This window comes from Mus musculus, chromosome 15 (assembly GCF_000001635.26).
Source record: "Mus musculus strain C57BL/6J chromosome 15, GRCm38.p6 C57BL/6J".
Taxonomy (NCBI): domain Eukaryota; kingdom Metazoa; phylum Chordata; class Mammalia; order Rodentia; family Muridae; genus Mus; species Mus musculus.
Window position 1 is genome coordinate 85613407 of NC_000081.6, and position 1139044 is coordinate 86752450.

The following is a 1139044-nucleotide window of genomic DNA, read 5'->3' on the forward strand; positions in this document are numbered from 1 at the left end:
CCCAGGGCCCCTGAAACCCTTGGCTGTCTCTGCACCCAGCCTAGCTAGTGAGGGGGCGGGACAGGGGCAGCTGGTACAGGGCCAGTACAGCAGGAGGTCTGAAGAGACTGAGAAAGCAACTGGGCAGAGAGCGGGGCTGGGCAAGACAGGTGGCCTGTGCTGTTTCCATGGCTCCCGGGCTCTGCCTGCCCAGCTCAGCCTGGGAAAAACAAGCTGGGCACAGAGCAAACAGTGCCTGTGGCCACTAGGACAAAGGCAGGGCTGTTTAGGTGCTTGCGGCAGCCAAAGGGCCTCCTTGGCGGAACATCGGTTTAGACTAGGCCAGTCAGGGTTGAGCTGCCACACCCTGCAGTGTCCGGGCTCTTAACCTCTGGGGTGCAAGCTGGTACTGTGGCTGGAGGCTGGAGGAGGGGGGAAGGAAGAGGGTCAGCAGCACCCTAGATATGTACTCTGGCATCATGGTCTCTCATCTGGGTTTTCAGGGCACTAAGAACAGCAGGATGCCCGTCTAAGTCCCTGGGCAAGCAGCCCCACAGCAACCCAAGAGTCCCTCCACCACCCCCAGGGGCGTCGCAGAGAGTGTGGGAAATGCACTTTTTGCTGCCACTGGGACAGATGCAGCTTTGGCCACAAGCCAACTGAGCTGGAAGTGCCAGCCAGAGTGCTAGAGAACAGGCCTGACCCTGAGCTGGAAGGAAGCACCCTTCGCCAAGACAGCACTCCCAACATCCTGTAGTACTGTACCCCGGCTGCCCTCAGATAGACATTCTGCACTGGCTAGAGCGCCATTCTTCTGACGGCTTGAATCCCCTCCCACAAGAGAGCCCAGCTTGTATGTGGACACCTGTGCTTCGGGGGCCAGCTTGTAGGAAGACGGGGACAAGTAGGGACTCATTCACAGAAGGGTCTCAGCAGCAGGCTGGTTTATGAGTAACTAAGGCCTTCCTGGGATACAGAGAGGCTGACCCTATGTCATCTCATTTCAGCAGGGAACATGTAGCCAAATGACACTCAGGCCAGTTGAGTGTGGAAGATATACAAAGGGTTAGGGACTGGACTGGGCCCTTTTAAAAAGGGGTCTATATTTGAGGAGCAAGGGGGCATCAGACAGCAGCCCTCGGAGTTCACAGGCCCCACAGAAGACCCTTTCTGCCCCTGGCTTGTGCCCCCACAGGCTCCAAGATTCAAGAACTTCTGGCACCTTCCTCACTCGAGGCTAGACTACCTTCTAGCAGGATCGCTGCAGCTGCCACTGGTGCTCTTATAACCCCAGTCCTAGTGTGACCGAGAAAGCCAATGCTTAATGATTTGCTGCGTGGAGATATGGCCTGCGATTGGAACCGGGGCCAGGAGCAGAAGGATGGATGCTGGGGTGGACACTGTAGAACGAACCTTCCATGATGACCCAGAGTTGTCTTCAGCCTGCCAGAGTGAACCCTAGTCACATCAGTCACTGGGCAGGTCTGATACAGGGACCATGGCCTGGTGCCTAGGCCAGCTTCTGCAGCCAGAGGCCCACCCGGCAGTGTCCAGTCAGGACAAGGGTTGGGAGGCTCACGGTCTTCTGCTGGGACTCTTCTTTCTGCCCAGGTCAGTCTAGGGTTTCCCCAGGTTGGGACTCACCTTTCCACCTGCCCAGTTGCTTTGGCCGCTAGATTTGTCACCTTGATTTCGCTGTTCCGGGGCAGAGGACAGGCGGGGTGCAGGGAATGCGTGCTCATTCCAGCGCACGTGGAATAAGCGTGCTGACGTAGGAATGAGTGAGTGGGTGACAACGGTGACAGTGGAGAGGGCATGGCGAAGGAACTCAGCATAGGCCTTTCTATAGCCTGTCCACAAGGGATTAACCCTGCACTCTGAGGCCCTGGGACCAGTTAATGCCTTCGAGTTCTAGCAGTCCCAACAAAAGGAACCCCGGGCGGACCCGGGCAGGTAGCACCCTGCCGGACTCTGCCTGTCTCTAGGAGGGCGCGCCTGAGTCAGCCCTCGCATGCTGCTGCCCCCGCTGAGACCAGCAGCCCCTGCGCCCGCTGATCCGTGTTGGAACTTGTGTGGGGAACTCAGGTGTCCTTCCAGCCGCCTTCCCACGGCTGCCACGGCCCATCAGATTGTCACGCAGATGAGTCACTAGGGGTGGGGGTGGGGTGGGGGCTGTCCCTTGGCCTGGGGCAAGTCGCTGCAGTGGCCTGCCGGCTTCTCTGTGGCGTCTCCTGCTATTGCCACAAGCTTCCTAGGACCTGAGCCCACGCCCTCCGCTGCGCGTTCCCACCTGTTCTCAGGACCTACCTATTCTTTTCTCTCCTCCTTCCTTCCCCACATCCGCCCTCCCCTCCGGCTGTCCGCAGCCCAAGTCTCCGCAGTAAGGGGCGCACGCCTAATGCCCCGCCCCAATCCAGACCTAGCCACTTCCCCATCCTGCCACCACCAAACAGCCCAAGACCCCGTCTAAACTGGCCAGCCTAACAAGCATTTCAGACCCTTTGGGATTGTTGCTGTACTCCACATGTTGGCTCCGGTCAAGGACAGCGGTGAGCTCCAACCTGATGAAGCCAGCTTCCCGTTTTTTCTGTCCGTGTGCCCCTGCTTCTGTACTCAACCCCAGACTTCAAGAACCATGTCGTCTTTGGAGAGAATTGTAATGTTTAGCTCTGTACAGTCGGAGCCTCAAGTCTCCTGTAATGTGGGGAGAGGACACGGAGAGTCACAGGAGGAAGGCCTGAGCTGCTAGAACCCTGGTATTGTGAATTACCAAGAGCACCATGCTGGCTCCATCTGACCCGGGCCCACCCAGCCTCCAGCATCCTGAGGTTGCAGCAACACATCTGGAACTGAGAGTATGTCGTCGTTGTCGTCCCCCCCCACCCCCCGCCCCGCAACGCTACCCCAGAGTCCCACTCCCTGTCACTAGGGCTTCTTGGAGTTGAGCTGAGTGACAGATTACTCTGAACTAAGGATTACTTGGTGACCGTTGGGGTTTGACTCACTATGTGGCACTTGGAAACTGAATTACGGGCATAAAGGAAGGCGTAGATAATAGCACCCAGGTACACCACTTCTAGATACTCAACATCTATACCACCATACCCATCCCCCCACCACACTACACCCACCCACCACACCCATTTCCCCACCATACCATATCACACCCATCACACTCATCCCCCACCACCCCCATCCCCCACCACCACACCACACCCACCTACCCATCCATTCCCCACCCACCCACCTCACCCATTCCCCCCACCCCATCTACCCCACCCATTTCCTCCCACCCACCCCCCATCCAAACCCCCACCCCCACCAATGCTATATCTGCTAACACCAAGACCTGAACACCCATCATGCTCTCCTGGCCACTGGCAATATCCCATGCAGCCTCCTCCAGTCCCCAAACCCCAGAAGATCCTTCTTAAGACCAAGGCAGCTGGGGGAGGGGAATAATCCTCCCCCTGACCAGCCCCTTAGGAGCAGAGACCAGAATCTGAGCCAGTAGGGACCTGCTGAGGCTGACTGGTCCGTCCTACTGTTGATTTCACCTTCTCTCCTCATCAGGCAGGCCACTTCTTTTATTTAAAGACTGGGGTTTGTGCTTAATTTTGTTGTTGTTTTGTTTTTTGTCCTTTTCTTTTTGCAACGTCTATACTACATACTATGAATGTAAATTCTTACAGACCCAGAGTCTTGGAGGACAAATCGTGATTCTCATGCAAAAAGAAAATAAATCCACCTACGGTTAGATTTAATTTGTTAATCAAGGGAGCCAACAGGAAGCTGGAACCAGTTCATGGGGCATTGGAAGGATAGTGTATAGGTGAGTTTGATGTGCACACAGAACCTGTTACTTTTTTCTAGGAAGAGAAGGTTTGCTGCCATCTAGGATGATGGTTTCTGCCACAGAATAGCATTCTGTCTCTATAGAAAACACTCACTTGCTGCTCCAGCCAAGGCGGCTGCCTCAGTCAGCCCTCCGTCCACAGTTCTGCTTCCCGCAAAGCTGAGAAGATGCTTGGCAGATGGGGTAGAGTAAAAGACACATCCATGGGGCTGGAACATTCTCAGCAGGGTCTACTGGACAGTCGTCCCTCAATGCCCCCAACAGGACAGCCAGCAAGGCTATTTCCAAGTCTGTCACATCTTTCCCTCTGGGCTTTTACATTTTTGTCTTTTATTATGAAGAGGTTTTCCTGTCAATCTCTATCCAAGCTTAATTTCTATGCTTTGAAATTAGACTTTAGCTGGGCAGTGGTGGTGCATGCCTTTAATCCCAGCACTTGGGAGGCAGAGGCAGGCAGATTTCTGTGTTTGAGGCTAGTCTGGTCTACAGAGTGAGTTCCAGGACAGCCAGGGCTACACAGAGAAACCCTGTCTCGAAAAACCAAAACAAAACCAAAAAAACTCACAAAACAAACAAACAAACAAAAAAACAGAAAGAAAGAGAGAGAAAGAAGGAAAGAAAGAGAAAGAAATTAGACTTTATCATAATTATATTGGAAGTTTGAGTTTTGTCTCATCAAATTCTCCCCCTCCTCCATGTCCTCTGAGAACATCTAACTGGCCAGCAAAGGCATTCTTGCATACTCAGTCACATAGTTTTCCCCCCAAGAGACAATCTTCTGACTCTTATAGAGCCCCCCACCCCAGGGAAAAGTGACCCTACATATACATTCCTTGCTAGTTCTTCTAGAGACCTGAATGAGCTTCATTACTTAGTCAGGTATTTCTCCATCCCAACCTTTGGCAGGTATTTTCTTATAGATTTCCCTAGTATATTTATGGTTTTCAGTCACAACTTTGCCTCTTCTTGGTTCTCTATTCTGATTATAGAACCACCTTTTCCAGTGACAGCCCAATCATTTTTTTTAAACATTGCTTTAAAATTCACTTTACTACTTGGTAGTAGATCCTTTGTGGCTTTCTTTTGTGGTCTAGTGGTCATCTTATGAGGCTGGAAGACCAGTCACAAACAAGATGGATACCAGCACTGCTTCTGTGGAAGTTACATTGTGTCCAGACTTAGTTGACTCATCTCTTCAGATGTCAGTGGACAGTGAGTGTCAGACTAGATCTTGGCTGCCAAAGGGTGGGAAGTTAGCACTGACCTGAGAAACTGTGTCCTTATGTGAAGGGACTGTACTGGTTAACTTCTATTGCAGTGATAAAAATCCCACGAACAAGATAACTTATAAAAGATGGCATTTAAATGCATGTACAATTCTAAAGGGTTAGACTCATGCAGGAGCAGCTAAGAGCTCATATCTCAAAACCACAGGCAGGGAGCAGAGAGCACACTAGGAATGCCATGATTCTTTTTGAAACCTCAAATCCCCCTCCCCCCCAGGACATACTTCCAACTAGGCCACACCTCCTAATCCTTCCTGAACAATTCCATCAACTGAGAATCAGGTATTCAAACATAGGAGCCTGTGGGGTTCATTCACATTCAAACCTCTACAAGAACCAAGAGGGGTACTTAGGCCCAGGGATTGCTATTAGCTTGCTCCTCTCTCCATCCCAATGGATGTGAGGTCCCAAGTCTAGCAGGGAGATTCACTATCAGGAGGTAGATTACACTACTCCACTCATCTGAGGCCTCAGCTACAGCTGTGAAGAGGTGTCTCATGTGCTCAATTCCAGGAGATATGTCAAGAGATGAGCTCTTTGGATTTAGACAACCTTACGTGTCAGGAGGAAAGGTCACACTCTGAGGTGACAGGCATGTCAGAGTCCACATCATCTCTCTCTCTCTCTCTTTTTTTTTTTTTTTTTTTTTTGAGACAGGGTTTCTCTGTATAGCTCTGGCTGTCCTGGAACTCACTTTGTAGACCAAGCTGGCCTCGAACTCAGAAATCTGCCTGCCTCTGCCTCCCAAGTGCTGGATTTAAAGGCGTGCACCACCACGCCCGGCCCACACCATCTCTTGATCATTCTGGCCTCCTTGTGCCTGTGTAGCATGAGGCAGAAAAACAAGTCAAGACACAGGGTGCTGATCCTGATACACAGTAAGACCCGGGCTCGTGGGCAGGGAAGAGTCAGTCTTGGAACCAGGAACTCACATCACTACCTCCTGGTGTTGTTCTCAAGATGGAGACAAGCATGACCATGGCCAGTAAAAGTAAATTTGATAGAGACCTCAGAATTTGTGAGACAGAGGACTGGAGCCCCACAGCCCAGTCACTAGATGTGATCACCGTGTGATAAAGGGACAGGGCCCTGAAGTCCAGCCTTCAGATGGGATCCTCCTGGGACAAAGGGACAGATTCCCCCCCCCCAGCTACTCCCCCAAACCAGCTGAGCTGCTCATCTGGAATATGTGTGGAAAAGGGAGTGTTGAGCGTCCATACTGGCCTCTGGTCTGGTGTCGTCATGGTAACTGTAGCTGCTGGTCACCACTTCTAAGGTATGGTACAATACCTTCCCAAAAGCACAAGCAGATGAGATTGATGAAGGAAGTGACCTGTGGAGGACAGATCCTGTTTACCTGGGCCTTTTTAACCCTAACTTGGCTATAGCCTCCAAGCCAGTCTCACAGTGACAGGCTAGCTGAGGACCTGTGCCACTAGACTGTCCCTGTAGTAGCCATCTCTGGTATCCCCTCCTGGAATGAATCTGCATAATACTTAGACTCACCTAGCCTGGGAGTGTAGGGATGTCAACATGTGTATATATGTGTTCATGTGTGTGTATGTGTATACGTATACATGCTATCATGTGTGTGTGAATATGTATATATGTTTGTACATGTGTTTGTATGTATACATGTGTTCATGTGTATGTGTGTGTATACATGTGTTCATGTGTGTGAATATGTATGTATATCTGTGCATGTGTGTGTGTATATGCATGCAGAGGCTGGGTGTCAGCATCAGGTGTATTTTTCAATCTTTCTCCATCTATGTTTTTGAGACATAGGTTTTGTACTGAACCTGTAGCTTACAAACTAGTACAAACTAGGCTAAATTAACTAGATAGCAAATCACCAGTATCCTCCTGTGCCTGTCTCTTCTGGGCTAGGATTACAGGCATTAACTACCACACCTCATTGTTGTTAATTTGTTTTGTATGTGAAAACACACACATACACACACACATATACAATGTGTGTGTGTGTGTATGTGTGTGTGTGTGTAGATATCTACAGAGGTCAGAAGAAGTTGTTAGATCCCCCTGAAGCTGGAAATAACGTCAGCTGCTGAACAGACATAGGTGTTGGGAAGAGCCTTGGGCCCCCTGAGAGAGCTTCTAATCTCTAAGCTATCTATCCACCCCAACCCCCAGCTTTTTACTCGGGTTCTGGAGAGATTTGAACTCGGGCCCTCAGGTTTGTGTGGCAGACAGTTTGCTGACTGACCCATCTTTCCAGCCTGTCAATGTGCTTCCTGCTGGGTATTTGATCAGAAAGATGAGAAAAGTAACCAATAAAACAAGCAATTCTCCTGCCTCAGGAACTAACATAGTTAAGCATCTTGCCTTGGCTTCCCCTGGAATCTCATTCCCAACCCAAAGCCCAGGGCCCAGTCTCTGTCTCAAGCTCTGCTTTCAAAGAAAGAGGTGTAAGGCAGGTGCCATCCTAGAACGAAAGGGCAGGGAATGTGACCTGGTGAATTTAGATAGCTGTCATTGTGTGAAGGAATTGTCTTGTCTGTGGCTGTGCTGCTCAGTTGCATAGCCATTAGCCAGCCACACAGGAGGACTTCAGTGTGATTTACATTAAGGTGAAACGAGGGGGAGGGGAGGGGATGGAGCAACAGGAAAGCACTTGTCACATAAACCCGAGATTGATCCCTGGGACCCAGCAAAAAGCTGGGTGTCATGGCATGAGTCTGTAATCCCAGCACTCCTGTGGTAAGATGGGAGGGAGACACAGGAGCGTGAACTGAAAGCCCAGGAATCCATAGCTGGGAGTATCACAGAGCAGCGGAAAAAACAAGGAGACCTTGTCTCTGTCAACTCTCTAGAGTTGTCTTCTGACTTCTGCATGTGCACTCTGGCCTGTGGGTACACACATACACCATTACCATTCTCACCCACCCCTCACAGACACACACACACACACACACACACATACACACATTAACTTAATTAAAAATGAAGTGGCATAAGATATGCAATTAATGTCCTTGGTCGCCCATCTTTTGGGGCTCAGTAGTCATATGAACTAACTATGGCTATGTTGGGGGCAGCATAAAGATAAAGACAGTTTGGGTCATCACAGAACATTCTGACAAGTTACTCTGGACACTTTGGACTGGTCCCCCGATGCTTCCTGCTAGATTGCAAGTACTAGCATCACTATCTGTCCAGTTTGACTCTCTCTCCCCAACAACCAGGACAGCTGCCAGATAGAAAGTACAGTTAATGGGAAGAAGGAAGGGAAGGGGGAGGCAGGCATCTGGCTGAGGGTCAGGTGGCTGAAGCATTTTCGAAGCACTTACTGCACGCCTGGTACCATCTCAGACCCTTACCTTGTGCTGCCTACTGAGTCCTCACTATCCTATGGTGGTTATCTGGGTCTGCAAAGAAGCAAACGGGAGCTGGGCAGGTGAGGCAGCTTGCCTAGGGCTAAGCACAGCCCACTACTTCCCAACAAGGGGAGATTGCTGTGGGCACAGCTGTGTGTCCATGTTTTCCTGGGTAGGAAAGGTTCCAGGGCTTTCCTGCTGCCGCCCCTGGGGCAGCTGAGCAGGATACACAACCCGATGGTATGGCAACTAAGGGAGAAGTCATGCTAACTCCCTCTACAGGCTCCACCCTTGATGTCAACACCACTGCAGCCACATCACCACAGTCCAAAGCATCCTGTGAACTGACCCAGGTGACATAACACAGCTCCGTTGCATTGGATGAGATCTGCAGGCTGTCTCCCCCCACCCCCCCGCCCCCAACTCGCCCCAGGTGTTCTCAAGGAGCCAGGATGGAAAGACTGACTCTCCCAGAGCAGAAGTGTGGGATGGCTTTTCCATTGCTAATTTCTAAGGAATCCGGTGAAGTAGTGGAAAGACCTAGAAGGCGGGAGACTCGCTTCTCGTGCTGGGCTGTCCTGGCTTCAGACCAATCCATGGTTGCCATTTCTGTGTGCTAGGAATTGGGCGTTGCAATGCGGAGGGTCCATCCAGTTCTGCCTTGTGAAAAGTCAAGGGTCGTGAGACTAAGGGGCACCGGAGCAGCTGCGGTGACAGCCCGGTCTCAGCCTTTTAGTGCTGGCTTATAGCGAAGGTCTTCCGGGCTTGCAAAATTCGCTTCTATTAAGATGACAAAGGACTTGAGAATTTGGGACAGGCTACCCATGTCTCCAGCCACACGCACGGGGTTCCCCCCAGGGCTGTGCCTACTGCGAGTACTCAGCCTGGCACTTGAATTAGGTAAGCACCTAGCAATGCCCTATATAACATGTCCCCCATAGCAGCATATCACAAGGACAGAGTCATGATCACAAACTGCCATGTAGCTCACTGGCCTCCACCTTCGGCTTTGGGAGTCGGAATCACATTGCCCGTCTCCCAAGAAGCCTGCTGTTCCTCAAAGCTGAGAATCTTCGTTCGTTTTTTTTTTTTTTTTCAAAACAAGGTATCTCTGTGTAGCCCTGGCTATCCTGGAACTCACTCTGTAGACCAGGCTGACCTTGAACTCAGAGATCTGTCTGCCTCTGCCTCCTGAGTGCTGGGATCAGAAGGGTGAGCCCCTACCTTCTGTTGAAAAAGCCAAGAATCTTGAGATCGAATGTATGTCTCTGAGGGAAGTGAGCCACTCACCCGTTCTTTTCCTTTCCTATTGTCTATCCTGAACTTGCCCTTTCCCTCAGCCTTTACGGACTCTTGTTTGCACGGCTGGGCATGGAAGCCAAGGCCTTGCCAGAGCCTCTTGCTGCCTCCCCACGGGCTCCACCCATGATGTCAGCACTACCAAAGCCCTAAGGATCTCGTGAGACACTCCAGGTCACATAACTCAGTGTATCTATGCAAGCTCTTCGGGCATTCAACTGTTCAGTGTCTGTGTTTAATGTTAGGGAGTGAAGATTTAATTTTGGGGTTAGGGCTAGGGTTAGGACTGGGTTTAGAATTAGACTACATTTAATTTGTTCTAGGGTTAAGACTAGGGTTAGAGCCAGTGCCTGGATCAGGGGCAGAGCTTTGTTTTATGCTAGGTTTATGGTTATGGGTAGGGTTAGGGCTTGGCTTATGTGATGGTTATAGTTAGTACTAAGGTTAGTGCTATGATTGGGGGTTGGACAAGGGTTATTATGGCTAGGATTGTAGTATGGCTAGTTGTAGGTTTAAGGTAAGGCTAGAGCTAGGGTTAGGATTAGCATTAGGTCTAAACTTAAACATAGGGCTTCATAGGGGTTGGGGTTATGATTATGGTGAGAGCTAGGGTTCGTCTTAGGACTGGCATTAGCGATAGAGCCTGATGCAGCATTAGGGTATGAGGTACAGTTGGTGTCAGAAATTGGTTTTTGTAATTAGTTTTCATCCTAGTTTCAGTGCTTGAGCTAGATGTAGGATTGGGTAGGGCTATAGATTTGGCTAGAATCTGATTAGGGGCATTGTAGGGTTAGGGTTAGGGCTAAGCTTAGGCTTGGGGTTGTACAGTTAGGGTTGGGGTTGTATAGTACTTTCCTGAATATCTTCTTTTCCCAAGTGCTCCTTCCTCTGGAATGCTCTGTGTGCTCCCTTGCAGTTTTCTCCTCTCAGACTGAATGCTGGCCACTCTCTCATATCTTGGTAGAAGCTACTCAGCCTTTCGGGAGACTTCTGGGACCTTCCATTGCTGACAATGCTCTCCCACTGCACCATACCTCCTTACTTCTCAAAGCCATCCTCTTCCCAAAGTCTGAACGCTCCAAGGGCCAGCAAGGTCCATGCATGGCTTAAGGGGTTTTCATAATTGCTGCTCCCAAGGCTACCTCAGGAGATCATCTACAGGAAGCCAATGACATGTGTAACCCTGTCCTGTGCCCTTATATATAGAGAGATCCTTCATTGCCATTTGTCTCTAAGGAAGCTAGTAGGGCCTTGTGTGGAGGAACACACCTTTAATCCCAGCACTCGTGTGGCAGAAGCAGGCAGACCTCTGTGAGCTTAAGGCTGGTCTGGTCTGTGTCTGGTCTACACAGAGATTCTCAGGAGAGCCAGAGCCAGATAGTGAGACCCCATGTGGCAGTTTGAATGAGAATAGTCCCCAGAGGCTCATATGAATCCTTGGTCCCTAGTTGGTAGAATTGTTTGGGAAGGATTTGGAGGTGTGGCCTTGTTGGAGGTGCGTCACTGGGGGGGGGGTGCTTTTTAGGGTTCTCAGACTTTCTATACAATCCCTCACTCAATACACGGGGAAACAGGCGACTGCTCCTATCCTGGCCCCTGGTCATGGGAGAGCAGAGCTCCAGCATATACTCCCATGCGCGGGTAAAGGCACATCAAGACTAGGCAGCCTGGTAGCCCCAGGGAACCTGCCCTCACTCTGCACCTCTGCAATTCGGGAGACAGGGTTCACAGACCCTTGCCAGACAAGGACACCAAGACTCGGACAGACAAGGGTCACTAGTCAGTTGCAGGATGAGCTGGGCTGAGGCTGGGTTTCAAACCAATGGAACATGCTGGAATCTCTTAGCCAGGAGTGTGCCCATGAACGAGAGGGCAGGCTACCTTTAATTAGTCATGTGACCACAATAGCCGGTCTGGAAAGGTGCTGTAGCGCTTCTAGGAGATCCTGCTACAACCTCCTGGGCTGTGCCCTGCAACTCCTGGTGAGGTCTTTGTCTGTTTCCTGTACAGCCACTTAAAGGACTGGGAAGCCTGTTAACAAGTGGCTACTTCTGTGATGGGGACCTCCCCCAGCAGCCCAACAAAACTGTAACCTGGGGCCTCAAAATTAAGATAGTGAATGTTAAGAGGGGACACCCTAGAGAGAAAACATAGGCATAACCCTACCAAGACCTCTCTGTGTGAGGTGGGTAGCAGTCTTTATTTTTCACATTAATAAGTGTGCGCGCATGCAAATGTTCATGGTGTGAATGCATGGAGGTCCGAGAACATCTTCCAGGAGTCCACCCTGTGGATCCCGGAGCTTGAACTCAAGTTCCCAGGTTTAGTGGCATTTGCCATAACCAGCTCAGCTCTGGTCCGGGGTTTTTATCTTCTCTTATCATTGGAGGATTTGAAATATCATTCTTATTAAAGGAAAGTGGGCAGGTGTGGGACCTGGTCTTAAACCTGTTGGATCTGCTCGCGATCAGAGCGCGAGGCTGAGCCTCCTACTGGACGGAGAGTGGGCTAAAGTCTGGACCGGGAGCCCACGCAGCTCGCCACGCACACGCAGGCACTGCGCAAGTCCGCATCGGCATTCCTCGCGGCTCTGCCTGCGCTGTTCCCAGCCCGAAGCACCGCACGGGGACAGCGGCGCATTGTTCCCCGGGACACACCGGGAGGCACAGCGCCCTCGGGGCTTGGCGCGGCCCCGCCGCGATTTGCATGCGCTCCAGTCACAAAGGTTCAAGGTCAGGAGCGCGGGGCGGCCAAGCCCCGCCTGGCCCAGGCGCTATTCTTCGCCCCGGCGGCGGGAACCCCTTGCCCGGCCGCCCCAGCGCGTGAATGGCCGAGAGCCGCCGCCGTCTGAGGCGCTTTGTGTCTCGGCTCGGCCAGCTGGGCCCGCGCGGGACGTGCCAGCTCGGCCGGCGGCGCCCCTGCGCCAGCGCCCCTCGCCCATGCTAATCAGCCTGGCAGCGCGTCTGGGCGGGCGGCCCGCCGTCGGGAGCCCCTTGCGTCCCCTGCCAGGCCCCCTCCCCCAGGGTCCCCCTGCTGCCAGGAGCCCCCCGCACCCCTAGCTGCCAGATGCCCTCCACCGCACTCCTCCTCCACGCCTTGTGCCAGGAGACCTCTGGGCTGCCAGGAGTGCCCCGGCCCCGTGGGAAAGGCAGGCTCATGGTGGGGGGAGCGGCTGGCCAGGGAGCAGAGGGGGCCTGGGACAAATCTTAGCCTCAGTTTCCCTTAAACCTCAGTTTGCCCTCCGATCTTCAGATGCACTTCTAGATCGAACCTGCCTCCTAGCCTGGAGGCCCAGGGACAGGAACTCTAAAATCTAGGCTTGTTGTAGGTGGGGTTGTGTTGCTGTCCTACTGTGCTGAGCAAGTGTTTAGGGTGAGAGAAGGCCCCAAATTGATTTTGGTCACCACCGTCATCATACCTCCTGCCCCAGCTTTGGTCCCAGAGTGTTTTAACTATCCTCGCTGTCCTGGAATCCTCCCCATTTCCTTTCTGGGGCAGGAACTTGTGACCCACGGGACTCAGCAGAACTCAGGACAGAAATACTGATTGTAGAATTGGATGGGTGAATGCCGGCGCCGGTGGTGCTGGGTGGTAGCAGATGGGGACAGGTCATGACATTAGGTATTTACGAGTGTTTGTGTGTGTGTGCACACGTATATGTGTGTGTGCACGCACAATTCTGGGTTCTCTCTCTCTCTTTTTTTTTTTTGTGGTTTTTCAAGACAGTTTCTCTGTATAGCCCTGGCTGTCCTGGAACTCACTCTGTAGACCAGGCTGGCCTCGAACTCAGAAATCTGCCTGCCTCTGCCTCCCAAGTGCTGGGATTAAAGTCATGCGACACCACGCCCCGCTAACTCTGGGTTCTCTTTTGCCTGGAGAAAGGTGCCCACCTCAGCCTCTGGAGGTACCAGGAAGTAGAAGGTCTGTGTGGCTGTGTGGGTGGTACCCACCGATGTCAGTGATCCCAGGTTTCTGCAGCACCTGTCCCTGTGCATCCAGGTGAAACCACAGGTTTGGAGGGGAGGGCAGAGGCAGCCAACACCCTGTGAGCACCATACTTTGGGATGATGTCCATGGGCTTGCTGCTACAGCCAGGCTCTGAAAGAAGGGCCAAGGTGGGCTGGTGAGGAAGGGCATCATGGAGAGGCCACCCAGCCCCAGATCTTTGGTGTCAGAGAGTCTGGCTGGGAGTCAGATCCGTAATCTAGTTCTTTCCTTGCACTGCTTGTCCCATGTGACTTCAGAATGGGGTCCCCCCTTCCTGGAGCCTTGTCCATGAAGTGTACATTTTGGAGCCTGGACATTGTGCTCAATCCATTTTTTAAAATGTCCCTTACCTCATTCCTGGTCCCTGCAGATGGAGTTCCCTCGTATTGGCTCCTTTTCTGTTGCTGTGATAAAACACCATTGACCCACAGCAACTTATAGAAGCAAGAATTGATTTTGGCTTAAGGTTCTAGAAGGTAAGAATCTATCATGGTGATGAAGCATAGCACAGGGGCAGGGGCAGGAAGCAGAGAGGGGGGGAGGGGAGGAGGACAAGGATGGGGGAGGGGAAGGAAGAGGGAGGGAGGGAGAGAGAGAGAGAGAGAGAGAGAGAGAGAGAGAGAGAGAGATATCAGTGACATGGATCCCTTCAGCTAGGCTAAACTTCCCAAACTCCTCCAAACAGCACCATCAACAGGGACCAAGTGTTCAAATGCCCGAGGCTGTGGAGGAGGGGGCTTTTCTTATTCTGACCACCACTGCTCTTTAAATGGTCTCCCTCATCCCCATCCACCCTTTGCCAAGGGCTATGATGCTATGTCTTTGAAGGCAGCAACGCCTGTCCTATCCTCCCTTTTCTTAGCCTAGGCTTTGCAGCCACACTAAGGAATTTGGCTCTAAACTCAAGAACAGCAGGGAGCCACCAGAGACTCTGGACACGAATCCGTGAGTCCACCGTGTGTTTGAGGCAAGTGTCCATCAGAAGGTGAGTCCTTAGGTGGTCTACTCCTACCTAGGGTACTGGCTTTCCAGATCCCCAGGAGAGCAAGTGACTCTTCCAATGTCCCCTGGGTCCGCTGTGTCCGCCAACATGGCCATGCTCAGAGGGTGACCCAGGTGGGAACATGACTAAACATTGTGACTGGACAGGGCAGCAGAGGACACTGGCTTATAAGAAGGAAGGTCTATGTGAGAATGAGAGTGTCAGAGTCTCAATTCATGTGACCTGGCTGTCTGTACCAGATGTTGAAAGATGTGTGTGTATGTGTCTGTGTGTATGTGTGTCTGTGTATGTGTGTGTCTGTCTGTCTGTGTGTGTCTGTCTGTCTGTGTGTATCCCCACATGATCATCATGAGCCTGAAGCTCTCCTGTCCTAAGCTGGTGACCTCTTGCCTGTTGGAAGCAACTAGTCTCAAGGAAGCACAGAAAGTAAAAGTAACAGGCGAGGCGATTTCTTTTTGTGTAAAGGATGTGCCACCACCCAAGCCAGGCTAGCTCTGCCTCGGAGGGCTGCAGTGAGAGCCCAGTCGGTCAAGCGCTTGCCCCGTAAACACAAGGACATGAGTTCTATCTCCAGAACCCACACATGAAGCCATGTGTTAGCTGAGCATGGTGGCACACACTCTTCGTCCTCTCAGCTTTCAGACAGAGGCAGGTGGATGTGAGTCGGAGAACAGCTTGGTGTGTATCGCAAGTTCCAGGCCAGCAGGGGACACATAATGAGTGAGACCCCTGTCTTAAATAAACAAAAACACTGGATGTGGTAGTGTCTGCCTGTAATCTTACTGCTGGGAATTGAAGACTAAGCAAATCCCTGGGGGACTGTTGGCCTAGCCTACTTGGTGAGTTCTGGGTCAGTGAGAGACCCCACCACAAAAAAAAAAAAAAGAACGGATGTTGCCTGAGGAATGACAGCTGACCTACATGGGCTAATGCCTACCATGGCATCTCGAATTTCAAGCTGTTTCCAAATGACTATGAATTTTAAATTGAGAGGTCAGAACTAATACAGGAGCTGTGTTGCTTTCGATGTCTATACTCAGCCACTTGCTTATCAAGTGTCTTATCAAGTCACCCTCTTTACCAGTCACAGGCTGGTCCTGGACCACAGCTGGACACCTAGGCAGTAGGCTTTGTGCTGGACACTGGGGACACTGAGGCCATTCCTTGTTCTCAGGAAACTCACAGCCTGGTGGGACTCGATGCAGAGATAGGCTGTGGCGGAGGCAGGAAGAACCATCAGTGTCAGTGTGGCTTCTCGTGGCTGAGGGATGCACCCCCATTTTCCTGGGGAGCTTCTTAGAGGACATGGTGGCTGAAGGAACAGCTAGCAAGAACGGCCTGCGTTGCTATTGTTATCCTCAGGAGGAGCTGGGAATCTCATCCCTGAGAGAGAAGAGCATCCTCCAAAGCCAGGGGTTCTGAAGAGCATCCTCCAAAGCCAGGGGTTCTGAAGAGCATCCTCCAAAGCCAGGGGTTCTGAAGAGCATCCTCCAAAGCCAGGGGTTCTTTCTCTCTAGCGGAGTTTCTGCACTGGGTGCGTTACTGCTGGGAGATAGGAAATAGCGGTGCTGAGGAGGCCAGAGAGAGAAGCAGAGATCAGCTTGCTTCAAGTCCCAAACCAGAGGATTTGGAGACAGACAAGGGCCACAAGTTTTTTTTGGGGGGTGGGGTGGGGTGGGTGAGGGATGGGGGGAGCTTTAGTTGCTGCTCAGAGGAAGCTTTACATGAGAGGGACCGGGGCTCCAGCAAGGCCCACGCTTTGTTCTTAGGGATACCCAGGGCTTTGTTCATGGTCAGGTTGGACAGATGGCACAAGTCAGTCTCATAGGACTCGTTGGTGATGTGATATGTGGCAGTTGTGATGAAGAAAGCTGCCTTCTGGCCACACCCACTCTTTTAGAAGTCTTGCCTACTAGCCAAGATATAGCCAAGATTTGCCTCTGCCACCCTCCAAGTGAGAGTAGGAACTCGGTGGACCTGGGAGGGTAGGGGAGCATTGCACAATTCAGACCTGAGAGCCAGCCCATTACCTGACTGACAGCAATCGGGACAAGCAGTGACAGGCTCAGCAGCCTTGGGAGCAGCAAGGAGTGGAACCAAGCTCTTTGAAGCTCAGAGCCCCAATTCTCCTTGGCCACCTGTCTTCAGGGCCTGCTCAGCAAAGGTAAGCTGGCAGGGGTCCACAGTGGGCCACAGCCGCAGGCAGGGCCATTCTCCAACAATGCTGTTTCTGCTCTCAAAGCTCTCTTCACGGTGAGGTGCTTCACACACATGATCAGCTGGCATGGAAACCCAGCACTGAGGAGGCAGAGGAAGGGGGAACGCCACATGCTTGAGGCTAGACTGGTCCATACAGAGGTTCCAGGTCAACCAAGGCGATAGAGCAAAATCCTGTCTTAAAAACAAAATGAACCAGAGAGACCGCTCAGTGGTTAAGAACATTGGCTGCTTTTCCAGAGGACCCAGGTTCGATTCCTAGTACCCAGAAGGCAGCTCACAACCATACGTAACTCCAGTTATAGGAGATCTAATTCCTTCTTCTGACCTCCATGGGCACCAGGCATACACGTGGTGCATGGACATACATGCAAGCAAAACATCCATACACATAAAAAGAAAACGTGTAAAAATCAAAACAAAATCTTCTGTCACATGTTGTGCAACTGAAACAATTTTTGCCCTTCCTGGGTACTAGGATGATGATACATTCAAGAGCTTTGAAAGTTCTGACTCTCACTGTGTGAGGTGATGCACACCTTTAATCTCAGCACTCTGGAGGCAGAGGCGGACAGATCTATAGAGTCTATGAGGTCAGCCTGGTCTATAGAGTGAGTTCCAGGACAGCCAAGGCTACGCAGAGAAACCCTGTCTCAAAAACCAAAATAATCTTCGGAGAGATGGCTCAGCGGTTCAGAGCACTGACTGTTCTTCCAGAGGACCCAGGGTCCATTCCCAGCACCCACATGGCAGCTCACAACTGTTTATAACTCTAAGGTCTGACACCCACACAGACACATATGCAGGCAAAATATAAATGCACATAAAATTAAAAAAAAATTAAAACAGAACAAGAAAGGGCTTGTTTTCTGTGAAGTTTCAGCCTCTCTTAGGGGCACTTAAGGAACATGAGAGACACACAAGGATGCTCACTACAGTCTGTGTGTCAATCACCCATATGGCCAACAGTGAAGAATCAAGTACAGGAGGTACATACGAGACATCCGAACAGTGGATGGCATAAAATGTGCTGCAGAAACACTGAAACATGAGACTTTTTTAAAAAATTGCCTGTTAGTAAAGGCAAAGATAATACAACATGGTGTATAGTCACAGTGGCTATATGGGCACAGTGCCACGAACAGAGGCGGCCTTGACAATGGCGGCCTCTCCAACTTGTAGCTCTGTTTGTTATTTTATCAGAATTGTCAGCAATAAATGTATTGGTGTTTAGAGAAGAAAATGTCTCTCTCTCTCTCTCTCTCTCTCTCTCTCTCTCTCTCTGTGTGTGTGTGTGTGTGTGTGTGTGTGTGTGTGTTGGTGGTGGTTCAAACAGAAAAGATCAAGTTCAGATAAAGATCACCAGTGATTTGCTGCTTTTCCAAACCAGGCTTGCTTTCCTGCTTGGAGATTAGTACAGAGAAGCCTGAATGACGCCATCCGCAGCCACCTGGAGGGGCACCTCAATGGGCCTGAGATTTATGAACTGGGATTAGCATCTGAGAAAAAGACCCTATCCCTCCCCCATGGTTTAGCATGTAATCTAGTACTATGAAGGCAGAAAGAGGAGGATTCCTTGGGCTTGCTGGTCAGCCAGTCTGATCCAAAAGTTGAGCTCCAGTTCAATGAGAGACTCTGTCTCAAAAAATAAGGTGGGAAAAAATAATAAGGCAGAGAATAATTGAAGAAATCACTCGAAGTCTGACTCTGTCCTCCATGTATACATAAACACATACACACACTCCAAAAAGTCTTCCCACCCCAAAAATGCCTTTAGGGGGTGTTAACATAGTTGTAAGGGTATTATTGAGGAGGCTGGCTAAAGGGCTCAGGAGGTAAAGGTGCTTGCCCCACACGTTCGCCAGCTTGAATTTGATCCCTGGAACCCACATAAAAAGTCTGATTTACGTCAGGCATGTATCTAATTTCAGCACTTCGGCGAGATGGGAGTCAGAAACGGGAGAATCAGCTGCAAGCACAAGGGTCAGCTTGCCTGTACTGCGCAGCAGAAATGAGCTGCCCTCCCTCAAGGAGGTGGAAGGAGACACTCCTAAAAATCGTCCTCAGACTTCCTCATGAATATTAATAAGCTTTTTTTTTTTTTTTTTAATGTACTGTTTCCACAGCATTAGGCATCCACTCCTTGCTATGCAGCCATCAGCATCCATTTCCACACCTTCTCATCCTAAACTGAAACTCATCTGGTCACTAAGAACTTTACACTTCCTCTGGCCTCAGAGCCTAGAAACGCCATTCTCCTGTCTATGGGCTCGCCTGAGGATCTGTTGAATGGGCCTCATGATTGGATACTTTGTGTCTAGCTTTCTTCACCTAGCCCTGTTTTCAGGGTTCAATTCTGTTGTAGCTGATTGGAGAACTTGATTCCTTTCTAAGCCTGCTGATGCCCCTTTGTTTGTGTTTATGCTATCAGCTTCACCCACTGACCCATCCATGACCCTTTGGGAGCTGTTTCTAGAATTTCTACCTTTCCTCTCCTTGGAGCAGGAGTGCACAGCAGACTGACAGCATTCCTGCTTTCAAGTCCTTGGTTACATACTGACAAGAGAAATTGCTGGGCCTTGTGGTAGCTCTGGCTTTTCCATAAAGGTTTCTGTAGCAACTACGTCATTTTGCATTCCTACCAGCAATGTGAAAAGGTTCCAGATTCTCCACATACTTGCCAACACTTTTTCCATTTTTCCATTTTTGTGCTTTTTTTTTTTTTCTGTACTTGCAACCTTAGTGTGAAGTGTTTTGTGAATTTGGTTTTTTTTTTTTCCCCTCTGTTGATTGGCCACAATGAGTATCTTGTTGGCTGTATGGGTCTTAGCTACTTAGTCTTTAAAAACATTTAAGTCCTTTGCCTATAATTAAATTAGGGATTTCATTGTTGAGTTTTAGTTCTTTATGTAATCTGGACACTAGGTATCTATTTTTTGGCTACAAGTGATTTATCACTTGTTGAAACATTGTTACCTTTTAAATGTAGAAAACTCAAAAGAGGGCCGAGCTTGGTGGCTCAAGCCTTTAATCCCAGCACTCCGGAGGCAGAGGCAGGCAGATTTCTGAGTTCGAGGCCAGCCTGGTCTACAAAGTGAGTTCCAGGACAGTCAGGGCTATATAGAGAAACCCTGTCTCGAAAAAACAAACAACAAAAACAAACAAAAAACAATAACAAAAACAAAAGAGAGAAAGAAAGAAAGAAAGGAAAACTCAAAAGAGATGGAAACAAGACGGCCTATGAGAGTTAAATAACAAAGGGGTTTCCCATCTAGGGCTGTGTGGGGCCACAAATAGGGCTATGGTCAGACCCTCACAGCAACACCAGCCACAAAAAGACAAAGGGCAAGGTAGTACTGTATAGTATTGTCCCTATTTCTGTTTCAAATATACATAGAATTATAAAAATAGAAACGTCAAAATGTTAACACTAGTGATCTTAAATAATCAGAGTGTTTATTTGTTTTTGTTGTTGTTTTTTGTGTTGTTGTTGTTGGTGTTTTTGAGATATAGCCCTGACTGTCCTGGAACTTGCTCTGTAGTCCAGGCTGGTCTCAAGAGCAGAGATTCACCTGCCTCTACCTCCCAAGTGCTGGGATTAAAGGAGTGTGCCACTACCTGGCATATTGATCAGGTTTTTAAAAATTCTTGTCAACTTTCTAAATTTTCTCCAGTAACGTATGATTTTTGAGTTGGAAAATTATAAAGTTTTTGTTTGTTTGTTTGTTTGATACTAGAATGGAAGCCAAGGTCTCCTGTCTGCTAGGAAAGGACTCTACCAACTGAGGTACACCCTTAGATCAAGAACTGGGTATTTTTAAGGTATTCTCAAGTGTTACTGCAATTTTGCAAGACTCTTTACATCACGTACACAGCCTCAAAAAAGGAAAAATCTCACGAGGAGCTTGAGGGTTACCCGTTTTCTTCCTCCTTGCCAAGATTTACAAACTCCAAGGGCAGGAAAGCTTTCAGAACAGAAAAGTCTGACTAAAACGAAAATCTGATTCAAGTGAAATGCAGCCCTAAGGTTCACAGTGACAGGCTGAGAGCCCGCCCTGAGTCTGCGCAAACTCATTTAGGCCGCGCGCAGAGGCTCCGCCTCCCGCCTGCCCGCACTAAGGTTGGGCGTGCCCGGCGCCAGGTCCCGCCCACATACCTAGGCCCCGCCCCACACGCAGGCCTCGCCCCGGAGCCGCAGCCTGCTAGGCCGTAAATTTGCATTCAGAGCTGGCCGACCCAGGGCCCGCCCACTCTGTGCTTCACTCCGCCCGCACCGCCCGCGACCCCGGAAGTCGGAGATGGTGGCCCAGTGGCTCCACCTCCAGCTGGGCAAGGCTCCGCCTCTAGACAGGGCCCCGCCTCTCAGCTGCGAACCGCGGCCTCCAAGTATGCCGCACCCTGGACTTCATTTCCGGCGCAGGCTACTTAGAAGTCACGCCCCCAGACTCGAGAGGCCCCGCCCTACGTCTACCGCGAGTCTGCTTCCGGGGTGGAGCGTGAGAGTTGTGTGTTATTTTAAGGGCTGTGGGCGCCGTGGGCGCACTTCTGCCTTTTCTGCTCCCTCTGTACCCCCTCAAGGTGTGAGCGTGGAGCTTTCTAGGTCCCTAGAGGGGGCAGGCCACGGCACCGTCTTGGCGGCGGAGTCCTGGCACCGGGAACCCGAGGCCCCTCCTACTTTAGACTGTAGCCTCCCTCTGTACCAGGAGCGACGTGGCCCTGCCGGGTGCTCAGCCCTATCCAAGAAATGCAGAGCCCAGGCTAGCCCCGCAGTGTGAACGCCCCTTTTGGAGGTCTGCAGGCCCAGAGACGAGAGCGCCTATTTGTTGACAGCCACTTTTCAGGAAGGCCCGCACATGCTTCTGATGTGCTGTCGCAGGGCTCCTAGCCACTGTGGCCAGCACTGTCCCTCCACAGAGAGACAAGTCCTTCCACACCCTGGTTCTGATTCTCTGGTTTAATCTGTTCTGCTCAGCTGGAGCACATAGTTCCTTTCCGTGGTCACCTCTCGTCGCCAGCACTGCCCCGTTCATCATTCTTTATTCCTAGCCAGAAGACTTTAAGCATCCTGGAGGTGCCTGATGTCCCCACCCCAACTTGTTCACCGAGACCATCAAATAAAGGTTCTTTAACCTTTAATAATGGCTCATACAGAGGACCCACTGTGGCTTAAAACATCATGGGGTTGCTTAATCTACTAAATGTCCTGGCTTATCAACTCAGCACACTGGAGCATGTGGTTTCCCCTGGTGATGGCCAGCGTTGAGAAAGGGTGCTTATATCGCATTATCACCAGCATGGAAGAGATCAAACTCAAAATCCCAAGTAGTGTTTCTGCTGATGCCTGTCGCTTCTGCACCATTACAAGATCAACCCCCAAATGAAACATTGTAGATTGTGCATCATTTGTGCGCTGTCTTTCTTTGTACCGGAGTCAGGAGTGGGTTGCAGAAGATGGTCTCTATGATGCCTTTGAAGAACATGGAAAAGTAGGTGATTTCCAAGCATCTGGTTTGTTGGACCAAGCCTGCCAAGCCACTCTCAGGGACAGAATGTGTATGAAAGAGACCACCCAGTGTTCTCATATATAATTTTGAAGAAACCAGCCTTGTGCACTGAGAGTGCCTCTCTCTTCTGCACCTACTGCTCTCCTTGGGATAGCCTAAGGTATCTTATTGGTTCCATAGTGTCTTTCCAGGTCTTATGTGGTGGCTGTTGGCAGCAGTGGGTACCTAGCCCTGGGCTTGAGGTTCTACCTCATTTGTTTGCAATAGTCCAGATTTTCTAGACTGAAATGTGCCTCAGAGAGGCAGCCTTACAGTGCTTTGGTTTTTTGGTTTTTTTTTTTTTTCTTTCTCCATATTAGAAGACAAAGCTTGGGAACTGGATGGGCACCTCTATAAAAAGAAAACACATGGTTTCCAAGAGAATGGCCTCTCTGGTTTTTGTTTTGTTTTGTTTTGTTTTTTTCCCACCAATTGTGGACAGAGGCACACTTCAGCCCAATAATTTCAAGTGAGTCGAGGAATCTCAACTCAGAGACCAGTGCCCCCCTTTTTATGGGAAAAAAAAAGAATAAATGTGTCTTGGGTGTGGTCCAAGGAATAAGGACTCTTGGAGCTGAACAGGACTTAGTAGGAGGGTCTAGACTACTTTTGTGCTCAGAAAATCATTCTGGGTTCCACCTAAGCCAGTATAGGGTGAGTATTTACTCCTCAGGGCATGCTAGCCACAATGCAGAGAGGCCTCGCTGATTCAAAAGAGGCTTTCAGCTCCAAACCTCTAAAGAACTAAGGTTTCCCGGGAGTTCAGACTACTCTGAGGCCTCAGGCAAGCCCTTCATCTCCTTCTTTCCCTCACTCTCTTCCTCCGTCCCTTCCTTCCTTTCTTCCATCCTTTCTTTATTTCTTCCTTTCTTGTTAAAGATTTATATTATTTTAAATTTTGTGTGTGTCTGTGTGTGTGTGTGCATGTGATTATACTCATAAGAGTGCAGGTGTCCAAGGAGGCCAGAGGTGTTGGATTCCCCAAAACCAAGAGTTAGAGACAGTTGTGAGCCATCTGATTTGGGTGCTGAGAAGCAAACTTCGATCCTCTGGAAAAGAACTATGTGCTTTTGACCACTAAACCTTTTTTCACCCCTTAGTTCTTTCTTTTTGTATGTGTGTATATGTTTCTGTGGGCCATGAGTGTGGGTATTCATGCATGTGTGTATGTGGAAGCCAGAGTCTATGTACAGTGTCCTTCTCAATCATTCCTTTTATTTTTGAGTTTTAAATTTTTGTTTACGTGTACAAGTATTTTGCCTGTATTTATGTATGCCTGCCTGCATGCATATTGGTGCACACAGAGGTCAGAAATGGCCATCAGATTCTCTAGAACTGAAGTCACAGACGTTTGTGAGCCATCATATGGGTGCTAAAAACCAAACCTGGGTCCTCTGCAAGAGCAACAAGTGCTGTAAACTACTGAACCATCTCTCCATCCCCCTTCCACTTCGTTCTTTTGAGGCAGAGTCTCTCACTAAGCTAGAACTTAGAGATTTGGCTAGGCTGGCCAGCATGCCCCAGGGAACCTCCTGTCCCTGCCTGCCCAGGGCTGGGATTGCCCATGATGCTCAGCTCCTATATATAGGTTCTAGGGATCACACTTAGGTTCTCATGGTTGCACAGCAAGGACTTTACTGACTGAGGCAGCTCCTCTTTCTTAACTTCTCTGAGCCTCAGGTTTCTCATCTGTTAAATGTGGAAAACCATATTTGTTATTTGGGATTAAATAAGACAAAGAGATAGGATCAAAATACATTGTATACTTGTATGAGTTTTTCAAAGAATAAATATAAAATGTCAATTAAAAAAGATTAAGGGGGAACTGCAACCCTATAGGTGGAACAACAATATGAACTAAGCAGTACCCCGGAGCTCTTGTCTCTAGCTGCATATGTATCAAAAGATGGCCTAGTCGGCCATCACTGCAAAGAGAGGCCCATTGGACTTGCAAACTTTATATGCCCCAGTACAGGGGAACGCCAGGGCCAAAAAGGGGGAGTGGGTGGATAGGGGAGTGGGGGTGGGTGGGTATGGGGGACCTTTGGTATAGCATTGGAAATGTAAATGAGCTAAATACCTAATAAAAAATGGAAAAAAAGGATTAAGGGTCTGGAGAGATGGCTTAGCAGTTAAGGGCACTTGCTGTTCTTCCAGAGGACTTGAGTTCAGTTCCCAGCACCCACTTCCAGCTATTCACCACTGTCTGTAACTCCAGCTCCAGGGGGTCTAACACCTTCTTCTGACTTCTACAGGCATCTGAATGCATGTGCACATACACAGTCATGTGCATATATATATACATAATAAATAATAAAGTAAGTCTTTAAAGATACAGAGAAGCTCTATCAGATAGACATGTGGAAATATGATTAATTCAGGAGCAAAACCAAACTTGGTCCCAATTTTAATGCTAAGTTCTTTTTATGCCCTCCAGGACTTTGTGGAGGAACCAAGGAAGCTCTAGAGCAGAGGTTCTCAACCTGTGAGTCTCAACCCTTTTGGGGGTCATATATCAGAGATTTACATTACAATTCATAGCAGTAGTAAAATTATACTTATGAAGTAGCAATGGAATAATTTTATGGTCAGGGATCACCACAGCATGAGGAACTGTATTAAAGGGTCACAGCATTAGGAAGGCTGAGAATCATTTTTCTGACTCACATGGAATTCTCTAGTGAACACCTCTTTGTCTTCATTTTTGCCTGGACTCTGCTAGCTCCATGGGCTGTGATCAATCTCTTTAGAAGCATCCACCTTGATGACTCATCATCCTTCAGAAGTCCCTGAAAGATGCATCTGTATTCTCATGGGGAGACTGGCTTTGTAGAATCCACTAGACACTTCTGGGCTGAGTCTTCTGAATGGTTTTGCAGTAGCCAAGTCCAGGCTTCCTGCCCTGGGCCAGGCTATGCTGAGACTGTAAAGCCAGCAATCATCCTGGCTCTCAGGAAAGACGGTGTGTCCTAGAAGTCTAAACTGGCCGCCACTGGTGATGGTTAGTGTTAGTGTCTGGATGTGTAGAAAACCATAGAAATGTTTACACACAATCCTAAGCTTGGTGGCGGAATGAAACTGAAGCAGCTCTGTTAACGTGAGGCTGCCTTTGTGTCCTATGCAGTTTGGTTTTCATAGGATCTTGTCCTTGTAGAATAATTTTGGAGCACTTCTGTCTTAGGGTTTCCATTGCTGTAAAGCCACCATGACCAAAGCAGCTCTTATAAGGACAACATCTAATTGGGCCTGGCTTACATGTTCAGAGGTTCAGTCTATTATCATCAAGGTAGGAACATGGCAGCATCCAGGTAGGCATGGTGCAGGAGGAGCTAGGCATTCAACATCTTGTTCCAAGGCAAATAGGAGAAGACTGGCTCCCATGTGGCTAGGAGAAGGGTCTCAAAGCCCACCCTGACAGTGACACCCTTCCTTCAACAAAGCCACACCTACTCCAACAAGGCCACACCTCCTAATAGTACCACTCCCTGGGCCAAACATGTACAAACCACCACATTTTCTAACCAGCATGTCGTGAGAGGAGGCATCTGTCCTGTCGATAGTGGGATTTTTAGATTTTTTTTTTTTTGAAGCTGGGTTTCCTCCCAGCTGGTACTGACCCACTCCAAGGCTTCTGGTTTGCCCATGCATTTTTTTCATTCCTCGGTTTCAAGAAACAATCCAGAGGTCCCTCAGTAGACAAACACAGCTTTCAGTCAGCATGCAATGGAATATTACAGATTAGTGAAAAGGCACAAGCTGTGGCAGATTGACCAACAGAGGTGAGTGTCAAATATGCCAAGCAGGAGTTCACACTCTAGGTTCATTTCTGTTTAGTCAAGCAAAGGTGAAAGCACTGTGCGTGACAGGCTTCAGGCATGTGACCCTGGGGCCTGGGGTCAGCACCTCCCTACAGGAGGCTCCAGGGAACATTAAGTAGGTGGTTACAGATATTTTCTTTCTTGGTGCAGGCAGCATTGACACAACAGTGTACCTGAACTCCTAGGCATACAAATGCTGACTGCATTTGCTTTGTTGTTTATGGAGATAGAGTCTCATGTATCCCATGCTGGCCTCCAACTTGCTATGTAGCTGAGGATACCCCTGACTCTCACTCTTCCAGGTACTGGGATAACATAATCACACCACACAGCATTTTGTGTGGTGCTTGGTGTCAGATCCAGGGCTCTGTGCATGTTTGGCAAGCATTCTACTAACCGAGCCACATCCTAGTCTAATCATACTGATTTTAGAAATTATTTACCTTTTATATGTTCAAATACCATAGAGAATAATATTTTCATGAAATTCCACAACATATTAAACAAGATTTTAAGATAATTTATTCCATGATCTAACTACATGTGCACATGTAGAATATGTGTAACCATATGATTATCATGTAATCTGGTTTCATGTACACACACATGTATGTTTCCATGTACACACGTGTATTGTTTGAAATATCCCAGGGTTTGAACAAAATGTACCCTGTAATTACCTTGTGAGCAATTTCTGTTTTCTTTTTTATGCTTTTCTATATTACCAGATGTTCCTTAATGAACACTTTTATATTCACAAACAAATTAAATAAAATCAAGCATATCTCCTTTCCTGTTTTGCCAACTCCAGCAGATCTGGGAGGTGGAACTGGACTCCGAGATGGGATTCAGAGAACACCCCAACTCCATCAAAGTGAGATGGCTGCAGGGAAAATGGCTTTGGTCTGGAACACCCAACCCTCTGCCCTTGGCTTTGTCCCTACTGAGCCCTGCAGAGCTAACGTGCTCTGTGGGCAAGGGGAGCCCGGAGAGCCCTGTCCCAGGCAGACCTTTCTGATTGCAGGGCTGACCTCCGGCCATGTGCACCTCTCTGGGAACAGCTGCCTTCTGTATTGCCCTGCCCAGCATAGGGTTTGGGTTCAGATCTTGTTGGTCACCCTGACACCTCAAGGGCTAGAGGCAATAGCACTGACAACACAGGTGGGACGAGCCTGTGTCAGTGACTGAGCATAAGCCCATCCACTTGTAACCCTGAAAGCTTAAGGCTATTGTTTGGGGCACCTGAAGCTTTAGATGAGGGGTAACTGGCCCAGAGAATGTTGACCTGCAGTTGGTGAACTTAACCCCTTGTCTGGGCTTCCAGTTCTTATAATTTCAGTTCCCATGAATCTCTGGATCCAGTAGCCGATTAAGGTGGTTCGGGTTTAGGGTCTGGATTCTTGTGGGTCTGTGGCTAGGCTTTGAAGTTGACTGTGAGCGTCTCTCGGAACAGGACTCTGCCTTTATTAAAAGCTGCTGGGGACCAGTGTTCACCACCCACCCTCTCCTGCCTGCTGGTCTCACAAGGCTGCTGGGAGAGACACCGGGTGGCTCTGGTTTCCCTCCCCTCCCTGATTGTTGGAGCAGATTCTGTTAGCAGCCTGTGAGTATAAATAAGAGCCTGAAACTGTTAAAAATAATTTTTTTTAACCAAGTCTCAAATAGGAAAGCTGAGGCACAGAAGGTTAAGGACACAGTGTGATTCGGAGTCTCTAGTCAGCAGCAAATGCCACGGTGTCTAGTCCTGGAGAACAGCCGGCCTTAGAGGCCAGGTTTATGCCTAGTGTGAAGACAGCCCACAGTATGCTCAGCTAGGTGTCCCTGAAGGGTATAGGCTGGTCACTGGTTCTGCTCAGAGTCTCCAATGAGGTCCCATTATGTTTTGCTTTCTCTCTCTTTGTCTCTCTCTGTCTCTGTCTCCCTCTCTCCCTCTCTGTCTCTCCCTCTCCAGCCCTTCCTCCCTCTCTTCCTCTTTCTCTCTCTCTCCCTCCCCATCTCACTCCCCTTATATGGCAAACAACCCTCTCTGAGTTAGTCTCTCATCGGTGTGTGGTGCTGAAGTTAATCCATTACTTATTTATTATGAGTGTGCGTATGTGTGCAGGCCCGTGCCTGTCGCATCATGTGTGCGGAAGGTCAGAGGACAATTTGGAGGAGTCTCTTTTCTCCCCGTACCATGTAGGTTCCAAGGGGATCAAGCTCCGAGCCTCAGGCTTCAAATGGCAGCAAGCACTTTCCCCAGGTCAACTCTCTGGAGGACCCATACTGCTGCTGTCATGTGAGAACAAGGGATGTCTGGGAGTGTTGGCTTGTGCTTATAACCTCATCACGCGGGAGGCCAGGAGTGAAGCTATGCTGCATCTGAGGCCAGGATGATTGACATGGGGAGCTGCAGGATAGCCGGGGCCGTGTAGTGAGACTGTCTGGGCAGCCAGTGTGTGTGTGTATTGGGAGGGGGGGTGCGGGGAGGGGCGACAGAAAGAAGAAGTGAATGTGTAATTCACTGGAAATAATGAAACAGGGCATAGGAGCACGTGTCTATAATCCCAGCGCTCAGGCTGAGTCAGGAGGATCACTCAATCTAGGCTAGCCTGGGTTGCATAGTGAGACCATATGTTAAAAATAAAAAAGATTGGGCTGGCGAGATGGCTCAGCGGGTAAGAGCACTGACTGCTCTTCCGAAGGTCCTGAGTTCAAATCCCAGCAACCACATGGTGGCTCACAACCACCCAAAATGAGATCTGATGCCCTGCCCTCTTCTGGTGCATCTGAAGACAGCTACAGTGTACTTATTTATAACACTAAATAAATCTTTGGGCCGGAGCAAGCAGGGACTGAGCGAACAGAGTTGATCAGAGCAAGCAGGGCTGACTGGAACGAGTGGGGTTGACCAGAGTGAGCAGAGGTCCTAAAAATTTAATTCCCAACAACCATATGAAGGCTCACAACCATCTGTACAACTACAGTGCACTCATACATGAAATAAATCTTAAAAAAATTAAAAAAGAATGCAACTGACCCTGGGTCTCACTGTCAATACATAACCATGAGGGTCAAGGGTGCTGGTTACTTACTGAGTGCCTATTGCTTGCTGATCTACTGCCACCCACACCCCCACTGGCTCCTAAGAATACCTGCAGGCAGAAACTCTCATCTTTCCACCTCCCCAAGGGAACGTGAGTCCCTGAGATAGAGCATCCACAAGGAGAGCAAGGAATGAACCGTGTGGCTTCAGTCCCTATAGTCCCACCAGTGCCACCACAGCCTCTCCCTTGTAAGACACGTATTCTCTGAAAACATAGTAAATTAGCACGGAATTTTTTTTTTCTCATCTACCCAGGATTTGAAATCATTTCTGTAGGCAGAACTCAGTAACAGAAACACCAATGAGATGCACTTGCATTGTGGCATTGTGAACCTACAGCCACAGTCAGGGCTGGGTGCTTAGTTCTCAGAGCCCAGAACAAGATGAAAAGGCAGCTCTGAGCTAAAAAGTGATTCAGGTTCCTGGGCAGGTGATGGCTGACAAGTATAGGTTCCTTTGTGCACGTGGCCCTGTGGAACTGAGTATGCTGCAGCCCTGCGTGGCCAGCCCGGGTAGGTAATTATTTTCCATCTTTGTGGTCTTTCCCCAGCCCCACTCTTTTTCTTCTTTTTCTTTTTCTTTTTCTTTTTCTTTTTCTTTTTCTTTTTCTTTTTCTTTTTCTTTTTCTTTTTCTTTTTCTTTTTCTTTTTCTTTTTCTTTTTCTTCTTCTTCTTCTTTTTCTTTTCCTTTTCCTTTTCCTTTTTCTTTTTCTTTCTTTTTCTTTTTCTTTTTTTGGTCAGGTTCTTATATAACCCAGTCTAGCCTTGGACAGATTATGTAACCAAGAATGACTCCTAACTGTCCTGTTTCTACCTCCCAAATGATGGGATTATAGGTGTGGCCATCACTCCTGTTTGATGCAGTGCTAGGGATCAAACCCAGGGCTTCAAGCACACCAAATAAATACCCTACTAACTGAGCATATTTCCAGCCAACACCACCACCACCACCATCATCATTATTTCGTCCCTCTTATATGTTCCTCCTTTGTTTATTTTTGAAGAAGTTTTTAAAGATTTATTTTAATTTTTTATGTGTATAGGCATTTTGCCTGTAAGTATGTCTGTGTCCCATGTGTGTACAGTGCCCCTTGGAGACCAGAGTCAGGTGTTAGATTCCCTGGAACTGCAGTTGCAGACAGTCATAAGCCCTCATGTATGTGCTGGGAATCAAACTCAGGTCCTCTGAAAGAGCAGCAGCCAGTCAGCAGCAGTGCTCTTGACCACTGAGCCATCTCTCCAGCCTCAAGATTTTTTTTTTTATCTTTTTAAAAGATAATAGCCATGGCTGGGCTGAACCTTGCTGTGTAGTCCAGGCTGGCCTCAAACTCATATATACCTGTTTCTGCCTCCTGAGTGCTGGGATTAAAGGTATGTGACATCATGCTCTATTCTGGAGATTCATTTTTAAGTGTGTGTGTGTTTGCACGTGTGTGTGTGTGTGTGTGTGTGTGTGTGTGTATGTGTGTATATGTGCACTCGAGCACGCTCAGGCACTCAGGCATCTGATGAGCCCAGATGAGGATGTCATATACCCTGGAGCTGGAGTTATAGGCAGTTGTGATCTGCCTGGTGGGAAAACACAGGTCCTCTAGAAGAGCAGTGCCAGTTTTCACCCATTTCTTTCTTCAGCCCACTTTGGTTTTGAGAGTTTCTCACCACGCAGCTCAGAGTGCCTCAAAGTCACAGCTTTTCTACTTTGATTCTGAAACATTAGGTTACAGGTCCTTTGGGACAAACTGAGCATTTTGGATGCATTGAAAAATACACTGTGGGCTCACAGACTCCGCTGTCCCTGTTGTCGCTTGCCACGGCCATGGTCAGTCCCACTTCGGTGCTGATGGTGTGAGCCTTTGCTGACAAAATTCCAAAGGCAACCAAAAAACCATTCATGATCTGAGCACCAGAGAGAAAACTTAGGCCGTAAGAGCTCCCTTTCACGGCGTTATTTCAGGATTCACAGGCCAGGGTGGCGACTTCGCATAATGGCAGCGGATCCATCTGCAGGGAGAGATTTGAGGGTGAGAACTTTGTCCTGAAGCATTTGGGTCCTGACATCTTGTCCGTGGCGAGCACTGAACAATACACAAACAGTGCCCAGTTCCTCATCTGCACTGCAAGGCTCGGGTAGCTAGATGGCAAACATATGGGCTTTGGGAAGCTGAAAGTAGACCTGAACGTCACAGAAGCCATTAGAGCGGTTTAGGAACGGCAAGACCAGCAAGAAGGTCACCATTGCCCACTGTGGGCGACTCTGATTCTTCTGACTTTTGGGCATCTTACCCACCAGGCCATTCCTTCTGTAGCTCAGGAGGGTGTCCCCACCATGTCTACCCCATAGTCTCTGCTCCCACGGGGTCCCATATATTCCTCATTTGCCTCCGAGTCTTAACAGTCCCCTGCAAAGTTAAGTTTATGACTATGGATAAAAACTAAATAAGGGGGAAAAAGGAAATGAAAATATCAAATGGGGTTTCCCGAAAGGATGCCAGCAGAGAAAGCAGGCAGGCTTCCCCCTTAAAACAGAGCATAACTTAGACTGAATTCTCTTGAAATGACCGCCCTGCTTTCATGGAATTTCCCCTGCTCTGCGGTGGAGTCATTGCGGCAACTGTCTCAGGACTTGTGGATACAACTGGTTACTTTGAAAACAGTGGGACACGTCATCCTGCACTCTTAGAACAGGATTTCCAGCTTCGCTGGTAGGCAATAACACCCCCACCCCCCACCTCCACACATGAAGCCCCTGGGAACGCTGGGAACATACTGTAAACCTGTGGAGGCCAAAGTGTCTCTGAGCTCTTAGATAGGTGCCTCGCTTTCTTAACTAGCCCCTGGCTCCACCCACTGTGTCCCTAGTCCCATGCCAGGTAGGTTAGCCAGTATCACCGCAGGCTCCAACGCTAAGCTCTTCTAAGTGACCTGTGTAAACTGACTCTTTCACAAAGAACTGAAATGAAGAGATCCACTTGGCAGAGAGGTGCGGACAGGCCACCACCACTCACTTTTGTGGAAGAAAAGAACGCATCCTTCCTTACCCCACCCTCACCCACGTCCAGATTGGGGTCTGGACCCTTCTTATTTTCCCCTTAGGAAAAAGACAAAACAAAACAAAAAAGGCCTCTCGGGTATCATTTCAAGTTCTAAGGCTTTCTGAGCGGCGCCTGTCCTTGCTGCTGTCGTTCTTTCTCCTGTCTCCCGGCCGGCCAGGCTGCTGTCTTTGTTGCCAAGCTCAGACGTCGCTCCTGAAACCCAGCCCAGCCTCCGCGAAGCCCGGAAACTTCGAGTTCAGCGACTGTGCACGAAGTTGGAGCAGCGAGGCCAGAGAGAGGGGCATTAGTACCCGGAGCTGGCCGAGTTTCGTGACCCGGACTACGGCAGAGCCTACTTCTAGGGACCTCCAGACAGTCCTGGCGGTGGCCATGAACTTGACCCCGTGCTCCTCCTGCCTGCATCGCCCCGGGGCTCCGGTTGACCTGGTAAAGCGCTCCGCCCTCTGCTCTCCCCAAGCTGGGGGTCTGGGGTGGGTTTAGCGGCTGAAGTTGGAGGGGGCAGCCAGGGGCTCGCGTTGGGGCCGCCCTGGGGTGCAATCTGGGTCCTAGCCTGTGCAGCCCAGCCTCGCACAAAGGAAGGTTTCAGAGTTAGGCCGGGATTGCTCCGCTGAGACAGTTTCCTTCCTGCAACCAGGGCTCTTAAAGGGGAGAGAAAAAGATTATGCACTTAGGCTCTCTGCTGGGTGTTTTTGTTGCACATGGCCCCTTTTGGGACATAGTGGGGAGGGGGAGGAGTTAGCCTTCCTAGACTGGTCTGGCCAGAGGCAGTAGAGTCAACCGGGGGCTTCACTGCCAGAGTGGCAGGCATTGTTTCGGATGCCCCCTCCTTCCCCCCCCCGCCCCCCTCCCCCTCCCGGCGAAAAGACCTGAGCTACTTCCCTGTAGCCTGAAAGGTAGAACAGTGGTTACCGTTATGCTACCCGAGGTCAGCCAGGGTGTGAGTGGGCATGGCCAGTGCTAGCAACACAGGCAGCTGTGGTGGACAGAAGGTCTAAGGGGGAGAGACACATAGGGACCCTACAGAGCCTGGTTCAGCCTCTGAGACCACTTGAGGACTCCACTTCTCAGCGCCATCCCCCTTTACCTGAAATAAGTACTTGCCTAAAGAACGACCTGGTATATGTATGTGAGGAGTCTCCATGAGGTTGAACTCTGCTCCCCAATCCACAGACTGTAGCAAGCTCCCAGAGATCTGCCCTGGGCCAGCAAGACTATAACCAGGCACCCCAGCCCCGATGTTGGCCAAGTCCCCAGCTGTCTAGAGGTCAGCCATAACCCACAGATGTCCCTTGGGCATCTGGGACCACAGAAGCTCTAGGGACTTTGGGGGTGGGGGAAACCCAGGTATGAACTAGAGGTGTGGCACCCTTGGTCCCATTAGGCTACCTGTCCTCAATACCCCATACCCTCTAGTAGGTTCTCATACAAGGGTCTGGAAAGAAGAATGCCAGACCTTCATAAAATTGAGGCGGTGGTGGCATGTGTCTTTAACCCCAGCACTCAGATGGCAGAAGCAGGTGGATCTCTGTGAGCTGCAGGAGAACCAGGGCTACACAGAGAAACCCTGTCTTGAAAACCAAATGAAAGAAAGAAGTTATGAGAGAAGGAAAGGCAGAAAGAAAGATTTACAGGATAAGGAGACATCATGTCCCAGCCCAGGTTCTTGAACATTCGTGTGAATATGCTCATGTTAAAAGAGCAGGCTTCCTGGTGCCTTGGCAACTTAGTCAGAGCCTTGAGGAGGAAGCCACCTAGATCTGGGAGGCAGATGTGTGCTCATTCACTATCCTTCGTGGAGAAGTTGAGTTGCCCTCTCAGGCTAGATTTGATGGTGTGAGATGATTCCAAAGTTAGAATCTGCCCCACGCCCCAACAAGATTCCCAGCACTGCAGGGATGGTTCGATGGGTTAGAGCGCTTACTGGCTGGGCATGGTGCCAATATGTCTTTAATCCTAGGGCCCAGGAGGCAGAGGTAGGCGGATCTCTGTGAGTACAAGGCCAGACTTTATAAATAGTAAGTTCTAGAACAGCCAGGGCTCTGTAGGGAGACTCTGTCTCAAAACACCGGAACAAGCAGAAAGAGGACTTGCTGCTCTTCCAGAAGAAGGGTTCCAATGTTTGGTTCTTAGCATCCACTTTCGGTGGCTCATAACAACCTGTAATTCCAGCTCCAGGGGATCTGATGCACCTCTTCTGGCCTACACACACACACACACACACACACACACACACACACACAGACACACACACAGACACACACACACAGACACACACAGACACACACACACACACTTAAAAACATTTCTTTCTTTCTTTTTTTAAAGAAAAGACTCCAGACCTATCTTGGCCCCAGAGCTCTGTTCAGTCAACGCCCATGATGGTCAGATGCCATAAGGGAGACAGGATGCAGGAAGCGGGTCTGAACTTGAACTTTGTTCCTATCCCAGGTGGTAAGAGACATGGTGTTGAATGCCTGGGCATTTGTGTACTGTTACCCTGACAGGGTCATCTCTGGACACACAGAGCCTGCCTCTCTGCATCCCAGGACTACCCCATCTTAGCAGAATAGCATTTGCATGAGCTTCCACATCCTCACTGGTTACAGAGTTCTGACTCATGCTCTCTGGGAGGGTCAAGATGATATTTGCATCTCCTTGCTAAGTTCCCCCAAAAGTACCCACCAATCATTCGGGAATCAGAGCCCCTGATACCGGATTGGTGGTCAAGAGCCCATGCTCCTGCCTCCTCTCTTGGGTCATCTGTCTTTGAGGGGGTCCAGAAAGTTCTCTTTTGGTGGGTTTTTTGCTTCTCCTTTCTCCTTCTACTGAGCCCATCCCTGAGGGGACTGAGAGGCAGGGGAGAAGCTGCCCTGGGTAGTGCCAGCCTCAAGACCAGGTTCTCTACACCTATGTCCCAATCAGAGAATCTCTTTTCTGGATAGTGCACAGGCTGCTGGCCCTATGGGTCTCTTGAATGCCTGCAGAGACAGGCAACTCTCTACTTCCCTGTGGATGCTGTTGCATTGCTATTGAAGGAAACCATCCAAGTCCCCTTCAGCATTACTTGAGGGGGGACAAAGTTAAGGGGCAGATAACAGCTTTATGCTTCACTGGGGAAAGCACTCCTAAGAAGGTCCTGAGAACACAGACTCATTTCCATCTCTATTACTTATTATTTACAAACCTGAGCCTCATTTCCCGTTTTTGCTAACACCCCACTTAGTAACACCCCAGGTCTGTGTTGGTGACCTCCACTAATCTGCTAACAAGGAAGTCTCTTTCCCTGGGGATATTTATCTACTCTAGTTTTCTGCAGTTAGATTCCCAATTTTGGAAAAATCTGGATGAAACATAAGGGGAAAAAAAGGGGGGAGTCGTGGAGTGGCAAAGTGGCAAATCTGGAAGCCTCACGCAGAGAGGGGACATCAAAGTCCAGCTGTGAGGAGGCCTGTGTGCTTTGTCTCAGCCTCTGTATACTGTGACACCGCAGTGGAGCAAGGAAGTGTATTCAAAAGTGGATTAAGAATTTCAAGATGGTGACAATGACAAATTTAACAGAATGTAGGGCCTTTCCAAACTCAGGTGCCTGCTGAATACTGGGCCTGTGTGGTAGCAGATGGTCCCAAGGCACAGACTGGTGGCTTGTACCCATTCTTGCTGAGGCTTGGGGAGAGCATAGGCACTCATTCTGAAGTCTCACCATTCCTCTTCCTAGGTGTGCGTGGGCATGTGCGTGGTGCATGTGTGCATGGGGGGCATGTGCATATATATGTGTGTGTGCTTGCCTCTGTGTGTGTGCATGTATGTGTGTGTGTGCATGTATGTGTGTGTGTGCATGTATGTGTGTGTGTGCATATATATGTGTGTGTGCTTGCCTCTGTGTGTGTGCATGTATGTGTGTGTGTGCATGTATGTGTGTGTGTGCATGTATGTGTGTGTGTGCATGTATGTGTGTGGGCATGTGTATGGTGCATGTGTGCATGGGGGGCATGTGCATATATATGTGTATGTGCTTGCCTCTGTATGTGTGCATGTATGTGTGTGTGAGTGTGTATGTGTGTGTGTGCATTCTATGGTACACTTAGATTATTTTGGATCCTCCCTAAAGAAGAAAAACCATCTATTTATTACCTTTGAATCCACAGATTGCACCTACTGGAAACAACTCACCCATCGTCCACAAGAACTAAACATATCAGTGTCTGTTTCGTACCTCACCTCATGTGTACCCCACTAAGTAACTGATCTCAGCTCTTGGCTAAGGGGAGATCCCTGGGTGCATTTCCCCAGCCAGTCCCCTCATCACTGGGCATGAAGATTCTTCCTAGACTCCTTTGCTGTTACCACAGCACAGAAAGCAAACATGCCCTGTTTCCCAAGGCTGTGAGCCCATTCAAGAGCCCCTGTCAGTCTGCTAAGGGAGCGTTTTTAGTTTTGGAAGCTTCTTGGGGGTATCTGGAGTTTCATCTGGCTCAAGTGCTTCAATCCCTTGACTTTTGTGGGTGACAGACTGATGTCATAGCTCTGGCACCTACAGTGGTCCTTTTATCCATCGTCTTAGGAATCCCATGCTGGCTGCTGCTCTTATGGTAGGAGAACACGGCAATACTCACAGAGCTGACAGAGTCCCCGCCCCTTGCCCCATAACATCAAACTATGGAGGAGATATGAGAGACCACAAATGGAGAAATAGGTGGCCTGGACCACGGGACTCATTGGATAGGGTTGGAATGAACTAGCTTGGTGGCCATTCATAGGCAGTGCTCAGTAGGTAAATGAGCTATGTCTGTGGAGTGGTCACCCTGTCTACCTGGGTCCTTGCATTATTCTTCACCCTCAGGGCCACTGAGGTTGTAGCCAGAACAGCCAATGGGGTTAGAAATCAGGTAGTGGTCTTGCTGGGCTGAAAGTAGGGTGTTGGTTGGCTGTTCTGCAGGGGAAAGCCATTGCATCCCCACTTTGAGGGAGTGGAGGAACGTTTACGGAGTGACTACTAAGTGTCAGGTTCTTCATGACCCCAACCTTATGGGATGGAAGGAGTGGACCCCTCGATGAAGCCCCATGTTTGTTTGTTTTTTTGTTTTTGTTGTTGCTGTTCGTTTTCTCCATCCTCTGATGGCTGCCTGAAACACCTTTGCCCCTACCTCCAATGCTGCTGATTCTCTTTGACTAAAGGGCTTGTGGGTATTCTGGGGCCAACCTTCTAATCTAGGTCCTTAGCTTCATCGTCCCTTCAGTCCCCTTTGTCTTGAAAGGTGACACATACGTAGCTTCAAGAAACTGAGCTCCGAGTATCCCGGGGCCATTATCCTGTCCAGCAAGGGTGGGGTCAGGAGTAAGCTGATGTGTCCTGGAGCACTAAGGGATGTCACTCTCATCTGCTCCCTCTTCTCCCCCTCCTCCCCACCCCTCCTGCTCCTTTTCCTTCTCTTCTTTCAAGCTTTGAGTGCGAACTTACGGTCAGGGAAGTCAGGGACACAGAAACCTGGCCCCAAAGCATACATCCCTCCCTATTCTTGATGCCCTGGCTTCAGAGACATCAGCTTCAAAACTTTCTCAGTACCTTCAAAAGTACCTGGGGGGGGGAAGGGGGGGACACTATGGAGTGTTTTATGTGTATCAGGTCCCACCTCATCTCCCAGGCTCTGTGAGATGAGAAGGAACGGCCCCCTTCAACTTGCAAACAAGGACAACGGGGCTCTCAGAATGCAGCAGCTTGTCCTCAGAGGGGCTTCATCTCCTGCAGAGATGCCCTCCCCCCCACCCCCGCCCCAGGCCTGGAGTTGGCAGAGTAGCAGATCTGGCTGCGACTGTCCCATGATCACGAAGACAGTGTCTCTGCATCCCAGCAGAACCTGTCTGCTCGCTGAAGGCTAGGAAGGACCCAGAGTGACCTCTCATGATGACACCCGAGAAACAGGCTTAGGGAGGAATATTGATTTTTTTCCCCAAAGACACAATCACTGGGGTGCTCTTCTGCCCAGGCTGTCACCTGCCTAGTCAGCCTTTTCCCCTTTCTTTACAGGCACACTGCACATGCGCAGTCTCTGGCTGCTGGCTCTGAGGAGCATTCTATTAGGGGCGGGCTGGTCCATCTTTGAGGGGCGTCTGGTTGCCTCTCTACCTCCTGGACAGGCACCAGCCCACCGTACCCACTTCGTGATTACAAGCAAGGGTGTAGGGGTGGGGCACAAGTTCAAATCTAGTGACCCTATTTTGGGGCAACTGATCATTGTATATCTAGATTTGCCTATCTGCAACTGGACGGACGTAGTAGATAGACCACCCCAGAGCTTCCCACCCCTCCAGGAGGCCCTTGCCCAAGGACAATCTGTACATACTCAAGGGCAATGGGTGTCCATGGCCATAGCAGTCAGGTCAACTTCATAGCAAACTGATTGCTGTTTGGGTCCTCCAAACTTGTTTTTTTTTTGGGGGGGGGCAAGCTTCCTGCTGGAGGTTTCCCTGACCCCACTGTCACTCATCTCAAAAATTAATGCCCATAGACCTCAAGAAGGCCTCTTGGTCAGCCAGAAACTATACTATATTGTCTCAACCCTAAGGGGGCACACATTTTACAGATGTGCAAACTGAGGTTAAGGAAGGCCAGATAACTTACCTCAAGTCAAACAGCTGGCAAGGTCAGGACTGACTTGCAGTGATGGCTGGGCCCAACCCCAGGGCTGTGACCTTTGGGTATATAGTCTTCCCTCTCTCACTTAGCCCACAGCCCTAGACTCCATCCAGAAGGGCCACAGGCCTCCTGTCTCATTGGCAACCAGGCTGCCTGCTCTCACGGCCAGACTCTGGAGCAGCTTCTGGGTTTGGAAGGGACCTGTGTGTGTTTTGGGGGTCGGTGAACGGAGCCCCATTGCAGCGATGTGCACGGAGAAGGCTGTCTCAGCCTGAAGTGTCCCACTGGGTATCTTGGACATAGCAGATTTTGTGTGTGTGTGTGTGTGTGTGTGTGTGAGCTATATTGGAATATCAGAGAAACTTCCTGGGCAGCATCTGGAGTCAGGTGGCCCTGGACACAGGAAGGTGGCCAGTGTGGGCACCAGCAGGGTCCCTTTAAACCATCTGCAGCAGTGCCCCCTCTGGGCCTGGCATGGGAGGAGTTAAGCCGCCGTGGGCACCTTGGCACCGTAGCTCTGACCAGAATGTCCGGCTCCCCACCCCCACAGCTTTTCTTCCTTTTTGCCTTTTTCCTTCTTAATTAATCATACGCTGCTGCCCAATTTAAATATGGAAATACCCAGGCTGAGGCTCTGCAATTATTCATGAAGCCAGGCCTGCTGTCCAGGCTCTTGGGCTGCGGGGAGCATCATGGCTTCGCCTTCTTTCTGTGAAATTATGTGCACAAAGGCAGCTCCTTATCTGGGTGTGTGAACTAAATAAATAAATAAGGGCTTTTGTTTGTTTGCGGGCTCCTGCACATGACTGTTTTGACTAAATCACTCGTGTTGTCTGCGCCTTTATGGGACTCAGGAGACAGGGAGTGGGATGTTGGGGGTGGGGGTGGGGGGTGGCGAGGGCTGGAGGGGGGTTGGCCGCCGGGCACCTGGGGCTCGCTCCCTCCCTTGGCACCAGCTTCACTCCAGCATCCCCCTACACACACTCCGCTGGAAAGTTCGCCCTGCCCGGGCTGGGCTCCCAGGCAGCCTGGCACAGTGCCAGGCTCGCCTCAGAGCGCGGGCAGCAGGGTGGGGCAAGCGGCAGAGGCACGGAGGACGTGGCTGGGCGCCCCGGGCACGAGCAGGACCCGAGGCCAGGGGCCAGGGGCCCAGAAGGTGAGGGCACTCCGGATGGGAGTAGGGTGAGCCATGGGGGTGGGCAGGCAGTGCAACCTGGTTGGGAACAGGCCTCATGGGAGACGCTGGCTGGCGGAAGAACCATGGCAGTACCAGGCCGTCAGCATGCAGCGTGTCTTGCCCTCCCCAAGCCGGAGGTTGCAGCCTGTGTGTGTGGGGGGAGCGTGAATGCGTGTGCATGGGGCCTCTTGAGGAGCAGCAGCCACGGAGTGGAGCCTCCGCTGCAGGGCCAGCCGCCTTAGCCCAGCCCAAGAAGGCCAAGCTAGGCAGGCGGGGCCCAGGGCTGTCAAGGAGAAAAACATCCCAAGGCCTGCAAATTGCTGCTCTCAGCTCCCCCCCCCCTTCTCCTGCTGGGGGTGAAAAAAAAAAAAGCAGTGCTTCCTCTAGAGGCGGATGCAAACGGATGCAGAATTTTAACCATCTCCTGCATCAACCAGGCCTTCCCCAAGCAAAGTTTGCTGGGAACTAGGCAGAGGCACTATGGGAACGGGGTTGTGGGGAACCCACATGCCTTTTCTGTGAGATACTGGGAAGCCAAAGGCTTCTTCAGCATCCCTTCCAGAGCCAGGGTCTGGAGCACCCGCTGAGGGTGTGGATTTGGGGGGCATACTGTCTGGTTCCTGCACAGGCCTGGTGCATCATGGGTGGTGGCAGGGTGCCAGTCATTGGCCCTGTTATTACCAGGCCTGGGCTTTGCTCTTGGGGTTGAAGGTGTTGACCAGCTCCTCTTGGAAATCGGATGGAAAGTCGGAGGTCTCAGTTCCCACTGACTTGGGCCCTCGCTGGGATACTGGGTGTTTCTCCTGGCTGATTTGTGTGTATTAAAAATCCTCTGGAATGCTTGCTGGTGGCTGGTGGGGGCCTCCCCCATTGTCTATCTAGGGAGAAAGGGAATAAGTTCTAGGGAACGGTGGTCAGAGGAAAGTGATACCTGACTGGCAAGCTATAGGGATTACAGCTGCAAGTGTCAGGAGCTCCCAGGGTGGCTTGGGTCCCTCGTTTTTTTTTTTTTTTTTTCATTTCAACTCCTTCTAAAATTAAAAGAAAAAAAATGGATATGAAATAATGAACGTGTAATATTGAGGCCAGCCTGTGTTATGTCCATCTCCGGTGCGTCCATAAAACAGAAAAAAAATTTTTTAATAGTTATGCAGGAAGGGCCCCAGGAGGGCAACAGAGATTGGATAAGAGAGCAAGTCTTGTCTTTCCTGGGTCTGATGGTCTGATGTCTAGTTCTAGGGGGTACTTTGGGGGACCATCTGGAGCCTCTATGAATCTGGCTTCTCCGGTGGTTGGCAGGACAGGTCATGGAGAGGAGCCTGGTGGCCGTGTGTGTGTGTGTTTGTGTGTGTGTGTGTGCATATGTACATGCTCCTGTGCACCCATGTTCCCCAATATTTGAAGGTATAAGTTGCAATCCTCAATACAGGAAAATGCCACATTGAGGCAAGAGGCAGTGTGGCCATGAGTGCCTGGTTCCCCTGAATCCTAAGAGAGGAGTCATTCTGGGCAGGGGGGTGGGGGGGAGTCCTAGTCTGTCTCCCTAAGAGAAAACAGTTGTCAAGTCTTCTTCCTGGATCCCGGGGCCCTCTCCTGGCCCAGCCCTATCCAGTAGAAACAGTGTGAGCCCCAGTCACAGGCCTAACAGTAACTGTACGGTTCCTCACAGCCATGGTTTTAAAAAGGAACGGCAGAAGCAAGAGAAGCCACTTAGCTAATAGAATCCATTTGCTCTAACATAGATCCCAAATAGTAATCTCAACATGCCACACGGAATTACTAATGAGAGACATCTTTTCCCCCTACCAAGTCCTCAATACTCTAAACATATTTTATGCAAGCGTCCAGACTTTGATCTTTCTCAAGGGGTCGGGGGGGGGGGGGGCCCAGAAGGTGGGCAGCTTGCTATAGTGGGGCAAAGCAAGTTGAGCTGGTTTCTCAAAGCTGGAAGCTTTCTTTTGCCCCTCCTTCCCCCCCCCCCCCCCGCTGGGTGTCCCTTCCTGGCTAGGGCAGGGGACTCCTCTATTGGATTGTCAGGCCCCCAGCAACCCTGAAAACGGATAAAAGGGGACTCGGGCTGCAGGTTTCCAGGGCAAAGACGAACTGCTGGAAAGGGCTCTTCCACTGTGCTCCCAGACGCCAGGGGACCACACAAAGGGCTGGCTTCAGGCTCACAATGGTGGGGCGGTTAGTCACTGTGCCAGGGCAGCAGACAGGCAGACAGAGCCCCCTGTGTCTGTGCCTGTCAGGCTGGGCCCTTATAGCTCCTGATCCCCTGCCTGTGTGCCTTTGTCTGCACCCCACCCAGCTCCCCAAGTTAACCCTCTACTACCCAATGCCTACCTGGCAGCCTTTGGTAGTGCACTCTTGCCAAGCTTGGGTTGCCATCAAGTTACCTTGGCCAAGTCACACTCCTTCTAGAAGCTGGGTTCAGACCTGTAAGGTTTCGTTGGCCTCTCTGGGGGAAAACTATTGGCCGGGTCTCTGTCACTGTGACCTCACTGCCCGGATTTTCATGTTAGAGAACCTAGCGTGCCAGGCTCCCAACTTGTAAGATCCCACCCGAATTGGAAAGAAGGTGTCCTCCAAGGATGGGGGAGGAAGGCAGTCAGAGCTGTGAAGGCTGTAGAAGTCACCCTGGAGTGGGTGTATGTTTCAAAGGGAGCGGACTGAGGTGAATATTTTAATCCTGTGTGTAGATAGATGGATAAGATAAAATAAATTAATTATGACCCCGCCCTGTCTGGAGACTCCCTAAAGCGCTCTCGCAGTTAACCCCAGCTTCAGCTAGTTGGCAGTTACAAGTAAAATCTCTCCCAGGCCTTGGTCTCAAAGCCTCAGATGGAATTGGCATTTTGCTGTGATTTGATTATTTGATTGTTAAATTATTGATGGTTGCATAAGGTAATCCTCCCCGAAAGGTAAAAAAGCAACCCCTTCCTGCCTTTTTAATTTAAAAATTGTCTCAGTAGAGATTTTTTTCTTTCATCCTGGCTTTTGTTTGCTAAATTAAAATGGCATGTGTTTTTGTTTTAGAAAGCAGGGATTTTTTTTTTCTATGCCCAGTGTTAAGGAGAGGAAGTAAAATAAATCTTTTGAAAGTGTGCCCATCCATTCATGGCTTAAAAATTCCAAGTCCCAGACTTTGTTCTCCTTTCTCTCATTGAGTTGGAGGAAATAAAAATGTGTACTCATGCAACTCACCTGTTGATTGTTTTTTTTTTTAAGTTATTTGTTTTATAGTCTAATCCCCATTGAGCACCGAGATGTCTAGCAAGGCTGGGTCTGTATGGTCTGTGAGAGGTTGGTGCCTCACAGGTCCTGGGCCTGGCAGGAGTCCGGGCCATCAGCTCATGGGTCAACACATGTCTGTGTGCGGCAGCTCAAACTGCCTTCAGAAAGCCAGGAGTGGTGGGAGACATATGCTCTACACACAGCATTTTGTTCTGATTTATTTTAGGCCATTTAAGATGCTGTTAGCACGAAGAGTGGCGGATCTCACTCACGTTCTGAAAACCATTGGAGTTTCAAGCTCAAGTACTTTTTTTTTCCAATCCAAATTTAGGAATTGCCTTTTAGAGTAGAAAACAGCACAGGGGCACTCCTTTTATCCCACTTTTAAAGGAAGATATTTAAGCCACCCTCATTGGATCTGGAGACCCATCCCTGCAGCTGGAATCTAGAAACAGCCCACTGTAAACAAGTGAGAAACAAGATACACTCTCACAGGGGTCAGGGTCCTGGGATTGGAGTGTCCTTAGACATACACTGAGCCCTGGTCTGTGCACAGATCTTCCTTCTAAGGCTGTCATGTTATCAGAAGGGAGACTACCAACCCAGCTGAGACACTGTCACACTCCACAGAGTCACTAGTCAGACCCACAAGCTGCATCATGCCCTTTGAGTGATAAAGGGACCCGTGTAAGTACCATTACTTTAAGGCGAACCTAGACGGTCTTTGTTCCCTGTAGCTCTGCCCTGGCTCCAGGCGCTACTACTGACACTGTGAAAACAGCAGACAGACAAACCAAACTCTATAGGAAATACAACGACTCTCCGACTCTCCAAGGAAAATGGTCTGGAAGCTGTTAGAGGGGTATAGAAAGGCTCCTTGAAATTTGAAGGTGCTTCACTCCTGGTATAAACAGGAGCCTGCTCGCTTGTAGCTGTTGGGGCTACTGCAGGCCAGTGACACCAGCAGCCAGTGTTGGCGGATCTCTTGGTTTCAGTTTCTATTTGAGAAACAGAAGCTTTCCCTACAGGGTCAAGGGCTGGAGATAAGGGAATAGCTATAAACTAACTTTTTCTTAAAAAGAGGCAATGGGTGATAATCAGTATTTGCATTAAATTCATAAACAGTAGCCATTCACACACTTCATTCTCCATGTGAATTATATCTTTGTGATATAACATAGTCCTGTGATTCTGAACGCATCATGGATACATTGTAAACAATTTAGAGGTTACAGAAATGAATGCAAGGAAAGGTGGTTTGTGGTTTCTACAAAGAGACAAGCTCTCCTCACGTTTTCCTGGGCTTCCTCCCTCTTGACTCTTGCAGTATCTGTTTGCACGATGCCTGTCTGCTCCGTTGTCCCCGTTTCTTTGCCATTTGGTTCCAGAGGCACTTCTTCCTCCCAGGCGAACCCGATCTGTCTCCTCCAAGTGGCCAGCTCTGGCCCTTAGGTATTCAAGGAGAAGGCCTCCGGCTCCCTGATACCAGATTTCTTCCCTGAGGTTTTGTGAGCCCAGATCTGGCAGCCGGACCTTAATCATTCCAGCAGCAGACAGCCACACTGCAAAGCTAAGGATGTACAAAAACTCTGGGTGCATGGGAGTAGAGCGGCCCAGAACCTTGCTATTAAGGTGGAGAAGGGAAACTGAGGCTTTCCTTGGGGTAGGGGTAGAGGCAGGTAGGGAACATGGCGGTCAGCACAGGGACCTGCAGTATGGCGATATGATAAACAGCAGTATTGGTGTTTGGATCCTGGGCAGAGTAAAACAGTTGGGCCAAATAAAGCAGGCCTCTTGTTAGCTGTGAAGTGGCCGTCGGCTCTGTTGAGATAGTTGCCTCTAAGGTGTCCATTTTATGGCCTTGACTTAAATCTACCAAGTGGATTGCCAATGGGGACAAGGGGCTTGCAAGCAGGGAAACACCAGAAAGGTTAATGTAGGGATCCAGTCCCCAGATGCCATATCATAGTTAGGCATGTACCTCAGCTGGCCCTACAAATTAGAAAAAAAAAAAAGTTCCACAGAACCAGGCCTCTAGAAAGGGAGCTAACAAATGTATATACAATGTATACATGGAGTCAGCTAAATTAAAAAGAAATTTCAAAATTGTTAAATTTTGAGTTCCTTGCTGAGAACTAGAGATGTCTTTATGTTTCTCTTTCTTTCCCTATTTTTTCTTTTCTTAAAAAAAACTTTTTAAAAAGATTTATTTATTCTCTTTAATGTGCATAGCTGTGTGCACCGGCACCCCTGGTGCCCTTGGAGGCCAGGAGAAGGCACCAGATTCCCCAGAATTGAAGTTAGGATGCTTCGTGTGAGCCACCAGGTGGGTGGTGGGAATCGAACCTGGGTCTTCTGCAAGAGCGACTCACGCTCTAAATCATGGAACCACCTCTCCGGCCCTTAGAGATTTCTCAGTAGCTCACACTGCACACAGATTTTACAGTCAGGTTCGTGGGTCCCAGCACTAATTATCGGGGGAGGGGGGAGGAGGGGGGAAACAGCAAAAAGATGAAGTTCGCAATAGAAAGGTCAACCCAGTAAATTATCACAGAATGAAGTAGTGGCATAGTGTGTCCCCCTAAAAATGGTGTCGACAAAGAGTTTGTGGTGGCTTGGGGAAGTTCAGTATGTGACCGTTCCCTAGCAGTAAGTACATATGTAAGTTATGTCATTGTGTGCATATGTTCATTACATATGTTCATTAAATACTAGTGGAGAAGGAAATATCCAGAATATTAGGATCTACCTATACCAAGATTTTCTTTTTCTATGTATTTTGTATTTAACCTGCACATATATGCATGTGTGTGTGTGTATAGTTTCTACTTAAATTACCTATATCTTAACATGTTTATATTTTATTCTCGCTGTTTAGACTTTAAGCTTTTCCCTGCATTCCTTAAACACGTGGTATTTTCATAGTCAGGATGATTGTTTTTAAAGGCTTAGGAGTAGAAATACAGACAGATGACATGTTTTCTCTTACTTGTTGGGAATAGATGGCAGGCAGCAGAAATATTCGTTAGGCCAACATATACCCTACGGAGAGTAAATATTATCTGTTCCTCAGTAGAAGATGTTTCCATTGATAGGTTATCAATCAAATACTTCATGGGGTCCCTAGTCAAACACAAGTGCTTACATAACCAGACTGTAAAAATCTCAATTAAGATTGTATGTGGACTTAGGGAGAAGGGATTGGTGTCCCCTAAAGTTTAGCATGAAGAGGAAGGGGCATTCCTCCTTGAGCCCTGTGTGCTTCACGGTTGCTGTTTTGTGTTTAAAGTCAATTTAAAGGGGTAAGGACTTCTGGGTAATGGAGAAGTAAGTGAGTCTTAAATTCATGCTGTCAAATGATAATCTTAGCGGTCTATTCATAGTCATCATCTTTTTTGAAAACGTATCATTTTTAAGGCTAGGTTTACAAAAATTTCTATATCTCAAAAGTTTTCTTTCGCGCACAAACCCCTTTCGATCCCCATCTGGGTCACGCGGCTGGTGTCAAGACTAGGGGCTTGAGTTTGATTTGCTTTTGTTTTTGCCAATAATGTTGCAGAATTGATTTTGTAATATGGAGGAAATCCGCTCATGTGTCTAACTAAAGAGTTTCTTAGCCTTCAGGCAAGGTCTTCCTTTAAAACAAACAAACAAACAAACAAAAAAACAAACAATAAACCCCGAATTCCTGGGTCCTGCTGGATGGAAAAAAAAACAAAACAAACAAAACAAAAACGGAAAAATTCTGTCACACGTTGAGCCAGAGAAGTGTCAGTGTTCCTTTGGCATGAAAGGCTTGGTGAGACTCCCTGGAGTGACCCCTGCACCGCCAGGGACACCAGGGCTGCGGCCGCACGACTCTGAGCCCTCTGGGTGCAGCCCGAGCCTCAGTTTCCCCAAGGGCGCACCGTGAGCGAGCAGCGGCCTGGGAAGGGCCCGTGCCCCTGGGAGGTCCAGGCTGTGGGTCTGCGCGACCGTCAGGGCGCGACCCTCTAATCCGCTTTAGTCAATATAGTGTGTGCTCTGCTCCGCCGAGCAAACACCGGGACAAAGCAGCGGCCGGCAGCCCGCGACTCCTGACCCCGGGGTCGCGCCCTTTGTTCGCCCTCAATAGGGCTGCCCGCCGCCTGGCCCGCGGCTAATTGGGGCGCGTGCAGCCTTCACAGCCCGTGCCTGTGCACGGCTGGTCTGTACCTAGACACAGACGCAGACCCCAATTTGGACACCCATCCTGGGCACAGACAGGCACCCAGCCCCAGACATCTACAAACGGACCCTGGAGCCTGAGCAAAGCGAAGATTAGACCAGGACCCTGGACACTGACTGACCCTGGGTTCAAACGAGGACTCAGCTTCGGACACTTCTGAACACTAATGCGGACCCGGACCTGGATCCTGGGCCCTGTCCAGGGCAAAAATCAGACCTGGATATTGACACAGACCCAGTTGGGACTGCAGAGTCCATCCTCAGCACCCACACAGACACTGGATTCAAACCTAGACCCGGACCAGAGCTACAGACTTGGACCTAGTCTCTGCCTACAACATGCATGCCTGGCTGTGGCACAGTCCCAGCATCCAAGCGGTCCCCAGCCTGACTGTAGGTTGCACACTAAGCTGCCTTCAGTGCTGCACCTTGAACCCTCCTCTTAGGATCTGGTACCTAGGCATCTTAGCTCATGGCTCAAGTCTGGGGCTGCCTGCAGGAGGTGTGCCAGGCCAATCCTCTTCATTCAATGAACTGGTGCTCCTATGTCCTGCTTAAAGGTCCCAAGCAGGCCTGTGGCCAGGTGAGACATTGGTCCTCTTAGTTTGGTACTTGCCCAGGAGTCATTAAGGATCTCAGGTGGTTGGATGCAGATATGAGAGAGTATTATATTAGTCTTTTGCTAGCCCCTTTCTTTACCAATGCTAGGAAGTCTGTTTATATAGTAGGAAAAGACAGAATTCTCTGTCCAGAAAGCTGGACTCCTCACCCTTCTCCACACAACTCTTCTTTCCCCTCCAAATTACATCTCCAGTGGAGGGTAATGCCAGGTGATGCTAGCATCTCACGCCACGCACACAGCAGGCACTGAATTCAGGCCCGATCACTCCGTAGCCTGTCTCCTTTGTTCTTCCACCCATATTGGACAAGGCTATAATTTTTATCCCGAGAAGCTTTTAAGACTTAACTCCTTGTATTTTGAAAATGGGCTTTATCTATTTTTATAAAAGGCACTTTCTTGTAATTAGGTGCAGAAACAAAACAAGCAAAGGACTCTTAGAAGACGATGCTTTTGAAGATGGCGGAGAGTCCTGCAGCCCTTGGCTCTTCTGGGCAAGGTCTTCTGGCCTGATTTCTCAGTTATTTCAAAGTTTTGTTCCCAACTTTAACTATTGCCAGGCTTTGCCAGGAAGACTTTCAAGATGTGGGTTTCCATTCTGAACGTGTTTTTTGCAGGGTAGAAACTGCCTCCGGGAAGGCCAAGCACTCTGGAGTTGCCAGGACATGCCTTAGTATTGTAGGAAAGGCTCTGGGATGGGGTCCTGCCACGACCAGTAGTAGTGGAGGGAGCTGCGTGGCAACTTTGCCCGTGCTCAATGTGCCACAGCTTGGAAAGGGCACCATATGGAAAAATTATCCTCGTTCTTCAGGCCTTCCCCAAGTCTTCACTCCACCAGTGACCATGGCATTAACCTAGCCTTACTCTTTTCTGAGACAGTTAGCAATCCGCCGTTGATGGTTGCCTTGGTGGGATGCTGAGGATCCTGAATGTGAGGACCCCCAGGAAAAAGTGTTCTGTGACCTTACTGCTCAGAGGAGACCTTCAGGTTTCCCACACATTTGCATCAACCGCTCTTCTTTTGACACTGAGACCATGGGACAAGTACTTGCCAGGCCCCAGAGTGACTGTAAGCAGGCATGGCCCTGGGAACCACTCTGGCTCACTGGTTAAGAAGGCTCTAGTTTCTGGGGGAATGAGGCAGAGCCCTGGAGATATGGTCCCTTAGGTCAGTCCACGTGACTTTCTTATGAGGAGGCTCAAAAGCACGATGAGGAGCACGTGTCTGAGATTTTTATACCTCAAGGCTGGTTTTGAAGAGGTGGTCAGGATGAACCTCAGATGACCAAAGCTGGCTTCAGGCTCAGTTTGGGGAGGTTTGCCCAAGCTGAACCAGCTGAAGGCAGCTCTGGCCTGAGGTTTCAAAGGGATTCTGGTTGTTGCTGTTGTTGTTGTTGTTGCTGCTGCTGCTGCTGCTGCTGTTTTTTTTCTTTCTGGAAACTCCTTTTATCTGTGAAATAAGTCTATATTGGAAGAAGTGAATGGTGATGTTTTCCTTTATTTATTTATTTTTTAAGCGCATATGTGTGACCGGGTTAGGGTCCCAGGTCTGTGTAATATCCAGCCCTGTCAGTATTCTCTGCCTGCTGTGCCTCAGTCTTTCAAGAGGTCTGGTCTTTTTTGTTGTTCCTCTTGAGTTGGGAGGGTCAGATGAGAGGAGGTGGGAGCATGCTGTGTAAGTTATAAGTGCTTGCTGTATACACAGGGATCCCTGTCATGCTATGTACGTTGTGAGGGGCTTGCTGTATACACCAGCAACTCGGTCACTTCTACCTTCTGAGATCCCCGCCCCCCCCCCCAGTGAGGGAGTCATTTGTGATTAAAACACCTAGCAGCTCCTATAGTGTCCAGTGCTTATGGGATAGCAATGCCGTTGTTGACTTGAACCATGTCGAACCCCTCTGTGCTGGCTCTAATGAAGGAGGACTGATCATAGATGAAGAATCTCAACCTCTCCCTTTAAAAATGATAACAAGATGGCCCCGATTTGGGAGACTGGAGTCGATGGTCCTCTGGGGTACCAGATAGCCATTTGTCTGTCCACAGCCTTCACAGTTGTGCCCACCCTGGCAAAGGGAATTGTCCTCTGTCTGAGCCTGAGCATAGGCTACACTCTTTGGCTCTACCTTGAAGCTCTCAGAGTGGCTGAGCCAGGAGCTGGGCTCTCATTCACAAAGCACAGCTTTTATTGCAAGGAAAGCTCTGCTGTATCAGGCCTCTGTCTGTGATCTAGGTCGATTTGGGGGGGGGGGAGGTGTTGGCACAGGTGTAATGAGAAATGGTGTAACTCAGGAGAGGCTACAGATAGGGCCTGCCCTGCACCTGGCTGAGGGCTATCCAATAAGGGCTTAAGATCGCCGTTGGGCCACAGAGGAAACCAAAGTGTTATTGCTACACACACACACACACACACACACACACACACACGCACGCGCGCGTGCACACACGCACACGCACACGTGCACATACATATGGACACACATGCACACACAGACACAGACACACGCGTATGTTACCTCTATGAATCTAACACTTCACGTCCTCAGTATTAAAGTTTGAGGCACCAACAGACTGCCTTAAAGTCTCTTTCAACCTGTCTGCCTTGGAGCGGTTGGTTGTATTTATAATTCTTCTCGTCACATCAAAGAACTCTATGTTTCTTGTAGGCTGTTTGCAGGCCGAGTGTTTTGGTTTTTGGCTACAGCCGGCTAGGTTTTCTGAATCTGTGGCTCCAGGTGTGCGCCGACAGGCTTTTTCCCAGCTCGTGACATTTCCTTGTGAGCCTTGGGGTCCTGCTGTAAATTCAGTGTTCAACCCAGGACAAGTTTCCAAGTTTAAAATTTTGAGAGGGAGAAAAGGAGTTGGCCGTATCCATGTCCACCGCCTCCCCTAGAGAGAAAGTCTTCTGGGCAGAGCTCGGCTGGGAGGCAGATCAGGCTGAGAATTTCCAGTACCGAGCTGAAAAACTGGTTAATGGGTTAGGCATTCACAACGGTGAAGTCTTTCAGTGTGAACTCAAATCCTCCCCTCTGCATAACATGGAGAACTAGGGTGTAACAGTGAAATGTCTGCTCGTGTTTCTGGTTATCTCAAAGTACATTTTCAAAATCTGCATTTGTCATTAAAAGATATATATATATACACACACATATATGTGTGTGTTACATATATAATACACTACAATATATTATATATTACATATATAATATATTACACATATATTATACATTATATATAATATATTACATATACATATTACATATATATATGTATTTCCTAAGAGTAATACCTTTTCATGTCCAGTGGCCTTCATGACCACTTTCTTTTGCTTAAGGAAAATAAACTTCATATTCTTTTGAAAGCAGGAATCACTGTAATAGCCAGAAGCAAAATGAAAGCATTGGGTTTTTTTTTTTCTTTTGAATATTTCTTTTGCAGCAGTTAAATATTCCCTTTCCTTGAGTAAATCCCTAGTTAAGTTATTTCCTCTCTGGCATAAAGGGCATCCACGAAGAATTGGACTTTTAAGTCTGAAGTTGACATTAGATATAATTAGGGAAATGAAGCCGTAGAGGAAATTTCACTGTGCAAAATCATATTTGACGTTTTGAAATAATAAGAGTATTTCAATAAATAAGAACACTGGGCAAAAGTGCTAAAAAGCCAAGCACCTTGTAATTAACCCCCTCCCTGAAAATTTCCATGTCCAGTGTGTGCATGATCTACAGTCGGCTAAGTCCTGTCCCAACCCTTAAAAAGAAAGTAATCCGTAAAGTCTCGAGTTTTAGAGCAGTTCCTGCAATCACTTGCAATTTAGCAGTGAGTCACTGAAGTTCTACCTTAGCCTTGTGCCCCCTCTTGCTTTGAAATCTTTACTCTAGCAGGCTCAATCGTGGGACACAGAAGAGCTTCTGGTGTCCTTCTTTCAGCTGTGGGGGAGACAGATTTCCAACAGGCTTTCTTAGCACGTCAGCCATTATTTTAAAATCTGGAGCACACACGTATGTGCTGCACAGTTTCCGAAGTTTAGAACCACACAGCTAAGCTTTGCTTACATGTTTTGCGAAGGGAGTCTGCGATCTTAGGATAACGGCCTTTAAGGACCCCAGTAAAGGGTGAGTAAGTCACCGACGTGCTCCTAGGAAATCGAGGTGGGGGAGGAAAATGCTTTGCGAACTTTTGAATATTTTTTCATTTTTCTTGGAAATTTGTACCTCCTACTGGAATCTGTAAAATTACCAATTCTAATACACCCTAAATTGCTGATAAAATGCTATCAAGCACACAATACGTTCTTTAGAAGGATATTAGCTTCCCAGTTTGTGATGGTACCATTTTAGAAATTGTAGAATTGAGCAACTAAAATTAATTCAGCGCCCTCTTCCCTTTGAAAGGTAATTTTTATTTAAAAAAAATTTTTTTAACTTGTGCCATGCTTTTTTTATTCCACATATAAAGCCAAGAATCAAGACACGGCTTTTTTTTTTCTTTTTAAATCAGGAATAATGTTTTCTTTATCTCCAGTACATACTATTAAAATTTTGTTGTTACTACTTTGGATTGAAAAATATTAATTATAATTCATCATCTGAATCAAGGTGAAATCCTCATTCTCTTATGCATGTTACATGTAAATTATATGTAAAAAATACATATATTTATGACCAAATACATTTATCACAGATTCCCAGTTGTTATGCTCCCCTTCTATTTGAGAGATAATAACCCCTTCAGGATGTTTTTGGGGGTGGTTAGACTCTTTGATGTCAGTACAAGATAACTGAAAAAGAGACCAGGCGAGCTTCTGAAGTGCATTAAAGATGCTACATAGTAGCTCCGAGAGGCTCTCCAAGCACAAATGAGTGCAAGGCTGTAGAGTTAAGTACCCACCAGCAATGGGAGCAGAGAGCCTCGCCTCGGTCAGCTGCAGGCACACTTAAGTGTGGTCTTTATATTAAAAAGAAAGAGGATTGGAAAGAGGGTATAGTGAGGAGATCAGCTGCCTTGGTGGAGACGCTGGTGGCTGTCTACCACTGTCCTGGGGCTGTTTCTGCCCTCAAAAAAGCTTGTGCTACAGCCGGAGTTTCATTACTGTTGGTAACAAACGAAAGCCAAGTTTGACACAAAACGGAGGGAACCAAAGCAAAAGATTCGGAAAATGGCTTCATTATGTCTGGGAGGAAAGGATCCTTTCTATGGCTGCTTGCTTGCTTGCTTGCAGTTGGTCTAACAAGCTCAGGATTTTCTCCCATTGCTTTATCTCTATTCGAGTCAGTGAGCTTCTTTCTCAATTTCCTTCATAATCAATACATATCAATATATATATATATATATATATATATATATACACACACACACACACACATATACACACAGACATGTATATGTATATGTACATAGTTAAGGGACACAGTTTCAGATAGGTTTTATGTATAAATAATCGAGTAAGAAGGTTGCCTTCCCAAGATAGAAGCACAAGTTCGTAGGATACAGACGTAGTAAAATGGACTCCCAAACCTGCACTCTACTTTCAGACAAAGACGGAAGAAAAAAAAAAAAAAAGAAAAAAGAAAGAAAGAAAGAAAGAAAGAAAGAAAGAGAAAGAAAGAAATCCTAAGCCTGGTTTGCCTTTTCACAGAACACTCAAAGCTGGCTTGCAGCTCCTCTGAAGGGCACATTGTCAGCAATGATTGAAGTGGCATCTTACCCAGGAGCGGCTGCAGGCTCGAGCTGCCAGGGTTCCCGGCCAGCTTTCTAAAACACCATTATTCTTGGACATGCAAGTCGAACGAGTGAAAACCTGAATTCTCCCCACCCCCACGATCATCCTGCTTGTTTTAACTAGATTAAGTGCATCTGTTTACTAAGTCTTCATAATGTCCTGGGTACTGAAGATTTAACGCCATTAAACGTGCCTTTGTGGAAAGAGGCAAATCGAAAGTGGATCCCCGAGGCTTTCTGAGGCTGGACTGTGGGCCAGGGGCCGAACAGAGAAAGCCACGGCTCAAGGAAGGACATGGAAGGAAGTTGCTGGCTAAATTCCCATCAGGCAGATCTTGGGAGAAATCAGGAAAAAAAAAAAACTATATAAGGCCAATATTATAAACACCCTGGTCCAGGGACAGGCTTCTTGGGACTCATTTTCAGACATCTTTCCCCAGGCATGGCCGTGGCCCAGGGGGATAGCTAAGGGATTTTTACCACAGACTTGCCTGGCAGAATGCTCATCAATAGTTTAAAATTTCCAGGTGTCAGATCAAAAATTTCCTTTAGATCAATTGAGCACAGTTTGATTTTTTTTCCTTTGACTACTATGATACCAAGTAGACAAAAAAAAAAAAAAAAGCTAGCCAACCAAACTGTATAAAGCCCAATCGAATTACCTGAAGGCCATTATTTTCCCCTAAATTAGGCAGAATTTGATTTCTGAATTTGCAACCAAATTACATACAAACCCTTGCCAAGTACAGGTAGAATTTTAAAATGTATGTGTTCCTGAATATTGCTCTGACTCACCCAATTTCTTGTGTTACCAAATAAAAATTGGGAAGGGGGAGGGGTGGGGGGGGAGAAGACATTAAATTAATTTATTACCATGTGAAAGTAAGGGGGGAGTCAGCTAATAAAAAGGTTAGCACCCCCGCGTGATTACACAATGATTTCAGGTGAAAATTACAAAGCTAATATCCTGGCATTTAGTCGTGGAGCTCAGTAATGATACACTTGTCAAGTCTATTTGTACCAGTGGGGGACAAAACTTGTAAGCGGCATAAAGGAAGATAAATCTCTTTTTATTTGTTGCCTTTAAAAAAATTCAATGTTTTAATCCGTCATTTAATCACAAAACATATATCACATTACCTATAATATTTATGGTGTTTAGGAAGGGTGATTAGAAATTGATTATTATAGTGCAGTGTCTGGATGCAGCTTTTATTTTTTTCCCCTCACGAGCATATCTCAAAGGTATGCAACCGTTTTAGACTTTGCACTTGAGAGCAGTTTTGTGGGAGAATAAGCACCATATATTTGTGTTTAGAATCCCCATTTGGTCATTCCTGAGCTTGCTCATTATTTTGGGAAAACCAGATTTGGCGTTTAGAAGGGCCTGGTGCTTGGAATACCAGTATCTCTGCAGTTAAGCTCAGTCCTAGAGCTTCTGTTCTTCTAGGGCCTCACTAGACCACAAGACTTCTTTAGTGTTTTCTGGCCTCACGGTTGAGGTTACCCCCTCCCCACCCCACCCCCCAGCCCCTACTGTGGCTACAGCAGAAGAGACTTGCTAGGGATCTGTGTGGTATCAGGAGACTGCCTAGCACAGGATCACCCTTTGCCACACTTCCTGATCGAGGCTGGGAACTCTCACAGTAAGGAGAATTGTAAAGGACCATACAGTGCCAGAAAAGATAGGTTTCACCAGCCCTGTGGCGAAGACTCGGCAGAGCCACTCTGGTATAACACTGAAGAGCCCCTGCCCTTCTGCCCCTGAGACTCTAGCCCTAGGACCTGGGTCCACAATACACTCTTCCACAGAAAAGAATGAAGCTCACTAGATGTGACTGTCTTCAGCTACTGGCAGTTGTAGAAAATGAAAGTTGATCAGGGCAGGATGTGTCCTGGATTTTTTCCCCCTCCCCCTAAACTGTATGTTCTGGGGTTGCCTGCACTGAAGTGGTGTGGCTGTTGTACAGGCCAGGGTCATGGTGGTCTACAGTACTTAGACTTTAACAGGTTTCTAGTAGTTAAAGGCCCTGACGGAGCCAGCAAGCCCAGGCTACCTTTATCTAGTATGTTCAGGTTCTCCCTCGTGGCAGTCCAATACAACGTGGAATGAAGTTTCCTGGGAAGCGGGACACACGAGGAACTTTTGAATTTACCAATGGCATAAAAAAATTATATTTTTTATTACAACGAGCAAGTTTCAATTGGTTGACAGAAATGGCGAGATATGACGTCAAAGGACACTGGTTAGAATGCCAAGGCCAGTGGGGAGGAGGAGGGGGGAGACAGGCACAGAGATTGTGGGATGGGCCCTGGAGGCCTTGTTCTCTCTGGCCCTGGTCGTCAACGGGCTATCATACACCTCCAGAACCAGCCAGGTCCAAGTGGCTGTGATCCAGAGCATGTCTGGACAGGAGGAGGGAATCCAAGTCTAGGGACCCTGTGTTCACATGTGTCTCTGAGAGCCTGAGGCCCAGGCTGGCCTGTGTTTGGAAAACGCTTGTGCGCGCCAGTGAAGCGATCTGAAAGACGCTGCGGCCTCCTTGGCATTCTAACCAATAACCAGGTCCTGGAGCCCAGCCGTCCCATTCCCCCTTTTAGGGGCCCGGGGTGGCCTGGAGCCAGCAGTGTCGCTGAAGGGCTGAGAGCAAAGCCATGGCCTTGAACTACCCTCGCAGCTCCCGTGCCCCAGTCCTAATAGCAGGAAGTTGTTTCCAGCGGGAAAGGAGCGAGCCTGGAGGTGGGCACCAGCTCTGGGCAACATGCCTCCGCGAATCCCATGCCTTCCCAGGCACCTTGCACGGCCCCTTTGCATGCTCAGTTCTGTGCATTACTTCCCATACCCATTCGAGAGGTTGTGTGCTCTCCCTGCCGTACCCCGCTGGGCACCGCGCCCCTTGCTCCGTTGGACTGGCTGGGTCGCCCATGCGCGCGCCCTTCCTGCGGGAAGCCACTGCCACTATCGGGCCCACAACGTTGTCTCAGTACGCTATCTAGAGCTCCGTGACCCTGGCGGCTGTCCTCTGCGCGTACCAGGCTGCGGGCGGGCAGAGGGGGATCCTGTAGACCGAGGGTCCCAATCGGCCCCGAGCGTGCACGCGCGTCCCGGTACTGCCCGCAATCATGGCAGCCAGAGCCTTGGAGCGCAGCCGCGGAGCGCGCCCGGGCAGCCGCCTCCGTGCCAAGGCGGCGCGGGTGGCGCGGGCAGCGCGGGCAGGGGACGCGCTCCTGCTCAGCCCTCCCCGCTGCGTTGGCCCCGGGGCTCTACCGGTGGGTCTCCGCGGTGCGGTGCCCAGTGGGGTGGGCGCGCGAAGGCGACGGGCGGGGCCGCGGGGCGGGCGCGCGCAAGCGGGGAGCGCCCGGGGCGGCGTGCCTGCGGGGGCGCGCACGCGGAGCTGCGGGGCCAGGCGCGGGGCCGGGGCGGCGAATCCGCAGCTCCCGCCGCCCTCCCAGCCCAAGCGCGCCCGTCTGGGTGGGGGCCGCCCGGGAGGGGCGGCGCCCGGACGCACGGGCCCGCAGCGGGCACAGCGGCCTCGTTGGTATTCCGGGCGCGTTCGCAACCCTGACCTCCCCGCGGAGCAGGGGTGCCCGGGTGCTCGGGCACGGCCGCCGCCACCGCCCCCGGGCGGTCTCCCCAGGACGCAGGGCGCGCGGGCGCCTCGCTTCCCTCGTCCCCTCCTCCCCGGTCCCCCGTGCCCCCTCCCCCGCCCCGATCCGGCGGCGAAGGGGTGGGCAGGGAAACGCGCTCTCTGGGACAGGTGCCAACTCCGAGACAAAAGACATAAAATAGGCGGCAACGGGGGAAGCGCGGCCAGCGCGCTCGGGCGGGGACCGCGGCGCCGCGGGGGCCGCATCCTCGGTGCGGGCCGGGGAAAGTTTGGGAAGTCGGTGCGGCCGCTCTGCAGCGGCGGGGGACGCGCGGCCCAGGCCGCCCTCCGAGCCGCGCTCGTCCTCTCCGCGCCGCTGCTGAATAATTCATGGCGCGCCCGCCGGCCATTAGCATGCACCGGGCGCGCGGCGCGTCTGTGCCAAGCCACCGCTGCATTCGGAGCCCGGGCAGCGCCAGACGAGTGGCCCGCTCCGTCCCGGTGCCCTCCGGCCGCCCCCGGTGGCTCTCACCGTGGCCACGCTCGCGCCCTGGGCCGCTGGGTCCCGAGCCCGCCCGACGGCCAGGCTCTGAGCGTCCGGGCCCGCTGCGCCCGCCTGGCCGCTCCGGGATGCACGTGAACTTGGAGAAAGTCACGGAGCACGCCGGCCCGGTCCTCCGCGGCAGGGCGTGGGCGCACGCGGGCCCGCACACTCTCGTTGGCGTCCGGGACAAAGGTCTCCAGTGGCGCCAGCCGTGGACGCGTGACTCGATCCTTCGGGCCACTCTTGCGTGGTGGGTCGTTGGATGTAAGACTGCAGAAGCCCGGAGAGCGGTGGGTCCCGGGTTTGGGGCCTCGCCGTAAGCTGGCCAGAGGCCGTCCCACCCTGCGAAGAGTTGCGGGAGCGGCTCCGCACTGCCCTCGGCTGTTTCTGCGCGCCCAGGAGCCCAACGCAAGTCACCCCGGACTCCAGCCAGCGGCCGCGGGCATGCCAGCGCAGCGCTAGCGGCGGCCAAGACGTGGTCTGGCAGGGCGGTGGACGTGTGCGCCGCGGGCATGATCAAGGTTGGAGAGGTAAGAGCCTTTTTCACTTTAGCTCCTTAGCATTTAAATATTTAATGGGCAGATTTCTAAGAGGGGTCCTACTGCAGGGATCTTTCAGAGTCGGGGACACATTCCAGGTAGGTTGCTCTCGAACCCAAAGCCAGGCAGCTTGCAGAGAACACCACACTGTCCTCCATCCGGAACTTGGGATTTGTGAAACACAGTTTCTGATCTCAGGTGTAGGGTCTGCTAGCCTTGTAGAGATTTTATCGAGCGTATAAAATATTATAGCAGACATTTTAAACAATAGAAAAGAGAAAACATCTGTTGGGGGGGGTGTTTGGAAATGTTGTTTGGAAGCCTAAGTCCTTTCTCAACAATTTGACCTGTTTTACTAAACCCTTTTTACTTTAAAAATATTTTTTGATGCTAGATGGACATTTTCAGAGAGCTTGTTTAGGGTGAACCTTCAGCATAGCAGCCGAAATCCAGAGTGCAGTGGAAGACCCTTGGGTGGGAAGTTCTCGTTTATGGGGCGGTTAAATAAAGCAAAGCAAAACCAAATAACAACAAAACCCAGTTCATAACCTCTTTAATAAATGCACCTTCTTATAGGTGGCTCACACAGCACAGCTAGCAGGCTTGAGGGGTTTGTGGGGACCAAAAAAAGGGGCAAAAGAATTTGTCTTTACAATAATTATAGGGGTTTTCAGGTAACACTGAAATTAATTTCTTCAAAGTTGGATTTTCAAAAGCCTAAGTGATCTCTCCAGGCCAGAAATAGCTTCATTTTATTTGAGCACATAGGGTCTGTCTATCTGGGAAATAAAACCGGGTCTCTACATGTGTGTATGTAGCCTGGGTTAAAAAGATACTCCAGCCTTGAGGATTAAGGCTGCTTTCATATGTGTGCGAGAACACTGCTCTTCTTCCCACTTTTTTTAAAAATGTGGTTTGGATAGCCTTGTTGGGGGCATTCACCTCAAATCACACAGAGTGGGGGGCACCTATATCCATTACACCTCAGACCCATGAACTGGCATTTGAGGCCCTGTTTCCGGGAATATGGACGAGGCTGGAGAAGTCCAAGCCTGCTCTTTGCTTACCATTCAGAGCTGCCTGCTCCAGTTATCTAGGATAAGAGCTCCAGAGTAAGGAGGCTTTCTTTTGACAGAGTCAGAACAGCAACCAGAGGCTAACTTTGACCATCTTTTTCATGTGTTTGGTTGGTTTTGGTTATATAGTTAGATATGTATGTATGTACGTATGTATGTATATCTCCAAATATGTGTATATAACTATATAACTATATATATATATGTATATATATATATTTAACCAAATATATGTAGATTGTTAGTCTGCTTTGTACTACTCATGGCCCCTGCTTAGAGATATTATTTATTACTTAATCAGAGGCATTTAGCAAATGCAAGCCCCGGGTGAAACATTTGAAAGCCATCTCAGATGGAGAAGTGCATCGTAGAAGATATGTGCCCACCCAGAGCTGGGGGTCTTTAACAGAAGCTCACACTCCATGGTAGCCTTGCCAGGAAAACGCTGCCAGGGTTTCCCCTTGTTCACAGAAGAGCCACACACGGCACAGGGCCGGGAGGGTGGAGATTGTGCCGTGGTTAGTCGAAGTTCTTCATCGTGCTTAAGACTAAGGCAGAACCCTCCGAACAAGTGAGCATCTCTACTTCTCCCCAGGCCATTGTGTGGAACCCAAAGCAATTAAGAAAGGCCAGAGTGTCAGAGGATGCTGTTCCAGGGCCTTGAACCAAGGCCATGATTTTGCCAAACATCAGGGTCTTATGTACTGCCAGAGCAGACCCTAGTACCTGGGAAATCACAGGATTAAGTGTGTTTGTTTCCAGGGAGGCCATTCAGGACATCTTCCCATGCTCAAATAGCTTGTTTTGGCAACATTTATATTTTTGTATACATATACACAAAAGAGGATGCTCTGGAGAGGAAAACAGATATTTGTCTATTTTCCTCCCTGTTGGATTAAATGTAAGGGACAGGTAAGTGGGCCCCTGGTGAACTGGACTGCTGTGCTGAGCTGCCTGAGGGCATGGACCTCCGTCTTTCTGCTGTTAAATTAGGGCCAAGCCCAGGGTGGCCACACCAGAGCCTCATCATGCCTCACACTATCCTGGGCAAGTGGTCTCCAGGGTCCTGGCAGAGGCTGGCTGGGCTAAGCATGGGCATGTGTGGCAGTGAGGCCCACCAGTATCTTCATCCATGGCATCGTGCTTCAGGCTCTGTAGCAGTGTGGCCTGCACCTCTGGCTGGCGATCTGTCTGTTTCCATCTAGTCTCCAGCAGGGCACATAGCCTCCAATAGCTCAGCAAAGACAAGGTCCTACAGGGAGGCAGGAGGAGAAGGGTGAGGAGGACTGTGCCCATTCAGATGGGCAGGCACCCTGCTGGGTGAGTGCCCCCCCCCGGTCTGTCCAGGGGAACTTCTTATGGGCCTTGAAAGAGGAACATTGCATAGGCAAGGGACAGGCCTTCCAGGCCAGGAAAGAAACATCTTAAAATGGCCATGCCTCATTTGTATTTCTGTGGTTCAATTTTCAGGGGTATATTTGCATGTGTCGAGAGCGAGTGAAGGAATAACTCTGGTTCAGTGCTCAGGAGGCCCCAGTGCCCAAGCTCACACCAGGCAGTAAAGTTGGAGCATTCCAGGTTCTAATTTGTCCTTGTCTCCGGCTCACCATGTGACCCAGGCACATCCTGTTGCCTCCCCAAAACCTGTACCCTGAGTATTCCAAAGAGGAATAAATAATGCCAGTCTCAGAGGACACAGACAACATTATTTTCGTTAAGGCACAATTTCGGTTGCATTGCCTAGAAGCCTCCAGTGGCTGCGGTATATATATAATACTCTGTGCATTGTATTACATATTATATTATATTATATTATATTATATTATATTATATTATATTATATTATAGGTAACGGATTCTACTTCTGGTTTATCCAGAAGGTAGACCAAGAAGTTGATTCCCTAGCTCCTTAGAGTTTGGCTGGCAGGAATTCACAAAGCCAGAACTTTCCATGTCCCAGGAGTTTGGTGTGAATGTAAATATTATATGCATTAGGTATAGGAGATGAGACAGAGGCTCCCTTGGGGACTCAGAGTGTGCTACCCCTTCCCAGGGTAGGATGGGATCTTCCTGGAAAATGACTGCAGGGGACTGGTGCAGATGTGAACTTTGTACCCCGATGGTGGTCCAGAGGAGCCGTGGGAGCTACCATTCATCCTTGCGGTAGATGCAGGTAGGAATTTGGTAAGAGAGTTTTGTCATCCTGATGAGCGAGCGAAGTGCTCTGGCACATTTACCAAATAGCTTGCTTTGGAGACATTTTTCTCCCAGGATGTCGGCAGAAAGATACAGTTTCTCAAGGCAACTCGTCAGAATCTGAAGGAAACTAGCCACACTTTCAGATGTTACTGAGCTGATGAGCAAGAAAAAGCAACAATTGTCTTGAAACAAAGACAAAGAATCTTTTTAGGTGGGGTATTTATTTTGAGGACTGACCAGTGTTCCTTTGGCTGGGTTAGTTGTTTGAGTATTGTTGGGCCCTGGCCTCACCGTCGGGGCCAGAGGTTTACAGGAGGGAAAATGAAAGTCCCCTGAGCTGCGGTTCTTGGGAAATTTCAACCTGCGAGTCTGTCTTTGAGCGCAGTTAAACTTTCACTGATTGATTTTTCTCCTCCTGTGATTTCTTTTCAAAGGCCACTGGGGTGTGTCTGCAGTCCTTGGAAAGGTGGCCAGGTTGTGGACTGTGAGCCACGTGAGATTTCCCTTGGGCCAAGCTTGCTCAGCCATTGGGTTTCAGGATGCAAGTGAACAGAGTAGACTGAATGAGACGATGACTTTCCAGGGGGGTTCATCACCATGTGGACCCATATTTGTGGTTTTCCAATGTCTCCTCCTCCTCTTCCTCCTCCTCCTCCTCCTCACATCCTGTTCTCAGATGAACTTGGGAGTGGCCTGTAGGTTGTGGGAGTCTGACTGGAGTGGAGAAGCCCACATTGGCCCTCCTTTATACTCCCGATTATGGAAAGAATTTTGGAACTCGGGATAAACTAACCCAGTATGTAGAACCATGAAGACTGTCTTCTGAATTAATTGAATGTACTGGATTTAGCCCCTAGGCATCTATACCAAAGAGAGTCTGCCCAGCCTACCCTCCAAAGACTGATCCAGCCCCCTGCTGTGCCTGGTGGCGGGCCACCTTAAAACTCAGGGCATCAGCTGAGACTCAGAGTGGCATTGCTGTGGCCAGGGTTTGTATAGAGATGGCTGGAGAGGGCCAACATGGTGCAATTCTGGGGATCTCCAAGGGGGAGATCCTTAGTCAGAGGACACCTGCTACTTCAGGTGACCCTTAGTCAAAACACTCCTGTCACACCAGTGGAGGAAGACAGACAAGAAACAGATCCTGATCAGGGGACAGCTACTTACCACTCAAAATAATGTCGGTCAGTGATACTATTTGTCTTCGGAGTAAGCTTTTATTTTTAAAATTGCTTTTGCCCCTTTTATTTATTTTAAATGCGGGGAGTTCTTATTGCTCCACTTTCTATATTAGCCCACACCTCCAAAAGGCCAAGCAGAGAGACTTAGGGATGTCCAGCCATCCTCTAAGACTGTGAGTGTAGGTGTGAAAAAGCTGAAATCATGGAAAAGAGTGAAATCGGTGCTCTGGGCAGGAAAACAAAACAACAACAGCAGCAGCAGCAACAACAACCACAACAACCAAACCCCAAAACATGAGTTATATTCACTTGCTAGAGGAAGCAGGCATAAACTACAGTACCGTCTTGCCGTTAGATTTTGGCATTTTCTAGTTAGAGCCTGGAATCTGGAGTCTCTCTTTCCTTATGATGCAGATGTGTGCACAGGTGTCTGGGATTCAGTGTCAGACGGTGGTGGAGAGGAGTTACAAGCCGAGGTGGCCGTCAGGCTTGGGTAAGGTTAAAGGTTAGGACTTGTCACGTGAGGCAGGCAGAGTTAAAAAGGCCAATGATACATTTTTTTTTTTTTTGAGGCTGCGTATACTTTCTCTTTAGATGACAGAGAAATGCTATCCCCCAGTGCTTCAGCTTTCTGATACTGGGCTGGGTTTTTCCGTGAACCGCTCGCTCTTCCTACTGGGATTTTTGGCCAGCAGGGTACTCAGTAGAAATATCTTCAATTTAGAATCTCCTTCTGTATATTAAAAAAAAAGATATTTACGTTTAAGTGAGTCTTTTATAATTACATCTTAAGTGACTATAAATCATACCAGGGCCGCAGCCTCCTCCCCAATCCCTTTGGGCAGTAAGAAAAGCTGTGGCCAATCTGTCCCTGGGCTGTATAGCACCTGGACCTGACAAGGCTGGCTCTGAGCTGAATGGACCCAAGAGCCTATCATAGTCCACGTGTGTCAACTGCTAAGCCTGCCCACTTAGAGAAAAGCCTGTTGGTGGGGATTCTAGTCAGGCTATGGCATGCTGCTGCATCCGATGAGGACCCACTACCCTCTGTGGTACTTCAAGTGTCCCAAAACTTCGGTGGCCTGTCGTAGCTGTAGCGAGGCTGTGGTCTCCTGGATGGTGAGCTGAGCATAGCAGTAGTCACTTCTGACTGTGGTAACACTGTGTGTGTGTGTGTGTGTGTGTGTGTGTGTGTGTGTGTGTGTGTGTGTGTGTGTGTGATGTCTTCTCTTATGGCCCTGTGATAATCCAGGTTCTGCCTCTTCTTCCTTGTCTCAGTAGGACCCCCAACTAACCACTGGTAGGTTTTCAGTAGCTTCTCTGTATTGTAGACTAGCAGAACAGGTCCCATTTCACAAAGCATAGGGACCCTTCTCCTCCCAGGGCCAGGCTCTTGGCAGCCATGCCAAGCCATTGCTGGCATGGATTCCCAGCGTTCTTGGTCGAGCGCATGGCATCGGAATGCTACCTGCTTTGTCTCTGGTGTCAGCTGGCAAGCAGTCACGTGGCCGTATACGTGAGGCCAGAGCTAGAGACCAGAGACTCCTCCCGGCTGTCCCCCCCACCCCCTGCTCACTCTACCCACCCTCTTCTCGGCCTTCAGTGTGACTGTCTGAGCAGGCAGAAAGCAGTATGAAACAAGCAGGCTACCCAGGGCAGATCGTGGTTTGCCTGCCCATCCTTTACCGGAATCGTTACATACAGAGAGGCCCTTAGTGTGCCCCACATGATGATGAGGAGTTAGACTCTTGCATAGTGGTCCCTCCACACCATCCTCTGTGGCAGAGCTGGACCGGTGGTGCCCAGGTATCTGAGGAGAGATGGCACATCCCACTCATGAGCTGTTTCCCATACTCCAGACTCACAGAGTGCTCTCTGATATCACATAAAGGGCACAGAGTGACACGAAGCCGAGCGGCCAGCCAAGCCAACGCAGCACAGGCGGGCAACCCGTAGGAGATAAGTTTCAGCAAAATCGCCCAATCGGGTCCTTCGCTCCTCTGGCTGTTTCAGAGGGCTGGAACGTAGGAATGTGTCCCCAAGGCAGTGACAAGGAATGGCTTTGGTAACATGGAAGGATCTGGGAGGACAGAGGTGATGTAGCTCAGTTCTACCTTGGCACCCATTCTCCGTGTTCTTGGCTGCTCACTCACCCTGAGATGCTCTTGGCTCTCCCAGGCATTGGTACGGAGTACAGTGCTCAGCACCAGGCAGATTGCTTTCTGCATCCCAGTCAGCTACGACAAGTAGGAGATGTATCCCTTTTCGTTACATAGACAAGAGAACAGAGGCTGTGAGCAGTCTTGTGAACACTAGCTAAAGTCAAACCCATAACCGAGACTCCTGGCTGAGACGGATCGGGATGGGTCACCCTGAGCTGGTGGAGTGGGAGCTGCTCTGGTTCTCCCACAGGAGAACAGTGGAGGGCCGGCTACCTCCTGCTACTCTGTAGAACCCAGCTTAGGAACAATGCGGCCTCTATCTGGAGCAGTTTAGGCTGCCCGGACTCCAGGCCCCTCAGAAGGGCTTGGCTAGCCAGGCAGTCGCAACATGGCGCCAGGGCCACCCTGCCCTTCTACAGAGCTGGCTGTTACCCGGGCTGAGGCTGGGCTGGTGCTCCAGGCATCCTCAGGCTAGCTGCTGAGTGGTCAGGCACGGTGGCATCCTCCCTCCCCTCCCCGCCGTCCAGCCCCCACCTTTTTTTTTTTGGTGGTGGGTTTGGGGGCCCGGCCCACCCGCCTCTGCCACGTCTGCCATCCTCCAGGCACCCACGAGCATCTTTCGAAAATTCCCGGTGGGCGGGGCAGAGCTGTAGCGGCCGCCTCTGCCCCCCCCCCTTCCCTGGGAGCCAGTGCCAGATTGAGAGAGAGCAGGAGACAAAAGTAGTATTTTCTTCGTCCTCCTGGGCTGGCAGCAGGGTTTTCCCCCAGCGCCACTTACTCCTGGCAGCCCTAACCCTGGGTGCCAGAGCGGCCAAGGCCCAGGCCAGGACCTACGGACTGATGGACGCCAGAACCCAGGAGGTCCATGGGCCTGTCCGACAGAGGCTGGCACCTGGGCATGGCCTGCTGGCTGGCAGGAGCCCCCTTACCTAGCCTGGGCAAGGGAGACATCATTTTCACTTGCTGGCTTTTGAGAAAGTGACCCTGTCCTCCTGTTCCTGGTAAGTGACCTTCTTGCCTTCTCCTGCTTGGGGATGAGCTGAGGGCCCTGCCATCTTGTGCTCCTCCGTGTGCCTGCTATGTCTCCTTCCCTCTAAGTGGCTTAACCCAAACCCCAAATTCTATTTCAGAGACACCCCCACCCCACCCCCACCCCCAATCCTGACTGAAGCAGGCACTGCCAAAAAAACTGCAGGAAAGGAGCAGAAGCCAAGCCATTTATTTTTAAGATCCAAAGCTAGGGCTTTCGAAATGATAATGAAAACACACGGTTCGGTATTCACCATGGCTGCGTGTTCTGTTAGGAGCTGAATGAGGGCTGGAGCAGGCATCCGTCGGCAAACCACCCTTCCATGCCTTGTGTTGTTTTTTGTTGTTGAAGGGGGTCTTGTTATTACACTGCTTTTTTTTTTTTTAATTTTTTGGCAGTACTGGGAGTAGCAGAGAGGGAAACCCCAGAACCATCATAGGGTCCTCCAGCAAAGGACGCAGGCAGGGCCAGCCACACACAGGAGGGAGGACCTTCATGTTCAGAAACAGAGGCTCTTTTATTCTGTCCCGAATCCCTAATGCCACCGTTCCCACAGTTTAGGGATTTGGTTCTTTCTGCCTTTCGTTTCATTTCATTTTAATTTTAATTTTTAAATTAATTTTTAAATTTTATTTTAAAAAGAAGAAAGCTTTTTCTTGGCTTAACAGTGCAGTGTGGGTAATATCTGGGGTTATTTTACACTCTGCTTTTAAAGCACTTGTTTTTAAGGTTTTTCTTCTTATCATTTATTTATTTTGAGGAGAGGGTCTACTTCACAGTAATGTGCCCAGCCAGTAACTACCTGGCCAGGATGGGCAAGAGGTGCCTGTGGACACCAGCCACCAGGCATACCTTTGGAGAGCACCGAGTGGTCCCCAGGCCTATTTAGCCTCTGTTCCACAGTGGCTCCTCACCTGCAGAGTTGTGCCTGGGCACACAGAGCCTAAACTGTGGCTAATGGAAGCAGAAGCCCCCGAAGATCTTTGTGTAACCCTATGCTGCCCACGAGCTGAGTTAGTGGCTGACTGAGTTTAGTCCCAGGCCCCATCCTTTATTTAAAAAAAAAAAAAAAAAAAAAAAAAAAAAGGTGACATTTGCAGAGCCCAGCTGCCCGCTCACCTCCACCCCTCTGGCAGGCTGACAAAAAGCGTCCTCGACCACAGCCTGGTTCCCTAGGTTGGAGGGTAGCTGGGGTCTTGATTTATGGGAACTGGGAAATCCAACACAGAAAGTTCCACTGTTCGAGAAGAGGAAAATTCCCAAGTACAGACATCTTTGTTTCCTTAGTCCACATGGGCTCTATGTGTCCGGGGGCTTGGCTGCAGCAGCCGCCCGCCCGGAGCAGACTCCAGCAAATATGAAAACGGAGCCCAGCCCAGCTGCTTTTGTTCTTACACTAGGCAGCAGTAGATACCGTAGGGTTTGGGGCTGTGGAGACAGGCATATATAGCTGAGATAATTAAAACATTTTCACGATTATGACAGCCACATTCTGCTGTCGCAAGCTGGGGGGATTCATTCCACCCAAATATTTAGCAAGCATCAGAATAAAACACTAGTGGCAAAATAAAAGTAATGGGGGGGGGAAACCACAGCATGATGTATTTCAAAGGCAAAAGCTTGGCGAAGAGAGAATTAGGCAAGAAAAGGAAGGAGGTTAGCAGCTTGGAGGAATTTGCATTTTAATCACTGCCCACTCTTCACCTGTTGTTGTTGTTTTTTTGTTTGTTTTTTGTTTTTTAATAATTAATGTAGGTGAATAAATCTCCAATTCTAAGTTCTGGGTGGACGTGTGGTGAAATTTCCTAAGTGTTAAAATCACCTTCTTTTCAGACAAGATAAGGAAAGGCAGCAGAAAAGGAATTCATATAAACATCTACATGGTGAAATTAGTACCTCCTACCCTGTATAAATCTACTCACTGCTTTTAGGATATGTCCGTCACACGTTCCTTCTTAGTCCGAGAAGGTTGTAAATGTCCACTTGCCCCCTTAAGTTTTGAATTCCACTAGCATCAGACACCCCCTCCCCACCCCCCCAAATGTAACACGTCATACTGTTTTCTTTTTTAAAATGGGCAAAATCTCAACACTTTCCATGGCACCCAATGTTTTTTGACAGTATTTAAAAAAAAATAGAAAGAAAGTACCACGCAAGGCACTTTCCACATCATTGCCTCTATATAAATTCCACTATAGACAGAAATTATACATTCTTGAGGCACAGATGGGCTGGTCTGTCATTACCACTGCCTGGTACTTGTTGGAACACACGGCATATTTTAATTGTGGAGTCAACAATTTCGAAGAACTGAGGTCAAAACAAACACGATGCATTTGCGTCGAGGAGCAAACTTACCCCACGATCTTCTGGAAGGGCTGGCTGAGGACCGTCACTTTGTTAAATTTTGTTTAAGTTTTAGTCTCCGAATACACATGTAGATGTCATCCCTTGGTGCGTGTAGGCATTTGCATACGATGACATGCACTCGAGGGTCAGACAGGAGTCTATTCTCTCCTTCCACCACGTGGCTCCCGAGAATTGAATTCAGGTTGCTAGGCTTGACACGGCAAGCTCTGTCACCTGCAGGGCCATCTCACCCATCCTGGTCTCCATCTTTCAAGACTCCAAATGTCCTTCCGAGTTGTAATTAATTACCAATTTCTAACCTTGTTTTTCCTGTGTGAGCACCCTAACACTACCCTTAACTACCAACCCAGGGGACATGGAATTATTAATATCTTATTCACTAGAAGGAGGTTGGGCCTCTCGCTCTTCTGGGTCTACATGCACATAATTATTTTGAGACCTGCCTTTGTGGGGAAAAAAATCAAATAATAAATATTTCAAATGGTTGAAAAGTACATTTAAGTCCACACTTGAAAAAAAAATGTAATGGGTCAACAACACAGAGCAGGTATAAGTTTTATTTATATATACACACACACACATAATACATATATACACACATACATATATACATATACATATACATATACATATACATATACATATACATATACATATACATATACATATACATATACATATACATATACATATACATACTAGCGAGATAAGGAAGTGCAGAATTTATTGGGCTGTATCAACACACTGGAGGCCAGAGCTTTTACAGCCCCAATAATTTGCAGACGATGATAGCTGCTTATTTTGGGAATTGTGTGCATGTGATGATGTAATCAACTCTAAGCTGCACTTTCTCCCCCTTACGCATGTGTTCAGCACTGACCTCTGTACCTCTGGAGTCAAACGCTGTGTTCTCTGTCTGTAGAGAGCATTGGAGACTCCTGCTTTGGGAGAGAGGCAGGGAGAGGTATCTAGTCACACACATCCCACTCCCATCTCCGGGAACTCTCCCCCCCTCCCCCCTCCCTCGGCAACCCTCCTGCAACCAATTGTTAATAGAAGTCCTTTTCTGTGGTTTGTTTATTTGAAGGTTCATACCTGTTGGTGGAGATGTTAGAGAGGAGTGGAGATAAAAACTTGATGAAGTCCGACACAGCTGGCTGGGAGTGGTGAGTCTGGGTTTTTAACCTCTTGATACTTTCCCTGTGGGTCTGTCAGTCTGTCAGCCACAGCCTCAGAGACAGGGGAATGTGTGGCACTGTAATTGGAGGCAAAATGAGAGGGTATCTACGGTGTCGCGTCAAGTGTGGACATGGCTCCAGGACTGTTTGGGCCAGGGGCACAGGGGCTTTTCACTTTGGGAAGAGCACGTGCTGGGGGGGATGGGGGCCAGCTTTGTGTTCTGACTGTTGGGTCCATTCCCTTTCTGAGCCTCAGTTTCCTTGTCTGTAGAATGGGAACAGAAAGCAAAGGCCTAAACCCAAACTAGAAAGCTTAGTTAATGGAGTGTACCGACCACTGCTTCCTTGCTGTACTTCGGAGCCACGGAACATTCCCAAAGCAGGGAGCTCCCTTCTCTTCTCCCTCTGGAGAGGTGGGAAATCAGAGAGATTTGGGCAGCTAAGCAGCTAGGTCAAGAGTCAGGCCCCATTGGGCCTTTCTCCAGGTCCCTATGGGCTAGCTAAGGTTTTCACTAGTATGTGCCCCATACATATACAGGTGGAACATGGATGTACCAGGAGGTCTTTGCAGAGGTACGTGCACAAATGTATGTGTGAGTGACCTATACAGACATTTCTGTGTTTCTCACTGGCTAGCATTCCGGCTTGGCCCAGGTGCCAGTAGTAGACGGGCATCTTTTACCAAGGCCGGCAGTGTCTTTTAGATATTATTCTTTCTCTTCTTCAAGTGGACTGTGAAGCCCTTTGTACACACCCTTGCAATGACTACAGTGGACAGCCCATCAGGATCCCTGGGGCCACAGATGAGCCTCCTTCCCTAGACTGGAGGAAGCTGAAGCAGATGAGGGTAGGATACAGTTGGTCCCAGAGCAGAGGTAGTCTTAGGTCCTCACCAGGCCCAGGAAAGGCCCAGGTAAGGCCTGGTCTGTCTTCACCCTACATGGATGGACAGTTCCAGGCGCCGGCCATTTGCAGACCTGGAAGAATGAAAGTGAGCCTCGGGGCCCAGCAGAGGAAATGGCGGCCTAGAGCGGGAATCCGGGAAGGCGGGCCGAGGGCGGGGAGCTGCCCGGAAGTCCTGCTTCTGCTGCTGATCCGGCTGCTAGGGGCCTTCTTATAAGGAGCCACCAAAAGGGCTGGGCCTTTCCGGACAGGTCTGTGTGTGCCTATGTTGCATACATGCTGGACCCAGGGCAGGGCTTGCCTGTCAGAAACACTATACGACTGAAGGGTTGGATGAAGTGGGACAGAAGCGTCATGACAGGACCTCCTGACAGGACTTGGAGCTTTTTAAAGAGAGGGATGCAACATCAGCCTCAGACCCTGGAGGAAGCTCATGTGAGTTCTTCTTTTTTTTTTTTTTTTTAACTGAGAAACTCATGAGTCGTCGGCTTTCTTAACCTTTTTGGTACCAGTAGGAAGACCTTGGAAGCCTGAGTTTTAAAGTGCGGTACTTGTCCACATTAGTCTCAATTTCCCCCTCTCTAGAAGGGAGGACATCAGACACATAAATTAAGTGTCTGTGATGTCATGGGGGCATTTGGCTAGATGTGGGGTTGCCGAATGGCAGCAGTTGTGGGTGGACCATGGAAAAAAGTCGTTAGTGTTGAGCCCTGGGACTCTCTAGGCTTCTGAGCTTGGGTAAGGGATGCAGGCTTGGAGCAGGGGCGCTCAAGAGGTGGCCTGGCCACGCCAGTATGCACTGGAACCTCTGGCCCAGTTTCCTGGGTGCCCAGCCCTGCCCAGGATTCCTGGGGTGGGTGTGCCTATGCTTCTGGCTCAGGCGTGGTTGGAGGGATCCTGGGATCTTGCCTGCTCTCACCCTGCCAAAAGCTCATGGGACAAACCTCACCTGGGCCTGGGCTTTCAAAGTCCCAGTTAGTCACCTATTCCATATGCCAGGTGCTATAACATGGGACCTTCTGATAGACCCTTTCAGAGTCTAACATGGCTGCTGTCAGATGTCCCAGGGGCAGGAAGACACACTCTAATCATCCCGGGCCTTTTCTGTGAATGTAGACTGAATTGCCCAATGCCAGTCCATTGGGATACTTGGCACCTGAGGGCTAGGGTGGGGGGGTCTCAGGCCTGTATCCAGCATACTCGAGCACCCTGGGAAAGCTCTGCCCCTGAGACAGGGTCATTCTTGAACAGATGACCCCCTGGACCATCCAGCTGAGAGGACAATGCCAGGTACCGGAAAGTGAGCACTCCTAAGGCCAAGCATATGACTAGGACCTCAGCTAGGTGTCAGGATAGCAAAGGAATGGCCACTGAGGTCAGTGTCCAGCTGACAAGAGAGGAGATAAGAGCAGGTAAGCAGGCCCGGCTAGAGAGCTCCAAGGCTGAAAGCTTTGGCCCAGGCGTGAGCTCGGACGGAATTGGCTCTTCCCAGAGAGCCCCCGTGCAAGTTAGACACCACAGACAGGTCTTATTCTGTGTGATGGGGAGAAGTGATTTTGCAGAGTACCTACTAAGTGCCAGGCCCAGGCTGGGAATTGTCATGCATTTTAAAAAACAATCTCCACATTCATTTTAATGTCTCCAATTCTGTCTTGTCTTGATGTCTGACCGGAGCCCATGCTGAATGCATTAGACTGCAGAATAAATAGAGCATAGTTCTTGCCCTCGAGAGAGAACCCCCCTGTCTAGTGAGCGCTGGGTGCTAACTTTTCTATATAAGCAGGTCAAGGTACAGAGAGGCTGGAGAGCTTTCCCACAGCCAGAGTCTGGCGTTGGACTCCCGTTTATTTCCTGCCTGTTAGAGGCTGACTTTGGCCGGTTTCTCCTCAGACACCCAACACCAGTAAGGATCTTTCCTTTGGCCTGGAGTTCTGCTGCAATAAAAAGGAGTTGTCCTGAGGGTCTAGGCCATGGAGGTTTGGGGTTGCTGGAGACCTCTCTGACAGAGCTACCATCACCTCTCTGCTGGAGTCTGCAGCTCTGAGTTTTCTGGGGGTCTAGGATACTTCCCTGGCTCAGGGTTTCTATACCTATGTGGTCTGATGTGCTGTGGACCACACTCAGGGTAGCAGCAAGAGATGAGGAGGGAGCCTGGTGTCCCCATTGTTTCCCATAGTCCTGAGGCAGGGAGCTACTTAGAACTGGGAGCCTGGATGCTGTGTCCCAGGTCATGATGGGCTCATAAAAGGCTAGTTCTCCGTGGTAAGTGTGTCAAAGCACAGAGCAAGGGGGACTTCTAAGAGTCCCACCCAGCTGCATTAGTTGGTGTGGCCCACGTTGGGGGCTTGTGTCCCCCAAGCCCACAGAGTCTCTTGCATATCACAATGGTATGGAGCTCCTTTGATTCTTTAGGCCTCCATCACTCAGGTTGTAGGCCCCGTAGCACACCAGGCCAAGTGTGCCTGTGGGAGGAGAGCCATCGGTACCATCGAGAGAACAGTAGAGGACCATGTGGTGGTGATCCCTGTCTCGCTCCCCAACTCCCCCCACTTTACAAGTACCAGCAGGCCTGAGGCACACAGAGCATCCACATGGCTGGCATGACTAATGCAGATATCTTCAGGAAGGCCAGGCTCCCACTGAGATGCCCGTGGGCCTACTCCCTTTGGAGGAGGCTTGGGTCGTGGGTTGAGAGCACCTGAGGAATCCAGGAGACTTCCTGGAGGTGGTGGACCGACAGCCCTGGGCTCTTCCCTAAAGCTGACCACCATAGCTATGGCTGCAGGGCCCTGCGCCCAGTCTTACTCCTGCCACGTCCCAGGGCTCCCTGCCAGGCGCCACCCCCACCCCCCCACCCCCACCAGCCCTGAACAGGCCACATCTGCTGCAGCAGCCACGCCAGAGCTCCACCTCCTATCCTGTCCCCATGGAAACCAAAGTCAGGGGGGGGGAGTTAGCCACTGACTGGTTTCCATTAGAGCAGCCTGCTTTTCTGGAGCCCTGCCCCTGAGCTTCTAGGCCTCCCCAGAGACTTCCTCCTGCATTTGCTGAGCACCACTCAGTCTGTGCCAGGGAGCTCAAGGGTCCCAGCCCTGCCCACACTAGCCAGCTTACATCAGGGAAGTATCAGGTGGGTTCAGGGCCCAGCCAATCACTAGGGATGCTTTGGGCCAGTTATGGTGTTGGGACTGACCGAAAACCACCACCACACAGATTTTGTGTCTTAAAGAAGCTATGTGCCCAAGTCAGTCCTGCCTGGATTCCAGAACTCCCACCCAATCGTAGAACCTATGGGACCTTAGACCCCTTTTTCCAGTCTCTGGGCCTCGGTTTACCCATCCTCAACATGAGAGGGTTAGCAGGTTTCTATGTCCCTTGTAGTAGTATTTAAGTAGGGAGGGTGGGAAAGGAAGAAAGAAGAAAGAAAAAACGGAGCCACAGCAGTGTGAGCTCCTCTGGGCTCCCAGGCTGCGGTTTTGTTTGCTTTCAGAGAAGGGGGTTTTGAAGGAATCTTGGTTGTGGAATGTGTCTGAGACGGTGGTTGGAGAGGCCGCACACAAGCCAGCCAGAGCCCTTAGCATCTGTTTGGCACCCAGTGACCTAGCTATGAATGCAGCGACAGGAAGCTCCAGGCCTGCCAGAGGGCTCTGCAAACGACCAAAGAGGTTTCCAGAGGTCAGAAACCTAGGCCTAGGATGAGATCCTACTTAAAAAAAACAAAAAACAAAAAAAAACAAAACAAAAAAAAACCTCCCGTGTGTTCATCCCTAGGGAGGCCTGGGAAAGGGATACATACATGGTGGCTTTGCAAAGTTCACCTGAGGGCTATATGTGTCTGTGGCAGCTTCAACCTGGCCTTTACGCGGGTGGCATGGTAGTGCACCACCCTCCTCCTTCATGGAATCAGGAAGAGAATATGGATGTATGCGCTGGCACTGACACTGGCACTGGCTCTGGGGGCGGGGAGCACCTTTTGAGCAGCCTCCAAATGGGAAGCCGCTTGCATTGCCTTCAGTGCCTCACTGTTTGCATCTGCAAAATGGGGACAGCGACCCAGACTCGGTGTGAAAGCTAGAGGAAAAGAGGGGCCAGAGCTGGATACATGCAGCAGGTAGGATCTAAGTGGGACCAGCATGGGGACCTCATGAACCAAACAGGCCCCGCATCCCAGTTGCTGCTGCATTCTAGTTGCTGCTGCCCAGGTACTGAGGCACCTGTCTTCACATTTTCTCTGATTCGTTCCTGATTCAAGTGCCGTGGCGGTCTCCTACCCCTAGGTCTCTCAGGCTCACTGCCCATCCCTCTGTCAGGGAAAGTAGGGCATGAAGATTCTGTCTCTGTGACTCCAAGGCTGGGTGTGGTAACATTTTTTAGCTTTCCTTCCCAGCTGGGGAGGAAACTTCGATGAGGACGGATCCTCTTCTGATAGCTACTGTGCAACATGCAAACACACCACCTCGTAGCTGTAGGCCGAGGGAGCTGGGTAGAGCAGAGTGCTGGGCCTGGTCCGGCTTGATTTAGACATCCAGGAGACTGGGAAAGCATAGGAAATGAAGGAAATCTCCCCAGGGAAGGGAGAGACGAGATAGAGGAGCTTAAGTACCCAGATAATTATAAAGCATAGCCTGATGATTTACCGCCAGGCCGACTGGCTCCTCTGACTGCCCCTACCACCTGTCCTCTGCCCCCCCCCCCATATGCCCTAGAGGCCAGCAGTGGGGAAAGCAGAGAAGCAGTGGGCATGGCCCCACGCCCAGCCTTTATGTTGTTTCCTAGAGTTGGGCTCCAAGTAGGCTCTGGGCAGGAGTCACCGTGAAGGGGACCAGGCTTTATTGTGCTGGGCTCAGACATCTGACCCTACCCAGCTCTGTTGTCTAGACCAAAGAAAAGGGGCTATGAGATCAGGCACTTACAGAATATCCCTTAGCCTGTACCCTGTTCGCAGCTGCAGGGACCTTAGTGGACAGAGCCAAAAAGCCTGACCTTCCCACCTAAAAGAGGGTTCTCGTCACAATCTCCGTTGTGAGACATTTATTGTTGTTTGTTTTGAAACAGGGTCTCACAGTGTAGCCTCAGCTAGCCTGGAACTTGCTGTGTAGACCAGGTAGGCCTTGAACTCACAGAGACCCACCTGCTTCTGCTCCTGGAGTCCTGGAATTAAAGGTGTATGCTACCACACCCTGTTAGTGGAACCCCCGACAAGCCTTATGTCTCCACGCTCTTTTATTTTATTAGGATTCCTTGTCACCACCTAGAAGCGCCCCCCTAGCCTTCTGCTCAGCTCCTACACTGTGGGCTTACAACCCTGATGGTCCTTTCACCAGTGTCTACACTGAGAGCTCCTGGCGCAGGATGGCTATAACCACGTATGGCTCCTCACAAGCTGGCTCAGGTGTATTTTAGGGAAACACTCTGAGAGCGAAGGCACTGGAGGGAAGGTCCCCTATGCCTCCGTGTATGGATCTCTCCCATGGACTCGCTCCAGTATCATGAGCACAGAACCACAGGCCTGAGAGTTCCTGAGAGGACAGTCCCACTGCAGCAACCTTGTCTCCCATCTTTGTGTTTGCCATTCACCTTCTGGAGTCTGTGATCGACATATTTAATATGATTTTGTCCAGTGAAGTGGGTGTACTGTCACTTGATCATAGCTATATAACAGGTGTGCCCCTGAACTCATTGTTGACCAGTAGGGAAGAGCTGTACACCCAGGGACCCATTCCTTATCAACCTTGGCCCCCACCTTCTCTGTCTCCCTCACTTTAACTCTGATGTCAGTGGGTCCCTGGAAGGTTCCAGATTCCAGGTTTGAGGCAGCTGTCTTGTAAGCATTCCTTGGCTTCAACCTGGGACCCTGCTTCTGAAGTCTCCCTAGAGACCAGGAGGACTCACGCACAACGTTGCAGGTATCTGTTGTCTAGTGAGAAACTAGGAGCCAACCACCCACTTCCCCAGGCCTGATGCTTCAGCTCTGTGGCCAAACGCAGGCAGTGCCCAACACAGCCCAGCAGGCTTCTGGCACATGGGAACCACTATGGTGTGGGGACAGACGGACACATGCACACATGTGCACACGAAGAGCTGGGTTGTATGCCGGGCCAGACAGAGGGCTATTGGCTTCTGCTTGCTTTTTCCCTCTGGGCCTCAGATTTCTGACTCATGAATGTTGTTCCTTTTGCACTGGAAGGAAAATATTGAAGTGATACAATTAACCATCTGCCCAGAGATAAACTGACCCCGCCTAAATTAACCACTACATGTTTGTCCTCAAAACAGAGGCATTGCCAAAACGTGCGTGAAGTAGCACCGTCCACCAGCAGGCAGCCAGGCTCTTAACAGAAGCAGAGACAATTTGCGGGCACCATAGGGGCTCTATACGAGGACAGGATCCCCCTTGTCTAGATAGCTGATGACCACAGCAGTGGTGTCAGTTTAGGGCAGGACTCACATGTGCTGGGATGTTCTAAGTCCTTTATCTGAAAACAACACCTAAAATGAAGCCAGGACTGACTGTTATGTCGCAGACACTGGCATCTTTTGTGAACCTTACCTAAGCATCCCAGGTAGGTATGCAGATGGCTTTGTATCTGGTGGTGGCTTGATCTGTAGAATCCACTGGACACTAGTGGGAGTGAGCGGTTGCCTGTGGGGCACTCCACCGAAAGATGCTGGCGGGGGGATGGGAAGCACATATCCAATTTGCTTTATAATCTGCCTATATAGTCCATGGGTGTAGCAGGTTTAAATGACCTTCTTAATATACCAAAGTATATTGTATGTACTGGCTCAGAGTAAACAGGTTCCTGAAGGCCATGCAGCCTGGAAGATTCCGTTCGGCTCCTTGGCTTTGGATGGAGCCCAAGCTCTCTCCCAGGGACAGTTGTTCTGCCAGCCTAGATGGATATCATGACCCCTCTGAATCCTGTGTACGCCTAATTGTGGTTGTGAGCCCAGGTAGGAATGAGGTTGAGGTAGGACTGGGCCAGACCACCAGGACCTTCTGCCTGGTGCTTGGTCTGACAGATTCAGCACTAACTTTGATGGCCCATGAACCATTAACAAATGTGGCCCTGCCACACAGAACATAAACGTTAAGGGACAGAGGGACAGCTTTGGGAGGGTCATCAGCCTGAGAGAGAGTAGTGTACCTCTGTGATTTATTCAGAGGTCCTTATTGGCAGATAGTGTAACATTTGGGGAACACCCCTGTCCTTGGCTTTGCAGTTCCACAACTGCCACAGGCAGAGTAGGTGAAAAGACACAGGAGCAATTGAATGACAAGAGGAAGTCTGTGAGCACATGTATGAAGTTGGAGGGAACTGGGCAAATCTAGGGTCCCCCTTGAGCAGCCATAAGAACTTTCCCACTGTGCCCATCCAGGTGCATTTCCGTGTTACTCAGGGTGGAGCCAGGTCCCTTAGAGCTACCCTTGTGCTGTAGGCAGGAGCTCTGTACTGTCAGCGTGGGAACTACATGCCTTCATGGGTCCATAGTAGGCCCGAGGTATCTTGTGTAGCCTCAGCCACTGCTCCTATAAGATGGTGCTCAGCCCCCCCCCCCCGTATCCCACCCCCCCCCGCCCCTGTCAAGTTCTGGTCAACATTTCTATTTCCCATGGCTGATTTTTTTTCATTCTGTATCACTTGTCCCTGTATGTGAAGCCTAGAATTTCTAAGTTTGGACAGAGACCTTGTTTAGAGACGTGAAATTATGCTATTTAATAAAAAAGATGGGTGGGGGTTTCTTCTGCTGGCTCTGTAGGCACCCCAGCACCTTTTTTTGTGAAAGCGCCTCTCTTGGAGCCAAGCAGGTCAGGCTTTACTGGGTTTCAATGCCGCTGAGGGTTCTCTCCTAGGGAGGCAGTTCCATGTTCCCCTGGTGAGGCTAGGTTAGCCAGGCTGCAGTAGCTGTGAGCAGCAGTCAGCTGTTCCAAGATCGTTAAACCGGGGACTCTGTGCACTGTGGGCCCAGAAGTAGAAAGGAGAGATGGAAGAGGTCTAGCTGTCAGGTAAGGAAAGGTGTGGCCACAGGACAGTCTCTTAAGAAATACGATCAGAAACTTGGACTTAGAGCCCCAGGCTCATCCCTCCTGTCCCCTATCTTCTCTGGGAAGCTTTCTAGCCCTGTGTGGATGAAGAACAGCATCCAGGTCCCAGTTTTGCCTGCAGATACTACAGTTTCTGGAGATGGAGAGAGGCAAGCTGTGCCTGGTGGGTCTCAGGGTCCAGCACATTCAAAGGCGGAGCCCTCAGCAAGTCCCTCTGGTCTCAAGGTCTCGAGTTTGAAGAAAAAAAAAATCACTCTCTGGAGATAATGCTATAAGCAGTGACGTGACAGACCTTGTTGCTTTTGGCTTGTCCGTGAGCGAGTAGCCCCTCGTCCTATAGCGACTAGTTCTGGAGAAGGCCCTAATTCTAAGAGGATATCCCGAGTCTTCTTACAACCGGGGTTCATGGACACGTGGATGCCGGCAGCACAGTGGGCGCAAGAGGGCAGGAAAGAAGCAGGTAGTTCTTCCCAGGGCCAAAGCACCCAAGGCAGATAGGGAGGAGGGTGAGAAGTCTGGGAGTCATTCTGGCCAGGGCCGACTCCTGGCTTTGGTTTCCTGCTGTCAGTCTTGGCTTGTCCCCCTTCTTGGCTCTTAATGACTACGGAACTTACTCCTTGGTAGTGACCCAGGGTCCTGTTTGTACTTCATAAACCTCAGTTATCCAGTCCTGTTCCCAGAGTAAGGCAGGTGATGGGATGCTGATGGGTGGCAGGCCCTGCCAGGCCCAGGATGTGTGTATGCTAGTTGAAGGACACTCTTGCCTCAACGTTCTCAGGTCTATAGGGTCAGTGCAGGCATTGTGAGGTGAGGTGGGGGGACCCCCTAGTCTGAGGCAGTACAGGCAGGGGTGATCTATGGTAGCAGAAGGACATTCTGGCCACAGGGAACTATGGGTGCCCTAATGGGGCTGGAGGGAAGGGAGGGTCTTACCAGGCACCAGCAACCAAGCCCTATGATCCCTTCCTTCCTCTTGTCACAGAGGGACTCTAAGACTCTGGGCTGCCTAGGAGCCATGGCAGGGAGTTGGTTTAGGATGTGGGTCCTGGCAGGTCAGAACTGGTTAAAGCCAGGCATGGCATTCAGTGTTCCCAGTCTCTTGTGACTCAAAACTCCAGGTGCCAAGGTCCCGGTAGATAGTATATGGCTCTGGGAGTGACTGAGGAAGGGAAGGCCACACTATCCCCGACCCTTCTCTGCATCCGAGCCACATGACCTGCCAAGTTGACACCTGTGTTTTGATTTCCTTATGTCTTGCAGAACCTGGATGCTCCTAAGGACCCCCCAGGAAAGTAAGCACCTGGCATGTGTATCAGAAGACCCCCTATGGCCTCACACACAGGTAGCTGTCTGCCCCACTTGGGCAGAGAAGGGCTCACTCCATCAGACACAGACCCAGAGACGATTGTGTGCTGGCAAACAGGAGGCCACCCAGAGTTGCTCTTTCAGAGAAGCCAGGGCCAGTCCTGTCCTCAGAGGCTCTACCTGGTGCCAGATCTACCCTACCCTCAGCTCCTAAGGGGCTCAGCCTGGCCTCCAACCAGGGAGAGAGATCCTTGCCCAGGACAGGGCAGGAGATAGGGCCAAGGATTCTGGGTCCCTGCTCCAGCCCCACCTTCTGCCCTGTAGGCTAAGGTGGCCTGAGTCGTCCTCTTGAAGTAGATGGAATCCAGCAGGGACAGATTTGCTCTGAGACAGCCTCTTGCAGCCCAGGCACACAGTAGGTACCCCTAGCACACAGTAGGTACCCCTGCCCTATCCTCCAGCCCCTTGCACTTGCCATTCATCCAGATGGGCTATGTCAGTTTTTAAGCATCAGTATACTCATCCACAAAATGGCCAGGGATACCTGCTGGTGGAGATCAGGGGGCTGTAGAGTGACCCCCTAGAACACTTGTACATTGGGGTGAAGACGCCAGAGAGCTGGTAAACAGTACATGCACTGAGGTGGCACACGGTGCTGTCACCACTTTCTCTAGCCTTCCCCCAGCCAGCTTCAACAGGCTCAGAACCAGCTGTCCATCACTCAGAGTCATCCCATTGGAGTCTACGCACGTTGGTGCTACTAGAGGTGGTAGGTTAAGGCATTGTGTCTGCTTCTGTCCAGTGGGTGGGACTGTGCTGGCTTCTCTCATGCTATGGCTAAGAAGGGCCCTGTATGGAGGAGCCCAGACCTGTGGGGCTCTGCAGCTTCAAGATAGTTTCAAGGAGAATACACAAGAGGCCCTGTCAACTGGGATGACCTAGCCACTTGGAGGCCTGGCCCCTGCCATACATCACTTAGATAAGGTAGTGCATCCATTCTTCCCTTGGCAGGATGCCTCCCAGGCTCAGTTCCAGTCTGGCACATTCAAGGGGTGCAGTTCCAACATTGACAACTAAACCTCAGAGCCCCAAACTTCCCATGGTTCCCCAATCTAAGCTCGTGACTTAAAGACCTCATGGCCCAGTGTCTCCAGGCCATAGATGATGAACTAGTCTCCTGGCCTTGAGCTACTGTGAGTTCCAGGTGGCTCCTAAGATGTGCCTGGGGCCTTTTGAGGGGCTCTCCAGTTGGGATTCACAGGAAACAATAGAAATGCAAGAAAAGGGCTCATAGATGCACCCCAGCACCTAATTAGTGTTGCTTCTTCTCTAGGCACCGGCTTCTTCTTGACAACTTCCCTGGGTGACTCTTAGAACTCAATGGCCACGTCCAGCTCAGGTCAGTGCAACATTTTGGTTGTTTATAGAACTCAGGGCCACCTACCCCAGCCCTCCTGGATACTGCTATGGGTCCATGTAGCCATGCAGGCCTGGAGGTCTGTATATGCTGGGTCTTGGCTAGGTAGTCTCAACTCCTGCCTGTCTCTTTAGGGGACTCTAGGATGGCCAAGCATATCCAGGTGCGCCCAGAAGGCTAAACTGGGCTCTCTCTCTGCCCTAGCCATCAAGAAGGAGATGGGAGAAGATTGAGATGGCCCCGGGACATTTGTATCACATGCAGTGTCACTCAGGGCTCAGTGGCAAAGGTTCTGTTTCTGCCACCATGGAAACCTTGCAGTTATGACAGGGGACCTGTGTACCTGAGATTTTTGTGCTCAGAGGTGGTGGCCAGCCTGGGCACTGTGCTCACACTTGTCCCTGTCCCTTGGAGGCAGACCCCAAGTATAGCTTTGGACCCACCTAGATGAATCCAGGGATTCGATGTGGCCATGGTCGAAGGCAGCCTCACCTGCCAGACTGCAGTCAGGGCCCCATGCTGTCTCGTACGAGTCAGAGCAACTTGCATTCAGTCCTGGGACCCCTCTGCTACCTGTGCATTTGTGTGTATGGGCTGCCACACACACTCCCCTTGTCTTTGTGTCTGCACCTGGGGTCAGGGCTGTTATTGCCTGAGAGTAGGGCAAATGTAGACAGCTAGGGAGGAGGCTCTAGGACTTGGTAGATGGGACAGCACAGGAGAAGAGAGTACAGGCAGAGATTGAAGAGAGGCTGGGCAGAGCATCTGGATATAACCCAAGAGTGTAGTTGTTCCAGGTAGCCCTAGAGACCTAGTAGCTATGGTTCACAGATGCTGGCCTTTCTTGGGTACCTACCCTAAACCACACCTGTATGTGGTACTTCCATCCTCAGCCAGAGGCAGCCAGCCTCCCGTTTATACAATCCCTTCAGTGTCCCATGGATGCAGATGGACCTCTAGAGTCCAGTGATGCACCTTTTACAAGGGCTCAGGCTGGGAATGTTCTCCTGGGTCTCTGAGTCCTGGGGGTTAATGTGTGTTGGAGGCTGAGCTCCCAACATTGGGTGGGAGCAAGGGTGGGAGTCCCTGAGGGGTTCTGGGTCAAGACATATGAGGAAGAGTCTAGAAAAGGGTGACAAAGTAGCCAGTCTGGGTCCATGACACAGCCCCTACTTAGCACCATGCACATAAGGTGAAGCTGCATGTATGCAGTAGGTGCTTACTCAGTGCTAGTGTTAGTTTCAGGGATGCCCCCTCCCCATAAATAAGATCCTTCTTTCCAGGGGCTTCTAGGTAGAGAGAGTCAGTCCCATCTTACCTGTAGCCTGGAGATACTGGGCCACGAGGTCTTTGAGACACCAGCTTAGACTGGGGAGCCTTGGGGCTCTAAGGTTCAGTTGGCAAGGTTGGAATTTCACCCCTTGAATGTGCCAGACTGGATCTGAGCCTGGGAGGTCTGAGTGTAGGCAAGCCCTTGGCCTTACATCCTACCTACACGTCTGTAGCTGGCCACGAAGCCCACCATGATCAATGTTTGCCCAGCAAGTAGCCAGCCACAGGAGTCCAGCCCCGGGCAAGTGTTTTTTTTTTTTTTTAATTTTTATTTATTATTATATGTAAGTACACTGTAGCTGTCTTCAGACACACCAGAAGAGGGAGTCAGATCTTGTTACGGATGGTTGTGAGCCACCATGTGGTTGCTGGGATTTGAACTCTGGACCTTCGGAAGAGCAGTCGGGTACTCTTACCCACTGAGCCATCTCACCAGCTAGATTTCCCGGGCAAGTGATAGCCACATGGCTTTGCTTAGTTTCTGAGGAGGGCTGTTTTCTGAAGGGACCTGCCCATCCCATAGGTTCCCTCATTAGAAAGAGAAATGGAAGCTTGTGGGCAGTGGGCCCGAAGCACACTGGAAGTTATATATGGGGTTTCCAGATTCCCAGGGTCTGGCACACCCACCCTAGAGAGCAGACTAGTGGACTCTCTGGGGTGGGAAAGGACACAGATTCATCTGATAGCCAGATACTCTTATATGTTTTAAGATAAGCTATCTAGCCTCGTCTGATCTTGAACTCTGTATATAGTTGAGGGTGACTTTGAACTCTCAATCTTCCTGCCTACCCAATTTATACAGTGCTGGGCACTGAACACAGGGTTCAGTGCTTGCTAGGCAGGTACCCCACCATCTGACCTATGTAGCTCTAGATTTTCTTATAAGTTTTTGAAAGGTATTTTAGAAATTTATGTGTATCAGTGTTTTACCCTCACACATGTGCGTATGTCACATTCGTGCCTGGTGCCCACAGAGCCTAGGAGAGGGCACTGGATCTCTTGGAACTAGAGTTAGAGATAGTTACGAACCACCATAGGGGTGCCGGGACTGGAACTAGGGTCCTCTGAAGGAATGAAGAGTGTTTTTAACTGCTGAGCCATTGCTCCTGCCCCATGATCTTTGTTTAACCATACAAATATTTTGTATTTAGTCGTTAGAGGAAGGTTCCAGTGGCTCTCCATAGTGTCAGGCTTCCTAGAGCCCTCTGAACAACGTTGTGATCTCTCACAATGCAACGGAGTCTTCCATTCCTTCATCCCTAAAACATGAAAACTCCCATGTTGCTGTGTGGCTGGGAGCGGGGGTGGGAAGCAGAATCAAACTACAGCCTCTCTTCCCACCAGCCCCCCCCCACCCTCACTTAGCCAAGGATCACGTCCGTCCCATGTCACAGGGGCAAAGTGAAGCCTGGAGGGACTTACCAGTGCCTGGCACATTCCAGGGACAGAGTGTTCACATTTGTTGGGTCTTATGGCGAAAGCCTGTGACTTGAAAATTTGAGGTCAGCACTAGGGAGGTAGAGGCAGGCAGATCCCTGTAAAGCCAGTTTGGTCTACAGAGGGAGTTCCAGGAAAGCCAGGGCTACACAGAGAAACCCTGTCTTAAAAAGAAGAGAAGAGAAGAGAAGAGAAGAGAAGAGAAGAGAAGAGAAGAGAAGAGAAGAGAAGAGAAGAGAAGAGAAGAGAAGAGAAGAGAAGAGAAGAGAAGAGAAGAGAAGAGAAGAGAGATAGAAAGAAAATTTGAGGCTAGCCTGAACTATAGTGTGGATTTCAAGGTCAGCCTGGGAAACTGAGTAAGATCTCAAAATAATATTTTTTCGAAGGGCTAGCGATATCATTCAGTGCTAGAGGCCTGGGTTTAATCCACAGTACTCCCTCCCTCTAGAAAACAACAACTGTGTTCACACATTTAAGTCCTTAGGGGAGTGTGTACTCAGCACAGGCTCATGAGTTTACAGTACAGTCAAAAAAAATTCATCCGTTTTTCCTCCCAGCCCCTGTCCTGAGACTAATTATTTATTAAAAAATGCTAGGCCATAAGCTTTGGCTCAGTCCCTGCCTAGCTCGTAACTTATTTAACCCGTTCAAACTATTCTGTGTCTTCCACATGGTTAGTTACCGCTCCCTCTAGGGTTCACTTTGCCCCTGCGACACCCTGATCCTTGGCTACAGGGGAGGGCGTGGAGAGGCCCACTTCCTCATTAGCACCCTGCTCAAATCTCCCTCTGTAGCTCTCCCTGCATCTCCTTTTAGTCTCTCACTATTTCCCAGAATCCTCTCTCTTCCTGCCGGTGTCCCACCCCCTATTTCCTGCCTGAGCTCATTGGCTAGTGTCATTTTTATTGACAGGTGTTACTTATAAGGGATTCTCTCAACACAGTACTGTTGAATGGGGTGGGGACTTGAACCCAGAACCACGTGGCTTCTCACGGAGTAGAGGCCCTTAGGAATTAACAGAGGCCACCACACCGTTTATACTCTAGAGTTATCCGGACAGCTGTAGTTGCACACGTGATAACTGGCGGCACCCACTCTTACCATGTGACCATGTGTTCTCACCATGTGACTGTGGCAGTTCCGTGATAAGGACTCCTCTCAGTTTCCACTCTGTCACAGCCCTGCCCTGGACTCATGTGGACAGTCCCTTTCAGACACCCGAACCTTAGCTGTGTTAGTTGTCATCTCTCCTAGGACCTAGCCTACAACATACAACATAAGATTGTAGTGTCACTGCCCCCCTGGTAGTGTCACTGATCCCCCTGGGCCTCAGACTACCTGCCTGTGAAGTGGGATTGTTCTCCACATAGATGTTTTGCTTAGCATAGATCAATACGAGGCAGCCTGAAGTGGGTCCTATACCCCCAGCTCCGTCCTGTCCCCGGGGGGGGGGGGCAGAGTTTACAACTCTCTCTGCCTCTAGTTTACAACTGGATTCTGAATAAGAGAGAGAATAAGAATGGGAAGGAGCATAAAGGAGGCCAATAACCCCTAGATCCACCTCTCCGTGGGTGGTCACTGAGTTCCTACTGCCCTCTGCCTAGAAAGGCATGGAGAGCAGCCATGGTGAGTGGGCAGTGGGACCGCTGGCTGGCCAGCAGATGAAAAAGGGGCTCTAACTAGATAAATGATGGTGCTTGTTTACAACGTGGCTGAGGCAGGATAGAACGTCTCTAGGGCCATCCTAGCTGGAGCCATCAAGAGTGGGGACCAGGCACAGCCACACACTCGTGAAGTGAGTACTCCTGGGATCCCTGTTGGTGGCCATCTTGGCAACTGATCCCTCAACCTATTGGCCCCAGACAGGACTGCTCTACCTGGACCATCTGTTCTAGGAGCACAGGCTGGCACCTGAGGCCCCTGGCTTGAGGCCTCCCCAGCATGGGCAGATTAGGACATGTCCTGCAGAGAAACTAGGGCAGAGAATTGTAACCCCGAAGCGCACAGGCCTAGGCAGCCTCACATCTGCTACCATTAAGTGTAAGAACTTCAGTGCTCTTTGACAGGCCCACCATGGCCCACCAGGAGCCCCTTGAAGGGAGGTGTGGAAGTTGCTGGAAGCCCTGAGCGTGCTTGGAGCTTCGGCAGGAGGAAGGCTCTGCTGGAAAGAGCCTGTTTGACACACTTTCTCTGACCAGACCATCTCAGGCCTCAGCACAGGGCAGAGCCTTGTTTCCATTTGGGTTCCTCTTCTCTGCCAGACATCCACTGGTCCTACCCTCTGACTCCCATAGGCCTTTGTCTGCCAAGGGCGTCACAAAATGGCCGACATAGCTGACTGGCTGTGTCGGCCATTTTGTAGCTGAATCCAGCCTTGAGGAGAAGGAGACCCCTGCTTCCTGCCTGCCCTGAGTGGCCTGGCCAGAGCCCAGGACCTGCCCCCACAATGTTTGGCTTCGGCCATGGCTGCCCTGGGCTTGGCACAGCCAGCTTTTGGCAAGGCAGCCTGGGAGCCCTGGCCCCTTACCCAGCTCACTTATGCCTTGCTACCCTGCGAGGCTTTATCACCAAGCAGACAGGGAGAGAGAGTGGCCGGACATCACAATCCGGAAAGCCGGCCACTTACACTGTACTTTTAGAGAGGATGTCTTTGGCACGGGCGGGGTCAGCACTGATGGGCCTAGAAATAATGTCTGTATTGTGGCACTGGGTTTCTGAGTGGAGCCGTCAACAAGCACAGATTTGAGTTAGGTCCTCCTGGAGAGGAAAGCCTCGGTCCTCCAAATGCCCCTCATACCCTTGACCTGCCCAAGGACCTTGGGCCTCCCTGGCTGAGCATGGCATAGAATGCCAGGGTTTTACAGTGTCCAGCCAGTCTCCTGGCCGGGGTAGCCTGTGATATCAAGAAGCAGTCCAGGTGCTTGCTAGACGAGGCTGCTTAACTCCCAGACCCACAGGGCCAATGGACCAGACCACCAAGGCTCTGACTACCCCAACACAGTCCCCCACCCCCCACCTCCCTACTCGCTATGTAGTGGCTGCCTGGTTCAGCATCTCGGCTCAGCAGGGATCCACTGTAAGCCCCCTAAGAGCTTCCTGTGCCTGTTCACAAGCTCACAGTCTTCCTCTGCCTTCCCAGAGATCAGAAGCAGCGCGCGTCCCAGAGCGCTACCATAATGATGCCGTCCAGGTCCACAGTACAACCGGCTGCCTTGGTCATTGCCGTAATGACAGTACATTCCAACTTCTCAAGGTAGGACAATCCAGGGCATGCTCTGGGAGGCCAGGAGTGACTGGAAGGCTCTGCTACCCCTGTGTTGGGGGGGGGGTGGAGGGCCCTTAAAAAATGAGGAGATAGCTCCAAGTAAAAATCTTCTTGGGCAGCAGGGGGGGGGGGTTACTCGATGCTATGTAACTGTTCTTCTGCCTGGTCCTGCTATCTCTCCACCAGGGTAGCAAGAAGCCATGTAGAGAGACAAGCTGTCTCATTTAGGAAGTTGGCCCTAAGCTTCTTCCCCTACAGCTTCCAGGCAGAAAACTCTGTCACCCTGAAGTGGTACTTGTTCAGGCCGTGCCCTCCTTCCAGAGACCCAGCAGAACGTTCACAATTTACCGGCCCAGATCAATGCCTTCCCACTGCAGGGCTAGGACAGAGCCTCCTGGGATCCTGGGATATAAGCTTCCTAGAACAGGAAACGGCTCCCAAGGAAGGGCAAGGCCCATGGGGGAGTTGATGAGGGGGGGTGGTTTGTCAGAGAGCAGACAGAGTCCCCATGATGTCACGTCTATAGTCAATTCCCACTCACCCTCCTATGACCCAGATGAGGCTTTGACTGAGAATATCTACAGATGAACACATAGCTTCGTGCTCAGAGCTGGTGACCTGTAGCCTAAATGTCTAGCTCCGAGCTGAGTCCAGGGACCAGGGTCCCTGCACAGTGGCCTTTCCCTACTGTACTCCAGGCCTTCTGTGCTTTGCCCTAGGCATAAGCCAGCAACTTCCTCATGGCTTCTGATCCTGTCCGTATCAGACAGCTATCTCGCTAGCTCTCCAGAGAAGGTCCATGGCCAACTGACTTTGCCTCAGACCCTGTTTCTAGATGGGGAGAGCTAGGCTCAGCTACATGGGCCTCCTCAGCCAGCTGAGACCTTGAATCTTCCTTTTTTTTTTTCTCTCCTGAGTTTTGCTATGGACCCTAGATTGAGGGGTAGGCAAGCCACCAGAGCACTGCAGACCCTGAGCTAAACAGAGCCGAGTGCAGATCGGATCCAGCATGGGACCATCATGAGGTGTGTAAGGCTACAAGAGCCAGGTGGAAGGCATATCAATGCCAGCTCTGGGTGTGACCCTGCGTAACTGGTCCGTGCTTGGAAGAGGGCACCCAAGCCTGTCCAGCACTCTGCCACACACCTGCCAGAGCGTTCCAGTCTGAAGCCAGGGGAGACTCCGCAAAGCCCAGGTCATCTTCACTCAGATGTGATCTTTGTAGTGTCTAGGGGGCTTTTGCATTAACCATTTCTCTAAACCTCGCACAAAGTTACTTGTCTTGATGAATGAGATTCTTGTTCACCCCCTAACATGCCTGTCCTAGCTAGATCCAAGATGGTGCCCACTGGGCATGGCCTGCCCCCTGGCATGTCGACCCATGCCTACCCAGTGAGCGTGCATCTTTTTAACTTTATGGGCCTTGTTCACAAGGAGATCCGCCTTCTGCCCAGCCGGATGCCAACCCCCTCCCGCCGTTCCCAGACTCGCTGTTGGCACGGCCTACTGAGCAGAGACACTGGCCGCTTTATGGGAGAAACCTAATCAGGGAAGCCAAGAGAGGGGGGGTTACTGTGGGGGGGGGTCTGGCTCTTGGTGGCCCCAAGCCAAGCCTGAGGTGACTTCAGGGTGACACTGTCTGTCTGCCTCTCTCCCTCCAGACATCCGCCCAGCCCTGAAAGGGCCACCTGCCTGCCTAGGCCTTTGGCACACCTGTCCTGGCCAGCCTGGCTCCTCCCCCAGGCAGACACTGCAGGACTGGGACAGGACTGAGAGGTGGCGGCTGGCAGATGGCAGGGCGTCTGCTGACTGCTCACTCCCTGCCCGCCCCGCCACTGGCCCTCCTCCAGCCTGTCCCCACTGGGTCCCTGCAGTCTCTTTCAGGACCCCTTCCTTGTTACCCCTTGAGAAAGGAGTCATTTCTGTGGGTCCCAAGCCCCAGGCCCGAGGCCAGGCTGTTTCACAGGTGGGCTTGACACATCGGAACGCTTCCCAAATATGGAACTGGGCCTTTTCCTTCTCCTTCACAAATGGCTCTAGAGATGACCAGAGATCCAGTAAGGGTGACCCTCCCTGAAGTCTTGTGGAACCAGCGTAAGTCCCCCACAGGTAGAGTAGAGCTGCCCTGGAACTGAAGAGACCATGATAGCCATGCCTGCCACCAGAGTGTGGAGAGGCACTGTGAGAGGAATCGGCCTAAGACAGGCACCTGTGGGTCAGCCTCACCAGAGCAGAGCCAGCACCCCCCTGCCCCCCCCCCCCCCCCCGGGGAGCAGGAGCCTTGTGGAAAGAAACAGGAAAAACAGGTCAGCGGTTCCTGGCAGACGGACAGACCAGAGCAAAAGCCAGGAGGTGGGAAGGACCTGGGAGATGGCCAAGGAGGGCAGAGGAGGCTTGCCCAGGGCATTTCGAGGCTTTGTGGGTTGGGGGCAGGGCTGATGGGCGCAGTGGGAAGGATCCGAGAAAGGGTGTCAGCGTGACAGATAGCTCGGCTGTCTTGGGAGCCCATGCGAGGCTGGTAGTCAGGGAGGGGGCTTTCCCACCCTGTGTGTCCTCACCAGACCCTCAGTAGCCAATGGGCTCATCTTCCCATCCTTGAGTCGTGGTTGGGGGAGGGGGGTGTTAACAAGGCCTGCAACAAAGCACTCCGGCTTGACGGACAGAAGTGGGCAGATCCTTGTCTCCATATTCTGTACCCCAGGCTCAGCTCCAGAGCCCTTCAGCTGGCCAGGCTTCTCCCTCACTGTCCCCATGTCCCTGCTTGGCCTTCCTTCTGTCTTACTAATGGCTCTGCCATGATGATTTGGGCCCGAGGGAGGTAGGATAGTGACTTGATTCATGGTGTGAGTCTGTAGTCCAGTGAGCCCTTTCTCTGGGTCTCTGCTCTTTGGGAGAGTTCAAGCCCCATTTGCCCTATGTCCTAGGGAAGTTGCACGCGGGCCACTGGCCACCCACAAAAACACGCTTGCCCACCATGGGTGAAGTTGGAGCATAGTCTCTGACCCACATGCCCAGCACAGGGCTGAGCTTAGAGGCCGTTCCATCCAAGGCTTTGCATGCAAAGTGTCACCAGGCAAAAGGCAGACTGGATGAAAATGCCATTGTGCTATAGGATCTTAAGGAGTGGCCAGGGGAGGCCACCAGGGGCCAGGCTTTCTCCCTTCTGAAGTTGATGATCATTGCTTTTGTTTCTAACCCCCAAGGTGGTCAGGAAGTGGAACCAAGCAGGAAGTTCTGCATGCCTATGGCTTCCCTGTGGTAAGTAGGGCCCCAATGTCCTTCCTCTGGAAAGTAGGGAGACTTGAGAGTAAGGAAGGCTAGGGTCAGAGGCACATCCCTGCCAGTGCTCCAGGACCTGCCCTCAGCTTAGATGTCTTTACCTAGAGGCTTTGTGCTCCCCCCAACCCCTGCCCTCAGTATTGTGCCCCACCCCACCCCCCAGCAATCTACCCCAGATGACACATCTACCCATGATATGATATGGTGACTTTTGACCCCGTATCGGCCTACTTAGACTGGGCATGGCTTAACAGAGGTGCAGTTCCATTCATCACCAGCTCCAAGTGGAAGAGACGTAGCCTCCCAACCTGAGGACAAGGTCACCGAGCCCTGAGAGACCTCTGGGGACCTCAGCATGAGGTCCCTCTCTTTTCTCTGTACCCCGGGCACCATCACTTAATCCCCCCAGTGTGATCCTGCTTCCCCCAGGCCAGGCCACTTGGTATCAATGGAGGATCTGCCAGAAGGTCTTGCCTAGAGAAAGGCCAGATGAGGGAGACAGAGGCACATCTGTTCCCGTGTTGGGCTAAGGCACAGTGCGTGGTGGCCCACTGTCCTTGCTAGAACTAGGGTGCTTGTGTCCTGGTGTTTCTCTACCATAGCTTGGGCTCTGCAAGGCTTCTGTTGCAATGAAGCCCAGATTCAGGGAGGCTCACCAAGTGCAGAAAAGGCGCTTTGGGGCTGACACAGTGGCATACACCGGCCTCCTGCTGCTAAGTAGAGTGGCTGAGAATCCCCAGGGGCCAGCCAAAAGGACCCCACGGAAATGCATGATGGTGCCCAGAGTCAGAGGGGCCAGTCTCGACCTTCCAGCCAGACCTGCCCACGTACTTGTATCCTGACAGCCAAGGGCAGAACCCGAAGTGTTGAGAGACCTGGGGTTGATGTCTGACCTCTTTCCTCCTTCAAAGTGCTTCTGGGGGCGGAGAGGGGGAGGGAGGTGCTGGGCTCAGATGGAGATGACCAATGTGGTCTCTAGCTATTCCACCACATCCGGGCACAGCCTAAGAACCGACGAGATTAACCATGGCCAGTCAAGCCTACAGAGAGGCTAAGCAGTGTGGGACACCCCTCAGCCTTCTCACCTGGGCCACCCATCATAGATAGGATCACCAAAGGGGCCCTTCACCACTCTCTTCCCACGCCTCTTCTGCCTTGCTGCCTCTGCAGGGACCATCCTTGAGGGTATTTGACCTGCCTGTTAGTGAAAGGGTCCAGGCTTGAGGCAGGGGATGGCACCCCAGTGGCTCAGATTTCCTTCTGGGGCTTGGAAGATTAGTGTTTCCTATCATCACAGGCCTGCCCACCACGGGCCAGGCCACACCAGCGCTCTGGGAACCTTGTTCCTAAGCTCCTCTGCCCCATAGACTCCGGATCTGGGGCCACAATGTGGACTTAGACCTAACGGCTTCATTTTGACCCAGGAGTTTTGGACTTGTCCCTTGACCCTTGGCAGAGAGGAAAGGAGGCGTGACAGTAGACGCTAGGGCTCATGCAGAGAGCAAAAGCTGCCTGGCTTCCTAGGTCTGGGCACAGGGCTTCCCTCCACATGCTGGGCAAACCGGTCTGAGGCCTGAAAGAAGCAGGTCTTTTTCCCTTCTGAGAGCAGAGCTACCTGAGACCAGAGACTGAGCCTCAGTTTCTTCAGCGATCTCTGCTGGCCTCTGGAAGTGCTAGTCGTTAGGGACAGACTGGCCATGAGTGTCCAGCCAGGGTCTGCACTTGCGCCCGGCTGGCCACCATGGGGAGTTAGGCTGCCTCCCACAAGGAAAGACTGTTTTGAGCCTCCCCCAGCAAGGTCAGCTCAGGCCACCCTGAGAAGAGGGAGGGACAGAACCAGAGCCCACGAGGGGGGGGCTCTTCCTGCCTAAGGGGAAGAGGGTACATGCCCAAGGCTACTACTTAGCAGGAGTCCTGGTGATTCTACTACGCTAGAGTTGAGTGGACAGAGGCTGGGTCTCAGCCAGGTGGACACTGGAAGCACCCTGGACCTTGGTGGCCTTTAACAAATGACACCCTTCCCCCATTGTGGCCATTCCTGTGCTCAGTGCCCCGTGCTTTCTCTCTCTTCTCCCCGTTTCCCCGTCTCCCCGTCTCCCCTTACTCTCTCTGTGATTTTGTTTAAATGTCCCTGGCCCATTTTGAGAAAATCCCAGTCTATTAATACCCTCAGCACTGAGCGGCCTGTGTCGGGGGTGGGGGGTGGGGCTCACCATGTCCCCAGCTCTCCTTCTTCCTCTAGGAGGGACCTCAAGAAGCCACAACATCCAGCTCTACGCCAAGACTGACTGACGGCCTTTGGGGTGAGGTAGTAGGTTGTATGGTTTTGGGCTCTGCCCCGCTCTGCGGTAACTATACAATCTACTGTCTTTCCTGAAGTGGCCGCAATATCTGCAGTGGATACAACGGCGGCCCTGGCTGGGGAGACTGAGGGAGGGACAGGGGGGTGATAACTACCATGCAAAAAGAGCCTGACAGAGACCTTGGATAGTCCCTTGACCTCTCTGGGCTGTTACTCATCTGTATAAGGGTTGGGGCATAGCGATGAAAACAGACAGCATTTTCAGGGCACCTTCTCTCCCTGGCCCACACTGAAGGGGCCTTCCTGCCCCTGGCCCCATATCAGACCTGTGCTCACAGGTCTCCATGAAAAGAGGGTCTGGACTAGACCTTCAACTATGTTCCAGAGTTGCCCAGGCTTTCCAGCGCAGGGTCAGGCCTCTGACGAGCAAGCGTCTCTTCCGAGAAGAAATTGAAAAGGAGCCATTCTTAGCACACCCATGAGTACAGCCTGCAGATGGACCGTGTAGGCCACTGTCCCCTGTCCCTGGGGCAATGGGTTCAGACACCAGAGGCTTCCTCAATCTGTTTGGTAGGCACAGGCCTTTCTCACTGAACCTCTGTCTCCACTTCCCCCTCCCCCACCCCGCCCTGTGCCCTATGGCTCTAGTGGCCTGTGGCCAGGGTGGGTGGGGAGCGGCTGGGCCTCCTCCAGAACACGGACACCGCAGGGTGAGGTAGTAGGTTGTGTGGTTTCAGGGCAGTGATGTTGCCCCTCCGAAGATAACTATACAACCTACTGCCTTCCCTGAGGCGCCCAGGGACACAGCTACATGGAGGCCCCCGCTCAGCAAGCTAAATGGAGCCACAGATTGGGTGGGGGCTATGACGTGGGACCTGGGTATAAATAAAGGATGTTCTGTCATGAACTTACAACTGGTCTTTGGTCATTTTGGAAATACGGAGACTGGCCGTAGAGGACATGAGATCGCCAACCACACATTGACACGTTTGCATGCATGAAACATTGCCAGCAAGAGCTGCTCTGGGTAGTGAACAGTACCCTCCCCTCATCTTCCATGTGCCCCTTAGTGGCCCAAGCCCTGGACACCCAAGCCCCTCCACATGAGTGGAACAACAGACCCTATGACTCCAAGTCTCAGAGCACAGTACTGGCTTCCAGTGTCCCTCAGCCTGTGGTCCTAACCAGATCTGAGAAATTCCTGGCCTATTGTCCCTTCGTGCCTGCCTCCCTTGGGACAGTATTGGGACGGCTGTGGATGTAGCTTTCTAATCTTGGGCCAAATGGTCATATACCCTTCTTCCAGGGACCCCAAGCCTTCATTCAGGTGGTGGTAGTGGGGTGAGGGTCAGCCCTCAGCTAGTGTTAGCTTAGGAAGGTAAAGTCCTAGTCTTACCTGACCAGACACCAAAGGCCTCCCTCGTGGGTGGATACCTTGACCCTGATGTCCTGGCCTTCTCCCCATAATGAATCCCCCGAGTCCCAGCTCCCGTCCTGAACCCAATCTGCCTCAACTCTGCATATCCACACACCTCCATTGACGCACCTAGGCAGACCAAACACCCCTAGAGCCCCTCTATATCCACCCTCAGCTACCAGACCTCTCAAACTTAGCCAGCCATTTCCAAAGATCTGATACTGTGCTAGCCCCAGGGTTGAGAGTACCCAGAGGGACTCTCTGAGTACTCTCTGAGAGCAACAGGGATGGCTTCCCAAAGTAGGGGCTATCTGAGCTGGGTCTTGATGGCTGTATAGGAGTTGGCAGCTAGAGACACAGGAGTGGACACTCAGACACTCCGTGGCATGCCCCATTGTCTCCTCCCTGCTGTCCTTTGGAACATCGATGGTGGATGATAAATTGTCACCTTTTTACCTCTCTTTATCCTGTAGTCAGTGGTGAAGTCTGTTGACTCTTGCTATGCCTCCAGCCCTAGAGGAGTAGTCCTTCCTCCCCTCCCTTGTGCAGAGCTTTGCCCACTCTTCATCCCTTGCTGAATTAGTTAAGGTTTTACTGCTGTGAGCAGATGCCATGACCAAGGCAACTCCTATAAGGACAACATTTAATTGGGGCTGGCTTACAGGTTCAGAGGCTCAGTCCATTATCATCATGGCAGAAGAATACCATGACATAGGAAGAGCTGAGAGTTCTACATCTTGTTCCGAAGGCAAACAGGAGAAGACTGGCTTCCAGGGAGCTAGAGTGAGGGTCTTAAAACCCATATCCACAATGACATACTTCCCCTAACAAGGCCACACCTCCTAATAGTGCCACTCCCTGGACCAAGCATATACAAACCATCACACAGCCTACCTTCCATACTCTTCTGCACAGCCCAGCCCCCAACCCTTCACCCTCACACAGGCCCACCCTCTGGCTACCACAGCCAGCTGTGTCTGTGCAAGCAGAATGACATGCTGGCCAGTCACACCCACCTCCTGGCTCCTATGCTGCAGTGGGAGATGGCCTCTGCTCTGCAGAGTTCAAGTACTAGGGACACAGGACAGGACACACGGCGACCACCCAGTGGGGTAGCGTGGGAGCATCCGAGAGCTCTGAGGTGCTCTGCAGTCAGGGTAGCTTCCTGGAAGATGACCTCTGACATGTCCTGTGCCCCTCTCTACATTCTGTTGGCTCTTCTCTGACAACTGACTGTCACTAGAGATAGGGGTGCATGTGGGGATCAGGGTGGGTACGACACAGCATTCAGCAGAGTGGAAGTTCTGGGGTGCAGGGGAGTGGTTCAGCCCAGGGAGACCCTGTGCTCACTTCCCCACTTCCACAACCTACAAAGGAAGCAAAACACTTCCACTTAGAGGGTGGAGTCAGGATTCAAGGGCACCCCAGATTGTGCCTCAGGGAAAGTACCCAGGAAGGTCCTGGTCCCTGGCCGGCCTTCTGCTGCCACCTGCTGGCTAATCTAAGAAGTGACTCCTGGGGTTGTTAATCAGGAGCCAAGGAGATGCTGCAGGCTGGAGGTCCTAGGATACAACCCTCCGGGCAGGCTGGGACTGTTATCACGATGTGCATAAGTGTCTTTGAGGACAAGGTAGTTCAAGACCAGCGAGGAGAGCAGGCTGGACCTTGGGTGGCCCCAACACATGGAAACTGGGCTCCACACATCAGCTGGAAACCCAGGCAGCATGCAGAAGCCTCGCTGAGTCTTACAGAAGCAAGACTTGCACATCCTTGCCCCACCCGGGATGATTCTCCAGAGATAGAGGGTCTCCTGGGGGTGACATCCGTAGCAGTGGCAGAGCCAGCAGTAGCTGGCAGGAGGGCGGAGGTGGGGGTCTCAGGAGTCACAGAACTATATCCAGCAGCTTGAAGCTGAGACCCACGAGGATGTCAGTGCCCCTAAACAGCCTTACTTCCTTTAAAAATAAAGAAAATTGAACACAAATATCAGATATGTAATATATAATGAATGCTACATATAGTATGATGATCAGTATTAATACATACTATGTTTCATAGAGTGAACCCAGGCACACGTTCACTGCTTCCTAAGAGGAAGATACCCAATCCTGTGCAGAGTGACCCAGCAGGAGTCCCTGTGAGGTTGTACACATCTGCCTACACCACTCCTGACAGACACATACCAGGGGGGATTTGTGGTGTGTGTGTGTGTGTGTGTGTGTGTGTGTGTGTGTGTGTGTGTGTGTGTGTGCAGAAGGCTGTAGAAAAGCCAAGCTTAGGCCCAGGGGAATATTTCTGGAGGCAGCTCTGGGAAGGCAGCCCTGTTTCAGTCAGGCTCCTGACCCATCCACCGCCTCCACTGGGTGGTGTGCTTCCCAGCAGCGACACCGTGTGGCAGCAGGAGACCATAGCAACCAAACTGATCACACGCCCCGCCCAACCTCTGCTCCACTCAGGTGGTGATGGGGGCGGGAGGGGGGGGCGGGTGGCGGGGCTCTTCTGGCCTCTGCCATCCTTGGGTTCAAGGATAAGTCAGGGAAGGCCTATGTGGAGGCCAAGCTGCAGTTCTCAGTATGCCCCTGAGCCTGCCTTGTCTCACCTGTCTCCACTCTGTTCTTTGTAAGACACAGCTGTGTAAAAGGCTGCTGGGGAGTCCTTCCGCATCCCAGGAGAGAGCAGTGAGCCCAGGTCACAGCTTACCAGCACCCCAATCAGGTAAGTTTTGCCCCTTATGAGGCAGTAGCACACACACCCCTCCAACGGGCACCAGGGAGCCAACCTACGGGGGCTCTTGGCAGGAAATGGACCATCCTAAGACTGAACCAACCGACGTGGGGAGAAGGTGCCTGCGTCTTTGGAGACCTGAAGATGAGGATGGCCAAGGCGAGGGAGGGAGGGAGGTGGCTGAGGGGAGGCCGCAGCTTAGGAGGCAGCTGTGATGGCTGACCCGTGGGTCTTTGCATTTCTGCGCCCATGACCTTCTGCCCGTTGCACACCTGTCCTGTGGCATTTGGTAGGCCTGTGTCTCTGGTGTCACCTGCTGAGACGGGCTGTAGCACTGGAGAAATGCCTGGGGCCAGCTGGGTGAATGCAGCTGATCTCTCTGAGCCCAGTCCTTCTCTGGAACAGAACAAAGTGGAGACAGCAAAAAAAAAAAAAAAAAACCACACTAGTCAGACCCAGGACAACCAGAGAGCTGAGATACACCAGGGAACAGAGCACCGTTGGCTCTCTGACTTGCTCATGGGCCCAAACCTCAGGACAAGGGCAAGGAGGGACTGCCAATCACCCCACCCCCATATACCTTCCCAGATGCCCAAGTTCATTATACACATCCCTGACCGCCTCCTTTTGTCCTGCCCAGCCAGGACCCAGCCAAAACCCCCACTTTGTGTGAGCCTAGGTGGAAAGCCAGGTTGCTCTATTCTGTAGGGGCGGCTCTCTGCGGGATGGAAGCAGAGGCACAGGCTATTGGTGTAAACACAGGAATGGAGGCGACATACCTTTAGGTCTGCTTCCCACAGACAGTACAAGCTCTAGAGGCCACCTTCCTGAGCTGGTTTCCTGGTTATGGAGTCTGAGGAGCAGAGCTGGAGCAACCTTCTCAAGGCTACACACCAGGCTAGGAAGCGTGGGTACGGAAGTCCAGGTCTGTCCACCCACATCTGTCATTGTCTTGCCTGCCCAGCCACTGGGCACAGTGAAGGGGACAGGCATTGAGGGAGGGAACTAAGGAATCTGGTCTGTCCCAGCTGCCCTCTTTAGCAAGAGGAAAGTAGCCAGTGCTCACTAGTCTGGCTTCCCAGGAAAGAAGCAACCGCCCTGGGTTTGAACTGGGACGAGGAAGTGGTCTGCCTTTGAGTTTCAGGCCCTCTAGCATCTGGTCCTAGGCATTGGACAGACCTCTAGCTAAGACCACACTGCCACCAGTATTGGGGGGGAGGCACTGCCCTCTTGCAGTCTCTGGAAACCAAAGTGGTGTGTCTCCTGCCTCCCACCCACCCCTTCTCTCCTCTCTCCTTCTCCGGCTGGGCCTCACTCACCAAGTCTACCCCGAGCATCTCCCTCCTGGCTCTGTCTTCCGTTCATTCCCTGGATCAGCTTGGTATGAGTCCAGGGTCCAGAAGAGCTTCGAGGGAAACACTCTTTTCTTCCCTCTGTGTGTTAGACCCAAATGGCTGGCCTGCAGCTGGGCTATGCTGACAAGGACTGTGGATATGATGGCGTTGAAGGTTCAGGGAGGGGGAGACCGGGGAGTGTTCGAGGCCCTGAAGCATGGGAAGGGCCCTTCCAGGGGGAAGGGCCCTTCCAGGAGGAAGGGGTGAGATTGTGTGGATATGGTGGCGGGAACAGCCACCGAGCCTCCAGGAGGAGGAGAGAAAATGGGACTGGACAGAGGCCAGGCCAATGTCAGGAGGAGCCTTTGTGAAGTCGGGTGGAGTTGACAGGGGCCCTGTCCTGTGGACTGAAAACACTGAGCATAGGGATGCTGAGCAGGGGGTGAGGGTCGACCAAGTACAGGAAATGAACACAACCAATGCTGAGATTAAAGCAACCCTGGGATAGCCCAGTAGCCCTGAAAGCCCAGCCAGTGTCACTGCCCTTAGCGGGTGAGAGGGGCTTGTCTACAGGCCTCTAGGAGGGCTGAGGTAAGCTGTGGTGAGCCCTGACAAGTGCTCTACCCTCCACACCCATGAGCCAGACACAGGAGGCCTGCTAACAGCCCCTCAGGGCCCCAGGCATTTGCACCCCAGGGCCCCACCCTCAACATCCACACTAGGCCCTAGGGTGCGCCAGGTGTAATGACATCAAAATCCCTCCCAGGGCAGGCCTCTCATCCTCTCCCTGCTTGTTTCTGCTAAGGAAAGGAGGCCTGTCTTCCCCCTTGCTTAGCCATCCCTGCGCAGCAGCTGGGCCAATGAGAGAGGCAAGCTGATTCTTCTCAGTAGGAGGTTTCCCCTAGTGGTGGCTCCCAGCAATGGCGGAGTTCCTCAGACTAACAGCCCCCGAGCTCACTCTTCAAATGGTACTGGCAAAGTCCTCTAGCCTAGGATTCCAGATTCCCACCTTGAGCTCCTGCCCTGACTCTTCCTGATAATGGACTCCAACCTGTCAGACAAAACCCAACCTTATCCTGTTATCTATAGTCAGGGCTTTATCACAGCAAGAAACCAAATCAGAAGGGCAAGTAAATTAAAGGGGTTGTGTTATGGGTGAAGTGAGCTCAGAGCCATTGGAGAATGCAGAACAGCTGGGAGCCTGGAACAAGGCAAGGAGGCAGCTGCTGGCTCTTTCTCTTTCTTTCTCTCTCTCTTTCTTTCTTATAATTATTTATTTATTTTATGTATGGGGTACACTGTAGCTGTCCTCAGACACACCAGAAGAGGGCATCCAATCCCATTGCAGATGGTTGTGAGCCACCATGTGGTTGCTGGGAATTGAACGCATGACCTCTGGAAGAGCAGTCAGTGCTCTTAAGTGCTGAGTCATCTCTCCAGCCCCCAGCTGCTGGCTCTTGTAAGGGCTTATGAAACACTCTTGTATTGTGAGGATTCCTAGAGTTTGGGGGAGGGGTGGCAAGACCTGCCATGAACTGGCCCCAGTCGGCCTCCCTCAATCTGCAGAAAAAATTTCGGGGTTCCCATTACAGGCGGGCATGGAGTTGGCGATGAAAAAGGTGACAAACGGACACAGACACAAGGGAGTGCTGTATCTGGATGTATTTTCACAAAGCGAACACCGGGCTTTTAATACAGAAGAAAAACAAGAAGGCTAGGCGAATATATCTGTCAAGGTACACTGGTTCTTAAAACAAAACAAAGAAAATGTATACATAAAAAGATGGCAGAAGCCAGGCAGTGTTTACAACTGAGAATATGAACAACCCTTAATTAAGATCAGCTAAACACAGGAGCCTGGCGAATGTTCTGAGGCAATGCTGGTCTATTGTTAAACCCACCACCAGGGGTCCTTTAGTAAATACCTGATTATGCTATTCCTCTGGGACTAGTGAAAAACCTGCACCAGGGGTATTCTGTTCTACTAACTGTTTTATGTATAGTACTACAACCCACCTATTTCCTAGGCCATTGTGTATTCCTGTGTTTGGGTGTGACTGGGCTGTTGTCCTAAGTAATTACTATGCAGATTAGCCCTGAGCTTTCCTAGCTCTATACAAGTAAATTGTAATGCCTGATTATCTTCACTGTCTCTGCTAGAAGTAAATTTGAGTGTTACTGAATAGGTAACATTCTTACTGAATTCCAAGCTTAGGGTTGGCTTCAAGGACTTTCTAGGACATTGGTGAAGGCCAGGGCGTAAAATTCAACCTGATTTAAGTACTTGTAAAATCATTACTTGGAAGCACCTATAATGCAAGAAAGTACACAGATCCATACACCAGACTAATACACAGGGTTTGAGTATATGGGCTATGGGAATGCCGAGGTTCCAGGAGCCTAAGTTTCCGTGAAACTCTTTGTCTCAGGACTGCTTCCAGGTTTCTAAACCTGTAGTGCACTACTGGAGTGAATGTAGCAAAGACCTTTCTTTCTTCCTTCCTTTCTTCCTTCCTTCCTTTCTTTCTTTCTTCCTTCCTTTCTTCCTTCCTTCCTTCCTTCCTTTCTTTCTTTCTTTCAAAAATATTTATTTATTTACTTGTTTATTTACTTATTTATTATATGTAGACACTGTAGTTGTCTTCAGACACTCCAGAAGAGGGCGTCAGATCTCGTTATGGATAGTTGTGAGCCACCATGTGGTTGCTGAGATTTGAACTCAGGACCTATGGAAGAGCACTCAGTGCTCGTAACTGCTGAGCCATCACACCAGCCCGGGAAGACTTTTCTAAGGTGTACAGCTCTGCTCCCCCCTCCACATGCCCTCTCTTGGAGTCATGCAGTAGTGAGCCACTGGAGGCTCTGACAAGGTCTGTATAGGGGGAAGCTGATTTGGTACCCTCATGCTCCCACAGAGCAGAAGCTATGTCAGGGGCTTTAGTCAGCAGAAGTCTCAAGTGGGCAGAGAGTCTTGAGAGGTTGCAGGCCCTGTCCTCAAACCAAAGTGGACCCCCCCCCGAAGCACAGCAGATAGTGGTCCACCAGTGAGAAGCCGTGGCTGCTCAGGGGAGTTGCAGCCCCCATCCCTTCCCCTGTACATGGCCATCTAGGGAGAGTCTCAGGCTGCCCAGCCCTGGGTGGTGGCCTGTCCTGTGGGGATCCAGCCTTGAGGAGGCTCAGGAGTAGCAGAAGGAAGGGCACCCGGGTGCATGCTCAGAGCCAGGTGCCACTCAGTGCCCTAAGTTAGGCCCCAAGGCAGAACAAGGCAGGGACTCCAGACACAGAGCTGAAGTACTTGCCATTTCCAGATTCAGGCAAGGCCCCTTGATCATCAGTGCTGCCCTGTCTCCCTGTACCTGGGACTTTGGGGGATGTAGAAGTCTGGCTTCCGAGTGTGAGGCCCAGGTGTAGCCCATCTGTCCCTGGTCCTGATTGGCTTTGCTAAGTGTTCTGGGAATAGTGGGTTTTCTCAGCTGTAGTTTGGTCAGAACTGGGAGAAAGACTATGAGAGACAGAGACAGGGGCCTGTGGGCCTTGTAAGGCTGAGCCAGTGGCCTCTTTTATCCCCAAGACACTGTAGCCTGGACACTCAGCCAAGCAGAAGCTGGGGGTGGGGGAGTTACATCGTGAGCCTAGGTGGGGTCGGAGAGCTCCCAGACCTTCTGCAGGCTGTAACAAAAAGGCACAGGCTTGGCTTGCTTTCTATTTATTGCTGTGGTCAAAACCATGATCAAAATCAACTTGGGGAGGGAAGAGTTTCTTTCATCTTATACTTCCAGATAACAGGGAGGCCAGGTCAGAAACCTGGAGGCAGGAGCTGAAGCATAGGTCGTGAAGGATTGCTGCCTACTGGTTTGCTCTCCACGGTTTGCTTAGCCCACGTTTCCAATGTCTAGGAGTGGCATTATTAGTCGTGGGCTGGGACCTCCTACATTAATCGTTAATTTTTAAAAAATGCTCTAAAGAATTGCCTATAGGCCAGTCTGATGGAGGTATTTTCTTAATTGAGGTTCCTTCTTCCCAGATGACTGTGACACGTTGTCAAAAACCTAACCGGCACATACTGGTAACCTTTTTAATTTGCCACTCCAATCTAGGCAGTTTTTGTCCTGTCCACCAGGTGGCGCCCTGCACTCGCTAATAGGCCCATAGTAAAAGGCAGGCAGTTTGGGTGCTGTCCTTAGCCGCCTCCTCTCTGTAGATGGGGAGACCTAATGGTTCCTGTGAGGTCTCCAGGTGTGGCGTCCTCTTCCAACCCACATGAACCCCTGCCTCCACATCACTTCTGCAGGGTCACGGGAGTCAGAACTCCACCCCAGCTCACCACAGTGTTCTGCCTTTCTGAGTTTCCCCATCCATAAACAGACATCCCTACTCTTCCCTAGTTTGAGAGAACTAGCCATTGCCCCAAAGAAAGCCTGTTTAACCTCTCCAACCATCCCTATCTTCTCCCTTACTCTTCCATGTACCAGCCCCTACTGAGAGGGATGTCCCCAGGAGGGCTGTCACGCAAAGTGGAGGGTGCTACCAGGTTTAGGCTGTCTACAGGTCATGTGACTCAAGGTCACACTCAGCAGGAGGTGAAACAGTAAGAGAAAGGTGGGGGGACCCTGCGGACCACTGGTCTCAGCAATGCAGTGGTTCTCAACCTCTGGGTCATGACCCCTTTGGGGGCTGAACGACCCTTTCACGGGACCACTGGAAAAGACAGATCTTTACATTATGATTCATGACAGTAGCAAAGTTACAGGTAAGATAATAAGATAGTCCACGATGATAATTTTATGGTTGGGGGTCACCACAGCATGAAGAACTAACTACTGTATTAAGGGTTGCAGCATTAGGAAGGTTGACACCCACTATGGTGGTGGGTGGGAGGTGGCCCCAGTACAGAGGTAGAGGTTGGCTCTCACCTGCGCTTCCCAGATGAGGATATCAAGACAGAGAAGCCAGTGATCAGGGACAGTGATCTCCGAGAGGGTCACTAGGCCCCAAGGGAGGCTCCAAAGCTCTGGACCGGCAAAGATGTTGTGGTAGGGAAGGGAGGCAATTCAGGGACAGCCTTGTGACACAGATAGGAGGAAATCCTGGCACCTTGTGTAACCTGACTGGCCCATGTCCCACTGAGGGGAACCTGCTGGCCTGTTCGTGCCAAAGCTCAACCTCTCCTATCACTGGTGTGCTCACTCCTGGTGCCAGTGTGACACTCTCCCTCCAGCCTTCCCTGCCACAGGGGACCACAAGTGTATAGTCTCAGCTCACACCAGGCCCTCCTCTGGTCAGCTTTTCCCGGCCTCCACTCTCAGCCTTTGTGAACACGAATCGCCTGGCTGTCTGGGAGCTCTCCGATATTGCATCTGTTTCCACATCCTGATGTTAACTCCCAGCTTAAGGATGAGAATGTTGGGGTGCTGTGGGGTGGCAGGGGATGCATTGTAAAGGAGGCCAGACCTTCCTAAGGTCTACAGCCTGCAAGGCACCCATCAAAAGCACTTGTGGGGTTGGCGAGATGGCTCAGTGGTTAAGAGCGCCGACTGCTCTTCCGAAGGTCCTGAGTTCAAATCTCAGCAACCACATGGTGGCTCACAACCACCCATAATGAGGTCTGCCGCCCTCTTCTGGTGTGTCTGAAGTCAGCTACAGTGTACTTACATATAATAAATAAATAAATATATCTTTAAAAAAAAAGCACTTGTGGCTGTGTATTACATAAACCCTGGCTTTGCCGCCACCTGCCCTGAGTGACTTCTCATCTCCAGGGAGCCTCCCAGACTCCATCTCTCTCCTCCTCTCTGCCCCAGCTCTTCTACCCAGATGCCCACAAGTCCTGCCACTAGGAGGCTTGGGAGTTACTGGGACAGAGGGGAGCCAGTCACAGACAGGAGACCTGTCTGTAACCCGCAGGGTGAGAGTGCAACCATATGCACTGGCCACCACCCCAGAGAGGCCAGAACCTGGCACTGAGTGTCCCTCTCTGTTCCAGAGCTCCCTTTGCCACCTTCTGAGTGGATCCAGTGTGTCATGTGCCATGCAGTCTCAGAGGAGTCCTGTTTGGGCAGTGAGAATCACAAGGACATAGGTGGCAAGAGCCAAGGAGACTCATGCTGTGGAGGAGGTGCCTGCAATAGGGCCTGGTTGGAGCTCCTCTTTAACGCCATCTTCCCTACTCCTATCCCCTAGCACCCACTTAGCATAGAGCTGAGACTCAGCGAGCCCAGGCAAGTGAGGTAAATCTTAGCCTAGGCTCTAAAGGATGAATAGGAGTTCGTGGAGAAGAAGAGAGGCATGTCTTGTGAAGGGGACAGTGGGCACAGAAGTAGCAAAGGTCTGAGGGAGGGCAGAGACACTGTATACCTCACACTCCTGTATAGATGGGTAACAAGGACACACGGGATGGATAGAGGGATTGAGGCTGCTCTGTCCCCTGTCCCGCCAGGCCTTGGCCACATCTCATGCTTCCCTGACTAAGCCTTCCTCAGGGTGCTCTGGCACGATTGATCATCAGCTTCTCTCACCTCCCCACACCCCGCTCTTCCTTCTAACAGACTCCTCCCTCCGCTTGTCCCTCTTCTTGATGGGAGACATTTTGACCACCACCACCCTCGCCCACCCACTGGGATGCGATCCTTTCTCTCTGGCCTCCATCCTTCATCCTTCTCCCTAACAGCCCTGGGCGGCATCTTGAAAACCGGCCTTAGTCAAGCTATCTATCCCCTGTTGGAACCTAGATGTGAATGGGACTGGGCTCAAGACAGGTATCGGTAGCTGGACCCCCAACTGCTTAACCTTCTGGTAATGACCTGCTATTTTTAGGTGGCCATGTGGGACCACTCTGGAGTGTTATTACCCATCCCTACCCCTCTGCTCAGGCAGAGATACTGACCATGGACCTGGGTGGCTGTGTTCCATGGGTACTTCCTCCCCTTGGAGTCCCCACTGGCTTTCCGGGTGGCAAGCTCAAGTTGGTGCGGTGGGACAGGGGATACGAGCAGGTTCTCAGTGGCCAAGTTCCACGTGCTGTTTGCAATCAGGGCTACACACCTGTGGAGATTCAGGGTCATAAACTCCGAGGAGGAACCATCCCCTCCCTTCTGAGGAGGACCAGTGCCAGGCCATTGCAGAAGCTCCACGCCACAAATTTGCATACAGATAACATATCTTCTCAGAGGCCCTGCTCTCAGAGCAGGGTATGTGATATATATGAGCAGCTCTTGAGTTAGGAAGTCCAGTGGGCCTCCTTCTGAGGTGCGGGCTGCTGTGAAGAGCCAATACTGCAGGCACACCAAAGCTCCATAGAGCTTGTCACCTTGGCCCCAAGCCCCCTCCTCTGGAACTGGTGCCAGTTTCCAGTCTTCAGAGCACATCAAGGACTTTGTTACCCTTGGGTCAGCATGACCTGGCATCAGTTAACCCATCCACCCCCACTGATGGGATCCTGTGAATATGGCTGAGGCCAGGGTCCTGCAGTGTACTGGGCCTGGAAGTGACTTAGTAAACATGATACTGTGGATCCTGTTTATATTGACTGTGGATCCTGTCTATACTGTCTGTGGAGCCGATCTGGGGAAACAGGCACAGGGAGTCATGTGCCTGGAGTACGCAGGGGCTGGCTGGGCTCTGCAGGGCCCTTTTTTCCTAGTACCCCTTCATTTACAAGCTGTGGCTAGGCCAAGGGCTCTTGGGAACATTTGTCAGGGTCTTGTGTTGGGGTCAGGAGTGAGGGTTAGAATAGAGCCTTGATATCCTGATGTCAGGGTAGGGTCTACCAGTAGATCTGACTGCAGGGACAGAGAACTATGTTTAATATGGACTCCCAGCTCATGGCCAGCATCTACATTTGCCTGTGTTAGTCCTGATCTGCAGGACTGGCAGCAGGAAACAGACCCCAGGCCCCAGTAGGCAGTACGATTGCGTGTCCTCATGCTGGTTTTTTGGTCATCGGGATACCTATGGAACCCTGTGCAGGGATCCAGTGTTCTATGAAACCTTCTGGCCAGATTCTGCTGAGATGGCCATTAAGCCTATCTATGTGCCCTGCCTTCTAGGCAGTGAGCGCCATGATACCACCCATCTGTTTGCCACATCTGGGAGGGGGCTTCGGCATGTGGAAGCCTTAGGAGTAGAAAGCCATACTGGGCTACACAACATTATCCTGGCCCAGCCATGGATGTAAGCATCCTAGGGCTAGATGCTGGCCCTCAGCCTTGCAGCACTGGCTAACACTTCCCCTTGGTTCTCTGGGGATGCTGGATGTAAGCAATAGCAGGGAGCATGGCGTGATAAGCATGGGTGTCCCGGGAGCCACTAGGGTGGAAGGGCCTCCTCCCTCTGTCTGTGTGACATGGCCCCAAGAGTCCAAAGACCAGTCCAAGGTCATACCATGGCCAGGCAACCAAGGCTGGCAGCCAGGTCTTCAGCTCCTAGGTTGAGCTCTTTCCCCTGTAGCATTCTGGATGGGGATGAACGGGCTCTGCTTTCTTCTCACCCTTGAGTGATCCAGTCCCGTGATACACCAGCCCCTAGGCTGGGGGCATCTGGTGGAATCTGGAATCACCGAGAGACTGGGGCTTCACAGATTTCTGGCAGCTGTCCAAGGTGGCTGTGGGTCAAGGGACAAGTGGCCAGCATGTTTCGAGCCACCTCCTGTCTTTGCTCTTTGTATTGCAGCTGGTCTTACAGGGCAGCTGCGGGGAGCTAGCCAATTGTCCAATTGCTTGGTCATTGGGAAGGCATGATTCTCACTTAGCAATCAGTTCAGGCTCCCTGCCCCATAGGCAGTATGGTCACATGAGTCCAGGTCACATGAGCCCTAATGCCAAAGAGGGTCCCTGGGGCCTCTGTGAGCACCAGCTTGGCTTCTGCCCCTGTACCTTTTCCCATAGTTGGACCCTGCAAGTCTCTTCACCCCAGATCTCTGTTCTCACCCTCTGTTCAGGGTGAAAATCCTAGAGGTTACTTTAAGGCTCAAGGCCAAGACTTTTGCCTAACCAGGACTTCTCTGTCTCCCTGTTTACCTGTTCCCTGTCTACCCCTCTGCTGTCTCTGCTCCATCTTAGCCAGGACACAGGGAGAGTCCAGTCCCTATCCTAACTCATTGGCCTCTGAGTCTCAGATTTTCATCTTCAGAACAGAGATTATTGTACCATGCCTTAGAACCAGCATGGAGATTAAAGGTGTTTGTTCTTACCAGTCCTGAACATAGGGCTGAGTTCTCTCTATTCCAGTTCTCATCTGGTTTGAGCCAGGCATTACCCTCCTGGCATCACTTTTGCTAGACGTGATCCCTGCCTGAGATGTAGGACCACCTGTCTATCAACCTCAGGACTCTGAACCCCTCCCCTACAACCTTTATCTCAACTGTCTAAAACCCAAGACCTCCTGGCCACATCCTTTCAATTCTCTCTCTCCCTTTCTCTTTCTCTCTTCCTCTCACTCTCCCTTTCTCTCTCCTTTCTGTCTCTCTCTGTCTCTGTCTCTGTCTCTCCCTTCCTCCCCCTGCCCCTGCCTCTGGCTTTGTGAATCCTGTGAACATCTACAGAATGGCCCCTGTGGTTAAATCTCCTCCATGGGCCCTTGCCTAGCTTCATACTCTGCCCTGGACCTGAAGTCCTTGGCTCTGTGCCCCATCTTTTCAGCCCCTGGATGGTGCCCCCCTCTGCTGAGGGGCATAGAGTCCTGTGCCCCAGATGTGTCCCTGCTCCACAGTTCTTCTCTGTCCCCATCACTGCCACCTGGAGAGCACTTAAGGGACTTCAGGGTCCATGACTATAAGTATGCCAGATATGGAGTCCTTTTGCCCCTCAGTCCCTCAACCCAGGGGCCAAACCTGGCTCCCGGTTGTCTTGGTGCCAGCCCTTACTGAAGCCAGTCCTCTCTTTTTAAATCAAGAGGTAGAGTCTTCTAGAATCTAAGACCATGGCTGCTGGAGAGATGAAATCTCTCTGCGAGTATGAACAATAATTCTCCTCCCAAACACTGGAACCGGTAGCATAAGCTACATCTGGGGCACAGGACTCTATGTCCCTCAGCAGAGGGGGGCACCATCCAGGGGCTGAAAAGATGGGGCACAGAGCCTTGCTAGGTAGCTACTTCGGAGATCTACATGCAAAGCTCAGTGGCCTGTCCCGTGGGTGCAGCACCCTCTTGCCCCCTCACAGAAGAGGTAACAAGGGCGCTGGAGTGGTTTGGACAGCAGAGGTAAGCACTTCCGGGTGTCAGCCTCAGTGGGATACAGCCGAAGGGAGCTTGTTCTTAAGGATGGAAGGACACAGAAGAAGAGAGGGAGAGTGACAGTAGAGGATTGCAGATGCCAGGAGCACCAGTATGGATCCCAGAGTAGGAGGGCTGGAGATCCTGATGTGGGGAAGGGAGAGGTTAAGATTGCTCCAGGGCCAAGTGTGAACAATGTAGGGCAAACTAGACACCCCAGAGTGCTCTGTATACTGCCTGCCCCACTTTTAGAAGCTATGTCTGAATTCCCAGGCAGCCCCCACAGGTTCAAATCAGGAAAGGAAGAAATAAATTCTTTGTGGCCCTTTCCTGTAAGCTGTTACAATTCTATCTTTGTTCCCTTCATGAAGCAAAGGCTGGAGAAATGGACAGCTTTTCAAATTTCTGTGGAGCCTTAAATAGAAGGTCTAGGGCAGGCTGTGCCCCTACCATTTACTGGGGCACCAGCTGGGAGAGAAGGCAACTACAGGGATCTCTCAGCTGCCTTTTGGGGTGACCTTCAATAGGAAGACATGGCTTGCTGTGGAGCGGGAGAAATTGGCAAATAGGCACCAGGGAAGGCCGCCATCAAAGCTGCTGTCTACATAGTCCAAAGCTGCTGCCCCTGCTGACCTTGGCTTTGTAGAGTTCAAGGTCTTGAGGCCTTCCTGGATATGAGGAGACAGTGGGTCACTGGTCTAAGCTCTGGACAGCTGCCGCTCCCAGCTGACTCCAGTGCTCCCAATGATGAGCGAGCAAATAAAAAGCGTAAGTGTGTGCACATGTTCAAACACAAGCATGCACAGATGTGTCCACTTAGACAGGCGCTCACAGACAAGCCCGGATGTTCACATAAAGGCAGGAATACATGCTCACACATACATGTACACACATACTTTTCTTTTTTATCTGCTCACATGTGTGGTTATTCCCAGCCACCGGTGACCTTGAGGAACACAACCCACTGATTTGATAGGATGTCTGCCATGATAAGATCCAAGCTCCCTCCTCCCTAGCAGGAGGGCCACAGGAATTTGTGTTCTTATCCGTGTGCCCCAAGCCAGAATCCCCTGGAGAAGTGTGGAGTCAGCTGGATGCTCTTCAAAGTTGCTGTTTCCTTTTGTAGTCTCTGTTTTGCTACAATTTGTTACTATGTGTCCTTGGTCCTTGAGAGCAGATACTTTGAGACCGTAAATATTGGATTAAATTTTCACCTACCTATTCTAGCATCCATGGGCATCACAATGTAATAATAATAATAATAATAATAATAATAATAATAATAATAATAATAATAATAATAATAATAGCAATTATTGTTATTGAGGCAGTGTTTCTCTGCATAGCCCTGGCTGTCCTGGAACTAGCTCTGTAGACCAGGGGGGGAGTCAAACTCAAAAGAAATCCATCTGCCTCTGCCTCTGGAGTGCTGGGATTAAAGGAGTGTGCCACCACCGACTGGTTCATTTTATTTGTTTTTAATCATTAATCTCAGATGAAATTCTAATTCCCAAGGAGTTCCTAGTCCAGTGAGAAAGACAGCTAAGACGCAGACACCACAGTACATCAACATTGGGAGGGGAGATCAAGGAGGCCTTCTTGGAGGAGTTAATGCCCGAGATGTGAGCCATTAAAGGAAAAGCAAAAGTGAGCACCCGAGATGCCCTGCAGAAGGAAAAGTGAGCAGGGAGAAGTCCAAAAGTGAGCAACTCAAGTCCAGTGCCTGGAGAGAGGTGAGACAAGGCTGGGTCACAGGACTCTGCTCAGGACTGCAGGCTGCCACAGCACAGGGGTATGGAGAGGGAAGGGGCTATGTGAGAGCCTGACAGCCTATGGCATCAGTCAGGTGGGGCATGAGCAGAAAGGGTCACAGGGTGGAGGGAAACTCTCCATGCTTACCCATCACCTCTGCCTTCCTGAAGCCCCTCTACGGGGCCAGAAATAAAACAAGTCCCAAGGAGGTAAAGCCACAAGCCAAAGTCACCCTAGAGTTAGCTTTCAGCTTTAGAACAAGTGGATTAAAGGAGAGAGAGCCTAGCCCAGGCAGATGGGCCTCCCTCCTGGAGCCTGGAGCTCTTCCAGACTCTGAGAAAACCCCCATGGGGCTCACCCAGTTTAGAGGGTTCTTGGGGACCTTGAAGAGGTCTGTCCTAGCTGGCCAACGTGTTGGGCTTCCTCCCAAAGAAGGCAGGGGTGACCAGGCAAAGAGGTGCAGCTCTGGCCTTCATGTCTCTCAGCCTGGGGACTGAGCATCCCCCATCCCGGACTGAGAAGCCCAGCATGCACGGGAGTCAGGCTTTGAATCTTGCTCTTTGTCAATGTGCCAGAGCAAGCTCCCCTCGCCCTTCTCCCTTCCTGCTCCCAGCAGGATCTGCCGCTGTTCAGATCAAAGCAAGAGCATGGGACAGTGGCCGGGAGGAACTGGGGTGACCAGCCATGCACAGGGTAGGAGCACAAAGAGATTGTCCCTGCCCCAGGATGGGCTTGGGTGGTGACCTTCAGCTGGCCAGGTCTGGCCTTGCTGGATTCACTGAAACAAGTCAATTCCCCAGGGCCGTGGGCTCTGGGCTAATTCTAGGCCTGGGGAAAGCACAGAGCATGAGACACTGAACATAATTCTCTACAAGGTTCTGTCTGGAAGGTCATGTGGTTGCCTCCTTTCCCCCAGTCAGGGCACGCCTCCTTGGCACTCTCCCTCTGGGACCTGTCACAGTCACACCTCCAGATACTACGCAGAATCCCAAACTGGCAGGGGCACTGGCAGGGGCGTTCTTGATCAGCCAGCCTGGCCTCTCGTCTTACAGCTGGGGACAGACTGCCTGGAGGCCAAGGTCACAGAGCCCAGGAGGGAGCATGGGGACTCATGAGCAGGGCCACACTTTCAGCCTCTCTACCTCAACTCCCACTGCTGGGAGCAGGTGGAGGAGCAGCTGCAGAAGGCTCTCCCAGAGCCTTCTTACAGCACCTTGAGTTTTCATCGGTTGCCACTCTGGGCAGTGAAGCTGGAGGGTTAGCTCTGGGATGGTGACAACCTTCAGCACTGTAGTCGAAATCTCTGCCTGGTGATGACCTTCCTGTACGAGGGAAGTCATGGCCCACTGGTACGAGTGCATTTCCATCTCCAGTTGCCTAGTAGCCGGCACATGGAGTCAGTGATGTTCTCAACTTAAATAAGGGCTCCAGAGACTGTGGGATGGCTAGCATGAGGCTTGAATTTGGAACTCTCAACATCCAGACAGAAGTTGGGTGTGGCTGCTTAAGACTGTAACCCCAGGGCTGGTGGGGTGGGGTGTGGGAAAAGAAGGGTCACCATGAATGTATGCACATCTGCATGTATATGTGTGCATACACATTCACACACACCACACCACACACACACACACACACACACACACACACACTAAGATTAAACATCCAGGTGCGTGTGCTGTAACAGCATGCAGCAAGCCAGGTTCCTCATCTACTCCTGCTCTGGGAAGTGAGAAGGTGTACACTGTGAATGAAACAGTCTTCAAAATTCTGTTGAAAGCCAGGAAAAGATGGCAGGATGAAGAGGAACCCAGGTCCCATCGAGGAGAAAGACCCAGAGGATGTCAGAGCCCTCTGCTTTGAGGCATCGGGCGAGGCTGGAGAAAGCCAGGCTTTGGCAGTAGAGTGGAGAGTCCGTGAGCAGACAGAGGTCAGGTTAGGAGGTGCCCCTCCACCAGCAGGCGTCCAATGCCTCACTTTCAGGTAAAAGTGGAGCAAGGAAACCTGGCTCTCAGCTCAACTTCCTCTAGCAACCTAGAAAGAAGACTTCCTTAGCACCCAAAGGAAGAAAAAGGAAAGGAAAAAAATAGACACTCAATCATAAAGTCTGTGGCCTGGAAGGCTTGGCAGCCTGAGTTTTATCTCTGGGTGGCCCAGCGGAGTTCAAGACATAGATTTGGTTTCAAATGACCTGGGGTGGTAGCTGTGCAAGCAAACAGAAATCATTCTTAGAAGGAGCTTCATTCAGTCTCATGGAACCCCAGCAAAGACTGGCTCAAAAGCACAGAGGAGTGCTGGGAAGTACACACCCAAAACTACACCCAAGGTACCTCGAGGAAGAACCACCAGACAGAAGCCAGGCATAGCGGTGTATGCCCATAGCAGTGCATGGGAAGCTGGGACAAGAGTCAGCCAGGCCTGTAGAGCAAGACTCGGTCTCAACCCAAGAGCAGCTGATTGAGCATCGGCTTCCAGACACTTATCAGAGACCATATCTTAACCGTGATAGAGAGATGACCACACTTAGGCCCAGCACATGGTATATCTCAGCTTCTGTGAAGGTTTGGATGAAAATGCCCCCCACCCACCCATAGACTCAGGGAGTGGCATTATTGAAAGTGTGTGCCCTTCCTGGAGGAAGGGTGTCACTGGGCTGTGGGCTTTGAGGTTTCAGATGCTCAAGCCAAGCCCAGTGTCACTCTCTTTTCCTGCTGCCTACAGATCCAGATGTAGGGCTCTCAGCTACCCCTCCAGCTCCATGTCTGCCTGCATGCTGCCATGCTTCACACTGTGTCAATAATGGACCATACTTCTGAACTGTAAGTCAGCCCCAATTGGGGCTGTATATGTTTTCCTGTATAAGAGTTGCCACGATCATGGTGTCTGTTGGTCTACAAAGTGAGTTCCAGGACAGCCAGGGCTATACAGAGAAACCCTGTCTCAAAAAACCAAAAATGAAATAATAAAAATAGAAGTAAAATAAAATAAAATAAAATAAAAAAAACTAAGCTTTTTTCAAAAATCCTGCAGAGGACTGTCTTGTCCAGGGAGTGCTAGGTGGGTAGGCAGCTGCAGGCAGGTGACTAATGTGTAGTATACATTGTAGTTGTCCTCAGACGCACCAGAAGAGGGTGTCAGATCTTGTTATGGATGGTTGTGAGCCACCATGTGGTTGCTGGGATTTGAACTCAGGACCTTCGGAAGAGCAGTCTCTTAGCCGCTGAGCCATCTCTCCAGCCCCTGTCCAGACTTTCTAACACACGCTTGTTATATCATTGTGCTTTTCCTCCGCAGTGTATGGCAGACAGGGAGAAACAGATTTGCTCTTATTAAGTGAAGTACAAGCGAGGAGCTGGAGAGATGGCTCAGCAGGTAAGGCGGCTTGCACCTGACCTTGACCCTTGACGCTTGGAGCCCACGTGTTCCAACTAACACAAGTTTCCCTCTGCTCTTCACATGTGTGCCATGGTGTATAAACCCCACCACACACACACACACACGCACACACACCATAATATTTGAAAATGTAAAATACGCTTTTATAAGTGTAAGCAAGTATAGAGCAATAGGTCAGTCAATGAAGCCCTGTAAGCATGAGGGCTGAGTTCAAGCCCCACAACCCACCCAGGCCAGGCATGGTAATGCACCTTAGAATCCCAGTGCTGGGGAGGTAGAGACAGGGGGATTCCTGGAACTCACTGGCCAGCTGTGCAGCCTGGCCTGCTTGACAAGTTCTAGACTAGAGGGAGACTCTGTCTCAACAGGAAAAAATGGATAATCCCTGACGTACAATACCCAGGGTTGTCCTCTGGCTTGCCCACATATACTTGCAGCCATACCCACAGGGACACACACACACACACTACACGGAAACAGATCTATTCAGGAATCACTTCTATATATAGGGCGAAGCAAAGTCCCCGCTCTGAACAAACTACCTGGTTTTCCATCGTTGTTTTCTTTCTAATTTCGCTTGCACTTTCCCGGACCGGCCTGGGAAGGGCTAATGAGCTTGGAATTCAAACCCCCAAAGGTCATTTAAGTCACTTCTGTAGGCAGCAGCACACTCGTGGATGAATTTTAGCACTTGGACCTGCCTGCCTTCTGTTAATTTCAACCCCTGCCCCGCCCCCCCAGCAACCCTTGACAAGATAGCTGCTTTTCTGTGTCAGTTAGGAGAACCTTCTGTAACTGCTCACACCTCTGTCTTGGGGTTGAGACCACGCTCAGCTCTGTCCAGCTCAGTAGCATAGTTCCAATATTCCTTGAGTGTGCCTTCTCTGCGTACTGACCTCTGCTCCTTCTCCTGGGCCTGGGACAGGTTAGGACAAGCAGATAGGTAAGTCCTGGTGTTTGAGTCTGTGGTTGCCTGGCATCTCTCTTGGCTCCCCATTGCTTGTAAGATTAAGCCCCAGCCCCTTTGCCTACATTCCAAGACTCTCTGTGTCCTAGCAGGATGATTTCTGTAGCCATACCTCTGGTCTGTGAGGCTACAGAGCTGGGTCTTGCTTCCAGGTATGAGAGCATGTGGCCGGCACCCTCCATCAGCAAGAAAAACCGAAAGTCGGTCTTCTGTGGGAGCCTCCTGGGTGCCAAGGCCACACAGCTAGTGAAGGCAAGCTCTTCCCTATCTGATGAGAGAAGGAGCCAGGAAATGACCCAGGAATGAATAGGCTGAGTTTTCCCCAAGGTATCAGGGGTCTATGGTGGCAAGTGCCAGGGACAGTAATTAGGCTAGACAGTGCATGGCCAGCCTAGAACAGCATAGCCCAAGATAATGAGGGAGTATCAACATGTGGTTCAGCAACTGGGTAGAACCCAGAGCCCAGCTTGCTGCCTGTCAGCACTGTGGTTGCTGGGCAGGAAGATGGAAATCACTCTCTGAAAGCAGCAGCTCAGCCCTTGGTGGTCTTCTTAGCACCGCCACGTAGGTTTAGAGTAGTTTTAGAAGTAAAACTTAGCGCTAATACTTGACAGAGACGCCAGTTCATTCTGGCACTTCCTCCCAGGGAATGTGGAGATGGGGGCTCCAGGTCCCAGGCCGTTCTCCAGCCAGGTAACCACTTTTTACTTAGAGCAAATCTGTCTTTCCCATGGTTGGGGAAAGGCTGGCCCCATGTCCCTCACTGCCCCAGGCATTTTCCAGGGACATGGAATGCTTCTCACACCATGAGGAACGAAGTTTCCTTCTCTAGGTCCAGCTGCCCCTCTTAGGATCCTTCCTGAGGCTCGCAAACAGAGGGAAACATGCCTCTCCAATCTGAGCACTGGGAGGGTGCCCAGTGTCTTGTGCCACAGCTCCATGTGTGTGCAAAACTCCTGCGGGCTGTGCCGCCCACACCCTGCTCCTTGGCCTCCTGGAAGATCAGAATCAAGCCCTCGCATAGAATCTTGTATTTCACGGTGCAAGTCTCAACATAAACCAGTGTGTTGACTTGAAAAATAAATATCACAAATAAAGGCGGGGGAGAGGGCTGGGCACGCAAAGGCCAGAACCATGTCAAGAAGTCTTTGCAGCTTACCTAGTGTGGATTAGTAAACCGGCCATTCAGGCCAGAGGTGGCAGGCGGCAGCAGGGGCCTGGGATTTAACCCACTTGGAGACTCATCATGGGGTTGTTAGCTCTCGGTGAGGCCAAGTCAGAGCAAACGCATCCCTTCCTGATAACACCAGCGTGTTAGATAGGGAATTTTCATTAAGAAAGGGTATTTCCAGCCTGGTGGTGAAGGTGCATACCTTTAATCCCATCATTCAGGAGTCAGGGGCAGGTGGATCTTTGAATTTGAGGTTAGTCTGGTCTAGAGAGCAAGTTTCAGGACAACCCTGTGTAGCTCTACACAGAGAAACTCAGCCTCACAAAACCAAACCAAAGCAAAACAAAGGGGGATTTACAACAATAACATTTTATAAAAGATACTCAGAGGGGAAAAGTCATATTTCTTTAAAACAACAATAAAAGCTGAAACTCTTCAATACATCTTTTCCCTCCAGTTTGCTGAGGAGAAAAAGAAAAAGACAAAAGCTTCGTTGAACATGACCCATCCCCTTCTAGGGAACCAGGTGTGGGCATAGTGCAATTCCACATTTTGGTTAAAACCCAAGGCCACCCAGCTGGTCTTATCTTCAAAGGCAGCTCTTCCTGAGCTCTGCAGATGTGCTACAGGGCCAGAAGACCCTTCTGCAGAGTGCTATGGAGCCTGGGGCCTGCAGGCTGCTCTGGACAAGAGAGACTCCTCTGTAAAGAGGAAGAGAGTGGAGGGGAGAGGAGTGGGAGGAGGCATGCAGCTATAGCGTCTGCAGGAGGGAGAGCTATGCTGAATGGTAGCCAGAATAGGGCAACCAGAAGCTGCCAGATTGGGGGGGGGGCAGGGAGGCTGAGCTAACTATGTGGAAGGAGGGCCTGGAATGGAGACCAGCTTCAGCCACGAGATGGAAGCCAAGAAGCTTTCTAGAGGGCAGTGGTGGCGCACGCCTTTAATCCCAGCACTTGGGAGGCAGAGGCAGGTGGATATCTGAGTTCGAGGCCAGCCTGGTCTACAGAGTGAGTTCCAGGACAGCCAGGGCTACACAGAGAAACCCTGTCTCAAAAAACAAGAAGAAGAAGAAGAGGAAGAAGAGGAAGAAGAGGAAGAAGAGGAAGAAGAGGAAGAAGAGGAAGAAGAGGAAGAAGAGGAGGAAGAAGAAGAAGAGGAGGAAGAAGAAGAAGAAGAAGAAGAAGAAGAAGAAGAAGAAGAAGAAGAAGAAGAAGAAGAAGAAGAAGAAGAAGAAGAAGAAGAAGCAGCAGCTTTCTAGAGGAGGGGAGGTACCTCTTGGCACAACTCTCAGGCTAGTGGTCATCACAATATGACCTGTCTTTCAAAGGGGTCATACAAGCACCTTCTTCATTCTCCCACAGGGATCCTGGGAAAGCCACAACAGCCCTGCTATCTAGATGGGAAGACTCCTGTAGGAGTTAAGTCCAATACCAAAGTTACAGAGTGACTAATGATCAGAGCTAGACTCTGCACTGAGGGGACAGAGGTGGTAATATGTACTTTCAAGCCCCAAGGAGATGCTGAAACTCAGTACCAGAACCTAGAGGGATTGGGTTTTTCCTATTCATTCAGACCCAGAATAGTGTTTAATTTACATAGCAGGCACACAATAAGAGATTAGCCATCAACTAGAATAACTGAAATAATACGCTGCAATAAACGTTACTTGAAAATGTGTGAAATATTTCTTTCCATTTAGTGTTTTCAGATTGAACTTGACCACAGGTTCTTGCAAACAGACAAAGCACTTTTCGTTTGTTTGTTCTGAAGCTGGCTGGGTCTCTTTGTCATGTCGAAGGCCATGGCTGCCCTGGAACTTGCTTGTGGACCAGGCTAGCCTCAAACTCACAGAGATCCAACTTCCTTTTCCTACCAAATGTTGGGGTCCAAGGCGTGAGCTACCACATCTGGCATGAACTGGTAACTGACACATCAGGCCTTATCTCTACGATCCTGACCCTTGCTCAAAGCCATGAAGCTCATGGTCCTATCTCTGGTCTAGGACAGAATAAACATCCTTTGGGAATTGAGGATTTCTTTCTTTTTTTTTTTTTTTTTTTTTTTGGTTTTTTGGTTTTTTGAGACAGGGTTTCTCTGTGCAGCTCTGGCTGTCCTGGAACTCACTTTGTAGACCAGGCTGGCCTCGAACTCAGAAATCTGCCTGCCTCTGCCTCCCAAGTGCTGGGATTAAAGGCGTGTGCCACCACGCCCAGCACCTTTGGGAACTGAATCTGTCTTCTTGACTCTACACCTAGACTCTCACCATAGCCAGCAAGTCACTCTGCAAGCCCAAGCTCTGGATTGGATAAAAGGCACCCATGACCCAGTGCCCAGAGGCATAGCCCACTGGGGATGTAGTCACATGGATCCACAAGGAGAGTATCTGTACACTGTGGGAGGAAGGGAGAGAGGGACAAAGAGCAGAGTTACTGTAAGCAGGGTGCTTTGACCTTCCAAGATATACAAAGACAGACATCTGACCCATGGTGAGCAAAGGCAGTCTGTAAACTTAGGTTTGGAGATGGGTTAATTATCAAAAAGGGTAGCATGCCAATGAGGCAGCAGTTTCCTAGCAGAAGGTTCCAGGTCCTGCAGGCCTCCAGTGAGTTTATAGCGTCTCTGCCCAGGTGACAGCCAGTATTTGACATAGTTCTCATCCCAACTGTTGTTCTGATGGCTTCCTGGGCAGGGCCCCACCCACCTCTGCCCACTTTATATCCCTTCCACAGTCTCCTCCCCTGAGCCTGTCTCTTCTTCTCGCCACGGCTTTTGAATAGTCTGATGCCAACCCCAAGAGTCTTAGAGCCAGGACTGTCCAGAGCACCAGGCTCCTATGTCTGCCAGAGCCTGAGGTGTCAAGCCAACAGTTGGCCTCTGTACCAGATCAGTGAAGATCACAGAGTGGATATGAGGTCTGAGAGCATCCTCACTCCCTCCAGGTGGCTTCTGCCCTTGATTTCCTCATCTGTGAAGTGGGGGTAGGTGGAGCTGCCTTCCAGGGCTCCTGTGAGTCTCATGTCTAAGGGTGAACACACTTTGTTTCCTGGATGGTGAGTGCCAGTCCTAGGATGGCATCCAAGGACATACCAGGGTTGATCTTCACTGAAGTCCACCCCGGGCCACCAGCAAGCCGCTTCCTATTTTCCATCAGCAAATACCTACTTCCCCTGCCCTGGTGGACTTCCACCACCTGATTGAAGGCACGCTTCCAGGAGATCAGAGGCCACTATCCTGGCAGATGACACAGGATAGGAGGCTTTGAAGATCAGCAGAGGGCAAGCCAGTGACCCTCAGAGGCCTTGGGTGGTTCCTGGAAAGGTCTTACATAAGTTGCAAGGTAAACATAGACGAGCCTGGACCCCAGACCCATGGGAGAATCTCCAAGCGCTGGTGCAGAGCAGGTAGTAGGGTTTCCATGCTTTCTGCATTGAGCTCTAAGCCACTATGTGCATACTCACTGCAGGAAACTCCCCCCACGTTACACCTTCCTTCCACCTCTGGCTGGATGCATGCAGCAAGGGCTTTATAGATTGGCTTTCTCTCATCAGCCTGCAAACTGGTCAGGAAATGTGGGGGAAGGGATGAGTGTGGCTAACCTGCAGCCCGTGGGCCACTTATACCCCAGGATAGACCAACACATTTGCAGGTGACATCCAGCGTGAACTAAAGCACATGGCCCAAGACTCTTCAGTGGTTACTAATGTGCCAACGAGGGGACACAAGAACATTAACGGTGTCTACTTAGCCCTGCACAGATGGTGTCTCTGTTGTATGTGTATCTAGAACCCCTCAACACCTTAGGAAGCAAAGAGAAAAGATGCAGAGGTGTCCCAGAGTCAGGCATGTACCCTCTGAGATAGCTTCTTGGAGGGGGGGGTTATAGGACAAGTCCTTTCCTCTCAATACAGTCTGTCAAACAAAATTCACTGTCCTTTATGGGTGACAGAGAGCCATTTGAGGAGGAGATGTTCAGGATCTCTAAGAGAGTCTGGGTGGAAGGAAGTCTATGTTCCAAAGTGATTCTTCTGGACAGAGAGTCAAAACAAACAAAACCAAACAAAACCCCCATATTTTCTCATCTTGAAACCTTGGGCGCTCCAAGAATTCCAACTGTCATTTTTTTTTTCTGTGTTCTCTGGGCTCAGCAGTTACTCTGCTGGCCCCTCTCATTCCGAACCATTCTTTCCAGATTATTCCAAATGTCTGGTAGAACTGGGTTAACAGCAGAACACTCTGCAAAAGAAGGCAGCATTCCTGCATGTGGACTCTGATCTTTGGAACTCAGGACCTACAACCAAGCACCCTCTCTTCAGTGGCCACCCCAACCACCTGGTACACTAGGGAGGATGTCCTTTGGAGATGCATCTACGTAAGCAGCCTCCAGCCATTCTTGCTCACTGTTATATACAGGCCAGGGTAGGAAAATGGACTAATGTTGTCTTTGAATATCCCCTGGGCCATTCAGGAAATCATACAGACAGGTCACTGTGCAAGGTCTTTTAATTTTTCCATTTTTTAAAATTGTATGTGGCAGAGTAGCTGGTGTGTGTGTGTGTGTGTGTGTGTGTGCTTGTGTGCATGTGAGTTGGTTCTTTCCTTCCACCGTGTGAGTCCCCAGGTTGGAATCCAGGTCATCAGGCTTGGTAGCAAGCACCTTTACCCATTCAACCATCTCCAGGGTCTCAGTTTTGCAAGCTTCGAAGCATAATACAAATAGTAGCTATTTCCTGGCCACTGCGTGCAAGAAAAGGCGAGCTTGCCAGTAGGCAAGTAGGGAATGTTCTGTGGGTGTCTGGCAGGTGGGGCAGAGTTCACCACAGGTATGAGGCTGATCAGCAAAGGTGGGTTTAAAAGACGTCCCTGAATGTGCCTGTAGGGTCTGGTCTCCAGTTCCCAGGGTAAGGAGATGTGCGCTGAAAGTTTCCTTTCCCTAGTAGGCTCTCCTGGGCGCTCATCGCCACAAATAGCATAGTGGCAGGCCCAGCGTGAGGACAGACAGGAGGGCTGGCATAGCACACATTTCGTTCCCAAAGGAGCGGCGTCCTGGGGCGTTGGCACCTCGGGGGGCATGTGCATTCCGTGACTGAAGATCCAAGGACGACACAAGCAAAGCGGCTGCTCTGGGTCGCAGCCTGCTCCCAGTTGCAGCCTCCCGCCTGCGCTGTCAGTTGGCAGAGCCCCAGTGCCTGAGCTGGACACAGTCAGCCCCTCAACCCCTGAAGCGTATGCAGAGGGGCCACAGCCCGGGGCGGGGCAGAGGCGGAGGGTGGGTCAGAGCGGCCGCGCCTCCCTGCGACCGTCCTCGATGCCCTTCAGCCTCTGCCTTCCCCGCCCGCCACACCCACCCTGGCACCTTGGCCACCTGTTGCCGCGTGCCCCAGCTCGCTCTTCCTTTCTCCCCATTTCTCATCCTGGGACTCTAAAGATCAGATTCCGCCTGTCCGTCCACCTCCCCACGAACTCCCGGGACTCGGGGAACAAGCTGTGCGATCTAGACCAGCTCAACGAGGGCACCCGGAGGAAAGCTCAACCCAGACCCGCAGCCTTGAACTTCAGTCCTGGCCGGTGCGCGGGGCTGGGAGCAGGAGGGAGTGCGCGCCAAGGCGCACCCTTCCCACCGACTGTTCTCCCCCGTCGGGTGACCTTGGGCAGTCCCTTCACCTAACCCGCCTCAGTTTACCAACGGATGCCCGGGCCCCGAGGCACTAAATGGGCATCGAGGAGAGCTGCCCCGGGCCTCTTAGGCCCCGCCCTCCCCCGCAGCAGCCAATCAGACACTGCCGTCCAGGGGGTGTGTCTCGCCCTGAGCCGGGGCCCGGGCCTAGGGGGCGGAGTTTCCGGGGCGGTCACCTCGCCGCGGGACCCCGCAGGGGACGTCCGAGGGGCGGCGCGTGTCGTGGGGGCGCGGCTGGCACGGGCGCGCGTAGGCGGTGCCGGGCCGGGGCCCCGGACGCTACGGTCCCACGACAGGGGTGACGGGGGCGGAGGCAGCCGCTTACGCCCCTCCTGGCGCCTCCTCCTGGGCGCGCTTGGCCCTGCGGACCCGCAGGCGGAGTGCAGCCTCAGGTGCCCAGGGGCTGGAGGGCACGCGCGAGGGCGGGGAGCCAGGCGTCCCCTGTCCCGGGACAGTGAGGTGGGTGGACAGGGAGGGGAGGGGCTCGGTGGCGCATGCGCGCGGACTAGGGGCGCGGGTCTGGAGACCCACAGCCACTGGAGAGGGCACACGCTAGGAAGGGCACACGCGTGCGAGTTTTCAGGGCCCGCGGAACTGTCCGCCACTTCGAGTCCCCTGGAGCGCCGTGCGCCGGCTCCGAACATTGGTGTTCGCAGCTGTTTTGGGGGCTGGAGGGTTCGTGGAGTCCTGGAACTGGAGCGACGCTGGGTCCTCTGGTTGTCCCCTGGAGGGGAGGGCACACGGGCGGGGACATCGGGGCGCTCCCTTCTCACGGCGTGGTGCATTTGGGCGTATCTCACCGGGAGGCGTTTCCTGAGACCCTCGGGGAACTTAGAGGAGAGGTAACTGGAGGCTCCCTGACAGACTGATTCTGGGGTCACAGCCTAGGCTTTGCTGGGGACCTGAGAAACGCTGCCGGTGGGTTTGAGTCAACAGCAGCGGACCCTCTTTGAACACTAGTTTCCTCATTGCTCCTGATCGTAGTGGGGCGATGTTGGCCCCAACAGTAGGGTAGAGACGATGCCAAAGTTACCCTATGTCTCTGCCCTCCAGAGGCCAGTGCCACAGCGGGTCCTGTGTGGGGCCAGCTTTAGTCTCCTCTGTGCAGTGGCTGCGCGGCTGGCCTGATATGGGTAAAGGGAGCCGGGAGTGCCCGTGTGCTAGTCCGGAGGGTGACTCTGCCCCAATATCCACTCCAACTAGCCTGAAATAACTGCACCTCTCCTTTTCCCAAACTTTTTTTTTTTTAATTTAAAGGAGAGAATGTTCAGATACTAAAGAAAATCTACGGTGGTATATAATGTCTTTGGGGGCACTCTGCCACTGGGGTGCTCACGGGCCCCCAACCCCAACCTACTCCCTTCCTCTAAGGAAAGCAGAAAGGCTCCTTGGGGGAGGAGCACGGAACTTTCTTGGGCGACCCTGGGACACTGTAGTGGTTGCAGGCAACAGGGTCACAGTGACTTTCCCAAGGTGGTGGAGAGTTGGGGGAGATCCAGAGAACATATTGTAACCGGTTCCTTCTTTAACGTTCTACAGCCAAGTTGAAGTTCAAGGCCCTGCCTTCCCTGTGAACTGACGTTTGTGGCTGGTCAAGTTCGGGAACAAGACGTTGTCATCACAGGTAAAGAGGATTAATGGACGGCTTCCAGACTGGAATATTGTAAACGCTGTCTTTGGTTGCACTTCAGACTAGCAACAGGGCTTGGATAGTGGTTATTTTGTGGTGGAATAGTAAATGTCTTTTCAGGGCTCAGGAAGCCAGGTAAATGGGTAGTCCATGTTTCAGTTCTGGGAAAGTGCGTTTGCTTCATGGGAACCGCATTTCTTTATGGCAGGCTGCGTCGGCGTAGTTTAAAAAGGTGGTATTGCGTTAGAAATGGTGTTACTTGACTGGCTTATAAACTGGCTCATAAGACCGTCTCTTGGCTGTCTTCATATCAATTCAATGAAGTAGTCGGTTAGTTTCATCATTAGCCAGGCAGGGATGGCCCCCAAGAAGCAGCTAGAAGGGTATGACTTGGTGACCATATGAAAATCCAGAGCCAGTGGGACATGAACTGAGAGTGGAAAGCAAAGTGTCTCCTTTCCAACCTCTTAAACATGCATGGAAACACTCCAGACTCATAGTTTGTCAGGAGGGTAGGAGCCTGCGATGTAACCCATGCTAGCCTGGAACTTGCTATGTAGCAGAGGCTAGCTAGCCTTGAATTCTTTATATTCCCACCTCAGGCTCCCAAGTACTGAAAGCTGAAGTAGTTCTTTTTAACTTATGTTTGTCAAGCCTATAAACAGAGTTTATGTGTGTATATGTGTGTGCATGTATCAATGTGTGTTTGTATGTGTGTATGTGTCTAGGTGTGTATGCTATGTGTATGTGTGTAAAGGGTGGGAAGAGAATGAGAGAAGAGAAAGCATGTTTCTATTTTGTTTTATTAACTATTAAGTTGAGAAAAATATTTCCATGTGAATGTAAAAAACAATGTATTTTTGCTTCAACTGCCTGTCTAATAACTCACTAGGTTTAGATATAGTATTTAGCCAATGCATATATAGACATACGTTAGTATATAACTCATGCTTATTGCATAGCTTCCTGGGGTGGGGGCTACTGAGCCACCCATAAACAAGACAGCCATGGACTTGCTCATGAGACTGAGTTCCATGCTAGAATTATAAGAAACTTGAAGCCAGATGGTGGAGGCACACGCCTTTAATCCCAGCACTCAGGAGGCAGAAGCAGGTGTATCTCTGAATTGGAGGCCAGCCTGGTCTACAGAGTGAGTTAGTTCCCCAATAGCTAGGGCTACACAGAGAAACCCTGTCTGGGGGGGGGGGAGAAGAAAGAAAGCAAGAAAGGAAGGAAGGAAGGAAGGAAGGAAGGAAGGAAGGAAGGAAGGAAGGAAGGAAGGAAGGAAGGAAGGAGAAAAAAGAAAGGAAGAAAGGAAGAAAAGAAGGAAGGAAGGAAGGAAGGAAGGAAGAAAGAAAGAAAGAAAGAAAGAAAGAAAGAAAGAAAGAAAGAAAGAAAGAAAGAAAGGAAGAAAGGAAGAAAGGAAGAAAGGAAGAAAGGAAGAAAGGAAGAAAGGAAGAAAGGAAGAAAGGAAGAAAGGAAGAAAGGAAGAAAGGAAGAAAGGAAGAAAGGAAGAAAGGAAGAAAGGAAGAAAGAAAGAAAGAAAGAAAGAAAGAAAGAAAGAAAGAAAGAAAGAAAGAAAGAAAGTAAGTTAGTTGAAGGCTAGGGCTCTAGTTCAGTTGGAGGAGTGCTTGCCTGGCATGCACAAGGCTATTGGTTTGATCCTCAGCGCCTCATAAACCAGGTGCGCTGGGGCCCATGCTCATAATCCCAGGACTGGGGAGACAGAGGCAGGAAAGACAAAAGCATATGATAAGTTTGAGGCTGTGCCAGGCTACATGGAACCTGGTCTCAAAAACAAATCAATAGCCAGGCACAGTGATACGTTCTTTTAATCCTTATACTCAGGAGACAGAGGCAGGAGGTTCTCTATGAGTTCAAGTCCAGCTTGGTCTACACACAGAGTTTTGGGCTGGCCAGTGTTACACAATGAAACCCTCTCTTAAAAAAATAAAGCAAATAATAATAACAATAAAACAAACAAACAAGAGAAATGTATAACTATCCTAAGGGTGATTAAAAGATGAAGAAACTGAGTGTGAGAATGGATGTCTTAATCCTTTTGTGACTAAGGACCTCTGCCTCCCCTTTTAATGTTAGGATTATTTGTGTCTTTATAATAAATTTTGGAGAAGATTTTACTGAAACATCAGTTGAAATGTGTCTTTGCTTGTCGTCAGTGAATTTTAGCTACAACGAATCTTCCTCCCCCTGTTTGCTCGCACAGGCTCTGTGTGGGTTGATGATGCTCTTGGTGGCAGATGCTTGCTGTCACGTTACAGCTTAAGTTGTGGCCTCTTGAATGTCTGCTTTGGGTAGTAGAAGGGAGAGGGTCTCTGTTTTTATTTCTGATTTTGGCAGCTTGATAGGCACTGTTTTAAAAGATATAGTTTCACTGACATAGTGTTGCACGCCTTTAATCCCAGCACACTGGAGGTGCTGGCAGGTGGATCTTTGTGAGTTCAAGGGGCCTGGTCTACATAGTGAGTTCCAGGCCAACCAGGGCTACATAGAGAGACCCTGTCTCATAAATAACTTAATTAATTAACGAATTAATAAGCTAGAGTTTCTATGAATGGAACAAACATTTGCCACGTCTATGGCATTAGCCTTTTTAATGCACTGAGCAAGCTAGAATGTCTAGGGCCATGTGCTTAGAGAAAATTAGGCTCAGAATTTAAATCTGCAACTTGGTGATAAGAGGGGCTTTGTGAGGTTTTTGGATTGGTTGGGTTGTTGAACATCGAACCTGGGACTTGAAGTTCACAGCATGAGCTGTGCTGAGGTATGTCCCCAGCTGCAGCTGGGTTTTCAGTCGGAGCTTCCTGAGAGAAGTGCTAGGCTAGCAGAGCTTGCTTCCCTCCCACCCTGCCCCCCCAAAACATTTTTGCTTCGTATGTGCCTCAGGCTTCCTGCATGCATGTGGCTCTCCACACTGTTGTATGGATGTACTCATTCTTCAAAGGTGTGTGTGTGTGTGTGTGTGTGTGTGTGTGTGTGTGTGTGTGTGTGTGTGTGCATGTATGCATGCTCGTTTTGCCTCTGTAGCCATCAGTGGCTGAGCATCAAGAGGTGGTGATTGCAGTGTCCAGGAAAAGTGTGAGCACTTTACACAGTGAAGCCCTTGCTCCTGGGCAGAGCCGGCTTGGGATCTGCAGAGGGTGAAGGCACACTGGAAAGTTTACATTGGAGAAGCATCTGGATATAGCAAGAAAGGTGTGATGTCATTCTGTTATGACATTTGGTCCCACGCCCTCACCTCCCACCTCTGCGCTGCTGCCACCTCTCAGCTGCCATCTGCTAGGCCACAGACTTCTGTCCAACTCCTTAAACTTCTGCTTCTCAGCAGAAAGTGCACTTCTTTAGATCACCTTTGAGGGGTTGTGGAGCTGAGAAACAGTGGCTGACAACACTGAACTCATCCAAGTAGCTGTCTGGGCAGCCTGGGCTCTGGGACACCTGTGTCTCACCTACCGCAAGCCAATTTGTTGCTGCCAAGGCTTTTTGTGCTCTCAGGGAGTTTGAGAAAGAGTCTCCCCTCGCTACCCTCCCATAATCTCCCATGAGATTTCAGTTGGAAACACAGGTAAAGAAGAAGGCTCTGTCAGTAAGATCATCACAATTATCACATGTGATCCCTGTTAGCTTAGAATGTGACTGTGACCCCAGGATTTGATGATGACAGACAAGTTTTGCCATGTGTTCTCACTCCAATACATCCCCAGGGTGTCCAATGTATGGCCAGTAGGCCATGTGTTTACCAGAATAGCTATGAGTGTGACCTAGTGCGTATGTAGATGATATAACTGGGCAATGCCATACCATGCTGGGGGAACTTATGTACTGGCCGATTTTGTGTGTTAACTTGACACACACCAGAGTCATCAAGAGAGAAAGGAGCCTTAGTTGAGGCAATGCTTCCTTCAGATCTAGCTGTAATTTTCTCAATTAGTGATCAATGGGGTAGGGCCCAGCCCCTTGTGGGTGGAACCATCCCTGGGCTGGTGGTCCTGGGTTCTATAAGAGAGCAGGCTGAGCAAGCCAGTAAGCAGTGCCCCTCTGTGGCCAGATAAACCCTTTCCTCTCCAACTTGCTTTTTGGTCATGGTGTTTCATGGCAGCAATAGAAACCTATGAAGAGACCTACTAAAAGGCAGCCTCCTGCAGCTTACTGGAGCTCATGTTTAGGTATTGCCTGTCCCTATGGAGACTGCCTGTCCAGGAGAGTCTGCCTCTCTCACTGAGACCCAGCGTGGGGACATGGGGGGTTGGGGTGGCGGGTTTGAATCTGTTCCCTGTTGATCTGCTAGCACTGTAGGGTTTTGTAGGAACTTGTAGAATCTCATTGAATATGTAAAAGGCTGGCAGAATTGAGACCAGCAAGAACTCACTGCCGTGTACCCTCGTGTGTGGGAACACTTATTTGGAAGGGCAGGATCTCAGAGCCAGCAAATACTGCACCCTCATCTCCACTGTGGGGCACATCTCCGCAGTTGGCAGTTCCCCTTGTGTAGTTCCCATGGCAGCCAGGTTAAGGTGTGATGGTTGCAATCAAAACAGTGTGTTTGTAATTAGCACTAGACTTGGGAGCTAGTGTGTATGAAATAGACTTTTTTGAAACTAGGAAACCTGAGGATCTGTTTAAATAAAATTGTGTATATATATATATATATGTGTGTGTGTGTGTGTGTGTGTGTGTGTGTGTGTGTGTGTGTGTGTATGTAAAATTTCAAGACCATGGATTCAAATGCCAAACACGTGCCTGAAAAAGAAATGTGGGTAAAGTTTTGTGAGTTAGAACATGTATTATTGTTGTTGTTATTGTTATTTTAATGTATGAGCACTTTGCCTACATGTATGTTTGTGCATCACATGCATGCCTAGTGCCCATGGAGGCCAGAAGAGGGCATTGGATCTTCCAGAACTAGAGTTACAGATGGTTGTACATTGCTATGTGGATGATGCTGGGAATCGAACCCAGGTCCTCTGGAAGAGCAACCAGTGCTTTAACTACCAAGCCATCTCCAAAATCCTAAAGTATTTGCATTTAATGGGCTATAAGGGTCTTGCATGGGATGTATATTCTTGGGAGAAACTGGAGAAATCAAGTTAGCACCCATCAGACTGCTTTCATTTTGCCGGATGTTAAGAGATTTAGACAGAGCAAGCCTTTCTAAATGGAACTTCTTACTTCACTCTCCCTGCTTGGAGAACACAAGAAAGCCCTTGGAAAAGCATCATTCTGGATGCTGAGAGTCAGGGGTAGAGCGCAGAATAGTTAACTGTCCCAAAGGTCATTGAAACTTGTGAACAACTCAAGATTAGTATAAGGTCAGAGAGGGGGGCCCTCTGGCCTTTGATAGCCATCTGTAACTGAACAAGCCTGTGGTTCTATGAGAACTACTCTGAGGTGACAAGGAACCAGCATCAAGGGAGAGACCTAGTAATGAGAGGCGGATGGGTGGATGCGCCCAATTCTGAAACACACCAAGTCAGTAGCAGACAGCTTTCTGTGAACATTCACAGCGAAGCAAGATGCCTTGTAAAAAACCGAAGATTCATTCATGCAGCAGCAAGCATGTCTCAGTGTCCCGAAAGCTGCCGTTTCCCCATTCCCACCACACTAAATGCAGACAGGTTTTATTGGAAGGGCTCTTACGCTGTGTCTTCTAGGTCGCTTTTCTATGCAGATGTCTAACAGTTTGCCAACACAAGAGCCCTGCTTTCCGATGTCTAGAATCACGAGCTACCCTCATGCAGTCCAGACTCCATGGCATAGTTTGATAACCGAGGCAGGGTCTTACTCTCCGCCCCCTCGCTTTCTATACGATATAAAAAGAGTGATGCTTTAGAGAATCATCCGTCCTGAGAACTTTGAACTTTGGCTGCAGTGGGGTCATGTTTGAGTAGGTGAAAGTTATTGACCATGGGAATCAGCCTGGCAGTGTGTGACAGCGGTGCCCTTGGACTTCACAGTTTAGGGAAGCATTTTTGCTCAAGTATTATCATTGCCTCCTCCACCCCAGTGCCCCATACATACTTTGAAAAATGCTGCAGATGTGGCCAGATGTGCCTGCTGCTTCCCGAGCAGGAGCCTAAAGTCCTTGAAATTTCAGATTGTGGCCTCCATTTTCTCTCCTCCAAAAATTCTGCTTTGTCCAAGGTAGTTTTTGTTTGCTTGCTTTTTTGATTTCGGTTTTTCGAGACAGGGTTTCTCTGTGTAACCCTGGCTGTCCTGGAACTCACTCTGTAGACCGACCAGGCTGGCCTCGAACTCAGAAATCCACCTGCCTCTGCCTCCCAAGTGCTGGGATTAAAGGTGTGCGCCACCACACCCAGCCAAAGTGTTTTCCATTAGGAAAGACATTCTGTTGCTGTTGTTTTGAAGTTAAAAAACAAACAAACAAACAAACAAAAAAAACCAAAAAAACAAGCCTCACCGGCTGGTGGAGTTTTGACAGAGAAATGTCACTTTTAAAAGAGTTCAGGTGAGCAAAGACGTGTAGGTGGATGCATCCCAGGAGGAAAGGGGGCTTGAGAAGGAAGCAGCAGCAAAGAAAGGGCTCTGAGGGTCTAAACCTGCGCCGAGCCAATGCTCTTCGAAAGAGTTGGGAAGGCTCATGTGTGGGTGATCAACGCAGGACGAAGCCACGTATGGTGGCCTACGCCTATAATCCGCACTGGGGAATCTAAGGCAGGTGGATTGCTGTAAGTTCTCCAACAGCTTGGGCTAAACAGCAACAACAAAGGGGGCGTGGGTGGAAAGGTTGGCAGTGTCTGGGGCATTTAGCTGAAGCAGAAAGGATTTTAGATGCATGAGGGCGTTAAGTCAAACGTGGGAAAGCTCAGAAGCAGGATGGGGAGAACAATGAGAGGGTGAACCCAAGGTGGTGGACAAAGGGCACCCACCCTTGCCACTGGACCTGAAACCCAAATGGGACCTAGAAAGGAGGCAGGAGTGTACATCCAGGCTGGTAAGTGGAGGCCGCTGTTGCAGTTCTTAGCCACGAGGATGGCAGTGGTGACAGAGGAAGCCTCCAGTGGATGGCTTCCCGCTGAGAGCAGTAAGGCTCCTTGCAGGGTCCTAGGTTGTATGTAGACAGCAGGCAGGAGACTTTGCAGGATTCAGAAGGAAAAGTGATACGTGGGCGGCTTTCTTTCACTCTACAGACCAAACATTATCAGCTTTTCCCCTGCCCTATTCTCTACTTGGATGAATCTAATAAAGGTAGCTTTTAGTGTCTAGGGCAGAAGTCTAATGGAGGTGAATATTTAACTATGCTCAAGGGCAGCTGATAATCTCAAAAGCAATAGAGGCAGAGACTTGGAGAAACGGGAGCCAAAAGGAAGACTCCAGGCAGGACTTCCTTGAGGAAGAGAGTACAATCCTACAATGAATTGTGACCTCTGGAGAAATGAATGAACTTAGAGGGGGCTTTCCTGATGGGAGAAAGCATTCTCTGGTGGGTATTTTAAAACACTACCTGCCCACATGTGAAAGGAGGTTTGGTAGAGATTCTTCAAGAATGAAGCCTCAGAGAGATAAGAGGGTGGTTGAAAACCCTACCTGGAGAGATGGTGATGTGCTTTGTGGCATAAGATGAATACATCTACACACCAGTTTTTCTGAGAGCATCTTAATTAACACGGCTTTGTGATTTTCAGAATTCTCAGGGCTAGTCCCCTGGACCCAGCCAGTCCCCCCCCCCCACCTCTTGCCAGGCCCTTGAAACTTTCCATCCACCTCAGAACTCCAAATCCAAGCCTCCCATATGACCTTGCCATGACTCTCAAACTCCTCTGTGTGGCTTATCCTGAGTCAGCCTGCACTCTCCCCTCTCCTAGATTCTGGCACACACACACACACACACACACACACACACACACACACACACACACACACACACACACACACCTGTCTCACTTACTGCCCCCAGTGAGGCTGATCTGGGGCCAGGACAAGCTTCAGGGTCTCCCCCATCATTTAGTAGCTTTCACCTGGCCTGTGCCTCAGTTTCTTTGTCCATCAATGGGATGAATACCAGTGCTTTTCATAGACGGTTCTGCCTGGCAGGCTGTAGGAGCTCTGTACCTGCTGGCTTGCCTTAACTCTCTCCCACTACCCATCAGACACTCATGAATTTCAGTGGTGGCCAGAAAGGCATAGTCACGACTACCCAGGATCGACATTTTCTACTCTGGCACCTTAGAGTTCTTTTCCTACCCTTTGCTTCTTCCATAGATGAAGAAGACGTGGATCCTCAGGTCTTTCCTTGCCTTCAGATCTTAGTTGAAGACTTCCTCCCTGAGCCTCCTGACAGAGAGTCAGGTGCCTTCCCCTCAAAGCATGAATGTGCATATACACATGTGTGTGTTTGTGTGAATGCACTCATATGTGCGTGTGTGTGCATATGTACATGTATGCATGCACATATGTGTATGCATGTGTGCCTGTGTGTGTGGTATGTCTGTTCCCATGTAAACTGAAGAAAGTGTCTCTCCCCAAGACCACTATAGCTGCAAGAAGCCATATACTTCTTACCCATACTCCACTTAGCTCAGGAGCAACTGGTGCACTCTATATGTTTGAGATGTCTTCAAGGCTGCATCCAATGTTACTTCCTTCCTGAAGTCTTCAAGATTGAAATTGGGTACAAGTATGTGTGGTGTGTGTGTGTGTGTGTGTGTGTGTGTGTGTGTGTGTGTGTGTGTGTGTAAGTGGAAGCCAGAGGTCAATGCCTGTGTGTAGTATATACTTGTTTCTGTGTGTATGTGTGCGTATGTGTGTGTGCGTATGTGTGTGCATGCACACACATGTGGAAGCCAGAAGTCAGTGCCTAGTATCTTCCATGGTTGCTTGCCACCTTACTTCTTTTCATAAAAAAAGGTTTATTTTGTTTTGAATCTGTGCACATGTGTGTGTGTATGCACATGTGTGTGTGCACGTGTGTGGTGTGTGTGTGTGTGTGTGTGTGTGTGGTGTGTGTGTGTGTGTGTGTATGTGTATGTTAAGTGTGTGTGTGTGTGTGTGTGAGTGATCCACATGTAGGAACACCTAGAGGCCAGAGGAACTGGACTTCCCGGAGCTGGCGTTTTGGGCAGTCGCAAGCTTCCCAGTGTGGGCTCTGGGAAACTGCTGAGCCACCTCTCTAGCCTTTTCTACCTTACATTTTGAGAACGGCTCTCTCGGAATCTAGCGCTTATTGATTTGGCGAGGCTGACTTACCAGGGTGCTTCTACCCCTGCCCCTGCTGGGGTGCAGACATGTGCCTCCTCTGTGCCTAGATGTTATGTGTATCCGGAACTGGGATCCTTGCTCAGGATCAGTCCTCGTGCCTGTGTGGCAGGCACATTCCTGCCGAGCCTTCTCCCCAACCCCGGATACAGGCTTCTTGCCCATGCCATACTCAGAGACGATTTGAATCTCTGCTTCTACTCATTCTCCCTCCCTAGGAGTCCAGCAGTCACTTGTTCCTAGGCTCATTTATTTATTCAACAGCTATTTATTGCAGCCAGTGGGTGCCAGACTCTGCCCTGAGTGTGGAGCAAGCAGTGAGGAGCCCCAGGGATCTCCCTGCCCTTCCACAGCTTCGCTTTTGCAGTCCCTCGTCTGGGCTACCAGGAGGGGCAGGTGGGTAACGAAGCCTGACCTGTGGTGTGGAAGGACCCTGCATAGAGGGTCCAATGGACCTCCGGGGATGCTTGCCCAGGCCTTACCAATGCCTCCAATCTGCAGCGCAGAGCACATTTGTCCTAGAATCTGGAATTTCCCTTAACTAGAACAAGTTGAAGGAAAAGTAGACTCACTAAAACGTCACGGATCCGCAGAACCCACTTTCAGGTTTTTTCATCGAGATCTCAAGGCATTATGAGCTGAGCTAAACTCCTCTTGACCCACATCGGCCGGCGGGATCTAATCTTAGGTGATTATTAACTCTAATCAGGAATCTAATGACCAATATTCAGGAAGCGTTGGCCATTTAATCACCACGCCTGCCTGTCCCCTTCCTGCCTCGGATGAGTCCAGCAGCCTCAGAGCAGTGACCGGCTTCCTCTGGCCAGCGGGTCAGTGGCTTCCTGAGATGGAGCCTGGGAGGGTAAGAACTGGCTGTGGGGTATAGCAGGCTCCACAGCATTCAGCCTGACTGGCCTACATGAAGTAAACTGTTCTTGGACAAATATAAGCGTCTCATCCAGGCCTGTTTGCTAGAAGAATCTAAAGTGGGTGTGAGCCCAGGCTACTCCTTGATTTGCGTGGTGGGTTTGGGGCATGGGGAGGAGATCTGTATTGTATCTGGGGGGTCTTGAGCCCATTAGATCAGATGGCAGTAGGGCTGGTCATGGATGTTTCTGGACAGGGCGTCCTGGTTGCTGGCCCTTGTGCGTGGGAACCCAGGCAGTGAGGTGGATCTGAGGGGTTTAGTGTTTCTTTTACAAACAGGCTGTTAAGATGACTGTATGTCATTTACATAGAGTGGAATTCGTCTATCCTCAGTCTACAGTTGTTCGGGGTTTGAGAAACCTACCAGATCCCTTTCGTCTTGCTAGAAGTCAGCTAAGGTTTGATCCGATCGTAGTGGCCCCTCTGCTGTTTACACCAACCTCTCCACTTCTCTCTCCTACACTGCCGGTCCCTGGCACTCCTCTGCCTTCACCTCAGTCGCATCTTCTGCAGCATCTCAGATTCCAGCGGGCAGGAGTTAGAGTCAGGGCCCACTCTAGGACACCATCTTAGTCTCTGTAGTACTTTTCTTCTGAGGTACCAGAACTAAGGGCCACAAGCTGTGAGCTCCAAGAATAGGGGTTTCTCCTGATTCAGGAGGTAGGGCTACATGCCTATGCCAGTCCTCATTTCTCTAGCATCCATGATGACTGCAGCCCTTCTGCTCCGTAGAGTACCAGGGCGGCCCTGCTGTGTCTTCCTTTCACTTCAGAAAGCATCTATCCTCAGTCTGTGGCCATCTTCCTGCTTTAATGTTATTTAGTGTGTACGTGTGTATACGTGTATGTCTGTGCACAGTCATGCGTGCAAGGGTGCACGTGTGGAGGTCAGAGGGCAATGTTGGGGAAATCTGTTCTGGCCTTCCACTTTGTGGAGATGGGGGTCCCCTTTGTTAGTGCCTGTAAAGTGTATACTCCAAGCTAGCTGGCCTGAGAGCTATCCAGGTTCTCTTGTCTCTACCTCCTTCACCATAGGAGTGCTGGCATTAACAGCAGGCCCCATTTTGTTTATGTGGTTTTGAGGATAGCACTTGGGTCATCAGGTTTGTACAGCTGGCCTGTCCACTGCTGAGCCATCTCCCTGGACCCGTGGTTCCCCTCTTTGATGAAGATGTCGGTCGCTTTGCCTTAGGCCTAACCTCCACCACTGCAAACTTGCTTTAACCTTATGATTGGTGACTCACTTGTCAATACCATCCATCTCTAACGTATAATGAGTTGATATTGAACACTTCTGCGAGGAACACAGACCGAATGATCACACACACACACACACACACACACACACACACACACACACACACACACACACACACACACACCAAGCTCACTGCAGAACCCTCTGCCATGGGAGAGAACAAGATGAAAAGTCTGGGCTCAGTATGCAGATAGCTCTGGAGCTGTCATCCCATGGCCCCCCGTGGCTTCTGCCTGCATGCCCACAGTGTGAGGGCAGCTGACCCTCCCTGGGGAAGGTGTGGAACTTTGAGGTCACTGTTCATCCTCAACTGTGGACCTGGCAGGGGGAGCTAGCGATGGCCAAGGAGAGAGGCTGTGACTGGTTGTTCTGAGGGTCAGAAGCTGATGTGGTTGCAGGTCACAGCAGCCTTGCACAGGACAGGGGTGAGATGTTCAGGGTTGCTATTATGGCTTAGTATGTCACCTGCCCCTTCCCTGCGTGAGGCTGGTGTGAGGAGGAGAGCTAGTATGCTGTCTTCTTAGGGTGTGAGTGAATGGGGAAGGCAGGGGTGAGGAGAAGGGGAAGGGGAAGGGGAAGGGGAAGGTGGGGACTGTTATAGCTTCTGGCCCTTGAAGAGAGAGGAAGGAGAGAGTGTGCTGGTATCCATGATTCCTGGCCGGTTTCAAAGTCACTCTGTGATTGGATCTGAGCCCCTCACCTTGAGATCATGTACAGACAGCAAACATATAGCTTCAGGGTCTCCTCATGGCCCACTGATAAATGCACACGATGCGCTTCATAAAACTGGAAAAGAAAAAGAGGAACTAGCCATAAATATGCAAAACCTATCCATCATCCTTAGCCATCAGGAAAATGTTAATCAGAATTGCACCAAGTTTATGTCTCATCCGGGTCAGTCAGAATGGCTTCAGGAAGAAAACAGACAACGTTAAGTGCTGGCGAGGTTGTGAGGCAAGAGCAAGTCGCACAGTGTTAGTGGAAGGGTAGACTGCGGCCGCCATCCAGGGTACCAGTGTGGCGGTGTCTCCAAAGCTAAAAGTAGAAGTGCGGTGTGGGTGTGTGCATGGGTGCACCTGAAGAACTCTCAGGCAGTGTAGCTCAGAGACACTTGGACAGCAGCCAAAATAAGGACTCAGCCTAACCCTAGAGGCCCTTGGCAGATGAGCGGATAAAGAAATAGGAGGCATTCAGGCAAAGGAGTTTTATTTAGTTACAAAGAGGAGTGGAATCTTGCCATTTGTCAGAAAAATGTATGGACCTAAAAAACATTGTGTAATCCTGGTGGTGGTGGCAGCAGCAGTGCACACCTTTAATCCCAGCATTTGGGAGGCAGAGGCAGGTAGATCTCTATGAGTTCGAGGTTAGCCTGGTCTACATAGCAAGTTCCAGGACAGCCAGGGCTACAAAGGGAAATTCTGTCTCAAAAAAACAAAGCAAAGCAAAGCAAAACAAAACAATAACAACAACAAATGATTGTGCAAGTGAAATGAGACCCGGGAAGGCAGATGATGCAGGCTTTCTCTTATGAAGGGTCTATATTTAAAAACATATATGATATTGGAGTATACATGGGAAAGGATGGGGTTGAAAGACAATGGAGATGGGCAAGAGAAATTAATGGGAGGGCTAGAAAGGCACAAAATATCCCATATTTCCCCTCACAAGAGGAGTCAGGATCTAAGCACATACTTGACATGGATGGGAGGAAGGAACATTTACGGGTGGGAGGCAAGTGCGTGGGGTTGGGGGTAGTGTGGTGAGGAAACTCTTGAAGAATAATCATATATGGGTGAAATATGGCAATGAAGTCCAGTATTCTGTACACTAACTAAAATACAATAATAAACAGTAAAGGAGCAGTCCCCAGGAGATGCATGTGCCACAATAAATGAGACGAGAGGACACCAGTGGTGATGTCTGAGGGGACTTTGGAAGGAGCTGTGGGAGAACAGCCAGCCACTGCTGGAGATGTGCTGAGGTCCTTTTCTCACACACACTGAGAAAGTGACCGTCGTGTGAAGCCGGAGGAAACAGCTTCCAAGGGTTAAAGGGATTCACAATGCTATTCACCACCTCAAAAGAGCAAAGGGTAGGGGCTGAGGAGATGCCCAGTGGTTAAAGTCCTTGACCTGTAAGACTGGAGCACTGGCCCCTGAGCCCACATAAATGCCTGGTGTGAGTGGCAGCCCAGCGGTCATGCTAGCCTCAGAAAGTGGAGAGCAAGCTAGCTAGTGAGACTAGCCATATTGGTGAGCTCTGGGTTCGATTGAGAGACCCTGTCTCAATGAAAAGGCAGAGAAGCAATTGAGGATGATAGCCAACTGTAGTGTCAGGCTTCCACATGCATATGGACCCATGCACATGCATGCATGCACACACATGGACCCACACTCATACAAAAACATGTGCCCACCACATACACATGAAGTTGGGAAAGGGGTGGAGGGGGGATGCAAAGGATAATGTGTGGGTGGCAAATCCAAACTTCAAAGGGAATCTAGACTGATGGCTTATGTGATGCAGAAAAAGATACTCAGCCAGTGAGAGAAGTCGGTCACTTCACACCTCCAGTTACCAGGTTTTTAAGGAAAGAAGAGTGGGGCTGGAGAAGTGGTTACAGACACTGGCCGTTCTTCCACAAGACCCAGGTTCTGTTCTGAATACCCACATGGTGGCTCTCAACCATCTTTAACTCCAGTTCTCGATGACCTGATGCCCTCTTCTGGCCTGTGCACATGGTGCTTATATGGTGGTACAAGCAGGCAAAACACCATACACATCAACACAAATTTAAAAAAAAATTTTTTTTAAAGTCTGAGTGGTATGGTGGCACACACCTTTAAGCACTCAGAGAAGCGTACAGATCTCCAGGTTCAAGGCTAGACTGGTCTACAGAGTAAGTTCTAGGATAGCCAGAGTTACGTAGAGAAATACTGTCTTAGAAAAAAGCAAACAAATAAACAAACAAACAAAAAAGAAGGTTAAAGAGGTAAAAATTATATTTGAATATTAGCAAATTAAATATACTAGTATGCGGAAGTACAGCATGTTTTAGCCACATGGTCAGGGAGTTGGTAAGAATGCAAGTTGACTGATTAAACATTTGGAAAATATTTGAAAAAAAATCAAGGAAAATTTTAGATCAATGAATTTTACAGAGCTAATGGAATGAAGGAGAAAGATCAGTGTAATTCAAAATATGAGCTGGATAAAGACAAAAGCTGTGATACAGGTAAAGCGCCAGACAAAATCCCACAGAGAAAAATGCGGATGGACTCCTCAGTCTGAGAAAGGATCTGGGAAATACCTCCCACCTAACAGCAAAGGCTAAAAAGCTCTTTAAAACTAGCCACAAATTAGTTATGTAGTTGTCTTGAGCATTGTGATATAAACATTAGACAATGCAATAGGACAAGAAAAATGAAACTTATCCGTCCTGGGGAGATGCTGTCAACTTTTGCTTATCAAAAGACACTTCAGAAAAGTAAAACCACAGACTTGGAGTTAAAAAATAAAATTATAAAGCATGTGTGAGAAAAACACTACCCCTGAAAGATACAAAGAGCTCTTCTTATTGCCCAGCGTGAAGACAGCCCAGTTTAGAACAGGGAAAGGACTGGAGAAGCGCAAATTGCCTGTGTTTAAATGGACTGGAGAGAGCAGATGGGCAGTGTCTCATATCCTTAGCCTGTTGGGGAAAGCAAGGGACCCTTTCACCAAGTAGGAAGAGTCCCTGAGTCTCTTGCTGGACCAGAGGCAGGGCAGACTGACCAAATGTGTGTGGGGGGCTGTGCAAGGGATCTCTTTCATATACTGTGGGTATCAGTGAAGAAGTCCCTTCTGACAGCATTGTGGCCAGTAGCATCCATTAGACTGCAACCACACATGTTACAACATGTTTGACCCTGAAATGGTGGTATTCTGTATGATTATGACTTCAGGCTGTAAAGGAAAGGCCAAGAGGATGGAGCCAATAAAAACAGTGGTGGTCTGGTCTGGAGAGAGGGAGGAAGTGCGTTGGTGAGCGCGCGTGGGATACTTTTAGGGCAGTTGACACGGCTCTGTGTTATACCATCATGTGGATGCCAAGCCAACATGGCTGTCAAAAGCCGCAAAATGTATTCAGCCCTACAAAGAGTGATCTCCAATGGTAACTAGGGCCTTCGGCTCTTAATACGGGGATATTGGCTCCTCAGTGAGGTAACAGATTTGTCTCCTCAATGCAACACCTTAGTAACAGGGGGATTGGTCAGAACTGGTGTTATATGGAAAGCATGTTGAAATACATAGTAACAGTGTATTAAAAACTAAAAGCATGTATCGTATACCTAGGAGTAAGTTTGAGACATGCAAGATGCCTGCTAAGAAACCTGATTGATATTGTTGGAAGAAATTAAATATAGTTTGTCTTGGGTAGTTTTTACTGTCAACCTGACACAACCCAAAGTCACTTGGGAAGAGGGAAACTTAATTGAACAATTGCCTTGATCAGGTTGAACTGTGGGCATGTCCGAGAGATTGATTGTCTTGGTTAATGACTGATGTGGGAGGGTCCAGCCCACCGTGGGTGGTACCATCCCTAGGCAGACAGGCTTAGAATATATAAGAAAGCCAGCTGAGCAAGCCAGAGAGTGAGCCAGCAAGCAGCCTTTCTCTGTGGTTTCTGCTTCAATTCCTGCCCTGACTTCCCTTGTGATGGATTGTGTGACTTGGAAGTGGTGAACCTTTTTCTCTCTTAGGGTGCTTTTGGCCTTAATGTTTATCACCGTAACAGAAAAGCAAGCATATCATAAAGTAAATAGATAGATTACCAGCTCTCTAGGAGTTCCCTGTAACTCTGACACCAGATTGGTACTGCTGAGACACCTGGTCTCATGGGCTGAACAACTAGGTTCTTGGCATTTCTATCAGGAGACAGTCTTGATGGCTGCTACTCAGACCATGACTATAAGCCTTTAAGATAGATAGGTAGATGATGATGATGGTGACGATGATGAAGAAGATAGATAGATAGATAGATGATTGCTAGATAGATGATAGATAGATAGATAGATAGATAGATAGATAGATAGATAGGTAGATAGATGATTGCTAGATAGATGATAGATAGATAGATAGATAGATAGATAGATAGATAGATGATTGCTAGATAGATGATAGATAGATAGATAGATAGATAGATAGATAGATAGATAGATGGATAGATAGATAGATAGATGATTGATTGATAGATGATAGGTAAACAGATAGACAGACAGATGGGTGATAGATGATAGATAATAGATAGATAGATATTGCTAGATTGATAGGCAGGTAGATGATAGATGGATAGATAGATAGAAAGAAAGAAAGAAAGAAAGATAGACAGATGATTGATAGATGATAGGTAGACAGATAAACAGACAGATGGGTGATAGATGATAGATAATAGATAGATATTGCTAGATTGATAGGCAGATAGATGATAGATAGATAGATAGATAGATAGATAGATAGATAGATAGATAATAAAGTCATTCTTTCAAATATGCTCTTTTAAAGAACCCTAGTTTAATACAGTACCTATCAAGAATCTTATAGCAGAAAGTATCATCATGCTTGCCTGCCTGCCTGCCTGCCTTCCTTCCTTCCTTCCTTCCTTCCTTCCTTCCTTCCTTCCTTCCTTCCTTCCTTCCTTCATTTAGACAGAGTCTCACTCACTTTGTAGCCCTGACTGGCCTGAACTTGATGTATAGATCAGGCTAGCCTCAAACTCACAGAGATCCACCTGCCTCTGCCCTCTAAGTACTGGGATTAAAGGTGTGTGGCACCACACTCTAGCTTCACACTTTTCTTAAGCAGCAGCTGCTGCTCCTGTTCCTTTAGGTGACAGTCATCCTGTCTCTTTAAGAAAGGCTTTGCCTTGCAGTCTGCCCTGTCCTTTCAACACTGCTGTTATCTGTGGGCAGGCTCCTCCCATAGGCTCACTGCTTAGCATTGTCAGGGAGAGCTCAGTGTTCAGACATTAGCACCAGTATGAAATTCATTTCATAGCTACTGATGTGTGTGTGTGTGTGTGTGAGAGAGAGAGAGAGAGAGAGAGAGAGAGAGAGAGAGAGAGAGAGAGCAGTACAAAGTCCACCTAGTGAGCAGCCACCACTCATGTGGGCAGGTCTTAGGTAGGTCATCAGTCAGGACCTAAGAACCAAGCTACAGGGAGTCAGGGAGTGTCTCTTCCATCTGAGGGTGTCATCAAGAGGATTTTGAAAGGAGAGGTATTTGAGTACTCTCAAATGGGCAAAGGTGAGTGATGTTTCAGGTCAAAGAAATGGGGGTGGAGGGAGCAGGGAGGCTGGAAAGCAAGCGATGGGTTTGGCAAGTTCTGACTGCCTTACCAGACGATTGAGTTTGCAAAGGAAAAATGAAAAAAAAAAGATGCATTCAAATATCCATTGAGTTCTCTGTGTCTGGCATCATTTTGTGCCATAGGGTTTCATCAGTGGGTTACAAACACAAAACCCCATCTCTCATAGAGAGGGAGAGGGATGGTGGGCATGGTGACTGAGGTGGATCTGGTAACGTAAAATGGGGGCAGGTATAGTGGAAAGAGCAAGCTTAGTTTGGGATAGCAGGGTCAGGCCCATTGTGGGGCAGCCATGAATGGCCTGGGGAGAAGGTTGATGCCAGGAGGTTGAGCTCAGGTTTGAACCAGCACAGCAGGCTGGATCAGGGATTATCCTGGCAGAGCAGGCAACCAGCTGGGCTCATGCAAAGAGCAACAAGGCAGTGATTATAGGAATGCCCCGGAGGGGATGAGGTGAGGTCCCAGGAGAAAGGTGGTGGCTGGTCACTATGGTGTCCATCATGAAGCCTGTTTGGAACTCTGTGTAAGTAGCCTGGGGCTTCTGACCAGGGCTAGGGTGTGCTCTGATTAAACTGTAGAGAGACCTCTTCAGAGTCATGTCAGGCTGAGGGCAGAGCTGAAGGTGGCTAAGAGTGATTTGATTACTGAAAACTTGAGCAGGTTGTAGCCCTGACAAGCAAGAGGGCTATGTGGCAAGGCACTGCACCATGTGGGGACAAGGAGACCTTGACTTAGATCTAAGCCCTAGCAAGCTTCCAGGTATGACATGACCTTGGGTGAGAGCAAGCCACGATCTGGTGTCCCAGCTCTGCCAGCACACACGGGTAGTTGAGAGCCATGGTGTCAACAGGAGTAAAATGATCAGGATTCACGTTCAGGACCACGAACACTGCCCCCTGCATGTGAACCTTGCGGTAGGAAGTAGACGGAGCATTATGGCCAGAGTCTGGAGGGGTGGGGATGATGCTACCAAGCAGGAGGGGGATGAGGGGTTGGGTAAAAGCCAGAGGAAGACAGAACAGCCTTTCAAAATAAACACGGAAGGAAAGCAGACGGTTCGAAGGGGACCAGCTCTACTTGTGAGCAGAAATAAAGAGCAAGGTCACATAGGGCCGTGCTGGGGTCAAGGCTTGTGCATGGCTGTCCCTAACCTCAGGTATGCCTGCCCTCTTACTGGTAGAGGGGCTGCATAGAATTCTGCAGAGGCGTCATGACTTCACCGAGTGCTCAACTTGTTCCTGCATTGGGTCAGAAGCACATCTGTCCCCTTCAGGTCTCACTGATGGTGGGTTCTTGTTGGTGTGTGTGTGTGTGTGTGTGTTCATGTGCATGTTATACACATGTGTGTATATGCATGTGTGGGAACACACATGGACATGTGTGCACATGTCTGCAGAGGTGAGAAGTCAGTGTTCCTCCTTCTACTTCTCTTCCACATTAGTTTTTTTTTCTTTAAAGATTTTTTTATTGTATGTAAGCACACTGTAGCTGTCTTCAGACACACCAGAAGAAGGTGTCAGATCTCGTTACAGGTGGTTATGAGCCACCATGTGGTTGCTAGGATTTAAACCCAGGACCTTTGGAAGAGCAGTCAGTGCTCTTAACCACTCTCACCAGCCCCCCATGTTAGTTTTTTGATACCAAGTCTCTCACGGAACCTGGACCTTGTTAATTCCATTAGGCTGGCCCCAAGGATCCTCCCATCTCTGCCTCCCAAATGCTGGGATTGTGAGTGCTTGCCCCACACCCGGTCTTTTATGTTTCTTAACTCTTATTTTTATTAATGAGCTTTAGAGCAGAAAATTCCATTTTCCCCCCAAAATGTATTGCCTTCCGTTCCCTTAGTGTCCATGCCACTTTAAACCATGTTGGTCCTTATTTCCCTTCAACCAGTTATGATAGGAGTTACCTGCCTTATGAGTCTCTATAAGCCTTCTAAGTGTTTAAATCCCTGAAGCAGATTCAAATTGGTGTCATCGGGGGATGCTGTGGCCCTTCATTCTCTTACTTGGAGGTGGACAAAATAATTACGCTCCCAAGTTTCTTTTATTGGTTGTGCTGAATAAGAATGGAAGCTATGTGGCTCTGGGGACCGCTCGTTCCAAACAGGAAAGCCTTGTACACATTTCCAGCTGGCAGAGGGACAAGGCCGAGGGCATGCAAATGGAGAGAGGCCCGGAGCCTATTTAAGAACCCAGCTTGAGAGTGAGACACAAGATACCTTGGGCTAGAAATTCTCAATGTGCAGGACCAGCTGTGCAGACTCTTCCCAGAAGTACTCCCAAGAGGTACTGAAGATGTTTCTATGTTCTGTTTCAAAAGGTGAGAGCTACCAACGGTATCCCTTGAAAGGGTCATCAACACAGTCAGAAAAGGAAAGCCGTGGGCAGGTTTCAGATGCAGGGAGAGACGGCAACAAAATACAGTGTCTAGGGCTGGAGAGATGGCTCAGCGGTTAAGAGCACTGACTGCTCTTGCAAGGGTCCCAAGTTCAAATCCCAGCAACTACGTGGTGGCTCACAACCATCTGCAATGAGATCTGATGCCCTCTTCTGGGGTGTCTGAAGACAGCTACAGTGTACTCATATATAATAATAAATAAATCTTTAAAAAACAATACAGTGTCTAACCCTAAACTGGGCCCTGTACTGGAGAGGGTTAGGTTACCTCAAAAGATCTGAGTGTGAATCATCGATTAAAGATTTGTGTCTCCTTAAATTTACTGAAAGCAGTAAGTGTACACTGGCATGTGGAGAACACCACCATTCATGGCAAGCGTGCAATTTATAGTACTTGGTTGATGGGGCCATGACACATCCTCCAATCATACACACGTGTGTACACACACAAACACACACATGCACACACATACACACCTGTATTTTCATGCCTGCCCATAGAGACATGGCTAAAATGGTAGGTAGTTACACTGGGGAAGAACTTACCATGGACCTGACACCTGCTCCAACCTCTTGGCACACTTCTTCTCATTCTGTGTGATTCCTTGAGAGGCATCTGCACTGGTGGGCTCTTCAATAGATCCCTACTGTTTGCTGTGGATTAGCATTCTGTATTGCACTGTGGGTAGACCACAGTGTGCAAAGCTATTCGCCCACAAAAATATATCTAGGCTGCTTCCAGCTTGGGGTTACTATTTATTGGTAGAGATGCTTTGGACATTATATGCCAGTTTCTGCAACTTTTTAAAAAGATGTATTTATGTTTGGGGTGTGTGTGTGTGTGTGTGTGTATACACGCGTGCACCTCCATGAGTTTATGTGCATTTCATGTGTGCAGTACCTGTGAGGGCCAGTAGAGGGCATCATATACCCTAACCCTAAAACTGGAGTTAGAGGCATTGTGAGAGGCTCAATGTGGCTGCTGGGAGTATGGGTCTGCTGCAAGAACAGTACTGGCTCTTAGCTGCTGAGCCATCTCCCCCAGCCCTCTTTTTTCTTTCTTTTTTTAATTTAAAGATTCATTGATAGGCAATTCACACTGGTTCATAAGATGTCGTTCCACCACCATGGTGTAACTCTTACATAGTGAACAATCGCCATCCATCAGTTGTCTCTGGGCACCCAGCTCCTCCACTGATCTACATCCTAAGTGGCCTCTTCTGGAATCAGACACAGTCTGATCTCTGTGAAAACTTGTCTGCTGCAATGTATACCCATTCCTTTTATTGCCAAAATACCCTCATTGTGTAGACAGGCAGCATTGTATTTACTGCTATTTTTTGGCAGGGTTACATAGTTGAGACTCTGTCTCAAACAACAATAATAATGCGGAATCATAAATTTCCATTCAGCATGGCTTCAACTTTATTCAACAAATACATAAATTCCTTCATTTGAGTTAATCCTAAACTTGTAATTACACTGATTTTTTTTGTTTATTTTCCATTTTTGAAAAAAACATGGCCTCATTTTTGAAAAAAACATGGCCTTCTGTTGGTTCCTTTACATTTCTTTTTATTAAGTATAATTTTATTTATTCCTCCAGAATTTCATACTTATATACAATGCATTTGTATCACACTCACCCCCCCCCATCTCCCCTTGACTTACAGCAACAGCTTCAACCCTAGCACTGCTAGGTAATCATAACTGAGCATCTTTGTCCTTGCTGCTGACCATGGCCCAGAGACTCTCATTAATCTCATCATTAATCTTAGTGTTGGTTTGGTAGATGATCATTCTCGAGGTGGCTTCATCTTCCCTGTTCTGAACTCATTGAGGTTTTGTCATGTTCTGCACAGTGTCTTTTCTTTAGCTATTGTTATGGCGGTATGCATTTCTCAATGTTAAATTGCATACCTGAAATCTATCTCACGTGGCTGTGGCATGTTGATTGTTTCTTATTTTTTTTTTTTAACTGTTTATGTAGTTTTGGATTTGATTTGTTAATAGTTTGCTGAAGAACTCTATGTTGAAACTCATGAGTACAACACATCTGTAGCTTTTCTTCTTTCAACTGGCTTTGCTGGGTTTCTGAGTGGTACTAGCTTCATGAAAATGCATTTCCTTTTTGTTTCAGTTAGAATTAACTGATGATTTAACAAAGCCTAGAATTACCCAGAGGATGGGGCTCAAAACAAAAACAAAGAACCCTGTATCTTCTGGATTTGGCCCTCTTTATCAGGTTGGCCTGTGTCTGTGTCTGAGGGGAACTGTCTTGATGGGTAATTGATGTAGGAGGGCATAGTCCACTAAGGGCAGCACCATGCCCTAGTCAGGTTGACTATACAAAAAAGCTACCTTAGCATGGATCTGTGTACCACAAGCAGTATTTTGTGGTTTCTGCTTCAAGTTTCTGCTTGAGTTCCTGTCTAGACTTCCCTCGGCAATGAACTATGACCTGGAAGTGTAAGCCAAGTAAATCTTTCCTCTCCAAGTTGTTTTGGCCATAGTGCTTTATCATAGCAACAGAAACGAGACAGGAGTACTTCATTTTTTTAAAAGGAGATTATATGATTGTTGTATGGAGTCTGCTTTAGCTATTTTGTAGAATCCTCCAGTAAACACAGCGGAAGCAGGAAATTTCTTTGCTAGGATACTTTTAAGTCCCAAATTCAATTTTGTGGCCATCAAGCTATCAGTGAAATCCTGACCATAACTTTTGGGGAATTTGTCCATTTCTTCTCACCAGTTTTATTTTCCGACACTGGTGGCCTGTATCTTGAATGTATCTGTCTAACTGAGGTTTGTCAACTCCATTGTTTTCCCTGAAGATACAACTTTTTGTTCTATTGATTTTGTTGATTTTTTTAACTTAATTGATTGCTCTTCCTGTTTTTTTTTCTTTCCTTCCTTCACTCGCTTTGCATTTTCTTTGCTATTATTCTGTTGGCTTCCTGAGGAAGAATCTTACATCACTGCTCTGTGCCCTCCCCTCTTCTCTGTCCCCTGTGTGGGTGTTTTAGGGCTAGGAATTTCTCTCAGCTTTATTCCTGCAACTTCTCATGGTTCTGTTGTGATTTCGATATGGCATGTCTTCCTTTACTTCTATATATTCCAAATCTGTTTTTGTGACTTCCACTTGACTCGTGAGTTGTTTTGAAGTGTGTAGCTTAATTTTCAAACATTTAGAAATGTTTATGTTGTGTTTTCCTTGTTCGTTTCTAGTCTGATTCCATTGTTATTAGAAAACACACTCCTTGTGATGTTGATTATTTTAAAAGTATTACAGTTTACTTACTGGCCCAGGGTATGGCACATGACTTGGTGAATTTCCTATAGGCTCTTGGGTAAATGGGAGTATAACCCTTTTGAATAGTGTCTTGGTTCTGTTGAGCTTTTGTAAGAAAGTTATAGTAAGCAGGGGCCAGGGAGAGAATTCAGTGTTAAAGGATGTACTCTATGCGCTGGGGACCAGTGTTTGGATTGGCAGAACCCAAGTGTATGCCAGGTGGATCTTGTGGTCCTCTTGTAATTCCAGACTCTGAGGAAACAGGGAATTCCGAGAATGAAATGGCTAACAAAAGTAGACATATCAGTAAACTCTTTGAGAGAGCCTACCTGGATCAATAAGGCAAAATGGCAACTAAGTCCTTATGTCAGCCTCCAGCCTCCATACACACCCTCACACACATGCACCTGTATACACACATGTATATGTGTATGTATTGGTGTATATATGTGTGTGTGTGTGTTTATGTGTGCATATGTGTGTCTGTATATATATATGTGTGTACATATATCTATGTATGTATATGTGTGTATATATATATAGTTGTGTATACGTATATATATGTGTGTATATAGATATATGTTTATATGTGTGTGTATATGTATGCGTACATGTGTGTGCATGTGTATGTGTGTGTATGTGTGTGTATGGACACATAGAGAAATGGAAAAAGAAAGAAGTTATCATGAGCTGAGTCGTGTATAAACAGTGTGATTATTTCTCACAGACTAAAAGACTGGGAATCCCAGAATCAAGTTTCCTTTGCAGAGAGCCTCCTTGCTTGGTCTTTACCTGGTGGAGGGAGGAAGTGGCTCACTGAGCCCTGTCTAAGTGCTCCCTAACCATCCACCCTCTTGAGCTAAAACCTCCAAAGGACCCATTTCCTTATACTGTGGCCTTGGGGGTCAGATTTTCAGCATGTGAGCTGTTGGAGGGACACAGACCATCGATCTATCGATCTACCACAGGTGGAGTGTTCTGCTCGTTTTGATTAGAACCAGTTGATTAGCTGTATTCCCCAGCTGTATTCCTTAACCAAACAGACTTCCTGTGCTAGTGACTTTTTTGACCCCTGAGAGGAAGATGCTGGACTTGTCCTATTCTTTCAGCTCTGTCAGGTTTTGCTTCGTGTATTTGGAGGCCCTGTTGTTTTGTGCACGTAGAAGATCATAACACGCTCCCGAATCCCTTTGCAGTAGTTAATCCTCTTGGTATCGTGCTTTTAAAAAGAATCACCAGGATAGCCTAGCATGTTCTTCCTTTCCTATTTTATTCATTAACAAGTAATGTATGTTCTGTTGGTGGTGGTGAGATATTTTACAATACTCATTAATCCCAATGTATCTGCATCCGGATAGACAATAATACGTCATCTGATGATTTTATATTTATCATATTTTTCTAACACTCAAATTGAAATCTAACTACAGGCTTACAGATGGGGGGGTTAAGATTTGAATATGCAGAAAGCAATGTCTACCAGATTCTTGGGTATGTACACAAGGGCTTATAGACCAAGATATCACGTATATACCTAAAAACCTATATAAAACCTCATGTCCAGGGGCTGGGGAGATGACTCTGTGATTAAAAGCACTTGCCTCTCTTGCAGTGGACTGGAGTTGGGTTCTCAGCACCCACATGATAACTCACAACAGTATGTAGCTCTGGGTGATACATCAGCCTTTTCTGGACTCCATGGACATAAGGCATCCATGTGGTGTATATATATATACATGGATGGTATATATATATATATATATATATATATGTATATATATATATATATATATATATATATATATGTGTGTGTGTGTGTGTGTGTGTGTGTGTACAAAACACTCATGCACATAAACATTGTTTTAAATTAAACAGAAATCTCAGGTGTTTACCCAAGGACTATACTAGGATCTTTAAGGATCATGGTCAATTCACTTTGAAATTATGTAAACAGCGCTAGAGAATATGAGATGTTTCTGTTCATCAGAAGAGAATATGGATTTTAGAAAACATTGAAGGGGCTGAAGACCTGGCTTAGCAGATATAAGCACACTTGCTGCGAAGTAAAGGAACCTGAGTTCAATTGCGAGCATTCATGCTAGAAGCTGAGTATGTGCGAGCATGCCTGGTACCCCAGACAGGATGGGTAAAGACAGGAGGATCCTGGATGCTGGCCAGCCAGCCTAGCTCAAACAGTGAGCTTCTGGTTCAATGAGAGACTATCAAAAAAAATTAAAGAAGAAATTGATAGAGCAATATACCAGTATCCTGCTCTGGACTCCAAATGTGCACACATGAGTGTGCACACACACACACACACATACATACATAAACACATGCACAATTAAAAAGAACATTTATAAAGTACTGGGAAGTACCAATCCAAGTGGCCTTGTTGAAGCCAACTTATTTTTATATGTGTGAAAATGGCCGGCCCCTTGTCATGAGGGATAACAGCCAGTTGATAACAAAAAGCCCAGACCAAGTGGATTCTGCTTTTGGTGGTGTAGGGAGTCGGGTACAGTGCGGGTGGTTCTGGGAGGATAGAGGCCCTGACTTGAGGATGGCAAGGCTGCCATGCAGTGGAGAGAGTGAGGCAGAACCTCAGTGGTGATGAGCCGAGAGAGGACTGTGTTCACAGCCCTCAGGGAGGGGAGGGGAGACAGTGTTCACAGCCCTCTAGGCAGATGGTAGGAGGAGAAAGATCTCTGGCCCCCAGACATCTGCCAACAAACATTTGGGTGCATGTCTACAAACAGAGCTAGAAGAGAGGCCAGAAAAAGAACCAATCAGAGAGGTTTAGAGGGAAACAATGTCCAGCACTCCCAATGGGCCAGGCGTCTGGCCCTCGTGCAGGTCCAGAAACTGTACCTACAACTCCTACTGCCAACCTGCGAACCCTCATGCTTCAAGGGGAACTGGACAGATTCCTCCTCTGTAGTGGGGAGCAGTGACCTGGCGCAACACATGGCCGTGCTCCTGGCTGGCAAATTTCAAGGACAAGATGCAGAAGGACCAGAATTTGTCCAAGTAATTTAGCTGCATCCCAGAACAAAGAACAAGAAGCTTTCTAGGGACACAAGGCTCTTCCACAGCAAGCAAGAAGAGATCACAAACCAGGCATCTCACTGAAGGTTGCTAGGCACTGGAAGACTCAGGAAGAGAGGCCTCATAATGAGGATAAAAATCAATGCTTTGAAATGTAGCAGGAATGGCCATGGATATTGGATTTAGCAGCCGGGTACATTAAAGTCATTATGATTGAATTTCAAAGGTTCAGAAAGTCAAGTGGAGACATGGATGATATTATAACAAAATTGAACTTCTCTAATGGAGACTGCAAGAGCTGAGATATAAAACACACTGAGTGGGGTTGGTGGCAGGTTAGACAATTGCAGAAGGAAAGCTGGTGAGGTTGAGCATAGTCAAGAGAGCCATTTAAAGTGAAATACACAGGAAAAAGACTTTTTTTTTTCAATGAAAATGCCATCAGTGGTACTGTCTGACTTTAAGCATCTAGTGTGTGCATAGTTGGAGACCCCAGGGAACAAAAGAAAGGCAGCCAGGGTTCTAGTTCCTTTTCCGTTGCTGTGACCAACACTATGACCAAAAGCAGCTTATGGGAGAAAAAGATTTATTTGGATTAAACTTCCATCATTAAGGGAAATCAGGACAGAAATTCAAACAGGAGATTGAAGCAAAAAGGCCATCGAGGGAATGTCACTTTCTGGCTTGCTTTCAGGCTCATGCTTAGCTAGGTTTCTTATACAGCTTAGGACCACCTGCCTAGGGAATGGTATTGCCCACAGTGGGCTGGGCCCTCCTGTATCTCCAGACATGTCCACAAGCCAATCTGATCTGGGGTATTCTAAAAATGAGACTCCCTTCTCAGGCAGCTCTATGATGTCATGTCACTATGACAAACAGGAAAAAAAAGTTTGTTTTTCTTTTTAGGAAATAATATAGTTGATTTAATCTAATAACAAAGCTTTAAAACTCACAAACCAAAGAATGATATCACTGTAAGGAGAAATATCTAAGAACACAATAATAATACATAAGATACACAATATCTAAGTACACAATAAGATGCATAAGACAAATAGATACCAGCAAAGATAAGGTGCATTGAGCAACATTGTCAACCAACCTGATAAGACTGACATATATGTAAAATACCTCACCACCATCAACAGGACACACATTACTTGTCAAGTTGCCTAATTCGCTGATATGTACCATATTTTGAGTCATACCACAACTCTCAATAAATTTAAAGAGATTCAAGTCCTGTGAAGTAAGTTTTCAGGCCACAATGGAACTAAATTAGAAGTCAGTTGCATAAACATCACAGGGAAACCATCAATCATTTGGAAACTAGATGACCAACTCAAGCAGCAAGGAAACACACAGGAAATAATGAAGAGTTTGGACCAGAGGAAAACTCAAAACAATGTTTCAAACTTGTGGAATTGTGCAACAGTGGTGCTTAGGGAGAAATGTGTAGCACTAAACAATTAACATTAGGGGAAAAGAGAAAGAAAAAAACTCTCAAATAAGCAGCCTTAAACTAGGATAGAGGAATCATTGAGTCAGCTGGTAAAGTATTTGCCATGCAAGTGTGAGGATCTGAGTTCAGATCCCAACAGCCACATAAAAAGTTGAGCATGGAAGCATGGCTCTGTGCTCTTAGTGCTTGAGAGACAAGAACAAGCCTGTCTGCCAGTCTCTAGGCCATGTTAGCTATTCAGTCTAGCCAATCAATCAGTGAGCTCTAGATTCGGTGAGAGACCCAGCCTTAAAATACAAGCTGGCTCAAGGACCACTGTGAAGGAGGGGGAGGAGGGATGGAAAGCTTGTAAGACTGGAGGTTGGGGAGGACAGCAGCCAGTGTCTTCCTGACGCGTGCTACAGGACCATTGCACTCATGAACTCACAGCAGCAGTGGTGGAGGCAGTGATCAAGCCAGCTAACTCTCCAGCAAGGACTGGGAAGAGGTCTGTGAGCCCCCAGCCCTTGCTGATGAGCTAAAGACAGCCAGTGGCTTCTAGCAGAGGGGGAGGGGGAGAGATGGGGGAGGGAGGAGGAGGGGAAGAGACAGGGGAAGGGGAGGGGGAGGGAGAGGAAGAGGGAGCTTTCTTTAAGTGCCCCAGTAGGGTGACTCTGCTCCAATGGATGGCCACACACACAGGAGTATATGGACAACACAAATTGGAGTTAACTGGAGTTAATGTACTGGTGAATTAAAAGGGGTTAGAGAGAGAGAGAGAGAGAGAGAGAGAGAGAGAGAGAGAGAGAGAGAGAGAGAGAGAGAGAGAGAGAGAGAGAGAGAGCATGAACTTGCAAGAATAATGACATTGGGGTGGATTTGGAGTTAAGGCGGTGAGTTAAGATGAATAAGATCAAAATACAGCCTATGAAATCCTTAAAGAATTAAAAAGTGTTTGTTAAAAGAAAAAAAGAATGAGGTGGAGAGCAATGGAGGAAGCCGTCTGGCCTGTCCTCTGACCTTCGTGTGCACGCTCTTTTGCATATACACATGCACAAGCATACAGAGTCACAATAAATTTTCTAGGAAACTAGAAAAAGGCAAACAAATTAAATCTAATGTAAAGCAGGGGAAAGGAGAGGGATTGAAGAGGAAAGGGGTTGTCAGAATACCAGATGGAAAGAAAGAGAAAATAAAAAGTCAATACCAGATGGAAAGAAAGAGAAAAAATATCAATGAACAATTTGGCTTATTTATTTATTTATTTATTTATTTATTTATTTATTTATTTATTTATTTATTTAAGGTGGTAAATAAAGCCTGGCTAATTGGGGGAACAAATCCCTAACATTTGTCATGAGAGGAGACATCACTACAAGTTCTACAGACATAAACAGGCAATAAAGGAGCACTAGGAACACATCTACACCAGTAAACAGCACGGGTAGAAAGGACAAATCACTTGCATTCCATGGCCTTTCAAAAACCCATTTCCAGAAGAAATATATCGCCCAAGTAGCCCTGCACCAAATGACTCACTGGAGAATTGGATCAAGTGTCTCGGGAAGAGATAATACAGGTTGCATACAGTCCTAGAAAATCAAAGAGATGAAGACAGATCCCAGAATTCATCCGGAAATAAAAGTAGATGAAGGCATCATGAACAAGTAAAACAAAAGATTGATGTCCCTGGTGAACAAGGAATCCAAAATTCTACTAAAAATTTTAGGATGGAGAATTCAAGAGTCTACTAAAAAGACCATGATAAGTGGTGGAGGTCATCTCAGGGATGCAAAGATGACTTGATAGTTTAAAAAAGAAAAAAAATGAATCTCACTAAATCAACAGGATATGGGATTCCATATAATCAACTCAGCAACCCCTGAAAAAGCATTTGATTTAAAAAAAAAATCCCACTTTTGTTTAGAAGTTTTCAAAAACAAAACAAACCCCTGTTTCTTGGCAACGGTAGAGAAAGGGAAACCTTTCAATACACAGTGCTGTGTGTGTGTGTGTGTGCTTGGTTATGTAAGTACACCTGTCTACGCCTCATACCAGATAACCTAAAGTAACCCGAATTAGATATGAACCTAGATCGTAAATTCCAATGCAAAGTATAAAGCAGTATAGCTTTAGAGGAAATCACGGGAGGAAAACTCAATGACTGTGCATTAGCAAAAAATCTTCATAGATCTGAAAGCAACCACCTTATTCAAAAAAAAAAAAAAAAAAACTAAACAGAAGAGTTCACCAGAACCAAGACTTGCTCTTCAAACGATAGTATTGGGAGAATGGAGACCCAAGTTGTGGCGTGGGAAGAACCCAAAACATGTGCTTGGTAAAGGATTATATCCATTATACAGAAAGAACTCTCAAACTCAAATCACCCAGAGTAAAAAATACCTAAGCTGTAACACTGGCAGAAGATTTGAGGGTTAGAACAGCAAACAGATATATGTGTAGTGGGTGATTTGTGAAAAACCTGTCAGCGTGGCTACCTAGTGAGACCCTGGTTCTCATAACACACACACACACACACACACACACACACACACACACACACACACACACACACAACTACCTATATGTGTGCATTATGTTGCATACATACAGAATACTCACCTGGTACCTAAATCTCATGCTCCCATCCCAGGGCCCTCACAGTCTCACTGTGACATTGAACTCCCATTGAATATCCAGATTCAGAGAGCCAATCACACCAAAGATCAAACCAGGCCTTGCATGCATTGCTGGTGGGAAAGGGAAATGACACAGACACTGGAAAACAAGTCGGTGGTTTCTTTAAAAGCTCAGCAAGGGGCCAGAGAGATGGCTCAGCAGATGGCGCTTGCAGAGGACCTGGGTTCACTTCCTATTGATGCAGCTCATGACTGTCCATAACTCCAGTCCTAGAGGATCCGACACCCTCTTCTGAACTCCACAGATACCAGGCATGCACACATACATGCAGGTATCCATTACTACATAGATAAATATTTTAAAAACGTTAAGCAAATACATATCACCATTTGGTATTCCCAGACCTGCGTTTTTCAGCCAAGAGAAAAGAAGTTCACATGTGTGTATGCTTCCGAATGCTTCTCACTGCCTTGTGTGCTTGCAAGAGGCCCAGCAGTGGTGGCACACACCTTTAATCCCAGCACTCGGGAGGCAGAGGCAGGCAGATTTCTGAGTTGGAAGCCAGCCTGGTCTACAGAATAAGTTCCAGGACAGCTAGGGCTACACAGAGAAACCCTGCCTCAACCCCTGCCCAAAAAACCCAAAAAACAAAAACCCAAAAAAAAAGCACAGGAACTGCTCAGATGTCCATCAGCAGGTGAACGGATAGCCAGACTGTGTTTACCCATATCTCCAGCCACTACAGCTGCTTTTTAAATGAAAGAGGGAAAAATAGTTAGCACATCAATGTGGACTTGAACTGAGGTCTTGGCTGAGGGCTTCTCTGAGACCCAGACTCAAGTGGCTGCAGGTAGGGACAACCTACAATGGCTCCATTTGCTAAATGAGCAGACTAATAGAAGACCATAATCACACAGCATTCAGCAGCATGAGCCTCTCCCCAACAGTCGAGCAACCTCCAAGGTCTTCACCAAAGACACCAACGCAGAATTGATAGCACTCTGCCAGGCGTGGTGGCGCACACCTTTAATCCCAGCACCCAGGAAGCAGGAGCGGGTGGATTTCTGTGAGTTCAAGTCCAGCTTGGACTACATAGCAAGTTCTAGACTAGCCATGGCTACATAGTGAGACCCTGGTTCTCATAACACACACACACACCTATACTACTTGATGGAACATGCACTATTGTGTGTGTGCATTGTGTTATGTACACACACATACTAACACACAGGAGAGAGTGTGTGTGTGTGCCAGAGGTCAACCTGAGGTGTTTACCACTTTACAACTTGCTTCTTTGCGACATACTCTCCCACTGGCCCGGGGGTCACCATCTGGCTAGCGTAACCATGGGATCCGATCATCTCTACCTTCCCAATACTAAAATGGCAAGGACACGCCACCACACAGAGCTCTTTAAGTGATTTCTGGGGATCGAACTCAAGTTTCTTCTGCTTGCAATGCTAATATTTACTAACTGAACCATCTCTCCAGCCTCTGTACTCTTGAGATACACAAACCAGGAAGGAAAAATTAAGCATTGTGTGAGAGCCATGGTTGGGAATGAGGCACAGAGGTCGGCAGCCGGGTTTACTATAGTTCATGGGCTGTGACCCTAGGTATGTTACGGAGACTCTCTGTACTTTAGTGTCCTTATCTGTAAATTGAATGCAATAACAGCATCTATCTCACGGGGCTGGGCAAGGATGGCAGGAGCAGGTAGATATTAGGTACTTAGGACTCAGGGTGTGGCCCACGATAAGCGCTCAGGAGTGTTAGCCATGCCGCCATCACCCACACCACCAATGTAATCGGCCACATCTCTGGTTTACAGCAGTGTTGTGTCTGACAGATACCTAATAGTGACTACTTACTAAATGATGGGAGGAAAGGGCCATGAGACTATAAAAAGATGGAGATGTGGGAACTTAGCGATTCACCGCAAGTTAGATATCTAGAAAAAAGTGCTGTTAAGTCCCACCTGGGGAAACTGTATTCACCAAAGAGAGGTACATCCGAATGTTGCCGAAGAAGGCATTCTAGAACCTTGGGGAGACGGTGCACAGGGTGAACAGGAGTTCTGCCCCACTCTCACCCTGTGGATGGCTTTCTGAACCCATGGTTATCAGCCAGAAGTTATTTCTCATCAGCGATTTGATGGTGTTAACTCCTTTTCTCTTCCTGTAGTTGCTATTGAGAAACTCAGTAAACTTTCCCATACGTGAGCCCTTGCAAGTGATGTCCTTTACCTCTGCTGCCTTCTGGAGAATATCAGTTGGTCCACAGCAACTGGCCTTACTGTGTCTCTGTCCTCACCCTGTCTGGACCCCGTTGGACCCTGGTACCTGTGAATTCAAGGCTTCCTTCTCTGAGGAATTTTCTTGAATTCACGGAGGGTTTCCCTCTGCTCTGGTCCCAGAATCCTCCTGCTCTTGGTGGAATTCACCTACTGTAGGTCCATGCTCAACTTTCCTCACCCCCACCCCCCTCTTTGCCGTAGTTTGTGAGACAGTCTCTCAATGAACCTGTCATTCCTACTGCCCAGCACTGATGTCACAGACATTGTCACCACACCCTGCTCCTTACATGGATTCTTATGGTTCAACCTTGGGTCCTCATGCTTACATTCTGGGTGTCATGGGTGTCACTGCTTCTGCCAGTTACTAAGCCAGGGTCCTTGTCTGTCCTAGGCTCAGCTGCAAATGCCTGATGCAGCCATCTTCACATGCTGTCACCCTCCTTCACGCACCCCCCCCCCAGCTCTTTTAGGTAGCCTCTGGGTGTAGAGGGACAGGCTGACAGTCTCTCGAGGACTTGGGTCCATCCTGCTCTTGTTCTGTGAGTGCAGATCTCACCCTGCTGCTGGGGCAGTCCACATGTGACTCTCAGTATCTAGAGTTGCTGTTCCACAGTCTGTATAATTTGGAAGAGAGAGCTAGCCTAACCCTAACAAGACTCACCCTCTTAAGATGGTGCCGCTCTTGAAGTCCAGCAGCTTCCAGTCTTAGTAAGAGGATGGGAGACCTGGTGGGAAGGGACCAATCAGGAGCATCAGTTGATGGGCATGTGATGGAGGCTGTGTTGAACCTACCAGGCATGCGTAAGACTCCCACGAGCTACAGCTCATTGACAGAGTCTTTGTGACCAGCAGAAAGCCTGCCCAGCTTGGTTTTCTGACTCAGAGTTGAAAGCAAAGTAGTGGTGCTTTTAAAGTTATGTTTAGGGCTATTTGTTACAGTTGTAGCTGATACAACTCTTGGCTTAGCCTGGCTGTCCATCATTGCTTATTTTTCCCAGTAACATCTCGGGTCATTCATGTATGTGTGCTGCTCCCTTCTCAATGAGATGCCCTTTTCCCTTTTCTATTGAGTTTCTGGTCACCTTTTAGGCTTCATTCCTGATCTCTGATCTGCCATAGTTCCCATACAGCACCCTGATCTCCAACTGTTTGCTTACGTGTACCTCTTATGGTAGCTGGGCAGATGACGCTGCTCTCTTGAGTCTTTTTCTGCTTAGTGAGTGAGACCCATGATTCCCACTCCGCCTTGGTACTAGGAAAATTCAAGTCATTTTCACTGAGGACATGACACTAGGGGCCACTTAGTAAATGTTCATCTTTCCCTGGTCCCTCCTTTCTGCCCAAGCCCACTCTTCTTTCCAATGCGCCGGTCCATGGGATCCTTCAAGACCGTATGTAGTCTCTGGTGTTGAGCACAAGCATTAACTTAAGTGGATACTTGTATATGTCTCATAGAATTCATAAAACATGGTCTCTCTTCCTAAAAGCATCAATAGGTTAAGTCGAGAGAGAGAGAGAGAGAGAGAGAGAGAGAGAGAGAGAGAGAGGATGTGTCCTTAGATGACTGTCTTCACGAATCAGATTTTTTGTGCCAGCCGCCTTTTGTGCCAGTTTTACACGTGGCAGGGCCATCGATCTGTGGCTCCTGTCACCTGGCTGCTAAACATCACAACATCATCCCCATGTTTGTACATTCTGTCTGTACAGGATCGAAGCTTCCAAACGACAAATCCAAATGCCTCGTTAGTTGACTTTTGATCCTTGTGACAGACTCCTGAACTCAGCCAGCTCTGATTGCAACAGGCGCAGAATGTGTCCAAGCTTGTAGCTTTTCCTTTCACCATTTTTGACACCATTATTCACAGAGGCAAGATTACATCAAGACTTTAAAGGCACGTTGGGTTTCAAATGGAAGTGATAAGCCCCATCATGTAGTGGGGACTTTGTAGAAAGAAATTTCATGGGACGTGTTCCTTAGAAGAACTGGGGACATTCATCTTATGCTGTCACAGTTGGGCTGTGGAGGCTCAAAGCCACCGTCTTATGCCGCCCTGCCTCTCATGCCAACCATTTCTTGTGATCACAAGGTTTCAAGGTCACGCCTTCAGCGTTGTTGAGCAAGAACCAGGTGATGGGGAAATGATTGGAGCTGTGTTGGACTTGACTTGTTAAAGTACCCCCTCCCACCCCCCTTTTTTAACCATTGCTACGTGCTGACCTTGGCCTTGGGCTTCCCATGTGTTTTGTGGGCATTTTCTACACTGACCATTGGCATGTCGATCACTGTGTGGTTGGTAATGATTAACCTATTTTGTTGGACCCCTGGATCATAGGTAAAGGTACAGGGGAGGCGTCTGGGGCTTTTAGTTTGTTTATTCCGAAATGTTATTTTAGATCCTTTGCCTAGCTGAACTCAAAGATGTGTAAATATGACTTTGTTATGTAAAAAGAAAAAACCTGCCTTTGTAGACTAGAATTAGTGAGTCCGGAGCCGCCTGCTGGCAACTTGCTCCCTCGGTAAGACTTCCTCTTTGGCCTTTCTACCACTCCCTTAAACCTAATCAGACTTCCTCTAGCAGTGGAAGGGTTAAACCGGTTTCTCCAGGTTTATAGTGTTGAGCTCTGGGAGGCAATGAGCTGAGGAGTACTGTCCTGTGGCACAGTAAATGAGGGAAGAAAAAGAGAGGGCACAGTCAGGAAGCCAGAGTCGGTGGCTGTCTGGATGCCTTTGTGACCAATGTTGTCGATCATTTATTCATGGAAGGCACGGAACTGTTTTCTGTAGCTGCTTCAAGTGTCCTGCTCGGCGCTAGTCAATAAGTAGTTCTAGAAGATATCTAGGAAGTGACTTGTCGATCCAAGAACCTCTGTTAATAATACAGAGGTTTGGCGATGGGTCCAAATTAACCCACAGTAACTTTCCTAGTGTTTCTTGTCTGTCTGTCTGTCTGTCTTTCTCTCTTTCTTTCTTTCTTTCCTTCTTTCTTTCTTTCTTTCTTTCTTTCTTTCTTTCTTTCTTTCTTTCTTTCTTTCTTTGTATAGTTCTGGGGGGGGGGGCGCTGATCCAGGCTTCCTCTATGCACTCCAGCAGTAGCCACACCCTAACCCCAGTCTTTTATTCCATCCAAAGGACGAAGCCACTTCATTTTCTCCCCTCTCCTTCATCCCTTCTTCTTCCTCTTCTGCCTTTTCTTTCCTCCCTTCCTTTAAAAGGTCTTTCTATGTGGCCCAGGCTATCCTGGAACTCACAATCCTCCTGCCTCAGCCTTCCAAGTAGTCAGGTTTCCACAAGTGCCACTGATTTGGTTTGGTTTGGTTTGGTTTGGTTTGGTTTGGTTTGGTTTGGTTTGGTTTTGAGACAGGGTCTTACCATGCAACTCTGGCTGTCTTGGAACTTGCTATGTAGCCCAGGCTAGTCTCAAACTCCCAGAGATCTGCCTGCTTTTGCCTTCCAAGAGCTTTGATTAAAGGTGTGTTTCATCACACCTAGCTACCTGACTGGTGTTGTTGAAACTTCTGCACTATCCTGTGGCACACTTGGTCACAGGACATAACCAAACCTCAGCGTTTGTGGATCTAAGGGGAAAGTCAAGAATGCCAAGCCTCCCGCTCCTCTGTCTCTTCATGTTTGCTGTCTGCTGGGTACCAGTTTTCACCCCAATGCCAGGGAATGCACTGGACCTGTCTGGCCACGTCCTTTGCTTTGCATTGAGGGGTTGATACCTGGCATCCCTTGTCTCCACAGCTCTCAATTTATGACTGGGACCTTCTCTGTTCACTATTCTGTTGAAATCTTTATTATTATTATTATTATTATTGTTATTATTATTATTATTATTATTATCCTTCTTACAAACTTTTTTGGACCCTGTAATTATACTCCACTCTGGAAACTGCAGGTCACGTATCCAGTGCAGAATTCCCCTTGACTCCTGTTCTGGGTATTCACTGCCCAGATGTTGTCTTAGGATGCTGGGTGCTGTTTCACTGACTGGGTGATACCCGAGTAGTAGCTGCTCATACAGAGCCACAGTGAGCTCTCACGGAGTCCCACAAACATGAATGCTAGTTCTGTAACAAGAGTCGAAATTGCTTTTGAACACCTGCTCCGTGGTAGAGATTGTTCTGGAAGTATGCTTGCAAAAATCACGCAAATACACCCCTTGCTCTATCAAGACCTACAACCTAACAGGAAAGGCAGACATAAGAAGTTACAATGACCACATGTAGATAAGGGCCTAAGAGATTTAGGACCCAGGGGTGGAGGACCTTAGAGCAGAATGAGCCCCTCTTGGCTTGCTTCATACAGTAGGTGCTCATTGTACGGTTCGCAAGGCATATTAGCTGATTCATCCAATGCCGTAGAGAGTGGCAGCATGCACGCTTCTTCAGCATAAAAGGTTGTCAGTGAACACCCAAATCCCCATGTGCTTTTACCCTTTCCCACCATGAAACTGCATGTCTGTTTCTTTGGCTTCCTATTTACTGAACGCTCTTAAGAGTTTTTAAATGGTCAACTTCTTAATTCCCAAAGGAATATTGCCGTTACTTAATTCAGTTATCCCAAGCCATGTGGGCAATGCTAAGGTAGGGTTTCTTCCTCATTACCCTACCGTTCTGGAATATCTAGGGCATAGGACACAGTCACTGGCTGGCCTGGCCACTCTTCTCCACGAATCAGCAATGGTGGTGAACTGTGGATATTGGACACAGTGGTAAGACTGTCCCGGATGTTTTTGCTCTCAGAGTCTGCGAGGATGCCAGGGCCTGACAGGAAGCTCAGGACCAGTGTGTTGGGGTGTGCTCATGTGACCTCTGTTATCTATCTGGGGGACTCATTCAAAGGGAAAGGCTCTTATCTGCCCTGGTTGGAATCAAGAAGGACCAATGTATTCCTCGGTGTGTGCGGTGCCAGGCCCTGCGTCCAGAGTTCACGCTGAGATTGCTCTCCTTTCGAAGCTGTGTTATCTCATCTCATTTGTGCATGGCAAGAGCGGGGTTTCTCTTGTAACCCAAGTCCTGGTTATTCCTTAAGAGCAACCAGTCAAGTGACATGATTCCCAAACACTGGGGCTCCCTGAAAGTCATGGCAAGGAGGCCAACTCATGGCCTTCGACCAGTGCCCCTGGTCTGTGGGAATAAAGGCTGCTATCGGAGGCAGTGACAAAAAAAGAAAAAAAAAAAAAAAAAAAGGAGAAGGCGCCGCCCCACTCTCCGCACAGTCTGCCCAGCCGTGGCCTTCTCATAGGGATGAACTTCATGGCTGATACCACGATTGGCGCTTTTGAACCTTTTGTTCATGATGAAAATAACTTATGTAATGCTTATCACTCCGCTATCTGGCTTGCCAATTAAAGAGTGAGTCCTTTGTGCATAATGCAGAATTAAGTGTGCATATGGGCTGGGGTAAAAGATCTGTTGGTGGAGTGTGCTGGGTGTGCACGAGGCCACCCTGGGCTCCATCCCCAGCACTCACCACCCTGCCAAGTAATAAAGTAAGCACAGGTTTCTTGCGTACCATAACATAAACACATCATTATCCTACAAAGGTCAGTGATTTTGTAGGGGTGGGTGCAGGCGTGTGCATGCACGTGCCTGTACATGTGTGCCTGTACAGTGTGCCTGTACATGTGTGACAGATGTGCCTTTACACGTGTGCCCCATACACATGCTTGTCTAGGTCAGTGTGAGCTGCCTTCCTCAATTATTTTCGACTTTACTCTTTGAGATAGAGTCTCATGAACTTGGATTCAGCTAGGTTGGCTGACCAGCCTGTCCTGGAAATCCTCCTGCCTCCACCTACTCAGTGCTGGGATTGTAGATGCACACTGCCATGCCTGGCTTTGTGTGTGTGTGTCAGTGATGGGATTTGAACCCATGTCCTGGAACCCTCACAGCAAGCTCTTTCTTTACTCACTGAGCCATCTCCTCAGTCCTGGGATGATTTTGTCTCCCTGTGTGTAGTGATCTCTTACAGTTTCTCCCTGAGGGTCATGAGCACCCATGACAAACTGTCAGGATTCCAAGCTCCAGAGGTGAATTTCACAGAAATAGGTAATTGTACTAACTTTTCATTTCTTTTTATTATTATTATTATTATTATTATTTTATTTGTTTGTTTATTTATTTGTTTGTTTGTTTTTTTCAAGACAGGATTTCTCTGTGTAGCCCTGGCTGTCCTGGAACTCACTCTGTAGACCAGGCTGGCCTTGAACTCAGAAATCTGCCTGCCTCTGCCTCCTGAGTGCTGGGATTAAAGGCATGCACCACTCATTTCTTGAGGAAGCCAAACCATCTCTCTTCCTCTGAGATTAAAAAGTTTGTTGACAAGAGGCAAATGGGAAACGTGGCAATGTCAGTTCACATGTGTTCATTCAGTGCTTTGGGAAATGTTCTTCAGAAGACGCTGGCTCTCTGTGGTCACAGCATGACAGGAGCTGCAGCACTTGGAACCCACAGCTACCCCCTCCTCCTGCCCACCCCCACCACAGCCGCTCCCTCCTCCTGCCCCCTCCCCCTAGTCCAGCTGGGTGGTTGGTGACCCTATCAGGCTTAGGGGAAGGAGGCTGAGTCAGGGCCTACTGAAGGCAGCTGTGAGACAGTTTAGGCAGAGCTGCAGAGGTGAACCTCCCAAGAGGCCTAGTGTGATCAGTTTCCATGGGGCTGAAGGGGCCATGACAAGTGCATGATGGGAAGAGATGAGGTCCAAAGGGCTGAACTGACATGCTAAGGGGATTGGACTTGGGGCTGGAGGGAATAAGAAGTCATTTAAGATTATGTATACTTATTTATATGGAGACTTTTTTGGTTTGAGGGGTTTGTTTCGGTTTTGTTTGGTTTTGGTTTGTGTTGTTGTTTGTTTGTTGTTATTTTGCTTGCAGGTAAATAGAGGTTGATGTTGCCTGGGACTTACCTACTTAGATGTCTTTAAAACTCCACAAAGCATTTGTTGCTATGTCATTTATTTTCTAAAACCATCTACTATACCCTGGCCTTCATGTGTATAGGAAGAGCACTGGCTGCTTATTCCCTCCCCCTTGATGCCTCTCAGTCAGGCCCAGTGGCCTCCCTGCTGATCCTAGAATGTGCTGGCATGCACCGGCACTTGGTGTTCTTTTTGCTGGAACATTCTTCTCCAGGACGGAGCCCACCCTTCTGGGGCTTCCCCGAGTGAGGCATCTGTTCCCCATCTGCTCCTGCTGTATCATCTCACCCCCAGCAGACATCCTGTTCAGTTGGCCCCCACCTGTGTCCCCATTGGAAGGCCTGTTCTAGGGAACGTGGACTTTGCTCTTGTCCATGGCTGGGAAGCTGAGCTCAGTGTACTGGACAGACAGTAAGCAATGAAGGGTTGCCAACTGCACGGCAGCTTGGCACCTTCTGTGTTTTATTGTTTAGAAATTTAAAAATAGATATTAATTTTATTTTGTGTGTTGTATGAACATTTATCCTGGATCTATACGTGTGTACCAAAACAATGTAAATGCCCACAGAGGTCATAAGATCCCCTGGAACTAGAGTTACAGATGTTTGTGAGCTGCCACGTAGGTGTTGGGAATGGAACCAAGGTCCTCTGCAAGAGCAACAAGTACTCCCAACTGCGGAGTCATCCCTCCAGACCCTGTTTGGAGAGTCTAATTACTGTGCTTTCGAGAGTCAAGGGTAGAGAGTCAATGCTGCCACTGCTGAGATTTGAGCTTAGACAGTGATGATTTCAATTCGTAACAGAAAGTGAATGGCTATTTTCCTCCCACAGCTTAGCGCTCTGTGGCCTGCCTGGCCACATCCATCCAACATGGTGGACACAGAGAGCCCCATCTGTCCTCTCTCCCCACTGGAGGCAGATGACCTGGAAAGTCCCTTATCTGAAGAATTCTTACAAGAAATGGGAAACATTCAAGAGATTTCTCAGTCCATCGGTGAGGAGAGCTCTGGAAGCTTTGGTTTTGCAGACTACCAGTACTTAGGAAGCTGTCCGGGCTCCGAGGGCTCTGTCATCACAGGTAAGTGCTGCTTTCTAGGAAGATCTCTCTCTCTCTCTCTCTCTCTCTCTCTCTCTCTCTCTCTCTCTCTCTCTCTCTCTCTCTGATGCCATCATTACAATCAAATTAATGACCACACCCAAAAAAGCCAGCATGGAGCCAGGCGTGGTGGCTCGAGCCTTTAATCCCAGCACTTGGGAGGCAGAGGCAGGTGGATTTTTGAGTTCGAGGCCAGCTTGGTCTACAGAGTGAGTTCCAGGACAGCCAGGGCTACACAGAGAAACCCTGTCTCGGAAAAAAAAAAAAAAGCCAGCGTGGTGCTCCCCTGCAATGCCATCCTTCCTACTCACCACGTAACTTCTGGTATGCTCTCTACCATTGTGGGCTAGTCTGTGTTTCCCAGAACTTCGTCTAAACGGCACAGTTTTTTCTAAACAGGCCTCCTCTCTCTGTGGGATCCCTTTGCGATGCCTCTGCTTCATGACACGCATCTATACTTCAATCTTTGCCGTGTACTGCCTGACATGCTGTTGTTTCTGTCTCTGTGCATCTTGCTGTGAACACTGGAGCTATGGGCAGGTCTGGGCTATTGCATACAGAACTATTACGAAGAGTTACATGCAAGGCTCCATCCAGATATCTGTGTCCTATACAGAGGAGTGGGAGGGCTGGGATAGGAGGGCAGACGTTTGTGTTAGTTCCCAGGAAATGCCAAACCCTTTCCAAGACGCAGTCCCCACCTTCAGTGTGTGAGTCAGCCCCTCCCAGACTCATCTTCAGAAGGTGGAAGCACCCTAACCATCTTGTGGTCATCGGTAAACCGACTTTAGCCATCTTGTGGTCATCGGTAAACCGACCTTAGCCATCTTGTGGTCATCGGTAAACCGACCTTAGCCATCTTGTGGTCATCGGTAAACCGACCTTAGCCATCTTGAGGGGAGTCATGGTGCTTCAAGGGACAGGTGTTTTTGTTTTTGTTTTTTTTTAAGATTTATTTATTTATTTATTTATTTATTTATTTATTTATTTATTATATGTAAGTACACTGTAGCTATCTTCAGACACTCCAGAAGAGGGTGTCAGATCTTGTTACAGATGGTTGTGAACCACCATGTGGTTGCTGGGATTTGAACTCCGGACCTTTGGAAGAGCAGTCGGGTGTTCTTACCCACTGAGCCATCTCACCAGCCCGTTTTTGTTTTTTAGATTCAGGCTTTCTCTGTATAGCCCTGGCTGTCCTGGACTCACTCTGTAGACCAGGCTGGCCTCAAACTCAGAAATCTGCCTACCTCTGCCTCCCAAGTGCTGGGATTAAAGGCGTGCGCCACCACTGCCCAGCCAAGGGGGGCGGGGGGTTTACTGTGCCAAATGGCCTCTGATGCCAGAGGGCACTGAGCATCTTTTTGTGTGATAGTTTGCCCTGTAACTTTTTTGGGTAACTTTTCTGTTCAAATCATTTACCTGCTTTTACTTGGGTTGTGTGTTTTCTTACTACTGATGCTAGAAACTTATATCTGCAATCTGAACAGCAAGGAGTTCGTTAGATAAGTGATCTATAAATACATTCTTCCAGCCTCTACTTTATTTTTCCTGTTAGCCAAGTTACTCAATAAAAAAAATCAGTTCCTCATTGATGGAGTCCAGTTATCAGCGTCTTTCCTGTGGTAGTCTGTGCCTTTTGTGTCATATTTAAGAGTTCTTCACTTGAACTTCTAGAAGTCTTAGGTTTTACGAGGAAGTCCAATATTCCTTGGCTTAAATTTTTTACATACATATCAAAGTTCCTTTCTCTCTTTCTCTTGCATTTTTGGGGTTGTTCAGGCATAACCGACAAGGCCGCTCAGCTGTCCCTGGGTCTCTGGAATGGGGGGACAGTTGTAGGTCTGCGTCTAAGTCTTTGCTCAGCTCCGTCCTTCCCTTTCTTTCACTGAACACCAATCCCATGGTGTTGGCATTTCCTGAAAACTTAGCAAACATCTGTCCCACGTAAGCAGCTCTTCTACCCTCAATGTGTTTACCCAAGAGAAGAATGTAGACAGAGCTCTGTGTGTGTGTGTGTGTGTGTGTGTGTGTGTGTGTGTGTGTGTGTCTGCTCACAGTATGTCTATGAGCAATAGCCCAGTGACACATAGATAAGTTCTTGGGTCATATTCTTTTGGATAGTCTAGGACTTCCCTACTTTTTGTACTTTATATATACTTTAAAATCAGCTGGTCAGTTTAGTGTGTGTGTGTGTGTGTGTGTGTATATGTGTGTATTTTTATGTATATGTGTGTAGGTGTATGTATATATGTGTATGTATGTGTATGCATATATGTGTGTATGTGTATTCATATGTGTGTATGTGTATGTATGTGTGTGTGTGTTTGTATACATATGAGTGCAGTTGCCTGTGGAAGCCAACTACATCCTATTCTCCTGGAGCTGGAATTAGAGATGAGTGTGAGCCATCTGAACCCCGTGCTGGGAACCCAACTTGGATCCTCTGGAAGAGCAGCAAATGCTCTTGCTCACTGAGCCATCTCTCTAGCCCTGGTTGAAATGAATTGGTCAGTTTTTAAAAATAAATTGTTTTTAATTCTATGTGCATTGCTGTTTTGCCTGCATGTGTGTCTGTGTGAGGGTGTGGGATCCCCTGGAACTGGAGTTGCAGACAGCTGTGAGCTGCCTTATAGGTGCTGGAAATTGGGTCCAGGAAAGACCAGCCAGTACTCTTAATGACTGAGCCATCTCTTTAGAAGATGGCTCATCTTCTTTTTTTTTTAAAAAAAAGGCAGCTAAGCTTCTGATTGGAGTTACACATACACACACACACACACACACACACACACACACACGGTCAGTTTGGAGAGAACTGACATCTTCTGGTCTGATTCTTCCAATTGGTCCCTGAAAGAAGGGTTCCTCCCTTACCTGGTCCTCTTCATGTCCTTCAAGCAAGGGTTATTCTGACTCATACCCAGGCTTTTACATTTTACATCAGATTTGTATGGAAGCATTTTATGCTTTTGATATCATAAATGGTATTATTTTGCATTTAAATTTCTGATTATCCAGTGCTATGTATATAAGAGTATAATCATTTTTAATGCTAATTCATAAGCCTAATTAGATCTGGTGAATTCTTTACAGATTCTTTAAGATTTCCATGTGAGGGCTGGAGAGATGGCTCAGCGGTTAAGAGCACTGCCTGCTCTTCAAGAGGTCCTGAGTTCAGTTCCCAGCAACCACATGGTGGCTCACAACCATCTGTAATGGGATCCAATGCCCTCTTCTGATGTGTCTGAAGACAGTGATACAATAAATAAATAAATAAATAAATAAATAAATAAATAAATAAATAAGTCTTTCTAAAAAAGATTTCCATGTGAATAATGATGTCATATGCCACAAAGACAGTTTCCCTTCTTCCATTTCAAGATGGGCCTTTTTAGTTTCCTTTATTACATTGTTATACTGGTCAGAATTTCCAGCACAATGTTAGACAGGAATGGCAATGCCTCCTCTTATTACTGATCCATGGAAAAGCCACACAATCTTTGCCACAGAATGTTCTGGCTACAGTTTCTCATAGACGCCCCTCCAACAGTGTTCTTATAGGGTGCTTAGATACTTACCGGACTGATGGGGTTACCTTCATGTCCCAGTGTGCTATTCTTATTAGGCATCGATGTTAGATATGGGGAAATCTTTATGATGATTAAAAGGGTTTCCTTCTAGTTGGTTATTTAGTTAACTTACTTACACATTACTTTTTTTTTTTTTTTGAAACAAGGTTTCTCTGTGTACAGCTGTCTTTTGAACTTGCTTTGTGGACCAGGCTAGCCTCAAACTCACAGAGGTCCACTTGCTTCTGATTCCCAAGAACTGGGACCAGAGGCATGCACTACCACTGACCGCCTGGCCCCTTTTAGTTTATTAATATGGTGAATCACACATGTCAAAGATTAAGCTAAGATCATATTCCAGTGGAAAATGTTAGTTTGTCCTAACGACTCACCATCTTGGTATAGAGTTTAATTGTCTAAGATTTTATTAAAGGGGGTGTTGGTTTTTGTTTTTAGAATCTCTCTCTGCCTTTGGACTTAGGTTGATTCTTGCCTTGTAAAAGGAGGAAATCCACCCCCCCCCCTTCTCTTTTTTGTTTCCTGAAAGTTTTTCTGTAGACTTGATACTTGAGTTTCCTTGAAACCTTGGGAGATTTCATAGATGAAGAGATCTGAGCCTGGCGTTTTCTTAACTCACAGCTTCTTCCTCCCTCCCTCCCTCCCTCCCTCCCTCCCTCCCTCCCTCCCTCCCTCCCTTCCTCCTTCCCTTCCTTCCTTCCTTCCCTCCTTCCCTCCTCCCCTCCCTCCTCTCTCTCTCTCTCTCTCTCTTTCTTTTTTGATAGGGTCTTACTACGTAGACCAGGCCTTGGCTTATAGAGATCCACCTGCCTCTACCTCCCAAGTGTTGGGGTTAAAGACATAAAGGTTGTGCCACCCCACCCAGCAGGAGTTTTCTTTAGAGGAGGACATTTTAAACTATATATTCAACTTCTTTCCTAGGAAGAGGGAGGACTGTTTATTTTTTACCTCTTTGCAAATGCTGATAATTTGTTTCTGTATTAGGTTCTCTATACAAAAAGACCATATACTGTGTGTGTGTGTATAGTTGTAAAAGGGAGTTTATTAGGTTAAAAAGAACATACACTGTGCATTTTTATTGTAAAGGGGAGTATATTAGGTTGCCTTACACGATTGGAGGCTGGGTGGTACCCAGTGGCTTTCCCCATGCTCATGAGCCAAAAAACCCAATTCCAGATCAGGGACCCCAAAGTCTCAAAACATAGAGGATCAATCAATCTTAGTCCAAGGCTGCAGACCTGGCCACTGCTTGGACAGCACTAGTGTATGTAGCTGGAAGCCTGAAATAACTGTCTGGTTTCCACTGGTGGTGGCGGCGGCCACAATTGTACTTGCTCAGAAAAAGGGGCGCTTGCACACACTGGCCAGCATCTCTCCTTCTTTGCCTTTATCCCATCTGGGCCCCTGGCTCATGAGATGATGCTGCCTGTACTTAGGGCCAGTCTTTCTCCCTTAGTGGTCCTTCCACATGTCAACCCTAATAGACACACCCAGATGTGTTCTTCACTAGTCAACCTCTTAGTCAACTCTCAGCACAAAAGGATTGACAATGAAGACGGCCACAGTATCTTTCAAAGAAGGTGCTAGTTCCATCTAACCTGTTGAACGTATGCGTAGGAAGCTATCCCTAATGCTTCTTTATTGCTACTATAATATTTAGGGAATCTGTAATGCTTCTGTTAGTCCTGCCTTAGCTTCATTTCTGTTGATGTGATAAAACACGCTGACAAAGCCACTGAGGGGAGAATGTATTGTTTAAGTTATGGTTCCAAGTCACAGCCCATCACAGCGGTGATGTCGGCAAGAGAAGCTGAAGGGAGTTGGTCGTATCACATCAATTACAGGAAGGGAGAACAATGGGTGTTAGTGTTCAGCTCATTTTTCTTTGATGGAGAATCTCTCCAATTTTTTTATTTGCCTGAGTGTACGTCTGCATATGGTGTGTGTGTGCAGTGCCTGTACCAGCCAGAAGAGGGCATTGTATCTCTTGTGGCTAGAGTTACAGACAGTTGTGAGCAGCCATGTAAGGTGGTGGGAATTGAACTCCAGTCCTCTGGAAGAGCATCCAGGGCTCTTAACTTGAGCCCTCTCTCCAGCTTCCACTTTCTCTACTCTTACATAATTCAGGATCCCCTGTGTAGGACATGGTGCTGCCCACAGTGGGTGGATCTTCCTACCCTCAGTTAACATGGATTGGTGTTATTCTGTAGGTATACCATGTTTCCTTTCTTATTCATCCATTGTAGGACACCAAGGTCGACTCCGCATCTCAGCTATTGTGAATAGTGATATGTGGAGTGCAGGCATCTCGTCAGCAGATCGATTTCGGTTCCTATGGATATGTTTTCAGAAGGATGGTGGGGTTGTTTCAGTCCATGGTTGTTTCACCTTTTATTATCAGAGAAAGCTCTATACAATTTCCCACAACAGCTGTGCTAATTTTCATTCCCATTGACCCTGTGCAATGGTCTCCTCTGCATCCTTGTGACACCTGCCACTCATAGTGTGTGTGTGTGTGTGTGTGTGTGTGTGTACAGGTGCACACATGTGCCTTTTGATAGTTTCTATTGCTGTGTTTTCCAGTCTGACAACCTTTTCTTCTGTAGTGTTTAATCTCCCTGGTTTGTTTTTTCACACCACGTATTGTAGTTTTTAGCACTAGCACCGTGATCTGTCCATTCTTTTCACCCTCATTTCTATACAACACACCCAGTCTTCTGTCTCCCATCTTGGAGTCTGATCAGAATAACTCTTTAATGCCTTGGCTACAAATTCTATCATCTGTGTCATTTCTGGGTTTCTTTCATTTATTTCTCTTCTCATCAGGAGCCAAAATTTCTGTTCCTGTGCCTTGTAATTTTTGTTTTATTGACTGGCACTTGCTGTGAGCTCTGTGGTGTGGTGGGCTCTGCATTCCACTAGGCATGCCCAGGCTTTACTCAGAGATGCAATTAGGTGACGGCGAAATGTCTGATCCTTTCCGGTCCCGCTTCTTGCTTTGTTAGATGGAACCATCTTACTTTTACTTGAGAGGTGATTTCCTCAGTACTAAAGCAGTAAGTGCCTTGAGTGCTGCCCTTGATGCCCTGCACAGTCAGGAGCATCCATTGGGCAGGGCAGAGACAGGAATGTGCTTGGTCCTGGGAGTACAGTTCCCTGGGACCATCCTGGGGTGGCCTCTATAGTTGCCTTTTTGTTTTGTTGTAGTGTTTTCTTTAATTTGGGGTGTGTGTGTGTGTGTGTGTGTGTGTGTGTGTGTGTGTGTGTGTGTATGAGTGTGTAAGTATGTGTGTGGGGTGTCAGAAGACAACCTTCGTGTGTCTCTTTTCCTGCTTGGGTTTCTGGAATACAGAAAGTCCTTTTTTCCTACCACTGAACCATTTCACCAATCTGTTGGGTTTCTTGATCTTACTCTGTTCAGGTCTTCCTCTGTTGTAGCTCAGGCTGTCCTGGAACTCACTGCGTAGTTCAGGCTAGCCTCCAACAATCACACATCAATCTTGGCTACTTCCAGCTCTTAGCAACTAAGTATGAAGCTCCTAGAGCCAAGGAGATGGTTCTGTGGGTCAAAGAGCTTGCCGTGTAAGCGTGAAAACCTGAGTTCCAAACCCAAAAATGTGTTTGAAAGACAAGGAAGGCAAATGCAGTGGCGTGGGATTGAGATGGCAGTGCCTTGTGCAGAGAAGGCCAGCCAACACAAGGGCCTCCAAGAAGCTCTCACTCTAGCTACTCCGGTGCACAGACCATGAGCAACAGAAAAGAGGCCTGGTCTCAAACAAGGTAGAAGCTGGCAGCCGATGTCCAAGTTGTCTTCTAACCTCCACTTCCATGCCACTGCATGTACACGATAACACTTGTACACAGAACAGTGTGCACACAACAGTGCACACAGACATACACATTATACACACAATTTTATAGAAGAAGAAGAAGAGAGAAGAGAGAAGAGAGAAGAGAGAAGAAGAAGAGAAAAGGAGAAGAAAGGAGAAGGAGAAGGAGAAGGAGAAGAAGGAAGGAGAAGAAGGAGAAGAAGAAGGAGGAGGAGGAGGAGGAGGAGGAGGAGGAGGAGGAGGAGAAGAAGAAGAAGAAGAAGAAGAAGAAGAAGAAGAAGAAGAAGAAGAAGAAGAAGAAGAAGAAGAAGAAGAAGAAGAAGAAGAAGAAGAAGAAGGGAGAAGAAGGGAGAAGAAGGGAGAAGAAGGAGAAGAAGGAGAAGAAGGAGAAGAAGGAGAAGAAGGGAGAAGAGAGGAAGAAGGAGAAGAAGAGGGGAGAAGAAGGGAGAAGAAGGGAGAAGAAGAAGAAGAAGAAGAAGAAGAAGAAGAAGAAGAAGAAGAAGAAGAAGAAGAAGAAGAAGAAGAAGAAGAAGAAGAAGAAGAAGAAAGGAGAAGAAGAAGAAAGGAGAAGGAGGAGAAGAAGAAGAAAAGAAGAAGAAGAATAGAACTTCTGTAACTGCTCATGTTGTTTATTTTTGTTCAGATCTGTTCCTGAATCAGCTGGGGAAGTAAGCAGAGATGCGATTTTTCTCATGACTGTTTGGCTTTAAATGTGGCTGTCTCTTTCTGCATGCACACTGGCCAGGAGTGACAGCAGCCACTCCACAACCCTGCTGGCACTTCCATCGCAAGTTTTGGAGAAGTTTAGTTTAATCGGTACGCAGTGATAGTCTCTGTGGCTTTAACTCAAAGTCTGGTAAGGACAGTGACACTGAGTGTCACTCCATACACGCACTCACCATCTGCCTTCGTGGGTGAAGTATTTATTCAGGTCTATTGATGACTTTTTAAAAAGGGTATGTTTATTCATTATGTATACAATGGTCTGTCTGCATGTACATCTGAAAACCAGAAGAGGGAACCAGATCATACTATAGATGGTTATGCGCTACTATGTGGTTGCTAGGAATTGAACTCAGAATCTCTGGAAAGAGCATCCAGTGTTCTTAACCTCTGAGCCATCTCTCCAGGCCTCTGTTGATGTTTTTTTATCTGTGTTGTTTTCTATTGGTTAATTTTAAGACTTCACCGCATCTTTTAGACACTAGACTTTTATTGGGTGGATTTTTAGATTTATCTTCTCCCAGGCTCTGCCCTTTCTCTTTTTCCCTGTCTTTCCTTTCCTCTCCTTTTTCAATTCTCTTTCTCTGTCTTATTCTCAGCATGTTTTTTTTTCTCCCCTCTCAACACACACTCTTTTGGTTTTCCTTCACTTTTCTCTCCTATTTCTCTACATATTCTCCTGCCTCTTCTGCCTCCATCTCTGCCTCCATCTGTCTCTGTCTCTGACTCGGTCTCTGTCTCACTCTATAGCCCAGGCTGGTCTTAAGCTCACAATCCTCTTACCTTAGCTATTGGATTTTAGGGTTGAAACCATTTGTCAGAACACTTGTGGGTATGACTAGTCTATTGAAACAGTGACAACAAAATTGGAAAGCAGCCAGCTCTGTGTTGAGCCCATGGCACGGGAGGCTGGGGCCCCCGTGGAGGTCCTGTAATATGGCCTCTGAAGAACTGGAGATAGGGTATGAGTCAGGAGACAGGCTAGCACACGTGAGCCTCAAGAATGGTGGCACCATGATAAGTAACCATGGGCAGTGTACAGCCAGGGGCGGGGCTGACTCAAGAGAGGCACCTGCTCACATCACACATCCCCCTCTTACGAAAAGGTATCTTCCCAAAGATCTGATTCTGTCATGGGTGGTAACACCCCAGGTTTCACATACTTTCCTCTTCCATCTGTAGACACCCTCTCTCCAGCTTCCAGCCCTTCCTCAGTCAGCTGCCCCGTGATCCCCGCCAGCACGGACGAGTCCCCCGGCAGTGCCCTGAACATCGAGTGTCGAATATGTGGGGACAAGGCCTCAGGGTACCACTACGGAGTTCACGCATGTGAAGGCTGTAAGGTAAGGAGGCCCTGGGGGGGAGGGGGAGGTGGCCACACAGCTCGACGCCTTTGCTCCTCTACGAGACGGCTGTCAGCACTCCTAGGCCTACAGAAGGAGCAGAGAACTGGCTTCTGTGGCAGGTTGACTCCCCTTCTGACAGTCTAGGGCAGGTTGCTTTGCTGTACTTTGTAGACATCTGAGAGGCGCATATTCTTTAAACCAAAATGAACAAGGAAACAAAAAGAGCAGTCCATTTAAAAATGACTCTTCCCATGGTACGAAGTATAGACTACGCACTTTACCTCAGGACCACCCCAGAAGCCAGCTAGAGCAGAGGTGACCATGTAGAGGAATGTGTTTACCTGTGACCTCAGGACCTCTCCAGAGGCCAGCTAGGGCAGAGGTTACCATGTGTTGAGCAAAGGTGTTCTGTCCCTAGCTCTGAGTCCACGGTACCTAGCTCCTGTAACTGACCTCCAGCCAGTCACTTCTGGCACAGACTGACACCCTCCTAACCCCCTGCACCCTCCTGTTGTAGCTTTCTCCCCAGTGAGAGTCAACTTGACCTCTAGACAGGCATGAGCCCGCCCTCGTGTACAAAAAGTGAATCCCCTTCTGCTGCACGGACATTTTCAAGTTTGTCAGTTCATGGACACCACGTATGGAAAATTGAGAAATGTACATACTCACTTAAAATCCAAAGGCTTCCTTCCTAGTACCTCCTGGAAGTGTCCAGGGTCTGAGGAAATAGTCTAGACTTTCCGGTACCTTCTTGAAGAAGTGTTGCCATCTCTCTTTGGTGGGCCTGGTCTTACAAGCCTAGTGCGTGGTAACAGTGAGCCCAGATCAAAGGTCTGACGCTCCCTGGCATTTAGAGCCCTTGCTTCTCGCTCTTCCTCTCCATCCCATAGGTCCTTCTGACATCCTACCTCACACACCTAGGTGAGGAACCTCCCCCTTCTGGTCCTCCAGCCCCCAAGAAAGCCTTGAGAGCCCACTATCTCAGGCTAGAGGAAGAAGCAAAAGCAAAGAACCCAAAAAGCCAAAATAAACCCCTTCCTGAGTTTTCTATCTGTGTAGCCCTTTGGGATGGGGCCCTCCATCAAGGCCATGTCTAATCATCCTGGCTTTTTTTGAGCTCAAGCTCTGTTCTTCCTGGGTATAGCCTTGACGCTGCTATAAAGCAAGAGTTGTTGTTTCAGAATAGCCATTTTCCTCTCGTTATAACGTTTTCTCTTAGGGACTTGGTGTTGTCTTCCCCGGGCTGGTAGGGTCTTTCTAAGATCGCTCTGAACTCTGCCTTAGCACATCAGTTTCCGTTTTCAATGTAGAGACATACATTTCCTATTTGCCCCAGTTAGACGGGACTTTTCTAGAACTTCAACACATAGTTTCTTAGAGATGGTAGGACTGGGCTGTGGCTCAGCTGGGAGAGAACTTGCCTAGCATGCATGAAGCCCCGGGTTGGCTCCTCAGAACCCCATAAAGCCAGGCATGGTGGTGCTTAGCCAAGTGTGTCCAGCACTCGAGAGGTGGAAGCAGGAAGGTCAAGAGTTCAAGCCCGTCTTTGGCCGCCAGAGCAAGCTCTTTGCCTGGCTGGGCTCCGTGAGGCCCCGTTTCAGAACAAACCAGTCAGTCAATTGAATCCATGAGAAAGCTGCGCGAAGCCCGTCTGGAGGCTTACCCAGAGTCCACGTTCTTTATTTAAATTATGTGTTGACGTCACAGGGCTTCTTTCGGCGAACTATTCGGCTGAAGCTGGTGTACGACAAGTGTGATCGGAGCTGCAAGATTCAGAAGAAGAACCGGAACAAATGCCAGTACTGCCGTTTTCACAAGTGCCTGTCTGTCGGGATGTCACACAATGGTAGGTAAGGCTGCTGGGCAAACTGTGTCAGTCCATGCCTCAGTTTCCCCTCCGTGATCAGTCAGAGCAGCTGTATTGTGATTGGGTGTGTTGTGCTGTGTAACTATCTCCAGCAGCTGGTATATTTAGCAGAGCACTTGAAACTCTTATGGTGAGACATGGCTGTCAACTTGGAGGTCACTGGAGTGGCAAGATGTCACATAACCACTCTCAAATGTGTGTTGGTTCAAATATTGTACCATACTGTGAGTTTCCATTTTTTCAGTCATACTATAATTTAGAACATGGTTCCCAGTGAAGATAATTCATTCATTCATCCATTTAGCTTTTGAGATGGGGACTTCAAAACCTATCTCTATATCTATCATCTACCTATCTATCATCTATCTTTCCTATCATCTATCTACCTGTCTGCCTAACATCAGCCTTTTAATCATCTATCTATATAGATAGCTATCTATCTATGTACTTATTTATCTATTATCTGTCTGTCTGTCTGTCTATGGTTGGTTTGTTTTGTTTTGTTTTATTGTGAGACAGTCTAACTATATAACTGAGGGTGATCTTGAACTCTTGGTATGGAAATCACTATGTAAACCGGGCTGGCCTTGAACTCAAAGAGACCCACTTGCCTCTGCCTCCATGGAGTGCTGGGATCACGGACATAGTGCTACATGCCTATAAGCCCAGCACTCAGCCTGCTGATGCAAGAAGATTTTTGAAATTTCATGGCCAGCCTGGGCTACATTGGAAGACCCTGTCTTTAAAAAAAAAAATTAGTGCTGGGGATGTCCCTCAGCTGGTAGAATGCTAACCTGCAGTGCATGAGGCACTGGGTTCATGAAGCTACGTGGTCCCAGCACCACAGAGACCTAGCCTGTAGCCTGAGCACTGGAGGGGCTGAGGCAAGCTGCTCAGGAGTTCAAGGCTATCCTGTATTCTATAGTTACTTGGAAGTGAGCATGACCCACTATATGAGACCGTCTCAAAAAATACACAGACAGATAGACAGACAGATGATTAGTAGGCAAGTGGTATATAAATAGGTACATAGCTAGCTAGCTATATAGGTAGATGATTACTAGGGAGATGTTAGGCAGACAGATAGATGATAGATAGATGATAGATAGATAGATAGATAGATAGATAGATAGATAGATAGATAGATAGATAGACAGATACATACATACATACATACATACATACATACATACATACATAGACAGAAGAGAGATACATGGATAGATAGATATAGATTGATGGTAATAGGTTGATAGGTAGGTAGGTAGATGGATATGAGATAGCTAGATAGCTATGATATATAGATAGATACACAGATACATAGATAGATACATAGATAGATGCATAGATAGATACATAGATAGATACATAGATGCATAGATAGATAGATACATAGATAGATGCATAGATAGCTGCATAGATAGATACATAGATACATAGATGAAAGAAATGATAACTTACTTTCATTCCCTTCTCCTTGGCCAATGGCCTACCTGAGGACAGTAAGCCATCCCATTGATAAGTTGTGTAGTTGGTTTTCGGTCTCTGTAGTAGAAAGTTTGATGGTCATGAGGAATGGGTTGGTTTAGCTCGCCATTCCTAGTGTGACCTACCACTCTTTCTTTTGCCTCTGCCTTGGTTTTTGAGTGCCTTGACCATTTCTATATCCACCCCCTTGTTCCATCTTCACCCCAACTCCAGCAATTCGCTTTGGAAGAATGCCAAGATCTGAAAAAGCAAAACTGAAAGCAGAAATTCTTACCTGTGAACACGACCTGAAAGATTCGGAAACTGCAGACCTCAAATCTCTGGGCAAGAGAATCCACGAAGCCTACCTGAAGAACTTCAACATGAACAAGGTCAAGGCCCGGGTCATACTCGCGGGAAAGACCAGCAACAACCCGGTAGGTGCTTCTACTGCCCTTGGTACCTTGAAATGTCCCTTGGCGATATGTCAGCGCCAGTCACAGGGAATGGCTGAGAACACTGTCCAGTGCAGGAAATAGAATTTATCTCAAAGTCCAAGGAAGGGCCATGGAAATGCATGGGGCCATTCTGAGGTTCTAAGATGTACTTTCACACCAACTGCTGCCTTCTTGCCTGGGCTCGTCTCAGCTCCTAGCAACCTAGGCATTATAAAGGCTGTGTAATTGATACGACAAAAATAATCTAGTTAATACCTTACCTAGTATCGGGGTGTTTCTTAAGTGCGTTCTAATCCCTATTTAAAGGCTAGAAACCAAACCTGTTGCTTCCCTACTCAGAACATTCTCGTTCTTTCTGGTAATGCCATACCTACCGTCTTTGTTACCTTCTTGCTTTTTCTTCAGTATGATAGCTCAGGTCTTGTGGGGGGGGGGCCCTTTGTTGACAGGAAGCACCTGGTGTATTTCAGCTTGCCCCCATCTCTGCGGCTCCTATAGCACTTGCCTGGCTTGGGACCCACAGTTCCCACAGCTAGATACACCTGTATGTACTCTAGAAGGGTACAAGAAGGGGGTCAAGAGCCATTTTCACAGAGGGAACAGCCCTCCTTGGCACATGAGGACTCTTGCCTGTATCCTGTGTGCCTGGAATGACTGGTTTATTTTGCGCCAATGAATAGCTTGAAGATTTCCTCATTTGGAATTACAAGCTAGAATTTCTAGTCACAGGAAAATGAAGGATTTCACAAGATACGTGCTCTAATGAGCAAGCCCGACCTCTCTTTTACTGGGACTTTTAATTCTTTAGTAAATTCTCCAATGAAGTGAGTTGAGACATTTTAGAAGCTTCCAGCAAACCCCACACCAGGTGGACCCAGAGGCTCTTTACAATTAGAGCAGGGTTTTCACCCTTCCCAGTGCTGCGATCCTTCAATACAGGGTTCCTCAGGTCACGGTGATTTCTCCCCCACCACCATAAAATTATTCCATTGCTACTTTGTAACTGTAATTTTCTACTGTTAGGAATCACAATGCAAATATCTGATACTCAGGGCATCTGATATGCAACCGAAAGGGGTGTCGACCCACGGTTGGAAAGCACTGAGTCAGAGCCTTTCTAGATCACAGGTTAAAGTTCGCATTTCTGTGATGATGACCACAAATGAGGTAGATCAGAATTTCCACTTAAGACCCTTTTATGTCTCCCTCAGACTCTGAGACTTAGAACAGACCTAAGAGTCAGCTTTATTTGTACCTAAACACTCTATTTGGATATTGGTTTGATTCCTGCTGAGTCGCCTCCATTTTCTTCACCACAAGGTCCTTAGGAAGGTCCCACCATCCTCTGTCAGAGCTCAGGGGAATCAGGACTCACATGGAAATGAAAGATAGCATAATATTCCGGGGCTGGGGGCTGCTGTAGGAGAAATACAGACTAGAGGGAGGGGCGAGAGATGTCTCAGAGGGTACAGTGCATCAGGACCTGAGCTTGGATCCTTGCACATACATAAAAATCCAGATGTGGTCACACACATCTGCAATCCCAGCAGTGTGGAAGGTGAGACGAGAGGACCACTGTAGCTTGCTGGACAGTGAACTTAGTCACACACACTTAGTCGCTTCAGGTTCGGCAAGAGAACTTGTCTCAAAAAATAAGATAGAGACAGACTGAGAGAGACAACCTACATTGACCTTTGCACCCTTACGTACCCAGGTACCATTCAAACACGTAGATACATACGTATCACACATCAAACATCACACACCTACACACACACACACAAACACACACACACAAATTAATGGCTTATGGCAACTAACTGCCTGCTTCAGCCACAAATATCTATGCTGGGGCCAGCTTGAGACACAATATCTAGCTGCTTCTGACCACACAGTTGGCCACAATCACTTCCTACTTCCAGTTCTCATGTCATTTCAGAGGCCAGGCCTTCATCTCTTCCAGCCCAGACTGCTGGCCCGCTTCCCAGAACTTGCTGCTCCAGTGTGAGACCCCATCTTTCTTCTTCCAACTGTGCCCAGCCTGGGAAATGTCCAGGTGGCAGAGTGCCTACCACCAGCTTCACTGTCCTTGTATGTCTGTAAGATTCTGGTCTTGTTGCTGCAGTGACATCAAGAGACCATAGACCTTTGATAAGATTTAAAACATTTATTTTGTGCATATGTGCATGCCTCTGTGTGCGTGAATATGTGTGTGTGAGAGAGAGAGAGAGAGAGAGACAGAGACAGAGACAGAGACACAAAGAGAGAATGTCTCACTAGCCTAGTGCTAGTTTTAAACTCATGGAATCCTCCTGCCTCAGCCTTTTGAGGACTAGGATAATGGTTATGTACCTCCATGCCCAACCAGGCATAGAATTTTTAAAGAGTTATTGTATTTTTAGAAGAATTTTTACGTGTACTGGTGTTTTGCCTGCATGTGTGTCTATGTGAGACTATCAGCTCCCCTGGAAGTAAAACTACGAACAGTTTATGAACTGCCATGCAGGTGCTGAGAATTGAACCAGGGTCCTTTGGAAGAGCAGCCAGTACTCTTATCTGTTCAGCCATGTCTTTAGCCCCAAGTTATTGTATTTTTAGTCACGTGCAGGTGTGTGTGTGTGTGTGCACATGTGTGCATGTGTGGTGCCCACAGAGGTCAGAAGAGGGCATCAGAGCTAGAATTATAGACATTGTGAGCTGCCCAGTGTGGTACTGGGAACTGAACTAAGGTTCTCTTAAAAACAGTGCTTGCTCTTAACTGCTGAGCCATCCCTCCAACCCCATAGCTCAGAATTCTTAATTGTCTTTTCAAGAGGGGCCACCTGTCCATTTTGCTTCACCCTGTGAGCTGTGTAGCCAAGGCTGCCCTCATCCTTGAAGCTGCCCTATAGTGGCAACCATCAAGCCCCCTGGAGCTTACTTTACCTCACATCTCCCTTCTGGGAGAGTTCCAATGCATGTTTATCCTGTCAAATACTCTGGGAGGTCACAGCCCCTCTCATTGTGTTGCTCTAAATCTTGGCTATTTGTTTGCTTGCTTTCCACTTTGATTTCTGCAGAGAGTACATTAAAAAAAGACCATGATGAGAATGAGAATAAAGATACTGTCTTAGTTAGGGTTTCCATTGCTGTGAACAGACACCGTGACCATGACACCTCTTATAAAGAAACACATTTAATCAGGGCCACTTACAGTCTCAGGAGATTAGTCCATTATCATCATGGCGGGAAGCATGGCAGTGTACAGGCAGCAGAAGGAGACTGTGTGCCATACTAGGTGTAGCTTGAGTGTAGGAAACCCAAAGCCCACCCCCACAGTGACGCACTTCCTCCAACAAGGCTACACCTCCTAACAGTGCCACTCTCCATGGGCCAAGCATTCAAACACATGAGTCTATAAGGGTTGTACCTAGTCAAACCACCACATATAGCAATCACAGAGAAGCACACACACATCCCCCTAAACTTTTAACTCATTCTGATGGCTCCTAACACCCGGCATCATGTGAACGCTATGGAAATGGTTGTTATACCTGACTTTTGAGGCAATAATGACAAGGAAAGAAAGGTCTCGGGTCAAGGGTCTGCCTCTCTGCTAGAGAAGCGTTCCCAGCACATACCAGGTCCCGAGTTCAGTCTCCAGTATCACAACTAATCCTTAGAGGAAGTGCTCACTCAGTATAGGCACTTACTTTTAATTAATCAAAATTATATTAAATTTAGTGTGTGTGTGTCTGTGTGCGTGCATGCGTGTGCATGAGAGAGGGGCATACACGTGGCATGTGTGTGGAGGTCATAGGGCTTCTCACAGGAGTCCGTCTTCTTGTATTATGTGGGTCCCAGGGATCACACTCAGGTTTTCCAGCTTGGAAACAAACACTTTTACCCACCAAGCCATCTCACCTGCCCTAAAAGAATCCACCAAGATCAATAGACCCGCTGCGCTTCTGTCGCCCCTTTAAGTCAGACTTTTTATGTTTTGTTGTTGTTGTTGTTGTTGTTGTTGTTTTTTCTGAAACATCACTGTTCCCAAATTATCCCCCAAAAGTGGTTATCGGGCCAGTTATTAAGGCCTTTAGAGAAACTCTTGTGTGTGTGTGTGTGTGTGTGTGTGTGTGTGTGTGTGTGTGTGTGTATGTGTGTGTGGCCTACCTTGTTCTGACTTGAAATGTTCAGCTTGGCTCAGAGTTTTACCCACAGAATGTTGTCACTTGCCCATGAGTCACTCTATTGAGTTATTTCATGAGTATGGATACTTTTCCCACACATACATCTTTGTACCACATGTGTGCAGTGCCCTTGGAGGTAGAAGAGGGGTTCAGGTTCCCTGGGAGTAGAGTTGGAGATTGCTATAAGCTACCGTACTGTGAATGCTTGCTTGGTGGAACCAGATCGTGTGGAAGGCAGGTAGTGCACTTGCCCACTGAGCCATCTCTCCAGCCCCACAATGAGCCGTCTTTACTACACCATCATCTTTCATCAACCTAGAATCAGATTTTTTTTGGTTCAGCGCTGTACTCCACATTCAGGCTCTACTTAGACACCTCACAGGAAATCATTTCTTCTCCACGTGTCCTCCTGCCTATGTACCAGGCTGTCTTGACTGTATATCTCTCTGAGGTTGCTGAAGATGCCCTTGATGGCCCAGCATGGGGTGGGGCGTGTCACATACCTCCTAGGTGGCTGGAATGCTTCATCTCTGTGCTTAGATACATCCGGAGTTACTAAAGCAATACCTGACCACCTCATTAGCAATCTGTGCTCACCCAGTATAGACATTGTGTGTGTGTGTGTCCTTGTGGTATACACAGTCACAAAATTCAGATCTCTTAATACGACACTACTGCTTAAAAAAATATGAATTCTGGCCAGGGGTGCTGGTTCTTCTCAGTGTTCCTGACATTTAATCCCTCAGAATGCAGTGACTGCAAACAATATGCCCCAGTTTATATTTTTAAACTATATACATTTGTGGGGTAGAGTTTGGAAATTAGACACAAGTACAAAATGTGTACTGATAAAACCAGAGCCCAGTGTATGACCACCTCCTTAAGCATCTGTCATCTTGCATCCAGAAAATTTGAACTCCCTTTAAACTCCTCATGAAACTCGTAAGGTATCTGGAGTCAGTGGAATTACTCCCTCTCTATCCCCCTCCCTTCTCTCCAGAATCTCCTTCCTGCTCTCTGTTTCTGAGGTCAACATTTTTAGTACCCCCATGAGCAACAATACTCCATGTTTGTGTCCCCCAGTTCCATCCATCTGGCCACAAATACCAGGGCATCTTTTTTTTTAATGGCTAATATTCTCTTAGACATATCCATTCATCCATCAGTGGCCATCCTGGCTGAGTGCGCATTTGTCTCTTGGGAGTGGTGTAGCCATCGCTATGTGAATGCGTCATCTCGCAGCTAATTGTCTTTGGTCACTTTATTTGCTTGTCCCATTGCTGTGACAAAATACCTGGCAAGTGTAAATTAACATTGGGTTCATTTTAGCTTGCAGTTTGAGGGTCAGGTCCCTCATGGTAGGGAAGGCAAGAACATGAGGCAGCTGGTCACATGGTAGCCACAGCCAGGAAGCAGAGATGAACAGTCTGGAGCTCTAGCCTAGGGAATGGTGCCCCCCACACTCAGGGTGGATCTTACTTACGGTTGTCTCATAGGTGATTCTGAATCCCACCATTTGACAATCCGGATTAACCATCACACACACACACACACACACACACACACACACACACACTCAGAGAGAGAGAGAGAGAGAGAGGAGTGACAAAGCTGGCCTGCTCAGTAGACTTTATAAAGTGGCAGACCTGCAGGTGTGGATGCCATGGTACTGCATCGGAAAGGGAGCCCGGCTGGGATCTGGGATCTGGCCCTTGTTCCAGGACAGGCCGCTGACACAAGGCTTGTGTTTTCTGCACTGGAGGGCGGTCTCCTTCTTGCTCTATAGAGCTGAACAAGGCCTGTTTGCTGATTTCTACACGAAGCCAGTCCTGATCATCATATATTTATACACCAGATTTATTCAAAAGTCGGTGCTAAATAATGATCGTTACCTTCAAAGGGTGTGTGCATGTAAATGTAGTACCCCAGGAGGTTAGACAAGAGCACTAAGTCCCCTGGAGCTGGAGTCACACGCAGCTGTGAGCTGCCCATCATAGATACAGGAAACTGAACTCTGGTCCTCTGGATAAGCAGGCAGTACACACTTGTCATCACTGAGCCACCTCCGCAGCCTCTTTGTTTTTTAGTATTGCAATCCCTACCTAAGGTGAGGAAGTAATAATGATTATCTTCTAGATTTTCATTTGTTTTTTTCTATTTTGTATGTGCGGGTGCTCTGGCTGTGTTTATGCCTGTGTACCTCCTCCTTCCTGTGCGGTACTGCACAGGTCAGAAGAAGGCATTTCATTCTCTGGGCCTGGAGCTACAAATGGTTGTGAGCTGGGAATGGAACCAGTGTGTTCTACAAGAGCAGCAAGCGCTCTTCCCCCCTGAGTCATCTCTCCAGCCCTGACAACAATCATCTTACTGACTTACACTGTTAGCTTTCTGCAAAATCTTACGTTGTCTGAGTTTGAAACTGTCCAAGGATGGGACTGCACTGCACGTGTACTTGGAATCATCCTACCACCCAGCTTGGCGATTGGGACACAGTAGCTGCTGCTGGCTCATTGATGTTTAAGGGGGACTGCATAGTTTGTCATAGAATTGTCACTTGACTAACTGGACCACCTTCCCTTGTAGCCTTTTGTCATACATGACATGGAGACCTTGTGTATGGCCGAGAAGACGCTTGTGGCCAAGATGGTGGCCAACGGCGTCGAAGACAAAGAGGCAGAGGTCCGATTCTTCCACTGCTGCCAGTGCATGTCCGTGGAGACCGTCACGGAGCTCACAGAATTTGCCAAGGCTATCCCAGGCTTTGCAAACTTGGACTTGAACGACCAAGTCACCTTGCTAAAGTACGGTGTGTATGAAGCCATCTTCACGATGCTGTCCTCCTTGATGAACAAAGACGGGATGCTGATCGCGTACGGCAATGGCTTTATCACACGCGAGTTCCTTAAGAACCTGAGGAAGCCGTTCTGTGACATCATGGAACCCAAGTTTGACTTCGCTATGAAGTTCAATGCCTTAGAACTGGATGACAGTGACATTTCCCTGTTTGTGGCTGCTATAATTTGCTGTGGAGGTAAGTGGATCTGTCACTCGCAGGTGTTCACCGGCTTCCCCTTCTGTAGGAACTCAGTGGTTGTCAATATGGTGCCAATATGTATGCCGATATAGTGACGTGAGCTCTGGCAGGGTTGGGTGATGTCTTGAGTAACTTCAAATTTCTGTGGAGTGGAACTGAGTGAGAACAGTATAGCTATGATACATTGTAGCTGCATTCTATTACAGTATCCACTAATGTATAGTAGCATATAATATGTATACATTAAACATATACTCCACTGGTAATATACAATTATATCAAATATAAGCATCTGAGATACACATGATATACTGTGATGAGTTGTACTATTATCATCATAATTACTGTAGTAGATAAGAGTCTGGAAAGTAGAGTGCAGGTTTAGGTGCAGTGCTATCCCCGTTAATACTGATGTTAATTCACACTGAAAACTACCCTGCTCTCTGGAAGGAGCTGCAAGTTCTGCTCTGCCAGAAGGAACGATCGCAGGGAAGGCAGAGCCAGACCTCTCTGGGGAAGCTGGCGGCATGGTCCCCGATGTTTGGCTTAGCAGTCCACTTCTTTAAATAGCCATGTCTCTTGTCTAGGAAGGTTATCCACCTACTGTAAGCCCAACTGACCTTGCCTGGCCTTGGCATAGACCTATGGGTGACAGTTCTACCTAACTGCTAGAAGCCACACTGTCCTTCACGGTCACTGGCTGGCTGGTGATTAGTTGGATAGAAGAAGCATTGTCACATTGTCACACTCCCGAAAAGCGTAAAAACCACGCAAATCTGAAGAGTCTGTGTGTGTGTGGGGGGGTCCCCTTTGTGTGATTGGGTGTGGCGGGGAAAGCAGAAAGCCGGTGCAGAGCTACCCATACGCAGCCCCTCATGGCCGTAGTCCTGCACCAACCCCGTGGGTATGGGAGCTGATATGGAGAATAGGAAACTTGTCATGGGAACGTTAAAACTGTGAAGATCCTTCTCCAGTTGGGAAACTTAGTCACGGGACTGGCAAGACAGCTCTATCAGTAAAATGCTTGCTTGTCACACAAGCATGAGAATCTGAGTTCAAACCCAGAACCCGCATTAAAAAAAAAAATCTGGGTGCATGGGCACTCTCTTATAATCCCAGTGCTGAGGAGGTAGAGGTAGACCCTAGGGCTGACTGGAAAACCAGACTAGCCTACCTGTTGAATGAGTTCCAGGCCAGTGAGAGAGAGAGAGAGAGACCCTGCCTCAAACAACAGTGTGGATGGCACCAGAGGAGCATCACCCAAGGTTAACCTCAGGCCTCCACACAAGCCCACCCTCAGATACATACAGACACAAAAACCTTAATTATTATTTTTATTTTACCACTAAAGCAATGAAGATTTGCCCAGGCAGTGGTAGTGCATGCCTTTAATCTCAGCACTCAAGATGCAGAGGCAGGTAGATCTCTGTGAGTTCAAGGCCAGCCTGTTCTACAGAACGAGTTCCAGGACAGCCAGGGCTACACAGGGAAATCCTGTCTTACCTGCCCCTGCAAAACAATGAAGGTTAATATCCACATCAGGGGCTGGGGAGGCGGCTCCGTGGTTAGGAGCATGTGCTGCTCTTGCAGAGGCCCTGACATGGATTCAGTTCCCAGAATCCATGTCAGATAGTTCACATTTGCATATAACTCCAGCTCCAGAGGATGCAATGCCCTCTTCTGGCTTTCTGGGGAGCCACACTCACAGGCATTCCCCCCAACCCACACATATACACATGATTGAAATAAATTAAAAAAATAAAATCCGCCTTTAATCCCAGCACTTGGGAGGCAGAGGCAGGCAGATTTCTGAGTTCGAGGCCAGCCCGGTCTACAAAGTGAGTTCCAGGACAGCCAGGGCTATACAGAGAAACCCTGTCTCGAAAAGCCATAAATAAATAAATAAATAAATAAATAAATAAATAAATAAAATCCATTTTTTAGAAGACAAACTAAATACTACATCATTAGCTGTTTTTAAGCCCCAGTTATGGGTGGATAGATGGATGGATGGGTGGACGGGGACTTGAGACTGTACCAGAAAGGCTACCTAGTGTGAGCAGTGGTACTTCCTGTTATGTCTTCTCTGGACTCCAGGAGCCGCTTGGTATACTGTCCAGCTCTGGTCATCTCTCCGCCTGCTTTCCACCTGGGCATTATCAAAAGGCATCAATAATGTTACCTTAAGACAGAGCCTGGGGTGATGGTGGCACATACCTTTAATCCCAGGACTCAGGAGGCAGAGTCAGGCAGATCTCTATGAGTTCGAGGCCAACTGGGTCTACAAAGCAAGTTTCAGGATAGCCAGGGTTACACCGAGAAACTCTGTCTCAAAAAAAAAAAAAAAAAAAAAGGAAAAAAAAATCTCATTGATTTTGTCATGCCCCTTGCTGCTGATGGGATGCTGAATATGCAACTTTCACACAGGAAGAAGCACTCACTCGGTTTCCTCCAAAGATGTGGTGTGGTTTGGGGATTATCAGGCAAATCCAAAAGTAGGGGCTGCACCGTAAGGGGGTGTGGGGTAGGACTAGGGGCTAGCTAGTCCTGTGAATAGCTAGGAGTGTCAGTCGTGTCTGTACCCATCAGAGGCGGTGACCTCCGGTCCCGGCTGGGCTGCCCTGTGAAGGTCCCTCAGTGCCTCCTCAGCGGGGCCACACCAAGCAGCAGACACTTGGCTCCTCCACTGACTGGGGCCTCTCCGATGGCCGCACTCAGACGTCTTTTTCTTCTTTTGAGCGTAGATCGGCCTGGCCTTCTAAACATAGGCTACATTGAGAAGTTGCAGGAGGGGATTGTGCACGTGCTTAAGCTCCACCTGCAGAGCAACCATCCAGATGACACCTTCCTCTTCCCAAAGCTCCTTCAAAAAATGGTGGACCTTCGGCAGCTGGTCACGGAGCATGCGCAGCTCGTACAGGTCATCAAGAAGACCGAGTCCGACGCAGCGCTGCACCCACTGTTGCAAGAGATCTACAGAGACATGTACTGATCTTTCCTGAGATGGCAGGCCGTTGCCACTGTTCAGGGACCTCCGAGGCCTGCGGCCCCATACAGGAGAGCAGGGATTTGCACAGAGGGCCTCCCTCCTACGCTTGGGGATGAAGAGGGCTGAGCGTAGGTAATGCGGGCTCTCCCCACATCCTTTCTGAATGGGCACTTCTAAGACTACCTGCTACCGAAATGGGGGTGATCGGAGGCTAATAGGATTCAGACAGTGACAGACAACGGCAGTCCCCAGTCTGGTCTTAACCGGCCCAATGTTAATCAATGCACAGCACTCTACGTTGCGTTTATAATTCGCCATTAATTAACGGGTAACCTCAAAGTCTGAGCGGTCTGTTCCCTTCCTGCCACCCTTCTGGCTATGTGCACTCTCTTAAATCCCTGAAAACTAATCTGCACTTTTTAACCTTTGAAAACCTACAAGTCAAGGTGTGGCCCAAGGTTAGCCATTTAAATGTGGCAAAAAAAAAAAAAAATGTTTATTGGGAAGACTTCACTTGAGTTTCCTGGCTCTAAGAAAGAGAGCTGGCTTCTGAGAACATTCGAGAATAGTTTGATAAGCTATCCCATCACTCTCTCTGTGGGCTCACTGTTCTGGAGGGTGTAACTGACTCATGAGGGTGGGGATGGGGGGTGGGGAGCATTTTCAGATTTGTGTAGAAGATTCCCAGAAAGTTACATCTTCAAGAAGCCCTCAGAAGGCCTCCGCTAGTGTCCGATAGACAAAGACAGGATGAGCCCTGAGCAGGTAGTTCTGCACCTCTGTTCATGTCAGACCCTCAGCGTGTGGGCATGGCAGCAATATCAGAGGTAGATTCACAAAAGATTTGTAAATGCTCCTCTAGGCCCCTCCTTTGGCAGCTCCTTTGATATGATACTTTACTGCTTTGTAAAAAACAAAAACAAAAACAAACAAACAAAAAAAAACCTCTCTTGGTGATGAGATGCGCTCTCTCTATCTCTCTGGAGTAGAGAAGGCAAAAGTGACTTCGCTATCCAGGCAGAAGGGAGCTGGTCGCCTTGGAGAACAAGAGACGAGGGTGTGATTTCATCCAGCTTCTGTTTGTACCCAGCAGAAGAGCTCACAACACTTGGTTGGTCTGTGGTTATTGTTGTTGTTGTTGTTATTGTTGTTGTTTCAAAGAATTAGGTGGTAAAGTCCCTTTTCCTCAGTCCCTGGGGAAAGCAGTGCTGGCTACCTTCAAAAGAAACAGTTGCACAAAGGAGTCTCAGACCTCATGGACTCCCGGCACCCACCCTCCAAGGGGGTGGCTACATATTTCAGAGCAGGTTGCACCTTCTACGCTCCCGACCCATCTTTAGAAAACTGGCCATCTTCTGACGTCATCATCATTTGTGATTAAAGAATGATCCAGATGGACACTGCCAAGGAGTCGAGGATGTAGCCCAGTGGATGGAGGGGCTTGGTTCCTGGTGCCGATTTATGGACATGGTGGTAGATGCCTGCAACCCCAGCAGAAGTCAGAGGTCGCCTTCAGATACATAATTAAGTGGGATGCTAGTCTGTGCCGTGTGAGACCCTGTTTAAAAGAGAAAAAGATTGCTGCTGACGAAATGTTCAAGGTCAGCATTATGAAAACACTAATAAGAATAATAATAAGGGAAAATTAGCATTGGGACATACTTTAAGATTTGCACCCTTACTGACCTTCCCCACTCCCTCCTGCTCTTCCTTCTCCCCTCCTCCCTGTCTTCTGTCCTTCCTCAAACCCACTTGCCCCCTTTGTCTTCCCTCCTTGCTGCCAATCAAAGGCTCTGTTGGACAGCAGTTGCTGCAGGCAGTCTGCCAAGGCTCTTAGGAATCAGAGGGCAGAGCAAGTCATCTTCATGTATGATCCTGGTGAGGGTTGAGCTCAGTCAGGAAGGAGCCAGCCTTTGTGTCACATGGCACAGCCAGTCCTCAGTGCTTCCAGAGGGAGAGCTGGTCCTATGTTTGGAAGGTCCCCTAGGAGGACAGGATCCTGTTCTGGTGAATCTTAGACAAATGCCACTCGTAGGTGACCTTGGAAAGGGAGTTTTGAGTCATGGGCTTTCGGGATAGTTGAGCATTCTGTTTGAACTCGCCTAAAACTTATGAAGAGTAGTCCCTTGCTGTGTGCCTTCAGCATGGACCAACTGACTGACAAGTTCCGTGTCAGTCTGCATCTGAGCTGATGCTCAGTCGAGTTCATGCAAGTTTCGTTCTCCTGGAGCCTCGTGGGACTGCCAGTAAGCTATCCCTAGAGAAGCCAGGAGGGACCACAGTGGCCTTGGCTTCAAAGTCAGTGACTCTGTGTACATGTACCTTCCTTTATGGGAAGGATATTCACAATGTGGCCACATGGTGCTAGGACCTTTCAGGTCACCTAGTCAGATTTCTCAAGGCCTTAGTAACCCAAGACATGCCAGGTTAAATACTGTGACACACTTAGGAACTGAGAAAGCTGGCAGCTATGCTCTGCAAGGTGTGTCAGTGGCATCAGCCAACAGCCCAATCAGAGATGCCACCTTGGCTCCTGGAGCTCTAGAGCAGGGTTGCAAAGCCACTTCCCAGCACTGATGGCAAAGTCTTAGTGCCAGACTCCTTGGAGACCGATGGGGACCAGGCAGCCTTGGTGTCCCTCTGCCCTGCCTCCTGTTGTCTTCAAGAGGCTGTGTGACCTAGTGAAGACACATTCGATGTTTAAGGGAGCCTTAAAGATGCACACATGCAAAATTTAGTCATCGACTGGACTAAGGTCTATCATGGCCTCCCTTTTGATCCTGTCTGCGGGGGCTCCTCCAGCCCCTCCCTCCACGGCACCTCTTTCTGCTGGTCCTATAGGCCCTTCCCCAGAAAAGATTGCTTGAAGCAGACCAGAAAAACATGGCCCTTGGGCTCCTATACACTCAGCTTGCATCTGATCCTAAACATGTCTCACCTTGAGCCTTTATCTAACACACTATGTCATGGGTTATGTTAGACACTCAGCAGCCAGATGCATGGAGGATGGGGACTTTTGTTCTGCATCATTGGTTTGAAAATGACTGGCTGAACTCCAGTTTAAAGTTTTCCCGGTGTCCCCTGAGATTAACCAGCCTTTGACCCCAGGGCCTCCTACAGCCAAAAAGCCTGCCACCATCACTGTATCTCTCTTTAACCTGTGTGGCCTTTCAAGAGGAGTTTCCACTAGAAAAATCAGGAACTCCCTACAGCTGCTCACCCAGCATAGAGAGTAGGTCCTGTTCTCCTTCTACAGCCCCGGGGGGCGGGGCGGGGGGGTGAGAACAGGAATCTAAACCCATCTTCAAGTAGATACCACCAGCCTGATGGCCATCTTGGCTTCCTGCTGAGCCACCAGGCACCACTCTGTCCTTGGTCCACATTTATATGGCTGACTCCCAAGACCAGAGTAGGTTAAGAATATTAGAGTAAGAGCCTGACTCAGGCCAGAGATGACCCTTGTCTTTATCTAAAAACACTAAAATCTGCATGGAGAGGTTTTGATTTAAATAAGTGGACCACGTTCCTCACCGAGACTCCTCTGTGGGGGGATGTGTGCTGACATCTCTGGTTTTACTTCAGTGGAGTGTCCTCCTGGCTCATCAGGAAAAGATGTATGGTCCCTAATCAGGACAGAGTGTGAGAGGCTGCTGCTGCCTGGCCTGTCACCAGCCTGGGACCCCTGAGGACATTTTCTCAACGTCAGACCTCAGCCATCTTACTTCTCAGAATCTTAGTCTGAGACATGAGAAATGGAGGCCGTTGCTTTTCTCCCAAAGGGGAACTTTAGTTAGGGGGGGTGGGTGGTTGAATCGTGAGGAACACCTTTCAGAGAATCCTGTGCCAACCAGAAGTGGACCAAACTGCGCCCAGGGTCAGCGTCACGTCTTGACCAAGCAGCTGGCAGCACCTGACACCTTAGTGGCGATCAAGTACTACTGTTGGCAAAAGGCAAGGAGAAGCACCGTTTTGTGTCATAGCAACCAGGCTGTTTCGTTGTCTTTTCATGGGGTCAAATATGAAAACCTTGCAGTTCTATGTAGAGGGAGAAATAACGCTCTTCTCTCACCTCTTTCCCCAACCCAAACTCCACTGCAAACTCATTTATTCGGCAAAGACAAATGCTTCATCCCTGGGTCCCAGGTCCCAGGTGGTGAGGGCAGAGCAGAGGCAGGTGGCCCTCTGGGCTCCCTGGTTGGCACAAGGCACTGGGACATCTTTCCCAGGCCCCTGGGACTCAGCTGTGCTTCAAGTCACACACAGAGCCTGGCCCTGAAGACCAGGGAGTGATTGAGTCTTTCCTGGTAAAATTGTCACTTTGGGAAATTTCACTTAAAAAAAAAAAAAAAAGGCGGGGCCCAGCCAGCTCTTTTGTCAAGCCTGAAACTAAGTGTACCTCACAACAGACGAACGCCACTTGGCACCCTTTCTAGGAAGATGTCAGTATTATCCATGTTAAGTGTCACGATGTTTTCTGCACTGAATGAAAAAGAATGCTCTTCATAGCTATATCTTAATACTGTGATTTTTAAAACAAAAACAAACAAACAAACCACTCTGATACAACTAGTTAACTAGCTTGTGGTCGTGTGTCTAATCACCGATACCTGGAGTTCTCTAATCCAGGGTTCAGTCCAGTGTATGTTCAAAGCCTAGCTCTTGAACCTGCTGGGCACAGCAGAAGCCCAAATAAACAACTGCAGACAGCTGCCCCGGGGTGTGCACCCCTCACCTGTCACTGTCCCTAAGCTGTGTACAATCTCTTCCCAATGTGTGAATCTGTTCCTTCAGTCACTTTTATTTAAAAACAAAAAACAAGTGCCAGCCAGGTTTGACTGAACCATGACAGGAAACCGTCAACTTTACATCAGTGTTTCCGTCAGGGCCACTGTGTAGGCCTCTTAGGCTACTGTTTTAGAGAATTGTTAGCTATGAATTATTACCAAAGAACGGTGGCAATTTGAGCTGTTCTGTTGAGTCTCCATGTCATTTCCAATGTCCTGGCCACATTTCTCCTTGGCGTGTCTTCATAACTCCAAGATCCACAATGTCATTATCACATTGGAGGCCAAGGGGGTGGGGTCTTACAGACACACCTGAGGACAGGCACATTTCCAAAGCAAGGTCTGAGGCCTGCTTCCTGCCACTTGCTCACTACTGTCCTTGGTGCCATCCTCTCAGACCTGGGGATTTGCAGCCCTTCACCCCTGTGATAACAGGCCTAAATAGGAATTATTGAGCCGATACCAGCATCCCCACCCCCACCCCCCAGCTTGTTGTGGATACAGGGCTATCCAGGACATCAGGAATCAGGGTGAACACAGAAGGGCAAATAGAATTTTCTAGTCACATGAGCTGATTGGTTCCAGGCAATTAGAAAATGGCTGTAACTTAATCTTAATTTAAAAAAAAAAAAATCGAGTCTGTTTTCTCCATAGGAGACTGAACTGACTGTACGAGTGATTTATATCCTGAATTTATGGGAACCCGTATGTTTGGAACGTCCTCCTGTAAGCTGATGAATGTAAAGAGTTAATTTCAGGGTACAGTTTTGCCTTAATGGTTTTAAAAAAAAATAAACTATTTTTAAAAATTAGTTGGTTCATTTTGAATGATGTTACGATGTGGCCGGTTTGCACAAGCCCTAAGGACTAGCCCCGAGAGGGGATACATTGAGTGTCCAAGTGTCATTGAAACAGTGACTCAAACCACCAGCTTATCCTTCAGGTTTTTAATGATAAGTATGATACAGAGTCAAGGTTTAAATCATCTCCAAGGAGTTACAGGGATGTGACGTCACCCTTGCTTACCCTCTGGCCCTCGGAGGCTGAATTCCCTAGACAGATAACATTGTGTTGTTTGGAAGTCTGGAGAGAAGCTAGGTGTCTTCCCACGTGTGCATCTACAGGGAGTGTCTACCAGCTGTCAATCAAAGGAGGTCCCTCTCCATCTCTCCTGGCCTCCAGAGGCCAGACCTAGAGCTCCAGCTGGATACACCCCTGATGTCTGTCCTCAGCCCTGGCCAGTTCCTCAGCTTCCGAGGCTGGAGGTATCCACCCAGTTCAAAGAAGACCGGGTCCACAGCTCCCAGCCTGAATCCTGGCTGAGCCCAGCCCAATGCTTCGCAGGAGGGCTGTGCCCCTGCCAGTCAGGGACGGTTGGAGTGCTTCTTGCTGGTGCTCTTTCTCTTCTCTACATCCTGCTGGATTTCCTGAGGGAAAGCACTCATGTTCTCCTGGACACAGGGAAGGCAGACCCTCTTGGAGTAGAACAGGCTGCAGTCCTGTAAGTGAGAAGAGGGCTGGAACTCGGAGGGCCTCAGCAATGCCTCTCCCAGGCAAACCCCCACAGGTGCCGAGGACAGAGGCAGCAACCTGAGCCAGGAAGGTGCACCCAGGGCTGGCAGGGTAGCCATCCCAGCTGAAGTTCTGAGGAGCAGCCCCTTGAGATGACGATAACATCACTAACAATGTATTGTTTAATCCAAGAAAGGGGAAGATGCCTACTATTCTTGGGGCAACCCCTACTACTTCTGCTTGCCAACTACAGCCCAAACCCAAGCAGTGGCACTTGAGGCCCATCAGAGCCCACCACCTTTCCTATTGACCTCAAACGCTCCCTCCATAGTCTTCCCTCCGGCTAGTGGGACCCAAGGTTCCTGCCATCCCGTACATCAGCCAGACAGCAAAAAGAAGTGACAGTTGTTGGGCACCACCTGTGGTGAGCCCCACTTGTGTGCACTGTACCTGCAGCAGGTGCTCGGGCATTCTCAGATCCCTGGGCTAATCTGAGGCCCAACTGCTTAAAGTCTTTTTACTCACTCGGGGCTGAGACCCTCTAGCTGCCCTCACTGGCCCCTTTCCTTTGTGCTTGTGTCCCAAAGGAGGTCATCTAAGAACCCCCACATCTCTCCACCTGGTGATCAGGAAGTTCCCAGATCTGCGGCAGGGGGTTGGGGGGAGGGCAAAACAAAAAACAGGAAGTCCCCAGGTGTACCCACCGGGCCCACACACACCAGCCTGCTGCACACACTGCACCGAGAGCCGAGGACCAGAAACCTGGCCTTGTCTGAGGAGAAGGGGTCTTTCATGATGTAGCTCTCCTCCAGGAGGCTGCAGGGAGAAGGGACATGCAATTGTGAGCCGTGGTAGGGCTGCAACAGCAGCAGGAGTCTCAGCAGATGTGAACTAGTTTCCCCTGCACAGTAAGGTAATGGCAGAAAGGCCGGAGGACTACTGACTGGTGAGAACTGAAAGGTGACCCAGCCTCAGCTCTGCGAGGTTCAGTGTTCAGTGCAAGCCTCTCAGTGAACCCCAGAGCAAGCAGGATCCACTAGGTGGCCTCCTGAGGTCAGCGTGGGACAGTCTTTTCTGTCCCACACACATCAGAATGAGAGCAACTGAAGGGCATAATCCAGGGAGTAAAGGAATTGAGCCTGGTCCCCTGCTGCTGTGTCACGAGGCCCAGACCAGCCGGCTTTCTCACGTGATGCTTCACGAAGGCTGAGCCACAATCCAATAAACAAAGCTTGTAACCATCTCTGCTCCCGACCTACAGGAATCAGACCCTTGAGAAGTTGGTCCTTAGGAACCACTGGGTACCCACCCAGCCCAGAAGTATCACCAGCAGGGACAGCAGAGGACACAGCCCCACATGAAAAAGCCACCAAGTTCCTCCATTGCTATTTGGCCCAGGCCATAAGGCTTCCACCTCATTCATAGAACAAGTCCTTAACTCTCAGCTGCAGCCACAGGGAGGGCAGAGAGTCCTCGAAGAAGAGTTAAAAAGATATCCAGCCTTGCCTGGGGCTTCCTTGGGATATACCTGAGGCATCCAGAACAAGGACAAGGACCCGTCTAAAGTACAACACTCAAACCAGGTGTCACACTCCACATAGCGCCTGCCGAGTAACACTGCACAGAGTCTCCCGCACACTGGCTCAGGACGAATACTCACACAACAGCCTGGGTGTCTGGGGGCTTCTGCCCCACATAGCTGTAAGGAGCTGATAAGGCACAAAGCTGGCACTCAAACGTGCCCAGGGGGCGGGGCTCTGTCTCAGATGCCATCTGCAAGATCAAGAGATAGGGGTGTCACCATCAGAACCGAAGAACCACTGCACTTTTTCTCTCTGACTGCTGTTCATCGCTCACTCACCTAAGCGTGAGCCTACCTAACTGGGAAGCGCAAGCTCGGAGCAGGTAACACCTGGTCAGTGTGGCCTGGGATTGCTAAGTGCACAGGAATGACTGTGCCCAGCCTGGGCTACAGTGACATGAGAGTATGATTTTACATCCCCACAGACTTAAACTAGATTTTATTTGGGAAGAGGGTGGTGCATTCATGAAATTCATGAATCGGTCAGAAGACAATTTGCAGAAATTCTTTCGTTCTACAATGTAGGTCCTGGGGATTAATCTTGGGTCATCAGCTTTAAAATGTCTTTAACCCCTGAGCCATCCTGCTAGCCATACTTTTTAATTATATAAATATATATGATTTATTTATATTATTGTTTAATATATAATTATAATAAATATATTATTGTATTAATAATATTTATTATTATAAATAAGTACATTATAGCTGTCTTCAGACACACCAGAAGAGGGCATCAGATCTCATTATGGATGGCTGTGAACCACCATGTGGTTGCTGGGATTTGAACTCAGGACCTTCAGAAGAGCAGTCAGTGCTCTTACCTGCTGAGCCGTCTCTCCAGCCCTTTAATTATATTTTTATTGACTGATTTTGCATAGGTATGCAATGTGCCACACTACCAACGTGGAGTCAGTTCTCACCTTTCACCGTGTGGGATCTGAGATCAAATTCAGGTCAGGCTTGGCAGCAGTCACCTCTACCTGTCAGACCATCTCACCAGCCCCATTTTGGATAATTTCTATAGACTACCTTCAAGTTCAGTGGCTTCAGTCACATCAGCTGGCAGGCCCCTTGAAGGCATTCTTCCTGTTTTTCCCACTACTATTTATCTGCTGAAATCACCATCCATATATGCATGGTATATACATCTTCTCCACTAGCACATTCAACATCTTAACTGTGCTTGCTTTAAACGCCCCCCATCTGATAGGTCTATCTAACATCTCCACTGTGTGTGGCTCTGTGCCTATTTTGGTCCTTGGCAGCAAAGCTGTTTCTTTGCTCTTCCTTGTGGTCTCAATCTGAGTTATAAACTGGGGTTTGTTGGTAAGGTGGTAAAGGTAAAGGCAGCATTGTGGACACGTATGCTTGGCTTGTGCTGCTTGGTGCTGAATCAACCCAGTAAGTGAAGTGGGTTTGCCTTTCCTGTTCTTCTGCTACACTGGCTACGCATTTACTTGTGCTTAGGTGTACTGGCCTCTCTGATACTATTTAAGGACAGATTCACGTGCCTCCTGCCGCCTCCCTTCACTGGACGCAAGAATCTGCTCTTGCCATAGAGCATACTTTCCTGCCCTACCAAAGTTAGTCTGAAACTTTGGTCCCCTTGAAAGATCCAGGCAGATGAATTTATACAGCAATCACAGCCTTTCCCAGGTCAGTTTACAGGAAAGTTATAAAGACTTCAGTTCTGTCCTTCGTCTTACCCATCAGCACCCAGGGCATGCTGGAAAAAAGCCCACGGTGGGTGTTTCTATTGGCTCACCAGGAGGTTGGGGTGGGGAGGTGTATCCTAGTCCACTTGATAAGGCTGCATTCTTAACTGTTTGATGGCACTTCTATATTCAAGGCCTTGGAGGCCCCGCCTCTCCGTAAATTGCTGGGTCAGTGGTCTGATGGCAACAGCAGCTGTCTGATGAGTTCGAGAAAACGCGATTCTTGGATTTGTATCGAGCTGTATCGGAATTCCTACTAGCCTTTCAAAGTTCCCATCCCCAGCTCCAGCCCCAGCTGCGCGCCCGCCTCTAACCCTTTGCGTCCTACAGAACCGAGCTTTGGAGCCAGAAAGGAGCATATGTGCGCCTTGGAAACTGACAGATGTCCCGACTGACGTCTAAAACGGAAATTCTATTTTGGGTGTGCGCGAACCTAGCTAGTGGTATCTTAATTCGCACGTCACAGGCCCTCGCCGAGGCTGCTGGGCGCGCTGCCCTTGCAGCAGGTGACAGTCAGGAGACAGTCCCAGGATAGTGGGACTCCGCCAGAGCCTCCTCCTCCCGCTCTGAGTCTCCCCAGGTCAACAGGGCTCCGCCTGGCGACCATATACACCACGGTCCGAGCCACCCGCGCACAGCCCTCCCCGTGCTGGGTGTCTAACGCCTCCCCCACCCCCACCCCTCGGCTTCCAGAGGCACCGAGGACAGATCCAGCGAGCCGGAACACAGAGGGGACATTTCCAGCTAGCCACGCGCGTTCCTGCAGCACACTGCCCCGCAAACTCACCACCTCCCCTCCGGGACCCCCAGAGCGCCTGCGTGGCCCGCCCACAGTACTAGTTCCGCCTCACTGCGCCTGCGCGGCTCCGCCCTAGCTCCTCTGAGGCTCCGCCCTCGATCCATGGCATTTGTGCAGCCCAATCTCATCACCCGCTGAAGCTCCGCCACACTACCGGTTTCCCCCGGTTTGCCTCATGGCGCCTAAGCAACTCCACTCTGTCCCAGCCTCCTTAAGCAAGAAAAGCCAAAAGAGCGTCCTTGCCGGGGTAGAGCTTTACTGTCGCTTCCGTTTCCGCTGCTAGCTTATAGTGATTGTGGGTCGCGGCTGGAGAGCTCTCTGGGCTTCAGAAAAAAAAAACATATTCTACCTAAATCTTGCCTGGTGCACCAATGAATGTACTGGGGTTATTTTCTGGGAGAAGGGACTCAGGCAACTGCAACGTTGAAAAGTCTACCCAGTGGGAGTGATGGCCTACGAGCTGTCTCTGGGACTTTGCACGATTTGGAAGTAGTTCCACCTATCTCCTGCAGCAGTTGCTCACGGTTTTGGGAAAGGGGCTTTATGGATATTCTTAACTTAGTTAAGTTTAGTGAGCTTTCTGATTCTTGTACGTCCTGATCTGCCTCCAGGAGGGAATGTTTCCATCTACAAGAAAAGCCTATATAACACTTAACTTCTTCTTGTGACTCTTATTTACCCCTCCTGGCTAATGTTCCCTGAACCTTGGAAGGAGTTACATAGAAATCTAATTCTTTTCTTACATTCTGGCTGGGCATTGGACCACTATGCCATGGGGGTAGGCATTGGTTCACAGTTATTTAACTGGTTTTGAGTCTCCTCAGTAACTACCACAGTTTGTCAAGATGAAATTTCCTCCACACCTGAGGCAGATAGCAGCAGTAATCTATGGGTAAGAAATACAAGTATTTAGAAGGAATGTCTGTTCATTTAACAAAACAATTACAGTACTGTCCCCACTGGAGCCTATGACCACCAGCCACAAGTTTTTGCACAGGTTTATAAGGCCAAACATAGGTTCCCTCCTGTGAAGCCTCAAATCCAACCAGAAAGTGTTGTCAACATCAGTACTGGCTTACCACTATTGCACCAGGAGACATACTTTGCCTGGCACAGTGACATAATAGAATCCATAACTAAGTAGGATCCTTGGCAATAATTCTCCCTCAGCAGCCTGGACTCCCTCAGCAGTTTTAGCCTGACTTCTCCATATCCTGCAATATATAAGTATTTTCATTTAATTTTGGCATGCAGACAACAATAGTGGAAATTGCCTTTCTAGTTTCTGGGACTTAAAGGGTTTTCTTAGCTAGCAACTCATAGGGACATAGCCTGCCTTTAACGGTGTGGGCTTTCTTTTCTTTTCTTCTTTCTTTCTTTCTTTCTTTCTTTCTTTCTTTCTCTCTCTCTTTCTCTCTTTCTTCCTTCCTTTCTCTCTTCCTTTCTTTTAGATTTGTTTGTTTGTTATATGAGTACACTGTCACTTGCTTCACACACATCAGAAGAGGGCATCAGATCCCATTATAGATGATTGTGAGCCACCATGTAGTTGCTGGGAATTCAGCTCAGGAACCCTGGTGCTCTTTAATGTCTGAGCCATCTCTCCAGCCCCCCTGGGGGGAATTTCCTTTCAACAGTCTTACAGCTTCTGGGAATGTTTTTCCACCCACTCAAGATCCACTCCTTACTCCTTAAGATGTTGTCTTAGAGTTCTTCCAGATGCATCTATCTCCAAATCTCCCAGACAGTGGCAAGCACTGTATCAAATAGGGAATAAAACCCTCTTACAGAAGAGGGGCAGAATCTCCGTGTGCCCACTACTGTCTGATCCAAGCAAGTGCCAGATGAGCTTGCGATTTGAGCAGCAAGAGGGATTCTATAACGAAGCCATTAGCAGAGTTCAGCACAACACAAAACAGCTGGACTACTGAGTGCTCAGCTCTCAGTGGGACATCCTTATCATCCCCACCCCCAGTGGGGCTCAAGGAACCTCTCAGCAGAACGGGTGGGGCGTTTATACAGTGCCGTGTTCTGGGAGTGTCATGGCCGTTGGCCTCATGAGTTCACTGCAGCTGTGGTTACTTATACAAACGTACATAAGACCAAGCCGGGTAACATTACAGCATGGATGGGGAGGGACCATTGGAGGAGTTATTGGGGATTGATGGCTATTCGGGAAGGAGGAATCATTTCTTTGGGGGTATGGCCACTGGTAAGTTGGTCATGGGTCCTAAACCCATATACTTCTAGGACAGACTCTGGACGAAGAAGGAGAGGGTGTTGCCAGCATGAACGTGGGAAGAGGAAGTGTTGGGGAAATGCAGGAGGAGTGGGTAGATTCCAGATATATTTTATACTTGTATGCAGTTGTCCAAGAACAAAGTTTAAAATAAAGCTGAGTATGGTGATGCAAGCCTTTAATCCCAGCCATCGGGGGAAGCAGAGGCAGACAAGTCTCCGTGAGTTCAAGACTACCCTGGTCTACATAGCGAGCTCCAAACCAACCAGAGCTACATAGTGAGGTCCTGTTTCAAAAAAAAGAAAGAAAGAAAGGAAGAAAGAGAGAGAGAGAGAGAGAGAGAGAGAGAGAGAGAAAGGAAGGAAGGAAGGAAGGAAGGAAGGAAAGAAAGAAAGAAAGAAAGAAAGAAAGAAAGAAAGAAAGAAAGAAAGAAAGAAAGAAAGAAAGAAAAGTATATAATGTTATTCAGGTGAGTCTTAAAAGCCTATCCAAGAGCCAGGTGGTGGTGGTACATGTCTTTGGTTCTCAGCATTCAGTAGGCAGAGATAGGCAGATCTCTATGAGTTAGAGGCCAGCCTGGTCTACAGAGCAAGTCTGGTCCCACGACATCCAGGAATACACAAAGAGAAATCCTGTCTCAAAACAAACAAATAAAAATAAATCTCTTGTTTGTTTTTTTTTTTAAAAAAAAAAAAAGGTTATTGGAGGAGGCTGATAACCTTCCATGTTGAAGGCAGCCACAAATATGTCTTTGATCCCTGACACAGAAATCACTGCACAGGCCATAGAAGAAATCTCAAATTTAATTCATATAAAACTTAAAAGTGGCGTCAACATCAAGGCACGTGCTTCTGAGTAACAAGGTAACAACTGTCAGCCCTTGTTCTTCTACGCCCTGAGGGAGTTAAAGTGGGACAGGACGCTTCAGGTCCTTGTCCCCTGCTCTCTCGTCTCTGCATTCTCAAACTCTTAAAGCAAGCTCTGGAACTCCCCCACAGGATCCCCTCTAGCCCTGGCCTGCAGGAGGACTTGAAGAGACGCTTCCCAGGCATGGTCTGCAGAGGAGACTTCCAGGGAGGCTGACCAGTCTGTTTCTGTTTAGAGGCTGCTGGGCTGTGGCTTAATCCATGATGGGACCTGGCCAGCTCTTTCCCTTGAAGCTGGGTCTCAAAGTGAGCGGCTGCCACTCTTCCCCACTGCTGCAAGCTCCCACAAAAGGAGCTCTGCCTCTGGACCAGGAGTCGCAGAATCCCATCCAGAGAGAGTCCCACCTTGCCATCCACTTCTCTCCCCTGATTTGCCTCTCTGTTCATGTTCTTGTTCCCAAGAGCAGGGCCCAGCGTGGGGATACTTCAGATGTGGAGGTGAGCTTGACTGAGCCATCAGGCACTCTTTAGTCCCCTTGAGAAACATAAGTCATGTTTGGGACACTCTTTGCTTGTGGCCCTCCTGACCGTCATTAATCAGACAACAAGGTAAATCATTTTCTTCCCGTTGATATTTCTGGCCTTCAGTCCCAGGAACCGGCGAGTATTCTTCTCCGGCTGCCCATAGAGCATGTCGACGAAGAAGTTGGATTGGTCTTTGTCTCTAGATCGGGTGGTGAGAAAGTCAAACCCAGATTTTAGCCTGTTGCACAGATAGGTTACAGCCTCGGCCTCATCAGACGGCTCCTCGTACACAGGCTGCTTCATCTCATCATAGGCAGACAGAATCACTGCCTGAAACAAGTTGATGAAGATACAGATCATCACCAACATGAAAGACGACAGAAACAGGACCCCGAGAACCTTGTTGCCGGAAAATTCTGTGTTCTGAAAGGCTGACACGCAGTAGGAGAAGATGGTTTGGGTGGCGTGAATCATATTGCTGTAATTCCATTCATGCTGACCGAACACCAAGTACCCAAAAGCTACGTACATGAAGGAATATATAGACACCACCAAAGCCGTGTGGCAGATGCCAGGAAGGGCAGCCTGGATGGCCTTCTGAGCCAGGCGCACATTATAGAAGAACCTGGAATATCTGAGTGTCTTCAGTATGGTCAGAAACAACAGGAAAGCCAAGATGATTCTCATGAAGTGGTCAACCCGAGAAACGGCATGGAAGGGAATGAAGGCTTCGGGGTCAGCAAGGTAAAGCTGGACCATTTTGGTGGCCAGGAAGTACTTCCAGAAGAAAAGCACTATCAGGAGAGCGAACATGCACTTGAGAGAGAAGTTGAGCAGGTTGTACACACTCCTTATGTAGGAAGCCCTCTCTTGCCTGATGATGTAGCCCTCGTCCACAACATAGGCACAAAAGAAAATAAGAATGGCGGCGTAGAGGTAGATTTCTGACGAGGTTTTTCTGTTGAAGTCAGCCAGCGAGAAGGAGTACACAGAAAGGCTAGAGTTGACAACCCCTAAGGGAGAGACTTCGAATACAACCGAAATGCTACACATCAGACTGGTGTCTGGATTCAGAGTGGTCAGTTCCACAATCACGGCCCATGTCAACTCATCCAGCCAATTCTTTCCCTCGAGTTCCTTGAGCCTCACTGTAGAATTAAACATCTGCTGTCCTGGAAAGAAGTAGAACACATACCCTCCAGATCCATAGGTGTTTAGTACTCCATAGGAATGATACACCCATCTTTTCCCCGGAGGCTTATAAGTAAACCCATGGCTAGCTTTGTCTGTTGACTGCTTGCCAGCCTTACTCCAGACACTGGAATAGTGTTGTGTGTCTTCTGGGTCAATGCCGTACTGTGGGTGACAATGGATTTCCCCTGCAACGCTGCTCTGTACAAACTTCTTGGCCAACAGACACGTCTTGTTGCTAGGTCTGGCCCTCACTTGCCTCACAAGCGGAAGGCCAAGGATTTTAGAAGAGCTGTCCGGAAGGAATGTTGGGTTTGGGTCATTGTGTAACAAAGGGAGGAACACGCCGTGGAGCCAGGTGTAGATATCTCCCAGCTTCATCACAGTGGCGAGATCCACGGAGAACCGATGGCGAATAAACTGGTTATAGTAGAAGCTGTCGTTGTGGCGCAGTGAGAAAATGAGCAACAGGAGAAGGGTCAGGAATATGAAGTGAGTCACGAGGTAGCTCAGGAACAAGAAGGACCTCCTCCGGATCCTGTTCTCCCGCCTGAGGATCTGGATTTTGTCCTCAGTGATGGGCTGGTACATGCTCAAGCTTCGGACGTAGGCGATGTCCTCATGAAGCTGCTCCATCTCCTCCTGTGTCATCGTCAACCCCTGCAGCCTGATTTCTGAGTAATGGTACTTGCTGGACCACGAGAGGTTCTTACAGTACTTGGGCTTGTAGCTCCTGGTGCCTGACCTCAGGAGAATATTGCATGGTTGTACGAGGAACACAGACTGACAGAAGGAACAGAACGACGCAAAGAGCCACTCTATTGACTTGGCATAGCCGTAAGTCACGCCGTAAAATACAATAAAGAATGACGATATACCGGAAGTGGCAAACACCAAAAACCAGGCTATGTAAACACACCACCTGGGCAGGATAATCTGGGTCTTCTTTTGAACAGACTCAGTAGTATGCGGTTGGGAAGAGAAAGCTTTCGGAGGGACACCTTCACTGGCTTCTTGGTTATTGTTACTGCTGTTCTTATTGGACATTTGGGTGTCTGCTTTCTCATGCTTCTGTGAGGTTTCAAAGGCTTCCTTTTCCTCGGGAGCAGAGGTGGACACGGCAGCTCTCCTGGGGAGAGCCTTCATTTCATATTCATGCCATTTGTGCAATCGCTCTTTCCAGGACAGACCTTCCTCTGACATCAGGGGGTGCTTCTGGGGTGCCACTTTGTCTAGATTCATTTTAAGATTCTTCTGGGAATAGGTGAAGAAAAAAGTTATCAGTAATTGCACGGGGATTGTGATTACGACGCTCTCGATGCCTATCAGCATTGACCTGATAATGTGCATGTGTCTGGACTCAATTTTCTCCTTTTGGTTCAAGTTAAAAAACATGATATTGCAAACAAGAGAGCTTAGCAGCATGGCCAAGCAGCAGGACAGCCTCTGGAGCCTGTTGAATGGTTTGGGGACAATTTCCGTGAAAATGGAGATCCACATGTGGTTCTTCCGAAGCTTATCCCTCACATCAATCATGAAGAAGTCTGTCCTTTTCAGAGGCTCATCCGGGTTGGTGACAGAAAACGTTGCATCCAAAGTGGTGTCCACAGAGAGCCACCTCCGGCACACAAAAAGCCAAATGCGCTTGTTGAAGAGATTTTCTACTTTGATTCGACTTAGGTACCAGCTAGGTGCTTCGCCCGAATTGTCATGCCACACTCGGATGGAATGGATATCCCCCAAGTCATTTTTTGTTGTCAGGAGGAAAGTATTGATACTTCCTCGGTATAGGGTTTTAAAATATGGATGGCTTAAACAGTGAACATCACTGGTACCCTCCGTTCCCATAAGCTGGATAAAAACATTGGCTCTGGTTCCAGACCCCCAGCGACTCCCAGTAAAGATGGTTACTAGATAGCATAGGGTATCAAAAGGATCATTATCAGTCAGTATTACCACATTGTCCCGAAAATACAGATCTATCACATCCCTGTGCAAGGCCCAGAAAGCCAGAATTGCATACAAGATCATAATGAAAAGCACGGCCAGGAAAGTCGCAGGGTTTTGGGTAAGGTTACTAATGATCGCTAGCCTCAGATCCACGGGGTTAGGGACCACAATTACCTTAGCAGTCACAAAGTGGGTGTGCAGATGATGGTAGGTCAGCTTCACAGAAGTCAGCTGCCGCCGGCTCCGCCTTCCATTCCTACAGACACAGTGTACTGTTTTCCACGTGGTCTTCTCACCCAGCACGCAGGTACTTTGTTGCCAATCACTCTGGATCCCATACATGTCCAAACAGTGAACCATAAAGAGAGCAATTCTCACTAGCTTGTTAGTGGGCTTCAGGACAAAACGCGATGCCTGCAGGACCATGGATATGTTATACTTGAATGAAAATCTGCGCTGAGCTATGCTTCGAAGCAGGGATGATGACAGACAAACCACGCGGGCCTCCTTGACTGAACAGGTTGGGTCAAACAGGCCACTCCACTTGACAATGGGAGGGATGTCATTAGGAACAAGGAAAGTGGCCATCAGATTGGTGGGCGTGAGCTGACAGCCTTCATATACCAAGGCCTCAAACAACACTGTCACATTTGTGACAATGTGAATGAGTAGCTCCCCAGTCCACCTGCTGTCTACCTCAAAGCTAATTCCACCCGTTGTCACCTTTGAGAACCCATCGCTTTTAATGCCGGGTCCCACCGTAAGGTTAAAACTCGAAGGGGTCAGATCTTTTCTGACCAGGTACACTTCTGCTATGTCGGGTGTGATCTCTATGACCTTATTGTTATCTGCGACTCCAGTCATCCTGAACCCAACCACATCTACAGAAATGTTTTCCGGGTAAGTCAACCAAGGAAAGGGGTCGTCTGCGAACTCACAAAACATCATAGAAATCGGAGCCTTTGCGGGTAGCCTGGGGACCGTGCTTGCGTTCAGTGTCGCACGGAGGCAGTTTGGACAGAGTGAATCATTTCTGAAGGCCTTAAAAACATTCCAGTTTTCAACTTTCTCCACATACATGTTAAAGTTACTGGTCCTCAGAGCAGTGGTCTTGCTCCCCGGAACCTTGTTAGCCAGTATTGTGTCTGATAGTGATTCGACTACAAACAAAGGATCTTGTAACGTATAGTAGGGATTAATCAGCTTAAGAAGGTTAGACAGACTGGTTAGGATGCCAGTGCCCACAACTTCAACCTGCTGAAGGTGCTTGTGTCTGTGCTGGTATTCTTGTAGGTCTTGGCTTGCTTGCCTAAGCCGGAACGAGGTGGCCTCTAAATCCGCTTGACTCAAGTCAGAGGCTTTCTGGGTTAATTTGGTAATCACCATCACCGACTGACCGATCTCATCCGCTGTGTTCATAGCAAACGTGAGAGACTGTTTGACGAGGTGCTCCAGGAGACGGGCTCTGTCATCTTGAAGTTCCTGCTCCCCTTTTATGTTATTCAAGACAGAAATCACCACATAGGTTAAGTAGCCAGCCTGTAGCCAGTCCTGCTTTTGAAGCAAGGTAGACAACAGTGACGTCGGTTTCATGGTGACGTTGAGCAGCTGTTGTAAAACATCCTTTGAAGAGTCCCTGACAGTAGGTGCCGTCACAGTCGCTTGCAAAGTCACTTGAGAAAATGTCCCTAAGGAGTCATAGACCTGAACATAAAGCCTCACATTGTACTCATCTGTCACCGTACCGACAGGGAGAAAGAAGGCTGGTGTTATCGGCTCTGCCCCTGAATACACCACGGAACCCAGTGTATTCTCTTCTACGGAACTGATCGCGCCAATGCTGTCCAACTCAGATACTATTATTTTATACTTAAGGGGAAGGTTCTCATCCTTAAAATCACTACATTCAACAGCAAATTTAGTAACCATGGAAATCCCACTAGCTGGATTTATCTTGCATTTGCCAACTCGAGGGCCATGGTTAATGACAACGGGATGTCTCAAGGTCGTGGTCATACCACTCCAAGATTTCAGAATCAGGGAAACCCAAACCCTATTTTCCAAAAAATTCCTAAAGGCAAAAGCTTTTATGGACAAATAAGGTCCATTCCTCCTGGTGATTGCTTGCCCTGCCCAGTCAAACATCACTTCATGGCCCGTTAGAGACAAAATGGACCAGCTATACAAATCCTGGCGGCCACAACTTGGGCAGTTCAGAAACAGAGAAAATCTATCTGACACACCTAACGTGGGGCCACAATTTTCAATGCAGGAAATGTGTGCCTTGGGCTGAAGCCCCTGGAGCACGTGTACAGTTTTATCAGAAAATGCAGTTCTGTTTTGCTTCTGTACCACCATTCTGAAGTAATACACACCATTGCCCCTAAGAGTTTTTGGTGGAATGGTTAGTACAGAGCCCACTGCCCAAGGCCAGTTCAGTGAATCCTGCTCTGGGTGGCAGACAGCCTGGTTGATCACTAATACATAGTTGCCACTATAGTATCTTGGATTTGTGGTACAATACCAAAAAAACTGGAGTCCCCATGTGGGGATGTCTGCCTCTGGGTCGTAGGACATGCTTCCATTCAGAATCAGTTCATCGGAGAACTTCACGGTTACTCTGGGGGCTCCAAGAAGAACAGCCTTCAGGGGGCGTTTTCTAACCCAAATGTAGATGATATCCGAGCCTGTCACCGTGGGCCAGGCGAGGTCCCACCTGAAGATGGACAGCGTAAAGTTAAACACATACACCCCGTAAGGCAGGGCATATTTGGGGATGTGGAGGGAGAAACCCTTAGACACTGCCACCTGCGGCAAGAGCACAGGTCGGTTCCAATCAGGGGTGTCGTTCACAGAGGCCACCGAAAAGTACACCCAGCTCTTGCGAATGACCAAGGCATCAGGACAGTACCAACGCACAGTGATATTGAGGGTGGCTTCCTCGTCTCTGCTCAGGATAAGGGGAGCGTTCTGGTCCTTCCTGTTGATCTTCACTGGCTGCATGATACAGGGGGCCGTCTGGCAGGACACGTTAGCCTTGGCGGCTGCGGGGTCCGAAGAGTTGACTTTCAGGAGGACGCGTGCAGCTGCGCCCGAGGGACACCTACGGGGCGGCGTAGGGCTGGCGTGGCGCGGGGCTGCACGCGGGGACAGGCCCCCGGTGTCACCGCCCCGGACGCTGCTCTCCGCGCCCTGCCCCAACCCCGGGGCGCCCCTGAGCACGCCCGGCAGCCCGCGAGGGCCGGTGGGTGGCGGCTGGCTGCCTAGACCCAGGCCCAGGCCCAGGAGCAGCAGCGCGGGGCCCGGCCACATGACTCCCCGCCAGGAGCTGCCGGGCGCAACGGCCGTGACGCTGGGCTGGGCCGCGAGCGAGCGTACCGGGAGGGGATGGGCGCGCAGCTCGCCGCGGGGCAGGGGCAGCGTGCTCCGCCACTCCGGAATAAGGCGGTTCACCCGAGGTGTGGGTTCTCTCGGGGACAGTACACTCTCAGGGACAGTGGGGTTCCCAGGGCTAGTGAGTTTAAGGGACAGTATGTTCCCAGGGGCGGTGGGTCCCAAAGGGCAGTGAGTTCCCAGGAACAGTGGGCTCTCAGGGTCATCAAGGATCTCAGGACCAAGGAGAACCACACACAAGGAGAACGTGGGAAGTCACAGAACAATGGGTTTCCAGAGAAGTGGAGATTCTCAGGACCAAGAAGGACATGCTAAGGACAGCAGCATCTCCAGGAAGGTAGGTGCAAGGTAGGTCACTATACACTAGGCGGCAGAGGGGCTCAAGACTGTTTCCAACCACCTCTTTCTTCCCATACTGATGGATCTACTCCAGGATCAGGCCTTGCTAAATGAGTTTAATCCCGTGCTCTGCCGCCCCACCCCCTTCTTTTCTTCTTTTTAAAACTGGACACACCAAGAAAACTTCTTAGCAGAAATTCCTCTCCCACGGGAAAACCGGTTCCAAAATAATGAAGTCTGGAGGGCCTTGCCAGCCCCCTCAGACCAGTGCAGGGATATCTGACACTTGGTTGTTTGGGGAAAGGGGGCGTGGAGGTGGGGTTGTTGGTTAGGTTTGGGTTGGTTGTTATTGGTTTGGTTTGTTTTTTCCCTTTCCTTCACTTTTAAATGTATTGTTTGCTTATTTGTTTGTTTGTTTGTTTGTTTATTTGTTTGTTTTAGACTGTGTCAACTGGAGATTCTTCAGCTTCAGCCTCTTAGGTGGTAGATCACAAGTGTGTACTACCTAACCTAGCTAAAAAGAACGAACCTAGCTAAAAAGAACTGTGTAGTTTAAAAGGGAGAAGTTACTGAAGATCAAACCTTGGGTCTCCAGGAATGATGGCCATACCCCTGAGCTGCAGCCGAGGCTCTAGTTTCCTAACTTGACATTTTGGCTCAAAGATGGAGCCTTTCGTCCTAGTCCTCCTCCTCCTCCTCCTCCTCCTCCTCCTCTTCCTCCTCTTCTTCCTCCTCTTCTTCCTCCTCTTCTTCCTCCTCTTCCTCTTCTTCTTACTTCTTCCTTCTCCTACTGTGTTTAAAACTATAAAGTCCCTACTATACAGTATTTAAGTACATCCTACACGCTTATTGTATTTTTGGCCATCTTTCCTTTAAAATATTTCTAATTCTCCTAGTATTTTGTTTGTACCCGTATATTCCAAAGGGTGTTGTTAGTTGCAAGCATTTGGAGTTCATGTAGAACTCTTGTGGCGCTGGAGAGATGACCTCTGTTCTTCCAGAGGTCCTGAGTTCAATTCCCAGCAACCACATGGTGGCTCACAACCATCTGTAATGGGATCTGATGCCCTCTTCTGGTGTGTCTGACACACCAGTGTACTCATACATAGAATAAATAAATAAATAAATAAATAAAAAGAAATCTTGTGCTTATTGATCTCTAATTAACAATGCTATGATTAGAGAATAGGTCCAGAATGATTTTTAGTCATTTTTATTTATGACTTGCCTTAATGGCCACCCTGGAGTCCTTCTTGTTATACATTCTGTGTGAACTTAAAAGGAAGATGTGTGTTGTTGTTAGGGTTCATCCTAAGACCTCCTTCAGACCCTCTACCACTGAAATCTATTTCCCAGTCTTTAAAAATAACCTCTTTTAATTTTGAGACAGAGTCTTGCTAAGTTTCTCAGGCTGGTCTTGAACCAGTTGATGTGCCTGCTGAGTAGTTGGCTTGCACTACATTCTAACTTAAATTATAATATCACACCTTAGAGAGCCTGATCAAACGCAGACGGTTGGTAGTGGTACTTCCATCTTCCATGTCCTTCCTGAGGTTTTGACTAGCGTTATAATCTCCAGGTGAAACTTAATCTCCTACCTAGGCAGTGCAAAGTTCTGGTTCAAACTTCCCTTCTGACATTTCTCACTGCGCATTCTTGGGACTCTGTCAGTTGACGAGTATATGTGTCTTTGGGCTGATGTCTTCTTGATAGATTGCCCTTCATGTCACTATGAAATGTGTCTATCTGGTAACAAGCTTTGTCTCGAGTCTGTTTTAGCTAAGCAGCCAACAGAGCCACTTGCGCTTCCTTCCTATGTGAGCATCTCTCGCATTCTTGCTTGCCATGTTTAATAGAGGTTTGTTTTTTGCTGTCACTGTTGGCTTCTAGTTGAAGTTTTTAAACCATCACCATCTATGTGCCAATTTTGATAAGTATTGGTATTGACTATTAAGGGTTTCCCTTTTCTTCTCTGCATGATTTATTTGTGTATGTGGGTAGATACACACCACAGTGCACATACTTTGGAGAGAGGACAACTTGCAGGAGCCAGTTCTCTCTCTCTCCATCATGGGGGTTCAGGCTGTCAGGTTGGCTAATAAGCACCTTTAACCCCTCTCACTGGCTCACTTTTGTGTGCTTCCTTAATTCAGTTAACGCTCTCCGATAACGTTTGGACACCAGCGTTTTCCTACAGCCTTGGTCTCAATTCTCAGGGAGAGCCCACGGCAGTGAGGGTGAGGAACATTACTTAGGCCATCGAACACTGGAACCTTCTGCCTCTGTTTCCCAGATGCTGGGGAAGAGGCCAACGGTGGAGAACAGTGCATTTGGGGGTGGAGGGGCACGTGACCCACTGCCATCAGTCAGGGAATGAAATCGTGAGCTAGATCCTAACTGTGGGCGTTTACCTGACTTACACCGGGGAAAGTTCATCCCCTTCATTTACTAATGTACACCACTGGTGAGAACTTTTTAAAGTTATTCATTTATTTTATGTTTGTGTGTACACTATTGCTGTCTTCAGATGCCAGAAGAGGGCATCGGATCCCATTACAGATGGTTGTGAGCCACCATGTGGATGCTGGGAATTGAACTGGGGACCTCTGGAAGAGCAGTCAGTGCTCTTCACCGCTGAGCCATCATCTCTCCAGCCCAAGGGTGAGAACTTAAATATATGCTCTACTGGAACCTGGTGTGCTTGATTGCCTATAGAAACCATTGTTGGGTTTGGGGTGGAAGCTGAGAAAACTCACTTCAGATACGGAAGCTTAAAAAAATGAAAAGCTTTATTTCTTGAGCTCTCAGGAAAGCAGCCAGTTCGGGTTCTGACTTCATCCCCCGGGGGGAAATTGTACAACATTTTCAAAGGATGGGAACACAAAGTATGGAGGGAGCTGGGGATGGGGGTACGCTGTAGTATTATCCAATTGTATTTTGACACTATGGGTTAAGCAAGAAAGTATCGGTTGGAGACTGGGTTTTAATCCTGGGCAACTTGGCTTCAAGGTTCTTAATTCAATTTCTTCCTAGAATCTCTTCTGGAACTCAGAGTGATAAGGGGACAAAGGATCAGGCCAGCTGCGTGTAGTTAATTAGGGCATACAGGCAATTGCTTACATACGTTTTAATATATATAACACATGCACCTTGGTTTAGATAACAGCAATTTCTAAATTCTTTACCGGTTCACAGACAACTAAGATAATATTGGGAGAAATGGGAGAGGTGTTTGTTCTTAGGCCTGGGAATATGAACTTGTTTGACTCTGCCAGGAAGATGGAGAAGTTGTCCCTGAGATGTCTGGTCTCAGACAACTGTTCACAACAGAAGCTGTTCAGCTGCAGGGACGTCCCCAGCTCCCCGAGAGCCTGGGATCTTGAATTTAGTTTCTCCCTGTGATTAAATGGAGTCTGCAAATGAAACGGTAGCACTTAGAATACGCTCCTTTCACTTGCTCCCAACACCATTTGGCAAAGTCATTGGATTTACAGAAGAAATGTTGGCATTGAATCAAGTCTTTACATTATTTCTTAAAGCGTTTATTCAAAGGATCTAGAGGTTGTTCCCCACTATTCAATGGGCCATTGTTTAAGTATTAAGACTCTAACAGGCTGTCAAGGTGCGGTGGCACCTGACTGTCATCCCAGCACCGGGAAAGTGGCATCAGGATGATTGATCCTGGGCTTTCTTACCACCCAGCCTAGCCTAGTTGGTGAGCTGTAGGTCAAGGGGCAACCCTTCCTCAAACAAGGCAGAAGATGCTCCTGAGGATGCCAGTCAGGGTTGCCCTCTCATTCACATGTGGGCACATACATATGCGTATATATATATATACACACAGCCTTAGAAGAAAACAATCCAAAGTACAGGGCCTAGAGAAACAGCTCAGCAGTGAAGAACACTGGCTGTCCTTACAGAGGACACAGGTTTGATTCCCAGCACCCACATGGTGATTCACAGTCAGTTGTGACTCCAGCTCCAGGGGATCTGATGCCATCTTCTGACCTCTATAGTCTTAACTAAGCACATACATGGCACACATGCATACATGCAAGGCAAAACACTCACACGTGAAATGAAATTTTAAAATATAGTTTTTTTTTTAAAAGAGGGGTTTTTTTTCTTTTTTTTTTCTTTTTTTGGTTTTTTGTTTGTTTGTTTGTTTTTTCGAGACAGGGTTTTTCTGTATAGCCCTGGCTGTCCTGGAACTCACTCTGTAGACCAGGCTGGCCTCGAACTCAGAAATCTGCCTGCCTCTGCCTCCTGAGTGCTGGGATTAAAGGCATGCGCCACCACGCCCGGCAAAAAAAAGAGTTTTTAAATGTTGAATTCAGTTTTCGTGATAACGAAGCCACAAAATGCAAATTCACTAGTGTTATGCCCAGATTTCGAAACTCCAGAGACCACCAGGACACCGTCACTCTGATGCAGTTTACATGAGGGTTTATTTGAGCTCAGGCCTGCAAACCTTCCCTGATGCAGCAGATTAGGTGAGCAACCACAAGGTTTAGGGGAAGGGGTTTTTAAAGAAGAAAAAAACACAGGTCTCTACGTCTTGGCATTATATGATTGAGTAAGAGGTTTATGGACAAGTTGACTTTTTAAAATGATTGACTTGTTTTTGGCTCCATGGCTACAGACAGCTCTGGCCCGGCCACCTGGATCTCCTGAGTGCAAAGCATGTAGGAGAGGGAGGGTTGTCAGGAAACGTTATCTATTGGAGCCTGCAACTCCCAGCAGCTGCAGCTGGCCCGATATGTTTCACCTTGGGACTTGTTTGTTTGTTTAAACTTACATTTCTGGGCCTCTGATTAAGTCTCTCAATTAGCATTATTGACTTGAATAAAACAAGATTTGGAATATTAAAAAAAATAAAGCTGAAGATGCAACATGATTAACTTCAGGCGTGAGGGGAGGCATGAAGAAAATCGAGAGGAAGAGTCTGAGGAATTGACTGAGGGGCCTCTCTGAGGAGGTGCCTGCATGAGATGAGGGAACAGGTTTCACAAACAACTCCAGGACAGCATCCCAAGGGAAAGAAGGAGTAGGACGAAGGTGAGACACTGAGTCTGGAGGAAAGTGATGGGGGGAGGGGCAACAGGGTGAGCCAGAGCTGTAAGGAGAGGTCACGCTAGTGTCCGTCTGAGGGCTCTGAGTGGAGAAGGGGCCTGCTCTCTTGTGCAAAGTGAAGAATTCCGAGACAGCAAGCTCAGAGCAGTAAAGCAGGTATGGGGTTATCAAGACATAGATCTGTGTTCACTCACTGCCGCGGTGGTGCTGGCTGGTCACCACAAAGCCTCTTTTGGTCACATCTGGTAAGATCTGTATCAGGGGGCTCGGCCTTGGGTACACATTGGGAGATTGCTGCTTTGACATCCCAGTTACGGACTGTCCGCTTCCATTGGGTGACCCTGATCTGAATTTGTTTTTTTAGAGATGTCCTGGACTGAATGTCTCTGTCCTCTTGAGGTCTGTATAGTCTCACCCGAATCACTACCAGTGTCATGCTATTTAGAAAGCAGTTAGGGCTAGGAATGTTGCTAACTAATTTTCTAATAAAACAGAAAAGTTACACAGACTGTAGACCCGCAGTCCACAACCTTCCTGATGCTGTAACCGTTTAATACAACTCCTTATGTTGAAATAACATTATTTCACACTACTTCACACCTGTAATTTTGATGCGGTCATGAATCAGAATGTAAGTATCTGATATGTAGGTCCAAAGGGGCTGCCGCCCACATGTTGAGGACAGACTTTTCATGGCCAGGGCTTGAGGAGAGATCTGTGACAGTTCAAGGGTCCCAGCCCCATCACCAACGCCTATAGAAGCCGTCATGACCTGGCATGCCTGTAGTTCCATTGCTGGCGAGGCAAAGACAGGATTTGGGGACAGGGTTGCTGGACCAGCTGAATCTCTGAGCCCTGGGTTCAGTGAGAGACTGTCTCAAAAAATCAAAGTGGAAAGTGGATGAATAAGATGACCAATGTCGACTTTTGACTTCTGCAGGAGTGCACGCTGAACTTGGCAGTTAAGGGAGAACTCAAATGTTGGTAAGAGACAAATTATCTTGAGCCATTTCAAAACCCCTTTGAAGGCTTTGTGTTAGCTATTCATGTGTTTGACTTAGCATTCTTCCAAACCTTTCAAATGAACTCTTACGACATCACTTGCTTCCGTCAATCCCAAAGCTAAGAATGTCTATCAACTGGCATCTGAAACCTACAACAAAATTCCCACCTTGCCATAAACCCACCAACATACTGTTAGCATTTTGTCTAAGCTCTGCCCCACAGTTACCTGGCAACTGCCAGGTGTGCCTGAGTCACTATAAAAGGGGCTGCTTGCCCCCTCTGCTCTCTCTCTTGTTCTTGCCTTCTTGCTCTCCCTCTGTCCTCTCGCCCCTTCCCCCTCTTTCTAACCATTCCCCTCCTCCCTCTCTCTCCACATGCTCATGGCTGCTCTCTCTCTCTCTCTCTCTCTCTCTCTCTCTCTCTCTCTCTCTCTCTCTCTCTCTCTCTCTCTCTCCCCTTTCTCTGTCTCTCCTACTCTCTCAATTCCACTCCCCATGCCCTGAATAAACTCTATACTATACTATCGTTATGTGGTTGGTTCCTCAGAGGGAAGGGATGCCTCAGCCTGGGCCCGTGGAGGCACTCCCTTCCTCCGCACCTGACTACACAACCACCAAAACATATTCCTTTCCTTTTTATCTTTTTGTAAAACCCAACACATGCAGCCCTCACTCATGTCTTAGGTAAATGCCTTGACTTATGACTTTCTTTGTTTTGTAACTCAGTATAGTTTCAGGTAACCACACCCCCAGAAGAACATGTCTTCTGGGACAACCTAAAGTCTGTGTTCTGGGTCATGGTCATGCATATTTGGCTCATGAATAAACTCATTTGCTTTGAAGTGAGAGCTGTGGTTTTGTTTTTTAACCAGTATGGGGCGGGGGGGGAGGGGGGGGGAAGACACGACCCAGACCAAGGTTTGTGGTCTCATGAAAAGATTCTTCTCTCTCACTCTGTGGCCATCTGCAGACCTGGAAGTAGGGTCTCTCCAAGCCCTCCCCCATGCTGTTGTCCTGACCCTGCGCTCTCAGCCTCCAGAATGGGAGACATAAAACTTGGAGCCCTAGATTAGAAGTGCTTGGTACCTTTTTTCCACTAGTAATTGACAGGTAATACATACTAAAACTTGGAATTTGCTCCACACTAACTTCTCCATGCCCCGGCTCTGACGTTTGCTGCCTCCTCAACGTACTTCTGGCCACCAAAGTGGAAACGCACTGTGAGATTGATACCATTGGGCGGGCTGCACATACCTGAACCTGGCTCCTCCCTGAGAACTTTTGGGACTTCCTGAGGGTCCCCCTTCTCACCTGGGGTCCCTCAGTTAACCAGGACTTTCCTAGGGATTCTTCAGCCCTGGGTTTGCAGAGTTTAGGCCAGCCTACCCTCCTGGGCAAGGCTAGAGCAAACATGGACACCAGTTGTACTCTGACCTACTGGGAGTGTCCCTTCCCACTATAGTCCTGCTCCTGCTTCTGCCTCAGAGCTACAGCCACCATCACACAGCCGCTTGTGGGCCCAGAGGTGCAGGCCAGAGGCCCTGAGGAAGTTCCTGCTATTCAATAGGGATGGGGGGGCGGGGTACCGCACTATGGTGGCATCTCCGGGGAGGTCTTAAAGACACCCTCTGCTGCCTTTTCGCAGTCTGTTGTCTGAAGAAGACAAGGGAAACCCAGGCCCTCTCTGGTCTCCTAAAAGGCTTCTTTAACTTGTTTTGTTTTGTGGCGGGTGTGTGTGTGTGTGTGGGGGGGAATGGGAAGGGTGGGTCAGACAAATACATGCAGGTGTGGATCAGAGGACAGCTTGCAGGGGGAATTAACTCAAAAGTCTTGGCAGCAATGCACCCTTCCCACCCAGCCACCTCCTCCGCCCCCCCCCCCCCAGCTTTTTGTCAATGTTGCTTTTTGTTGTTTAATTTTTAGTTACTTTGTTAGTGGGTTCTTAGTTCATTGGTCTCCTCATAATATCTCCTCTGGCTCAGGCTTCTCCTGGCTCAACTGTCACCAACTGTCTTCTCAGTGGGCTAGCCCAATTCACTTTCAAACTGTCTTACTATTTTCTCTTCTCCTCTCTCCGATCCTCTCCCCTCCTCTCCCCTCCCCTCCCCTGCCCTCCCCTCCCCTGCCCTCCCCTCCCCTCTTCTCTTCTCCAGTACAGTCTTCTTTCTTCCTGCATCAACTATCTTCTCTGACCTGTCTCTTCTGTCTCCTGGACCCTACTCCTACCTCTTCCCCAATCCTATTCTCTCTCCTCACCACTCTCTGCTGGCTTTTTATATCCTCTCCCATTCCCAGCAGTCCAAGAGCTAGATGGTCCATGGAGAGCCAAGGGTCATTTAAAGGGCCAGGCACGTAAAATACTGCATACTCTGCCCAGCCCCTTGGCTTCTTCGTGGCGTCTTGGGGCCGCCTGGTTATGCAGGAATGGAACGCTGATGATTTGAGTCCTGGATCACTCCGACTTCTCAGCCTCCAGATTCTTCTCCAAAATGATGGTCTTGGTTGACACCAGAGTGTGGGAAATAAGGGAACAGAGAATTCGACTGATTCGGGTGAAAAATTCAAGGGGACAGGACACAAAAAACTCATTCATCAAGACAGTGTCTTTACTGAAGTACTATTCACATAAAGCTACCCATTTAGAAGGGTAAAGCTACAAGATATTAAGTACAAACTCAATGGGTTTTTTGTTGTTGTTGTTTTGTTTTGTTTTGTTTTCGAGACAGGGTTTCTCTGTATAGCCCTGGCTGTCCTGGAACTCACTCTGTAGACCAGGCTGGACTCAGAAATCCACCTGCCTCTGTCTCCCAAGTGCTAGGATTAAAGGCATGCACCACCATGCCCAGCCAAACTCATTTTACAGTCAAATATCTTGTTACCCCAAAAGACAATCCTACTAGCACTGACTGTTACCACTCATCCTCTCCAACCCTGGCCTCCAGCCGCCTGCCTTCTGTCTCTATGGTTCTGGTATTCTGGATGTTTAACATATACCTGATGATGGTGATGATGGTGGTGGTGGTGATGATGAAGAGGAGGAGGAGGATGTGTGTGTATTCTTTTGTGTCCGATTTCTTTTCTTTTTTTTTTTTTTTCTTTTTTTGAGACAGGGTTTCTCTGTGTAGCTCTGGCTGTCTTGGAACTCACTCTTAGACCAGGCTGGACTCAGAAATCCACCTGCCTCTACCTCCCAGTGCTAGGATTAAAGGCGTGCGCCACCACTGCCCGGCTTGTGTCTGATTTCTTTCACTTAGCGATAGCATTATGAATTTTCCAGCCTCTCCACCCTCACTGCCCAGCTGACTCCCACAAAATGTCTGGAAGCTCCTACAGAGAGGAAGGGGAGAGGGAGACTGTCCCAGGGCAGCAGAGAGTTTTGAGTGAAGCTTGTCAATGGCTTAGCCAAAAATTGAGCAGCGAGTGCCTGAGGCTGGGCAAGTGGAGGAAAGCTTCCTAGAACTTTCCAGTGACAGCCAGGCCTGGTGGGAGGGACAGGTCTGTAATGCTGACAGCTCGAGGCAAGCAGATTGAAAGTTCAAGACCTGCTTCGGCCACAAAGCTGATCTAAGATTGGCCTGAGCAATTAAGTGGGATCCTAATTCAAAACGGGGATGGGGGACGGGGGATGGGGTACAGCTCTTGACTAGATGCACGAGGCTCCAAGATTGGCCCAGAACTCCCATGCCTCCCTCTGGCCCAGTGAAGGAGACTGGGAGAGGCTGGACAGCAAGCACCCATGCCATCAGATGAGCAAGAAAGATCCTGGAATTTAAACCTAAGCTGGGCACCTCTACCCACGTGGGGTTCAGGAGTAGAGGCTGCAGCTGCCAGGCTAGTTTTGAGCACCTCACCTGGGAAATGCGACCGGTTATACCCTCCCATTCTCTTTACCCCCACCCATTCCTCCTCCCCTTCCTCCCACACCCACACCTACACCCACACCTCCCACATCCACCAGGGAACCTGTGGGTCGGAGAGATCTGACCCTGAGATGAGCTGCGCATGTGCGTCCCAAGCCACCAATGAGAGATCCGGATAGCGCGGCCGCCCTCGCTTCGCCCCGCTCCGCCCCCTTCCGCAATCAATAACACCCTCACTTCCCCAGACCCTCTCAGAGACTCCAAAAGCTTTGACCGGTGCTGTCACTCTGCAGACCAAAGCTATAATCATGTCACTGCGAGACTGCCAGGTACGCGCACCGGTTCGGCTGGGTCCTCCTCGGTCCGGGAGTTGACCCAGCGCCGAGCTGTTGAGATCAAACCTATAGGTCACCCGGAGTCAGGCAGGGAACCTGGACCTGAGCTCGCTGTGCATAGGCAGCCCAGGGTGGACTCCAAAGTGGTTCCCAGTCAAGTGCACCGGTGGAAGCTTGTGAACTGGGTTTGAATGCAGGAAACGGTTCATTGAAGCCACCCATTTGGGGGGCCCGGGTTTTGAACCCATTTTTTAGACCAGGAAGATGCTTGCCCCAGCCACCTGATTTCCAAGTCTTGGGGAAGTGCAGCCTTTTGCTTGCCAGGACTTAAGGGCATGTCCCACGCCCAAGGGTGATCCGGGCACTGTGCACCCTGACGGCTGTCAGGTCACCGAGGGCAGGCAGCCTTAGTAATCTGAAGGTTTTGCAACTGCAGGTTGCAATGGGAGAGGAGATGCTAGGCGTTGGCAGGTAGTACACCCCTTACTAGGCCTGTGACAAGCCAGACATCCTTCAAGTTACACATTTGAACTCTGACCTCCTCCACCAGGGGCCAGGCTTCCTACCGTTCCTGGTAATGACCCTCCTATTTGCTGTCTGCCTTCTGGCTGACCCTTGAACTCACCTCATTGGACCCTCTAAGGTATTTTACAGAGTAGTAAAACCAAGAGTTTGGGGGCCTCAGCCGAGGAAAACCTGGTGTCCCTTTCCTGTTGTGTAGGCGTGGAAGAATGCTGGGCTCCCACTCTCAACCACAAGCAATGAAGCCTGCAAGCTGTTCGATGCCACCTTGACTCAGGTATGCAGGCCCAAGAGACTCAGGGCCCCTTCTTGAACGGTTCTGAGGGGGGCTTTTGATTGGTGAATGGTCTGTAAACCCCACTGCAGAGAAGAGCTGACCTCTGCCACAGAGGTCCAACAATATGGGAAGCATCTCTGCCAGTCCCAGCTGCCTTGTCCCTAAGGTTCCCAGTTCAAGGGTGGACAGCAATGGATGCCCCAAGGGGGCCTGGAAATGTTGAGCTGCCACAAAGGCATGAGGTGTTCTGAAGCTTTTACCATGTTAGCTGGACCGGGGCTTCCCAGCCGTTCCCAGTCATTGCTACACTAGTGAAGTATTCTATAGTAAAAAGACTTGGGCACTTACAGGAGAGGGGCCAGGGTCTCAGCCGCTTTCTTACCAGATTGGATAAAGGAGACTCAGAGAACTGAACTGACGAGCCAAACGTTATACATCAGAGGCAGAGCCAAGGTGTGCCTGAGTCTGAAGACACAGATAGAAAGCAGAGGCTGGGGCTAGAGATGGCTCAGTGGTGAAGAGCACTGACTGCTCTTCCAGAGGTCTTGAGTTCAAATCCCAGCAACCACGTGGTGGCTCACAACCATGTGTAATGGGTTCCGATGCCCTCTTCTGGTGTGTCTGAGGACAGCTACAGTGTACTCATATACATAAAATAAAATTTTTTAAAAAAGAAAAGAAAGCAAAGACTAGCCTTTCCAGCCTTCTCGTCTCTAACTGTAGTGAACACCGACCATGCTCTTTCCGTTTGGTTTCTACTGTAGCCCAGCCTGGCCTGGAATCTACAGCGATCCTCCTGACTCAGTCTCTGGGATTATGGGTGTAAGCCACCGTGCCCAGTTTAGGAATTATTTCTGAGAGAAATGAAGCAGAAATTGTGTGAGTGGACTCCGTGGCTCCTCTTAATGCTGAAGGAGGGGGCGTACCACACCTCTTGGGAGGGGCCTGCTTTCCCTCAGTTCTTTACTGTCAGTGAGCATCCCCAGGAAGTGTCATCCAATCACGTGTCTCTAGTCTCTTCCTAGAGGACTCACTAAGTTAGACCCCTTTTGGGTGAGGGTCCAGAAAATGCTCAGTGTTCTAGAAAGAAAAATAACTCAGGTCTGGGACTCCCTCAGTAGTAGAGAGCTGTGTGAGACTGAGTTTGATCCCCAGCACTCCTGATCAATAATTAGTTAATTAATTAATCAATCTGAGTTTGGATACATGCCCTCACTGATACTAAGAGCCGTGAGGGCAGATTGGTTCTGCATTTTTCCTTCCAGTACGTCAAGTGGACCAATGACAAGAGTCTTGGTGGCATCGAGGGCTGCCTGTCAAAGCTCAGGGCAGCGGATCCAACCTTTGGTGAGTAGAGAATCGCCTGTCACGTGCCCTGACTGCAGGGACTCACTTGTCACTTGGCTGGGAGGGCACACTGCAGGCAGTGGCTAGCTTGACACCGCACAGAGTGGGGAATGATGACTGCTACCTTTGCGTTTGGAGCTATGGCTGCCCCTGTGAGGATGCCATTTCCAGGGAAGGCTCAAGGCCTGTGGTTCTCAACCTTCCTAATGCTGCTACCCTTTAAAGCAGTTTTGAGTGTTAACGTTTCCCAATTCTAAAATTATTCCATTGCTACTTCATAACTGTTTAAGTGTGCTACTATTATGAAATCATAATATAAATATCTGTTTTCTGATGGTCTTAGGTGACCCCTGCAAAAGGGTCGTTCGTCCCCCAAAGGGGCTACACCCACAGGTTATAAACTGCTACCCTGGATCTTTTCTCTAGCTATCATCAGTTTGACTTACAACACCACCTCTACTTCTTAGATGAGGAAAACAGAGGCTCAGTGACAATGAGACACATACCTAAGTCTAGCTGGCTCTAAAGCCCAGAATCCTAGAACACAGGAGATGGCTCCTGAAACCTTTGTCAGGGGTCTCAAGACACCTCCAGAACCACTAAAGCTGGATGGAAATGGAGGGCAGAGCCTGGCTTATGGGAGAGCCTTGTGTGTATTGGACTGGGGGAGGTCAGTAGAGTATATTTCAGAACCCCAGATGGGTGGCCCATCCATGTGTTAAGTGAGGTTCCTGGGATTTGAGAAGACTGTGAAAGGGAGACAGATGTTAGGGGTGTTCTTAACACCTGCAGCAACATAGCTCAGCTAAAGCCAGGGTGAGCCACATGCCACCATAGGGACAGGTAGTGGTCAGAGTGGACTCAGGTTGTGAACAGAGGTGCTGAGGGAGCTGGGTTAGGGGTGTCCTAGTATTATGGTTCTTTTTTGCCAGGCCAGTGTCAGTGATTTAGTTTTGCACACTAGGGGGCACTCTATCTTTCTCAAGATGGGGCTGGAAAGCATGGGTAGAGAACCTCGCACCTTCAGGAAGAAATACCCACTTCACCATCATGTGTGAGGGTCGAGGAGAGACAGAATCAGGGTCTGGGCCTCAGGGATTGGTGACTCTGTTCCCTGAACAGCATTAACCGGCCATCCTGGGAGGCCCAGGCTGCTTAGAGCAGTAATACCAGCTGATGAACCAGTTCGCAGTTTCTGCCAAGCTCATGAGGGCAGAGAGAAGAACTTCAGAGCTGGGCGTTCAACAGAAGGCTCTGTTAAAAAAATAGCTCTAGTTACTTGAGAAGTGCTGCTGCAGCCACCACCTGCTGAAGTCCAGGGCTGAGCTCTCAGTTTTGATTAAGGCCTCGTACACAGTGAGGCCCCCATCAGGTCTTGATGGCGAGCCTCGCGGGATGTGGGTCTGGGCTGGGGCTGAGTGACCAGCAGTTTTCCAATCTTCTGTCAGCCATGGGCCTTGCCATCTCTAACGGCCTTGTGCTCGTTGGCACGGGAACCTCCGTGGCGCTGGACAAAGACCTGGCCCTGGCTGTGAAGACCATGGTGGAGCTTTCCCAAACCCAGACTCTGACGCCTCGGGAGCAGCTGCATGTGTCTGCGGTGGAGATGTTTGCCAAGGGGTGAGGGGCCTCCCTGGGCCGGGGGGTGGGGGGGAGACTCCTGTGCAAGGTGAGGCCTTGTAGCTTGTGTGAGCATCTCACCTGCTTGTTGCTCTGCCCCACATTGAATGCTGAATGAAGAAATATTTAGCGAGGCTTCCTGGCTTAGGGTACAGAACAGTGTATTATGGTTCATTAACATGATTATTATTTTAATCACAACACCCAGGAGAGAGAAGAAAACAACCTACCCTTTTGCTTCTTGCCTTAGAGGCCGTATTCATCAGCCTTCTGTTGCTGTAACAAAATACCCGAGACTGTAAATTTATAAAGAAGAAAGGTTAACTTTGGTTTATGGTTTCAGAGACTTCAGTCTATGGGAACTTACCCCATTGCTTGTGAGGCTATGGCAAGGCAATGCTTTGTGGGGAGTAATACTAACCTCTTAGCCTCCTGGGAAGTCAAGAAGGGCCCACGGTCTACCCTTCAAGTGCATGCTCCCAGCGACCTAATTTAATATCACCAGGCCCAAACTCTGAGAGGTTGCTCTACTTCCGAACAGCACAGGCTGGGACGCCCAGCCTTCAATATACAAGTCTTTAGGGTATGCTGTCTTCCCATGCTGTGCACATCAGCTCTCTACCATCCAGATCATTCCTTGCCTCCATTCCCACAATCCTCTAGGGTAGTCCCTCTACCTGCTTGGACAGGCAAGGTGTCCCTTAGAGCAGATAGGTCAGGCTGATTGTAAGGAGTCTGGGGGGAAGGGGGGGCTTAGGCCAAGAAAGTCCCAGTGCTTCTGGTGACTCATTGGGGTTCTCAGGTGCCTCATGGTGTTGAGACAGATTGTCCATGGCAGTTGGTTAAGCCTCCTTTTCTGGGCGGAAGAGATGGCTCAGCTGATAAGGTGCTTGCCACACAGGTTTAAGGATCAGAGTTTGGATGCCCAGCACTTGGGCAAAAACAGGCATGGCGATGTGTACCGTAACCCACAGTCTGTGGAGGAGGAACAGGCAGGTCCTTGGAGCTCGCTGGCCCACCAATCTGGCTGAATTGATAAGATCCGGGTTCAGTGAGAGACTATGTTAATAAGGGGGAGAAGAATTGAAGGAGACACCTGATGTTGACCCCTGGCCTCCTTCCACATGTGTGCACACACTCACACCAGACAAACCTGTTTTTCTCTTTTTTGTAAAGATTTATTTTTTATTTTATATCACGTGTCTGAGTATTTGGCTGATAGGTATGTCTGTGTATCACATGATGCCTGGTGCCCTTGGAGACTTAGAGCGGGCACCAGATCTCCTGGAATTTGAGTTACAGATGGTTCTGAGCTGCAGCGTGCATGCCAGGAATTGAACCTGGGGCCTCTGCAAAAGCAGCAGGTGATGTCAACCACTGAACCATCTCTCTGGTTTCCTTATTTTTCTTCTTAAAGCTGAACGAGAGGGTGAGGATTTTGCACCTTAGGAGGTACAACCTACAATAGAAAATGTGTATACATACACACATACACACACACACACACACACACACACACACACACACACACACACATATATATATATAACATTTTTTTTCTGTGCAGTGCTGGGAACAGACACCAGAGCCCTACGTGTAGCACAAGCGCCAATTACATCCCTAGCTCTTGATGGAATGTCTCTTTTTTGAGTGGGCGGGGTGTGGGGGGTCAAGGTTTCTTTGTGTAATAGTCCTGGTTATCTTGGAACTCTCTTTGTAGACCAGACTGGCCTCGAACTCACAGAGATCCTCCTGCCTCTGCCTCTGGAGTGCTGGGATTAAAGATGTGCATACCCATACCCACACCTCTTTCTTAATTGGAAACCTTTTCTTCTTCACTAATGACTATTCATATACAAAGTAATGGGTGCTATCATTCTTTGTTCTCCTCAGTACCACTCCTGTGGTCTGTCCTCAAGCCCCTCCCACTCTGTAGCCCCTCTGCTTCCTTTCCTTTGCCTTTGTCCTCATGCCACTCATCCTGCCTTCTCTATTCCCTCCCCCCTTCACATTGCATCCCTTTTTAGTTTGGTGATCCACGCGGGTGACACACATGCACAACTTATTTTTTTATACATTTTATGTTTATCATTTTATTTATCTTTGGGGGGGCACTATAGCATGTGTACACATGTCCGCCTTGGTGAGGTATGCATGTGCCCCTGTGCTCAGAAGCCAGAGAAAGATGCCAAGTGTTCCATTGTATCACTCTTCACCTTCATCCCTCGAGACGGCCTCTCACCGAACCCGAGCTCAGCTAGACTGGTGGCCAGCAAGGCCCCGGAAGTCTTCCTTTCTCCCCTGCCCCCTGCACTGGGTTACAGGAGCCTGGCTGTGCCTGAGTTTTACTGCTGCTGGGGATTTCAACTCTGGTTTTGTGCAGCAAGCACTCCTAGCCACTGTGCCTTTCCCGGCCCCAGATATTATCACTTAAAGCAGTTCAGGCAGATGGTGGCGCAGGATGGCTTTCCACTCCCTGGGGATGGGGACCTCACACTCAGTGTGTTCTGCCAGGAACTTCCCCAGAGCCTGTGATCTCTGGGAACAGATCCTCCGGGACCACCCGACAGACATGTTGGCCCTGAAGTTTTCCCACGATGCCTACTTCTACCTGGGCTACCAGGAGCAGATGCGGGATTCCGTGGCTCGAGTTTACCCCTTTTGGACGCCTGACATCCCCCTTAACAGGTACATGTTATTAAGAAACGACATCATTTCCTTCTTCCAGTTTCTCCCCTCTGCCCTAAAAGCAGAGAAACTCTATTGGCCCCAGCCTAAAGCTAACGAGATTCCTGCTGCTAATCTAAAAGGCTTCCTTTCCTTTCTTTGAGCTTCGTCCCATCCTGTGAACAAGGTGGTACCAATTGTGTATCAGTCAGTTAGGATATTTCTTTTTGTTGCAGTGACAAGCATCCCCAAGATTATATTTTTAAGGCTTAATACTCATAGTTCATACCCATTGTTAGCTTTGTTATTTGTAAGATAGTATATAATTCTGCAACCCAGCTTGGCCTCCAATTCCTGGCAATCCCGTGGCTCATCCTCTTGGACGTTGGGATTCCAGGCATGAGTCACGAGGCCCGGCTCTGCCCTGTTCATCTGTGTAGGGCCAAAGGTTCTATGGCCACCTGGTCCTCTCTTCTCCAGATGGTTAGAGAAATGACCTCTGGATATATCATTTGCTACCAGGGAAAGGAGCGCTGTCCAGAGAGTAGTTTAGGTAGCATCTGACAGATTGAGAACCTGTAGGGAGGAAATTCTCACGAAAGTCCACTCGACTTCCTCTTTGTATCCAATGGCAGCTGGAAGGAAGATGGAGTGTCCTTTTCTTTCTAGGACTTTTTCTCTGTGACTGTCACCTAACTGGACAAGACCCACCCACGTTATTGGGAAACTTTGTAAAAGTAACTTTTTAATTTTCCTGTAGTAATTGTTGTTCCAAAGCTTCCTGCCTCTGTCTGCTAACCTAGGCCTAGTTCTGGAAGCTTCTAGCCTCCAGACAATCTTAACCTCGCCTAGAATGCTTTCAGCCTCTGAGACTTAGTGCTGAATAGGCTCACCCTTTCTAGCTCTTTCTGTCTTTCTGAACTCCGGCTGGCTGGTTCAACTCCCTCTCCCCCTCCCCCTCTCCCTCTCCCTCTCCCTCTCCCTCCCCCTCCCCCTCCCCCTCTCCTGTTCTGACTGAATTGCTCTGCTTGGCCTCATTCTCTCTTCAGCCTGTCTCTGTAAAACTCTCCCAGTAAAACTGCCTCCCCTCTCCCCCTGCACTGCTCCCTCCCCCCACTCCCCCTGCACTTCCCCCTTAAGCAGCTTCCCTTTCCTCTCCTCCTGAGAGTTAGGCATATCCTATTCTGTCAAATCTTTCTCTGATTCATCACTGTGTCTGCCACTCAACTAGACATCATTTCAAACATGGGTATTTCCTTCTACAAAACAACTTTTACCTTCATTGTTTGGGATTCAAGGTGCGTACTGTGAGTGTGTCTGTATTCCAGCCCGAGGGATTAAAGGTGTGTACTAAGGACTGCAACTAAAAACAGTTGGTTTTTTTTTTTTTTTTCTCAGTAAATAACACTATCTCAGGTTCACAGTGCGATCAAATATTCTGCAACAAAACTTGTTTGTTTCCAAGTCTACTGATTTAAAAGTTAATCACACCCAATCCAAGTACCTTTGTGGTGACCCTCAGAATGGTGCTGGACCACGCACAGGTCCAGGTACCATGGCTCAGGTGAATTGATGATCAGAGGATTCATGAGCTACAGTACCTGACCTACAGTTAGCCCTTGATAAATAGTTTCTAAAGTCACCTCTAAGCCATTGCCCTCTAGTAAAAGATGCTGTTTGCCCCTGTGCTGGACAGTAGAGGTGATACCCGAGTCTCAGACAGCAGCATCTCTTTCCACTCTGTCCCAAAGGGACATGGGATAGAGCCCCTCTGTCACCTATGACCAACCGCCTTGGGGCTCAGTGACGTGTCACTGATGAGAAATGCAAGTATGTAGTCATTTAGAGTATGTGGGACAGAGTGGGGGGTAAGCTGGACAAACAGGGTCCTGGAATCTGGTTCTGGGGTGCCGCAGGCCTGGGAAGAGCTACCCGTAGCACTAGGCTTCCCAGGAAGGTGCCTCTGGACCAGCGGTTCTCAGCCTGAGGGTCCTGACCCCTTTAGGGGTCAAATGACCATTCTAAGGGGTCCCCCAAGACCATCAGAAAACAGTCATTTGCATTATGATTCACAACAGCAGCAAAATTATAGTTGTGAGGTAGCAACGAAGATAACTTTATGGTAGGGGGTCCTCACAACAGGAGGAACCGTATTAAAGGGCTGTGGCTTAAAGAAGTGTGAGGACCTTCCTCAGGAGCATGTTGTCCCTTGTCTTCAGGAAAGATCAAAAGGGCAGAGCTCAGCTCCTCACTGGGGGTGGGGCTGGGCGTGGGGGAGGGGTAGTGCCATTCTCTCCTGCTGCCTCCTGCTGGTGGCTCGTAGCAGTGCAGATTCATCCAGCTCCCTGAAGGCCTGAGGGGCTTCAGGGTTCCAGCAAGTCCTCTTTCCTTGACACCAGCTCTACACTGGCTTCTTACACAGAGGAAAACAGTGGTCAGATCGCTTCCCACCGCGTCACACCTCTGTCTGCTCTGTGAACCCTGTGTGCCCAAACACAGTCACATATAAGCCCTGGGTGCAGACGCTAGCTGACCCTGCTGGGGGACCCCATTCCACCTGCTCCTGTCTGTGTTCTTGGGTACTGAAGTCTTTCCTGTGTTTTCAGCTACGTGAAAGGCATCTATTCTTTCGGACTGATGGAAACCAACTTCTATGACCAGGCACAAAAGCTTGCCAAAGAGGTGAGTGGGTCCTTCTCAAGGTGTGAAGCACATTTGGGTGTGGCCCCTCATATGTGGATCAAGCAGCCCTGCTTCCCCCGACCTTGGGGTGTCCTCACTCCAAGGGAGGGGCTAGTAGTAGGGCAAGCAGTTGCCTGTCTGGCACCCCTTTAATCCTCCCGAGGTCTCACCATAGTGCTGGCTCTCTGCTTCTGTGAGCCCCACTTGGCTCCAGAGCCACAGGACTAAGCAGGACAGGTACACTCCAAGAGAACCATGCAAATCTTGGATCTTCCTCCATGAGTTGCACCTTTCCACTGGGTCTAGCCATGCCCGAGGCTTGAGGTGGGTGAGGGTTTCACATAAAGGTTTCCTGGGTCAGGGCCTGATCTTGTTATGTTCTTGTGTCCTGAGTAGAGGAGGGCTCCTTATCCTGTCCACAAGCTTGTCTATTAGCTTTCAGTTATCACTCGGGGTGCCTACCAGTGGGAGGGGTGGAGCCAGCATGGAACCTGTTAGATGCTTCAGCCTCGGGCCCTGTGTTCTGTTTTCTGTTGGGATGTGCTGGCTGACCTGGAGCTCTGCAGACTCCCCTGTGGGCCTGGATCCAGGGTCAAGTGACTGACAGGCCTGGATGCAGGGTCAGGTGACTGACAGGTCTGGGTGCAGGGTCATGTGACAGGCCAGGGTGCAGGGTGGCTCAGGCCCTGGAAGTTGATCTCTACTGCTCTTGTCTTTGCAAGAGTAGAAACCAAGGTGCAAGGAGACATTGCCGTGCTTGCATGGAGAGTGACATGCACTCTTGGTCCAGATTCGCAACTGGCACTTTGTGCATGTCTGCTCCTGCCTGCCAAGGATCTCTGCTCACAGTTAGAGACCTTAGTGTCCAGACAAGGGAGCTGCAGCTCAGAGAGAGGCTAGGCAGAGCCCTCCTGTAGTGATAAACTCATGGTGAGATCCTCGCCTAGCCCGCCTGACAAGATAGCTTTCCTTTAAACTGCCTGGACTAGACCTTAGCTTCTCTGCAGCCCTGTTGTGGCTCCCTACCCAGGCATTGCCTCCGTTGACCTGAAGTACCCCCTCCTCGTGGCAGCATCCTTGGGGTGTCTGAAGGTTGCCTGAATCAGACTCAGGCTAGATTTAGGGATCAGGTGAAGGATTTTTATTGTTATTCTTTTGTTTTGCTTTGCTTTGTTGTTGTTGTTGTTTTGTTTTGTTTTGTTTTAGCTCTGAGCCTGCCCTGAGAGCCCAAAGTAGCTCCTTGGCCATCGAAGCTCTATGATCTAGGTAACCAGATGGGGTCATTTATGACTAAGCCAAAGAAAGGCCCTGCTGATGGGAGGAGCCCCCTGGGGCGTCTGGAAGGCATCAGGGCCACTGGAAGAGCTCTGAGCGTTACTGTGTCACTCTGACTCCAAAGAAAGATGGCCAGGGATGTAGTCCTGAGTCTGACAAGACACTAAGTATGGCAGAATAGCCTCCCCACCCACATTGCCCTTTCCTGCCCTCTGCTCCAGTTCTCCCAGTACCCTAGGCCACACTGACCTTAGCCTCAGACCCCCACAGTCAGTTGCTAGATTGAAGGCAAGGCAACAGCAGTGTCCCCCAAGGCGAGGGCGGACAGCAATGACTCCACAATGTGACACCACAGTCACAGCTCAGCCTCAGGTGTGAGGGGCAGGCAGAGAGCTGGAGTCTTCCAGGAAACCTTGCAAGGGCTTCAGGGATGCTGGTCAGCCCTATAGACAGAAAGAACAGGCTGAGTCCCATTTCCTAATTGCCCTATGCGAAGGCAGCATTCTTAGAGGGGGGCTCCTTCAAGGCATACTGGTACCTAGCTTGCTCAGGATGCACCCTTGAAATCCTCCCACGTGGAGTGGATAAGAATGTAAAAGCTGAGGGACAGGAGGAGGACATAGACATAGGACAGGAGGAGGACATCCGCTCAGGACATGTTGCCGAAACCCTTGCGTTAGGTGCCAGGCCAATGTGGAGGCACTTGCAGTTCTAAGGCACCAGGAAAAGCAGGTCTAAGGGACCTGGGATTTGTTGTGGGGCTCTGAGTATAAGCTAGTGATGGGGTTGCCGTGAGCCCCAGCTGGCTGTTTCAGGTCCAGCACTCAGTAGGCGCTCAACAAACATGAACTGACCTGGTGGGTAGAGAGACAAGGGAATGAGAACCAGTTCACGAACTCAGCCTCACTGTGGAGCTCAGGGGTCAAGTCGGTTTTGTCATGAACAGCAGCATGCTAGAACCAGTTGCTTCTAACTCAGGAAGCCACTTGTGTAACCGGCACTGGAGGATAGGTGGGAGGGGCAGCCTCTTGTCATTCACTACCAGAGGATGCAACAGTCTACACTGTTCTCATAGCCGGGAAAGGAAGGCAACCCCAAAGGCCATCAGGGGAAACTGAGGCACAGGGCTCTTGGGTAGCTTTTTGCCAATGACCCAGGAAGCAAATCTTGGCTTGCTCTCTCTCTCTCTCTCTCTCTCTCTCTCTCTCTTTCTCTCAAGATTTATTTATTTATTTTCTATGAGTTTCTGTAGCTGTCTTCAGACAAATCCAGAAGAGGGCATCAGATCTCATTGCAGATAGTTGTAAGCCACCATGTGGTTGCTGGGAATTGAACTCAGGACCTCTGGAAGAGCAGTCATTGCTCTTAACCACTGAGCCATCTCTCCAGCCACAAATCTTGGCTTTCTTAAGCCTCAGTTTTCTTCATCTGTGAGGTTGACAGAGGTGTTCTCCTTAGCAATGTGCCGTGGTGGGCAAACACATCCGAATCCCGAAGAGACACACAGAAAATGGGGCTGGGGTTGGGATTGTAATTATTCTGAGTTAGAGCCCAGTCTCCACCCTTGCTCTTGCTGGGCCCAGGCAACCAGGCTAACTCCTGTTTTCTTTGTCCTTCCATCTCCTGCCCCGTGTAGGCTTTATCTATTGAGCCAACAGATGCATGGTCAGTGCACACTGTGGCCCACGTACATGAAATGAGAGCCGAGATCAAAGACGGGCTGGAGTTCATGCAGCAATCGGAAGGTCACTGGAAGGTATGAATTGAGTCTTGGCAGTGGCCATCTTCTGGACGCTCCAGTCTGACACCTGGAGTTTCCCCCAAGGCTTGCTCGGTGGGCTTTACAGATATGGCTTAGCTCTCTGGGAGCTTAGGGTCAGCTTGAAGGCATCCCTGACAGCCAAGCATCCTCTGGGTACCTCATAGCACCCCGACACCTACCAGTGTTTTATAAGTGATTGTGTAATTGGGATCTGCCCTGAGGTATTTTGCTGTGAAAGGAATATCCATTCACATAAAGGGTGCTGGGGAAATAGGAACCCAGTAAGGGTGGGCCTGCTCAGGGCCCTGGGTTGCATGTGTTCCTGCTGCTGCCGGCAGGCCCTACATAAGGCTCTTCTCAAGGAGTGACCTTAGGGAATACATGGTGCAGTGTGTAGGAAAGAAGCAGGCTGATGGGGGGTGATGGCCCACTGATGTAGGGCTGACATGCGGGGGTTTGGATGGTTCAGGTTCCTAGTGCACAGCCTGACCCTTTCTGTGGCCTGACTATGCAGCTTCACCCTCCCTAGTCCCACCTTTACTCATCCCTGCTCCTAACTGACCAGTGCCCCCTTTGTAGGCCATTTCCTTCTGGCCCACTAGCTGTAGTGCATAGCCTTTCTTCCTCTGTGTGTGCCTGTTTTCTCTGGACTTGCCTCTGGCACATGGCCTGACCACCTGTCCACAGGTCCTTGCCACAGTAGGCTACAAGAGCACCACCAGCAAGGGCAGAAAGTTCTTTCCTGAGCCTGGCACTGAGACTAGTAGATGCTCAGCACTTCAGAGACCAGACAGGATGGGGTGGCCTCCAGCATCCCTCTGAGAGGTTCCCCTGGGCTCAGACTGTGATTGACAGCCAAGGCAATTCCCAGCATCTCTAGGTATGGTTCTAGGGACAGCTGACTAACAGAGAGGATTATGAACATGCAGCCTGTTCTAAAGATGCCCAGAATCCAGGGTCTGGAAAATTCTAGGGGGGCACCAAGAACCTAAAGCCAGAGAAGGTATTTTTTTCCTGGGACCCCCTAGGCAGACACTGAAAGGTAGGGAGCAGTGTCTGGGTGGGGAGTATGACTTGGTCCCGTCCTCCACTTGACCTGGTTTCTCTTGTTCACATTCTTCCCCTAGAATACAAACATTACCCCACCTCCATGTGTGTGATCTCTGAGCGTGCATGCATGTGCATGTGCGTGCACACATGTGTGTATCTGTGTGTTCACACACTTACAGATGCACCTGTGTGTTCACACACATACAGATGAACCTGTGTGTGGAGATAAATGCACATGTATTTGTGTGCATACAGAAGCCACCTTGTCATCTCTCAGGTGCCATCTACCTCGTTTTTTTTTTTTTTTGTTTTTGTTTTTGTTTTTGTTTTTTTTTAACAGGGTCTTTCCCTAGCACCTGGAGCTTGCTTTTTAAGCAAGACTGGCTGGCCAGAAAACCTTAAGAACCCTCCTGTGATTATAGGCATACACCATCAGGTCCAGCTTTTACCTGGGTTCCAGGAGTTAAGCTCAGGTCTTCATGCTTACCCAACAAACATTGGACCAATTGAGCATCTCCCCAGCCCATCTGTACCCAGAGGTAGAGCCTCTGTTTCTACCTCCCTGGTGCTGAGATCACAGGTGTGGTCCTCCATACCCAGCTTATCCAATGTTGGGGATTCAACCCAGGGGTTCATGCATGATACCAGTTCAACTATAGACCCAGCCCACGGGTGCTCATACAGTCTTTAATTCTTTCCACAGGACTCTGATATGCTTGCTTGCCACAATTACTGGCACTGGGCCCTGTACTTGATTGAAAAGGTAGGATGCTTGTGTATTTGGACTGACTCACCCAGCACAGAGGTCCAAAGAATAGGTTGTTCCTAGTCCCCGACTCTGTGCCCATGCAGCACCTTTGAGGATCGGTGCAAAAGATGGTGTCTTTGTTAGGGTTTCTATTGCTGCAATGAACCTCCATGGCCAAAAGCAAGTTGGGGAGGAAAGGGTTTATTTGGCTTACACTTCCACAGTGTAGTCCAGTCATTGAAGGGACGCAAGACAGAAACTCAAACAGGGCAGGAACCTGAAGGCAAGAACTGATGCAGAGGCCATGGAGGGGTGCTGCTTACTAGCTTGCTCCCCATGGTTTGCCCAGCCTGCTTTGTTATAGAACCCAGGGCCACCAGCCTGGGGATGGTCCCCAAAATGGGCTGAGCCCTCCCCTGTCAATCACTCATAAAAGAAAAAAATCTTACAGGTCTGCCTACAGCCAGGTCTTAGGGAGGCATTTTCTCAATTGAGGTTCCCTCCTCTCAGATCAGTATGGATTGTGCCTGGAGCAAGACAGCAATCATAGAGCTTTGCAGGCTGCCCTCCTCAGAGACAGTTTTCACTCTGAGGAAGCAGGACTCATATGGCCTATCAGTGACTCTTCTATTGCTGTGGTAAAACACTGTGGCCAAGGCAACTTGTAGAGAAAAGGGCTTAATTGCCTTATGGTCCCAGAGGCATAAGAGCCTCAATCACAGTGGGGGAGGCATGTCAGCAAGCAGCAGACAGGGCTGCTGGAACTGGATGGCCCAAGCTCACCTCATCCAAGCACAGAGCAGCACTGACTGAGAGTAGGGAGAGGCCTCAAGCTCTCAAAGCCCACCCCTAGTGACACACTTCCTCTAACAAGGCCATACCTCCTAAGCTCACACAAACATTGCCACCTACTCAGGACCAAGTATCCAAACATTTGAGATACACCATAGGTGGTATGGAGTCAAGTGCTTGGGATACTGGGAGGGTCGCAGATTGGACCAGAAATTCTAGGATGAGAAGGGGGCGGGGACAGGTGATGGATACAGGCAGGGTCTTGTTTGTCAGGGTCCTTCTCGCAGAACTGTTCATAGAGAAAGACTAGGAGGCTCCTGGCTTCACCTTCTCCCCTCTCCACACTCGGTTGCCACTGAGCCGTGCCCTTCGCCCTTTGGGGACCTTGGTCAGCTCTTCCTGGTGTACTTCCAAGCATCGCTTTTTGACTTCTCCAGATGTTAACTGCAGTAATTTCACCTTTGCAGGGAGACTATGAGGCCGCACTAACCATCTATGACAGCCACGTAAGTGCATTTGTATTGTTAATGGTTTGTGCCCGCAGTCAGCCCACAGTCTCCCGTAGCCTCTGGGCCTGTTGTGGTTGACCGTGCCAGAGCAAATGGTGGGGGAATGCCCCCAGTTCTCAGAAAAGGCTTCGTGGGGTTGGTTTCTCTCAGGAGCCATGTCCTGGCTCAGTGTACCATGAAGCCTCTGCTGACTGTCACCCATGGTGTTTGGAGACTGATGTGTCTAAGGAACCTCTGACTTTTTCTGTCCTTTCAGATGGATATCCTTTTCTTTTCTTTTCTTTTCTTTTCTTTTCTTTTCTTTTTTCTCTTCTCTTCTCTTCTCTTCTCTTCTCTTCTCTTCTCTTCTCTTCTCTTCTCTTCTCTTCTCTTCTCTTCTTTTCTCTTCTCTTCTACAGGATTTTTCTGCGTAGCCCTGGCTGTCCTGGAACTCACCCCGTAGACCAGGCTGGCCTCGAACTCAGAGATCCACCTGGCTTTGCCTCCCAGGTGCTGGAATTAAAGACATGGGCCACCACCTCCTGACATAGATGGATATTCCTTTTTTTCCCCTTTCACATACAACATATATTCATTTTTCTCATTAATTTATTTAGTCACTTTGCATCCCGGTAGCAGCCCCCCCTCTTGTCCTCCCAATCCCACCTTTACATGTCCCCCCCCATTACCTTCTCCCCTTCTCCTCAGAGAAGAGGCGGCCCCTTGGGTACCACCCCACCCTGAGACATCAAGTCAAAACAGGACTAAGCCCATCCTTTCCCACTGAGGCCTGGCCAGGCAGTCCAGCTAGGGGAAGGGGATCCAATGATAGGCAACAGAGTCAGAGGCAGCCTCCCCCCCAGCTCCAATTGTCAGGGGGAGGGGTGTTCTGAAGGAGGTAATTCACCTGTCCATAGGAAGTTTTATTTTGTTTTCAATTTCTGTTCACTTATTTTTAACTTTAAAATGTCAGAGGCAGGAGTTGGCGAAATGGGTCAGTGGCTAAGAACCCCAGGTGCTCTCCTAAAGCACCCAGGTTCAATTCCCAGCACCAACATGGCAGCTCACAACTGTCTGTAACTCCAGTTCCAGGGGATCTGGCACCCCCACACAGACATGCAGGCAGAGCACCAATGCACATAAAAATAAATAAATCAAGCTGGGCGTGGTGGCGCACGCCTTTAAATCCCAGCACTCGGGAGGCAGAGGCAGGCGGATTTCTGAGTTCGAGGCCAGCCTGGTCTACAAAGTGAGTTCCAGGACAGCCAGGGCTACGCAGAGAAACCCTGTCTCAAAGAAAAAAAAATAAATAAATCTTAAAAAGTCAGAGGCAGGAGGGCTGGTGAGATGGCTCAGCGGTTAAGAGTGCCGAGTGCTCTTCCAAAGGTCCTGAGTTCAAATCCCAGCAACCACATGGTGGCTCACAACCATCCATAACAAAATCTGATGCTCTCTTCTGGAGTGTCTGAAGACAGCTACAGTGTACTTACATATAAATAAATAAATAAATAAATAAATAAATAAATAAATAAATAAATAAATATTTTTTAAAAGGTCAGAGGCAGGGCTGGCGAGATGGCTCAGCAGGTAAGATCGCTGACTGCTCTTCCGAAGGTCCTGAGTTCGAATTCCGGCAACCACATGGTGGCTCACAACCACCCGTAATGAGATATGACACCCTCTTCTGGTGTGTTTGAATATAGCTACAGTGTACTCATGTATAATAATAATGAAATCTTTGGGCCAGAGTGAGTGGGGTCGACCAGAGCAAGTAGGGTTGACTAGAGCGAGCAGAGGTCCTAAATTCAATTCCCAACAACCACATGAAGGCTCACAACTATCTGTACAGCTACAGTGTACTCATATACATAAACTAAATAAATCTTAAAAAAAAAAAAAGTCAGAGGCAGGCATGGTGGCTGCAACCTTTGATCCCAGCACTCAGGAGGTGGAGACAAAGCATAGGATCTCTGTGTATTTACTGCCATCTGGGTCTACATGGTGAGTTCTAGAGGAACCAGAGCTGTATAATGCGACCCTGTCTCCAAAATACCACATTTATTTATTTTGTATGTGTATACCTGACACGTATGTAAAAGTCAGAGGAGCCAGTTCTCTTTCTACTGTGAGTCCTAGGGATTGAAATAGGCTTGGCCTCATAAGCTCACAAGTGCCTTTACTGAGCCATATGTCCAGTAGTGTGTGTGTGCACGCGTGTGTGTGTGTATGCATGTATGTGTTTTAATTTTTTAATGATTTATCTATTTTATGTATGTGTATGAGTGTTTTGGCCTGCATGTATGTACGTTGTTCTATGTATATGCCTGGTGCCTCAGAGGTCAGGAGAAGGAGCTTACAGACGGTTGTGAGCTGCCGTGTGAGTGCTGGGAAGCAAACCCAGATCCGCTGGAAGAGCAGCCAGTGCTCTTAACCACTAAACCATCTCGCCAGACCCCTGCTTGTTTTTATCGCTGTAAAAATCTATGCTATAAAAGTTAAGCTACAGCGGGGCAGTGCTGGTGCACACCTTTAATCCCAGCACTTGGGAGGCAGAGGCAGGTGGATTTCTGAGTTTGAGGCCAGCCTGGTCTACAGAGTGAGTTCTAGGACAGCCAGGGCTACACCAAGAAACCCTATCTCATTAAAAAAAAAAAGTTAACCTACTCACGGTGGCACAGACCTGTAATCCTAGCTAATCAGGATGCTGGCACAAGAGGATTGGACGTTCACAGTGTCTGGACTGTGAAGTGAGTTCAAGGCTGGCCTGGACAACTCAGTGAGTTTTGAAAAGAGGCCCGGGAATATCAGTGTTAGAGCACTTGCTTAGCATGTGTGGGATCCAAGGTCCAACCCCAGTGTTCCATGAGAAAGGAAGACGAAGAAAAGCTGTGGGGCTAGAGAGATGGGCCAGTGGTTAAGAGCACTGACTGCTGTTCCAGAGGACCAAGGTTCAATTTCCAGTACCCATATGGTAGCCTACAACTATCTCTAACTCCAATTCCAGGAGACCGGACGCCCACTTCTAGCCTCTGTAGGCACCAGGCATACACACAGTCAAAATACTCATATGTGTAAAATAACGATGATGGTGATAGTGATGATGGTGGTGGTGGTGGTGATGTACCATGCCAGTATTAGCATATTGACTTTGCTGGGACCCATCCTACTGGCTACCTCCTGAACCTTGCCGTTTCCCCGAACTGAAATTCTTCTCTCAGCCCCTGGGCATTCTTTGAAAGGAAAAGCTCCCCCAGCGAGGTCTTAGTACTAAAATCTTGGCACAAAGTGCTCATAATGTGGGCGTTAGAACACCAGAGAGACACCTTCCAGATCCAGACGAGAGTCCCATGGAGGAGTCCTATCATGACCAGTTTCTTAGAAAGAAACGGAGGTGACCTGCACTGCGTGTTTTGAGGTGTAGGTGTAGACAGGTCTCCTAGTGATAAGTCTAGAAACATGACCAGGCAAGATATGAATCTCCTGGGCCTGCAGTTGACGAGGCCCAGTACTAGCCCTGGGTACACAGTGAAGTGGGCTCATGTGCGTATGCGCATGCGTGCCTGCATGCGCACGTGCGTCTGCACGTACATGCCCCTCATACATTCTGGCACAGTTGCATCATCCCTTAGTTGGAACTATGGTCCTGCGCTTTATCTTTGCCAGAAGGCTGAGAAGTGATACGGGTGGGTGATAGTCCTAACGACTCCGGTGCTGGTATGATGCTTATTGCTTCTGTTTGCGGAGGGCTTTCTCTGCTCAGGCCACAACCACGGCCCAGATGGCAACTCCCTCCGGCTGTTCCCATGGTCCCTGTCATTACTTGGCCCTCTGAGCCTGGCCTCCATGACCCTTGTCTTCCAGATACTCCCCAGCCTGCAGGCCAGTGGTACCATGCTGGACGTGGTGGACAGCTGTTCCATGCTCTACCGTCTTCAGATGGAAGGTAGCTGCTGCGTCCTTTCCCTGTCCCCCACACAACGAGGAAAATTGCTGATCCCGAGGGTGAGGCCATGGGATGAATGAGCCTGGCTGCAGCTCTGCATGCCAGCTTATGCAACAGCCTCCTTGCCGGTCCAAGGCAACTGGCCTACCCTCGACTGCCCTTTATTCTATTCTCTCCTCCTTGGTGCGGTGGCCTTAGACTCTGAACCCTGCCATCCCCACAGCTCGCCCGGCAGACCTTTCAGGGCACTGATGGCACCTGGCCACTGGCTAATGCCTCTTTTCCTAGATCACAGGAGGTGAGAATTGCCCAACTCTGACATTACAGCGGCTTCTCAGCCTATCACCCCAGGCTTCACAGTTGCCCTGATGGGGGCTGGCTTCCTGCCCAGGCTGGAGGTCCAGATGACGCTCCACAGAGAGATGCTGAGAAAGGCCTAGGGGATCCAGAATCCCACTGTGAGGGATGAGGAGGGGCCCTAGGTGGCTGGCAGGCTGGAAAAAGCCTCTCACCTCGTAGGCAAGGATAACTGTTCTCATTTTATTAATGTATTCTGCATATACACCTGAATGCCAGAAGAGGGCATCAGACCCCTTATAATTGGTCATGAGCCACTCATCATGGTTACTGGGAATTGAACTCAAGACCTCTGGAAGAGCAGCCAGGGCTCTTAACCACTAACATTTAAAACATGAGGTGTTGCCGGGCGTGGTGGCGCATGCCTTTGATCCCAGCACTCAGGAGGCAGAGGCAGGAGGATTTCTGAGTTCGAGACCAGCCTGGTCTACAAAGTGAGTTCCAGGACAGCCAGGGCTATACAGAGAAACCCTGTCTCGAAAAACCAAAAAACCAAAAAACCAAAAAACCAAAAAACCAAAAAACCAACAAAACAAAACAAACATGGGATGTTGTTGTTGTTGTTGGGTTTTTTGTTTGTTTGGGTTTTGGGGGTTTTTTGGGGGGTGTCTATCAGGGCGCTAAGAATAGTTTGATAGCTTGTGACCGTTTGTTTTTTGTTTTTTTTTTCAAATCTGCTTTTCACCTCGTGGGTTTGCTGCTTTTTCTAGGTAAACCAGGAGACCATAGGCCTTGGTGGCTCTACCCACCTCCTGGCCTCTGACAAGGCTGGATAAGCTTCTGAAGGATGTGGGTGCAGAAAAACCAAGTATAAGGCACACTACTGCCTCATACCAAGCCCTGGGCTTCTCTTCTTGTCCCCAGGGGTGCCCCTTGGCCAGCGGTGGCAGACTGTTCTACCTGTGACCCAGAAGCACACCCGAGACCACATCCTCCTGTTCAACGATGCTCACTTCCTGATGGCCTCACTGGGTGCACGGGACCTCCAGACCACCCGGGAGCTGCTGACCACCCTGCAGGAGGCCAGCAAGTATGCCAGGCCCTGAGACCAGGAAGTCTGGGCCCAGCCGAGAGGGTGAATGAATGCAAGAGGCTGAGCCAAAGCCTGCTAGGGGCTGCTCTGCCTTCCTGCGGAAACCCGAGGCTGAGATCCTTCTGGTTAGCACAGCTTCGAGGCTATCCCTGCTTCTAGGTGGGTGCCCCCAGGTGCGTGCCCATGCGGGCATGCATCTCATAGGTGTCTGACCTTCGGGAGATCCAGTGGGTACCCTCAGGGCACAGAGCTAAGCCTCAGCTTCTTCATCTGTTGGAAATGGGCACCTTCCAGCCTGACAGGGGTGGTCTGGGAAGGACAGGTTGCTGCAGACACGTTCTCCGTTGCCCATGGTAATGCTGGCTGGTGGTGTTCAGGCTTTGCATGCATTGTCTGCAGTCCTGACCTCTCTGTGAGGGTTGTGCTGTTATGCCACTTTCCAGGTGGGCAAACTGAGGCTGGGGACAGGGAGCCCTCTCTTCTCCCTACATTGGGCAGAGAACCATCAGGCAGCTGTGAAAGGCCCTAACTGTGGGTCCCTCGCCCGGGTGGGACTTTGTGGAGGTGGGGACACTGAGCTTTGGTCTTGGTGGCAGGTCCCCAGGGGAGAACTGCCAGCACCAGTTGGCAAAAGACGTTGGGCTGCCCCTGTGCCAGGCCCTCCTGGAGGCTGAGAACGGAAACCCTGACCGAGTCTTAGAACTCCTCTTGCCAATCCGATACCGAATTGTCCAGATTGGGGGCAGCAACGCCCAGGTGAGCCAGCTGAATAAAGAGAACCAGAGGTTGGAGTGATTGACCTAGCAGCCAGGTGTCTCCTCTCCTGGGTGGTTGGTACTCAGGTCGGTACCTGGGTGGGGTAGAAGTATTCTTGTCAAATGCTACCACTATGGTATGCTGTTGAGGGCGGTGATTGTCTCGGTGGTTCCTTTGGGTTGGGAGCCCATTGCCGATCCGAGTGCCTAACTTGCCTAACTAACGTCCTAGAGAGATGTCTTCAACCAGCTGCTGATTCACGCGGCCATGACCTGCACCTCCAGTGTACACAAGAATGTAGCCCGGTGAGCACTTGGCCCTTCCTCCAGCCAGGCACAGGAGGATCCCCTGCACGTGGTCTCCCTGTGCATACACCTGCCTCGGCATGCACGCTTCTGCTTTTGGGGTTCGGAAAGCAAGAGGCGAGCTGGGGATCTGGTTTTCTTCCACTAGCAGGCTCAACTCGACAAAGGGAGACAGCCAAGCCAATGCGGGGGAGGAGGTTTGACATAGGGTTTCTCTGTGTAGCCCCGGCTGGAACTTGCTCTGTAGACCAGGCTGGCTTCGAATCCAGAGATCCGCCTGCCTCTGCTTCCCAAGTGCCGGGACGGTACCAGCACCCAGCCAGTGCTTTGCTTTGCCCAGCCTCCTGCCTCCCCAGCTCACTTCTCAGTTTAGCCATGATGAACTACACAGCGAGCCAGTGAGCCTGCGCTGAATTACAGAGAGCCAGTGCGCACCTGCTCTTAGGTCTTTGGCATATGCTATGCCCTCTTCCTGGGACAGCTTGTCTCCTTTTCTTGTCTGCTCCATTAGACCTTAGCTTACAGTCTCTTACCTACCTGTGCTGGATGTGGGACGCAGTGCTGAGTAGATGGATAGAGGCCTTGGCTTTGCAGAACCCATGAAAAAACCAGTTCACAAGCAAAATTCTGGCAGTTATATAATTGTGGTCAGGGGAAAGGTGGTGGTGGAGCTGGTGAGGATGTGGAGGACCATAAGGGTTTCCCATAGAGGTGTGAAGGGAAGGCTAAATGCCTGGTTAGGAGAGAAATCGACAACCTAGAAACTGGGGGTGACTGGGTCAACCAATAAAGGATCCCCTGCAGCCCTAACCATTATCCTTCCTTTCCCTGGCTCATCACCCACCCTGCCAAGGAGAGGGCTCCTGGGTCCTCGTCCTGTGAGAAGCACTTTAGGCAGGTGCCCTGGGCGATAGGTCAGACGCCCACAGCAGTGCCAGGGGATGGGCAGGAACATTTGAACTACTTTGAACTCAGAAATGCCACGGGAACATGTCCCTGTTTTTGTTACTCCGCATCTATATGCAAAGAGGCACACATGCGCCGACAGGCAGTGATGGAGCATGCCTTTAATTCCAGCGCTTGGGAGACAGAGGCTGGCCGATTTCTGAGTCTCAGGCTAGCCTGGTCTACAGAGTGAGGTCCAGGACAGCCGGGGCTACACAGAGAAACCCTGTCTCAGAGAGAGGGAGAGGGATAGAGGTTGAGCCTCTGGGGACCTGCTGTGGGTAAAAGGTGGTCACAGTCAGGAGAACGTGGGCTCTGGTCAGAGGAGGGGCCCGAGGGTTGAGCTGGGGAAGATTCTTGGGTGCAGCATGGCGGCCCATGCTGGAGCAGATACTTGGGTCCTAAGCTGCAGACAGGAGGTAGTGCAGGGGTGAGAGGTGGCACAGCTGCCTGGGAAGACACTGCAGGGATGGGGCATCCTTCCAAGTGTTTGCCTCTGTATGCAGCCCATGCCTTTCAGAGGCAAGAACCCGCTGCTGTGGTTTTAGGTGGTTTGAGTGTGGCCCGGGGTTCCATGGCTGCATGTGTGTTCCTAACTTTGGAAGTGTTGAGAAAAAGAGGGTGGAGAGAGGAGAGCTCCTCCTGGGCCCCACCCTCAGAAGATGTTAAAGTTCTCAGGGGGCCCCAGTTAGTGCTCTTCACAGAAGAACCGTTATAGAACAAAGCCACTCTGCTTAGTCTCTCGTGCATGGTCATTTGCTCCCCCCCCCCACCTCCGTTGTTCACACAGCCAGGCAGCCTAATATGAAGCCAGGTAAGGCCTCCATCTTGGACTTCCAGTCTCTGGAACCTAGCTAAATAAAACCTTCAATTTTGCAAAGTGCCCAGCCTCGCACAAATTGTTTTAGCAGCAGAAAGTGAACTGATACAGTCTATATTGGCTGGGGTGTGGTCCCCCGAGTCCTAAGCCCCAGCCCCTTAACAACACTTACTGCCCTCAGAGCCACCATCTGTGTCTCTCTTAATCTCCTTGGTGTGTGACCAAAACAAAGCAAACACAGGTGACATGTGGTTCAGACACAAGACTCATATGGGCTAATCAAGGAGGCCCCAGCATCCAGCCACAGTAGGGGCTTTACCTCCTGATGGGTCCTGGTCTTGCTTTAGTTAAGGCTCCCCACCCCAACTCTTTCATTTGCTTTTCCTGGACCAGTCTCACATGTGGCTTCCTGGTCCCTCTCATAATTAGCCTTAGATGGTGACAGAAGCATGAGCTATGAGGTCTTGAGCCATGGCTTTCCCTAAGACAGACAACGCCACCGTGATAGACCTACACTGGAGTCCTCAGCTCTAGTGTTTATCTCTCATGGAAAATCAGAGTACTGCCCAGATGGCTGGACCCATCTTGCCCCGGCCAGTCATATTCGCACGTCCTTCTAGAAGGTTCTATAACAAAAACTCTGTGTGTTTCCACAGGAGCCTTCTGATGGAGCGTGACGCCTTGAAACCCAACTCACCCCTGACGGAGCGGCTGATCCGAAGGGCGGCCGCTGTCCATCTTATGCAGTAGAAACCGCCAGGTCCTTAGCCTACAGCTCAACACTGACCTCCTGGCGTGAGGTTGACTGCCTGGTTGGGTTAGGGTACGGTTAGGAAACAGCTGGGTTTGTTTATCAGAGGTTAAAGTTCAGTCCTGAGCAGAATTCTCCAAATCAGTAGTTTGGTCAAAGTAGGGAACCCAAGTTAATTTTGAGTGATGTTCAGAATTCCTCTCAGGGCCAACATGCGTTTTTTAAGCCTCCAGAACCAAAGCAGTGGCTATCATTTTCAGGTGCCTTGAACATTGTATTTTCTTGTTCTGAAGTCGGCAGGCAGCGAAGAGATGTGGCCAGGTCAGCTGGGAGGTCTAGAAGTCTATGTGTGTGCACATGCGCACGCACTCGTACACACACACACTGCACTAGTGAATCCTTTCCATTTAGTTTTCCTTATATTCTGCACAGGTCCTGCTGTCCCATTTCCCTGGGGAGGATTCCAGAGAGCTGCCTGGGGTCCCAGTGAGCAGGGGCATTTCCTTTCTGGGGGGAGGGTATCCTGTCTCGTTGGCTTTGGTTGTCAGCCCCAGACAACTGCACCTGCCACCGTCCCCAGAGACGAGGGGAAGAATGCCTTCTGCCTCCCTGGGGGACTTGGTGGTGCCAACTGGAGCTTCTCTTTAGACTTCACTTGGGAGTAAATCTTGAGGGATGTGGCTTCCTTGGCTAGCTCCGATTCTGCTCCTGAGAGTGGGTGTGAGACCCTCAGCTGTCTTAGTCGGGGTTCTATTGCTGTGAAGAGACGCCATGACCAAGGCAACTCTTACAAAGGAAAACCTTTATTTGGGGCTGGCTGACAGTTTCAGAGGTTCCGTCCATTATCATCATGGTGGGAAGCGTGGCGGCATCCAGGCAGGCATGGTGCAGGAGGAGCTGAGAGTTCTGCATCTTGAGCTACAGGCATCCAAAAGGAGACCATCTTCTTGCAGCCAGCAGGAGGGTCCCTTCTGCACTGGGTGGAGCTAGGCCCTCAAAGTCTGCCCCCACAGTGACACTCTTCCTCCAACAAGTACACACCTCCTAATACTTGTCACTCCCTAGGAGGCAGAGGCAGGCGGATTTCTGAGTTCAAGGCCAGCCTGGTCTACAAAGTGAGTTCCAGGACAGTCAGGGCTATACAGAGAAATCCTGTCTCGAAAAAACCAAAAAAAAAAAAAAAAACCAAAAAACAAACAAACAAACAAACAAAAAAAAAAAACAAAAACCAACTTGTCGCTCCCTATGAGCCAAGTGTTGAGTCCATGGGGACCAAACCTATTCAAACCACTACACCAGCTTAGGGCTGCTCTGCTGTGGCAAATAACCAGATAAGTGACATAGCCATCACGAGGTTTAAGCCCATCTCCTGCTTCTGTGACAGGGACATCCCTCCTGGAAGTTGATGCAGTTCCTACTTAAGTAGGGACTGATGGGCAGGTGGGAGTGGGGAGTGGGTTGGAGGTCTCCAAACCAGATCTTTGCTTAGCCTGCTCAGAGTCCCTGCAGTCTGCTGAGGACTGGACAGGTTTTGGGCATTCATTAAAACAATTGGTCCCGTTGACTACCCTCTCCTATGGGAACCTCTGAGCAGCTCCCAAGTGCCAGGTTTGGGTTGCGTCCTAGGGAGATGGGCTTCTCTAATCTTAGCTGGATGAGGCAGCAAGTCAAGAAATTGTGTAATCGCCATAGGATTTGAAGAGGTACTGTCTCCATATCAGGGAGCCTGGGGACAGGTGCCAAGGGGGAACCTCCTCATTAGTCCTCATTATGTATATGATTCCAAATAATACATGATTCAGCCAGAAGCGGAGTCTTGCTCTCTGTCTCTTTCAGAAAGCCTTCCACCCTGCCTGTGGGCTGGTGACAGTGCCTTCTCTTTGCCCCATAGCCCTTGGCACTTGCCCTTGCTATTGAACCACTTTGTGCTGTGATCTCTGGTATTCAATGGCTTCCATTGAATGCCTTGTCTGTAAAAGCTGGTATGTGTAGGCTTTCATGAAAGAAGGCATGCATCTGCCAGGGACAGGCGACTGATCTTAAAGGGAAATGTGTATGCGTCTGGAGAGATGGCTCCATGGCTGAGCACTTGCCGTTCTTCCAGATGACCAGAGATCAGTACCTAGCGCCCACGTAGAGCCTGTAAATCTAGCCTCAAGGGACCTGACACTCTCTTCTGGCCTCTGTAGGCACTTGCATACCTGTACATACGCACACGTCGGCAAAAAAAATAAAATAAAAATATTTTTAAAGCCAAGAGAAAATGTAAATAGCAGTGAGTTACTATGGGTATGCTTTCCTGAACATCTACTATGACCTGATATGATACAAAGAGAAGTGTTGGTGAACTTTACTGCCCAGTGGATAGCCCCAGGGATGCAGGGATTTCATGCACAGGAGCTAAAGGCTTGGACCACAGATGTGACTGCCACCGTGGTCTTGCGCCCCCCCCTCCCGCCCCCGGTGTGAATCAGAAAAGCCTGGCCCTTAAAATTCCAGATACACAGAACCGGTCACCATCCCCAGCCGGTGGGAACCTTGGGTCCGACGAAGCCAGCTTGCCTACTAGTGAGCCAGACCTGGCCGATGTGTAGAGACGACATCCAGACTTGATGGCCTTCTTGATGGCTATCCAGGCCAACCCTGGACTTCCTTGAACCAACAGACCTTGAAGCCAGTTTCCTGCTCATTGCTATCCAAAGGCATCTAACATATTGGCAGCAAAGAAGTGCTAAGACCGGCTCTGTCACTCTTCTGCATTTGAGGGAAAAGGGAGGGCCTGCACACCAGAGTACAGGAGAGAGGCCTTAGGCTGCAGAGAGTACCCGGACGCATGAGAAATACTGGAGATACCAGGACAAGCACCGGAGAGAGTCGGGACAAATTCCTTCCTAGCTGCCTGACCATCTCCTATGCCCCACCATCACCGCCTCGGTCCCTTTTGCTAGCACAGCCACAGGCGGAACGCTTAAATCCTTTCTGTGTCTCCGGAGGAGGAGAGTCATGGGAACTTCCGGTGGGAGTTTCCTGCGCCCAGCGGAGCCAATCCGTGGCTTGGAGTCTTGGGCATTGGTCTTGTACATCAGCACTCTGACTACATTTCCCAGGCTGCACCGAGAGCGTCTCCTGTTTAAACAGGCCAATCGGCGGCCGGCGGAGCCGGGCGCCGCGTTTAAACCGGTGCCGGAGACCCAGCTGGATTTTATGCCTTCCCGGTCAGAGGCGAGGGGTAAGGAGTGGTCGTAGCGCTGGTCCCGGAGAGTGGGGAACCGGGTCCCGAGCCGCAGAGATCCGGGGAGGACGGGCTGCGGTGCCAGCTCTGCAGCTCAGAGCCGGAAATCCGTTACCCCGCCTCGGGGCGCACAGTCTGGGAAACCGGGAGCAAGTTGGGGCTTGCCTCTGACTTGCCTAATTCTCCCGTCCCCTTGCTTCCTGCAGCGAACTCTGTGGAAGGAGGAGACGGCCGCGACGTGCCTTCGGCCAACCAGTGGAGAGAGAGGTGAAGATGGATGCTGGTAGTAAAAAAGAAGGTAAGTCCTTTCTGTTCGTAAGGCTGTTCTGGAGTGTATTCCTTTTCACCCCAAACAAAATAGAGAGGGCTACAACAGATCAAAGAAACGAAGTCTGGATTGATAAGCAAATAAATTTAACTGAAGTTACTTACAAGGACATTAGCAATTCATAGCTCCACCACCAAAGAAGCCCCTACAACATCCCCACCCACTTTTTAAAACCACTTATGTAATCTTAAGAGGGGCCTCCCCCCACTTCCAGAAGGGCTTTAAGTGGGGGTCTTAATCTTGTGAGGGTCTCCTGTGGTTAATCACAGTTGCTGTGCTATCAAAATGGCAACAGCTTTCTCTTGCACTGAGCGCAGAGTCCCTCACTCCACCCATTCCCCTGTGGTTCATTCTTTTCTCCTCCACTGACTTACTTTGTTTGCTTTTCCTTTCTTGCTTGTTTTTTTGAGCCCTCACTTTGTAACCCGGAACTCACTCTGTAGTCCAGGCTGGCCTTGAATTCATCGAGAGCCACCTTCGGAAGCCTTCTGAGTGCTGGCAAATTCTTTGAAAAGCAAGACTTGCTACGTGGTGGCTGCACACGCCTTTAATGCCCCAACTGCAGAGGCAGGCAGATCTCTTGAGTTTTATTTCAAGGCTAGCCTAGCCTGGTCGACAGAGTGAGTTCCAGAACAGTTAGTTCTCTTTGTAAACCTACACAGTGAAACCCTGTCTAAAAGAGGGGAGGAGGAATCTTTACGATGACTTGGTTTGTGTGTGTGTGTGTGTGTGTGTGTGTGTGTATGTGTATGTGTGTGTTTGGGGGTGGTAACCAAGGTGTGCAAGCACCTGAGGGTCCCAGGGCTTGAACTCAGGTCATCAGATGTGGTGGGAAGTAACTTTGCTCCCCTGAGTCTTAGAGGGTTGATGTGGGTTTACAATTATTTTCTCCCTTTTAGGGCTGAGCACTGGGCCTTTGCACCCTATCAGGTTATGTATCCTCTTTGACACCTTAGGAGACTGCTTAACACAGTGATGCCCATTATAAGAAGCACCTCTAATGACCTAGGCTGGCAGCCCAGTCCAGTAATTTATGAGCATAAACATAAAGGTTTAGAATGCAACTTAACCAGGCTGTAACGTGCATCCTTAATGAAGCCTATGACCTTCCTCCACCTTAGGATTTTGTCCTGAATTATGTAGGTTCCCTCCGGTGAAGCAGACCTTTAAGTACTACTGGGAAGTGGCTGGTCTGTGAGAGAGAGCTGAATAAATCCACAGTTGGTTCAACCAAGGCTATGCTAGGAATGTGGATAGGCAGAGCAAAATTTTTGTTGGTGGTTTTGGTTTAGGTTTTGGGGTTTTTTTTGTTTTTGTTTTTTGTTTTGTTTTCTTTTTTGTTTTGTTTTTTTGGAAAGGGACCCGAGGAGCAGTGGTGCTCCACAGATACTCGTTGGTCTCTACTGTGAGTTTGAACCATCTTTGAACTCATCGCTGATAGATGTCTCATAATTGAATTCCAGGCTAGCTAAAGTAGTTGATCTTTAGAAAATAGCCTGTGCCTGAAGGTGACTTAGCCTTCTTGGAAACCCTAGATTCTATCATAGAGGTAAGGTTCTGTGTTTTGATGGTGGATCAGTGCACTCAGAGTGGCTCCTGGAACTTGAGAGTGGAAATGGGAAATAAGAAGGACTTGAGGTGCCCATGACAATTGATTGAATTCAGGCAACAATCTATTACTTTACTGAGAGATTCATAGCAACTGTGAAACCAGTGCTTTCCTGTTTTATGTTACCCTAAAATAACTGAACTTTTTCTCCCCATCCCCACCCCAGACTTTCTTCTTTTGGAAGATGAAAAATTTGACTTCGATCTTTCCTTGTCTTCTTCAAGGTAAACATGCGTTTTCTTCCCTAACCCCTGGTATAGACAGGTTCATCAAAGCCCCTCGCCTAGATGCTGGTGTGATTTCAGCCCTGATAATCTTTTTCTTTAAACGCAGCACAAATGAAGATGATGAAGTCTTTTTTGGGCCTGTTGGACATAAAGAAAGATGCATTGCTGCCAGTTTGGACTTAAACCGCCGGGTTCCTGGGCAGCCTCTTGCCCCGGGCTCTGGTAGCCCTTGCACCTTGAGCCCTCTCACTGGGGAGAAGTTTGTGGAGGTGTACAAAGAAGCCCACTTACTGGCCTTACAGATAGAAAGTCACAGCCGAAGAGAGGTGGCCCAGGCTGCCACGCCCCAAAATCCTGTGAACCAGGGCAAGGAAACGTTTGTGCAGGACTCACAGTTAAAAGTAAGCCTCTTTGAGAAAGAACAGAAGAGAGACAGAAGTCCCATGTCACTTAAAAGAGAGACATTCTGCCTGCCATCCTCGAGGGTGCAACCGCCCATGGGGGAGCCCCAGCTCCTGGCTTCTCCAGGCCTGCTCAGCTCCCCTGTCTCAGCAGGCCCTGCTCAGACCCAGAGCAACCAGGGTCTGCCCTGTTCCTCTCAGCCGTTGCCAAGAGAATCAAGTACCTCCCAGCCTCCAAGTCAGGCTGGGCCTCAAAAGAGGATCACCAGCAAGCTCCAGCCACCTCGGGCTTTGCCTGTGAGAGGAAGAAACCTTCACCTGGCTACAGAGAAGGTAAACCCAGGCATAGTACAGTTGCGATGTACACAGCCTCCTTGCCTCTCTTCAGCCCATGCCCTGCCAGGGAAGCCTCTCGGGAGGGGCAGCGCTCTGAGCACTGGAAAGCCCAGAATAGAACCAGAATCTGGACAGCGAAGGCAGCAGTGATGGGGAGCTGCCCGGCCGGGCCCCTCTGGGGAGCACTGCCCCTCACATTGGGCTCTGGCTGTTCTCTATGGCTGGGACTTTATACTTCTTCTGCCCGGGTATTACATGAATGTCAGGGAAATGGCAGTTGACCAGTTGTGGGAAACTCAGGGCCCTGGAGGCCTAGTTGGGGGTAGGTAGAAAGGCAGATGTCAGAGATAACTTACTTCCAGGTTTGCAGAGGAGGGGGACGGAGGTCTCCCGAGAGGAAACACAGAGTAAAGGCTCGCTAGAGTGTAGGGCCAAGCAGCCCCATAGCAGCCTCATTTGTACTGAGGGTACAGTTAAAGGAATGACGGTGAGGTGGTGGGAAGGTGAAGCCCTGCACGGCCCCTCTCCCCATCTGTGAGCCCTCTCCTGACCACATCTGACACCAAGACACCCTGGGTGGGATTGCTAGCAGCACGTGGATATGGAACAGAATTTGTGTGTGATCCATGCATGGCTGTGGGTCACAGCACATGCAGGATACCAGGCAGGATTGTAGTGTCATCAACCAGCTTAACACGAGGTTTTCACAACCGCAGAATTGCCAACAAATGGAGCCAGCCCAGATGCCCATTAACCGATGAACAGATAGCTAAAACGACACATCCGATAGTGGCATAGGTTTTTTTAGTAAAAGAATGACAGTATCACTGAGTCTGTCCCAGGGGGGAGCTTCGGGTCACAGGAAGCGCTACAAGGGGAGCATTGCTGTTGGCCTCACACTGAAGCGACTGCTTGCACCGCCTTCCTTCTCGACATCCTTGCTGCGTGTGCACGAGGAGAAGGTCCTGATGCCCTTGCATCACTATGTCAGGGCTTTGCTCTGGGCTTGCAGGCCAGAGAGTATAGGCTTGTTTGTTTGTTTTCGAGACAGGGTTCCACTATGTAACTGCCATGGGACTCACTGTGTAGACCAGGCTGGCTTTGTGGAACCTACAGAAGTCTGCCTGCCTTAGCCTCCAGGTGCTGGAATTAGAGGCATGTACCATATGTCTGGACCCCTCGATGGCACTCTTAAGTCAGGGCCTGACAAAGGAGGAGCCTTGGAGATCCTTCTGCAGGCCGCCTGCCCTAGTCTTGACACTGCTTCAGTGAGGAGGTCCAGTCTCATCTCAGTGCTCCTTCTCTCACACTAGTGGATGGGTTGAGAGGGGCAGCATCCAGGATGAGCGGTGCCAGCTCTGGAATTGTCAGACCAGGTAGTCTTCACCTCTCAAATCGACATTTTCAGCTCAAAAAAGAGGTGCCAGCCAGCATTCAGAGGACGAAACTCGTGAATGAAAAGGGATCCCAGAGTGACGTGCTCCAGGACAAACCCAGCACAGCTCCAGATGCTGCCAGTCGAGAAGGCCACCCAGGCAAGCGGTCACTCCCCATTCCTGGCAAGGTGAGTTGGCTGGCACTACAGGGCTGCCACTTGTTCTATAGGAACGTGTTGCCAGTTTAGTATCTTGATTACAATTAGGTCTTCAAGGTTTTGTTTTGTTTTTATTTAATAAATGCATGGACATAAGTTAAACCCTAGGACTCACATTTTAAAAGCCTTGTGTGGTGGGGTACCAGGAATCCCAGCACTGGGGAGGCAGAGGACACTTGGATCCCTGGGGTTAGCTTGTTGGTTAGCCAGCTTAGCCAACTTGGTGAGTGCCAGGCCAGCCAGAGACCCTGTCTTTAAAACTACACAGTAGCTGGCCATGGTGGTGGTGTATGCCTTTAGTCCTAGCACTTGGAGGCAGAGGCAGGTGGGTCTCTACCTGGTCTGCATAGTGGGTTCTAGGCCAACCGGGACTACACAGTGAGACCCTGTATCCAAAGTAAATGTAAGAATGGGAAGTCATCTGCAATTGTCCCCTAATCTTCGTGTGTGTGTGTTAGACTGCGGAGAGGACAGGCCTGGCCATGTGCAGTGAACTGGCCTTGTCACTTGGGCTGTTGTTCCCAGCAGCTGATTCTCACTGATCCCTCCGCCTCTATGGGAACTTGAGGTATTGGGTTTTGTGTTCTGTGTTCAGAGCTCACAGACATAGAGACTGTCACCTTTCTGGTACTCTGAGCTGCCTATTAGAAAGCATGTATTAAAGCTGCTACTGAGCCTATAGGAGCTGATTTGAGGTCTGAGTTGGAAGTCTGCAATCTTAATTGCTGCTAGTTCTCTGCACATTCCTCTAGCAGAGGTTTACACATTACGTTCTAGACGCAGTCGGGCCTCCAGATTGAAGCTATTTAAAAGAGAAGTTGCCTCTGTCCTGAACCTGTATAGCTTCTCCCCATCAGTGTGCCTGAATGAGTGTGATGGCTTGCACAGTGGAGGGTTATTGGGGTCCTGTGTCCACTCCACCACAGGCTTGGGGAGCCAAGACACAGGGAGTTTGACTACACTTACCCCGCTTACCCCACGCTGTCACCGGCCAAGTGTTGGGCTGCAGGGAAGCCTCAGGGACAGCACTCCAGGGGTGGGGAAGCTCCGGGGGTAGGGAAACACAGCCTGAAGCACAGGACAGTCAGAACTGGCTCAGGGGTCCCAGGCCTGCAAGGAGGCTGGCACCGTCTGGCTCTCAGGCTCTTGGGCACCCAGGTACCACTGGGAGTCTCGGAAGAACTGAGAACAGAGTGGGGGCCCTCGGGCTGGATCTAGCCCAGGGCCGAGGGGGGTAAGGGGAGAAGCTATGGCTAGATCCCACGGGAATGAGTCCTAGGCTTGACAGTGGGCGGCTGGCTTGGCTTGGTGGTCATGGCTGGGGACCCAGAGAGGCCCCTCTGTGGGAGATTAGATGGTGACTCTTTAGGCGAAAGCCTTCTCTATTGCTCCCCACAGCGGATCCCAATGAAAAGAGGCAGTCCATAGTTTTAAGACATTTTTTTGTCATGGTGGAAAGTGGATGGGTAAAACGGTACCCCATTGTTGGGGCCGGCCTGCGGCCCTCATGTCCAGGTTCGAGCCTGGAAGGCATCTTGTAACTGGAAGAGAAAGGGAATCTATGTGGGTAGAGAAATAATGGAACCAAGACAAGCTAATCTGCTCAAGGTTCCAATTTTTAATGGCGGACACGCTTTATAAAGGAGAGGGGAAAGCCCATTCCCGCCAAATCATCCTTGGAGCCCAGCTGCAGGTGACCACGTGTAGGATCGGATGTAGACTCCGGAACTGCGGCAGTGGCAGAACAATAGAGTGATCCAGGGAGGCAGGCTCCACCCTAGGTGATCTCCTTAGTGGTAAGCAAAGTCAAGGTCTAGTTCAGCCTGCTTCAGGCTTGTGGGAGGCTACACCCCATGTCTCAGGGTGGGCCTGAGGTTAAAGACCTTTTTCAGGGAGGAGTGTCTGGGAAGAAGAGTTTATTGGCTAAGCCTCCAGGCCTTTAAGGTACCTCATTAAAATGGAGATCTGTCTTGACCATAGGTCCTCTACCTGTGAAGGGGCTTGGGGTGTAGCCCTTAAGTGGCTGATGGCCATAAATCTATGGAGGGCTGTGGGAGTGTCAGAAGCTGGGTGCCCAGGAGCAGTGCAAACCGCCTTCCATCCCTTCAGGGTCACCGGGGTTTCTCACCTTTGCTCAACCAGGAACCAGGCTGCCTTACATGGTCCAACAGCAGTCTTAACGTTACATTAAAGTTAGAATCTCCTAGAGGGTGTTTGCTTGTTTATTTATTCATTTATTTGGTTTTTCCAGACACGGTTTCCTTATGAAGCCTTGGCTGTCCTGGAACTTACTATGTAGACCAGACAGGCCTTGAGCCTAGATCTGTTGCCTCCAGGCCTCCCAAGTGCTCGAATTAGGCATGAACCACCACCACCTGGCATCTAGAGGTAACTGGTCCATGGTGGATCTGTGTAGGTCCCATGCAATTATCACACTATTACATTTGGAGGATCCATGTAGTTTCGTACCCACAGGATCCCACAGAAACTGAGGGATGACTATATTACTTTTTTCTATAAAGATGATAATTGTTACTGAGATTTTTTTTATTGAATATTTTCTTTATTTACATTTCAAATGCTATCCCCTTTCCCCCACTCCCGGAAACACCCAATCATATCCTCCCTCCCACTGCTTCTATGAGAGTATTCCTCCACCCACCCACCCACTCCTGCCTCCCCGCTCTTGATTCCCCTACACTGGGGCATCTATGGAGCCTTCATAGGACTGAGGACCTCTTCTCCCATTGATGCTTGACAAGGCCATCCTCTGCTACATATGCAGCTGGAGCCATGTGTTCTCCTTTGTTTAGTCCCTGGGAGTTCTGGGGGGTCTGGTTGGTTGATATTATTGTTCTAAGTTTTTTTTTTTTTTGAGATTTTTAAATTTTAGTATATGTGCATGAGTTTTGTCTGGATGTTTATATTCCATGTGTGTTTCTGGTACCTGAGGAGGTTAGAAGCAAGTGTCAGATCCCCTGAAACTGAAGTTATAGATGGTTGTGAGCCATTGTGTGTGTGCTAAGAATTGAATCCAGGTTTCCTGCAAGAGTTGCAAGTGCTCTTACCTGCTGAGCCATCTCTCTAATCCCACTAAAGATTATCCTAAAATCCTACTTTAGCAGAAGTAAGTATGTGTGTAGTTAACAAAATCCTGGCTAATTTTTCAACTTTTCTCTCAGTTGGGGCTAAAGAAGACCCTGTTAAAGCCACCTGGCTATACTGGCAATCTCACAAGGAAGTCCTCTACCTCAGGGTCTGCTTCAAGCCTCGAGTCTGGTGTCTACAGGTCTTCAGTAGCAGGCAAAGGTGAGCAGCTCCACTCTCCCTGGGAGCCCTGAGCACCACTTGTTTTGGCTGCACAGAATGCTGTAGAGTTACAGCTCAGGGCTGAGGGCTAGGCAGGACTAGACTCATTGTCCTGCTGCCCTGAATACTTCCCTCCTGTAAGGAGAGGTGATCTCAGCTGGAGGCATACAGACTCATGAACTGACATGAAAATGTGGTTGTTCACACGAGCTATGCATCCGTGAGAACACAGGGCCATTGAGCCCAGCCTGAGTCCTTTGGGGCATGGGCCCTTGGGCTCAACCTGCCTAAACAAGGCTGCCATCTAGTGGTGGAGTGGTATAGGGACCGGAGAATGCATCTGGGGTTTGCCTGTGGATTCTGGTTTTGTCCACTGGCGCATGGTGAGGGCTTTTCACAAGATATGAGAAGTCTGAGCTCTCGAATCAGCCTGGTCTGGAGTCCTGACTGCTACTCGGTGGTTAACAACCATCTGTGCCCTTACCTTTAAGTCAGGTGATCCTGTTGGCCTTGGGGGAAGTTCCTATGAGTCTGGAAGTGCTCAACGACCCTTCTGAGGTCCATGAGTCCATGATCAGGACAATGCATGGCTGCCCTGCCCAGGAGCTGAGATGGGTCTTTCTCCACTGACTTGGGACACTGGCACCATGTGTTGTTTATGGAATAACTGTAGGGTCAGATGAGATTGTGGGGCAGGACCTAGTAGGGCTAACACATGGCATAGACATGGCTACAGCATTAGTCCCTAAAATTTCCCCTTGAGTCTTCACTGTGGACTCACAGAGTAGGTCCATTGCTAGTTGAGCAGACTGTCCACTTTCTTCTGCTCATCAAGGAAGTGAAGAAAGAAGAGCTTAGCCTTGTGAATGCACACACTCCTGCTGAGAGGTAGATGGTACTCAGCTCAGGTTTGGGCATCCTGCTGGTCCCAACAGTCATTGCCTGATGGGTCTGATGTTAGGTAGACAGTCTAAAGTGTGTGTGTGTGTGTGTGTGTGTGTGTGTGTGTGTGTGTGTGTGTGTTTAAACTGTTTGGAAACTGGCTTGAGTAACCAGCCTTGATGATCGACTCTTGCAGCAAAGTCCAGTGAACAACGTTCAAGTATTCCTGCTAGCGGCTCCCAGCGTCGGACGAGTACCAGCAAGTCAGGCAGAATAGGACCCGCCGCGTCACGCCAGGCTTTGCCAGCAGCCCCTGCCAGGGTGTTTGGCAGACAAGCCAATAAGGCTGATGCTGCCCAGACAGTGGCTGAGCAGCCCAAGGTCCCCACCCTGAGTCCTCTCACCCAACAACCCCAGACTCCAGAGCAAAGAGGACCAAGGCTGGACCCCGACACCGAGACACCTCAGTTGAATAAAACTGTCAGCATAAAACGACGGGACTCCTATCTGAGCTGCAAGACAGAGGCCGTGTCTACCACAACAAACCCATTTAAAGTGCCCCAGTTTTCTGTTGGTGAGTAGAGCTACATCGTGGCGGGCTTTAAGGTTTTGGAGAGGTTCCTGGTGTGGCTGGTGCTGTTGGGCTTCTTTAGCTCTGATACTCTGTCCAGGGTGTGTTCTGCCGCCCACTTGTGTGTCCATCCCTCTAGATGAGCCACTGCTCTTGGCCTGCGTCTTTCTCTCTGTTGTCCTCAGTGTGGTCATTATGTCTGCAGCTGTGGCTTTTGTCGCACCTGGGGTTAGAGCGTCCTTGTTCTGTTGATGTTGGTGGTTCCGTTTCTGTGGTTCTGTGTTTTTCACCGCCTGAATTATGTTTTCCTTAAGGGGCTGAACTTGGCAGCCAGTGAATGCAGTCCAGCCTGCTCCACCCTGCAGCCTGCCACAGATGGGTATAGGGTGGGTGCAGTTTAGCCTGTCACAGGCGTGGGGTTCTGCGCAGACACTGCTAGTGTCCTATTGGTTTGCTCCGGCCACTCAGGCTGGGTGGGATGTGCTGTTCCTCGGCCTTGCTCTCCACTAGTTGCTCGCCTTGACCTTGAGGCATTGCCTGACGCTGCGCTGTGCAACTGCCCTTTCAGGAGATGTTGTAGAGTCTTCTAGAGTTCTTCCCTCTGTGTGGCTTTGCTCCAGCTGTCTGGGGAAAAGGATAGATAGTGTTCTAGTTTGCTTTCTGTCACTGTGATAAACACCAAGACCAAGGCACCTTGAGGAGTTTGTTTGGCTTACACTTCCACGTCATAGTTTCATCATTGAGGGAAGTCAGGGCAGGAACTCAAGCAAAGACCATGGAGGAATGCCCAAGGATGGTACCACACGCAGTGGGCTGGGCCCTTTCCTACAGCAGTTAGCAATGGAGAAAATGCCAGTCTGATGGAGGCTTCCCTCACTCACATGTAACAAGGTGACAACTAAGAATACCAGGCACAGATGGGGTGGTTCTTTTGGCTAGAATAGTCACCCCAAGCAACAATGCTGAGCTGAGATCAGAAGCCCACTGAAGAGGCAGCCACTAAAGAACCCAAAGAGAACGCTCAGGTGGAGGAAATGATGCTGGAAAAGTCCAATGGCGGAAATGTGCTTGAGTTCCCAGAGGAACGGGAAGATAGCGGCAAGAATGCAGTTGGAATAGACCCTACTGCAAGCCGCACAACCTGGTTTTATTTTTTTAAAAAAAGGATGTTGATTTCCCTCCCGTGTCAAAGTCTAAATAGAGGACACTATGACCCTGCTGTGTGCATCTGCTGAGGCCAGCAGGACTGCATAGGCTGGAGCCTGTCTTAGAGTTACTATTGCTGAGATGAAGCACCGTGACCAAAAGCAAGTTGGGAAGAAGGGGTATATTTCACTCAGAGTTCCAAATGACAGTTCATCAAAGGCAGTGAGGGCAGGAACTCGAAACAGGAACCTGGAGGCAGGAGCTGATGCAGAGGCCATGGAGGGTGCTGCTCTCCTCGCTCATACCTTAAGCAGCCCAGGGATGGAACCACCCATGGTAGGCTGGGCCCTCCCCCATCAGTCGGTAATTAAGAAAATGTGTGGTCAGCAGTATTGTTTTGGAGCGCATCTGGCCTTCAATCGCTTGCTAAGATGGGCCCCTTTCATGGCTGGGGCCACTTTGCCCGTGGCTTCTAAGACAGCAAGCTAATACATGGAGGTCCGGGCTCCTGAGGCTTTGGAGCCCCAGATTGACTCTCAGGATCATGGGAGGCAAGTTTGTGTTTCACATGGAATCGTGTGGTGGAGGGACAGTGGTATGACAGGCCATCTGGGTTATGCTGGGCTTTGCTTAGTGGCTAGTGAGCCCATGCTGAATTCTGACTGTCAAATAGCAGCTGGGACATCCACCTAAAGATTCTTGTCACCTATAGAATGTGTATGTGATGTGCTTGGAGCTAGGGGTGCCACAGCTCAGGGACATGAAGGCTTTGCTGCTTGCTGGGGCTCTGTCCACGTGATTTCCGTGGACATGGGGTGCAGGGATCAGCCTGCCAGAAGAGGAGACTAGGGAGGAGCCTGCCATGAAACTCAGGCCCAGGCCAGTTAGGGAAAGTAGCTGGCCTAACAGTACAGAGTGCTCTCAGTACCAGACCTGGCCCTGGCCCCAGCTGGGGTCTCAAGAGGATTTCCTGAGTGTCTCATTGGCCTTCTGTCTTTACTTGACTCGGACAGTTGGGAAAGTGGGGATGTTTAGAGGAGAGTGCCTAGATGGTACTGCACATGCCAGGCTTGCCATGTTGTTCTCCCTCTCTTTTGTTTTTGTTTTTGTGTTTTGTTTATTTGTTTTTTGTTTTTTTGAGACAGGGTTTTTCTGTATAGCTCTGGATGTCCTGGAACTCACTCTGTAGACCAGACTGACGTCGAACTTAGAAATCCGCCTGCCTCTGTCTCCCAAGTGCTGGGATCAAAGGTGTGGGCCACCACTGCCTGGCGTTGCTCTCTTCTGATTGGCTCTCCCTGTTCTTAGGCGAGTCACCTGGAGGAGTAACCCCAAAGTTCTCACGGACACATCGGCTGCAGTCCTGGACACCAGCGAGCAGGTAGCCAACAGGAGTTTGCCTCCTTTCTTACCTTTTGAGAGCTACTGATGTGACTGTAGGCTCCATGGAGTGCCACCTGGGCTGCAGGTCAAGCTTCTGAGGTAGAGGCCGTCTGTCACACTCACTGTGTGCTGGGTGAACCCAGGCCAGATCACAGAAACCCCTTCAGTATTGCTTTAGGTGCTGAGCCTAGACCACCCCCAAAGCTCCTGACTCAGTGGGTTGGGGAGGGAGTTGGGACAAGGGAGCAGAGCCCAGCATCAATATATTTCAGAAGTTCCCTGGTCACTGAGGCCATCAGCACGTCTTAGGTTGCATCCTCAGGGTGACCATGGAAGTACACTTCAGGGGCTGGGGGTTTCCAGACTAGACAGCTTCCCGTAAAGCTGTAGCCATGCTGAGGGGCCGTCCTCCCATGCAGTTAACAGAACCAGCTCCAGAGCAAGGTAGCAGCTTCCCTCAGAGATGAGCGCAGATGTGCAACTGTATGCCACATAAGCTCCCCATGGTGCCTTGGTCCTGGTGTTTATCACAGTGACAGAAAGCAAACTAGAAGACTATCTCACCCCCATGTCTCAGCTACCTGGAAAGTGAAATAACTCCTGCCTTCCGGGTCCCATCAGGGGTCCCATTGTGGGCATATTTGTCTTCATTGGCGCTTGTAGCAGAGCCACAGTGTCCACAGTAGAAGGTGCTTGGGCGGTGGGCCTGGGCCTTGATCTGAGAGCACCCAGTGCCTAGATGTGAGTAAGCCGCCCGGTGTTCATCTCGTGCTATTTATAAAGTTTGTTTCCAGACTCTGAAAGACACAGAAGTTGTCCTTGATGGATGGTAAAGTTGGTAGATGACTTCTAAGCCTGCCAGGGCTTAGTGTTAGTCCTGTGACCTAGAGTTGTTTCACTACAGTGTCTTAGTGCTCTGGGGCTACTGTAACAAGCATGCCAATGCCTGGATCTTTCTGTGTAGACGGGCTAACCTCACACTCTGTCTCCTTTCCCTTTCCTTGTTGTTATTGACTTGTGCCACCATGCTGGGCATCTGGGGATTTAAGTGGGTGAGTGGCATCCAGGGTCAGGGCATCTGGGGATTTAAGTGGGTGTGGCATACAGGGTCAGGGCATCTGTACGTGGGAGTGTCTGATGCGGGTCCATTGCTCAGCTCATCACATCTTCACATGGAAAGACAAACACAGTGTCTGGGCTTCTTTCTTAATAATGATGCTCATCATGCTGATTGGTGGGTGCTCTAACTTCTGACCCAATCACCCCTGAAGCCCAGCCTCCTACATCATCATCTTGGGGATTAGGCTTTCAATATATAAATTTGGAGGATACAAACATTTAGTCCATAGCTAGTAACAACCTGACTCAACCTCCGCATTAAGAACAACAACAAAATAACATTTGGGTGAGATGGTGGCTAAGGCACCGAACTGCCAGGGAGCAAGCACCTAGCTCCCCGACTCAGTTCTCACCTTTGATTCTGAGATTTTTTTTTAAAGATTTATTTGTTTATTATATGTAAGTACACTGTAGCTATCTTCAGGCACCCCAGAAGAGGGCATCAGATCTCATTAGGAATGATTGTGAGCCACCATGTGGTTGCTGGGATTCGAACTCAGGACCTTCAGAAGAGCAGTCAATGCTCTTAACTGCTGAGCCATCTCCCAAGCCCTGACTCAGGGATCTTAAGCCTGGGCATGATAGGCCAGTGGGGAAAACCATCATCAATTCACTTCTTAGCCAGAGTCTGATAGGAGCCTAGATGTCTTCTATCACAAGTATCTCTTTAATTCCCTTCTGACCCTCAATGGAGGGTACCTTGAATATAGCCATGTTCAAAGATGTTCTAGATACCTAGGGGACAGGGTGGAGTGGACTAGGATGGAGGCATCATTGCTGAGGAACTTGACACTCATCCAAGGTTACGTGGGGGGGCTGCAAGCGCCTTGAGTCCTGCCCATGCTGGAGCCCTTCTCAAGAACAGAGCCCACCCAGGCCCCCTGGCTGCCCTTTCAACTACAGTGGTCTGTGTTGAAGACCTCCATGTCTTCACCAGGGTGGTCAGCAGCACTCCTGTGAGACGCTCATCAGGGACTACTCCACAAGGCCTGCCCGGCAGTATGAGGACCCCTCTGAGCACAAGACGGATGTCAGTGTTGCCTACACCTGCCAGTCGGCGTCTCTCCAGCCTTCCATTAATGGCACCTCAGTCCATGCCCAGGGCTCTGGTGTCCCCACTGTGTGTGCCTGCCCGGCGACTCTCATCTGAGCCCAGGAGAAGATCTACAGTTAGGTAAAAATAAGCTTGTCTTGAGTGTTCCCCAGACTTCAGGGGTCTCCCTGTGCTTGGAAGGTACAGGCAGCAAATAGGAGAAATAGGAAAAGAAGGTCTGTGGAGCAAAAGGCTCAGAGTGCAAATAGGCAGTGTGTGTGTGTGTGTGTGTGTGTGTGTGTGTGTGTAGGGTGGGGCTGTGTTGTGTCATGTGAATGGTGTGTGTGTGTGTGTGTGTGTGTAGGGTGGGGCTGTGTTGTGTCATGTGAATGGTGTGTGTGTGTGTGTGTGTGTGTGTGTGTGTGTAGGGTGGGGCTGTGTTGTGTCATGTGAATGTTTTGTGTGTGTGTGTGTGTGTGTATAGGGTGGGGCTGTGTTGTGTCATGTGAATGGTGTGTGTGTGTGTGTAGGGTGGGGCTGTGTTGTGTCATGTGAATGGTGTGTGTGTGTGTGTGTGTAGGGTGAGGCTGTGTTGTGTCATGTGAATGGTGTGTGTGTGTGTATGTTTTAAGTATACTACAGAAGGAACTCAGGTTGTTCCGAACCCCATAAGCCATGAGAAGCCGGTATTCTGTTCTATTTTGTGGAAATGGTTCCTGTTCAGTTTCCACAGTTCATTCAGCTTTGAGCCATCAGGTGCTCAGGGGACATGCTAGGTGTCGAGGCTAGAGGGAAGCACGCCGTACTACAGGTGCCTGTTAGTGTAAGCATGCTGTAGTGTGGAAGGCCATGCATGACGGGGGTTCCAACCTGGCCTCCTGAGGGAGCAGTGGGGAGGGAAGGGACACTCAGGCAGGCAGGCACTTGGCTCACCTAGGCCTGGAGGGGCTCGCCACAGTGTGTGTGTGTGCAGAGGTGGAGCCGATGCTGAGTGACTTAGTAACTAAAGAAAAGGGCAGACATGGACACAAGATGAAGCTAGACTGATGAATCAGCGAGGTGAAGGGGGCCTTGGAAATGTTTGGTTCTCTTGCACAGATGGCAGGATCTGACAGATGAGGCTATCCTCATAGCTCGGCCACTTGTGGCCAGCCTCTGCGACAGAAGCTGCTTTCACACCGTCGCTGCTGATCGGGGTGGAAAGAGCGATCGTATACGTTTTCCTCCTTTTTCCCCCAGAGCAGAGCTGACGCAGGAGAGCAGCGGCAGCGGCAGTGGTGGGCAGGCCCAGGGCCTGTCCTCAGATGAGAGCTCTTCCCCTCCATCCTCCGTGCCTCAAGCACTTAACTTTTCTCCAGAGAAGAGTGCCTCCCCTCCTCCCCAAGGCTCCTCCACAGGAGCAGCTCAGGGTGAAGCAGAGCCTCCTGAAGACACGCTGCCCAGTGAGGTGCATGGAGGTGGTTGCAGCCACACGCCATCTGAGGTACATGGAGAGTCACGAGCAGGGACTCACCTTGGGGCTGGGGCCCATGCTTCCAGCAGACTCAGAGGTGCTCAGGACCCTGGGCAAAAATGCTTAGCAAAGGAGTTGGTCAGGGGTTAGAGGTCAGGAGTAGGGACAGGCTGAAGCTCTATACTAGCTGTGGGTAGGGGTACACTGCCCAAAGAGGAACTTACTCCCATTGAGGGCCCACGCCTGCCTTTCCCTTGGGCTCCAGGCCGTGAACCTCGGGTCATGGGCAAAGCCTGGCTTCCCAGGGTGGTTGCTTGGCACCGACTTTCCCTCTCTGCCCTGCTTAGGGTCTTCTCCTGGACCTCAAGCTGGACCAGCTCACCATCACCCCTGAAGCAGGAGGCAGAGACCTGGCCGACTGCCCTCTCATCGACTTCAGCAACACCCCTGAGTCGAACACGGCCTTGGGACCTAGCAGCTGGCCCCTGATTGACCTCATAATGAACACTCCAGACATGGGTAGAAATGATGTGGGGAAGCCTGCAAAGGCTGAGCTGGGCCAGGTGAGCAGCAGCAGGGGATTCGTGCTGACTTCAGCCCAGGGCTCTGGCAGGGCTGGGTGCTGCATGGTGCCCTTGGGCTCACAGGGTCTGTCTCAGACTCATGCTTGGCTTCTCCATGGTCACCCGTTGCCGTCAGGTATCTGGCTGGACCTGGAGGAACTCTTAGGGCAGTCGTATTCCCAACCCTCTCCTGCCTGCCTGCCCTGTCAGGAAGTCAGTGTTGATGGGTTTGAGGTTTCTCTCCTAAGAGTCTTAGGCGTGATTGATGACTGAGTCTCCTTGCCACACTGCTGCTGTTTCCTGTCCTTGGGCCAGGTGGGATTGGCTCAGTCACTGCAGCTTCTTGTGTGGAGGCACAGACAGCTGTGTTCACCCTGATCTCTCCATTCTCTTCCAGCTGATCGACCTGGGCTCCCCACTGATCCAGCTGAGCCCTGAGGCTGACAAAGAGAACGTGGACTCACCGCTTCTCAAGTTCTGAGCAGCGCACAGCCCTCTGCTGTTGATTCTGTTTCCTTCTGATGTGGCCTTAGACCTGGAGAAACAAATTTTAGAAGGAATTGTATTTGACAGGGGGAGCCCTTTATACTGCTCGTGTCTGAGTGGTGGGGTCCCCCTATGAACCTAAGCCTCCCACCTCCGTGGCTGCCCTGATCCCTGCCTTTCATCAGGCTGAAACACAGCTCTCTAGAAATTTTGTTTTGATTCTTTTGTATGTAAAATAGCAAATGACTGTACACTTAAATTTGTTTGAAAATTAAATACTCTAGATTTAAATTAAATTATAAAGTTTATTAAAGCATGCTTGGAGTTTACACTTGACATTTGGACGTGTAGAGCTGTTTTCATTCACTAGACACTGCGGAAGTCTTTCATTATCCAACCTTAGTTTTATATAATGTAGGGGGATAAAATTGGTATAAATATCAGTCTCCAGCCCACCCCAGGTACACCAGCCTGTCATCCGGGCCTGCATAACCTGCATTGCTTATTCTGATACGGTAGGACCACAGCTTTCACAGGCTGCTCTGGGCAGCTAGAGTGCAGAGAGTAAAGGGAATTGGGATATGAGGGAGGGTCTGCTTCAGTCTGAGAGTTGGGCTAAGCCTGCAGCTCTCATCCCTAGGGCACTTCTGGGAGCACAACAGCCAGGTGATGTGGGACATGGGGAAAGTCACTGGGAAGTTAGTACCATGCTTGAAGCCTCATCTGTTAAAGACTAGCTGCCTGGAAGCCACTGACCTATGGATGACTGCAGAAAGCACTGTGTGGACCCCATTCATGTCCGTGCTTCAATCTGAGGCCACCCATTGTCAGCTGAGACTGAGATCTGCACGGGTTTCTCATTCTCTGGTTAATGAGGTGAACCCAAAGCTGCCAGCTGGAGTGGGGTCCTAGACACAGCAGTGGCAAAGTGAGGTAGGGCACAGACCTTATAAAAGGTCTGCCAAGATGCCAAGGACCCTGGAGGGATGGCAGCAGATTCTTCCCCAGTGGGCAGTAAACTCTGGAGTCCTGAACATTAGCGCTGTAAATGGCCCTCACCTTCCCTGACCCACTCACACCTATCACACAGGGGAAAAAGGAAATGTAGAATTGAACTCATTTAAGAAAGCTGGGTTTGCAGTAGGGGCAGGGCTACATTTCCCTTAGGGTACTGTTGGGTAAGGAGTGGCTGCATCCTTCCTTGGTGTGTTTGGTGGGGAGAGGACATTAACCTATGAATAACTAACTAGGCTACCTTGGTGATGTCTGTACTTAGCCCTGGCTCAGCGCACGCCTTGTCCTCATGCGGCCGTACTCTGCTCTGTCTACCGGGGCATCTGGTTTTTGGCAGCATATGCTGCAGTCCCTCTGCTTTCCCCTCTGAAGATGCTCAAAGGTGGCTTTCCCCTACGTTCTTCTTCATAGCTCCTCGGCTGGCTGTTCAGAAGGGTCAGCTTTGGGACACACTGGAGACTTGAGCTGAGGGGCTGGCATGAAGTATACTGATGTAGGCTGATGACCAAAGCCCCACCCTCGGAGATGGCAGAGGCTTGCTTCCCTGTAATTTCTTACCATTGTGGGGGGGCAGTGTTCCTGAAGCCCACATACCATTTGGGTTGGTGCCGCACAGCACTTTCCTGTCCATGGTGTATCACACTGCAGACTTTGGGAGTTATAGGGAAGCAAAAAACACCTTGTGCAGGAAAAAGAAACGCCCCAGTTTTCTCTCTAGTGTAAGAAAATACTGGCCAACAGCAGCGCAGGGAGGAAAGGGTTTATTTATGTGGTTTGCACATCCGAATCACAGACCAACCTGAAGGAAAGTTAGAGACGGAATTTTGACAGGAACTGAAGCAGAGGCCATGGAGGAACACTGCTTACTGGCTTGCTCCGCATGGCTTGATTAGTTTGCCTTCTTTTACAACCCAAGATCACCTGCACTGGTGTGGCTCTCACATCAATCAACAAATCTCACAGACTTGTCTAAGGGCCAATCTAATGGAAGCATTTTCTCAATTGATGTCCCCCCACCCCTAGCTTGTGTCAAGTAGACAAAAATTCTAACATAGGTTTGTCTGGTTTCTGCTACTTTGTGGTTGGCCCTATCATAGGTTCTGGTAGGAAAAGTGAGATTTGCTATACTAAATGCCCATACCCAAGAAGGGAGGTCCTGGTCCTCAAGGCTAGAACACTCCACAGACATGACCCCCTGCCCTTTTGTCTCTCTCTCTCTCTCTCTCTCTCTCTCTCTCTCTCTCTCTCTCTCTCTCTCTTCTCTCTCTCTCTCTCTCTCTCTTTCTGTCCCAGGACTCGTATCTATTTTCTTCCAGCAGCCACTCAACATCTGTCATGTGCGAGGCCCCCCACAATCAATTCAGGAAGAGCCACAGCTCCAGCCTGAGGTCCCCAAAGCATCCACTCGTTAGAGCTGATCCCCGCAGAGTGCTCGTTCGTCCTCCAAGAATGGCCCACGAAACAAACACTCTTAAATCACAGGCACCAGGATGAACAGGTGCGACTCCAAACTCTCCCAGTCTTCCGTGGCCCATCCTTCCCAGCTACTGTCTGGGTCTGGTTAACTACGCTCCCATCCCCTACTCCAACCCGTTGACTGAGCTGCTAGCAAAGCCTTACTGAGCAACGGTCCACTATGCTTTGTCCTCCACTGGCTCTGCACCCGCCAGGCCCGCAAGCATCTAGAATCCAATGAGAACGTGTTGACAGCCCTGTCCCTCCAGCGGGTAAACAGGAGGAGCCAGCGGCCGACACAGCATCTCGACCTTGTGTGTGCCCAGGAACGCCTTTGAGACCTCAAGCCCGAGCGGAGGCTGTTCCTGGTGCAGCTGACCCAGGAGCGCCAGCTGAGCACAGAAGAAAACGTCGCAAGGGCAGCGAGTGGTGGCTAAGAAGCCGGACCCGACCAACTCATCGCTGGCCTATCTGGGACATGCTGCCACCTAGTGCTCCTCGGCCGATCCGCCGCGCGGAACCCAAAAGCCTGCAGAACACTGGGTGAGCGGAGCACGTTTCCCGCCGGGTGAAGAGTGAGGACGCCCCCCCCCCCCGTCCCCCCCGTCCCCCGGAGGCTGGGACTTCCGGCGTAGCTTGGACGCAGCCAGAAAGCTCGCGGTGTAGCCTGATGTCGGCGCTGCGGCACGTCGTGTGCGCCCTGTCTGGCGGTGTGGACAGCGCGGTGGCGGCGCTGCTGTTGCGGCGGAGAGGTGAGGCCAGGGTTCCTCACTGGGGACAGGAGCTTGGGCTCCTCCAGGTCTGAGGCCTGGCCTTTTGCAGACTCCGCGGGCCTCCAGGCGAGGACACCGCCAACTCTAATGACAAAATCACTCCAGTGTTCTCCTTCGTTGGATGACAAACTTCACTCCGAACAGCTACCAGTTCTTCCTGACTTGTAGATGTAGCCTCATGGGTCCTTAGGGTTCGGATCTGATTCCAACGACCGGTGTACATTCCTCCTGCTGTGTGGCCCCACCTTGTGTCAACCTCTCCGCATTCACCTTGGCGGCTTTTAATGGAGTCCCCCTCAGCCGTGGATCATCTTCCCCGGGGCACGCGGGGTGCAGAGGCGCGGGGCCAGGAGCCTGGGCTTGGGCAAGTTAACTAAGCACCCCCCAGTAAAAATGGGATGACCCGTAATATGGGATGACTGGAATGATTAAATGGCACAGTATGTATTGAAAGGGTTAGCTATACAATGTGAGATATATCGGAAAGCAGGAGCGATTCTTTTATAATCACAGCTGTTATGACAGAGTAAAAGAGCCACAGGATACAGGTGTGTACTATGGTGAGAAAGGAAGAGGGAAGCATTTCTCTACAAAGAACTGGCTGCAGTAACACAGGCAGGAGGCAGAGGAGAGAGTGCCGGCCAGAATAGGATATAGTGGGGTTAGTGAAGCTGACGGTATTAAGGAATTTGGGGTAATGTTGAGTAGGCAGTGTGAGTCTTTGAAGGTTTCCAATGAGAACTGTGTAACTAGATGCTTTGGGAAGTGGCAAAGGTTGGCATCATTCTTACAGATTTATCTTTTACTACTAAAGGGAGATCAACTGCTGCCTAGTTTTTATGTCACATTAAAACTATGTGACATGTTAGGGTCCTCTGGTAGGAGGGAACCTCAGCTGAGAAACTGTCATCACCCTGGCCTGTAGGCTAGTCAGTGGGGCCTTCTCTTAATAATTGGTGTAGGAAGCCTCGTTCCATTAGGAGTAATGCTATCTCTGGGCAGGTGGTCCTAGGTTTTATAAGAAAACAGGCTGAGCAGGCCAAAGAAACAAGCCCATAAGCAGTATTCTTTTATAACCTATGATTCAATTCTGCCTTCAGGTTCCTGACCTGAGTTCCTGCCCCAGCTTCCCCTGATGGTAGACTGTGACCTTTAGGGCCAAATAAATCCTTTCCTCTCCAAGATGCTGTTGATCGTGGTGTTTATCATAACAGTGGGAACCTAGCCAAAACAAAGGCTCTCTCCCCTCAGGCTGCTACATCTAACTTTTACCCTTCCTTGGATTTTTTTCATGAAAGAAATTGATGGACGGTATCAGAGGAAAGAAAACCATCCTCTCATTTCGGCATCGAGGGCTCTTAGAGGTGATGTCCCATACTGCAATCCGTAGAAAGTTGACCAGTCCTTGAGTGCCTGGCTCCATGCATGTGGGTCTTGTCCCTCTGTGAGACAATTGACCAGGCAGATGTAGCATGGGAATGGTGGGGTTCTAAAACTCTGCGTAGAGTTTGTTCATGTTACAAGCTTGTGGGGTTTTGGCTCTCCTTATGCCCTGGGCATTGTATTAGCTCTTGGGACACAGGATTGTATTATGCCATCTCTGCATTAGTAAGTTACGTGTAAGACCACCTCAAGAGCTGAGCCCAGCATGGTTAATCTCTACAGTAGAGCACAGTCAGGTGCCTCCAGACACAAAAGAGGGCCTCATCTCATACCAGGCTGTGTGGGACTTTAATGAGTGTGGTTTTTTTTTTTAAGAATTACTTGTTTATTTTATATGAGTACACTGTAGCTGTCTTCAAACACACCAGAAGAGGGCATCGAATCCCATTACAGATGGTTGTGAGCCACCATGTGGTTGCTAGGAATTGAATTCAGGACCTCTGGAAGAGCAGTCAGTGCTCTTAACTGCTGAGCCATCTCTCCAGCCCCCTGAGTGTGGTATTTTATTTGTTAAAGGTTTGTCAGCAAAATCCCTGGAATTTTTTGGAGGAGGGGGCAATAATCAAACACTTGAAGCTTTTAATACAGTTCCCTGTCTTTCCTTACATTCAGCTTATTCGGAGGGAGAAACAGGGTTTTGATGCAAGGTGAACCACAGTGAGTTTTCTGAGACACTGGAGGGCCAGTGCTGACCTATGTGATATTTGGTTGGGTATTTGTCACAGTGGAGAAGAGAGATCATAAAACATGTGGATGATAGAGCCCTACGGAATAGCCAACGCCTTAATTTAAATGTTTGGTGTTGAGAATTGAACCCAGGGCTTCACCCATGCTAAGTATGGGCTTTCCCCTGGAGGTACCCCCTCTGGGTGATAAAATTCCAATTTTTTTTTAATTCCAATAATTTAATTGGCTTTAATTTGATAACTTAGAATGTAAAAGTCTTAATAATTGGATAGCTTTTAAAATGAGTTCCCTTTAAAAATAACTGGACAGTGATTATCTTAAAAATATTTTAAATTCTGTATGTATGGATGTTTTATCCACATGTATGTCTGTGCACCATGTGAATACCCGGTTTTAAGAAGGTATCAGATCTCCTGGAACTGGAGTTACAGGTGGCTGTGACCTGCCATGTGGGTACTGGAAATTGAACCTGGGTCTGCTGGAGAATCAGCGAGTGCTCTTAAACACAGAGCTATCTCTCCAGCCCTGATCTTTTTAAAAACAAAAACAAAACAAAACAAAATAGAATCTTGATATGTAGCTTGGGATTAGCTTCAAACTCAGTATCTTCCTGCCCTAGCCTCCCAAATACTGGAATCATAGGTATGTACTACCACATCTGGCTGGCTGGTAGCTTGTATTTGCATTGGGATCTGAGTTTCTGTTCACCATTCAATCATTCAGCATATATCTGATAGACCCATGCAGTGTGTTACAGATTGTATTGACACATATGTAGAGAAATACATATGGGAGAAAACTTTGTTTTCACTTTGAGGACACAAACAACTTCAGTACACAATGTACTAGAAGGTGGGGGCCTTACCAGTACCAGTGCAATGAGGGCTAAAGGGAAGAAGTGGCCTCAGGTATTACACTAAAATGTAAGCCAGGCCCTAGGCTACATGACAGCCTTGGATTGCCATTCAAAATATACAGAGACATTGGGGGTTGGGACGGTGTGATGGGTCAGAACTGCCTAGAACACAGAAGTCCCTGCTTTTTACCCTAACTTCTCTCTTCAGGTTACCAGGTGACAGGGGTATTTATGAAGAACTGGGACTCGCTGGATGAGCAGGGCGTTTGTGCTGCTGACAAGGACTGTGAAGATGCGTATAAAGTTTGTCAGATCTTAGACATCCCTTTCCACCAGGTGTCCTATGTGAAGGAGTATTGGAATGATGTGTTCAGGTGAGTGCAGGCCATTGCACAGGCAGCGTGTATTGTGCTGTGAAGCTTTCCCAAGGGAGGGTGGTTGGGAACAGTCAGTGCTTCTCCACAGAGGTGGCCAAGACTGTGCTGAAGTTGGGGCGCCGGGGACCTGGCCCGCAGCAGCCTCACACTCTTTCTTGGGATAGTTCCCACCTGCCAGAGGTTTCACTACTGCTTTTCTGAACCATGGCTTGAGGAGTGAAGGCCGAGACCTCCCCAGAGGGTGCTGGGAGATGAGTGTCAGTCAGTCCCCATGCACCATGTGTAAGAGAGTTTGGGATGTTCATCTGTTGGGATGTTCAGTTTGACAAAAGCCAGGGTAATGTGAGGAGAGGGAGTATCAATGAGTCTGTGGGCTGTTCTATTGATTAACAATAGACGTGGGAGGACACAGCCCACCAAAGGGCAGGGGGTCTCGGGCTGTATAAGAAAGCAGGCTGAGCAAGCCAGTAAGCAGCACCCCTCCATGGCCTCTGCATCAGCATCTGCCTCTGGTTCCTGCCCTGCTTGATATCCTGTCCTGACTCCCCATAAAGATAGGCTGTGATCAGGACACATAAGCCAGATAAACCCTTTCCTCCCTAGTTGCTCCTGGCCATGGTCCTTATTACAGCAGTAGAAAACAAGGTAAGAGTTTTGTGAGGCACTGCCCTTGCCGTTTGAAAACAAGAAATAGCCAGTAAAACTTTCATCAAGTCAAACACTAATGTTTATTATATGCAACATCTGGGAGTACACATGGCCCTGTTTTATAGGAACTGGCTGTCTAGTTGGGTGACAGGCTCTTTACCAGAGGTGCTGATGGTAGAGGACATGCCCTGGGTTGAGAAGAGGGAGCATGGTGTGACATGGAGTGTGGTCTGGCAGCCTCAAGGAGGAGGGGCCTGAGCAGCTTTAAGTAGGGCTTGAATACCGGCTGTTCTGTGAGTTGTGAGAGCAGTGGTGAGCGAGGAGGACGCCCCTTCATCCATCTCAGGAAGGTAAAGTTTGCCTGGCCACTTACTCCTGTGGAGAAAGACATTCAGGGCTAGTTTCTGGTGAACCCTGACAATGCTTGGAAGCCCTTGCATGTGTCAGAGACAGCAGGCCATGCTCACTGTGGGCTACTCTTGTCTAAATAGGCCTCAGTCTCAACTTCGACACTTAGAAGACCTTGGACAGTTTATTTGCTTTTTCTAAGTCTCAGTTTTCTTATCTTTAAACTAAGAATAATACCAATACCTGCCGAAAACATTATTGAAATGAATTTGAAGTCATACAAGGTTCTAGAACAGTGCCTGTCTATTTACAAGTGTTTTGGGTATTTTCTGTTGCTGTGACAAAACACTGTGACCAAGCCAACTAATAGAGTTTTTTCCAGGGGAGATAAAAATCCATCATGGGGCTGGAGATCTCAGCAGTTAAGAGCACTGACTGCTCTTCCAGAGGTCCTGAGTTCAAGTCCCAGCAACTACATGGTAGCTCAAAAACATCTGCAATGGGGTCTGATGCCCTTTTCTGGTGTGTCTGAAGAGAGCAATAGTGTACTCATATACATAAAATAAATAAATAAATCTTAGAAAAAAGTCCATCATAGCAGCAGGAACAGCAGCAGAGAGAGTGTACTGGGAACAGCATGTGGCTTATGACACACTTCCTCCAGCAGGGCCACACCTCCCAAGCCTGCATAAATAGACTGTCAATTGGGGACTGTCTTAGGGTTTTACTGCTGTGAACAGACACCATAACAAAGGCAAGTCTTATAAGGACAACATTTAATTAGGGCTGTCTTACAGGTTCAGTCCAGTATCATCAAGGCAGGAGCATGGCAGCATCCAGGCAAGGCATGGTGCAGGAGGAGCTGAGAGTTCTACATTTTCATCTGAAGGCTGCTAGGAGAATACTGGCTTCCAGTCAGGATAAGGGTCTTATACCCGATACCCACAGCGACACACCCACTCCAGCAGGGCCATGCCTTCTAATAGTGCCACTCCCTGGGCCAAGCATATACATGCCCTCAAAGAGACCAAGATTCAAACATCTGAGACTATGGGGGCCGTTCTCATTGAAGCATGTGAGTTCTAAGAAGCTAGTTGACATACTAGGAAAATGGTTTGATAATGAAGCTCTCATGTGGCCTCAAAGTACAGTTTTGGAGTAGTAGAGGTTTGACCTTAAATGAGCATCTTAGCTCACGTGTTTTAAGGTGTGCATCACGTAGACCTGAGGCTTTCCTTTTGTTCCAGTGACTTTTTGAACGAGTATGAGAAAGGAAGGACTCCAAACCCCGACATCAACTGCAATAAGCATATCAAGTTCAGTTGCTTTTATCACTATGCTGTGGACAATCTTGGTAAGGAATTGCCATTTCTTCATTCGCTTGTTAAAATCACACACATTCAGACACAGCCAGAAGCCAGAACCTTGTAGACAGTTTTGTTTTTCAGAATGAAGTACTTACTGAAGAAGAGAGAACTTTCTAGTTCAGCGTAAACATTAAGAGAGGTGCCCTCGCTGGGCAGTGGTGGCGCACGCCTTTAATCCCAGCACTCGGGAGGCAGAGGCAGGCGGATTTCTGAGTTCGAGGCCAGCCTGGTCTACAAAGTGAGTTCCAGGACAGCCAGGGCTACACAGAGGAACCCTGTCTCGGAAAAAAACAAAAACAAAAAAGAGGTGTCCTCACTATGGGCAGGGACATCTGAGAGATGGTTGGTGTGTTTGGCCATTGACCTGAAGGCTAAATGGTGGCAGTAGCCTAAGCAGAGGACCCTCAGGAAGTAGGACTCAGATCCAAGTCAGCAGTGACTCGGGAAGGCTCATCAGAAAAGGCAGGAGTGGAAGCCTGCAGGTTAACTGTGTCAGCTGAACCGTGGGGCGGGTCTGCCAGACAGAAAGTGATAGCACACACTTGCAATCTTAGTAGTGGTGAGGCGGAGGCAGGACTGCTGTGTGTTTGAGGCCAGCCAAGCTTCATAGTAAATTCTAAGCACTCCTGGCCCATAGAGTGAAACCCTGCCCCAGTGAAGGAAAGAGGGAGGGACAGAAGGCAGGCAGGCAGGCAGGCAGGCACCTGGGCAAGCAAGCAGGCCGTCCTAGCCACAGCCAGAAGAGCACAAGATAGAAGTCAGCTGACTACTCACAGGGCAGCAGGTCAAGACCCAAGAGCTTGTGTGTCATTTCACCACACTGTCAAAGAGAATACTGCTTAAACTGAGGGTTGGTGCCATCTAGAGTGTGGCCACAGGAGCCTAGGACACCTAGCCCCCCTCCCTTTTTTAATATTTTATTTATTTATATTTTCAATGACACTTAGCCTCTTAAATGCATTTGTGTTGAGGTTCAGCCAGGTCATGATATGAAGTGTAATCTGTGTCACATGCTACCTGGTTCCCTGCTGCAGCACCTCCCTGTCTCTCTGGGTCCCTATTCTGAGTTTGAAGCCCACACTAGAACCCACCTGAGAGTCAAACATCTGAAACCTAGGCTTCTGAGGAAGTAGGGTTTCTCTTAGAAGAACCCACACTTTTTATAGTGTAGCTGATGATCCTTAAGGAAATGTTCTGTGAGAAGACGCAGTGTTGTGTCCTGAAGGCCCTAGTTGAGTGCTTTGCATCAGTGCTAATTCAAGGCTCCTGGCTTAGCTGAGCAATCCAGGTGCTGAGGTCTGAGTCAACCTCCTGCAGTGGACACCTGGAGTCACAGGACACAGGAGAGATTAAGTATATTGAGTGGTCCTTCCATATGATGAAAGAGTGCACACTTACTAAAAGTTACTGACAGTGAAGACAGAGGGGCAGCGTATCTATGGTTTCACACCAGAATCAAAGGAGTAAGTCTGGGTGTCTGTAAGGAGCCATTTAGGATAGGCTGAGGCTAGCAGGTGGCCTTCTTGGAGGTGGCCCGTGGTTTTCACATGGTCTGCAATGGGTGAGCTCTATGAGGCAAGGACCCAAAGAGACTTCATCTCAGGATTGCTTCTTGCAGCTGCTATGCCTTTCCTGCCATTAGCCTGCCCCACTGAGCAGATTTCCTGCAGATGAACATAGAGATGAATTAGTAGGAATTAATGCTGTTTAGATGAATTAATGACTTTATAGAATTCTTGATCTGCTTCAAATAATCTGAGGAAGAAGGTTTTAAGAGATGGTTCTGGGGGCTGGAGAGATGGCTCAGAGGTTAAGAGCACTAACTGCTCTTCCAGAGGTCCTGAGTTCAATTCTCAGCAACCACATGGTGGCTCACAACCATCTGTAATGTGATCTGATGCCCTCTTCTGGTGTCTCTGAAGAGAGCAATGGTGTACTCAGATACTTAAATAAATAAATCTTAAAGAAAAAAAAAAAAGCTGGGCAGTGGTGGCACATGCATCCCAGCATTTAAAAAAGAGAGAGAGAGAGAGAGAGAGAGAGAGAGAGAGAGAGAGAGAGAGAGAGAGAGAGAGAGAGAGAGAGAGAGAGAGAGATGGTTCTGGGGCTGGAGAGATGGCTCAGCGGTTAAGAGCACCGACTGCTCTTCCAAAGGTCCTGAGTTCAAATCTCAGCAACCACATGGTGGCTTACAACCATCCGTAACAAGATCTGAGTGTCTGAAGACAGTTACAGTGTACTTACATATAATAAATAAATAAATCTTTAAAAAAGAGATGGTTCTAGTTATTTTACTTGAAAGATGTAATAAAATCAAATTAGAATCAAGAGTAGAATGTGTCTGCTCCTCATAATAGTAAAGGCTGTATGATAAGAAATACAATAATTACACTAAGAAGAGATATAGACATGGGACAGGTTTGTGTTCAAGGATGAAGCACGGGTGTGGACGATAAAGGAAGGCCATATGAAACTGTTGCTTGTAACTTACAATGAGCATATAAGGAGAATGAAATACTACTTTGAACTCAATACCAACATCCTTCTATAATTCCCATTTTGTGTAACATTTTACCGATGAAGTAATTTTCTAAAGAACTTTTGTCTACTAGGCCAGGGAAAAGAAAGATGGTGTCGGGCTGGAGAGATGGCTCAGTGGTTAAGAGCACTGGCTGCTCTTTCAGAGGTCTTGAGTTTAAATCCTAGAAACCACATGGTGGCTCACAACCATCTGTAATAGAATTGATGCCCTCTTCTGGTCTGTCTGAAGACAGCTACAGTGTACTCATATACATTAAATAAATAAGTAAACGTTAAAAAAAAAAGGAGGAGGAGGAAGAAGAGATCGAAGAGGATGGTGTGGTGGCTTGGGGAGCTCTGCCCCTTCCATCCATCCAGATGCATATGTCTGTATGTATGTATGTATGTATGTATGTATGTATGTATGTAAATGTGTATTATGTAAGCATGCATAAACACTGTGGAGTTGATTGAGACAGAAGGTTGGGCCTGGCTAGAGTGTGGGTGTCTGAATGTGTATGTGTCTATACAAGTTTGCCTGTATGAAGGATTTTAATTCTTTTCCTTTCCTTCCTCTCTGATTCACAAAGAGTTACCCAGCTTACCTGGAGAGTAAGAAAAAGAGAAAAAGGTGATAATTCCTGGGAAGCCATTGGCTTCTGGCCCCAGTACAACTAACTGAGAATCAAAGAGAGTAAATATTATTAATACTAAGCAACGTTTACAGTGGCAAAACCAAGACTTGCCCCCGCTGACGCTCTGCCCAGCCGGCTGCCTTCCAGAGAGAACCACCGGTGCTCCGGCAGGCTCACCGCAGGTTATCTCTTATCAGTCAGCGCTCTGTAAGCACCATTCCCACCAGGCTGCAGCATCAGGAGTCATCCCATGTCCTCCTGCTGTTGAGTATTTTGGTTTTCAGTTTTTCCTTAGTGTTGTAAAAACATAACTTTTTGTACTTAAATCTTTATGTGCGTAAGACAAGACTGAGTGAAAGGATTGAGTCTGACTTTGGAAAGGCTCTTTTTTTTTTTTAATTTATTTATCTTATGTATACCATTGCTCTCTTCAGACACACCAGAAGATGGTGGTCAGATGGTTGTGAGCCACCATGTGGTTGCTGGGAATTGAACTCAGGACCTCTTGAAGAGCAGTCAGTGCTCTTAACCACTGAGCCATCTCTCCAGCCCCGGGAAAGGCTCTTTAAAGATGTGAGGTTCTATTAGCTCACATTAGGAATTGAAGGCATCCAGCCTGCCTGCCGAGCCATCTCACAGGCCTCTGTGCTCTGTGCTTTGTGCAGGTCTCAGTGAGGCTTGTTCTTTATCTAGGCTGGTATCCTAGTTCACTTTCTATTGTTGTGTTAAAGAGTGTGACCACTCGAAAACAAAATAAAACAAAACAAAAAACAAACAAACAAAAAACCAAAAAAAAAAAGTATGACCAATGGGCTGGAGAGATGGCTCAGCAATTAAGAGCACTGACTGCTCTTCCAGAGGTCCTGAGTTCAAATGGTGGTTCACAACCATCTATAATGAGATCTGATGCCCTCTTCTAAAGACAGCTACAGTGTACTTAGATATATAAATCTTTAAAAAAAGAAGAAAGTATGACCAAAAGCAACTTGGGGAGGGTTATTTGACTCACATGACCCCATCACAGTCCTTATCAGGGGAAGCCAAGGCGGGAACTGATGCAGAGACCACAGCCGAACGTTGCTTACAGACTACTCCCCATGACTTGTTCAGCCTGCTTTCTTATATGACATAGGACTGTCTTCCCCGGGTAGTACTGCCCAAATCTGTCATTTAGCAAGAAAATGTCCCACAAGCTGGGTATGATGGCATATGCCATTAGTCTTAGCATTTGGGAGATGGGGAGTTCAGGACCAGACTGGTCTATATAGTGAGTTTCAGGACAGAGAAAGACCCTGACTCAAAAAAGAGGAAGAGGTGGAGGAAGAGAAAATGCCACACACACTTTCCTAAGGCTAGTCCAGTCTGGTGGAGATTTTTAAAAATTCATTTAATTTTTTTATATATATTTATTTATTTTGGTTTTTCGAGACAGGGTTTTTCTCTGTATAGCCCTGGCTGTCCTGGAACTCACTCTGTAGACCAGGCTGGCCTCGAACTCAGAAATCCACCTGCCTCTGCCTCCCAAGTGCTGGGACTAAAGGCGTGCGCCACCACGCCCGGCTAATTTTATTTTATATACATTGGTGTGAGGGTGTCAGATCCTTTGGAGCTGGAGCTACAGATGGTTGTGAGCTGCCATGTGAGTGCTGGCTGGGAACTGAACCCAGGTCCTTTGGAAGAACTGACAGTGCTCTTAACCACCATTTCTCTAGCCCCCAAGACATTTTTCTGAATTAAGGATTCCTCTTTCCAAGTGACTCCAGTTTGTGTCGAGTTTTCAAGGACTAACTAGTACTCCTGCCAGTGAGCCTCACACTGGATTCTTGTATTTTGAAAACCCTCAGGAGCAGATGCCGTTGCCACTGGCCACTACGCCAGGACCTCACTGGAGGATGAGGAAGTCTTTGAGCAAAAGCACACTAAGAAGCCTGACGGGCTGTTCAGAAATCGATTTGAAGTCAGAAACCGTAAGTTTGAGTGTGTGGTCGAAGCTGTAACCTCTATGAGCAGAGGGTACTTAGAAGGATGGCAGGAGCAGGGCCTGAGCATCCGGCTCATGCCCAGCCCTGGGTCTCTCAATGAGCCAGTTTGTTTAGTTCACATTTGCAAAGGCACAGGCAGAGTGGGGTCGCTTCCCCAAGGGCTTGCGGTTGAGCATTGAGATGTCCTAGTTGGGCGCCAGGGTGAGAGCTGAGGAGGGTGAACCAGAAACTTACTGTCTAGGTTATTACATGTGCAGTCTTTGGGAAAATCTTTGATGGTGATAATGGGAATGGTCTTAAGAGGGTCCCACGCAGAGGGAGAGTCGTTTCCCGGCATGAATAGTGTCATCCGCTCGTGCCGAGGACATGCTCGCCTTTGTTTGCCCCCCACTTATTCTGGTTCTCCTCAGACAGTCAAGCACTGTGTTGACTGACTTGCGTGTGGTAGTTTCACAGTGTCTTGGTTTTCAGTGTGCGTTTTAGGCAAACCAGAGCTGTGTGTCTCTGGTCTGAGCCCTAGGGGATCGTACAAGTGGCTCATGCAAGCGGAGCAGAACAGATCAGCTGGGGGATGGCTGTAGTTGTTGGGGACCTGGCTGTGTAGCCAGCAGTTTTCATGTGAACATGGTGTAGTATGTGGCGGATCAGAAAGAACAACAGGAGTTCAGAAATGATCAATCTCTGGACCAGATGTGGCTCCGTCCTGCTCTTTCCCTCTATGGCACATTTGGTCGTGTTACCATCTTCCTGTTTTAAAGTCATAGGTTCTCAGTGAATTTTAAAGTAACTCAGAAGGTAGATGTGGGATACATACCTATAATGTCAGCACTTGGGAGGCTCAAAAGATAGTCAAAACGATCCAGGACAAAATAACTCAACGCCCCCCCCCCCCCCCCCCAATGCACACAAACACTATTTGAGAGCATTTTGTTTTGAGACAGATTGGATTGTAGCCTTATGTCAGCAAACAGGTGCATTGTTTTTGACAGACAGAGTAACAGGACAAAAACAGGAGGCAGGTCAGTCCACAGCACAGCCTTTCAGCTCTGCGTCATCTTGGGCAGCCCTTAGGTGTCACTGAAACCATGGCGGAGAGGGTATTCTCCATTACAAGGAGATGAAAGCCAGCGGCTGGAAACATGCAGGCAGTATGATGCTTACCGCTGGCTGCTATACAACTTGTGCAGTGGGCTTAAACCATGGAGCTGGGGAAATGGGGTTCAGTCCCTGGAACCCATGTAAGAACGCCAGGCATGGTGGCATCTACGTATAACCCCAATGCTGGAGGCAAAAAGAGACTAAACTGCCTAGTCTAGTTGGTGAGTTTGAGCCAGTGAGAGACCATCTCTAGAAAGAAGATGCCAGAGGAGCAGCAGTTGAGGATGTCATGTGACCTCCACACTCGTGTACTGATATGGACAGACTCTCAAACACGTGTGCACACTCAGAGTTGAGCTGGTGTGTGTGGAGTGTTTCGAATTTCACTAATGGGATGTCTCCTAGTACTATATGTGAGGAAGGGGTCGGGAAGCGGATCTGCCCGTCAGCCCCACCAGCCACAGACATGAGTGGGACTGACTGAATGGGAAATTTACCTGGCCACCTTCTCAGGCTCGAAACTCACCAGGGCCAGTGCCACTCACACTTGTGTATATGCAGTAAGAATTCTTTACAGTTATGTGGAGAGTGCTAGAGACTACAGCAAGGCTGCTAACATGTCGGTCTGGACATGAGCAAAGCAGTTTCCACCGAGGAGGTGCGTTCTACAGAGCTGTCTCCACCGAGGCTGGGCTGAAGGCCAAAGCCTGCTGTGTTTCTTTGCACACTTCACACCTGCAGGTGTTAGGCAAGCACACTGCTGACGCTAGTTCAGCATTGTTCTGGATGAATGGTCTTGTCCCGTCCCAGCCATGACTAGAGTTATGAAGGTCGGTGCTTCTCACTGCAGTCTTCTCATACAGTGTTTACTGTGTGAAAGTCTTACAGTTGAAATTACCAGCGCGGAGAAATTTCTGTATGTAAAATCGACGTTCCTTGTATTGTCCCTAATAAATAAACCAGGGCCAGCATTTCCTGAGCACTAGCCATGCTTTGTTTTTCTCCCATAGTCTTTTCAATGGGTTTTGCTTGTGGCAGACTTGGGGTAACTGCTCACACAGAAGGGCATTAAAGCAGAGTCATTATCTGTGCTCCAGCAATGACTTTTGTTCTTTACTTTTGGCAGCCGTAAAACTTCTCCAAGCAGCTGACAGCTTTAAAGACCAGACCTTCTTTCTCAGCCAGGTTTCCCAGGATGCCCTGAGAAGGACCATCTTTCCCCTGGGGGAACTAACAAAAGATTTTGTAAAGAAAATAGCCGCGGAGAATAGCCTCCATCACGTGCTTCAGAAGAGAGAGGTAGGCGTGAGCAGCTTGCCACTGGTCCGTGAATGTATGCATCCATGTTGTCATGGTACAGGCAGGGCTGGGCTCTGTGGACCCTCTGCCGGGCCAAGCCACAGAGTGCGGCTGCAGGGGGGGAGCACCCGAGGCCTCCCTTCTCCTTCCTGCTCCCTCGTCCCTGCTGTGGTTGACTGCTTTCTCTGTAGACACAGTAGTTGGCTTAGCCAGCAGAGAGCAGCCACGCTAGTTCATCCCATGAGGCAGGAGTCTGCAGCCATCTGTACACAGTGCTGCCTATCCGAGGAGACAGTGACAGTCCGTGCCTGCCTTCTCAGCTCCCTGTGAGAGACCATCACACTCCTGCATCTGGAAGCCATGCTGACCCCTGTGGAGAGAGGGCTGGGAGCCTGTGGGCAGCCCCGGTAGTTAAGGTTTCAGGAGACATTAGCTCAGCTGTAGTCACCACTTACACCAGTCTTCTGGGAAGACGCATGACTGTGCCTTTTATCAGCAAGTCCACATTGTCAAAAAGAACATCGCTTGCCCATTGTACGTCTTCCCTGTTGCTCAGCTGACAGGATTTCTCCATTGGTAGGAACTGAGGGAGTCACTGCAATATATGGGAAGATCCCTGGTCTCTTGGCCTTTGTTATAGAGAGACACACACTGAGGAATAATTACAGAGCTGCTTGCCCAGAATAGTCCTGGGGCGGTCAGCTTCTTGTCTGGACTGTGAAGGGCCTAGCCAGCTACACCAGTCTTCTCCCTGACTCCCTGCTGCCCCGAGTCTGCCTGGCCCTACTTCCTGCATCCACCTTGGTCCCTGGCTCTCCAGCACTGAGCAGTCTAGGTTGCTCTCCTGGTTTGCTCATAGGTTTTCCAACAGTCTAGTTGCAGATGGCGATGCAGTGTGTTTACACGATAGCATCTACTTTGAAGCCAAACTTGGAAAGACAAGACATTCTCTAGGCCCTCAGCTCCTGTATCTGGAGCCTCCTGCAACACAGCCTGCTCTCTCCCCTCCTAGCCCAGCCCAGCTCCCTGTTCCCTGGTTGCCTCCTGGCTTCTGCTCACACCATGTTGACCTTCCTCTCGTTCCAGAGCATGGGCATCTGCTTCATTGGTAAGAGAAACTTGGAGCATTTCCTTCTTCAGGTGAGTGTCGTCTGACATGAGTGGCTGTCTGCTCTGGGCCTGGGTCTCCAGTAGTGATGAAACCTGTCTTCCAGTATTTGCAGCCTCGGCCTGGAAAGTTTGTTTCTATCGAGGATAATACAGTTCTGGGAACACACAAAGGTGAGTCCTGCCAGCTCGGGGAAGCAAAGGCCAAGGCTAACTCCTGTCCGTTCCATGCAGGGCTCCGGAGGCCTTGAGGGCTGGGCTGGGCTGGGCTGGGTACATGCTGCATGAGCAGTCACTCTGACAGGGATTTGCTGTGTGTTGTAATCCCTAGATTCAGAGCTGGAGTGAGACTGTGTCTGTGATACATTACTAAGAGATGCTGTAGCAGACTGTAGGAAGTGCCGCTGGAGAAAGAACATAGCTGACCTCAGAGCCAGGTGACTGAGGAGCACATGGGTGCCGTTCACGTAATCACAGAGCCAGACAACCATGATGCACTGTGCAGAGTGAGGACAGAGGCAGTCAGTCGCAAGTGCTCACACCCTTAAGTGGGAACAGAGGCGACATGCCTCCTGAGACTTGATGTCTAGCCTGAACTGTGGGACTAGCTGGAAGGACAGGGCTTGTGGAGGAAGCAGGGAGAGACCCAGCTGAACTGGGTGTTATATTGACCTTGCTGGAGACAGTGCTGCTCTTCCTAGCATCCAGCGGTTAGGAGGTGGATGAATCCTGCCAGATTGCCTCTGCCAGGGCACACGCATTCCTGTGGAGGTAGAGCTGGGGAGCAGGTGGCCTGCCCGTGCATGAGGTGGGTGTGGCATGGATACAAGGAATGTGCTCAGTAAGCACAAGACCTGTTTGGAGAGCTGTGCCCATGGAGGTCAGAGCCACCAGATGAAAGAGCTAGCATCTGTGTCAGGCTTAGTGTCATCCTAGTCACTGTCACATCCCTCGAGACCTGAAGCCAAGGCAGGCTGTACACAGGTGTATGGTTAGGGCTAAGCCAGCACGCCTCGTAGCAATCCATAACCTCCCCATTTGTGAGAGCTGAGATGCACCCCTGGAATACTATTTCATAGGTTGGTTCCTGTACACTTTGGGCCAGAGAGCTAAGATCAGCGGCTTGAGAGAGCCCTGGTACGTGGTGGAGAAGGATGGCACCAAGGGTGACGTGCTTGTGGTGAGTGAGGTTGGCCTTCGCTATCTAGTGTTCCAATAAAACGGGCAGTCCTGGCATTGCCAAGGGCCTGGAGCAGCAGAGCTGCCCTCCATAGCTTCCTGGGACAGGTGTAAGGTAACAGGTCTTCATATAAAGTGCTCACTAGGCTCCTGTGAGAGCTGACAGTGCACCAGTCATTGTGCCCATTCCTAGAAAACCTTGACTGTTTTGCAGAGGAGGATTGAAACTCAGAGTGGGCAACTTGCTAAGGCGTCTCATGGAAAGGAAGTAATTGTGCCCAGACAGCTCTCCCACACACCCCTCCATGGAAGGGTCCTAGAAGTCCTTGTGAGCTGAAGTAGTAGCCTAGGAGCAGGCTGTGCCCCTCGGCTACATGGGACCCGGAGCCATCTGCTGGGTCCTGGGTTCCAGAGCAGAAATTCTCCAGGAGGGCTTTGGGGATGTTGACAGTAGCAAGAGATTTTGGGTTATAAATTTGGTGGAGACAGAGGAGATGCTGCTGGCATCCTGCCTGTGCATACACAGTAGCCCTAACCCTGACAGAGTCATTGAATCCAGCTCCCAGGAGTGCAAGGGTGAGAACCCTGCTCAGGGCAGGCTGAGCTGCCGGCGAGTAGTCAGACACTGGAGGATCCACAGGCGCACAGGCCACAGGCTTCAGCACAGATATCTTCCCAGAAGAGCAGCATGGGAAGGCCTGAATTAAGTGTCTTTAAGCATAAGCACACAGAGATGCCTGCTGAGAAAAACCAGAAAGGTCACTGGGTCAAGGGCCCAGGTGTCTCAGGGTCTCAGTGCTTCTGGTTCTACCTCTGGGGAGCCTTGGCTGCCCTAGGCAACCAGGGTTCTTTGGTGTAGAGACTACTGGTGAACCAGTCGTGCATGTGATAGATGCCCATGCAGGGCCAGCCTTGCATGTCTGGAAACATGCAGGTAGGTGGGGCCAGCACCCTTCAGCCCCTGCTTTCCTCAGCCAGTTGTTGCTGGTAGAATTTGTGGTCCAAGAGGCTGTTTGTGTTTGATCTACATCTCTAGGAACACAAAAGTCTTCAGAGCATGGTAGGAGGGGTGAGGGGGGTCCTCCAGAGATGAGGGGAATCTCACCTTTGCCCCCTGCTACTTCCTCATGGCTATCCCTTCTCTCTTCTTCCTTTTCTCATCTGAAAACCAGGGTGAACTGAGCCTTAAGCTGATGAATGGATTTCTCTATGTGGCCTGGCACAGGAGTGGGGCTGGCTTATAGTTAGTTGTGGATGTGCTATTAGGATTGTTCTTATTGATGATACCTGCTGAGGGCTGCTCTCCTCAAAGGCGTCTGAATTCTGCTCTGCAGGCTCCCCGGGTGGACCACCCAGCTCTGTACAGGGACCTGCTCAGGACCAACCGAGTACACTGGATTGCGGAGGAGCCACCTGCTGCCTTGGTCAGAGACAAGATGATGGAGTGCCATTTCCGATTCCGCCACCAGATGGCACTAGGTGACTGAGTGGGAGGGAGCCCTTGTTGCTAAGCTCCCTAGGGTCAGATTAAGCTGAACCAGGTAGACTGTACACGTGCAGTATTCCCTTGAGCACATTGGAAAGTCCCCGTCATCAATATTGTAACTTCAGAATTGCTGGGAAATTGGGTCCCAGTATGAGGGGTTGGGTTACAGTATATTCTATACTGAGGTGTCAGCTCTGAGCCGTTTGGGGTCCTATCCTTCAGCAGGCAGGATGCTGGATGTCCCTGCACCCACAGGTTGCTCATTCTCCCAGGGAGGGGTTGTGGTTGGCAGGCCCACGTCCATCTCATGATTCTCCCCATAGTGCCCTGCGTGCTGACTCTCAATCAGGATGGCACTGTGTGGGTAACGGCTGTGAAGGCTGTGAGGGGCCTTGCCCTGGGACAGGTGAGTGGGTCATCGGGAATGTGGGGAGTGAACATTGCTCTCACTGGCCTGGTGGGTTCGGCTTTGCCTGGAGTCAGACACATCAGTGAGTCTCCCCCTCCCTCCAGTTTGCAGTGTTCTACAAGGGTGAGGAGTGCCTCGGCAGTGGGAAAATCCTGCGGCTAGGGCCGTCTGCCTACACACTCCAGAAGGGTAAGAACAGAACTCGAGTGGCTCCCGAGGCCTCCAGTGACAGCCCAGGCCTGCACCCCACATCCTGACAAAGGCCAAGGAGGAGGCATTAGAGCAGAGTCGTCAGTGATGGGTGTTAGTGCTGCCAGAATCAATAGGCGGGCTGGCTGCAGAGGAAGGAGGGTCTACGCTGCTGCTCCAGGAAACCAGAGCGTGTGCTGGCTGTGGGCCCTGATGCAGCTGCTCTTCCACAGCATCCAGGAGGCCAATGGAGAAACCGCATCAAATAAAACTGTCAAAGTCTGACCATGTGTCTGGGGCTTGCCTGAAGCCAGGGTAGACTGCTGCGGCTGTACTCCTTACACAGAGCCTCCGACCGTGTAGCACAGCAGGCATGGGGAGGGCTACAGCCCTCTCTTCCTCTCTGGGGCCTGAGCTCTCCACAAAGGGAAGGCAGAGTTATCTGCACTAGGCCTTGCCTTGTCAGGATTCTGACCTGTGAGTTAACCCTTCCCCTGGCAGTGCCCATGTCTGGTGGAAGCCAGTGTTTTCCTGTCAGCTTGGCACTGGCTTGAAGTGAACGCAGCAGAAGATGACCTTACTGGAGGTGTGCATGAGTTACAGGCCTGGGCTGGCTCTTGTGTGCAGCAAAACCGGGTGGAGACCCTGGGGAAGGGGGCCAAAGGGAAAGAAAGGGGCGCCCACTACTCTGCTCCCATTTTTCCCAAGGGTAGCACCACTGGGCAGATGTGAGACGATACAGAGGGACAAGAGTCTTGAAAACTCACCCTTCTGGACAAGAATCAAGATAAAGGACCTAAGTGGTGAAGGCCGGATGCAGCACCGCCAGGGAGGGGTGACCGGAGCCTAGCCGGGTCGCTTACTTAAGGTTAGCGTTTTAACCAGGCCAGGATCAAAGAACTCACGGTGCCACTGGAGTTTTCAAAGCCAAGAGAAAATACGTTGGACAGAGCCCTAGGGTCGCAGATGCATGCAGCCCGAGTGTAGAACATTTCGATCCACTGTGCCTAGATGAAAGGTTGTGCAGAGGAGAAGGTACAGTGCAGATCCCACACAAAGTGTAAGGCGCTTCCAGATGGAGCAGAGTGTAGATGACAGGGAGGAATGAGTGAGCAGAGACATGGTGAGCACTCAGGGCTCCGTCACCACGGTCAGCCCCACAGGGTCTGCCATCACAGCGCCAAGAGGAAAGGCAGATGCACAAGACAAAACCGAAAGGCAGTGAAGGCGATCTGGCGGTGGCTAATAGTGCCTGCCGGAGCTTGGACATGGCACCCACAGAAGCTGGTGTGTGGCCTGCATGGGCCTGCACCCCAGCTCCTGAAGGAGCAGAGACAGAAGGAGTAGTGGGGCTTGCCAGCTTCCAGTTTACCTGGAAAACAAAACCAAGCAAACAGACAAAAAACCATGAATCCTGGGTTCAGAGAGCGACCCCACCTCAGACAGGCGGAGAGTGTTAGGGTTCCAAGTGCACTGATTGCTTTTTTCTGGTCTCTACCCAAGCACCCATTTTTATTTTTCCGTGTCCCCTTGGCTGGAGAGATGACAGCCCAGTGGTTAAAAGCACCCATGGAAACAGAATAAATCTTTTTAAATTTGCAGATTTGATTTAAAAAAAAAAAAAGGCAGAAGAACTAGAAAATTTGGGCAGGTCCACCCATGTCACAGCAGGCCTAAATATAAATAGAAAGTTATGACAACCCTCCATGGGCCTGCCACCTGCATCCCAGCAGAGGCCTGAGGCTGTCTTCAGCGGTCCCTCCCATGCCACCTTAGAGAGTAGGACAGTGGGGTCAGTAACCACCCAGCACAGCACGGGTACAAATCCAAAAATCTTAATTTATTATAGATGCATCATCTCACCTGTGTTGCCATCCAGTGCTGAACAGTAATAAATACACCTGTTAAAATCTCCAGTGTTGACTCTATAAAGTCTTAGGTCAGAAAAACAGTTTAAAACTGACAGGGTTTGTTTTGCTAATAGTTGTGATCGAATCAAAAACTTCACCTTCTGAGGTGGCGTGGGTTGCGGAGTTGTCACGGTGCTGTACCTCCTGGGGACTGAAGCTCCCCTGTGCTAGGTCACTCTGTATCCTTGCCATCCTTGGGCTACCTGGGCCTCCCGTCAGCCTCTTGGCAGTGCGTGACCCCAGGCCATGTCTTGTAGGCTTTCATCTCACCAGTCAGTCACTAGCAGTCCTGTGCACTTCTGAGAGCACAGCTTGGTGAGAAGTCCTGGCCTTTGACCGCCTCGCTGAGGTTCTCCATTCCGAGCGACTGTGCACCCCATGTACTTTGGGGACCTGATTCAGACAACAGTCCATGCTGAAGTAAACGTGTCTGAGTAACTCCAGGCTCCCATCCCTTGGCCTTGGCTGCACCGTGGCTCTCAGTGGGCTGGTCACAGCAGTCCTTGGTGTGAGATTCCAAAAAGAATGTGGTAACCATTGAAAACGGGCACTCTGGCTTTGTTTCTTTGCACAATTGGTCATTTGAAGCAAAGTGATGTCATTGGTCAGATTTCAGGGGTGGAGCACCCTGCCTGCCTAGAGAGCCCTGGAGTCTGAAAAAGTACAACATTGGCAGGAAGGACCGTGACAGCGTGGAAGACCTCTGGGCTCCCTCAGAATCAGGAACATGAGCACTCTGAGAGCTTATGGGAGCAGGAGCAGAAGTCCTCCCGCTGCGCACTGGGCTGACTGGGAAAGGCTCCAGAGTCGCCTCACTGCATCAGGAGCGGGGGGGGGGGGGGGGGGGGGCGTGGGGGTGGCAGGGTGGTCAGAGTTTCATATCATAGCTATGGCGCCCACTCCTCACAGGTGAGCCCTGACCTGGATCCATGGAGCTGAGGCACACATACGCAGCACATGTGCCGTGTGCTCCAAAGGCCAGCGGAACACCCACACTCCCTGGCCGGAAGCAGCTGCAGAAGCTGTGTCAACTTCACAGCCCATATGCTCCCTACCTGGGCACTGGGACCAGCTGAGTTGACTCATTCCAGATTCAAGTACAACTGTGCAAGCTTCCTTGGGCAATAGAGTGAGATGCCATTTCATGGCTCTCCAGTGGCTGCAGAGTCAAAGCAGTGTAAAGCATACACAGCTCCCATCTTCTCCCAAGTCCAGGGAGAGATTTATATCTATTTACATTTTTAGACAGCAATTTAAAACCCAGGGTGCCGTTGCAGAGGCACCGCTAGGCTGGTGGTGATGGGCTTGTACCACAAGGAGAGGCCTGCGGGGACAGTTGAAGGGCCCGGTACAATGATTCACCAAGTCCAGCTCTGGCTCAATGGCCTCTTGTACAGCATGGTTTGGATTCTGTCTTCAGTCTAAGGACGGAGCTATGCCAGCCTTAATGAAGTCCACGTCTCCCTCTGGAGACATCTGTGGCTTTGGCACTTTGTCAGAGTCTGGGCCCTGAGCTCCTATGAGGGTCAAGGGCTTCCCGTCTGGACGGTCTGCGTAGAGCCAGCTGCTATGGCAGGGACCCTCACACAAGGTGCCTGCTTGTCCCATAGGCAGCAGTCCCAGGCAGGCTTCAAGGTCTGAGGGCTTGACCGGCAGTCTGTGGGGTTGACTGTGCCTCATGGTTTCCTGATGGTTCAAATTGAAGTTTCATTACTGCCTCTGTGTGTGGGAAGAATTGCCAGGCGTGTGGAAGGGTCAGTCAGTGATGGTGGCAACTGCATGAATCCAAAGTCATTCTCGGGGGGCAGAGACTCCCAGTCACCTGTGAGGGGACGCCTGGGGCTCTAGGGACCCTGGGTGTGGAAAGCTGGTGGCTCCCTCCCTCCCAGAGCCCTGGAAGCCAAGGCTACTACTTACTCTGAGTCAGAACCGTTGGCCTGGGCACTCCCTGTGCGTACATTCATGGCCACCCCATTGAGATGCTCACGGCCTGGCTCCCTCCTCGGAGTCTTGATGGTAATGACACAGTCAGTGGCATGGACACCATCGCCAGAGCCAAGGGAGGATGTGCGGGAGGATGTGGGGCTCTGCTCACAATCAGCCAGCTTCTCTCGCAGCCGGGACTTCAGTGGCTGCTCTGGCAATGGCGGCGGGTAGGTGACTTTGTTTTTCAGGATGCCTGGGAGAAGGGGGATAACCACCTAGTCAGTCCGGGCAGACTCGGGCGCAGTGGCTCAGCTGGGGATTGATGGCGTTGAGCGGATGATTGAGCCAGACCTGGTTCTTACCAACTTGCCCAGGGTCCACCCAAGCCCGCCACAGAATCCCCTCCAGTCTGCTGAACGAGGACTCCCGCCCCATCCTATGTGCTGGGCGAGGGTTTGCTCCAGGGACAGACAGCAGGGCTCCCCTGAGGTACCTTTCCGCTGCTCCTGGGGCTGGCTGCTAAGCACGGCCACTGGCTTGGCCAGGACCCCACTTTCCGGGTCAGAGGGCCGGTCGCCACAGTGATTGCCCTGCGCCTGCCGGTGTAACTCCACGCTGACCTTGGTCTCCACCTTCAGGTGGGGCTCAGTGTCCAACTCCTCACTGTCACTCCCAGCCAGGCTCTCGTCGGGCCAGCCAGCTGGGACGTGGTTGGCCAGAGCATCTGCTATGATAAGGATTGACATTCTGTGACTTAACAACCCCACCCCCCTGTAATACCATAGGCCTGGTAGACCCCAAGTGGCCCTGACCTCATCTCTGGCTTGCAGGATTGGCAAGGCCATACTCAAAAGATGGAGACACTGAGGCCACATCTTGATTTTGCGGACCCTGGGATAATGTGTACCCAACACTGCGAGCCATATGTTGACCGCCTTCTGCCTGCTTTGTCCAGCCCTCCACAATGATAGCCTGTGGAAGCCCCCAAATGTCTGCCACTGCCCAGCAGATGGTGTAGGCAAATTCTTGGGCTTCGTGTTCCTGTCTGAGCTGTCCTGTGTGGCTATTACTCTGCTGGGCAGATCCTAGGGAGGCCAGCCAGAGTTGAGGTGTGGCCACAGCCCACTGTTCACAGCCACACTGGCCTTCTGTGTGTCTCCACTGCCTACCTTTTGGGGTGCTATGGGCGGGGCCCCCAGCCGGATTCCATTTGTCTTCAGCCTCTCCGCCATCATCCTCGCTGTCCGATGTGTGTGAAGAGGCGTAGGAACTACTGTGCTCGTCCAGGGACAGCTCACTGTCAGAGTCAGAGTCAGGGCCTGCAGGGGCAGGGTAGGGTTGGGAGGGAGCTCAGGCCCTGACTCCGACTCTGAGCATGGGGTCACCCATGCTTTTCCAGGGTATACACAGTATCTCAGAGGCCAGAGGGTCAAGAAAGAGGTCAAGAATGGGGAGGAGGGTGGAAAAGGACAGGGGCTCTGGTGCCTGCAGTGGGGACCATACCGTGAGCTTTTTTGGAGTTCCTAGGGATGAAGGATGCATCTGGTTCTCCATGGTTACCACGGGCTGGGCCAGAGGACACACTGAGTTTCTGGACCCCTTCATCCCTAAATAGGGTAGAGGTAGGCCCAGCACTGTCTCAGAGTGACAGTGATGAGCTGTCCGTGTCACAGAGCATCTACTACGAAAGGGGAAGTTCCTCTAAGCCCACCCCTTTTGTGCACTATCAACAGCAGTAACTGATAAGCCACCCTCCCCCAGTAGATGGGGGCAGAACAGGCATCTGAAGCAGCAGCATTCAAGGCAGGGGGCCGCATTGTTTACCCCCAAGGAAACAGTGAGTACGGAGGCCTGACCTGGTGGTACTGTCCAGAGAGGCTGTGGACTCGCCCAGGGCGGTGCGGAGCATGTCTGGCCCTTCGCTGTAGGTGTTGTTGCAGTTGAGGGAGCGCTAGTGGGGAAGGGAAAGAGACTGTTGGTGAGCAGAAGCCAGAGGTCTGCATTGTCCCCGCGGCGGCCCCCATGTGAGCACAGGGGAGGGATGGACAGGGCTGCAAACTGGAGCCTTGCGGCAAAGTGAGAACATTTCCTGGCCCGCACTGAGTGGAAACACCTCACTCCCTGTGGAAACTGCTTCTGGTTGTAGCTGCCCTGATCCCCATCTTCCGAAGCCCTTGCAAGCGGGGCTGGGGTTGGACAGAGCCGCTTCCAGGATGCTTCTGCCCCGTGATGCGTGCTAAGATACAAAGCCCATGGAACATAGTGTGTTTGGTCCTCACAGCTCCCAACCCTGCCACCAGCTCCCAGGCCTGGACTGGAGGGGTCCCCAGCACCTCCTACCGTTAGCAGAGTGGCCCGAGTGGTGGCCGAGTCATCCAGCTGCAGCTTCTTCCCTGCCAGCACCGCCCTCAGGTGCTTCCGCACCTCCCTGTGGGCCACGCAGTGGAACAGGAGGACAAAGATGCCCTGGAGGGAGATGGGCTTCAGGTCAGTGTGACTCTCTGGGTCCTGATGCTGCTCCACCAGGCTCCTGGCTGTCCACCGAGGAAAGCCCAGCTCAGAGGAGTCTGGCAGCACTTGGTTTGAAACATAAAGGATGCTCCTATTCCCTGAGAACACCAACGGGCCACCCTGCAGTGGCGGAGCAGGGACCAAGCTTTGTCCTGCCTAAGCCAGTGACAAAATCCTGACAGACTGACAAGTCCTGAGGCAGGGCTGGGGCGGGTGGAGAGCACAGGCTTCCCCTCTCCGTGTGTAAACCCTCTCGGTGTGTAAACCCTCTCCGTGTGTAAACCCTCTCGGTGTGTAAACCCTCTCCGTGTGTAAACCCTCTCCGTGTGTAAACCCTCTCCGTGTGTAAACCCTCTCCGTGTGTAAACCCTCTCCGTGTGTAAGTACTGAGGCTTTCCTGCCCACCACCACCTCACTGCCACTGCCTGGGGACAGAGGTCACAACAGGCGACTCTGTCCTGGCACCTACCTGCAAGCAGCTGAAGGCAGCAAAGAGGTAGTGAAAGCTAAGAGTGTCACTGTTGACCGCCAGCAGTCCCAGCAGCCAGGTGGCAGTGACGAGCAGCAGCAGGAGGAAGGCCGTCCTCAGCATGGAGCTGTGGGGAAGGACCACAAAGATGGATCATCCCCACCTCCAGGTTCATGCAGGTCACCGTCATGTGTGTGTCTGTCTGGCCACCAGCTCACAAACCCATCCCAAGCCTAGCTTCCGCCAGAGACTAGGCAGCCAGGCAGGGGATATGTTGGTAGAAATGTAGTCGTAAGAAGACAAATTCAGCCCGGCGGTGGTGGCGCACGCCTTTAGTCCGAGCATTTGGGAGGCAGAGGCAGGTGGATCTCTGAGTTCGAGGCCAGCCTGGTCTAGAGTGAGTTCCAGGACAGCCAGGGCTACACAGAGAAACACTGTCTCGAAAAAAAACCAAAAGAAGGAGGAGGAGAAGAGAAGGAGGAGGAGGAAGGAGGAGGAGGAGGAGGAGGAGGAGGAGGAAAGAGGAGGAGGAGGAGGAGGAAGGAGGAGGAGGAGGAGGAGGAGGAGGAGGAAGAGGAGGAGGACAAATTCAATTAAAACAAATTAAAAAGAACAATCATGAGCCTCCACCACCACGAGCCACAGCTTGCAATGCCTTATTGTAACTCTGCTGCGCCGGGCCACACTAGCTTCCATGAAATGTGAAAACGCAGAGCTGAGTGGCTAGAGCCAGAGGGAGGCAGACAGAGCCTCAACTACCATGTGACTCGGCCAAGCACCTCCCCCACTCTGCCTCAGTCACCAGGTTGTTAGTCAGAGCAGATGGCAAAGGCACATCCCTGCCACAGGATTGTGGAAGAGCTTGGTGGCCCTGTGACCACCAAGAGTAGGGTCAGAGTGGACTCGGGCACGAAGCTGCAGCCTCTGTACCTGGACTCTACTTCTTCCTCCCTTCTGTACTTCTGGGGGGGGGGCTGGCACCCTCCAGGGTCCCTTGGGGTCACCCTCTTCTCACCTTGTGTCTTGGATACCATGCTAATACTATGAGGTATGATGGGCCCCCTCCCCCATCTACTAAACCTCTGCAAGCTCCTTCCGCGGCTACACCCAGGCCCCAGTACCACCACCATCCTCAGCCCAGCTACCCGACACTAAACATGTATGTGATTCTGAATTCAGGACCCTCTCCTACCCATGTTCCCCTTCTTCCTCCAGCTCCTATGGCACAGACTAGCTCAGGGCCACTGTCAGCCCCTCCCTGCTTGGCAGTCATTCCCACATCTCCCGCATCCATGCCACCTGTAACCCTGGAGGTCCAGTGCTTGCCTTAAACCCCCAGGCTGACTACCTGGTGGGTATGTGGCTAACAGCCCAGCCAGCTGGGGGATGGGCACTGCCATGGGACCCTGCCCAACATGGACTCTCTATCTTTGGGGGGTGGGGGTTCTCAGGGCCCAGCTGAAGGACTTGGGTTGGCTTAGTGATACGTCCCACCCGCTCAGCCCCAACTTACACAACCCCCTTTCTTTCATAATAATGGTGCTTTCTTTGGCAGGAAACCTTTGCAGACAGGACAAAGATGACTGTGTTGATCTAGGAAAGAAGAATAGCAGCTTCAAATAGTGGACTTTTCTGCTGTCTCCAGGATGATTCTCCCCAGCCAAACAAGTGCATCTTTATCCATGTTGAGGGTGGGGGTGGGGGTGGGGGACGAGAGGCCTTGGCCCCAGGTGAATTAAGCCAGGCCATGCTATGGTCAGCCTTAGCCTGCTGCTCTAGGCTGCCTGTACATGGAGCTTTTCCATTGGGCATGAGTCCCGGAACCCCAGGGGTTTAAGGCTAGGTCCCCAGAGCTGCCTGGAAACTCTGCTGGCTGTCACAACAAGGCATGTGTCCTTCTTGCCAACCCAGCCACCTCGAGGAAATGTTGAGCCTGGAGCTCCTGGGCCCCTGTGTCCTGAATGGCATGTCTGAGGACTCTACACTCACGATTATAACCGTTCCGACAGGCCCAGCAAAGCTCCAAATCAGGGTATCCTGAAGGGACAGCCAGCAGAAGTCAGGGTTTCCATAGCCCTGAGGGTCCAAGCCAACAGCCAGTCCTGTGCATATCAGAGAAATAGAAGAACGCAGGTCACAGACCTGAGTGGTCCCCACTTTCCCTGGGAGGAGAGCTGAGGTCAGACAGGCAGGGCTACCCAGAGACCCCAAAAATACCCTCACCAAAGATCCAAGAAGCCCGAGAGCAATCTATCCAGACTCCTTAAACCAAGTAAAGGGCTGGCTACTTCCTGTGACCCGGGAGGCAGCCGCTGCCTGTAGCTAATAACTTCATCTGTCTGAGAAACCTTGGACATAATCTTGATATATTTTTAAGAGAAGTATTTTAAAAAACAAATTAACTTTCAAGAGTAAGACCCAAACTGTCTAGATCTAGATAGCAAAGCCTTCAGGAAGTAATGGCATTCCCCAGTCAGAAGTCAACAGAGGCGCAGGGGAGGCCTCCCACTGATGCCTCAGGATGGCTTCTACAGTAAGGAACAAATAATAATTTTCTAGGTATTTTCACAATGACGCCTGACCTTGAAAGAGATAACACCTCTGTCAAGCAACAAGAGGCAGCTGCCACCCTCCCCCTACTCCCCAGCCTCCATGTCTCTGAGAATAGGAATATCACTCAGGGTTCCTTGGAGTAAGGATGAGTTTCATCAGAACCCTAGGGGCCTTGGGAGACTTTGTCCAGAACCCTGAAATGCCACCAGGGGCATGCCAGAAAGGGAGTTCATGCCAGGAAGGGGGTTCATGCCCTCCTACTGAGAACAGAAGTATGAATCTTCCTCAACAGGAGGCAGATGTTGGTTTTCTATAGTTATTGAAAAGTGTTGGCCAAGCATGATGGCAAATGCCTTCAATCTCAGCACTCAGGAGGTAGAGGCAGACAGATCTCTGAGATCAGAGCCAGCCTGTTCTACAGAGCAAGTTCCATGACAGCCAGGACTACAAAGAGAAACCCTGTCTTCAACCCCCTCCCCAAAAAAGAAGAAGAAGAAGAAGAAGAAGAAGAAGAAGAAGAAGAAGAAGAAGAAGAAGAAGAAGAAGAAGAAGAAGAAGAGGAGGAGGAGGAGGAGGAGGAGGAGGAGGAGGAGGAGGAGGAGGAGGAGGAGGAGGAGGAGGAGGAGGGAGAGGAGGAAGAAGAAGAGGAAGAAGAAAAGGAAGAAGAAGAGGAAGAAGAAAAGGAAGGAGGAGGAGGCAGAAAAGGAAGGAGGAGGAGGAGGGCAAAGCATGCTGGGAAAGTATGCACACAGCAGTCCTCACTAGGATGGCATCCAGTTGGTATATTGATTTAGCACACATACATCATGTCCTTCCATCCACCTGTGCTCTCACTAGTTCACCTGCCTATTGATCTACTCATTTCCCTCCTTCTGTGACGGGAGGAGAACCTCTTCCAACTACACAAAGAACCCTAAGCCCTCTGATCCTGCAGCTCACGCCTGACCAGAGAGACCTATGTCCCCACTGGCCGGGAATAGCCCCACTTCTACACACAGCTAAATGTCAAGGGTTAGGAAAAAGACAGACGGCTCAGAAGAAAGAAGACAGACGGCTCAGGAGAAATCTGCATTTTAACACAGGCCACCCTGGCAAAGCTGCGCTGTGTGTCCTTACCTGTGACAATGGCAGGGATGCCCCAGCCCACCACGTGGTAGAACCGCATGGGCCCAGTGTCGATGTTGCGCACTTCTGTCAGCATGCGGTAGACATGCAAGTTCTCCACAAGGGTCCAGGCGAAGGTGCCCATGGAGACGTAGTGCAGGAGGATGGCGACCACTGTGCAGAGAAACTGGGTGGAGAGGAGCAGGCTTAGCAGGCAGCCCGAGGCCCTGGGACTCTGGAAGGGGCAGGCTGGCAAGCACTCGGTAAAACTGCCACAGGGGATCCAAGCCTGGGGTGGGGGGGTGATCCCTCCTCAGGCAGAGGCCAAATCGTAATAGGACTGAAGAGCGACCAAATCAGGCTGTTCTGCAATGGCAGGGTCTCTAGTGTCCCCAAAGGGCAGCAAAGCTCCTCTCTTCTGTCTAATTCAGCAGAAATGGCTGAGCATGACCTGGGGTCACTACCAAGAGTGCGGGTAATTCAGGAACAGGGGATGGGCAAAGCACTAGTTTTTTTTTGTTGTTGTTGTTTTTGTTTTTGTTTTGTTTTTTTTTTTTTGAGAATATTTTTGTGAGCTTGTTCTAATTTTTAAATATTTGATTTTTAATATTTATTATTATATCTAAGTACAGTGTAGCTGTCTTCAGACACGCCAGAAGGGGGCATCAGATCTCATTACGGATGGTTGTGAGCCACCATTTGGTTGCTGGGATTTGATCGCAAGACTTTCGCAAGAACAGTCAGTGCTCTTACCCGCTGAGCCATCTCCAGCCCCAGTTTGTTTTTGTTTGTTTGTTTTTAATGTATGTGTGTTCTGCTGCATGTATACCTGCAGGCCAGGAAGAGGGCATCAGATCCTCTTATAGAGGGTCATGAGCCACCATGTGGTTGCTGGGAATTGAACTCAGGACCTCTGGAAGAACACAGCCAATACTCTTAACTGTTGAGCCATCTCACCAGGCCCTACTTCAAGTTTTTATTTTAAAAACACTATGGAGTGGCATTTGCTCAGGCCAAAAGCTCCCGGGCTGAGACCTCAGCCTATGTTCCCAGAAATGCTAGCCAGTAGGTGCAGCCGGGGTTCTAGGGAGCACTTCTTCCAGGGGCCTCTCTGTCCAGTAGGAACAATGTCTTGATGTTTTCTGCGGGTCCAAGACCACAGAAGGAGGAGACTCTTCTACCCATCTGCCCTTAGCCAGACAGTGCTATGTGTCAGGCCAAAGGCCATGTGCTACAAATGAGAATGCGGCACGTGGGCTGAAGGACAGCACGCATCTCCTTGAGGAATGAGTCAGCAAGGAAGCCAGCTCTGCCTGCTGGTGTACAGAAGACCCAGCAGTGTCAGGAACAAGGTCATGGGAAAAAGGACAAGGGACAAGGGACACTGAGCTCCCAGAGTTTAGCCTAGGGAGGCATTCATATAAACCCAGCCTGAGATGTTCCACAATGAGACTTGAAGATGTAGCCCAAGGGCAGCTGCTCATGGGCCTTTTGGGAGTCAAGGCCTAGACAGAGCTTCCAGGCTAGCCCGCTGGAAGATAACGGTAGGTTTCCCAGCAGGAAGTTAAGCCAGGCAGGGTAGAAAATGAGAGGGGACAGAGAGGAAGGGGAAAACCTGGCCCTGTTCACACTGGCCACCTGGAAAAACCCAGGCCACACCCACAGCTTACCCACACCATTAACCACAGCTGCAACTGACCCCACCCACAACTAGGCAAAAGTCACCCTGGCCACAAGCACAATCTAACCCCACAGCTGGCCACATCCTCACCAAAGTCCACCCTTGACTGGCACACCCATGCATGGGGCCCACACTGGCAGCTGTAGTCCAATGTTCTGCCCTTGACCATAACCCTGTATCTTCCCAGAGGAAAGCACCGCCCCCCCCCCCACCTCACTCCCACAGATTCACAGACATAGGAGGAGAGCCATAAACTCAACCTCATCCTAGATGTGACTATGTTCAAATACCAGGTCACCGCACTCTGAGGAAAGGCAACAGAGCACAGGCTGGAGGGTACCCTGACAGAACCACCTGATGCCAGGTCAGCCTCCAAGGGTCACATGCTCTCCAGAGATAACACCCGGACAGTGCAAGGGACCTATGTGAGCACGCACACTTGTCACCTACACTGCAAAGCTGAAGACAGAAACAGGGCTACAGCTGGGGCATGCTCTCTGCTGGCATCTCAGAATGCCAGCTGTGAGGGGGCAAGCCTGAGCTGGATCCCCCCCCCCATCCCCATACGCCATTTCCGCAGTGGAAAGTGGGGCTGGCTCAGCTGGAGGAGGAGGAGGAGGAGGGTGGGAAGGCTGGCTGGCTGTTGCTTTAAATGATGAACAAATAAACCTCAAACAAAACAAAAAACCGCCATTTGAAAAAGGGCAGGAAATCAACCATAGGATCTGGCGGGGTTGTGTGGACACGCTTCTACACTAAACATACTCGCTTTTCCAGAACAGAACAAACACACACTAAATCATTTCAGCCTGTCAGGCTTCTGGGAGATAAACGGCCTCACCTGGAGATACGAATGGGAGTTTAGATAAAACTCAGAAAACCTGGGCACCGTGCCAAGCCCCTGCCACCACACACTGTCCTCCTGGGGTGCATTTGCCTGCTCTGTGCCCCCCTGGTGCCTGGAAAGCTCTCATGCCAGCAGGGGCCGAGTCAGAAGTGAGCCTTGGCCTCTCAGTGAGCTGCATGCCGTGCTTAGCAGCAGGGAGTGGCTCGAAGCTGTTGACTACTTTTCTCTATCCAGACCTTGAGAAGGCACACCTACAGGACCCCAAAATGAGTCTCAGCTTGCTGAGCCTTCGAACGGGCCTCCCATGTCCACGCCTGGGAGATGAATCCCATATCCATGCCCGCTCTGGGAGGAATAATATCTGGCCTTGGAGGGTGGCAAGGAGGTTTGGTCCTGGTTCATCGGATCCAACCCTGTGCTACTGTGACCCTACAGGAAAGCCACCAGGTTCATCAAGAGGACTGGGTCTAGGATGGCCCAGGAAGCCATGCCTAGGAGGTAGCAGGGTCTGCTCTTTTTTCCTGAGGGGTCTGATCACCCAGGAAGGTCTCTGAGCTGGCTGGGAAACTCCAGCTCTCGTCTTCTTCCCGCTTCTGTCCCAGAGCCTGACTTGGACCTCAAATCTCCATGCCCGGGTAGCTGTGTCCAGCTGCCACCTACTCGTCCCATTACCAGCAGTTGATTCTACCCTCCTCCACCTCACCCCAGCTCTTAAAAATCACCCCAGCCCTTCCCTGCTCCCTGCCCTAGTCCCTGTTCTGGTCCTCAACTACCAAGCCTGTGTTGGAGCACAGAGCTCTGACTGGTTGTCATAGTGCTTCTGGGCACAATACAACCTATACATAGACGTTGGTGCTTTGTGGAGTGACATGCCCAGTCCCCAGGCTACCAATGGATTATTTCACTACCTGCTCCCGTGTCCTTCCTGGACACTCCCCACTGGGTGGCCACAGGTAGTCTCACACAGCCCACTTCCCTGATCCAGCTTGCCACCAGCCAACAGATAGAGGGGTGGGAGGCATTCCTGAATCATGCATGGTCTTCGGTAGGTTGAACGTACAGTTGCGTTTTGACATCTAAGGCTCAAGATGCAGGGATGGCAAACACGTGGGATAAAAAGGATCACGCCCATCATTGCCCCTTCACACCTCTCTAAACAGTACAGCCAGCCCAGCAACCAGTCACACAGTGGCTGGCTCCCGTTGCTATCAAGCAACCCAGGATCACAGCAACATCTGCAGGAGGAAGTGTCGTGTACAGGCGCTCCCTCGTCTGACCCGTCTTCTGGGTTGGTATCCATGGGGCCGAGACAAGTACATAAATGGCAGAAACCACCACTGGGAAACCTGGTGAGGCGGAAGGATCAGCTGACCTGATTGACAGTGCTGTGTAGCATAGGACACTGCCTTAGACCAGTGGCTGCTGCGCATAGCAATGGTGTCTGGGTCACTACATGCACAAGTGAAGGTCTTCTGACCTTGTGTCTCTCTAGGCTGTCAGTCACTTAAGCCACAAGAGTGAAAAAGCACACACACAGAGTGTCCTGTGCAAGTCCAGGGCAGGTAACACACTTAGAATGGGAGGGTCACAGCCTTCACTTCTGGTGGTTAAAAGTCTACACGGGGCAGGAAGAGAAGGCTCAGCGGTTAAAGGCACCGACTACTCTTCCAGAGGTCCTGAGTTCAATTTCCAGCAACCACATAGTGGCTCACAACCATCTGTAATGGGATTCAATGCCCTCTTCTGCTGTGTATGATGGGAGTGACAATGTTCACACTTACATAAAATAAATATTTTTTAAAAAGTCTACATGCCAGAGGCCTCCTTGGGGTCTACAGGAAGGTGGCACCAAGGGGCCAAGTACCCTCCAACTCTACCTCCTCCACCCGAGTGGCCCGGCCGGTAACTCCATTTGCCAAGATCATCCTTCCGTTCACATCTACCCCTCAGCTCCAGGGGTGAATGGGTGGACACTGTACGTGAGCTTCTGGCGCAGTCACCCTCCCTCTCCAAACCCTCAACAAGTGGGCTGGACTTTACATATTTTGAAATTCATAACGTGAATACATAACTTGTAAATATGGAAAAATGGGGATGGGGCACAGCTGGTTATAGCTGGGGCCACCCGAAGTCACAACCCTATTGTGTCCCATGATTTTGCTGCCATTAGGGATCTTGCCACCATCAGCAGCACCATGGACTCGTGCTGCCTCCTGGACACCAGTGCATTCCAGAGCCTCTGTCACCAGGAGGACAAACACCACAGTCACCACTGAACTGTGAGAGCTGCCCAGTCCAGTCATAGCCCCACTCAGGGTAGCTCAGTCATAGCCAGCTCTTCATTCATTCACAGCCGGATCTAATACTCTCTCCCAGGGACACCCTCACCCTTCCACTTCTGCGCCCCATGTTCAGGTGCCGTGGCCAGTGCGCAGGAGTGCGGTTGCCTTTACACGCAGGCGGCTGAGCTCCCTGAATTATTCACAGAATTATTCACAACCTGTAGGTTGTTTTAGAATTTCCTGTGGAACCCAACATGCCAATCACATCTGATAGAGGGTATTCTTTCGTCCTGTGTCCCTGTTGAGCCCCCCCCCCCATACTGTAGGAACAAAATACCACAGTTAAAGCAGGTTAATGCTGTTAGGAACCACAGCTAAGACTGTTCCCTCCACTACTGTGCTATTGTGAGTGTGTGTGTGTGTGTGTGTGTGTGGTTTCTTGTCCTAGGTTAAGGAGTTCCCTTTTCTAGTTTGTTCAAAGGGGTTTTCTCCTGTCCCCCTTCATTCTAATCATGAATGAGTGTAAAAATTATCAATTGTTTTCTGCATTAAGAAAAAATATTTTCTGTTGGGCAGTGGTGGCACACATCTCTTAATACCAGCACTGGGGAGGCAGAGGCAGGTGGATCTCTGAGTTTGAGACCAATCTGGTCTACAGAGTGAGTTCCAGGACAGCCAGAGCTACACAGAGAAACCCTGACTCAACCCCCCCCCCCAATATATATATATATATATATATATATATATATATATATGTGTGTGTGTGTGTGTGTGTGTGTGTGTGTGTGTCTCAGTTGTTAGACATCCTCAAATGAGAGGCTGTAGGTTCAGTCCCCAACACTGCCAACATCAGGTAGTTCAGGCACACAAGCCTGTAGTCCTAAATACTCCAGAGGTAGAAGCCAGAGGATCCAGATTTCAACCCCACACTGGGGCTCGGCTGATGCAAGGGCTACCAGAGCTACATTAGCCCCTCCTTCCGCCCAGCAAAAGGAAACGTGGGTTCGTCCTCCTATGTGGTGATGAGAAAGACATTTATAGATTTAGATGCTGCTAAGTCACCTTCACAGCTGTCCTAAGAGAAACCCAGAGATACTGATACATTTTTCCTTTCCACTGGGTTTTATTCTTCCCTTTCCAGACCTCCTCAAGGTCCCAGTGTTCTTTTGCTAAAGACCCTCAGCTCACTGGATTTCAACCTTTTTCTTTTCTTTTTCTTTTCTTTTCTTTTCTTTTCTTTTCTTTTCTTTTCTTTTCTCTTCTCTCTCTCTCTCTCTCTCTCTCTCTCTCTCTCTCTCTCTCTCTCTCTTTCTTTCTTTCTTTTTTAAGCTTATATTTAAGTCCATGGGTGTTTTGTCTGCATGCACCTGCACCATGTGTGTGCAGTACCCACCAGGGCCAGAAGAGGGCAGCAGATCCCTGAGACTGGAGGCACAGCCGGTTGTGAGATACCAGTGGGAACAGGAAAGCAGGTACTCTGGAAGATCAGCTCTAAATCCCTGCGTCAGCTTTCCAGCCCCCACTGTCTTGTTTTCTTCTAGCATCAGCAATGTGACTTCAACTCTATACTATGCTGCTACTATACCCTGCAGTTATTATTCCTAATTAAATTTCCGTATTTTGAGTGTGTATGTGTAAGCATGCATGCCCCCAGGAACATGTATGGATATCAAAGGAAGGCTCTTAGGAGTGCGCTTTATCCTTCCACTGTGTAGATCCTGAACTCATCCAGTTGGCAGCAAGTGCCGTCACCCACGGGGCTATCTTGCCTGATCTGCAAGACATCATATTTCCATTAACATTTTTCCTTCATTAAGATCCCTAAACATTTTTCTCGAACTTATGTCGTCTATAGGCATATTTTGAGTTTGTTCCATGAGGTGCATAGAAGAATATCTGGTGTACACTGTCTCTGTGTGCAGACCCCTGTGCTATTACATAGCTGCCCCCTGTTCCTGGAGTAACCATTTATCTACAGAGATTCTTGGATTTCTCTGGGAAGCCACTATGTCACATTGCATGAATTTCAATCTTTGTGCCTCTTACAAATGTCCCTCCTGTGGGTTATCTTTACGTCAGTGACAAGTTCCACCAGTCATCTGTGTCAGAGGCGACCGTGTGTCAGGTAGCTGTCATTAGACAGCCCTTGCAGAGGAACACCTGGGAGCTAGCTGGCCACAGATCCAGCTGTGCAGGCACAGGTAAGGATGGATTCTCATTTGCTTCCCACATCCTTTCTCCACAACACTTGGGCTCTATACACTAACACCTCACGCTCAGGGGGCTCTGCAGTCTGCACATTACTCTACCCTGATGACCTCTAAGGCACAGAGTGCATAACTTCTATGAGCAGCCAGGGACCCTGTGAGGTTCTGCGATGCCTCTTGGGCTCAAGCCGTTCTCCGGGATCCAATGTAACAGCCAACTGGGCTACCCAGCACCCAACAACCCTGCACTTAATCAGATCAACTAGAGCTTCCCTGGGCTGTCAAGAAGGCTCAGCAGGAAAGAGCACTGACTACTCTTCCGAAGGTCCTGAGTTCAAATCCCAGCAACCACATGGTGGCTTACAACCACCCGTAATGAGATCTGATGCCCTCTTCTGGTGCATCTGAAGTCAGCTACAGTGTACTTATTTATAATAATAAATAAATATTTGGGCCACAGCGAGCAGGGCCAACCAAAGCGAGCGGGGTTGACCGGAGCGAATAGAGGTCCTAAATTCAATTCCCAGCAACCACATGAGGTCTCACAACCATCTGTACAGCTACAGTGTACTCATATACATAAAATAAATAAATCTTTAAAAAATTATTTTATAAAAAACAAACAAAAAAATAGAGCTTCCCTGACTTCCACACCTCCTCCTCTTTCCTGCCTTGCTCTCTCAGCAAGTCCCATACACTCCCAAAAGCACTTCCTAGTTCTATGCATTTGTTGCTCCTTCTTGAGCAAAGCCCAGGGTTATTGTGGGTGTGGAGAAAACAGAGTGGGTAGGGAACCTGTACACCACTCTCCGCTAAAGATACTGCAGCCCACAGGACTCTGGGATTTAGCACTTAACTACAGCACCTTGATGGTTAATTCTACTTGTCAACCTGACACAGGCGAGAATCACCTAGGGAGGCAGTCTCAGTGAGGGACTGTCAAGATCTGGTAGAGCTGTGAGCATGTCTGTGTGGGAGGGGTTATCTTGATTGTTAACAGATGGGAGAAAACCAAGCCCACAGTGGGCGGCATCATTCTCTAGGCAGGGGGCCTTGGACTGTACAAATATAGAGAAAGATAGCTGAGGACTAGACATTCATGCATTTAATCTCTCTTTGCTCTCGGATGTGGTGACCAGCAGCAGCCCTAAGTTCCTCACGATGGCCAACTATGACCGGGAATCATGAACCAAATAAACCCTGTCTCCCGTTAGGCTGCTTTTGGTCAAGGTTCTTGCAGCAAGATACAGAACCAGACCAGCACCCATGAAACCACTAATGCCTATGTCAGGAGACTCACTGTGCATGTGGCCTTTGGAGGACCCTATGGGTACCCTTAGAGGGAGGTCCCCACAGAACATAGAGCGTTGGCCTCTTCAGGGATTTCCCAGACACAATGCCCTTAGGAGACGGGATGGACCATTCCACTGCTCCGGGGTGACTGAGAGCACACCCAAGGGATAGCATGGGGTACACTCGGGGTAGCCCAGGGGATAGCATGGGGTACACTCGGGGTAGCCCAGGGGATAGCATGGGGTACACACAGGGTAGCCCAGGGGATAGCATGGGGTACACACGGGGTAGCCCAGGGGATAGCATGGGGTACACTCGGGGTAGCCCAGGGGATAGGATGGGGTACACTCGGGGTAGCCCAGGGGATAGCACGGGGTAGCCCAGGGGATAGCATGGGGTACACTCAGGGTAGCCCAGGGGATAGCATGCCCGAGTGGTAGCACTCAGGGTAGCCCAGGGGATAGCATGCCCAAGTGGCAGCACTCAGGGTAGCCAGGGGATAGCATGCCCAAGTGGCAGCACTCAGGGTAGCCCAGGGGATAGCATGCCCAAGTGGCAGCACTCAGGGTAGCCCAGGGGATAGCATGCCCGAGTGGCAGCACTCAGGGTAGCCCAGGGGATAGCATGCCTGAGTGGCAGCACTCAGGGTAGCCCAGGGGATAGCATGCCTGAGTGGCAGCACTCAGGGTAGCCCAAGGTGGACTGGGGGGAGTGGGCTCACCGGGTTCTCAGTCTGGTTGATGCCGACCATGAAGATGAGCTGGGAGAAGAACAGAGCCGTGATGAGGTTCTTGTGGATGCTGTGCAGGTTGGAGCGCAGTGTCCGAACGAGTGAGAGAAGGACAAAGGCCACCAGGAGGGCCACCAAAGACAAGGACAGGGCGGCATAGGTGATGATCTTCAGGGGCAGAACCTCCCCGTGCTGCAGGTGGGTTGGTTAAAGAGAATAAGGAGCTGGCACCGATGAACATTTGAACAGATACTGTGATGGCTGTTAGATATTGAAGACCGGGAGGGGACCGGGTGACTAGTTAGAGATGGTGAGCAAGCCCTGAGGATGGATGAGTGGTAGCCACAGCTGTATCAACGCAGCCAGCCTGTGTGATATATATTTAGCCAGTGTGGCACATGCATTTAATCCATGCTCAAGAGGCATAGATTTCAGTGAGTTCAAGGCCAATCTGGTCTGCATAATGGGACCCTTCCTCAAAAACATTTTTTAACCCTTCTACATAGGTCCTGCTATCAAGGACGACTGAGACAGATGTTGCAAATCCTGCGCAGAGATCAGCCAAAGGGACTCATTTAATACAAACCCCCGCCCCCACTCAGCCAGTAGTCACAGCAGGCTCCCTACAAGGAGACCTGGATAACTTGTGACACAGCACCTCCATGCTGAGTTAATGCAGGGTAGGGGCTCGTCCATGGCTGCATTATCTTACATGGTCCTCAGACAGAAGCTATGAGGAGAGCAGGTGTGGGGTTGGCATGGATAAGGAATGAAGCTGGCAGGACCTGAGCTCCCTCGGTGGCCTGGCTGAAACCGCAGCTCTGCTAACCTGGAGCCTGAAGAGTCATTTTGGGGTAGCAGAATCCTGCCCGTAGCTGGCATTTCCTTCTTACCCTCAGCTTATAGACTCCTGTGACCAAGGGTGATTAATGTGTCTTCAGACTGAGATTGACCATTCTGAGTCTCTGAGCTTACACTTAGTGTGACCCAGAGTCCTGGGCATTCGGGTACTGGCTATACAGCACCTTCCAGGAGGCAGTGACAGAGAGCTGTGCACTGTGGCTGCTCAGAGCCTACTACTACCCCAGGCATCAGTCACACCACAGCAACTGGCTTACATTCTCAAGCTGCTTGAGGTATCAAAGATATCACCACCCTGGCACTGGCTTCCTCTCCTCACACCTTTGTCCTTGGGGGCAGTGTGTGGCCTGAGAGACCTTCATATTCAAACTGGGTACAGAAGTAGCGCGATCTAGCATGGCTGGGGGACCCTGCCCTGAGAGGAGGTAACATCTAGAAACTTCTGAGCCTGGGGTTAGGTTTTACCATTTGTGTTGGTTGGTTTTTGACAAGTGGATTCAAACCTAGACAGACCTGGGAAGAGAACATCTTAATTCAATAAATGTCCTATAGGAGAGCCCGTGGGAGAGTTTTCTTGATTAATAATTTATGTGTAAGGGCCCAGCCTATGGTGGGTGGTACTACCCCTGGGGGCTGGTGATCCTGGGTTCTGTAAGAAAGCAGTCTGAGCAAGCCTTGGGGAACAAGCCAGGAAGCAGCACCCTCTTCGTGGCTTCTACATAAACTCCTGCCTCCAGGTTCCTGCCCTGCTTGAGTTCCTGTCCTGACTCCCAATAATGATGGACTATGATGTGGAACTATAAGCCAAAATAAACCCTTTCCCCTCTAAGCTCTTTCTGCCTATGGTGTTTCATCACAGCAAAAGCATCCCTGAGATACTAACACTTTTACTAACAGCTTCATAACCTGGGCTCTCTGAAAAGTTTTGTTTACACGTTTGTTTACACAGGGTCTCACTCTGTGGCTCTGGCTGACCTTGAACTTGCAGCAATCCTTCCACTTAGCCTCCCAGGTGCTGGGATTACAGGCCATGTCCAGCTCTAACCTCCCCTTTCAAAAAATTACATTTATGTATGTATGTTTGTGTATGTGTGCATGTGCGAGAATGCATGACACAGCGCATGTGTGGTGGTCAGAGGACAATTCGCAGGAGTTGGCTCTCTCTCCTAGGAGTGGGACTCAAGTCAATAGGCACCTTTACCCACTGAGCCATTTCGCTGGCCTTTAAAGCTCCTTCAAGGTCTTCTCATAGGCCTCTTCAAACAGTTGCTAAAACAGCTTTCAATGGGCACATTTGGTTTGCTCAACATACAAGGAAAATGGGGGCCTTGGGAGGGTGGGTTGGGGGGTCTAGGCTTCCAGTTGCAACAGGGATTGGTTCTCAGGCTTGCCAGGGGGCTGGGGGGGGGCTGGTAAAATGCCCACCTCACGTCTGGAAATGTCCATGAGCACCGCGCAGCTGGCCGAATGGCTGCACTGGCAAGTGACGTGGGTCCGGTTCCTCGACAGAAGTTCACAGCCCTTGGCTGACCACCCTCCAGTCCCACCAGTGCTGTGGAGAAGAGGAAGAAGGGGGTGAGCCTGGTCCCTTCACCACTGAGATAGTCTGGAGGCTGCTTTCACCCGAGTCCCCGGGGTCGCTGAGGCTGTGATGACACCAATGGATCTAGTTGCAAAGGAATGGTTAAGGGCAAAGAACAGCCGCCCACAGGGGGGGCCTGGTCTCACAGCCTTGCTGTCAGCTCCCAGCCCAAACCCTTCACCACCTTCACCATACGGAAATTGAGGGCCATGGTCACTGTCGCCAAGGACACAGCCCCCAAAGCCACTTGGCAGCAGGTTAAAAGCTTTCCTGTTCCTTTCAGAGCTGGTGCAGGCTCTCAGGAGCGCCTCTGAAGTTCAAAGGTTAGGTGCCAGACACAGAAAACTCCCAACAGGGGCAGGCCCTGTGGCCAGAGGCAGCAGCCAAGGCTGAGACAGCTACTTTGTTCACCATCCATTCAAGGAGCCACAATGGCCTCAGCAATAAACATCTCTCCATTGTCAGCTTTCAAGTTCACTGTTGCACAATGCTTTATAGGAGCTGCCTGGAAGCCATGGTCCAATTACTGCTCCCGTTTCAACTGACGGAAAGCCCCAAATAACAAGTTGTGAAGAGGGCCCTGCCCCTCTTCGGCTCTGGGAAAGTCCTGTAATCCCTCTGATCCTCAGTTTACTCATCTGTAAAATGGGGTGTGACGGTTGACACACTTGCCAGGAGGGCTCAGTTCTGGGGATAATGGCAGCACCACAAAGCAGGAGGGCAGATCACTAGAGCCACTGCTAATTGCCATGATTCAAACAAATAGCCAGGGACACACAGCCATGCCTGGCAGCCATGGGGGCCCACATGCCAGATACCAACGCTTCCCTTCACTTTCCCCTTTGTGAGCCCAAGATCTATTATCCCCCAGAGTCAATGAGCTTCCCTTATAAACTGGCGTTTGGAAAGTACAGAGACAAAAGAAGATGAATGAATGCTCTTGCCCAAGCATGTGCCGGACACTCAGCACAGACCCGTGGGGTAGCTCTCCTTTCAATCCTGGGGAACCACGTCGTGGGGACTGTCCTTGTGGTGGGAGCTTACAGACACACACATTTAGGCCCAGCTTTAGGCATGCAGAGAGTGCCTGGGCTCTGACCCCCCGAATCCCAGGCTCCTCACAAAGAAAGGCAGTGACGGTTTTCATCTTAGAGCACATGCCAGACACGTCCTCATTCCACCCATGTCTATGCAAGAGCATCCCAAATGAGACCAAAGAGAGGGCAAGGAAGTGAAGGCCCAGCCCCTCCCAGGACTCCTACAGCTAAAAAGACAAATGGCTACTGGCTTTAGCCACGGACAGGCCACTAGCCTTGGCATCCAGTGCCACACAGACATAGGAAATAGCATCTTTTTAAAAATTAACCACCTCCCTTCCTTGATTGCAGGTTACACACATCATGAATCGGGTCATTTTTGGAGTGTGTCTGATGTCTCCAGGAACAGGCCAAACCAACCCTGCTGCAGAGGGACAGTCGCCTGGGACCAACACTGCTACTTTTCTCTGCGTGGGCTCACCTCTGAGTCCCATTATCCTGCAAGTGGCTTTGCCCGGCAGAGTAATGGGTGCTCGTGTTAACTACCATATGGCAGGTGCTCTATAGGTGAGCAGCCCATCTCGGCTGTGGCCTTCTCAGGAAGCCTTGTGTGTGCCTGGCTGCTTCTGGATATTTTGTGTGCACCTGTGTACTTGCCCTACGTGGTCCTGCATATGTATGTGTGACTCTAAAGTATCTTTGCACATAGATCACATCTATATTAGGTGTGCACACACCTTTGTGTGTGTTTCCATGGTGTATGAGGGTAGGTTTAGGTTTTCCCACGAGGATGTGGAGAATTCCTCAATGTGCACTTGGCTGTGTGTGTGTGTGTGTGTGTGTGTGTGTACGTGCACACACTGACATTCCTAGACGCAAAAGGGAAGAAACCTCCCGTCTTGCTAAGCCTGGAAATGTTCTAAGAGACCACATAACGTAGCCTTCCTTCTGCCAGCTGAGCCTTCTCATCTCGACAAGGCCCTTCCCCACACGCAGAGGGCTCCCACCGAAGAGGTGGCTTATAGGCTTTTGGGGTCCCACTTACTCGAGGGAGTGGTTCCAGAATACACAGACAGGTTTGCTTCGTTCCTCCGTCTCCAACAGGGAGAACTCCACCAGGATAGGCCTCTGCAGAGAGCTGGGGAGTGGGGTTCCCTCACTGTACACCATAGCACTCACCACGGGGGTGTTGATGACAGGCCGGTTAGGCAGTCTGTCAGAGAGGGAAGATCACAGAATAAACACAATCAATTCACGGTCCACGAGAGCCTGAGTCCAGACACTATGAAGACACAGTCAAAGGAGCAACCGAGACACAGGCCACGGACACAGATCACCGAACTGCCCTCAGGGGGGCGGGTCTGGGCTGCAATGCTGGTATTCTCAGTGCAGGGAGATTGCCACCTCCAGGGGAAGAGGGCTTTGGAAACTTTAAGGAGCAAGTGTGTCTCTGCAAGGACGTCAGAGCCACTACACAGCACTGACTCTGGGAACAGTGACGTGGCCACATATGGAATTGATTAAGTGACCAGAGCCTGGAACCCAGTCATCCATCTCTATGCTTTGAAAGACAAGGGTGGGCAACAAGAAAGCACCCAGAGGCTATATATAGTAGCTGAGAGGCATGGCCTATGACAGCCTTCTGTTCAGGAGCAATAGAGACTGCTCAGCACACTGGCTGGGTGGCCCATGGGATTGGGCCAACAGAGCACAGATACCCCTACAGGTTATCATCCATTACAGCCCCTGGGTGTGGCGTGGAGGACAGAATGGAGCCCATGGAGGCATGAGGTGGTGCTAACAAGGGGAACACGTGGGCATAAATGGGAGCGTGAACCAAGACAAAGGGAATGACCGTCCAGGGCACAGCACCATGGCAGACCCAGAACCTCCCATTGGCAGTCACTGCAGGCCAGAGTTATGACATGATGTTACTGTGAGTCATCGGGACTTTGATTTGTGGAGGCCTCATGGTGCTGAGGGAATGGGTCCCCTCAAGGTCCTTGAACCCAGGACTCACCGGAGGCTGCGATGGTCGGGGTCATAGTGTTCAGGCAGCAGCTGACCCAGGGTCCGGTAAATGACAACCAGGGCAACAGCAAACTGGCCAGGCTCATCGGGGTGTCTCCTCCGTCTGCTGGATGAGGTTTCCCTCTCAGCCCTGGGCTCTGGTTGTGCCGTGAGTGGGGTAGTCCTCCGGTTGGTCAGCCTCACCACGGGGCCTTCTGTAATTCCAGAACAGCGTGTAAAGACTCAGAACAGGCGTCTATGCCACCAAACAGCTTCTACACTCTTAAAGTTGGCAGATGGAACTCAACATGGGGCCTCCTCAGAAGCCACACATCAGAAGCCCATAGCCGAGTCAGCTCAAAGGTGTCATGTGACAGACAGGTGGGGGGGGGAATCTTCTTGCCACCCCCACTCACCCCCATCCTTTCTGGAGCCACTCAGAGCACTGCTGGGAGCTGACAGTGGGAGAAGGGCCTTCTGTACACAGGGGCTCTGTGCCTTGTGCTTTCTTACTTCATGCTAAACGGGGACGTGTTTTCAAGTGTATATGAGAGAGACCATGTGTACACCCCACACATAAGTAAATATTTGGGGTGCCCAAGCCTACAGTGTCTTGTCACTCACTGAAGCAGCCATGATCCTGGAGACCCTGGTGTGGGTCTGACTGTCTTGGCTCCTGGACTTGGTGGGGGAGAGGACAGAGAGAGAGATGTGGTCATGTTCCCTGGATCAAGATGTGGTAGGGATGGGACTCCTTCCTGCTTGAGTGAGGCTCCTAATAGCCGGCCTATCAGACCATATGCTGCCTGATGACCAGGGAGCGGGTCCTGTGCTGGCCAACCCTGGTATTTGAGCAGCTTATAGATTTAGTGCAATGAATACAATGCCACCCACAGGGCTATGGGGCACTGGGGAGTGGACAGTACGGGATTCCTCCCATGTAAATGTTCCATGGCAAACAGGGTTTCCCTGAGCCATGTCTCAGAAGCAGATAGGTGACAGTGTTACAGAGACAGAGTTCTCTTCTAGGTAACACTGCTAAGGGACAGACACATGTATACACATGTATACACATGTGAGAATAGTGTAGTTGTGCACAGTGTAGGCAATATACATAGGTGGATGCATGCACAGAATATTCACATACATATAAGCACACACATGGAATATATATACACACAGGACATAAACATACAAGCATATGGAATACACACACACATATATATATATAATTTATACATACACACCTGAAATATAAGCATGTATACATCCACACCAGAATATAAACACATGTATATGCACACCTAGAATATGCATATGTGTGTATACAAACATATATATTAGTATACATACATACTAAATATACAAACATATATGTACACTAATATATGCACATATACTCACATACTGAATACAAATGCACATTAACATATATACAAAAACATTTGAATATATACATATGTGAACACTAATATATGTACACACACAAACTGAATATATACATATATGAACACTAATATATGTACACACAAACTGAATATATATATGTATATATATATATATATATATGCACATATATATTGAATATATATGCAACATGCACCTCAGGAACATATACACCCATGTATACATTGAAAACATGCACACTTGCATGCAGGGAACAATCCTAGCTAATGCTCTTCAGCTCACACACAACCACAATCACTTCCTGGTCAGCTGTGAGCAAGCACGGAACCACATGTATGTGGAAGCTGCAACTGAATGATTTGGAAGATAGGGCCTGGACCAAGGTTGGTCCATCCATGAGACCCTCCCACAGTGTTTAATAAAGACACCTGAACATTGCTCAAGCCTGCTTGGTTCATGGCTCACTCAGGGCACACTTGGGACTCTTTCGAGGGTCACTCCATCCTGAAAGGAACAAGAGACATCTAGATGGCTTCACCTTTTTTCTCTGGTGGCTTGAAGGTGTCAGCTGGGAAGGACACGGAGGACTCCAGCTCCCTTGGGAGCTCTTCCTGAATGTCCTCAAACCTTGGCACCTGGGCACCCGTGAAGTTCAGCTTGTCGAAGATGTCAACTGCAAGAACTGGGGACAACCCCTTTACTCAGCCTCAATGTTAGAGCGTTTCTGAACCCACGGTTTTTTCAACAGCAACCATTGTCTCTGGGATGAAACCTACTGAGGGCCGCACAGGACGACGACATGGGGCAGAGTTTGACAATCTGGCTCTTTATGGTGGCCTGTCTTGCATGGCTCTGATGGGGTGGACTATGTGGGTCAAAGCTGGCCACAACAAGAGGGGTACTGCGCCAACCGGCCCTGTTCCACAGGCCATGTCATTCCCCTGCAGCCTCTCCAGGTAGTGAAACAGCCACAGCTGACTCTATGCAAGCTTGGCTGCACAGGCTTATACACTCAGCAGCATGAGCTTCCATTTTCTGTTTGTTCTCTGCCTCGTAAAAGCACCTAAAAACCCCCGATGTAACACCCAGTCAGGCTGTCCCTTAGCTGGTGCTGGCCATCACTACCCTGACAAAGAGGTAGAGTCACACCTTTATATGCCAGGGGCCTCCTCAAATCATCCTGCCTGTTTAAGACTCTCTGCTAGCAGCCAAGCATAGTGGTGCACACCTTTAACCCCAGCACTTGGGAGAAAGAGGCAGATGGACTCCTGAGTTATTTAGAGGAACCCTGTCTGGAATGGAGATTCCCAGGGACTTGGGGCCTTCTTGCCAGCTTTGTCCAAACAGGCTGGAGACTGCTTTTTACTAACTTGGGGCTTTCTCTACCTTGAAGGAATCAGGACTCCTAAACTCCCAACCCCAGAGCAGTGCGCACTAGTGTTTCAGGTAACATGGGCCATGGGGTCCTGACACCACTGATTGCTTAGGGAACACTTGTACCTACATCCCCACATGTCCCTCCTGCATATACTTTTATACATGGTGAATGGGAGAGGGGACATATTGACCCCAAGCAGGATGCACTGTGGGAAATCCCAAACCTGGGTGTCGAAAAAGGTCAGCTGGACTCTACAAAGACCCTAGGATGACACCTCCACAGAAAAGATGTCAGCAACTATGACATCAGATGGTAGATGCCTTTCGAATTGGGCGACTTCTCCCATTTTATAGACAAGAAGCCTAGGACTAGAGCTGCTGGCTCACTTTTCTACAGACTGCCTGGGCTGAGGCTGTGTCCCACCCACGTCACTGTTGGGGGTCTCGGCATCTGGGCAGCAGGCCAGGTGCCTGGCCCTCCCCCCAGGTCAGTCCATACTCATGTTGGCGGTGACGATGACGAAGGGCCTCAGATAGGTCCTCTTCACATTTCGTGCCACGTTGCTGAAGTATGCCTCGAAATGCCTCAGTAGCTGCGCTGCACCAGCCTCGCTTCGCTGGATCTGTTCCCACGATGCCTCTGTAGCTGGGGCCAGGAGGGCGCTGCCTGTATGGACGACATCCTGGACAGACAGACAGACAGACAGAGAAAGATGGTAATCAGTCTTGTGTTCTTAGACATCCTGGTCCTGAGGTAGAGGAAAATACCTTCTAGACAGCCATGAAGTGACCAGGACTGACCTGGACCAGGAAAGCAGGGCTTAGAGTTATTATCAGGGGCCAGAGACTCTGCCAGGAGGACGCCCTGCTGAGAGCCAGGCCAGGGGGACCTGGAGTGGGGGTTGGGGGTGGGGCTTTGCAGGGGGCATCAGTAGGAGGCTGAAGAGTTCATCACTAGGTTCTGACACTCTCAAACCCTTGGGCAAATGGGACGTAAGGTCCACATGCCTCAGTTTCCTTATCTGTCAAGTGCAAGGCTAAAATACACACCACTCAGAACACTAGGCCTACCGAAAAGTCCTTAACTGTAGCACTGCTGACATGGAGGCCGTGGCCTGCCCTTGCCTGGTCACACAACACTAAGAAAAGAATGGCTCAAACCCGAAGTGAAGGGTCACTCTCCTCTCACCTCATGAAAATTAGCCTCTCGGGTGGCTGCTAGGTCAAAGCCCTGCTGGCGGCTCTCATGCTGTAAGATGCGGGCCAGAAGCTGGTAGGCCGTGCGCACATCATTGCCAAAGAGGGTGCTGTTCCCCTGCGTGGCGTTCCTCAGAGCCTTTGCCAGCCGCAGGGACCGGTTCCCGTCCATTCTTGTCTCGTTGCGGTTCAGTTTCTCGTTCTGGAACAAAGGGGTAAAGGGCAACGTTGGCAAATGGATTTCACTTGTTTTGGGCCCTTGACGCCATTCAGAAATTCTCTACTTTTTAGTATTCTCCATAGTACTTCAAAGACCCCTAAACCCTGCTGGGTGTGGTGGTGCACAACTTTAATCCCAGCATTTGGGAGGCAGAGGCAAGTGGATCTCTGTGAGTTCGAGGCTAGCCTAGTCTACAGAGTGAGTTCTAGGACAGCCATGGCTACACAGAGAAACCCTGTCTTGGAAAAAAAGAAAGGGAGGGAGGGAGGGAGGGAGGGAGGGAGGGAGGGAGGGAGGGAGGGAGGGGAGAAAAAAGATCCCCAAACCCAGAAAGATCCTGAATTGGCAACAGTAACAAGGAAAGGGCAGGTACGAGGAAGTAAGATCTGAGTTTGGTGACAGTGAGACCTCCGTCTGCAGAACCAGACTCAGAGGGGACAGAAGAGCCACTTACTTGAGTCAGGGAAGAGGGCCTGGCCCCTGGCCTCTGAAGTCCTCACGTTGCTCCTTCCCTACCTGCCTCCAGATTCATGGCCTCTGGGGAGCCATACCTTATCCAAATACAGCCCCACCCCCATCACATCTCCTGGAGGCACCTCCCTGAGGCTGGGACCTACCAAGGCCTTGAGGTCCACAAAGGAGCCAGAGGTGCAGTTGAAGAGCTCTGGGGGAAGCCAGCCCTTCTCCCCGCTGCAGTGCCGGACTGCGTTACCTTGGGAACAGAAGCATGCTCAGACTGTGGGTCACTCCTAGTAAGGCCTCAAACCTATGCACGTACTTGGCCAACCCATGTACTGAGCACAGAGGAGGATCCAAATTGGCGGGGGTGGGGGTGGGGGGAGTGCTATGCCAGTCAAGTTCACAGCCCCGGGACACGTGTTCTCATCCTCCCGTGCCATGCCGAAACCACCTCTAAGCTGCCCTGACAGTCAAAGCAGGCCCCCTGGGTTCCCAGCAATACAAACAACCGTATGGGCATGCACGAGTCTGGGAGCCAGTGAGCCAGTGCTGAAGATACCCACACAGGTCTACTGAAGACAGCACAGACTCCACTACCTGCCATTTTACAGAGAATAAATGATATAACAATAGGCGACTTGGTGACTTGTCAAGGCCCTAGGCGGGGAGTGGCAAAGCCCCAGTATCCAGGTGGAAAGAGATGAAGAGTCACGGGCCATTTTCACCTGTTAAGCTCTGCCTCTTGCTACTGAGGGAAAAGCATATCCTTTCTCCAAATACATTCCTTAATGACATTTTAAAATTAAACTGAGCGTGTATGGGTGTTTTGTCGGTCAGCATGTATATCTGCGCATAACCAACACATGTGTGCCTGGTGCACAGAGAGGCCAGAAGAGACCTTCAAATCCCCTGGGACAGGAGTTGCAGGTAGTTGTGAGCTACCGCATGAGTTCCGGGAATTGAACCCTGGTCCTCTAAAAGAGAAGCCAGTACTCTTAAGCATGGAGCTACCTCTTTAGCCTGTGACATTGTTTCAATGATACTTAAATGCTCTGATACCCAGGCCACCTGCCCAGAAAACGTCTGGTTTCCTAATCCCAAGGACAATCCCGGCACAGGACTTACCCACGGATCCTTTGGGGCATGGCACCGCTGCTGGCTGCCCAAATTTCGTCTGTGGCCACCAGATGCCAGCCTCAAATGCTCTGGGACACCCATTGTAGATCACTGAGGACAGAGGAGGAAGTCACTCAGCTCAGCTGCACACACGTCCTACATTCCACCCACAAGAGGCTCCTGACAAGAGTGACCCTCCCAACACCTTCCAGTCACCATGCACATTAGAACAGGCTCTGGCCCAGAGCCTCATGCAGAGCAGCTTTCCAGAAGGGCAAGAGGACTCAGCATAAAGGCTACCAGGACTGTCCAAGCCCCAGAGATGTGCAGGAACCTATGTGCACATGCTTATGCCTACATGTAAAATATGCCATGTCTCTTCTGCAGTGTGACCAGAAAGGGTTCAAGGGACAACCAATAATAGACCTTCACAGCCGAGCGAGGTGACCTCCGCGAAAGGATTATCACAGCGGTTGCACTGACGGCCGATGACACCAGGCTTGCAGGCACACTGCCCAGTGTCCATGTCGCAGGCACGGCTGTGGGAGCCGTGGGGGAAACAGTCACAGGGAAGGCAAGCATCCTGGGCTGGGGGCTTGTAGTAATTCTCCTGCAAAAGTCACAGGTGGGGCGGGTGAAAGTTCCTGCGGTTGAGGGGGGTGGGGCTCCCCACAGCGGCAGCTAAGCACACTTGGCTGTGAGACCAGGTGTCACCCTGCTGTACACACATTGGTGTCTGGGCACCAAGACAGGGTATAGCTTGTGTATATGTGTGCATGGGGGATGCTGGGAATCATATATAAGGCCTGGGCTCTGCCCTGTGAACCATATCCCTTGCCCTCCAGACTTGAAAAGCTTTGTCATCACTGGGTACCAATTTGTTTGCAAAAGGCCAAGACAGCAGCTGACTTGGAAAACCAAGGCTGATGATGTCAGAGATGTAGCGACCTGCATAGAAATGGCTTGGTCTGGTGTTCCTCACTGGATGTGGGGCTGCAGGAAGACCACAGTGGCTTCCAGATCCCATGGTGGGGCAGTCTGAGCCATGTTAGATAAAAAAAGCCCTGTGGTGTTCACAGAACACAAGTGAGAAGCCCCACATTTGTTTATTTGTTCTGGTTTCTCTGTGTATCTCTGGCTGTCCTAAACTTCCTCCGTAGACCAGGTTGGCCTCAAACTCAAGAGATCCGCCCTGCCTCTGCTGACAGAGTGCTGGGATTAAAGCCATGTACCACCGCCTGGCATGATCCAACATCTATATGCATGCATGTGTGTGTGTGTGTGTGTGTGTAAGTGTGTGACTGTATACAGGTAGGAATACACACTGATGTGTGTGCTTAGATAGGGGGTGCATGTGAATACAGGTGGACATGTGTATGAAAGTGTATGATACCCTTACAGGTGCATCTGTCCATGTATGTAGACTCATGTCTGTATGTAGGACTGGGCATGCATGGCCAGCTTGCCAGGCTCAAGCCTGGGGTGGGTGGGGACAGGCTGGTGGCATCTCACCTTGCACTGGCATTGGCCATTGGTCTTGTTGCAGTCGGGATCAAAGCCTTGGCTGACAGCACAGTGACAGGGGCCACACACCGGGTTCCCCCACCAGCCTTTGGGGCACGGAAGGTCGACTCTGATGGGAAAACAAGGTGACAGATGAAGGGCACTTACGAGTTTTGTGCCCTCATCACTACTACTTTCAGGTGCCACAAACCCAGCCAGGCTCTATGTACAAAAATGCTGTTAATCATAATGTCTTTCTCTATGTTTTCATTTAGCTTGAAAACACACGTAAAAAGACCACCGATGGCCTCAGGTTACACAGACAGAAGGGACAGGGAGGAAATGGCATCTGTGTGTATACTTCTCTGTAGGAGAGGAGGCAGGAGAGGTGGGGACAAAGGCCGAGAGGGCCACAAGGCAGAGCCACGGGGGTCTCTTACTTGTTCTCACAGTACTGCCCATAGTGGCCGGGTCCGCACTCGCAGGAGTAGCCTCGAGGAGTGTTGGGGGAGCGCACACAGGCTGCCACGTGCTTGCAGGGGTTCAGGAGACACGCATCCACACACTTTTTTCCAAAGTACCCTGTGGAGACAGGACCAGGATCACCTCCACGTTAATGTTTCTCCTGCATCCCACGCTTCCTGAAGCCGACAGTTCCCGCCACTCAGCAGAAGGGAGTGGGCAGTAGCCTTGCCTCCAGATCACAGGAGACAGACTGGAGAAAACATGGAGGATAACCTGCCCAGGCCAGGGGAGGGCTAGATGGAGGGGTGTGGGTCGTGGTCACTCCAGAGACGTGGGAAGTGGGAGCTATCAGTGTACTCACGACTCTCCCCACATTCTCAGTTCTCCCCAAGCCACCAAAGATGACCAGTGATGGTGTGGCCTGGGGAGCACGGAGACAGTGAGTCTGTTTCTAGTAGAAAGCCGCTCGGCCTTCTGAGGGGAGCAGGGAGGCTGAAAGAAGGTCGACCTCTGTAGCCCAGGCTAGCTTAAAAATTACTATGCAGCCCAAGTTGGCTTCAAACATGCAGCAATTTTCCCCGCCATGGCCTCCCAAGCGCTAGTTAGGCACTATGGGCATTTTATAGGGACACCATGTCTGAAGTGAAGGTCCCTACCTCTGTCACAGATGCAGGAGTAGCTGTCCCATGTGTCACGGCAGTGGCTATGGGGAGGGCAGGGGCTTGAGGCACATGGGTCCTCCACGTCACAGCCGTCCTTCACCCTGACCTTGAGGGCGTCATTCATGTTCAGGGTGGCAATGTTGGTGGACGTCTCTCCCATCCTCACTCCCTGCATGTAAACAGTGGGAGGCAGCCAGACTCAGTCCCAGAGTGGCAGAACTGGAGGGCTGCCCACTCTGCAGAGGGTAAAGGGAGGTTAAGAGAGCCCCAAATTCTCTCCCAGTCAGAGCGGCTCTTATCCCCCACAGCTTGGAGGCTAGAAATATGGACAATGTTGGGTCGTGCAGCATGGCTAGCAGCGAAGGAACGTGTGACTTGTGCCCACCGCAGGGGGCTGTGAGTGGGACTGTGATTAGATGCTCCTTCAGCTGTGCTACACCTGTGCGGACATGACGCTAGATCAGGTAGCTATGGCAGAAGTAAGAGGCTGAAGGCTTGGGATGTGGGGAGGGGTGGTTGGGAGTGGAGTTGGATCCTTGGCATGGGGTGGGGGTGGGGGGTCTGTGAGGGAAGGTGAGTGTGAGCAGTACACATGAGTTAAGAGTCTGGGATGCCTACAAGATGGACCATTACATTGTTAAGGACTAACTGAAAAAGCCATACCGACTATAGTGACGGAGGCCTGAGCCAGCCAGTAAAGATGTCGTTCCAAGCCCACCATACCTGCATACAGCCTCGGAAACCATGGCGGACAGAGACCTTGTCCTCGGTCACACCTCCGATGACAATAGTCCGCATCTTCAACCCAGGAAGCTGATTCCCAATCTGCACTGTGCTCTACATGGAGAGAGGGGGGTGGGGGTGGGGTCTCTGGGCACACCTTCCCAATGGGAAAAACATACTGAAGATCTCAAGCAGACGAACACGCACCACCTCCTTAGAGCCTCCCAAAGGAAGGCTGACCTTCACACTTGGCTGATGGAAGGCAGATTGACTATATGTGGCACAGTAGGCACAGGATCCAGGGGGTCAGTGGGAAAGGCATGGGTACTCATGCACCGTACTCGGCATAGAACCAAGAGCCGTGCTGAGAGAAGGGGCTTGGGTAAGCAGGAGGCAGGCAGGGAGTGAAGACCATGCATTCCCCATGATGGGAATCTGGGTCCCAGCTGGCTCCTAGCCCCGGCAGGGGGCCTCCATACTCAACAGCTATGCACTCTCAGAATGTAGTATAAGCCAGACTGAGACTCTTGAGTCTGCAGTCCCTCCGTATGTGGGCATCTTCGGACACGTGCCATGCTCTCTGGCTGGGAATCGCAGAAACCAGTCTGGTTCAGTGAGCATTCTGAGAGTACCATCTAGAGACAGCTGCCCCATGGGTCAGAGGTGTGTCTGTGTCATCCAGCCCCTCTGGGTCCTGGGTCTTATCCAGCTTTATTCACTATACCCATTTCTGGGAAAAGTGCATTGGTACCTGTGCCTGGGTAGAGGCCCGGGGCTGAGCAATAAGATGCTACCAAAAGCAATTTCACCAAGAGAAAAGCCCTACAAAGGGATCCACAGCACCACGATGAGAGACCCAGGTAGGCAGGGCCCAACTCTAGACTACAGAAGTCTCCCCATCCTCATTCATGGAATGGGAACTCTAAACCCAGTTATGTTGACCAAACCCACAAGGTCCCTGTAGGTCCTGGCACAGTGTCATTGTGCTTCCCCACGGGCTGAGGAAGGGACTATTCCAAAGAGGGTCTAGGCACATGCTCACCTGGTCCATCCCATAGTCCAAGGTCATGACTGCCAGGTATTTGATGTCCTTGCCCTCCTTGGCACTCCTCAGTTCTATGAGCAGGTGATGCCACCCCCCGTCAGTTATCCGGGACTTGGACAGCTGCATGGATGCCACGTCAGAGGGGCCGTAGGAGACCTCAAAGCGGATGTAGCTGTTGAGAATCTGTAGGGCAGAGAGAGCCGCACCGACTGACTGGTGTCATAGCAGGACAGTGCAGTACAGTGCTACAGTTACGGTGACATGGAAAACGGCCTGCAGACAATTACAAAGCCATGCAGACAGACTTAGGACGTGGTAACCAGAGTGAAAAAAAATGGATTTTTAAAATAAAGAGCCAGGCATGATGGTGCACACCTGTAGTCCCAGAACTTGGGGGTAGGGGGCAGGGGCAGCAAGGATGAGCCTGAGTTTTGGGTCAGCTTGTTATAAATAGCAAGTTTTGGGCCAGCCTGGGCTACCACAGTGAGACTACCCCAAAAGAGAAAGGAAAAACAAACCAAAAACAAACCAAAAAAGTAAAAAACAAAACAAAACAAACAAACAAAACAAAGAAAGACAGAGATTTGGCTGGGGACATATCTCGGTGGTAAATTACTTGCCTGGCAGTATAAGGCCCCAGCTTTAGCAACACATACACACACACACACACACACACACACACACACACACACAAAGGGGTTGGGAATTAAATACAATACCAGTTTGTGAAGACCTAATCTTGTTTAACAACATACATGTAAATCTAGAGTATTGCACTTAGCCTATAACAGAATTTTAAATGAATGCAGTTAAGGCCAGGCACCATGGTGCATGCTTTTAGTCCCAGCACTCAGAGACAGAGGCAGATCTTCATAAGTTTGAGGCCAGCCTGGTCTAAACAGTGAATTCCAGGCAAGCCAAGATGAAACAAAACAAAACAAAACAAAACAATCAATCAAACAAACAAAAATCAAACCAAACCAAAATCGAAAACAACAAGAAAAAAAAAAAATAAAGAAGAAAGGAAGGAGAGAAATGAATGCAGCCAGGGCTGATAAGATGGCTCAGGAGGGAAAGGGGCTTGCTGCCAAGCCCAATGACCTGACTTAGAATCCTGGGATGCACAGGATGGAAAGAGAGAACTGACCCCCACAAGCTGTCCTCTGGGTCACACATACACACATATAGTTAAATGAATAGATACATAAATGTAAATTTTTAAATGAGTGCAGCTGGGACAATGCCTAGGTATTTCTTTAACTTGACAGGATATTGGGTGAGTTGGACCATCCTCCTCCTGTGAGGTGGGACATCTGTGTGAAGCTCTAAGTGACACTGCAAGAGTTGCAGGGACAAAGGCCAAGGGGAAGGAACTCTGGTTTCCCCCAGGGCTACCATCTGGTTCTGAAGACTCAAACTTCAGCAATTGCTGAAGAGTGTCCTGCAGGCCCATGGGATAAGGACCACAATCCCAATCCCAGCAAGGCTGGATGGGCCAGCATCTTCAAGCAAGGCTGGATGGGCCAGCATCTTCAAGGCTTTGCGCTGGGACAACAAAAGGCTATGATTCTTGTAGTAAACAAGAATCAGCAGATCTTGGAGGAACAGATGCATGGCTTTGACTCTCTCAAGTCTGTGACTACACCTTTAATCCCAGCTCACAGGAGGCAGAGGCAGGTGGGTCTCTGAGTTTAAGACCAGCCTGGTAGAAAATGTGAGTTCCAGGACAGCTAGGGCTACACTGAGAAGCTGTCTCAAAAAAAAAACAAACAAAACAAAACAAACAAACAAAAAAAAAAACAAAAAGGATGGACAGAAACCCTATAGGAAGAAGCGCTGGTACAACTATATCAGCAGACAGAGCAACTTTAAGGCAAGCACCATCACCAGAAAGGGCACATGATGACCATAGCCAGTTAGCCAGAAAAGAAAGGAAGCTGATTGTCGAAGTTCAGAATCAAATTGCCACCATGGCAAACAGCAAATATGACAATGGCATAGGGTTTTTAGAGGCTTTTGGTTTTTTGGTTTTCTGGTTTGTTTTGGTTTGTTTGTGTGTGTGTGTGTGTGTGTGTGTGTGTGTGTGTGTGTGTGTGTGTGTGTTTGTTTTTGAGACAGGGTCTACACAGCCCAGACTGGCTTCCAACTTCCTAAGTAAGCCCAGGGTGGCCTTGAGTTTCAAATCCTTCAGTTTCTACTTCCTAAAATCTGGGATTACATTCCACCTGATTTATGCAATGTTTAGTGTGTAGCCCAGGGCCTTGTATGCACAAGGCAGGCAATCTACCCACTGAGCTACACCACCAGCCCCTGACACGGTCTGGGCCTGTGTCACCACAATCAGTGCCACGGTCTCAACACATGTGGCTCTCCTTGCTTAACGACAGCAGAGAACACATTCTTTTCAAGTCCACACAGAATATTGACGAAGGCTGGTTGGATCCAGGCTTTAAAGCAAGTCTCGACACATTTCCAAGGGCTTAAACTCAGGGGGCCCAAGTTGTGTGGCCTCTAACCATTAGAAACAATATCAAAGGTTTCAATACAAAGTGTCTCATGCTGGTTAACTCAAGGTACTCCACAGGCCTCAGGAGAAACCCTGACAGAAAGGACTAATGTCAATACCGATGCATCTTGACTTTGGTCTCCGCCACTAGCTGATTTTGGAAGGTAATTTTCACCATTTTACATATTGCTTCCTTTGCCTCACACAAGTTTCCTGGGCTATTCTCTCTCACTGGCCTTGCTGGCAAACCCCTCAAAAAAAAGAGATCAACAAGGAAGTTGAAAATGGCATGTGTCTGCAACAAAAGGAGAGGCTGTGAATAAACCCCAGGACAGGGACAGGAGCAGCCACCCATCGTGTACTTCTACTCGATTCAAGACAGATGTCAACAACAGTATGGTTATTCTGCTCGATGATATAGCTGGATCTGGGCTGCCTGACAGCAATTAGCTAACTTGTCCAGGCTTTGGCCTGACACGGGATGGGGACATTCAAACTGCTGCATCACAGCACTCTCTTGGCAGTCAGGACACCACAAGCTGAACATGTCACACAAACCCTACCCCCACCCCCAATTCCTGTTAGAGCAGCCTCTGCGAACCATAACAAGGTGGCCCCTTGGGTTGCTCATGAGGTCTACAGGACCCCTTAAAGCCCTCCTTGGTGTATCCAGTCTTTAATTCTGTGGCTACCAGAGTTAGTCAGGGCTAACCTTGCTGAACAGAGCCTTTTTCCCTCCAGGTACACTAATGACAGCTTGTAGGCGCCCGTCATCACCTGAATGAAAACGGCCAATTTAATATGTTCCGACAGAGCAACACCCACAGAGAAATAGCATCCCCAGGCAGGGCGGTGCTTCCAAGTTCAGGCCAAAGTGAGCTTCTGGCCAGCCGGGAACCTTGTGAAATTACAGCTAATGAGGAAAGAATTTGCCATGCACACCAACAACCCCCAACCTCTGGGGCTGTGACCTCAGGTAAGTGGGCAGGCACAGGCTAGAGGCTGGCTTCTGTCTGGGCTGATGGCCCCACCCTCCAGCCAATGCAAACAAATCTATCCAAGGGCCCTGTGACCTCTGGCAGCGAGCTGGAAGAAGGGAGGGCTCTGGGCATCCCTGACTCCTCCCACTCTCTGAGCTCTGCTGAGGGGTTCTCTGGCTGACTCAGGATCCATGGGGCCTAGGTTACACGAGCCTCTAGCTTCAATTTGCCTCACGTGAAATGGGAGCTTGGTACAGACACTCCTTAGGGTCCACCTCTCCTCTGACTATCTCCGACTCCACTCCAGCTGCCTGACTGGGATGAAGAACAAGAATCCAGGGCCCAGGAAGTAGAAGAAACAAGCTATGGCTTTATGAGGACATGGGGACAGCAGGGGCCATGGGAATTCCAGGAGCCACTACCCTTAAAGCTTGGGTCAGACCTCATTCCTCGGGAAGGGAAGAGACAGATATCCAGTAGAGGCTGTGCTGAAGGGGAGGAGGGAGAAGGAGACAGAGGATGACCTATGGGGAAGGAAGTCTACGGGCACCAGGGCTTGTTACATGCACTCACATACATACGGACACACAGAGAGATGCATGCACTCATGCATAAACATACATACACATGAGCACACAAACACAAACATACATACACATATGGGCACGCATGCACTCACAGACATATACACAAACGTGCACACAAACATAAATACACGGTCACGAACACATGCAAACACAGACACGTGCATAAAGACATGCCCAGTTATACACACAGATGCACGCGCACACATGCTCAGACACATTCACATACGTAGGCAGACACGAGCACACAGAGAGACATAGGCACACATGCATGTGCTTACATATACAATCTTTGGAAAAGCCTGAAAGAAAGAAAGACATACTTAGTTACTAGTTCCTCCAGATTTGAGCCCAAATCCTTGCTAGGGCATGATTCCTCTAAGTGACCATTGACAGTGACCTCTGGGCCTCCTGACTACTGCGAGTGTTAACTCCAAGGAAAGCCAAAACTGGAGAATTCTGACCCTGCCCAGGAATTATGGGCCATGGTTTATACAAGAAAATCTGTCTGGTCAGTGCCAATGTCAGAGATACAAGGGCAGAGTTGGGGGCTCAGTGGGACCTCCTGGTCAAGTACGGATTCCCAGACAGAGGGCTCATCCGGAACCTCGGAACCTCGGAGCCTTGGATAAGGGCTCTCTCTACTGTACAGACAGTGGAGGGCTGGAAAGTGAGGGTAGCTCAGTGAGACAGCCCTGGGTGATCCCCACAAAGGAGTAGCATCCCTTGCTACCTCTGGCTCCAACGACCTAGCAGAAACCATCTGTCATGTAAGAGATATGCGAACGTGTGAATGCGGTGCATTAAAACCACTTCCAGAAATGTCCGGGTACTCTGACCTAAAGTTCCAAACAAGCCGAATGGTTAGAGGTAAATATAAAGAAAACACACACGTGGCATGAAGTGACGGGGTCCTCAAGATCCCTCGAGGCAGGGACCCGGGGTATGGCAGCATGTAGGTTTAATATGGGGGTGAGAACTTGCACTTTGCACTGATGGAAGCTCACGCCCCAAATCTGCTGCAGCCCTTTGCCTTCGCCCTGAAAGGCTGTGAATCAAGCCAGGAAAAAAAAAACAAAAAAAAACCAAAAAAACAAAAACAAAAACAAAAACCAGCCAAATTCCAGGCAGGCAGACCAGAGCTTCTGTCTAGGGCAAGTTACACAGACCCAGCAGCTCTGAGGTTCTATGCTCCATTCTGTGACTGTAGTGAAGGCAAGTGGGTGCTGGAAAGGAAGTCCACAGGAGCCCATAGTTATGCACGAACTCTGCACTACCCCTATCCTGAACGGCACAATGGCACTGCACCTTGGGTCACCCATATTTCCCTCTGCGTTCTCTCTGCCCACTATAGGGCAAGCGTAGGAGCGGGGAGATGAGTAGCGGATGCCCTTCCCAGGCAGCCTGGGAAACCCCCGCTGTCTGGTTCTCCTTCTAGAGCACTTGTCTGCTCTGCAGGTGCCTGTGTGTTTCGAAGACACACTCACCTGGAGATGGAGCCTGGAAGACGTGCCAGCTGTGGCTTCCATCAGCACACCATCCTCCTTCCGGGTCCGGAACATGAGCCCCAGGTACCAAGGCACAGAGATGGTGATGTCAAGGTCACTCCACAACACGACGCTCTCACCAGTGAAGCGCTGAGGGTGTGGCATAGCTGCAGAAACAGACCAGGGCCTCAGGCACCTCCCAAAATTAGGCAGAGAGCATCTTCTCGGCTGCCAGCCAGGTGAAGCCCTTCTTCACTTTGCCTTTCATTCTAACCCACATGCTAGCTTCAGACTTGTATATGTGTTCAGTACCACCCTAAGAACCCATCAACGGACTCTGTAAATGCCCACCTTGGTTTCTGTACAGCTCACTGGGTGAAGAAGCCCCTGAGTGTTACCAGACACATCCAAAAGTGTGGGAAAGTTTAGGGAGCCCACCCTCTAAATGAGATGACAGTCAACAAGTGGTACTGTGGCACTTGGGACATGGAGCAGGTTCAGCTTTTGGGAGGGTGGGTGGGTGGCACCATTCCCTAGGCAGGGGATCATGGCTTATTTAAGACTGAAGACAGAGTGGGGCTCTAGCATGAATGCATGCATTGCTCTCTGCTCTTAATTATGGTGATTATGTGATGTCACCATTCTGTCCTAAGCTCTGCTACTGTGGCATCTCTGTCACGTTACAAAAGACTTACTGTGATCTGGAATCGTGAGCCAAATAAACCCTTTCTCTCTTTTTCTCATAGTTTCTTTTTTTTTATTTATTATTTATACAGTGTTCTTCTGCCTGCATGTGTGCATGCATGCCAGAAGAAGGCACCAGATCTCATTAGAGATGGTTGTGAGCCACCATGTGGTTGCTGGAAATTGAACTCAGGACCTCTGAAAGAGCAGCCATTGCTCTTAACCTCTGAGCCATTTCTCCAGCCCCTCATCATGGTGTTTTAACATCACTCGGCAACAGGGAAGAAATAAGACACCACTCAAACCCGGCAGCATCTCCGAGTGATGGGCAGGCGGTCGTCTTTCATGCTCATCACTAGGCCCAATCAGCAGCAGCTGTCAGGAAAGACACCCTAGAACTCCACAGGGCTCAGGTGTGTCCACAGCCACCTTGCTCTTCTGACCTTCATGGCTACCTGCCTTTATATCCTATGGAGCTGACCCCAGGTCCTGGACCTCTCTCCCAGCCTCTCCCAGTCTGCTGGGTGTTCCCCCTCCCATCTGGCAGTCTAGGGAAGAATGGACAAAACCTTACCTTGTTCACAGTTCTTTCCACCAAAGCGGAGCGGGCACTCACATAAGTACGTGTTCCACCTGTTCACACAGGTGCCCCCGTTCTGGCATGAGGTCCCATCGCAGAAGTTCCTCTGAGAAGCACAGCCTATGGGGCATAAGGTGTAGCCTGGTTTTGATTGGAAGATCTCAGGCGGTTCTCACCCTTAAGGACCTTCACCATCCCCCATACTGACCCATGCATGAATGCAATCAGCTGGAGACGGCTAGCCGGGAACCTGCTGGCCATGGTGAGAACCCCAGCCTGGAGTGTGTGGCTCTCTACCCATTCCCACGAGGCCCTCACCCACGGGTAGGCACATTTCAAGAACTCTCTGGGAAGTAGAAAGAGCCCTTCTATCCCTGGAGTGACCACAAATGTCCAGTGGGTACCATGCTTGTTCTAAACACCCAGGGGCTGTGCCTACCTGCCCTGGTACCATTGTTGGCAATAAACGCAGCCATGTCCACAATCCGGCCATCGATGGACAGGTTTCGCATGCATCCCACAAACTGACGGCTGTGCACGGGGAAGTCTTCTGGCAGGTTGGGGACACCACCCAGAAGCAGAGGACCGGTCAGATCCAGTGACCTGGGAAGGCAAAGCCATCTTCTGTGATATCAAGCCCTGACATTGATGTAAAGCCACCGAGACTCTACCGCCAGAGTTGTCGATCACAATGTAGGTACAAGCCCAAGGTAGACGATTAGAGATGAGAGCGGGAATCAACCTGAGTCAGGGTCACTGGAGGCACCTCACAGCAGCTCTGACCTGCAATTTCCTTACACTTGCATCATTTCCCAGCAAATGGAGGTTCGGGGGTAACTGAGGACCACTACTGAGTTCTGCTCTGCGGTAGAAGGGAGCATCCCACAATCCCTTGGCTCTCTAGGGAGACAGCGGGATTAGAGCAGAACTCTGCCTCCAGCAGGGAGCAGCTGAGATCCCAGGCAGGGCTCTAGACCCAAGACACAACCCACCAATCAAGTTAAAGCAAGTGAGGATGGGGAAGGATATGACCTCATCAGGTTCATCTGAACATGACCTTCAAAATGGGATCAAGATTCAGGGCTAGGGGCAGTGGTAGAAACCTGTAATCCCAACCCTAAGGATACCGAGGCTGGGGAATTAGAAGTTGGGGAACAGCCTGGTCTATTTAGGGAGACATTGTCTCAAAGCAAAAATCAAAACCTGGGAGCTGGAGAGATGGCTCAGCACTTAAGAGCACTGACTGCTCTTCCAGAGGTCCTGAGTTCAAGTCCCAGCAACCACATGGTGGCTCACAACCATCTGTAATGGGATCTGATGTCCTCTTTTAGTCTGTCTGAAGAGAACTATAATGTGCTCATATACATAAAATAAATAAATCTTTTTTAAAAATCAAAACCCAATGTTTTACAGCCCACCCACAAGCCATCAATTAGGACACAGCAGGAGCAGGTTCTCCACTTTTGAAGTTCATGTTACCAAAAGAAAATAAAGCAAGGTTAGCCCTGTATGTGGGTGATGGAATCTCTTTGTCCTGGATTCAAATGATCCCCGAGTGACCCCCAAACCAGCAAAGAGAGCCCAGTCCCTTCCACCTCATGTAATTCCAGAGTCCAGGGAGCAGCAATCCAGGGAGACAAGGCAAGCATGGCAAGTGGGTAAGACTGATTTCCCTTCTGAAAGGTGCCTACTGCTTAGCCCAGGCTGGCCTCAAGTTCATGATGTAGACCAGGCTATGAAGAATCTCAATACACGTGCCTCAGCTTCCCAAGTGCTAGAATTATGATATGCCCTGCCATACTTGGCTTGATAGGTACTTCTGGGGGACTTATTCTGGAGGATTCTGTGGTCTGAGAGGGAAGATGCCTATCCACAGGGAGAGAGTCTGAAACCAGCCTACAACAGAGGCTACCAAGGTGCTCTGCACTGGCCTGGCAAGGGTGACCTGTGTTTAGAGCAGTCCCTGAGTGGTTATGGATGCCCTGTGTCACCCCCTCCAGGAGTCTCACTTCTTGGAGCCGCTCTGAGTGCCCTGGGCAGCGCAGCTGTAGTTCCCCACGTAACTTCCAAAGTGCACGGCCACCGCTGCGTCACAGTCATCCACAGTCACCACAGCCACCTTCTCTCCAGACGGCCCGTGGGGCAGGCCCAGGTGGCCAATGTTGGGCTGTGGGGGCAGAAAGAATAGAATTGGTCAGCTCTGTCTCTCACCATGCCCTGGGCAGGTGTCCCAGCTCTGCACGCTCCCTGCAGTGGGGGCATATGAATGACGCATGAGGCACCCCAGCTCCCAACCTGCTACATGGGGTACAGGGCATCTCCCCAGAACACAAGGCCTTCACCAAACCACAGAATGAGAAGTTGCCAGAAATAGGGCTACGGCAGCAAAGTTAAGGCAAACCCAAGGTAGAGAGTGTGACGGCCTGAGGCAAGACGACTGGGGCCCACACCCAGGGAAGGACACGCAGGACCCTCCCTAGAAAGCTGGCTTGCAAATACATTTTTATATTTGCTAGGAATAAAAACCCAGGACTACAGACAACCACGCGACCACAGAACTAAATCTTCGTGTCCCGCAGCTGTCCAAGTACAGTCTTTCCAGGCCAAGAGAAGGAACCCCTTTTGACTAAGCCACACAGTTGCTAGTTCTTCCTTATGGTGGCCTTCAGGTACATCCATGACACAGGACCCTCTTTTTTCTCCTCCGCTGGCTTCTGGCCACCACAGCCCTGGGTTCAGTTTGCAGCTTTCTGGCTCCAATACGGAGACCTGTTTCCCAGCCACCAAAGCTGGAGCCTGATCATGCCAAGTACCCACAGAGAGTGCATGCTGCCCTCACCCTTAGATTATCTTCATCCCGAGCTGGAGAGATGGCTCAGTGGTTAAGAGCAACTCACTGCACTTCTGAAAGTCCCCGAGTTCAATTCCCAGCACCCATATGGCAGCTCACATCTGTCTAACGCTGTTTTCTGGCGTACATGCAAATGTATAAATAAACCTAAGCAAATTATTCTCATCCATTTGCTGGCCTGAGGTGGCCTCTTCCATGTTTCCGGCCAGATCCACTCCTCAGGAACCTGTGGCCTTGGTCCTGCTGTTCACATCACGTACCTGCTTGGGCTCCCACCTCCTCAAGCCGTGGCTGCCACCCGGGGACAGCAGTGAAGCCTCCCCCACCCCCACCCCCGGTGTTGGGGAGGCTGCGGCTGCCACCCAGAAATGGCTTCTTTTCCCGTCAGCCCTCATGGTTGCAGGCTTTTGGTGGGCCCTCTTGAGACACCAAGTATCCACCCATCTAACCTCTGAAATCTTTCTAGGAAGAGACAAGGAGCCAACTGCACTGTCCATCCTAGACAAAAGGTATGAAGGTCCTGAGTTTTAGAAATTGGCAAACAGCCAGAGGCTGGCAGGCTGTGCAGAGACGGGCAAATGGATTTCCTTTCTACCTGCATATTGGAGTACCAAAGTCTATGTCCCTAGGTGCTAGGACCATAAACGCAGGGTAGTGTCACTAGATTTTACAACTGGCACACTAGATAGAAGACTCTTCCTCCTCCCTGGAGAGTCTGACTACAGTTCTCCTCAACACCCCCCACCCCCTCAAAAACAAAAACAAAACAAAACAAAAAACCAATAGACCTAGACGGGTATACTGACACACCGACAATCCTAGAACTCAAGAGGCTGAGACTGGAGGATCACTTGAGTTTGGGAGTTCCAGGCAACCTAGCAAGACCACACCTCAAAACAAACAAACAAAAAAAACAACAAACCAAATCCGTGGGCCCAGTGCCGCCTCGAGCTGTAACAGTGCCGGGGCAGCTTGCATTAGCATGTTTCTTATACTGCTGGAAACAGCTATAAATACAGAGACTATAATTAAATCACCCTAATGCCTTTTAACAGGGAATGACGGTGCAGCTCATTCAAAAGTGAAACCTCGGGGTTCTCAGGGGAGCGAGGCACCTGCTTGGTGCAGACGCTGCCCTGGAAGGTAGTTCATGGTATGCTGGAAACAGGAGCCCAACCAATTTCCTGAGGTGTATGACCTGGGGTCCATCTGCTCCGGCCACATACCCTGAAGCAGTATAGTGGGTGTCTTTGCCACGTACTCACAGTCACATGATGTGAGACCCTCCACTCTGCCTCCTCCAACCATCTGTCCTAAACAAGCTCATGACGGTAGTTTCTCTGGGTCTAAGGTAGGATTTAAGATTAAAATACCTGGGCTCACTGCATAGCTTGTTTGCCAGGCAAGCATGAGGACCTGGGTTCAGATCCCCAGGACCCACATATTAGCTCAGTGTGTCTGTATGTATCTATAATTCCAACCCTGGGTGGGGGATGGGAGAGATAGATTCACAGAACTAGCCAGCCAGCCTAGTTGATCACTAGGCTCCAAGTTCAGTGCAAAACAAAAAAAAACAAAAAAAAAACAAAAACAAAAAAAAAAACTAAGGCAGGGGTAGGGGGGCTGGCTGGAGAGATGGCTCAGTGGTTAAGAGCACTGACTGCTCTTCCAGAGGTCCTAAGTTCAATCCCCAGCAACCACATGGTGGCTCACAACCATCCGCAACCATATGACAGTGTACTTATATACATTACATAAATAAACTCTTTAAAAAAAAAAACACCTAAGGTGGGGAGCAACTGAGGAAAATATCGGATGATGACCCCTGACCTCCACAAAATGCAAGTGCACCTGTATATATGTATCTGAGCCCTCTAAATCCTAATGCATGAACACATACATACACAAATACACACACAGATACACTCACATAGATACATAGGCACATACACTTGTGGTGGTTTGAATGAAGCTGGCCCCTATAGGGTCATATGGAGTGGCATTATTAGGAGGTGTGGCCTTGCTGGAGGAAGTGTGTCACTGGAGGTGGGCTTTGAAGCCTAGTATCACTCTCTCTCTTTTTTCTGTCTGCCAATCAGGATGTAGAACTCTCATCTACCTCTCTCCAGTGCCATGTCTGCCTGCAGGCTGCCATGCTTCCCCTACCATGATGATAATGGAGTGAACCTCTGAACTGTAAGCCAGCTCCAATGAAATGTTTGCCTTTATAAGAGTTGCCTTGGTCATAGTGTCTCTTCAAAGCACTAGAAACCCTAAGATAGTCACTTACAGAGATACACACTCAAACACTCTAACATACATACATAACTTACACACACAGTAGACCATCTGTCCTGTTGATGTTAGAAGAAGTTGACTAAGATATAGGAGTCTCCCACAAACCTTTCTTCTGGACCTGAGATGAGCCACGTATATCAGGTCAATCTCTGATTATCTATTTCCTTAGAGAGTCCACCTCTGTTAAGTAGTAGTTAGACGGTTATGGAAAATCATCCGTTTTCTCACTTGGGAGCAGCAGCTTGCTTTGGGGAGATTGGTGAGGTACCCATTAGGGATGCTTAAGTGTTAGGTACCGCACTGAGAAAGGAGGACCATCCCCGGGCTGTACGAACCCTGTATCATCTCCATAGCGTGTAATTTACATTTTTGGGAATGGGTGTGAGGCTTTCAGAGAGTGGATATAAACAGCCTTTATGCGCGGAGGCTTTAATGAAACTAAGCTGCTATTTACCAAATTGTGATTGCTGTACACAACGGTTCATAATCAACAGCTCAGCACCATGGGATTCAAGCGCAGACAGGGAGGAAAGAGAGCACCGGGGTGAAGAACAGGGGGCAGGGAACACCCAAGGTTTCTCTCCAGAACAGCTCCTGCTGATAAGGAGCAACCGCTGCTGACGTGCTGCTGACTGGCTCCATTCTGAGGGGTCAGAGCTGGTCGTAGGGCTCTGGGGTGACTGCTGCTGGTCACCACCTCCAAAACATTTGCCCTGGCCTTGCAGATAACGTGAAGGAGCTTGTAGCCAGAGAACCAAAGAACCAAGCACTCATGGGTCAAACACAATCAGGAGGAGGAGAGAGATGAGGCAGGGGTGGGGAGCACCTGCTGGGACTGGAGACAGAAACCTCAGGGAAGGGTCTGGGTTCCTGGCTGCACACTTTTAACCCCAGCACTTAGGTGGTAGAGGCAGGCATATCTCTGCAAGTTCTAGGTCGGCCTGGTTTACATAAAGAGTTCTAAGATAGCCAGAAATACATAGAGAGCCTCTGTCTCACAAAAAAAGCAAAGGGGATGGGGTGGACAGAAAAATGATACAAGAGATGACCAGGATGTATGCAGGGATGTCATCAGAGCCAGTCATTGGCCACTGTAGGTAGGCTGCACCGTCCCACTCCCAGGGACATGCCCATGGGAACATAGAGACTAAAGGGAGGGGGGCCAGGTTCACATATGCTCACAACAGTACTTACAATTCCCCTGTGACAGCAGGATCAACTGAAATGTTCCATCAATAGAGGGACAGAGATAGACCCTGGCCTATTACTTGCCACGAGGAACTGGGGCACTGCCATACACCACAACCTGACGAGCTCTGAGGCAGGGCACTGAGGAGTTATTTGATGCCATGCAGCTGAGATGCCCAGAACATACACATCCACGAGGCTGACTGCTGGCTGTGGCTGCGGGGGAGATGCTGGGGATGACTGCCGAGAGCAACAGAGTATCCTTGTAACATTGGGAGAACATTCTAGCTTAGACAGCATGTTGCACAGTATGTTTTGAAAGTTGTTTCTTTGGGGCTAAGGGAACTTCACCCAATGCTATCTAGCTATGCACCCTGCTCTCTCAGGATCCCCTCTGGAAGTCCGCCCAATTCAGTCACTTAGACCCTGTGCTGCTGTGGTGGGTGGTAAGACACAGCAAGAAAGATGGCCGTCGTTGGTAAGGGCTTTCTGAGCTGCACGCGTGGTTTGGATCAAGATGGGGAAGCCAGATGGAGATGCTGCAGGTGCATCGATGGAGACTTTGTCTGGGTTCTTTGGTCAAAGAAAGACAGGAGGGTTGTGCTCAGTGGGAGAGCCTCACCTAGCATACAAGAGTGTCTGGGTTCTGCCCCAGCACCGCAACAAAAAGAAATATTCTTTTTACACTTGATCTTAGCCAAAAGGCCAACAAGCAATAGAAATATTCTTTTTTAAAAGGGCATTTGGCTTTTTACTTAGTGGGTAAAAACACCTGCCATCCAGTGAGAACATTGAGTTTGACCCCTGAGCCCTCACAGAGGGAAGACAGAATGAATTCGTCTTCTAACCACACACAGCACGGCACTCACGAGCCCATGTGCACACACAGACACTCACGCAAATAAAAACTGACTTTTTTAAAACAAGCTTTTTAAAGGGAAGGGGAGGCTGGGGATGTGCTTATCCGGCATTCAGAAAGCCCCAGTACAAACCCTAGTACTTCCTAAATCCAGGCGTGGTAATCTGTAATGTCTGCCCTTGGAAAGTCAAGGTCAGCTTTAGTTACATAGTGGGTTTGAACTAGCCTGGGATACATGAGATCCTGTCACAAAAAGAAAAATTTAAATTTAAAATAAAGTGTGTGTGTGTGTGTGTGTGTGTGTGAGAGAGAGAGAGAGAGAGAGGGAGAGGGAGAGGGAGAGGGAGAGGGAGAGGGAGAGGGAGAGGGAGAGGGAGAGGGAGAGGGAGAGGGAGAGGGAGAGGGAGAGGGAGAGGGAGAGGGAGAGGGAGAGGGAGAGGGAGAAAGTCCCAGTGAGAAGCTGATGTCCCAGTGATTAGCTGACACACCGAATGAGGGTGGAGACACCACTGGAGACACTGATAGCATCAGCCACTGGTTTTCCTGGGCCCCAGCTCAGGTGAGGAGGGACAAAGAACAGGACAAAATGGGCAGCTTTCTAACTTGTTTTTGGCATTTTGTTTGTTTGTTTGTTTGTTTGTTTGTTCCAGACAGGGTTTCTCTGTATAGCCCTGGCTGTTTTGGAACTCACTCTGTAGACCAGGCTGGCCTCAAACTCAGAGATCCACCTGCCTCTGTCTCTGCCTCTGCCTCTCGGGTGCTGAGATTAAAAGCGTGTACCACCAACACCCAGCACTTTCTAATATTTTAAAAGTGAACTTTAAAAAGCACGCCACCTATTTACTCCAAAGAAAGGAGCACATGATTAAAGGAGCCAAGTGGCAGGCTCAGAGCTTTCCTGTGTTCTGTGTAGGATGCTGGGCACGGAATGATCAGCCTTTCTCCAAGGCTGTTTGGATCTTTGGGAGCAGATGGCCAGACCAGGAAGATTCCCAAACCTGAGGGATTCTTCAGGCCCACTAGACCTCGTGTGTCATCTCCAGGACAGAGAGCTCTGCAGTGGCCAGGCCACTTGGGCAAAAGTGGTACAAAACACACAGCCCAGAGGTGAGAACCAGACTGCAGAGCAACACATGATGCCTGCATCCGAGTCTGTACCATCATTAGCATCTACACACTCAGCATCTGTGCCCTATGATGTGTGTCTACAACCTCAGTGTCCCACCTTGATTACAAAAGCTGCTCTGAGCTGGACACACACATACACATATATACACATAGGCAGATAGATATACAGAGACACACAGAGACCAAGACACAGATGGAGGCACACATGCACATGCACATGCGCTCCCAAGTGGAAAGGAAATGGCCAGTGGGTGGAGCCACCACAGTAACTCCTCCCCCACTCAAGAAACCAAGGGCTACTGTGCACTTCAAGGTGAGGCCCCCAAAGGCCAGCTCTCCCCATCTGTGCAGATCCGGACTCCTGATGCCAGAGCCGTCCCTTTCATTTTTCCCCAGCGTATTTTCTTCCCGGTGTACGGCCCCTCCCCGATGCCTTCCACTTAGATGCCTAAAGTATCTGCAGAGTGCTTTTGTGCGCACACAAAAGCCTTTGGTCCTCCGGAGTGCTCACATTTCTGCAGTCTTTTAACCCTGCTACAGACAATTCCTCATTGGGAGGCCAGTGGGGGGTTTGGTTTCAGCGTGGGGGCGGGCAGAGTGGGGTGCCTATGAAACCAGATGCAGGTACTGTGAGGCTTAAGATGTGAATGGATTCACACTCGGTGTCAGAAATGAACAACCAACGTTCACAGCGAAGAATTCACAGATGGCCGGAGCCCAGGAATGTTTGCAGGAGGTGGCGTGTGTGCAGTACTGTCATTTCTCCAACAGCAACCCTGTGTCCACCCTGTAGTGCCTGTCACCCGTGGGCTTGCACAGGTACTTCCTGCCCACCTCAGTCAGCCTTCTCTGGCCATTGAGGCCCTGAGCCTGTGCATGGAACTAGCCCTTTGTAACAAGGTTGTATTTGGTGTCTCTTGCATTTCACACTGAAGACAAAGGCAAAAGCCTGGCTGTCCTGACCACAGACATGGGATATGGGGGAAGGGCACACCTGAGAAACAGCTCCTGGTCTCTCCTTTACCCGTGCATATCCCAGAGGTCTGAGACAAGACCCACTGAGCGTAGCCTACACAATGAGGTAGCCTGGGCAAGCAGGAAGTGCTCTGGGCAAGGGGAGAGCACAGGCCAGTGCCTACAGGAGGTGTGTGCTTGCACGCTCACGCCACACCCTGCATCCTCAACTTACCCTCACTGGGGCTCATCTGCTCATGCACACTCACACAGACATTCACTAGCACTCACACATGCACACGCACACACTCGCCAGCAGATCTCACACTTCAGGCAGATGAACAGAATCGTATTCGTTCTTACATAGCCTGGCCTACCCTAGCTAGGGCCTGATGAACCTCTTTCTGCCTCCCACCCCCAAGGCTGGGACACAGCAGAGAGACCTCTCAGCACCTTATTTCTGACCTCACCTTGGTGTGCCTCCCTGATAGAACCTAAGGGCAAGGAGCTCAAACCTTCATGATGAAGGTAGGTGTTGAATAGGTGGGAGGAAGTGTGAGCTTGCTAGGAAAAGCAGAGAGACTGTGGAGGAAAGGGACAGTCACAACGGGAGGCCTTGTGTCAGGCTGAGAGGATGACACATTCGAGAGCCACTGACACATCAGCAGCTGAAAGACACAGGTGGTGTCTCAACCATGTGTCTTCCCCCCCAACCCCTGTCGGAATAGTTCTGTGCCTCAGTTTCCCCATCTCCTCCCAGAACCCAGGAGACCACTGTAGCCGTACACACCCTAGCACCAGGCAAGATGTCTGTGTACGTGGTCCTAGTACTAGGGTGGAGAAGAGGGGAGCTGGGCTTGCTCGAGCAAACTGCATTTCTTTTTTGTTTTGTTTTGTTTTGTTTTGTTTTTGTTTTTGTTTTTGTTTTTCGAGACAGGGTTTCTCTGTGTAGCCCTGGCTGTCCTGGAACTCACTTTGTAGACCAGGCTGGCCTAGAACTCAGAAATCCACCTGCCTGTGCCTCTCGAGTGCTGGGATTAAAGGCGTGCGCCACCATGCCCGGCACACAAACTGCATTTCAAGTTGCGCAGAACACAGGGGTAGACTAGAAGAGGATGAGAGAGATGAAAGGTACTAGGAGGTAGGGGAAGGGAAGCAGCCATTCCACCAGACAGGACACACCCAGGTTAGACTGCCTAGCTCCTGGACGACTTCCCATAACAGAGCAATGGAACACACAAAGGCCCAGGGTGAGCCCGGGAGCTGTGAAATTTCCACTTAGGCAGCTCCCAACCCCAACCGTTTGGCCAGCCTGTGTTTAAGAACAGAAGCCCGGCACCTTATCTCCCGGCTCTGCCACTGTGAGAGGACAAGGCTGTGTCCTTGTACCTGCTGCCTGGCCCATCACTACCACTGCAGCTCTACAGAGGGGCACCCAGCCAATACTCCCACAGGACTCTCTGGCCTCTCCAGGCCCCTTAGTTGGCTTCTATTACACACCAAGCTTGGCTTCAAGGGAACCATTTAACATTCCAAGGGCGGAGATTGGAGGATAGATAACCGGGGTCTCAGACATCACCCTGTGACCCATGGAGAGGTAGTGGAATGTACCTGTGTGGAAGTGTGGCTACTTGATATTTATGGAATACCTTCGTAGGCCAGGCGGGAGCTTGCTGCCTAAGCAGGAAATACAGCCGGAAAGAAACAACTAATTCACACTACAGGCTCGGGCTTGTGGACAATGAGAGCTTTTATGGTAACGGAACCCCTGGGGTGCACTCTCATAGGCTCCTATGAAACATCACACTCCCCCTTTGTTGGCAAGAGGACTTTGTGCAGTAGAATAATAATAATTAAAAAAAAAACATAAAGTAAGGTCACTTTGCTGTACCCTTGGTCAGAACGGTTTAGGTACTTTGCAAAGCTCAGTTAACGTTATGAACCCGTGGCATGTTTATCTTACATAGTCTTCAAATCTGAAGATCTGTTGAAAAAAAAAATAAAAGAAAAAAAGACCCAAAAATGGTTCATTGGCCACTGACCCAGAATGGATCACCCAGATGACACACAGAAGGATCATAGAGCCACCTGAATTTACACCATGTTCACAAACAGCCACCATACACACCATTTACAACACTACCTTGAGACGTCATACCTCAAAGAACCTGAGGTCCCTTGAGTGTGGTGGTGAACACCTTAAACCCCAGCAAAGAGGAGGGAGAGGCAGGCGGATCTCTGTGAGGTCAAGGCCAGCCTGGTCTACATAGTGAGTTTCAGGATAGCCAGAGCTACATAATAAGACCCTGTCTCAAAAACAACAAACAAACAAACAACAACAACAAACAAGGACCTGGAAGTCCTGGGGAAAGACTTGCCCAAGTGTCTGAGCAAGGCCCTTGGGTTTTCTGGACCAGCAAAGACCCTTCCCTATCATGAGGGGCTTGAAGGCAGAGCGCACGACCCACCTCTTCTGGATCTTGGGGTTTCACATGCAGTACAGACAGAGATTTTGAACCATGAGAGCAAGCCAAGTGAGTCATGCCAGCCAGGGCCAGGCAATTCCCGAGAACAAGATCCCTACCCAGAGGTCAGTCCAAGGTCACCTGAGCACAGGTATCCCCCCCCCCCAACCCCAGTCGGGGGTGGGGCTTGGTGCTGAGAAGAGGGGTACCTTTGTGCTAGAGCCCCCTCTTCTCATAAAAGGGACTCTGGATTTTGTACCAGAAACACTCGGCCTGAATAGACAAGAACACACACGGTAATCTTTCCTCGGCAGATTTATGCAGACAAGGAAAACATGGCAACCCATACTGACATTAATCACGTTAGTCTGATTTATTACCATTTGAAAGCAATATTTTGCCAGCCCTTTAGATATTTTTTAATGGGTATGGGTGTTTTGCCTGCGCGTGTGTGTACACCACTCAACGTGCAGTGTCGGGAAGAACAGGATGACGAATACCCAGGAACTGGAGTTACAGATGCTTGTGAGCGGCCACGTGCATGCTGGGAACCAAGCTCATGTCAGCCAGCGCTCTGAACACCCGAGTCATCTATCTCCAACCCCCAATAGTTTGCAGTTCCTGTACAATTTGCGCTCACTCTCTCGCTCCCCCCTCTCTCTGTCTCTCTCTCTCCTTTAACCAAGATCACACCTGTAAAGTATCGTCACTATCTTCTCACAGCTGACACAGTTTCTTGATCACACGTTTACTCCCTAATTATAGGGTATTGGGAAGCAGACCCCGCTATGCACAAGCTGTGAAAAGGAAGACTGATTTTGTCCATGTTTTGGAGGGAAAATGCAAGAAAACCAGACTAAGCCAGGCATGGTAGTGCACGCCTTTAATCTCAGCACTTGGGAGGCAGAGGCAGGCGGATTTCTGAGTTCAAGGCCAGCCTGGTCTACAGAGTGAGTTCCAGGACAGCCAGGACTATACAGAAAAACCCTCGAAAAACCAAAAAAAAAAAAAAAAAGAAAAAGAAAACCAGACTAGATACTGTAACTTGCTACTGAGGTCTTGGATTGGTCGGCTTGACTTACGGGGCTATTAGGGACTTGATGGAAAAAATTTAAAACTGCTATCCACGATGATGATAATGATGCTGATGCTGATATGGAGAAGGAGGAGGAAGAAGAAGAAGGAGGAGGAAGAAGAGGAGGAAGAGGAGGAGGAGGAGGATCACCATTCGGATCATTCCTAGAACAAGAAGGGTCCAAGCACCTAAGAGCCAACCTGATCTGAGAGGAACTTCACAAGCCCTGTCAGCTGCAGGAGGCCAGTATGACAGCCAAGACAGTGATGTCCCTGTGCTAGAGGCAGAAGGCCCAGAAGGGGGCAATCCTTTGAAGATATTTAGTAATGACTCGAGACATTTGAATCTTCACTAGGGCATGGGTCCTGTGACATCTTGTTAGTAATGGCCAGGAACACAGAATGAGCCTCTTCCCTACTAAGGTCATCGTCAACCCCAAATGCCAGATGTGCCAGAGTGAGAAGCCCAACAACTGGCCCCTCTCGCCTCCTAATCCCTTCAAGAAAACTTCCCCTACAGACTCACCCTGACTTCAGACGCCATTTTCTCCCCACATCCTGAGGGTACCCCACAGGAGAGTCCACACTACCCCATGAGTCCGAGATGACCACATAAAGCTCACTTCCCAATGAGCTGGGGGCTGTCTGAGGAACTGAGGTAGGCACAGCCAAATACATGTGGTACCCTTGGTTTCCTGACCAAGGCAGTGAGGAGGGTCCCAACTAAGAGGGTCCTCACGTGGAGAGCGGATGGAGTCCTGAGTGTTGTGTATTATCTGACTTGGGCATGGCCACCTCAAGAACTTCAACGCTCAGTCTCATGGGAGTGGCAAAGCCTTCCCTGGGTGAGCTTCAGAAAAAAGCCTTCCTCTGGGAATGTTAACAGTGTGTATAGAAAGCATCAACCGGGGCTAGTGAGATGGCTCAGTGGGTAAGAGCCGACTGCTCTTCCGAAGGTCCTGAGTTCAAATCCCAGCAACCACTCGGTGGCTCACAATGTAATGAGATCTGACACCCTCTTCTGGTGTGTCTGAAGTCAGCTACAGTGAACTCATGTATAATAATAAATAAATCTTTGGGCCGGAGTGAGCAGGGACTGAGCCAGCGGAGCCAACCATTGACTGCAGTGAGCAAGGCCGACCAGAGTGAGCAGAGGTCCTAAAAATTCAATTCCCAACAACCACATGAAGGCTCACAACCATCTGTACAGCTACAATGTACTCACATACATAAAATAAATTAATTAATAAATCGGATGGCTACAGCCTGAGACTGCTTCCTTATAGACACCTATTGAGATTAGTAAACCTGCTTCCCTGTTTAGCTGTAAACCTTAAATCTGTCTCCATTCAGTGCACGGTGTGCATGTCTTTATTACCAGCACTGGGGGAGGCAGAGTCAGGTGGATCCTACCAGTTTGGGGCCAGCCTGTTCTACATAGTGAGTTCCAGGATAGCCAGGGCTACATAATAGAGAAACTCTGTCTCAAAACACCAATACATACATACATGCACACATGCATGCACACACAACACACACACACACACACACACACACACACACACGTTCCAAGTCACAGCCCACCTGACCTTAGCTTTTCTGACATGTGTGTTAGCTCTAGTCAGGTCGATCCCTTGAGACATCCAAGAGGGTGGGACTTGTGGTGTCCCTGTGTCCCCAGACCCCACTTGGGCTCCTTAAGCAAAGCAAGGTGTAGCCAAAATCCCTCAGGAAGCAAAAGAGGAACTCAAGATTACCACTGTCCAGTAGTCGGTTCCCTCCCCTCTAGACCACGCACGCCTCTTTTGGAAGCAGCCAGATGCCTCTGTGTTGGGGGTGTGGGTAATAATGTTCTCTTAACACCACACACACTCCTGGGTGCTGAAAGGTGACTTAAAAGAAACAAAGCATTGAAACCCGAGTTTCAAGTGCAAAGAAATGAGTTAAAATGCGTTTACTGACATCAGCCATCCTATGCCCTAGGTGGACACGCCTAGCCGTTTATTTTTTTTAAGATTTACTTTATGTATGTGAGTACACTGTTGCTGTCTTCAGACACACCAGAAGAGGGCAAGGGATCCCATTACAGATGGTTGTGAGCCACCATATAATTGCTGGGAATTGAACTCAGGACCTCGGGAAGAGCAGTCAGTGCTCTTAACCGCTGAGCCATCTCTCCAGCCTGCTTAACCTATTTTTACAAAAGCCCGGGGCAAGGGGGTGGGGAAGAGAATCAACAGGGAGGCCACAACCACAAATCTCCACTCAGCCAAACCTCCCTGGTGCTTCCAGAGAAGGGCTGGGTGAAACCCAAGAGGCAGGAACAGTGGCTTTCTCTAACAGGCCCTTGCTGGAGCCACCACCAACTCCAGTGGGCTCCTGTTTCCCTGGAGGCTGACTTAACCAACAGGTGTTCTCACTGAAAATGTCACTAAGTAGGAAGAAAGAGCAAACCGCCTTCACCTGCCCTCACTGGGAAGGTCTGCAGAGGGTTCCCTGAGGCCACAGACACTGTCCTCCTCAGGGCCTGACCACAGTGTGACCTCCAGGATGGACAGTCACACAGCTCCACCATCACCTGCCCTAGGCCAGCAGGCCTCCCTGCTGCCCCACACTGGCCTGCCCGTCGTCCCTCCTTCCCTGGATCATCCTGTTTGTGCGTTTCACCTGTTTCCCCAGGGGACCCGGACGAGAAGCCAACCTGGCAGCTCTGAAGTCCCCCCACAGGCCAGCAGAGCACAAGGTTCCCACAAAGGGCACTGTGGTCTCTGGGCAGAGGCATGTTGGCAGGCTGACCTGGCAATGCCCAGGATCGAATCTAAGCATGGCAAAGATGTGCCTGAAGGAAGCCAGCATTCCTAAAGAGCGGGGCAGATGTGACAGTTGCAGCCAGCAGTCAACTCCACACCCTTACTGCAGAGTCGGAGAGATGCACAAGTCTCCAGGAGCAGTGCGCTCGGGACCGGCACAGCTAGCTGCTGCTGGACCCCACTCAACTTAAGGCCACCATCAGGATGCGGCTTGAGTCCCTTCAAGTGTGGCTTACTCTCCTTCATCACCTTGAACCTCTCCTCAGGCAACCTTCTCAGCCATCTTCGGTAGCCTGAGGTCATTCCACATTTTATTGCCAGAGGACTCGGAACAGAGACGGCCACAAATGAGGATGACAATGACAATTCCCACACAGAGACCCAACAGAGTGACTCGCCCTGAAAGTGTCACTTTCGGAGTCTCTTTCCATCTTTACAGACTGGAGTCAAGTGAGAGTTTTGGTTTCTTTAAAAAAAAAAAAAACAACCCAGGGCTGGAGAGATGGCTCAGCAATTAAGAGCTCCAACTGTTCTTCTAAATCCTAGCAACCATGTGGTGGCTCACAATCGTCTGTAATGAGATCTCATGCCCTTTTCTGGGGTGTCTGAAGACAGCTACAGTGTACTTACATATAATAAATAAATAAATATTTTTTTAAAAAGTCACATCGTGTGAATATGTTTTTCTGTCTAATCCCGGGTGTGGGATAGGGGCTGCTTCAGTTTGTCCACAGCCGTTACCTCTGATGGTCTTGTTCCTGCTCTAAGGGAGTGTGATTTTTGCCAGCTGCAGATAGTTTAATTCTGGGGACGCTGGAGAGGGAATAAATGTCAGAGCCTTGAGAGGAGTGGGGGGAGGGGGCTTTGAAGGAGGAGGCTGCTGCCCTGGTTGCTGTTGTTATGGCTCGACCAGAGGAAGTTGGAGATACTCTGATGTGGAAGATTGGACTTGCCCCTAGGAACTGGACGACCCTAATCAGCAGGAAGTAGCCAATAGAGGTCTACACCGGCTTTCCACTCTAGCCTTCTTTATCTCCTACCTAGTATTGGGGGCTAGAAGAAATTAGGATGAAATGGGGTTGCAAGGGAGGTAGAAGTATAAGAACCCAATAAAATAATAAAATGAATACGCCCACACTGGAGTACTGTGACCTCAGGCTGCTGCCCGGACTCAGGCCTGAAATTGTTCCCAGCCTGACAGGTCTTCCCAGGCCCAAAGCGTGTCTGTCCCTGCAACCTGGATTGGTAGAGGCAGAGGCAGACAGAAACATCAGGGCCGTACTGTAATCTCTGCTAATATCCCCCTGTTGTGTGGCCTACTTAACCCCCACATGGAGGTTAAAGGCCATAAGGGAGACTGGTTGGTTTCTTCCCTAAAATACCCACCCTCTGGCAAGAGAAGGAAACAGCCCAGCAAAGGCCTAATCCTGTGCTCCGGGCTGTGTTTGTTCACTGGGAGGTGGAGGGAGCTGTTGAAAGGACCCAGCCTAGAAAGGGAACCACAGATTCCAGTAACCCACGTTTACCTACTGATCCTCTGGCACGGGGCCCCTCTTTCTTCTGGGCCATTTGAGGTAGCCTTCTGTAATGGGGTGCTCCTCTGAGCTGGCTCACAGGATAGAGAATTCACAGCTGGGCTGAGAGGCCCCACCCAACCACAGGATGCGCTGTTGCTCTGGCCACAGCAAACAGATGCAGAAGCTTCGAATGGGGAAATGGAGGCTGGCTCAACCTCCCACCCACCCCTCCCCTCCCTCAGCAGCAAGCCTGCAGTCTGGATGGGTGTCTCTGACGTAAGCAAGAAAGGAAATACACCCCATGTTTCCCTGATGCCCCAGGGTTCCCGTGGTTCATTCTCACAGGCCTATACATTCTGGAAGCACAAACCACTGGGAGTGTCCACATAAGGTACGGAGGATGTATAGCAGGAAGAACATATAAGAGAAGCCACAGGACCAAGGTAAGTCAGCAAGGTGATAGGGTGAATGTTCCTGGATGTTCTGCCTGGGAGTAGAGGCCAGCAAGTCCAGCATCTGCAGGACTATCTGTCACTCTTTTTTTTGGGGGGGGGGGTGTCGAGACAGGTTTCTCTGTATAGCCCTGACTGTCCTGGAACTCATTATGCAGACCAGGCTGGCCTCGAACTCAGAAATCCACCTGCCTCTGCCTCCCAAGTGCTGGGATTAAAGGCATGCACCAATACTGCCTGGCTACTGAGTGACTTTCTGTAACTCTTTCCACTCAAAAGAGTTATGAGATATCGGGACCCAAGGACGGGTATATTTGGGTCACAAAACCATAGACACTCTGTCCTGAATCAAGTGTGTTCCACTTCGTGGGAGCTCTGTCGTCACCTGACCAGCTGTCCAGAATGCATGGGCAGATCAATCAAAAGCCTGAGCTTCTCAGGTGACCATGCCCCCCTCCGCAGAGACACAGAAAAGCAACCCCAAGCTCAGAGGCTCCCAGTGCTCCCGGTCATGGGAGCTCAGCCCGCACTTGTGTGCTTGGGGTTACAACTATCCTCTAGCCACAACATAGGTAGATGGTTGCAGGGTGCATTTTCTCCAGGGTGAGAATAGGGTGGGAATCGTTGATTTACAGTCATGATGGTCTGTATATGCTTGGCCTAAGAGTGGCACTGTTAGGAGGTGCAGCCTTGTTGGAGTAGGTGTGCCACTGTGGGTGTGGGCTTTAATACCCTCATCCTAGCTGTCTGGAAGTCAGTCTTCTCCTGTTTGCCTTTGGAACAAGATGTAGAACTCTCAGCTCCTCCTGCCCCATGCCTGCCTGGACACTGCCGTGCTTCCCCCCATGATGATAATGGACTGAACCTCTGAACCTGTAAGCCAGCCCCAATTAAGTGTTGCCCTTATAAGAGTTGTCTTGGTCATGGTGTCTGTTCACAGCAGTGAAACCCTAACTAAGACAGCAGTGCAAAGCATGATGGACGGAGGACTGTGGGGGAGATAACCCCCAAAGAAACAGCTGGGAAACAATGGCCGATTAAGACATCACAGAAAGGAGCTTAAAGTCCATCCAGCTGTGAGTTCTGGGAAAGAGAGAACACAGAGGAGGGGCCACAGCTTACTGCTTCTCAAGGGGCTACTGTGAGCCACCCAGGGGAAGTGCAAGCCATGTCCTTCATATTGATAGTAACTGCCCCCAAATCCACAGGGCCATCACTTCATAATCAAATACAAGTCTCTGAGATAGGACAATGTGGACAGCAGAGATTTGCTCTTCTCTCTGGCAACTGTGTCCTGTGCAACACACTGATCCCCACTGGAGATAGGTCTGGGGATTAATCCCAAGTCCTACCCAAGTCCTACCCAAGTCCAAAGCACTCCTGATTCGTTCAGTGTCCCTCAAGCTCGTCAGGGAGCTTTTGGTCCCAGGCCATGGTAACCCTTCCTTCTCACTCCAAAACCATTGAGGCAGCAGAGGCTGCACTGGCCGATGCTTACACGAGACAGCTTACTCACAGCTAGGAACACAAAATGGGGACCAAAGACTGTCCCTGGTATCTATCTGGGGTGGTTGTAGGGACCTTCAGAAATAAAAAGATGCCCACTGCAAATGTAAGGGGTGACCTTAGAGAAAGGAAGACAGCAGTGATTGGCAGCAGTAAAGGAATTGGAGACAAGGACAGTCCCATGCCCTAAGAGTGGGCAGATGACATCGCAGGTACCAAAATGCCTGAAGTGCCACGGACAGGAAATTTAGAAAATACCTTTGCCACCATACAGGTTGCGCAGGAAGGGAGACCTCATTCCTCATCTGCGGGTCTAACATAGATGTGGGTCTTAGAAAGTCCGGGGAGGGTTGTGGCCCTGCTCAGTGAGGGGCAGGAGAGGCCAGCATGGGCTCATGGTGAGACCCAGAGATGGTGGCATGGGAGGGGAGGTGTAAGGGGAAAAAAAAACACAGCCCAGGAAAGCACATGACTTCATGAAACAGAAGTGATCACATGTTTCCTTACAGCCAATAAACTGCAAAACATACCCAAGACGTCTGCCTTCAGAGCTGGGAACAACCCCGAGTCACAGCTCACACAAGATGCGCAATCAGAGCTGGGAATGTACATACGTGTGTGCACATACACACCACACCACACACACACACACACACACCATCACAGCTCAGAGCAGCTCCTGGAATCTTTGCAAATTCTCTGTATCCTTTCTTAGTATATCTGAGTCTCTGTCTGCCCATACAGCTTCACTTCAAGCAATGGCTACGTGCACAGAACCCTTGGCTGATATCACACCCTCTGTTCCCTTCCAACAGTGCTTGCCCTTACATCACAGTACGAACATCATCCTAAGCAGAAAAGCCACTCAGCCATCACGAGGAGGTGAGCAGGCAAGGAGGCAAGCAGGCGTCCTCCTACCTTGTTGTAGTACTGCACCAGCACCGAATGCCACCGCCCATCGCTCACACCTCCAGGAACCTGCGGTGTCACCGTGGTTGTGGTCTCACCTGTGCAGCAAGAGGGAGATCCAGAGACAGGTTAGGGGCCTCCAATCAGGCTTCCAGGCTGCACTGTAGACACACAGCTCAGAGAGACCGGCTATGTGTCTTTTCTTTTGGCATGGCCACCACGGTAAGCCATCCCCCATTCCCACTCTGTGGAGGGCCTTGACCTGAAAGATAGCAAGATTCTAAAACAGGAGAGAGAGGAAAAAAAAAAAGAGGAGTCCTGAGTAGAGAAGGCTAGCCCCTCTCAACCCCCAGGGCCTGATCCCCACATCTGTACCTGCCTGGTCCTCTCATGCTGGTATAAGTCACCACAATAATTTACAGGTACACTGTATTTCATCTTTATTATAATTATTAGGTTTATTTGATTTTTTATGTGTATGGGTGTTTTGCTTCCATGTCTATAAGTGTACCCTATGTATGTCTGATACAGAGGACAGAAGGCGGCATTGGATATCCTGGAACTGGAGTTATGAACAGTTGTGAGCTACCACATGGGTGCTGGGAATCGAACCCAGATCCTCTGCAAGAACAGCAAGTGCTCTTAACTGCTGAGCTATCTGTCTCTCCACTCACATCACTGCACTTCAGTCACCAATTCCCATCTAGGAACCAGGCTCTGGCTGGTATTAGCACTACACTACCCTGACATTGACATCTTCCTGCACTCTGACCTCGAGGGGCCAGGTTCTGAGATGCAGAGTACGGGTCAGAAGATAGAGCAGCCGTGGGGTGGGGTGGGGTGTGTGTGTGTGTGTGTGTGTGTGTGTGTGTGTGTGTGTGTGTGTACAACAATAAACTTAATCTATGAAGAGCCTTGGGAGGTGCTCCGTGGCTGCAGGAGCCTCACCTGCCGAGAACGTGAGCTGCAGCTGCTCCTCCACAATCTCCAGGGCGATGAAGTCATGCTTCTCATTGAAGCGGCCATTGTAGAGCAGCAGGGCGTTCCTGTCCTGGGTGGCAAACCTGTGGGCCAAGTAAGCAGCATGTTACACAGTGAAGGACCCCAGGGCCATGAAGACACACAGGGTGACATGACCAACCAGGGGAGTGAGCGCCATGGTTCAGGAAAATAATCTGCCCAGCACTTTATCACAAGAGATGCTGACGGTCCAGCCAACCTGCTGCTGGCCTACGATGGCAAGGGAAAGACTCGGTGCGGGGTGGGAGAAAGGACTGGGTGGATTGAGGTTTGTGGTTCAAGTCAGAGGATCAGAGTTAAGATCACCACCGCCCCCCTGTCAAAAGCCACGCATGATAACCACTTGTAATCCCAGCACTCAGGAGGCAAAGGCAGGGGATCCTCAGGCTCTGCTAGACTATCTGAAGATGGGAAGTACTGGGTTTAGTGAAATACTTCCGTTTCCAAAAACACAGTGCAGAAGGACTGGAGAAAATACCCAGTATCATACACACATGCACACATGCGTGCACACACGCACACACGGAACATACTTGCACATAGAGAGAACATACACATATGCATGCACATGCACACACAGAGAGAACACACACATGCATGCACATGCATACACACACACACAGAATACACACATGCACAGAGAACACACATGCATGCACATACACACACATACAGAGAGAGAACACACATGCACGTGCATGCACACATGCACACACACACACAGACTACATGTTCACAAGGATGACACATAGCCTGTTTACTAACTATAAGCATTTCTACAGGCAGAACACAGATAGCTTATCTCATGCTACAGATCAGATGAGACCCCCAAGGTGTTCCTTTCGCACTAATGTCTCCACATGAGTGCCAAGTCTCTCAGCCTCTTGTACCTATTGGAACATTTTATCCTGGACTCTGTGTGCCCAGGTTAACCCCTCTTACACAGTGGCCTCCTGGCAGGCACCATCCATTGCTAAAGACAGAGAAACTGAGATGGGGAGCCCTGGGAGGAGGGGAGGGTGGGAACATTTCAAGTAAAATGAGGAAAGACAGAAATAGAAACCAAAGCTTGAGGGGCTGGAGGAGAAGGAGCCGAGAACAAAGGAGGATGAAAGGGCGGCTGGGAGTGGGGCCCACTGGGGAGCCCCAGCACTTGGCAAACAGAAACTAGAAAGAGGAGAAGACCCAACAGAAGCCACCTGAGACAAGGCAACTCAGCCGGCTAGGCCGTCTCTGTGGTTAAGAGGGGCCTCAGCAGCTTCCAAGATGTGTGCCCCAGGAAACTGTGTAACTGGAGGGCCACTGGTCTTCTAAATACTCTGGGGGACTCTTCCGTCTTGTGACTTCGAGTTTTAAGACAGTCATATGTAAAGGCTACCAAAAGTCACCACGATGCCGGTGACTGTGAGCTGCTGGCCATACCAAGGAGGGAGGGAGCCATGACTATACTCCAGGGCTCACATCCCGCACATGCCATGATAAACATTCTCCAGCCCGTGCCATGATACATTCACCAGGGGACGCAAGACTCCTCTGATGTGGATGGTGGTGGCTATTCATGGGAGTCCTCTGTTGTAGATTCCATGTCACAGGAGATCCCACAGAAGGGCCCTTGCTTTGCAGGCTTGTGCCATAAGGGATGGCCTTCTGGATGGAGGGCAGAGTCTTGTCACAAAGGGACAAATACCACAATTACCCGAGCCCATAGTACAGGGTTCAGGATGTTCTGTGCCAATAGGCAAACACTGTTCATTTATCAGCCACGAGGAGGGCAGGGGTGGGAAGGGCAGTAATGAGTGCTGATGGCTAGAGCCACCCCACATCCTCAGACCTCCCTACAATGCACCCAATGGGAGGGACCTTGTTAGCCCACAGTATAGAAGATGAGGAACGAGGAGAAGTCACTTGTTCTTTGGTCATAAGGACACTGCTGGCCGGCTTCATCTTTGGGACAGAATGCAGGAACAGGCTCCTTCTCTGTCCACCCTATGAGGTCTGGACCTTAGCAGGCAACTCTGCAAATGAGGAGGCTGTGGAGTGAGCCACCCAGGGGAGGACAGAGAAGAGCACACTCCTATGTGGAGAGCACGGGCTGCAGAGAGCTACTGCAAACACGCACAAAAGCACCCAGTGGAAGCCTCACTCCACTGAACTAACTTTAACCTAGCAGAGTTCTTCAAAATGGAAGGTTTAGCTTTTCTTTCAACTAAGCAAATGTCACGGGCTCCAAATCACAGGCTTTTGACACCTAGAATCCAGTGAGTCCATTTGATATTTTGAGTGTAACGTGTCTGTATGCATGTGTTCAGGTGCTCACCGATTCAGCCACATTGGCTGGCCGGCACATCTCTGGAATCCTCCTGTCTTTGCCTCCCCAGGTGTGGGATTACATGTGCCACTGCGGCCAGCCTTCTACATGGGAGCCTGGGATTTGAACTCAGGTTCTCATGCTTGCACGAAAGTATTTTATCAAGTAAGCCACCTCCCCAGCCCCAAATGATAGATTGGAAATTTTTTAAAGTAATGTTTAAATTCTGGGGGAGAAGGGCATACAGTCAGTCTCTTACAGACAGATCAGGACCAAGGCTGGGGAATTGGGTGTCTGAGCAGCCAGCCTTGTGACACGCATAGGAGGTCTGATTCCTGGGCCTGCCCCACTGGCTACTGAGATATCAGCAATGTCCATGTGTTGGCTGGTAGGCAGGACCAGAGTAGCCTGGGATTTGGGCTGTCCCCTCTTGGAAGACTTGGCACGGATGCTCTGTTGTCCCTATGTTGAAATAACGTCCCCTGTCATCATCGACACAATGGCCTGACCCTTGAGCAGCTGGTCCAGCAGCCAGCACCAAGCAGGTCTCCTCAACCATCCAGAGCCTAGAAAGTTGAGGTGCGCAGACCCCCACGACATATTCCCAAGGGATGCCCACAAACACGGCTGCACTTACGCCAGGGAGACGGTGAAGTGGAAGCGTTGCCGCAGGCCTCGGAAGGTAACGAAGGACTGGGGTGGGAAGCTCCTGGTGCTCACTTCACAGTAGGGATGCTCATACTCGCCGGGTGGGCACACACAGTGGAAGCCTCCAATGAGCAGGTTCACGCAGGTGCCCCCGTTTTTGCATACTCCACTGGCACAGCGGCCTGAGCGAACGTTCACCTGGCAATGCTCCCCTGGAGGAGAAAGCAGAGGTTGATTGATCACACAAAGGCTGTCCTAATGCCCTAGTTTGCTTTCCCCACTCACTCTGCCATGATAACGTGAGGGGAGGAAATGGTTTATTTCAGCTATCGTCTATCATCGAGGGAAGCCAGGGCAGGAACTCAGGGCAGGAACCCAGAGGCTGAAGCAGAGGCCAGAAGGGAGGGATGGTTACTGGCTCGCTCTCCAGGGCTTGCTCAGTTTGCTTTCTTATATAACCCAGGTTGGCACCACCCAACAATGGGCTGAGCCTCCCTCATTAATCATTCATCAAGACAATGCCCCGCAGACATGGGGGTGACAGTGACAGGCCAGTCTAACAGAGATGGTTCCTCAATTGAAGTTCTCACTTCCCTGGTGACTCTAGTTTGCATACGTTGATAAAAAAACTAATGAGCACAGAGACTAAGGGAGAGCCAGTGGACAGTGGTTGTCCCCTGAGTCACACAGTTGACTTGGATGCCACAGTGACACCTGGACCTGGGGCTTGGGCAGAGCTTGCTGCCAGTTTGCAGATCCACATGTACTGCTCCCTGAAAGCAGAAATGCCTTGCTCTGGAGGTGACCCAAGAATGACGGATTATAGGGGTAAAAGATCCTCTGGGAGTTCTCTTCTGTGTCAAAGACAAGTCCCACTGAGTCCCAAGCTGCTGCTTCGGTAGCCCAGAAAACAAATCTGCTGAGACAGAAGGCAGCTGGGGTCACTAACCTGCTATATACCTTTACAGCTATTCAGGCCCACCCATGGAAAGACTGTTATCAGGCCAGGCTCAGGTCAGGCTGGTGTGTTCTCATCCACCCACCAGTTCTGCAGTAGCTGAGATGGGCTCAGAGAAAAGGACAGAGAGAGGCTGCCAGTGTGCAGAAGCAGGTGAGAAACAGTCACTGATTCATGCTGGCTCATCTCAGGTCCACAGAGTGGATACGTCCATCTCCCAAGCTGCTCCTTGGAGCCCAGGGCCCTGCCGGACACGGCTCTGAGCTTGGCCACCCTGCCGGAACCTTCGAGTTCACGTGCCTGTATTCACACCTGCACACACTCACACCGCCCTATGGGTCACACACTCAAACCCTCAGACCCTCACAAACACGTTCATGTTCACATTTGTAAACACCCCGACCGGCACATACATCCTTACCCCTGTGGCCTCAGACTCGGTCTCAAACGCGCATGCTCACAGCCGTACTCTCCTCAAGCACACTCACCTCACAGAGCATCTCATATGAACCCCCCTCCTCACACACACACTCTCACACTCAAGCACGCAGTCAGTGCTCAAAGCCTTCTATGCAACCCTTGGGAGGGCCCATCATTGAAGTTGCAACTTAGAGCTTTCTCTCTCTTCCTTCAGACACCTTAAATTCTCCCCTTTGGGAGAGAAGTTTTACTGTAGGCCAGGTTAGCCCATGCTCGCTGACGCCCAGCACATTCTGTGACCAAAGCCGCCCAAGAGACACTCTGGCCTTATGCTCCCTAAAGCGTGAAGACCAAGGGCCCTGCCTTCACCCTCCTCACAGCCAGTGCCTGAGAGCAGGGGACTTTGGAGGCTCCAGGCTCCAGGGATTGTCCAAACTTTCCCACCAGAAGAGAAAGCCAGCCTTTGCCCTGTAAGACCCTCCAAACTCCAGTCCTACCTAGCCGTGGGACTGCAGATGTGGAAGCCCAGTCTGCTCCCCCACCCCCAACTTTATCTTTTAAAGACCCTGGAAATGGAAGAGGGCCCACCCTAAGTCCTACATGACTTGCCCTCAAGTGTCTGGCTGTGTCTAAAAGACCCAGGTTTCCCGTGAGACCACATGCTGGGTCCTGTGTAGATAGGATGTGGGGAGCTCTCAATCTGCACAGTGGTTCTGTTTATCCCAGAACTCATGTCTGTCCAGTGTGGACTCTGTAAGAGGAAGGCTCTGAGGCTGGGGCTGGGGCTGGGGCGCGGGGGTGGTCCTCCAGACTTTTCCCTTCCCAGGCAAAAGGCTGTATATCTCGGGGCCCAGTCAATAGCCCACCCAATTCCTGTTTCTCTCTAGGTCCCCCTCCCCCCCCATCTAGACTAAGAGTTCCACCATCTGCCCAGGGAGGTAGGCTTTGAGTCTTGGAGACACCCGCATGCCATTGGCCCTCCCCTCCCTCCTCTATCGTTCTCACATCCCATGCCCCCATCCCACTGCCGGAACCTTCACCTTAAACCCAAGCACCCCCCAAATATGTACCTTATACCAGTTTCATTGACTCACAAAGCCTCTTGCTCTGCCTGTGACACAGTAGACCACTTCCTACAGTGCTGGTCTCTGAACACACTCACCCACTGGCTTAGTATGCCACTACTCCACAAAGATGTCACCCTACCATGCCCCTGGCCCTCAAAAGCACAGACCTAGATCATTCGCCCCACACTCTTGGCTCTAACGTAGTCACATTGCTCCTCTGGTCAGGATCCCAGAACTCTGAGCATCACTAGAGGAGCCTTACAGCTGTCTAGTCACTGATGACGAAACCCATTGATAGCTGACCTGAGGTGCCTCTCCCTCCATTTCTGAAGACCGTCTATGTCCCTTCCCCAAGACTGCCCTTGACTGTGGCTCATGCTGCAGGGAGTTTCACTGCACTCTGAGCAGGTCCAGGACCCAGGATCTCCCCCAGCTCCACCTGCAACACCACTATGTGGGAGCATGCAGTGGGGGTGCAGCCATGGGGTTCAATTTAGGGCCAAGTCCGAGAACACCTGGACCACAGTGGGTGCCTTGCGTGTTAGGGTGCTGGACTAGTGCCCATCATGAGGGGGTGTCTGAGGAGAGCTGGGTATGCTGCAGGTACTGGCGGGTGTCTGTGGGATGATATCATACAGTGCCAGGGCTTCCCACAAAGCCAAGGCAATGATTCACGCTTGAGCTAACCGTGAGGTTACAAAGCAGGCATCATTCTTCCTCTGATCCCAGCAGTGTGGGGAGATTCAGACAAAGAACCAACTGTAGGGTTAAACACACACCACTTTTATATAAGGCACTGTGAGCTGCGGTCACTGTGCTGAAGAAGATAACCCACAGCAGCCCTGGATGGAGCCTCATCTCTGGGTCCTTTGGAAGCCAATGCGGGCTGTTCTGATGTTCCCACGAGAACACTGGTCACAGCAGTCACTCTTGCCAAGGCATCAGGGATGCATCTTGGCTCACTGAGGCCTTTCCTTGCACATTATCTTCCATGTGGCTTCTCTGCATGAGGTTAGTCAGATGCCCTGGGGTGGGGGTGTTCAGTTTACAGTGCATGCATGCTCCAAGCAATGTCAACCTGGGGCTGCCAACTTGACCATGTAGCACGCACACTTGAGACCTTGAGCAGTGACGGCTTCTAATTCTGCAAGTCGTTTTAGCCCATGAGAATACTACAGGTCAAGTCTGTAAGTCCTGCATCCTTAATCCTCTCATCTCATAAAGCAACTGTAAAAGGCATGCTTTGGTCTTTTCTATGCCTCTCGTTCTCTCTCCTCTCTCTCTCTCTCTCTCTCTCTCTCTGTATTTCTCTTGCTCTCTCTCTGTGTGCATATGTTTCTGTGTATATGTGTGTACATGCATGCGTGTGTGTGTGTGTGTGTGTGTGTGTGTGTGTGTGTGTGTGTGCATGTCTGCGTGTCTGTGTGTCTATGTCCCTGAGAAGGCCAGAAGAGGGTGTTAGATGTTAGAGGTTCTGGAGCTAGAGATGCTGACCATTGTGAGCTACTGACCCTGGTGTTAGGAACGGGGACATCTGGAAGAGCAGCAAACACTCTTAACCACGGAGCCATCTCCACCCACCCTTGCTTGTTCGCTTGCTTTTCTATGGGTGCTGGACTCAAACTCACCCAACTCAAATTCACTCGGGCTTGGTTGATGGCAGGTGCCTTTCCCTCTTGAGCCCTCTCTGGCCTATCATTTTTCTTCCTGAAACAGTTACTCTATGGCCCAGAGCTCTTGACCCTTGGCCTTCCACCACAGCTATCAAGAAGTGCCATTTCGATTAAATAAATCTTCTCCAGGCTTACTGCCGTGATTTAAGTTCGTCCTTTTTCTAAGATTTCACGGTTCAGAATTTGGCGTTCCCTGAACATCCAGGTGTTCTGCTTAGAGTCAAACGCCACTTGCTGAGTTGTTCTCCACCCTGGAGCATGTCTCCCCACATCTGCCCTTGCACGCCCATGTCATAGGTAGCCCCTCCACCACACCAAGGTAAGGTTAGCTTGGACAACCTGATCGCTGAGCTCAATATTGCAGAGCATGCCACAAGGCCCATGAGGAACACTGGCCTTAGCCTCGTTAAGGCTGCATACACATAAACCCACTGAAAAAGAATAGAAAGAGTTCTGCAGGAAAGTCCCCCGAGTTGAGGCCAGGCTAGCCCCGAGTCTCATGCATGTCCTATCACTGAATAAGTACCCTACCTAGATGTGTGTGAGTAATGTCCTGTCTGCCCAGAGACTCAAGCTGGTACTGTCAGAGCCACTGACCCTCGGTCTAAACAAAAGCCATAGGACTTAGGCAAATGGGTTGCCTGTTATAGGAAGGAGTCAGCTGGTAGGTGAGAGTAGTCAGGGAGCTTTGACTCCAATGGAAGTGAAAGGACTCAGGTCCAGGGAAGCCACGGAGCAGAGGGTAGTCGTGTTCAGTTTGGGAGAGGAAATGAGGAGCTGCTGGCTCTGAGACCCACTTCAGTGCACACACGCAGGAGTAGGGACTAGAAAAGCAGAAGGCCTAGCCCAGCATCAGAGAAGCACAGTGCCCAGACCCTTGCGAGTTCATAGTGGGCAAGGTGTGCCCCTGGAAGGGAAGGGCAGGCAAAGTTTTGTCAACTTAAGTTTCTAACTAAATAAAAAAGACAAATCCTTTCTCTTTTCATAAAGACTTGAAGGCTTGAAACTAGAAAAACTAGAATTTCCAAAGGCCCCAACCAATGGTAAAGAGCTCAGACCCAACGCATAAAAGACACAAAAGTTTGGAAACTGGCAAATTCGGGCAGAGCTGAGAACCAGCAGGACGGGTGGTGAACACAGCAAGGGAGGGGGTGGGGGACTGGGGGTGGCATTGGGAACTGAGGATAGATCAACCAAAGTCAGGTCATAAACACACAGATCCCTAGAGTGGCCCGCCGGAAGCCTCATCCGAGCTCGGGCCCAGGAAGGAACCTTGCGTCCTAGCACAGAAGCCACTGTGCAACGCCATGCAGAGGCCCCACCACCACAGGAAGGGCTGTGATGGGAGAGTGGCACTCTGGGGCACTGAAAGGCGGGTGCCAGTGAGAAGTCACGGAGCGCTACGCTAAGCAGACCGACCCATCCTTCCAGGTTTCCACCCACCCACTCGTCCCTTTTCCTACCCAATCACCACTCATACTCTTCCATCCGTTGATCTATCCTTCCGTGAATCCACGAGCCCACCATCCACCTTCCTCTATCCACTGGTCTGTCTGTCCCTTCACCCATCTATTCATCTCCCATCCACCTATCCATCATCCCTCCAGATGAACTTCTTTATCCATCCGCCCGCCTATCATTTGCCTGCTTATTCAATGAATTGCCCATCATGGGACACTTTAAGAAACTGGAGCTATAAGAATGAGCAAAACCATGCTACCTGCAGCTGCAAAGTCTCTTAAACAGGCCAAATGTTTGGGAAAACAAAAAAGATGAACTGAGTCTTAAAGCAGATCCAAGGGCGATGAGGAAGCTAGAGGCAGTGAGAGGTGAGGCAGAGAGAGGGTTGCGGCCAGCTGCAGCGCTCAGACAGAGCAGACCCTTTAACCCACATGGATCGTGACATGAGGTTGCCTTTGGACCCGGGATCTCTTTCAAGCCCAAAGATTCTGAACAGACCTGAGGAAGAACCTCCAGCCTCAGGTATACCCACAAGTAAACCCAAGTAGAGAAGTGAGAGACAGCATCCTGCAGGCTGGCTTTGCAGAGGAGACCTCAGAGACCAGCAGACTGACAGGGCTAGCCACTGATGCTTGCTTTCTGGCTGTTCCAGGGGCCACACTGAGGGCTGAAAATGCTGAAAGCACCATGAGAGCAGTCGTATCACAGACCAGTCTGTGCCATCACCAGACAAGCTCTCTTCTAGGCAGGCTTCAGTGTGCTGAAGGCCCAGAGGAGGTGGGAACTTGTGTCAGTTCACACAGCTGCAAGGGTAACCCACGCCGGCATCAGCGGTGTCCGTATGGAGTCCGCAGGGATGGGTCTAGAGTATGTAAATATCTAGGATCGGCACCATAAGAAGGTGTCAGGAGATGATGGCTCAGGCCTCAAAACTTCTATCAAACTGGCAAAGCACCACTGCCCAGGACAGAGGTTTACTATCCAAACACCAGCCAATGGCTTTTGCTTTGCAGATTATATATTTATCCCAGAAGCAGGGAGACCAGTCACTCCTGGCTGGGGAGCCATCTCAAGTACCCAGAGGGTGGGTGAGGGAATAGAACTCCTTTGGCATAGGTCCTAGAATGCTGCTGTCACTCCAGGCCCTGACTCCGCCCCTCCAGGCAACTGTCACTCCAGCCCTTCCTTCCCTCCCTCCCTCCCTCCCTCCCTCCTTCCTCACTCCAGGCAGACTGCCAGGTTCTAGTCTGTCCTCCCTTCCCCCTTGGGAGTTTCCAGCTTTGTTTGACTTTCTCACCTCCTGGGGGACTGAAGAACCACAAGCTCAGGTGGCCCAGCCCCTCCCCGCTGGCCAAACTACCCAGATCTCAACAGAGGACCCAGACACCTGCTGCCCCTCGCCAAGGCTCCTAGGAGAAGGGGCAGCCAGTGGGAGAGGAAGCCCTGAGGCCAGGAGGGGCCACAGTGCTGGGGCTTGTCCAGGGTCTGTCTTTTTCTGATGACTTCATTGTCTTTGAAGCAAATTCTTAGAACTCCAGTCACACCCATTTTTTAAATATATATATATATATATATATATATATATATATATAAAATGCATTCCAGCGGTAAAGAATCAGCTCTCCACCCACCCGCAAGGTTCCCTACCTGGAGAAGCCACCTGCCTGTCTGAGGGTGGGGGCCTGCAGAGCCCGAGGGGGGAGAGGGGGTGTCACCCCGAGCCTCAGTGTTCTGAGCAGCTTCCAAAAGGGTCCTGTACTGCAATGACATTTGGAACACACCCCCTAGAATACAGCCACCTCCATGGCCTTGAAGCCACTGGGCAGAGGAGACCAGAAGATAACGAACCCCCTGTGGTACAGGAAGGGCTGCCAGAGGACACACCCACATCCCGATCCCCAGAGCTGTGTCTCTTTTCAGCCAGTGAGAGGAGCTCAGAGTGAAGACCCAGAGACTGGAAAACTATGGCACAGGGACAGACAGACAGACGGCCAGACGGCCCAAGTGACAGCATGCAGTGTGCTTTTTGTAGATTTAAACGAACTTTTTAACACAGTGGTTCTCAACCTGTGGGTTGCACAACCCCTTCAGGATTGCGTTATCAGACAGATATCCTGCCTATCGGATATTTACGTTATGATTCATAACAGTAGCAAAATTACAGTTATGAAGGAGCAATGAAATAACTTTATGGTTGGGGGGGGGGGTCACCGTGACATGAGGAACTGTATTAAAGGGCTACAGCATTAAGGACCACTGTTTTAACACAATTTCTTTTTTTTCTTTTCTTTTCTTTTTTTTTTTTTTTTTTCCGAGACAGGGTTTTTCTGTGTAGCCCTGGCTGTCCTGGAACTCACTTTGTAGACCAAGTTGGCCTCGAACTCAGAAATCCGCCTGCCTCTGCCTCCCGAGTGCTGGGATTAAAGGCGTGCACCACCACGCCTGGCTTTAACACAATTTCTGATTTGAAAAAAAAATATGCATGTGTGCATGATATATATATATATCAGTTGAAAAGTTCACGAAGTTGGTTCCTTCCTTTACATAGTTCTGGAGATTAAACTCAAACTGCCAGGCCTGTGTAAGTCCCTTTGCCTCCCTGAGCCATCTCACTGGCCCTTTAACACGGTATTTAGCAGTTGGTATGGGGACAGAAGGAAAGGAGAAGGGAGGGAATGGGAGAGAATGAAAGGGATGGACAGACAGAAACAGAGACAGGAGGGAAGGAGGAGGCAAGGAAGGGAGACCTCAAGACTGGGAGGCCTTTATCCTGTGGGGTGGGGTCTGGCTGGAAGTCTGAATCACATAGAGCAGGCACAGCAGCCAACTGGGAACTCTAAGGCCTTCACAGACAGAAAGAACTACCCAGGACATGGACACACACGCACTGAAGTATCAGTCTTCAAAAGTCTGTCCTCAGCCCGAGCAGGGATACTGGAGACTTCCCTCAGCATGGGAGCCCTCTCCACACAGTGGTGTGCTGAGGAAATCCTCCTCTGAATAGGTCTTGTGCTAACTTCTTGCTTGGAATCAATGCCTTCATAGCTCTTGCTCTGGCCCCTATGGTCCCAGGCAAGACAGAGGGGCTTTGTCTGATGCTATGGGGAAGATGGATGGGGCGGAGACTAGCAAACGGTTGCCTTCCCTAAAGTCCTCTGGGGTCACCACTCAGGTCAGAGGCTCAATTTCTCTATGGAAGCTTGAAGGTCAGGGCTCCACAGTGGCATTAAACAGGGGGAACAGCCAAGCCCTGGCCACACGCTGAAGTCACGGGGTCTGGTAGCTCTCTTATGCCCTCAGCAAATTTCTACTGACAACCTAGTGGGTGCCAGAGGTAGCAATCACAAAATTATGGATCCAAAGATTATACCCCACACCCGAGAGCTGGGGCTTTATACACTCTGCAGAATGAGGTTCATGACACAGAGAGAGAGAGAGAGAGAGAGAGAGAGAGAGAGAGATCACCCTGGGTTACTGGGAGAAGAGACAAAGCCATCATAGCATTCTGTAGGAAACGGATGGGGAGGATGGAATGTGGGATGCAAGGATGGAGGTTGCAAAGGGCAACACAGGTAGCTGCTGAGGCTGAGGGGAAAGCAGGCTCTCCACCGAGGCCTCCAAGAGGAGGCAGACTTGCCCAAATCCTTCAGTTTAGAGCCCAAGGCCCTCCCCATCCCCAAGTGAGCCCAGCTGTGATGACCTGCAGCCCTCCAGCCCAGACAGTGTATAAAACAGAGATGCCCACAAGTCAGGTGAGGGAAGCTAGGCCCCATCTCACCCATGGCTGAGACACCCAATACAGGACTGACCAGACAGCCAGTCATGTCCCTACTACTAACTCCGCTTTTCTTACTCACTCTTCTTTGGCCATCTGCAAGCTGACTGATAAGGCTCAGGTTGCTCTTGCTTCTGGCTCAGACCCCTGTGTACAACCATGCTCAGGAAACTGCCTCTTAGCAAGAGCACACCTGCCCCAGGCAGGAACTAGACCCACGCACATATGCGCACACATATGTGAGCACACACACACACACACACACACACACACACACACACACGGGCAAGAAGCAAAAGGAATCATGGGGCAGAGTAAGTTGTTCCCTGAAGTGACGGTCTAGAACTGCCTAAGTCTGGCACCGGTGAGTAGGACTTATTTAGGCATAGGCTCTTGCAGGTATAGGGGAGCTCAGAGGAGGACATGTTGGATTCGGGATGATTACTCCAATGGCTGATGTCTGTGTAAGAGAGAATTTAGACCAGGCCACAGGAAGCATGCACTGTGGAGAGGTATAGGCAGTAGCCATGCAGCATAGGTCAAGTGGCTAACAAGTCCTGAAGAGACAGGAAGCACCCCCCCCACCCCCACTTTGGGCATACCTCGACCATGGCCTTCGGGGCCTTCAGAAACATAAAGGGACATGGCTCAAGCATCTTACCTCACCGGTGGCAGTACAGGCTATGTAGATCCCTTATACAAACCCAGATCCCTCATTCCATACCCACACAGACAAGTATGGCGGCATAAGCCTGAAATCCCAGCACTCGGGAGACTGAGGCAGGAGGATCGTGAGTTCAAAGGTCAACCTCAACTCCCCAGAGGACCTTAGTTCAAAGAAAGAAAAAAAAGCGTGCCTAGGATGAGAAGGTTTTAGATTTCAGCAGGTTCTTTTTAAAGTTCTGGAATCTCCGTATACACATAACGAGCTTGGGAGGGGTATCAAGACTAAACACAAAATTCATTTATGGTTCATGTATACATTTGACATGTAGCCTCAAGGTAACTTTATACAAATTTGTAGACACACCTGCATTCTGACTGTAACCCATCACGTGAGGTCAGATGTGGAATTTTCCACTTTGGCATCATGTTGGTGCACGCCAAGTTTTGGATTTTGGAACATTCCAGATTCCAGATTCGGGGTTAAGGGAACTCAAGCCAGCTAGCTGCTGGTAGCACCAGCCACAAGAGGATGTGGAGATGATGGGAGGGCCCATCCTGGAGGCCTGTCAGCTGTGCTTGACACTTGCCCACAATATACAGTCGCCCCCTTCAGTCCTCGCCCTGGCTTTAGGGGTTAAAGTTCACAGACAGCTGGACCTGCCCACATCTGGATCTCAAAAAACAAGGTCACAGAAGTGCACTAACGCCCAACTTCAGGATAGCACAGGAGAGAAATACTTCACGTTGCAACTCACTAAGTGGAAAGAGCCAGAGTGGCAGGTTAAGTGCGCAGCGACGAGAAGAAAACGTAATGTCTCTCGCAGAGTCTCAAAGTGTTCGCTGCTCTAGCTGAGATTTTAATTATGGGCAATGTAATGATCTTCGCCTTAACTGATAATTATCCCCCACATTAAGGACTAATGTTAGAGGGTTAGGAACCACTCCCAGCGTAGCTGAGTTGTATACCCTGTAGCCTTCAGCTCTCTGGGTGCCCCTCCTTCCTGTGCTCAAGGAGATTTTTCTGCAGGATCAGGACACGGCTCAGAGGCAATGCACCACACAACATGGGGTTTTCTGATGGGGCCACCTGGCACACTGTCCCCAAGGAGACAGGAACAGCATCCCTCTACCTCAAACTAATAGGAGTTGGATAATGTCTATATTTATAACTAGGGCTTTTACTTTAAAATTGCTCCTAAACACACACAGGTGATTGCGTTCTTGCAATCACACTGAGCCTAGATACAACACCCTCAGCTTCAGGAGGGTTCTGCAGTCCGAGGAGGCTCTTAAAGGAAGAAAGTACTTCAGGGGCTGGTACAAAGTTCAAACTGAATACCACTGAGGGTTCCCCAAGCCCTACCTCCTAGGGTGCACCCATCCCTAGGGAGCATTCTCTGTATAGGAGACAGAGGAGCTCATGGCCCTGAGCTGGGGCAGCAGCTTTGTATTCGACAGCTGTGCAAAGCGCCCCTTGCCTTGGATTTACAGAAACACACACTCAGAATGAAGACAAGCAGCAAGGGGGTGGAGGGACTCTAAGAACAGGGATCAAGTTAGGGACACCCAAAGAGAGCTTTAGTTGTGACAGTGACCACCCCTCCCCTCTCAGATCTGGATGCAGCTGAACTACCCGCCCCTCCTGCTGACATCAAAGCTGTCATTCAGGAATGTACCCCAGGCGAGAGATGATAACTAGGTAACTATTCCCAGGTCTCCCTGAAGTGGAGAGAGGGGGAGAGGGAGAGGGAGAGGGGGGGAAGCCACCCTAGAAACGCCCAGAAGCCGGCAGTGCTGGGCCCCGACTCAATTTGGAGCTTGGCCACAGGCCCAAAACCCAAAGGACCTTAGTGACCAGGAAGGGACACTGGAGACAGACAGATGGACAGGAGGAAGCACATTCAGACAGGAAGACTGCAAATAAGGGAGCTAAGAGATGGGGTGAATGAATTCAATTAAGAGGAGCAACACGGGAGTCCATGACCACATACAAAAGTATTTAACAAAAACCAAAAGTGGTATACTCCAAATAGAGAACGAGAAGCAAGACATGGAGGGAAACATGCTTGTATGTGTTTATGGGCTTAAAAAAAATAACTGTTTCGTTTTTTGGGTTTTTTTTTTTTTTTTTTTTTTGGACAGGGTTTCTCTGTGTAGCCTTGGCTGTCCTAAAACTCACTCTGTAGACCAGGCTGGCCTTGAACTCACAGAAATACACCTAGCTTCTGCCTCCGAGTGCTGGGATTAAAGGCATGTGCTGCCGCCACCACCACCACCAGGCTGAGAAATTTTTATTTATTGGGGGCCATGTGTGGAGGTCAGAGAAAAATGGTAAGAGTTGGTTCGTTCCTTCCACTGTGTGGGTAGCAGAGATCCAAATTCTGGTCCTTAGGCTTGGTAGCAAGTGCCTTAGCCCACCAGTCCATCTCACCAGTGTGGCTAAGAAAATAAGAGACTACCCAATACGTATCCAGTGCCCACCTCTGAAGTCTTCTCAGTCCTTTCCATCTATAGGGAGTTGTTAAACCCATCTGTGGTCCCAAAGCAGAGATGTACCGGCAGGGACATGCCACTACCTTCCCTTACAAACACCAGGGATTCCAGGTGTTCATAGGCTGGGCACACTCTAAAACCAGGGTGGATTAGGAAACTCAGGAGAGCTATCCGGACTCCATCTCCCGGTGAATTCAGAGAGCCTTTCCTGAAATGTAACGGATGCCTTCCTGACTCTCCTGTCCTGCAGCACAGGAAGCCGAGGGTTCCTGGCACAGTTGGGCTAATTCCAAGCCCGCCATGAGGAGGCCTAGAGCTTGAGCTCGGCTTACCGAGAAACAAGAAATTAAAGCTGTGTGACGACAGCGCTGCTTTCATCGTGAATAAATGAGCACAATTACCTCCACGGAGAAAAGCGAGCGCTTCAAAGGCAAGAAATGGAGGAGAGGGGAGGAAGAGGATCGGGGAGAAGTAATCGCCCTTAATGAGTTTTATCTCTAGGGAAATAGCATGATGCTTTCAGTACCCGAAGAGAATCAAATTAGCCTCATGCCAGTCACATCTCCCGGAGATGACAGATGTGCCCACTGTCCCTTTATCGTCCTTCCAGAAATGACTGTGCTGATGAAGAGGAAATCTGAGCGCCTCAGAAGTCACTTGGCTGCACCCAATGGGTCCACTGTCATTGCAGGGGAGCCGAGGGTCCACAGATCCCAGTGGCCTCACTTCCCTGCGCCAGCATGGTCACATCATACCCTTAGTATCTCTAAGAGGTCTGCTATGGTAGCCCCAGGGATGAAGCCTGATGCAGAGGCTGTTACATGCCCCGTGCTGCTGCTGAAAGATGGCAAGGGTCCTAAATAACAACTAAAGAGAATACATAAAGTGACCCAGGTCACTTGCCCACGCAGATAGGGTAATGTCTGACTGAACATTGGTCTGGCATACAGCAAGCACTCTGTAAATGCCTGCAGCAGGTTCTCAGCTAGATGGGCATTGTTCACACCCTGAAGACACCAATCCTCCCTGCAACGGTGCCCCTCAGCTTCTCTATCTGAAGCAAGAGAGTCTACAAAGACTTCCACAAAGGGCCATTTGACAGGGAGGGACTGGGGAACCAGCTGGCTCCCCCTGATGCTTCTCTGTCAGGAGGGAACCAACCATGTAGCTAGCCGAGTCTTACAAGACACTGCCAAAGAGATGCCAGCTGAAGCCTCTGGATAGAGGAGGGGTGTTAGGAAGAGAGGTGGGGAGCTGGAGAGATGGTTCAGAGGTTAGGAGCACTGACTGCTCTTCCAGAGGTCCTGAGTTCAATTCCTAGCAACCACTTGGTGGCTCACAGCCATTTGTAATGGGATCTGATGTCCTCTTCTGGTGTGTCTGAAGACAGTAACTGTGTACTTAAATATATAAAATAAATACAACTTTAAAAATAAATTAATTAATTAATTAATTAATTAATTAATTTTAAAAAGGAAGAGAGGTGGGGCCATGGCTACCGGTGTGTCCCGGAGGTAGCGCTTGTTTATTGGGTTTAGACTTGGCTAAATTCAAAGCAGGAAGAAGAGGCAGAGGAGGGGAGTCCCTACACACACACACATTTTGTCAACACTTCCGGTGCACACCGTCAATCAGGGTGTCTCCTAGACCTCTGCCTTCCTGCTCACCACCAGGCACCTGAGAGGCAGGAATCAGGGATCAACACTTGCCAGGCAGCAGGAAGAACTGCCCGCATCCTGTTGGCAGTCAGCCACAGACAGGGAGGGGAACCGTAGAGGGGTGGGCAGCCAAATGTCCTTCTCCCTCCTCCACATTTCCAGACAATAACCAACTTGAGATGCCGACATGCCGGCAGGCCAACCTGGCATCCCATATCTCGCAGTCTGTGAAAGTTCTCCAAGAGACCGCCCCTCCTCTTTGGATGCACAGAGCCATAGATATCCACTCTCTTCTCTCTCTGCTAGCTGCCTCCATCTTTCCTCCTGCTTCCCACACTTCTAATACCTACAGGCCTCAAGATGAACGCAATAAATGTGTACTGTGTGCAGATAAGATTCCTATCCTAGAGGGCAGAGATTCTTCGGATTTCATACTGACATCCTAAAGATAGAAGGATCTCCAAGTCACCTCCACTATAAATCAAGTCCCTAAGTCAGGGAACTTTCCAGAAAGATGATCTGTTCAGCACGGAACCTATTGGGAATTGGTTTTCCAAGTGGGTTGAAACTGTACCTAATAGAGGATCAAAGACCAGATTGAGATCCGGGAGTTCACAATGGTGTTGTATATACTGCTCTCGGCTGCCTCTTCATTTTTTAAAGCGACTGTTGGCTACAGTCAGAGAGGTTGGTCTTGTCTTTAAGACTGGTCGGGACATGCTGGGCTAGGAGTATCTTCGGGGCGGAGGGAGGTGAATTAAGTCTTCGCACCAATAAGGCATGACTAGAACTGACAACTTCTTTCGGGATCCAGGAAGTTGAAGGCTCAGGATTTTTACCCTAGCTGCATAGTTTGGCACTAACCAATTAATCTGAAAATCTGGAATAAAGAGCTTTAACAATCTGCTTGCAAATGGCTGAGACAGGAGGATTGCCACGGTTTTGAAGCCAGGATAGGCTTTGGAGCCAGACCTTATCTAAAAACCACAGAACTCACTTAGATACATCTAAGGTATCCGAGGCATTTGGGTATCAAAAGTACATCTCACCTAAACAGGCCCCTCCTAACGTCCTCTGGAGAGGAAGACACGGATCCCCCAAGAAGGTGAATGAGGACTGGGAGGCTGGCAGCAAGGAAAGTGCCACCTGAAGAGACCTTAATGGAGATGACACACAAGTCCAGGACCTGTCCTCTTACATCATGTCACTGGACACCCATAGGAAACCCTCACACCTCACAAGTACACTGTGAGCCTCTTCTCACCGTGCACAAAGCAGAGGTAAGCCCCCCCCCCCCCCGCACCAGCAGCCCGTCCCACAGGCTCCAGACACTTACCAGTGAAGTCCTCGAAGCACTCACAAGTGTAGCCACCCTCACGGCTCCGGCACCGGCCATTGGCCCCGCACGGATTGGAGTAGCAAAGATCAATTTCAGTCTCGCAGTAGTCCCCGGTGAAACCCGGCGGGCAGCGGCAGCGCAGGCCCGTGATGGGATGGATAGGCCGGAAGAGCACCGTGGTGGAACTAATGAAGGGGGCCGAACTGTCAAACCTAAGCACAGACACGCATTTCATGTAGTTCTCGCAGGGCTCCCTCAGGCAGATGTTGTCATCGAAGGGCAGCACTCGCTGGGCGGAGATGGTGGTGAGCAGTGTCCGGTTCAGGTAGATCTGCTCCTGCAGGTCCTCTGACGGGAAGAACCGGCCACGGGTGCCACCGGGGAGCAGTGCCGAGAAAGTCACGTTCAGGATGTTGGAGCTGACGTCCGTGTCGTTCTGGATGTTGAAGACAAAGATGTCATCCTTGGTGGTGGACAGTACTGTGGCCACCCCTTCTACAAAGAGGGACAGCAGCGGGGACAGGAACTTCTCCTGCGACATGTTCTCCAGGCGGACAGTGATGCTGTTGGTCAGCATGTCATCTGTAATGATGGTCACGCGCAGAGTGCAGAGAGCGGTGACACTGTGGATACCATCTATGGGACACAAGGAGACCTGTTGTCAGTAGGATGCCCGAGACAGTAAAGGCTCCTACAACCCCACCAAGGGCAGCCTTAGCTTAGATGTACTTGGCAAAAGAGAAGCCAGCCTGGGTACCCCCACTCTCACTCCCCACCCTTGACTTCCTATGTACCCCATCTTCCTGCTGACACTTCTGACACACTCTGCATCCCAACCTCAGCTCTCAATGTTCCCTTTTCTTAGAGAGACCTCAGGGGCCCTCAGCCCCATAGCACATAGGGACTTCTCAGCTCACAGATCTCACTCCAGACATAAAAGACCTGGGATCTTCACTGTACAGTGAACCTGACCATCTCACCCTGACCCCAACCTCCCCTCTTCTTACTACAACTCTTCCCATTATCCTCCCACTCAACTCAAACCCCACCATAGCACCTCAACCCTGGTGCCACCAGGGAGCAGCCCCACCCAATGTGCCACGTCGTGGCTTAACGTATCTGAGCCTTATGCACTTGTATCCTTACACAGCCAGCATGCAAGAATGCTGGATAGACACTGTTTTGCAAGGGTAACTAAGAGCTCTCTCATAGTTCGTAAGTGCCAGTGCAATAGGACCAACTATCCCTCCACATCACTGCCCAAGCCTCCCCTCTCCTCAGCCCCCACGATGGACTCTATCCTTTGTGTTGGTCAGCACACAAAGGCCAATGTAACTATGGTCCAAGGGAGCCAAGCTCAATCCCATGCTAGAAGCAGAACTTTGCAGCATCATCTATCTCCATGGTATTGGCATAAAAGGGACAAGATAAAAAAAAGAGACTTGAGCCATGGCTCCAGAAAGTGCCTGAGGCCAGAGAACATGTGGCAGGAGTTGGAGTCCCCGCAAGGAGGCTCTAGGATACTATGCACGAGGCCACGAGGATGGAGCATAAATTTGCAACAAAGGCCCTAAGATGTTAGAAATGCCAGAACCATGGGATGCCCACCGAGGAGAGCTACAGGTGGAGTGGATTATGCGTACACATAACCAAGAGAGGTTATGTGTGCTGAGGATGGCAGAGTCGGAGATGAGGGGCCACCTTAGCCCTGTGGACCCCAGGTGATTACATTATAAGCCCGACAAGCTAACCGTGACTGGGAGATTGAGAATTTTTCCCCACCGGACTTCAGTTCTGCTTTAGTCTGATCGTTTCCCGCTGTGTCTCCATTCTTCCCTTCTGGAATGGATTGCTTACTCTGCGTTGTTACTGTTAGAAGAAGATAACTTGCTTCTTGACTGTCTGGGGAGCTCATGGTTAAGGGATAACCTGCATCTCAAAAGAGATTCTCCACTCCCACTTTGACACGGTATTGTCCAAGACTATGGGGATTTTCGAAGTTGGACTGAATGTATTTTGCATTATGAGATGGCTGCGAGCCTGTGGGGAAAGGAGCAGAAAGTCCTGCTGTAAGGTGGTATGTTTCTGTGTCAGACTGATAGAGGGTAGACTTGTGATAGACACAGGTTTTCTCTGTGTAGTTCTGGCTGCCCTAAACTTGGTCTGTAGAGCAGGCTGGCTTTGAACTCAGAGATCCACCTGCTTCTGCCTCCTGGGTGCTGGGGTAAAAGGCATATGCCACCATCACCCTGCAGAAAAAAATTTTTTCAATTGAAGAAAATATGATGGGGCTAGACAGATGGCTCAGTGTTTGAAAGCACTGGCTGCTCTTGCAAAAGATGTGAATTTACTTCCTAACATGGTGATGCACAACTGTCTATAAAATTCTACATCTCCATCTGGCCTTGTGAGCGCCAGGCACACATGTGGTGCACATATGCACGTGCAGAAAACTTCCACACACATAAATCAAAAATAAAATTTCAACAGATCATGAACATTCTTAATGACACTGAGAGGTGTTCTTTAAGTGGTTAAGATTATAATTTAAGTATAAAGTTAAACTTTTTTGAAAGATTTATTTATTTTATGTATGCGAGTACATGGTCACTGTCTTCAGACACACCAGAAGAGGGCATCAGATGCCATTATAGATGGTTGTGAGCCACCATGTGGTTGCTGGGAATTGAACTCGGGACCTCTGGAAAAGCAGTCAGTGCTCTTAACCGCTGAGCCATCTCTCCAGTCCCCCAAAGTTAAATTTTTTAAAGAGCTTGATTATAACCCAGGGGTATCACTAGGCTGCATATAGGATTTATACATCTCCAGCTCTGCCTGCCCAACCCCTCAATCCACCTCAGGGATTAAATGTACACCGTCAATTTTTGCCTCGAGTACTGCCTTCGTCACTATCCACTGGCTGTCCCCTTGCCACCTGAGTCTCTGCTCACTCACCTCACTGAGGGCCCTCCACTCTGAGAACCCTCTGACTGCACCAGTCCCTCACTGAGGGTGTCCATGCAAAGCAACCTCCCAGGGTCTCCATGTTGAACACCCGTCCTTCCCCACATTCATGCTTTTGTTCCTGCTTAGGGGTGGCCACGGTCCTACTCATTCCAACTGTTTATGCCCAAGAGTCCCTAAGGACCAAGGACTCTCAGGTTGTGTTCCTGTAATTATCGTTTGCACTGGTGACGTCTAGACCAGTCCCCAGTACTCAGAAGTTTCTAGGTAAGCAAGTGTGGATGAAAGGAGGGCAGACAGCAGGAGCCTACTGTCTCCTCCACTCCAGCACTGACAGACGCACAAACACCACCCAGGGACGGCTTTCCATCGAGGCATGTTTTTGTAGCCGATTTGATCTTGTCACAGTGGTTTGACTAGGACAGTGCTTGCTTCCTGATGGCAATTGTTTCAAGACATTCTTTAACCACACGGGGATTTGTTTGTCCTGGCCTAGGATGTTAAAGGTCATATGACTTTAAGTTAAAAGCCTCCTTTCTTATAGTAGATTGATTGGGTTACCCTGACCCACCGTGAAAGGGGACACCAAGTCTCGGCCTTCACAGGGGGCAGCCCAAAGAGGCACACAGCACAGAAGAACATACCAGAACGAGGAGCCACAGCCTAGAGGCAGCTCTCCTCACTCAGAGAGGAAGCAAACCCAACCACAGAAGCAGCTTTGGGTACTGATGTGTCAGAAGCATGGCCACGCCTACTGCCTGCCCTGGGGCTAACTCCTCCCAGTCTGTAAGCCAGAGGTGTGTGTGTGGCTTCAGTGGTCTGGCTTGGGTTTCTGAGCCAACCTATGACTTAGTAAAGCCTTTGGGGGACACAAGTGTAAATGTCTGTCACCAAGGCCACCACTGAAATGAAGGATTGGCCACCCTGAGATGGAATGCCACACGGTGAAAACAGATAGGGTTAGAAACCAGCGAACAGGGCAGATCTAGATAACATGGCTTTAGAAGGGAGCAAGCAACCCCTTTTACACAAGATAAAACAAGAGTCTGTGTGTGTGTGTGTGTGTGTGTGTGTGTGTGTGTGTGTGTCACTGCTCGGGAGTCCAGAGAACTAGACCTGGCCATTCTCTGCAATGTAGATACTGGCTCTGTCTGGGCCACTGACTTTAAATAAATTCTATTCCAGAACAGCTTCAGAATTGCATAAAATGTGTAGAGAGAGACATCCCAAAGACTATGTGCCCACAATCCCCATTAACCACGTCACTAAATTAGTGGGGGACGAGTATCATCATTTAAGGGCCATATCAGCGCCTACTAACCACAGTTCAGTTCACACTACCCTCAGGTTCCCTGTGTTTTGACTCAGTGTCCTTTTCCTATCTAGGTCCCCACTCAGAACCCCAGGTGACATTCAGGCACAGACCCTCTAGGCTGTGGTGCTGCTGTCTCAGGCTCTCTGTGCCCCAGGTCCTGATGGTGTGAGTGATTTTAAAGGCACGGATACAGAGAACTAACTCTCTTCTCCATGCCTTCTGTTTATTTTGCAGCTAGGTTGGGTGTGCAGGGTCAGTATGCTCAACTTAGGAAAGCTCTGGGCTTAGACAGCTCCCCAGACCAGAGCTGAAGGCTTTTCCTCTGTGTGAGGACAGCGCAGGAACCAACCACAGCCGCCACTGGCTTTGTAGTATCCTAAAGCAGCCTGATGCTTCAGCATCCTCAACCGGCCCGATGCAACATCCACCACCTTCTCAGAAGACACCGCACTCCCTCAGACAACAGGAAGGAGGCAGAGCAGGTGTCAGGCAGAGCACCAGGCTGTAGGGTGGCTGCCAGCAGGGCCTCTCAATGCCTGGAAGAACTTTCCACGTCTCCACAGTGAGGGGTAGAGGCTGTTGCCTGATCCTCTGACATGGATGAGGGGCAGTGGTGAGAAAATAGACGGTATACATCCACAACTGCATCCTGATGCCAAGGGTACCTCTTCACAGCCTAAAGCCCTCCCAGTATGGAATGGGGAGCTGGGGTCAGAGCTACAGCTCTGAAACCCAGTGCAGGTGACATCATTGAGGTTGAGAGGCAGAGTAGCCATCACCAGGAGGGATAGAGGTTGCTTCCCTGAAGCGGACATGCAATGAAGAAAAAGTGGCGGGAAAGCCTGGGAAGTAAGAGGGAAGAGGGGGTCCCTGTCCTCAAAGTGCCGTGACACAACTGTGACCAAGTGTCTAACAACGGCACAATCAGCCACTTCATTCTGAGACCAAGCTCCAGAATCCATAAGTGGGGAGAGAGCTGCAATTCCTATGATTCCCTGCGATCCCAGGGAAGACTGGGAGACTGAGGCAGTAGGATTATCATGAGTTTGAAACCAGCATGGGTTCCAAAGGACGACAGCATGGGACCTAGTTTGGGGACACAATTCACTGGACAAGGGCACCCCAGGTCCGGCATAGGTTGGGGAGCATTATTTAGCATGGACCACATGAGAACGTGAAGTCACAGGGGGACAAGACCACAGAGGCAGGAGACGGAAGTCGTCTGCTGGCCTTGTGTGATTTTGAGGGGAGGCAGGCGGAAGGGAGTTAAGCCCAGGAATGAGTCCTTAGCAGTGTGGACAGGTCCATAAAGGTCTCCTCACTGGCCTCTTCAAACAAGGATAGTACAACACTGAGAGCCGGAGTATGCTGAGCTGAGCCACTCCTACAGCCATACTGAAAGGCCCCAGTGATGGTGGGTAGGGTGGATGGGAGAGCGGCAGGAAGATCCCAGTCCTGCCCACTGGAGACTAGGAGTAGGATAGGTTAGTTTCTAACCTATTAGACAACAAAGCCTGGCGGACAATTCAGTGAGACTTGAATAGAAGCCAGTGCCATCTACCCACTCACTATGGGACCTCATCCCCCTCGCTGTCTCTAAACTGTCATGGCTTTGACACTTAGGGAGAGCCACTACTGCCATCAGCAGATCACTGCCAGATGCTGTACCCCTGTCCCCAGCTCCTGTATTCTCCAGGACTCTATAGGCTCAAAGCACTGGGAACTGTGCCTCTCCCTGGAGCCTGGGAGGGCTTCTGAGTTCACAGGGAGGCTAGACAGCAGGTGGTATTTGGCTCCTGCCCTGAGGGCATCTCCAGGTCCTTTTTTTTTTAGCTGTCTCCTCACCCCCTCAAACAAAAGCTGAAAGTCTTGGGACAAGGTGGCAGGAGCTCTCAGGGTGTGGATGAGGCTCAGGTGGTGGGTGGGGCATGGTCAGGCACAGTAATGGTGGCAGCAAGAACATTGCTTCTGCTCCCTTTGTGAGGAGCAACAGTGACCACCCCACCCCCCTCCCCTTCTCCCCAGCCTCGGGATGGAGACCTGGGGCAGCAGGAATGGTTCCACACACTAATGCCGTAACAACCAGGCCACCTGCTCTGACTCCATTCTGGAAAGACCTATGGTCACCTTGCAGTCAACTGGCAGGGTACCACAGGGGTCTGCAGCTGTATCCGTTGCCAGGAGACCAGAGGACAGAGCTGGTAGCCCTTTCCCCCATCCCCAGCTGGGTCCTGTCTTCACTGGTCTCTCCTAATCCCCTCCCCCTATTCACTCACACTTAGGGCCCCTTCTTGTTTGGAACCCATGCTCTATTTTTCCACTGCTGTTCTGTGGAGCTGGAGAAGGGGTCTCTGCATGGAAGGGGGAGGTGTCTCTCTCCTACTGGTCCCCCTGAATCTTTGGACCAAACCCCAGGCAGCCAGAACCCAATCTACCCTGACTAGAGTTTGAGGATGGGAGCGTCTTCACACACACTTTCAAGTGCCAAGATTCTGATACCTGCTCAGGGAAATCTATACCAGCCTTAGAATCCTGGCCCCAGTAAGCATTTACTACTCAGAGTCCCTTAGCTACTGTTTGTTTTGTTTTGTTTTGTTTTGTTTTGTTTTGTTTTGTTTTTTGAGACAGGGTTTCTTTGTGTAGCTCTGGCTGTCCTGGAACTCACTCTGTAGACTAGGCTGGCTTCAACCTCAGAAATCCACCTGCCTCTGTCTCCCAAGTGCTGGGATTAAAGGCCGTGTGCCACCACTGCCCGGCTTAGCTACTCTTTTTAACTTAAAATGTTTTCAGGTTCCACCCCTAACCTAGTCCTAGGCAACCAATGTCACCACTACAGCCACTGCCACCTGTACCACTAAGAGGAGGCAGCCAGGCCTCCAGCACCAAGTGTCCATCAGGCCATCTGCCATCTCCCTGCTGTGAGTGACCTCCCTCTAGCTTATGCCCCCAGCACCTGCCAGGCAGCTGGTCAGCAAACATCTGCTTGCTCAAGAGTCTAGGGCCAGCAGAATGCCCCTCCTTCCTAGCCTTAACGCCTACCTCCAGGATACCCGCTGAGGCAATTTCTCTTATTTGAATGTGAGAATATACACTCAGGCTCACAGGGAATGGCAGCCCAAGGGCTACTCCTACTGCTGGGTTTATAATAGACCCAACCTAGTGTCCATCCATAAGGACAATGACTCATCACGGGACAAAGGCAACTCCTGGACATCCAGGGTGGCCTGATTCCAGTCCTCTGTACAGATATGTCAGGGATAAGAGTCCCTGTAGGCTGCCCCATTCCTTAGAAACCAGGGGTAGCGATGAGCTTATATCTACCCAGAGACGTGACAATCTTAGGCTTGGTGGCACAATCCCCCAAGCACTGGGTGTGGAGTTCAAGAAACTAAACTGCCACCTACCAAGCTACAGTGACTGTACCTTCTGTACCATGAGGGTCCCCTGCTACAACCTGGACCGGAGCCCACAATTCTCCATGGTCTGAGCACATGGCAGGCCACAGACAGCTAACATGGGCCTCACACATTCAACCTCTCTATGGGAACATGCTGGCAGCAAAATACCAAGCAGTTGCCACATTCTTCACCGAGCAATCATCTGAAAATTAGTGCCAGAGAAGACTTTTGGGAAAGTTAAGTGAGGTGCAGACAATCTAGTCCCACACTGGGGACAGCCCAGGCTCAGGAGCTGACAACCTGCCACCCACCCATCCTGACCTCTAGATTGCTCCACAGAGAACCAGATCAGCTGTCCCATGTCTAAGCCTTGGTATATCTAAGGGAGTGTAGCATGATGGCGTCTGGCCTCACTGCGGTGCTGGGAGAAGTCAGGCATAGAAGGCAGACTCCAGCCCATGTCCGTGCATGTAGACATTGTTCCCTGCTGCCACTGTTAGGAACAAGGAAACAGACATGTGAGGAGACTTCCAACCTATCACTCCCAGGAGAATCCCAGCCAGTACCCAGGCTGTTAAGGCTCCCCCAGTAGGCATGCTCTGTGATTCACCAGTAGCAGGTCCCTCCTTCTATAGCAAGCAAGATCTTAGCCAGGTTTGGAATCAGTCAGCGAGGAGCACTGTGGTGAGCACCTGAAACTACACAGCTCCAAATGCACTCATTCAAACAAAGCACCCACTTCTCTCCATGCTCATCTGGTTTCCAAGACACCGTCACCTGGTATCTCCCCCTACCCCTAAACTCTTCCCACTGTAAATGTCAAGGAACTACCCTCTCACAAGAGCCAGAGAAGAAACACCACCCCCAGGGAGTTGGTATAGGAGTACCAAGAAAGACAAGACATCACATAATCTAGAAAAGACAACTTTCCAGTAACACAAGAAATGAAGAAACCGAGGAGGCACGAAATGACATCTTCCTCCGTTCTCAACTTGTGGGTTACACAACCCCTTTAGGGGTCACATATCAGATATCCTATGTGTCAGATATTTACATTACGATTCATAACAGTAGCAAAATTGCAGTTATGAAGGAGCAATGAGGGCTGGCAAGATGGCTCAGCAGGTAAGAGCACTCACTGACTGCTCTTCCAAAGGTCCTGAGTTCAAATCCCAGCAACCACATGGTGGCTCACAACCACCCGTAATGAGATCTGATGCCCTCTTCTGGTGTGTCTGAAGTCAAGTGTACTTATGTATAATAATAAATACATCTTTGGGCCAGAGCGAGCAAGGACTGAGTGAGCGGGGTTGACCAGAGCGAGCAGAAGTCCCAAAATTCAATTCCCAACAGCCACATGAAGGCTCACAACCTTCTGTACAGCTACAGTGTACTCACATACATAAAACAAACAAATAAATCTTTAAGAAAAAGAGAGGCAATGAAAATAACTTTGTGGTTGGGGTCACCACAACATGTAGACCTATATTAAAGGGTCACAGCATTAGGAAGGTTGAGAACCACTGTTGCTGTGGGACCCCGGGGGTCCTCAGGCTTGGCAGTCAAAGCCAGCATAAGTCCACCAGCAAAGAGATCCCAAAGAGACCAAATTCAGAGAGACAGACAGTAGATGGAGGTTGCTGGGCTGGCAGCCTCGGGGGTTCAGTTTTACAGTGACAGCTGCTATGTGACACCCTGAAGACGAGCTCCAGGGGTTGACAGACACTGTGCTGGCCGCATAGCAGTGGCAGTGAACGAAATGTCCTCAAGCCATCCATTCAAAAATGGTTACAGCATGGCTGAAGATATGACTCAGTAGGTAACAATGCTCACTGGGGAGGCTGACAACCAACCCTGGGCAGATCCCTAGGACCTACATGATGGGAGGAGAGACATGACTCCCGTAAGTAGTCCTCTAACTTCCTGTGTGCATGTGTGCACTAATCAATCAATCTCTCTCTCTCTCTCTCTCTCTCTCTCTCTCTCTCTCTCTCTCTCTCTCTCTCTCTTGTACACGCACACTTAAATGGAATGGGGAAATGGTCAACATGGCCGTAAAGTTTATCACTAAAAAGGAGCAAACAACTAGAGGGAGAAGAAGAAAAAAGGGAGGGAAGAAGGAATGCTCTTTCTGGCTTTACATTTAGAACAGGGCTCTACCCCAAGGTAGAAGGCAGCATCTAGCCGAGCATGGTGGCGCATGCCTTCATCCCAGCACTCGGAAGGCAGAGGCAGGCGCAGTCTGGTCTACAAAGTGAGTTCCAGGACAGCTAGGGCTATACAGAGAAACCCTGTCTTGGAAAAAAAAAAAAAAAAGAAGGCAGTATCTAATTCAAATGTGGAACCATCATTTATTCCATTAAAAACTCAGCTCAGGGTTAGGGAGATGGCTTAGTCTATGAACCATGTGCTGTGCAGGCGTGAGGTCTTGAGTTCAGACCCCAGCAATCGGGTAAAAAGCCAGGTGTGGCAATGCACAAGGAAGGTCCCTGGGGCTCAGTGACCAACCAGCCTAGCAGAATTGGGAAATTCTCCGTTCAGTAAGAGACTTTCCTGAAGGATAGCTGAGAAGGACATTTGATGTCATTCTTTGGCTTCCATGTGCACATGAACACACACACACAACACACACACATACCTGCACATACACATGTGTGTGTACATGCATGCATACACACATGCATGCATACATACACGCATGCACACCCCCCTCCACACACACCTGCCCATACACATGTGTGTAGTGTGTAAATGCATGTATACACGCACACACACACACACTAATAGAGACTCATTACGACTATGTTTAATGCCTGAAATCCCTACCCCACAGTAGCCAGTCTGACCCCAGTCACAGGTGCTGTAGGCTAAGATACCAGCAGGAACATTCTTTTGGAGAAAAAGAACATTCATGAATGTGGTAAGGGTCCGTTCCTCAAAAGGCCAAACACAGAATTAACGTAGGACTCCAAGACCCATTCTAGTGTGTGATTTAAAGGAACTGAAAAGACGCAGAAAGGAACTGGATGCCCCAGCATGATGGACAGAAATGGCCATCAGCACGAATGGAAAACCACAGCGGGATCCACCCAGTGAAGCTCCAAGCAGGAAAAGGGGGCCACGTCCCGAATGTCCTACAGTGAAGACGCAGCTCAAACCTTCCTTCTAAACGGAAGGTCACATGAGATACCCAGATGGGCATTGCCGCAGAGGCAAGAGCAAGAGAGGAGAGATGGGGAAGAAAGGACTAAATCCACAGGTCTCTGAGGAAAGAAACACTTTTGGGTCTGGACAGTGGTGGACATTCTAGAGACATCACCTGCTGCTGCAGGACTCATCTTAAACCGGTTTGTTTTACCTTGTGTGAATCTGTACAATTGTTGGGTTTGGGTTTTTTTTTTCTCTTAAGTTTTAAAAAACTTCAGATTCTGGGCTAGAGAGATGGCTCAGCAGTTATGAGCACTGACTACTCTTCCACAGGTCCTGAGTTCAATTCCCAGCAACCACATGGTGGCTCACAACCATCTGTAATGGGATCTGATGCCCTTTTCTGGTGTGTCTAAAGACAGAGACAGTGTACTCACATACATAAAATAAATAAATCTAAAAAAAAGTCTTTCAAAAAACAACTTCAGATTCTTTTAGGTTATTTTTATTTTATGTGTATGGGTGTTTTGCCTGCACGTATATCATGCACATAGTGCCTAAAGAGGCCAGGAAATGGCACTGGAGTTTAGAGATGGCCAGGAGCCACTATGTGGGCGCTGGAAACTGAACCTGGGTCCTCTGCAAGAACAGCTGGGGCTCCTAACCACTGAGCCATCTCTCTATCCTGTTTTGTTTTAGAGGCAGGATCTCATGCAGCCCAACGTGGTCTTGAACTTGCTATGCAGCTAAGAATGACACTGAACTCCAGATTCTCCAGACTCTAGCTCACCAGAACTGGGCTCTAAAGATGTACTTCATGCTCAGCTTCCTATTCAAGTTATACTGTATGTGTGCATGAGTGCAGATGCCCACAGAGGACCTGGACTTACAGGTGGCTTGAGTCCTTCTCTACAAGAGCCATATACAGTCAATCTCCAAGCAACCTCTCCAGTCCCTTCATGTCTATTTTTGAAAAGCTTTTTTTTTTCTGGCCCAGTTCACTCTGGCCCCTCTTGCTCCCGCCCTGCTCACTCCAGCCATATTTATTTCATATATGTGGGTACATTGTCACTGTCTTCAGACATAGCAGAAGACGTCATCAGACACCCATGACAGATGGTTGTGAGACACCATGTGGTTGCTGGGAATTGAACTCGGGACCTCTGGAAAAGCAGTCAGTGCTCTTAACCGCTGAGCCATCTCTCCAGCCCTTTTGAAAAGCTTTTTAAAGGAAGTCACAATTATGATTTTTGAATACAGATTGTTTTAAGTAGGAGCTTACTCAAAACTTCCTTAAGTGACGTCCTTAAGACCCAGATGGAGAAGGAAGTCAGGAGATAAAGAGGCTTATTGTAAGCACCAAGTACCTTCTCTTTGAAGAGCTGGGTAGCCACCTGCTAACCACTGGGTTACCAAACCCACTGGCAGCAGGAATGCCGGGTTACTGCTCAGACAGAGCCAAGGCCACCACGATCTGTTTATGTAGTTCACCAGACATTGTGTAAGAAACTCATAGGCAGGTGCATTCAGTGCCCACAGGGAAGCCACGCCAGGGCTTCGGTTAGAATCCCATGGAGAGTCTGGTGGGAACTTTATATGATCGAGCACCCGTTTATCTCCAGTGCCCGTGAACGACGTATATCCATTCTTCTGAACAAGACCAAAGTCTGAGCCCCCCCCATCTCCCTTTTGGGGGACATCAAATGATGCCTTCAAAGGGCACGGCTGACACCAGGAACCCAGTAACCGCGGACATTACAAAGCGTACCTGGCTTCCACCCAGGAGATAGTACCCACGCCTCTCCTTGGGTTGTCACAACCAAAACCATTTCCATTGTCCAATGTCTGTGGGGGCAGAATTACCCAGCAACCACCCTGCTCTGGGAAACAACACGAGCTATCTAGCTTCCTCTACTTTGGGCTCTCAGAGCACCCAGAGCCCAGGAAGCAGCTAGACTCGGGGTTCCTGGCTTAGTGCCCCAGATACTGCCAGCCCAATCCAAGTAGGGGCCTCAATATCTCCTGGCAGTACTGTCTGGGGTTCCCTCTGCCAGCTGGGCCCCAAAGGTGACACTGGCTGGGCCAGTAGAAGGGGGGTGGGGGAGACCAGCTTCACTCCTCCCTGCTACAGCCAGAAAGCCACCTTTCTACCTCCTCCTAGTAAAATGGGTGAAGCTCCCCCAGGCAAAGATTAACCAACAATGAGGGCTTAAGTAAGCGCCTGGTTCTAAGCCAGATGACGCCATCCGGCATAACAAGGTGCCCTGAGCACTTGCCAGCGGACAGCCATATGTTCTCCAGCCCCAGACATGCCACCAACCCAATGAACAGCAAAGAGGAGAGCTTTTAGACAACAACACCCCACTGCATCCCTCCCCTCCCCTCCCCTCCCCTCCCCTCCCCTCCCCACCTCACCCCTCCCCTCCCTTGTTGGCTACATTCTGTCTCACAGGGAAGCAATGAGCTCTGGCCTAGGGCTTTAGACTTTGGAACATTCCTGGCTTCTAACTAAACCCAGCTCTGCCCCTCTTCCATTGAGGATAGAAAGACAGGCTAAGCTCGGAGGACCTGAGAAATGAGCCCTTGACCCTGGAAGGACACCAGTACAATTAACAACTGTTTAAAAGCCTTTCTCCCCCTCCCAGCTGTCACCCTGCAGTTTTCTAAGAATCTCACAGAAACCCCTTGTGCAGCCTTAGTGGCTCCTGGTTCTACCTCATCAGGTTATGATTTCTACAAAGCACCTCTAGGGCCACCCTACAGTCGCACTTATAAAAAAAATAAAAAAAGGAGGGAGAGGTTTCTTAGCAACCTCTGCACTGTAACTTGAGAGCCATCGAAATGGTACAGATGGCTTAGACAGTTAATTGCAACTCCCGAGGAGGCCATACCCACAAGTGCTTTGGTAAATTGGCTCTCTCCCAGAGAACCTTGCTTCCACACTCTTTCTAAGTACCCTAAGTATCTCTCTTTCTCTTATCTTCCCCTGCTTAAAGTCTGTATTAAGATTTCATTGTTAAACCCCTAACTCTGCTTCTTACCATCTAGTCCAAAATGCTTCTCTTCTCTGCGTCAAAACCACATACCCTGCCTGTCGGTGGCCGTGCACATTTTTAAACCCCAACACTTCAGAGGCAGAGGCAGGAGGATCTCTCTGAGTTCAAGGCCAGCCTGGTCTACAAAGCGAGTTCCAGAACAGCCGAGGCTATGCAAAGAAACCCTTTCTCAAACAAACACCCTCACATATCCTGGTATGGCCTGAGTTCAGATCCCCCCCAAAATTAGGGGAACCCCTCAAGTGGCTGTGGGCAGCCTGCTACCACTGACACAGCCCCCAAAATAGGCCTCAAATCCTTCATCTGAAATCTGTGGAGAATTCTGAAGTCCATAGGTTCATGTGTTGAACTTGGGGAAACGCACCTCTCTAGAACACATTTGTCATGTGCAGTGAGGCCTGTCAGTCTTCTGCTGTCTTTCTCTAACATTTCCTAAAGAGACAGTAATCACCGGTGTCCAGCTGTAGCTGTAATACGTGCAGGAAGCTGTGGGCTTTGCTGCACCAACCGTGTACCTATCTACAAGCAAGAGAGGAACAACAAAGGTGACCGGCACCCACAGCACCAGGTACCACAGCCAGGTAAGTACAAGGAGCAGTTACTTCAACACAGGGCATCCTGGTTCCCAGAACCACCTACAAGGGCACTGCCCACACCCAGAAGATCAAAGGAAGACAAGACAAGACGAAGTTGCCAGGAACCAGCTTCAAAGGTGAGGACGGGGCACCGGGGAACCATCAGCTTGCACACAGCCCATCAGCCTGGCCATTCGGCCCCCATACAACCTGCAGAGGACAGGATCATTCCTTAGAGCTCAGGCCCCATCATGCTGTAGGGACAGATCTCCTGCAGCGTCTACTGGGGATAGGGAGTAGCCAGCTCTTGGCCACTCAGGAACCTTTTAAGTGACTTCCAGAATACTTTTACAGAGCTCTGTTTTGAAATGCAAATACTCCCTGGAGAAGATTTTTAGACCCTAACTCCCACCTTCACAGGTCTGGCTCCATCCCCCCAGGGCCAGAGCCAGCAACCCACAGCACACCTGAAAGCCCTCAGCCTGTTATTCACTGCAGTACCCAAGTCACCAAAGCTGTGGGAGGTACTGGAGAGGGCACTCACAGACACTTCATCAGATGCCTGGGGACCAAGTATCCACAGGGCCTCCTCCATCACTGGGGACATGCAGGTCACCTCCATGACTCCCAGCTTCTTTTAATCTGGTGAAGGAGGGGGCCCACATGGGTTTTTTTCTTCTGGGGAACAGATCAAAGGCTGGCCCTGAGCTGTCTCACAACCTGCTACCACGGGGTTGGTTTTTCTTTTTCTTTTTTTTTTTTTCTAACCCTCTAGTTAAATATTTGTTAACAAAATTCCAGGCCTAAATTTCAAAAGGCTGATTTAACGCATTTGCAGGGTGGTACACAGTAGCTTGAGATTGGTGAGGAACTGCAGATGGTGAGAGGAGTAAGAGGCTGGTGCCCCACCCCCCACCCCCATGAATGGGGCTCTTCAAGCGAACGGGAAAGTGTGAGTTCTAACATACTATATGTCTTTAGGGAGGCATGACCGGCTTTCTATGGCTGAGTATTTTAATGTGGTCTTCCAGGCTTCCTTTCCCTCCACCAGATGGTGGAATTAGTCTCTGGTATTCAAAGGCGGGAACAAAAGCCCTTTCCCACCTCAAACTGGTCCTGCCTCTAGACAAGCTCCATGTCACGGGGAGTTTCTGGGTCCTCTCCCCGGTCTTTGTTGCCACAGGGCTCCTTCCTCATGAAACTAATGAGATGGGCCTATTTTGAGGTCAGCCAGCGCAAAGATCCAAGTGCGGACTTGGACCCCCTTGTGTGGGCTGGCGGCTGGGGTGGGCAGAGTGCCCATACCACTCAGCAGCTTCACCCAGCTCATTAGCAGGAACTGAGGAGCCGAGGGGAGCATAGCAACCAAGGAGCACAGCACAATCTGGCAGCCGGTTTGTCCCCGACCACAGCTCACCCTAACCCTGATGCCTCTGCGCACTGCTACTGCTCCAGAGAGCCTGGGTGGCTCAGAGATAGATGGCCAGCATGGCTCTTCTTACACGTTCACCCACATGGGCTGGTGCACGTGGCACTGCCCTAGGGCCCCTCTGCTCTCCCAGCTATAGGTTGCTCAGGGCTACAGCCCCAACCTTTGAGGTGAGCACATGCAGGATGGAGCAGAAGGGTCATCTGTGGCTTCTGGGTCATCTTCTGGCTTCTGCGGCTTCTGGGAGCCGACTCTGGGCAGCGCTTTGGCTTGTTTTGTTTTGATTGTGACTCTGACATTTAGAAGCTTGAGTGACACTCCATCATCAACTCTGAATTGCTCCCAGGGCTAACACTATCTACAGTGGCGTACCAAAAGGCAGTCTCTCGGTCTCTCTTGTGTCCCTCACCCTTGCTTGCCTGCTTCTGCTCCAGGAGGCCTGAGAGGTCTTCCCTGTTCTACCTGGCTCTGGGAGGTCTCTTCAACTGTATAGTCCCTTGCTGAGCCTCCTGGCCTCAGGACCTCGAGCCTGTACACCCAGACTTGCACCCACTCACACCACATCAGCTTGCAAACCCCTGCAGTGTCACCTCTAGTCTGAGTTTGAACAGATGGAAGAGATTAATACCCAATATCCTCTTACTAAGTGGATAACGGAAGATTTAGCAGAGACAAATTGGATTTCCCTCTTGAGAACTCCCCTAGGGGGGGGTCTTGAAAACTGTGGGTTACCTTAGCTCCATAATTACTGCAGAGCTGACTACAGGTACACTCGTTCACAATTAAAAAATTATCTGGCGTAAAGTCTTGGAAGATTCTAATCTGCAACCTAAACTCAAAGGAACTCTAATTAAAAATGTCATCACTCATTAATTCAACAAATATCTGCAGCACTGTGCGTGCCAGGTGAGGTGTCAGGATGCCAAGGGGAGGCCTTATTGTGGTGCCCTGGTGGTGCCCTGAAGATGGCTTCAGCCTGCCGGAGGCAGACAAGCCACACAGTTATCAGGTAAGAAGTGTCCTGGGTGGCTGGGGTGAGTAATGAGAGAGAGAAGGAACTGTGTGCTAGTGAGAAGTGAGGGAGGCTAGGTGGGCTGATGGGAGGATACCCAGGATGCATGCGGGAGGTACGGGAGATGACTACTCCTGGTTTCCTTTCAGTTGCATGGAAGGGCAGCAGGTGGGTGATGATGGGGACTGGGATCTATGCTGTGACAGAGACTAGTTACAGCATAAACTAGTCTTCTAGACAGAACGGAGAAATACACAGCAAACCTATGCCCTCCCCACTCAGCCTCGCAGGAAAATGGGGACAATCTGGGAATGACAGTCCCACTCAGAGGCCCATGCGTTATTCTGCCTTAGAGTCCCTGGGTACATGGCCCACCCAAGGGCCCCAGGTGCTGGTGAACTAAGTGCCTGAAGAGGTGTATGCAGATACCCATGTGCACACCTGAGCAGGAGACTTTCATGGAAAGTGGTTTGAATCACTCACACCTGAGTCAGGATTCTGCCCTGGCCTGAGAAGTGGGGTGATGTCACGTGGGACTAGCCATGGGTCACAGAAGAAACGAATACCCCCATCCCAGCTCCACACAGCATATACCTTGAAGAAACCATTTTCTTTAGAACATCAGTGAGCTGGATTTCATTAGCAAGCATCACTCAGAGCCAAGGGGCTAGACAGGTAGGTTAGCCAGGGCCACAGCAGCCACGCCTATAGCCAGCATAGCCACGCCCATAGCCCGCATAGCCACGCCCACCGCTGGATGGTCACGCCCACAGCCAGGCAGGCCCAGCCATTGCTGGTTATAAACACTGATGGGACGGGCAGTGACAGCCTCTTTGTTCTCACTTTCAATTTTCAGCATCTCATCTCGGGGCTGTATAAGTACATTTTCATTATTCTGTATCTTAAACCAACATATGGCTGCTGTTCCCAGTTCCTCCAATCTTTACAGCCAAATAACTTGGCTGGTAATTACACTGAGACCATTTCTTCCCACCTAAGTGGCATGAGGGGGCACCATGCCTGCTGACCACAGTGTGTTTACTTATTAACTCAAGCGAGGCTTTCCCACCCTCTGCTCCGGGAGGAGGGAGTCTAACTTAGCACTGCCAAGCTTTTGCTAAGAAGCCGGGGGTGAGGCTGAGCACCCACCCTTGTGTAGGTATCCCTTCCAACTGCTTGGACCCCAGCGAGTACAGGGGCCCATGACTGTCCTCAACTCCATGATGTGACACAGGTGACACTGGGGCAATCTTGACTGTACCAGGAAATCTACTTTTTCTGTGGCCTCCACATTGTAAGAACCGTAAACCTTCAAGGCCAAAAGAGCCGCTCGGCCCCCACTCATTGTGAAAACTTGCCTTGCCCAGAGTCTGAGCCACTCTGCAATGGCACTCACACACAGGACTACAGACAAGTATCCCTGTGCAACACCCTGGCAAGAATTAAGTGAGTCCCAGAGGCTGTGGAGAAATGCTGCTTCCTGGCTGGCTCTCCAAGGCTCTCTCTCTCTCCCAGCTTGTGTTTTATACAGTCCAGGACACCTGCTTAGGGTGGTATGGCCATAGATCATGAATTGTGAAAATGACCACAGAATTACCCACAAGCCAAACTGCTGAGGACGTTTTTCTCCGCTGAGGTTCTCTCTTCCCCCACTGACTCTAGTTTGTTTTGTGTCAAGTAGGCAAAAAGCTAACCAGTACGTGTCTTGACTCACTGGGTCCTGCGCATCATCTAGATCTGACGTGTCAAAGAGTGCAGAGGGATTTCTCAGGGTCACAGGAGGGGTTTGAGTCAGGTGGGGTGTAACAGGGGTCTGGGAGCACCACCTGGGGCCCTCTTGCTCTAAAGAGGTGTGCATAACGTTCCTTGTTACATAAGACAGAGTCACACAGACATACACATACATAAACACACACACAAGACAGTCACCTGGGTGCTCCAGTATACAAGTTGAATAATTACTGTACAAATTATTGCACTTAGGCACAGAATGGGCTTCTGGTATTACTGCTGCTTCAGGGGCAGCCTGCCACCTGCTCTGGGAACTGTGTCCTGACCCTCCTGCCACAGACCTCAATTCCCTATGGTCATAGACCAGCTCCTAGAAGGTCAGGAGGTCATGCAACAACTTGTCCATTGTCATTTGGTTGGTTAATGCCATGCCAGGGCTCTGGGCCCTGTAAACCACTTACCATACCAACTGCCTCTTGCACACAAGAATTTTTATATTCCCCCTCCCCCATAAGTTCATCAGCACTGCAGCCAAGACACACTCCCTCACCAGCACAGTAGTCAGGACACACATTCACTCACCAGCACTGCAGCCAGGACACAATCACTCACTTACCAGCACTGCAGCCAGGGCACAATCTCTCACTCACCAGGACAGTAGTCAGGACACACATTCACTCACCAGCACTGCAGCCAGGGCACAATCACTCACTCACCAGCACTGCAGCCAAGACACACACTCACTCACCAGCACTGCAGCCAAGACACACACTCACTCACCAGCACCGCAGCCAAGACACACACTCACTCACCAGCACTGCAGGAGGCCCAACAGGTACCCTAGGCAGCTTCCCAGACTCAGCGCCAGAGATATTTCAGATTGGCTAAGCCCTTCATGCATGCATCAGTCCTATGCATCATGGGATGCTAAGCTGTGTCCCATGCCTCCACATACCTAGTGCCAATCACACACCCTCCCCACACCCTCCCCATGATGACAGCAAAATGTCTCTAGCCACTGTCAAGTATCTCTTGGCAACAAAATCACCCCCATTTAAAAACCACCACAGAAAAGAAATGGAACCAGCCTAGATGCCCATCAACAGAGGAACAGATAATTTAAGAAGTGGATAATATCCACAACAGAAATTTAGTCAAACCATCAATAAAAAGATATGAAATATTTCAGGAAAATTGTTGGCTCTGGAAATTACATTAAATGATACTTATTGCACATTCTCTTTCATACATGGGTCCTAGCTTCTAAGTTTTGAACTTGTTTATGTGAAACTGAGGGCAGACAGAGGCCATAAAATAGAAAGGAAACTATGAGAGAGGAAAAGAAGTTTTAAGGAGGGGGAGGGGCAGAGACCATTGGACTAGCTAAGGTGTGAAAATGGAGAGTGGATGGCTGGGGGGCAGAAAGGTACACACGATTGAAGCCAGCAGTGGGCAGGGAAGGAGGACCAAGCATCGCACACAGTAGGTCTGAACCAATCAACACACACACACACAGTAGGTATCAACATGCCATAAGGAGACCTGTCACTTTGTATGCTAATTTAAAATAGATTTAAATTTTAAAAACAATACCAAAATACTAAAGATACCTACTCTCCCCCCAAAATATGTATTTTAATTTCTTGTAAGCGGTCAAGAAAGAGAAGAAATGAAAGCTGCTCCTTTTAATATTTACAGGTAAAGAGGCTCTCTGGGTTTCCCCTTCCCTGACAGATGCCCTGCAATGGGTGGTCAACACTGAGTTAAAACACACACGGGACCAGCTGTCAGGACAGATGGACCAGCTGGACACCTTGGAGGTGGAAGGGATGCAGGGGGCAGTGAGGATGTTATGACCAGTGACATACCACCACCCCTCAGCTACCACCAGGCCTCAGGCCCCACCTCCTAGCAGTCCCAGAAGGTGAGGCAGGTCCCCCTGTTCATTTGACTACCAACCCTGTTTCAAAACAAGAGTTACAATCTCATTAGGATAGGAGTCCTTAAGCTTAGCTGCACCTGGGCATTATCTACACAAAGAAACAAGAAGAAAACCGGGCTGCTTACCGGTTCTTTCTCAGGTCTGCCTGCCTTCCCTCCAACCATAGACAAAAAAATAAATAAAATAAAATAAACTGCCCGTTATTTTCCTTAGAAAGCTGGCCCCTTGGTTTCAAACCCATAGCCTGTGCTGTTCTCACCTGAATGCACCTTTATCCAGACTAGAATGAGGTGTCTGGAACTAGAGCAAAGGATTTTAAAGCAGATGAGGACGACACTGGAGGCATTCAACATTTTTTTCTGGGTAGAAAATCTAGTCCAGAGCTGGGGGGCTCGTGGGTGCAGTGTTTGGCTAGCATGCACTGCATGAGGCTGTGGGTTCAACCTCCAGACTGAAAGGGTCAGCCTTATTCACTTCTTGCTGCTCTTATAAAACACGGACTAAAAACAATTTAAAAGAGGCGGGGGGGGGGGGGGGGAGGCATTACCTGGCTTACACGCTGATTTGCACCCACAGTCCATCAACAAAGGAAATCAGGACAGGAAACCCAGCAGGTACTGAAACAGAGACTCCTTACTGGCTCTTGCCCTAAGGCTTGCTCAGCCTGCTTTCTTATAAAGCCCAGGCCCACCTGCCTAGGGGGTGGCACCATCCTTGGTGGGCTGAGCCCTCCCACATCAACTAGCAATTAAGAAAATGCCTCACAGGCAAATTTCATTCCGGCAATTCTTCAGCTGAGGGTCCCCCTTCCCAGGTGACCCGTTTGTGTCAGGTTGTCAAAAGCTGGCCATCAGAGTCTAAACCTAGTGCCTCTCAACCCTCCAAATGCCCCACCCTTTACTACAGTTTCCTCATGCTGCCGTCACCCTCCCCCCAACCATAATGTTACTTTTTTGCTAGTTCATAACTATAGTTTTGCTACTGTTATGAATCGTAAATATTTTTGGACATAGAGGTTTGCCAAAGGGATCACAACCCCTAGGGTGAGAACCACTGGTTTAAACAAAATCTCTTCTACCAGGCAAGGTCATTGACCCTACTCTCCTCCTTCTCTTCCTATGTACACTGTGGGAAGTCCTGGGGATCCCTCATATAAGCAGTCTGCTGGCCACTGGCACCTGTTCAGGGAGAATACGACACAGTGGTCACAGGGAACAGGAGCCATCTTCTCGCGTGAGTACCCAGGTATATGACACACCAAAAGTAACTACCATTAGAGGCTTCACTGTGGGTTCAGGGTCTGGTCTAAGGAAGACCAGTGCTGATGACATCTGTGACGGTACCAAGTTCACAGTCTTCCTCTGAGGGGCTCATCTCTTTTCTAGCACATCTCATGTATCAGGAAGAAAAGGCAGGGGTGGGCACAGCCCTGGCTCCTGAACCTGCCTGTGACATTTCAAGGAGACCACAGGCTCCATCCAGGAGGAGGGCTTAGCACTGGGGACCGCTCTATAGTGCTCTGGTATGGAGTTCTTTCATACTTTCAATAAGAGGGCACCTGGGGATGCTGACGAAAAGATCTAGATCTGCTTCAGCACAACATGTGCCTGAGCAAGCCAATCTACCCTGGGGTCTCCCAGGCAGAAGGATAATTAGTTACTAATCTCAAGGCGGGACACTTCAGCCTGGCAGCCAAGTCATGAGAGTGCTAGGCAGAGCAACCATGCCATGCTCGCTACCATAGCAACCTGAGACAGAGCCTCTCCTGGTGCTTTATGCCCCATGATGAGTGCCAAAAAAAGAGAGGCTCTGGCATCTGCAAGCAGTGACATAGCTCACTGGGACAAATGATATAGCTTCCAGTGTCTGGATCTCAGCAGCCTTAATCCTTGCTTGTTCAAAATGAGCCTTGGTGACTAGCTCAGTTTCCCAGGCCTGTGCTGTGCTGCGGTCCTGACGCTCCCAGCAACCCCTCCCAACTGCATCAGCAGTTGAGGCTGGAGAAAGTACTTAGGCCCCAGCCCAGTTCAATGGCTATGGGCTGTCCTTTTAAGCAATTCAGCAAGCCCAATCTACTGTGTTCCTATCCTCAGCACATGTGTGTGGGAAGACTCTATTCAAAACCAGGTTGGAAATTTCTAGAGGTTAGACCATATTTTTGTGGACGCCATAACCGGCGCTGGTTACATCTGCCACTGACCTGTGTGCAATATGGTTTGTGAGGAAAGGGAAGGAGCAGGCAGGGGGACTTTCAGGATGGCAGTCACCCACAGAGGAGTACACACCTAGGGCCAATGAAGCAGAAAGCACCCTGGCCAGAGCCCATGCTAGAACTTATATTTGTTGGCCGTTGCTAGGAACTGCAGGGTGCTAGTTTGCTTTCTGTTGCGGTGATAAACACTGACCAAAAGCAACTCAGAGAAGAGAGAGCGACTTTGGCTTGTAGAAGACAGTTTATCTTCAAGGGAAACCAAGGGAGTGGGGGCGGTAGGGGGATGCAATCAGAGACCTTGGAGGAGCACTGCTTACTGGCATGCTTCCAGACTCAGGCTCAGCTACCTTTTGTTTGTTTGGTTGGTTTGATTTTCTTCCTCGAGACAGGGTCTCACTATGTAGCCCTGACTATCTTGGAACTCACTATGTAGACCAGGGTGGGAATCAATAGATTCCCTCTTGCTAGTTATATCTAAGTCTGCATCAAGATGATAAAAGGGATCAAGATGTCGACGACAAGGGACCAGTCCCTACAGATGTCAATAACCCTGACTCACTAGAATACTTGTCACTTGCTATAATTTGACAGAAATCTCCCAGTGGAAGGCAACAGCATTCTGGACCCCATGTGATCTCCACAATTATAAAAATACAAGGACACGGAGAAAATAACGGGAGAGCTGGGGACATGGCTCAGTCCGTTAAACTTGCCATGTAATCATGAGAACCTGAGTTCAAATCCCTAAACCCACTTTTTAAAAGCCCGGTGTGCTGCCAAGTGGTGGTAGTCTATGCCTTTTATCCCAGCACTCAGGAGGCAGTGGCAGGCATATCTCTGATTTCGAAGCCAGCCTGGTCTACAGAGTGAGTTCCAGGACAGCTAGGCCTATACAGAGAAACCCTATCTTGAGAACAACCCCCCCCCAAAAAAAAACCCCAGAAGCCAGAGGTGTTTGATCCCCCTGGAGTTGGAGTTACAGGCAGTTGTGAGCCACCTGGCCAGGGACTCTCACCGGCATGCACTACGCAAGCCCAACACACTCCACTCTGAACAAAGGAGTAAGTTCCTTTCCCCTTAACGACCATCCAGTTTGGATTCTCTTCTATCTTACTCAACTTTCCTCTGGAATGAGATTTGGAAGGCTGATCTGGCCTAAACTGGTTTGGGGTGAGGCACAACCAGGCAAACTGTTTCCCCAAAGTGAACTTTTAGAGAGACTCTCTTAATTACCATCTTGTGGCTACACATGACTAGCTGTGCATATATTTAAACTCAGATGCATGGTTGGTAGGGACATGAGCAACTTATTCTGTCAATCAAACAGATAACCACCCAAACTATGTTCCTAGAAACCAAACTCCCCAGAAGAAGATACCCCAGGCAACAACCCAGTAAGTACTAGAAGGCCCTCAACCATGCAGCCTGCTGTGAATCTTGACAGTGGATTTCTGACCTGTACCTCTGCTCTCCCTGTAAAATATCCTCTGTCGAGTCCTTGCATGGCTTCAGGGAGTTGACCTGACCAGGCACGGGAAGGAAGACAGACAACCATACACAGAGAAAATGGCACCGGGTGGACCGGACTCTGATTGAGAGATCTCAGCACCCAAGCAGCTTAGCGTGCTGGTTATAGAGAGTGGAACAAGGAGGAGGGGCAGACAAATGAATGAAGAAGCAGGAATTATGGTATACAATTGGAGGAAGGTTTAGCTAATCTCTGTAGGAAGAGTTTTTGTAGGGCAGCAGTCTTCAGGCCATAACTGTCTAGGCGGGGACAAAGTGATGGTGGATACAAAGTGATAGTGGATACAGAGTGATGGTGGATACAGAGTGATGGTGGATACAAAGGGATAGTGGATACAGAGTGATAGTGGATACAGAGTGATGGTGGATACAGAGTAATGGCGAATATAAAGGGATGGTGGATACAAAGAGATGTTGGATACATTCTATACACCCTGTCAACATCCACCCGTGGACCAGAGCAAGGCTTTACCATCCCTCTGAGCCTCAGACTCTGGGATGGAAGGAAGGCTTTGCCATTTTCCCATGGGTCTGAGGTTATGCAGGCCTTCACTGGCTGGTGCCTTGTGTCAACTCTACACATACTCTCGGGACTTTGCTCACTCAGGGCTTCCTAGAAATCTCAAAACATTGCATTCCACCTGTGCCTTTACTTTATCCTGGAATCAGACCAAAACCTGGAAATGCCCAGCCCACCCTCAACCACTAGTAACACACTGTACCATCTGTGAGGGGTGGGGTGGGGGGAGAATAGTATTCTTCTTTCCAAAATTTACATCTAATTTTTTATTGTCTTACTGCCTTGGCTGAAACTTCCAATCCAACCCCAGTGATCTTGAGATTCGGTTAAAAGTCTGGCAAACGTAAGAGTTAAAGAAATATTGACCAAAGAAATAGCTTAATTTTTCTTGAGGTATCACACATGATCTTACTCATCACTGACAACTAGTATCGATAGTCTCCGGGCAGGAGGGAGCTCTTGGCCTGTGTGACAGCACATGCCTGTGATCCCAGTACTAGGAGGGCTATGGCAGAAGGGTCCTGAGTTATGATGTAGCAACAAAAATAATTGTATGGTTGGGGGCCACCACAACATGAGGAACTGTATTAAAGGGCCACAGCATTGGGAAGGTTGAGAACCGCTGCTTTAAGAAGCCACTGGACTTAGGGCCCACCCTCCTCTGGGATGATCTCCCCTACAGATCCTCAGCTTAAACCCATCTTCAAAGATCTCTTTTCCAAAAAAAAAAAAAAAAAAAAAAGTCTCATTCAAGTTCTGGGCTTGTCTTGGGCTGGGCACTTACTCTTCCAGCCGCTACCCACGTGATTCCTAAATCCAATGCTGTTTTCCCAGAAGTCTCCAGGGGGGGTTCTGAATCCAGTTTTACAAGTGCTTATAGAAAGCAACCACAGGACTGACTAGCCAGAGAACAACAGAGCAGGGCACAGGGAGGCCAGGGAATGCACTCCAGTGCTTCTCAAATCTGCTGGAATGTGAACAGCAGCAGATCATCATGGCTCCATGGAGTGGCAAGAAACACCTCCGTGAGATGTCTTCAGTGCCTGTGGTAAAGTCTGTGATATCTTCAGTCTGTGATAAAGGTGGCATTTTAGGAAGAGATTGGGAGGTGGGGGGGGGGGGGGTAAGGCTTTCCACAGAATTTACAGCACCTGGATTGTCACTCTCCATCCATGCTCTTAAGTTAACTCATAAGGGAAGGAGTCGGCATGGTGCCAAGAGACCTTAAGAACAACAGAGGGACGCTGGAGAGGGTGACAACCTCCAGTTCAGTAGTTAACCCCCAAACCCAAGTGGTCAAAGAAAAGCAAGGTTGGAGTCAGCTAACCTCAGAGGAAACAGGGCTGAAAAGCAGCCCCACCTGAGGCATGCAGAGACACGTGGGGAAGTGCCGTTCACCAACTGACATGCTGGGGAGGTTATATGGATACGCTTAACTAACCGCAAGGAGAATGGCAGTTAGCGAAGCGTTTTCAGAAGACAATTAGGTGATTTGATTCAAATCTAAACACGATGTGCCCACAGAGCACCAAGTGAAAGTCTACACATGCATCCTCAAAAAAAAAAAAAAAAAAAAAGCCGGACGGTGGTGGCGTACTCCTTTAATTCCAGCACTTGGGAGGCAGAGGCAGGCAGATTTCTGAGTTCGAGGCCAGCCTGGTCTACAAAGTGAGTTCCAGGACAGCCGGAGCTATACAGAGAAACCCTGTCTCGAAACAAACAAACAAACAAACAAACAAACAAAACAAAACAACTGTGGCTTAGGTAAGCAGAGGCCTTCCTCCCAAGGAAAGTTACTTTGTTATAATACAAAGAAATACCTGAGGTAGAAAGAACACAGCCTAAACCTCCATTGACTTCCACCCTGAGCCAGGTAGCCGGTGCTGACTGCAGCTATGACATGTCAAGACAGCTCCCATCTCCACCCTCACCCCCATTCCCACCAACTTTGGGTCATTCCCAGCATCCTTTGACTGTAAGACTGCAAGCATCAGGTGCCTTGCTGGCAGCTGGGCTCAGCCAGCTTCCTCTGGATCCTTCAGACATCCAAGGCTTAAAACCTCCCTACTGCCTTTAAAAAAAAAAAATCCTTCCTAAAAACAAACAAACAAACAAACAAGCAAAAAACACTCCCCAAAACCATGGCTCCTCTTCTCTTCCAAACCTACCAGCCTCTGGCATGATTATGGTCAAGCTGTGGCCTCCCTCTGTCTCTAAACACCTATCTCCCCCCAAATCAGAGCCAAAGCACAGTGACCTAACCTCGTAGCCCACACAGTGCCTTCCCAACCCAGTGGTCTCTTAAAAGCTGGGCTCCCAGGCCAGGGACCCAGCAAAGCCTGGTATAGATGCAGTAGATGACCTTTCACAAGGAGCTGCTGACGGCCCCCTGCCCCCAAGCCTCAGATTCCATTAACAACAGTGGCGGTAACCATGGAAACAGGCAGCCCGGTGCTGGCGATAAATGGTTGATGGGTAACCCCAGGGACAATGACAGAGCTTCTGTGCTTATTCAGATGACCGGAGTCCTGAATGGGAGCCAGCACAAAGGCCAGTAGCAAAATGACAGGGGCTTCAGAAACTTCTAAAGGGGGCGTAAATGACACCCATAACTTGTCACAAAGGAACACAGGCCAGTGCTGGCCCACACCTGTGTTTTTTGATCTTCTAGAGAATTTACAACAATGTCTCAGCAGGCCTCTGTCAGAGGCCATTTTTTTGCAAGTGTACTTTGTAACAGCTATCTGGTCTCCCTGTCAGCAGCAGCTCACAATGAAAGTCACCATGTCTCCAATGAAAGTCACCATGTCTCCGCAACCCTGTCTCTCTACAAGTAGAAATCAGCCTGGCAGCCAGCACTGGCCTTTTACCTAAACCGTACCTACTGCACACACAACCTCACATTCTATATATAGATGGACCTGGCCTGTGAGCACCAAACGATGCTGGCCAGCAGGCGCTGGAAATGGGCCAGTTTGTCTACATGACACATAGCTACAGTCACTGTGTTTAAGATCTTCCAATAGTAACACCAAAATATTAGTTTCCATTATGTACATTTATTTATTTATGTATTTATTTAATCCATTTATTTACTTGTTTATTTATCATTTACTTACTTGTTTATTTATCTACTTAGTGTGTGCGTGTGTGCTACTGCATATATGTGGAGGTCAGAAGAGAACTTGCGAGTCAGTTCTCTCCTTCCACCATGTAGATCCCAAGGATCAAACTAAGGATAGTGTCCTTACCTGCTGATAAAATGGCTGGCCTAAAACTGTTTTTTGATTTATTGGTTTGTTTGTTTGTTTAGAAGGGGGGGTCTAATATAGCCCTGACTGGCCTAGAACTCACTATGTAGACTAGGCTAGCTCTGAACTCATAGGAGATCCACCTGCCTCTGCCTCCCAAGTGTTGGGATTAAAGGTGTGCACCACCACTGCCTGGCTGGTTTTTTGTTTGTTTGTTTATTTTTTGTTTTTGTTTTGGTTTTTTTTTTTTTGGTTTTTAATGTATTTTTATTTTACATGGATGGGAGCTTTTGCCTGAATATCTATCAGTGCTACCAGGTAGGTTCTTGGAATAGAGCCTAGGTCTTCTCCAAGAACAGCCACTATTCTTATCTGCTAAGCCATCTCTCAGGCCCCAAGTGTGTTTTTAAATCACATCACTTCTGACATTTGAGCACCTCAGACGAGAATCATGGAGGACTTCTTTCCTACTATCCCATTATCAACCAGAGGGTCCCAGATGAATGACAGACCCTCGTCACAGCTTTATGATCCCCAGCCCCTCTGACTTTTGCTCCACTAACTTTAAGTTACAAACAAGTGTCACCTTTTAAAGAATGCACACTCCCAAAGAGGCAGTATATAGGTTGGACATTCCTCATCCAAACATCCAAAGTCCAGAATGTTCCAAAACCCAAGCATTTGAATGTAGTGCTGGGACTCCCAACGTTTTAGATTTTGAAGCAGTTTGAATTTTTAGAGGCTGAGAGATCAGAGATGTTCAACCAAGTAAGACTTCGCAACTACTCCTGAATCTGGAATATTCTGAAATTAGAAACACTTTAGATAAGTGATCTCAGCTTCATTGGGGATAAGTGGCTACACCTGAGGAGTGGGTCCTCCTGGGGACTTGAGTCCTACTGTACTCTGTTAGCATCTCGAAGTCTATCCCTGGAAGACTCACTTTCTTATCTACCTTCAGTTCTGTCCCATCAGCTCCAGGGCCTCTGTCATTATGGGTAGAGGGTCTCACCATAGCAATACCATACTGAGGGAATGGGATCTAAGAGCTGGCAGGCTATGAGCCTGACTCCCTGGGAACAGCCAGCACTCAGGAATCCAACCTGTCAGGGGTGTCAAGTTACCCTGCTACACTTTCACTGTCTGTGCTACGGCCCAGAGAGCTGGTTGCTTCCTGCTTTCACTTTCTTGGCAGAAGCCATGCAGGATGGGAGGTGCGACTGAGTGCGCTTGTGTTTGTCTTTCATTTTACTTAGACTTGTCGTTTTAATTATGTGCACGGGGAGTTAGATGCAGCAGGTGCCTGTGGATGTGTGGGATCCCCCTGGAGCTGGAGTTCTAGGTGGGTGTGAGCCTGTAGCCTAGGGAACTGGGAAGCAAGCTCAAGGCCTGTAAGAGCTCCAAACAACGGAGCCCTCTCTCCATCCCTGGCTTCTGCTTCCTCAGCAAAGTCAGTGTGGGCAAGAGATGAGCCTAAGTCTCATCTACCTCCATCCCTTATGGGTTTGTCCTCAAGACTACTGCAGGCTACTGAGGCCCAAAGGAAACAATCAAATTAACCCCAGCCCAAGGAACCATGAGAACCCACAAGAAGTCAGTGGCCAGAGGCTGAGCCTGATGCTTAAAATAAGGAAACAGGAGCTAGAGAGATGGCTCAATGGTTAAGAGAACTGGCTGCTTTTCCAGAGGACCCAGGTTCTGATCCCAACACCCACACAGTGGTTCATAACCATCTATAAGGCTGGTTTCAGAGGATCCAACTCCTTCTTTTGACCTCTGTGGGTACCAGGCACACACATTTGTACATGCAGACAAAACACTCATACACATAAGTTGAGCAGTGGTGGCGCACACCTCTAATCCCAGCACTTGGGAGGCAGAGGCAGACAGATTTCTGAGTTCGAGGCCAGCCTGCTCTACAGAGTGAGTTTCAGGACAGCCAGGGCTATACAGAGAAACCCTGTCTCGAAGAAAACAAAAACAAAAACAAACAAAACAAAAACACTTATACACATAAAAATAAGTAAATCTAAAAAAAACAAAAACAAAAAAAAGGTAGCATCCAGTTTAGTCACAAGCATTTCATCCTCGACTGGCCCTAAAGGAGTAGCTCCCTTGTCCCTATTGTAGGAATAGATAAAGGATCAGGGATAAAGAAGACTCTAAGAGAACATGGTCCACAAAATCTACTGGGCAGAGCTCTTAGAGCCTGATGGAGACTGAAGCAGCAATCACGGAGCCTGCATGAGTCCATGCTAGGTCCTCTGTATATATGCAATTGTTGATTAGCTTGGGGTTTTTGTGGGACTCATAAAAGGGAGAGTGGGGGTGTCTGACTCTATTACCTGTTCTGCTGATCTCCTCATCTAGCCTTGATATGAGGGCTGTGCCTAGTCTTGTTGCATCTTGTTATGCCATGTTCTGGTGCTATCTCTGGGAGGCCTGCTCTTTTCTGAAGAAAACAGAGAAGGTGTGGATTTGAGAGGAAAGGGAGGTAGGGAGAGGGACTGGGAGGGGTGGAGGGAAGAGGGGTGTGATTGGAATGTACTGTATGAAAGAATAAATAAAAAGAAAAATTAAAAATTAAAAAAAGATGAACCTTACATTTTTAGCTCTTGAGAAAAGGGAATAAAAAATTTTCCCCTTTGAAGCATTGCATTATTATATTTAGCCATATATGTCATGGTTCCCTAAGACACTTAAAAAGATCACCTTCATAGCCGGGCGTGGTGGCACACGCCTTTAATCCCAGCACTCGGGAGGCAGAGACAGGCGGATTTCTGAGTTCAAGGCCAGCCTGGTCTACAGAGTGAGTTCCAGGACAGCCAGGGCTACACAGAGAAACCCTGTCTCGAAAAAAAACAAAACAAAAAATTACCTTTATGATGTGATCTTATAATAGCAAATGAAAATTTAAATGTGGTTTAAAAAAAAAGAGGAGTTATTTGAGTTATTCAAGTTGCAAACACAGTGAAGTAGAGATGGAAAAGACAAACTTCCCATCTTAGATCTGCACTGCAAAGGTACTACTGTCTACTCACAGGGAAACTCTGTGGTTACAAAAGAGAAAAAAATTTCAATGAGTTACACACAAGGCCTTACAAAGAGAAATGTAAACTAATAAAAGATAAGTATCCGGCTGGAAAGACAGACGGGCAATTCACAGCAGCGTAAAAGGGTAAGAGCCAATAAAAGCTGTTTACTGTCCCGTAAGAGAGACATGCAAATCAGACAGGGAGGATGCTTATCCCAGGGGGCTGAAAAAGACTCTGAAGCTTCTCCCCTCCAGTGATGGAGATCTGGAGGGTTATTTGGAGCATTCTGCCCTCCTCAGGCTCTGAACACACCAACTGAACACACCACCGGAATCTTCCCAAGGCCGCTCAACTGACACGTGCAGTACCTTACCTATCACTTCCCTTCTGGGAATCCGTTATTCAGAAGGCTCTCCAAGGTTACACATGTGCCCACACTACACGAGTGTTCACCTAAACACTATGTGGAAAAGAGCATACAGGAGGAGGAATTGGTTAAGGACGACGGCATCATACCCGTGTGATGGGAAGCAAGAGCTGTGATACATAGCCAGGCTGTGTTAGAGCGCCAAGGCCAAAAGTACACATCACACTTGTTAAAACTGTGTGTGTGTGTGTGTGTGTGTGTGTGTGTGTGTGTGTGTGAGTGCATGCCCTCCCGCCAGCATGCACACCCATGTGTGTGCAGATTAAAGGACAACTTTGCAGGGGTTGGCTTGCTGATTCCACCATGTGAGTCCTGGGATCAGACTTGCATGATCAGACCGGATGATGTTGCGGATTGCGGAAACTGCAGGGATGCCCAGAAAGGCTGTTTTCTGCTGTGTATGTATACCTGTCTGGGTGCCTACCAAGGGCTTTTGTTTTCGAACCAACAAGATCTTTGTGTATTCCTAAACATAAACCACTGTTGTATTTATCCTCACCCTCCCCAAGAAAGCATCACTGACAACTGCTGGGTTCTGGGTGGCTCTGACAGACATCCAATATGGTGCCTCCAAGCACGGTGCTGGCTTGGCCCCTGAACACTGAGACCCCTCCCCTCTCCTCCCTGTCTGTGTTCCCTCCATTTTTCAGAGCTACTCCCTCAATCTCATCCTTGGACCACATTCAGCTTCATCCTTGGACCTTGGACACATAACTGATACCACCTAGTGTCCCACCTACCAAGCCCCCGAGTCTCTCCTTCAGTGCTCCCCGCTAGGACCTCTAGGTATCTGTCCATTTGCTGCAAATACCATCTCTGAAGAAGGACACATCTAGAGCATCCCACATTTAACTTCTGAAACAGTTTCAGGGCTCTGCTCTCCCCGGAGAAGCACAGTAACTGAGACAAGCAGAAATGGATTGCTGAAGGTCTCCAGGGAAGGTTAGCTGTCTGGCAGAGAAGAGGCTGCAGGATCAGCACCAATGTACCTGGAAACATTTTTTCCATTCTCATAAGAACAAAGGTGGAAGAGGCTGTGGCTAGGAGCTCAGAGGGAGCCGCAGAGGACACTGGGAAAGAGCCCCAGCCAAGCTTCCTTCATTGTCAGCTGAAGTTCATGGACACCAGTGGCCACTACACTACCCAGAAGGCCACAGTAACCAGCTCCCTGACTGTAAGCAAAATGTGTCCTCTAGGAAGGGCAGCAGAAGCCCTACCACCAGAGCCATACCCAACCCCTGAGTAGCAGTGGGTTCTGGCTGTTACCAGGGCCTCTCATTGGCTGCTGGGACGTACCCTGGTGTCCTTCCATTCCTCACTTAAAATCACACATGGGACCCACCGGCTGCAAAGAGAGGCCATAAGAGTCACAGCAGTTGTCCTAGGCATTCATGAGGTTTATAAAATGGTAGTCTGGTGTGGGCACGTGCAGGGTCTATGACCAGGTTCCAGCCTGGATGCAGGATGCTCAGTTGTGTGAATTTAGAAATGTCTGTTTGGAAATGAGTTGTCCAATGATTTGTATGGAGCAGCATCCCCACAGAAACACCACCACACCCTTGCAGGTGGTACAGGTCTTTGATATACTGACACGTCGATCTGGAGATGGCAACAGAGATGATCAATAAAAGGTGGAAGAGCTGACTGCTAACTATGTGAGATCTAGTGGTTTTCTTCATCCCAGCCAGAGACTAACATGAATCAAGAAAAGGAAGGGTGCTCTCTACCAGGTCTAGAGTTTCTATAGTTCTGGCTGGAGCAAACTCCTTCAGCAGTTTCCTGCCCTATGTATAAGATACAAATGGCCTCTATCTTATTGCATACCTATTGCCCCGACTCTGGTCAAGCAACAGCATCCCAAAGCCCTGATATAGGGGAAGACCTGGGTAGACAAAGATACCCCACTGTCCTCCCTGGTCAAGTTCCTGATGGGAGCCCAAGCTGACCACGGGGTAGGAATACAGACCTGCAGTGGGGACTCCAATTGACCCTGTATGTCCACAGCGCCCGCAAGGTGGCCCTATCACATCCACATTCCTCTGTGGATGAAGATGTAACAACTTTCAAAGTACACAGCTAAGCAGAGCTGGACCAAGTCAACTTCCCTCTCTGCCCAGGAGCCACAAGTTATAACACAGTCTGGTGGCACCAACTGCTGCAGCAGGCTATTCACTGACCATCTGTTTCAGACCTTCAGTGGTCTCAGGACCCCCTGGAGGTGCCAGGGGCTAGACCAGGCATGAAGGTATAAGAGAGGGCTGTATTTCAGATTGCCAGCTCAGTTCTGTGGTAATCATCTCAACGAGAAGTGGGGAGGAAGTGGGCCTTTGGGAAGATACTTTGAGTTATCCTGGCCAAAGAGCAGGTGCTGACTACTACACAAAGATCAAGGTAGGGACACTGTTCAACATTCTGCATTGCCCAGGACACTTGCCCCAGAGAACAAGCTAGCATCAGTAGTACTGAGGAAGGTACCTACTATAGGATCAGATGAAGGAGTTGGGGTGGGGGGGTGAAGAGATCCACTTGGGGAACTGCCCTCAGGGAGCTAGGAAAAGAGACCTGACTAGAGAGTGCTGTATGGCATGTCTCACAAATCAGACCAGCGACCAGCAGTCAGTAGGTCATTTATTGAACACATCATGATCCGTTTAGTAAGGGACCACGGATGCGCCTCCCTTTAGCCTAATACTCAGGTACACAGGTTGTGAGTGCTCACACCTCCCAGAGTAAAACTACCTTCCCATCTGGAAGCTGGTGCTCTAAAGGCTGAGGCAAAGGCTAGGGAGGAGAGAGAGCCTAAGGTGGGAGGACCTATCCCTTTCCATGAAAGGTAAGGACAGAAGATAAGAAGTATAGAAGGCTGGCTCTGTCCCCCTAGCCTGGGATGAGGACCTACAGGTAGCACCCTAGAGTCTATTACAAACACTAAAGTCTTCTGGTGTGAGGTCATGATTGCTGAAGACCAGGGCTCCAAAAGATTCGAACATTCCAAAACACCCACCAGCCTCATTCCTGAAGGGTAGAACACCCCTTTCTCCCAGGCTGTCCCTCGGAGGTAATTAAACTGAGCTTGATATACAAACAGCCCTTCAGGGCCCCATTGTTTCTGCACAAAGGACCTGGTTCCTCAATGTGAGGGTCCCCCAAGGTGCCTCCCATGGGCTCAGAGAGACCCATCACCATAGCAACCCCAGTCGCTGCCAGGGCCTGGAGGAGGCTGACTGAGTTCCAGAGCCACAGAGGAGTTGCCAACATTATAGATGCCCCTGGTTTACTACTCACCCTAGAACTAGAAGCCAGGAAGGCCTCCTTCATCAATGTGAGCAGGGATGTAGCCTATAAAGTTGGGACAGCTGATGCTTAAAACAGATCAACAGCCACAGAGTCATCTCTGGGCCCCTGGAGCCTGGTGGGGGAACTTTCAGTTTTCTGCTTTCGAGTGCCCAGTGGAGTTTTTGTAACACATGCAAGCTTATCTTTACGAACAGAGCAGACCAGAACTATTTTTATTACAAAGAGCAACTTGCAGGGTCATAATAAATCCCTTTTTAAAAAATGACAAACAGGAAGTGCTGGGCCTCTCCACCTCATGCCTGAGCGGCATCTCCCGTCAGGTTTCCACCTGGGAGTATACAGTTCAGGACAGGACAATGAGCGGTTGGAAAGGCGCAGCTGGAGGCTCCTGAGGGTCACGGGACAAAGCAGTGGCCAATGAACCTGCAGTCCACCCAGCAGCGTGGTACAGAGCATCCAGCTAGCTTCCCAGCAGCCCATAACATCTGCCACGCCCCACTAACTCACCCCCACCCCCACCCCCAGGCTTTTAAATCCCAACTGCAACCATTCGGTTTATCACAGCATCTTAGCTCTCCCAAATAGCACGCTGTGAACGAACCTCTCCTCCTGTACCAATAAAGCTATTGATAAAACTATTGTTATCTTTCTTGTCCCTGGAATTCGGGCTAAACACCTACAGCATGGAGAACCACAGGAAGGCAGGCCACAAGAAGCCCAGGGCAAGTATGAAGACTGACTACACAGCTCCCTCAGGGCTCCTGAAGGGGCCTCAGGCGGAATGCCCTAATGGGGAGAGGTACTGAGAGCAGGTATGGAGGATCAACGGCAGCAGGGGAACCCCCTAGGTATAGTGACTCCAGGATGAGGTGACATGCACAAAACATATGCCATCTCTGAGAGCAATTCTCAGATAATCACTGGTCTCGGCTCACTGTTCAGCCCAGCGCAAACAGGACTGTCCTCTGCCGGGAAACGTTAAGACAGTCACTTGTGACTTTCTCCTTGTATCCTGCTAACTCCAGGAGGGACATCGACTCACCCTCTAGGCCTCGAGCCCCCCCCCCAATGCAGCTCCTCTTCTGGCCTCTATGGGCACTGCACACACGTGGTGCACATACATACATGCAGGCAAACACATATACACATAAAATAAAAAGAAATAAACTTTAAAGGGGGTGGGGGTGGTGCTGAGTGACCTCCTCAAGCACCATCCAAACTGAGGTCTGAGGTCCCCTCCACAGCTGCCTCTCCGAATTATAGCATTCAGGCCAGGCAGCCCGAGAGGAATCTGGAATTCAGTACTGCAACAGGGCCTGGGACTATAAGAGGGAATAACAGCTACTCCTCTGCCTAGGAGACACCCAAGGGGAGAAAAGCATCTGTGATTCTACGTGGAGACTTAAAACCCAGGTTCAAATCCATCCTCACCTAGGGCCCCTGAGGACCCCCAAGGTGTCCGATGAAACAGAAATCACATACAGCAAAGTCGGGGAAGCCAGCACCCCTCAAGCTACGGCTGGAGAATGTGAACAATCTCCAAGAGGCAAGATCAACTTGATACTGCCCATGGGCCGTTGTCTGCCCTGCTGAGGGGCCAGACCCACGGTACACACCACGCGTGGGCATTCAAACTTCATCTGCATAAAGAGTTTCCCAATAAACCGAAGCTCACTGACGCCCACTTGGAATAACAATGACCATGTAAGCTGTGAAGTATTGTTTATAACTCGTAATCTGCTGACTCCTCTCCATGTTTGTTTATAGTCCTCTGGCAGTGCTCCAGGCTGAGAAAATGGCAAGGCTGATGTACTGGCTGGTTTGGGGTGTCAACTAGACACAGGCTGGACTTATCACAGAGAAAGGAGCTTCAGTTGGGGAGACGCCTTCAAGAGATCCAACTGTAAGGCATTTTCTCAATTAGTGATCAAAGGGGAAAGGCCCCTTGTGGGTGGGACCATCTCTGGGCTGGTTGTCTTGGGTTCTATAAGAGAGCAAGCCAGGGGAGGCAAGCCAATAAAGAACATCCCTCCATGGCCTCTGCATCAGCTCCTGCTTTCTGACCTGCTTGAATTCCAGTCCTGCATCCTTTGGTGATCAACAGCAGTATGGAAATGTAAGCCGAATAAACCCTTTCCTCCCCAACTGCTTCTTGGTCATGATGTTTGTGCAGGAATAGAAACCCTGACTAAGACAGCTGAGATCACCCCACAAACGGGACCATAGGTCTCTCTTTACCCAATGGGCCCTGAGCAGCTTGGTTTGGGGAGTGAATGTCTGCAGTGCCCACTCTCAGACCCAAGAGGCATAGGCAGGCATCTGGTGGGAGTCCCCCAAGGGCTCAGGATAAGGACACTGAAGGCTCCTGAGGCCAGGGCTTTTTGACTGCTTTTAGTGAGCCCCCACCTCTATCATAGCCACCTGCCACCAACATATAAGGAGCTAGGTCCAAGGTCCACCCTTTGGGGAGGCCAAGGCTGTGCCTCTCTGGCTGCCAGGCAGCCTGACCTAGCACAGTGGAGGTGGGAGGCAGTGTGATAAGGGACACGGTGTAATGTCACCGCAACAGTATCTGTATGTCATCAGGCAGCGCCTGCCAGAAGACAGAAACAATGGCGTTCCCAGCTCCTTCTCAGGACAGACTGACTCCATGGTCCATCCTCCCTAGGTCAGAGGTCAGCCAAACCTCTGCAAGAGAGTCTGTGCTCAGATCAGCCGCATCCCGGGCCTCAGCTCATACCTCAGCCTTGCAAGAAGAAGCGTTTCTGAATGAACTTCCTGCCTCACCCACCTCACTGAGTCATCCCCTTCCCCCCACACACACACCCCCACAGCATGTTACAGCAAGAAAACCCCGGAGGCTCCCCCTCACCCAGGGAGTGTTGCCTGCGCCCTAGCAATCCTGCCCTCAGACTCGGGGGTGGACACCCTAGACCTACTCCAAGCCTCCTGGCATCTACTCTAAACCCCACATCTGCCCAGGCGGCTGGCTCTGTCCTGAGCCCCACCCTCCCCAACTTCGGTAGCCTTTCAAGATAGCGCCCACTTAGCTGCTGCTCTGGATGATACTAGGAGGGCAGGTCCAAGGACAGGTTCCTGACACACAAGATGGGCAGAGAACTGTTTTATTTTGCCAGTCAATCCTCTGGCCAGACAGTGATACAAACTCCCAGGCCTCTGCCTAGCCACTGTTGGCCTTCACCTGAACCTCAGTAGGGGGCTGGGCAGCTAGGACCACACACTGCTGGTCCCAGAGTTTATTCTGGCAGATATTCCCAAATCATATCGCCGTGGGTGCATCACTGAGATAAGAAACATGTTCATCCCAAGCACAAACTCTATTATGTCTTTAGATAGAACATAAGAAAGCTAGGTCGGTTGTGGTTCCTGGTAACAACAGGTCTGGAAGGGCTAAACCCTGGGCCCAGGATGGTAGCTGAGGGGTGTAGACCATCCAGAGCTGGAAGCCTAGTGGAGAAGACAGTGAGATAGAACTCCATCTACATATAGACCTTGACAACAGTGAGGACTCAGGGCATAGGTGCTGGCCACACCTTGTATATCGTGTTGGGGCCTCCTCCACAAGGTAAACATTATCTAAGTAATTACTAGGCTCACAGCAGCCAGTGTGGGCAGACCAGCCCTTGTAACAGGACTGACTAGAACAGTCAGCCCACTCTAAAGGTCCCCAGCATCAACTATCTTCCATGGCAAAGTCAATGGGTTAAGAAAGCAGGAATGGGGGGAGCGGGGGGTTGGAGAAATGACTCAGTGGTTAAGAGCACTGACTGCTCTTCCAGAGGTCCTGAGTTCAAATCCCAGCCACCGCATGGTAACTCACGACCATCTGTAATGGGATCTGATGCTGTCTTCTGGTGTGTCTGAAGACAGCTACAGTGTACTCATCCTATATATAAAATAAATAAAATCTTAAAAAAAAAAAAAAGTATGTGGCTTGTTGGCAGATATTTTGCTAGCATGCCCAGAGCCCTGGGTTCCATTCACAGCACCGCATAAACCAGGTATGGCGGCACAGGCCTGTAATCCCAGCATTGGAGAGGTGGAGGCAGGAAGGTCAAAAGTTCAAAGTCATCCGCGAGGTTAGCCAGTGAATTTGACACCAGCCTAGGCTACATGAGACCCTGTCTCAAAAGGGGAGAGGGAAGGAAGGGAAAAGAAAGCCAGAATGGAAAACCATCAATATGCCCCGGACTTTGGTCCACTCCTAGGAAGCTTCCTGAAGGGGAAAGACAGAAACCCCCACGGATCCTAGGCACAGTTCAAAACTAGCCCAGAGAGATGCCATTCCACCATGTGAAACGGAACAGAAGAGACTTAGTCACTGAAACCTCACGGTAGACTTGTAGTGAAAAGAGCCAGTCACCAAACGGTTTATACAAAGTAACTAAACACACACACACACACACACACACACACACGCACACACACACACACCCATATGAATACCTACCTAGGAAAAAACTGTTCTGACTCCCTACCTTCGTAATTATCATGCCTGGGTGGTAAGGAGTTCTTCCTTCCTAAGTTACTGTGTTAGCTGCAGAAAAGTTAGTGTGTTGTTACTGGTGCCTGCTGGGCCTGGGCGCTAGGCCTGCCTTGCGCGTCTCTGTAGAGCAGGAGTCTAAAAGTCTGTAAGCTGCCAGGTTGTGGACCTGAAGGTCCCATCTCAATGCTGCTACCCCTTAGGAAAAAGGAAGCCATTTTGCTGTGGCTGCAGCTACAGTGCAGTGACAAAAACAGATTCCTGGGGCCTGTAGGGAGGTAGGTGGGGAGTCCACAGGTCTCTTGCAGGGCAGCTGCCCAGGAGTGAGGAGGCTCCTAAGTAGGCCCTGTAGTGAGGGAGAGGCTCCCTTGTGTGCCTCTGCAGTGGCTTGCGTTCACACCACTGGACCTTGGCTGATTCATCTGGGTGATAAAATTAGTTTTTCAAGATAGGAAAGTATGGGAGACTGGGCAGAGAGGGGTTTCCCTCTGTCCAGCATTCAGCCAGAGACTCTCTGAAAGCACACAGTTCACCTGTCTGGCCTGATCCCAGAACATCCCGAGAGCATAGACAGACATAGTGAGCAGCCAGCACGCATGGCTGCCCAACTCCAGGAAGGTGATGGTCACCAAGAGGCCCAGAAATGACACGTCCTTAGGTGGATGGCTGAGGAAGGTTGGGTGGGTGGAAGAGGTGATACTCAGAAAACACACAGAGGTAACAGGGATATTATGTTGGTCCAGAACTCCACTCTATAACATGGGAAGCATGTATCTCAGAGACAAGTGAGGCCCAGATGACATAGATGCCCTGAGTTCAGGGATCTACTGTAGGAGAACACTGTGCCCACATTGGGCCAGGTCTCCGCAGCAGTGTTCTATTAGAGCCTGGGCATACAACACCTGGCTGTACTGAATGCCACCACATTGTCCACGTTTGACAGCCCTGTGAGCCATGAGCTGAGCCACAGTTAAAAAAAGGGAAGTAGAGCCAGAGAGATGACTCAGCAGTTAAAAGCACTTACTGTTCTTTCAGAGGACCAGGGTTCGGTTCCTAGCACCCATCTGATGGTTCATAACCATTTCTAACTCTAGTTCTAGGAGATCTGATACCCTCTTCTGATCTCCCATGGTACACAGACATACAGACAGGCAAAACATTTATAGTAAAAAAACAATAATAATAATAATTTTTAAAATTACAGGTAAATTGCAATACTTCAGAAATCAAAGATGTAAGGGGCAGGAGAGATGACTCAGGAGTTAAGACTACTTGACTGCTCTTCCAGGGGATCCAGGTTCCACTTCCAGCACCCACCCCAGGCTGTTCACAACCAACTACGATTCTAGATCTGGGGGATCTGATGCCCTCTCCTGGACTCTGTGGGTACTGCATACACACGGTGTACATACAAATGTGTAAGTGTACACACATACACATAAATAAGAATAAGTAAGTCTTGAGAGAGAGGGGGAAGATAATGCAGAGGTTGAGATAGTGACTGCAGTTGGTTCTTTAGTAACTGCTGGAGTCAACATCAATGCCTCCAGACTCTGCTAACCCAAACAACAGACTTCTGGACAAAACCCCACAGCTCCACTCTTACCTCCTGGGTACTCTGGGCATCAGTTACTTTGCCCTCAGCACGCCTACCATAGACTCCAGAGTGGTGCAGCAGCTAGCCAAGGCAGTTCCTACCCAGAGGAACAAAGACACCTCTCCCAGCCCAGGTGCCTCAGTTCCCAGGCTGCAGCAAACAGGAAGAGCTCTGTCTGATACAAGCCTGGCCATGGAAAAGTTTTATATGATTTTCACACTATTCTATGTGTTCAAAAGAGACCAGGCCCATGAGCAGAAAAAAAAAAAAAAAAAAAAAAAAAAACAGGAAGGGAAAAAGAATTCTTGCTACAAACACACAGATCTTCCAGACCAAACCGGGGACCTGGATGGCTATGTCAACCCCCAAAGCTGCCAGCTTCCTGTCTAAGAGGCCACTTTGGCTTGCTGTCCACCACAGTTCCATTCAACACTGGTCATTTGCTGTTTAGCATGAAGGTCGGTTCCAAAAGGCAGAATCAGTCCCCGCCTGCTTTGTCCTGGCTTTTGGTCTTACCTGCCCAAGCACATATGTGTTCATGCAAGGAGCTCATACAGGCACACCATAACGTCACCCACTGGATTTCCTGCCCTGTACACACGCATGCACCCCTGACCCCTGATGACCACATGCCAGAGAGACAGGAAATTTCTCAGAACAATAAACCTTCATATTTTCCACTCTCCCATCTTTGAAGGTTTGAGGGACTTTCGCTTACACAGTAGAATTTTCCATGCCTAGGAGAGAGGGCTGACTTCTGCCATGTCACTTGGCTTCAGGACACAGGGGGGAGGGCACGCTATTGTCCTAAATGCTTCTGCACCATTTCCATGCTCTCTGCCGTGTGACTGGCATCGATCTCGTCCCCTCCCTTAAGGACGCCTGGGAGCACAGTATTCCCTCAGAACTCATCGCACCATCATTTCCTGAATTATTTAGGGAGTGGGAAGTCTGTGGGGATGCTATGAATAGGGAATTCACGCTGTGTGGCACTCATTCTAATTAGGAGAGGTTAAAGGAGCCAGTCCCTGGGCATCAAGCTTACAGGTCCTTCAGCCTATATTTCAAGAAGCCTTTTTGGTCTTCATGTACCAGAAACACTGAGCCAAACTGCTAAAGCTTTTAAATGCCAATCAAAAGCATCCCCAGGGGTTTGGAACTCAGGACTTAGTCTTAAGGTGGGAGGTGGCTGGCAACGGCAAAGGGCTGCCCAGGAGAGTCTTTGACCACTGGGATCCCTTAGGGAAATGCCTATTACAACTTTCATCCCCCTTTAAAATCACATTGCCTTCTTGTTGACTTGGCGCTCGCTACATACCCTGAGCACCACTACCCTGGCCAGCTAACAGTTTGCAAGTGTTTTGTAGCAGTTCTTAAGATTTATTTTTATTATTTGTAATTATACAAATGTGTGTCTGTTGGGGGGGTGGTATTTGCACATGAGTGCAGGTGTCCTTGAAGTCAGAGGCATAGGATCCTCTGGTGCTGAGTCACAGGCACTGTGAAGTCCCCATTAAGGATGCTAGGAATTGAACTGGGCCCCTCTCAAAGAGCAGAAAGTGCTCCTAACCATTGAGCCATCTCTCCAGCCCTTTTAAAGGTTTTCAAGTGAGATAAGTTCTCCACACTGGTAATATATGCATGGCTAAGAAGCCAGTCTCCCAAGTCACAGCCAGTCACTTACAGGACTTCCGTCTGGGTAATTCTTACCCCTAGAGAAAGGCAGGAAGGGACAGGGGGACTTGTCAACTGCTCTAGGAGACCCAGAGGTATCAGCAGGGAGCCAGAGAGAAGAGTACAGCCCAGGTGTCACCTCTCCATCTCCTTCCAACGGGAGCCTCTGAAGCTTCTGCCTTCTGATTCCACACGCGGGGCGTCATAGAGGAACACCCAGAGGGTGACTGGTGCAGCAGTGTCCCTCAGAGGAACTGTGGGGCTGCCACCAGATCACCGCTCTCAGTCACTGCTCTGCGAGAGCACTCTTATCTCCTCGTGCTAACACTACTTACTGGGGGTTGTTTGAATTAGCTGCTGTTAGTTTACCTTAACCAAGCGTCATTTAGATTAGATATGAACCATATCCTCAAACAGTCTTTAAATAAAGACGCAGAACTGGTGGAGGGAAGACTATTGGGAGGGGGGGTAGAGGGGGGAGGGGCTGGTTATAATAGGTCTAGGTAGAAACTATTTGTACAGTTGAGGCAGGAGGATGGCTTGGAGTTTGAGGTTGGTCTGAATTATATAGTCAGTTCTGGACCAGCCTGGACAAAGTAAGGAAAAAAAAGAGATGGAGGGAAGAAAGAGGAGGGAGGTTGGGGGAGGGGGAAGAAAGGTGAATTAGTGGACCTGAGAAGCTGAGAAGGGGGTGGGTCAGTAAGGAAAGGCACTTGCAACCAAATCAGATGGTCTGACCCAAGTTTAGTCCCTGGGACCCACATGGAACCCACATGGTAGAGAGAACTGACTCCCATGAGTTATCCTCTGACTAACCCGCACATGCCACAGCATGCACATCCACCCCCCCAAATAAACACCCCCCACACACACTCCAGAGGTAGACAGCCTGAGAAGGCAGATGCACAGCTCAGCATGAGCTCCTTACATACGCTTCCTCAAACCGCAAAAGGAACGTCACCAGCCTAACCACTACGCTAACCCACACCGAGAAATTCATACCCCTGTGCCTGCAGCCTCCACCACGAAGTCCACAGCTTCCTATGGCTGTTCCTCATGCAAGAGACCCTAGCGCCCCCCCTCCCCGCACACACCCCCTTCTCTACTGTTAGTCCTTCAGCTTGGTCACTCACACCATGGGGCTAACATCTATGCATGCTAACCCAGCCCTGCAGCCTCCCGAACTGTGATCTTTTCAAGATCGCCCCACTTCTACAAAAGAGGTGCACTGACCACATGACCAGGGAGCCTCAGAGAAGGGAGGGAGAATACAGAGGGCAGGGAATGGTCCCATAAGTTGGGGTGGGGGTGGGGGTGGGGGGGCAGGAAAGTGGCACTGTGTCAAGGGCAAGTCCAAACCAATGAAGTGCAGATCAGAGAAGGCAGAGGCAGCCTCACTGGGCATCTGGGCCGAAGACAGCATCACCCAGTACCTGGGCCATACCTCAGAGTGAAAGGCGATGTGTTCTATTCCAGTACCAATAGGATGTCATCCACCACACACAAACAGACACAGATGCAGGACACACACCTCCACACACACACACACACACCCCACATACACACCATGTCAACTTAGTGCAGGGTGAAGCCAGGGACTGAGACACGGAGTCTGACTCCATGCATTTTGGACCACTGACAGCAGACAGCTTTGCAAAGCCACCCCAAGGTTACCCCAAAGCCACCCTCAGCTGAACTACACTCTTTGGTTCAACTAGCACAGTGCACAGAGGTTCCAGAACCAACCAACGCTCCTTCAGAACTGTGCCAACCAAGCAGATCTCCTCTAGCCCTGGGGCCGCTACCCTTGCTCACGGAACATCCTAGCAGTCCAAGGTCTCCACTGGCTGCCAGGGAGGCCTCCCCGTTATAAGTGGACAGACATCCCTGTTATCCTGGCAAGCTGGAAGCAGAAAGAAGGACAGACAGACACAAAGACAGAAGAGTAGAGCGTCCCCACAGACTGCTTGCCAGCCGACCAGAAGAAGGAGATATTCAGTCCCCCTCACCCGGTTTAACCAGTGTGGCACCCACAGTCACTGATGCTATCCTATCTCAAGCAACACCTCTAGCGGCCTTCATCCTCCTGCAGATGGTGCCTGCTGGTCCTGCTCCACTGAGGAAACTGAGAACTGAGATCCAGCCACCTCAGGAAGATAGACCCTGTCTTCAACATGCCACATGACCCAGGGGGCAAACCGAATCCAAAGGCCCAAAGCCGAGGCCATACACCAATCTCTGAGACACCTCTTAAACCCATGTGCTCTGCCCACCTCCCCCTGGCTAGCTGCTTCCTATGCCCAGGTCTGGATACAGTCAATGCTACCAGTTTCCTGCCCCCATCAGCAGCACCCTCCCATCTCCAGAATCCAGGCTGCAGGTAAAGTGGCCTGATGGGATATTGGAGATGCAAGGGATGGGGGTCTAAGAAAGCCAGTCCTGCCACCCTAGGGAGCTGCCCTCACCCAAGTCATCAGCAACCACTAGTCCCCAAGCAAGGATCCACAGGTATCCTTTGGTGGGAACCAGCAACACCCAAGCATCCCAGTAGAGCAACCCCATGGCCCACAGGAAGCCAGGAGAACCCAATGCAGCGACAGAGGAAAGAGGCTGATTCAGCCTGGGAGAGCCATACTTCATCTCCCCTCTGACATTTGCTAGCTAGTGACCTGGGGACACAAGGCTGTCTCCATGTCTGGAAAATAGGGAGTCATCACTCTGAGGAAAAGGCCCCAGGCACTCAGAGCTCACCTGCTCACCCAAAGTCCACTTTCAAGAGCAGCACCCCAGGAAAATGCAGGCACAAAGCCCCCAAAGACAACACACCTGTTGCAACAGCTCTGGAATGTGACATGCAGCATACTGTGTACATTTGACACCTGATCTCAGCTGACCAGTCCAAGGAGTTAGTTCAGAGTCAGCATGACGCCTCTCTCTCATACAGGGATCCTGAGGTACTGGGGCATCTCTCGGAAACCCTCTGTGCCCTGCAAGATGCCCTGGAAGGAGTTAAAATTGTGTTGGAAAGGCTGGCTGAAAAGTGTGTGTGTGTGTGTGCACGCACGCACGCGTGTGCACACATATTCGTGTATGTATATGTGTGTGTCTGTATGTGTGTCTGGGGGGGGCTGGGGGGCTGGGGGACATGCACGTGCACATTTGTGTACAAGGACCCCTGGTCTTTCTCTGAGTCTTCAAGAGATCAGATCCTACTGCAGCTACAGGACAAGGGGCTGATATGGGCTTTCTCACTTTTAGAACCCAAAGGTAAACGGATCACCAAGTTGTCCCCAAGTTCTTACTAGAAACACATCTGTGAACTCAACCACAGTCCTCTGAAGGAAAAAAAAAAAAAAAAGAAACTAGCCCTGTCCTTTCCAGCCAAGTCCCCAGGCATACAAAGAGGGACTGAAGATGTCTTTGGGATGTCCTTGCCTTCGGTCCCCTGGGTGGAGCTACAGATCCTTGACCTCTGAACTCCTTCAGATGCAGGGCTAGCTCATTCCAGAACAATCCACAGAAGCTGGCTGAGCGGCTGGTCTCTCAGACCCTTCCAGTGAAGGCCCCAGCCCTCTACGTCTCCTCAGGTGACCCTTCCAAACACAGGTCGCCATGTTGGGAGGCAGCAGGAAGCCAAGGTCTTTCACTGCGGCCTCTCCCCTACACCACACCAAGAATTTAATTCTGGCCATTTGTGCAAACCTGTATTCAGGTTCCAGGACAAGAAGAAAAAAAACTTAGTAAACTATTTCCCCCTCAAGGCTACAAGCTGAAAGAGTTGTGCCAAACTTATGAGTATTTTCCACACGCTCTGCCTCACAAGATAAGATCAACCTCTGTTTGAATCCCAGGGCTGGCAGGGACAGGGGCCCGTGGCACAGGGCCACACACCACGCCCCAGGCACACACATTGCTGCCAGAGGCCCCCACCTTCCACCAACTACTTCCCCAACAGGTTTCTGATGGCAGGGTGTCTTTTCAATGGTGACAGCGGATTGTGGATGAGTTCAGGTGGCAGCAGGAGCATGGGTCACTATTGAAGAATGTCCTCCATGTCGCTCTCTGGCTGTTGACAGGGCCTCCATGTTACTCCCCTGATTGCCACCTGCCTGCTACTGTATGTGGAGCCGAGGTAGGTATCTAGCTGTATCTTGGTGCCCTGTGGCTGGTGGTTGGACCATGTCCCAGGACCCTCCTCCCCATGCTGTGACCCACAGAGACATAGCACTACTGCCTAGCAGTGATAGTCACCCCAACTACCAATACCCCCGAAGGTGCCAGGACCCACACCAGGTGAACATCTGCATGGCTGCTTGTATATGCTGTTATCTTACCTTGACATTGCGCGCGCGCGTGAGCGCGCACACACACACACACACACACACACACACACACGACAGCTAAGCCTTAACCCTTTCTATACCCTACTCCCAACAACGGTGTCACCTACTCATGGGGGGGGGGGCCCTCGACTCCAGCTCTTATGGAGACACAAGGACCCGTGCTAGGCTCACTTTAGTCATACCACTAAAGTCAGGTCCCTGACCCAATGTGTCATTAGTCACCCCCTCCATTCTTCTCTGTGTGTCCCTGTCTGCTCCAACTAACACAGCCCTTTCCAGCTACCAGCCCACTCAGGCTGTGGTCCCCAAATGAGGCCTGAGCCCTATCCTGATCACACACGTCTTGTGTACCATGCCCCACTGCTGGCTGCCACAGGCTAAGTGCCCTAGGCGCCTTGCCCTTGCTTATCACGGGGATGGGATGCTGACCGTATCGCCTGCATCCTGAAGCAGCATCACAAGAACGGAATGTGCCCCAGCAGGCCTGGGAGAGTTCCTGACATACAGTGCGTCAAATGCAACTGACGCTCTTGTCTGCTGAGATCTCTGATGTCCTAGCCAGGCACATCTCTGCCCTGCCAATCACACTCCACAGGCACATCCTCAAGGGACCAAGACCAGCCTCCTGAGCTCCCTCTATTTCCCTTCACCCTTGCAGCAGCACCAGGTGGGACATGACACAGCCATTGCTCTAAATGCCCTTGACAAAGCTAATGGGCCATAGGGTCAGCCCTCTCCAGATACAAGGAAGCCTGCCACTCCAGGTCCCTCTATCAGGTACCTGCTGACTGGTCCACACTACACAGTCCCTCTCCTCCACTATTCCTCAGGTCCTCCCTGCCCTCCTTGAACTTTATCTCTGTCTCCATCCATCTCTCTCTCTCTATCTCCATCCATTTCCAGAAGGCCTGGGGGCTACACGGACTTCGCGCACAGTAGGTATTTAATAATAAACATTAGCCGGGCTTGATGGTGCACACCTTTAATCCCAGCACTCAGAAGGCAGAAGCAGGCAGATTCCTGAGTTCTAGGTCAGCCTGGTCTACACAATGAGTTGCAGGGTAGTTCCAGTACATAGGCAGTTCCAGGGCTACATAGAAAGACCCAGTGTCAAAGTAAACAAATAATAAATAAATATTAAACGCCAAAGTTAAACACCAGTCATGGTGGCACATGCCTTTTAACCCTAGCACTCAGGAGGCAGAGGCAGGTGGCTCTCTCAGTTGAGGCCAGCCTGGTCTACAAGAGTTCCAGGATAGCCAGGTCTATTGCACAGAGAAGCCCTGACTCGAAAAATCAAGATAGATAGATAGATAGATAGACAGACAGACAGACAGACAGAATTTAAACACTCCAAGATATGAAAGTCCTCAGTTAGTGTCCCAACTCTCCCAGGTGGTTTGTGTCACTGGGTAAGGCCAACTCTGCCAATGGGGTGGTTTAAGCACCTCTGACTCTTTGCTAACTGTTGGGTTTTATGGGAAATATGACATGGCATGTCCAGACCATGCCCGGTACGTCCATCCGCTCACTTCCTTGTTTGAAAAGTCACTGAGATATCCTGTATTTAACTGGGCAAATATGCTGTAAAGCTTATCAGACCTAGACGGAGACGACTCTGCGCCGTGCACTCCCCACTGGGGCAAACAGCTTCGTTATTTGGCTGAGTTCTGGTGCTTTCTGACACGTCTGAGAGACTCGTCAGCCACTCTTTTTGACCCTACAAATGATCGTTTTCCCACATCCGCGAGTCCGTGACACACATTCATAGCAGTGGCAGGAACTGTGTCTTTCCGCCAACTTTGTGTTCTCGAAGGCGAGGCGGAGGCCCTGAACTACAGGCACCTACACGTTCCAGGTGTGTTAAAAAATGTCGAAGCTGGGGGCTCGTGAGAGGGATCAGCAGGGAGAGGTGCTTGCCACCAAGCCTGACAACTGGGGTTCAATTCCCGAGACCCACCTGGTGGAAGGGGAGAACCAATTACCTGGAGTTGTCCTCTGACCTCCACGTGAGCACCGTGGAACACTACATCTGTGCACATTCACACACTAACTAAATGATTAAACAACTAAATAAACAGTGGAATGTCAGCATCACTTAAAAAAAAAAAAGTTTCTCAGGTGGTTATTATTAAAGGCCAACACAAGTAACTTTCCCTGTGTCCATAAGAAAACGTCCCCAGCACAGAATAGAAAACGGCATCCAGACACCCCACAATAGAAAAAGAGCACCAAGAAGATCCAGCATGCAAAAATGGCAGCTCTTTTTGAATTAGCACCTGCAGACTCACATATATTTTTAAAAAACAGTTTTGTCTTTGAGGAGTACAGAACCATCAATAATCTCTTTATAGTGAAAAGGGCCACCCCCCACCCTCAGCTCCCCACCCTCCCCCAGTCCCCCCAGCCCAAGTCCCTCAACCCCACCCCCGGCCAGTACATCCCTCACATCCGCTGGGCCCCAGGTGCACCTCCCCAGTTCATCAGGCTCTTCTCGGGGTTCACAGCTCACAGCCCTTCCAGGAAGGCCTCCCGGAAGACCCAATCTAGCACTTCAGGGCAGTCATAGCTTCAAAGGCTTTAGGGCATGGCTGTTAAATACTGTAAAGCCAATTACGTGGCACTGAAAGCAGTGTTGAGTGAGCCTGAATCAACAGCTTTCCCACACTGTTCCTTCATAAAATTCGAGAGTCGCCTCCGGGAGAACCCAGGCCTGGTCTGGTCTTTTCCCTGGCCTGCTGTTGAGACCTGCAGGCCTGGCGGGTCACAGTGAGTCTCTTCTTTGAAGAATGAAACAGCCAAAGGTCTAAGGGCCGGCAGCATGGCGGCATGCACATCCCAACTGATCGCCCAAACGGCAGTGGAATCAAATCTGTTTAGCAGGTTCATCCCTCAAACCTTTGCCCTTAGGTGGGGTCAGCTTTTATCCTGATCACAGAATCCCCCCACCCCACAGACTATTGCTTCACACCTCTGAGCCTCCGTATCTTCATGCGGAAACCTCTAGTGGCCAGAGGGACAGTAAGAATGTGGGAGTTTAGAAAGTTGCCTGGAGCTAGAGTCAGAGGGAATGATCATCACCCAGCGATGAACCTGGGCACATGAGGCCCCAGGTTCACAGGAGAACACCATTTCAGACAAGAGTCCCTGATGATTACCAAGCAATCGGAGCCCTGATGCACCACAGCTGTGGTTTGACTGTGCAACGACACAAGTACTACAAACCACACCCCTGTGAATTGATCCATGGCAGACACACAAATGCCCCTGTCCCCAGCATGAACTTGCCTCCCCTTAAACACTCTTAAATACTCCCCCAGACCTAAACCCAACCATTTTGCCAGAGTTTCTACTCTACTTTATCCAGAAGACATAGACCGGAAGGAAACAGAACCTTCTAGAAGCAGCCACAACCCTGGTTAATAACTTAGCAGCCTGTTCCAAGGTGGTCTCTCCACTTTCTCCCCAACAGGTCGTGACCAAAGCCATGTTGGGTCACTACACTGCTTTAAAACCAAGCCCTCAAGTCCCACATGATATTAAGAGACCTTTTGGGAGGGCACCTAGTGACTCCCCAGCTCCTCCTGCACAAATAAGACTCTCAGCCAACAGTGCAATGAGACGAGGAAACAGAGCTTCAGTTCTATCAAATCTCATAACCGGCTCACCACATGAAACACAGACTAAGGACTCCACACGCCTGAGCTCTCCTCCCTGGTATATTGGTCAGTGGCCTGTCCCAGCTGATGGAATCCACACCTGTGACTCCCAGGCAGCCAGGGTCCCTCCCAGAGTCACTAGGGCCCTTTCATTGTCCCTTAGCCCCCTGTTCAACCCTCTCTCCTCCGGGTCTCCCAGCACCCAGGCCTTGTTACCCAGCAGGTTTACTGCCAAGCCTGTGATGGCTGAGCGGGCACTTCCTCTCCTTTCTGCCCATCCTCCTGCACCTCCCCACCAGCCCTGAAGCAGGCTGCTGGTTCTCACACTAAGTTGCATAGCCTATGAACAAACTCCCAAATTATAAGCCGGAGTCCAGGGACCAGAGCCAAGATCAAACGGGGGCTGTGCTTTTTCAAAGAGTCACCCAGGGGCAGCACACATGAGTCCATTGTTATTATCTAGAGGAGACAGAAAAGCTAGACCGAGGGAACCCCAGTCATATTACAGGGTGACTCAGGGACCATCCAGCAATTTCCAACGGTCCCACCCGGGAACTAATTGGCACATGGAGCAGGGAGTGACCTTTGATCCTTCCAGACAGCCACGCATGCTGCAGGCTTACTAAAGAACATCATTGGACAAACCAGACAACTTGGATAAGCCCAAGGCCGGGTTTTAACAGCATGATTTGGGAGAAGCATAAAAAACCCTACATTTGAACTTGAAACAGCCCAGGCTTGCTCCCCACAAACCTGCTGAAGAAGGCAATGAGGGGGCCTCCTCCTCCACGGACCTGGGTAGGGAGCACGCCCCCACCATGCAACCAATCACAGCAGCAAATGCCAAGATGGTTGCCCAGGCCCTGCCCAAATGTGTCTAAGCATGCCCAGGCGGCTATTGGCGGGTCCCGGAGGTTCTCTGGGAGTCCCGAGGGAGCAGCTCCTGCCCACAGGCCACTCACCTGACACAGACACCTCCATGAGCGCCTCCAGTGGCCGGTTGTTGTCCAGATCCCGGCTGAGCTGCAACTCTCCTGTGGCGGGATCCAGCAGCAGCAGGCTCAGCTCGTTGCCTTGCAGAAAGGTGTAATTGAGGCTGTCAGATAGGTCAGGGTCGTGGGCTGGGATGCGGCCGATCACACCACTGGGGAAGCTGTTGGATTTATTGGTGACATAGTTGTTGAAAAGGATCTGGAAGTCAGGCAACTCCGGTGGGTTGTCATTCTGGTCCAGGAGACGGATGTGCACGGTGGCCCGGCTTACCAGAGGAGCAGACGTGGCCTGCACCACCAACATATAGTCCCTCCGGACCTCAAAATCCAACTCGACCAGGGCACGGAGGTCACCACTCAGTAGGTCCAGCTGGAAGACCTCGGGCACATTGCCCTCCACGATCTGATACATGATCTGAGCATTCGGACCTTCGTCCGGGTCGTTGGCCCTTATTCTTGCTACCACTGAACCCACAGGGCTGTTCTCTTCCACAAACAGCTCCAGCTCGTCCTTCTCAAACACTGGGGGGTTGTCGTTAATGTCCAACACACTCACCTGAATTCCCACTGACGCACTGAGGGGATTCGGGCTGCCCCGATCCACAGCGAGAGCCCAAAGGTTGTACACGGCCACATTCTCTCTGTCCAGCCGGCGCTGGGTACGGATCACACCAGACGTGGGCTCAATGTAGAAATCTCCATCTCCATCATCCCCACCCTGGAAAGTGTACAGGAGGCGGCCATTAGGGCCTGAGTCACGGTCTGTAGCAGAGACCTGGAGGACACTGGTAGATGGGGGGGCATCCTCGAAAACAGAACCCTGGTAGAAATCTCGCAGGAACCTGGGCGCGTTGTCATTGGCGTCGAGGATAAGGATCTCCAGAGAGGTAGTGTCTGACTTCTGAGGAATGCCATTGTCCTGAGCCGTGATGGCCAGCGTGTAGGCAGCCTGGTCCTCATAGTCCAGTTCCGTCATGGTATAGATGGTGCCAGTGTCCGGGTCAATGCGGAACTGTGGTACGGGATCCTCTAGCACATAGGTGATGCGGGCGTTCTCACCCGTATCCTCATCCGTGGCACTGATGGTAGCGATGGAGGTGCCCACGGGCCGGTCTTCACTCACACTGACCGTGTAGTGGGAACTCTGGAAGACCGGCCTGTGGGTGTTGGCATCTGTAACGTTGATAAAGACCTGCGCGGTGTGTGAACGCGTGCCATCGGACGCGGTCACAGCCAGCACATACTGCCGTTCCTGCTTGTAGTCCAGGGGCAGTGCCAAGGTGATAAGGCCACCGCCGCTCTGGCTGCTGAGTGCGAAGCGGTTGCGGGTGTTCCCACCCGTCAGCTGGTAGGTGATCACACTATTGGCATCACGGTCTCGGGCCCTGAGGGTCAGCACGCTGCTCCCGACAGCCGCATCCTCATTCAGACGCAGCTCATACACAGGCTGCGTGAACATGGGGTCGTTATCATTTACATCCAGCACTGTGATGGACACGCTGGCAGAGGAGCTCATGGCTGGTGAGCCATGGTCCACTGCTTCTACTCCAAAGCTATAGTGTTCCACCTCCTCACGGTCCAGCTCCGCGCACACAGTAATCCAACCGGAGCTGTTGTGGATTTGGAAGGGGAAGTCTGGGGCAGAGGCAGGGTTCTCAGAGTCGACACTGCTGCCCCCCACGATAGTGGAGGCTGTGTCCACTAGACGGTACTGCAGCCTGGCGTTCTCCCCTGCATCTGCGTCCACCGCTTGGATGTGCAGGACTGAGTGGCCGAGGGGCACATTCTCTAGCACGGCAGCCTGAAAGGGGCTGCTCACAAAGATGGGCGCATTGTCGTTCACATCTAACACCTGCACCGAGACCAGTCCTGAGGAATTAATGAGAGGAGGCCGGCCCCCATCCTGGGCTTTGATGCGCAGGGTGTACTCCCGGATGGCCTCGAAGTCCAGCGGGTTGATAACATCCAGGCTCCCACTAAGCGAATGCAGGTAGAACTGACCCTTCAGGTTGCCACTAACGATGCTGTAGTGTATGGCTGCATTCTGCCCCTGGTCCCGGTCAGTGGCCTGGACTCGAAGCACAGCCGTGTTGACGGCTACGTCTTCTGGGACTTGAACCACATAGCGCTTCTCACTGAACTGGGGGTAGTTGTCATTCTCGTCTTCTACCACTATGTGGACGGTGGCTGAGGCACTGAGTGGGCCTGGATTGCGACCCTGGTCATTGGCCTCCACCAGCAGCTGGTACTCAGCCGCCTCCTCACGGTCCACCACAGCCCGTGTGCGCACGACACCTGATCGTGCGTCTATCTCAAAGACACCACCTGCGCCCTCCAGCAGACGATAGCGCATGTTTGCGTTGGAAGGGGCATCCCCGTCGGTGGCACGGATGGTCAGAACCTCATAGCCCACCTCCAGGTTTTCTCGAATTCGCTCTCGATACTCAGACTGCTCAAAGACTGGGCTGTGGTCGTTAGTGTCACTGACAGTTACGGTGAGGTAGGTGGCAGCTGAGCGCCTCGGGGAGCCGTGGTCCACAGCACTAACTTTGAGTACATGAGTGTCCTTGGTCTCCCGGTCCAGGGAGCGGGCTGTGGTCACTGCACCCGTGGCGGCATCGATGAGGAAGTAGCCATTAGAGCGCTCATCGAACAGCGCCTCCATCTGGTAGCTAAGGCGTCCTGCATCGCCTTCGTCTGGGTCGTGCGCGCGCAGTTCGATGACCGCAGTGCCCGCAGGCTCATTCTCAGGCACTGACACCTGGTAGCTGGGCAGCGGGAACTGCGGGCTCGTGCTGCTGCCCGTGCCCCGCCTAGACCGTCGCACCACCCCCGCCCGAGGTTGGGACAGGTTAAGCAACGATGGCGACACCGAGGGCGACTCTGAGGGCGTCCCAGAGGTCGCCTCTATTACCAGCTCTACCCAAACGGCGCCTGCCGCGCGTCCCAGGGCGCACACCAGACGCAGCTCAGCTGAACCTCCTGGCCGCAGGCAAATGGGTCCGCGCCTGCAGCCGGTCCCGGCGACCGGCGGGCAGCTGCAGGCGGGGAAGTTGGTGATGGCCTCAAGCACCGAAGTCAGCGAGGCTGCGCCGCCGCCTGCGGCCGGGAAGCAGAGCGCATCTCCAAGTCCAGGAACTGAGCGGACGGCCGGAGAGCGCAGCTCTGCACCGCGGGCCGAGCGGCGCAACAGCCGGACCCCACAGCGGGCACCATAGGCGCGTGCCCTTAGTACCAAGCTCGGGGCCGTCGGGGCGCCGCGGGCGACCAGCCGGACCTGCAGCGGCAGCAGCCTCCCGGCCAAGCGGGCACAGCCCAGAGTCCCCGCGCCAAGCCCAAGCCTCCGACCGGCTGCTGGCCCCTCGCGGCTCACGTCCAGCAGCTCCCGAGGCGTGCGCGTGGTGTCCAACCTGTAGCTCCAGCCGGGTCCGAGAGCGAAGGCGCGGGCCCCGCCAGGCACCCGCAGCTCCCAAGCGGCTGCTCCCAACTCCAGGGCTGGCAGGGCGGCGGCGGCCAGCAACACCAGCGCGGGCAGCACGCGCGGCGATGACGGCGCCATGGCCCGGAGCCGCAGCCCGAGCCGGGCGCCGGAGCACAATCCATGCACCCGGCGCACCTCCGCATCCACCCGGCGCGGCCGGGGGGCGGCTCCCGCGCGCCCAGCGCCGGGCCCTCGGGGCGGCCCGCGCTCTGCCTCCCCGGGGGCCCTGGCGAGGACACCGGGGGCCGCGCGCCCGGCCTCCCGCTCAGCTTCCACTTCGAGAGCACTTTGCGAAAGTTTGCCAAGTTGGTTTCAAGATGGCTCCTCCGTGCGTCCCGGGAGGGCGCCGCGCATCAACCTGCAGCAGCGCCGGCTCCAGGCGGCTCCAGGTGGCCCCAGCACCGACTCTGCTGGGCGGGCGTGGGAAGCTGGGCGGGCCCGGGGCGGGGCGGGGGCTGCGATCACCACACCGCCCGCAGACCCTGGCGACGGATTGCTGGCTAGGCGGTGTGCTTTGCCAGCGCCCCCGCCACTCTCTCTCTCTCCCCGCCCCCGGCCCCGCCCCGCCCCCTCCCAGTGGCTCATTGTTCAGCCCTGGGAGGGGGAGGATGATGGGGAGGGAGCCAGCCAGGAGGTGCGCGCCCCGATGATCTCCATGGAGACGTGGGGGCGCGGCCCTAGCGGGGCCTGGCCTCCAGCCCCTTCCCTTTCGGTCTTGGCACCCAACATCCGCAGAGGACCGGGCCCTGGGAGCGTGGCGCTCAACTACTGCTCTAGAGTCCCGGGCCGCGGCTGCTAAAGAGTCCCTCGTACAGTTTCCTCTGGGCCGAGTGCTGTTCAATCCTCGCATTGCACCTGATAGTGCAGATCTATGAGTAAGCCACCCCTGGCGTCGAGAGAGTTAGATCTAGAGTTCCAAGATACAGAGGTGCTAGAAAACTTCGGTAGAGTCGTGGCGGTGGCAGGGGACTGGGAGACTGTTAGACTCCAGCCTCGCGGGAGCTCAAATGCTTAACTCCAAGGAGTTCCTTGGATTTTGAAATCTCATGGGCAGTTAACCGGATTCGGGTTCCACTTTGTTTAAAGTGCAACATTTAAATTGGAAAGAAAAATAATGTAGTTTGGAGGTGACAGTGGGAGGGGCCTTGTTCCCCAGAACATGCTGTGGGGCCTGAACATTGGTGGAGGAGACCGTCTGTCACCAAACCCCTAGTTACTGCCCATCAGGGGACAAGCAAACACTGAGGGGGCAGGATCCGTGAGAACCTGGGGAAAACCAGAAGGGGGCTGGAGAATCACTCTCGCCCTGCGTGAAAGGGTGGGGCGTGGCTTCAGAGCCGCAAGACCGAGCCTAGATTCCAAAGGAGCACACCTTAAAGGCGGTGCTTCCGAACTAGGGAGGGGAGAGGCGGACCTTTGCAACATTTTCCCCACCTCCTTGAAAGGGGCCCAAGCCCACTGCAGCCTCAGTCACGCATGGACACACTGGGCAGGCCTCTTGCCTTTGAAAGATTTCTCCTGGGATCAGTTGGAGGAGTGGGACCCTGAAGGCTGCTTGATCACCATCAGAGTTGGGTTTTCTAGGCAGTCAGGGCCCAGCAGGATGACAATAGGACAATAGGACACAGGGTCGCTTTAAAACCTGTGGGGGGGGGGAGTTGGGGGGGAGCTGGAAAGATGGCTCAGTGGTCAAGAGCACCGACTGCTCTTTCAGAGGTTCAATTCCCAGCAACTACATGGTGGTCACAACCATCTGTAATGGGATCCGATGAGTGTGTCTGAAAAGTGTACAGTGTACTTACATAAAATAAATAAATAGATAAATCTTTAAAGAAAAGACAACAAAACAAAAAACAAAAACAGTCAAGGGAGCTTCCTCAGCATTAATAGCATATATGTGTACTAATATACACATGTGTGATATTAATCATATATATACGATCATACATATAGCATAAAGTTTATGTCATAGATGAATCTCTGGGATTTCTCAGTAGCTGAAAATAATCTTTTCTTACTGGGAACAACAGAAGCCATTACACTAACCTAAAGGTAGAGTTGTTTTTGGACCCTCATAGATCTTGAGAGCTCTCTTTAGAACTGTGTGTGAAGAGAGTGGGAAGGAGACAAAAATCTAACCCTTAAATGTGACAGGGCCAGGACCTTACCCCAGGCTACTCTTGGGGGTGCACTTGCAGGAAATTCAAGGTTCTGGAGCCTCAGGAAGAAGAGCCCCTGGGTGTGGGAGGGAGAAAGCTGGAGAAACCACACACACACACACACACACACACACACACACACACACACACACATACGGCGCATGTAGCAATAGGTCTTTAAATAGGGTGGGTTGGGTTTAAATAAACAGAATTCAAAAGCATGGAGTAAGTTGGGTGTGGGTGCTTTCCTGGAACCAGACACCTGCAAGCTTCCAGTTAACATTTCCTGGTCCCAGGGATCAGGCCAGCCCAGGCCAGCCCACAAGGGCAAGTCTGGTTGACAGGCTGTCAACAGAGGCCAATAAGAGTCTTCTGTTCATAGACAGGTCGGGAGCAAGGCCCAGTCCACCAGGTGGGGGCCAAGGGTGCCCCTCTCTGAACCTGGCAGAGCTCATTTCACAGTGCTACGAAGTGCATAAGCTACGGCCTCTTTCCCTGTGCACATCCAGGCCCCCGGGTTTAAAGGAAAGGGATACAAAGACAGGCTGCAGCTTGCGATGGGGTTTCAGGGTGGTCCAGTAGCATCCAAGGGACAGAAATGCGGTGGAGTTCGGTGGTAGAGATAGAGCATCTACCCAGCATGCTCCAGGCCCTGGCTTCTAGCCCTAGCCCTACAAAAAATAATAATTAAAAAAAATGCATTGGGGGAGAGATTTGTAAAGGTGGAACTAGGAGGAGAGAAGGGAGGGGCTGTGATAGGGAAGTAAAATGAATAAAGAAAAATTAATTGGAGGGCTGGAGAGAGGGCTCAGCAGTTAAGAACACTGACTGCTCTTCTGAAAGTCCTGAGTTCAAATCCCAGCAACCACATGGTGGCTCACAATCTGACACCCTCTTCTGGCGTGTCTGAAGACAACTACAGTGTACTTGGAAATAATAATAAATAAATCTTTTTTAAAAAGTAATTGGGGACTGGTGAGATGGCTCAGTGGGTAAGAGCACCCGACTGCTCTTCCGAAGGTCCAGAGTTCAAATCCCAGCAACCACATGGTGGCTCACAACCATCCGTAACGAGATCTGACTCCCTCTTCTGGAGTGTCTGAAGACAGCTACAGTGTACTTACATATAATAAATAAATAAATCTTAAAAAATTTTTTTAAATTAATTGGAAAAAATAATATGCAGGCTTATTGTGAGAACAAATATCATCTATTGGGGCTGGGGAGGTAGGAATATATATATAATTCCATCCTAGAATACATACTTTAGGTTTGTTTGGGGTTTTTTTTGTTTGTTTTTTTAAAGATTTATTTATTTACTATATGTAAGTACACTGTAGCTGTCTTCAGACACTCCAGAAGTGGGTGCCAGATCTCGTTACGGATGGTTGTGAGCCACCATGTGGTTGCTGGGATTTGAACTCTGGACCTTCGGAAGAGCAGTCGGGTGCTCTTACCCACTGAGCCATCTCACCAGCCCTTGTTTGTTTTTGTTTTTTTTTAAGAATTATTTATGGCCAGGAAGTGGTGGAACATGCCTTTAGAACCAGCACTTGGGAGGCAGAGGCAGGCAGATTTCTGAATTCGAGGCCAGCCTGGTTTACAGAGTGAGTTCCAGGGCAGCCAGGGCTATACAGAGAAACTTTGTCTTGAGAAGCCAAAAAAGAAAAAAAGAAAGAAAAAAGAAAAGAAAAAAAGATTTATTTATCTTATGTATATAGTACACTTCAGACACACCAGAAGACAGCATCCGATCTCATTACAGATGGTTGTGACCCACCATGTGGTTGTTGGGAATTGAACTCAGGACCTCTGGAAGGGCAGTCAGTGTGCCCTTAACTGCTAAGCCTTCTCTCCAGTCTGGATACATACTGTATTATGTGTTCATGGCCAAGGAGAGGTGAGGGCTATGGCTTTTAACTTTCATTCCATTTCCTACTGAGTCCGTGCTAGACAGTGGTCCAGTCCACCAGGTGTTTACTGAAGGGAAGACACGCACCTGGGGCTTTGTAGAAGGATGTGGAATGGGGTGGGAGCTAGCCTCATCTGCCACTGCCTGAAGAATGTGCCCTCGCCTGGGCTTTCTAGCTGGCTGCCATCCTGCTCAGAGAAGCAGTTCATGTCATTCTCCTGCTGATCCTTTGAGATTACTACCTGAGGCCATCCTGTTCACTATGATTTAATGTGTGTGGAATGGCTGCCACCATTCCCAGGGGCACAGGGGGCTGAAACTGGTGTTTCTATTTTGCAAACATTCCAAGGTATTTCACATCAACTCTAAAAATAGAAACAATAAAAAAAAATAATAAGCAGGAGCTATGACTTTCTAGAGTTGAGTACGAGTTTAAAGTGCTTTTTGCCGGGGGCTCGAGTTGAGATGTGAATTCTGGACTCCGTTCCTTACCTTGTGCATTCCTGAGTTAGCTTTCGAACAGGCAGCCCCCGCTAAGAAACCGTCCCAGGAGCAATGTGATCTTCTCCCCTGCTTTTAAATTTCACAGAAAGAAAAAAAAAAAAAGACTTCTGAAGAGTAAAACTGAGCCCATCCGCCCACCCGACCCCTGCAACCTTACATTCTGGGGATGGGGGAGGGGAGCTGATTCATGGAAAATCGTGAAATTTGAAACATGAAACAAAAAATGAGCCTTGCATTAACGAGGATGCTAATAGAGGCAAGAGAACAGAACGAAAGGATTTAGATCTTAATCACCCATGTCTTCTAGCCTGGCTTCTCGGGAGATACCAGGACGGGCTTATTTTCCTGCTAGTGAGGCGCCACAACCAGCCCAAACACTGGCAGCACCGTTTCTATCTCTTCCCTGGACCCCTGCATAGGCACCTCCTGGGACTGGATCCCTCGGATGTCCCCTGAGATGCCAGCCCCTGATTCACCTGTGTAACTTTTTAAAAAGTCCAGGCTCTAGAAAAGATCTGGAAGAATCCAAGGTGTAACAGCTGGGCACCTATGCAGAAATGGAGTCTGCACTGACTGGAAATGAGGTAAGTGCAAGACGACTAATATCATGTTCAGAACCTCCTTGTAGTCCCTCTGGGTGGGGAGGGAAGGCTCTTGTTTCTCACCCCTACAGCAACCTCTCTCCCCTGCAGTTTGCCTCCTTAGGTCCCTAGTACACCTTGCACAGGGCCCATCTCCAGGCTGCACTGACCCCTAGTGGCTAAACTATGTCTCTACACCTCAGAACATCCTATTCCATACAAGGACCCACCTACCGAGGTGTGTGCAAAGACAGTAGCCTCTGGGCTCCAGTAACAAGAACAGTAGCCTCTGGGCTCCAGGCTGCAGCACTGAGAGTCACACTCCACATGGTGTGTGCACTTAAAGGGACTCAGTCCTGCACCTCAAGTATTCCGTGAACACGCAGCCGCATACTGCTGGGATCCCTGAGCCCCCAGTTCAACGGTTCTCAGTCCTACTGTAGACAGTGGCAAACTAAGGTTCCGGGTGTACTGTCAGAGCTCATCGCTAGACCCAGGGACAGAAAGTGAAGAGTCAAACCGTATGCTAATGCGCCTGGAAGGGGGTCAGCTGCGACAGCAAAGGGAACCCACAGAGAGAGTCAACTGGAAACCGCAGGAAGAAGACAAGCCATGTGCAATTGGAACAGCATCCACCCTGCCTATGCCACAGAACCAAGCATCCCTGTTCCTGTCACTAGTGTTACTGCCCCCCTGGCCCCCAACAAATGCACACTCTTGAGGTTACATGGAAAAGTAGCGCTACCTTGATTGACAACATCCCTTCCCTACGCACCTCTTGCTTGCACGGAGACAGGTTTGTTTAAGACTTGCTATAGTGTGGTATTGGTGACTGGTGAGGTGACAGTCTCCGGCTACCACTGTGGTTCTAACGGTTTTGCTTTCGGCACAAGAAGTTTTGTAAGTAAGATCTTAACATCCTGAAGAGGGAAGATGGACCCTTGTGTGGCCATGACTTTACCTTTTCTTAAGTTCATGACTGGGTCAGTGAGCGTATTCACCGTCAATTCCACACTTTTGTCACCCAGAGGAAACCTCCAATCAAGCGCAATCTTCCACACCCTAATCCCCCTCCCCCCTCAGACCTGCTGGCCAACCTCCTGTCTGGATCGGTCTCTCAAGACTTGCCTGTGCCTGGCCTCTGTCCCTCAGTGCAGCCTCAGTTCTTAACCCTTCCCTGAAGGCTTAGTCTCAGTGGCGTGGGTGTTTCACAGTCCAATTAGTCAGTTATCAGTGGACTGAGACGCATTGACTCTACTTGTTAAAAATAATTAATTATGATCATTATTAATTAATAAGTGTTGCTAATTATTAATTAATGTTGATTGTTTGGAGTTATCTCCTCCCCCTTTCTTTTTTGCTTCCTTGTTCCTTCCCCCTTTTCTTTCCTTCCCCTTTTCCATTTCTCCTTTCCTTTCCTTTCTTTCTTCCTCCCTCCCTTCCTATTCTTCTTGTCTCTTTTCTTCCTTCCATGCTAGCTTCAAATTCACAGTCCTCCTGCCTCAGGCTTTGAAGTGCTAGGATTACATCACACCTGACTCTTTGAGCATGGGGAGAAAAAAAAAGAACAAGATGCTGTTCTCTGTGCAAAATTGCACATAAAAAACCTTGAATTTATTCTTTATTTTCCCAATTTTTTTTTGCTTTATGGTAATGACTATCATCAATGGCTCACAGGGGACTTTCCTTGGGGACTTTCCTTTGCCCTTGGTGAGCACAGGGAGAGATGTTAAAGCTAACCTGAGATGGCTGGCGGGGTCTGAGGGAAGCCATTGCCTCTGCTTCACTTCTTCCTGCCTGGCATGCCTGGACTTAGGAGCTCACGGAGAACATAAAAATGGTCACATTTGGGCTGGAGTTTGTGGGCATCTCAGCTGCCTTTCTTGTAGAGTAGAAATGGGGAGAGGCATCAGGATCCCTCACTGTCTGGGATGGGGACAGGGCATGCAGCTCGGGAGTGCTGTGCTTGCCCAACATGAGAGAGGCCTTCATGCTAAATCAAAGTGTGTGTGTGTGTGTGTGTGTGTGTGTATACATATACACATTTATATGTGACATATATATGTGTGTGTTTGTAGACAGACAGACAGGCAAACAGACAGACAACCATAGTGCTCTGGCCCCAAAGCTAGAAACCACTCCAGTTGATGCTGCCCCTATGAGTTGCCTTCCTGAGACCCCGATAGACATATCCAGGAGACCAAGGCATGAAGGAGAGGACAGTACTTGTGACAGGTTGTGTCCAGGGATCAGTGACTGGAAAGTCTCCCTGTTCGTGTCTCTGTCACAATGGAATGTCCTCCCCCATCTTCCCGCTGCTATTTTCACGGCTCCTAATGCCCGAGTCCAGCCACCCGACAGAGATGTGTTCAAGACAGAGTGTGGCCTCCTGGCTTTGGACGAGGGTAAGGCACACTTGCCAAGCACAGGGAAGGGCCAACCTCTCTGAGATGCTGGGGCAGAGTATGTGATCAATCCTAACAGGCTGCACGGCTGTCAGTGTGAACAGAATACCTTCAGAAGGAGAGTCCCAGTTTAAAAAAGAACTGGGGTTGGGGTGGACCGTGCATGGCTTCCCAGCAAGAAAATACCAGCCCCAAGGAGGCACCAGTGCTTAGGGGCTCCGTGATGCAGGTCCTCCCAGGAAAAAGAGGCAAGCTAGGGAGCTCCTCTTTCCAATGAAGACTCAACCTCACAGAGTCTGCAGAGCTTGCTGACATTTGGGCAGGGGAGGATCCCTAGGGCCCCACCAGTACTGCTGGCAGAGGCCATGGTCCCATGGGGCACAAACAGTGAGTCAGGCTGAGATGGAATGCCATTGAGCATGCTGAGATCTGCAGCTTGGAAGAGGAGCTCAGACCCTGCCCTGATCAAAAGCGAAGAAGATGGATTAGGGCAGCGCACATAGCCTAGAGCCCCAGCCAGCCTCTGGGGGCCAGGGCGTACATGGTTTCTGTGCTCACGGAGCCAGAACTGCATAGCCAAGATGAAGACCATGGCAAGCTACCACCTGCAGGGTGAGGAAGAGGGGGCACCCAGGAAGATATTGGCAGAATGATTGGTTCTTTCAAATTCTGTTGCAGTTGGTTGATTGGCTTTTTTAAGTGACTGGGGGCCCATTGGCTTCTCCGTCCACAGAATCCCCTCCAAATCCCCTGGTCTCCCAGAACCCGCATGAACATGTTTGCTGGGTCAATGTGGATGTTCAAGAAGAATAGTGTTGGTAGTAATAATAAGTCCTGGCTGGGGTTGGAGAGATGGCTCAGCGGGTAAGAGCACTAACTGCTCTTCTGAAGGTCCTGAGTTCAAATCCCAGCAACCACAGCTGTCCTGATTTGTTTTACAGTCCTGGGGTTGGGCAGTCTGCAATGGGTCTCAGCCAATGCAGAAGTCAGATGTGGGGATTGCCACATGCCTTTATGGACCCTGAAAGAGAACACCTTTTTTTGTCTGCTTGTTTAATTTTTTGAAGCCACTTGCATTCCTTGGCCTCTGCCCCCCACTCCCCCCCCCCCCCCCACACACACACCTTCCTCCATCTTCAAAGCCAGCAGTGGCCGGTTGAATCTTCCTTATATTTTGTCTTTCTGAAGTTGACGTCTGCCTCCCTTCTTTACCTAACAAGACCTTTCTGGACACTGGGTCCAGCTACATACAGCACAGGTTACTCTTCTAACTCACAGCCAGCTGTTGAGCAATCCAAACTTCCTCTGTGTGAGGGACTCTTGGCTCTATTCCAGCTCAGGTTTGGGACACCGAGGCACAACACCACCTAGAGGCGCTGAGGAGAAAGTTGTCTGTACTCCCTAGAGTGAAGAAGGGTTGGAAGCAGGGTGAAGAGGAGCTGGCTACATCTGTCTGTATGGAGGTCTGTCCCTGGGATAGGAGCTCTTACAGACCACCATAGTCTTTGTGAAATAAAACTCAGGCCAGGTCTGGAAGGCAGAAAAGCTATACTCCTGACAGTGAAGCAGAGGCTAGAAGATAGATGGGGCTATGCCCCATTGGAACCTTCTGGAAGCATGCCATTCGAACACGGAGAATCGGGGTAAGCTGGCCAGTTAGCTGTAAGAGGCACTGGGACAAGATGCAGGCAAGAAGTGCTGAGCAGCACAGCCCGCGTGGCTTTCTTTGCTGCCATGGCTCAACCTGGAACGCAGAACCTCCAGGCACCCAAGTGTCGGCGTGGGGAGCGGGAGCATTGCTGAGAAGCTGGGGCAAATGAGCAAGGATAGCATGCACCCGAGATGGAAGAACCGTAGGGGTGCATCTAGAGTGCTCTGGCGAAGAAGAGCCCCAAGGGTGGGTGGCATTGTAACTGGCTGTGTCGGGGCATTTCTTCCAAGGAGCCCCATTTGGTCACAGGCACCCCACTAAAACAGACAAGGAATCTATTGGTTTCCAGGTACTCTCCAATCCAGATGGGATGAATCCACAGCCTTTCCCCTCAGCATGAGTCGTCTACTGTTCCTTCTGCTGTGATTCCAGCTGTCCCTTGTCCTGGGCATCCTCAGGAGTGTCTACAAGGTGACCTGTGAGAGTACATATGCAGGTCAAAGCCTGGAACAGAAATAGCAGCAGGCACAGGGCAGCCGCACTCCATAGGCTACCCACAAGACCTCACATCCCAAGCTCTCTTTAAATACCTGCTCCAGGGCTGGCAAGATGGCTCAGCATGCATACACACATCCATAGACAAACAAATAAATCAACTTTAAAAGTCTGCCCCAAGCAAGGTGAGAACTGCTTCGGCAGCCAAGAACATCTTGACACCACGCCCAGAGTGAGCCTTGACTCTTGACAGCATGATGAGGAGAATCGCCCATACCTCCTACCCCATGTGGGCAAATGTCTACACTGTCAGACAAAAGCCTGTCTTCTGGAGAGACACAACCAGAGAAACCGCTGGAGCCAGAGATCAGCCACAGACAGTCCTTTTGGCAGAGCAGAGTGGTGAGCACTGGGCGACTAGGGAGAAGACATAAGACTGTCAGGTTGTAAGCTTCAAAGCAGGCTCATTTCTTAGGGAGCTAGTGGTCCCCTAACCTGCCTGTCAATAGAGAGAGCCCACTAGGAAATGTGGGCAACTGCTTCTGAATTCTCGGTAAAGATATTTCAAAATGACAATAATCCCCCTCAGGAATGTATAATTATAGGCCAGTTTTCTGCTCTCCAGGTACTGAGGTTAAATTCACACTCTGCTCAGAGACAGGGAAATCCCAACTCAAAAAATTAAAGTGGCCCCATATTAAAAGCACCCCATTATAACCAGCAGAACCCAAATCCTTCCTGAAGGAGAGATCCCAGTGAGGCCTCAGGATTTCTCCCAAGGAAGGCCTGTCTAATGTGAATTCATATACAAGGAAAGCAGCTGGAAAGATGGCGTGGCAGGTAAGGGTGTTTGATGCTCTTACAGAGGACCTGGTTTGGTTTCCAGATCCCAAAAAGCAGCATGTAAACATCTATAACTCCAGTTTTAGGGGATCCAATGTCCTCATCTCTACAGGTACCTACACACATGTGGTGCATATACACACCCAAGCTCAAGCACACATGTACAAGAAAAGAAAAGAAAAGAAAAGAAAAGAAAAGAAAAAAGAAAAGGGAAGGGAAGGGAAGGGAAGGGAAGGGAAGGGAAGGGAAGGAAAGGAAAGGAAAGGAAAGGAAAGGAAAGGAAAGGAAAGGAAAGGAAAGGAAAGGAAAGGAAAGGAAAGGAGCCAAATGTGGTGGCCTAATCCCAGCACCCAGGAGACAGAGCTGGACGGAACTGTGAGTTTGAGGCCAGCTTGATCTACATAGTAAACCCCAGGACAATCAGAGCTGGATATGGTCTCAAAATAGTGAGACCCTGATAGAAAAACAAATAAACAAATATATGGAGAGATACATAAGGAATTTTATTTCAGTTGGAGCCAGTGTGAGCTGCCAAATCTATAATTTCCTTCTTTTTTAAAAATTAACTTTATGGGTATGAGCGTGTTTGCCTGCATGTGTGTCTGCCTATATACTACATGTGTGCCAGGTGCACATGGAGCCCAGAGGAGGATGTTGGATCTCCTGGGACTGGAGTTACAGACAATTGGGAACCCAGGTTCTCTGGAAGGACAGTTGAGTGCTCTTTTATTAAAGAATTTATTTATTTTATGTGCCCTGGTCTTTTGCCTGCATGTATGTCAAAAATTGGAGTGACAGACAGTTGTGAACTACCATATAGGATTGGGAATTGAACCGGTGTCCTCTGGAAGAGTGGCCAGTGCTCTCAACTGCTGGGCCATCTCTTCAGCCCCCAGTGTTCTTAACCACTGAGCCATTAATCCACCATGAAGCATGAGAAAGTGCCAAGACAGGGAGGAGTGCGGGGGTAGGAGGTGGAGGATCTTGGCCAGCTGGGGGTCAGGAAGGCTTCCCAAGGAAGGGATAAGAATGACTGCTCTTGCCCAAAGTCAAGTGAGCTGGAAGTGGGGGTATAGCTGGCAATCCCTTGCAGGTCCCAGCTGTCTTCCAGAGAACTACTGTAGCACATGACTCCAGGCCTAGTCTCTGCCTGGGTAGGTCAGAGACACCCCAGCTCAGCTCTCAGCAGCAATTCATTTCTGGGGGACTCAGGTCACGTGGCAGGAGGTGGAGACCAGAACAGAGTAACTCCAGCTTCAAGACAATCTGATGCTCTCACTCTTCCGGCCTCCATGGGCACACACACACACACACACACACACACACACACACACACACAGAGCAAACACATACACACACACACACACACATACACACACACACACAGAGAGAGAAAGCAAACACATAGAGACACACACAGAGAGCAAACACATAGACACACACAGAGAGAGAGAGAGAGAGAGAGAGAGGGAGAGAGAGAGAGAGGGAGAGAGAAAGCAAACATATAGACACACACACACAGAGCAAACACAAAGACAAACACATAGACACACACACACATACACACATACACAGAGAGAGAGAGAGAGCATACACATAGATACACACACACACACAGAGCAAACACATAGATACACACAGAGCAAACACATAGACACACAGAGAGAGAGAGAGAGAGAGAGAGAGAAAGAGAGAGAGGGAGGGAGAGAGAGCAAACATATAGACACACACACACACCACAGAGGTAAAATTTTTTAAAAATCAGGTAAAAGAATAAAAACAAATCTTTTTAAAATTAGGGCAATTTCACTTTCTATACATGTATATACGTAACAGAGTGCATTTATGGGTGCATTTTTAAGAAGCTTTGTAGTAGGCTTCTATATATATTTTTGAAAGGTCTTTGATGTCATTTACCCCTACCCATAACCCTCCTCTAACCTACCCTCCACCTCCCTACCTGGTATAACACTTCCTGCTCCATTATTCTCATTTAACCATTTATTCTATTCTGTACTCTATTGCCCCTCCCTTACACGTCTCTTGGCACGGCTCCTTAGTAAGCGCCTGGCCTCAGTGGATTCTCTAAATGAAACACACACATACATCTCAGGATTCAAAGCTAACATTCCCAGATGAGAGAAAACATGGTGTTTGTCTTTCTGGGCCTGGGTTACCCCATTCAGAATGACTGCTCCCAACTCCATTAACCCACAAATGGCATGATTTTGTTTTTCTTTGTAGCTGAATAATATTCCGTTGTGTAAATATACCACATGTTCAATATCCATTTATCATGATAGACGTCGAGGCTGTTTCCATTCCCCGGCTATTGTGAGTAGAGCAGCCATGGCTGTGGATGAGCGGGAATCTCTAAGTAGGATGTGGAGTCCTTCCAATAGTTGATTCATGTGGTAGATCCGTTTTGTAGGTTTTGAGGAGGGATCTCCACCCTGATTTCCATGGTGGCTACATTATTCTGCTTACTGGTTAACCATCAGTTAATGAGGGTTCCCTCTTCCCCTGCTGGCATGGTCAGTCCCCTCTCCCCGCATCTATGCTAGTATTCATCATCATGATCTTTAACCTTAGTATTTCTGACCTGGATGAGATGAAACCTTGAAGAAGTTTTATGTGGATTTCCCTGAAGCTAAGGATGATGAACATTTTTTAAAAAGTGTTTCTTAGCAATCCATAACTTATCTTTTGAGAACAGGGGTTTGCTTGTTTTGTTTTTTTGAGACAGGGTTCCTCTCTGTAGGCTGTCCTGGAACTCACTATGTAGACCAGGATGGCCTCAAACTCACAGAGATCCACATGCCTCTGCCTCCTGAGTACTGCGATTAAAGGAATGCACCACCACTTCCCATAAAGAACTCGGTTTAATTCTATGCCCCATTTAAAATGACTTGTTTTCTTTTTTTGAGATTTTGATTTTTTTCTTTTTTTCCCCATTAACGTACTTATTCACTTTCCATTCTGATCACTGCCTGCCCTGATCTTTTCATATATTCTAGATACTCTCTATCAGACATCTAGCTAATAAAAGGTTTTTAGTTTGGTTTTTTTCCAGTCTGTAATCTGCCACTTTACTGGAGTAATGGTGTTCTTTTCTATTCAGAATTCTTTTAGTTTTATGAGGTCCTGTTTGTTAATTGTTGGTCTCAATACCTGAATACTGGGATCATGTTTAGAAAGTCTTTTTTACTGTGCTAGGGAGTTTAAACATATTCTCTACTTTCTCTGATCTCAGAGTTGGTGGTTTGAATATGCTTGGCCCAGGGAGTGGCACTATTAGGAATAGCCTTGTTGAAGGAAGTGCATTACTATGGGGGTGGGCCATCAGACCCTCCTTCTAAGCCCATGGGAGCCAGTCCTCTAGAGGCCTTCAGGTGAAGATGTAGAACTCTCAACTCCTCCTGCATCATGCCTGCTTGGACGATGCTCCCACTTGATAACAATGGACTGAACCTCTGAACCTGTAAGCCAGCCCCAGTGAAATGTCCTTATAAGAGTTGCCTTGGATAGCTGGGCATGGTGGCACACGCCTTTAATCCCAGCACTCGGGAGGCAAAGGCAGGTGGATTTCTGAGTTCAAGGCCAGCCTGGTCTACAAAGTGAATTCCAGGACAGCCAGGGCTATCTATACAGAGAAACCCCGTCTCGAAAAACAACAAAACAAAACAACAACAAAAAAAGAGTTGCCTTGGCCATGGTGTCTGTTCACAACAGTAAAAGCCAAACCAAGACACAGAGATAGAGTATCAGGTCTATGTTTAGTCTGTAGTGATTTGAATATGCTTACTCCAGGGAGTGGTACTATTGGGAGGCGTGGCCTTGTTAGAGGAGGTGTGGCACTGTGGAGGCAGGGCTTTAAGGTAATATATATATATATATATATATATGTATATATATATATATATATATATATATATATATATATATATATATACATACACACACACATATATACACACATATATACATATATATATACACACATATATATACACATACTCAAGCTCTGCCTAGTGTGAGACACAGTAATCTCCCGCTGCCTTGGGATCAACATTAGAACTCTCAGCTCCTTCTCCAGTTCCATGTCTGCCTGGACACTGCTGTGCTTCCTGCCATAATAAGGCCTGAACCTCTGAAACTGTAAAGCAGCCTCAATTAAATGTTGTCATTTATAAGAGTTGCCTTGGTTGTGATGTCTCTTCACAGCAACGGGAACCCCTAACTAAGACAAGGTCCTTGATCCATTTGGAGTTGAGTTTTGCGCAGGGTGCGAGGTAAGGACCCAAGTTTCATTCGTCTCCATGAAGCTGGGCAGTTTGATCAGCACCACGGTTTTTCCTTGGAGAAGAAACAAGCTAGATAGAAGATGGACTACAGCACCAGGAAACGCTGCACTAAGCAAACTGATCGAAGAACTTCATACTTTATTCTAGACTCCCTATAAATAGAACCCCCAATTAGCGTTTGCACTGTCAGCTGGTAACTGCTAGAATAAGGATTTATGCAAAGCCTTCTACACACAGTAGCTTACGACTACTGAAAACAAGTGCAGTCCAGGTAGGAAAGAAAACCAACCTGACTCTAAATTACACAGAGTAGCGACAAACCTCCCCACTGCTTGGGGATGTAAAACATTTCATTTAAAATGTTACCATTATGATAGACAAAGTAGCTCTTATAGTGCACAGGATACATTCTATAGCCTCCAAGCTTACATTTTTATGGTCAGGCTCACCAGGCCCAATTGTTACACATCACAATCAAGTCATAACCAATTTATAGAAAAAAGAGCCTGTGCTTACTTATTCATCAATTCCGGTCCTTAATGCCCCCCTTACAGGTCATATAGAAACGGGCATCACCAGAAGCAAGAAATGCTGCCATCCCTCCTGCACAGCGGTCACTCGTTCCCGCTGAGTCTCAGTGCTCACGCCGCCCATCCAGAGTGACATAAGCACAAGGCAGCCGATTATAAGCAGTTTCTTATAGAAAAGGTCACAAATGAAAGAACTTTACAGGAAAAATTACAAAATGCCATTAAAAACTACCTTGGGGACTGGAGACATGGCTCAGCGATTAAGAGTACTCCTCTTCTGAAGGTCCTGAGTTCAAACCCCAGCAACCGCATGGTGGCTCACAACCATCCGTAAAGAGATCTGACTCCCTCTTCTGGTGTGTCTGAAGACAGCTACAGTGTTCTTAGATATAATAATAAATAAATCTTTCAAAAAAAAAATACCAACCAAACAAACAAACAAATTACCTTGGTCTCCACCCTCCATGTATCTGGCAAGGTGACTGGATGCCTTTGGGCATGCTGGTGACTTCCACTAATGTGATGGCATATGGACACTGCTTCAGGTGACACTTTGTCAGCCTCCCGGAATACACTGGCCATGTTCTACAGTCACAGGCCGGTTCTGAAACCCTAGGTGAGTTCTCTTGGCAACTTCTGAAAAGCATTTTAGGGGCCAGGAACTGTGCCAAGAACCATAGGGAGAGGGGAGACCTGGAGTGATGGCTCAGTGGCTAAAAGCACTTTTTGGTTTTTGTTTTTGTATGTTTGTTGTTTGTTTGCTTTTTAAAACTTTTTATTCTTTGTGAGTTTCACATCGTGTACCCTAGTCCTGATCATCTCCCCATCCCCTTATATCTGCCCTTCCCTTGCAATCTTCCCCCACCACCAAAATAAAAAAACCACACAACCAACCAACAACAACAACAACAAAACAAAGAAAGCATCTCATCGTGGAAGCTGTAGTGTGTTACAGTGTGTCCCACAGTATATCCCTTGGTGCACACATCTTCACTTGCAAATGTTCATTGCAGTGAGTCATTGGTCTGGTTTGAGATCTCTAGTTTCTGTGACACCATCTTTATTGGATCCTCAGCGGGGCTCTTCCCAGTTTTCCTGTGGTACCCTGTGTCAGGGAGATTCTGCAGCAGCGGATCAGCAGGACTTGGCCTGTCACATGTCCCAAATGTTCTCAGATGATACAGATTTTGGGGTGGGCCAACTAGATGCCCTGGATCTGGGCCTGGATGGCAGCTGAGCTGACCAGTATGCTGGCACTTCCTTATCTACCCCACCATGTTGAGTTCTTCAGCACTATGCCAGCTAGGCCAGCCAATGCTGCCATCAGGAGGAGGCAGGGTCAGCTCTCCTGCCCGTGCACCCCCCCCCCCCACTCACACCCACACCTCCAGAGCCAACTCCACTGTGCTATCCAATCAGGACACGGGGCCCAGTCTCCCAAGTGCTATAGCCAGTAGAAGGCAGGCTAGCACTCTCACTAAGAGCACTCGTTGCTCTTGCAGAGGACCTGGGTTCAGTTCCCAATGCCCACATGGTGGCTCACAGCCATGCATATCTCCAGTTTCAAGAGGTCAGATGCCCTCTTCTGACCTGTGTGTGCAATGCACACCCATGGTGCACATACATGCAAGCAAGCAAAACACTCATACACATAAGATAAAAATAAATACATCAACACACACACACACACTTACAAAAGCCTACGCACCCTGGGCCTGGAAAAATAGCACAGCGGTTAAGAGTGTTTGCTGCTCTTGCAGAGGACTCAAGCCCAGCTCCTAGCACCTAAATCACAGTTACTTGGGGCTCTAGCTGCGGGGAATCTGGTGTCTTCTAGCTTTCTCAGGTTCTGCACTTATGTTATGTGCTCATACCCCCACACAGACATACACATAATTTAAAAAATAAAATAAATCTCTGTTTTACTAAACGTTCCCCCCTTTGGTTCTGTCCATCTCAAAACGTGATGCAATGTGTTTATTCATTAGGACTGTTTTAATTTCATTCACTCTAAAATTACTTCCCTTTTTTCTCTCCAATTACCTCCCTGCTCTTCCGATGTACGGTCTTTGTCTAATCGGTCCGTCTGTGTTCTCGCACTGGTGAATCATGCTATCCTCTCATAGTCCCGTCATTTTCGGGCTTCCCCTGGCTCCAGTTCCCACTGCGGGATGGCCTACGTTTTCCGTGCTAGACTTCAGTCAGCCTGCTGCCTCACTATCCACACAGGCTGTTTGCATGGCAATCTGTTATCTCCCAAGATGCAACTGTAACTTCCCTTTCCTGGAACTAGCTACATTTCAGTTCTCAGTAGCCACCTGTGGTTAATGGGCACACCCTTATAGAACAGACTAGCTGTAGAACATGTCTGTAATTCTAGAAAGCTCTGTAGTGTATAGCGTTGGTCTATAGAGTCCTAAAGGTTGCCTTACGAGGACTTTAGATGGGGCCTGGCTATCACATTCTGTCTACAGTTCCTTTTTACATGGGAAGTTTCCTCTGCTCTCAAGGATCACAGGGACCATGAAGGCTGTGCTGGCCATGGCTACCTGTCATGGATATTGTCGTCTTGTGCCGCCCCCACCCCCACCCCGCCCTGTCCCCTCCCCCGAAGCTGTTCTTCATCCTTTCCTTTATAGTTCTTCCACAGATCCTGGAGATTTGTCCTGTCTGCCGACCTCCACCTCCTGCTTCTGGAGACTCCATTCCTTTGCTTCTGTGGTCCCTGTCCTTCTTCAAGTAGACTGTCCTAGAGGACTGGGAAAGGACGGATCCTCAGGAAAGACGCCATGTCTGGGCTCCTCCGTGCCTTGACTGTCCACATGGTCGGATCTTCTTGCACCCTGCTCCCCAAACCACCAAGAACCACAGGCCAAGAAGGCCCCTCCTCATCCGTGTCCAGCCCCGTGAAAGCTGCTCCTAACAGCTGGCTTTCCAGAGGTCCCTGCTGTCCACTGTCCCATCCTCTCCCTGCACACATTCTCTAACAGCCTCTGTGCAAGCTCTCCCTTCGCCCACAGTTCACTGCCCCAGCCACCCTAGTCCCTGTTCTGGTTCACTGCCCATGACCCTTCATTTCCTCTGCCAGCTCACCACCCCCACTATCTCACTGATCCCAGCCCCTCACCCCCCTGCACTAACTAGCTCACTAACCCAGCCCCCCAGTTCCCTGCACTGGCTCACTGCCCACGACCCTTCATTTCCTCCACCAGCTCCTCACTACCCTGTTGGCATATTTTTGAGCTACTTTATTGAGTTCTTATGTCTACCACCCTTCCAGCCCTCATTTCACCCTAACACTAGGTAAGAGAGAAAGAAGGTTAGAGGAGAAAGGGGGTATAGACCACTTTAGACTACTGCTTGCTGACTAGGGGTATTGAGTTTCATGGGGCAAGTCCAACCTGCACTGTCAGAATATCTCCAATCAGCACACCAGCAGAACAATCCAGCAATCCAGCACAGCAAATGCAGCAGCAGGAACCAACAGCAGCCACCGGCTTTCTCAAGAGTCCCCAGAATTCCAAACATAGGCTATCTGCATGTGCCAAAAATCACACCCCTCGATAGAGCATGAGAGAATCATTAGCGGCTGTGGACAATCTGAAGCAGCCACATCCCAACACCTGGGATTAAAACAAAAACATATTCACATAACATAACTGGGTTTTTTAAGAAACCAAAATTCTCACTCTACCACCTCACGGGCTCACTGTCTTCAGCCCCTCACCCCTGCACTTACCCATTGCCCCATCCCCTCACCCCTGCATTTACTCATTGCCCCCTAGCCCCTCACCCCTGCATTTACTCATTGCCCCATCCCCTCACCCCTGAACTTAATCATTGCCCCATCCTCTCACCCCTGCATTTACTCATTGCCCCCAGCCCCACACCCCTGCATTTACTTATTGCCCCATCCCCTCACCCCTGAATTTACTCATTGCCCCATCCCCTCACCCCTGAATTTAATCATTGCCCCATCCTCTCACCCCTGCATTTACTCATTGCCCCATTCCCTCACCCCTGAATTTACTCATTGCCCCATCCCCTCACCCCTGAATTTACTCATTGCCCCATCCCCTCACCCCTGAATTTAATCATTGCCCCATCCTCTCACCCCTGCATTTACTCATTGCCCCATTCCCTCACCTCTGCATTTACTCATTGCCCCAGCCCCTCACCCCTGCATTTACTCATTGCTCTATCCCCTCACCCCTGCATTTACTCATTGCCCCATTCCCTCACCCCTGCATTTACTCATTGCCCCATTCCCTCACGCCTGCATTTACTCATTGCCCCAGCCCCTCACCCCCTGCATTTACTCATTGCTCCAGCCCCTCACCTCCCCTGTACTGTCCTGGTGTCCTCATCTCCCCACCTGCTCATACACTGGCCTACATATGCCCTCAGCTTTCTAAGTCCAGTGTTGACTTGCACCTGTCCCAGAACCTAAAGATCCTGAAGATTGTCACCCCCTCCATGGTCTAACCTCCTCAGATGCCTTCTTAGGTTTTAAAATCAAAGGCTCACACCAGGACAGGCCTCCCCTCCAGTCCTCTGGCCCTAGTGAGCATGTCATAAATGGTTCACATGTGGGTCTTTCATCCCCAGAAGGTCTTCATGGGTCAGATCTGCTGGCCATGGACCTCTGTGAACAGCTGTAGAGGGAGCAAGGGGTAGGGAAAAAGTAAGGAGGCAGCCATCATCCTTCAAAGTAAAGAAACAAAGGCTTTGAGACCTTTCAGGGACTGGCCAAGGTCACCAAGCAGGTGAAACTCAGAGCCCAAACTAGATCAGGGCCAGCAATCTGTCCCAAAGTGGACACAGTCAGAGGTACAAAAAAGAAAGACTCTGCTATGTGGTCCCAAGTTGTGCCTGTGTTTGGCAGGCTGCTGGGTAGGGAGAGGGGTAAGGGGTGGACCCCAATAGGCCATCCATCCATGAGTGCGACTTCTGTCTTCTGTGATGTGATACCACCTGCAGCCACAAGGTGGAGCACCTGCCAGCTCTAAAGCCCTAACTTGTTAAGAGGGATTTGCAGTTTACCATCCCTAGCTCCCTCATCTCCCTCCTGAGCACTGGCTCACTACCCACAGCTCCCATGCCAGGCAGGCAGCTCAGAGCCTGCTTTCTGCCACCCCACAAGACCTGACAAAGCTGTACAGAAGACCCTCTATTGCAGGAGTAGACCCTCCAAGGGTCACAGCCAGAGTTGGAGATGCTGGAGTAGAGCCTTCCACGTGTCAGGTCCTATCACACCCATGTTCCTTCCAAGATGCCTTGTGATGCTGTCATGGGAACAACCTAGAACAGAGTGTACCTAACACATCAGGGTTGGGGTTTCCCCTGAAAAACAGCTGTTACACTGGTGGGGCCTCTGACTTCAGAGTACATTACTTCAGGGCAAGAAAATATGTGAATTGGGTTTCTAGATGACATCTGACCATTTACTGGGCCCCCACTCAGGGAGTGCCTAGAATGGGGAGAGGAACAGGCATTGTGCGCAGACACACATTTATCTGCCTGCCGCCATCAGACTATACAGCCCTCGCTGCTCAGCCTTCTCAACTCCACCTTGCAGACTCTGAGTCCTGATCTCCCACAGGCCGCTGCTGCTGCTTGCCTCTTCAGTGGGAAGAGACTAGGGGCTGAGACCCAGTCCCAGCTGCTGTCTGGTTACAGAGAGCAGCTCGTTCCTGCACCTTACAGTCATGGAAATTAAGGCTCCAGGACAAGATTTCTCAACCTGTGGGTCACAACCCCTTTGGGGAGGGGGTGTCACATATCAGATATCCTGCCTATCAGATATTTGCATTATGATTCATAACACTAGCAAAATTATAGTTATGACATAGCAACAGAATAAGCTTATGGTTTGGGGAGGGGAGGTCACCACAACATGAGGGTTGCAGCATTAGGAAGGTTGAGAACCACTGTTCTCGGGCGTCCAAAGTTTGTGTGAGCCATGTCACATCAAGATCAGTGGAATAAGCCAGGCTTGTCTGATTAACTTCCTGTCCCAGGGAGGTCCTGCCTGTCCCAGGGGAGTCCCGTAATAGTGAGTCCCTCTCCTCTCCTCTCCTCTCCTCTCCTCTCCTCTCCTCTCCTCTCCTCTCCTCTCCTCTCCTCTCCTCTCCTCTCCTCTCCTTTCCCCTCCCCTCCCCTCCCCTCCCCTCCCCTCTCCTCTGACACTCTTCTCTTCTGCTGTGGAAATCAGAAGACAGTGGACACCCAATGTTCCTCAGGTCTCTGACATGAGGCTTTGGGGACCAAGAGGGTCCAGCTGGCCTCAGAGTGTTAACAGGTTCTAGCTACCTTCCTATAGATTCCAGTGAGGCCCAGGGGCTCAGAAGCACCTACTGGTCTGGCTCTGGCCTTTGATAGATATCCCTCTGTATCTAGCTCACTTTGAGCAGAGAAGGTGGGGTCAGTGGATCGCAGTGTGTGCGTGGCCTTTCATATCAGGTGGCTTTTAGGACAGCGGGTGGAAGAGAGATTTCCTTACTGTACAAGGTCAGTTCCTTTTCACCAGGGTGTGGAGTGAGTCTCTGCCTTCTCTGTCTCCACATGGTCATCCCTTTCAGTCTGTGTCCTGATTGTCTTTTGGTAAGAACCAGCCAGATAGCTGGGCAACGGTGACTGACACACGCCTTTGATCCCAACACTTGGGAGGCAGAGGCAGGTGGATCTCCTAGTTCGAGGTCAGTCTGGTCTACAGATTGAGTTCCAGGACAGACAGGGCTACACAGAGGAACCCTGTCTCAAATACTTCCTCCCCACGCAAGAACCACACAAACTAGACTGGAGGTAGCTCATGTGGCCCCATTGGCTTTTCTGGCCTCTGTAAAGACCCTGTCTTCAAATGCAGTCCTGTTCCGAGGTCTGGTATATTAGGACTTCAAATATTCAGATTTGTGAGACACAGTCGGGACCACAATAGCCTTTATCAGTTAATGAGGGGCCATGGTTGTGAGGAGCCTCTGAGTAGGTGGTGGTCATGGTAACCCCAAGTTCTCCTAGGGGTAGTGTCTGTCCAAGTCTGTCTTCTAGAATGTACTTATTGACCAGTTTCATTCTCCACCAGGCAGTGCCTGGGAATGGGTACCCAGTGAATGCTTGTGAGCAGGAGGGGAGGGATTAGAGAAGTCTGGCTCCATTGTGGGGCTCATCCTGGATACTCATGCAAAGAACATTCCTGGGCACCCTCTGGGTTATGCCAGGCTCTGGCTGTTGCGTGTATCTGCTGGTTGTCTTCCTGATGCGGTGATGCTATGGCCTCTGGTGGCTCAGCTTGACCAGAAGCCCCAGCATCTCCCAGGCTCCCTTCCCATCACCATTAACACATGCAGGCTGAACCGGAAACAGCAGAGATGGAGATATGCTACAGGAATAAGGCCAGAGAGGATTCTCCCCTGGGGTCAGGAGCTGAGGGCAGGGCCTGTCTACAGAGGAACAGGAAGCCAGAGAGAGTGACTGGACGTGAGGGGCAGGGCTTCCTGTAACACCTCGCATAGAGCCCTTCTGCAGCTGTGCTGGCTGGCTTCAGGATGTCCTGTGTGATAGTGAGGACCTGCCTGTCATGCCATCCTCATGAGTGCATGTCAGGGACTTACTTTTCTATTGCTTTGATGAGACATTATGACCAAGGTGACTTACAGACAAGTGTCTAATCTGGGACTCCCATGGGTTAGTCCGTTAACTATCACGGCAGGCAACATGGTAGCAGACAGGCAGGCATGGTGCTGGAGCGGTCGCTGGGAGCTTATACCTTGAGACACAGACATGAGGCAGGGAGAAAGTTAACCAGGAATATGGGTTTGTGGAACCTCAAGCACACCAGAAACACACCTCCTCTAGCAAGGCCACACCTTCTAATCCTTCCCAAACAATGTCACCATCTGGGGAACCAAGCATTCAAAATATGAGCCTATGGGGGCCATTTCTCATTCAAACCAACCCACCTTCCATCGAGAGCCTACTCTATAAAGCCAGCTCAGATCATAAAGCCTTTCTGAGGGCAGAGCCCTTCAAAGTAATCACGTGCCACATGGGTGTACTGGGGATTAAGCTTGCAATGCAGGGACTCTGGAGACACACTTTAACTTCAGCAGGGAGGGATCCCTACATGAATGCATCGAACCTCTCCTGGTAGAAGCTGCCCAGCTGAGTTCACAGGAGAAGGGTGGGGAATGACTCCCGAGAACTCTGGCTTCCTGGGAAGCTAGAAACATTTTCTAACTGGGCGACTGGTCAAGGGAGGCTTTGTGGAGCTGAAACTTTGGAGTTAGCTTGGAAGGTTGGGTAGGGCCAGAGTGGAGAGGCTCCCCCCTCCTCCGCGCCCCAGGGAGGATATGGTCTAGGCAATCCTGGAGGCAGGAAAGTAGCACTTGTGCTTGCAGGGGGCGGTGGGGGTGGGGCGACGACCAGAGTCCGGTTTTGCTGTAGGACAGAGAGGAAGCAGGGAAAGCCAGGGGTAGGAGGAACCAGCGAGATTGGTGTGGCATTGGGCTGGGATGCCGCACAAAGGTGACTCAGAGGAGGTTCCTGCCCAAAGTAGCTCTCATCTTGCCAAGACCAAGCCCTGCAGGCAGCTTAGCCTGGCATCTCACACTGCCAGCCAAGAGCCATTGGACAGACCTCATGTTGTGCTACACATGGGCATTGCTTCTCACTCTGCATTCAGAGAGAGAGAGAGCTCACCTACAGGAGCCTCTCTGGATGCCAGCCCCAGACCCTGGGACAAAGGCCTGTCTGGAAGGTAGGCAATGCTGGAGGACAAAAGGGGGCCTGAATCCTGCCCCCACCCACCCCACCCCCCAGAAAGCTTCAGAGTCCTTCAGCATTCCTCAAATCTCCTGGGGTGCTTGAGACATAATAAGGTGGGGGACAGTTCTGGATTGAGAGGGTTGGAGGTGAGGTCGTCAAAGCCCCGCAGTGCAAGCGGGTCATGTGGTCACAGGTCTAATGTGCTGTCTCCACTTGCTGATGCTGAGTTTGCTACAGTCACCCTCGTACCCTACAGTGGACCTCCTAGGTCAGACCCCATACGGTGCTGCAGGTCAGTCCTCCAACCAGGCTAGGGCCTGGGGTTCTGGAGGGTGTGGTCTTTTACCAGGTTCATTAGTTATCTTTCTGGGTCCTTGTCAACCCTGGTTTTTGAAAGGCGAGTCAAAACGGGGGAAGTGACTCCTGGAGGATCTCTTTTCCTTTAAGATAGTACTAGAGCTAAAGTAGGCTTCCTATCGCTACGGTGACATTTAAAGGTATGTGGCATTCCTGGTTAGGTACTGAGTGGGAGAGAAGGGAGGAGTTGCTCACTGCCCTCCAGGTGGAGGTTCCATGTCCTTTTCCCAGTGTGGAGCTGTGCTCTGAGTCCAGCCTGGCGGTGCCAGGACAAGTATTTCTACACCAAGCGCGGGTCTCCATTTGGCAGTAACCGTCAAGCCAGTTCGCCGGGAGAGAGGTGACAGTGGAGTGTATCCTTGTGCTCGGTTGTGCCCGTGGCTGCGACTGGCAGGCGGCCACGCGTGCGCGTGGGCACGCGCGGCGAGGACCCACGTGGGTCACCCAAACAAAGGCGGCGCCGCGTGATCGGGCGCGCGCGCGCGCACACACCGGGCAGGGAGGGCGGGGAGGCGAGGGGGCGGAGCGGGGCGGCGGCTTGCGCAGGCCCGGTCGGGGGGCGCGCAGACTCCGCGCAGCAGGACGTGAGCGCGCGACGCGGCGCCGCCTCCGCGCTCGTGGCCGGCACCCGCGGGGCCGCGTAGTCCCCGCTCCCCGGCGCCGCTGGGCTCCCGGGAGGGCGGCAGGTGCAGCGCGGCCGGGTGGCCGGCCAGGGGGGCGCCGCGGCGGCGGGTGGATGAGAGTTGGCCCCGATCATCCCGCAGGGTAAGCGGCGCGCACGCGGACTCCCACACGGACCTGGGCGACGCTGGCCACGCTCTGTCCTAGCTGCCGGGCCGCGACCCCGTGTGCCCACACTCTCACTCGGTGGCCCACAGCAGCGACCCTCCCTTCGGGGAGCAGCGCGGGCGCGCCCCCGCACACACGCTCCCGGGGCGCGCGTCACGGCCGCCCCTCGCGCGTACCACGGGCGCTGTGCGGGTCAGGGTCCTGGTGGGCGAGAGGCAGACGTCGATGGGACGCAGGGCCCAAACTATGATGTGGGGGAGTCATTAGATGGGTCACCATGCCTAGGCCGCTAGCGGGGGGGTCAGGATGAGGGCACAGCAAATGTCGTCCTACTGACCCACTCTCTTGGTGGTGGGGGAGGACTGAAAAGGAGGAGGGCTGTCCAGGCCGGTGTGGCCCAACAGATGACCCGGGGAAAAGTTGTGGACGCTTGCTCCCTTTCCACACCCTGCTCTCTGTTATATCTTTTCCTTTCATTTGGAATTAGCCTATGGGATTCTGGGGACAGTTGGCACCTGGGCTGGAGCTTAGGCCTATGTGTTTATACAACCGTTAAGGTGGGGTGCTGTGTGGCAGTCCCTAACCTAAGACTTCATCTGTCCAGAGCGGGACCAGCACCTCTGAAGGGTGGAGAGGGACTGACTAGTCTGGATGTTGGTTCCCCTGTGGCCTTCCTACCCGTGGCCAGGGTAAGAAGCAGGCTTCTAGGGCCAGAGGCAGAACCTTGTACTCTTTGGAACTTCCCATTTTCAGAGATAAGAGAGATTCAGTTTGGGGGGACCTTGTTCAGAGTGGGTTCCCTTCCTGCCTTGCCTTGTGTAGATTAGGGACAAAATTAAAGGTGCTGAGTCTTAACGCACTCCCCCCCCCAATCCTCAATTTCGCTGAACCCCAGCCAGGTAGGAGCTTGCTTTAGGGCCAGGTTCAGAAGGAGGGGTCATGGTCCAGGCTCTGTAGGGTTTGAAATAAAGGACAGTTGGAAGTTAGTTTATCTCGGATACCTGTTCTGTGAGATCGGGCAAGGCACTGTCACAAAACCAGCCCTGCCTCAGTTTCCTTATCAGTGGGTGACTAATGACAAGATAAGAGTTAACAAGATGGTGTGGGTTCCACGGCAGCCAGACACACTCTAGGTGAGGAGTCAGGCAAGGCCATCCACCCTGTGCCTCTCAGGTGGCTTAGTGGCCCTGCAGAGATCGGAAGAATCTTCTCTCATTCTGCCCAACCTGTTCCCAGGCCCATTTGGGGATACACAGCCCAGTCCAGTCAGAGTGCTTTATTTAGTATCCCTGACCCGTGCTAGGATGAAGCCACAATATAAAGATGCTCTCTGGGACACCCCAGCTGGGAGTCTCAGTCAACATGCCTGCTCCTCCCTCCTCCCCAAACTGCTTGTGGACTTGGAGCCCCCTGCCTTTGCTGTGGTACTGATTACTGAACTCCCAGGGGTACGGGCTAGGATATCTAGGAGGTTGGATACCCAGGATGGAATTCTTTGTGGACCATCATTTCCCTGCTTTCCTCTGCCATCCTGGCTGATGGTGGTGAACATGGCTGTCCCTGTTGGTTCCGGAGATGTCTGTCTGAGTCCATGCTAGAACTTATGTCCTATAAACTGCCCGAGATAGTCTCAGAGTTGAGGTCTGTTTCCACCCAGCCTGGGCACCTGTTTATCCTGTGCCTCCTCCCCAGGCAGGCAGAGAGGTTTTTGCAGAGGTGTATTCCTTAAGGGAAAACCAGTGGTCTCTCTCTCTCCAAACCTCCTGGTGCCCTCCATTATCGTGGCTCCCCCGGAGTGGCGCCAGCAGACAGCGCAGTCGTCGGTGCCAACAGCCGTGGCCTCCGCTGTCCTCATTCTCTCTGGGCTTCACCTTCACCTTCACCACCTAGAAAGAGGAGAGTCGGACCTGTTTCCTGAATCAACATTTCTGCCTCACAATAGCGAGTGCTCCACACAATGGAAACAGTGTCACCGGAGGCTCTGAGACTTGGCTGTGCTTGTACGGCATAGGAAGTTACAGCTGTTTAGAAATAGCAACTCCAGCCATGCCACATCTGGACAGAATTCATGTCTGGAGAACCAAAGGCTTAGTATTCTGCTGTGGGATCCTTGTTGGCTAATGTGCTTTGTGGTGTCCCTTCCTTCTCTGGGGACACATGGGAGCCCTATCCAGTTCCTCATGCACTGGTAGGGCTTCTCTCTAGAAGCCGGATCTACTGAGCCTTTACAGGGTTGGGGTGCTCATGATGGGGCAAGGACTGTGTTTGGGGGCCGTCCTCTTTGGGGAGCTGGGTAGGTAGGTTCTCCTTCTAAGCAGCCCTGGCCCCTCTGCTCTGGTGTTTGGCTTTCTTGGTATATCATAATGGCAGCACTTTAGTGTGTGTGGCGGTAATTGTCTGTCAGTGGAGATGCAGTGACTGGCTTGTGTGGTTGGGCCACCTTTTCTGAGCTTCTGCATTCTTCCCTGCTAGGTGGACTGCGAGGGTGCGGCTGGCCCTCTGGCAGTGCGGGGCAAGGCGGCAGCCCGCTTGTGTAGGTAGGTGGCTGTTGGGACAGTTGCTGTGGTGTGTCAAGAGTGGAGAAACAGCAATCCTGAATCTAGAGAGATAAGATGGGAGCCTTGCAAAGTGAGTCACAGGTGAATGCCGTGAGGCAGATCCTCTCTCCCCGGCCTCAGGTGGCCATTTCCAGGGAGGCCTCCACCCCAGGGCCGTTTGACCATAAACAGGGTCTCTGGAAGGTTTGGAATGTGAGCTCTGTGAGCTGACTGGGGACTTTTTGGTACCATTCATAGTGGCCTTGGGGCTGCATTCTCCTTGGCTTTTCCCTGGTGGCTTCCAGCTTTTCTTCATTCTAGACAGAACTAGAAAATAGTGGTTAGAGAAGGGGCGAAAGTCCTTAGCCAGGTGTGGGCCAGCATTAGGGAGGAGGCCTAGCCCAGCCCAGGTGGGTGGGCCCAGGGCAGCTGTACCAGGTCAGAGCCTGTGGCTGATGGAGAAATGCCGAATAAAGAAAAAAAAATCCTGCTGTGACTTAGGGGTTTTCCTAATTGTAGAAAACATCGATCTTTTCTCCTGGGGTGTCTGTGTGTGGCCAGTACTGAAGGCCTGGGAGGGGACTTTCAGCTATAAGTCACCACTAATAACATTTGACATCTAAAGGCTATTGTTAAGACTATTTGGTGTTTGAATTATAACCAGGGTTGTGATTATACTTAAGCCTGTGATTAAAGTCCCCTGTGGTTAGACAGGAAGACAGGAAGCGTTAGCCTATCTTAAAAAAAAAAAATCAGTAGTAAGAGAAATCCATGTACGTACTGCACACTGTGCCAAGTGCCAAGTGCCTCCTCTCACCCCACGTACTTTTGCTGTGATCATTGGGTAAAGAAACTGAGGCACAGAGAGGGCCACAGCTGGTTCAAGGGCTTGTTAGTTAGTTCCATAGCAGAGCTAGGATTTGAACTTGTGGCCACAGCAGCTCTAGGGCCCCATGATAACCCTTCTGTAAAGCTGAGTTAAAAGGACCATGTGGTTTTTAAAGGTGTGGCAGTATCTCGCCGAGGACCTGGTGACATTCTGCTGAGATGTTCTCGTTCATGGTTTGTTTTTGTGACTATTGATGGTGGGTTCTGTGGTGGGCTCCCTCCCACGGTAGGGGTACCTCTAATATAGAGAAGTTTGGGGGTTTCTCCAAGATACAAGACTTTGTCCCTTTTTCCTGTTTGTCTCTCTTCCCATGCAGAGGGCCTCTCCACACCCAGTTATCTCCATGTCCCTTGTGTCTGGCAGCCTCTAGTGATCCTCAGTGGCACCAACTGGGCACCGTGCTCTGCCTTCTCTGGGCCATTTGGCAGGTCATACTGCAAAGACCCTTGCTTTAGGGTTCCTCTGTAGTTGAGCCAGGCTGTGCAACCAGGAGGGGCCAGGCTCTCTGACAGCTGCCGCAGGGAGGGAGCGAGCCTAGGAGAGAATTTGTTCTTTTTCAGCCGCTTTGTTGAGGAATAATTCACATGCCACACTACCCACCCCTTACAGAGATAATTTACTGCTTTCGAACCCATTCATAATCTTGTCAACTATCACCATGAGCCTTAGAGAGTGTTTCCAGACCCAGGCAAGGAGCAGGTAGCTGGCACTCCACTGCCTCTTTCCCCAGCTGAGGCCATCACCACAATCTATCTGTGGATTTGCCTCTTCAGGACACGTAGTTCTGCCTGGTGTTCATCCATCCCCTTTCCTGACCCTGCTCCACCCCCCATATCAATGCTCTGTTGTACCGTTAACATTTGAAGCTGGTGTGGTTCACCTGTTACTGTTTGTGCACTAGTACGCATATGTTTAAAAAGTTGTAGATTACATTCACTTGTGTTCGTATGTGTGGGTACGAAGTGCCACAGCATAGGTGTGGATGCCAGACAACAACTTCTGGGAGTCAGTGCTCTCCTTCTACCATGGGGTTCTCTGTCCCTAGGGATGAAACTCCGGTCATCAGGTTAGGTGACAATCTCTGTTTCCATCCATGGTTATCAGCAAAAGTTCTCTGTTTCCTTCATCTTTACCTCATGCCTTTGTTTCTGTCCCAGGGCCCCATCCAGGTCCCATATATGTCTGGTTGTCGTATTTCCTTAGGCTCCTCTTGACTGTGACCCTGTCTCAGACTTTGGTTGCCTCCTTGAGGAATGTGGTGGCCCGTGGGGCGCTGTGTTGGAGCCTGCATATCGCTTGGGAATCTGCTATTTAGATTTAGATGGTTTTGTCATGATCAGTCTGGGGTGATGGATGTGGGAAGGGTGGCCAAGGGAAAGGGGCTCTGTGCTACTCTCCTATAGGCCAAGAACCCAAATCATTTGGAATTTTGTGTGGATAGGGGAATTGCTTCTCTTTCACGTAGCGACTTATTAATCATTGATTTCTACTCGGGTTGATTCATATCTTTATACTTTATTGTGCAATTCCACCTGGCTGCTTTCCTTACTCTCTTCTTTTGCTATTACTACCCTGGGTCCTGTAGATGCCACATCCCTGCAAGATCCTAATCTCTTCCCTGTTTGATCCATAGGACATTCCAGGTTCAAACCTAGGGTCTGCCCATTCTATAGACAGCATCAGAAACCCAGATCTAGCCGGGCGGTGGTGGCGCACGCCTTTAATCCTAGCACTCGGGAGGCAGAGGCAGGCGGATTTCTGAGTTCGAGGCCAGCCTGGTCTACAGAGTGAGTTCCAGGACAGCCAGGGCTACACAGAGAAACCCTGTCTCGAAAAAAACCAAACCAAACCAAACAAAGAAACCCAGATCTAGTGCTGGTTGCTATTGGGGTTTGGTTGCTTCTAGACCCCCCTCAAATGGAGGAAGAGGAAGTGTGTGTGTGAATTCTGACCCCTGTGCACCTGCATCTGTTGATGAGCACCTCCATGCGTAGAGATCTGTGTCTATAACAAGGGAACTGTGTTCACAGATGGCCAGCTCTAGTCTGGTCATCCACGGATGGTTCTGTAGATCAATGCTCTCTCATCTTAGCAGCGTGGAGCTAGGATCTTTCTCCCTTAGCTACTCATGCATTTAATCCTTCAACGTCAGTGCTCACAAAGTGAGACCAGAACTATTATCTTACAGCGCACAGGGAGAGTCTGCCAACCCAGAGCCTTACCAGCCCATGCAGTGGGTATGCACTTTGGGCCTGCGGAGTGTGGAGAGGGGTAACCACCTCCCCAGAGTTGCTTCTGGGACGGGTTCTGTGATGGAGAGAGAAACAAGAGGAAGTTGTGGATGGAGGGACTTCTCTGCTCAACAGCCTGGCTGTGGGATGGACACAGATTGGGACATCCCTTTGAAACTTGAGAGTGGGGCTGACTTTTGAAGAAATCCTCATAGTCTGGGCCTCTTAAAGAAGGCAGGAGAAAGGCTGTGGTTGGCTGGCAGCTTTGGAGTTCAGAGATCTTTGACTTTGATCCTGGCTGGGTCTGTCTGCTCTCTGCCTCTGAACTTACAACTTCAGCAGGGAGGAGTCTTCAAATGGGTGTCGGAGCACAGAAGGTACACCCTTTCTGGGAAGTGCCACACATGTGCTGTCGCCGCCCATGGTGTGTGTGTGGGGGGGGAGGGGATATGGTGGGCACACCTTTGCTGACTTGGGCTTGACTTGGTTCCACTTCTTTATAGTGGGCTTGATGGTAGCCATTGCCCTGTCCCAACTGTTCAGATTATCAGCAGTTGGTGCCTGTGGCAGGGTAAGTGGGTGGTGGCATGCACAACGCTTATTTAGACAGGAATTGTGTAGGCTGGAGGTGTGCTGGGTTCAGGCTGAATGGGTGGGTAGATATCGGTAGACAGATATCCCAGCCCTGATAAGGGCCTGAGAACAGGCCAGAGGGACACTGATATTTCAGAAGAATGTAGCCACCTGAGCAGGCTTAGGAGACACCTGGACAGCACCTCTATTCCATGTTGCTGTCTGCTTGAGCTCAAGGGAGATAGGACACCAGACGATTCATGGGTTCAATGAGGCTGTTTCGTGGTTGGGATTCTATTTTCTGTGTGATGTAGGCTGAGCTCTGTGTACCGTGGGATAGATGCCACCCCAATCCCTGACGGTCTTGGAAGTGAATAGGGGGGATGGGGGTGTGATCTGTACTGTCTACACTCACAGGGAGGGGCATGCATACTGCTGTCTTTACATGATGACTGCTGTTCTCTCTCTCTCTCTCTCTCTCTCTCTATATATATATATATATATATACACACACATACATATATATATATTTTAGAACTTAGAAGCATTTTTCCCCTCCTACAGTTGAATACTGATATGGGGGAGAACTTCTGGTTGTAGTTTAAGAAGCCCTGGCTCAAAGGATCTCAGCTTCATCTGTATACCCAGCCATGTCTCTGTTCATGTTTACCAAGGATCTGTCCTGTGCTTGACGCTAGACAGTGCCTGCCGAGTGTCATCACTGTCCTCTGGGGGCCCCATGGTGGAAGGGATGCTAGAACGCCTGAGAAAGCAGCCCCGGGAAGCATGGCTGTCTCGGCGAAGGTCCGTAGTCCTTCACGGTTACCTAGTTGTCTTACCCTGTGACCCAGGCAGGTTGCTGAGGCCGGTTGCTTGGAGGACTCTTGGGAAGAGCCCCGTGATGTCAGGAAGGCATACCCCGGATAGTCCATGGAGTGAGCAGTGTGGCGTTTAAAACTCTGAAGCTCGGGGGTGGAGAGATGGCTCAGAACAGTAGTCGCCGTTCTAGCAGAGGACCGGGGCTCAGTTCCCAGCACCCACGTGGCGGCTCACAACTCCAGTGGCTTCTTTTGGCCTCTGTGGGTACCAGGCATGCATGGGGTGCACACACATGCTTGCAGGCAAAACAGTCATGCCTGTAAAATAAAAATCAATAAATCTTAAAAAAAAAAAAAAAGAAGAAAAAAGAAAGAAACCAAGTTCTAAAAAAAAAAAAAAAAAAAAAAAAGGACCACATGACATGTGACTGAGGAAGTGTCCTCAGGAGACTGGAATAGGAAGACAGTTCACTGAGGACCGAACCCAGGGCCTTGCGCTTGCTAGGCAAGCGCTCTACCACTGAGCTAAATCCCCAACCCTGTACCTCAGTGTCATGGTAGTCACGTAGCGTATGTTAGGCTCTGGGGTTCAATACTCAGCATAGATTATAAATCAATCAATCAGTCGGTCAATCAACCAATCAACCAATCCATGAAACTTCTGTGTCACAAAACCCATTTTGTCTTCAGAAGAAGCCTGCTACAGCCAGCTAGTGCTGCCCAAGGAATGGCCGAGAAGGCCACAGGTTGGTAGTGGCTTTATGACTTGCTCTGGCCCCGGCACAGATGTCTTAACAGGATGGACTACTTTCTCCCTCAGAGAAGTTTTCAGTCAAGTACAGGACCCTTCTGGGTTCCGAGGAGCCAGCGACTTGGGAGGGGACCCTGAGCTAGAGGAGATGATATATTTTTTTTTTTGTCTCTAGCCACTACTGGGCATCGAGGGAGGCTTATGAGTCACTTCACGAGTCTGAGAACTGGAACCTGAGGCTTGAGTGTGTGTGTGGGCAGGGGTGGAAGGCTGGCTGGAAGCCCAGCTGTCCAGAGTGATACCCCTCAGCATAAGAGGAAGGTCCACAGTCTGTGGGCTACAGAGCCTCAGAATATGCCTCTCTAGGGTCCCACGCTAGCTTCAGGGGCGGGTTTCTGTAGCCTACCCCTTCCCCACCCACTTTACCCATAGGGAATGGTCAGGGGTCTGATAGGAGAAGGTGGGGGTCATGTGTCATTTCCCAAGGCAGTGCCAGAGCCGTGGCTAAGGATGAGGGTAGAGTGTGTGTGTATGGGGGGGTGGGGGGGGGGATGGGACAGGCGTTTCGATGCAGGTCAGAGACTGTGGGGCCTGGAAGAATGCGGAACCGGCATGCTTACTAGATCCTGGATCAAGAAGGAAGGTGACATTTTGTTCAACAGCTTGCCGAAGAGTGCAGGGGTGTGTGAATCACTTCAGAAGGCATTTCCGTCAGAAGGAGGTTTAAATACAGTGCGAATGAGGGGTGGGGGTGGGGGGATGATGGTGTGGAAGGAGAGAGGGAGAGGGAGGAGTGGAAGGGTGGGTAGAGGTAGAGTTCAGAGCAGTGACATCTGTGAGTACCGGTTGTTGGTCTTCAGGGCCACTGCCCAACGGTGGGAGTGGCCCACGTGCGACTTTACCACACTTTTAGTTGTCTTTGTAGAGAGGAAGTGAGGCATGAGTCAGCCTCTCACAACACCAGGGTGGAGGCCCTGGAGCATGGCCTGGATGGCCTCCTACACACACACACACACACACACACACACACACACACACACACACACCCTCCGCCCCGCTGAGAGCCCCACTCTCCTTACTGGATTCCAGGCAAGTGGCAAAGGGACCAGGGGCTGGCCAGGAGGGGCACTGAGGGCAGAGAATGGGCTGATGTGGGAGGTCAGGCCATGTTGGGCTTGATCTGGGCTATCTGAGCACTGTTCTCTGAGCTGAACATTGGGAATTGTGACCCCCAAGAGTGGATGATCCTGACCCTGGGGATTCCCTGGGAGGGACAGGCTTTGTGATCTAGGTGATACTAGTTCTAAACCTATGGAGGATAGCAAACGCCACCAGGTGCCAGGTCGCTCATGTTAGCTGTTAAATATCAGGGCTGGGGAGGCCCGCAGGCCAGCTCCCTGTGAGGAAGGCAAGCATCCCAGCTCCCTGAGACCAGCAATCCTGTGTGGATGAGGGGCAGGCTGGCTGGCTCCCAAGACAGCCATGGGTGGATGCTCTGTTTACATTGATGTGTATAGGGTGGGGCAGGGTGGGCTGCTTATAGGCAGGAAAAGGGGAGCTGGACCCTGGCCAACTACTTTCTAGGCTTTTAAAAGCCCCATCTGGTCTCCTATGACAACATAGCGCTATACTTAAGGATTGTCCAGCTATAGTTGGTCCTGGGGGTTGGGGGTCCTCAAAGCTGCAAGTTGCCTGTCATTCCTTTGGCCTCCTGCCTAGGCCTGCTCCAGGTATGCCAGCCCTTGAACTCTCCGTTCTCCCACCCTGGAGTACCATTCCTCTATCCCTACATCCCTGTCACTGGGCTAGGCCTTGGTGGTCCCACAGGTGTGGGGAAAGCATTGGATTGGATGAGTCTGGGTGGCAACCGTTATCCCTGACTGACTGGTGCCAAAGCCCTCTGCCCTTGATCCTGTCATAATGGTGGGGCCTGGAGCAAGTGGCTGAGCCTCTCTGAGTGTCTCTTGCTTCTCTTCCAGAGTGAGGTTAGTGACTACTGAACGCTTGTAGGTCCTGAGATGTCATGTGCAAAGTGCCCCTATCCAACCAGTGTCAACTGTTGCTGAGTAGTCTGGGTCTGCAGTCTGGGAGTCCGTAGCCATCCAGGGCAGCTGCTGGGTGGAGGAAGATGCCGGCTCCAGAGCTTGGGGGTTGGTGGGGGACACCTTTTCCAGAGCAAGGGACCTTCTTTGAGTGTACTGGTTTCTTTAGCTCCCAAAGCCATGGAACTTCTTTAAAGGGAAAGAGTCCCCGAAGCCATGGGAGCCCTGGATGCTGGAGAGAACTCTGGGTGTTGAAGAGCTTGGATAGCAGCAAACTCTCTGCCCCAGGTGGCCCAAGGGCAGATGGCAGTTGGGGGCTGGGTTGTTTGGGCCCAGGGAGGGATGCTTGAGGCAGAGAGTTAGTAAGCGGGCCAGAGGGTGTGGGGGAGGAGACTGCCATCCCTCCACAGTAGCCCCAGAAGGGGCCATGTGATCTCCACAGTGCAGATGAGGAAGTGGGCATCCCACCGTGCCTTTTGGCGGGGCCCACGCTCTTGACGTCCTGCTACCCACTGTGGTCTATGCATTTCCAAAGGTCAGTGCTGGTCTTCACTCTTATTCTTGTGCATGGGCCTTGAGAGGTAACCCTCTAGTCTTTTGTTGACCTCTCTTCTCAGGCTTCTAGGTGACCCCCTGTACCTCCAATCCCCTTGTGTCTGTCTGAACCTCTTTCCCCTCCCCTCCCCTGGGAGCCTCCTAGCAGACAGTGTCAGACTCTCACTCAATCCTCCTAGGACCCTCCTAACATTTGCCTGCATGTGGCATGGTGTGTTCATTGGTGCGAGGCTCCACCATGTAATGTATTCAGTGCTGCAGGGTGGGTTCAGAAGTCAGGTGCCTTTCTGACTAGATAGCCAGAAAACTGTGAGGCCGGTGGCTCCAAAGCCAGTGTGTGTCTCCACTGCTGACCCGAGTGACTGGGCCAGAGGTTGGTGTAGTCCCAAGGCTGTCAGAGACCTCGCTTTGGAGGAGATGAGCCATTCTGGGATATAGATGCTCAGCCATGAGTTCTAGAAGCCATCTTTGACACGACCTGGAGTTGAAAGTCTTTATTGATTTAAAACCTAGATTCACCAGCACTTCCCAACAGATGTGCACTGTTGTGAGTCGTGTCTCATGGAAAGACCGTATCCATCCCTCACAGTGAGCTAGGCATAGTCAGAGGTGTCAAGTGACATTGATGGGCTATCAGGGCTAGCTCTGAACCTGAGGGCTGGCCAGTCTTGCCATCCCTTCTTTCCATTGCAGTAGGCTCTCCAAAGGCAGGTGCCTCTTCCCCGCTGTCCCCAGCCATTGGCTGAGGGCCTGGGACAGGCATCGAGAACACTGTAATGTCTGAGAAGAGCCCCTGGGTGCCAGTTGCCAGAGTACAAATCCTGTCCCCACGGCCTGGCTCAGTAGGCCACCAGGGCTTGTCTTGGCTGTGCAACAGGTATGGTTCAGTCTCTGCAGGATCCTGTTGCCAGGGGAGGGAGGCCAGCTTCCCCTGTCAACCCCCCTCCCCAGCCACTAGCTTAATTGACAAATAAGTATTGTTCCTTTGAGGTAGGCGAGGGTGTATTTTTTTTTTTTTTTTTGTAATTGAGTATTTAAGGGTAGGGTTGAAAATAGTCCAGGGCGTTGCTGTAGTGATTCAGAACGCTCAGCGGCTGTGTTTGGGGCCTTGCTCATTCATCGTGGGGTTGGCTAACTGCACAGGCCTGGGTGGTAGGGTTGGGGGTGTGGGGGAGAGGAGTCGGGGCGGGGGAGATGTTGCTGGGGGTGGTGGTGGCACAGTTCCCTACACTGGTCAAGGCAGGCCTCCCACCGGTGACAAGGGTGACAAGGGACTTAGGGTCCAGTGGTTTCGATGAAGGGAAGTTAGCTCTGTAATTGGTTTTCCCTTCCAGGATATGCCAGCCTGCTGGAGGGGCTGCGGCTTCCTGCTGGCCGCCTTGCCACTTCTTCCTGACAGGGGAGTTAGTGCTGCTGTTTTGAGTGTGAAGGATTTTTAGCAGCAAATTGAACTCGTTGTGGCCTATTTATCAAGTATCTCAGAATCACGCCGATATTTCGTCCCAAATAACGTATAATTAGAAGATAGAAACTCCGCTCGGCCATTATTTTGGCTCACCAACGTAACCTAAATTAGAGCTATCTCTGCATGCGATTTCAAAAAAAAGGAAAGCTTTTGAATAACAGCATGAAAGGAATTGATTTTTATCTGCTGGGCTCCCAGATGTGGGAGAGTAATGCAGTGGCTTAAGTAACCCAGAAGCCGTCGCCTCTGGTAGATGTGTTGGTGTTTTCTCCTTATCAGTAACAGAAAGGAGATCTAACTCTGTCATGTGATGAGCCCCGACTTCAGGGACCCCAGGTTTCTCACTGGGCTCTCACTGGGGTGTTTTTTTGTCCCCAGACCTTGGGTGACATCTCCCTGCCTGGAATGCTCCCACCTCAGTCAGTCTCCTGTCTCCACAGGGTGCTGAGAGTGAGGTAATAAGGATGTGGCTCTTTTTCTGCTGTCTTTCATTTCCCTCATTCCTGCAGGTCTGTGCTGGTGTGAGAGCAGGTGGCAACCCCCCTCCCTGCCCCCTGAGGAGTGCACATAGGGCAGATGGAGGTGAACCCTGTTGCCTGGAGTGGTGGGGCAGGTCTTTAAGAGATTTGGGCTGGGCATGGTGGCACACGCCTTTAATTCTAGCACTCAGGAGGCAGAAGCAGGTGGATAGATCTGTGAGTTCAAGGCCAGTCTGGTCTACAGAGTGAGTTCTGGAACAGCTAAGGCTGTTGTAGCACAGAGAAACCCTGTCTTGACAAAAACAAAAACAAACAAGAAAAGGAAGGAAGGAAGGAAGGAAGGAAGGAAGGAAGGAAGGAAGGAAGGAAGGAAGGAAAGAAAGAAAGAAAAGTAGATTTGGGCCTGGGGAATGGCCCAGTGGGTAGGGTAAGGTACTTGCCGTACAAGTGTAAGGATGGAGTTTGGACCTCTGCACTCACATAAATTTGAGAGGGACTGGAGCGTACCTGTAATTCCAGTGTGCAGGAGGTGGAGACAGGACCTCAAGCAAGCTGGATGACCAGACTAGCCAAATTGATGAGCTCTGGGATCTGTTGAGAGACCCTACCTGTGCACATACAAGGCAGAGAGACCTCGGAGAAGTCACCTAGAGTCAAACTCTGGCCTCCTTCTGCACCATACCTCCACCATACCTCCCACTGCTTGTCTGGTGTGCTTTTCTCCCACCTGGCTGCATCCACTCTCTGGTCCTTCCTGCTGGAGGAAGGCAAAGGTGTTCCCATCAGATAGGGCTGGCTGCGTTAGGGAAGAGAAGTGTCTTTTAGACCAGGACAGGTGCAGAGGCCTGCAGGTAGAGGAGCCAGACATGTGTAGACATACTTGGAGTGGATAGCTTGGGGCATAAGGGGGTAGGTGAGGGGTCAGAGGGAGGCTTCCAGGTCTCTTAGAGCTCCAAGCAGAGGATAAGATAGTCTCAGGGTCAGGAGAGACCTTGCAGGTAGCTCTAAGCAGGGCAGGTTTCTCAGGAGGCAAAACAGAGTTAGACACAGGTAGTTATCCCTAATGGGACAGGAGGCTGTGGCTCTTCTGATGACAGAATCCCCTGGGAACTTTTTCCCCTTAGGGGAAAGTTGAGACCCCCAAAATGCAAAGGCATAAGGGAGCCAGTCTGCGAGGGAGTAGGCAGGCTCCCAGGCTCCCCACTTTTACCATCTTGTAGATTTCTGCTGATGTGTGTAGACACCAGGGAGTCGGACCTTTCGGTGTGAACCTAGCTCTCAGCTCCGTTTTCCTGTGCCTACGTAGTGCTACAGGTAACAGAGCCATGGAGCTGAGAAGAAAGGGATGTAGCTGTTTATACTCCCCCAGCATCAGGCCCAGAAAGTGTCCCATTCCCTGTGTTGAAGTGACCCAGGTTCACAGGAGAACCTCTCTGTATCTGCAGCCGGAGCAAGCAGTCCAGGCGATTTGAGTGTGTGTGTGTGTGTGTGTGTGTGTGTGTGTGTGTGTGTGTGTGTGTACTAACAGAGCAGATTTTTGACCTAGCTTCTTTCCAAAGCTAACATGGCTTTCCACTCTGGCTTTCTGCTTTGTGATTCTCCCTTTAAAGCCACACGAGACAGGGACACCCCCTGCAACATGCACACCTGCACGGCCCCCTCTTATGGAACACTGTTCTCTGAGTATAACAGCTATTATCTTCAGACAGTAGCAGGGATAACTTGCAAGAAACCCCTGAGGCATGGCCCATTGACTGTTGTCGTTCATATATAGAAGGGAGTACAGAGACCACTGGACCCTAGTCTGAGTTTCCAGCCATTCTTTCCTATGCTCCCCAGCCAACCCTGAGTATGACTTTGCTCTAATTGCATGTGGCCTTGGGGTCTGGGAAGGAGCTACAGGATCTAGAGACTGGAGGGGTAACTGTAGGGGTGGGGTTCCACCTATGCAGCTGTGGAGAAGTCACCATCCATGCTGAGTGGTGTTTGGGGGTCACCCATGCTCTGTGAGTGAGTCCAATAAACACGTTGGTTCATCAAGTTGGACACTGGTGGCATAGTACTTTGCTCTGTCCCTGGGACTATATCTGGGGAGCAGACCTTTGTTTGCGTCTTCCCTAGAAAAGTTCACTCAAACCCCATCTTTATCATCCATGGCTGTCTGTGAACCTGATATTCTGGGCCAGTGGCCCTTAGGGACACTGGGGTCTCAAGGGAAGAGAATTATGGATTCTGAGAGGGGGTGGCTTCTGATTTAGGCAGCTCAACCCTTGAGGGGGATCAGCTAGCCTCTGCCAGCCACAGGGTCAACCCGCTCTTCCTGCCACAGACCCCTGGCTTCTCCCAGAGCCCTTTCCCAGCCGTGAGGGGAATAGCAGGGTCCTCTCAGGAGGCCAAGACAGAACATTTATAGAATCACAAAGCCGTACCACATGGCACGTGGCTAGCCTGTCTGCAAGGTAAAGGGTTGAGAGGCACATGATTCATTAGGGATCCGTGGGTACTGCATTCTGCATTCTGGGTTCTTCAGGTTCCTGGCTTGCAATTGGTCACTATTTCACTACCTCCACCACCCCACTGCTCATCCAGGGGGTGAAGAAACTGGATGTCAGGAGTGGGCACGAGCCGGCTGTGGGGTACACAGGGGGTTTCATTATGTCACCATCCTGATGATAGCCTCTGGTAGCCTGCACATTGTGGAAGATGTTCCCTTCATGGGCACTCATTGTCATGGTCCCAGGCTGGTACCTCAAGGGGAAGTCAGAGACCACTACACTGAAGTTTCTCTCTGTTGTCTCTGATGAGGAGGACTGATGAGGAGGACTGATGAGGAGGAAGGATATGGTAGCTAGGCCCAGCTCCCTGCTACCCTTCTGTGTGGAGGGACTTGAGCTGTGTTTTGGAAGGCCAGGGGATGCGGTTAGCTGAGTTCGGTGGCATCTCTGAGTCAGGCATTAGTTTCTGTAGGTGTGCATGTGGCATGATGACAGTTGTCACCTGGTCCAGCCTGAAGTAGGACCATGGACATAGGACCCTGTGAAGCCTGACGTGGCTTTGTACCTGTGCCCTCTGTGGGTGGAGGCGGGTGCCTCTCTGGCTTCAGGGTATGTGTGCCCAGCCCTGCTTTTGGTCTTCCATTTCAACTAACTGGCAGGCAGGAGTTTTTTAAGCCTCTGGAATTGGGAGGTGAGGGTGTTCTCTTTCATCCCGGGACCTTTCCCTCACGGTACCCCAGCCACCCCTTTGTGAAGTTCCCTTGCTTCACAGTTGACTCAGCTGCTGTCTGTCTGTCTGGTGGAAAAGCAGGAGCCTCCCTTCTCCACATTTCTTGTGAACCTGTTCATCCGGCCCAGCCAGGTCCTCACGCCTGCTTTCTTGAGACCTGCCCACCCCTGGGACTCAGGGCCAGACCTTTGAGCTCTGGGTCGTTGGCCCGGAGGACTGTGAAGTGGCTGTCCTGCGGGAGCTGTCACTGTCGCATGAAGAGGGAAGGCCTCCACCAGGCGCCAGGTGTGGCCTTGGAGCGGTGGTGTGATTGTGGAGGGAGACATGCCAGGAGGCAAGGCCGTGGATCCGCTGGACTTTCATGCCTCAGAGCTTGGATTTTCCCAGCGAGAGATCGGTCTTAGCCCTGAGGCCTGTGGACATGAGACAGTGCGGTGAGTTTGGGTGTTCTTCTGTTTTGAAAATCCTTTCAGCTGATATTCTTATTTTTATTAGGACAAAACAAGTGCACTTTAAAAAAAAAAAAGAAAGAAAAAAGCCAGGCAGTGATGGCACATGCCTTTAATCTCAGCACTTGGGAGGCAGAGGCAGGTGGATTTCTGAGTTCACGGCCAGCCTGGTCTACAGAGTGAGTTCCAGGACAGCCAGGACTACACAGAGAAACCTTGTCTCGAAAAACCAAAAAAAAAAAAAAAAAAGATTTACTTATAGCTACTTACACTGTAGCTGTCTGCAGAGACCCCAGAAGAGGGCATCAGATCTCATTACGGATGATTGTGAGCCACCATGTGGTTGCTGGGATTTGAACTCAGGACCTCTGGAAGAGCAGTCAGTGCTCTTAACCGCTGAGCCATCACTCCAGCCCAATTTCTTTTAAATTTGAAGTTACCGTTTGCAACAACTTTACATGACACAGGGCTCTGGCTGTCGTCACCTTTCAAAGCAGAGAGCGGTCTGTTCCGGTCAGACGCATTTATTGATTTTTCAATTTAGTTTACTAGAGTTGCACCTGTGGTGGCCTTTTTCTGGTGAGACTTGGATGACTTTTGAGATGTTTGGGGTTCTCTTGCTGCCCAAGTGGAGCTGAGGGATGAGTTTGTTGGAGGGAGGGGACAGTGGGGTGTGTGGAGAGAAAGTAAGAGTGTGGAGGCGTTGTTCACGGAGGGAGATGTCCTCTCGAATTGGTTTTGGTCAATGTGTTCTAATTGTAGAAGGTTCGGGACACGATCCAGGTGGTGCCGGCCTGGATCTGGGAGGGGCTTTTTCTCCATTCCTTTGGAGCTCTGCAACAGGATATGACTTAGGTTTTGCCAGCTGTTGGGTCCTGGCTCATGGATGCTCTGGGTGTGGGTTGAGCCGTGTGGGGTCAGCTCTCGGCAAGGACCCATCGTAAAAGCAAGGAAGCCCTCGACTGTAGACTACGGGACCTTACGGTAACAGGGCCTTGGTGCAGCTCTGACCTCCTGGAGAACGGGGACACCTGATCTGGGTACAGGAGCTGAAAGTTAAGTCCACAGCAGTGTGGACTCAGGAGACTCAGGAGCTCCCGAGGCCATGCCCTTGCCAGCCCTGAGGCCTATTTCAGGCTGGGACTGGGGGAGGGGTGCATGGAAAATGCTGGGGACAGACATGGGGAGGTCAGGGTGTGGACTTAGCATCCGCTAAGATGTGATGTCAGGTCTTTGTGGTCCAAGACCTTAAGAGAATCCAGAACATGCAAGCAGGAGACCCTTGGAGAACTGGGCCTGTAGGGGCCCAGGGCAGGTATTTCTCCTGTTAAGCTGTGTGGGGGTGTGGGCCTGGGTACATTGGGAGCTGTTCACTCTGAGATACTGATGCAGAGCTGGCTGGCTGTCGGCTTTCCCTTCTGGATAGTCTCGTTGTTAGAGAGTTAATATCACCTGGAGTAGGATTACCTGAGAACCCAAACTAGCCAGTGAACTTTGATCTTCAAAACAAGACTCTGTGCTTTGGGGAAGATGGAAATGTTCCACCCAACAGTCCCGTGCAGTGAAGCAGCCCCACCCACCTCCGGGTTATACCATCTTGGCTTTGCTGAAGAAAGGCACGGGTGGGCGTCTCATAGGCCTTGCTTGGTAGGGACTCCCCATTGCGAGGCAGGGGGTGTCTTCTTGCCAGCAAGTTAGTGAGCAAGTTAGTGTGTCTGGCCACCAGCGACTTTTCTCTCTGTCTCCTGGACCTGACCTGGGAAGTTTGCTGCTTGTGAAACAAGTGTCACAGGAGTCCTGACAGGAGAGCAGACAGTTTCAGGAGAGTCTGTCCCATGGCCACCCCTCACCTTTGTTCACGTCTGTGTGTGACAGGCATGTGGGAATGGGAGCTGGAGCTGATCTACACAGAAGATGCAAAAGACTTGCATGCTACACTTAGCAAAGGAGAGGCCAAGGGACAAAGAACCAGGGTCAGGGCAGGGTGAGACCTGACATGCCATAATCCACAATTATTTTAAACTGGGAACTCTTTAGTGTCCTCTTTCCTTTGGTTTGGACATGAGTTAACAACTCTGTGGCAGAACAGCAATACCAGTGGCAACCCAGAATGCAGGCGTCTTTTTCCACACAACAGAGCCATTAAACTCTCTCTACCCAAGTATATACATACATTCTGGCCTTTGCCTCAAAAATGTCTATAAATGGGAAGATAACATGTACAGGGGTTTAGACTTCCTTATCCCTCTTGTTCAATAACTCCGAACAAACCCATTGTTCTCTCTACCAATTTCCATTTTCTAATTTTATTGGGATATAGGGAAACTGAGGCAGGGGATTTATGAACCAAAGCGCCCTGTAACAGGCAATGGGTATGTGTGTGTGTGTTGGGGTGGGGTGGGGATCTGTGGATGCGTCCTGTCCCTTAGTCATAAAATATTCTCCTCAAATGGTTTTGGAAATTGACTATTTCATGCCTAGTTACTTAAGGCTGGCCACAACCGGGCCCTCCATCATAGGCCCCCACCGCCAGTAACAGTTCCTGAAATGGCTGGCCCAGATCTCTCGCCTGGGGGTTGCGTCCTGAGCCAGTCTAGCACATTCCTGATGGACAGCATTGGTCTTCAATGAGGGGAGGATGCTGGATGCTGGATGTGGGGCCTTAGAGAGATGCATTACACAGGCAGTAGAGAAGGGCATACAAGGGTGCTCACTGCTGGGGAACAGATGTATTCATGGCTAAGTGAGCCCACACAGGAGTACAGGTGTACAAGCTCGCACAGGTAACCCATACAGGTGTGTAGGTCCACAAAAGCACGCAGCTACCTTAGGACTGCTGTGCGCTGAGGATAAGAGGTTCGAGTGAACCGTGGGAGTCAGGGAGGACTTCCTGGAAGAGAGGCCTTGTGTAGGGAGGCAGGAAAGGGGAGCTGTGCATAGGGCCTGGGACGTGTATGTGTTTGGAGACAGGGCTTGTATGGGGCTGGCTGTCAGTGTAACGTCAGTCTACTGTTGTGTGCAGATGGTGTGACATTGACAATGACCAGAAGAAGTCTGGAGGGGCCCCCTGCCCTACTGGGTCTCCACCGTTGCTCTTCGTGTTGGGGAGGGGCAAAGGCTCACAAGTACTGGCATAAGGTCCACAGGGCCACGAGCCTGTGGTGATGAAGCCTGGAGTCCTGACTAAAGCAGGGCACTGTCCTGTCTTGCTGAGGCTCTCTGTGTTCTGTTGCTTTGTAATGGGGTGGTGGCTTCTACACTGGATCTTAGCCAAAAGGCCAAGAAGTGATGAGGTAGTGACCTCTGTCAGGTAGAGACATGAGGATAAAGTTGGGTCTCTGAGGAACTCTGAGATGTCCCAACTATGTCTCGCCTTCCCAGCAGCCCTTATGCACAGTGACCTCTGGTCAGGGCAGGGAGGAACCCTGCCCCTGACACTCTCCACCCCCTCAGTTTCTACACTGGCATCATCTGGTTTTGCCCAAGCCACCTGCTGGCCTCTAGGCTAACACCCACCTACCTTTTCCTTGCCTCGCCCCTGGGTACCAGCTTCTCCCAGACTCTGCCTGTCAGTGGGTGTTGTGGACAGAGACCACTTGCCGAGCCATCCTGGGCTGTGTCCTTCTTGACAGTACATTTACTGTGACATTTATATAAGGAGCCACCCACCAGCCTCAACTCTGACCTTCGGGTCCTTGCTAGGTTAGTGAGGCGGACTAGAGGTCCCGATGTCCTACTAACTTAGAAATGAATCAAGGCTGTTTCTGACTGTGACCAGAAAGGAGATGGGCACTCTCGCTGGCTCTGTGACATGTGGTGTTCTGGGTCTCCTCTGACCTTCTCTTTAAAGTGAGACTCTCTTGACCCGGCTCCTCTTCCAGATTATGCCTAGATATAGCTCCCTGTAGGACCTGCTTCGGTCCTCCAAGACCTAGTGGCAGGTCAGAGGTCACGGGCAGGCTGTCCACTGGTTGCCTGGTGTCTATCCGGGAGGCCTCCGAGTCTGCCTTCCGCCCCTACCGCCTCCCACTACCGCCTCCCACTCCTTCCTGCTTCGTCCCCACCTCCATCTTGGTTCCCTCACAGCCTTCGGGGGCTGAAGACATTCCAGGCTGTGTTTATGTGGGTTGTGTCGATGGCTGCCTCTCGTACCAGAAGTTAAAGCAAAAAGACTTTAAAGATATTTATTAACTTACTGAATAATGTCCATGACAACCCCACTCCACGTCAGCCAGCACCCACAGCACATGCTCACTTAGAAAAATTACGAGAAGGAGGACGGAGAAGAGGGGCACCTGCATCGCTGTAGCTCTCCACAGGGTCCGCTGTGACGGGACAGCCCAAGGATGGCCAGGTGTGCTTCCGTAGGTGCTTTGAGCAGAGGTTTGTGGACACCTCAGCCCCGACTGCTGATTCCATTCTCTTGTACGTGGATTCAGAGGTCAGCTCGCTGGGTCACTGGGTCTTTTCAATCTTAGAGGGACTGTCTTCCTGCTGTTCTCCATGATCCCCTGTGGTTGTGTCTGTGCACATGCACATGCACACACACACACACACACACACACACACACGAATGCACACACACTGCCACCACCACCAGCAGCACAACTGCCTGGAAACAGGCCCCTCAGTTCCTCCACTCACCCTGCCTCATTCCCGGGCTCACATCCTGGCAGGGGCCCCAGAAGAGGACTAGAGCAGCAAGACCAGATTCCATCTTCTACCATGTGATGGCCGTATCTTTCCTCCCTGATTCCTGTTTCTTCATCTCTTAAGAAAGGAAGGCCTCTGTAGTCAGCGTAGAAAGTTCCAGGGTTTTTTTCTTAGTGTGTGTCACGCCTAGAGACAGAGATGAGGAGCCTGGAACCCAGCTGCTGTCCATGGGCTTCACTGAGGTGTGGCCTGGGAAGTGCCAAGCAGGTCGCTTATCCTCAGGGGAGCATGGCTGGCATCGTTGAAGGCTGGAGGGGCTAATTACCTGTGGCCAGTTCCTGCTACCTCTGCTGCCCCATGCAATTGGGCAGAGCCTCCCAGATGAACCCAGAGCTGCCTGCTGGTTTCCATCTCCACGACCTGTGCTCATTTCCTGAGTCTTGACCACCGCCTTGTCACCTCTCTGAGTCACAGGTCACTTGGCACCCCATACTGTGCTTGAAATGAGATGATTCTTAATAAGATTTCCCTGCCATTTCCTCTCTGTTTTTTTCTGTTGAGAGGACACTGGCCACACTGCCTTCCCTGCATATCCACCAGCTGACTTTTTTTTTTAACCTCAGTGGAGTTGTCGTCCTGGGCTGTCACTGTCTGTCCCTCAGGCTAGGGACACTCTTCTCCCTCCTGAGTCTAGCATTCACAGCTCCAGCAATATCACCCTCTACTTGTCTGGACCTCAGCCCCAAAATCAAGTGTACCTAAAACTCATGTCTACAATCCTGGCACTCTGGAGGCTGCTGCAGGAGAATGGCTGCTAGTTTGGAGCTAACCTGGGTACATAGTGAATTACAAGCCAGCCTTGGCTCCAGCATGAGATCTTGTCTCAAACAAGGATGATTAAAAAAAAAAAAAAAAAAAAAGCAGCATGCCTGGCACATAGTAGGTGCACCCAGAACACCTAGTAGGATCTTTAATGTCCCCAAGCAGTGGCACACTCACACACTTTATCTTTACTGACTGGCTGGAGCCTCCCTTGAAGTCCTCTCAGACTGTAGCACTCCCAGGAACACTTGTCTTCCTACCACTTTGCCTGTGGGCTACCCTGAAGACTGTGCCTTAAGACAGCTCTGATTGCAGCATGCGGCTTTCAGATTACCTGTGTTGTAGGCTTCAGTTGTACCCAGAGGGCTTTGCAACTTGCTTTAAAATTTTTCTCCTGTCCATGGGACTTGAGAGTTTTTTGGTTTGGTTTAGTTTAGTTTTTGTTATTATTGTTTTGAGACAGGGTTTCTTTGTGTAAACCCCGACTGTCCCGCAACTCACTCTGTAGCAGAGGCTGGCCTCGAACTCAGAGATTCACATCCCTCTGCCTCCTGAGCGCTAGGATTAAAGGCGTGAGCCACCGCCCACCTGGCTGAGACTGAGTTTTAAAGCAGTGGCTACAAGTGAGGGGTGCCCAGGGGTTGAGGGCTGCCAGGCTGGCAGGAACCATCTCCCTGGTGAGTACTGGTTTAGATATAAAATATTTGATAGCAGTGCTGTGCTGGCAATGCCGGTCGGAACATATTCAGGGCTTGCCCGATCAGCGTGAGAGTCTCAGGCATGGCCTCTGATATCAGCTGAGCCAAGCTAAGAAAACTGGAAGTGACTGGAAGGAAGGAACCTGGTTTGGTAGCTCATGGGCTCTTCAGCTGGGAAGCTGTTTAAAGCCAGAGTCAGGGTTAATTAGGGACTCCCACCTGGCTTGTCCCTCACCCTCACCCAGTGCTAGCTTTTGTGTTTGGTTGTATATGAAGAGACACGGACAAACGTCTATCCATCCCCGATAGTGCCCGGATAGTAAACCAGAGAAATGATTGCACACAGGTCTAGCGTAGCGTAGCGAACCAGTGAATCTACTGGGGGGGGGGGGTCCTTACAGAAGGCTCAAAGCCATCTACATCACTGAAAAGCCCACCTCAGCCATGGTGATGACTCAGAACAAAAGCTACCGCGCTGGGAGCTCCCTGCGCGGCACAGACAGCTCGGCCAGCTGGAAAAGTCTCCACTCCTCCGAAAGGGTTGCTTTTCTGGGCCTCGCGTGTGAAGCCTTTTGACTTTTGACCTCTGTGAGTAAGTTTGAGTAGCTTCAGGGACCTCCCTCCACCCTGTAGGAGGGAGTGCTTCAGATTCATCACATACCCGGGGAGTTCCATGCTGTGAAGCCACTGGGTCCAGTTTCCCTGTTAGTGGTGCCCTGGGGACATGGAAGAGCCTATGCAGGGGTCTGGGAATGAGACCTGGAGTCTCTGCGCGGTAGCACTTGATCCGGTGTCCTTATGGGCCTCCTTGGTTATAAGGTGCCCGACAGACATGCTTGCCGCCATGAGTAGAAGAGTCAGCTGATCTGTGAGAAGGCACTGGTCGATCCTAGGTAGACTTGCCTCTGATTGAACTCTTAAGTGACTGTCCTGTTTGGGGCTGATGTGGACCTTATGACATCTTCTGTACTGTGTGCTTGGCTGGGAGGACAAGGGACAGCCCTGGCCACTGCCGGGCACTGTGACTGTTCCACAGCTGGCTTTCCTCCCTATGCCTATAGCTGATGATGGTCTTGTAGGTTCTCTTGCCTCTCAGGTGGGATACGAGGGTGAGCGGCAGCGTGTGAGTTCTTACTGGATTCCTCTGTCTCCGTGTGGCCTGTGTTTGTGTGGTTCACACCTGGCCCTGCTCCTTTCTTAACGGGTGTAATGTGTTCCCTGGGCCTCCGAAAGCTGAGCCCTAGTGCTGGTCATGGGGCTGAGGTTCTTGCCGGCCTGTCCAACCATTTAATGGGTCAGTAACTCCCAGGACTCTTGTGGGAGTTCTTTCTCTTCACAGATGCATTGATCTAGGATGGAAGGTATGTATAGCTACCTGTTTCCGCTGGGTTTTGTAAATGCTTGTTGGCACACAACCATGCCTGTTGGCATTGTGTCAGGCAGTTGGACAGGGACTAGATGGCCCCCATCCCACGTGGCCAACGGGCTTCCCGTAGCACCATCTGCGGAGCCCTGTCCCCGCAGCAGGCTGCATGCTTTCAGATCAAGGATGGTGCCACATTGTGCTTTCTGGAATGTGGGCCGGGGCCATGGCAGGGAGACAGGTTGTATCCGGGAACTGCAGAGGGCTTCTCCTTGCCAATGTCCCATGGGTTCCATGCGTCCTGGCTGCTCTGAGGATGGCTGGAGCTGGGGAAAGGGTGCTTTGCCAGTGAGGAGTTCTTGCGTGGGTTTCTCGTTGCTGAGCAGTCACTTATGTAATAGAGGGTTTTGCTCAGTTACCTGCTGGAATACAGGGTTTTCCCTGCAAGCTTCGTTTTCTTAAATGAAGCTGTGTGTGGCTACTCTGTTAGATTCCCCACTCAGTCTCAAAGGCAGAGGGTCCTGCGGGCTAAATTACACTGTGAAGGACGGCTGGGCTCGGAGCTCTGGAGTATGTTGGAATCAATGTGTATTGCTGCTGTCTTACCTCTTACCCTGCCTGCCTTCCCAGGCCTCATTTTCCCCCAACTATCAGTCAGATCAGCAGTAGCAACCCTCAGTGGTGACCGGAACTAAGGGAGACCTGGTATGTGTTGCGGGTAGGATGGGGATGGGTGGTTGCAGAGCTTGTTCCATTTCTCATCGATTAAGAAAGGGGCCAACAAATGAGGTGGTGGCCTGCTGGCTTGAGGATAGAAGTCCTGGAGTGACTCTGCTTGTCAACAACATTCCAACCGTGACTGCTTTGCTGACATTGCCAGTGAGGGTTGTGGTCACCGCAGGTCCGAGGAAGGAGGTTCTCTCTGTTTCAGGAACTGTAGGGGCCTGGGGGAGGTGCTGGGATCTCTAAGTGTGCTGTAGTCATGGTGCATCTGTCTGGGGTTCTGTGGAGTGAGCCTGGACAGAGGCCAGGTCACCTGGAGATGGCCTTCATGTGGGCAGGGATTGAATATATTCGAGGCAGCCAGGACTGGTTGGCTCTAGGAACTCACTTCAGCCTTAAACCTGAAGAGCTACTGAGGGACCCGGTGACAGAGTGCAGAGGGTTTCCTGCAGGAGGGGACAAAGACCTTGGTGGCTTGTGGCTGGCTGGAGAAGCTTTGCTTCCTTAAAATGGCCCCCTGCTCCCTGCCCTCAAACACAGTTATACTTTGAGTGTCAGAATCCCTCTGTCCTGATGCCTGGTCTGTGTCTCCTCCCCTCCCCCCTACCAAGGCTGCTCGGAAGCTCCTGGAGACACTTAGTATAGTCTCAGAACCACCTCTTCTCTCTTCCATCCCCTGCTAGATGGGAGGGCCACCGTAGTGCCCAGTGGCTTTGTGACGGAGATTTACGGGGGGAGCTAAAGATACTTGTGTCTCCTCCTGGAAAGTAGATCTTTGTCTTTGCTACTTACTGTCCCTACTGGTGCTGGGGTCCTTCTGGTGCTGGGTCAGGTCACCCTCTACAGCCATGTAAGTTAGGGACTCACTATATCTTCTAGCAGAAGAACCGAGGGCATGGGGAAGTCGTGTGACTGAAATCACACAGCCAAGGTTGCGGGCTTCAGGCTGTCCCTGCCACCTCACCACATGGCTGGGGCCAATCCAGTAGAAGGTGATCAAACCTAGCTTCTGTTTGCCCACTGCTAGGGGATTTGCAGACGTGGCCCTGTCCCTACATTGGTACTGGAGGCACAGGATGGTAAGATTCATCCCTGATCCTCAAGAAGCAGCATAAGCATAATTCTGTCTTAGCCACTTTTTATTTTCTGTGACAAACGCCATGATCAAAGGAACTCATGAAAGAAAACATTGTATTTGGAGCTCCTGGTTTTAGAGGGTTGGTTCATGAGCATCATGGTGGGGGAACATGGCAGCTGGCAGGCAGGATGGCCTTGAAGCAGGAGCTGAGAGCGTACGTCTTGATCCTAGGTAGTGAGAGCTAACTGTGAATAGTGTGCTTGTGTGTGTGTGTGTTGTTTTGTTTTAGGTGTTTTGTTTTTTTTGAGACAGGGTCTCACTATGTAGCTCTGTCTGTCCTGGAACTCAGTATGTAAACCAGGCTGGCTTCGAACTCACAGAGATCCCAAGTGCTGGGATAAAAGGCATGCACCACCACCTCTACATGTTACGGGCTTTTGAAATCTCAACCCCTGCCCACAGTGACGCATCTCCTACAACACAGCCAGCTTAACATTCAGGGCCCCCAGTTGCCCAGGTTACAGGACCATGGTGTGGACCTAGGGTGCAGGAGGTGGCTCCCAGGTGCCCCTAGAGCTTTGGCAGACCTGGACACTCTCAGGTCTGAGCCAACATCCCAGACCTGGTACTGCAGAGACAGTGGCCAGAGGGGAGCGTACAGACAGGATTTTTGGTAATACCTTAGGCCCTGGGGATGCTTATTGGTCTAGGGAGATGGGTTGGTTGGTAGCTTTGTATGTGTGTGTGTGTGTGTGTGTGTGTGTGTGTGTGTGTGTGTGTGTTAGGGTGCTTGTGTCTGCCACTGCAGGGGCAGTCAGCAAGCTGGAGGTAGGGTTGGGATATGGATTAGAACCTGCGTCTCCTGCTCTTTACCCCATTCATCATGCAAAGCCTCGGAATCCACTGACGCTCCAACCCCTCCCTTCCAGCTGCTGCACGGCTTTTCTTGAAGAGACATAGACGAATAGCTGCTCACACCAGATAGGCCACCAACAACACATCAGAATAACAATTCCACCAAAGTCCAATCTGGTGAACCGATGCGTTTATTGGTCTTACTTGGAGAGTGTGGGGGAGGGGCGCTGCCTGCAAGGGTATGTGGGTGACCTCCAAGGGAACATGTCACCAAAAAGTACCCGTGAGCCAGAAGCTTGAATACAAGCAGAGGCATTTTGTGCTTGGTCTTATCATTGCTTTAATTTTCTGTGTATGAGTGTTTTTACCTGTATAGATATCCATTCACCCTGTCCCTGCAGTGCCTCTAGAAGCCAGAAGAGGGCGTTCGATCCTCCCAGGACTGCAGTTACAGTGTGGGTGTTAGGAATTGAACCCAGCATAGATGGATGGCTGTTTCTCCATGGCTGCATAAAAGGAGTTTTCCTCTCAGTTAAGCATCCTTACTTTGTATACGCGGCCACAGACTACAGGATCACGTGCTGCTTGGGCAGAATCACTTACAGCTAGAGATGTGTGCAGAGAGGGTCACTCAAGTGACCCTCTCCACCTTCTTCTGAGAGGGAAGGTGAGCGAAGGGTCTCTTGCAAGTCCTCCCAGCCACTCTGCTGAAGATGATAATGAAGGCTCCACCCAGGGGATAGAGTTTCACAACATCTTCTGATGTGGCCGCCTGACCATGGGAAGGCTAACCCCCTTCATGTCCTTGAGGCTTAGGGGCCACCTTCCCAAGAAGACGGCTTTGGCCAAGGGCCAGGCAGCTCAGTTTTGCTTGGCAGCTGGGGACCCGTGGGATTGTGAGGCAGGAGCAGGGGTTAACGTCCAGTGGGAAAGAGGATGTGGCTTATCTGGGGATCTGTGGGAGAGCTACCCGATGAGGAGGGCTGAAGACCGAAGCTGTGTTTCAGCTTGTGGGTCGTGGGTTACAGGCTGGTGTGTCTCCTAAGTCCAACTTTGAATTCAAAGGGGAGTTTTCGGCTGAGGGAAGGTGAGCCAGTGCTATCCCTGGGCCCAGGGCTAAGGCTGGCAGCCGCTTTGATTTTTTTTATTTTTTTAAGTCTTGAGCTTAGAAAGGGAAATAAAGCCCTTTGTGGTTCCCAAGTCCGGGGTTTCTCACACACTGACTCCTTTGTGTGTCTGGGAGCCATTCAGCTGGCTTTCCAGCGCTGTGTGCGGTGGCACTCCAGGGCACATTTGCAGAAAGGGGCTGGGAGACTGGCAGCAGGCCACCTGAGCTGGGGGAGCCTGGAGAGCAGAGAGCACCCACTGTCCTGCCCTGCTAGGGCCTGCAGATCCCGGATCCTCAAAACCTGGGTAGCCGGCACCACCCACTCGGAGCCTTTGGTGCCACACCAGCTCTGAGCCTGACAGTCACTGTGTCCTTGAAACGTGCCCCTGACCAGTTGTAGCTGGGAGTGTGTTTAAGCAAGCCTCCTTCCAGACAGAGGTACAGTGATGGTCCAACCGACCTCACGGCTGATGGCATGGTGGATCGCACTCATCTGCGTGTCTGTCCCTGCCTCGAGGGAGTCTATGACTTACTGGGGGGCACTGAGTTCCTGGTGACACCTGCTTATATGGCGCAGTCTTGATCCGGAGAGAGAAACACACTCCCCTCCATGTTAGTTGGTCAAGGCAGCAGAGCCTGGGATAGCCCAGGGAGATGTCTGAGGAGGAGCGCAGCGCCCACGTGAGGACCCAGTGGCACCAAGGGAACCAGCAAAGGAATTGTCCCCTCTCAGGAAGGGCCACCACACAGACCTTGACAGCACAAGGGGGAAAGATGTGAGGTAGCTACAGAGAGTTCTGGTGGGGGTGGGGCAGGGTGCTGGGGGTGTACAGGGCTCCCGTGGATGCAGGCAAAGGACCTGCTGTGGGCATAGCAGCCAGGCTACAGACTGGTGAGTCACTTCTTTCCATGGCCTGGGGACAGTGGTCAGTTGGACACGGGGAGGCCTGGAGAAGTCCGTGGAGGAGATTTTATATATATATATATATACATACATACATATATATATATATATATACACAGCTGCAATCAAGGCTGCAGGCAAGGCTCAAACACAGTGTTGGCTTGGTGGGCGATGCCCCGCTTTCATCATGGAGGCCCAGCCCTGGAGGGTGGGGAGCCCCAGGCGGCCTTGGCCCAGGCATCCTCCTCTATAAATCAGGTTGTATGGAGTTGAACAGTGTCCTCCGAGTTCATGTTCATCTGCAAATAGGGTTTTTGTACCTCTTGTTGACATGTGGTCACCCTGGGGAGGGTTCCAGCCGGCAGGGGATGCTTACATGGGTGTGGCAGATGTAGGTGTCTGGGGCATGTTTGCTGGCAAAGTCAGAAGCTAACTCTGGTAGCTTAGGTTTTGGTCCTTCCCCTCTGAAGCTTGAAGAGTTCACCTTTTTAAGGGTCCTAGGGGAGACCCAAAGGAGAACAGTGGGGCTGGGAGGAGGCCTCCTGGTTCCCCTTACTTGGGGGGAAATCTACATATCCTGGTTTTCCCTTCAGTGCCCGTGTGAACAGCTCAACAGGACCCTGTGTGCGAAGCTGGGCAGGAGGCGGGGAGCCTGAACGCCCGTGGTAGTCGGCCTCCCATGCTCCCATTCAGGTCGGGGCAGGCTTGATGCTGGGCTGCCTTTGTTCCCTCTTCTCATTTGCTTGCTGAAGCTTAATGGGGAAGCTGGCCCTGGTTCCGAGGAGCTGCAGAATCTTAGACAGGGGAAGCCTCTTGAGGGAACCCTCGGAGAGCCAAGAGCTCCACGTAAAAGCATGCTTACTACTCAGCTCAGCCTGTAGGTAGCCTGTGCCCACCCGGGGGCATGTGCTCCGGCATCCGGGTGCCCATTGCCTCGGCATCTTGGCAGTCCCCCCACCTTCCTTGTTCTGCAGCCTCTAGCAGCAGGAACAGGGCTGGCTATTCCTGGAACAAAAGGAACTCAGTATCAGTCAGTATCAGGTTGGGCAGGGCCTCTACCTGCTTTGGCTTTCCTTCCTTCCTTCCTTCCTTCCTTCCTTCCTTCCTTCCTTCCTTCCTTCCTTCTTTCTCTTTCTATTCGTGTGAGCACATGTATGCTCGTGCGTGCACCTGTTCACACGCAGAAGCCAGAGGAGGACATCAGGTGTCTTCCTCTGTCACACTCCACCTTATTCCCTCGAGACAAGGTCTGTCACTAAAACTAGAGTGAGACTGGCAGCCACCCAAGCCCCGCTGCCCCTCCTGTCTCCAGCCTCCCACAGCATCAGGGTGACCGTTGAGCATGTGGCTGAGTGCATCTGTTTACATGGGTGCTAGGGATTTGAACTCGGGCCCTCATGCGTATACAGCAAGCCCCCTCCCTTACCCACTGGGTCCTCTCCCCTACCTCCTGATGGCGGATGGCACTGGAGTTCCCAGAGGCCAGGATGAAGAAGGAAGGGGGCTGGTGTTGAGCAAGGGAAGGTGGTTGCAGTTTTACGAGACAGAGCATCCTAGGAGGGACCACTGGCTCTGTAGACATCAGTGGTCTAGGATGCTGAAAGCACCTGCAGCGTTAGTGTGCGTTGGTTTCCTGCTTGGCATCATGGCCAGTTTTTGGGTGAGCTAGGAAGTGGTCTCCTCACTGCCCCTGCTGACACCTCCCCCCCCCCCACCCCCCAATGCACCATCTCCTGCTCTTGTTTCTTTTATTTATGCAATCTGGGAACTGTGAACCACTCTATCGCATTGGGTGTGGCGTTTTCAATTTCATTGTCTATGCTTTAACTTTTAAACATGTGAGCTTTTATTTATTTATTTATTGGTTTTAATTTTTACATTTGTCTAGTGGTCTCTATTCTTTTCTACTGCTTCTACTTTGTGAATTTATTTTCAGTCTTTTCTTTTTTTAGATTTATTTATTTGATATCATGTCTATTGTGTGTGTTTCGCCGGCACAGATGTATGTGTACAGTATGCATGCCTGATGCCTGCAGAGGTCAGAAGAGGGCACCCGACCCCCGAATCTGGAGTTTGAATGGTGGTGAGCCCCAGTGTGTACCCCGGGAACTGGTCCCCTAGATGAGCCCCTGGTGCCCTTAACTATGCTGAGCCGTCTCTCCAGCCAATACATTCTCAGTGTAGACCATTAATTATCTCTTCTCTGGTGTTTTGCTCTGTATGCTTTTAAGTTTAATGTCCCTTTGGTCCCTCTGAAATTTGTAGTTCCTGCATGTGATAAGTTTCCTAGTGGCTGGCATTGGCTCGCACCCTGAGTGGCTGCTTGCCCCACCCACCACACTGCCAACGGCTTGTCGCTTGTCACTTGTCGTAGGTATGGTTCCATTTCCCTTGGTGTGTGCTTGCACTTTGGCCCTGCTGATAGGCTGCACGCCTCCATTGCTCTGCGGTTTAGAACGAGCAAATTCTCTTTCTTTCCTTCCTTCCCCTTCCCCTACTCCCCCACCCTCTGCTTCTTTTGGTTTGCTTTCCTTTCTTTCCTGACAGGATCTCATGTAGTCCAGGCTAGCCTGGAACTTGCTGTGTAGCAGAGGTTGACTTTGAACTTCTGACCTTCGGCCTCCATCTCCCAAGTGCCAGGATGACAGGCATGTCTCACCACAGTGCTGGGGATTGAACCCAAGGTCCGGTCCGTGCTAGGCAAGCGTTCTAACAACCGATCTAGTCCCTCTTGACCCCCAGAGCAGTTTTGACAGAGGACTTACGGGTTCCATCATTAGTGAGCCTTGCTGAGAGAGGGCCTTCCTGACAAGGAGAGCAGGAAGGAGCCTTGGGGGCAGGCAGGCTTGTCTGTCGCAAGACTATGTCCAGGCTGTGATTTATCTGTCCACCGAGGGCTTCCGTGCTCCTGCACCAAACAGGAAGCTCTTCCCGCCTTGCTGCACAGAGGCCAACTCAGTTCACTCCCCCGATTTTCCTTGTGTGAAAACAATCCTGTGGTTGACTGGGCCTAAGCCCAGGCCTGGGGTCAGGCCCTCAGCATGTGTCATCTTGAATTCCCAGAATACTTTGGCCTGCTTGGGAGATCATTTCTGTTTCGGAGATTGATGTCGCATCTCGGAGAGGCGGTGAGCACAGAGCAGGCTGGAACCCGGGGGCGTATCATTGTGCTTGCTCCCTGAGGCTCTTAAAAGATGTCAGGGCAGCATCTGTGGGAAGGGCAGCCTGTGGATCCTGCTCTGCAGCCTTAGACCTGGAGTTGTAGGATAGGAGCCAGCCCTGCTATGAGGCCAGCTGGACCCAGTGGAAAAACAGCCTCTCCCCCTGCAGGGGGAATCTTGAGGGTTCCCATGGCTCTCCTGGTCCAGTTAGGATAGAAGGGTGGAGAACAAGCTTCCAGGGGGTGCCCATCATTTGGTACTCATTGTCTGTTAATTTACATGAGCTTTGCATGCAGCACACAGTGTGTCGTGGGACGTGGGACGTGGGACAAGGCCTTTGCCCAACTTCTGAGTCTATTTCTGGCAGGACTCGGTTTTAGGAGCCAAGCCTCCAAGGCCAAGCCAGTGTTAGAAGGTGAAGGGGGAAAGTTGGGCAGACAAAAGGATGATGGCGTCAGTCCCTGCCCATTTTTCCACAGGTCCCAGTGGGCCTGCAGGGACTCTGTAGAGGCAGAAGTGATGCTGAGACCCAGCTGTGGTGCTTTTGCGGGCGGTAGGCAGTATTGCAATAAGACTAGCCTTCAGTCCTGACTGAGCATTTTAGAGAGCGGTCAACCTTTTTCTTTCTCAGCTCTAGTTATCCCATACCCTTAAATCTGTTACAATGTGGTGACCCACGCTAGACCATCTGTATGACCGGGATCCATCCTTGGGGCTTCCTTCTGCTTCCTTCCGTAGGACTTTGCACAGAAGGAACCTCAGCAGCTGGCCAGGTCATCCATGGTTGGGTGATGTCTGGTCTGATCAGATCTGGCCATTCATTGTAGAGCTAAGTGCTCACCATCAGCCTCAATATAGGGCTGGGACCAAACATGGCGGCGGCAGCGGCGGGGTTGGGGGCAGCAGACAACGGGCAGCTAGTGATGTGCTTCATTCATCCTCTTACAGGGAGCCTCCCCGTCATGTCCAGGTGAGGCCGAGGAGTGCCGTGCTGAACATGCTCAGGAGGCTGGATAGGATCAGGTTCAGAGGACACAAGAGAGAGGACCTCCTTGATCTAGCCGAGTCCCCAAATGCCTCGGACACCGAGTGCGGAGACGAGATCCCCCTGAAGACGCCACGGCCCTCGCCCCGGGACAGTGAGGAGCTCAGGGACCCTGTGAGTATGCCAGGCCCTGAGTCTTTTACATCGCTCGACATGGGCAGTGGGGGCAGGAGGAGGGGTATTGTACCCAGTTCATGGGTGGCCACGCTGAGTCTGGACATGGGAAGATTCATGCCTGACCAGGCAATTTAGACACGCCCAATTCTCTGTCTCCTGTTGCCTGTCTACAACAACCCACAGAGCCCACTGGGGCAGGCCCTTGGCTAGGTGGGACTTCTGTACAAAGCTTTGCCTAGAAGCTGTATTTTTTTTTTCCTGGGTGTTTGGGAAACTTGTTATATAAATACAGTGTTGTAGCCCGGGTGTCCCTCCCCCTCCCCCTGCCCTCAGGATTGGTGTAGTGACGGGACAGGGCAAGGCTGATATAAAAGCTACTGGCACCCAGCTTGTCTGTCCATACCAGGATGTATGTCACTGACCCAGCCACTGGCTGAGCCCTCATTAATGCACACAGTGGCCAGTGGTAAGGAGCTCTCTGTCTGGGCATCAGATATCACTGGACAACCCTAGCTAGGGCAAGGCTTTGGTGTGAACACACTCAGGGCCCCTGCCTTCCTTCCAGAGCTTGTGTTACCTGGGTGTGTCAGGCTGGGGAGTGCAGAACAGAGCTGGGCCACTGAGTACCTTGCAGTCTTTCCTCTGGACAGGCCTCTCAAGTCTCAGGCTGGCTGCGGTCTGCACATCTGCTCAGTCTCCGTCCCGAGCACCCCAGCATCCTTGAGTGTACTTGATGGCCATTGGTTTTCCTCTCTCAGTCCCCTGAGCCTGGTAATCTTTCCAGATGTGACTGCGATCACTGGCCTTCTCTTAGCTCCTGTATTATTAATGCTTCATAATAGAATGGTGACCATGTACCGCTCCTGGCGAGATTAATAATTCACTCGCACTACCTCCTAAGAGCCTGGCTGTGTGCCCTGTGCTGCCTAGCCAGGTGGGTGGGGCCGCTTGCCTTCCTATCCAGCCTCCCGGTGTGTTTGGCTGGTACTATTCCCAAAGTTCAAAGTCAATGGCTAGTCCATCAGCTATTGGTCTAGGGGTTGGGTCATTCGTTTTCGCTTGGTGTGTCCTGTTTTGCAAGTGACAATACAGAGCAGTACAGACATGACAGAAAAATGGTATCTTGTCGAGTGCTGGGATAGAGGTGTGCAAGCCATGGGTCTGGGTAAGATGAGAACCTTCGAGTTGAGTACCTCAGGGACAAGAATTGTCACACACACTCACACACACACTCACATACCCATAAGCATGCATACACACATATATGCATATACATGCATACATGTACAAACACACAAATATGCACATACACACATACAATCACATGCACATATACATATGTGCACTCACACATGCATGCATACATATACACATATACATGCACATGTCTGTGCTTACATACACACACACACACACACACACACACACACACACACACAGAAGGTATAAGATTCTGGGTTCAGTGACCAAAAGAAAAGAACCTACTTAGAGGCTGAAGCATGGTTGTCTTGGCTGTACCACTGTCTGCCCATCTCTGTGTCTATCTGTGTCTAGCCAGGATTGTGTGGTAGGATTGGACTAGACCAGGGTCCACCTACCTGTGTGCATGTCTGAGGTAACATGAGGCAGAGAGTATGGAGAAGAGGGTGGAATATGGCTGTAAAAGTGACTTTTACTCTCCTGTAGAAATTGTCCTCTCTGAGGCTTACTGCCTCTGTCTGCTAACCTAGGCCTAGTCCTGGAAGCGTCTAGTTTCAGTATAGTCTAATCTAGGCCTAGAATGTTTCCAGCCTCTGAGACTTACTATTGAATAAGCTCACCCTTTCTAGCTCTTGCTGAACTCTGGCTGATTCAACTCAGCTGTCCTGGCTCAAAACTCCTCTCCACACTGACTGATTCAGTATGGCTTCTCTCTTGGCCTCTGGCTGAATTTTTCTGCTTGGCTTCATACTAACTTTGGCAATATGTTCTAATCTTCTGGCTCCTTCTCATTCTCTGGCTTGCTCTGTCTTCACCTCTGTCTAGCTTGTTCTCTCTTTGCAACCTCTGTACAACTGTCCTGGCAAAACTGCACTCTCTCCCTTTGTCTCTTAGCACTGCTCTCTCTTAAGTAGGTTCTCTTTTCTCTCCTCAGAAGAGTTGGGCATATAAACAGGGCAGTGGTGGCTCACACCTTTAATCCCAGCACTTGGGAGGCGGAGACAGCTCAGAGAGTTCAAGGCCAGCCTGGTCTACAGAGTGAGTTCCAGAACAGTCAGGGCTACACAGAGAAACCCTGTCTTGAAAAACAAAACAAAACAAAACAAAACAAAACAAAACAAAACACAAAAGAGTTGGGCATATTCTATTCTGTCAAATCTTTCTCTGATTCGTCACTTTCTCTGTCACTCAATTAGGCATCACTTTGAACACGGGTGTTTCCTTCTTCAAACTAACTTTACCTTCATTGTTTGGGATTCAAGGTGTGTACTAAGGGTGTATCTGTATTCCAGCCAAAGAGATTAAAGGTGTGTGTTAAGGGCTGGACCATACCACAACTAGAGATAGGGTTTTTTTTTTTTCAGTAAATAACACAATCTTGGGGTTCACAGTGGGATCAACTATCCTATAACATATGGGTCTCCAGGGATAGCCACCCCAAGTCATAGCCTCACTTGGCCACTTAGCAGCTTCAGGGTCTAGTTAGAATGCAATTTGAAAGAATTTCCTGTAATACAGACCATAGACATATAGACATATCCATTGTGACCTATTGCTCTGGGATGTCTGGGCAGCCCTGGACCTCCTGCTGGTAGCATAGCTAGGTATTGGGCTGCCAGAAGATTCCTCAGCCCACACCACATGCACAGTTGGGGACTGTCATGGCAGACACGGGCTTGGGTATTGGCTGATGACAGGGATTAGGTAGGGAGTGACATATTATTCTAAGCCAGGTTCTTGTGGCTACTCTGGGTGACCTCGGTCTAGAGCTGGGACACCTGCTGAGCAGAGAGGGCGGTTAAGCTTGTGCCCTTAAAATTTGCATACCCTATCTCGATTGTCTTGATGTCACAGGGAGAAGGCCTGTCCCTGGTGTGTGTTGTAGTGGCCAGGGTGCCCTAGTGGGTGAGTTGATCTCAGGCAGAAGGGAGTTAGCCCAAAAGGTGCATGTACTAGGTCGGCTGGAGATACAGGAGAGGAGACCGCAGGGCGTGGAGCTCTTAGCTGGAGGCAGGACATCTGGATTTAGGGGATTCTAGGAGCACTGAGGGAGGGTCAGTGCTGAAGCTGGATTGTTTTAGGGTGACTAGCTTGGAGAATGTAGAGCAAGAAGGGACATGCCGTGCCTTGGTGCTAGTTGGATGGGCCACCTCTCATGTGTAGGAAACTCCCTGTGAGGCAGGAAGGCCCCGGGGGATGTGTTGGTTTGGGAGGTAGGCTTCACTTCCTGGGCTGCAGCTGAGAGCAGCTGTTGCAGAGGTCTCAGCAAGGGCAGACCTGAGATCTCGGCTCTTGTACCTTCTGGCACTAGAGGTCCTATGGGGAAACTGCACCAGGGGAACCTGGGTGCTGGAAATGATGGGGAATCTCTTCCAGAGGTTCAGCCTTGAAGGGAAAACAGGTCCTAGCTCAGATCACCGTGTAGAGTCCCAGGTGACTGGTTGCAGAAGGACCAGGTGATGCTGTTTGTCCTTAACATACCGCTCGGTACCCACAGTTTAAAAGGGGGGGACATGTTGGTGTTTGTCCTGGTTTGAGCCTTAAGTGAGGTGATACTAGTTGGCCCATTGTTACCATGCAGGTGGGTATCAGCACCCATAAACTAGCGACTCAGAGGCTTCCTCCCAGGCCAGGTCCTTTGCAGAGGCTTTTTTTGTGTTTTGTGTAGACCCCGCTCTGGGGTCTCTCTCCAGGGATTCCAGGTCAGGATGCACAATGGTAAATATTTTCCCACACCTGTACTGTTCCTCCTTGGGGGTGAGGTGGCCTTTTTTGCTTGGTGCAACCTCATGGAGAGATTGGGAACCCAGGCACCAGCATGGAAGCCTCAGTGGTTGGTGGGTTTGATGCCAGGCTAATGGCAGCATCCTCCCAGCTTAATCTCAGCACATGAAAAACAGAGGCAGGTATCTTTGTGAGTTCAAGGACAGCCCCTGTCTTTCTTTCTTTCTATCTATCTATCTATCTATCTATCTATCTATCTATCTATCTATCTATCCTATCTATCTATCTATCTAATCTATTTATCCATGCATCTATCAGCTGTCCATCCATCCATCTATCCATCCATCCTCCTGTATTCATCATGACATGTCAATTGCCTATCCTGTACATTTTCCTGTAAAACAACTGGCACAAGGTGTGGCCTCTGGTGTCTGGCATCTTTCCTTTTTATGACTTAATTATGACCCGTGGTTTGGGCTGAGGGTACAGCTCAGCAGTGGAGAGGTTACCCAGCACGCTCAAGGCCCTGCGTTCTCCCAAGTGTATCTATGTGCCTGATATTCTGGAGTGCCAGGGTATGTCTGATTCCAGCACTCAAGAAGCTAAAAAATGCAAGATTACCACAAGGCCATCTTAGGCTATATAGCAAGTACTGGACTGGATGGACCGTGTTTGTTTATCCACGAACATACCAGCAGACACTAGGTTTGCTTCCACTTTGGGGCTCTTGACAAGCAACAGAACACGGGGAATATAGTTTCTCACAAACAGCTGTTTGCATCTGGAGTCGCTGGGTCACATGGAGGCCCTGTGCGTCCGAGGGAACTGCCGTGTAACACCCCACTTCCCAGGCGATGAGGCCATTCCCCACTCCCATGTGTGGGCTCTGTGGACTGCTGTGGTCTGGGTGGCACAGATGCCCCACTCACCAGTGCTCTGTGATGAGAGCCATTGAGCTGCTTCTCTCAGCAGGCGTTCAGGCTCCCACTGTGGAGTATGTGTCTGCTTTCAGTGACCTCCCCACCGAGGGACACCGGTGGCACCCCCCAGCTTGAAGCATTGCTGGGTCTGTGAGTCACAGGAGAGTGCTGGAGCCTCCAGAGGCTCCCGAGAGCTGCCCTCCTCCAGGCGATGTGCTTCGTCCCCATGGCTGGCCTAGAGGCCCGTGCTCCTGGGCCCCTGCCTAGGGTTCCCGCCAACTCCTGGGTCAGCTAATGCAGGCAAAAATGGCAGCTCAGCTTGCCTGGCTTATATTGTGAGAGAGATGGTGGTCATCTCTGTACTCACTGCGGCTATGTAAATTTACAGTGGTTTCGTTCCAGCCTCAGTCTATGTCTAGACCCCAGGCTCCCAAGTCACAGTTTCTCTTCCTAAGTCTGAGAAAAGATCAGCCAGGGGCTGGTGAGATGGCTCAGTGGGTAAGAGCACCTGACTGCTCTTCCGAAGGTCCTGAGTTCAAATCCCAGCAACCACATGGTGGCTCACAACCATCTGTAACAAGATCTGACTCCCTCTTCTGGAGTGTCTGAAGACAGCTACAGTGTACTTACATATAATAAATAAATAGATCTTTAAAAAAAAAAAAAAAGATCAGCCAGCTGGGGGATTAGGAAACGTGCAGAAGGATTCGGACCAGAACTTCAGCACAGTACCCTGGGGCCTTGTCACCCTTGTTAGAGACCTTGATCACTTGGCCAAGTCTCTTAGGCCTCCCTTCAGGGCTGCTGGAGTGGAAGGTTGGAGGAGTGGGGGACCACTCCAGGGAGCTTTGACCTCTCTGACCTGAAGCAGCTAGAATTGACTTGCTGATTGGAAACCCTGAGCCTGAAAGACTCCGAAAGGAGCCCCTCGCTCAGGCCTCAGGACAATAGCGGACACCCAAGAACTCACGATAGACCGAGCTTGTTGCAAACCACATGAGGCTTTATTCAGGGAAAGCCAGAGCTCTGGGGACGACTCATATCCCACGCAGGGGTAGAGGAGTTGACCTCGAGGGGAAAGAGGTCCCAGTTTTTATAGGCCCTCAGGGGGGAAAGGAGAAGGGGGAGAGTAGGGGATTTCCAGATCTAAACAATGTCTATTCTCAAGAAATAGGTATGGGAGGGGTACAAGGAAAGAGTCTGGTGCAGGTGTAGCAACTCCGGATTGGCCCCTGCTGTGGTTGCTGGGGAGATTTTCCGACTCTTTCCCAGCAACCAATATCACAAACACCTGGCAATGGGCTTCACCAGTGGGCACACACTGGGTCAAGGAATGGTCAAAACATTGGCAGACACACAGGTTCAAGAAGTGGCCAGAGCATTGTGCACCTCTATTTTTCTAAATCAGTGAAGCTAGTTCTGCTAACACTGACATCTATCTTGCCAATTTCAGGGCTTCTGTGTCCTTTTACATCCTGTCAGGATCTTTCAAGCCCAGGTGTTAGGATACCCACCCATTCAGGGATGTGAATGAGTGCATTCAAGTGTAACTGGCCCTCCAGGGATGAACTGGCTCCTTTTATCAGGAGCTAGCTAAGCCCATCAGAATGACCAGCCGTTTTCTCTGGTCCCCCCTGCCTTCCCTGCCAGTCTCCACCACCACACCCTCAGCTTGCCTGTTGTTGTGGCTGCCCCGCTCTCTTCTGGGAAGGTTGGCTTACAGGCTGGGAGGTACTGGTTCCTCTCCAAGTTTCCTTTCTAAACCCTCCCCCCCCCACCCTGTCACTTGGGGTTCACCCTTCCTGGCCTGACAGGCTGAGAAGAGTGGCATTGTTAAATCTGATTGGATTCCCAGGCTGCTTTGAAAACTGGCATCACCTGTAGGCTCTAGGATCCCATGGTCCCATCATGACCCCAGCCCGGGATCTGGAACTTGACTTTGCTGCTAGAGGGACCAGCACACATAAACAGGACATAAGGAATGCCAGGGTGACTGTGCTGTGCCTGGCACTTGATAGGTGGCTATCTTTTGATTTGAAAAAACAAAACAAAACAAAACAAAAACAAAAACAAAAAAACCTTGGGTTCTCCCCCAGTTCCCCTCTTGGAAATGAATTCTTATCTCGAGCACTTTGTCTTAGGACCCCACTCCAAGGCATCCTTTAGTGGTCAAAGCGGATGCTTAGGATAAAGGGACATGGGTTCCCCCTGCCCGATTTGTTCCCAGTAACCACTGATGGTTCCTCACTTTGTTCTTCAGCCCCTATGGTAAGGCTATGTGGGAGGCTCTTTGGAGCCAAGTGACAGCTCCAGCAGACGAAGGTCATTGTCAGCCCAGAGCTGGCTGCTTGGGGCTTACATCCCTCCACTGTCTTCTCCCAGGGTTAGTGTCCTTGCTCCCCATCAGATATCCCTGGGAGATCTAGGCCAAGTCTACTGCCTTCTTAGGATTCCCAGGGTCCCTCTTCCCTCCATCATCCCATGAGGAAATCCTGGGAGGAACTGGATTTAGGGAGGGCAAAACTTGAGCGTGGATTAGAGGAGGAGAGCTAGCAGCACTGACTGCCCTTAGCATGGCTCTGCACTGGGTAGAGCTTGCTTCTTGCTCATGGTGTCTTCTCCGCTATGTAACTGTGACAGTTACCTAACAGCTGGTCATCTCCAGGGCAGGGCCTCGGTTATCCTGAAAGGACCGTACCCACTCCTATGGCCTGGCTCACCTGGGACTCCTGCTGTAGGGTCAGTCCCTTGACAAATGGGGCCTCGGACTCAACATAAGACTCCCGCTGTAAGTCTGCTGGTGCCTGTGAGCAGAGCTAGTGAAATATTTAACACACCTCCTCGTAGGCTAGCCCAGACTGCAGTCAGAGTGTGGGGCATTTCTTGGAGATGAAGCAGGAGCAAGGCTGCAGAGCTCCTGGGCTGCTGGATCCCATTTCAATTCAACATTGATGACCTCGTTCTTAAGATAGGCCTTGCCGGAGTGCGCTGAGGACAGGGGGGCTGGGTGCGACTCAGACACACGGAGAATGAGTAGAACTTGTAGAAGGTGCCTAGACCAGAGGGCCAAGAGAAGAGGAGCTGGAGACAAAGAAATCGGGGTGCACACGCTAGCACCAGCCTGAGATGCCAAGGGAGAATGCAGTATGCTTACCTGTTCAGGGAGTGAAGCAATAGGCGGTCAAGACAGGGCCAAGTTAGGAGTTCCCACTGGTCCAGGAGGTTGTGCGATGCTGGGTGGGGCCGCGTGGTCAGCAGGATGCATAGCTGTATCTAGCGCCCATGGCAGTGGCTGTGGGGCGCGTGACTAGAGCTAGCCCTTGGCCTCCGGGACAGGACAGTAGTGGAATTGGCTCTCTGGAGAACCACCAGGAAGGATCTGGTGTGGCGTGTGCTCATCTTGCCTCCTCATAGACCTTACTTAGAAGTTGTTTTCCCCTTGATCTACTCAGTGTGGGATAGACACCCTTGGGCTCCCAGTAGGAGGCTAACCGCTCTGGTGGGTCACCTCCTGGCCGGACAGTCCCACGGTTTCTTCCATCTGTAGTATGACAGTCCGAGTTGATATCATCGAGAGGCTTAATGCCCGCTAGGCGTGACAATACATGGCTTTCCCAGCATTTGAGAGGTTGAGGCAGGAGGATGATGAACTTGAGGCTGGTCTGGACTGTATCATGAGACTGTCTCAAAAACAAAACAACAGGAACCAAGTTTAACACTTTATTTAGTGTTTTAATCCTCCTTTCCAATGTTAAGTGGGTACGTGTGGTGTGTGTGTGCGTGTTTGCATGTGTAGGTGTGTGCATGCACCTCTGCACATATGCATGCACGTGGAGGCACGAGGTCAATGTCTGGAATCATCCTCCACTCGTCTTCTGCTTTATTCTTGGAGGCAGGATCTCTCGATCAAACCCAGAGCTCAGTGATAGTGAGTCTCCCTAGCCTGCTTGCTCTAGTGAGTCCCTGTCTCTGCTTTCTGAGGCTGGAATTCCAAGCAGAGACTCCCATGCCCACCTGGCATGTGTGAGAGCTCTGGGGAGGTAAATTCTGGTCTTCATACTTGTGTGGCAACCGCCCTGACCACTGAGCAAGCCCTCACACAGGGTCTGATTTCTGTGTTATTTCTTAAAACTTTGTGTCAGGTCTGAGAAGATCCGTACTGTCTAACATCTCGAGGTAGTGGGTAGGCTGATACACAATTGTAGAGCCCATGTTTCCTTGTCTCAGATGTTCAGGGAAATGCTCGTTGGGGGTCCTCTGACTATTATTTTGATCATAATATACCTTCCCTTGTGATCTGTCTTGCAACTGCCACCCCAAGGCCCTCAGGGCTCCTAAAAACCAACTGGAATCAGGCAAGGCTGCTTCTGTGTGGTCCTCTGAGTGTGGTCTTCTGGTTTTCCTTCCAGGCTGGTCCAGGGACCCTCATCATGGCGGCAGGCGTGCAGGACTTCAACAGGACAGAGTTCGATCGACTGAACGAGATCAAGGGCCATCTGGAAATCGCCTTACTGGAAAAGCACTTTCTTCGTGAGTGTGAGGAAGTACTTATGCGGGTGGGGGAGGGGGCAGAGGGCAGGGGCCACAGCTGAGGCAGGGTGAGCCAGAGGTGCTATGGTATTGACATGGGGCAGGTGTGGATGGGGGCAGGCACGTGTGAACATATGCATGCGCGGGGATAGGTGTGAACACAGGCGTGTGCAGGGAAAGGCTTGGACCAAGACATGGACTTGGACTTTGGACTTTGATGCCCCCTTGTGACATTTCCCTCTGAACGTGAGTCTTGTCTCTCTGATGCCAGTTGCTTCACAAAACCCAGCCCTCAGCCTGTGCTTTGCGGATGGGGTGAGGAAGCAGTTGGAGTCTGGGAAAGGAGTGACCTGCTCCATGGAAACTGGGAAGATTGTCATGAGTCAAGCACAGTTAACTCAGAATGTTCAGAGATCCTCAGAGGCATCTGAAACTATCTGTACTGTTACACACAGAGGGACGGTGGGAGGACCCTGGGACCCAGTTGTTTGCTGGCCGTCCCCTCCTGGCTCCTGCTGGCTAGAACTTGACCTTTTGAGTAAGGAGGAAGTGGGTTTTCCGCAGAACAGGAGTTCTTACAGTTTCGACCCAGTCACAGCTCACGTTTGGTCTTTCTCGTAACTCCCACATCTTCCTGGTCTCGCAGAAGAATACACTGAGGCACGGACGACCGAGTCGTCCTACTGGTGTAGCGAGAGTAGTAGTAAGGACTTAAGCGAACCTGGCTAGCTCCAAAGCCCGTGCTTGTGGGCCCCCTACACGTGTTGTCAGAGCTGATGCTCTGCAGGAGCCCAGGCTCCTCGGAAGCAACCATGAGAAGAGAGCTTCAGTCCCACTTGCCCAGAGCTGGTCACTGTGAATCCGTGGAACAAGTCCAGGCCCGGAGCAGGGTGTATTAGGGCTGCCAGAACACCCCCCACTGTGGAGCAATTTGAAGGTGCACAGCATGGCCGTGAAGGCCAGAGCTCATGGGGAGGAGGGGGTGGGGGACTCTGAGGCTGCTAGATCATGAAGGAAAAGGTCTGATGTGCATACTTGACTATTCCGCTGTAGGACACAATGTTGGCATCCTAAGATCATACCCACAAACCTTTTCTCATCGTTGCCCAAGGAGGTACCTCATCCTACTCCTTGGTAACTCTTCTTTTGGGGGAAGTAGGTAGAGCTTTTTGAGACAGGGTTTTCTCTGTGTAGTCCTGGTTGTCTTAGAACTCATTTTGTAGACCAGGCTGGCCTCGAATTTAGAGATCCAATCGCCTCCGCCTCCCGAGTGCTGGGATTAAAGGTGTGCATCACCAGTGCCCTCCTTGGTAACTCTTAAGATTGGTGTGGGCTTCTCCTGGTAGTTTCATTTTTCATTAATTATGGAAGATTTTGAATATACACGGAAACAAAGCAGAAAGCATCAGAGGCTCCTGTCGACTCACGCCTGCCTCTCCGGGAGTTTTCTAGGCCAGACAGGCTTTCTTTGGCTCCTCCCCCTCTGCGTTGGGCGAAGCTCAGCCTGTGCGCTATTGCTTCGTCTGTAAATATTTTAGTAGATAGCTCAATATGTTTTAATGACAAAAGCTGAGAGACCAAGATGGAAACTAGAACAACACACAGCTTTTCCCCCCGATTGCATCAGAGACCGACTGGAGCTGGGATCTCCCTGATAGTTTTCTGACAACTCCGAATCGATACCCAACAAAGTCCGTGGGTGGAAACGGCTGGCGTCTCTCCTCTGTCTTTTGGTGCCTACTTTCTCTATTACTGCCATAATCCTTGGTGGGTAGCTCCCCAAGCCTGGGACTCTCGGCTGGGTTCTAGGGATAGTGTCCCATAGAGTCACCACGTCTGCCACCCCTCCTCCACAGTGATGGATGTGGTTGGTATTTGGGGCAGCCCTTTGATGACATTGCTGTACGTCGCCCGGAGGCATGCTGCCCCTGACATCCCAAAGAGCAGGCATCTCGGCAGAGTTTTCAGACCAGTCGATTTCATTCGTCCGTAGTTCTTTCTCCACTGATTAGCCAACGAGTTTCTGCAAACAAATTCCCCTTTGCTCTCTTTGCCCTGTGGTACATGGGGAAAGGAGGGGATACACAGACTTCTTCCCTATGTGACACAGTTTTAAATATTCCACCTGAGATCAGATAGGGTGCCTGCTCCCTCTGCTGTGTGTTTTAGATCCACCACTAGCTCCAATAACAAGGAGTGATCATGGAGTTATGACCTGTGTGTGTGCTCATATTTCTGCCTCTGGGATGCAAGCGCTCCTTATCCCTTGGCTTCTGGGCCCCGCCCACTAGTAACACCTCCTGTGCCAGTGCTGGAATTAACCATTTTTAAGGCAACCTTGGTTTTTTTTTTTTTTTTTTTGGTGGGAAGTGATCTTTGGAGACCAACTGAGGTTAATAGCATGGTCACCATAGCTGGGAGTCATCATGTCTTGACCATTACAATGACCAGGGCTTGGGCAGTATAAGTTCAGACAGGTGACTCTGTAGGCACAGACAGCCAGGACTCCTGGGTGTCTTTTGGTCGTCACTGGGTCTTTACTGTGCCTGTGTCTTCAATGCACACTGAATTTGGTTCCCAGAGGCAGCAACAGTCTTACTCAATTGTCTTATCTCACAATAATATATGCGAGTCTCAGGACCAGCGGGGCACGGTGGTAAACACCTATGATCCCATCCCGGTGCTGAGGAGGCAGAGGCAGGAGGACTGTAGAATTGGAGGCCAGCCTGGGGTACAGAAGGAAAGAAACGGCTGTCAGAACCAAAACAACACCCTGGTGTGGCAGTGCATACCTTTAATCTCAGCTTGTAGGAGGCAGGAGGCAGAGGCCAGCAAGAGCTGCACAGTGAAAACCTGTCTCCAAGAGAAACAAAAATGCCTGGGCCACCACCAGCCTAAGGACCACTGAGCCCAGTCTGTGTCGGGTCCTGCCACTTCTGTCCCAAGGGCATGACAGGAGCATCAGTTTCTACATTGGAATGCCACCTGCACATTTGGTTCCTGTCTCTGTCTCCTGGCCCTGCTGGTTGAGGAGTGCAGGACTGGCTTCAATTGTGTCTCCCACCCCTGATGTTTACAGAGGTTGCCTTTGCTTGGCGGGAGTTTATTCCAACTTTCTTCTTTCAGACTCGGAAGAAAGTTACAAAACCAGCACTGAGAATGTCTGGGTGCTTCTCATGGAGTCCCTCCTCAAAGCGTAACAATGTTACCACACTCGGTGTCTGTGGGATTTATCCAGCTCCGCCTTCCCCCCATTCTACCATCTAGTTGTCAGTGCGGTTACATAGACATGTGTGCATCCACCCATTTATCTATCTCCCATCCACCTCTCATCCATCTAGCCGTCCACCCACACATCCATCCATCTTCCATCCATCCATTTACACATCCATCCACAGCCTATTTACCCATCAATTCCCCCCCACACACACACATCTATGCATCTCAGCCACTCATCCATCTCTTGCCCACCAGCCCACCCACCCCTCCATCTCTCGTCCACCTACCCATCCATCCATTCATCCATCTGTCCATCTATTTATATGTATTTTTCCTGAGCCGCCTGATGGTCTGTTTCAGACTTGGTGCTTCTGAGTTCCGAATGCGTCCTAAAATCAAGGCTATTCTCTTATCTAGCCGCGGTGTGCAGTGTGCAGCTATCAAGACCAGGAGGTAATGTTGCTATGCCATTATCTGGTATGAGACCTTATTGCGGCCTCACCGTTGTCTCGTCGCCTCACCATTGTCTCGTGTCCTTTTGAGCAAAAGGGAGTTCTGGGCACAAGTTGCCTCTCTAGGCTCCTTTCCTCAGCTTGTTTCCCAAAACAGGTGTTTGTTTGAGGCACATGGCTAGGTTGCTTATAGAGTGGGCTCAGGTTTAGATGTTCTCTGTTGCTTTACAGAGGCTCAGGTCATGTGGCTTTTGCCCTGAATGTCATGTCACAGACGTGATGGTGTGTCCTCAGCGCCGGTCACAAGGTCTAGGATATCACGTCATCTCATTCTGCATGATGCCAAGAGTTCCTCGTCGAATTAAATTCTGGTCTAAAATTACTGCACTGGGGGTGTAGCTCAGTGGCAGAAGGCCTGTCAGGCGGGCGTCCTCAAGCTAGGGCCTGGGTCCCTTCCACAGTACTGAGGGAAGAAAAAAAGCACCCACTCAAGAAAAAACTGTTCACAGTAGGGAAAGCCTATGGTTTCAGCACAAGGGAGGTTAAGCCAGGGTGTCACCTAACCCTGGAACTCAACACCAGCCTGGGCAACACAGTGAGACCCCTCCTAAAAGCAGACTTTGTAAAAAGATAATACCAAGTGGTTTATCTGGCTGCACTATCAGGCGATAGTCAGGGAACTTGAGTCTCCTCTGAAGTCTTAGTTTTCTGCTAAGTTAATAATCCTTGCTCTTGATTGTTGTGTTTGGTGGTACCTTCCTTTCTAGAGAAGGGTTAGCACACTCACACTGTACACAAACTTGTGTTCTGTTCTGGCAGTCACTCGAGGACGGTACCAGAGGTACTCCCTGCTGGTTTCTGTCTGTGTCCCCGGTATGGGTGTGGTTCAATCTACTGGTTGCCTGTTGGTGACTGATTATACCCTCTCTAGCCTTCCGCACTGGCTATTAGTTATAGGCAGCCCTTCCCAGGCCCTCTGCACCTTGAGGGTGGGGCGGGACCTATTTTTATACCCAAGGCTTGATGTCTCCAGTGTAGTGGGCGCTGAGTGATTGGAAGAAACTGCAGAAAAGCCTGGCAGAGGTGGAGTTTGCACAGAGAAGCCTGTGCCGCCACCCAACATGGCATCCCTCAGTTTCCAGGGTTGTACAGTGTTAGAGTCTTGAGACATACAGATATGTTCTGGCTGTCAGTAAACCTATATACATACATACATACATACATATATATATATATATATATATATATACACATACACATATATATACATATACATACATACACACACACACACACACACACACCACACCACGTGCTGGCCTGGTGTTCCTGTTCCTCCTGGTCAGCAGAGGAAATACCATGTGTGGGGTGGGGAGAGCTGCGGGCTGGCCTTGGGACCTAGGCTTCCCGCTCTTGCTTCCTTCTTTCACTAACAGCTCAGGATGCACTGTTTTGGAACCTTGGCTCCATCCATAGCGTCTAAGTGATTAGTGTTCAGGTTCTATTCAACTCTCTCAGCTGTCCTTTCTCTTGGACAATAGCCTGTCTGTCATTCTTCACGGACGAGGGACATAGCCCCAAGTGCACAATAGGTTTCTTTAGTGATTAAATATTGAAGGGTACAGATGTTCCCAGGAGAAAACGACACGGGATGAAGAAGATACAGTTGAAATATGCCTTAGTCCCAGCCAAAGGCAGGGGCCTAAGCTTGTTAAAGACTGTAAATGAGTGATTGGTGTTCATGTCCAGCAAGTTTGAGGTGGATGTCACTGGATTATTGCTTGGGAGATCTGAACACATTCATTTCCGAAGCCTATAACCGAGTGTGCGTTTATTGATTGCTTGCTGTATGCAGGCTCGGAAAAGTGAGATCACCCACGGCTGTAAGGCATGCACACAGCCTCTACCCCAAAGCAGCTTGGCATAAGGTTGGATTTTGGAGGGAAAAGTGCATCAGGAGCCTCCTGGCTGGTGGTTGCTAGGCTGGGCTGTAGAGCTTTGGATGGATTGAGGGTCCTTCTGAGGTGACACCGCCACAGTGAAACTTCTGCTGCCACCACCCTGGTCAGTCAGAGGAGACTGCCCTAGGGACTGTGCCTTGTCTCCAGCTTCTGACACCTGTGCAGTGGTGTAAGTGGATTCCCAGTAGAGGCAGCCAGTGGCTAGCAGTGATTCCTCCAAACCCCTGACACTCCTCGAAGTCCCCTTAATGCTCAACACATGTGTGTGTGGGGGTTGTTGAGTGGCTGACCCTCTCTCTATGGGAAGACTTCTGGAAGAAGGCAGGAAGGGCTGGCCTCTAGATATACAGACTCAGAAAAACACATGACCTTGTGGCACAGGTTAGCCTGGGGTGATTGATCTAGGTGATCAGAGATGAGCAAGATCGCTTCACTATCAGTCTGTGGAAAGCAGAAGGCCCCGAGCCGCCAGAGTGCCTCCAGGTTTCTGAAGAATCGAGGCAGTCCAGAGACCAGCTAGAGACAGCTAGGTGTGTTGTTGACAGATGCGCCTGGACCCACTCCTCCAGACCTAGGCCTGCAGATGTCTTGCTGGGGTCCTGGCCTCCTAACTCTGCCTCCTCCTTTATGTTAAGTGCTATGGAGCTCAAAGATAAATCCCAGAGACAGAGCCTGGAGGGTCTGCTTCCATCCCTGGTGTGAAGCCGGTGTTGGGGGGGCGGGGGGGGGGTGAGGGGCGTGGTCAGAGAAGTGAGGACAGAAGACTGAGATGAGCTCAACGCAGGTCCTATGGGAATTTTTCCAGGAAAAAGATGAAATTAGCCCTAAAAAAATTAAAGCTCCGGCCCATTAGGCCCAACCTTTCATATTTCTGTGTCTGAGGGGTGTGGACTCGTGATAAAGTTATTTTCTAGCATGTGCGAGATCCTAGGATCTGTATCCAGTACTGGGGTGGGGAGGAGCCCCAAACCTTTGCTTTTCTACATCATTTCTGTTGCCCAGTAAAATATACTCCTGAAGATTTCATTGCAGATGAGATATTTGTCCCTTGGACTTGTCATTGCCCGGGATATAAATTCTTTGAGCACAGAGGCTGAGCCCACTCACCAAACCCCTGGCCTGCCTATAGCTCAAACTTCAGAGGAAAAACTCAATCCGCCTGATGCTGGCTCTGGTGCTGCTCCTGGGGCCAGGGCTCCTGCAGTATTGGGGTGAGATGGTGAAGTTGGGGCTTGACATGTTCATCTGCTGCGTCATACTGATGGCTGATGGCTCCATTGTTGCTGGCCTGGCAGGACGCCTTGGGCAATGACAATTGATTGTCATGGGAGTGTTCCAATCAGGAACCACCATCCATCTCTGTGACCTCCATGTGGACTCATAACCTGCCCCACAGGCACAGTATCAGCTCCCAGTTCCATGAGAGGATATCATCCAATCCCCTGCTTCTGGGTGGCAATGTTGGAGGCCCTGTGTTTGTACCGGGGAGAGAAGGCATTGGGCCAGTGGCCATCTCTCTGCTGCTCCCAGTGGTCCCCCGTGGGAGGCCTCCTGTAGCAGAGACACTGTGCAGTGGTATGCGGAGTGTGTTGTACAGACCCGAGGGGGCAGTGCAATCGCCTGTCTACGTTGGCATACACCAACTGGGTCTTATGGGAGGGAGAGAAGTCGGCTGCTGCCTCTATCTGTATGGCCGCAGAGCCTGGCAGCTGTAGGGGGCTCAGTATACATCTGGGTGGGTGGCTGGATGACTCAGCAAATTGCTAGCTATACCAGCCAGCGGTGAGCACATAGATACTAGTATGAGTGGATAGATGGTCGGAGTGCTACCCTGCTCCCAGGCATGCCTCTCTGCACATCCTTGGGGGTCTTACTAGGCCCCACCCAAAGACATTCTCCAGCCGTAATCCTCCTTTGTTTTATATCTGGTGTTTGGTCCCAGGCAGGGTGTCTCCTAACCAATCTTTACTCCCTAGAGTGTGTATTGAATATGAATCTCTGGGGCTCACTTCACCTTGGTGGTGGTAGGGTGTTCCTGCCTGCCCTCCTGCCCGTACTAAGCAGGTACCGGGTGTCTGGCTGTGAGCTTGATGCTTTGAGAAAGTATGGCTGCTGGTGCATGGCTGGAGGGACGTGTCCAGAAGATAGGGAGTGGATAGAGCAGACACCGAGAAAAATAGTATGTATGGGTTTGTTTTTGTTTTTGTTTGTTTGTTTGTTTTTTGTTTTTTGTTTTTTGTTTTTGGAGACAGGGTTTCTCAGTGTAGCCCTGGCTGTCCTGGAACTCACTGTGTAGAACAGGCTGGCCTTGAACTCAGAAATCTGCCTGCCTCTGCCTCCCATGTGCTGGGATTAAAGGCGTGTATATGGTATTTTGCCTACATGTATAATATATTCATGCACCACATGTGTGCCTGGTGCCCATGAGGCCTGAAGAGGGCACTGGATCCCTGAAACTGGAGTTATAGACAGCTGTGAGCCACCATGTGTTTGCTGGGACTTGAACCTAGATCCTCTGGAGAAATAGCCAGTGCTCTTATCTAGACCCCGACTCATACTGAAGAGCCATGTTGGGCCTGAAAAGCCCTCCATTCTGGGCAGTAGTTCTGTCTGGAATCTCATTTCTTTTTCTTCTTTCTTTTCCTGCCCCCTTCCTTCCTTCCTTCCTTCCTTCCTTCCTTCCTTCCTTCCTTCCTTCCTGTCTGTCTATCTATTTGCACACAAATCTCAGGACACCGCCCTCATCCCATAACTGACTTCCTAAACCCAGAATACCAAGCCCAAGCCGCAGCCTGTCATATTAGAATGCTGAACGTCCAGAACTTGGCCGCCCGCTACCTGATTGTGAGGAGCATTCAGCCTGGTGTTGACAGTTCATCATGCTGTAAATGTCACTTCTGTGCAGAGCAGTGGATAACATGGCGATAAGTGAGCCCTAGGAGAGCACACACAGGCTGTGGGGGGACATGGAGGGGACAGCACCCTTTGAGTGGAGTGGCCAGGGAGGAGCATCACACCGTGCCCTTCCCTAGGGATGAAGGTGAACAGATACCCTGAACTCAGTACACTGGGGAGAGCAAGGCATTGTCTTTTAGAAAGATCCTTAAGGATAACAGGAAGGGAAACTGGCCTGGTAAAAACCTGTTCAGGTGCCCAGTTGTGCAGCCCAGCCTGGCCGGGGACAGCTTTCTTTTCCCCTCCCGGTGGCTTCTGTGTGTGTATGTGCTCTAGCTGGGTGGGGAGAAATTTTATTTAAAGCTTATCATTTGATTCTGCCCCCCTCCCCCTCTGGCTAGGCCTGTTGCATCTTGTGCCAAAGGGATTCCTGCTTGAGAGATCTGCTTTTACAAATTTAAAAATAGCTTTGAAGTTGTTTTCTTTCCCTGTGGGCCGGGAGCCATGGAGGCTGCGCTGCCTGGGCAGACCATGCCTGTGGGCTGAATTATCTCCTCTGCGCCCCCTGAATCATCGTACTGAGGAGGGAGGAATGGGTGTCTTGGGGATCGAGGGTCCATGAATTACCTGCCCTTCACCTTCCAGAACCTTGGAGAAGCTAAAGCCTGGAGCAGGTGGGTGAGCAGGTGGCCTAACTGTACCAGTCTCCCACAGCTTCTGCCATGTGTGTTCTGTGAGGAATCCTTTGCTGTACCAGGTCCCTCTGGCTTCAGGGGCTCCCGCTCTCGAGTTCCTTTTGCCTCTTTGCTTTGGAGCTATCTGGCAGTCTCCAAATGGGGTTTGGGTATAAGGACCAGAATCTCTTTCTTCTTAAGGTGCCCCAAGGTCACTCTCATAGGTGACCTAGTATTCTCAGACCTATGCAGATGTAAGGTATACCTAGACACAGAAATATCCCCCCTGGCTTTCTCTCCACCACATTCATTTTGCTGCCTCAACAGCTCCTTTGTGGGTAGGGAGGGGGTAGACCTTGTCCCTCGGGGACTGTCTTGGCTCCCTCTGGTGCTGCTGTGCACCTGAGTCATCTCACTTATCTTCCTCGTAGTTGGTTTGCTGGTCTGCTTAAATGAATAATAACACAGTGACAACATGGGTGTCGTGTGAGCAGCAGCCTTGAATGGAGCTTCTAAATTGTGATATCGAACTTTTCTTTCGAGGTACACCCTGGAGACTTAGTTTCGGGGACCAACTCATCTTCAGTGGACATCCCCACCCCTCTGGCCTTCTACAGGGGCTCTGTGGCCATCCCTGCTGTGTAACCAGGCCAGCTGAGTGCCTAGAGTCAGTTATGGCTGGCACTGGGCCTTGTAAAAACCCTGGCTTAGGAGCTGTGCCACACCATTAGTGGCATGTGATACATAGCTTCATAGCTCTGCAGTATTGGCTCTGTGGTCTAACGGGCTAGGCTAGGGCTTTTGCCTAAATCCTCACTTGTAACTTAGACACACACAGGCCCCAGATGGCCTCCTCGCTTGACTGAGCCTGTAAGAAACCCCGTGTGGAAACAGGGCTCTGAGCTTGTATCTGTCTCTGTCCTCAGACTGAGGGCACAGGAGAGCAGGTGTCTTTCTGCTGCGCAGCTAAGGCTTGTGTGAGCATATTATAGGATGGCACACCTGTTGCCTCTGGCAATGGACTGTTCATTGGTTCCTTTTTCAAAAAACTACTGGGTTTTGAGGAAGTCTATGTAAGCATTCATTGCTTGGGCTGCCTCAGTGGGTTGATGGGGAGTCCTGCTTCTGTGTTGGGGGACATAATTGGAGGTGATAAGAGAGTGAAGTGGGAGGGGAGAACCCTACCAGCTGAGGTGGGGGTGGGGTCTCTGTACCCAGGAAGGCCAATATGCCCATCAGAGGAGGGCTTCTTGTTTTGTGATGCTCATGGGAGCCGTGAGGCTAGAAAGTCCTCTGTGGGCCTCTGTCTGGGGGAGGGGGCTCCTTTACCTTGTCTGTTATTATTATCTCAGGGGAAAACATGGTAGGTAGAATCTCAATTTCCCCAAGAATGTTTATCCCCTTAATCCCTGGAACCTATGCATGTGACCATTCCTTGGCAGATGTGACAGAGTTGTCAGCCTGAGGTGAGAAGATCCAAGATTATCTATGGGTGCAAAGCAATCTCAAGGAGGAGGCTGGTGGGTCAGATGGAGGAGGCTGGTGGGTCAGATGGAGTTGGGAAGGATGGAGGTAGGTCAGCATGTAGTTATTGTTCTTTGGGAGTCACCAGCCAAGCAAAGCATGTTCCTCTAGATGCTGGAAAGGATGCTGTATACCCAGTCTTCCCACCAGCCTCCAAATAAAACTGGCCCATTAACACATCTATTCTGTCAAGCCCAGAACACCTGTTTGATCTCTGGACCTTTTAAAACCATAAGATAGTGTCTTAGTTAGGGTTTTACTGCTGTGAACAGACACCATGTCCTGGAACTCACTCTGTAGACCAGGCTGGCCTCAAACTCAGAAATCCACCTGCCTCTGCCTCTGCCTCTGCCTCTGCCTCTGCCTCTGCCCTCTGCCCTCTGCCCTCTGCCCCCTGCCTCCTGCCCCCTGCCCCCTACCCCCTGCCCCCTGCCCCCTGCCCCCTGCCTCCCAAGCTCTGGGATTAAAGGCTTGCACCACCAATGCCCAGCTCCAAGGCAACTCTTAAAAAGGACAACATTTAATTGGGGCTGGCTTACAGGTTCAGAGGTTTAGTCTATTATCATCAAGACAGAAGCATGGCAGCATCCAGGCAGGCATGGTGCTGGAGGTGCTGAGAGTTCTACATCTTCATCTAAAGGCTGCTAGCAGAATACTGGCGTCCAGGCAGCTAGGATAAGGGTCTTATAGCCCACACCCACAGTGACACACCTACTCCAACAGGGTCACACTTTCTAATAGTGCCACTCCCTGGACCAAGCATATACAAACCATCACAGATAGTGACTATTGTACTAAGTCAGAATGTAATGTTAGTGGCCACAAGAAGCTAATTTGTAGATATTAAAGGGGCTCCATCATCCTACCTTTCATCCCATGAGAGTCCTTATGGTCTGTTATGGGTGGGTCCAGCATCATCAGCCTCTGTGAACAGTGGGGGTTATATTAGAGACTGAGGTGACCCTCCCCCAAGTCATAGCAGTGACAGGCTTACAGTGTGGGGGATCCAAAGTTCTAGGGCAGAAAGCTGGGACTGCTTACAGGCCACAGTCAGATCTCAAGACAGAGACTCCTGGGATGGAAGGGGGCTGCTGTGGGCCTCTTGACATGACTCCATTCTGTGGGGAAGCTGGGTAAGGATGGCCTTATAGGTGGCCAGCTCAGCGCTTTCTGCTTGGCAGGCAGTCAGCCTTTCCCTCCTGCTCCTGCTCTGAGGGAGGGGCAGGAGAAACCGATGACTAGGGTTTGTATTGCTTTTGTTCTGTGGACGGGGCACTGCACTGCGTCTGACCTAAATGTGTCACCCTGGGATGGAAGCTGGCCCACATTACCGAAACGCACACACTGGGGTTCATCATTTCAGTTGCAAAGAGAGGGCCTTGCGGGGAGCCATTAGCTGGGAGAGAAAGAAGAAAGGCTTAGAAATTCCACTGGTTTTTATATGCCTAGCTCTCTCTGCGCCACCAGGAAAAGGTGCAAAACCTCTGGGGCTCTGCTGGGGACAGACAGGCTGACTCACTAAATTGGCCCAGACCTGCCCCTGCAGCTGAGCCCCTAATGGCTGGGGAAGGCAGGTAATGTGGAGAGCTGGGTTGCAGAGGCACACCATAGAAGAAGCAATTGTACTACTGCAGGACTACGGAGCTTCCTGCCCTCGGGGGTCCTGGGAGGGGCTAGGGGTATTAGTCAAGGAGGCAACATACATGCCCTTCCACACACCAGAAAGAGAACGTTGTATGCACCCTGCTCACCTGGGGAAGGGAGCTCTGTGCCCACATCTGCATCAGCAGTGCTGCTACCCCGCTGTTGGCTAATCATCCGCCATGAATGGAGCGCAGCGATGAGCTTTCTGATACAGTGACACCAGGAAGACACATCCATTCAAGGGAGGCCAATTAAGGAAAGCCCAATTTCCTGTTCCTGGCTGAGCCGCTTGCCTCTTGCGCTGTAAAGATAGAGAAGCATTGCTTTGATCTTCACAAGGGCTGGGATCCAAGAGGCCTCGTGGGGGTGGGTGGGGTGGGGTCAGATGACTAGGCAGGAAAGTATGCGACCCCCAAGCCTCAGCCCTCCTCCCTCAGACTTCCTCCAGCAATACCAACGATGTAAGGTTTCTTAGTTCTGTTTGTCGGTGGTGTAAGCATTGCCGGTATAGAGATAGAAGATAGAAGATAGAGACCCTCCAGGCTGAGTCTGCTCATACATCCGGTTCTTTTTTAATATTTTAAAGATTCATGTAGGGCCGGGCGTGGTGGTGCACGCCTTTAACAGCACTTGGGAGGCAGAGGCAAGCGGATTTCTGAGTTCGAGGCCATCCTGGTCTACAAAGTGGGTTCCAGGACAGCCAGAGCTATACAGAGAAACCCTGCCTCGAAAAAACAAAAAAAAAACGAAAACAAAACAAAAAAAAAGATTCATGTATTATTTTTATAATGACTTGTGCTGGATAGTTCTATGTCATCTTGATGAATGTCAGTTGAGAAAATAACTCCATAAGATCCAGCTGTAGGGCATTTTCATAATTAGTTTGATGCGGGCAGGCCCAGCCCCTTGTGGGTGGTGCCCGCCCTGGGCTGGTGGTCCTGAGTTCTACAAGAAAGCAGGGTGAGCAAACCATGGGAACAAAGCAATAAGCAGCACCCCTCCATGGCCTCTGCATCAGCTCCTGCCTCCAGGTTCCTGCCCTGCTTGACTTCCTGTTCCGACTTCCTTCAGTGATGGACTACACTGTGGAACCGTGTAAAAGCCGAGTAAACTCTTTCCTCCCCAACTTGCTTTTGGTCGTAGTTTTCATCGCAGCGACAGAAACCCTGACTAAGACAGTACTTGTGTGCCCATGTGAGTTTATGTGCACTAACATGAGTGCGGGTGCCCACAGAGACAGAGGGCATCCTATTCCCTGGAACTGGAGTTAGGGGTTGTTGTGAGCCATCTGAGGTAGATGCTGGGAATCGAACCTAGGTCCTATACAAGAGCAGTGTGTACTCTTAACTGCTGAGCCATCTCTCCAGGTCTCCTACTCCCTTTAAAAAAAGAGATTTATTTCTCTACCTGGTTCTTGAGCTGGCCATGTGCAGCTGCCTTCCGTGCGTGCCTGATTAACTGCCCTGAGTACAAAGCTGAGCCAGGAAGAAGGGTACCTTTGGGAGAAAGCTCACTGGTCATCCTCGTGGAGGATGTCAGGTGGTTGATCTATCCACCTGCTCATTTGCTGAATCCTGATAGCTCTTCTGCTATACCTAGCCCACTAGACCTATCCCAGGCTGTAGGATGGGCCAGGTGGCTGAGAGTTGGGTCCTGTGCAGGGAGGCTTCTGGCTTGTCTATCTCAAGTGATCATACAGTCTCCGTGTTGTTAAGAGGACCAGGCTTCCAGGGGGAGGGTATAAGGGACTTTTCGGGATAGCATTTGAATTGTAAACAAAGAAAATATCTAATAAAAAAAATTGTTGAGCCGGGTGTGGTGGCGTACCCCTTTAATCCTAGCACTTGGGAGGCAGAGGCAGGCGGATTTCTGAGTTCGAGGCCAGCCTGGTCTCCAAAGTGAGTTCCAGGACAGCCAGGGATATACAGAGAAACCCTGTCTTGAAAAACAAAAAACAAACAAATAAACAAAAATTGTTTAAATACAAATAAAAAATAAAGAGGACTAGGCTTAGGCTGGAGAGATGGCTCAGCGGTTAAGAGTACCAACTGCTCTTTCAAAGGTCCTGAGTTCAAATCCCACAACCACATGGTGGTTCACAACCATCCCTAATGAGATCTGATGCCCTCTTCTGGTATGTCTGAAGACAGCTACAATGTACTTACATATAACAATAAATACATCTTTAGAAAAAAAAGACCAGGTTGTCTTAGCTTTCATCCATCCCGTGACCCTCTCAGGTCTCCCCCAGCATTATAGGCAAGGTTCTGCCCACTAGGGGTCCAGGCTAGGCAAGGGCTAGCATCTAGGCTTACCCAATGGGTCCATTCATTTGCTTGAGGCTGCTCTCCAGGCCCCACCCAGTCGTCTGCTCTGGGCAGCATATTCTCCCCAGTTAGTGTCCCAGGAACTTTGACAGGCCAAGGCATAGGAACTCAGTAAGTGTTTACCAGTGAAGTGTGTGTAGTTAGGTTCTCATGACTATGCCAGGCAGCACTGGGGGAAATAAAGGCAACCTTTACCTCACAGTCAGGATTAGCAATAGGGTGGGTGGGATGCCCTATGGTGTCTAGGGCTCATGGGCTGAGGACCCCAAAAGTCCAGGGTCCTCTGCTGCCTCCGCTTGGACTTCCTGACAGGAGGGGCATGGCCAACAGTTGTCACAGGCACCCTGATTCCTCTGGGTCAGTGTCCCCAGGAACATGTCTAGGACCAGGTAGTGCTATATACATACACCCATGTTTGATTCTAGGTCCCCATGTTCCATAAGGTGACTAAGACAGGAAAGGAAGCCACTGAGTCACCCTGAGAAGCACCCACCCAATCCAGAGAGGCTCCAGGCTACCGTGGCCTCACCTTGCTCACCAGCAAGGGGCAGCCTCCTCTCCCTGGGACTCTACCCACATGGCCTGGCTCAGAGGCTGGAGAAAATAACTTTGTCTGGTTCCCTTGTCTCAGAACAGCTCAGGGCAAAGCTTCTCTTTTCCAGCAGAGATTTCTCTCCCCAGGGTTTAGCTCACCAACCCCAGGACTGGGGTGCTCTGTGTGATTGAAACCAATATTGACCCAATAACTTAACCAGCAGCCAACACAGGCCGCAACTGCGGTGGACTTCTGCATAGACAGGCCTTAGATCACATCCAGACAGGCTGTTGCTCTCTAGGAAGCCAGGTTCAGGACACACAGATATGCCCTGACCTTGACCCTGGGGTTATCATGGCTTTGTACGTGCCTGAGCCTTTGGAAGCCAGATAGGGCTAGGTGTGGTCACTGACCCTGCTTCCACAGGATGCTCCTTAGAAGTGACTTCCACATCATCCCAGGAAGACTAAAACTCCATGTGAGACATTCCTGTCCTCTGTGGTGATAGGAACACTGTGTCCTGGTTGTCCCCTTGTCAGCGTTGGCAGAGTCAGAGTCCATGGCACGCTGTCTAGGGGACTATCCTTACCTAGTGTTTCCCATGGCTCTGGAAATAGCTGGGGGCTGGGCGTGTCGTGAGGTTTGAGCTGCCCTGACCCTTGCCCATCCCTTCCTTGCTGTGAACCTTCCTCACGGACAGCTCTAGGTGCTGAGAGCCCAGGGCAGGCTGCAGCTCTGTGAGGTGACATAGCTCCCTGTGATCTAGGGGGTAGGACCCCTGAGGAGTTTCCCTGCGGAGCTGGGTTGGTCTCTGCTGTTGTGAGTGGGCAGAGCTGGGTCTCAGAGGGATAGCTTAGCTTGAGGTGGAATGTGAGCCTGGCAGCTCTGTGAGACACCCTGTCCATGGGGCTCTTCCACACCAAAGCCCACCACTGTGCTAGTTAGCAGCCAGCCCTGGATCCTGGGCTGCAGCTATAAGCAAGCCTTATTGCTCGATCTAACTACCTGGGCTGACACCCCCATTTGCTCATTCCCATTTACAGTGGGCGAGCCCTCCAAGGCTCTCAGGTAGCCTTCACTTCTCTTCTGACCCCCCCCCCCCCGCCCACACCATCTGCCACCCTGTCTGTCCCTCTCTGCTCAAGCCCTACCCTCATTATCCCTAGAGGGCTGTTTCTGACTGCCTTCCTGCTGGGCTCAAGACTGGCCAGGCCAGGGCTGAGGGTTGTCACTCAAGACTCCCTTCTGGCTCAGCCTTAGCTGTCTGTTGGGGACCAAGGTGGGAACTGAGCACAAAAAGGCAGTGTGTTCCCCCCCTTACTTTTCCTCATTTTTTTTCTTTCCCCAATCCCCCATACCTGTAATCGGCTCCTTTCTTCTTTCCTCTTTTAAACCATGCATTATAACTTTGAAACCAAAAAAAAAAAAAAAAAAAAGGCAGTGTGTTGAGGGCAGTAGCCCTTCGCCACCCCAACCCTGGCTGTGTTATGCTACGTGATGCTGAGCATAATGGAAGTAGCAAGATAAAGGGGTGCTAACTAGGACCCCTCTTCTCATATCAGTATGTAAAAGGTAGAAGGTTCAAACCTCTTGTTGTAGGGCTGTGACATGCGTGAGTTCTCTCAGAACAAAGGGCAGTCTTCAACGACTTTGACCTTAGGCTTCGAAGTCTGCAGTTTTAGGCTGCCCTCCTCGGTCAGCTCTTGGCTTCCTCTGCCCTCCGAGCTGCCAGGTTTTCTGCCCGACACCCCTCCCCCAGCCATCTGTAGGCTGGCTCCGTAGTTTCATCCAGAGCTCAACTCTGATCTGGCCTTCATGGGGGTCTTTCCAGGCATACCACACCCCGTTCCCAGACTTCTTGCTACACTGAAGCTCCTCTGTACTGAGGTGGCCTGAGGGCTGGCACGCCTCTATTCTGCTGCTGGCACCTCCTGGAGTCTTTTTAGCCTTTCTGTCTCCCAATCCTGTTGACTGAATCAGATGGTGGTGTGTGCCCCAGGGGGTCCTGTGTGGTGGTGACTTGGCTGAAGGGCTTTTGCACAGTTATTGAGCTCAGGAAGAGCCTTCACCTATGGTTTGCCCCAGTGAAGAGCCCCCCTCCCCTAGCGTGTACCCCAGAGGAGGGCTAGGAGGAGCAACTGATGTTCTCACCGACAGCAGACAGGGACCAGATTGCACTGTCAGCTGAGCGCTCGGCAAACTTGAGAAAGTTCACATGCTCTGGTCCCTTACTTATCAGGAGCCTATCTTAAGGCTGTTCTCAAGTTGGCCAGTGTTGTCAGAGGGGACAGTGGGCGTTAAGTGCTGATCACCTGGCTCTCCTCTCCACAGAGGAGGAGCTCCGGAAGCTTCGAGAAGAGACCAACTCAGAGATGCTGCGGCAGGAGCTGGATCGGGAGCGGCAGCGCCGGATCGAACTGGAACAGAAAATGCAGGAGGTGCTAAAGGCCAGGTGACTCCCCCCACATTCATCTTTTCTTACTACTGTAACGAGATCCCTGACACTGGTACTTACAAAGAAAAGAGGTTTATTTAGCTCACAGCTCTGGAGCTTGAAGAACTTGGAGCTGGCATAAATTCAGCCCTGGTTGGGGGACTCATGGCATATGGCATCATGGTGAGGGAATATGTAGGAGAGAGGTTACAGTCTGCCGGAGGCAAGGCAGGGTCAAACACATTTAATCACCCTTTGATGAGAACTAACAGAGGGTCTCTGAGAACTGCATTAATCCCTTCCCAAAGCTGCTCCCAGGACCTGAGACCCTTCTACCAGGCTCAACCCTTTAAAGGTCCCCCAACCCCTCCACCATCATACCGAGAACTGAGCATCATGAAAGACAAGCTACATTTAAAGCACAGCGTTTACCCCGTCCTCAATGGGCAGGCTTTCCTGCCCCCTCAGCTCAGATCCATGGAGTGGCCATGGGCTAAGAATGATGGGAACTAGGCCATCTGAGAAGTCCTGCTAAGTCCCTCAACGGATACAGAGTCATATTGCTGGCCAGATTGGACTCCCAGATTCAAGTCTTGCCTGAGTCTGTCCAAGCCACGGTGTGGAAAAGTGCCTTTCTTTCTGGGATGCGAGGGGCCCAGTATGGGTGATCTGTCACCAGCCAGACATAGGTAGAGAGCTGTGACCCAAGAGGGCCTCAAGATAGCAGGTCACCTCGTACCTTCCAGTCTTGACTAGAAGATGCTCCTTCACCCATGGGCCCTATCCCGACCCTGTTATTTATTTACCCCAGAGAGTTGGCTGGGCCTCTTGGGACCTTCTGAGGACACTGACTCCCCCACCCTGCCTTGTGTTTTCCTATCCTCCTCGCCCTTCCCCAGTGGCTTCTTCAACCCTGCTCAGGCCCCACGGCCTATACAGAGGCGTGGCTGCTTCTGCAGCTTCAAGGCAGGGTCCTGAGCACCCCCACCCAGCACATGAACTCTGTACTACCTCCGTAGAGTTACCCACCAAGATCATATACCCTCATTGTCACAAGTTTTCTCTGTGGGTGATGTTGCCACCCCAGCTTCTGCAGGGGGATGTTTATAGATGAGAGCTTCTCCTCGAGCGTGTATTCTAAACACTTAGTCCCTGGCACCTGCAGCCCCCTTACTCATACATCCCTCTGACCACCCTCAGGAACGTGGCTTCTGCTTCTGCTGTCTCTGGTAGGAGGCACATCAGTAAAGAGCATCATACAAGCTATAAGGGTGAACTGTGGCTTATATAGTTCTAACTCACAAGCTATAAGCTATAAGGACAAATTGTGGCTTATATAGTTCTAACTCACAAGCTATAAGGGCGAACTGTGGCTTATACAGTTTAACTCTGGGTCCCTCTGCTCAGCAGCCATAGTGCCACCTGGAAGATGAGGCTGGGGGCCCAGGACCCCAGCTTTCTCACCTCAGCATCCACCACCTTTACCCTAGGGCTAGGACAAATGACTCTCGGTAGTTTGGCATACCCACTTCTGCCTCTGGAATGCCCCACCTGGACCTTGCCCGTGGGGAGTCTCTTCCTTGTTGAGATTTTGCCGCTCGAGTATGACCCACGTTGGTGGCAGTGCTCACAGCTCAGTCTTGAGGACAAGTTCCTGTGTGGTCTCATCCACTTCCTCCTGGGCCTTAGTCTACAGTAGCAGCTCTGCGATGCTCAGATCTTGGGACAAGAAGCTGCCTATTCCCTGTCCTGACATTCCTGGTGACAATTCACGTGTTCTATGGTACCCTGCTTCCCCTTCCCAGGTCACTCACCTGTCTTCTGGAGTAGGGGTCACCATGGGACCTGTTTGGGAAGGAGGGACCCTGCCTTGCCTTTTAGCGCTGGCCTCAAGGTAGTGCACCCCACACCAGGGTCTTCAGGTGGATTTCTCCTAGGTTGAAGTGTGACCTCAGAGACTCAGAGTTAAATGGCGTTCCATTATATATTGGGTTCCATGCTGCCTCCCCAACTCCCAAGAAGGTCAGGCTCTCCCTGTGCTCCTAGCAGGAGCATTCAGCCATAAGCTGACCCTATCCCTGCTACTGTCCCTGCAGCCTCTGCTTCTCTTGCCCACTATGCATCCCGTAGCCCCAGCCCCACTCTAAGGCTCTAGCCCTTCCCTCTCTCCTTTCTTCCTTGGTGGGTGAGCTTGCCGGGCCCTGAGTCAGTTCTGAGGACGTAGAGGGTCCAACTAGGATGTGGAAGGAAAGGAAGTAGAAAGTGAAGATCCCAGGAGAAGCAAGGGGCTTATTGTTTTATTCTGAGGATGGGGAAGAGTTCAGGAGCCTCCTGGAAGCCTGAAAGTGGAGGGGTTGGAGTGAATGACATTTCAGGGGTCAGAAGGAAGACTTCCTAGTTCCTGATCGTGTTAGTGAACTGTGGGGAGAGAAGGGCCGTGTAGGCACACTTCAAACATACATAGTGCACACTTCCATATACTGCACAACACATACTTGTGTCTTAGTTAGGGTTTCTAGTGCTGGTACAAAACACCATGACTAAAAAGCAAGTTGGGGAGGAAAGAGTTTATTCAGCTTACACTTCCACATAGCTGCTCATCACCAAAGGAAGTCAGGACAGGAACTCAAACAGGGCAGGAAACTTGAGGCAGGAGCTGATGCACAGGCCATGGAGGGATGTTTCTTACTGGCTTGCTTCCATGGCTTGCTCAGCTTGCTTTCTTATACAACCCAGGACCACCAGCCCAGGGATGGCCCCACCCACAATGGGCTGGGCCCTACCCAACTGATCACTAACTGAGAAAATGCCTTTCGGCTGGATCTCATGGATCCATTTCCTCAACTGAGGCTTTTTCCTCTCTGATGACTCTAGCTTGTGTCAAGTTAGCACACAAAACCTACAATGTTTGTAGCCCACATACCCCACAGATACTCATACGCATGTTCACACTGCACCCTGAAGCTGCAGGGACAGCTACTGTGTGCCCGTGGCCCAAGCCAGTGCAGGCTGGGATGGCTGGTATTCCAACACTCCAGAGGAGGGCATACATACATACATGGCTGGCCAGAGAAACAGGATGGAGTCGCCACCCAAGGGATGTGATCCAGGCTGCTGCTGGGGTGTATAGCTCCCTCAGGGTGTGACAGGCAAAGAGACAAGACTCCAACTGAAGGCAGAGTCTGTTAGGCCAGGTAAAGACTTGTGATGACCATGAGCTGAGCTGGAGGCAGGGAGCCAGGGAGGTGACTGGTGTGAACCCAGCCTAACCATATTGGAGTATCACCCAGCTTTGGCCTAGTGTGGATAGAGAGGTGTGTGATATTCTCATTAGTAAGCTATTTTTTTCCCTGGGCTTAAGGATGAAACCAACAATTCTATTAAAATTAATAGGAATGGCGAGAGCCTCTTGCTTATGTGACTTCACTTGCCTGTTGAAAAATAGACCATACACCCATGGGGAAAGCACCTTGGTGCTTGCTGGGCTCTGTCCTCAACAGCCCTCCGGCCTTCAGGGCTTCGGGAGCCGACAGATCCCACCTGTCCCCCGAAGTGCACTTCCACGAGGGCTGCAGGCGTTTGCTTCATGAACTTTGCCTTTGTCCCCTTTAAGGTCCGAGGAGCAGCCAGCACAGCCTCAGCAGCCACCAAAGGGACAGAGCCAGGCCAGCAATGGCACAGGCACAGGTAGGCCCCCCTGGGAAGGGGTGGTTCTCTCCCTAGCCAGGGCTCTCCCATATGGGACTCTCCTGCCACCAAAACTGGGTCAGTGCCCTCACTGTGGCTTAAGTCACCCCGAAGGTGATCTCATTTCCGTGCACAGACATGACGTGTTGTCTAGTTTGGCCAGGCCTCCTGAGAGGCACCAAAAGGCACACACTGGCTTTGCTACGTTCACTCACTGACCTGTTCCCCATGACTAGTCATCCCATGTGGGCACGTCCCCTTGCTCCCTGCCTTAGCGCTCACATCCATCTTGTGACATACTTCAGCTTCTAGAGTTGCCCTTTAGAGGAGAAGGGAGCTCTGTCCTCTGTGTACTTCTTGCAGGTCCTGGCTGCACCCTGACAGACAGTGTCCGTCCAGCATACTGACCATTCACAAGACTCTCCCTCCCTATGCCAGGAAGCTTGGCATAAGCTATGGCTTAGGTCATTGGCTCTGGGCTGCCAGCATCAGGAAGAGGCCCAGAAGAGGAGGCCATTCCTAAGGTTCTCCCAGGTCCAGCCTCACTCCACCCACTGGCAGCCAGCCCCAGTGCAGGTCTGGCAGCTGCATCCCCTGGGAGGTGGCCTCCTCGGGCCATCCGGAGGATCCCTGGCCAGTTCCCAGGCTTAGATGGAGAGCCCTTAGCTTGTGAATCTTGATTACCAGGCCAGGAGCAGCACAGAAGACCCCAAGACCCTTAGTGCTTGGTGGCAGTGAGGCTTGAGAACTCGGGTCACCCAGCTCCTTGCTCCTTCACAGGGGCTGGGGACCCTTTGTCTTCTCATTAAGGTCAGGCCTTTTTAAAAAATTTTATTTATTTATTTATTTTTGATTTCTCGAGACAGGGTTTCTCTGTGTAGTCCTGGCTGTCCTGAAACTCACTTTGTAGACCAGGCTGGCCTTGAACTCAGAAATGTGCCTGCCCCTGCCTCCCAAGTGCTGGGATTAAAGGCGTGCACTACCACTGCCCGGCCTATTTTTTTCTCTTTTAAAAAAAGATCTATTTTTATTTTATACGTACGAGTGTTTTGCCGTCATGTGTGTCTGTACCATATAAGTATCTGGTGCCCATGGAGGCTGGAAGAAGGGGCATAGAATCTCTCGGAACTGGAGTTACAGATGTTTGTAAGCTACCATGTGGGTGCTGGGAATCGAACAAGTGTCCTCTGAAAGATTAGCTGGCACTTCTAGCCACTGAGCCATCTCTCCACCCACAAACCTTACTTTGATTGCGTGGTCTCCAGGTGTGGTGGGCTGTGTGGGACTGTGTGCCTTCTCCACACTGTGGCCCTCGATCACCCTCCAAGACAGGAAGGATGTGGTAGAGGAGAGGGACCACACCCTGGCTCTGCCACATCCTAGATAAATGAAGGAATCTGGTTATCAGGCAGACACCTGCCTCAGTCTATCCCTGGACCTCAGCTGTACCCCTTGGAGCATGAAGCACTGCTTTAGGCCTTTTCCTTCCTAAGAAGCTAGCTCTACGTGTGGCAGAAAACATCCCCCACCCTGGAAGTCAAGCAGGGGCCTTAGGACTTCAGGACCGACTGAAGACCTGCTTCCTACAGGCAGATGGCCATGTTCCCTGGATCCGGCTGGGGTCCACAACCCATAGATAGACCCTGTCAGGTTTTCTTTTTTACATTTTGATTTCATGAGGCAAGGTCTCTCTGTGTAGCCCAGGCTGATCCTCCTGCATCAGGCTCCCTGACCAGTGTTGGGACTTCTGATGTCCCGCATCATGCCCAGCCTGGACTTACACTTTTAAATAGCGTTTTATATATTTAAATGCTTGGGGAAAAAAACACAAGGAAGGTGATTTTCCAGTAACTGAACCGTGTGTCCAGTGTCCATAAATAATCCAATGGAGACACAGGCTGGCCAGTCTTTTGCCTGGCCTTTAGACGGCCTTTGGCTCCCATACAAGCTTCTGTGCCTACCTGGATCCACCTGCAAACCTTGGTGATGGTAATAAAGCCAGATAGGCCTGCAGGCTGTCTGGGTAGCCCCAGAAGACACATATCTCAGCCCACCTACCTTCTCCCCCTACCCCGTAGCCTCCACTCTAGTGACCCATGTCCCTCAACTTTGTTTACATTGACTATTGTCCACTCTCTCTGACTCCACAGCACACCTGGTGTGTTTTCTTTAAGTTTTAATTAATACATGATATCTGTGTTTATGGCACCCCAGGTGTCTGGTGGTGTTTGAGTGCTGCCTGCCAGTCCCAGGCTTTTAAATTATGGTGGAGCAGTGCCCCCTGCAGGCAACTCCACATCTTGTTTTCTTTAGGGTGCAGTCTGGGGGCACTGCCAGGCAGCCTCAGCCCTGGCCTTCTCTTGGGTTGTGAGACACAGCCGATCTCTGTGAGCTCACCTTGGCCAGCAGCTTGGTCTCTGGGCCTTGTAGCCCACTGTGCCCTACACACACTGGCTGGACCCCAGGACCTGGCATGGTGAACTCCCTCAGCCTCTTCCCATGGTCAGACACGGCCTGGACATAAGCCCAAGGTTGCTGGGAATTTGAGGTCTGGAGATTGCTGCGGTCAAGTGTGAGGCTGGAGACATCATGCTTTGGAGGGTCTCTGTGGCTGGGTGGCTATGGCCTGCATCTTTTGGTTTGAACCTAGTGTCTTCAGGGAGCTAAGGCCTTCCTTCACAGGCTCCTCTGGCTGGGCCCTTCACACCTCGCTCCGGAGTGTAGCCTTCACTCCTATAAACCTTTCCCTTATCCCCACCCAGACTGACATTTTCTGTGAGGCCCCATGCCTGCCCTACCTCTCCATCCCACCTCAGGAGGGGCTGTGTAGACCCTGCAGCACCCCTCTCTGATGTCTGCTCCTCCCCACAGAGCGCCGCAGCCAGGGCTTGGCCTCCCGTGTACAGAAGTGGTTCTATGAGAGGTTTGGGGAATACATCGAGGACTTCCGCTTCCAACCAGAGGAGAACACAGTAGAGACGGAGGAGCCCCTCAGCGCCCGCAGGTAGGGGCGCCTCACCGAGACCAAGGGTCTTCATGCTAGGACCAGGGCCCCGCACTAAGCATCAGTGGGCCAGTCAGTCTTGATATCCTGTGGAAGGGGCTGCCACAAGCTCCTAAAGACCCCCTGTGCCTATGTTTCTGGGCCACCTCCTCGGAGGGGCTCGTGGGAAAGTAGAATCATGTCCCATCCATGTTGACTGACTTGTGCTTTGTGACAAAAGTCACGTGAGGGTTGTGTGTGCCCGGTGTCCATCGTGGGGGTTGGATCACTTGACGGTTCATGGACCGGGTCCGTAGACAGAGGCTCCCCATAAGCAGACGTTCTCATGGGCCCCAGGGGTTCTAGAGAGCCAGACCATCAAGGTGCCTCCTGAGCTGCAAGGGTACCCAAGGGCACTCAGTACTGTGCTCTGGTCACTGTGCATTGTCTCCAGGCTCCTGAGGGTCCCAGGCACTTGGATGTCCTCCTTGCTGCCCTCATACTAGTTAGTAGTGGTGTTTTCTCAGAGTGGCATGCTGAGCTGTTGGTGACTTCACACTAAGACTGACTCTCTCTTTCTCTCTCTCTCTCTCTCTCTCTCTCTCTCTTTCTCTCTCTCAGGTTAACTGAAAACATGAGAAGACTGAGTAAGTACTGTGGGTCTTGGCATGAGGGAGGAGGAGGGGGGAGAAGGAGGAGAGGGGGAGGGGAGAGAGGAAGGAGGAGATGGGGAGGACAGAAGGAAGGAGGAGAGGGAGGGGTAGAAGGAGAGGAAGGGAGGGGGAAGAGGAGAGGGAGGAGGAGGGGAAGGAAGAGAAGAGAGGGGAGGAAGAGAGGGAAAGGGCGAGAAGAGAAGGGAAGAGGGGAGGGGAGGGGGAAGAGGAGGGGGAGGAGAAGGAGACAGAGAAAGGGAAAGAAGAGAGGGGGAGGGGTAGAAGGAGAGAGGGAGGGGAGGGGGGAGAAGAGAGGGAAGGAGGAGTAGGCAGGGGGAAAGGGGAGGGGGGAGAGGGGAGAGGAGAGGGGAGAGGGTAGCCTCTATGATTGTGAGCTGAATAGAACTCTCTAGAAAAGCATTTAAGGGCAACTCCTCCCCCATCCTCCCTGAGACAAAAACTTGTGGTGTTGTGTGCCTGGGACACACCACCTTCAGGCCCAACCGAGCGTTGAACCTGCTCTGATCAACTTAGAATTTACAGCAATGGTTCTCAGTGGTTCTCCTGCTGCTGCAGCCCTTTAATACAATTCCTCATGTTGTGGCGACCCCCAACCATAAGATTATTTTGGTTGCTACTTCATAACTGTAACTTTTACTACTGTTATGGATCATAAGTATCTGTGCTTTCGGATGGTCTTAGGTGACCCCTATGAAAGGGTCATTCTTCGACCCCACCCCCAAAGTGGCTCCCACCACAGTTCGAGAACCACTGATGCAGGATGAAATACGGCTCTGTCCTCTGATATTCCTTCAGCCCCTCAGAGTGCAGACAGCAGCTGTCCTCACTGTTTCTTCCCTTCCCCATCTCCTGCTACTTGTGGGCTGCACTGGGGGCAGGTGGCATCTCCCTATGGGGACCGCAGTCAGTAGTCAGGAGGGACACTGGCAGCAGGGGCCTCAGGGGGTTGGGTCTCGCACCCAATGCGACCCGTGAGCTGACTTTGCTTCTGCCTTGGGGGCCCGCCTGACCCTGCTTGCTTGTGTGCTACAAGGCAGGCCAGCACTGTGCTGACTGTGCGCTGTCTGCTCTGTCCCCAGAGCGCGGTGCCAAGCCTGTCACTAACTTCGTGAAGAACCTGTCTGCCTTATCTGACTGGTACTCCATCTACACCTCCGCCATCGCCTTCACGGTGAGTGAGTGTTCTCCCAGGCTGAGTCAGGCCAGCGGGACGCCTGGACCAGTCTTCTCCGTGAGACCCCTAGAGGGCAGCCCCTCCTTTGGACTCTAGGCGTGATCCACTTCAGTCCCTCTGTCAGCTATATGGGTGTGTGCAATGGCGAGCCTCCTCATCAGCTAGCAGAACCCAGGCATGGGAGTGACGCTGGGGACGAGCAAGACCTCTTCCTGGGGCCCCACCTCACACAGAGCAGCATCCCTGTCTGTTGCCTGCCTGAGTGGAGCTCTCTCTTAAACTGGAAGCAGCCTTCCCAACCGCCCCATCCCACATGTCCTGGCTCCCTGGACATTAGTTGAGCAGGGCCTCGTCTCCCTTATTGCTGGGAGGAAGCAGGCATGACACAGCGTGTACCAGAGCTCTGTTTGCACGTCCCTCACCTTCCAACACATCCCTAACCACGCTCCTCACATCTCACCCTCAGGTATACATGAATGCTGTGTGGCACGGCTGGGCCATCCCCATGTTCCTGTTCCTAGCAATTCTGAGGTTGTCCCTCAATTACCTCATCGCCAGGTAGGTGACCTGGGCTCTTGCATGGGTGCATTACACACATGGCCTTGCTGGGTGGCCTGCTTCTCCATACTGTTGCGACACAAGCTATGCCATGCAGTCATTTTTGTGGGTGGTCCCCTGAGAGGCTCTGGAGACCTTAGGGGACAGGCAGTGGGTGGCTTAGCTTCGGTACAACCCCAACCGCCTCCCTGGGGTGTTGCATGTTTGGCAGGAAGTTCTCCCCAACCCTGGGGTGGGTGGGCAAAACTACAGGGTGCTGCACCCCCACGAATGCCCAATGGTTGTTGGTTATAAGAAGGAAGCGTTGAGCAGGCAAGGTTAGAATGCAGTGTTAGCTGCACGCACACGCACACCTCCATGGAGGCACTTCATTCCAAGGCTGAGGCCGCTCCCACTGTCACTCTGTGTCCCCACTGAACATCCCTATCTGGAGAAGCTGCGTCTCCTGGGTTGGGCTTTCCCTGTGGTTGCTCCTAGCAGTGAACATTAACCTTTTGCCTTGGCTTGAGGTAGAGTCCTTGACTCCAGATTTCCTCTCAGCCCCTGAGAAGACGACAAGTCCACATACCAGTCAGTCTTTGCCATCCACTTCTGTGCCTGTCTCGGGAATTGACTTGAAAATGATTTTTGTAGGAAACGCTGAAATGCCTCTGAAGGGGTCTTAAGTCCCCATTAGTCCACAGCCCCTAATCAGCATCAATCTGCTAAGAGGCATTCATTGCTGATGTCAATAAAACTTTATTAACAGACCAGTCAGTAGGCATGGTAAGATCAAACAGGCATTGTTGGGCTTCTCCGTACCCACAAAGGCTGCCACTGCACAGGCACCAGCAGAGGAGAAACCAGCATGGGGTGGCCAGTGAGATCTCAGAGCCAAGCAGCCCAGCCTCTGGGGTCTCTCCTATGTGTACATCCCTGAAGGAGCAGATGGCCCCTACTCTAGCTGGCAACTCACTGGTAGCTCAGTGTCGTTCCCCCAAAGGTGACGTTGTTCTCATGGTTGTGGTGGCTCCTGCTTTTCAGGGGCTGGCGGATACAATGGAGCATTGTGCCGGAAGTGTCTGAAGCTGTGGTGAGTCCTGGGGGTGGGGGGGCAGTCTGTCCCTCTGTCTTAACCAGTCAGAACTTATAACCTGGGGCTACATCATGGGGAATCCACGTAAGCATCCTGCCTTGCCAGGTGCCAGGCATGCCAGCCCTGAGCTCCAGGAGGCTACCCACTCAGACACTCAGCTGGATCAATCTTCGACATCTAGAAGCAGATTGCCCCCGCCCATCTGTCCTGGCTGACCTTTTCTACCTGGGATTGATGTAGGGGCAAGAAGGGAATTATTATAGCCCCCATATAGCTAGTAGATAGGGAGGCAAACAGGATGCCAGACAAGTGGTCATGGCTTTATCTTGGACCTCCTCTGTCTAGCCCCTGACTGGCTTGTAAATAACACCCGCAAAAGGGTCATTCAACTCCCAAAAGGGTCATGATGCCCAGGCTGAGAACCTCCACTCTAGAGTCTAAAGGGACAGCCAAGCCTGTGGGACAGTGGGAGGCCACAATGTGTAGGCATACTTAATATTCCGTGGAGTGCCTAGGGGTTGGGCAGTCTCCAATAAGGCAATCCAGTGTCTTGCCCAGCCCTAGGACTGGGGGGCCCTTAGGAGATTCTTACTGAATCAAGTGTCATGTGAACTCAAATGGGTCTGGCCTCAGTTACCCTGTCTGTCAAGGAGTGAATGGAGGGGGGGCTTCCGGTTTTGACAGGATACACCACTGCAATGAGCTGGGAGGGTGAGTCAGAGCCTTTGTCCAGCACCCTGTATGCTCACCCTGTGGGGCCCCACAGCCTGTCTACCCTGAGCCCAGCAGATGTGTTTGCACCCAGTCCCCCGGCTGTATCAGACAGCAGGGACCCACAGATCCCCGGGGCTGGGAGTCTTCATGCCGTGTTGTCAGTAATTTCTCTGAACTGTTAAATTTCAGTGGAAAATTCTCTCTCCCCTTTGACTGAAGGAACCCGCAAAGGAAGATCTGACCGTGTCTGAGAAGTTCCAGCTGGTGCTGGATGTGGCCCAGAAAGCACAGGTACTACCTCCGAGCTCGCTCAGTACCCTGGGAGGGAGGAACCCTTGTCCAGAGGCCTTCCAGGTCTGCTGTGGGTTGACAGACCTCTTCTAGTCCATCTTCACTCTGATGAGGTGGCAGGGATACGTGGCTTCCTGATCAATCTCTGGCCTTATGTGGACAGAGCCCTTCACCACCAGGGCGAAGCACCCCAAGGATTCAGGGCTGAGCATCCCCGGAAAGTCAGAGTTGAACATCACCTGCCCTCTTCATTACATCCAGGGAGCTTAGCTTTAGACCAGACAACCTCAGACCCGGGAGTGGAGGAGTAGGACCACCGGGCTCTGGTGACCTTGGGCTGTGCATTTCCCTGGTGCCTTCTGGGTGTGTCTGTGTGACTGGCAGGCCCTCGACCTCATGGTCACGTCAGTTTCTTCTTCTTGCAGAATCTCTTCGGCAAGATGGCCGACATCCTGGAAAAGATCAAGAAGTAAGTGGCTGTCCCTGCAGCGAGGGTGGTGTGCACCGCCCCACCTGACCTCCATCTTCCTTCCAGCTTGTTCATGTGGGTGCAACCTGAGACCACGCAGAAGCTCTATGTTGCCCTGTGGGCCGCCTTTCTGGCTTCTTGCTTCTTCCCCTACCGCCTGGTGGGGCTTGCTGTTGGTAAGGGGAAAAAAAATGCCACCACCGTCCTGGGAAACGGTTAAAGAAAGTGGCACACAAGATGGGGGGTGGGGGTGGGATGGGCCAGAGTGCCCCCCCTTTGTCTGCATGGATGTATCCCTTGCTCTCTCCTCAGGCCTCTATGCCGGCATCAAGTTTTTCTTAATTGACTTCATCTTCAAACGCTGCCCAAGACTTCGAGCCAAGTATGACACCCCCTATATCATCTGGAGGAGCCTGCCCACTGACCCTCAGCTCAAAGAGCGTGCTGGTGCCACCGTGTCACGCAGGGTGAGTCCCCTCCAACCCCCGCCGCCCTGAGGAGGGTGCAAGCTGATGGACCCCGACCTCTGGTTCTGCATCTGCTCACGAGGAGCCTGGTGTTTTCCAGATCTTAGCAGCCTTGAGATAGACAGTGGAAAGCACCTAAGTTTTTCCCCTGTGACCACTCTACTGTATACCTCAGGGACAGCCAGCCCTGGGAGGAGCGGACCAGTGTGTTCTCCTCAGGGTCTTAGCCACGTGAGGTGCTCAGGCCCAGCAGTGCTCTCGGGGATGTGTACGAAGTTACATTAGAGTCTCCATATGCGTGTTCTCTCAGGAGGGGGTGCCCCAGAGACCCGCTGCTTTTTTTAAAGAGTGAAACACTGAGTTGGGTTGATATGGTCACATTCTGGGGCTCAGGATAGCAGAAACTGTTGGGAAGCTGAGATCAGGCCTGGAGAAGCACCGCTGGGTCTTTTCCAACAAGTAGAGGGTCACCCAGGACACAGCTTGGCCTTTGGGGACAAATCAAGGGCCCATGTTAGTCCTGGACTGGCTGGGACAGGGACTTCCTAGGGCTCAAGACCACATATCATAAGCGAGGACATGGCTGATACATCCTGGTGGAGGCTACCCCCTGTGTCCCACAGGCCTCATGTGTTCAGCTCTTTGCGCTCACAAGCTCACATCACACCTACCCTCCCTTTTTCTTTTGCGACGGTCACCTGTATGCTTGTTGTCTCCTTTCTGGCCAGCTGTCAGGGCATGACAAGGTACTGGGTCCGTGTGGAAGCCCCCTTGGGCCTGCTGTGAGCTGATACTATGACATTGCCGTGCCGTGATCGATTTTCTAGACTTGTGTGGCCAGTTGACTTGTGAAATGTCAATTTCAACTGCCCGAGTGCAGAATCCATGCCGGGCAGCCGTGGCCTTGTGTGTGCTGGAGCCCAGGCTTGGTTCCAGCACTGTGCGCATCCCTGGAGAGGGGGGTGGGGGGCGGTGAAGTATCTCATCTAGCCCAGGTAGCAAGCAGAATCTATCCAATGCAGCACTGCACTGAAAGGGGCCTGTGGGAGCTACACCCTACTTTTTTCAGAGTGGGTAGAGCCTATCTGTCAGTTTGCAGCTGGTATAGGCAGGCAGGCAGGCCAGTGTGTCCCATACCAGCAGCGGGTCCAGCTGCCTCTTGCTAGAGCCTGACCAGGACTGTGTGCTGTTGGCAGCTGCAGACAGCCTCATCACGGAGCTACGTCTCCAGTGCTCCAGCTGGTCTGAGTAAGGACGAAGATGCTGGACGCTTTCACAGCACCAAGAAGGGGAACTTCCACGAAATCTTCAACTTGACTGAAAACGAGCGCCCGCTAGCAGGTAAGCACGCGATGAGCCCTTGACCCAGCCCGTCATGGAGTAGAGGGAAGACTAGGGCAGGGGGTCTCAGCCCACACAGGAGACCCCGCCTCCAGGACAGACTGAAGAAAAGGCCCAAACTTACTTCACAGGAGAGGTGACATAAGAGTGTGGGGTCGTGGATTGTTCCAGGGATCAGGAGGAGGCGTGACATCATAGTCCCTGAACTGTGTTTTCAGTGTAGATTCAGGCGAGCCTCCTCGAAGCAAGAATCCCCAAAGAGTGGGGCTCAGCCCTGCCTGCCCACTTGCTGGGAATTCTCATATCATTAGCATCAAGGTACCAACCTGATGCCAGCCCAAGCGTGCCCTGACACTTTGGCTTGAGGGTACAACCTGTCACAGATACCTCAAGACTGGGTTGTCCAGTCAGCCTTCTGGAAAGGTGTCCAGTAAATGCCTGAGATGCGGAGTCTCCTCCTCTGCTGCAGGCTTGGTGTAGGGAAAGCTGCCATAAGTCAGTAAGGACTGCAGTTTGGTTTGGTTACCGTCAGAGGAAAGCCCCCGTCGCCCTGACACTAGGCGACCTCACTCCTAACAGGCCTCCTTCCCCACCCCTTCCGTGGACTCTGTGTGTATTCCCGGTGCTGGGATGGAACCAGGGCTGGCCTGTGCCGGGTGAACACTATGTCACCATCAGCCCACACTTGGACCTGCTCTGCTGGTCCCTCGTGGATGTGGTTACATCTTTAACAAGTTGGTGCTGCCAGGCACCAGCCTAGGTCAAGGCCCAGGTATTCCCAGAGGAAGGAAATCCCAGGTCTGTTTCCTCTATCAGTGTGCGAGAATGGCTGGCGCTGCTGCCTCATTAACCGAGACCGGAAGATGCCCACGGACTACATCAGGAACGGGGTTCTGTATGTGACAGAGAAGTGAGTGATGCCACAGGCCCAAGCACGACTGTCGGGGAGGAAGTGGGAGAGGGTCTTCCCCGGGTCCCAGACACACGCCCAGGTCCAGCAAGCAGGTTCCGCAGTGCTCTGGCCCAACCTCTGTTCCACACTCTGCCTAGCTCTCTGGACTTCCTAACTCCATTCCCTGGCCAGCCCTGCCCTCCCTTGGGCTCATGAATTCTCTCATTTGGGATGCTCGTGTGGGGTTCGTGGCTATTCAGATGGACAAGGGGTAGAATCTCTCAGAAAGTGGGCTTTATAGTGACCTTTGAGGGTCCAGTCCATGTGGCTTGCTGTCTGAGGCTAGGCTAACGGTAGCTTTGGCCTTTCTCCACTCCATGGGACTATAAAGCACTTTGTCCATGCTATGCCTCAGCACCTTGTGAGATCTGAGGGAGGGCTACAACAGGGGTAGGGTACATAAATGGCCATCCTCATGGGACCCTTTACCATCCTGTCCCCCACACCTGCAGCAATAGTCATAGCCCCAGGTCCCTACCTGTTCACCCTGTCAAAGGAGTCTGCCCAGGAAAGCCTGGTGGGGCCTCAGGACACCTCCCTGCCACTCCTGTTAGCAGAAAGGCCTAGCTGTAGCACAGAGAAGTTCAGTTTCTTCCAGATGCTGAGTGTGGTGGGTCACCGACCATCCACGGGGGCTGTGGAGGCTGTCGGGGAGGACCCTACTTAGCAGGAGCCCCTCTGGCCCAGCGGCCACCCCACACCTCTGCATTTCCTCCCCCTCTAGTTACCTGTGCTTCGAGAGCTCCAAGTCTGGGTCATCAAAGAGGAACAAGGTGATCAAACTGATGGACATCACAGACATCCAGAAGGTGTGTGCCTGCCCGACCCGCCTCGCTCACAGCCTGGGGAGTCAGTAGATCACAGAGATGGGGAGGTTTGCGGGGATGAGCCCAGGGCTGGGGGAGGTGTGATCTTCTGAGATAGTTAAGTACCTTGGGCCACAGTGCAGTCTCCCTTCTCCCATGTCCCTGGGAGTCACCATCTGGCCCAGTCAGTATGATACATGCAGAAAGGAGCAAGAGCGACGTCTGCCTGACATGTTGGACTCACACCCCCACCACCCCCACCCTGCTTCTCGGATCTCATGTAGTCCAGGCTAACCCTGAAGTCAGTTTTTTGTTTGTTTGCTTGTCTTGGATTTTTTGTTGCTGTTGTTGTTATTGTTGTTGTTCGTTTGTTTTTGTGTACACTGCCGGGAATCAAACCCAGGGCTTCGTACGTGTTAATCAAGCAAGCTATCAGCTGAGCTACATCCCAGCCCTTGCTGTGAAAAGAGACTCAGACCTTCCACCTGGGTCCGAGACGATCTCCCCCTCCTCCCCCGCCCCCGCCCCAAGAAACGTTAGGGTTCTGCCACAGGCACTTGTACACGTGGAGTGAGGCTTAGCGGTTTCCCCACGGGTTGGTTTGTAGAGTACACAATGTCTGGAGGGGTTGGGGAGTGGAGCAGAGGAAAACTGAAGGTTCAGAGGAATGCTTCCCCAACGAAGTAGCCTGGGTCCAAGCTGGCAGTAGTCAAGAATGGTCCTAGTACAAGACAGGGTCCCTCTCTTGCCTTGGCTCAGGCCATGGCTATCTACTTACTCCCCGAGGTAACAGTCAGGTAACCAGAAAGCACACAGTCAGGCCAGGGCCAAGATCGTCCTAGCCTATCCTTAGGGACCAGCCATGCTGACACATGCCTTACACAGACTATCAGTCACACCGGGAATTGCGGGGAGGGCACCACAAAAATCAAAAGACACAGCCTTTTACCTCCTGTTGCTAGGATGTCCTAGGCCTGCCTCTGCAGGTTTGGTGTCCTTGTACCTGACCTGTAGGAGTGTATCCTGTAGGAGGAGAGCGTCCTGGACGAGTGGGGACTAGCATCACCCCTGTCCTTAGGAGAAGCTGGTGGCCCGGTGGCAATGGTTGTACTCTTTCATTTCAGTATAAAGTCTTGTCTGTCCTCCCTGGCTCAGGCATGGGAATTGCTGTTTCTACACCATCAACCCAGAAAGTAAGTACCCAGCAGGTGACAGCCCCCACCCCCACCCCTATCCCTGCCCCTGGCCAGGGGACCGGAGTGAGCCTCCCTGGGATGTGGTTTCAGCTTGAGGGGAAGCTCTCTTCCCCCTCAACACAGGACCCTACTCCATGGACACAAGGTCCAGAAAGCTTAGCTTGGGTGGGCGCCATACAGTTACAGGAGGCCCAGAGGGAACGGATCCTGCAGCCATTCAAGAAGAAAAGGCTGGGTCCTCGGGCTAGAGTCCTCTGGGTGAAAAGAGTATCTGGCCATCTGCCAGGCTGTCTACACCCTGCCAAGCTGCTGCCCTTGTCTGATAGGGGCCATAGTAGCCCCCCCAGCCTGGCTATGAAGCGCACATCCCCCCCACAATCCATTTCTTCTCCACCAGCCCCTGGTGTTCGGTGCCATGGTGCACAGAGATGAAGCCTTTGAGACCATTTTCAGCCAGTATGTGAAAATCACGTCTGCAGCGGCCTCTGGCGGTGACAGCTAGTATTGACTCTGGGGTGTTGCTGGAATCCTTTCCAACCGCTGGCTGGAGGAGCGGACATCCTCGCAGTCTTCGGCAATAATTCTCCTGGACTGTGGCTGGTTATATTGGCCTAGGCTCTGCAGACCAGAAGGGCTGGAACTCACATGGAACGGTGCCGGGCTGGCCCGTGCCAAGCGCATGAAGCACCTTCATGACCACCTGTGGACACAGGTGGGCAGAGGATCCTCTTAACCAGTCTGAAGGATGGCACACAAGACACTGGTCCTCAGGCCCTGCTAAGCACAGCCCCTCACTCTCCTTCCCGGCCTGGGTGCAGACCCAGCCCCTGCCATCCTGAGAGGCTCCTTGGTCTTATGACCCCTGTTCTTCAGAGGCTTTTTCCACCAAAGCCATAGCTGGGAATGGTTGTGGCCCCTTCCTGCAGGGGTGGTAAGATGGAGAGAATGGTGGGGAGGCCCCTCTCCAGTGAAGAAATGGCCAGTCATCTCACCCAGCCCTCAGACCCTCCTTCCACGTTGGACCTGCTGTGGGCACTCCGAGGCTGTGGGTAGGGCCTCTTAGGGCTTGGTGTTTTGGGGGTACCTGCCCCTCCATCAGTGTCTGGGCATGAGTTATCACTCATCTGGCTCGTCTTGGCCTGACACTCCAGCTAAGAGGTCAGGCCAGTGGTTGGTGTCCTGTGAGGGCCCAGACTGGCGTAGTGTCGGCAAAAGCACACCTTTTTAACACTTGGCTCTTTGGAAGGTTTCGGGGCGAGCATTCTCCACCCTGCTGTTAAGTGAGAGACTCCATGGTCATCTGGCTGGCGTTTGGCCTCCAGGCTGCAGTCACTCTGGAGTTATGGGAGGACCCTGTGCCACAGCAGACAGCTGTGGGCAGAGCCTAGAGGTTAGGGGCCAGAGTTGCCTTGTCCTCTAACATCTAACAGTATTTATTGTCTCTTACTGCACGCTCTGCAGGGGTAAGGCACATCCCATCCCACCCATGCTCCCTGCCCCGACAAAGGTGGAGACTTCACAGGTGGGCGATCTTGCAGGCCTGGGCCTCTGGGGGGGGCAACCACGACGCCACCTGTGAATCTCCCAGGTGGACCACTCTTGTCTCCTTCAGCTTGTCCCGAGTCCTTCAGATGTCACTGAGATTGCTTTTTTGAAGAAACAGAAGATTATATTTTTTACAGAGAGCAAGCTGTCTTTCTTATTTTTGTACCATTTTTCAAATGTAATTTTTACCTTTGCTCCAACGCTCGTTTGCCGGCGTAGGTGTGAGGCCCGGTGGCTTGGGCTCATGACACCTCATTCCCAGGGGACTTCAGGCCACACACTGGGGGTGGGAAGGGCTTGCCAGGCAACCAGATCAAGCACACATACCACTCCAGATGCGTAGCAGAGGCCACACAGCTCCAGGTACATAGACGGAGGAGTCTGGATGGGGAGGCGGGACCCTCGACCCAGGGCCGTGGCTTGGGCCCCTGGAATATGCTTGTGCTATGAAGAGCACGGAATCAGAGAAGGAGCACCCCAACGTGCCAGAGGGAAGGCAACATGGCCTCTGACCTGTCCGTGAGGATGGCTTCATGGGTGATAGCCACACATGGTGGCTAACACTTCATGGACCCTGGCGGTGCCTGGGTTGTGAGTGTTGCCACCCCGGTGTGCTACAGAGAGGCCTTAAGCAGGGAAGGCTTTCAGGGTGGAATACGTGGTTTAGTTTGAGTCTCTTTCTTTGGGAAAGAGAGATGAAGACTGACCATGGGTCAGGGCAGTAGGTCAGGGAGGTGGCCCCAAGTTCTACCATTAGCCACCGGCAGATCTTTGAGTAGAGCTTAGGGGGTCAGGGCTGGGCCAGGGGCCTATGTAGCTTCTAGGCATCCTTACAGAGACACTGGGGTTTGTACTGGATTGTGTGATCTGGGCAGGTGTTTAATTGCTCACTAATCACTGACCTAGAATGTTCAATTTTGTATGTGTGAAGCTTGAGTCTGTTTTGGATCTGTACATAATTGTTGCTGGTGTAACTTTTGTTCTACAAAAGGATCATATTCTATAAAGAACTGATAGGAAAAAAAATCCTCTGTCACTTTTTTTTTTAAAAAAAGAAAACCTTGTTTAGATACAAAGTCTTGTATAAATTATAATTTTTATTTAATAAACCTAAAATGCTCTGTGCTGAGTCTGAGGAATCCTTTGTTCTTAGCTGAGTGTGTAGATGTTGGTTGGTAGATCAGCTGGGTAACTCTCAGGTCTATACCATACCAGAGTCTTCGTGGCCACTAGTGCCATTTGGGTCGAGCACAAAACTGTCTATGAGACTGAAGGCTTGGGTATGAAATGGGATGGGGAGTGGGTGCTGATTGCTCTACTGCGCCCCCTGGTGTGAGGGAAGCTAGGAGCAGGAGGTAGTCCTGGGGATCCCAGAAGACAGACCGGAAAAGTAGCTGGCCCTGGGTGTGTGAGGGGGAGTCTGGACCAGGCAGTGCCTTGGGGTTGCAGTGTTGGCCTTGGCTCCATTGAGCTGTGGTCTCTGCCACCCTGGGATTCTGAACAGAAGGGTCTCTGGCAAAGCTGTGACTTTATTGATTCAGATACTGACATTGGGCACAGGGGAGATACGAGAAAACCTGGGAGTCAAAACCCAGATGGGCACACGGTTGGTGCCTGGCCCCACCTCTGCCCCAAATGAGCGGCCAGTAAGCTGCCCAAACATCTTTGGAAAGGGGCTACAGGGCCATAGGACGGGCACTGCACGTTCTGTGCATTCACCCACACATCATCCCGCTACTGGCCCATCCTGACATCTATCCACACTTCATACACATGTACTTCATCCATCCATCTTCTCTCTATCCATAACATATACCATCCACCCATCCACCCATCCATCCATCCATCCATCCACCCACCCACCCACCCATCCACCCATCCATCCATCCACCCACCCATCCATCCATCCATCCATCCATCCATCCATCCATCCATCCATCCATCCACCTACCGTCCTATCCATCCAACCATCCATTCATAGCACACACTGGCTTTGGTGCTGTGCCATAGCATAGTCAGAGTTCCCTTGGAACTTGGCAAATAGAATACTCTCAGCTCTCCCGAGAGCTCATCCCACCATTTGATCCTAATCACTCCTCTTTCACCCTCTCTGTGCCTCTGCAGTTGTCCTTCCTGAGCCTGTGGCACGACCTCTCAGCTGTATAACGCCACCATGCCTAGTCCTGTTTGAGGTGCTCATCTGGTTCCCTTAGGCCAGGCAGAGTGTCTGAAGGCGCAGTGCATGCAGACCCCAATACATGCTGCTGTGGCTGGCTCTACAGAGACAGCATTCATGCTCTACTCAGCATAGCTGTACCATATGAGCACAGCTGTATCCGTGCGGTTCCTTCAGGCTAATGGCAGAGCCTACTAGCTAAATAACAATGCAATGGGAGACACACACCAGGTGACACAAGGAGGGTCTGCTCAAATGTTAAAATGTCAGCAGAGTGACCCAGGAGGGTGGGGGTGGGGTGGGGGGAGCAGATAAGTCAGGAAGAACACCATGAGTATTTAGGGTGGCATTCAGTTTCTTAGCAAAAATTCATTAAACTGTGTTTTCATTTCTCTTTTTTTAAAAAAAAATCTGCATTGAAAAGAACTTGTAAATGAGGATGAGGGGAGGCCATAGTCTGCCCAAAGTAACTTTATTATTATTTTTTTTGTCTTCTCAAATATACCAGATCAAATATGCCACTTTCTAATCTTGAAGCCAGCAAGACCAGGAGGCATAATTGGGCCATTCTTGTGTCAGTGCTCCCAGTCAGTGCTCCCAGCTCCAGGAGATTGCATTGGCTGAAGCATCCTCTGGGAAACCAGCCGCTCCCCGGTCCCCGTTCCCACTACTTAGTTTCCATAAACAAAAATAAGTTACAGCTTATGACTGTTGCCTAATTGGTATGCACCAGTGGGAGTTAAAACATGGGCCAGACCCTAACAGGATCCTAAGTTGCCACTGTCTAACCTTTACCCCTGTTTTTTCCTCCTAAAATACCTAAGACCCGGGAAGTTTGGGGTATTGCATCTAAAAAGCATCATGAAGACTGTCTACTGCTTGTGAATGTCAGCACGCCCCCCCCCCCAATCCTGCGCAGCCGTGTCAAGGGCCCTAAGTGTCTGACACTCATGATGCTCCATGACTGCGCCGGGGTTGGAGATTCCGAGCGTGGCTTGCACTGCTAAGCACCGGCAAAGCATCCTCTGACTGCATCTCTCCTCCAGCCCTGGCAGCGGCAGGGGTGGACCAGGGCGTGGGTATCATGTAGCAAGGTCAGTGAAGACCTGAGTCCTTGGAGGACAGTGCAATTCCTGAGATCCAGGGGCACCCACAGCTGCCTCGGGCCCTGAGCCCCCTCTGGAATGCCGGGGGCGAGGGGCCACATTGAGGTGGACAACTGAGCATCGGCCCTCACGCTGCTCCAGGGCTGCCTACCTACTCACAGAGCTGCTAGGCTGGCACCTTTGGGCTCTGCCCATCCAGGGACAGATCTGGATAGAAACTGCTAGTTCATTTACTCTTTCTAGCCAGCTTTCTACTCGACAATCATTAAATAGCACCGCCGCACAACTGCCTTTAAAGTGGTCCCTGAACATGGCCGCCTTTACAGCTGCTCTTTTGTCTGGATGGGACTGAATACTAAACAGAGGATTTTGTGTATGCCTCGAAACAGAAGTCAGTGCAAGAGGACCTGGAAAGCCGTGTGGCCTGCAGAATTCTGTAGCGAGTAACTGGACCAGCACGAGATGCACACTTCCCCCAGTGCAGAACCTAAAACCAGCTCTTGTAACAGTCAGTGCCCTTCCCCGTTTGCAAGTCAAGTTTAAGCTGTGTAGGCCTGAATTTCACATAAAACCCTTTTATACACATTTCAGATGCATCCATCTGGAGACACAGCACAGGCCATAGTATGTGGCCGAGAAGCCCCTGGGTTGGGAATGCCTTCAGAGGAAAACTGGTCATGCGCCCAGGGCTTCGGCCTGAGCAGCTTAGCGCCCCCTTGTGGAGACAGAGCAAATAGCCAAGACGTGATGGATAGGGAGAAAGCTATGAATAAGAACAGAATCCACAGTGCGGAAGAATGGATGTGGAACCAGGAGTAGACATAAGGCTTGCACCAGAGTACCTGGGGGTGACCCGAGATCACCCACCATTCGCTGGTGACAGTCAGGTTGAGGGTGGTATCGAACTCACCGAGTACCCTCTGTGTGTGTCAGTGACTCTCTGTCCCCGCCACCCCCTACCTCTTTCAAAACCCAGCTGTAGAAGTGCTTTGATTCCAAATGGAGCCTCCTCTTAGCCAGTGCTTCAGACTGCCTTGGCCAGGGTGTGCAGGCTACCAGGGCTGACAGAATGAAGCTTCCAAGTGGGCGCTTTGCTGAATTGTCTCACGGGATGCGGCTGTGATGGCAGCAGACGTGGGGGATCCTGAGGATGAGACGTCACCCTGGGTGTCTTCTCGCTGTGACATGGCCCTGCTCTGCAGGCATGGCTGTGCGGAGGACCTCGCTGAGTCAGTTGTGGTGTGCAGCAAGGGCCACATAGCGACGTCCTGATCGTAAATGAAGGTGTGTGTAAAGCGGAGGCCAAGACAGCTATTTACCTTCCCAAACCTGGCCACGGACAATTCCAGAGGAAGTCCCACCAAAGGGGTCAAGGTGACCGGGTTTTACCCATGTGACCAGATGGTGTAACCTGATTCCTGGGACGTAGTCATATTATAATGTCCCTAAAAATTATTGCAGTGTAGCCCACTAAGGGGCTGTCTTGAAATATGCACGGTCGGCATGGCTAAAATCTAGGAAGCCAATGCCCGGAACCAGCAAGTGCCATTTGCTGAGAAGAAGTGAAAAGCGACTCGGAAGCGGGGCCGAGGGTACCAGGTATGGATACAGAACTGTTGACAAAGCTGTCTTTTCTAAAAACCAAGATTTACCTATCAAAAATAAATTTCTAAATTCAAATGGATATATCAACATAACTGGTCTGTCGAATTTTTCTTAAGTAATTTCCACACTCCCCGAGCTCAAGGCCGACAGCTCCTGGGCTTTGGGGTTCTTGCTTATGACTCTTCCTCGATTCCCCGAGCAAAGAGGCGCACCAGCTGGCAGTGGACCCTGCGGGCACAAATAGCAGTGTTCAGATTCCACGTGTGTCTCATCACTCACAGCCGACCCCCCGAACCCCGCACCTCCCAGAATCTCCCAGTTCTCCTGAGGTCTCCGAATGTGCTCTACAACCGCACTGACAGTCTGTTCTCAAAAGACAGCATGCCTTATTCTTCTTGTGGGGAGAGACTTTTCCTTGGCCAGTTCTGTTGGTTTCTATCCCAGCACCACATGTTGGGGAACAAGTGCCCTCCACCAACGAGAAAGGCCATGAGAGCCTTCCTCCAGCATCTTGCTGCTTGGATGCTGGGCACTTGAGGCGTAGTTAGCAAGTTCCAGGGGCGGCTCCCGTTAAAGCTCAGTACCAACCCTGTTGGCTAAGAGTGACCCTGAGCTGCCTTTGCGTACCTCGGTGACTAAATGGGTGAAGTCACTCAGAGCCAGCCACCTGGCCCCAGGTTCTTGCTCATGTCCTTGTGGGCTACCAGAGGCTTCCAAGGCCCCTAAGGCTGTGTGGTGTGGCCTCTGTGGGCTCCTCTGAAGCTCATATGTGCTCGCTCTTTGCCTGACAGAATCAGCATGCCCGTCCTGATCCCTCTGACTCCTGCTTGGTGCTCCACGTCCCAACCTTGAGCACCTGTCACTGACCACAGGCACCTGGGGCACGGAGTGGGGAGTGAGGGTGGGAATTGGGGGGGGGTGGGGAGGGTGGGGAGTCCAGGACTTAGAAAGTACCTAGGAAGCCAGTCACTTTTGCTTATTTTAACTAGAGAGGGGGGACTATGACTGACAGACACCAAGGACAGAATGGCAAGGATGGCAAAGAAAGAGAATATAGATCAGAAGAGCCTCAAAACCCCTGTCGGCAACACATAGTGCCACAGAGTCAGCACCTGCCCCATGCAAAGGTCGGATCACACAGCTTCCACGCCTGGCATAAGGACACGGGGGAAGCAACGCCTGGTGCTTTCTGCCGCGATCCCCAGGGAGCTCCGGTGACATCTGTGAGGCACCCTTGGGCGGAGACAGCGTTTGTGGACAGCCGTCTGGGTGGGTGGCGGGGGTGCGGCCCACTCACCTGACCTCAATGGCCGGGCTGTGCATGACTTCGCCATCGCAGTTCCAGGAGCTTCTGGAGGCTGAGCAAGTGCAAGAGGGTCTGTCCTTGCAGATCTTCCCAAACTTCTGCTTCTCTTGTTCCTTCGAGTCATTGTCCTCGTCTTCCACGTGCTTCGACGTGAAGTGGAATTTCTTGACTCGATAAACTTCAACGAAAGTGAAGTCGAACTGTCAAGGCAAACATGGTGGGGCGGTGGTGAGTGGAGTGGGTGAGGCAAGCCTCTCACCTCGGCTGCTTCAGCCAGCCAGGACTCGTGGTCCTGTGAAGACGCAGACAACAGTGTCTCCAGGCCGCCGACCCTCCTCATCTAACAACTTAGAGACCGGATGTGCGCTGTCCTCCTGGGAGCTTCACACGACTGCCGATACCTTTGAAATCTCAGGTCTGAGGCTAGCGAGATGGTGCAGAGGTTGAGAGCTCAGACCACTTTTGCAAAGGACTCAAAGTTTGGGTCCCAGAACTCACATTAGGCAGCTCAACAACTACTTGTAACTTCAGTTCCAGGGGAATCCAACACGCCTGTTCTCTGAGCAATCGCACTAACATGTTGCGGGAAATATAAAAACGAACCCGCCAACTCTCCTCAGGGCTGAACTAAGGCTCTTGGACTCCTTCAGGCCCACCAACTCTCTAGCCATACCATGGGGCCACAGGGCTCCCGCTGGGCCATCTCTCCAGCGGTGGCCCCTCTTCTTCTTGCTACCACACAATGTCCCACAGACCCCATGGTCAGCCATCTCAACACCTAATTACCCAGTAGAATCAAAACTCTTAAAGCTTAATTAACCAATCAAATTTATATATCAATCATATCACAATTTACAAAATGCCAATACAATAATTTCAGAGCCAATTGATAATGATAAAAGCTTTATTCCAATATTTCTAACCTTGTGAAATCATCATAGCTACTTGTGGCTGGTAAACGCCATTCGGGTTCAAGTCCGCAGCCATCTTCCTTCCTCTCTCCCCTGAGATGTTCTCTGTCTCTGCAACTCTTAGCTCCGCCTTCCCTTTCCCTGTCCAATCACAGGCCTCCTCTGCACTAATGTAATTGGACAGGGAAAATTCTGGGACACTAACACACACACACACACACACACACACACACACACACACACACACACTTTTAAAAATCCTCCATAGATATAAATACTTTAAAGAGGGCTGGAGAGTTGGCTCAGCAGTTAAGAGCACTAATTGCTCTTCCAGAGGTCCTGAGTTCAATTCCCAGCAACCACAGGGTGGCTTACAACCACCTGTAAATCGGAATCGGATGCCCTCTTCTGGTGTGTCTGAAGACAGTGACAGTGTACTCATATACATAAAATAAATAAATAAATCTTTAAAATACATACATACATAAGAATCCTATACTTCATTAGGGGTAATTTTTAGAATTCTCTGTTTCTAAAAATTATTTTTAAGTGTGTGTATTGGGGGGTGGGGTTTGGCTGCATGTGTGTATCTGTACACCGTGTGTATGCCTGGTGCCCGTGGAGGCCAGAAAAAGGCACTGGGTCCCCTAGAACTGGAGTTATAGAGAGTTGAGAGCTGGGAAACTGAACATAGTTCCTCTACAAAGACAACCAATGCTCTTAACTGCTGAGCCGTCTCTCTGGGACCCAGATCCATATTTTTAAATGAAAATCCACATGCAGGAACTGCCAAGGACCTTAAGGAGTGTGAAATATGCATCCAAAAATGTCTGTTTTGGGAAGTTAACAACAGATCCTATGAACCAGTGTGTGGGGAATTGTCCAAATGTGAATGACCTCGGGGCAAGAGTGCGCCTCACCTGGTCCTCCTGGTTCGTGTGCCGGATGAGGAATCTCAGGAAGTTGAACCTGGAGCACTTCCGGATAAGGATGAGGTCAGAAGACCCATCTCCCAGATGGGCAAATGGGGACAGGCCCCCAGGGCTCCGAGGACAAGCACAGGACATGTTGGTGGCATTGATGGCCAGGAACTTCCCACATGTCACTTGCCACTCTTCCATTTCCTCTGCGGAGGACAGCAGGTGGGCGCTAAGATCAACGTGGCACAGAGGCAGCTGCACAGCATGCAAGGGGTGCCTGCCAGCTGCTCTCTCTCCTGCCGCATGCTTTCATTCTGGCCTGAGTATATACCATGGAACCACCCACTCACCTCGGGACCTCAGAAGGTCTTATAGGGAGCAGGTTATGTCTCTTTTGGAGAGGAGTTTAACAAGGGTGAGCAGCCCTATGCAGGGGTCAATCTGACCTACCATTTCTCTTTATATGGCTTATAGGCTAGGAGTGGTTGCCACAGATTTTGGGTAGGCTAAAAAAAATTTTTTTTAAAGAGCAATAGCTTGTAGAAGAATATGACACAAAATTCCAGTCTCAAGAGTCCATAGACAATGCTTTAGGCCCACGACACGCCCACTTATCCACACACTGTAGCTGTCATTCTTGCAGGGAAGGGGTGTAACGAAGACCTTGTGGTGAGTATAGTGGAAGGCACGCATTCAGCCAAGGCCAAGCAGGACATTTGCCAACCTATATTTCATAGCAGCTGGAATGGCAGCCGTGGCTCTGGCCTAGCCTTGTGACAGTGATGGAAGGCTTTCCTACAAATATCAAGGCTCTCCAGCATCTCCTGAGCTGAAATGACTCGATGCTGCCTGGGGCTACCCAGAAAAATTGACACAGTACAACCAGGAAGAGAGAGAGGTGGCGTGGACAGCCAGGAGTGGTCATGTGCCGTGGGGCACACACAAGAATACACTCCTAATGATTACCGGCGTTCTCCAGGCCATACAGGGCTTTCTTCTCTTCTTCTTCCAGCTGTTGCTTGCTCTGCCTGCACACGAAGCACCTGAAAGACAGCATGCTCTCCTTGCCTCTAGTGCATGCACCGAGTGCCTTTAAACAACCAAGCCCCATCTCAACACACACATGCACACACACATGCACACATGAACACACATGCACACCCACAGACACACTCACACTCACACACACACACAAACACACACATTTAAATTCCTTTTCAAACAATAAGAGGCTCGAGTTTCAAAGGCTCCACCAGAAATCGTTCTTTAGGGTACTACTTTCAAACTCTCGAGATTAGACCTAAATCCACACCTATTAATCAGCGGCTTCCTTCTCCGGGGCTTGCAAACATCTCTAGATAGGCTTGACTGCCTAGCTCAGGATGCACCAATGGAGGTGAGAGTGCCTTTATTTCACGGAACAGACGCCATGAGCCGATGCTCCAGTCAGTAACTTGGAGCAGATTTCTCATCTGGGTGTGGGTGAGACTAGCCTAGTATTGGACCTGCCCCTTGAGTCTGCACCTTGAGGAGAACGTAGCTGCTGTGCACGTCGCCAGAATGGAGTCATCAGGCCAGCTCTTCTGGAAGCATCTATGAACTGGGAAGCTCTACACAAACCTATGAAAACTCGGGCGTCTTCCCCTCTACATCTGCAAAGTCCTCCTGCATCCACTGTCCTTTAACAGGAACAGGCTCCTCGCCAGCCCTGCACAGGTCAAGTGATTTACAGTGGAAACCTAACCAGACCTGCGCCTGCTTACCCAGCCCGGCAGGGTTTATTGTCCCGTGGAGATCCCACCGTGTGCTGTGCTGGGAGGAAGGACAGTGTCCCTTCATAGTACTGATGAGAGAGAAAGGTCTTCAACCCTGGGAAAAGAGCAGAAGAGAAAGAGCACCCATTTGTCACTACCTGGTTATGCGTGTCCTTAGATTACCACCACCACCACCATTATCCAGAGAGCAGGGGCCTGGAGAGCTGGCTCAGCACTTATGAGCTCTGGCTGCCCTTCCATAGGACCCTGGTTCAATTCCCAGCACCTACACAGTGACTCACAACCACCTGTAACTTCAGTTCCAGGGGCTCTGATGCCCTCTTCTGCCCTTCACAGACACTGGGCATATATGTAGTCCTCAGACACAGAAAATTATAAAACAAAACAACAACAACAACAAAAAACAATTTAAAGAAAACTGGGAGCCAACCAGTCTGCAGGGGACCCTTGCAGGTGACACTGTTACTATACCAGAAGGAGGTGCAAATTTTGCCCTCCTCACAATGGCTCCAAGTACCATAGCACCAAAAAAAGCACCGTGAGAGGTGTGGTCAGGGCTTTGGTCACATATTAAGGCTGCTACGTATTTGGCAGCAGTGACCTTGAGTGAACTCAAGGGGGGGGGGGGGCTGTCCTGTGTCCTGACGGCTCAGAGTCTCCACCACCCCTCTTTGACATGGTCAGCAATGCCCCCTGTCTCCTGTGTGCTTAACTCCCATCAGAGTCATTATCATCCACAACATTGGTGTCCCCCTGGGTGAATTTAGGACAAAGGTCAGGGTGGCACTGCCTCCCAAGGTGCCTACTGAACCGCGCTGTCCATGCTGCATGGTGCAGGCCGGGATGGGCAAGGCCAGCAGACAGGGCTGCTGGACCTCTGATAGCACGTGGGGATAGGGAGTGGGTAGGAGGTGCGGGAGAGTCCAGGGGTGCCCTGCAACTCTCAGGGTGACCACCTGCCCTGGGACCAGCTAGGCTTGCCCTGGTCCTGCACGACCTCTTTGTCTAGTTTATGAACACGGTGGAGAAACGCTGGCCCTGAGGAGTCCACATCATCTGACCCCTAATATACTGAGCCTTTCCATTCCACCCAGGGACCAGGTCCAGCTTCATCATACCCTCACCCACAGAGCCACAAGCACCTGACCCCTGGGGAGGGTCCCAGCTCCTCCCACCATGTTCTGGGTGCCCCTCCGGGTGCTACTCCCCTATGCCGGGTGCTAGGTGTAGATAGTATGCCAGGGGGGAGCTTTGTGGAGAATGGGTGCGGATCATGGGGCTTCTGTTGTCTCTGCTTGCACGCTGGCATTATATTCTCTTTCCAGCCCTTAGGTCCCCACCTCTGGCTTCAGTCAGCTGACCCTAGACTGTCCGAGTGTCCAGGACGGAAGGCTTCATCTCATGCTTCGTTCTCCTTCATAAAACAGCTGCCCATCACAGTGGTCAGTGCTCCCCCTGCCCGCTCACCCCCAACCCATCGCAGCCAAACACCAACACCGACCAGTGTGTGCTAACATGCTCGAGTGGATACATCAGAACTGTCATGCGTTGGGGACAGAGACCGGGAGAGCTGCTCTGTCTGAGAGGAAAGATGGGGCTTCTCAGATGTGTTCTGAGGGGACCGGGAAGGAAGGCACTGGCCAGAGGCTGTGGACAGCGGGGGTTCTTCAGGCCTGCCAGGTGGCATCCTGGCAGATGGGGCAGGCATAGTACCTCAATATGGAAAGGGTCACAGTTTGCCCAGCACCCAGAGCCCTTTCTTTTCAGGATGGCTGTGTATATGTTATATACCTTTGCCACACAACAGTGTCTAAGCTACCTAGCACACTCTGGGTGGCCTTCCCTCCTCTCACAAGGAAAAGGGTAGCTTCTGGTACTTGGAGTCATTAGATTTTACCCAGTGTTGCCAACAGTGAACTACAGAGAATAGGGCTCAGACAAGGGAATGCAGTAAACGCAGGAAAGCCATTCATCTGGACCATCAGAACGCCATACACTGCATTTTGAATATTCTTCTAAGCTCCTCTCCTTGGCATTTTAAATCTGATGGGGGAGGGAGGAGCACCCACACCTGACCTGAAGCCAGCTGGTGGTGACTTTATGTAGCCCGAAGCTGAGCTGCCTTTCTTGTTCCTCCTAGCTGGTGGTGACTAGGTAAGGGGACGTGGCTGTCACTGAGGGCTCTATCTGCATCCGTAGGGTGTGGGTGGACACACTGTTTGCAGGTCCACGGCACAGCAGCAGCACTTTGGGAAGGCCCCAAGGTCTGGGTTCTAACAAGCCTCCCAGGGACACCGATGTCTGCCCCCTCTGAGAGCCACTGAAGGGTGACACCAGGCCTGGGCAAGTCATTTAAGCATACTGCTTCTTGTCTCCACTGTGAAATGGGGACTGAGCACAAGAGGAGGGCAGGGAGGAAGGAGAACCCCTGCCTAGTGCTCCCCTGCTCCACTGAGTCCCACCCAAGCAGATGCAGACCTCTGACCTCTCCTGTCCTGGTCAGTTACGCATGTTCACAGTTGCGCATGCTCACTGACGTAGCCGGATGGATTATGGCCGGCCACTGTAGAAGCTCAGGGAGACAGTGCATTTGTGGAAGGGGAAGAAATGAACCTGAGCCTGAAGCGCAGATGCCCAGGGCTGAACTTCTTCACCAGGAAGCGTCCTCCTACTTCATCTGCTGTAGTCTCAGGGGGATCACAAAAAAATAATCTTTTTCTCTGAAACCATCTACCTTGGTACCTTGGGTTAGTACCAATCACGTGACTGACTGATAAAAACAAATCGTTCAGTCCTGTACGGCCTCCCTCAGTGTGGTTCTGACACTGTGTTGTGACTCTCAAGGGAGCATCATCTGGGTCACACTAGCCAGATTCAAGGTCACACCCCCACTCTGGAAAGCAAGACCCCGAGCACCTTGTCAGCATCTGGGGATGCTGTCTTTGTGGATTGGCTCGATGTCTGGGGACACGGCGGTGTACCTGAGAAATCATACCGGACGAGGCCCATCCACCGTTTCTTTTCACTGTCCTTGATTAAGTCCCCGTAGAAACCGTAGCCCAGCAGAGAAACCGAGTACCGCAGCAGCGTGTTATGGTAGTGCACAGAGGACACGTCTATTGCCAGTGAGTCCCCTGTGGGAGAAGAGAGCTATAAGGGGTCCCCGTCCCCACTCTGACCTCCTCTACCCTGCCCCAGACAGCACCCTGAAGGTGTCAGAGGTGTCTGCTTGCTGCAAACAGCAGAAACAGAGCACGCTCAGTGTGGCAATTGGAGTGACAAAACTCAGATGTGACGGCTCTTTGGCTGCGACATCTGTCACACCATTGCACACACCAGGGTTGATTCATCTGATCTGGCTGGTTAGGTGGGGGTCCCCTTCGTCCTTCATTTCTTAATCTGTGCCCCCCCCAAGCTGTTCACTCTGTCCAAGAGAACAGCAGTCCTGGATAAAGGAGGATTGTTCTTGGGCCCAGGGTATGGATGCGGTGGAACCTCAAAAAAACAAAAACAAAAACAAAAAACCGAGCTCTCCAATGACAAAATGTGATATTTCCAAGCAAGGTTCAAGAATCGTTCTGAACGGACAGAATAGAATGTGCCCGGGGGAGGGGCATCCATGTTACTGAATGGAAGAAAAGTAGGGTTGAGGTTGAAAACAGGTATACAGTGTTAGCATTCTGTCTTAACTCCAGCCCACAGTTACCTGGCAACAGCCAGGTAGGCCTGACCCACTCTAAAAGGGGCTGCTTGCCCCCTCCTCCCTCTCTTGCTCTCTTGCTTCTCTCTTGCCTTCTTGGGCTCTTCCCTTCCCCCTCTCTCCTCACATTCATGGCCGGCCTCTACTTCTCTACTCTCTCCTTCTCTCTGCCTTTCCCTGCCTCTACTACCCTCTTGGCTCCCCTCCCCATGCCCTGAGTAAACTCTATTCTATACTATATCATTGTGTGGCTGGTCCTTCACAGGGAAGGGATGCCTCAGCATGGGCCTGCTAAGGCACCCTCTACCCCCACACCTCACCACACAGCCATAGAACATATTCTACCTCGATTTATCTTTTTATAAACACATCACACAGCACTTAAAACACAACATCTGCCAGCTGTGGAGGCACACACCTGCACCCAGGACCCTGAGGCTATTTAGAAAAGGATCGTCTCACAAAATAAAAATTACACTTAGAAAACAGGTAGGCAGAATGCTGTGAGTTCAAGACCAGCTTGATCTACTTAGTAAGTTCTAGGCTAGCCGGGACTACATGAAACCCTGTCTTAAAAAAAAAAAAAGGAAAAAGAAAAAGAAAAAGAAAAAGAAAAAAGACAAAACAATAAAATCCCAAGTGTTCATCTAAAAATAGAGCATTTCCATACTTCCATGACTGCAGGTAAGACGGGACACAGTAAAGAGAGATGGGGTGGGCGGGGACACCAGCCATTTCTCATAAGCCCCAGAGCTACACCTCCTGTGGGACTGGAAGAGGGGCTGGGTGTGTCCTCTGATGAGTAACTCACCCTGGGGCCTTGCAGGTGTTTCACAATGGGGATTAGCTTTGGTAGCTGGTTTTGGAAGAGAGCAGGGAGAGCTGAGAAAACAGGGCCACAAAGGAGCTGGCAGGGACCTGGGGCTGGCTATGGGGCATTCACGTATAAACCAGGACTTGGCCTGCAGATCCGTAGTTGAGGTATCTCTGAGACACAGGGCAACAGCGGGAGAGCTCTGAGGAGCCCCAGGGAAGACCCAGTATTGATTGTGTAGAAGAAGCAAGAGGCCTCAGAGCCAGACCAATGACTAACTGCAAGGGACACTTGCAAGTAAAGCTATGTGGGTAAAAGAGTAAACTGTGTGACACACGGTGACAAACCACAGCCTCCACAGCAAGATGGTTTTGTTTATTTTGTTTGTTTGTTTGTTTGTTTCTTTTGCAGGGGGCATTGCAAAGGACAGGTGAGTGGTATTGTGGTGAACGATGTGAAATTCATAAAGAATCAATAAAAAGTTAAGAGGCAACGGCGAGACTTGGGGCGGAAGAGTTGGCTCGGTAGTTCAGAGCACTTGTTGCTGCTGAGAAGGACCTGGGTTCGATTCCCAGCACCCACATGGAGGCTCACCACCTCCTTAGGCACCCTGCATACACGTGGCACACAGATGTACACAGATGTACACACACCGCAAAACGCTCATACACATGACATTAAAAGAAATAAAAACTCGGGGAAAAAAGGAAAAGACGGGACTCACCAATAATGATGTGCAAAGCCGATGTCTCTGCGTCGTTTGTGCCCACTGTTGAGTAACACACACAATCTGTGGACCCTGCAGAGAGGACAAGAAAGCCCTTAGTGTTGATGTGACTGACTTCCAGTCAGGTGAGTGGCACCTTCTCCTGTCCCTCTGAGGCCCCGAAACAGCTGGAGAATAAGAGTTTACCCACAAGATGAATGTTAAAAAATATTTAAAATGCCCTATGACCAGCCAGGTGGCGGTGGTGTATGTCTTTAATACCAGCACTTGACAGGCAGAGGCAGGTGGATCTTTTGTGGGTCTGAGGCTAGCCTGGTCTATAGAGCAAGCTTCAGGACAGCCAAGGCTACACAAAGAAAGGCCTTATGGTAATGTTTCAGAGCTCTAAAACGTGACCTGCAGCAAACCCAGACACGGAGTCCACCCTGAACCCTCTTGGAGCTTCTAAGAGATGTCTGTAATGCCAGCAACCGCTTCCCTCCCTTCTAAGGCTCTGGAAGGTATGTGGCCCCTGCCTACCTTTATATAGCTGGAAGTACTTCCTCACAGCCCAGCCTAGACCTTAAGGACAAAGGGGGCCTGCACAGAGCGTCATCATGGGGAAGCAGACAAAACAAAGTTAACTGTAAAGTGTCTTCGGTTTTTATTTTTTTAAGTAGTAGTATTTATTTATTCAGACACACCAGAAGAGGGCGTTGGATCCCATAACAGAAGGTTGGGGAGCCACCATGTGGTTGCCAGGACTTGAACTCAGGACCTCTGGAAGAGCAGCCAGTGCTCTTAACCTCCGAGTCATCTCTCCTCTCCAGCCTCCCCCCACCCCTGTGTCTTCGTTTTTATTGTCAACTTGTCACAACCTAGACTCACCTGGGAAGAAGAAACCTCAACAGAAGAACCGACTCGATCAGAATGACCTATGGCCATGTCTGCGAGAGGTTACCTTGATTGATGTGGGAGGACCCAGCCCACTGCGGGCGGTACTGTGAGACCCCGACTTAGAATGTTTCTCCCTGGAAGGTAAAGCCCCTGGACATTCCCCAAGCTTGTTTTCCCTGATCTCTAAAAATACAGCCAGAAAGAAGCTCTTTGTTCACTATAGCCAGCAAAAAGTCTTTTTGTTTCTGTGCCTTACAGCCAGAGATGCGATAATTGTAGGAAGACCTACAAGGACATAGAGATAGACACCGGAGAGGAGACTGCAGCTCACTCCCCCACCCCCACCCCCACCCCCGCCGGAAAGGAGCTGTAGCCAACTCTCCTCCCAACTTCTCCCAACTCCTTCCAACTCCTCCCAACTCCTCCCAATTCCTCAGCTAGCTGTTAAAAGCCCCCTACTGTCACCGCTCAGGGTCAAACTCCCCTGCCCTGCACTGTGGTGGTGGAGGGACTTTGTCCTCAGCTAGCTGATAATAAAACCCTCTTGCAGTTTGCATCAGGTGTGGTTTTCTCTGGGGACATTGGGGTGTTGGCCAGATCATCCCGGGACTTGAGCGGAGGCCCAGCTTCGGGGGTCTTACAGTACTATCCCTAGGCAAAAGCTAACTGAGCACGAGCCAGTGGGCAAGCTAGTTAGCCGCCTTCCTCCATGGTTTCTGCTTTGGTTCCTGCCTGAGTCCCTGCCATGCCTTTCCTTAAGGATGGATTGTGACCTGGAAGTATAGCCGAAACAAAGCCTTTCCAACCTAACTCGCTTTATGGTCAGAATGGCTTACTGCAGTAGCAGAGAAGTAGAACTAGAGGTTGGGATGACCCAGCTTTGCTGGAGCATCATCACCATCCTTTTTACTGGATGCACGAGGGAGAATCTTCAGCAGCCCAGACCCCACCCCACCCCACCCCCCATCCATATTGCCCCATCTTGCAGTCCCCACGGTGGCACCAAGCAAGAATGACTGCCTATGTGCTGTTCAGCATGGGAGCTGTCACCTGACTGAAACGGAGCTTGGGCAGAAGTCAGAGCTGAGTCAGCACCGCTCCCCCCTCCCCCGTTCTACCCGCCAGACTCATTTTATGCTTTAATGAAGTAGTGGCGGCCATGAAAAGCCACTTGCTGTCCCTCTGTGACGAGGCTGATGTGCCTCCATGGGCTTTCATTTGCCACCCTACCGCCAGGGCCGAGCGTGACCTTAGCAATGAGGGTCAAGTTCAAAAGCGTGATCTGTGTTCACGGTTGACACTTGGCACTTCCTACACACAGGATGTTGGGAGTGATCAGCCTGCCTAACCCACAGGCCAGCAGCCAACTGGAACTCAGTCCTGGTGGCACAGGTCTTTCACCAGGCTTTGGACACAGCACCTACTGAGCAGAGGTCAGTTCCCCGAGGCTCTATGAATAGCAGGAAGTGCTCAGTAGAAGCTGGTACCACTAGAGTTATCACAAGGACAGGGCTCTGCATCTTTAGCTGGGAAACCAACTCGTCTTCCCTCGGGGTCTCTCAGCCAACCTGCTTTCATCAAGGAGGACTGGGTCTCTAGTGAGCATGCTCACCAAGCCTGTAGACGAAGCTCCTACCTCAGACACAGCGAATGTCCCACCAAACCTTTTCCCCAAAGCACCCTCACAGACACACCAGGAGTGTGCTTTCGCAATCTCCTGAGTAACCCGGTGGAGGTAAAAATCAAGATCATCACACTGGATTTTCTAAGAACTAGGAGATTTCTCTCCCACCCCTACCCTCCTATTATTTTGGTTTTATAGACAGGGTTTCTCTGTGTAGCCCTGGCTGTCCTGGAACTCACTCTGTAGACCAGGCTGGCATTGAACTCAAAGATCCGCCTGCCTCTGCCTCCTGCATGCGGAGATTGCTTATCTGGTGTCTTTACACGGCCCGTCTGTATAATCAGGGTCACACTGGGATCAGCATCTTCCCGGACACACAGTCAAGTTCCTTCTGCTCTCCATGCATTATCTTGCAGAAAGGAGTGTAGTTATGGAAATTGCTTTTCAAAATAATGCGTTTATTTTTTACTTTCTCTGCAGTGATGTTCGGCCTGCATGTATGTCTGGGTGAGGGTGCACGATCCTGGAGTTACAGACAGTTATGAGTTGCCATGGGGGTGCTGGGAATTAAACCCAGGTCCCTTGGAAGAGCAGCCAGTGCTGTTAACTGTGAGCCATCTCTCTAGTCCCCTGAGAAATCACTTAAACAAAACAACGACAACAACAAGAACAACAACAAAAAGGGGGTTTGAGCTGGCCTAGGCTGAACTCACTATGTAACTGAGAATGACCTGGAACTTGCTTCTGCCTCCTGATTGCAGAATCACAGTTTAAATGAAGTGTGAACCAGGAATGATTATCCCCTGACTTGAATCCTGGATGGACGCTTTACTAATGAAGGGGGCGGGGGGTGGGGGAGCAGCAGAGGCGTGACCATCTGACTTCACATTCCTCCTAACAACTGCAGAGGGAGAGGAAGCCAGCTGTGTACCATACCTGCGGGTATGATGCCGATCCTGAGGGTACTGGGCACCAGCACGGCTCGGGGGTGATTGGGGTCGATACCAGCGCTCTGCTGCGTCCTCCCAATCACCCCATGCAGCACCTCGCTGAACATGCCGTCCCCACCTACGCACACGATGCTGCAGGAGAAGCATAGGTTTGTTGAGCCTGTTAGTCCTCTTCTTGCAGTAGCTGGGGGTGGGGGTGGAGGGTGGGGGGGTTGGAGGTAGCTTGCAAGATTGGCCTACCAGACATTTGGAAATGGTTTCTGAACACCCCCCTCCCCTGCGTGATGAGGTCTGGCCATCCTGCCTAATTTACTTTTTTTTGGGGGGGGGGTGTTTGAGTCAGGGTTTCTCTGTGTAGCCCTGGCTGTCCTGGAACTCACTCTGTAGACCAGGCTGGCCTCGAACTCAGAAATCCACCTGCCTCTGCCTCCCAAGTGCTGGGATTAAAGGCATGCGCCACCACGCCCGGCTTAATTTACTTTTCCAAATGGGATTCTTCACAAACCCTGGCTTCTCCTGCCAGGGATCAGGCATTCTGGTGGTTTCTAAGCAGAGAGTACACATGTGCCTGGTCAGCCATCATCAAATGCCTATGGTTTAGGGGGCTGCACAGATGGCTCAGTGGTCAAGAGCACACACTGCTCCTCCAGAGGACCTGGCTTCTATTCCTAGCATCCCCGTGGCAGCTTACAACTCTCTATAACTCCAATTCCAGAGAAGATGATGCCCTCTTCTGCCTATCAGGCTTGCATATGGTACATGTACTTACATACACGCAAGCAAACCAACACATACACAATATAAACGAACAAACAAACTCTAACTTGGGCTGGGATGGCTTAGTGGCAAAGAACCTGCCTAGCATACAAACAGCCTGGGTTTCATCCCCAATACTGCAAAAATAGATATTAAAAGTTAAAAGACATTTGTGAATTGAGATGCAAGCTTTCCAGGAAGAAACAGCAACCCCACACGGTAGCTGCTGAGAGGCCCTCATAGGGCATTCGATCCCATTACAGATGGTTGTGAGCCACCATGTGGTTGGCAGCACTTGAACTCGGGACCTCTAGAAGAGCAGCCAGTGCTGTCAACTTGTCACAACCTAGACTCACCTGAGAAGAAGGAATCTCAACTGAAGAAGTGTCTCCATCAGATTGACCTACGGCCATCCAAGTCTGTGAGAGGTTGCCTTGATTGATGTGGGAGGAACTAGCGAGTTGGGTGGCCTTGCTGTGCCCAGATAAGAGGGGAAGCCTGCTCCTATTGTCAAACACCGCCCCCCACCCCAGCCCTGGGCACAGTCTTGGGAGCTCAGGAAACAGGAGTCGAGGTGACCAGGTGAGAGCCAGGTCAAACAAGTGGGTAAGGAAAACTAAGGGGAGATATTGGGTGGTCAGGATAGGGTTTACAGTGTGCTGTCCATGCTGGAGATGGTTGGAGAGGGTCATGGAGACATGTGTACATCAGACAAACGTGTCCTACGACATGGAGGGAAGGCAGAAGACATGCCCACAGTCCAGGGCAACCCAAGAGCTCCCACAGGGTAGGTCTCAGATAGTGTTCACTGTCTGTGACCAAGAGGAAAGCAAGCTCAACTCACCCATCATAGCTGTCTGTGTTGATCTCGTATAAAGTCTCCTTGGCTTGGTTGGCATGCTCTGTAACTGTGGGGGGGAAATGTTGCAATGGGACCGTTTATCTTCACATCTTGGAACCCATGTGTAAGCTAACTGCCAACTGATGCTATTTTATAAGAGGTCCCAGAAAGCTCCCAGGAAGATTTCTCGCAAGAAGTCCCACCCCAGACTTGCCTCACTGCCTTTTTACAAAAGAGTAAGGCGGCCTCTGTGAGAAACGGCCATCTCAGGATCCATTCTACCAAGACCTGATATTCCTCCTAGGCTCCGCCCAGTAGTTACCTGGCAACAGCCAGGTAGTATAAAGGGGCTGTTTGTCCCCTCCTCGCTCTCTTACTCTCTCTTCTTACTTTCTACTTACTCTTCTCTCTGACCCTTTTCCCTCTCCCCTTCCCCCTCCCGCCCTCTCTCTTCACGTGTTTCTGGCCCAGCCTCTGCTCCTGTGTGCTCTCTTCTCTTCTCTCTCTCCCCTCTTTCCTCTCTCCCCTCCCCCCTCCTCTCCTCTCCCCTCCCCCCTCCCCTCCCCTCCCCTCCCCCCCTCTCCCCTCCCCTCCCCTCCCCTCTTCTCCCCTCCCCTCTCCTCTCCTCTCCTCTCCTCTACCTCTACTCTTCTCTCTCTCTCTCCCTCTCTCTCTCTCTCTCACAGCACAACACTTGGCACATGTCGGAAACTAATTTCTTTTCTTTTTAGTTAATGTGCATGAGTGTCTGCCTGCCCGGATGTATGCGTACCGTGTGCATGCAGTGCCCACAGAAAGAGAGGGTCAGTGGAGCCCCTGAAGACAAGTGATACACACAGTTGCAGTGTGGGTGCTGGGGATGGGACCCTGGACCTCTGCAAGAGCAGCAAATGCTCTCAGCCACTGAGCCATTTCTCTAACAGCCCCAACAGAGAATTTCACTGACAGCAATGAAGAGTAGCTTGTTGCACTTATTACTTACTATACAGGTCATTTTATTTGTTTGTTTGTTTGTTTTTAAAATACGTTTACATGTAAGGAGGAGATAAGGTTAGCCCACAGTCTTTGTGCCCAACGTGAAAAGGCAAAATTGCGAGTGAAATTTAGTGCTCACATGGTTGACTCTGAGTCTGTGTGTCCCCACATCACAATCCCTCATGCTGGAGAACCCTTGGGAAAGGTCGCTTTTTTTTTTAAAGATTTATTTATTTATTATATGTAAAGTACACTGTAGCTGTCCTCAGACACTCCAGAAGAGGGTGTCAGATCTCATTACAGATGGTTGTGAGCCACCATGTGGTTGCTGGGATTTGAACTCTGGACCTTCGGAAGAGCAGTCGGGTACTCTTACCAACTGAGCCATCTCACCAGCCCCCGAAAGGTCGCTTTAATAAAGCTGCTGTCTAGTGTTCCTTTGGAGCCCCACATCTCCTGGTGGGAGCATCTGCAGTCTTACCAGTGTGCTGTTATCATGAAGTGTGCCAGGGATACCTGAGTGCCCATCTTGGTGTACCTGACTGTTCGCAGATTTGGAAGCAGGGGATAAAGGGATAACCTCTTCATTTTTAGACTTTTGACTTGTATTGCTATTATTATTATTATTATTATTATTATTATTATTATTATTATTTTGGATGCAGTGTCTTTCTGTGTAACCAGGCTGGCTTCCAACCCTCCAACCCCTGTCCTCCTGTGTCAACCTCCTGAATGCTGAGGTGACAGCCCTTCCCAGCTGCACTGTCTTACTAACAGAGTCATACCAAGCCCCAGAAGGCCTGCAGGAGCAGTGGACCGTGTCTGTCTCCCCCTCTGAAACCAGCATCCCTCTGATGACAAGAGTGCTATGATGTGGGGTTACAAAAATGACTTATGCTGTGACATTCTGAGACATCCACTACTTGTATCTTTTCCTGAAAGGACTTCCTGTCTAAGAACTCTTTCTTTTGTTTGTTTGTTTGTTTGTTTTTTAAATCTCCTCATTGTTCCTGTGAGTAATATATATATATATACATATATATATATATAGGCAAAGTACATTGAGTACATTAGAGGTTTTTTTCCCATTATTTTATTTATTCACTTAACATCCCTATCCCAGCCCTGCTCCCAGTACCACCCTCCCAAACTCCTCCCCCCAGTACATTATTTCCTTTGCCTTCTTCCAACCGAGTGTATAAAACACCCCCGACTGGGCTCGAAATGACCATCTAGGGCAGTGGCTCTCAACCTGGGGGCCACGACCCCCACTGGTGTCATCTATCAGAGAATTACATTATATGATTCATAACAGTAACAAAATTAGAGTTATGAAATAGCAACAAAAGTTCTTCTATGGTTGGCGCGGGGGGGGGGGGGGGCGGTTACCATAATATGAGGAACTGTATTGAAGGGTCGCAGCGTTAGGAAGGCTGAGAACCACTGCTCTAGGATAAAGCCTCCTCCAGGGGTGGCATGTGAGTCCCTCTCGAGCTGGCTCCTGCATACATGCCCCAGTGCCCGACACACTTACTGATGATCTCCGTAGTGATGGAAGCCAAGGTAAACAGAGGCGCCACTGTTTTTTCATAGATGCGCTTGCCCTGACCTTTCCCTCCGAAAGGGTTGATGAATACCAGCAAGTGCTTCGGTCTTGAAGCTGCAAAACAACATCCACGCACACGGGGTCAGTCACGATGCGTGCAATAAATTCCAACTCGGTTAGTGTGCTGCTGCCGCTGCCAGTAAAAAGCTGATAAGTTCTGACAAAGCGTGCTTGGTTATCAAAGGAGGAAGGGCACCGTCTGTTGAGGTGAGGGCAGGGCTCTGCACATGCGTGGGGCACCTGGAAGGTCCCTATCCTGGCCGAATCTCATGAGATGTGGGTGTGGGTGGCTGAGGCTCCTTCTGCCCATGGGAAGGACGAGGCTTTTGAGGACAAGAACAAGATGGGAATAGAGAAAGGAGCGCAAGGAGAGGAAGACAGGCACAGGCAGAGACAGAAGGAGTTGACTGGATGCACAGCGGGAAGAGAGGTTCCCACAGCACCACAGCCTGGCTTCAGGCTTTCCCTCAGTCCCCACCAGTGGCTGGGTCTCCTGAGACACCCCTGTTTTCCTATGAAACTCACATACATCTATTTTGGCTGATGTAAGTGCACAGCCACATAGGTGTATCGAATCACAGTAACATGAAGGAAGATGCCCAAGGAAACCCTAAGATGAAAGTCTACATCCAAACTTGGACATGGTGTTCATCGCTGAGCTGTTTAGGTTAGCCAGCAGGGGGCTACTCCACACCAGTGGGGTTGGGTGAGTGGCTCACAGCTAAGTATGGAGCACTTACCCATGGAAAGAATGAGTGGCTAACCTCTAGTAGCCAGGCACACACTCAGAGGGTGGGCTAGTGGCTAACTGTGGGTGCACACCCAGAGGTAGGGCATCACCAATGGACAGGTGCACACCCAGAGGTAGGGCATCACCAATGGACAGGTGTCAAAAGCACCGTGGATGTATACCACGGGTGTATACAAGACAGCTCATCCTCGTGACTCCATTTGCACTAGGCTCTAGTGGTGAAAAAGGCAAAGCCAGCTGGGAGGCTGCTCTTATGACTAGAGAAAATGGAAATACAGTGTGTTGGGAGTGGAGCATGAGGTGGGGGGGGGTGGAACATGAATTGGGCCTTACAAAAAAAAAAGGTAAAAAGAGAGAGATGGGTGGGGAGGGGAATGAGAAAGAAAAAAGGAAAGGGAGGGAAGAAAAGGAGGAAGGAAGGAAGGAAGGAAGGAAGGAAGGAAGGAAGGAAGATCAAACCTTAAGGGAAAATCAGGGGATATAAAGGTTTCTAAATCTGACAGGCATGGTGGTACGCACCTGTAATTTCAATACTTGGGAACTAGAGGTAGGAAGATCAAGAGTTCAAGGCCAGCCTTGGCTACATAGAAAATCTGAGGCCAGCCTGGGGTATATTAGACCTACTCTCAAAATAAAGAAGTAAAAGGAAACAAATACAAAATGAAGAGACTTATACTATGTCTGTCTCACATTTTATCATTTCTGGTTGTACAGAAAACCCAGGTGCAGGGCCAAGGAGATGGCTCGGTAAAATGTTTGCTGTGCACACGAGAGAATCTGAGTTCAGATTCTCCGTACCTACAGAAAAGCCAGGGGGATGCTGGCCAATCGTGGTACACGCCTTTAATCCCAGAACTTGGGAGGCAGAGGCTGGCGGATCTCTGTGAGTTGCAGGCTAGACTGGTCTAACATAGTGAGTTCCAGGACAGCCAGGGCTACACAGAGAAACCCTGTCTCAAAAGAACAACAACGACAATAAAAAGAAAAGGAAGGAAAGGAAAGGAAAGGAAAGGAAAAAGAAAACCAGTTTTCATTGTATGTGACCTTTTTCAAAGGACGCGGGGGGTGGGGGGTGGGGGGTGGGGGGGGCATTTCTGAGTGATTCATAAGAAGTCACTGTGACCTCTGAGGCACAACCAGACAGGGACGTCACGGAAAGGAAGTCACAGGCGTACTATCCCTAAACCTAGATAAGACACTCCTAAGTGAAGTTTCAGGAAGTCAGATGCAGTGATACAGAGAAGGGCAGAGGTCACCGGCAGGATGGCCGCTCTGAGAAGAGCATTAACAAGCAGACGCAGAGTGGGAAGTCCTCAAATCCAACACCTGTGACCACCCTGCCCGCCCCCCCCCCCCAGCCGTCCCCTTCTGGGATGACTAGGATTCTTAGAAGGGAAATCCATGGTTGTGAGGAAGCTGGCAGGTCCCTTGCATTCCCTGTGGTATGTCCCCAGGTCAGGACTGAGACAACTGGTGTTGCTGTCACACTGCACTGGAGGCCCAGCCTGGGCAGCACTTATATAGGAAGGGACAAAGAAGGAGGTGACCCATGCAAGCCTTAGAACCAATAAGTAGATCTGTCAAGGACAATGATGAACTTCTATTAAATGTCTACAAACAAGCAAGCAAGCAAGCAAGCAAGAAAACCGTGGGTCAGATATGCTGTTTCACTCCTATAATCCTAGCACTTCAGAGGCCGAGGCAGGGGGATCATGAGTTTGAAGCTTTGAACTTGAAGTAGATAGTGAGAACTCTCACCAGAGAACACAACAACTGGCCTGTGAAAACAAATGAACATATGAGGCATAAAAGCAGGTCTAGTTATTTAGACCTTCCCAGGGTCACGGTGACATCTGTGAAGGAGTGGGGGCCTAGGGACTCACTGAGTGTCCTGCCATGCTGTTGTTACAGAATGCTCAGTGTGAAAGATTACAACCACTTCTCTGTCTGTTTCAAGAAAACATTAAAGCAAGGCTGGGGAGGGGCTCACGGTTAAGAGCTCTTGCGGTTCTTGCAGAGGACTTGGGTTCAGTTCCCAGCACCCACACAGGGGCTCACAGCCTTCTGTTGCTCCAGTTCCAGGGGATCCAGCACCCTCTTCTGGACACTGTAGGTACTGCACACAAAGGAACAGTTCCCGGGGCAGAGCTGGAGAGATGGCTCAGCAGGTAAGAGCACTGACTGCTCTTCCAAAGGTCCTGAGTTCAAATCCCAGCAACCACATGGTGGCTCACAACCATCTGTAATGGGATCTGACACCCTCTTCTGAAGACAGCTATAGTGTACTTACATATAATAATAAATAAACCTTAAAAAAAATTCCCGGGCAGGGTGGATGCTTGCTTCTGACCTCTAAGAGCATAGTGCACACGCATACTGGCAGATGGAACATTTAGACACAAAAAATAAAGTGAATGCATGTGAAAAAGAATTTTAAAAATATGTCAAGCGGGGCCGGGGAGATGGTGCATTCGATAACATGCTTTCAAAGCAAACACCAGGACCAGCTCAGTCACTGGGATCTATGCTCACAATTTTCTTTTGTTGTTGTTGTTTTTTTTTTGTTTTTGTTTTTTTTTTTTGTTTGTTTTTTGAGACATGGTTTCTCTGTATAGCCCTGCCTGGAACTCACTTTGTAGACCAGGCTGGCCTGGAACTCAGAAATCCACCCGCTTCTGCCTCCTGAGTGCTGGGATTAAAGGCATGCGCCACTATGCCCGACTTTTTTTTTTTTTTTCACAATTTTCTAAGAGCTAGGTGTTGGTACACACACTTGTGATTGTGATCCCAGTGCTGAGGCTGTGGAGACAAATGGATCCCCTGGGGACGGCCAGCCTAGGCTATTTGGTGAGTGTCAGGCCAGTGAGAGACCCTGTCTCAAATAAAAGTTGGGAGACTCTGGAGGAATGATATCCGAGATTATCCCCTGGCCTCTACACTTGCGTGTGCGCACACACCTACATATAGAGTGACAGACAGACAGACAGGCATACACACACAGCGATAATAGAACTAGAAGCTAAAAGTAGAATAGCTGAGTGCAGACTCGTGTGCTGTTTTATGGCCGTGGGAGTCTTCCGTGAGCTACAGAGAAAGAATAAAACTTCCAGTGGGCACACGTCTTTGATCCCAGCACTTTGGAGGCAGAGGCAGGCGGGATCTCTATGAGTTTGAGGCCAGCCTGGTCTACAGAGCAAGTTCCAGGACAGAGATACACAGAAAAACCCTGTCTCAAAAAACAAACAAACAAAAACAAAAAACTAACCAGAACCCCAGGATTCCAGGGAAGTCTGAGCCTACAGACTTAAGCCTGACTGAAGCTTGTGGAAACAAGACTGGGTGGAGGGGCAAGCAGTGGTGGTGGGGGGCATCGGGGTGGGGGGAGGGGAGGAAGAGTGGAGACCAGAAAGCAGGAGAAACTGGGGCAGCACAGAGAGTAGTAGCCAGGGGACAGAGCTAGCAACAGAAGGTCTAGAAACTCAGGGTGATCTTAGAAGGTAGCAGCAGGGAAGCCAGTCCCAGGACAAACTGATTTTAGAAAACCAGTTCTAACCACCCTAGGGTGATGATGGAGTGTTTCAGCCAGGCATGGTGGCACACGCCTTTAATCCCAGCACTTGGGAGGCAAAGGCAGGCAGATTTCCGAGTTCGAGGCCAAAAAAAGAGGGAGTGTTTCATGAAGAGGCCCTGGAGTTCAGTTGTTTCAAATACCTTATAATCCAGTTTCTCTCTTTCTCTCTCTCTCTCTCCCTCCCTCCCTCCTGCTCCCTCTGTCCCCCCTTCCCTTCCCCCCTCATATTATATTATATTATGTGTGGAAGTGAGGAGACAATTTAAGGGAACTGGTAGTCTCTTTCTGGCATGGGTTCTGGAGATGGAAGTGAATTTATCAGTGGCTGCCCCCCTTTTCTCTTGTCCACACCCCCTTCCTTCCCCCCCAACCTTTCCCCCACCTCTTGTGCTTAGAGAAAGTCTCACTATGCAGCACGGGCCAGCCTGGAATTGAAATGCCCTGCCTCCCTCCCAAGTGCTGGGATCTCAGGTATGTGCCATTATGCAAATTTTTTTATAATTCACTTTAATTTGTTTTTGTTTCCTTTTTATTCCTTTAGTGTGTGTGTGTACAGCATGTGATTGCACATGTATGCCTAGCTCACACACTCCAGGGCACATGCAGGATGTGTGAGACTCAGAACACAGCTTGAAGGTCTTGGCCCTCTCTCTCCACCACATAGAGGTCTAGGGGGTTGAACTCATGTCTTCTGTGTGGGTGGCAAGTGTTTTTTACCCACGGAGCCATCTCAACGGCCCTACAATTTACTTTTTAAAATTCATATATCATGTGGGTGGTGGTGGCACGAACCTTTAATCTCTGCACTTGGGAGGCAGGAGCAGGCAGATCTCTATGAGATGGAGGCCAGCTTGGTCTATAAAGTGAGTTCTAGGATAGCCAGAGATACAAAGAGTAACCCTGTTTCAAAAATATTTTTTTAATTTTAAAAAATCATATACTAGTTTAATGCCCCAAAAGGTAAAAAGCTATTATCCAAGTCTAAAGCTGAATTAGCTGTTGCCTTTGTACGTAAAATTATAACATGACCCAGTATTACGGGTGCAAAAAGAACAAGCCACCATGTTTAAAGTGACAAGAAACTGGTCCCTTGGCACATATTAAACAAGGCACTGGGCTCTGCGGCACTTGAGAGGCTACACTCCCAGAAAGTAAGAAGTCGTTCTCCCACATTCTGTTCAGTCCTCATTTACACCTGGAAAATATTGGCACCCACCCCACTTACAGAGAAAAGAGAAAGATAATGAGGCTCTGGGGCCTGACGGATTTGCTTCAGTCTCCCTACTCCTAAGCAGAGGCTGGGCCAGGACAGCAGCTGCAGAGTCTATACCCGTCTGCTCCCCACACTGGGACTCTCTAAGCTGGAAACATAAAAACAAAGCAAAGGGATCCATCACGTCCACCTGGGTCAGGTCACTGAGTCCCGCGTGCCACCACAGCTGTGCTGCCTGGCAACAAATCCGAAAGCTCGCCCACGTACTCAGGCTCTCCAGCAGCCCACGGAGGGTCTGCAGCCACAGGTGACACAGCTGCTCGTCGGCGCTCCAGAAGGTCACCCGTGCCCACTTCCAGCGGTGATGTCGTACTCGCTTCACACGGTGGACTGTGTGAAAACCAACACTGGTTAGCAGCATCTACCGCTACAGAAGGGAGACCTCAGGGCTGGGAGTCTCTTTTCTCCACCCCTCATCTCACTGCAGGACTGCCCGGATGGCCAAACCACACCACCTTGAGGAGTTCAGTTGTGCTCCCTTGCAAAAGATCACCCCAGCAAGACTGGTTGACAGTTTACACCCCCTTTGTAGAGGCTCAGAGAGGACGGCAAGAGATCCTCACTTGAATAACCCGTTGCCCTGAACCATTGGGCAGTGCTGCGCATGGTCAGGGGGCGGGGCCAGAGTATATGGGGGGTGGTGGGGACTAAAGCTGAGGCTCAAGCTATGTGGTTATAAGAGAAACCCAGATCCCTGTTGGGTGAGGGACACCACACCTTTGTAAGTAAGTCCTCGTCTAGGCTCTGTAAAGAAGCCCGATAAATTCATCAGTTTCCCCAAGAGCGAACTTTGGTGCTAAATTGCCTGGGTTTGTCCTTGAGACGCTGGGAGGAGGTAGAATTTTAGCAACACAGGGAGAGACAGAGAGCCCTTTACATACACGTTTTCCCAGCCCCCAAAATAGATTTTGAATGATTGCTATCAGAGTCTGTGAAGATGAGCCAGTCACTGGCTTTGATAAGACCTTCTCCGAGGTCTTCATGGAGCTAACTGGGGTCGGGGGTGGGGTGGAGGGACAGGGGAGGGCCTGGGGAGTTGGCAAACACTGAGGCCCCCTCACCTGTGAATGCGAACGGATTTTCCATTTTATGCCATCGGCCACTGGAGGCGTGTTTCTCGCAGTCGTCTTTTTCCTCAACAGCGATGATCTCCGACACCAGTACCGAGCGGGCATCTACAAAGACACCACACTTAGATCCGAGGACCCATCAGAGCTACACAGACAGAAAAGCCTCCCCCCCCACCCCACCCCAAACTCCGAAGGCTGCGCATAATCGTTCCTACACTCATTCCATAACCCCAAACACAAAGGAAGGCGAGGGTTGACAAGATGGCGCTTGATGTCCGGCGTGAAATCCTGGGATCTGCAGGGTGGAAGGGGGAAACCAGCTTCTCCTGGTTGTCCTCTAACTTCCCCGAACACACCCTGGCACGCACCCTCTCCCAACAAATAAACAGCAATCTTTTTTTCTTTTTCTTTTTCTTTTCTTTTTTTTAAAGAAGGAAGGAAAGCAGGCAGGAAGGTTGGAGGTCATGCCACTCAGAACAAGAGGCAGCTTGGTGTCATCGGAGGGCAGACTCGAGCTGTGACCCTTACATGGTCTGTCTGTTCAGCTATTTAAGCCACAAGTGCTGATTGCTGAGTCAGCTATTGTACTATGTGAGGCGTGTTCTGGACGTGTTCTCTGTTCTGAGGCCTAAAGTGGCTCAGAAATCCAAGAGGGATAGAAGACACATAATAAAGGATGCCAGGGCCACCAAAGTATGTGAGAATCTGGGTCCAGTCTGTGGAGAAGTGTTCCAGGGAAGCTGGGCTCTGATTGGATGCAAGAAGATGGGACGACTTGGGCCCAGAATAGCGTGTTTTCTCAACCTGTTGATCAATACTTCTTTGGGTCATGTCTCAGACATTGGATATTACATTTCTTTATATATTTATTTATTTATTTTTGGTTTTTCAAGACAGGGTTTCTCTGTGGAGCCCTGGCTGTCCTGGAACTCACTCTGTAGACCAGGCTGGCCTCAAACTCAGAAATCGGCCTGCCTCTGCCTCCCGAGTGCTGGGATTAAAGGCGTGTGCCACCACTGCTCGGCTTACATTACAATTCTTAACAGTAGCAACATTACAGTTATGAAATAGCAATGGAAGAATTTTATGATGGGGGTGGGGGGCACCACAACGTGAGGCACTGTATTAAAGGGCTGTAGCACTAGGAAGGTTGAGAACCACTGGCCTAGAGAATCACAGCTCCAGGCAATCTTTTGGTTTGATTCTGTTGCTTTGAGTTAAGTACAGTCTTTCTAGATATCCCAGATTAGCCATGGACTCTCAATCCTCCTGCCTCAGCCTCTTGAGTGCATATGGGTGTACCCCGTCATGCCTGGTGACTAAAAATCTCTAACCCAGTAGCTCAGAGAGAGGCAGACTGGTCTAAACTTGCTTGACGCATGCTGTAATTACTTAACTTGGATCAAAAGAAAGTTCTAGGCTGGGCACGCAGCCTTGGGAAATAACAGGTTCCGACAGAAGCTGTGGGCTGAGGCTATGCCGGTCAGGGGGAGCAGAGGCAATTACAGACACAGCATCCTCTTTGAACACAGGCTGGACTCCCAATGCTTCTTTATGAATCACCTTGTATTTTTGTACAGATGAACATTGCTACCTGCTGGCTTCCTAGGTTGGCTCTCAACCCTGCAGTCTAGCTAAAAAAATCCTGCGTCTCTGCCAGCACCCAAATTAGCAGGCCATGCTGTGGTGGCACCTGTGATCCCTTTGTGGTAGTATTTTTCCCCAAGTTGGTGCCATTGAAATTGGGTCATCAGAACCTGGAAGGTTCGATCTGAGCCATGAAAGGATTGTAGTCATGCCCCCAGAATCCCCAGAGGCACATACACTGGGAGGGGCTGAACTGAGCAGGATCAAGCCCATTGCCTTGTGGACCCTGTGCCCACCCTGGGTCTGGGGCCACCCTCAGCATTCCACAGGTGGCTGCCTCCTGGGATTCCCATTTTTATACCATTGTGCCTCCGAAATTCAGTTTTTAGCTGCTTCTAATTCTCCCTTCCCTAGTCTTCCCCTTCCCTCACCCCACACAGCTCCTCGTTACTCCTGCGAGGATGTTACTCAGGACAGGCCCTGTGACAGACATCTGGACACCTTCTACATAGCAAGTAGCTTGCCACCAGCAGCCAATTCTCCGACATGGCCCCTCCCTTCTCCTGCAACTTACCCATCTTCCCCATTTCTGGGGATGTTGACCTGGCCCTCATGGAGCCGCCTCCAAATCCTGCCCTGCTTGTGACCCTGCACCCACTCCCTGTACCCACCCGACCTCTGACTGCCTCCTTCCTGCAACACCAGGAGGTGACAGAGGCACATCTCTGTGCTGTTATGGCTCACCTGCCAAGCTCACATCAGGTCCTCAGAACAAACCTGAGGCAGTGACCCTCTGATAAAGCCCCCTGTGCTTTGAGTCTAGGACCACTGAGGGCAGACTTCAAGCATTTCCCAGTGCCTCTTATTCATAACTGTGACTGTCCCTAAGAATCAGGTGACAGAAGTCACAGCTGCTAAGCACAGTCGTGGAGTGAGATAAGCATCTGATGTTCAGAAGACTAAGAGGCAACCGTGTTACATCACAAAATAACTAAAGTGTGCTAGTGACGGTTGGACAACTCTCTTAAAAGTGTGCCCACGAATCATGCTTCATCTTACATATTCAGAGGGAGTCTCAGACCAAGAAAGGAGAGAACAGTGTCCTAATGTCCCTGATGTCACATGCTCTGCTGGCCAGACCCCAAAGGCCATGCTGCACCAGGGACCCCACACAGCCACGCAGCCCACAGTACATTCCACAGCTGCCGTTGCACACAAGCCACACCACGGCTCATGTGACACTGGCATTGTCCCTTGGTGGGAACAAAAGCTCTAAAACCAGCACTGTTTAGATCCCCACAAGCATAACCGGATGGGTGAATTGGGAGGCGGAAAAACATTGAACTAGGGTAAGTCACATGAGCTGTCAGGAGGGACTCAGGCCTGGCGTGGGGGGGGGGAGGGGCTGGGGAGATCTTGTGATTGAGCTAGTGGTTCCGGAGAGAACAACAGTAGGAAGAGGGTAGGCCAAGAAGCAGTGAGGGACAAGGAGTCAGGGATGCAAGGAGAGAGGGGCTCTATGATGGGAATGTCATGTAGGGTGTAGGAGATTGTAGCATCTCCCTGCTAGGGACTGGGCGGGGCTAAGGGAAGGGAAGGAATGAGGATCTGTGGACAAAGAAGAACGGCTCGATAAAAATGACCTATCAGAAACCTGAGCTATCATCAGTGGCGCTGTGCTTCCAACAGGCCCCCCATCCCTGCACAGCACCTCTACATCTTCTACACCCCCACCTCTACATCCAATGCCTTGTGCCAGGAAACTGAGACTGTCAGTCACAGGGGTCAGTGGCGAGAACTGTGTGACTCAGAGGTATTGAAGGAGCTGGCATCTGGACCTCTTGGGGTGGAATGCCCCTCAAACAAGTTCTCTGATATGCAGTCTAGACCGTACGGGGAGATGCCCACACACCAGGATGGCCACATGGACACTTGATGACATCAACCACAGCAACTGAGAACAGGAGGGGGACCCTGGCAAACAGCTGGCCAGGCAGGAATTCTGGGCCCTTTCTTTTCCTATAGAATGCTATATTTCTCTGGTACACGTCCTCATACACTACCAGCAAGGTTAGAAGGTTCACAGAGACCCGGGATGAGAAGTGCAGTTTTTCCCAGACCAGGCAGGCCCCGAGCCTGTGTGATGAGGACACTGGCAACAGGCTGCCCTTCAGGGAACTTTCTGCTTTGAAGGGAAAGAAATAAGAAAGCCAGGGCTAGGCATAGCTCATCTGGTCCAAGAACGGTATGCTGTCTTGCTGTGCCCTGTGCTGTCTAGGCTGCAGCTGGGATGTGCCAAGAGCAGCCAACTTTCTCATGCTTCTACACTCAGCTTGCCAGGCAGCCTCGGCCATGAGTGGTGGATGTTACCCTAGGCTCTTGTAGATCCTGTTCCTGATCACAGAAAAGCAGTGGCTGACAGTCATTAGGCACGTCCCCTTCCCTTTAATAAAATAATGGCTGGCTATGACTCAGAGTCAAATGTCCTGGATCGCTACAAAGGATATTAACTTCCTTTTCCAGGACCTCACAGTCAGACTGCGGGTCAGCCTTAGGGCAGGAGCAGTGAGTGTCCAAGACACAAAAGATGACAGATGCTGTGGCCCACAGCCCAAAAGGACCAAGCCCACACCCGCATTGTGCAGTCTCTACCTGTCCCCTCACAGGGACCACAGTACCATTCACTGTGCCAGTCACACACCTGATGTGGGGACACAGAGTGCTGCTCCTGGTGCCCCCACCATTCTGAGAGGTGGCCCTGTTTATGGTGTTGCTGTCCTGAGTACACCAAAGTGGGGCCCCAACCTGTTGTGGGTACAGAGGCCAGTTCACTCTAACCTCCAGTGCCCCCAACACTGTGTAGGACGAGGTAAGCACTCATAGGTGTCCTTGCCCACTCCATTTGGGACTCTGGATGCGTCCCCATCAGCCTGTTGCACAAGGACCTAGCCAATCGTGGGTCCAACCCTGGACTCCTTACTACCAGCAAACTAGTCATCTCCTCAGGCCCCGAGAAGACAGTCTTCTTCACTCGGCTTGTGATTTGTTTTGCAATCCATGCCATTGCTTTGCTGGGCTGACGAGAAGCTAGAATGATGATGGTTTTTCAAATCATTCTACATACTTGTCCAGAGGGCCTAGTTGGAGGAGTGAGGTCCACCTCGAAGTGCCACCTTCTTGCCGGTGGCACGAGCACTGAGAAGTCACTCTCTCCTTCAAGCCAGAGCGAGTTTCTGCCCCCCCCCAGAGAAATCTACCCTTTTCCTTCAGAATCCAGAGGTTAGAGTAACCCCTGCCCCCTCCTACCTTCCTGGTACAGGCCAAGTGAACTTTGGTAGTGCCTCCCAGGGACCCCTTCCAGACACCCTTGCCTCATGAGTCACCCCACCTCCACCCCCATCATTCCAGCTTCTCGTCAGCCCAGCAAAGCAATGGCATGGATTGCAAAACAAATCACAAGCCGAGTGAGGAAGACTGTCTTCTCGGGGCCTGAGGAGATGACTAGTAGGTAAAATGCTTGCTGAACAAGCATAGGGGCTCAGGTTCGATCCCCAGCACCTACTTGGAAAGTCAGTTACAGTTCGTGTGGGGCTTGTTTGTGATCCAGGGGTTTGGGGGTGGGTGGGTAGAGACAGGACACCCCAGAGGTTCATTGGCCAGACATTCTAGTCCCAGGTCTGAAAAAGAGAGCCTGCCTCAAAAAGCAAATTGAGGTTGGGGAGGGGAAGTTAAGTGTGGGAGAAGGGGCTGGAGAGATGGCTCAGTGATTAAGAGCTCTGGGTCTAATTTCCAGCAACCACATGGCAGCTCATGGCTATCTGTAACTCCAGTTCCAGGAGATCTGACTCCCTTTCCTGGCCTGTGCAGGCACCAGGAACACATGGTACATATCCATACATGCCGTCAAAACACTCAGGAGCATAGGATAAAATAAATATAAAAAATTTTTAATGAAAATAAAGTCGGAGAGTGACCGAGGAAGATGCTTGATGTTAACCTCTGACCTCTACACGTGCACATGTGCTTTCGCACACATGCATTGCTCGCATGCACACAGGCATACACTCGCACCTGCACTTCCACGCACGCCTGCTCAGAGCCTTTGTTTTCAAAAACACTACTCCAGTTACAAAGAATAGCAAACGGCTACGAGATCTGGTCTCTGTCTGCCTAGGAGGGTGCTCTTTTAGTTAACACATTAGGGCAGGTTCATCTTACCTGCCCTGGCACATCTTACAAGACTGTATTTTAAACGGTTTTCACATTTTTGGAGTTCAGCTCAGAGGTGTTAGAAGTGTCTGCCCCAAACACAGAGCTCTTCTGTCTCTCTCCTGCCAGGTTCTTCACTGTGATGGAGCCACTGCCTGTGACATGGGCTGGGGGGACTTAACTCATTTCCAGCCAGCAGAGCTAAACCTAAATGCCCCTGCCCCTTCACCATTCATTTCCTGACATTAAATCCAATTAAATCCAGCTTTGATCCCAGCACTCGGGGTTGGGGACAGGGCACGGGGGGGGGGGTGCAGCGAGGGGTGCAGCAGAGGCAGACAGGTCTGAGTTCGAGTCCAGCCTGGTCTGCATAGTTAGTACCCGGGCAGCCAGGACTACACAGAGAAACCCCACAAACAAACAAACAACAAAAACCAATCCATGTTTTAAAAACAAAACAAAACAGCACTGTTTCAAATAGGACAATGTTATAAACTCAACACTGCTTCTGTTCCATAAGCCTTCCCAAGCTTGGACTGAAAATCTGTAAGTGAATCTTGGCTAAAACTCCGAACACTTTGGCTGACAACAGACAAATTCTCCTGCCCTTCTGGTCATGCCAGGGCCACTTGTGTGAGTTTGCAGCTCACCCTGCAACAAAAGGTCAACACATTCCAGAAAAGTCAGCTGCCCTTGGCAGGTGAGCCTGGCCTGCTGGTCCCTGTCATCGGGTTGATTGCCAGCCCCTTCTCCACAGCCTGCTGTGGTATTTGCTGTCATCACTTAGCCTCGTGGGATAGACAGACATCAGCTTCCAGCACTTGCTGGTTTTGTTCTCTCTCTCTTTCTCTCTCTCTTTCTCTCTCTCTTTCTCTCTCTCTCTCTCTCTCTCTCTCTCTCTGTGTGTGTGTGTGTGTGTGTGTGTGTGTGCGTGTGTGTGGTGACCACAGCTCACTGACAAGAAACCAGTGGCTGCCACCACTCAACTGTGATGTCAGAGGCTCTCGGATGCCTGTCAGTTTCCCACATGCCTCCGGGGCGGAAAGGTTCACCAGTGACCCAGGTGCATACACATGTAAGCCCACGAATATTGGACAAGGGCCAAGATGATGGGGACATGCCACTCAGTTGGGCCTCAGATGGCCACCTGGAAAAGCCCAGGAATTAAAGATCAAGACAACAAACTGAGCAGAGTGGCACCCAGTTACAACCCCAGCCTGGGGAAGTGCACGAAAGATGAGGAGAGGTTTCTTATCAAGAACTGCTGCATGTGGCTCTCCAAGACCTTGAAGTCTGATGTGTCAGGAAAAGAGGAGTTGGGACAGGATAGCCACTCCTCCAGTGCACACCAGCAAGGTTTACAGGTCATGCAAAAGCTAAGGCTACACCCCCATAGAAAATAGGTATGAAGTGGCGCCAAGCACCTTGGCTTGTATGCACCCAGTCGTACAAGGGAACATTGACAAGGAAGTCGTTCCTACAGGAACCTGAGCAACAGAGGCACCCAAGAGAGCTGGATGGGGAATGTGTCCTGCAATTAAAAAGGAGTCAGACATGCTTCCCTGGCAACAGGCCACTCAGTATCATTTGCCATGTGAACACCTGGCCTCCGTTAAAACACTGTATGTGGGCCTCTGGGAGTGCAGAAATAACTACCTAGGTCAGGGTTCTCTGGGCAATGATTCTCTTTTGAGAATGGTTAACCTTTCTGTTCCCTCCCTGCTGGGCTCTTCCACCCTGATGCAAATTCTGCCCCGAGCATCTTCAAGGGTTCAGATAACAAAATGAACCAGACACAGGAGTCACCACCAAATGGGAGTTCTGAGGAGACTGTGGGCTCTACACCTGCTGAGGCACGCCTGAAGCCACAGAGGGAGGGAGGCTCTCAGGAGAGAGTCAACCGTGGAGCTGAAAAGCTTTGTGTCTGAGGCTGAAAACTGCAAGCTGCTCTCAGTGCTCAGTGACAGAATATGGAGCGCCGAGGAGAGGCGGTGCCTGGGAAATGGGTCAGTAGGAACTGTCTGCTCTGAAAACACAGACACCTTCCACCCCGGGATAGCCTGAGTGAGCCTCTCCGCACTCTCCCTTCTTGGACTTCAGAGGCAGAGGCACAAGGCAGCTGCCTGGGGGTTGAGGGAGGGCAAGGGACCCACGGGTTTCTTTTTACACCACAGAGCTCTCTGATCTGGAACTGAAGAAACCACTATCGGAAACGCCAGTGCGTACAGACACAGATTGTCAACACAAGCCAGCTCCCTGCAGCCTCAGGCCAGGGCAGGGGTGGACAGAGTCTTGAACAAGAACGACCACGCCCCCACTGAAAAGGCCAGTCCTCCTTTTCCAACCAAGCTACCCGCACTGAGGAACTCACTGCAGACTTCAAGGCGTAATTACTGGGGCTAGAAGCTCCAGAATTATAACCACTCATGGAAAGAAAGCAGAGGTGGCCGTGCTGATATCCAAACCAAAGGAAGTCTCCAGAGATGGAGGGCCTGTTGTATAAAGAGGGAGGAGGCGTGGCAAGCCTCCTGGTGTGCATCAAAAACAGCTGCAGAACTAAGGTGGAGATGGATAGAACCTGAATCCCAACTGTACCCAAACATCTCAAGAACAGAGAGGACACCCCAAGAACAGAGAGCACACAGGTCTGGAAAGCAGACAGCGTGCACAACTCATCACTGCCTCCAAGGGTGGATACATCCTTCCTGGGAGGCCTCAAAACTGATACAGTCGAGGGGCATTTATCAGGTTCATTTTCTCCACCATGCAGAGAATTAAAAGGTGGGGAGGGGGTGGAATCTGAAGCATGAGGGGCAGCGGCAGAGTCGCCTCAAGCATCATGAACAGGATCAGCAATTGAAGACCAGCGTGTATTGGAAGTGAGGACAGATACACACACAAGTAGAGAGAGAGAGAGAGAGAGAGAGAGAGACCCTTTGTTTGCAGAGGGTGACTAAGAAAGCCAAAATTCAGTCTCTTCTGGAAGCCTGTGGATTTTAAAGCCACAGGAGAGTTTGCCTCCCCTTTTGGGGCTGGTCAGTTTGGAGAAAGCTAGGCTGGTTGATCAGCTCAGAACTACCAAGAGACATACCCTAAGCAGGCCCTGAACTGGAGCGTAAGCAGGAGGCCTTCTGGTGGGAGACAAAAACCTACAAAGTGTTTCTTCTTGTTTTGTTTTTAAGCTGCCAGACTTTGGTTTCGAGTCAGGAGTGCCAGGAGGAAAGAAGCTTGGGAACTCAACACCTTTATCACCTAGCTACGGCACCCTCTCCCTACTAGCTGCCGGTCCAACAGGGAGTCTGACTCCTAGTCTCCCAAAACCATCTGTCTAGCCAGGAGACTCCCCTGCCCCCAAATATATCTCAACCATCTACCTGCCCAGGAGCACCTGCGTTGTACAGTGCTATACTCGCACCATGGTGAGATCAGCTGTGCCTGCTGGCAAGGATCTATCCTTGAAGGCCTGTGGACCTCCGCATTTCCTCAGAGAAGGAGGGAGAGGGCAGGCTCGCTGGAGCCCCACTGGGGGTTCCAGCCAGCTATATACAATTCTGCCCTAATTGCAACTTGTGGGGCTATTGTGTTGGTGGGGTGGTCTTGGGGAGGGGCTAGAGTGTATATAGGTTGGGGAAGGCCAGGGGAAAGAGGAGTGGCCATCATCCATGCTGGGTACAAAACTTCCAGGATGGCTTCTTTGGCGGGGGTGGGGGTGGGGTGTCACCCACATTCCTGCCTGTAACCTCTCACCTATGCTTTCTAAGTAAGTCTACTAAACTCATTGGTTCTCTGGTAGTGTGGACTTAGGACCTTGTGAAGAGGGGGGTGATATTGCTTAGTGCCGATTTGGGATGAAAATTCTTGCAACACCCTGGCAGGCATACCAGGGCAGACTCTTGTTCTGTGTGCACTTAAGCCTTGATCTATGAACAGAACTGATCAGAGAGGTGAGAATCCAAGTCTCAGGGGGCCTGAGGCTCCACAGCTGCAGCTGCTGTTTCTTAGAGGGGCTGAGTTTACCTTGAACCTATGGGTTCCCCTCCCCACCTCCCAGGTACCTGCCACAGCTGCCAAGAAAGCCTGTTCCCCAAATAGAAGCAGTAACTTTCCATCAGGTGTTGGGCTTTTTTAGTTGTTTTGAGCCACCTGGATTCACTACTTTTACAAGACAATACCCTGTTAGTCCCTCTGTGCTAATAACTGACTTAAGAGCAGGGACTGGCAGTCCACAACCACTGTCCCAATTCAGGCTGCCAGCTGCCTTTGTAAATAAAGCTTTATTGGCACACAAGCCATGACATAGTGTCTGAGGTAGTTTATACACTCGAAAGGAAGGGCTGAGTAACTGGATGGCCCACAGAGCCAAAGAAGCCTCTGTTAGTCCCTTTTAGACAAGGCTTGCCTTAAGGGCCACACTATTTTTATTCAAGACAGGGTCTCACAGCTGGCCCAGGTGGCCCGCCACTTTCGAACCTCTTAGTCTCAGAGCTGGGACAGCCACATCCACTTACTGACCTGTTTGTAGATTACCAAAAGTTAACCAGGAAATCCAGTCAGAGTGATTATGCGTTTATGACTACTGCAAGAACCTCTGAGACCCTGGCATATCTCAAGAGCCACTGAAACACCAGCAGAGAGAGAGGCTGCTGCCTGAGTGCCGTCTTCCAGCCTCTGTCTGGGAAGCTTGGAAGCCTGCAATCCAAAGGGCTCTCATGACCACTGGACTGGTCTGGAAGGAGACTGTTCCTGACGTCGGTTGACCTGGTCGCCATTTATTTCCTACACAGGCACTAGGAGGAAATTGCCTGCCATCGGCATTCTGTGAATTGATCGTTTCCGTTGCTTCTGACCTCACAAAGGGAGCATGGGTGATGTCTGCCACAGCCCTGTTGGATCGATACCTCACGGGCAGCACTTCACACTGGCACCCTGCATGCCAGGGTGGTACAGGGGTTTTGCACAAACTCTTCAGCCTCCTGACTCACACCCCACTGGCTTCCAACCTACACTCCTTCAGAGGCAAGAAATGGTGAGTGACGGCACCCAGCAAGAAAGCCCCCTCCTCTCTCCTGTGTGTCATACTCCATGACCTCGGGAGACCTAACAACCAACAGCAACTTCTGATCCTGATCGGAGAGTACCGGGGGGGGGGGGGGGGGGCGGGGGAGGAGGGTCCTGAGCCAGGGACCCAAGTCCTCCTGATACAAGGCCTGAAGTCTGGCCCCACTGCTGAGCAAGGACAGTGAGCTGTCCTTGTCCTTGTCACTGTCCTATAAGCATCTATTCAGGGGATGGGGGAGTCCTGGAAGAGTCAGGAGACACATAGAAGAGGATTCTGGCAAGGATCCTGCCTCAGAGAAGGAGGGAGATAAGAAGGACACGTTACAAGAGGCAAAAAGAAATGGCCGGCAGAGGGGAAGCCCTGTGGAGGGCAAAGCGCATTTTGAATCCTGAAGGTCAGGAGTGAGACACTAAGGCTTACATAGGAAAGGAAAAGGAAAACACCTAGGTTAGAGAGGGCGACGGTGAGAAGTGCCAGGGATACAGGGCACTGCCAATGGCCTAGCTGTGCTGGGGAGCACGTATTGGTGGGGATGTGAGCCAAGGTCAGGGCTGTGTCACGGGGGAAGGTGCAGGACACACACCTTGAAAGACGGGCAGCTGCGTTTGCACAGAGGCGCGTCAGACACCCACAGTACTGACAAACCGGTAGGACTGAACTGGGTAATTTTGTTTGTTTGTTTTTCTAATTCCCCATCCTGATGTCCGGGGTTCATCCGTCACAGGAGTGTTCCAACGGGAGGAAACAGTGAGCATAAAGGATCCAAGGCCAAAGTCAGAGGGAGGAGGACCATGAACGGGTAGGCAGCGGTTGGTTATCTGAACCGGTCTGCGGCCAAAAGAACAGAACCGGGTTCAGCTGAGAACACAGAGGAGGAATTGGGCCAGAGAAAAGAAAGCTGACAGGCAAAAAGAGCCCACCTACTAGAGCAGCCGGCTCATGGTCCTCTGTGATGTGTAAGATGCTAGCTGTCTTCAGGCCAACAGTTAGAATCAACTGTTAAAGAGAAGGCAGTGACAGCTCTTTTCCCTGGCTGGTGGCCTGGAGGCCACACAATGCCTGGAGTCCACTGCAAGAAGGGAAACCAACAGCTATGTGGGGTTCTGGCCAGAGAATTGGGCCAGAGAAAAGAAAGCTGACAGGCAAAAAGAGCCCACCTACTAGAGCAGCCGGCTCATGGTCCTCTGTGATGTGTAAGATGCTAGCTGTCTTCAGGCCAACAGTTAGAATCAACTGTTAAAGAGAAGGCAGTGACAGCTCTTTTCCCTGGCTGGTGGCCTGGAGGCCACACAATGCCTGGAGTCCACTGCAAGAAGGGAAACCAACAGCTATGTGGGGTTCTGGCAGCCTTCCTGGGTCCCCAGGTGGGTAGACACAGTCAAGCTGTCCAGACATGGGCTTGCTCCCTGGGATGAGAACTGGCTCCCCACAGCAGGTGCTTCCCCACCACAGGGCCTGTACCAGCAGTTCCTGAGTTGGCTCTATGGTCAAATCGGTGGGGTTCCACAGAGAAATGGGGGCAGGCCCATGTACTTCAAGCCCTACAAGGGGTGGGGGTGGGGGATCAAAAGTGGGAGGACAGGACCAATGTGAGAGCCTCAAGCTAACACCTCAGGGACAGATCCGGACAGGTGGCAGCTACCAATGAAGACACCAAGACAGAGGTAAATCTGTGTTAATAAAGTGCCAGAGAGCCGGACGTGGTGGCACACACCTTTAATCCCAGCACTTGGGAGGCAGAGGCAGGCAGATTTCTGAGTTCAAGGCCTGCCTGTTCTACAGCATGAGTTCCAGGACAGCCAAGGCTACACAAAGAAACCCTGTCTCGAAAAACCAAGAAAGAAAGAAACAAACAAAAAACATAACAAAGCAAACAAACAAAACTGCAGTAGAAAAAGAGGAGGGCGGGAACGAAGAAGAAAGCAGGTTGGAGGACGTAAAGGAAACACATTGGCAAGATTCTCAACAAACACAGACACATTGTATCTTCAAAAGTATCTCTGGGTCACTTGAATTATGGTGTGGCGTGGAGGAGTGGAGTTCTTTTACAAAGCATGTGTGAGGCCCTCCCTCCACCTTCAGCACCAAGAAAGAAAGAAAAAAAAAATAAATGCTGAGTCAAGGAAAACTAGTTTCAAATTTTCAAGATATTGAGATTATTTTTTTCCCCCAAAACACAAAAGTAGTTACTGCTCTGGCCCTTTCACCATGCCTGCCTTCCTCACTCCCCGAGAGGAGTTGGGGGGCGGTTCCCGAGGCACCTGAAGCATCTCCATCAAGGATGCTCTTTGGCTTAACCTCCCAGTCACAGGCTGAGGACAGCATCTCTGTGGCCTCCACTTCAGTATCTGTTTCTGTGAATGGCATCTCTTGTCAATCATCCATCTATCTACGTACCATCTACTTATTTATCGTCTACCTACCTATCAGTAATCTATCTTCACATGTCTATCAGTAATTTATCCATCAGTTATCTAACAGCCATCTTTTTATTGATATGTCTATCATTCATCTACCATTCATCTTTCTACCATCTACTTATCTATCAATAATTTATCTATTGATCATCAAGCTGTCTATTATTGTCTACTCTTACATTTCCTGTCATTGCTGTGATGGAGTCAAGGTCTTACTATGTAACCCAGGATGGCTTTGATCTCATGTCCTCCTGCCTCCATCTTTTTTCAAGTGCTGGGATTATAGGTATGCAGTCCAGGCCTGGTTCCACTTCCCTACCAATATTGTTTTGTTTGGAAACAGGGACTCACTGTAGAGTCCAAGCTGGCACTATGGGTGATTCCCCCTACCTTCCAAAAACCAGGATTATAGATATGTGCTATGAGACCTGCCTTTAATTTTCATAGATGTTTAAGAGGTTTTTGTTTTGTTTTGTTTTAACTTTTAAAGCGTTGTTATATCTGTCACTCACACACACCTTTTGTTTGTTTATTTTGTTTTGTTTTGGAATCTTACAGGAGCTTTTTGTTTTTTGTTTTTCTTTTATTTTTTAGAGTTTCTTCTGTGTAGTCCTGGCTGTCCTGGGATTCACTCTGTAGACCAGGTTGGTCTTGAACTCAGAGCTCCACCTGCCTCCTGAGTGCTGGGACTAAAAGATTAGTGGTGTATGCCACCACTGCTGGGCATCTTATGGCTGTTTTACCATTTTCTTGTAGTCATATGGTTTAGCCTTTCCTGTTTCCTCCTTGGCTAAGAAGGTCGGTCCCCCGCTCACAGCTTCTTGGGTTTCTTGTAAGGATTTGCTTGGGTATAAACATCTATAATCCCCTTGGCTCTGACTTTAAGAAACTTCCTCTCACGAATCATTCATAAAGGTATTGGAGAGCCCAGTATGGTTCGTGCCTCTAATTCTAGCATTTGGGAGGCTCAAGTAGGTGGGCCTCGTCAAGTGTGAGGACAACCAGGGCTACATAGACCAGGCTGGGCTGTAGGGCAAGACTCAACCTCAAAACTTCAACAACAAAAGGATAGTAGTGATTTTTCACATAATAAAATGCAATAAAGGCTTATCTTGAAACAGTCCTTTTCCTTTATCTAGGTTGGTCCAACTTTCTTCTTTAAAGTTACACCCAAGGGAAAGGAAAGCAAAAGAGCCCAGAATTCTTACACACACTCAAAGATGGAAACATGTCCAAGAATACAACAATGTATAAACTCTGTGTGTGTGTGTGTGTGTGTATGTGTGTGTGTGTGTGTGTGTGTGTGTGTGTGTGTGTGTGTGTGTGTACTGGGGCAAACAAAAGCTGTGCACACAGGCACACACTCTATTTAAGCCAAAAGAATTAACCACAGATCCATAGATAGATAGTTTTTAAAAACCAGTAAAGAGAGACCGAGATGTCAGGAGTTTTGGCTGTGTCTCTGTGAACCACCCGGAGAGTGAAACCCATCCTTGCAGACAGCTGGGCAGAGAACTTCCCCAAAACTGCAGGTCGGGGAGGTTCTGGGCTATGGCTCCTGTACCCTATCTTAGCAATGCTTACACAGGTGCAGTTATCAAAACACATTGAACTGTGCCCTTAAAATATGAGCATTTTATTGCAGGAGAATCAGATCTCAGCGAAGCCACTCTTTAAACAAAACAAAACAAAACATGTTTCACAGCAGCAAGCTATCATATGGGAAATCGCTGTTTATTTCCTAGCTCCCCCCCCCCACCTGTGCATTTTACATACATGGAAACACATTTACATAAATACATTTAGCACTCTGTATGTATGATATTAAAGTATTTTTCTGCTTTCTAGATTTTTAAAAGATATATATATATATATATATTTTTATGTATGAGTACAATAATAGCTGTCTTCAGACACATCAGAAGAGGGCATCAGATCTCATTACAGATGGTTGTGAGCCACCATGTGGTTGCTGGGAATTGAACTCAGGACCTTTGGAAGAGTAGTCAGTGCTCTTAACCGCTGAGCCATCTCTCCAGCACTAAGATTTACTTTTATTTTAAATAAAATGTCTCTGTCTGTGAGACTATGTACAGGAGCCCAATGAAGCTAGAGTTACAGATGGTTGTGAGCAGCCCAATGTGGGTGCTGGCTCGGGTCCTCTGCAAGAGCGGTGCATGCTCTTAACCACTTAGCCATGTCTCCAGCCCTGCTTTCAGGATTTTATTAAATTATTATTATTATTTTGCAAGAGGATGCTGGTGCTCCATCCTAGGTCTGGTGTGTGTGTGTGATATGCACTCTACAGCTGAGCTATGCCCTCAGTCCCATGGTTTCTTTTTGTGAGCTTGTTTATTCATGGCCCAGGGTGGGAAACGATGAAGGTATAGGCAAAAGACAGCAGTGGCTTGCCCGTAAGCTCACTGTCAGCTTTGGGGCACCCATGTGGGGGCTGGTAGAAGACAAAGGAGAGGGGCTGGAGATGGCTCAGCTGTTAAGAGCACTGACCGCTCTTCCAGAGGTCCTGAGTTCAATCCCCAGCAACCATATGGTGGCTCACAACCATCTGTAATGGGCATCTGATGCCCTCTTCTGGTGTGTCTGAAGACAGCTACAGTGTACTCATATGCATTAAATAAATAAATAAATAAATAAATATTACAAAAAAGCAGACAAAGGAGGTTTTCCCCACAAAGGCAGTGGCCCCAATGCCATTCGTGAGTCTTCAGCACACTCTGAAACACAGCCCACTGAAAAGCAACAAATGCAGAATTGACAGTGTGCCCTGCTGCCCCGGGGATTGGGGGGTAAGAGGAGGAGAAAAGCCCAGCCATCACTCCAGACTATCTCAAGTTCAACCAGTGACCCACTTAGAGAAGCCCCCCACACACACCATTTCCTGTTTTCAGTCTGCCCCACTTCCGCTCTGGCCTGTGGCCTGGAGAGGCACTTGCTGGTTCAGCTTCTTCCGGTGCTGACCCCCCCCCCCCCAAGATTGAGTCCTTATCTCTGTTGCTGGGCACTTGGCAGCAAACGTGGCAACCTCCCCAGAAAGAATATGTGTCTGGGTTCAGAGCCTCCTTCTGCAGCGCGCCAGGCACCTAGGGAACAAGTAATCCGCATCTTCCCGTTCTCATGCCTACAGCAGGAGAGGATGGAGGGGGAGATGAAATACCCAGCTGCTTGCACATGGTCCCTCAGGACTGTCTGCGAGCTCCAGGGCTGCCGGCCAGCCGGCCTCTCAAAGGTCTCCCAATCTGGTTTTGCACAATCTTCTGCCCATGATTCCCAACCCAGGCAATTGAGGTGTGTCCGGACACACCTGGGGAGTGGCAGATTGGAAGTGGCCCTGGCTAACTGAATTAAATGTGCCACGAACTGCTCAGAGCGCGCTCTCTGACTCCACATACTCAAATCTCACCTTATTCTAAAGTAGGTCTACTTCTGGGGGGGAGGGTGTGAAAACACGGGGTGGGGGACCAAGATGACTCCCCCTAATCCCCCCCCCCCCCCCCGCAAGTCACAGTTTGCCAGCTTTGTTTTTTTGTTTTTTGTTTTCACCACGGAGGTGGAGAGCATCAGGAAAGGGGAAGTGAGCAGGGTGCTTTCTGAGACAGCCTACCAACTGGTCCCTTACAGCCAGTCCTAGAGAAGACCCAGTCTGTTGGGGCTGCTCCCCAAGGGGCTATGGGTGAGTCTACACAAAAGTGGCTGCACACTTCACAGGGGTGACGTAATACTCAACAGAGCCGGCCAGCTGTGGAAGCCACCTGCCAGCAAAAACAAGCCGTCGCCGACGTTGAAAAGCAGACGCTGCCAGCAAACCTGGCCTAGAGTGTGGGCGCCGGAAACCGTGAGAGCAGCTGACCAACTGTGCCAACGCTGACCACAGGCGACTGGTGATGTCCCACCCCACATCTCACAAAAGGAGAGTGGGTCTTGTCCAGTGTCTTCATGGCCTCCCTGACCCAGAGGAGGCAGTGCTCTCCCATGAAGTCAGGTTTGCTCAGCCTCAGCTGAGTCGGTAGAGCTCCACATTTTCGGGGGCCCGTGTCTGTATGAGCCAGAGCAAAGGACTGCAGCTCACACATACTGAGCACCCACCATGCAACAGTATTCTTATCCTAAGCCAGGATTCTAGGCCCTAGAGGCTTACCTGAAATTCAACCCACTAGAGCCGGGCGTGGTGGCACACGCCTTTAATCCCAGCACTCAGGAGGCAGAGGCAGGCGGATTTCTGAGTTCAAGGCCAGCCTGGTCTACAAAGTGAGTTCCAGGACAGCCAGAGCTATACAGAGAAACCCTGTCTCAAAAAAAAAAAAAAAAAAGAAAAAGAAAAAAGAAAAAAGAAATTCAACCCACTCATGCCTAGGCAGCACAGTGGTAATAAAGTCCGAGAACAAGAGAGACATGCCCTGGGAGGTGATGCCAGGGGCACATGGGAAGAACTTCAGGGTAATCAAGTCCCAGGCACTGAGCCACAGAAAGGCACTCTGAAGACAAGGCTGCTTTGACTCCAAGGCTAGAAACCGGGTTGGTGGCGATTGAGTCTGAGGCTACCTTAGCCCTACCTCCCTTCAGCTCAGTCTGCAGAGCCTCAGCACAATACCAGAGTACGTACGGCCCCAACTACCCACACAGCCATTCTGGGTAGAATGAGCGAGGGAATGAATGAGCGAATGAAGGGCAACAGAAATTCAGGGTGTCCTCCAGGGAGTCCTGACTCCCGCCATTCCCACAGGTGCCTGCTCAGGGTGACAGTCACCCAACCTTGCCTACCTCCATCGTCCCCACCTAGACTGGGTCAACTGCCTTCCTTCAACTCTGCTCTGTCTCTCCTCTCTATCCTCCCTGAAGAGATCACCAGGTCTTTGTAATAAATAAATAAATAAATAAATAAATAAATAAATAAATAAATAAATATTCAGCTGGAAACAACCATCCAGGGGCTTCCTTTGATACCCACTATAAAGACCAATGCCCACTTCAGCCTGCCAGACTGAGGGAGTCCTGGACCCTATCCCCCAGCTCTTCCCCACCAACCGTGACCCTGACACTGGATTCTCGAGGTTCCTTATCAGTTCGCCATCAACACTCAGCCCTTCCAGGTTTCCCTGGGCAAGCACCACCCTTATAAAGTGAGGTCTGCACTGGTGAGTGACCACCCCTTTGGGACTCAAGCTTGATGCCCTACCCTCGGAGGTTCAAATTGGGATCCAAGCCCATTAGATGCACTTATCCCCACGCATCCCTCTGTGCCTCCTTAAGTGGAAAAGGCCCCACTCCATCAGCCACTAGGCTAGAATCCCCAGGTCCATCCCCTAGCAGGCTCTCAAGGGAAACTTGCAGGGGATGTTTGCTGTTTGGTGGTAAAGACTGTGCTTAGCAAGCCACAAGCCCTGGATTCTATCATTCCCAGGAGAGAGAGAGAGAGAGAGAGAGAGAGAGAGAGAGAGAGAGAGAGAGAGAATAACAAGTTGGGCTTGGTGGCACACATCTGTAATACTAGTCTGAGGCTGAGCCACATAGGAAAACAGTCTCAAAACAAACAAACAAACACAACAAAATGGAGCAAGGAATTTATGAAACTGAATTCGTCTACAAGGTCGTCTACAAGGCCCCCCAGCCCAGATGTCCACATACAATCTTCTGTAATCCTCCTTTTAAGGAGGACTGAATGACATCTTTAAAATCTCCGCCAATCCGTCGGCCACCAGACAACCTGCAGCAAAGCACCGGGGAGAGTGGCTCTAGTGTCCTTGCACCATTCCCAGTCACTGCGGGTGGGTTGCGTTTTTTCCCCATGCTGGCCTAAGCTACTCCTCTTTCAACCCTGAGGGCGGCTGAGCAGGGTGTACACTCCATCGGAAAGTCAAAGGCCCTTGCTCAACTGCCTAATCGCAGGAAGTCCCTGCCAGGGCCCCTCTGGGCTTCTCCCATAGAGAAACATGTGTATGTACTTGGGTTCACTGTATTGGACGAAGAATATGACCAGAAACCAGTCCTGTCCAGGTGTGCCAGCGCCATCCCGACGGCAGCACCAGCAACAGACCTCCCCCAGGGTCCCGCGGATGCTCCGGGATGGGGGGTGGGGGGCTGTGGACGTCCGCTCTTCCCCTCCCCCTCCAGCACCTCCAGAGGCTTTGTCATCCCAGTTCCAGGAGTATCTGGGCTCTCAGCACCCAGACGGTTCCCCGCCAGAGGCCGCGGAGTACTTAGACCGCCCGGCACCCGGGCTCTGCGTCTCGGATTCCCCGCGCCTCGGTATCCCGGGCGCCTCTCCCCGTGCCCCAGGTCTCCTCCCTCCGAGTTCCGCCCCATCCCAGCCTGCCCGGAGCGCTCGGGCTACGCAGGCCGGGGTGGATGCAGCGCCGGCCCCACCAGCCCGGGATGGCCACACTTACCGGCACCCGGCGCGGAGGGCCCGGGCTCCGGGCTCCGCCACCAGCGTAGCAGAGCCCGCGCGGGCTCCAGGCTGACGGCACAGCGTCGCCGTTTCACCCACAGCACGGAGTGCAGCGGCTCCGCCGCCCCCATTGCCCCCATCGCCGCCGGCGCGGCCTCGTCCGCCGGGCGCGGGGCGCGCGGACACCGGGGGGGGCGCGGGACCGTTAGCGGCCCCTGCAGTCTGCCCGGCGGTGACGCGGGGAGGCGGGAGCGGGAGGCGGCGCTGCGTCACCCGGTACGCAGAGAGGGTGGCGGGGACCCGGGAGGAGGCGACCAGGGTGAGGACAGGAGAAGCTAGACTTGGGGCCAGAGAAGAATCAGAAACAGAGGAGTCTAGGGAGCCTAGGATGAGGAGCAGAAAAGGCCTAGGAAGGAACGGGAGGGAGGGGTCAGAGGAGGGGACTGAGGGACCTGGCTGTGGGGAGGGCGGTCGGAGCGGCCGGGTGCCCTGAAAGACACTAGTCTGTCGCTCTGGCTGCCCCTGGGTCCTGCTGGGTCTGCACGAGCGACGGGGTAGGGAGGGCTGCAAAGGGACGGGCGGAGTCCCAGCAGCGCAGAAATGTTGCCCGGGCGGTCCTGGGCAGGCGATAGGAGGCCGTGGAACTGCTGGTGTGCGCCCAGGAGCGATTTGACCTTGGGCATCCGTCTCTTTTTAGGTCTTGGTCTCCTGGCGGCTAGCAAGAGTCCTGCAGGTTAGTCCCAGTAGGCAAAGGAAGGCTAGGATGGAGAGGACAGGGGTTACCTTCCAGGGGAGTGGAAGCTTCATGTGTGGATGGTTGTGGGTCTACAGCCACCAGAGAGACGGGAGAAGGCGTCTTCTTATCAGTCACCTGACTGTACCCTCCCAAACAGGCCTAGGGAACCGGAGTTGCTGCTCTTGATGCAGCTTAACATGGGACAAGCTGAACATATCCACCTCAGGGAGGTCTTCCTGGACTCCGTCTCCCCCAGCCAAAGCATCCCAAGACACAGCAGGGCAAAATTCAGCACTGCACTCATTGCATATCTACCCATCTTTGTGAAAATTCCATGGGCATGTGGGCTTGTCCCTTACTGGGTCTCCAGTGTCTAAAATGGTCTCTGTGCATAATGTGTTACTCAGATATTGGTTGCGTGATAGCATCTGTTCACATCTGACCAAGGAAGAGTCTCCTCGGAGATGCTAACTGGTCCAAGAGTGCAGGGCTCTGTGGTGTGACAGAGCTAAGCCTCACAGCGGAGTCAGCTTTCAAGAAGACAGGAGAGCCTTCTGCCCTCCCCCTCAGCTCTCCTGCTGTTGCAGACTGGGGTGGAGCTGGCCAAGTCTACCTTGCCTGTGCCTGGTACCAGAGGGCTAAGGTACAGGTCTGATCCTGTCGGTGCCCTGTGTCCATCTGCAGGGCAGGGACAACCATGAATCACTTGCTTCCTGGAAGCCCAGCCCAATGGTAGGCTCCCTGACAGCCCTGGAGTGTTGGTTAGGCCCAGGCAGAATCCTAGCCCCACCCTGGAGCAAGCTGGACCTGACCTAGCTCAGTTGTTAGTTGAAGCAATGGCTGTCCCAGCTCTTTCCTTTCACGGCTATCGGGATGAGGCTTGGGGAATGTGGACATGAAACTTCTTCAGAAACCTCTTGCCATTGCTGATGATGCTGCCTCTGTTACTGGTGAGGGGTTGTGTCGGGCAAGGGCAGCAGGGGCTATTATTATTATTAATTATTATTATTACTATTATTATTATTATTATTTTGAGACAGGGTTTCTCTGGGTAGTCCTGATTGTCCTGGAGCTCACTCTATAGACTCTCAAACTTAAAGATCCACCTCCCTCTGCCTCCCAAGAGCTGAGATTAAAGGTATGAGCCACCACGCCTGGAAATTAATGCAGTGTTTATATGTAAGTGTTTAATACCAAGAGGACTGGACTCCACCTTAGTCCTAGAGGAGTTCCATCCAGGAAGACACAGCCACACGGTCCACAAAATACTAAAGAACCTGAGGAGGGCCACCTGTGTGAATTATAGCTCACTAGTGAGAACCAGGATCCTGCAGTGCCTACCTCGGACTGAAGTGTACCCCCCTCCCCCATTTGAATTCTGAAGCCCCAAGCTTGATGCCATAGATAGTGGCTTATTTGGAGACAGAGCCTTTAAAGAGGTGACTCAATGAGGGCTTTTGGGGGCACGGGGAGGGGGGGCAATAGCTTGGTTCCTGGACAGAGGTTGCCACTTCTTCAAACACACTCATTCACATATGCGCACTTGCACACATATGAACACATGTGTACAAACAAATTAGACCATTAAGGGCCGGGTGTGGTGGCGCATGCCTTTAATCCCAGCACTCGGGAGGCAGAGGCAGGTGGATTTCTGAGTTCGAGGCCAGCCTGGTCTACAAAGTGAGTTCCAGGACAGCCAGGGCTATACAGAGAAACCCTGTCTCAAAAAAACCAAAAAAAAAAAAAAATTAAACCATTAAGGTAGTCTCAATTCAGGTCAACCAGTGTACTTAGTATAGGGGGGATTTGAACACAGATCCAGGGATGTGTACATAGAACACAAACTATGAGAAGCACCTGAGGAATGGCCATCTACAGGCCTCAGGAGACACCAGCCTGATTGGACCCGTGGTGTTGGGCTTCCTGGGTGTTAGAGTGCTGTGGTGACCCTGGCCAGCTGGTGTATTAGCCTGGCAGCCTGGGAGGCCGCAGTGCCAGGACTCACTGGGAACCTCTGCCAGGGGGAGGGCAGTCTAATGAGGGATGTGTTCTGGGAAGCTGAGGTAGACAGGACGGAAAGGCTCGGGCCCTCCAGGCTGGGGACCATAATGAACACAGCACTGGGGGTGGGAGGAAAGGAGGATGCTCTCTCTCCAGTGCAGCTGCCAGGCCCTTGCTGCCTCTGAGTCCCCTGGGGCTCATCCATTGTTGGGTGTGAAAGCAGATGGCAGAACAGCCGACAGAGCCTTGGAAACATCCGCACAGCCTGGATCAGTCCTGGGCTGTGTGGGTCTCTGCACTGGGACTCAGACCCAGATCCATCCCCCTGATGGCTTCCCAAGCTCCCTGGACCACCTCTTACCTGACTGGTATACCCTTCCCTAGCTAGGCCCTGATCCGAACACCTTCTTACATGTCTGTCTGGAAAGTGTCTACCCACTCTCCTTGCCCACAGCCACCTCTTTGTGCTGTTGAGGTCCCCTGGCTGTCGTAGAACTTCAAGCAATACCTGACTACCTTACAGCCAATGATGCCCCAGCCTGTTGTTGGCCTGGTGTATGCACAGCTGCCCCCACCCCCCTCTCCCCGGTTTAGAGGGGCCATATGAACAGGAAGACCAGGGTGTAGGCTCAGCCCCAGCAGCCTGGAGCTCTCATGAGCTACACACTGTCCTGTCCCTTCCCTCCTGTCACAGGTCAAGCTAGGCAATTCAGTTTCTGACCTGATGCTCTAGGTCATACAAATCTGGGATTCCGACCAGCGACCAGCTGTATGCAGCCAGCACCCTCCCTCCTGGGAGCCAGTTTCTCTCTCACACACGGGCTGCCTGGCTCCTGAGATTCTGTCCAGTCCCACATATTGCCACTAAACATGCACATCCCACCGATTGGGTCACCTATTGGGGAGGTAGCACCTTCCACCTTAGTCATTTCTGAGCTCCTCTCCCTCCGGGAGGCTGGGCTCTTGTTTACACTTGGCCTGCCTGCTTATCCTCCCAAGCTTCCTCCCTGATGAAGTCAGCAGGACTAATTGACATCAGAAACTGGAACACTGCTGGGCGGGGCCAGAGGATCTGGCAGGCCATACCCACAGGCTGCCAGGAATGCTGCCCTCTGCCCTCCACCCTCGAGGAAGAGCCTTCCAAACACTAGCTGTCAGAGCTGACTGCCTGGAAGAAATGCCCTAGGCTCAGAAGCCTGGTTGATGTTCGATAGTCAGACTCACGGTTCACAAAATGCACAATCTAACCTGCCCTCAGGACCCTGACTATGACCGGAAACACCCATTTATCTATTCCATTTAACAAATGGCAAACGGAGACTCTAGAGACCAAACTAATGCGCTCAAGTGACAGATAAAAGCAGTTAGGGGAAGGGTAGTCAGGTTCTCCTGTCCCCACCCCGACACCTCAGAGTCAAGATGAGAAGTTAGAAAGTAGCATAAGCTAAGCTCAATGCTGCATTGTCAGTGGCCATGCCAGCCTCTCAGGCTCTTCCCTGGGACAGCCAGTCCACCTTCAAGAGGGCAGGTAGGAAAAGAATATTCTGGCAGAAGTGTCCTCTCTCATCTAAGAAATCTAGGTTTGGGCTGAAGAGCAGGTGGCCCGTAGTGTGCCAGAGCCTGGAAAGGCTTCAGGGTAGACCAGGCCAGAATAATTCTGTCTTGGAGACAGAGATTGGGGTGCTTGCCCCCCTGGAGAGCTGAAGGGGTGCCCTGCCTAGGGTGGGGGTGGGGCAGAGATCAGACTTTGGTTTGCTTTGAGTCTGCAAGTCCATCAGACCTGAAGGGGTGACCCATCCTGAGCAGGGACAGGAGGTGGGTACTCTGCTCAGCTGAAGCTTATGTGGTCCCAGGGTGTTGTGCCCAAAGGGCAAGGCAGCAGCTTTGTGGGCTTAGGGGTCGAGCCCAGGGTTATGAAGCAAAAAAGAGAACCGTGAAGGAACGCAACTATAAGATTCAGAGCCTGGCCTCCCCTGTTGGCCACTGTCTGCATTCCTTTCCAGATGTGGAGCATCCCGTGAGTTGCCCACAATGTCAACCCATAAGGAAGGGTGTTTGCTCTGTGGCAGCCTCTCTTGGGAAAAACACCACCTCTTAGGAAGTGAACTTAAGCTGGATACAGTTGCACAGGCCTTTAATCCCAGCCCTCTGGAGGCAGAGCCTGGGTCTCTGTGAGTCTGAGACCAGCTTAGTCTACAGAGTGAGTTATAGGACAGCCAGGGCTACAGAGAATCCCCTGCCTGCTTTGCCCTGCAGCTGGAGGAGAGATGGACAGCCTTGTGGACCCACAGCTCTTGACCATGTCAGGGGGAGGTGACTGACAATGTGCTGGAAGAGGACACTCAGGGAGGGAACAGAATGTGTGCCGGGCTCTCCCAGGCTTCTGTAAATGATACAATGTAGCCTTGACTCATTCCAGCGAGTAGAAGCTGTCACAGTGTTCAGCTTTAGGAGTTGGGTGAAAGTCACCACCAAAAGTGTCCATTCGTGGTACCTGTGACCTTCCAAGACTCAGCTGGGTGGCCTTTGCACATTGGTAATTGCTTGGGTGGCCTCAAACCATTGGGTACCCTGATCTGGAGGAAGAGATGAGAGAATGGGAGGCCGTTGCTATCCCTTCATTGGTACTTGAAGGAGCAGGAGACCTTCTTTAGCCTGTGCATGTTTTACGTGTCTTTTTGTATATAAGGAGAAACTTACTTTCAGACAAACCCAGGGTCTTGGAAGCAACACCCCCTGAAGAAGACCATTACAGAGAGAATATACAAGTTGTATCAGGCAACAGGCTTTGTAACATAGGGACTAAAGTACTAGACCCAACCAAAATCAAAACCAGAAGAGATTTTAACAGTCTAAAAAGAAAAGAAAGAGATCAGTAGAAACTGAATACCACTAAACTCAGCACTCACGGGGAGGGGGGGAGGGCCAAAGATGATACTGTGGCCCCCAAAAAAGCCACACTAAAGGAACTGCTGGGGAGTGCCGACACAGAAGGATGGGCAGTCACAAGGATACCCAGGAAGATGGGGGACCAACTCTACCACCCTCAACAGTCTGCCAGAAGCCTGGGGTGGGGAGTGAGGAAACCTGAACTGAAAAGGGGGGTGCTGCACCCTGAGAATAACGCTGACCATGTGAGATTAGGAAGCCTCACGCTGCTCACCCCACCTTCATCTACAGACCAGGAAACTGAAGCTGTAGTGTCTGCATGTGCTTGTGTGTGTGTGTGCTTGCTTGAGTGCATGCATACATGTATGTGTCAGGGGGGGTCAGAGGACAATATGCAGGAGTCAGTTCTCTTCTATCATGTGGAACATGGGGATCAAACTCAGGTCATTAGGCTTGGAGTTTTTTGCTTGCTGAACTGTTTTGCTGGCCCAGTAACTCCACTCCCCCTCCCCCCAAAAAAACCCACTTCCCTATACCATCCTCCTCCCAGGGCTGTCACTTCTGATGTTTCCCATCAGCCCTTGATACTCAGTTCTACGTAGGCCAGCACTGTGGCTTTTATAGGGAGCAGGGCCATACCCTTTCCCCTGCAGAGATCTGCCTGTCAAAAGGTGACAGGGAGGCACAGCTCCAATCATTTGCTGCCAGTTAGGGACAAGGACCCTGGTGGCTAGCTTGGCAGAGTTTTCAAGAGAAGACAGGAAATGACACTCTTATAAGTGACTCTAAAATAGTAATGGATTTAGTTTTAAAGTGGAAAGTGTTTTGTGGCATGATAAGGTCCCAGCATAGGCTGGGGCATCCAGAGGCCAGTCTGTGATGGCTGGGTTAGCAGCATAGAGTTAAGCTAGACATAAAAGGTCACTATTTGGTCATTCGGTCGGTGGCAGAGATGGATGAGCACATGACAGCATTGTATGTACATGCTCAGACAGGAAGGATACAGAAGCCAGAGCGAAGCTCCTCCTGGAAGACATGCTGGGTGCAGACAGGCTGGGTGAGATGGGACAAACAGGTTGCACTGGGATCCTCCCATCCCTGGGAGCCAGCAGGGGAAACCTCTTTTTTTTTTTTTTTTTTTTTTTTTTTTTTTTTTTTTTTGGTTTTTCAAGACAGGGTTTCTCTGTATAGCCCTGGCTGTCCTGGAACTCACTTTGTAGACCAGGCTGGCCTCGAACTCAGAAATCCACCTGCCTCTGCCTCCCGAGTGCTGGGATCAAAGGCGTGCGCCACCACGCCCGGCTCAGGGGAAACCTCTTAAGACAGCCCTCAAATCCAGGGTACCAGCTTACCCTAGAGACCCAGACCCCACAGGGGAGCTGCAGCCTGGTGCTGATGGGGGAAGGGGGTGGGGATAGTCAGGGATTAGCAAAAGTACCAGGGCTGGAGGAACAAACAGAAGAGTCCTATCCTGCAGCCTACTTCTGATTCAATGAACAACATGACTCATGTTCCCGGTAGTTCACTTGTGAGACCCCGACTTAAAGCCCTTCTCGCTGAAAGGTAAAGCCCCTAAAACATTCCCCCAAGCTTGTTTTCCCTGATCTCTAAAAATACAGCCAGAAAGAAGCTCTTTGTTCTCTGTAGCCAGAAAAAGCCTTTTTGTTTCTATACTTTACAACCAGAGATGCGATCATTGTAAAAAGACCTAGCCAGGCGCTTGCTTGGCTCCCTATGCCAAGGACACGGAGATATAAATTCCACAAAGAAGAGCTACAACTCCTCCCAACTCCTCCCAATTCCTCACTTTTCCTTTAAAAGCCCCCTACTGTTACCACTCCGGTCGGGTCGAACTCCCCTGTCCTGCACTGCGAAAGGAGTTCATCCTCCGATAGCTGACAATAAAGCCTCTTGCGGTTTGCATCAGGTGTGGTTTTCTCTCGAGTTATGGGGTGCTGGCCAGCTCATCCCTGGACTTGAGTGGAGGTCTCCCCAGTTTCGGGGGTCTTACACACTCAGTTAAGACTTATCAATACCTTCACCATGGAAGGAAAAGCTTCATTTCCTGTAAAGGATTCCTGTACCCCCAAGACACCACTCTACACCCTGCCCTGCACCTGCCCTGGGAACCACTAACCTCATTTCTGTCTGGCGTTGCCCATTTTAGATTTGTCCTAAAGTAGAATCATATGCCACAACTCCCTGCTGGGAACAGAACGAGCCTGCACATATGAGAGAAATGCCTCACCATGAGGTTACACTTCCAGTCCCACTAAGTGGCCTCTCTGTCTTACTTCCACTTAGTGCAGTGGTCCTCAACCCATCAGGGTCAAATGGCCCTTTCATAGGGGTGGCCTAAGGCCATAGGAAAACACAGATATTTACATTATGATTCATAACAGTAGCAAAATTACAGTTACGAAGTAGCTATAAGAACTTTATGGTTGGGTCACCCTGTGAGGTATTGTATTAAAGGATGGAGGCACCAGGAAGGCTGAGAGCCGCTGACCCAGTGTCTCAGTGCGCTTTTCTGCTGCCACAAAACTGGAGACTGAATACTTCCGTTCATTCACTCAGCATCTCATGTTGTAACCCAGACTGAGCTGAAACTCAATATGCAGCCCAGGCTAGCCTCAAACTTGCAGCAAACTTCTCGCTTTGGCCTCCCAAGTGCTGGCATTACAGGCATATGCCACCATGCCTGGCTGGGACCTAATGAGTTATGAACAACAGGAATTCATCATGCTCATAGTCTGGAGGCTGGGCAGTAGAATATCAAAGTGCTGGCAGGTCCAGCATCCAGTGAAGTCCTCAGTCAGGGCAGAGAGGACAGAAGGGTCAAGGGCATGAACACAGTCCTCATGTGGTGGAGAAATAGGGGAGCAGAGAGGCCCTATGCCAGCTCCCTCAAGCTCGAAGGGCCACGCATGAATTCACAGGGGACGTCCACCTCAAATTGTCACAACTTCTTCCTCAAAGGCCCATGTACGGGGAACTCTGTTTCAGCATCAAGTACGACACTTTCAAGGTCTGTCTTAGGGTTTTGTTACTGTGAAGAGACACCATGACCAAAACAACTCTTTTTTTGTTTGTTTGTTTTGTTTTTCAAGACAGGGTTTCTCTCTCTTTTATTTTTTATTTTTAGATTTATTTATTATATGTAAGTACACTATAGCTGTCTTCAGACACTCCAGAAGAGGGAGTCAGATCTCATTATGGATGGTTGTGAGCCACCTTGTGGTTGCTGGGATTTGAACTCTGGACCTTTGGAAGAACAATCGGGTGCTCTTACCCACTGAGCTATCTCACCAGCCCAGGGTTTCTCTTTATAGCCCTGGCTGTCCTGGAACTCACTTTGTGTGAGGAGCGGGTGTGGCAGCAGTCCCAAGAAGTCACCAGGGACTGCAGCTAAGTCTTATGACTTGCACCTGACTTCCTCATACACCTGAAAATAAGCCACAACTATCGTGAGAGCTGCGCAGGTGCACCAGGATACTGGCGAATCCATTTTGGTGGAGACATGCCCCTGCTGCCCTGATTAGCTGAAGCTGCGTGCCTGGTGAGGTGACATGGCCTGAGTGGATGAGGGCTAAGAGTTTATAAGAGTGAGAGGCCCAAGGAGTCTAACGCGTGCGCGCGTGGCGCAATGAAGGTGAAGGGCCCCGCCCGGGGGCCCGAGGTGGGATCCCGAGGCCTCTCCAGTCTGCCGAGGGCGCACCACCGGCCCGTCTCGCCCGCCGGGCCGGGGAGGTGGAGCACGAGCGTACGCGTTAGGACCCGAAAGATGGTGAACTATGCCTGGGCAGGGCAAAGCCAGAGGAAACTCTGGTGGAGGTCCGTAGCGGTCCTGACATGCAAATCGGTCGTCCGACCTGGGTATAGGGGCGAAAGACTAATCGAACCATCTAGTAGCTGGTTCCCTCCGAAGTTTCCCTCAGGATAGCTGGCGCTCTCGCTCTTTCCCGACGCACGCAGTTTTATCCAGTAAAGCGAATGATTAGAGGTCTTGGGGCCGAAACGATCTCAACCTATTCTCAAACTTTAAATGGGTAAGAAGCCCGGCTCGCTGGCGTGGAGCCGGGCGTGGAATGCGAGTGCCTAGTGGGCCACTTTTGGTAAGCAGAACGGGCGCTCCGGGATGAACCGAACGCTGGGTTAAGGCGCCCCATGCCGACGCTCATCAGACCCCATTTTGTAGATCAGGCTGGCCTCGAACTCAGAAATCTGCCTGCCTCTGCCTCCTGAGTGCTGGGATTAAAGGAATGTGCCACCATGCCTGGCTTCCAAGACAACTCTTATAAAGGACAAAATTTAATTGGGGCTGGCTTACAGGTTTGGAGGTTCAGTCCATTATCATCATGGTGGGAAGCATGGCAGTATCCAGGCAGACATAGTGCTGGAGAAGGAGCTGAGAGTTCTGCATCTTGATCTTTTTTTTTTTAAGATTTATTTATTTATTTATTTATTTATTTATTATATGTGTGTACACTGTAGCTATCTTCAGACACACCAGAAGGGGGCATTGGATCCCATTACAGATAGTTGTGAGCCACCATGTGGTTGCTGGGAATTGAACTCAGAACCTCTGGAAGAGCAATCAGTGCTCTTAGCCGCTGAGCCATCTCTCCAGCCCGATCTTTTTAAAATTAATTAATTAATTAAATTTATGTATATGAGTATACTGTTGCTGTCCTCGGACACACCAGAAGAGGGCATTGTGGTTGCAAGCCACCATGTGGTTGCTGGGAATTGAACTCAGAACCTCTGGAAGAGCAGTCAGTCCACTGAGCCATCTCTTCAGCCTGTGCATCATGATTTTTTTGGGGGGGAGGGAGAGGGGATCGAGACAGGGTTTCTCTGTATAGCCCTGACTGTCCTGGAACTCACACTGTAGACCAGGCTGGCCTCAAACTTAGAAATCCACCTGCCTCTGCCTCCCAAGTGCTGGGATTAAAGGCGTGTGCCACCACTGCCCAGCATTTTTTTAAAAATTTATTTATTATTATATGTAAATACACCATAGCTGTCTTCAGCCATACCAGAAGAGGGCATCAGATCCCATTACAGATGGTTTGTGAGCCACCATGTGGTTGCTGGGGATTGAACTCAGGACCTTCGGAAGAGCAGTGCTCTTAACCACTGAGCCATCTCTCCAGCCCGCATCTTGATCTTAAGGCAGCCAGGAAGAGACTATCTTCTGCGGGCAGCCAGGAGGAGGGTCTCTCTCTCTGACCTCTCTGGTCGGAGCCTAAGCATAGGAGACCTCAAAGCCTGCCTACATAGTGCCACACTTCCTCCAGCAAGATCACACCTATTCCAACAAGGCCATACCTCCTAAGAGTGCCACTTCCAATAGGCCAAGCATATTCAAACCACCACAAAGTCTATCTATCCACGTTTTCTGTGTCTCCACTGCTCTTGTGGCTGACTTGTACTATGTCATGTTGTGCGGCATTGATTTGTTCATTCATGGGTTGATGGGCGTTTGGTTGCTTGCACTCTTTGGCTGTAGGAATAACGGACTCCAGACATTCAGGGATGAGTGTTTGAGGGTATACAGAGGACTGGGATTGTCGTGTCTTCTGCCCCTCTCTGTTTAACGCTTGTTTCCCATTCTCAACCTCACTGCCTGGCAAGCCCAGAAGGGCGCAGAAGCTCCCATCCATCCTTCGCATGTCTGCTCTGTTGTTCATGGCTCCCTGTTGGCTGTAGCCATCTGGAAACAAAAGTTCACATAAAAAAGCTGTGCCTTCCACCAAACCTTCTGCAAAGCAGATGAACTGATCAGAACTTCGACTGTGGACAGCCTGGAACGTTGCAGGTCCAGAGCCTAATTCCAATTATCTTGGGCCATCTTCAGGCCCCCGATAGCCATTCTTTGCTCACCTCTGGGTCGGACCTAATGTTCTAAGACTAACAGATAAAACCCTCTAGGAATGTGTTGACTTGACAGACCACTAGCTTCCACCAACCTCACAGTGAAGAATTATCAGACAACATCTGAGGCCTGTAGCTGAGATTTCTTGGCTGCAGCTATCTCTCTGACGTCCTCATCAATATACTTGAAAGGCACCTTGATTTGTGACTGTCATCATTTTTGACTATAAAAAGATTATGAAAAGCGACTTCATGTTGAAACACGGAGTTTGGAGTAACCTAGACCTGTGTTCCTGGGCTATGGTCACTTAATTTTAGGTTTGGGATAAATTTATCTACTATCCCCATGAGGTGAGAGGTGCTTTTGCATTGAAGTATCATAGTTGGTGTAAATTGCCTCACTGGGTTTGGCTTAGCTTATCTGTGAGAAATGGTATCACTTACATACCTTTCCTCCCACTTGGCTTTTCATTGACAGGGCTGCTGTTTGTTTAGCCTCCTCTCCAGCTCCAACTCTGTCTGCCTCTCTGCCTTCCTTGGGTTTGATGCCCAGCACTAGAAATAAAATAGAAAAATAAAGTAGTTTCTGTGTCAGATTAGGGTATTCTAGGCCAGTCAGAGTAGACTGGATTGGGGTGGTCCCAAAGCAGAACTTATGTCTATAGTGATTGACAGGGTGTGGGCAATAAGGGTCTGAGTCCCACATCTGCCTAGCATCATGTCTTGGTAGGTGGGTGTCTGTCGTTGTGTGAGAAAAGTGTTCCAAGAAGCCAATGGGGTTGTGTGACTGGACTGGAGGTCACATCTGAATCTGCTGCTCAATGAGCACATGACCGTCGGTTTGCCTAGGGAGCCCCATGCCTCAGTTTACCAGGACAGCCCCGATGTACACCTACTGTGCCAACATCATTACAGCTGTTGCTCCAGACTCTCTTTTCCAAAGCAGCTCTGTGGGCCACTAGTGTGGCCTTGCTACCCACAACATGGAAGGACAGCTGACAGAGACGAGGATCTCAAAAGGACATTATGGCCTGGGCAAGACAGCAAGGAGGATGGCAGGGGTCTGGAGAGGGAGGGGTGGCTTTGGGGACCCAGCTTTGTGTCTTAGTGATGAGAGTCTGCCCTTAGCCCTTGAAGCCCCAGCTTCTCATCATGAGAACTAATAGTCAGATCACAGATCCGAGCATGAGAACTAATAGTCAGATCACAGATCCGAGCGGGCAAAGACTAGAATTCAAATCCAGGCTCTGCCTGTCAGTAGCCGAGTGCCTTCACCATGGTCTCTCAGGCAAATATTACCTTCCTTGTGGCAGGGCTGTCCCTAGAACTGTGGGATGCTTCCACTCACTAGATGCCCGTAATGGCTCCCAGTATGATAAGAATAAACCACCTCTGGACATTGCCAAATGCACCCCTGAAGTATTGCTTCCATACTCTGCAAACATAGACCCTAAAACTCACCATATGGGATGCCATGCTGCTGCTTATGGTAGCCAGTATACACACAGCACTTGATACAGCGTAGAGCTCACTAAAGGAATTCACAAAATGAGAGCCCACAGTTTGGGGCACAGTGGAGACATCTGGGAGTCGCAAAAATCATGATTCCCTGAGCCTGGTGTTGGGGTAGCAGAAAGGACTCTGGGGTGACTGCCAGGTTGAGATGGCAGCTGTGGACATGCGCAGGTTCCTGGGGGAGAGCAGGGCTTGTTGATACTGAGAGGAGGAACAATCCAAGGATCCAGATGCTGACCTTTTGGGGGTCATGAAGGGTGAGTTCCTAAGACATGGTGGTGGTGCACGCATTTGATCTCAGCACTCAGGAGGCAAAGGCAGGTGGATCTCTTGAGTTTGAGGCCAGCCTGGCCTATGGTGTGAGTTCTAGGACAGCCAGAGCTACATTTAGAAACTATGTCTTCAAATGAACGAATGTGGGTGGGGGGAAGGAAGGAAGGAAGGAAGACCAGGGATAGCTACATGAGGACAATTTGGGCTGGCTGGGTTGACCACTCCTCTTATCCTGCTTGGATAACCCTGGCTTCATCACTTCAAATCCTATATCGAATATTCAGTCCTAAATCCAAAATCCCAGGTCCCATAGCCCTCCTCAGAGATGAAGCCTGCCTGCTGGCCCAGCCACCCTTAGTCTCCTCACCAGGCTCATCGCAGGCACACCAGGCTAGTGACCTCATTTAGGTATTGAGCAGAAATAGACCAGCAGCTCTAATTAGCTCATCAGCAGGGCTTGCAAATGGGCCACAGCCTCTCAGCATCTGGGATGTGGAAAATTCCATCCACTCTTTCTCCGGGGATGGGCAGGAGTGTGAGGTCCCTTCACCCTGGGGACCACATCAAACTGTGCCGCTTACTCATGAGAGCATTAAGGTGAGGTGGCATAACACCCCCCTGCCCCCTCCCCCATACACCGATGCTGATTCCATAGGTTTGGGGGCTGGATCAGGAGGGAACCTGCATATTTCACACAATCCTCAATGACACGACCATTCCCAGCTGGTCCTCCCACTGGGCAGTACGACATAGTGGGGGCCTTATTCTGTTCCACCCAAGGGCAGGGACCTAATGGAATTGTTTATAGCCCTTTCCTCAAAAGATAGCTGAGGGGGACAGTGCCTGGGTGGGACTTGACCTAGAGTTGGCTACAGGGTTGTCACAGCAGCCAGACCTACTCAAAACAGTGGCCTCTGTCACAGGAGGGCTGGTGGGTGCATGAGGTCCCTAGCTGGAAGCCATCGGACCTCTGTGGTCCAGCTAGATGATGTTGGCCTTTCTTTTCTCTTGTTTGGTTCTGTTTCCCCTGAAAGCAGACGACAAGGGGATACAGGAATCCAGGGGGGATCTCTCTGGGTCCTACATGCTGATTGTGGGGCCTGGACTGTGCTCCCACATTCAAACAGAAGCTTGGCTCTCAGTGAACAGAGCCCAGGCTGCTGGGCCACCCTGTAGCTAACTGTTCTTGGTCGTGTCAGAATGGAGATCAGTCTCTTTTAGGAGTACCTTTCTGACCTGTGGCCAGTCACAGCCCCAGAAACCATCCCTGGACGGAAAGGGAGTCTCAGAAAGCCCCTAACCCATCTGTTCCTTCACATTATCTCCTCCTCCTCCTCTTCCTCCTCCTCCTCCTCTTCCTCCTCCTCCTCCACTCTCTCTGCTGGAGGGAGGAGGGTGCTCACTCTGGCTGGAGTGGAGAGGCAGAGATGGCAGAGTGGAGGGCATAGCTCAGCATTAAAGCAGTCACAAGCTCTGGGTTTCATCTCCACCACTGTGAAAAATAAATGAACAAATGAATGATTAACGAATTGTTTAAAATAAAAACAAAGCATCGTGCTGGGGAGGCAGCTCCAGTTGGTGCAGTGCCAGTCACAGAAGCATGAGGGCTCACGTTCAACTCCCAGAACCCACTCAAAAGAGGTTGGGTGAGCTGGTGTGAGCTTGTAATTCCAGAGCTGGGGAGGCGGTGACAGGGGCATCCCTGGTGTTTGATCAGGTTTGGGTTCCAGGTTCAGTGAAAGAAAAAAGAAAAGAAAAGAACAAAGAAAAGAAGAGAAAAGAAAAGAAAGGAAAGGAAAGGAAAAGAAAAAGCAAGGTGAAAAGAAACGGAGGTAGGTACCTGATGTTGGCATTTTGTCTAGGCTCCGCCCCACGGTTACCTGGCAACAGCCAGGTGTGACTGACTCTATAAAAGGGGCTGCTTGCTGCCTCCTCTCTCTTGCCTTTTTGTTCCTGCTCTGTCCTCTTGTCCCTTACCCTCTTTCTCCCCACTCCCCTCCCCTCTCTCTACTTGCTCATGGCCGGCATGAGGCACCCGCTTCCCCCACACCTGACTGCACACCCACCAAACACCTGACATCAACCTGTGCCTTCTATACATACCCTCTGCCACATGTGCACACACGTGTAAATGCACACACACACACACACACACACACACACACACACACACACACACACACAGTAGAGGGGCTCCAGCCATAGCCTCGGCTAGCAACAGAGGGCTAGTTCGTGACATCCTTGAATGATTCGCTGGCCTCCAGTCTCCAGCTTGCCCACTTGCAAGGGGGATAGTTCAGGGTGGAGCAATGGAATTCCCCCACCGGCTGTGACTGTTTGTTGTGTACATTCTGTGACAGTCCTGGGAGCAACAAGCCTGTGTCACAGGGACAAGTTTTAGGTGCACAGAGCTTGCTTGGCTTGCTGCCTAAACTTGTACAGAAAGAAATCCACCTCCTTCCTCTTTAGAAAAGGAAATAGCCTGGAGTAAACACGAGTGTGTCACTGACTATCTAGCCATAGGGAGACATTAGAAAGAGACCCCCTGCAGGTCAGGCAGATCCAAAGCTGCAGGATCTACATGACACAGAGCAACAACAGGATATCCTAGAGGAGTCCCGGTGAGGATGCAGTGTAGATAGCTTAGTCAAAGCAAGCGAGAGGCCTCAAACCAAACCAGTGACTCATTGTAATGGACATTTGCAAGTAAAGATGTGTGGACAAAAAGAATATGCTGTGTGACACGCTGTGACACGCTATAGCTTCCACCATGAGACTTTTGTTTGTTGGGAGGGTTCTTTTTGCTTTGTTTTTGTTTTCTATTTTAATTTAGTTTCTTTTGTGGGGGAGGTTGCAAGGGCGGAGGGTGGATATGAAGGGATGGGGAGATGAGTGGAATTGGAGCGCATGATGCCATTCACAAAGAATCAATAAAAAGGTTAAATAAGAAAGGAGAAAGAAAGAGACCCCTTTGCCAGGCTGCCACCATCCCATGGGGGCCAACAGTCTCCGAATTAGGACAGCAGGAGCAGCTGACGGCCAGGGCAGGAATCCTCTGTGACCAATCACCCGTGCATTGTGCCTTAAGGAAGTGGGACTGAGCCTGGCATGGTGCCATCGGATCGCTCACGGACTTGAGGAGGATCTGTCTGGTACTGGGGACCCTCAGTCCTACAGATTCTCAGAATCCTTCTTGGAAGAGATGTTTGTTGAGTTGCCTTTGTGCTAAGTAAAGTCCAGTCCCAGGACTTGTCAGGAGACTGCATCTCACCAGGGCAATTCCCCAGTTATTGCTTCTTTGATTTTTACTTATGAGGTATGCAAGATGGAGCAGGTTCCCTCTTTTACAGATGGGTGTGGTTAGGCTCAGAGAGAGGCTGACTAGGATATGCTTGAGTCCCATGAAGCTTGGGCCACCTAAGAGACAGCTCTGGGATCCTACACATGCCCCAGAAAGACATCATCAAGTCAACTGGCACTCGGGACAGGAAAGCATCCGGTGGAAAGCACAAACTGGAGAAATGAGCCTTGGAAATGGGGGTTGGAAACCCTGGGGCTGTGGGGCTCCAGGGGTCTCAGCAACAGGTTGAAAGGATCCTGGAGTCAATGCAGAGAGGACTGGGCAAAGGGAGAAAAAGAAGGAACCCTCTGAGAAGTCTGAACCTAACAGCAGTCCTGGTGTCCCATAGACACCCAGAGCCACTGATGGTTCTTGAGCTACCATTGTGTGATGGGCCACACGTCTCTGGAGAAGAATGGGCCGTCATGGTGGGGAGAGATTCCTGGGGGAAGCTGGTGGGAGTCAGGGTCCTCTCCCTTGGTTTGCATAGTCCCTGCTGTGCCATGGGCAGGACCCTTGGCAGGTTGGAAAACCAGCTGTGGCTGGGACAGGCAATAGCAGCATCTGGGGCCAGTGACTGACAGGAGTCAGAGAGAAAAATAAGGAAGTGGGCAGGGCGTGCTCTCAAGCCCAGCTCCGGCTCTGTCTGCCACGTCCTCCCTGGCATCTGCCTGCTGCCTGCAAACCACATTCCAGCTTTGACAGCCCTTAGGAAGGAGCCCTGAGCTGAGAACCCACAGTGGGTAGCCTAGGGTTGAGGATCTATCTAGTTGCTCAATTTCGGCTTTAAAAAAAAGAGGAGGCTCTGACTCAGCTCTCTGTTCCCTTTAACCTCTCCCCTCTCTACTCCAGTTCTCCCCCCGCCCCACCCCACTCATCTGCCTCCCCCAGATCTCGACAGAAGGTCTGTGGGTTGGGCGGGGCAGAAACCATAATCCTCAATTTATAGGCTGGAAAGGTGAAGCCCAGGCCACTTCCCCACCCCCTCCCAACACTACCAAGTCTGCACCAGAAAGGACAAGACCCAGCCCTGAGCTAAGCCCATTCTTCTCACCCCAGAAGAACCTGAAGACCTGACTCTGACCCTTTCACCCCTCCACTGTAAACTGGGTGGTAGGATCAGGAAGGGCCAAGAGTGTCCTGTGCTTTGGGACAAGGCTTCTGTGGCTCTATAGCCTTCTGGGTCTAGTTTATTTGATGAGCATGCTCTGAACATCCAGCCTGCTGCTGACCAGAGACACTGTGAGGAAGGTTGTCGCCTGCTGGGCTATCCACCTAGCCAGAACTGTGAGGCTAGAACGAGGAGCTGGGTTTCAGACACAGTCCGTCTGAGGACTTGCTAGATGCAGAACGAGCAGTGAGGATAACAGACCGTATGGCAGCCTCTACTCAAGGGGTCCAGTTCCCTGCTGGAGATGAGTCCTTTGCCTGCCATAGTGGGCTATCTGCTGGCCAATCCCTTCCACACAGGGCTTGGCATCCAAAGTGGATATGCTTAGCAGTAACTTCCCCAACCTCCCACCCTCCCACTGCCTTGTGAGGGTCAGGAGAGGGAAGCAAAGATGGTTAGGAGCCTGGCGGTGGTGGCACATATGTTTAATCCCAGCACTCAGGAGGTAGAGGCAGGGCAGAGCTCTGTGAGTTCGGGGCCAGCCTGCTCTACAGCGAAACCCTGTCTCTAAGAACCAGAAAACTGGTTAAGGGAGGACTTTGGGTTCCATGCAGGCATAAGAGGTCCTGCTTCCATGGGGCTCCTTGACACTGCCAAGGCTCCTCATCTCCAACACATTTTCTTATTGAGCAGCTCCACCCCAGGCAGCCTAAGACACTCATTCTTTCTGGATAGTGCTCTTCCCTGGTGGTAGGCTGCCCTTAGCCCAATCCTTCATCTAGCAGCAAGAGAGGGAGGGACAGCTGCAGGACTGACCCTGGCCTGAGTCACAGGGTCATGGCCTCTGTCAACAGCCCTGGGGTTGCAGAAGCTGTGGAGGCTGGGTGCTTCCCCCCCCTAGGAGTCTGTTCTCTTCTTCAGTACCCAGAGATGTGAAGACCACAGCAGCTCAAGGATGAAAGGGGGCCAGGAAGCAGGAAGCTGGAGAGAGCGAGGGTGGAGCCTGCCCAGGGTTGGCCTCCAGGGCCTCTTCCCAGCTGCACTGTGTGTCATCAAGGTCATTGTAACATTTTCCTGTAATTAAGAGCAAGGAGAGAAGGGCTCAGGAAGAGTTGGATCCAAGTGGCAAAAGCTCCACTGAAGTTTTCTTTCCTTTCTCCTGTCGCGCATGCGTGCGGGTTTGTTCTCCCTCTCCTGCGCAAATGGAGGAACCTAGTCCCCGCCCCCTCCTGCACTCTGAGCCTCCCATTTGACAGTTGCTGCCTTTGGGGACAACTCACAGTGTCAGACACTCACTGCTTCTCCAGGTGTCACTCCGGAAAACCCTGGGGCCAATGAGACCGAGACAACACTAAGGAGCCGTGTGCATGGGGTCGGAGGGGCTTGCTCACCAGAGCCAGGGTGTGCAGCGCCTGGACAGACGCTCTCGCGGTGCTCTCTCTGCTGCCAGGGAACTCTTTCTGACTTACCTGTCCACTTGTGTGATACATTCATCCTGAAAGTCCCCTGGTTGTCCCAGCTTGTTCAATGTATCAGATACATCCATCCAGCATCTCTGCCCTGGACCCTCTTTGTTTTGCAATAAGACAATTTAAATATCTTATGAATTGAAAATAGACAAACTATCAGACACCTCAAAGGCTGGAACTCTTCAAACCCCACTTGCAGAAATCGCAGTGAACCAACCTCACTGGGAACAAGGGGATGCTGACATGAGGAGATTACAATGGGCTGGTGTAGTGGTTTGAATAGGTTTGCCCCCCCCCCCCAAGTGTTTGAATGCTTGGCCCATGGGGAGTTGCACTAGTAGGAAGTGTGGGCCAAGTTATAGAAGGCGTGGCCTTGTTGGAGGAGGTGTGTCATTGTTGGGGTGGGCTTTGAGGTTTCTATGTTCAGGCTTCTCTCAGTGGGTAAGATAATCTCCTCCTGGCTGCCTTCAGATCAAGATGTAGAACTGGGCTTCTCCAGCACCATGTCTGCCTGGATGCTGCCATACTTCCTGCCAGGATGATAATGGACTGAACCTCTGAAACTGCAAGTCAGCCCCAGTTAAATGTTGTCCTTTGTAAGAGTTGTCTTGGTCATGGTGTTTTTTCACAGCAATAGAACCCTAACTAAAACAGCTGGAGAGACAGCCTAGCAGTTAAGAGCACTGGCTGTTTTTCTGTTGGATTTCCTGCACCCTCATAGTGGCTCAGAGTCTGTAACTCCACTTCCTGGGAATCCAATGCCCTCTTCTGGCCTCCACGGGAACTGCATGTGCATGGTGCACAGTCATGTATGTAGGCAAACCACCCATACACATAAAATAAAATAAATAAAAAGAGGCATGGCTAGCTTCTGCTATGGGAAAGCTTCACCATAGTAAAACTGATGAGTGATCACGCAAGGCAGGCTTTGTAAGATATACTGGCAATATAGTACATGTATCCTGATAAATAACTTGCCCTTAGCTAACCTTCAGCCCAGGCAGGACTATTAACACTAAGGTGCTTTTAGAAGTTGATTTGAATGGTCATCCATCTTCCAGAAAGCCCTGCATTTTAGTGGACTAGGGGGATAGAAAAGGTCTGCCCCTAAGCCTTGTCCAGGGGTGAGTGGTATAAGCCAATCAGAGTGATTGCTGTAGGGATGGCAAGTTCAGCCAATCTTGGAGACTATAGATTCCCTCCCCCCTCAATTATCAGATGTGTCAGGTCAGTCCATCTGTTATATAAAAGAACGTGGCTAGAGAAATGGCTTACTTAGCAATGTGTTTGCTGCACATATAAAAAAACTGGGCACAGTGGTCCATGTCTGTAACTCCACGGCTGGGGAGGTAGTGACAGGGGTTCCTAGTGTTTGCTGGTTACTCTAGCCAAATCAGTGTGTCCGAAGTTCAGTGAGAGATTCTGTTTCAAAAAAAAAAAAGGTGTAGAGGGACTGGACAAGATATTTGGCTTGGGCTCTACATGTATGTGGACACCTGTGGCGTGAGCACAGAGTACAGTATTTGCACAGAGCCTACACATACCTTCCCATGGACTTTAGTCATAGCTTATGTAACACCCAATACCATGCAAATCTATGAGGTAGTTGTCATACTGTTCTACTTAGGAAAAGATAATCAAAAGTCAGACGTGGAACATGTAGATACAGAGACAACTGGTATCTAAACTGAAGCCAGGCAGTGCAGGTATCCACCTGGGCGTGACCACGCCTGGCTTAGGACTGGATTCATTACTACACAGCAAGCTCCTAGTGGCTCTGAACTAGAATGCCTGCCGCTTCACTGGGTACTGGCAGCCATCCTATGATAATGAGGGAAGCCAGTTTGCAGCATTTATTACCACCGGAAGGAGGCCAGAGGCAAGAGCCTGGTTCCTAAGTGGACCTGCAGCCTGGGCTGGCTATATCCAAAGTGTGACTTATTCCAATTTTTTTTTTCCATTGCTCAACCAGTAACTTCCTGTAATTGTTTAAGTCAGTGTATGTTTTGTTCATCTGGAAACATTTTAACTCATACAGTGGAAGTCTAGAATCTTCTCAGTCTACATGTATAATGCAATCTAACAAAAGATGGAAATGTGTCTTTCCAATGAATAGTAGCCCATAAATTATTTCTATTCTTCTAGTGACCTAGGCCCTCGTGAATACTGATATCCTGCTCAGCCACAGAACTGTATCCCAGCCTTCTTTTTACTTTTTGAGACAGGGTTTTTGTTTTGAGGGTTACTCTGCCCTGCACCGGCAGCTGTGTCGCAGTTCATTTAGCCCACTGCTTTTACAGTCGGACGTATGACTGTCATTTTTCAGTTTTCAATAGTGGTAGAGATGGCACTGAAGATGTGTGTCTCTTTGCCCAGTTCTGTAGGGTAAACGCCTAGATGCTGAAGTGAGAAAAGTTTGTACGTTTGTAGAGTTCTGCACTCATTCGGTTTGTCAAATGGCACTGTAGAAATGTGGACCTGGTTTACACTCTCACTGACTCTGATGCTTCTCAGCCACGTCGTGTGTATGTGTGTGTGTATGTGTGTGCACGCACATGTGTGCATGGGTATGTGTTTCACTGAAGAATATTTGTTTGGAGAATGGGTCTTGTTATGTAGCCCCGGCTGTCCTGGAACTCTCTATGTAGATCAGGCTGGCCTTGAACTCACAGAAATCCACCTGCCTCCCCAAGTGCTGTGATTAAAGGCATATATGTCCACACCTATTCTGTTACTGGGGCGGGGGGAGGGGGTTGAACTTGGGCTCTCAAGCCTGGTAGGTAATCATCCTATCTAGAATTATATCCACAGTCCTTTTAATGTTTAAACTTTAAAATTTTGAGACAGGGTCTTGCTAAGTTTTACATGCTGGCCTTGATCCTGCAATCCTTTTGTCTCAGTCTCTTGGGTACGTGGCTATACTTCACTCTTTTTCATCTTTGTCAATCTAGAGATGAATGCTATTTCATGTATTTTCTATTAATTCTTTTAAAAGATTTATTTATTATGAGCATACTGTCACTGACTTCAGACACACCATAGGAGGGCATCAGTTCCTATTACAGATGGTTGTGAGCCACCATGTGGTTGCTGGGAATTGAACTCAGAACCTTTGGAAGAACAGTCAGTGCTCTTAACTGCTGAGCCATCTCTCCAGGCCCTTCTATTAATTTTTAAAGTCTCCTTTTGTGCAGCTCAGGCTGAACTCCAGATCCTCCTGTTTCTGCTTCTTGGGTGTTGACATTACAGGTTTGTGCCATGTGTCCTGTTTTTGTTTACAATTTGTATTTCCTTTTAAAATGTCTTGATTAATTTTGCTTTTCTTAAAACACATACTTAATTATAAAAATTGTATCTATTTCCTATATGAATTAAAAATATGTATAAAATATGTTCATTTTATGTATATGAGTACACTGTTGCTGTCTTCAGACACACCAGAAGAGGGATTCCATTACAGATGGTTGCGAGCCACCAAGTGGTTGCTAGGATTTGAACTCAGGACCTCTGGAAGAGCAGTCAGTGCTCTTAACAGCTGAGTCATCTCTCCAGACCTCTGTATGGAATTTTTGATCTTCTTACTTACAAGGTTTGTGTATATTAACTCCTCTTCAGATATGCTACACACACACACACACACACACACACACACACACACACACACACACACACACATACACACACACATATTTTTTTCATTTCAACTGTTTTTTTTTTTTTTTTTTTTTTTTGGTTTTTCGAGACAGGGTTTCTCTGTGTAGCCCTGGCTGTCCTGGAACTCACTCTGTAGACCAGGCTGGCCTCGAACTCAGAAATCCACCTGCCTCTGCCTCCCAAGTGCTGGGATTAAAGGCGTGCCACCACGCCCGACATTCAACTGTATTCTCGACAAACATTTAACACACCCAGTCTTCACCACATGCTTCCCGCTTTGCTCTTGTAGTGAGAAGAACACGTAATTTCAGGGAGGAAGGATTTATTTTGATTGGTGACTTGAGAGGGTACAGTAGGAGTGGTCCCAGTCTGATTACATTTTATAGGCAGCTAGGAAGCAGAGAGAGCTTGGGCCAAGCTAATTTCTTAAAGTGTACCCCCAGTGATATGCTTCTCCGACTGAGGCCCCACTTCCTAAAGGTTTCCCATTTCCCTAAAGCCAACAGCAGCTGGGGATGAAGGATTTACATACAGCAGCCTGTGAGGGACATCTCACTTCCAAACAGAACCATCTTCTTACTGGGCAGCTGCCACAAAAGTTTGCCAGCTCCTGTGGAGCAGATGTAGGTGGCTACGTCTCTGAGGGACCTTGGGTGAATCAGAGCTTCTGATCTTGTTTGCAGTTCTTGGTCAGAGAACACGACAGTCAGTGCTAAGGAGGAACGGTGCTGAACATCCCAGGCTCTGCCACAGGTGGACCCTGAATGCTATGGTACCCGATCTGCCAGGCAAGTCGTGCAAGAGTGGTGTGGGCTAATCAGCCACTTTAAAAATGAGATCTGAAGCCTGTTACACAGGAGGGAATTCATGCCTGGTCAAAAGTCCATAGCCTGGGAGGTCATAGGCCCTAAGGGAAAAACCTACTGCGGCTGTCTTGCTAAAAGGGCCTGTTATCAAACTGCCTTTTAAACATTGATGTTTATCGCCTCTCTTTGCAGTAGGCAACAGTCAATTCAGAGACTCAGAACAACTCAGACTATTGAGTACTCAGGCCTAAAGGAAACGTCTGAGTTAGTCTATTGTCCTCAAGGCTCAAGGAACTTCACAGGAGTGGGAAGAAAGGGAGAGAGGGAAGAAGGAGTGAGCGTCAAAGCTGGGGAGTGGGAAGGAGCGCTGGGATGGCCATTCAGCTCGGCCTCCCAGCCATCACACTGAGACCTGTGTTACCCACTGGTTCTCGATTCATCTCTTTCCTTAACCGATGATGTTCCTTGCATTTTGTGCTGTCTCACCTACACAGCCTCAAGTCCTGGTCACAAGAGACCCAGTGCGACCTCCCTCCTCATTCCTCCAGCCTCCCAGTGAACCCTGCCGTTTCTTGACTGCATTGTTTGAATAATCTGCCTCACCCCGGAGTTCACAGCAGCTCAGTGCAGAGCAGAGCAGGAGCTTAGACACACGCTAATGTACATGCAAAGATCATAGATGCGGAAAAACCACACAGACTGTCACAAGCACCTGACAATAGTCTGCTTTAAGATACTATCATGACAGCACAAGGAAACCTATGAATTTTCTGATTATTGTTTCAACACCCAGAGGGCAAACACTCCTCTGGATTTGGCTTTTAGCATTCTCATGCTTTAAAAAAAATGGTATTAATAAAACAGAGCACTACTAAACGGTATTGTGCCACATGCATCCATTATAGCCTTTTCTCTCAACCGTGTGAAATTAATGTTGATGTCTGTAAAAGTGAATTTATTTTTTATTACCAGAGTTTTCTAGCGGGGAAACTCGTTTGTCAATTCTTCTGCAGATGACATTTTGATTGCTTTTCTTCCCACCCCCACCTCCACTAGGAGGGAAAATGAAATGAACACTCTTTTCCTTGCAGAGCTGGGTTCTCCGCTCCAGGGCGTATAACCTGAGGGAAATTGCTGAGTTGCACAGTATCTTTATCTACTAGAGAATTTTAAAGGGTCGGAGTTATCGAATGCACTTGAACGACCCTCCTGCAGGTCATGGAAGCTTGTCTGTTTACAAACCCACATTTTCATCTGTCTTGGCCTTTGCAGTTGTCTTCAGTCTTTTCCTTGTCAAGCAGTGTACTCCTGCTTTTCATCTGCTTGTCTGCACCTCTTACAGCTACTGAGCAGCAACTGTTTGCCTCACCTAGAGTCTGATATACTTGAGAGGGGGAGTGGGAGGATCAGAGTAGCCTGAGGAACACAGCCAGGCTCTGTCTTCCTCCTCAAACAGTTCCATCTGAACAGATTTCTTACCTCAGGCATTTGGGACTCTGTCCAGTCTGGTTCTTGCACAGGTCCCAATCCCAACCCCACACTGCTGTAACTTTTAAACCTATCTTCCTACATTCTCCTTTTGAATCCCATTTCTGCCCTTCCTACAGCCATTTCTAAATACTCCCTACCTTGGCTTTGTCTTGGTGACTGTCAGTCATGATAGTGCTGGCCCCGATTACTAGGGGGTTGTTTGCCCCTGGCCTTTCAACCAGTCTGTCTCATTCTTTAGTATAGTGTCTGAGTGAGACGACACAGACCGGACATAACCTTGGGATGCAGACAGATGTAATCTTGGCTTCACTCCTTGCCCCCAAGTCAGTATGCAGGAAAGCCTACAGCGGCTGCGGACGGCTGAATTTAGGGCACCATTGTCACACCTAGCCTGTCTCTGCAGTGGATTCTCTCTGTGCTCTTACACAACATTTTCTTTCTTTCTTCTGCTCTACTCTTCCTCCTACTCCTGTTGGCTCCTTGCTTTTTCAATCTTTGCATAGACCAGACTAAGCTGGAGAGGACTGGCTTTGATATTGCCTGAAGGAGACTCTTGAGGCTACTGGGACCCTATCCTTGGTGAGGTCTTATGGCTGAGATTAGGAATCGAGCTCTGGAGCCTACTTTTTTTTTTTTTTTTTTTTTGAGTCAGGGTCTATGTAGACCAGGTTGGTTTTAAACTTACTGAGATCCTCCTGTCTCTGCCTCCCAAGTGCTGGTATTAAAGGCTTATGCCACCAGGCCTGGCCCCTATGGCCTTCTAGAACTCCACTAGGGGAGGATTTTAAGACTTCCCCACCTCCTGGCACCACACACATATGCTAGGTAAGCATTGTTACCACTAAGTCCCCAGCCTTTACTATGCATATTTTAATTCTTTTCAGAGGTCTCCTTATAAACCCCAAGCTGATCTTAAACTTGAGGATCTTTTATCTGCAGCCTCTGATGGCTGGGATTATACACCTATGCCAATGATGCTCAGGTTTTATTTAAAAAACATGATACACTGGGGTGGTGAGGTGGCTCATAGAAAGTGTCTGTCTGTGGCATAAGCATATGGACCTGGGTTTGCATCCCTAGCATCATGTAGAATCCTGGTGTGCCCTAGAACGTCCGTGCTGGGTGGGCAGAGAAAGGGAGAGTCCCTAGAAGCCTAGGCAATTGATGAGAGCAGGTAGAGTAAGAGGTAAGTAAGTTGGTAAGCCACAGGAATCAAAGACGGGAGGCTGTGGTCCGACTGCTGTGTCTAACTTCTCGCCCGAGTGGAGAGGAAGACAGAGCCTGGCTGTGTTCCTGGCTGGTCTGATCCTCCCATCCCGCCTCTCAAGTATCTGGGGCTGTAGGTGAGACAAACCTACACTGAACAACTCAGGAAGGAATGGGGCACACCTCTGCACACTCTCCTTCAGGGAGACTTCCAGACTGTCACCAAAACCAGAAACACTACCCTGGGGGAGGGCTACAGGACTTGCACGCAGCACAGAGGCTGCACAGGCTCTCATCAGCGCCCTGCCTCTCCCCTGTGCAGTCCTCAGCAGCATCCTCCAGCAGGTCACAGGACTCCTCATCAGCTCTGTAACATGGGAGCTGCTCTCAAAAGTGCCTGATATGCAACCCAGCAAGAAAGCCGAGAGGAAAGAAGGCTGGCTTTGGTAATGTGGGGTCACACCGAAGAGACTGGGACTGTGTCAGTTTCCTGTGACATCCGTAGTAGCCTAAGGAGGTGGAAATGTTTCCCCTTTTTGGGTCCTGAAACCAAGATGTCAGCAGATTGTGCTGTCTGTGAGGGCCATTTCCCACCATGTCTACATAGACATCTAGGGTTGACTACTGGCTGCTGCCTAACACACACACACACACACACACACACACACACACACACACACACACACGAACATATTACCGGTTTGTGTGTCATCCTTTTGTAAGGACCATGCTAATCTCTGTATTATTCCAATTTTAGTAGGTATACCACTGAAGTGAGCACCCAATTTTTTTTTTTTTTTTTTTTTAGATTTATTTATTTATTATATGTAAGTACACTGTAGCTGTCTTCAGACACACCAGAAGAGGGCATCAGATCTCATTACGGGTGGTTGTGAGCCACCATGTGGTTGCTGGGATTTGAACTTCGGACCTTCAGAAGAGCAGTCGGGTGCTCTTACCCACTGAGCCATCTCACCAGCCCCATAGCACCCAATTTTTAATTTCCATTCTCCTGCCTCCCTCTTGAGAAGCTGGGCCATAGCTATGTACCACTAAAGTTTTATTTCAAAGAGCTCTCGAGGCAGTGCTAGGACATGATTATTAATCTTAGTTTTGCTAGGTCTCTCAAATTCTAAGGATTATTAGAAGTAGGATTCCAAGGAGAAGCCAAGGCTATGTTCCATAAGTTGTGCCTGAAGGGGTCACCTAGGACCTGTTGACATTGTCCCTGGTATTTCCTGAAGTTTCTATGCTTGTGTCAAAAGGGATTCCTAGAGAGCCCGGTATTGTCATCCAGACAGCAAACATTTGGGATGTACTATTTCAGTTCCTAAGGCTCCGGCTGTGCAGGAAATGAAGAGGAACAGGTGCCACCCCTTTCTGCAGAGTCAAAGTGGAGTCAGGTAGCTGCTGCAGTCTAAAAGGAGCTGCAGAAGGCTTTACTCTTAAAGAATGGGAACAAAGTTGAGATACAGGGCTCTAGGCCATTGACCCTGCTCTGAGTACTGAGGATAAGTCTGGCATACAACTGGGCTAAGCTATATAAGGTTCTTTAGTGTGATTTCTTGCATCCACCATGTGCTAACCCAACACCACTTTCAATATGTCTAGAAGTCTGGGTCTTGAGAATATAGTCAGGGCCTGGGTTAAACAGGAAGACCATATCAAAAGCAGAAAAAGTGCACGAGACAGCTGTCGTGAATATGTTTCTCAGTAGTAAAGGCCACAAGTTGGCATTACCAGTGTTTCACTAAAGCTCCGGCCTGAGATGCCAGCCTCTCACCCTTGAGTCTAAGATCATAGAAATTTTACACCAATCACGTAAGTAATTTCAAGTAGCTACACTACACAGCAAAAAGTGAAAGTAAACATAACAATATATTCTACAGAACCCAATATATATAAAGTATCATTTAATGTAAACTTATAATTAACATTTCCGTATTAAGATTTTTGGATCTTGAATGTATCTTACAATTAAGCACACTTTACTGCGGTCTTGGAAGCACGCAAGCGCCGGCAAGATGAAGTCTTCGTGTCTCCGTGCCTATTCGTTTTTCAGCTGAAGCCCAGGCAGATCCCCGCCATCGCTTCAGATGTGCTCCGGTGGAAGTCGCTTCCTTCACCTCACTGTGCAGTGTTTACTGATCCGGGGTCAATGCCCTGGCGATGAGGCTTGGACCACACTACAGCGGGAGAAGCTCTCCATCCTCCCGCTCGCCTGTCCGCCCGCAGCAGGGTCCCGATCTGCCTGTGCTCCTTCTGGTTCTCGGTACTTGCTGGTTGGCTGCGAGCAAATAAGACCGACTCGGACCCCAGACGCACGCGGCTCCGGAGTTCATGGCCGGGGATCAGAGGCCGGGATCCAGAGACCTCAGTCCGTGCCGCTCGACCCGAGCGCTCTCAGCGCCGCCAGAACATACGCAGCTCGCAGACTCCGCTTTCCTCCCTGCGCTACAGCCACGCACATATCCCAGCGTCGCCTTCTCATGGCGTCAAGCACTGCCCGAAACGAAGGCGGGACTTCCGGAATCGCCGAGTCACAACTTCCGGACGGAGGCGGAAGCGCCTCTCGGCTCTACGCTTCGGAGTCCTGGTGTCTCTGAGGGGGCCGCCGGGGCACAGGAGAGGGCCGCTGGAGGTGTGGCCGACCGCTCTCGGGTGTCAGGGTTGCGGATCTGAGGGATGAGGAGCGGCCATGGCCAGCGACGGGGCCAGGAAGCAGTTCTGGAAGCGCAGCAACAGCAAGGTCCCGGGCAGGTGGGTGTGACGGGGAGGACCCGGTCGGGGTCAGGGGTCAGAGGTCAGGTGGCCGTGCTGTCCCGTTGCAGTGCGGGTGGCGTAGGAGTCTGGGGAGGAGAACCTGGCTCCTAGGAGACTGTTGGGCTATGTGAGGGGCTAGGGGAGTCGGGGTCGGCAGTGGGCGTGTGGGAAATGAAAGGTGACAGTGGCCGTACCAATGAGCAAGGAGGACGAGGAGCTGCCCCAAGTGCTTCCAGAGCCTGGCAGGCAGGTTCTCTCCTGCGAAACTCCATGACTCCCTGGGGAAGCTGGAAGAAACTGACCCAGGTCATGCCCTGGAGAGTTTGGTTGAGTCAGGAAACTGGCCAGGGAGAGGCAGTGCCTGCAGGGGAGGTCGGTCTCTTCGGGGTGCATAGTGGTTTGAGCACTTGGGTTTTCGTCTGTCACATGTGGGCTGATGCTTTTCCTTTGAGCGTGGAAGCGCCTTGTGAATTTCTGTGGTCCCACCTTCTGGCCTCTGGACACCGGTCTTTTGACAGCAACAGGAAACACAGAATAATAATAAAAACACCTGGGTGCAGTCTGGAAGCTATCGAGCTCCAAAGTCCTTCTGTGATTGGTTATGTGGCCTGATGCCTCTCTAGGTCTTAGGGAGTGAAGAGACAGTACCCGGAAATGTATTTCAGAAAACTCCATCACAAGATTTCAAACATAGTTTATTCTGTTTTCTAGCCAAAGTCTCAGATATGAAATTTAAGATTCTAACATTAGCCACCTCTCCAGTCCTGAAGGTTTTGACATTGAGGTAACTTAAGTAGAACCATTCGTGAGCTCGGAAAATGGTCTGTCTTCCTGTGCTTCCTAAGAGACACCATTGTGTGAATGTTAAATTTGTAAACTCGGATATCCACTGTATTCAACCACAAAATGTGCTTTTCAAAGTGGCTGGGGCTTGGCACGGGTTACTGACTGCTGGGCCACAGTGACTTGGGAGATGGAGGAAGTCCTCAGAGGTACCCAGACACTGTATTTTTTACAGGACCTGGACTGGGCTTGCTTGAATAGTTAAGAACTTTTATAAAAGCTATTATTATAGTTTATGATGAGTAGAAGGTCCTACTGTGACAGGGATAAACACGTTGAGCCTAGTGCCAGATAAACAGAAGCATGTGGCAGTGTGACTTCTGTTGTTGCCTTCACATCTCGAGACTCAGTTCTTCTTCTTCCTCCTCCTCCTCCTCCTCCTCCTCCTCCTCCTCCTCCTCCTCCTTCTTCTTCTTCTTCTTCTTCTCCTCCTTCTCCTTCTCCTTCTCCTTCTCCTTCTCCTTCTCCTTCTCCTTCTCCTTCTCCTCCTCCTCTTCCTCCTCCTCCTCCTCCTCTTCCTCCTCCTCCTCCTCCTCCTCCTCCTCCTCCTCCTCCTCCTCCTCCTTTTCCAAGACAGAGAAACCCTGTCCTGGAACTCACTCTGTAGACCAGGCTAGCCTGGAACTTAGAAATCAGCCTGCCCCCACTTCCCAAGTGCTGGGATTAAAGGCGGGTACCACCACTGCCCGGCCTCAGTTCTTCTTAAGTATGAGCTGTAATTTATTGTTAAGAGTCAACTGAGATTTAAAAATAATGGAGTTGCTGTATGGAGTTGTAGAATTCATTGACCCTTTCCATTAAATACTGTCTCTTGATAGTGCATTTTTTATTTTTTATTTTTTGAGCTAGGGTCTCATTTATAGTGCAGGCTGGCCCTGAGCTTCTGACCCTCCTGCCTCATTCTCCCGAGTATACAAGTCACTATACCTGGTGTGGTAGTTTGTCTTCATACTGGGCTAGACAGTAACATTCCTAATATTTTACTGTGACTGTGACCGTGACCTTGCTTGGAAGCAGGATCTCTGTAGACATTACTGAGCAATGGGGAGGCCCTCATTCAGTCTCTGGTTCCCGTAAGAACATGGAACTTCATATACAGAGGAGAGACAGAAGTAGGGGGCATGACCATGCAAAGATGGAAGCAGAGATTGCAATGATGTGTTTACAAGTCAAAACTGGGATTGCCGGGAACCACCAGAAGCTGGACGTGGCGGGAAATGGCCCTCACAGACAGCACAATCTGCTGATATTGTGGTTTCACGACCGAAGGAGGGGAAACATTTCCACCTCCTTAGGCTACTACGGATGTCACAGGAAACTGACACAGTCCCAGTCTCTTTGGTGTGACCCCACATTACCAAAGCCAGCCTTCTTTCCTCTCGGCTTTCTTGCTGGGTTGCATATCAGGCACTTTTGAGAGCAGCTCCCATGCACTGATGAGGAGTCCTGTGACCTGCTGGAGGATGCTGCTGAGGACTGCACAGGGGAGAGGCAGGGAGAGACCTGTGCAGCCTCTGTGCTGCGCGAATGCCCTGTAGCCCTCCCATGGGGTAGTGTTTCTGGTTTTGGTGATAGTCTGGAAGTCTCCCTGAAGGAGAGTGTGCAGAGGTGTGCCCCATTCCTTCCTGAGTTGTTCAGTGCCCACATTCTGGGTTTTCACCTGTATAGGAACGTGCTAGCAGAGATCTAGGCCAGGCTCTCAGCATCTTGCCCACTCTTCAAGTGTGCTTCATGATTGTTGTCTTCAACCAGGGAAGCCGTGTGTGTGTGTGTGTGTGTGTGTGTGTGTGTGCCCACAGAGTCTTACCTCCGACTTCCAGACAGTGAAGGGAGTTTTGCACATCTTCTCAGTCCCTTGATAGTGAAGATGATGGACGGAGTTCCATCAAGGACCTGGTGTTTGCCATATACTGTTCTCAGTGCTCCACTGATACGTTGTCTACTAGGAGTTGGCCATTTGCAAGATATGGCTTTGTCCTCTAGGCAACACTGAGCAAGCCCTTGGTTGTCCCTCAGCGATGCTTGTTACACACAGATGTTCCTTTGTGCTGTCTCACACCTTTGTAACCTGGCCACTGCTCAGCTTTTTAGCCCCTACTCCTATGCATTCTTTTGAACTGTGCATTGCTGGTGGCCTTCTAGGGTCTTCCACATCCCATGCTGTATTTTCCATATACATGGGAAGCTGCATTTTCACGCTCTGTGCAGCTGACTGAATGTTCCTTCCCTCCTCGCTTACGTTTTTCTACTCTTCACACTTCACCTGCAGCCTGCTTCCTTAATGCCTTGCTGGCTCAACTGCAGCGTGGACTTCCTGCACTGGCTTCTTCAGTTAGGCCACAGGCTCTGCCTGTCTAGGAAGTACACTGCTCCCAGCTTCATTGTGAAGGACTGAGAAATGGTGGTTGGTCCCAGCTATCTCTCACATTAGCCTGGAGTGAGAAAAAGATTGGGCTAGGAGAGTTATGTGAAGAGATGGTCTTAAGATCCCTCTATTATGTGCACTTCTGGTCTTTGTATGTGTATTTAATAGAATTGTTTTATTTTTTATTTTTATTTTTTTAGAAGTTCCTTTTCTGGGTGAGCCAACACATAGAAAGACTATATCTTTTAGCAGGAGGCTACCCATCTGAGTGGGTTTTAGCCATCTCATCCTGTGATCTGTGTGATACTTCCAATTTTTGCCATTCCTGGAGCCTTTGGTTGCTGTATCTGTCAGGTGGCTGTGGCAGCCAAGGGAAGATTTGCTTGACCTATGTCTTAGTGAGGGTTTCTATTGCTGCGACAAATACCATGACCAAAAATAAATTGGGGAGGAAGGGTTTATCACTGTTCATATCGAAGGAAGTCAGGACAGGAACTCAAACAGGATAGGGACTGGGAGGTAGGAGCTGATGCAGAGGCCATGAGAAATGCTGCTTATTGACTTGTTCTTCATGGCTTATTCAGACTGTTTTCTTGTACACCCAGGACCACCAGCTCGGGTAACACTGCCCACAATGGGCTGAGCCCTTCCCCAATTAATCACTAATTAAGAAGATGCCCTACAGCCAGATCTTATGGAGGTCTTTACTTTTCTCTCTTCTCTTCTCTTCTCTTCTCTTCTCTTCTCTTCTCTTCTCTTCTTTCTATCTTTCTTTCTAAGATTTATTTATTTATTTTACGTTAGTACACTGTCACTCTCTTCAAACACTGGGAGAGGACACTGGATTCCATTACAGATGATTGTGAGCCACCATGTGGTTGCTGGGAATTGAACTCAGAACCTCTAGAAGAGCAATCAGTGCTCTTAACCGCTGAGCCATCTCTCCTGCCCGTGGAGGCATTTTCTTAGTTGAAGTTCCCTCCTTTTAGATAACTAGCTTGTGCCAAGTTCACAGAACCATCTACCACAGCCTAGCTCCATTCTTTCAGACAGATAGATAGACAGACAAACAGAGATAGATAGATAGAGATAGAGATAGATATCTCTTGGACTACCTGAGAGCTTGATAATTTATTCATCCGGTTAATTTTTATTTAATTCATGCTATTTGCCATGAACAAAATCAACTAGAATTTGTGCTCTGTCCTTGGAAAGCTGATTATTGGAAGGTGGTAACCACTATTAAATCTTTGCACGGCAGGAGGGTGGGTAGGTTAGAGCCAGATGTAGCTGGAGGGTCCCATGGTGATACAGTGGCTGGGCATTTCGCACTGAGCAAGTGCCTTCTGAGTACAGATCTGTAGGCAGTGAGGGAAAGCCCTATAGGTAGCTGGAGGAAGGGGGTTCTTGGCAGAGGGATGGCAAGTGCTAGAGGCTCTGCTCCTCAAACAGGACTGGCGTGTGAGGATAGGAGGAAGGAGCGAGGTTGCTATAGCTGAGGTAGTGGACAGGGTTATGCGGTCAGAGTAAGATAGGGACTGTTACTCTGTCATCCTGAGTGGGTCAGAGCCTTCAGAGGACTTGAGTAGCTGTGTGACAGGGACAGCCCTCCGTGTAACAGGGTTGCTTTGTTTGCTTTAATGAAGAGAGACAGGCAGGGAGGAGAAGGGCAGAAGCAGGGAGACGATGAGGGAGGCTCTGGGCACATGTTGGGGTAGAGGACAGGAGTTGCGGTTCTGGAAGTGGGGAAGGCAGTAAGCAGGTAATAAAGATCAGAAGCCTGGGTCCCTGTCTCTTTCTGGAGCCACTGACTCTGTTGACTCCTGCGGAGCGGCTGCTTTCTGCCATCATCACAGTTGGAATTCCTGCCACACTTAACTTGAAATGCCAAGACAAACTCCCACACATTGGGGTTGTGAACACAGGCAGCCTTTCAGTGTGTGGCTGATGCTTAATATTTTAGCACGGGTCTACTGGACTCTGGGTCCTGCTGACAGGAGGGGGTGCCTGCTGCCAGAGTGGGGTTGGGGCGGGACAGTATTTGGAAGTGCAATTTTGGCAAGAAAGGCCAAGCTCAATTATGGCGAGGTCCTGCATTCTTGGGGTAAGGCTGGAGCAGAGGGGCAGCCTTAGTGCTAGGCCCTGGAGAGCTTTCAGCCCCTACTGTTGGAGCCAGGAGGAGTGTGGGCAAGTGAGACTGCTCAATAGGTCCGATTCAGTCTCAGCTAAAGGGGGAGGAGTGCTGGGGATGCTGGAGCATTCACTGTGTACAAGCACCTCTGATGTGCCAGAGACTGAATGCTGGATAAGCAGATGTAGCCCATGGAGGCCAGCAGGGGTTAGGGTGAGTGCACATGTGAATATGCATGCTGCTTGAAGTTCTGTGAAGGTCATAATTTGGCATGTTGGCATAATACCAGGCTCCCACAAGGGGAAATGATCACTTCCTTTCCAAGGACATTCTGTTTAAGCTGGGACCTAGAAGTGAGAAGGAGCAGGCTGTCCTCAGAGGTGCAGGGTGGGCCACAGGGGACAGAGGAGGGATGAGCACAGCCACAGCACACCGGGCTGCAAGGCTTTGGAGGCCTTTGAAGACTGTGGAGGAGATCTGGGTCTGAATTCCGAGTCTTGAGAGTATTGGAGGCCTGTAAGCAGGACACGGTGCTCACTCAGCCTTGCAGAGTGGGCAAGAGGAAGCAGGCAGGGTGAGGGCGGACAGAGGCTGCTGGAGAGGAGTCCACAGACTCAAGGATCTGCCAAGTGAAGCTTGTCCGTTCACTGACAGCCTGGATGTCAGGGGTGGGCATGATTACCAGCCTGTGGCCTGGTAAGCAGAATCATGGTCCCAGAGGTCTGTGTTCCCATCCCTAGAACCTGTGGGTAAGCCATGCCACATGGCAGAGGGAAGTCACTGGTCAGTGTGATGAACCAGTTGGCCTTGACTGGGGTTAGTCCTGGCCTGTGGCAGGTCCAAGTGTCACTGTGTGAACTTGTAAAATGCTTGGAGAGAATCCGTGATTGGAACTTGGTCCACAGCTGTTGGCCTTGCCCAGGGAGGATGGGGTCAGACGCCAAGGAATGCGCTATCATGAGAAGCTTGGAGCAGCGTTCTACTGAGAGTGGGAATGCTCTTCCCCTAACTGCATGACTGATTCTGCTCTGATTCTGCCCATTGCTAGAATGAGCAGAAATGATTTCCCCCTTGAGCTTCCAGCATAGAATGGCCTACACTCAGATTAGTCTGCTGATACCCAGGACCACCTTTTAACCTCTGTTCTTTGTATGGAGAGTGCTGAGTCTGTCTAGTGGGGAGGAACTGAGTGTGGCCCCAGAACCTCCCTCAGCAGAGTTCTGCACCTGCCCGTGGGCTGGCTATTGAGGTTAGAAGCTTTCAAAGTTGTCAGAAAGTCGCTGCAAAGTGCCTTTATTCTGGGTGCTGGGAGTGAGCAGGGACTCTTCTATCCTGTGTCCTACTCGTCTGGCCCTGGCCAGGTCTGCCTCTCTTGTCCTTGTTGCCTCAAGTTCTTAGAGGTCTGTCTTCTGACTTGTGGCTTTGAAATGTTTACCTGTGTGGTACCCACATTTCCATTTCTCAGCATCTTAGAAGCCCTGGAATTTGCCTCCCTATAGAGAGAGTCAGCAGAGGGGGATTCTCTCACTGTGGAGGATCCCCCATGTGTGACTGAGGGTGTGGAGGCACCAGCAGGTGGTTCTGTTGTGTACGCAGTTCTTTTTCCTACCCCTCAGTGAGAACTTCACGTTGCCATGTCAGATGTCTCATTTCATCAGCCACATTTGAAAATAAATGTGAGTCATATTTTCCTTGCATATTTAATATAGCAAATCGATACTGGAATTAATTTTAAATGAAGACAAAACGAAGAAAAAAAAATCCTGTGTGCTTGGGTGTATCTCATAGGTAGAACATTTGCCTGGCTTGGCATGTGTGAGGCCCTGGCACCTCTCAATGCCAAACCCAGTAACCAAAGCCTCACTGTTTTGATTTGGGGTTATTTCTTTTCTTTTCTTTCTTTTTTTTTTTTTTTTTTTGATGTAAAAGCATGAGGTAGTTTAATGACAGAGCTCCGGGCCGACACATATCTCCTGCAGGAGACAGAGGTGTCGACCACATGGTGGAGCCATAATGGTGGAGCTCCGGGTCAAAATGTATCTCACGAGGGAGACGGTGGTTCCGACCCTGAGGCTTGGAAGCTAGGGGTTTTTATAGAAAAGGGGTGGGGCTGGGGGAGGAATTGGCACGGTTTCACATGATTGGTCCATTTAAACATCAGACTGTCAGAAGGGCGGGAGATAGGGAGGAACCAGGCCAGTCAGGACATGTAATGACGGGCCTGCCCCGGCATGTCCTGGCCTGTTCTGCTATGTTCTCAGCCCCAGGTTTCAAAGCTCACAAACAACTCTTTGGGCTATTTGACATACATTACATGAATCACAGGTCTCAAGTTTTATTTCCTTTCATTCCCCTCTTCTTCTACTAAGTAATTCTAATCTTAGAATTTCAGAAGTATATGGAGAATAGAAATCATACTCTTTTTCTATAAGAACAAAAACAGAATAAGAAGGGATAGTAAACAGAACTAGGCAGGGACCCTTCTAGTGAGGCTTGAGGGTCTGGGCATGATGTAGGTGTACGTGGATCAGATCTCTTGCTGGAACTGGTGAGATGTCTTTTGTGGTACCCGGCTCGTTCGCTGTAGCCAATTGTGGCCAGCCTTCTTTCTGCACCACCTGCAAGCCTTTTAACTTAGCTTACAGATTATTATTACAACAACATGTAGGTTTAGACACATCATTTAAGACAGTGATGGGCATGGGGAAGGAGCACCAAGTCTGCACCAGTCTCTTTTAGAATTCTATTCATCTTTTCTACCTGTCCTGAGCTTTGGAGCTTGTATGCATAATGTAACTTCTAATCAATCTCTAATATCTTGGCCAGTCCCTGATTTACCTGGGCAACAAAGGCAGGTCCATTACCTCGGGAAGATTTCTTTTAGGATCTTCTTGGCTATCACATTGGCCGTCTCAGTCCTGGTAGGAAAAGCTTCTACCCACCTTGAAAAGGTGTCTTCAACCTCGAGGCTACTGCCATCGGTGTACCAGCTCGAACTCTCAGGCCAAGGCTGATCTGATCCTTCAGATCATTTTGAGTACCAGTTTCTTCTGCCAGAACGTCAGTGCAGTGATGAGTAGGGCAGTAGGGTATTGAGATTGAGGACAGCAGGTGGAGCGAAGGTCACTCGTTTAGTCAACAAAAAAGCTCTGATAATGTGTCACAGGAGCGTTGGTCGTCATCCATCAGTCAGGGGGCTTTCAGATAATGCTTTCAAGAGTGTAGGGTGCCACTACAGTTATTTGCTGTCCCAAAGTGAGCTTATCAGCATCCTTGATAAGCAGAGCTATTGCAGCAATAGCTTACAGGCAAGAAAACCACCCGCTGGCAACAGGGTCTAACTTCTTGGATAGGTAAGCCACTGGCCTTTTTCAAAGTCCCAAAGTCTGAGTAAGGACCCCTGATCTCTCTTCCACATAAAGAGTGAAAGGCTTGGTTAGGTTAGGCAAAGGCTGGCCATCAGTAGGGCCGGAAAACCAAGGCACGAGGTGGGACTCGAACCCACGATCTTGTAACCGGAAAACTAAGGCACGAGGTGGGACTCGAATCCACACTCTTGTAACTGGAAAACCAAGGCACGAGGTGGGACTCGAACCCACGATCTCGTAACCGGAAAACCAAGGCACGAGGTGGGACTCGAACCCATGATCTCGTAACCGGAAAACTAAGGCACGAGGTGGGACTTGAACCCACACTCTTGTAACCGGAAAACCAAGGCACGAGGTGGGACTCGAACCCACGATCTCATAACCGGAAAACTAAGGCACGAGGTGGGACTCGAACCCACGATCTCGTAACCGGAAAACCAAGGCACGAGGTGGGACTCGAACCCGTGATCTCAGAACCCTAAAACCAAGGCACGAGGTGGGACTCGAACCCACGATCTCATAACCCTGAAACCAAGACACAAATTCACAAACCAAGACACAAATTCAGTGGTGCCACACTTAGACAACAGACAACATGTAAGACGCACACAAACAAACGTACCTCCAAGGGGTCTTTTGGGGTTCCTGGGTGTCACGCAGATCTCGCTGGGGCCTCCAAATGAAAGAACCTAGTGGGGAAACCCCCACTCAATTCCCATTCGGCGTGCACCCAAGAATCATGAACAGACGACTATCTTGATGTAAAAGCATGAGGTAGTTTAATGACAGAGCTCCGGGCCGACACATATCTCCCGCAGGAGACAGAGGTGTCGACCACATGGTGGAGCCATAATGGCGGAGCTCCGGGTCGAAATGTATCTCACACAGGAGACAGTGGTTCCCTTGGGGTTATTTCTTATGTAGTTAATATACCATGAGGGCAGCAAATGCACTCAGCTCCCTGCTGTGTCCAGAGAAAAAGAGGAGTGTGGAGAAGGGAAGACAGTGAGACTTGCTCTGCTCTCTTCCCTAACTCTCCATGCTCCATCAGGATGAGGGCCATGGTAACTTGCCATGGTCCTGGGCAGGAGAATGACCTTTCTCTTCCTGCAGCTTAGCCCTCTCCCTAACCCTCCCCCCTAGAGATCTGTGACTTCCCAGTACCTGCCATGTGGAGCCTTGCAGACTGTTCTGTGACAGGAGTCCAGCACCAGGAACCAAGCTTTCTGCCAGCAAGGTGGCTGGCTGTAAGGACTTCACCCAGAAGTTGGATGTGGGGAGTATCACTTGGCCTCTGGAGCAGCCATGGGTGACCATGTTCTCCTTCTAGTATGGAGTCTAGGGATAGATTCCTAAAACTCATTTCTAGAGCAGGGTGTCCATGCTGTGCCTGTGTCATGGAGGTGGGAGTCCCAGAGCTGATTGGTGACAGGGCTGTGGGATTGTTTTCTGAGTGGTCCAGGCCTTATAGTGGTTGGTGGGGCATGGGACTGTGGTTTGCCTTTCACTGATGAAGCTTGCTTAGAGCCCTGTGGCTTGTCAGCAGAATCAAGATTTGAACTGGAGGAGGACTGTCATAGCACACAACTTCTCATCTCTGTCTCGTCCTCTAGCTGTGCATCTCTAAAAAGCTGACTCACCCCAGCCCACTGGAACTGGGCCCTCCAGGGGTAGCTTAGACTCCCACCAGCTTCTCAGAGCCTTCAGGGTGTGTTGGGCTTCTCGCCACCCGAAGAGCGCTGAGCTCCAGAGCTGCCAGGCTGCATTTAGGCATGTCTCTGGGTTTGCCGGGTTAGGCAAGCTGCTTCTAGGCTCATGCTGGTGTGCAGATAAGAGGCAGAGGTGTCACAGGGTCTGAGGGAGTGTGACCACTGTTCTTCCCATTCCTGTGGCTTGTCCTAGAGACTGCTATTGTGAGGATGCCAGACTTTCTGTTCTCCTTTTTTGAAATGTTGTTTCCTCTTTTCTTGGCATAGTAAGGAGGTTCCACCTTCGCTGTTCCCTCCCAGTTCAGGGCACAGCTGTGGAGTCTCCCATGCAGCGAGCTCAGGGCTGAGGCTGCTGCTGGGACTGGAGAGACAGTGCAGGCGGATCCTGGCCTGGCATTGAGTCCCTACATGTGCTGTTTACTCTCCCTGCATGGGCTGCAGTGAGGAAGCTCAGTCTTGGCACAAGGCTGCTGCTCCTCTGTGAGCTGGCTGGACCGTTGTAGGCATGTATATTCAGCCTAGAGCCCTTCTTACCTCATGTGAAGCATTGGTCTGTCCCACATATCCTCCTGGGTGTACTCTTTCATTCTAGGATCACCCTCTGAGAATGCACTCCAGGCCTGATGTGTGCCCAGGGCTTGTCCAGCATGCTGATCTGCTGTCTTCCTTTACTTTAGTGGTTCCAACCTTCCTGGTGTTGCGACCCTTTAATACAGTTCTTCATCTTGTGGTGACCCCCAACCATAACATTATTTCATTGCTGCTTCATAACTGCAAATTTGCTACTGTTACGAATCAAAATGTAAATATCTGCTATGTGACCCTTGTGGGGGTCGTGACCCACAGGTTGAGAACTGCTTCTCTCCATGCACACTGAGCCTGCCTGAACTAGCCACTGTGCACTAGCCAGATCTGAATGTCAGAGGTCCAGAGCTGCTGTCTGCTTGTTCCCTTATACATGTTTCTGTGCTGGCCTGAAAAGAGCATCTTCTCTGAACATTCTTACTCCAAGGCCAGATGGGCCATGCTAATCCCTGTCATCTGAATAGAGATGAGCTCTTACTGGGTGACGAGGGATGCTGCCTGTGGACATATGTGCAAGTAGAGAGGCAGGGCAAAGACCAGGTACTGAAGAGGGGCAAGTCCATCAGTGTCACTGTGGACCTTAGTGGCAGGGACAGCCTAGGGAGCTGCCTTGTTAGAACCTGCGATCTTGTGACTGAATTGTGGCCATTCCTCCTTTACTGTTCTTTGTGCTGTGTCCTAATGAATTGTCTACCTTGTGAAGCAACCCTGCCGCCCTTGTTTCTCTCTTCCCTTTGGGTGTTAGCATTGGCTGCTGCTGGTGTGTGGTATTTGATGAGACTTAATCGAGCTGTGTCGTGCAGAACAGACAGTATTTTATGGTGCCCCTCAAGCAAAGGCCAAGCTGGAGAATTTGATGTACTCTCCTGACTGGTAAGGGCTGTTCTGGCCAAAGTCCTAATGTGGCACATACCTCAGAGATTTTCTTTCTCTCTTGGGCATTTCCTCAGTGTCTTCAGCCCGTCCTGCCCCACACCAGCCTTCAAGAGGTGCCCCTGATTCTTGGGCTGCATTATTATCACTTTCTTCCCTTCTCAGCTCCCCTTCTTGAGCTGTCATTTTGGGGAGGGGTAGCTTCAAGACAGGGTTCTTCTGTGTATACCTGGCTTTCCTGGAACTTTCTGAGTAGACCAAGTTGGCCTTGAACTCAAGAGATCCATTTGCTTCCGCCTCCTAAATTCTGGGATTAAAGGTGTGAGCTGCTGATGCCTGCCTGCCTGCCTTCCTTCCTTCCTAATTTCCTTCCTAATTTATTTCCTTTCTTCCTTTCTTCCTTCCTTTCTTTCTTCCTTCCTTCCTTCCTTCCTTCCTTCCTTCCTTCCTTCCTTCCTTCCTTCCTTCCTTCCTTCCTAGCTGTCATTTTAATGGGTGCTTCCTTGTCCTGAAAAAGATAAATTTTTCTAGCCCCCTTGGGGCTGTGAGGTATCTGCTCCAGGGCGCTGTTCCTCTGTCATCTCTTTGCTGCCCTTCCATGGCTCACCATGTCATGTGCTGCCCTCTGTGGAGATTGCCCTGCTTGCATGTGAGTGAGAGCCTGTGTTGAGTAACAGGGCTGCCACCTGTGGCCTCCATGATGTGCTTGCTTGCTTGTTCTCCATGGCTGAGCCCTTCCTACCTGTGTTGTTCTGGGATCTGTGTAGGGTAGACACTGGAGCATAACTAACAGCCCCTCTCAGTACACTCCGGTTACCAAGGAATCCTTGTAAAGTTTTCTTTCTCTGCTTTGAGGGGATGTAAAGTCCCTGTTCTTTTCATGTGAAGCCCCCTGATTTGTTTACTTGTTTGTTTATGTTTGGCCTGTGGCCTCCTTCCTTCTATATAGTGATATAATTTACATATTATACAATTTACCCAGTTAAAATGTTCACAATTTAAATCTCTCTCTCTCTCTCTCTCTCTCTCTCTCTCTCTCTCTCTCTCTCTCTCTCTCTCTCTCTCTCTGTGTGTGTGTGTGTGTGTGTATAGGTAAAACCACAACCTATCTGTCTATGAAGAACAGAAGACAATGTTTGGGAGTCTGATCTCCTTTCATCTTGTGGACTCTGAGATTCAAACTCAAGTCTACTTGTGTCTTATTCAAGGAGCCATCTTGCCAGCCAGACATTCAGGATTTTAAAATGCATATTTAGAATTATGTAATTATGATCACAGTTGACTTCAGATACTTTCATTCCAAGAAAGAGAAACCATATCTTCTTACGCCTTTACTTTCTACCCTTTCCCAGGAAACCTGTAATCTACCCTGTCTCTGTGGGTGAATCTTTAGACATTTCCTACTGTATTCATACAGCAGCATATCTTGGTAACTTTTTGTTTGTTTGAGATGGGGCCTCATTGTGTATCCCAGGCTGATTTTGACCTACTACCCTCTTGCCTCAGCCTCTTGAGTTCTGTTTGACCTCCTTTTTGCTTAGCACATATATATTTCTAGACAGAGATTTCCTGTATAGTCCTGGCTGTCCTAGAACTCACTCTGCAGAGCAGACTGGCCTCGAACTCAGAGATCTGCCTGTCTCTGAATGTTGGGATTAAAGGTGTGTGCCACCACTGTCCAGCTTGCTTGGCATATTTTTAAGGCTTGTCTATGTTACAGCTTGAGACACTTGGGGTGTTCCTTGGTTTACAGTAGGATTCCATCCTGGTGCCCTGTTGTAAGGGGAAAGTGCACAGAGCTCTGCGGCACACCAGATCTCCTAACCTAGGGCTATACTGACTGTGAAGCACCACGATCTCTGCTCTTGCTGTAGGCTGGCAGGAACTGGGGCTCACTGCTGCCACCCAGTATTGAGAAAAGGTATTGCATCACATATTACAAGCCTGAGAAAGATTACAGGTCAAATGTGTGTTTTCTGCTTAGTATTTATTACTCTCACACCCTTGTGAAATTTGGAAATTGTCTGAGCCATCGTAAGTTGGGGACCATTTGTAATTTCCTCACTCCCTGCTTGAGACGGGGTCTGGCTATGTAGGATGACCTTGAACTCAGTTCTCCTACCTTTGCCCCCTGACTGCTGGGATTACAGGTAGGCAGCACATAGCTGGTTTCATTCATGCATCATTTTTATGATTTAATATTCCATTGTGAACACTTCACCTTCATTCCCTGTTCACTTGACAGACTTTATAGGCCCTTTCCTTGTTGTCTGCTTGCTGTGCTGGGCTGTGGGGCTTTCTGTTCATCAGATCTGTATGACCTGCCTCTCTAAAAACTGCTGCACTTTGACCCTTCTGGCTCAGTGAAGCAGTGCCTTACAAGAGTCGGTCTCTTGTGACCCTAGAGCAGTGGTTCTCAACCTCTGGGTTGCACCCCTTTTGGGGGTCAAATGACTCTTTCATAGGGATTGTCTAAGACTATCGGAAAATACATATTTACATTATGATTCATAACAGTAGCAAAGTTACAGTTATGAAGTAGTAATTTTAAACTGGGGGGTTGCCACAACCTGAGGAACTGTATTAAAGTGTTGCACATTGGGAAGGCTGAGAACCACTGTCCTAAAGCCTTGTCCCTTAGAAGACTAGTTAGAGATAGAGACCACCTGCGGTGACTGCGGCCCCTAGAGCTCTAGCATGTCCTCCAGCAGGAAGAAGCGTCACACACAGTGGAGGTTGCTGAGTCTTTGCGCCCAGGTTCCTTTCCCTGCTTCTACACAGTCACTGTCCTGCGCTACGCCTTCATTGTCATGCATCCTGTACTGAGCTTCTTCAAAAGTTCCAGTCTCCAGCTTCCTGCCCTGCTTAATTTCCTGCCCCGACTTCTCTCAGTGATGGACAGTACCTGGAAGTGTAAGATGAAACAACCCCCTCCCGCCCCCCATCCTAGGTTGCTTTTTTGGTCATGGTGTTTATCACAGCAATAGAAAGGTAACTAAGATACACGTGATAGGAATTATTTTTGCATTCAGGTACACATGCAAAAAGGACAAGGTTTTGCACCAACATTTACTAGTGACATGTGTTGTACATTAAATATACATGGGTATTTTTAACTTGCTTTCAGTGTTCTGTTGGTGAGTTAATCTCATCTCTGTCCACCACGGTTAGCGCCTGCTCTGTCTGGCTTGGTTGGTACCTCGTCTGTGTTTACACTCACAGGCCCTGCTTCCTTTGTACTCAGTCCTCAGGTGGTAGCGAGCATCTAGGAGAGAGAGCTTGGAGCCTTCTGCGCGCTGGCTACGGGTCTTATCACATTCAGCATCTTGGTCATGCATGTCCTGGAGGTGTGGCTCAGCACACAGGAGGCCGCAGCTCTGATGCCCAGCCCTGCTAAGACTTTTTAGCTGCCTGTGTAGTGTCACAGACTTTGCTGAGTCTCTTTCCTTATGTGCTTACACAAGAGGTTTTGTGTCTCTGTGGCAGGACGTGGCGTTATGTCACGTGTCCTTGCTTTCACAAAGTATCCCTAGGGTGCTGTATAACTGTAGAGTCTTAAAAGATATATAATTTATTCAATAATTTCAAGAGCATATTTATGTACTTTTTTGGGGGAGTGGGTCAGAGAGCCTGCACACATACCTCTGCAGCGCGCCCCCAGCTATGAGTATTCTTCCAGAAAGGTTTCCTTATCTGAGGTAAGTATGCGTGCCACTTGCCAGGCCTTTTCAGTGGCTCCACTGAAGTCTGTTTTTCTTCTTTAGCAATGCTAGACCAAATAAATGCAATTTTAATAAGATAAAAACGAGGCTCCTTTAAGTCTGAGCTTGAACTTTGTTGGAACATTTTCTACTCAATAAACACAAGTGGTTTGCCTATGAAGAATTAATGAGTTTCCTGTTCTGCTGGGAGGGAAAGGCCTGAAATCTTTGATAATGCTGCAGAGACTTTTATGAAAATGACATGCAAATAGTGCCCTGCAGGCCAAGCTGCCTACTGTTTTGAATATAAATATATTGGGAATAGAAGAAGCCTGTGAGTATTAGAGGCAAGAGAGATTGGCAGTTGTGACAGGTGCTCTCTGTGGGTCACTTTCTGTATACAAAGTGCTACCACTGTGGCTGTCTTGGCCACGGTGTGTACTTGACTTCTGTTTGGATGCCAGGCTTCACCCAGGTAAACCCTCTCCGCCACACATCCACAACTGTACCCTGTAAAAATTCTCATTTCCTCTCCCAGGCCGAGGAACTTAAGGACCAGAGAGTTGACTCGTTTTGAGTTTTACCAACCAGTAAGTGTTGGCCCTGGAATTGGAACCTGGACCCTTTGACTCTTCATCTTGAGAACACTGCACCAGGGTCAGGCACCCCTGAGATTTGGAGAAAGGCTACTCTAGGTTGTGTATGATCTGAGTAACTATATACCTGTTCTCTCCCTTGACAAACAGCACATTTCTGATTCTCCTGGGTTCTGTAAAATGCAGGTAATGCACAGGGCTGTGGGGGCTTGGTTCTTGCCTCAGGATGTTCTGGAAGTCACTGGAAGGACTGGAAGGTTAGGGCTGAAGTAAGGCTCTTCACTTTTTTGTCTTACTGTGGTCAGTGACTGCTACAGGAGGTTAGTTATGATGGGTCAGTTGAGATGGGTACTCACGGGCACTTCTTGGGACTAATACTCAAAGAGTATTGCCTGGGGTACAAGAGAGAAAATCCAGCCAGTCAGGTGGAAGCTCTAGTCAGGGTTCAGCAAGCATGTTAGTTCTTCTATTTTATATCCTGTGTAACTGCACCCATCCCTCATGCCCCATATAACTGCACCCACCCACTTCAAATCTATGTAGCTGTGCTTACCCACGTAAAGTGTGAGCCTTCCTCCATTGCTCTTCACCTTTTCACTGAGGCAAGGTGTGTCAGTCAACCAGAACTGTTTGGTGTGGTGCCATTGGTCCTGCTAACCAAGCTGTCCCAGGCTTCCTCTGTCTCCCCCTCCCTGGGTTGGAATTACAGATGAACTACCATGCTCACTTATACATCTGGGGTTACATGTGAGTCCTGGGGTTTCAGATTCCTGTCCTCTTAACTACTGAACATCTCCCAGGCCCCATCTGTCTAGAATTTTCTGCCTGCCTCTCTTTTCTTAGGTTCAGGTATACCTCTTTTCCAAGGGAAAACCAGCACTGGGTTTAATGTGAGTGCGTGCTGTGTTCCCATAGGAATGACCACAGGGCATTCTAACACTAGGCTACTGTTCTCTTTGATAGGCACACTATTCTGATGGCTGTACAGGAAAGGGTAACACGCCCACAGTTCTAGATGTGGACATCTTTTGGTGGGACTGCTATTTGCTGGCCATACAGCACAAATGACACAGAAGGAATTCTCACTTTGCAAATCAGTAAGCAGGTGAATCCTTGTTAGCAGATGGACACAGGATATGAGTAGTTTACAAAAGAAGAGGTACCAGTGGAAAAAATATCTCAGGCACAGAGCCAGCGTGGAGATTGCTTCTGTCCAGTTAGTGGGGTCTGGCCATCGGCCAGCTCTTGTTGCGGGAGAGGGAGCTACTTGACTGTCCTTTGGCAGCATGGCCAAATCTCCTTAAGTGTGTGCCTTATGCCCAGGGCATTCCCATTGCAGGACTTTGTCCTTAGGAGGTTATCAAGTGCTGTGTAGCCATTTCTCTCCAGAGGTGTTATTGCTATCCTTGTAACCACAAACACTTTTAAATCAGTTCTGTGTTTCACAGTCAACCTTGGGTAAACTCATTATGTTGTAGCCATATGGCAGCACAGTGTGAAATTAGAAGTGATGCTGTCCAGGGAGGTGGCACGGGCCAGAGATGAGGGAACCAGAGCTCATTCTATTCCTGTGGGGTTTACAACGTTTAATGTTGAAATAATTAAGATTTACAAGGAGTTGCAGGCAAGTCCGAGCACTCTCCGCCTCAGAGTGGCCTTTTACATTTACATATGCTACTTGTAGGCTCCTCACACATCAGGTAACACAACTGAAGGTAAACAAATGACTTAAGTAAACTGAAGAAGAAGGAAGTAATAATTTGGGGAAATACTTCACATCACAGAGTCAGCAAGGTAGAACTTAATTTTAAAAAAGATTTATTTTTATTATTAAAAGTATTTTATTTATGTATTTGCTTGTGTGTGTGTATATATGTGCCGCAGCATGTAGGTAGAGGTCAGCGGTCAGCTTGTAGGAGTTGTTTTCTCCTTTCACTATATGGGTCCTGGGGATTGAACAAACTTAGTTTGTCAGGGTTAGGGGCAAACAGTTTTATCCACTGAGTTGCTGTAGTGATCCTAACTTTTCTTTCTTTTTTTTACTTTTAATTATGTTTATATGTGTGGTGGTGGAGGGATGTGCATGTATGAATGCAGGTGCCCATGGAAGCCAGAAGAGGGATTTGAAGATGGAGTTATAGGTAGCCTTAAGATGCTTGATGTGGGTGCTTGGAATTGAACTTGTGTCCTCTGCAAGAACTGTATGTTCCCCCTCTCTCTCTGTCCATCTCTCCATTCCCAGGATTTAAAGAAAACTTCCTTCTAAGCTTTTCCTTGCTGTGGATGGGAATCAACACTGGACAATGTGGGGAGGGAGGGAGAGGGAGAGGGAGGGAGGGGGAGCAGCTAGCTCTAAATGGGAAGTCTTTATCAGACCCCTTCCTTCAAGGCTTAGGGAATCTGTGCAGAGAGATTCCCAGAGCCAGAGGTGATGGATGACCCCAAGGAAACCCAGCAGGATGAGCCACACATTAGTTCACAGGGGCTGACAGCAGGCACAAGACCTGTACACGTTCAAACCAGATCAGATTCCAGCACTGAGAAGGGGACGTGGACACACAAAGTCCCACCCTTCTTCAAGAGACTATTTGAAAGGGACAATCTGTTTTCTCCAGTGGAGTCTGACTGGGTTTATCAACCACACTGCAGAGTACCTGGCCCACACAAAGTGTATTCTGGGTTGGTTTGTGCACTTTTTGTTTTTTATCTTTCTGTTTTGTCTTGATCTTTCTTTCTTTCTTTCTTTCTTTCTTTCTTTCTTTCTTTCTTTCTTTCTTTCTTTCTTTCTTTCTTTCTTTCCTTCCTTCCTTCCTTCCTTCCTTCCTTCCTTCCTTCCTTCCTTCTTTCTTCTTGCGAGGGAGGTGGGGAGGATCTGAGAGGATCTGGGGAGAGGGATCTATTAAAATAAAAACATCTTTTAACTCACTTAAAAATACTACACATATTTGTGTGTGTGTGCGCGCATATGCACATGTCACCCACAGCACTTGGATGGAGATCAGGAAACAACTTTGAGAATCAGTTTTCTCCTTTCCCCATTAGATGATTGAACCCAGGGATTGGACTCAGGTTGTCAGGCTTGGCAACTAGCGCCTTTTACCAGCTGAGCCCTCCATGGTCCCAGGACTTCATAAAAAAAAAAAAAAGCCTGCATGTGCTTACCTACATTGCTCTTTATGTCTCTCTGCACGCTTCTCCCTTCATCAGGGTCTTGTGTCGGAACCCCAGAGTGGGATGTCAGTTAGGGTGTCTGACGCCAGTGGCTCTGATGAGTAGGGATTCCTTTGTCTCTTGTGCCTGGAAGGGAAAGGAGGTGATCTGCCTGGACCCCAGCTCAAGGAAGCCATCACAGGGCCACTCTATCTCCTGCTGTACCAGCCTTCAGAGGTGGCTTCATTCTTGAGACTTCTCATGCCGAGGTGACAGATATCCTGGCCTCACCTCAAAGGGACATGCCTGACTCAGAGGAGCTGAGGTTCAAGGGTACTGGCTGAGCCTGTCTGGTTTTGGTGGGAGAGTCGCACCCTCATATGTTTTTAAATTGATTACATCTTTACAAAATTCTTTATGTTTGGATAACCAGAGGCGCATCTGGTGGATATTCCCAGTGAGGTTACCTTGTGAGGTTGTGTCGTGCTTGTGAAACACATTTGTGAGCAGTGGCTCAGGAACCCGGTGTTCCCAGTGGTCTGAGGACTCCTGGGGCTCCCTGATGGTCCAGAGCATCGTGGGGTGTGTGGGCCTGTGGGCGCCGTAGCCCCGGTGGCTGACATGCAGCTGCTGATGGGTGTGGCTCTTCCTGGCGTGGGGCTGAGGAGCTGGCAGTTTTCTTGATTCACCATTGGGCTTTCAGCAGAGCTAAAAAACCCGAAAAACCAAAAAACCAAAAACCCTAACGTTTTGTTTCCTGTTCTCCTAGCATCCAGCATGTGTATGGAGCCCAGCACCCACCGTTTGATCCGCTGTTACATGGCACGTAAGTGGCAGTTGGTGACCTGCTTCTGCCAGCTCATTGGAGGTTCAGAGGGAGGGGAAATGTTCTCTCAGTCAGCAGATGGCCTAGCCACTTGCTTTGTGAGACACTACTGTCCGAGAGTAGTTCCCCCTGTAGCTGGGCAGTGGGATGTGGGGCTGCAGAGAGCTGGCACTCCTGGCTTGAGGGCAGCGTGGCTCCAGACTGTCCTTACACCGCACCTGAACCCTTCCTCGGTCCTGCACTCTCTCTGTCCTGGTGGTGGCTCTTCTGAGTATTGGGCCTAGCCCAGTGCTGGTGTGGCCCTGCAGGGCTGCACCTGTCTGTCATATTTCTAGACTTCTACTGGGGCCTATGCCATGTGTTGTTGTCAAGCTTGGAGGGACGTCCTTTGAACTATTCTGTCTCCGAGTGTGTATGCCAAGGCCCCGTTTTCTGCAAGGTCCTCTTGCTCTGTACCCGTCCGCTGCTGCTTTAGGAGCTTGGCTGAGATGGAGGGAGCGTGAGAATGTACTTTCTAGCCTTGGCACCATTGCTGTGTAGTTCTGTGCTGCTTGGTGGCTCTTGTCTGGAACGCCTCCCTCCCTATCACGTAGCCTGTGCAGTGCCAAGTCCTATTTTGATGCCCACACTTTGTGCTTTTCTTGGCACCCTCATCTAGATGAAGTACCTTCTCCCTTGGGATTCTTTTTTTGGCTGAGTGTGCACAGTAAAGACACCTTTGCTTTGTAGCTTGCTCAAGTCCACGCCCAAGGTGCCCACCACTCCGGTGAAGGCCAAGCGGGTCAGCACCTTCCAGGAGTTTGAGAGCAACACCAGTGATGCTTGGGATGCCGGTGAAGACGATGATGAGCTCCTGGCCATGGCGACAGAGAGCCTGAACTCTGAGGTGGTCATGGAGACAGCACATCGTGTCCTGCGCAATCACAGCCAGAGGCAGAGCCAGCCTTCACAGAAGACGACAGAACCAGAGCCAGAGCCTCAGCCCATAGCAGAGCCTCCTGTACCTCCCAGTGGTGACCTTCGCCTGGTGAAGTCTGTCAGTGAGAGCCACACTCCTTGTCCTTCAGGTAGGGATGAAGGGACAATAGAGCCAAGGAAGGATTGGATTGGAATAAAGAGGGCTGTGTGCCTGTTTGCACCAGGACTCTGGGCCTTGAGAGCCTGTACGGCCATCTTTCATGCGGATGTGGCCCTCCCAGGCCCGTGGGCTCCAGATGGTCTTTTCTTTATTTGGGGACCAGGCTTGTGGCTGGTGTGGGGGCCCAAGAAGAGGGCCACTGGGGAGCACAGGCGATGGGAGATCCTAGGCTTCTTCAGAAAGGAGCCAGGAGTGCCCACGCATGCCTCCCCTGGGTAAGGGTGCTCTCATTTACAGATGAAAAACAGATCCATAGTAGTCTAAGGCCACCCTGCTAGATTCAGAAAGGGGCTTTTACATAGCCTCATTTTCAGAACCGCCTTCTGAGAGTTGATGGGCTAAAGCCTTACCATGTCTTCAGGTGAGAAGCTGGTTTTATTTGATTTGTAGCAAATTTGGAAGTCCGAGTTTACAGGGGAAGGTGGCTTTCTCTGAATCTGATGGGGGATTGCTCCCTTCTACCTCCTGTCTGCTTAGTCTAGGCAGGCTGCCCTCTAGTGGCGGCATCCAAGGATTGACAGGAACCTTGGATTCTGCCCACCCCTGTGCTCATGCAGTGGTGGACACAACTTCTCACGTGCCCACAGCTGGCTGGACCGAGGGCATTGCTATTGCTGGTGTTGGCCCTCAGCACACCATATGGAGGAGCTGAGAGTGGTGGATCACAGGATATCTGACTTGGAGGTCCAGATCAGAAACAGACTCATCTCCAGGAGATGATGGAGCTTGGTGGTGTCACACTGTGGCAGCCTCTCCAGTACAAGTAAACACTTCTCAGGACGTCTTGTTCCTGGGGAAGGGGCTTTGAGCTCTTTGCTGTGTCCTGCAAACCTTGGGCTGAGCGTCCTGTATTTGTTATCTGGGAGAGATTTTTTTTTCTTGAGCATTTAATAATAATAGCATGTTGTTGCTCATTGTATGGCTAATACCACAGCCAGCCCCTTGGATGGTAAATTCTTCAAACTCCTCAGGCTTCTAGGAGGGAGTTGTGTTGTTCTTCCTTTACAAATGTAGTACCAAGAAGACCCCTAGCTGCTCAGGAGAGGTGGCTTGGGGTGGGGCTGGGGTTGTCTGTGGCTCTAGAGTTCCTCCTGTTAGTGCGGGCTCCTGCAGAGACCAGGAGTTCTCATCCAGAGATCTTGCTCTCATGTTGGATAGTGTGTGTCACTGAGCATGGTGTGTGCTCAGATTTCTGCAGTGCCCTGACAGAGACTGAATATTGCCACACCCTCATCAGTCAGGCCAGGGAGTCCTGCACCGTAGTTAGTGAGACCTCTACCAGGATTAGTTAGATTGGCTCTGGGAGCTGCAGGAGTGTGTCTATCCAGGGCTTAGCCCCTGTTGCCATAGAGTGCTACCCTCTGATCATAACAGCTCACCTCTTCACCAGAACGGCTGCGACTGCTTGCAAGAGACCCTCAAGATGGGACCTGCTGGCTGTGAATGTTTCCTCATAGTAGGAAGAAATGTGAGGGACACTGGATCCTTACCTCAGATTCTCATCACTCCCTCCTGTGCCTCCCAGATAGCTGTGTGCGACTCTGTCCTAGTCAGTGTTCTGTTGCTGTGAAGAGACGCCAGTGACCACAGCAATGCGTATAAGAGAAAGCATTTAGCTGAGGCTTGCTTATATTTAGAGGTCTAATCCATCACGGCCATGGTGGGAAGCACAGTGGCCTGCAGACAGGTGGGGTGCTGGGGAAGTAGCTGAGAAGTCTTTTTTTTTTTTTTTTTTTTTCCCCGAGACAGGGTTTCTCTGTGTAGCCCTGGCTGTCCTGGAGCTCACTTTGTAGACCAGGCTGGCCTCGAGCTCAGAAATCCTCCTGCCTCTGTCTCCAGAGTGCTGGGATTAAAGGCGTGCGCCACCACGCCTGGCCCCTAGCTGAGAATTCTATATCCAGATCCGTAGGCAACAGGGAGAGAGAGACACACACAGACCTGCCTTGAGCATTTGAAACCCCAAAGCCCATCCCCAGTGACACACTTCCTCCACGGCCACACCTACTCCAGCGAGGCCACACCTCCTAATCCCTGTCAAGTAGCTCTACCCCATAATGACCAATCATTCAAATATCTGAGCTGTAGGACCATTCCTATTGTAGCCATCTCAGCCCTGGATGCTAGAATGTAGACATAATGGAGGATCTCTGGCGCTTGCTGGCTAGTCAGTCAAGCTAACTCAGTGAGCTTCATGCCCAGTGAAAGAACCTGCCTCCAAAAATAGAGTCGAGAGGGACTGAGGAAGACACCTGCTGTTGAACTTGATTGCACATGCAGATGTACATATGTGCATCACACACACATGCATAGATTCCCCACGGTGTTCTGCTCCTGAGCTCCAGGGCTGATGTGTGGGAGGGTGTATTTTGGGTGCTTGTCTATAGGGCCTAAGGCAGACACCAGCATGTTGAATTTGGATCTTTCCTGAAGCTCCCTCTTGACTGCAAACTGGTCTGTGCCTTCTGAGAGTTGAGGCTGCTGGGTAGAGTCAGGGACCACAGAGCCTTATGCCCTTGGTTCCTGTGGCTCTTTGTTGGGTGACCTGGCTCCTCTCTGGGCTGTTCCTAGCCAGATCCCAGAATGGATTGTGCCATCTCCCCTCCCTCCTCAGGACTCCTTGAACCTGCAGGGTTTGGGGGGGGGGGGGGCAGCTAAGGAAACCCCGAGAGAGGGGCTCCTGACTTGTCCATGAAGGCTCCTTGCCTGCCTGGCTTTCTTTGTCCCTGTGTGCTAGGACTTGGGATGGGTGGATGGGTGGGTGGGTGAGTGGTGGTGGGGCACTGAATGAGATGTGCTCTGGTCCTTCTGAGCCTCCTGGTCACTTACCTGCTGTCCTCAGTGCCTTTGTGGCATCATCCTTTCCTTTTCTGATGGACAGTGGCTTGCCTGCCGAGTACACCTGGGTGGCCCATTAAGCCTACTGTCCAGGCCTGTGGATATCTGAAGGCTGCAGAGGAGTGCTTTGGATTTTGTTGGCTATCAGGATGTATCTGTTTGTCTGGTGAACAGTACTTCATTAGTGAGCTAGTGTTTGGTGCTGGGTGATGGGAGGGAGGGAGAGCTGACCAGATGATGGTCACAAAGGCCCATGGTAACATGGTGAGCACCTGGGCACATGGGTAAAAGAGAAGATGTGCTCAGGGGGCCAAGGGCTTCTGCTAACCTTGCCCTTTGCTCTTCTGCCCTTTCTAGAGAGCACCGGTGATACAGTCCCTCTGCAACGGTCCCAGTCTCTTCCCCACTCGGCCACAGTGACACTGAGTGGGACATCTGACCCACATGCCCTTGCTGACTCAGCCCTGAGTAAGAGAGAGACCTCTCGGCTGGACAAGTTCAAACAGCTGCTTGCTGGCCCCAACACAGACCTTGGTGAGTCCCTGAGAGTGGGTTGTGGTTTCTTACAAGACCAAAGGTGTCATAACTGGTTACACACCTGCTGTGTTGCGTTTTCATGACATCGAGTCCCTAAAATGCTGGTAGTTGGACTGCTTAATTCCTTTAGACATGTGTGCTAACATATTCCCAACACAGTATACAATTTCCTGGTATATATGCTTAATCCTTTTTACTTAATGCTACAGTATGTGGTCCTCAGGGGGAGCCCCTAGAGGCCTGGCAGGTGGCTGTCCTTGTTCTTCATAGGCTGTGGGTTGACTGTGACATCTGGGGAATGAGGAGGGATGACTACCATCCTCAACTATTGACTTTTGTACTTTGCAGACATGGGACTAAGGGTGGCATAAGTGTGACAGTGGGGAGAGGATGATTGCGGGGTGAATTGTTGTCAGTTGCACGGTCACCTGCAATGCCTGTGTGGACACTGGCCAGTCTCTAAGACAGTTGTTGCTTTCAGGATCCTGTGGTGGGATTGCCGTCGGATGACTGGTTCTCTCGTTTTCATAGCCGGTGCTTGCTGAAGGAGCTCAAGGAGAGGTGTTTATTAGGGACTTGACTTTTCTGAGGGCCACGAGAGGTCCCGGCCATGGGATCCCTCACAGCAGAGAAATAGTGTTTGAACGGGAGAGAGAGGCAGTGCAGAGCAGCACACTGCAGGCCGAGGACTGTGAGGTGCAATGCCCCTCATGGTCAGGAGGTGGCGCGTGGGGCCTGTGGATGGGCCGCAGGAAGCTGACCTGTGCCTCTGGGGAGCTTTAGGGAAGGATGGCCAAGTTTTCTGTTCAAGGTTGGAGCAGGGCGCCTTAGGTCTTAAAGTCTGTGCAATGGAATTTTTCTTTTAGTGTAATACTTTTTTTTTCTTCTTTTTGAGTCAGGGTCTCCCTATATAGCCCTGGCTGTGCTGGAACTCGATATGTAAATTAGGCTGACCTTGAACTCACAAAGTTTGCCTCTTCTGAGTGCTGTGATTAAAGGCATGTGCCACCACGCCTGGCTTTTAACTATGTTTTTAAAAACTCAGTAGCACATGCCTGTCTTAGGATGTTATGAAGCACAAGAGGATGAAGAGTGAGGATAGGCTTCTGCGCTCCTGTCAGAGGTGGCCTGTGCCACGTTACATCCTTTATGTAACTTTATACTCAGGAGAAGTCTCCAGGATTGAACAAGCAGCTTCCACACATCTACCCAGTCACCATTCTCGTCTGTGCTTGTGTGTGTCTCCAGAACCATTTGAGGGTACGTCGGGGACATCCTTCCACTTCCTCCCGAGAGCTTTGCTGTACACTTCCTAAGAGCACAGGAACCAGCTCATTCAGTGTAAAGAAATGTAGCCTTGACACAGTGCCGCTTGCCTTGTGAGGATGCACGGTGTTCGTTCACATTTTCTAGCTGTACCCCAGAGTGTTCATTATATCTCCTGTTTCCTTGTCCACCATCCAGAGCTCCATGGACCCTCCCCACAGTCCTCTCTGCTCTCATATCTCTGTGAGCCTGGAGCGCACTTTGATCCTGACACATTGAAGGCGTGTAGGCAGTCATTTGTGAGGGTCCCTCTGATTATGTGAGTCTGAGGCTCCCTTGTGATTAGGTTCAGGGGAGTGAGTCTCGCTCGGCAGGAGCATCATGGTGGTGTGTGTGTGTTCTCACCCTTTCCTTAGCGGCAGTCTGTAGAGCCGCACCTTGGAGTCTGTGTGTTCATGTAGTACCTTTTCTTCATCCACCCAGGTGGACACGCTGGTCCACACCTCACCTTTTGAATTTATATGTATTTACACAGAAGTGTATAGAGAGCCACATGGCACTCTGTGGGTGACCCACAGTTTATTTCACAAGCCCTATACTGATAGGGATGGAGGCTTGCGCTGATTGTCGGTTACTCCAGCCCAGGACCTTGTGCAGATAAGGCAGGCGCTCCTGAAGGCATCTGTTACGTTGATGATGGTGTCCGTGGAATAGTTCTCACCTAGGGTGGGGAGGAGACTACAGACAGGGTGGCTCTGTTAGGCTTGGCATAGAGCTAGATGGGTGGAAGTTAGTTAGTTCCCTTCACCAAGGTAGGAAAATAGGGTTTTCATACAAAAGGAGCAGAATCTCCCAGTTGAAGTTGAAATCCTATCTCTACCTTTCTAGCACACCATGCACCCATGTTTTGCTGAACCGGGGCTGTCAGTTGGCTGCTCAGGATCTTCAGTGGATCTCACTGAATGTGTAGGGAGAAGGCGGATCCCCCCATGCTTGTTACAAGAGGCCTCTGGAGTTGGCCATCTGGGTGGAGACCTTGAGCAGGTTTGGTAACTTGTGATCCTGGTTGTCCTGTGTCCTTGCTCGCCTGTAAGGTGTACCTGTCTGGAGCTGGGCTGAGACACTGCACAGACCTCTGGAGTGCTGGCTGTAGCAAACGCCCAGGGATACCGATTATCACAGTACGGCCCTTTGGTGATCTGTGGATGCATCAGAGTTGTTTCCAGACATTTTCTTGGCTATGTCCATTGGTTTATACCTTAGGCATGTGGCCAGGTGGCCAGGAGATAGTTGATAAGGACAGGTTTACCTGATGGCAGTCCAGATCTGGTTCAGCTCTGGGCAGTGGCTAGAATCTTCTTATGGGTCTTGCCACTAGGCAGCATTAGAAGTCAAACTGTACTGCAGTAAAGCCTTCAGGGCTTATGGGTCAGTGTGACCATGTGTGGGTGAAAGGTCGGATGTAAGGTCAGGCCTTTGTCAGGTCGCTCTGACTGTGGTTTTAGTTTTTTCTTTAAGAATTCTGTTTGAATGTTTAAAGCCAAAAAGTTAAAACCATTTGCTTTCAAAGATAAACAATTACTGGATTTGTATTTAGTGGCAAGAGAAACATAGCTTGTAAATTGCCTGTTTTCCTAAGGCCTTTAAGGTAGCTCTGAGGACAGTGGAATACATTATCCTCCCATTACATAAAACCCAAAGTGGTAAATATTTGCCGAAGCTGGAGAAGCAAATCGCTGATGTGAGAAGGACCAGCAGAAATGGCTCTACCTGCCGAAGGCCTGTGCCAGCATCCGCTGCTCTTTGTGTAGCTTATGCTCTGTTATGAGCCCAGGGATGAAAGTGGCAAATAGAACTTAACAGCTCACTCCCCTCTTAGCATCAACTCAATATTTACTCACACAAAGCCTGCCTGCTTTGAAGCCTGGGAAAATGACACTTGGAGGCATTCATGTTCATCACATGTGTCTGCTGATCAGGAGGACCATTCGGAATATGCAAAATGTGATGTTTCCTGAGGGCTGCCGAGTGACTGCCACGCAGCAGTGGGGCCCCTGTGGGGCTCTGAAAAGCTCAGCACTAGAGAGCCGTCAGCCAGCAGAACAGACAATGTCCTTTCTGCTCTGGGGACTGAGCCAGGCACAGAGTTATAGTCTCGGGTACCCAGGTCATCCACTTTGGGTTTGAAGATGGAAAATGTGCCTGGACAGAGGGCGAGGAAGGCATGAATGAAGTATGGAGCCATATTCTCTGGGAACATGGCCATGAGCAGATGGCCAGGAGGCTCTGAATGCTATGGAGTAAAGCTGGGAGGAAGCTTCTGCTGCTTGGGACCCCTCTTTCTCCTCTATCTGACAGCGTAAGTTACCTCCCACCCTCACAAGAAAAAATTACCTCCTGTAAGGAAGGCCGGAGTTCCCTCTCTCCTCTGTGAATTGGTCACAAAGAGAGTTAAAGACACAGCCAATACCTATGCTGGGGTGGTCTCTATTGTCACAGACCTGCAAAGTGGCTCTCCAAGTCGAAGGCGTTCAGGGCCATCTGCTCACTGTTAACAAATAGGGCCTTGCACAAGGTAGTTGTCTCATTGTTAACTACAGCTGAGTATATCTTCAATGCAGTAGGATATTGTTCAAGGCTCTTTTAGGGAACTTGTTTCTGGGGATGATGAGCTTTGGTGTGTAATCTTCAGAGAAAATATTAACAGTGTTCATAGGCTACTGGATAGTTTTAAACAGGCAGGCAGCCTTAAAGTTGCTCTGTGACACGTTTGCCCTTTTTTCCTCAGTGTTTCTTTTGAAGATTAGGATGCTAAATAATTGTGCAATTAAGAGACTACAGGATCAGTGGCATTAGTGTGAAAATCTCCTCTACTTGAGGACAGAGTGGAGGAGTACTGAAGAACTGCAGGGGTTCCTGGTTCCCTATTCTCTGCAGTGTTGCGTATGTGCCTATCATTTGTCTGCCTCTAACAGTTTTAGAGCTTGTGTCTGTCTGTCCACTCTCCAGACTGAGCCTCCTGCAGGCTGTGGATGTGAGGCACATGTCCTTATATTGTGGGACCTTTACAGGCACGCACATAGAACAGTCTCAGGAAGTTGCAGTGAGGTCACTCACTGCATGTCAGTTTTCCGCCTGCCCAGTGTTTTTAACGGTTACCAGTGTTTGTGTTTCAGCAGTTGACATAGGTCGCTCTGCGTTAGGGGTGCCAAAGGAGAGGCTTTTCTGAAGGTACCAAAACCAGGCCTGGAGGCTTTACGTATATGGGCTGGGTTTTTCTCTGGAAGGTGTCTGGAGTTACTGAATCTAGATCAGTCATGCCAAGGATCTTGCCTCCAAGTCACTTGTCCTCTCATTCGTGGCCACAAGGTGGCGATCATTATCTTGTGTCTGTATCCTTCAATCAAAACGGCAGACTTGAATTGTTTAATGTATTTCATTGACATAGATTTGTGGTGCAGTGATGGTTTCATAAAGATGCTGTTACAGAAGTTTCACTGCCCTCCTTCCCTCTCATTCGATTCCTTTTCAAACACTGCCACTTCTACTGTCACACGCCATATGTGTGTAAGGGTGACTGTAAGTATCTGTGCGAAATCTAGGATACACAATGAGAGCAGATGTGCAGTATTTTTTTCCTCTGAGTTGACTTGTTTTACTTAACACAACTCTCAGCTGTACCTGTTTTAATGCAAGTGACATTACCCCACTCTCCCTTATGGCTGAGTAAAACTCCATGTATGTGTGACCGTGTGTGTGTGTGTGTGTGTGTGTGTGTGTGTGTATGTGTGCATGTGTGTGTGAGCGTGTGTGCGCATGTGTGTGTGTGTGTGTGTGCATGTGTGTGTGTCCCATTGTCTGGTCCACTTTCTTGTAGATGGATTCTTGTTGAGACTTTGTAGTTTGGCTGCCATTGACACTGCCACAGTAAATATAGATGTGCAGTCTGTGAGGTGTGAGTCCTGTAGGTCTTCACACTAGAGTGTGATTAGTGGTCACAGTGTGGTTCCAGTTTCAGTTTTGAGGAATCTCCATACTGATATCCATAGCCACTGAACTTGTTTCTGCTCCAGTGGCACCTCTGTGGGTTCCCTTTTCCCTACATCGCCACCAGCATTTGTGGCCACCAGTACTCTGGCTGTCTTAGTGACAGTCATTCCGACCAGGAAGAGAAAGAATGTCACTGTTGTTTAGTTTGTATTTCCCTGATTGCCAAGGCTTTCAGACTTTGGTTTTCATTGGCCAGAATGTAATCTTTTTGAAGGCTGTTTTGTTAGTCCATTTGTTGAGTTCATTGCTTGGCATCTTGGTGTCTCATCTGTTGAGGTTTCTATACATTATAGATATTTCTCTGCCACATGTGCAGCTGGCAAAGACTTCACTCAGTTATTGCCTCTGGTGTGCAAGCTTTACAATTTCCCGCATGTTGACTGGTCATGCCCTATTCTCTGAGCTGTTAAAAGTCCTGTTCTGAAAGTCCCTGATCCCCGCCTCTGTCTGCTTCCTCACGTCTTCCTCTAACAGCTTCCGAATATCAGGTCTACATTAAGGTCTTCATTCCACTGGGAATTGATTTCTGGTTTCATTTTTTTTTTTTTTACATGTGAATACTTGGTTTCCTTAGCATCATCTGTCTTTTCTCCAGTGTATCCTTTTTTTTTTGGTATCCTTGTGAAAAATCAGGTGTCCGTGTGGGTTTGTTTCTGGGTTTCCTCTTGTATTCCTGCACATTGCTTTTGTAGCAGCCATGAAGTTTTAGTTGCCGTCCCTCTGTAGTGTATCCTGAGGAGAGACACCATGCCTCTGTAGTGCATCCTGAGGTGAGACATCATGCCTCTGTAGTGCATCCTGAGGAGAGACACCGTGCCTCTAGTACATCCTGAGGTGAGACACCGTGCCTCTGTAGTGTATCCTGAGGAGAGACACCGTGCCTCTAGTACATCCTGAGGTGAGACACCGTGCCTCTGTAGTGCATCCTGAGGAGAGACACCATGCCTCTAGTACATCCTGAGGTGAGACACCGTGCCTCTGTAGTGCATCCTGAGGAGAGACACCGTGCCTCTGTAGTGTATCCTGAGGAGAGACACCATGCCTCTGTAGTGCATCCTGAGGTGAGACACCATGACTCTGTAGTGCATCCTGAGGAGAGACACCATGCCTCTGTAGTGCATCCTGAGGAGAGACACCGTGCCTCTAGTACATCCTGAGGTGAGACACCGTGCCTCTGTAGTGTATCCTGAGGAGAGACACCATGCCTCTGTAGTGCATCCTGAGGTGAGACACCATGACTCTGTAGTGCATCCTGAGGAGAGACACCATGCCTCTGTAGTGCATCCTGAGGAGAGACACCGTGCCTCTAGTACATCCTGAGGTGAGACACCGTGCCTCTGTAGTGTATCCTGAGGAGAGACACCATGCCTCTGTAGTGCATCCTGAGGTGAGACACCATGACTCTGTAGTGCATCCTGAGGAGAGACACCATGCCTCTGTAGTGCATCCTGAGGAGAGACACCATGACTCTACTGCATCCTGAGGAGAGACACTGTGACTCTGTAGTGCATCCTGAGGAGAGACACTGTGACTCTAGTGCATCCTGAGGAGAGACACCATGCCTCTGTAGTGCATCCTGAGGTGAGACACGGTGCCTCTGTAGTGGGTCCTGAGGTGAGACCCCGTGCCTCTGTAGTGCATCCTGAGGAGAGACACCGTGACTCTAGTGCATCCTGAGGTGAGACATGCTGAGATCTCAGCATTGCTCTTCTTGCCCGGGATTGCTTTGGCCTTTCCCTTCCATGTGAAGGCTACTGATTTTTGTAAGTTGACCTTGTCCCCTGATTTGCTGAAAGTATTTATCAGTTCTAAGAGTTTCCTGAGGGAGTCTATTGGGGTCAAGTCATGTGGTGTGCAAATAAGGACAACTCGACTCCTCTTCCTTTTGTAGCTGTTTTATTTCTTCTCTTGTGCGTTAGTAAGACTTAAAGCAGTGCACTGAAAGAGTGGATACCCATCTTCTGTTCCTGATCTAGTGAAAACTTAGTTTTGTTTTTCTGCATTTTTTTGTGATGTTGGCTCTAGGGTTCATAGGTTCTAGTCTTTATTATGCTGAGATACGTTCCCTCTATTCCTAGTCTCTTCAGGGTATTTATCATGAGAGGATGCTGGAACTACTAAATGACCATGTGATTTCTATCCTCAAATCCGTTTATGATACTGTATATTTATTGATTTGTGTGTGTTGAACCATCCCTGCATTGTTGAAATTAAGCCAAAGTCTATCAGGATGAATGCTTGTGTTGGCCAATTTTATGTCAGCTTGACACAGGTTCTGAGAGGAGGGGACCCCAATTGAGAAAATGTCTTTTTAAGATTGGGATTGATTGATTAGTGATTGATGGGGAAGGTCCAGCCCATTGTGGGTGGGGCCATCCCTGGGCTGGTGGTCCTGGATTCTCTATGAAAGCAGGCTGAGCAAGCTATGAGGAACAAGCCAGTAAGCAGGACCCCTCCATGGGTTCTGCATCAACTCCTGCCTCCAGGTACTTGTCCTGTTTGAGTTCCTGTCCTGACTTCTTTCAGTGATAGACTATGATGTGGAAGCAGAAGTCAGATACCCTTTCCTCCCCAGCTTGTGTTTGGTCTGGTGTTTCATCAGAGCAATAGAAACCCTAACTGAGACAATGCTCTTTTCAGTGTGTTCTTGGATTTGGTTTGTAAGTATTTTCTGTTGAGACTTTTCTGTCTGTGTTCTTTGACGGCCTTAGATTTTCCTATTTTAGTATCTGTTTTGTATTAAAAAAAATTTTTTTTTTAAATACTCGATGTGTGTTTGTGTGTGCAGGTGTGTACCACAAGAGGTCAGAGAACAACTAGTGGAAGTTGGCTCTCTTCTTCTTCTTCCTCCTCTTCTCACCTCTTCTTCTTCCTGCTCCTCCTGCTCCTCCTTCTGTTCCTCTTCCTCCTCTTGCTCCTCCTCCTCCTGCTTTTCCTCTTCTTCTTCTTCTTCTTCCTCCTCCTTCTTCCTCCTCCTTCTTCCTCCTCCCTCTTCTCTTCTCTTCTCTTCTCTTCTCTTCTCTTCTCTTCTCTTCTCTTCTCTCTTTTCTTCTACATGAATTTTGAATATCAAATTCAGGTTATCAGGCACAGTTGCAGGCACCTTTATCTCGTGAGCCATCTCTTTGGCCTGGAATATGTTTTGAAGGTATGTTCTTATGGCTTTTCTGGACTTTGTGGATATCTATCATAATGTTTTTCTTTTCATCTGTCATTTTATTCATTTGGGCCTTTTGGTTAGCTTGGCTAAGGGTTTGTCAAGTTTGCTTATTTTTCAAAGAACCAACTCTTTGTCCCATTGTTTTTTTTTTTTTTTTTTACATTTCCGTTCCATTAATTTTTGCCCTCATCTTAATTGTTTCCTTGCAGCTGCTGCTTTTGAGTTTGGCTGCTGGTTGGTGATAGGGTTGCTGCGCATAGCTTTTATTTGCTGAGGCTTGAGCCTTCTATTTCTGCTTTCTCTGGGCTTGTATCATGGAGGGATGGTGAGTTGTGTTGAGGCCTTTTCTGAATGCGTTGGATGGTTATGTGATTTCTGTCCTCGGGTCCATGTATGCAGTGTTTTACATGTATTGATTTGCTTATGTTGACCTCTCTTTACATCCCTGCAATGAGGTCAGCTTGATCACGGTGAATTATATTTGCCAGTATTTTATCCTCATCAATATTCTTTTTTTTTTTTCCTCATCAATGTTCTTCATCTTATCTCAGTTAATTTTGGTAGGTAACATGCCTTTAGAAAGTCATCCATTTATTTAAAAAACTTCCAGTTTAGTATTTTTATTTTGTATTTTCAAAAATCTTTTTTAAAAAAAATGTTTTAATATGTGTATGTGTTTGCTAAACAAGTAGAAATTCTGATTCCATGTTCATTCATGAAAATAGTCTGTAGATTTTCTGTTTGTGTATGTGTTTCTGGTTTTGTGATCAGGGTGACCCTGGCGTCATAGAGGAGTTTGGCACATTCCTTTCTTTCTGCTCTATTGAGTAGCCTGAGAAGCACGTGTGTGAGCTCTGTGTAAAAGGGCTGGTGGAGTTCAGTGTGAGTCCCCCTGAATCCGGGCTTTATTTTTAGTTGGGAGACTTTACTCTTGCTTTGGTCTCACTGATTATTGTACAGTCATATAAGCTGTTTATATCTGGGGTTTTGGTCGGTCATGTGTCTATATCAACAATTTCCAAATTATTGGACTAGAGGTTTTCCAAGCATGCCCTGGTGACCTAGTGAAGTTCATGCTTGTCTAGTTGAACATCTACTTTGTCATCTCTAGTTTTACTAATCTGTGCCTTTATACTCTCTTGATTAGTTTATCTAATGGATCGTCAATCTTGTTTACCTTTTCAAAAAGCCAGCTCTGTCACTGCTAGGATATTTGCTTGTTTCATTGCTTCTGGCCCTCATCTTTATTGTTTCTTTCTGTCTACTGTGTTTGGATTGGCTTGTTCTTGCTTTCCTAAGTTCTTTAAATTATTTCTATTTCATTTTATGACTATGAGACTCTTACCTGGATACCTGTCTGCATGCCATGTTCATGCCTGGTGCCCACGGAGGCCAGAAGAGGACATCAGACATCTTTGAGTTACAGACACTTGTGAGCTGCCATGTGGGTGCTGGGAATCCAACCTGGGTGCTCTGGGAGAGCCGTTGGTACTCTTAACTGCTGAGCCATCGCTCCAGTACTTTGTTTTTCTAAGTTTTTAACATGTATCATTAAATTATTTATTTGAGGTACTTGCAATTTTCTTTTAAATCAGCTGTAAACTCCCCCTTTGAACTACTTTCACTGCGCCCATAGGCAATAACCTATGAGGTTTTATAGCTTTACATTTTAGCAATTTAACTTTTCTCTCTTTAATCTGATGATTGTTAGGTGTGTGTCAGTCTCCATGGATGCCGTGTTTGTTTGCAGTCTCTCTTGCTGTTGGTTTCTGCTCTGTAGTCCATTGTGATCAGATGGACTGCAAGAAAGCCTTTCAGTTTTCTTGATCCAGCGTGTCCACACTCTGATAATAGTCTGTCTTCTACTTGATCTGTTTTATTGGTGAGGTCTCCACTGAGTTATTTTTGACTTACTTCAATTTGATTTTTTTCAGTATTTATATTTATTGAATTCATCCTTCATTTGCTGTATTGACATCTTTATTTTGTTCAGCTCTTTGTATTGTCTTTGAATTCATTCAGGAGTTCATGTCCTCTTTGATTTTGCCAACATTCTTAAAACCGTTCCTTTGAATTCTCTGGCATCCATCTGATTCATTCTCACTGAGGTCTGTTGTTGTTCCGTTGAAGGAGTCACATCACTCTGACTTCATGTTTCTGCATTGGGACTTGTCCATCTGGGGTTTGGTTGTTGGTTATGTATTTGTTTTTTTTTTTTTTTTAAGATTTATTTATTTATTATATGTGTACACTGTAGCTGTCTTCAGACACTCCAGAAGAGGGCATCAGATTTTTTTTTTGTTACAGATGGTTGTGAGCCACCATGTGGTTGCTGGGATTTGAACTTTGGACCTTTGGAAGAGCAGTCGGTGCTCTTAACTGCTGAGCCATCTCACCAGCCCTGTATTTGGTTTTTATTTAATTTCTTTGTGGTGTTGGAGAACAACCTAGGGCCTTCATGCTGAGCTGTGGGCCCAGTCCCAGAATTTTCTTTAATCACCTGCATGCTTTTGGTTGGGTTTGCGGTGTCTAGGTGGAACTAGCTTATACTCCTGAGGTGCCACTCCCCTCCGCATGCTGACCAGGGCTGTTACGGGACTGGTGGGCATGTAGTGCCTCAGTGAAGAAAATGAGGTTGCTTATGTTGTTGGTTTCTGCCTCAGACAGCAGGGGTCAGCCTTCCCTTAGGAGTGGTCCAGCCCTTAGCCTGGGAGTCACTTCTGAGTATTCGTCCCAGCTTCTGCTTCTTTCGGTTTGCTTCGAGGCTCTGCTGTGGCTTAGCCTACACTTGTACTTACCCTTGTGCCGGGTATGTTCTTGTTACCAGCGCTGTCTCAGCTTGAGCATGACTGCAGGGTGCTCCACGGCTCTGTGGTTCTCTGGGTCTCACTTTCTAAGTGGGTGGAAGGGATCCTCGCTGAGTTTCAGGACAGGCCAGCTCCTTCTGTGAGGTGCCATATGACTGTTCTGGGGTGCATCTCCCAGTGGTGCCGGGTGATTAGTTTTCAGATTCCCTCGGGATCTGCTACCTCCTTGCTCCAGTGATGATGGAGCTTACAATGCTGCTTCTGCTTCTTTGGCTTATTGGTCTCTCCATGAAAACTTTGTTTTCAGTGATTTTGCTTATGGGGTTTTTGTTCCTTTTATCTACTGGCCCTGGGCAGGGGAAGGGAGCTCTCCTCTTCGTGCTTCAGTCCACCATTCTAGATCATCGTCTGTTTGTGTAAACTAGAAACTCAGTATCTCCGTGCTTACCTAATCTCCACAGTCCACTCTGTGCGGTGTTGCTCCTCCTTACCAGACGTTGACGGCTCAGATCCATCATTTTCTTCCAGATTCCTAGGGACACCAGAGTGCTGCTGGTCTCTAGTCTGCTGTCCTCTGCCCTTGCCTAGTAATGGAAAGCAGACTTTTGAGTGGAGTCATGGACTGTCCAGCTATCTGGAGTGATGTTGGTGATGTGGATGGTACTGGTGAGGATGTGGTAATCAAGGTCGATGGTAATGACAGAGAAGAAGATGATGGCAGTGCTGCTGCTGCAGCTGACAGTGCTGATGGTGACAGTGCTGGTGGTGACAGTGCTGGTGGTGACAGTGCTGATGGGGACAGTGCTGATGGTGACAGTGCTGATGGTGACAGTGCTGATGGTGACAGTGCTGATGGTGACAGTGCTGATGGGGACAGTGCTGATGGGGACAGTGCTGATGGTGACAGTGCTGATGGGGACAGTGCTGATGGTGACAGATGTCTGCACGTATCTGTATGCCTTTGTTGTATATGGGAAGGTCAGGAGTGTCTGCTGATTCCATTGTGTGGGTGTCATGTCCAGGACAGGCTTTCTGATGAAGCCTTAGACTGTGTTGAAATGGTCTCAAAGGGAGACATTCACAGTGCCCAATGTTGACAGCAGAATAACACTTTCTCCAGATGAGGAATTCAAGACAGGTGGTGAATGCCAGGCTGCTGTCACAGGACACTGCACTGGGCACCTCATAGGACCCACATTGCTTTCCAAGATCAGGGGTGGGCTGAGGGTTCTTCTGGTGAGGCCTGTCCTCTTTGTTGAAGATGTCACTTAAACTTTGTCCCCATATGGCTTTGCTTTTGTATATGTACGGAAAGAGAAATAGAGCAAGACACAGAGAAGGAGCAAGGATGGAGACAGGACAGTGCTAGAGTTAGAGAAAGAGAGAGGGAGGAGGGAGACAAGGAGAGAGGGAAGGAAGAGGGGGCCAGAGGAGGGGAAAGGAGGAGGGAAAGGGAAGAGGAGGGAGAGAAGTGAGCGAGTTAGAGTTAGTGATAGAGACAGGGAGGTTGGAGGGAGAAAGCTAGAGTTAGAGAAGGAGAGAGAGGGAGAGTGGGAAGAGCTAGAATTAGAGAGAGCAAGAAATAGGGAAGTAGTGGGAAGGAGAGGAGAGATAAGAGGAAGGAAGGGTTGTAAAATGATAGAGAGGCAGAAGGGGGAGAGAGAAGAGAGATGGAAGAGGGAAAGGAGACTCAGAGAAGGGAGAGAGAGAGAGAGAGAGAGAGAGAGAGAGAGAGAGAGAGAGAGAGAGAGAGGAGAGTGGAGAGAGGAGAGAGAGAGAGAGAGAGAACATCCAGTTAGTAATAGCTGGTGTAAGAGAGTTACACTTGAGGTGCCAGCACTGCCCCACTAGAGAGGTCCACCCTCATGACCTTGTCTGGCCCCAGCTTCCCCTGTGTGGACCTTGTGTGGAAGGACTGCAGTCACAGTGGGAGTTGGGCCTCACTGTGCATTTTGAAGGACACACTTCTATCTATAACAAATAAGATCTTTTTTTAACACATGATATTACTCATGTATTTGTTTTAGTTTCTAGAAGTTGGGATAAATGGATTATAGAAAAGTATGAAATCGTCACTTCAGGCCCTGGCTCTTATCGTCTTGGGAGGCAGGGTGGGGTGGGCACAGGTCCTGCTGTACCATGCCTAATACCAACAGGGTTGCCTAGGCATTGTCCTGCTACCTCCTTAGAGCTTCCGTTTCATCCCCTGTAGGATGGGTGATGGTACCTGCCTGCAAGCTCATGAAGGTGCGATGAGGCCACCCCAGGGAGTGGTTAGTGAGGAGCCCGGTGGCAGCCGCCCCTATTTCTTATCTGTGCACACTCCTGCTCTGCTTTCCCCCAGAGGCTGTGGGGGGAAGTGCTGTGATTTAAACTTTCTCCTCTTGTTAATGTTATGTCATAAGCCTTTCCATGTTGCTGCTTCCTCCTCAACCACCACTTAAGAAAGTTCAAAACTTTGTTCTTTAATGTGCATGACATGTTCTTGTGTGAGTTCACACACACTGTGTGAATACAGAGGCCCAAGGAGACCAGAAGAAGGTGGCAGGTCTCCAGGAACTGGAGTTCCTGATGGCCGTGAGCTACCATGTGTGTGCTGGAAAGTGGAGCCGTATAAAAGGAGCTCTCTCCAGCTCCTCTCGCCATCATCTTTTGAATGGCGATACAATGATTCGAAAACGATCTTTATGTAAAATTGATATTAACATTGCATATCCATCCGAGGCAGCATTTTATTTTCGTGCTTCATCAAGACCTTGACATGTTTTGTGGTCTTCAGAATCAGTCTTAAGCTGCAATACCAGGAATGCTGTTCGCTGCCGTTCTGGGGGTGGGGGAGGCGAGGCCTGCCTCAGAGTCTAGGGAACGGGGTGCCTCCTTTTACTGTTGACTCACTAATTACTTTAATTGAAAAGCTGCATTGAACATAGAGCTGGAGACTTGGGATGTTCCCGGAGGGCCCACACAGGGACTGCTCTCCCTCTGCCGTCCCTCAGCTGCCTTTCTTGTCTCTTCTGAGGAGGAGGCGGGGCTAAGCACACTGTCGCCCTCATGCTCTTTTACAGATACAAATGGCAGCATGTAGGTGGCATGTACTCATTCTTTACTTAGAAATAAGCGTCGATTCCAGGAGCCTGGGGACAGGAGGCACCCAGCATGCACGTTCACTCCGCCCCCTATGTGCTCACCAGTTTCTTAATGCCACAGGAGCCAATCAGCATTTGAGAAAAATACTCTTTTATCAAAGTCGATGTAACATTAAAATAACACACAACAGGAGATTATCTCAGGGCAGACAGCTTAACACCCCCACCTCCCAGTGGCCATCTCCTTGAATGGCTGTCCTGCAGAAGATTGGCAACTGGTCCTTCATCTGAAAAGGTTTCTGTAATAGTTATAAACCTGAGGACTTCTCATTTTTACTATTGAGTGAAGAGAGGGCCCTTCCTGTGTCTCTGGGGTGGCTTCTTCAGGTGTTTCCCATGACCAACAGAGCTCTTTTGTCCGAACCCAGGTACCCACTTGAAAGTGGTTTGTCAGAGCTAGAGAGATGGCTCAGTGGTTAAGAGCACTGACTGCTCTTCCAGAGGTCCTGAGTTCAATTCTCAGCAACCACATGGTGGCTCACATCCATCTGTAATGGGATCTGATGCCCTCTTCTGGTGTGTCTGAAGACAGCTACAGTGTATGCATCATATAAATAAAAATAAATAAATCTTAAAAAAAAAAAAAAACCCAAAGAAAGTGGTTTGTCAACTCTTTTCTTTGTCATGTGTGGACTGTGGGGACCATGGGTGCCACTCACTCATACTACTGACATCTAAGATGACAAGAAGCACAGGTAGCCTGTGCACAGCACTGACACTGTAAGTGGTAACCAGGCATAATCTACCCGCTTTTCCCTCTGGTCGGCAGAGGCTGTCTCCCTGGAACATGTTGGTGCTCAGGCTGGTACCCTTCCATCTGTATTAGTTACCATTGCTCCTGCTGAGATAGAATGCCAGGGAAAGCAATGCACGGAAGAAAGGGTTTCCTGTGGCTCACAGTCTGAGAGCTCATTCCATTATGGCCAGGGCACATGGTGGCAGGAAGATGAGGCAGCTGCTCCTTTTGCATCTATTAGGAAGCAAAGACCAGTGCTGGTGCTTAAACTGGCTTCTCCTTTCCTCCCTTTCTATTCAGCCTGGGACCCCAGCCTGTGGGATGGTACCTCCATGTTCAGGAGATGGGTCTTAGTTAATCTTCTCTGGAGCCACCCTCACAGACTCACCCCGAGATGTGTCTCCTATGTGATTTCACATCTGGCAGCACTGAACATTAACCACTACACCATCCTGTCCAGTTGGCACCTGCAGCCTCTGAGGTAATTGCTCTACTTCACATCTTAAGCCCAGGTTCTTGGGTAGGAACGGGCATTGAAGCCACACCTCTCTGACAGAGTCCTTATGTGCTCTGCGCTATCAGTCCTCTTCTTGCTGAGGACTTGGAGCTTAGTGGGAAGACTAAGCATTCTGGGTAAGTTTAGAATGTAGCTGTTCTCTTGTTTTGTGTTATTCACGGGCACTGTAACACTGCCTAGTATTCCCACGTCCACTGCAGCACTACCTAGTAATTCCAGTTTTCAGCTATTAAGCTGGGGGCTGGAGAGATGGCTCAGAAGTTAAGAACACTTGATGGTTTCCCAGAGGACCTGTGTTTGAATCCCAGCACCCACATGGTGACTCACCACTGTCTGTAACTCCAGTTCCAGGGCATCCAACACCCTCTTTTGTCTTCCTCAGGTGTTTTGTATGTGGTACATGGACATACATACAGGCAGAATACCCATACACACTGTGGTAGTTTGAATGAGAATGGCCTCCATAGATCCAAATGGGTTGCACTGTTAGAAGGTGTGGCCTTGTTGAAGTAGGTGTGGTCTTGTTGGAAGCCGTGTCTCTTCCTGCTGCTTGTGGATCCAGATCAGAGTTTTCAGCTACCTTTTCTGCCTGCATGCCACCAAGGTTGACAAGAATGGATTAAACCTCTAAACTGTAAGCCAGCCCCAATGAAGTATTTTTCTTTGTAAGAGTTGGGTAGTCATGGTGTCTCTTCACAGCAATAGAACCCTAACTAAGACACACTTAAACTAAAAATAAATTATTCTTAGGAAAAAAAAGCCATAGTCGAGTGGCCTCACCCACTTAGTGTAAGGCAGGTTCAGGGTTTCCTGAATGTGCCTCATAGCAGGTATGTGCTGGGCACAGAGGCTAATACTGTGATACCAGGCTTCTGTGACAAGGCTTTGGCATCTGGTTCTGTGCTGCAAGGCTAGCTGATTGGAGGGGGAGCAGCTGGCAGGACAGATGTTTGGGGGTACTGTTGTTGGATATGCCAAGAAGAAGGCACAGGCTCGCCCCGCTCTGACCACTCTTACCACTCTTACACATAAGTAACTGCTTGCCCAGGCCTGACGTGCGCTGGAAGGCTATGTGCACACTTGAGTGTATTGTCCGAGGCTGGTGTTCATGGGTGAGTCCACGGGTATGACACCACACCTGTCTTATGAGTGTGATGGTAGTGACTGGAAGATAGGGCAAGGCCACCCCTAAGAAAACGCTTAGGAAAAGGGAGCAGGGCAGGTAGATATCCCAGGAAGCAGGGCAGGGGTGGGGTGGGGGGTAGCTGTGGTTCAGAGCCGTGTGCAAGCAAGCACGGTGTGCCAGTCATGGTGCCAGTCATTCCCAGCCTCAGGGTCACCCACTGGTGAAGCAGCCCTTGAAGTCAGGTTGTCCTGATAGAGCTGTTCTCAATTGGCCGGGCTGCACGAGTGTTGGTTCTGTGACAAAAGCATGGGCAATGGGCAGAGTGCAGCTGGCTGCTGGGCAAGCACTTGGTTCTGAGAGAGCTGGCATGCCAAGAAGAGAGCACTGTAGGTGGAGAGAAGGTGCTGACATCTCCTCCAGATCTGCCTCCACAGCCTCAGATCTTCTCACTACTGACACCTAGCCTTGCCTCAGTTTCTCTGACGGTAAATGAAGGAGGTGGTGGAGATGGTTGTCAAGATCTGAAAGCCTTCCAGATTTGGACTTTGTTCTGGGATTAGCTGAGAGCCGTGGGATATTTGTGGGTAGGGAAGTAGGTGACTGGAACTGTGCTTGGGGGAGGTTAATCAGGCTTCTGCTCCTTTGTGACAATCCCAATGGAAGGCAGGAAGTAGCAACATGTGGGCAACACTTTGAAATTCAGTAGCAAGTGAATTAGTTGGGCTCTGAACTGCAGCTGTTCGGAACTCCCTCTGTGCCATTTTTGGGTCTGGCAGAAGCGCCTCTCCCCTGCCGCTGCCTCCTCCTGCTTGCTCTCTCCCTGGCACCAGCCCTTTCTTCTCTGCACACCCTGTGGTCACAGCAGGCTCAAGTATAATGAGGCTGTTTGGAGCTGGCTGGTGGCAGAGAGAGAACTTGGGGTTGTTCATGAATCAGGATCACAGGCCACAGACAGGATGCTGGCACTCGAACCACACAGGCCCAGGGCTTATACACACTGGCTACTGAGCTCTGGGGTCTCCTCAGCTGCTGTTCCCAGCTGACTCAAGGGGGTAGCACAGCCCTGGTTGGAACAAGCTACTGTCTGCCATTTTGGTGGCTGCCAGGCCTTTGTCTGGTTCTTTGGAATCATTTTAGAAATGGGTTTCAGGGACTGAAGAGGTGGGAATTCGTGGCAGGCTCATTGTGATCTAAGGTGGATTTCAATTGGAGGTGTGGGCAGGCGGCTCAAGCTATAGGTGACTTTTCTGAACTTAGTATCTTGTCAAGTTCAGAGACTGCTACTCCATTTCCTTAGACAGTTCTCCGACCCCTCCAAATCCTAGCTTGTTTGTTTGGAGATAATCTTGCACCTGCTTTTACATTTTTTTCCCTTTAGTTCCCTGCCAGTCTATCTGGTGAGTATGGTTGAATAGTCTTGCATGTTCCAGATCTACTTCTTATATCCAGGCTGCTCCAGAGACTCATGTAGACCCCCCTGCCTCTTGTCCTCTCCTGCAGTCTTAGTGCAGGGCACTGGCCGGCACTGCTAATGCCCTTGGTTTAAGCCCTTCCAGTGCAGGCCATTGACTGTACAGCAGAGCCCCGTTCTTTCTCCCATCCGTTTATGGTTATTTTCTGAATAAATGTCTATGGAATTAGTAAGACACACATTTCCTTTGTGTGCTAGTTCTCTCGGAAGCCATTAGAACTCTTTTGTCTTCTATGCTTGAAAATCATCTCCATTACCTAAAGCACGTAGTGAAGTGTAACACCTGCTTAGCAAAGCCATTTTGACCCTCAGAGAGAATGCAGCATTTAATTTATGGTTATGTCATAGGGGATTTTAAAGTTTCTTTGGCTAGGATGGCTGACTCTTTTTTTCTTTGAGAGAGAAATCTTATTTTCATCTTAAAAGTTTCTTCTTTTTCTTGGGGTAGGAGGAGCATGCTTTTATTACGAGTGGAGATTACTTCATTCAGTTGCAGGCTGTAGAGTGTTTCCTGAGACAGGAAGGCAGCAGTGCTGTGAGTGGCTGCTGGGGAGGCAGGAAGGAGAGGCACAGTCTGTGTCCAGTCCTGGGACCACAGTGAGGGATGCAGTCCTGGGACTGTAGTGAGAGAGGGTGCATTTGATGGGGCTTGGTTGGGGTGTGTTGTAGTGCCAGGATGGCTGCCTATGTGCCATCTGTGCTGCTGGCTACTCTTGTCAGGGGAGCTTCCACCCTGGCCCGAGGCAAATGAACTTTACCTTTACCCAAGTTGAGTCCCACCATGACTTGGGTTGAGTTCCATCTTGATTAGGGACTGGAGCAGGTCAGGGCTGTGTAAAGAGGGGATACCTCGTGGGCCAGAATGAGGTCTGAGCATGGCTGCAGTGCTGGGAAGGTACTGTGGTCTGGGCAGCTGCGCTTTAGAGGCAGGATGTGGGAACTGGCTGGAGGCCCTGGCGTCCCTTTAAAAGAGCCATGCTGGTTTATAGGTCTGAGCAGCTTTTGCACACTCAGAAGACATTCTGTCCTCTCTCCCCGGCGGCTGGTGCAGGAGTAGCGGCGGCTGTGTCTTCTGGAATATTTATCTTTGTTATTCATCCTACCTCAGCCTGCATCCCTGGCTCCTCTTTGCCTGGCAATTCCTTCCTCCATCTTTGACAGCACTGAAGATGGAGCCTGGCAGGCTCTCCACTGTTGAATTGCCTTTCCAGCCCCCTGTTCATATTTCATCTGAGGCAGCATCTCTTTTTAGTTTCCTAGGTCAGCCTAGAACTGGAAATCCTTGAGCCTCAACCTCCCAGGTGGTTGGTTTATGTCAGATAGCATGCAACCAATCTTGATTTAAAATGACCTACCTTTGGTCTATAGAATTTAGCCAACACTGGGCACACTAATAAGAAAAACAGTAGTATCTGATTTTTTTGTTTTGTTTTGTTTTTTCGAGACAGGGTTTCTCTGTGTAGCCCTGGCTGTCCTGGAACTCACTCTGTAGACCAGGCTGGCCTTAAACTCAGAAATCTGCCTGCCTCTGCCTTCCAAGTGCTTCCAAGTACATGGAGGCTTGTTGCTGGTACCTTGCTTTCTTTGTGGCGGTGCTCGGCCCTGGCATTACTGGGTAGGTTGATAGCACCTGTGACTCATTGCTCTCTGCCTTCCCACCTCGTCTGTATTGTTGCTCTGAATTGAGGCTGCACAACGGTTTATCTGGACTCTCTGCTGTCTCCCTCAGAGATTGTGAGCCTGTTTTCCCAGTGTGCCATTTGCCAAGGGTTTTCCGCACAGCATTTCTTGGACTCCTCAAAGGTCAGTAAGCAGTTTTAACAAGATTGCAGCCAATTCTCATTAGAATTAATTTATTCACCCCTCACTAATTAATTCATCTGTTTGTGCATTGAGTTGCCCCCTCATTTATCTGGAAACATTTCTGAGGCTCCTGTCTGGCTCAGGATGCTGAAGACACAGAGCTGTGCTTGTTAGTTGTGAATGTCCCTGGAGGAGCTGCTATCTGGGGAACCATCAGGTAGTCACGGAGGAGTCCCAGTGGTGTGGATGGCCTTCTGAGGACTCAGGAACCAAGACTTGCTTAGGCAGGTGACTGTGAGAGAAAGTGCAGGGCCACAGGTGCAGCCTGCAGAGTGAGTTGTAGTGACAGATCTTGGGGAGCCTCTGGATGGGAGGCTAGTTTGGAATTATCCTGTTTATAGTTCCTTGACACTGCCTTCCTTACCTAGATGTCATGCCTTACCTTGGGCTTGTCATCTTATCACTTAAAGCCCAGATGGAAGGGTCACAAGTTCTGGGCCAGCCTGGGAATCCTGTTTCAGAAAACAGAGTACATTAAAAACTAAGTAGGAGCTGCTGCTCCTACTTGTTTAATCTTCTCCTCCCTCGGAGCTGCCTCCTGTGCCCAGCCTGCCTATCTCTCTCTGGCTCCTCCCCCTTTCCCTGCTGTGTAATCCAGAATGGGCTGGGGTCAGGGCATCGGTTAGCTCCATTGTCCAAGTACTTGGTGACCTGGCAGATAAGCTCAGCTCTAGGTGGGGTTTGGTCTTCCCTTCATCTCAGTGACAGATTGTGGTGTGAGGAATTCACAGCCTCCCTGAATGTGGAGGGAGGCCATTGCCTTCCATTGGGACCACGAAGCCTCTGAGGAGAAGCTGAAGGAGAAGTAGCCCTAAGACAAGATGCCTGAGGACTGTGCCAAGTCAACAGTGCCAGGTTTTTGTGGGCCAGTGGCCAGTGGTGTACCAGGGCTTGCTGTGAACAGCACACTGAGGTGGGGGCCTTTGTGCCTGGGGAGTCAGAGGGCAGTTCCTTAGTGTCTCCAGAATGGCACGGCCAGCCCTGTCCATGGATGAGCGGAGGAAGAAAATGAGTTGGTTAGAGTGGGCATGGCGGGCATGGGGCCCTTGAGTAGGGCTCAAGTCAGCTGGTGGAGGGATGCTAGGAACATGTGAAAATTGTCTTCTTTTCACCCCAGCGTCATGGGTAGAGTCTGCATTCCTGTACCTGAGAAGCACAGTCAGCTAGGGCCTGTCCTCTGTGAATCATGGGTGGAATCAGCAGTCTACAGTAGTCAGCACCAAGGCCAGGGCCTCGGGGGCAGCCTCCTGGAAGGTGCACTGCTCAGCATATAGACCACCTATGCCAGTGGCACACTGATGTCCTCCAGACTTGCTGCAGACTTGTGCTGAGGGCTTGATGTCTCAGGGAATAGCGCTTTGTAAATGTGACCATGTCATCGAGTTTCTTCTTGTGGTCACTTCTCTCTCCTGAGCTCAGCTTAATCACTGAGTTCCCTTGCTGCCAAAGGTTAGATGCACTTGGGGAGCTTGGCAGGAGGCCCTCCTTAACCTGATGGCAAAGCTGTCAGTGCTCAGGGAGGGGATGGTACTAGGACGGCATAGCAGTGGAGCACTCCTGTCCCAGGTAAGATGGTGCCTCCTGCAGATGTGCCATGTGGAATCTTTAACTATGTTTAGGAAGAGCCAAGCAGCTAGGGGCTTAGTTTTTATTTTATTAATTAACCCAGTAAATAAAAATATTGTCATAACATACTTTCATGTGCGATTAGTTTAAGAACCGTTCCAGCTGACTGTGGTGCCTAGTGTGTGTTTCACACATAGGGAGCATCTTATGTGGGCATGTTGTAGGTGTCTGCAGACACTGCATTGGAAAGCACAGGATTGCAGTTAGGTGGGTCAAGCATCTCCTTACCCAGGTGGTTAGGTTTGGCTTCCTCATTAAGTAACACACACATACATACACACATATATAAAATATATGTACATATATTATATATTTACATATTATATATAACATGCATATACATGCATTTTAAAATAAGGTTTATTTATTTATTATGTATATAATGCTTTGCTTGCATATATGCCTGCACACCAGAAGAGGGCGCCTGATCTCATAGAAGTTTGTAAGCCACCATGTGGCTGATGGAATTGAACTCAGGACCTCTGGAAAAGCAGTTAGTGCTTTTAGCCTCTGAGCTGTCTCTCCAGCCCCTGAAGTAACATTTAAGCTTTGGTCTGAGTCCTGTGGTTATTTGGGGACAGAGAGGACATGAGTGGAGCTTACTGTGCTGACAGGCATTGCTAAGAAGGCTACCATGGCTTCGGTGCAGTGAGGGGAAGTGGCATGGGGAGGTTTGATAGCAGGCTGCCGGGGTGGAGGACAGGGGGAATCCATTGACCACTATCAAGAAGAGATTTAAGTTTCCTGAAGGTGCTGGTGGCTTATCCATGGAGGTGGTGTGAGGTCAAGGGGAATGTGGGCTAAGGAGTGGGCTGTGGGAGTCTCTCAGAGCTCAAAAGAAAGGACTTATTATTGGCTGAATATGGGGAGCTGGGGGAGGCCCTTTGAGAGTGACTGTCAGCCTGTGGCTGGATGTCTGCTAGCTATCTACTTACTGAGGTGGGCACTTGAGCAGGTTTTAGGAGAAAAGAACATTTGGTTGGAGGCATATAAAGTTGGGATACCAGTGTAGCATCTGAGGTACAGTGGAATAGTCAGGAGGCATGGTGGCATGTCTATAGGGCAGGTGTCCCTGGAGTCACATGGTCTTCTATGCACTATGCTTCTCGCCCTCTTACTGACCTCCTTGGGCTATTACATATTTCTGTGCTATAAAAATGGGTTTTACTCAGGTCTTCCTTTAAAATAAGGTTTCTCTATGTGCTTTGGGTCTTACTGAAGTCTGCGGTATCAGGGATAGCCGTCCTTATAGAAGTCAAATAGCTTTGTGGTTCCCAGCTGTCCCTGATCCTTTGCTGTTAGATGCAGAGAATGCCGGTCCCTCCATTGATGTGAATTATGTGAATCCTCTCCACAAAGATCACAGTGAATGGTTTTCAATAGAACGGGCCTCACATACATATTAAATACGTAATATGAGAAAATATTTTTCAAGCAGAAGTTCATCTAGGCTGCGAGGCTGTCACTGTTCTTTGTACAATTAATAATAACCCTCCGCTCTCTGCATGATTAGACGTCTTTCTGCAAGCAAACATTTAATAACCACACAGGGCCATCATCTGGAGCGGCTGCAGTTTATAGGGACACCCCCTATTGTTATGCATTTGTTTTGTTCCCAACTTTCCCTGCCAGACACTGCTTTCAGCATCTTGGTGCTGGCATCTTGGCTCTGTCTCTGGTTGTTTTCTTGGGATAATTACTGTACGGGAACTCATTGATTTAAGACCACACATATTTAAGACTTGACCACATTGTCTTTTTGCTTACCTATCATGGGCTTCTCTATCTGTCATCGGTTTTCCTGATTTATTACTGTTTATTATTACTATTGCCATTATTATTTTTGAGGACAGGTTTTCGAATAGCCCAGGTTGGGCCCCCCCCCCCCCCCACATGCTTTTTCTGTGTCTTAGATTCTTTTCCAGTTGCTGCAATATGCGCTGGCAAGGAGGAGTTTCAGGGGGAAGACAGTTATTTCAGTTCACAGTTTAAGCTGTAGTCTGTCATGGTGGGGAAGTCAAGGCAATAGGAGCTTGAAGCAGCCAGTCACATTGCATCCCAAATAGAAAACAGAAGGATGAATACAAGCTGGTCCTCAGCTTGCTGTATACATTTTATACAGTCTAGGATCCCATGCCCACAGGTAAGACTTTCCACATCCACTACTATAATGAAGATAATCTCCCTCAGGGGCCACTTAAGTGGTTCTAGAGTCCGTCAAATTGACAGTTAACACCATCACACTCTGCTGCTTCCTCCTGGGTGCTCAGATTCTGGTACCTGGTTAGGGCGGATCACTGAGCAACACTGTCTCATCTGTTGTCTTGTAAGAGGGCATTTCCTAAGGAGCCCAGCTCTCATTGTGCTGGAAAGTGGATGAATGCTCAGCTTACCAACAGCACTTGGACCCCTGTGAGTGCTCTATAGGACAAGCTCCTGGTGTGTGTGTCTGGGGTCCTAGAGCATGCCTTTGCCTATGGGGCTCAAGGACACACTTGCCGTTTAACTCTCACAGTGATCCCTGGAATGCTGTTATATTTATTTTGCCTTAGAGAACAGCAGGCCAGCTCAAGGATCCTCTGTCTTGGTCACCATACACATTTAAGGGGAGGGTGACACCTTAGTTGTCACATCTGTTTTGCTGACCCTGACTTTAGGCTCTTGTCTCTCTTCCTCCTGTTCCTCTGTGTCTCACCTCATATTAAGGTGAATCTGACTGGAGTGTGGCTTCAGGAACCCAAAAGATTTGTGTGTACCTTAGGTTGGTCCATTTAAAAAAGAGGCAGCTCCAGACCGCGCGTTTGCATACGTGCTTGAGTCGATTCCTGCCGCCTCTCAGCCACTCTTTCTGGAAAGCAAGGCTTGGCTCCAGTCTGACTCTGCCCTTTGGGAGCTGTGGCCCATTGTAGGTGCTGTTTTCTGCAGGGAGGTTAATGAGCACCCTTCCACCTGGCAGAGTGGCCGGGAAACTTAAGAGAGATCAATGCTGCTAGAACACAGAGTGCTGGCCTGGTAAAGCTACTCATTGATTGTGCAGCCTGTACATTTTGATTTTTGAAAAATTAAAATGGTAATCAATGCCATCCCAGCATTGAATCGGTGTGGTACTAAAGCCCCGGTGCTTATGGAGCTCCGGGAAGGCCCAGCCAGCCGACACTTCACTGGCTGCTTTCTTAGCAAGCTGACTGCTCTGCTCTGTGAGTCGCTCCAGAATAAGTGCAGTCGCTTCTGAGGTGAGCTCCTTTAAGTTGGAGGTGTGGCTCTGCCTTCCTGTGGCTTCTCTTGCATAGAAGTTTAACACTTTCCATATGTCCTGTAGGCTTCCCAGGGGCTTCTGCCATGTGCAAGAGTGGAGTTATCTCAGTTGGCCTTCCTTGGAGGCTGGCTCTTCCGATATATCTGGGAGAGGCTGGAGCAAGAACCTGAAGCCTCAGACTCTCAGCCACAGCAGCTGGGCTGTTGTGAGCCCTGTCCCAGAGTTGTCACATGTTGCCATTACCACCTGTCAGAGCGATGACCTATTCCCATGGACAGGAGGCTGTGTAAAGCAACTGTGGGGGCCTTGCAGCTGTGGAGAGGGGAGCCTGGGTGTCCCCCATGTTTATCTGATTTCAGAGTGTAACTTAAGGCTACCGTGTTCAGGATAGCTTCATGGCTCATCCAGTTGTTGAATGAATAAGTGAAAACATAAATCCAGCTTCAGCTTTCATTGTTTTTATTTTTTATTCTAAAGACAGATTAGCTCACTGTAAAATCTGTTTTTCTTCATTTGCCAGAAAGCCATCAACAGAGACTCTTGCCTCTGTTGGGGTATAGAGTTGATTGACACGGTTCTTTGTGCCTGGAAAGCAAATTATGTTCGAATGTTCTTCACATTCTATTTATAAGTCTCACAGTTTAGCAGCGGCACTTGGTTCTAATCCGTGTCCTGCAGTGTTCCTGGTGCAGCAGCTGCTGTCACTCAGAGGAGTGCGGCATGGGCACGGGTGAGTGCAGTGTGGGGACAGAGGACTGGAGAGCCTGATTCCTCTGCAGAGTGTGGCCTTCTCACTGCGAGTGAATATTGTGTTTAAGTGTGACTGCTTCAGCCACCTTGCTCATCCTGCAGACACTATGAGCTCTCATTTCCTTCCTCATGGGAATGCAGTGTGAGTGTGCCGCACACTTCCTCACCTGTGTGGACGCTGGAGGTCAACCTCAGCTGTCGTTTCTCAGGATGCAGCGGCTCTGATTAATAGAACTTTGCACATAGCTTCAGCTGGCTGTGCAGTGAGTGCCAGGATCAGCCTATCCCAGCTTCCCAGTGCTGGAAGCACAAGTCAGTGCCGCTGCCCTGCTCCTTACAAGGGCTTTGGGGGTCAAGCCCAGCCCCTTAAGCTTGCAAGGTCAATGTTTTACTGTTGGAGCTATTGCCCAGGTTGTCACCAGCCTTTTCCTCCTGGATGTGGGATTCCAGGTATATACTACCATGCCTAGTTGTAGACCCACATTTCCATATATACTAAATGATACTTGGTGAATGATGACCTTTGAACCATAGAGGCCTGCCTGCCAAGTAGCATACCTGCTTCTTACAGGTGATGCCCTGCCCAGGTGGTGTGGGTGTCTCTTTTACCTGGACACACTCCTTGGCTTGGTCAGCGTGTACCTCCTCTTTCCCCATCAGGTGAGTGGGTTTCTTTGAGGGCAACCCGCTTGTCTGCTTTCTCAGGGAGGTCCCTAGAATGGCTGGTACTCTGCTCAGGTGCCTTGCCCACTTGGGGCCTCCTGTTGGCCACTTGAGACAACTGGAAGCCCCGGGGCAGGGGCTTGGGACTTTTGTGTCTTGTAGCAGCAGAGGCTTTGTTTGCAGCCAGTTCCCTATTTGTTCATCATGAGCTCTCCCTCAGACTAATAACATCTGTCAGAGTTAGGACGGGAGGCTGGGGCATGGATGGAGAAAGACAAGGAGTGGAAGCGGAGGAAGGAAGACATTTCTCACGTGTTGGTTGTATTCTCAGGTGTTCTTGCTCTGCTTGGTTGGTGGTGTCTGTGCTTTAAGTGCAATGAAGACCCCAGTGGTCCTGCGTTTTATTCTCTGCTCCATGGTTGCCCCTGGAGTCCATATTCCTCTGGCCTTGGGCCACTGTGGATGGTGTTTTCTTCCTGTCTGTCTCACCCAGGGATTGTACCACATAAGTCTGCTGTCGTAGCCCTTGCCTTAGGACCTTTGATAGGTCCTGTCTCGGGTTCAAAGTGAAGTTCAACTCCTTAGCCCAGGGCAGGAGGCCAATCCTTTCCTCCTTCTGGCTCTCACCTATCCTCTGGCTCATTGTGGGTTATGCTGTACCTCTTAGCTCCTTCTAGCCATGGGAGCTCTTCTATTTTAATCACTCTTCTCTTCTCTTCTCTTCTCTTCTCTTCTCTTCTCTTCTCTTCTCTTCTCTTCTCTTTTCTTCTCTTCTCCCTCTCCTCCCCCTCCCCTCCCCCCCTACCCCTCCTCTCTCCTCTCCTCTCACACTTTGAGTGTGTAGTTCATATGTGTCCAGGCTTGTCCTCAGTGCCTTATGTATATATTTTTTGAGACATTGACATTATAAGCAGACTCTCAGGTCACAGGAGCAGGGTTAGCCCCTGGCTTGTCTGGCCTGTAGTAATCTCCAGCTCCAAGCCTCCTCCTTGTTTCTGCCTGTGCTTCCAGACCCTTCTGCTGTGCTGGTTAGTAACTGTCAGTTTGACAGGACTGAGAATCACTAAGGAGGAGGGAGACAAACTTCGACACACACCCGTGAGGACCTATTTAGATTAGGACATACCTTTGGTAAATTTTCTCTTTTCTCTTAAATTGTTTTATTAATTTTTTTTAACGTACAATATATCTTGAACACATCTCCCCCCCCTTTCCAAGTACTCTTTAGGTTAGTTGGGTAGAAAGACTCTCCCGAAATGTGGGCTGCACCATTCTCTGGCTGCCACCCTGGATTGTGTAAGTGTAGACAGTGAGTTGAGCACAAACATTCATTGCTGTCTGCTTCTTGATTGTGGGTGCAATGTGAGCAGGTGACTTGAGCTTCTGTCACCAAGCCTGCTCCCATGCTGGGCTGTACCCTCAAACTGGGAGCCAACTGAACCTTCCCCTCACTTCCCCTCAAACTGGGAGCCAACTGAACCTTCCCCTCAAGTTCCTCTGTCCCAGTGTTTTGTCACAGGAAGGGCAACTGAGACGTTGACATTGCTGCTCTCCTGCCTCCTCTTGCTGGCATCTAATAATCAACTAATTAATTCACTTTGCCTTCCTCCCATCCAAGCAAGTCGCTTGTGCGGGCATGTGGAGCACTCTCAGTGGCTTGTGAGCTCCCAAACGTAAGGCTGTCTCTTCTTTCACATTCTGCCGTCCCTGGTGCAGATTGCTATGTGCTATCTCACCTTCCTGGTCCTGAAGATTTGAGGAGGACTGCCCTGCTGTGGCTCCAGAGGGAGGACTGCCCTGCTGTGGCTCCAGAGGGAGGACTGCCCTGCTGTAGCTCCAGAGGGAGGACTGCCCTGCTGTGGCTCCAGAGGGAGGACTGCCCTGCTGTGGCTCCACTGTTCTCTATGTGCTGTGAAGTCAGTTCTGGTTTTGCTGTGGAGACCCAAATGTCCTAACAGACTTACCAGTGTGGAGTGGATCCATCTACTTAACATTGTTGCCAAATTAATACTGCATCTGGAAGGCCAGAGGAAAGCCACTTGAGAGAATCTCCCTGCATAATTTATGAAACTCTAGTCATAAAATAAGCATTTACAATGGCCTGTTTGCCCAAGGTAGAGAATGCTAATTCAGCCATTATTCATAGGCATGGGGCAGGGACATTTCTTTGTCTCCCAAAGGTCTGTTGGCTTGTAGTCTCCTCAGTAGGTTTCTGAGGTCACTCCTAGTGTCTCTTTCCAAAGTGATCTCTCTTCTTGTTTGAAGACCATTTCTTTGGGGTTGAGTGTTATGTAAAAAGGGTTTAGGAGACTGGAGTATGCCAGTATTTTTGAACAGTGGGAATGTCATGGAAAAAGCAAGCCAACAAACCAAATCCTAGAGCAGGCAGACTCACACCGCTGTCCTGTGAACAGAGCAGGACAGTGTTCAGGAGGCAGAAAGGAGAATTAGGCAGGCAGACTCTTGTCCCGGGCAGATGCTGCCAGTTGGTTGGAGAGGCAGTGGGCTCACCTGCCAGCATGAAAGCAGGCCTGGTAGAGCCTGCAGGAAGCAGGGCTGGCCATGGATTTCAGGTGGCAAGAGTGGGTGTGTGGTTGCTGGAGAGGCACTCAGGGCCAGCCAGAATGGTGGATGGCTTCTTTATGAGACCCTTGGTTGCCAGCTCCAAGAGTCAACCCTAGCCACTCATTTGTAGTCACTTCCTGTTTGCACCCTACTCCTTCCAGTTGGCCACAGTCTCCCGAGGGCAAGGTCTTGTTATCCTTGGTTGGCAGCATTAGTTATATCTGGGAAGAGTAGTGCTCCTTGTAGTCTCTGAAGGGCTGTAAACAGCCCTGGTCCTCCCACTCTGGGCTCAAGTTTGAAGCTACAGGCCCTGTCTCAGACTGTGTTCTCAGGGCTGAGGTAAAAGAAAGGAGCTGCTAGAGGCTCCCAGTGCCTCTCAAAGCCTGGCCAGGACTCCGTGCTTGTCATCACCACTTTCTTTCCAGTACCTGGTGGCCCCCAGCCAAGACTGACACAGCAGATGAGAATGCATAATCCTTTTATAGTGAGTGGCCTTAGCCACAGGGATGCAGGCTACCTGGGCTGTCTAAAAGACTCTAATCTCTAAGTGATAATTTCCAGAAAGTTCATTTTGGTGTCATGGGAAAGGTGAACCAGGCAGTAAGTGTGGAGAGCCAAGCAGTGGTGTGTGGTATAGGAGGAAACTGAGTGGACTCTGGTGAGAGCCAGGAGGATTTGGAAGCTGTTGTATGGGAAACTGTATGGCCAGCCCAGAATCCAAAGTAGATGGCATGAAAAAGGCTGTGAGAGGTGGGACAGATTAGGCAGGCCCAGCATTCACTTGGTCATAGTAGCATGAGGCCTGAGATGGCAGTGGGTGAGAAGGCAGCCCTCCCAACACTGACCTGACCCTGACCTGGAGGGACACTGCTCCAGGATCTCATTTGATGGACAGAAACTCTGTAGAAGATTCTCTTACCACTATTTGTTTAATAGTTGTGAGAACTGAAGCTCACAAAGGCCAAGAACCTTGCCCCAGGGTCATTCAGGAGTTGCGTCAGCAGTTAAACCCCAAGTCTTGGAGTGTGTGCCCTCCAGGGGGTGGCATCCCTTTGAGAGTAGGACCACTCCCAGGGCCCATTAGTTAGGATTATGAGTGCTAGATAATGAAATTTTGTTTGGTGCAGTGTTTTTGTGTAGTTTTAAAAAGGGGAGTTCACACCCACGGTCTGATTGAAAAAGTAATTAGTATTCAGATTAGAGCTTTCCAAACAATTCCCTGATATTTGAGCATCAACAGAAGAACAAAGAACACTGTCTCTGGTCTCTGATTTACAGCTGCCCGTGCCCAATGGCTCTGGGCAGAAGGCTATAAATAAAATTAAAATAAATGGAAACAATGCACCTATAAATTGTGTTGCAGGAACCTCCAATTGCCTTTTAGAGGAAATCCCCAATAAAAGGCTGTTTGGCAATCCATTTGAGGGGGAAGGGGCCGTCCATCATCCTGGCAAAGTCAGTCAAGTGAAGGACAGGCTAACTCGCTGGAATATTTTAAGTATGAAAATTAGCTGATTCCACGGAAATCCGCTCTTTGGTGTTATAGCTGTATTGGAAGGTCTTCTTTTTCTTTTTTCTCTTGTTGTTAGTGCTATTTTTTTTTCCAGGTGGAATAAAGCTGTTAGTCAAAACTGCAGATTTCTTTTTTATTTCTGAGTCAAATTCCGAGGTTTTGATTGTAGAAAGTGGTGGTGGTCTAGAGGGGTTGGGTTTGGGCAGAAAGCACAGCCTCATGCAGCCTATGTAAAGGAGGGGCAGCCTTGTGTCTCATGGTGGCGCTGGAGACCAGGGCTAGAGGTGGGTGAAATGTTAGATGACAGGGTAAGGCATGCTGGTAGAGGAGACATCTTGTTTGTCTTGATTTTGTGTACTTGGGGCTGGAGTGGTGGCTCAGTGGTTAAAGAGCGCTCGCTGTTTCTTGTAGAGGACCTGGGTTTGGTTCTCAGCACCTTCACCTGGAGCCTCCTAACTGCCTAGAACTCCAGGCCCAAGGCATCTGACTCCCTCTTCTGGTCTCTGTGGGCACTACACAGACTCACAGTCCACATACATGACTTAAAAATAACAACATGAAAGAAAGCTTGATTCTTAATTCTTTCCTTCCTTTACTTCCCAGTAGATTCTGTAATGTGTGATGCAGGAAGGGATGGGGCAGGGAAAATGGTGTGGACTGGTTCAGTTGCATGGAGAATGGCTGCGTGTGTAAATGGGGCCTGGGGACAACAAAGCATGCATGCAGTTTGAGATCTTGTCATTCCAGGAGTGGGCCCTGCTGCTTGCTGGCCTGTGCTGGTTGGGAAGCCTAGCCTCTGTGCAATTTGGAGCTGTCTGGCTAATGGAAGATGATCTGTTTTACAGCCTGATTTATATGTATGATGAGCAGGCTCTGGTCCCCATATTCTCACATTAAAGCACGATTGTGACTTTGACTCGGCCAAGCTCTTTGGGAGTGTTACTGCTGATGGCCACAGGGCAGGTTCCATCTTAAGGCTTGTAGTAGTAGCCTCTCAGGAAGACCAGTCCTGGGACAACCTGAAGTTGAATCAAGGCAACTGTTCATTGGCTGTACAAGGTCAGAAACTAGATATTAACCCAGACCAGCAGCTCCATGTCCCATGCTGAGCTGTCCAGATCCTCAAGGGCTATAGAGGTGCAGGGACCCACTTCAGTGAGTGAGAAAGGCTTGTGTTGAAAGGAGGGAAGAACCAATCTAGCCAGACTGACAAGGAGGGAAGGTGGTACAGGCAGAGGGTCTGGACTTCAATGGGCCCACAAATGGGGGGGGGGTGTTGAAGTCAGGTGGAGGTGTGAAGAGTCTGGGGAAGGAGCAGCTGTTTCTAGCCTGTGGCTCCTGACCATTGCACTTCATGGGTGAGCTGAGGTTCAAGGATTTCCGGCAGGGGGAGTTGGGTTTTCATCCCTGTTCATCCCTGGTCTTTGAGTAGGCTGAGCCCCAGCAGAGGAGGGCAGGCCCAAAGCTCATGTCTAGATTCAGGAGCATGCACACAGACTAAAGCATCAGAGGGAGCCAGAGGGTCTGAGGGAGGGTCACATGGATGTGACAGTGTAGGGTGGGGATCAGGACTCATCCCATAGAGGAGAGCTGTGTGCTAGTGTGGGAGTCTAGAGGGAGGTCTCAGCATTTGGAGAGAAAACTTAAGAATGCACAGAGAAGGAGGTAAGAACTTATGACCCTGACCCCAAAGCCAACACTGCCCAGTGCCAAAAACACCCCTTCAGCTTTTGAATTCTGTTTTCTTATTTTTGGAAACATTTATTTAGTATACATTCACATGAGTGTGGTCCATGGTGTATGTGTGTGTGTGTGTGTGTGTGTGTGTGTGTAGGTCAGGTTCTCTCTTTCCACCATTTGATTCTGGGGATTGAACTTGGGTGGTGGGCTCCCTTGCTTGCTGCATCAGCTTCTGATTTCAGTCAGAAGTAAAGGTGAGAACACAAAGAAGGGCTAGCCACCATGGGCTGCTGACCCAGAGCACTGAGGGGATCACATGGCTGATCGGGGCAGGGAAGAGAGGCTTTAAAGCAGATACTGTCACAGCAATAAAAGGCATATAATAGGGGAAAGGGGCAGGGCTCCCCAGTGATCGCAGCTCAACAGAGGACTGTGTTTGTAGGAATTGCCTAGTGGAGTTCACCACGGGACCTGTCCTTGAGCCTTATAGGCTGCTACACTTGCAGACACCCCCACCTAGACCATGTGTCCTTCTAGCAGCCCCCCAAAGCAAGTGCCCTCTGAGGTCATCTTTCCATTCCCTATATACAGTTCGTGGCCTTCACAGATAGAGCGTGAGCACACAGACAGCTAACTGACTTCACTGGCTTGGGAGACAGAACCTGACTTTGAACACTTACAAGCACTGCCTTAGGGAAGATAAACAGGAGCCTTGTAGCAAGCACCTGTGCTGTGCATGCATCGGAGAGATCTTCTCTCACACCTGACTGGCAGAGGGGGCTGCAAGTGGAATGTTTTACTTACCGGTCCTCTTGTGCTGTTCAGTCTTTGTCAACTTGACGCCAACTCTAGCCACCCTCACTTTAGGAGTTGGCTCCATCGGCCTGTCCCGTGGCTAGTTTGTGGGACATTTTCTTGATTTATGAGTGCTGTAGGAGGGCATAGGTGCTAGGTGGCATAGGAAGGAGGCTGAACAGGCCTCGGGAGCAGCAGCAGCCTTTGGGATTCTTGTCGCTGCTCCTGCTGGGTTCCTGTCCTGACTTCCTCACTAGTGCACTGTGACTGGGACATGCAAGCCGAATAATCATGTGTCTCCCAAGTTGGTTTTGATTAGAGCGTTTTTTTGCCACAGTAATGGAAGGCCAACTAGGAAACCCCAAGAAGAGCTTTCTCTGAAGCTACTCAGTGAAAGTACATAAACATGGCTACCTAAGACTGCAAGGAGAACAGAGACATGTATGAAGCACACGAGTGTTCTAGTCACACATCCCACAGCAATGGAGGCCTACAGGAAGGGTCCAGTCACTGTGCTATAGAAGCTTAGGGACCAGTGAATAAGACTTTATAGTCGACGCAAGAAAACAGAAAACAGGGGCGAACAAAGTGAGCCGTTTAACAACAGACAGAAACAAACTCGAGAGCTGTAGCTAAGCAATATGACTGAACTAGGAAGTGCGTCAGGAGCTTCAGCACTAGGCTCTTCCAAGCAGAAGGAAGCTCAAACAGGCTGTGTGCAGTTACCCAGCAGGAGAGTAGGAATGGTAAGAGTGAAGTCCGCACTGGGGCTCCCTGGGCCTGACAGTGAACCGATAGGAGAAAAGCCACAGAGGCCCAGCGCGCTGTAAAGAGATGTTCACTGGAATCTCCCTGGCTGAGGGGAGACACCAAAACTCAAGTCCGCTGAGCCTCACATCATTGATATCCAGAGAGAATTTTGAAAGCAGAAGCAAAAAAGCAACTTGTCCTCTACAAGAGAGCTTTATAAGACTTACCAGAAGGTTCTCAACAAAAATTGTGACCTGAGTCCGAAAATATATGAAAAATTTCAAAATATATGAAAAACAAACCGGCTAGCCCAGGATACCCCATGCTGGCCAACCCGTCTTTCAGAGATGGAGGTGAGACTGGGATTTTCCCAGAGAATGGAAAGCGGAGGACGCTCATCATGTGGCCTGCTTTTAGGACAGAAGCTCCAGGGAGTTCACCTTGAGTCAGCAGAGTGAGCAAAGAGGAAGGCTATCACAGAGTCATGGGAGTTCTCTTGTGGTGTAGAGTGACTGCGGAGCCTAAAGGAGCTGGAAGGAACTATGGGACCCAGCCCCTTCCTCTCTGACTTTGGACAGAGTGATATACTGTGGGGCACACTGTGACATACCAAGGCTTCCACTGTGAGATGTTTTCTATGCTGTATGTGTGTGTGTGGTTTATTTTGGGAGGTTGGTTGTAAGGGCGAAAGGAGATGAATGGGACTGGCCTGTATGATGTGAAACTCACAAAGAATCAGTAAAAAGTTAAGAAGAAGAGACGCATACACAGCAAGGGCCGTGCAGGACAAGACCACTGTTCGCCCCGAGCCTGATGATGAGACAGTGAAAGCCTTTCCTCTAAAGTCAAGAACAGTACAAGGATTCACCACTACTGTTAGCACAGCAGTGGGAACACTAGCCAGGACAGAGAGAGGGTAAAGGAGAAAAGCAGCAGCCCCAGCCAAACCCAGGGCCTCTAACCAGAAAGGAAGCAGCCAAATTGAGTGCTACACGTCTATCCCCATCTGCCCATCTCTAGCTAGCCCTCCGTCAATTTGGGGATGCATTTCAAAGCGAGATGTGTATGTTAATTTACCCCAACTGCAGTGTACATGCTGTTGGCTAGATACAGAGTTTCTGGAGAAAGTAAACATTACACATGAAACGCTCAATCTCCAGCACAATACTCACTTGATGAGTTTACCTCGCAAACGTATTGAGCCTAGCCAGTGTCCCTTCTGCAAGTGCTAGAGAGCTCTTTTGCAGCATACAGACTAGGCAAACAGAATCCAGTGAGTAGCCTTGGTAGACTGGCATGGAAAGGAGGGGTGAGTGTCCTGACAGGCATGGTTGTGGGGAAGTGCACAGAGGCTGTGCAGCATGAAGGAAGCCTGTGTGCTAACAGGAAAGCAGAGGAAAGAATAGCGGGACTTGGGTCCTGATTCTACTAGACCGTGGCATGGCTTTAGTTCCTAGGCTACTCTCTGCAAACCAAGGCACTTGGCTGGGATGTACTCTGTCCCACACACTCAGGGGAATTGTTATGTCCAAACACTTCTCTCAGCCCAGTCCTTCACCTTTGAGCCAGTTCTTAAGCTTTCTAGGTTTTAGCTTCTTTGTGTAGGACATCGTCTACTGTGGTGTGGTGGCCACGGGGTCCAGCACATTCTGTTATTTCTCACTAGAATGAGCTAAGAACACCAGCTTCTCTGTGCCTTACCATCCTCTCCTGTCAGATGGGAATAATGGTAACACAGCTGGTTGGATAAGTTAGGGTAGGTAGTGTGTTAGATAGCGGTGATAACCTTGGTGAGCTGTGCTGGGAACAGCTGCTATATGAGATGGTGGTGCTACCTGCTGGCTGGTTGAATTGGGAACAGGCAGTGTGTTAGGTAGGAGCAATGTCCTTGGTTGGTCATGCTCTGAGCAGTCAGTATATGACATGCTGGTGAGATACCTGACTGGTTGGGTTACTAGCAGCCCCTGACTCCAGAAAGTCCTCAGGGTAGCACTTACACGCTGCTGTGCTCAGTGTATGCAGTGGTTTAGTATCATTGTATGAAATCTTAGTAGTGAGAATGGAGCCAGGCATGGCGGTGCCCACTTTTACACCTAACACATGGAAGGTGGTTAGAGGCTTGCCTGGTCTACAGCGTGAGTAGGCACAATGTGGCTGCCTCATTGTGTTTTCTAGGCAGCTTAGCCTGGGTGTTGAGTGATGGAGACACCGTTGGCCTTCTTCCCCTCTTTCTGAAGCATGGGGCTGTGAGTTGTGGGCCATGTGCATGTTAGGCGAATGTTCTGCCCCTGTGCTGTGTCCCCCGCCGTGTGTTTCACAGTGTCACTGTGAAGATGCTTATGAGCTCGCCCGCCCTCTGCAGTTACTAAGCCTGCGTTTGTTATCGCCACACAGGAGTCCAGTGTAGACCAGGATGCCTTCGGTGAAACAAGCTGCCTTAGGGATCCCTTTGTTCTGTGTTTAGCTCCTAGGGACTTTTGGGATGCTCTCTGAGGAGGGTTGTTGGATCCATTATCTGTTTTGAGGGCATCAGGCAAACAGAGCTGTGTTACCTCCTGCTTCTCTGGGATGACAAAGGTCAAGTTTCTCTTCTATTAATGAAAGTGAGCTGCATCTGTGGAGCTAATTCACCTGCGAACAGACACTGACAGGCAGCCGCGAACAACACCCTACCTTCTCACATGATCTGTAAGGGCAGCTGCTTTCAATTCATCCCATAACAGATGCCAGTTCCCTACTGTGGTGGGGCAAGGGTGTTAAGAAATCTCAGGCTGGATGCAGGTGGCGTTCAGCAAGACATGATTCCACAGTCTCTCTTTGACCTGTCACTCGCAGAAGAGGACAGTCTTGGGCTGGGTGGGCTGGCCTCACTGTGGTGCAGATTTGAGGGCAGGGTGTGGTGGGTGTGGGGACTGGACTCTTACTCAATCCTTCTGGTCCTCTGGGCAGAGTCCACTGAGAATCATTTCTGCACCTCCCTGCTGTTCTTACCGTACTTAACTGCCTGCAGGCCATGAGTCGTCGTCGTCCATGTGCTGCTGCCTTTCCCTGTCTCTCTGGTTTGGAGAGGTTTGCATGAACAGCTCTAGTGAGGTGACTGCTGAGAGTCTGCGTGGCCCCTTCATCTTGGTGTATCCACCCTCAGGGCTTCATAAACACCTCCTCTGTACCATGTAACAGCCATGGGCTCAGGCTTCAGATGGGCACATTTCAAAGGTGGTTGGGTATGAGAACTGGGAGAGTGATGAGTGGAATAGACAGACCAGCAGTACAGCTCAGATGGGATGCACAGGCCAAGGCTGCTAGGTAATTCCTGAACAGGGTTGGCCTGAGTCGGATCTTCCATCTGGGCCCCTATAGGATCTGTAGCTGGACCCATGCGTGCGTATGACAGTCTCAGCATCCCTTTGGGCACTACAGCAGTTGATGGGTGGAACCGCATGTTGAACTGTGGGCTGGGAAGCACTGTGAGCTTGTGGCTCTTAACTGACCCTGGAGTGGACAGCAGCGGAGCATGTTGGGTTAGACATGGTCATAGCCTTATCCAGGGGTCACCAGTGGCCAGGTCTTAAGTTCTTGTTGCTTCTGCTCTAGAACTCTGGAGAAGACAGCTCTGCTGGGCCGGCAGCCCAGGGGCCCTGGTGTCTAGGACTCTGTAGTCTTCGGTTTCTGTGCTGTCTGCAGGCAGTAGTTACCTGTGTCAGGAGAGGGACACTGCTGAGAGTAGGACCGCCCTTAATTTTCTGATTAGTGAAGAAAAGACCCAAACAGTGGGATACTGAGGGTTTTAATCAATTGTTTCCGGATAAATACCCAACTTTCTCTCATCTCAGCTGATTGGATCCCATCTTTGTGTTGCCGACTGACGGATGTCTGCGCTCAGGCGCAGGCTTGTGTCTGCCTGAGTCTCAGTCGTGTACATGTATTCTGAATAAGCCTTTTGTTCCATTGAGAAGATTAAGGGCAGTATTTGGTTGGGAAAATTTTAATGAAGCACCTAACAGGGCTATTATTCATTTTTGAAACAAGTTGCTCTGGTTACCATAGTGACATTAAACCTTTTATTAAATGTTTTCCTTTCAGCCTTGAGTAAGTTTTTGGGAAATGCTGGTGGGGGAGCTGCAGATCCATAGACTTGGCATCTGGAAGGGATTTTCTGGCTCTGCCGAGTTAAATCATTCAGGGAATTTATGTTATAGGAACATAAAGCTTATAAATCTAGTTTATCATATCTATCATTTAATTGTTCATGCAAGCCAGCTCTTCATGTAGCGATTTACAGTAATCTCAGTGAAATAACAGTTTTGTGTCACAAATGAATAATGCATGCAAAGAAATTGTTGAGCTCCTTAAAATCATTATGCTCAAAATATTAGGCTCTTATTTGAAAGTGATAGAGTGATGATCGCGTGGAGGCTGCAGGCTGGGGACCTCGGAGTGGGTCGCTGTCCTCAAGCTGGGGCTCCGGCTCCCAGGAAGGAAGTGGCGCAAGGCGGCTTCGGAATGACCTAGTGTCTTGCCGCAGTTCCTGCTTGCAGCAGCCAGCCGGGAACTGGCAGTGCCGGGCCTGTGGGTGGGCTGGGGGTGTTGGCTCAGGGGGAACATTCTGTGTTTAAAGCACGAGAGGCTGCTTAGACATTCATCTGGCTGGGACAAGAAGCGCGTCATGTTGCCATTAGTGCTGTTGCCAGGCCAACCCTGCAGAGTTTGCCACTGAGGGTCTGCGGCTGGGCACCTTGCTCTTTCCTTTTCCCTTATGTGTTTGCCAGCAGCACACATATGCCACAGGTAAGCAACGCTGTCAGATGCCAAGGTGAACGGCAGTCACTGCTCTGATGTTCAGTGGGGAGGACGCCTTGAATGTGGCTCCTTGTTAGCAGGGCCATCCATCCCACGTGTGCATATCATTGGGCTGGTGACAGCCTCCTTATCAGGACATTAGATCTTTGAATGGGCACACTAAGAAATGTGGATGATCCTGGGGTGCCTGGGTGTGAGAGGGAGGCAGCTCCTCACCAGAAGGGGGAGGCTCTGCTGCTCAGGAAGCAGGAGTTTTCCAGAACGAGAGCGTCATCAGTCATTGTCAGAAGGCCTGTGCCTCCTTTACCTTCTCTCTCGACTTAAAAAAAAAAAAAAGACCTGCGTTATGAAAAATTTCAACCACACACAAAGGTCAAGAGAACATGCAATGAAGCCAGGACGCCAGTCCCCGACATTCAGCGACTGTCAGTTGTGGCCACGGTCGGCTCATCTGTCCCTCTTTTCCTTTGCTGGAGTATTTCAAAGAAAATCCCAGACATCATGTCATCTTGCTTCCCTGTACTTCAGTATGCATTAAAAAAACCTCTACGTCTCCTTCTATTTTCAGAACATGGTGCTGCCAGGAGCCCCTCAGACAGGCCTTTCTGAGCAGAGACTGTGGGGACACAGCAGGTCAGGCCTGTGCCTTCCTCACAGTCAGGGACTCGTGTGGTCTTGGGCTGACTGGAACTTGGGCTGAGGTCTCAGGTTGACAGAAACCATTCGGAAGGAATCTAATCGTGGCTTGAGTGGCCTCGTGGCCTAGGGACATGCCATGTGTTCTGAAGACTTAGTTTGAAGAAGAGATGTTGCTTAGGAGCCCAGGAGTCAGGGTGACTTGTGCTGGGGTGTCCTGTTCCATGGTTCCTCCGTCCCACAGTCCTGCTCCAGGATCCCATGCTCATGACTCATCATGGGTCTCGGGTGTGGACTGGCTAGGTCTGTCTTGTGTCTTCTTTTCCTTCTTGTGGCCGTGGCGTCTCCTCCTCCTCCTCCTCCTCCCCCTCCTCCTCCTTGTCCTCCCTCCCTCCCTCCCTCCCTCCCTCCCAACCTCCCTCCCTCCCTCCCTCCCTCCATCCTTTTGCTCTCAGGTTGTCCTTGCCAGATTTGCTGGTGATACCTGTGGTTCAGTGTCTCCTGAGTCAGGACTTTGGAGTTTCTTATGATAAGGTGCACATATTCAACTTGGTTTTGAGCCTACCAGGCACTGTGATTCACTGGAGACAAGTGCGCCCCCTCATTCCCGAGAGAGAAAATAGCATTTCAGGCATTTCAAGTTTCAATTCCAAGTTGACATTTATAAACAAAACATCTAAAAAGCATGTTAAGGTCCAGTTCTGAGGGACCTTGGGAAACAGTTTACAGACTGAGAGCAAGTGAGAGAGCCAGAATGAGAGTGAGAGCGAGAACACGTGTGCTCACAAGTGTGGGTGTCTGTATAAGAAATACCAAATGAGAACTTCCCCGGCCACCTCCTCACTGGCGGGCCTTCTTCCTGGGTGGCAGTCTTGTTTCAGAGTGGGGTGAGAGCTTGTTTGTTATTTGAGGGATGGCTTTGTCACGGAGGGCTTTGCTCATTAGGAGTGGCTTGATACATTTCCTCGGTATTCAGGGCCTCTGATATTTTCACTCCTTCAGACAGCGTGGAGGAGAGACTTGACAGGAGCTCTTGAGTATCCTCATGGAGTTAGGGTCTGCCTAGGCCCCTGCCGTGTAAATCTCAAGTTGGCAGCTTTCCATCAGGGACCCTGAGAACCACAGGGCTGCTGCTGTGGAGAGACCGTGCTTGTGTAGCTAGCTGGGGTTCATTCTAGGCCCATAAATTGGCCTGTGATTAACTGCAGTGGTTTTAAAAGCAGGCTGCATGTGAATTTTAAGTAATGCCTCATTGAGACAGCTACTTGAGAACAGGCCATGGGGTCCTCAGAGCTGCGGGGTGACCTGGGGCCAGGGTAACTAACCACTGCTTTGCAGACTCTCTGCCAGCACTGCAGACAGCAAAGCCAAGTTGGGTTCTTTGCTAGATATTTATCACTTCTTTCTCCATGACAGGGCCTTTCGGTTGCTGTAGCTAGCGCTGTAAGATGATGTTTATGCTGGTTCTCTATATTACTTTTTATTGTGGACTATTTCTGTTGTAAACAGTCATAAATATGCTTACAGTTTTGACTGCAGTATGACATGTTGCTGTAAGTGTTCACATACACTTTGGGTTACAGGGATGAGCAGTTTTGAGTTCTTATAGCATTTCTCCTGGTGTGTGTTAGTCTCTGGTAACAGTGTCTGGTCCCTTCCTTTCTGAACCGTTGGTCATGTCAGGGTCTGTGGCCTCTGATCCCATTCCCCTCTGGGGCACTTCCAGCACACCCTTGGCCTTCACCAGCCTGGTGTTGACTAGTGCACAGTCCCTGAGATCTTTATTAGGGAACAGCTAGGCCAGCTCACGTGTCCATCAGGCCTTTCTCCCAGCCTGGAATGGCTGTTGAGAGAGGCTGGGCAGTGGGCAGTAGCAGAGAAAACAGACGAGCATTGGTCATGTGATCCAGCTTACATACTCCTCCAGGACCACTGTATTCTTGGACATAGAGCAGCTGTGATTATCTGTTTCGAATTTCTGTGTTATGTAAATTGTGTGGCAATAAAAGAGTTTAAATTATGTGCCTTTTGGCACTTGTCATTGGCCATGTCCTATCCCTCAGGGAGGTTTTGGTTTCTTGCATGTGAGGGATGGTATTAGATGGTAAGCCCTAGGTGGGAAGATTAAAGATAGTTTCAGTGTGTTGCTACCTGATGCTACCTTACTGGTTCAAACCTGGGCTGGCTATCTCTATGGCCTCTTATGTGTCCCTGTGCTTGTCCTGGAGTCCCTTCTGTTACCCCAGCAGAGACCCCATCACAATGTGAAGATGGTTGGCTTGGGCTGAGTACAGAGCCAGCATGGGTTCTCCTCCTTTGGAGGGCGAAACCTAACCTGTCCTCTCTGCCCATGAGGCAAAATGCGAGTCTGTTGAGCTTTCCCCTGTGGCCCTCGATGTTGAATTAGAACAGTGACCAGAAGTCCACAGTTCACCACAGAGGGGATGAGATATGCTCTGAGGAGGAATCAGAAATGTAGATTCAGATGGCTGAGTTTGTGGCTATTGATTGGGTAGCGAAGGGGCCAGGCAGAAGGAGGGCATTGCTTAGCATAGAGCAGCTGCTGATTTCTGGCCTTTGTGGAGCGCATACTTTTCCTGCCTGGATGTCAAATTATAGAAATGGGTACTCGAAAGAGAACAGTGTTAGCAAACCAACAGGGACTTCCCAGAGGCCTTCATTTTGCATATTCAGTGTTGGAAGTACGCGCTTGGATGGGCTTCTTTCTAAAGGATGCCTTGTCTCACCATGTGGGGCTCCAGGGATGCTGAAGTGCCCTCCCCACAAGCCAAGGGCAAAGTCAGTATCAGATGTGTTTCCTGTACACTGAGTGCTTGGCTCTTTGCAGAGATGCTGTGGATGCTGTGTGGTCTGGCATCTCTTGCTGCCCAAGGAGAGGAGGGTGGCGGAGAGATAAGGGTGCCTTGCCTGAGGCCAGCTCTACCTCATGAGGCTGGCTAGATTGGAGCAGGACCTCTATCTTTTTACCCCACCTGAGCTCCTAGGGTTGTAGCTGTCTTCAGTGATACGCTGTGCCACTTTCTGGGAATCTGGCTTTTATTCTCACTTTGCAGAAACAGAAAATTTGAAGGTATTCAAAGACCTTGGGTTTGCCCAGATGTTCTTGAGAGATGAGCTGGAGCCAAGAAGTCAGTTCAGTTTCCTGATTCAGATAAAAAGAAACTGCTCCCAATCGTGGCCATGGATTCCAGCAGACATGAGCGAGTTCTCACTGGCGATGGATGGCTCTCAGGCCAGAACTGGCCAGCTAGCTCCCTGTCTGCTCACTGGGTACTTCTCAGTCTCTCTGCCTCTGAGCTTCTCTCCCCATTCAGCACATCTTGAAAAGCTTTCTCTCTAGACATCTGTGACATGTCTTCCGGGTGTCCCCTCCCCCTGAATGTTCCAGCGATGGTTCCACTCTCTTCTACCCTCACAGCACACTTACTAAGGTGAGAGTCATGATTTTTCTTTCAAAACCTCTCCATTCGGTGTGGACATTTTTCAGCTCTTAGGCTCTGCCCATTGATACCCTTCTGGAGAGGACCTCTGCCTCGCTGCTGACTCGTTCCATCTGAAACAAGGCCAGTGCAGTGTAGAGGGCTTGGCCTTGGGCTGAGAGTCAGCCTCTCCTCATCTGTAAAGTAGGGATGGGAACTGCCTTGCAAGGTGGCATGTCATCACTGGGAAGTGACACGGCAGTGCTCATCATGTTAGACTTCCCACCACAGGGACAGACACTCTTGAGGGACATATTTATTTGTGTTCATGTTGCATTGAGCTCTGAGAACAATATGGCAGTTGAAGCCTGTGGCAGAGGCTGAGGGAAGCAGAGTGGAGTCAGCCGGAGCCAGGCGTGTGTTTACACTCTCCAGTATGCGTGTGATGACTCTTTTAGTAGAGTGATCAACTGACTAGGGCAGTGTCTGTCTAGTCATTTTCTAAAGCTCATCAGCTATCACAGCGGCAATGTGTGAAGCTGCAGGGACATTGCATATCAGTTGTGTTGGCAGGTGGCCGCAGGCCTTCCTTTTCTCTGTCCTCCCTCTTTCTCCTCTTATTCAGGTTAACTGCCTTTGTTTCCTTCCTTCCTTCCTTCCTTCCTTCCTTCCTTCCTTCCTTCCTTCCTTCCTTCCTTCCTTCCTTCTCCTTCCATCCTTTCCCTGAGATTCTTGTAATGTAGTAACCCAGGTTAAGAGTCCTCCTGACTCAGCCTCCCAGCTTCTGGGATTAAAGATATGTGCCACCACACCCAGCACTAGCTGCCATCTTGACCTACTCTTTACATGGTAGGTGTCACTGGTCTTTTAGGGAAAAGTCTGATGGCCTTTGTCAAATCTTCCCATGCCCATTATAGTGACAGCCAACATGCCCCTGTTCTTTCACTTGCTGGCCCTCCTCTGCGCACCTGGGCTTGCCCTTGGTCAGAGTTTCTGTTGACCTGGGGTCATTTTTCTCAGTTCTCCCTCTCCTTTGATTCCCTGTCCTCTAAGGAGGGAAGTCACATGGAAATAGGACCTCCCCCTGCAACTTTCAGTCTTCCTTTGTTTCCAGAACAGAGCCTAGCTTCTTGCCTGTTGGAATAGAGTCCTGCTCATACTTCTATACAGCAAGAACCTGGGGTCCGGACTGTGCCTATTGCTCGCTTCAGATATGCATGACTAGTAGCTATTAAAGTTGTGTTACAATAATAGAAGGCTCTGAGGACAGAGCCACAAGGAGGACACAGGGTGGGGCTTAGTGTTTGTTTCTTTTCTTTCCAGTTTCTGTGACCCCAGTGTCATAAGGCTTTGGATCCTTGTGGCAGCTAGATTATTTCCTGATGCTTGCACACAAACTGGTTACCTCTTGTCCTGGAATGACTGCTTACTGTGTCTCACCTTGTTGGCTCTGAACAGTGTGTCACATGGTTACCCATCTACTAGCCTTGTACCCTATGGTGGTTTGAATGAAAATGGAGTCACAGGGAGTGTCCCTATTAGGAGGTGTGGCTTTGTTAGAGGAAGTATGGCACTGGGAGTGGGCGCTCAGGTTTACAAAGCTCAAACCAGACTCAGTGTCACTTCTCTTCCTGCTGCCTGCTGGTCTGGATGTAGAACTCTTGGATTCTTCCTGAGCACAATGTCTGCCTGCATGCCCTCATGCTTCATGCCTTCACTATAACAGAGTACACCTCTGAATCTGTAAGCCAGCCCCACTCGAATGTTTTCCATTAGAAGAGTTGCCTTGGTCATGGTGTCTTCACAGCAATAGAAACGCTAACTAAGTCAAGCCTTTATTTCCTACCTGTCTCATGAGCCCACATTCTCAGGAAGCTTGTGACCAGAGTACACACTAGCGTGGAGCAGGTCAGCTAGTACGTGTACAGTGGGGCACAGGAGGCTCCTGTGAAGAGGGGGCCTCACTAAAGCACTGCTTCCACCAGCAACAGTGTGGTTCCCACAGAGTCACTCTTTTTGGGTCACTGGTGGACTTCTGGGTGGGAACCTGGGACAGACAGTGTTTTAAACTAAAGTACTCTGGTGCCACCCTGAGCCTGAGTCTGCTTGGTGAGTTCTGGGCTGACGGATGGCGGCTCTGGCCAGGTCCTGGCAGCCCCAGCTGTCTCCTTGCCACCTGAGCTATCTCTCAGAGCTTCACAGGTGACATCATTTGTAGGGACTGGAGGAATCTGTTGCTCTGCCTTTGTAATGGCATTAGGTACTTATCTGAAGTTAATTGGCTTATCACAGCAAGGCTGTCTCTGGCCTTCGAGCACATCCAGCTTCCTGCCAGCAGTCCCTTCAGTCACATGTGGCATCCAGGACATGTGCTTCCCAGCCTTCCGGGTAGTAGAAGTAAAACAGTCAGAGAGAGTCCCTCTGGAGTGCCCGGGGACACCCCTGTCCTTCCATTGCTGTCTAGGGCTTTTGGTTTGAGGTGCTTCTGCAGATGGTGTCAGGATGGCACACCAGCACGAGAGCTGGTGTGAGAGAGCGGGTGTGGAGGGCTGGGGTCTTAACCCTGTACACAGACAGGACAGGAGCTGGGTTAGGAGCCTACACTCCTGCCTTTTAGCATTGTGTGTGGTGGCATCAGTACAAGGGTGCACCCAGCCGCTGGTGCTGTCGTCACAGGTAGTTCACCTCTGTGGAGCAGGGCTAAGTACAACACTTTCAGTTCTTCTTCTCCTCCGCCTTCCCTGTCTCGCTTACACACATACAAATATTATAAATACACGATATTGTATGCTGAAATTCCTAGGAGGCCCAGGGTCTGTCTTCAATGGCTCTTACCGGAAAGCACAAATGGGAGTCTCAAGCTTCTAATTTGTTTGCAAGGATTTAGATTTTTAACATGAAATAGCAGTAGCCTTTCCTTTAATTAAATGCCATGCAGCATTGGCTGTGAGATCAATGTATTGAAGGGAAAGCCAGTGTAATTAGACCTTGTGAAGTGACTAACAGGTGATTAGGGCTCTTGCAGGCTGGGAAGAGGGAGCTGATTCACAAGGCCCCTCCCGGGTTTGCACTTTGCTTTCCCCGCCCCTTCTCCTGTCTTTTGAAGTCCAGAGATTCTCCTTGACCATCTTGGGTGTGTTCTCAGATACCTCTTGAGTAGCAACACTCATTTAGGATCTTTAAGATAAAGAACACCCCTCCAAAATAAGTGTTTCACCTTTATAGGCCAGGCCAAATGGGAGGCCTGGAGGCCACAAATGGCTAGAGCTCTGATTCTGCACTGTAATATTTGCATGTGTGTCGGGGACAGAGCGGGCATGGGAGGGAAGGAGAGTGGGAGAACTGAGAAAGAACCACCTTTTCTAAATGTGCTGCCATGGGCATTAAGGGTCTCTCTGTATTGTGCATGATTCCAGAGTCGCAGAAACAAAGCTATTGGCCCAGGGGTGGGAACATTTTAGATGATTCTGGCATGTGGGTTAGAGGAACCTTCCTTCCACAGAGATTCACTCAGGATCACCTCCACCCACCTACCTCTGACTTGGTGAAGGGTGGAGTGTTCCCCGAGTTCCTCTTTTTACTCTGTACTGTCTGTCCATCTTGTGGCTAGCCTCATCCACATCCTGATGGCTCCTTCCATCCTGTGTGGGACCAGCCCTCCTCTGTCTGGAACAAAAGCTGCTTGCCAAAGCCTGGCCCTATACCTGCTGTTGCAAAGCTCCCATCTTCTAGATCTCCCTTTCTGAGGAGATGGTGGGATTTGAGGGGTAGATCACATACCACACAATCCAGCATCTAAAGTGTGTAGTTCAGTGGTTCTCAGTGTATGCACATGAGCGGAGCTGTGCAGTCACTGTCGTCAGTCTTGGGGCATTTTCACCACTTCCCTAAGGGAATATGTGCTCCCTAGTGTCATTCCCCATATCCCACCTCTTCTTGCCTCAGCTACATAGCCACTTGTTTAGATTTGTCTATTGTGAGCACTTTTATGAATGAAACCCTAAGTAGATGGTCTTTGCAGACTGGCTTCTTTCCCAGTGTTTCCACAGCCTATCCTCATTGCCACCTGCAGCCTTTGTTAATATATTTTGGCTGAATAGTACTCCATTGTATGGTGGTTTGGCTGTACCTTCCAAAGATCCCTGTGTTAATGTTTGCTCCTCTCAGCCTGTGGTACTTTTTGGGTAGGGTACACTGAACCTTAAAGACGTGGTACCTACCAGATCTCATGGTCCATGGAGCTTAGACCCTCCAAGGGAATGTGAGGACCCCAGCCCTTTCCTTTCCCCATCTCTCAGCATGGCTGTGAACAGTTCTGTGAGCCAGTGACCCTTTTCTCTTAGGAGCTGGTTGTCTTAGGGGTTGCCACAGTGGAAAGCTGACAGGCGTGGTGTGCAGGCTGCAGTCTGTGTGTCCATTCATTCTCTGATGGACATGGATGTTTCTGCATCGTGTCCTGAGCAGACGGTGGTGACTGTTCAGATGCACATGTGTGTAAGCCTTGTTTCCGGTGCTCTTAGATAGGTATTGAGGGTGTCTAATGTGCCGAGGACTGGCAGATTATTTTCTGTTGTGCCATTTTTCACACTTATAGTAGCGCAGGAGGGTTCTGGTTTTCCTGAATTTAAAAATTTTAGCTTTTGCTTGTGAAGTGGCTCCTCCTGTCAGTGTGATTTTGAGGGTCTTTTCATGTGCTTATTGGCTGTCTGTATATTTCCATGGATAAATGCCTCTTCATATTCTTTTCATTTTCAATTGGCTGCATGTCTGCTTATTATCGACACTCATGGTATTTGCTGTATTTTTTTCTTTTCAGTACTGAGGTGTGGGGGGTCACATCCCAAGCTTTATGCATGTTGGGCACACACTCCATCCCTGAGCTCTTGGTCAGTCAGCTCTTACGTAAGCCTACTCCTGACATTTAGTAAAACTCTTGGCTGCTGTGAACAGGTCCTAAAGGTTGGGGGCAGCAAGAAAGCTGGTTTGCAGGTTATGTGGTATCTGCTTCCTGGTCTGACAGCCAAGACCTATGAGTAGCTTGGGCAGCAACAGCTGGGTTCGGGGTCTGGTGTCACAGGCTGGTGTTTAGCAGTCACAAGCAGGTACTTGTGTAGTGTCCTTGTCTGGACACCTTCTAGAGGCTTCCTCCCCTGGTACAGAGGAAGAGCAGAGAGAGAGGAGGCTCTTAGCAATGACAGCAGAGGGACGATTCTAGGAGGGCTTGGAAGAGATAGTTTTAGCATCCTTGCTGGTAGGCTGAGAAGAGATGGGGCATCTAGGAGAAGTGACACAGGGACTGTTTCCCTATGTGGCCCCCAAAGCAGCTTTATGTCAGGAGGATTTGTTCCCTACTGATTAAAGCATGTTCTTGGTGTGTACAGTATTAAAAAAAGTTCACAGTGCTGTTCAAAGTAGAAAAGCATCAAGTAGAATAATAACTTATGACAGAAAAGACTTCCTGGGGCACCTGCCTGGTAGGTACCAGCAAGCAGGACAGACTGGCATGTTTCTAGGGATTTACACTTGAGTCACCGTAGTTTGTGGCAGCATAGTGTCCCTGCTGGTGTCTGCCCTCTTGCAGAAGAGAAGCCTCTTGTGGGCAGCTAGTACATATATTATTATTCTGCCATGAAGCCTTGGGCACAGCCCCTAAGTGGTCTTGCAAGTTACACTAGAGGCTTCCTCAGGTAAAGTGGCTGTTCAAAGGTTTTAAAAAATCTGATCAAGTAGAAGTTACCCCAGTCTATACTCACAGCAGACTGTCTGAGAGCAGCTGTGTGCCCAGTCCTTTGGGTGTTATAGTTCATTTACAATTTAATCCAACCTTATTGTGGAGGGTTTCTTATTTTAACATGTAGTTCTTGATGATATTCAGACTTTTGTGTCCTGCTTTTGTGTAGCTACTGCTGTTTGTTCTGGAAATCTTCATTTTTTTCCCTCTGGGCTCTTCGCCTTTTAACTTCTGTATGTGCTCTTTATGTGTGAATACTGGGATCCTTTCCATGTGCTACATGAAACTGTCAAACCTGCCATCGCTGTTTAATAATCTAGGTCCTTTCACTGTAAAGTTGCCTCCTGACTTGTATATTTAGCTTATTGATCTTCTTATTTGTCGTTTCTGAGATTCATGTGTCATTTTGGAAGGCCTTTCCCCATTAAAATATAGCAGAAGATTCTGTTCCCTTGCACACAGAAGCAGCCAGGCTGGCCACATTTAGACTTGGTATCATTCAGACCTTGCTTTTGTGGTAAGATCCAGACTCTTTGTAGAAGTAGGTGCAGTGTCCTGTGAATGCTGCATTATCACATCTCAGCGCTCATGTGTGCACAGGCTTGATTTTGAAGCATTTTTCCTGCCTCATGGGGCTCTTTCCCATAGGCTCTCACAGAAGGCTCCTGTCTTCATGCCTGTAACTCTGCCGTGGGTTTTCTTAACTCTCACTGTGAATCTGTTTACTCTGTCTGTCTGTCTGTCTGTCTGTCTATCTATCTATCTATCTATCTATCGACAAAGTTTCTCTGTGTAGTCCTGGCTGTCTAGACCATCTTGACTTTGAACTCAGAGATCCATCTGCCTTTGCCTCCCGAGTGCTAGGGTTAAAGGTATGTGCAACCATGCCTTTATTTTTTTGAAAACATTTTTAGAGACATGTTTTTATTATTTTAAATTATATAGGCGTTTGTCTGCCTGTGGGTATGTGCACATGAATGCTGGTGTCCGTGGCCAGAGTCACCTGGTCCTCTGGAGCTGGAGTTCCAGATGGTTGTGAGCTATTGATGTGGGTGCTAGGAATTGAACTTGGGTAATCACCGGACCATCTCTCCAGCTCCACAGTTTTTATCTTATTTATTGTGTGGTGTATTGTGTGCATGTCTGTGCATGTGTGTGCACATGTGCATAGAGGCCAGAGGTCAATGTCACATTTCTTCTTCAAAAATTTCCACTTATTTTCTGAGAAAGAGTTCCTTACTGAATTTGGAATTCATGAATTTGTCTGGCCTAGCTGGCCAGCAAGGCCCAGGCTCAGCGATCCTTCTGGCTACTACTCCTGCCTAGCATGCTGGGATCCCAACATGTGCTGCTGTATAGGTACATGGGTATTTGGGATTGGAATTCAGAGGCTTGTGTGGCAGTCACTCTTTAGGGAGATGTCCATCTCCTTATTGCCCCCACCCATTATTATTATTTTATTTATTTAAAGATGTTTGAAAAATTTATTCTCTCATATATTACATTTCAAACATAGTTCCCCCTCTCCCTCCCTCACCTCCCACATTATTTTTACGAAGAATTTTATTGGCTTTCTTTTTGAACTTGCCAGATTCTGGGATACATCCAGCGGAGCCCATGGTGATTTTACTTCTCTTTGTATTAAAACTACATTTTCTTTTGAGTGAAAATTGACATAAATTTCCGGTCTGAGACCCACTATCTATCTAACCTGGTTTGACTTGTTTTGCTTCCCTGTTTCTTCTGGCCCTTTGTCTTGAGTGGTTGGTTTAGTTATGGCTTTGGTTTAGTTATTTTTGCTTTGGCTGGGAGGTGAGCCTTCCCCAGTGCTAGGCATAGAGGCCGTATTTGTTGTTGCTCATGGACATGGTTTCTTCAGCTCTGGTTGCCTGCCTACCCCAGAGGAGGCACGTGCCTGTCTCCATGCTCTTCCAAGGGAAGCCTGCAAGTTAGCTTCCTCACATGGCCTGTACACTTTTTTGTTTTGTCTTTGAGAAAGAGTTTCCAAGTGTAGCCCTGGCTGTCTTAGAATTAGTGTTATAGATCAGGCTGGACACAAACTCAGAGATCTCTGCCTCTGTCTCCCAAGTGCTGGGATTAAAGGTGCATGCCACCACTGCCCGGCTTACCTGCAGTTTTTAGGTTCAGGCCCTTCATAGTTTTCTCTTCTCTGTGACACAGGGAAAAGCTGTTGATTTTGGCAAGTCTGTGCACGACCCATCCTACCCTACATTTCCTGCCTTGTTCTTGCTTCTTCCTCTCTTCAGTAGGTTGTAGCCGCTCAGGTCGATGCTTTTAACAGTATTCAGTCTCATGTCTAACTGGGACACTGTCAGATGGAGAGAGAGAGTGGCTTCCAAGGGATTCCTTAGGAGTGAGGACTTGGTTGGAGTCCTGAGCAATTGTGCTATTTTCCCAGTATCTAAGATGGACCCCAGTCCCATGGCACATCGACCACAGGGAGGGGGTTAGTCATGCATTAGTACCTCACAGGCCCCCTCTGGAACTGAGTCGGGGTGTGCTTAGCCAGCCACTCATCACATCTCAGCATTTCAGCGTAGGCCTCAGGAGTTGTAGGCACTTTGCACAGGCAACATTCTTCTACAGAGGGAATGCATGTTTGGGCCATCTGTCATTGCTGAGAGTGGCTTTTCTCCAACAGTAGATTCAACACACCCATTCCTGCACCCTTGGAGTGAAGCTTGTGATGTGAGCTATTCTTTAGATACACTACTGTGTTTGGATCTGAAGACTTTCTTTGGGATCTCTGTCTGTATTGATAAGTGGTATTTGACTGTGCTACAAAGTCTTTAAGAACAGGAGTTAATACAGTGAAGACAGCTTGGTATGTATTAAAGACCAAGTTACTTAACCTCTCTGAGACCAGTTCTCATTCATGGACAGGGCTCACAGCCTTGATTAATCCAAGCTGCTTTGAGGAGCCAGTGAGATAATGTATGCAAAGCTCTTTTTAAACACTGAACCTCGACAAGACGAGAACTTTATCTCATGCAGTATATTCAAGACTCTTGACTCTGTGTGTGTGTGTGTGTGTGTGTGTGTAATGTGGAGATGGGATCAGAGAACGTTAACCATTGTGTTTTCTCAGTGCTTTCTTCATAAACCACAGCCAGAAAACAGCACTGTGTGGAGGGAGAGGCTCAGCAGGGAGGCAGAGGTGCAGTTAGCAAACACTGTTATCAGCATTTGGATATTAGGTCCCCATTCTCCCTGGCGTCCTTGGGGAGCTGGGGGAGATTTGATGTTTTCTGAGGGCTCTGTGACTGCAGGTTATGGCTGGTGCTGTCGTCCAATTACTCTCTACTTATTTTACTTAGACTTTAGTAATTGGAAAAAGATTAGATGTCAGGACTTTGCATTTTGTTGATTATATTACCAAAGTCTTCTCTGTAATCACTTCTCTTATTCCTGGTATTAATCATGAGCTCTGAGCTGCTAGAAGAGTCTAATAGTAGATTTCTAATGGAAGCAAAGGAAGCAGTTGCCTTTGTCTTGCTGGGACTGAAGTGTGTGGACGTCTCTACACACCCACATGTGCTCTCTAGTCCCCCAGGGAGATCAGAGACCAGCAGAACCAGGGCCTACTGTTCTTCCCCACCATCTCATATGGTGACTTTCCTTACCCTCTAAGGCTCACTGCCATGGCTGCAGGCCTCTCTCTCTGGCCAATTCATCTCTGGTTCTCTTTGTTAGTGGTATTTGTCAAGACATCCAGGCCTGTGTTTGTCCACTCTGAAACTCTCTTATCTGTATATCTGGTAGCACACCTTTGCCAGCTGTGTGAAGACAAGCTCATCTCCCAGAGACCAGCGCTGAGGAGACAACTCAGATAGGAGGGCTGGAGAGATGGCTCAGTGGTTAAGAGCACTGATGCTCTTTCAAAGGACCTGGTTCACTTCCTAGCACCCACATGGCAGCTCATAACTGTCTGTAACTCCAGTTCCAGGGGGATCTGATAGCCCTATACGCACATACAAGCAGGAAGCATATCAATGCACATAAAAATAAAAATAAATAAATCATTACGAAGCAGTGAGTGGGCGGGAGTACAAGAGAGAAGGAGAGCCAGCTGAGTTATCCAAATGGAGACTTAGCATGTGGACCAGGGAACATAGAATTAGTGGGAGGTGAGGAGTCTGGGATCCTGGATGCTACTGCCCCAGAGAGAAAGGGTCTCACCTGGCCCAGGGTGGCACCAGAGAGACCTGGCTGCCTTTGATAAATGAGTCCCATCTAAAATTTATGCACAAACAGGTAGTGTTCTGGTTTGCTTTAATAAAGTGGTATGACTCGTTCATTATCTTCTGTGCATCGAGGACATTCCCTCTGAGATGTTTATCATTTAGGCTTACTTTGGTTCCATTTGTGGGGCTCCCTGCCCCCTAAGGACACTGATGGGATATGGTAAGGTGCTGTAGAACCTTTTGTAACCCTGCTTTTTTCTCTGTTCTGTTTTTTTCTTCCAACAGAGGAATTACGGAAGCTGAGCTGGTCCGGAATCCCAAAGCCAGTTCGTCCAATGACATGGAAACTTCTCTCAGTAAGTCTGCACGCCAGTACTCAGCCTAGCTACTTTATTCCTGTGAGTCCAGTGGCCTGGCACCTGGCTGGGGGAGAATGGCTTGCTGGCCATGGCCACGCACTTGTCTGTCTTGGGTTGCATAATGACACAAGCCTTTGCTGTGTCCAAGAAGGCATTGTCTAGTTTTAGCTTAATTTCAAGGTTGGTTTGGCAAGTCTGGAAGAGAGTGAAGATGAGCAGCGGCTCGTGACAGCTGCGCTCATTCCCACCATTAAAGAATCATGTATGCAGGCTCGTGACTCAGGAGCTTACAGCACGGAAGCCCATACAGCCCAGAGGAAATGGGTATGTGTCAGCAAAGAAGGATCAGCAGTGCTGTTGTTGAACAAGAACAAGAGGAAGAGGAGGATGAATAAGAGGAAAAGAGGGAAGGAGAGGAGGAGGAAGAGGAGATAGGAGAGGAGGAGGAAGAGGGGGAAGGAAGACAGGAAAAGGAAGAGGACAAGGAGGTGGGACAGGAGGTGTTGGACATAGCTTGTTAGTGTGGTGGAGAGTGGGGTCCAGTTCCCTGAGCCTCAGCACTAAGCAGCTGCTCCAGAAGCCCCCAGAGAAAGTTCAGTGGTTGGTGGCTATCTCCATGCCCTCACTTACAGCTTAAGATTGAGAGTGAGGATAGTTTACTGGCAGCTCGCTTCTCTTTTTCCTTTGTTTTATTTTTGGAGCTAAGTCATGGGGAACTCCAGGCACCTACTCTAAATTGAGTCTGACTTCAGTGTTTAAAAGACTTTCGTGCTAATGAGTCGTAATAAATTTTCAGTTCAGTACCTCGTAATCCTAAATGCAGATGCAGCTCTGAACAGCAAATATTTATTGATTAAATATCTCTTGCAATTAAGGCTAGACCTGCCGTGATCACTTGCGCTCTGTTTTGTGGTTTTTAAGTGTTTGTAGCCACATTTCCAAATGTTCTCTAGAAGGGGTTACAACTCTAGATTGGTTTGTAGGAAGTTATGATGTAAATGTCTGGAAGCCCCTATGTCATAGTGTTGTGCTCATTAAGAACTGGCTAGTCTAGGTGGAAAGACTTATAAGAGGTTCTTGCCCTTTCCATCACTTCTGCGCCTGCACAAGTCATAGCTGCAGTGCCCTGAGCTGCTTAGCTGCACACTGGTTGCCATGTCAGTGGGCATGTCAGCATCAGAGGAACAGCAGGGGTTGAGGTGGGGTGAGTGGTGGACAACCCCACTGTGTTGGTGTGGACCTGGGAGTCTGTTTGCAGAAGTGCTAGCGATGTAGACCAAAGAAAACCTGTAGGGGGCTTCCTAGAAACACTGAAGGCTATCGAGACCCAGCTGCTTCTAGGAAGAGGTCAGGGGCCCAGGCATGCAGCAGGGTAAGTCTCGCACAGTTTGGCACAGTGTACTTGTGAGGTGCTCAGAGCTTAAGTGTCAGCCAAGGGGAAGGGTTGGGATGGTACTATGGGGTGGCCAGTTCATAGGATCAGTTTTGTGAAGAGGGGATTTTACACTGTGTCTCCAAGGCCACTGTGAGTACATAAGGAGGGCAGGAGGCTAGGGCAGTTCTCAGGCCTGAATTGACAGGTGAGATGGTAAATTCTAGGTTAGTGGGAAAATCTGCTCTTTGCCAAGGAGGTGTAGTATAGATAAGTGGGAATGCCAGGCAAGACTCCTTGGCATGAGCGCAGGCTCACAGTGCATCTCTGAAGGATGCCAGTGTTGCTTGGACGAGGGAGTTGGGCAGGTCACAAGGCTGAAGGGTGCAGTAAGAGTGGGGCTGGCCAGTGACACAGACTAGGCAAGTGCTTCCTCTTTAAGCCTCCTTGGGACGGCAGGGTGGAGGGCCAGGGATCAGGAGGAGACCATATGTATGGTTGATCCCAGATCCTCATCCTGAAGGACTTGAGCCAGGGATGTGTAGCTATTTCTGGAAGGAGAATAACCCGTAAAACCATTGCTTAGTACGTTTAGTTATTTGCTGGAGATTAGTTGAACTTTTCGTGTTTCAGACATTATATTTGGTCCTGGAAAAGGACAGGGTGTGCCTGAGACTAAGTGCCAGCCCTATTGGGTCCTGCACAACACAGAGAAAATGCCTACCCTTCTGTTACGACACACTGCAGGCCAAGGCTCACTGCACAGAAAAGGAGCCATTTCCCTAAGACCCCGTTTCTGTGCCCCAGGCACACTATGTGCCCCACTTGTCCTTTGTTGGTTGCTTGCTGTGTGCAAGACAAGGTACACTCAGATTTACTCAGAAGCTGAGTTATGTCCTCCAGATAAGCAAGTGATTGTCACCAGGTTATTTATGTGCAGTGTATAGCAGTGATGGGGTGCCCTCCAAGGGGCATCAGGGGAGCTAGAAGGAGTTTGAGTTGGGGCAGGGCCAGTTGGAATGGCTGGGAAGGAGTCCATGGCCAAGGCCACATGTATTTGTGGAGGGAGTCTGGCTGCTAGAGCAGGCAGAGCCTGGCTCCTCTGCAGGGCACGGGCACAGTCACAGGCTATTGAGCACTTGGCCCTTGGTTCTGTGATGCTTTTCCTGTGTAGCTGGGATACGGGTCAGACTTGGTCAGAATTGGCGGGGTTCTTTCTCATCTGGAACTAGCTGGACCCTAGAGTTTGCATGAGATGTTTGGTGGCAGTTTGCAGATGCTGTCAGCTTCAGCATGTGTCTTACTGTGGCCATGATGAAACATCAAGTCCCCAAATCAAGTTGGGGAGAAAAAGTTTATTTGGCTTATTCTTCTACACCGGTAGTCTATCACTGAAGGAAGTCAGGACAAAAACTCAGACAGGTTAAGATCTTGGAGGCAGGAGCTGATGCAGAGGCCATGGAAAGGTGCTGCTTACTAGCTTGCCTCTTGTGTCTTGTTCAGCCTGCTTTCTTATAAAACCTAGGACCATCAGCCCAGGGATGGCCCCACCCATAGTGACCCCCTACCTGACCACTCCATGTCTGACAAGCTGTGGTCTCTTTTTAACTTGTATTTTACTGTCACTTGGGAGGTTGGACAGTACTGATACCGGGACTTGCTATTGGACCCAGGTTGAACCCCATTGTTCTAGGGTTCCAGGCAGTATGGAAGACAGAACCAGGATGCTCATGAACCAGATAGGAAACTGGTCTCTGAAAAATGCATGGCCCCACGGAAGGCAGTTGCTCACTAGACCTGACATACCCAGACTAGGGGGTTGGACTGGGTGACCGTGGGTGAGTGGGGACTAGATTATGAACCTAGTTCAAGGTCTGGCCCACTAGTGACTTTCCTCCAGCATGCCCACGGTTTGTCATCAGCATAGTTCTAGTGTTTGTGGACAAGTGTTACTTTTAATTAACGAGAGGAAATTCTTCTGTAGAGGAGAAATCTAGCTGTGTGGCTTTTATTCTGAAGAGCTCTGTAGCCAGGGCACCCCATTAAACACTAGCGCTAATATTTAACTTTTAAATTACATGCAAACAGCATAGAATCTTTTTCAAAATTAGTCCCAAAGAGAATCATCATATTTTTGATTCTTTTTTTTAACTAACTCTTTCAGAAAGAGTGAACAAAAACTAATTAAACATTTAACATTTATGCTAGTGAGGATATTGGCTAAAAATGACAGCGAGGCTCCAGTATCAGCATAGCTTCTTTCAGTGTGTTACAGTTGGTTTGCATATGAACGCGGTGGGAGGGAACACATTGATTTTTGTGTCACCAGGACAGTTTGGATTTAAGTATCTGCATGCATTGTTTTACATTTATGATTAGTGTTTTTATAGCATGCTAATACAGCAATTAAGTCTTCTGTAGTTCTGTCATTTAAAATTCATTGCATACTTGAATGTATTTCATTTGCATAATTTCTAGTCTTGCTTAATTATCAAGAGGCCTGCACTTGCACATGTGTTTTTTTCCTCTAGGAAGGGGATGGCAGGAGAATGGGTGGGCCTTTTATGGTGGCATACTTGCCTTTTAGAGTTTGTGTTTCATTAAGTTAACATTCTGGGAGCAGGAAACCTCCTGAGAGTGCTCATTCTGTTCCCTAAGGACCCCGGTAGCTGTGGCTGTCTCCACTGTGTTTGCTGACCACTCTGGTGACCCCACTGCCCTGAGGTGCAGACTGGGCCGGGCCCTTACTCTGGCTGTTGACTGCAGCAGCCAGCCTTTCATCTGCCAGGCTCTGGTTGGGTCTCTGCTCAGCCTGGACCCATTTCCTGCACGCCTCCAGGCTCTGTGCAGTTTTCCATTCTTTCTACTGTCTCAACCAAACCAAGCCAGGAAACTGCTAACTTAGTCTCTCCCTGAGGCCCTAGGTCTGTGTCATCTCTCTTCACCTTGCTTACATTATCCATTCATCCAGCAGGCCTTTGCTGAGTATCTGTTATGGGACCAGTGTTCTAAGCCCTTGGGTATATCTCTGAGATGAAAGAGGGAGCTTACATTGTGACTGGAAGAGATAAAAGCACATTGGGTAGGGAAGTTGGCAGAGGTGATTGATGAGTGCTGGTCAGGGTGCAGTCCTGGTGGGCCTCACTGAAAGGTAAAGTGTGCATCTCCAAAGCCACAGTGCAGAGATAAGTCTCACCAGGGTGGAGAGTTCAGGGGGTGGGGCTCTCTGCAATCTGGCTTCTCCGTAGAGCCACCTTGTTCCACACATTGAGCAGGGGACACAGGTGTGGCAGTGTGTGGCCTGTGTCTCGGCTCTCTGAGCCAGGAGTCAGCTGGCATCCCTGACAGGTGTGGGATTGTAGGTTAAGGCAGGGAAGATGTTATGGAGAGGCCTTGGCTTGAGTCTGATCTCACATATCTGTGGCTCTGATCATGCCACCATGGTTTGCCAAGTCTATCTCCCCATCTGGAAGAGGGAGCGTTGACCACCTCTGAATGGCTAGGATTAAAGGAACACCGAAGTGCCCTGTGCCTGGTGGGGCTGCACCTTCCTTGGAGGCCCAGTGGATGGGCAGTTACCATACAAAGAATAAGATGTATCTTAAGAAATTGCTATTCTTTAAGTTCATACGAACTGAAACTGAGATAGCTCCAAGGTGAAAGGAAGTGTGGACAAAACCTACTGCCTCGATGGGTGTCCCCGGGGCAGCTGTTAACTGGATGGAGACATACTTGTCATTATGTCTGTTTGTACCCTACCCTTCTAATTTTGTGCCTTCATCTCAGGGGCAGGGCTGTGTCCCTGTGTCTCTAGCACTAAGAGCTCTGTTGGGATGTCCACTGGTGTGTTGCAAGAGGCTCTGATTACCAGGTGGGTGACATTTGGGCTGGTTCTGGTCCTATTGGTGCTGCATCTGCTGTGTGTGGCAGACTGTGCCATGGAGTCTTGGCAGTCTCCTCTCTTCATTGAAAAGAAGCAGCATCTGAGGCTGTGTTTTCCTGTAGAAAACACTGTGTCCTGAGGCTTTCTTTCCCTTGAAAGCTAACAGGTGAGCATTTTATAGTGTTTGCTGTGAGTTGTATTTGACACATTAGTAACAGGGCTGTGGAGGTATATCACTGGTCACCTCCTGTGTGCTCCTTGGGAGTAAGTAGCAGGATCTGTGGTGCTCACAGCTCACATGGAGGAGGAATTCGTATCAGGAAATAATCAGATGTTGTTGGCCAGTGTGTTAGAGATGGGGCAGTTTATGTAAATAGATGTAGAACACATGGTGTGTTCTGATGAGTCCATGGATCACATGCAGCCATGCACTGCTCAGTCCATGGATCACATGCAGCCGTGCACTACTGTGAACTGTGCAGGAGCAGCCACACACTATTCAAGCAGGCACAGTGAGCTCGACAAGCTGTCATTTACAGAAGAAGGTGTCTTCTATTGCTAAATGGCTGCTTCTGTAAGACGTGTGGCTGTGATTTTATTTTTTCATTCTTTGTTTTTGGGTTTTTGAGACAGGATCTCACTATATAGTTCTGGAACTCTCTCTGTCGACCAGGTTGGCCTCAAACTCACAGAGATCCACTTGCCTCTGCCTTCCAAGTGCTTCAAGGCACGGGCCTCTATGCCTGGCTATGATTTTCAAGTGCATTATATGAACCTGGATGTTGGGTAATGGGTGTTTTCCTAAAAGGGCCAATTGTACATCAGCAACTGGGCCTGTCTCCAAGTGAGGGCCTGCTCTTCATCACAGGACATGGGCACAGCAGCTTTCCACAGGCAGGAATGGGGATGCTTCCCACAGGCCTCACCTGCAGACCTGGAAGGGACAGTGACCTGACTGGAAGTGGACTTCATCCATGCTTGCCCTTCAGCCTTGCTCCCTGCTGGGTCACCACAGCCTCCTGGGGAAGGCAAATTTCTTCCTGCGTTGTTCTGCTGAATAGCCACAAAGCAGCCAGAATGGCGACCGTGGCAACTTTGGTTGGAGTAACTGTACAACAGCTTTAGTCTCACCCATGTGCTCATGGGTGGCTGCCGCCGCTCAGACTGTCTGTATTCACCCAGATTCATGGAAGCAGCAAAGAAAAGCCCTGGACTTTGGGTTACCCAATGGTGTGCCCATCTAGTGTGTCCCAATCAATGCTGGCTGGAATGTGAAAGGATGTCACCTCCCTGGGAAAGACTTGGCAGTTCCTTAAAAACTTCTGTCTAGATTCTGATGCAGCACCTTGGCCCCTTGCTGTTTAGCTTTGAGAAATCAGAGGTACATACCTCCAAAGTCTGCAAGAATACCCAGTAAGCTTTGTTTATTCATCAGTAGCTTACCAGAATGGCCTAACACGGGCCATGCAGACTCATTCCCAACAGTGGCCAAATCTCAGAAGGCAGGGTGCACAAAATCCTCGGTTCCGAGTTTGTGTTTGGAGAGTCCCAGACAGGCCCAGTCAGCTGTAGTGAGAAGCTAGCACTACCAGCGTCCAGGTGGGATGGTGGCAATGGCTGCAGAGAACACCGTCACTTTGGGCAATGGTAAATGCGTACATGGTAAAGACCGTCTTTCTGGGAACAGTAGTCAACTGCCTAGGCTTAAAATGAACAAAGTCTAAAGTTATCCATATGTATCATATTATAAGACTAACTTAGACCTTAGACAAGGAACCAAATAAGACGCCACATAGAAAAGTGTCCATTTTATGTATTGAAAAGTGCCAGGACCCGCAGAGACTTTGGAGAATACATTTGCCCCCATGACAGCTCTGTGCACATATAATCAGTACGTGTGCATATGTGTGCATGGTTTGAGTGTGAGACCAGACAAACTCCCCATTCCTTGTGGATGTAAGCCCCGTGGAGAAGGGCTTGTATCTTCATTGGGTCTGGGTGTCCTGAGACAACTTTTGTTAGATGTGAGTGACTTAGAACTGGTTGGTGACACTGGTGGGGCGTGCTGGTGCTGCGTGCTGTCCCGCTGCTTTGTTCTGCCTGAGCCATTCTGGACGGGCTCTCCATCTTCACTCTCATGATGCACAGTAACCACAGGTGCCTGTGTTTCTTTTCTTCCTCCAGGGTTACCTTCCTGCCAATGTTGACCGAAGACCAGCCACGCTGCAGAGGAAACAGAAGGAATACTTTGCTTTCATTGAGCATTATTACAGCTCTAGGAATGACGAAGTTCACCAGGACACGTATCGCCAGGTGTGTGTGTGTGTGTGTGTGTGTGTGTGTGTGTGTGTGTGTGTGTGTGTGTGATCTCTCTCTTCACTCAATACTGCAGTTTGGAGGTGATTTGTAGGGGATGTGTTTCATCTATCAGGAACCTGATAGGCTTGCAGATGCATATTTTCTAACAATAACCATTTGAAAGCAATTAATGTCAATTGGCTACCTGCAGCAGATCTGACTTATTTGTGTTCCTTCTCAGAGGTAAAGCATGAGGCTTGAGTCAAGTTACTAAATAGATGCTGAGATCTGTTAGTGATGACCAGCTCCTCCTTGGGTGATGGTTGGCATGTGGTACCATGGTCTGTGCCCTGCATTCTATAGCCTGCTTCTCTAGGGCAGTGCCTTGGCCCCGGGCCTGATCTAGTGTCTTCCTGCAGTGGATTATCGTGTTTTTACTGTCTCACTGAGGGTTATGTCCAGGCACATGGAGCTAGTTAGCGATGAGATTTGCCTGGCTTGGCTTCCTCTCTGCAGGTTAGTCCTGCTGATATTTGTGGCCGTTCCCCTATTTTCTCAGGCCAGTTTTTGATGAGGCAGACCAGGGGCAGGAGATGGGGTATGATGCTAACACTGTCCTGGCTGCATAAGAAACACATTGCCTGTGATCTTTGCTGGTACTAGAGGCAGGTCAGGTCTGCTTTTCATCTTGTAAGAGGCCAGCACACACATCTGTCACTGAAGAGAGCAATATACTGGTGGTAGCTCCCAGGATGTCTTGCTAGTGAACCTGGGCAACCTTGTTCGTCACCCATACCTGGGCTCTTACATGTGGCCCTCCTGAGTCTGTTTAGGTGTCCCTCAGTAAGGGTGCCTGTGGAGTTTCTTTCTGTGCACTCTGTGTGCAAGTTTATCTCATCTTGTTCCCTTGTTCGAGGACTCAGACTCTGACTGTCACCAGTAGCCCTTTGAAGGACACAGAGAGCAGGTAGGTGGAGAGGCTGAACCTAAGTGGCTTTCTCTTGGCCACAGGCTGTAGTGTCAGAGTGAAATGGTGACCCTATTTATTAGGTGTTAGCTGCCTCTCTGCACATGGGCAAGGATGGAACTAAACTATTGAGTCCCCTTTGGGTCAAAATATGCTCTCTCCCTCAGTTTATGCAGGCTGTTTCCATGGAGTCCCAGAGTGATGCTAGTGTCGCTGGTGTGGGGTGTACTCCTGGGATGTGGAGCCAGCCTGTGGTGCCAGCTGTGTTCAGAGCACTCCTGTTGGGTCACCTCTTAAACCTCACCCTCAGGCGGTCTCCACTGTAATGCTGGCAAACATTGCCAAAACTCTCATGTCAGATGGTGCTCACATAGGAGTCTGCTGACGCCAGCAGAGACTTTCAAATGCTTCCTTTAATGTGTCCTAGATTCCTCATGGACATTGAGAAGTAGAGGAGAATGTGGCCCGTGTTACAGACAGCCCTGTCACTGCTGAAACAGGGCACTGTCAGTGTCCTTGAATCCCAACCAGTGTAGGGCTGAAAATCAGTGTGCACTGATGACATTGGCTCATGCTACTGAGATGCTGAGGGCCCACTCTACTCCTAATGATGCAGTGAGCATTGCTGGACTGTGAAGGGTCAGGCATGCCTGCCACCTGAGGACATCAAGCCTTCCTCAGGTGGAGTGTGCTTCTGGGCGCTTCCTATGCAGGAGCCTGGTGACAGTCCTCTCAGAGCAGGTTAAAGGCAAGTCACACGTGTCATCAAGGACTGCTCCATCCTATAAGATAAACATATGTCTCTCCTGCATCTGCAGATCCATATCGACATCCCTCGGATGAGCCCGGAAGCGCTGATTCTTCAGCCCAAGGTGACAGAGGTAAGAGGAGGCTGGCCGGGGATTCTCTGCTGATGCCTGTCTCTGCGTGTGACCATTGCTACTACTCGAGGGTCCTGATCCAGGAGCCCCCAAAGTCCATAATTTGTGGATATGGAATCACTGATGGTTCTCAAAATTTTTTTTGATGTACACTAAAAGTTACAGCAAAAAGAACATATGCAATATGTGTAAGAGTATTTATAGTAGAAACTAATGTCCTTGAATTTAGGAGTTAGAACCTCTCCAATGATGACCAGCTGCCTCTATGAGTTTGAAACTGGGCGTAGAAACTATTTCTCTATGCTTATGGTTCTGCTACTGCAGCTCTGTTTCTGTTTCCTCTCACACCTCCCTCCAAAGAATTGGAGGGAATCGTCTCTAAATTGTATTTGCCGTACTTTGTGACTTCAACACTAAGGAAGCAGTGTGGTGGTATTGTTGTGTCTTGATCTGTGTATTCCTTTCTTTCTGCAATTTAGTCTCTGCAGCTTGTGCTTTCTTCTTCTTGGGTAGCAGTCAGGGTGAACGTTCCGGCTCTTCCTACTGCTCTGCAGTTTGGACAGTGTCACTGGAATCATCACCTCCATTTATGCAGGTATATCCCTGTGAGAATTTTCCGAGGCTCCCAGGATGCCGTCAGCGTGCTTTCTGGAGGGGTCTGCAGACGGGGCTCACCTGAAGTGCTGGAAACCTGGATTTCTACTCCTTGGCAGTTCTTGGAACATGGCCAGGCTCCTGAGCTCTGTATGTCTGGCGGATATTCCCATCATGCTTCTGCCGTCACTTTCCTTGGCTGCTGTTGGTCAAAGAGCTTCTCTGTATACAGAGATGGGCGTCTTCTGTGTCACTGTTCTGGTAAATGCTTGTTACTGACTGTCCCAGCCCCTTTCTTGTTTTTACCCACTTAAAAAAAAAATAAGCTTGTGATGTTTATACATCTGGGAGTCTAATTCTTTGCCAGTTATTTGGTGGAACAGATTTAGCTTTGCTGAATTGCATGTGATGTCCTCTTAGGTTATCATGGGACACTTTCTTTAAGAACTCTTTTTCCACAACATCTGTCTGGTGAATGCTCTCCCATCTGAAAGTTTTCTTTCTGCATCCTGTGTTTAATTTGTAGCTGATAGCAGCACCTATGGGCAGTCATCCCAGTGGGGGCTGTGTAGGGGCTTGAGCTCATCATCTCAGTGTCTATCTGCGCCACATTCCTAGGCATCCACAGGGACCTCAGCTCTGCCTCCTGCCTCTTCGAAGTTGTCTGGGTCCTCTTAGTCTTTATGCAATCAAGTCATTTTCTGAATCATGTTGCTGGGATTTTAAAAGTCTGTTTGATTTATGAATGGGATTGCTTGGACTCCTTAGGTCTCAGCAGGCCCTCTTCCACTGAGCTCTGTCTCCAGTCCTATTTTAGGGTTATTTGAGATCAGGTCTGTCTGAGTTGCCCAGGGTAGTCTTGAACCCACTGTGTAGCTTGCATGCATATACCCTGAACTTCCTGCCTCATCCTACCAAGTAGCTGAGATCACTGACCTGGGCCATCAGACTAAGGCAAGCCTTTATGAAAGGCCTTATGAATGTCCTATTAGATTTATTCCTAACCTTTATATTCTTGTCACTAAAGTAAGTGGTATCTCTTTAAAGTAGACTTACTATCTGAAATACTTTGTTTTTCATCATTATTTTCCCCCAGTAAATGCATTTTGAAACGTGGACATCTCTTGCCTACTCAGTAAAGCTGAAAAAAAAAATTCCGACATTGCTGAAGTAAAAGTGCTCGTAGATTGTGGAGCACAAAGGGGAGAATGAGTTTCCCTAGGAGCAGCCGTTCTGAGGCACTTCCCTTTGAGTGCCCTTCTCAGTGGTGTGCTTGCAGTGGCTAGAGACAAGGGGAATGCATTATGACCTCTTCTTTACTTAAGTTTTTCTTTAAACATGGAAAATAGACCTTGGTGTGTGTGTGTGTGTGTGTGTGTGTGTGTGTGTGTGTGTGTGTGTTTCTCTATAGCTTGACACACTGCTCACAAAGCTGGCCTTGTGGCCTCTGGCCCCAGTTATGAATCAAAGTCACTACCACTGTTGTGTGGTCAGGCCTTGAACCTTTTACTTAGCATCTCCCTGGCAGTGGGTTTGTTCAGCCCTGAGACTCCTCCAGAGAGAAGTAGTGTGTATATTTAGCAGTTGGCAGGGTTGAGCAGGGGCTGTGCAGTCTTCAGGACAGGTAGACCCCTGGGGAGGAGGGCAGACTATCCAGGCTGGCCAAGGGTGACTGTGGGTCACTTGAGCGTGAATGTGTATCTGGGGATTTGAAATGAGGAGCAGGTCCTTGAAGAAGCACTGGATGGTGGGTCTTGTGTCAGCCAGTATGCAGGAGCCACTTAGATTTCTGGCACCTTAGAAGTTGAGATGCATATATCCATGGTGACAGCAAATCTATTGCCATGGTAGCTTCATGAGGTAGAAGCTGATGACTGAGTCTGGAGCTAGTTGTTTGTTAGACAGTTGGTTGCCACTGTGTGCTTGGCTTGAACCTCAGAGTCTAAGCAGCTGCTTGGCTCTCTTGTTCACATTTGCATCCCACTAGCAGGGAATTAGAATAAGACACAGATAGGAAAGAGCAGGCACATCTCTTTAAGTCATGTGAGTTGGCAGTGTGGTACTACTTGTAACCTGGTCACTTTGCTTGGTGACATGGAATTACTTTGCTGGATGGGAACTGGGAAGGTGAAGCTGGGTCCTGAGCGCAGAAGCCCATGTGGCAGCTTGGTGGGGGCTCTGTGGTGTTTCCTGAAATCAGCCATTTTGGTTTGTTTTTATGTACTGTTATGTGAAAGAAATTACTTTTTAGCCACCTTTCACTTTTTAGTCCCTGCCCATTTTGTTGATGAACTTGACCTGTGACACTTAGTTGTATGTAGCTAGTCCTGTATCTTTGTTGAAGACCATATTCAAGTGCAGATGTTGCCAAGTTCAACATCTGCCCAGTGGCCTTTCCTCCACAGCTGTCCTTTTGTCTGCCCTCTGCTGCTTTAGAGCAGTCTCAGGGGCAGAAGTAAGGTTGCTGCTGTGTGTGATGTCTTGTTACATTTGATCAGGCACAGAATAGTGAACCACACAGGTTGTAAAACTGAATTTTTGACTGGAAACTTGGAGTGGATATAGGAGCCACCTGTGACTGGGAAAGAAGGGACATTCTTGCAATGAGGGTACCCTGGAGCATCAGCCTCTTCTGTCAGGGTTTAAGGCTTCCCAAGTGGAGGTGGCAGTCTCCCCAGATCCAGATCTGGTCCCCATGTGCCTAGGTATGGTTGGGGTGGTGTTGGGGCCAGGGGTCACATGCTGGTCCCTGCTTTTGGAGTGCAGTTCTCCCACCCTGTTGACAGGCCCCCTGAGCTGCTGGTGCATCTGTGCGTACCAGGTGGCTGAAGGTGCTTTGAGACCCTGGCAGCAGCCACCTGTTCCCCATCTTGCCGTGGTTGTGCTGCAGAGTCTCCCCACTTAAGTTCTGAAAGGCAAGAACCTCATTTGATGTTGTTTCCTAGTCTCACCATGGTCTGCAGGCCCTGCCAGAGAGAAGTTGTCGCTCTTTTCACTGCACCCTGATTCTTCTCATTGGCTTTTCTTTCCCATGTGGGCATGCTGCATTTAGAGCAATGAACTGGGCATCTCCACAGCCTGGCAATACTGGGGCCCATGTCTTCCACATCTGTTTTACACTTGTCACTTTACTTGATGTCTTAGTTATAGTTCTGTTGCTGTGAGAAGCTACCATGACCAAGGCAGCTTATTGAAGAAAGCATTTAATCAGCCCGCCTTACAGTTTCAGAGGGTGGTGAGTCCATGATCACCATGGCAGGGAGCATGACAGCTGGCAGGCAGGCATGGTGCTGGAGCAGCAGCTGAGAGAAGGTGTGAGACGGCCTGGTGTGGGCTTTTGAAACCTAGTGACACACCTCCTTCAGCAAAGCCCCACATCCTAACCCTTTCCCAACAGCCCGCCAGCTGGGAACCAAGCATTCAGATATACTGTGGGGCTATTCTCATCCAAACCACCACACTTGGTGTCATGCTCCCTGCTTCTAATTTAGAGATGGGGCCACAGTTTAAGAGTCCAGAAGACTCTTACTTGCTGCTGAATCAGTTCATCACACTTTTCTGGTGTCTCTTGGGTAGGGGTTAGTCTATCATTTATGTTCTTTTCTCTGTTTTTGTGGCAAAAATGTCAGATCAGACGGCTACCTTTAACATATATGTCATATATGTCACGTCAAAGAGTTTTAATTTCAGGTCCTCACTGTCAGGCACAAGATAGATAATCGTGCTTCTGAAGTTCCTTCTTGTGTCACAAGCTCTTCTGTATGATGTAAGTAACCTCTGTGATTATGGTGGCTCTCCAGTTCTTTGTCATGTCTTTACCAGTGGCACAATTATGGACTGCCCTTCTTGATGGTAGCCACTGGTGTCTGATGCTAGCAGTGTGCTCATGTGGGGTGCTCCTTGCCCTTAGTGAGTGCTCCTTGGGCAGTGCAGTCCTGAGTGTGTCTGTCTGCCTGTCATGATGGTGGACGTTGACAGATGGTGCCATCAGTGTGCTGACTAGAGTGTTTCACTAGGGTGGTTTTGCTCATCTGTAAAGTACATCAGTTGTATTTACGCCATCATCACCTGCTTACCTGTTCCCTAGTAATCGCACTTTTACTTTCTTTAAAAAAACCTACTAACATAATATAATATAATATAATGTAATATAATATAATATATTTCACTAAAATATTTTTACACATGCAATAATATACTTTGCTTGTGTTTCCTGCCATTAATTATCCTTATTTTTCCCTTCTTCTATTCTTTTCTTCTACTTGTACTATTCCCCCCACCCAATACTCCCTTCCAGTCTTCTATCTCTTTCTGTCTCTGTGTCTCTCTCTGTTTCTCTGTCTCTCTCTGTCTCTTTTTCTCTGTCTCTGTCTCTCTCTTTCTCTCTCTCTCTCTCTCCCACACACACACACACACACACACACACACACACACACACACACACACGCACACACAGGACATGTGATACTCATTTGAGTCTAGCTTATTTCACTTAACATGTTCTGCCCATTTTCCTGTAGACAGCATACTTTTATCCTTTGTAGCTGAGTAAAACGTCATTGTCTACATAGAGCACATTTTCTTTATCTACACATCTGTTAATGGATATCTGGGGTGATTCTGTTACTTGGCTGTTGTGCGTAGTGTTGTGTTAATTCTCTCCAGCTAACTATCCAGAAGTGGTGTCATGGGATCATGTGACAGTTCTATCTTGGGTGCTTTGAGGACTCTGAACTGATTTTCACAGTGGCCACACCAGTTTGCATCCCCAGTTGAGGGATGAAGTGCTCCTTTCTCACCAGCGTTAGTTGCTGTTTTAAAGGTGAGATAGACTTTAAGTGAAGTCTGGATTGGTTATGCCCCTCATGCTGAACTTTTGATGACATGTTTATTGGCCCTATCTCTTTGCTTTGTAGGGACCTATGTGTTCAGTTCATTTGCTCATTTATTGATGGGATGAGTTTTTGGTGTTTAGCTCTTCGTGGTTTTTGTAGATTGTGGATTCCCACCTTGTCAGATAGGGAAGACCTCCTCCTGTCTGTCCTGCAGGCTGTCTCTGCAGTCTGCCGAGTTGTTTCCTTTGGTGCCTCATACAGTCCTGCTTATCAGTTCTTGCTGAGGTGTCCTCAACTGAAAGCCCTATGTTTTCTTCTAGAAGGTCAGTTTGATGTCTTATTAAGGTCTGTGATCCATTTTGAATTGATTTTTTTATTAATTGGGTGAGAGATAGTATCTAAGCCATCCTTTTCCAGTGGGGTAGAAAAAGGCTGTCTGTCCTTCTCTCTATGCTTCGGCACCTTTATGGAAGGTCAGGTAGGTACAGCTGTGTGGGTTTGTTTGAGTCTTGTGTCCCCGTGGTCTGTGTGTCTGCAGTTGTCGTTAGTTAGTACCTTGCTGTTTTGGTTCCTGTGTCTCTGTAGCGTAGTTTGAGGTCAGGGGTTGTGAGACCTCCATCATTGCTCCTTTTCTCCTGGCTTGCTCTTCTGCACCTCCATTTCTGGAATGGCTCCCATGTGGAAAGTCACCATGGGCCACCAGCAGCCATACCTGGCTGCTGTCTCTCAGGATTTCCCATGCGCCGGGCTCCTTTGGCTGGCCCTGGCTCCCTTGGCTGGTCCTGGCTCCTTTGACTGGTCCTGGCTCCCTTGGCTGGTCCTGGCTCCTTTGACTGGTCCTGGCTCCCTTGGCTGGTCCTGGTTCCTTTGGCTGGTCCTGGCTCCCTTGGCTGGTCCTGGCTCCTTTGGCTGGTCCTGGCTCCCTTGGCTTGTCCTGGCTCCCTTGGCTGGTCCTGGCTCCCTTGGCTGGTCCTGGCTCCTTTAGCTGGTCCTGGCTCCCTTGGCTGGTCCCTTTGGCTGTTCCTGGCTCCCCTTGGTTGGTCTGTCTCTTCTGCCCTGACTTGGCCTTGATTACTGTAGTACTGAGTCTGTGGGCCAGGCCTGGGCTGCCTGTTCCTGGTTATGTTTCTTGGTCTTCCTTGTGTGTTAAAGTGTTAAAGTCAGCTTGTTAGGTGTTGTGGACTCTCCCAATTTGAGTTGTGTTTGCTGATCGGGTTGGAGGGAATTAATGCTTTGTTTACTTAGTTTTTGTCTTTATTTTTTTTAAGATTTATTTTTATTTTATGTATATGAGTGTTTGGCTGTACCACATGCAAGCAGTAGCCTGCCAAGGCTAGAAGAGGCTATCAGATCCCCTGCAATTAGAGTTATAGATAATTGTGAGATAACCCCACCTCCCTCCTTCCCTCCCTCCCTCGCCCAGTGCTGTGATTCTGGTCATTCTCCACGGAACTTGACTTCTTTTTGGTGGGTGCTAGGATTCTGAACTCAGGGCCTCATTTCTGCACAGCAGGCACATAACCCACCTAGCCCTAACCAGGCTCTTGATTTCTTCAGACCTGGGGGAACATGTGGCAGCAAGAGTTTCATTTCAGACTTTCCGAAATGAGCCTTTGGGAAGAGTTCAGTTTGTGATGCTTCTAATGCAGCCCCTCCAACAGACATGGATATCAAGAATGGTGAACAGAATTCCAAGAGCTAGTAATGTCTGCGAGTGTTCATGGTTGAGGCCTCTCAGACCAGTCTGTTTCCAGTAGGCACATCCATGGTCCAAGGCTGCTGTACATCATGCCCTTTGGTGGATCATTTGTGCTTCCCCACAGCACTTCAGCTTGAGTTAACATTCTGCACCTGTGTGATCTTCTCCTTACATCTGCTCTTTGCTAAGCTGATCCTGCCACCACAGACCATCCTGTTCAAGTGAGCATGCTGTTTCTACCCTTCTGTTCAAATTGCTAGAAAAATCCAAGGGTTTTTCATGGAGTTGTGGGCTGTGGCTCCATGAAGAGTATCCCCATCCCCCAGAATGTTTTCAGATGCTATGACAAAGAAGTTCCAATAGATATTAAGTGACCAAGGGATCAGGACTGGTTTTGCAGTTCCAGCCACTGCCCATTGACTGGACGTCAGTCTTGGCTTATACTCCCGAAGCCTATGTCTGTGTGGTTCTAGAAACAAAGCTGTAAGGTAGAAATTTCAGGTCACTGAGAGAGGTCTGGTGGAATTAAGCTGTGAACAGCTGAGCTAACGGTGAGCTTTCCTTTGCTCATAAGAAACTGGAATATTTCTGGATCTTTCTGCTTTTTCAAGTGCAGTATAATGACAGGGTGTGCTGTGTCACCAGCAGCTGGCAGAGGCCTGCTTTGAGGCTCCTTCAGGGGAGCACTGTTGTATCTGCAGAGAAACAGGAAAGCATTGGCCTCTTATTTGCAAATTGGGCTCCTCTGTGCTACTACTGGTTTGCCTTGTTCCTCCTAGGAAGGTGCTGGCACTATTGGGTGGTCCTGAGTCTGCCTTGAGTTTCAATGACAGAGGCTTGAGCTTAGAACCAGTCTTACGAGCTCAGGCTAGCCCTAGTCTTTTCCGCCTTCTCAGGCCTTTCATGGTGTGTGCAAGGCCAAGGCACAGCATATGTCTGGTTTGCCTGTGTGGGTGTGAGCAGATGGAGCTCTGCTTCTGGGTAGCTGTGACAGTCTCCTGTGTACGGGGTGGGGGTGGGGGGAGGGGCTCTGATGAGGTTCTGATTTTGAAGTGTGTGCATGCGTGTGTGTGTGTGTGTGTGTGTGTGTGTGTGTGTGTGCGCGTGCATGTGTATCGTGTATTTGTGTGCATGGGTCCCAGCTCAGCACTCAGTGTCTTTCCCTTATTGCCTCTGCTTTTATGTTTTGGAGCCAGCATGTCTCACTAACCTTGAAACTCTTAGATTCACCTAGGTAGGCTGGACAGTGAGCTGCAGGGATTTGCCTTCTCTGCCCTGCTTGCTAGGCTTATATGATTATATGATAGGGATTATAGCCGCCCCTGGCTTTTCACATGTGTTCTTGGGCGGCCCTTTGACTGAGCTATGTCTCTGGCCTCTGAACTTGTTTGTATTTTATTTCATTTCAGTTTTTCGGTGGTGCTAGTGATTGTTGCAGGGTCCTCACACATGCTAGGCAAGTGTTCTGTTAGTAAGCTGTACCCCAGCCTCTGAACTTTGTTTAAATATTCATTTCTCTCTAGGAAACTGTTGACTGATGAAAAATGTATATGAATCTATATGCATGAGCGTGTCACTCACTCAGCAAATATTGAGCTGGCGCCTGCTGTGCTACAGGTGGCGGCGGCTTGTTATTCACTTGAGCAGTGGGAGTGATTCTGTTCTGCTGTGGGGGTGGGCTCTGAGTTTGCCAATGGTAGACCCCATGCCTTGGGATTAGAAGCTTTGCTTGTCAAGGCTCTAGGCCTCTCTTTTTTAAATCCTGGGGTTCATGTGCTTTGAGGGCTCTAGACCAAGCCCAATCATGCTTAGGATGGTAGGTGATGTAGGAAGGGCCTGACTTCCCAGAGTGTGCAGCCATCGGGTTCTTCGAGATTTGGTGTACTTAGAGGTTCTAAAACACCTTCACTCATGTGAGCACTCTAGCACTGCCTTCCTCTGCTGCTTGCCTGGGTGAAGTCTGGGCAGAGCTTACAGTAAAGCCTGGCCTTGTCAGGCTTTGGAGCCCAGTTCCAAGTAGGAGCCACCAGAGAATGACAGTGGGAAGGAGGGAGACCAGAGAGTCACTAGGTAGAATGTAGCTGGCTCTTCCATAAAGATGGTGGGCAGAGAGCAGAGAGAGCAGAAAGGAGCGCTTGCAACTGGTCTCAAATACGAGCAGTTAAGCCAGAGGCGAGGAGAAGCCCTCAGGGCTGTGGGAAGGAGATGTAATCTGCTGGGCTCTGATAGGGTACAGAGTGTGGGTGCAGGGCCAGAGTTTGGGGAGACCTGGGAGATAAGCTTATGGATGGAAGGAAGGTCTTTAAGCCATCGGTGTGGGTGTGCATACATACGTTTAGGGTGATGTGTAGGGTGGTGTCTCTCGATCTACTGTACCTTGATAAGATTAATCTCAAGAGGGAAGATGGAGAAGAGTGATCGGGATAAAAGATGGTGAAGAGGAGGGATCAGCCGAGCATGAGTGTCCTGAGGAAGAAGGAAGCTAGGGTATTCAGCAGTCATGGCTCAGGGTGCCTACGTTTGTCTCCTTGGATGAAGATAACTTTCTAGGGAGTTAAGAATCCATTTCCCTTGCTGGGACACGGATGGAGCACATGTGCTGCATCCCTCTTTCCTTCCTGTCCTCCTTCCCCTTCTCCCTCTTTCCTGCCCATCCGTCTATCACTGAGCAAAGAGCCATTGTCTGCCAAGCTCTGGTTTGCTCTGTGTCCCTATGACCTACCTGTCTTCAAGGAGCCGAGAAGCGAGTGCTGGTGAAGAGCTGAACCCAGTGTTTGGTAGAACCACTATGGTGCTTGGGAGTCAATAAAAAGCTAGGATTGTTGAACTTCTGCAAAGAAACTAGAATTGATGTGTCTATGTGTTCTTGTGCCTTAGTGTTGGAGACAGTGAGAAATATTGATGGCATATATTTTAATTAAAAACGTGAGTGCATTTTAAATTTCTACCATGTTATTTCTTGTTTTACTGCCAATTCCATTTTCTTTCAGATTTTCGAAAGGATCTTGTTTATATGGGCAATCCGACACCCTGCCAGTGGATACGTTCAGGGAATAAATGACCTGGTCACTCCGTTCTTCGTGGTCTTCATTTGCGAGTACACAGGTAGGCACACACCATGACACCGTGCCTCCTAGATACCCAGTGTGAACGTCAGTGGATTTGCTGTGCTTACTAAATATTTACACCAGTGCCAAAAATTGTCTCTCAACATCACAGTCCTAACGAATGGCAGGGTGCTAGTCAGGGTTCTCTAAAGAGTCCATCCATCCATCCATCCATCCATCCTTCCAGAAAGGGCATTTATTAGGCTTGTTTACAGGCTGTAGTCTAGCTAGTCCAACAATGGTTGTCTACCGGGTCCAAGAATCCAATAGTTGTTGAGCCCATGAGGCCAGATGTCTCAATTGGTTTTCAGTAAATGCCTGAATTTTGAAGAAGTAGGTCAGTGAAGGATGGACTTGCTAGCAAGAATTAGAGCAAGCAGGCAAAAAGAGCAAGCTCCCTCCTTCCATGTCCTTTATATATGTTATTAGACGCGTTCTCACGACCGGCCAGGAAGAACACCACAGACCAGAATCTTCTGCGGCAAAGCTTTATTCTTACATCTTCAGGAACAGAGTGCAAGAAGCAAGAGAGCAAGAAGCAAGAGAGGGAAAAAACGAAACCCCGTCCCTCTTAAGGAGAATTCTCCTTCGCCTCGGACGTGTCACTCCCTGATTGGCTGCAGCCCATCGGCCGAGTTGACGTCACGGGGAAGGCAGAGCACAAGTAGTCATAAGATACCCTTGGCACATGCGCAGATTATTTGTTTACCACTTAGAACACAGGATGTCAGCGCCATCTTGTAACGGCGAATGTGGGGGCGGCTCCCAACATCTCCCCCTTTTTCTTTTAATAAGAGCAAATAGGCCACCCATATTAATGAGAGTGGAGATAGAGGTCAAATCCCCAGTGTGTAGGTAAAGGAGCCATGTACAGGATTAGCTCTTAGGCTTACAGGCTTTTACCCAGAGCAACCCTGACCTGCTCCCGTGTCGTTTTGCCTGGGGGAAGGGAACTAGGACACTGAACCTTCATGAAAGATGACATGTCTCCCTAGAATAGGCTCATATATGCCGCAGAGCCTTTCCATTGCAGTGCTTAGCCTTGCAACTCTCTCGGGCTGCTGAAGCACACTCACTCTATCCCGTGCAATGAGACTAGCCTCGTGGGATATAAGAGCTGAGTGGCCAGCGACCTATTGCCTAAGCATAGATATATCATATATCAGGGGGAGCTCCATGTTCTAGTCCTGCAAGCGCCTGGGCAATAACCACCTTGTCTCTCCTAGTTTGGGCCTTAAGCTTACAGACCAATCAAAGAAGCAACACTAATCCACAGCAAAGTGTATCTCCAAATAATATTAATCCCACCCATTTTTTAAAGAAAGAAAATGCTGAGGAGATCCAATTGGGTAATCCTTTGGTCAGCGACAGGTCCAAGCGCGTGGAGTTGACCTGAAGTCTCAATTCCCGAAGGATCTGTTCAAATTCAGCCATCCAATTCTGTAACATATACTGAAAAAGACTTTTTGACAATTTAGCTGCCCTAGTAAATTTAACATACTGAATGGAAATAACACACAATCCCGGAAACTTTTGTTCACATCCCAGCTGAGTTATTTGTCATAATACATCTAGTTGTATCTGGACAAGATCTATGAGTTGATTAACCAGCATGAGACCTCTCTGTATCTTGACATTAGCTGAGGCCTGTTCATCTATGACTGTAGTCACTGAGGCTGACAAAGTGTTAATGGTGTCAGTCGTCTGGACCTGTCCAGACAGAGCCAAGGCTGTCTGAATTAAGGCCAAACCCAGTTCCTAGTTAGTGGTAAAAAAGCAGGAGAATACTTGAGCATTATACATCACCGTCATTGGGAGTGGAAATGTCGACATTATCCCCCAACGCTGCTCTCTCTTTATTATTGACGCCCTGGACATCACCAAGACGAGGGACATTAGTATTCCCTTGGTCAGTCTGGATTTTTCGGGTGAGTCTTTCTGGTATCCAAAATGGGTTGTTTTCATTCTGTGGGAAAACACAGATAGCTCCCCTGGATCTTATCAAAATAGGATCCGGGCCATACCATTTATTATCAAGGACATTTTTCCATTTAACCATCTCATTGGGCCTATCTGGCTCTGAACAATGACGTTCAGCCGCAGTATGGCCATGAGCATCAATATTTAAAAAATTGAGTGTAAAGAGTGCCAAAGACACCGACACTCTTGGTGCTCGGGGTACAGTCTCCTCAAAAGTTCCCCTCTTCTGTTTTATAAGATAGGCTTTGAGGGTGCGATGCGCACGCTCAACAATACCCTGTCCTTGAGGGTTGTATGGAAGTCCAGTCAGGTGGGTCACGTCCATCTGACGGCAGAACTGTTGGAATTTTTGAGACGTATAAGCTGGTCCATTATCAGTCTTAAGGAGTCTGGGTTTCCCCCAAGCACTCCATGCCTCAAGACAATGTTGAATCACATGTGAGGCTTTTTCTCCGGTTAACGGAGAAGCAAACATGATGCCAGAACATGTGTCAATGGACACATGGAGATATTGAAGTTTTCCAAAGGAAGAAACATGTGTAACATCCATTTGCCAGACCTGTAGAGGTCGAATACCGCGTGGGTTAATTCCCACATGAGGAACTGGCAAGAACTCACAGCAGCTTTGACATTGAGTAACAATGTCACGGGCTTCTTTTCTTGTCAAGGAGAAACGACTGCGTAATGTTTCAGCCGTCACATGAAAATTGTTATGAAAATTTCTTGCAGCCTCTACCGGGGATGATAGGGCAGCAGCCACCACTTTAGTGGCCTTATCTGCCAAATCATTTCCCAGAGCCATGGGGCCAGGTAGGCCTGAATGGGCTCTAACATGAGTAATATAAACAGGAGATCTTCTAGATAACAAAACTAATTGTATCTGCTGAAAAATATTGGCAACTCTACTGGAAGGCTTAATCACTCCAGCCACTTCTAAAAGATTTACTGCATTTACCACATAACAGGAATCTGACACAATATTAAGGGGTTCTAAAAAGGTTTTTAAAACTTCTAAGACCACTAAACATTCTACCACTTGCGGTGAATTTTCATTATATTGTTTGGATACCACTTTACCATTAGCCACATAGGCACCTATGCCAGTTTTTGATCCATCAGTATATACCACAATCCCATTTTTAAGTGGGTTTCTTACTGTTATTTGTGGAAACACAACAGATTGATTTTGGGCAAACTGTAAGATTGGATGTTTTGGATAATGGTTATCTATTTTTCCTGAAAAGGAGGTAACTAAAACTGCCCAATCATTAGATGTGGCTGCCAAGGTTTGAACCTGTGCAGCGGTATAAGGTACAATTAAAAGATATGGACTTTGCCCAAAGTGGGTGATTGCTGCTTTTAGGCCTTTAAGGGCAAGCTGTGCAATTGCATCAGGATACCAATCTATTATTTTAGCTGGGGATACGTTTGGATGGATCCACAACAATGGCCCATTCTGCCACAAAACTGCAGTTGGCAATTGTGCTGTCTTAAAGACACACAAACTGAAAGGCTGCGAATCCTCAATACGTTGTAATTGTGCATTTTGTAAGGCTTTTTCCACTTTTTGTAAGGCCTGGTTAGCAGCTAGAGTAAGAGTCCTAGGGGAGGAGATATGAGGATCTCCTTCTAAAATACTAAACAAAGGCCTTAACTCAGCGGAAGGAATCTTTAAAAAAGGTCTAAGCCAATTAATATCTCCCAACAGCTTTTGAAAATCATTTAAGGTATGGAGGTGATCTCTTCTTATCTCTACCTTTTGGGGCACAATCTTATCTGGGGACATCACAGAGCCCAAGAATTGTCCTGTATCAGAAATTTGGACCTTTTCTGTGGCTATCTGTAAACCCCACTGACTTAAAGTTTTAAGTAGAAAAGGATATGCCTTTTGTAGCATGGTAAGGTCTTTATGGCACAGGAGGATGTCATCCATGTAAAGGAGCAAAATTAAAGAGGGGAATTGTTCCCTCACTGGCAAAAGAGCTTCTTGCATATAAAGTTGGCACATTGTAGGACTATTGGACATTCCCTGTGGTAAGACCTTCCATTGATACCTCTTATCAGGTTTAGCAGAATAAGCTCTCTGACCCGTTAACAAGTCAAAAGTCCAATCTCTCTGCTCTGGAGTTAAAGCAGCAGCGTTTGCTCGGTCCTGCGCCTGTGCAGCCTCTCGCCACAGAGATCTCCATTCCAAATATTTGCCCATATTAGGGAGAGCGGCTTTTGCAATCATTTGCCAGTCGGCAGGAGTTAGTGCCATGCTGGCAAGCCTGTCTAACTGCACCAAGGTAAAATTAGCATTAATTCCATATTTACGAACCGATTCAGCAATTTCTTTAATCTGCACATATTCTACCGGAGCGTGGACACGCCCACCCTCGGCTCCTTCAAAGACTGGAAATGCCTGTTGTATTTTCCTTTGTTCCTCTCGGGGAATGAATGAGTCTGCGCACTGCCTCTCTGCGCACTGCCTCTCTGCGCATTGCTGACGCACTACGGGCTGACGCACTACGCAGGGCGGGGACTCCGCATAGGGCGGGAGTGCACCTGGTAGCCGATTGCCCTGAGGCCAATTAGCAAACTGGCCTTCGCCAGCCGCTTTTGGCTTTTTCCTTAAATGACTAGTTAGCACTTTACTTGGCGGCTGGTATCCTTTTCTTTCATAATGAGCCGCTTTTTTCTCCCAGTCTGTTTCTTCAGAGCACAGGCTCCTTCTCCTAGAGACCTCCGCTAATTGATCTTTCTTCTTTTCCCTTTTTCCTCTTTTTCTTCTAATCTCTCTCCAGGTATTCCTACCTAACCTTAACTTTTCCTCGGGTTCAAGACCCTTGGAAAGGCCTGTATACTTATTTTGTGTACCATATTTCCTTTTTGTTCCTACTCTCTCTCCCCGCTTTACTTCTGATAGCTTGTCCTGAATTTCCTCTAGAATTTTCAGCCCTATCTTAACCACTATATAACATGTGAAAAGGAACAAAAGGGCTTCTAACACTAGAAAAAATTCAAGGCCAAACATAACTTGTAAAGCCATTTTCCACTTTACTTCTGATAGACTGTCTTGAATTTCCTTAGAAAGTTCAAGATCAGACTTACCTCGTTCCCCAGCTGAAAAGTTCTGAATTCATACAGTTGAATCCTTCTTAACAGTCTGCTTTACGGGAACCTTTATCACCGTCGTTCCCCAGCTGATGAGTTCTGAATTCGGCAGTTGAATCCTTCTCAACAGTCTGTTTTATGGGAACACTTTATCACCGTCGTTCCCCAGCTGATGAGTTCTGAATTCGGCAGTTGAATCCTTCTCAACAGTCTGTGTTACGGGAACCTTTATAAACGTGATCCGCAGTTCTGGTTCCGGAATGAGGGATCCTCCTTGCGCCAGTCCCGAGTTTTTTTTTCTCGTCCCGGGTTTCGGCACCAATTGTTATTAGACGCGTTCTCACGACCGGCCAGGAAGAACACCACAGACCAGAATCTTCTGCGGCAAAGCTTTATTCTTACATCTTCAGGAACAGAGTGCAAGAAGCAAGAGAGCAAGAAGCAAGAGAGGGAAAAAACGAAACCCCGTCCCTCTTAAGGAGAATTCTCCTTCGCCTCGGACGTGTCACTCCCTGATTGGCTGCAGCCCATCGGCCGAGTTGACGTCACGGGGAAGGCAGAGCACAAGTAGTCATAAGATACCCTTGGCACATGCGCAGATTATTTGTTTACCACTTAGAACACAGGATGTCAGCGCCATCTTGTAACGGCGAATGTGGGGGCGGCTCCCAACATATATAGGCTGCCAGCAGAAGATGTGACACAGATTAAAGGTGGATCTTCCTACTTCAAAGATCTGGATTAAAAGTGGATCTTCCCCAACAGGGTCAACTAACCTGGACCCTAGGAGGGCTCTCAGAGACTGAACCACCAACCAAAGAGCATATATGGGGTGGATGTAGGTTCCCCCCACCCCCACATGTAGCAGATTTGCAGCTTGGTCTTTATGTGGGTCCCAAACACCTGGAGTGGGGGGCTATCCCAAAAGCTGTTGCCTGACTGTGGGATATGTTCTTCTAGCTGGGCTGCCTTGTCTGGCCTCAGTGGGAGAAGATGTACCTAACCCTGCAGATTCTTAATCTGCCAGGGTGGGGGGATACCTTGGAGGATGGCTCCACCTTCTCAGATCGGAGAAGGGAAGTGGGGAAAAGATTGTGGGAGGAGGTGACCAGGAGGAGGAGTAGTGAGCAGGATGTAAAGTGAACAAATTAAAAAAAAAAAAAAAGTGGCTCTTCCCACTTCAAATGGTTTAATTAAGGAAAAATTCCTCACAGGTGTGTCTAGCTATTTGGGTTTTAGTTAATTCCAGATGTAGTCAAGTTTGACAGCCAAGAGTAGCCTTCACTAGTCCTGGAGAGGGGCAGTCTTATCCTGGAGGCCAGCTTTAGAAACCACCTTAAATCCATACTTAGTCACTGTAGATATACTCATAACTGACAGGATCCCACTTTAAAATAATATATGGGAGCAATGAGCCTAGTTGGGAGTTTGGTTTCTCCTAGTGGCCTCAGTGCACTGGCTTTCAGGGCTGGGCTAATGTGCTCGAGTATGACGAGTACAGTGCTCTGTGTATAGTTGTGAACCAGACATGCTCCTGTTGGCTTTCAGCGTCTTCTGACCCTGACAACAGTAGCGTTGTTTCATGAGAAGGTGGATCGCATGCAGACCCAGTTAGCTGTGTGACAGGTAGACTGTGCCATGACTCAGAGTTCTGTATCTCCACATTTTTTTTGGCTTGTGTGTGTGTGTGTGTGTGTGTGTGTGTGTGTGTGTGTATGTATAGGTAAGTTGTTTGGTAGATACATGCCTGTGGAGGTCTGAGGACAATCTGTGGAAGTCATTTCTCTCCCTCTTGTATAGGGATATTGGGGATTTTGCCAGGCTTAGCAACGAGTTTCTTTACTGAGTCCTCTTGCCCCTTTTCTTTCATTTACATTAGAGAAGCACATGTGTCCTTTCCTTTTGTTTACATTAGAGTAGCAAACCATAATATGACATCACCTGCTTTGAGCAGTTTATAATGTGTCATAAGTGATGTGTGCACTTTCTGATTCATGTGCGAAAACATACTAAGCACATAGGATGGGCCATTCTTCGGTTTGAACATTGGTTTAAAATTGACACCATTTTTTATCATGCGACCACCTCTTATATGGTACTGCCTTGTTTTTGTGTGGTTATAGACTGGGGCATTTTAGCCTGCAGTCAGCTGCAGATCCTTCCTTTTGTGGTCATCTGGAGAGATGGGATCAATCAAGGACAGGTCACTCTGAGGATGTCAATAGATCCAGTCAATGAGCTGCTTCTGTCATAGGTCATTGCTAAGCAATGAGGGAGAGCCACTGTTTACCCCTTAGCATCTCTGTTCTCTCAGGACCATCTGAGAGGTAACAAGGGTACTCCTGAAGGTCTTGGAGCTGTAGGACCTCTGTCTGTGGCCCTCAGTCAATGGCGAAGTTCAGCCACATGCTTAGAGGATTGATGGTTCAGGCTGAATGGGCCATTTGATTAATGTGGTAAATAAGTTTGTTTTAAGTGCTTTACCACCATCTTATGTTGTAAGACCCAAGTGATTCTTAATGCATTTCCTGATTATTAGCAGACAGGGTGAGTAGCCATGACTCTGGTGTTAATTGTCTAGGAGAAACAGTGATCAGAGGAGGTAGGAACTATGCTCTGCAAGTCAATCTGGACCTGGGCTCAGAGGTGCTCTTGCAAGGCCTTTTCTCACGTGTGCGCGCGCACACACACACACACACACACACACACACAAGCAAAGATACATATGAATGTGCACACACACTAAATAAAAGTTGAAAAAAATTTTTTTAAAGCTATAGGACTCAGAAAAAAAGCCCCACGTGGAGGAGAGACTCTGGGCTCAGGAAGGATGGGCTGGTGACCATAACAGTGTATTGGAGAGCTTTAGAGAGGTGGACCGTTCTCATAGAGAATGTCCTGAGCTGCTGTTGATTGGAGGGGATGAATGACCCAGGCTTGCTAACCTGCCTACAGTTGATATTCCTGCAGGCTGAGGAAAGGTCTGTGTGTAGGCTGCAAGTCTCAGAAGTTTCAAGAGGAGCAGGTAATCACTGCTGTGGACTAGCTCTGAGGAAGGCAGTTCTTAGTGAAGGACAGGAGAGGGTCTGCATGATCTTCAAGATCACTACAAGAGACCACAGACATGGAGAGTTGGCTCAGATGGGAGGCAAGCAAGCAGCTGAACCCATTGGCTTATTATAACTCATTTACATGCACCCTCCTGGGTGGCCTTTTCCTTGTACTTGGGTCTGGGCAAGTTGGTGTCATGCTGTACACTATAGGAGTTTGGCAGCTCCGTTTGGATTGAATCCCTACGATGGCTCTCTGTTGTGCAGTTGAGATCCGGGGCTTTTAAGCTCATGTAAAAGAAAGAGGGTCATCACTTTGGAATTACAGATTGGAGGGAAAGAGTCAGTGGTGCCATCCTGTCGGTAGACCTCTTTTGGGCTGCTTTCCTCTATAGCTCAGGGGTCACTCAGGTTCCTGGGACTCAGTAAACGTTATCAGATGGGAGCAGGCCTGTTGTATAGGCAGCTAGTGGTCACTTGTGGGCGATAGTGATTTTGGTGCTCTGAGTCCTTTTCTGCATGCCTGTATTACTGCAGTTGGCAGTACCTGTGTCCTCAGTGCGCTGCCTGCACCAGTAGTAACATAAGCTTTCTCTGTTGTATTGAGACGTCTTCCTGCCTCACTCTCAATCCTGCCTCCTGCATGTGGTGGTCTCTGAGATAATGTCGTATAATTCGTGAACTCATTCTGCTGGTATTGGATTTTTTTAAGTACCCCCTCCATGGTATAGTTTTTAAGTAAATCCTGTACTTTTAAAACAGTCACTATCTTATTCTGTCCAAGAATGTTAAATTTGGCTTAAAATTAAAAAAAATCAGTCCATCACCTTGGTTCACACATTTTCAGCAGAGGATGTATTTTAGTTTAAATAAATATTTTGGGTATAGGAGGGAAAAAAAAAACAACCCACAAAACCCCAAAAAACAAAGATGCATTCCCCCCACGCGTCTTTGCTATTTCAATTTAGAAACAATTTTGACCAGGCACTCTGGGCTGATCCCTTAGGGTAATTGAATGCTGGTTGGCCGCTCGGGAGGAATGACGATGACTGCTCTGCGCGAGGGAGACTGTCTCGCAGCGGATTCTCGCTCAGGAGGTTTAATCTCAGGCTGATTTGATTCTGTATGTCATCTTCTCATAAATTACTCTTGAAAGCAAACATGGCAGGGGACTAGAACAAACAATGCATTTCCCCATGAGCATTAAGAATATTTATTTCTTTGTTTCTTGTGTAAGTCAGAACTTACAGTACGGCTTGCTCTTAGCGTTGCTCTCTGGAGCGGATGTTTCTGAATATGGCTGAAGTATGTGGTGCTGCCAGGCTGTTACCACTCTGCTTACCCAGGAAGCACAGTGCTGCCAGAGGACTGGACGCTGGCTGGGTTACACGCATGGTTGCCCCAACAGCGTGCATTGCCACAGAATTTGAGGGACGGCGGCAAGAGGATGCTGCTGAGGCCTCTCACTCAGCGTCAGTTTCAGAAGTGTGTCCTCTCCTGCTGGCCTTCAGTCTTCCCTCAGTGTACCAGTCTTTCCTCTGTGTGATGTGAGCCTGGACTGCAGCAAAGTTCATCTGCCCGGCTTCCCGGCGTGCTCCTCAGTGGGAAGCTGCTGCCGCCGTCCACAGTTTGTTCCCAAGCCTGCAGCCTGCAGAGACACACTAAGGCACGTCTGCGCACAGTGCAGCTTCTGTGGCCGTTGCCATCCAGGAGGAAGTGCAGACATGGCGTGAGCGGGTAGAGTGTTACGGACAGGTGTGAACCCCAGTGCCTGTGAGTTTACAAACATTTACAAAATGTCAGAGCAGTGGGCTTCTGCTGACAGATTGGAAAACAAATTTGGTCATAGTGTGGCCACATGGGCCAGAGGCTGTCACTGGAAGGTTTGGAGTTTTTTTTAGGCCTTGTCAGTGCACTGCTCTATGTGGCAGCCACGATGTATGTATTGTTTCAGGATTACCTGTCTCTTTACTATTCAGATACAGAGTCATTCAACAGTTGCAAAAATTGCTTAAAAAATTGGTAGCATAGTGCTTATCACAGTGGGTAGGAAAACTCAGCAGAAGACCAGTGAGGGTCTGGAAGATGGTGGTCAGCAAGAACCATACACTTCTTGGCAGCACAGAGGACGTGCTCCTTTCCAGAGCACGGGCCACTTGCTTCATGCAGGACAAGTGCTAACACTGGGTGAGCCTGTGCAAATTAGGCATGCTGTGTTCTTCTTCACAGTAGCATCAGAGCAGAAATCAGTGAGCATCTGAAAAAATTGGAAACTTTAGAACTCAGGACACAAGAAGCCCCTGAGAGATGAAGAAGGTGAAAATAGATGCAGAACCTGGAGGTGCAGCAGGGCTCTACCCACAGTGGGCTGACCGCACTCAGACGCGGTCTCCAGCTGTTAGCACAATTGCTGACACTGGAAGAGCAGACAGAGGAGGGGAGCAAGTGAAATGGACAGACAGCAGGCCAGAGAAGGTCCCCACAGCTTTAGCTGCCCAGAGCAGGTCCGAGAAAGAGTGGAAGGGAGAGAGGGAAACACTCAAGCAGGCAGGTGACACTGGGTGATTTCAGAGATGCAGAGCACCAAGGGGATTTCACGAGTAACCCTGCAAAGTAAGTTCAGAATGGAGGAATTCTGTGCAAGGCACTGGTAGTCAAGCTGCGTTGGCTGATTCGGTGTAGCCAGGATGATGGTCAGACACCAGTGTGTGTTGCTGCAGATGTGAATTCCGTGAGCAGGATTTAAATCAGTTGCCTTTGAGTAGAGCAGATAACCCCCAATGTATAGGTGGGCCTCCTCCTTTTGGGCACTTGAAGGCTGTGGCCAGAAAGAGTGCCGTGCCAAGGAAGCAGGGGTTCTTTAAGTGTGTGCCTGAGTTGCTCTGCCCTATATACCTTTAGATTTCAGGTTTGCTCTTCTCTACAGTCCCATCGGGCACTCCCTGGAAGTTGGTTTCTTTCCCTCCCCTCCCCCCTCGCTCATATACATATGCAGATATAACACACACCTCTATCTTACATATATATGAAATTGCATTAGTAATCTTTAAAACAGTCCCATAACCCCAAGACAATGTGTATGATAAAGAATTAACCTGCTTGTGTCAAAGAGTTTCTTAAGCAGAAGAGGGAGGAACGGATTATATTTACCACTGGAGGCCATTACTGCCCCATGAACAGAGCCAGGTAGGAGGCTCCGCCAGAAGAAAACTACACAGAGATTCCTTAACAAATGCTAGCAAGCCTGGTGTGGCAAAGTGGAGAAAGGATTCTGTATATGAGAAATGGAATTTATTCCATGACTACAAGAATGTTTCAGTGTATGGAAATCAATGTATTACCTTAATCTACAGACCAAAGACTATAAAACGAAGTGATTATGTCTTTTGGTATAGAAAAAGACAGAACCTTTGGTGATAAAAATATTTTTTCTTTTTCTTTTGTTTATTTATGTTTGTTTGTTTGTTTGTTTGTTTATTTATTTATTTATTTTTTGAGACAGGGTTTCTCTGTGTATCCCTGGCTGTCCTGGAACTCACTTTGTAGACCAGGCTTACCTTGAACTCAGAAATCCGCCTGCCTCTGCCTCCCAAGTGCCACCACGCTCGGTGATAAAAATATTTTACAAAGGAGTACTAGAAGAGACGGTCCTAGAACAGCTGGATATCTTCACGAGAAGGGGTAAACCTTCTCGGGACAATAGCAGGCGGACTACAGACCTAAGTCTGAGGGGTCATGAGAGGCCAGGCATGGCAATGCACATCTTTTAATCCCCTTACTTGGGGCCAAAGGCAGATAGATCTCTGAGTTGAAGTCCAACAACTCTGTCTCAATAAATAAATAAGTAAGTAAATAAGTAAGTAAGTAAAAGGGAAAAGGGGACTTTAAGAGATGATGGAGAAGAGGGGTCAGCCATCACAACCTGGGTTAGACCATGATTTCTCAGGTGTCTTGCCAGAAGCAAAGACACAAAATTAAAAAGGGGGCTTTCTCAAATGAATAGCTTTGTATTGTGAACAATACTGTCAAGAATGAGGTGACAAGCCAATTAGGGAGAGTGTATGCAAATTGTAAGTCTGCTAAAAGTCTTCTGCCTGGTGTGTACAGAGAACTCTTAACTCAGTAAGACGGCCCACTTTAAAAAAAGTACAAAATGTTTCCATGGACATTTCTCCAGAGACGATTTGCAAATGGCCAATAAAATCAGGTAAAAATAGTCACTGTCATTAATCATTAGGGAAGGCAAATTGGACCCAGCGAGCCAGCACTTTATATCCACCTTAGAAAGGGTAGCCACGACAAGGGTGGCCATGACAAGGGCTGTGACTTCAATGTGAACTGTCCCCACGGGCTCCTGTGTTTGAACACTTGCTCTCAGCAGTTGGCACCATTCTGGAAGGTTGTGGAACGTTTCTGAGGTGGAGCCTTTCTAAGGGAGGTGGGCCACTGGTGGCAGGCTTAGAGATTTTGTAATCTTAACCTACCCCTTGTCTGTCTTCTGCTTTCTAACTGCTGATATAGCGTGGGCATAAGGCCCACTCTTCTGCCACCATGTCCTCTGTGCTGGTCTGCACTCTCACACTGAGCCATGGTAAACCTTGTAAGAGGCTTCATGCCAGGCATTTGGTTACAACAACAGAAATGCCCGAGACAGAGCAGGTGTGGAGACCCAGGATGTAGGTGTGGGACTGTCTGGGAATGAATCAGATCTCCTTTGGAGGTGTAAAATGCTACATTAGATGGTGATTATGACTGCTTAATTTAGTGCATATACTAAGAATACCTTTGAATAACCTAATTGTGTGGTATGTGAACTGTATCGCAAAAAGAAACTGGAGCCCCTTATTTGTGAGGAAAGATCCTAGTTTGGTAGTTTCCTAGTGATGGACACATGCATAGCTTCTTTTCTGTTGTGGATAATATACACAGTATTTGAATAAATGTATTCTCAGTTGCATTTGTATTCTTTTTCATTGTCGTATCAGAGGCACCAAGAATGACTGACTCAGTCTTGGAAGAGGTGCCACTGAATCAATGTCTGCAGCCATTTGTAGATCTTGACAGCATTTACTGGGCGGTTTACCATAAAGATGACTGACTACGTATTTTCCTCAGCCATTTGTGGGATTTCCATTTCCCCTTGTCTTTGGAGTGATCTAACATGATTGACTGGAGAGAGCTCATCTGTATGTGCGCTTACAGACATGGTAGTATCCTTCAAGGATGCATGGCCCAGAGCTCAGACGCTCAGTGACTCAGAGGGTTAGGAGAACAGCAGCAGTTAGTATTCTCTACCGTACTCACATTCCTGTGACACACACACACACACACACACACACACACACACACACAGCAGCAGCAGCAGCAGCAGCAGTTAGTATTCTCTCCCATACTCACATTCCTGTGACACACACACACACACACACACACACACACACACACACACACACAGCAGCAGCAGCAGCAGTTAGTATTCTCTCCCATACTCACATTCCTGTGACACACACACACACACACACACACACACACACACACACAGCAGCAGCAGCAGTTAGTATTCTCTCCCATACTCACATTCCTGTGACACACACACACACACACACACACACACACACACACACACAGCAGCAGCAGCAGCAGTTAGTATTCTCTCCCATACTCACATTCCTGTGACACACACACACACACACACACACACACACACACAGCAGCAGCAGCAGTTAGTATTCTCTCCCATACTCACATTCCTGTGACACACACACACACACACACACACACACACACACACACAGCAGCAGCAGCAGCAGCAGCAGCAGCAGTTAGTATTCTCTCCCATACTCACATTCCTGTGACACACACACACAGACACACACACACACACAGCAGCAGCAGCAGCAGTTAGTATTCTCTCCCATACTCACATTCCTGTGACACACACACACAGACACACACACACACACACACACACAGCAGCAGCAGCAGCAGCAGCTAGTATTCTCTCCCATACTCACATTCCTGTGACACACACAGACACACACACACACACACACAGCAGCAGCAGCAGCAGCAGCAGCAGCAGCAGCTAGTATTCTCTCCCATACTCACATTCCTGTGACACAGACACACACACACACACACACACAGCAGCAGCAGCAGCAGTTAGTATTCTCTCCCATACTCACATTCCTGTGACACACACACACACACACACACACACACACACACACACACACACACACAGCAGCAGCAGCAGCTAGTATTCTCTCCCATACTCACATTCCTGTGACACAGACACACACACACACACAGCAGCAGCAGCAGCAGTTAGTATTCTCTCCCATACTCACATTCCTGTGACACACACACACACACACACACACACACACAGCAGCAGCAGCAGTTAGTATTCTCTCCCATACTCACATTCCTGTGACACACACAGACACACACACACACAGACACACACACTGAGGGCGGGGGGTGGGGCAGGCACATCCGTGACTGGTAGTCTCTTGGGCATGGTACATGAGTGACTGTGCCCAGCAGGAATGTTCTGGTTCTGGGTTAGTAGGAAGTGGAAGATTGGTCAGTGCGGGCAGCTTTGTAGCAATGTAGCCGCCATCTTGGTTGCCTTGTGGCAGCCTCTGATGGATGTTTCTGGGAAGGAAGCCTGTGAAGGCTTCTTAGGAAGATGTCTGGCTCTGGACTTGCCCTTGCCCTTGTGCTTCCAGAGGTTCCTGGCCTGTCTGATTTGGAGTCAGTAGTGACTACCCAGGAGTTGCCAGCAGCTCCTCCTGAGGTGTGGCCTTGTTTGTGTTGGGTCACAGGCATTCCCCTGAGTTATGAGGTCCTTTCACTGTGTTCTGATTTGTCACTTTGTGTTTCAACTGACAACCTGAGAAGACAGATGTCTGCCAGCGCACTGATGGATTGTTATGGAATTCTTATTCTGGTGTTATGATGCTTCATTTCTGGCTCATGTGCGAAGCCATTTGTGAGATTATTGAAGGTGTAAGTGCTTTGCGGATGGAGGCTTAACTGCTTTTATTAACGAGCTCACTTTGTCGGATGCTGTGCTAAGTGCTTAATTACTCTGCAGCCTGCATCCTTAAAAGCCTTGGGCCATAGCACCCTCTTCCTCATTGAGCACATGGTGCTTGCAAGTCCCTGAGGCTGCTAGGGTGCACTGAGCCCCTGGTATGGCCCGAGGGCCTCAGAACTCAAGCTTCATCCACCTTGGTGGACCACAATCAAGGGAAGCACATGAAGAGGACTCAGATTCCTGGCATGGACGTTTGCTCTGTAGGACTTTTTTTTTTTTTTTTTTAAAGATTTACTTATTTATTATATGTAAGTACACTGTAGCTATCTTCAGCTGCACCAGAAGAGGTCATCAGATCTCATTACGGGTGGTTGTGAGCCACCATGTGGTTGCTGGGATTTGAACTTCGGACCTTCGGAAGAGCAGTCGGGTGCTCTTACCCACTGAGCCATCTCACCAGCCCCTCTGTAGGACTGACTCTTAGGCCGGGCTTGTGACACTATCTGGGGGTTTGTGCTGTAGTCTTGTCTCAGATCTAGGGTCCATGCTGCACTAGGAACATCTTCATGCCAGGTTCAGAGGGAGCCCTTCCTTCCTGTTGGAAGTGTTACCCTCCATGAAGCTTTGAGGTGACTGGCCAGGAAAGAGCCTGAAGAGTGCTGCCTGCTGGGCTTTCTGTTGGTACCAACACTTCTTTTGAATCCTGCTTCCTCTGCTTCCAGGAGGTACTGAGCACATAGAAGCTTGCTTGTGCCTTCCCTCTTGATCTGTTAATGGAGCGGAGGCTGGGGGAAGAGATGATATTGGTAAGCAGTGTTTGGTGGCAGCCATTGTCTTTCTTTACCTGTGTTACTTTAATTTTCTGTTTCAACAAAGTGGAAATAAAATCACTAACTCAAAAGCAAACTAGCAAAATTTTTGTTCCTCATGTGAACAGGATCCATGACTTTTTAAAAAATGGTCTGGGGTTCCATGACTCTATCAGGAGCATTCCCTGAATGACCTAGGGTCCTCCCACCATGCCTTGCCTCCGAAAGGTTCCACTACTTACTAGTAGCCACCTCCTTAAGCCATGAATGATGGAGGGCAGTCAGCATCCACCCTCCAGCAGGCAGTGTCACATTGCATTTTAGAACAACACTGCATGAGCATCCCTTCTTTCTGGTGTCTTCAGGTCAGGTGTAATAGATGCCATTCCTAAATAGCTGACTGCTGAAAGGGGAGGAGGAGATGCAGAGACAAAGACATCCAAGGCTCACATCTATACATAAACCTAAAGGTGAAAATATTGTACATTGTAGAGAAAAGGATTTGGCACCCTCAGAAAGGTAGTAAGTCCTTAAAATAATGAAAAAGAAGTGTGCTTAGGACATATAAGAAGCAGAACCTTATTCATTTGGAGTCATGACTCCATCTCAGCAGCCGAGTATGTGAGGAGCCCTGGGCAGGTGGGGTTTGTCCACAGTGAATATGGAATGTGCCATCAGGATTTGCAATTCTGAGATGGTTCAGTTTTAGTCAGGATGGTTGCTGAGCAATCACCGTCCCTCTGCATCTATGGAGATTGGCTCCTGGGCCCCTGTGGACAGTGAAGTCTGCAGATGCTCACATCCATATATGCATGCGTAGTATTTGCATGCAGCCTTCACCTCCTCCTGTAGACTTTAAACAGTCTCTAGATGACTCATCATACCGTGCATGTTAATGTGCTGTAAACAGTTGTTTTCCTGCATTGATCAGGGAATAATGACAAGAAAATGGCTGTGCCTGTTCTGTACAGACAGAGATCTTGAGCTGTGATTTTTAGAATCCATAAGTGAGGGTCTCATGAATATGGAGGGCCATGGGCAGTGAGTGGCAGAGGGCTTGGCTCACTGTCCTGAATTCCAGGGAGATGATTGCTCAGGCTGTCTTACATCCCAGAGTGATTGGCTCAGGTGATGGGGTAAGGGCAGTCTTCCCAAATGGGCTTCTAATATTTTAGGTCTGGAACATGTATAGACTATGCAGATTTCCAGCTGATTTTCAGATTTGAAAATAGGTTCATGGTGCTGGAGAAATGGCTCAGTGGTTAAGAGCACTGACTGATCTTCGAGAAGTCCTGAGTTCAACTCCCAGCCACCACATGGTAGCTTACAACCATTTGTAATAGGATCTGATGCCCTCCTCTGGTGTCTGAAGACAGGTACTGTGTACTCCTATACATAAAATAAATAAATAAATCTTAAAAAAAAAGGCTCAGTGGTAAAGGAGTGCTCTGGCTAGTTTTTGTCAGTTTGACACAAGTGTAGACGAAGCTGGGATGAGAGAAGCTCAGTTCAGGAATTGTCTCCATCAGATTGTCTGTGGGGTATCTTCCAGACATGGTGGACTGTAACCTGTAAGCTGTAACCCTTAGGACAATGAGTATATAAATCCTGGATGCAAACCCCTGCCCTGCCCACGTTAGGAAGAAGATGAAGGTCTGGCAACCACCGTGCACCACAGACTCACCTTCCTGCTGTGGCCTTCGTGCATTGTGCCCCACATCTTACATATATTCTCTCTAATCTTTAAAGTCAATCCCATGTCACAGTAGGGAAATTGATGCTTGTGAAGTTCAGGAACATGGTTGTGGGTGGATTCCAAACTTTCTCCAGTTGAAAACACACAACTCTCTCCGTTCTTTCATTCTTTGCTTGGGTTCAGGACATCAGACAAGATGTCCTTCTGTACTGGTCTCCTTTGGGCAGTGGTAGTAGAGCTGTCTTTTGTTTTCATTTTGAGTGCTTTCTCACTCTGAGCGATGGATAGGGAGAGTGTGTCTGTCTGTGGGTGAAGAGCTTGGCCTTATGACTGTGTCTTCTTCACTCCCAAAGGCCCAACCTTAGCTGCGGCCATCTGTTTCTTCAGGGGAGTCTCAGAGAGTCTCTTGTAGGTAATTAGAAGTGGCTAGTTTGGCCACGCTTTCACGACTGCTTAGCTATGCCAGTGATGTCAGATGTCTGTGTTTTTGCTTCAGTAATAAGCATTCAAGAAGGATTCAAACTGCATTAATATTTAAGAGCCTTTCTAGATCCAGAAAGTGCCTGCGAACCCCTCCTGAATGTAATGTATACAGCACATGTCAATTAGGAAGAGAGATGATGTGCGCTTGGCTCCCCGTCCGCTGAGGCTCCCTCCACTGCATCCCAGGACGTGCTTCTTGCTGGAACATGAAGATTGCCAGCCTCCCAAAGGGATTCTCATGGAAAAACAGGCTTTCCATTACTTTACTGTTCCTAATAGGTCTGTGTCCCAAGTAGGAAGGAAAATCAATTTAATTACTTATGAAACTTTTCCTTTAGGGTGAATGAATTATGAGGAAAAAATGAAGTGTCTGTCTGTCATCAGCGACTTTATCTCAGGCTGAGATGAGAGATATTAATTTGCTCTGAAGACTAGGTGTTGGGTCACTGGCGGACCTAGAGAAGGCAGGCCAAGGTGCACACATCCAGGGCTGCAAGGCAGAGGCTCCTCCCTTCCAGGGCTCCATGGGAGGAACTCCAGGACCACTGACAGCTAAGATGGCACTGAACCGAAGCCAGAGGCCTGGGCAGGTGTCAGAGTGGGAGAATCGTGAAGGAGGAGAGCGTTAATTGCAATTAATGTAATTAGGAGGGGAGAAATGTTCTCTGGAGGGAGCCACATGCTTCGCTGCTGGCTGCTGCTCCCAGCCTCTCGGTGGCATCCATCTCTCTGTAATTAATGAACCCCATCTCCCATCGGAAGCCGTGAGATGCTGTGCTGGCTGGAGTGTGCTTAGCTGGGTCAGAAGGTAGCTAGCTCTCAGCTTCCTCTCCACATGGTCCAGCCTTGCAATGTGGCCATGTCTGTAGGAGCAGAGTTTAGAAACTGAGGCAGGGAGAGAGCTGGTCTTTCAGCTGTGAAGGACAGAGTATTGCTAGATGGCCAGGCTGCAACACCCAGATGGTGACTAAAAAGACTTTCAGGGACTTGTCCCATCAGCCTTCAGCCTGTCATTGGCCTGCTCTACCGTATCCCACAGGAGCTCAATGCATCCTTCCCAAGCTATGGCCACCACTCAGCTCTCATCACTTCTCTGTGTGGATTTGCCCATCACACATGCTTAGTCGTCCACTGTGCAACCTTTTTTGATTGGCTGCTTTGGTGCATCCTATGCTTCTGGACCTATCCCTGGGCAGCACATGCCAGCATCCTTTCTGTAACAGGAGTCCTTCTGTCACACCAGCCATTGCTCAGTGGGTGAGCACTGGAGTAGTTTCACCTATGGTATTTTCCACTGATGTGATTTCACTTCTTGAATTCTGGGCTAACCAGACCCTAACCCCACCCTTGTGCCATTTACAGTCTTGTTGGTAACACAGTACTTTTATTTAACCACATTCTTGTCAGCTCTGATTACTATTTTTTTTCTTCCTTTTTAGTCATCCTAGTAGATATAAAATGCTATTTAATTCTAGCTTTAATTTGTATTGTTTGGTGACTAATAATCTTGATTATGTTTTATGTGCTTATTATTTTCTACATAGCAGTTTTATTTCATAATGATTGGATTTAAGAACCTTTTAACTTTAAATGCACTTCTGTTTTTCTTTTTGGAGACAAGGTCTCATCAGGCGACTTGGGCTGACCTAGAATTTGCTACTCAGTTAACGCTGGCCTTGGACTCTTGGTCTCCTTCCACCCCAGCTTCCCCAGTGCTGAGCCAGGCACCGGGAGCGGACTGTTACTTTAAAAGTAAACTCTTCCACCTGGGCTTTTCCATCTGCTATAAATGGTTCTGAATTGTCTTCAGGTTTTATGCAATGAAGGGACTTAAGTCCCTGCAGATAGGACAGAGGAGTGCAGGTCTTTGTATGCACAGTGTGTGAAAGCCATTGTCTGCCCGTCATTATTTCCTGTCTGTCTGTCTGTCTATCTGTTGCACATTTCTGGTTTTCTTTGAATGGGAGTTCTGGCCCTGGCTGGTATGATTGTTCTCTTCCTTGCTCCAGGTGGTGTGCAGGAAATGAGGTCGTCTACCCTCTCCGTGTCTATCTGCTTGACAGCTTGGCTGTCCTTTTGGGAGAGTCTGCTGCCCCTTCCATTGTGTTGCTCACTTGGGGGGACCTGTTTGTTGAGCTCTTTCTTCTCCAGAGAGATGCAGAAAAACTGCTAGGACTTTTAGACTCCTGCTCTCACCTGATAAACGTGCCTTTTAATGCCAGCTGTGACTGAGAGAAGGATGCTCTTTGTACACTTGCATAAATGAGGTGTTCTGAGCTGTGCTGTGTTGTCTAGGAAACATGCCTTTGGAGGTCCGCAAGGACAGAGGGCTGGAGCATTAGAGATGAACAGGAGAGATTGACAGAGCACACCGAGCACAAAACAACCTGCATGCCATCAAATGGAGCCATTTAGGTGAACAAGAGACAAGAAGTCACTGCGGCTCAGCCAGCCCAGGGTTTCCCTTCAGCCGTTAAACTGGCAGGTTGTGCTCCTCACTCATTTCTCCTCTTGCTAGGTCTGCCCCAGAGCAGGCTTCGAGAGCAAACAACAACAGTTGCTTGCTGAACTCCTGGGTATGCTCCAGTAAAGACTCACTTCAGCATGTGACCAAAGCTCTGGGTGTGAGACCCCTTTGGTTGTCCCATGGGCTGGGCCTCCATGGGACAGGGCCCCATCTTCAGCAGAACATGGTGCTTCTTGGCTCATCATGGGAACTAGTGTCCTTTGTTCTGTAGTGGTGGCTTCAGCTCTCATTAGCATGGGACTCCATTGATGCAGGCACAGTGGTCTTTGGCCAAGGCGGAGGAAATCACACCTTTTAAGAAGAAAAAGTGTCATAGTTCAGAGCCTGAGACACATGTGGGCAGTGTGCTTCTCTGTTATATGTCACCTCCCTCCCATGGCCATGCTACACTGACATATAAACGTATGTGTTAGCACACTTAGAAACCTACCTGATGGGTGCCCCATGTCCCGTGCAAATTCTGTGCTGGGCACAGAACACACAGAGGGAACAGACACAGTACAGGAGGCATCTCTGCCCCCTTGACTCCTGTAAGATGTGTGGCTCCTCTGATGCTCTGACTTTTGAGCACTGTCCTTGGAACTGATCTTCAGACAGGTGTAGCTTGAAGGTCCATTCAGATACTGGCATAGCCCTGACCAGTATGGCAGGATCCATTCTTCACTGTGGAGGCAGAGGCTGAGTAACAGAAGGAGGTTTGTGAGCCTCTGGCCATCTTCTCATCCCCACAAGAGGAAACTGAACCTTCAGGAGGGCTGTCTTTTCTAGACCTTCCAGAATGGAGGTGTTCGCTGGAGGAGGGGGCTGGGCACCCAGAGAGGAGGTAAGGAGGTGGAGAAACCACACTCGCCTTCCTTGTGCTGCACCTGCTGTGCTGTGCTGTGGGTACAGGGGTGGGATGGTGTGGGTTCAAGTGGCTGGTGCAGTTCCTGACAGTTGTCACTTACTTTGTGATAGGACATAAGAATTGTTTCTTGGGAGTATCTGATCTGATGTCTGCTTAGCGGAGTTGTGCCTTGTTCCCTCGTGCCATGCATGCTTACTGCATCTCTCTGCACTCCAGACACTTTTATTCTTCTGGTGGCATTAAACATATTTAACAATGTATTGTGTTAAAACGTATTATAAGATAGAGAAAAGGTAGCACTAGGCAGAGTGAGTGAGAAGAAGGGGTTACTGGGGTAAGGAAGGGGGTGGCACGTGGTCAGGTTGATCTGGAACTAGTCTGTGGTTCCCCACAGGTGGGTTCTGTGAGTGTAAGCAAGCCCCATGCTTCACCATAGAGAAGCCTGCACAGAGCTGGAGGAGGCCCAGACCTCACAATGGCTGGAGCAAGCCCAGCAGGGGAGGCTGCACTCCATGCTTGGGGAGGGGACCCAGATCCATAGGCAGAGAAGGCAGTAATAGGACATTGGTCATTGTACCTCATTTGTGAGGGGTCACCTTGGAAATGTGCTGAGACTAGGTTCTAGGAGAAGCTCGCCAAACTCAAGGAGACCAGATAGGCCATTGTGCTAGTCTAGGTGGGCAGCCCGTGCTGGTGGTGTGGAGTTAGGGGTTGCTGAGGAAGGTGGTGATCTTTGTTTAAGTTGAGCAGGGCAAAGGATTTGTTGATGGACTGAGTAGTGGGTGGAAGAGCAGGAGGAAGAGAAGATAACAAGAAAGGCCACCATGGAGAGAAGGAGGCTTTGGAGGTGGTTCCACAGATGTGCCACACAGGAGAGGAGGGTGGGTGTTCCTGAGAAGGTGTGGCTGTTGGAAGCCTAAGCTTAGGCTTCGATGTGCTGTGTGTCCTGACCCTGCAGCATTGCTTTTCTATCAAAGGAAACATGGGAGTTGTTGATCTGGCCACCGTCCTTCCAGGTCTTTGTGTCTACTGTGAAGTGTGGCCCTCTCCTCCAGGTAGCCAGCTGGAGGCTTGCGGCTTCCTGACTCTTCCTGCTCTAGGTCAGAGCTAGTTGCCAGCAGTCTCAAAACTGGCTGGGCCTCATTTCTAGCTTGGGTGCGGTGACATCTGAGGACCCATAGAGAAGGACAGTGGCAGCATGTGGATCAGTGTAGAGGCCACAGACCTTCCTGAGAAGAGATGAGTGGTAAGTGGGGGACCATGCTGCTGAAAGGGAGGAGAAGGAAGGAGAGGGGTGGACCTCTACTGTCTTTGCGCCTTCTGTGTGCTCACGTGTGTAAAGCCTAGGAAATCAGAACAACAGGAGCACTGGAGCCCACCCCTCTGCTCTGCCTTTGCTCCAGTTTGCAGACAGACTTTGCATTATTCCTCATTAGAGAAACTTTTTGCAAATGTTTCTGCCTTGTGTTCCCTGTAAGAACACAAGGCCTGGCATTGCCCTAAGAGGCATGGGGCGGGGGCTGCATCTGCACCCATGTGTGCATGCACCTGTGTGTGTTTGTGGGGAAAGCCGCCAGCAGCTTCCCAGCCCTCATCTGTCTGCTTGCTTTTGTCTCTGCGAGGACTTAGCATCTGCAGAACACAGACAGCGCCGGCAGCTTCTCTGCTCTGGGAGGTTAATGACTGAGACGTGAGTGCTGGGAAGTCTTTGAAATAAAGTTGCGTGCGTTACGGTTATAGCTCTGATGGTATTTATATTTAAAACATCATTATAACAATAATGTACCAGTTTGCCAATAAAATACAGAATCACTTCGGAAGAGCAGTCTCCATACCAGTGCATTTTTGAGGCTGGGCCACACAGTCTAACTTTGGGCCTTTGCAACTGAATGCAGGATTCATGTATTATGTATTTCCAAAGAGTAATGAAGGTTGTGCGCTTTTGCCTAGGGCACTAAGTATTGAAAATATATGGCCAGTCCAGTAGTGCTGAAGGACAGATTGGAAGTCTACGCTGACAGGCTGTCTTTCATTCCAGGTTGGGTGCCACTGCCTTCCATGCCTTGGAGTTTGATGTGGTGATAATGCGTCATTAGGGACAAGTCCTTGTGCCCGCTGTCCAGCTACAGTGAGGCTGGAAGTGGGCAAGCATCTCAGCAGTGACGGATGGCTTCTTTCCTTTAGATCCGTACAAAATTCATAAATCTGATTTATAACCAATGAAGTCTGAGCTGCTTGGAGCAGAAGACTGGAATTCACAGCTTTCCTGTGCAGGCAGTGGCTTTGTTTTGTTCCCCAGTCCTGGTTATGTGGTGAAAGCACACTCTATCTGTGCCACAGGCACAGAACAGACAGATCTACTCACTACTCTTGCGTCTTTGGCATCACATCTTGGAGCAGTTATGGTAAGGGTAGGAGTCAGCCAGAGGAGGCCGTTCATTATTGCTGAGAACAAGATGAGCCATGTGGCCAAGTCAGGGATATCTGTACAGGACAGCAGAACTCTGTGTGTTCTCAGAGTCAGCTCTTTCTGAAGCTACTTGTGACCATTTGCCCAGCAGTCACTGTGTTCCTCTGTGGCAGGTTCACTTGTCTTTGAAAGCATTTCCCTTCTGGCTCCAGGCCAGTGAGCCCTCCTGGCTGCTTCTATGGTCCCCTTCCTTGCTGTCACCTCTGACTCCTTGTTCTGCAGTGTGGGTGTCTTCTACTGTTTGGTGTTTGTTCTGTCTGGGTTTCCTTCTCTGTTCTCTGCTCTGGCATGCTAATGGCTTCACTGTGCCATATGTGTAGATGCTTATAAGTTCCTTATAGCTGGTTTGTGAACTTCAGAAGCTAAGCCACACTCCACACTTGTGTTTTTCTGGACATATGGGTTTTCTTACCACATGTGCACAGGGGTGCTGATGACGTGCAGGGTTGAGACCTGGTGTTTGTTATTTTTTATAGTCCAGCTTTGCACCTGAGTACTCCTCCCTACATCACCTGGCTCCTGGCCAACACCTAAAGCCATAGGTCATATACCTTGATGTCAGGGGATAGGCCTGTGCTTTCTTCTCTGATTGCTGCATCTACCTAGTATGTGGAGACACCAAAGACCTTGCCTTACACCTCGGGCTCAGGTCCTGGTCCTATGCCCCACAGTCTCTTCCATCTTCTATCTTCTATCTTTGACCAGCTCTGTATCTCTGGCTCTGACTTCCCTGGTACCATGCCTCTGCTCTCAGGACACAGTAAGTAGGAGTATCAGTTTCTCCCAGAGGCATCTTGTCATGCTGTTCACACCCCTACTCTTCCACAAAGGGATTAACACTTGTTCCTTTTCAGCCCTTGCCCAGGACCTGTCCCCACACAGTGAACTTGGCCATGCTGTTTGCTAGACCTTTGTACATCATTCTGGATTTGGTTTTCTGTGGTGTTAGTCTTATAGGTCGACTGGGTAATGGGCTCCTGGGAGGCGAACAGAGAAAGAGGCATGATTTTCTCATATGGGATCAAGACTGCACGCTGTCAACATGGCCTCAGTACTGTTGGTGGTGATCATGATCCCAGGCTTGGGCTAATTGCTTTCCAGCTGTCTCCAGGGTACATTTGTGCTCCGGCTTCACACCCTGTCCTTTGGATGGAAGTCACTGCCCAGCCTTCATTTAAGGGAGTTGGTGCTGTTCTCTTCTCGAGGGTCTGTATCAGTGTTCGGAGCTCTGCATGGGAGGGCTGCCTACCTCTCACACCTATGCCCTGTCCCGAGTCATTTCTCTTAATAGGGATCGCAGAGTATTTTAGGATTTGGGTTATTCTTTGATTTACTGGTGATTCTTTCAGTGTGGTCTCTGAGAGCCCTTTTAGTTGGCTCTCAGGCCCTGCCGACCTCCTTCATGTTGTCTGTCTGTCTGCTTCTAGGACCTCACTCTGGATATGGTGGCACATGCTTTAATCCCAGAACTTCGGAGGCAGAGCCAGGCAGAGCTCTGAGTTTGAGGCTAGCATTGTGTACATAGTGTGATCCAGGCTAGCCTGGTCTGCATGGTGAGTTCTAGACCAACCAGTACTCCCCAACCCTCTTTAATATATTGTATCATAGTGCATGTTTGCAAACAAAACAAAAACAAAAAAACCAAAACAATGGTTCTGTTTAAAACACATTTTCAGTTGGCGTAGGATTGTGTGGCCATTTCTTCTCTCAGTGTTTGAGGATGCTCCTCCTTGTCTGCAGCGTGAGGTTCCTTCCCATTGGAAGTCTGCTGTCAGCATTACTTTTACACACTTAGACTGGGAGTCGGTGGGAGTCCTCAGAAACCAGTTGATACCTTCTTCACATTTACCCGATGTTGACTTGTGTCAGGCTTTGGTAAGCAGACGATTTCCTGTGTGTCTCCTTCAGAAACCCCGCAGAGGAGCAGGCACTGCTGTCCACTCCCTAAGTTAGGAAGCTGGGTAGAGAAGGCTGCTGAGCTGGGCCGTGGAAGCGCCTGCGGAGTTTGAACTCTCTGCGTGGGGAGATCTGCAGGCTCATACCAGCTGAGTCCAGTGGACCTGGAGGTCTGGGGCGCAGGTGTTCTTGTCAGCTCCTCAGCTCTGTCTCACTCTGCCCCTACAGGCCAGTGCCTGCTGAGTGCTTTTCACCGTGGAATAGGGGAGCATGACTGCCTAACAGCTCACTGTGAGTCCAGGAGGAGACATGCGATACTCGCAGTGTGAGCAGTTTTGTGGCCCCTGGAAGTTTTTCTTGGTTGTTGTGCCAGTCTTGTCTGTTGCATTAATTAAAGGATATGCAGGTCAGAGGGCACACACAGGTTCCCCACTCTCTAACAAGAGCCACGGCCACAGCAGGCCCACTAGTACTCTGTTGCTTTTCCTCCACTCTGAGCTCCAGAGCTTCTGTAACTTCCCTTATCGATGAAACCTGAGGACTTAGAGTATGGACCCTGTACAGCTCGTCTCTGTTCCTTAGTCTCGTCTGTACCACCAAGAATAAATACCTCAAAGGCCTTGTGTGACAGGGAGCATTTGCAAACTGTAAAGCCCTGAGTAAGGGCTGCAGGGCTTCCCTGTTGTCTGTTTTCTGCCTCACGTCTCATGCACCTATGATGGGTGGGACATTGTGCTAGGTTCTTTGTTCTTGCAGAGCCTGTGAGGACCTTGATGATTGGGGGGCACAGCTAAGAACCTTGGAGGAAGGCAGGGTGCATGTGGGCCTGTGGGGAAGGGCTCTAGATTAGGGGAAGGAAGTTGTGGAGTGAGGCATGGACTCGAGGAAGGTCATATGAAGGAGTGCACACGGAGGCTTGGAGTATAAGGGGGAAGCTGGCGTTGCCTCCAGGCTATCAAGCTAGTGACTGGATGGGGGCTTTAGGGGACAGCGACTCCACACTCTAGATAGGCCTCTGTAAGAGTCCTTGTGGAGAGCATTATGGGCCAGTGTGAGTGCCTGGCTTCTAACAGGAGCACATGAGGCATTCAGGGAGCTTAGGTGACAAGATGTATGCAGTTTAAGCTGAATGCTTTTTTGTTGTTCTAGACTGAAATCACCTGGAAATCTACTTTCAGAAGCCTCTGTATCCTCTGTCTTTCAAGTAGGGTGGACATTGGCTCCTTCTTCAAGCAGAGTAGGGCCTCTCATCTCTGGCAGTAGCCTGCTCTGAGCCTCTTCCATCCATTCTGCTTCCAGTTGCCTGCCTGGGTGTGTGGCTCTTATTCCCATGTCTCTGCTGTCTGTGACTCCACTGAACATAACTTTCAGGTCTTGCAGGCCCACCCCTCATCCCACTTCTGTAATTCTAGCTGTGTGCATTCATTCTCACAGGGGACAGGCAGGGCCGTGTGTTGCATTGAGTGGTGTCTGGTGAGACCCCTCTGTGGGTTATTGTAGCTCTATGGTCTCAGGGCAGAGGAAGGTGGGCACTGGCTCGTACATAGCGCTTGTGACTGATGGAGCATGAGGTCACATTCAGAAGTAGAGCCCTGCCTTTGTTCCAGTGCACGGTGTGCTTGCCTTCTGTCCCTCCAGTGGAAGGTCCTCGGGAAGGACCACTCTTGGTTACCCATGTGTGCTGCAGCTCATCTATGGGTGGCAAGCTGGAAATCAGGACCCCACTGACTGAACTGGAGGGTGGACAGTCACCAGCTCTGAACACTTAGGCACTAATGTCTTCATTCAGCCTCAGGAGAGCTACAGTGAACTGGGTTGTCTGCATGCTAGGATCTAATGGGAGATAATGCTGTGTAATTTATACAGCCATGGCATAACAGATTGTGTATAAATTAGCAAAAATGTTCCAGAATGCTAAAAGCAGGTGAAATGGAAATGACTGAATCCCAGATAAAATCATCCCTGAATATCCAAGAAGAAAATTTGATCAGCTTTGGGAGTGAAGGGGTTACCCCTGGTGGTATTTTATTGAACCACAAATTGTTATTTATAACCCATGTCAGGAGCAATTAAACTGATTGATGATTAAGAAAGTTTAATAGTTGAATAATAAGATGCGGTTCTTGACAGCTATTTTTTCTCATTCTGGAAGCATATTTTATGAGTCTAATAACAGTGTTGAGGATGGGCTGTATAGCATGTTGTGGTGTAATTATGTGGTGGTAATATAATATTCAGTCTAGTGTTACGTGGTCTATTATGTATAAAAAAATTAAAATACTAATTACAATTTTTGATTTATCATTGAAGTGGTTTATTAATTTTGGCTTACCCTAAATTTACATCCAGAAGCCTTGTTGCTGGTTCTTGTTGCCCTGGCTTCCATACCACTGTCATTGTCTTTACAAATAACTTCTTAGGTTGGTGGGGAAAATACATGTCTCAAAAATTGCTTGAGATATAGGTGTTGGTGTTACAAAGTAGGAGATATGAATACTTACAACTAAAAGCACATTCTAGCTCCTCAACAGCAGGTGCATATATAGAGAAAAGAGGTTTGATTCCCTGACAGACAGGGAATATGGTGTAAGCTGTTGAAACATTTGGCTGTGCTTCAGCAACAAACAGCTGCAGTTGTTGTGTAGTTGCTCAAAGGTGTTCCTCGTGTGTTTACAATGGTTGGTGCTGGTGCAGTGGTAGTCTGTCCAGCTGCTTGACTGACAGTCCTTTGCTCAAAGCAGGCAAGGAACCAGGAAGGAGTCTGGTACCCCTTTCCCAGCAGTCTGGTGCAGCCAGTTCATTCTTGGAAGCAGAAGTTTTTTCATTGACATAGTTTGTATTCATTATCCCTTTGAGTGTCAGCCTGGACTGCTTCTCTGGAAGGCACTGATCCTGTTAGCTCATGTATCTGCTTCCTTTGATGCTGTCTGGCTCCTCAGCCCTTTGAGCTGACCTGTTTCACTTGGCCCTTCCAGCATTCCCTCCCTGGGTATCCCTGAAAGCTGCCTCCATTTTCATCAGCAGGATCCTGTTGACTTCTGCCCAAAATATGGTTCTGATTCCTTGGAAGTGGGGGATTGTGTCAAAGACTCAGGCTTGTTTTTGTTTAGGCCCTTGGAGGATGGAGAATCTCACAGAGGGACTGCCCGCTAATGATGAATCAAGGCAAGGCCACACGTCCAAGCTGTCCTTCCAATTTACCGAGTTTCTCTTCCAGCCTCCAACAGAGGAGCCTCTGAGTCTGTTTGAAACCTGGCACCAACATGATGTGTACTGCTGTCAAACCTTAGTGTGAGTCACGGTGTCAGACCCAATTTAGAAATTGCGTTATCCTTTGCATCCTTTTGATGCTCGACTCAAAGGCCCTCAAATTGACATACAGTGGACAAGTCTAGGCCATTTAGCTTGTCAACACCACCTGAACACAGCACAGAACAAGACTCCCAGGCAACTTTTAAGAGAATGAATTTTCTTAAAGATGAGAAACGAAAGCCTTTGGCCAGGCTTCCTGTCATAAAGAACCTTTCATACAACCCTGCTAGAAAATACAGGCATAAGCTGGACACACTTATCTGAGATGCTGGGGCTAGAGGCCTAGATGTCAGTACTTAGGGTTAACAGTGTTTCCACAGATGTTTCAGGTAGAACACTCCATATGTGAAACCCAATTGCTCTGGAGTTAAATAATTTGATTGCTGCATGGTACTCTGAAGTCAATGGGCCAGGAGCCCTTAGATTTGGAGGTTGGGGTCAAGGGTGTTCAGGTCTTTGCCCTTGGTTTTTAGATAACTTGCATTCATTCTGATAGTTAACCTTTTTATCTCATGTAGCTTTAGTGTTGATCCTAATTTCTTAACTGCTTTTGAATAAACATCGATATTCATTATACTAATTTATGACAATCTAGGTTTTGAAACTCCACTGAAAATGTCATGGAACGTGACAAATGAATGTCAAGAATGTTTCCAAGTTCCTTTTAAAATTGTGCCGTACATTCACTGTGCATTCTGGCTGTGGGTTGACACTGAGGCTCCTTCTCACACTCACCCACTAAAACCCCTGCAGCTTAAATGATGAGGTATGTCTGTCTGTCTGCCTTTATACTCAGGCTTCTGTATCTCTCATATCGCATTGATTGACCCATCCTTAGAGTTGATACACACCTACAACAAGCACAGAGACCTTAGGAGCCAGGCTCCTGTCTCAGTAATGTACCCTAATTTCTGTGTGGCTTGAGGCTTTCTAGGCCCACACCCCAAATTCTGCATTTTGTGCATTTAACACAAATGAGGGAGAAGAAAGCTTCTCTATGTAATTTGGTTGATAGAGACCACATTTTTCATAGCTCTTCTCTTAGTGGCCTTGTGCTTACCCCAGAAAATTGAGGCACCAGGTTTTGACAGTAGGCCTTCCAAGGCCAAGTGCTAAGGATTCAGTCTGAGTCTTTAGAGTAGGGAGGCAGGATAAATGACATTAATTCTTCCCTATCTCCATCTCCTCCCCCACCCTCTTTTTAAAAAATAATGCCTCTCCATATAGCCTAAGCCAGACTAGATTCACTCTGTAGGCCAGGATGCTCTCAAGGTCTTGATCTGCCTACCTCAGCCTCAAGTACTAGGATTTCAGGTGTGCACCTCCATGCATGGCCACCAGTGTCCTTCTAACTAACAGGTGATTTGTGGAGGTTGCATGTTAGGTAGTATTGTGACTGTGGACTGTGATGGGTTGCTCTGCAGAGAAAGTTAATGGAACAGCTTTTCACTTGTGTGCTGATGCAGCGTTCCTGAGCCCTTTTGAGGTGCTGAGCTAGACCAGTGCTTGCTGTGAAAGGAGAGCCAGATGCAGATGTCTATAGGAACTGGCCAGGGAGAGCCTCTGGCAGTGGGAAATACAAACATGTAGATCCCGCCTTACTAATGCTGATATTTCACCTACCAATGTAAAGGGACAAAGGGAAAGGGTCAGGTTGAGGAGCAGTCTTCAAGATAGCCAGTGTCAGTCCCTGCTGGCAGCCTGTAACTCTGAGCCTGCCTCTAGCCAGCCTGTGTCAGGGGCCCCAGCATGGCCTGCTCTTCCACCTTCTCCCTGAAGTTGAGGCGGCTGCCTTGATTGCTTTAGGTAATCCTTCTGGCATCCGTGTGCCACATTCCTTATGGTAGGAGGATGTGAGGCAGAGAGATGGTTCAGTAGTTTAAAGCATTTGTTGTTACTGTAGAGAACTTGGGTTTGGTTGCCAATACCCACATGGCAGCTTGTAACTGTGTGTAGCTCCAGTGCAGGGGATCTAATACCCTCTCTGGCCTCTGAGGGCACCAAGCACTCTTTCAGAGCATATAGGCACACAGGCACTCTACACACAGAAAATAAAATAAACCATAAGTCATGTGATTTGACGTCTGCCCCCACAAGAAGGGATGTGGCTGAGCCACTGGGATCAGCTTCCCGGAAGACTGTGCAGCAGCTTCTGCAGTGCCCATATTTTCAGTGACAGGGTGTGGCTGACTTCCTCTTGCAGGTAGCACTTTGAGTGACTCAGATTTCTTCTACGCTGATTTTGAAAAAAAGTGCCCAGTTGTTTTACTCCGCGGAGAACTTGAACCTGCCCTGCAGAACTCTTGTGTGTTAGTATTTGTGATGGGCAGTGTTAATTGTCAATTCACAGACTCTAGAATCACCTGGGAGTGCCATGAGAGCCAGCTTTATCTGGATTATGTTAGTTGAGGAAGACCTGCCCATTGAGGCTGACCCTGTTCTCTGGACAGGGAAGACTGCTGAAAGGGAGCTGAGAACCAGCATGCATTCCCTGCTGTCTTCTGACTGTGGATGCCCTGTGGCCGGCTGCCTCAGGCTTCTGCTGCCTTGATTTCCTAACCATGGCGGATGGACCTTTGACTCTTCCTGCCACACTGTGCTCTGAGAGTCTCCCAGGGGTCTCGGTGCATTTTGTTAACCCCTCCCCACAAAGTCTTCCTGATCCTCTTAGGGCTGAGTACTATGTTTGGAGCTGGCCCTGTAGGTTCTAAAAGTCTGCTTCTTATTCCTTGGATTGGGCAGGCACCATTTTTAACTGAAATGAACCTCCCAGTGTGGGTGAGTCGTATGTGTTGGGGATCAGTTAGTTTTACTTCATGGCTTTAGCTGGCTTCTTTCCTACAAAGCTGTTTGAGGGTGTTTTCTTTATTCTCAGGTGGCCTACTGCCATGTGTTTCTTACTGAGAAATAACTCTTTGTAGATTATTGTTATGAGCCGTTGGCCTGTCATAAATTTGTTGGACTTTCCCTCTTACAAGCACTTAAGAGTTTTTACAGGATACAGTAGCCCTGCTTTTCTGCTGCCTTCCTGACCTGCCCCCCAGGGCACGTGCTTAAGCCACACAGCTTTCCCAGAGCCTGCACTGCATTCATGTTTGTGACAAGAGTGGGCCCTAAACAACCCACGGAGGTGAATTTTGTCCCAGTGAAAGACCCCCTGGTGTGGGGTGAATGAAACCATCTTTGTGGGGCTGACTGACCAAGGATTCAGGGTGAGCAGGCTGGGTTGCTGGTCTTATTTTGGTCCTTTATTCTCTCTGCTGCTTTTATGCACAATTTGAATCAGGGCTGCTTTGTTGGTTGATATGAAGACCCTCGGTTACTTTTGACTAATTAGATAGAGATGAATCACTTTAGTAGATTGATTTATGATGTTTGTATCCTTAGCAAGTTCATTTCCATAGGTCCCCACTGCTGAGAAGTGGGTGTCTGTCTGTGTAGTCTCCTAATTGGAATACAGAGTCAGAAAGAAGGTCTTAGCTGAAAGTCCAAGATGCCTTTCCTCATTAAGGAATAAGAAAGGGACCCAAATCTGTTAATACCACACTCAGGCAGACATCCTTGAGGTGCTGGAGGGCTGAGCCTGTCTCAGGTGCTCATCTTGTGGCTTAATGACCCATAAGGACCCTGGATTCCCTGCTGTCCCGTGTCAGGGAGAGCAGGGTTGGGGTTGAGACAGTTAGGATCCCCCAGGGACATATGAGCACCCTGCTTTCCTGAGAAACTGCGCCTATAATTTTCAAAGGCAAACTCAGCTTTTTTTTTTTTTTTCACAGCTGTAGTTTTTTTGAGGCTTTCAAAATAGCCAACTTGTTCTCCACCTTCTGAGAGAACCGAGTCTTCTTGAGGGGGTGGCAAGGGCGAGTTAAGGGGGCATACTTGCTTCCTTCGATTTGAGTGACTTCCCTTTTACTGTAGTGTTGCTTGCACTGTCATTGGCATACTCAAATGAGAGTTCCGATGCACAGCCGTCAGCTCAGTAATAGCCTGAATGTTTTCTGTAGCTGAGAAACTGGGCTGGCGCCTACTTCTCATTCCTCAAGGAGTAGTTTTTCTCATTATGGTTGTAATTAGTCATTCCTCCTAGACCACAGACTCTTTGAAGGAAGTCTGTTTACTCCCTCGTCCTGCATTAATGAACATCTGCTCTGTGCTAGCACCGTTGTAGGCCTGAGAGACACAGGCTTTGGGGTACCCTTCCGGGTTCAGGGTCAGTACCAGGAAGCATAGATGGGAGATTGAGCTTGTGGCATGTGCTGTGTGGGGCCTCTGCAAGCTACATTCTGTCCTTTGCGGTGGGGACTGTGACTGTGGGATTGACTTGTCCCCTGTGCAATTGCTGACTATAGTGGACCATACTCATTTGTGCTGCTGTAGGCATTACCCAATAGCCCTTGTCTACCTCAGAGTCTCTGCATCTTTCTCTGTCCTGTCCTATGGCAACCTTCAGTTGGGTTGGCTCTCAACTTTCAGTCTCTGTGATGATAGGGATTTATATGGGTCAGCCCAGAGCTGTGTCCAGGCTCTATGAGTCTCACCCGTCTCAACGTCACCTTCCTTCATACCACTGTGAACTTAGTATGGGCAGCCATCTACACTGGACAGACACCCCTCCACTTCCATCTCTGTCTCATTTGCTTCCCCACCCCCCCCCCCCTTTTTTTTTAATTGGCAAATATCCCTACAAATGAGCAGCCAAAAACCACTGAGTCCAGAGGGCAGTGAAGGAGCAGTTTCCTTTTTCAGACATTAAAAAGATGCTCTTGTCTCACCCTCTCCCTTCCCACCCCAGTTTCTTGTTAGTGCTTCAAGCTTGAGATAGAACCAGTTACTGCTTCAGCGAGTAATTTTTCTATGAACAAGAATGCCTACTCACAGTGGTGTTGTGAAGCCAAGAGCCCAGGCGCGGTAAGATTGCTATGTTGTGAAAGAACAGAAAGTGACATCGCAGGCCCAGGGAGTGCCTTTCTTTCTGTGCTTGTCTCCCCACCAGCATCCTGCAGCACAGCATCCTGCAGCACAGGCCCACCTTCTTCCGGAGTCTTGCTTTCCTGACTGCGGGTTCTGTGAGGTTGGTCAGGGCTATGGAGGGCGGGGGATAGGGAGCTAACTGTTGCTGTGAGAAGCAGCCGCCGGTGCTCTTCAGCTGGGACTGTCTCCCAGGCCACTGAACAGCTCCTGGGTCGTAAATATGCTCAGGCTAACCCATCTCACCCTTATCTTGTGGTTCTTGTCTGTTCACACCCCTCCCTCCAATCGTAGGTTTGTGCTGTGGCCCCACAGGTGGTGGCTGAAGTTTTCAGCAGTGGAGTAGAGAGGGAACGGTGACTGTGGTGTCTTCTATAACCTTGAATTGAACGTTATTTATATTAGAATTAAACATTCCCACTGCAAAACCAATTTGATCACAGTGTTAGTTGTTTTTGCTGAACCAGAGTTTTGTGAATTTATAGTCTGGCGTTGTGGTGCTACCCTCACCAAAGCAGGACCCTTTCTCCACAACAGAGCCCAAATCTGCGTAATTAAGTGGTACAATCTCTATCACCAAAGTGTCAGGGTTTCAAATTTAAAACTCCCAAGTTGGGAAATGTGAAGATTAGATCCATAGAGCAATTCCAGCTTGCTTATAAAGAACAGAATATTTTTGATTACCAGTTAAGCTCCTAATTATGTGAAGAGGTTTATTGCAGGGTTTGTGCAGCATAGGTGATTAGTGTCGTCATGACAACAGCCTCTCCCTCCTTCCTACCACCAGGAGCTTGCTCTCTGCCAGGTGCTGGCTCTTTACTCTACAGCCTGGCATACTAGACATCTGTACCAGTGTCGAAGGATCCTTTGGTAGGAGGGGAGACATATAAACTGGAGTCATTTTCCTCCTTTCCAGGCGCCACCCTCTGTTATGTGAATTGATATGAAAGAGATCCCAGCTCCACTCACTGCCTCATATTAGAAGGTAAAATTCAAGTGCTCAGGTACCTTGGCCATTTCAAATCCTGATGCCATCCCTGGAGGCCTCCCCAGCCGGGAGTCCTTAAGTTGGGGTGATGTCATGACATCAGTTCAGTCCTTTGCTTGAGTGACAGCCCATGCGCTGAATGCTTTACTGACAGTTTCTACTCACTAAGTCCTACTTCCTAAATCCATACAGTTAGCTCTTATAGGAGCTCCTCCACTCTGTCCCCCAGCCAGAGGCTGCAGTGTATCAGAGAGGCAGGGGAAATGTGGAGGGAGTGCCCAGGACTCACACCAGGCCCTGAAGCTTCCTAGACCTTGTCCTGAGGCTGCCACTGTGCTCTCTCATTGGCGCTTTTTCCCTAGGTGGTTGAGTGTATGCAAACAGAACAAAGACTCAGTGGTTAGAAGGTGGCAGATGTTGATCCTGCCAATTACTTGCCAAATGCATGAAATTCAAGAAGAATGAAGACCAAAGTGTGGACACTTTACCCTTTCTTAGAAATGGGAACAAAACGCCCATGGAAGGAGTTACAGAGACAAAATTTGGAGCTGTGACGAAAGGATGGACCGTCTAGTGATTGCCATATGCAGGGATCCATCCCATAATCAGCTTCCAAATGCTGACACCATTGCATACACTAGCAAGCATTTGCTGAAAGGACCCTGATATAGCTGTCTCTTGTGAGACTATGCTGGGGCCTAGCAAACACAGAAGTGGATGATCACAGTCAGCTATTGGATGGGTCACACGGCCCCCAATGGAGGAGCTAGAGAAATTACCCAAGGAGCTAAAGGGAACTGCAACCCTATAGGTGGAACAACAATATGAACTAACCAGTACCCCGGAGCTCTTGTCTCTAGCTGCATATGTATCAAAAGATGGCCTAGTCAGCCATCACTGCAAAGAGAGGCCCATTGGACTTGCAAACTTTATATGCCCCAGTACAGGGGAACGCCAGGGCCAAAAAGGGGGAGTGGGAGGGTAGGGGATTGGGGGGGTGGGTATGGGGGACCTTTGGGAATAGCATTGAAAATGTAAACGAGGAAAATACCTAATTAAAAAAAAAAAGAAAAATAAAACAGGCAAAAAAAAAAAAAGAAGAAGGTGGCAGATGTCCTAGGGCAGGCAGCCCTCCTCACTGTCACTGCACTGGTCTCCATTTTGAGCCTGTTTCACCTCCTGCTCCTCTTTGTTTCTGGGTGTGGGAAGATGGGCAGACATTTTCATTCTTTGCTATCCTAACATAGCCTTTTTACATTGCAAAACAATTAAATACCTGTGCCTGCCTCCTGTCTAAGTCATTTAGATTGTTTCTTCTATCTGCCCACCCACCACTTAGCACCTACTTTCTGTCCCCTGCAGCTTTCTGTCTACACTCACATCAGTGCAGACTTTTGGGATGACTAGGACTTCCCCCAGTGCTGTCCCCTCCTTATAGCACTGGCCTTGTCCATTGAACACAGTAGCAATCTTCACTTGGTTCTGACCACAGGGCCTGTACATGTCCCAGTCATGCTGTCCTTAGCAGCCCTGGGGAAAGATGAGCTGTTGAGATGGCTCCAGCAGCATTGTCTTTCCTGCTATGCATGAGACTCTTTCTTCCTTTCTACCCCAGACCCTTCTACAGAGAAGGCCCTAGGTCTCTATCCTTGCCTATCCACAGTGTATGTGGCTGCTGTAAGGACTAGGATATTTATTCCATTCTAACAGTGAGGCCAAGCATGATCCTCTTGGCGTTTAGAAGACGAATTGGCAGAGGGCTTCTTGGAGTTAAATGCCATTACTTCGTTACACTGAAGAGTAACAAATGACCTGCTGTGAGAAATGACACCCAGAATAGGCTGCTGACATTTCCTTGGATAAAATAATAGGCTGGCTAAACAGACTAAGAAATATTGAGACTTCTGCTTGCCCCACACAGTGCCTGTGTTATGCAGGCCCAGGCTGTGCTAGCTCAGCTGCTTCTGTGAACCAGAGGTCTGAGAGGGCCTTTCTTGGTGTTTACCTTTGATTCTGCTTGAGGAAATGTCTCTGTGCTTGGAAGGCCCTTGAAAAAGGGTATGCCAATGGAAAACATCTCAGAAGCTGTCCTCTGAATGCGGTTGTTGATTCGATGCCCTGAGACTGGAAAATAAAGTCAGACTTGCTCTTAGACTCACAGGATGGGAATCAATTCTGCTAAAGAGTTTTCCCCAGGGAGCAGGAGGAGACAGTTCACACCCACATATGCATTCTTGATCTTCCCATTTCAGTCAGTGGAAAGCGGGCACTGGGCTGGACTGGATGTGAAGCAGGCTGAGGTGTTCTCTCTATTGCATCTGTCACCTGAGAGAGGTGATAACTTCTGCCGCTGCAACCTAAGGGAGCAAGCAGGGAGAGAGCACCTTTCTCACAGAGTCACTGAACAGTGTATTCACTAAAGGGTGTGCTCAGATCAAATGCCGCCTTTCTGAGATCAGACATTTTCCGGGAGTGGGCCTCTGAGGACTATCAGGAGAGGATTCTTGCATCCCTGCAGGCAGTAGGGGACAGAGCTGCAGGAGTGTATGGCTGTCACAAGACAATTCAGGAGGGTCAGATGAGGTACCACAGCCATGCCTATAAGTCTGACCTGTATCCAAGGGGAGGGGGGAAAGTTGATGAGCAATTGTGTCTCTTAGGGTTGTGAATACTTTGGGTCCAGTGTGACATGAGTGACAGTATCCTTCACACAGGGGCTGGCTATCTGACACCTGGCTGTTCTGGTCCCTGAACATATGTTTTCCTTTAATGAATTAGCCTCCTGGGGTGGTGGTGGTGCAGGGGTCGTTGTCTATCCTGTCTAGCTCTCTGCACGGGGCTATGTCTGTAGTGATAGGTCCCATAAAATGTATCAGCCCAGCACCTGCTATGTCCTTCCCCCGTAATCTAGGCAATCCGCTGTTTGCCAGCTTACAGAGAACAAGCCCTGCTCAGTCTCTAGCACACACGCACCCTGAAGGCCACAAGGCCTGGGCTCCTCCCTGGGAGGCATCCAGAATAGGCACGGATACAGACAGGAGTTGGTGGATGCTGCCAGGAACTGGGAAGAGGGTGGGAAGGGGGTGACTCTCATAGGATACAGGGATTCTTACCCAGGTAAGGAAAATGCCTTGGAGTTTATGGTGGTGATTTCACAAGCTCTTTCCACAGACTTGCACATGTGTTTGCAGTATGTAGGTGTGGCAAAGGTCTTGCTTCTACTCATTGAAAGAATAGATTTCATGGTATGAACTATGTCACATTTTAAAAAGAAAACCCCAAATCTAAGCAGTACCATAGAGAGAACTGGGGTATTAGCACCATTTCTTACAGACCCAGGGTCACTGTAGGTGAGGTGTGAGCTGGTGCCAAAGGGCTGGGTCCTGCTGTTGTGTGTAGGACAGTCACCATCTCCAGACTCCGTAGGTCAGCACAAAGAACCTGCCTGTCAGCTTCTACCCAGGGACTTTGACGTGACAACTCTCTCCCCTTACCTTCCTGGTCTCTGTCATACACAAAGAACCAGGAAGGCAGTGTGCTCATCCTGTGTGTGCCAGGAGCCCTTCAGGTGCTGGAGAGGACGTCATCACTAAGGGGTCGGAAGCTGATGGGCTTTGGCCCAGGCGCTTTGTGGGGAACAGTTAGGAAGGTGGTCTGATGTGATGGCTAAGGATGATTGGGTAGCTAGAGGCCTGATCCAGGTCCCAGGTCTGTTGTGGGCTTCCTGAATTCCAGGCTGGTTATCTCTGCTGTGCTGCTGCTTCTCTGCATGCCATAGGCTGCTAGAGACCCTGACAGTGGGAATAGAGTTGTAGCAGGTTGCTTGAGTGGGTGTGTCTGAGACACGGGGTGGTGGGAAAATGATAAGCTCTTGATAATTGCTAGCAGTGTTGTTAGCATCGCTGGCTTTGCCTAGACTTTCAAAATGGATGTGGGCTAAAATGTTTTCTTCTTAAAGAACATTTTCTTTATAAAGATGCACATGTGTTTGCAAATAAAATGAAAATAAGGAAATGATAAAATGGGCGGTCAATTTCTAAACTGTTTATGAGCGTTTTCCTGGGTAATAGTCCTTCTCAGGGGCCAAGATGAGTTTGCTCAGATATCTGATGAACCATTTCAATTAGGCATCTGTTTTCTCTACTTACAGAAGGAAATTATTTTGAACACCACTGTCTTTTCTGAAGCTCATCTGTGCCTCTGCCTTCTGGGGCATTAGATAGTAACACAGAAATGTTTACCCAGAGCAGTTTGGGAAGCTCTACCTCAGGAACCGCGCTCCAGAGGAATTAGTACAGAATGGATATGTAAACTTATTAGAAGCACAGTTTTAAAAACTCTGATAGAGAAACTTTCAGTTCTGTTAGGGCTTTCTAGAATATGAGCTGTTTGAGAAGTAATAATTTACAATATATTAATTATGATAATTAATCAGAATGTATTCAGAATATTAATTATCTGCAACTAATTAGATATTAAAGTTGAGAACCATTAAGTGATGAGGTGTGGGTCTCTTGAGCCATTTATTCAGTATGATCAAAACGTGGTGGAGGGAGGCTGGCGTGCATGCGCATGGCCGGGTTTGCTGTTTGTTTATTTCACATGGTTGATTGCTTCTTGTATCTTCCATACTTGGTTCTGCACAGACCGGGAGGACGTGGACAAGGTCGATGTCTCCAGTGTGCCTGCAGAGGTGCTTCGCAACATTGAGGCTGACACCTACTGGTGCATGAGCAAGCTTCTGGATGGCATTCAGGTGAGCCTGCAGCTTGGGAGGCTTGGGAGGCTCTGGCCAGTATGCTGCAGCCCACTGGGAAGGCCACTGGGCCACACTCTACTAGCTGGCTTCTGAGCTCAATCTGTCTACCTGAAAAAGCAGGCAGCCTCTCTTTGTCTGGAGCAGCACATAGTCACCTCAGCATCATAGGCATGAGATAGGTCATTCATGCTCCTGGTTCTGGGAACAGACAGTGTGTCCTGCCAAGTGTTCCAGTACTTGGTGTGTGTGGAGTTTGATTCCCATGCTCTGATCTCCCCTTGCTTCGGCCTGTATTCTCTAGCCTTTAGCAATACTGTGGGCACTGGTTCTCGAGTCCTTGGCAAACTACTGGGCACCTATTCCTTAAAGGCCATCAGGTCCCTTGACTGTACCTTCTAGGCTTGTGAGCAGCCCATAGCCCTCTTGCTTTGGTGGCATGGCTTTGTATGCATGTATTACTCCTACTGTCCCTGATCCATGGAGAGGCTCTAGCTTTCATAGTCCCGAATACCTGGTCATCGTGATGGGGACACTGGTGATCTCCATATGGAAGTTAGGGTTGGGGGCTGTGATGTTCACAGAAAAGCCCCCTGGCAGCTTGGTTTTATGTAAACAGTGTTTATGTGTGTGTTGAAACCTGCACAGTGCCTAGGACGTATCTCATTAGCTGCTGGGGACAGCTCCTGGATGATTTGTATAGCAGTGGCCAAAGCAGGCAAACCAGCCTTCAAATGCCCTGCAGAATGGTTTTGGTTTGTTCTGGCCCAGAATATCTTTCCTAAACACCTGCTTTGTACCTGGCATTGTGTTCTGTGCTTGAGAAGGAGCAAGGTATAAGGCATGCTGGGAGGACCACACTGTGAACTGGGGCCCAGATGGAGGCAGCAAGCACCGGCTCCCAGGATCAAGTGTGGCTAAAAGAGATGCTCTAGGAGGACAAGGATTTTTGTTGACAGAGGAGGGGAGGGACTGAATTCCATGATTTTCCCTGGGAGCCACTTGCAGAAGCCATGCAAAGAAGGCCACGGCCTGTGCCATGCCAGCTAAGGGAGCGTCTTAGCCCTCAGGGCAGCAGGAAGCCAGCTGGGCCACAGTCGCCCTCATCTTTCTGAATAGGTGTCTCGGCTCATCTACTGGACCTGAAGGTCAAATAATGCTTGAGAAAATGTATGGTTTAGACCCCGAGGCTTAATCTGAGTGGCTCAGCCAAGTGGGATGTCAAGGAGACTTGGGTTTGCATTGCTTTTCATACCCGAGGCTGACGGAGAAAAATTAGCATCCCCTGTGTAAGTGAAGAGCGGGAAGCTCTTCTTTACTCTCAACGCAGATGGCCCTTGACTTATTTTGTTTCTCGTAAAGACAAATGTGCCCACTAGAGACTTGTTTGGGCCCAAGCATCAATCCATCACTTCCCGCCTTTGTTAATGTTTTCATATTTACTCCTTCTTCAGGAACTTCAGGCCTTTCCCTGTTAGAGAAGGGATTGAGCTGTAATGTAAAAGTTTATAAATTATCACTGTCGCTTCTCTGATTATGAGTGATGGGACTTGTGCCATTTAAATACAAGATTATCTGGCTTCTGTTTGTAAATAAGATCGCCGTACAACAGAATCAATGCTGGCCTTTCATTTTTCACCTGAGCTTTGTTGTCGGGCAAAGTGGCTTATTGACAGGGCTGACAAGCAGAAGGCACCACAGTCCCCTGGTGCCTATGTTTATAGCACGTTCACAGCTCAGTGGGAGCTATCTGTCTTTCCCTCACATGGTTAGGACTGACCTCACAGGAGCCTCCTGTGAGCAGGAAGGAGTAGAAGACTCTCAGTTCCACCGTTCGGGATTTGGGAGCTTGGCTGGACTCTTGTGGCTCAGGCAATCCCAAGAGCCTGGAGACATCAGGGCTCTTCCATGCAAGAGCCAGTTTCGTTTTAGGTTAGCCTGTGAGGTATAAGCTTGGTTAAAATACAGCCTCGAAAGGACCAGCAGCCTATTCCCCAAGGGCCTGCATGGCCCTGTCCTTTACCAGTGGTGGCTTGTTTTCTAGCCCACTTTCCACTTCTGGTCACACCTCTCTCTCCTCCATTATTATTATTATTATTATTATTATTATTAATTATTATTTTGTTCAGTTGGAGTATTCTTCCCTGAATATCCATTTCCTTGCACCATGGTCTAGGTTGAAAGCCCTTAGAAAATAGTCTTGTTTTGTTGAATGCAGATTCTCCTTCTGGCCTTTACCCCCGTCTCTAGTTCTTCTATAAGGCTACGTTGACTTATCAAAGTGTGTTAACCATCCATACACTTCCTGAGGGGCTTCCATGGAGTCATGGTTCCGAACGATGGACCAAACTAGGGCCACCAGCTTGTGGCTAATAGGCAGTGTCCTCAGGGATGAAAAATGGGTCTATCTCCTGCATGTGGGCATTGTGCCTTGTATCAGATCCAAGGTCCTGCACACCAGGTGGATGCTCAGAGAGAAAGGCCACTGCCCCAGGTTACACAGCCTTTGAAGGAGCCCACATTTGGACCCCACGGCTTCTATGGCTTCTGGTTTGCTGAAGTAGATAGAGTAAGTTGTTTTGCAGGGCAGGTTCTAAAACAGTGATTCTCAACCTTCCTAATGCTGTGACCCTTTAGTATATAGTTCCCTAACCTGGGTTGATCCCCAGCTACAAAAGGCGGATTTCTGAGTTTGAGGCCAGCCTAGTCTACAGAGTGAGTTCCAGGACAGCCAAGGCTATACAGAGAAACCCTGTCTCGAAAAAAAAAAGAAAGAAAAAAGAAAAAAATACTTTCCTTGTTACTTCATAACAATAATTTTGCTATAAATCGTAATGTAAATCGTTTTGGAGACGGAGGTTTGCCAAAGGGGTTGACCCACAGGTTGAGAACCTTTGTTCTGGAGAGTAGAAACCACATCTGTCTTTTGTTTTGGTTTGGACACTCTGGGTAGCTATAGCTATGTTTGTTTCATTGTGAGCCTCAGTTGGAGATTCTGTGCCCACTAAGTTATTGTAGTTGATCTGCTGGCTGTTACTTCCTCCAGGGTATGGTGGGCATGCCTGTGCAGGTGCTGAGGGTCTCTGTGGTGGGTATGGTCAGCACTGCTCTTCTGGCCCAGACCTGAAGTCCAGCGGGGCTAGGCGGGAGACGGGCGAGCAGTGGAGGTGAGCGGAGAGAACTGGCCAGGGGCTGTGTGGCCCAGGAGAGCAGACTTTGGGAAAACTGTTCCCACTGTAGCTGCCTGGAGAGGACCATGTACAGAACACGTGTGACTTGCTTTGATGGCTTGTCACCAGCAAGGACAGTCCTTAGAAAGGAAGTGTGCTGGCTTGCTAACAGCCAGCCAGTGCATTTGAGGAGAGTCTGCAGATGCACTGTGGCCTAGGGTTTCCTAACATGGAAGGTGTGAAGTAAGAGAAGAACCCTCCATCCTACCTCAAAATGTTGCAAGAGATGCTTCTTCCAGACAGCTTGAGTTCTCTCAGTAGGAAAACTAGTCTTACTTACTTACTTAATTAATTAAAAAATTTTTTTTTGAGACAAGGTCTTTCTGTGTAGACTTAGCTGTCCTGGAACTTGCTCTGTAGACCAGGCCAGCCTTGAACTGATAGAGTCATCTGCCTTTGCCTCCTGTGTGCTTGGATTAAAAGTGTGACAATCACTGTCCAGCTAGCTTTAGCTTTATTGCAGCAGTTAGATTCCTACTTCATGAAGGGTGCTCTTCAGTGAGGCTGCCTTTTGATTGAAGTCCCAGTGCTTTGGGAATGCACTGACACCAGCAAGGCTTGGTGCCGCCTAGATTCTTGCTCATGTGCTGGTGTCTCCTCACTGTGCTGTGTGCTTCAGTACAAGTGTCTGCACAGTGAAGAAGGTCGTTTGTGTCCCTGTATTGTTATAAAAACAGCTTTGTTCTAACAGGCCACTTGACAAGGTCTCAGGGGCCCTAACAGTTGGCTGGCTGGTCATTGAAGGCTTCTGAATGAGACTCATGCCTCCTTAAACCAGGCACATAGCCGTCTCACTGAGAAGCCCCAGAAGGTGAGCTCAGAGAAAGTACTGAGTGATGTGGACCTGGCAGAGAGGACCAGGGGATGAGAAAATAAAGAAGATAGGGAAGTTTGTGATCAGGTGATGTTGCACAGCTGATGGCTCACCCCAAGCATGCCTGCTAGGAAGCACAACATCTTATGTACTGTTTGCAGGGGGGAAATGGGACTGAATCAGTGGACAGCTATTATACAATGGCATGAAGTCAGCAGGAAGCTCATCAAGCAACGTTGCACAAGGAGAACACAGGATATCCCAAGCTCACCATAGATTGAGCCTTGGGACTGATAACCGCAGTCCTTTAGGGGATAAGAGTTGAGTTTCAGGAACTGAAGTTGCAGGGCCCCCAAGACCCTGGCCAAGCTATTACTGGCCTTGCCAATCATGCTCCTGGTCTTAGAGTAAGAACTAGATTTTTTTTTTTCTCTGCACACCAGGACCTTAGGAAATGCTCTCAACAACAGAGCAGCCAGCGAGCCTGTGTGGTAGGAAGCTCCAGTATCACTGTTGGCAGGGATGGGAGTCCTTGTATGTTGACTGAAAGGTGTATACTATGCCTAGGTTTAAATAAAATGTTAAATTAAAATGTGAAGTGTGGAGACACAGTTTGTAACCACAATACAACTCTGAAGACTTTGAACAAACTAACTGGAACTTCTGGCAGCTAGAATTCCAGTCATTACATTCTGCGTCCCAGTAGACATAAGAGGAGAGGATTAGTGGACTGAGAGGGTCTGAGGAGATGAAGGGGCAGAGCAAACCCAGACAGAGAGAATGGCTGGAGGGAAGATAGCAGTGGGAAGATGACAACAGAAGCTTGGGCTTTTGGTTTGTTTTATTTTATGTGAGGAGTTACAGTGTGGGTGCCACATTCACCTTAGCCTTGGAATCTTGACCCTTGTTGCTTAGAGTCAATAAATAAAAATGAATCTGAGAGAGAGAGAGAGAGAGAGAGAGAGAGAGAGAGAGAGAGAGAGAGAGACAGAGAGAGAGAGAGAGAGAGAGACAGAGAGAGACAGAGAGAGACAGAGACACACCAAGTGCAAACCATACAGATGAGAGGTGGGAGAGAGGGACAGATATGAGGGACATGCAGAGGGAGGGTCGGTGGTAACTATAGGATGGAGATGAGGTAGGTGAGAAACAGGGATGGCAGAGGCTGGAGAAAGCGAGAAGATATGCTTGCCGCTATGAAGAAAAGATACCTCTGAAGGAGACTGGATTAAAATTTTGGACCCTTATGGTCTAGCTACCCCTCAGGAGTCAGACTTGATTGGGTGGGTAGAGCTCTGGCTCCTGATTAAAGGCTTTCCAGATGACCACTCAGCTAGTTCACAGCCACCTGTAACTCTAGCTTGAGGGGACCCCATGACCTCTTTTAGTGTATGTGTGTATCACCCCATATTAAAAAAAAACAAAAAGAAAAGCAAAATATGAAAGTTGGACATGGTGACATATACTTTAATCTCTGCACTTGGGAAGCAGAGTTCAAGGCCAGCCTGGTCTACATAGTAACTTTAGGCCATCCAGGCTATATAATGAGAGCCTATCTCAAAAAACAAAACCTAACCCCAAACCATGATAGTATAAGGAGTGTAGCTGGGGGAGGAAGGGCATGTAAGAGTTGGAGGGTGGGGCACTGAGGTGCATGAAAATACATCCAAACACATTGCTGTGCATAATTAGTAAATGCTAGTGAAAAACTGGAAGGGTTTCTAAGATGAGGAACATTTGTACTGCACAGTCTTAGGCTTGGCCAGTGGACATCTTGAGTCCTGAGTACCAGATAGCAAACTTACTCTTGTAGCTCACATGGGAAGTATCTGAGAATGGCCACCCCAGGAGCTGCCGAGGGACTGTATGGCTCACAGCCTGGGGAGTGTTCCTCAGGCTTAGAGGAGTGTTCTGGACTGTGCTCAGGCCTTCTATGTGGACCCACCATGTTGTTCAGGTTGGTGTGGTCCATGCTGGAAGGAGATGCTGAAGAGGCAGAGGCCAGAGGGTCATGAGTTTGAGGCCGGCTTGGGCTATACCTTGGTGGAGGCAGTACATCCTAGTGCCTGGGGGATCATAGTCCCATCCCGGGAAGTAGCACTGTGGAAGGAGTCCGGCCTGCAGCCACAGACACTTTGAAGGATGCAGGAGCAGTTGTTTTTTCCCCTAAGCACACTTAGAGGCCAGCAAGAGGTGGAGAGTTTACAAAGAACTTGATTGGCCTAGTCTTTTCCAGTTGTTTTCCAGTTTTCTATTTTTCTTTTAAAACAGGTCTTTCTTGTATAGCCCATGCTAACCTTGGTCTTGTGATCCTCCTGTCTTGGCTCTGTTGCTGACACACAGGTTATCTGTAAATGCTGCTCTTGGTGTCTATAGCTTCCTCTGGGGGATGACTTCTGGTGTAAACAGTGGGAATATACATGAACAGATTCTGCTGGGTGGATAGTTCTTTACAAAGGATTGCATGAAGACAGGTAGCTGGCTTCTGGCCTGGTGAAACTGGTTTGAATGTTAGTGCTTGGGGGTGCAGGCTGGTGATTGACCCCTATGGAAGTCTCAGCCCATCACTGTCATGGAGTCCAAGGTCCAGGTAGTTAGGAGTTCTGGGCTGCCAGTGCCCTTCTCTGGCTCCTAGGGGATTATTCTTACGCTCTAGCCAGTCTGTTCATTTCCCTAACAGCACTCATGCCAGGGTTTGTCGGCTGGCCATTACTTGCTGAATTACGGCTCCGTGCTTGCCTACCCTGAAGTCATACTATTACTCTTGGACTCATTACTTAGCAGGACAGCTTCTTTGAGGAGAAAAGAACCGTTGCCTTTTATAATTAGTCATTTACATTTCCTTTTCCTTGGGGAAGAATTATTCAATCTGAGAACTGGTTGGTGGCCCTGGCGGAATAGGAATGGGAGGGGAAGTAACTCCATTATCCTGGAACTTGCTGGTGAGAAGGCCACCAGAGAAGGCTGGTGCCTGGAGTGGGCATTGTCCTGGCATGGGAGGTGACCTTCTAGTAGAGCTTCAGTGACCCTCGGGAATGAGTTTAGACAGCTGGGACTTCAAACTTCCTGTGTCCTGGGGGCTCACTGTTACTTACTCAGTTCAAAGGAGGGAGAGTAAGGGAGGACCGCTGTGCTCGGACAGGAGGCTCTGGCCTGGCCTTGTGGACAGTGAGGAGGAGAACAGCCTGTAGGACAACCTACTGCCTCCGGAGCGAGTGGATGGACCACGTGCCAGCTCACAGACGGAAACATGGACCTCAGTGGGGTCCCTGCTGAGCCTGGCTCTGTGTCCTGAAGAAATGTGATTTGAGAGTCTTGGTCAATAAAATGGAGGTGTATTAAATGGACAAAATCATTCCGTAACTGCGCTACTGAGATTCACTATGAGTGAATAGTAAGCAAGTTACAAATGAAATAAAAACTAATAATTTAAAACAGTCTTGAAAAAAAACATAAAAATCCACGTTTTTGCCTGAACGCGAGGGTATTCCTTTAAGTCACCTGACTCGCCATTGCCTGAATACGTCAGTCAGCTGATCTCCTGCTGAGAGCAGCCAGGGTGCTCTGAAATTTCTGTGAATGCTTAGCGCATCCCTTCTGACATATTCACTTTTCTTGAGTCCTTCTAGTCTCAGTGTGGAAGGAGGGCCACGTTTTTCAGAAGGCCAAACTTCTCTTCACAAAACTGAACGGGGCTCACAGAATTGGGTGTACCATACCAGGGTCCTCACCAGCTATGCTTGTTAATTCTGCCTGTCTAACCTACAATGCTATTTCTGTCACATCGTACTTCCTCTGTGCCCTTCACTTATGCTTCATAGTAATCCTTTGTCAAGACATATATCTGGAGATGCTCTCTCCCCATTATGGCATATCAGCTTCTTTTTCAGACAGTGCCTTCTTTTTTTGTTTTAAAGATTTATTTATTTTATGTATATGAGTACACACTGTAGTTGTACAGATGGTTGTGAGCCTTCATGTGATTGTTGGGAATTGAATTTAGGACCTCTGCTTGCTCTGGCCAACCCCACTTGCTCCGGCCCAAAGATTTATTTATTATTATAAGTTCACCATAGCTGTCTTCAAACACACCAGAAGAGGGCATCAGATCTCATTATGGATGGCTGTGATCCACCATGTGGTTGCTGGGATTTGAACTCAGTACCTTTGGAAAAGAAGTCAGTGCTCTTACCCACTGAGCCATGTCACCAGCTCAGATAGTGCCTTCTAATGACCAGAAAAGTCTTAGTTTTGATAGAATCATTTTGGGCTGTGTATTATCTTCTGTGTCATGACTAAAAAATCCTTCACCAACTCACAGGATACCTTATGTCTCTCTTCTAGAGGCCACAGATGTGGTAGTTTCTTTTTCCATTGCTGTGATGAAATGCCCCAATAAAAGCAGCATGAAGGAAGAAGGGCTCGTTCTGGTTCGCAGTCAGATCATGGTGGGGACATCCTGGCTGCAGGAGCAGGAGCTGGCAGGTCACATCTCATTCACAGTTAGAAAGCAGAGAGTGACGAATGCATCCACACTCAGCTCACTCTGTCTATTTTCTATAGACAAGATCTCCTGCCCAGGGTTCAGGTCTGCCCAAGTTAAGTTCATCTGCTTATTCAGGCCTGGTCACCAGTGAGTGCCCAGGCCTTATTCACCCCAGAGTTTGGCTGTCAGGAATTCTCGACTCCATGCTTCTAGTGTGGGGAGCTGCTTCACAGAGAGCAGCACTAGCTGGGAGGAGGGGTAGCTAGAGCAGCAGGCGCACCAGGCTCTGTGGTGTCTGCTCATTTCTGCCTGCAGCTCTTCCAGACTCACTCCAGGGACCTTGAAAGTGGACCAGCCAAGCGGCTGATTGATTTCTGGAAATTCTCTCTCTCTCTCTCTCTCTCTCTCTCTCTCTCTTTCTCTCTCTCTCTCTCTCTCTCTCTCTCTCTCTCCATATATATATATATATATATGCACATATATATGCATATCTATCTATCTATCTATCTACATAATTTTCCCCTTCTCCCTTAACCCCTTCACATGTTACCCCATAAGTCCTTTGCAAATTTATGGCCTTTTATTCTTTGTTTATTATTGGTGTATGTGTGTGTGTGTGCGTGTGTGCATGTGTGCTTGAGTGTGAGTCCATTCAGTGTTGCTTCTGTGCATATGCTTTTAGGGCTGACCACTTGGGATTGGTTAGCCAGTCAGGGTGCTGATCTTTGGGGAAGGCTAATTTGCCCCCTCTAAGCAGTTTTTAATTGCCTGGTGCTGTTTATCTAGGGGTGGGGCCACATAGGATTTCCCTCATCCACACTGGCAAGTCACCCGATGTTGTCACTGTTTGGGCCTTGTTTAGGGAGCCATAATGTTAGGATGTCACAGGGGTAGCTTCACTGTCATGTAGAAGACACAATGCTGTGTAAGTCTTTCCTGGGGCTCTGGCTCTTGCAATCTTTCAACACCCTCTCCAGCAGTGTTCCCTGAGCCTCTGGTGTAGAGTTGTGTAGAAGATGTATCGTTGGGACTGGGCTCGCCACAATCAGTCGTTTTGGACATTTTAGCTGGTTGTAGCTTTTTAAATGGTTTCTGTCTGCTGAGAGAAGCTTCTTTGATGAGGGGTGAGAGCTGCTCTTCTCTGAAGTTCTGGAAGTTCAGGTTCACACTCCAAGTACAGAGAATGTGTGTTCCTCTATGTGGGCGAGGTTAGTGTCATTGCCAGGTCACACTGCTGGATGTCCTGCCCTAGTCTGCTGTCCTCCTGGTGCTGTCTGCCTTCCTTCCCTGGGTTGCTGAGGACATTGAGACTTCCAGCTCTAGTAGGTGTGTCTCGTTCTTCTGTGGCTTTGCCAGACTTCACCATATAACTCCATTCTTAGTGTTAGCTGTGCATTCGAGGGCCACTGTACTGTTTTGGCAGATTGGTATGTCACAGATGCTCTCCTGTTATGATGCCACTTGCTTCTTGTCAAGGTCCCATCATGACTCCCTCTTGTCTGATGGCACCAAACACTTGCATCTCCTTTATTTGGGCCTCTTCTCTCCTCTCCCTCCTGACTGTGTATGTATTATTGAAAGTGCTCATCTTCTTGCCTCCTTTCCTTCCCCTTTCCCTCCCTCCCTCCCTCCCTCCCTCCCTCCCTCCCTCCCTTCCTTCCTTCCTTCCTTCCTTCCAGGCAGGGTCTCACTATATAGCTCTACCTGCCCTGGAACTCTCTGTGTAGACCAAGCTGGCCTTGAACTCAGAGATCTACCTGTTTCTGCCTCCCAAGTATTGGGATTAAAGGTGTGTGCCACCACTGCCTGACATCTAGTAACAAAATCTTATTTTTTGCTTCCTTTTCAAACGTTAGTGGCTGTTTCAGAGCAACTTCAGATAAACCATAACCCTGGAGCGTTCCCATGTCATCCCTCCCTCCCTCCCCCACAGCCACACTTCCCCTGTTCTGAAGAACACCTGCATTAACGTAACACACTTGTGACTGACAGGGCACTGTCAATGAGTCATGACCAACTGAAACTCATAGTTTAATTAACATTGTAAACTATGGGTCTGGCAGATGCCTAACAACATGTGCTGTCCATTAGTCCTCAGTAAGCGTCCGTGTGCCACCTGTTCATCCACCTCGCCTTCTGATGGAACCTGGTCCCCATGGTTTTGTTTTTGCCAGGATGCCACATGGTTGGCAGGGTGGCCTTCCCAGCCTGGCTTTGCTCACCCTGTTACTTCATCTCTGGTCCATGTCTGTCTGTCCTCTATCCAGCAGTAGCTCTGGCCTGACCACTCTGCACTGTCTTACTGGATCCTGCCCACAGTGTTATAACTCTGAGATGCTGCTTGCCCCGTGGCTACAAATGAGCCCAGGGCATGTTCCTACAGTGGCTTACACAAGGAGGCTGCTGTCCTGCTGTGTCTGTCAGGACCTCTCAGTGTTGGACAATGATCTGTAATCAGCAAAGCTGGGGACAGGAAGGTTGGGAATGCACTTGGGGTAGGTGCTGTGGTAGGCTCCAGTAGATGCAGTTGCTCACCCTGCACCCTTGTGAGGGATATGCTGCCCGTCTTTCATAGGTGAGAAGCAGGAGGAAGTTGAGCTAGCAGATGGGAAACACAGAGTTAGGCAAGGCGCCATGTGTTTTCAGCGGCTGGTCTGTGCTGACTGCACTCTGAGAGGCTTGCCACAAGCCTGTCCTTGTCTTCGTCCTTCCCACCTCTTCTCAGAGGCTGTAATGGAGACATTCAGGGTATCGCTTTAACCAGTGCTTCTAAGCTTGGAGGGACAGCTAATGTGATGGATGACATAATCACGATTCACAATGAGTTCAGCTGCCTGGAATACCAGCCCAGAACCAATCAAGTGAGCACGCTAATAGGAATAAATGTAAAATCCTGCATTCAAGTTCAAAAACCCAGTCAGACCAGGTCAGTGGGAAGCATTTGGGACAGTTTGGGTTGACTGTGTCCTCGGTGGGAAGCTCTGTCATCATTTTGTCTCCATTATGGCTCTTGTCTCGTAGCTGATAGCCCTCACCCTCTGTAGTCCCGCTCTGTTATTTCTACACGGCACAATCAGGATCCTTCCACAATTTGAATCTTGTAGCTGCAACAGTGGACAGCTGCCCTTTCCCCCTGCTGACATCATTGGGCAGCTATGGTTCTTTCTCACCTCCTGCTTGTAACTCCTTCAGAATGGCCTCCTCCCAGCTCTTGTCTTGCCCCACACTCCCCCTTTCCTGAATATGCCATGCTCCCTAGGGACCCTGGGACCTCTCTGCTTTACTGCAGCCCAGGTCTCACATCCTCACTGTGCTGCTCCCAGCCAGGCCCTGTCCTGTATCCCAGGACCAGCATTCACCATGCTCTTCCCTTCTGTGCTGTGCTGTGTCTATATAATACATGTTTTGTCCCCAGATTAGCACAGCAGGTAACTGCTAAGTGTGGCATTTCCCGTGTCGTGTCGTGTCAGGTCAAGTCAGAGAGAGAGAGAGAGAGAGAGAGCGAGAGAGAGAGAGAGCGAGAGCGAGAGAGAGAGAATGAATATGAATATATGAGAATTAATTCAACAGAGTGGCCCTAAAGGTGCGCCCTGGCCTGGTCTGTCTGTCTTTGTTGGCGTAGGCTGGCAGCCCAGTGCTGGGCCAGTGAGAACGCTGCTGGTTTTGCTGCTGGTTTTGTCTTCTGCCTTTGCCAGAGTGCCAAGGCCTTGAAGGTTCTTTCAAAGCAGGACCCCCACTTCCCCTTTTCCTCTTATAGAATGGTATCATTCTTGCCTCAGTGTTTGGATTCTAAAAAGCCAGCTTCCCTTTCTGAGCTCTGAACAAACTGAGAAGTAAAACAAAACAGTGGCAGATGGAAGCAAAGGAGAGCTGTCGTTCTTGCTGCACAGTGAGTGGGCTTGAAATGGTTTCTAGTGTGGAAGCCAAATAACTGGCTAAATCCACACTGTCTCTAGCCAGTGTTGGTAGGCTGGGGCTGGGCAAGAAGAGCCCATAGGGCCTCTGTCCTCCCATAGAGCACTGATTAGTCTCGTGGGTGGGGGTGAAGCTCTCACCATGTAAAGTGTGGGGAGGTTAGAAGATGTGTCACCCTGATTTCTTCAGCTGTAATTGGGGTAGCCATCACAGCCCCAGTTAGCTGTGTAAGGAGGCTTGTCAACCTCAGGGAGGTGTATCAGACTAGAATATAGTAAGTGGTCAGTAGGGCCTTCCTGACCCAGAGGCTGCAAACCACCCTTAGCTAGTCTCTCTCATCTCTATCTAGTTCAGACTGTTCATAAATTCCTCCACCCAAATATGCACCCACAGACTGGAGCAGTAACCTCCTGCTAACCTCCTCGGAGAAATTAAGTCTCCCAAGTTATACTTGGCAAGCTCAGATCCAAAGACGATTGATGACTCTCTGAAGAGCTGTAGGCTAGAACCAAATTTTCTATGGCTTTTAAGGTTAGGTATGTTAGAACCCAGTTAGTCCTGATTCTGGCTTCTGCTTCATCGCAGCTAGCAGGATGCTTGGCCCTCTGGGATTCGTACAGTTCCTCGGGACCTCAAGTTTTGACTATGAGACTGAGCCCAATAGTTGCTCCTCCGGAGAGCTGACTTTCACGAGAGTGCATGAGCCTGTCAGAGATCTGGCCTTCCAAATCTGGGTAGGAGGCCATCCTAAGGCCCAGGGCAGTTCCCACCATGTTCCCAGATCCTGTCTTTGTTGCTGTCTTATGTCTCTGGAAGGCCTGGCCTGGCCTAGCCCTCACGAGGTTGGTAGACACAGTTCTTCTTGTTCTAACCCTTGCATATGAGTGAACTGGAAGTCTAGAGGCTCTCACTGCAGTTTTGTCTGGGAGAGATGTCCCAGCATGCCTTACTCTTCCTGTTGTAGATAGACACCTCTATAGCTTGTAGGCTTTGTTAGTACTGAGCCACAGTGGCATTAAGAACTTCTGCCAGCCAGCGTCTGTCCTTAATTCTTTCTGTCTTCCTGGAAGGCTCCCCATTCAGGATCAGGTGCTGAGGCTCCATGCTATTGGCAGGCTCTGAAGGGGACGGAGGGCTGATGCTTCTCACTCTGCTATGTTGCCTGCTGACTGCAGACACTTGCTGCCCTTGGGTGCAGGCCACCTGGGTGCCCCACCATCTGTGAAGCTGCAGAACGTGCTCCCCGTGGGCTGAGAGGGAGTAGGCATTCTTCCCTGCTCTCTCGCCCGTGCTCCATGCTACTTCTGAGTGCTCTGAGGTTTGCGGGCTGCCATTTGCCATGCTATGTCATGTCTGAAAGCCTTCCCCTCTGCTGGCTTCTGTAATGTCTGAGGCTCAGAACCGTCCAACAATGCGGGGTGCTGAGTCTCATCTAATAGATGATGGGACCCGTGCCCAGAGAGAGCACACACTGTAGATGTCACATGTAGCTAAATATTAGCTATGCTTCTATTCCAAGTCCCTTTCACAAAGGCTCCCTCCCCAAATCTGCCCCCAACCCCTGCCTCCAGTCCATATGAGCCTCACCCGCATCACTGAGAAGAGTCGCATGCCACTTCTCATACAGTGGCTGCATTCTTAGCACTTGAGTGCTGCGCTGTCAGCACATTTGCCGTTTCTCATTGGCTCCCTGGTGGGCCGGGTGCTGGCTGTCCAGGTGCCCATTGAGGTGGTCATTCCAGCCAGTGGTTCTGCTCAATGAGCCAGACGCATGGGTGCTGGTTTGTTCAATTTAAATGTAAATATCCAACATTAACAAATAGAAATGTTCCATGAAGCGTTCCTGGGAGCTGTGTGCATCCTCTGACATCAGATGGGAGTGAGACCTGGTGGTGCTGTGCTCTGTTGGTGTTATGCAGAGTGTGGCCCTGGACCTGTTTCTCGTGAGGCAACCTAGCAGTGTGTAGTTGGTTTGTTTATAAAATGGTTTTGCATTATAAACTCTTTTCACCGCTTTTTCCTCTTTGGAGGATCTGGGTTACCGGAGCGGGTGGTGCTCATGTGTGGTATGTCTTTATGTATGTTCACCCATGTGTGAGTATGTGTACAGTGGTATTTGTGTGGGCCTGGAGTTGACATTGCTTGCCTTCCTCAGTCACACTCCACTTTACTTGGAGATACAGTCTCTTGGTTGAACCCAGAGCTCACTAGCTGTGGCTAGTCCAGCCAGCCAGCCTGATCTGGGGATGCCCTGTCTCCTTCTCCCAAGTGCTGGGATTACAGGTGGCTTCCACAGCGACTTGGCTTTTATGTGGGTTCTGGGTACCTGAATTTAAGGTCTCAAAGTTGCTTTATCCTGTGTGCATTTAATATATGCTGTAATTTTTCCCCCTTAGGACAACTACACCTTTGCCCAACCTGGGATTCAGATGAAAGTGAAGATGCTGGAAGAGCTTGTGAGCCGGATTGATGGTAAGTCAGTGTCCAGCACAGCCTTCCCTGGGGCAGGGAGAGTTCTAGCGGGAGGTTAGGGAGGCAGCCTTGCTCCCCAGCCCTGCCAGACGCCACCATCCTGTTCTCATCTGGCCAGTGGTACCTGGGTCTGCTAGCTCTCAGCCAAGTGCGTCCTTAGCAGGAGAAGCTGCTGTTCTGCCCATCCAGCCTGTGCTCCAGTCAGGACTCAGTGGGGAAGGAGATGCAGTGCTCTTGGCAGCCAGCCTCCCTCCTGGGTCAGCTGCAGCTTCTCATCTGGGCAGCAGGGTGGTTGCTGATGGCTGTCCTTTGCCTTGCCTCCCCTGCCTGGGTGTATCATTTGCTATCAAGGAGGATAGAATAATTTCTCCATGGAATCCAATTAATTACCAAGTCCAGAAAGAACATCTTCAATATTATAGAAAAATTATAGTGTGTGCTCCGGCAATTTTAGATTATGCTTTCATGTTTAAGTGAGGCCTTTGAAATACTTTTTACCTTCGTCCTTAAAATAATTCCCCCTGCGATGTGCTGAATGTCATATTGCAATAGCAGAGTTTAATTAAATGAAACTTGAGAGATAATGCTTGCCCATTCCAAGCGGAGCCTCCTGATAGTTTGTTAAATTAATGAGCAGAGTATTAACAAAGTGACGCCAAGCAGAACCAGGCCTGTGTATATATGTGACAGCAGCCTGTCAGCTGTGAGCTGTAGAAGACACCCTGTTTCCCAGAGTCCCGGCCGAGTCGGCTGAGTCACTTGACCAAGGGTACAGAGAACTCTATTGAGGTGGAGTCCTGGCTGTGTGCCCTCTGTGTGTGCAGGCCCCTTCCCAGCCTTCCCCTGGCTGCTCCCATGGTGGAAGAAAATTGTCATAGCCCTCTTCATAGGAGAGACTTGGTTTGGGAAGTGACTGAGTGACATTATAAACCAGAGCCAAAAACTTCGAAACTGTGCTACGTTCGTTCCTTGATTGAGCCTGGGAGTCGTCTCTGTGTCTGATGGTTATTACCTCATTTCCATATTATGAAGTCTCACGCACTTCTAGGGCTGCTTTATTGGATTCAGTGTGTTTAGCTGCTTTTCAACCTCCCTCCGAAGTACTGCTCTTTCTCTCGTCAGTGCACCCTGTGCATTTATTCTGCACTCAGGTTGCGTTCTTGCTTGGCTCTGGTTGAAGTTTTTTCCTACCAGCGATTTCACAAGTGTCCCCGGCCTCATTTAGTTCTTTGAAATACTATTTGCAGGAGCTACGAGTTACACAGTTCTAGCAGGTTCTTCTTTTCCTCCTGTGCCCCTCAGAAGGCCTATTTTATATTTTCCATGAGCCTTAAGTTGTGGCCAGGGCTGGCTTGCTCCAGCGCTGCAGTTGGGGAAATGCTTGAATTGATTTTTTTTCTCGTGCTGCGGTTCAGAAGGAGGCACACTGCAGATTTACACTGTGATTGTTCCAAAGAGCAGCAGTGACTACTGCAGAGCTGCCCATGTCTGTGCTCTGGGTAAAGCATCTTTATCTCCATGCAAGGATCAGCTCTTCACAGCACAGGATGGATGCCAGTGTCCCAGGGCAGGCTGTGCAACCTGCTTGCTTGTGTTCTCATAATAGAAGCTCTGAAAATCTGTGTAGCTGCACCATTGTGAGGATACTGGACTGTGCAAGCAGGAAATGCCTGGTCCTTGGGGCTCCAGCCCTGGCTGGCAGCCTCCTCCTTATCCTGCACCCACAGTATTTGGAGAAGCTGCAGGGCTGCAGCTCCCGTAGCTCCACTGGACTCACTGTAAGCCTTTCATCAGTGGCAGGATACACTGTGTAGAAAAAACCCTAACCTGTTGCCTGATTTCTGCAGTTCTAGGGAGTAGAAGGACCGTGCTTGTTTCAGAGAGCATTAACTAGAGAGGGAAAGTGGTTGTGGCCCTGCTGACAGAGCTGTTCCAGGTGGATGGTGTGAAAAAGGACAATTGGGGGTTGCATAGAGTCAGAAGAGAGGCAGAGTCTAGAAATGAGAAGCCCCTGAAGGGCAGTGACTGTTGAAGGTGGGTTCCATCCCCCTTTTCTTATCATAAGGAGTAGTTAAAGAATTTTTCAGAGACACTTTTAAGAAATTTCCCATTCTGAGTAACGCCTCCCAAGCACGGCTGAACCTCTTAAGGAAGGTGCCGTGTGGACATGAGGGTGCATAGGTGATGGGTAGTCATGTCTTCTTTGGAGACAGAGGAGGAAGCAGGCAGCAGCCTTTGAAATGGCACTGGCTGGGGAAGCAAATACTGTCTCTAGAGTGGGCAGATGGCCGATGAGAAATTGTGGAAGGCTGTTGGAATGGCAGCTTGAGCCACTGGAGATGGGACTTCAGAGAAGGTGGAGAGCGAGGCCTTTCACTTCTGCAGGTTCCCACTGAAGACAACTCACCAGGCACATAGAATGCTTCCAGAGCACGTGCGCACGTGCGTGTGTGTGTGCGCGCGCACACACACACACACACACACACACAGAGAGAGAGAGAGAGAGAGAGAGAGAGAGAGAGAGAGAGAGACGATAATAATAAAATATGATTCTTAAAGAACAAGAGCTAAATGAAGAGTTCAGTGAGCAGGCTTAACATCAGATGAAAGTGGCAAAGCTGTCTGTGCCTTGCCACTAGAGTTCTGAACATGAGATGCAGAAAGGTAGAGATGTGGACGTGAATCTCCGTAGGAAGGGAGGGCAGAGGTTAGTAATCTGAAAAAAGAATGGTGCCAGCTCTCAGGTTCAAGAGGCCAGTGAATCATGCATGGAACCAACAGAGAAACTGTACAAATACATTGCAGTGGATTTAATTAAACCAACCAAGGGAAGAAATTTCACCTTTCTAGAAATCTCTCACTATATAGATTTAGATATTTTCAATCTCTGATCCTCCTGCCTCAGGCTCCTGAGTGTGGGAATGAGTCACTACCATCCTTCCAGAGACTGTTTAAGTCATAGCCATCAGTGATGGCTGTTCCTTGGGAATGGTCTCAATAAATACACCAGACGATGTCATCAGTCTGCTAAAGAGCATCATTCTGGGGTCTGCATTTCAGCAAATGCATCCTATAAATAAAGGTGGAAAGTGAATACGCTTGTAACCAGGAGACCAGTCCCTGGAAGCTTTAGACCCAATGTAGGACACAGCTTAGCACCATATTATCCCGTGGGGAGAGAAAGGCTGTTCCCCAAGAAGTCTGCAGCAGACCAGACAGCATACTTCCAGAGAGGTACAATCTCTTTGAGGCCCAGGCAGATCACTGGCTCCCAGGGCATTTGTAAGGATTTGAGATTTCTCATGTGAGCACAGCTACATTCCAAGCAAGAGCTGATTTGCAACCCTTACTCTCCCCGTGGGGGCTGCATGTTTGTAGCCAACCCAAGTGCTGTGGTTGCTGGTAAGGGCCCCATTCCTTCCTAATCACTCCGTTTTGCCCTAGAGTTGAAGGAGCAGCTCCTGGGAAAGGAGTTTATTCTGGGCCAGGCCTGCCTTGAGAGGCCACCTCCCCACCTCAGGAGAAGTGAGTCTCACTTGGGACACTTGGATTGCTTGTACTGGGTATTAGGAGACACTGCCACATAGTGCCAGGTGCCCTGGGGCACTGTCTGAACAAGGCCAAGGCATGGCACCTGTGCTAGGCTCAACATCACTCCCAGTGTTTTCCCCTTTCTAGACACTTGGTTTCTTGGTCTGCTGTGAGATGCACACACTGCTTGTTTCTGTGGGGAGAAGCAGGTGGAACCTGCAGCTGGACTGTGACTCCAGCCCTCCACCCAGCCTGTGTGGACATGCCAGACTGGATGTTTTCGGAAGGTGCATGAAAGCATTTATTCAGAGAAATACAGACCCATGTCACCATTCTGCAGAGCCACCACCATCAGACACCTACTGATTGTACTAGTGTGGTATAATGGTCTTTACCATCTGCCAGAAGTGCTGCCAGGAGGAGCATTAGTGGTCTTGGGACATTGTTGTGCAGTCTCCTTGGGCTCTTCTATTCCACCGGAACTCAAGAGGACCCATGTGAAGGACTGTATGTGACAAGGACCAAGGTCCACAGGCCAGCCTCGACAGCCCAATAGGTTTTGAATACTCTGGGTGTTTGCTCTGTGGTGCTTGTCCTCCAGGCCCGCTGCCCCTCACCGTGTGGCTCTCCTCTCATGCCCGTGTGTACCTGCTGCTGCCTCCTTCTTCCTGACTTTCTGTCAGCAGTGGTTTTTTCCTCTTCTAGTGACCTCTCTTGATTTCTGTCTGACTCAGTGCTGTTGCTTCTCCAAGATTAGTTGTGACCCCTCTTTGTAGTTGCTGAGAGCATGGCCATGAACTCAAATTGCACTGGGTAAGGTGTTGACCAAATTCCAAACGGCTGAATGTCAAAGTCCACACCACTGTTAGAAGCTAGACTATGGCTTATGGCTTGTAAATCACAGTGGCTGCACTTGAGTAGCTTAGAGCAGGGTTTGTCCTTATACAGCTTTTCTTGTGGTGGGTTGGGGAGGGCTCTGTCTGATGGTAGCAGCGGGCAGAGTGTCCTTGGCTAGTACCTGAGGTAGGAGGAGAAAGGGCTTGAGAAAGGGAGAAAGGGTGTGTACGAGTTCCTAGTGCATCCACCAGAGACTGGAACACAAAGCCCATTTTATTTGGCAGCCCAGCATTTGGCCACAGTGATATCAGGGGGCAGCCCAAGTTGAGAGGGCACTTTTGAGCTAAAGGACACTGTAGTCACCAGCTCAGAAAGGACATTAGGAAGTTGTGTAAGTTTTAGTCCTATTGAATTCATTTTACAAACATCTAAAGTCAGGAAAGGTTAAGGGCTTGGCATTTTTATTCAGGAAGAATAAGGCTCATGCCAAGGGACTTCAATGACTAAAAGCTACACGTGTCTTACAGTTGGTTCTGTCCATATTCAAGTAGGTGTGTGTCACAGAGCACCCTAGAAGGCAGAATTAGAGTGCTGCCTGTGCTGCCTTGTCCTGCCTCTCTCATTATTTAAATTTATTTAGGAGTTTTTGGTGTGTTCACTGTCTACCTAGTCTGAGTTATTAAAGCTCTTTATAGGTAGTAACCAGCTGCTCCCACAAGTTAGTAACTTCCTATTGCGGTGATAAGTGTTCGTTAGGCTCCTGCCTCCTAGTGGAATTTCAGTCCAAGGAATGTGGCATGTGATTTTGCCCATGTTGCATCTGGAATGCTTGTGTATATTTGAAAGTGAGATTTTACACTTTCCCATCAAATCTTAACAAGCCCCTGCACATTTTGTTGTCATTAGCATCTATTATATCTGAAATCACATGGCCTAGATTGTTGCCAAAGTAGAATTGCCAGACATGAGCAGGCTTCTAGCCCTTGCCTCTCAAAGGCCGTGACCAAAGCACCTTTGCAGTCTCAGGCCAGGGTCCACTTCAGGCCTTCTCTTCATGTCATGTCTGCAGTAGCACAGGCACTTCTGTATAAGTGAAATGTCTGGTGTGTCTTTTGACATATGAGACATAGGAGCTTGCTTGATGTTAGATCACTTGAGCATATACGGCTTCAGCAGTGCCCAAAGAGATGCTGGTCATGCCCAGTCAGAAGGTTAGACTATAGAGGGCTAGCTCACAGACATGAGAGTGTTAGCCCTTCAGGGAGACACTGCTACCGTCTTCAAGAAGCCTGTTTCGGGAGGCCCAGGGACGCTGTAGGGTGGCTTCAGGGAGTAGAGAAGAGGCAGGAACTGGAGAACTCTTGACTCTTCCTGGAGCCGTGGGTCTACTGGGCTTTGTCTCAGGTTCTTAGAGGTAGCCTAAAGTAGAGAGACACCGTTGGGCCTGGTGGGCTGGGAAACTCCGCAGTGAGCAAGCCTGAGCAAAAAGGTTGTTGAGGAAGGTCAGCCAGAGACGCTGCTGCCATAACATTGAAGCTGTTGCTGGACCAATTAAGCTGCTGCTGAGCTACTGAATGCACCTTCCTGGTTTCTCATTTGTGGTGCGTTCTCTTTCCTCTAGTAAAGACAGCACTAACGTTGTCTCCCACCTAATCTCTCAACCCTACATGGCTTCAGTGGTCGAGGGTGCCAGATTCAATAAGTAAAATACAGCTTCAGGTGAACACTGACAGGTTTGAATGTAACATGCCTGGGCAGTAAGTAATCAGCACTCACTGAAGCTCAGTCTTCCCTGGGCTTCCTTTTTCTTATCTGGAACCCTTCCATGGATAAGCGCAGAGGGGAAAAGTGTAATTCAAGCCCAGTCTAAGCTATAGGCTCACTTTTCTTTCTAGACACTGGACAGAATGGAGGAGAATATGGCCTTAAATGTAATATATTATTTGAAATTATATACACACTTGCATACATTGATATATACAAACCATTTGTATGTACATAGAGCACACATATATGGGCCTGTGTGCACAAAATACACACATACACATATCTGAATACACATGCATACATGCCTATATACATATATTTGTTTCAATATACACTAGCTGTATGCGCTTATACATATCCTAGTATACACATGTAGATAATCCTATGAATATATCTACTTGTATATTTACACATGTGTATACCATATACATATACCATACCTGCACATACATGTATAGACACTTGCATATACAAAACACTTTTATATATATACATTGTCCTGTGTATATACTCATATATATCTGTATATACACATTTATACACATTTGTATACATATAAGTACACATACACACTCATACATAAATGTATGCTTGTATATACATACATACATACACACACACCTGTACATATAATTGTACGAGTCTAAGTACACACAACTGCATATACATATCATATACCTGTATATACACACATGTATCTGTATATACTCATATACATATCTTTTTACCTGTTTATATACACAATAAATGTAAACACACCTGTGTATAACACACTAGCATACGCATACACACATCTATATATATATATATACATATCCACAATTGTATACATATGATAAACCTACCTACCTATACACACACACACACACACACACACACACACGCACACGCACACGCGTGTGTGCATGTACCCTTTAGATGTATAAACAGTTCATTGGCCATTCATTACTGTTCTTGTCATTGTCCTGTAGATGTTTCAAATACCTGTGTCCTGGTCTGTTGGGAGCAGCTTCTCATCTTCTCCAGGGGATTCTCATCTGTGGCCAAGGCTTACTGAGCTCTATAAAGCACTCGGCTTTCACTGTGAGATGCTGTGCTGAAGCTGGCATCCACTGTTCTTCCTAAGTGGAGATTTTCCTCTTCAGTCTTACTAGTGATTCTTTGCAAGGCTAGCCTAGGGTTCCTATTCTGTGTTGTTAGATATGTTTGTCATCATTCAGAGCCTCAGGAGGATGGGATTGTCTTTGTAGTGACCCTGGATATTGGCCTCTGTGCTGTATCACTGTGTCAATGAAGTCTGCAGGTTCAGCCATCATGACCTCATCTAGCCTAATTAACAACTCCTCAAGGGCTCCATCTCCCAATACAAATACCCTATTAGGTCAGATGGCATGCTGGGCACAGGGCTTGTGTTCCGCTGTAGCTACTGACCAGATGATGGCAGAGCTGGCTCCTAGAATGAGGCAGGCCAAATTGGACCATCAGCCTTCAACACAGGGGCTTTAGAGAATACTAATATTGTGTTTCAGAGTGTTATGTGTGTTTACATTGGAGAAACTGTCATCATGACTTCACAATTAGTAGGAGGCAGGGTCATGTCTTGTGGAAGTGACATGGAAGAACTTGCTAAGTACCAGATACTCCAAGACAGGGCCATGATGTGACAGGAAGATCTGAGGGTCCTCCACCCCTTGGTTTTGCTCAATCTTAGATACCAAAAGTGGTGGAAAATTTAGATTGTACTGGCTGAAACTGCACTCAAAGCGTTGTGTTCCAGAAAGTTTTGTCCTCAGAAGTTTGGGAGCTCGTGAAGTGCTGAGCCCGGCCTCTGTGAGTGGACCACATGCTGAGATGCTGAAGTATGAGAGCTATTGTCTTTGCTCTTCTCGTTCACATCCTAGGAGAAGGGGCCAGATACAGACAGACACATGTATAGATTTGTGGAAAGAACTTGGTGTGTCCCAAGGAGTGGGACACACTTACAAAGTTGGCTGGAGGTCCTTTTAAATGTCCTCACAAGCTTGTTTGCATCTGCATGTGGGGGCAGGCCGTGTGCTGCTGATATGTGAGGTAGTCTCTAGTTTACCAACTACCTGAGAAACAGCCCACCCATGTAGTCAGCAGCATCAGGGGACCAGTTTTGTGAATAACTGGCAGCCTGTCTTATAGAAAGTGCTTCCTGTAACTGTATATAGCATCAGGGACCATTGTGGTCTGGTGTTGGCATGGAGACAGGACGGAGAGACTGACCATGAAGAGTAAGCAAGCTAGTACCACATCAACTGGCAGAGAAGTCTAAGGGATGGGTTGATTTCCAGCTTCAGGTTTAGACAGACTGTAGATCCAAGGTTTTAGAGGCTGAGTGTCAGGAAAGATGTCGGTATTGAGTTAAAATAGGGATTTGGGCTCTGGAGACTAGTTTGAGTGTTCCAGAAGAAAAGGAGACCTCAGACCTGCCCAGGAACCAGCTTTGAGCACGTTGGGTCTCCTTTTCCTGTCCAGTGGTAGGGAGTAGTTCCAGCCTCAGTTCCGGAGGTTAGCTCACCTGCCATCACCTGCTAGTAGCATAGGTTCGTTTGTCCTGTGTGTGAGGTCAAGAGAGTTATAAGGTGCTTATAGTGGCTGACTCATTGTAGCTCCTGGGTATTGAGTTACAGGAGAGGCCACTTCTGGGAGCTGGGGAGGGGCCTGTGGTCAATATTTTTACCAATATTGCTCCCATTTCCTTAAGGAAGAAAGCACTAGAACTTATTACTGAGCAGCAGTCCTACCTCTGCCTGTTAAGTGGCTTTATCTCCTTGTACATTTTCCCTTTCTTGGGTTTTTAATTCCAGTTAAATGTGATTTTAATGAAATTTCTCTGAAAGCTGTCGTGACTACATTGTAAGGTTAAAATTGACTTATTCTTTCAAGGTAAGATTCAGTTACAGCTAGTAAACTAGATTCAGTTTTATTACCAGCTGAGTGAAAATATTTTTATTACCCCGACAAGGTAAGCAGTCGGAGAGCAGAGAATAAATCAGCGGTGTGGCTCAGGCCCGGGCCGTCCTTACTGTGACCGCCTCTTGCCACACAGCAGTCCGTCTCCAGTGTGTATCCTCATTAGGCCTCAGAATGGGCGATTCTAAGCTGGAAATGATGGTGGTGTTTCATTTGAGACATGCAGATAAGCTGATTGAAAAGCATATGTGTAAATGAGGTCCCTATGGGCCCATGCCACAGCCTAGGGAAGTTCCCTTGGGTAGAGGAAGCCCTGTGTGAACCCTAGCCCATGGGGTTTCCCAGGAACATGCCACAGTGGCCAGGGCTAGGCGAGAGCCAGTCTTCAGGACTTGCTTATGAGGCTTGCTCTGAGGGTTGGGGCCCCAGTTCTCTGATTGGTGTCTTTGTATGCCCATTTACCTACCGGCCCCTTGGGCTTCCTGGCTTTCTTCCTAAATGGTCAGAGTGTTATGTTCTCCTGCTTATACAGTCATGATCTGTGGAGACAATGATGACCTTTGCCACCCAGGGCTGCCCTTCCATTCTTTTGGGACATCTCTGCTCTCAAGGCCTGATTTGGAGGCTCTGTGAACCAGCATAGGGCTCTCTGGCCTCCCTTAGAGAGCCTGGAGTCAGCCAGCCCCATGCTTGAATGTTTCTGTTTTTGCTTTTTTCTGGCTTGCTCTTCTACCAGCTTTTGTTTCAAGTCTGGTTGCCTCAGTCCACATGGTTGTCTTGGGATCATGGTTTCAGGCCAATAAGCCATCTTCTCCATCTCCACTTTTAAACTGGCACCCTGGAAGAATAGCCTGTCCCTGCCTTGGGGCCCTTCTTCACCCTCCACTTCTTGCTGTTTGTAGGCCCTGCTACCTCTTCCTTTTCCTTCCCAGCACAAGCTCATCTTCAGTGCTGTTCCAGAACAAGTTGAGGGCTCTATTAACACCAAGAGTCAGTTTGTCATCCCACTTATAGAATGGAGACACCCCAAGGATCCTGGGACGTGTGGCCTTCTGGTCTGTCCATACATAAATTTCCTGCAGGACAAGATTGCGGTCTTCTCCCCCCCTACCCCCCCTACCCCTCACCCCCATTTTAAGGCCTCACACTGATGGGCAGTTGGCTTGTGACTGCAGAGGACATTCTGTCCTACATTAGAGTGTTAATAGTTGTTCTGAGAGCCCTTTCCCCAGGCCACACTTAGCACAGCTGCAGTGGAGTGCCGTTAGAAAGAGGCCCCCAGCAAATCTCCACTCCCCACCCAGCCCATTTCATGGCTTGTGGGAAAGCCAAACTGCTTCAGTTACTGCAAGATGGGACCCCACAGAGACCCAGCCACTGCCCCTTGGCATTGATTCTTCACTGCCCCCGCCTCTTCCTTCCAAACGCTGAGAAGTTCTGGGACAAGGAGGCAGAACTGTGATGGGCACCAAGTGTGGAGTGTTTACCACCTGGAAGTGCTGTGTCCACCATGGGCAATAAAGTCAAGTGCATGAAGCCCAGCAAGCTCTGGACCAGATGATGGTGTCTCCATGGCCCCCATGCTGAGATTGATCTGCAGGGTTTATTGCTGAGCTGAGACCAGTTAATTACATTGTAAGCAGAGACTTCCAAATACAGAGATTTGCCCTGACCTCAAGAAGAAAAGTCTTGGCCTGAATGTAGGCCATCAGTTCTGCTTCTGAAATGTCCCCAGCATCCTTCCTATTCATGGTTTCTGGAGAGGGTCTGCGTGTTTTGTCTCTCTTGAGGTAAAAGGGTGGACTCTTTCTCACCCTCCAGTTAAGTAGCTGCATTGGCAGGGCCTGAGAAATCTAGGACAAATGAGTATTTGGAAGGTCCTGTTCCCTCCCAGCCCATTAGCTAACCCCCTTCAGTTCAGAGGTGGACTTTTTCAGCACTAGATCTTTCTTTTCTCTCAGAATTAGGCACTGTGCCTCTTAGGCCTTTGGCTGTGATGATGACCATGAGCAATACTGTCCTTGAAATGACATTTATAGCAAACTCTCAAATATAGTATATTTATTCTTATAAATCCAGACCTCAGGGGCTCAGTGTTTAGAGGGCCTTTGGCTTGCTGACCAATTGCTGCAGGGATAATCAGCTTTCTGGATGGTGGCTTTGGGGGCCGATGACAAACACTGAGTCTGCTCAAGAATAACTATGATGTGAGGTTATGCTCCTGGATGTTGGCATGTTGGGGATGGCCTGTGTGTCCCAGCATCTCTGGTGCCCTGAGTTTCATGTCCGATGGCTGGGTCTGGGTGTTGCTGCTATGCTGGGTCTTCACAGAAGGGTCTAACCCTCAAGGCTCTGGTTTCACTGTAGAAAGTCAATGATGAAGTTCAGGTTCTGCTGGGAGCTTCCATGTGGGTGTTTATCACATAGTACTTTGAAGATGCTCCATCCCACCCACCTGTCCACCCTCCTCATAAGCCTTGGTCCTTTCTTCTCTCTCTTGAGTCATTCATCCGCCCTGCAGTTGCTGGTCTGTCTGCCCAGCTGACCCTTTTGTCAACATGGAAATCTTTTCCTATGTGTTGTTCCTTGGGTCCTGAGCCTGGAAAAGAGCAAGTCTTACAATGAGGTGCCATGCTGATTACCAAGGCCAGCATAGTACTTACAGACAGATAGAGGCTCCTGTCCATTCTCCATCCTCCATCCTCCATCCTCCATCCTCCATCCTCCATCCTCCATCCTCCATCCTCCATCCTCCAGGGACTTGGCTCTGTGGAATGCAGGGAAGTCAGGAGTGGGCAGGGCTATGATGTGCTAAGTCTGAACACTGAGCAGACACTGGCAGCTGCCACAGGGAGGTCTTGGTCTAGATTGCAGCTCAGACAGTTTTGTGGTGGCTGTACTCCCAGCATTAATCTGGTTCAGCAGAGGGGAAGTGTGTCCTGAGAACATGGCTGCTTCAGCCTCACCGTGACTGTGTCAGGGTTGACTCTGAGGAACTGACCTATCATGTATCTAGGTTTTTATGCTCCTTTGGCTGGGAGTGTCTGCCTTCCTCAGTTTAGTTAGGGTCTTAGCATGTCATTTGGAGCTGTCTGTCTGGCACAGTGGCTCTCATCCTCTCTCATTCACAGTCTTGGGTGCTCCATGAGCTGGACTCAGGTGAGTCAGGCCCCCTCCTTTGTGCCATGCTGCAGAGAGGAGCAGACATGAGGTGAACGTGTGGGCAGACCCTAAGGTGGTCCGTTAAGAGCTATGTCCTGTGTGGTGGTATGTCTTGATGGCAGTGTGGCAGGAGGCCTTTCTCATCACATCATCTGAGAGTCTACCTTGCAAAGTGGTACCTGGCATGCTCTTTGCTCTTGAAGCGAGCAGCTGGTTGGAGAAGCCCATGCAGTCAGGGCCTGCAGGTGGCCTTAGCCAGCAGTCAGCACAGCTTGGGTCTTCAGTCATACAGCTATAAGCAAGTGGATTTCCCCAAGCATGGCATTCTGTGACGTTAAAGTGGGGTCTCCTCAGGCCAGCCTCTGGATGAAAACCCACCTCTGTTTGCAGCTCTGTGAAACCCTACTTTAAAACTGGACCATAAAGCTGTATTGTCATCTGTCTGTGGCGATTGTGTCTCTGAGCACAATGAGGAGGAACCCACAAAGACCCCAGTGATCTCTGTATCAGACAGCAGAGTCTGAGGAAGGCCTGAGGTTGAGAGGAAAGGCAGCATAGGGTATGACCAGATGTGCTCTATGAGGCTCTGCCAGAATAGACATAGGCAAGGCCAGAAGTCTCCACGTGGAGACTGAGTCTGCTCCTGAAAGCCCAAGCTGGGAATGAGCATCCCATTCAGGAACACTGAGCAGAGCTCACAAGGGTTTCCTGTATCTTCAGTCTTTCAAACCTGATTTTTAATGATGTTCTTAAATGCGTTAACTTCCCTTGGAGCCCTCTACCCGTAGATCAGTGGAAAAGAAAGCATACTGGAAAGGGGCCTGTTTAGAAAGGTTCTTTAGAACAACTCCCATCTGTGTTGTCTGGAAATCAGCAGTTTAGTTCACAGGTCAGCATCAACTGCTCCACTTCACAGATACTTCACGGATATACCAGCAGTCCAGTTTGGTAGAGTCAGGTTAGCAACAGCAGTGACGTGACCTAGTAGTAGCCAGGCTTCAGTGTCGGCTCGAGTCAGCAGGAGGGACCAGGAGGAACACCTAGAGAAGTTCTCAGCTGAACCTCTCTCAGGGAAGTGAAGATCAGCAAAGACTCAGAATTATTGCACAGCTAGCTGTACCAGCAAGCCATGTGCTGTCTCTGTTACACTCTGGAGTCCTGTTTATACCCTTCAAACATCAGTGTCCTCCATGTGCCTTGCCTTAGCACTTATCTTGTCTCAGCACTTGCATGGACTCTCCACAAATGCAGCTCAATTACACAGTGTAAAGCGGACCAATGCATGCATGTTTTTAGCAGAGAATCCTTCACTATGTGTCCTTTCACGTGCTTGCTTTAGCAGAACATCCTTTCTCCTGTGTCTGCTTCAGCTAAACATTCCTTCATGAGTCTGGCTTAGCTTTTTGCCTGTGTCTACTTCAGGAAAACACTCCTTCATGTGTTTGCCCCAGCAAAATAGCATCCAACACAACTGACTCTCCAAGGAACCCTTACATTTCCACTTTAGTTTTCCTTAGCACTGAGGGGATAGGCCCAGGCACCCCTCTGCCCAAAGCCACAAAGGAAGATTTAAAGTTGCTGTGGGTGAAAACTTAAAAACATCAACAAGAGGACACATGGTTAATACCAAACAAACACAGAGTCTCGGCTCCACCTCCCAGGGGCATGGTGGGGGTAGGGTGGCGGCTGCAGTGGTGACAGTGGTAACACAGGTGAAGAAGGTGGCAGTGATGGTGGTGGTGGTGGTTCAGGGAACTACAGTGAGCCAAATGTCAGTCAAAACTGAGCCTTACCCTGCTCAGTGGCTGAACTGGTTGGACAGGGTCACTGAGACAGTGTTGTGTGACCTTGTAACTAGAGAAATAGAGATCACGCCAAGCAGAGGCAGAGTGGTCCCCACTGAGTTTGTGGAGGAGTCCAGTGAGGCAAATGGAAACCATGCTGTGTGGATTATGAGAGATTGGACTCTGGAGAAGCTCCTGAGTAGCAGGAGGGGCTGCTTGGAGTGAAAGAACTAGGAGGAAGATGATGGGGTGACACTTGTGGTCTCACGGCTGTGTACCTGTGATTGGTGTCCATCCTAGGGAGTTGTACTGGCCTAGGAGAAATGTACTGGCCTTTTAGAAAATATGGATGAAGCTATTAAGTTCCGAGAACCACAGAGGCAAGCGGAAAGTGAGCACGAGATGCCAGCAAGTCAGCCCGAGTCACCTCATAGTCAAAGTGCTTAGCCCCACTAGAAAAGTCCAGGGCCATGACAGATGGCTTAGGAACATCTCAGGCTGAATGCAGTAGAGCCATGTGTTCGGCCCACTAAAATGAAAGGAGAACCCCAAAGTTGCTAGCCAGGAAAAAGCATCCCAGAAATGGAGGCAAAGTGAACACTTTCCAGACCAAAAGGTAAAAGAGTCCCAAAGAGAGCAGGAGGAACTAGAAAGTTAAATCGGAAGCAGTGACAATGACAGCTGCTGTGTGGAGAGAGGGAGGAGAATCAGGAAAACACAGCATCATGCTGGCAGGGAAGGACAGATTAGTGTCAGGGTCTTCATGCTGCGCACGAGGCTGTGCAAAGCACACGGGGGAACTGACCGGCACCCAGGCGATGAACTGTGTGGCGACAAGAAAGCTGAGCTGTGGCCAGCGAGCTGTGCTGGAGGCAGAGCAGACTCCTAGGAAGGCAAGAAGAGTGTAAAGGTGAGCAGAGAATGATGGGGCAGTTGGAGCACCAGGAGTCATGCTCCGGGCTCCAGCTCAGCATGCAGAGAAGTTCAGGTTAATGGTCCTGCCAATCAACAGGCAGATCTGTCACACTGCACTAAAAAGTAGGATCCACCTATGCGATTCATGGAGAAAGTTCATCTTAAAGACAAAGTCACTTGATTTAAAAGTAACTCGATCTCATGCCACTCTAAACAAAGTGAAAGTCACTGTCCAAAGTCAGAGTTCAGAATGAAGAATATAATTTTTATTCAGTATAATTGTATATGTATTTACATATATGCTATAGAAACCTTCATATTTAATACATAAAACATTTTACAAAATTTTATAAGAGCAAAAGTCAGTCACCCGCTCTTACTACCAGGTATTAATACGTGCACCGATAGTTTCAAAATACTCAGAACTGAATTCTAAACTTTTAAGAAGTGGATGGCTTTGTGTCATAGCTGCAGGTTTTGATCACTCCTCCTTAAGCAGTAGGACAATAGACAGAGAACCAGTGAGGGCACACAACACCTGAACAGCACTGTCAGTAAGCTTCATCTGCTTGACCTACAGAGAGCTCTCAGGATGTGTGTCTTACCTCACACATCTGTAGAGCAGACATTTCAGGGAGGCTGAGAGGGTTTAAGGAATGTGCGGTGTGTTTTCTGAGAACAGTGGAGTTAGTGTAGAAATCTGTAGGATGTCGGGGAGCTGCCCAGTGATTCTAAATCCATCTATATTCCTCTAAGTGACCAAGTAAGAGTACCCCATAGGAGAAACCACAAGGGACAGTAGGAGGCATTTTGACATGAGTGAACAGGGAAATTCAGCAGTGCAGCAGCAGAGAGTTCATTAAACCCAGACAAAGCAGTGGGTAGAGGGGAGCACATAGTACCAGACACCTGTTCCTGAAGGAGACCCGGGTTATCAAATCAGGGACCCCAATTGTGACTTAAGGACTTGGGGTGCGGAGTTAGGTGGAGTGAATCCAAAAGCTTGTTTAGAAAAAGTCAGTAAACAGATGTTTATAGTCAACTGTTCAGGAAAAACAAACAAACAAACAAACAAACAAACAAACAAACAAACTGCCAATATGAGGGCTGGGACAGACACCACTCTGCAGGCCCCCTAGACATGAAGAAAATAGGGACTGTTGTGCACATTTTGACAATACATTTGACAATGTTATGAAATGAGTATAGTTTTCTAAAAACTGAATGACACAGCCAGCTAGCCCTAGAAGGAGCAGATGTTCTGAACATCACCAAACTTATGAAAGCAAAGGAGCCAGAGCTTAAATCTTCCTTCAAAGAAGACCCCAGGCCTCCACTGGAAAACACTCAGCAAAGAATAACTGATTCTACCCGGGCTGCTACGAAAGTAAACGGGCCCATGCTTCCCCGTTTATTCCATAGGCTGGTGTCTCTCTTCTTCACAGTCTTTAAAAGGTGCTTTTAAAGAAAACTATAGACCAGGATCCTCTGTGAACGTAACTGAACAAAACTTTTTAGCAAATCAAATCAAACACAGCATTAAAAGAATAATATATCATTGTGACATGTGCTGTATTCTCGAATGCATGGCTGATTTAACTGTTGAAAAGCCTCTGATATAGTCCATTATGTTAAAATATCAAAAAAGGACAGACCCATAAAATTATCTCAGTGTGTGCAGGAGAAGCATTTGACAAAGCCCAGTGTTCGTTCTTAATGAAAGCAGGCAGCAATCCGGGAGTGGAGGGGAACTTACTAACTCTGCCAGAGGGTTTCTGCAGCGATGTGAGTCTGAATGCTTCCTCCAGGCCTGTTCATTCTCACTACTTCTATTCAGCATGCATTCAGGTAGTCCAGCCAATGCACAGAGGCAAAAGCAGCAAATGGAAGCACACACAGTGCATGAATGGCCCCCAGGCTGGAAAAGGAGAAAGGAAACCCCTTCATCTCTTGAGAGCTGGGGAAGCAACAAAAGAACTGACTAGAACCCGGAGGAGAGTTTCGTAAGGATTCAGGACACCAGGCCAGCACATAACAGTGTTTCTACATAATAGCAAGAAGAAATCAGCAGTCGAAAGGCTGAGAAGATTGCTTGGTTGGTGGGTTTGCGTTTGACACTCAGAACTCACATGAAAAGGATAGGCATGGTGGTGTGTGCTTGTAATCCCAGTTTGGGGGAGGCAGAGACGGGGATCCTGGGTAGCCACCCAGCCTGCTTACTTGGTGAGTTAAGTGCAGGCCAGCAAGAGACCTTGTCTCAAAAATAACCAGGTGAATGTGGATGGCACCTTCTGAGGTGTGACATTCCAGGTTGAATGCCTGTGTATGTACATACATATACACGCATAGATATTAGCAATTGAGGGTGAATAACTACCACTGGTTACTATAGCATAAAAATGTGAAGTCTGTCAGGAAAACACAATATGGCTACAAAAATACAGCGGAGAAAATTCAGAACGACCCAATCATGCCCATAGACTTGGAAAGTTAAATGACACTTTCCCCTAACTGACTACATTCAGCTCAATCCTAGTTAAGATCCCAGCCTGCTTTTCTGCAGAAAAGGACATGCTGATCTTGTAGTTCATGGGCAGACACAGAGCCCCTGGCATACCTAGACATACCCAGCAAGATGAACAACATCGCAGGCCCAGGTTTGACTGAGCTCAAGAGTGGTGGGTGATCAAAATCATGCATTTTTGACATTGAGCTAAAGATCACCAGGATGGAAGAGCATGTGGAGGGAGCTGCACATAAGGACAATTGATTTCCACAAAGGTGGGAAGGAAGTTCATTGGCAGAATACACATTCTATGTAAAGGGACTTGCACCATGCCTTCTCCATGTTAAAAAGTGAACTTGACTGGATGAGGCCCTTTAAACCTCAAGTTCTATAGCTTTGTGCAGTGAAGTTAGGTTTTGGAGTTGATTTCTTAGGAAGCCATGTAAACCAGGAAGCGAGCATAAAGGAGATTTGGACAGATATCAGAATTCAAATGTGCTCTTCAGACGCTCCCATCCAGAGTGAGCATAGCTGCCTTCCAGATGCTGCAGTTCCTTTTTGGATCTTTTCAGAATCATCTCTTCAGGGTTGTATGGGACAAGGCCTGGTAAAGTGCCTGTCTTGTTAGCATGAAACCTGAGTCCAGACCCCTCCTTCCAGGTAAAAAGGTTAGGGTGGCACTGTGTAACTTCAATCCCAGATATGGAGACGTGGAGACAGGAAGATGTCTGGGGCTCACTGGCCAGCCAGCTCAGTTGAGTTTCTGAGCTCCAGGTTTTATGAGATATACTGTCAAAAATACGGTAGAGAGGGATTGAGGAAGCCACCCGATAATGACAGCTGATCTCCGTATACACACATCACCTGGACACACACACACACACACACACACACACACACACACACACACACACACACACACGTTGAATGGAGAAGAATCAGGAACGAAGCCTCATGGGGCTGTCTAGCTACCCTGCCATCTGCTCTGCTTTTCTTCCACAGGCTTTGCTGCTCGGTCATGGAGAGTGTGGTCAGACCTACTGAGTGCTGGGCATCCAGGAAACTCAGCACAACCTCTTCCACGACTCTGTTGGGTTGCTGCTTTCTGGTGTGGTGATAGCTCTGTCTTGGAGCGGCTTATGGAGATGCTTAGGAGCGCATCTGTGAAGCAAGAGTGATCTAATGCCTAGTTGCCTCAGCTCTGTGTAGCTCAAGAAGAGCCTGTAGTTTAGATTATGTTACTGTCAAAAAATGGACCTTAATGCCTCTCCAGGGATGAGAGGACTGTGCTGTGGTGTCAGATACATGCTGATGCTATACAGCCTGCCAGGAGGCTTAATTATATTCTGGGCTTATGTCCCAAGAATGAGAGGTATTGTCTCCTGGTTTAGGTGACCAGTCCCCACCCTAGAGCTGTCTAGCACCCACCAGGATCCCTGTTAGTATAACAGAGACAAGGCAAGGTTTTCCAGGCTCCCTGTCAGCACCTGGCACAGGAGCTGGTGACCTGCCCATCACACAGCAGGGGGCAGTCTCTGTGTGAGGCTACAACTTCTCGGGCTCTCCTCTTGCCTCCTGGGCTCCTGGGATGCCGTTGAGGGGCAGGTGGCCCCTCCAACCTCTCTGGTCTGAGCTCTGGGCTCAGGAGCAGCAGTGAGAATGTTTGGGATTTCTCTCTTTGCCTGATCAGCACATTCTGAAATGGTGTTAACATTTTCTAAATAAATCTCATTTCCTATTGATTTCCATTATGATTTTTGAGGAAAATGCCTCCTTCCCCCCAGGAAGTTATCTGACCATCATTAGTGTGTAGTGATGTGTTTGTTGGAAGTGTTACAGCTCATTAGGTGGCAGTACAGGTCACTTGTGTTCCTAGGCACTGCCCGGGCATTCTGATTTTACTGAACTGGATAATCTCCAGGAGCAGAACTTAGCCTGACCTGAGCTTCAGGGCTGGCCCAGATGTCCTTTCAACCCAGTCTTCCATCTGTCCCTGGGGCCTTGTTCCACTCTCCTATCCCCTTAGATCAGGGAGGAGCAAGGGCAAACCTCCTTGATTGGAGTCTTGAGATAGTAAGGTCTACTCCTGTTTGGTGATTCGAGTAGGCTGCTGTGCTTAGGCCTGGTCCTCAGAGCCGGGTTCCCCACAGCCCTGGTCTCCATGGTTCGGCTTGTCTGCTTGCATAGCCCTGGCGTGAGTGACTCCATAGATCTTGCTTGCCCTAAGCCACCTGTGTTGCATCCTCTCCCACTTGCAGCTCCTTTATCATTTTCCTAAGCACTCTGCTGGAGCTCGGTCCTCTAGCCTTGCTGAGAGGAAGCCTGCCTGTTTCCTCAGGGACGGTGCTTGCTGCTCTCCTCACTTCCAGTGTGGTTTTCTGAGACTGGGTGTCAGGGTTTCCTCTCTTGTTCTTGGTTTAGCCTCTCATCCTGTTACCATGACGCAGCAGGTCCCCAGATCCTCTAGTTGGCAGGTGTGTTGGGCACAGCACCCATTTAGGACCTGACTGTTCCTGCGGCAGAGAAGCAGCTTTTCGGTTGCAGAGGCCCTCTGTTGACCGTCGGTTGCTCATGTTTCTGTTCTTTTTTTATCCTCCGAACTGATGAGATGATCAGAATCTTTCCCTTTAATCAAAGCTCATTCCAGCCAGGCCCAGCAAAAGCTGGTGGTGTTCAGCCTGCCCTCAGCTAAGCATAGGGATTGAAAGATTTCTTTGTCAGATATCTAAATGTGGGCCATTGTGTCTGCTCTTTGCGCAAATAAATCTTTGTTGCCTGGTCTCGTGTCAATACTGCTAACCTGTAGCGGGAGTGCCAGGGTGCTGTGTGTTTGCATCATTTACCTGAACTTGCAGTCCAGAAGACTAGGTGCTTTCTGCAGGATTTCCGCTTATGGGCCCACCATTGAAAGCACTGAGGAGAGCGCTCTGCAGGCTGTGGCTGCTGTGCCCTCTGATGACTTTACAGCAGTGTACCTTGCCCTGCCACACAGGACATTTTGGCTTGAAAGATGATAGTAATTATGTCTGCCCACTCACTCATTATGTTTGAACCCTGATTGCTAGTGAAATGGAAATTCTGGTTTTGGAATTATTGCTGACCAGATTCCTTTATCAGTGAGAGAGTGTGAGCTCACAGTCACTTATAAAACAGGAGAAAGGAGTCATTCCAGCACACACATTCGCACTTCCGATGTATATAAATTGGAAGTCATGCTAGAGTTTAGCAGTCTATCTTACACTATGTTCAGAATAGGAGGTAGCCCTGCCAGAGACTCATTATGCACATTAGAAGCTGGCTGGGGAGCTGGTGGCTGGTCCACTTTCTCATTTATTACCTGTTTCCTGAGTAGCATGCAGTCAGTGAAAAATGGCCACTTCCCTATAATCAAGGATACTGTCCAGGTAGCTTACAGGCTGGGCATTCTGTCTGCCAGAATCAGTGGTTCCACCTGGCAGTGCTTAGCCCACACAGTAGAAAACTGGCCACAGATACCCACAGAGGTCCTCATGATTCCACGTGTGGTCTCACCACCTAATGAGTGTGGCCTTTGCCCTTTAGCAAACTCCTAGGAGTTCAAGGTCCCACGGTGAGCAGAAGAGAAGGTCAGGTGCTCAGAAGCTTGGTGGCATAGATAGCGGAGAGGCTCCAGCCTTGTCCTGCTTGGCTCTTAGAGGTAAGGAGCACAGCCCCAGGGTAGAGGGCTCCTTGTATATCTTCTCTAGGGAGTAAAGCACTGCAAACCTTCCCCTGCAAGGGTTTATGTAGGCACATAAGCAATAACTAGTGCTGTCACTGTTGTGGTTATTCTGCAGGACTGGTGCTCTACAAAGGGAAATGACCACATCTGGGCCCATCATGAACCCCTGGTAGAACCTGCCTTTCCAGTCAGCCATACCCGAGGGCTGTAGCTTCTAGTTCCTGTGCTTGTTTTTACAGGGCAGAAAGGGTTGGTTTTCCCTCTCTGCCAGGTTACTCTGATGATAGATAGTCCAGAAATGTGTTTAATTTTTCAGAGTAGTCTCTGGCCAGTTTGTCTTAGAAAGGTGCTGCCTGCCTGCAGGGTGCATGTTAGAACTGTTTGTTTTCCAGGTCCTAAGATCCCTACCTTCCCTGTGGTGGGTGGGTGGTTGCTACTACTGGCAGAATGTGGCCAGTGTAGGAGGCTGTGGCTCCTGGATGTAAGTCCCTGCGGTGGCTCATTTTCTCCTCTTTACCCTCTCCGAATCTTCAGTGGAGATCTCGAGCATTAGCTGTTCCTTTGACACAGAGTCTCCAAGGAGACCACCTCTCTGTCTCCAAGGAAACTATTCCCTTGGAGAAGTTGAGTCTAACCATGAAGACCTGGCAGTCACTTAGTATGACTATCTGAGGAGTGGATGATGGAGTGGCCGCTGATTCCTACACTGATGTCCCCAGGACAGCTGAAGGTAGAAGTGAGACTGGCTGTAGCCTGATAGTAGTAGATCACTGCTGGGAGTGGCCCGTGGAACCAGGGCACCTGCCAAGGCCACCTGCTCTGGTATCAGCTATACAACTCTGCAGGCTGTCCTCATTGCCTGCCATTTCCAGATGCCATGGTTTCCTCCCCAGTGCTGCCACTACCCTTGGGCTACAGGTCCCCAAGCAGCCACCTGCATATTCATGAGAGCTCATTCCTCATGCTCCAGTGTAGAAAGAACCTTGTTGAGTAAATTCAGTCATTTTCTAAACTGCTGCTTTGCAAGTGTTCATCAGATTTGAATTTCACATCAACTGCAGCGCCCTGCTTCAGTGAGCTGGGCCATAGCCGAGGCTGCTGCTGTCCCAGCAGGGTGTGCCCTTGGGAGCTGCAAAGGTTGCTGGGATGAAGAGCCACTCTAGCCCTTGGGTCTTTCTGTCAGTTTAGTTGTGTAACTAGAGCTAATTTCAGGCTGGAAGTGATTTTTGTCTTCTTTAAAAAAAAAAAAAAATTACCCCTGTAGAATTAGGAAGTTGATTAATCCTGTTTGCACAGGTCTGTACCAGACTTCTTAGTAAACAGAATCTAGTATATGCAGTGAGTGAGACCAGCTGGAGGAGTTGCCATGTGGGCAGCCTCTCTGCCCAGCAGCACGATAGTGCTAGGCCTCTTTCCGCTGGGCCTGGAACCCTGGTTCTTAAGTCTTTTCCTGCAGAAGCAGCCTATGGCAAATACACAGAGACCCCTGTGTCCTTCTGCACTCCTGTGGGTCTCAGAGCCATCACTCCACCCAGTGTTCTTTCCCTGGGGGTCTCAGGGATATCACCCCTCTTCCTAGAACCCTTCCCTCAAACTCATAGGGCCCTTTGCTTCTGTGAAGACTGGAGGGAATATGGCTGAATATCAGCTCTATTCTGTAGCTATGCACTGTCTTGTTGTAACTGATTTTGAATTGCTTTCTATTTCCCATCATTAATAAGGGCCTAATCTCTAAGCTTTCTTCTTGAGACTCAGCCCGTTTGCTGATACTATAGTAAAATACCTGAAACTACTTACTTATAAGGAAAAGAGGCTAATTTAGCTCTCAGCTCCAGAGATTCATGCCTAGGGCACTGATGTCAGTTTATCTCTGATGAGGACATGTGTCTTCACAGTGGTGGTAAAGTTATGAGAGGGACAGCTCATGCTACAGAACAGAAGCCAAAGAGGAGGCCAGAAAGTGGCCAGGCTTTTCTTTTGTGACAGCTCTCTTGCTGAGGACCAACCAGGACTCTGTGAGCTGCATTCTAGTCCCTCCTGAGGGCAAGCCTTCCCCAGCATAAAGACCTCCTCCAAAACCTGTTTCTTAAAGGTTTCACCACCTCTTCCATTGCATACTAAGGACCCAACCTCCAGTACATGGACCCTGAGGGGACAAAGCACCCCTGAACTGTGGCTCAGTCTCATGAGCACCGTGCCCCAGCTCTTCTGGTCAGCAGTGGGCAGAGAGTGCAGGGACTGCCTGTCTGCTGAGGCCTTGTTTTTCTGGGACCAGCCTGTCATTACCTCCTGTGGGCCTGACTGCCTCTCTGCCACAGCAGCCCAGTTAAGTGTGTACAGTCTTAGATAGCAGTGGGTCATCTGTAAGCTTCAGACAGGCATAGCATAGGGATTCTCCCTTCAATGGTTGGAAAAGCCTTAGTTTTGAGACATCCAGTAGTTAGCTGGTAGGATTCTGTGGTGACTAATTTTATATCAACTTGATACAAGATAGAATTATGTGAAAAGGAGGGAACCTCAGTTGAGAAAGACACCTCCATAAGATCGAGCTGTAGGGCATTTTCTTAATTAGTGATTGATGGGGGAGGGCCTAGCCCATTGTGGGAGAGGCTGTCCCTGGGCTGGTGGTCCTGGGTTCTTTAAGAAAGCATAAGTCATGATGAACAAGCCAGAAAACAGCATCCCTCCATGGCTCTGCATCAGCTCCTGCCTCCAGGTTCCTGCCCTGCTCTTGATGCTGTTGATAATGAACTGTTCTATGGAACTGTGAGTGAATTCAGTTCCTCCCTCCCCTAGCTGCTTTTGGTGGTGGTGTTTCATCTCCGCAATAGTAACCCTAGCTAAGTCAGGGTTTATACTTTGGGGACAATGTTTGTTCGAGCGTGGCTCTCTTGTTTTTAGTACTTAGTCCTGCATTTAGAGGCTGCCTGGTCTGGACAGGAACAGGTCTGCTGGGTCTGTGTACAGGAGGGATGTGCCTGGGTTAGGATAGGATCTCTGGAAGCTTGATGGCTCACTTCCTTCTCTCTCCTTTAGCCCCTTTACTAGAGTCACATGTGTTTGTGAACTGCCATCTGGGTGCTGGACATTGAGCCCAGGTCCTCTGCAAGAGCAATAACTACTCCTAACCACTGAGCCATCTCTCCAGCCCCTTAATTGTTCTCCCCTTGAAGAGTGGACTGTGGAGTTCTTCCTTAATGGAATTAGTTCTTTGACCTCAGGCTCCCCTGACAGCCTGTGCTTGTGTTGTGCAGAGCGAGTCCACCGGCATCTGGACGGGCATGAGGTGCGGTACCTGCAGTTTGCCTTCCGCTGGATGAACAACCTGCTGATGAGGGAGCTGCCCCTGCGCTGCACCATCCGCCTGTGGGACACTTACCAGGTGAGCACCAACCCATGGCCCAGCCCCACCCCGCCTTCTCCTACCCTGAAGAATGCACTCTTCATTGCAACAAAGTCTTTATAAAAAGCTAGCTCTGGTGTTCCTGTCATCTGGCTCTATGTAGAACAAGGGAAAGGACTTTCTAAGATTCTCCTTGTCACCTGATTGCACTCCAGCTGGTTGGTGACCGTCCCCTCCCATGCTCACTGGCAATTTACATTTTAAGCAGAGTTAAACTGTAAGTAATCATGTCCCTTTGCTGTACATCCGAGCAGCTTCCAGAAACTTTACACTCGGGACTCACGTGTTGTCTATGTTTTGAGTTACTTACAATGAAGATTTAAAGAACTCCTCAGACAGATGCAGCACAATATGAAATTTTCCACTCTTCACCAATTTTGATGAAATTCATGTCTTGAGGAGATTGAGTTTTCTGGAAGCATCCGCCTTGGCTCCCCTGAGTGTCCATTGCTTATTCTAGTCTCTTTTCATTTTGTGTGTGAGGCCTGCGGAAGCTGCCCTGTGTGTGCTCGGGGTGTGGGCGCTGACTTGCAGCCTGGGGAGAGGCGTGCATCTCCACAGAGAGCTAGGGAGGAAGCACCAAGTGAGTTTGTTTGTTTGTTTGTTTCTTTCTTTCTTTCTTTCCTTTCTAAAAACAAATTTTACAATATTACCAGTATGCTTTTCTCTTTTTCTAAAGATTTATTTATTTATTTTATGTAATGAATACACTATAGCTATATTGATGGTTGTGAGCCATCATGTGGTTGCTGGGAATTTGAATTCAGGACCTGTGCTCCCTCTAGTCGGCCCTGCTCACTCCGGCTTGAAGATTTATTTATTATTATATGTAAGTACACTGTAGCTGTATTCAGATACACCAGAAGAGGGCATCAGATCTCATTATGGATGGTTGTGAGCCACTATATGGTTGCTGGGATTTGAACTCAGGACCTCTGGAAGAACAGTCAGTGTTCTTAATCGCTGAGCCATCTCTCCAGGCCCTGTGAGTTTCTTTTTTACAGTAAAAGATGAACTCCTAGCTGGGCTTCGTGGCACACGCCTTTAATCCCAGCACTTGGGAGGCAGAGGCAGGCAGATTTCTGAGTTTGAGGCCAGCCTGGTCTACAGAGTGAGTGCCAGGACAGCCAGAACTACACAAAGAAACCCTGTCTCGAAATAAACAAACAAACAAAAAATAAAAAAAAATCAATTCCTCCCTGTTGTGAGAGCTCTGGATGGGCTCTGTGCCAGGGCTTTGCAAAGGGGGCACTGCATTGGTGTTGGGAGTAGGTCTAGAAGATGGGGCTCTAGGTGTCTATGTGTGAGCATAAGGTGGCATGTGCCCAGGCTTTACATAGTACTCAGTGTTAGAGCTTTGCAAGTGGGCATGCAGAGGTTGGTGCAGGCAGGACCCTTGCACAGACTAAACCTTTAGGGGATCTTTGGTTTAGAAATTGCAGGACATCGTTGGGGTGCTGCATTTTCCCCACAGGCCAGGATGCTGTTGGGCCCTTGTGCCTGAGTTTGGAACTCCCAGGAATATAGCATCACCCTTCATTCTAAGCGCTGGTGGTGCATCTGTGTGCCCGCCCTGGGAATGTTGGGGCTGTGGATATATTTTGTTTGGCTTTGGTTTTTTTTTTCTCCTAATACCTATTATGATAGTTAATGCTGTCAACTTGATAGAATCTAGAGTTACCTAAGGGTTAACCTCTGGGCCTACCTGTGAGAGAATATTTACGTTAGGCCAGCCTCTGGACAAGTCTATGAGGGCTTGTGTAGGTTAGGTTGAGGTGGGAAGGCTCCTCCCAACTGACAGACTGAGTGAGAAGGAGAAGGGGGTCTGAACTCTAGCCTCCATTGCTCGCTGCTTCCTGACTGCAGATACCACTTCTGAGACTTTCCCAACATGATGGCCTGTACCCTCGATCTGCAAGCCAAGCATACCCATCCTCCCTCAAGCTGCTTCGCCGGTGTTTTGTTGAAGCCGTGGGACAAGTAGCTAAAACTGCCTTCTGTCTGCTCTGCCTCCTGAGTTCTCTGGTGCCATCATGGAAGCCTGTGTGGTGATGCTCTGTGAGCTGTGTGGTTGGATGTGTTTTCACGGCAGAGCATGTTCTTGATTTGTAGGCTTTCTATCTAGGACTTGGCAGCTACAGAATTCCCAATCAGTAGTGCTAGCTGGGAGTTAAAGCCTTACCTGGAGCTGTTGGGCCAAAGGAGCTGTCGGTCGAGTGCATCGATTAGCTTTCTGTTGGATGACAGCAAACACAACCTAATATCCTGTAAATTGCAAATGTTCTCATTCCTGTGATTGCTTAGGCTGTTCATGACCCAGGCCTGCTCATTAAGCTCAGAGTTCCTTGTAATTCTGTCCCATTATGAATAAAGCAGGTATCAAGTCAGTCGCACTTGGAGCAGACGGAAGACAGCTCAGCTCAGCCATGTCCTGCACTGTTTCCCTGAAGTGCTCAGTTGGCATTCAGACACTGAAACTACTAAACTCATAACCTCTTCGTTGAGTTAATTTTCCTGCAATTTAATTTTGTCATGAATCAACTCCTTTGTATCAGAGCTCTTTTGTGAACTGATAGGACCCTGGTCATAAGCCTTTTCCCATCTTAAAATAAAATCATCGTGTTCCCATTTTCCAGGGCTGAGCTGCCCTTTCTGGCACCGGAAGCACATAGCCATCCTCAGATGACAGTTGAGCAGTCACTCTGCATCGCTGGGTGTTTATTGGTGGGGCCATCCCTCCAGTGTGGCTTAAGGTCCTCTTGGGACACAGGCCATGGAAAGGTTGTTGATAAGCCCCTTGCCCCAGGCCCCTGGATGAGACTATGGCCAGGAAATGGATGAAATAGATTGTCTTTGAGTGGGACAAGCCATGGGTCATGCCAATATGTATCCCCTCAGGGTTTTCTGCTGTCATATCACAACAGCTGGCACCAGATGTGACAGTCATGGATTGCCCAGTGGTCCCCATACCTAAAAGATTTTCAGCCTGTGAGAGCTGCCTTTGAGGTGCTCTATAGGGTATGGATCTAGGCTTGCCAGAAGCACCCCCTCTAGATAAGTCCTTACATGACAGCAACTAATTTGGGTGATGGGCTGCAGCTGAGGGGCTCAGTTAATCCAGTCATAGGCCACTGTCCTCGACAGCCCAGCCAGCCATCTTGTTTTATTCTGCCCATGTGTCAGGGGGCACATAGCTTTCTGCCCACACAAAGGTGTGTGCTTGGATGGTCATTTGATGACGAATGGCCTGTTGCATTGCTCTCGACCTCTCACCTGACCTGTTCACATCTTAGGTGGAACACCTCATGTTATTTACCATCCTCACTGCCATTTTCGCTGCTCTAGGGAGAGGTAGGTTGGAAGGGAGCTGGAGTCAGGGCCTCCTTGCACTTGGCACATGCCCTGGTACTGCTCAGGAAAGAGTCTTAGGGATCCCGAGCCACTCAGTTCACACATATTACTGAATATTTTCCTCAGCCCCTGGCCTTGGGAGTATTGCAGAGAGGATCATGATCTCAAAGGACCTCGAGAGAGCCAGGCCACAGACCAGATGCTATTGTTAGTTTCTTTGTCACAGGTGTTAGGGGAATGCTGTGGAAGACCTCTAGAGCTGGGCAGTTCTTGGGAGATGGGTGGCAAGAGACAAGTGGCTTTGAGTTGTGGTCAATGTGCTTAGGTTTCTACAGGATATCTGCGAAGAAGAACATTTTATGTTGGAGGAGCCTAGTGAGGTTGGAGCAGATGAAGTGTTCTAGGGAGGGGGTAAGATCAGTGCCTACACAGAATTGCTAGAAAGGCTTTAGGGCTGGAGTCACTCACATTTGGACATTAGTTTTGTGGCTGTAGTGTGAAACAATGGGCTATGCAGCGTGGATGCTGCCAGGGCCAGATCCCTGTTGATTCAAATGTTCTTCTGTGCTCCAGCCTCTTTGTGCAAAGGCCATGCTCAGGGATTGGAGATGAGTCTGTGTGTGCGGGAAGCTTCTGGAGTGGCCCCTCCTTTGGTGTGGACTAGGACTAGGCTTGAGGATTTCTTCCAGCAGATAGAGAACACATGTCTCAGTTGAGACTTCCTGTTTGCACTCATACTGGCTTATGATAGCTACTCCTTAGAGTCCCCACAGGGTGAAGAACTATGTTTCCCGCCACCTGGAACCTAGGCCACCATTAGCCATGCAGGTGGGCTATAAAGCAGAGCCTTCCCCAGTCTATCCTTGAGAGACCCCAGCCCTTGAGGACACTTCTATTATAGATATGGAAAGCCCCAGAAACTGCATGGCAGAGTTCTGTCTCTGGGAACTGTGGCATCACTGTTGTATACACTGCAGAGCTTGTGCGATTCACAGAGCAGTGAGTCACTAGTTACATGCTAGAATTCTGTTGTTGCAGGTCTTTCAAGTAGCATTTGGCATTAAAACTAGACAGGATAAACTGGAGCCTGGGATGAAGAATTATCAGCTCTTCTGCATGTGAGCAGCCTGCTAGCCTTTAATGGTGTGCCCCAGGACACCTGGGTCTAGCTGAAGCCATTCTCCAGCACATTCAAGAGTTGTAAGGAGGGTCAGTCTGTGAAGGCATGGAGGGATGAAGGTTCTGCCCCAGAGACCAGTTTGTAGGAAGCATGGAGTAGGCGCCTCTAATGCTTTTAAAGGAAAGTGATTTTGGCAAAGGTTGGGTGGCTTACAGGAGGTGGATCTTGTCCAGAAATCACTTTAGTAGGTCCAGCCTGTCAGCATCAGACCATGAAGTTGGATTAAGTTGTGGTTTCTAAGGTTTTTCTGAGCTCCCAGGAGGTGTGTCTGCTATTGACATCCATCCATCCTCCAGTCCTTCCACTGTCACCTATAATATGACACCTGCTCCATGGAGAGCCTGTATGAGGACACAAGGCAGCATCATGGTGTCTGAGGAAGCACCCAAGGAGCTCACAGCTGGCCAGGGAAGGGGACACACGACAGAGTCAAAGCCATGCTTATGTTGACAGTGAAGCTAGGCACTGGCAGCTTGGGCAGGAACCTCCCTGTCTAGGGAGTTAAGGAGGGCAGAGTGGGTTCTAAAGCAGGGACCTCATGTTTAGTCTGCCACACAGACTAGGTGCAGTGAGGTGATTGTGGTAGGCTGTAGTGGGCCAGTTGTGCATTGCATGGAGTCCAGAGGCAAGTAGTCTGAGCTGACTTTGCCTGAGGCATGGCTGGCTATGGCTGTGTCGTTGCACCTGGAGTCCAGGGCTGAGGACAGGCTCCTAGTACCTGCTACAACATCCTTTGCTGCTCCCAGCTGACAGCAGTCAAGGCTTCTGGACCTCCTGGGTGCCACAGCACAGATTCAGTGGCTCAGGAACTGATGGATTGGGTTAATCTAATAAGCCCGAGGAAGCAGGTCTCTGTACAACACACTTTTTCATAAGCCCATTACGATTTGAGAGTGTAAGCTCTTCATGCCTACCCGCCTATAGGAAGCAAGCATACATCACTGTCAGCCTGGTAAGGATTTAGAAAGAGAACACTCGGCAAGACTTGGTTCACTGCAGTTACGTTTGCAGGGAGGAGCCGGAAGATGAAAGGGTGAGCCTGCCCCCTGAGAGAGCAGCAGTAGCAGCACCGTGTTCTGGGAATGGAGAGGCCAGCTTACAGTGCCTGGAGTGCCATTCTGGGCTTTGCCACTCTCCTTCCTGTTTTGATCGGCAGCTTTGTCACGTTTGGACCTGGGAGAATGTGAAGGAGTCATAACTTCCTCTGCAGTTCTGGCCTACTCAGTGTGAGGGCTCAGTAGTGTGAACCAGGCACATCCCAGAGGAGTGATGTCCAGGTCCCATCACCTCTTCACACTTCTGACACTGGGCATCTCTCAAGCCCACCTTGGAGGGGATATTTCGAGTTCTTTTCCAGTCAGAAAAGTGTGAGGCATGTTTAGATCAGTGTCCCACTGCTGTCACAGGTGCCTGAGGTAATGAACTTAGGTGTGTTCTACTGGAAATTTCTGTCCATGGTCTTTGGACCTGTGGTGAGGCGGCATAGCCCCTTGGGTGAAAACGCCTCACCCCAAGGCTGGGATATGAGAGAGGAAGAAGGGCCTGGAGTACTCTCACTTTCAAGAGCATATGCCCCAGCTTGGAGTCCTCCTACCAAACTTAGCATCTTGAAGGTCCTCCCACCTCCCAGTGGTTATCAGGTTGTGGACAGAGCCTCAGGCGTATGGGCCTTTGGAGGACATCCATCTATATATAGACTTTAGTGGAACTGAAAAGCTTGTTGATGGGTGAGTGTTAATTTCAGCTTCTAGCAACAGGCTGGGCAGGCGGCAGCTCGTCGCCTTTGCCATTTAGAGCCTATGGGAATGTACAGTTAAAGGGCCACAAACTGCTCTTTGTGTTCCTGAGTGATCTACAGAGTCTTGTTAAGAAGAACAGTCAGTTGGGCCAGGGGCAGGCCTTCGTCTTTCCCTTACCGGCGTCTTGTCTCCCTGTGGCATTAGTAGCAGGCACTACATGGCAACCCATTGTGACCACTCTAAATATTTGTATTTGCTTCAAGCTAGACAAGAATAGTAGCTAATTTTGGAGGCGAATTGATTGGTTATGCCATATTGTAATTGTAAATGAAAAGTATCTACTCAACAAGTTAGTTCTATGGTACCTGTACATCTCTTCCGAGGGCCTCCTGGACACTAGGCTCAGGACCAAGACAGTATAACCAGAAATCAGATGGTAGAGTAGTTGGGTCACTAGGTTTGACCTATGTGGTCTCCTCTTATCACAGCCTCTTGTGGGTGGGTCAGAGCTTGTTGCTCATCTGGGAAATAGAAGATACGGAGAACCAGGCAGAATCCTAGGCTCGTCTGGCATCCTGACCATGTCCCAGCATCCTCATACCTTACTTCCAACCCTGCCCACATCTGATTCTCAGAAGTAGAAGACAGAAGTCAGTAAGAAACAGCTCTGGGCTTAGAATTCTCAAGACTGTGCAGCAAGGGATTTTGAAGAAAATGGCAGAAGGAAGCTTGTTGCTGTGGGGGTGGCAAGGAGGCTGCAGCAGGGGACCCTCGGGAAGACAGAGTGACATTCCCTGAGTGGACGACATGAATTGCTGTCCATGTGGTATTGTTTAATGTATGCACAGACTCATCCACAGGAGAGAGAGTTTGAATACAAATCTTTTTAGGATGGTAGTAGGGTCCAGGATTGGGGACAGCAGGCTGCTCTCTGTTGAGACCCTACTCTCTGGAGCTGAGTAGAAGGTCCTTGGACTCCCTCTGCCTCATGCAAGGTAGTTTAGGAAAGCCTGCATTTGCAAGTCTGAGAAGAGCTTGGGACTTGGTACTCTCAATGTGGAAGTCATGAGGTGATGTCCCCATGGAGCTCTCAAACAGCCCAGAATGTGATATGTTAGAGGCAAGCAGTGTGCAGCTTTACCCTCACAGGGAGCATCTGCAGGTGGGGGTGGGGGTCACTGCTCCATGGAGAAACCCTGGCCATATGGGTCTCTGGTAGGCCACTGGACCTCTAGGAAAGGCCTCTCAGACCTTGATTATCCCTTTGAGGTGGTGTGGGAACTGTACAAGGAGACAGGTGCCAGAGTCACTGAGTAGAGAGGTGGAGTAGAGACCTATAGAACGGCTGCTCCTCCCTATATGCAGTAGGCAGTAGAGGACATGTAGCCAAGGGAGGGAAGCCCAGAGCATATATGACATCTGATGACTGTGTTTCCCTGAGGGTATGAGTCTCTTTGTCTGTGTGGCTGGAATCTGTGGTCTGAAACAGAAATCTCTCAATGCTAGGGCTGCTGATGTCATAGGGCATGGACCTCTCAAAGCATGTGCATTCACCACGTGGTTCAGTCAAGGGGATTAGTGCTAACTGACAAATGAATTGATGACCTTCTAGGACCTGAGTCCTGGATTCCCCACCCAGGGATAGGAGTGGCTGGCTGTTCTGTGACCTTGTTGGACAGGAGTGGAAGATCTGGAGGTGGTAACCTCTCCTAGTATCACAAAGACTTTGTTCTTGTCCTGCTTCTACTAATCTCTGAGATGATGTATTCATGAATATTTTATTTGAAGAGGAACCTTCAGCAATTTGTCTAAGTTCTATGGGCCTCTGGGTTCAAGAAAGCCAGGGCTGTTAGGGGGACCCTAGAGGAGCCTGAGTTCCTGGCATGTGTGAAGTTGCTTCTCCTGAGCAGGGGTCACCAGCAGGTCACTTCTCCAGAGAGCTAGCCATTCCCCAATACCAAGATCCCATTTATCTGCTAAAAATACACAGCCTGGGAGGGTCCCAGTATGATTACAAGGGTGGACATACAATGAATGATAACTCAGGCTGTGTGTCCTAAATAAGAACCATATGCTTTAGGGAAATTGTTAAATTCTGTGTGGTCAGAGAATCCAGTCATCCTCCTAGGGTGTCATGTGGGGACGCTGAGGGGGAGGGCACAGATATGCCTGCTTTTCACAAACGACTGCTCTGTACTTACAGTGACAGAAATGGATAACAAGACAGTCCACATGAGAGCAGGAAGGGACAGAACAAGGATCTGCTAAGGCCTGAGAGCCAGAGAAGAGCTGGCAGATTTCAAGGGACTTGTAGAACTCTTCTTTGAGGGCTCTCTCCTAGCTCTGGGGTGATGTGCGTCCTCATCCTATGGGGCTGTGTTGTCTTCCAGGGCCTACCAACCTCCTGCTCCTGGGTGGATATTCAGCGTCTTCCCTGGGACTTGCTCAGAGCTTTGTTCAGCTGCCTCCATGAGGTCTTCTCTAGGCACAGGCTTGACTTCAGCCTGGGGCATGGGGTGGACTAGGCTTCACATTCCTATCCTTGCTGCTTCCCGACACCATTAGGCTTGGCTTCTTCTTGGGAAGCTGATTAGAAGCAATGGCTTACCTGCTTTCTGTATGTGCAAGGGTCGCTTGCTCCCAGCCTATAGGACAATGTAACCACAAGAGAAAGCTGAAAAAGGGTCCACTTGAGGTGTGGGTGCCTCCTGGCTGTCCCAAGAGCCCTAGATCTGCTGTTGTCACTAAAACATAGCTCCTCTGGGATCCAGATTCCCATGGACAGTAGAAAGGGGGTCAAGGCTGGCTCTGTATGGTAATCATGCGTCTATATGGACCTGTCTCATTGTAAGGTGGCGTTAAAGGCTACGTAGGCACAGTAGATGCTCAAATAGTTCATTATCGTTAATCTTGGCCCAGCTTCACCCTGGCATTAACTCTCTGCTAGCCTTAGTTACTGCATAGATGTAGACTGTTTCTCTGTACAGCGTGGGTTATGCTGCTATTAGAAGTTGGGAACACTTAACCTGAGTAGTTAGCCTAGTACATCTGGTGACCCTGTATCCTGTAGAAATAGTGTCCAGTACTTAGACAAAGGACAAGGACCAAAGGCAAAGGGCAGGGTCATCTTTACATCAAGACTTTTTAACTAGGATCTAAATAGTCGCTGGGGATCAGGGCCACCCACGTCTCCTCCCTGTTCCTGTATCAGCCCATATATCTCCCCTGCTTCTCTCTCCTGGTACTGACTTGAGATCCCATGTCCCTTCCTGTCACTCATGTCACCTTAGGGCCAGGGGAGAGGAAAGCTGCTTTATTCTGCCCCAGGCCAGGGTTTGAGGACAACTGCTGTTTGTAGGGAGTGATACTTGTTCCCAAGCTCTGCATGGAGGCAGGAAAGCCTCCCTGGTCCCAGCAGACACCATGCTCTTGGGTGCTTTCTGTCCACATGGCCTTGATTTAGAGACTCTTCTTGTAAACACTCATCTAGCTTTGAAATTTACTTCCATCTTTGTGTGCTGTGAAAGAACTTAAAAAATAAGTTAACCCAAGGCTTGCTTCTGGGAGCTTAGCCTGGCATATCCCCAGTGTGGGTAGTCTCATGGTTTCCAGTCCACTTTTCTGTAATGTTTTGTTTATGGTCCTCCTGACCATAAACAGCTCCGCCTGTTTCCCTGATGCATTGCTCACAGCTTTGCCTCGTGAGCAAGTGTAGGGTTATGTGTCCCATGTCTGCTCCACAACAGGGCTCAGCCGCTCGGGGTGGCAGGACTTGGGAAGTTGACTGTGTTTATGCCACACAGTCACCTGGTGGGTTTCAGGCTGTAGGGCAGCCCCGGGACACTGATTCAAGAGTGGGGAAGCAGTATCTGAGGCTCGGGATAGCCAGAGCTGACTCAGGGGTCCCCGGGCCTATGACAAGGCTGGGGCCATATGGTTGGTTCTCAGGCTCATGGACACCCAGGTGCTGCTGGGAGCCGTGGAAGGGGTTTCAAGCCTTAGCTCAACCGGGAACAAGACTACCTTTCGTGGTCCCTCAGGCAAATAGTTGACTCTTTTTTCTAGGCCAGTTGGGACTAGGCTTTAAGACATTAGGACAGCTTCCTGGGCCAGCTGCTGCTTTCTTATCACAGAGCATTGAAATTAACCTCCAGGATGTAGTGCATGGGGAGGTAGTCCTGATAGGAGCAGGTCAGTGTGTGCATCTCGTTCAGTGTCTGGAACTCCCGACAGGTGCCCTTCTCCACTTGTAAACCGTGCTGTCACGAACCGTAGAATGGAGTGTACTAGAGCCCAGCACAGGTGAGCGCTTCTTAGAAAAGAGGAAGAGTTAGCAGGATGTACAGCTGATGCTGAAGCCTTGCCCCACATGTTGGAGATGGCATTACCACTGTAGCACACTCACCAGGCTGACTGCCACCACAGGCAACCCCCATGTCTTTGGATGTGGATATCATGACTGTAGAGGATACAGTTTGTTCATGGTCTGTGCTATACCCAGCCTCACTCTACTTTGGGCTGTGTTTCCCTGGCTGTATCCTTTCAGCTCCTGAGCTCCCTCTCAGCATCTGCTTTTGGCCTTCCTCTGCGCTTCTCCTCTGGCACAGCCAAGAGCTTTCCAACAGCAGCTCATTCCCATTCCCACAGTGTGGCTCCCCTTCCTGCACAGGCCTGCTAGAGCCTGGGTATTCATTTCCCCTCTTGGATGTGATAACAGGAGACAGGCACTTTGCTGCTGATTGAAGTCAAGTAGCAGGGCCAGCAGCAGGGTCTAGGAGATTGCTGATGAGAACTGTGGTTGGGACAAATAGCGCTGACACACAGAAGCAGTACCAATAGAGAGCAGTGGCCTCTTCTCCTTCATCAGCCTGTACTGGAGCACTGGTGTTGGGCATAGGCTTAGGGGTGCATGTGCCCTTTGCAGGGCTTTGGGGGTAGGGCCACTTCTCTCTGGAGCTAGTGTCTTCTTAATCTTAAAGCACGGCCGTGGCTCACAGGAGTCTGAGAAGGCACATAGGAGCCAAGGTCAGCGTGCCGTAGGATGGCATGGCTAACGGTGGAGGAGCTGATCCAGCATAGTGCTCGCCCTGCTTGAGCTCTGCTCACCCAGCTCCCTTCAGCCCTGGGACTTGGTCTGTGTGTGAAGGCAGAGGGGCTCTGGGGCCTTCCAGGCCACCAGGCTAGAGTGGCTGATAGCAGAGACTTCCCTAGCAAACAGGTCAGAGGATGGTTGGTGGGGAAAGGAGCCCTGATAGTAACTGGGGTAATGAATATGTACAGCCTCCTTTCTTACAGAGACAGAATTTAGAACCTGGGGGCTGGGTGTAGCTCAGTGGTAAAATGTTTGCCTAGCATGTACAAAGCCCTGGGTTCCATCCTCAGCACTGTGCAGTGGAGAGTACTCTGAAGATACACACCAATGGGATATTTATCTTCTCAGCATTTGCATTGGCAAAGCTGGGAGCTGAGACCACTGCTGCCTGAAGTGGGGGAAGTCTAGGACACAGAAAGACCCCACACATACTACAGAAGTGGGGAGACTAGGACACAGAAAGATCCCACACATACTACAGAAGTGGGGAGTCTAGGACACAGAAAGATCCCACACACACTACAGAAGTGCGGAGTCTAGGACACAGAAAGATACCACACACACTACAGAAGTGGGGAGTCTAGGGCACAGAAAGATTTCACACATACTACAGAAGTGGGGAGTCTAGGACACAGAAAGGTTTCACACATACTACAGAAGTGGGGAGTCTAGGACACAGAAAGACCCCACACATACTACAGAAGTGGGGAGTCTAGGACACAGAAAGATCCCACACACACTACAGAAGTGGGGAGTCTAGGACACAGAAAGATCCCACACATACTACAGAAGTGGGGAGTCTAGGACACAGAAAGATCCCACACACACTACAGAAGTGCGGAGTCTAGGACACAGAAAGATCCCACACATACTACAGAAGTGGGGAGTCTAGGACACAGAAAGACCCCACACATACTACAGAAGTGGGGAGTCTAGGACACAGAAAGATTTCACACATACTACAGAAGTGGGGAGTCTAGGACACAGAAAGACCCCACACATACTACAGAAGTGGGGAGTCTAGGACACAGAAAGATTTCACACATACTACAGAAGTGGGGAGTCTAGGACACAGAAAGATCCCACACAGAAGTGGGGAGTCTAGGACACAGAAAGATCCCACACACACTACAGAAGTGGGGAGTCTAGGACACAGAAAGATCCCACACACACTACAGAAGTGGGGAGTCTAGGACACAGAAAGATCCCACACACACTACAGAAGTGGGGAGTCTAGGACACAGAAAGATTTCACACACACTACAGAAGTGGGGAGTCTAGGACACAGAAAGATTTCACACACACTACAGAAGTGGGGAGTCTAGGACACAGAAAGATTTCACACACACTACAGAAGTGGGGAGTCTAGGACACAGAAAGATCCCACACACACTACAGAAGTGGGGAGTCTAGGACACAGAAAGACCCCACACACACTACAGAAGTGGGGAGTCTAGGACACAGAAAGATTTCACACACACTACAGAAGTGGGGAGTCTAGAACACAGAAAGATCTCACACACACTACAGAAGTGGGGAGTCTAGGACACAGAAAGACCCCACACACACTACAGAAGTGGGGAGTCTAGGACACAGAAAGACCCCACACACACTACAGAAGTGGGGAGTCTAGGACACAGAAAGATTTCACACACACTACAGAAGTGGGGAGTCTAGAACACAGAAAGATCCCACACACACTACAGAAGTGGGGAGTCTAGGACACAGAAAGATCCCACACACACTACAGAAGTGGGGAGTCTAGGACACAGAAAGATCTCACACATACTACAGAAGGGCCTCCAGAAAGGGAGGTGGTAGAACAGCCTCAGGAGGTTGGGAAGATTGGTCCTAGACAGTGGACCCGTGTGAGGCCACTCAGAAGTCTTGTCATGGCTCAAGTGGTCTTGGGGTAGTCCTGTGGCAGCCCTCAGTGTAGGTGTAGGTGTCAGCCAGCCTACACTGAATGCACACTCACTCCAAGTTCAGTCGGGGCTCTTAGGCAGTAAGGGGTGTCCTCTCCACGCTTTGTTGCTGAGCTGCATGGGAGAGTTAACAGACCTTCCATGAGCAAGAGTGCTCTGGCTTGAGTGAACATGGATCCAGGACTAGATCAAGCAGACCTCCTTTGTTGGCCATCTGAGAATCTGGAGAGGCCCCGCTGGGACAAGACTGAGGTAACTTGAGCCATGGCTCTTGGTGTTCTGTTTCTGTATATCCTCATCAGCTCTGCTTATCATTAAAGCCACACTGTTCAAAGCCTGTCTTTCCAGGTCTCTGCCAAGTGGAGCAGGCCCTCCTGAACTTACTTCAGTGGCAGCTGCTAAGGGCTTCTTTCTCTTTAGGAGAAAGTTACTGATAATTCACCAGCCAAGTAATTGCCAAATGGCATAGCAGGGAAGCACTGTCAGAAAGGGCAAGTGGGTGAGTTGGAGCTGGTTCAGCACCGGAGCCCTCAGAAGCTCTCTTCTCTGCAGGTGCAGCTCATGCTGGCCTCTCCTGTCACTGTCTGTTCTCTCAGGTCCTCGTGTCAGCAGATGTGAGGACTGTCATTTACACTTAACCATCAGAGGCTTTGTCTACCCACTTCAAATCCATCTGCAGCTCCCGAAGGACATTCAAGTCACTTAAAATAAGTGCTGGGATCGTGTGCGTGTGAGATGGAAGAGGGGCCACCCCCATGCCAGGTCCTCCATGAAGAAGCTCGGAAGCTGTTTCTGTGGGAACAGAGAAATGGAGGCTCCCTCCCAGATATGTTCCTCAGCTCTTCTTCCACTCCTTCAGTCTTCTACCTTACTTATGGTGCTGTCCTTGTTTCTGTGTTCTTGGGGTCCCTAGGGTGCCTGTCCTTCTTACGTGCCACCCCAGACCCTCAGCAGTGTGCCGTCTCTCAGACATTAGGGCGGGCCTTCAACAAAGGTCAGTGCGCACTGGTGGCTTTGGCTTTTACCTCCTCTAGAACTTGATTCAGCATGGACTTGTGGTCTATCCCCTTTTTGGTCTGGATTTCTCTCGTGCTCTTGAGTTTGCTAGTCCTTTTGTGTCCACAGTCACTGCTCAGAGGCCTTTCATGATGTGTCTTTTCAGCATTGCAGGCCTCCTCACCTTAGGTGATCCCACTTGGCAGGGTCACTCGCCCCCTGGTGGCCGTCAGGGGGAAGCAGTGGTGCTTCTTCCTGGTCCACCTGGGAATGAATGCACTTGCTCATCCTCACATCTTTGTGGCCCTGTGGTCTGATTTAACAAGTACCAGAGACATGGAGCCTTCTTCTCAAGCCTGAGGACTGCTGACCTTGGCGTGTCCCTTGTACAACTCAGGTTCCTGCTCTCAGTGAAGACCTTTCCTTCCCATCCCACCACTCTCGATGGGCTGCTTTTCATGATAACGGCCATCAGACGCCAGCACCTGCCCTCACTCTACCGTAGACTCGCTGTCCTTCTCACGTGTGGGTGTACCCTGAATCCCAAGTGCTCTCTTAGGCCAGGCCCACTAGCTTATGACCCCTGCTACCTGTCACCCAGCACCCAGCCCACTTCTCCCATTTCCATACCTAAGCCTATGGCTTCTGCATTGGAATGACCACCCACTGCCCTATCATTTCCCCCGAGGTGGGCATCACCGCTTGGCGCTAAGGTGCGACCTCCTCCCGCTCCGCTGCTTCCTAAGCTTACATTGCTGCTTTTGGCCAGCAGACCCTCTTTCAGGATTAGGTGTTTCAAGCCATAATTTTCAAAAATTCAGTCAGCCCATAACCTGTAATTCCCAAGTCTAGACTGTTTAACAAAGACCTGAAAATGCAATTCTAGGAAAAAATAATTTAAAACATTCTTTCTAAAGACATTTTTTTTAGGAAGGTGATTTATTTGAGAAACATAAAAACATGACAGAACTCTTCATAGGCAAGTTTACACAACAGAATGGGCTACAGCATATTTGCAAGCATCAGTACTCAGGAACAGTATAGCAGTAGTGTAGATACAGAGCCATAGCCAGTGAACCACATTCACAGAGGATGGCCAGAAAGTCAAGTACATAAGCACACTGCTGGTTAATAATTGTGTATACCCAGCTTTTGTTACTGAGGATATCTGAGCTACCATGGTGGCTTACCTTAAACTTATATGTGAAATGGGTCAGACCATCACATGTGCCATCACCAGAGAGCCAAGACCTCAAGAAGTTCTCTCTTCATCCACTGGGGATGCTGCCGAATTGTCTGCCTTGTGCACAATGCGTGGAGTCAGCGTTGTGACAGCACACTGTCGCTTTCATTCACTGTCACAACCTGCTTAAAACAACCACCGTCAAAGGAGGAAGGACTGGGGCTGGAGAAGTGGCTCAGTGTGTAAGAGCACTGGCAGCTGCTCTTACCCAGGACCTATGTTCAGTTCCCAGAATGCACATGGTGACTTACAACTGTCTGTAACTCTAGTTCCAGGGGTGTTGAATTCTTCATCTGGCCACTGTGGGCTCCTGCACTCAAATGCATATATGTGCATAAGAATAATAAATAATATTTTAAGAGGAAAAGTTTATTTTGGCATAGCTTTGGGAGTTGCATGGTTGGGGTGCCAGCATGGGTCCATTGCTGTCCTGGGAGGCTGGGTTTGCAGGCAGGATCTTGGTTGGCTGTGAGTAGTTAAAGAACACTTACTTACCTGGACAACAGCTTTAGAGACCTGGTTCTGCTTATTAGAGGGGAAAAGGGCATTTTTTGTCTTGGGGAGGAGTCTCCCGGGCAAGGTTTGTGTGGCCATTGGCTAGGGCCCGGGTGTCGGAAGATACTCCATCTGTGTACTCAGGGGCCGTAGGCGCCAGGGCAGTGGGTGAGGACCTTATAAAACAAGAAGTGGAGCCTGATAACTGTCAGGGCAGGAAATTCCTACAAGGGTTAATGGTGGGAGAGCCAGCTTTCTGGTGCCAGGCTTGGGGTGAGGGTGGGGGAGGGGAGATAGCCAACTCCTGTCTTTGAGGTTTCTGGGGTTGAAGCTGTCTTTACCCTTCCTTCATGACCCTGGGCCATTAAGTCTCACAGTCCATTGCATTTGGGCCTGTGGCAGGGCAGCACATCACAGGAAGAGTGCAGGGAAAAGGGTGCTCACCTGTGGCAGCCAGGAAGGCATGGCGTTAATTTCAGCTTTGAAATGATACAGACACAAACCAACTAGCACAGTGAACTGCAGGAGTAACTCCAACAGCTTACTGGGGAGCAAACAGTTGTGGAGCACGGGAAAGAGCATAGGCTATGGCCAGTTGCATGGAAGCAGCCTGTAAGCCTGACTGGCATTCAGTCTTGTATCTCCATGAATAGCTGCTTTTAAAGCCGGGTGTGGTGGCTCACGCCTTTAATCTCAGCACTCGGGAGACAGAGGCAGATGGATTTCTGAGTTCGAGGCCAGCCTGGTATACAAAGTGAGTTCCAGGACAGCCAGAGCTACATGGAGAAAATGAATAGCTGCTTTTTCTCTTTCAGAAACACATCTCCTATGAAAGTGCACTTAGATTCATTTTTGTATGAGATGCTGTTTTGAGCTTCATGTGGGACTCAATCTACATTCGTGTGGACACAACTGATTGAGTTTCTCACCTTCTATGTGTCATGTCTCTGCTTTCTTACGCCCATAGATGTCTGCTTAGCGTGCATGCATGTAGCACAAGTGTGGCAGGGTCAGTAGTGGTGGCCAATGGCACAACAGCACTGTCTTCTCATCCAGTTGGGAAGGTGAGTACGGTTCAGCCATCCAGCAACTTCCTAGTCTTGTTGAGGCAGAAGCAAGCTCTTGGATTCATTTCCATTCCTGGGGTTTCAGCGTCCTGATGGCTAGGATAACAGTGTAGACCCGTGACACATTTCCAGGCTGAAGTGCATGTTGTGTCTACATTCATGACCATTCCCTTCTCCGGAGTCCAGATGCCTCCCTCCTCTCTTACCTGTATACAGCATCCCACAGGCCCTCCCCAGGGGATTGCAACTTTCAGGATTTCACCACTGGGCTGTGATTTTCAGGCATTTAGACCTTGGGGATTTTAGCTGTGAAGACTTGGATCTTTGGCAATTTTAACATTCTGCATTAGGTCATTATGGAGGAAGGGGGAGGGAGAAGGGAGAAAGTGTGTGTGTGTGTGTGTGTGTGTGTGTGTGTGTCTGTCTGTCTGTCTGTCTGTCTGTCTTTAAAGTCTGGTTAGCACTGAGACCACATTGGTACATGGTATTTGGAGGCTGTTGCAGGTTCGCAGAGCCAGGCCTCACCTCTGCTCAGAAAGGCCTCGCAGCCCCGCCTGGCTCACAGAGAACCAGGGTCAGGCTGTCCTGATGTCCCACCCGAAGGAAGCTCTGTTCTGTGAAACAGATCATCCCACACTTCTGCTAAGTGGCTTCAGACCACAGCTGTTATTCGGTCACATTTGTTCCATTTGTTCTGGCTCAGCAGGGACAGCATGGCAGGGTGACCAGCATGATGGTGAGAGTCCTCCCTGAATGTGGCTTACCCGGCTAGTAGACTCTGTGTGCTGAACTGACTCAGCATGGGCCCTGGAGGGCCAAGGCTGGAGCTTGTTTCTCTCTACTGGGTTGTTCAAGTGTCCTCACGGCATGGTAGCTGAATTCTGAGAAAGTCCACCCAACTGCCTGTCTTAATGGCCTCATCTCGATTTCTAGTGCACCTTGAGGAAGTCTGTGTCCAAGGGGATACAAACTCCAGCTCCTGATGGGGCTGGGTCAGGTTCTGCAAAAGCATGGTGAGGGGGAGGTTTCCTATGGCAGCTTCCGTAGGCACAATGAGGTGACAGCCATTCTCTCCACTCTCTGCTGGGAGGCCTCTGTCCACAGCTGTATCAACTCAGTGCAGGGGGCATGTGGCCTGCTGTCCGTGGCTCCTCAGGGAACACAAGCAGCAGACCTCTGGAGGATGGATGGCCTCTGCACTGTGCTTGCCCCTACCCATTGCCATTGGTGCGTGACAGGCCCCATGCTGTTGCTTCACACAAGTTTTCCAGCAGAGGGTGGTAGCTGTCACCCTTTGGCAGGAGTGAGATGTCAGATTCTCAGTAGACAGCTGGCTCTTGATATTCTAAGAGAGCAGACTGTAGAGTTACTGGGGACTCCAGCCTGAGCTACGCAACTTTTCTTAATCTCCTCTTGCCTTAGTGTTCCGTTAGTATGAAGAGACACCATGACCATGGCAACTCTTATAAAAGATAGCATGTAATTGGGGCTGGCCTACAGTTTCAGAGTTTCAGTCCATTACCACCAGGTTGGTAGCAGAGAGTTAGCTCTCCATCTGGATTCACAGGCAGCAGGAAGAGAGAGACCCTGGACCTGGCTTGGGCTTTTGAAACCTTGAAGCCCACCCCCAGTGACACACTTCTTCCACTAAGGAAGGTTCTATTCCCTCTCAAGTAGTGCTGTTCCCTGAATGACTTAGCATTCAAATATATGAGCAATAAAATGGGGGCCATTTTTATTCAAACTGTCATACCCCTTTAGCCCCTGTAAGATCTGAAATGTGGAACACCAGCTAAGTCATCTAAGATCCAGATGTTGCTCTCAAGCCATTTGCCCCCCTGCTTTTCTGGAGATAGGCCTTATAAGAGGCCTTTGCAGAGGTCTGAGGACCGCTTGGTTGAGTGTGCCTAGCGAGTGCTGCCTTCCAGTGGTCCAGTGGTGGAGTGGTCCTAGCGAGGTCTGTTCCTTCTGCAGAACCTCCCGGGGACTTCAAGGATGTCCCTGGGACTTTCTAGGCTGGTAGCCAGTGTTCATCTGTGGTGTCTGGAGCTGAATCCTGTAGGTACATGGTCTCCATTCACTCTGGGGTTCTGATCACCTGCTTCAGGTGCTCTGGTCCCTGGCACTCTGTGTGGAAACATGGCTGGTACATGTGGGTAGAAGAGCTGCCCCACCCTGACTTCAGTCTTCTGACTGAGGGTGCAGGATCTGACCACCTGGGCTATCCCTTCACATCACTGGGGAAGTTGGAGCTGATGAGGTAGCATGGGTCTTCCTTGAGCTGTCAGTCTGAGCTAAGCCAACCTGAGTTCCTCCCTTAAGTCTGTGTCTGGTGTAAGGTCATAAACCAATTTGAGCATCCCAATATTTTGCCAGGCAAAAGCAGCCTGTGGGGACCCCCAGTGAACAGGATTGTATCATTCCCCTCACATCAGGCTGCGAGCATACCATATTCTGGACTACTCCGTCCTCCAGGAGCACAGCCCATCAGTCGGGCCAACAGCCCAGCCCCCAGCAGGCCTGGAGAGGTCTGCACAATAAGCCAGCACTCACCTGCCACGGCCCTGTCTGCTCTATCACCACCAACAAAGCCAGCAGCTGCACACAAAGGCAGATCTAAATATGAATTAAGTTCAAGTTATTAAAAAAGTATTGCAAGTTTTTTTATGCCTTGAATATTGAAAATGGGAATACATATGCAAATGCAATTTAATCAGCTCCACTCTAACCTTTGAGCATTCAGCTGAGAAGGACTTTGTGATCAGGGAGGCCTCCCTCTTGGGAGAAGGGTGCCAGCCAGCTCAGAGTCAAAGCCCCTACCCCTCATCCTGCCAGTGACCTCCAGCCAGCTTTGTCCTTGGCTCAGTGACTCCAGCCACTCTTCAGTGTTTCTGCCTTGCTTCCACTGACTCTAACTCTGTTGGGTGCTTCTTAGAGACAGGTGATAGACAGGCTGAGACCCTAACTCGTTCAGTGTGTTGACACAATAGCCTGGCCCCATGCAGAGTCCCCTTTATATTATGTGGCCATGGCACCACCTCAGCAGAGTCAGCTCCCTTTTAAAGTGGCATGGAGAGGGCCATTGGAGCCACACATGTCTTGAGTCTGTGGTATTGGTCGTCAGCTGCCTTCTTGCATCCCATTTTTACCAGGCTGCTTGACACAGTACCTCCTGGCATGTAGTCCTCACACAGAGATCTGCATTTTCTCTCTGGCATACCAAGTGCCTAGGCTTGGCAAAGCATGTTCATACAACACACCCATGCTCTTGTAAATCTTGGGGTACTATAAGAGAGGTCACTGTATCCCAGAGCATGGGCATGGAAGGGAAATGCCATCTCAGAAGGCAGGAGGGGTGAAGTGGCTGTTTGTGGTCTAGGGCATGGGCCATATCTATATACCACATTTCTTAGGAGCCGGGGCTATCTGTAATCACAGTCTTAGTGAAATGTGGTACCCTCCTAGCCACACCCCAGGGAGGGGACAATATTAGGGCTGGGGATTTGGATGCCAGTGAATCGGGCTCCTGGGGTTGCATAGCCATTATAATAGACTGGGCTAATGAATACAGACACTGGTTCCCTCAAAGCTGCAAAGCCAGAGGCTTGCAAGGTGTGGCAGGGCCATTCCTGCTCCAGGCTCACTGAGTTCTGGAAACAATGTAGTAGGTAAGAGCACTTGCTGGGCAAGCCTGAGGACCCACGTTCAGATCTCAGCCCCAACTCAAAAGCTACGTATGGCTGCACCAATGTCTCTAACCTCCGTGCTGTCAGGAGACAGGAGGATTGCTGAGGCTTGCTGGCCTAGCCAAAAAAAAAAAAAAAAAAAAAAAAAAAGCCAGTTCCATGTTCATAGAAAGATCCTGCCTCAAAGAAATAATGAGCGGAACACCTGATGCTCTCCTGAAGCCTGTGCACAGGCATGTGGTTCACACATGGGCAGCATACATAAATACACATACACTCTCATACATTCTCTGCACTCCCTCAACACACGATAAATAAAGATAAATAAGGGCTTAGCAGGAAGATCCTCCCCAGGCTCCTCATTGACTGGTGGATCTCTCCCACCTCTGCCCAAGTGTCACACGACCTCTTCTGTGTCTATGTCCATATTGCTTCTTCTTATGAAAACAGCCATCAGAATGGATCCCCACCACACACCACACCCCCAGTGTGTGAGGCATGCCCCTCTCTTGTTTTCTAACATTTACATTCACAGTATCCCTTTATGTCACTTTCTGGAGACACAGGTAGAGACACACAAACACTTCTGGTCCAGGCCCAGCTGTGGACACTGCCACGTGGGGCCCTCTGCTGCAGTTGATGCCACTGTCTGAGCAGGTGCACCTCCCTCCCCACGTGTTAGTAACAGAGTTTGGAAATCCAAAGTGTCCATGGAGGGCAGTCCAGACAAGCTCTGCCCGTAAGCGTGGTTAATGTCAGGAAGGAGCCAGCAGCACCATTTCACCATTTGGACCATTTCACCTGATGGTGCTTCAGTTAAGTATAGGGTAGTGGTTTGGCCTCAGGAAAACAGTGTTCCTCCCCTTGTAGCTATGAATTCACTGTTGCTAATAAACCTGTGTCACCTGAGGGGCCTGGCCTGCCTCCTGGTTGTAGAGCAGGGCTGTGTATAACCCCTGCTTCAGTGCCTAGCAGGGCTCTGTCATCACTGTCACCACAAAACATGACCCAGTTATCTAAACCAGATAGGGGCACCCCATGTTCTTAAACTTAGGGAGACCCTGCAGCTATCCTTTGTCTTTCCTCCTTGGGACCACTGGCCTGTGTCATCAAGAATGAGTTTCTTTTAATTAAATTTCACATCCTGTAGGTGTTAGCTCTTGAACGCTGTAACTTCTTCCCCTGAAGTTGACAGTATCTCTTTGAGAAATGTACTGCACACTCGTTTGCCCTCAGAATACAGGGCCAGTGGTTGAAGGATTTATCTACCCTGCAAATGGTGCTGGTGATTTAAGGCTGGGCTTGAGTCTGTCTGGGTTCCATACTCAGGATGGTCAGTGACGGGTCAGGTCCTCTCAGAAGCTACGGCTTTGTACGTGGACCTGCTCAGCGGCATGGCACCATCCTTTCCAGAGCAGGTGCCAGCTCCTCCCAGGGCCTGCTGTGTGGATGGAACACCACTGGGCTGACTACCTTCCCCTGCACTCCCCTGCCCTCTCCTGGAGTGGGAGTCTCAGATGAGCACCGTGGAGAAGCCACTGCTGTAGGCAGGAAGAGGGTCTAAGGCTTGGGAATGAGAACCGCACGGCTGCTGGGTCCTGAGAGAAGCTGGGAGGCGGAAGGATTGCCCGTTCTCTCCTCTCCCCCGACTTTATCTCCACACATTGAGGGAGGGCAGAAAGGGCATCCCAGACCTTCGCTTCTGGAGCCTGGGCCTCCTTGACAGCTTTCTAAATTCTGTTCATTCCTCAAGCAGTCATGCCTGCCTCTGCAGGCTGCAGGTACTAAGGCCCATCTGGGAGACAAGATGAGGCCATACATGGGCAGACTGAGTTTGAGGACTTAGGGTACATCCTAGGGACATGTCCCGTGAGTGTGGGGCTTGTGGCTCCAAGGAAAAAACCCTGATCCATGAGCTACTCTGAAATGTGCCCTGGTTTGCAATGAGCAGGCTCACCAAAAGAAATGCCCCCATTGAGGGCAGTCAGAGAAGGTGACAGACCATTAGAATACTTCCGGCTGTGATGTTCCAATGTAAGAACGAAGCCTCTGACATTCAGTAAATCAAAGCACACACAAAAGGACACATGAGCTGGGTGGTTTGCTACATAGGACCCCTATACTCACAAAATGGCAAAACCAGCTGACATTTGTTTAGAGAGGTATAGTACTGCCTGTTCCCAGTCTGGATAGCAGCAGACAAGGACGTGATCCCTGGCGTTATGTGGGGCACGGCTAGCATGCTGGGGCACAGGCCCTAGCAGGAAACCCGGATGAGACAGTCAGCAGGTAGAGAGGGCAGATATCTGGCTGCCCAGGACTCTCTAGATGGCGCAGCCCTGAGTGTTTTGCCCAGATGTGGCTGGTAATAGTGTCCAGCAGGTGTCCTGCTCAGGGCCTTGCTGTGGAATCACAACACAGCACTGATTGCCTGTCTCTCAGACACCTGTACATGAGCACTTAGAGGCAGGATCCCTGGAGCGGCCGGCTTCTTTGTACCCTCACATCGCAGAGCAGACACACTTCTTGGTCCTTTTTTTCAGCTGTGCTCTTTCTCTGAGGGACCAGAGTCTTGGCTCTCACCTCCTGCTGTCCATCACCAGTGTCTTTCCTCAAGCCCCAGCTTCAGTGCCATTTGCACAGCCAACTGCAGAGCCCCCCGAGCCTGCAGGGCCAACTGCAGAGCCCCCCGAGCCTGCAGGGCCAACTGCAGAGCCTCCCGAGCCTGCTGTGCTGCTAAAGGGAAGGTGCGATTCTCCAGGTGCTGCTGCCATGGCTGCCAGTGTCCTGGCCTGCTTCCCCCATCCTAGACTTCTTTATAAAGCCTTTCTAACTGCGTTGACCTCTTTCTCTCAAGATAGAAACTACCACAGTATGAACTAGCTCTCCAGGCACTGGATTAATAAACTGTGTAGTGTAGCCTCCTCTCTTCATTCTTTCAGGAGAGACACCAGAAGCTGGGCAGAGGATGTGGTAGCTGGCAGAAGGGTGATCTTACTCTTTCTACCCTCAGCAGCACTTCCCATGTGTGCCTATTTGAGCACCACATGACATCAGCACACCGCCTGTGAAGGCACCTGTTGCAAAGTCACAGTGTGCAGAGAACTGCTAAAGGTGGCCATCACACACCATCTCACCGTGTTAGCAGCTCAGTGTGGTGGGGAGAGTTCTTGTGAGTTATCAGTGTCACATAGGAATGTATGAGGCCAGATTCATGCTAAAGCCCAAGAAGGGACATAGTCTTTTATGTAGTAACTCAAAAGAAACGGATAAAATATCATGAGCATGTGGACACACATGTACACATGGGCCATGCAGCATTTGACTAGTTATTGCTCTATCAAGGTCTATCATGGTGTCCCTAGGACCACGGATAGGCATTGCTGTGTCTGGCTCACACTCATCTGCCTGTCCACGTGCTTTTTTTTTTTTTTTTGGCTCTTCCCAGTGCTTTCTGTGGAACATGGGAGGACCACCGGGGCTATGAGGATGGTTCTCAGCCTTGGAGGAGAGGAGTCTCCTAGGGAGTGGGGGCTGGCAAGCATCTTCTCCCTGACCAAGTTGTGTGCAAGCGTGAGGCAAAGTGCTTGAGAGCAAGACTGTGCTCTGCAGGCTGTGCACAGTTGAAGAGCAGTCGTCTGTTCAGTGGCATCAGGGCAGGCAGCCCCTCTGCATGTCTTCTAAGGAGGGAGAGGCACCAGCTTCCCACTGTTCTTCCTCTTGTCTGGGCACAGAACAAGCACCCACTCTGTTACTAGCCATGCAGAGAGCAGGTTTCGCCAAAGGAAGTTAGGTTTTCTCTTCCTTCGTTCTTCGTTCTTTCTTCTCTTTCCCTCCTCCCTCCTCCTTCCCTCCTCCCTCTATTTTGTTTTTAATCCCAAACCTCAGCTTCCTGAATGTATGGATAATAGGCATGTGCCACCACTCCCAGCAAGCTGTGTCTTTTCCTGCAATTACTCTAGCAGTGGCTGCATAGTTTTCAGAAGACTGAGCTGATGTGTTTCCATGCCCACCTCTCCTGAGCTAATCCTCAGTCACCCCGTCAAGTGGTCTGTTCGTTTCTTGCCGAATTCACATGCCTGTGGTGTGTCTACTACTCGGGGGCCAGGAGCTCTGGTGGGTGCTCTATTCATGGATTCATGTTGCAGTAAGGGGCGATAATTGATGAGTATCTGTGGGGATGGATATGATTGTGTCCTCTTTAATGAGCTAACAATTTCAGGCTGAAATCTCAGCAGTGCTATTGTTTGGAATAAGAGGAGACATGCAAATGAGCCCGGGTGCAGACTGTGGGAGAACAATGCTGCAGCCTCTTTATTGGGCCCATTAATTAATTCCCCATCAGCCAGTTTCCCTGGGAATGAACTGGAAAAATAATTAAAATGATACATGAGGTAAGGAGTTTAGAAATTCAAAAGGTGAAGGCAAGAATTAGTTTAATACATAATTAGACATATTATTTGTGACTATACATTTTTTTAAATGTGGTTCACTGAGGCAGTTGGCCCTATTTTTAGTCTTGGATACTTAATAAATACTATTTGGGGCTGTTTTTCAACTCATAAAGGCTCATAAATTCTCTTAATAACATTAAGTGGCTAATTATATTGTGCATTGTTAAAATAACTTCTATTGCAAAATCTAATAATACAACAAAAGTTACAAAAACAAGTTTTTGGAAGAGTTAATTTGACTAACTTACCAAGCTTCAGCAAGAACTCACAAACTGCACATGAATTTTTGTCCCAAGTCTGATCTAGATGCTGAACCTTCCTTGTGACCAGAGTGGTTGGGTGGAAAGGTGCCACAGGTCAAGACAGTGCCCCCTGCATGGTGCTCTCTGGGAAGCAGTGTGATCCTCAGGGTACCCAGGTATACACTCAGTCTCTCAGTGCTGTACTTGACCATCTTGGGGCCCATACCAAGATGACCTAGGCGCTACTGCTGGGAGACTGGATGTGTATACATTTGCTTGGGGGAGCATCACCATTAAAGTGACAAGCCTTTTTGTAAATATTTGAGCATTTAATACTTAAGCATTTAATATATTTTACACAGATTTCTTTTGTTTGTGTTTTGATTTTTGTTTTTTAGTTAAGTACTGGCCTTGAACTTTCAGTCTTCCTGCCTTAGCCTTCTGAGTGTGGCTGATAGATGTGCACCACCACACACGGCCGGCCCACTTTCAAACTTTTAGTGACAATTAAAAAGTCATTGGAGGACAGAGTGAAAACATTTTGTACTTATTATAAGCCCCAAATTCTGTCACTGCCATAAGCACTTTGTGCCTAAGAACCCCACAAGGAATGCAACCTGGAGCCCCTTTCCCATTGGTGCTGCTGAGCCTTAGGAAGGAAGTGTCACGGCGAGAGATAGAGAAGGGCCAGAAACATTTGGGAGGCCATGTGGCTGCATCCTTCTGTGCCCTTCTCCAGATCCTGTGACCTGCAAACACTGTAGCCTTTGCTCTTATACTGCTCTGTCCGCCATGGGTGGCCTGTACCCACTTTTAGGCTGTTCACTTTTGCCTTAGCTCAGTTGGAAGGAAAGAACCGGGCTATGCTATGTGCTCCCTTTTTCTCTCAAATGAAACACTGCCTACTAATCATCCCACGATTTGATCTGTCAATCCAGAAACACTTGCTAATGCTTTATGGCCGTGGTTTGTCGAGGTTCTGGGAAAGAGCAACAGGAACGAGCCAGTCCTAATAAATAAAAGTTATTCCCTCATTTGAATTTTGGAGTCCAGAGAGTCAATATGAGGCGGACATCAATCTTCTCTTTTTGAAGCAGAACGAAGATTTCTCGTTGTGCGTCATCCTGGTCGTGATGATAAAGTGCACACTGGATCTGGCCAGGCTCAGGCATGGCGTCTCTGGAGGCATTCTGCCTGTTTGTATTGCAAATTACATGCTCCGCTTAATGCTGGAAGCAGACCTATATTCCCTTGGTCTCTGAGAGTATTATAGAAAATGTCATGTTTTAAGGAGGGCCAGTATTCCATAGATAGTGTTCTTGTGGAGGGCCAGCCAGGGCAGGCGCAATGGCCAGGAGCATGCTCAGATTCTCTTGGAATTAGGAAGGAAAAGAGAAATAGGCAGACCCTGAAGAACTTTGTGGAATCCAGAAAGCTGTTTTGGTTGGGGTGAGGCTGCCCAGATGCCTGGAGGTTGATTCAAGCCATACTGGCCATGCCTCCTCCCAGGGCTACTCTGCCTGACTCTCTGTGTTTCACTCTTGATATTCAGCAGCCTGGTTGGTCCTATGTGGCTGAGAGTGGTGGACCAGGTCGGATTAGCTGGGGGCCTGGCCTGCAGTGCACACACAATGGATGCAGCCTGGCCTGGTGTGCCCCTCAGTCAGCTTTTGCCCCTCCCACAACCCAGGGCATCCTATAAGGCAGGTGTTGCGCCTGGCTGGAACTTACCCAGCATGGGACCTGGTGTGCTGGCATCTCTGAGGGTTGGGCAGAGCATGATAGGAGCCCAGCTCTCCCTGGCGTCTGATGGAGTTTGCTTGTGAATAGCTGGCAGGTGTTTGGATGGATGAAATGAGGCCCTGTCCTCTGGCCATCCCTTTCATGGTTGGGGCCTTGAGTTCTACCTTGCCTGAAGGGAGGCCTGCCCAGTCTTCTCTGGGTTGCAGACAATTGGGTAATTGGCCCCATGCCCCTGTGTGAAGGGCAGACTGTGCTAGGCAGGATTTTGGCTCTGAGGTCCAACCTGAATGTAAAACTGAAAAGTTGTGAATTTATTAAGGGCTTTCTTTGGAGCTGGAATATGCAGTAGATTTTCTATCCCTCTCAATTCTCTCCTAAAATTTAACGCTGACATAAAAATGATGGATAACAAATTATTTCAGGGAAAATGATACTCAAAGACTCTGCTAACGGTCGAGACAGAAGCGTAGACTGGGCGAAGAAATACATATGACCCAGAAAACTCAGAGGAAACAGGAGAGCATGCACTCATAGAAACTACATCTGCATGATGTTAGAGGCTGAGGCAAACAAGTATTGTTATTCGTACTCTCGAAGTATGGAATTTGTTCTGAGCTGCTGGCATTTTTATGAACTCAATAACATCATGTCTTTTGGGTATTCATCACCCAGCCTTCTCTGCTGGGAACACTGCAGCATCCCAGCCAAGGAGCAGGAAAGACCCAAACCTACAAATGATACAGGCAAAGTGCCATCACTCACACAGAAGCACCCAGACCCCTCACAGGTCTCTCCAGGTCTCTCCAGCCTGTCTGTGGTGGATGAAGTCACAAGGGCCCTGTCACCCAGATTCGGTTAATGGAGGCAGGGAGGGGTCTAACCAGCAGATGTTAAAGCAGGACACAGGGAGGGAAGCGGTGTTGAAGTTAGACATAGTTGCTTGTCTTGTGAAGACAGTGTTGGGGCCAATAACCTTATATGCACCTCATTACCTTCCCATGCTAGCTCGCTCTTGATATCCTGCCTGGTACTCCTAGTCCATAGCCATGTGGTGATGGTGTGACAGTGCTTGTGTCCCATCCCACAGTCCTCCTCTGACAACTGGCCACACCAGGCCCTGTCTTATAAGGAAACAGATTGCAGGCAGCAAGCTGGGATGGGTCAGAAGAGCCTTGTGGACTTTCCCTAGCATGTGTCACCACATCCAGTAGGACAGCTTAGGAGAAACTACTGGCTGGAGTCAGTATCATGGTTACCAGGGTCACCGTGGCAACTCCAGTGATGCTTAAAGCTGGCACTGTATTAGTGCTGAGTCTTAACTCTCTCTGGGCAACTCCTGCTTCTTTTCTCTGCAGAGAAACAGGCCTGTTGGTGAAATCTGTCTGCCATGGCTCCTAAGCTACAGCCGCTCAAGTGAATAATTTGCTCTTCTGTGTGGGTTTTAAGAAAACAGACCCACAGCTGTTACAGTGCCCGCCTGTGCAGACTGACCTCTGGCTCCCGTGGAGTTGATGGTGTCCTCGGTCTGTTGTCCGTTGGTTGCTGAGGGCCAGGGCTCCATGCCATCTGGAGGCTACCCCACCCCCCCACCCCTCTGATGCTCGCTGTGCTCACCAGATGAAGCTGAGATGCTTAGCTTTGAGGGCTTCTTACACCCCAGAATTTAGTGAATAAATCAAAGCCATTTTGAAGCCTCCGTGGCTCACCCAGACACATATCCTGCAACCCTTACTTGGTGCAATGGTTCTAAACCATTCCCTTCTGGATACAGCTATGGGTGGGGCTCCTATCTGTGCCTGACTGCCTGAGGGCTGCTCCTCTATCCTCTCAGCCATGCCTGGGGTAGGGATAGGAATGTGGGACATTTTCCACCCTTTGCAGATGAGCATGGGACTTGGTCATTGAGTTGAAGGAAGTCTACCCAGTAGCAGGGTTTCTGCTGTGTCCTTATGGCTGAGCATCCAACTTCTACTGTGTTACCTGTGGTGACAGGAAGGATTGTCCTCACCGTGGTGCCACTTTAATTCTGACTCACATAATCTGGGAAATGTCTCCTTGTGTTTACACCAAATCCCCTTCATATGTCAGAGCTCCGCCTTGGAGCTCAGTTTCCCCATCTGGAGATACTAGCAGTGGTTGATCAAGATCATCAGGACTGCCCCGGGCTAGCAAGAGTGAGTGTGAAAGTGTTTGGTCACTGTGCACTTGACCGTGGAGAGTCCCTGCCTCCCCCTTACATGCACATGGGAGCAGAGCTAAGCTTGCTGTGGGGCTGTTCTTGCAGAATGAGGTGAGGGATGGGCAGCCATCACTGTAGAGAAAGATTGAAGTTCCATCCTAGAATGTTGTGACATGGGCAGCTTTTCATTGAAGACAAATATAAGCCCTAAAGTAATTCATAGGCACAGTTTTACAATAGTGCAAGGGGAAAGAAACGGGTAAGTAAAGGGGGCCCACTAAGGCACAGCTTCATCATGACCAACGGTGAGTTCAGGTGGGCCACGGCCATGTAGGTCAAAACCCCATAGCCACTGCTAACTAATCAAAAATGGTTATAAATAGCAGCAGATGAGATGGGAAAACACCAGAATTTTAAAATATATACATGCATGTTTCTCTGTGTGTGTGTGGACGGGGGTATGTACATGTGAGTGCCTGTGTGGCCAGAAGTGTTAGAGCCCCTGGAGCTAGAGTTACAGGTGGTTGTGAGATGTCCAGTATGCACACAAGGAACTAAACTGAATGTGGGTCCTTTGTAAGAGCAGAATGCACTCTTAAACAATAAGCGATCTCTCTAGCTCCAAGATACTTTGTTTGTTTGTTTGTTTAGAATCCAAAATGGACAGGAAATAAAGGCAGCAAAAGGAATAGAGAAGAGACAGTACATACTACCATAATGCTAAATGTAAGTGGAGTAGCCACTTGGAAAGGTACAAGATCTAGTCATGGGCGGCACCTTCATGTCACCATGTGGGAGGAGAGAGAAGTCCTGCAATGCTTGTCAAAGGAATGCTGTCTTTGTTGCTCTCAGGTGAAGGAGACTCCAGGCTGCCCAAGTGAAATGCCCAAGTAAAATAAGGACAGTTTCTAATGTTGACAGGTTCTGCTAACCAGGAAACCATAACCCTGAAGACATGTTTACAAAACACCTGAAAGAGCAGAAAAACAAACCAAAACTTTAGATTGACTGAATGATGGGACAGTTGGGCCAAAATTCAGTAAAAATGTCCAGTACTCAAGTGATATGCTCAAGGGGCTTGCAGGTCTCACTAGCAGCTCACAAGGGGACACTGGATCCCCACAGCCTCTGTCCAAGGGTTCACTGCTGGCCACTCAAGCTAATCTATTTCTTGGGTCATCAAAGTCTGTATGTAGTTTAAAGGGATTGAAATCACACAAAGTGTATCTGGCTATGAGAGAATTAAATTAAAAAGCAGACAGATTTATCTGGATTTTCCCTAAATTTTGATGAACAGCAGCAGCAGCATACTTCTGGCCTAGTTCATGAGTCCAATAAGTGAGAGGGAGATGAGGACACACCTCAGCTGAGAGGATGACTGCCTTAGAGTGCAGTTATGTGCAGTTATACTGACAGCTCACACGTGCCTTTGGGTGCATGCACCCAAAAGTAAAAATTGATCATTTTAACCTTACCTTTAGCAGTTAGGGAGAGTAGAGGAAATTAGGCTCAGAGGAACTGGAAGGAAGGAAGGAAACAATAGAGAGGGCAGATCTCTGTGAAACAGAGCCAGGCAGTCAATAAGGACAAACCCAAATCAAAAGATAGCATCTAAATAAAAAATCTCCAGCTCAGCTAATCAGGGATGGAGAGGGTAGGGTTAACAGCTCCAGGAATGGAAGAGGGAGCATGGCTAGAAATTCCACGAAATGAGAAAGGTAGTGAGGGGCTGGTACTAATGCCTGCTCAGGCTTCCTGAAGGCCATTAAATAGATTTGTCATTAAGAGCCCTTCTAAGAGACTGTGGCATACTCAGGTGACTTCACTGGGGACTTCCGAGAGTCTTTGAGAAAGTAGAGGAAGGCGAAGCATCTTCTGCTTCCTATCAGTCAGCATAACTCAGACACCAAAAAGAGACAAGGACATTACAAGAAAATTAGAAACCAACATCTCTCATTAACACTGATGCCAAAATCCCCAAGAAAGCATTAGCAAATTGGTTCTCCTAATGTCTAAAAGTGGCACTACATCATGACTGTGTGGGACTTACCCCAGACATGCCAGGTTCACTCAACACTCAAAAATTCATCAATGTAATTGACCACATTAACAGAATAAAGGAAGAAACCTTATGATTATGTCAATAGATCCAGAAAAAGCATTTGGCAAGATTCTGTGCCCACTCATGTAAAAACTCTGACTTAGCGAGACCAAGAAGAAGCTCCATGTGTATAAAGACAATAAGGGATTTGCAGGGTTGGTCCTGGTGAGGGCAAATGCTTTTCCCACGCTGAGAACAGGTCAAGAACATTTGTTCTTGTTATTTACCTTCAGTGTTGGCTTGGAGGCCAGGCTGCCAGACAATCAGAGAGCTAGGCAGCCAGGCAGCCACATAGCCCTGATATCTAGAGAGCTAGAGAGCTAGAGAGCTAGAGAGCCAGATAACCAGACAGCCAGAGGGCCAGACAGCCAGACAGCCAGACAGCCAGACAGCCAGACAGCCAGACAGCCAGACAGCCAGATAGCCAGATAGCCAGAGGGCTAGACAGCCAGAGAGCCAGACAGCCAGATAGCCAGATAGCCATGTAACCAGAGACAGCCAGACAGGCACAAAAGCAAACTGAAAAGAGTGTATTGGCAGAGCCTGAGTTTGATTTTTGTTTACAGCATATTTAGAAAATTATAAAGAATTTGCCAAAAGAGACATGGAATACAAGGTCAGTATGTTAGGTGTGGTAGGATTTCTGTATATTAGAAGTAAACAATTAGAAAACAACATTTTGGAGCCAAATACCATAGGTTATGTGGCTAGCTATAAAAATATACAGGGAGAAATTCAAATGAAACTACTCTAGAGCCTGCCTCACACTGCAGCCATTGAAACTGACCTGAGTCCATGGTACCATACTGATGAGTGCAGACTTGGCGTGTTAGTCCTCGCAAACTGCTCTGTAGAACTGCTGGCATCTCAAATTAGTACCAAGGTTTTGGGTAGAAACTGGCAGGAGTCTTGTAAAATTTCTACAGAGTTGCAGAGGATCTGAGAGAATGTCATTCCTGAAGGAAGAGCTAAGGAGGGGATTTATCCTCCTGGTTTCAAGGCTGGGCCAGAGCTACAGTGGTGATGGTGTGCAGGCATGAGGAAGTGATGAAGTAGAGAGAGAGAAAACCCAGTCCAGAGTAGTCAGGAGGGAGACCATGAGGAAGTATTTGCAATATGATGTGACAGAAGGTCTCTCACACCCGATGTTTACAAGGTAAGTACCCAACTTAACAACAATCAAAGTGTTCAGATAATTCTTAAAAGATGGACGGCCAGCCAGTGAACACTTGAAAAACCACTGAGCTTCATTAGTCACCTGGGAAATCACACTGCAGCCTCAGTGACATGTGGTGTACACACTCAGTACAGCAGCTGAGGGACAGCCAGCCAGTAATCAGCAAGGACAGTAGCACAAATGTCCAGCGTGCCTGCCATGATAGGAAATGGACTTTCTCAGAAAACCACTCCCTATCCCCACTATGACTCAGCAGCTCTAACTCCCAGGGTTTTTGTTTTTTTGGTTTTGTTTGTATTTTTTATAAGAAACACATGTTTATATTCATAAAACAGGGCTCATATTCACAGATCTCACACCTGCTAAGTCTCAGGTGCACATCAACTAGACAGGGTCACAGTGCTCCGAAGCTGCAGAGCAGAGTCCCAGGGTCTGGCCTAGGGAGCCAAGGACAGAACACACTGGCCTGAGTGGGACCTTCTGGAGCTGACAGAATGGCCAGGTGATAGGAATCAAAGTGTGTTCCCTGGGTGCGGCTCCTGGTGACAGGACACATTCTCTACCATGACAGGGATGCAGACCTCACAGGTGAATTCTTTCTGCAAAACTCATCAAGCAGCATGCATAGGTTTCTGTGTTATATAAATTATACATTAAAAAATAGCCATCTGGGCGTGGTGGCGCACACCTTTAATCCCAGCACTCGGGAGGCAGGCGGATTTCTGAGTTCGAGGCCAGCCTGATCTACATAGTGAGTTCCAGGACAGCCAGGGCTATACAGAAAAACCCTGTCTCGAAAAACCAAAAAAAAAAAAAAAAAAATAGAAATTAAAAAAAAAAAAAAAAAGCCAAGAAACCCTTTTTAAAGTACTGGCCAGGAATACTTAAAAAAAATAAAAAGTCTAACCCACTGAGTGAAACCTTGGAGTTATGCTTTTCACACTTGGAACTTGAGGTTGTGTTTTCTTGCTTGCAAGTGAGGATTCAGGACTGCTTTGGAGTGAAGGTAAGACAGCAAAGTATAGGAACATTAAGTGAGAACTGTCATCCATATGGAGGACTGTAAACTATCGAAATCAGCTTCAGAAAGCAGGCAGGCCTTGCCTGGGTCCTAGTTCTAGCTCCTCAGAACCTCCCCGTCCCAGTGGCAGCAGCTAGCCACACATGGCTGTTTCTATGAGTCTCGATTAGGATTAAGAAGACTTCAGCTGCTCACTCCGACTAGCTATGCTGCAGCCACTAAAGCCACACCCTCAGCGAGTGGCTGCTCTGCTTCAGCAGAGGCAGAAGGCATGTCCATTTGGCGGTGAGCGTCAGAACAGTTATCAAAGTGTGCCCTGTGGCCAGCGACACACACAGAACTGGGGGCTGAAGAAGTACTGGGTGTGGGGCACAGAGACTCAGAGCCTCTGCTCCAGAGAGACCCTTAATTAGAGAACCTAAACACCCATCAGTAGATGACGAAATGGGTAAATGAGCTGGAGAGCTAGCTGTGCAGAGCTCACAAATGTGTTTCAAGACCATCGTGTGGAATGCAAAGAAAGCCGTCCTTAATGCATAGCGTACACTGCTTTTATCTAAAAGTAGAACCTTAGCAAACAACAGTGGATACTGAGGGATACTGAGGAAGTGACACCTACTTTTTGTGTTTAGGAGACAGTTGACCCTCAGTGTCAAGTATAGGGTTCTCAGACAGTGGGAGGAAGCTATTGCTCAAGGTTCTCGGACTGACTCTTGGCATGATTACATAAATATATATGTATGTGTTATATGTGCACACACAGAAAACTATGTGTTATGTATCTTTCTGTCTGTCTGTATTCACTTCTCATGTGCTTCTGTGTGTAGTGCGCATGCGTGTGCTCATGCACGTGGAGCCTGAGGCTGACAGCAGGCAGTGTCCTCTGTTGCTCCTACACCTTATTCACTGAGGCAGGGTCTCTCAGTCAAACCCAGACTCATCCGTTTGGTCAGTCCTGCTAGCCAGCTTTCCCTGGGTCCCCTTTGTGTCTGCCTTCTAAGGTTGAATTACAGATGGACTACCATGTTTACACAGCATTTCTCGTGAGTTCTGGGACACCAATTCCAATTCTCACACTGTCATGGCCAAAGATTTAACCTCTGAGCCCTCTCCCCTACCCCCAAAACTAACCTATTACCTAATTTTATATATTACCCAATGTTTAATTAAATAATTTTTAAAATCCCTAAAATTGTAGTTTCTACTGATTATGTATAGTTAACTTCTCCCCAGAAGTACAATAGAATGCCACAAATACTGTCTTTGACCCCCGATTGGGTAAACCTTTCATTCCTGTAATCCTTGATTGCCACTTCTGCTCTAACTCCAGCTTAGCACTTATTCTTCCTTTAAAGGATGGAGAAGGCTTGGCAACACAATGCTGGGGAAAGCTCTCCAAATCGGACTGGAGCAGGATCAAAAGTGGGTGCTAACACTCAGTTGTCAGTGCCTGCTTCAGGAAGCCAGTGTTAAGTTAGAGAAAACCCTTTAGCCTTTTCTTTTCCTTCTTTTCTTCTTTTTCTTTTTTATGGTAGCTAAACCCTGTTGAATGCATGTGTTGTAAGCCTACAGATAAGCCGTGCAGCGGGGATCTGAGCTGTCAGCACTGCAGAGGGAGAGCTCAGGCGCTTTCCCTTCAGTGTGTGCACTATCAGGTCACACAGGGGCCTGGGCAGTACAGTGCTTATGGCCGAGCTAATGTCATTCACCAGCAATCTAGAGAGAGAGAGAGAGAACAACTAGCTGGACTCTGTTTAGAAGGAATCACACTGATGCCCACATGCAAGAATATGGATGTGTGGGTTATCTACATGTGCCTCCTGCTCACTGTTGATTCTGCAATGCAAACTCAACTCAGCCATATATGATCATGTGCCCAGATTAAGATTGTCATATCCATTAGTGCCCACTGGAATGAACAGCTTAATAGAATGTGTCACATACCTAACTGTCATGTCTGGCTGAGTCCACCAACGGTGACATCTATCATCTTTAGTAAGTCACTCAAGCAGCCCATGACCCAGGCAGAAGATAGGCCACTGTTTCCTTTACTGTGAATTTAGAATGTAGTCACTCTGTGCAAAGTCCATGGGATCACTGTGTTCATCATACAGCATGGGGCTATGATTATCTCAGGTAGGCTTGATTTTAAACAATGGCCTGTCTCCTCTGAAATACAGTGTGTGTGAGACAATGCTTGTCCAATGAACAGCAGAGGAGAACACCCAGTCTTCAGTGAGCTTTGTAAGTCACTAGGAGTGTGGGTAGGCCAGACACATGATCAGTCTCCGGTAAGAGAAAACACAGGCCACTCTAGAAAGTGACACACATTTTTGTTCTCTTGTTAGCCAGAGTCAACTCCTAAGATAGGCTGGTGAGAACATGAAACATGATGTCTCTAGGCCTGTTCATTTAAAGTTGGTCCAGTAGGAGAGAGGAGAAACGACCCAGAGACCAGTATAGACCTGGACTCCAATCCCCCCCCACCCCAAAATGTGGAATGTCCTGTGTGGGTGGCAGGACCGAGGTGCCGTTTGTTTACTAGGGGAAGCAAAGTGGGTGTAAGCCAGCCCATTGCTTACCTGGTAACTGCTTGGCAGAGTGTGAGCATGCCCACACACTGTGGTGTCCTTGTATTTTACACAGAATGGAATTCCAATGGAGGAATAAGCCAGGAGCCAAGAGGCCCTCTGAAGAAAGTGGGCCACGTGGAAGGGGCAGGAGGGAGGCCCAGCCTCTCAGAGCACCTGTGCTCTTTCTCCTCTCACTTTAGAAGCATGGATTGCTTTATTTAAATATTAAACCAAAGCACACCAAGTTATGAAACCTGTCCTTGAAAACCAGAGTAAAACTGATTTTTTTTTTAAAAAAAGCCTAAACTCCATCAAGTCTGTGCTTTAATCGCCCAAAGAAAACTCCATCAGATAGACTTTCTAGCAGTTGTAGTGTGCAGTCCTTGTAGAAGATAGCTTAGCCAAAAAACAAATTCTAGTAATAAAAAATAAAAAATAAAATTAAGAGCACTATTCAATAAACATTCACAGCAGTAATATTAGTGTTGTTTTGAAACTGTTTACACGGACTGAAATGCATACTTACATATGTATATTAGGGAAAAACAAATAAGTAATTATGATAATGCTATAGGAATTAAGATTTTTAATACCAGAGAGAAGAGACTCAAGCATGAATTCAAAGAATTAAAATATATATAATATCTTAAATATGACTTAAGACTTGGCTTGAAATTATGGTGCATTTTTTTCTTTTTAAAAAATGAAATTTTAATGCCTAGTTCTTCATGCGAAATCACTGTATCCAAAAGGAATGTGGGGAGGGTCCCAGTCCTGCCTCAGCCCTCCACCATGTCCTGTGAGAAGAGACCAGGGCTTCTTAGGATGCCCTGGTGAGCCTGCAACAGGAATCACAAAAAGTGGCACCTCTGGCAAAGCCCCAGGCAGGGTCCTGTCAGCACCCTGATAAAAGGGGCATTAGGAGGCCTTCCTCAGGGCCATTTACTGGGGCAGTCTTTGTCTATGGATTCATTGTAATTTCTAAAGCAAACCCTAGTTTTCCTTTAGAGGCAGCTAAGTCACCAGCTGGTAGACAAGAGGAAAGATTCGGGCATGCATGTGTTCTCCTGGTGACTAGGCAGCTTTGGAAGGGGCACGCTTTCTTCAGGGAGAAGTGCAGGTGTAGGTGCAGAGGGGGCGGGAGACCTGCAGTGTGGATCTAGGGAAACAGTGGAAGGCTGTGCTAACCAGCCCCTCGGAAGCCAGCCAGGGGAACTTGGCAGAGGATGGTCCTGCCTGGCTGCACCTGGACCCAGAGCTTGCAGGGAGCTGTTTGATGGATGGTTATGTATGGCACCACCTGGGCCTGTCGCTCCATCATATTGTAAGAAGGAGACCATGGATAGTCTGTGTCTCCTGATGGCATAAACTATGCCAAACACCTCAGAGTATAACCTAGCCTTTCAGTTTGAGTCCAGTTTCCAGGAAGTACCAGGGAAGAAGTACAGGTAGGACCCCCACTGTAGGAATGGCTCTGTCAAGACTAGGGTCGACTGCCTTTTTAGCAAAAGACTGGTTCTCAAAGCAAACAAGACAAAGGCATAGGGCAGGGAGGTTCTGAGACAGGCTGAGAGGCAGGAGACCGACTGCCCGAGAGCTTGCATTGGGGACCATCAGGGCAGAGCCACCCTGAGTGGACATGGGCTTTGGAGGTTTACAGTGACAAAATGATAAAAATGGGACAGTTTTAGGTGGGAAGGTCTCTGCCTTTAGGAAGACTTCTTGTCTCTAGAAGAAGCCATTTGTGGTGAAGCATGGCGCCCAGGGTGTATTAGAATGCTCCAGTGGTGTGTGGGCGGAGTGGGGTTGGCAAGGAGGCTCCTTGGTGGAGCTGCGATCCTCGTACATCCCAGTAGTGAACAGGTGCTCTCCTCACATGGTGCTTTCTCCTTGGGGAACTTTTGAAGAGGCTTGTTAGAAAATGCTTTTACAAACTCCACCCCATCCAGGAGTGAGATCTGTAGCCATCATTTGCTTCCTAAAGCAGCTTCCCTGATGAGCTTCGAGTGCTCTCATCTATGGGGATACCCACAAGTATTTAGAAGGTAGTGTGAGACTGTGTCCCTTTAGCAAAACAGCCATAATTGGGCCTATGACCTCCTCAACTGCCTCTAGGCTTGGTTCACAGTAAGGTGTAAGTTCCGTTCTGTGCATCTGGGCCTAAGTCCAGAACAGAAAGTGTTGGGGTTATATGTTAAAAGGTGATGACGATGATATAAAATCATGGGGGAAATGGGGTGGTCCAGGAAAAGTTAGACGGGGAAGTAGATATGATCCAGATGTGTTGTATTCATTAACCACATCACGCATATGCAAAGCCACACATGCGAGCACATACACACATACATATGCACGCACTCGAATGGGCACACACTAATACCTCCCTTCCCCTCCCCCCCCCCCCCCCCACCACACACACTCTTGCAATTGCTGATAGGTCTGGCCTGAGCGAATGAGTGCATGAAGCCTGCAGGTGGTTAGAAGCCACAGCAGGCACAGGCTGGCACCTGGGGGTGAGGTCAGCTTGCCTGTCTGGAAGCCCCACTCATCTGGTTCTCACTCTCTCTCTCTTGGTCTACTTCCTGCTAAATCTGCAGTTCCCTGGGGGAAGGTCTGTTAGGTGATCCCTTTTGTTCAAATTGGTTTCAAAGCAATAAAAGACACATTCACAGCCCAATTTGCAGGGGGACAGGTGCCAGTGTTTGTTCAAGGCTGGTGGTCCCAGGCCCTTTAAGTGCTCAGCCATCAGCCGTGGTCAGGGGTCAGGGGTCAGAGTGACTCTGTGGGAAGCTCCCAATTAGTAAATGATGTGGAAGTTTGCGCACCTTTCCTTCGCTCTCTCATTACCTTTTACATTTGGGAATCCCCACTGAGAGCAGCCGCACAGGGTGCAGAGGGGACCCACACAAGGGGAAGGAGAGGCCTCTCTTCCAGACGCTTGGATCCCAGCAAGTGGCTCTTCATCTCTGCTCCGGGTGGGAGTCATCTCCTCTCTGGAACTTGCTACAAATGAAGGTTCCTAGGCCACCACCAGGAGCTCCATTTCAGTCTACTCTAGGACAGACTGTCTGCCGGCCCACCAGTCCACCTTCCACGCTGGGAGCTGGATGTGTCACATGGGGTCCAGTCACTGTCCTCAGGAATTCCCAGCTCAAGGTCATGTCAGGGATACCAGTTGTTCCTGTCTCAGCATCAGGTACAGCTCCTCTCCTTTATTTCCACATTGCCACTTCCTTCTACAGGTTCCAATTCCAAGCATCTGTGGGGAATCCCTGCCAGCAGCACAGAAACCTAATTTGCCAGCCTGCACCAGTGTCTTCATTGCCTCCTAGGAAATGGTTGCCTCTCTTCCCTCTCTAGGTGGATGTGGCTCTAAAAGGCTCACCAGGTGCCCATGGTGGATGGCCAGGCAGTGTAGCCTTAGCTTCAGGTGGTCCTTGCTATTGACGTGCCCAGAGGGAGACTCTCCTGGGGGTGGGAGGTGGACTGCTGTGGTTCTTTTCTAATGGTCTGGAGCCTTGGAAAGCAAGCTTTGTGACCTGGCTCTCATGTTTAGCCTCAGGGTTTATCTGGTTGTTTCCGCCTCTTTTCAATTAAGAAAACGCACGCTCAACTTTCACATTGCTGCTCATCCTGAGGTGCAGGCAGGCTACTGTTGGTTTCACCATTCACAGCCAACTATTGGGCATGCGAAGTTGGTTTTGCATTTGGTTTTTTGAAACAGTCTTGCTGTATATCCCAGACTGACCTAGAACTTACTATGTAGCCTACGCTGGCCTCAAACTCATTGTAGTCCTTCTGTGTCAACCTTCAAATTCTGGGATTCCAGCTTTAGACATGGTGCCGGCTGAGAGTGGCCCTTTGTTCTGTATGTTTAGCCAGCTTTATGTTTAAGTCTCACCAATATTTGCACTGGAGAAACAGAGATGCTATGTGGTTGTGTAGGTGAGGGTGGGGCCGAGGCAGGACAGCGACTTGCCTCTTGTCCTGAAGATGGGAGCTGTCACTGTGGCCTGTCTGGCTGCAGTGGTCCTTGGGTGGTGGTGGGGATTAAGCTCCCAGAGCATTGGATAGGAGTATCAATGGAAGGAGACCAAAGGCCTTAAAGGATACTTTCTAAGGTAGGAGAAGGGGTTTCCCAACTCTGAGAACAGGGGCCAGTCCTTGGAGAAAGCCGATGGGAACCCCGGGCAGGGCTGGAGTGATGACAGGCATGGCAAGCCCCCAGTGACAGTGGTGGCCAGGGGTGCAGGCTGCTCAGTCTCTGCTGGCGATGCTCACTTATACTTGCACGTCTCCCAGGAGAGCAGCCCAAGCCCGGGCAGGGCCTGACCGCAGAACTGCAGCTTCCTTGCTCATTTTCTGCCTGCCTGCCCTTTGGGCTAAGTTGGCTTTCTACAGAGGCTTTGAGTTACTAACTGGCGTGATGTCATTTCTTTCTTCAAAGTAAAATTAATCAGGGCCCACAGCGGGATCTTTCCCTTTAGTTTCCTTTGAGTTTGCCAGGAACGTCCTTGACACAAATTTAAAAGTGGTGGAATGTTTCAGGTTGCGGAGGGTGTCATGGGTTCCTGCATGGCAGCGCTGATAGGCCAGACAGTGGCACGACATCTTCTAAAAATGCCGAGTTGAGACAGACTTGGGATGGTAAGGCCTGGGACGTGGGAGGGGAGCATGGTAGGTTGATTCTCCTTTTTTTTAGCCCCCTACAGTCCTTCAGTGCTTGTATAATTCATGGAGTTTTGACCCAGCAGCATTAAAAGGGTGCCTTTGATTTCCTCCATCAAGGAGAGAGCATTGCAGGCAGCATACTCCCTGTGAGGTGAGGCGTGGTGGTAACAGACAGCCCTGTGGTCCCGCATGGTCCTTCATGGTCTACCCTGAGAGTCTGTGCTGGGAGACTGTGGATCCCTGTTGAGACCCTTGCTCAAATATGTAAATCAAGGTCCCCCTTTGTGTGCATTTCTTAGCTGGCTTTTGCTGGGGTACATTTGTGTGCTGGAGGTTGTTCTTACCCCACAGGGCCGGAAGAAGAAGGGCTTAAGGGTGCTCTCTGTTTCCCATGATCTCTAGATTCTTCCAAACAATCTGCTAGAATAACTGGTTGGCCCCTTCTGAGACACCAGCCACACAGGAAGTGGAGCTCCTCATGGAATATTGATTTCTTGTTAGTTAATGGAATATTAAAGGGACCTAGAGACATAGCACCAGAGAACACCTTCAGATTCACAGGTAGACCTTGACCTGCATTACTGACTGTGATGATGAATTTATACTTCAGCTTGCTGATCCGTCATGCTTAGATAGTTAGACAAGCAGTGTTCTAGAAGTTTCTGTGAGTACTTCTAGAGTGAGATTAACACTTAAGCTAGGAGACTCTGTATAAAGCAAGTGGCCCTGCATCACATAGAGGGGCCTTATCCAATCAGTGAAGGCCATAAGACTGATCTTATAAGCAAGAAGGAAGTCTGCTGGCATATGGCCTTTGGCCTTGAACTGCTTTCTCTGGCTTCATGCATCACTGCCTTCAGATCAGCTCCTAGCATAAACATGTATGCCTGGATGGGGACACACAGAGATGCTCCCCCACCCCCACTCCTCATTCTCTCTGGCTTTGTTTCTCTGGATATCCCTTATCAATACATTAACCAAAAATTCCTGACAGTATTATTTCCTATGTTATGATACCTTCTGGGTTTTGAAGACTAGCTTCTGTCAGGGAGTCCTGATATATTGAGGGCACCAACCAGAATCCCAGGAGCTGGCACAGACCATGAGGGTCATCTTTCCCATGGGCTTCCTTTCCAGGATTGCAGAGATGAGACTCTGCCTCGTAATACACAGATGTGGTAGCCTGTGACCTTTGTCATTTAAGCAGTTGGAATGCTCTCAGACATGGACAGACACCTGCCAATAAGTATCTGGCCAAAGCTAATGCAGGTTGGCGTGGAGTTGATAGATCGGTCACTTTGAAGCCGGCTCATTTGTGCTCCACGATTTGGCCGCATAATGAAGTGTGATTTACAGTTCTCATTACTGGCCTATGCACCAAACACAGAGATGTTGGTATGAATTTTAAAAGGGCCGTGCTCTGCATTACCGGCAGGTAATTGTGTCATGCAGTGGCCTGCTGATGAATATTTCAAAGGAAATCATGGCCCAGCATTTGCCTGCACAGCTGAAGTTGGTATATTTGAATCTGAGCAGAGACTGGAAAATAGTTTCCTTCATTTGAATGGCCTCAGAAATACATCTATGTAAATACGTGTACATCAGGGAATTTCCTGGTGCCAAAAGGCCAGTCAGTTTTTTCCAGTGCCAAAACTTATAAGTATAATTTAATGATGTAATTAAAGGTGAAAAATTGTTCCTTTTACCATATATATATATATATATATATATATATATATATATACACACACACACACACACACACATATATATATATTTAAAAAAACAAAACAAAATCTGAAGGTGTTTTATAGGTGGGGTTTTTTGTTTTTGTTTTTTTTCTACCTTATTTACTACATTTTAAAAACTGCATGTCATTTGTAATTTGCATTTAGTTAATCTGTAGTACCCTTTGACCTTCATTTTATTTTGAAAGCCACATGGAAACTACTGGAAAGCTGATATGCAGTGTTGGGAAACCTGATGTCATAGTATCAGGCTTTACTTTCTCCCTTCCTCTGGTAACTGATGGAGGGAGTAGCTAATGGACAAGAGCAGCTGACAGATAGGAGAAGCTGATGGTCAGAGGTAGCTGATGAACCTCTTCTCCATGATGAACTGACTTCTCCATGCGCTTTTCCATCCCCTTGGAGGCCTCTGTAATCCGGGATGCTGGGTGCTGAGCCCAGGGCAGTCTCTAAGAGAACAAGTGGGCAGAAGTCCTGCATCTCAGGGCCAGGGGACAAGGTGTGGCCAGCAGAGGAGGAGCAGCTTCTAGCATTGCCAGAAAAAAGGCACTGGGCAGGGCTGCCCAAGGTCATGATGACCAGACTGCAAGGAGATGAGGCCATGGAGTCTGCCTGGCAGGGCAGGAGGCTGAGCAGTCTGCTCCTGTCTTCTTGTCCTGTGGTCCCCAGGCTGGGATACCCAGATGGGAGGACCCTATAAATAGGGAAGACCGTTGATGACTATGGCAGACCATGCAAAATTGGTCTCTGGTGTTTTTCTTAATTATGAAAGATGTGTAATATTCAGAAAAGTCTCGGTGATAATTCAACAAATACCCATGTACTTACTACCCAGGATATTAAATCTAAAAGAGGTTGGGTTTTTTTTTTTTAATTTCCTGCCTTGGGTCTTTTGTTTATTTATTTAGAAATTAAGTTTTATATGTACCTCAAAGACTTTCCCTTTCCTTTCGATAGCTAAGTGCCTTGAAATTGGCTTTTATCATCCCCTTTGTAAAATGTTAGTCTATTAATCAAATGTATATATCCATAAACAATTTAGTACTACACTGGGTACACAGTCTGTTAATAGCATCACGCTTAAACTACATTCGCAGCATGATTAATGCAGCTTTGTGTTGCTAGTGTTGGTCCATCGTGATGGATTTGGCTCGGTTGCTACTGTACTTCAGTTCCTCGATGGCTGGAAAAGCTGGGCTCTATTTGTTCCCCAGTCACATGGCTCAACAGTTCCTGAGTATGTTACAACTACAGATAACTCCCAGCCTGACCTCTGACCTTGTATCCATCTCCACATGCCCTTGCCCTAGAGAACTTGAAGAATAACATTTCCTTTTTTACAAGGTTGGTGGGATTTTAAATTGGCATAGTTATTATAGTAACCAGTTTTCAGGCTCCTGAAAATTAGAGATAGAATTGCCATATGATCAATGATCCCGCTGTGGGGATCAGTCTGATGGAGGTGAAGTCAGTCCTGAAGGACATCCTCACTCAAGGTCATTGCAACGTTACTCCTGATAACCAAGGTCCTTGATGTCCATTCTCAACAAGACATGTATGCAATTGCATGTGGTTCTAGCCATATGTGGCGTGCAGCCATATGCATATTCTGTGTATCAGTATAGAACATATATACATTAAATGTGTGAGTATTATCCAGGGAGGAAGTCTTGCCTTTTATGGTCCCTTGGAGGACATTGCACTAAGCTAGGCACAGAAAGACAAGTACTGCATGATCTCGCTAGCATGTAGAATCTAAACTGGTTGAGCTTACAGATGTAAGGATGGTGGTTGCCGGACCTGGGGTGGGGAATAGGGAGATCTGAAAGGGTGTAGAGTTTTAGTTATCCAGGACTGGAGAGCTCTGACATGGAGAACACAGGCTATTGACTATCTTGACAATTTTGTATAGAGACTTGATGTTTGCTGATAAGGTGGGTCTGATGAGTTTTTGTCACAGACAGAGGTAATTGCAGGGTGACAGATATGCTGATGGGCTTGATTGTGGGGACTCAGCTCACATAGAGCCATGTCCACTTTGCAGGTTCTGTATTCTCAGTTTCTTCTTGACAGTTATACATTAGTAAAACTTAGAGACACAGTAGCTCATACTATCATACTAAGAAGGCACTTGGGAGACTCCAGAGTCTGATGTAGCTGTGTGGTCTGAGGCTTTCTTTTTTTTTTTTTTTTTTCCTCCAGTTTATTGTTTTTATGGGATTCATGAGCATGCAAATGAGCAAGTTTCTGATTCTTTTTTTTTCTTTTTGATTTTTTTATTAGGTATTTTCCTCATTTACATTTCCAATGCTATCCCAAAAGACCCCCATACCCTCCCCCCACCCCCCTACCAACCCACTCCCACTTTTTGGCCCTGGCGTTCCCCTGTACTGGGGCATACAAAGTTTGCAAGTCCAATGGGCCTCTCTTTCCAGTGATGGCCGACTAGGCCATCTTTTGATACATATGCAGCTAGAGTCAAGAGCTCCGGGGTACTGGTTAGTTCATAATGTTCCACCTATAGGGTTGCAGATCCCTTTAGCTCCTTGGGTACTTTCTCTAGCTCCTCCATTGGGGACCCTGTGATCCATCCAATAGCTGACTGTGAGCATCCATTTATGTTTGCTAGGCCCTGGAGTAGTCTCACTAGAGACAGCTATATCAGGGTCCTATCAGCACAATCTTGCTAGTGTATGCAATGGTGTCAGCATTTGGAGGCTGATTATGGGATGGATCCCTGGATATGGCAGTCTCTAGATGGTCCATTCTTTGGTCTCAGCTCCAAACTTTGTCTCTGTAACTTCTTCCATGGGTGTTTTGTTCCCAATTCTAAGAAGGGGCAAAGTGTCCACACTTTGGTCTTTGTTCTTCTTGAGTTCCATGTGTTTTGCAAATTGTAACTTATATCTTGGGTATTCTAAGTTTCTGGGCTAATATCCACTTATCAGTGAGTACATATCATTTGAGTTCTTTTGTGATTGGGTTACCTCACTCAGGATAATGCCCTCCAGGTCCAACCATTTGCCTAGGAATTTCATAAATTCATTCTTTTTAATAGCTGAGTAGTACTCCATTGTGTAAATGTACCACATTTTTTGTATCCATTCCTCTGTTGAGGGTCAATTGGGTTCTGGTCTGAGGCTTTCTTAGAGGTCTTTTTTCAGTGTACCAGGCTCTGCCAGGACTTGTCTGTCTCTTAAGCAGTGTATGGGGGACTTAGGACTGCTAAGTGTAGCTCTGAGTGACTAAAGAGGACCATGTCAAAGGAAGAGTGCTGCTGTGCCAGGTTAAGCAAGTTAGGAGAGCCCTCTCCCAGCAGATCTGTCTTCAGTGGGACAGTGGGACAGTGGGACAGCTAGGTGCATTCAGAGGCAGCCATGACTCACTACCACTATCTTTTTACCTTGATGTCACTGTCCCTGGGCCAAGGCATCACCTTGCTTCATCTCTGTCTTATGCAACAGAGGTGCCCTCCTCCTCCATCCCACATCTCTATGATGGATCAGGTGGCAGTCATTGTTGTCTGTAACCATCACTGGCAGCTCTCCCCTATGAGTGATGTGTAGACTCCAGGGACAGCTGCACATGGGGCTTTTTGTCTCTGGCAGCTGGCTGTACTTTGTAGGCATGCTCCAGGCAGCTGTGGGACACCTGTAGCTGTGGGGAACAGCAGTTGCTGCTCTTGACTTTCTGAGGCCACATGCCGTACAAAAGTCACGATGGAGGTGGACTGCACATGAGTTCCTTTCTCACAAAGTTTCCCACTTTGGGAGAATGTTCTAGAGAAAATGTCCTAGTCTGCCCATTCTATGCTTTCATTGCTAAGGTCACTGCAGAGGTGGAGGTCTGGCCCTCATAAAGCCAGAGACTCCTGATTATCATCATGGATCATAAAGGGTGGAGAGTGTTAGAAAAAGAGAAAGAAGGGCCTAGACGCTGCTGTCACTTCCAGAACCATGTAGGAAGGGGAAGGGGGTCCGGGAGGAGTACAGAAGGCTAATGGCTGGTGGAGCCAGGGTGAGTTGTGTTTTGGGGAAAGAGCTGGGAAGAACTGTAGGTATTAAGCTCCACCCTTGGTATATTAAAATATTAAAAAGGGTGACGTAGGTATTGTCACATCCCAGTAGACATCAGGTCTCTGTTCATACTAGGACTTTTGTACACTTGAACCACAGCGAGGATGCAACCACACAGGGCTAGGGTGGGATCGTGGCTGAGCCACCCAAGCTAAGGGCCTGCCTAGCTTGAGTGTTGGGTTTGTATTCTCATAAGGACAGTGAGCCTCAGACCTGGATTAGGGAGGCCTGAGCTGGGGGACGGGGACATAAACTATAGGGTGATGGACAGGCAGGCAATGACAGCCACTAGTGGGAGCCATTGCAGGGAAGTGATTGGGGCTATATAGTAGAGAGAATAAAGCCCAGCTAGGTGGCCTCTCAATCCTCTGCTTGGCCCATCTCTGCTGTCACAGGTTCGTCCTGGCCCATCTCTGCTGTCACAGGCTCGTCCTGGCTCGTCCGCATTGCGTCGCTAGCCCCTGTCAGGGAAGAAGAGATCTTTTCTACAAATGGTGGGCAGGAGTATGATACCCAGTCTCTGAGTAGATGGAAAGAGCTTTAACTAAATTAGCTCTGGGCTTCTGTGGGGTAGCATTTGAGCCTGGCAGGATCCGTTTCAAACATCACATTCCTTCATAAAGCTCAGGAGCCCCTCCCGACTTGACTTTTCACAGTGCTCATAGTAGGGTGGTGAGACAGAATCTAGCCCTGTCGGACTTACTGCCAAGTCCTCAGTTACTGTTTCCTTACCTAGTGCTTAAGACAGTGTAGTGCCAAAATGATATGAAACAAAATCTGCTCTTCTGTTGTTATCACATATGGTGGTTCCAATGAAATGTCCCCACCTTCTTGGGTGTTTGAGCTCTTGGTCCACAGTTGGTGGCACCTTGGGGGAAGGTTTAGGAGGTGCAACCTTAGCTGGAGGAAGTAGGTCACTGGGGTGAATGTGAATAGCTTTGTTCTCCTTCTGGGTCTCTCTCTCTCTCTCTCTCTCTCTCTCTCTCTCTCTCTCTCTTCATGTTTACAGTTAAGGGTGTGAGGTCTCAGCCGCCTGCTCAGATCACAATGGCTGTCCCTTTGCTGCCATGCTTCCCCCCATGAACTCATCATTCCAGAGCCAGATCAGTTCTTCCCTCCATAGTCACTCTGGGTCTTGGCGTTTGATCATAGCAGTAGGGAGTTACTAACACACTACATGATAAGAGCCATGAGCCATGAGCCATGATCTCCTGCAATGTTCCTGTGATGTGTTCACTCTGTAGACAGGAGGTGTGAGGACAGGGGTGCTGTGCCACCCCTACAGGGAGGAGCCCTGGGACAGACTGTAGATGCCCTGCTAAGACTGGTAGCCACTGGCCACCAGCACATCTCGGTGTGGCCTTGGTTGTACCCCTCTTGCTATGCCTCTGATCTGTGCCCGGCCTGCGGGAACCTCCTGCATGAGGTCCAGATGCTCCAGAGAGGACAGTACGGGCGTGCCGCGGTGCTCCACTCTGGACACACCTTGGTTGTACGCCACTAGGTCCCAGGGTTTGACTCCTCTCCAGCCCTCTCAGACTGTAGTTAGAGGAGCAGAGCAGGTCCAGCACTGGGAAGCTTTGACAAGGAATCTCTGTAACACAGAGGCCTGGATGGGTAGCTGGGGCCCTTTATCTAACCAGGTGCAGGAGTTCCATAATAACCGCTAGCTGATAAGATAGCAAAAAAGCACCTCATGCTCTCCCCAGCTCCACTCCCCATCGAGAAACGTTCACACATCTGACGGTGCTTTCTGACTTCTGGATTTCTGCTGGAAAAGCAGGGCATTCCTAGCATCCCTACGGTTTTGTTGGTGCTTGGGCTGAGGGAGGGAGCTTTCCACGCTCTTGTCCCACCCATGAAATTCTCAGACAACACAGGACCACAGTTGTCCAGGACCTCTTTCTCCAGGACAACTCTTCCTGTCCCCTTTCCTGCCTCCCTCCTCCTCCTTTTTGCATGGAGCCTAGAGCCTGGGAATCAGAGGCAGGCCTGGGCCATGGCTATAGGCAGGGAGGTCAGGGACACAGGGAACCAGGGCTGGAAGGAAGGACTGGACGAGGGTTCAGACCCTTTCAGAAACCTGTGGTCCAGCTATCCAGCATGGCTACACTTGAAACAGCCTACAGTGTCCTTCTCTGTGGTCTGAAATGTCCCTGATAAGGGGATTCTAAGAGCCATGGTCTTTTCTGCTGGCAAAGGGCTCCCTACAAGTCTTAGAAGTGGCCCGTTGGCTTGACCATTGTCCAGAATGGTGAAGCTATGTGGGTGAAGCAGACTGAGCAGGTCTGGCCGGGGGTCTGTCTTTAGCTGCTGTCCTCCTCCTGCCCTACTGTGCATGCACCCTTCCTGCGATGCTGGTATGAATCATCTGGATTAAGCTTCATTACAGCAGAGGCCCATTTTCCATTTATGATGAGAATTTTTTATTTATCAAATTGTTACTCTAATATAATTTACCAAGTCACTGAAGACAAATAATCCACTTAGACCAAGCCATAAAACTCCATTTGTCCACAAGGCCTGTTCTGTGGAGTTGGGCTCACGCCTTGTTCCACTCTCAGCTGGAGACAGTACAGGCTGCAGCATTCACAGCCCAGCGCTTGAGTTCCTATGGGGTTGGCCTGGAGGGTGTCTGGCAACCCACCTGAGCCTTCTCTGTTAATAAAAGGCTGGTGAGTGAATTAAGAATGTGTCCAAGGTTCTGCAGAGAATCTGTCAATCTGGACCGTCCTCAGCACTCCTGAGCCCCTGGTCCTCTCAGTGCTTACAATGCTGAGCTCTGGCCTTAGTTCCTTAGGGAACTTCCCTCCAGCCCTTAAGGATCCACTCACCCTTAGTATTTATTACAAAGGAAAACCAATGCCTGGTTCTTTAGGTGCTGCTCAGTGTCTTGTCCACTAGTGCTGCCTGCACCAGGCTCTCAGGGGAGCCACGAGATTGGGAGAATGGGCTTTCATTCTGTCTCTAATTCTGCTCTTGGGTTTGGGGACAGGGATTGCAAAGAAAAGGGGCCCCAGAGACCCCAGAGCAGGTGGAACAGAGGACTCGAAGACAGAGTGTGTGACCATCAATGACCACAGTGTGGGAAGCGGCAGTAGACTTGGTGAGGTCCCCTAGAGGAGAGGTGGGGCTCAGCTGACTAAAGAGAAAATAGGTTTCTCTGGCAGAACAAGGGTATGTGGCATGTGCCAACAGCTCTGCACAAGCCAGGCAGGCTGCAGGTCTGGAACACTGCAGGAAGCTGGAGAAGGTCAAAGGTCAGGGGTATCAGACAAGAGGCTATTGGCAACTGTGGTCTTCCATGGTTAGTGACATGATAGGATAGTCCAGGACAGTACCTCTTAGATAGAGGAGGTGTCCTGGTCACACCATGGCAGAATGCTAAGGTCATTGGGTGAAGGCCTTACGATATCTTACTACACTCACTCAGTTGCTGCTTGTTTCTGCATAGAGATTTTTATGTGTTGTTGGTGCTATGACAGCCACCACACTAGTCATGTGACAAGGCTAGCAGGATCGAATGCATGTTTTCCAAAAAGTTAAGACTGTTTAAAGGAAGTAAGATGGCAGAGGCAAAATCCATAAGGTCCTCCTCACCAGAACACACCCCCAGGCTAGTGTGGTTTTTACAAACATGAACACCACTTCAGAGACCAAGCATCTGGGGGAACTCTAAGTTGAGAAACTTGAAAGAATGGCCTCAAAGCTGCATTACCCAGACTCCTGCCTTGTGATTTCTGGGATCTGCTGATTAGTTTTAATGAGGCAACTACTACAACCTGGACACTGTTCAGAGCTACCAGGTGCTAGACTTTCCTTTCTTAGTTTTGGCCATGAAGGTAATGAAAAAAGGAAGGATCCACCCACATACACTTTCCAACCATTGTCCTACATTCAGGTGGGCTTGGGACTCCGGGTCACATCATGGTTGCCTGGAAAAGTTGCCCATTGAAAATCTACTTCAAGTAGCCAGGCTCAATGTCCCCGTAAGGCACTTTTTGAAAGCAGCTTCAGGGAATCCCAACAGGCTTATGTTCCAGTGAAGGGAGTCACAGACATTAGAGTCAGCAGAAAAGACAGCTTCAGAGAGGGGTGTGTGAGGAGGTGCCTGAGATACAGCCTGGAATATTCTTGGACTGTTGGAGATGGAACAAGAAAGATATTAAATGTAGGGAGAAGAAAAGGGAACTACAACAGTGTGCAAGACTGAAAACCCTCAGAGTCAAGTGTGATAAATGAATTAAAGAGAAAGCACGAGCGGGGCATGTGTAGGATCCCTCAGCAGGTAAGGGTGCCTACCACCAAGACTCAAGAGCTGTTGAGTCTGATCACCAGAACTTACATGGTGGAAGGAGAGGAACGGCTACTCCAGGCGGTCCTCTGACCTCCACATGCATGCTATGCCATGCATGTGCATATGCATATGGCGTGTGAGTGTGTGCGTTCACACAGAGGCAAATACATGCAGTAAAAAAATGTTTAAAGGAAATTGTGACACAGAGGGGGAGAAGATTACTCAGCTAGAATAAAGATTTAAAGAAAATCCTTTGCCCACAGGGATATAATATATAAAAGAAATTGGGACAGAATGACAAGAGCCCAAATCAACCTCACTAGAATTCCGAGAAAATGCAGAGACCATCAGAGGAACAGGTGAATTCTTGGTGTGAGGTTAACAGATCTGATAATGGTTTCCTCTCATCAGAACTGTTCCTAGATTCCAAAAGATAAGTCATCTCTGACAAAATAACCATCATAAGGAAACTGCACAAGACCAAGGACCAAGAATGTTCTAGAGAACAGCCAGAGAGAACAGTTCCTGGGGCCGAATAACAGCTAGACTGAGAGCATTAAATAGCAGAAGCTAGAATACGGTGCGGTGAACTGTTTAACATTGGACAACTCAGGACTGCCTGAGCATGGCAGGAAAGCTGGGTTCCTGGATTTCATGAAAAGTGGTGACCCCAAAAGACAGGACAGGTCTCTGAGCAAATCCACAAGAGTGTTGATAGAGAAAGCAACACAAAGATCATCCCAGGTTCTAAGGAAGATGACCAGGGTGACACAAACCACTCGTGTGAAGCTGGGGAAAGGGAAAGCAGTGCGTGTCTTGGCTGTGACCACAGTGACGGCATTCCCAACTTCCTGTCTTAATTGAGATTAAAATAAGGATAAGGATTAATTTTTCTTTTATTGTACATTTTGTGTGTGTGTGTGTGTGTGTGTGTGCGTGCGTGTACACAGGCCCCATTTTAACCACGGAGCTAAGCTTGTCTGCTAAAGTAAGCTACTGCTAAGCGAAGAGCAGAACCTCGCTAGTTTCTGGGTCAATTAGAGGTAGACCGTGGGACAATGAGTAAAGACAAGCCAGTTCACTGCAAGGAGGAAAAGGAGTGAGGGCACGGAGTCACCAGCAGGCTGAGAGCTTTAGGATGCACAATGACAGAAAGTATCAGTCATGGTTGGTGGGGACCAAGCTGCTGAATTAGGGACCTTGACTTCATTTAGAAAGATCTGTCACTGTAGAGACAAAGGGAAATTAAGGATTAAAAAAAAAAAAAAAAGAACCCAGAAATTAGCTAACTACTAGCATAAGGAAGCAGAATTGGAAGATTTCATGACAATATTTTCAGTATCATCAGAACAATGACATTTTTTAAGGACATTCTGGCAAACACTGCAATTTATCTGAATCCTGAAAACTGTAAAATGCTGCTGAAGATAAAGAGACCTAAGTGAGTGAAGGGACCGAAAACTCAGGGTTTCTAGGATGGGCATGTGTGCAATTACAGATACACACAGACATAGCCATGCACACAGGCATGCAGAGATACAGACACACATACACACACATAGACAGGCATACACACACATAGACACACACACACACACACACACACACACACAGGTTGATCTGGAGATTCACAAGCTCTTTTGCAGTATTTGACAAACTGACCGTGCAATGGATACAGAGTGGAGATTCGAGGCAGGTGCTCTGGAGAAGGGTAAACATGAAAGTCAGGGCGACCTCAACCTTAACTCAGGGGTGGGCATCAGCTTCTTAACAAATTGTTGGAGCAGTGTTCATGTGCACAAGCGCCCCCTCAGGTTCTTTACACGTGTGAAAAAGTGGCTGGCACTGGACCAGAGACCTAAACAGAAAATGTAAAGCTCGTAGAAGCAAACCTTGTGTGCCCTTGAGTTGGGGGAAGGTTTCTTAGATGTAACAAATTAAAATGGAACCTGCAGCAGAATTTAAGACATATTTCCACAAAGTCACTCTTCAGAGTGTGGAAGGACAAGGTCTAGTCTCGTCACATTTTTCCAACAGAGGCTTGCAAGAGACTTACTGTGATGAATATAAGAAGACAGTTTATAAAACTCAAGAATAGCAAACAGCCAGGAAAAGCTCCAAATACCAAAAGATGCCGGGTGAGCTGAGGGATGCTTGGTCAGTGGTCATTTGGGATGCTTGGCTAGGTGCCTGGAAGCCACAGTGAAGCACTACTGCAGGCTGTTAGATGCTCAGTTACAACAGAGTTGTTTGGCTCTGCACAGGGCTGGCTAGGATGGGTCAGAGCATGAACTTCCTTCACTGCTCCTGGGAACATAAGATGGTAGAGCCACTTTGGAAAGTAGTTTGGTAACATGTTTCCATGGGGGGACTAAGGCACAAATGTGCACACAGCTCTGCATCATAGCCGCGAGCTAGAAGCAGCTCAGTGTCTTTAGACAGATGAATGGATGGATTGTGAAAAGCCCATCCAGGAAGACATACCTCAGTGTTTGCAGGGAATAGATACAGGGAAACACCTAAGTATTTGTGGGGAGTAAATGGTGGCATGCCCATTCAGGGGAACCTTAGCATTTACAGGGAATGGAAAACCACTCTGGTGCTGTTCAGGGGAAGGGCCTGTGGGATCTGCGGAGAGTGAACTCTAGGTGCGTGGAACATGAGAGACAAATGTCAAAAGAGTAGCTCTGAGTGAAGGACATTGGAAAATCGGTTCATACAGTAGAGTGGCGTCTCTCTGCAAGCATGAGTTGTAAACTGGTGTGTGTTGAAGAACAGCTCAGTAGTTACCTGGCAGTGTGGGAGAACGTCTAAATGGCCACAAGGACACAGACTGGATGATAGGGGCGTGCACTATCCTAAGTGTGATAGGGCACACACATAGCAGATGTAATTCCTTTTAAAATAGACTGAGCAAAGCTGATGGATGATCATCTTGTCCCGCTAGCCCACCGCTGCTCTAAACCAGAGATTTGCGCAGTGGATTGCTTGAGATAAGGAGGTGATGCTCAGTGACAGTGATACTGAAGGCACTTTGAATTTGTAGGCACCCAATAACATACTTCCAGCACAGAAAACAAATTTGGCAGAACCATGATGAGAAAGTCAATCTACTGTTGTCATTGGGATTTTTTGATCCATCCTTATTTCCTGGAAGATTGAAGATTATTTAACACTGTGAGTTAATTTCTTCAATAGACGTGTATGAATTGCTGCCTCCAGAAATTCCAGCCATGCATTTAAGAACAGCAAGCATTTTATGGGGTGACTTTTTCTATGGAAACATCTACTTACCCCAGAAACCAGCAAAACAAAGGAAAGACCCTGTCCAGGTCCAGGTTGGTGAACCAGGGGGGTCTGTTACCACTACTTATATAGAGTATAGGGTGGTCCACATGGGTCACTCATTGGTGGCCTAGTCATGTCACTATGTCAGAGGCAGGAAGGTTGCCTCACTGTTCACTCTCTGGCCTCCGAGGATGCTGCCTCAGGAAACATTTGTGGAAGCTGTGTTCTGTTCCAACCTAAACCCAAATTACCTTCAAAGAACTGGAGTCCTTAACTCCCATCCTATAAGAAGTTGATTAGCTAGCAGTCAGTACCTTAAGCTAAAGGGATGAAAATGAGCCATGCATTTCCAGATTGCAGAGTGTACTGATAAATCAGGTATGATCCAAAAAAGACATCGAAAAGCCAGTGGCATGTTCTCAGACATTGGGATGATAACGCTTCATTAAGACTGGAGTGCTGCTGAAGTGTGGCTTCTGAGGGTGACTGACAGGCTGGTATTGCTTGCTTGTATCAGAAATGAAAAAAGCCAGACACTAATGAGCTTGCAGCCAGCTTCCTTAAGTTAGAGAAGGAACTGGAAAAAGAAAGTACTCTGCTTCTGTCTGTATTTGATAATGCCCACAATAGACTATGGGAAGGGAATAATCAAGGTGACAGAGAGGTTGACAAATACCCATTGTCTGAGTCAGGGGTTTTATTGCTGTGAGGAAACACCATAACCACAAGGCAAGTTGGGGAGAAAAGGGTTTACTTGTCTTACATTTCCCTATCACTTGCTGTTCATTATTTAAGGAAGTCAGCACAGGAACTCAAACAGGGCAGATGGCAGGATTCTGGAGGCAGAAGACACAGAGGCCATGGAGTGGTGCTGCTTACTGGCTGGCTTCCCCTGCCTGCTTTCTTATAGAACCCAGAACCACCAGACTAGGGATAGCACTAGGGGGCCCTCCCCCATTGATCACTAATTGTGAAAATGCCTTACAGCTGGATCTTATGAGGCATTTCCTCGACTGAGGCTCCTTCCGTTTAGATGACTCTAACTTGTGTCAGGTTGACACAAAACTAGCCAGAACACCCATCATTGAAATCTTAAGTTTTTTGTTTGTTTTTGTCTTGTTTTTAGAAAACAGTTGAGCTTAAACCTAGTTAACTGCTTAGGTGGAGGAACGGGCAGCTAAAGTGGAATGAGAGATTCTCATAGATCCAAACAGCAGGAGGGTGATGAGGAGGATCGTAACCTCAGGACCAGCCTGGGCTTCTTAGAGAGATCCTGTCCAGAAAAGTGGTGTGTGGGGAGCAGGCATTTCCAAATAGAATATTACTGTTAAATGCACAGAAATCTGGAGGAAAAAAAATATAATGAGCAAGTTCGAAAACTTTGATGAGACATTGCTGGAATAAAAGTAAGAATATACAAAACTGTGAGGAAATCGGGATTGTTTTCTAACCATATAAAAATTAATTCAGGGGTGCTGACTGAAAAGTCACCAGATCCTGACCACCACATGGTGGCTGTCTCTCAGGAATCAGAAGGAAACATCCCAGACCAAGGGGAAAAGAGGCAAACAGTTGAATGCTTAGAGCCTACAAAGTTAGAGAAAAGACATCTAGAGTCTCATCTTGCAGAGGGAGTGTAGTCAGGACCTAGATATCATTAAAAGCTGGGGTGCACTGTGACTGGATGCAGCCTATGCTGGGAATACGAGGTTGGTTCAGCTGAGGGAACTCTGGGCATCGTCTCCAACACCAGGTGAACGAGCACCGTTTGCCATCTTGGTGGATATAGACATCATCTGTGACTGTGATGGGAACTCTCTTCAGCCTGGAGCACAACAGACTTTCCTAGCCCACTGTGATGCCAGGCCTTAGCAGACACCGTTCTCTGCAATGAAATGATGGCAGCTAATCCCTTGCAGCTAGGAAGGAGAGGCAGAGTGGCTTGGCTGTTCAAGTTGCCAACACAGCCCTGGGCAGGGAGTGCAGGGAGATGAAGAAACAGTGCCATCCCTACAGCTGAGGGTGGTCAGCCGGCCCTGCCTAGTGGCCTCCATGACACTACGACTAATGACCACATTCCCACTCCTCCTGCATGGGGCCTCTGGGCTCCCTGCAGCTCCCTGACTACTGTCAGTGTGCCTGCTCAAGGTGACTTCTTTATTCCTTTCCCATCCCATGCTAAGGCTTAGAGTCACAGCTGTCTCGTCTAATGTGTTCTGCTGCAGTCGTAAAGCCTCTCATCTTGCACATCCACCTGAGTTATGGTCCTTCCTCCATCTTCCCCTTAGACCCTGAAGTCTCACATGTAGCAGTATTCTGTGGGCTCACCCTTTAATATGGACCTAGAATGTGCATGCTAGTTACAAGTTCTTGCCCCCTTTTGGTGCACATCACTAACACCTTTCAGGTTTTGTCTTGTTTCTTTGGTTGGTTGGTTGGTTGGTTGGTTTTATTTTTCTGAGACAGGGTTTCTCTGTGTAGTCGTGGCTGTCCTAAAACTCATTCTGTAGAGCAGGCTGGCCTTGAACTCAGAGATGTTGGGCCTGTCCCTGACTCCTGAGTGCTGGGATTAAAGGCGTGCACCACCACCACCAACCAGTTTACACCTGTCATTTTGTGCCGTCTCTGCCTCAATCTTGTCCTGAGCTCTTCCTTTCCGCCTTGCCCTGGTCTCAGTAGGAAAGCCAGTGGGGCCTTTGACTTGCCTGCTAAGAGCTTTCCCGGCTCATGGGAACACCTGGAGACATGGCCCTGCAGATCTGTGCCCCACAAGCTTTTCTGCACTGCCAGCCTTGCTGGAAGTACATAGACACTCCTTGTTATCCTTCCCCATTGCTTGCTGTATTTTTTCCCCAAAGCGTGTCACCTTCTGACACATTGCATTTTTACATTGCTTAACATGCCAGTCACAGTAGCTTCACAGGTATGCGTGGACATAGCAAGAGCCATGAAGGTAACAGACTGAGCCCTAAGCTTGGGGACCGCTAGTCCGAGTAGTTGGTGGTATGGTCTTGAACTTAGGTGGAAGTTGCAGCAGGTGAAGGAAGGAGAGCCTTCTAGAAGGGAGCTGGGCAGGCCCAGTAGGGTGGTCTGGGCAGGCCCAACAGGTCTCCAGGGGTGAAGGAAGTATGAGGTGATAAAAACAGAGGAGGAGTGCATCCGACTGCACTGGAGAGAGACATAATTCTGGTAGAAGCCACTAGACTTCCTGTCCTGCCAGCTGCATCCCTTATTGGTGCTCACACAGCAGGTAGCTCCTCTCCACTGCTTGTCTAGCGTCCCACTCGGGCTGCTTCCTCCTCTGGGAAGTAGAAGCTGCTCTCCAAAGCTCAGGTTTGACACCTGGCATAGGATGGGCACTCGCCAGATCTACTGGCACTATGGCAGGCTGTCATCTGTGACCAAAGAAAGTTACTGTCCTTGACATTGTTGAAAGCCTAGGCTGGGACCCTGTTTACCAAACTGCGGGTATTTAAAATGGTGTTTATTGTAATGAGTTGGGCATGGTGCAGTGTAGTCTCTGATGAAAGTGAACTTTCCCCGGGGAAAATGGGCTTTACCCATTGGCTAATGGCTCCATACATTAAGCGATTCTCCTTGTTTTTTTTTTTTTCTCTTTCAGTCTGAACCCGAGGGCTTTTCTCATTTCCACTTATATGTTTGTGCTGCTTTCCTCGTGAGATGGAGGAGAGAAATTCTAGAAGAAAGAGATTTTCAAGTAAGTAAGCACTGTTCACAAGAGCCCGAGTTAGGGTTTCTGTTGGGAGAAAGGTTTATTAAATTCTAGTTCACGCCTGATTTGTGGAGGAGCTGAAGAGCCCTGCTTGTGGCTCACCGCCGACCTCCTGCTGGGAAGCTCCTGCTGGGACTTAGAGCTGATGCCACCAGGCCACCATGGTGTGAACTGGGCTGGCATCATGAGCTATTATATATCAAGCCACAGGCTTCCTGAGCCCTATGTCCTCACCAAGATGACCCTGGAGGGCCTGGCATAACCTCCAGTTCCCAGGGTCCTCATCACAGGGTCTGTGCTATGTGTGCTGGGGCCTGAGTTGGAAAAGAACCACACAGCCTGAACTCCCATCTAAGCAGCCACTTGGTAGTTGTGTGACTTGGGAGGCACCGTCTAGCCTCTCTGTGCAAGTTCCCTTACCAACTTAACTGTAGAGCTGTAAGGAACCCACAAATATCCTGCCAGCTGTGTGTTCCACCAAGAAAACCCCATTGTCCAGGTCCCCAGATCCTAGACTGCCTGAGTCCCCCCAAGAGGTGGTCCAGGTATTGTGAGGACTGTTGACCCTTCCCAGGTGCTTTCTGCTATCACTGAGGTGTGAAAGAGTCCTTGAGTACGCCCAGGAGGCCTAGTGGCCAAGGCCCTTGCCGGGTAGGGTGGGGCAGTCTAGGGTGCAGCAGAGAAGATACCAGCATTATAGGGACAGGACTCTGCACTGACTATCTGTGGTCACTCCCTTGCCTCCAGCTCTCAATAGGCTAGGTGGCCTGTGGTCCTTGGGGTTCCCAGTGTGGTAACTTGTGGTGGCTCAGTGATCTTGTTCCTCAGCTCTGTGCTTCTCAGATGGCTCTGAGCTCCCTGCTTCCCATCTGATGACTGTTGGAGGAGTCAGTAAAGTCCTGCCCAGTCTCACCGAGGCCTGCTGAGACCTCAGGGGTCACAGTTGGGTTTGTGTCCACTTGCTGTGAATTAGAGTGACCCATGTAGGGAACCTCACCTGAACAGCTTCCCCTATTGTCTCCCCTGATATCTGAAGACCCACTCCTAGCGAGGGTAGCAGCCCAGATAAGGGCACGGTAGAAGGAAGGCCCATGGACAGGTAAGGGCATTGGCCAGGGGAAGGAACTGCCAATACTACCCTTGGCGTGGCAGACAGAGAACCAGTCTGCCCACCAGTCCACAGTGTTTTAAGTACATGGGGTATGAGGTTGTCCTTTTCCTCGGTTGCTGCCCCTGTCATTACACAACTCAGTTGTCCTGTGGACCGCGGTTGTAGGCTGGCCAGGACTCCAGGTCCCCTCCTCTAGCCTCATGAATATGGTTTATAAGTGGTTGAGATGTACTGGCTGCCTGCCCCATTGGGTATATGTGACGCTACTGGAGCTGAAGCCATCTGGTCTACCTGGCCCTTCTTGCTGCATCCTGAGAACATGGAGGCCATAGGGAGCATGACTTTCCCTGTCACCAAGTGATTTATAGTAGACGTCCTAAATGCTCAGCTCCGTCTCCCACAGTATGCTTGTTTGTCACCAGGACACACTGGGAAGCAGGGCTGACTCTACAGGTACCTGCCTGACCTGTTACCCTAACTGCCTGCTTACAGAAGAGAGAAGGGCCCTGCTCTCCTGATGTGCAGTGGCTACTCAGGGCACTGGCCAGTATGTTAGGTCACTGGACACTCCTGGCCTGACTGGCTCTCAGGAGCCTCCACGGGAATTTGTGCCAGACTCACATTGCTGCCCCACTTCCTGAGGGTCAGAGGTCTCAGCTGAGGTAGGCTCTCAGATAACTGCCATCTTGAATCTGGCCTCCCTAGCTGGGCACGGTGTCTAAAGAGGCTCTAGGCAGAGTTTGCTGCCTTCCAGGCTAGGCCAGCCTAGGGTTGGATATGGGTAGCAGAGAACTCATGGTGGGCACAGCCATGTGCTTAGGGGAGGAATCCTCCATTCCTACAACAATAGCTCTGCAGCTCCCTGCAAAGACCCTAGGCCACATGTGCTCAACAGCCACCTTTAGCAAGGGGCTGTCTGTACCTCTCCCTACACACTGGCTCAGACCAGACCAGGAACACTGATCATGGCCTCTTAAGTACAGCAAATCTTGTGAGGATATGCAGTGATGTGTCACAGCAGGGACTAAACCCCTGAGAGGTGGTCAAAAGGTATGTACAGTTACTAGACACTGGAGTAACTGGGGACACTGTGGCCATGTGTGTGATAGACAGGACCCATGGCATCCTGACAGGCTGCACTGATGGCTCCCCTGCTCTTGCTCAGGCTACATTGATTTCAGCACATACTTGTTTTAAGTCCTTGCTGTTGGGCTGCAGTTATGCTGTTGTGATTATAGGTTCACACTGGGAGGCTGACTCCAGTGTGTTGCTGGCCTCCTGCATGTCATCACCCACCGTCCTTCTCCTCACACAGCTTGGGGTGAGGAGGACCGGGCAGGACAGTACAGGGTGTAGTGCTGCCTGGACGCCATCCTTGAAGCCTCGAAACTGGGGTGTGAATGGGGAGGACAGGGAGCCACAGGGTAGATTTATGCTGTGCTACAATGAGGTAGTGCTTTAGTGGCCTGGAGGCTAGAGAGAGTGTGTGCCATGAACTCAGTGCGTGTTGTTGTGGAGAACTGAATTAAATTAAATGAAGAACCCTGGGGTCCTGGTGAGTGCCAGTGGTTGTGCTTGCCACTGACATTTTAGGAAAGGACTCTGCCTCATGGAAGTGGAGTAGGCCGAGCCTCTGGCAGTGGGGTGTTCTGGAGAACGGCTGTCACAGCCCCTCCTCTGTTGGCCGGGATTGGCCATGTAGGCAGTCCTGTACTGGTGCCTACCATGCCCATAGGTGCCGGATTATGCTTGAGGAGGAGGCACACCCAGGGCAAGGCAGGCACTGGCAAGCGGCAGCTGGGGTGCTGCCTGTGGGCTGGCTCTGCATGGTTCTGTAGATGTGGCAGGTCAGCTGGGGCATGGGACAGGCAGGGATTCTGGTTGTGCACTTGGATCCTTGGCACCCCCCTTTGCCCAGGGACTATTCCTGGCTCGGTGTGTAAGGGTCTGTGTACTGCATGGCAGTGTCCTCCTACAGCACCCAGAACATTACCCATGGAGCCCATAGGCTCTGCACAGTGTGTGCCACTGGGGTCTCCACCACAAGCTGCATTATCCCTGCCAGCCAGTGAGGTCCTATACTCGTGTTTGTCCATCAGCCATATTTTTAAGGGGCCCTTTGAAGTGAAAGGAAATCCAGGGTGTAGAATGACTTGTATCTCTGTGGGTGGGGGCACTTGTCACTCTTCACCTTCCTTGTTTGCTAGGGGTTTGTTAGTTTGTTTTTTGTAAGCAGTTTTGGGAGTAAGGGAAAGGAAGCTTTTGCCTTCCCTCAGTACCTGCTGTTCCCTCCAGGACATATGACCCCACAGTGCTGGCTGCAGTGTGACACACACTTGACAAGAGTATGACACTCTTGAGTGACTGCATAGCTGAGACATGCAGGACCCCACACCAGACTGCTGGTACCTCCCCAGGAAGCACTGTGTTCATAGTCTGACCCACAGCTTGGCTTTCCTGGCTTTTGGACTGCATGGTCCAAGTGCAGTGTTGTAAAATGTGCACTGTGTCTGTCTTATTCATGATTTCTGAGCCTCCTGGCCAGGGTTCACTGAGGTTTTGACTCCAGTCTAATCCTCCCTGCCTCCAGAGCTGGTCACCTGGCACACTTGTGCTTAGCCCAGACAGGGCTGCCTGGGTCCTGCCGATCTCCAGAAACAGCTGGCCCAGAGGAGTAGTAAGCCAACACGTTGGTGAGCTTCCACCTGTGGATGGACTGGGGCGCTTATTCTAAGTCTTAAAGATAGAAGCTCTGTAGAAACAGGAGGTGGCAGCCACCTACAGCATTGTTTCAGATGATGTCTTCTGGATGAGTGTGGGTCTTTCTGTGGACCCCAGTGGCTGAGGAGCCTGCAGCTTTGGTTGTCTATGACCATTTTTATAGATGAGCACAGCCTCCAGCCTCATCATCTGTTCGCATGGCATGTGGTGAGCACTGCCTGGAGATCTGTGAAGCAGCAAGGACTGGATGAGAGGCCGTGCCTGCACTGGAAGCCACACTCCGGATCAAGTCCATGCCGGCAGGGTTTGCACAGGCCCTGTTCCTAGTGCCATTAGAAGGATGTGCAGGCCCTATTCCACCTGTAGGGAATGACCTGGTACCCCCTCTTGCTCTCCTTTGGGATGAGTGGAGACCTGAAGCATCTGTGGCTACTGAGAATCTAGAGAGGACAGGAAAGGGTAGTTCTGAGTGTGAGCTCCAGGCTGTGTGGTCCCTTGTCCTCTCGGCCTCCATCCACGTTTGCTGCATTTGCTCAGTAGTCATCCCCAGAGCGCTGCTTGGCTCAGGTCCTGTTCCCACCCTCAAGGGCAGCTCAAGCGGGAAGTGGCTTGAGGTGGGGGCAACATGAGACTCTCTGTTATGGGCACCTGCAGAGGGGACAGGGAAGAGAAATAAGATCAGGCAATGAGGAGTAACAGGAGAGAAATCAGAAGTGTGTTGCCATTGTAGCCTAGTGACTACAATCCTGCAAAAGGAGAAGGGGAAGACAGGCAGGGACAGCTTCCTTTTTTGTTCCCACTGGAGACCCACTGACAGACATCAGGCAGAGCTCAGGGAATCCTGCAGGAGAGAGGGAGGAAGGATTGTAGGATCCAGAGGGGTCAAGGACACCAGGAGAACATGGCTTATAACATTAACTAACCAGAGCCCATAGGGGCGCACAGAGACTGAAGGATGACAGTCAGGGAGCTTGTGTGGATCTGACCAAGGTCCTCTGCATACATGTTAGGGTTCATAGCTTGTGTTCCAGTGGGACTCCTAACAGTGGGAGCAGGGACTGTCTCTAACTCTTTTGTCTACTTTTGGAACCCTTTCCTCCCACGGGGTCACCTCATCCTGCCCTGAATGACGGTATAACTATAATTTGCTATATAGTAAGCAAATTAACAGGAAACAGGCGGGGATGGATCTGGGAGAGAGGGGAGATGGGGGGAAGGATAGAGGGAGGAGAGAGGAGAAAAGAGTAAATAAATAAAATTAATTTTGAAAAATAAAACAGACACCAACAAGCTGGGAAACAGATGACCAAGCTTTGGAATTAACACGGGTCAGGGTGAAAATGATCGTGAGGTTACAGAAAGGGTTTTAGTCATGGGAAATGGCCAGTACCAGGCTTGTAAGTAGATGTCAAACTCATGATTCTATTTAAAACTTTCCAAAATAAACAAAGTTCACCTTTAGCTTAAAAAGAGGAGAAATGAGGTCTGTTTATAATGGTAAAGAAATCAGTAAGTAAAAACGTGTGGGTTAAAAGCCAGAGTCGAGGGCGAGGAACATGACTTGGTGGGTAAAGCACTTGCCTGAGCCCATGAAGAGCACGCCCGTCCTCCTGCACCCCCTCCCCAGCTGTGAGATAGGGGACAGGGCAGGAGAATCCCTTGAGAGATGGCTAGTCTGGCCTACATAGAGACCCTGTCTCTGCAAGATGGAAGGCAAGTTGTCCTTTGGCCTCCACCTGCACCTTTGACACACATGTACCTTTACACATATGAAAACACACACACACAATTAAAAAGAAAGAAATTGGAGCTGATAAGTAAGTTGCTAGGTGTATTTTAGAGGATTTAGAACTGCCAGTGACAGGCAGGCCACTAAGCAGGTGTGTGAAGAAAGAGGAGTTTAGATATTTGGGGAGAACATGAAGTCCTAAGATTGCCTTGGTGATTTTTTTTCAAGTCCCGCAGTCTGGTAGATCCATACTTTGTGGATGAGTAAGACAAGGCTGGAGCATGCCTGTTGCTGCAGGCATGTGTCCTTCTGGGAGCTTGTCTCCACAGTTCCCACAGAGAGAACTTCATGTTCCATTTCACTGAGCTCAGGAACATCAGTCTGTGTCCATCTTGGACACTGGACTGCTGTGCAGTGTGCCTCTGTCTGCCCATCAGTCTCCCTCCATGCCTGTATCCATCCCTGGCCTCCATAGATCTCTGAGATGAGATAATTTATAGATAATAGGCACACATTTTTCATGGTTCTGGAGGCAGGGATGCCTAAGAGCTCACGGGCAAGTTTGGGGTCTGCTTCTAAGCTGGTGCCTTGGTGCTGTGTCTTCACATGGCTAAGGCTGAGAATGGAAGGGACTAAGGCTCAATGCCTTGGTAAGGGTGTTGCTCTGCTTGTGAGGGGGACTAAATTCCTGGAAATACTAACTTCTCTTAGTACTAGCACGTTGAAGACTGAGTGCCACTGTATGAATGCTGGAGGCATCGAAACTGAAGTGTGGAGTAAAATGTGGGTTACATGAGGTTCACAGGTCAGGCAAGGTTCACAGATTTACTCACCAGACACCAGGTAGGAACACAAGCATGACCGAATAGAGGTAACGAGTATGAAAGCAAGCCCGTGTGCAGGTCAGATAACAGTCTAATTCCTCTCTGTCTAAAGACAGATACTCTTGAGTTTATCAATGTACTGATCTAGTATTTTATAATCTATGTGTACCTAGGTGTGTTGAGCTAGTTCGTTGTTTGCAAGCCTGTTTGTATTGGAGTCCCCCAGTCACATACATCTGGGCTCCAATGAGAAGAGCTAATGACCAAGCCTTGATCATACTCATGCTGAGTGGGAATGTCACTGAGACCTGGCCAGATCAGTAATAGGAAGGAAAGGCACACAGGGCAGGCTCCCCACATATTCCTGACAAGAGATACAATGGAACATGCTCTCCCAAGAGTAAATGAGGGACCACACCCGTTAGGGATCCAGGAACTTAGGCTTTTATTGTGGGCTGGCCATGGGGCATCGTCTACCCTCTAAAATCAGGTAAGAAACTCATGTTTTGCCACATGCGTGTGAGTAGTTCAGGTAAACTAGTCTTTGCCTTTAGCACCTATAAAATAGGTCAGAAGCTATGTTCCCAGATGCCATGCAAGGGGTAACCACTTTCCCACCCCCCTCTATACAACATCCTGACAGTGAACTAAAGGCAGAATCATCTGGTCTCCTACAATGTACAGTAGCATTCCCCAAATGTAAGAGAAGGAAGAACAGCTCTGTTTTTAAATCGACATAGCGATATTGTCTTTAGAGTGCTGAGATGTCTGAAACTGGCAGCCTCCACTCCAGTCCAAGGGATGGCACACACTTCTTTGTGCCGTGGGCCCATCCCCTATATAAATAGCTGGCACAGGACCAGGGGAAGCCGACTTAGCAAAGGTGAGTCAGACCCTTCCCCTGATGTAAGAGTCCAGAACCCTGAATCAGCTCTAGGACACAGGCTGGATTGGCCTCCTTGCTTGTCTGTGGCTTAGATGAATGGAACAAGTCAGAGCTGCTTCTAGAAGCACCTGCTGCAGCCCACTCAGCACACATTTGGGGTAGCGTTTACATCACTTTCATGTCACTTGATACTAAAATGTTGGTTTTTAACTGACAAGAGCCTCGGGGGAAGGTATTGCCCTAGATTATTCTGAGCATGTACTGACAACGTAAATGTTTGTTTGAAGTGTCACAAATTAAAGGGCAGGTAAGAATCAGAAATAGCTTGTTTTGGTGGGGGATGGGTCTCAGCTGGAACTAAAACACACCCTGTGTCCTTAATATACAGGGAATTCACACAGAGAATGAATAAAAAGGAAATGTCCCCATGGAAAATGAATGAAGACACCCAGAGTGGTCAGACATGTCACTGAAAAATTACGCAACCATTTAGAAAAAAAATCTAGTCATTAATATAGAACTGAAAATGAACACAGGCGATGCTGTCCGCAGGCAGCACTTTGTAGAGTGTACTTCAAGATCAGCAGGTGTAGAGCAGAGCAGACTGCACTGTCCCTCCTGGAGGCCCACATATAGAGCCTTTCTGGAGACCTCAAGTCCTCAGCGGACCTCTGATCCCACACCAGCCTGTGGTCCATGGAGAATAGGTTACTTACAGTCTGTCTCCAAGCCATGTGAATTGCTGTTTGAAATACTTTGTAACTACCCAAACTGGTCTTAAATAACCTCGATGGCTTTGGAGATGCTGGGCACATTTCTGTGGAGAAACCTGGTCCAGAATTACGTTCCTACTCACAGGAACAGCAATGAAAAGATAATCCCAGATTGGCTCGTGTTCAAAGCTCAGAGAAGTCTGAACAAAAGGAGACCCAGTATAGTATGATCATTGCTCAGATTGGGCTAGTAGTATCTAGATAATTTTTTTCTCTTGGTTGGCCCTTTCCCTTCAGTTCATCTGCTTCTGGACATTATGCACAGTTGTGATTCTCCAACTAGGGCAGTGCCTACTTTCAGAGCAGCCCCTGCTCTGTGGGTTCATGGCTTAAGATTGGTACTGAGGGATGGTAGGCTCTGAGAGTGGGGTGGGGTCATGAGACCACACAGCAAGGCAAGTGGATGCAGCAGTTCTCCCACAGATCCCAAGCTGTATGAAGTACTGGGGTGGCTGACGCTTTTTCTCTCTGGTAGCCACTGAGGAAACCTCTAGAACTGTTGCCTATCCAGGGATGACTGTCCCTGCATAGTCCCTGTGTCACTACCCCCTGGGACAGGCTTCTTCCTGGTGTCATTGGTGTCCCGTCTGCAGGGAAGAGAGTTTTAAGAAATCACGTCTGAGAAATGGGTGTGGAATCTTTATCCAAATGGATCAAACCTCAGCCCATCACCTTCCAGTCCCCTTCCATCAGGGATGAGTCCCAGAGCCTAGCTTTTCTCTGGGATCCACCCAAAGATCTACACAGCTCCATTCCTGAATCAGAGCTTCCTTAAGTACCCAGACTTCAAACAGAGGGAGCTCTGGTGAGAAGCCACCAGAAAGACTACACCCTGTTCCGCCCCCCCACCCTCCATCCCACCCCCTATCCCTGACAACCTGACTTTACCAAAGAGAAGGATTCTGGCAGAAACCCAACAGCTGCAGCATGTAGATGGGCCCTGCCTGCTGGGCTAAGATACTATCTATCCCTGAGGAATGCACAGCCTCTTGGGACACAGACCCTGAGCTCCCCTTTGTTGCCTCCCGAGCAGCCTCAGAGCAGTAGGCTCCATGGCTAAGGCCTTGGCCTGTTAGCATGTATGGTGTCTCAGTAATTGAAGTTGTCTTCAGCCTGGTGACAGCTTTGAAATTCTGCTTGAAGGTGTTGGGAGATCACTTACTCCATACTCTGACCTACTTATTAGAAGGACCATTCATAGGTCCTGTGGATACTTGTCTGCTGGGAGTGGGCTGAGGCGGAGCATTCCCTGCTACCTGTCCTGTAGGCGTAAATCCAGACAACTTCTAGGTGTCTGTCTCGAGCTCAGCTTAGGCGTCAGAGATGCAGGCAGTCGGTATGTTTTAACGCAGATTATTGTTCACACATAAAAGGAGAAACAACTCACAGCCAGTGAACCTGACAGCTGATGATCCAGCTGGAGGTGATGCCACTGGGATCCAGAGCGGGGCTCGCTCCCTGACAGCAGACAGTGGGGAGAGATGGCACAGTTTTCAAGTTCCACTTCCCAGCACACAGCAAGCCTGTGTGTCCGTCCACTGGTGGGAAAAGGGACAGCATGCACCCTGCAGCAGGTGTTCCTTTGAGTGGCAGAGGCTAGGGCTTTTGTGTTTGTGAGGCCAGGTCAGCCAGGATGCCAGACACTCAAGGGTCACCAGGGTCAGAGCTAGGCCAGAGACAAGAGATCCTGGTGGAACTGAGGTAGCTAGAAAGGTCTCTTACTGCTGGAGTACCTGTCTTGAGGGCACTGAGGTGTATTGGAGACCAGTGTGTGCTGGGGCTGACTGCAGCCTGGGTTTTACTGCCCTGGGGAGGCTTATCTTGTCTGGGCACTCTTGTGCCCTGCTTCTGGTTGCCGTTCCCAGAGTGCTGCTGGCCATACTCAGGTGCTTGCTTCTGATGTCAGCTCACTATGATGTCAGAGCACCGACATGGGTGCTTCCACCTTGTTTTCTTACTTTCTGTTCTAAGTGTTCACTACCGTGTGTTTTGCCTCCCTCTCTTGAGGAGTCTGTGCACTTGTACTTGAACCGCTGTCCTTGTGCCTGCCTGCCCTTTTCTCTCAAGCCCTTGAACCACAGCTTCCCATCTAGGGCTAGGAGCAAACATGGAAAGACCACTTGAAGATGGCAGGGTGGATGGCACTGGTCCTGACATACCTGCATCTGTATGGCTTTGCTGGCAGGGCCTTATAGCATCTCTCTGCATGGACTACTGCTGACCTTGTAATTATTCAAAGCCCTGCCCTGCCTCCTGGGCCATCTAGCGGACTTGAGGCAGCATGCACTTTCCTGTCCAGTGCCTAACTGAATGTATGAATAGCCACTGTAAGCTAATGGCTTTTACGGGTTGATGTCTCTCTTTCTCTCACACAGTGTACCCTTAAAGCAGCAAATGTCACAAAATGCCAAACTAAAGATCATCTTCCTCATCGTTTCCAGACATTTTTAAAGACAAAATTGGTCAATAGAAAAGAGATCTTTGAAATGAATTGTTATTTCTTCTTTGCTTCTGGCAGGTTGTTGCAAAGTGAGGTGTAGGGGTAGGTAGAGCTGCCTGTGGTGCTGAGTAGGGAGGGCCCTGTGCTGTAGTGTGAGGGTGTTGCTGTGCCTGGCTAGTGCACTGTGGTGTGGTGTGGTGTGGTGTGGTGTGGTGTGGTGTGGTGTGGTGTGGTGAGTGATGCTGTGTGGGCAGCACTGTGCTCTAGTTTGTGTTTGCTGTTGTGTGGGGCTGGTGCTCTGTAGTGCAGTGGATATGTTGTGTGAGGCTCTCATGCTGTAGTGGGGTGTGTTGTGTGGGGTTTGTGTGCTGTGGTGTGGGTGAGTTACTGTGTAGGGCTTGTGTGCTGTAGTGTGGGTGTGTTGTGTGGGGCTTGTGTGCTATAGTGTGGGTGTGTTGTGTGGGGTTTGTGTGCTATAGTGTGGGTGTGTTGTGTGGGGTTTGTGTGCTATAGTGTGGGTGTGTTGTGTGGGGTTTGTGTGCTGTAGTGTGGGTGAGTTACTGTGTAGGGCTTGTGTGCTGTAGTGTGGGTGTGTTGTGTGGGGTTTGTGTGCTGTAGTGTGTTATGTGGGGCTTGTGTGCTGTAGTGTGGGTGTGTTGTGTGGGGTTTGTGTGCTATAGTGTGGGTGTGTTGTGTGGGGTTTGTGTGCTATAGTGTGGGTGTGTTGTGTGGGGTTTGTGTGCTGTAGTGTGGATGTGTTACTGTGTAGGGCTTGTGTGCTGTAGTGTGGGTGTGTTGTCGGGGGGCTTGTGTGCTGTAGTGTGGGTGTGTTACTGTGTGGGGCTTGTGTGCTGTAGTGTGGGTGTGTTATGGGTGCTTGTGTGCTGTAGTGTGAGTGTGTTGTGGGGGGCTTGTGTGCTGTAGTGTGGGTGTGTTACTCTGTGGGGCTTGTATGCTGTAGTGTGGGTGTGTTGTGGGGGGGCTTGTGTGCTGTAGTGTGGGTGTGTTACCCTGTGGGGCTTGTGTGCTGTAGTGTGGGTGTGTTGTGGGGGGGCTTGTGTGCTGTAGTGTGGGTGTGTTATGGGTGCTTGTGTGCTGTAGTGTGAGTGTGTTGTGGGGGGCTCGTGTGCTGTAGTGTGGGTGTTTTGTGGGGTGCTAGTGTGCTGTAATGGGAATGTGTTGCTATGGGGCTCCCGCAGTTGCCTGGTGTATTTTAACTACTTTTAACTTCTTGAACAGAACTGTGGGGCCCATGCCCTGGCCTGCCATGTCCTGATGAGATATAGTGAGATGCATGAGGGACACTGCCTATTCTTTCTGGCCTTGTATCAGATCAGTTGTGGATACTTCCTGGCCTCAGACATCCTTGCAGAGAGAGGACAGATTCTTAGACCACATACATGGGGAGACCCTACTGGCAGGTGGGTCCTGGCCTGCAATAGGGCCATTGGACTAACAGTGAGATGGGCCAGTTATGATGTTGATAGTTAGGAGGAGGGGCATTTTGGAAAATAAGAGACAGCAGTTCTTCCCTGAGTTGGGTAGCACACAGACACACATCTAAGTATGTGGGGTGGGCAGGTTACAGTCGGCAAACTCTGAGTATGTGGGCTATACATACATACAGCAGATCTTTACCCCCAGGCTTCCACGGAGCCTTCTCTAGTTCTCTGTCTCACTCTTGCCCAGTGAGAACATCCTCAGGGTCTGGGGCCATGCAACGCAGGTGACAGAGCAACAAAGGTGGGAGTCAGGTGCTGCTGTGTCTCCTAGAAAGAGAGGGCCAGATTGCTGAGGAGACAGCATGTTTAGGCGAGGCTGTGAGCACAGCCTGCAATAGAGCAAGGTAGAAGTGGGAGCTCTGAGCAGAGCCCCTGCAGGCCTGCATTGTGGCTGGTGGCTGGTGGCTGGTAAGGCAGCTGGGTAGGAACTGTGTTGAAGAGGCAGAGGGATGTCCAGAATAGCTGGGCCCAGAAGCAGGGGAGCAGTGGCCACAGGCTGAGGGAACAGGCTGCTTGGCCCCGTGGGATGGCAGAGGGAGATGCGTTTGGGTTCAGGTGAGAGCTGTCTGAGAGGAGTCAGTGTGTAGACATGGGCTGGTAGTTCTAGGCCACTGGCAATTGGGAAGACAGGTAAGTTCAGATATAGAGCAGAACAGGGCCTGCAACTGCAGGATTCCTAACCGGGCAGCGGCAGGAGTGTAGGGACAGAGAAAGTCAGAGCAGCCAAAAGACCTGCTAGAAGGAAGGGCCAGGCCAAGAGATGTAGGAGAGGGCTGGAAGTGTTTGTGTTCAGGGAGAGTGGGAGACTTGGGTATGGGGGACAGAAATTTGTGCCTGATTTGACTAGCTCCCCCGGGGGGACTCAGCCTCAGGTAGTCATCTCAGCTCTAAGCAAGGCCTGCTTCTTTGAGGACAGCTGTTGTGCAGAGCCTACCATCCCAAATTCATGTTATGGGACACAGTTTTCATGGAGAATGAGCAGGCTGAGTGTCTTGTGTCACATCCATCCTTGTCTGTGTTCCCTGCCACCCCTGTGCCCCGTGCCATGGTACAGTGTTTGTTTCCTGGCCTGCACATTCAAATATGGGCAGTCATTTTCTTTCAGACCTCAGAAGATTCGCCCTCCTTATTAAGCCCTACTGCTCATTATGGTAATAGCGGCAGGCATTGAAGATCTGAGCCATTTCTGAGCGAAGTATCCTGTGGGCTACAAAGTTGAATAGCAACTTTCTTATCAGGAGAAGTGATTAAAGGCTGAAGATGAGGCACTAGGGAAGATGAAAGGAGCAGATTGTGGGAGAGGCCCCCGGTGCTGTACAGTCCTTACATCCGAGAGAAGTAATGAGCGCTGCGTTCCTGTGGCTCAGCGGAACGAGGAAAGCACAAGCCCAGCCCAAGATCAGCCTCCTGGCTGCTGCGCTGTGACTTGCAAGGACAGCCTGATGTCCTACGGAGGTCTGTACCAGGCTTCACAGCCCTAGCTGGAGTGAACTTAGTAGCATACTAGCTTCAGGAGTGTATGCCATCAAAGGGCAGTGCCAAGCACAGCTCTGGAGCAGCGCCAGGAAGCCATACCCTGGGGCTTGCTGCCCAGGAAAGTGGCAGTGCTGATGCAGGGGCATGCCTCTTTCCAGCCTACTGCCGCAAGTGATGGGGATGGGGATGGGGGTGGGGGGCAGGAACAGAAACTCGGGGACTGGGAGGGGACATGCAACTCCTCTTTCCACCAGCCTCTACCCTCTTGCAAACATTGAGGGGTCCACAGAAAGAGAGGCAGCACAGAGGGGGTGTCTGCTGTGTCTGAATTTCTCATCTGAGAAGGAGGGGCTCATCCTGCAGCTTCTTCACAAACTTGAAAACACACACACATACACACACACACACACACACACACACACACACACACACACACTCTCTCACGGAGACATGTATTCACAAGCATGCATGCATGCCCTCAGTATTTCTTAGGAAACACGATATGAAGACTGTGGCTGTTCTTTTCCTTCTTTGTGTGGAAAACCAAGCCTTTCTCTTTACAAATGGGAAATTCATGCTGAAATAGTCATAAGGAAAAATGATTTCTGTTAGCACAATGAACCCTGTGCTTTAGCCATTTAGTTATTATGTCTTTTAGGGACACCTGACTTTCACATTAGGCCAGCTCACTCTTGTGTGCATAAAGAAAGATGTATGCTTGTGTGTGGGAAGGGGGAACCTCTGTTTCATGGTCCTGCAGCCAAATGTCATGAGAGGCTGGGACTGTGTGTTCTCTAGAGCCTTGGGAGGCACTCGGAGTGTACTTGCAGAGTGTGGGCTACCCATGGCAGGGATGGCCAAGTCATTTGCCTTCTTCGTAGTACTTGGACCCTTCCTTTGGGGACATCCAGACTTCATCTTTGTCCTGAGTTGCCTTCCTAACACAACACTGTCCTCAGTTTCTTAATGTTTGCAAGAGGGTAGTGGCTGGTGGAAAGAGGAGTTGCCTGTCTCTTCCCAGTCCCTGAGTTTCTGCTCCTACCCCACCCCCACTCACAACCCTTGCGGCCGAGGGTCCACCTGCCCTTTTAGTAGTCACCACCTTGGAGAGGTATGAGGGTTGTGTTAGTTCAGACCTACTGCAATCACTTCTTTAAGAAATGAACCCCCAGACAGTTCTCAGAGAAAGAAATGGAAGTCTAGCGGCTATAGAAAATCAGTTTGAGTCCCGTGATTGTGCTCAGACACACCTACATATTTTACTAAGCCGTCTCGCTCTGTGTTGTAGTTTACCTTCTTTGCGGGATGAGCAGCTACAACTTCATGCATATGCCTGACCGTGGCTGGGATAATGGTCAACACAGACACCTGAACATGTGACGTGGTTGTTGAAGGTGGTCAGATGTTGGCACACCTCCAAAGTACATGGGAGAGCCCAGTGCTTCTAGAGTTAGGTGTAGTAGGTGAAGAAGTGTGACCATAGCCAGATATCCCTAAAGATCATCCGTGGATGGTATATACCCATGTCTGAAGAGGCTGGGCTCTCATCTCCCATACCTGCTTACCAGGTCTATCCTGCCCTTTTTTAAATATGTTGCTAAGTCCTGTCACTGGGTGTTTCAGTGTGCAGTGTTAGAGCTTCCTGCAAATAGCAGGAAAAGTTTGAAGACTATCAACCATTTAACCTCATTGGGCATAATGAAGATCCCAGGACCTTCAGGATGTGCCTGTTCCCCAGGAGGTAGCCAGAGTGGAACGCTGCAGGGCAGCATTTCCTTAGGTTTTTAAGCAGGGCTCAGCCGAGGAGTCTGGGTACTGGGGGATGCAGGTGGGGTAATGGCCCAGGTTCCCAAGTCTGGAGTTAGTCTCCCTCTCATCAAACTCATCCTCAGTGTTCTCCCTGGCCGGCTGCTCCCACATGCCACCCTTGTGTGATGTCACCTCCCTACATTCTACAGGAGCTGGCTCCTCTGTTCTGCTCTGCCTCCTGCCTGCCAGAGTGCAGTGGGAAGTTTCCTGGAGTATCTACTGACCTCACCACTCCTCTGTGTCAGACTTCCGTGTCACATACATGAAAAACTGGGCTAAGAAACATGGGTGGCTAACGAGAGCAGTGCTGTTACAGTTAGTAAAACAAGAGGCCATGAATTTGAAGAGTATCGAAGGGTATATGGGGCAGTTTGGAGGGAAGGAAGGGGAAGGGAGAAATGTAAATTATAACCTCAATAAAAACATAAGGGATTTAATTCATTTGAAAAAAAAAAAACCAAAAAAACAAGTACTGTTTTACCAGTACAGTGGGAAAGCTGTCTTCCGGGCATCATGAGAGCCCTGTGGGTCTAACCTGTCCACCTGAAGCCCACTCTGTTCTGCATAGCCTTTCCAGGACAGGGGCCCTGCAGCATGCTGCCTGATGATGCAGGTCAGGAGCTGCCTGCCCCTCCCCTGTGTCTTCTGCTTTTCCTCAGCTCTTAGAGTAGTTTGCATATAAAGAATCCCCCAAGTTCTGTTTTAAAGGCTTGATCCCAGCTGGAGCTAGTCAGTGAGAAGTGATTATTAGGTTCTAGGGCTCTGACCTAATCAATGGGCTTATCCATTGATGGGTTTGTAACAGGGAGGTGGTGGAGACCAGGAGGTAGAGCCTAGTTGGAGGATGTGGGTCGTTAGGAAGGGTGTGTTAGTCCCTGGCTCTTTTCTCTCAATGACTTCCTGCCCCCCCCCCCCCCCCCCCCCCCCCCCCGGTGATTTAGACAGTTCTGCCCACCGTGCTCTCCCATGGTGACTTTTCTGCCTTGCCTCAGTCCTGAGAGCCATGGAGTCAGCTCACCCAGTCAAATACACTTTGTATCTTAAGTGATTTTTCTCAGGTGTCCTGGAAATAAAAAGCTGGCTGCATGGACAGTTGTTACAAGTGGTCATTGCTGTGATTACCCGACCATGTAACTGGTTGGAAAAGTCTGGAGAGGAAGGTTCTCAGCCAGCAGTTCTCAACCCTTTCACAGGGGTCTCCACGATTATTGGAAAACACAGATATTTACATTACAATTCAGCACTAGAAAAATTACAGTTATGATGTAGCAATGAAAGAAAATTCTGTGGTTGGGAGTCCCCCTAACATGAGGTTTAAAGGTACAGCAGTAGGAAGGTTGAGAACCACTGTTCTAAGCAGAGCTTAGTGGGTTGTTCTCAAGGGAGTTTAGAACCCATAATGTGGCTAGGAACATGGAGAGTAAAGACTGCTCATAGGCTTCCAATGGGAGGGAGGACTCTGTTGGGAAGGGAACCAGAATCCATTTGTGTTATACTGCGGAGGGGAACTTGTCTGCATTTTATCCATGCCTGGAGACATTACATGAAGCTGAACTTGGAAAAAAATTCAAGACCACAAAGCTTCCAGGCTTTGGAGTTGACATCGCTGGCTGCTTCTAGGTTTGCATTGAAGATGGTTAAAACAAAGAAGGGTGAGTAAAACCTTGTAACTTGTCCGGAAGAGAAGTGCATGCCAAGTCAAGACTGAGAAAGCTGCTGCCTAAAGATATTAGTAACATCAGAAAGAAACCAAGGACTTTGCACCAGGACAGGAGTAAAGCTGCCTCCAGGGCACCTCAGGAATGGCAGGATCCTTCCTATGGCACTAAAGAGTATAAAAGTATTAATACATTAAAAAGACTTTCCTTTGAGAAAGTCATCCCACCCAGGCACGCTGTGCACAAGGGCCACCTATGAAGATTCATTTCATCATTCTGGGAAGCCCAGATGTCCAGGCTATTACAGCTGTGGTCTTAGGAGCCCTGGCAGCTGCTTGGAATCACTGCCCCATGTGCTGATGACTTTTTAGGTATGGTGAATGCAGGTGGAGGCCTCCATCCAGGTTTTAGGTGAAATACTGGGAGTACAGGTAAGATGTAGCAGAAGCATCCCCCACACCAAAGGGCAGCACATGAAGCTGTGATACTGAAGCTGTTAGATGCAGTGAAGACCCAAGGAAACTGGAGATGCCAGGGGTATGGAGTGTCTGTCATGGAAAGCTTCAGACAGTGAAGAGAGCCATCCAGGGAGAAAAGCCATGTGTTCTATGGCTTCCAGAGCTTGTGTGAAGCTTCCAGGCTCATTGGAGCTTCTACCATACCACTGTGACCCTGAATGTGCACTTGAAGCCACAGGGTTTGTCTACACTGCTAGGTTTCAGTCTTCTTCTTTTTCTTCCTTCTTTGCCCTGTCCCTTGCTTTTGGAATGAGAGTGTTTCCTCTGGGCCATTGTGTGTTGGAGTTACAGATTGCCATGTTGAAATAGCTTAGCTCAGAATTCACAGAGAAAATTTTACCTGGGTTCTTGAGTTGAATTTGAACCATTGAGGATTCCTGGCTATGGACTCAATGCACCATTTAGTTTGAAATGTATGTGACCCTTTTAGAGGCCAGGGTGGAATGTAAACAGCTTAGACATGAAGTACCCCCACTTTCCCCATGGACAGCACGTGGGATGTGTGTATCCCCACTCCATCATTACATTGCTATTTAAAGGGGTGGGAAGTGCTCAGAATGTAGAGATGCTTAGCTTCAACATAGCACATCACCAGCAGATCCAGCTTCTCAGTGCGTTTCACTTTGAGCCAAGACCCTTGATGTCTTCATGGTAGATGTCAGTCCAGGTAGGGATTTCAACCCAACCTGCATGTAAGTGTATGACAAGGTATCTGGTACAGCTTTAGGACATTGAGACTTGAAAATAGCAAATACCAGAAATAGCTTTAGCATGCTTAGGTGATATTTATAAAAAAGCAATACCCTGTGTGTTCTAGTGTACATTCATAAAGTGGATGGTGCTTGAACATAAAATGTAGGTTAGAACCGGTCACTTCAACTCTAGGTGTGCACAAAATCTTAGCATCATAGCCAATTTCAAACTACTCACTGCTAAATTAGAAAAACATTACTGCTAAGAACCATCTTCAGCTTGGAGAGGGGGTTGTGAGGGAGGAGTGTTTGGAAGCAGTGAAAGAAATGACTTGAAGTCAAATGATGGGGTGTAAAATGACAGCTCTGTAGTCTGCTCAAGATGGCTTCCTGGACAGCTTTCTGTAGATAGCTCTTAGCTTTGTGGTCTGTTTGAGTTAGTGTTCTACTGGAGATAGCATTCTACTCAAGACAGCTCTCTTGCTAGAAAAAATTCTAAAAATCCAGAAAAGCTGCTAGAAAAATTCTGAAAGAATTGTGTTCACTCTCTAAACTGTTCTCTCTGGGTAGCTCTCTCTACCAGAGTTCCCTTTTGGTTATCTCATGAATTAGCATTTTATGACCTTAGCCCTTTGATTCTTAGAAGAAGATAACAAGTATATTGTTTTTTAAAACCTGGCAAATGATTTCAGAGATCTGCCTGCCTTTATAAGCATACACAATAAGCTAGCTGGGTGGGATCTTATCCTGAAATTGCCATTCCCACCATGCCTGGACCTAAATTTGCTCTGTCCTAGGCTGACCATGAACTCAGGAATCTGACTGCCTTTGTAAGCACAAATAATAAACTTAGCTAGGAGGGATCTTGCCCTTTGAACACCACTCCTCAATTTTCTTTTATCTCCTTCCTTAGTATCTTTCTGACAAGCTGACTCATAGTGCAGCTGCCTCTTGTCTTTGAGGTCTATTAAGCCTCTCATATAATTCATATTGTGTCCATATATTTTGCATAGTTGAGAAATTATACATTCTTGAACTCATGTTTTCAGAGTTCTTTCCCACAGTCATAAGGACTATCCTGAAGGTCACAACATTTACAATTTTACCAAGGACATTAGACATACCCTTGCCTCCCAGGCTCATGCTTCTAATTATCATGAAGTCATTAATCTTGGCAGAGAGAACATCTCCTGAAGGAGCAACATAAAGTAAATTATACAAACAAGCCTTACATTTAACAACCCTAGCAACTGTCAATACTGGTTGAGGCCTTATGCCCTGCTAGTTCTGCTCCAGGGGCAGGAACTGTGTCTTGTCATCCCTTCTGCATGGCCATGCAGAACTAGGCACATTACCTTGTTCTTAAAAGAGAAAACATCTTCACCATGGAGTTTTGGCTGTGTTTTGGTTCTGTAGGGTAGGACTCTGGTACAGGGATGTGGTGCTTTGAATGAGAATGGACCCCATAGGCTCATATATTTGCATTCCTAGTCACCAGGGAGTACAACTCTTTTATAGGAGTAGGAGGTGGGGCTTTTTTTTTTTTTTTTTTTTTTTGCAAGAATCTCATGCCCAACCCAGGTTCTCTCTCTCTCTGTCTGTGAATCAGGATGTAAAGCTACTCAGCTATACCTGTCTGAGTGCTGCCATGCTCCCCTCCATGATGATGATGGGCCAACCTCTGAAACTGTTAGCAAACCCCCATTAAATGTTTCATTTTATAAGAGTTGCCTTAGTTATGGTATCTCTTCAGAGCAACAGACAAATGACTAAGACTATAGCTGGTACCAAGGAATGGGGTTTTTGCTTTGGCAAGCCAGATTATGCTGTTTGTTGGATGAGTATAGAAAACTTTGGGAGTTTGGACTAGAAAAGTGGTTGGATACTCTAAGTGGGACTTAATGGGCCATCCTAGTATGAAATGGAAGACAGCACTGAGGGCTGAACTGTGGCAGTTCAGTAAAGAAGTTTTAGAGGGAAGAATAGTAGGTGGCTTCAGACTATTCTTTTGCTATTTTAGTGAAGAAAGTGAGTAGTTTTTGTCCTTGTCCTAAAAAAATATATACCTGAAGTATTTTTGGATTAATGGCGTTGGCAGAGGAGACTTCAAGACAACCTAGTATTGACTTTGTCATATGGTTATTAGTAGCCACTGTTATACAGATCTACAATGTAAAGGTGCAAGTGGGCCAGGGAGAAATACAAAATATGCAGAGTGAGGAAAAAAAGTAGTGCCAGGGAAGGTGATGCTGGAGCCAGGTCCCGTGCTCAAGAAGGAAAAAAACAAAAAACAAACAAACAAACAAACAAAAACCAAATAATCAAAAACAAACTCAAAGAAAATCCTGGTGCCAAAAGAAATAAAAGCAGTGGTGGCCTCAGGGCAAGACCCAGCCCAGCTAAGCTTTGGACTTGTGAAAGAGATTAAAGGAAAACTTAAGCAGGGAAGGGAACCATCAGCAATTGAAAGCTGGTACACATTTAACTGAAGGAGGGGGCTAAGTACCATTCCCAGCAAGCATCAGAATTTGGCAGCTTCTGCCTTGTCTTGGCTTCATTAGAGTCAAAGATACAAGAAAAGGGTTGTAGAATCTTCCTGCACAGCTAAAGAAAGCCTCTGAGGCCAGGTGTATGTCAGGGGTGCCCCTGTGTGGACGCCCACACGCTGAAGCTGTGAAAGTGAAGCCTGGGTTGTGTTAGGAGATCCTAAGCTGTGAGTTACCTGCCAAGGAGAATTGCTAACAGAATGTGGTACCAGCCCAAGAGAGAATGTGTTGCAGTCAACAGAACTAAAAGAGTTGGTGATCTGAAGAGCACTTTAGCATCAGGCATGGAGAAGCAGAATGCTTGTCTTGCTAGTTTTCAGTCTTGCTTTGGTCCAGTATTTCCTCTTTGTGCTTTATGTCCTCCCTTTTGGAATGGCAATATATATTCTATGCCATTGTATGTTGGAAGTATGCAGTCCACATTCTGATTAGGATTTTACAGGGGTTACAGTTGAGAGAATGCTTTGAGTCTTGGCAGAGACTTTAGACTTTGAAGCAGTCTTGAGACTGAAAGTCTATGGGGACTTTTGAAGTTAGACTGAATGCATTTTTGCATAATGATGTGGCGACAAGTCTGTAGGGACCATGGAGCAGAATATGGTGTTTGAATAAGAATGGCCCCCAAGGGACAAAAGCCATACCAGCTGTTACCTGGCCATGCAGAGGTCCCAGAACCTGTGCTTGATGTGATGCCAAGGACTCTGCCACTTGAGTGACAGGTTGGACTGTGGATCCTGGTTTTAACTTCTATTTCAGGTACTTTGAAATGCCAGGCACCAGAATGAATTGCTTAGTGATAATGCATATTTAATACCATGAACAGGTGATTCCATCAGTGTGTGATCCTCACACCATGTGGTTGCACAAGCTGAGATGGTTATGGCATCACTGGATGGTATAATCTCATGGGGCCATTGTCCTGTGTGTTGTTCATCACTGACATATTTAGGGTCTGGTTGAAATTTCAGCTCCACAATAGAACTGAAAAACGTAGGAAGTGACTGTGGTTGTGGACAGTCTTCCTTGGGAAGTGACTGTGACTGTGGAGTAGCTTAAGGGACAGCCCTCCTTGGGAAGGGACTGTGGTTATGTGTTGCTTGAGTCCTCAGTCCTGCCCTGCGTCCCCTTGGGGGCAGTGGGTGAGAAGGGGCGAATCAACTGCTCAGACTCCAGGAGCCGGTGAGAATGCGGCAGAAAGCTCTTTTGATTAATTCTCAGGGAGCACCCTTTATACCCTCCACCCTAGTCCCGTTGGTCCCAAGCAAGTGTGTCCTCTTAAGTGGCAGTTCCCAATTGGCTGTCATTGTCTGCGTCACCAATCTCTGGGCTCTCAGACAGGATTCAGTTTAGCCCTCATGTGGAGGAAGCTGGCTCCGCAGCTGCACAGCCACACTCACTATTTACCAGAGTTTCTGTGGAAGCAGTCACCGCCTTGGCAGCAGGGCCTTTCTGCTCCTCCTACAGTTATGTAGACTGGGGCAGTTTGTAGATGGGAATCAGTCCTCAGGGGTGACTATTCCTATGGAGAATAGCTGAGGGACAGCCTTCCTTGGAAAGGGACTGTGACCATATGGAGTAATGTAGGGGACAGCTTTCCTAAAGTATGTCAGGCCCCTATGTGCATTGCCTCACTGTGGTCCGTGCATCTCCATTTGAAGCTCAGGGCTGGGGCTGGCAGGAGGGCAGCAGAGCTTCAGCTATGCCTCCTGGAGCATAGCCTCTGCCTGGGCATGTGTCAGTGAATCCTGTCTCATACAGCAGCAGCCTTGGCCAGCTGCAGTTATTCCGGTCCCATGTATCTCTGCAGGTCTACATGGCCTTACCTGGGCGGTTTCCTCAGATAGGTACACTTTCCTCCCCACTTCCCTTTATAAGAGAACTCTCGTGTGGGGTGAAGTTGGCACCTGGACCCCAGGAGCCTTTTCCCTAGGCAGAAGGGCAACCCAAGTCTGCATCAGAAGAAATGTGCCCACCAGTGAGCTGGAGGGCAGCTGAATGTTCAAAACTTTGCCAGCATCTCTCGCTCATTTGCCTATGAATTAATCCTGCCATTAAGGAAAAAATTAGACTCACCACTCAAATCATTAATTGAGAGGCCTTATTATCTCATTAATGGTGTTTGATATTGAAGGCAGATGAACTAAAGGAAGCTTGCCTGCTTGGACCTCGAAGAAATGTAATTACAATTTGGGCATTATTAAGATGTCCCCTCTGTGCTGTCACATGTCCCATTTTGCTTCCTTTTGTGGACACTGAGAAAAGTCTTCCTTGGAAATAAAAATGACACAGTCTTAGAGAAGCACTGCTGGAGGCTGGTGGGCCTGCAGCCTGCAGTTTCCTTGGACCCAAGGCTCCCTGCTGTCCTTGTGGGCCACCTGCTGAAGCAGGTCTCATGGGCAGAGCTCATCACTGCCAGCATTTGGAGGATTCAGCCAACCTTGGTACACACTGACCTGCAAATGCTGAGAAGGAGAGGGCCTGACACTCTTAGAGGTGACCCAAATGAAAAGCAGCAGGCAGAAACTGGCTGGACTGGTGTGTACCACGACGCCAAGCCCTGCAGCAATCACTTCCTTGATTAGCAAACCCCTGGGCTTCTTGGTGGAGAGCTGCCGGTACAGTGTGGGCGATATGGTTTTGTTTATTTAGCATCCAGAGAAGGGGCTCAGGCTGGGAGACAGCCTCCTGGGGCTGCTGGGGAGGGGCAGCTCGCACCAGAGGGGCTGGCAATGCAGTGCAGCCCCCTGCTAGCATCTAAGACTGACTGCTAGGGAGGCTTAGTTGAGTGGTAAGAGAAGCCTAGGGTGCCAGGCTGAAGACTAATCTCCACTCTCCAAGCCTTAGACACCTTACTGTGGGACCCTGAACAGCCATTTGACTGCTGTCCCCCTTAGACCCAGGTAGTGCTAAGGATGAGCAGCCTCCTGTGAGGGCACTGCTGATGCCCAGGCTGCAGACGCCTTCAGTGGCAAGTGCTACTGATGCCCAGATTAGTGGTGGTGGGTTGTTGTGGTTAGTGTTTAATATCAATTGGGGGTGGATGTTATGCCCCACCATTGATTATTTATTTCCCACATAAAAGACACCAAACTTTTATATTTATAATAAGCCTTAAATAGCACTAGAGCCTGGCAGATACCAAACATCTATATTATTTTGTCTACTTTCCTATTAATAACCCCGAGATATGACTTGCCATGTTCCGCCAGGGCCTCTCTTTCCTTGTAGAGCTAGGGTTTCCACCTGTCAGTGAGGTATACGTAGAGGTGTGAGGAATGTCTTGGAGCATAACTGTCCATGGCCCGTCACCACCTTGGTTACTTGTCTATCACCCAGTGGGCCTTCTAGTCTCCCTCTGGCCCAGAAGCTAAGGGAGACCATCAAGCAGAGGAAGTCCAGCAGCCATCTCATCCCATGTCAGGGAAAAAGTCCCTGGAGTTACAGCTTATCAAGCAAATATACCTAGACTCTAGCTCTGTTTCCTGTGCGCCAGCTGAGGATGCATGATCTGAGGCACTCTGTCCGGGATGAGCAGGGGTGTTGTGAGAAGTGCAGGACCACGTCTTCAGCCCCTAGTCTACCGTGCTGCTTTTCTTCCCTGAGACGTCAGAGCAGGGATGGCCAAAGCTTATCCTTTGACTGCCTCCTCCATCTGGCGCCCATATGCTTCCAGTGCCATCCATGTGAGTTAGCCATGGGCTTTGTAACAGCACACCCTGGCTCAGGAGCCTGTAAACAACGAACATCTGTTTCTCAACATCTGGAGGCTAGACATCCAAGATCAGGGCTCTGGGGTCTAACGGCAGAATTTCTTCCTGTGGCCTCAGTTGGAAGAAGGGGCGAGGCGTTTGTTTTTTGAGTCTTTCATTAGGGCTGCCGACCCATGAAGACGTATTCTGTGATCTCAGGTCTCCCCTTGTCGACATATTCAGATCATAGTGAGACAAGAGAAAAGACCTGGCCCTATCAAGGGCCTGTGCAGTCAGGAGCCCCCTTCTCCATGACCTAGCTGACAGTCATCACCACCCTCCACCCCCAGTAGCCATGTCATGCCTCAGGTTAGGTAGAGTATGAGATGAGTCAGGACTGTGCTGACTGCAAGGCTGTACACAGGCCCCAGCCACCAGCACTGCACTGACTGGGGCAACAACTGCCACTGCTGCCATCACCACCTCATCAGCTTCTGTGGTGACCACAGGTGCCACTTCTGCTGCCACGGACCTAATGGTGGAGGTGACAGTCAAGGTTTGCCAAAGAATGTGAACACCTCTGTCTTAGATTGATGTGGAGGTGTTGCAAACCTGGTACCAAGGGCAGGGGACTGTCACTGGAGCATAGCAGCTCTCAGCTTGTGTCAGCCAGACCACCTCAGGCTCTGTATCCTTCACTCCTCAGTCCTGAGGGAGCCTGTCTGGGAGCTCCATCCCTTTCTGCTACAGTATAAGCCTCAGGATAGTACTGTATAGCCTCTTCGTGACTTCTAACACAGCTAAGAGCTGGTGACACAGCAGAGAGTAGCATCAGCCTTTTTGTAAGTTCTGAGTGAATTGTGAAACTTCCACTCTGGGGTGACAGCAGCACCTTTGTTCATAAACTCAGTCATCCCTCCCAGCTTTTTGAACTGTGGCTACCCTCTATGGCTGGCCCACCTGGGTTGGAACCCTCTGGCTTGTTTGCTGGGTGGCTGTCTTTACTCGTCCATCCCTGGTTTGCTTGGGTACAGTGATCCAAAGCCTCTGGAGAGCAGTTCCTCTAAACACATGTTTAAGACAGTTTACCAAGGCCAGTACCTCGGCAAAGGCCTCCGGCACGAGCCCAGGTACCATGGTAGTCACGGCTCCCATTGCCTCATGAGTCAGAAACTTACCTTGGTGTCTGGAGGACATCCTGGCTGGGATGGCCCTAGATCCTCATTGCTCAGGATAACCAGTTGCCCAGGGAAGCTGATCAGGACTGTCCTTGTAGGGTCCTGCAGTCCTGCTGGGCTCTACCCAGCTCCTTCACACAGGATGTCTTCCCAGCTCTTGCATGTAGAGGACAGGATACAAGGGCCTCCCACTGTTTGGATAAGGGGAAGCACCTCACCTGCAGTGTGCCAGAGATCTCCACTGACCTCTGACGAGAGGGTAAGCTGCACTCCCTCACCCAGCCTCCTTACTAACAGCCTGTGGTGGTACAGATTATGTCTCCAGATAATCCTTTGTAATAAACCTAATTCCTGCCGTCCATGAGAAGCAGCCTGTGAGCCTGTCACTGAGTCAAATGACTTGACATTCCCTCTTTCATTTTTACGCAGAACCGGAATCTTGCTCTAAGTACCGATCTGTGATTCTGCCTGTACTCCCCACTACATTAACATCTTTTATAATCATTATCTGACGCCTTTGTTACTGTGGAGACTGGTCTCTAGGAACAGCACTGACACCCCAAATGAAGCTTGGCATTTTTTTTAAAGCAGTTTCTCCTCACTGGGCAGAGTGGACATCACTTGGAGCAGAAATTGAACTGTGTGTATTTAGAAATCAGTTGAGGAGATCACACCCCTCGGCTCTGGATGCGAGCGCCAAATCCATCTGTTCTGTCCAGGGCAGCACTGCCTGCTCCACTTATCCGCAGACAGATCTCACCAGCTGTGGACAATGCTTCATGGCAGAGCCCAGTTCAGAAAATACATCTTGTTTACGTACAGACTGACTGCCTTTGTTGGGTCCCTCCTGGCCCTGAAAGACTGTGAGGCTGTGGCCCAGGGATAGGTAGTTCTGAGTCTGTCAGTTCCTGTGGCCTCCAATACCCTGTGATGGGTGACACATGATGGAGTGGCTGGTCTGTGCAGTCTCACACACACACACACACACACACACACACACACACACATACACACACACACACACATACACACACACACGCACACACTCCCTACCTGCACAAACAGCCTAGAACAGGTAGGCAGTCCAGGAGGACCCAAACCTTAGGTTGAAGAGCTGGAGTGCTCAGCTCTGCTCCTTGGCACGCTTCAGTCGGGTGGCTTTGCTGTTCTCCATCCTCAAGGCAGCTGTCATGAGTATGTGTAAGATCCGAGCACCTTCTTAGATGGTGTGCGCTCTCTCTCTCTCTCTCTCTCTCTCTCTCTCTCTCTCTCTCTCTCTCTCTCTCTGTGTGTGTGTGTGTGTGTGTGTGTGTGTGTGTGTGTATGTGTGCGCGTGTTAATCCTTTTAGGGAGGTAGGCTGGCCTCCATTTGAAGGGTCAAAGCTTTGGCCAGGGTCACACAGCTGGTACCTGGCTTTGTGATCTGAGCCTAGGTTCCCTGGGAAATCCCAGCCAGCATGTATTGTACAGTCAAGTACCTTGATTCTGTAACAGACCAATTCTGACCAGTTGTCTGTTTCAGAGAGCTTGGTTTTCGTAGGAAGAGAGAGCAAGGCAGGAGGAAGGAAGGAAAGGGCCAATATTTTGATTTAAAAACCAAAGTTTTATCTATTGAATTCTACTATTTCTAAAGCACAGCTTAGCCCAGTGATATTTTTAAGCCTTCACCTGAAATTCTCACTCTTCCGAACTGTGCTCTGTCATGGAATGTGTTGGCTCTTTGTGTATTGTTTTGCCATCGATGGTGCTGACAGAGCATGAGTGACGTCAGCCTCCTGCGTGCACAGCCTGCTGCCAGACCAGTAATGTGTGCCTGCACCTGCCACAGCTGGACCTGTTGCCTGCATGCTGAGGTTGGCTTCTGCCAACTGGCCAGCCTTTACATTCCCAGTAGGAAAGCCAGGGCTGTAGGGCTTGTATTGTTTCCCTTCTCTCTCTCACCCACATATCCAGCTATCTACACCTCCCCCCATTCGCTCACTCTTCACCCCACCACATATCCGCCTACTCACCTCCTCACAGAGCACCAGCCTGTTCACATGGCCATCCTTTCACTTAGCTACACACCCACCCTGTGCTCCACATTCATTTGGACAGCACCCTGTTAGGGGCCTTAGTGAGATGGCAGCTTTAGAGGCAACTCTCTCTGTTAATGGACCTTCAAGTGACATTTACTTTATTTTCAGCTAAAACGTTTTTATGAAAGCTGAGAATTCCTGGAGGCACTCTTGTCCACCATTTTAACTTTTACATGAGCTAAGCATGTCTCCAAATGTGTCCACTCTCTTTCCTTCTTAGTTATGGCACACTGAGCATGCTCAGAAGTGAGCTGCTTAACAGCACTGCTCAGGAGTGGGCAGCCCTATATGGATATGTGTAGGCTCACTAAACGAGGTGTCTGTGCCTCCTTTGTTGAAGGAGGCCTTGCTTGAGGAACAGGCCGCCTCATCTGCTACAGCTCATAAATCTTCATTCTTAACCTCGTGTTCATGCATGGTGGCTTTAACTCCCCAAGGCGGGAACCCATTTTGTTTGGCTACTACGTTTCTCCTCTCAGCCTTGTGCTGGGACATCCTAAAAGATGTGACGCATCTTTGCATCAGAGCGTGTAGAGACGCTGTGGGGAATACTGAGAATCACAGAGCTTCCCAGAGGGAGGCACTGGGAGGAGTGTGCTCCTGCCCAGCCTTGACTTTGAGGGGATCTGCATATGCTCAGGCAGGAGAACCACCCAGGTGTGTCAGGACCCCAGAGCCAGCAGGACTCCACCCCTCTAAGCTCAAGGCCTGCCTCTGAGCAACAGACATGCAGGCCTACAAATTGATGGAGCCCTAAAAGCAGTACTTGGCCTCATGAGTCTATAAATCTCAGGCTGGAGTACTTGGCAGTGACCCTTTAACATTCTTGAAAACAAAAGGAAAGTGTCCTAACAGCAGAGGATTTACAGCCTGGGCTTTACTGGAACCAGGCAGTGAGAAGCCTGCAGTCCAGGCTAGTTAATTAGTCTTGAACAGCTTCCAGGAATAGGTTTGCATTTTAAGTATCACCATCAGTGCCACTGCACACCTTCAGTGGGGTGACAGCCTGGGGTGGCATACAGAGCTGGGCCCTGGGAAGTACAGAGTCCTTCTCTCAGCAAGTAGGCCTGCCTAGAATCCTGTGGGAAACCTGTGTATATATATGCACTGTGGACAGGAGGTGCCTGCCCAATATTGGTCTCTAGAACCTTGCCTGGGATATTTTATAAAGTCTGGCAGGCACAAGGGACAAGAGGCTTGGTTCAGCCCTTCTCCTGAAGAGACATTGAATGGTGGAAAACTTACCTCTTGCTTGAACCTCTCCTATGTAGGAGGCTAGCCACTCCATCTTCCCCCAGTGGTGCCTGGGCACACTGCATGTTAGCTCTTAGGTTGGTAACCTTCCTCTCCTGCCTGAACTACCACTTCTCGACAGCTAGTTTCATGCACTGTAGGAGATTTAAAGGCCAGACAGCCCCATGCATGTGGCAGAGAGCTTCTCCAGGATCTAATACCTGTGACTTCTTTAGACATAGTCTTCTGCACTTCCCTGACTCCATTGGCTTTGCCTCAGTGTGTCTCCTCTTCACCAGACACTCAGGAGCCTCCTGTGACTGTGAGCCCTGTTTCTCTGTCTCCTCCTTTCCTGTCCAGCTTACATGTAGCCCAGACCATCAGCAGGGCCACTTTCCCACCTGCCCTGTTCTCCGTTCCCTCAACTCTGCTCCAATGCAGCCCAGGTCTGGTCCAAAGTGTTTTCTGAATGAGGAAGCGGAGGTATGATATCCCTAAGTGGGCTCCATTGCAGAAGGCAGATCCCTCAGTGCATGGCTGAGGCCAGAGCCCCATCTGCAGCTGACTACACACAGTGTCAGAACAGTGTCTACAGGAAGATACCAGTCTTGGCCCGAGTCCCTGCTTCTCTGAGAAGACACCCTGCTTCCCAGCATGCAAAGCCCTCCTCTGGCCAAATCTAGAATTGGCCACTGAGTCACAGACCATGTATCAGAAGAAACATCTGGCTGCCTGCTCCACTGCCCAGCCAAAATCAATTCCTGTCTGAGAGGTAATCCGATTTGATTATCTCTGAGCTATTACAGCAAGGCAGAGGCACTGGACACCCTGGCTGGAGATTAAGAGGCCCTGCTGGTAGGGGCGACAAGGAAGATAACAGCTATGTCTGCCTGGCCCAAGAGGCTGTGGGCCAGCCCTTCCCATCTGCAGAATGAAGCTCACAGAGTTTTCCTACAATCTCTTCATTAGTTCTACCTAGCAACTGTGATCACAGGCTCTGGCCTCACAGAGGTGGATATGGGAAGGTTCACTGACCTCGCTTGCTTCTCTGCCTCTGTCTAAGGGCAGGCTGCCTGCTCACACACAGGCCACACGGGAAGCGAGGCACATATGGTCCACAGGCTCTCGTTCTTCCTGGAAAGCTCCTCCGCTCACACATCTCCTTGGGGAATTGCGCTCATGTGATTATTAAGTGGATGTAGGGGTGTGGGCATGGCGCTGAAAGCTCCAGAATTTGGAAGACATCTCAGTAAGAAAGTGCCAACCATAGACACACAGCCGGCGCCCATGTCAGGTCAGCGTAGGAACAGAATTCAGAGCCAGATTACAGACTTAGAAAATCAGCAGTACTACACCAAAACCAGGAAGCCGGAAACTTCATGTCTACACTTCTCTTCCTAGGAAATGACTTCATGTCTGTACTGACCACCTACTGGGACTTTTGTTGGTGTTTTTCATTAGTGAGTGTTTAGCTGGATGAAGTGTATGTGTGTGTGTTTCCGTTTTGACATTTGCATAAATGCATATAAAGTACTTTGATTGTCTTTGTCTCTCCATTACTTTACATATCCCCCCCCCATCCACTGCAATAGCCCCCTTTTACTGTCATGTCCTTTCCTCTCCTAGATCCACAGAGGATAGAAAACACTTACACTGTTTGACACTGGGTGCTACCCTAAGAGGACCCAGAGTTCTGTAGGAGACAATCCTCCAGGAGAAGCTGAGACGAGTGTCTATATTAGGTTAGTTAACCTGGGCAATCCTGTGAGGGATTTTCCTGATTAGGTTAATTGAGGCGGGGAGCCCCATTTTCTAGGCTGGAATCCTGGATTGTATAAACAGAGGAAGTGAGCTGAGAGCCCACGTTCATCACCCTCTGCGTCTCAACCTGGATACAGTGTGACCAGCTGTCTCAAGTTCTAGCTGTCATGACTGCATTATAGACAAGACAACTCTTCCTTCCTTACATTTCTTTTGCTAGGTTATTTATACTACAGCAATAGAAAGAATAATCCATTTGCCTGTCTGAGTCTGGTTTACCTCACTTAACATGATGATCTCCAGCTCCTTCCTGCAGACCCAGGTAAAACTCCACTGTGTGCATACAACACATTTTCCATATCCATTCATCCATCTACAGGACCCTAGGCTGGTTCTTCTATGTGGTTATTGTATGTTGCTGTGGGAAGTGGACAGAGCTTACTCCCAGTGTGCCCAGGGGTAGTGTAGCTGAGTCACACTGTAGGTCCCTTTTCAATGGGGCAGTTACATGCAGCCCAAATGTGGCTTCTGGCTCCAAATTGCTCAGCAGGGAGTAGAGCCTTTGGGGCCAGGAAGGAGAAGAGGACCAGAGCTGCACCTAGGGCCTGGCCCTCATTAATGAGCACTTTGCTCAAAGCCTGACACCAGGATAGACTGATGAGCCCGTCCCAGGGGTAGGGAAACCAGTCCATGAGGGGTAGTATGAGTCTGAAATCTCCTCTGATGTGTTAGAGAGCTGGGGAAGCTCCCGACTAGGGTGATGCTGTAGCCAGCATGCATGACCATGCCAGAGGAAGGTTGCTGAAGAACTGCCATCCTAAGGGAGCCCTGGGACACTCACATGAAAGGTGATCAGTGTCTACTCCTCCTGTCACCCTTAGACTTGGGTCATGTGACACTAGAGGGTCTCTTTCCTGAGGGATGCATATAGGACCAGTGATGGCAGGCTTGCCAAGTGACCTATCCATGATCTGCTAAGGACATAGTTGTTCTCTATGACCCTCTCTGTCCTGTCAGGCAGAAAGTGGGGTTTCCTTGAGGGCTCCCCAAGGTGAGATCCCACCACAGGGGGATCTACTGAAGACTTTGACAGGAGGAGGCTGCTATCAGTCCACCCATCTCTTTGCAAACACTTGAAAAAAGGTTTGAAACAAATTCAGGCAGAAAGGGACAGCATATGGCACAAGAGAAAAAGAGCAGTTGGACTTAACAGAAATCTTTTTTAAAAAATGTCTCTAAGCAGTTTGTAGATCCTGCATGAGACCCTAGACAAGGAGTGAGACCCACCTTCCCCTTCCCTTGGTTAGTGCCACAGCCTGGCTCTGATGGACTGAGTACTAGCCAGAGGAAGTAGGAGAGGGCAGCGAACAGAGTTCTCCCAGTGCCTTTCCCATGGTGCCTCTTCCCTTTCAACTGGTACCCAGGCCCACCTTTCAAGGCTGGCTCTCTCTGCCAGGCTCATCCTGTCAGTTTACTCTCCCGGGCTCAGTGCAGAATGTTGCAGGTCAAACTTGTCCCTTCTAATGCATGATCAGTGTCTACTTCTCCTGTCACCCCTAGACTTGGGTCATGTGACACTAGAGGGTCCCTCTCCTGAGGGATGCATGTAGGACCAGTGATGGCAGGCTTGCCAAGTGACCTATCCATGATCTGCTAAGGACATAGTTGTTCTCTGTGGTGGCACAGTGTCAGAGCTTGCCGTGGTGTGCTAGTACCCCAGGCCTCATTAGCACAGAACCTCTGTGGCTCACACAGCTGCTGGATAGCATGTGGCTTCCATTTATCTCCCTCACATGATTCCCCCAATGTTCTAAAAATAGGACTTTAATTAGATATTTAGTAAAACATCGCCCAGTATTTATCCCTGGAGTTGGCTGCATTGTTCATTTTGCAGAAGTGAATGCCCCCGCACATGCATACATAGTGGGTGGCTCTCAGAGCACACAGTGGGGCAGCACCCTCATGACATGACTGCCATGCTCATGTGAAAGCTCTGAGGTGGCCTGTGCTCTGCAGATGGGCTGGGAGAGGAAATGGCTGAATGAGGCTGGCATAAGTGGCAGGTGTCCATTGTGGAGGCTCACGAAGGAAAGTTCTGGAGAAAAGGAGTAATGCTGGAGCTAGGGCACCTAAGAAGATCTGTGGGCTCTGCAGCATTTGGTCTTTTGAGGGTTTAATGACTTCCTGAAAGTGTCCCAATAGTATGTCTTGCCTGTGACCACTTGTGGTGCAGTCGCCAAGTTAAAAAGAGTATATGACACACCCCTCTGCTGCAGTCTCCAGACTCAGGTGAGCCCAGCAGGTGCCTCAAGGATGTATACAGCAGAAACCCCAGGGTCCTCCATCAAGACATGGAGAACTGTGTCTGTACCATGAAGGGTGGTCAGAGCCTTGGGCGTGGTAGCTCAGCCTCTCTGGGTAGTTTTCTCCACCTGTACTTTCTGTAAGCCAATTCACCTTTTCTTAGAGTAAGAAAAGGCTAAGAAAAGGCCCTTACAACGTATGGGCTATGAGTGCCCCTGAGACCAACAACACCGGGGCTCCAGGCACTGTCAATGCCCCATTGAGCAGATGCCATGCAAGCAGGTGGTCAGACTCCGCTGTCAGCACTGGGAAATCTTAAATACTTGTCTAGTGACACTAAGCGGCTGGAGCACTCGGAGCTGTCAGAAGTCAGTCTTCTCCCACTTACAAGTTCCTCCTTTCAAATCCTTAGAGGGTAAAAGGCTTCCAGGCATGACTTTGCCTGCATGCCAGCCTGTGCTAGGATTGTCCCCTCCATCCAAGATACTTAACTGCCCCAGCACTTTTGCTGGAGTGGTCCAGTCCAGCAAGTGTGCTGACGCCTTGCACTTTCGTCCCTTGCTCAGCCCTCCTGTGCCTGCTTCTCAGGCCTTTCCTGCCAGCCTGTGTGTGCTCTGTAGCTGGCTCTCCTGCAGGACCATCCATTTGCTCGACAGACTCATAGGCCAGGCCAGACTGACCTCTCGGACACAGTGAGTGGGCAGCACTGCTGTTCTCCAGGTCTCTATGTGGCCCCTTATCTGCTGCCTGCCCTTCTTTTGGACCCTTACATGCAAACCTTGCCTCCTCTGCACCCACAAAGTTCCCTGTGTAACCCTTTCATGGGGCCTGGTGGGAGGAGATCAGCCCTATTCCTCCCATGTCTGTCTCCTTCAGTGGCCAGTTCACAAATGTGACCAACAGTGATGGTCATGTGCTCAAATGGGTACAAGATGGCTGTAGCCCTTTCTCCCACTGGATGCAGAGGGATCAAGGCTCAGGGAAGATGCACCAATTCAGAATTACAACATGCCGTTATGTAGAAGTGTTGCAGAGTAGCCTGGCCTGGTCTGCCCTGGGCTCGTGCCCACACCAGGGCCTGTTCCCTTAACCAGGCCTGTGAGCTGCAGATTCTATTTCATCCGAGAAGAGGAGCCTGTACCACTGTCTAGTCTTCCACATGTACACAGCAAGCCAGGCTGTCGGGGCTGGCCTGCCGTTCTCAATACACCATTGATCACTTTGAGGGGGTTTCTGATGCCCAGTGCCCTCTCATGCTCTGGTCAGTACGAGCTTTTGTGTCCACTCCCCACATTCTCATCTAAGACAGGCCATGGCTCCCTGGATGCACTAGCGTGGAAACTGACCTTTCCAGACCTCCCCCACCCTCCGTGTGTCTTTCTACCTGACTTCCCCAACAGCAGAAAATCAATGTGAGAACTCAGAGTTGGACAACTCCAGAAATTGAAGAACTTTTACAAAGTATATTACAAGAAAAATGCCATCTTCCTAGTGAACCTGTGAACTCAGCTCTCTGACAGTCAGTAATCTGTACCTTGAAATGCATCCTTCGGAGCTGGTCCATTGCTGCGAGGGGACTTTGAAGTCCAGCTTTCATGACCCACTCTGAAGGGCAGGAGCTCCATCCCTTGGCTGGAATCTTGGGTGACTGAGGAGCACTGGGCTATGTTGGCTGCTGAGTTTTGATGGGCACTGAGTTGTGTTAGCTTTTGGGGTTGTGGTGAATGCTAGGCCTGGCCTTGCCTTGTGATTGGGGACATTGTGAGATATCATTTCCCTGAAGGTCTTTCAGACTTTAGTGGGTCACAGATCCCTCACCAAGAAGGCCCCATCTTGCCCTGGGGATAAGGAGGACCCTTGGTGAGCAAGGACTGGAAGGCTGAACCCTGGGTACTTACAAGGGGAGCGAGAGACCCTGTCCTGAGTGTAGGTGTCCTAGCACATGTCACACAGAGCCAGGGGTCATGGCCCAGCAACTCTGTCCTGTTCATTTGCAGACTGTTGGGACTAGGATCTCTGTGGGATACAGCTTCCTCACAACAGGACAGGGCTGCTCTGGCTGCAGCTCTGGCCTTCCTGCTTGCTGGGTAGCAGTTGCACACTGGGCAGTTATGGGGAGGACTTGTCGACTGCCCCTGAGTATGTCTGACAAGCTGAGTCTATACCTTGCTCTCATTTTAGTAGGAGGCTTAGTACTTTACGTGACCTCTACCTGGCACTGCACGCACCAAGAGATCAAAGGGCCTCTCATGGCCAGACTGAGTTTTCTCTGTCCTTTCCAAAGCAGAGCTGCAAGGGCAGGCTGGGCCTGATGGAAATGTGGAAGGCAGCACTTGAGGTCTGCTGCTGGAGGATGAGTAGACAAGTCCAGAGATAAATGGGTACAAGTGTGACCATGTGGCTGGTCAAGCCTAGGCCTGCTTAAGCCCAGGACTGTGTTCTCACCGTGCCTCCCACTCTTTGCTGCTGAAGCCCATGTACTGCCCAAGGCTCCCCATGTGCAGCGCAGCAGAGTCAGGACTGGCTACTTGGAGCTTTTAGGAGACTGGGGGACCTCCCCTCTGTGCCTCCCAATCAGCTTGCCTGTAGCTGGGTGCTGCCACTACACGTGGGCCTGGAATCAGATTGTGGAGTTGACAGCTGCTCTAAGCTACAATGCCGTGGTCCCTCCTGTCCATCTTGCATCTGCCTCCTAGTGACAGCTCTGAGATTAGGAGCTGGCAGGCCTCACAGAGGCTCTCTCCACAGGCCCTCTCTCTAGGGATGCCCATGTGAGGGCGGTGAGTCTGCTGCCTTGTAGATAAGAGTGGAGGTATGGGCTCCTTCCTGGGATCACACCCTGCCTTAAGCCCCACCACCTTCCCAGTGATGCCTCAGGACCACATGGCCCCACATCCTGGCCTTAGGTACCACAAAGCAAGAAGTCTGCTTGGGGATGAAACAGACTCTAATCGCAGTGCTTGGATGTGAGCTTTCTCTGAATGTTGATCAGAGGACTCCCAGCCATGCTGGGAGATGAAAGGGGAGCCAGCTCAGCTGGAACCCCTGTGTCAGCCCCTGTTTTCAGCACCAAATGCTGTTTTTTTGTTTTTTGTTTTTTGTTTTTTTCTCTTTGGGAAAAAAAAAAAAGAAAAGAAATTAATGACAAGGACAGTCCATGTCCCCATTGCTGGTGTAGGCTCTTCAGAGGATGGCCCTGTTGAGGTGTCTCCTTTCCACTATGAGTGGGATGTCAGCCTGAGAGATGGTCAGCCAGTAGCTCAGTCCCAGCTGGCTGTCACTTTCCTATTTTTAGTCCTGATATGGACCGAACTTGACAAGATTCTCAAACTAATAAGTGTATTGTCAAAGAAGTCAACTGTCAAGGCTAGAGACCGAGCTCACAAGGTGGGTTAGGAGTGAAGCAAGAAAGGACTTCAGGGCCAGAGCCCATTGTCAGAGGGTACTGTGGGGCAAATAGGGGGATGATGGGGCTCTACAGCTTCTTTTGCAGGCGTAGGGCCAGCAAGGACCCAGGACACCCGAGGGGGCCTCACAGTGCAAGTCTGCAAAGCACAGTTTGCTGTGGTCTGTCCTTAGGCACTGAGGTCACCCTAACACTGACTATGTTGGGAGTCAGAGATCCTTAGTAGGACGGATTTAGACCAACCGAGATGGTGTGTGGGCCTAGCACAGTCTGCCCTGCTGTGGTCCTTTGCCTGCCACTGCCTCTTAAATGACGTTCTGTATGCTTTTGATTTACTGGGTGATAGCCACTGAGACAGAGCCTCTGCAGCCCTTCCTGTTTCCTGCAGTGAATAAGAGGTGGGGCTTATTCGGTATGACCTCCCTCCCTCTGGTCACAGATAGTCTTCGGCCCTTCCATCCTGACTTGGTGAGACAGTCATGGTTCCTGTCCCCCAGTCAAGGCCTGTTCTGCATACTCCTGAGCTGAGGGCATGCAAGAGGTCCCAGACAGCTTTGACTGAGGCTCCTGGCATCCGAGTTCACCAGATGGCTAGTAAGCACCCAGGAAGCCCTCCTTGTGGTCAAGCTCAGAGCCAGGGGGATGGCCTAGCAGTCATGGCTGTAGCGTACACCTTAGAAGCCAGGGCCTACCATCCATGTGAAATTGCAGCTTTGCCCTATTAGTAGGTATGGACAACTATGGGGCTACAGCCTTCAGCTGATGTCAGCTGCAATCCTGAGCTGCAGTTCCCTGGAAGGAACTCCTGCCCTAGGCAGGTGCCTGGACCCTGGAAAGAAATCCCTCAGGTCAGAAATGTAGTCCTTTGCATATACCAGACTCTTCAGAGTCATCTGAACCCCACACTTGACACCATTGAGCCTCTAGAAGTAGGCTTCAGAAGGCTGGCAAATCCTGTGGGGTGGAGGAGGGGTTCCTAGGCAGAACAGTCTCTGGCTACCCACTTCCTCCCCTCAGCATTCTCTGTGCCATGGGGCCCAGCATAGCCCTGAAAGCAGGCTGGTCAGCCTCATGCTCTGGGTAAGGAAGGACATGGAGTCTTGGCTCCATACTCCTCTCTGGATCGATTATCAGTTCAAGAAACCTCGTGGCTGGCAGAATGTTGAGAAGCCCTCCTTCAGGGCATGGGGCGTGGTGTGAGTCCCTCCACTGTGCAGTAGAGAGTTCACCCGGTCCTGCTGGTAAGGAAACACTGCCAGGCCAGCTCCAGAGGAGGAGGGAAATACTTGGCTTGCCTTTGAAATTGGAAACATTGGTTTGAACACTCTCCACTGCAAAAATACAACCCTTAGAAAAGAGCATTTTTAAAAGAAAGCTACAGGGTAGCTCTTCCCACCCGAAGCCCAGCTCCTCAAGAGAGGGACCTGCTGCTCTGCCTCTGTCGGCATAAAAAGGGCCACGAGTGCCTGTGTGGCCCCCATATCACCTCACTTGTCGTCACGCACCAGGGTATCTTCATGCCTCTTGAGAACATATTTTTAAACTGCTAAATAAACACCCTATTGTATGGCTGTGCCAAGGCTTTTTGTACACCAGCAGGGGTGGTCTTTTTCTCTGACATTTTATTGCTAAAGAAATTTAAATATGGGGAAACGGAAGGCATGGTTGAGAGAATAGCACCTTGATTTGGCAAGCAGACAGATTTATTCAGCTCTTGATTGCTCGTCAGGGGTTGAGCCTGGGGTGAGTGAGCTGGAAGCGCATCATTAAGACCACCACCTTCACCAGGGCAATGGGCAACCCTCACTGCCAACACAACTGGGCTTGAATCACCTAGGAGATTGGCAGGGTGTACCTCTGCATGGCACTGTGAGGGTGCTTTCAAAAATAGTTAACTGAGCGGGGGACCTGCTCTGGCTGTGGGCCACAGCATCCCACAGACTGATAGGAAAAGGAGAAATTCAGTGAACACAGTTCCCCCCACACACACACACACACTCTGCTTCCCAGCTATCAAAGCGAGGGCTGCCCTGCTCTGCTGTGCCAAACCCTCTGAAGGCACGGGTAAAATAAATCCTTCCTTTATTGAGTTGTTTGTCTCAGTTGTTCACAGCAGTAAGAGAAACACCGGAGGTGATCTGTATGCATGTGTGAGCACAGGCCTGGGACCTAGGTCACACTAGCAGAGTTCTATCAGTTCCCTGCTCGCGCTCTCTCTCTCTCTCTCTCTCTCTCTCTCTCTCTCTCTCTCTCTCTCTCTCTCTCTCTCTCTTTCTCTCTCTCTTTCTCTCTCTCTCTCTCTCTCTCTCTCTCTCTCTCTCTCTTCCTCTCTCTCTCTTCCTCTCTCTCTCTCTCTCTCTCTCTCTCTCTCTCTCGTGTGTGCTCTTCTTATGTATAATATACACATCAGCCCATCAGCCTTGGGTACCTCATAGGCACGGAGTTTGCCAAGGGAGGCTGGCTGGCCACAAGCTCCAGGAATCTTGCCTCCCCGGGGCTGGGATTTCAAGCACACACCACCATGTCCTGTGTTCTTGTTGGTGCTTTGAACGTGGGTGCCAGGGATCCAACTCAGGTTCTAGTGTTTGGGCGATAGATACCTCACCTACTGAGCCGTCTCCCTAGCTCAGGATCTGGTTTCGACAACTGTTCCTGCCAGCAGAGTGGGCTCACACCTTGTGGGCTTATGCCAGGTTTGCTGGTGGCCACAATGTCTCCAGGCTGTCATCTCCAGTCCATTTTGGAGCACATCTCTTCACTGGCCTCCTATTTCTGTAAACCTTCTAAACCTCTTCCTGTCTTTTGCCAGTTTGTTTTAGAGTGTCACTAATCCCCCCCCCCCACACACACACACCTCCATTTTATACATGTGCCTAACACACGATGTTTCATGTTGACTATGGCACAACCTTAGCCATACAGTGCAGAGGAGTGCACATATCCTGCCCCCCTGCCTTCTGCTTGAGGTCTGGGCTTAATGGGAGCTGGGACCTGTGCCTTCCCAAGCTCAAGGTTTGCAGATACTTCTGTAGAGGCTGTGACCAGAGTGGGGAGTTGTAAGGCAGAGACAGCTACTGAGGTACAGATAGGCCTCAGGACAGCAGAGAGCATGGAAGTCCATGTCCCAGAGCCAGGTGCAGGCAGGGCTCTGTCCTGGCCTCTGTCCCATCTTATCTTAGAACCCAGATTCCATTTCCTGCTCTGTAAAGGGGTTGTTTGATGGCTCACATATCCAGAACTGTAGTAATGAGCACACAGAACAGGCAGCCCCTTAACAAAACCTGTATATTGTGCTTCAGGTGTGTCCCGTTTGTCCCCTGATCTGCCCTGAGGAAGGGAGTACGGGCATTGTGAAGGTGACAAGGGAACTGAGAGTTGGTTCCTGAGACCCTTTCTCTGCATGGCTAGTTCTGGGTCACCTCCCTCCTGCTTGGAGGGGTCCTTTCTTCTCCCTTGTACATCCAGGTGGCCCTCAAAGGGACAGTGTATAGGGCTCTGATTGTCCCTCTGCTGCCTCCCGAGCTGTACCATTCTTTAACAGGTATATAGAGCCCCTTCTACACGCTCCCTCCCCTGACCGCCCGCAACCATCGTCCAGCCTCTCTGTGACTGACAAGTTGGGAGAAAGGATTCAAGATCCCAAGAAATTCTGTGCTCTGTCCTGCATGTCTCCAGCAGTGGCCCGGGTGGCACCTGGCCTTCTCTCCAGGCAGAGGGCAGGGGGGCTCCTTGCAGTGCCTCCAGCCCTTGGGGTGCTGGCCAACACACAGCTGAGCCGAGCAGGATGGGAGGTGGGTTAAATCAATTAACCCTGCTCTCTGCCTCGGGTGTCAGGATGGAGGCCCCGCCTTCATCTTCCCCAGTTAGGGAGGAAAGCAATGAGAAGAGACAAGCAGGCCCTCTTAGCCCTGTCCTGATTAATGTAGTCATCTTTGCGTGTCGGCAATTTGTAAAGCTCGGGCTTGAGTAGCTTTAAGCAGACCTGTGTGTACTCTGCAGTACAGCGGCTGCTGCTGAGCTTGGCCTCCATGCCCAGGGTCTTTCTGCACGCAGGGCCCCCAGGTGCCAGGAGGTAGCATGAATTGGGACAGAGCCACCTAGGATTTTCATCCAGGTAGGGATTCTGTATATGGCTCAGGGTAGACTTGAACTTGGGTTGCTTCCATCTCAGCCCTCAACTGCTGGAGCTATAAACATGCACTAACACATCTGGTGCCATTTAGGGAATACAAAAGGAAGGAGGGACAAGAGAAGGTGTGTAATGGCCATTCATGGCTCTCAACCTGACTACATCCAGAATTAACTAAAACCCAAGTAGCCAGGTATACCCATGAGGGAATATTTTTCTTAATTAAATCATCTTAGGTGGGAAGACCCACTTTTAATCTATGTCTTTCGGGGAGGGAAGACCCACCTTTAATCTGGGCCACACCTTCTGCTGGCAGCCTATATAAAGGACGAGGAAAAAGGAAGCTTGCATTCTCCCTGCTTGCTCTCCCTGGCATTAGCACCTACTAAACCCCATGTACATATATATTCTGTAAGTTCTGCTCCTCTGGAGAGCCCTGAGTAATGAAGGCTGGTAGCCAGGGTTCTGTCTGTGCAATGACCCTGGGTCTAACTATCTGTGCACAATGTGGAAACAGAAGCGGGGTGGAGAGCAAGAGTGGTGACAGCCGTCTGTGTGTCTGAAAATGGCATAACAAGACCTGTCTTATAATGCTGACTAAGATTTTAATGTAATGAAATTTATTTAGTTCAGCAAAGCCAAAATGCTATCATCTTAACCCACATCCATATAGAATTATTGAAGAGAATCTTTGCTTTCTTTTGTGTGTACTCACCATCCAAAATTATTCAGGTTCTGACAGCAGTACATGTTAGCTAGAGTTGTCCTATTTCAGATGCCGTGTGGCCCACAGCAGCCAGGCAGGCACGCCTCTCAGTTACATCCATTGGCTTCTTTAAACACAATCTCTACTTGTTTCCCGACTCCTCATCACTGCAGGGCTGGCCCAGGGTAAGGCACAGTCCTCAGTCTGACTAAATTCCCAATGAATGAATAATTTGTCCTTCCCACTCTTTTTGCTGGAGGCCAGTGTGATATCCCACACTGCCCAGGCTTTTTTTCCTGTCCCTATAAATAGAGAGCATCTTTAGGCAGGAACACTGTCAGAGGACCTGACAAGAAGGAAGTGGGCCTTCTATTTAGTATTTGCTAATGCATGTAATTTTGAAAAGGTGAGAAAAGTACAGACAGGTGGTTTGGGGTTTTGTTTTCTTAAGAGCCTGCCTTATGCCCTATCTCCACCAGTCCCATCAGGTCCAATCATGCATGCCTGTGAATCCATGTGGCCACACAGAAAGGCAGCTTGCAGGCATACTCACAGGACACCCCACGGCTGCAAGTAGAACACGGAGGCCCAGGAGTTCACATGACACCTGGCTCGTCATGACCCTGGCAGCTACTCTGTGGCAGTGTGGCTGGCCACACAGCTCCGTCCCACTGTTCCAGCTTTGTGCTCTTACAGGGTCTTCATAGCTGTGGGGTCCTGAGCTGCTGCCTTTCTCCTCCACCCTCACACATGGAGCGTCCAGCTGGAAGGTGCAGCGGTGGGCCCTACATCCTAACTGCCTGGTCAGTGGCTCAGCTCTCTCCCTTTCTCTTTATCTCAGTCCTGAAGCAGAGGCTGGCTGTACTCTGCATCTCCTCTGCCCTCTTTCCCTCTCCAGTTTGTCCCAGTGTACCTGGACTAGAATCCAGTGGTCCTGGTCATGCCATGAGGAGCAGGGCCACACTGATGGTACCTTCCTGTGCACTTATATTTGGCATTTATATAAGAAACCTCGTGTCTTGGGGTTTGGTGTCCATGCCCCTAGTACAGACAGGCAGTGGCCCTTTTCAGCCAACTCAGGTATATTATCTACCTAGAAGAGTCATGTGAACGGCCACCAGGCCGAGGTAGGTCTTGTACGAGAACACTTTACAGAGCACTGCCCTTCTGCAGCCCAAGTCCACCTGCGTCGTAGGTCTGCTGCATTTTTCCTAGGACAGGGGTGGGGTTAGTGTGAGGGAGCTTTCCCCATTTTATTCTCTTAGCAGTTCCTGCCCCCCCCACTACCCCCTACCCCTGTCAGCCTTTTTCAGATGTTTTTATTAAATACAGTTTGTTTTGCATCTGGGTTGGAATTTGAAGAGCAGGTTTAAGTGGTTCAGTGGCCTCGGGAGCACCAGGTGTGGTACAGGCTCTGGCATGTGTGCCGGCTCAGTGGCTCCCTGAGGCGGTGGACTCCTCCCCACAACAGAGTTGCCACCCTTGATGGCAGTTCTTCCCACTGGACCTGCCTTGTCCCCGCCGCATGTAGCACCCTAGCAGGAAAGCAAAGTGCTGCTGTCCTCCGTCTTTGAGCATTAGGCCACACAGATTTCATTGTTTTCTTAAATCTGGCTACTGGCTAAGGAGATGGCTCACCTGACAAAGTGCTGGTGAGGACCCACGTTGGACCCCCACAACCCCTGTGAAACAGTTAAGCACAGTGCTGTATGCTTGGAGTTCCAACACTGGAGACGCTTCTCTAGGACTTGCTGCCTGGCCAGCCTACCCTAGTCCTATGGTGAAGCCCAGGTCTCACTGAGGAGGACAGCTCGTGAGAGTAACTCCCAAGATTATCCTCTGGCCTCCACACACATGAGCACACACATGCCATCTGTCTGTCTGCCCCCCACCCCCCAGCCTACCTGCTAAATGACTTCTCCTATCGCATAGACAGGGACTTTGTTCAGCAGCAGGTTTCTTCTTCCAAGCTGTACTTGGAAGACAATGTACAAGACATTCCTGCATCCTCGGGGTGCCAGCCACCTCACTAGTGATGGCTGTACTATTAATCAGTGGCAGGGCAGGCTGCTGTCCCTGAATAGTGAGCATTCTGGGAGAGTGTGCACACACTCAGCAACCAACAGGAGAGCTCTCAGCACTGTCTCCATTTTGTAGATGAGAAACAGAAGCAGTAGAGGTCTGAGATTTGCCCAGAGTCACACAGCAGCAAAGGCAGGGGTGGTATTTGGCCCTGGCTGCCTAGCACTTTTGAGCATGTACTTACTCCCTGTACTGCCTGGTCTCCACACTCATTGCCCATGGATGGCCATGCGCCAATCTGAGGAACTAACAGACACATGGCGCTGCTGAGGTAATAGCACCCGGGCGTGACTGTGGAATTCAGTGAGCTTGGTTTGGCCAGAGCCTGGACAAAAATCCATTGACCTCTGACTCCCAGATCCTTCACCCCTCCCCCATCACTGTTGCCTCGCTTTCAGAGTTCCAGCAGTAAGTCCTAAGAGGGACCAAGAATGTAAGCAGGTCACCACATTGTCCCTTTATGGAAGGACTTGTGTGCAGAAGACACTGCACAGTGCTGACTCTGGACAGATAAACTCTTCATCAAGGAGCAGACAGAGTCAGTTTCTTTGGAACCTTCCCAAAGACCACACATGTCAGCAAGACTGTGTTGAAGTGGCTATCATTTAGCACTTCACATGGAGCAGGCTGAAGCAGCCTGGCTTTGGGGACTTGACTTGGCATCTTCCAAAGTGCCCACTCTGACTAGGTTGCTTGGTGAAACAGAAACTGGACCCATAGTGTCCTCCCGCTGGGAAGTCATAGTGTCTGAAATATGACCCAGTCCCCCTTGACCATAGGCCATTGCTAGGGCACTAAGCCCATTCCTCTAGAATTTCTACCTGAGTTGCATCATGTTGTGGATTTGGTCTAATGCTTGTATTAATGTTAATTGAGTCCTCAAAATTGTATGAGAATCCGCACATAAGATGCTGAGGGTCCCTGCCTTTAGTTGGTTTTGATTGGTAAATAAAGTTGCTGAGGGCCAATGGTTGGCTGGGCAGGGAGACAGAGGTGGGACTTTAGGATTCCTGCACAGGGGACTGGAGGAGGAGGAGGAGGTAGAGCCGCCATGCTGGGAAAGGAGTAGCTGCCACACCTGAGAAGTAACGGATAGAGACAGCTAACACGGGAAAGTCAGGGAAGAGCAGTCCCACCCCCCATACCCCCCACTGGGTCCAGGGCAACAAATATGGAATAGAGATTTTAGTAAGTAAAACTCACATCAGAGGGAAAGTGTTAGCCATGTGGAGGTTTTGGATGGCCCAGTCATCAAGCTGTTTAAGACATTAAAATATAAGGCTCCATGTATGTGTCTTTAATCCAGGAACCCAGAACATTGGGGTGGTAGCGAGGAATGCACCGCTATCAGGTTGATTTGAGTAGAGATTGACAACTGCAGCAGTGCCACGGGCGTTAGTATCTCTGGAGTTCCTCAGGTGACCCCAGTCCACAGTGTGTGCTCATGGCTGAGAAGCACTGACCCACAGGGCATGCAGTGGGTTCTGTCACTTTTGGTTCCTCACTGACCACAGACCCCACAGCAGCCCTTCCTTTGTTCTATGAAAGCCAGGGTTAGCTGAGAAAGGCAGGTGTGTAACACTGCACTACACTCTTGCAGTGGCTTTCCACAGCGCCAGTGTCAGAAGAGAAACCTTCCTTTATGTTTGTAGCCACCCACCACTGTGGTCGTAGCACTGGTTTGGTTCTGGAGTTAAGACAGAAGGCTCAAGAGCTACCTGCAGAGTTCTAACATCAGCTCCATGGAGAGACATACCCAGTCCCTGTAGTTGTGCAATACAGAGCTGTCCCCCGGCAGCCACGGCCTCTATGCCATGCCAGCAATGGCTTCATGAGTTACCGCTAGCCTCGTGTACCATGTTGGTGACAGACAATAGTCCCTAATACATGCGTCATGTTCTCAGATAGGAGATGCCGCTGCTTGCTGCAGCAGGAAGACAAGCCTTTTTTAAAAAGAAATATGTATTTAAGGCCATGTTTGTCTGTGTTCTTTGCCTGCCTTAAAGGTCACCTGGATAGATTTTTCCTTCTTTAGCATTGCAGGCCGTGAAGAGCCAGGCATTTCCATTCTCCCTCCATCCAGTGAACCTGGGGGACTAATTAGATTCTGAAATTGAGTGTGCAGTGGAGTCGGTAAGTTACCGTAATGGGAGGGTATTGCTTCTCACCTTGCAAGTAGCGAGGTCATGATAATATGAAGCGAAGTGGATTAAAAATAAAACCAAAGGTATTTATTTATGACCTGCTCAGAATTGGATTGGCATCCGTGTAAGTTGCATCTAATGGTGGAAGACAGTAGATTGATGTTGATGTGTCCCTGAGGACATGCTGCCAGGGAGATCTGCTCCGTGAATTCAATTTAAAGGCCCACAGAAAGTATCCAAAATGCAAAGGAAAAAGGGGTGGGGAGCCACGGTAAACGGCGATTAAAGAACGTCCTGGCACATGGCTCTTGTGATTGGGGTGTGCAGCCCTGGGCTGCTGGAGGTTCCCTCCTCATTGGGTTGGAGATGCTGGGGGCTGAGCCAAGCCTGGGCCTCTGTCCTGAGTACCACTGTGGCCTCTCCTGATTCTACCCGTGCCGATTGTGCTGTCCTGCTCCACCTTAATGGGCAGCTCTAGCCCTTCCGTGGTATTTATGTAGAGATCTGGAAGCTTGGTGGGCCAGTCCGGCAGCTACCGTGTTTGGGAACCAGGCCTACTGGGCAGTGCTCTTGAGGCCAGCTGTTCTCTGTCTCTTATTGGCTGTCTGGATCGGGGAAGGATGGCTTCAGGGCCCAAGTCCTATATAGCTAGTGCGCAGAACCATCGGAAAGGAGTATGCTGCTCCCTGGACGGGGTGGCCTAGCTTACACCCATTCCTCTTTGGAGACTCCTCTGTTGGAAGCTGTCCTAACCACTCAGACCTCTAAGGCCCATGTCTGCTTAGTTCCTCTTAGTATTGTAGTCTCCCAGGACCCTCCCAGTCCTTGATGAAGTCCCCAGAGTCACTTTATGTGAGTCATCATCTGATAGGAGAGGCCAGGCTGTCACTGCCATGATGGGGGTGGGGTGGGGTCACTTCCATCGTACCATGGTACCCCCAAGACCATGGCAGTGCTTTCCCTCCATCACTGGCCTCAGCTATTGTCCTCTTAGCCCTCAGACATCCCTAAGCCTGTAGGGGTGCCCCTACATCCCCACTCTGAGACATGGCCCAGTGAGTACCTGGGGTGCTGGGTGAAGCTGAGGAGCTGTAGCATGGAAATTCCAAAGCAGAGCTTCTTATCCCTGGTGCCAGCAGTACTGAGTGACAGTGGTGAGAAACTATCCAGTGTGTACTCAGCCTGCACTCAGTGTGTGCCCAGTGTGTGCAGTGCATATCCAGTGCATGTGTATATACTGTGCACATACTGTGTGCAGAGCATGTCAGGTGTATGCCCACTGTGTGAATTGGGTGTCTACTATATGCCCACTGTGTGCAATGCATGTTTATTGTATTCAGTCCATGCCCAGTATATGCAGTGTGTATCTGCTTTCTGCCTCCTGTGTTCAGGTATGTCTAGTGTGTTCTTGTGTGCCTGTCTGGTGCTGGAGATGTCCTTGTGGTCCATGTATCATCCCATTGGCTGCCAGGCCAGTCATGCTGTGTTTATAAAGGAAGTCTTTGGACTTCTAGGTGACATGAACGATTGTCCCCAGGTGCTCAGTAGGGTATCTTGTTGCCCAGTCCCCCAGTGTCAGAACCTGTTACCTTTGCTTTGGGACGAATATGGAAGATAGGTGGCTTTGTTGGGGGACCTTGTGCCGGCTCTGCCCTGTGGTACAAGCACACTGCTGAGACCTGAAGTGGTCACCTGATACATGAGGAAGTATGTGTCTCTGGCAGTTAGAAGGAAGCCATGTGTCATCTCTGGTCTCAGAGAGGCTTTTGGCTCTCAGAAATCTCCTGTAGCCTGGCCCATGGATCCTTCCTGACTGTGGGGACAACTGATACTATCTCCATGGAGGGTTAGAGGGTTTAGATACAGGGGTCCCAACTGAAGCGTGGGGAAGACCACTGTGTGGCTCCTCAGATACTGAGCTGGATGGCAGATGAGACCCTGTAAAAGCTGGCATCTGGCTGAGTGGGGTTGGAGCCGAGCAAGTAGGAGGGGCTGCAGCGGCTGAGGGCACTGCCCATGCCTTCCCCCTGCTGCTGATGTAGGTCTCCCAGGTGTGTGCATTTGGGACCTGGCCTGCAGCCCGGTCTCTCCCTAACCATCTGTCTCTCCCCACAGGAGTTGCTGCTCTTCCTCCAGAACCTGCCTACTGCCCGCTGGGATGACCAGGATGTCAGCCTGCTGCTGGCTGAGGCCTATCGCCTCAAGTTTGCCTTCGCAGACGCCCCCAATCACTACAAGAAGTGAGCCTGGGGCCCATGGCAGTGGCCTCACCCTAGGGATAGCATCCCCTCTCTGCCTGGGCAGTTGCTGGCCTCTGGACTGGTCCTTTCCTGGTGTGACCTAGCAGAGTGGACCCAGCATGGTCCAGGGCTGGCAGGATAGGCAGCCTAGTTTGATGAGATACCAAAGAGAGCCCAGGAGAGACTCCTAGCTTCAGAAGCTCAGTGTGGCCAGGAGTGCCCTCACCCTGGCCCTGCCTTGCCAAATGCCCTCCCTACAGCCCCCAGTCCAGACAGCCAAGAGGAAGTCCCTCAGAGAGCCCTGCTGTACGTACGGGTGCCAGGCAGAGGTGGGCAGCCATCTCAAGCCTGCTCTCAATTGCACAAATCTATTCTGTCAAGTGAAAGAATAAAGTCCAGAAAACAATGCCGAGCATGACTTAGGCTGAGCTAGGAGTTCTGCACACAGAGCCTTTAATGGCCCCATGTTTAGGTTGACTTGGTTTAAACAGGGCTAGGTCAGGAGTTAGATCCTGGGAGACTGTGGAACAAGAGGAGGCCAGGGCAGGCTGAGGCTTCTCACGGTCACCTTACTTTCTGTTTTTAATTAACTGGTTCCCTGTCCGGGTGAGGAAAAGGGTCAAGGAACCCCCAGGTGGGCAGGGGTTTTTGTCAGTCAGGGTTCCAGAGATTGTCTCATGGGCCCAAACTTGACCGCAACAGGGCAGAAATTAGTGGTTCTAAAGTCCCAGCCATGTGTAGGGGGCTTCTTCCTAACACCACCCAGATGGCAATAGCCAGGAGCTGCTGGGCTGGCCTCTCTTCATGCCCTACTGCCCTTTCCAGAGCCACTGGGTTAGAGCCTTTGCCCCGTTGCTGGCCTTCTCCAGGGCCCTCAGACTGGCTTCTCACATGTATATCCCACAGATGCCCCCACCAGGCTGCCTGGCCTCTGTGATGTGGGATCCCCAAGGACCACCAGGCCACCTGTAGGACAAGAGCCTAGACTCCTAGAGCAGCCTCCTGTCCTCAGTTACCCACTGCAGCCCACTCTGACCTGTCCCTTCTTTAGGAGCAGCGCAACACTGCCCAGGCACTAGGACTCTGCCCAGAGGCTGTGGGGAAGACATAGGGAAGACGTGTGCCTGCTTCTGTTCAGATGATCCTGGGTCAGGTGGGATGTGACATCAGCAGAGTGCTGTGCAGGCAATCCGATGTCCTGGATCAGCAGAGGGACATGCTCCCTCAGACCAGTGCCTGTCCTGGGTGAGAGGCACCCAGTTATAAGGAAAGCTACCTCTGTGGCTCTGGAGAAGCACCATCTTCCCTGATCCTTCCATGGTGCGGATCACCCCTCAGCCAGAAGGGTAGGCCCATAACGATCTGCCCCATGGTGTTTTTATGAGATGACAAGGACCCATGAGGTTAACTTAAGCCCTGAATGTATTTTTATGTGTGCAAATGCTTGACTGGGTGTACGAGACGCTGGCGACAGTCCTGTGTCTGAGCCCATGAGCTGAGCCGGGCAGGATGTGTGCTTTGAATGTGATGTGTTGGAAACACGAAATAAAGATGCTTCATATGGCCTGTGGTCTTTTTATTGCATTTATTTGATGATGGGGGCTGGGGTACCTGTGCCATGGTCCAAATGTGGCAGTGAGAATACAACTTGCCGAAGCCTATTCTCATCTATCATGTAGGTATCAGAGATCAAACACAAGATGTTAGGCTTGGTGGCAAGCTCCTACACACACTGAGCCATCCACCTTGTTAGCCCTATGGTCTTGACTCACTTTCTCTTCAAGGCTTAGGCCCTGTCCCAACACTGAGCCTTGTGCTCTAGGCCTAGTCTTGATCACAGCAGTGCTGTGGCCTTGCTGACAAGGTTGGGACCTCAGGAGAGGAAGAGTACGTGCCCATGGCACGGGCATGCCACTTTCCTGGCTCTGACCCTCTGAAGTCCAGACTTGGTATTGTCAGGAGCCAGAAGAATAAGTGTCAGGGCCTCCAAACTTTCTGCCAGCCTCTGGACAAGAGACAACTCCAAGTTTCCTTTGTAAAAAGCATAAACTGAGTTGGCGCTGGGATCTGGGCCCCTCTGCCATACCCCCAGGAACCCAGGGCATGTCACCCTACCTTCGGTCCCAGTGTAAGAGTCATGACCCTGGTTGAACACCTGCCACGTGCTGTCATTTCCTTAATTGAGTACTTCCCTGCCTGGGATGGGCTCCTGGGGCCCAGGGTTCCTGGACAAGCTCCTATCCTGGGTGGTAGCCAGGACACCGAATTCACAAGACAGAACCTACCTACTTAGCTCTACTGTTGCGAAATGCCTGAAGTGACACCATGGGGCAGTCACTATGGCGAGGCCAGCTGTGTTGGAGAGGGGAGGGTTTCCTGGGATGACTTGCTCATGTGGGAGCACTCATGCAAGTCTATGTGGGAGCACGGAGATGAGCTGCAAGAAGATAGGCCCTAACTCAAGTGCAGCCAGACGGCCTCCAGGTATGTGTTGTCCTGGGCATGCCCTATCCAAGAGTGTGGGAACAGAAAGCCTGAATTCAGGCCCCTCCTGGAGCCTCCCTACCCTTCTCTCTGTGCATTGGCCTGCTCCTCTCTCACCTCAGGCATTCTTTCCTCTGGTATGACCTTCAGCTAGCAGGGCTGAGCCACACACATCTGCCCCATGTCACTTGGAGTCCTTCCAGACCCTCTCTTCAGTCCCTGGCATGGAAGATGCTTAACAGGTAGCTTTGGAGGCACACAGATGAATGACCCTTCAGGTCCATTTCGCTGACAGATTGAGATTGCTTAACATCTCCCATCAGAGGAAAAATGTGGGACCAGGTGGTTTACTGCTGGATTCTGCCGAGAATTTCAAGAGCTAACACCACATCCCTTCAAAAAACCCAAAGGGGAGGGACCACTTCCAAACTCCACTTACCAGGCCAGTATTCAGTCTCCTTGGTACCAAAACCAGACAAGGACTGGGTCCTAGAAGAAAAGCCAAGGAAAGGACAAGGAAAAGACAAAGGACTCAGGAAAATCCTTAACAATTCCATGAATTCACGACACATGGAAGTACAGTCCATGAGGGCAAAGTAGGATTTGTTTTCCATGTGCAAAGATGGTTCAACTTAAGTAAATATGGTATGCCTAATTAACAGAATGAAAAAGCCACGTGATCATGTTTTACATGCAGGAAGAGCAGCTGGAAAATTCAATAGTCTTTCATAATTCAAAACATTATCCAAGCTAGATGCACACCTTTAATCCCAGCGGGGACGGGGGACAGAGGCAGGTGGGATCTCTATGAGTTCAAGACCAACCTGGTCTATATTGTGAGTTCCAGGACAGCCAGGGCTACACAGAGCCATGTCTTGAAACAAAAAACAAAAAAGTATGCAAACTGAGTATAGAGGAATTATTTACAGTATAGAGGACTACACCTCTGCAGAGTGAAGACCCTGTGTAAGAAGCCCACACCCAACAATTTACAGTAGAAAGCGGAAGCCCTTTTTAAGGCCTGGAATGAAACAAGGAAGGCTGCCTGTTCTCACCACTGGAGGAACTCAGTACAGCACTGGAGGTACTCAGTACAGCACTGGAAGTACTCAGCCTAATACTGGAAGTCCTTCCTGGACAAAGTGATAAGGAAGAGAATTTAAAAAGGAGTCAGAAAGAAGATATTAACCCATTCCTGTTTGCTGTTGGCATGGTTCTACTAAAAGAGAGAAATTACAACTAGTGAACAAATTAAAGTCCTAGCATTTGCTATGACAGCAGCAAACTCAGAGGCAGGACTCAAGAGAACTACCCCATTTACAATGGTTGCAATAAAGCAAAGTCCATCATAAGACAGCAGTAAAGATAACAAGAAAGTAGGAAATCTGTTGTCCTAAAAGCTAAAGTATTGATAAAAGGATTGATGAAGGTGTGGCTACACCAAAAGATGCCTGTCTTAGTCAGGGTTTCTATTCCTGTGCAAACATCATGACCAAGAAGCAAGTTGGGGAGGAAAGGGTTTATTCAGCTTAAACTTCCATATTGCTGTTCATCACCAAAAAAGTCAGGACTGGAACTCAAGCAGGTCAGGAAGCAGGAGCTGATGCAGAGGCCATGGAAGGATGTTACTTACTGGCTTGCTTCCCCTGGCTTGCTCAGCTTGCTTTCTTATAGAACCAAGATCACCAGCCCAGAGATGGTCCCGCCCACAAGGGGCCTTTCCCCCTTGATCACTAATTGAGAAAATGCCTTACAGTTGGATCTCATGGAGGCATTTCCTCAACTGAAGCTCCTTTCTCTGTGATAACTCCAGCTGTGTCAAGTTGACACAAAACTAGCCAGTACAATACCCTTGTCTGTGGATTGAAGAGTCAAGATTGTAATGTCTTCCAGACTGGGCAGTAAAATCCCTGCCACAGTCCCAACCTCATAGCTCACAGAAAGAAAACACCCTAAAGTACATTTGGAATGTAAAACTCAGCCCACCCAATGAGCTGAAAGCAAAGCTGAAGACACCATACTTTTTAATGGCAACTATACTGCAAAGACAAGGGCCTTAATTTAGTACGTGTGTAGTACGTGTGTTAGAATTCTTTAGAGAAACAACTGATAAAAAGATTCTATCTATCTATCTATCTATCTATCTATCTATCTATCTATCCTTATAAAGAGAATAGATAGACAGAGATAGGGAGATGGGGACAGAGTTATTACAGTGGCTTATAGAGTATAGTCAAGCCAGTCCAACAATAGCAGTCTACCAAAAGAATTCCAAGAATTCAGTAGTTTAGTTCACGAGGCTGGATGTCTCAGCTGGCCTTCAATATATGCCAGTACCCTGAAGAAGTAGGCTCTGATGCCAGTGAAGGAACAGACTTGTAAGTGAGGAAAGAACAAACAGGCAAAGCAAGAGAGCGTTTTTTTTCCATATCCTTTATAAAAGCTTCCAGCAGAAGGTGTAGCCAGGACTGAGGGTGAATCTTCCCACCTCAAAAGCTCTGGATTAAAGGTCTTCCCACTTCACGTGATTTAAGAAAAATCCCTCACAGGTGTACCCACCTACTTGACTTTCAGTTGATTCTAGTTGTAGACGAGTTGACAAACCAAGGATGGATCTGGCAAATATAACACACTGCCTGGCCAAACGGAACACAGAGCTTAGAAGTGAAGCTGTGCACAGAAGGATGGTGGTTATTTTTTGGAGAAAAGGGTGTATGTGCAAATAAATTCTCAGTGAACAGATTGGTCCGCGAGACTGTGAGCCCTTCCAAATGCCCCCTCGATTAAGAAGTGATGACTGTTTTTATAGTTGAGGCTGACAAAGGGTTGAACTCCATGCCAATGGCAAAACCAGTGTTAAGACAGACCCAGACCAGAGTAGGAAGACAAACCCCTGGGCCACAGGGCCTGCCTGAATTTGAAAAGCTCACAGAACAAGGGCAATAGCCAATCTGGGACAGCACACTCTCAACTGAGGGGTCATTGAAATTCCTTAGTTAAAAAAAATTAACATTTATTTAATGTGTCTGCACGCCTGCTGTGGGAAGGGGAGAGGAGAAGACATCTTGCAAGAGCCAGTTCTTTCCTTCTACTTCGTGAGTTTCCGGGATGGAACTCAGGTTGTCAGGCCCCTTTACCTGCTTGGCCCCTCAAACGCACTGAATCCCTTAGCACATATGGTTATTGGCAATCAGTAATAGTGAGCCTCAGCACAGAGCACTGGCCTCCCAGAAGAGAGGCAGTATGGGTGCCTGTAACACGGTCACAGCTCTAATCATCAAGACCTAGGGGAAATCTGTGCTGAGATGTGTGTCCATCAGCGCCTGGTTTCTGACCTGAGATGCTGGACCCATCAGTTCGTACCCAGTACCTAACCTGGGAAATCTGTGTCCATTGGTACTTGGCAGCTGACCCTGGGCTCCGGGTGGACTCATTTGTTACACGGCAATAGAAAACTAACACACTTTCGGTCTCTGTTCTTCATGAAGCTTCTGCTAAGACAAAACTTGGTCTCTGCTTTGACATTGTCAAGTTTGTCACAGCTGAAGAGGGTGTGACCTGACTCCAGCACCCAGAAAATGATCACCAAGTGCACAACAAGGGGTCACAGCTGAGATGGACACACAGAGCAGGTGCAGCCCTGAAGGGTCTCCTTACACACATATACAACTCACCTTAGCCACCATTCATGCTTCGGCCAGCTTGTGCCTTCATTGTTTATACGTTTATATATCATATATGGGGTGTATAATATACACTTTATAAAAACATTTATTTGTCTATTTACTTATTTATTTGTGTGGTGTGTGTGTGTGTATGTGTGTGTTGCAAATGCCCCCATAAATGACAAAGGAGAAAGGAGTTAATTGTCTCCTTTCGTTACATGAATCCTAGGGATGGTACTTAGGTCAGCAGGCTTGGCTGCAAGCCCCTTTTACCCTGTGAGCCATCCCTCAGTGTACACTAATAGGACGTTTCTTCGGCTTGTCTTTTGCCTTGGAGGATCATCGGCTGTGCTTTCCCGTTGTGGGGTGGCTTAACCCTGGGTGGAGAGCTCGGTGTGAAGATTCGTGACTCTGGTGGGCGTCTGGGACATTTCTAGTTGGAGCTGTTATAAACAGAGCTGCTCACAACATCTGTGTGTGCATCTCCCGAAGGGCCAGCGCCCACTGTTGGGCTGAGCATTCGTCTAGAAGTGGGAAGGCAGGGCCAGATGGTGGCTATCTGTCACAGTAATAGGTACTGACAAATTACCTTCCCACACTGCAAGGTGTGGGGCTCTCTTGCTCCCCGCTTCCCCTGGAGATGGATAGTGAGCCCAGCTGCTGCAGGCTGGGTTCTGCGGCCACTTTGCCTATTCCTGACCCAGTCTACCTCTCTGGCTACTCTGCAGCTCAGAGAGAGACCTCTCAGGATGTCTGGATGTGCCAATGCCAGAGACGCCACCTTCAGTTATTAAAATTCTTTAAAACATGACTTTAATGGCTGCCTATAGCCACTGTGTCTATTAACATAATCCGTTTACTCCTTTATTATAAAGAAAGTTGCTTCCTTTTCCTTCTACATTGCCAGTGTAGCTGTGAGACGCATTGTAGGTTCCCGGTACTCTTCCACAGGGCAGTGGCACTGGAATCTTCAGCCATTGCTGCTAGCTGCCTGAGCTAGTGAACCACACCAAGTGCTCTCAGCTAAACCCCAACTCCACTCTCAACCCATTCTATCCCACCCCACCCTTGTCTCCACCTCTATCCCATCTTCACCTACCCCCCCATCCCACCCCATCCCATTCCTACTTCTGTACCCACAAACCCTCACCCACCCCCAACTTCCCTCCCCATCCCACCTGCACCGTTATCTCCATCTGACCCCTCTCCTACATCCCCATCCCTCTCCCCTCCCCACTTCCATATATTAGAGAACTACAGATTTAAATAGTGAGGTACCCCTATACCTGCTCGAAGGGTCAATGCTCAGATTACTATGATTGTTCCAGGATAGCCAGGACTACAGTGAGAAACCGTGTCTCAAACAAAACAAAACAAAACAAAACAAAACAAAACAAAACAATCTATCCAAATTGGGCATAGGTGAGGATGAGGTGCCTTGGAAACGCTCATTCACTTCAGGCAGGAAGACCATGTGGTGCAGCCACACTGGCTACAGTTTGGTGGTGTCTCCCACCCTGAACACCATCTTTAGCGTACAGCACTCCACAGTGTGTTCCACGGCTGGTCAGTTGACTTGGGAGTTTAATGGTCAGTCCAAATCCACAGGCAGCTGTTCAAGTGTAATTAACAAAGGTGAAGACACAAAGATCTTTTCAATAAGGGATCTCGCCGGGATGCTTCATCCGCACACTGGCATTGTTTTGGGAGGGGGGGATGGTTGTTGGAAATGAGCTTCAAAACCATATGGGCAAAACTCATGCATTCAATGAACAAAGCCAGTTCTGGAAAAGACCAAACTGTGGGCACCTAGGAAGACCAGTGGTGTCCAGAGTTCAGAGCACGGAAATGAACAGGTGACAGAGAGGGTCTCCAGCAGGGAAGTCATTCGGCACCTGTGATGGGGGAGAGGGTCAGACATTTTCCCCAAGCCATAGGCCATCAAGAGTCAGCCCAAGGTACACGGTGGACTTGGAGCTATGGGAAGGACTTGATCCATGTCGCTGTACTGAGACATCTGTGCGGCTGGATGTCATGCTTTTGCTGACTTTTGTTACCATCCCAAAATGGCTCTAAAAGCTGTAGTCTATTAGCTGGAGAAAGCACGGGTGTGGCCGAGTGACTGTGAGTTAGAGCCCAGCTGTGGCCTGTGCCCATCTGAGGTCATGGAAAAGAAGGTGGGATTTGAAAAGGAGACAAGAGTAGATGTCTGAGTGCCCAGCAACCACGGATGAATGCAATATCAAAGGCACAATGGAGCCGGGGGTTTCTGCAGTGATGGCCCAGCCCACAGCTGTTGGCCTTGCTGCAGCCCCACTGCTGAATGCCCCACATGAGCCCCTTGCACTGTGCGCATCCACATGCCACCCAGAGCCAACCAAAGCAGCCGCTCTCAGAGATAAGACTATTGCACGCTGTGAATGGCAGCATCCTTACCACACATACAAAGCTTTCCACTCTTACAAGCACACCATGGTTCAATTTAGAAAAAGACCTCACATTTTCCTATTGCCACTCCTCAGAGCGTCTCAAAATTAGCACAACACTGGATTGTACTGTGTCCGAATGGCGGATCTTTAAAATTGCTGCTCAGCTGTTGACTAGAGTCATTTAAAAGAAAAAATCATTAAGTGAATATTGGCTTGGAATTAGGACAGAATTTCCAACAATTTCTGAAATGGCCCTAAACATACTTCTGCCATCTTGTACTATATCAGTGTGAAGTGGTGCTTTCGGCATTGACGAGTCTAAGATCAAAATATCGATCAACTCTGCAAAATCTTAAAAACACTCTGTATCCTGCAGAATAAAATATTCAGCTGAGACTTAATCTTTATGTAAAGATAAACAGTCCATCTCATTAGCATGCAGACGTGCTTCGCTCTTCAATAACTGGTAAAATTATATGTCTATTAAAGAGTTGTTTCAAAATAAAATTCTTGTGATTTATTATTGGTAAATGTTTGATTTGTGTACCTATTTTTTAAAATAACATTTGTCTTAGTTTCTTTCCTGTTGCAGTGATAAAATACTGTGTCAAAAGCAACTTCGGAGAGTGAAAGTTTCTTTTGGCTCATGGTTCCAGAGAGATTGCCTGATATGGTGAAAGAGACGTGGCAGCAGGAACAGGAGCCTACCTGCTTATAGAGGATGCAGAGAGTGACCAGGAAGTAGGCTCACTTACAAAGCCTGAAGGTCTGCCCTCAGTGATTTGCCACCTTTCTCAGAAGGCTCCACATCCTAAAAGCTCCACAACCTTTGCTAACAATCCCACCAGCTCGCACATGAGCCTGTCTGTATCCTCACTCGGAGTCATGTTCAAATCTCTCTGACACAAAAGCTAGAGAAAAAAAGAGAAGGAGAAGTAAAAGAAGAGGAGGAAGAGGAAGAGGACGAGGAGAAGAAGAGGAGGAGGAGGAGAAAATAAGAATAGGAAGTAGAAGGAGTAGAAGAGGAGGAGGAAGAGGAAAAAGAAGAAAAAGAAGAGGAGGAAGAAGAAGAGGGAGAGGAGGAGGAGATGGAGGAGGAGGAAGAGGAGGAAGAGGAAGAGGAGGAAGAGGAGGAGTTGGAGGAGGAGCAAGAAGAAGAACCCCAGAATTAGAAAACTTGTTGAAGTAGAAAGATACAAATTCCAAAAACTGGCTCAAGAAGAAATCGAGAACTGAGCAATGATAATCAAAGACTGACTTGAAGTGTGGTCTGAGGCCCTCCCTGTACCAGTGCTGTGGTCAGAATCCAGAGTGCAGTGGCCTGGGAGCCAGGGGCTGCAGAACAGCAGCTGAGCACACCACCTGGCTACTTCTGGCCAGCCCGAGGCTGGGCGAGGTCTTGCCTGGCTACATGTGATATTTCTGGGTCATGTGTGGTCATGGAGTTGGGCTCCACAGCCCTGTGCTTGGCTTTTTACTTCTGGGCCTGAGGGAACCCTGACAAGTGGGGTTTTAACTGAGCAGATAAATTCTCTGCTTTCGTGATTTATTTATCTCAAGTCTTCAGCTCCTGACCCCTGCTGGAGTTTCTATGTCAGCAGCCAGGGAGTCAGACATGCGGGTGGGGGCTGTGCCCATTCCCCTGTTGTGGTTTTGGACTGGATTCTGATCTGGAGGAAAACTTCTCTTCCCCCATTGGCCTAGTTCATTAAAAATCCCATGAGCATGGCCTGCCAGTTTAGTGACCCCAACTCAGAATAGATTGTATTCTAAACAAGTTTTAAAAATGGGGTGACAGGCTTCCTGAGTTTGGATGGAGGTAGAAGGAGCTGATTGAGTGTTGTAGAAAGCAGGGAAGAGGAGCAGCAGGGTCGAGAATGTGGGCAGAGGGACGAGCTGAGGGTATCAGGGCTAAGTTTGAAGGGCCTCCCAGACTAATGTGGAATACCCAGTGGGAGGCAGATATGGCAATGTTGACCAGAAGGAGGGCTGCCAGGGCTGAAGTGAAGTGGGAGCCTCTACCCAACGGCTACCAACTGGCAGAGGTGGGTGGTGAAATGCAAGGATGGTTCTTCGTGGGAGAAGAGAGAGACAGGCACCCTCAGAGACAGCTAAGATCCCACTAGACAGACAATGGAGCAGGTGTGGGCACGGTCTGCACAGGTTGCCCCTCCCTTCTCTCCCTCACTCCTTCCCGTTCCCCCTCCGCTGTGATGTCTAAGCTTCAGTGTCAATTGGACTGGGTCTGGAAGCAACTGAAAGACAAGCCTCTGGGCACACCTATGAGGGAGTCTCTTGATTCCATTAACTGAAGTGAGGAGCCCCACCCCAAACATAGGCAGCACCTTAGCAGTCCAAACACGAGGAGGCGTTCAGACAAACAGGAATCTCTTTTCTGCCTCTTTGCCTGCTTGCCTTCCTGTCGCGCTAGTGAGCTCATCAACTCTGTTGCTGCCTCTGTCCCTCCCCACCCGCCCCCGTTGTCCTTGGCTGCCACAAGAAGAACCCAGCTTCTTTCCAAAGTTGAATGAAGACCAGCGGCTTTCCATGAATCTCCAAGGTCTTCAGGCAGGAGTGGGACTCCTGATGCAGCCAGCCTCTCGTGGACTGAGAAGTTACTGGGTTCTCAGCCTCTCCAGGGTGCCCGGGGCCATCGCGAAATGAGCCAGGTGGTATGGTGTAAGCCTGTCAGCTCTGCTCTGGTAGAACACCTTGACTAACATCTCCTCTTTCACATTACTAGGAGTTGCTCAACTTCCTTCCAGGCTGCCTACTCTTAAGTGCAGGCTGTGCCCCCACCCCACTCTTGTTTCCAGCAAACATGGAGTCAGACACATGGCCAGTCCAGCTCATAATTGAGAGATTGGGGGCGGGGATGAAGTTCAGAGGGGCTAATGAGCATGCTCAGGGTCATATCCAGGAAGGCCAGGGCTGCCTGATTTCTAAAATTGCTTTCTCTCAACTGCAGGGTGTTCTTGGTGTACCTCAGCTGCTCTCCATTCCCCATTGCCAAGGCCAAAGCCCAGGACTGCTAGGCCGTGTCTCAGGAATCTGCTGGGGAGGCTAGACTTTGCCTAGCAAGTGGGTAAAGCTGGCCTGGGGGTGGGGAGACTGATGGATGGTGAGCTGGCTCAGTGTTTATTGAACATGTAGTGTCTTCTAGGCTCTTTACAGTGACCAATGACCATGGGAAGAGGGAATCAGAAGCTCACATATATTACAATAGCGTGGGCATGGGACAGTTTGTCCATGGCGCTCCTGGGAGGCCATGTGGCCAGAGCATATACTTCTGGTCCCCTCTCTGGGGCAATCCAAGTGACCTCTTAGAGGCCACCATTCTCGTGTGGTCATCGCCTGGGAATGCTAATGAAGATTGGGGATCTGGGGACAGCTGGTGCTGACCTGGCTATTAAAAATAATTGGCCACCCATAACAGGGAGGAAAAATGTGTTCGCTCTCAGTTTGCCTGGGAGATGTGAGTTATTCTCATGTTGCTATGGAAACCAAGATGAGTTGGGACCATCTCTCAGCTATTTAAATCTATGAGTCCAGTGAAGACTGCAGGGTACTCTCCAGAGAGAGGTAAGAAGGATGAGTAGGTAAAAGAGGGACAGGGAAAAGAGACACCCCTGTAAAGTAAGCAGACACGCCCCCCCCAGCCATCCTGAACCCACGCCCCCCCCCAGCCATCCTGAACCCACGCCCCCTCTTTCTCTCCTCAGGTCCATAGCGGCAGCCTGGACAGGGAATAGGGCAATTCAGAGCAAGTAGAGCACAGGCTCACTGTGGACCCTATGTGCCCTGGTCTTTTGGGGGACTCTTGATTCTTCCTTCAAGGTCCAATGATGTCCTCAGCCCTGCGTAGCCTGCACTGCCTGCCTGCCAGTGTCTTGAGAACTTTGGGACCAGATCTGAGGCCTCTGTGCTCAGACTTTTCCTTGATACATCCTCCCAGTTAGAGGTACCATCTTGAAGGAACCATATGACCCCACTCACCTCATCTTGGTCCTCCTTTCTTCTACCTGCCTCTGTATAGAGCTGGCTGAGGATGGAGCCTCCAGGTATGGAGCGTGGGCCTTGCATTCACTCTCAGAGTCCCTTTTCTCTGATTACTTCGGAGCCTTCGAAGATGGTACTAGTGCCTGCGTTGTGCCTGTGGCTTTGACCAGGTACTTTGCAAGAGACTGGAATAGAAGTGGAAGAGGACCCAGCAGTAGGTGATGTTTGGACAGGGTCACTGAGAACCAGCAGCGTGACTGTGGGTCAGTGACAGCAAGACATTCGTGCCTAAAGACAGCCCAGCTAGGAGTCAGCACCCCGCCCCCACCCCCTGCAGTCCTTCCATAGAAACAGGGAAGGCAGAAGCCCAAGGCACCTGCTATGTCACATCTGAGTGGACAGATTCAAGGGGCCTGGGTCTAATGTGGACATCCAAGAGAGCCAAGGCAGGGGGTGTGGCATATGGGGTGAGGTCTCAAGGTGGGGGAAAGGACCTGCTGCCTAGCTCCCTGGCAAGCCTCCACCCACCCACTGACATCATCTCCCCCCCCCCCCAGGGCCCTCTGGAGACCATTTACTGCCTTTATTCCTAGTTTCAAATAATTTGCTTAGAAATGTCTCTGGTGTTCTGCTAATGGTGACAGAAAGAAGGAAAAATGATCAACCTTAAAATCACAACTTTAAATCGAGCTGTTTTCAAGAGCACTGTCTCCAATTAGAGGCAGTTTAGTAGACACCAAACACATCTGTCACTGGATTTGGCGGAGGGGGGTGGCAGTGGTGACAGTTCCTGGGGGAGAGGCCATCTTGCAGCTGAGCCTGTGGGGCTGAGACAAAGGTGGTGGTGGTGACATCCTGTGTCTGTCATCTGTTTTCTCCAGGATGCAGACGGCAGATTTAGGAAATGTTCTGGAAATGGAGAACTGGGTGGGAGGTCAGACAAAGTCCCCAGTCATCCCCAGATTCTGATTCTGTGAGTAAGGTGAACCCCATGGCATTGTCCCTGAGCCTTGAATCTCTGGGTGGAGTCCTTGCGCCGCCGTATCCTGTGGCCCCTGGAGCCACATTTCCTGCTCATGGCATCCATCAGAATTGGAGTCATTATAGGCTGCGTCTTTATTTTCTCCCTCCCTGCCCTTCTATTCACTGGGCATAGCCCCAGTACTAACTCCTTGGTGCCAACTCCAGTCCTGCACAGACCCTGTCTTCCAGCCACTGAAGCAAGGTTCAGAGCTCAGGCCTGTCCCCAGTCCCATGGAGCTGGAGAAGCAGAGAAGGGATTTGAATCCAGAGTTCTCACTGGTCCTCGCAGCCTCTCTGCAGGTGCCTGCCACCCACTGTTCCCTTTTAAAGATGGAGGGGTCGGGGAGAGTGCCCGACCACAGTCAAGGTCGCATGACCAGCTTGACAGAGGATCACAGCTGGTAGTGTAGATGGGAGCACCTCAGGGTGGGTTGGGTGAGCCCTTCTACATGTCCACACAGAGGGCCCACCGTCAGAGGCTTGCCCCAACCTATGAGCTGGTCCTGGCCTAGAGTGGCCACCAGGGCTCCACGGCAGAGCTCAGAGAGCAAGAATCCCGAAAGATTTCCATCGATTTTCCAAATTAATGTTTTAGTTCTCCGTGTCTCGGGAGCAGTAATGAAGTGTCACTGAGAACGAGAGGACGAGGCAGATGAATAAAACGTCTTTTATAGTGTCATTACACTTGGATAATAAGATTTACTCGTCAACTTCAACTGTAATAATGTAATAATTTATTTGGTGACCTAATGAAGACATGTGGCCGAGGTTCGGAGTATAATAACCACTCTAGGAAGGTTAGCACCTGCCAGCGATGCCAAGCTACCACCTCCGGTGCTGGGCTGCAGGGGTATGGCACAGGCTCCTCCTGGTGATTTGGGCATAGCAGGCAGGTCCAGCCTGGGGCAGAACCTACCTCTTGGTTAATGGGTTGAAGTTTCTCTAGGTCTTTGGGGTCAAAGCAATTCATCTGACTGCTTATGTGTAGGCCCTGTGGCTAGCACTGATCTATAGGGAGATATGGGTGTTTTTATCCTGATATCTGAACCTCTGGACAGAGAGGCCTTTGGGGGTAGGTGAGTGTGGCTTGAGAATCCAACTGGCCACTCTTTCTCCTGTCTATGGCTGCAATCAGCCCACCTTGGGTATCTGTGTGTGTGTGTGTGTGTGTGTGTGTGTGTGTGTGTGTTGGAGGTGGTCTGTACAGCAGGCAGCCAGACATGGGTCTGCATATTGCTCCTGCCTACCCTATATTTCACATCCTTCTGTCTAACCAAGAGGCAAGAGCCTTCCTATGATCTGCCCACTGTGCCATCACTAGATCATGCTCTCTTAGTTCTGTCCTGGAGCTTCCTGGAGATCGCAGTCTCCTTCCCAGTAATGACTGATGTCCAGGCTTGGGAAAGACCCAGCAAGGGATGATCCCCTCTTATCCCCACCTCTTCATACTGGTCAGTCTCCCTGTTGTAAGTTGGTCCACTTACCTTCATACTGGTCAGGCTTCCTGTTGTGAGTTGGTCCACTTACCTGTGGTGGGTAGGAACATTGCCAGCCTGGGCTACTGACCTGCACTTGCATGTAGCTCCTTTCCAACCCCTGGGCACCTTACTTAGTGTGGGTTGGAGAGGATGAAGTGTGAAAATGCAGGCAGATCCTGGATGAGAGCACTGCCCTTGGGAGGTCAAGGCTCCACAAGCCACTACATGGGTGGTATACCAATTTCTCCTATGGGTAGTCTCCAGGGGTCTTTCTCTGTGCAAGGCTGTGGCATCTCTGGGTCCTGAGGCCAATTTGGGCGCCATTTGAGTTACTATGGCTACCCTGTATACATAGATGCCCTGTTAAGCAGCTTTTGCCCATGGTTCTTCCCATTGTTCCTGCTTAAGTCCCTGCCCTAACTTCTCTCAATGGCGAATTGTGATCTGGAAGTGTAAGCCAGATAAACCCTTACCTTCCTAGGTTGCTTTTGGCTGTGATATTGGGCCTGGTCCCCACCACATTCCCTTTTGTCCCCTGGCTCTGGCCACGGGGCCTCAACACCTCCAGCTGTAGGGCCTCTGCCCCAGTGCTTCCTCTTCTCTAAAGAGTCACCTCCAGACTTTCAGGGGTTCTTCTCTGTTCCTCAGTCCTCCATGGCTCCTCCTCCATGATCACCATGCCAGCTCAATTTTCCCCTCGGCAGCTGCAGAAAGTGATTTACCCATTGCTGGCTTCATGGGCTGGCTGCTTGTCTCTTCTCTCCTTCTCTGTCTGACCCCTGGATGCAAAGGATCTGGGATGAGCTGAAGGCAGGGAACATGAGACCCTGGGGATGCTGGACCTAGCTAGGGATGACCCAGCCCCACCCCCTACAATGTGAGCTCTGGCTCCATGCAGGGGCCTCAGTGGGGAACATGTTACACCTAGGATTCATCCCACAGCTGTGCTCACCACTGTAACCATCCTGGAGTGTTGACTTCAGTCACTGACCCATTCAACAGGAGCCAACTCTGATGTCTGAGCTCTTCCGGTGTCTTTAAATTTTAGCAGCCCCTAGGGTGAGGGTACCAGGTATGCGTGTGTATCTTCTATAGTTGAATCCTCAATAGCTGAATGAAAGCAGCCTGTCTTGCTCTCTAGGGAAACAGAGGCAGCAAATATAGAGTGGAACCACGGGGGACATAGCCTAGGGGCTCTTGCTGCCTGAGTAGATGCAGAATATGGCTGTGCTCCCTGTAGTGCTCCCTCCCCCCCCCCCCCACTACACAGGTAAACCAATGCTTACTTCCTCCCACAATGGATCCTGTGCTCCAAGTTAGGCAGTGCAAAGGTCAAGGCCACTCTTTGGGATGAAATATACCTGATCGGTTCAGGATTGGCCAGCGCAGAAGGTCCAGGGCCACCACATCCTCTGCTTACCCTTTCCTTAATGATGGCGCAGCTCAGGAAGATGGCCCAGTTGTCAGTTGGTTCCTGCTGTGTGGGGACTGAGAAAGTGCCAGTTTCCCCCCTGTTTATTTTATAGGCTGCCATTACGCCAAATGCTTTGCTGTCATGTTCATTAGGCATCTGGTCAATTACTCTGGGACTTGTCTTTGGGGAGGCCAGTTTCTTGCTCATTAATGCCTGTTCTCCAGGCTGGCCACAGAATCATCGCCCAGGAGTTTTTTTTTTTTTTTTTTTTTTTGTTGTTGTTTTGGTTTTTTTCTCAGATACAAGTTGCTGACCCTGAACAGTGGCTTCCTCTAAAGAGCTGGAACTTTAGCACAAGATGGGGCTGCGGGCCTTTCTGGGAGTATGGGATAGGAGGAATTCACTGGGAGACTTGAAGTCCATTTACATGGATAATTTCACAGAAGTCACGTGAGTTCATCCATTTAAGGCATCGGTCATCCCAAGGCAGATGGTCCCATGAAATGCAGGAACATCTGCAGGTTAGAGCATTAGTAAGGAGCACCTGCTGAGGGTCGGAGGAAGAGAACAGGGCAAATGTTTCTCTCCACTGAGCAACTGTCGGCCTCCAACTGATTGTGTCTCTTCTCTGGGCCTCAAATACTCACTGATTCTATGGGGTCAGCCCTATCCTTGTCAGATTGTGAGGAGACTAAAGTAACAGGGCTTGTTAGACGGCGTGCCTTGAGTTGCTAATGGCCACACCTTCCTTCCCCAGGTAAGCTGGTCCTGTGCTTGGCTGCCTGTGGTCAAGATGAAGAAAATATTATTAAGAATACTAGGTAGGTACAGGGATGGGTTGCAGTTGGTATGTGTGAGATAATGCATGCTGCTTCAATATCGTGTGTGGTGCATGTCTGATGGTGGTGTATTTTGAATGTTATATGTGCATTATGTATATTTGGTATATGCAGTATGCATGTATGTATGTATGTATGTATGTATGTATGTATGTATGTTGTAGAATGCATACATGTCTGTGATGTATAATGTAGAAGGGAGATGGGTTGTGTGGTATTCATATATGGTGTAATGGGGAGGTGTGTGGCATGCAGTGTGTATATAGGCAGCGTGTGTGTGGGGGTGTGGTATAGAGGGTAGGTGTGCTATATGGTATGTATGTCAGAATGTAATGTATGCACAAGTGTGTTGGTAGCAATTTTCTCCAAGTTGAAGCACTCCATCTTAAAGGAAAGCTTTTCAGGCTCAGCAAGTTCTAAAGACTCGGGAAATTCTGAAGGGAGGCTCCCTAGGACTCTGTAAACGAACAATTCGGAAGCCTCAGAACTTCACCGAAATTGGCCGCAACTGGGCCCTGCTCTCCCGACGGATGTATGAGCAGGGAGGGTTACGGAGGAAGTTCAGATGAGCTTAGCTGCCCAGAAGGAGCAGAGACCAGAGGAACTGCCTGGGAAGGACTCTGTCTAACCTGTTGATGCTCCTGCAGGTGGCACTGTATGCTCTAGGCTTCCAGCTGTCATGGGCTGTCACCCATGCTGGGATGGGCTTTGAATCTTCTGTTCCTGTAGTAACCTCTCGCTCACATTCCTTTAAGAACACCACCACCCCCAACAGAAATGCATTGGGCCACCAAGTTGGACTTGGATGGTATTGCTACATTGATCTGTTGTCAGTTCTCCTTAACAGATCTCTGGAATAATGTCACACAATGTGTGCATGTGAAACATGTGTACTTGGGACTATTATTTCTGAATGAAGGAGTACGATGGAATTCACATTGTGATGAACACAGGACCATGTCCTTTCTGCGTCCCTAGCCAAGGGCAGACCTGGTAGTCCTTGGTTCCTCCTCTGAGCTTGGCACTTAGTACCCAACTCCTGGGCAAGGTGACAGAGACTGAGAGGTAAAGGGCACCTAGATGCTGAGTACCTGGCCAGGATTCAAACACAGAGCATTCCTTATTTCTGCCCCCATGTGACTACTCAGTTGGTCCAAACAGGATCTTTCTTTACTGAAGATAAGCTGGACTCTGTGCCCGATACAGGTGTTTATGAATTATGTGCATGGTAGTACACTTGGAGGTATTCATGATAGATGGAAAAAGCTGAAATAAAGCTGAAATAACATGTTGTTAAAATAATTGTAGAGTATTCTGTTAACGGTTCTAACACCACACACTTCCACTTAGAGGCTGCTGTACCTCCTCACTAAGTGAGTGTTAGCCCTTCAACCATGTATTTCCAGTGCATGGAGTCTGAGTCTAGTGCTTTGTAATGCTGTGGGGGAGGTAGGAAGAGGAAACCCTGAATGATCAAAGTCCTGAGTGAACATGTGTCATTGACATTGTCATATATGTCATTGACATAGGCACCATCATGTCAAGGACCCTATAGCTCCAAGCTCAGAGGGAAGACAAAGCAGCCCTGGGTGACTGAGTGTCCATGCTGACAGTGTATAGAGTAGATTATGTTCACTATAGCTTTCTCCCTGCTGGGTATTTACAGACAAGACTGCTCCCTACAGAGACTGCTCCTACTGAGATTAGCTAAGCCTGTCCCCTTGACCCAGCTGTAGACCATAAACCATGCCTCTTTGTTTGACTTGATGTGTGTTGTAGAATATATACATATATATGATGTTGTCCTGTTGGGTACAAGGAAGCTAGAGTGACTGTCTTCTGTCCTTGGGGGAGTTGATGCTTTGATTCTCTAAGGGTAAGTTCTTCCCCTTATGCTGGGAAGAAAAGCTGGATCTTGTCTTTCAGCGTGGTGCGGTAGGCAACCTTTTAATTTATTAAAGAAAATTGAAGTCAGTTTGGGGTGACCTTGCTGACATCCAAAATCTGCATGATTAAGATGTAGCCTTGGAAAATGTTCACACCCTCAAATCTATCAGCCCAGTCTGTTACAAGCTCTACTCTGGGTTGGGGCTGTGAACACATCACGAGTAGCTTGCGGCTCCTTTCCGTGTCTCTTGTGGGCCTTTTGATGACTTGCTTTTCTTCTTCCCTGAAGAGCTGGTCTGCTTTTCCATCAACCACAAGGTGGTTTTGAAATTCTGAGCTGTCTTCTGACTGTGGTCACCAAGCTATGAGCCGATAAGGGCTTGCTGTTGCTGTAAGCTGCTTAGTGTGGGGCACAGTTTGTCACACAGCAGGAGAGATCTGATGTGTACACAAGAAGAAGCAAGAGTTCTCACTGGGGACCTACTGTGCACCAAGCTCTGGGATAGTCAGGATGACATCCCCTTATTTACCTCAAGGGGCAGAAACTTCATGTCAGTCTTTTGGGAGATTGGGAAGGAGGCATGGAGGTTCCTGGTTCACACTGCTTGGAAGTGGGAAATAACTGGCCTTGAGTCCAGGTCTCTCTTTATTTGAACCATAACCCACTTTTCTTAGCTTTGTTTGATAACCATCTTGCTTTTTTTCTGCATCAAGACCAATTTTTAAAGATTCCACATCTGGGGGAACATGTGCAGTATTGTCTTTTTGTGTCTGGTTTATTTCACTTAGTGTGATGTCCTTGGTTCATCCATGGTGCTACAAATTACAGGATTATATATTTTTCATTTTTTTATAATTTCACACATGATTCTATTGTATTCAAGTCATTTCCGCCCTTTCCTCTTCTCCCTTCAACTCCTCCCGTGTCCTGTGCATCCCTTCTTGAAGTCATGGCCTTTCCTTTTTAAATTATTCTTGATATCTATAACCTACCGAGTCAACTCAATGTTGTGCATATGTACATGTATTTAGGGATGACCCCTTGGAACTGGATATGCTTATCCCCTGAGAAAACTGATGCTACCTCCAACAGTCATTGAGAGCAGTGGGTAGCTCTCCATTTCTAGTTGGGCCATGGGACTCTTTTATCACCCGCATTGACATGTCAACCGCTGTGGTCATCATATAGATCTTGGGCAGGCAGCCATGTTGATGAGATTACAATGGGTGCGGCTTCTCTGTGAAACCTTGAAGACACTGTCCCATAGCAGGTATCTTGATCTTCTGATTCTTGCTTATAGTCTTTCTGCCCTCTCTTCTGAGATGTTCCCCAAGCCTTCAGTATAGGAGTTGTATTGTAGATGCATCAACTAGGGCTGGGTACCCTGTGGTCACTTAGTCACTGCATTCCACAAGTTGTAGATTTCTATAATGTTATTCATCTGTTGCAAAAAGAACCTTCTTTGAGGAGGGTTGAGAGCTACCCTAATCTTTAGGCATAGGGCATTTAGGATGCAGATAGAAACGATTGATTTAGGGAATTGGCAGTATTAGATTCTCCTTTAACATCTAGGACTTCCCCAGCCTTGGGTTCCTGGCTAGGTTTACATGATCAGACACATCTCCCTTCCTATTGAACAAGTCCAGTTAGACAATTCTAAGGCATGGGTGCCACTGCTATAGCACTGGTGACATTTTGCCAGGACGATGGATGCCATGATTCACGGGCTCTTCAGTTGGGCAAAACTACTGGTTGCTTTTCCTCTCTTGGCAGCTCGCATAGCACCTTCCAATACAATGAGGTCTGGGCCTCGGTTCTGTTTATGGCTGAACAAGATTACCTTGTATACATCTATATTATGTTTCCTCCCCCCACTTCTTTTCCCTTTGTAGTCATGGAAATAGAACCCAAGGCTTTGCACATAGTAGGCAAACTCTATACTGCTGAACTACATCCTCAGACCTCTCACATTTTCTATGTCAACTCATCCACCAAGTACACCCCGATTAGTCTCACCTCTCACTCACTGTGCAGTAAACTCTTGCAGTAAACATGGATGTGCAGGTATCCCTTTGCCATGATGACTTTGGTTGCTTCAGACACACAGTCAGAAGAGAGGCTACCCAGAACCCCTTCTCCAAGCCACTGGCCCACATCATGTATTTGAACCATGCTCCCCCCTTCCATATAAGCAACGTGGTCTTGACCTTTGGCTCTAGCTGGTTGATTCTGGGGTGGGAATTGATGTAAGCTCTGCTGATTAGCGTCTTCCCCGGAGACTCTGAGACTGTAATTGAGCAGTAAGAAACCAAGCTTTCTCTGAGTGGCCATTAGAAGAAACAGATTTAGGGAGCAAGTGTCATTGTCATGGTTTGTATATGCTTGGCCCAGAGAGTGACACTATTAGAAGTTGTGACCTTGTTGGAGTAGGTGTGTCACTGTGGGTGTGGGCTTTAAGCCCCTCATCCTAGCTGCCTGGAAGTCAGTAGTCTCATAGCAGCCTTCAGATGAAGATATAGAACTCTCAGCAACTCCTGCATCATGTCTGCCTGGATGCTGCCCTGCTCCCACCTTGATGATAATGGATTGAATCTCTCTGAACCTGTAAACCAGCCCCCAATTAAATGTTGTCCTTTATAAGACTTGTCTTGGTCATGGTATCTGTTCATAGCTGTAAACCCCTAACTAAGACAGCCAATGAGACCAGTACTTGCCGGTAGCTCTCAAGAGTGTAGGAAGGTCTCTGGGAAGACAATGTCAGGACCCTTGGTGTTTTAGCCCCTGGTTGCCTTTGTCCCCGAGAGCCAACTATAATGTTTCCCATGGGTCCTGTGAGTCATTGCCACATCCTTTCAAAATGTCCAGTTTTACTTAAACTGGGGAAATTGAGTTTCTGCTCTAAGAGACCAAAATAACCCTAACTAATAAAATATTAAAACATACACTCCCATCAACTTCAAGTATTGTGCAGCTGCCACAAATTACCACTCAAATATGACAGGACATTTGGCACTATTTTATCACAATCGTTTGGAGTTGTGCTTTCCAGAATATCTCTAAGTTTCTTTTACATTATGCCAATTACTTTAAGAACATTATGTCTTGTCTATTCGGGGAATTATTTCCTAACAACGGCATTAAACCTCATTTTCTCAGTAATTACTTGGACTCAACCATAACTTTTAATGATCTATTTGCTCACCATTGTTTTCTATGCTAATTCCATCCCTTTCTTATTTTGCTTTCATCTGACTGAATTGCCCCCCACGGTTATTTTTCTGTCTGACAGAGCGATGTACAGTCGCTTTCCGGTCCAAGTTCATTTTGCCCTCAGGATGGGACTGCGTCTGTCTGGATCTAGAATGGTGGCTTTGAATCCCACTCCCTTGGAACCCTGTGGCTAACACACACGGGCTACCCATTCAGCAAGCAGACAAGGATGGCCAGTGGGAGCCAGGTTATTAATCTTTTATTTGAAAGCAAGCTCTTTTGACTTTAGTTTACTTTTTACTTGGAAATCTTAACAGAAATTGTTAAGCCTTGAGTCAGAGTTCTCGGCAGGGTCTGTGAGGGACTGTGTCCCTTTTCCCAGCTTTCTTGTTGGAAGCCATGTCCTGAGGACATGTGGCCTTTCATTTCAGAGGCTGCTTTGCTTAATTTTTAAGAATTGATTCTTTTCTCCACCCCAATTTCCCACCTACCTTGTGCCCCATTGGAACACTGGAGTCAGAGTCTCCTAACTGAGCATCCTTAATTCTGTCTCTTTTTCTTCCCATTACTCTTGACGGGACTTGAGTGATGTTGCCTGATTCCTAATTGGGGGGTGCACGTTTTCTTTCTTTCTTTAAAAAAATAAGATTGTGTTGTGTCTGTGTGACAGGCTTATGTGTGGCTGCCTGCAGGAGCCTTGAAGAGAGTGTCCCTTGGAGCTGGAGTTACAGGTGATTTTGATCCACCTGGTGCGGGTACTTAAAACTGAACTTGGGTCCCGTACATGGGCAGCAATTGCTAGTAATCACCGAACCATCTCTCCAGTCCCCAATAACTAGGTTTTCAGTATCAAAGTCTTCCTTCTTGCTCTTTAATCCTGCACTTGAAACATCACGGCTGGTTTGTATTTTATGGTTACGATATCCTTTTGAGTCTCTCTGGGGATGCTAATTAGAAAATCTCAAATTCTTTCCATTTCCTGCATTAATCCAGCTTCATGGAGGATTAGTGGGCCACCGGGTCATTTTGAAGATGTGATTGGAGGGATTTGGCTGCCCTGTGGCACTTCCGGCTGTCTAGGTGAATGTGTTTCTGCATGTCTGGTGCCATAACTTGCAGTAGCTTGGCAGCAATCACAGAGTCTGGTCTTTTCTCTCTAACTCAGGGTTTGACAGATGTTTCTGGAAAGGACCACAGAGTAAATAGCTTTGGCTCTGTGGCCCAATGGCCTCTGTCATGAGTCCCTTGCCACTGAACACAGAGCGGCATTCAATTAGCGTCTGTAGCCTGGCTTGGTACAAATATAACTATCCAAAGTGACCCTCACATTTGACCCACGGGTGAGACTTCCATCTCTGCTCTGACTCCCACGGGTGATCTCCATGGGAGATCCTTGGTGGATCTTCCCTCTCCCTGGGTGCCAGCAGCCAACTATAACCGGAGCTGCCAGGTCTGCCACTGCTTTCGTTTCTGTTTCATCATAACTTCTACAAGGCTTTGACCCATCTACCCCGGCTCCCTATATATCTTCCATGACTCAGTGTCTGTGTCTCTAGCAGAGTCCACCTGTACTGGTGTCTTCTAGGGCTTTCCTGGGCTGCTTGTCCTGGGCTCTTGAGAATTCCAGTTTTCTCGTCCACCTGCTTCCAGGGACCAGGTTGAAGTCCACATGTGGATATCACTGAGCTGGTGGGGATGGGAGAAGAACTGAGCTGAGACCCCTGCCTACCTGGGAGGTTCCTGAAGTTTGTTCCTATCCTTACTTACAGCCAGATCCAGGGAGGCGAGTTTTGTAAATCCTAGACTGCTTCCACAGGGATGTTTCAGTAACACTGGCTGTATCACAGGGTGATGGTTCCATCCCCACAGAGGGAGTGGGAGACAGTTGTGACTTCCTCTCTGAGAGTTCTTGTGTGCAATACTTGCATTAGTCAGCTTTCTAGGGGAGCAGAACCAATACAATGTGTATATGTACATATATTGATGTTTCACACATGCACACACACACACACACACATGCACACACACACACACACACACACACACACAGAGAGAGAGAGAGAGAGAGAGAGAGAGAGAGAGAGAGAGAGAGAGAGAGAGAGAGAGAGATACACATTGTAGAGGGGGATTTATTACATTGGCTTACAGGTCACTGTCTAGGTATTCTAACAATGACCACACCAGAGAGGCTGAGAACCCAGTAGCTGCTCAGTCCACAGAATTAGGGATCTGCACAGAAAAGCTGGATTCTGGTGCTAGAGAAGGCTGCCCGCAGCAATAGGGTAGATGCATTCACCAGCCAGAAGTAAAGGCAGACAGGCAGGACCATTCTGTTCTCAGACCTCTTCTTTCTCCTCTTCCTCCTCCTCCTCCTCCTCCTCCTCCTCCTCCTCCTCCTCCTCCTCCTCCTCCTGCTCCTCCTGCTCCTGCTCCTGCTCCTCCTCCTCCTGCTCCTCCTCCTCCTGCTCCTCCTCCTCCTCCTCCTTCTCTTATTCTTTTGGAGTTTTTTTTCCATTTTTATTAGGTATTTAGCTCATTTACATTTCCAATGCTATACCAAAAGTCCCCCATACCCACCCACCCCCACTCCCCTACCCACCCACTCCCCCTTTTTGGCCCTGGCGTTCCCCTGTACTGGGGCATATAAAATTTGCGTGTCCAATGGGCCTCTCTTTCCAGTGATGGCCGACTAGGCCATCTTTTGATACATATGCAGGTAGAGTCAAGAGCTCCGGGGTACTGGTTAGTTCATAATGTTGTTCCACCTATAGGGTTGCAGATCCCTTTAGCTCCTTGGGTACTTTCTCTAGCTCCTCCATTGGGAGCCCTGTGATCCATCCATTAGCTGACTGTGAGCATCCACTTCTGTGTTTGCTAGGCCCCGGCATAGTCTCACAAGAGACAGCTACATCTGGGTCCTTTCAGTAAAATCTTGCTAGTATATGCAATGGTGTCAGCGTTTGGATGCTGATTATGGGGTGGATCCCTGGATATGGCAATCTCTACATTTATACAACAAACTTTATTTGTGAACATCCCTCAGGACTCCCACAATACAACTTTTTTCCAACTTCAGGATTTTTTCCCCCAGGATGAAAGTGGGAGACCCTCTGGAGTACCCATCCCTGACTGAAGAGCAGTTGGCAGTTGGCTACATGGGTAAAGTGGGTCATTTTTTTCTTCCTTCCTTCCTTCCCTCCTTCCTTCCTTCCTTCCTTCCTTCCTTCCTTCCTTCCTTCCTTCCTTCCTTCCTTCCTTCCTTCTTCCTCTCTCTCTCCCTCCCTCCCTCTCCCTTTCCCCCCCTCTCTTTATTTACTTATTTACATTTCAAATGTTAACCTCTTTCCTGGTTTCCCTTCTGTAAAACCCCTATTCCATCCCCCCACCCTCCTGCTCACCAACCCACCCACTCCTGCTTTCCTGTCCTGGCATTCCCCTACACTGGGGCATCAAGCCTTCCCAGGGCCAAGGGCCTCTCCTCCCATTGATGTCCAACAAGGCCATCCTCTGCTACATATGCAGTTGCAGCCATGGGTCGCTCCATGTGTACTCTTTGGTTGGTAGTTTAGTCCCTGGGAGCTCTGGGGAGTACCCGTTTGTTCATATTGTTGCTCCTCCTATGGGGCTGCAAGTTCCTTCAGCTCTTTGGGTCCTTTGCTAGCTCCTCCACTGGGGACCTTGTGACCAGTCCAGGGTTTGTCTGAGAGCATCCACCTATGTATTTGTCAGACACTGTCAGAGCCTCTCAGGAGACAGCTATATCAGGCTCCTGTCAGCAAGCTCTTGTTGGCATTTTCCATAGTGTCTGAGTTTGGTGACTGTATATGGGATGGATCCTCAGGTGGGGCATTCTCTGGGTGATCTTTCCTTCAGTCTCAGCTCCATACTTTGTCTCTGTATCTCCTCCCATGGTTATTTTGTTCCCTTTTCTAAGAAGGACCAGAGTATCCATACTTTGGTCTTCTTTCTTCTTGAGCTTCATTTGGTCTGTGAATTGTATCTTGGGTATTCTGAGCTTCAGGACTGATATTCATTTATCAGTGGGTATATACCATGTATTCTTTTGTGATTGGGTTACCTCATTCAGGATGATATTTTCTAGTTCCATCCATTTGTCTAGGAATTTCATGAATTCATTGTTTTTAATAGCTGAGTAGTATTCCATTGTGTAAATGTACCACAATTTTTTTATCCATCCCTCTGTTGAGGGACATCTGGGTTCTTTCCAGCTTCTGGCTATTATAAATAAGGCTGCTATGAACATAGTGGAGCATGTGTTCTTATTACATGTCAGAGCTTCTTCTGGGTATATGCCCAGGAGTGGTATAGCTGGGTCCTCCGGTAGTACTATGTCCAATTTTCTGAGGAACCATCAAACTGATTTCCAGAGTGGTTGTACCAGCTTGCAATCCCACCAGCAGAGGAGGAGTGTTCATGTTTCTCCACATCCTCGCCAGCATCTGCTGTCACCTGAGTTTTTGATCTTAGCCATTCTGACTGGTGTTAGGTGGAATCTCAGGGTTGTTTTGATTTGTAGTTCCCTGATGACTAAGGATGTTGAACATTTCTTTAGGTGCTTCTTGGCCATTCTATATTTCTCAGTCGAGAATTCTTTGTTTAGCTCTGTACCCCCTCCCCTTTTTAAAAAAATATTTATTTATTTATTTTATGTAAGTACACTCTAGCTGTCTTCAGACACCCCATAAGAGGGCGTCAGATCTCATTATGGATAGTTATGATCCACCATGTGGTTGCTGGGATTTGAACTCAGGACCATCAGAAGAGCAGTCAGTGCTCTTAACCACTGAGCCATCTCTCCAGCCTCCTCTGTACCCTATTTTTTAATAGAATTATTTGGTTCTTTGGAGACTAACTTCTTGAGTTCTTTGTATATATTGGATATTAGCCCTCTATCGGATGTAGGGTTGGTAAAGATCTTTTCCCAATCTGTTGGTCACCGCTTTGTCCTATTGGCAGTGTCCTTTGCCTTACAGAAGCTTTGTAATTTTATGAGGTCCCATTTGTCAATTCTTGATCTTAGAGCATAAGTTATTGGTGTTCTGTTCAGGAAATTCTCCCCTGTGCCCATGTGTTCAAGGCTCTTTCCCACTTTCTTTTCTATTAGTTTCAGTGTATCTGATTTTATATGGAGGTCCTTGATCCACTTGGACTTGAGCTTTGTACAAGACGATAAGAAAAGATCGATTTGCTTTCTTTTGCATGCTAACTGCAAGTTGAGCCAGCACCATTTGTTGAAAATGCTGTCTTTTTTCCACTGGATGGTTTTAGTTCCTTTGTCAAAGATCAAGTGACCATAGGTGTGTGGGTTCATTTCTGGATCTTCAATTCTATTCCATTGTTCTTCCTGCCTGTCACTGTACCAATACCACACAGTTTTTATCACTATTGCTCTGTAGTGCAGCTTGAGGTCCAGGATGCTGATCCCCCCCCTCCCCCGAAATTCTTTTATTGTTGAGAACAGTTTTCACTATTCTTGTTTTTTTTTTTTAATTCAAGATGGATTTGAAAATTGCTCTTTCTAACTCTATGAAGAATTGAGTTGGAAGTTTGGTGGGGATTGTATGGAATCTGTAGATTGCTTTTGGCAAGATAGCCATTTTTACTATATTGATCCTGCCAATCCATGAGCATGGGAGATCTTTCCATCTTCTGAGGTCTTCTTTGACTTCTTTCTTCAGAGACTTGAAATTCTTGTCATACAAATCTCTCACTTGTTTAGTTAGAGTCACACCAAGATACTTTATATTGTTTGTGACTATTGTGAAAGGTGTGGTTTCCCTAATTTCTTTCTCATCATGTTTATATTTTGAGTATAAGAAGGCGTCTGATTTGTTTGAGTTAACTTTATATCTGGTCACTTTGCTGAAGTTGTTTATCAGCTGTAGGAGTTCTCTGGTGGAGTTTTGGGGGTCATGTAAGTATACTATTATATCATCTGCAAAAGTGATAGTTTGACTTCTTCCTTTCCAAGCTGTATCCCTTTGAACACCTTTTGTTGTCTAATTGCTCTAGCTAGAACTTCGAGTACTATATTGAATAGATAGGGAGAGAGTGGGCAGCCTTGTCTAGTCTCTGATTTTAGTGAGATTGATTCAAGTTTCTCTCCATTTAGTTTGATGTTGGCTACTTGTTTGCTGTATATTGTTTTTACTATGTTTAGGTATGGGCATTGAATTCTTGATCTTTCCAAGACTTTTGACATGAAGGGATGTTGAATTTTGTCTAATGCCTTTTCAGCATCTAATGAAATGATCATGTGTTTTTTTTCTTTGAGTTTGTTTATGTAGTCGATTACATTGATGGATTTCCATATATTGAACCATCCCTGCATCCCTGGGATGAAGCCCACTTGATTGTGGTGATTGATCGTTTTGATGTGTTCTGGATTCAGTTGGCAAGACTTTTATTGAATATTTTTTTGCATCAGTATTTATAAGAGAGATTGGTCTGAAGTTCTCTTTGTTGGGTCTTTGTGTTGTTTTAGTATCATTGTAATGTGGCTTCATAGAACAAATTGGGCAATGTTACTTCTGTTTCCATTTCATGGAGTAGTTTGAAGAGTATTGGCATTAGCTTTTCTTTGAAGGTCTGATAGAATTCTGCACTAAAACCATCTGGTCCTGGGCTTTTTTTTGGTTGGGAGACTTTTAATGACTGCTTCTATTTCTTTAGGGGTTATGGGACAGTTAAGATGGTTTATCTGATCCTGATTTAACTTTGGTATTTGGTTTCTATCTAGAAAATTGTCCATTTCATCCAGATTTTCCAGTTGTGTTGATTATAGGCTTTTGTAGTAGGATCTGATGATTTTTTTTTAAATTTCCTCAGTTTCTGTTGTTAAATCTCCCTTTTCATTTCTAATTAGTATACTGTCCCTGTGCCCTCTGGTTAGTCTGGCTAAGGGTTTATCTATCTTGTTGATTTTCTCAAAGAACCAGATCCTGGCTTTGTTGATTTTCTGTATAGTTCTTTTTGGTTTTACTTGGTTGATTTCAGCCCTGAGTTTGATTATTTCTTGACGTCTACTCGTCTTGGGTGAATTTGCTTCTTTTTGTTCTAGAGCTTTCAGATGTGCTGTAAAACTACTAGTGTATGCTCTCTTCAGTTTCTTTTTGGAGGCAATCAGAGCTATGAGTTTTCCTCTTAGCACTGCTTTCATTTGACCCATAAGTTTGGGTATCTTCATTTTCATTAAATTCTAAAAATCTTTAATTTCTTTATTTCTTCCTTGACCAAGTTATCATTGAGTAGAGCATTGTTCAGCTTCCATGTGTATGCGGGCTTTCTGTTGTTTTTGTTGCTATTGAAGACCAGCCTTAATCCATAGTGATCTGATAGGAGGCATGGGATTACTTCAATCTTCTTATATCTGTTGAGGTCTGATTTGTGACCGATTATATGGTCAGTTTTAGAGAAGGTACCATGAGGTTCTGAGAGGAAGGTATATTCTTTTGATTTAGAGTGAAATGTTCTATAGATATCTGTTAGCTCCATTTGGTTCATAACTTCTGTTAGTTTCACTGTGTCTCTGTTTAGTTTCTGTTTCCATGATCTGTCCATTGATGAGATTGGGGTGTTTAAGTTCCCCACAATTATTGTGTGAGGTGCAGAGTGTGCTTTTAGCTTTAGTAAAGTTTCTTTTATAAATGTGGGTGCCCTTGCATTTGGAGCATAGATGTTCAGAATTGAGAGTTCTTCTTGGTAGATTTTTCCTTTGATGAGTATGAAGTGTCCTTCCTTACCTTTTTTATGATTTTTAGTTGAAAGTCAATTTTATCCGATATTAGAATGGCTACTCCAGCTTGTTTCTTGGGACCATGTGCTTGGAAAGCTGTTTTCCAGCTCTTTACTCTGAGGTAGTGTTTATCTTTGACACTGAAGTGTGTTTCTTGTATGCAGCAAAATGCCTGGTCCTGTTTACATATCCAGTCTTTTAGTCTATGTCTTTTTATTAAGCAATTGAGTCCATTGATGTTAAGAGATATTACGGAATAGTGTTTGTTGCTTCCTGCTATTTTTGATGTTATTTTTATGTTTGTGTGGTTATCTTCTTTTGGGTTTGTTAAAAGTAGATTACTTTCTTTTTCTAGGGTGTAGTTTCCCTCCTTGTGTTGGTGTTTTCCAACTGTTATCCTTTGTAGGGCTGGATTTGTGGAAAGATATTGTGTAAATTTGGTTTTGTCATGGAATATCATGGTTTCTCCATCTATGGTAATTGAGAGTTTTGCTGGGTATAGTAACCTGGGCTAGTATTTGTGTTCTCTTAGGGTCTGTATGACATCTGCCAGAAATTCTAGCTTTCATAGTCTCTGGTGAAAAGTCTGGTGTGATTCTGATAGATCTGCCTTTATATGTTACTTGACCTTTTTCCCTTACTGCTTTTAATATTCTTTCTTTGTTTAGTGCATTTGGTGTTTTGATTATTATGTGACAGGAGCAATTTCTTTTCTGGTCCAATCTATTTGGCATTTTGTAGGTTTCTTGTATGTTTATGGGTATCTCTTTCTTTAGGTTAGGGAAGTTTTCTTCTATAATTTTGTTAAAGATATTTACTGACTCTTTAAGTTGGGATCTTAGCTCTCTTCTATACCTATTATCTCATTGTGCCCTGGATTTCCTGGATGTTTTGGCTTAGGAGCTTTTTGCATTTTGCATTTTCTTTGACTGTTGTGTTTTCTATGGTATCTTCTGCCCCTGAGATTCTCTCTTCTATCTCTTGTATTCTGTTGGTGATGATTGCATCTATGACTCCTGATCTCTTTCCTAGGTTTTCTATCTCCAGTGTTGTCTCTCTTTGTGATTTTTTTCATTTTCTATTTCCAATTTTAGATCCTGGATTATTTTGTTCAATTTCTTCATCTGTTTGGTTGTGTTTTCCTGTAATTCTTTAAGGAATTTTTGAGTTTCCTCTTTAACTCTACCTGTTTACCTGTGTTCTCTTGTATTTCTTTAAGGGAGTTATTTATGTCCTTCTTAAATTCCTCTATTTTCATCATGAGATGTGATTATAAATCAGAATCTTGCTTTTTTGGAGTGTTGGGGTAACCAGGGTTTGCAGGGAGAACTGGGTTCTCATGATGCCAAGTAGCCATGGTTTCTGTTGCTTATATTCTTGCACTTGCCTTTTGCCATTTGGTTATCTCTGTTATTAGCTGGTCTTGCTGTCTCTGACTGTGGCTTGTCCATCCTGCAAACCTGTGTGTTAGTGCTCCTGGGAGACCAGATCTCTCTGGGAGGAATTTAGGTACAGAGACCTGTAGTACAGGGTCAGCTCTGGGGTGCAGACAGAGACCAGAAGGATTCTGTGTCCCCAGTTGATCCTTGGTTCCTATGTCCTGATGTCTCTGGGAGGGTCCCTATTGGGCCAGGAATTTGAAGAGAAGTGGTGGTCTTACCTGTGCTCACAAGTGTGTAGGAACTCCTGGGAGACTAGCTCTCTCTTGGCTGTATTTGTGTAGCTCTGTAGCACAGGATCAGCTCTGGGTGCAGATGGAGACTGGAAGAGTCCTGTCCCAGGCAGCTCCTCAGTTCCTGTGTCCTGATGGTTCCCAGTGGGTTCCTCTAAGTAGCAGTGGTGGTCCTGCCTGTACTCACAGGCTCAGATCTCTTCATGCAAGGTTGTCACGAGCAAATGCTGTTTACTTTGGGGGAAAGGCCCTGACCCATGTTTACTATTTTCTTGAAACATCCTCACAGACCCATTTATTAACCATTGGGGCATACAGATAGCTGGCTTAGGTCTATAGATGTCAGAGTCACACACAACCTTGTGCCTGTGAGTGTGTCTGAATCTCATTGTCTTATGTGTACATTTCAATATCTGGTTGGGAGGAGGGGGTCCCTCTTTCCCCTCCAATCCCAAACTCTCTTTTCAATTCTCCTCTCCTTAGGTGCCAGGAAAGACCCGGCATGTTTTCATGTGGTATTTTGTTCTTGTTTCTCAGCTTGAACTCCCACTAGGACTGGGGCAAATATTTGACATATTTAGGAGAACTGACCCATTTATGATGTTGGGACTTTCCATAATATATCATGTTCTCCATATACATGCACATTTTCTCAATGAAGACTGTAATATTTTTTCCCTGCCACAAACACCGACTTTTTAACTGCAGTTAACCTAGGTCTGATATGCTTTTTTTCTCAATTGCTATTTTGATAAAACTGCTTTCTTTTTTCCATTATGGGCATTAACTGCTCATTGCTATTATATAGGAGAAGTATAGATTTTTAATATTTTATTTACAATTGAGTCAAATAGCTAAGCTTTCGATTGTGTATGTACACATACGATAAGGCAATTTCTGTAGGATTATTTGGAGATTTATAGATGGCTTCTTGGTAAGCATGTTGCTGTCTACCCTGAGGGAAGGTTCTGCCCCATGATTACTTGTTTCTGGAAACACTCTTTCTTCTTAACCGATTATATCAATTTTTCTTTTATACCAGTCTGGCTTTGAACACACAGAGATCCACCTGTCTCTGCATCTTGACTGCTAGACTTAAAGGCAGTGTGCCACCACAGCTGGATTTAATTACTTTTCTCATTGGGTTAGGAGTTCATGTGTGATGGGGAAGGCATGGTGGTGGAGGCACGAGGCAGCTGGTCACACAGCATCTGCGGTAGGAAAGCCGAGAGAGAAGAGCCCTGGTCCTCAGCTTCTGTCCCCCCCCCCCCGCCCCTTTGCCATTTACTCAGCCAGGAACTCCATGCAATGGGATGGTGCTGCCCACACTCAGGTGAATCTTTCCCACTCTTCAGCATCTCTGGAAATAACTTTGCAGACACAGCAAGGGGTCTGTCTCCTTTATGATTCCAATGCCAGTCAATTATAGAGACGTCACAGTCATGAGTGTAGAGAGTCAAGTTGACTCTAGTTGACGTCATACCAAGATGTTCTGCTCTTGGCACCCAGGCAGATCCAGGAGATGGGGTTACTTTTACCAGCACAGCAAAGGTAAAAAGTCTTTGACCTGCACCCACTGTTCATAGGGGCACCCCAATACTCTGATATTATGACACATAACGGTGTTTTTTATATTCTTAATTGTGTTTTTCTTCCCCCTTGAATCCCTCCTCGACTGGGTTCTTCAGGAAGGTGCAGCCTTCCCAGGATCTAGCATGGCTCCCTCCCAGATCCCCTGTCCTACTGGTTCAGGACACACAAAGCCTTATTTAATGCATATCCTGGAACTTGAGATTCCCTTCTTTTCTGATGGGTGACCTCAGTCATGTAGCTTGACTGCCTGTGACTTTTCAACCCCAGGATACACTGAAAACTTGCATGAACAGGTGCCAGCTGCCCTCTAGGAAAGACAGGGCCTGGTGCCCCCTGCTTACCAGTGAATCTCTAATGAACACTAAGTGTGCATCAGGCTGAAAATAGAGCATAATGATTTCCCCCTTATGATGGGTAAGCGCTGTCTGCTCACACCTTGGTGCTGAACTTGTGACTATCGGTTGCTAATGCTGTGCAGTCCCTTATGCTTTGTCATAGTGGCCTTAGGACATCCACATCACTTAACATCTCCCCTTGCATGGAGTTTCCTTGTGCCTGTCCCCTCTCCCTAGCATGATGCAGGTTTACATCTGTCTTCCTCCTCCTCCTCCCCTTCCTCCTCCTCTCTGAGCTGGAGCATCATATGACCACACCTCCCCCAGCCCTTCAGGACTTGCTGCCACAGTTCTCGGGTGCCTGTCCCGGCCAGCTGCTGATGTGCTAGCTCTGTTGATGGACTTGTATGTAGAGCGTCTACTTCTTCACAGCTTTGTTCCATACTGGGCCTGAGGACAAAGCTTGAGGCACCCACACTGCTATGGTGCAACAAGAGGAAGGACTTGGAGTGCCTGTGAATGTGTGAGATTGGCCTGTGGTTCTCTCGAATATCACCAAGCTAAGGTTTTGATTCAAGGTTAAGTGCTGTTAACAAACAAATGAGGGACCTACTTCAATGGTCTGGAGCTGTTTATCTGGCACTGGAGATATGTTATTTGAAGCTGGTTAAGCCAGGAACAGTGGAGAGGTGCTTATATTGCATTTACATTTTTCTTTGCATTGTTCATATGCATTGAGTTTGTCTAGGGTTTTTAGAATTTTGATTTTTCTAGGGAAATGCTCCCTTTCATTGAGAATTCAGAAACTATATTATTACTCAACATAAAACCACACACAGCACCCTTATAATTTATGTATTTGTTTGTGTTTTATGCTTTGAGTTACATTTCTCAGAGATTTGTCTGTTCTCTCACAGGCAAACAAAACTACAGGTGTTGCATATTGCTTCCTGGAACATTCCATTGGTTTTCTAATACAGAAACCCCTCAATTTTCCCGCCTGTTTCTTTGTTTTCTGTGAGATTTATCTTGCTTTTTGTCTAATTTCCATTCTGTGGATGGACCTGAATATGCTTGCCAAGTGATAAATGAATAGACCTTGTACAAACTGCAAGAGAATATTACCGAGTCTTCATCGGGAAGAGACTCCTGTCCCAGATGCAACGTGAACTATGTTTAAGGTATTCAAACACAGACGTGATAAAAGCTTCAAAAGCCTCTTTTTTTTTTTTTTTCATTGCAGCTTCTCAAAGCAGAAGTGAAAGAGACTGTGTAACATCTTTCAGGCTACAGCAGTGCTGAGGATGCTAGGCCAAATGAGATAAACAAGGAGATGTGGTGAGGGTCCACTCTGGGAGATACCACTCTCTCGGGCCCAGACTGCATGGTAGATTCTGGAGCCTGCTGGGCAGGGAATGGGCATGAAGTCTCAGTACTGGGTGGGGATCCACCGCCACAGCGTGCTGAATGTCCTACTCTCTTGAGAATTCCTAAATTCACCAGCATTTGTGAAATTCACAATGATGCCTGCATTATGAAGAAATTATTTAAGTTAGTAAAGAAAGGATAGGGCCAGAGAGACGGCTCAGTGGGTAAAGAATGTGCCACACAAGCCTGGGGTCTTGAGTCTGATCCCTGGAACCATCCTTAAAAAGTCGTGTGTAGTCATTCACGTTAACAAAGAGAACAGTAAAGCCAGGCACAGTGGCCACTTGTAATCCTGGAGAGGTGAAGAGGGGCAGGTCTCTGGGGTTTACTGGTCAGCTAGTTTAGGTTGATTGGCAAGCTCTAGGCCAGTGAGAGACCCTGCCTCAAAAAAATGAAAACAACAAACAACAAACAAACAAACAACTCTCCCCAAACAAAATACCAAACAAATAAAACAACAACAACAACAATGGACAAGCCCTGAAGCATGAGGCCCAAGATTGACCTCTGCCCTCTGTACACTTGCACACAGGCCACCCCACATACAGTTCTACTTACATAGTCATGAGTCCCCTCGCCCACGATCCACACCATTTTCTGGCTTGAACAGAACCAAGTACAGAACCAAGTATTTGCTGTCAAGAAAGATAATAGGGTGGGAGGGGTGTGGCTCAGTGGTTAGGATGTTTGGCTACACAAGTGTGAGGACTCAAGTTCAAATCCCCAGCACCGGCATAAAACCCAAGTGTTTGGTGGTATGCACCTGTACTCCTAGCCCTTGGGAGGTAGAGACAGGAGGTCCTGGGGGCTTGCTGGTCAGCCAGTCCAGCCAGAGTTCAGTGAAAGACCCAGTTTTAAAAACTAAGGGGGGAGAGAGAGAGAGAGAGAGAGAGAGAGAGAGAGAGAGAGAGAGAGAGAACACTGACCTCAGTTAGAGGGAGAGGACAAGAGCTGCCCCCTGAGATTCCTTGATGTTTCTATGTGTGTGTGTGTGTGTGTGTGTGTGTGTGTGTGTGTGTGTGACATGACAACATTTCAACCATGTCACAGTTTCATTCAGTTAAGCATCGTTGTGGGGACAATCACTCAGTTTAAAGGGAAAAGGATTGGAATGGTTTAACCATAGACGCGATAAAAGCTTTGAAAGCTCCAAATTGTTTGTTGCAGCTTTTCAAAGCAGGAGTAGAAGAGACAGTGGGGTAGCATCTTTCGAGGTAGCACAAGCCAGGGTTCCATGCATCCACACAAGAGGTGTCTCCATACCGATGCAGAGCCTTCGAGGAAGGGCCTTGCTCCAGCAGGAACAGCACAAAGGTTATGGTAGGTAGTCCAGCCCACTTTAAATTCAAGGGGAGGCACCTGGACTCCAAAGGGGCTGCCTGGGAGTATATGTTAGGCACAGTGGTCCAGGGCAGGGCATTGTGGCTACTACAGGTGAAGGATTCCTATGGAATAAGCCCTCTTTTTAGGGTTGAAATCCACTCTGCCATGTAATTGCTGCTGAACTGGGGTGAGTCCAATATCTTCCTATGGCATGGGAAACAGGGTATCATCCCCACCTCCTAGGGTTTTGGGGGATTGGATGGCAATATGTGCAAAGGAGTCAGCACCACCCATAAGGTGCTGGTGTACCCTACTCCCTTCCAGCCCAGGAGTATAGCCTCTCTAGTGTGGTCCTCCTTCTCAGAGTCTGAATATCCACTGGAGGTGACAGCTGTCCTGGGATTTCCTCATGTTAGGCTATAGTGCCTCTGTATGAGTTTCTGCTCAGAATGTGTGGGTGCTGTCATGAAGGCATCTATTCAGGGTGCATACCCATGTACTAGGCTAGGGCATGATACAACTCAGCTGTGGACAGACTCATGGCCAGGGCTGGACTGACACAAGAGGTCTCGGTGATGCAGGTATCTGGGGACTGAGTCAAGAGAGCCATGGCACTGTGCTCCTGCACCCAGCTGCCCCTTCAGCAATGGCTGGTGGATTTATCTTCCCTGGAGCCTCTACTGTCTTTACTGTGGCCACTGGTCCTATAGAGGGTCAGTGGGAAAGAAAGTGGAGTCAGATTTTCCTGAAAAAGAGAGTCAAAAGCTGCTGCCTTGTCTTAACCTTTCACCAAAAGATGTGGACACTGAAGAATCCTTTCAGTAGTGTGATGCTAACTTGTAGAGAGCCGGGAAAACTGAGCTTCAGACCTCAAGACCCACTAGATGAAATTCCTGCATAGTCACAACCATACTCAAACATTTTTAAGAAGAGAAGCGACCTAAAATGTAAATGCAATGCCCCCCAAAGTGGAACATAGGTGTGGAAGATAAACACACGCTTGAGTCATAGTCAAGCAGCTCTAAACACTCTTAGAGTGCTTAAAAACAGTCTCCCACACCTATAACCATGACTCACCCATAAGTGCAATCACCTGTCAGCCACCTATTCATTTACCTACTCATTCACCCTCGCATCCATTCCGGAATATATGACCCACCCACAAACCCACCCATTCACCCACCTGTCCTTCCTTCCATCCTTTCCACAAATCTGTCCAACTGACCCCATGCAGCTACTACTCTGTGTGCAAAAATCTGTACATGTACTTATTCATCCATCTATCCATCCATTGATAGATTTGTCTGTTTATCTGTCCATCTATCCATCAATCCATCTATCCACCCACCCATTTTTTCATCCATCCATCCATCCATCCATCCATCCATCCATCCATCCATCCATCATCTATAAATCTATCCACCTATCTACCAATCACCCATATATCCATCCACATCTACCTACCCAATCATGCATGCATTCTACAGTCATTGACTACTGACCTCTCCCTGGCATTCTTTTATGATGAGCTCTGAGACTCAGAGTTGGATCTATTCTAGTTCTCATCCTGGACTTTCTTTGTAGATCCATCTAGAAACATTAATAAAGTGTATCACAGTATTGTGAGTAGGGGGACTTCTCAGAAAAGCTACTTGCCTTAAGAAATGACTACATGACAGGTTGTGGTCAGAGAGGGTGGAGAGGGAGTGCTCATTGTTAGAGAAACAGAACATCACATTGTGTGTGAAGTGTGATAGGGTACCACAGTGGGAAAGGGTAGCCACAGACATACTACAAAGGTAAAGATTGAGGGGCAGGATCTGGGGGCTCACTGGTTTTCAGGATGAGATATTTGGGCTTTGAAATATCAGGGAGTTTAAGTCCCTAAATTCAGGTGTGGGCCCGCCACACTTGACTTGTAGAAACCACGTGGAGGATGGGCTGGAGGCACACCTGGAGCCTAGGATCTAGGAAGGAGGTTTCTGCAAAGGTCCAGTGCGAGATGGTGGTTTTGGGACATAGTGAAGATTCCAAGTCCGCAGCATGTTAGGAAGACGCACCTGGCACAGCCTGTGAGCATATGGGTCAGGAAGTTGCCATGGAAACACCAGATGATTCCTACCTGAGCAGGGTTGGCAGGGAGTGGGCCAAATTGCCTTGGACTTTATAGGCATAAAGGCAGTTCTGTGAAGCCCAAATGAATATTGCTGATGAGTTATGAGACACCACTGTCCTCTGAGTGACACTTCGTTCAGAAAAGACACCACTGGGTCAGGGGTGAGCAGAGCTGGAGTGGCCTTTTCATCCTGAGGGTGGGCTAGGGCGGCACTGAGTTCATTAGGCTGCTCAGACCAATTACACCAGTGAGACAAATGGCCCCCTCATAACTCTCCGGCATGGCAGTCACTTGGCAGAAACAGGTGATGGGGTGTGGGAGAGGCTGTGCTCTGCTCTAATACAGGAAAGTTCTTTTCACAAAGGAGCTCGGGCAGAGGTCAAGAAGCCATAGGAGAGTGCTGAAGCTCCCTCTGCCACCTGCTTACTTGATGGGTGAGCAAACTGGTAATGGTGGTTATGGTGATGGTAGTGTGGGTTATGGTGATGATGGTGATAGTAGTCAGGGTGGTAATGGGGATGGTGGGGATGCGGATGTGGGTGATGATGATGGTGGCTATTGTGGTGGTGATAATGGTGGTGGTGATGTTGGTGTGGGTGATGCTGGTGGTAGTGATGCTGGTGGTGGTGATGGTGGTGGTAGCAGTGATGGACAGTGATGAGGAGTGATGGTGATGGTTTGGTGATGATGATAGTGTAATCATAACGGTAGTGATGATGATGGTGGGGATATTTGTGATGGTGGTGATGTGGTAATAATAATGGTGGTGATATGGTGGTATTGGTGATGGTTATGATAGTGTAATTATGAGGGCAGTGATGGTAATTTTGGTAAGTGGTGGCTATAACTACTAACATATCTTCTTACTATTCGATAGTCACTATTCTAAGCTACTACGTTGGCTCAATTAATGCTCATCAAAATACTATGAGGAGACATTATCATGGCTGCTTTACACATAGGAAACCTGAGGCATAGATTGGCTGATCATAGGCTTGCGCCACATAGCTCATCAGAGCAGAGTGAGGGCTGGGTACCGGCTTTCTTACCATCTACAAGTGTATAAGATGAAGGCCAAGAGTTTTGTGAGAGAACCGGGCTCTTCCACCTGACGAGATGCTGCAGAGAGTGTGAGCCCTGAAGGGGGCCAAGCTCATAGCCTGGATAGCATGGAAAGACGGAAGGAGGATGCAGGATCCCCTCAGAAGACTCTGTGGTTCTAAGGAAAAGATGAGAATCTTTGAATACATTTAAAGGAAGTTCCTCTACCCCCAGCCCTGGCAGTGGGAAGCTGCAGCTCAGCGAGGTGTCTGGTCTGTGAATACAACAGCAGTAAGTGGCCAACCCCAGACCCAGGGCTTTTTCTGTTCAGCACAGCTCCTTGCTGGTAGAAGGGAACTCTTCTTCCACACCCCTTGTGTCTCCATGTGGAGGGACAACTTTGTTCCAAGTCTGGAGGAAACTGCTCACTCTGTAAAAACAACCCAGCACAGCTGACCTGGCTCTTGCTAGATCCCAATCTGGCTTCTCTGGGAGGGACCTGCTTGTGGACCCCAGTGGGTCATGGTGTTGGAAGGGAAGTTTTTGGAGTCAGTTGCTGTGTGGCTGGACTCCTCATCTATAAGGCTAAGCAGCCTTAAGGACTAATGATTGAAAGATGAGGGTCTTTGCATACTGGGCATGAAATCACAGCTACCTGAGCAGACCCTGCCCACTTCCAATTCCCATGGGGACCTTGTAGCCTATAGCCTGAGGTGCCAACAGCCCTGGCTTCTCCCTCTGTGCTCACTGGAGATGGCTCTTGGTCTGAGCATCCTCTTTAAGGCTTGCCCTCTTCCACCTCGGAAGCCAGCTTTCCAGAGTGGGGTCATTAGAGCCCTTCTATATCCATGCCTGGTCACATCTCCACCCCCTTGTAGCTACAGGAAGGGTTTAGACTTAAGGAGTGTTTGTTGAGTGGGCAAGCGATGGCATGGAGATGAATCTACAGTGCAGTGGTGTGGGGTACTTCCTGCTCCCCTTAGGGAGCCTGATCTTCCTCAGGCAGCAGAGGCTGGAGGGTCTGAGGATTCTGGGGTTCCTTGTGAAAGCACCTTGCTGCTCCCTGGGGTCTGGGTTCCATTGCCCACATCCTTATCCTGCTCTCTCTTCTCAGCTGTAACTGCTGCAGGAGCTCATTCCCCATCTTATCCATCAGCCGCTGTTCTTTGGGTATTTATGGCTGTATTTTGGGGGAGGGGTATAATAACTGTCTTCTGGCCATTTTACTGCAGCCTCTTCAAATAGGGAACAATTGGCCAGGTCCCTATTTGAAACAGGTCCCTCTGTTTCTGTCCCTCCTCCCCAGATGCTCCCACCCCTGCCCCTTTAAGCAGCAATTAAGCACAAATCCATTTTCTCTAAAGGAAAACTTCAACTATAGTCCTCATAATGGAGAGGCCATGACTGGACATGAGGGGTTGCTGGTGGGGGGGTGGGGTGAGGTGGGACCGAGCTCTGCTCTTTGGGGAGAGTGAGGCAAATTTCCTGCCAGGTTACCTGCTGATTCCAGTTCACATGGGCAAACACAGCCCGGTGGGAATCTCGGCTGTGGAACCAAGTAAAGTGGACAGAGGGTCCTGGCAGGAAACCCAGTTTGTGCACGGGCCTGTAGTGATGATGGCATGAACTGGCCATGGCTGGTCTCAGCACTCCATGGTCTTGGCTTCTGACTACAGGTGGAAGGGGCGACTCCTAGTCATCACAAGAACACAGTAGGATTTTAGCTCACCTTCCCCTGTTGTTCGGCCAAGAAGAAGTGGAAGGTCAAATAACAGCTGAAATCCATGAACTGCTGTTGACCTGGAAGCCACACCAACCGTGGACAAGGCTGCCTGCCTGTTAATCTGGATTTGTCATGGCCACTGCTCTTATTGGTCCCATTCTGGGTATACAATATATACACAGACAGGGCTAAACCTCTGAACCTCTAAGCCAGCCCCAATTAAATGTTGTCCCTTATAGGAGCTGCCGTGGTCATGGTGTCTTTTCACAGCAATAGAACCCTAACGATGACATCTGGTATATCTTTATTTTATTTCCAATGAAAAATGTCTCAGCTTGATACAGAATTTCCAGTTGACCATATTTTCCAGGGTTCAAAAAACCACTCCCATTGTCTTCTTATTGCCATTGTTCCTTGTGAAGTCAGCCATTATTCTCCATGCCCATTTAGGTAGGTTTTCTTAAAAATTATAAAAATCTTATTTATTTATTTATTTGTTTATTCATTCATTCATTCATTCATTCATTCATCTATAAGTGTGCATATGCCTCACATGCATGTGGAGGTCAGAGGACAACTTCGGAGATTCAGCTCTCTCCTGCTACGTGAGTCCCAGGGATTGAGTTCAGGTCGTCAGGCTTGGAGACAAGGGTCAAAGGTCATCTTGCCTACACTCCCTCCTCCCCCGTGTAGCTTCCCCTCCCCCTTATGAGTTCACTTTAGTATGTTTCTTTGTCTTTCAATAGTTTGATGAGGGCTCACCAAGGATTGGCTTTATCCAGATTTCTCCCGTTAGTCATTGAAGTTTTTAGACATGTTGGGTGTATCTCCAAACTATTCCAAAATTATTAATTACATTAATACCATTTTTAGAATTTTAGCTTCATTTTTTTATTTTCCTAGTGGAAATGCGAGTCTTCCCGGCAGAACTTTATGTGTGGTTGCTGAAAATTCTTGGCTCTCACTCTGACCACATTTTTCCCCCTAGAAATTAATTAACAAATTCACAGTGACATTTTAAGGTATCATGTGCTGCCTCTAACACCTGGGCTGGATGTTTCTACCTGTGCTAATTTGTTACAATGATTATTGGTCACATTTTCACCCAAAAGTTCCACTGTGCTCAAGTTTGAGCATTGCTTCAGCTAAGTTCACTTTGTATCCAATCTCCAGGGTAGCAAGGGAGGGGGTTCCTGTCCTGAAATCCCAAGGCTCTGGGATTAGGGGATGAGGCCATTGCTCATTTTCCTTCAACCCCAGCTTCATGTTCTCTTATGTCTGCTCTCAGGGGCTGGCCTCTGTGACATTACAGAGAGACCTCTGTTGGTAGAGGTCCAGCTCTGAAAATTTGCTTTGTTTATGGATTCAGTAGTTTTATGAACGGATCTAGACATCCCCCTCATCCCCCATCTTCAGGAGGATCCTAGAATCTGATATGTAAATACCACCAAACCCCAAGATCCATAGCTCATTCTCTCCATCTTTCCCTGTCTCTCTCTCTCTCCCTTTCTCCTCTCCCCCCTCTCTCTCCCTCTCTCCCTCTCCCGTTTCTCCCCTTCCTTTCTCGCCATCTCTCTGTATCTTTCTTCTTCACAGTCTCTCTTCTAGTCTCTCCAACCCAGTCTCCTCTCTCTCTCTCTTTCTCTCTCTGTCTGTCTCTCTCTCTCATTTTCCTCCCCTCCCTCTGTCATAGGTGTTGTTTACCTATTCACCTATGAAGTGTAAACTTCTAGTTTCTTTTTTCTTTTTTTTAAAGTGGCAATTACATTTTTTTCCATTTTTTATTAGGTATTTAGCTCATTTACATTTCCAATGCTAAACCAAAAGTCCCCCATACCCTCCCCTCCACCCCCTACCCACCCACTCCCCCTTTTTGGCCCTGGCGTTCCCCTGTACTGGGGCATATAAAGTTTGCAAGTCCAATGGGCCTCTCTTTGCAGTGATGGCCGACTAGGCCATCTTTTGATACATATGCAGCTAGAGACAAGAGCTCCGGGGTACTGCTTAGTTCATATTGTTGTTCCACCTATAGGGTTGCAGTTCCCTTTAGTTCCTTGGGTGCTTTCTCTAGTTCCTCCATTGGGGGCCCTGTGGTCCATTCAATAGCTGACTGTGAGCATCCACTTCTGTGTTTGCTAGGCCCTGGCATAGTCTCACAAGAGACAGCTATCTATATCGAGTTAGTTAGGTCAAATAATGTTTTGCTGGTGCACACAGGTGAAAGATGTTTGGATATAGCAAACACGTGAAAGGACACTTGATGAAGGAGTATAAATATGACCCCATAGACAGTGGGGGACAAGCACTTAGCTTTGGTTTGGTTTGCTCTGCCTTGCATGCATTAGTTAGCCTTACATAGCATTGTTGAGCTCAACTTGGGGTAACACTGCCATTGAGAGACACTCACCCAAGAACTGCTCTGGAAGGTGGGCCTGGCTGTTTCTTCGAGATTGAACTACAGCTGCCTGGTGTCTGCCTGCCTAGAGGACTAGTCTGCAGCTGCTGAGTCATATGTGATGTTTGCTGGACTGAACTGCTGCCCAAGAAGATCGAGCTTGCCCCCAAAGAACTATTGCCGAACAAGTCCACTTTTTCCATATCCTAATAACTTTTCTCTTCCACTACCTCTGCTGGGTGGTGGGCTGGAGGAGAGGTTGAACGCTTATTAAAAGTAGGTTGCAAGACATTTATGCCGACATACCTGAATTTCATCTGTCCTCTGGGCTCACAATACTTTAACCGTTTGGCTGGCCTCACCCTGAGCTTGAGTCTCTTTGCTTGTGGTTCACACACTTCTCTGACCACATGCTGTCGTTTGTCTCCCAGGGGGCTTAGGGGCTTAGTTTCGAGAGTGATACTATGAGAAGGTGACAGAAGCTTTAGGAGGTGGTGCCTAGTGGGAAGCCCTCCGACCACTGCTGGCACACTCTAAAGAAAATTATGGGATGCTGGCCTCTTCCTCTTTCTTCCTTTTAGCTTGCTGGTTTTGTTAGTTCTGCATAGGCTACCTCTATGATATGTTGTTTCATCACTGCCCAAAGTGAAGAGACGAGACTCTCAAACTCTGAGCCCAAATGATTCTTCTCTTTATATATTCATTTTTCCAGCTATTTGTGATATGCCAAAGCTGCTGTCCCACAGGGCCCAGTGATTTTTTTGGAACATACTTTGCAGCCCAGCAGGTGGCAGAGGGAACCCAATGCTTCCTTAGGGAGCCTGAGATCCTAAGAGGACACAGCCTAGGTTTTGGGAGAGTTAAACACATCCTAGCTGGAGGTTCCAGATAGGCCTTCAGGACACACATCAACATAGAATTTGCATTTAAGGGGAAGGGGTCACCAGGAGACCAAGGGCGCCATTCGGGACTGAGCAGAGGCAGGCCATGAGAGTAACCTACACAGAACATTTCAGAAGTAAAAGAACCAGGACCAGCCTGAGCTGTTTGGCTAGGAGTGACCTGAAGAGCAGAGTCTCTTAGTTCCTATAGAGATCAGGTTCTAAGGGCAGTCACAAAGGGGACAGGAGATCAAGATGGGAGAGGTCACTGAGGAGGATACCTCTAGGAAGAGATAACCTAGGAAGGTGGCAGTCATCTAGGACGGTGGAAGTCAGAGAAGGGAACAGTTGTTATCAGGAGAGGAGGCTGCCCACAGAGGAAGTACGGGGGCCAGGCTTTGGGCTGAGGAGCTGGTGAGGCTGGCACTGTGGCAACAAGATCACTCTTTTGTGTTCTAGTTCCTTCTTTGATAAGTGGACCAATCAGATCCTTGGTGTGGCTCAGAATGGGAATTGAAGCCTCTCTGGCAGCTAGTCCCATCTCTCCCATCTTGCCGTCACTACACCATGCAGTAAGATGATGCTGTCTTCTTATTCTGTGATACCAGCATATGCTCTCAGCTGCCAGGGAGGAGTGCCGGAGGAGTCTCGTTTGACTCCCCTTTACAGATAAGAAGACTGCCAGGACTATATCCAGCTTGTGACAGAGCCTGGCAGTGCCTGCTTCTTGTGAACACTATGAGTGATGGGTCAACCATGAGCTGGGACCCGAATCTCAGAGGCAAAAGCAGGAGAAAGCTAGTCCTGCCACCCAGGATTTGGTGATGGATCCTGAGCTGCACAGCCAGGAAGGGAGGATTCCCCAAAGAAACACTGGCAGGCTTTGTGCAGACTTCAGCCAAGTCCGGATCGGACTGGGTGACCTGTTTGGGGGAAGATGGGATCACATGGCATCCATCATGACAAAAAGAATGAGTGCAGAGGCAGGCCATCAGGGAAATGGGGCTCTCTGAACAGTTAGAATAGATATGTGGCTGGGGTCCTACATCAGAGGATGCTTGGGCCAGCCAGTCAACCTTCTGCCAGCTGCTGTCAGCTGCAAGATGGAAGGAAACACAGACAGAGCCAAAAAGAGCCTGAAAGAGCCCTGGGGGAGAAGATTCTGGAAGAGCAGGGCCTGGGGGTGGAGAGAACTTTTTCCTCTTTGTGCACTGGCTCTCAAAACTGATTTAGTTCCAAAGAAGTGGGTTTGAGGGATGAGGTGTACCAAATGGGCAGGCAGCAAGGATGCAGCAATCTGGACCATCCTGGATTCCAAATAGCCTGTGCTCTGAATAGACCTTTTGTTCTGCATGGCTGGGATGAAGGCGTGGAACTGGTATCGGATGCCCAGAAAGGGCTGTGACTAAGTGTCCATGATAAGTGGAGCATTTTAATAGAAAAATCCATGTAATTTATTTGAATAAAAATGCGTGTTCCTTACAATCCTTTTGTTTCCCTAGCTGTCCATATTAATAGATCATTAATACTTCAGGATGCTAACCATTGTCTTAGAAAACAAACACAAGGGCGCAGAAAGGAAACTCATCGTTGCCCAGGCTTAAATAAAACAATGGTCACAGGGTTGCAGAGAGAGCTCAGTCAATAAAACACTTTCCATGCAAGCATCAGGGCCTGAGTTTGGTCCCCAGCACCTATGTGAAATGCTGGGGCTTGGTGTGAAGACTTGTGACCCCCACACTGGGGTAGTGAGACAGAAGGATCCCTGAGGCTTGCTGAGTGGCCAGCCTGTCCTAAGCCACAGTGAAATGCACAGAGCTTGAGGAATGATGCCTATGGTTGATCTTTGGCTTATACATATATGTGAGCATGCGTGAACATGAACACAAACAGGCACATGTACACTTACGTGCACAAACTAGTGATCATAGGGAATGAAGTTGTTCACAAAATGCTTGGCCTGAGACACTAGCATCAGAAATGAAGAAGTCTGGGGAGTTGCTCAAGGAGTAGGCACTCAGTACATAGAGCCATGGCTAAAGTCTCAGAGTATGTGCTGCACACTTCGACCTATGGGGTACCCAGGATAGACTTCACATTAGAGCCTTGGGTGCCCTTAGCTGTCCTCTGCTGGCCTCTCTTGGACAAGTACTCCAGGAAGGAACTCTGGGATGGGCTGTGTTTGTACAGCTTGGGTATGGGAAGACATTCAGGAGAGACTTTGCCTTCTTGGTTGCTGTGTTGTGGTGCCCTCTGTTCCTTTGTGGTTTGAATGGAGAAGAAGCCTAGCCTTGAGTCTGACACCACCCTTATCTCAATGATGGCTTTCCTGGATCCAACTGTGAAAAACTATAATTCTATACTGAAACTCCCAGCTTCTAGTCTTAGTTTTTTCCAGTACAAACCAACATATCTGTATGATCTCTGCCTTAGGACCAGGGTTATAGGGCATTTATTATTCTCCAATCTGTACCTCCAGAAAGCCATGTGTGCAGCGTACAGGCACCAGCAGTTCATGGCCTTGCTTTGTATGTGGAGTCAAATTCTCTGTCTCCCTGTCCATCAAGCTTCTGTCTGTGTCAGGAAAAGGCTCTGAGGTAGGCAGGAACTTGTAGGTCAGGGTCAGAGTCAGGGTCAGGGTTAGATTAGGAGGATGGTGCTGTGTTCTGAGGATATATTTTCAGGACCATGGACAGAACCAGGCACTGAGAGGCAGTTCATTGTGCATGGTGAATTCATGACAAATGGACAAGACCCATCCTGGACCTCCTAGATCCACCAGTACAGAAGATAAGCCAGTGATAGCTAGTGACCCCTGTGCAGTGTGTGACTGATGCACAGAGCTGGTTTCATCTGGAGGTGCTGGAACCAGGAGGAGGCCACTGGTTGGAGTTTCCTGGGTATCCTTGGAAAGAGGCAAGTGACCAAGGGTTCACCTTGAAGGCTGACACCAGAATGGCACATCTGTGTTCTCCTATACATGATAGCTCCTTGGGCCTCTCAGCAGCCTGCCCAGCTCATGTCCCCAAGGTACTTTATCTGTCTGTATTGCTGTTATCTGACAGGCCCTGGCAGGAGGCTGGCTTGCAGATGGATGTGCAGACAGACATATTTTGCTGCAGTTGATAAGGTGTCCAGGGAAGGCAGCTCCAGTATGCAGAGCAGGAGGTCAGGCTGAGGGGAAGAGGAACGGCTGTCTCCTGCTGCGTGTCTACCTTGCCAAGCTGGGTTGTAACACTACAGTCGCACAGTGTCTGCTGGCAGCCCCAAGTCTCCTTCCCCTCCCTCTTGTTACCACTGCTGGGTGAGTGTTCTGTCAAGACCTATTCTGACACAGTGACATTGTGGTCCAGGTCTATCTATTTTGACACTAACACTGTGTTGTCTTGCATGGTCCAGGTAGGGCAGGTGAGCATGGGAATTGGGTCTTCTCCTATCTCCTCTCCTTGAGTCTTAGATAAGATGGGCCATCCCATGTGCTTTCCCTGAAGCAGGCCTCTCCAGATCTAGGAAATGAGGTAAACAAGCCCAGTAGAAGGACCTGGCCTCTACTTGGTGGGGGAATTCTGCCTTCATTTCTCATAGCAGTTCTTCTGCACAATCCGTGTTACTAAGAAAGACTGTGATGGGTTTAGGGTCTCAGGAGGCTGCCGTGCCACAGAGGCCTCCGGTCCAGGGATGAAGTAGACAGCTGAGCTGGGATAGTATGGGCATTGAGTGAAGAAACCTGTCCCTTGGGGGCACGAACAGTCACGATTCACTGTCTCCGTGTTTTGAATTCACAGAGTTGGGTAGTACACTCTCTGTAAGAAGGCAGTGTCTGTGAAGCCAGCCTCCTGCTTCTCAACTCTGTTATCTTTCATCTAGATCTCACTGACAACACAGGGACAGTCTCTTTCCCATCTGCCTGCCCACGGAGGGGACAGCTTGTTGTCACGAGCTCCTCAACATCCTGGCAAGATGACTTGGTAAAGTGTGTGTATTACAGGCTATGGAGCCAGACAGAAAGAAACCATGGTCTTTTTGCACCACCTATAGCAGCATGTCCAGGCCAGCTAGCCCTGTGGCAGCTAAATCTCAATATGAACCCAGAGTCTCAGCACTCAGGCTGTCGTCACCTGCTCATGTGGCCATCTAACATAGACAGAGTCAACAATAGAGAAACACGAGGCTCTTCCTGGATATTGTTTTTCACCAGATTTGGGGATCGTGGACCTTTCTCTCTATCAACTTCAAGATTTCCACTTTCTCCCCATTCAGCATCCAGCCCTTGCAATACATCCAGGGGGTGACAGGATTCCTAGTAAGTCTTAGGAATACCCTGACTCCATCTTTCAGCCCTGGACATTCCCAATGGATCCTCTGTCATCACAGCCTGTTTATGGTAGAGGGTTCAGTGTGGATGATAAGTAGTGTGATATGTTTTAGGGGGTTCCATGGCTCACCTGAGGCTCCTACCAATGACCCATCATTGCAGATGTGAAACTCTCTCCATACCTGACCCCTGGCTTTTGTCTGAAACTTGAAAACAACCTTCTTTCTGGAGTCCTCATAGGCAGAGGTAAAGATGAAGGTCTCTCCCAGTCAGGCCAGTTGCTGGAGGAATGTGTTGTTAGCAGGAAGCTTCCTTTATGTCCCATGCCTTCCAAGGTAGTGTCTATCCCAGATCCTCTTGGTAGCCTACCTGAGGTTCAGCTGTTTAGATGAAGTATGACTGCCAAAGTTTCCAGAGGTCAGCCAGAGGAGGTGTGGGTTTAGTGAACATGTGTGTGCATTCTCACATGTCTGTGTTTCACAGTCTTACCCGGAGTGGGTGAGTCAAGCTTACGAGTTTCATCACATTAGAATGCCAGGCTGCAATCTACCACTCCATCTTGACTCTGTTCAGCTGAGATGCAAATTTATATTTTCAAGAAACGGATCTAAGCAGGCAGTAGGCTAATGGAGCCCTAGACAAAGACACAGGTGAAAGCACCCAGGGTCTCTTTGGAGAAAGACTATCTGCTTGGCTGCAGAGACATTGTCAGGCAGGTCAGCCTGGTGCTGGACTCCCTTCCAGGTGGCCCAGATAGAGGGGTCTTGCCCAGCAAGGCAGCTGTATTAACAACCAAGTCAGTCAGACAAGGTATACAGGTCAGATTGTCTTGGCTGGACACAGGTTCTCCTTTCATAGCCAGTCAACCCTGATGACCTATCTATTAGTCAGATTTCTCTGGAGGAACAGAAAATGGAGTGTGTGTGAGTGTGAGCTTTAGAGATTGTGTGCTACCAAATAATTAGTGAGTGAACAGAGAGTGGCAAGGGAGCCTATATCACTACAAAGCTCTGTAGCAGGCTTGACAAGCACTTCTGGGCTCTGTCACACACACACACACACACACACACACACACACACACACACAGATACACACACACACACAGATACACACACACACACACACACACACACACACACACACACACATACACGTTTGTTGCAGGATAACGTGAGCCCCAAGATTGTGTTATTTACTGAAAAAAAACCTGTTTCTTCTTGTGGTGTGGCTCAACCTTAGCATACACCTTTAATACCTCTGGCTGGAATATAGACACACCCTTAACACAAGCCTTTAATCCCAAACAACGAAGGCAAAATTAGTTAGTAGATAGAAGCACCCATGTTTGAAAGTGATTTCTAATTGAGTGGCAGACAAAGTAATGATGAGATAAAGATTTGACAGAATAGGATATGCCCAACTCCCATGAGGAGGGGGAAAGGGAAGCTACGTAAGAGAGCAGGTGGGGATTGAGGGGAAAGAAACAGTTTTACCAGGGCAGTTGTCTAGAGTAGGTTGTAGAGAGATAGCAAGTTAGATACAGGTAAAGACAGAATGAGCCAGAGAATAAGAAGGAGCTGGAAGATTAAAACAGATTGCCAAAATTAGTATGAGGCCAAGCAGAACAATTCAAGAGATGCTGAAAGAGAAAAGCCAGATTGAATCAATCAGCTTAGGAGTTTGAGCCAGAATGGCTGAGTGGAACCAGCTAGCCAGAGCTCAGAAATAACTAGAAAGGGTGATCCTATTTAGCAGTAAGTCTCAGAGGCTGAAAACATTTTAGGCCTAGGTAAGATTGTACAGAGGCTAGAAGCTTCCAGGACTAGGTCTAGATTAGCAGACAGAGGCAGGAAGTCTCAGAGATGATAATTACTTTAGGTGAGTAAAATATATACTAACATACATTATAAAAGATCTTGGGAGGAGTTGCTTATATGATAGAGACTGGACTGTCTTCAAATAATCATCTATGGCTTCTCTGTCCAAGCAGCTGAATACCTCAGAGTTCTGATCCAGGTATGAAGGCAGAGGCTCCCTGTGATAGCAGGTTGGAGAATCTGGATTCTATTTTCCTTGAACAATAGACATACTTGCTTGGCAGCGCAGGGAGCTTACAGGAGCAAGCATGCTTCCTTCATTCACACCCTAAAACTTGGCTAAAGGCAGCCAGTAACAACCATGCCACAATCTTAATGCTGTTTTGTCTTGAAACATTCTCTGCCAAACAAATGACTCCATTCTAGGGGCCAGAGAGGTGGCTCAGTGGTTAAGGACACTTGCTGTTTTTGCAGAGAACTGCAGTTACCTAACCTAGCATCCTAGCACGCAGGTTAGACAGCCCACTGCCAGCTGTAACTTCAGATCCAGGAGATCTGTTCCTCCTTTGGCCTCTGAGGGCATCTGCACATATATGGTACGTGTGTGTATGTGTGTGTGTGTGTGTGTGTGTGTGTGTGTGTGTATCTTAAAAACGAAACCCAAACACCGAAATAGTTCACCTTTTAAAATCTACCACATCTCATATTCTTAGGACATGAGCAGCATATACTCAGATGTTTGCCAGAATGAAACATGGAACGGTCTCTAGACTCATTCCTGGCAGAGCGTTTGATCTGTCTATAAACTGTCCACATCCTTGTCATCACTCCAGTCTTCTGAGCTCCCCCTGAATCACCCACTGAGCTCTGTTTGCAGCACCCTAGGGTTTCTGTGGCCGATGGTTCAGAACGTTTCCAAATTCTTCCAGGAAATGAGTTCCAAAGACTTAGGAACTGCATGGCCATTTATCACAGCACCAACTCCACTTCTCTGCCGCCTGTTTCTGTCTTAGCCATTTGTTGTTGATGCTGTGGCTAAAAGGTTTGTTTTGGCTTATGACTTCTCAGAGATTTTAGTTCATAGTGGGGACAGCATGTGGACTGGCCTTGTGTCCGTGGGAATGAGAGGTGATGATTTATCACATGGAAGTGGACAGAAAGCACAGAATATAGGCTGGAACTTCCAAGGGCCTGATTCTTGTTCTCCACTTATGCTAATAGGCCTCAATACTATAACCTTCCTAATAGCTCCATAATAGGGCCATAGCCTTCATAATAGCTCCACAATAGGGCCATAGCCTTCATAATAGCTTCCCATGTTGAAGAATGAGTGATCCAAGCATGATTCTGTGCAGGAACATCTCAAGTCTAAACTATAGCAACTAACTTTATTATTATCCAGTCTGATTTCTGGGAATCTGGTCTGCATTAGCTAGGGGCAACTCTGGGCACTGGTGAACTTGGCAGCCACATGGTGACCACCTGAAACTGAAAGACCCACAACGTGAGGACTCCTCCACGTTCTGACTCAGGAGAGACGACACCCCAAATCACTCACGAGAATCGGTCTTGATGCAAACTGCAAGAGGTTTATTCATGAAAGACCAGTGCACTGGGGATGACTCGTATCCTACGCAGGGGTAGAGGAGTCGACCACGAGCTCAAGGGGTAAGGGGTTTATAAAGACACAAAACCCGCAAACACCTGGCATTGGGATATAAAGGCAAAACCCGCAAAAACCTGGCAAAACCCACAAACACCTGACATCCTGGAACAATAGGGCTATTTTGGACACAGGTCTAGGGGCTTAAATAATTTTTCACTCTCTGTCAGGATGTTTTAAAACTTGTGACCTGTCTGCTTGAGCAGACTGTCACAGAGAGTCAGTGGGAAATCTGGAGTATACCAAACATGTTGACAAAGTGCTTCTGGAAGGAGAGTGGGGTCATCTGTGGCAGAGCCCAGGAGTGGTCAGCAAGCCTGCTACAGAGGTCTGTACTATACATGATACAGGGTCTGTTGCTCTCCCGTTCACTCATTGATTGCTTGGTACCACATATTCTCCAACACTTTACATAAGTCATTTTAGCATCAGTGAACACAAAAGGCCCAAATTGAATGTTTCTTTGTAGGCATTTACATCCTCTCCTACCCTCACGTTTGATGCAGGTTCCATGCAGGAACATATGTAGAGAAAGCATTAGGGACGTTTTGGGAAGTCACAGGAGGACCACATGCCATGGTGAGTCACGAATTTTCACTTGGATTCGGTGCCCATCCCTGACAGTGATTTTTTTTTCAGTTTCCCTTCCAGGTACTCTCTTATACACAAAAGCTGAGGGACCAGCACAGATCTGCATCCCTGTTTGGATAGATGCTTTGGAAGCCACATGAGGACCTCAGGCTGATATCTTTGCTGGATGGAGTGCTTGCTCACTCGGTTATGTCCACTGACTTCCAGATTCTGTGAGGATTTAGAAACCCCTTCTGCTGTTGGTGAGATCATAGTGCTGTTGTAAACTCATCTGAAAACTCAGCATGGAGACCAAATTATCTGTTCTCACAGTTTCAGTAGGAAAACAAATTTTGGCAAGGCTAATGCCATGGTAAACATAATTCTGCCACGCGGACTATGGAGATCTCCCTGCATGGCCATGGGCCTCTTCAATGATGTGCAGCAATCTCCTTGCCTAAACAGTGGTCCTCCTCAGAACCTACACCCAGAGAACCTTGGAATCAACAACTGGGTGATCTTAAAAGATGTTTATTTAAATCTACCATGTCTTCAAATGGCAATACTCCCATTTTCCCCAGCATCAGATTTCCTGAGCATTTGAGCCTTTGAACAATTACTTGGCAAGCTGACTCCAGTACCCTGTGATGGCACAAAGCCCTTTGTAAACCAAACCTTTAAATTTTGGATGTGGTTGTATAAAAATCAGTTGGAAATCCTTAATTGAAGCAATCATGAATAGAATCCACAAATGTCAGTTATTAACATTTTTAGCAAATTGTAATTATGGGAAACAAAGCTCTCGCACAGGAACACAGCTGTCATTTATCCTAATAAGGTGAGGGAGGGGCTGCATAGGGCATGTGATGAAGTGGGAGGGGTCTATATGTGACACTGGTGAGGTGAGGAGCCTGCATATAGTACTTGTAGTCCTGACTCACACCTTGCATATCTTTGGCCTATTGGAGGACCCTGTCAGCATAGCTCTTAACTTTCCTCAGATCCACTTGTAATAGGGTGGAGAGGAAGCTGATAACAAGGCCAGGACTTTTCTAGCATATTTGACTGGACCAGTAATCGAGGAGAATCATGGACAGCTATGTCACATTCTATGCACTTTGTTGTAAAATAAGGTGTGTCAAAAATACCTACCTGGATGGTCTAGGAGATGGCTCAGTCAATAGAGTGTCTGCCACACATGTGTGAGGACCCATGTTAGATCCCTAATGCCCCTGTAAAAGGTGAGACTTGATAGCACACACTTGTAATGCCAATGCCTGAGTTGTGGAGACAGGGAGATCGCTGGAGCTTGCTAGCCAGCAAGCTAGTCTGATTGGTGAACCTCATATCTCAGTGAAAGGCCTTGATTCAAAAAAGGAGACAGTGTTAGCCGAGGTTGACATTTGCTTGCATGTGTGTACATGTGAGTGTGCGTGTGTACCTGTACAACATACACACAGACACACAGAAACGCACATGCAGACAGACAGACAGACAGATAGACAGACAGACACACACACACACGAGAAGAGAGCGACAGACACACAGAGACATACAGAAACACATAGACACAGACAGACAGACAGACACACACACCCCATGAATAGAGGTCAAAGATAGCAATACTTTAACACTTTTTCTGCTTGCTGAACAGCAAGCATCAGTCTTGGAAATGTTTGCTTACCACGACTCTCTCTGGGCTTGTAAGGAACCTACATTCCTGCAGAGAAAAGAATTTCTAAGCTAGAAGTGTGCCTCTTTTAGGAGAGTTATAAAATGCATTGATTCAAAGTACATGGAAGGTCATGAATAATTTTTTATAAAATATTTAATATCTTACTAAAACACAGGATTTTAAAAAATTCTACAGATTCAGGACAGAGGCAGAACCTGGGGCGAATTGTTCACACAGACATGTTATGGTCAGTGTTAGCGTCACAGGACTATCTGGGAGACAGGCCTCTGGCCATGTCTGTGGGGAGCTTTTCTTCATACAGTAATTGATGTGGGAAGATACAGCTTAATTGTGGGAGGAGCCATTCCCTAGGCAGGGGCTCCTGGGCTGTGAGCATGTATTCACTGCAGTTCTGACGACACAATGTGACTAGCTGCTTCAAGCTCCTGCTGCCTTGACTTCCCTGCCAAGATGGAGTTTACCTTGAACTGTGAGCCAGGCTAAGCCTCTTTCTCCTCAAGTTGTATTTGTCAGAGTGTTTAATCTTAGCAACTGGGGAGAATAGGGTGCAAGTACCAAGACTACCTTTAAAGATTGATCGTTATTTTATGAATATGAGTGTTTTACCTGCATGTATATAGATGAACCACGAGCATGCCTGATGCCTATATAGGTCAGAAGAGGACATTGGAGTCTCTAAATCTGGAGTTACAATGAGTTACAATGAGTGGCAATGAGCTGCCATTTGGGTACTAGGGACTGAGACTGTGTCTTCTGGAAGTGTTCTTAACTACTGGCATGTCTCTCAAGTCCCCTAAGAATAATTAAGGTTTTTAATTTTTAATGTTCAAATAGTCATTTAAAGGATTTTAAATTTTGTTTTAATAAACATAGATAGGTTGCATTTCTTTTCTTTTTTCTATTGTTAAAGTAGCTGTAGTGGTTTGAATGAGAATGGCCTCCATAGGCTCAAATATTTGAATGTTTAGTCATCAGAGAGTAAAACTGTTTGGGAAGGATTGGAAGGTGTGGCCTTGTTAGAGCATAGGAGGTATGCCACTGGAGGTGGGCTTTGTGGTTTTAAATGCCCACACCAGGCCCAGTATCTTTCCTCCACCTCTCTGCCCACCTCTGTCTGCCTGCTGCCTGTGGATCACGATGTAAAGCTCTCAGTTACCATTTTAGTGCCATGCATATGTACTTACCACCATGATGATCACAGACTAGCCTCTAAAACTGGTGTGAATACAGAGGTGGCGATATGAGTTACCCTAGCACCCCAAAGTCTCAGAAGAGGTAGGGAGGGCTGTTCACTCAAGGCTTCCGGACTGGGAAGTGGGTACTTGTGAATTTTCTTGTATAGATGGGCACTTGTGTTTTTACCTCAGAATGGTGACCTTCAGGACATGGTGACCTTCAGGACATGGTGTTACTGTCCGGCTGGAACCCCTGCTAATCCCTGTACAAGCTGGGAACCCAAATCTGCCCTCCTTCCCCTAGCCCTACCCACACAGAGAAAAATTCCCCTGCCTCCCACCTCCTTCTTGGAGAAAATGTCAGACCAACATCTCCTCACTCAGCGTTTCCAGCAACCCACCCAAGAGTGCCTGAGTTGGGGCTTAGTTTTGGACCATTAATGGATACAATCCCAGCTCCTAGCTGTCACATCCTCACTCCTTGCCTAAGCTCTATAAAAGCCCCTCGCTTTAGCTTGGCTATGTGTCTTCATGGACCTCTACCTGTGAGCCCACCCAAGAGCTACCTCCTTTATCTACTTTTGATCTGGTCTAATATGGCCCATATCTGCATCACCAAGGGAGAGAAAATGCCTGAGTTACCTGTGCAGACCCTGGCTTCCTTCCTACCTAAAGGTTATGGTCACCTGACTTCTGCAGTGACTGTTCCCTGCAGGTGTCTGTGGGTGCCCGGGACCCAGCCACATACGTAGAGTGTAGGTTGCTGCGACTCTGTGTTGCTCTCTATTTGGTCTCATCAGACCATAGCAAAGCGGGCTGGAGTGCACACTGTTGCTTTAGCTTGCATTCATATTCATTTAATGAAGCTGAATGTTCTCAGCTGTTCCTGTTGGCTCTGATGAACGTTTCTAGGAGACACACCATCTCCCTCTCCTGGGCCTGCATGATTGTTGGTTATCTGTACAGAGCAGTTAGGGACCCCCTTCCTTATGCCCTGCTGTTGCTCTATGTGTCCAGTTCCCCCTCTGAGTCTCTCCCTTTGCTGTAGCTTTCTCAGCGTGGCCTCTGGGGCACCTCCTTTCCTCCATCACATCAAGCTCATGAAGCCCTCCCTGACACTCCCAGATCTCTCTTGAAGTCTGAGTATCCACATCACAGAGGGCAGCTTACCTATGTCCTTCTGCTCTGGAATGAGCTCTCTAGGACAGGCTGACTGATTCCTTCTGGTCCCCAGTGCTTGGTTACCCAGGGAAACTCTTCCCATTTCACCTAACCTTGCAGTCCTGCTGAGGCAGGTATCCAAGGTTCCATATGACTGCCGGCCATTCAGGGGCAGCTGGCCCAGTGTCTACCTTTCTTGGTGGCTAGTGGCCAAGGTGGTGCCCCTACTCAGCTGCTCAAACCATTCCACTGAGCCCACCAGCAGGCTGGGTTTTCCGCTAGCTATTAGGTGGTCTGTTCGGTTCAGGCTGTCCCTGCTGGGCTTTCTTGAGGACAGAAGCCATGTCCTCTTGTTCAGTCTGTCTCCTTGTTCTGGTCTGGTGCCAAGGACACTGCATGCTCAGTGAACTGGTACACACGACATGCAGATGCTGTGATCTTGTCAGGATAGATGGGAGGGGATGCTCTCTCTCTCTCTCTCTCTCTCTCTCTCTCCCCCCCCCCCACCTTCATCTGGAACCGAGGATCAGATCTCAGACTTGGCAGGTCTAAATGGAAGAGGTGACTTTGGTAGACCTTGAAGGATTCTACCAGCTGGTCCTGGAGGCGGAGAGGCACAGAGAGAGGGAGGAATGCATTTCAGAGTCTCAGTGGGAGGAAGGCCAGTGGACACAGGTAGAAACCCTCTCTTCATGTCAGCTCTCTCCTCAGAAGCCAGAGACAGTGCCCAAGCTTCCCACAAGGGATATTTGTAAGCAGAGAAGGCCAGGGAGTTACACAACTACCTTGTAATCTCCCCAGCATGCCATAGCCACTATGGGTATTAAGGAGTGAAGTCGAAGATATGTCACCTGTGTGTGTCCCATCCCAAGCTTGATCACCTGCCTCTGGAGAGCTAAACCCAGAGCTCAGTCCTTGGAGACTAGGACAGCAAGTATTTGTATCAAGGCCCTTCTATCACAGCTCACATCCTGTTGAAGCATTCTCGTCTTCTCAGAAAGCTCCTCTCCATCTGTGCCACAAATGGAGCCACCGTCAAGGGGTTGGGTGAGCAGACACGGTGCAAAGCAAAGTGTCTCGCAGGCTGGCTGGCAGCAGCGTGATCACACTGCTCATGGTAGGCACATTGTATATGACCTTGTGCATCTGAGGGCAAGGGGAGCTCTCTCTCTCTCTCTCTCTCTCTCTCTCTGGTGTGTGTGTGTGAGAGAGAGAGGGAGAGGGTAAGGGTGAGGGTGAGGGTGAGGGGGTGAGGGAGAGGGAGAGGGAGAGGGAGAGGGAGAGGGAGAGGGAGAGGGAGAGGGAGAGGGAGAGGGAGAGGGAGAACGGGCACGAGCACTTAGGAAGAACAGGGAGAACATGGCAGCAGACAGGCAGGCAGGGGACCTTAGATGAAGGCTTCCTGAATCACACTCAGGCTCTTTCACCTTTGGAAGCTACTGGTTTGATGAGCCTGACTATTGTCTCTCACATACTCTCCCAGATGCTAACTGAGCCCACTGGGGCTTACTAACAGGCCCATGGTGATCCTATCTCCTCTACTTCTTGCCTTGCTATCCAAACTCATTCAGCATGACTCAGACCTGTGGAGCTCAGCTGTCAATCAACACCAGAACATGGACTCTCAGAGCTTCAGGAAGCCCTCAGTGCCCAGGCAGTTTCTTTGTAGTCAGCTGCTCTGCTCCCTCACCTGTTTATCTCAGTGGATGTAGGGTTGCACTATGATAATATTTTAGAACCAATTGTATCAAAGGCCCTTCCACCCTTGGATGGGAACAAACTGTTCTTAATGGTGATACTTTCTTGGTGGAGCAGGGACTGTGGTGGTTGGAGGAGGGGGACTTGAGGCCGAGCCTCCCTCCTCTCCAAACCTCGACAAAAATCACAGGGCTCACTGGGCATCTGCTAAGTCAGGGAGCAACCTGTTTCCACTTTTAATTTAATTATCGATTGCTTCTGCCTTGATAGCAGTAGAGCCTCTGTGAAATGCAATTACTGCCTTCTACCTGAGGCTTTGATCGGCTAATGATGTCTCCAAAAGCACTCTGCATCCGTCCTGCTTTTAATTAAACTAGTCTGCCAGGGAGGGAGCCAGCCATCTTCCCACCTGCCAGCTTTGGCCACACACCCCCGGGGACAGTGTTCCTCTGTTCCCAGCCACAGGCTGTGGGGTCTAGGAACCTGCCAGGGGTCCCAGTACCCCGAATAGCATTTATGATCCCATGATGCTGTCCTGGAACTGCAGCCCTAATGAGACAAATAAGCTTAATGGACCTGTCTCTGTCCCTCAATATAAAGCCACGTGTAACCAAACAAATGTGAAGTTTTTACCAACCTTTCCCTTTAGGACTCAAAGCCAGAGGTTCCCACTGGAATTCAGGTGGATACAGGACCAGGTACCAGGTCAGAGTTGAGCACTTTGTCATTTAGCAGCATATCCTAGAGGTCAAGTAATTGGCCTCTCTACCAATTTTTTTCTTCTCCTTCATGTATAACAGGAGGATGACAGACGAGGCTGCAGTTTCTTATCTAAAGCCTTGGTGACAGGTATATCTGCCATTGCTGCTGCTTCTGGAGTTAGGGAAGATGATCCAGCAAGCATCACAATGCCTGACGTTGCCTGTGGGGTTCAGAGCAAATACTCCCCAATCCAATTTATTCTAGAAGGAAATCATGGCTATTCAAACCAAGACAGTAAATAAAGATCCCAGACCTTCTTTTGGGACATTAGAACAGATTGTTTTTTCCCCAAGTAACTTATAAAAAATATTTTTTATTTTTGTGCTCTTTAGACTTTGGAACTAAAAGGAGAGTCATGTCCTTGGGAGGCCAGGGAAGGAGGCAGCCTGAGCTATATAGTGAGTTCTAGGACAGCCTGGGATGTGGAGTGAGACCTTGTCATTTTTGTGGTTGTGTGGTGTGGGGGACTGAACCCGAGTTTCACAAATGCTAGACATGTTACCCTACCATGGGCTCATATCCTTAACCCACCCACATATTTTACCTGTTTCTGTGTGTGTGTGTATGCATGGTTGTGTGTGAGTGCAGGTACACGCATTTCATTGTGTCCATGTGTCATTGTGTACACATGTGGAAGTCAGAGGAATACTTCTGGATGTTGCTTCTCACCTTCACCTTGCTTGACCCAGAATCTCCCGTTGACCTCTGGGTATGCTGACTCACTAGATTCTCATCCTCTCTCCACTTCCCATCGTGCTGAAGGAGCACTAAGGTTATAAATATACTATGTCCAGCTTTACATGGGCTCTGGGGATCTGAACCCGGGTCTCCATGCTTAGGCAATGAGCACTTTTTTCATTGAGCCATCTTCCCAGTCCTTGTGTGTTGATGCCACGTTTTCCTTATCTGTTCACCTGTCGATGGGCACTCAGGTTGAACCATGTCTTGGCTATTTAGAACAGTGGAAGCAGGGGATGGTGGCTCATGTCTATAATCCCAGCACTCAAAAATTGAGCAGGAGGGCCAGGAGTTCAAAGTCATCCTTGGCTATGCAGTGAGTTTGAGGCCATTCTGTGCTACATGAGACCTTGCCTCAAAAAACATAAGAGAAAAGAAGTCTAGAGTGAGCACAGGAGTTGAGAGAGTCCTTGTATTTCCTCGCCTTCGCATGTAAACGCTGTATAGACTTTGAATGTTGGAGAGATACAGAGAGATATAATCATATTCTCAAGCTTGCCAGGTCTCATTTTCTGAGATCCACCCCACCACCATGGGTAGAATGCTCAGCAATGTTCCAAACACACAGTAGGTGCTTTACAGGAACCTGCACTCTTGGTCTCAGTGTGAGCACATGTGACTAGGGTGACATCTTCCACAGGATGAGGAGCTGCAGGGACACGGGCCTCCTGTCTAGAGCACACAGGTGTGGGGTGGAGGAAAAGGCCATAGGCCCAAGGAATGACCAGATCAAGGTACCTTGAGAAGAAGGCCAGTGAGGACAGAGCCCAGTGGTTGTCCATTGTTCAACGAGGCTCCAGAAGAGAGCCAAAGACAATGAGGTGCTGCTTTTTAGCTGTTGGCTTTGTGAGTTTTGGTGACAGCCTTGGTTGGTAATCGCATTGGGAACCAGCTGGCCTTACGCTGTCAGTGAGCATGGGGCTGTCTTTATTTCGTGGATAATATCTTGGTTTTTTTGTCAAAGCTGTATTCTTGGATTCTGTAGCTGGATCTTGGCTACTCTGGAGCCGTGGCTGCAGTCTGTGAAGCTCTGTGCTCTCACCCATGATCTACACCAGAATAGCCATGTTTCTCACGAGGCCCCAGATTCTGGAAGCTGTTGATGTGCCTTTTGATAGGAGAGCTGGTCCTTGAATACAACTGCATTCCTACTGTGGAGCACTGTGTGGATGCTAAGACAACGATTAGGTAGATTGACATTGGAATGACATGGTGTGCTCACAGTGTTCCCACCTTTGAGTCCTTTGAGTTGAGGGGCCCCTCTCTTCTGTTCCTTGGGATGACTATAAAGAGCATTTGACACTGTTCTTGGCATAATGAAGATGTTGGACCAACAGACACAGGCTTTTTTTCTTCATGAGCTAAGAGACAAAAAACTCATTGGAAATCTGGTTTGTTTTTGTTGCCATGATAAACACCATGTTGAAAAGCAACTCGTGGTACAAAGGGTTTATTTCATCTTATAGTTCATCAGAGAGCAGGAACCCAAGCAGGAGCAGCGGCAGGGACCTCAGATGAGCACTGGCTCCCTGCTTCCTCTCCATGGCTTGCTCAGCTAGTTTTCTTATACCTTTCAGGACCACTTGCCCAAGGAATGTACTGCCCACATTGGCTGTACCATTGTCTACATTAACCATCAGTCAAGAAAGTGTCCCATAGACCAATCTGGTGGAGGCAATCCCTAAACTGAGGTTCCCTATACCCAGTTGACTCTAGTGTAGCCATGTTGGATTATCCTAATGGTCCTACCATTTGTGGTTAGAGAGTTTCCAGGAGAGGCAGGAAGGGCCAGACAAAGCATAGAGGCAGATCCAGACTGGGATCAGCTGCCAGCTGTGAGCTCTTGATACATCATGACTGCACCTCAGCTGGCTCCACCTCTAACAGTCAGCTTAAACTAAGTTCTGTTGCAGTAACAACATCCCCTAAGGTCCTTGCTCATGTGACACTCTCATCACAAGTAGCTCTGGCTCTTCGCCTGGGCCCTGGGCTGAGGAGTGGGCTCTCTCTGGAGCATTGCTGGCATCAGACAGAGGAGAAGAAAAGAAAGATCTTATGGTGGCTTATAACGTGTTGCCATTCCCAACCCATGGTCAAGGAGTCACTTGAGCGAGTATCACCAGGGCAGACATTTTCCTACCCAGTGAGGGAGGATGGGGAATGCAGCACACTGATGCACAGCAACCTGGGTAAAAGCGAGTGCTTGCCCCTTCCTGAGTGATGGAGGAGAGACCCAGAGATATGCAACCAGCCTGTGTTGTCTCTGCCTTCCCAGGAAGCCCTGAGGTTGGCAACACAGCTTGTGTTCTTTCTCTCCTTGCATCATTCTGCTTTTAAGGGTCCTTGGTGACTTCAGATCCACAGATTCAGATGAACGAAGACAAGATCCATCTTTGAAGCTGCTTTTGATCTGGGTTCGGGTGAGGATTTGAAAACCTCCGGCTGGTGCCGTTTTGATTTTCAAGATGTGGGAGGAGGAACGGTTTATTCATTAGACTCTGGGGTGTACATTTAGAGGTGTCTGAGGTACAGGAGGGGTCATGGGCTGTGAGGAGCCGCCCTCACATTTGCCATTATAAGATGGCGCTGACAGCTGTGTTCTAAGTGGTAAACATAATCTACACACGTGCAGGGGCAGTTTTCCCGCCATGTGTTCTGCCTTTCTCGTGATGACAACTGGGCCGATGGGCTGCAGCCAATCAGGGAGTAATACGTCCTAGGCGGAGAATAATTCTCCTTAAAAAGGGACAGGGTTTCGCCATTCTCTCCTTTGCTCTCTTGCTCTGGCTCTTGCTTCTTGCTCCTGAAGATGTAAGCAATAAAGCTCTTGCGCTCTTGCGCTCTTGCGCTCTTGCGCTCTGGCTCCTAAAGATGTAAGCAATAGAGCTCTTGCACTCTTGCTCCTGAAGATGTAAGCAATAAAGTTTTGCCGCAGAAGATTCCAGTTTGCTGTGTTCTTCCTGGCCGGTCGTGAATGCGTGTAAGAATGGGCTTTCCTGTGGCTTGGTAGGATGGACTTAGTAGTTATCCTGAAGTCTCCTTGGTCCCTGAGCATTATCTGATGGCTCCAGGCTATTGTGAGAGTCTCCATGATAGAGAAACAGGAGGGTCCATGGCAAAAAGGAGTTGGGACTGTGGAGGCAGAGGTCAAAGTGATGGGGGGGGGGGCATAAGCCAAGATGCGCCAATGGCCTGAGGAGCTGGGTAAAGCTGGGACACAGGGCAGAGGGCCCTCCCTAGAACTTTCATCTATGCATTCTGTCCACCTCAGGCCTTTGGTACTTAGAGCTGAATAACAGTTCTGTGTTTTAAGCCTCTGGGTTTGGCTTGTGGTTCTTTGTTATAGTAACCACAGGGCATGAATCCAGAAGGCTGGGTGGTGGCCACTTGGGGTGAGCTGCTGCATGCTGGTCTGACACTCTGCCACTGTAAAAATACCTGAAGGAATCAGCCTGAGGAGGAAGATCCACTCTGACTCATTGTGTGTAAGTTTTAGTCTGGGGTCCCTCGGCTGTTGTATGCAAGGTGAGGCAGAGTCCCATGAAGGGAACTCAGTGGTTTACCTTCCTGTGGCTAGAAGGCAGAGGGACACAGGCAGAGGTGGTGAGAGAGAGAGAGAGGGAGAGAGAGAGAGAGAGAGAGAGAGAGAGAGAGAGAGAGAGAGAGATGCAGTGACCTGCCCCCTTTAGTGAGGCCATGTCCCCCAAGTCTCTGCCACTTGACAATGCTATCAACGCACGTCTTTATTGCCCCTTCCATGGGAGCCTTTGAAGGCCTCCAAACCATAGCATGGTGGGATGAGGCTTGAGCACAGGGGACATTGGCTCCACTCACATAGGCCTTCCCTGTTTGTTTCCTTCATTTTTCCTCACCTGCTAGGAGACCAAGGCTATTTATTTACAACTAGGCTACCTCAGGCTATAAGAAGACATATCGTAGAGAGCCTCTAGGGCCTACAAAGGTTGGGACTTAAGATTTACAGACCCTAAACTGACCCTGCTGGTAGATGTCTGGGTCTGCCAAGCTGGGATCAGTGCCCTTAGATGAAGACTCAACCTATAAGGGTCAAACTGTTCCCTTCTCCTATTCTAGTTCCTTCTGTGGCCACTGTTTCCTCTTATGTCCAAAGTTCCAGCAGTTCCCCTCTGGGACCCTGTTCTGTTCTTCTGTAGGAGGCAGAAGTAAGGCCCTTGTGTGGCTTTTTCCTCTTCTAATATCTCCGTCTCTAGGGGCAAGTCAAAGGTGGATGTGCTGTGCCTTCAGGCTTTTTCCTTCCTCTAGCTTGGCACCCTCCACTGCAGATCTTTCTTCCTGGTCATCATGTACTGGTTTACTGATCTTCCCTGGGGGCGTCTGTCCTCCTCAGTGACAAGCATTGGCCTTTGTAAATGGCTCTGCCATCTCCTACACTAAGCAGGGGATGGATAGGGCAGAAGCCCAGGTTCCCTTTCTGTTTTACTCAGTGTGAATCCCGTTTGCCTTCAAAACCAGGCATGACTAGCTCAAGGAAGCCCTCTTGGCTTGCTGCTGCCTGGCCAAGGTTTCCCATGGCTCAGCTCTTCCTTTACCTTCTGTGTTGCAAGAATCTGGCCTCCAGTCGGAGGGAGGGGTGCGTAATAGACCGCTATGGTTGTCTGGTAGTAATTCATCATTTGTTTGACCCATGCTTAGGGAATGGTTGGTTGGTTCCTGGGACTCAGCTGACCTGAGCAGAGAGGCAGCTCCCATGCTTCCTTCCCAACAGAGAAGAGACTTGTCTGTGGCTGGCCTGTGCAGCCACTGGGCTTCTCCCAGTGTGCTATTGTGGTGTTGGCAGACGCTGCCCAAATACAGATATAATTTCTGTCTTGTTACCATATCTACTTGTAAAAGTAACCTCCACTCTGTTGCTTTCCCTAGCAGAAGATGTAAGATAAAATTAACCTGCCAGATCAGAGGCTGAGTGAGTCAAGGTTGACATGAAGCTATTTAATCAATGGTGGCAGGTGGGAATCTCTGTGTTTGCTAGGCATGGTGAGTCGCCCTGCCACCCTTCCCAGTCCTCTGTGTTTGCTGATGTCCTTAAAGTTACCATCGTTTCTGAGTTCTGGATGTGCTCAGCCTGTAGCCACATGAAGCTGAAGATGGCTATTAATCAGCTCAACGTGAAATCATAAACCTACTTAAAACATTATGAGAAATGTGCGCATGTGTGTGTGTTGTGCTGTGCATATGGAGGGTGAATTTTATAGGCAACAACATTATTTCATAACGTCAAGCATTTGATTACAACTGGTAGGCTTTTAGATGCTAACAAAGAGCCAGCAAACAGGCAAGCTTGACACCCCTTTCTGTAGGACTGCAAAAGCAGACTCCTACGGGGAGCCCACATTTAATTGTCTTAGCGAAGTGAGAAAAACACTCTCACCCAGAAGGACTCAGTTCTGACAAGAACATCAACTTGGGTGGCTGGACCACTGGTGTGGAGAGGGGACAGGGGAGGAGAGGAAGAAGAGAAGGGGCGGGGACGTGGGTTCCGTGTCCCCATGGCCTGAGTTGGTAGAGGTCCAGTGGCCTTGAAGTACCTTCCTGCATGACTTGTGGCTCCTAGTGACAGAGCCAGAAGTGAGTCTAATTGTATTATTTCAGCGGGGGCTCTGGAGTGGGCATAAATGACTCTGCTCTCTCCCAGCCAGTGACTCATGGGAAGGAAGGAATAGCGTGAACAGACTGTGGCTAGAGCTCTAGCCCAGTGGGAGCTGCCCACAGCTTTGGTAGGATGGGGTATGAACCCACACTGACTGAGGGCACACCCAGAACTTATCTTGGACCTTATCATGAGTCTTGGTACTTTGAGAAGTCCCATATCTAGAGTGGGCTCCCCAGCTCCTTGGGAGCATTGTTGGGTGGGTGGGAGGTGTCAGCAGAACACAGGGCACATCTGGAGAGCCTGTGAGTGCCTGTTTGACTTGGATGCCTGGGGTTGTGTGATGGGCTCAGCAGAGATCCTCAGAGGATGCTTTTGGACTGGGCTAGGTGTAGAGGTGTGGCTTTTGGAGCAGTGGTTGGGAGTACCTAGGTGTATTGATAGAGGCTCTGCCCACAATTCCCTGTTGGAGGTGTAGGTTCTTAGCCAGGGAAGCCCTGGTATCAGCATGCTCAAGCCAATTACACCTACCCGATGTTCCAGTCTTGGAAACATCCCCTAACTCTCTGGATACCCTCTCCCCTGCTGTGTGTGTGTGTGTGTGTGTGTGTGTGTGTATGTGAATGTGTGTGTGTATGCATGTGTATATACAAAGAATAGAGCCCTGAAGCTGACGTATAGAGTCTTCCTTGATTATTCTCCCCATTATTCATGAGCCAAAAATCTGTCACCTAACTCTGGTGATTGCTGATGTGGCTAGTCTGGCCAGTCAGCTTGCTCTGGGGTTCCTCTGTCCCCTTCCTCCCGAGTGCTGTGATTATGGTAGCAGCCATCTATACCTGGTACTTATGCTGGTGGTGGAGATCTGAACTCTGACCCTCAAAGTTGTGCAAGTGTTTAATCCACAGAACCATTGTGCAGCCTCAACTGTCTATGTCTTTAGAAGCCACTGTAGCAGGCTTCAGCCTCCTGCGCCCTTGCTTTGTGTGGGTTTCCTCTCACGGTAACACATACTGTCTGCTTGGTCTCAGTGGCTGATCAGGGACTCCAGCTGATCCCCAAAGTAGCCTGGGGCATTGTTATAGTTTTCCTATGTAGCTCATTTTCTTCCTGAATATAATTAATTTCTTTAGGACTCGGGATTCTCAGCTCTTACAGTTTGGGTAGGTGTGACTCCACATCTAGCTGCAGTTTCAGGCTACACACAACACTCTGTACTTTCTGTTAGAGTCAATGGCCATTGACTCAGAGATGAGCACAGGACTGAAATACCTATCAGCTCACAGTAACTGGCTCAGGGGATGGTGCTTGACTCTAGGCAGGCCAACCAGAACCTCCTTTAATCATTTTGCAGAAATAATTAAGGAGTCGGTCTTAAAAATGTTAATGTTAGCATCATTTATTAGATGTACACCTTGGGTGAGGTGCACCCCTCGCCCGCTCTGCTAGTTCAAGTCCTCTGAGTGCTGTATCTGGTCATGAGTCTACCTGTCTTAGTTAGGGTTTTACTGCTGTGAACAGATACCAAGACCGAGTCAACTCTTATAAGGACAACATTTAATTGGGGCTGGCTTACAGGTTCAGAGGTTCAGTCCATTATCATCCAGGTAGGAACATGACAACATTCAGGTAGGAATGGTACAAGAGGAGCTGAGAGTTCTACATCTTCATCTGAAGGCTGCTAGCAGAATACTGGCTTCCAGGCAGCTAGGATGACAGCCTTAAAGCCCATGCCCACAGTGACACACCTGCTCTAACAAGGTTACACCTACTTCAGCAAAGCCACATCTACTCCAAAAAGGACACACCTCCTCATAGCGCCACTCCCTGGATCATGCATATACAAACGACCACACTACCCTTGTGAAAGATGAGAAACTCAAGGATCAGCAAGGTAGTGGCTTTGGAGATGGTCCAGACGATATTTTGCAAAGCTGGGATGTGATTTCAAATCTGTCTGTCACCCTGTGGCTTTCAGATCTGTTTAATAAGGGGCACTGTATCCTGAGGTGACTACACACCAGTGTACAAATGGGATAGATAAGTCAGTGCTGTTCATGTATAGTCTTCAGTAGCTGCTTCTGAACTTTTATGGATTCTCCACAGGCCATTTCTAAATATTGGTTCTGAGATGCGAGTGAGAATCCTTCAGGCTGTTCATATCACAGTAATTTACAAGAGTGAGAAACCAGAGCCTGTCTAAATGTCCTCTAATGAGCAGATGATTAAGTAAATTATGCAGCCAAAGATGCTTACAATGAGTTTGTAATAACACAGAGGGAACGTCTAGCATATTAAGTGAGAAAAACAAGGTAGAAATTATCTTGGGAGGCTGATCTCAATCAGGGAAAATTACAGATGGAAAGACAGACACGCTCTGAAAGGCCGTAACACCCAATCTTCAAAACCTCCCTCTGGGTCATGAGATAGAGCCTTGCTTTTTAGTCTTCGTCTCCAAATTTTCCAAAAGTGGGAAAGCACTGTGTTTAGAATCGATAGAGAAGAAAGCCTGTTATTAACAATTCTTGTGTGGGAAACGTCATCTGGCTTTTCTCTCCCAGCAGAGCGGAGGCACAGATGAGCCTGGGGCTGAGATGGGCAGGAGGCTCTTGTGTGTGTCTTCCCTCATGCTGCCCCTTCCTGTGTGTGTGACCTCTCTGACATCCACATGAGGCACATGCTTCTTGTGCCTCCACCTTTCTTCCATTTTATCTGCTACTCTTTTTTTTGGGGGGGGGGGTGTCATACATTCAAAAGAAAAACAACTGTCACTACCATATAGAGAAAACTAGCAATAACTTTTCAACAGCCACCATCCCTGTGGGAAATATTCCTAGAAGTTTAGAGCCCTCTGAATTCCTTTTCCTAACTCTATCTCCCTCCTTCCCTGCCTCTTTCTGCTCCAACTCTCACATTTGTGAGCTTTGGGCAAAAGTATAAACATGGATCTGCCTACTATACTCTCAAATATTTATGAATTATAATTGAAGCTAATGAACTCTTTCCATGCTTCCTCCTTGACAAACACAGCTTTGTAAGAACAACAGGGGAAAGTATATAAAGTTGCAAGGCATCCTTTTGGTAACCGAAAGCTGGCAAAGTAGCCAAGCAAATGGAATTTAATTATTATTGCAAAAAGGCTGTGCAATCTGTTGTCAGACCAAGATGAAGGATAAAACAAGAAGATGCATAGCATAAATTGTTGTATGTTTATTGCATAGTTTATTTCTCTTCCCCAAATTCCAATGATGTGTCTAATGAATTATTATAATTAAAATGTTTACATAATTGCCTTTTATTGACAGCAGGGGCGCATTACACATTCCTTCCCTGAGTCACTGTGAAACTGAGATAGTTTCAAAAGTTAACCTTGGGGCTGAAAAGATGGCTCCAGGGTTAAGAGCACTGACTGCTTGTAACACACAGGGTTCCCAAACCAAGACAAGACTCCCCCCTTGTGGAGGTGGGAAGGGGCGCCATGCTAGGGCGTGTCTGCCTTCCTCAGGTAGATGCTCCAGTGATGGTAAGGACCAAGGAACAAGCAGAGCTGGACTGGGAGGACAGGACAGGCATCTGGAGTTGCTACAGCAAGTCTGTATTCCTGGGTCCTGAATTCTAAACTGGATAGCAGCACTGTACCTCTAGAGTTTCCTGAAGGAAAAGATGGAGAGCAGCTCTCTCTCTCTCTCTCTCTCTCTCTCTCTCTCTCTCTCTCTCTCTCTCTCTCTCTCTGTGTGTGTGTGTGTGTGTGTGTGTCCCAATTCAGGAGAGTCTATCTGGAGTGGCCAACAGAGCAAAGATCAATACTGAGGATCCCCAGAACCTTCTAGATGCCAGACAGTGGCTCCATGGGACGTTAGGCAGCAGCTCACTCTTTTGTATTAGAATTGGCCACAGCCTTCAGGCTCACAGTCATGGGCTCCCTGCTTTTTGTATTTACAGCCTCCTTGGTATATATATGTGTGTGTGTGTGTGTGTGTGTGTGTGTGTGTGTGTGTGTGTGTGTGCAAGTGTGCTTTGTTCTTCCTTGTTTTCAGCCTTTCGAGGCTCCTGATTGCCTATGTAAATATGCTCTTATTATTCTCTTATTATTCTCTGCTCACTTATCTTCCTGTGGCTTTCATTTTCTTATTCTTTCATTCCAAAGAAGACTGTGAGTTTCAGTGAAGAAATTTCCCATGAAGGGAATGATATCATGTTTGGTATTTGAGCCACCTCAAGTCGATTAGGGGTCAACAGGATTAATTATCCTCCCTGGCTGACAACAGGAAGTGGGAACAGAGGGAACTGGGCCACCTTAACCCTCAGGGGGGGGGGGAACTGGGGGAGGGCTTTGACAATCCTAGGTGGCCCAGATCCAGGAGCAGCATGGCACGAGCTCTGTGCTAAGTGGCCTAGGGAGGTCTCCAGCTAGTCTGCAAGGCCATTTCTGAAGGGTAATCCTTGCATGGTTACCACCTGCAGGGACACAGGGCGCTACTTCTAGGTTCACAGCAGTGGAAGAAGAGTTGGCTATGCTCCTGACATTCCAAACTTAAGGGACCCTTAAACCCCACCATCACGATAAAGAGTGTTTGTGTTTGTGTGTGTGTGTGTGTGTGTGTGTGTGTGTGTAAAAGCCAGAGGTTGATGTTGGATGTCTTCCTCAATTCCTCTCTACCTTATCTTTTGAGACAGAGTCTCTCACTGCTCTGGAGATAATACATTTGGTGAGACTGGCCGGCCAGTCACCCTCCTGGGCTGGGATTACAGGTAACTCGCTTCAAAACCCAGCTTTTATCTGTGGACATTGAGGACTAACTCAAGTTCTTATACTTGAGGGGCGAGGGCTTGACTGAGTCAGCCATCTTTTCAACTCTAAAATAAATATATATTTTTTTATGCAATGATTCCAAATACCAAAATTAATGTCCAAGTTCATGACGAACTAAACATTACAGCTCAAATACAAACATTGCTCTATGCTGTTGTCTACCAGGCAATAGGGATGAAGTTTCTGATGATCTGAGCCCCCAAGGCACATCTATCCTGTGTAAGTCTCTGACGACTGACCACAGAAAGTAGGTACCTGGCCAAGGTACCTACAGGGATGGCCTGCAGCTGCCTTTACCTGGCTCTTTCAGCTTGGTGTTTGGGTCCCCCAGCTGTCTCCAGGCTTGATCCCTTTGGTGTGAGGCTATTCTGATACAGATGCCTTTAGGCAGTGCCCACTTGTATACCTGGGTCTTCCCAGAGGGCCATGATTCCCAAGCAGAAATGGACCCTCCTACAAAATCAAGTGGCACAGCCCAGGCCTGGCCCTCTCATTGTGGGCTTTCAAGGCTGATCATGTCAAGGGTGATTGGCCCCGTGGCACAGGTGCTGAGGTCTGTGACAAGGAGTTTGGCATCTCAGGACACCCATGTTCTCCACATCAGACCTTCTTGGATGCCTTTGTTCTCATGACCTTGAGTGGGGGAGGGTTCACTAAGGGGGCAGCTCATTTGATGTGTATGCAGAAAAATGTAAAGCCGCAGGGCTCTGGGTGGCAAGGGTTGTCCCCATGAACCCCATGGGCAGTTGTGGCTTTTCTTGCCGGGGAAGGGTTCCTAGTGGAAAGTCTGATCGAGAATGGGTATAGACAACTCCATCAGAGCCGTTAAAAAAAAGATACACATTCTGTGAACAGCCCTGGTCCCGAATGCTTCAGTGAACCAAGGAGACCTCTGAGCTGCCTTGAGCTGATGCCCCTGGAGTTAGGCGAGGAGGGCGTGCACGCTGGCCACCAGGAGCTCACCGTCTGCCGTGCTGCCCCAGAACCACACATCAGCTTTTCTCACTTAGCTTAAGCACAGAATGGCCCAGGGTACAAGGCGGTAAGCGTTGGGATGCTTCTGATCCATGTCTTCTGCATTTCATGTTCAAGACGGCGAACAGCCCGTCCCTGGGGTGGTGGTGCTGAAGGAGGCATCATGGGGGGCAAGCACACCCTAACAGCATGAACCCTGTTGCTGTTTATTCCCTCAACACCACCCAAGCATGTTCTGGAACATTCCCAGTAGATGTCAGCTCCGGGCAAGATGAAGGCTGTCAGGTGTCATTTCTCTCTGTGCGTTCTGTTCCATGGCTTCGTGTGCACACTTGGAGCAGTACAGATCATATCTTGTAGGTGATGTATGACCTATCCATCACCTGGGTAACTTCTGAGCCTGTACCTCCTGAGAACTCAATCAGGGAGAGCTGCTGCTATGGTCTGTTCACTCATGGTCTTCCCGAACAAAACGGCAGAGTCCTCCTAGAACCCAGAACTGTGAGAGAGCATCTCCCGAAACCTCAGTCACTTTCTTTCTGATTCAAGACAAATAAAATATACAAACCATTTCCTTTTCTGCCCCGCCTGCCAGTAAGCTTGGCACTAGATTTTTGACAATCTCTGTGTTGAGATTTGGGCATTTGGGTTTGTTGCTTCCCAAACCTTCATGTTGCACAATACTTTGCTCTGAGCCCTTTCCCGAAGTCCCTGCTTTACTGCTACTTAGTCCTGGTTGTGTGCAGTGATGGTGGGATAGGTAGACGGCCATTGAGAGATGGCACTGTGGTGGTGAGCAAGCTGGCATGGCCAAGGTACTGTGGTGGCCTTGTGTTCATCTTTCTCGCCTCTAAATCAACTTTAGAAGTCTCTGAAGTAGCAGGAAGAGAGAAAAGGCTTAAAAAGACAAAGTGTGTTACAGGAAAGCTGTGGTTTCATGGCTGTTTGTCACCATGAGGGCCATGCATTAGCAGAGGGCTGTGATAAGAAGAGCTACTAAAAAATGATTTATTGATACTTTAGTCCTGTTAAAACAGGTTAATGCCAATACAATTAGCTCCAGATCAAGGAAATCCCTTCAGAGCAAAGTTGAGAAAACAGTCTTTAATGCTATTCCATCCTGGCTGGGGAAGGGCTGGGACTTTGTCCCAATGATGAGAGGGCTGGGGACGGTGGGTGTCACCACAGCCCCTCCCCCACCATAGCCTGGGGAGGGAGGGGCCCTCACTGCCTGGACTCCATGTCTGGAGATGGAGATTTCAAGCCAGTTCTAAGAAATGGTCAGTTTATCTGGAAGGCACGAGGGCTTGGCTATTTCATGGATGGGTGACTCCTGAGTAATTGGGGCACTATTGAACCACTGTTTGCTGGGGAAATGGACAAAGAAGAGAACCTGAGTCCCAAGAGACTCTCAGCAGGACGAGGATGTTCTTAGCAGTGAGCAGAAGTCAGGAGGCCGAAACTACACAGGCAGCTCAGGACCTAGCCTTGGCCACATTCCTGACGTCTTTCGCCTGTGACCTCTGCCAGGTGGGGGTGAGGGTGGGGAAATCCTTGGCCCAACTCATCCCCCCTGGCCTTATTTCTGCACACTAGGGATCTAGTTTAACTTTCAGTGTCCTCTGGCTGGTTATCTGTGAGAGAGTCCCTTCCATTGGGAGCGCCCCCAGGACTAGAATGGCCTATCAAGGTTGACCAACCTAGGACCTATGTGGTTGGCAGAGTCATGACCCTTGAAGATGCTTACATTCTAATTCCCTGAACCCAGGGATGAGGGTCCTGGTTAGCCTTAATTGCCAACTTGACATAGCCTCGAATCATCTGAGAGAAGATTCTTTGACTGAGGAATCACTTAGATCAAGTTGGCCTGGGGACATGGCTGTGAGGGAAAGTCTATTATTTACTGATGGAGGAGGGCCCAGCTCACTGTAGGCAACACCATTCTGTGGGCAGGTGGTCCTGGGCTGTATAGAAAAGGAATCTGAATATAAGCCAGTGAGTGAAACAGAGTGAGTGACCTAGCCAGCAAGCTGTGTTCCTTTATGGTTCCTGCCTTGAGTTCCTGCCCTAACTTCCCTCAGTGATGAATTATGACTTTCTATTTCTAATAAAGTCTCCACTCCCCAAGTTACCTTCGGTCATGGTGTTTGTTAGAGCAATAGGAAAGTCGACATACACGGCAATAAAGGGCTTCTGTGGGTGTGGCTGAGGGCACTGGGGCAGAGGCCATTCTGGAGTATCGGATACATTTCCCAACTTCAGAGTCCTCAGGGTGAAGGAAGAGGTACAGGGTGCAGAATCAGAGCTGTACAGATGTGCGAGAGTCCAGCAGTTGCAGCTGGCTCTGAAGAGGGGAGTGGGGGCCACGAGCTTAAGAATGCAGGCACCTCTAGAAGCAGGAAGAGATATGTGTTTCTCGGGGCCTTGACGAGAGTGCAGCCCCGTCAATGATGCTCTGATTCTGGCTTAATGAGTCCCACTCAGTTTTGGGTCTCTGTGGGTGGGAGCCAAGGGTGCCTGGGGTTGCTTAGGAGGGGCCTGGGCAAAGGAGAGAAAGGCAGATGTGAGAGGAAGGACAGACAGCAGTGATTGACAGTTGATTGAGCACTATGATTGGTGAGGCTGTAGGTGGGGCTGTGAGGGGCAGGGTTCCTGCTTCTGTGGGACCAGAAAGCTTTCTACCCCACCTCTTGGGCAAAGTGAGGGTATCTCAGTTCTTAGCAAGAAGGTGGTACCTGTGGCTTCATGGGAGTTTCCTAGATATGACCCCCCCCCTCTGGGATATCAACACTTCATAAAAGACCTTGAAGTTCACTGACCTTTCCTTTAACCATTGGGGAAACCAAGTCCTTTGTTACTGAAGTAAGAGTGGAGACCAGATTCCTGGCTCTTGGATCTAGACCAGATCTCTAGCTCTTGGGTACAGCTGTCTTCTATATCCTGTCATATGGTTTTACAGAATCTTCATGAGGCATCTCAGATAGGAAGCCCAGAGAGCAAGACACAAGCATCCCAGCTCCTTGAGGAAGCTTGCTGGTGCCAAGCTTCCTCTTCACCTCCACAAAACCCATACCTACTGCTCTCAGATGGCTTTCTCTGCTTTGCTGAGGAGTCTCCATGCTATAACTGTGTGATGCCTGGCCTATCCTGATGCCTTCTCTGGTTTTTTTTTTTTTTTTTTTTTTTTTTTTTTGTCTTCAGCCACACAGTGCCAGATCCCAGGGCCCAGGTGGACTCAATTGCTGTATGTTGGTTCCAAGTTCACAGGAGAAGGGCACAGCTTTGGCCATACCCACTCCTTCTCTCATTAATCATCCCCAGAGGGAAGTCACATTGTCTATCAGTAGGTAGAAATGGCTGTCACTGACCCAATGCTAAGAACTCAGATACTCTCACTTTGCCTAAGAGGTAGAGTAGAAAGCTTTCTGGTTTCACAGAGGCAGGAACCCTGCCTCTCATGGCCCCACCTACAGCCTCATCAATCACAGCGCTCAATCAACCACTGCTGTCTGTCCTTTCCTGCCACATCTGCCTTTCTCTCCTTTGCCCAGGCCCCTCCTAAGCAACCCCAGACACCCTTGGCTCCCACCCACAGAGACCCAGTAGCCATGGAGTCCTTGCTTGTGTTGGGGATCAGGGAATATCAAGTGCTTGTGAATCAGTGGCAGAGTGGAGAGAAGCCACCTCAGCAGCCCACACAACCAGCTTTGTAGGTTTCCAACAAAGGGTGGTCATCCCTGCTGGGTACACGTCCCTAAGAAATGCCCTGTATTTTCTTACCATGGTAGCTGTGCTATGCAGTGTATTGGGGAAGCTGAGACCTGTGGCCAGGTTCTAGCTGTTACTACTGGAACCCCAGAACACCAGTTCCAGTAGGCCCACCAGGTCTTTTCCCAGCAGAGACAAACGTGGAATCATAATGGCTGCTCAGTCCTGAGGCATGGTGACCTACTAGGGAACTGCCTGCTTTCTGGGAGTTGAAATCACTGGAAAATGAGGCTCTTTTGGTATCTTGGGGATGTTGTGCTGGGTACTCTGAAGACAACTGCCCTTTTCTCCCCAAAATGTCACAACACAATGCTTTGTGACCCTTCTCCATTTCTCATCTCGCCCCTTAGTAGCCTTACCTGTGCTGAAGGCCTTGTTGTGGACAGGCAGCTGTTACTGTCCCCTTGGATGACTCATCCTTCCAGCTCCTCCGAGGCCCTGCAGATTTCAGGCATCTCCTTGCCAGTGGCCTGGCAAGAGAGTCTCATGTTAACAAACCATGCTGGACCTTGTGGGAGACATAGAGACCCCCTAAATGGAACTGCACCCTTAGGAGCTGGCTGAGGTGGACAGAGCACTGGGCACGGAGAAACTCTAATCAGAACCTGAAACCCAGAATGTCATCTCTTAGCTCTGTCTGCTCCTGACTGGGTCATCCTGTCTCAGACTCAAGTACAGACTGCAGAACCAGCAGTGCTTAGCTGAGAGGGAGACTGAGTGTGGCATCTCCTCAATATGTAGAGATGGATGGATGGAATGGGTGTGCTCTGGAGCATTTAAGGCGGCGGCGGGGTGTGGGGGGACGATGACAACGTGTCCACCAGGAGGAGGCTGATCAGCATGAATGTCATGCAGCTGTGTCGGGTGTTCCCATCCTTACATGGCCACATGCATTGCATATCATGGTGCTTGATGGTCCCTGAGGCTGCAGTGGATTTAGGGGGCCATGGTACTTGGTCCTGAAGCCAACAAATGGCCTTTACTTACTGTTGAACATCATAGGGGAAGCTGGGGCTCCATTGTTTCCATGAGGCTTCCTAGACACAGTGGTGCAGCTGGTTTGGTTCCCCATCACCATTCCTGAAGGACTTACCACTGACTCCCAGGGCAGAAGGCAATCACCATGGAGGCAATGGGTGGCTGGCAAATGCTAAGGTGTTCAGTGAGCAAGGGAGGAGGCTTGCCTGAGACCCCTGGTGGCCAACGACTTCCAACACACAGGTTTTATATCCCTGCTGGGAAGTCCCATGTAGGGCAGGCTAGAGGGCCAATAATATTGTAGCTGGGAAGTCACATATGACCAGCCTGCTCTGGTAGATGTGGCAGGATCCAGGAACTATTTTTGGTGAGTAGCAGGGCCATCAAGATTACAGGGAAAGGAAAGTATCTTGCCTGGAGCCTCTAACATTTCCTGTGGATCCATTTCTCATCAATCTGTCCACCTTTCCATCCATGCATCCATGCATCAATGCATGCATCCATCCATGCATGCATGCATCCATCTATCCATCCACCCATGCATCCATCCACCCACACACCCACCCACATACCCATCCATCCATGCATCCACCACCCACCCATCCATCCATCCACCCACCCACCCACCCATGCACTCATCCATCTATGCATCCATCTATCCACCCATCCATCCATGCATCCATCCATCTAAGCATCCATCTGTTCATCCATCTATCTTATCATTCATCTATTCTCTCAACTGTTCTTCCATATGTCTACTTCCCCTTCCATCCATTCATCTACCCACATATCTTTCCTGTTGTCCATTCATCCCCCACACTTACCCCCTTCTACCACAGTGCATGTCTACGAACAGCTTGTGTCTCAGGACAGTAGCTGCACCACTCATAGAGCTCTTAGTTGCTTGCCCAGCAGACTGTCTTCTTGGCAGAGCCCTGCTGTGGCAAGGCTGCATTATACTGACCACAAAGGAGGTCTTGGACCACAAACTTGTGCAGCCCGAGTCTATGAGCCCAGTGAGGGAGGCCAATGGGTGCTGGCTTTCTGATAGCGATGCTGATCACAAAGCCGGAGAATGCCCTGGCTGGGCTGCAATACAGCTCTCTATGACCCCTTTCTCCCCTGGGCCCTCCAGAGTCTTTGTCCTTGTGACCCAACCTGACCTTTTACAAATCCTCTTTGTCCTGGAGCTTAACCCAGCTTCTGTTGCTTGCAACTAGGTTGAGCTCCTCTTCTTGCATTGGTGTTGTGCAGCTTGCTACTTGTGACAGGGGGAGAAAAAAAATGGCAGTACACGGGAGAGAAGGCAAGCACGCAGGGATGTCCCACGGGGCCGTGCTTGTTAGAACACCAGGGGAGGAGGGCACTGGGAAGGCGGAGGTGGAGGGAATCCCCCTAATTAGGTGGCAAGGGGAGGTCAGGAGCAGAAAGGGATATTGGGAGATGCTCAGGAATTTATAGGAAAAGGGCAAGAGCTAGCTGGGAATGTTAGCCTACCACAAAAGCTTGTTCCTGAGACTGATCTAATGTGACAGGGGTGACTCTGTCATCCAGCCTACACGCCAAACAGGCTCTTGAGGGCCTTGGTATTCTAGGGATCAATTATGCCCACTAATCTAGGTGGGTCTCACCCTATACCAAGCAACTAAGGAGCATGGTATCAGCCCTGGAAGGCTGCAGATAGAGCAGAGGCCAGACACCCTCCCAGCCTGCATGGGTCTCGGTGGGTTTAGGTCTGAGAGACCATCAGCACTGGATGTAGGGAGGTAGAGATCAGCTTTGTTCTGGTGTCCCATGTCCCCAGTGACAGACAGCAGGATGCACACCCCAGGCTACAGAACTTCCACTTAGAAAAGAAACTGCCTTTATATGCCCCAGTACAGGGGAATGCCAGGGCCAAAAAATGGGAATGGGTGGGTAGGGAAGTGGGGGGGAGGGTATGGGGGACTTTTGGGATAGCATTCTAAATGTAATTGAGGAAAATATGTAATAATAAAACATATTTTTAAAAAAAGAAAAGAAAAGAGAAGAAACTGCCTGGCAGGTCCTTACTGCTTTTGGGTCCATGTGGCCTTCTGTGGGTGGGTGGGGGCGTGGCTCACTGTCCCTATGAGGGAGAATCTGGCCACAGAGGAAGAATCATCAGGAAAGTCTGCAGGTGACAATAGCAGTGACTGAGCTTAAGTAAATGTGTCACTTGTGTGCTGGCAGTGACACATGAGAGCAATTTTAATACAGAACACAGAGGTAAATGTGAGTTCTGCCTTCCCCATTAATTCTTATTATTGATACCAGTGAATCTGTCTCTATCTTCTGCTCTAGAATCAACCAGAAGCTGTGTCCCTCCCTCCCTCCCTCCCTCCCTCCCTCCCTCCCTCCCTCCCTCCCTCCCTCCCTTCCTCCCTCTCTCTTCTTCCCTCCCTCTGTCACTGTTCTTCCCACCATCCTTCCTTCCTTTCCTCATTTTCTTCTTTTTGACAGGCTCTTTATGTGACCAAGGCTGGAGTTAACAATCTTCCTTGAAGAAGGTGGTCCCTACTGGGCCTCCAGGGTTAGGTGCTTTTAGCATGGGCACAGCATGCTATAGGGAACTCTGTTCCCCTACTGTAGAGGGATCCTGGGATTGTCCCATGCTGGATGTGTGGCCAGTGCTGAAGGGGAGCTGGGGACCCAGCTGTGCAGGGCCTTAGGTAGCATGGGACCCCCTCACACACCTTTGGCAGCCTCGTTCTTAATATGAATGGAAACCCCAGAGCTCAGGAGGGGTTTGTTCCAGAAAGCCAACTTTTAGGTAAAGAGATATGGGCATGGGGTGAGGACAGATAGCGGGACAGCTCAAGGTCAGGGAACTATAAGAGGCCTCTCAGCAGCACCAGGGCAGAAGAGGTCAGGAGATGCAGGCAGAAGCCGAGAGGGAGAGGGATGGATACCCTCTAGGCTGGTGGGGTTAGCAGCGGGAGAAGCTGTCTCAGTAGAGAATATGGCACCTGGACCAATCCATCACTCAAATAGTAGGTGCGGTGGGCACTCAGTGAGACCTGCCCTGAGCCCCTTCCCCCCGAGCCCAGGGAAGGATGTTGTTCTGCTGTTTCAGAGGCCCTTGCTGAAAGGCTTCCCACCTAAGCCATCAGCCCTGAGACCTGCCTGGGTCCTGAGATAAGAGGGTGGCACAGTCTAGCTCTGCAGAAGTGCTCTTGCCTGCAAAGTGGGTGGAAGCGGGCTAAGTGCCCTCCACACATGGAGCATGGCTTCAGAGAGCTCATCTGAAATAGATATTTCCATTGCCAGAGGGATTTATTGACAAAACTAGCCATCTATTAACATTATCTGGGGACTCTGCTCTGGGGAGAATAGACACTATAAATCTTAGTTGTGTGGAAACTCAGGAGCTGGAAGGCTTTAGTGGACGGCGGATAGAAAGTCCAACGAGTTCAGACCTGTTTATTTCACTTAGAGGGAAAGAACATTCTGTACCCAGCCAGGCAGGAAATGGCTTTTGGGGACGGCCACTTAGCCCAGCTGCTGGCCCTGAAACTGTGGGAGTAATCTTTGCCTGCAATTAGAGCAAGCAGTTCAGAGAACCACATTTTGCAATCAGTGATGGAAACCTCTGGAACTTGAGGCAGGTGTCCCAGGGCCTGATGGGAAAGAAAGCACACACGACAAGCTGTGAGCTCAGGCTCCATTGTCCAGTGAATAGGTCCCTGTGTCCAGTCACCCAGAGCATATTAGTGGCCCTGGTGTAGCTATCAGTTGAACCTCTTTTCTCTTGTTATACCCCCCGATATTGATGGTTAATGACATGATTCTTGTTCAGGACCCTCTCTTGCTCAATCTGCAAAAAAATCAGTCAACCCAGCTGCCTAGCTTGTTTCCCAGGGCACAGGGGAGTCTCTGAGGTGTTATATCTGAGTGTGGACAGTGAGAGTTGAACCCATGCATTCTGCCCCTGAGAGGCTGCAGGTGGCCTTACTGGGGTATAGAACAGAGCAGGGCTCAAGAGCACAGGCACCACTACTGGCTAACTGGTCACCTTGGCTCAGCTCCCAACCCTGTGCCTTAGCTTAGTTTTGCTACAAAATGGACAAAACATAGACTTCTATCTGTGGTCAGTAAGGCGTCTTGTCTTTCTTTCTCTTTTGTTGTGGCATTGGGGAGGGAATCTAGGACTCCAGTGTAGGGTAAGTCAGAGCTTTCCCTCTCAGCCACACTCCTAGCCAGGTGGGACTCTACAATGGATTTTGTGTTAATTCCCTGCTTGCTGCCAACCCCCAAACTCCATGGTTTTCACAGTAGAAGTTTGTCACTTGCCATTTCTGGGTCCCGAGATGAGAAGTCACAGTACTGTCGAGCTGTGCTCCCTCTGGGTCTGATGGAGGAGCTGATTCAAGCCTTTTTCTTTTTTCCTGAAGTTTTCTGAAGTGCTGACCATCTTTAATGTCCTTTGGTATTTAGACACATTATTTAATTCTAATCTCAGACCTTCAGTGTCTCTGTAGTGAGGAGCCTAGGATGTGGGTACCACCCTTGAAGACCAACCAGACTCTCTGCATGCTTTACTCTGCCTCTGAGACGATCCAGGATGCGCTCTGAGGCTGCCCACTTGTACTGCAGTCACTTCGGGGACCACTGTCTAATGTGTCCTGGGAAACTCACTCCGGTTAGAAGGCTCTGTGCAGCATGGCATCTTCCCTGTGGAGAGTGGCTAGAGGGAACCTCAGGGCCACTTACAAGTACGAGGGATTCTACTTTACCCTAAGGGTCCTATTCAGTCTTTCCTACCTGTTTTGGTTAGAAGGCAGTGACCCTGACTACCCAGAACCAGTTCATGGCTTAACTAGTCATCTCCACAGAGCTTTTATGGGCTAGGCCATTCCCTTGGTAGCAATGCCAAGAGTCCATCCTTTGGAAATGTCAAGAAAGGACCTTTGCAACCCTTGAGAAGTGCCAGAAGATGTGAGCAAAAACTGGAGTGGCTTCATCCCTCGGCACTTGGCAGACATAAAGCAAGAGAGACATCAGAAGGCAGGGGAGCCAGCTGAACCTCGGTTTCCCCAACACAGGGAGCCAGGCCTTCTCCTTCAGAAACCCCAAGGTCGCTCTCAAGTCTATCCTGCTCCTTGTGAGAAATGGGTGTGCCCTTTCCCGGGTGAGGGGTCACTCAGAAAAAAGGCAGCAATAATTAATATTGATGGTGCTTCAAATGTTAAGACTTAGAATTAAGTTTTTTGCAAAAAAGGACAGGGTCGCATGTAACCAATTAGACAGTGACTTGTTCATGGCCTCACGCCCACTTTTGGGGGCAGAGCGGCCCTCATTCGGCTCTGCCAATTAATCTCACCTCACCTTCTTTGCTGGGAGCTGAGCCGTCTGCAAATTGAAGGGAAAGGAGATGCTGGCCAGTCGCAGACACATAGACCATCTCCCGTTGTGCAAATGCCAGCGAGAAGGAAGCACCGATCAATTTGCAGGGCTGAGACTGCAGACGGCCCTGTGAGGAGAGGCGGCTGCACTGTGCCCGGGTGCGGGTGTGAGAATTAATGAAGGAGAGATGAAAGTACGCGGGCATTTGAGATGAAGCCCAGCGGGTTATGAGGGTTCAGGATGAATTTCAAAATGCAGAGATTGCAAGGCCATGGACTAATTATCTGGCAAGGATGGACTGGAGGAGGCTACGTCTACCCGCTCCACATATCCAGGTGGGAAGTAAAAGAGGTGCCCGCTGGGGACATTGGTTTGGCAGAAGGGGTGACTGTCTGGACTGTGATCTCCTGCACCCGGGGTCTTGTAGCTGCAAGCCTGGGGTTAGACACTCTTCCTTTGGGACTCAGGTATAGACATCAGCAGGTTTGTTCAAGCTTGCCTGCAGGGAGGAGGCAGGGAAGGATTTTGCAGACCTGGTGTGCTCATTCCGGATCCCTCCCCTGCATCAGCACTGCCCTTCATGTAGGGACTTCACCCCTGTGACCAGGCTGTGACCATTCTAAAGCCATGCCCATGTCAGAGATGAGAAGAAGACAGACAGCAGAGGCTCGATTTCCAGCTGGCCATTGGCAGAAGCTAGGACACATCAGGTTTCTGGCCTCTGGGCCATATGCTGGCTGCTGAGAAGAGCAAGACAGTTAAGTCACCAGAGCAGGATGCAGGGGTTGGGGTGGGGGTGGGGGTGGGGGCACTTGTTCTCAGCAGAGAGAGAAAATCAGTGATGAGTCTGGGTAGGTCTCGGGGCCATAGATGACAGTGAACATGTGGCTTCAACTAAAGAGCAAGGTCGGAGGAAGTCCTCCTGTCCTTCTAGAAGGCGAGACCTCACCGCAGGTCTGAAGTGCCCTTAGGTCACCTGTAATTCACTGGGGTTCCAGTGTGAGCTTTGGGAGTTCTCCCCTGGGCCTCAGAGTTGAGGTGGCTGTGAACAGCCTAGAGATACCTGCCCTGTCACAAGCACTGCCTCTTGGGGACAGGCTTAGGAGAAGGCTGAAGTGGATGTCAGCACCCATCAACTGTTGATGCATATATAACTAACCACACGCCAATCCAGTACCCCAGAATACCTGTCATTTCTGCATGCTCAGTTGGACCATAGTGGTTGATTCTACCCACCCGCCAGGCTTCATGGGCACAAGTGGTCCAGCTTGCTTCTGCTTACTCTGGTTAACAGGCCCTTCCGCAGAACAGGCTGTAGCTTCCTAGCATCTGGAAGAGGGAAGGCAGGGCTGGGCCTGGTAGTCAAGGGCTTCTGGGCCTTTCCAAACCCCTGATCACACTTGAATTTTACAAAATCCACTTCTTTCTGAACTCTCCGGCTTGCCCAACTTCTTTCGAACTCGGCAGAGTGGAAGCAAGCTGCCCACTCCCAGGTGAGTCTGTGAGTGGGCCAATTGCAAACTCATAATTAAAGCGATTTGACAAGAATCGAAGAAGACTGGCCTCCACCAGGGGTTTGCGGAGATAATTACCAGTGTGCACCAGGCTATGATGGGTATGTGAGTCTGCAGGGGGGCAGGGAATGCCGGGGATCTGAAGGGAGGATGAAGTGAGGATGTGTGTGTCTTGCAGATTTGTAATCATGAGTCCTCCATTGACATCTGAGGGGTGAAGGTAGGTTCTGCTTCTTACGACTTTAGCAATACGGGTTTCCTTACACCCCTACCCTACCGGGAGGAGCCTCTTTGAGCTCAGTTTCTGAGCAGTCCCTACAAGGCAAAGTAGGTAGTGGAAGGAGTTTGTGGATACATTCATTTGACCTTCTGGGTCTCTCCAGATCAGGGGCCATACAGATCATACCCCCGGGCTCTCTTCCCCACTGCCTTTCTCCAAAATGGCTCTGCTAGATCTCTTTGAGAGCTACACCTTGCACTTGGCATGGGAGGGGCCTAGATCTTCCAGGCTTTCTAGACCACTCTTGTATTAGGTAGTGTACTGGCTGGTTTTGTGTGTCAACTTGACACAGGCTGGAGTTATCACAGAGAAAGGAGCTTCAGTTGGGGAAATGCCTCCATAAGATCCAGCTGTGGGGCATTTTCTCAGTTGGTGATCAAGAGGCAGGGGGTAGGGGGGCAGGGCCCTTGTGGGTGGTGCCATCCCTGGGCTGGAGTGCTGGGTTCTATAAGAAAGCAGGCTGAGCAAGCCAGGGGAAGTAAGCCAGTAAGAAACATCCCTCCATGGCCTCTGCATCAGCTCCTGCTTCCTGACCTGCTTGAGTTCCAGTCCTGACTTTCTTTGGTGATCAACAGCATCATGGAAGTGTAAGCTGAATAAACCCTTTCCTCCCCAACTTGCTTCTTGGTCATGATGTTTGTGCAGGAATAGAAACCCTGACTAAGAGAGGTAGTTTGTTTGTTTGTTTGTTTTTAAAATGTAAACCTTTTGATATTGTTGGTGTTTCTCCCTGAACATTCTGGAACACCCTGGAAGGGTCTTCCTAGTCTCTCTTCCATACTTCCACTCCTGGAACTGGGAGGCTACAGGACCTGCATTTGAAAGGCTCTTGGGACTCATCTGATATCTTCTGAGCTTTCAGAAGGAGCCACCAAGGAATAGCCCTTACCCAGCCTGTGTGAGGAATCCAGCTCACCCGAGATCTGTGCATACGCCAGATATCCTGCTGAACCTGGACTGGTCAGCTGAGCTGAGGTGGCTTGCTGATCCAGGAACATTCCAGATCAGGGGCTTTGTGGGTACAAGACAGGATTATCAAATGGGACCTTCTCTTTGAGCTCCTCACTGATTTCCAGGTTTCTCAAAACAGGTGTGTTGTCCTTATATCCACTTCATTGGAGGACAGTTATTCCAGGTACCCAGGAATAAGTTGCAGTCTGTCCATAAGCCAGATCTCATTAATGTACTAAAATGCTCACTTTTCTGTTCTTGTCTAAACTGCCTGCTTCCTGTTCCTTCCCCTCTTTGTGAGGCGGGAAAGTGGGCTAGCTTGGTGAGCAAGCTGTGAGTGGTTCTCTCCCAAACCTTGTGAAGATCCTGGCCATGCCAGGGGCAGACAGGCTCAGACCACTGTCAGCAGACAGAAGAGATGAGGGTCCAGAGAGTGGACTGAGAATAGTCCCTGAAATCTATCAGGTAGAATACCCCTTGGACCCAGGATGTGACCATGTCTGGACACAGGGACTTCACAAAGTTAACTCAGCTAAATGAGGCCGTACAGGTAGACCCCCATCCAACACCACTGGTGTTGTTATAGGAGGAAGACCACACCCAGATAGGCACAGATGGCTGAGCTGGATACACACCCAACAAGAAGATGTTTTCTAGGGTGAGGAGAGATGCCTTGGTAGAGCCTTGCCCTTCCACACTTCACACTTGGCCATGTAGCCTCCCCTGTGAGAAGATAGATGCCTGCTACCTTGGTCTCCCCAGCCTTGCTTATGGCTAAGGCTGAGCCCATGCTGGCAGCATCTGCTGCATCTAGTTCACAGGGCCTTGCTCATTGGCTGGAGGCGACAGAGCTAGCAAAAAAGGCTGAGGTATGCTGGACACCTGTGGTGCCTATGTATTCCCAGTGAATGATGCCAGAGAGTCAACTGGTGTGTGTGTCCCCAGGGACCTTGGCCTCCATCTGGTCTGTGTGGGAGAACACTCTGTGTCCTGCTAAATTTCCAAAAACCTCTCTTTGGGTCCAGTGACTGACATGGACACATCAGAAGCTCTGCTAGCCTCAGCAGGCCTGACAGGGCCTTGACTTTGGCTGGAGTGTGTCCAGAGGCTTTGGGGCTGCTTCCGGATGCTTCCGAATGAGCTGTGAGGAGAAGACTGTGGGAAGAGGCCACTGCACCTCTATCTTCTCTGAGTCATCTTCCAGTGCACGTGGCCCGCAGGGGACTGAGGTGACCAGATGTTCCTTAGGGACCCAGCCTGGGCTAATGGCTCCTTGTAACATCAGGAGCCAATGGGCCTTGGGCATGCTCCAGCCAGCTGTAGGCAGTGCAAGCACTTAGGCCTAGAGAGCTGACCCTGCTATCCCCACAGTCACTGGGTGCATATTGTCAGAAGAGCCCTGGCCTGCAAGGCGTGGCTCTGCTCTCACTCAGCTGACACTTGATTTGAACATTGAAGCATGAGTGCCTGGTCATGTGACCTTCCAGTCATCCTCAGTGGCTGCTACTGCCTTTCTTGTCTGTCATCTGTTTGCAAAGTGGCTTTTGATGTGTGCTGAACAGTCGTTTTGCTCTGATTAATGAATTTGCCCTCTCTGGATGCTGATAAAACTCTCTTAGGTGAGGTGTTCCATTCTAAGGATGAAGAACCAGGGCCAGAACTGTTGCTGTCTATTCACCGGCCAGTGACGAGCAGGGTTTGCATCTAACAGTCCTGCCTGGCGGCTAGCTACCCAGTCTCTGGGCTGCTGAATATTGCTCTTGTCCCCAGGGCCATAAATACACCCCTCCTGCCAATGATCACAGCTTTACAGTATAGAATGGTATGGGAAAAGTTCCACATGATACAGACATTGAATATTGAATTTAAGCTCCTAAATGAAACCTTTTCAAAAATGAAAATTGGGTTTTTGCGATGGCTCAGCAGGTCGAGGTGCCTGTCACCAAGCCTGGTGACCTGAATTCAATGTCCGGGATGCTCATGATAGAAGGAGCAAAGCAACTCCTGCAAGTTGCCCTCTGGTCTCCACGTGTGTTCTGTGGTGTGTGCACCCTCTATAAATAAGTAAAATACAATAAAAAATAAGATTGAAAAGGAGAGTCAGACAGTGCCCTTGGTGCACGACCTTGTGTTTGAAATGGCCTCCGGTGTCTCCGGGCTCCGTCTTCTCAAAGCACTGATGCAAAGCTTTATCCAGACCCTGGGGTCATGTGATCAAACACCTCTTGCTGCCATTCTGCCCATGGGCAACCTCACCTCGGGACTGACCCAGGTCCTTGACCTGGTTCTCTCCTCTAAGCCGAATGTGAATCTTGTTCTTCTCAACTAATGAGTTGTTCTTCTCTTTCACTGACAAATATAATGTTGGTGTGTGTGTGTGTGTGTGTGTGTGTGTGTGTGTGTGTAACCATGCAAATAGGTTTTGAATCTAGCTGAAATTTTTATATAGACTATTTCAAAATAATGATGACATTTTCCTTGCCATCCACAGATGTTGCTCCCAGGACTTTAATAATTCCTCTTCGGGCTTCAAATTATAACCGTCACTCAACGTCACTGACGAGCTGTCTCCAATTGCATTTTTCCAAAGACGATGCTTTTGCTTTGAATCCGTAAACCACATTGTGAAGCGCCTTTGCATTTCTTTATGCTTCTTTCTATTTTCAAGCTGAGTTTGTGCTGGTCTTGGAAGTCTGTGCTTAGGCCACAGGGAAGGCAATTTCCACACCCCAGTGAATCCACTAGGGTGGAATGCCCCTTCCTAGCACCATATCAGGAGCCAGCCTTCTCTGCCCAGAGTTCACATTGCAGAAAGACCACCATACTTGGGTTCCGACCCTGTTCTTTGTGGCTGTCTGCAGACAGCAAGGCCCCCAGCAAATGCTATCTCCTCAGTTCCACCATGCATTCATCTCAGAGCCATAGGCATGCTTATCGTTCAGAACCTTGACCTTGGAATTTTCTGGAAGGAGTTCCCCTCCTCCAGCTGCACTGGTTGCGACTTTTGGCGAGAGCGCTGGGCACATCTTTGAGTTACGTGGCGAACTCTTTCTGTGGAAGTTTGTCTAGGTGGCAGAGGCTCCTCAGTGCATTCTTCGTGAGGAATCACATCTGCAAGCTCGCGCAGCAGCCCCGAGTGAGTGCTGCTTTCTTGGCCTTTGTAAGCTTTTCCATGCAGACCCTGTGCTTTCTAGACCTGGGAGATGTCGTAGTCTTGGCAAGCTGGGGAGTGGACAGCCGGGGGAGGGCAGCTCAGAGGGGCAGAGAAGTGTCAGTTCTCCCAGAAGCCATGATATGATAGAAATGAACCACATCTTTTCTGAGAAGAAGGGACCCCATTCTATGTTTCTGAGCATCTGTTCTGCATCTGTTTGTTGGATGAACTGCCTGAGAGCCCAAGGCACACCTACCTCCACATGTGACTTCACTTAAGGTTCCCCCCACCTAGCTGTAGAGTCTTCCCCACTGCCCCTAACTCTCTGAGGCCACCTCTCTGTTGTCCATAATGGCATCTAGACTGCTCTAGCTCCCAACTTATCCTGGCTCCTTCTCTGTTTCTATGGTAAAATGATGCCCAAATGTGGGAAGAAAGGGGCTTATTTTATTTTATAGGTCATAGTCCATGGTCAAGGGAAGTCAGAACAGAAACCTGGCGGCAGGAACTGAAGCAGAGGCCGTGGAAGAGTGCTGCTTTTCGGGCTGCCTCACTGTGGCTTACTCAGTTTGGTTTGTATGCTGCCCAGGGGTGGCACCACCCACAATGGGCTGGACCCTCCCACATCTGTCATTGGTCAAGGACAATGACCCTATTGACATGCCTACAGGCCAATGAGCAGAAAGACCTTCCTCAATTGCGATTTTTCTCTTCCAAGATGACCCTAGCTTGTGTCAAGGTGACAAAACAAAACAAAACAAAACAACCTAACTGGTACACAGCTGAAGAAGAAAATCTGCTCCGATTCCACAGAAGCTCTGGCTAGTACCCCTTCTGCTTCCAGCTATGTGCTAGCCCCACCCATGAGCCCTTTCTCCTTTCTATCTTCCCACCCTACCCCAGTATCTCCTAAGAGAATAGCTTCAGCATCCATGGGTAGTCATTTCCAGGATCCTCTGCAGAAACACAAACCTGCAGATGCCGAAATCCCACTTATAAAATGACATGGAACTCTTCTGTAAAGCTATGCTTGTTATCCTACACAGTTTATTTTGTTTTGAGCATAGTCTCCTTTCATTGCTTAGGCTAGTCTAGAATTTTCTGTGTTGTCTAGGCTGGCCCCAAGTTTGTGGTTCTCCTGCCTCAGCCTCCAGGTACGTGGGTTCTAAGTGTGCTCTCTTGCCCCAGGCTCTTTCCTGTTGCTGAAGTTTGGATAAGGAACGCCCCCATGGGCTCATGAGTTTGGACACTTGGCCCCCTGGTGGTGGTGCTGTTTGGGAAGGTTGTGGAATTGTTAGGAGGTAGAACCTTGCTAGAGGAACAATGTCACGATAGGTGGGCTCTGAGGTTTTTATAGCTAGCCCTACTTCCTGTTCCCTCTTCCTGCTTCCTGCGGTTGGATGAAATGTGATCTCTCTGCTTGCTGACTGCCAAGCCACCCACACTCTCCTGCTATAGGAGTGTAATGTATATGTCTACCTGGAACTGAGTGTACAACAGGCACTTAACTTCTATGCTTTGATGGTGTGAGTCTTAAGGCCCCAACTCAGGTCTTCCTGCTTGCACATTGAGTACTTTACTGACTAAACTATCTCCCCAGTGTGTGTGTGTGTGTATGAGAGTGATACAGAGTGTGTGGGTGTATGTGTCTGTGTATGAGTGTGTGTCCATGTGTGAGACAGTGTGCATGTGTGTATTGCAGTGTGTGAGAAAATATGTGAAAGTGTGTGAGTGTGTGAATGTATGACAGTGTATATGTGCATGTGTGTGAGAGAGGATGGGTATGTGAGAAAGTGTGTGTGAATGTGTAAGACTGTGTAAGACAGTTGTGTGTGCATGTATGTGTATGTGAGAGAGAGATGTGTGTGTGAGAGAGAGAGCGAGAAAGAGAAAGAGAGGGGAGAGAGAGGGGGAGAGAGAGAGAGAGAAAGAGAGAGAGAGAGAGAGAGAGAGAGAGAGAGAGAGAGAGAGAGAGAGAGAGAGAGGAGAGATAGGGAGTGTGTGTGTGTGTGTGTGTGTGTGTGTGTATGTGTTTGTGTGTGTGTGTGTGTGTGCATGTGTATCCTGGACAGTCAGAACTCTTCCTGTGAGTGGGAGTTTTATCATTCTGCATTGTAACTCTCTTCTCTGTGGTTCTGGCTCTCTTTGGCAGGTGGGTGGTGATTTTCTGTTAAGCTTCTAACTTGCTTTTCCAGGACAACCATAGGGTACTACTTCCTGTCTTACTGACTCGTTGGAGACCCATGAGTGTGACAAGCTTGCTCAAGTGTCTGCCACACCTTTCCCCTCAGTGTGCCTTTTGTTTACTTTATATTTGAGATCTTTGTCAGTCATGTGTGCCACAAATATTCCTGCTAATAATCTTTCCCACTTTGGGCTCTTTGACATTTTAGATGGACAGAAATACATAATTTTTATGTGGCCAAACACACTCAACTTCTTCTCTCTGGTTATTGCATTTGACTCCTGTTCAAAATGTTCCACCACACAAAGGTCACAAGGATGTCCCCCTCCATCATCTTTTAAAAGCTTTAGTGAGGGTTTTGACATTTGAGTTTTGGATCCGGGTCTCTCTAGAATTAATATTTTGAGTATGAGGGAGTTGAGGGTCAAATTTTGTTTTGTTCCCAGGTAGATGGCTGCTGGTTCCAGGGCCTCTTTTCATCTCAGTAATTCCTCCCCACCCACGTGTCCTCCAGCCAGGGCTGTCTAATCTGTCTTGTCTCTTTCATTGCATTTACACCCACCTTGTCTTTATCTCAGGGGCCTCATGGTGCACCATGGTGCTGGCAGAGCAAATGTTTTCCAGTTTTATCTTTTGACAACGGTATCTTGCCTCTTCTTGCCTTTTGTATTTCCAATCAAAAAGAACCAAGGGCCGAGGAGAGAGTTCAGTTGATGAGGTGCTTGCCATGGGAACCGGAGAACCTGAGTTCAACTCTCAGAATCTACCGCTGAGTGGCTTGCCAAGCACAGTGGTACACACTTATAGTGTACAGGAGGATCTCGGGGCCCTCTTGGAAGCCAGCTTAGTTGAATTGGTTAAGTTTCAGGCTATGAGACCCTATTTTAGAAATCAAGGAGGGCGATACTTGAGGAAGGATGCTTGAGATTGGCCACTGGTCTCCACATGTCTGTAAGCACATTTATACAAACATATTCATGAAAACACACACACACACACACACACACACACCAGCCAAATTTTAGAATTAGCCTGGCAAATTCCAAAGAAGTCCTTTGGGGATTCTGATTCATATTCTGTGTTCCTCACAAATTCAAGAATATGAACATGGGCACCCGTGTAGGTCGGAGCCTCTAATCGCTGCAAATGCCTCTTCCCCAGTTTTAAGGCTTCTTCGACATTGCCTACAGCATTTTATAGTTTCTTGAAGAAAGACCTTTTGCATTTTGTTAGATTAATTTCTTCCTCATATTTTCAGATGGTATTGTAAAATTTTATTTCTCGAGCTTTCCTTGTCAAGGGGTAATTTGCATACAGTAAATCACACAGAACGTAAACTCCAGATCAACGGGTTTTGACATCTGTTCACACTTGAGCCATGAAAGTCTTAGTCAAGAAATTTCCCCAGTGCTGCTTCTGGGCAGTTTGCTGAGGGACCTGCCTGCTGTGTGGTTTTCTACCATGGTAAAGAGGTTTAGTGTGTTCATGGGGATTAGCTGTACAGCGTCGTCCTTTGGTGAATACCTTTGTGGAACTCATCTCTGCGACCTCCATATGCATGTAGCTTTACTGTGTGTTTGCTTTTCAATCCATCTGAAGGTGATCATTTGGGTGGCTCTTAGCTTCTGGCAATCATGAACCACTCCAGTGTTGAGATTGTGGGTGCATGCTGCCATGCCATGCCCAGCCTTTTACAGGGGTTTGAGGATTCTGAGTCAGGTATATTTCCATGGTGGGCACTTTACTGACCCAGCATCTTCCTAGCTCCGTTAGAACTTTTTATAGCTTCGAAATTTGATGTAGCCACATGATTCAGTCATTGTGCTGGATGTGTGTCACCATCTGTGAATGCATCTCTGGTCCCAGCTAAGAATCTCTCTCTATCCCTGTGTTCTGTGTCTTGCCTCCTGGCAGCATCTGGGAGCTCCAGGGCATAAGGAGAGAAACAATGGAAGCAGATCTCCTTGCGTTGTTCCCCATCTCACATGGAAATACTTGCTCGTCATTCTCAAGTATGCTGGGTATTTTGAAAGACCGTATTTAGTGGTGGTATGGGTGTTAGCTGCAGTTACTGCAATAGTTCTGTGTCCTGCATGCCAAGCAAGTATTCAACAACTGAGCTATATATCTAACCTTGCGCCATGTTGGTAGGATTGTTTTCTGGTTTTGGTCTGCAGAATTATTATTACAAGTGAGTATGAAGTTGTGCTATTTGATATTTTACATATATAGAGAGAAGAGATCAGCCCCCATATCCCTCTAGCATGATGAATTTATTTTCTAAAAAGATTTATTTTTTATTTTAATTGTGTATGTATACATGAGTGTGTATAGACATGAGTGTGTGTGTGTGTGTGTGTGTGTGTGTGTACGTGTACACATGAGTGTGGTTCCCCACAGAGGCCAGAGGTATCAGGTTCTCTTGAAGCTGGAGTTGCAGGCAGTTGTGAGCCAAGTGCTGTGGGTCCCGGGAATTGAACTCCCGTCATCTGGAAGAACAGTATGTGCTTTTGGCAGCTGAGCTATCTCTCTAGCTTGAAATACCATGCTTTTTAAAATATTACAGTAGTCTTGCATTTTTTGAGACTAAGCTAGCTTTTTGCTGAGATTTTTGCAGCTATGTACTGGAGAAGTGTTGGTCAGTAGTTTCCTATCCTTACAGGAGCTTTATCAGTTTTTTTTAAATTAAATGTATTTTAACCAATACATAAAAACATAAAATGGGGCTTCCCCTTCTGCACCTCCCTCTGATGGAGACATGGATATTAGGGACAGGTGCACATCTCAGGGTACCCTCCTCTTGCTGAGCAAGGCCACCCTCCTGAAGGGCACCCTGGGGAGGCATTTAGTAAATGGCTTGGCCAGGAATGTTGCCCGCACCTCACCCGAAGCACCTCTCTGACCGCTGCAGAGAACGTATAATGCCCAGCTCTTTCCCAAGCTATTGTAGGAGACAACCTGGTCTCCAGGGTTCTGGGGAAAATGGGGATTTATTTGCCTGATATCCAAGCTGTCCAGAAATATTGAGAAAAAAAAAGCAGGGTGCCATGCTGTGGAAGAGGGAAGTCATAAATTGCTAACGAGAAGGAGCCCGGCTTGGAACCTGGCATGGCTCTTGGTTGGAAGGCTCACTGCAAGCACAGAACTCAGACCACAGCTCAGACCCAAGCACTGATGCACTCGGGAGAGATGGAGGGTGCAGGAGCCATGCACACCATGCAAAACTAAGAACGGTACAATGATCATCAGGGAGCAAGGTCAAGAGCGTGTGGCGTGGATGACCATATTTATCCATTTGGGTCACATCCGGGGTATCCAGGAAGGGCTGAGTTACTCAGCATGCTCTGGAATGTCCTTTGTGCCCAAGCCTGAGTGAAGACGAGGAACCATGCCCCTCCCCCACGCCATCCTGCCCCAATGAAGGCCATGCAACCAATGACCCTGAAAAGATAGCAGAATGCCCCACTATGTTATACAAGTTTGTTCTTCCCAACACAAAGAATTACATCAGGGCTCCATGGGTAGGAACAGAAATAGAGGCAGTCTATTAAGACTAAAATGGAAGTGGGCGAGTGGACAGTGTGGACTGTGAGCCATATAACCCTTTATAGAATCTGCTTTCTCTTGGTTCTCAAATCTTAGACTCTCTTGGGCATGTTCCGTTCATTTGCATGTGGTCTAGGGAGGGAGGGGCTCCCAGGCCTCTGCCGAGTGCTTCTCTCTTTCTTAATTGGAAGCTTTTCTATCCAGCCTTTACTCTTTGGACACCACTCCCGGCAACAGATGATGAGGTCAATTTGGCTGGTGTCCCCTGACTCTGGCTTCACACAGGTGGAGGAGGGAACCCTCTGGCGATTCTGGGATGATGTCTGCTGTAGTGATCAGTCCCCTGGGCCTTGAAATCCTGGCCCTTTGTTACTTACTTAACCTCAGTGCTGACAGGATCCCTGGACACTAAATAAACCCTGGCTTGACTTACTTAGTTGGTTAATCTATGCTAAAGCCCTCAGAAGCGATTTATCGATTCGCTTAAAGAGAGATCCCAGGGGAAGAGACCATCAACTTCTCCAACTGTTCTGCCACTCAGCTCAATGATGACAGTGGTCCAGCATGAGATCCTAAGACAAGAATTCCATTCCGAAGGAAAAACTGCAGCACACCGTCACCGTCCTTGAGGAGAGAAAGCTGCTTGGTGACTCAAGATTCTCCAGCAACAGCTGTCTGACCAGATCATTTGCTTCCACAGAAACCAAGTCCAGGAGGCCCTGCAGGTGGCAGTCCAGGGCAAGGCAGCACGCTGGGGAGGCCCTAGGACTTCAGGTATAGGAGTGTGATGGTAGACCATGTGGGATGTCAGCCTGGGGGTACAGGGCTACTTCTGAAGGGAGGGGTGGTTGTCTAGGACTGGAAGAAGCATGTCAGTGGTGCTCGGAATAGGGTTATGGGATCAGTGGGATAGGTATAAGTGCATATAGGAATATGAGCTTCTATATGCTCACACATCAACACACAGTTATACATTCATACACTTCAGTCCATGATGGCATATGTCACCTATTGACATCTTGTCATGTGGGACTCACCAGAGGTGACCACTCAGACACGGTGTATGGCCACTGAAAGTCTTTATTCCAGCTGTCTATAGCCACATCCAAGCATTTGGGGACCTGGGCCTGAGTGTCCAGAGCACATGAGATTTTTTTTTTTAAAGACAGAAAGTACATCCTTGCCTCTCAGTCTGCAGCTGCAGGGGTCTTCGAGAAGCAAGCAGTTTTGGCAGAAACTAAGAGAAGCAGTTAGCTGGAGGGAGCTCCGAGTGGACAGGCAGCTTAACGGAAGCTAAGTTAGCTAGGACATTCTGACTTTTGGTCCCTAGAAGAGTTGGGTAGTGTTCCATGGGATTCTCCATTAAGGAGAATTAGTTAACTAATTAGATTCTAGTTACACCTGAAATGACCTCAGAAAGAATGCAAGATTGGGGAACCTCCTTTGGGTTTGGGGCAGTACATTCTGTGCCGTTAGCATGATGACAAGTTAGCATGATGACACATTACCTAACAATGCCTTTATTAAAACATCAGACATGATGTAAGTGATATGTAACTGTAATATGTTACATATATATATACACACATACATACATACATACACAATATGATAAGTATGTGCATATGAGTGTGTGGACGAGCATGCATGTGTGCCTGTATTTATGTATTTGGGGAAAAAGAGAGAAAGGGGACAGCTGGCTCATGTGATAGCTGAGAATGGCTGTCTGAACTCTGCAGAGGCCCCAAGAGACCAGGAGGGACTGGTCGTGCAGTCTTGAGTCTGAAGGCCAGTGTGGGCTTAACTTCCTTTTCCTAGCATGGCCTCATTCTTTCTGGCCTTCAACAAGTTAGAAGAAGCCCATCTCAAATGGAGTGCCATTTCAGACCCCACTGATGTGACCAGGAATCTCATCTGTAACCCCTTCCCAGCAACACCCTGATCTGTATACATATGCCCAGGCATATGGGAATCTTGGCCTCATTATATAAAAATATGTGGCAGGAATCTTCCTGAGTGAGAAGCAGAGAGCCTGGCCAGGGGCTGGCATCAGTCACATGGGCGTACCAATGGGGGAATAGATGGGTCAGAGAGCTGGAGTCAGCTTGGCTTTCTCCTCTGGGTCTGGTCTAGGTGATGGAGAGAGGAGCCTAGTAGACCTGTAGATACCACGGACAGTGCCGCTGCCTCTGTACTGATGTATGTTCGCAGGAGATGGGACGGTGGATGGGGAGTGGACTGACTGTTAGAGACTGTTACCAGGTGGGTTGGAAGAGCTGGTGGAACCAGATGCGACACATTCTGGAGGAGGTAGGAGCTCTGAGAAGTCACTAGCTACTGGAAACTACCCATCTAATGGGCTGGGTAGCCACTGCTGCTGTGGAAGTGGGCTAGTTGCCAAGAGTGGGCCACTGTAGGCTGAGTCCTGCCTTCTTGATGGCCTCTGCTCCCCACTTCTGCTTTAGCCTGCCCTCCGTCCTGGTGTACCTTGAAGGAAGGACCACACCAGATGCAACACCTCCATATCAGACTTCCCAGCCTCCAGGGGACCCTGAGAAATGAGTTTCTTTATGAACCACTCAGTCTGTGACAGTCCAGCATAGCAGCCAAAGCTGTGGCCACCAAGGCACACTGCCACAATCGTGGGTCTGGGGAGGGAGGGAGGTGTGGGTGTGACTGTTTTAGATAGTCTACCCCATTCCCCTCTAGGGCACTGGATTGCTATAGAAGCCTAACAGGGAGTCCTTGTTGGCAGGAGGAAGGTGGATGAAAAGGAATTGGTGCACAGGAGTGGGGTTGGGTGTGGTGTGGTCAGGTAGTGGGGTGGGGGTGAGGTTGCTGTCTCTTTGCTGCAGTGTCTCTGAGGGTTGTTTCCATGGCAGAAAGTTTCCCTGGGTCCTCTCTGTGTTGGCTGCTGGTGCTCTTCTTGAGGTACCACCTTTCCACAGACTTTTCAGCCGGCTTCCCTCCCCCCCCCCGCACCCCCCCTCCAGAAAGTCGGTGCTGTTCTGAGGTAAGTAGGAACAGCAGAGAAGCCAGGCTGGTAGCATCTCCGACCTGCTGGGACCCGCCACCTGGGAGCAGCTCTCTTAAATCAATTTGGAAATCTCTTCCATGTAACACAAATGGACTTGTCAGGGGAATAGAAATCGCTGCCAAGTCCCTACCTCGAGTGGGATGAAAAATTAGATGAATCTGCAAAAAGCAGTCAGCAGGCGGCTTCCTCCCCTGCCACAGAGACTCAGGAGGACTGGCAGTAGGGATGTGGTATGGTGGAAACTTCAGAGCTGAACAGGGACTTCCTGTTCAGGGGCTGCCATGCTGTAGGGGCCGGGAGCTTTGGTCATGTGACCTGAGTTGCCTGAGCCTGTAGCCTAATGCTGGTGTAGTAGCTCCTAGCTGGGCTGTGGAACACTTCCAAGATCCTCCTGTATCGTTGTACTGAGAGGGGGGTGGATGAAGGGTAGGAGGCCAGGCTCCTTTTCCTGAGAGTCCTCAGCCTGGAGGGCAGGAGCATCTCCAGGCCCTGCCTGCAAGCAGACCTCTCTGCTCTTTGCGTAGCTCATAAAGTGATACAGAAAGGGCAGGCAGGCATGAAGGTCCCTGCTTTCCTTCATTCAGGACTGCTAAGCATTTGCCACGGTGATACATAGAGCCAGACAGTGCTGTCCAACACGAAGGATGCCCAGGGTTCCGTCCCCAGCACCTTAGCTATTAGGCTTGCTAGCACACTCTTGTAACCCCAGCTTCCCCTTGGGAGGTGGAAGCAGGAATCCAAGGACATCCTTGCCTCCATAGTGAATTTGAGACCAACCTGGACTATAGGAAATGTGTTAAGAGGAAGGAAAGGAGGAGGAAGAGGAGAGGGAGGGGAGGAGAGAGGAGGTTGTTATTCACCATCATTGGTAGATTTTGGCTATGATGATTATCTCTATTTCTACCCCCTGTCCACCCACCAATGGTTCTGGTTATGACTGTCCATAGAGAATCCTGCAGGCTGTGTGGAACTCCACACAGTTCCTAGGTTGTGTGCCCAAATTTCTGTTCTGAAGTCTATACCCACTTACTCTCTTAACCACAATGTGGGCTACATCAGTTTTATAGAACTCTTGCCTGCACTAAGACTCTCTTCTTGATATTTTTCAAGTGGCTATAAAGTGGGACACATTCCTCTTTTTGTAAAGTGCAGTACCTGATTGACATGTTGGCTAGGGGAGTGCACTTCCCAGAATCCCATGTATGTTTCTACCTCAAGAGCCACAGGGTCTCTTATGGAGGCTGTGTGGGCAGGAATCATGCTCTCTATCTCGATAGAGGAGTCATCTGTCCTCACAGACTGATCTGCCTTAGGAGTAACAGTTAGGACCAAGCCCCGGCTCTCCTCTTCTCCCCACCCCTCCCCCATTTCCTCATCTCAGTTGTGGAGAAGGCTCAGCTTCGGCAGTGTACCACCCAAGTCAGAGACCTTGTAAGTCAAGGGTGTGTCCACTCTTGCAGACTCTGCTCATGCTGTGGTCTACAGTATCTGCTTGCTATCTCCATCATAAAGCCTTCCTTCTCCTTCCTCCTGACCTGTGGACTGTAAGCTCCAGTTCTAGGCACAAAGATGACATTCCTGGGGGACTGCTTAGCTAGCGCTATGGCAGACCACAGAGAAATCTATAGCAGCCTCCATCACTTCCTACCATTATCTCCTTTGAACTAGCTCCTTCTCCCCACTAGCCCCTCCTTCATCACCTCCTTTCCCATCTCCTCCTCCCCATCACCACCTCCCCTATCATCTCATCCTCTATCACCTCCTCCCCCATCACCTCCTCCCCATCACCTCCTCCCCATCACCTCCTCCTTCACCTCTTCTTCCTCATCACCTCCTCCCATTAGCTCCTTCCCATCACCTCCTCCCCATTACCTCCTCCTCCATCACCTCCTTTTCCCCCTTCCTCATCACCTTCTTCATTGCTACCATCAATCACCTTACCATCGCTTCTATACGTCTCTGATCTTCTGTTGATTTAAAAATCTATTAAACAAGCCAAGGGATTTAACTCAGTTGGTTAGATTCTTGTTTAAGAGGTACAAGGCCCTGAATTTGATCACCAAGCACCCCCAGAGAAACCCCTAACTCTGACAGTTAAGCCACAGCAAGAAACCCCCAAATCCCAAACTACTGCTTACTTGTGATTGGATCGTACACGGACATGGGGCAAACAGTGGTAGAGACGGTTATCCTTCTGCCTATCTCTGTCCCTGTCCAGCCCTCACATTTTCTCAGAAGCACTTTCCAAGCATCCCCAAGCTTCTAGATGTTGGGAATTTTTGGTTTTTATGCTTCCGTGCATATGGGAACATCACAAAGGCAGTCTTGTTTTATTTACTCAATAATGTGCCTTGGAAATGGAGCCATCGCTGTCTCCTGGGTCTGCCTCAGCATTTCTCACAGGGCCTGAGACTCATTGTGATCATTCCCGCTGCTGACTCTACTGTCCCACAGTTGTACAGTTCTCCTGTCTTTTTATATCACAAACAGTTCTGTAAAGAGCACCCCATGCGTGCGTCATTTTGAACACAGGCTAAAATTCCATGGGTGAATCTTGGCCCTGTCACTGATGGAGGACTGGGTTTGATGGGTGTTATCCACAGAGATCACACTGTGCCCCTTAGTTTCTGCTGTCAAAGAAACACAACTTACAGTTGTGGGAAGAGGGAACCTTAATGTAGGAATTGCCAAATCAGATTGGCTTGTGACCATGCCTGTGGGAGATTATCTTAATTGATGATTGATGTGGAAGATCCCAGCCCACTGTGGGTGGTCTCATCCCCTGGGCAGGTGGTGCTGGGATGTATGAGAAATCTAAACATAAGCCTGTGCAAGCTAGCAAGAAGCATTCCATTGCTTTCTGCTTTGGTTCCTGCCTTGAGTTCCTGCTGTGACCCAGTGAACAACATCTGTGTGGTGTAATCCTGTGTTCTTATCATTTGTCCTCTCTGGGCATAGGCCTCTAATGCAGGAGTCAGAGCCTGGGAACATTCCCCCACAGTCTTTCCTTAGCAGGGGTCTATTAGTTCACTTCTGGGTTGAAGTCTGCCCTGTGAGGTCTGGAGCCAGATAGTAGGTGAAGCTGACTGTGTGTGGCAGTGAAGTTTGGTGTCACTGAAGGCTAAGTGGGTTCTTCCAGGAGCTCCTTAGGACAACCTCGTATGTCGCCTATACATACCACAGGTCTATGGTGCTGGCTTCCAGTGGCTTCCACTCTTCTTGACTCTTGGAGTGCCCAACCTTTGTAAGCCTGTGGTCCCCTACACAAAATCCTCTCTTAATGGAAGGACCTGGAAGGTTTCCCTTGACCCAGCTGCACCCTGACTGACAGGCGCATGTTCTCTGCAGCACAAAGCAAGAGTCGACGCATCTCTGCGTCTGTAAATGGCTTTGCTGTTATCAGTTGGTTTCTGTTATTATTGATATTCTTATACTGCTAAGATGGTTTCACTTAACAAAATGAAACAGCACCTGATCTATGACACAAATTCCCTAACTTTTTTCCAAGTTTCGGCTTAGTTTCTAAGTGTTTGACACTAAGATTAAAACAATTGTGGGGGGCCGGGGAGGGGGGCTAGGGAGATGGCTCAGTGTGTAAGGTGCTTGGCATGCAAATGGGAGAACCTGAGTTTGCATCCAAAGCCCACAGGAAGCTAGCTAGATTATATGGTCTGTGCTATCAATGCTCCTGACGGAGAGATGGGAGGTAGAGACGTCAGACTCTGGAGTCCCCAGGCCAGCTAGACAGGCTACTATAGTGCAAACAAGAAAGGTCTGCCTCAGACCAACCAAAGAGATTGTTCTCTGACCTTCACATACACCCCCCCCAACACACACACACACACCATGTACACACACATGCACACACACACACACACACACACCCAAACAAACAATCTTATATGAAATTTGAATTTATTTTCTTCTATAGATTCTGAGTTTTGCGTTGCATTTAATACGATGGGGCAGTGAGTGACTCTCACCTGTCAATCTGTGGGCTCCCTTGTTCCCAAGGCCCCTGGAAGCCTGGGGACTTTTGGGTGGCATTCTCGGGCATCTGCCTCCTTTCTTTCCCCTTAGCTTCTCCGTGGACTGGGGTGCTGGGCCCCTCCCTGAGCTCTGCTGTTGCTCCCTGCGACCTGGGAACAGCTGTAATCACCGCTTCCTAGAGAGTCGCACCGTTTATCATTATAAAGTGACTTGTTTTAAATAATGCATTTTGTTCCCAAATAAGGCCTGTCTGGTATCGATTGTTGTCCCTGCACTTTAAACAATGCATTTGCCTTCTGTGCTTTTATCTCTGACCTCTGTGAGCAGCTTGTTTTCAGCTTATCTCTGTCCCTGGATTTTCCTTCTTGAATTAGTTAAAGCTTTGGCTGAGACGCAGATGCTTTCCAGCAAGGTGGTTCTGTTGTCATTGTTTGCCGCTTGCCACTACCTTTGAAGCTACTTTTGAATTTGCCCAGGGAATATATTTACTCCTTCCCCAGGGCTTTGGCTTGCTTTTTGCTTTTTGTTTTTTTGTTTGTTTGGGTTTTTTTGCATTCGGAAGGTGGGATGTTTGCCTCTCTCTCTCTCTCTCTCTCTCTCTCTCTCTCTCTCTCTCCATTTTATGTATATAATTACACTGTAGCTGTCTTCAGACACACCAGAAGAGGCTACCAGATCTCATTATAGGTGGTTATAAGCTACCATGTGGTTGCTGGGCATTGAACTCAGGACCTCTAGAAGAGCAGCCAGTGCTCTTAAGCACCAAGCCATCTCTCCAGCCCTGCAGTGGGCATCTCTTAATTCCAAGTCTACCTCATCCTCTGTTGACCCCAGAGATAAACAGTGAGAGGATGGATGGTGCGTGTGTCAACCTCCCCAGCTTCTTCTATGTTCTGTTCAGCTGTGTTTTAAAGTCTTGGCATTCACTTTTGCACTTTTAACATTGATTTATATGCCTATTAATAATCTATTAATTAATGTCTACATCTATGTAAATATTAGATATTCTAGACTACTTTCATATTTGTCCCATTAGGCACATAGCTGTTACGCCATAGGTTTAATTATACAGCATATGATTTGCACATTCCACCTTAAATGCTTATCATATCAAAATAAATATTTTCTCTGGTTATGACAGATGTTGAAATCTGTGCTTGTATACCATTTCTCAAACTCCTCTGCTTTTTTCTTCTAATCCTCTCTAAAGCAGAATATTTCTAAGATGTTCTGTGTCTAGCAGTGACATTGTATCTACTAACAATATTGTATTGTTTTTAGTGTGTGTATGTGCGTGATAATCAAGTATGTGGGCCTGTTCCCCCCCCCCCAGGCTGGTAGGGTTTGACAAGTTTGTTAGTTCTCTGTCTCTGTCTCTCTCTGTCTCTCTCTTTCTATCTCTCTCTGTCTCTCTCTCTCTCTTTCTTTCTTTCTTTCTTTCTTCCTTCCTTCCTTCCTTCCTTCCTTCCTTCCTCTCTCTCTCTCTCTCTCTCTTTCTTTCTTTCTTTCTCTCTCTCTCTCTCTTTATCAGCCAAGGTTGTCCTCTGCTAGCGTTTTGAGCATGGGTCCCTTCCATACTTCTATTTTGATACTAATTACCAATTCACAATATCAAGATTTTGACTTAAATAGATTTAGAACTTGATGTTTTGATTGAACTTAATTTTCAAAATATACTTACAATTTGCCTCTCACAAGACTATTTGATTAATTTTATGTTTCTGAGCACTTTGCTGCCTGTATCCCCGTGTGTCATGTGCAGGCCTGTGGAGGTCAGTGTGGGGTATTGAACACCCAGAAGCTGGAGTCACAGAGGTGGTTGTAAGCTACCATGGGAGTGCTGGGAACTGAACCTTGCTCCTCTGCAAGAACAGCTAGTATTCTGAGCTGCTGAACCATCTCGCCGGCAGAACTTATTTGAAGGATAACTTGGCAAACTGTGAGACTTTGGGGTTACACGTTCCGTTGGGAGGACTGTGAAGACCTCAGTCATCTGGGTCCTAGTACTGAATCCTGCCCCCTGGCATCACAGCCCAGCCAGATGGGTTTATAGCTTGCCCAGCGTTACCCCTTTCCTTCCCCCTGGTCATGGACAGTGCTTGTTGCTTCCTTATCTGACTTGTCCGGGGACCCTTTCATGTCCCACTGAAGAGACTGTGTACGGGGCTGATTTCTTTACGAAGATTAAAATCCTCCAGATGGTTGTGAGACACTTGGTGTGTTAGACACCAAGAGAAGAGGCCCCGAGGGGATGGGATACCACAGGGACAATCGTTTCCACTTCCTTCCCCCTGATCCCACCCGTTGGGCATTTAGTTCACAGCATGGCCTGGCTCACTGAGGCTTTAATTCTTGCAAATATGTCTTCCTGGCTCAGGCTTTTACTACTCTGGAAAAGCTGTGTCTTAGTCAGGGTTTCTATTCCTGCACTAAACATCATGACCAAGAAGAAAGTTGGGGAGGAAAGGGTTTATTCAGCCAACACTTCCACATTGCTGTTCATCACCAAAGAAAGTCAGGACTGGAACTCAAGCAGGTCAGGAAGCAGGAGCTGATGCAGAGGCCATGGAGGGATGTTTCTTACTGGCTTGCTTCCCCTGGCTTGCTCAGCCTGCTCTCTTATAGAACCAAGACTACCAGCCCAGAGATGGCACCACCCACAATGGGCCCTCCCACCCTTGACCACTAATTGAGAAAATGCCTTACAGCTGGATCTCATGGAGGCACTTTCCTAACTGAAGCTCCTTTCTCTGTGATAACTCCAGCCTGTGTCAAGTTGACACCCAAAACCAGCTAGTACAAGCTGCAATGTTGGTCCATAGGTTTCTGCTACATATCTAATATCAAACCCCTTGCCCTGAGCAGAACTGTCAGTTTCCCAGGTGGTTTTGTCGCCTGCCCCCAATACCTGCCACCACTGGTAACTTTCTAGCCACTCTACTTGTTTGATGTTTATTGCACATCTCAGTTCTTCCTTGAACACAGAGGCACAGGGCTAAGGCACCTCTCTGTTTCTTATTGTCCCTTTTGGTCCTGATGAGCATCTGACAGAAGGAGGGGAACCCCTCCTCTCACTTGTTTAAATTGCTTCTACCAATGTCTCTATTACAGATGAACACTGCGAACATGTCCCAAGCAGGGACCCTAGAGTAGATCCGGGAGAATGCACCATGGCAGGGTTATGGTGACCGTCACAGCATCCACTCTGCTGCCCTGGAGTTCTGACATGGCTTGTGCTAGGCAACCAGATGCATCATCTGGCATAGACTGTGTCTCCATGGGCTCCAATCAGGAACTAGGACCACTCAGGCTGTGGTAGGGACAACCATGTCAGGCTTATCCACATCCGCTAACCCACATTCAAATGAACTGAATTCAGGGTTTTGTTTTGTTTTGTTTTTTCTTCCAGCATTAACTTAACACAGTTCTGTGACAAGCATTGAGAATGTCACCTGCACCCTCTTTATGTACATCCTGCTCAGGCACTGGCATGGTTCTGTCCCCCTGTCCTCCCCTCTCTTGATCCCCGACAATGCCTTTAAGTCACTGCATGATCCTGGCCGGTATCTCTAGGTTCTTGGCCTCATGAATGGTTGTGCACTTAGCTAGAACTCTTATGTTCATCCCCAAAGTGTCTTCAGTGACTGTTCCTGCCTCAGAGCCCTCAGCTGCCATCTTCTATCTTGCTTCCCTTGGTCCTGTGCAGTCCTGAAGCTGAGGGCTCCACTGTTGGCCCTGTGGAGTGTCAGGCGTGGCCATTCTCAGTCAGATTGCTCTTTTGTTCTCTCCTGCAGCTGAGGGGAGATAGTCCCCATATTGGCTGTATGTCACTTGTGCCTTACACATTCATGGGCAGTACCTAAGAGGTTCCCTCCCTGTTTTTTAATCCCCTAAAGCAGTCTTTAGATCCTCTTCCAGAGAGCACAGGGCTCTTTTCTATTCTGTGAGATGCTAGATTCTAGAGATTCTAGATTCAAAGATTCTAGAGCCTTTTAGAGCTCTGCTTAGAGCAGAGTCAGGAGATGCTCTGCAGGGTGGATAACTGTAGGAGCCCCTGCTCAGGAGGGTCTATCAGGGCACATAGATACTTGCTTAGGTAACTAAGGATGCTTACAGAGTCATGAAACTGTGAGCTCCTTTGTAGGAATCTAGGAATCAGTGTTGTATTCTAGGTGTTAGGAGAAGCAACTGGTGGGTCTTAAGAGAAGACCTATCATATGGAGATGAAGGGGTCTGGCTTGTAGGGAAAGAAAGGGAAGGGGTTATGAAGGGAAGTTTGCAGAGCACTGCAGAGGTAGAGCCTGAACCAGTGTGGCCCCAGATGAGGGGCAGAGGGACTCAGAGATGGGAGGGGACCGCATTCAACTAATTTTTATACTTTGCTCTAAATTAACCCTGGGTACAGAGACCAAGATCTGGGGCCCTCTCAGAGGACACCACACAAGAGGGGATGGGAAAGGCCACAGATTTCATACCGGGTCTGGAGGACTCTGAGAGCTTCCTATTTAGTGGTGGTGATAAGAGATGATGCTACAGCCTTGTCTGTCACACTATGGATATCCTTAGCAGGGTCAGCTGAGCTTGGGCAGAACAGCAAAGGCTACACTTCTTTTCTCCAACCTCTATTCTGAGGCATAGAGGCCTCAGAATAATTGAGGGTGGGCTGGATGCAGAAGAGGTCAAGCAGGGCTAGCCACTCCTGAAAATGAAGGGGGTGGATCCAGAGAGGTTTCAACCAGGCTCTTTGAAAGGAAGAAAGTCATCTCCTCACCTCAGAGCTTCGAAATTAATTTATTGCAATTAGAGTGAGAGCTCCGGATCTGCACACGGTCTGCTTTCTGCTCAGCTCTGCAGCAGGAGTAAGGACAGAAAGGAATGCCCTCCCCACATCTTCTGTCCTTCAGACATCTGATTCCTCCCTCTTCCAGGCTGACCAAAGTCACACCAGTCTGACCTGGTATCTGCACTAAACTTGTCTGTCTATGGGCAGCTTCACCACCGTCCAGGACTTGACGCCCTCATAGTCCTTTCATTCCCATGGACAAATTCTTGCACACACTTTTCCCCAGCTCTGTAGGTGTACGAGTTACTTATCTTACACTATGACAAAATACTAACAAAAGCGACTTAAGGAAAAAAATGGTTTATTTTTGCTTGAAGTTTGAGGGTATCACCCCCTATGGTGGAGAGGTGATGGTGGCAGGATTTTGAGGCAGCTGTTAACAATGTTTCTGCAGTCAAGGAAGCAGAGAGAGATGAATGCTGGTGCCCAACACACTTTCTCCTTTTTTGTGTACCCAAGGACCTGAGCCTAGGGAATGGTGCCCCCCACATTTAGAATGGCTCTTCCTCATTTTGTTATTTCTGTCTGGAAAATTCTTCACAAGCGTATCCAGAAGATTTGTCTTCCAGGTGTTCCTATTTCCTGTCAGGCTGCCAGTATTAACCACCACAGCGAGCGTTTCTGTTTTTGAGTCTTCAGTTCATTCATGGCTTATACCTGACAATTCTCCTTGTGGGTAACAGGCATCATTCAGTCAGCCTGTCATGGTCCTCCATGGGAGGCTGAGGTTACAGAGCCCTTCCCTGAGTTAGATGTCAGGAGCATATGGGAAAGTAGATGCCCAGCTTCCTTGGTGTAGAATAGTCTATAATAATCAGTGTATAGATGAATGTCCAGGGTGGCTCTAATCAATGATCACCCTATATTAGGAAGCTTAAAAGAAAACTTATCTCCTCCCACAGTCTAAGGCCAGAAGTCTGAGGTGGATGTGTTACTGGGGCCATGATTCCTATGGGGCTCTTAGGGAGGGCCCTTCCTGCCTCCTTCAGTTCTTAGTATTCACATGGCTGACTTTGTGTGTGTGTGTGTGTGTGTGTGTGTGTGTGTGTGTGTGTATGTTCGTGTCTTCCTCCCCTCCAATTACACTGGCTAATTAGATTTAGGGTTCAACCTACTTGTTGAGGTAAATTGTCACTGTCACCTTGGCTGGATTTAGGATCACCTTGGAAACACATTTCCGGTGGGTCTATGAGGATGTCTCCCAATGAAGAAAGACCAGCCCTGATGTGGGCAGCACCATTCCCTAGGCTGAGGTTGATAACTGTGTTAAAGGAGAGAGCTGGACAGCAGCATTCAGCTCCCTCTGCTTCCTGACTTCAGATGCAGTGTGACTTCAAATTCCTGCTTCTGTGACTTCTTCATCATGATAGTTTGTGCCCTCAAACTGTGAGCCAAAATGAGCCCTTCCATCTTTAAGCTGTTCTTGTCAGGTATGTTGTCACGGAAACATGGAAGTAACACATCTGTGTGTGGTGACTGTCTACAGATCCTTATCTCTATTACCACACATGGTCATATTCTGCATTCCCAGGAGGACATCAATTTGGGGTAGATGGCATTTGACTCCCTACATGGTCCCTCCTAGCTCTCCACTCTCTGAATTGGGCAGGCTGTTTTTTTGTTGTTGTTTGTTTGTTGTTTTTGTTTTGTTTTTTAAAAGAGGATCAGAGCAATAGAATGTATGTTATATGAATAATATAAATAATGTTATAAATAATATAAATGAATACATGTTATAAGGGGGAATTTATTGAGTTAGCTTACACCATAGAGTCTGGAGGACCAGGCAACTTGATGACTCTCCAATCCACAGGCCTTAGCAGTCCTAAACTGGTGCTGAAGGCTGGAAGCCATCAGACAGTTGCTGGAGTTGAGTTCGCAGTAGAAGGGCAAAGAGGCTGGTATTTGATAGGCATTTGGTTCTGTATGCTTTGCCTTCCTTGGAATGCCCTTCCTCACCCTCGCTTCTGGGACTCACCCTTAGTAAGGCACTTCTCACATGGAAGATGGGTATTTTTCTTTTAGTGACTGTCCTGTGTGTCACCTCTTTCCCCACATACAGGCACACAAGTGTCTCACTGGGTCCTAAGCATCTCTTAATTCAGGTAAGCTAACCAGCAAGACAAAGAGTCAAACTGCAACCACACAGTCTGGTGAGGGGAACAGCCGGAGCCTGTGAGGCCATTACTACTACAGTCCATACTCCTTCACTGACCATAGCCCCACCAAGGCCTCCTAAACTCCAGCCTTGTATTCTCCTGGTCTCATTATCAGGTCCCAAGGTCCCAAGTGCCCTTGAGATGGAAACTCCCTCTCCTTCTGTACTGGCTAGTTTTGTGTCAACTTGACACAGGCTGGGGTTATCACAGAGAAAGGAGCTTCAGTTGGGGAAGTGCCTCCATGAGATCCAGCTGTGGGGCATTTTCTCAATTAGTGATCAAGGGGGGAGGGCCCCTTGTGGGTGATGCCATCTCTGGGCTGGTAGTCTTGGTTCTATAAGAGAGCAGGCTGAGCAAGTCAGAGGAAGCAAGCCAGTAAGGAACATCCCTCCACGGCCTCTGCATCAGCTCCTGCTTCATGCCCTGCTTGAGTTCTGGTCCTGACTTCCTTTGGTGATGAACAGCAGTTTGGAAGTGTAAGCTGAATAAACCCTTTCCTCCCCAATTTGCTTCTTGGTCATGATGTTTAGTGCAGGAATAGAAACCCTGACTAAGACACCCTCCCATTTGCTTCCTGCTATGTCTGCTGAGCACCGTGGATGACAGCTGAGACTTCCCATCAGAACTGGTAGGTGGCCCCTTATTACCTCCTTCCAGGGACTGGGGTTGGGTAGAGGACAAGAGAGTAATAACTATTGGGGACATTAGGCTCACTGAAGCACCACACCTATGTGTGCTCCCCTATGGCCCTCTTTACAGCCTCTCCCAGCCCTCCTGTGATGACTGGGAAGTCCTGCTGTGCCCCCACCCAGTTAAGTCTGCCCCATTGATACCAGCAAAATGATAGAAGCCCTGGGGAAGCATCCCAGGGCCCAGGAGCTGCCGCTGGCCATCATTGTGGAAAATAAATCTCTTTCCCTGGTAGCAGACAGTGCCTGCCGTATTTCATAATTGGCGAGATGAAGAGCCCCGGTTTTTTTTTTTCCCCTAGATGTTTGGGAATAACTCAGTTTAAAAGACCACGTCCTAACAACCGGAATGGGCCGATTATTCCGGCATAATCCGCTGAGAATCGTCGCTGCGTGCAGTAGGCAAATGCGCCTGAATGATTGCCGAAAGTTTGCTGAGAGACGCAGGCTCCCACCACCAGGAGACACGTTAATGCCCATTTGTTAAAAAATGTTTTTGAGGTTTATTTCCAATAGAAGGATTTGTTTCATTTAAGTGTGTCCTCTGAAATGCTTACGGTGACAAGGCCATCCATCTGCCCACTCCCTCCAACTCTGCAGTCTGGAAGTTGCCTGAGGTCTGTGGAATCCCAGCCTTGTTGGCGCTAGAGAAGGATGGACCCCAGGCCAGTGGGAAGAGCAGGACACATTACTCATGGCATCTAGGGGCCAACTCATCATCCAGCTGTTCCTCCACTGGGACCACTGTGTTCCCACTGTCCCTGCTGTGGAGCACTGGAGTGTCTGTGGGATCCAGTGGGAGTGCTCATGGAAGGGGAGAAGAGCAGATACCTCAGGAGCATCCAGGACCCAGCATCTCCCATGGGGGCTTTAGGAGAGGAACAAAGCTCAAGATATCCTCTTGGTGGCAGAGGACCCGAGGTCAGGGTGTTACCCATGGTGGCAGAGAGGTTGTGTGGCTGCCAGGCTATGATCCTTGGGCTCTTGGCGCAGAGGATCATATCTCCTTCTCCACTATAGAAACCTCCTTGTTGGATTCTGAGCTATGGGTATTGGGTGTTGGCCAGAGCAGAGGCTGTCTCCCAGGGACACTCCCATCTGGGCAGTGGCTGCTCCTTAACCAAAGTCCCAGCTTGTGGCAGGCAGGGTTGGGCAAGTGATGCTGATTGTCCTTTGTGGCCCCACAGCCCCTGAGTGCTATTTGTTGATTCTATGCTGAGAAGCAAGGGCCCAGGCTCTCCTCTTAGCTCTTGTCCGTCTTAGCAGGGTGGCAAGTGGGCTGTGAGCTTCAAGCAGGCATACAGGATATTTGCAGCAGGCAGGGGACCAAGGCCTCACCTCTTTGGAGTACTCAGGGCACCAAGACCTCTGTCCCCTGACCTCTCCCTGTGTTTCTTGATCACCACCACCAGGCTGGATTCTGAGACTGACTTCTAGTGAGGAAGGAGAGGCCCCATGCTTCTCTGTTGGAGTCTGCTCACATCCCCTCCTGCTAGCTGAGGGATTTCTGCCAGCCCTGTAGTAACAGGTGGAGGACAGAAGCACCATTGTAATTAACAGCTTTATCTCAGAGCTCTCTTTGTTTCAGCCTGGGGAGCTATTCATGCATTCTTCTCCAGCAAACAAGAGGCTTCCACTCCAGGATGAATGCTGTGGGGAAGGAAGGCTTGGCTAGGGACAGATAATTCAGGGGAGGCAAGGGTAGGTAAGATGATTCCCAGTGGACCTCAGGCACTGGGCTCCATGCACTCAAATTTGGATGCAGAGGCCTAGAAGACTTCTCTGCCATGGGAAACTGAGGCAAGATTCAATGTGTACACTGTTCTGGTCTGGGCTCTGCTAACATATGCAGTCCTCTGTGAGGACTTGGCAAAACCTTCCTTTCCAGAGGTGACCATTGTACTGGGGAAAATGAGGTCTCCTTTTGGGGTTCCTAGTCTCAATAATAAAAGAATTTTAAAAATTGACTCAGAAGGAAACTGGGGGACAACTTTATTAATGCTCGAGAGCAAACCAACAGGATAGGCAAGCTGTAAAATCCTGGCAGCTGCCAGGAGGAGGTGGAGAAGAGGCCATGACTTTGAAGTTAGGCACCTGCACCCGGGTCAGAGAAACAGCAGGAAAGCCCGGATCGTCAGGGTAAGTGCACTGAGGCAAGCATGTGAAGATTAGATTAAGGGAAAGAAAAGGAAAATAGTGATTAGCACTAGACCCTGGGATCAGAGCTCGTCTGGTAACTGGATCTTGGTTCCCAGGATAAAGTACTGATCAGACACATATATAGTCAGATAAAATGAAATGGACTCAGCAGTGTGTATGTGTATGATGCATGTGTGCATGTGTATGTTGAGTGTGTATGTATGTGTAGGTTGTATATGTGTTGTGTGCACATATATGTGTGTATATGTATTTGTATGTTGTGTATGTGTTGTGTCCATACATATGTGTATATATATGTGTGTGTGTATGTATTTGTATGTTGTGTATGTGTTGTGTCCATACATATGTGTATATATATGTGTGTGTGTATGTATGTGTATATTGTATATGTGTTGTGTACATACATATGTGTATGTTGTGTGTGTATGTATGTATGTGTATGTGTTGTGTATGTATATGTGTTATATATATTATATGTGTAGGTTGTATGTTATGTGTGTTGTATGTGTACATATGTGTATGTTGGGTATGTGTTGTGTATACCTGCATACATTGTGTGTGTTATGTATGCATATGTTGTGTGTATTGTGTGTGTATGCATAAGTTGTGTGTGTTGTGTGTATATGCTGTGTGTGTATATGTATAACAACAGTAAATATTGAAAGGTCATAAATTAGAGTGGGAGGGGGACATGGGAGGGGTTGGAGATAGGAAAGAGGAGAGAAATGATACCAATATGGTACTCAGAGGAAATTTAAAAAAGGAAAAAAAATGAAAGAAAGAGAAATACAGATAGATTAGTAAGAAAGGAAAAACACTCAAGAGCAGAAATAGATGGGAAGTGGGAGGAGCCCAAAAAGAGCTGGTGCAGGGGCTGCATGGTCCTTTGGAAGATGTTTATGTAGCACTCCCTCTCCTGAGTGTGTAAGTCTTAGACTGTTCTGGCGCATGCTCTGTTAGCCAGGTGAAGCCTGGGTGGAGATGGGCTTCCAGGGTTTCTCTGCAAACTGGCCTTTCTAATGGAAATTCTGACCATCAAAGAACTAAGCAGGCATTCAAAAAGTTGGAAAACATTCAGATTCATTTGCACAGGTTTCGACCCAAGCTAATATTCTGTGAACGCCTAACAGTGGCCCACCGTTTCTTTTAGCTTTTATAGGTTACACAGTTAGGTTAGGTCCAAAGTGGGATCCAAAATAGCAATGCTGCTGACAGTGTTCTAAATGACAACCCTGGGCTCAGCGATGGCCAGACTCTCACCAGGTAAATAGAAGAATTGCTTTTTAAAGTCAGCATTCCTTAGAAACCTTGTGAAGGTGGTTTCTGTTTGTCAAAGGGAGAAAAAAAAAAAGCCAATACTTACCTTATCTGTCCTTACAGCCAACTACCTCTGGCAACGGGCATCTAGTTCCTGATTAAAGCATCCTATATCAGTTCAGAATTCCCATGCTAGCCCCCTGGCTGTTCTGGCCCTACAAGCCACTTGCCACTGTTCTAACTCCTAGGTTGTTCTGCCATCCCGCAATGCTATCTGTTCCCCATAAAACTGTCAAGGCTTTCCCACCAGCAGCCCTTTACCTCTGAGGCAGCCTGGCAGTTTGATTCCCCAATAAACCATTCTTTTACCCGCCGAGTAGTCTAGTTCAGCGCTTTCACAGCACAGTGCTTGCCGACAGTGCTATTGTAATCCCCGTCTATGTGGCCATCGAAGAGGGCAGTCTTTGAGGCCCACGCCCACTGAGGAAAATTCCCATTACAGCTAGACATGCTTGCAGGAGCAAACCTTGCAGGGAGTGGTTCAAACCAAGATCTGTGGCAATCATCTCTTGAGGCACTTTCTTGAAGGCACGGTAGAGGAAGGGACTCTAGCAAGCTATCACCACACAGCACACTTAATACAAACTTTAAGCCATTTAATTCCTATGCAACCCTATGGTTTTTAGTCAAGGGTTGTTATTAGATTGTTATAATATAAAAAGTAGTAATTTAATTTTGTTCAGTGTATTTGATCAGGGCACAAAATATCTCCTTTCCCCTTTAGCCCAAGCATATTCAGTTTGTTGTGTGAAGTTTGGGAGAGGAGGGACTTTGAGTCTTCCTCTGAGAATTGGCCTGAGCATGCTGTATTTGTTATATGAAGTCTCAGTTAAGGAGTGGCTTCCAGTCCTCCACTACCAAGTGCTGGCTTTCCTATGCTGGTTATATGTTTCAGTCCCTACTCTTCTTCCATGGTGTTTTTCAGACATAGCTTGCCTAGCATGCCTGCCACTGCATTCTGAGATAGGCATTTGTAGTAGGGACCATGATACCCACCTTTCCTACAAACACCTGTGTGACTAAGTTTCTTAACAAATTTGAACGCAATCTCTGACCTTGAGCAGATTCATTTGAACTTCTATGTCTGTCTACTTTCTCTTTGATGGTTCAAAAGGTTTAGCCATATTTGGCTGATTTTAATGGAGTTCTGACTCAAAAGGGCCAGGTGGCTTCCTCCTGCTCACACCATAGGTGTATCGCCCTGGCCTTGGGCTAGTGGCAGGGCCAGGCTCTGGATCTGCCTGTCCTCTTCACTTGAACTATTACTGTGAGTGATAAAAATTAGTGGGACATGGCGGCGGGGGGAGGGGGGAGCATGGCCTGTGCCAGGGAGAGGGAGGGAGGCATCCCAGAAGAGTGGGTGTTTCTGGGTAGAGGCAGAGGGATTTCTGGCACTCTGAGATACATTAGAGATGTTGAAAGGCAGCCTAGGAATGCTGGAGGATCCCAGGACATCTAATCGGTCAAGCGTCAGTGCCTGCCAGTGTCCCGGAGGCAGGTTATGCAAGTGTTTTTAGGAGACTATAGGAGTGTATTCTCTTGTGGTGGGCGGGGGACAGAAGGGCCTAGCTTCAAAGCTCTGTGTCCATAGTACTGACCATATGACCTCAAAGAGCTATGTGATCTTCCGGAGGCTTGTCGATTTCTCTCGATAGCATGGTGATTACAAGGGACCAAATCTGAAGTGATACAAAGATAGCCTCCCCCTCCCCCATCTAAGTTCTTCAGAAGGGCCACAGAGGTCGTCTCTTCCCTCTGTCCTAGTCTCTCCTTGCATTCCAGAATCTGGCCTCCCCTTGGGTCCCTTGCCATGATAAATACATCCACGATTGATTCAAACATGTTTATCTCATCTTCCTAAACCATCCGCTGCCTAGCTTTGTACAGACATAGTGTCTGTATCCCTCCTGCCATCTTCGGCTCACTTGGTGTCTCACTCTAATTCTCCCCAGATCTCTGGAGCAGGAGCATCCTAAGTACTGAGCAAGGAGGATGTCATGTGTGCCAAGATACAGGTGCCAGTAGGGCTGAGTCAAGACCCTTGTCCCCAGCTTCCTACCTGGGTGCTGGTGCAGCCCTACAGTGTAGGCATGGCTGTCAGTGAGCATTGGGTTGGGTGGGGCGTGTTGCCCCCCAGATGTCTAGAGCTCCAGGGTCTGGAAGGGACAGTCCCAGTCCTCACAGCCGTCAAATCCAGAGGTTGGCATTTTTCCACGTACATGGTGCCACTCAGAGATGGATTGGCCCCAAAGCCAGCACACAAAACAAATAAATATTTGTTCCAGAAACCCTTGCAATGTCAGGTTTTATTGTAAGTACATCTGGCGTGTGACAGGCAGATAAATCTTGCCTGTGTTAAGATTCTCCCTGCTTCCAAGCCCTGGGTCCTACTGCTTGACATTCCAGGGTTGTGTGGCTCTTGTCATGAAGACACAGTTTTTCCCATTTCAGTTTGTCTCCCAGGGAGACCCTCAAACCTGGGAGGCAACCACCTTACTGCATCCCGTCTAAAAAAGATCCCTGTATCCCACCTGCTGTCTCTTCAAAAGGACATCAAGGTGGGCAGCATTTCTTCTGAGCCCCATTTGTTCCTTTGGGTTGAGTAGTCCCTAAGCATGGGGGCGGGAGGAATGGGCTTCCTGAGCTGAACCTGGGGCCTAGGCCTCAGGAGGCCCCTCTGAGGCAGAGATGGGAAAGACAATTTCTCAGTGTTCTTCTCCTGGCTTTAGGTGAGGGCCACAGTGCAGCTCTTAATATGTTGTTCACAGTCTTCCTGTTTGCTGCTGTGGGGTTCATGTGTATAGGAAATATTTACTGGGAACTCAGCAGGCTCTAGGCTTAGGATAACTTCAGGCATGGCCATGCCCCCAATGCAAGAGTGTCTATTACGTGCTACTGTGAGTAGAGACTCTCATCCTGTTGCCTGGGCATCCACCCCTTGCAGCTCGTATGCAGGTGCCTAGTCTGGATTCTAATGGGGTCCAGTGTGGCAAGGAATGCGGGGTGAGTGGTACCTGGAGATATGTCTGGATGCTGGCATTACAGGTGGGTGGGAGGACAGTGTGGCCTGAATCCTGGGGATGAGCCTTGGCTCTTGCACTGTCCAGAAGCGGGGGTTCTCTATTTTGAAGGTTTGCTGGTCATTTTTCCATGTTCTGCCTTGATATTTCTATGGAAAAGGAGACTGATGCTGTACTGGCTGGTTTTGTGTGCCAACTTGACACAGGCTGGAGTTATCACAGAGAAAATGGCTTCAGTTGGGGAAGTGCCTCCATGAGATCCAGCTGTGGGGCATGCTCTTAGTTGGTGACCAAGCAGGGAGGGCCCATTGTGGGTGGTGCCATCCCTGGGTTGGTAGTGTTGGGTTCTATAAGAAAGCAAGCTGAGCAAGCCAGGGGAAGCAAGCCAGTAAGTCACATCCCTCCATGCCTCTGCATCAGCTCCTGCTTCCTGACCTGCTTGAGTTCCAGTCCTGACTTTCTTTGGTGATGAACAGCAATGTGGAAATGTAAGCTGAATAAACCCTTTCTTCCTCAACTTGCTTCTTGGTCATGATGTTTGTGCATGAATAGAAACCCTGACTAAGACAGATGCCATCCCGAGAGAAGGAGTTTGGAAACTCTACCATGGGAGCCCGGATTGCCAGAGTAAAGCCTGTTTGAAACCTACAGGGAGATGCTGGAGAAACGGGTGTGGTCAATGGGTTGGGCAAGGTGAGGGGCCTCATTTTTTGTGCACAATGGTACAAGGGCAGATCTGTGTCTCTATTTAGATCCGTTTGTATTGTAAAGTTCAGCTTGGAGCAGTTATCAGAGTTGCAGCGCTTAGTGAACTATGATGAGTCTGAAGGCACACCTGCGATCCCAGCAGCTGGGAGCCAGAGGCAGGAAGATTCCTTGAAGCGTGGGATAAGGGTGGGCTACATAGTGACTACCAGTCCAGCCAGGGATCCATAAATAGATAGGAAAAATGAAAGAAGGAAGGAAAGTAAGCGAGGAAGGGAGGGAGGGAAGGAGAGAGAGAGGGAGGGAGGGAGGGAGGAAGGAAGGAAGGAAGGAAGGAAGGAAGGAAGGAAGGAAGGAAGGAAGGAAGGAGCCTAGTAAAAAGTTTCAATGAACTAAAGCAGGGATTGGAAGATCACCACCACGGGCCAGCACCAGTTCCTATGTGGTTTGTAAAGTTAAAGTTTGAAACTAAAGTTTTCCAAGAACACAGTCCTTTCCATTAGCTGAGGTGCCACCGGCTGTCACTTCATACATTTGGGAGAAGCTGTCCAGACCCCGATCCAAAGGATGGCAGGCACAGATACCTTGGAACTGTCCACACTGTCACCAACCAGGCATCTGTTAATGCTTCGATATACTGAACACAGACTGCAGAGATTCCTGACTTAATTAACCAAGTTTTAGATTGGATCTTATGTAACCAAGTGTCATAGTTAGGTTGTTTTAAAAAACTTGACCCAAACCTAGACAAACCTGGGAAGAGGGAAGCTAAGCCCAGAGATTGCTTCTATCAGCGTGTTCCATGGGCAAGTCTGGGACACGTTCTCAATTGTTGATAGAGATAGGAGAGCCCAGCCTATTCTAGGTGGTGCTATCCCTGGGCAGGTAGTTCTCTGGCGTATAAACAAGCAGGCTAAGAAAGCCAGTGTAAGCAGTGTGTTCCTCCATGGCTTCTGCTTCCGTTCCTGCCCTGACTTCCCTGGAAGTCAAATAAGCCCTATTCTCCTCAAGTTGCTCTTGGTCACAGCTGTTTACGAACTCAAAAGAAAACTACAGAGACAAAGTTTGGAGCTAAGACGAAAGGATGGACCATCCAGAGACTGCCCCACCCGGGGGCCCATCCCATAATCAACCACCAAACACAGACACTATTGCATATGCCAGCAAGATTTTGCTGAAGGGACCCTGATATAGCTGTCTCCTGTGAGGCTATGCCAGTGCCTGGCAAACACAGAAGTGGATGCTTATAGTCATCTATTGGATGGAACACAGGGACCCCAATATAGGAGCTAGAGAAAGTACCCAAGAGCTGAAGGGGTCTGCAACCCTACAGGTGGATCAACAATATGAACTAACCAGTACACCCAGAGCTCATGCCTCTAGATGCATATGTAGCAGAAGATGGCCTAGTTGGCCATCACTGGGAAGTGAGGCCCCTTGGCCTAGCAAACTTTATATGCCCCAGTACAGCGGAACGCCAGGGTCGAGAAGTGGGAGTGAGTGGGTAGGGGAGCAGGGCAGGGGAAGGGTAGAGGGGACTTTTGGGATAGCATTAGAAATGTAAATGAAGAAAATATCTAATAAAAAATGGGGGGTGGGGGAAGAAAACACTAAGACACTTGCCACAAACTCACAATATAGTCAAGGGTGACATTCACTCTCCTGCCTCCGTCTCCCAAGAACTGGCATTTTTAGGAGTGAGTCACCACCCTCTGTTTGTCTTTATGTTTCTTTTCTTTTCTTCTCCCCTCCCCTCCCCACTTCTCATGTGCATTTGGCGTGCATGTGGGCACACACCTTTTGCACGTGGAGGCCTGCAGGGTAAATCAATCAAACCCAGAGCTTGCCGATGCAATTAGTCTTGAGAGCTGGCTTGCTCTGGAGGCTCCCTGTCTCGGACGTACAGGTCTGGAACTGTAATTCCGTGCCCCTCAGTATTTCTGTGATTTTCTGCGGGATCGGAACTCTGCTCTTCACACACACACTTCAACAGCGGCACCATCTTGTTAGCCTCTCTTCATTCTTACAAGAGTCAAGAGCGTGGTGGGTTTCGAAGTCCCCTATCCTTCACACCACCTGTCCATTCCTTTCCCTCTGACTGAAAGAAAACATTAACTCAGTGATTATTAGTTTCTTGCTTTATATAGGTGCCCACAGACTGTATTTAGCAGTCATTGTTTGCTTGGTTTTATATGGGTGAAAACTCACATTCTTTTTTTGTTGTTGTTGTTTGTTTTGTTTTGTTTTGTTTTTTTGAGACAGGGTTTCTCTGTATAGCCCTGGCTGTCCTGGAACTCACTTTGTAGACTGGGCTGGCCTTGAACTCAGAAATCTGCCTGCCTCTGCCTCCCAAGTGCTGGGATTAAAGGCGTACGCCACCGCCACCCGGCAAATATATATATATATATATATATATATATATATATATATATATATATATTTGGTTTTTTGAGACAGGGTTTCTCTGTATTGTCCTGGAACTCACTTTGTAGACCAGGCTGGCCTTGAACTCAGAAATCCGCCTGCCTCTGCCTCCTGAGTGCTGGGATTAAAGGTGTGTGCCACCACACCCGGCTGAAAACTCACATTCTTATCATGTATTAAAGAACTGTGTGTGAAGTTCTCAGCTTCTTGCCTCTCCCTAATATACCCCTCCTCAGTCTGGGCACAGAGACTGCTTTCCGTTCCACTGCCACATGGGGCTGCCCAATCCTCTGTGGATTTGTCACGTTTTAGAAAAATACGTTATTTATGGCCTCTGTAAGTGTCTCTGTGTGTGGATGCGTGTACATGTATGCTCAGGGAGGCCAGAAAAGGACATCAGATTCTTTGGAATTTCAGGTGGTTGTGAGTGTGTAGGTCTTGGAAACTGGGCTCAGGTTCTCTGGAAGAGGAGCAAGGAACAGTCCTATGGAAGAAGACCAAGCTGGGTAGCCTTAGCCAAGAGACTGACTAAGACAGGGAGCATAGCCAAAATGGCTGGATTATACAGGGAAGGGCGGCTGGGCATTGAGCTGCCCAGCCCCTAGGCTGGAGAAATTTAGGGTAGGGGGCAGGGTTTGTCAGCCATACGTGTAACTGGTAGGGACTGAGGGATCCTGAGAGACCCTAGAGGCCAGGTCAACTCTGATTAGGTTAAGTAGGTGCCTATTTAAATGGCTATTTGTCCCAGGGTTTGAGACTCAACACCCGCCAGGAATACAGAATCGCTACAATAGCTCTGTGCTCTGACAGTCGGACCTGGAGCCTTTGCTGTGCTTTCCCTGCAGTTAGTGATGAGAGCTTGTCCCCTCCACCCCATCTCGAGGCTGAGAGCTAGCTTTATGCACTACTGAGGCAGCCCTCTAGTACCCAGCTGTTTGACTGAACCCTAATGTAGGGGATCACACTGAAGGCATTTTGGGGATGTTGTCAGCCAAGCTGACTTCCAGTAAAGGAACAGCCTCTTTTACAAGTTAGTGGAAAAGCTCCCAAACAGAAAATAAGATTTCTATATAAGAAGAAATCCTGCCCATGTTTTCAGCCTTGGGCATGCCCAGTGGGTTTCAAACTTGCCAGTATTCAAGGCCATGTGGGCCCCTTTCTTAAATGCACCACACAGATACCTTATCAGGTTGGGCCATCAAAAACTCTGGGCACCCTGTTTTCTGTGAGCTGTCTTTGTGGTTTGTTTGTTTGTTTGTTTATTTAATGTATATGAGTACACTGTTGCCGTCTTCAGACACACCAGAAGAGGGTGTCTGATCCCATTTCAGATGGTTGTAAGCCACCATGTGTTTAGTGGGAATTGAACTCAGGACCTCTGAAAGTCAGTGCTCTTTACCTCAGAGTCATCTCTCCAGCCCATGAGCTGTCTTCGAATCCTGGATGCTGTCTTTCTGATAAGCAAAACATGTCTTCTTTGGCATGTATAAGGTTCTGGGTTCAGCACCAGGGAAAAATCTTCCTTTATTATTTATGTATGTGTGTGAATGTATGTGTGTTGTACATGTGTGAGAGAGTGTGTGTGTGTTTGTGTATGTATGTTGTATGTGAGTGTGCATGCGTGGTACGTGTGTGTGTATGTTTGTGTCTCTGTGTGTGTCTGTAGCAGTGTGTTTCTGTGTTTGTGTTTACAAATCTCTCCGTGCTTTGAGATCATAAAGATATCTCTTGTGTTCTTCTTGAAGAGCTTTTCTGCCCTGGAGTCCCTTTCCCCAGGTAGTCAAGAAGACTCTGTCCTGAGTAATAGAGGTGTCAGGAGCTATCTAGGCTACAGTGGTTACTGGCTGTATGTGCAGTTTTCCCTAGAGCCAAGGACCCTGCTGGCACAGGTCTGGGGTAAGCCCCTCACCTGAGACCACCCTGTAGTCTCTGCCTGTGATTACTCATTCTGGGGCAGCTGCAGCTAGTTGAAGTTCTTACTGTAGGGAAAAAGATTCGGGCCTGTGACATTAGAAGAGATTTTCTTCTTTCTTGTGAAGTATGTTGAACTTGCAGCATGCTTCGCTTGGAGATATGAGATGAGATGCCAGGCTGTTGATAATGCAGACCTACCCTGGATAGATGACCGTGCTGTGCCGCCATTGCTCCTGGCCCTGTGGCTGGCATGGCCACTAGAGACCTGGGACATTTCTCTGCATACACATCACTGCCCGACTGGCCAGAGGGCTTAGCTGGGACTCACCTTTGAACTTAAGATATGTAGGCAAGTCCCTAGCCAGTGCACTGCAGGGCTATCCTGCAGTTTAAATTCGATTTTATTTCATGAACACTGACATTCACTCTGGCAGCACTTACAGAACAATGTGTTTGTTCTCTACCGATTTTTGGTTTTGCCTTGCTGTGCGCATGGTGGATATTGATTGCGTCCTAGGCCTTGTGTCTGAGCACCGTAGTTTATGTTAGGCCCCGGGTCTTGTTAGCTTGCTCTGGAGGGGGCTCATGGCTTTCTAGCTGGAATGAGGGGCTCTGGGGAGGTCAGGCTTACCACACGCTGCTCTGCACACAGAACAGCTCAGAGCAGGGCTTGGGCACAGTGGGAGTAGCTACTTTGGCCTTAGGAGTGGTATGTGTGTGTGTATTTGTGCGTGTATGTATGTGTATGTGTGTGTATGTATGTGTGTATATGTGTGTATGTGTGTGTATAGATATGTGTATGCCTGTATGTGTATGTATATGTATGTACATGATTATATATGTATGTATGTGTGTATATGTATGTGTGTATATGTGTGTATGTGTATGTATATGTATGTATATGTATGTGTATATGTATATGTATGTTCATGATTGTATGTGTGTATATTTATGTATGTGTGTATGATTGTATGGTGTGTATGTATGTGTGTGTATTGTGTGTATGTATGTGTGTGTATTGTGTGTATGTGTGTGTATGATTGTATGTGTGTATGTATGATTGTATGTGTGTATGTATGATTGCATGATGTGTGTATGACTGTATGGTGTGTGTGTGTATGTGTGTATATGTGTGTATGTGTGTATATGTGTATGTATGTGTATGTATGTGTATGTGTTTGTGTATGTGTCTGTATGTGTGTATGTGTCTGTATGTGTGTGTATGTGTCTGTATGTGTGTGTATGTGTCTGTATGTGTGTGTATGTGTGTGTGTGTTCCTGTTGCTGTCATTCTGCAGTGTCAAGGGGACCTGTTCACTGAAGGGTTACTTTTCTTCTCAGTTATTATCTCATTGACTTGCTTCTGACCTTTACAGAAGCTGATCATGATCCTATCGTTTTGTTGGTTTGTTTTTAAGGTAAGGACCCCCTCTGCAGCCCAGACAAGCTTAGGATTCACTAAGTTGCCCAGGCGACTTCCAACTGCTGTCAATCATCAAGCTGTCAATCATCAAGCTGCAGCTTCTCGAGTGCTTGGATTATGGGAGAAAGCTACTACGCGGGGATCAGTGCCCTTGTCTTTTAAAGACTTTTAATAGATATGTATATGTATGTCTATCTTTGTGTTGGTATGACATGAGTGCAATTGGCTGCAGATGCCAGAAGAGGGCATCAGATCCCCTGGATCTGGAGTTATAGCAGTTGCCAGCCACCTGGTACAGGTGCCAGGACCTGAAATCAGCCCTTCTGGGAGATTAGCAAGCACTTTTAATATCTGAGCTGTCTCTCTAGACCTCTTGTGAACTACAATATGATAAAGGACCTATGCCTGGAGTCTTGAAGAGATAATAACTCAATTAAAAAGACAAGGGATCTAATTAAAAACTGGCAAAGCATTGCTATTGAAGCTCTTCTGGAGGCTGAGACTGGAAGATCATTAGTTTGAGGCCTGCATGGGCTATAGTGGTTTGACATTAGCCTGGTCCTCTAGTAAGACCTTGTTATTGAGGGTGTGGCTAAATGTGATGGGGGAACATTTGTTCAGCACAGCAAAAAAAGAAGAGGAGAAGGAGGAGGAGAAGAAGAAGAAGGAGAAGGAGAAGAAGGAGGAGGAGAGGAGAAGGAGAAGGAGAAAGAGAAGAAGGAGGAGAGGAGGAGGAGGAGGAGGAGAAGGAGAAGGGAGGAGGAGAAGGAGAAGGGAGGAGGAGAAGGAGAGGAAGGAGAGGAAGGAGAAGAAGGAGAAGAAGGAAAAGAAGGAAGGAAGGAGAGAAGAAAGGAAGGGAGGGAGGGATGGAGGGATGGAGGGAGGAAGTAAAAATGATACTGAACCTTTTTCTCAGGCAGATAAATAGTTTGGCATTCCAGAGCACACACAAGTCCCCCACAGCCATCAGAGAGAGAAGTAGTTCAAGTCATGATGAGTCACTCCCATTAAAGAAAATATGGAGAGGGGAAACCTTCAGGTGACGATGCTTCACAGGTTTTAAATGCAGTGGATTCTTTGATGAGTAACCCAGAAGCTTCCTAAACACAAAACTGCCTACAACACAGAAACCCCACATGTTCCCCAAAGCAACGCATCCATATTAACCTGACAATGTGTGCTCAATACAGCACTTACCAGAAGCAATAGGCCTGAGCAGTGCCCACCAGCTTGGGAATGGACAAAGTGTGGGACATCCAGACAATGGAACATCATTTGGCAATAAAGAGAAATAAAGCAGCCAGCTACCCCACCATGTGGGTTCACTTTGAAAATGGCGCTAGGTTTAAAAATGTTAGACTGAAAAAAACCAAATGTGTCTTATTTCATTTGTGTAAAAAGCTCAGAGTTGGCTACTCAAGACAGATAGGAAATGGACAGGGTTTTGCAATGAGCTGATGGGTGGAGGGCTCCTATTCATCATGGTAAGAATGTTCTAGAATGTGTGGTGGTGGTGGTATACAACAGAGGGACTCTGATAAGCTGCCGGATGACTGACTTAACCCAAGAGAATTATACACTGGGCAAATTACATATCCAGAGGGCCAATCATGTCCTCTCCACAGTTCTGAAATTATACAGATTTTTGTCATTCGCCTGCTTTCATTACATTGGGCGAAGCCACATCCTTGTTGGCCGCTTACTTGAATGAAGAGGCTTCCACGGTTGCTGTAGGTTAAAGTGTTGATCGCCTTTGAGAGCGCCTCTATTCTCTGCCAGCGTTTTGAGTTTTATCAAGTGCCGTTTCCACCTCTATTTCTGTGATTGTGTGTGTTCTTTCATATTCTGTTACCTTTGTGTCTACAAGAATAGATTTTATTTATTTTTTTATTTTTCTATTTTTAGGTAGAACTGTTACTGCAAAATCCAACTTGGGAATGATCCTTCATGGTACCTAGGGACTGTGGTCTGATATTTTACATTCCCATTTTTTTTTTAATGGAAGATTTTTGGTTTTGCTTTATTTTTTTCCCCTTTGGCATGATTGTATTAATTTGTTTGTTTATTTATTAAATGATCTGTAATTATTCATCACATTCTTTTTACATATAGACAATAAAATATTATAATTTCCACCTCCAGTTTCTCACTTTGGCTACCCCACATGTTGAGCCCAGGGTGTCCCTGTCTGATCTGTAGCTTGAGAAGCCACTGTCTGACCTGACACTGTGGAGACACTGAAGTGAGTTATGCTCATGAATTTGTTCAGAAGAATTCTAGCTCTTGGTTAAGAGGGAGATTTTGTTGCTTAGTGGGTGGGAAACTAGCTGTGGCCGTGGCCGTGGCCGTGGCCGTGGCCGTGGCCGTGGCTGTGGCCGTGGCTGTGGCCGTGGCCATACCCCTTTAGTGGCCATACCCCTTTAGTGGCCATACCCCTTTAGTAGCTATCTACTGCCAACTGCTCCTTAGGGGGCGTTGGTACCTGGGGCTCGCCTATCCCACCTCTGCAGGGGTTTTGGCCACCTTCATCTTGTGGTAGGTCCTGTGCAGGTACTGCTGAGAGTTCACAAATGCAACAGCCACTTCGTGTGTCGCACACAACATTTCATAGTTTCCATCTGCTGTCTTGTCAGGTATACACATCTTAGTTGAATGTGTTTTTATTTCATTTTAAATTATTTTAAAGCTTACTTTTAGGAAACTCTACTGCCTTGGTGATAGGCAAGCCTGAGTTTTCCTTTCCTTTTAAAATGACTTTTAACTTTGCACATCGGAACTATCATCTATGATATGTGAGAATACATTTTGAGAAAACCATGTCATTGAACCATTGGGGTTAAGAGGGAGGCAGAGGCTGTGCCTTCCATGTTCTTTCTTTCTTTCTTTCTTTCTTTCTTTCTTTCTTTCTTTCTTTCTTTCTTTCTTTCTTTCTCTCTCTCTCTCTCTCTCTCTCTCTCTCTCTCTCTCTTTCTTTCTTTCTTTCTTTCTTTCTTTTTTTCTTCCTTCCTTCCTTCCCTTCTTCCTTCCTTCCTTCCTTCCTTCCTTCCTTCCTTCCTTCCTTTCTTTCTTTTTAAAATGTATGTATTTATTTTATGTATATGAGTACACTGTTGCTCTCTTCAGACATACCAGAAGAGGGCATCAGATGCCATTATAGATGGTTGTGAACCACCATGTGGTTGCTGGGAATTGAAGTCAGGACCTCTGGAAGTGACTAGCGCTGACTAGTGCTTTCTCTGAGCCATCTCTCCAGCCCACTTTCCATGTTCTTGCTCCAAAATTCTGTGATCAGATCTTACTTTCCATGCCCCTGTACTTCTGGGCCAACACCAGGACCTTTCTCATCCGTAACCCATGGACATTTTCATATTCATTGTCTCTTCAATCGTTTTGACTAGCTGCAGTCTGAAGGAGGTGAGACAGCTGGACTTCACAGCTGAGTCGGAGGGCCCCTAGCCTGTGAGAGGCAGAACAGAAACATACTTGCAACCCATCACATGACTCAAATACCTGTGCGTGACTCCCCAGCTGATCCTGGGATATTGTCTGGGCAGTGCTTCACATCTTAAGATCGCTCATGGATTTCTTTTCTTCATTGTGCAGTGTTAGAGATGGAGCCTGGGGTACCCTGCTCAGCACATGTGCTATTATGCTACACCCTTGCTCTGGTGTCCCTCATGCTTCTGGCCTTTGGGTAGACCCTAGAAAATGAAATCTCTGGCAAAGACTACCTGGGAGGAAGCTGATTTTGTGCACCCCAGGCAGAGGGTGTGTTGGAACCGCGATGCAGGGGCCCTGTGTCCCATGCTGGCCTCTAAGAGGTATCAGCTTAGGTAGAAAAGTCTGCAGGAAAGATGAGCCTGACAGCATGTGTGTGCACACATGCGCAGAATGCCTGTAACCCCCTTGCTCTCTAACTAAGGAGGATTTATAGCCCAGCCGCAGTAGTGGGGATGTGAGACCTCTCAACAAGTTCTCCATAAAAAACGGGTAGCTATCGATTCCCGCTGCCAGGCCGACTGAAGGAGGAGGTGAGCTCCTGATGTACTGATGCTTACATTTCAATATTTCCTTTAATTACTTAGACATGACAATGCATGTTGGCTCAGTGATAAATCAGAAACAAATTAAACAACGTCATCAGGAATTGAAGTGCACACGTCCTATGGTTTTTATCTCAGCCAATGGGAAAGAGTGCAGATTCTCTCCAACACCAGTCTTTCTGTCTAGGAAAGGTGCAGGCTCTCTCCAACACTTAGTGTGTCTAGGAAAGGGTGCAGGCTCTGGCCTGTTACAGTCTGCTGTCTCAATAGAGCTGCTGGCTGTCTTGGGTGGGCAAGCACTGGCTAGGGCCTGGAGCTTAGATGGTCTGAGGGCACCTGGAGGCAGGGATGAAGGATGGATGAAACGCTGTGTGGCAGCATGTGAGAGATGAGGATGCCCTGCCAGGAAGTCTCTGCTTATCTGAGGTGCGAGTCAGCTAAGCTGGGTACTCCTGTCCTGGCTGGCTATTTCTCTGACCACTCATATACTCACTACTGAAGACCCTTTGTGGGTAACCAACACACATTGTGGGGACCTCAGAACCTGTGGCAAAGAGTGGTCAGTTTCTTCTAATCTCTGTACGCCTTCTTGGTTCCACTGTAGATTTTCTGGGGGTCAGCAACTCTCTCTCTCCCTCTCCCTCTCCCTCTCCCTCTCCCTCTCCTTCTTCCTCCCTCCCTCCGCCCCCCCATCTGAGGCTGAACACATAATTGCTGAGTGTAACCTGTTGGGAGAAGGAAGGCCCAATCACATGACAGGCACTGAGTTGTTGCCACCTTTATGGTGTTTATTAAATTTACCTGTTTGCAAGTGAGGATAGCAGGAGCTGGTTATAGACATTCATGAGCATCCAAGTGGTAGGGTAGGATCATGCATGGAGGTCAGATCTAAGAAAATAGCTACCCTCTCTGATTCATTGTGGGTTCTAAGCATGTGGAGGAGAGCACTCCTCCTCTGGTCTCAGGACATCCTTCCTTTGTCCCCTGAATTTCCAAGCCAAACCTCTGTGACAAAGGCAAATTTTCTTGATTCCATTTCCTCATTCCTGGGGGTGTCTAGATGCAACCTCTAAGCTTTCATGGGGGTGGCTCTGCAGTCATTATGTAGAGAGTGATGCCACCACATTTTCCCATAGCCAGTAAGGACCAGAGCAAACTGCCAGGCCCTGGATGAGATGACAAGCCATGACCCAAAATGACCCATAGCTGCTGAGTGCAGGGGTGCTCTGATGGCCCCTGCTTACTCCTGTCATTTATGTGGAGTAGAGACAGACAGTATGATAGAAGGACAAGGGTGGGTGGACATGGCACTTAGAGTTCCGAAGAGTATTTAATCTCCCATGTCCTGCTGACGAGGCTACAAGAGTCTGTAAGAAAAGACTATTGGTTAAGATAGCCCCTGGAGGTCATGGGGTGGAATAAGGGGAGGGATGTGCCTGGAGAAGAGAACGAACTGGGGAAGGGAATTATAGTGGAGGGGGTCATAGAACTCATCAACATATTAACAGAGAGGGACTTTTGTACCAAAGGGCCTAGAATGACTCTCTGCCCTCTGGCTCTTTGCCCTGTGTGGTGGTTTGAATATGCTTGGTCCATAGAAAGTGGCACTATTAGGAGGTATGGTCTTGTTGGAGTAGGTGGGTTACTATGGTGGTGGGCTTTGAGGCTTAAGCCCCGCCCAGTGCAGATGAGAGCTTTCTCCCAGCTGCCTGCAGAAGACAACATGGCTTCCTCCTCGCTGCCTTTGGATCAAGATGCAGAACTCTCAGCTTCTCCTCCAGCACCATGCCTGCCTGCACGCTGTCATGCTTCCTGCCATGATGATAATGGACTGAACCTCTGAAACTGTAAGCCAGCCCCAAATGGAATGTTTTCCTTTGGAAGAGTTGCCTTCAGAGTGTTGTCCCTTCACAGCAATGGAAACCCTAACCAAGACACCCTATCAACATGCCAGGACTCAGAGTTTTTTACCCAAGGCGCTTCGCTACTACGTCAGCAAGATGCTCAACCATCCCTACCTGTGTTTCCCCTTCACTTCCAGCTCATAATACCATGTAGGAGGAGTCATTTGGAGGCTTCACACTGTCTCAATCTCCTGTTGGTTCCCCCACAACCCTAGGCTGGCCATCACAGCAGGAGCAGGTGGTGGGACACCCAGTAGCTCTTTCTAAAGAGCCTGAGAGGTTTCGTCTGTGTTTGACTGCATTGCACTGGTTGGTCTTGAACACACAATAACTGCTCCAGCATTGGTCCAAGGCTGAGGAGACAGACTCTTCTGGAGCTGAGGATATTCACTACCTGGAAGCTGCACACTCAAGTGCACTTGATGTTGGGAAGGTCCCCTTCTCAGGTGGCAAATCCATGATCTTCACTGGAGAACTTCACACTTCTGGGATTTGGTTTTCTCATTACATAACAAATTAATTTATAAAAAGACGAAACTCACAGGGGTCTCAGAGTGCATCTGCAGCCAAATGAAATCTCACAGAGAATATCCAAGCATGCGTGGCTGTCCTCTGCAAACAGTCTCTCCTTGTTCATGGAGCTAATAAGCATCATTGGTTGCTCCTCCCATGAGCACATATTTGGTGGCTACTGTGTGCGCAGCTTTCTCGAGCACCACACCAGAGGTGGAAGGAGCCTGAAGCTGTCTACTTGCGAAATTTATGGTGTTTTCCTTGTGCAAGCTTGTTGTCCAGGAAGCAAAAAATCACTGTGCAGTAACTGGGACATGGCAAGAATGCATTTTAATGGAAACTTAATTAATTTGAAATGATTACTTCATTGTAAGTAGAAGGAAAGAGACATCATTGAACATTGGCAAACGGGAAAGGAACGCTTTTCTATAAGTGCGCAGGGAGGCAGAGCAGCTGTGAACATTGCTAAAATCGGAAAACACAAAGCCTGAGTTTGTAAAGTTATTTCCTTAATTTGGAGGGTTGTTTCAACTTGTTCTCAAATTAAAAAATGAAAGACCCAAGCTCTGTGGCTTGAGAAAATTATCATGAGAATCGATAGAAGGTTTTTCTCCTTAAAAGCTGTTCTCCCCCGTGTATAGCTGTGTTCCCCACTGACTGTATTCATTTTGTATGATAAAACACTATGACCAAGAGCTAGTTGGGGAAGAAAGGGTTGATTTGGCTTATGTTTCCACATCTAGAGTCTGTCACTTGAAGGAAGTCAAGCAGGAACTCAAATGGGGTAGAACCCTAGAAGCAGGAGCTAATGCAGAGGCCCTGGAGGGGTGAACAAACTTAAGGGCTCCTCCCTCTGCCTTACTCAGCTTGCTTTCTTATAGAACCCAGCTCCACCAGCCCATGGTTGGGACCACCCACAGTGGCTGGGCCCTCCCCATCAATCCCTAATTAAGAAAATGCTCTACAGGCCTTTTCTATAGCCTGATCTTATGGAGGCATTTTTCGAGTTGGGGTTTGCTCCTCTCTAATGACTGTAACCTCTGTCAAGTTGACATCAAAGCAGCCACTGCTGTGTAGCTGTGGTCTCTACGGTGTGTAGTTCTGTACTCCACTGAGTGTAGTGGTGCTCCCCTCTGGGTATAGGTGTGCTCCCTGCTGGGTATAGCTGTGTTCCTCGATGCATAGAACTGTGCTCCCCCTGGGTGTAGCTGTGCTCTTCAATCAGTGTAGTGATGCTCCTCACTGGGTGTAGCTCTTTTCCCCAAGTATAGTTGAGTTCTCCCTAGGTGTAGCTGTGTTCCCCACTTGGTGTAGCTGTTCTCCCCTCTGGGTGTCTCTGTGCTCCCCTCTGGCTGCAGCTGTGCACTGCGCTCAGTGCTTCAGAGGTTTATTTCTATGTCTTTTTTTTTTCCATTTTTTATTAGGTATTTAGCTCATTTACATTTCCAATGCTATACCAGAAGTCCCCCATACCCACCCACCCCCACTCCCCTACCCACCCACTCCCCCTTTTTGGCCCTGGCGTTCCCCTGTACTGGGGCATATAAAGTTTGCGTGTCCAATGGGCCTCTCTTTCCAGTGATGGCCGACTAGGCCATCTTTTGATACATCTGCAGCTGGAGACAAGAGCTCCGGGGTACTGCTTAGTTCATATTGTTGTTCCACCTATAGGGTTGCAGATCCCTTTAGCTCCTTGGGTACTTTCTCTAGCTCCTCCATTGGGAGCCCTGTGATCCATCCATTAGCTGACTGTGAGCATCCACTTCTGTGTTTGCTAGGCCCCGGCATAGTCTCACAAGAGACAGCTACATCTGGGTCCTTTCGATAAAATCTTGCTAGTATATGCAATGGTGTCAGCGTTATTTCTATGTCTTGATCTTCTGAAAAACACACATCTCAGGCTCTGCAGAAACTCAGCCGAGGCCTGCACCCAGGCTGACATGACTATGACGTGTTCCATCATTGGTTCTGTCACTGTCTGGATCCAGACCAAGCACCAGAGAGACCCCAGATGAGAGAGAGGTGACAGTGACCACAGAGGACTGGAGTCTGGTCTGGGGTTCTTCCATGTGTGTGTGTGTGTGTGTGTGTGTGTGTGTGTGTGTGTGTGTGTCTGTGTGTGTGTGCGCGCGCGCGCGCGTGCGTGTGTATGTGAATGTGTGGTCACATGAGTATTTGGGTACAAATGCACATATGTGAGCCCGTGTGGAGGCTAAAGGACAACTTCTGATGTCACTTCTCTGTGCTGCTTACCTTTATTTCTGAGACAGCGTCTCTTACTGGGACCTGGGTCTCAACCAGTGAGCTAGGCTGGATGGCCAGCAAGCCCCAGGGATTTCTGTCTCCCCAGTGTGTGCACCACCATGCTTAGATTTTTTAGTTTTATTTTCTTAAAAATTTATTTATTTATATTTATATTTTTTGGTTTTTCAAGACAAGGTTTCTCTGTGTAGTCCTGGCTGTCCTGGAACTCACTCTGTAGGCCAGGCTGGCCTTGAACTCAGAAATCCGCCTGCCTCTGCCTCCCAAGTGCTGGGATTAAAGGCATGCGCCACCACGCCCTGCTAAAATTTTATTTATGTAATGTATAAGTACTCCAAAATTTTATTTATTTAATGTATAAGTACTCTGCTACATATACATCTGCAGGGCAGAGGAGGGCATCGGATCCCCTTATAGATGGTTGTGAGCCACCATGTGGTTGCTGGGAAATGAACTCAGGACCTCTGGAAGAGCAGCCAGTGCTCTTAACTGCTGAGCCATCTCACCAACCCTTGTATTTTTTTTTAATCATGGGTTCTAGGGATCAGACTCAGGTCTTTGTGTTTACAAGCTAAGCCTTTACCCACCAAGCACCCCTCCAGCCCTGCTCTCCCATATTTGACTCTTTCATTCTGATCAGGTTTGGCCTGGTTTCTAAGTTGGAATATTCATTTTCAGTTCTAACTTAGTAGAATGCATAGTTATCCCCTGTGCTTTGTGACATACACCATGTCTGAAGAATTCTTGAAGGGTGTTTTCAGGTCACATGGTCCAAGCTGGCTCTCTCCTGCATCCAGCCCTGCAGTGTCTAGGGGTGTGTGGGTGGATATTTAACCACCCATTGTGACTAAATCTTCATTTATAGTGTTGACCAATTTCCATGGTGTAAGTTTTTTAACTCTGGGAGACTTCAAGCCATCTGGGTAAAGCCACCAATCACTGAGATGGGCAGAGGTGCGCAGTAGGTTGTGAGCATGTCCAGGTGACTCTAGCGCACTTGCGCACTTCCCCCAGCAGGGCCCTTTCTTGGTATGAACTGAGTGTGGACTGCATTCTAGTTTGCTTCTTGTTTCTGTGACAAAACCCTGACCAAAAACCAACGTGGGAGAGGAAACAGTTTATTTGCTTTACAGGTCACAGTCTATCCCTGAGGGAGATCCAGACAGGAACTCAAGGCAGGGACCTGGAGGTAGGGATTGAGACAGAGACCACGAGGAACACTGCTTCCTGGGTTGCATCTCCTGACTTGCTCAACCACCTTTCTTATTGAGCTTAGGACCAGCTTTGCCCACAGAGGGCTGGGCTCTTTTCTCCACCACTTATCAATCAAGAGAATGATCAACGGACATGCTCACAGGCCAGTCAATAGAGGCCATTCCTCAGTTGAGATTTTTTTCTTTCTTTCTTTCTTTCTTTCTTTCTTTCTTTCTTTCTTTCTTTCTTCCTTCCTTCCTTCCTTTCTTTCTTTCTTTCTTTCTTTCTTTCTTTCATTTAATTAGGTATTTTCTTCATTTACATTTCAAATGCTATCCCAAAAGTCCCCCTTACCCTCCTCCCCCCACTCCCCTACCCACCCACTCCCACTTCTTGGCCCTGGCATTCCCCTGTAATAAGGCATATAAAGTTTGCAAGACCAAGGGGCCTCTCTTCCCAATGATGGCCGACTACGCAATCTTATGATACATATGCAGCTAGAGACAAGAGCTCCAGAGGTACTGGTTAGTTCATATTGTTGTTCCACCTATAGGGTTGCAGAGCCCTTTAGCTCCTTGGGTACTTTCTCTAGCTCCTCCATTGGGGGCCCTGTGTTCCATCCAATAGCTGACTGTGAGCATCCACTTCTGTGTTTGCTAGGCCCAGGCATAGCCTCACAAGAGACAGCTATATCAGGGTCATTTCAGCAAAATCTTGCTAGTGTATGCAATGGTGTCAGCGTTTGGAGACTGATTATGGGATGGATCCCCGGGTATGGCAGTCTCTAGATGGTCCATCCTTTCGCCTCAGCTCCAAACTTTGTCTCTGTAACTCCTTCCATGGGTGTTTTGTTCCCAATTCTAAGAAGGGGCAAAGTGTCCACACTTTGGTCTTTGTTCTTGAGTTTCATGTGTTTTGCAAATTGTATCTTGTATCTTGGGTATTCTAAGTTTCTGGGCTAATATCCACTTATCAGTGAGTACATATCATCTGAGTTCCTTTGTAATTGGGTTACCTTACTCAGGATGATGTCCTCTAGGTCCATCCATTTGCCTAGGAATTTCATAAATTCATTCTTTTTAATAGCTGAGTAGACAGAATCTGTTGGTATGTTTATTGGACCAGCCTGTCCTGTCAGGGTGTGACACTTTCCCTGGACACTCAGAGATACAGTTGAAAGATGTTCCTTGATGGATTGTCTGACGCTGGAGACCTTAGGTGGTGCCCTTCCCCAGCCATTATAGTTCTCATGGAGGCTACAGGGATGCAGAAGCTGACTTCAGTAAGGACACAGACCTTCCCATGACTTTCCCAGATGACAGTCTATCAGAGCATGGTGGCTAGTATAGAGAGAATCTCTTGAATACTGTATGGAAGCATCACCTGTCAATAAAAAGCTGATGGTCTGTGGTAGTTTGAAGATGCTTGGCCCAGGGAGTGACACTATTAGGAGGTGTAGATTTGTTGGAGGAAATGTGGCATTGTGGGTGTGGGCTTTTAAGACCCTCCTCCTGACCAAGTGGGAGTCAGTATTCTGTGAGCAGCCTTCAGATGAAGATGTAGAACTCTCAGCTCCTCCTGCACTATGCCTGCCTGGACACTGCCATGTTCCCACCTTGATGATAATGGTCTGAACCTCTGAATCTGTAAACCAGGCCAATTAACTGTTGTCCTTGTAAGAGTTGCCTTGGTCACGGTGTCTGTTCACAGCAGTAAAACCCTAACTAAGACATGACCTATTAGCTGAGGAGCAGGATGAGATTCTACTGAATGAGATGATTTGAATGGATGAAACTGAGAAGAGAGAGGCAACCGGCCATGTGACCCACATAGAATAGAATAAACAGGTTAGTTAAGGTATGAGCTAGTCAGGGAACGAGCCAAAGTTTGTGGCCTAAGGCATTTATTCATAAATAGTAAGTCTCAGAATCCTTATTTTAGGAATTAGGGTTTGGATGGAAAAGCCCATGGTTACAGGCTAGGACAGTGAGGGGAGCTTTAGGGGTAAACCCTTTGACAAACAGGAGCTCCAGCACCCCAGCTAACCCCCTGGGCACCATACAACATCTTGTTTCTGTGCTCTCTTGGTTGCAGATAAGTGGTCATGGCCAACACCATGCCAGGAGGGGATGGTATTCCACTTCTTGGTGGGAGAACAAGGTCATATTTCCAGAGTGTGTTTGGGAATTGACGAGTGCTGTGTGATCTTGAACACCCTTCTGCTCCCATTAGCCATCTTTCCAAAAAACTCTATGTGTATAAATGAAAACGTGTAGCCAATGGACGGTGGTACCCCTGACAAAGGTAGAATCTGTGAGGTTGAATTCTTTAGTCTTGCTTTAAGGAGCACATTCCAGAGTATTCCTTGGACTTAATGAAAGAGAAAGAACCTGAAATTAGAAAGCCTTTTGGAACACAAGAGCTGCTATTCCCAAATGATCAGACACAGGAGATAAATAGCAAGATGTGCTCAGACCCTCAGAGTGGAGTGATCGTCTTTCCAGAGCATGTTTACCTGGGTGCAGCCAGTGATCACGCATCCCCCGCTAGCAAATTCAGGGACCCATCTTTTGTCCCCACATCCCTGCTCTAGGTTTGTGTTGTCCTCATTATATCTCAGTGATAGATATGGATAGCCCAGGTCAGCCATGGCTCCTTAGGGTGTTTTGTGTCAGGATTATGTTAATGTGGATTCAGAGTTTAGTGGCTTGCTTCATTCATTAATTCCTTAGTCTGTCCGTCCGTCCATCCACCCATCCATCCATCCATCTGTCCATCTGTTGTTTTCTTTCTATGTGTCCCTGTTTCCCCATTTGTGAGATGGAAATCCTCAGAGTCCCACCTGGAGGGTTGTGCATGCAGGAGTGAGTTGTAACCAGAGTATCTGAGCCTTGCTGGGCACAGAGGAGGGATTCACTGAATGCTGCCAGCATCACTAGTGGAGTGGTTAACCTTGACCCCTATGGTAGTCATGAGGATTCTTGCTGTGGGACATTTCCTGCCATCAAATCTGTAGGGAGTGTGCAGAGGGCCCCTCTTATTTTTCCTAGGTCATAACACTGATATGGCCATCTAGGGGACTCTGTCTTCAGCTGGACTGTGGGTGAGCTGTGGTTCAGGTCTCTCATTTCATTAGCAGCCCTGCTGAACCCTAGTCTCTTATCTTTCCCCAGGTCAAGGGACCTTTCCCCAGGGGACTTTGTATAGGTCTTTAGCATCAGAGTGACCCACCACCACTCAGGTTCCCTCCATGGTGGTCACCACGCTAATGGATGCTCATGGCCCTGCCCCTTGAAGAGGCCCTGTTGGCTACTGTTTATATCACTATTACTGTTATAAATGGTCTTTACTAAGTGTCTCTAACCAGCTGCCCATAAAATAATGAAAGGAAAAGTGTTCTTATTAAAGAGTTTATTTGGGCTGTAAATGTGGGGCTGCTGATTGTGGCCTATGAGCCACGGAAGGAAGCTGTTTATTACAGTGGTTTGATGTCAGCGGTGATTAAAGTTCACTGTAGACCCAGAAGCGGGGTCCCAGGGGACAGGGCCACCCACAGACTGGGGATGGTGTTCTGGGATCACCTTCTCTGGAGACAGAACTTTGGTGGAGGATCAAGTTGGAATGTCAGGCTCCAGCCAGGAGGAGGCTCTGAGGCTGGGCTTGGCTGACAGCTTCCCTGGGCCTCCCTGGGATTACCAGCTGCTCCTTCTCCAAAAGCTTGGGTTTCGGGCTTCTGCGATATATGCTCCACCCCTTCAACTCTGGGAGGTGAGGAGTGGCTCCCCCAGCTGTGCCAAGTCAGAGACCTATGTGCACCTGTAGGTTGTTCATTTCTCAACTGTAGCACGTCCTTCCTGAATCCCCCACACTCCCAGCTTAGAGCTCTCACCTGAGCTCAGTAACGTTTATTACCCTGAGGTGCTAAGTGCAGACAAAGACGGAGAGCAGGGGATGAAGGGGTTCACAGAGGACCATGATGAAGCTGGCTTTCACTGGGACCACTGAGAAGCTGGCTTGACGGCTCTGTCTGCTTGGACCAACCTCCTGGCTGCTGGAGAATGTGCGCAGGAGCCATTTTAGCAACTCTGCCTGTCTCTGTGACAAGTTTCAATGCAAAGTGGCTTTCCTCCCCTCCCCAGCTGAGGAGGGATCCCGAGCCCCAGGACTTCCTGGCCCCTTCTCTAACATGGCGTTTACTTCATCTCTTCGTCTCAGAATTAGTGAGCCTTGGCTGTGTTCTGGAGGTCAGGAAGACGGCTTTGGCTCATGGGGGAGGAGGTCAGGCTGAACCTTTGTGGCCAGGGTTGCCATCTGGTCCATCTAGGCAGCTTTGAGCGTGATCTCTGTGTACTTACTTTTCTTCCTGTTACTGCGATAAAACACCATTATCAAAGTCAACTTATAGAAGTAAGGACTTATTTTTGGCTTATGGTTCTAAAGGGAGAGTCCACAAGGGTAGGGGGCATGGCAGGCAACAGGAGCAAGGGGCTGAGAGATCATGTCTCCAACTGCCTTCAGACAAGCCATGCCTGGGGGTGGGGATTTAGGGAGGATGGAAGTGAGATGAGCTCCATGCTCTCTAAGTCTGTCCCTAGCAGTGAACTTGCTCCAGCAAAGCTACATCTCCTGAAGGTACCAGCACCTCCCCGAACAGTACGACCAGCAGGGTACCAGGTTTAAACACCCAAGCTTATGGGGAACATTTCTCCTTCAAACCTCCAGATTCCCCCTCCCTGGTCTTCTTTGTTTCTACATAGTAGTGAAGAGCTGATAGAGAACACAGGTGTCACACATATCTGTCAAGCCTTGAAATTCTGCCCAGATGCCCAGGCTACACCTAGCCTCTTGATGGTTTCTTGTCCAGGAGAGCTGCCCCTTCCTCCCTCATCCTGCCAAAGGAGACAGTTTGCTATCCTTTGCCCAGAATTGTTCTAATGGAACAAACTAGACATCTTTTTATTCCCTTAAGACTTGCTGACACTTGATTGATGGCCAAACCTATTATCTAGTTTGGCAAGTACTGGACTTTTTCTCTTCTGTGTCCGCTGGGTCCATTTTTCCTGTGTGTTTCTCTGAGTTCAATTTGCTATTCATGTTCTTCAGCAATCCTCTCCTCGGTGACCTTTTTTCTGCTTGCTCTCTCAGCTCTTAAGACGTGTGTCAACAGATTCCGGTTGGTTGTAGGTTTGTCTATTCTCCTTGTATTTCCATCCGATTTTTATCTAGCTGTTACTTGGTGCATGGGAATTGGGAATTTTTAAAGCTGGATGCACTGAAAATTTTAGTGTGAAGTATTCCTCTTTATCCCCAAAGTCCACTTCATCTAATATCCACACCGTACAGGGGCTTTGAAAACAAACACACACGCACCAACCAAACAACTTAGGTAAGTGTTTGTTGCATATAGGTATGGCATATACATGAATGTGTGCACATGATGAGTATCCATGGGTGTAGACGTGTATGTGTGCACATGATGAGCATTCATGGGTGTAGACGTGTATGTGTGCACATGATGAGCATTCATGGGTATAGAAGTGTATGTGTGCACATGATGAGCATTCATGGGTGTAGATGTGTATGTGTGCATATGATGAACATTCATGGGTGTGGACTTTCGTCTTACATGGCTGCCTTCCTCAGCATAGTGGGGTCTGCCGTGTTCTTCACACTGAATCAGTCTCTGGGCCTAGAAAGTTTGCCTCTGTCTGGTTCCTTGACTGGCTGTGTGGAGTCACATGATCGGCTGCTTCTCCTTCCTTTATGGCCACTTATGGATTGTATATTTCATTATTTATCTTCTACCAATAACTCCAAAATTCAGACACCTTAATATTCTTTTAGAGCTTGCTCAGAATTTATTAAAGGTAAATATTCACTGGATCTGGATCAGTTTTAGATCAATTGAAGATGTAAGGGCACGTAAGGGCCATTTCTTTGCATGGCTTTAGTATGTGTTTTATTTTGTTTGTATTTTAAGCCCAAGAGGGCAGATTCACACACACACACACACACACACACACACACACACTTTTCACTGTTTATGTCTTTTCCTGTGTCTCCACCTGCTGCCTAGTTTTGGTCAACCTGACACAGCTAGATTCACTTGGGAAGAGGGGAAGCAATGTAGAAAAATTACATCTATTAGTTTGGCCTGAGGAACATTTTCATTTTTATTTTTGTTTTCTTATTCTTAATCTTCCTTATCTGATTTATTTCTTAAAATGAAAATATGATCACATAATTTCTTCCTCCTCTTGAACTCCTCCCATGTCCCTCCTGCTCTCTCTAAAATTCATGGCCTTCTTTCCTTTAATAGTTATTATATATTACATATATTATATATGACATATCATATGCTGTATAATATATTATTATAATTATGTTATATTATATATAACATATGATATAAATAGTATAATTTATATTATATACATGAAATATGTATATATAATATATATGCATATATATATATAACATGAGTCCACTTAGGATTGCTTATATGTCTATGATTTCAGGGATAACCATTCAATATTGGATAACCATTTAAGGGGTTCATCCTTGGGAAAGACCAATTCTCCCTCTTGAAGCATTCCTTTGTGTGTTGTAGTTCTTTATCTAGGGGTGGGATCCCTGTGAGATTTTATGGAGCATTTTCTTAATTAGTGATTGATGTGGGAGGCTCTAGTCTACTGTGGGTGGTGCCATAGCTGGAAAGGCATCCTGGGTTGTAGAATAAAGCAGGCTGAGCAAGCCATGGGGAACACACTAGTAAGCAGCAGCCCTCCATGGCCTCTGCTTTAGTTCCTGTCTCCAGGTTCCTGTCTTGACTTTCTTCAGTGATGGACTATGACCTGGAAGCATAAGATGAAGTGAACCCTTTCTCCCCCAAGTTGCTTTTGGTCAGAGTGCTTAATTGCAGGGACAGAACTAAACAAAAATACTCACTTTTCAGCTAGGATCATTTTTTTAATTTCTTATTTATTTATTTATTTATACTCTGACAATGTACTTTCTTTCGTGAGGTCTGCTGGTGATAAATTTTCCTTTACTTGAATAAAAATGCCTTTAGCCTTAATTCCTTTTTAAAATATTTTATTTGTTTATTTAGTGCACAAGGGTTTGGGTAGACATCTGGCCATGGTATCATGTGGAGGTCAGGGGACAACTTGTGGAGTTGATTCTTTCCTTTCACAAACATGTCCTAGGGATTGAACTCGGGTCATCTGGCCTGGTAGCCCTGGTTTTACCTGATGAGCCATCTCACTGGCCCTTAACCTTAATTTCTGAAGACATTTCAGTGGGTGTAGCATTCTTGGTTGGCTTTATTTTTCTCATTAGTGGCTTACAAATATCATTCATTGTTCTTCAATTTCGGTTGTTTTTGTTAAGACATCAATGGTCACTCTAAAATATGTCCTTTGAAGATCATTTTTTTCCCTGCTTATACATAATGCCTACAGGATCTGGAGAAATGGCTCTTCAGTTAAAAGCAGTGGCTGTTTCTGCAGAGAGGACCTGGGTTTGATTCCCAGCACCTACATGGTAGCTTACACCATTTGCAACTCCAGTTCTAGGGGCTCTGATGCCCTCTTCTAGCCCCTGTAAAACCAATCATGCAAGTGGTACACAGACAGACATGCAAGCAAAGTACTCACACCCATAAAAAAATTAAAACAAAAAATGCAAAATTCCCTTTTGCATGATTATTAGCAAATTTTTCTGTAATTCAGCTTGGTAGAGATATTTATTTACTCTGAGTTAGATGGGTTCTTGTCTTTGTGTGCGGCTATCGTTAACTCTCAGTCAAAATTCCTTAGCCAAAATCTTGGTTAATCACTCTCTGTTACCTTTTGGAACTCCAACCTCATGCATCTTAAGCCTACTGATGCTTCTTACCAGCACGCTGTGTCCCTAGTCTTCATTCTTCTGGACACTTCATTTGGACTTACCTTCCATTTCACGAATTCTCTCTTCAGCTATGTTGAGTCTGCTAGGTTGAGTGTGTGTCTTCATAAAAATTATAAACTCAGTTTTCTTTTTCTGAGGACATGTGCTAGTAACACCTGTCTTTCAAGTTCTGATTTTTTTTAAGGTATGATTTTCTGCTTGGTCCTGTTGTCCTGTTGTCCTGTGCATTGATATTGTACCCTTCTAATGTTGTTTTGTAGGAATAAGTGGAGGTTTATCTAGGTCTGTGTTGACATCAACATCATCTCCTAACAGCCATTCTATAGATCATGAGCTCTTCCTAGGTTCCTCTAGAGTTGGCACTAGCTGTAGATGTGATAACATAAGAGCTCTGTTTCATTCTGATGCTCTTGGTATTCAGTCCTTTGCTTGCTAGGGCCTTGCCTTGCTAGGTGTCTTGGCCAGATACAGAGTGAAAGCTTGATTGAGTCTCCCAGGTTCTACTGATTCTTCTCAGACCAGTACAGGGCCCCTGGGGAAAAGCCATCACACACGAGACCTGGTTTCCATATTCTTGCATGTCCTGGGTTGGAAAATTCCACTATCTTACCATTTATCTAATGGCTTTTAAGAAGCTGTTTCTGACCAGATATGCTGGTTCAGAGCAGAGATATGTGTTCAGTGGGAGATCTGGCCACACTGCCTACCCTGTCCTTACTGAAGAGGAAGCTGTGACTCAGGTTGCCTTCTGGGTGTTTGCTGCTGGATGGACATTTGGCTTCTGCTTTTCATGCCTGAGTCCTACCCTCCTTAGCTTCTGAGATTTGTCTGTCCAACCTAGACCTCAGTGAGAAGGAGGGATGCCAGAGGGGGGGATGGCTCTTTCTCTTCCCTCTCCTGGGATTCCCATGTATAGCCTTTGCCTTGGAGTAGGACCGAGGGCCAGCCAGAACCACCAAAGCTCCAAATGCTGTGGGGACAGGAGGACCTTACCCAGGCAGGGTCCCTGCTCTGTAAAGCTTTTGTCACATAGAGAATGAGATGTAAGGCTGAGGATACCCTGAAGCTGTACCTCAGAGGCTGAGAAACAGGGCAAGAGAGACAGAGATGGGGGGAGGGTTGCTTAAACACACAAGAGAAGCTCCTAGGACAGGGAACAAGGGGGATGGATGTGTGAGGGACCAGTTTATCAGGCTAGAAAGAATAGTGGCCCAGGGAATTACCAGGATCAGGAACACATTGTGACAAAGCGGTGAAGGAATGTCAGTTCTGGTTGTTGGTGAGAGATGAGCCACCTCAGGTCAGGACGCAAGCCAGGTGACACATGGACTAGGAGGAGCCTGATCTTTGGAGCACCAATATTACAGTAATTCTACTTGTCTATCTTGGGGCTCAAGTTTGGTGAAGAGCTGCTGACAATACTTTCTAGTGGACTTCACACTCTCTCTGAAGTTCTGTGGGCACTTAGTGGGGGGAGTGGCTCACTGGTGACTGGAGGTTTGCTACACATGGGTCCCTGGGCTTGAAATCTCTTGAGTTCAGCAATGGTCAGACAGTCATGCTTTGCTCAGAGCCAGAACAGCTAGTGCGTTCAGAAGTGGCTATTGCCAGTTATTCTGGGGGCTTGGAGACGTGGCTGGGATTTAACTGTTCAAAGCATCTCTGTGTGGCCGAGCCTTATCTGATCCCTGGATTTCAGCCTTGACAGAGATGCCTTCATCTTGCTGTGGGTTGACGTCCATCCTGGGGGCCGAGGACAACTCCTTACTAAGGCCTTCCAGCCTTATTCAGAGCCTTGGGATGAAGGCCTTAGAAATATTGCTGTCAGGCCTTAGCTGTCAGCTCTGCTGGAGAGATGTAGTATGATTGCCTCACAGAGACCTCTGTGGATCCAGCTGATGGCAGACGAGAGACCAAGGAGGCAGAATAAATGAACTTCAATCCTTTTTTTATTCTCTCCCACCTTGGCTGTCCTGAGAATGGAACCCTGGGGCTTGGCCATACCAGGACACTGCTCTGCTGCCAGTCCCTAGCCCCCAACTAAAGAGCTTCTCCCCTGTGTGTAGATTGTGCCCTAAGAAAAATACAGAGGCTCTTGGGGGTTCCCTGACATCCCTGACACCCCATCATGCCCCTTCACAATCAGAGGAGTCTGTTAGGGGGCCATACATAGCTCCACTCGGACCTGTGTCTTTGAGCTGCTGTGTGGATGCAGGCAGTAGTAGCCATACCTCTCTGTGTCTCTTTGGGTGTGAGGAGAAGGGCAAGGCTGGTCTGGTTCATCCTTCCTGCCTCTGTCATTGGCAGCATGAATCGTCAGCTTTTCTGTTCCTCGCTCAGAAATGCAAAAACCTGAAGCCTCTTCTTAGTTCTCTGCTCACATGGTGGGTTCCTCTTCTCTGTTCTCAAGGGTGAGGAAGAAGAGCTCCTGTACTTGCCTTGGAGGCTGGGCTGCTACTGAGCTGCTGAGCTCTGCTCTCAGCATGGGTGTTACTAGCTATGGTCCCTAAGGGTGGATGTGCTAGGGAGGGCAGTGTCTTCTTTATAAGGTTGCTGGTCTGGTGACACCTTCAAGGGATGCTGGGCACAGCATATGGAAGGATCTGAAGAACCTAGGGAGACTTTCATATTTGGGCTCTGGGCTTAGGTCATCTTAAGGCTGTTGGGTTTAAAGATAAAAGATAGAGTGAATGCCAGCGTGGTCAACAGAGATGTCCATGTCCTGACTCTGGAGTCTAAGAATTTGTCAGGTAAGGTATTGATAAGAATGATGGTTGTCAATAAATCAAGGTCACTACCCCCACCTTGATGGGGTTCATCCATCCTGTATTAGCCAAGTGAGTCCAGTATCACAGGGTCCTACAAAAGGGAGGTAGGTGGGAGGGGTCAGCCTCAGGGAAGGACTCAGCCTGTCCACTTGTAAACTGGGAGGGGCAGCCACCTAAAGATCAGTCTAAGAAGCTAGAAAAAGCAGAAGAGGGGCCCTGGAATTTGGAAGGGACCTGGAAAGGACCATCTCTATCCATACCTTGACTTTTACACTGGGACACCTACCATCAAGACTCTAACCTCTTGATCATAGGCAATAGTTATATATGTACCCTTCCATCTGGAATGTTGACTGGCTTAAACTTGCCCTGATCTTATGCAGGCAGCCACATCTAAGAAGTGGTTTTTGCTTTCTTCTGTTGTTTGCAGGGCTGGGGATGGAACCTAGGCTGTGCTAAGCTAGTGAGCTGCTTCCCCATCTTCATAGCACCTTTTTATTTATTTTTCTTGTCACATGCTAGGTGGGTTTCCTAGGTGGTATGTAATACCAGCCTTCCTTTCTCGCTTCCTCTCTGTACCTCCCAGTCCTTCTCCTCTCCTCCATCCTTCTTTCCTTCCCCTCCTCAGGTGTAAGATCCACTCTCCCACGTCACAAACACAGGCACAGGCTGCGTGCGCTCCCTCCCCAGGTTCCCAGTCTGGGGTTCCGAAGGCGTTGCTTCTCTCTGCAGCATCCTAGAGCTTTCTTCTGCTCTTACCACTTAGTCCTCTGGCCTGGCTGATTCCATCCTCATTTGTCCCAGCTTCAGGGTCCTGTGTATCCCCTGGGCAAAGCCTCTTCTCTCACTTTACAGATACATGGATAGACATTGCTGTAAAGTAATTCTGGCCATTTTCTTTGTCTCCCTTGTACCTGAATAAAGACACGAAGACCTGGTATTTTATTAATGAGCTTCTTGCAGATGCCATGCTATTGTAACCTGACTATGCTTGCCTGCCCTACTTCCTAGCCATGTGGCATTACCTGCCATCTTGGTCTTGCCCTGGCTGTTCCTGCACAATCTATCCTGTCCTTATGGTGACCTCATGGTGGGCTCCTTCCCCCTCTCCCTCCCCTCCCTCCCCTCCCCCCTCTCCCTCCTCCCCTCTCCCTCCCCCCTTCCCTCTCCCCTCCCCCCTCTCCCTTTCCACCTGAGATCCCCCCTCATTGGGATCAGCTATCCTGCCTTATTCTTTCCTGCCCAGCTATTGGTTGAATCAGTTCTTTATTAACCAATCAGAGGTGATAGAGAGCAATATTCACACAACATTGAGACAGGAGATGTTTGACAATGCCAATATCTGATTTACAACCAGATCTCTGGGCACAGTAACCAGCATCTGAGTATACAGTACACAAAACCATCCCCAACACATTGCCTCCAGGCTCAGCAGAGCCTGGGAACCTCAAGGTGTGCTGTTGGGTGTGAGCCTCCACCCTGTGATCTGTACCGGGGGCTTTCATGTTATCTCCATGTATGTAGATGACATTCTGGCTGCCCTGGGATGGTGATCCTCAGTGCCTTACGATTTGAGCCCTGAAAATATGTTCTTCTTTTTTTCTTCTTTTTGAAGAGTTGATCTGGAACATCTTGGATGCCAGGATTAACTGGGCTTGAGCAGCCGCTGGAAGATGAGGGCCTTTTCTGTCCTGCCCGCTGAGCTCTGCATGAGGGATCAGCTTGCTTTGCTAACCATGACTAATTTCCTAGAGTGGCGTTTGCACTCTGAGATGGCTTGGTCCTCATCACTGCCTCCTGCTGAGCTATTGACAAGGCATGGTCTGTTTTCTTGGCCCTGTATCCTCCCCACCAAACATGCAGCATTGGGCTGCATGGAGACCTACAGGGAACAGTGATGACCCCATGCTTGGCATTGTAAGACAAGCTGAGAGCTTCGATCGCTCGTGCCCCATAAAGTCTTTCCAAGCAGCTCTTCCTAGTCTGTTTGCCAGCGTGCTACCCCAAATCCTTCTTATAGCACATTTCATCTATTCCTTCCCTGCTGTTTGGAGTTTGGGGGTGTTAGAGAAAGAGACCAAGGACCCAGGAGGCTCAGATATGCTGCTGGGAGATTGGCCACAGGCCTCGCTGAGGACTAGCCTCACTGTGACTTGTGTCATGGCTGAATGAAGAGACTATATGGACAAATGGACAGACAGATACATGGGCAGAAAGGCAGCATAGTCAAGGTTCTAGCCCACTGCTCTCTCTGTGGCTGAGACATTAATGTTTCTACCCTTCCCTTGCAGTGTGTTAGCCATCATAATGGCTGCCTGAATGGAATCCAGGTGTTTCTTCCATTCACAAATATAGGGCTTCCTGCCCTCTATTCCCTATACCTTGTAGTGTGGCCCCAGTCAAGTCTGATGTGTTCATGCCAGGCAAGGTCAGGTTCCAGGTTCCCTGGGGTGGAGAGGTGGAATGTAGTGTTTGCAGGCAAGGGTCTGGCAGCTCCATGTGCCTGCCTCAGTGTGGTTTCTATGGAGATAAGGTGAGGAAAAGCCCCATGTTTTATGGGGATGTGGTCCTCGGGCAGGCTCGGGAGACCTGGAGGATGGAGCAAGGAGGGAGGTAGGACAGTGTGCCATCCAAAGCCACTTAACCTTGTCCTTGGCCCTCTAATGGCTCACCTTGAAATGATCTTGTCTCCAGATCTCTTGGCTCCTGGAAGACTTAGAAATGGCCTTGAACACAGCTAGCTTTGAGTCACAAGTCATCAGCTAGTCCCAGATCCTGCTGACCCAGAATCTGGCTTTTCAGAGTGACTCTGAAATGTTAGGGTGACTCCGTTGTTTCTTCCCTTCAGTCCCCGCTGGTCACATCCCAACAAGCATGGTGAGCAAGCCCATCTTGGTCTGGTGGAACAGTTCCATGGAGCTGGCCTCTTCCCTTTCATCATGTGCTTCTCTAAATTCCAATGATCTTGGCGAGTGTTCTAAACTTCTGTGGCCGTGGAGGGGGGGGGGCGATGTCTGTGGCCGGTCCATGCTTCAGCGTCTCAAGAGCTTGGGAGCTCAGGATGCAGTTGCATCTGTGTGCCATGTGGGACCAGAGGTGTTTGCAGCATTGTCAGAGCTCATCAGCCACACCATTTCCGTGAACACTCTCTCACAAAGCTCCCCTAACCCTACCCTACACTCCCTCTTCTCGACTTGTACTTAGTTAGGACAGCCTGGGAGCATCTCTAGACATGAGCTCTCAGTCTAGGGTGTTGCAGCCTCAGCTTACTCTTAGCAGGACTTAGCTTAAATCCTGAGGATCAGAAACACTGCCTCACGGGATGGCCTTGCAGAATAGGTGATGCCATTGCTCCCACCCCCCACCCTCATGTTCAGCTTGCCACCTACCATTTTCAGTTTCCATCCCCCATTGTGTAGCTTGATAGAGCTTGGGTTTCTTTCTGACTTGTTTGCCTGGAAACTCAGTTCTTGAAGCTTGTCTATGTTAGAGCCCAATCTCATGTGTGTGTGTGTGTATGTGTGTGTTTCTCTGTGTGTGTACATGTATGTGTGTTGTCTGTCTGTGTGTGTGTGCCTTTCTCTTTCTGTGTACATATGTGTCTGTGTGTGTGTATGTATGTGTGTGCCTGTGTCTTTCTCTATGTGTATATATGTGTGTGTCTGTGTGTCTGTGTATGTATGTATGTATGCATGTGTGCATATGTATGTGTATCTATGTGTCTGTGACTGTCTGTGTGTATATGAGTATGGTGCCCTCAGAGATCAGAAGAGGGTATCAGATCCTCTGGAGCTGGAGTGACAGCCAATTGAGAGCTGCTCTCCCTAGGTGCTGGGAACCAAAATCTGCTCCTCTGAGAGAGCAGCGTGCTCCCTTACCACCAAGCCACCTCTGTAGACCCTGACCTTTTCTGCTCAAAAAGTCAGAAAACATTAATCCCCAGTACCAACTGTTTTGAACCTCAGTTTCTTGTCTGTAAGATGAAATTAAGGATGCCTAGCCTAGGGACGGTGGGTGAGGGCCACACATGTAGAAGACAGTGGTTCATGTTTCCAGGGGCGGGCCTTGACAACAGTGTTGTGACTCTCCCTCACTGGGCTATGTATGACTTACAGTCAGTACAACTAAATGAACTGGCATAAGCTGCTTCTCTGTGCATTGGACATGCAGCAGTGACGGACACTATATTACCGAGACACACAGCACACCTTGGAAACAATGCAAAGCTTCCCTTATGAGAAGTGGGTGGAGCCCTGTGCTGGTTAGGTTTTTGTTAGCTTGATGTGTTAGTTATTTGCAAAGAGGAAACTTTGATACCCCCCGCCCCCCCACCAGATTGGCTTCTAGGCAAGACTATGGGCATTTTCCTGATGAATGATTGACATGGGAGGATACCACCTGTGGGTGGGGACATCTCTGGTCAAGTGGTCCTAGGTGCTATAAGAAAGCAGGCTGACTAAGCCAATACTCAGCACTCCTCCATGGCCTCTGTTTCGGTTCCTGCCTCCAGGTTACTGCCTGGAGTTCCCGCCCTGACTCCCCTCTGTGACAACTGCGTAGGATGTGTAAAGCTAAGCAGTCCTTTCCTCTCGAGTCGCTTTTGGTCCCTGTCTTTATGACAGCAATAGAAACCTAACTGAGCGGTCCCTAAATCCATTGAGGGGTGTGAGTTTTGTGGTAAGGTCTGTTCAGGATGAGGTAAGTCTGGCTGCAGGGAGGAGAGGAACAAACTGCGGTCCCTTTGTAAATTGGGTCTGACAAAGGCTGTCATTTTGTTCTGCAATGTGAGATATTGAGTTCATATATTTACCAGTATGTATAATCAAGATCATTTGGTCCTGGTAGACAAATATACCACCTCATGGCTATATTGTGTCCCTGCCTTGCCTTTTAGGATGCCTGGGAGTCCCACAAACAATGTATCTAGAGTAAGACAGACCAGAGAGTGCCCACTGCACATGCACACACACACACATCTGGAACTTTAGAAGGACCACGAAGTGTTACAACACATCACAGCTGAAGTTCCTGCTCGTTGTAAAGAAGATGTCAGGTAGTTTAAACAATGAATCAGTGGGAAATTACAGCATTATAAAATGTCATTAAAACAAGCGTTTATTGGCCCACTCTTGTTCCTAAGGTGGTTATTCATTCAAAGCACAAGAGAGTCTCCACCTCCAGTCTTAGGAAATGAGTAGAGGAGGTTGAGAGGGCTCAGCCTTTGCTCTCCTCTCCTCTGTGGGCTCACCATCCATACAGGAAGTGAGGTCTCAGAGTGGAAGCAGCAGGGAACGTTGCTCTCTGTGTCCCACAAGCAGGTTCCTGGACAGCACGTCCATCCCAGCATCCTCTGGAGCAGAATAATCCCTTACTCATGAGGCTTAGAAGGAGCACTGCAGTATATACTCACTGTGTGCTCTAGGTAGGGCTCAGCCAGATATGTTGCTTCAGAGCGGGTGTCTTTCATCCCCAGAGGCACAATAACACTTCAACATCTGTGGTGATGCATTTGGTATTGGACCATGGTGTCCCCAGAGAATCGTAATGGAGGAATGAGGGTGCCATCTGTGGCCAGCTTCCCTTATACCAGCTCTGGGTGCTACATGCCCATTTGGGTCAATCTACTGAAAGCATGCACATTAATCTGTTTAGTGATCAGTCTACTAATACTTGGCAGTCGCTAAAGGCTTCCTTTTGGGCTTGGGAGACAGTTGCTGTATCTGGACTCTCCCTGCATAGTCACTGACTTGTTAGCCCTGGCATTTGGACATGGCATCCTTCTCAAGTGGTCACCTGCACCACTCTCAGTGTGAAGTGTTTGCGGCTAAGGGCATGTTCTAGGACACACGTTTAAGTCCAGTGGCAGGTCCTGTTGGAGTCCAGGGGCTCCAGGGGTTACCATGCCATTTGTCATTAAGCTCCCCTGACCCACCGGCTGGTCTAGTGACATCCATCAAGCAAATTGATCAAGCTTCAGAGAGCAGGTCAGGAATGTTCCCCGACATGGCATTTGGTGGACTTAATTGTAATTAATGACCAAGAATTCCTTTAAGAATTCATAGCTAATTTAAAGAGACACGTAGGGATGCAGCATCGGTCCAGCCATCTTTAAATGCTTCACGTGTAGCACCTAATTACCAAAAGCGCTTTCCCTCTGACATGTGGTGGGAAGGACAGTTGAAAAAGCTGCACCCAAAATATCTCAACCCACTCCCTACGAAGTGGGGAAGAGATACCCTTCACCAGGGAACAGCAGTAGAAGCTCTAGCCATCTGGGCGCTGGTCCTTCTGCTATCAGAGGGGTGACTTTGGGTCAGAGGACATGGGATGAGGTGGAAAGATTTTATCTGACACATACCGGACACCTTATTCTAAAATGCAAAGAGACCACTGAAAGGTAGAAGAAGGAGGAGTCATGACAGCACTCAAATGCTCTGCCAGCAAGAAATATAAACATCAGAGGGGGGTGCAATGAAGACTGTTGTTCTGGGCCCTATGGGTGAGGAATCACCACAAATCCTGTGATAATCTCCGTTGGGGACATATCTATCTGTGTCTCTTCTCATGAACTCCGACTGTCTCTGTGATCTCTACACCGCGGCTTACAGACATAGTCCTTGACAGACTGATAGTTCCCACTCACTGTGGTTTGAATGCAGGCTTTGGGCCTGAGCTCCTACACTGTGAGAAGGTTCAGTTTACCCACATGGGAGGAGTCAAGGCCTGGTTAACAGGCCTTCTGAGCCCCGCCCACCAGCCCAGCCCTCTAGTTTTACAGTGCATGGTGGGAGACGTACATCATCTGTTCTCTGTGCAGCTATGCTCGCTGACCACAGACGGCATTACTACAGGACCCTGCCCAGACCACACATTGATACGTAAAGACAACGGCAGCCAATAGCTTGAGTCACCAGTGGGGTGGTGGTTTCTCACACAAGATCAGATGACTAGAAAAAGCCCGAGATGAGCTGTGTAGGGAACTTTCTCCGCTTAGCTGCACGGATTCATGATCAAGTAAAAATAAACAAACCGTTCTTATTTATTTAACCAAGAGAGATTCATGTTTTAACCAAGGACATAGTTTGAAAGCAGTGCTGGGGCTCCCCGGTGACTGACAGCTTAATAGCTCAGGGGAGCAACAGGGGTAAGAAGATTCCTGCACATCCCAAATTCATTTTTGGGGTGCTGACCTGGCCTTTACATTTAAAGAGAACAATCAGGATAGGGGTCAAAATATATGCAAAACCAAGCCATCCTGGGCCTCTTGTCTAGTTGAGCACTATCTCTGTTTTGTTTTTGTGGTGTGTTCCAAGAGTCCCTACTGTGTGAGGGGACAAAGTGGATCTCAGGAACTGTCTTCTGCTCTATGGCTGCCCTTGCTTGGAGAAGCGCTCTGTTGGCTCAGCTTCCCTGATGCTGTGGGTAGTCTCAGTGTTACAGTAAGGATGTTTATCCACCAGACTTGTTACTTGTTCCTGGAATCTAACATGGCTGTAGGTTCAGGACGATGACCAGGGCACCTTTCATGGGTCCAGAGCATCATATTTGGAAAACTGTCAGTAGGGTACCTAAAGGAGAGAGATGACACCAAAAGGCAGGGGTACCAGGCTTCTGTTAGAGTCTTAGTTGCTTTTGGGGCCCAAATGAAGAATATATGCTTTTTAGCAATCACAGTTTCTAAATGTCTTTTACAAGAGCTTTGGGAACCGAACACCTGCTTCAGGACCCTCAAGGCCTGCACAGGGTCTTCAGGTGTCCTAGTTCGGGTTTCTGTTGCTGTGATGAAACACCATGACCAAAAACAGATTAGGCAGTTCATTTGGTTTACACTTCTACCTCATTGCCTATCATTAGCATAAGGGCAGAAACTCAAAGTGGGCGGGACCTGGAGACAGGAGCTGATCTAAAGACCGTGGACGAGTACTGCCTACTGGCTTGCCTGCAGCCTGACCTTGTGAAGGCATTGTCTCAGTGGAGGCTCCCTTCTCTCTGATGACTGTAGCTTATGTAAAATTGACATAAAACTAGTCAGTATAGCTGGGCAGACTGGAAGACACAATAGAAAGGGAGCTAGAGTTGGGGTTTTTGCCAAATGCTGGGGTGGGGGTGGGGGTGGGGGTGGGGGACCTTTTCCAGACCATGGCAGCAAACAGAACAAAAGCTGCTCAGTGCAAGGAGTGAGCAGGTACAAGCTACCTTGGGCAGAGACTTTCTCCCAGGCAGCAAGAGCCATGGGGCTCTGGCCATTCTGAAAACCGAATGCTCTGAAGGCTGGGTGACTGTAGCGTAACAAACCTAGCCAGGTAAAACCGAGAAACCCTGTCTTCTTCATCTGACAGGATTTGTGCTAGAGGACTCTGCCTCTGTGATTTTCCTAACCTAGAGGGACCCTGTCACCTCTGACTGTCCTGACCCTGTTGAAGATGGGCCAGATAAAGCTGAAGCATGCTCTTGATCGGGTATACTACACACAAGGTGGACCTCTGATGCAGTACGCAAGCGCGCACATATGCGTACTGCACACATAGGAATGCTCACTCATGTACACAAATGTGTGTAGCACAAATCCTGTCGGATGAAGAAGCACTGGCTAGCCCATTAGATTGGTTCATTTGCTTTTGCCTTGTCAGAGGAAACCCAGTCTATGTATGGGTGTACTGTCATGCTGCTATGAAGCCACAGAATGCTAGGCAAGCCATTGCTGTATGTGGGGCCTGTCTGGATGAGAAAGCTTTGAGGAATGAACTTTCACTTGGGGCCAGGAGGATGCCTGTGTTCTGGTGGCTGGTGCTACTACATTCCACAAACTCACTGGCTTCAAGCAACACAGCTCAATTGACTTCTGGAGAACTGGAAGCATGTGGGAAAATATTGGCCAGGTTGCTTTCTCCTTCTGTGGGCTCTTAGGGTTTGTTCTTGATTCTCTTGCTTTTGTTCCTTGACTTAGAATAGAGACATGACACTCCAACTTTTACTCTCATGGGCACGGGCCATCTGCTGGCTGGGAACCTCTCTCCTGGTTTTAGGAAATGGGTCATCGTGGATTAAAGATGTCTCTACTTATTTACAAATTAGGTCATGGGATGAAGGACTGGCAGTTATGAAATAGTGAATCCTTTTTGAGGTGACACCCGTCAACCTTGAAAAGGATGGTCTTCAGTCATTTCAGGAGTTCCTCCTGTAAGAAATTGGGGTGTCATGGATGTTTGTGATAACCCTATCTCTCTTTAGTATAGTTGGCTCTGTAGCCCAGTGCCATCTCTGTCCCTTGATGTCTTCTCTGAACTGTTATCAGTGGTCTAATTGGTAACGGCTCCCACCTCAATCCCAGAGACCTACTCTGTTCTCTTCCTGGAATCTTTATTTCTTTCAGAATGATACATAAATGCGGCTTAATGGCACGTGGGGCACATTCCAGCCTGCTCCAGCCTTCTATCTAGTACCGTGATTTTGTAAAAATAGCAGACATGGGACTCTACTTATCTCAGGCACTGGCCTGGTCATGCATGATCTCATCTGTTCTCCAGACAAACTCGGAAGGTGGCTTATCTGCCTTAGCAATGTCAGTGGGTGTCTGCTTGGAGAAGGAACCAGGGGCCCAGAATGCTCAGGTGCCTTGGAAGTGGGATTTGTGGGATGGAAGTGTTCCTTCCCAGGACATCCTCAGGGAGCCCTGATGCAGACAGAACCCCGGAACACTTCTGCAATACAGTCAAGGGCTCATCCAGGAAAGACCTCAGGGTACTGAAGTCCCCCAGATGTTAAATTGTGTCTTTTCTGTAACAAGCAATGCTCTCTCTCCAGCCCGTGACCCATGTGCTGGGTGTGGCCCTCCCCAAAGTCCCACCTGAGCCTATCTATTCACCTGCCCTTCAGTCTTTATAAGAAAGTGACCTCAGTGGTGGCTTTGATCACTCAGCTGGTGACAAGAGCCACATCCTCATCTGAGGTAGCTATTTCAACTCTCCTTTCCTTTCCTCCCTCCCCCTCCACTCCCCTTCCTCCTCTTCCCCCTCCCTTGCTCCCCCTCCATTCTTTCCTAGGTCTTTCTTCATTTTTCTTATGTGCATGTATAGTGGACATGCATGTATGTATGCTTTCATGTTAATGGGTACACATGAGTTTGTGGGGACGCATGCATGTGTGTTCAAATGTGCGTGGAGACCTGAGGTTGGTTGTTGAGAGTCTTTCTTCATCACACTCTATCTTGTTGAGGTCAGTTTAACTTATCTGTCTAGTCTGGCTGTCTAGTTTCTGCTGGAATCATGGGGAGGCTGCCAGTCCACCCAATATTTACATAAGGTCTGGGGAGTCTCGGGTCTGTTCCTCAGGCTTGTTTGGCAAGCTCTAACCATTGAGCCATTTCCTCAGCCCCCTTTCTTCATCCCCCCCCCCCCACCTCTGAAAGGTTGGGCTAACTGTAATTTCCAGTTCTTAGCACGAAATATAAGGCCGTTTCTTCAGAAATAAAATCTACTGTATTTATTGGATCCTTAGGTATATGCTTATTCATGAAGCAGTGTTTAAAAAGTTGTAATTTATTGGGCTAATTATTTTTAAAATAAATGTTACTCTACTGAATATAATCATTAAAAATGCTTGGAACCTTGACTCTTTTGTTCAGTATTTTTTAATTTCTGGAAATTCTGCGAAAACATAATTTTGCATATCTTTAGGAAACTTTAGTGTGGTGGCTGTTGAAATAGTGGAGTATTTGTTCTGGAAAAAAATCTTGATTATCTTTTAAAGTTGAGGTTTATTAGACAATTAATATATAACACACAAATAATGTATGGGACTGGTCCAAGGAGCAATAATTAAAGAATGCAGCTGTGTGGACTGTGGCATGGAGGTAGCTCACTGCCCTGTGGAATGTCCTTGTTTGCTTCCTCTCTCTAGGAGAGAGAAACATTACTTCCAGAGAAGTGTTAACCACTGCTTTCTTGGCTATAATATATAAACAACATTTGTAGCTTTGCACAGCTTTGGATTTATGCAGTGGGCAAACACTGAGTGAATTCTGCCCTTGTATCTTACCACTGGAGTAGCGTATGGCAGAGACTGTGACCCTGAGAAGTGGGGTGCTGAGCATATAAAAAGTGGGGCCAATGGGGAAAAGAACCTTAGGTGTTGCCCCCCATTCCTGACTCTGACCTCCTTCCATGGCTAAGCCCAGCTGGAGATGCCCTCTGGTGACATGGAGGTTGGGTTCCAGCAGCAAGGAGCTGGGCAGGTTGGGCGTGGGCAGTTGAATGGAAGTAGAGAACCCAGCTAGCATGTTTTTGCCTTCACAAGCTGTGGCCAAAGAACTTCATGAAGTACTTTTAACCCATTTCTTTTCTTGAGAGCAGACAGGGCTGGAGCTGCTTCTAGACCACAGGCACAGGGAAGGTTGCCCGGTGCTGTCTGACTTCAGTGCATGTCTGGTAGGTAGGTCCCGCATCTCAGGGCTTCCATGTTCAATCGAGTCTGCATTTGCTCTTTTGTGAAGTGCCTGCCGAATCTGTTTGTGGCTCTATGGCTGTCTTTCCTTGTATGATCACGTGATCTATCCACAATTCTTCAATTTTACCTTAGTGTAAATTGAAAATGTATGCTTGTGTTTACTTCTGTGGTATAAAATGATGATTCTTGTACCCTTACAAACAAAGTGTGCAAGAATCAAATCAGACTGATAACCTGCCCCTCACAGAAGAACAAGGAATATTTTGTAAAGAGACTAGGTTCTCACTAGGTCCTCAGAAGTTTTAAAATACACATTGTATGTTGTTTTTAATGGTGCCCTCTGCTGTACACTATACTTTTAAAGCTCCTCCTTCCTCCTGTATAAGACATACACCCTTTAGATATACTCCCCCACCCATGATCCCTGAGTCTCTAGAAAGCACCAGGCTGCTCTCAGCTTCTGGAAGTGCTGACTGTATTAGCATGGCTCATGGGTAAGGGCAGGGAGCATTTGTCTTTTTGTCCTTGGTTATTTATTTCATTCAGCACAATATTATTCTCAACCCCATTGTTGCGAATTCCAGAACTGTCTTTCATTTCTAAGGTTGAATAGCATCCCCTTGTCTGTATGCATCATGTTTTGTTTATTCGCGCTGCTGAGGATGGATATTTGGGCTGGTACTGTATCCTGGCTGTTACAAATAGAACTGTGATGAACATGGAGAGGTGGACATCCTTTCAAAATACCAATCAAAATCTCAGAGTAAAGGATTGTTGGATGAGATTTTCCTGGAGAGAGGTGAACAAATGTCTACTCACCCTGGAGAGGGAACTGGCCAAACCAAAGTAACGATTCTACCAGTGTTCAACATGGTGGGCAGTGAGTTTACTGGGGCTATAGGACCCCTAAAGGGCATCTGTATCGCTGAAAGCCCACCCCAGCCTGGGCTCCCTATGATTCACAGGCAGCTCCACAGTTTAGGGAATTCCCCTCTGCAGCAGTCTTTATTGCTTATATACCCTTTGGGAAGGAGGGGCCTGTGAGCATGATAAACTTCAGGAACTTTTTTACACTTATGAGTTGTTTTCATCTTGAATCTTAAGAAGCCTTCCCTTAGAATTTTTGAGTTTTAAGGTCCCCCCCACACCATGGAATTTTTTTAATATAATATTTTATTAACTGAATTTCATAGAATGTATTCTGATTGTATTGGCCTTCATTCTTCTGCTAACTTCTCCCAGATCTGTCACTATTCCCCATAACTCCTTCTTATGTGTATGTTTTTTCCTTTTCTGTTTTATAACCCACTACATCCAAGTTGTGCTGGCTATATATGCAAGTGTGTGGGGCCATCCACTGAAGCATGTTTGGCCTACCAGGGACTACATCCTTAAATAAAACTCTCTTCTTCCCTTTAGAAGTCATCTGTAGCTACTTAGGGGTGGGGTTCATGAGCCCCTCTATGCTGGAATATGAACTGGTTTAATCTGTGTAGGTCTTGTGCCGGCAGCCATAGCTGCCCTGTTAAGCCCACCTCCCTGACCTCTGGCTCTTACAGTCTTTCTGCCTCCTCTTTCACAATGGTTTGTAAGCCTGGGGGATACAGGTGTGATATAGATGTCCTCTATTGAACTCTACTGAAACTTATTCTCTTTGTTTTGATTGGTTGTGAGTTTCTGCATTAACCACCATGCACTGCAGAAAGAAACTTCTCTAAGGAGGTGTAATAGCTGCAGGAATCTATGATCAGGGATACAAATTTAAACAGCAATTTGATAGTGTGTCCATTTAGCAGAACAATAGCAGTACCTTCACCTGTGGGGTCTATGATCTCCAACCCTGGGGTTTTGGCCTGATTTTCAATATAATTATTTGTTTCTTTTGGGGAGGGGGACTTTCATACAACCAGAAAGAAGTTGGTTACTCCAGTTACATTGATGCCACTATTACACATATGAGTCTAACTTGCCACAGCAGTCGTTGTTGTAGATGAAATGTTTTAATTTGGAGGAGATTATTATACAAGGACCCAAGAGTAAATTTGTTGGATTTTGTAGTAATTATATTTTAGATTCTGAGTTTCTCAGATTGTGGGTTCTAATTTATATTCTTATTGATAGGTTATATCTTTGCTGATGAAATGAGCCCATTCAAGCCAGATTAGATTATATTAAATGCATGTTTATTGGAAAGCTGCTCTTGGGCAAGTGAGTCCACTGGCCCCAAGAAAAGAGGCCGTGGAAGCTGCCGTGGTGTGGGAGGAGACAAAGGGCACACACACACACAGAGGAGAAGGAGAAGGAGGAGGAGGTGTTCTAAAACCAAACACTCATCACCAGTATACAAAAGTTTCTATTTCCTAGGTGTGTTTTTATGGTTTACCTTCTGGATAATAGCAGTTCTAACAGGGGAAATAGTATCTTACTATAACTTAATTTGCATTCTTTCATTAATATGTAGAACACATGGTTTTACTGCAGCTATTGGTAATATTTATATCTTCTTTCAAGTAATGTCTATGCCAAGCTTTTGCCCAATTACATCTGGTTTTTGTTTTCTCAGTATCCAGTTGGGTGCCGTATGTATTTTGGAGATCCACCCCTTATCAACGTACAGCTCACAAACACTTTCTCTCCACCCACAGGACGTCTCCTCGGACTATCAACTGGTTTCTCCTCTGTGAAGAAGTTTTTCGGTTTGATGTGTCCTATTGGTCTAGGAGTTGGTTTTGTGGCTTGCATACTCTAGGGATCAGATCCTACCCCTCCCCGGCCCCGCTCCGCCCCCCACTCCTGCCCCGTCTCCCACCACGCCCCCCACCCCACGCCCCCAAATCATTGCTCAGAGAAAAGCTGTTTGACTTTCCCTTATGTTTCCTCTAATATTTTTATACCTCTTAGCTTTTTACTTAAATTTTCAATCCATTTCGAGGTGGCTTTGGATATGATATCAGATAAGGTTTGGTTTTATTCTTTTGGATTGGGACCATCCAGTTTTCTCAGTACCGCTGTGAAAAGGACCATTCTTTCCACATTGTGTATTACTTTTGACAACTTTATGTTGTACATGTGTGCATATGGAGGTCAGAGGACAAATGGCAGGAGTTGGTTCTCCCCTCCCATCGCGTGGACCTCAGCTACTGAAGTCAGGCTGTCAGGCTTGGCAGCAAGCATCTTTATCTGCCGAGCTATCTTGCTGTACCACCCTCCTTGTGTATATTTGTATTCTTGGCACTTACATTTTTATTGGTGGTGGGGGGAACATTCATTCTGCTCCACTGGTCAGAGTGTATCCTTTTTATAATTGCTATATTGACTCAATGATTATATCATTGCAGTATTGTCTAGAATCAGGTAAACTGATGCCTTCTGCGTTATCCTTTTATTGATTATGATTGTCTTGGCTAGCACGTTTGTGCTTTCATATCAATTTTAAGTTTGTTTCAGTGCTTATGAAAATAATACTGGAATTTTGATAGCAACTACACCGGAGCTATAAATTGTTTTGGGTAGCGTGAATGTTTTAGCAATGTTAATTCTACTCTATGAGCTCGACACCTTTCTATTTGTTTCCCCAAATTCCTTTCCCTAATGTTCTACAGCTCACAATGCACCTTGGTTAACTTTATTCCTAATCTTATTTGCTGTGTATGTTATGAGTGATGCTGCCCTCTTTTTTATTTTTTTGATACCTCATTGTCAATATATAGGAATCCTACTGTTTGTTAATGTGTTTACCCTACTTTCCTGGTAAAGGCATTTTTTATTATAAACTTTCCTTTTATATTTGATTTTGTTATACCCGGTACATTTTTGGTAGGCTATATTTCCTCCCATTGTAGCTTTATTGTTTTATGCTACTGAGATTTAAAAAAAAAAGATAAAAAGATAGTTGTCATTAAATGAGTCATCATAAATTGCTTTGGTGATGTTTTTGTGATGCATTGTGGGAAATGTCCTGTCTGCTTCTGAGATGTATACCCTGTTATTGGATGGAATGGTCTCCCCATAGATCTCCATTTGTTGATCTAAAAACCTCTTCTGCCCCAGCTCTTACTTATTAGTTGAGTATTAGAATTCCCTACTATGTTTCTATTCTGTTCTCTTTCTTCCTTAATGTTTGCTTTATACATTTAATTGCTCCATTGGATGCTACATATGTATTTATAACTATTGGAGTTTTTTGATGCGCTGACTTCTTCTTCCTTGGCCTTCCTTTATAGTTCTTTCCTAAGTCTATTATTTTGTTGTTGTTGTTATTGTTTAGACTTTGGAGTAGCTACCTTTGTGATTTTTTTGTTTCTTTTTGTTTTCTTGTGCAGAAAGCATTCTCCATCGCTTTAACTTTAACCTATGCATAAGAGATGAGAAGCTAAAAGTTAAATGGGTTTCTGTAGGCAGCACATAGTTGGATTTTACAGTTTAAAAAAAAACTGTTCAGTTGTGGCTTACTTTTTCATTGGGGGGAAATCAATCCCTCTACATCCAAAGCTGCTTTGATACACGAGGACTTCCCACTGTCACCTGTTTTCCAGTATAGTCTTTGTTTCTTCCTCTCTATCCTGTTGTCTTTTTTTGGCTTGATGGTTTCCCTACTGGTGCGGTTTGATTCACTTCTCATTTTGTTTTATGTTTATACTAATTATTTTTTCTCTGTAGTCACCACGAGTATTACATGAAATGTTTCATAAAGACATATTTTAAAACTTTTAAGGAAAATGCATTTGCATTTGTGCGCTTCTGTGCCACGTGAGTGCAGGTGACCATAAAATACAGAGAGCGGGTATCAGGCCCCCTGGAGCTGGAGTTATGCGTAGTTATGAGCTACATCATGTGAGTGATGGGGACTGAGCTAGTATCTGCTGCAAGAGCATCACACCGTTTTAATTGCTAAGCTATATTTCCAGCCCCTAAAAACACATTTTAACAACTTAACTTGGACTATGTAATGCAACCCTATTCTTTTATTCCCTCCCCACTCGCTTTATGTTTTTGATACTGGAATTTATACAGTATGTACCCACCCACGGACAACTTATTCATCCAGAATAATTCCTAATAGGTTTGTCTTGTTGTCTTTTCATCCTCATACTTGGAATAAGACCGTGTCACACACCTGCATTCCTAGAGCATTCTGACTATGGCTCTGTTTCCCATCATCACTCCGTTTTGTGACTTTGTGTGTTTTATGTCAGCAATCACAAGGTTTTGTTTCAGCTTCAGGAACTTCCCTCAGCCCTTCCTGAGAGGCAGACCTGGTGGTGTTGGTGAGCCACCTTAATCTGTGCTCATCTGTGAAGGTTTGCATTTCTGCACTGTTTGGAAAAATAGCCTTGCTAGGCAAAGTGTTCTTGGTTGGTAGCTTTTCTCTTGATCATTTTGAATACCTTAGGTTATCGTTAGGTTAGGTCATATAGGGTTCCTGCTGAGAAATCTACCTGTGTTCAAGTTATCAATGAGACTTTCTATGTAATGCTCTTTATATATTTTGGCTCTTTAGAAGTTTTGTCTTTGATTTTATGTTTTTGTGAGTGAACTTCTCTCCAGCTGAATTTGATTGAAGATTTCTATGCATCCTACACTTGCTTTGCATGCATCTGGCCCCCAAATTAGGGTACAGTTCAACCATTACTTGTTTAAATTCTCTCTCTCTCTCTCTCTCTCTCTCTCTCTCTCTCTCTCTCTTTCTCCATCCCCCTTTCTTCCCTGCAGGTTTGACCTCTTGACAGGCTCCATTATCACTCTAGATCTCCATTCTTGTCCATTTTATTGTGTTTTTTCTTTCTCTGAGTGTATACCTGTAACTAATGTATTGTAGATGGCAGGAATCATACAGATAGTACTAGGAAAGCCAGAATTGCTAAACATGCAGGCTATTTGCTTGAAGGGGAGAAACTGAGACCCGTTTTCCATGGAGAAGGCTATGAATGGATGTGTGAATACCCATGATTTTGGTATTCAGTAAATGGAATTCCCTCAAAATGCTGAGCATGGTCTCTCAGACTTCTATTGAACTCTACCTCATGAAAGAGGTTTCACATACTTTGCAAAAGAGTTTGCTATTTTGTTTATTCTTCCCTAGGTCCAGACACCTGAGCATTGTTTCTAAGTCAGTAGAACCCATTCTTAAACTTTCTGCAAACCCTTCCTCCCTAGGCTCTTGTCCTGAGCACTATTTATCAGTCATCAGGATCAAGTCTTGTGAAAAATGTCACAGGTACTTTGCTAAAGAGTTGTACTTTTCAAAGGAGTTGCCATGTAGCAGAGCCTAAAGTTTGGTCTTGATAATGGTCACGTGGAAGCTTTCCCCCAAAGTTTTACTGTGTTTAAATGTGTAAGAGATAAATCACTTGGCATCAGACTCCACGAGTTTTGGCTCAGCACTGGATAACCTGTGTTGAACTCCAAGCTTTCTTCTCACCTCACCCAGATCATTTCCTCTGCGAGCCCTGCAGTGTATCTTTAGATTACTGAGTCATTGTTTTTGCTTGATCCAGTCTGCTGTCAAATCAAGTTGTCCATCAACAGATAAGTGGATAATAAATACTTTGTGTGTGTGTGTGTGTGTGTGAATACTATTTAGCTCTGAATAAAAATGTAATCATAAAATTTTACAGGATAATGGATGGACTTAGAATGTATAATATTAAGCAAGACCACATAATCTCAGAAAGATAAAAAAACACATGCTCTCCCTTATATGCAGTTTCTGTCAATCATTTATTTATGTAACTTGATTTTATTCAAATACTCTTTTAAAGTATATGTTTATTTATTGTATTCTTGTTGTGTGTGTGCATGCACGTGCTCACGTGCATGTGTGGAGGTCAGAGGACAACTGTGGCAGTTGTCCTTTCTTTCCTTCCACTGTGTAAGTTCTGGACATCGAGGTTAGGCTTGGTGGCAACACACTTTTACCTCCTGAACAGTCTCACTGGGCCCTCATTCCAAGACTCTGTTTATTGAGGACTTTAAGGAGAATTATTCTTAATTTTTCTTTTTTTTTTTGGTCAGCTATTTCTCAGCCTTCTACTCTTTTAGGTTACACTCTTGGAACTCTGCAGTAGCTTTCCGAGATGTTGTCATTCTCCAATTCTCTGCATTCCCTTCTGTTACCTTGTTGCTATTTTTGGATCTGAGCAGATACATAAAGTCCAAATGTTTGACAGGGACATGCTCTCGTGGTTATGTCTAGTTGCTGGTTCTGAAAGGACCATCTAGTGACCACTGCACAGACAGATCTCTCTGAGAGCTCTCAGTTGGCTGGGCTGTTCCCTTTGTTCTGATGCTGGGTGGAGCTGCTTGCTGGACTCCATTGTCTGGCAATGCTGACTGGGCTCTACTGCGATAGAGCTGCTGACTGAGCCTGGAATGTCTTACAGCCAGACTGGTCTTAGGATATCCCTCATGTCCAGGCAATCCAACTATTTGGTACCTGCACTTGAGCAGCATTGAAGCCTGTGCACTGACAGTAGCTGGAGTCACTGATCGGGAAGAAGCAGACACAATGGTACTCAGAGATGCCTGGTTGAGATAGCCTTCTTGTCTGGATAGAGCCATGAGGGAAGTTTTTAGTTTAGTTGAGTAGCCTTTTGGCCTCTTCGGTTAAGCAGAGTGGACTTAACATGCATTCAAAATAAATAGTAGTAGGATCCTTGCTAGAATAGGGTTGGGTGGATCAGTCCTGAGACTGAGTATGGAGACTAGCCTTGAAGGTAGATGAACGTCCACCATGCTTTTGAAGGCAACAGTTCTTCTTTGTGGATGTCATTAAAGTGACTCATATCTAAATGGTACCACTCCAGGGCAGGTATAGTTGAATCACTGATAATCAGTGCTGTTCCTCTGACCTCTGAGTTCTGACCTCTGTCTCTTTTCTAGTTCTTATATGACCCTAAGATATCTATCTACCTATGCCACAGCCTTGCCCCTGAGGTGAGGCAGATAGGCATGTATATTGGTATGTTAGCCCTCTGCTTCTCCATAGGAACTATGGAGGAAATCATCTCCACTGGATGCAAAAATGACCTAGGGAAGGCGAAAGGTCATAGTTGTGGGGACAGTTCCTTACTTCTTCTAATTCAGTTTTTATTGAGTACTATTGAGTAAAAGTCTCACAGGTTTGCATCTGAGTATAAAAACCATGTTATCATTCTTGTATGGTTGCCAGTGGGATTTTCTATGGGGTGGGAGTTGGAGCATGAACCTTCTGACTACTATCCTGCTGTCCTCAATAGCCACTATTTCACTTTACTTTTTGAGTTGGTCTCCTGTATCCAAAGCTGGCCTTGAACTTGATATGTAGCTGACGATGACCTTCAACTTCTGATCCTTCAGCCTCAACATCCTGAGTGATGGGATATCACCACACCTGGTCTTATTAAGCGGTGCCGGGGTTTGAACTCTGGACTTCATGATGCTAGGCAAACACTCTACCATCTGAGCCACATCCCAGCCCTGACCTCTACATTTTGTCCCAAGCACCTTGGAAATCCCTGATCCTTATTTAGCTCTTTCAGACGTGACAGTGAACAAAAGTGACAGTAACCTGGTCCTTGTGGAGTTTAAACTCTGCTGGAGACAATGATTAAAATAAACAGTGTGCTAGAAAATGAAGAGTTATAATTGCATTAGAAAGATTATAATTATATATGTGTGTGTCTTAATTATATTGGAAGTGTAATTGAGAGAATTAAAGGGAAGAGGGGGATGTGTGGGAGTGGCCGCTTTTTAATGCTGCTGTTGAGGGGGACTGTGCAGAGGTAGGAAGGTGTGTGTGTCTCCTACTTGAGTTCAGAAACTCACCCTATTCCTGGGCCATTGTTTGTCCCTCTCCACCCTAGCTGCCTTGTCACCTCTTTCAACACTTCTCCAAGGTCTCTATTTCAGGGCTGGGGAGATGCTCAATCAGTAGAATGCCTACTGCATAGCATGAGCATCTGAAGTTAGATCCCCAGCAACCCATGGAAGAGGTAGGGATTATGGCACCTGTCTGCACCGCCTGTCGGCAGGTGGATCCCTGGAGCTCATTGGTTAGCCAGTCCATCCTATCAGTAAGGTCCTGGTCCAGGGAAAGAGCCTGCCTTAAAAAGTAAGTTGGCTAGCTATTGAGAAAGCACACACACACACACACACACACACACACACACACACAGAGAGAGAGAGAGAGAGAGAGAGAGAGCTGGTGTTCATTAATGAGTATCTTCAGCGATTGGCTTGGCTCTGAAGAAGGTAGTCACATGTATACTTTCTGTTCACTAACTTAGCTTCTTTCTTTTGGTGGGGATTGCTGCTCTTTCCTGGCTTCTCTTGGACACACACTGCCTTTTTCCTTTCCTGTCTCCTAATAGAAGCAGTCAGCGTTTTAAACCTTCCATATGTATCCATTTACTGGAAGCTCATACGTCTGGAGATCTCATTATTTAAATTTTTCTTATTTACTTCATAATCTTTTTTATTTTACCCAGGATTAATTTAGAAGCATATTTAAAAAGATTTTCCAAATACATGCAGTCTCTTTTGTCATTATTTTCTGCTTTGCTTGGTGTTTCCTGAAAATTGGTCCATATTGTCATCCTATAGAGTACATTAGGATTGTTTTATGGTTTAGTGTCTGCTAATTAAAAAAAAATTCAACATATTCTTGGAAATAATGTGTAATCTGTTGTTTTTATTTTTACGTTATGTAGTGCTTAATCTTGTCAAATTGGTTGTAGTGGAGGTAGCTGGCGAGAAGCTGACACTTAACTCCAGTGTGTCTGGAAGGGTTTTACCAGAGCGGGTAGATCACGAGGACTCCGACTTAAGAAGTGAATCTCTAGTCGACTGATGGAGTCAAATTTTTTCATACACCGCTGGGAGGTGGTATAAGGGAGGAAAGTGGCGATTACTTGAAGGGGTGGGTCTTGTGTGCCAGCCTTCAATGAGATACATTATTTCTACCGCTTTCCGTCCTCCTTTCACTTCCTGGCTCCCAGAGACCAGCAGCCTTTCTTGTCCTGTCTTTCTCCCAAGATGCTTCTGCTTCACAGAGCCAGAAAACCATGGTGCTAACTCACCTAGAACTAAACTGAGAGCCAGCATAATCTCTCCAGTTTTAAGTTGTTTCTCCCAGGGATTTGTCAAAGTCCCATTCTGACTGACAGGTCAGGAAAGCTCACCGAAGGTGCCGCCCCAGTATCCAGGTGTTTACTAACATCTCATCCTTTGCTGGTAAGGACACCAGGTTTCCTCCTGTGACTGAATACGTTTTGTATGTTTTAGTTTTATGTATCTTTAAGCCCTTATTGGGTAACTGGCTCTTATTTGGAATTGTAGTGTATCTTGCTGCATTTAACCTTGTACCACTTTATAGTGACAGTTTTTATATTTGTATATATTTCCTTTAAATCCAGTTAGTTTCCTTTGATTAATATTTTATTCATATGTGTTTTCCTTTGGTCCTCCCTACAGTGAGAACTTTTATAAGGTTTCTCATGAAAGCCAATCGTCTTTGGAACTAATATAAATCTTTGTGTTTTAATGAGTGAGTTTAGACTAATCCTATTAATATAATAAGTAAGTCTGGATTCACATGTATCAGGTCTGGTGGTTTGAATGGGAATGTGTCCCATAGGGTCAGACTTTTGAACATGTCCTCCCTGGTTGGTGGCACTGTTTAAGGAGACCATGAAGCCTTCCTGGAGGAAGCATACCACTGGGTGGGCTTTGCGAGGATATAGCCCTACCTTACTTCCAGCTTGAGGTTAAAGATGTGAGCTCTCAGCTCTCTGCACCAGCTGCGTACTGTCAGGCCTCCCTAGCTATGTTAGATGCGAGCTCTCCCGAACTGTAAGCTTAAATAAACTCTTTGCCTTGACCAGGGTACTTCATGACAGCAACAGAGAAGTAAGCAATATGCTTGCTTTTCTATCATATTTTCCCCTGATTTTCCACCTTCCCTTTACTGTCTTTGTATTTTTCGAGGTTACTTTTATTTTATTTTCTGCATTCGTTTTTATTACTGCTTTGGAATGTTTTGTCCTTCATATATTTTAGTTGTTACCTTAGAATTTTTATTTCTTTTTTTTTTTAATAAGTTCTCGATGTGCAGCCTAGGCTACCTTGAAACTTGTGGTCCTCCTGTGTTAAGGATCACAAGTTTCATGTGTTGAGATTGTAGGTATATAGCAGCACACTTGGCTAGACCAGTTTTTTTTTGTTTTGTTTTGTTTTGTTTTGTTTGTTTGTTTTTTGTGTTTTTGTTTTTGTTTTATTTTGTTTGAGATAAGATCTCACTCTATAAGCCAAGCTGGCCTGGAACTCATAATAATCCTCCTGCCTCAGCTTTCTGCCTGCTAGGGTTATAGATGTGAGCTACTATTCCCAGCTAGAGCAGGTGAGATGGCTCAATGGTTAAAAGCAATGCTTGCACCAAAATAAATAAATAAATAAATAAATAAATAAATAAATAAATAAAGCACGGCTGCTCTTCCAGTGGTCCTGAGTTCAATTCCCAGCAACTATATGATGGCTCACATCCATCTATAATGGGATCTGATGTCATCTTCTGGTGTGCGGGTGTACACGCACATGCACACGCACAATTAGTGGAAAAAAATAGACCATGAATTTGAAGGAGAGCAGGGTACTTATACTTTTAAGAGGTTTGGGAGAGAAAAGGGAAAAGGAAGAAATGTAATTAGACGATAATCTCAAAAATAAAATATAAAAAGTTCCATTTTTAATTAGCTTGCAGAGGTGTTAGGTGTCCATTCCTTTCTATCTGCAGTTTGGTTAACTATCCTGGTCCTGGGTGCTCTCCTGTCTCCTTGCCCCATCCCTTCTTATGTCTTTAACCCCCAGTACTCCCCACCCCTCCTCTTCTCATATTTTAACTGTTCTATTAGCCCCTCCTATTTCATTCTTAAACACAACAAAATCAAGCGTTTTCCTTCTCTCCAGAACTCATGAGGATGTTGTAGTATTTGGCTCCCAGAATTCATGTCTTACATGTACACTGTCCTGTCAATTTTATTATATTTTATCAATTTTTAACATTCACCTTTAAACCTCCCTAGTTACATTGTTGCTGTTTCCTGTGTGGTTATGGTGATGGTTTAGGTGAGAATGTCCACTGTAGTTTTGGCGATTTACACACTTGGTCCTCAGTTGGCGGTGCTGTTTAGGGAGGTTTAGGAGGTGTGGCCTCGCTGGGGTAAGTATGCCACTGGGCTTTGAGAGTTTATATAATTATATCATTTCTAGTTTTCTATTTCTGTGTCATGCTTTCAGTTCAGGATGTGAGCCTTCCTGCTCCTCCTACCATCCTGGCTAGTTTATTGTCAATTCAACACAAACGAGAGTTAGGCGGGAAGAGGGATGCTCTACTGAGATTATAGCTCCATAAGGCTGCATGTAGGCAAGTCTGTAGTACATTTTCTTAGTTAGTGATTACTATGGGAGGGGCCCAGCCTATTGTGGGCCGTGCTATCCCTGGGCTGGTGGTTCTGGGTGCTATTAGATCTCATTACAGATGGTTATGAGCCACCATGTGGTTGCTGGGAATTGAACTCAGGACCTCTGGAAGAACAAGCAGCCAGTGCTCTTAACCGCTGAGCCATTTCCCCAGCCCTCTGGGTGCTATTAGAAAGCAGGCTGAGTAAGCTACAGGAAGCAAGCCTGTAAGCAACACTCCTCCACAGGCTTGACCCTCCACAGTCTCTACCTGAGTTCCTACTGTGGCTTCCCTTCCTGATGGAACTGTGTGGAGACATAAGCTGGACTAAGGCCTTTCCTCCACAAGTCGTCTTTGGTCGTGGTGCTTAGGATAGAAATAGAAATAGAAATCTAGCTAAGACCACAACCACCCTGCTGTCTTCTCTACCTTCGTGGCCTCTCCCCACCTGGAACCACGCACCTAAGGATCTCTTCATTCTGTGATTTGCTGGTCTTGGTGTTTTAGGAGAACGAGGGAGAAGTAACTGGGTTTTCCGCAGCCCAGCCTTGTCAAGCTTCAATTGTTTACCATCTTCTTTGCTTGCAGGTCCTTTTTGTATTTTCTGACTCCTTCGTGTGGCTTTACTTCTGTCTGAGGTAAATTCCTTAGAATTGCCTGCTGACATGTTGACTGATGGAAAATTATCCTATTAGGTGCCTTCGTATCTAGAATGCCCATGCTGTGGCTTCAGAGTGGAGGATAGCTTCTCTCTACACTCAGATCTGCTTGCAGCATGCTGGGGGCTTTTCCTGTGGCCTCTGCCATCTCTGCAGAGAAACAGCTTTCTCCCTCACCTTTGCCCCTTTCTGGGTGAGACTAGTTTTCTCCCTCATTGCATCTTCTAGCTTCTCTTTGTACAAGCTTCTGCTGCAGTTTAACCATGACCTATTTGACTGAATATCTTTCTTTCTTATTTCTCTCTTTTCTTTATTTCTCTCCTTCCTTCCTTCCTTCCTTCCTTCCTTCCTTCCTTCCTTCCTTCCTTCCTTCCTTCCTTCCTTCTTCCCTTCTTTCTTTCCTTTTCTTCCTCTTCTTCCTCCTCTTCCTTCTTGCTTGTTTTCTGGTATCTAACCGCTCCTGCCTCCCTTTAATCTCTGAAAATTCTTTAAAAATATCTAATGAAGCTGTTTTTGTTCCACATTGTGCTGACGAGCGCTTTACCAATTTGACACAGCCTTGAATCATCTGGGAAGAGAAGAGAGAACCTCTGTTGGGAGAATGCTCCCATAAGACTTGCCTGTAGGCAAGCCTGTGGGGGCATTTTCATGACTGATAATTGATATGGGACATTCCTGCCTGCTGTGGGTGGTGCCGACCCTGCGTGGGTGTTCCTATAAGAAAGCAGGCTAAGCAAGACATGAAGAGTGAGACAGCAGCAGTGTTCTTCTGTAGCCTCTGCTTCAGTTTCTGTCTCCTGGTTCCTGTTCTGAATTCTCCCTCCTCCGGATGGACTTGCAAGCAGTGGGTTAGGTGTGATAACCCTTTCCACCCTAAGTTGCTTTTGCTCATTGTATTTTATCACACTGATAGAAACTCCACCTAAGGCAATTGCCTTTCTTTTTTCATTAATTAGGTAATTGTGTGTGTAAGTGTGAGCATGGGTGTGCCCCAGTGCATGTAAAAACAGTAAGATAATGACTTTGAGGAAGTCTGTTTTTTATGAAATACAATGTAGTGAGGGCATACCTGGTGGCCCCAGAGGGGTTACGCCCTGCAACAGGTTTGTTACAAAGGAATTTATTTGGGGGAAGGGAAGGGAGTAAGGACCTGGAGAAGGGATAGAGGCAGATGAGTGGACATGTAGACAGGCAGACAGATGGGAGCAGAGCCACGAGGGTAGAGAAGATGGGGAACAGAGGAGGACAGAAGGGGGGGGGGGAGACTGGCTGGGAACACGTGGGAACAGAGAGAAAACTCAGTGGTGGTGAGCAGTCCTTCTATATGCAGCCCACACCTGGCACAGCAGGAAATGGTGGCAGATGATGAGGTAAGTTGTTGCTAGGTCCATGGGAGGAGCCTAGAGGAATGGCCTGTAAGCTAACACTGTTCTTTCCAGTTGTAATTTGAGGAATGGTCTCTTTCTTGGTTTTGTTGGGCTGTGTACTCCAGGCTTAGCTGGCCTGTGAGTTTTAGTCTCTACCTCTCATCCCACTGTGGGTGTGCTGGGCTTACAGCACCATCTCATCAAACTTGTTTGTTTGTTTTTTAAACATATATGTCAGGAACTCAACTCGGGCCATCAAGCCCATGTGGCTAAAGCCCAAACTTCAGAGTCATCTCAGGCTTCATTTATGACAGAATACTTGACAAGACATACCTTAAGGGAGGAATGGCTTTCTTCCTTTTCTCCTTCTTCAGAGTCCAAAGGTGGGGGGGGGGGGGGAGAAGCACAGTGGTCGGAGCAGGAGGCAGCCGGTCATATCATGTCCAGACCCAGGAAGCAGAGGGGGAACAGGAAGTGGGGCGAGGCTGTAAAACCTCAAAGCCCTCCTCCAAGGAATATCTCTATCTCTCTCTCTCTATCTCTCTCTCTATCTCTCTATCTATCTATCTATCTATCTATCTATCTATCTATCTATCATCTATCTATCATCTATCTATCTATCTATCTATCTATCTATCTATCTATCTATCTAACATCTATCTATCTATCATCTATCTATCTATCTATCTATCTATCTATCATCTATCTATCTATCTATCTATCTATCTATCATCTATCTATCTATCTATCTATCTATCTATCTATCTATCTATCTATCTATCGCGATGAGGGTTGATTGATGTGCAGATCTATATGAAGACATCGTTAGGAGCCAGTGACAAGGTTTTATTATTTTATCTTTTGCTTTTATTTCTATAACTTCTACTTTGTTACTTATCAAATCTACAGCATCTTTTTTTTATAGTTTCTCACACTTTATATATATTCCAAATTTTTATTTTGGAGAACACAGCTCTCTGTCATCTGCCTTACATTTTTAGCTTGTTATATTGTATTTGCTAAGACCTCACGATGGGGTTCTCTGGCTCAGCGCTTGACTGGCTGTCTCACAAGCAGCTGGGTTTTGTGTGATTTTTCTTGATCACAGCTCATCATTATAACTTGATGCTTGAGAGTGACTTGAGGCCTGGGCAGAGGTGTGCTGCTGAAGCGAATTTTCTTTAAATTAGATTCAACTTGGGGCTTTTGGGTCAGGCAGAACAGCTCTAAAATGATTTTATAATTTTCCCACTCCTTTTAACACAATTGGTATGAATTCAAGAAAAAAACCAAAATAAAGCAAAAGCAAAACCCAAACCCAAACCCAAAACAACCAATAACAACAACAAAATTGCATGAGAACCAGCTTGGGGTTTTAAATCATTATGGGAGGGTTTTTTTGTTTGTTTGTTTCTTTTGCTTTTTGTTTTTGATTTTTGTTTGTTTTTATTTTGTTTTCTGTGCTTGGCAACTTGGCGGCAAGTCTGAGGAGATGAATGACTTTATTACACTTCTTCCTTAAGTCAGCCACATACTGAGGGCTTGCTCTTTGAAGCCCAGCTCTTGTAGCATTGTCTTAGGACAGGTTCTTTGAAGTAACTATGTCTTAACATCTGTGTTCAGGTCTGGGTAACACTCAGCTAAAAGGTCAAGGCCTTTGAGAGTTGGCTGATGGCCAGCCTCACGTCAGAGTCCCTTTCTCTTTCTAGAATGCCATTCACACGCTGGATTGGTCAGGCTTCTGTCATCATGATAAAATACCAGAGACAATCAGCTTATAAAAAAGAGAGATTTATTTTGGCTCAAAGTTTCTCAGCTTCTCATCATGTCAGTTGGTTCCCTGGCCTGAGGTGAGATGGAACAAAATTGCCACTACCAGACAAAGCGTCCAAGAAAGAAGAAGGGGCTGAGGTCTTGTTATCTACTTCAAAGGCCCTCAGTGCCCTAACTTCTACCACATCCCCTCCCAGAGTCTCTTTTCTGCTCATGGATAGCATTCTGTCACTGTGACAAAATGCCCAAGAGAAACAATTTCAAATGAGGAAATGTTGATTTAGTTCATGGTTTCAGAGTGTTCAGATCACAGGCCACTTGGTTCAGTGGCCTTTATGGCTGTGGTGAGCATGAATGTCATGATGCGTCTGTGGGTATAAGAAAGGTCCTCCTCACATGGTGGCCAAGAGGCAAAGAGAAATGGAGGAGAAAACCTGAGTCTCTTGTGCTCCAGTGACCCACTTCTTGAGATTCACTTGCTAGAGTTTCCAGAGCCTTCCAGTAGCACTATTGGCAGGGAATCAAGCCTTTCACACAAGGGCCTAAGGGGAGAAATTCCGATACAAATTATAGCGTGCAGGTCAGTTGGGCCCATAAGCTGAGGACTGGATGTTCTTTGACCTCAGAGGCCACTTGCTGGAGCTTACTCTTCAGGCAGAGGAAGGCAAGGAAATCTTAGAAGCAAACAGAATCTTCAGCAGGTGCCCAAAGAGAGATTTCACCTGGAAGAGGCTGGACCATTAGGCAGGTAGATCAGAGATGACCCCTGCCCTCTTCAGGAATCTTACAGCAGGTTGCCAAGCAATTCTGACCCAGGATCTCTGTATCACAGGAAGCCCCCACTCTAAATCCAGGAAGCTCACTACATTCTGGAACCTGGGTACTGTGGCTGCAGGCTCCTTGCAACCGAACTCAGCCTAGAAGAGATTCTTTTCATCTAGAGGTGCACACCAGTTATCTGTACCCATCCTCCCAAGTCTTTAACTCATGGCTCTGCCTTACTCTCCATAGCAGCCAGGTCATGGTGAAGGCTGATGTGGAAAGGAGCCATGTGTATAAAATGGAGAAGTATGCATATATATGGAGGGACAGAGAGAGTGTGTAAATGCTCATATGCACAAGCATGTGTGTGTTTGTATGTGCATGCCTGTGTATGTGTATATGTGTATGTGTGTGTGTGTGTGTGTGTGTGTGTGTGTGTGTGTGTGTGTGTGTGTGGAGAGAGAGAGAGAGAGAGAGAGAGAGAGAGAGAGAGAGAGAGACATAGACAAAGAGCAGAAAGACAGAGAGACAGAGACAGGACTTAGTTTTGTATATCAGGTCTGGGACTTGGAAAACTGCTGTTTTCGCTTAAGTTCCATCTGTCGTGCATGTCCTCCTGACAGGTTTTGTTCTCATAAGGCTTTCGACTGATTGGAAAGGCCCTACCCACAACACGGAACATAAAAGTACTTTCACTCTAAGTCCATCTTTCTATGTCACGCCTACGTAAACCCTGTCTGTGCAGAAACACCCAGAAAAATGCCTGACAAAATACCATGGCCCTGTGGACCTCTTAACGTATGAAATATATTCTCATGTTCTTGGCCCATATTCACATTTGCAGTTGGGGTGGCAGAATCAGTACAGCTGATTGTTCATGTCCCTTAGTTAGTGACAGGGTTACACTGAAGCATCTCATGGTCACGGTCATTTAAGCTCTTTTATCTCTGCTGGTGGAGAGCCCTTGTGGGCAGATTCTATATCAACTCAGGGTGAGGACCTGCACAATGGTGTTATGCAAATGCAGGTAGTCTCAGAAAGCATGACCTGGGCTTGCAGATGCTGTGAGTTCCCTGTGCTCCTGGGCTCTCTGTGCACGGACTTGCTGAGCCCAGCGTCTATACAGCAGTTGAGTCCAGCCTAAAGGGAAAAGAAGTTTGCTTGGGGTTAGGCAGGAGCCCTATCGCCAGATGGGAGGACTTAGGCTCATGTCCTTTTCTGCTTCTAACACCCAGTCTCCACTCCCACCACTATGCACTGCTGGTTCCGTGATGGGATAGATGTCACAGTTGTGAACACAACTGCTTCTTGTTTCATGTTCTCATTCCCAGATTTCTAGGTGGACACTGGGTGAGTAGATGTGAATTCCTGATCATGTGGCCTTGGAAGGATGTGAAGTCACCCCAGTTTCACTCATACCTATTTCTACTTGCTGAGCCAATAGGAGAGTTGCCTTGGACCTCAGATAATGTTCTTGTGCACAATAACTGACCTGCCACCCTCTGCTTCCTGCAATTTACAGCGTAGCCTAGGTTCCTAAATATCATTTTGCTTTTCTTTTCTTCCCTTGGGAACTTTCATAGGGCTGGAGTTCTCTGTTCTCTGCACCTGTTAGAATCCTGCTGTGCTCTCCAAAGTGAATGTAGTCACCTGGGAACTACCCTTCCCCCCAAAATGTCTGTACTATAAAGTGTTTCTGTCTCTGGTGATATTCTGCATGCCCTCAAGGGTGACAAGTTACTGTTTTCTGTCTGGTGACCCCAAGTATGCAACTGTACCCCTGGCTTTCTATTCCCCCAGGGTTGGCTATTCTGTGCACACGTAGCTAAGTAAGAGTGAATTAGTTCTGTGTCCTGTGCCCCATGGAAAGAGATAGCCACCTTCATCTGGAGGTTCCTTCCCTCTGAGGATGGGCTAATAGGGGTGAAGGAGGCCTGGAAGCACTCTCCAGGATGCTGAGCAGTGGGTCATTCTGGGTAGCTTGCCCTGCACTGTGACTGCAGTTTGGGAAAGATGTTTATTTGACTCATATCCAAGAAACGGAATTTTCTCTATGTTTATGGGTACAATGTCCTCTCAGGTTGTTCAAAAAAGCAGGTTTTAGACCGTTAACTTTTTAATTTTACCTTTTATTGGAGTTTAAATAACAAGGTGAGTGAGGCGCCCAATACAGAGCGATTATGAAGCAGTAAAAGTTGTTAGAGTACTCCTGGGGCAGGCAAATCAGAGGGAGAAGACAGTCTGGCTATGGTGGCTCCCAGCACAACCTTTAACTAACCCTTCTATATAATGGGAATAACTTGTCAACAAAAAATGAAGAGAAATCAGCATTACAGGTATGACAGGTCTGTAAGCTGGCTTGTGCCTGGTGACTAGGCACTGTTAGAGATCCCCCAAAGTGGCAGTTGGGCTGTGTGTGGGGGCACATAGTCAGCTTGCAGCAGGCATATCCCAGCCCTCTGGATGGTACTCAGTGGAGCTCTGTGACTACATGGAATGCAGAGTATGGGGCATGTAGATCCTGATTGTAGGTTCCTCCAGGTCCCCAACCCTGGATTTCTTTAGTCTAATGGGAATGAACTATCACAATGGTGTCCTGATGGATGAATCAGGCAACGAGAGTAAGGTTGCCTTGGTGATGAAAATCTGCAAAAGTGAGCTATCATTTAAAACATGGTTTTGGGCTGGGGAGATGGCTGAGTCAGTAAAGAGGGTACATTACAGAGAAGCACCTGAAAAAATGTTCAACATCCTTAATCATCAGGGAAATGCAAATCAAAACAACCCTGAGATTCCACCTCACACCAATCAGAATGGCTAAGATGACAGCAGATGCTGGCGAGGATGTGGAGAAAGAGGAACACTCCTCCATTGTTGGTGGGATTGCAAGCTTGTACAACCACTCTGGAAATCAGTCTGGTGGTTCCTCAGAAAATTGGACATAGTACTACCGGAAGATCCAGCAATACCTCTCCTGGGCATATATCCAGAAGATGTCCCAACAGGTAAGAAGGACACATGCTCCACTATGTTCATAGCAGCCTTATTTATAATAGCCAGAAACTGGAAAGAACCCAGATGCCCCTCAACAGAGGAATGGATACAGAAAATGTGGTACATTTACACAATGGAGTACTACTCACCTATTAAAAAGAATGAATTTATGAAATTCCTAGGCAAATGGATAGACCTGGTGGGCATCATCCTGAGTGAGGAAACCCAATCACAAAGGAACTCACACAATATGTACTCACTGTTAAGTGGATATTAGCCCAGAAACTTAGGATACCCAAGATATAAGATACAATTTGCTAAATGCATGAAACTCAAGAAGAAGGAAGACCAAAGTGTGGACACTTTGCCCCTTCTTAGAATTGGGAACAAAACACCCATGGAAGAAGTTACAGAGACAAAGTTTGGAGCTGTGACGAAAGGATGGACCATCTAGAGACTGCCATATCTGAGATCCATCCCATAATCAGCTTCCAAACGCTGACACCAATGCACACACTAGCAAGATTCTGCTGAAAGGACCCAGATAGAACTGTCTCTTTTGAGACTATGCCAGGGCCTAGCAAACACAGAAGTGGATGCTCACAGTCAGCTATTGGATGGATCACAGGGCCCCCAATGGAGGAGCTAGAGAAAGTACCCAAGGAACTAAAGGGATCTGCAACCCTATAGGTGGAACAACATTATGAACTAACCAGTACCCCTGAGCTCTTGACTCTAGCTGCAAATGTATCAAAAGATGGCCTAGTCGGCCATCACTGGAAAGAGAGGCCCTTTGGACTTGCAAACTTTATATGCCCCAGTATAGGGGAATGCCAGGGCCAAAAAGTGGAAGTGGGTGGGTAGGGGAGTGGGGGGGGGGAGGGTATGGGGGACTTTTGGGATAGCATTGGAAATGTAAATGAGGAAAATACCTAATAAAAATATTTTAAAAAAGAGGGTATGTTACAAGTATGAGTACTTGAGTTTGGTATCCAGAAGCCACATACAAAGCCAAGCATGTACCTATAATCTGAGCACTGAAGAGGCAGAGATGGGGATCCTTAGAGCTCACTGGTAAACCAGCCTTATCTATTTGGAAAGCTCCAGGCCAGTGAGAGACCCTGTCCCAAAAAGAAGTGGACAACACCATTTTATCCATCCATCCATCCATCCATCCATCCATCCAATCCATCCACCCATTCATGTATTTATCGATTATATATATGTATATATTTAACTCCATGTTTTCATTCACTTATCCATCCAGTTATTTATCTATTCATTTACTAATTTGTCCTTCTTTAACATATATTTGCTAGTTCTACTGTGGTCGTTGCTAGACCATGAATTACAAAGATAAATAGTGATTCTGCTGTTTGAACAAATAGCTTCGATGAGATAAATGTTCTTGGCCAGCTATAACCTGGGTAATAACTGGGAGAGTTCACATGGTTAGAATCCACTGAGCTCTTTGCATGCTGTATTTCCATGGAGCCTTTTCCTCAAGCTCATGGTCTACTGGATAAGTCTCATGCCATGTGAGACCGAGATGTGCTTTAGAAGGAGAAAATTAGAAGGTGACACTGGGGTGGCTTTCAGTGACTTTTGAGAGGAATTCAGGGAAGACAAGGAGGGATAAAGGGAAGGCAAATGGAGTGTGACGATATCTCAGTCTGGGATAATATGAGGGACAGACAGGCAGACAGACTGAACACCCCGACAGCAAGAATGTCACGGTTAATAGTGTCCAGTAGGTAATGTCATTACAATGTCTGAACATGACCACAGAGGGGACTCTGAGAGCCAAGGGATGGTAGAGGGGATACCTGTTCTGCAACTGATAATGATTTAGGAGCCAAGACCTTTGTGGAGTAAGAGCAAGTAGCCAGAAGGGAAAGAGGTAATTCCAAGAGAGGTGTGAGCAGCTTCATCAAGGAGGGGTGAAAGGCAGAGCATTCAGGTACCCAACATTCCAAACTTGTGTGTTCCGTGGAGGAGAAGAGTGGATACAGCAGGGATGAGCAAAGATGCTACTTGCTCTCCTTCCAGGCTCAGCCGCTGGAGAAGTCACACAGGCTTCCTTGAATGGAGACAGGAAAGCGAGGTGTGGTAGGGGCTGCATCCTGCAGGGGGCGTCTTGGTGCCCCAGGTGTGCAGTGTGGTGTCCCATTTGGAAGGGACATATCAGGTAGACACAGCTTCCTGAGTGGCCCGGAGATACTCAGGATCTCTGGAAGCATCTAGTCTATCAAGCCAGCCAGATTTGAATCTAAACCATCACTTGCTTGGAGATGAGGTGGGGTTGTAAACCTGGGTTTACTAGTATTGAGGCAAAGCCATTGAGCTTTGTCATCTAAAATTGGAAAATGCTCTTTCTTTTCTGGAACTTTCACAGGTGTTAAACACACACACACACACACACACACACACACACACACACACACACATACACACACACATTTTTTACTTGGTGTTTGTAACTAATTTTTGTTTGGTATTAGTTTCCTTCCATCCTGTGACCAGGTTTCTTCATGTGCTATAGAATGTGCTACAATAGTGCACATTTTGGCTGTTATGGGAGTTAAATGGATTCCTGTTTCATCTGGTAAGTGGCATTCAACAGTCTTTAAAGTTATCCCTCATTGTTCTAAATCAGACTCCTGTTTGTTAAAGAATACATGCCCCCCCCACAACCACTCTGAGCCCGGTATTTATCTTAGCATAGTCTCTTCAAACTGTACTCAATAAATCAGCAGATATGGGCTTTTAAAAAAATGCATGCATGCCTGTATGGGCCTGCACATGCATGCAGGTAAATTTCTGAATCCTTTATGATAGTTGTGCTCAATGTAATTGAAAGGAAATTGGAGTTGATTTAATTATTGGCATTTAGAAAACTAAATTTTTCCTGATACATGCGTGTTACGTGAGAATCTAAAAGAAGCCGAAACTCCAGTAAGTGATTAGCTCATTATGTAGACTAATTGCTTTTACAGTTATAAATAAATTCCAAACATCACAGCTCTAAAGCACACACCTGTGCACTAATTGCTTTTCTGAGAGCAGTTTCCATGGCTGCGGAGCAGACATCCCGCCACCCACAGATCGGATGGTGCAGGTGGATACTGGAACTTGGTGATCCTGCCAGCCATCAGCACCGGTGCCAGCCGTCAGCACCGCGTGCCTCTGGACAGCTCCACCTCGGGAGGCTCTGCTAACTCAAAATTCCAGAAGAATAGTAATTGGGTTTGAAAAGGGTTTTCAAATAGTGAGAGCATTAGCTTCAGAGACTTCAAGATCATCTCTAGTGCCCCACAGCGGGTAAAGCTGCAATCTGGAGCTGGTGCCCTGGCTCATTTGAGCCCACATCCTTAGCTCTCCTTCCAAGGCAATTGGTGGAAACAATGCCTTCTTGGGAACACTTTCAAAAGAAACTAATGACCAGAACTCTGGATGCTTTAGTTAAATATGTGCATTTTAAAAAGCCTACTTCTGCCCGGAATTTGCATAATGGTTCTTTCCCATAGGCCAGAGTTACCTTTCACTCTGCTTAATAGACTCAATGCTGCCTTATTAACAAGCATTCGCAGAAAGATGACCTCAGGAGGCTCCTTCCCCCAGCATGCCTCCTTCCCTGATTGCCCACCTGTGACCTCAGTGGCCCCGCCAGCTTCCTGATCGAGTGGAAGCCAGTCTTCCACCTGGTGTCTGAAGGGAGCCTCATTGCCCAGTGACGCTCAGGGCTGGAAGAGGAGTCTGAGTGACATGAGAATGACCTTCCCTCATGAACCTCAGGTGCACCAACCCTTCTGTCAGGATTTGGCAAAGTAGGGCATTCAACCCCATTTGTGCTGCTGTAACAGAATGCCCGAGAGTAGGAGTGTTATAAAGAACAAGAAGTTATTTCTCATGGTCCCTCTGGCTTGGAAGAGCAAGATTAAGATGCTGGCAGGTTGTCTGGTGAGCACTGCATCTCAGAGACGGAGGACCACCATCCCCTCCTGGGCAGAAAGTGGACTGGAAAATGCAGAAAGTCTCTTTTTATAGGGGTCTCACGCCACTATCCTTCATACCCTCAACTCTTCACTCTGTTTTGCTTACAGACAGGAGCCTAGCATGGCTGTCCCCCGAGAGGCTCTACCCAGCAGCTGACTGAAACAGATACAGATACCCACAGCCAAACATTGGATGGAAGTCAGGAACCCTTATAGAAGAGTTGGAGGAAGGATTGAAGGCCCTGAAGGGGATGGGAACCCCATGGGAAGACTAACAGTGTTAACTAACCTGGATCCCTGGGAGCTCCTAGAGGCTGAGCTACATGGGTCTGACACATATGTAGCATGGGGCTTCCTTGTTTGGCCTCAGTGGGAGAGGATGCACCTAATCCCATAGAGACTTGATGCACCATGGATTGGGGGATACCTGAGGGGTGGGTACCCTCTCAGAGGCAAAGTGGGGGTGATGGGACAAGGGACTCTGGAAGGGGGGCCTAGAAAAGGAAGTAGCATTTGGGATGTTAAGAAATAAACTAATAATTAAAACAAAAAACAAAAAACAAAACCCTCTTCACTCTGTCACAGCAGCCCCTGAAATTTGAAGGACCCACATGTTGGATCAGTCCTATGTTTTTCCTTTTTTTTTGAAACATTGTTAAATTTACAAAATAAGTTGCAAAAATTTTGGTGCCCGTCCTTTGCAGGTCTACTCTAGTGTCCCCGTTGTCTCTGTAGTATCTTCACCTGAGATCACGTGCTTCCTGTCACACTTACTTCTTATCCTCCGGTAGTGTTTTCCTGGAACCCTGGCAGGTTTGACAATGACAGATCAGGTGATTTGCAGTTGCTCTATGCGTCCTCGTGATTGGACCCAGAGCATTCCACATGGTACTCTAGTGGCTATAGTGGTTGTCACCTTCTCTTGGGTGTCATGTGAGCCTGGATTCTCCTCTTGTCAGGGGTTGTTGACTGCCATCACTGTTCCACTGCGTCGCATTTTATAAAAAAGGAAAAGAAGCCAGGGATATGTTTGGTAGAGGCTTGGTATGGTGTGGAGGGGAGGGGGTACCTCACTGGGCCCATGCTGAGGCATCCCTTCCTCCTGAGGTACCAGCCACATAGTATAGAATAGAGTTTATTCAGGGCATGGGGAGGGGAGTTGAAGGAGTAGAGACAGAGAAAGGCAGGCAGAGAGCGAGAGAGCGAGAGAGCAAGAGAGAGAAAGAGAGAGAAGGAGGAGGAAGAAGAGGAAGAGGAGGAGGAAGAGGAGGAAGAGGAGGAGGAAGAGGAGGAGGAGGAGGAGGAGGAGGAGAGGCCCGCCATGAGCACGTGGAGAGAGGGGGAAAGGGGAATGAGGAGAGAGAGGACAAAGGGGGAAGAAGGTAAGAAAGCAAGAGAGGAGGAACAAGAGAAGAAGAGAATGAGGAGGGGGCCAGCAGCCCCTTTAATAATGAGTCAGGCTCTGTGAGTAACTGTGGGATGTTGCCTGGACAAAATGCCAACACACCGGATCCCTCGTGTAACATGCAATCTGGCACTGGGTGGTGTAAAATGTATTCCATGGCCTTAATGGCCTGTGTGCATTAGGGGTGGCAGGTGTCTGGCATGGAGTCTTTAGACTGGGACTGGGAGCTAGCTGATCCTTTCTCTCCTTAGGCATCCTTCTTTAACAGAGGTCCCTCAAGCTTCCCCATCTGTCCTGGTGAAGTTTGACTGTCAGACCGACACAGTCTAGAATCATGTGAGGATGGAGTCTGAGTGAGGGATGACCCAGCTTAGATTGTCCCGTGATTGTATCTGGAGAGATTGTCTTGATTAATGAGTGATGTGGAGGGGCCCGGTCACTGTGGGAAGTACTGTTCCCTGAGACGGTGGGTCTAGGCTTTGTACACAAGCTAGCTGAGCATGAGTTTATGAGCAAAACAGCAAGAAGAATTCCTCCATGGTTTCTCCTTCAAGTTCCTGCCGTGACTCCCTGTAATGACGAACTGTGACCTGGAAGGATAAGCTGACACAATCACTTTCCTTACCTAAGCTACCTTTGGCAAGTGTTTGTTTATTTTTTACCACAGCAATAAAATAGGCTGGCAAGCCGGATCAGTGGTTAAGAGCACTTATTCTTGTAAAGGACCTGGGTGTGATTCCCAGTACTCATTTGCCAGTTCACAACTGTTCATAACTCTAATTCCAGGGTGCACATGATACACAGACAAATGAGCAACATGCTCAAAAACATTGTTTCAGTTAGGGCTTCTATTGCTGTGAAGAGACACCATGAACACAGTAACTCTTAGAAAAACACTTAATTGGGCCTGGCTTGCAAGTTCAGAGGTTTAGTCCATTTTCTTCATGGTGGGAAGCATGGTCACGTGCAGGCAGCCATGGGGCTGGAGCCGAAGAGTTCTACATCTGGATTGGCAGGCAGCAGGAAGAGCAAGACACTGGGCCTAGCCCAACCCTAGTGGCACACTTCCTCCAACAAAGCCACACCTACTCCAACAAGGCCACACCTCCTAATCCCTGTCAAATAGCTCCACCCTCTAATGACCAAGCATTCACATATACGAGTCTGTGGTGGCCATTTTCATTCAAACTACCATGCATACAACAATCCTTGGGTGGTATCTCCCAAGTATTGGGACCTTGTAGCTATAGTTGCTTCCCAGGGAACATATAGAAAGAAACACGTAGTGGGGGTTGGGGTTGGGGTGGTATTGGTATGACCCAGTCTCAGATACCACTTCCACTGTGCATTTGGTGGGTAAGGATGGCTCACAGGCCCTCCTTGTTCACAGAGAGGCAGTAGACCTCCCCAGTCAGCAGGAGGGAGGGGAAGAGGTAAGAAGAGCTTTAGAAAATAGCCTCTCCTCTGTTCATTTTCTAAAACTGCATTTTTCCCTTCTAAGAAATTTCTTTAAAAAAGAAATTATACAGATCTTAATTCTTTAGCAGCATATGTTCCCTGCACATAGTGCTGGGTTTTATGAGGACACTTTCTTTGATGTCTGTCATGCACTCTGACCACACTCCGGCTGCTTCTTGGCCATGGCTTCGAGTTTCCCAAGCTTCACTCCCACTGAACCCTGTCGCTGTGTATCTCACACATGGAAATTTTCATCTCTGGATGTTCAATTTGGGGCACTTTTGGTTTTCATCTTCCAGGAACATATGGAATTAATGTCTTGAACATATGGGATGCAGCTACAATGGCTCTTAATGTCCCTTTCTGACAATTCTGCTTTCCGTATCATTCTGAGTTCGCTTGACTGTTTCTTCATCCCGAGTTGTATCTCCTCTCTCACTTGCATGCCTCGTAATTGCTGGCTGCATGCCACACTTGGTGTATGTTGTCTCCTTTGATGCTAAATGTTTTGTATCCTGGAACACACTTGTGGGCTCTCTCTCTTTTTTTTTTTTTTCCTTCTTGGATGAAGTTAAGTTACTTGAACCAATTTGGTCCCTTCAGGTCTTACTGGCAAGACTTGTTAGGCGGCAGAGCAGCTCTATCCAAAGCTAATGATTCTTGACTGTTGAGGGAGTCTTCCCAGTGTAGACTGGGCAGGACTGTGGCTGTGTGCATGTAAGTAGAGACCAGTGAGTTCCTGTAACTGGACCTGGAACACACCACATCCTGGTCAGAATCAGTGACTGTTTCCTTGGTCTTGCACGGCCCTTTCCTGACCTCAATGTGTCCATTGGTACTCAGTTGAACAGCCCCAGCTCTCATGAACCCTCCCTGGAGGCTCTTCCCTGTGCTATCTATTAGGCTCTAGCTGTCTTTGTTTCCCCTCAGACTCCTCAGTCTTGTCACCTACCAAAGGGAAGCAGAGATCCTTTGTCTTTTTGTCGTGCCTGCATCTTTTCTGAGAAATCCTTCCCAGAGGACAGGATGGGAGCGCTCAGTGGTTACGACAGGCAGTTTGGTGTGTGTGTGTGTGTGTGTGTGTGTGTGTGTGTGTGTGTGTGTGTGTATATATATACAGTACCAGGAATATTCGCTAACACAAACTCTAAATTATGTGTAACATCAGTTCACGCCTCAGTGACAGTGGCTACAGAAACTAGCTGGAGGTAGAGCTGACAATTTCATACCCTACCTCAACTGGCCGTATGACCTGCCCTGATAACCACCTGTCTGTAGAAGCCTCAGTTTACCCGTGTGTAAAATGCTGACAGTGAGGGCAGCTGAAGGCTCAACTTGGGGAAGAGACTAGACCAGCTGGACCTCAAGGGGTTTCCTCCACCAATGTTTCCACTCTCAGGTATGAATGAGAGCATCTTTAGTCCCAACGTCTCTGACCCCAGGATGCTTGACAATGGCCGCTCTGCGTGTCCCTTTAGCAACGTTGTTCCTCTGACAGTTCTGCCATCATTGTCATGTTTTGCTTTCCTGGTCTTGCCAGCACAGTGGTCCAGAGGACAGAAGGATCCTTGCACCCCTGGGGATGGCTGCAGCTTGTCTCAGGTTGAACTCTCCTGGAACCCTTCTCACTCGCACTGACTGTCAGAGGCTCTTAGCCTCTTGCTTCCAATGAAGTCCTTTGCTCCCATGTCTCATTGCCCTTCAGTGTTAGCAGGCAGCTTCTGTTTCTTTTCTCTCTCTCTCTTTTTATAGTAATTTTTTTGTTTACATCCTGACTGCAGTTCCCCCTTCCTCCTCTCCTCCCACTTGCAAATTCGTTCCCCATTATCCCCTTCTTCAGGGAGAAGGGGAAGGTCCCCTTGGGTACCATCCCACCCTGGGACACCTAATCTCAGCAGGTCTAAGCACACCCACCTGCTGAGGCCTATCCAGGCAATCCTGATAGGGGAAGGGGATCCAATGACAGGTAACAGAGCCAGAGATAGTCCCCACTCCAACTCTCAGAAGATCTACATGAAGACCAAGCTGCACATCTGTTACAAATGTGTAGGGGGCTTACTGGGGTCCAGCTCCTGCATGCTCTTTGCTTGGTGATTCGGTCCCGGCGAGTTCCCATGGGCCCAGGTTAGTTGACTCTGTAGGACTTCCTGTGGTGAGTGAGCCGAAGGGGTCCAGGTAGCTTTGTTTTCAGCCCCAATTTGAGGACAGAAAGGGGCCATGTCACTGGCAAGTATCAGAATCAAGGGCAGGTCTGACTTTGGGGCTCCCTGAACTGTCTGGTGTGGATACATTACTAGCAGGAAGCCTGTGAAAGAGCATAGTCAGTTCTGGAGGCTCAAGTGGATCTCTGCAGCCGCCAAAGGGGCAGGCAGGACTTGGAGGATCAGGCGTCCTTTAGAAATGTTAAAGCGCTGTAAATATTAGCCGCGAGGAGCCGCTTCCGTAATCTCCCATTTTCCATTGTATTGCAAATTCTTGTACACTTTCTTGCTCTCTGGGAAAGATGAAGGCCGCCTGTTTAATAACCATACTATTAGCAAGTTATCAAGTATTTGATTGCGTTCTCCAGAAAGCACCTCAGTGGCTGAGGGACCATTTCGCATCTGCCTTTTCTGCTCAGACTCAGCAATTCCAGCCCCGCGGCCCGAGTTCCTCGGTGTAAAATTGTCTGTGTATGGTGGTTGAGGGAAATTATTTTTTTACAGGGAGGAAAAGAGCATCCAGTTTACAGATGTCTCGAGTAACACATGGAGCAGGAACCCTTCCCAGGCCCGAGCGCCGATGGATTTAGCAACAGTCCACAGAATGCCTCAATGCGTGTCAGATGGAGGCAGCTTCCCCAGGATAGTTCTTGGTGGGATCTCTGGCCTACTTGCTGTTGCATGGAGTTTGGGGTGATGTGCCCTTCTCTCCTCACGCTCCTTAAGTGTTTCCCAGTCCTTCCCAGAGCAACCTGACCACCGCATCCCTTTCCCCTCCCCCTCTTCCCCTTCTCTTCCTCTCCTCTCCTGTAAATTCTAGACTCCTGATGCCCTGGGTGTGGCCTCCATTGTGAAATGCTTAACTGGTACCTGTGGGTCAAATAATGTCCCCTAACTTAATGCCCTATATGGATGAGGAAACTTGAAGACTGAGCAAAAGGACATCATGATTAATGCAGGGAAGCCCATGAGATGATAAAGGCCCTTGCTGCCTAGCCTGAAGACCTGCGTTCCCTCTTGGGACTCACATGGTGGAAGGAGAGAGCTAATATCTGCAAGTTCTTTTCTGAACACCACATACACAATTGCACACACAGTTGCATTCAGAGTTTTATGCACATACACATAGTTACAGTTTTACACACACACACACACACACACACACACACACACACACACACACACATACACACACACACACTACCACACCTCCTTCAGGGATCCCTCAGCCATTGTGTCCCAGAAAGGATGTCAAGTCCGTGAGAGTATACATGTGGGTCACTCTGTATACATACAAAGTAAGTAAATAAGTGTGATAATACATAAATGTAAATAGATTGACATGTGAAATGAGCCAGTTGACAGAGAACTACTGAGAATTCCTCACCACCTGGGCTTCATACAGCAAACAGAGCAAGAAAGCCCAAGATATGTAAATGTGAAGTTGGGGGATGCTAAATAGATGACCTCTAAAGGGCCACAGGGCTCCTGGCCTGAGAGCGGGTGGATTTAGCAGCTGCAGTCCATAGAACACAGAACACCAGAATGTGCGTAAGCTCACTTGCCCTCCCCCATCTCCACGGTGCTCCTCTCATGAATTAGCTCTATTTCTGTTCCTAACCATGTGACCCTAGTACAGTTCTTTGTCTTGAGAGATAGCAACCTGAAGATAAACTCCATGTGCCTGAGACACTGTCAGTCACCTCTGGCCTCTCACCTATGGTCATCAGAAACTTTGCTGTGTGGTCTTTGCACTTGAGTCAGCTGAGAAGAAGCTGTCATGGCTTTAAGTCCAATGATTAGCATCAGGGTAGGGGAGAGACAAGGACAGAGAATCTGGAGAAATAGCCATGGGAAGATAGAAGGCTGACACACTGACCAGGCCTGGAACTCCAGGCTGCTGGAGAGAAACCTGGACAAATCCCTTCCCCATTTGCTGTTTACTTTCTCTGGCTTCCTGCCCAGGAAGTCCTGGGATAAGGGAGGTTGGGAATCCAATCATTTGAGTTTTAGTCCTTTGTTATGTGACCCTCAGGAGACCAGTGCACCCGATGACTTCAAAGGACCTTCTGGTCAGAGCTCTACCCTTCTCTGGGTCCTTTCCTGCCGTGGTCACCCAGGCTGTCTGTGTTAGGTCTCAAGACACCACATTCACAGTGAATTAAGTGTTTCCCAGTCCTTCCTGCTCAGCCATAGTGACCCAGAAAGGATGCCAAATCTACTTGAGGATAGATCCAGTTTACATCTGGAACTAAACACAGGGACTGAGCCTGAGTGAGTCCATATATGATACTTTAAAGGCTTCTCGGAATTAGTCCCCTGGACACAGGGGACAATCTGACTCTCAGAGTTCTGCTGAGAACCTTTCAAAGACCTTATTGGCCTAGGGACAATGCCTTCCCTTCCTATCACTGCCTTCCAGGCTTCAGGGAACAGACTCTACCTTGTTCTCCGATATCACCCCTATCATTCCCAGGAGACTGCACCTACCTGTCATAGATCCTATATCTGTCTGTGACCCTGGGACCCTCCTGCTGGGAGCACACTATTATGAGTCTGAAGAATGGCACCTCAGACTCTGTGCAACTTAGGCCAGCGAGACTTAGGCTTGGAATGTGAGTCTCAGAACATGAGGATTGCTGGTGGTAAGGACTTGGGGTTGGCTGGCTTGTATGTAAAACATGGCTGGTGATAGCTGGCTCTAGGAATTAGCTAGCCTGGGGAACCATATCTTCCCAGCCAGCAAGGCTCTTCTTGTATCAAGGCATCATGAAGGATGGATAATCAGAGGCCCAGTTAGTGAGCAGTACAAATTCCCTGGTCCCATAAGCAATATGGTCATCATGGTGTGGTGTGAGAGGAGCATCCTTCACTGAAGAAGAGCTGTGCTGATTTAGGGATTAGCTTAGTGTGTGTTCACAGTGATGCTTAGGCACTGGGGCTGTTGCCATGAAACCCAACAAAGGAGAGTCAGGGCAAGATCAACCTTGTGTATACCAGTGGGTCTTGGCCAGCGAGGTTCTTAGATGAGCCAGAAACTAGTATCCAGGCAGGCACAGGGAGGCTGTGTCTGAGCTCATGAGAAGGTTCCATGCAAGCTCATTGGTGCAAAGTACTGGTTCATACAAGTATCACTGTGCTCAGCACCTCTATATAGGGGTCATGTTCAAGTAAGACAGGCTAAGTTGCTCCCTTCATGACCCAGCTATCCACTGAGAGAGACAAGCATACAGGTATATCTTGACTACAAAGACAGATACCATACTGAATGGAAAAGTGCCTCCCCTGCCAAGCAGGGTCTTTAGGCTCTGGGTGAGCCTACCTGAGCTTATAAGCTATAAGGTCAATTCACTTTAATCTGCGTCCCATCCTCCCTGTCTCCCTACAGAGACCTTTCCCCCAAGCCCGTGGCTTAAGCATTTTCCTGGCTCTGTTTTTCTAACTCATACTTGAACTCCCCTCTCCGTGCCCCTGCAGGCTACGTTCTGGCTGTTGTCTCTAGAGGAGCATGGAGGAACTATTTTCCCTTACATGGCACAGGTCCCCTTGTGTCCCCTCAGAGTATCCTTATGGATCTTTAATCTTACACGGGTTAAGGCTGCGTTTTCCAGAGAGAGTGACATGGGGGTGGGAACGAACCACAGAGCCCACTGGTCCATGGTGGGTGGGCGGATACAGTCAGGGAAGCCTCGGTCTCCAGGGAAGCAATCTTCTCTCCAGCACTCTGGGCTGAGTCTTTCTTCAGTGGGCTAGGACATCATGATGATTTCATTATCCCAGGATCATGTAGATGTCTCGCCCCAAAAGAGTGACTTCAATACGTCTACATCAAGATGTGCATCGGGCTCAGGCAGAAGCCTAGGGCCTGTTTTCTGGAAGGGATCCTGAGCCTGGGAACTGACACAGCTTCATCCTGTGGTTTATTCTTCCTGCCTCACTTATGAAATCAATGTATCTCCTTATGATAATATGTAATCAAAATTCAATGAATAAAGTAGTGAACTCTCCCAATAAAAGGCAATGTCTGCATCAGCAGAACCCACAAGCCGACACCGGCGTTGGCTCTGTGCTCCCCAGGGACTGTTAAACAGTACCCGGCTCCGCTGCCAAATGCTAGCAGAGCCGTGAGCTGGTGTTTCCGCCGGGCCCAGACTAGTCCATCCTGATGGCTCGCTGGCTGGTTTCATTTTGATGGCTTCAGCTTTTGCTGGGTAACCCCATAAAGAAGTCTCTTAAAATGCATCTTTGAAATTCTGGCGCTGTCGTCTCCAATAAAAGCCGTAGAAGGGAAATTTCAATAAGATAACTCAAGAACATTTAATTTTCTGCTCCTCTGGATTTGCTATCTTATTACAGCCATTCAGTTAGCTAATAAATGTCCAATCCTGTCCAATCTTCATAGCGAGGAGAGAGGCTGGGATTTAAATAATTGGATGGAATGTCTAGGGGGCAGCTTTTAGCTGAGGCTGCCAACAGAATTGGTGGGTGCGCTGTCCGAGTTGATTCTAGAAGCTGCCTCATTTCGTCCGGGTCTGTCAGTGTCCTTCTTGCCCCTGGTCACCTTTTCTACTCTTACTATAAGCCCCAGAGGCCTGTACAGAGGGTTGGGGACAGGAGCGGAGGCAATTAGGGTTCTGATTTCATTTTGAGAAGAGGGGACATGTCCTGGCTATGGGCTGAGTGGCTTCTGATGGCCAGCTTTCCCAGAAAGGCCTCACAGCTCACAGTGACACCCCCCCCCCACCCCCACACACACCCCATGTCTCACTAGGTCCCATGGCTATGGAGTCTGGCTGCGCCGTGGCTGCCCATCTGATAAGAAGACTCTACCCTCAAAAGGAGCAGATTGGTTAGATCTTAGGTGGAAACGTGTGCACTTTTCCTGGGAGCCTGAGACACCAGCTAGCTGTGTGTCAGCTGACCTTTGGAGCTAGGGTGGGGTGTGGATTTGATCACATCTTTGCACTAAGAATGGCCTTGCTCAAACACCCATGGAAGGAGTTACAGAGACAAAGTTTGGAGCTGAGACGAAAGGACGGACCATCTAGAGACTGCCATATCCGGGGATCCATCCCATAATCAGCCTCCAAACGCTGACACCATTGCATACACTAGCAAGATTTTGCTGAAAGGACCCTGATATAGCTGTCTCTTGTGAGACTATGCCGGGGCCTAGCAAACACAGAAGTGGATGCTCACAGTTAGCTATTGGATGGATCACAGGGCCCCCAATGGAGGAGCTAGAGAAAGTACCCAAGGAGCTAAAGGGATCTGCAACCCTATAGGTGGAACAACAATATGAACTAACCAGTACCTCCTGGAGCTCGTGTCTCTAGCTGCATATATATCAGAAGATGGCCTAGTCGGCCATCAGTGGAAAGAGAGGCCCATTGGTCGTGCAAACTTTATATGCCTCAGTATAGGGGACCGCCAGGGTCAAGAAGTGGGAGTGGGTGGGTAGGGGAGTGGGTGGGGGTGGGTATGGGGGACTTTTGGGATAGCACTGGAAATTTAAATGAAGAAAATACCTAAAAAAAAAAAAAAGAATGGCCTTGCTCAGAAACCTCTCTGAAGGGCTTCTCTTGGGGTTACCCAGGCCTGTGCTGTCAGCCTTGGCCAATCAGATGTCTCCTGAAGTCTCCCTGCCCCCATCTGCTATGCAAACCCATCACAAGGTCATGATTGGCCTCAGGTGGTGCTGGCCTCTCGTCAAGGGTCCGGGAACAGAAACATGATGTGGTCACCTGATCTTGCCCTCTAACTCTGTCTGAGGCCTCCTCTGAGGTTGCCTAGGGATGCCAAGTCTCTGCACTGCTCAGCAATGTCAGAGCAGTGGCAGCAGGAAAGGAAGAGCGAGGCTCTTAAACTGGTGGAATGACAGGCAGGCAGAAAAGCTTTTTTTTGGGGGGGGGGACTGCTGTCCACACATGATGTGACCAGGGTCATCTTGAAATCAAAGCATCCATAGTGGCCTGCATGAGACCTTCATAAGCGTGGCCTACTGACCTTCCCTTGTGGAAGGAGGAAGATTCAGGAGATGTCCCATCCTGCCTTTTGAAGACCTGTGAGCTGTTACTAGTTGTTGGGTGGGGGGACTTTTCTTTGGTGGTGTAGTGCCTACAAGATCCTGTGGTTAATCCCAATTAAATTCACTGTTCACTAATCTAGAAATTTTTTTTTGGTCTTTTACTCTCTCTCTCTCTCTCTCTCTCTCTCTCTCTCTCTTTCTCTTTCTCTCCCTCTTTCTCTCGCTCTCTGAAGTAGATAGAAATCAACTTTCTAGGGAAAGCCACACAAAGCTTTCTCATGGCTAAAATACTGAGACCAGCCAGAGAGGGAATCTCATAACCGGAGCCTTGGTCCTGGATGTGTGCTAAGAATTCACTGGTGTTGCCATGGAGAGAGCTTGTTCCAGAGAACGGTTGTGTCTGGACTCAGGCGTGCCCAGGGCAAGACAGCACTGGGTAGTGGCTGGAAGATGAGTCTGGAAATAGCCAGAGAGTTTGGATCACATAGACCCTGCAGCTAGGTGAGGGGAGGACAGGGGAGCTGTTGTTAACAAGCAACTATGAACAAGAGGGCGTGCCCGTGTGCACTTGTGTAGGGCATGTGGACCAAGGCACAAGAGGAACCGGTATGGAACTGGCAAAGTTCAGACCCTGGAAATCTTAAAAGTTGAGACGAGTCGGAGTGAAACTAGCTTCCTCCCTGTTTCTGAGCCTGCCTCACCTAACCAGGTAGTCAGTCACACCCCTAGCACCTGGAATGCCTCTCCATGCTCATGAGGCAGCTCAGAGCCTTAGCCTTCAGCCAATGACCTTTTCCCTTCTTGGATATTCCCATTCCCCTCCCCAGACTATATAATCCTTGGTTCACCTGAATAAAGTGTATGCGTTCAAACCCACCCCAATAAAGAAATATAAACAAGCCAAGACAGCTGCTTCATTAAAGATCATAGGAGAAGACCTTCACCTACAAGGGCGGCAACACTAAGGTTCTCGGAGAAGTCCTCCTCTCTCCCCACCCCACCTCCTGTGGATTAGCTTCCAGACTGGGATCGTGCCTGTCCTAGACTCCTCTTCACCCTCTCCCAGCCTGGTGGGCAGTGGCATCTGACATCCAGGAGGGAAGAGGCAGACTGCAGACCCCACCCATCCCAGACTTTGCCCCTTTCTCTCTGAGCCAGTGTCAGGACATCCCAAGGAACCCGTATCCACACATTTGAAGGTGTCTCCAGGACTCATTACCATGACACAATGACTCCCAGCCTTGACTCTCTCAGGAGTGCCACTGGAAGGGAGGGCTCTAGCCTTCAGGCTAAGGGTGTCCCTTAGACTTGCAAAACCTTATACCTGAAAGATCCTAATACCAGAACCTGTGACTCTGACTTTAAACAGTGCAGGGAAGTGTTTAGATCTGACCTGATGATTCAAAGGGTCTGGGGATGTGGAGGTGCCCTGAAGACTGGTTGAGTCAACATTACCACAGGACTTCTGAGAAGAGGGAGCAGAGAGATGTCAGACAGCATAGTGCAGCAGAAGCTATGGTGGTGCGAATAGGAATGGCCCCCCCCATAGACTCATGTGTTTGAGTTCTTGGCCCATGGGCAGTGACACTTGTAGGAGGTATGGCCTTGTTGGAGCAGGTATGCCCTCGTTGGAGGAAGTGTGTCACTGCAGGTGTGGGCTTTGAAGTCATTTATATTCAAGATCTGCCCAATGTAGAACACAGTCTCCTTCTACTACCTGAGGGTCAAGATGTAGATAGAACTCTCAGCTCCTCCAGCACCGTGTCAGCCTGCCTGGATGCTGCCATGCTTCCTGCCATGATGATAATGGACTGAACCTCTGAAACTGTAAGCCAGCCCCAATTAAATGTTTTTCTTTATAAGAGTCGCCATGGTCATGGTGTCTCCAAGAGAAGCCTGTATATAGACTTAGACCATGGGCTTGAAAGTGGAGGAGGGGCTGTGAATCTGAGAAGGCCCAGAATCCAGCTCATCGTCTTGAAAGGGAAATGGACCCCAGAGGGAGCTAGCCCTGTCTACATGTCTTCTGTAATGTGGGGATACTGACTTTGGTCTTGAGATTTTTCAGGCATGGAAGGGAACAATGTGTATCTTTAAAGCATGTAGGGTGCGCCTTTGTGATGATGAGGGTTCAAATTCTCTGGTCTTTTTGAGGAGAGAGATGGGGAACCAGCTGGGTAGAGTGGAGTTGTCCTTGTCACTTGGAATTCCAAGTCTTACGTGTTCCTTCAGGAGCTCAGTCAGAGCGGAGGCAGGTGATTGAGGAGGAACATGTGCCCAGGGTGTGGGCCTGCAGGTTTCCCACAGCTGGGAGGTCTGTTCAGGATGGGAGCAGGATGATCACTTCTGGGTGCTCAGGTAGGAAATGGGGGAGGGGCATGGAAGGTGACAGCGAAGCACCGGAAGCAGAGTCACAGTTTCCTTCAGAGTGTGGGACTTCCTAGTACTGGCTGTAGGCTCAGTGCCACCGACCAGTGTGTGTGTGTGTGTGTGTGTGTGTGCGTGTGTGTGTGTGTGTGTGATCTGTTTTGAATGTGACTGGCCCGTTTGCTTCTCTATAACATTGAGAACATTTGGTCATTTGAAACCCCACTTTACAAATGGGAAAACTGAGGCTCTGAGTGGTAACCTGACCTTGTCTGTTGAGGCTCATGTCTCTAGGGCTAGAGCTCACATCTGTGTAAGCTTGTCCAGTCTTCATGGTGAACACATGCCATTTCTAGGAAAGAGATGTGTCCCAAGGAGTCCGTGCAGGGGATTAGATGCAAAACTGAACGCTATGTGTTTTTGTTCCTGGTCAGGCTTTTCAATAACCAAGTATATAATCAGCTGATGCATTAAAGCAAAATCAATGCATTTCTGCTCTGCGAAGATGCTTAATGCCCTGCCACAGCCCCTGCTATCTGTTTGGGCCAGGAGAGAGATGGCTTTATTTCCCTCATAACTCTTGGTAGCACAATTCTATTGTTTACTTTGTGACACAACTGGCTGTCATTAATCACCCAGGGAGAGAGAGATGGGAGCCCAGCCACTGGCTGCCTCATTGGCTTGCTTGAGAGTTGAGGTTTGGCTTTGATATGTGATGCTCCTGGGCTGAGGGACCTCTTCCTTTGTGTGGAGTCTGAGGACTGGGGAAGGAGAGGAATTCCCGTGCCTGCTGCCCCTTCACCCTTGACTCTTCAGGTTCCTATCCTTGGCCCCAGAGCAGAATTCCTCCAAGTTCTAATGGGTAGCTTCAAGCTTTCCTCCCGAAGTTTCAGGCTTTGCAGGGCTTGTCCTGGGGAAGCTGATACCATTAATTTGCAATCGTCTCAAGTGTGGTGGAGACATTACTGCTAATTGGCAATAAGAAATGCTAAATGGAGCAAAGTTTCATATTAATGAGCCGTTTATCAATACTAATCGGACTGGTGGCCTCCTTCGATCACTTGATTGACGCTGGCTGATTTATGCTTACTCACTGCCTTGCCAGCTGATCCAGCTTCTTGCTCTTCTTCTCAGCTGCCCTTGGGTGGCCTCAACATCCCTCCCTTCTCTCCTGTTTATCTTTGGAAATCTCTGGCTACACTGTTGCTGTGCATGGAATGAGTTGGCTCCTTCATCTCCATTTATGCTTCCTAATGAAAACACTTATGTAATAGAGGTTAGGGGCAGTCCCTCAAGGTAAAAAACACCACCAAGATGGGCAACCAGGCCTCTCCTGGCACAACCTGTCTGGAAAGCTGAAGCCCTTGAGACACCAGATGGAGGTGTGCAACCTTGCACTTGGTTTTGGTTAGATTCCTCCTGGCCATGCTCCCGCTGGGGACATCCTTAGCCATTACAGTGACCCTGGGCATGTCAGGTGGCATACCATGGCCATAATAGCTTATCACAAGCAGGGTGGCTTTCAGTAGCTGAAATTTATTTGCTGTCAAGCCTCTGAGACTGCAGGCTCTCCATCATGGTGTCTCAGGGTCTTTTTCTCTCTGCAAGTGCTAGGAGAATCCTCCTTGTGACTCCCCAGTCAGGATAGTCTGTAGACTAAAGATATGTCTCTGCTGGTCTTCACCTGGCTTCCCTGCTGTATCTGGGCTCCTCTTATCTGCCTCTGTTAAGGATGCTTGGTATTGGATTTAAGACCTCTTAGATGGTCCAGGGACCTCATGTCAAAGTCTCTAACTCAATAACAGCTGCAAATACCCCCTTTCCAAATAATATCATGTCTACTGGGGCATGGGTATAGCTTCTGAGGGGTTACTATCTAACCCATTGCAAGAGGGAAACCAGTGAATGATTTACGTCCCCAATTACAGGAGAGGTAGGTCAGGCCTCAAGAGAAACACCTTGCTGCTACTTCATCTATGGAACTTTCTAGAAGGCTCATAACCCAGTCAAGTACTAGTTCATCCATCCATTCAACATTGGTATCTATGATCAACTTTAAAAGATATATGTGAACAGTGCTGCTGAGCAGGGTCTTTAAGGGTGGGTGGGGTGACACAGGACTTATGCTCGATCATACATCTTCGAATGCCAGTTCTGGGGATGCCGTGCACAGCTAGTTCATACTGGCTGTTCTATATTGAAGAAGTGCTCTCTCCCCTCCCAGTTTTAACAGAGGAAGGACAGATGCCAGGGATGGCTCAGAAAGTGTTTAGCTGCTTGGCAATGTGTTTGGGTCTTAGCAACGCTGCCAGACGGGGATTTAGAAGCAGAAGGGGCTGCACACCCGGCCCAGCCACTTGTCGCCTGTGCATTGAACTGCGATGATTTTGTAATTTGGATGTAATTCCCACATCCATCAAATGAGACTCGGGCCCTCCTCCCTCTTGCCCCAGCTGGCTGTGAGGCAGGAAATTCACAGAGAAGCAGTAGGCCATGCCCCCAGCTGGGAGCCTGGTGTGCGTGCAACAGATGTTTGGTAGATGTTAGCTGTCTTCTCCTTGTGCAGAAGAAAGCTGTTGAGGAAGGGTGCTGGTCTGAGGGTGCATGACCCGAAATGGAACCAAGGATGATGCTATACAGGTGCTATATGATCTGGAAGTGCTCCATCCACTGAGCACAAAGACTCGGTGGACTAAAGACAGACATAGATTTCTAGACAAGGCTTCCATAGTATACTGGCTGGTTTTCTGTGTCCACTTGACACAAGTTAGAGTCACCAGAGAGGAAGGACCCTCAGTTGAAGAAATGCCTCCATGAAATCCAGCCATAGGGCATTTTTAATGATCACTAGCTAGTGATCATTGAGGGAGGACCTAGCCCATTGTGGGTGGTGCCATCCCTGGACTGGTAGTTCTGGATTCTATAAGAAGACAAGCTGAGCAAGTCAGGGCCAGCAAGCCAGTATGCAGTACCCCCTCTATGGCCTCTGAATCAGCTCCTGCCTCCAGGTTCCAACCCTGCTAGAGCTCCTGTCCTGGCTTCCTCCAGCGATGACCTATAATCTGGATGTGTAGGCCGAATTAACCCTTTCCTCCCAACTTGCTTTTTGGTCATGGTGGCTTTGTCCAGACAATAGAAACCCTAAGTAAGACCCACCAAGAGGGGCCTTGCTTCTCTGTGAATCTGGGCTGTCCTTGGCTGCTCTTCCCAGCGGCATAGGGTGGATAAGATAGCACCTGTTCTAGACCTAGTCTGTAATTGACTGGCAGTTAAAATTGGTTTCCTGGAAAGTTAGACTAGCCAGAGGCCGGCAGGCTGGGAAGAACACTCACTAGCCCCTGGACACAGGAGATCCACTCAACGGCTGAGGTAGACGTTGTGACTCCTTAAACTTAAGACATCAGGGCCATTGTGAACTTTGCTTCCCTCTTTCGCTCAATCCCAGCAGAAGCCCAAGCCTGTCAGGGCTGAGATGAACTCTAACTATTGGGCTCCTCTCTAATCCCTGCCCCACAGAGTCAGGGGAGAAAAAAAATGGCTTTGTTTGGTATTGCTGCTTGAAGAAGCTGTGTCATCCAGCAGCCTGTGTACAGAACCAGGAGTCGCTCATAACTCAGGGGCAAGTAAATAAGTAAGTAAATAAATAAAGTAGTAAACAAATAAATGCATCTCCCATTTTGTTCTTGTCAGAGTGTCCAGCTCTGGCTTGTTATCGGTAACCATGACTTACACTGTGAACTGTATTGTGGCTAGCTATGGGTAGCTGCAGCAGAATAAATGACTTGGGCTATATATAAGGGGCACCTCATGTGCCAGGCTGCAGGGGCATAAGGTGTAAGCAGCCAGGAGCACAGAGGGTGTCTCACAGCCTTCTGCCTGAGGTCATACTCTGCCTCCTCATACAGAGAGAGCAGGGATGGCAATACCCAACCGTTCTCACTCCCACCCTTCAGCTCTGCATCATGATGTGACATTTTCCCCTGATGGACAATTTCTATGAAAGATTCATTCTGGGCTTATTTCCTCACTCCTCATTGATGTCTCCATTCAGATCTGCTTTTTTTTAGGGTGCTGCCTGAGTCAGGCTAAGGTCCTAAATGCAGGAATAGTATGTGTGCACTATGGTGTGTGTGTGTGTGTGTGTGTGTGTGTGTGTGTGTGTGTGTGTGTGTTGCACATATGTGTTATATGTGCATGCTTAGGGTGTGTGTGCAAATATGCACGGTGGTGTGTTTATGCATTTGGGGAGATTATGAGTACCTGCATTTGTACCATGGGACAGGGAGAGTAAGTAAGGCTAGGCTTTAGTCACACCAGGTTAAGATGTAGGAGAGACGGAAGAGCGGAGGGTGTTTGGGGCTAGACAGCAGTGAAGAGGATAGCCTAGCCAGGCCCTCATCTTTGCCTCAAGGGGTCAGTGAGTATGTGCACAGTCAGGTCCTGCTTAGGCTCCATAGGTTCCCCTGGTAAATGAGATGCCACCTGTGCCCACTGTATCCTCACATTGCTGTCATCTCCTGCTGTCACATACTGTTTGGAGTTTCTTATCTGGAACTTTCAAATTCACCATCTCAACAGAGCATGTTTTATGTGTTCAGGCTGTAATTAACACCATTCTTCCATCACTGGAAGGCCTATTAAAGAAATATCTCCCTTCTCCCCCCCCCCCCCCCCCGCAGCCCAGCAGAGGCAGATCTAGCTGTACAAAGACTCTTTCTCATCACACACCTGGCTAGGGTTTCCACAGTTAGCAGAGGTAGGATGAATGGGGTGTGCTTCTTTCTCTCACCATACAGAATGATGACCAATTCAGGGTACTCCCCTGCTGTTGTGTTGGAAAGCAGTAGTGTTGAGAGGAGAGAGGGGGAAGCAGGTGTGGAAAGTGTGGGTGCCCACCTGCAACGGTTTCAATAAGGGCACCTCGGAAGGAGGGGATATCCTGTGAAAATTCAAATCAATAGTGGTAAGAGGCTAAAGACAATACAGAGAAGTAACCAGGAGGAGGAGATGGGACAGGGGGTAGACATTTATGCTGAGGCAGCCTTGAGGATGGGGAGGAGAGTGCCAGAGCCAAGCACACTGCTTTGCCTTTCTGCCTCATCCTCTCTGGATCTTTTCATGGCCTCAGGCTTGGGAGGAGATGAGAGTACCTGTCTATTAACAGTTGGCACGAGAAGGAGGCAGGTGCTTGTGTGCTGGTGCTGAGCAACACGGAATGGAATATATTTTAATCTGGCTTGAACTGGCTCATTTCACCTACGGAGAAATAACTTGTCAAATTCCACTGGGCCAGACTCCCTAGACTGCTCTCTTATGGTCACCCCCACTTTCCTCGAAACCTCTGGATCTCATGGATAAGAAGGCCACCTTGGGAATAGTGGGACTCAGCAAAGCTGGATACAAGACCCAACATCTTTCTGTACCACATCCTAGATACCTGACAGTTCTCTCCCTTATCACTGCCAGGTGGAGGAGGCCACTCCTAGATATCCCTGCCCCACTCTCTGCAACCTGACAACATCAGCTACTTGGCAAGGTGGACTCGGTAGATATGAGGAAGTTAAGGACCCTCTTACAAGGACAGTGCCTACATTATCAAGTGTAGCCCAATGGAGCTGCAAGTCTCTTACAGGTGGGACAGTTGCCTGAAAGAAAGAAGCAGAGGTCACAGTCATGTGATCTTTACCTTGCTGATGAATGAGGCCAATAACTCAGTCACTGTTCTCTCTCTGAGGTTGGCAGGTGCTGGGCACATTCACAGGAGGCCTTGGTATGTCCATGTTGAGTGAATGCCCACTGTAATCTGAAAATGTCCATGTATCAATGAGGGTTCCTTAAAGGAACAAAATCAACAGGATCAATGCATGTTACATAAGGAAAGGGGTCTGAAGGAATGGCTTGGCAGGTAGGATCGCAGAATTCTTTTTCAGAGGGCCTGCATTCAGTTCTCAGCACCCACATCAGGCGTCTAGCAAACACCTGTAACTCTGGTTGATCTGTCACCCTCTTCTGACCCCTGCAGATATCTGCACTCATGTGCACATACCAGCCACCCCTACATACAAGTAATTACAAATAAAAGTAAATATTAAAAGGGAGATTGACTAGATTGGCCTACAAAGAAAGGAATAGATAGTCCAATAATGATCACTTGAACCCTAAAGAGGCTGAGAACCAAGTAGCTGCCAGTCTTTGAGGTGGCTTTTGCTTTTGGACTTCCTACCCTCAGATTCAGTGGTTAGCGCTTGGATTTTCAAAGGCCTCCTGGTCTCCTGTTCTATTACAGCATCAAAAAATGGGCCAGGACAGTGACCTGGGCAGGAACTCTGCCCTGGAGATGACAAATCCCAGAGGATGGCAGTCCAATGTTCAGGTGTGTGAGCCTTCTATTCTGACCTGTTGGAACTGCCCAGGACTCATGATGCCAGAGATTTGGACCTGCCAGGACCTTCAAGGAACCGTTGGAAAAAGACATAGAGAAGCACAGCCATGGCTGTGGTCCTAGCAGAGCCTCCAGAATGGAGGAACAGTTAGACTGCCCTTAGGTTCCCTTTATAAGCCTTCTGCCCTCACATTAGATACTGTTCCTTTTTGCCCCTGGCCATGAGGCTGGTTGACTGCTGGGCCACAGGAGGATCTTATATAGGGACCTGTCATGACAAGCCAGTAAGAGGGGTGGGGTCAAGAGTGTGACTCACTCTTCTCCTTAGATCAGTCTGGGTCCCTCCTAGCCACGAGCAGCAGCCATAGTAAGCTGCCGGAGTCGATGGGAGAATAAATCTGAACTGGAGCAGAGAGATCCCAGAAAGGAGAACTTAGCATCAGCATATATGGAGGAGGTGATGCTCTTAAGACAAATGGCCTGCAGGAGTGGGAGAAAGCAGAGATACTTCAGGTGCGGAGAGCTGCAGGCTTAGATACTGAGGGATGCGAGGAGACCTGGCCTATGGCCATTGTATGCTGTGCTCGTCTCAGCAGCCTACAGGCTTCCTGGTGGGGAAGTGCTATCCAAGTCATTTGCAGGGCAAACTAACTCATTGCTGGGGCTTAAATAAATACTGGTGCTGGAGGTGCGAAGCAAATGCTTGATCCTTGCCCAGAGGCTTGCCAGACAGCCAGTGTAGCCCAGCCCTGTTTGCTCCTTAAAGGACAGGACAAGTGACTTTCCAGGTCGCATTTGGAATGCCTCATTTCCTGGGGGCTGCAGGCTGAACTATGCAGAGGCAAGGCTCAGACAAAAGTACTGGGTTGGTGAGTCTGAACCCAGACCTAGGATTCTATGGAACAGCCCCAAAACCTTCCCTCGGAAAGCTCTGCCATTTCTTACCCTCACACAGTCTAATGTTCCAGCCACTGACCAAACAGGAACCTTGGGCAATTCACACTCAGCTCTCAGCCACACTCCTTGGTGCCCTACCCCCAGCTTACCCTGTTAGGGTTTGGTTAGTATAGCTTTGATATCCATCATCATAGTGACCTTGGGGAACCCTTGCACGTGCTTGCCTTCCAGGGACCCTCAAGCTATAGGGGCTGTTGGGGGCTGTGATAGGGTGCCTCTGACCTCTGCTAGGGATGCTAGCCTCTCTGGGGTTAACCCTGTGTTTTCCACATGAGCAGGTGACACAGATACTCTCCTTCTATCCCTAGATCCATTCTCTACTGGGATTTCTACAAGCCAGTCCCTGGAACATCCAACTCAGCTCTGCCCGTGGAAGGTCCTGGGAGGAGGGAACAAGAACAAATGAAGATGGGGTCTTCCCGTGTGGGCTGGGCTTGTGGTTCTCTCCTGCAACAACCCTCTGTTTCTTCCTACAGTTGCAGCAGTTCTTGATTCTGTGCTAGCCCTACCCATCTAGAGACCTGGGGTTGCCTACTTCGTCTGGGAGCTGTAGAGTTCCTATGGGTCTTCATGGTCCTTATAGCTAATCCTTTTCCCCACTCTCTCAAGTTATTCACCAGTGCACTTCCAACTGGGAACCTAGTGGCAGAACCCTCCCTATCTGGACCCCATTTTGCTTAGCCATTCTCAGTGTTCTGGGACTTTAGACTCCTTCTGGCCCATCTGTTATTGGGTCCACTGGCCATGGAGCCTTCCATTCCCCATCCATCAGTGGGTCCACTGGTCATGGAGCCTGCCATTCCTGTATCCATCCTTTGGCTCAACTGTCTATTGTCTCCAGTAACTGTTCACTGTATCTGTCCTAACTGGCATCACTGGGACAAAGTCATTTCTAGTGCTTCTAGAGTCACATGCCTGCTAGTGTTTTAATTCATCAGATGCTAGAAAATTATCACTGTTCTTGCTGGCTACAGGCCTCCCTGGCTCATCTTCCTTTGGAAGCATCTACATATAACCGCATGAGAGATTCTGAGAAGGGCTCTCAGGAAGTCCCTGTGGACTCTGTTTGGGCCTTCTGTTCCCTAAATGCCCCTCTCTTCTAGAGCTTTCCCGCATTCTCATCTCATTGAGAATGCCTAACCTGACAGATGGATGCTAACCTGGGGCCACCCATCCATAGTCTAGTCTGTTCTCATCCTTTCCCTGCAGGGAAGCTCCTCCCTCCTGGGCCAGCTGTTCAGCAGCTTCCTCTTCACTGGAGTTGAAGCAGCTTCTCTTGTTATTCAGGTACCTTCCCCAGGCCACCAGAGTGGGGTGAACCTGCCTCTTAGATTGAGATGGTTTTATATGGACAGGCAGTTCCCGGGCTCCCTCCATCTTTTCTTCTATCTTAGACAGGGGTTGGGGGACGTTCAGCCATCACTGATGTAGGTGCAGGTCAGTCCAGCTGGTTCCATCAGTGAGATCCTCCTCTGAAAACTCATACATCCCAAGAGAGCAACACCCAGCATCCCAAGACTCTGAGTCACACCGTAACTCTCAAAAGCTTTCTACCCTTTAGTGGGGTCTTATACCTTTTCTTCCTATTGGTCCTCAAGTCCAACACTGTCCTGCAGCCAGGGCCCTATGAACGACTGTTAAGATTTGCACATTTCACTGGTGTAGGGATGGCGCCACAGCTTTGACTACTTGAGTGTTACTCACTGAAGAGTGTTAAGCAAGATGCTCACATACACACCACCATGTCTTAGTCCAGCCTCTGTCATCAGAATGTCTGAGTTTGCTGGAGCCCCTGATTAGCCTCCATAGCCTGGTCTGTGGTAGGGTCCTACTGGTCAAGTGGTCCTAACTGAGAACCCCTCAGGATTTCTTTTCTGCTTCCTCTGCAATTGCCTGGTAGCGTATTAACTGCCCAAATAGCTTACACACTGGACTGATGCATCATCTCACAGTTGGGTTACCCAAGATTCCTGGAGCCACATTCTAGTCAGCTAGTACATGGGTGAGAGGCACCAGTCTCTTTGGCTAACAGGAGGCCATGACTACAAACTGGTTTCTCAGGTACCACCCAGGATGGCAATGCCTACAGGGAGGGTTACTCTGAGTCACGACAACCATGTGCTTGGCTGGACTCCCTCAGTCTTCAATTCCATGTGACAGAGTGGTTCTGAGTCACTGTGCGTGGGAGGACCCTGCTGGGCCAAATCTCCTCTGGTTCTGGTCCATTCTCCCTTTGGCATAATCGGTCACGCACCTCCTTTTCAGGCCAGTGCCAAGTAGTGCCTTGCAGAATGGATAATCAATTTCAATAATAAGTTAAATGGGTTTGCTTTTGTTCCCTGGAAAACCCTGCCGGGAGAGGGATTTTTAAAAAGACTCCCTGGTTGAGTTTTACTTCTGAACTTGGGCCTCCAGCTGCTTCTAAGCTAATTGAGTAGAGACCATGAATAAACATGGGTGGGATGTAGCTCTTCACACCCACATAGACGCCAGGGCTACAGACTCTCTGTAGACTCTACCTTCAGGGAGTCTCCTGGCAGGAGTTCCAGCAAACACCACTATAGCAGGGACAGGTCACTGCAACAGCAAGGCTTGCTCGCTCTCCACATCTGTTCAGGGCTCATCTCTGAGCCAGTTGCTTCTAGAAGTGTGATACATCCATATGGGGACATGGGCACACACACATACCCCTGGGCATTTATTAGCTGCTTTTGCGTCAGTGACCCATAACACCCTAAGAAGGGGTTATTTGGGACCCCAGTTTCAGAAGGTGCAGCCTGTATCTGGAAAGGAATGGCAGCAGGACCGTGTGGCAGAGACTCCTCCTCCTGTGGTGGCAGATCAAGGCACAGAGAAAGACCTTCCAAATCTCACCCTCGATGACTTCTGTCACCCAGGCCCTGCCTTCTAATGGCTCTATAGCCTTCAAAATGTCACACAAGCTGGGTCTAGATGCTCAGACATTAGCCTTAACTGCTCACTGAAAAGCCAAGACCAGAAACGTGTTGTGTTCCGGGACAGACCCAGGGCTCTGCTGCCATTGTGAGGTGCTAGATTTTACTTCTCTGAGTGGCGTGGTCTTTGTTCCTGGTGCTTAGGCTTATAACAGGATGTGGTCTATAGAGTTCAGTCAGTGAGTGTTTGCCTATTGGATGAATGATGAGCAAACAAAGTTAAGCTTCTCCGTATCATTTGGTGCTCTAGGTGTTTGTGGATGGATGTCCCCAGGGATGCTGGTCAGATGTGCCAGGGACAGGCTCAGGGCAGTGGTTCACTTGTCGGTTTGTCAGTATGCTTGTGGCATGAGCATGCCTCACAGGCTCAATGCATGAACATCAATCGGGTGCCAGTCAAGGAGCCTTTCACGAGGCCCTTCAGTTCTCTGTGACCACACGACAGAGGCCCCGCGTAAGCGAACTGCTCTTTGATAATTCCTCAAAGCACCTATAAGCATCTTTATGGTGTGACATCTGAGAGCTCCTGGCGCTGTAACCAGGGGACCTTTCTTTGGCTGGAAACTAGATCGAGACTTTGTTTTGCATGTAGGGCCATTCTGTATCGAAGGTCTGTTGCGTAAGACAGTGTGCACACATAGCCAAACAGGCTGCTAGGTCCGTGAGGACTGTGTAGGGATGAGGGAGGCAGATTTATCCCCTGTGTCTGATCACCCAGTGAGTGGAAAGTCAGGAAAAACCAACCATACCATTTGAAGTTTACTCTCTCTGCTTTCGAGTGCCAGGAAAATAGAGTTGAGGTGATATAAATGTGTACAGTATGGTTCCCCACAGATGCTCGATTGACTAGGGTAGCCAGATATTACTTGTTGAATATGGAAGATTTTACCATTTAGAAATACAACTAACAAACTCATGCATCAACTTACTAACTAGTCAACACACATAGTCCCCAATGAACTAACTAACACATCTGACCAACTTACCAATCCATACATCAACTAGTCCAACCAGTCACTGATTTACCAACTAACCCACCCACTAACTAACCAAAATGACCACAAACTAACTCATCCAACCAACTAATTAACCTGCCCCCACTGACTAACTCATCTACCCACAAAATAACTCTTACCAACTAATTCACCCACAAACTGACTATCCAACTTAATCACAAGTTTACCAGCTAAGAAATTTACCCACAAACTAACCAACTTAACCACCCATTCACAAACTAACCTATTTGTTTACTAACTTACCAACTAACCAAACCACCCTCTTACCAACTGACTAAGCTCTCCATTCACCAAATTACTAATTAACCCACCCACCAACTAGCCAACCCACCTAGGGAGGTCAGGTCCTCACAGGTCCTTCCTCTAGTTTAACACACAGCCAGCTGACTAGGGCAGAGTTCCACTGCCGGCTCCTTCTTGCTGTGTAAACTAATCTGATTATGAAAGTGCCAGACAGACACCCTGACACACTGCTCACTCGAGGAAGGGATGCTGCAATGCGTATCACTGCAGCATGGAGGCCTTCAGGCCATCTTACAGTTCTGCCACCTTGTCTGAGCTGCTAATTCAGATATGTCTCCCACAGAGCAGCCCAGTGCTGTATCTAGCAGGTCAGAGGAAGGCTTTAATAGTGTGTAACACAAGTCCACAGTCCTATGGGTTTTAGCCCCTTAGACCTTTCAAACAGCTCCTCAGATAGAAGTAACATCGTGAATTGGGCAGGACAAATTCTTACGGTAACTACCCACTTCGCATGGCTTGGTGAAGGGGTTGGGTGCTGTCCAGTGCCCACACTGGACCAGGTATGTGGCACCAGATAAAGGAGTCAGTGTTAGCTGTTGCTGATAACCTTTAAGGCTTTGAGTAGTGGCCTATGAACAGCTGCATCCTGGCTTCTAAGACCTCTCCCTTCCTCTCCCATCAGCAAGCACAGGTGACAGAGGCAGATGCCAGCAGAGCCTATAGGCCCCAAAGACCACCTCCTAGGGACAGTAGAGGGACCCATGTGTTTTCACTCTCTGGGAGCTTCAGCTGTAGCTTCCCCTCTCTTTGTTCGAGACTCCTAAAGGTTATCAGCCAATCACTAGTCATCAGGTACTCACCAGCTCCCTGCAGAACTTGAGTTATGCTTTGCCCATAAGAACAGGGAGGGAGTTGGTCTGCAATTCACCCTTCCTCTAATGATGCTTTGAGTGGCCTGTGGGCGCACCCTGAAGTGTCCCTCAGCTTGTATAGGGTGCAGCGAAGGACCTTTTGTAGGGCAACGTCACATTTCCCTCAGCTGGGTTGTAAGAACTCTTGGCAAGGCCATTGGCTTCATGCTGAATGTGTCCTCGGCACTCAGGAGCCTATTCTTTCAAATCTGCCTGCTCATTCAACCACGCCCATTGACTGCCCATCTCACATCCTAGCCTGGCCCCTCCATGTTGAAAATAGCATAGGGAAGGTACAGGTGCATGAGGTTGGGGCCCTGAAAGAGCTGGGGAAAGCAACAAGTGTTGGTAGTGAGAGGTGCAGCTGTGGTGTGCCTGTTGGTGGTCACTGGTCCCATCTCAGCTTTTCTGCCCTTGCCAGCTTTCTCCACAAGGCTGGCCTTTGCTCTTATCTTTCTAATGCCCCAACTACCATCCACCCACCCCTTCTATCAAAACCTGCCTGTTTCCTTGTACCATCAAAGTAGCTGATGTAGCTCTGCAGTCTTTTCCTTGCAGTCATCCTTACTAACCTGCTATAGGAGCCTTCAGTACTATAGGACCACACCTTGCCCATAAGAGGACTCTCTGCCTCCCTGTGTCCTCCAAGCTGTTGAGTACCACTGGTTAGCTTTGAGGCTCTCCTCTCTGACTGCTTCTTCCAGGATGTTTCTGCCACACACAATGCTGCCCAGCCCCTCTCATGGCTGCTTCCTGCCTGTGTCACCACATGTCATGATCCTTTCTGCCCAGCCCTGACTTGCCCTCACTCCACCTCAAGAGTCTCTTGAAAAATCCCACACAGAGATAATAATCAACTGGCTCTTATTGTTCCTCTATGCCACCATCCCCGTGGTCCCCACAGCATCACTTAGGTGCAGTGGCTTGTTTATAGTGGAGTGCATCTTGTGAAGAGCCTGGTTCTAAAGTCAGCTGGGAGCTGAAATCACCAGTAATCAAAATTACCCCAAATGCCCTTGAAGTACTTCAAAAGCCATACATGAGGCTTGATATATATATATATATGTGTGTATATATATATATATATATATATATATATACATATATATATATATACACACACATATATATGCACCACATATATATATACACACACATATGTGTGTGTATGCATGTGTGTACATTTGTGCAAATATGTGCATATGTGTATATAAAAGTATGTGACTGTGTGTTTCTTTTTACGCATTTCTGCTGAAGGTCCCAAGGTGTGCCTGTACCTGAGGGCTTTGCCATCTGAGTACCACCAACCCATGTAGATTTTATCAGTTCAGGCCAGAGCTGTGTGTTCAATATTCCCAAGATCCTTTTGAATCCCAAGGAGCTGGGGCAGGCACATCTCTCTTCAGTTCCTTGCTCAGTGGGTAGTCTATTACACCCCTTTCTGGCCTGTGTGACCCAGGTGGATGTACCTTGCACAACTATCTGGTTTTAGTTCAGTGTAGCCATAACAGCCCAGGACCACTGAGTAGACAGCACCTAGCTCAGAGATCCCTCTGCTGTCCAGGCCTGGAATGCTGGCTCTGTATCAGGTGTGTGGCATCTCTTGCCTTCTTTCAGGCTAGACTATGCTTGCAGCTTTAGATAATACACACGTCTGTGTTAGTCTGGTCAGCTTTTCCCAGTGTGTGCAGCAGAGTGGGCGGAGCTCTTCTTACAGAGCACAAGGCTGTGTGTGTATAGTTACTCATCCTCTCTTGGCCTTTTAAGCGCTACATGAGCAGGAAGTGCTTATGTCTCAACTACCATCATAGCTTTTTGGACTCCACACAGTGCCTGTCACTCAGGGGACCCTGTTCCTGTTTGCCAATAGATGAAATACATGAAAAATTGCAAAGAAAGTTGGTGGTGGATGGGGGGGCACCCACAGAGGACACTGACTGTGTCCCTCCGTATCCTCTGAATCTGCTTACTCCTCCCTTCCCATCAGGTGAAGATGGCTGTGCAGGGAGAGGGAAGGCCAACGGGACTCTCCAGTCATAGCCTTGTTTTGGGACACATTTAGGGAGCCACGCTGCCACTATTCTTCCTGGTTATTTCCAGGGTGGCCAGAACAAGGATGGGCCCCTGTTGTAGATGCCCACGGAGATGTCTGGTGATCAGAGTGCTGGGGGTGGATGGGAAGGGAGAGGATGTCTGGAATGAAGGGCTTCCTGGACATGGTGTCACCAAGCTGAGAGGTTCAGACTCTGTAAGCTCCCAGATGGCCATGGGCCTGGGGAGAGAGACTAGGTGTTAAAACTGGGACCCACACACATGGGCTGGGCTGGGCACTGCGGTTTCTAGGCTGTATGTGTGTGTATTTCCACCTGCAGCCACTCTTTTCCTTTGACTCCTCTCTGGTCTGTAAACCAGTGATTCTCCGTCGGGACCTTCTGTGCTCAGGGAATGAGTCACTTCTCAGTCCATGTTTAGGAGGCTCCAGATGTCTCTGGAACTTTCCAGGTTGGTGCTCACTCCTGGGACCCTAGAGTCTTTAGGATCTGCCATATGGATAAATCCATGGACTCTAGCTTGACTCAGCCCTTTGGGAATAGGTGTCCCTGTGCACTTACCCAGCAGGGTCTTCTATTCCACAGAGACAGGCATTATATATGTCTGCCCTTGAATGCACGAGGTCCTTGCTTTCTAGTTTTGTTTTGTTGTTGTTGTTGTTTTTGTTTTGTTTTTTTTGTTTTTGTTTTCGAGGCAGGGTTTCTCTGTGTAGCCCTGGCTGTCCTGTAACTCACTCTGTAGACCAGGCTGGCCTCGAACTCAGAAATCCGCCTGCCTCTGCCTCCCGAGTGCTGGGATTAAAGGCATGCGCCACCACTGCCCGGCTCTAGTATTGTTTTTGTCGATGCGTTTTCCCACTGGTTTTCCCTTTTCTTCCCATTCCGTCTTAAAGGATCCACGCTTTATTTATTTTGCTCGAATCCATATGAGAAACACTAGGCTCAGTCCACCCACTGCCTCTCCCCTGCTCCCCAGGGCTCTTGGGATGGGTGTAAAATCCCCCGGGTGAAGGAGGGAATACCGAGTCTTCTTCCAGATCTTTCCCATGGTGCATCACTCTCCCACAGGCAGGGGAGGAAGTCAGGGGAGCGTGAGGTAATCGAGCTTACACGCAATTTATTAACTCTGACTTGTAAATTAAAACACCCAGTGGTACAAATTAGGGCTGAATGGAGAGCAAATGAAACCGTGCCTCTTCTCTCCTGGCCTGGAGTGGAGCTTCAGCGTGTCGAAGTCCATGTGGGAACCTTCTCAGGACTGCGCATGTGGTTCAGTATTTGCTAGCATCCTGGCTCTGAATCTCATGAGAGGAGAGCATGAGGTCTAAGGGGCTGCCTGCCTGGAAATGCTGAGGCGCCTGGCATGGGCGGCCCACTCCCTGGCTACACTTCATCCCAGAGAGGGTAGGCTGAAGAGAGACCCTCCCCTGGTCCTCCGTCCTCTTTACCCTCCGGGAATGAGCTCAGACCTCAGCCTGGGGGACTGCTTCTGCACGCTCACTGGGTACTCGTGAAGTCATGTTCTGGACAGCTGGAGTCTCGGACAAGGGGCATTCGTGTCCGGAGTATCTGAAAGTCTGAGTAGTTGCTGCCTCCACCATGGGGTGGCAAGGCAGGAGGCCAGGACTCTATTAGCAGGCAGGCGCTCTGGTGGCAGAGTCCATATTTCTATCAAGCTCCCCTGGGGTCCCCTCTCCTGCTATCCTTGATGAGTTTAAATCACACCAATCAATTCTGGCCCCAGAGGCCCCAGAGGGAGGTCGTGGCAGATCCGGCAATCACTCCTTGACCTGGACCACGGCTCTTAGGGCTCTGCTAACCCAGGGCAGAGGATTTGACTTTGCACCAGGGGACTGCTCATCTTGGCTAGCTTTCCTTCTCAATAATTGGTGGGTTCAGGGGGGTGGGGAACATCGCCCCTGCTATACGCCAGTTTCTTTGTCCACCCCTCACTCCCTTGCTTGTTTCTGGGGCCCACACACTTATGCTCTGGTCTTATCACAGTCTTAATATGCCACAGGTGTAATATGGATGTCAAGGGATGTCAGGCTTTGTGACATGGGCAGCAAGCTTGAGCACGGGGGTGGGGGTGGGGGTGGGGGCTCTGTATTCAGCCGACACTGAGCCCTGCTGTATGCTAACGATTGCTCCTGAGTCTCTCGGGAATACTCCTGTCTGGTGGGGAGGTGGGAGGACCCATGATAAAATGTGATCTCTAATTGCAGAGTGACAGGAGCCCAGTGAGAACAGAGAGAGGATAGGATGGTGCTGGCTGCAGTGGCTGGTAGGTAAGGCAAGTCGGACGCTGAAGGAGAGGGTTCTGGGTAGCAGAGTAACTACCTGCTTCTCCCATACCTGCAGGGACCACCCAGGATACTCTGCTTTTTTGTTCCCCCACCCTTTTTTTTTTCATTTTTCGAGACAGGGTTTCTCTGTGTAGCCCTGGCTGTGCTGGAACTCACTTTGTAGACCAGGCTGGCCTCGAACTCAGAAATCCGCCTGCCTCTGCCTCCCAAGTGCTGGGATCAAAGGCGTGCGCCACCACGCCCAGCCCTTTTGTCCCCTTTCTTATCTCTGCCCATAAAATCCTTGTTGACATGGAATTTGTTTACTGCCATCCTCTAGCTACAGTTAGGGACAAGGCCATGTCTGGTATCTCCAGGCCACCTCTACCATTCAATCATTCTGCATAAAGCTCAATACATACTTCGCTTGGCTCAGCTCACGATTTAGATGGTCCAACTGGGTCTCTGGGGTTTCCTTGGACATGGGCTCAGCCTCATATGTAGTTTTCTGGTGGAGCTGAAACCATTATGAACTCTGTGTATTCAGTATGTCAAGGGATCAGCAGACTGTTTCCGTAAATGGAGTGGACACTGTGGTGTTAAGGCCTGTTGCAGATGGACCACAGGGACCCACCGCCATTAGCACAGAGGGGTCTGGAGTGCCTATGTTTCTCCAGAAGGCTGAGTATTTAGTGGTGGTGGGAGTAGGGGACTGGAGAGGAACTGAAGCTGACTGGTGCTGCAAATAGCTGGAGCTGGCTTGAGATGGAGCTGGCTGGGGCTGGCTAGGGCTGTCTGAAGCTGTCTGAAGCTGTCTGAAGCTGTCTGGAGTTGTCTGGAGCTGTCTGGAGCTGTCTGGAGCTGTCTGGAGCTGTCTGGGGCTGTCTGAGACTGGCTGGGGCTAGTTGGACCTGGCTGGAGCTGGAGCTGGAGCTGGAGCTGGAGCTGGAGCTGGAGCTGGAGCTGGAGCTGGAGCTGGAGCTGGAGCTGGAGCTGGAGCTGGAGCTGGAGCTGGAGCTGGAGCTGGAGCTGGCTGGAGCTGGAGCTGGAGCTGGAGCTGGAGCTGGAGCTGGAGCTGGAGCTGGCTGGAGCTGGAGCTGGAGCTGGAGCTGGAGCTGGAGCTGGAGCTGGAGCTGGAGCTGGAGCTGGAGCTGGCTGGAGCTGGAGCTGGAGCTGGAGCTGGAGCTGGAGCTGGAGCTGGAGCTGGAGCTGGAGCTGGCTGGAGCTGGAGCTGGAGCTGGAGCTGGCTGGAGCTGCTGGAGCTCAAACTGGAATTGCCTGAGACTGGAGTTGGTCTGAGCCATTCTAGGAGAGGCTGGTTAAACACAGGAGAGCTTTAATACCTGCCAATGTGTACCCATTAGCTCTAAACAGGTGATGTGGTGGGGCCCTGCTCTGTTTACCCCAAAGATGCTTCGGGATCTCTCCCTCTCCCTCCTTCCCTCCCTCCCCCTGCTCTCTCTCTCTCTCTCTCTCTCTCTCTCTCTCTCTCTCTCTCTCTCTCTCGTGTCACTGTCTTGACATCGTCTATGTACTAATGTGGTGTTTGAAAAGCTTGTGTCTTGTCGTTGTGACCCCTGCCCATGTTTTCTCTGGCCATATCATCTGCCTGCAGTGACCCTTGGAGAGAGAGCAGGTAGGAGCAATGTTGTCATTAGTGAAAAGTGGATGTGGGCTTGGGCCTTTAGCAAGTTCGTGCCCAGTGGCTCAGTACTTGGGGGTGTCATAGCATGCCAAACATTTCTAGGCACAGTGGTCTGTTTGGTGGCTTACATGGTCTGGGTTTGAATCTATTCTTTCACATAGAGCCCTGGCTCAATCAGAGATTTCCCAGAGTACCCAGTCTTGTAGCAGGCTCAACCCATCTCCTACCTCAGGCAGCTTGGCTATCTGTGTGATTTTTCATATAGAAGCTGTCTCTCCTTAGCTGCTAGAGCCATTTGGGATGTGACCTGCATCTGCTTTTGCTCTTTACGATGTTCCCAGCTTGGAAGCCTGGGCTGAGCACTGAGAGGTTTCTCGACATGCTGATAGAATCCACAGTGACTGTGTGCCTGTCTGGAATCCATAGTGACTGTGTGACTGTCACGGCTGGTATGAGGCACAGCGTACTGCGTGTATGTCATGTCCATCATCATCAGGTGTGGTCAGCTCTCCCCCTGTGTGACGTCACTGTCATCTTGTGTGTGGTCACATCATCCCTTATGACATCACATCACTTACCACTGTCATGAGTGCCTTACTACCCATGTGTACTCATGTGTCATCTGTGTTAATACCTGATGTATTCCCAGGGACGGCTTTGGCTTGGGTCACGGCGCCTGGCATTTTTCCATCATGACTAGCTTATATTCTCACCCCGAGGTTTAGCAAAAAAAAAAAAATATTGAATCAATTGTTTTTAATTATGTCCATCTTGTATCGTTTAGGTTACAGGCACCGTTCAATATTGCTTTACAGTCCAGCAGCCGTGGGAACATTGCTCAATATCCCGATATGGAATACTAGAGTTTTCTTTCTGTTTAACTCATAAACTAGTCTAAAAAGTGCCATATTTTTCTGCTTCGATTGCTGTCCTCTCCCTTTACAGCTCTGCTCATTGCGCTGGCCACAGAGCAGGGCTTTGAAAAATGCTAATGATGGTGTTTAGTTTACTACCCAAGGGCTGTCTGAACAACAGCAGCCAGCCCGTGGGAGGGGTGACACAGAGCTCTGGGCAGGTGGGCAGGAAGACAAGAGGACCTTCTCTAGCCTCCTCTGGCCACTTGGGGAGCCTCTTGGAGCTAATTACTGTTGGTCTCCTGCAGGGAAAGAGGAGGCAGAGGGGGCTGGACACGAACACTCAACTCTCTTCTAGATAAGGCACAGGCCAGCACTAACAGTGGGACAAGCAGGGGCACAAGCCAGTTTAGATTTTTCCTGGCTGGCTGAGTTCTCTGAGTTCAGATCTCACCATTTATAAAATAGGCCACATAGGCCGAGCTCATAGGGTTTTGGTGGGCGAGAGGTAGGGAGCTCCAGCCGGTTTCTTACTTCCTGTGGATCTGCTCGGAGCCTCAGAGGACATCAGTGGATGACCATAGCCACCAGGTGCTGTGAACACTCTGAGATGTCACCTTAGGGCATTATATGATAGTTCTCTTTCCTGAGGTACATAAATACTTTTGACCCTGCACACAGTTTGTGGAGAAGAAAGAGAGGCAGCTGTTGAGGGAGACAGTGCAGAGGTTCCAAACACTGCAGACTCCCTTGACAGGATAACCTATCTGCCTTCTGAGTCTTTCACCCCTCACTTTAGGACCAGTGTATTGCCTACTTTCTGTCCCTTCTGTGGCTGGTTCTTAGCTCTATAGACACATACCTGACCCTCGGGGCTTGAGATTTAGCCACAAAGGATGCGGCTTGGACTGGAGGAGGCACAGGGTCTCTGGGACAGAAGACCTGGCACCGGAAATGCTCTCTGCCAACGGGCTTGACTACTTCCAGAGCCTGGCTGAGCAGACCCTCATTTCAGGGAAGAAAAATGCTTGGCTGTGTGTAAAAAGGCCCAGCAGACCCCCTACTGCAAGAGCCAGGCTGTTCAAAGAGAAAAGATGCTTCCTGAGGGCTCCGGGCGGGCGTGCTGACGAGCTAAAAACCCAGCATTGCAGATATATGCTTTTAAATAAGTACTGATATTGGGCACAGGACAGAGAAAATAATCCATTTCACCCTGCAGGAGCAGCCAGCAGGAGAGCGCTCTTCTCTTATTTATTTATTTCCTTTGGAAAGGAGGTTGTGTGTGTGTGGGGGGGGGGGAAGGGGAGGATGACGCATTTGCAACCTGCCTGCTCCTCCCATCAATGCAAGCCCAACGTAGAGCTCAAGGTGAACCCGCTTCCAGCCGCTTTCAGTAGGGTACCCGGTAGTGGCAGGGGTGGTATTGGGCCAGCTTATGGAACTGGGGAACTCCAAGGGATGAAGGGGGTCTGTATTCTGGATCTGTGGAGCACTGAGCTGATGCTGGAGGGGGAGGTGTGCCTGCCATGAAGGCCACTGTGTCTGAGTTCTGTGTGGTCCTCCGTGTGGGCATCTGGAGGTCTCTGGGTTCCTCAGACATTGGAGCCCTTGAGCAGCTGCAGAGGTGTGTGTGTGCACGTGTGTGTGCGTGTGCATGTGCGTGTGTGTGTGTGTGGCGGGGGGGGGGGGGGTTAGTATGGACAGAGATGGCTAGAGTCTTAGAGGAGTCAGAGTCTGCCTCCTTGTCTGTGCTCAGGTCTTTCAATAAACATTCAAGCAGACACGAGCCTCCTGTCTCTGCTTTAGCCTCATTGGTGCTGTTAACGGTGATACCCAAAACAGGGGCCACCTGCTCTGGCCAGTACTCACCACCTCAAGTTCTCAAAGATGTTCTGATGACCAATTCTGCTACAAAGTGGGGGTCCCCCTCTACTGAAGAAAGTGAATCAAGATTCAGAAAGGTCACCCAGACTACCTAAGATGACTTCTGGCCAGGAGTCATCCTGACCCCAGGCTTAAGAATCCATACTTCAAAGCAGACTGGTCTTAGGGTTTTTTGTTTTTGTTTTTGTTTTTTCCTTTTATAACTCAAGGACATTCTAAGGCTGTCCCTTAGCTGCCAGCCAAGCTGTCATGGCCTCATGCTTCCTGTTCCCTGATTGTATGAGGCACGTTATAGAACTTTCTCACCTGTATCTCCTACACTGGTAGCCCCGTCTGCTTCTAACTGTTCTTGCTCTTTCAGATTCTCCAACGTGCTTCTTCCTTGGGGAAGCTTTGCCTGAACCGTTCCCTCTACACCTTCATACTTTAACCTGAATTAACCTACCCTATTCCACACCTCGAGCACCCACTGCTTCTCTGGTCCTCTGGGAGGGGGCGGGGCAGGGATCTCTTTTGGCCCAGTGTGCTAGTTTAACTTTTCTGTGGTTCTGATTCAAGATCTGCGGGGAACAACTTAAAGAGGTACAGCTTTACAGTTTTATTTGTTGCTCATGCTTTTAGACATTCTAGTCAATAGCAGCTCCGATTTTTTTCTTTGTTGGTGTCTTAGTTAGGGTTTAACGGCTGTGAACAGACACCATGACCAAGACAACTCTTATAAGGACAGCATTTAATTGGGGCTGGCTTACAGGTTCAGAAATTCAGTCCGGTATCATCAGGGAGGGAGCATGACAGTGTCCAGGCAGACATGGTGTAGGAGGAGCTGAGACATTTACATCTTCGTCTGCAGGCCTCTAAAGGAATACTGGCTTCCAGGCAGCTAGGATGAGGGTCTTAAAGCCCGTGCCCACAGTGACACACCTACTCCAACAAGGCCACATCTCCTAATGGTGCCACTCCCTAGCCCAAGCATATACAATCCATCACACTTGGGGTAGGATGGAAGTGTGGGAAAGAGTGAAAAGTTGCTTGCTATGGGTTGTTCAGGAAGAAAAGAAGGGGTGGGAAGGTGGACTTAAGAAAATGATACTGTTTGTAGATGCTTCCCCATGACCCACTTCCTCCAGCTTGGCTCCACCTCCCCTTTTTAGCACTTCCCAAAATAATACCACCAGCTGGGATCAAGCCTTTAACACACGAGCCTGTGGGGGTCATTTCATAGTCCAACTGTAATGTTCTGCTCCTGGTCCCTAACATATCCTGACCATCCCATATTTTAGAATGCTTCCAGCCCATTTCCCTTCCCCCAAGTCTTACTGGCTCCCGCATCATTCAGAAGCCCGTGTCCAAAAAGTCCCTTCTTAGATGCAAGGCAAACTCTTGTTGTGAGCCTAATTTTTCTGTAAAAGAAAAAATGATTCACTTCTAAGACTAAGACGCGATGTGGAGAGCAAATATCCCCGTCCATAAAGGGAGGATTCAGAGACTTGAAAAGAAAGATCGGAATGAAATAACGGAACAGATCTGAAGTGCTGTAGCTCCAAGCCCAAACTTTGAAGCTCATAGTGACTTGGTGTGAGCTTCAGTGGGTGACCCACCCCTGCCACCTTGCAGACTGTAGTTCACAGGGCTCTCTCCTGAACTGACTCCTCTCATTGCCTACAGCTCTCCCTAGCAGATGTTCCTAGAGTCCCCAGCATCCTAGGGTCTCCTCTGTAGCCCATGCTTCACCGTCACAGCTTCACCACCATCCCCTACCTTGACTTTAGGTATATAATCGTGTCACATGTTGTCTGCCCCCTAGCCCCAAGTTCTTCATTGACATCTGGGTGGAAGCCTCTATGATCCCATGACTCTTACATTCTCTATGCCTGTAAAACAGCATCATGTGGAAATCCTCAAGGTCTGCCAACAGTGTGGATAGTAGTCAGGCCCTTTGGGCTAAGGCTGCCTTGATAAGTTCAGTGCCTCATGGCTAAGTATAGTACAAGGAATTCTAAGCACACTGTGTCAGTAGAGTGCCCTGGCATTCTTTTCTTAAGGGGAAGTCTATATACCATTGCACACAGACACAGACACAGACACAGACACAGACACAGACACAGACACAGACACAGACACAGGCACAGACACACACACACACACACACACACAGACACACACACACACACACACACACACACACACACACACACACACACACACACAAAGTCTTTATACCTATGATAGTCCTGAGGTGTCCTCAAGATGTCTTTCCTATTGTCCTGGTTGCAAGTGCTTGGATTTATGTATTCATTCATCTGTATGTATATGCATGCTTACACATATATGGGTAAATCATACCCATACAGAGGCCAGGAGTTGACCTTTGTGTCATTACTAAAGAGACAATTGTACATTATTTTTTTATGTATATGGGTATTTTGCCTGCATGTATGCCTGTGTATCATCTGGTGCCCAGGGAGGATGTCAAATATCCTGAAACTGGACCTACAGATAGTTTTCTGCTGCTGAGTAGGTGCTGGAAATTGAACCCGGGTCCCCTGGAAGAGCTAGCAACAAGAGCTTTTGACTGTTGGACTGAGCTACCCATTTAGCTTCTTGGTTCCAATTTCAAAACCCTCTACTTTGTTTTTAGCTCCTGATTCTCATCGCCAACCTGGCTGAAAGCATCCAGTGACATGCACGCCACAGCCTGGGCTTCCTCGAGATCACCTTCATCTTGCTTGGCCTCCATCTCCTCCACAGTCTCAGCAGGCATAGATAAAAGGGTAGACAAGGTTTTGACACCCCACAATACATGAAGCCTCTATTGCAGTTCCCAACAGTTTTTGTTTCCGTTTGGAACTCTAGAAGGACAGTCTTTACTTATTCTTATTGGCAGCCTGTTCTTCTGTACTCCCATCACAGTCCCTTACTGAGCTCCTGCTTACAACACTTTAGGATTTCTCTAGCCTGAATTTAGGGATTGGACTTTGACACAAGTTGTCAGCCATTTCCTGCAAATCATTTCCAAAGACATCCTCATCATATGCCAGACAACAACCCCACTTCTGGTACTATTCTCCCCACCCCTCTCTCTGTATGTGTGTTTGCTAGCGTTTTGTGGCTGCAACCAAATACCAGGCTCCAATTTTCTTTTTCAGGTTTCTGAAGAAGAAATACCTGAAAGGAACACTGTGAAGGAGGAAGGCTTTATTCTAGCTCACTCTTTCAGAGATGTTAATTCGTTTTTGGCCAGCTTCGTTGTGCCTAAGCTATGGTAAGTCAGAACAACATGGCAGAAGGGTACGGTGGTCAGAAAGCACTGTGTTCGGCCATCGGGTGCTGAAAAGCCAATGCATCCAAAGCCTGTTTACTGTTCAAGCTTATGACAGACCTTGGTGACCTCCATGTGGTGCTGGCTTTAAAGGCACAGAAACATAAGACTTATGGAGTCATGGAAGCATCTGTTCAGACGCTAAAAGAAGCTTAGGAGGCCAGACAGCATGTGACAGGGTCAGATCCCTAAAAGCAGCACCCGAGAGTGTCGTGTGTGAAGCCTTGGTGGGTGAATATATCAAGGATGCTGCCAGTTACCCACTCCTCTTGGAAGACCCCACCTCTTAGAATTTCCTGTTCTTCCCCAAATAATACATACCTCGGTGTGTATGTGTGTGTGGGACTTCATGTTCCAAGCAGAGGGTCCAGCCCACACTCCCCGGCCAACCATCAAGACTGATAAAATAGCCAGGGACTTCCAATGACCATTATGAGTTACTGTGACAGTGCTTTGTGTATTAGCTTTTATTGCCTCTTATGGTGGGAGATAGAGAAACCAAGGCACAGAGGAGCAATGTCAGGGGCTCTGGATGCAGACGAAGAACAGAAACTTTTGTTCTTTGGCATCCTCGTCGGGAAATGTTCCAAGGAAGCAGCTGAGGTGGTAGTGGGGTGAGTGAGGACCAGCAGATGAGCTGCCTTGGTCCCTGGCACAGGTCATCGGTCTCATCCCCCTCTTCCTGCCCTAAGCCCCTATGCTATGTGTGCAGGGGCTCCTCAGCCCCACCTCGTTCATCTCATCTCCCTTTCCCCATCTTGTAAAATTTGTCATTTGCTATTAAATGTTGTTTATAGTGTTTTTGCAAGGATAAAAATTTTTTATTTTTATGCAGTAAAATAGAAAAAAAATATCTATCAATCTTCCCTTTATGGTTGTTCGTGGATGGTGTGTATGGGAGGGGCTGGGCTGCTGGGGCTGGAAAGTCCTTCTCCACTCCCTTCCCCCAATGGAGGGTCTACCCACCTCTGTCCCATCTGAACATACCATTGACCAGTGAGATGAGGACACGGTCCAGGAGTAGGGTGCTATGCAGCCCCACTGTGACCCTCAAAATTCAGTTGCTGCCTACGTGTACAATGAACCAAATCCTGGGGCAAAGGGCTTCTCTGCTTCCTGTTACTCCCCTTCCTCCTCTTCCTCCTTCTCTCCCTCCTCTCCCTCCTCTTCTTCCTCTCCCTCCTTTCCCCCATCTTCCTTCTTCTCTCCCTATTCTTCCTTCTCTTCTTCCTCTCCCCCTCCTTCTCTTCCTCCTTTTCCTCCACTTCTTCTTCCCCTCCCTCCCTCCTCACCCTTTCTTCTCGCTTCCCCCCGTATGTATTTCATGGATGTGAGCAGGCACACACATGCAGAGACCCGACAGCGACGTTAGGTGTATTCCTAGTCTTTCTCTACCTTATTTTTTTGAGACAGAATCTCTTACTGAACTGTGAGTTCCCCATCTTGGCTAGACTGTCTGGCCACCAAGCACCTAAGATCCACTTGTCTCTATCTCCCCAGTGCTGGGACTGCAGGCATGTCCTGCCACACCTATTTCTTTCATGGGGTGCTGGGGATCCGAACTCAGATCCCCAAGCTTGCTCAGTGAGAGCCTTACCCTTTACCCTAGCCTTTTGCTCCTGTTTAAGTTCTGAATGGTTCTCATTAGCACTAAGCGGTGTGCCCTCTCCTGGCTCTGGAAAGGGAGTCAATAAACAAAAATCCGTTGGTCCTAGCCACAGGCCATAAATGGGCAGAGTCTTCAGTTGGTCTGTGACTTCACCCTCGAACAGAGCCAATGCAGGGCTCTGTCAGAATGAGTCTGTTCCTTTAAAGAACCCACTTCACAGGGGTGAGTGTCTCTCTCTCCCAGCCCCTCCTCATTCTCTGCCAGCCCATCTCAGGATGGAGCCCAGCGAGGTCCTTTCACTTCCTCCTCTGCTTCTCCCCAGCATCTGTCACCTTGACGTCTGTGTGGGTTTTGCAATCAGTATCTCACGCTTTTATGAGCTGTGTGTGTGTTCAGCAATCATAACGCCACTTTGAGTGTTTAAAGTCTACCGATATGGCATCATATTTTACTGGCTTTTTAATTTTTTTACTGGTATTCTGAGGTCTAGAAATCATTGTAACTGCTTCATATTTCACCCAGTAACTGCATGAAATGTACCCACTCTTTTGTTGAGTGACATTTGAGGAGACATTCTGATGGCAGAGCAGAGCGGTAGGGCAGTTTCCTGGGATGCGGCTGGTGTAGACCAGGAGGGCTGCTCTGGGGCCCACTGGGAAGGGAGCATCACTCCACAGGGGTCCTGTGAGGACTCTGCCAATGTGCTCTTCCACTTATTCCTCATTGGTAGACTGTGTCCTTGCCGTTACACCCCTCACTGATCTTCAGTGTGAAACTACTGTCTCCTGCCCATTATACTGGTCCCTAGTAAGTAAAGCCTCATTTATAATCTCATGGGCCATTGATGGCTCACCTGCAGAGATTTCTCTCCATTGTGTTCATTCTGTATTTTACCATCAGATACTGTACACTTTCCCATTGATTTGTAAGAAATCTTTGCATATTATGGATACCAATGTCGGATCTGTGACATTGGTTTCAAGTTCTTTTTTTTTTAAAAAAGATTTATTAATTTATTAAATGTATATGAGTGGTCTATCTGTGTGTACACCTGCATGCCAGAATATAGCATTAGATCCCAATATAGATGGTTATAAGCCACCATGTAGTTGCTGCGAATTGAACTCAGGACCTCTGGAAGAGCAGCCAGTGCTCTTAACCTCCTAACTATCTCTCCAGCCTTGGTTTCAAGTTCTTTTTAAATTTTCTATTTATTTTTAGTCTTTGTGTGTGTGTGTGTGTGTGTTTTGCTTGCATGTACCTCAATGTGCCATGTGCGTGCCTGGTGCCTGAAAAAAGAGAAGAAGGCATTCTATTCCCTGGAACTAGAGTTACAGAGAGTTAGTAGCCACCATATGGGTGCTGGCAATTGAATCCAGGTCCTCTCTCCAGCCTCTCCATAGTTTTAAAGATTTAGTTTTTTAATGATGTGTATATATGCACATCTGGGTGTGTGCATGTGAATGCGTGCACCTTCAGAAGCCAGAAGAGGCAGTAGCAAGGCAGTAATAAGCTGCCAGACATGGATGCAGGGAAGCAAACTTGGGTTCTCTGTAAGAACAGCAAGCACTCTTAACCACGGAGCCGTCTTTCCAGCCCCCTAGGCTCCAAGATTTAGCTTTCAAGCTCATGTCTGGTATATTTCTCTGTGAAACACTCACAGTGCAGCCTTTCCATCAGACTGATTTTTTTCTCATGAGATGTATTCACAGTGATCTGTACGATGGGAATATTCCTATCAGGAGAACAAAGTGACAGCCACCTGTAACAGCGGACCACTTTCCTAATTTGTTTCCACACTAAAATTCTGACAGCAGCTCTCTCCAAGTGGGTCAGACACCTTGACCACAGATGGATCCCACCCAGGGCTAGGTTCTAAGAACTCGATGAGTGAGCCATCGCCAGCTTGCTTTAACTACTGAGGGTTTGCCGTGATTGTCTGCACGAACCACACATACCACAGAGCTTGTATGTGCTCTTTCTACAGAATTTTACACACTGGCGGGCACTTGCTTGTGATAGGATCTGTGCTTGATATTTAAAATAAGGCGATCACACCAGAAAACTCAAACATCTGCTCAGACGCCTGCCCCTCCCTGAATCTAGCAGACTTGTGCTTCATTATCATTTCCAAAACCTGTCTATTTTTTCCTATAATGTTATTTATTTATTTTTAATTTTATACATGTATATAATAAATTTCGACAAATTCCTATTCCCCCTACTTCCCCTAGGATCCCCACTATAGTAGCTTGAAAGAGAAAGGTCCCACATGTGCTGAGGCCTTTTAATGCGTGGGCCCCCATTGGTGGTACTGGGGGAAGATTAGGAAGCGCAGCCTAGCTGGAGGAAGTTCATCACTGGGGTGAGCTTTGAGAGCATATAGCATCTCCTTGCCTCATGCCTGTAGTTGAGATGTGAGCTGTCAGCACCTTGCTCCAGTTCCCACGTCTGCTGCTTGCTGCCAAACACCCTTGTCGTGATGGACTTTCTCACTAGGAGTGTAACCCAAATGTACTTTTCCTTTTATGGGTTGCCTTGATCACGATGTTTTATCACAGCAATAGAAAAGTAACTGATCTCCCCCCTCGATTTCATGTCTTCTTCTTCCTCTTTCTCCTCATCGTCCTCCACCACCACCTTCTCCTCCAGCCCCTCCCCCCTCAGCATCATATCCAAATTCAGTTAGTGCCAACTGTATACATGTAAGTATATGGGACAATCCAATGGGACAAGAACCAGTGGCCATGTTCCAAAGAGAAGAGATTCTCCCTCCTTCAGCAAATATCAATTGCCAGTGGTTCCTCTGCTGGGGTGGAGCTTTGGGAGTCCCTCCCTGGTTCATGCTGGAATAGTGACTGGCTTGATCTTGAATAGTCCCCGTGCAGGCAGCTGCTATGCTGCTGCTTTGAAATGGGAAAGACCATTGTTTATGGAGGAAACCCCATTTTGATTTGCTTGGCTCCCATTTCTTTTCTCCCTTCAGCGCTCCACCTCCCGTCCCGACTGGCATCGGGAGTTTACCTTGCGTGTCCTTCTGTAGAACTGTCCTGAGCCCTGCATGCTGCCATGCTTCCAGCCAGGATGATAGTGGACTGAACCTCTGAACCTGTAAGCCAGGCCCGATTAACTGTTGTGCTTTATAAGAGTTGCTTTGGTCATGGTGTCTCTTCACAGCAGTGAAACCCTAAGACCTAATAAAATATTCTAACCTACTGCATTGGTCTACCATGGTGGGAAGGCGAGAGGTGGCAGGACTGTGAGGCTGCATTGCATTTGCAGTCAGGAAGAGAGAGTTGAGGGTTCTGCTCAGGGTCGGTTTTCTCTCCCCTTGTAGTTCTCCCCAGGACCTCAGCCTGTGGATGTTGCCACCCACGTGCAGTGTGTCTTCCTTCCTATTCAACCCTGGAAACACCCTCCTAGACACAGCTGGAGCTGTTTTGGGTGCTTCTTAACCCATTCGGGCCGACCATGGCGACTTGCAGTCACACACCCCATTACTTTGAAACACCTGTGTGTTGCTTGCTGGCAGTGTGACCCTGGTACCAGAAGGGGCTTGAAGAGCATAAGTGTGCCATTGGCTCACCGTGGCATGCTGCCCATAGCGTGCTTCCTGGTCCTACTCAGCCTCTGCAAACACTGGTGATTGGCGGCAAGGGTGCAGAGTGTAGGAGTAGAAGGGTCTTGCCTGCGGCCAAGCTGGAGTGCTGCCATTAATTACCATAACCTTAATGCCTCACTTCCCAGAGCACTTTAAAAAGTGTTCTCATTTTCCTTTCATTATGGTAAAACATACATAACAAAACGTACCGTTTTATCCTCCTTTAAGGGCGCCATTATGGGTCCTAAGCATATTCATGGGGTTCTGTAGACCTCACTACCACCCATCTTCAGAGCCTTTATACCCTGCAAAACTGAAATTCCACCTTATTAAACAACTATTTCCTCCTCTTCCCTGTACCCCTTGGCAACACCTAGCTGCTTGTTATTGCTATGGATTTGTGTGTTCTAGAGACCTCACACAGGTCAAGTCATTCAACCCTTGTCCCTGGCTTATTTTGCTCAGTATAGTTTCAACGCTTATCCATCTATAGGGTAGTGTGTGTCAGATTCCATTCCTTTTTCTTAAAGAGCCATTAATGTTCCAACCAGTTTTGCTAGGTATTGGTCTGTGGGTGAGCATGCGTGTTGCTTCTTCCTACTTATGTGAATGGGTTGCCTGGAACTTTCCTGTGCCACAGATCACAGAGTTTCCAAAAAACGGTGTCTGCCCTTGCTTCCATTGAACAGTGGAGATCTCTGATTCCTGGGGACTGTGCTGATATGTTTCAGGGTGATGGGAGAGCAAGCTGGAATGACTGCTGGAGACCCACCAAGATCTTCACTGCCTGGGCTCAGGGACTCAGTCTGGTGTCTGCATAATGGCTTCCCCAGTTCTAGAACAGACCTCTGAAAATGGTAGCTATCCCACGAAGATCTGCTGACAGAGTGATTGAGCCGTGAAAAGCTCCTGACATCTTGTTCTGAAAACTTCTCCCGTTCTTGCTGTGCCTTGGACATGCGTTTGTTGCTGGAGATCTTTGGCTATTCCCTTGATGGAGTTCTGTAGTGAAGACTATGACCATCATTTGTGAACCCCAGCTGTGAGTCCAGGGACTGTCTAGAGGCACCATGCCCAGGTTCCCAGGTAGACACTGTTTTCCTGCAGTATGGCTGTGCATGTGGGCTAGAGGTCACACCTTTGTACCGCTCTGAGGATAAACACCTGAGCTCGCCGAGTTCTGCTTGTGGATGGATGCTGGATGTTCCTTAGACAACTGCTTATTAAACGAAGCTTGGGAAAGGTGATAGGCTTGGGTCAGACTTTGAATTCACCCCCCTTGGAGAGGCTAAAGAGGCCTGGTGGTTTCCATGGCAACCAACAACAGCCGTCGTGGGTCTTAAATGCCAGGATGAGTAGAAACAGGGGCACACCAGGCCATCACCAGCCTGCCTGCCGTCTGCCTCAGGTGGGAGCAATTGCTTTTTCTTCATGGCCTCCCTGTTCCACTTCCCTGTTCATCAGTCAAAACAAGGTAATTCCAGCCAGACCACTGCCTCTCACGCAGGCGGGGTGCACTCCCCTCAGGCTTGCTGGTTTGATTACCATGTTTGTTCAGACTCAGAATGGAGGGAGAATTTTCACATGGCAGAAGGCCCTTGCCTTCCTGTAGGCCAGGAAGGTGGAGAGAACTGAAGCCAGAGAAAGCCCTTTCACCGCTGCCTCCTGCTGTCTCCTTCCTCCAGTGGGCCCTCCCTCCCTGGGATCCCACCCTTCCTGTGACCTCTCCTCCATCCTTCCCTCTGACCCCTCTCCCCTGTCACCGCATTTCTCCCTGTGACCCCTCCTCCATCTCTCCTTCTGACCCTCCCTCTGATTCACCTCTCCCTGGGACCCCATCTCTTCTCGGGACCCTCTCTCTCCGTGTATGCCCTCACTTCTGGTGACCCCTCCTTCCCTGTGACCCCTCCTCCATCCTTCCCTGTGACTCCGCCCTCCTCACCTTTTTGCCCAGCCCCATCCGTCTCCCTGCATTGGCTCATTGATAGGATTCACCCTGCTCTGCTTCTCTAGGCACGGCCCACAATGCATACAGACATCAAAGCATCCCATCGTACTCCGCGGGTATACTGAGCATGCGCTGCTCTTCTTATTCGAACCCTTACACTGTTCGGTGCTTTGTACTTCCTGTTTTGAGTGTGGTCCACTTCCTGTCCCAATGGAGTTTCTCTTCCTGTCACGGAGATTCTTGTGTCCCAACAGGTATTTGAGTACTAGGGATGTCCAAACCTGTCTTTCCTTGCTCCTCTTCCTCATACCATCTGCCTGTCACCCACCTCCCAGCGGACTTCCTGTGTCACGTGCTCCGCTTCAGCTCCCGCTTGTCTTGTCCTCAATACACTAAGATTATCCCTAGTTCCAGTCTGACGCGTTTTTGCCAGAAAGTTCTTCCTAAAGATTGGTTCTCCTGAAATATTCAGCCATCAGGTAATGTCAACTGTTCCCGTCAGCCAACTCCTGTGGCTCCCCATCTCCCTCCCCATCTCAGGAGCCACAGGCAGTTTCTGAGCTGCACAGTGAGCCTGCCCTGCCCTGAGAGGCTCTATAAATAGGAAGGACATTTTGCACTTCAAGATTTACATTGGAAGAAAAAAATAAAAGAAGTAGAACGACCCAATATATATATATATATATATATATATATTCATATTGGTTCCTTATTACAATGATAATACTTTGGATATATTGGGCTTAAAGAACTATAATTTGAAATTAATTTCACTCGAAGAGTATAAAGTTTCAGTTAGTCTGAGGGATGGGTTCTAGATGTCTATTCTGTACCTAGTGACTTTGTATTATAAAATGCCTTGTGCATCTGAAAATTGCTCAGAGCATAGACTTTTAAGTACTCTTACCAAAGAGATGGCAAGATGCAAAGTTATGGATATGCTAATTAGCATGGTTCATCATTCCACGGTGCATGCACACATATATCAAATCCTCACATAGGATGCCATAAATAGATACAATTTTTATTTGTCAATTAAAAAAATAAATACATTCAAAAGATTAATTATATCGGTTACCTTTTGCTGTTTAAAATGTAGCTACTGTAGGATTTAAAGATTCTCCAGGGAGAACCTTGCATCTGTGGCTCGCCATGCCTGTTCCTGGGAGGTAGCTTTACAGTCTGGCTCTGTAGATACCAGACCCCCGTCCTCGTGGCCAGTCCACATCGAGATGGGCTGAATGAAGCGATTAGACTTCGATTTTTAAGATTTGCTTTGAAAAAATATTCCAGGAGTAGAATGGCTTATTAGCGATGGGGCCTGATAATACCTTGACCATTCAGATGCTATGAAGGAACAAGTCCACACAGTGGCTGGCAAGTTCAAACCCCACATGACCTCAGCTGTTATTGGTTTTGCTCACACATCTTACTGGCCTTTCTTCTCTGTTCACCCCCCTCACTGATCTCTGAAAGAGCCTTCTAGTCATCATGCATTGGCTTATGCTAGCTCTACCTATGGAATATCAGCTCTGGGAATGCTGGGCCTGGTCTGTATTGCTCAGCCTGGCCACAGCCCTGTCTCAAGATCAGTTGGTTCTTTTCTTTCACTGTTTTCACTGTATGGGTCCCCGGGATTGAACTCAGGTTGTCAGGCTTGGTAACAAGGGCCTTTATGCAGTGAGTCATCTCCTGTGTCCCCAAGAGCACACCAGGACTTTATTCTCCCCGTAGCACCATTCAGTCTTTGGCTTGTTAGACACCTGAAACTCCCTTCAACCACATTCACAAAACATTGCTGACCAACCCAGTCTCCCGAGCCTCTGCTTAGCTAGAGAGAGGGTCCTAGACCATGGAACGTGAGCCCCACCTTCATTTTGTAGAGAGATGACCTGAGGTTGGGGAGAGGGGTGTCTCAAGGAGGCAAGATGGTAGAGCACTTTAGAAAGATGTGATCCAGAGTGGAAGATGACAGATAGGGAGGCTGTGGTCCATCCTAGGCTGTGGTCTGATGGGTTGGTTGTGAGGGGGAGGGTGACTGTGGACCACACTTCTCTCCTTGACCAAACTTCTTTCATGTCCTCTAGCCAAGTAGGTTTGACCCTTGGCCTCGGATTGGCAGGCTGTCCTCTGCCCGTGTGCTGCTCCAGCTGCCTCACAGTGCGTAGCTGTCACATTCTCTCCTGTCACAGGAGCCTTGATATTGATCGCCACGGTTCCATCTTCAGCAAATAACCCAGAGTGAATTTTCTATTACAGTGTCAAGGGGCTAGGGACTGGAGAAGAAAGTGCAAGACCACATATGCTTCTCTCAAAACCCATGTGTCCCACTTTGTGATAAATGCATGGAAGCTTCGGAAGAAGCTGAGTCCAGGTCCCTTTAAAGGACCCGAGGGATACCCTAACTACTTTGTTTAATAGACTAGTTGGGTTCTAAGCACCCACAAGCCTTCTGTTTATAGGACTGACTGCTGTCTGTCTGTGACATAAGACAGCAGCCAGCTTCGTTTGCTCATAGCTATAATTTACCTCAGCTCACTCATAGCTATAATTTACCTCAGCTCACCAGACCCAGGGGCTCCAGTGCAGCGACAGCCAACTCTGAGGCTGCCTTCCACTGTGTCCTCCCTGATGTGGGGGGCAGGAGCTAAGAATTGGGACTCTGCTCAAGGTCACAAAGGCATTTAGTGGCAGGGGACTGTGTGGCAGGACCCTGTCCAGCTACACAGACCTCCTTATCGCCTTGGGCAGATGTCTCAGAGCCTGGCTCTGCTCTTCCCGCCAGGCAGCGTCTGACCCCAGGAGCCAGGTGCTTCTTAGGAACTGCATCAGAATCCTTTATTCCTTTTGAGCCATGACCTAGAAAAAAAACCCATTTGTGGAGCACAAAGCCTGCTACCTGCTCAGAATACAGGAGCAAGTAATAACTCCCTTTGGACCCTGGGCTTCCGGTGTGGTGAGCAGCAGCCACAAATACCTGCACTCAGGGGCTGGGGGGCTCTAGGGGCTCTGTGGTATCTGGGGAGGGAGTCTGGGGGCTCAGATCCAGATGTTCTCCAGGCAACACCATTTGTTTTCCTGCCTTGAATAAATCTGAGTCTTGAATGGAGGCTGGGTCCTCTTGGAGAAGGAACTTTGATGCTGAGCTCTTCTGGAGACAGCTTGGGGGTTGTGTGGGGCTGGGGGAGGGCTAGAAGGTCCAGAAGAAGGTCTGGGGGTCAGAAATGGCAAGGGGTTGTTAGATCAGGTCATCTGTCTGTGTCTCTGGAATCTCAGGTGCAGGGAATCTCAGAAGACCCGGAGGGTGTGAGATGTCTGAGCTCTGAGACGTCCTGAGTAGAGGTGTCCCCCACTCAGACAGGAAGGCATTATGTGTGCGTCCCTATTTGGCGATAGCTCATCGACCCCAAGCTTTATTGTTGCCTATGAAGTTGCCCAGATGGATAAGCACAAACCGAGAGACCAGAGTCCGGCTGGGATCAGCTGAGGAACTGCTCTCAGGCTCCAGCCCAGTCTAGACAGCTGGGATCCAAGAATAGTAAGATGGGAGGCTAGTGTCTGGCGGAGCCTGGGTTTCTCCGGGGTCAGAGTTCTGAAGGGCTTCCAGGAGGAGACAGGTCTTGGCCCTCTTGAGACAGAGGGTAAATTCACCACATTGCCATGCTTTTAAAAAGAACACTTGAGATGAAAGAGGTTAGCACAGACACAAGGGGAGGTGCCAAGGAGTCAACGTGGGGCTCTGTGGATAGAAGGCGGGACACTGGTTACCAGACTAAGCTACACATAGACACCGGACCTGATGACTTACAACCCTCATGACCTGACTGAAGGGGTGTGTCTTCAAAGAGAGACCCCAGTCATAGTTCTTCAAGAAAGTTCCATCTCTGTTCCCTGAGTGGTAAGTTCTCCTGTCTGATAGGATGGAGAAACATTAGTAATAGAATGATTACTGCCATGGGCAGTAGTTATTGAGGACCACATGTTCTATCAGTTGGTACCCTAGGATGCACCTTCAGGCTGTATCCCAGACATCTTTCAACTTGCTTCAGGATCCCGAGTCACTTACGTGACTTCTCTGAGTCCCAGCTTCCTTCCTTGTAACACGTTGCAACATCGTTGCAACACGATAATGACCGGTTTTTTCTCCAAGATCCTTAGAAAGTGAAGTCTGTCATTATAGGATACATTTGGAGCCAGAAGGATAAAAGCTTACACTGTGTCCTCCCAGAGATGCAGAGGAGGGCACTGCCATGTGTCAGGATGTGGAGGAAGGCAGCGGCACAGGCTTAGGCAAGATGGATGTGGTGGTCTGGAATGGAAGGAGGTGAGGATGGTGGTGGCATCTGCTGGTGTTTTCCTTGGGTGTCTCACGGGAATCACTGGGGGCAGCATGAAGCTGGAAGGCTTGGATGGTCACAAAGAGGAGGTAGAGTGGGAAGAGCCTGACTTTCCTGTCCGACGAGTGGATAAGGGTCTCAAAGGCTCCTTAGCACTAGTAATTTACCAGAATGGATTCTTGGTTTTACGTAGCTAAGTAGTCTGTTGAACAAGCTGGATCCTACATTGAGAGCGAGGAGCAAAAAGGCCATGTAGGGCTGTAAGGAGAATAGTTAACCAGGGGAACCAGAGGAACAAAGATTGGGATCAGCTGTTAAGTTCTTCTGTTTTCTTTCTCCTTTTTGAAGGCTACTCTTGGCCATGGCTGGACTTTCTCTAATGACTCCTGGCTGATTGGCACGGAAGCAGCAAGTTTCTCCCAGCGCTATACGGAGACCTCCTTTGTGTCCTAAAGAGGAGGTTCAATGCTCTTCGATTTTGAAGAACAATCTCGGCTAAGGAGCCCAACTGGGCTTCCAGACGGGAAGCAGAATTTTCTAGACAGCTCAGGTCTATGTCTAGTTGAACATGTGTTTCTTAGACTCTTTTTTTATACCCCATAACTAGGGCTGAAGTTTCAACTGCAGCAGAGCCCATGATACCTGATTCCACTAATAGAGGAATAAGAATGGGGACAGCTTTTAGGGTACGGGGGATCCCAGCATCTAGATTTAGATGGGCCCTGTCTTTTTCTCCATTATAGATCAACACCTGGTGTGTAACACTCTCAAAGATGAGAAGTGGGTTTTTCTTCAGTGTGAACAATTTTAGGTTTATGAGAGAATTAGTGTGTCCCCAGAAGGCCTTGGTTTTTGGAAGCCCACTCAGCATAGTAGTATTCTGGCTTCTGGAAGCTTGGAGTAGGGCAGGGCCAGGGGCAGGATGACATCAGCCAGCCAGACACAATACTGGATGAATCAGAGCCCCCTTTTCTTTACAGATGGACCCACAGCCCTGGGGGTATGCTTCTTCCCAGGATCGAGCACACTATCCCCCAATAGTCTCTGGAAGCAATATTTTAAAGAAATCTACCTGGAAGGTCCTCAGTAGATAGACTATGAACTCCCAAGTTCCTGCCTCTTTAAATTTCCATCCAAGGTCCCTGCTTATGCAGGTTTGGGGCCTTTCTCATGGAGAGACAAAAAAGGCAAGATAGAGTGACCATAATTATAGGGCCCATATCCAGTCTTATCTTTAGGGTGTCAGAGGACATATCCATTATTATTTTCTGTAGTCTCCTTTATCTGGGTGTGCTGGATCTATAGGGGACTTTGGTAGCTCTCATTGCTATGGGGGTAGCATGGGCCATAGGCTATGGGCTTTTTCTTGTTGGCTCCTGGTTCTGGGTCAAGATTTTCTTTACTCATACAAGGTCACCAGGCTGGAACACATGGACAGGCTCAGACACAGGCAAGGGCATAGCCTCCTGGACCACGCAATGATTGGTCCCCTGGGTCTGATGTGGGGCCCGCAAGGACTTGAAGAGGGAGTGGTTGGCAATGTGTCTTACGAATGTCTAGACCTTAGGAGTGCAAAAAGTAGGAGGTTGGCCCAATTTTTGCTGGCCTCATGGACATATTTAGTTTATCTGTCTTGAGCTTTGTGGCCTTTGGACACAATGTAGTTTTCAATAAACATTTGAGTCCCTTGACAGATTTAGGAAAACTTTGGCTGTGAAGGTGAGGTCGTTGTCAGACCCTAGTGAAAGGGGTAACCAAAGTCTAATGTAATACTGGGGCCTGAGAACAGTTTTAGTTGACCCCAGATGGATAGTCTGGTGGTGTTTGGCAACCGTCTGCTTTCTGGTAAAGGTAAGGGATATGGTCCAGCAAGAACCAGCATCCATTTGTTTCCTGTTTGGCATCTTTCCCCCTTTTGCTCATTTGGTATCTTTGTGTACAGGTGGACTCTAGAGAAATTCAGGTTCAGTCAGTATAACCAAGATCTGGAGAGGCCCCACGGGTTCTAGGGCCACCTTCTCAGTAGTCAAGCCTGCTACCCTGTTCCCTTGAGTCTCTGGGGATCCCCTTTTGGATACCCTTTGCAATGGTTAGTGGCTAACTCTTTTGGCAGTCATATGACCTCTATCAGGACCCAGATTTTGTTTTTGTTTTTTATTTTTTATTTCCTTCTTGCCTGAGGTGAGGAGCTGTGGTGATTTGAATATGCTTGACCCAGGAAGTGACATTATTAGGAGGCATGACCTTTTTGGAGGAAGTGTGTCACTGTAGAAGTGGACTTTGAGACCCTCCTCCTAACCACCTGGAAGCCAGTCTTCTGGATTTCTTTGGATGAAGATGTAGAACTCTCAGCTCCCCCTGCACCATGCCTGCCTGGTAGCTGCCATGCTCCTGCCTTGATGATAATGGACTGAATCTCTGAACCTGTAAGCCAGTTCCTATTAAGTGTTGTCCTTTATAAGAGTTGCCTTGGTCATGGTGTCTCTTCACAGCAATGGAAACTCTAAGGCAGGAGCCACTTCTCCCTCTATAGAGGACCCCATGGACATGGCCAATGGCAAATACATACCGATTGTCCATGTACAGAATGACGACTTTGCCCTTCACCTAGCAAGAAGTGCCTGAACTCACGGTAGAAGCTTAGCCCTTTGTGCTGAAGTCTCTTGACTAAGGAACTGGACCCAAGCCATCCTGACCAAGGTGATAACTGCACCCCACCGCACCTGATTTCATCTTGAACAAAACTGCTCTGATCAGTGTATGGTGCCTTTTCCTCTCCTCACAACGGGACATCTGGTAGGTCAGATGTGACAGACTGGACAGCATCAGTCATTTCCAAGTGAAGTGTGGATTAGGGATGGAGACAAAGATGGAAGGCTCCCTGCCATCCAGTCCAGGGGTTGATGGGAGGATGCAATAGCTGCAGTCTCAAGGGTAGCAACAGCTGGGCATTCCCTGTCTGAAGTAGGAGCTGAAGCTGCTACAGCCATCTTTCACTGACCACTTTTGCATTGCCAGCACCTGCCTGGATGAGTTGGGCTGTGAACTCCTGCTGGCTGGAGCCAGAGGGACCGGGGCATCTCCCCTCACAGAGAATGGTGCTGCAGAACCCTGTATGTGTCTGCTGCAACATCACAGAATCATACCTTGCTGCATCCGCCTTCTGGTTGCCGGAGTCTGATGATCGTGACTTGGCTGCCGTCTTGCAGAGAAACTGTGCTGCATTATCTTTGGTCAGCAGGCTGGCTGAGCTGATGCCTGAAGTTGTGTAGAATCAGATATGGGCCTGGTCCAGGAGAGGTGCCCAGTAATGTACTATCCACTAATATTACACATCCACCTCTCTGGGGTTGCCCTTGGAAGGACCACCATAACAGATGGGATGGTTAGGAACAGACCCTTAACCAAAGTCTGTTTGTCACATTCTTTTACTAACATGGCTGTAAAATGTTGACTGCCCCCAAATAAGCCAGCTAACTGTCAGAAACAGGATCAAGTCTATTGTACTGATTGGCCATTGGGATTTTCTCGGGTCCTAGTGCCTATGGCAAGGTCCCTCTTTGTATCACTTATGTAATCTAGGCATCCTTTCCGCTTCTTCTTTTCCTGGTCTTTTGGCTTCCCCTTCTGGGATCTCTTTTATTTTTTGTTTTACTTTTTTTAAAAATAGAGACATAGCTATTATAAACCTCTTGAACAATCTACTTATGTTTTCAAACCCTTTTAACTTCTGAAATTTCTTTTCTAATCTCTCGGGCTGACTGAATAACAAAAAGCTATATATATGCAGCTGTCTTTAATCCTTTAAAAGGGGCCTCGTGAAAATTGTCCCAAGTCTTCTCATGTTGGTTTTTTGTTCTTGCTTTGGTGTTTCTGCTTGTGTGCTTGGTTTCAAAGCCAGAATGGTACTTCCATTACCCTGTCAGTTGTTCTGAGGTCTGGGGACTTGTTACAGAACCTCTGGAAAGACACCAGAGCACAGCTGGATGGCCCCGACCTGCTCTGCCTTATAAAGACAAGCACTCTGTGTATAACAGCAAAGAACAAGAAACTACAAAGAGCCCACTGGAAGCCTTTGATCTGGAGAGCATAACAAGTTGAGCATCTGTGTGTGCTCACTAGCAGACAGGGGCAAAGAAAGATTTGGTATATAGCCAATAGAAATGTGGTCTACTGAAAACCAGTGAGGAACAGGAACGACCTCGAAACAATAGCAAAAAGCTTGCTATCCCTGTCTTCAGAGTCCTGGCGGAGAGGGGTAGTGCAGGGTGCAGAGAGTCTGTGTGGGAGAAATATTGGCTAAGAACTACCCATAATGGAGAGCCATGAAAAGGTACAGATTCAATGACCAAAATCAACCCAAAGAGCTCCCTGACCAGAAAAGTAACCAAACCAATGAACTAAATACAAAACCCAGAAGGCTCTGGACCTGGTGGCTGTAATTCCTACTTGGAAGGCTGGGGCAGGAGGGTTGAGAGTCCGAGGCCCATGCGGGCAGTTCAGGAGCTGGAATTCCATGGAAGAGTGCTTGCCTGGCCTGCATGAGAACCCGGCTCTAGTCTCCATCACTTCAAAATCAAAAACTGAAGGAAGGCATAGGAAGGAGGAAGTGTGTGAGACAGAGACAGAGCGGTAGGCTGGAAGAGAATTAGGTGACTGCAGATTTCTCATGGGAAATCAGAGAGCCAGGAGAATGGATGTAACATTTTTTAAAACTCTGAAGGAAAAAGGATGGATGACCCAAAAACCATGTTCAACAAAAAGTCTCTTCTAGGAGAAAAAGTGGAAAGAGACAGACCAGAGGAAGCCGGGAGCCCTAGCTGCAGGCAGCTCTCCAACAACTGAATGGAGTTTTTTGAGAAGGGAAGCTACACTAGAGGGAGCCTGAGGCTCCTGGGTGAGGGAGGTGCCTGTGGGAAGAGATGGCGGCCAGTTCAGCATTCTTTAAACTTTAGAGTCTAAAGTGAGTATGGCCCTGGGAGGTAAGATTACAACATGGATGGGTTGTAATGTAAACGGGGTGGTGGGAGTGGTAGGGTCCAGGTTTCTGCCCTCTACTGGAAGTGGTAAATATTATTAATTCAGTCTCAAAATATTATTAATTCAGTCACAAGCGTGCTAAGAACAGATCCTGGAAAAAAATTACACTGAAAAGCTAGAGGGATAAAATGAATAAAAGCATTTAAAGGATCCAATCAGAGTGTGGGAGTTGGCAGGGGTTGGGGGACAGAACTGAAATGGTAGAAATGTTATCCAACTAAAAAACAGATTAGAAGGAAATCTCTAAGCTTTCCCTAGCATGGGAAGATTCAGAGGGAGGGGGAGGGGAAGGGGGAGGGGGAGGGGAGTGAAAGCAAGAGAGTGAAGTGCTAAGCAGTGACCCAGGCTGTCACCTGTCAATTATCCTATCTATCTATCTATCTATCTATCTATCTATCTATCTATCTATCTATCTATCTATCTATCATCTATCTATCTATCTATCTATCTATCTATCTATCTATCTATCACATCTATCTATCTATCCTTTATCTCCAAGTCTTTTAAAGAATCACGTATTCTTTGATAATGTCATACATGTGTGTAATGTATTTTGATTTATGTTTGCCCCATTTCCCTTCTTTGTCACCCTCACACTCGCTCTGGACCTCTTCTTCATGCCTTTCCTATTTTCCTGTCTCTTGATTTTTGTGATGCACTCAGTTTAGTTAGGGATGCTTACATGAGCATGGGTGTCAAGGTTTCTACTGGAGCCTAGGCTTCTTACCAGAGGCCACACCACTGAAGAAAAAGTGGTGTGGCCTTCTCTGAGCAACCACCAAGTACCAATAGCTCCTCAGCTGGGGTGGAGCCTCAGGAGCTCCCCCCCCCCCATCCACATTGGAATGTTGACTGGCTTCATCCTGTGGATCTTGTGGAGGCAACCATAGTTCTTACAGATTCATGTGTGCAACTGCAAAAGACAGTATTTCACAGGATGGCTCCCCTGCCTCTGGGTCTCACATTCTTTCTACCTCCCCATTTTGTGATGGTTTCCTCTGAGCCTTGGAAAGGGGGATTGACACTGATGCCATGTTTGGGGCTGAGCACTCAACAGTCACCTTTTCCCAATCAGTGACAAGTGTCTGTGTTAATCATCTTCTGTCACCAAGGTTGAAGAAGCACTAACATATGGATGTAAACATAGGCATTCGAGGCAGTTTGACAGCATGTCCACTTAATGAAACAACAGCAGTAGATCCCCTCAAAGGGCCTCTGGGCATGCATTCCCTCTTGAGAAACAGGCCTCAAATCCTGTCAGAGAGTGGTTGGTTACCCCTATAGCACTCACGCGACTATTGCATCAGCAGGCGCAAGAGTGCCCTGGCAGGTTGGTGTTGTAGCTGCAGCTTCCCTGCTATAATGTCGACCGGCTTGATATTTCACAGGTCCTGTGCAGGCAGCCACGACTGCTGCCAGTCCATGAGTGCAGCAATCCTAGCATGCCCAGATGTCACTGGTTTTCTCTGGTCCTTATGGCCCAAAGGACCACCACAATGGTCCCTGAGTGTTCTCTCTCTCTCTGTCTCTCTCTCTGTCTCTGTCTCTCTCTCTCATTGTATGTGTGTGTGTGTATTATAGCTGTCCCATTTGTGGCTGAGAACTCCACTGACATCCTCTGTACTTGACTAATTGTGACATTCTTCGTTCTCCATCATCTACTGGACAAAGAAGCTTTCCTGATAAGAACTGGGCACTGCACTAAGCTATGGCTGCATAGTCTAGGTGATTTTTTTTTTTTTTTTTTTTTTTAGAGAATTAGGGTGATGTCCTTTGACATAACATAATTCACATTACGAGGCTGGACATAGCTTGAGAGAGAAGCTAAGAAAAACAACACAAAAGCAGACCACTGGAAGTTGGTGAGATTCATGACCAGAGGCACAAAAGCAAGTCCCCAACTGAGTCTAAGGAGAAAACATTTGCTGAGCATCCAAAGTCAAGGCAACCCAGTATAGTAAAAGGGGAAAGGAGGCAAAAAGAATCAAGTAAGGATTGTAGGAAAACATTTGATGAAATTCAGTCTACCTCACGACCCGAAGTGTCACCAAGGTAGCAACAGTCACCTGGTAAAGGGAATATTCTAGAAACTTTCAGCTAACACCACACACCAAGGTGAAGGTCAGAATGCATTCTTCTGTAACCAGGAAGAAGAGGCAGCCCCATTACAGGGAGTCCCAGGCTGGCATTGAAACAGGGAGGATGCCCAAGCTGGTGACAATTAAAAGAAAATGAGGGGCAATGCCTGGTAATAAAAGGGCTGATATTCCCAGAAAACAGAACAAAAATATAGCATATATAAGTATATAAAATATACCATGCATAGGCTATAACAACACTTAACTGTATGAGTCACTCAAAACGAAGAAATATAATGGTCACAGGTACGTGTATATATGTGATTTTGTATGCACAGAAAACCCAAGGACCCTGAAGAGGCATTGCTCAAGTAAGTCAGCTCGGGGCTTAGTAGACACAGAATATAAAGGCAACAGCAAATATCCATCCTATATCTACACACTGAGAATGAACAAGCAGAGACCCAAATTATTATAAAAATCCATCACCTTCCACTCAAAGCAAAATAGGTGTCTTTAAGTACAATATATATGAACAGAATAGTATGTGAGACAAATATATAGAAGCAGAAATGAGAAAAGACACAGGGAAATGGAGAGATAACACCATGCTCACCACTGAGAAGGCTCTGTACAGCTAAAATGTCAGTTCCTCCCTGATAGTTACATAGGTTTAATGCAATCCCAACAACAACAACCACAACCACAACAACCACAACCACAACCACAACAACAACAACAACATCCAAACTGGCGATTACCACAGAGGCCCATGGTTGGTCAACGTGCAGAGAATAGGAGACTGTAGAAGTGCTAAGCCCTAAATGGGACATCTCTATCATACTTCACCTTAAGGCTTGAGATTTGCACGACAGAGGGACCAGAACAGCCATAAGAGCCACAGGCAGCGCACAATCAAAAGGTGTTTTCCAAACACAGCAGGGCAGGTGCATATGAGAATTTACCTTGGTTGTGATGGCATGTTCAAGTTCTGGGTAAGCCCAGGCCAGACAAAATCCCAGGCAGAGAGAGAAGATGAACACAGAGACCCACCTCTAAATGAGGAGCTGTTGACAGCTGACAGCTGCTGGAAGTCAGCTTGCTTTAAGTGTGCGATCCCATGCTCAGTGGAAGACAACACATCCAAAAGTATATATGGCTATCCCAAACTGGACCCTGGGTTAAAGGGAAGAGAAGGAATGGAACAGGTGGAGGTTGGGAAAGGGTGTGCATCTGGAATAAATTGGAGAGAGAGGTGGATGTCATCAAAAACACACTGTGTAAAAAGTTTGAAGAACTAACAAACATGAGGAAAAAATTAAAAATGCATAAGGAAAAACAAAGACAGCAGGATAAATGAAGTGACTTTTCAAGAGAAGAAAAGAAACCCTTTGCACCCAGCCTTGTTAGTGACGTGGAGACAGTGGCAGGCATGGTGGAGATGAAAGTCTGGGTCAAAGGAACAGGATAGGAGTTCGGAACCGTCCTTTCCCGTTATGTTGACCCTACTCAGCACAGCTGCCTTAAAGGGAGTGCTCTCTTTTACAAGTGGTGTGGGCTCTCGTCTACAGAAAGGATCTGGATTTAAACCTTCTGCTTCCTACAAAAGCAGAGTCGGGGAGGGTCACAGAACCAATTGCCAGAGGTAAGCTGTGCGCTGCTGTAGAGGGGAAATTTAGGAGTGAATGAGGTGACCTGATAGGCAGAGAATTCCAAGAGGATGACTGAGAGAAGAAATAGGGGAAACCCTGCAAAACTAGTCACTCTGGTCCTGGGGGGGGTGGGGGTGGGGGAGAGGCGGGGAGGCTCTGTGAAGAGGATAAGCAGACAGCTGTGCATCACATCTGGTAGAAGATGTCTGCCCACCATATTCGAACTCCCAGTCACAAACCAAGCACCAGGAACAGACAACTCCGTGGGTCAAAGGAGTCTAACCACTGAACAGGCACCAAGTTAGGTAAAGTGTGTGTGTAATGCATAAAGAGAGAGGAAAAAAAAAGACTCTTAACATCATTAGCCAACAGACAACACAAATCAAAATGGCGAAGCGATGCCTCTGTGCACCTGTTACAGAGGCGGAAACAAACCAGACATAAATAAGTATGGGGGAAGACGTGATGAGGTCCTAACACACATGCAAGGCAGACGTGTGAAGTTCAGCACATGTCTCTGAAGCCCGCTCCTGGGGTTCACTATAGGCACAGAGGGGCAGCCGCAGCTACTTGACAGTAATCTTTAAGGGTAGGGACAGCCAAGGCATCTCAGCTGATGGAGGGGCAAGCTTTAGTACTTCCATGTAATGACAATGACTTTCCAGGATTGTGAATAAATATTGACACCTCAATGTGGATTAGTTTCCCTAAGAGTCCCTGCCTCTGACACCTCTGGAAAGACTGAACCATGACTCCAAAGAGATCAGTGGTTGTTAGGGGTGTGGGTTGGAGAGATTATAGTTTCAGAGGAGCATCTTTTGGGAGGACTTAAAGAATCTCTGTTGTTTTCAGTCTTGTAGATCTGCCAATCTACCTACCACACAATACTTTTTTAAAGATACATTTTAGACTATATAGAGGTAGGAATGTAACAGGGCCATCACAGTGCCTGGTACCTCTTGCTTTTATTCCTGTTGGGCAGCCAGCAGACTCTACTATCTTGCTGTGGGAGAAATGAATGGGAGCACCCAGACATGCCAAGTGTGGGTGCCCAGGCAGCACCCTATCTGTGGTCACCCAGAAGAGTTCTCTATGGTTCACTTAGCCCCCCTGTGACCAGCTTCTGAAGGGTCCCACTCAGTATGCCAGACCATTTTATCCAGCATCCTGGCTCCTGAGGGTCCCTGATCAGCCACCACACACATAGAGCCTTAGTAACCGACTGTGCCCAGTCTTAAGAGTATCTACATGACAAGGTCAAAGCCCCTGACCCTGATATCAGCACTCAGTCTGGATCACTTGCAACCTCCCTACCTATGTCTTACCCTCTCAGCCTCCTCAACACTAACAGGGCCTCCTGGGGGTGAGGGCGAGATTTTGTGCTCTACTCCTTGCATGTCCTCGGGACGCAGGCAAAAAGGTAGACGTGGCTGAGTTGAACACAGCTCTGTGGATGTGGCAGGACCCTCATACCTAATGAGAGATCTTTGAGTATGAGACAGTGGTGTTCTTGGGTCTGTGGGCTCTTGGGAGTGCACAGAGCTAGAAGGCATGGTGCATGGGATATTGTCTTACTGTTCTCTGGGCTGGGATTGAACCAGTTCATGTATGTTCACAGTGGGACTGTCTGTACTCCCAGCAGAGGATGAGCCCCCAAGGTGATCCTTGCTTTAAAGTAGGCTTTATCTAGAACCATTGAGGTGGGGCAGGGAGCGTGGGAAGGGAGGGGCAGGGCTAACCACATATCCATAATGGACCATGAAGAAAGAGCAAAGCCAGGGATTGGGTGTGTGTATGGGAAGGGTGGGAAGTCAATATGAGGAGACACCAGAGAGAGACAGGCTCAGGCTAAACTGATGTTACAGAATTTATGCTGAAGATTGTCCATAGAGACACATAGAGACAGATACTCTTTAGGGGAGATAGAGGATGAGACCCCTCAGGTATGGATCCTGGTGGTGGTGGGTTCTGATGCATTGGTTCACTTAGTACCTCACTGAAACTGGACACTGAGGAAGGTCGGGAGCCCCTTTATTCTTCAGTATGAGCAAAGCAATCTTTTTGGGAGACACCATTTCTTTGCAGGGTTCTAGCCTGTGCCCCGCTCCAGGCCCTGATAATGAGTGTCTTTGTGCATCCCTGTTTCTCCTTTCCACATGGGAGCTGGAGAGTGGATCAACACGTGGCGGTGTTTGCACTGAACCCTGGCTCTGCTGCCCACGAGTCTGTAGCGAGTTACTCAGGGGGCCTCCGAGACTGGCCCATGCATGCTGATGCTGGCTCATGCCAATTACAGGCTGAGTGATGGAGCAGCCTTGTGTCATCTCGCTGGTGCGTGGCAACAGCAGGTGAATGCTATAGTTTATGATTTTCAATTATAAATCAAATAGGCTGAGTTCTCGCTTCTCTTAATAAAGGCTGTAAAAGCACCGAAGCGTGGACATCTTCTGCAGGGGGTTGGGGGGAGAAAAAGCGGGTTGAGTCTAGCTTTGGAAGGAACATATCTGAACAAACACACAGGGGAGATAGATGTAGAGGGTCCTCTTTAAGGACCTTGGAAGGGGTGAACCGTGCAGCCAGCACTCAGCTTCACCACACATTCCTCTTCTAAGTTTAGTGCTAACTCTTTAGCCTGAGCTGCTTTCAGCAGAGGCCAGGATGTTTATCTTTGGCTTCTGGGCACACATTCCTGGGAACCACAGGATGGTTTGAGTCTTTGCATATGGACGAGTCCAGAGCAATATTCAAGATGGTGGGTCGTTAGATGAGAGCAAAGCCAGATCTGCCCATCTTGAGACAGTGATGATTTCCTTGGAGAACCTGACTTTGCTTTAGCTGTCCAAGGATGCAACTTGTGTGTCCTTGCTGTGGTTTGACTGTGAGGTACCCGTCCCAGGCTCCTATGTTTCAACGTTGGTTGAGGCTACTAACAGTTTGGAGAGGCCGTGGAGGAAGTAAGTAATTGAGATAGATCTTGAGTGTTAGAGCCCAGTGCCACTTCCGGTTCTCTGCCAAATGGCTGCAAACGCAACATGACTGCTTAGTCTCTGGCCCCTGCCACATGTCTCACCAGGGACCTGCATGTGGCCGGTAAGAGCTGGAGGGCAGCACCAAGGTCATTTGTGTCACTTAATGAGCTTGGAGTTGCCACCTTCGGGTAAACATGAAGGCCATGGGAGGTAATTTCTCATCAAAGGAACAGACTGTACAGTGGGTGGGCAGGTTCTGCTTAAATTGAAAAGAGCCACATTGGTGGGGGAAGGAGGAGGTAGCGGGCAGCTGTAATTATGTGATGGTGGTGGTGAAGGTTAAGGTGGGCTTTTGCTAGGTGGGGAGGCTGGGAGGGTCTTCCCCAGGAGTAGAATTCAGACTTTCAGGAAGGTTCTCCTTGTAGCACAAGGCCAGGGTCCTGACTGGGCTGCATTTTCTCACTCTTCTGACATCCACTCTATGAGGTAGATGCTAGAGAGCCTTGATCTTGGGCATCTCAGCCTTCAGAGCAGTGAGAAATAAATTTCCTTCATGTGTTCATTATTTAATCTGCAGTGTTCTGTAACAGCAACAGAACAGAGCAGAGCCAGGCCCATTGGTGGAAACTTGAGTTACAGTAACTAAGGGAACCATTCTGTAAGCATGCAAGTGAATTTTCATAGCAATGGGCCAAGGACCTAGGAATTTCCAGGTGCTGCGAAGAGCTCAGGGCTGTGGATGAGCAAAACTTGCCACAGTAGTCTGAGGTGCAGTCCCCAGGCAGGCATCTCTGAAAAACAGAGCAGAGTCCTCCCCTACTATACACATCCTCATATTCAGGATGGCTGAGATTATGGAGACGGGACTGGGAGCTGCATAGAGAGGGAAGAAGACCCAGCCAGGCCTGTGCAGTGAACTAGGTGAGCCAGGATACAGGAGACTATGCAAAGATGCCTAACCTGGAAATCATGGGGACTGGGGACTGTCAGGGGGTTGATTGTTTCTCCTCCAAATTCTTCTTGAATATATAAACACAAGAATTGCAAAGTGACCCTGTTTGGAAGTAGAGTTCAAATGAATCATCCAGTGGGATTCATGCTATCATGAAAAAGAAGAGACTTAGGGCTGGCAAGGTGGCTCAGTGGATAAAAGCACTTGATGCTCTTACAGGGAACCAGAGTTTGGTTCCCAGCATCCACACCAGAGATCTGACTCCCTCATCGGGACTCCACAGTCACTTGCACTCATGTGCATGTACTCACACACAGATGTGCACATAATTTGGTCCATACACATAATTGATAATTTTTTAAAAGGTGGAACTTGGGCTCAGATATACAGAAGGGATGGAGTGTAGAGATGGAATGGAGGTTGAGGCTACATCTGTGAGATGTAGGATGCTAAAACAAAGGAGCAATCAACAGGAACCAAAGAGAACCAAGCACTACAGCCTCTTCCCAGTACTCACAGGGTGCTAGCCTTGAGGATAGGATGCCTTCCTCTTCAACCTTAGCCTCCACTGTTGTGAGGACCATTGTTATTTTAGCCCCTGGGTTTATGGTGCTTTGAAAGGAAGGAAATTATTTGCCTCTGTGTTGAAGTTCCACCTATATGTCTCACCCGAGGAAACAGTCCCCTGACAATGTCATAGATGTCATAGATGTGAGTCCTGACCTGTCACCTCAATCGAGAAAGAGAGAGAAAGAGAGAAAGAGAGAGAGAGAGAGAGAGAGAGAGAGAGAGAGAGAGAGAGAGAGAGAGAGAGAGAGAGAGAGGTGCCTTAGTTCCCTGTCTATTGCCATGATAACATATGGGACAAAGGATTCACTTTTGGTTCATAGTTCTAGGGTTCAGTCCATCATGGTGTGGAAGTCAAGGCAGCAGGAGATGGGAGCAGTGAGTTGAGTTGTTGGCCATCTGGAGAAGAGTCAAGCGTGCTTGTGCTTAGTTTAACATAGAAGATTTGATCTGAGAAGCATCTTGGATAGGTTTGTGCGTGGTTGATTCCTGTAGATGGTGAGATTCTAAGTGAACAAAGTGTCTGTGAGTCCAGGGAGGAGGTCAGCTGAGTAAGTGGCTCTCGACCCTGACAGGAGTGAGTGGAGTCAGACTTGGGCCTGACATGGGATTGATGCTGAAGCCAGTCTTAAAGTACAAGAGCCTATTCTGCCCAAGACCCTAAATCTGTATGTTTGACCTCAGGATTCTTTCATGTTTGACAATGAGGTCTGCCCTTCTGTTTGGTCCATCGACACTGGCATGTCAGTGAGCCTTTGGCTAAGAGGCTTAGGGCATCCACAATGACTCAGGAAGAAAACCACTAGATCTGTGACAGAAAGATGTTGTGGGAACCCTCCTTAGAGATGCTCATTCTTCAAGTTCCATAAAGCAGCCCCATCTTCCCTTCATTGGCTTAGTCAAGCCATCCTTACCCAAAGCAAATGGTGCTTTGCTATTGTATACATCAGCCTCATAAGCATCATTTCTATTTGTTCATCAAGGAGGAAAGAAGAGATAGGAGTGGCCTCTCTCCCCATCACAGCCATGGAGGTGACAAGAGATTGCCAGAGACATGAGCTTGACTCTAGATGGAGAATGATGGCCAAGGTAAATATTTGACAGGGATGGCAGCAAGCCTCAGAGATCACTATAAAGTAGAAGTTGTCAGAAAGGCTTTAGGGTGGACTGGGAGAAGCTGGCAGCTGTGAGCTGTAGCCAGAGTGGGAAGAGACCCAGTCACTTCCCAGCTCATTAGCATGATAAATCATCACAGCCAATCATAAGTGACCCCAGTAAGGCATTAGTCACTAATAATACTAATTAGTACCATGAATTAGGCTCATTCAGCCACACAATGAATGAATACTAATTTAGTATCTACTATGAACCAGACAGTGTTTGCATTCTGGGGGCATGGTGCAAGGCAGACAGCCCTGCTTCCCCACTCTCCAGCCTCCCAGTATTTTAGGGAAGGCTGGTTCAAGAGACTTCACAGTGTGGACCTGTGGGGACTCTGGCTCCTTTCTCTGCCTCAGGTGAACTCCTTTATGTACTTAGTTGGCTTTCTAAGGCATAAGGTAAACAAGCCATCTATTAGCAAAGGGAGGCATTGTTCAGGCTACTATTGCAAACTCCTGTCACAAAGCTAGACGATAACAAGGTGGTTTTAGGAAAATGGAATGTGAGTGCTCTCTTAACTATTGTTAGTGAGGAGGGAAAAAAATAAAATAAAAGGAAGAAAGAACCAGCCACGTCAGTCACAGACTGTTGAATAAACTCAAACCATGGCATGCAGCCAGAACAGTCCTCGGGGGGGAAAACACATGACTGGAAATTATGATCGGAAGATGACTTTAGAATTAGGACAATTATATCTGTTAGCTGTGGTTGCAAAGCGAACCTGAAGCTTAATGGTCTTAAAAGCTGGGGCACTGGGATCTGTGAGTGGCTGAGTCATTTTTCTGACCTGGGTTAGTATGGCTGGTCCCACCAGGTTGCCGCTCCTCTGTGGTCAGTGGATAGATCCAGAGCTGCTGTAGAACTGTGTAACTTGCTGACATGATGCTGGGTAGAGGTACTGGCTTCCCCATAGGTGACTTGGATTTATTTTTATACTGCCTAGGCTTCCGAGTCAGTAAGAAAGAAAGAGCAAGGCCAGGGATGGGGGACATTTCAGTTTGAGTCACAGTTGCTGCTGACCTACTGGCCACTGTGAGTCATCAGGCAAAACCCAGAGTCAGTGTGGGAAGCGACTGACCAACAGCAAGGACACAGGTAGGGCCATGGTTGTGGCCAGTTTTGCTGACTTAAAACACGTAGAACACACAGAATACGGTGTCATGGTTGGAAGGATTGGTGAATAGGAAAGATACAACAAAGACCCATGATATGGAGATGAAAGAGTGGTTAGCTGGCAAGTGTTCTCAGGAATATGACAATGTCACAGAACCAATAACATTCAAGAATTAATATCAGCAACAGAAGCAGATGAAGAATTCAACACAACACTGCCAAGAGGACTGCATCAGAACAAATGTTTGAAAATGCAAAGTCACCTGAGAAGATTGCATGTTTTTGTTTATTTGTTTGTTTGAGACAGGAGCTCATGTAGCTTGAACTTGCTATGAAGCTACGAAGGATGACCTTGAACTCCAGTTCGAGAAGGGTGATCTTTTTACCCCAGTGTTTGGCTTGCAGGTGAGCACCACCATACCTGGCTGTCAATACTCAAACATAGTTGTATGTGAAACACGTTTTCAGTTGGATAAATTTCCAGATGTCTTAAAGCTTAGTGAGTGAGGTTCCGAACCTGTGTACCAGGGACACTCTTAAAACCTAGAGCAATAAGTGAGAAGAGAGGAAGAAGGCTGAAATGACATGGGCCAGCCGCAGACCCAGGCCAGGGGAGAGAGATAGGATAATTATGGCAGACAGGCTTGGTAGTCTAGGACTAGGAGCTGGGCATGCCCCAAGTCCAGTTAACTTGCAGAAAATAGGGAGGAGACTATACTCTCATCTGGTTTCCCTGCTGTCAAAGTCCTTAGTCACAGTACTAAGGATTACACATATTGTTAGTATAAATAAATCTTCATTTGGCCCATTTATAACTGCCTATACAAAATAGGCTATCCAACTGGGATGCAGAAACATACACAAACACACACACACACACACACACACACACACACACACACACACACACAGAGAGAGAGAGAGAGAGAGAGAGAGAGAGAGAGAGAGAGAGAATAAGGAGAAAAAATTATAAATGAATATACAAGTATTAAAAAGAAATAACTAGCTGCCTTTTGAAAGTAAGGTATATTGAACTGTAATATATCAAACAGAGCTCTTATGCATCCTAGAGGTGGGGACTTGATTTGGTTCATGATGTTTGGCTCTTGTCTCCAGTGAGATTTGCCTTCCCATCTTCTGGCACCTGTTTTCCCCTCGCTTCCTCTTTGATGCATAGAATTTCTTTAAGTCTCCTCTGTCATGCTGGGTTAGTTCACAGATCCTTCAGTTACTGCTTTTCATGAGAGGTCTTTATTGTCCTGTATTCTGAAGGATAACCTGGTTGGACATGGTGACCTAAGTTAGTAGTTCCTTTCTTTTGAGCCTCGAAACACATAGTTCGAGGGGTTGTCACTCGTGAGGAGTGTGACAGCGTGCCCAGAGCCCTGGATTTGATCCTCAGCACTGCACAGCAACATCAAACAACTTAAAATGTTTGCATTTTCAGATGCTGTTTTAGTAATGCAAACTGTGTGAATGTTGATCATATATAGTTTACTACACATTTGGGATTTCAAGAGACGTATGGCTTATTTATATCTTATGTGGCCCACTTGCAGTTGTTTTTGAGTGATGTTAGGAAGAATAGTTTATGTAGAAAAGCACAAGAAGCCCATTGCCTCCTTACATGTATTTATGGGTGCCCTTTGCATAATGGCCGCATCCTGTAGCTGCAGGCTCACAGCTTCCGCATGGTTTGGGGGTTTCTTTGGTTATTTTAGTGTGCAGGATGTATGTGCCTTTAGCCTCTGAGATAATTATTTCATCTATTCTGATTAGTGAGATTTGGCTCTTTACTAGTGTCTGGTAGGTCTTCTGTGCTAGATATATTCTTTATTTTTCTACATTACAGACAGCAGCCTATGTCTGAGCCCGGGGATCATTCTTCTGCTTGGTGTAGCCTATCACTGAGGTTTGACGGAGGCTATTATTAACTCTCCAGGCTTCTGTGAGGCTCCTTTGAAGAAGCTCTGGCTCTGTTGAATCATGAGGTTGTGTCTGGAAGCATCTTCCTGTCTTCACTTGTAAGTTCACTTGCTCGCTGGGGTCATGGTCACTGAGTTCCTTGCCCAGAGTTCCATCCATGCCAGTGTCTCTGGAACTCATCACTCAATGTTCTGAACTCTTGGAGGAGTCGAGTTCCTATGTTTGCTTGTTTTGGCCTCATATTTCCGTTATGAGGTTTGTGCACCTGATGGGTAGATATCACTTCCACAGGCATGTAAGGGTTTTCAGAGGAAAAAAGGCCACTTTAGATGATGTTCCTGGGATATTATTCACTGCACACTGTAGGATTTAATCTCCAATGGACTTAGCAGATTCCTTTTGGCTGTGGTTGGTGGGTTTCAACCCTGTGTGTGTGTGTGTCAGAGCCTGGGTAACCCATCTCCTCTGTTGATCTCTTTTGAGTAGGGTCACCGTGGTGGCTGGAGCAGATGTATTATAGAAGCTGGAGTGTGGGGTATGCCTCTATGGTTATCTGGTATTTTTTTTTTTAATGTGCTGTCTGCATGTGTATGGGGTTAGCCTATACTTCGGTCCCTCACAGAGCAATGTCCATGACAGTAGTTAATGTTTTCTGGGCTGCGATTGGATCAGTGTCCAAAGGCAGGGCGTGGCCTCACTATGACTGCTGAGCTGCTCCTTTGCTTCATGTCTTGTTGATCTGAAGTGTCCGACACGGTTCAGGCAGGACAAGCTGAGGCTGTCATAGTTTGACTCCCACGATAGGGCTACTTTTCAGAGTACGGACCCACTTGTTACACTAGTCACACCGGTTTTGTTCCTCGTTCCATTGAAAGGCAGTCAGCAAAAGACTGAGAAAGAAGTATAAAAGAAGCCAGACACAGAGATGGCACCAGAGTCGATGGACCCCAGCAACACTCATAGTACCAGCTGCAGAAGGGTAGGAAGGGAGGGAACCTTCTAGAAACAACCCAACTGCTTTAAGTGGATATGAGCAAAACTATTTCATGGGGGGAGGAAAAGGAACAGTAGAACAGGTAGGATAAAAAAGTCACGTTAAAGCACAATGCAAAGAAAAGGATGAGAAAATAGCAAAATAAAAATAGAAAAAACATAAACGGAGAGATAAAGAGGTAAAGCTAACATTCCTCCCAACAAGTGTTTGGATTGAGGGTGGTTCTGAGCGTGCTCTGTCTCTCCAGCAGCCCTGGAGCGGTGTCCTGCTGCCAGGCTCAGCATCTGGGCCAACCCTTTCCACTATTGAATCCAGTGTTTTGTAGACCAATTGCTTACAGTCATCTTGATGGAGTCCACTCTGTTACAACTTGCTCCGTGTCTGGCTCTGTGAGTTTAGATGAAAGCCCACAGCTATGTAACGTCCTCCTTCACCAAGTCAGGGACCATCCTGTTGGCCTCAAACACTTCCTTAATCTCCTTTGTGCTCCATCATACCCCCTTCCCATTGTCTGAAAGCCACCCATCAATCTGTGTCCATCTCTTTAGTTTCATCTCTCCCAGGCTCTATCCTGAGCAAGATCACACAGGGCAGAGCTCTGCAAATCTGCTTCTCTTGCTTGCATAGCACAACTGAGATCTTGCTTGAAATGACTAATCTGTTGAGGCTTGTTTACCTTCTCAGCACGTGATTAGTGCTCAGGTTGCTTACAGTGTGTCTGAGGGTGTCAATGAAGCTGTTGTAAGCACTCATGTGCAGGTGTTTGTGGGGCCATATGGTTCCGCTACGCACAGAGATAAACACCTAGGAGTGGGACAGTTGTATTGTTTGTCAATTGTGTTTGAATCGTGTCACAGTGAATCATTAGACTCTTTCCCAAAGTGGCTGTGTCATGGCACATCGCCACCAGCCGTGCTCAAGGGTTCTGGATGGTTCACACCCTTGCCTGGTATTGCTATTATCAGTGTTAAAAATAGCCACACAACCAATACTTGTGTGGCTGCATCTCATTTTTAACTTAGATTATCATGACAATAGAAGAGAGATGGTGGCAGGCATTGTTTTGTGCTTCTTACACACACACACACACACACACACACACACACACACAGACAGAGAGACATACAGAGAGAGACAGAGAGACAGAGAGAGACAGAGACAGAGACATGGAGAGGCAGGATGAAAGAGGGAGAGAGAAAAAGAGATGTTTTTATTTTAATTACATTAATTTATTTGTTTGGTGTGTGTGTGTGTGTGTGTGTGTACATGTGTGTGCCATATAGATGGCAGAGTAGAAGAGTATGTCAGATCCTATGGAGATGAAGTTATAGGTGGCTGTGAGCTACCTTATGGGTGCTGAGAGCCGTCTTATGCCAAAGCATCATAGGCTGTTGGTGACTTGTCCCATCATTTGGAATCATCTCTGACAAGACCCCCATCACACAGCCATTGGGGTGGTCCATATTCCAAGACAGACCATGCATGCAAATGTTTTGAGGGTGTAGATCTCCTGGAAGATTCACCATAGGTTGGCAGTGGCACCCTGAAGAGCATGTGCTCTGGAAAACAACAGAAGGCTTTCTTACACACACAGGTCAATGTGTATTTACAGTGTGTTCTGGAAGCCCTGCTGGCAGGCATTCTCACAAGAGCACCAAAGTGTGTGGTCACATGGAGAACATGTGTGTCTTTGGCAGCTTTATACAAAGTTGCCCAAATCTTGAAACAGTTCTAATGTTTTAGTGAGACAATAAATCACAGAACATCTGCAGAATCTCATACAACCATACATTTAAAATATTTATTCTTTGAACATTTTATACATGTATACAATGTATGCATTTATAAATGAATACAAATACAATCATATATGCATCATAAATATTCCTCCTACTCCCCCAACCCTCTTAGCAACGTACCAGCTTCATCTCTCCATCCTTCACTTCCTTCCCCTTCCTCCTTTTTCCCTTCCCTTTCCTCCCCCTCCTCCTCCTCCTCCTCCTCCTCTTTTTCTTTCTTACCCTCAGCTAAGTTCATACATACATGAGTGTGGGGCTGTGGTCTAAATACACAGTCAACCAACCAGTAACCACATCTTCAAAGAATGTGTCCCCCTCTCTCATCAGCCATCAGCAATTGAGCCTTGAGAGCTCCTCCTCACCTATAGTAGGATTTGGACAGTACAGATACACTGATGAATTGCTGATATAGTCAATGGTGCAGGTGGGATCAAGTATCCTGTCAAATAAAGGGATCTAGTTTCTTAAGAGAACACCCTATGTGGTTACACTTATGTATTACAAAAATTCACAGTAGCTTGAGAGGCAACAGATTTTGACAGCTGGCTTTCTTTGTTTTAGAACATTCTTTTTTTTTTATAATAACAAACAGGGAAAATATAATATCAGCTTATTTGATCATTATAAAACTAACCTGCTAGGACTTAGGTAGCTAAAATTCTAGAGAAAAAATTTCTAGGGAGAAATATATTAGAAACAGAAGATGGCATTTAGCTAGTCAGGGATAGGGGGTGGGGCTCGGCAAACATTTCAGGATTTTTGTCACGAGACTACAGTGCTGGGTTCGGTGGATAGAGGCAAACTGGGAGGGGCTTATAAAGCTTCAAGGCTTCTTTGAATCATCTCCACCACAGCGTTCCACTTCTCACACCGTCTGCTATGCTGATTAGCAATGCTTGTGTGGAACAGCCATGGAGGGGGAGGCTCATGCATGGTCCATGTTTGATGCTGAACATCCAGGAAAAATGAACAGATATCAGGTGTGTATTAGGAGGAGAAATGGGAGAAGAGGAGGAGAAAGAGGAGGAGGAAGAGGAGGAAGAGGAGGAAGAGAAGGAGAACGGGGAGAAGGAGGAGAAGGAGAAGAAAGGAGAAGAAAAGAAGAAGAAGAAGGAGGAGAAGAAGAAGAAAGGAGAAGAAAGAAGAAGGAGGAGGAGGAGAAGGAGAAGAAGGAGAAGGGGAGAAGGAGGAGAAGGAGGAGAAGGAGAAGAAGGAGAAGAAAGGAGAAGAAAGAAGAAGAAGGAGGAGGAGGAGGAGAAGGAGAAGAAGATTATTTCTAAAAATTCAGCCACTGGTTGGTCAGAAAGAATTCTGAAATACCCCTGTTTAATGCGATCAATAAATTAAAATATCAAGATAGTGTCAGCAAAGAAACATGGGAATGCATTAAAAAAACAAAATAAAAAAATTGAGAACTGCAAGAATATTTAAAATGACTCAAAAATATTTTATCAGCAATTTCAAAGTAGCTTAAAAGAAAATTAATGAAGTGGAAGGCGGGTTATAGTAAAATAGGCAGTATATTGAGACAATATGAAAAAAATGCAGACTCTGGTAAATATCTGAGCCAGGGTAGAATGAGTGGCAGACATGCCATTGTTGTCCCAGGGACAGAGGTAAAAGAGAACAGAGCAGATGCAGATGTTGGAAACATTTCACACTTGACATTACCGGATAGCTCATAAATCGCAGGGAATCTCAGGTAGACTAGATACAAAAGAAAAACAAAAACACTATGTCAAGTGCCCTGCTGGCAAAGCTGCTGATTATGGAGAGAGATTTCCTAGCTCATTAAATGTAGCCTGCATCACCTTGTAAGCAACAGCAGTGCTTTTGAAGGAGAAAGAGTTCCAAGAAAATCTCCTTCTTGAGCCTTAACCTAAGCTTCACCAAACAGAAGATCAGCAAAAGAAGCTGACCCTCAAGTAGAAACAGCAGATGCTGCCTGAAGTTGCTCTCCCCAGAGCGTTGTGTGGACCTAACATATGTCATTACATGTGACTTTTCCTGCTCCCTTGACAAAGGCCTGATATACAAGAGAGCTGGGTATAATTTTTGGCTCACAGTTGAAGGGGCCATGGCCCATCATGTCAGGGAAGGAATGCCGACCAGACTGTGAGGCAGCTGGTCACCTTGCCACTACAGTCAGGAAGCAGAGGACAGTGAGCTGACACTCAACTGAGCATCTTCTTTTTCTCTTTTTTTCATTTAGCCTGGGTTCCTAACTGGTTTTTGCTCCCTTTATGTCAGCGGGCACAAGCTAGAGCCATTTGAAAGAAGGCTACCTCAGTTGAGAAAATGCTTCCATAAGATGCAGCTGTAAGTCAGTTTCTTAGGTAGAAACTGATGGTGGAGGGCCCCAGCCCATGGTTGGTGGTGCCATCCCTGGACTAGTGGTCCTGGGTTCTATAAGGAAGCAGGCTAAGCAGAGCCAAGGGAGCAAACCAGTATGCAGCAACCTCCATGACCTCTGCATCAGCTCCTGATCCAAGCTCTCCTGCCCTGCTTGAGCTCCTGTCCTGCTCCCTTCAGTGATGAACAATACGAAAGTGTAAGCCCAATAGACCCTTTCCTCCCCAGGTTGCTTTGGTCATGGTGTTTCATCACAGCAGTACTAACCCTAACTAAGAGCTGACCACAGAGTGGCGCTGCTCACATTCAGAGCCTGTATTCTCTTCTCAGTAAACCTCCCTGGAGACAGCTTCACAGCCGCACCTGTGTCTCCTAGGTGATTCTCAATCCTGCCACACTGTCCATGGCATCAAAACCGGAAGAAGAGAGGTGGGAGTGGCTAATAGCACTTGCTACTTCTCCAGAAGATCCGAGTTTGAATCCCAGCACCCATGTGGTGGGGAATAACCATATATAACTCCAGTTCCAGAGGATCCAGCACCTTCTCTGACCTCCGTGTTTGCCAGGCACACATGTGGCACACAGACATGCCTGCAGACAAAATACCCGTCTATGTGAAAATAAATGAATCTTAAAACAAACAAACAAACAAACAAAATTTAAGAGCTGAAGGAGAGAGGATTCAGTAAACAGAGCAGAAATATTGGACAAAGTTCAACCAGAAAGCAAGACAAAGTTTCCAGAAGATGAAGTATACTGACTACATTTAAACATTGTTTTTATTAGCATACAAATAATTAAGTTTCATTGCAGCTTTTTTATTTTCCAGAGAAAAATTGTTTTAGCTGTCTGGGGGAGGAGCTCTGAGACACCCCAGCCCTAGATAAGATATCGGCAATTGATGGCTTTTTGGGGAGGGGAAGCCACTCTTCCTTAGGTGTGTGGTCCCAAGTACGTTCCCATAGCTCAGTGGATGGCCCTACACCCCTGTGTGTATGGGTGGCACACACTGGACTCGGTGGGTTAAAATAAATATACAGAAGGATGAACAAATAATGATAAAAGGCACACATGGGGGTTGGAGAGAGATGTAATGGGGAGTCGTGAGGGGAGTTGAAGGGGATCTTGAGGGGCAGATATGACCAAGAGACACTGTACACATGTGTTATATTTGTGTTTTATTAATCATTTTATTCATTTTCATTTCAAATGATATCCCCTCTTCCTGGTTTCCCCTCCACTAACCTCCCATCCCATCCCTCCTCCCCTTTGCTATGAGGGTGCTCCCCTACCCACACACTCCCACCTCACCCCTCTAGCTTCCCCCCCCTACACTGGGGCGTCAAACCTCCTCAGGACCTAGGGCCTCCCCTCCCATTGATGCCAGATAAGGCCATCCTCTGTTACATATGTAGCTGTAGCCATGGCTCCCTCTATGTGTGTACTCCTTGGTTGGTGGTTTAGTCCCTGGGAGCTCTGGGTTGCCTGGTTAGTTGATATTGTTCTTCCCAGTGGGCTGCAATCCCCTTCAGTCCCTTTAGTCCTTCCCCTAAAAATCAAAATGTTTTTTTCCTCTTTCTCCTTCCCCAACTCACCTTGCTCCTTTGTGTTCTCCCTCCTCCCCCCATAGCCTCTTTCCTGTTTTCCAGTTACATGAGTATTTTGACACCTCCCCTTACTCCTCACCTCTCGCTCCCCTCTCATAGTCTCTACAGAAAACATACTCTTTGCTTAGTTTGTAAAAGAATGTTTACTGAAACTTCCTACAGAAAACATGGTGCGTATGGCGATGATATATTTTAAAAAAGTGACCCCTGGAGGGACACAGACACACTCATTATTACCAAGTCTACTCAATATTTTGCTTGAAAACTTCAATCAGAAAGAAAAACACAAGCAAGAAAGACTGGTTAAAATAATTGGAAGGCGCACAATAAGACTGTCATTATTTGAACACAAATGATTTCTGCATAAAGAATCCAGAAGGAAATCCGAATAAGCCCAAGAATTAACAAGCACGGTTGGCAAGGGCTTTGGAAACGAGTCAACAAGCAAACATCAATACCGTTTCTCTGGGACTTTCTCGGTGTCTGGAAACACAGATAGCATTACCATCTTCTGCGCTGTAACTGAGGATCCACGACCCGTGGCGACCTCAGGCTAAATCATAGGCCTAAGCTGCGTACAAGGGAGAAAATAAAAACGAGAACGTCACTTCAAATCATATTTACGGGACATCTGAAACCCAAAGCAAGCTTGGAGCTCTGTGCTTGGGAGATGACCAAGTTCTGCCGGGAGAGACTGAAGAACTGAGAGAGGGGCACGTTCACAATGTCTTAGAAGACGTGGTTCTAGATACCTGCCCCGGCTCTCTCCAGTAACACCCACCCCATAGCTAGATGTTGGCCTTGGTGATGAAGTGTACATCGTAGACATGGGCAAATGCTTAAAGACAGTTTCTCTAGGGGAACTTAGTCACTGTTCACCAGCACACAATGGCTATGGCATTCAAGGATCAAGAGAAACTAAACATCTATTTGCAGACTTCCACCTCAAATGAACTATGAAAGTTTCAGCAAATTTATAAATGTTTTTTTTTTTAAATCTACATGGGGATTTGAGTTTAGATCCAGGCACCTACTTTGTAGCATGTGCCTGTAACTCCAGTGCTGAGACGGGTGGAAGACAGGAGAGTCCTTGGCTCAGAAGGCCTAGAACACGAACTACCATCATCATGACAGAGGATGTTACAGGGAGGGCTTGGCTGCAACGGCAGGAATCTGGGCCTTCAGTGGGGGAAGACACGTGTTTTTATAGTGACACCTACTCCAGTCTTATTCTCAGTTTCCTCTTCTCCTCTCCCCTCCCCTCCCCTCCCCTCCCCTCCCCTCCCCTCCCCTCCCCTCCCCTCTCACCTCCCCTCCCCTCCTCTCCCCTCCCCTCCCCTCTCCTCTCCTCCCCTCTCCTCTCCTCTTCTCTCTTCTTGTCTCTCTTTTTCTCTCCTGTCCTCTTCTCTCCTCTCCCCCCCCCCTTTCTTTTTGAGACAGGGTTTCTCTGTATAGCTCTGGCTCTCCTGAAACTTGTTCCAAAGACCAGGTTGACCTCAAACTCAAAGAGATCCGCCTGCCTCTGCCTCTTGAGTGCTGGGATTAAAGGCATGCGCCATCACTGCCCAGTCCTGAAAATTTCTATTTTGCAGCTCCCAGGTCCCCTGCAAGCCTCAAAATGAAACAGAGAAGGTGGGTAAAACAAATGAGTACATTTAGCTCCCAGCAGTCAAATGACTCTGTGTATGTTAATAATGGAGGAAGTAAAATTCTAGCCCAGGATAACAAGCCCAGGGCAGAGGGCAGTGGGAGGGAGGTGGGAGAGTCCCAACAGAAAGCTGAGAAACGCCGGTCCTGAAGCAGGAGGGAAGGAATACTAAACATCGTTAGGTAACATTAGGAAAAGTAGACACTTAATTTTGAATAGTAAGCTTGTCTCTGAGACAGGGTCTCCCACATCCCAGAGTGGCTTCAAACTTAGACGTAGCTGAGAGTAACTTAGCATTACCACACCGTGGCCTGAAACACTAAATGTGTAACATAGCATTTACAGAGTCTAATGTATAATATCTGTAACAACAGGGAAGATAAGAGAAACTCCCATCACATCACATTAAATGGGGATAGAAAGCAAGACGGAAGCAGTAATGTGGGTCCGTGTTGTGTCCACCGCTGCTTGGGGAGGTGGAACAGTTAGACTGTGCTTATCCCTCACCGTGGCTGGGCTAAGGAAGCGCCAAGACATCGCGCAGGGGCTGGGGAAGCAGAGATGTGGGAACAGCAAAGCTGGTTCGGGGGTCCCGGGACCTGTGACAAGACCCAGGCCAAGGGGCTGTCTGACTCTTGGACATCCAGGAGCCGCTGGGAGTCACAAAAGAGCCTAGAGAACAAAGTCGAGGGGCCTGCAGGCTGGGGACAGCATCTAGCCAAGGTGGGGAAAGGGACGCTCTGGCTGGTCTCAGAGGTGATTGCCTGTAGCTTGGCAGAGGCAGGCTGGAAGTGCAGAGAGGCCTTTGAGAGCTTTAACTTCAGCTCTGTAGTCACATGCCTTTCCCATGGTTCCCTACAACGGATCTTGATGGAAGAGACAGTCCATGGTTCTAAACTGTTTATTGGCTGTTAATTGCGGATAATGGATGTATACTGAAACTTACTCACTTCTCAGGATGGGCCAGAGATGAAATCTTTGGTGCACGGAGGAATGTTTGGGAAGGGAAGCTTATTGGCTAAGCCCTCAGGACCTCTAGGTACCTTATTAGCATGGAGACCTCTGTTCTGGGTCTACATGACCACAGGGCATGTTCCTTATGTGAGGAGTGTGGCATGCGTTCCAGGCTAGGAATCTGGTAGAGAGCAGGGAGTCCCCCAAGTCTCAGGTGTGTGTCCACTGAGTCTTCTGGCCTCAACCTGCTCTATCTTGCCAAGCTTCCTGACATGGTTTTACCATCCCACAGAGTAAACACCCCTCAGCCAAGAGCAATCTGGGTCCCGAGGTCACTGAAAGTAGACATGCGCCTTAGTCTTCCAGCCTGGGAGGTCAACGGGAATCTTAAATGCAGCCAGAGAGGAGGCCCCAGGAGGACTGAATTAGAATGGGAGGATGTGTGGTCCTTCTTTCTACATTGGGAGGAGCCTCATCTTCCTGTAAGCCTGGAGTTCTGAATTCTCTTCAGTATCTGGGGTACGAGAGGGAGCCTGGAAAAGCTAAATCTCAGGCAACCTGGGCTCCAGGGCTGTTGACCTGTGTGTACTGGAGACTCTAAGGAGAGCCAGCCTTGGAGGAATTGAATCTTCGTGTTTATCTCAAAGGGAACATTTTATTAGTTGTCATCTGTACCTCTAGTAGCAGAGAAAGTACAGTAGGCATGAGATGAGAGGCAGGCCTCAAGGGCTGCACCAAGGGAGCACTGTCCTGTGAGCCAGCCAAGGTCTGGTGATACACGCTGACTCTGCCTTCCTTCTGACACGTACCGCGTTCACCTCACGCATAAAAGGTCCCTGGTTCAAAACCAGGCAGAAACAGTTTTAAACGGTTTTCTCTGTGTCCATGAAAACCCATGTCTTGTTGAGAAAAAAAAATGTTCCTAGGAGAAAGAAGCTGGACCTGAAATTAATTCAGTAGTGCAAGGTAAATTTGTGTCATTCCTTCTGTCAGCTCCGCCACGCCGACGTACTCTTCTCTTAGGGTCCTGGGGTATTTAAGCAGTTGGCAGTTGTATGGGCTGCTGAGGCTGCATGGGATTCCATCCCTTCAGAGCAAAACTCAGTTCTGGGAGCCAGGAGTCTAAGAGGGAGGAGGATAGGGCTGTCAGGGAGAGACCGCCCCCGCCTTCCCCCATCTCCAACAAGCATCTGGTGAGTTCCCGGGCCTGCTAAACTGTCCTTTTATCCTCAATAAAAGCAATACATCCTAATGAGGTCCCCAGGCAGCACCTTGGAGGCAGGTGGAGTGAGCTCGGCCTCATTATCCCTCAGACAGAGTGGGGGTGCTGACAGAGGGGAGAAGGGAGGACTTCACTTTAGCCTGCTCACTGTCTGGATAGCTCTTCTTGCTGTCGGAGGCAGGGGGAAGGAGAGTGTTGACAGGACAGTCTCTACTGAGACAGGCTGGAACAAGCGCCAAGGAAGCAAGCAGCATAAAGAATCTTGGACTGAGTACCGGCCTCAGCTTAGCTTTCCAGGAGCCCCTCTTGCTAAACCTCCGGCTGTCATCAGAGTTGGCAGTGCTTGGGTATGAATGGTCTCCCCGTGTGGTTTCTTCCTGGGAGACTGAGATTCTCAGATTTTGTTTCCAGTGGGCACTGTTAGAATGTTGGGCACCAGCCATAGTGATGTCTGGGGCCCAGAAGGCCACTTTCCAGTTGGGAGAATCCTCCTGTACTGGGATTCATGGTGGGAGGGAACCATATGGTCTAGGGCAGTGCTTCTCGCTCTTCCTAATGCTGTGACCCTTTAATTCCCTCCTCATGCTGTGGCGATCCCCAACCATAAAATTTTTCATTGCTAATTCACATCTGTAATTTTTCTACTGCTAAGAATCACAATGCATCCCTCCAGTCTTTGCTCCATACTTTGTCTCTGTAACGCCTTCCATGGGTATTTTGTTCCCCCTTCTAAGAAGGATCAAAGTGTCCACATTTTGGTCTTCCTTCTTCTTGAGTTTCATGTGTTTTTCAAATTGTATCTTGGGTATTCTGAGCTTCTGGGCTAATATCCACTTATCAGTGAGTGCATATCATGTGTGTCCTTTTGTGATGGG

General features: G+C 49.1%; 10 protein-coding genes, 12 long non-coding RNA genes and 3 other non-coding genes across 81 annotated transcripts in view; 15 read left to right on the top strand and 10 right to left on the bottom strand.

The window, feature by feature from the left end:
- The first annotated feature begins 21189 nt into the window (after positions 1-21189).
- On the top strand, positions 21190-27118 carry D130051D11Rik. The gene is made up of 2 exons (XR_003951642.1): positions 21190-22629; positions 24946-27118. It is a non-coding gene; the product is annotated as an RIKEN cDNA D130051D11 gene (long non-coding RNA).
- Positions 27119-90366: 63248 nt separating this feature from the next.
- Positions 90367-94118, top strand: Lncppara (long noncoding RNA near Ppara). The gene is made up of 2 exons (NR_110483.1): positions 90367-90884; positions 93148-94118. It is a non-coding gene; the product is annotated as a long noncoding RNA near Ppara (long non-coding RNA).
- Mirlet7c-2 (microRNA let7c-2) lies at positions 93197-93291 on the top strand. The gene has a single exon (NR_029729.1). It is a non-coding gene; the product is annotated as a microRNA let7c-2 (primary transcript).
- On the top strand, positions 93913-93997 carry Mirlet7b (microRNA let7b). The gene has a single exon (NR_029727.1). It is a non-coding gene; the product is annotated as a microRNA let7b (primary transcript).
- A 1346-nt stretch (positions 94119-95464) lies between the features above and the next one.
- Positions 95465-98533, bottom strand: Gm34622. The gene is made up of 3 exons (XR_384306.3): positions 98128-98533; positions 97621-97744; positions 95465-96579 (listed from the first exon to the last, which is right to left on the bottom strand). It is a non-coding gene; the product is annotated as a predicted gene, 34622 (long non-coding RNA).
- An 11910-nt stretch (positions 98534-110443) lies between these two features.
- Positions 110444-114140, top strand: Gm46529. Its single transcript, XR_001781735.2, has 3 exons — positions 110444-110624; positions 113362-113459; positions 113935-114140. It is a non-coding gene; the product is annotated as a predicted gene, 46529 (long non-coding RNA).
- A 7363-nt stretch (positions 114141-121503) lies between these two features.
- Positions 121504-193445, top strand: Ppara (peroxisome proliferator activated receptor alpha). 14 transcript variants are annotated; one of them, XM_011245517.3, is made up of 8 exons: positions 121504-121739; positions 123388-123472; positions 164115-164361; positions 173702-173862; positions 175573-175711; positions 177434-177636; positions 184410-184857; positions 187605-188342. In XM_011245517.3, exons 3-8 carry the CDS (start codon positions 164154-164156, stop codon positions 187850-187852), a joined length of 1407 nt encoding a protein of 468 aa, XP_011243819.1. In that variant the 5' UTR covers positions 121504-121739; positions 123388-123472; positions 164115-164153; the 3' UTR covers positions 187853-188342. The 14 variants fall into 14 exon arrangements, with proteins under 14 accessions (XP_011243819.1, XP_030104282.1, XP_030104284.1 ...); XM_030248421.1 differs by lacking the exon at positions 121504-121739 and adding an exon at positions 122014-122690 and having other exon boundaries at positions 187721-193445; XM_011245516.3 differs by lacking the exon at positions 121504-121739 and adding an exon at positions 122015-122307.
- A 120-nt stretch (positions 193446-193565) lies between these two features.
- On the bottom strand, positions 193566-198291 carry Cdpf1 (cysteine rich, DPF motif domain containing 1). 5 transcript variants are annotated; one of them, NM_197998.2, is made up of 5 exons: positions 198233-198291; positions 197496-197642; positions 195806-195918; positions 194850-194961; positions 193566-194132 (listed from the first exon to the last, which is right to left on the bottom strand). In NM_197998.2, the coding sequence occupies exons 3-5, from the start codon at positions 195916-195918 to the stop codon at positions 193998-194000; spliced, it is 360 nt and encodes a 119-aa protein (NP_932115.2). In that variant the 5' UTR covers positions 197496-197642; positions 198233-198291; the 3' UTR covers positions 193566-193997. The 5 variants fall into 5 exon arrangements, with proteins under 5 accessions (NP_932115.2, NP_001158097.1, XP_006521510.1 ...); NM_001164625.1 differs by having other exon boundaries at positions 197437-197642; XM_006521447.1 differs by having other exon boundaries at positions 198145-198238.
- Positions 198292-201269: 2978 nt separating this feature from the next.
- On the bottom strand, positions 201270-208327 carry Pkdrej (polycystin (PKD) family receptor for egg jelly). The gene has a single exon (NM_011105.2). The coding sequence runs from the start codon at positions 208325-208327 to the stop codon at positions 201947-201949; it is 6381 nt and encodes a 2126-aa protein (NP_035235.2). The 3' UTR covers positions 201270-201946.
- A 10548-nt stretch (positions 208328-218875) lies between these two features.
- Positions 218876-245416, top strand: Ttc38 (tetratricopeptide repeat domain 38). Of its 5 annotated transcripts, XM_006520951.2 has the most exons (15): positions 218925-219013; positions 219570-219662; positions 219741-219818; positions 221084-221165; positions 222614-222785; positions 225300-225473; positions 228059-228134; positions 231046-231165; positions 232925-232984; positions 234229-234267; positions 238111-238192; positions 239414-239579; positions 240179-240338; positions 240570-240643; positions 243065-245416. In XM_006520951.2, exons 5-15 carry the CDS (start codon positions 222616-222618, stop codon positions 243156-243158), a joined length of 1215 nt encoding a protein of 404 aa, XP_006521014.1. In that variant the 5' UTR covers positions 218925-219013; positions 219570-219662; positions 219741-219818; positions 221084-221165; positions 222614-222615; the 3' UTR covers positions 243159-245416. The 5 variants fall into 5 exon arrangements, with proteins under 5 accessions (XP_006521015.1, NP_001028509.2, XP_006521016.1 ...); NM_001033337.4 differs by lacking the exon at positions 219570-219662 and having other exon boundaries at positions 218898-219013; XM_006520953.3 differs by lacking the exons at positions 222614-222785; positions 225300-225473 and having other exon boundaries at positions 218924-219013.
- An 868-nt stretch (positions 245417-246284) lies between these two features.
- Positions 246285-263167, top strand: Gtse1 (G two S phase expressed protein 1). Of its 3 annotated transcripts, NM_001168672.1 has the most exons (12): positions 246301-246388; positions 246598-246689; positions 248495-248552; positions 248662-249289; positions 250701-250856; positions 254069-254195; positions 255274-255651; positions 258103-258175; positions 260234-260470; positions 261569-261812; positions 262130-262345; positions 262743-263167. In NM_001168672.1, the coding sequence occupies exons 2-12, from the start codon at positions 246665-246667 to the stop codon at positions 262824-262826; spliced, it is 2226 nt and encodes a 741-aa protein (NP_001162143.1). In that variant the 5' UTR covers positions 246301-246388; positions 246598-246664; the 3' UTR covers positions 262827-263167. The 3 variants fall into 3 exon arrangements, 2 of the variants coding, with proteins under 2 accessions (NP_001162143.1, NP_038910.1); XR_001781542.2 differs by lacking the exon at positions 262743-263167 and having other exon boundaries at positions 246285-246388; positions 261574-261812; positions 262130-262276; NM_013882.2 differs by lacking the exon at positions 246301-246388 and having other exon boundaries at positions 246540-246689.
- A 2735-nt stretch (positions 263168-265902) lies between these two features.
- Positions 265903-283988, top strand: Trmu (tRNA 5-methylaminomethyl-2-thiouridylate methyltransferase). Of its 7 annotated transcripts, XR_384047.2 has the most exons (12): positions 265903-266052; positions 269268-269433; positions 271680-271786; positions 276799-276921; positions 279161-279333; positions 280420-280473; positions 280548-280614; positions 280772-280877; positions 281520-281620; positions 282954-283098; positions 283429-283511; positions 283619-283988. XR_384047.2 is itself a non-coding variant. In NM_028063.2 (11 exons), exons 1-11 carry the CDS (start codon positions 265971-265973, stop codon positions 283769-283771), a joined length of 1254 nt encoding a protein of 417 aa, NP_082339.1. In that variant the 5' UTR covers positions 265921-265970; the 3' UTR covers positions 283772-283987. The 7 variants fall into 7 exon arrangements, 5 of the variants coding, with proteins under 5 accessions (XP_006521485.1, XP_006521487.1, XP_006521488.1 ...); XR_001781567.1 differs by having other exon boundaries at positions 280772-281620; NM_028063.2 differs by lacking the exon at positions 280772-280877 and having other exon boundaries at positions 265921-266052; positions 283619-283987.
- Positions 283989-285351: 1363 nt separating this feature from the next.
- On the bottom strand, positions 285352-420817 carry Celsr1 (cadherin, EGF LAG seven-pass G-type receptor 1). 6 transcript variants are annotated; one of them, NM_009886.2, is made up of 35 exons: positions 416776-420371; positions 365196-365834; positions 349678-349900; positions 346661-346776; positions 345722-345810; positions 327711-327868; positions 326141-326304; positions 325696-325821; positions 324438-324604; positions 318878-319063; positions 317836-317949; positions 317107-317281; positions 316426-316567; positions 315995-316115; positions 314909-315092; positions 314492-314593; positions 313525-313619; positions 312680-312889; positions 311990-312173; positions 310652-310795; positions 308717-308921; positions 307742-307909; positions 305503-305629; positions 303208-303408; positions 294189-294363; positions 292509-292621; positions 292033-292112; positions 290520-290646; positions 289880-290005; positions 289396-289490; positions 289043-289146; positions 288709-288858; positions 288033-288266; positions 287531-287792; positions 285352-287299 (listed from the first exon to the last, which is right to left on the bottom strand). In NM_009886.2, the coding sequence occupies exons 1-35, from the start codon at positions 420362-420364 to the stop codon at positions 287290-287292; spliced, it is 9105 nt and encodes a 3034-aa protein (NP_034016.2). In that variant the 5' UTR covers positions 420365-420371; the 3' UTR covers positions 285352-287289. The 6 variants fall into 6 exon arrangements, with proteins under 6 accessions (NP_034016.2, XP_030104170.1, XP_006520443.1 ...); XM_030248310.1 differs by having other exon boundaries at positions 285523-287299; positions 288033-288263; positions 416776-420817; XM_006520380.2 differs by having other exon boundaries at positions 285523-287332; positions 288033-288263; positions 416776-420817.
- A 29-nt stretch (positions 420818-420846) lies between these two features.
- Positions 420847-426838, top strand: Gm34764. The gene is made up of 3 exons (XR_384307.4): positions 420847-421161; positions 425169-425445; positions 425554-426838. It is a non-coding gene; the product is annotated as a predicted gene, 34764 (long non-coding RNA).
- A 13322-nt stretch (positions 426839-440160) lies between these two features.
- Positions 440161-445210, bottom strand: Gm41375. The gene is made up of 3 exons (XR_875536.2): positions 444986-445210; positions 443324-443435; positions 440161-440325 (listed from the first exon to the last, which is right to left on the bottom strand). It is a non-coding gene; the product is annotated as a predicted gene, 41375 (long non-coding RNA).
- Gramd4 (GRAM domain containing 4) lies at positions 444289-524230 on the top strand. 8 transcript variants are annotated; one of them, NM_172611.5, is made up of 19 exons: positions 444289-444425; positions 477907-478117; positions 487374-487494; positions 505057-505177; positions 508773-508846; positions 511718-511850; positions 512451-512476; positions 513583-513674; positions 514144-514235; positions 515259-515307; positions 516244-516315; positions 516741-516784; positions 516851-516960; positions 517097-517251; positions 518448-518592; positions 519409-519502; positions 520269-520353; positions 521475-521543; positions 521944-524215. In NM_172611.5, exons 2-19 carry the CDS (start codon positions 477956-477958, stop codon positions 522046-522048), a joined length of 1749 nt encoding a protein of 582 aa, NP_766199.2. In that variant the 5' UTR covers positions 444289-444425; positions 477907-477955; the 3' UTR covers positions 522049-524215. The 8 variants fall into 8 exon arrangements, 7 of the variants coding, with proteins under 7 accessions (NP_766199.2, XP_006520884.2, NP_001192282.1 ...); XR_003951368.1 differs by having other exon boundaries at positions 444294-444425; positions 516214-516315; positions 521944-524221; XM_006520821.2 differs by having other exon boundaries at positions 444294-444425; positions 521380-521543; positions 521944-524221.
- On the bottom strand, positions 471959-477910 carry Gm15722. The gene is made up of 2 exons (XR_875535.3): positions 476563-477910; positions 471959-474802 (listed from the first exon to the last, which is right to left on the bottom strand). It is a non-coding gene; the product is annotated as a predicted gene 15722 (long non-coding RNA).
- Positions 524231-525694: 1464 nt separating the features above from the next.
- On the bottom strand, positions 525695-572853 carry Cerk (ceramide kinase). 4 transcript variants are annotated; one of them, NM_145475.4, is made up of 13 exons: positions 572101-572735; positions 552416-552529; positions 551562-551684; positions 545688-545813; positions 543182-543245; positions 541568-541713; positions 538129-538203; positions 535872-536024; positions 532879-532984; positions 532082-532158; positions 531116-531321; positions 529276-529484; positions 525695-528206 (listed from the first exon to the last, which is right to left on the bottom strand). In NM_145475.4, exons 1-13 carry the CDS (start codon positions 572240-572242, stop codon positions 528152-528154), a joined length of 1596 nt encoding a protein of 531 aa, NP_663450.3. In that variant the 5' UTR covers positions 572243-572735; the 3' UTR covers positions 525695-528151. The 4 variants fall into 4 exon arrangements, with proteins under 4 accessions (NP_663450.3, XP_030104368.1, XP_030104369.1 ...); XM_030248508.1 differs by having other exon boundaries at positions 525723-528206; positions 551485-551684; positions 572101-572848; XM_030248509.1 differs by lacking the exon at positions 535872-536024 and having other exon boundaries at positions 525723-528206; positions 551485-551684; positions 572101-572853.
- On the top strand, positions 572322-573790 carry Gm15569 (predicted gene 15569). Its single transcript, NR_155352.1, has 3 exons — positions 572322-572378; positions 572800-572835; positions 573246-573790. It is a non-coding gene; the product is annotated as a predicted gene 15569 (long non-coding RNA).
- Positions 573791-599147: 25357 nt separating this feature from the next.
- On the bottom strand, positions 599148-599251 carry Gm22818. The gene has a single exon (XR_003951740.1). It is a non-coding gene; the product is annotated as a U6 spliceosomal RNA (small nuclear RNA).
- A 1753-nt stretch (positions 599252-601004) lies between these two features.
- Positions 601005-885097, top strand: Tbc1d22a (TBC1 domain family, member 22a). Of its 3 annotated transcripts, NM_145476.2 has the most exons (13): positions 601053-601230; positions 621324-621380; positions 622110-622447; positions 625711-625887; positions 678728-678798; positions 686241-686369; positions 688140-688202; positions 698321-698435; positions 738248-738357; positions 753199-753274; positions 777671-777798; positions 835786-835881; positions 883407-885097. In NM_145476.2, exons 1-13 carry the CDS (start codon positions 601169-601171, stop codon positions 883533-883535), a joined length of 1551 nt encoding a protein of 516 aa, NP_663451.2. In that variant the 5' UTR covers positions 601053-601168; the 3' UTR covers positions 883536-885097. The 3 variants fall into 3 exon arrangements, with proteins under 3 accessions (XP_006520896.1, NP_663451.2, NP_001344991.1); XM_006520833.3 differs by lacking the exon at positions 835786-835881 and having other exon boundaries at positions 601005-601230; NM_001358062.1 differs by lacking the exons at positions 601053-601230; positions 621324-621380; positions 622110-622447; positions 625711-625887 and adding an exon at positions 664269-664418.
- Positions 885098-991522: 106425 nt separating this feature from the next.
- Positions 991523-992226, top strand: Gm34965. Its single transcript, XR_384311.1, has 2 exons — positions 991523-991630; positions 991994-992226. It is a non-coding gene; the product is annotated as a predicted gene, 34965 (long non-coding RNA).
- Positions 992227-1079013: 86787 nt separating this feature from the next.
- Gm35118 lies at positions 1079014-1093065 on the bottom strand. 2 transcript variants are annotated; one of them, XR_384314.2, is made up of 4 exons: positions 1092811-1093065; positions 1091361-1092253; positions 1079826-1079942; positions 1079014-1079078 (listed from the first exon to the last, which is right to left on the bottom strand). It is a non-coding gene; the product is annotated as a predicted gene, 35118 (long non-coding RNA). The 2 variants fall into 2 exon arrangements; XR_003951525.1 differs by lacking the exons at positions 1079014-1079078; positions 1079826-1079942 and having other exon boundaries at positions 1089754-1092253.
- 4930543I03Rik overlaps positions 1090751-1139044 on the top strand; it is a 61978-nt gene continuing 13684 nt past the window's right edge. Inside the window, exons 1-4 of one of the 10 annotated variants that reach the window (XR_875540.2) lie at positions 1090751-1090937; positions 1097960-1098377; positions 1098468-1098583; positions 1110484-1111177. This is a non-coding gene — a long non-coding RNA (RIKEN cDNA 4930543I03 gene). Of the gene's footprint in view, positions 1090942-1093367; positions 1093488-1097959; positions 1098378-1098467; positions 1098584-1104581; positions 1105098-1110483; positions 1111178-1139044 lie in introns of those variants that run through there. The other 9 variants (XR_003951520.1, XR_003951523.1, XR_003951524.1 and 6 more) reach the window with 9 other exon arrangements.
- Gm52184 lies at positions 1108801-1125498 on the bottom strand. The gene is made up of 3 exons (XR_003951526.1): positions 1125342-1125498; positions 1113282-1113393; positions 1108801-1109537 (listed from the first exon to the last, which is right to left on the bottom strand). It is a non-coding gene; the product is annotated as a predicted gene, 52184 (long non-coding RNA).

Bases quoted from the DNA above. Each gene is read 5' to 3' on its own strand.
- Ppara (XM_011245517.3), top strand. From the start codon at position 164,154: ATGGTGGACACAGAGAGCCCCATCTGTCCTCTCTCCCCACTGGAGGCA. The intron at 173,863-175,572 runs GTAAGGAGGCCC...TTGACGTCACAG, and splicing joins ACGCATGTGAAGGCTGTAAG to GGCTTCTTTCGGCGAACTAT. The intron at 175,712-177,433 runs GTAGGTAAGGCT...CCCCAACTCCAG, and splicing joins TGTCGGGATGTCACACAATG to CAATTCGCTTTGGAAGAATG.
- Cdpf1 (NM_001164626.1), bottom strand. From the start codon at position 195,918: ATGGCATCTGAGACAGAGCCCCGCCCCCTGGGCACGTTTGAGTGCCAG. The intron at 194,962-195,805 runs GTGAGTATTCGT...TTCTCCCTGCAG, and splicing joins CCAGACACCCAGGCTGTTGT to CCTCCTGGAGGAGAGCTACA. The intron at 194,133-194,849 runs GTGGGTACACCT...TCTCACTTACAG, and splicing joins GGCTGGTGTGTGTGGGCCCG to GACTGCAGCCTGTTCTACTC.
- Pkdrej (NM_011105.2), bottom strand. From the start codon at position 208,327: ATGTGGCCGGGCCCCGCGCTGCTGCTCCTGGGCCTGGGCCTGGGTCTA.
- Ttc38 (NM_001033337.4), top strand. From the start codon at position 218,993: ATGTCACTGCGAGACTGCCAG. The intron at 225,474-228,058 runs GTACATGTTATT...CTGTGTTTTCAG, and splicing joins CCTGACATCCCCCTTAACAG to CTACGTGAAAGGCATCTATT. The intron at 232,985-234,228 runs GTAGGATGCTTG...TCACCTTTGCAG, and splicing joins CCCTGTACTTGATTGAAAAG to GGAGACTATGAGGCCGCACT.
- Gtse1 (NM_001168672.1), top strand. From the start codon at position 246,665: ATGGATGCTGGTAGTAAAAAAGAAG. The intron at 248,553-248,661 runs GTAAACATGCGT...CTTTAAACGCAG, and splicing joins CTTTCCTTGTCTTCTTCAAG to CACAAATGAAGATGATGAAG. The intron at 255,652-258,102 runs GTGAGTAGAGCT...CCCTGTTCTTAG, and splicing joins AGTGCCCCAGTTTTCTGTTG to GCGAGTCACCTGGAGGAGTA.
- Trmu (NM_028063.2), top strand. From the start codon at position 265,971: ATGTCGGCGCTGCGGCACGTCGTGTGCGCCCTGTCTGGCGGTGTGGAC. The intron at 271,787-276,798 runs GTAAGGAATTGC...GAAAACCCTCAG, and splicing joins CTATGCTGTGGACAATCTTG to GAGCAGATGCCGTTGCCACT. The intron at 283,512-283,618 runs GTGAGTGGGTCA...CCCTCCCTCCAG, and splicing joins GGGGCCTTGCCCTGGGACAG to TTTGCAGTGTTCTACAAGGG.
- Celsr1 (XM_006520379.2), bottom strand. From the start codon at position 420,364: ATGGCGCCGTCATCGCCGCGCGTGCTGCCCGCGCTGGTGTTGCTGGCC. The intron at 346,777-349,677 runs GTAAGTGCAGCC...CTTGGCCCACAG, and splicing joins CACTTCACCGTCTCCCTGGC to GTTTGCCACCCAGGACAGGA. The intron at 312,174-312,679 runs GTGAGAGGAGAG...CTGTCTGTCCAG, and splicing joins GAGAGGCTAATTTTCATGAG to GATGTCGTCCATACAGGCAG.
- Gramd4 (XM_006520822.4), top strand. From the start codon at position 461,469: ATGCCAGGAGGCAAGGCCGTGGATCCGCTGGACTTTCATGCCTCAGAG. The intron at 508,847-511,717 runs GTAGGCCCCCCT...TCCTCCCCACAG, and splicing joins CAGCAATGGCACAGGCACAG to AGCGCCGCAGCCAGGGCTTG. The intron at 514,236-515,258 runs GTAGGTGACCTG...CCTGCTTTTCAG, and splicing joins CTCAATTACCTCATCGCCAG to GGGCTGGCGGATACAATGGA.
- Cerk (NM_145475.4), bottom strand. From the start codon at position 572,242: ATGGGGGCAATGGGGGCGGCGGAGCCGCTGCACTCCGTGCTGTGGGTG. The intron at 538,204-541,567 runs GTATGGTACACA...TCCTCTCTGCAG, and splicing joins GATCGGCATCATACCCGCAG to GGTCCACAGATTGTGTGTGT. The intron at 532,159-532,878 runs GTAAGCAGGCGC...GCTGTCTTTCAG, and splicing joins AATAAACCCTGCCGGGCTGG to GTGCTTCGTGTGCAGGCAGA.
- Tbc1d22a (NM_145476.2), top strand. From the start codon at position 601,169: ATGGCCAGCGACGGGGCCAGGAAGCAGTTCTGGAAGCGCAGCAACAGC. The intron at 625,888-678,727 runs GTGAGTCCCTGA...TTCTTCCAACAG, and splicing joins TGGCCCCAACACAGACCTTG to AGGAATTACGGAAGCTGAGC. The intron at 678,799-686,240 runs GTAAGTCTGCAC...TTCTTCCTCCAG, and splicing joins TGACATGGAAACTTCTCTCA to GGTTACCTTCCTGCCAATGT.